The 1,153,433-nt window shown below is 39.9% G+C and overlaps 5 protein-coding genes and 4 long non-coding RNA genes across 23 annotated transcripts; 7 read left to right on the top strand and 2 right to left on the bottom strand.

The window, feature by feature from the left end:
- Window positions 1-43,968: 43,968 nt before the first annotated feature.
- RGCC (regulator of cell cycle) lies at window positions 43,969-57,447 on the top strand. The gene is made up of 5 exons (XM_019447431.2): window positions 43,969-44,255; window positions 44,779-44,964; window positions 53,847-53,954; window positions 55,700-55,762; window positions 57,052-57,447. Exons 1-5 carry the CDS (start codon window positions 44,207-44,209, stop codon window positions 57,057-57,059), a joined length of 414 nt encoding a protein of 137 aa, XP_019302976.1. The 5' UTR covers window positions 43,969-44,206; the 3' UTR covers window positions 57,060-57,447.
- An 11,378-nt stretch (window positions 57,448-68,825) lies between these two features.
- LOC128775941 (uncharacterized) lies at window positions 68,826-73,336 on the top strand. 2 transcript variants are annotated; one of them, XR_008420919.1, is made up of 3 exons: window positions 68,826-69,083; window positions 69,465-69,536; window positions 70,862-73,336. It is a non-coding gene; the product is annotated as an uncharacterized LOC128775941 (long non-coding RNA). The 2 variants fall into 2 exon arrangements; XR_008420923.1 differs by having other exon boundaries at window positions 68,827-69,014.
- Window positions 73,337-109,891: 36,555 nt separating this feature from the next.
- VWA8 (von Willebrand factor A domain containing 8) lies at window positions 109,892-473,450 on the bottom strand. Its single transcript, XM_053899178.1, has 45 exons — window positions 473,196-473,450; window positions 453,901-453,978; window positions 426,683-426,813; window positions 423,320-423,430; window positions 403,639-403,806; window positions 399,090-399,254; window positions 398,693-398,742; window positions 397,622-397,730; window positions 395,312-395,416; window positions 383,288-383,419; window positions 381,276-381,410; window positions 381,106-381,183; window positions 350,210-350,370; window positions 347,874-347,987; window positions 339,245-339,413; window positions 337,092-337,169; window positions 329,089-329,204; window positions 320,188-320,294; window positions 317,026-317,132; window positions 306,802-306,873; window positions 286,822-286,898; window positions 262,835-262,910; window positions 260,298-260,433; window positions 256,945-257,064; window positions 253,807-254,012; window positions 252,373-252,524; window positions 237,472-237,580; window positions 235,611-235,749; window positions 233,492-233,691; window positions 226,411-226,521; window positions 225,429-225,493; window positions 224,873-224,998; window positions 223,617-223,726; window positions 222,629-222,783; window positions 217,798-217,993; window positions 208,137-208,218; window positions 203,981-204,185; window positions 157,149-157,257; window positions 154,063-154,219; window positions 146,777-146,885; window positions 130,740-130,865; window positions 128,883-129,041; window positions 114,984-115,082; window positions 113,533-113,771; window positions 109,892-111,350 (listed from the first exon to the last, which is right to left on the bottom strand). The coding sequence occupies exons 1-45, from the start codon at window positions 473,356-473,358 to the stop codon at window positions 111,242-111,244; spliced, it is 5,721 nt and encodes a 1,906-aa protein (XP_053755153.1). The 5' UTR covers window positions 473,359-473,450; the 3' UTR covers window positions 109,892-111,241.
- Window positions 473,451-474,066: 616 nt separating this feature from the next.
- LOC109265878 (uncharacterized) lies at window positions 474,067-547,249 on the top strand. 3 transcript variants are annotated; one of them, XR_008420949.1, is made up of 5 exons: window positions 474,067-474,937; window positions 489,292-489,380; window positions 539,746-539,877; window positions 544,622-545,300; window positions 546,855-547,249. It is a non-coding gene; the product is annotated as an uncharacterized LOC109265878 (long non-coding RNA). The 3 variants fall into 3 exon arrangements; XR_008420954.1 differs by lacking the exon at window positions 489,292-489,380; XR_002079390.2 differs by lacking the exon at window positions 489,292-489,380 and having other exon boundaries at window positions 474,067-474,932.
- A 2,995-nt stretch (window positions 547,250-550,244) lies between these two features.
- On the top strand, window positions 550,245-732,909 carry DGKH (diacylglycerol kinase eta). 6 transcript variants are annotated; one of them, XM_053899179.1, is made up of 31 exons: window positions 550,245-550,530; window positions 557,347-557,571; window positions 627,573-627,683; window positions 629,781-629,861; window positions 652,937-653,041; window positions 653,349-653,481; window positions 660,313-660,419; window positions 661,075-661,200; window positions 665,066-665,168; window positions 666,711-666,870; window positions 668,556-668,664; window positions 668,816-668,955; window positions 670,607-670,691; window positions 676,772-676,857; window positions 684,677-684,776; window positions 686,292-686,565; window positions 687,349-687,471; window positions 691,193-691,324; window positions 697,634-697,751; window positions 698,866-698,976; window positions 699,116-699,212; window positions 701,432-701,539; window positions 703,643-703,756; window positions 704,002-704,136; window positions 705,013-705,176; window positions 708,540-708,645; window positions 709,722-709,814; window positions 712,516-712,635; window positions 712,995-713,103; window positions 714,543-714,673; window positions 720,012-732,909. In XM_053899179.1, the coding sequence occupies exons 1-31, from the start codon at window positions 550,471-550,473 to the stop codon at window positions 720,099-720,101; spliced, it is 3,756 nt and encodes a 1,251-aa protein (XP_053755154.1). In that variant the 5' UTR covers window positions 550,245-550,470; the 3' UTR covers window positions 720,102-732,909. The 6 variants fall into 6 exon arrangements, with proteins under 6 accessions (XP_053755154.1, XP_053755155.1, XP_053755157.1 ...); XM_019447434.2 differs by lacking the exon at window positions 550,245-550,530 and adding an exon at window positions 555,831-556,664; XM_053899180.1 differs by lacking the exon at window positions 709,722-709,814.
- Window positions 732,910-742,125: 9,216 nt separating this feature from the next.
- On the bottom strand, window positions 742,126-754,825 carry LOC128776082 (uncharacterized). 2 transcript variants are annotated; one of them, XR_008421017.1, is made up of 3 exons: window positions 754,665-754,825; window positions 751,174-751,330; window positions 742,126-742,650 (listed from the first exon to the last, which is right to left on the bottom strand). It is a non-coding gene; the product is annotated as an uncharacterized LOC128776082 (long non-coding RNA). The 2 variants fall into 2 exon arrangements; XR_008421016.1 differs by lacking the exon at window positions 742,126-742,650 and adding an exon at window positions 750,272-750,866.
- Window positions 754,482-804,662, top strand: AKAP11 (A-kinase anchoring protein 11). 6 transcript variants are annotated; one of them, XM_019447444.2, is made up of 14 exons: window positions 755,114-755,219; window positions 756,451-756,563; window positions 762,428-762,529; window positions 767,986-768,095; window positions 773,537-773,653; window positions 776,519-776,566; window positions 778,650-778,784; window positions 780,389-780,653; window positions 781,240-785,752; window positions 789,600-789,755; window positions 794,527-794,610; window positions 795,391-795,437; window positions 798,395-798,555; window positions 800,688-804,662. In XM_019447444.2, the coding sequence occupies exons 4-14, from the start codon at window positions 768,036-768,038 to the stop codon at window positions 800,826-800,828; spliced, it is 5,727 nt and encodes a 1,908-aa protein (XP_019302989.2). In that variant the 5' UTR covers window positions 755,114-755,219; window positions 756,451-756,563; window positions 762,428-762,529; window positions 767,986-768,035; the 3' UTR covers window positions 800,829-804,662. The 6 variants fall into 6 exon arrangements, with proteins under 6 accessions (XP_019302992.2, XP_019302989.2, XP_019302991.2 ...); XM_019447446.2 differs by lacking the exon at window positions 762,428-762,529; XM_019447448.2 differs by lacking the exon at window positions 756,451-756,563 and having other exon boundaries at window positions 755,142-755,219.
- Window positions 804,663-903,736: 99,074 nt separating this feature from the next.
- Window positions 903,737-927,107, top strand: LOC109265833 (uncharacterized). The gene is made up of 3 exons (XR_002079363.2): window positions 903,737-903,809; window positions 925,493-925,612; window positions 926,890-927,107. It is a non-coding gene; the product is annotated as an uncharacterized LOC109265833 (long non-coding RNA).
- An 81,980-nt stretch (window positions 927,108-1,009,087) lies between these two features.
- TNFSF11 (TNF superfamily member 11) lies at window positions 1,009,088-1,041,651 on the top strand. The gene is made up of 5 exons (XM_019447451.2): window positions 1,009,088-1,009,487; window positions 1,016,636-1,016,803; window positions 1,035,939-1,035,984; window positions 1,036,065-1,036,163; window positions 1,040,118-1,041,651. The coding sequence occupies exons 1-5, from the start codon at window positions 1,009,257-1,009,259 to the stop codon at window positions 1,040,537-1,040,539; spliced, it is 966 nt and encodes a 321-aa protein (XP_019302996.2). The 5' UTR covers window positions 1,009,088-1,009,256; the 3' UTR covers window positions 1,040,540-1,041,651.
- The last annotated feature ends 111,782 nt before the right edge of the window (window positions 1,041,652-1,153,433 follow it).

The following is a 1,153,433-nucleotide window of genomic DNA, read 5'->3' on the forward strand; positions in this document are numbered from 1 at the left end:
TGTCTAGTCTCAAGAGAAAAGTGAGAAGTCCTTTGTCTTGGGTGAACCTGCCAAGTTTATCAGAACAGATAGGAACAGACACAGAGTCAAGGCATAATGTGGTACTTTAAGAATTTGGCTTCAAGTTTCTTGTGATTTCTTTCTTGAGGAACTGAATGAGTTTCATGGGCAAAGCCTAGAAGATAAAGAACCATAACTCAGTTTGTATTTATTGAACACCTATTATGTGTCACACTATTCTAGGTATGACATACACAGTAGTGAACAAAATTAAATCCTATTTTCATGGAGTTTTTTTTTTCTAGTGGGAGGAGAGAGAAACATATAGGATATGATATTAGGTAGTGATAACTACCATGAAGAATAATCAAGCACAGTATGAGAGTAGTGTTGATTATAGTGAAATTTTAGAATAGAAGAGAAAAAGAACAGTCTCAAAGTTTACAGAGAAAAAAAGCAGATTATTCTTGAAAGAGAAGCAGATTTATGAAAGGCATCATTGAATATTGAAGAAAACATTCCCTCTGGATTTTTTGAAGAAAAATACCTTTGAATTTAAAATTTTATATCCAGCCAAATTAGTATTGGAATGCGACAGCATAAATATCCTCAAGTATACAGACTTCAGAAGATTTCCCCTTACAAATGTTATCACAAAAAATGCTTTTGGAGCAATATTAAAAGATACAAAATCTGGAAGATGCTACAAGAGATATGGAAGAAAAGTAATCAAGTATTTTTGTAAACTGTACTGTTATCTTTAGAGAAACTTTACAACTGTTAAAATTCTAGGCATTACTATCATGATTGGAGTTGGAGGTATTGACTAAGACATACAAGAGAGTTAAAATGCCTTTTTTTTTTTAATGTTGATTTTTGAGAAAGAGCATGAGCAGGGAGAGGGGCAGAGAGAGGGGGAGACACAGAATCCGAAACAAGCTCCAGGCTCTGAGGTGTCAGCACAGAGCCTGACAAGGGGCCTGAACCCATGAACCACGAGATCATGACCTGAGCCAAAGTCAGATGCTTAACTGATTGAGTCACCCAGGTGCCCCTGTAATGCCTCTTGTTAAAAGGAAGTTACAGAGATTGAAAAGATTAAGAAATTGAGTAAACAAACATGAATTTGGTTATAAAAACTGTAAGAATACAAATAAAATGTAAAACAAAAATGAGAAGTAACTCAGTTTGTCTAGTGGGAAGCAGAAAGAGTGAACAGAGAAAGATTACAGTAAATGGAAAATAAAGTGGCAGAAATTTGGATGTAGCACTGATTACAAGTAAATATAAATGGGTTAAATAACCAAATAGAAGATTCTGGTTGTATTAATCGTTTACAAGAGACACCTAAAAACAGAAAAATTTAAATAAAAGGATGGAAATAGATATAGCAGGCTAAAATGAACCAGAATAAGGTGGAATAGTAGTTCAAATAAGAGATTTTAATGCAAAATATAATGACAGAGACATTATTACACAGTTGGTCCCTGAATAACATGGGTTTGAACTGCATGGATCTGCTTATACATTGACTTGTTTTTATAAATACAGTATAGTACTGTAGAAGTATTTTATTTATGATTTTCTTAACATTTTCTTTTCTCTAGCTTACTTTATTGTAGGAATACAATGTATAACATAACATACAAAATATGTGTTAATCAATTTTTTGTCATTGGTAAGGCTTCTGGTCAACAGTAGGCTTAGCAGTTTTTGGATAGTCAGAAGTTATATATGTATTCTCAGGATTTTCAGCTGCGTAGGGGGTCAATACCATTAACCCCTGCGTTGTTCAACTGTATATTGGTTTAAAAAATATGAATTTTTTTAAAAATGAATTTTTAATGCTGAAAATTAAACTGTAAAAAATTAATGGTAAAATGTTTAACTGTATGGTGATGATGTTAATTAAACATTGCGATTATATATATATATATATATATATATATATATATATATATCTTGAATCATGTACACCTGAGACTAATATGTCAATTTTATCTGGAAAAAAATACTAAGTATATATCTATTAATTAATGTTAATAATTATGTTTAATGCTAATTAAACATTGCAATCATTTATATATATATATATATACATATATATATATGAATGTATATATCTATCTTGAATCATGTACACCTGAGACTAATATGTCAATTTTATCTGGAAAAAAATACTAAGTATATATCTATTATTGAACTTATATGCACTTAACATACCCTTAAATTATATCAAGCAAAAGCAGTGAACTGGAGAAATAGAAATATCAACAATTATAGTTAGAGGTTTTAATACACATTTCTCCCCCTCAAAAACTGAAGCAGAGAGAAAGAGAAGCAGAGAGCAGTTACTGAACATAAATTGTACAATTCCCTTGAGCTATTATGTATGTAGAACTCTACACCAAATAGAGTGATTGAGAATGGCATACTGTTTTTAAGTGGGAAGGACTAAGAAGGCATTTCTAATGAGATGACATTTGAATGGCTTTGCAGATCAGATATTTGGGCAAAGAGCATTCCAGAAGGACTAGAAAGGCTCCTTCCAGGTCTTGAGGTGAGAATTGTTAATAAAGGACTGATTGTCAGTGTGTCTCTAAGTTCTTTAATATGTCATAGAATGAAAACATTTGGACAGTATAGATTTAAGTAACTATGAAGCTTAGTATAAGAATTATAACAGATTTCATGGGGCACCTGGGTGGCTCAGTTGGTTAAGCCTACGACTTCAGCTCAGGTCATGATCTCACAGTTCTTGAGTAGGAGCCCCGTGTCGAGCTCTATGCTGACAGCTCAGAGCCTGGAGCCTGCTTCAGGCTGTGTCTATGCTGTATCTCCCTCTCTCTCTGCCCCTCCCTGCTCACTCTCACTCTCTCTCTCTCTCTCTCTCTCTCTCTCAAAAGTGCATAAACATTAAAAAAAAAAAAAAAAAAAGAATAACAGATTTCAGTGCCTACTGACCCCTGTCCTCTAAGAAGATTGTTAGGTCTGGTAAGTTTTTAACTGTGAAATAGCTTCAACTTCTATAGTCTCAGTAATAGATTTGGTTCTCTGCTATTTATTAAAGAAAATTGTTTTAGGGCACCTGGATGGCTCAGTCGGTTAAGTGGCTGAGTTGGGCTCAGGTTATGATCTCACGATTTGTGAGTTCGAGCCCCATGTTGGGCTCTGCTGACAGCTTGTAGCCTGGAGCCGGCTTCGGATTCTGTGTCTCCCTCTCTCTGTCCCTACCACGCTCACAATCTGTCTCTCTCTCTCAAAAAATAAATAAACATTAAAAAAAGGAAAAGAAAATTGTTTGAATCACTAACCATATGCCTATTTAGCCCTACCTACCTCATTCCCCCGAATGTGTAGCTGTTAGTCCTAGCACACAAATTTCTGTTAGTATTATAGCTGTACTTTGGGATTTTGCACTTTTGGATAACTACTGCAATAAAGTGAACATTTTTAAAAAACTGATTCTATTTAATTTTGACCCAGAGAAAGAAGTGCTTAATGAAGAAGATAGACAGGAAGTTGCATTCAGAAAATGTGATCAAATGATCCGAAAGCATTCATAATCACCAGTTAAAACCAACAACCTGATCAGAACAAGACATAAAAACAAATAAAAAGAACACATTCTTCTGAAAGTGCAGAGCTCCTTCTTTCCCTATCTTTCCCACACTAACTCCTATTCATGATTTTGATCCCTAAATCCCTAAAAGTGTTTTGTGCCCCCTCCAAATGCATCCACAATACTGTGCACCTCCCATCATTACACTATTTATCAGCTCAGTGGTTTTTATGTACCTCCTCCAGAGACACTGTGAGCATCTTGTTCACAATTATGCAATTGGCATATATGCCAGCCACCTAGTAGGCATTCAGCACCTATTTGTTAATTTACTCAATAAGGGTAGGAATGATTTCACGGTTATTTCTGAAAAGGATGATTGCTAATAATACATTTTTTTTATTTTAAAATTTCACTTAAATCCAATTTAGTTAACATATAGTGTAGTAATGATTTCAGGAAAAGAGTTTAGTGATTTATCACTTACATATAACACCCAGTGCTCATCCCAACAATGCTCTCCTTGTTACCTATCACCTATTTAGCTCTTCCCCCCGCCGCCCCAAGAACCCTCCAGCAACCCTCAGTTTGTTCTCTGTACTTAAGAGTCTCTTGTGGTTTGCCTCCCTCTCTTTTTTTTTTCCCTCTCTCTTTTTACCTTAATTTTCCTTCCCTTCCCTATGTTCATCTGTTTTGTTTCTTAAATTCCACATATGAGTGATATCACATGATATTTATCTTTCTCTGACTGACTCATTTCACTTAGCATAATACACTCTAGTTCCATCCACGTTGTTGCAAATAGCAAGATTTCATTCTTTTTGATCGCCAAGCAATATTCCATTATATATATATATAAACATACATACACATTATATATATATAAACATTATATATATATAAACATTATATATATATATATAAACATTATATATATATAAACATTGTATATATATATATATATATATATATAAACATTATATATATATAAACATACATACACATACACCACATCTTCTTTATCCATTCATTAGTCAATGAAATTTTGGGCTCCTTCCATAATTTGGCTATTGTCAATAGTGCTGCTATAAACATTGGGGTGCATGTGCCCCTTTAAATCAACATTTTTTGTATCCTTTGGATAAATACCTGTTAGTGCAATTGTTGGGTCATAGGGTAGTTCTATTTTTGATTTTTTGAGGAACTTCCCTACTGTTTTCCAGAGTGGCTGCACCAGTTTGCATTCCCACCAGCAGTGCAAAACTGTTTCCCTTTCTCTGCATCCTTACCAGCATCTCGTTTCCTGAGTTGTTAATTTTAGCCATTCTGACAGGTGTGAGGTAGCATCTCATAGTGGTTTTGGTTTGTATTTTCTTGACAATGAGTGATGTTGAGCATCTTTTCATGTGTCCGTTAGCCATACAGATGTCTTCTTTGGAAAAGTGTCTTCATGCCTTATGCCCATTTCTTCACTGGATTATTTGTGTTTTTGGGGTGTTGAGTTTGATAAGTTCTTTATAGAGTTTGGATACTAACCCTTTATCTGATATGTCATTTGCAAATAACTTTTCCTGGCCTTTTAGTCTTGTTGATTGTTTGCTTTGCTGTTCAGAAGCTTTTTATCTTGATGAGGTCCTTGCTTTTGTTTCCCTTTTCTCGAGAGACATGTCTAGTAAGAAGTTGCCATGGCCAAGGTCAAAGAGGTTGTTGCCTGTTTTATCCTCTAGGATTTTGGTGGTTTCCTATCTTACGTTTAGGTCTTTCATCCATTTTGAGTTTATTTTTGGATATGGTATAAGGAAGTGGTCCAAGTTCATTCTTCTGCATGTTGCTGTCCAGTTTTCCCAACATCATTTGCTGACAAGACTGTCTTTTTTTCCATTGGATATTCTTTCCTGCTTTGTCAAAGATCAGTTGGCCATACTTTGTGGGTCCATTTCTGGGTTCTCTATTCTGTTCCGTTGATCTGAGTGTCTGTTTTTGTGCCAGTACCATACTGTCTTGATGATGACAGCTTTGTAATACAGCTTGAAGTCCGGGATTGTGATGCCTCCTGCTTTGGTTTTCTTCTTCAAGATTGATTTGGCTATTTGGGTTCTTTTCTGGCTCCATACAAGTTTTAGAATTGTTTGTTCTGGCTCTGTGAAGAATGCTGCTGTTATTTTGATAGGAATTGCATTGAATATGTAGATTGCTTTGGGTAGTATTGGCATTTTAACAATATTTGTTCTTCCAGTCCATGAGCATGGAATATTTTTCCATTTCTATGTGTCTTCTTCAATTTCTTTCATAAGCTTTCCATAGTTTTCAGCATACAGATCTTTTACCTCTTTGGTTAAGTTTATTCCTAGCTATTTTATGGTTTTCAGTGCAATTGTAAATGGGATCCATTCCTTGATTTCTCTTTCTGCTGCTTCATTATTGGTGTATAGACATGCCACAGATTTGTGTACATTGATTTTTGTATCCTGCAACTTTGCTGAGTATCAGTTCCAGCAGTTTTTTGATGGAGTCTTTTGGGTTTTCCACATAGAGTATCATGTCATCTGTGAAGAGTGGAAGTTTGACTTCTTCTTTGCTGATTTGAATGCCTTTTATTTATTTTTGTTGTCTGATTGCTGAGGCTAAGACTTCAAACACTATGTTGAACAACAGTGGTGAAAGTGGACATCCCTGTCATGTTCCTGACGTTAGGGGAAAGCTCTCACTTTTTCCTCATTGAGGATGATGTTAGCTGTGGGTCTTTCATATGTGGCCTTTATGATCTTGAGGTTATGTTCCTTCTATCTCTACTTTCTTGAGGGTTTTTATCAAGAAAGATGCTGTATTTTGTCAAATGCTTTTTCTGCATCAGTTGAGAGGACCATATGGTTCTTATCCTTTCTTTTATTAATGTTATGTATCACATTGATTGATTTATGAATATTGAACCAGCCCCACAGCCCAGGAATAAATCCCACTTGATCTTGGTGAATAATTCTTTTAATGTGTCGTTGGATTCAGTTTGCTAGTATCTCATTGAGAAGTTTTGCATCCATGTTCATCAGGGAAATTGGTCTGTAGTTCTCCTTTCTAGTGTTGTTTTTGGTTGTGGGATCAAGGTAAGGTTGGCAAGTGGACATTTTTTATCTTTAAGTAGCTAAAGTGTCTTGTTGGCACCTGAATTGGATTGTATGTTGCCTTTGGCTTTTGGGAAACTCTGAACCTACAGCCAGATGGTCAGTACACCCCACAGGTGATTTAGGACTAGCTGGAGTTCTAATTATCAAAGGCCAGGAATACCTTTAAAATAAATCCTATCTGGGCTATCACTGAATTCTGAAAGCCTGAAAGCCTATCCCCCTATCCTCACCCTGCTTCTAATCCACCAGGGATCTTCTAGGACTAATACTTTTGGCAGATCTGTGGCCAGTCTTTTAGTGACCACTTAAGGCATAAATCCCTCTGGCTTGCTCTCTCCCATACTCTCAACCGCATCTTTTTTCTCTTCCTTAGCCAAGCCTCCCTCTATGTCTCTTCCTTGTATTCTTTGCAACTTATCTTCTGGAAGTATTCCACTCATGGTCAACACAGTTCTACACATCTTGTCTCTGCTCTTAACACTTTCCCTTTATCTTTTAACCTCAACTGATAACTGTAATTGAGATCTCCATTATGCAGCCCTTTCAAATGGAGGGCTGTTTATTTTCTCACCATGTGCTTGGAGAGACAGTTCACATTATCTTCACTCACTGCAACTTCTTCCAGCCCATTACTCTTCCACTATTGTACAAAACCCTATGTTTCTTTGAGATGAATGCCACTGGACTGTATTATCCTAGACCCCTCCTTATTGCTGTCATTTGTCCTCTCTCTGACTCACAGACTTTCTCTTCTCTCCAATCATGCTGAAATTCTGGATGGTTTTAGGATATATTTGGTGCACTCATTCAATACCTGCCTCTCAGTTCCTTGATCCCCCTTGCTTCAGTGATTTTCATCTTCATCCTCATCAAATTAACCAATCCCCAGGCCATATCCACTTCTTGTCATTGGTAGAAACTTTCACTTCTGAAAGAACTTACAAAAGCCATGCTGACTCTGATCTCCTGTTTCTTTTAAAGTGTTCACTTGGTTATTCCTCCATAGCTGTTGCACCTCACCTAACCCTCCCATGACTTTCTCCCAAATAACTTTTACCACCAGTCTTTAATACTTCCCATTTCTATCTTTGCTTTTATAGTTCCATCAGTTGAAAACGCTTGTCAACAACTTCCTCATTCCATTGTTCTTCTATTCCATAGGCCAAGAAAAAAATCCCATCCTTGGTTGAATTCAGCTTGTTCTTCAGCCACACCAAGACTGCGAACAAGGATCATCCAGTATCATAGACTGATTAGTGAGCTCCAATCTCACAGAGTTCATTCTTGGTTTCCCAGTAGGCTGTCTCTTACTTAGCTATTTAAAAAATTCTCCACTTAGTTCTCAGTATGCCTTTTCTGTTAGCCCCCTTCCCCTGCCCAAAGATGTCCATGTCCTAAACCTCAAAACCTGTCTATATGGCAAAAAGTCTCTGTAGGTGTGATTAACGATCTTGGGATGGTGGAGTACCTGGGTGGCTCAGTCAGTTAGGCGTTTGACTCTTGGTTTTGGCTCAGGTTATGATCTCACGGTTTGTGAGTTTGAGCCCAGAGTTGGGCTCTATGCTGCCAGTGCAGAGCCTGCTTGGGATTCTCTCTCTCTGCCCCTCCCCTGCTAGCTCGCTTGCTCTCTTTCTCTCTCTCTCGGAATAGATAAATAAACTTAAAAAAAATTAAAGATCTTGATATGGGAAAATAATTCTGGACTACTAGAGTAGGCTCTAAATGAAATCACATGGTCCTTTATCTTTCTATCATCTATCTACTTATTTTAAGGAACTGGTCCATTTCATCTAATTTATCAGATTTGTGGGCACAAAATTATTCATAATGTTCCTTTATTATTCTTTTAATGTCCATGAGACCAGTAGTAATGGCCCCTATTTTATTTCTGATGTTCGTATTATTGTGTCTTCTCTCTTTCTTGGTTAGCCTGGTTAGAGTTTATCAGTTTATTGATTTTTTTCAAAGAACCAGCTTTTGGTTTCATTGATTCCCTGCTTTCAATGATACTGACTTCTCAAATTTTCATTATGTCTTGTTTTTGGTTTTTTGCTTACTTTGAATTTTTTTCTTTTTGCTCTTTTTCTAGTTTTATCAGAAGCTTAGATTATTTGCTTTAGATTTTTTTCTAATATATTCATTTAGTACTATAAATTTCACTCAAAGTACTGCTTTGCTGCATCCCACAAACTTTGATAAGTTGTATTTTCATTTAGCTCAAAATACTTTCATATTTTGCTTGAGACTTCCTCTTTGACTCATGTGTTATTTAGAAGTGTTTTGCTAGTCTCCAAATATTTGGAGATTGTTCAACTATCTTTCTATTATTGACTTCTAATTTAATAGTCTGGGAGTGTGTTTTGTGTGAATTTCATTCTTTTACACTTATTAAAGTTGTTTTATGACCCAGAATGTGATCTATGTTGGTGAATATTCCATGTATTCTGCTGTTGCTGGATGAAGTAATCTATACATGTCAGATCCAGCTGACTGATGATGCTGTTCAATTCAACTAGAATCTGATTTTCTGGCTGCTGGATCTGTCAATTACTGATGGAGTGGTGTTGAAGTCTCCAGCTGTAATAGTGGATTTGTCTATTTCTCCTTGTACTTCTTTTTTTTCTTTTTTAATGTTTACTTATTTTTTAGAGAGAGAGTCAGAGTGTGAGTAGGAGAGGGGCAGAGAGAGAGGGAGACAGAGAATTGGAAGTAGGCTTCAGGCTCTGAGCTGTCAGCACAGAGCCTGACGGGGGCTCAACTCACAAACTGCGAAATCATGACCTGAGCCAAAGTCGGACACTTAACTGACTGAGCCACCCAGGCACCTGCTCCTTGTACTTCTATCAGTTCTTGTTTCATGTATTTTGATGCTTTGTTGTTAGGTACACACACACTTAAAGATTTTTATGTCTTCTTCGAGAATTTACCCCCTTTATCATTATGTGATATTTCCTTTATCCCTTATAATTTTTCCTGATGTGAGGTCTGTTTTGTCTGAAATTAATGTAGCTATTCCAGATTTTTTTTAAGTTAGTGTTAGCATGGTATATCTTTCTCCATCCCTTAGCTTTTAATCTATCTGTGTATTTACATTTAAAGTAGATTTCTAATACACGGCAAATAGTAAGGTCTTGTTTTTATAAACCCATTCTGATAGTTTGTGTTTTTTAATTGGTATGTTTAGATCATTCACATTTTAAGTGATTGTTGATAAAGTAGGATTAATATCTACCACATCTGTAACATTTCACTTCCCTTTTTCTTTAAGAATTTTCTAAAATTGTTAACAGACAACAAACCAACAGATCCAGGAAGCTCAGAGAACACTAAGAGGGATAAATACCAAAAAACCACACTTAACCAAACAATATTCAAACTGTAGAAAATAAAAGACAAAGAGAAAATCTCACAAGAAGTCAGAGAAAACAAACAAACCCTACCTTATCTGTAAAACAAGGACAAAAATTTCATCAGACGTCCCTTTAGAAAACATGCAAGCAGAGGAGAATGGAGTGAAATATTTAAAGTGTTGAAAGAAAAAACCCACCAGCCAAGAATTCCGTATGCAGCAAAATTATCCTTCAAAAGTGGATATTCAAAAGAAATAAAGACTTTTTCAGACAAACAAAAATTGAGGGAACTTGTCATCAGTAGACCTTTCTTGTATGAAATGTTAAAATTCTTCAGAGAAGGAAAATGATATCTTAGAAACTCAGATTACATAAAGAGAGGAAGAGAATTAGAGATGGAATAAATGAAGGTAAAACACAGTATTTTATTTTTCTTATCCTGAATTATTTCTTATTATTTCTTAATTCTTATCTTTAATTGATCTAACCGATAACAATTTTTCATAATAATAAGAGCAATAACATATTGGATGACTATAGTATATGGATAAGTGGTATGAATGACAACAATGTCGCATGAGACAAGAGGGAGTAATTAGGAATACTTTCTTATAAAATACCCATGAAGTGGTACAGTGTTACTTGAAAGTTAGATTAGTTATCCCAAAGAACACAAAAACACGAATTCAAAGGGATACATGCACCCTGTGTTTATAGCAGCATTATGTACAATAGCCAAGATATGGTAGCAGCCCAGGTGTCCAGTGATTGATGAATGGATGAAGAAGAAGTGGTATGCATATAAAATGGAATATTATTCAGCCATAAAAAGAATGAAATCTTGCCATTTGCAACAACACAGATGAAGCCAGAGAGTATAATGCTAAGCAAAATAAGTCAGTCAGAGAAAGACAAGTATCATGATTTCACTCATGTGGAATATAAGAAACAAAACAAGCAAAGGGGAAAAAGAGAAGTCAAGAAACAGACTCTTAACTATATAGAACTGGTGGTTACCAGAGGGAAGAGGGTTGGGAGAAGAGTTAAATAGATGAAGGGGATTAAGGAGTGCACTTGTCATAATGAACACAGAGTGACATATGGAATTGCTGAATCGCTGTATTGTACACTTGAAACTAATGTAACTATATGTTAACTAACTGTAATTAAAATAAAAAGCTTAGGGACCACCTGGGTGGCTCAGTTGGTTAAGTATCTGACTCTTAGTCTCAGATTGTGATCTCACGGTTCATGAGTTCAAGCCCCCATCAGGTTCCATGCTGTCAGTGTAGAGCCTGCTTGGGATTCTTTCTCTCCCTCTCTCTGCTCCTCCCCGACTCATGCTCTCTCTTTCTCAAAATAAATAATTGAAAAAAATAAAAAATAAAATAAAATAAAAACTTTAGAGGTGCCTCAGTCAGTTGTGTCCAACTCTTGATTTTGACTCAGGTCATGATCTCATGCTTTGTGAGACTGAGGCCCGTGTCAGGCTCTGTGCTAACCGTGAGGAGCCTGCTTGGGATTCTCTCTCTCCCTCTCTTTCTGTCTGCCCCCTCCCCTGCTCGCACATGTACACACACTCTCTCTTTCTCTCAAGATAAATAAATAAACGTAAAAATAATGTATACACACCAAAACTAAAAATAAAAACTTTTAAAAACAGAAAGCTAAATTACTTGTAAATATATATTGCAAACACTAGGGCAACCACTAAAAAAATGGTAAAAGAAGTATAATTAATGTGCTAAGAAAGGAGAGAAAATGAAACCATATAAAATGCTCAATTATAACCAAAGAAGGCAGGGGCACCTGGGTATCTCACTCAGAAAAGTTTCAGACACCTGATTTTGGCTTAAGTCACGATCTCACAGGTTCATGGGATGGAGGCCTGCATCAGGGGCCTGTGCTGATAGTGAGAAGCCTGCTTGGGATCCTCTCTGTTTCTCTCTCTCTGCCCCTCCCATGCTCTGCCTCTCCTCCCCCCAAATAAATAAAACCAAATAAATAAATAAATAAATAAATAAATAAATAAATAAATGAATAAATAAATAAAATAAAACCAGAGAAGGCAAGGAAGACCAAAAAAAAAATAAAATAAAAAAAAAAAATACCCCCCTGACAAGCCCCAAACAAAAAATAAAACAGGAGCAATGAGTTCAAAACAGTTTCTACCTATTCTCTCTCTCTTTCTCTCTCTCATCTATTGTCTGTCTAATCTGCAATGTCCAATTCGGTAATTCTAGACACATGTGGCACTTGGACTACAGTTAGTGTGTCTGAGGAACTGGACCTTAAATTCTATTTGATTTAAATTTAAATGGCCACAGGTGGCTAGTGGCTACCATACTAGTGACATCCGTCTAACAGTTCTTCCCAAAGGGGCATCTTTTGGCAATTTATCCATCCAGAGGGATGCCTTTTCCAAATCTCTTTTTAAGACAGCTATGTGTGTTAGCAGTTGTGGACTTCTTTGGGTTCTCTATTTACTTAGCTTGATTTTAAGCTCCTTAAGGTCACCTACCTGGTCTGTCCGGAGTATGAAACCCAGAGCTGAGCACAAAGTAAGTACCCATAATGTTGTTGATAGATGCTTACAGTCACTAAGTGCTGTCGCTGATCTGACCCTCACAATTGCCCTGTGGGAGAGGCATTATCACCCTCATTTTACAGGACACTAAAACCAGTAGGGATACTAGCTTTTCCCAGGGCCACACAGCTTTTCAGTAGCAGAGCAGGATTCAAACCTACTTCTTCCAATTTTGCATCATGCTGCTTCCTGTTGGTGGTGATGCTCAGTAATCATGTATCTTACGGATTGGTCTGGCTCTCTTTGTGTTTAAAGTGTTGTCGGCTCAGCAAGAGAGCAGTTCCTTGAGGGCCATGCCAAGGCTAAGCCCACTCCGTGTTCTCTGACATACTTATTAACCAGTTTGCGCACTTACGTGTGGTTTCAAGGCTACAACTATTGAAGTATGTGGTTAGTTCACCGTTTCCCCACTGGAGGGCAAACTTGTCCAGTTTTATGTACTTTTCTGCTTTCTTAAGAATGACAAGAAGCACTGTACAAGGGCCTGAGGTGTTTTCTGTGCTTTAATTGCTGCAGGGAAATGAGATGGTTCCCGTGTGTTAGAAGTTGTGTAATATATACATTTCTGATTCAATAAGTTGCCTTCTGTAGAGAACACACAGTCCAGATGCAGCATTTGTTAAGTGGAAAGCCTACACTGCCCTGTGGCTTGTCAGCGTGGAGTTTTGTGAGGCAGAGGGCCCTGGGTGGAGAGTGGGAGAATGGGTGCCGCTCTCGGGCAGGTCACACCCTCCTTTCTCTGCAGTTAGGAGGGTTGTCAAGGCACCAGTGCCCCATGGCTCAGGACTCTCAGGCTAGAAGGCCCTCAGAATCCAGGATTATATCAGGCCCATTTCAGTTTACCCCACAGTTACCTCCACTGGCACAGAGGAAGTCCCCAGGAGCACTGGGGAAGTTATGCTCAGCAGGCTTCTCCTAATTAAAGGGTAGAAGCAGCCATAGTTCTGGGCACCATTTAGTGAACTTGGCTCTCTTCCTGGGCTCAAAAGTCTAGACAATGGGAGTTTTGAATGTGGGACAAAAGTGAACTTTTAATGGCACCAGTCCAACTTATTCCACATCTGAGAACGACATGGCAGCTTATATAGGCAAATCTAGCTGCCTATTGTCATGCACATGGAGATTCCAGGTTGTCTCCAGGCACCTATGGGTCTGCCTTTAAGCTTCGCCACAAGGCCTCCATCTGCAGACCCTGAGGAATGTGTCATGGCACAACTACACACGTTCTCCCATAGTCCCCAGGGCATCTGAACCCAACACAGCCTCTTTCAAGCATGATGTCCATCAGTCACTATCACCACGGTGACTTGTATTCAGTGGGTTCTGAGATGCCCTCAGCTCGTCTTCCATCTGTCTTTGTGGTGGGGGGAGAGGTTAGTCAGCAGCATGCAGCACTCCATCAGGCGCTCAACTCAGGGAGGGGCACCTGGAGTCAGAGAATACTTCGAGAGCACTGCAACACTGTCAGCTATTTAATTCTATACTTCATAAAAGGAATCGTTTTACTAGCAGATATAATAACTGTCTTATCTGTATTATGTGAAATGGTAACCCCTGACAACAACAAACAAAACAAGATGGAGAACTGAGGGTTGACGGTGGCTTTTGTGAATATTCATTGGTTACATATTCTTTTTTACTTCTTCTCACTTATGAGCACATGCATGTTAGCAGGCATCAAAGCTTTAGGAAAATTTGTGGCAGAAAAACTTGAAGTGGAAAAAACACCATGAGTTGTTTAATTTTCTCACCAATGGTATGAGGCTGACATTATTCCATTTCAGCGGCAAAACAATGACACTGTGTCCAGATCTCCCAGGAGCGCTAACCTTTCAAGGCTCGGCTATGGTTGCAACCCCTCCCTAAGTGCTTCCCGGATTCCTCTGGCGAAGTTAATGCACCCCAAATATACATCGAGCCACCTTACAGCACTTATCACGCTGCATTTATCGTGCTTTACCTGGTGGGGCCTTATTTGGATGCATGTCTCATCACCACTACTGGACCGTAAGCTCTTCGAGTACAGGGATGAGCCTCACTGTCTGGGTTCAAGTCTCTACTCTGCCACTGAGCAGTGGTACGATTTCTGTCAAGTTAGTTAGACTCTCTGTGACTTAGTTTTCTCATCTGCACAGTGGGGCAATAGGACCTTCTATATGGGGCTGCAGTGAGGATTAAATGAGTTCACAAGCAAAGCGCTCAGAACAGTGCCTGAGCACAGTTCAGTGCCGTAGCAGTATTTGCTGTTATTATCGCTGTCTTCCTATTTCCTGCAGCACTTTGGGAGGGCTTCCTACCGGGACTTGGGCTTCTGATGGATTTTACAGAGTAAGATGGCTTTCCACTGTGCCTTGAGGAATTTATTTTTAGACAACAGGAACTTTTGGCCAGCACCTCTCCTGGGACCTCTGAGGCCTCTAGGGTGCTATTACCTTGAAGGAAGCTGAGTGCTGCATTCAGGAACTCCCCACCAGGCAGCCCATGGCCCTCATCTGGGGAGCTTTAGAAACCCATCCAGGGCCCCTCACAGAGATTCTTTTTTCTTTTTTAAAAAGTGTTTATTTATTTTTGAGAGAGAGAGAGTGAGCAGAAGAGGAGAAAGAGAATCCCAAGCAGGCTCTGTGCTGTCAGCATAGAGCCTGACGCAGGGCTCAAGCTCACGAACTCTGAGATCATGACCTGAGCAGAAGTCAGATGCTTAACCAACCAAGCCATGCAGGAACCCCAGAGATTCTTTCTTAGTTATCACAGTATAATAATGGTCTAAATATATCCACAGGTCAACTCATGCAAACAGATTTACAAAGAATGGCAATTCTAACAATACCCGATATCGGACTGTACAGTGACCTCATCTAAAAGACCACATTCAGAGATTCAGATTGATTGGCCTGGGCCGGAAGCTGGGGAATATTTCTTTTAAGAACCTGTGCAGCCTGGGCAGAGAATCGCCATGTGTGCCTCTGGGACAATGGTTTTCTACCCTCAGCCGCTCATCACTTGAAAGCTTATAAAACACACTCGGGACATCGAGATCAACAGTAAACCATTCTGCACACCTAGAAAACTGATCTGAAGATTAACACAACAATGTGCATAACCTGAACCACAGAACTCAGCAGGTACATGGTACTGAATGGTGAGCTGGGGGAGAAGGAAACCACAGAGGGCAGGGAACTGCTTTTGCTTGTGGAGAGAGGACAGAGACGGGGGCGGGGTGGGGGGGGGGAGAGTACAGGAAAAGCACGCCCCCCCCCCAAAGCATCTGGAGAGAAAGTGGAAAAGTGGAAACAGCCGCAGGGACCGAACAGAACAGGCAGAAAGGAGAAAGACGAGTGTTTAAATTCCATTAAGACTCTATGAACAGGGGGAGCACAGAGTCTGAAACTCCACAGCTCCTTACCTGATGGAGCTCTGGTGGGAAGGGCAACTCCCCAGGAGCAGAGAGCGAGGTCCTCGGGGTTCTCAGGTCATGGGCAGAGGCGGTTCCCCTGCTGGGAGGGCATCTGGTAGAGGCTGTGCAGCAACCTCACAGGCAAAATGTCCCAGCAGACTCCAGGGAAAAACCACATTCGCTGGTGCTGGAACAAGGACGTTAAGGCACCAGATATGTGTTGCAATTTACCAGAATCCCTGAACCGCTGCTATATGATTGTGTGAACTTTTCCTGGGATGGGCTGGACCCAGTCGCAGTGTCTGGGCTTCAGCAGCAGCATGGTCCTGCGAATGTTCCTGGGGGTGGCCGGCACCCAGCCATTGCTCAGAGAGACCCTCCTGCAGAGAGTCTGAGCCGGTCAAAGCCGCAGTCCCTCAGAAGTGAGGAGTCGGGAAACAGCCGCATCTGAGATAAAACTCAGGAGAGAGGTGCTGCCCGGCAGCTTGACGGCTTGGTCACGGACAGTGTAAAAACGGGGAGTGGACGGAAGCTGGAGACAAAGGACAGGTGCGGATGGCTGATCCCGGAGAACAGAGTTCTGGTACCAGAGACTGGAGATCTGGGGGACGCCATTTTCACTCCTCCCGCGCTTGCGCATACACACCGACAAGCGAAACAACATCCACCCCAGTAAGTAAAGCAGCGCCATCTAATGGAGAACGGAGCTGTTACACTAAGACCTGCCCAGCTGGGCCAACCTCGCTCTTCAGGAACACCCCAAGTCTCTCTGCCTGCTTAATTTACGGGCTACAAAGTGCTTCATAGTTTGACTTCAAGGGAAAACTGAGGTAATTGCAATAGCATTTCAGTCTGTTCGCTGGTCCATCTATTTAATTTTTTTCTTTTCTTTTCTTGAATACAGAAAGAAAAAATTTATTTTTATTCTCAATTTTTATTAGAAATCTTTTTCTTTAATTTTTCCACTATATTGTTTACTTTTTTGTAAATGTTTCAAATTCTATTTTACTTCCATCATTTCATTTTATTCTATTTCATTGTATTCATTTTTTTCAAATTTTCAAATGTTTTCCTTTTTTTCTTTTTCTCTTTTAAAAATTTTTTTCTTTTCTTATATTTCCCTTTTTTTCTCTAATCTATCAAGCTCCTTTCAACAACCAGACCAAAATACACCTAGTATCTAGGATCATTTATTTTTTTGTGTGTGTTGTTTTTAATTTTTTAACTTTAATTTTTTTGCCTTATTAATTCCTTTTCTTCCTTCAAAATGATGAAACAAAGGAATTCACTCCCCAAAAAAGAGCTAGAAGAAACGACAGCCAGGGACTTAATCAACACAGATAGAAGCAAGATGTCTGACCAGAATTTAGAATCACGATAATAAGAACACTAGCTGGGATTGAAAATAGATTAGAATCCCATTCTGCAGAGATAAAAGAAGTAAAAGCTAGTCAGGATGAAATAAAAAATACTATACCTGGGCTGCAATCTTGTATGGATGTCATGGTGGCAATGATGAATGAGGCAGAGCAGTCAGTGATATAGAGGACAAACTTATGGAGAATAATGATGCAGAAAAAAAGGGAGACTAAGGCAAAAGAGCACAGTTTAAGAATTAGAGAAATCAGTGACTCATTAAAAAGTAACAGCATGAGAATCATAGGGGTCCCAGAAGATGAAGAGAGAAAAAGGGGTAGAAAGGTTATGTGAGCAAATCATAGGGGAAAACTTTCCTAACCTGGGGAAAGACATAGACATCAAAATCCAGGAAGCACAGAGGACTCTCATTAGATTCAACATAAACTGACCATCAACAAGGCATATCATAGTCAGGTTCACAAAATACTCAGGCAAGGAAAGAATCATGAAAGCACCAAAGGAAAAAAAAGTACTTAACGTACAAGGGAAGACAGATCAGGTTCAGAGCAGACCTATCCACAGAAATTTGGCAGGCCAGAAAGCAGTGGCAGGATATATTCAATTGTGCTGAATAAGAAAAAATATGCAGCCAAGACTTCTTTATCCAGCAAGGCTGTCATTTAAAATAGAAGGAGAGATAAAAAGTTTCCCAGACAAAAATTAAAGGAGTTTGTGGCCACTAAACCAACCCTGCAAGAAATTTTAAGGGGGACTCTCTGAGGGGAGAAAAGAAGGAAAAAAAAAAAAAGACCAAAAAGGAATAAAGACTAGAAAAGACCAGAGAACACCACCAGAAATTTCAACTCTACAGGCAACAAAATGGCAACTAATTCATATCTTTCAGTACTCACTCTAAACGTCAATGGACTAAAGATTCCAATCAAAAGAAATAGGGTAACAGAATGGATAAGAAAACAAGATCCATCTATATGATGTTTACAAGAGACCCACTTCAGACCTAAAGACACCTTCAGATTGAAAGTAAGGGGATGTAGAACCATCTATCATGCTAATGGTCGACAAAAGAAATTCAGAGTAGTCATACTTATATGAGACAATCTAGACTTTAAAATAAAGACTGTACCAAGAGATGAAGAAGGGCATTATATCATAATTAAGGGGTTTATCCACCAAGAAGACCTAACAATTGTAAACATTTATGCTCCAAATGTGAAAGCACCCAAATATATAAATCAGTTAATCACAAACATAAAGAAACTCATTGATAATAATACCATAATAGTAGGGGACTTCAGCACCCCACTTACAACAATGGACAGATCATCTAAAGAGAAAATCAACAAGGAAACAATGGCTTTGAATGGACTTAACCGATATACTCAAACATTTCATCCTAAAGCAGCAGAATACACATTCTTCTCCAGTGCACATGGAACATTCTCCAGAATAGATCACATAATGGGACACAAATCAGCCCTCAACAAGTACAAAAGACTGAAATCATATCGTGCATATTTTCAGACCACAACACTATGAAACTCGAAATCAACCACAAGAAAAAAAAAACTGAAAAGAAAACAAAACTTGGAGCTAAAGACCATCCTACTAAAGAATGAATGGGCTACCAAGCAGTTAAAGAGGAAATCAAAAAGTACATGGAAGCCAATGAAAATGATAACACCACAGCCCAAAACCTCTGGGACGCAGCAAAGGCGGTCATAAGAGGGAAGTATATAGCAATCCAGGCCTTCCTAAAGAAGGAACAAAGGTCTCACATACACAACCTAACCTTACACTTTAAAAAGCTGGAGAAAGAACAGCAAATAAAACCCAAAACCAGCAGAAGACAGGAAATAATAAAGATTAGATCAGAAATCAATGCTATCAAAACCAAAAACCAAAACCAAAACCCAAAACAAACAAACAAAACAACAACAGTAGAACAGATCAATGAAACCAGAAGCTGGTTCTTTGAAAGAATTAACCAAATTGATAAACCACTAGCCACTTTGATCAGAAAGTAAAAGGAAAGGACCCAAATAAGTAAAATCAAGATGAAAGAGGAGAGATCACAACCAACACGGCAAAAATACAAACAATAATAAGAGAATATTATAAGCAATTATAGCCAGTAAAATGGGCAATCTGGAAGAAATGGACAAATTTCTAGAAACATATACACTACCAAAACTGAAACAGGAAGAAATAGAATATTTGAACAGAGCTATAACCAGTAAAGAAATTGAATTAGTAATAAAAAATCTCCCAAAAAACAAGAGTCAGGGCCGGATGGCTTTCCAGGGGAATTCTACCAAACATTTAAGGAAGAGTTAACACCTATTCTCTTGAAGCTGTTCCAAAAAATAGAAATGGAAGGAAAACTTCCAAACTCTTTCTATGAAGCCAGCATTACGTTGATTCCAAAACCAGACAAAGACCCCACTAAAAAGGAGAACTATAGACCTATTTCCCTGATGAACATAGATGCAAAAATCCTCAACAAGATATTAGCCAACCGGATCCAACAATACATTAAAAAAATTATTCACCACGACCAAGTGGGATTTATACCTGGGGTGCAGGTCTGGTTCAATATCTGCAAAACAATCAATGTGATTCATCACATCAATAAAAGAAAGGACAAGAACCATATGGTCCTCTCAATAGGTTCAGAGAAAGCACTTGACAAAATATAGCATCCTTTCTTGATAAAAACCCTCAAGAAAGTTGGGATAGAAGGAGCATACCTCAAGATCATAAAAGCCATATATGAAGGACCACTGCTAATATCACCCTCAATGGGGAAACGCTGACAGCTTTCCCCCTAAGGTCAGGAAGAAGACAGGGATGTCCACTCTCACCACTGTTATTCAACATAGTATTGGAAGTCTTAGTCTCAGCAATCAGACAACACAAAGAGATAAAGGCATCCAAATTGGCCAGGAGGAGGTCACACTTTCACTCTTTGCAGATAACATTATACTCTATATGGAAAACCCAAAAGATACCACCAAAAACCTGCTACAACTGATCCATGAATTCAGCAAAGTCGCAGGATGTAAAATCAATGCACAGAAATTGGTTGCATTCTTATACACCAATAATGAAGCAGCAGAAAGAGAAATCAAGGAATAGATCCCCTTTACAACTGCACTGAAAACCATAAAATAGCTAGGAATAAATCTAACCAAAGAGGTGAAAAATCTATATGCTGAAAATTACGGAAAGCTTATGAAAGAAATTGAAGAAGACACACACAAAAAAATGGAAAATATTCCATGCTCCTAGATAGGAAGAACAAATATTGCTAAAATGTCAATACTACCCAAAGCAATCTACATATTCAATGCAATCCCTATCAAAATAACAGCAGCATTCTTCACAGAGCTAGAACAAACAATTTTAAAATTTGTATGGAACCAGGAAAGACTCCCCAATAGCCAAAGCAATCTTGAAGAAGAAAACCAAAGCAGGAGGCATCACAATCCTGGACTTCAAGCTGTATTACAAAGTTGTGATCATCAAGACAGTATGGTACTGGCACAAAAACAGACACTCAGATCAATGGAACGGAATAGAGAACCCAGAAATGGACCCACAAAGTATGGCCAACTAATCTTTGACAAAGCAGGAAAGAATATCCAATGGAAAAAAGACAGTCTTGTCAGCAAATGGTGTTGGGAAAACTGGACAGCAACATGCGGAAAAGTGAACCCGGACCACTTTCTTACACCATACACAAAAATAAACTCAAAGTGGATGAAAGACCTAAATGTAAGACAGGAAGCCATCAATATCCTCAAGGAAAAAGCAGGCAAAAACCTCTTTGACCTTGGCCACAGCAACTTCTTACTCAACACATCTCCGGAGGCAAGGGAAACAAAAGCAAAAATGAACTATTGGGACCTCATCAAAATAACTTCTGCACAGTGAAGGAAACAATCAGCAAAACTAAAAGGCAACTGACAGAATGGGAGAAGATATTTGCAAACAACATATCAGATAAAGGGTTAGTATCCAAAATCTGTAAAGAACTTATCAAACTCAACACCCAAAAAACAAATAATCCAGTGAAGAAATGGGCAAAAGACATGAATAGACACTTCTCCAAAGAAGACATCCAGATGGCCAACCGACACATGAAAAAATGCTCGACATCACTCATCATCAGGGAAATACAAATCAAAACCACAATGAGATACCACCTCACCCCAGTCAGAATGGTTAATGTTGGGGCGCCTGGGTGGCGCAGTCGGTTGAGCGTCCGACTTCAGCCAGGTCATGATCTCGCGGTCCGTGAGTTCGAGCCCCGCGTCAGGCTCTGGGCTGATGGCTCAGAGCCTGGAGCCTGTTTCCGATTCTGTGTCTCCCTCTCTCTCTGCCCCTCCCCCGTTCATGCTCTGTCTCTCTCTGTCCCAAAAATAAATAAATGTTGAAAAAAAAAATTAAAAAAAAAAAAAAAAAAAGAATGGTTAATGTTAACAACTCAGGCAACAACAGATGTTGGCAAGGATGCAGAGAAAGAGGATCTCTTTTGCACTGCTGGTGGGAATGCAAACTGGTGCAGCCACTCTGGAAAACAGTAGGGAGGTTCCTCAAAAAATTAAAAATAGAACTACCCTATGACCCAGCAATTGCACTACTAGGTATTTATCCAAGGGATACAGATATGCTGTTTCGAAGGGGCACATGCACCCCAGTGTTTATAGCAGCACTATCAACAATAGCCAAAGTATGGAAAGAGCCCAAATATCCATTAATGGATAAATGGATAAACAAGATGTGGTGTGTGTATATATATATATGTGTGTGTATATATATATATATATGTGTATATATGTGTGTGTATATATATACACACACACACACACACACACACACACACACACACATATATATATATATATACACATACATACATACAATGGAGAATTACTCTGCAATCAAAAAGAATGAAATCTTGCCATTTGCAACTACGTGGATGGAACTAGAGGGTATTACGCTAAGCAAAATTAGTCAGTCAGAGAAAGACAAATATCAGATGACTTCACTCATACGAGGACTTTAAGACACAGAACAGATGAACATAAGGGAAGGGAAGCAAAAATAATATAAAAACATGGAGGGGGATGAAACATAAGAAACTCTTAAATATGGAGAACAAACAGAGGGTTACTGGAGGGTTTGTGGGAGGGAGGATGGGATAAATGGGTAAGGAGCATTAAGGAATCTACTCCTGAAATCAGTGTTGCACTATATGCTAACTATCTTGGATGTAAATTAAAAAAAAAATTGAAAATAAAATGTATATTAAATGTTAAAAAAAAAAAAAAAAAAAAAAGAACTCCAGACTCTCCCTCCAGATATTTCAATTCCATTGATTTGGGTAGAGCCTGGACCCTGGCATTTTTTAAAAGCTCCCTTTAAAAAAAAACAAAAGCCCACCTATTTTTGATGTTGAGATCCTCTGCTCTCCACAAGGCAGGGTGGGATGGGAGATGATAAGCCTGCAGAGCGGGAGGTGGCCGGGCTGGAGGGAAGTAGCAAGAGGATCATGGGAAACCATTCATGCCTTTATGTGAGAGCAACATCTTCCTAGTACATGAATAAATCTCTTCCCAGCACATGATCTGAGACCAGTGCATGGAGGAAAGAACACAGCTTTTGGTGTAAGACAGGCGTGGCAATCCACCCAAAGTTGGGTGACTTTGGGCAGGTCATCTACCCGCTGTGCCTCCTTGGTGCTAAGGTGAGAGCCTGATCTGATCGTAACCTGCCTAGAAGCACTCTGTGAATGAGAGCTGTTATCTTTAGTAAATGTTTGAGTCTCCTCTTTTTCATGTCTCTGCAAGATAGCTTTTGAGCCCTTAGAGGCAATTGCTTCTTCAAAGCCCTTTGCACATGAGGTGAGGGTTGCAATCCTTTGATCCCCACAAGTGCTGGGGATCAGGACTGTCCCTGATACAGCAACCATGTTTCCTGAATCAAAGAGCCAGACTAAACCTTATAAAGCATATTAAAAATTGTGAATGTTTAGAGGAAAAGATTATAAAGGGATGAAATTTCAATGACTTTAGGTAATATTTCATATTTTTTAATGCAAGTATGTATAGATTTCTGGTTTTTATATAGTATGTTACTATGTAAAATTGGAGCCAGTCTGGAAAATTCAAGTCACGGGTTCTAACCTTGCATGTTTAACCTTGCTGTTATATTTCTCACAGCACCTGGGTGCTCAGAAAATGAAAACAAGAAAGAAACCAAATTCAGAGATCTATGGAGACAGGTAAAGATCTCAAGGCTCTCAGTTTCTGGCTTGTTGTTCTCTCTTATCCACAGTCACTGTTGTTGGAGATATAAATGGTCTATTGCTAATAATTCTTTTTTCACTTCCAATTTCCTACTGGTCTTTAGAGTTACCACCGATGCTGCCTAAAAGCGTATTATGAAATCCTCAAGACTAGCTTGTGAGAGTCCAAATTAACAATGGAGTTCATTATAAGAGCTGCTCTGCAGGTTATATGCTGGCCTGAGGGCAGGGTGCTTTTCTTCTCACCAACAGTGTGTGTGTGTGTGAGAGAGAGAGAGAGAGAGACAGAGAGACAGAGACAGAGACAGAGAGAGTAACAGTGTTGGGGTGTGTTTCTGCCATCTAAAGATGGCCGGAACTTGGCTTACTCTCTTTCAGTAGAGGGACGCCCTCCCACCAGCTATTTTTACTCTTGTGTAAAATGATCTTGTGACACAAATACCCATGAATTCCACTCCTGGGAACTTATCATGAATAACTAATCAGAAAAAAAGAGAGCTGTTTAAACTTATTTTTATAAAATTGAGAAAAGAGAAGCAGTCTAAATATTGATCAATACAGAATTGGTAGGATAGCGATGGTGTGTACAGTGGGACAGTATGTAGCCATTCAAGATGATATGGACAATTATTCGGATGAGAAAAGAGTTCCACTGCTATTGTTGAATGAAATAAGTCGTAATAGCATATATAACACTCCATTTATATCTTTGTACACCTCTAAGTATGCACATGTACACATCTATGTGTGTTAGCACTGGATAATGTTTACTTTGTATTTTTCCATATTGTTTTATTTATAGTGAACGTGGATTATTATTATAAATAGGTATTTTATAAAAACTGCATTCATCAACATAGTTACTATAACATTATAATAGAAAATATTTAGAGAACACTGTATTAGTCAGGGTTCCCCAGAGAAACAGAACCAATAGGATAGACAGATCGATAAAAGAGGAGATTTATTACAGGAACTGGTTCACCTGGTTATGGACGCTGAGGAGTCCCACAGCTTGCTGTCTGCGCACTGAGTCTAACGCCAGTGTCTAAAGCCAGTGTCTAAAGCCAGTGGGGTCATTCCACTTGAGGCTGAAGGCCTGAGAACCCGAGGGCCACTGGTACAAATCCTGGCCAAAGGGCCGGTACCGAGGGCTGCTGGTACAAATTCAAAGGCCCCGGTGCCAGGAGCTCTGCTGTCTGAGGGCAGGAGACGACGGGTGCCCCAGTTCAAGAAGAGTTGGGGCATGCCCATGTACACTGATGAGGGCAGATCTCTTCAGACTACTGAATCAAATGTTAATCTCTTACCCAGAAATAGTGTTTTCCCTGCCATCTGGGTATCCCAGTCAAGGTGACACATAAAACTAACCCTCAAGCACCACACACCCAGGCACTATGCTAAATGTTTCTTATACTTGATCTCTATAATAGCCAGAAGAACTACAAAACCAAAATTCAAACCTGAAGACAACCTGAAATATTTGACAGCAGGAAAATTGTTTAAAAAGTGGAATTGTATGGGGGTACCTGGGTGGCTCAGCTGGTTAAGCGTCTGACTCTTGTTTTCAGCTCAGGTCATGATCTCCTGGTTCTTGAGTTTGAGTCCCAGTGTCGAGCTCTCTGCTGACAGTGCAGAGCCTGCTTGGGATTCTCTCCCTCCCCTGTTCCCCATGGAAAGCGCACTCTCTCTCTCTCTGTCTCTCTCTCTCAAAATAAATAAATAAACTTAAAAAAAAAGTAGAATCATATGTCCTCATTAAGATTCCAATTATGAAGGCTGTATGGAATCACTGGAATACACTTAGCATATTGTTCAAAAGGCAAAGGTACAGGGGCACCTGGGTGGCTCAGTTGGTTGAGCATCCGACTTTCGCTCAGATCATGATCTCATGGTTTGTGAGTTTGAGTCCCACGTCAGGCTCTGTGCTGACAGCTCAGAGCCTGGAGCCTGCTTCAGGTTCTGTGTCTTCCTCTCTCTCTGCCCCTCCCCGACTCATGCTCTGTCTTTCTCTTTCTCTCTCTCTCAAAAATAAGTAAACATTTTAAAAACAAACAAAAAAAGGCAAAGGTTCTGATTGCTGCTCTGTTCATGTCTGTCTGGGGGTGGAGGTCTGGAAGGTGTCAGCAGAAAGCAGTGGTATTATTATGGGTGACTTTTTTTTTCCTTTTAAAAGCTGGTGGTGTTGGGGCATCTGGCTAGCTCAGTCGGTAGAACATGCAACTCTTGATCTTGGGGTCATGAGTTCGAGCCCCACATTGGGCGTGGAGTCTACTTTATTTTTTTTTTTTTTAACGTTTATTTATTTTTGAGACAGAGAGAGACAGAGCATGAACGGGGGAGGGTCAGAGAGAGGGAGACACAGAATCTGAAACAGGCTCCAGGCTCCGAGCTGTCAGCACAGAGCCCGACGTGGGGCTTGAACTCACTGACCGTGAGATCATGACCTGAGCCAAAGTCGGCCACTCAACCGACTGAGCCACCCAGGCGCCCCAACTTTAAAAAAGGTTAAAATAAAAAAAAAAAAACCTGGTAATGTTGTTATATCATCTTACAATTTGGAACATCAACTTATTCTTGCAAACTTATAAAAATCCAAACAATTCAGCCTGACTTCCACATTCTGCCCCAATCTTCCACATTCAACCTCACCCCTTCACATTCCACTTTGTAGTTCTCTGCTCCAAGATGTTACAGGTAAAATGATCTCTCAACTCATCGCTGCAAACAGAGAATGTACCAGAGCAATCAATTTATTAATTTTCTTTGGCTAAGAGGAAAGGATGAAGTTTTAAGGATCTCCTGTTGAACAAAATAATTTAGACTTGAAATAATTTAAAGCAGTAACAGATGACTCTTAAATACAGTTTAAATACAATTTAGTATATCCGGCTTCATGAGTCAGGCAATTTAAAAATTACTATGGAAATTTTCAAATGTACATAAGTGTAGAGAGAATAGGATAACTACCCTCATGTACTGATTGCCCAGCTTCAACTGAGAGAAATGAATTGAAAAATGGGGTCTATGTCCATCTGACTTGGCCCCAGTGGCTGCCAATCTCATTTTACCTGTTCTCTTATCTTCTAGAACATATAAAGGAAATTCCAGATTCAGATATCCTGTCCTTTCACCTGGGTTTTCTCTCCCTTCTAAACACCATAGCATTGCCACCCCACATGTAATGTTTTGGGATTAAAGCTTACATGACACAGAAGAAAGTGGTAAACTTTATTTTTTTTAGTTTTTGAGAGTAGTAAACTTTAAAAGGCCACCTGCTTCCAAGGGAACTTGGCACAGGGGATCCCATAAGGATAACTTCCTGGATACAAAATGCACAACAGCACAGGTACAAGTAGATACTTTCCAGGCAAGGCCCTGTGGAAAGACAAACTGGTAGAGGGTTTTCTTCTGAATATCTTCAGCCCTCAGATCTTTCTAGTCAGTTTTTTTTAAGACTTTTTTTAAGTTTATTTACTTATTTTGAGAAAGAAACAGAGCACACAAGCAGGGCAGGGGCAGAGACAGAGAGGGAGAGAGAGAGAGAATCCCAGGCAGTCTCCATGCTGTCAGCGTGAGATCATGATCTAAGCCGAAACCAAGAGTTGGATGCTTAACCGACTGAGCCACCCAGGCGCCCCTGTCTAGACGGTTTTAAACAGCTCTGATTAGCATTTTGTCTATTCCATATTCCTCCATCAACAGCTGCTCTTGTCTGTCAGTGTCTATCTTAATTAACAAATGCCAACGAGGAGACCATGTAGGCTCAAGACTACCATCAGGATACCACCTGCCACCCCGAATCAGAAATACAGGACCCAAAGGGGGACAAAGGAATTACTTTATTTTTTAGAAAGAAAACACCAAGGTTATAAGGTGTTTATATGTCTGCTTCCGTTCTGCTTTCTCCCTCCTCATGCCAACCCTCAATCTCTCTGAGAAACTTAGTGCTCCAGCCTCCCCACCCATCCCTTTCCTGGAATGTTTGCTCCCTCTTCTCCTTCTGGAAAGTGCACCAGCCGCTAGTTCTTTACCCTTTCCCCGAACTCACACCAGAAGCCACATCTTGGGACCTCTCTTGAGAAGATACTTAATGTGATGTGCAGTATATCTCCCTACCCACGCAGAAAGGTTCTCGCTTGGGATTCCTATATCCTCTCATGCATCTATACCCACAGTTCCTGGCACAGTCTCGGAAGGGCTCAGCAGCTCTTCATGGCATGAATCAGCGTGCGGCTTTTCAGGGACTGATTATTCTTGGTTGGGATTTTCCAGCTTTGCCTGCCCTTGCCACCTTTCTGCAGCCCATGGATGGTGTTTGCATCTCATGTCTGCTTTTTAGTATCTGTTGCCAGAGGCTGGGAAGAGGAAGAGAATGGGACAGACCACAGCTGCTGCTACTGCCTTTAGGAAAGTTGAACTTTGGCAGTGTGTTTGGATTCTCTGTGCTTTCAGCTTTGTTTTGCCCCTGTCATTCGTTAAACCAAATTTCCCAAGTCTCAAAATGACCTCGGGAATGGTTGTCAGAGGTTGTGTCTTCAGGAACAGACAGGACTCAGATTCAGCTGGGAAAATTCACCAAGGCCAGTCTGTCAAAGCAGAAGTGGCAGAAGCCATAGAGACCCAAGGCAGGTCTGTGGGAACAATCTCCAAACTGTGTGCAGTGGAGTCAGTGAGGTGGGGGCTGGCTCCTCTTCTAGGGATTTCTGATGTTGCTAGACCTCCAGCCACATTTTGGGACAAACTGCTTGGGTACTGGATTCTCTGTTTTTCTGGAAGTGGCAAGAATGCCAGGAGGGCTCTCACTTTTCTGTATGCCTACCCTGTGTTGGACTGCCTTCCACGTACCGTAGTATTGAATCCTCATACCGCCCCTTAGGAAGAGGTTGTCTACAGTTTAGGAACAAGGTGCAGCAGGCTGAGTAACTTGCTGAGGTTCAGGAATTAGTGAGAAGCCTGGGATCAAATCCATGGCCTCTCCCCACCCCAGGTTCTTTCCATTACCGTTGATGCTAGCAATGCAGAGAAGTGCTTCCCACTGGGTGGGATCCAAGAGGGGCCAAGGGAATTCCCTATTCGCCTATTCATTCATAGGGAGACCCTAATTCACCTCAAACTACTCAACGAGACAACTGTTTCCTTTTTAATTCCTTCCTTTAATCCTACTTACAGGGAACAACTCTGTTTGGTGTTAGTGTATCTCTACTACTTTGCCAACATTTGCTGATCCCCTTTTTCACAAGAAAGGAGGCCTTCAGTAGTCATCTGTATCCCTAAAATTTTATAGTGTTTTCAAACATTTTTATTATTTTTTCTCAGTATTTTCGTAGTTTTGTTTTCTCAGTATTTATACTTATGTTCTCTTCTTTTTATGACAAATTATGATTGTTTTTCATTTACAGTATTGCTATAACATTTTAAATAACTTGTTTACATAAAAAGATGAGTTGATTTAAGGAAAAATTAAGTAAATAAAGTTATAAGTTCAGGTTCTGGGTTGACCAGAAAACCACATGCAAAAGAATGAAGTTGGATCCCTTTCTTACACCACATGCAAAAATTAACTCAAAATTAGGCACAAATATATGAGCTAAAACTATAAAACTCTTGGAAGAAAATATCAAAGCAGATTTTTGAGACCTTGGGTTAGGCAGTGATTTCTCAGATATGAAGCCAAGAGAATAAGCAACAAAGGGAAAAATGAATAAATGGAATTTTATCAAAAGTAAAAACTTCTGTGCTACAAATGATACTATCAAGAAAATGAAAAAAAAAAAAAAAACAACCCCACAGCATGGGCGAAAATATTTACAAATTATCTATCACATATATGACCTGTATTCTGAATCTATAAAGAACCCTTACAACTTAATAATAAAAAGAGAAATAACTTAGTTAACAAATGGGCAAAGAATCTGAATAGTTGTTTCTGCAAAGGAGATATGCAAAAGGCCAATCGATAAGTATATGAAAAGAGACTTATATCATCAATCATCAGGGAAATGAAAATGAGATACCACTTCATACCTATTAGGATGGTTATAATAAAAAAAAAGACAGATAATATTAAAAAAAGACAGATAACAACAAGTACTAGCCAACTTATGGAGCAATTGGAACCCTCATCCATTGCTGGTTGGAATGTAAAATGGTGCAACTATTTTGGGAAACAGTTTGGCAGTTCCTCAAAATGTTAAGCATGGAGTTGCCATTTAACCCAGAAATTTCACTGCCAGATAAATGAAAACATATGTCCACACAAAAATTTGTACATGACCAGAAAGTGGAAACGAACACAAATTTCCATCACCTGGTGCATAGATAAATAAAACGTGATTGTGATGGTTAATTTGATGTGTCAACATGGCTGGGACATAGGGCCCAGATATTTGGTCAAACATTATTATGGATGTTTCTGTGAAGCTATTTTTTGGACGAGATTAACATTTAAATTGGTGGGTTCTGAGTAAAGCAGGTTACTGCCCGCCCCCCCCCCCCCCCACCGCGAATGTAGATGGGCCTCATCCAATCAGTTGAAGGCCTAAATAAGACAAAAGACTGACCTCCCCTGAGCAAGAAGGAATACTGCCAGCAGATTGTATTTTGGACTCAAACTGCAAACTACCTCTTCTCTGGGTCTCCAGCCTACCAGCCTACTCCATCAGATTTTGGACTCACTAAACCTCCACAAACATGAGCCAATCTATATATATATATATGTATATATATATGTATATATATATATACACACACACACACATATATATACACACACACACACACACACATCCTGTTGGTTCTGACTAATACAGTGGTATATACCTTTAATGAAATATTATTTGGCCATAAAAAATAATGAAGTACTAATTCATGCTACAACATGGATGAATCTTGAGAACATGATGTAAGTGAAAAAAAAAACAGTCACAAATGTTATGATTTCATTTATCTGAAAAGTCAGAACAGGCAAATCCATAGAGACATAAAGTAGATTAATGGTTCTTTAGGGCTGAAGGTGGGCGGGTGCTGGGAATGGGGAGCTGCCGCTGGTGGATGTGAACTCTCTTCTCAAGGGGACGAAAATGTTCTAAAGTTAGATTATGGTTATGGTTGTACAACTTTGTTCATATGCTAAAAATACTGACCTGTACACTTTAAATAGGGGAATTATATGTCAATACAGATTTTTGTTTTTACTCTAGGTAGGAGGCAGATACAACAGAGTTCATGAAGAAAGTACAAATACGTCTGAAATTCTGGGAAACGCTGAATTGGAGCCTGATGTTCCTCAGAGAGTCTTGTGAACCTCTCTGGAGACACACTGTCTGTACATGTTTCCTTTTTGCTCCCTGTTGTGTTATTCATAGTCACAGCAAATCAATCCAGTTTTGTCCTAGACTGGTAGCTGTATTACTCAACCTGATTAAAAAATATAAGAGCAAAATATAGGTCGGCTTATAAAGTGAGAGGTAGAGACGCTGACAGATGCTAAGGAAAGAGTCTAAAATACACGTTGGACCACTGCCTAGAAGGAGGATGGAAATTTATTATATGAGGGAGGTTTAAATGATACTTCATGTTCTGAGTGTTTCCATTCATGAACAAAGAGCTGACCTGCTTTCAACCTTACGTGGAGACAGAGGTGGTGGGGGCCGGCTGCACATCCAGCGCCTTCAATTATCTCTGAAAATCAGCGTGCCTCAGAGATTCTTCGGAGAGCTGGTGCCAATATATTCCTGAGTGGCCACAGTCCATTCCCTCAAAAAAAAATTTTTTTTTAGAGAATGGGTTAAACATACAAATCAATTCTCTAGGAGTCTATGTATTAAAAAAAAAACAAAACACTTTCATATTAAATAAAAGCCTTCATCAGGTAGTCAAGCTTTTTTTAGGTACCAATCCCTTCTCTGAAAACTATTGATCATGTACTACCCACCCCCACGCAGACCCTGTTGAGTGGACAGCAAGGGTTGTGACCCCACCTCACTGGCCACAGGGGATTCCACCAGGGGCAGATGTCTGACCCACCCTGGGCCATCAGATTCTCCTTCCTGGAAATTTGGGAATTGGATATAGAGGTTAGTTCATATGCATCCTAAAAGAATTTTAGAGTGACTTATGCAAGTTTTCATTATATATGTTTATGGAATCGCAAAGGAGGTTATTTCCTGGGCTTTCCAAATTCTTACATTTTAAAATAAAATAATCATATCACTCTTACCTAAATATCTAAATTCATCCATAAAAAAAGAACAAGTACTTTATCAACAACAGGACATTATACATCATTCTTTTCTTTTCTTTAAACCGATGTTTACATTCCAAATTCTCCATTTTGTGTTAGTCATAGTATCTTAATTCTCCAGAAGAAAAATACTTACATAAGTTGAAATAAGAAATTTAAAAATTTGCAGTGACCATAAAGCTCTAAGTGTGTTAAAAACAAGTAAATATGCTATTTTCAGTGATAAATAGTTCATATTGATGAATATCACATATTCCTATTTATCCCCATTTAAAAAATCCTATCTATAACTATGTATCTGTAATCACTATATATAATGATTGACTTTGTTCAAATAACATGCAAAGGAAACTGGAAGTAATTTGCATATCAATGTAACTCAACTCTTTGACATTCTTCTCAGCTTTATGCCCCAAATGCCTTAGTGATCTTCCAGCAAATATTATTTTAATGATCTATCAGTGGACAATTCTAGTAGCTCCTTCGTCCAATTTTGATATAAGCAATAAAATGGAAACTTCTGACTTGCCTAGTGGCAGATACTGTCAGTGCCCCACCCACTTCTCTGAGACACCAAGCATTTCAGGATACAAAAATGGTGTCTTATTACAAATATGTATGACTGTCTCCAAGAGCTTTCCCTTTGCCTTAGTGTGAGGGAGACAAGTGTCAGGGAGTTAATGCCCCTGAGGACAGCCTTCAGTCAATGACAAGAGATCCTGAGCTTCCTTGCTTTTGCAGGTGGGATAGTCCTGAATGTGTTCTATATCATCTTCCCAAGGTTCCCTATGGAAGTGAGTGCATTTTTCTCAGTGGTAACTTGCTCATTAGGGCATTCTCTATTGGCTTCCTTCTCTTCCCTGTCACTTCTCACTGTCTTGCTAATGCTTCCTGGGATCACTTCCCTCATATTGCATTTGCCCTCAACTCTTGACCTTGGCAATGCTTCTGGGATAACCCAGCTGCAGTGAGTTGAACTGTAGCCCCCACAAAATATGTCCACGTTCCAAACTCCAGAACCTGTGAATATGACCTAATTGGAAAAAGAGTCTTTGCAAAAGTCATTAAGTTAAAAACCTCACGACTAGATGCTTCTGGATTACCAGAGAAGAGTCCCTAAATCCAAAGACAGATGTCCTTATAAGAGAAAGAAAAGAAGGCGCAGAGACAGAGAAGGCCATGGGAAGACAGAGGCAGAGATAGGAATGACAAAGCCACGAGCCAGTGAATGCCTGGAGCCACCAAGAGCTGGAAGAGGCAAGGAAGGATTTTTCCCCTAGAGCCTTTGGAGGGAACACGTCCTGCTGACACCTTGATTTTGGACGCCTGGCCTCTAGAACTGTGGGCAAATAAACTTCTGGTGTTGTAAGCCTCCAAATTGGCAGTAATGTTTGTTATGGCAGCCACAGGAAACTAAGTTCTGGGGAAGGATGGTGGTGAGGGTTGCACAACAGTGGGAATGTACTTAATGTCACTGGACTGTGCACTTGAAAGTGGTTAAGTTGGTAAATTTTATATTTACCACTACCACCACAACAAAGTAGAAATAAAGAAAAAGTAATGGAAGCTAGAGATTAATAACAGAATTAGATTTAGTCAGTCCTCAAGGGATCCCATGGATTGGGGGGGCGATGTGTGCAAGAGGACTCTGTCATGTGATGTGGGGTGGGGGCTGAGCTCCAGAGGGGTTGGATATCTTGTCTTATCTTACATTCCCCATCTGTATCCTTCAGTGGGGTTAAAAGAACAAACCAGAAGGCATCCTCCCATATAAAAACAAACTAACCAAACAAATATGGCATGATTTTATCTGGAATAGAGCAAGCTTCTGCATCCTCTAGACTTGGAAAGCTCCAGCAAAGCTCTTTCTTCCCTGGCTCTATGTCTACAGATGTGATGACTGCTATCACTGAAACCGGGCTGAATTTGCTAGGCAGAACCTTTCCACCAGTGAGAGTTCTTGAATTTTTGTGTTTTGGGATTCCTTTGAGCATTTTTGATACTTGAAGCAATACTTTGATGATAGGTATTAACTTTTTCACCTAGAAAATCCACACATCCATATCCTCTCGTGGATCCTTCCAGGAGTTTGTGGATTTAGGATTACATGCACCTGCTCTAGAGGCTAGGCAATTTCATCTCGGCGTTATGCGTGCTATGTGAGCAGTGGCCAACATCGGTACCAGTCAGGCCTTACTCATAGTTGCTTCTAGAAGTTCACTCATAGAGGAGACACATACAGTGTTAGCTGGGACTTTCCCAGGTTTAAGTGATAAAAAACGAATCTAACAAACAAGTTAAAAGTCAATATATTTGGTTCTTTTAACTGGAAATGTCAGGGATTGTGGGTTTCAGGCACCTCCAGATTTAGGCTTCAAGTGTATCATCAGGATTGAGTCTTTTTCCATCCCACAACTCTGCTCTCCAATGGGTTCTTAGATTTTCCTATGGAGGCCAAGTTCTAGGTGTCTGTGATAAATACTACTAGTGCTAGTATTTGAGGAGGAGAGATGAATTCTTTCTCTCCCAGGGTCAGATCCACCCTGTGTGGCCAGCCTGCATCTGGTGCCTCCCCTGTGTGTGGGAGAGGTGGGGCCATGTAACTGACAGCCTCAGAAGGTGGAGGAAGGAGTTTTTGAAAATAAAAGATCCTGGACAGAACAAAAGTAACAGATGTCTGCTGCAGACATGTATGCAAATAATTGTAAGTCCGCATGATGGATGGGTATGATAAAGGAAACACAGCAAGGTCCACTGGGGACATGGAAGGGGTTATCAACTTTACTGGATGCGGTAACGCCAAATAAAGCTTCATAAAAGATACCATGCATGAGGCATTAAAAATATATTAATTATATTCAATGTTACTCATCTACAGCTCCGTGGCTATTGTCTTTCTTGTTCATTTTTTTGTTCTTAGATCCAAGCATGATCCCTGCATATTTTGGCAACTCAAATATTTGTTGAACTGGGGTTTTAGAACAACAGTAAGATAGCCTCCTGTTTAGATGAAGATTTAAAGAAGTTGAAGCACAAAAAGATCATTCTGGTATTTTCCATTCTACTTTTCGGTTGCCTTTAGTTAACTTTTATCCAGAGAATCAGTTTTGAAATAACATCAGAACTCAGTTTTATTTTTAATGTTATTTTTTTGTCACAAACATCTGACAGCCTTGATTTTATAAGTTCTCAGGCTTCTTGCCCCATGACCAAGCATTATATGAGCACACTGTGCAAATCGTAAAATCATGGAAAAGTTTAAGCCAATCTTCTGACTTATAAAAGCTAGTTAACTCAGTCTTTACCTTATTCTTGTGATAGAATGGCAGTCCGTAAAGAATCTGGAGTGTTCTCTTTCTATCTGGCACCTCCCTAGAGAACTGATTTATAGATCTTTCTTGTCCTTCTGGTCCAAACAGACCTGAAAGCACATGGAATTTAGGTAGACTGCATATTTATTAAAGCTAATCTGGAGCCAGTGAAAAAATTACTAGGGGAGGAATTTTGACTTATTACTACCTGTTGTTTATACCAAATAGGTTTTTAAAAAATGTTTATTTATTTTTGAGAGAGAGAGAGAGTGGGGGAGGGAGAGAGAGAGAGAGAGAGAGGGAAGGAGGGAGAGAGAGAGAGGGAGGGAGAGAGAGAGGGGGAGGGAGAGAGAGAGAGAGAGGGGGAGGGAGAGAGAGAGAGAGGGAAGGAGGGAGAGAGAGAGAGAGAGGCAGGGAGAGAGCGCGTGCATATGCACACATGAGTGGGGTAGTAGCAGAGAGAGGGGGACAGAGGATCTGAAGTGGTCTCTGCACTGACAGCAGTGAGCCCAACGTGGGGCTCAAACTCCCGGACTGTGAGATTATGACCTGAGCTGAAGTCAGAAGCTCACCCTAATGAGTTTCTGGTGTCTCTATACCAAATAGCTTTTGATCTTTGTTTTCGAGCACTGTCACTTCACACCTGTAAGCCAGCTCATTTTACAAAGGGTCTGGGGGGATTTTCTCCCCAAACTGTATTTTCTTATTTAAAGTTTATTTATTTATTTATTTATTTATTTATTTAGAATTATTATTTTTTTAAGTTTTATGTATTTATTTTGAGACAGAGAGAGAGAGAGCATGAGCAGGGGAGGGGCAGAGAGGGAGTGAGAGAATTCCAGGCAGGCTCCATGCTGTCAGTGTGGAGCCGAAAAAGGCAGGGCTCAGACTCACAAACAGTAAGATCGTGACCTGAGCTGAAATCAAGAGTCGGACGCTTAACCAACTGAGCCACCCAGGTGCCCCTAAGTTTATTTATTTAGGCATGCGTCCAAATAGGAGAGAGTGAGAGGAGGGGCAGAGAGTGAAGGAGAGAGAGAGAATCCCAAACAGGCACTGTCAGCACAGAGCCTGAAGTGGGGCTTGATCTCACAAACCATGAGGTCATGACTTGAGCTGAAATCAAGAGTCAGATGCTCAACAGACAGAGCCACTCAGGCGCATCTGCCCCAATTGTATTTTCTTTTTTTTTTTTAAATTTTTTTTTTTCAACGTTTTTAATTTATTTTTGGGACAGAGAGAGACAGAGCATGAACGGGGGAGGGGCAGAGAGAGAGGGAGACACAGAATCGGAAACAGGCTCCAGGCTCCAAGCCGTCAGCCCAGAGCCTGACGCGGGGCTCGAACTCACCAATTGTATTTTCAATGGACTCAGGCACTACGTTGAACTCACCACCCTCAGTTTACCTCCCACTGCTCTCTGGTCTATGCATGGCCCTTTTTAATTTTATCTACTTGGGTGTTTATTTGTTGATAATATAATGAACACCCACGAACTCATTATCCAATTAGAGAAGGAATACACCGACCATAACTTCCATCTTCCATACGGCGCTGTCCTGGCCCATTTACCCCCTACCCTGGACTCCTTCCACATGATGTAACCACAATTCCAAATTTTGTATTTTGTTCATTCTTGATATAAATTATTTTTTATCACACATTACATGCATGCAAACCATATAATGATTAGTTTTAATTGTTTATGACTTTTATAGAAAAGACATTATGCCATGTATAATCTTCGGGGACACTGTTCCCATTTCGTTTTCTATTACTAAGAGTCATCCATTTGTTGTGGCCGCTGTGATTCACTAATCTTCACCGCTATGTCGTATTTTATCACGTGAACACACCAGCATTTACCTATCTGGTCTCCTGAACACTGGAGTTTAGGCTTTCACATTTCTTGCTGTAATAGAGAGCTGCAGTGGAGATTCACATATGTGGTTCTCTCTCCTGGTGCGCACCTGCTGGAGTTGTCCACGGTTTATACCTAGGAATGGAATGTGGGATGATGGCAGGGTATATGAAATCCAACTTTGCAAAACAATGCCAGATTGTTTTCCAAAGCAGTTGTAGTAATTTCTACTCTCACCAGCAACATGTAAGACATCCTATTGATCTGCCCTCTTCAGAACTTGGTATTGCCAGATGTCTTAATTTTTGTCAATCGAATGGACGTAAAGTAATATCTCGTTATGGTCTTGATTTGCATCTCCTAGATTATTTACAAGGGACTCAATAAATGGAACAGAAAAAAATGATTATCCATGTGAAAAGTAAGTCAGATCCTAATCTCACATCAGACATGCAAATCAACTCCAGATGGATTAGAGATTCAAATGTCAAAAGCAAAAACCTGAAAATTGTTAGGAGAAAATATGGGTAAATATATTTAGATCTTGGGGGTAGGGGAGGATTTCTTAAACACTGGACACCAAAAAAAAACCTCACTATAAAAAAGAAGTGTGATGAATTTGACTAGAATGAAATCAAAAGCCTGTATTCATCAAAAGACATGGTAAAGAAGGTAAAAAGCTACAAATTGAGAGAAGACATGTCACATATAACGAAGAATCTATCAAAAATAGCTTAAGAATTGCTACAAAATCAAAAAGGAAAGGACAACAACCCAGTAGAAAAATAGGCAAAAGACATTTTCATAGAAGAGGAAACACATAGAGCCAATACTCATGTGGCAAACTCAATTTCCTCAATTTTGAAAAGCATCTTTTGAGCGAAAACAGGAGAGTTTAAAAGCTACTAAATGTCCATCAACTGATGAATGGATAAAGAAATTGTGGTTTATATACACAATGGAATACTACGTGGCAATGAGAAAGAACGAAATATGGCCTTTTGTAGCAACGTGGATGGAACTGGAGAGTGTGATGCTAAGTGAAATGAGCCATACAGAGAAAGACAGATACCATATGTTTTCACTCTTATGTGGATCCTGAGAAAGTTAACAGAAACCCATGGAGGAGGGGAAGGAAAAAAAAAAGAAAGAGGTTAGAGTGGGAGAGAGCCAAAGCATAAGAGACTCTTAAAAACTGAGAACAAACTGAGGGTTGATGGGGGGTGGGAGGGAGGGGAGGGTGGGTGATGGGTATTGAGGAGGGCACCTTTTGGGATGAGCAGTGGGTGTTGTATGGAAGCCAATTTGACAATAAATTTCATATATTGAAAAAAAAATAAAAGAAAAAAAAAATAAAAGCTACTATAGTCTTCTTCCAGGCTAAGCAAAAGCCAAACATCTAGAAAAACACAATGCAACCTTAAACGTTCCTCTAATACTCAGGGAAAAGTAAAACTCAAGGAAAGTAAAATATTTACTAATGTATTTTAAGTTTACTCTCTGATTTTGCTTATTCCTGTTGCCTTACACACTGTTGGCATTCAACAATGGTTAATTAATTGATTGATTTCCTGTGCCTGGTTCTCTGTAAGCCTAACTTTGATTTCTTTCAGACTTGGAACAGATGGGGCACATAGTTTTAAGACATTAAGAAACATTATAAAACGTGACCTTCCTTCTCTGAACTCTGTGCCCTGTTCGCTATAAGAATAAAGCATCCACGCGAAGGAAGAACTCAGATTTAATCTAAAAGGCATGGTATAGCTATGCAGAGCCCAGACCCTGTGGTTGAAAACAAAGTGCTTAGTCGGCATTGCGGCATTGCGAGGGAGAATCAGAGCACAAAAGCGGATGGGAATGCCCCCAGGGCCCACCCCCACATAGGGACCTTGAAATCAAACAAATGTGCTCTTATAAAACAGGCACTATATTGTAAGGTGACCTCAGAGAGCACTAGTTTAATAAAGGTGACATTTTAGAGAGGAGGTAATTCGTTTGCATCAGATTGTTAACATGCGAGCTCACTGTATTTTATTGACAATTTTTTTGCTTAGGAAAACAGCTCAGGATATTAATACTTCTGAAGACTGGTCAGGAGGGGAGTATCTAAAGGAAACGGATGTGCTAACATTACCTTGTATTTTCTGCAGAAGCTATAACTTAATTAGTATAATCTTTGTGTTGGTTGGTTGGAAATTACATACTAAGAGACTTAGAATTTTGTTTTTTCTTTGACCCAGCAACTTATGAATTTATTCCATGAGTAAATTCATGACTTTATTTAAGGAAGCAATCATGAATGAACCTAAATATATAGCTACTAAAATATTCATCAAAGTATCATCTGTAAAAATGAAAAAGTGAAAATAATCTGAATGTGGAAAATGGGGAACTGATTAAATTGTAGTCTATGCACATACCCATTAAAATGATGAGAAACAATATTTGAAGACATGGGGACTGATCTTATGGTCACAGGTTATAAATAGCATATAAGGCATGATTCTATTTAAAGCATATGCACCAATGTATGCCTAAAGAAAACAGACTGGAGAGATATACACCAAACAGAAGAGAAAAGGCAGCACAAATAAATAGAGGGCCACAGGACAGCCACAGAGCACAGACAGATTGGCAGAGATAGAAAGATTATGAGTAAAAACACAAACACAAAAACAAACCAACAAAAACAGTAGGACAATATTCGTTTGAAGGAATTTAAAAAATGTAAGCTGGAATCAACTCTCAAAAAAAAGAAAATCAGAGAAGATTCTTTCTTATTGCTGCTGTAACTGATTACCACAAACTTAGCTGTTGAAGACCATAGAAATGTTTTATCTTACAGGTTTGTGCGTTAGGAATCCGGTAAGTATTCTCAGTGGGCCACAGTCAGGGTATTGGTGGAGCTGTGCTCCTTTGTGGAGTCTCTAGGGGAGAGTCTCCTTCCTTGCCATTTTCAGCCTCCAGAGACCATCCATACTCCTGGCTTGTTGTCCCTTCCTCCATCTTCAAAGTCAGTATCTCTGATCATTCTTCCTTAGTCACATCTCCCACTGACTATAGCCAGGAAGGGTTCTCTGCTTTTAAGGATTTGTGTGAGTTATCTCTTCACCTCAAGACCCTTAACCTTCATCATATCATGTTCATTTTGGCACATTACTATGGGGATTTGGACGGGACATCCAGTTGTGATTGCTTTACAAAAAGCTGCCTCAAGTCTTTTTCTAGAAGGAGACCTGTGTGACCAAATGGCCTTCTGGAACCAGAAAAGTGTGTTAATCCTAGTGTAAGGCTGTATGGTTAATTTAGGTTCAGGGCTGGTGAAATACATATCCCCCACCCCTCCTCAGGAAGGGACAAGATCACAGTTGAACAGTGAGGTCACTTATCATCTTTGTCAATATGGCCATGTGGCTGGGACCGTGGGAGCCCCTGGAATAGAAAATGGAACAAGCCAGAAGGCTCAGTGGACTAGAGGTTTAACCTTTGTCTTTTGTCTGGTTCTACAGAAGGAAAAAACACAGAGGTGGACTCATGTAAGCAATAAGAGATAGGTAAGAGCATGTTAACTGAAGCATTGTTTGTGACAGAGAAAGATTGGAAACAATGCAAATTGTCCATCAACTGGAGACTGGATATACAAACTGTTCTGCAGTCATTCAATGGAATTCTATTTGGCAGATTCAGTGGAGAAACTAGATCTGTGTGTATCAACATATGTGAAAACAATGTTGAGTGAAAACAAACATGTTGCAGCATTAAAGTAGTTCTGTAAATTTTAAAACACATAAAGCAATACTATGCATTTTTTTTTCTGTAAACATATAAGTAAATTTAGTTTCACTATAAAAACATGGACTGGGAGGGTGCTTACTGAGCTCATGGTAGTGGTTGTCTCTGGAGAGGGAAGGGGATAGGGCTTCGAAGGACAACCAAGGGGATATCGACCTTACCTATATTGTTATATTTCTCTTATTAAATGTACTTGAAGCATATGAAAAAGTGGTCAATTTAATTACTTATTAGTAAAGTGTAAATTAAAGCCACAGGAAGAAGAGGAAGAAGGAAGAGGAGGAGAAAGAGGAGGTGGAGGAGGAGAAGGAGGAAGAGGGGGAGGAGGGCGGAGGAGGGGGAAGGAGGAAGAGGAGGAAAAGGGGGAGGGGGAGGAGGTAGAGAGGAAGAACCACAGTCAGGTACCACAACACAGTCACTAGAATGTCTGAAATTAACAAGTCTAACAATATCATATGTGGACACAAATATGAAGCAACTGGAATTCTTACACATTGCGGGGAGTGTAGATTCATTCGATCACTGTTGGTTTGAAAACTGTTTCCCAGTATCTTTGAAAGCTAAATATATGCCTATCCTGTGATTCTGAAATTCCACTCCGAGGTATAAGCTCAAGAGAAGTGAGGAGGGGCCCCAAAAGAAATCTGCAAGGCTGTTCATAGCACCTTTGTTTATGTTAGTGGATGACTAGAGATAATCAAACCAATTAAGTTATTCCACTTCTAGATATATATCCTAGAGACTCTTCATCATGTACACAAGGAGGCCCAAGAATACTTATTGTACAGCCACTTACAGGAGCAACAACAGCAAAATAACAATGCAAGTTGCCCACCAGCAGGACAACGGCTTATTACTGCAACAATATGGATGGATCTCAAGGACGTTATGTTAAGTGAAAGAAGCCAGATATAAAAGAACACATACGGTGTGATTTTAAGGAGTTTCACAGTTAGCGAAACTCATTTCTGGTGACAGAATTCAGAATAGGAGTTACCATAGGGGTTTACTAACGGAGTGCTATTGACTAGAAAATGGCATAGGGACCCTTCTGGGGTGCTGACAAAATACTGTATCTTGATCCGGTTGGTAATCACACACGTGTATACATAGGGCAACTTTATCAACTATACACTCAAGATTTGTGCACTTGACTGTATGTCAGTTTTGACACACACATACAAAAAAATCCAAGGCAAAAATAACAATATGTTAGTTAACATGTGTTAATTCTCAGTGGTGGGTATAGAGTGCTATTACTTAATTCTCTATGTTTTCTTTACGTTAAAATTTACAATCAGGAAAGAGAGAGAGCAATAGTTCTCCATAGCCAAAGTGACACCCATCCTAGAGGGGCCCTCTGCCCAGCCATCTCCCCAACAAGGGGGTGAGTTCCCTTATAAGGGGGTACAGATGACAACAACCAACCAGCCTGTGTTAGTGGAGACAAGGTTATCTTCATGGTCACTCTCTCAGGAAATTGGTGTGGCTGCTAAAAAGTGGGGTGTTTTGTAGGGTCTTTTGAAGGTCAGTGTGGCTGATTCTTGAGCTGACAGGGACCCTGAGCCATCACGCATGAGCTGGACTAGAGCGCCAGCCTCCCTGCACCCCAGCCCCCCCAAAGAAGGCAGAATGGTATTTGGAGGGCAGCTCCGTGGCCTCAGCTTCCAGATTGGTTGCTGCTCCATTTAGCCCAGGGCATCACCCATATTGGGTGCATGGCAAGTCAAGAGGAAGGAAAAGAGAGGTACAAAGAATTTAAGGAGGTGGGAAAAATAAGAAAAAGAGGTAAAATGAAAGATGCATATGCCTTGCCCTGCAGCTTCAAGGACCTGGGTGGGTTATCTGCTTCCTTCTTTGGAGCCTCTTTCTCCTATGGGCTCAGCTCTTCACCTTACACTGTGGAGGAAGGGAGGGTGTGGTAAAGCCCAAAGTGGCTCCGAAACCAGACAGACCTGCCTTTCTGTCACTGAGTGGCAACCTGCTTGACCTCTGGTGCCTCCCTTTCCTCACCGGTGAAACAAGCATTAATTCCACCTCTCAGGGTCGATGTAGGGGCTGGAAATGGGGAATGCCAGGACCTGACCTAGGAGGCTCTTCATAACAGGGGAGAGGGGTAAGAAGAGGCCTCTCTTCCCTCTGAGGTCAGTTTTGTGGGTCAGAGACGCTGGCAGGGATGTCCAATAGAACTTTCTGAGATGATGGGTGTTGAGCACTTGATAGGTGTCTGGTGAGCCCTGGGGACTGAGTTTTTCATTGTATTCTATTTCATCTGTTATATATTTACATAGTCACCTGTGACTGCTGGCTGCCGCAAGGGGCAGTGCAAGGAGAGTTATTCAAGAGAGCACGACTGCTCCCCCGCCAGGCGGCTGGGCAGGGTGGCCCATAGGTCTGGACACTGAAAGGCGCTGGGTATGCGCCGCATTTACGCAGTCATTTCTTCCCCTGAAAAAACTCTTCCTGAATAAAGTCGGGGCTGGCGTGAAAGCCCAGGACTGAGGTCAAACTCCGAGCTCCGGGATGGGAGCAATTAAGGTTTGTAACCGCGTGGACTCCACAACTTCGGTCCCTCCTCGTCCCCTACTCTCTCCAGTCTGCCTACAATCAGTAAGTCCCCTGGTGAAATGCGGTGGGGACACGGGAGCCTCCCTCTGCGTCTCCGCCACCCGTCTGGGCCTCCTAGGGCTACTGTATTCTTCGCATCAAACGCTAGAGGCTCGGCACTTCCCATTTCACAGCTGAGGAAACTAAGGCTCCAGGTTAAGGGCGCGCGGCAGGAAGCGGGGGAGCTCCAGCCCAGCCGTAAACTCTTTGGGGCTCCGGTGGCGACAGAGACACTTCGGCGACTGGGGTTGTCAGGGCGCGCGGGCGAAGCGGCGAGTAAATATTTGGGGCTGTAACCCGGGTTCCGGCAACTCACCGTCACTGCGGTTCCCCGGCGGGCGCGTGGCGAGGGCGGCGCCTGGGGGACAGGGGCGTCCCCGCGTGGCGGCTGGGACAGACCTCGCGGCCCCGCCCCGGCCCGCCTCCGCCAGCGGCTATAAGACGGCAGAGCGGGAGGGTGGCGGCGGTGGGAGAAAGAGCGGGCGTGCGCACCGTACTGCAGGCGGCGCGGCGGGAGCGCGGCCGGGCGAGGGCGGCCGGCAGAGCGGGTGCGTGGAGCGCGAGACCCGGCCCGGAGCAGCCCCGGCGTGGGCGCGAGCGCGAGCGCGAGCGCGAGCGGCTGCACCGTTTCCGAGCCCAGCACCTCTTAGGACCCTCCGCCGCGCGCGCGGGGCCGAGCCTGCCCATGAAGCCGCCCGCAGCGCAGAGCAGCCCCGCGGCGGCCGCGGCCGCAGGTGAGTGCGGGACCCTGAAAGCCCTGGCCCCGCGGGCGCGGTGGGGGGCGAAAGGCGGGGGATCCGGGGGCGTCCCTTTACCCGCGGGTCCCCATCCTCCCCTGCGGGCTTCAGCTGCCTTCCTCGCGCCTGGCTGGGGCCACTTAACGGGCGCAGCCTGACCCCGTCTTGCCACCGCTTACCCGTTCGCACGCGCCCCCGAGGGACGAGCGTGGGCACAAGTACCCTACAGCGCGTGGGAAAGAGTTCGGCCGCGTGGATTAGCTGGGTGACCTTTGGTCTGCAGCTTCACTCAGCGGAGGCTCAGTTTCCCCATCTCTAAAACGGGCACGATTCATACCACCGCTTCAGGGGCTGGTTGGGAGTATGAAAAGATAAACAACGGGCAGTGACAGCGTGGCTGTCACTCGGCAGGCGCGCGCTGAATGTTAGTTACCTTGGGGAATGGTGGCGGCCCCCTCCAGGCCCGGGGACGGGCTAGCCGTCCCGCCCCGGCACCTGAGTCCGTCATCCCTGTCCCCAGCCCCGGCCTTGGACTCGGCGGCCGCCGGGGACCTGACGGATGCGCTGTGCGAGTTTGACGCGGTGCTGGCCGACTTCGCGTCGCCCTTCCACGAGCGCCACTTCCACTACGAGGAGCACCTGGAGCGCATGAAGCGGCGGAGCAGCGCCAGCGTGAGCGACAGCAGCGGCTTCAGCGACTCCGACAGTAAGTGTGGCCCCACCGGGGAAGGCGCGGGAGCGCCGGGAACTCCCAACCAGGGGTCCTAGGGGCTCGAGTCTCAGTCTGCTTCTCTGGAAGCCGAGGGGTGGGGAGCCCAGCCAAGCGAGCCCTAAGGCTCCGCGCAGTCCCTAGGACGCCCGCAGACAGGCAAAACCCCCGGGTTGTCACGCGAAGGCTGTTGGAGGCACGCGGGTCTACCTGCTGCCTGCAGGTGTCCTGAGGCCGGAGGGTTTAAGCAGCTGCCCGGACTCAGCCAGACCGGGCTCCCGGGACGCAAGCCAGGCCTTCCCACCGTTACCTCCCCTCCCTTCCCTTTGCCCTTTTCTCTCTCTGCATGTTTTTCAGAGTATGTGTAGAAAGTGCCACAGGAATGGGGGTGGAGGGAGACATGGGAGGGCACAATACCGAAAAATTTGTGAAACCAGAAGTTTCATAAGCGGCTGTTCTTGGGATTTTTGAAATAACTTCTTGCGTTTTCTTCTGGCTCCGAGCTCCCAGACCGGCTGGTGCCCTGCATGCGGTTTTTGAAAGACTCCTTGGCACGGCGGGGCTCGAGTATTTTCGGAAGTGTCCTTCTTCAGGAAGGTCCACCACCGGGACCACTGGCTTCCACAGCTCCCCCCACCCCCACTCAGGCTGGAGAAGGAGCCAGAGGGCAGATGGGCACAGAGGTGCTTCCTGGCGGCTTTTCTCAGAAGGGAGACTACTGCAGGGTTTCTTTGTCTTAAACAACCTTGCAAGTAGCGGGACAATTTGTTTTTTGTTTTTTTTTGTTTTTGTTTTTTAATTCGAGAACAAGTCGTCTTGTTCGAACAGATATGGGTATCTGTTTAGGTATCAGATAGAAAATTTGGTAACTTTTCAAATTGTTGGTTTTCAAATTCTGGAAGACTTACTATTTTTCAAAGTGAATTTAAATTTTTCTGACTTATTCTTGGGACTTCATTCTCTAGATGGGTTACCAGCACGAATGTCACTCCCTTTGCTGCCCTTGACTCTGGAAGTGAAAGCAATGACCCAAGGACCTTTCCTTGTGATTCTCTTCTTTTGAAATCTGAAGCTCTTCCTTGTTCCAGAGCAAAGATATAGTCCCAGACCCCATGTGAGCTGTCCTCCTGAGAATGAATAAAAGTGCTTGACACCCTGTTCAGGGATTGAGTCAGAAACCTGAGGTCCATCATGACTTTCCTTGGCAGTCCTGCCCAAGGGTTAGATTTAATTGAAGCTTTTGAAGTGAACAGGGATGGAATAGTGTGCTGCTAATATTCTGTTTTGCATTTTTGGACTTGATTGCTAATGACCAGACTGCTTGTTTTCAATTTCAAAGAGAAATCTCAAAACTTCTGAAATTTGTCTCAAAGCTGTGGCCAAACTTAAATATGTCTTCTTTTGCTGGGTCATGGAGCAAGTTATTCATCAAGTGCAAATTCTCTCTCCCACAAGAAAGAAAGCTGGGACAGACTGTCCAGTACTGCACTATTGCAAAGAACAAGTCCTTTCTGACACAGGGCCTCATTTGGCTAGGATGTGGTCTGAACTTGCCCATCCTGGGTGATTGCAGCTCCCTCTGGGTAGGGTTTCAGATCTGGGACCTGTTTTCAGGGGCCTCAAAGAGAGGGTACTCAGAAACCCATCCTTAATGGTTTTGGGGGAGAAATTTGGAATAATCTATAGTTTCTCTTGGGGTGTATGTGCGTGCATGCATTTTGCTTTCTGCCCTTGTTGCTAACTGCTCAGCTAACCCTTAGTTTGGTGGCTAGAGAGTAATGGGGAGGGTATAAAGAAGGCTCAGATGATATTTGTCTTTTTTCATAAATGTGTAGCTTATCCCCCATAAGACTGGTTAGAAATAGTCTTGGCAGAATTGGTGTATATCTGAACAGTAATTTCTTAAGGAAGCATACTGTGTGTATCTTAACTGCCACCAAGTACTGAGCACAGACATTTATTATGCATATTTGTCTGTTCAATGCTTTTCTGAGGAAGAGAATGTTTGAGAGAAGTAGATCCTACTGAGATTTAGGCCGCCAAAAGGGAGACATACCAGGATAATGATAATAAGAGCAGCTCAGTTTTACCAAGCCCTTACTATGATTATTGTTATTATTTATTAGCTCTTATCAGTAGTGATTTCTTTGTTGGGCTTTAACTGTGTTATCTCATATGACCTCTACCACAGTCCTATAAGATAGGCACTGTTATCTCCATGTTTCTGATAAGACAGCAGAACCGCGTGAGCTGTCTCTAAGACCTTGCTCTGTCACCATGGATGGTTGGCTGGAATGGGAACCAGGTCCTCAGGAATAGACCTGAAGTCCCGTTGGACCCAAATCATTCACCTGTTTATCAACAGTAGTTGTGTCTCTTCAAGGCAGTCGTCATCAGCCTGGGTCTGGAAGGTCTTGGTTTCTACACCTGTAAAATGGAAAGGATGCTATTTAGTAGTACTGTTAGAAACATCCATAAGCTCATGATGAGGAAGAAAAAAATCACTGTTTCATGCTCTCAAGAAGACATTAAAATGCATACACCAGGCTCTATCACATAAGTCAGATGTATTTGAGCCAGTGTCTTGCATGCAAATGTTACATATGAGCTACAAACCAGCAGCACCTTGATTCTCACTCTGCCTGCTACTTACTGCTCTATCACTCAGAAGATCCACCTTCCAAGACAGCTCAAAGTAGCAGTTCTGTTTTTTGAAGAACCCTTCCTTTTCTCATTAGAAAAAAAAAAAATTAGGGTTGCTTTCATACAAAGGAGAAACATAGATATTCCTTCCACCCAAAGAAGCGAATTATTTAGATAGGAGAGAAGAATGGACATTTAAAAAGAAATACTCCTTCCTGGGCACCTGGGTGGCTCGGTTGGTTAAACGTCTGACTCTTGATCGTGGCTCAGGTCATAATCTCATGGTTGTGAGATCACGCCTTCTGTCAGATCCAACTGGGCATAGAGGCTGCTTGGGATTCTCTCTCTCTCCCTCTCTCTCTCTCAGCTCCCCACCTCCTGCCCTGTACACACACTCTCTCTCTTTCTCAAAAAAAAAAAAAAAAAGAAAAAGAAAAAAAGAAACACTCCTTCCTGTTCCTACTGATGGGGTGGGAGGGGGAGGTCCTCCAAAGATGTGAAGAAGACCAAAATGAAAATTGCAAGATAACTCCACATTAAGGATGGCATTCAAATAGGGGTTGATCAAAACAGGCTGGTTCCTTTCCCCTAGACTTCGGTCCAGCAGGTGAGATCTCAGACACTTTAGTGGGAGCAGTTTTAACATCAGCAGTGGAAGGGCAGTGTTGTTCAAACTTCACCCTTAGAGGGATTTTAGGGATTGTAAACTTCTTTGGTTTTAACTTTTAAAAAAATATATTGTTTTCAGTATTTTCAAAATTGTAAAGGCACACCATGATTTCTCAAATATGTTTAATGAAATTTTAACTCATAATTACTGGTTTTCTAAAAATTTTTAATGTTTATTCATTTTTGAGAGGAAGAGACAGACAGAGCACAAGTGGGGAAAGGGCAGAGAGAGAGGGAGACAAAGAATCCGAAGCAGGCTCCAGGCTCCAAGCTGTCAGCACAGAACCTGATGCAGGCTTGAACTCGTGAACCTTGAGATCATGACCTGGGCTGAAGTCAGACTAATGCCCAACTGACTGAGCCACCCAGGCGCCCCTTTAATTACCAAGTTTTAGCCAATGTGTTAATTTATGTTTCCACTGAATGATTTTATATGAAGTTTACAGTATGACCTTGAACTTTAAATGGTGGTATGAACTATCTCTGCTGTATTGGGATTTCACTTACCTTTTTTCCTTTGAAGAGAGGAAGTGTTTTGCTACTTAACAGGAAGGGTCTGAAGGCTGCTGGGACTGCAAGAGATATTGTGATGTTGTGGAGCCGTTTTAGGGAATGAGGAACTGGCTTCTTTCAGCAGGTGCAAGACCAGAACATTTGTATATCTTTTCCTAGTCTGCTCCAGCTTGGCCCTGGGAGAAGGTACCTTGTGGACAGTGGGTGTTAGCATGACAGGTAGCATATTGGCTGATTTGGCATAGGAGATCCAGAGACTGGAATCTGAACTTGTTCAAGCCTTGAGAGAACGAGAAGTTAGGAGCTCTCGGGCTGCCCTGGCACTGTTAGGAATTCCAGATGGGTGACAGGTCTCACTCGGGCGGAGACCTCGAGAGGTGTCCAAAGGGACCCAGCGGTCAGGGAAGCTGGGACAATATTGGTGAAAGGGAAAAGGGCTCTTTCTTACTCTATCCTACTTTTAGTGAGGCTTTCAGGATTTAGATTTTGTGGAGGAGATTCACCCCTCCCCACCACCATTCACTGTGGCAAAAGGGAAAGAGGTCCAAGGCTTTCTTTTTCTCAGTTAATTACTATAGTTTGCTTGTCTTCAACGTGTGGGATTGTTCTATATTTACAGGAGCTCTGGGCAAGGTTTACTGTCTGTGGTTTTACTTCCCTCTGGAGTAGCACATGTTGGTGCTAACCCTAAATTACCTTTCTCCCCACCCCCAAACTAAAAGAGCACAACTACCTTTTAAACAAGCTTCTGTTTTTACAGCTGAGTTTCTCAAACTCTGTTGGTGCTCTTAAAGTTAGATCTTTGTATATTGAATATGCTTACATTTCTTCTGATGGTGTCTTAGGGAACTTGGTACCTAAGTTTGAGGTTCCTGGATTCCGCACGCCAAGTTGACCGGCCAAGGACATTTTTAATGGGCCTTTGAGATGCCTGTGAGATGGGGCTTTAGAGCTGATTGAAGTAGATTTTGTGGAGCCCTGAAATGTAGTCTTATCACCTGCTAAGGTTCCCCAAATCATCACTGATTGTGTCCTTGAACCCCTGTTAATGGCACCACCTGATATTGGGGTGGGGCCATAATACATTAATATGCTATCAGCCAGCAACACATCGCTATCATTTTATCAGACTAACAGGCTGTTGTTTTGCAAGGGATAGAGTTCCAGAGGTGTGAAAAGAACAGGAAGTTAGGCTTTACTTACCTTTTAATCTACCCTAATGCCTACCGTGAAGTCTTGTTCATTGAGGGTGCTTAATAAAAGTCCATGGAGTGAAATTTTATGGGATAAAGGAAAGTGATGTCTACAGCTTGGGGGCACTTCTGTGTTGGTGGTTTGTTTTAGGGAGGTTTATTCGAGGGTGCCTCAGAAGATAAGCCTCTCTTGAGAATTTTGCTGCTATCTAAAGAAGAGGAGGAAGCCCAGGCTCAGAATCTTGCTTGTTAACCATTCGCTGTGGGGCCCTTTGCTCTCCTGGACAGGTTATCCTCCATTTAACTAGGAACTTTAGAATAAAATCATGAAAACCAGGGGCGCCTGGGTGGCTCAGTCGGTTAAGTGTCTGACTTCATTCAGTTCAGGTCATGATCTCTCAGTCCATGAGATCCAGCCCCGCCTTGGGCTCTGTGCTGACAGCTCAGAGCCTGGAGCCTGCCTCAGATTCTGTGTCTCCCCCTCTCTCCACCCCTCCCCCCTGCTCACATCTTTCTCTCTCTCAAAAATAAACATTAAAATAATTAATTAAAAAAATCATGAAAATCATACATATCATACACGGAGTGGCTAGCTTATTATTTCCCTTTTGCTAAGGAAGAGACTAAGTCTCAGAGGTGAAGTGATTTGCACAGGGCCACGCGGTTGTCATATGGCCCCTTATCCCATACGGCCTTACTGTGGCAGCTTCTGCTGGGCCTTGTGGTAGCTTTGGGCTTCCTGAAGTAACTTTTTTTCATCTTTTTCATGAATGACGTATGTAGAATATTACCACAGGGTGGGACTGAACTGTGGGCAGGTTTGGCTTCAGGATGCTGAGGGTTCGCTTCCTGTTGATGGTTGAATATTTTGGAGCCTGGAGTTAGGTCTGGCTCAGGTTGTGCACAGAAACTCATGGAAAGAGAGAGGAATCAAGGTGTGGCAATGAGCTTCTGTGTGAACCTGTGTGTGTGGTTGGTTAGGAGGTGTGGGGGAGAGGGGAAGTGGGGAAGTGAGTGTATGCTAAGTTGACATGCTTGTGTGTGTGTGTGTGTGTGTGTGTGTGTGTGTGTGTGTTTGCGTGTATCTATCTATCTCTATATATCTATATAGGGGTATACCTATATATATATATGTATATATAGATAGATATTGTAGCCAGAATTTTTTTTCTCTCTCTCCCTCATTGGGGGAGTAGCATTCCCCCATTCATTAGCAGTAAGAGGAACTTCTGATTATGTTAAGTTTGATTTGCAACTGAATTTATTAGGCAAGTAACAGCCAGCTTGTCTATATATTTTCTGAGTTTGAAGAAAATACTTGGATCAAAAAGGCATATTAGCACCAGGCTGTAAAGGCTAAGAGGTACACAGTGACAACATCCCAGTACCATGACTCATTCTCTACAGAGTCTCCAAACCACCTGAGTTTTTCCTGAATCCTCACTGGATTCTTTTTTTCCTACCATTTTGCAATGGCCTTTTTCCTGTCTAGATCATTCCTTCCCCGAAAGTTCAATGACATTTGGTCTACTTGCCTGTGAGGTAAACAAACTGTGTGTGAGTGTGTCCCTCCCCCCCAAAGGATGGCTGTATGTGGATGTAAAATTGCTGAAAGTTGGAGCAGAATAGGGATGAAGTCCAAAGTCAGGGCAAGGGCCAGTGGTGCAGGGCTGGGTGGAGTGAGGTATGCTGGTGAAACTGGCTCTCAAGGGCCAAGTGTTTCTGAGAGATAGAGACCAGAGGTGTGGCCATGGAAGCCTGGGCCAGCGAGTCTCTGGGTTCGGCGGTCTGGGCCAGGGATGGGAGCGATGCTGTCAGGTGTCCTCAGAGCCAAAGATAATGTGCCAAACGCCTCATGTTCTTTCCTTCTGGCTCCGGGGTTTGGGCATGAAGCCGGCCTCCACAGGGCTCTCTGTGGTTTTCCTGCCCCTGGGTCTTACCTCATCTTTTCCCCTACAAGTTTCTCAGGTTCTATTTGTGGCGATTCTCCTACCTATTGCGTGGTGACAAACAGTGACGCCCTGCCGTAGGTCTGCCATGGACATGGCCGCTTTCCTGTATGTAAGGGAAAGGCTTTTCCTTGAGAAAATCCAGACTGCTCTAGGGGTGGGCTCAGCTGGAAAAGCAAGCAGAAGGGCTTCCCCATTTGAGTTCCTGTGCAAGTGTCCTGAGACATGTTAATGGGCTGCCACAAAAAAGGTGTCCCATAGTTAAACTGGAGAAACAAGACTTCTCAGGGACATTGAAGCGGGAAGACCCAGTAGGAGTCTCCAAAGGTGCTCAGTGTTTCTCAAACTTAGTTGATCACATACATGGTTCTTCTTTCCCAAGGACCAGTGTTCTGAGGAACATTTTTTTGGGGGAAATATTATGTGTGGGGTTTGGTATTTTGGATCTCATTAGGTGTTCATCACCAAAGCCCTGAAAAGTGACTGTGGTCCTTTTAGGTGACTTAGCCTGGACCTCTGAGGGGAGAAAAGATCGTGAGAGTTGGGCATGTCTGGAAAAGTGAACAAGATGAATGCGTAGGTCAGGAAGATAAGATGGCACTGGGGCCACCTGGTCAGAGGAGGGTGGGAAGAAAGGGAGCCAGGTGTAGGGTCTGAGAACTTGCAGTAGTCTTTTAGGGATGAAGCTCAATTATTGTGTGATGAGAAACCTCTGCTTTGGAAAACGCTTTTTATCTTTTATAACTTATTCATGTTCACTTTGAGTTATGGGGACCAAAGAAAGAAGTTTTTGCCTCCTCCTGAGTTGGAGGTCGTTGGATTCAAGTGAGTGAATCCCAAAGAGGAATAGAGCCCTGGCCAGGCCCTCTTGATTCAGCCGCCCTCCGTCACCTGCAGAGACTTTCCAGAGGTCATATCTGCTACAAGTGTGCCTGGCTTTGTGTTTTGTTTTAGCCAGGAAGACTGTTACTTTGTGACCTCACAGGCCACATCCTGCTTCCGCTGGCTGCTCTGCCTTTGAGCCCTTTGAGGGGGTGGAGCTCAGCCACCAGCTCCCTTTTGGTGTCATGGCCACATGGCTGAACTGGCTGTGGGCTGGTTTCCTCATTTTTGGCAGGATTTAGAGAAGTAGAGTCTCAGAACTTCAGAGCTGGAAGGAACTTTAAGGATTATGTAGCCTTCCCATTTTATTGATGGCTAAGCCGAGGCTCAGAGATGCAGTCTTGCCCAAGGGCGCCCGAGTATCTAAGTAGCTGAGCTGGTTCCCTTGACTCCCAGCACAACTCTGCTTCTGGGACCTTGCCTTGCTCTTGCTCTTGCTCTGGTCTTTGGGGTACGGCAATAGAAGAAGCCACAGGATCACTCCAAGTGTCTATAATTGACAACGTCTAGAAGAAATATTTGTCTCTGACCCTCTAGCTTATTTATCCTCAGAATGTAGGTTCTCAGGAAAACCAGGCCAAAGACAGTCTTGAGCAGTCAGGGAGGATTCTGAAGTAATGGGACCCAACCTTATGTTTGTATTTCGGGGAGTTCAGAGGGCAGAAGGGACATTTTTCAGGAGAGACGATTCTTTAGGTCTAAAATCCTGAACCAGCCCCCCACCCCACAATAGCCAAGCATCGGCTCAGCTGTCAGTTAGACTCCTGGGCAGTGGGATCCTGTGTGTTGCAAAGGAGGCTGGTCTGGTCGTGATCATCCTGTCACACTCTCCTTTTTTTTAGGGAAGCAAGGCCTTCAGTGTGCCTGACTGGACACACACACACACACACACAGGCACACACCCCTATCTCAAATCATTTTGGGGCATGACTATAAAATCTGGAAATCAACCTGTTTTCTTTACGACTTTGCTCCTTTGGGAGATGAGCTGAAAACCATCTCGAACGAGTTACATTTTCTTTCCTGAAAGGTGCAGATTCGCTCTATAGGAACAGCTTCAGCTTCAGTGATGAAAAACTGAATTCTCCAACAGATGCTGCTCCAGCTCTTCTCTCCCCCACCGTCCCTCCTCGGAAAGGTAGGCTCTTGAGTGGTGGTATGAGGGTTTTGGTTTCCTTCTTCTCTCACCCTTCCTGGTCTCTTGTCTCTTCCGCCTGACCCCCGACCCTTCCCAAATGTGCAAAATAAATAGATAAAACTAACATCTTCGTATGGTGTGAGGTGGAACTGTCCTTTCTCAGGATTCTGATCGGTGTAAAAATGAAATCAGGTAATTGAGGGGCAAGGAACCAGATCCGCAGGGAGAAAGAACACTTGTCTTTACGCTCTGCTTTCTCTCACGTGGTGTAATCAAGACCATGCCAAATGACAGTGCTCTCTCAGACTGGTTGGTTCGAGAATTGAAAACTCAGCAGTTAGGGTTTGCAGAAAGTGAGATCCTTTTTATTGCATTAACTATGTAACCAATGCTTTCAGATTACCAATTTAGCAATTCAAGGGGGTCATCATCATGAGGCAGGCCATGATCTCACATGATTTAAAATAGCAGCTCCAGCCTGTCTCTACTGTGATATTAATAGACCTAAAAAGTTTTTAAAGATGCATGAGCAGTTTCTTATTTTTTGGAACTTGTAAAGTGTCTCCAGCTAGAGAGCTGAATGTTCTGTTATATTGGACAAGTGCCCTCTTGAAAACAAAAGGAGTTTTTCTCCTCAAGAAACATTATACTTGCTGAAAATAGTTGCAGAATGCAATAAAAATGGAACATGGTTAAAAAGAAATATGAAGATTCTATTACTTTTCTCACTCTTGGCATTAAAGGCAGAATTTCCCTCTTTTTCAAAAGACTGATTTTTAAATTCTCCTCTCAACATAGCCGTGTTGAGCAGTCACTAGGGACTCTGCTGTTGTCCAGCTCTCTGCAAAACGGAGCTATTGAATTCAGAGAGACAGGGCAGTCTAGGAAGTGGCTGAAAACGTGCCGAGATTTGCTACCTGATCTTTAAGAGGTAGGAATTACAGAAGGAGGAAAAAGCCCTAGTGGCAAATTGACTTTAAAAGCTGAGAACAACGAGCCATTTGTAGCCAGCCATCAAGGGTTAATTAATACAAATATCCAGGCATGTGTTTCGGACAAGGCATGAATGACGAACCCTACAGGTACGAGTATATGTCTCAGGATATAGAGGGAACAAAATCAAGACAAGGACTGGCTGCCTTGTCCTGATAGCTGGATGGGATGAGGCTGTCCCAGACCCGGAGGCCTCAGTTTGCCTTTCTGTACCATTTTGACAAAGAACAGTGGCTCCTCCTTCGTTTCATACCGAGGGCTGTGGTATTGCCCTGGGGTGGTGGCACAAACAAGAATGTGTCAAAGGCGAGGCTTAGTGGGAATATTGAATCTGGGTGTCCACTCTGCACTGTGCCACACTTACCGGACATTTTTGACTGATAACTCAAAACCTACAGAGTCAAAAAAATCAAAACTTTTCATCTTCCTTTCCAGCCTCTCCTCTCCCCTGCCCCTCAGACTTTTAAGGTAGTGAAGGGAGATTCTTCTTCTAGGTTGTTGGGGTGAGGGTGGCACAGGGGATGATGAACTGAAAAAACACAAGAAGGGGACGTCTAGGTTAATCTTCAGAATCAGTGTCTGAGTTGACTGTAAATAAACATTGGAGCAGACACTTGGGGTTGGTACGGGACAGTCTGAAATAACGTCTCTGAAGATCCAGAGATACAAAATGGGGTCGCATAATCCTGGGAACAGAGGGCTTCTTGAGCTGTCATTGATATGGAAACTGAAGGTCGACTCTTGTTTTTCAGCTAAACTAGGAGACACGAAAGAGCTAGAAGACTTTATTGCTGATCTTGACAGAACATTAGCGAGTGAGTACGCGCCTCGTATTAAAAAAATCAAACAGAAAACCAACCAACACCGCTGATAAAGTGCCATAATAGTTACCAGCTTGCCTGGGGGCAGGAAGTTACATCACTGGGCTTCTTTAGGTTCAGAAACAGGACCCTAGTGGCTCAGAAAGAAATTCTGAGGACAAGTTTGCATTAATGTAGACCGCGTGCCTTTCCAAACAGTGAGAACAGGTTACCAGCAAACAATGACATTTTGTTTGAAAAATGCAGAGTAGTTATTAGAGCAAGATTGGAGCTTTACCATCACGATGTCCTGGCAGGCTTTTTGGAGGAGAAATGAGCCGACTGACTACAAAACCAATGTTTTAACAAGCCAGATGGTTCCATCCCATGGGCCAAGGAAGTGTTCCCAGGTTAGATCCAAGGATTTGGGGAGGTCTGACTTCTAAAGGGTAGAATCCCAAAAGAAAGAATTGGCCTGGGGAGACCCCATAGCCAAAGGCTCACACCAATTAGTGAAAAACCTGGATTAAGTACACACTACTTTGTGTCCCATTTGGCAGTTACACTAATGGTACCCCTTTATGTGACTGGAAATGTTGGGAACTGAAGATATCAGACCATAACTACAATGGGGGTGGGGGGTGTCCAGAAGACGGGGCCCTGAGAACCAATCTACCCACTCTGTTTCAAGAGGAAAGGATTACAGGAGCCAGAAGAATCAGCTAGGACTTCTGGGATAAAAGTTTCAGCAGCTCTACTCTTGGGGGAGAGGCGGGGGTCTCATTCAGTCACAGAGCAGAAGAATTTTGTCCTAGGGTCTTAATTTTTTTAATGAAAGAGTTGATTTTCCATAAGGAATGTTTTATGGTATCCTCTGCTAAATAGCCAGGTGTAACCTGAAAAATTAGATCCAAAGCTGATTATGTAAAAATGACCCTGTTCCTCATACTGTTTCAGACAGACGTAAATCTCAAGTGGAAAGTCCTTGTGTATTTTCTACCTTCTCTTGCCCGTTCTCTTACCTGCTATACCATCCCACATCAGAAGACCCACGCCTGTTTTGACAGAGATTATTGTAATTACAGCACAATTTGTACGAGTCCCGTGGAACAAGCCTGCCTACTTCATGGAAATTGCAGCTGGCCTCCCGGTTGTACCAGTTAATCAGACATACATTACGTGGGAAACCTGCCATTAAGTGTGATGCTTTGATGCCTGTCTGCGACGGTGTTAAGCTCTGGTTAAGCCTAGGAATTGGAAACTCTTATGAGTGCATGATAACCTTATTTATCTCCTTTTAACAGGTATGTGAAACAAGGAGAAGTTCTGGGTCCTTTCATCCTAAGGGAGAAGCTTCAGAAAGCTCCGAGGACCCTGGTAAAATCAGCTTACGGAATTTGCTGCCAGAGCAGACAGAGATGAGAACTCACCTACCAGCAGGCCATTCTCAGACTCGTTCTGAAACCAGCCTTTGATCATCTCTGGGCAATTTAGAGAGTGAAACTGACTTTGTTGACCAGCTTGCAGCATATTAGAACAGATGACCCATGCTAATATTGTATTTTCTCTCAAAACATAGCTTTCCTGTAATTTAAAGTGCATTTATGGAAATATTTGTAATTAATTATATATAGTTGGAAACAGTAATATGCTTTTCCCAGTATAATATATTTTTGTATGCAAATAAAATTTGAACTGGAGTCTGTATGTTGTAAACTTTTTTTTTTTTTTAAATATCTTTCAATGTATTCTCATTCAAATAATGTTCTAGTGGGAATAACACCCCTCTTGATGCCTAATGAGGGCATTGAATGCTCCAGATCACTCTAGACAATAGGGTGGGGAAGTGTGACTTTGAACCTCATTCAGTACTCCAGAGGGAAATGCTGGTATGCGATTCATGGGAAATTTTATTTTATTTGGTTTTATTTATTTTTTTAGGCTTGTTTATTTTGAGAAAGAGAGAGTGGGAGAGGGGCAGAAAAAGAGGAAGAGAGAAAGAATTCTGATGCGGGGCTCGATCTCACAACTGTATGATGGGGACCAGAGCTGAAGTCAAGAGTCTGATGCTTAACCCGCTGAGCTACACAGGCTCTCCTCATGAGAATCTTAATTTGAGGGCCATGGGTTGTTTTATTGACTGAGGATTGTGGTTTCGATGGAAGTTGGGTTTCTCTTCTACCTTTCTTCTCCTCAATCTTACCACCTTTTTAGGTGCCGTGGGCTCTTTCCTTCAATTAAGGGAAACACTATTTGCACTCAAAATTCAGGACTGAAATAGGAGTGAACGTTGGGGCAGCTGGAGGACTTGAAAGTTATGGTGCTCTTACCAGATCTGTGTGTTAGGCAAGAGCTGATGGCACTGGCTTGATACTTAGGTTCAGGTGGCTTCTGTGGAGCTGGAGGGTCCAGACGCAAGGTCTTCCACAGGGTGGGCTTTGCATGTGGAAGGCAATGACCACCCCTACTTCCCACCACCAGCCTTTTGGGGAGGATGGAGAGAGCACAAAACAGGGAAGTTCATAATTTTCTTATCTATGTTTTTCTATCTTTAAGACCTCTAAAACAACCAAGCATTACTTTGATAATCAGAATCACGGTAGTTACAAACTCAATCCTTTTGTTTCTATAGGCCACAAATCTAAAACATAACTCCTTGGAATTTTATTTATATCTTTGAGAGGTAACTATTATATTTGATCTGCTTTTTAGGGCATCAGAAAACTCCATGGCCTTTTCTTTAACCTTTGTCTTTTCCTCAGGTTCTGGGAAAACTTTGGGGTTGAGCCCCAAATATTTTCTTTATTTCTTTATTGAGATATAATTCACATGCCTTAACATTCATCCCTGTAAGCGTACAATTCAGTGACGTTTAGTATATTCACAGAGTTGTGCAGCCATCGCCAGTACCTAATTATCTGTCTCTCTGGATTCGTCTATTCTGGATGTTTGGAATTAGTGGAATCATACAGTATGTGACCCTTTGGGTCTGGCTTCTCTCCCTTAGCATGCTATTTTGCAGGTTCATCCATGTTGAGCATGAATCAGTGCTTCATTCCTTTTAATGAGTGAATAATCACTGTATGGATATGCCATATTTTGTTTATCCATTTATTAGTCGAGGAACATTTGGGTTGTTTCTACTTTTTTGGCTAATGAATAATGCCATTATGAATATTCATGTACAAATTTTTATGTAGACATATTTCAAAATTTCTCCTGGGAATATAACTTGAAGGGGAATTGCCAGGTCATCTGATAATCCTATATTCAACTTCTTCAGGAATTGCCAAACTTTTCCCTTTTACATTCCCATCAGTAACATACGTGGGTTCTCATTCCTCCACATCCTCACCAACACTTGTTATTGTCTGTATTTTTGAATAAAGGCATCCTATTGGTTGTAAAGTTGTATTTTATTGTGGTTTTAATTTGCATTTCCCTGATGACTAATGATGTCAAACATCTACTTATGTACTTATTGGCTATTTGTATATCTTCTTTGGAGAAATGTTGATTAAAATCTTTTGCCCATTTTTACAAAGTTTATTTATTTATTTATTTTGAGAGAGTGCAAGCAGGGGAGGGGCAGAGAGAGAGAGAGAGAAACAGAGAGAGACAGAGACAGAGAATTTGAAGCAGGCTCCAGGCTCTGAGCTGTTAGCACAGACCCCGACACAGGGCTTGAACTCATGAACTGTGAGATCATGACCTGAGCTGAAGTTGGATGCTTAACTGACTGAGCCACCCAAGCTCCCCTCATTTGTCCACTTTTAAATTAGGTTGTCTGTATTATTATTGAGTTGTAGGAGTTTTCTATTTTCTATGTATTCTGTATACAGGTCCCTTATCAGATATATGATTTGCAAATATTTTTTCCTATTTTGTAAATCATGTTTTCACCTTTTTTGTGTGTCCTTTGAAGCTCCAAAGTTCTAAATTTGATGACATGTAATTTATTTTTTCTTTTGTCACTTGTGCTTGTGGTGTCATATCTAAGAAATTATTGCCTAATTCAAGGTCACAAAGAGTTACTCATGGTTTTTTTTAGGAGTTGCATAATTTTTTACAACTCTTACATTATACAAGTCTTACATTTAAGTCTTTGAAGACTTTGAGCTAATTTTTGTATATGATGTGAGCTGAGGTCCAACTTCATTCTTTTACGTATAAATATCCGGTTGTCATTGCACTATTTGTTGAAAAGACACTTTTTTCCTCGTTGAATTGTATTGGCTCCCTTGTTGAAAATCAGTATGGGTTGATTGATGGACTCCCAGTTCTCTTCCAGTGATCTACATGTTTACCCTTATTTTAGTACCACACAGACCACATTACTGTAGCTTTGTAGTAGATTTTGGAAATCAGAACGTGTGTGTCCTCCAACTTTGTTCTTCTGCAAGATTACACTGGCTGTTCTGGATTTGTTGCATTTTTATGTGAATTTCAGGATCAGCTTGTCAGTTTCTATAAAAAAGGCAGCTAGGATTTTCCTAGAGATTGCACTGAATTTCTAGATCAGTTTGGGTTGCCATTTTAGCAACATTATGTCTTCCTTCTAATTCATGAATGTGAAATAGCTTTCAGTTTATTTAGGTCTTCTTAATCTCTTTCAACTGCTTTGTAGTTTTCACTGTATCAATTTTGCACCTTTTTGGGTCAAATTTATTCCTAAGTATTTTATTCATTCTGATGACAACGTAAGAAAACATTTGAGAATTGTTTTATTCCATAATTTTTTTAGATTGTTTTTGTTATTGTACAGAATACACTTGATTTTGCATACTGATTTTGTATCCTGCAGCCTTGCTGTAACTGTTTATTAGTTTGAGTAGTTTTTTGTGTGCGGATTTTGTATACAAAATCATGCCATTTGCAAATAGAAATGGTTTCACTTCTTTTTCAGTCTGAATGCATCTTCCATTCTTTCTGTTGCCTCACTGCCCTGGCTAGAACTCCCAGCACAATGTTGAAAATATGTGGTGAGAAGGCACACCTAGTCTTGTTATTGATCTTGGAGGAAAAGCTGATGGTCTTTTGCCATTAAGTATGATGGTAGTTGCGGGAATATTTTCTTTTTTAATCAAACAAGCCCTTGGCTTGTTGTCTAAACATAACTTCTCCATTATGTGGAACTGTTTCTTATTCACGTTTGGATAAATCTTTTTCATCAGGATACCAGTGGCTGTTCATTGTCACTGTCATTTTTATTACTAGCCTCTTCCAGAATTGTGGACCTATCTGCATTTGTCAGCTCTTTCTTTATGGTCTCTTGGAACCGGGACTCCCAAAGTTAGAAGTGCAGGGTATCTGGTTTTTTGGGCTGTTGTGAGGTTAGGGTCAGTGGTTTGGGGAAAAGAAGTGAATCCTTGGGGCACCTATGTGGCTCAGGTGGTTAAATATCCAACTTTGGCTCAGGTCATGATCTCACAGTTCGTGGATTCGAGCCCTGTGTTTGGTCTCTATGCTGACTGCTCAGAGTCTGGAGCCTGCTTCAGATTCTGTGTCTCCCTCTCTCTCTGCCCCTCCCCTGCTCACACTCTGTCTCTCTCAAAAATAAATAAACATTTAAAAAAATGCTTTAAAAAAAAAAAGAAGCGAATTCCTTTAGGGAATTGTTGGGGTGAGGGTAGTTTATATTTTATAAACCTCTGTTAGATGAATAACTGGAGACAAGCAAGCTGTGGGTCATGTCGCAGCTTGGGGCTCTGGGTATGTTGAAAAGAGTGTTTTCAATACTTCCCAAGATGCATTTTAAGGAACACATTCCTAACCTGTTTTGAAAAATAGGTATTAAGATCATACGTACTTGAAAAACGCTGCATGATATGTACCCTACTTTGAGATTAATTATGCACATTAGTACATAAAATACTTAGGTAGGGTTGAGTCTAAGCTGTTGGAATCAGCAAAGCCAATTATAGTGGCTTAAACAATATGGAAGTTTCTCACTAACAGGTGAGCAGTGCAGGGTGAGTGCCTTGCTGGTTCAATGGACATGACTTATTGGGAAATTATGACGGAGCCTGGCTACACAGAACATTGGCCCCAAGTGTTAGAAGGCACATCACCACAGAAGGTGGTGATGGGTGGCCTACTGGCAATCAGTCAAGACTGGGGACCCTGAGTTTCTCTACAGAAATATCCTTCTGGGTATGGGATGGGACAAAGGAAGAGAGAGTATGGGCTTTCAAACTAGACCAGGTTAAATCTCACCATACCATGCAGCATCTGGGCAATCTTGGGCATGTTTATCTCCTTTCAGAGGTTGTTTCCTCATTTATAAAATGGGAGTGTAGGTCTGTGTCTCCCAGGGTCCTTGTGAAGATCAAATATAGAAGATGTAAAGCGTCTAGTATTCTTCCTCCCCCCACCCCCTCATATCACAAGGACATTGGGCTCCTGTACCCAAGGCAAAATTAAGCTCCATCTTACCCTGCAGGGGTCCCAGAGGCCAGTTGCAACCACCCAGTTCCTCATCTGATAGAAGAAAGCCAGCAGATCTAGTCTGATAGGGCCAGAGGGAGCGAGGCAGGGAGAGAGCACAGGAAAAAGGGCAGGGAGAGAAGCTTCAAGCCGCAGCCTTGCCACTGACTGGATTCTGGCCCCTCTCTGGGCCTCAGCTTCCTCCAGGTTCAGCCCCTACGGTTGAGTGGGCTCTGACCCTACCTCAGACTTGCAGCTCTTCTCTGAAAAGCAGATGGGCTATTTTTCTTGGTTTTTCAGTATGTGTTTCTTCCACACCCTTCTCCAAATGTTTTCCTGTGCTAATTTATTTGGCTAAGAAGGTTTGTGGTGACAGACACCAAACAGGAAATGGCTGTCATAGCTGCTGTCTGCAATTCTGGTTTTTTTTTTTTTTTTTTTTTTTTTTTTTTTTTTTTTTTTGGCTTTCTCCTGCATAGCTCACCTCTGCATTGCTTGGTGTTGATTTAGGTGCAGGGCTAAGTGGAAGGGGAAAGGGAAAGGGAAACACATTTTTAGAAAGGAGCATTTTCCTTCAAGTTCAAAGTTTACTAAAGGTTAGGGATTATGCACAATGGCAGTATTAGGTGGTTTCTTTCTACCACAGGGCCTTTGCACATGCAGTTCCCACTACCTAGGGTGCTCACTCTTCTCTGCCTTTCTTGTTAATTCTACTTCTTTAGAATTAGCTCAAGCATCATGTCCTCAGAAAGCCTTCCTGCCCATACCCCCTTCCCCAGTCTAGGCTGGTTCCTCACTGCTATTCTTATAGAGCCCTCTTTAAGTGCACTCATCCTGGTTTGTAATGAAATGGTCATTAGTGTGATTTTGGGGGTTGATTTCTACTCACCCTCCTGCAAGTGGACCATAAACTCCATGAAGGCAGGGACCATCTCTGGTTTGGCTTGCCATAGTATCCCCAGTGCTTGACATGGCTCCTGGCACATAGTAAGTGCTCAGTCTATACCTGTTGAGGGCATGGGTGAAATTTCTCACCTCTTGCACAGCCCAGGCAGATCAGGAGTGAGACAGTGTCCGTGGGTGCTCATTTGTCTTGTCTGTGCTGTCCTCTCACTTCCCTTGTAGGTTTTTTTCTGCTTTCCCTTCCCCAGGGCCTTGCTCCCACCCTTCCAAAGCATCTGAAGAATTGATCCAGGACCAAGATTGCAGCTGGAGGGCCCATAACAGGCCTTTCCCAGCTTTCCTATCATTTATAGGGGGAGAAGGGACCTCTGAAGACAGAGAGAGCTTTGAGGCCCAAAGAAACAAATCTTTAGTGGTGGAACTTCAGACACCCTCACTGATAGTAGGGAGAAGAGGCAGACGTCCTAGTCTCTCCAGGGAGATGTCTGATGTTAAGCCGACCCTGATCCTGACACAGTGTTAATACTTTTTCCTAGAACTCAAAAATTCCCAAGTCAGTAAAATCTTCTGAGCCCCATGGTGACAGAATATTGTTAACATACTGTGTGTATCTGAACATGTGAACGAATGCATATATGTGTACATGTGCACGTGTGTGTATGCGTGGGTGTGCATGTATGTGCATGTGTGTGCATGTGTATGTTATGGATTAGTTGGAAGGAAAGAGATGAAAATGTGGGTTCTGGTTTGGAAGGCCCAGGGGAAAAAGCAGAGCCGTTCCAGATCCCTGGAGGATCTGGTGTTGAGCTGCTCACTGGACAGTTCTGCTTCCTAGGCCTGGACTGGCCTGCTCACCTATGGGCTTGTCCTTGCTTATCAACATTTCAAAACAGGATCACCTTTGTATTTGAGGTTTCATGCAACATATGGGGAAGGGCCCATTCCTACGTGCTCCCAGGAGGCATTTGACCTGTTGTCCTAGGCCCAGGGCCAAAGCCTGTTCTGGAATCAGAAGAGTCAAGGCTTGGTTGTAGATTCTAAGCCAAAGGAAGCCCATGCTCAGCCAAGAACAGGTCTGGGAGGGGGAGGACCAGAGTGTGACCCCTCACTTGTCAAGGGTATCTGGCAGGCAGGGTCTGGTGCTGCCGGAAGGAGGCCCTGAGAGCCACGGGAGGGGAAGGGAGCAGCAGTGTTGTGACAGGAGGGATTCTGAGTGAGAAGCTGCCCTGCTCAGGAAAGTGGGAGTGTGGAGTGAGTTCCTGGGATAACTCAGGGAGCCGCAGAGGAATGTGGGAAACATTCTTACCCATGAGTTACCCAGTGAGGGTGGCGGTAGGTGAGCAGACTCAAAGGAAAGGAATCTTGAAAGAACACGGAGTTCAGGATCATTCTGGAAGGCGGGTCAGCAGCACACCTTTCAGATGGAACAAGGGCTGCCATCTGATCCCTTGTCCCACCTTTGCCCCTGACTGGCTCTATTTCCTTGGGCTGATACACAAAAAGCCTCATCTAAAATGAGGCTGCCTCATTTTAGGCATCAGAAACTGGACGCTGGGGCCAAAGGTTTAAGTGACCCTTAGACAAAAGTCTCAGACGACAAGTTTCAGGAAGGGGAAATCAGAGACGTAAATGTACCACGGGGAAAATGAGCTCCCCAAACCATTATAATTAACCATCATAATCTCAAGTGATCCAGGACTGATAGAGAGATTAGCTGTGCCCGGAAGGACATTTGTTTGCAATTGCTTGTGCACAGATAAGAGAAGTTGCATAAGGCCGGCGGCAGGCTAGGGAGCCAGGGAGCACACAGACAAGGAAACCGCCTGGGAAGGGAGGTCACTCTGATTTGAGGAGGCCTGTTGTGCTAAGATTAGAGCCTGCCCTCAGAGGGGCCGTGGCACTGGTTCGGGGCCACAGCTTCACGGGTCCCAGGGCACGTGGGAAAATGAGATCTCGATCCTTCTCTGATTTTTAAATCTTGATTGAGACGGTGAAGAGATGGCTTCTCCTTGGCAGGTTGCTGCAGGGTGTTTTTCAGGCTGCACCGTTTGTAATTTGCGATTCTTTGTGCGAATTCTGCCTTTTCAATCCTGCCACACCCTGGGGTTTAGGATTCTGTTCGTGTTGTCTTCAGCCCTGTTCTGGAAGGTAAAACTGTTCCCTCCTTGGAAATAAAGAGACAGATGTACTACCATGATCTGAAAGGTTGGATTAGCATTTTCTCCTGATAATTAAGACTTTGCGCTACACAATCACTACTTTATTTCTCTTAAGATGAGAAGCACCTGGCTTGCGTTTCTTGGCCCGAGCTCAGACACTGGTTTTCTGAGTCTCTTAGTGGCTGCACGGTCCAGGAGAGACACAGGGAACGTGGAGATGGTCTGAGGGGAGGTATGAGGTGTCAGGAAAGAAAACTCTCCTTTCAAAGGGCTGGGCTTACATTGTCCTGCTGTCCCGAACGACTGAATGGGAATTTAAGGCCACTTAAGGGAGGCTGCCTGCTTTCCATATCACCAAGGATGGACTAGGGATCTTGGGCTAAGCTGGACACACCAATCGGTGGTGAGTTTGTGGGAGGGCTGGGGTTTGCTTTCTCCTGAGGCTTTTTTGTTTTTAAAGGCTAGATAATCATTTGCCTGAAAGGGTGTAGGGAAGAGTCTTTCTGAAGGAAGGGGGGTGTCTTTGATCTAACAAGGTTTTTCCGGTCCTGTGGCTGTTCCTTCCAGGTTTCCCTCCGGTCCTCACTGTGGGCCTCTTGAGCTGTTCCACTTTCGAGTACTCAATCCCACCTTGACAGCTGAACAGTGCATGAACTGGTGCCTCTGTGCACAGAGGCTGTGAGGCAGGTTAACAATGAGAACCTGATGTGGGCCCTGCCTAGAATCACCATTTCAGCTATGTCTCATTTGGCCATGGGATTGAGGGGACTGTCACGCGAAGGGCGCTGTTTCCAGCGTAGCACCATAGCCTCAGAGGTCACACTGGGGTTTCCAGAGGCAAGGACATCCTGTTCTGGGATTTAAATAGATAAGTTTGGCATTTAAGGAGTGTGAAGTAATCCTCAAAGAAGGCCACTTAAGGAGGGATGTTTCCGTGAACGCAATGCTGGAGTGAGCCCACTCTAGAGCTTTTAAAGACAAGCTCCGTGGGGCGCCTGGGTGGCTCAGTTGGTGAAGCGTCCGACTTTGGCTCAGGTCATGATCTTATGGTTTGTGAGTTTGAGCCCTGCGTCAGACTCTCTGCTGTCAGTGCAGAGCCTACTTCGGATCCTCTGTCTCCCTCTCTCTGCCCCTACCCTGTTCGTGCACATTCTCAAAAATGAATAAACATTTAAAAAAAATAAAGAGAAGCTGTGTAAGAGCTCTTTGTGGCAGGAATTCAGTGCCAATGTTAACAGTACCACATGTGGGGCCTGTGCCATAGGTGGCCTCTCCTCATTCTCAGGGCAGCCCGATGAGCAGGCTTTATCATTGCCAGTCTACAGACGAAGAAACTGAGGCTCCCAGTCATGGCGGCGGAGAGCGGCAGAGCAGGACCTCGTCTGAGGAAACTGAGGCTCCCGGTCATGGCGGCGGAGAGCGGCAGAGCAGGACCACGTCTGGGCCCTTTGGGGTTAAATGCCTGCTCTTTTTTGTCATCCCAGCCAGCCCCCAAGGAAAGTTCTGGGTCAGTTCGTCTCCTGCCACTCAAGGCTCAGAGGTTGGCTTCTTTGGGACTTTGATTAGGCAGAAATTTCAGAGACTTTGCTCTTTATCACTCATCTTCCAGCCAATGGCTGACACTCTCAGAACCAAGGTCAGTGTTGCCATGGTTAACATCTGACTTCCAGGGAAGGAAGGGGCTGATGAGTGGAGCTCCGGGGCCCTGCTTCCCAGGCTAGGCCCTGAGCAAATGTGGAAAAGCAGAAACACAGAAAGTACCTGAAGAGTGCATCGAACCAGCTTCTTCAGGAGCCAAGCAATAGAGACAGCTAATCTGGCAGCCCCCCAGCCTCATTCTCAGGGTAGCCAAATTTACTGGGATGAGATTCATGCCAACTGGAAGCCATGACTGCCGCCTTAGCTTCACATCTGTCTCCCTAGCATAGCACCCGTGTCTCACTCTGCTTTGGCCACAACCAGGTTTGTACAACCTGTCTCCTCCATTACCCCATTAGCTGCTGGGAGGTGTGAGTAGTGTCCCCCCACCAGGTTCCCCTGGGAGCTGGTTTCGGCCTGGCACCTGGTAAATTGAGGCTTGGCCTAAACTGAGAAAGGAGTTCATGTTAGAAGCAGCTAAGAGATGCTTCCCAGGCCTTCTTGGCGCAAATGGTAGTTAGAAGATGAAACTAATAGCTCCTTATTTTTAAACTAGCATGGAATAGGGAGAATATGGCTGAACTACGACTTAGGGGAACTGCCTTGAGTAGTGACTCTGCTACTTCCTAGTTGGACGACTTCGGGCAAGTTATTTAATCCATTTGAGTTTGAGTTTCTGGCATAAAATATGTGTCCTAATTAATCTGAGGCTTATTAAGAGAATTGCATGAGATCACACAGATGAAAATACTTGTAAATGGGAGCCACAAGGTGGACAATTTTTGTGCTATTGAAAAAAATACAATGAATAAGTCCGGTTATTGTAGCAGAGTTTTGTCGTGTTCTATTTCATCTCTCCTTCTCTTTCTCTTCTGTGGTCACCACCCAAATACCGGCTCTTATGGAACTCATGTCAGAGTGGGGGAAATAGGCAAACGGAAATAGGGCGCTGTATTAACACACATACATAGGTAGCTGGCGATTTGCCCAAAGCCTATGCTTCTCTTTGTACGGTGTAGAATTGTTACCGTCTCAACAGGAGCGAGGATTACATTTTCCTGCCTTCCTTGTATCCAAGAGTGGCCATATGATTACTTCCTGCCCATGGACTGTAGGTAGAAGTGATGTATGTTGCTTCTGAGTGGAGCTTTTAAGGAGTGGGTGGGTGTTCTCCATTATTCTCTCTTTCCCTCTGTAGTTTGAGAGGGAGGGACTTTGAGGCTGTAAAGGATGGCAGGTTCACGAGATGGAAGGAACCTGGGTTCTGGAATCACCATGTGGAAGGAAGCCATTCGCTGACCAGGAACATCACCCTGGGCTGATACAGGAGTGAGAAATCAACTTCTGTTGTCTTAGTCTGCTGAAATGGCCTCATTTTCCTTACATGAAACATTAGTATTTTCCAGTTGACCCCCTTACTCCTAGTCACACAAGTAATCTTCCTCTGGATCCACCTGCGTTAAACAGAGTAGCGCAGGGGTTATAAATACCCATAAAGTTGTTTATCACAGCAAGAACTAAAAAAGTGCCTGTTTTCTTTCTTTCTGCCTTTTAAGCACCCACAATATCTGCCACAGTGTAAACACCCCACACATCGTCTTTATTGAATTGAATCAAGGGTGCTAGGAAATACATTAAATTGACTAAAAGAAGGTACACTTTATTTTAAACGTGGAGCTGTGAGGGCAACTAGTATCTTAACCAGTTGCACGAAACAGTTTGTTGGTCCATCAGTGATGCAGAAGGAAAGAGCTGGTTTGTGCCATGTGGTGACATCTAACAGATACCACCAGGTGTTTCTGACTTGTTGCTGGGTGACCGTTGTTTCACATTTAAGGTCACTGGCCACAGACACCTGCATTTTTGCATGTTATTGCTGAGACCGCAAAAGCCTGCTGAGGGGTTAAGCAATTTGCCTAAGGTCACATGATAGGTGAGAGGAGGGAGACGGGTTTCCATTCGGGTCTGTCTGACCCCACAGTCCAGCACTGGCCACCACCACGTTTCACAGCAGAACAAGGAACTCTTGACTTGTGTGAGTGACACGAGTGTGACATTGGGATAGAAATCATTACTGTGGTGCACTTCTGGGCCCCAGGTTGTGTGGTTGGACTGACGCTGGGCCTTTGTTGAAGGTTCAGGTTCAGGTCAGTTGGGAAGTGGGCTTGAAAAGAAGAAGGAGAAGGAAAGGCAGAAAGAGAAAGAGTGGGGTGAGTGTGGTGGGGGGGGGGGGGGAGGAGGTGGGGGAGGTGGAGGGAGACAATTTCTGGCTGTATTAAGCATATTCTAATGCCCATGAAGGCATGTTCTTTTTGGGTGTTTCAGATGAATGGTGGTCTCCCTATGATGACAGAATTCCCAAACCTCATCTCCCACTGAAGGAACCTGATAGTATGTAGCTCAGGCTTCAGCCTCCAGCCTCCAGGAAAGATTAGAGAAATGACCCTTTAGACCTGTTTCCTCGTCACTTGATGGGGCTTTGGAATGCTAGGCAGACTGGATGGCATTGAGACTGGCTTGGAGGGCTTAGAGGGGCTTCAGACGCTGGTATACCCAGGATAGTAAAACCAAGATTTCTTTTTTTTCCCTAGGCTGATGTCCATTAACCTGCTGACCGATCTAGCCTGGGTCTCTGGCTCAACTCATTCCTCTGGAAGAGATGGGTATAAGAAATGCCGCTCAAGGACTGAATACAGGGGCTTTGGGGGTAGAGTTTCAACAGGGGTGTTGAGAAAGTAACTAGGAATAGGAGCTATCCACAATTAGATTTTGATTAAGGAATTAAGTCGTTGTAAATTAATTTCTACCTTCCATGTTTGCATTTTTAAATTTTTCTTTCTTTACTGCTAATGGTAGGCTGATTTATTGGCTCAGGTTCTTCACTCCTCCCAGATATTCACATGCTTTTTCCCTGTGATTCTGCAGTTCCTCCCACTAGAGATAACTTATTTGTTGTCATGTGACTTGTTTTGGCCAATGGGCTGTTAACAGACATCCAAGCAGGCACTTGACATCTACTTGCATGGTTGGGCTTAATTTTTCATACATTTCCCCCCCGCCATCATGAGAATATGCCAAGTTAGCCCACTGGTCTAAGGAGGATAAGAGATGCATGGAGCAGATCTGGTCCCAGTTTGCAGCTTAGAGCTGCCCAGATGAGCTCAGCCTGTATCAGATTGGCTCCAGCCAACACACAAATACACAAGTGAAATGCATGCTTTTTATTGTGTGCTGTTGACATTCTATGGTTGTTTGTTATGTTACCAACATATGTTATCAACAGCTGATTGATACATTACTAGAAGTTTCTTTTAATGCACTCTAATGCTTTCTTTGGTGAATTTATAAGTAAAATAATTTGACAAACCTTGGGCAGGATACCTCCTGGATTTAGATGTTCCCAAGTTCAGAAAGCCTTCTCTACATTCTGGCGAGGGCTGGGGCAAGTCTGGAAAGGAAGGAGTTGGGAGACGCTGATCACTCTAGAATAAGAATCTGTTATTACACCTTGAATAAATAGTTCGTTGTACATGAAATACTCCTTTTATCTTTAGGTTAAAACTTTAGGGTGTTTAACTCTGATGAGGTAAACAGACTGAGAGGGAGTTTTTGGATGTGCCTGGAATTTGCACAGTCTGGAATACCAGACTGTGGAGACTCTACATGAATCTCAGGATTGGGAAAAACTCTGTTGCCTTCAAATCCATCCTCCTGCTTTCAGAAAGGACCGTATATATATTTTTAAGTTTATTTATTTATTTTGAGAGAGAAGCACAAATGGGGGAGGGGCAGAGAGAGGGGGAGAGAGAGAGAATCCCAAGCAGGCTCCATCGGTACTGTCAGTGGGGAGCCTGATGCTGGACTCAAACTCATGAACCATGAGATCATGATCTGAGCCGAAGTCAGCTGCTTAACCAGCTGAGCCGTCCAGGTGCCCCAGGAAGGATCATATTTTTAAACATAGTATTTTCTTTTTCTGATTTGGCAGAAATACATCCCATTTTGGAAAATACAAGAAGCAATAACGAAAAAAATGAAAATAATCTATAATCCTACTAGCCAAAGATAACTACAATCAACATTTGGGGATTTTCCCTGTGACTTTTCAAAATGTATTTTATCCTACTTATTGTTAGCACATGACATTATATCTTGAGGATTTTTTCATGTTGTGACTTTGTAAACATCTGTTTCACGGAAGAAGGGCAAAATGAATATTTTGAAGACTTAGGAAATAATTTCTGAAGTTAATTGCACCAATTTACAGTCTTACCTGATATATGTGAGAGTTTCTTTCCTTTTTTTTAACTTTAAGTTAAATGAAGTTACATTAAATTTTTACTTTCATTTTTTGAGAGTTTCTATTTCACTTTTCCCAATATACTTTGCGGATGTGTTAAACATCTTTGCTGTTAAAACAAAATTTTTTAAAAAAGGTATTTTATCACAATTCTTTGAAGTCTGTGTCGATTCCATGCCTCCTCTGGGGTTGCTCAGTTGGCTGGAAAAACAACCATGCTGGTTGGTTTCACTCAACTCCATAACTAGTGATCTCAAGTGAGCTTTTGTTTTTGCCTGGCAATCTGCCTCCATTTTCCACTCTCCTAAACTATTTCACACCTTCTCCTCTTTCCTCCAACCTTCGTCTCCCTCCTCACTCTCTGCTGATGACCTCAGTCCATATTTCATTGAGAACATGAATAGAGCTCCCACATGCTACCCTGGCCATCCTGCTTGTATTGATGCCCATTTACTCTACTCTATCATGATGCCCATGATCTGAGATCAGTCCCTTTTGATGCTCTCTAGATTTAATCCTTTCTTGCCCACCTAAGCACTTCACTCTGGCAAGTCTCTTTTTCTCCTACATTATTATTCCAGTTATCAAACAAACACGCTCTAATGTCTCCTATCTTAAAAACAAAACAAACCTCCAAACCTCCATTGACTTCACATCTCCCTCCCACATCTAGCTACTGCCTCTCTTTTGTCCTTTACAGCAAAGTCTTCAAAAGATTTGTGCCACTGTCTCTGCTTCCTCTCCTCCCCATTCTCTTTTGGCCACACTTAATCAGGTTTCACTCTGCCCAAAGGGCCATTGTCAAGGTCCCCAGTGATCCCATGTTGCCAGTGGTCAACGCATCTTCTCCACCCCTGTAGCATTTGACACAGTCGGTCATTCCTGAAGACTTGCTTCATACTGGCTTCTGAGATACTGCTGATTCTCCTGCCTACTGGGCGCTTTTCTCAGAGTCTTTGCAGTTTCTCTGTATCTCCATATCTTAAGGTTGGAGGCTCCAAGGTTTAGCCCTTGGACCTCCTCTCCTCTTTATTTACTTTCATTGCCTTTTGACCAGTTCAGTCTCATGACTTTATATGACATCTACATCCTGATGACTCCAAAATTGATATCTCCAGCATGATCTTCTCCCTGAGCCCCTGACTCATGCATCCAACTGCCTGCGTGACTTTGCCAATTGATAATCTAACATCTCAAAATTATCACATCCAAACAATCTCCTGATTCCGTCCTTATCATCAATACGCAGTCTTCCTCAGGCAAACACTCTCCTTCCATGAATTTGCTGAGGCCCAAAACTTTGGAGTCAGCTTTGATTCTTCTCTTTCTTTCATACTTCTGATCCAGTCTGCCAGGGATTCTGTTGACTCTACTTCCAAAGGATGCCACATCCCCCTCTCACTCCCTTCAGCACTTCCAGCCTGGTCTGAGCCACTACTGGTTCTCACCTGGATGACTGCAAAGCCTCCCGGTTAATCTCCATCATTCGGCTTTCCCATTCCCCCTTTTCCCCACATCTATCCTCCACACAGTGGCTGACTCATCCTTTTAAAGCTAAATTCAGATCATGTCACTCCTCCTGGCAAAAACCTCCCATGGCTTGCCATCCACCCCACACAGAGTAAAGCCAAGGTCCTGGCCTACAGGCCCCGTGCCCACCAGTCCTTGCTGTTCTCTACCTTCATCTCCTCCTTCCGCCCCCTTGCTCGCTGTGCTCCAGCCAAATGGGCCTCCTTGCTGTTCTTCAGGCATGCTCAGCTTAGGGCCTTTATGCTCACTGTTTATGCAGTCAGGGTGTTCTTCCCCAGCTAGCTCATTGCTTTAGCCTCCTTTCCTTTTTGCTTCTTTTCCTGGGTGTCCCGGAAGGGGCCACCGTGAAAAGGCCTTTACAGAGAGGAGTAACAGATCAACCAGAGGATAGATGCAGGTGTTCTTGTCAAGGGGACTACAAGAGAGTGCCCCCACTGACTGGGGGTATCTGCTACGAACCCACTCCTGCCCCACGAGAGGAAGATTCAGTTTCCAACACCTTCTCGTCTCAGAGAGAGCCATGTCAGTTTATGACAGTACCTGACAAGGAGGTTTCTTTCCCCCCTAATGCCTCACTTCTCCCCTCCTCCCCACCCCCCACCCACTATCCCAGGAGGGGTCAGAAATAATGGGGAACAAGATGGTGAAGGAGGGGTAAGAGAGGAGTAAACATAAAATGTTATTAAGGTCTTTATCATGTCTTAATATTTTCAAAGAGAATGAACACTTTTACTTTATACTTGGTTCATTGACACTTATTTAATATTTAATTAAAATCGTCCATTCAGATTAAAAATATCTATCAAATAAAGATGAAGTGAGATGACATGTTTTGCCGCAGACCTGAGCTGAATGGTGCCGCCCAACCCACTGCAGACTATTTTCACCTCCTGAACGTCTCTCAGGGCAGCACTGGCTATGGGAAAAAGTCTGGGGGTAGAGCCTGGGAGCCACAGGTAGGACAATGGAGACAAATATCTTCCTGTTTTTCCCTAATGCTCTTCACTTTTTCATGTTTCACAGAAATCTGTTTTCCAACAGTACGTCAGCAGCTGAATTTAAAAAAAAAAATTTTTTTTTTTTTGGTGTTTATTTTTGAGAGAGAGAGACAGAGTGCGAGCAGGGGAGGGGAAGAGAGAGGGGGAGACACAGAATCTGAAGCAGCTCCAGGCTCCAAGCTGTCAGCACAGAGCCCGACGCAGGGCTCGAACTCACGAAACGCGAGATCATGACCTGAGCTGAAGTCAGAAGCTTAACCGACTGAGCCACCCAGGCTCCCCAGCAGCTTAGTTTTTTAACCAGAAGCAAGAAACACATCATCTGAGCACTGGAGCTGAAATAAATTTTTCTTTAGCAGCTCAACAAATAGTAAGAAAAGGCTCGCTCTATGCCAGGCCCCATGCTGGAGATAGCAATTAGGATAAGATTACCACTGCCCCTCTCAGGGGATCAGACAGGGCATCAGGTGATATTGTGTGAACGGGGGCCTGGACAGGAGGCGCAGGAAAGGAATTCCAGCTTGTGCTATCAGGGAAGGCTTCCTGGAGGAAGTGGATATACCCAAAGATTTGCAGACAGACACTGTGAGTGGATACAGCCAGGAGAAGGAGAGAAGAAAGAGTGTTCCAGCTGCAGGGGATCAGAAGATATCCCCCTCACTTGTCATATGCAGCTTTAGTATACAGATTATTCTCAGCTGAAGGCACTTCAATAGCGAATGCAGTAAGGGCTCCCTGACTTTCCCCTTTCTACCTAAAAGCGGGCGATAAAATTTCCCCTGAGAGAAATGCCCTCCCTGTACCAGGATGAGAACCTTCTTATCACTGGAGAGTGTAGAGAGTTAATGCTGGAAAGGCTCTGTACAAACCAGCCCACTAAAATAACTTATCTTTTATTGGTTTCCCCCATGTATTTCCCAGTCACTGCCGCACAATTTACTGTCCCCAGCCCGAGGCACCTTGTCTTACCACATTCCCACAATTGGTCAGGCTTTGGGGCCCAATGCCTTCTTTAGGTCTTTATTTTCCTTTTGAGGACTTGCATGTACATGTAAAAATATCAGATAAAATGTGTGCGCTTTTCTCCTACTGATCTTACGTCAGTTTAATTCCTAGCTCCACCTTAAGAGAGCCGAAGGAAATTATTCATTCTCTTTTTTTTTTAGTGTTTATTTATTTTTGAGAGAGAGAGAGTGTGTGTGAGCGAGGAAGGGGCAGAGAGGGGGGGTGGCAGAGAATCCAAAGTGAGCTCTGTGCTGACAGCAGTAAGGTCGATAAGGGGCTCAAACCCATGAACTGTGAGTTCAGGACCTGAGCAGAAATCTGACATTCAACTGACAGAGTCACCCAGGCACCCCAAATTATTCCTTCTCTATACAGCTGAGGATGCATCATGAGGGTGGCACTGAGGGCCTGAGAGGCCAATCATCCCTGAGCCTGAGGAGAGTTGATAAACGTTGCAACCTGTCCTCAGCTATCTTGTGGGGAAATGGGGCATCCGGTGCCTGCACCTGGGCCATTCCCTTTGAGCCCATGCGTGGTGACTGTGGTCGTTACGGAGAGGTCCCCAAGGAGCAGGAGTTCTGGAGGACATGGGACTGGGCCTTCCAGCCGAGTCTACTCACCATGAGCTTTTTACTCTTCTGCCAATGTGGGACCATCCAGGGACTACTTTGTCAAGGGAAATGGCAGGTGTGCTTAAATACTTAGATGCAGTTCGGTCGATCGGCTGTTTTAGTCCTCAGGAACGGGATGGAGACCGTTCTGTGGAGAGGTGATGGAGAACGTTCTGTGGAGAGGTGATGATAGGGTGTTGGAGCCAGAAGCTCATTCTGGAGCATGGCGCATGGCCCCAGAGGGCACTCCTGGTGGGTGTGTGGCTGGAGGCTCTCAGAGGCTGGGGAAGTCTAAGGACGTCAGGGACCTCTATCAAACGGGGCTGACAATGAGTGGGGGGGAGCAGACCAGCAGCGTGGGAGTGATGATGGGGTTTGGAGACAGACAGTTTGGCCTGGGGCTAGCCTTGACTAAATAATTATAACTAATGCTATGAAGCGTTTATATGCTAGAATCCTTCCAAAGTGTTTCACATACATTAACTCAATACACTCCCATGGTTACTTAGGGAAACTGAGGCATGGGAGGGTTAAGTAACTTCCCTAGTACGCAGCTTGTTAGCAGCAGAGCCAGGGTTTGAACTCAAGCTATCTGACAGTACCTGCCTCTCAGTGACACTGGAAGATAATGACGATGACATTAACATGCACGTGGTATGTGGTTTATTCTGGAATTGTTCTGGGTTCTGGAGAGTCAGCACTGAACAGGAGCAACACAGTCCCCGCTCTGTGGGGCTGATAATCTAGTGGAGAGATAGACAAGAGAACCACACAACAAATAGATCAAAAAATAACTTTAGAGAGTGACACATGCTATAGAAAGTTAAGGCAGGAGGCTGTGACAGAGGAGGACAAGAGAGGAGTTCAGGGAACACTCACTGAACGGATGACTGCATGAATGAGCAGTTGGGGGCTCGGAGGCCAACAGGTACCTCATAAATTAAGACAACCCTAAGCACCTGACGCTCACAGTCTGCAGCCTGAGGTGTGTTTTTAAAAAAATCGTTTCCCCATTTGTCCAGTGATGTCAGACTTTTAGTCTGGTTATTTCATTATGCATTTATTCTATCATTAAATGTATTACTGCTTATACTCGAAAAGAGATCCCTTGGGAACAAAGAATCATAACTTTTGAATAATAATATTCGCTCTGCTAAGCATCCTAAAGCTACTGGTCTTTCTCGAGAAAAGTTTATCATCAGTTTATCATTGATGTTATCATTCTGGGATGGGTTGTGAGTGGAAAGGGAAAGTATCCCAATTTTTTAAAAAGGTTTATTTATTGGGGCACCTGGGTGGCTCAGTCGGTTGGGCGTCCGACTTCAGCTCAGGTCATGATCTCGTGGTTCACGGGTGCAAGCCCTACCTCAGGCTCTGTGCTGACAGCTCAGAGCCTGGAGCCTGCTTTGTGGATTCTATCTCCCTCTCTCTGCCCCTTCCCAGCTCATACTCCGTCTCTCGCTCTCTCAACAATAAATAAACCATTAAAAAATTTTTTTTAATGGTTTATTTATTTATTTTTGAGACAGAAAGTGGGAGAAGGACAGAGGAAGAGAGGGAATCCCAAGCAGGCTCCGCGCTGTCAGCACAGAGCCCAACACGGGCTCGAACTCACAACCGTTGAGATCATGACCTGAACTGAAATTGAGTCAGATGCTTAACTGGCTGAGCCACCCAGGTGCCCCTCAATTTTAATGCAACTCAAAGTAAATACCAGAGAAAGGTCAGTGCCTTTGCATGGGACCTCCCTCTGCAAAATAAACATATGGAGCATAGAAGCATTTCAAGAGTTCTATGGGGACAGTGTCACTGGCTCGCAGGTAGTGGAGTGTCACACAAGGCCCATACCCACCAGCCCTCTGAGCTTTAAAATCTGCAGGAGAGGGTCCCGTCATATCTCCTAGTTAACATCTGGGTCGCTTAAAGGAGAGTGGCAGGTAAGGAAGGTCGGTGCCCTGTGGTCTGGGACACCAGGCCCCACACTGGGTTCTCACCATCCCTTCACTGTCCCTCGGGGTCCAGCACAGGCACCCGGCAGTGAAGATCCTTGCTTTCTGTGCCTCCCCGCTCCCTTCTGTCCCCAATCCTGTCTCTGGTCATCACCTGGTTGAGGGAAGGGCAGGTTAACTGTAGCAGCGGTGGGGAGAGGGGCCAGTTGGTGGAGCTCAGACTCTTGGGTCAGCAAATCTGGCCTCAGGTGTGGGAACAGGAAGGACAAGGCAGGGAGCAGCTGGCAGTGGGCAAAAACCATGAAGTTCCAGTGAGTCCTGCTGGTGTGGAGATAGCAGGATGGTGGTGGTGAGTCAGGTGACAGGGGTGAGTCAGGTGACAGGTACGAGGGCTTTCTCTGGGAGCAGGTTTCAGAGGAGAGCACAGGTAGGGAAGGCACAGCCTCATCAGCTGACCGCGGTGAGCGTGGGAGAATTATGTCATTTCTCCCGGCCTCAGTTTCGTCATCCGCAAAAGGATGGCTATGTTCTTCTGCACCTGACTGGGCTTCCCGTTGAGGTGAGGTGGTTACAGCGATGGCGGGCCTGGGCTCCGGACAGGCTGCTCCTGCAGCAGGGCGCAGGTTGGGTTCTCCAGCCGAGGCACCAGTGAGGCCTGGGCCTGGAAGGTCAGAACTGGGCCTCAGGGTCAGGAAGGTGTCTTGTTAAATAAATTTGGAGGGAAACACTGCATGATATGGCTCCTTCTTGCAAAGTTCTAAAACCTCGATCCTATTAATGGCTGTTAGAGTCCTGCAGTTCAGAAGCCTTTTTAGCTTCACTGGTTCTCGTATTCACTTCCCCCCTTTCCCAGAGTACTTACTAACAACCCCAGGAACTATCCATGCCAGAGCCTTTTTGGTTTAAAAATTCTCCACCTTCCTGCTTCCTCTGGAGAGCGTCGGTCTTAGGGTTGGGTCTGGGACAGAGGCTATGGCAGCAGCCCAGCCGTGGGAAACACTGTAAGAGCATGGGGTGGGCCTGACACTATTTTCTTTCCCTTAAAAAAAAAAAAGACCTCTTAATTCTGAATAACTGCAGATTTATAGGAAAGTTGCAAAGATAGGATAGACAGTTCCCATATGCCCTTCACCCAGCTTCCCGTAATGTTAATGTCTCACACATATGCCACAGTACCTTTGTCAAAGCTAAGAGATGAACATCGCAAGGGTACACTTGACTGTCTATAGACTTCATTCCCATCGCACCAGTTCTTCTACTCCGTCTTCTGTCTGTTCCAGGACCCAATCTGTAACACCACATGACATCATGACATTTAGGTCATTTTCCTTCTTCGTTCTTTATCTCTCCCACCCCACATTTCAGTGTGTGTGTGTGTGTGTGTGTGTGTCCCCGTCCCTCCTGGTTCTCCCATCTCGTGGATGGGACAGGGAGACTAAAGTAGGTGAAGGGGACAGTGAAGTGAGTGCAGGAGTCCTCTGTACTGGGGACAAGTTCCCATGATGCCTTTTGTGAAGTGAGCAGTGACTGCAGGAAGAGAAGTCCACAATGTGGCCAGATGGAGAGGGACCTGGGGAACCTGCTCACCCATGATGAGCAGGCAGAGGAAGCTGAAGCTGGGCAGGCTGAAAGAGCAGCTGTCTGCCTCTGGGGAGTAACAAGACAGAGAAACCCATGAAGCTTGAGGAGCCACTTCTTGAGGACAGTAGCCCCAACTATTCCCATCTCAGTCGTGGCTGCAGGTGGAGTGTGCCTGTGAGACAGCAGAACACTGGCCCTGTTACCTGAGAGCCAGATGGTTCACTCAGGCTCCACGCTGTAATTCAAGGCAACTGACCAGGTGAGGGAGAGCTCAGGCACCAAGGTGGTATGGTGGGGTTGTCACTCAGAGTGTGTGCTCCAAGGTGACTGAAACAAGCTAACCACGCCATTCCATGCACAGATGAAGGATGAAAGCCAGGTGAACATAGAACAGGCTGTGTAAGCTCCAGAGCTGTGTGGAATAACAGGGAGAGACACTTCTGGCGTTCTGTGAAGCCCGCCCCATACAGAAGTGGAACAGACACTTCTGGATGCCTGCCCAACATGGATTTACACCCTTCCTCCTTGCCAACTCAACTCCGATTTACTTCAGGTCTCTGCTCCCTGGCTAAAAGTCTAAAAGGCAGGGGCACCTGGATGGCTCAGTTGGTTAAGCAACCAACTCTTGACTTAGGTTCAGGTCACAGTCTCATGGTTTGTGACTTCAAGCCCTGCGTCGGGCTCTGTCCCAAGCAGTGTGGCACCTGCTTGGGATTCTCTCTCTCCCTCTCCCTGCCTCTCCCCTGCTCATGCTCTCTCTCTCTCAAAATAAATAAATAAAACTTTAGAAAGTCTAAAAGGCAAATGCTTCAGGGAGGCTGGTTTCTGGGAGCCATATTATGTTCCCATACTGTTTGCCAGGGATTGGTTTAAGCATGGGCATGTGGTACAATTCTGGCCAACAATGTAGGTGTGAGGAGTAGTCCTCTAGAGATGGGTGTGGGTGTTCTGGAAAAGTTTTCCTCACTCTCAAAGAGACTCAAAGGTGAAATGGCTTTCTTTTCTGAATCTTGGCAATGGAGTGCCTTGGATGCAATATCTGGAACTTTGGCAGCCATCTTGTGACTGAGAACAGTGAGCCTATAAGAATGGACTGATGGGTGGGGTGCCTGGCTGGCTCAGTCAGCATAGCATGCAACTCTTGGTCTCAGGGTCTTGAGTTCCAGCCCCATGTTGCATATAGAGCTAACTTAAAAAAAAAAAAAAAGAACAGACTGATAGGAAGAATCAACATCCTCTGTAACATCACTGAGTGGCCAAACCAACCCAGCTTGGTTGCAGCCACCTGCCTTTGGACCTTCCCTTGTGTGTAAGCCAGGTGAATTGGGTTTTTCTATTACTCTCTGGCACTGAATCACCCAAAGCCAGAAGATCTATGACCTGCTGGGGCCACTCCTAGCTCTCCCTCCTTGTCCTATGAATCCCCACCCCAGGTCTCTGTATTCGTTTCCTATTGGTGCTACAATAACTTCCCCAAAATATAGTGACTTAAAACAAAACGGATGTATTTTCTTACCTTTCTGGAGGTCAGACTTTTTTTTTAAGGTTTATTTATTTATTAGAGAGAGAGAGAGAGAGAGAGAGAGAATCCCAAGCAGGCTCTGCACTGTCAGTGCAGAGCCCAATGCGGGACTCGAAACCCACAAACCACAAGATCATGACTTGAGCTGAAATCAAGAATTGGACACTTAACTGACAGAAGCTCCTGGGACCCCTGGGGGTCAGAAGTTTAAAATCAAGGTGTTGCCATGTCGTATTCCTTCTGCAGGCTTCTGGAAAACACTGTTCTTTGCTCTTTTCAGCATTCCTTTACTCGTGACACCTTCCTCCCATCACTCAAGATCTCTGTTTCCCTTATCACATCTCCTGCTGCTCACTCTGACCTCCTGCCTCCCTCTTGTAAGGACCTTTGTGATTGAGTTGGGCCCACAGATAATCCAGGATAGTCTCCCCATCTCAAGATCCTTAATTTAATCCCATCTACTGAACTCCTTTGCCATGCAAGGTGACATCCTCTCAGGTTCTGCCAATTGGGGCATAGACATCTTTGGGAAGATGTTTTTCAGCCTAACACTCTCTCTCATCAAAGGTGATCCACACATCCCCTCGCAGCTCCACAGATGATGGTCGTTCCTGTGGTGCCCCCTCCAGGGCATGACTTGCACAGACCGCCAGTCCAACCCTGTTCACCTGGTATTTCCCAACGCCAACTAGGGAGACTCTGCTTGAGTCTAGTATCTGCTCCTGGTGGGAGAGGAGAGCCTGAGTCAGAAAGACACAGGAATTGTGGATACAGAGTGAACTTCAGTTACTTCAAAGTGGAGAGAAATAGAGGCCTAGTGTGTTGTCAAGCTAAAAAAGATGTTGTCAGAGGCCTACCAGATGGCTTAAATGAGGTTCAGATTTTCCTTAGAAACTCACTGCTTTTGAGGACCCTCTTTGACGTCAGAGCCCCAGAAAGTCTGAGATCAGGGTGCCTGGGCATCTCTCAGGGAATATGAGCATCAGAGTTGGACTCTAACACCAATAGGCCACTGATCTGTTTCTCATCCATTCCGGACACTTGGCTAGGTTTGTGGTGGGAAAATTCAGAAGAACTGCACAGTCAGCTTTGGGGAGATTTCCAGCCATTTTCCTCCTTTTTGCCATATGCTGGGCTTCTGGCCGGGCCAAGGAGTACCATGCATGAATCCCGAATGTATTCTCCACATTGCAGCCTGGAACATGTCTTCTGCTTTCAGCCTTTGCAGCACGTCTGGAGCAAAGGTCACCTTGACTATAAAATGACGGGTTGGGAACAGTCTCAAAGATTTACAGCTTCCAAATGCCATGGCTTGTGGTTGGGAAAGGGACATGGAAGAGAGATTTTTGGAGCCAGAAACAATGAGGCCAGAGCATTTGAGGGCTTCTTACCCTTAGCCCAACCTTGCAAAAGGATGTGGAGGAAGATGGGCAAAGTTAGCCTCGGGTGACCATCTCTCACAGCCTGACACAGGTGGCATTTTTCTGGTGTCTTGGGTGATTCCATGTCTCCAACCCCTACCCTCTGTCTAGCCTCCTTTAAGGCAGCTCCATGGGTGGGAAGATGCACAAGCTTTGGTATAGACCAGTCCCACTAAGAGAAGCAGACCAACAACCCAGGAGATAATGAACAAATTTTGTTTGGAGAATAAGCCACTTCTTGAGGGCAAAGCAACAACATCCTTTCGTTGGTCTATATTCTAGTTCTCATACCTTTGCCTTGGTGAATCTCCATAGAACTATGCACTTCCCCCCAAATGCTGTATTTACTAGATGAAAGAGGAAGAATAGAAGGGAGCATATGGGAACCTTTACCTACCAAAAGGTAAGCCTGGTGGATGATGCCATCAATAGCTGATGTGGATGGATCACCAGGGCTGGCGCCTGTAGCCCTCAGTTGGCATGGTTCTCTCACACTGAAAGTCCTTCTTGCCTTCTCAAGTCTCATTTTTCCCAGCTGGATTATGAAATCTCTGCCTTTTCCACCCAAAGCAAGTTGTGGTACATCAGTGGGTTAAGGTATGTGGCAAAAGAGCCCTTTGGAAGAGAATGTTGACTGGGCAATCTTGTACTCAGGGGAGCAGGACCAGCACAGCGTGTCTTGCTGTCTAGTGCTGACTGTCTCCAAGCCCCACAGTCAGTGTGAATCTCCCTCAGAGACCAGACATGTAACTGGGCTGGGGAGGCTTCTGGGAAGGCGTCAGGCTTCTAGACCAGTCATAAGTGAAGGAAAAGTCCCACAATGTGGACACTCAGTGGACTGAGGAGGTGGCTCTCATGCATGGTTTGGCTCTTGTCAGTGTCATGGTTGGAAATTCACCCTGGTTCATTCAGTTGTTTTGGGTTCTGTGCCAAGGGTGGCTGGGGAGATCCCTGAGGATTCCCTAGATGTACAGGGTCTGATTCATCCTGCCCCAGCCCAGGGTGATGACAGACATGGTCTGATTTCAGGCAGGGAACAACAAACCAGTGTTAATAAGAGAGAAACCTACTAGACGCTTCTGGAAGCATTTCAACTTTGTGCTCTTCCCTTATCTCCTTTCCCATACTCAATGGCAAAATAGCTAGAAAACCACAGGCTCCAAGGAGTCTCTGGAGAGGGGGTAGTGGTGGTGGTTAGAGCTTGTTTTCTAGAAAGCCAAGATAAAATGGGGAGCAGGCACACACATCCACATTGGGACATTTTGCTTCAGTGATGGCAGAAAGGTGGCTACTGTCTTGAGATCTGAAAAGGGGAGATAGGGTATCAGGTATTAGGGTGGAGGGAGATCCTCAAGAGTGCAACCACTGGGAGGCCATTCTGTCTACACTGTCCACTGGCTAAGGACACTGGATACTTGATACACCCCTGAGAGGCAGACTTTGGGGAAGATGCCATAGAGGAATTCCCCCTCTAGGCAAGAAAATGCAAGAGCCTCCTTCAGTCAGGGTTCATAGTTGCAAGCAAAAGCAACTAACCCTGGCTGATTAAGTGGGGAGAGAATTCATGAGTAAGACATTGAGGAGCTCACAGCATCTCCGGGAGCACCTGGTTTGGAAGCTGCACACCAGGGGTAGCACCACAACTCCTGCCGTAAGACCTGCATATGAAGAGACATTTGCTCTGCTGAAGGGCCCACAGCCAACACCTCAACACTGGGCACTGGGTGCTGGCTGGACACAGAGCCCCTGCGGCCTCTAGAAACTGGAGGCCCTGCTCCTATGACCGTCATCACCCGTTGCCAGAATACATTCTGAGCTCTTCCAGCTGCTCCTCGTAGGTGACAGAGCCCAGACCACTTACCTTGCCTATCTATCAGGGAGCTGGAGAAGCCAGTGTCTGGCCTTTTTGGTTTTTATAATGACGTGTGGGCTCTGCCTCACAAGGTGGGTGGGGGGCACAGGCACAGAAAAAGGTGCAGGTCCTTAGGGACCAAACACAGATGACGGTTGTTCCCTCTAAGTCATGAAGGGATAGGAAATGACTGCAGGGGCTTCTGATGCTGTCATACTTCTTCGCCTGGGAACCACTATAATCTGGCTTCTTTCACTCTGAGCTCACTGACACTGTTCTTGTTAAGGTCTCCTCTGATCTCCATCTTGCTAAAATCTGTGGTCATATCTCTGCCTCCATCTTGGGCAACCTCTTAGCAACATGTGCCACAGTTAGTCACTCCTTGAAACACTGTTTTCTCTTGGTTTCCATGACACCTCACCCCACTGGTTTCCCTCCACCCACCTCCTCCTCTGACGTCTTGGCTGGTTCTGTTTTCTCTGCCTGATCTCTGAGCATCGGTGTTCCCCAGACACGGTCCTGGCCCTTCTTTCCATCTTTGATATCTCCTCCATTAGCTCAGCTGTTCTTAGGACTTTAAACACCATCTACGTCCTGATGGCTCCTGCATTTGTGTCTCTAGTCCAGTTCTCTCCTTGGAACGCCAGACTTGTATACTCAATTGCAATAAATCTTTTTAGTTGGAGATAATTTCAAACTTTCAGAAGGGTTGCAAAAATAAAAATAGCACACAAAACACCTGTATTCCCTTTACCCAGATTCAGTTTTCAAACTCAGTAAATGTAACATTGCTGTAGTACCTTGATCTCATCTACCTACCATTCCTATTTCAGTTTTGTCATTTAGCCCAAAAATATTTCCTATGGCATTTTTTTTCACCTTCAGTAAAGGATCTGGTCTAGGGGCGGACTTGGCACTGGATTGTCATGCCCCTTTGGCCTCCTTTTATCTGGAACATTTCCACAGCCTTTGTCTTTTACGACATTGACGTTTTTGAAGAAAACAGTCCACTTCCTATTTTTTTTTTTTTTAAATAGAACATTCCTCACTTTGGGTTTGCCTGATGTCTTCTCAGGATTAGCGTCAGGTTATTTATACTCTGCTGGAATACTGCCTCGGTTAGGCTGTGTTTTTCTCAGAGTATCACATCTGGGAGCACACGGTACCCCTTGCTGATGATGTTAATTTTGACCATCTTGTCAAGGTGCTGTCTGATTGCTCCACTGTGCAATTACTGTTTTGTTTTGTTTTCTTTCCCTTGTAACTAACACATGGTCTATGGGGAGACATTTTCAAACCATGCAAATATCCTGTTCTCCATCAAAATTTGCCTCTAGATTTAATATCCACTGATGATTCTTGCCTGATTCATCCTGTGCTGGGATGATTGGAAAATGATGCTTTTAGTTTATATTTATAATTTTGAAAAAATTTTTCTTTAAGTTTATTTATTTATTTTGAGACAGAGACAGCATGAGTGGGGGAGGGCTAGAAAGAGAGGGAGAGAGAGAGAATCCCAAGCAGGCTCCGCACTGCCAGTGCAGAGCCCAACGCAGGGCTTGAACCCCTGAAACTGTGAGATCACGACCTGAGCCGAAACCAAGAGTTGGACGCTTAACCAACTGAGCCACCCAGGTGTCCCTGTATTTATAATTTTTTTTAAAGTTTATTTATTTTGAGAAAGAGAGAGAGAGAGAGAGAGAGAGAGAGCACAAGCAGGGAAGGGGCAGAGAGAGAGGGAGAGAGAGGATCGCAAACAGACTCCATGCTGCAAGTGCAGGGCCTGACACGGGGCTCAGACCCACAAACTGAGATCATGACCTGAGCTGAAATAAAGAGTTGGATGCTTAACCGACTGAGCCGTCCAGGAGCCCCAAGAAAATGATCCTTTTCTAATTCCAGGCACCACCTACATGTTGCCCCGTCAACCCCTGACATTCTGCTATGAGTGAGAGTCGTCTTTCTCCCCTATCCATCCCTCCCTTCCTTCCCTCCCTCTTTCCTTATCAACTTATTACTGGTATGAACACATGAGTTTTTCAATGGTTTGTAATTCATTGATGCACTCACTTAGCTGTGACACAGTTCAAACTCAACATGTCCACAATGGAACTCTCAGTTTCCCACTACAAACGAATGAACCCCCCCCAAAAAAAAACTTCATCTTAGTCTTCCTGTCCTAGGAAATGTCACCATCAGCCCCCCAGCTACTCAAGCCAGAAACTGAGATGTCATCCTCAATTCTCGCCTTTCTCTCAGCCTCTACACCTAATTCATATGCAAGTTCTGTTGGGTCGACCTTCAAAATACATCTTGAGCCACCACCGCCCCCCGCCACCACCCCCCTCCCCCCCCCCCCGTCTCTGTTTCTACCCCATGGCTCGCATCCCTGCCACTCTCATCTCTCCCCTGAACTGCTACAATATCTCTCCCTACTCCACCACTGCCCTGATGCCCCCTCCCGTTCCTTTGCACACACTAGCCAGTGTGATGTTTAAAAAAAATTATAATCAGATCATGTGTCTCCCCTGCTTCAAACCCTGTGACGGCTTCTCGTTGCATCTAGAATAAACTGCGCCCTTTGGCACAGCCTCCGGATCTCTGCAGCCTCTTTGGCCACATCTCCACTGCTCTCCTCCGGGCCTGCTGGTGCTGTAGGGGGCCCACACACACTTAACACCCCAGGTACACGGCTGACTTGCCCTTGCCTACCTCACCACATGACTTTCCCAGAGCGGTGGCTCAACAGGAGCCCAGGTTCTGGGGGTGATTTTCCACTGGATTTTCTCCCTATTGAGCAAGGGGTCGTCCTCCCAGCGCTTGGATTCAAAAGTGGTTGTGGAGATGACTCACGTGGGGCTTCATGTGCGAGAAAGCCATGGTTTGTGGTTTGGTTTGATTTGCCAGGCAAAGCAGGAGATTATGAGAAATGGGAGAGAGTTTTCACCAAAGTCAGTGACGGACAGAGGGCCGAGGGCCCTCTCTGAACCTGATCTTATCTCAGAGCGGGGACTGCACAAGCAGCCACGGGTTCAGGCGGCTCCCCTTGGCTCTTCCCAGGTGCGGCAAGGGCCTGGGGACCAGTGACCATGGTGGCACCCTCATACCTTCTCTGGTCCCTGCAGACTTGGGGTTTTCATAGCTATCGACCTTGGTTGACATGCTGGACTTTGACTTTTGGTTCTGTCCCTGGATGGTTGCTTTCTGGAGATGCTGGGTCACTCTCTCTTAATCTCACTTGTTTAGCAGACAAAACCAAAGGGAGACTTTCTCCTCTGGGTTCAAATGGGACTTCTGTTCAACTCTCACTCTGCCCTGTGCTACCCATCGCCGCTCATCTCCCAGTCTCCAGCCTCCCTGCCTGTGTAATGCCCCCAGGCACTTCGGCCTTCCCCTCAGCTCCATGAGCCACACTGCCCGAGCTCTGTCCCCCTGTCCTCTCAGGCCAAGACCTGGGCACTGGCCGTGCGCATGCTGGCAGTCCTACCTAGTCACTTCTTGAAGCACCTTGTTAGGACCGGTCCTTCCCAGTAAGCTTAAACTCCTCAGAGGACTGGGCTTTGGTCCTGCAGAACAGGCCAGGGCTATGCAAACAACCTGACTCCCAGAGGGGCTCCCGGGTTGCCCTACAGGCTTCTGCATCTGGTGCATTCTGCTTTGAAGCTTTGGAGTATTATTCACAGCTGACAGGCCCGGCTTCTGAAAGCTGAGGGCTGTCTTTGGGGGAAGAGCCTTTGGGCATTTCTGAGGCTGTCACCTCACCTCTGCCACTTACCAACTGTGTGGCCTAGCCCTTTCTGTACAGTTGGGATGGTTTGAGTCCTCTGGCACTGGAGCCGGGAGCATAAGTGAGGCCAACACACCATGAGTTCTTAATAATTGGGAGTTATTACTGCTGTTGCTACTGCCTACTCATTCCGTTTGTAATGATTTGTTTACTTTCTGTCTTCCCCAGGAGCTTCTTGCTCTGTTTCTGTCCCGTCCTCCTCTCTGATTCCAGAGCCTGATTGTCAATACATATAGTTTGATGAAAGAAAGAAAGAAAGAAAGAAAGAAAGAAAGAAGAGGGAGGGAGGGAGAGAAGGAAAGAAGGAAGGAAAAGAAAGAAAGAGAGAAAGGAGGGAGGGAAGAAAGGAAGGAAGGAAGAGAAAGAAAAGAAAGAAAGAAAGAAAAGAAAGAAAGAAAGAAAGAAAGAAAGGAGGGAGGGAGAGAAGGAAGGAAGGAAGGAAAAGAAAGAAAGAGAAAGGAAGGAGGGAAGAAAGGAAGAAAGGAAGAAAGGAAGAAAGGAAGGAAGGAAGGAAGAGAAAGAAAGAAAGAAAGAAAGAAAGAAAGAAAGAAAGAAAGAAAAGAAAGAAAGAAAGAGGGAAAGGAGGGAGGGAGGGAGAGAAGGAAGGAAGGAAGGAAAAGAAAGAAAGAGAAAGGAGGAAGGGAAGAAAGGAAGAAAGGAAGGAAGAGAAAGAAAGAAAGAAAGAAAAAAGGAAAGAAAGAAAGAAAGAAAGAAAGAAAGAAAGAAAGAAAAGAAAGGAAGAAAGAGGGAAAGGAGGGAGGGAGGGAGAGAAGGAAGGAAGGAAGGAAAAGAAAGAAAGAGAAAGGAGGAAGGGAAGAAAGGAAGAAAGGAAGGAAGAGAAAGAAAGAAAGAAAGAAAAAAGGAAAGAAAGAAAGAAAGAAAGAGAAAACTTGTCATGATAATTAAATAAGATGCTGTGAAAACTTCAGGCACAGAGGGACACTTCATCTGGGGAAGGAAATGGATGGGCTGTTAGCAGCTCGTCTGGGACAGGTGGGGTGGGCAGAGGCCCAGGTCTGAGCATCTGGTGCAGTGGGAGAGCCTGGCTACTGCGGGAAGGTCTCCAGGTGCTTCTCAAACCAGTGGCAGCACCTCAGCAGGGGCCTCCTCACTTCTGACCTCTGTGTGAAGTTTCAGCCACCACTGTGGTACGGATCTCCTCAGAGGAGGAGAACTGGCTGAACCGTCTTCCTGGAGCCTCAGACCCTCTCAGGGGCCTGGGTCTGAGCAGTGGGTGATGGCTGAGCAACCAGTCCCCAGAGAAAATGCCATCTCTTTCCCGTCAGCGTGAACCCTCACATTTACATCGTTGCCAAGCTGGAAATCACAGTAAACTCCCCTCAGTAGCCCCGACAGCCCCTGAAGAGAGAGGAGAAAAAAGCTCAGCCCAGTCCAGGAAACAAAGTTCCTTCTGTTGCAAGACATGGGCTTCTGTTCAAGTCCCGGGGGTCCCTGTGGCTGCAGTGGACTGAGCTGGGCCCGGCAAGTGGGGTTTACCACGTGGTCAGGGGCGGCCCCCCAAGGCCTGGCCTTGTTTCCCACCATGGGAGAGGGGCAGCCCCCAGCCTGGCCAGGGCATCCATCGAGGGGCTGATCCTGCCAGCCTGGTGGGATCCCAGGGGCCTGAATGCCTCCCCTGTCCCAGGGGGTCAGTGCTTCCCACCCCCTGCCCTGGGAGCCCTGGTCAAGGGCACATCACATCCCTTGCCAAACTGAAGCCCAGTGTGTGCCCAGAGTCTGCCTCCTTCAGAACAGTCTTCCTTTTCACTGCCCTGCTCAGGAAATCGAAAAGGTTAAAATTTCCATCTTCTGTCTTAATTCCTGCTGTGACTCAGTCTCTGACAGGAGTCTTTTTTTCCCACCTTCCGGGGCGGAGTCTGAGCTGGGGATTCAAAGCAGAGAGGCTGACAACATGGAGCAGTTTGGATGTGCCGCTGGACAAGGCCATTTTGCCACCTCCACCCCAATGTGGCCACGGGGACAGGCAGCCCTGGGCCCAGGGCCCGAGAGACCCTTGGTCTCATGCAGGTTGGAGAAGCAGGTGAGCCTGGAAGCATCCCTGTCCCGGTCTCTCTGCCTCCCTGCAAGGTACCACGGACATTCGCCCTCCCTTGCTCTATTTCTTCATCAGCCCGGCCTGCCCTCCCTCATTACCTCATGGCTCTGCTCTCTGCTTTCTCAGGTGACAGCTCATTTACAGAGAAACCCTTGCAGTGTGGGTGGGGACTTGTGGAGATGCCATACCTTAACCCTGGAAGGCTCTGGGACCTCCAGGGCATTGACGAGGCCGACCCCCAGGAGTCTGAGTACCTCTGGTCCTGGGCTTTCTCACTCACTCTGACTTCTTGGGAAATAAGGACTTTTTCCCCAGCAGGGGCTTCAGGTCAGCTTTCCCTTACTTTAATTTTTCAAACTAAGAGGCTTCTCACAGGACGTCTGTGGCATCCAGGCTTTTATTTTGGATAGGGGCCCAGGGTTCTGAAGTAACTGCCTGCAGCTGGGTGCGGACCCTGAGATGGGGGAGCAGTGCTTCATGGTCATGAGGACCTCAAGATTTGGGAAAACGTGTGCTCTGAGTTGACTTGCAGAGTGTCTGGGGCCCCATGGTGAGTGTTTCTGCGGTGACTCAGGCCAGCCTATCTTTGGTCTGAAGATATTTTAACCTGGGGGACTTCTCTGGCACTAACGTCTGTGGGTTCAAATAAGGCAACTTTCAGATAGTAGAGTCAGAGAGAAATCATAATCAACTGGAACCATCAGTGGAAGTGAGACGAATTCTAAATTTGTGAGGAAATAATAAGTGAGGAAAGTCTAAATTTTCAGCCGGAAGTAAATTGTTCCACAGCTATTGTGGTTTTTGCTGCAATGTGGACATCCTGAAGGGTGTTTTGCCTCATTTAGGAATGCAAAAAAAAAAAAAAAAAAAAAAAAAAAAAAAAAAAAGAAAGAAAAGAAAAAGAAAAAGAAAAAGAAATAAAATATGAAGGTGATTGGAACTCCTACTCAAGGCTTACAAAACTGAGATGTAGGTTCTCAGAGTCCACAGGAAAAATGTCATGATATGTAGACTTATTTGTAGCCCCAACCCCAGAGACAGTCTCTTGTTGTTTTTTAATTGTAAAAATAAATAGGGGCCTGGGTAGTGCAGTTGGTTAAGCATCCGACTCTGGATCTCAGCTCAGGTCAGGATCTCGCAGTTTGTGAGTTCGAGCCCCGCATTGGGCTCTCTACGTGGATGGTGTGGAGCCTGCTTGGGATTCTCTCTCTCTCTCCTCCTCTCTGCCCCTCCCCAGCTGTGCTCTCTCTCCCCCTCTCTTTCTCAAAAATAAATAAATAAACATTAAAAAAAAATAAAAAAAATAGCAGAAAAAAACGAACAAAAAAAATTTACACAGAACCCAGTCACTTAACATGCCACAGTTATTTGCTTTGATGGCTTGGTTTTAACTTACTTGAGGTGCTTCTGACTTAAATATAATTTAGATATTTGAAATCTAAATAACAATTATTATTGACCAAGAAACTGGCAAGTTTGATCAAAATCCTTAAGACAGATAAGAGGCTTCTAAAGAAAATTTCCTGTTATCCACTCATTTCTAATTTATCTAATACAGTGAGTCAACATCTCTTTCAGAAGGGATTTAACACGAATTACAGGAATAAAGATACAAATGAACAAGCTGACTACTCACTATTGTGTAGATGGGTGGCTCTCAACTCGAAGGCAGATTTGCTTCCCAGGGAACATTTGCAATGTGTGCAGACATTCTTGGTTGTCACAAGGAGAGAGGCTGGTACTGGCTCCCAGGGAGTAGAGGCTAGGGATGTTGCTCAACATCCTTCGATGCTCAGACTGCTCTTCCCTAAGTCCCCACAATAAAGAATTAAAATTCAATAGTGCCGAGGGTGAGGAACTGTGGGACAGAAACTGTGAGAGAGATAAAGAAGCCTGAGGCACAGTTACTATTTTTTAGGAATTCACCAACTAAAGCATTTTTAAAATGCATAACAGAAATAGACTTTAATCTTCCACGTCTTTCCTTGTTCTGGTCCCTGTTTCAGACGCATGGAAAAGACAGGAGTCCCGCCATGCTCCTGAGCCAGGCATTCTGGGTAAGGCCCGAGCGGCAGAGCCTGGGACTGAGGCGACGGGCGTGACTTACTATGGTTGGCAGCCACTGGAATCTGCACTCTTCTCAGGGTGACAGTGAACGACTAGACCCATTTTCCCTTCAGGTGGTCCACAGCTCTGAGCCCACCCGAGAACGCCAGGGCCGTGAGACGCAGCCCTGATGGAGGAAGATGACAAGAGTGGGTGTGACCGCAGAGCGGCACTGTGGCTGCCTCCAAGTCCAGTCAGCTCTGGGGAGCCTCTTTCCTGTTTGTCTGTGGTTCTCACTGTCCTCAGGCTCCTAGGTCCCCCGCATTCCATCTGGCACCCAGAACTGCAGCTAATACCCTGGGGCCAGCCTGGTGCTCTGTCATCTCTCTGCCACATTCCACAGGTGGGCCTTACCTACGGGGACGCATTCCTGGGTCAGGCCTGGCACACGTTAGACTTCTCGAAGCCTGTGTACTATGGTATTGTGGTGAGAAAGGATAGTCCTTGCTTCTAGAGAGGCTTCTCCAAGTATTTAGCGATGAAGCAATATGATGTCTGTGATTTGTATCAGAATCATCTGGAAGGTGGGCATAGGGGAGAGGGGGTGAGGTGACAGAAAACAAGGTTTGCCTGTGCCCAGGGTGGGGGCTCAGTCGATTAAGCTTCTGACTCTTGATTTCAGGCCAGGTCATGATCTCAGTTTATGAGTTTGAGTCTCATGTCAGGCTCTGTGCTGACAGCAGAGAGGCTGCTTGGGATGCTCTCTCTCCCTCTTTCTGCCCCTCCCTCACTCTCTCTCTCTCTCTCTCTCTCAAAATAAAGAAATAAAAAACTTAAAAAAGAAAAAAGATTTGCTGTGAGCCCTGGGTGATGTCCATGGGGGTGTACTGTACTTTTGTGTCTGTTTGGAATTTTCCATAAAATCTCTATAAGCCACATTTGACCCTCACAGCAGGGCAAGGCACAGGGTAAGTGCCAAGTCTGTGAAGGGACCTTCCAGTTTTCTTTCAGAGAGTGTTATTTGATTTCATTCCTGACTGCAGGCTTGGGTTTGGAATGAGACTTTTTATTTTTTTAAACTTTATGTATTTTCAGAGACAGAGCGTGAGTTGGGGAGGGGCAGAGAGAGAGGGAGAGAGAATCCTAAGTAGCCTTCACGCTGTCAGGATGGAGCCGACAAGGGGCTTGAACTCACAAACCATGACATCCTGACCTGAGCCGAGATCAAGAGTCAGACGCTCAATGGACGGATGCACCCAGGAGCCCTGAGAGTTTTTAATATCATCCTGTGTATGTGGAAGATTAGAGCTCCTGTCAGGTAGATGGGTCTGGGCGGAAGGGCTGGCAGAGTCGGAGAAGAGGGAGGATAGAGGGAGGGTCTGTCAGGATGTGCTGGTGAGGATGGGATAGACCACCCCTTAGGACTGCCCACCCTGAAGCAGGAGGGTCTGGTTAAACGGGGGAGGGTGAGTCGGCCTTCAGGGTTTCAATGTGGGCCCTGGGCAGAGACAGTGAGCAGATGGTGAATAGGGGATCGGATCAGAGGAGGACTCTTGTGTTTTAAACCTGCCGACAGTAACACAGAAACAGGCAGCTGAGATCTCACAATCTGATGCCCTTCCCATCCTGGGGTCCTCTGCACCTACACTTTGTGTGCAAGGGGTGGGGGAGTTTGACTGTGGGGCCTGTCTCATAGACGGGGGAGCAGGAAGGTACTCAAGAGCAGCACTCTCGTCCGTTATCTATCGATGTGCAACAAACCACCTCCAAACTTAATGGCTTAAAACAGTGAGCATTTTGTTGCTTCTCAGGCTCAGCGGGGCAGTTCTTGGGCTCACTCGTGGTTGTAGTCAGGTGGCACCTGGGGCTGCAGTCACCTGGAGGCTCCTGGGGCCCGAGAACAGTTGGCCTCTCCATGTCATCTCAAGACATCTGCTTCCCATATGGCCTCTGTGTGACGTCTCCATGTGGACTTTTTGGCAGAGGAGCTCAGCTTTTCAACATGGAGGTTCAGGTCTCCCAAAAATGTCACAGGTGTCACAGCAGAAGCGCTCTCAGGCTTGGATTGGTCCAGCATCACTCCTACCACCTTCTGATACTCAAGCAGTCATGAGCCAACTCAGGCTTGAGGGAAGGGAAATAAACTTCACCTCCCGATGAGAGAATGATGAAGAATTGCGGCCACCTTTAATCCCCTACAGGAACCCTATTTTGGAGTCTGCTTGGAAGAAGGCGTGAGCTGCAGTCATATTAAGCGATGCCACCTTGTGGGTGGGGGAGATCCCAGCATTGCTATCCCTTGTTCCTTCCCCATTTTGTCGTGGGGATGACTGTAACATCTTTAGATGCTTCTCTAGACCTCATGTCATCATTCATGAAGTGGTGTCACGATGAACTTTCTCTGGGACCAGTGCTGGGGCTACCACCTCACTGTTCTTGAAAGTCATTCACCCAACATGACTCTGGAGCCAGAACTTTCCCCACATGCTGGGGGCCTCTTCTATGACAGCATGGCCACAACCTGGCCTACCTTGGTCTGTTTGGGCTGCTATAACAAAAATACCATAGACTGGGTGGCTTAGACAAAAATCACCTATTTCCCTTAGTTCTGGAGGCTGGCAAGTCCAAGATCAAGGTGCCAGCAGATCTGTGTATGGCAAGGTCCTACTTCCTGGTTCACTGATGGCCATCTTCTCACTGTGTCCTCAAATGGAAGCAGTGGAAGAACTCTCTGGGATCTCTTTATAAGGGCATTAATCACCCAATCGCCTCCCGAAGGGCCTATCCCCAAATGCCAAGTCCTGGAGATAAGATTTCAACATACGAATTTTGGGGGGAAAAAGACATTGTCTATAACCTGGTTCTTTTACTCTCCTCCTTCTGGACCCACAGAAAAGAGGCCTTTAGGGCATGGGAATGAGAGCCTGACTCAGCTTTAACTGAGTCTGCCAAATCATGGGTCCAGTGGGCAGCCAAGGGGAGCCTAGGGGAGACAACATAACAGAATACCTTCACATGTCAGCATCTGCTTAATCTTCCTGCAAGCCTGTGAGGACGCTGTAGCTATCAGGTTAAACATGGACCTTAAGGGCACGTAAGCAGTCGTAGTGGAGTCAAGGGTCAAGTCCAGGTTGGCCTGACCACTGCACTCACCCTCTCCCCGCAGTCCTGAGTCACAATCCCCCTGGCTGCCCTTTGGGTGGGCAAGGAGGAGGATGTAGAGAGAACCGGCCCTGCTCTCATGCCTGGACTCCTCGGGGATGCCCTTTCCTTAGTTACAAAGAGCCTTGGCTTTGGTTTGCTACCCAGGACAGATGTTCTCAATTTTCAAGCAGCGAACGTGTCTCGTTTCACCTTACCTTAATCAAGTTATTTGGGTTCTATCCACAAAGTGTCTAGGGATTTGGATAAATGGGAAAGGGTCTGTGCAATGAATGGCTCCTCTGTCTGCTGGCTCTGGAGTGGCCGACCCAGGGGCTTCACCAGGGGGGCAGAGGGGAGCAGGTCGCTCTGGCTCCTGGGTCTGTAATTGAGATTTGACCTGTTTCCAAGTCCGTATGTCTTGGAGAAATCCCTCATTCTTTCACTCTCCTCAGGTTCCTGGCCACCACCCCATCTGTCCCAGTGCCCAGGTGGGAAATGAACACTTCAACATGCTGGGCTCAGCCCCGGGCTCTCTCCCTTCTCTGCCGCATTCCACACACAGGTGGGCTCTGCTGGGAGACATTCCTGGGCAGAGCTTGGCTGGATAGCATTAAAAAAAGTCTCTGAAATACACTTATATTCAAAACAGGACTGGAGGTGGAGGTGTGGAGTGAGGTCGGGTTGATTTGCAATGCTTTCTTGGAGAGATTGATTTGGTTTCAGTTGTGAGCAGAAGAACGCTCTGCAGCCCTTGTGGGGTTCCCCTTACTCTGCAAGGATGGTGTGTGTTGGGGGTTCTCATGCCCCCCTCCCCCACTTAGCCCCTTGCTAAGCACAACTGGAATCAGCAAACACCAGGAGGCATAAAAAAAGCACTTGTTGATTCAAGGTAGTAGCTCCCAACCTTGGCTGAATGTTAGGGATCTCCTGGGAAACTGAAAAGCACGGATGCCAGGCTCCCACCCACAGGTACTCTGACAAATTGGTCTGGAGTACCATCTGACGAGAACTCTCCCACGTGACGCCAACGTACAGACAAGGTGGCAAACTCCCACTCTGATGTCCTTTCCTTCTCCTCTGCCAGCCCTGCTGGGACCTGTCCATGCCTCAGCTTGGGGGCTGCTCGTATGGCTGTCCGTGGCGTTGCCTCTTGTCAGCTGCTGGGAGCTGGTCACACTCTGCTAGTTCCCAGTGTAGTCACACAGTGTGACCTGCAGAAAGAGGATCTTAGTTGGAGACAGCCAAAGTGCCTCCCATCCACAACCATGGAGAGTCAAAGGCTACAACTTGTAGTGTCTGTAGATGGTTCAGGAAACTGCAGCAGAAGGGGTCACATTCCACATCTAATCCATCAGCAAATCCTGTTGGCTCCATCTTCAGAACATATTCAGATTCTGACCACGTCTCACCACCTCCACTGCTCACCCAGGTCCCTGTACCATCTTACCACCACGTCTTAACTGTTGCAACGAGCTCCTTAACTGGTCTAATTTCATCCTGGGCCTTCCATGGTCTCTCAATATGGCAGCCCAAGTGCTCCTTTCAAAATGAAATTCAGAGTACGTCACTACTGTGTCAGAACCCTCCATTGGCTTCCAGATTTACATCCTGTAAAATCCGAAGTCCTTACCATGATCTATAAGGCCCAATATAGTATGGGATGTGATATCTCTCTGGCCTTATCGTTTGACACTCTCCCCTTGTTCACTCCACTTCAGACATATCGGTCTCCTTGCTGTTTTTCAAGCTTGTGAAACCCGCTTCCACCTCAGGGCCTTTGTACATGCTATTCTCTCTGGCTGGAATGCTCTTATCTTTGATATTGGTGCAGCCCAGGACCAGGACCTTACTTCCTTCAGGTTTCTGTTCAATTGTTGTCTTATCAGACTCAGGTTCCCCTGAGTACCTTATTTAAAATAGCGCACCCCCCCCCCAACCCAACCTTAACTCTCTTTTATTTTTATTGTGAGAGCTTATTACTACCTGCATATTTTCTGTTTATTTTTGGTCTTGCCACTAGAATGTGTGTTTCATAGAATAAGTTCATTGTTGTATCCCAGCCTAGGATAGGGCCTGAAACATAGCAAGTGCTCAACAAATATTTGAGGCGAAGCAGTGGCAAAGAAGATTCTTGGGAAATCCTCTCTGAAGATCCTGTGACTAGGCTTTGAAGGACTGAGAGGTGGTCACATGGGGGATGGAGTGGGAGGGGGTTTCCAGCAAAGGGGACAGCAGACACGGTCAGTCAGGAGCTATGGCAGACTACAGTGAGGGGCATGGGTGGACCATCTGGAGAGGAGGCTGGAGGAGCACTGTGTCCTTGAGGGGCGTGGCACCTTGCTAACTCAGTAACCTGCAGGGCTTCCATGAGGCTGGGACGATGGAAGTCCTGCGCAGCCCGGAAGAGGTTCTGCACAGAGAGGAGGTTTATTGCGATTACTTAGTTGCTGTTCCTGGTTGATACCACAGGCCACATAACCTCCGAGTTTAGTCTTCTTAGAACCATTCATAAACCACGGAAGTCTTCCTAGCTAGGGCTGGCCTGAAGTGAAGGTGGATGGAGCTGGGGTGGGTTTGAGAGGAGCAAGGTTTTCCTGCCTCCCCTAGGCTCCTGTGGCCTGAGCTGGCTGTGGCTGACTCAGGCTCGGGAACCTCCCTGAGATCCGTGAGCAGAACTCAGTAAGACCCCGAGTTACCTGGAGAAGTGGTGTGTTAGTAATTAGCACATTGCCAGCTAGCTCACATCAGACACTGAGGGAGTACAGCTTGGGAAAGGGAATGAAAGAGATGTTTGGTTTGTGAGGAATTGAATGGAAGACTAGGTGGGGCTATGTGGAGAGCTATTTGGGTATAAATGGAGTCACCAGAGGATTGGGTTGTGTGTTCCCGAACAAGGTTAGGCAGCCCCAGCACATTCACTGCCATCTATTTCTCCGGTGATAATAACTTTCCTAATTAACTGCTAGCACCAGGTGGTGTTAGGTGCTTTACACCCAAAACTACGGAAAGATAGTAATACAGTTGAGGAAATGGAGGTATGAGAAACTTCCTTGAGAGGGGGGTAATGTGAGTGAAAATGGTGGGGTCAAGACCTCTGGAAATCCTCCCCTCCATAAAAGCCCTGACAGCACGGGCAAAAAAAAAAAAAAAAAAAAAAAAAGTCAGAATTAATTGTTTCAAAATTCTGCAAATTAACTAAAGACTTGCAACAATCAGAGAATATATTTAAGAAAAGTGGCCGAATCTTACTAAGAACCATGAGCTTCGTGGTGCTTTAACTTGCCCTGTTACAGCTAGTAAACAAGCTCAGCAAGACGGGAAGATGAAAGTTCACCATCCAAAACTCAGTTGTATTTCTGTCCTTGAGCAGCAAACAATCTGAAAATAAAATTGAGAAAATAATTCCGTATACAATAGCATCAAAAAGAAGAAAATGCTTAGGGATAAATAAATATACACACATACACACTTAGGAATAAAAATTAAAGACGTGCAAGCCTTAGACAACTGAAAACTATAAAATATTGTTGAATGCAATGAAAGAGGTCCTCAAGAAATAAAAACTCACCTTGTGTTCATGGATTGGACAACTTAATATTGTTAGACGGCAATACTCCCCATTATGATCCGTAGATTCAAAGCGATCCCAACTAAAATCCCAGCTTTTTAGTAGGGATTTTAATGACAAGCTGATTCTAAAATTGATATGGAAATGTAAAGAACAGCAAAAATAATCTTGAAAAAGAACAAAGTTGTAGGATTCATAGTTTTCAAAACTTACCACAAAACTCTACCAATCTAGACTTCACGGCAGTAGCATAAGGATAGTCATATAGATCATTAGAATAGAATTAATGGTCCACAAATAAACCCAAACATTTACCGTCATTTACTTTTAGACAAGGATGCCATGATAGCTCAATTGGGAAAGAGCTGTCTTTTCAACAAGTAGTGCTGGGAAAACTGGATATGCACATGCAAAAGAAAAGTTGTACCCTATTTCACACAAAAATTAACTCAGAATGGATCAAAGGTGAGAGGTTAAACTATGAAACTCTTAGAAGAAAATGTAAGCATGAATTTTCATGACTTGGGATTAGGCAATGTTTTCATTCTTTTTTTTTTTAAGGTTTTTTATTTTTATTTTTAAGTAATCTCTACCCCCAGCATGGGGCTTGAACTTACAACCCAAGCTCGAGGGAAGTATGCTCTACCAACTGAGCCAGCCAGGTGCCCTGGCAATTTTTTCTTAGATATAACACCCAAAGCATAAGCAACCAAAGAAAAGATAGATAAATTGGACTTCATTAAAATTAAAAACTTTTGTACTTTCAAGGACCCTTATTGAGAAAATGAAGGCAACTCATAGAATGGGGGAAATAATTTCAAATCATATATCTGATAATGGTCTAATATCCAGAATATATAAAGAGTTCCTACAACTCAACAACAAAAAGACAAATATCCAATTAAAGAAATGGGCAAAGGATTTGAACAGATATTTCTCTAAAGAAGATATACAAATGGTTATAAGCTAAGAAAAAGATGCTCAATATCATTAGTTATTAGGAAAATGAGAATCAAACCCACATGAGATACCATTTCACATCCACTAGGATGGCTATAATCAAAAAGATAGAAAATAACAAGTGTTAGAAAGGATGTAGAGAAGTTGGAACCCTCATATTGCTGGTGAGAATTCAACGGTGCAGCCATTTTGGAAAATAGCTGCCCAATTCCTCGAAAAGTTAAGCATAGAGTTACTATATGACCTAGCAATTCTACTCCTAGAGAACTGAAAACATGTCCACATAAAAGCTTGTACATGAATGCTCATAGCAGCATTATTCATATTAGCCAAAAAGTGGAAACAGCCAAAATATCCATCAAGTTATAAATGGAAAAACAAAATGTAGTACGTTGAGACAATTGAATAATATTTGGCATAAAAAAGAGTGAAGTAGTGATCCATGATACAACAAGGATGACTCCTGAAATCATTATGGTAAAAGAAAGAAGCAAAAAAAGGTCCCATGAGTATGAATCTATTTGCATGAAATAATTCAGCATAGGCAAATTCATTGAGAAGTAGATTACAGTTGCCAGGGGATGGGGGAGGGGCAGTGGGGAGTGACTACTAATGAATATGAGATTTCCTTCTGGGGTGATGAAAATATTCTGGAATTAGGTGGTGATATTTGCACAACTTTCTGAATATACTCCAAACCACTGACTGAATTGTATGCTTTAAAAGGGTGAATTTTATGGTATGTGAATTGTATCTCAATAAAAAAAGTGTCTTAGAAAACTTCCGTAGGACAGAAAACTAGTTAGTATGGTAGTCATGATTTGAATCCAATGCCCAAGAGCTTAAGGACATTTGTTGCCAAGTCCTCTGTGCCTTGGTAAGCAGCATGTGGTCCCTTGGAACCGACTCGGTCACTCACAGAAACATGGTTTCTGTTGGGTGATGTGGTGTCTTCTGGGCACAGCTACCTAGATGTCTCCTCGTCACCAGGGGCTGACCTGGACACAAATTCATGTTCAATACCACACAGCATACTTGCCTCTCCCACTTCCAATATTTTGTTATAAGGTCAAGCTTGGGTGTCTGATTTATTCTTCTCTTGGGATGACATCTTTCCCTGTGGTTCCTCATCTCTCATGTAAATGGATTAGGGGTGGGCCTATGCTGCCACTCTAGCAGATGTGACAGAATTCCTGCTTAAACTAAAGCTTAATCTCTATCTCTGCTACAATATTGTTATTGTGGGTGCTAATCTCCTTTCCTTTAGGTATTTTGTTGTTATTATTTTTGAGAGAGAGAGAGAGAGAGAGAGCGAGCACAAGTGGGGGAGAGGGTTAGAGGGAGAGAGAGAAAGAATATCAAACAGGCTCCATGCTCAGCTTGGAGCCCAATGTGGGGCTTGATCTCACAACCATGAGATGACTCAACCGAAATCAAGAGTTGGGTGCCCAACTGACTTAGCCACCTAGGCACCCCTATTTTAGGTATTTTAAATAGGGTAAATTTTCTTCTCTTCAATCTATCCACCTACCCACCCACCACCCCATCCCTCCCTCCCTCCCTCCCTCCCTCCCTCCCTCCATCCTTCCATCCATCCATCCATCCATCCATCCATCCATCCATTCAATTTGACCAATCCATGTTGTGCTAGGCTTTTTCCAAAGCAACTTGCTGAAGCACAGATTTGTCTAGGTTTAGGAACATGTGCCAACTGAGTTTTTCTAAGTCTTCTAGTGATTTGTGAGTTTAGGGGGTTGTCTTTCTGGGTTGTGTGTAGGCTTGAAATGCTTGGCGGCCATGATGATCAGCCAGGGGTCCCAGGCAGCCTCACAAAGGCAGAAATAATTCTGATCCTTCCTGCTGATTTTTTTCTTCTTTCTTTTCTTTCTTTTCTTTCTTTCTTTCTTTCTTTCTTTCTTTCTTTCTTTCTTTCTTTCTTTCTTTCTTTCTTTCTTTCTTTTCTTCTTTCCTCCTTCCTCTTCCTTTCTTTCCTTCCTCTTCCTTCCTTCCTTTTTTTTCTTCCTTTCTTTCTTCCTTTCTTTCTTCTCTCTTCTTTCTTTTCTTCCTTCTTCTTCCTTCCTTCCTTCCTTCCTTCCTCTTCCTTCCTTTCCTTCCTCTTCCTTCCTTTCTTCCTTCCTTCTTCCTTTCTTTCTTTCTTTCTTTCTTTCTTTCTTTCTTTCTTTCTTTCTCTTTCTCTCTCTCTCTCTCTCTCTCTCTCTTTCACAGAGTTCACAGAGCAAGCCATTTTCAATAAAAGGGTTTGCAAATGTAAAATTTCCTCCCCGAGGGCTCCTTCTGCATGGCACAGACCTTTCATCACTAACCCAACTTGTAATCTTGGGTAAAAGAAGGTTCTCCACTCATTTTCAAAGAGAAAAAAAAATGTAAAGCAAAACAAAACAGACATATCATGAAGTCCTCCATGTAATGAGGTTGCTCTGTTGAGCTGTCATTACTCTGGGCTCCAGGAGGGCCTGGCCTTCCACCTCACCCTGGCCAGTCAGGGCTGGAGTTAGCCAACTGGACAGCCCAGAAGGCCACCCTGGAGGCTCTGAAAACAGGCTGTTTTTCAGGGCTGGGCCTCACTTAGAAACTCCTGGCTGGTCAGTAGCAGCCAAGGATGGGAGAAGAGTCCTGTCAGAACTCCCATCTCAGCTACCCCTTGGAACATTCCAAATTCAGGCTTTTGCTCAGACCACTCTTACCCCTGCCTTCCCCCAAAACTCCCGCACCTCTCGGCTCATAGAATCTCGCTCATCCTCAAGAGCCAGTAGGAGTCCTGCCTCTGGGAACCCAGAGCCTCTGCATCCTACAACTACTCATGCAATAGCAGTTTATGGAGCAGTTTTTCAGGGCCAGGCTAAAGACAGATAAGACTGGATCCTTGCCCTTCCCACAATAAGGAATGTAGATGTGGAAACAATTATGGGACAGCATACTAAGCACTCATACCTATTCCTACTGACTTTTAGGGTGCCATATGCGCTTCTCTCGCCCTCAGGCAGCAAGTTGGCCTTTTCTTTTCCCTTTTAGGGTAGACTGGTGGTCTTTGCTTTTTAAATAAAATGAGAGGGGAAATGGTACCTGTCTCATGAAGTTGTTGTGAGGGTTTAATGAGTTTGTTTATGCAAAATGCTTAGGAGGTGACTGGCACATGGAAAATGCTAAATAATAGTGATCTATTATTATTTCGTGTAATAATAATAATAATAATTTTTATTATTCTCCCTGCATGTGACAGAACATGGCACCTTAGGCATAGCCTTCTAAGACTCCTCAGTCACTGCTTCCAGAAGGGTCCGACTGAAAGGGAGCCATTCTTTCTTTTTTTTTTTTACATTTTTTTTAATGTTTATTTTTGACTGAGAGAGAGAGACAGAGCATGAGCGCGGGAGAGGCAGAGAGAGGGGGGGACACAGAATCTGAAGCGGGCTCCAGGCTCTGAGCTGTCAGCACAGAGCCTGATGCGGGGCCCGAACTCATGAACTGTGAGATCATGACCTGAGCCAAAGTCGGGCGCTCAACCGACTGAGCCACCCACGCGTCCCGGGAGCAATTCTTTCAAGGGCTATCTGAATACTTAGCTGAGTTGGGGGTTCTTCCCTGGATTGAGGAAGGGGTACAGGCCAGGAAGACATCCAGATGGACTCACTATAGTCTTTATTTACTCTTAAGGAGAGAGAGAGAGAACGTGAGCATGGGGGGTGAGAGAGAGAGAGAGACTGAGAGAGAGAGAGAGAGAGAGAGAGAGAGAGAGAGAGAAAGAATCTTAAGCAAGCTTCACGCTTAGCACAGAGCCCAATGCAGGGCTCAATCCCACAACCTTGAGATCATGACCTGAGCCAAAGCCAAGTATAGGACACTCAATTGACTGAGCCACCCTGGCGGCCCATAGTCTTTATTTTTAATACAGTTCTAGCACTAACAGCCTCCTGGACAGACGCCTGTGGCTGCAGTGTGAATGGCTTGGGGCCACTCCTAAGAAGGGCCATTTTGTCTCCCCCGGAGACAGGCGATGGCAGAGCCAGGAGACAAACTCTTGATTGCAACCACATCTGCAAATAGAGAGCATGGGCTCTGTGCTGTCCTGGAGGGACAGAAAGCCCTGGAGCTGAATGGCCTCCCATCACTTGCCCCCAGACCCCAGACCACTCTGCTTTTATTTTCCTGTATTTGGTCCCCACTTCGTTCACCCTGATGGAGAGGATGCTCTGGGCTCTCCATCCATTCTGAGGTGTTTGACCAGACCAAAGAGTGTCCTGGCCCCCAAAGTTGGTCAGAGTCCCTCACCTCCCAAGGGGCCACGTCCCTCTTGGGAAAATACCACTTGAACTGGATAGCACTTTCTGTTTATAAAGTGCCCTCATTATTTTATCTCGATCTTCACAAAAACCCCGAGATATATGATTATTATCCTCATCTCAGAGGTGAGAAAACAGTGCTCAGAGAGGCCAGAAAATGCTTCTGAAGTCATGGGGACTCTGCCTGCCCCATGCAGAGGGGGAATTTGGAGTTTCTTGGCCTGGCAGGAATGGATCTGACCACAGAAACTGGGGTGAGTCTTCTCATCGTCTCTGCCTTCTGTGCTCATCCTGTTGTTCATCTGACTTATGTCATATTTTCAGGGTGCCAGCCACGTGGCCTTTCAGTCAGACCTTGCTGGGATAGTCTCATTGAATGATGCCCAAATGACAGGACAAATGAGACTGTCATGAGGAGGAGCTGAAGCGGTTTTAAGAGAGACACTGATGTCATGGTTTCTAGAAGCCCTTTGGGAATGGCAGTAATGAAGTGGGGGGGGGGCGCGGTCACTGGCGGGCTCAGGAAATGCAAAGCTGTTTCTCTTTAAATGTGTGGTGATGGATGGTAACCAGACTTACTGTGGTGACCATTTCACAATCTATACATCTATTGAATCATTACGTTGTACACCTGAAAGTAATATAATGTTATATGTCAATTATACCTTTATTTAAAAAACTGGTTCTCTTTCGAAGAGGAAAAAAGTGAGCCGTCTCAAAGAAAAACAAAGGAGCTTTTATCTTTAAGAAGCCATGCTCATTTTTCAAAGGTACCTGATTTTTTAGCGCTAATAATACGTAAGTGTTTTTAAAGTTTATTTTTTTTTTTGAGAGAGACAGAGAGACAGAGAGAGATTCAGAGCATGAGTGGGAGAGGGGCAGAGAGAAAGGGAGAATCCCAAGCAGGCTCCGCACTGTCAGCTCAGAGTCCGACGTGGGGCTCACGAACCATGAGATCTGACTTGAGCCCAAACCAAGAGTCAGGGGCTTAATCCACTGAGCCACCCAGGCATCCCAATATACAAATGTTTTTAGAAACTTAGACAATAGCTTCTTCCAAAAGTCTGAATTACAGACGCTTCAGAAAACTCCCCAGTGTAAGTATGCTCAATACTCTCCTTGTACGGGAGGAACATTCTGGGTTTGAGAGGCTCACGCTGATGTCATTCCAGTCCTTACCAGGAAGGCACTCAGGAATTTCTCAGCTCCCTCCTCAGGACCGTCCCCAGGGCTTGTGGAGCAGCCTTGTGGGGTGTGGACCAGGCCTGCTCCTGCAGGGGAGGGAGGTGGCTTCCAATAACGGTTGTGGCCTCTCAGGGGTTTAATTCTTTTTTGAAAAGCCTACAGCACAGGGTAAAAGTCCGCTTGGCAAATTGGAAAAAAAAAAAATCTGATTTGTTTACTTCACCAGAAACAAGGCCCGGGTGCTGTGAGGCAAGTGCCCAGTGGTGAAAGGCCTTGCTGGGGAATTGCCTCCCTGACATGTGCATGGCTCCTGACTCCCGTAACCCAGATGCCAGGAGGGTGGATCTTCCACAAGACGGAGGGCGAAATGCAAGTGGAAGTCTGGGTGTCTCTAAAAAAGCGGGGCTTCAGAGGACCAAGCCAGCGTCCATCCACACCTGACAAAGCCTTCACTGAGCGCTCTCTCAAGGGGACGGAGAGGCCACATATGCAGCCCCAAGCAAGAATGTCACCCCCAATGTGTGCATGTCACATGCCTGCACGCCATGTCCCGGGCCCAGGCCCCTGCTTGGGTGATGCTCCAAGCTGCAAGCGCCCCCACCCCCTCCCACTTCCTCACCAGTCACAGGCCCTGTCTGGAACCTTCATCTCAGCTGGGGCCTGGACGAAAGCATGTGAATGAAGGAATTCAAACCAAGATGAGCATGATGGATAGCCTCTCAGGGCTATTTGTATTTTAAAAGAGAAGCCCCTCTCTCTGGGAAACGCCACTCTAAAGACAGACTTCAGATGTCAGGGGGCCAGGAGCCAGGCCAGCTGCATGGGGCTGTATTCCAGCCAAGTGACTGACTGCCTGCTCTCAGGCGGTCTTGTGGAACCGCCACAAACTCCCACCTCTGCAGACTGCGTGCCCATTCCCGTCTCCACTGAAAGAGATTCTTTCGTCCGGGCACTACGTATCGAATAGCAGATCTTTGTACTTGAGGCTGCAAGGTATGGACATGCACATTCTATCTGCTTTGAAAATAGTTGTTCAAAAACATAGAAGCCCCAGAGGACACTTTTCAGATAAAAATCCCTTTGTCAACTGCAAAATAAACAGGTATATTTTCCAGACCGTGTGTCAGTTAACTAAGGAAGCCCTGACCCTCCCAGGTATCCCTTGTCATCTGCCCTCTATTTTATGCGGAGAATACCCTGCCATCTGAGCATCCTGGTTGCCGTGGAAACCCTCAGTGTCCTCACCAGCCCTGGGTTCTGTGGGAGCTGCCCCCAGGAGCCAAGGCGAAGGCTGGTCAGCAGGCTGCTTCCCCACTGTTGCCATTTGATTTCCACTGGGCCCACGTGTGCTCCTTTCTGGGCCAGTGTTTTCAGGGGCGATACGGGCCAGAAAATATTTTGTAAAAGGAAATGGACCAACTAGCTTTGCTAAGACTCACTCTATTCCTGGAGCCCTGATGATAGAAGACTTCTTAATTAGCGTTGGAAAGAAGAAGTAAATAGTGTCATTACATTGCATCAGTATTTGTTAATATAAACACATTGCACGTAAAAGGCTGCCTTTAATGTCCTGAGTAAATATACTTATTTTTCATTTAAATTTGTAAGGCTTCATGTATGGTATCATGGGACCAATTACACAAAGTACTCTTGACAGGCTCATTCTTTTCTTGCCCCACTGTGGCGTGCATAAAGAGACAGACCCTTTGGGATGTTCAGACAGACATTTTTCACAGGTCAAACTCTCGCTGCCATTACTAATGCTTCAGGGCTGCGGGGAACTTTAATACATCCTGATATTCTGAAACTCCTATGGGATCACACCCACCATCTCTGGGGTCCGAGTTTATTGACAAATACTGATTTTTTTTTTTTTTCAGGGTAAAAGCTGGCTGCTCCAAAGCACTTTCACAAAGCCGGTAAGAAGGGGGGAGCCTCAAGGTGACTCTGGTGCCTGCCAGGAGGAGGACCTCGGGTGGTGGCTGAGGTTCCTTAGAGAGGACGTGTCCCTTGATGAGATTTCTTAGAGACGAACATGACGTTCCCACCACGATCCGGATCCAAACCCCTTTAAAAGAGTGTTCTACTTTGCTCCCCGTGGCCAAATACCACAAGCACTAGTCAATTTAAAAATTATGTAACCCTGGCATTCCAGAGCTGACGTGCCTGGCTGCAGGAACAGACGCAGTGTTCGAAGGTGAAAGCCCCAGACGGTGCTCAGTGTCAAAAAAGAGTGTCAAATCATTTTCAGCTTGAGAGGTTTGCTCGGCAAGCATTTTTTCCCCTCTGGAGGAGATTTTTGTTTACAGGATTTAACAATTAAAAAAACTCACACACACAATTGCGCATTGTTCAGCTCGGGGCACAAAGGTCAGCTCTCGGCACCCAGTAGTTTTCCAATTCCTGATCCTTTTTGATCCACTGGGCAGATCAGCAGATACGGAGTTTTATTTTAAGGTAGCAACATGCAAAGTAAGAGACAAAGGGTAGAAATCTTGTGAATTACTATCCAACAGAAATACCCGTCCAGATGATGGGGGAAAGCTTGCTTGTCCAATTCTAATGATGTCTTTGTAGCTTTTAGAATGCATATTCAGTTGTAACACTGTATTTTTGGGTGCTAAAATCCTCTGTATAATTGGAGCTGTTTGTGGGGTTCAGGCGACAAAAATACATGAAAATGATGTTGTTCTCGTAAGACACGTGAGGGACAGAGTCAATTGCTGTATGAGATATAGAAAGAGGGACTATAGTGTTAGAGATAATTTTGTTCAACTTTTGAAATTTAAATTTGAAGTTAATTTTAAATAGGTGAAGCAATTCAGACCCAGAAGTGACAAGCCCAAGTTCATACAGGTAGCTAAGCAGCATCTAGAACTTCCTTTCTACTAATTGTACTTACTTAGAGTCTGTAAATTCTCCCAGCACAAGATGGAACACTGGAATTCCTTTCTATTACCTGCAGGACTCTTGCCACAGCCAGTCTTAGAAAGAAAGGTAAAGGAAAGGCAATGGTAAGAACTTTATGATATGACTCTAACCAGAAAGTGGGAGCAAATTAGATGCTTCATTGAACAAGCCAGATATGTTACTGGTTGGAATAACTTTTTAAAAGCGGACATTTTATTGCTTAGGATGAAAAAGTTATATACAATTTACTAAATACAAGTGGACATTTGGCTGTTCTTTGATGCAGTTCCAGAAAAAAGTTTTCCAGGCAGGAGATGTTGGCTGACAACTTGTGGAATCTGAGGTGCCTGGGTGGCTCAGTCGGTTAAGCATCTGACTCTTGGTTTCGGCTCAGGTCATGATCTCACAGTTTGTGAGTTCGAGCCCCATGTCAGGCTCTGTGCTGATAGCAAGAAGCCTGCTTGGGATTCTCGGTCTCCCTCTATCTCTGCCCGTCCCCCCTTATGATCTCTCTCTCTCTCTCTCTCTTTCTGTCTCTCAAAAATAAACATTAAAAAAAAGAAAAGAACTGTGGAATCCCTCTAACTGCCATTGTTGCGCCACAATGGAGACACAACCAACAGGCCGCCACCCTCTTGCTCCTCTAGTCCTACACTTCTCTGTTTTGTTTGAGGAGGAATTTAATTCTGGCTGATCTGACAGGCACAGGAAGGAGCCAGGCAGAGAAAGGGTTGAAGGCTCTGGAGCTGCCCTTTTAAGAACACTGACAGTGGTGTCCACGGAAAACTACTTCTAAATGGCTTTCAAGGCCCTCGAGTTTGTTTAGAGAAAATCCCGCTGGCACTGATGGATTTCTCCTCCTCTGACAGTTCACAGGAAAGGGCGTAAAGAATTAGATGATTCATTCCACACATGTGACAGCCTCATGTAGTCCCGCTCTGATCCACTTCTTGCGGCTGTGTTCGAGGTGCCCCGTGTGTGATGAGGTCATCTCGCTGGGGCACACAAAAGATTCCAGGGGGAATACACCATATACTGCGGCCATTCATGGCGTTCATTCCTCCTGGCTGCTCAGGGGTAACAATGAACCTTCTCAGCATTACAGGGCTCACTACGGAGACAAGCTGGTTTAGATGCCTTTCAGTGGAGCTCCCTCCCTGGGGCAAACAATGCATTTATTATAATGTCTTGGCCCCAAGAAGGGCCTGGGAACAGCACGGAGTGGCCTACAATTAAGTACATTTCATAATAAAGGCACAAACTTCTTAGGTATTCTAAGAAGTGAAAATAAACCCTTCTCATCTCCTCTCTTGGCCACCCCCCCTCCCCCCACCCCATCATCTCTCCCTTTTACAAAAAGGCAAAGTCAGGGGTTACACGTTTGTTTGTTTGTTTGTTTTAAATAACAACTGCAAGGATGTCTGGCCAGTGAGGAGAGGTGAATTAAATTACAGGAGAACATTCTTCCCATGTGAAGGAAAACTGGCCTCTGCTCACTCAGGTAGTCAGGGCACAGGCAGGATTTGTTACATGGCCATTGTGTTAATGATTCTCGGATTCTGGTCCAAAGCCTTTGGGGGCTGTGACTGTCCTCAGAGGGGCACTCCTAGGGGTTAAGCTGCCACTTGAACGGGCACTTCCTCAGTTTGCTGCTGAGCCCAGGAAGGGCTGGTTAGAGATGTCCCTCCAGCAGTGTCTTGTGTCCTTGCTCCCCACATCCTCCTCTGAGTGCCCGGATGTGTGCAGGTGGCTTCTGAGTCCCAGGGAGAGGAAGACAGCTCTGTGAACTGTGGTCAGGTTGCAAGAAGAGAAAGGAGTCAAGGCAACGAGAGCTCGAGTACATCACGAGGGAGGCCAGCACAGCCCAGCTCCGCCCCTGCCTGCCTGTGACTGAGGCCCGTTTTCTTGAACTTCCTTACACCTCAGTTTCCTTATTTATCAAGGAGGATGTGAAAAGTATGAATAGTCAGTAGTCCGGTATTGGGAAGTGACTTACTTTCCTCATCTGTAACATGAGATAAAAAAAAGAAAAAAAAAATGCTTCTATTTTACATGCATCTTTGTGAGGACTGAATGGAATGATACATGAAATCGTTTAGCATACATACCTGGTATGTGGTAATAATCAGTAAGTGCTACCGGCTGCTGTTGTTGTTATTATTACTGTTATTAATGCAATTACATTTTTAAAGGTACTCGTTGGATTGAAACTGCATGGCTGGATGATTCAGTACACAGAGCAAGTATCTGGCCGGAAAAATAAGAGAAGCTATGCAAACTCATTGGGCCGGATTGCACTGGAAATCTAATTACTTTTATTTCTTTGACAACTGATGGGGAATCGAGGGTGGTGGAACAAATGGGTGATACCTTTTCTTCTCTACGATTGATTAAAAAGAAACGGATCTGTATAATTCCATTACATATGGGTAAACAGGGTAACCTCATTAACAAGACTAGTTTTTCCAACTCATGACAAGAAAGCACGCACACACTGGTGCCCCCTGCAATTTTGACTTTGCATCTCTAGCTTCTTAGGTGCTTGCACAGACCCTGACTTTGGCTGTGGCATTTGATTTTAAACAAAGGGACAATGAGCCTGTTGGTAAATGAAGGTCAGCCCAAGAGTAGGTGGGAATGAGGTACACTTTGAAAGAAAAGAGGAGTCTTGACAAAAAAAAGCATATATATATATATATATATATATATATATATATATATATATACACACACACACACACACACACACACACACAGCTAAAGAGATCTCCAGTTACCATTCAATTCAAACATACCGCCTTGTTTTTACTTTGCTTTAAGTAAAAACATAAGTGTTTGTTGTTTTGAACATTACATTTTGGACACCAAAATACGTGAGACTTGTGAGAAGCACTGGAAGAACAAGAGGAAACAGGAAGTTCAAGGCAAGACATCCTTTATCCTTCCACGCTGGCAGCATGGAAAATGGGAGGTTTGCTCTTTATTATTTAAAGAGTCTTTAAAAAGTCAGGTGGGAAAGATAGCAATGCAGGGATCTTTTGATTCCTTTTGGCTTTTGCCAAGAGAATGGAATTATTGAAAAAAACCTGTTTATAAAATATGTCTGTTAGAAAGCTTTCCAGTGAGTTACGTACTATAAAATCATTGTCTTCTGGGCAACCAAGAGTGGAGAAGAAAATACACTTAATTACTGGATAGGAGCAGGTTGGGTGGGTTTGCACAGACTTGTAACTCAACGTCAGAATACGGCAACTAAAGCTTAGTTTGATGGGGTCGCTTCTGTTACCTCAGGTGACCAGATGTTAAGGCAAAAGCAAGGAATTCTCTTTCCTTCAGGTTTCTAGATATAAACCAAGTACCACAGTTCTCAAACCACTTTCCTTTAACCCTGACCTTTTATAAAATGCAGGTCAACTCACTTCCCTGTGAACCCATCAACAGTTGTCGGTTTCCATGCACAAACCTCCCTCTGGCTGCTTTCCTGAATTCGGATTGCTGAGCAAGCGCAGGAGGACTCAGGAATGCCAGAATTATCCAGTCATTGCACAGGTTCCCTTTATAGATGTCTTCTTTTCTTCAGAGTACTCTTTATCCCTATCTTATTTCAAATCCCGGGGGCACCAGGGTGACGAAGGGCACGGCTTAAACAGTGGACAACATGGTGGAGGTGAAGATCTGTTGTAAAATCTGAGGGATGTCCTTGGTATCCATGGCAACGAAAGACCGGCCAGCTGGTAAAGTTCTCTGAAGCCTGCCAGGATGGAAGGGGAGAGAAAATTACCATTGCAAATCGAGGCTCCCCTTCCACCTCCTGCCCCCACAAACCACAGTGTCCCGATGGTTTCTTAGGAAAAGAAGTTTTTACTTTCTAATACCTTGCCCCTGCCGGCAATTGAACTGGCTGTCACTGGGCAGTGAAAGGCTTGGAAAAGCAACAAAACAGAGCGAGGCACACTGAAAGCAGTGAACCCAGAGAAAGGTCTTTTCGGTGAGAAAATCAGTTAATTGGAAAAGAAGAAATTTCCTTCCTTTTATTACTGTCACTTTCTAGTATTCCCTTGGTAGAACAGAACGCTAGGGACGCATTTGAGATTGGCTCACCTAGGTCCAGCAAATCCATACGCTGTACTAAGTGTTTTTCCTGCCTTAGAAAACAGGCCCCGAAAAATGCTGCCTGGCCAAACCCCGGGTGGTTCTTTCTTTCTTTCCCTGCTCTCTCGCTCTTTTTTGCCTCACATTATACAGCATGAAGTACACTCTGACTTATGCAATTGCAGCTTTGATGACACCAAGGTTATACAGGCTAATGATAATTTTTTTAAATGGCAATTTATCATCTGGAACAAAGGGCCATTTTTTGAAAGCAATGAAAGGACAAGACACAGTTCTATCCAAAAGAACGCCTTCTTTCACTGTGCCAACAAAGTTTGGTTTTGGAATGACATTTAATAAAAGTCAACCGTCCTGTGTAGTATCATACATTTGGCATGCCTGGTAGACCAGCTAATTCTGCAACGTATCTTTTGCCAGTGGATGTTGGACCATTTCCCTAGGAAACCACAAGGGTATTATTGTACTTTCTTAAGTATTCAAACAGGATCTGTTCACTAGAAAGACAAAATAGCTATTTCAGCTCAACCAGTATTTGTTGAACTTGCCGTCTGCTAAATACTGGGCTGGTCCTGAAGGAAATCTGGGTAGAAAAGGCACGGTTTGCATTCGAGGACATGGAAGTTCTAGAAGAGGCTAATGTATAAAACTGGGAAGAATGCAAAGTCAGTTGTAATAAAGTGACTGTAATTACATGATATTCAGGCTGTTCTTAACCTCACTTGGTGATCCTGCAGCAAGGCGAAGGGAATAGGAAAAGATGCCAGCTCTTTGGACACTAAAGCATTTTGTAGTGTATACAGGACTCTATACTTCAGAGTATGACAGGTAAGAGACAGGAATAATAAAAAGGTATGCATTCTAGGCAGGAAATTTATTTTTGGGGGTGGGAAAAATATACTTCCATTTGTGTTTTCTGCCTCATACAAATATTTCAAGCAAAGAAAAATCAGAAGTTCTTTCTGTTTATAATTCAAAAGAATAAACATTAGTATATTTGAGAAATGAAAGTGCTTCCAGATCTCTCCTTTTAGCTCATCCACAATGGTATTTGTTATCTGACCACACCTTCTCTACTAAATATTTAGCATGTTCAGTGTAGAATTTTACCACATATACTCTCTTACATTGTCTCCAAGTGCTTTACCTGCTTGTCCCCCCAGTAAAAAGAGATATACACACATACAAAGGGAGATATTTAAGAAGTGATATTTATCTACAATCTATGTATCTATATCCATGTATGTCTGTCCATGTATATTTATGTATATGTCTCGCTATATGTATGTGTATGTGTGTGTGTATGTCCATGTATATTTATGTATATGTCTCGCTATATGTATGTGTATGTGTATGTGTATGTGTATGTGTATGTGTGTATTTTATATATTATTTATATACAGGTTTTACAGACACAAACATATATATACGCAATCTCTTATGCTGGGAAAATAGATGTTTGCTAACTTTGAATATGATTTGAACATGAACTGATTAGAACTGAGCTTGAGACCTTGATGTTAAGTGAAAATATATAAAATACTGTCTAATTTATTTGTGGACAAATCAATTTGTTATTATCCTATTGTTGGTCTAAACACACAATGGAAAACCGTTAATTTCAAATGATTACTGCTCATCCAAACATAAGCCGGAGCATTATATCCTTCCAACTGGACTATCAGCTCCATGACAGCAGCAACCCTACGGGCCATTCCTCCTTTTTCTCTTCCACTGCCCCGCCTGATGCCAATCCCGTGAAATGACATGCGCCAGGTAGGTCCCTATACCTGTCCTTTGCTGTATCCCGAGGAAACCCTTACCTGGTTGCTTGATCACCTAAAGATCCAATGAAAATGGCAAAAGCATTTACTTGAGGGTTGCTTGTCAGGATTTGGGCAAACTTGGCAGGATGTATTCCATATCGTGACAGGTTTGCGTCACTTAAGACGATGACAAAGTACTCGTCAGCTTCTTCTTTGACAATTTCCTTGATGGCATGTTCTGTCCCCTCTAACGTGTGGTCCCCACTCATGCAGAATTGAGCATGGGCATGCATTGTCTGGAGGTAAGAGATGTCGCACAAAAGCCACAGGTGAGAAACTTTTTAAGCCAACATAATGGTTTTTCTTTTTCTTTTTTTTTTTTAATTTTTTTTTTTTCTCAACGTTTTTTATTTATTTTTGGGACAGAGAGAGACAGAGCATGAACGGGGGAGGGGCAGAGAGAGAGAGGGAGACACAGAATCGGAAACAGGCTCCAGGCTCCGAGCCATCAGCCCAGAGCCTGACGCGGGGCTCGAACTCACGGACCGTGAGATCGTGACCTGGCTGAAGTCGGACGCTTAACCGACTGCGCCACCCAGGCGCCCCTCATAATGGTTTTTCTATTGACCATGAGAATGCACAAATACCAATTATTCCATGTGAATAAGAAATCTCTGAGCAAGTTCTATTTCATTTGCACCTCAGAGTGACAACAGTACATGTGATATTTGTATGCGGTTAAGACTTTTGTTAGAAACATGAAATGTTCCCAAACTCTCCCAGTTGGCACTTACTCCTCAAACTCAAGCTGCCATTTAAAGTGAGAAAATGTAAGAAAACATAAAACTTGATATCACACACACACGCTGTGGTAGGCAGAATTCCAAGGTGGCCCCCAAGATTCCTGCCCCTGGTAAACACAGCCTGCATAGTCCTTTCCCCTTAAATGTGGGCAAGACCTGTGAATGGATGTGACACAAGAGAAAAATGAGAAATGGGTTGAATTTCTAATAAACAAAGTTGTAACACTAAACACTGTACTTACAACAATAGCAATGGAGGACATTTACTTTAACCTCATAAGGTGTGTGTGTTTCTATTGTAGATCTGAGTATGTGAAACTGAAGTTATCATTAGAAAATACTACGAAGTACATAAAACTGGGAGAGTACGCTGAAAGGGGTCATTCTTTTCCTTTTACTGAAATACTTAGGGACTGAGAAGAACTGTATAGGATTTAGGAGGGGGACTCAGGCTGTGGAATCCTGACATAATCTTGAGTACACTAAAAATATGTAGGGAACAGAGTTTAAAATTTGTAGTGTGGAGAAGAGGATTTTAGGCACCAGGAGCGTTTTCTCAGTTTAAGGCTTGAATGCTTGTAAAACAGAAAGTCTTTTTCTTTCCTGTATCTGTTGCTGCTTCAGTGAATCTTTCCAGTCATCAGAAGATACTTTACCTAATCTGGTGGAAGTTTTCACAATATAGAGGTGATTTAATGTATTTACCTTCAGAATTTCTAGTCTTTGCTTATTGTCCTTGGGGATTTTGTTAATTGGAACCAGACCAATGTTGTAGCCATCTCCAGAGTGTCCAGCGATGTCATACTATAGATAAGAGAATCAGAGTTAGAAGCCTCTGCCCACTAGAGAATTGTCATCAGACCTTTTGGCCTCCAAATCTTTGGTCTGCCACCATACACAATTGCTCAACAGATGGCCATGGAGAAGTCCAGAGAGATGGATGTGTGCTTATCAACAAAGGCAGACAAATTCCAGGCTCCTTCATTTCTGGCTCATCCTCATGTGATTTCTGCCCTAGCAGGAGGGAGAAAGTATGATGGGGGCTTCATGGGCTACCAAGACTTCCATTCTTAACCATCAGGGGAGAGTTCAAAAAAAATCACACACATACACACGCACTGTGGTAGGCAGAGTACCAAGGTGGCCCCCAAGATTCCTGCCCGTTGGCATACATGGCCTGCATAATCCTCTCCCCTTAAGTGTGAGCAGGGCCTGTGAATAGGGTAGGATGTTTACTTGTGATTATGTTATGTGGCAAAGGGGATGTTGCAGATGTAAGGCCGCTAATCAGGTGACTCTGAGTTAATCAAAAGGGAGATTACCTGGGTGGGCCCAATTTAATCACATGAGCCCTAAAAAGCAGAGTTTTTCTGGATGGTAGTAGAAGGGGAAGACAGAGAGACTTGAAGTCTGGGGGGATGTGACATGTGGGAATTATCTGTGGCTGAGATGGAGGTGACTATGGGGTGAGGCCTTGAGAGTGGCATCTAGGAGGGACCCTGGCTGACAGCCAACATCAAAACAGGCACCTCAGTCCTATGACCACAAGGGACTGAATTCTGCCCAAATCCAAATGGGCTTGGAAGCAGAGCCTCTAGGTAAGAGTCCAGTCTGGCTCAGATCGCAATTTCAGCCTTATGAGACCCTAACCAGAGAACCCAGCTGAGCCTTCCTAGACCCCTAAACTATAGAACTAAGACCTAGTAAATGGGTATTGCTTTGAAAGGCTATGTATGCAGTAATTGGTTACACAGCAGTACAAAACTAATACATAAACTTTTTTTTTTTGAACACACAAAGTGAAATGTATTCACCATCGAAATTACAGTAAAGCACAAAAAAGAAAGTAAAAGTTAGTCATAATCCCATATTCAAAGCTAACATCTCTCAAAGTTTTGTAGAAGTTCTGAGGCTTTTATTTCCTCTCACGACATGTGAAAAAGGTTGCACATTCACACACACACACATCTACATCAACATAACTTCTAACTGCAGTGGATAACATTGTTTTATAATCTGCTTTTCTACTTTATTTATTTTTTTAATTTTATTTTTAATTTTTTAAAATTTACATCCAAATTAGTTAGCATATAGTGCAACAATGATTTCAGGAGTAGATTCCTTAGTGCCCCTTACCCATTTAGCCCATCCCCTCTCCCACAACCTTTCTAGTAACTCTAAGTTTGTTCTCCATATTTATGAGTCTCTTCTGTTTTGTCCCCCTCCTTGTTTTCACATTAGTTTTGTTTCCCTTCCCTTATGTTCCTCTGTTTTGTCTCTTAAAGTCCTCATATGGGTGAAGTCATATGATTTTTGTCTTTCTCTGACTAATTTCACTTAGCATAATACCCTCCAGTTCCATCCACCTAGTTGCAAATGGCAAGATTTCATTTTTTTTTGATTGCCGAGTAATACTCCATTGTATATATATACCACATCTTCTTTATCCATTCATCTATCGATGGACATTTGGGCTCTTTCCATACTTTGGCTATTGTTGATAGTGCTGCTATAAACATGGGGGTGCATGTGTCCCTTTGAAACAGCACACCTGTATCCCTTGGATAAATGCCTAGTAGTGCAATTGCTGGGTCGTAGGGTAGTTCTATTTTTAGTTTTTTGAGGAACCTCCATACTTTTTTCCAGAGTGGCTGCACCAGTGTGCATTCCCATACTTTATTTTTTTAATTAAAAAACATTTTTTAATGTTTATTTATTTTGAGAGAGAGAGAGAGAGAGAGAGAGAGATTGATTGAAGGAGAGGGGAAGGGGCAGAGAGAGAGAAGGAAACACAGAATCCAAAGCAGGCTCCAGGCTTGGAGCAATCAGCACAGAGCCCTACATGGGGCTCGAACTCATGGACCATGAGATCATGACCTGAGCTGAAGTTAGATGCTTAACCAACTGAGCCACCCAGGTGCCCCTCTGCTTTTCTACTTTAGTGTATGACATGTATTTTTAAAATTTAGGAACTACCTTTCTATTTCTCTATCTCACAATGCACATGAGAAAACTAGAGCTGAGTGTGGGGTGCAGCATTTGAATGGAATCTGGAAAGAAGTTTGGGACCTGAAGCAACCCCATAACTGGAGCAAGGTGGTTCTAACTATTGGGGTTTGCTCCCCAATTCCCTTCTCCCCTTCCACGTCCCTCTAAGAATTTTTGTGATTCTGATGTGAAAGTTAGAATAGATGTTAGGGTATCTGGGCAATTGGGGCATCTGGAAAGAAAATTCTGAGTGTGGGCCTGGGGCAAAAGATTTTCAGGAATATCTGGAATACTACTGAGGGACAAAATGCTTTAGAATCACTGCTTTCTATTCACCAACTGCCCATCAATCAACAGCTATCTTTTGAGCACCAACCATGTGCAAAACATGACTCTAGGTATTGTAGGGGAATGCACTTATTTCTTTTCATGTCTATTTCTTTTTAACTGTTGAGCTCTTTGAGGCCATATCTTATTCATCTTCAAATTTTAGTATCTGTGAGTGTGCCTGGTGTGTTTATGGCAAAAATGCAATCATGTTGGGGCAATAAGAAGCTTTCCTTTCCCATGTGGGCTACATTCTTTTGCAAATAAGCTGCTTGGAAGCTGGAATGCATTTTCCCACCTCCCACCCCCCATAGCCACCATGTGATAAATGGTGGTTAGCCCAAGCTGGCTGACCAAAAAGCCCATACGGTAACCAAAACCATTGTATTTAAAAATGAAAAGAAGTGGAAGAATTTCTGTTGAAATAATTTTTATGCGATGATAGGGAGCCAGGAGAGAAGCTGGGTTATTTGCAGAAGATCAGTTCCATTTTGGATGTGCTGAAATTATGCATCCAGGGAGGTATCAGAGTAGAAATGTATTTCATGGAGTCAGAGATGTGGTTGTCCCTGCCCAGGAGGGACACATGACTGCCAAGGGCAAATGCAGAGACAGAGAAGAGCAGAGGAACCCTTCACCTGAACTTTGAGGAGTATCCTCTTTGGTGGGTGGAAGAAGGACACAGAGCTGAGTGGGGAAGACAGGGGAGACAGCACTTGCCAAAGTAGGATAAGCGGATGGCCCTGGGGAATCTGTGTGGAGGGTCTCCGGAAGTGGTTGTGCAAGTGTGCTGAATCACACTAACGTCAGCCATCCCAGAGAATGGGGACTAGTGACCTCTGGGCCTCAGAATCAACAGACACCTTTGTGGGGACAAGGTTAGTGAAAAGTCTGTGGGATAAAAAGTAAAATGGAACAGCATCTAGAGGGGTGTTGGCGGGGAGGTGTCTGGGCATGTTACAGGTGGCAGAGAGGAGGCAGTCAGGAAGGAGATCATGGTCAGAGTCAGAGTGTCTAGTCTGGAGAAGGAAGGAGGACACTCCTTTTTCTGAGACTGAAAACGAGCAGAAAGAATGGGAATGGACAGAGATAAGTGTGTAATTGGAAGGGACAAGTGTACAAATGAAGGCCGATGTAAGATGCCTAAATATTTAAAACCTGTAAATCAGGATATAAATTGTTAAATAAAATATATTCTGTCCTCCTTTGATAAGTAAATACAGATTATAATGACCTGGAGAGCCAGGAGTCCTTGAAGTTCTGTGCAAGAACAGAATGGTGTGGGCAGCACCGGCCCCTGGCTTGCTATAGTCGGCTCTGTCCCATTTCCATGAGGCGCTTCACATATGTATGGGCACCCAGCCATCATATTCCTTCCTACAGTTGCCCGTTGGCCATACCTCAGACCTGGGTGTTTACACCATTGGCCAGTCTGCCCTATGAAGATGGGCATAAGAAAGGGGACCACATAGGAAGCAGGCTTGCGGGGTCATCAGAGGTTTCTTGGGGAGCCCAGAAACTGGGAACATGATCCAGAAACTGGCTTTAACCGAGTATACCCCCTTGGCCCCATAGGCTCTTTACCTCATGGGAGGGATATGGTTAGGGGAGGACCAGAGTGAGATCTTGGGTGTGGTTTTCAGATTTTTTAATTTATGCAAAAGATGATACAAAAGAATTGTAAGGGAAATTTACCAATACAATAAAAAGGCTTGATAATAAATGCTTTTTAAGAGGATGTAATAAATTCCATATGTGAAAAAAAAATCTCCTTGGATAGTTTGTTATCCATCTTATGAAAAGGTAACAGAATTTGAACCCTAAAAGCTGTACAGCTCTTGCCAATGGCAACTAGTAAAGTATTGGCTTCAGTAGATGTCTAAGGTCACCCACGTGTTCAGTGCTGGGCCGGGTATGGAGAAAGCCTGTCGGATTCCTCCATGAAGCATGCTCGAGGCCCTATCATGTCTCATCTGACAATGGTCACGGCCGGAACTATTTTAAGCCAAGAATAAAGTTCTCCTGAGAAGGTGCCAGGCAGACTGCTTTCGTTACGGGGCTGGTGAAGTAATCTGTTAAACAGGATCTTACACAGGAGGGGATAAGATCAGTTCCTTGAAACAGAAGTAGGTTTCTCCTTTTTGGCTGAGGCAAGAGGGCTATAAATGTATTAAGCTTTTTCCTTCCCTTTAACTGGAGATGCAAAATCTTACTAATCAGATGACCATGGATGAGACTATATGAATACATCTTTGACCATATGGTCTGCTCACAGGGTTGACGTAACTGGTTACTGTGAGGAAAAAAGTTGATTATTACACAAATAGCAGTCAAATGAGCTCTTTCTCAAAAACAGATACTGGCTGATTAAAGGCTTCGGGAACATTTTAGTTACTATCCATCTATCATTCCCTGGACTGATTTACCTACCTACCTACCAACCACTTTATTTGTCCAGGAGAACAAAGCATACTATACTTTTTCATACAAGTGAGAGAAAGGTAAGTTGCCAATCTGCCTTTCTTCTCCCTCCCTTCTTCCCTTTCTTCCTTCTTCTGTTTTCTCCTTTTCCTCCTTCCTTTCTTTATTTGTAGTAAGGAAATTTCTATTTGCAGAACGATCTGCCTTTGTCTGTGCCTGGTTAGCATTGCAAAGGCTGAGAAGACACACCTAAGGGACAGGATGAGGCTTATAAAATGGTTTGCAGGCTCTGGTTTTCATTTTCCAGACAGGCTTGGGGATTATTCTGTGCCCAAAGTAAATAAAATGCTTGAGAGGAATCCAAAGCACATCCAAGTGTGGAACATTCCCTGGTGTTACTGTAGATCAGTGTAAGCTTCCATTAAAAACAATATTTCTATGTCATAATTATCTAGTATCTGCTATCCAAGGATCCCAACACGTTTTACAGGCAGAGATTTGCTAATCCTCAAAACGGGCTGGGCTAAAGGAGAAAAGCTACATAAACTCCTTCTTTTCCATTCTCTGATACTTAATCCTACTGTTCACCCAGTCTGGTTCGTTTCTGCTGTGACCACCGTCAAATCAGACTTGACAGGGTCTCAAGCATGCATCTGTGGAGGAATCACAAAGTCACTAAACAAGAGCCTCACTGTCATTACCAAACCACCTAACATTCAGATCATAACTTTTTTGAGCAGCTCAAAATTTTATGGTCACGAAAATGACCGCTTCTCACGGCCTCCCATAAGTCCTTGTGGGGTCTTGCACTGCAGCATAAACATAAATAATAAACCACAGTTGTAAGAAAAACTTTGACTATAGAAGATCAATTTTAATACTTCTTTGCTTTGGAAACTTGTTTAAATGCCCCCTTGCTGTATTTTCTTTTGAAAATCGCATTCACTTAGAGAAAGGTCTTACAAATGAAAACGAATGCTGAGTTTCAGTCTAAGACACAAAGATGTATTAGGAAATAAGAAGGCTGATTTGTGATAGGTTGCAAAGAAATGTCTGCTTAGAACAAAGAGCTATTGGTTTTTTTTTTTTTTTTAACAAGTGAGACTTATGTTTAGATTTCTGTGGGGAAGGATAATCATCTGCTAGTTAGGAAAGGCTATGCTTTATTGTGCATCCACATTATAACTAGGTATGAGACAATCGTCTGAGGCTATTTCTGAAGACTGATGATGTGTGAAATTTTAATCTCCTTCTACAAATCTAAGTACACCATTCTAAGGTGGCACCACTGACAGTGGGCAGCAAAGGATTAGAAGATGAATATGTGATCAAAAGAGTCAAGGGAAGTGCCAACAGAACCCCTAAGGTGTTAGTGAGCCGATAAGCTATAGTAGTAGCTAGCTAACCTTTCTTTGTATCTTAGAGGCCAATGTAAAAAGAATACTGTTCTGGGGCACCTAGGTGGCTCAGTTGGTGAAGTAGCCAACTCTTGATCTCGGCTCAGGTCATGATCCCATGGCTTGGTTCAAGAGTTCGAGCCCTGAGCTGTGCTCTGTGATGACCACATGGAGCCTGCTTAGGATTCTTTCTCTCCCCCTCTCTCTTGCTCTCTCTCAAAATACATAAACTTAACAAAAAAATAATGTTCTGAAGGTCAAGGATTCTAGGCTTAGCTCTGATATTAACAACCTCTTTGACCTAGCACAAGTCACTTAACTTTTGTAAATCTTGTTTCTATCTTGTAAATAATGCTGGTTTAAATGACCTCTAACATTATATGCTTAGAAGTCACCTAACCTCTCTGGCAAATAGGAATAATCTCTGTTTTATCTAACCTCACAGGGTCACTGAAAGTATAGGACAATACATTTAATGAGTATAATGTCAATGTTTGTACAGTTCTTCATGTCTCAACTCATCTTGATTCTCTTCACAGGATTTGTGGTGGGAATTATTTACCTCTTTTTACAAATGAAGAAATTAATGCTTGGAGAGGTCAACAGCCTTTCCTAAGCTCAGAGATGTAGTGTTGGCAGAGGTGGAAGCCAGACCCAGGTGCCCTGATTCTGTAGAGAAATAATCATTCCCTATCCCCCTCCCCAGTCTCTTTGGCCAGTACTTCCATAGCAACAACTGGGTCAATTCTGAATTCTTGTTTCACTGTGAATGGATTCAGAGAACTCTGTACCCCTTTCTTGGGTCTTATCTCCATGTACCAAGAAGAGTTTATTCAAAGCCTAAGCCTGATAAGATAAATGGTTTCCATTTCTAAATGTGTGAAACATTCCTGAGGCATGGGGAAAAGGTTAATTACAGACACAGAGCTAAGTTTTTGATAGAAGGAATCTTCCCAGCAGGTGCTAGTTTTGTGAATCATATCTTTTCACATCCTTCTGAGAATTAACCCAGCCTTTCTGACCAAGATATCTTTGAGAAAAGTTATGCCTACTATACCTCACTTGGACGAAGAAGTGCTAAGGGAAGGAAAATATAGAGTCTTTTATGTAAATGGTACATTTGCTCCTGAATTACAGCATTGTAAAAATACTGACTGGGCAGAAGTAAAATGGTTGCAAAAAAACGGGGATAAAACATCAACTTCTTAAGAAAGGGCCCGGAAGTAGGAGTCAGAAGTCCTGTTTTGTTTTGTTTTTTTTCTACCGTGTAGCTGTGTGCCCTTGAGCAAAGCATGTTACCTCTCTGGATCCTGATTTTTCTCATCTGTAAAACAAAGAAGTTGGTGAAAATAATTGCCAAGACCATTCCTGCTCCTAAGGTTCTATGAAAAGTCAATGGTTCACTCTAGAAACAGACTGGAAAAGTCTGCTTCCCTTCTCATAGGAAAATCTGTGCCTTGCTTTCTCTTGTCAAAGGAATGAATCACCTAAATCTACCTGAGGATTGATGAAGTCTTTTCTAAAATGAAAGCTCTCAGAGTCTACAAGAAATAACAATCCAGTACTGGCTCTAGTGGAAGTCTTTCTCCAATGGAAACACTGCACAAAAGCCCAGATTATGAAACATCACACAAAATTAATATAAATGGAATTGTTTTGGTTTAATTGGAGATGGAAGGGGAAAGGGTAAAAAGTCCTGTCTGCTCGTCATCAAACCCCCAACACCCTTCAAGCATTCCTTGTTACACTGTTAGGAAACCATGGCCTTAAAATAGGAGTTATTCTCCACCAAAAAAAAAAAAAAAAAAAAATTTGAACACTACTTTTCAAAGTCCCATTTCTCAAAAACTAAATAAATCTGTCTCTTTTCTGGACTCGCCACTTGAGTGCTCAGTGGAGAGACAGTCACCTAACTCTTGATGTTATGGAGTGCTTTGAAGAAAAAAAATAAAGGCATGAAGAGCTTTTGAAAAGGAGGTCTACTTTAGGGTTTTAGTAAAACATTCCCATGGGCTTGCAGAAATCACAAGGAACAAACAAGAAATCATGAGATGAAGGAAAAAATGTTCCTTGACTGAAATAAAATGGTTCGCACAACAGTTACCATTCCACTTTTCACTCCCGTGTTTCAGTGCTCTGTGAACATTAAAAATTTTGCTGCTTAAGACTAGAGGAGTTTATGATGATTATTAGCAAATAATGTCACTTTCATCTTAAGAGACCAGACTATATATGCTGCTTCTGCGAATAACTGAATTCTATTGGTAGACCAATTATGAGAAACTTTAAAAACTCCAGATGGCTTTGAAATGTGTCCTGCCACTGAACTACCTTTTCTTCTCAGTAATTCTTACTCAAGGGTCCCTGTGGTTTGGCATGGCTCATGCTAGGATGGAACAGAAAGTGGAGGCTGACTCCAAATGAGCCTCCTGGACCTGGACTGTAATGACCCAGAGCCTGGGAGCTGAGCCCAAGCCAAACAAGATACAACACAGATGCCAAAAGAGAGGTTTCGGGGAAGAGTCCAGATCACTGGGCCAGGTCGGTGGCTTCTGAAGGTTTCAAAGCAAATATAGACTAGACACCTTTACGAAGGAGGGATCCAACTGCAAGAAGACCATGCTAGAAGCCATCTGGAACTGCGGAGCAGGAAGTCTCAGAGCACATTGCCGAATTCCTAAAGATACCACACGCGATGCCATCCTGGGCTACGGAATATAAATTTTTCACTAGGAACTCCTAAAACTGTCATTTGTTCATGCATCATTTTATGTTTGCTGAGAAAATTACATACTTTCATTAGTTATTCCTAGTCCTTATGCGTCTCTCACAAATGGGAAAATGAAAGCACAGATAGAGTGAGTTGGACATGACCAGATGGTGTACAGATACAGAACACAGTGAATGGAACGCTGCCATTTGATGTACACGCGTCAAATATCTCTGAGAAGACACCACAAAAAAATCCACACCGGAGGGGTAAGTGGGAGCTGAGAGGGGTCAGAGGCTTACACAGAGGGCTTCACTTTCGCTCCTTTTTGAACCTTCTACACATTTACCCCAACGTATTTAATTAAACGCTCTCACAGAATGTCAGGTGGCTCCACCCCACTTTTTTCATACACTCTACAAAAGGAGGCTGGAGAGACCCCAGCAGAGACTGGGTGGCCAGTGGCCACTCTAAACTCAGACATGTTGGCAGGGGTGGTGAGAACATTATACAAAGTTTCCAGTGCACCCAGTGCAGGGGAGAAGCTGTCGGGAGTTCTGGAAACATGGGGAATATTGGGATAAGGTAAGTGGCACCATGAGGAAATAGCCAGATGAATCCAGAATAAAGGACGTTCTGCAGAACAACTGTTCTGAGCTCTCAAGAGCAAGCATCAGGACAAGCAAAGATGGTAGTGGCAGTGGATGTGACGTGGCCGCTCTGGGTGAAAAGAGGCTAACGAGACATTACAACCAAAAATGAAGTGTGGATTTTGGATCCTGGATTGTGGCGGGGGGGGGGGGGGGACCAATTAGAAAAGACACTTCCTGTGGTAAGCACTGAGTAATACATGGAGCTGTTGAATCATTATATTGTACACCTGGAACCAATATAACCCTGTATGTTAATTACTTCATTTAAAAAAAGACACCTTTGAGATAGTTGGGAAAAGTGAATTTGGACTAGACACTAGAAGATATTATGAAATTACTGACAATATTTTTAGATGTGATAATGGTATTGAGGTTGTGCTAGAGAATGTCCTGTTAGGAGAAGCATAATAAAATATTTAGTAGTAAAGCATTATGATTTATTTTTAAATGATTTAGAAGAAGGAAGACAGTATATATTTAGAGAGAAACATAAAGCAAACAAGGGAAAATATTAACATTTGGCGAATCTAAGTAAAGGCATATGGGTGTTCATTTTACTTCTCTTTCAACTTTTCTGTAGGTTTCAATTTTTTCAGAATAAAAATGTTGGGATAAAAAGGGGAAATTTTAAAAACAAATCAAAATACCAAAAGGGAATAACAAACAGGAGAGGAGTCCTGTCTCCAACAGCCTTCTGACTTTGGGAAAAAGTCCTTAATGTTCCTGGGTCTCAGTTTCCTGTCTGAGGACTGGGGAGACTGAGTATTGACTTGTGAATTCTGAAGTCCATGGACATGGTAATGAATTTGCAGGAGCAGGACTCCTATGTTCTCCCCGTCTCCTATCCCTCCCCAGCCCTCGAGATACTCGCCCAAATGCCATTTTTCCTCACAGAGCTTGTTTTGTGAAATCTTGATGTCTTTTCTTGGAAAGATTTTAATGGAGTGGAGACTTTCTATGCTCTTAAAAAAGTTCTAAAGGAACTATAGTGAAGGTAGGGAGTATGTTTAGAAGTACAAGAAAATGCACAAAATCCATTTCATAAAAGTGCTATTAAGAATCTAATAGCATAGGGGTGCCTGGGTGGCTCAGTTGGTAGAGTGTCCGACTTAGGCTCAGGTCATGATCTTATATTCATGGGTTCAAGCCCTGCATCGGGCTCTGTGCTGACAGCTCAGAGCCTGGAGCCTGCTTCAGATTCTGTGTCTCCTTCTCTCTCTGCCCCTCCCCTGCTTGTGCTCTGTCTCTTAAAAAATAAAATAAAATATTAAAAAAAATTAAGAATCTAATAGCATAAAAAAACCAATAAAGATACTTCAAACCTTGAATAAAGCTTATCTTATCTTGGTGTCTTGCTATAATTTCTTGCTCTAAATATTGACGGGATTTGTTAGTCATATATTACCATGGTTATCTTCTCAATATATCTGTGGTTTTACTAATAAAGACTGGGGAAATTATTTACACTATTGTGGGAATTCGAGACTATAAGCAAAATATGTGCTGAAGTGGGGTGTCTGGAGATGAGCATGCTTTCTATGTGCCTCTGTTACTGCACATCTCTCATTGAATGTTCTATCCGAATTGGTACTTTTTATGTGTCTCCCTCACTAGGCTATAAGCTCAAGGATGGCAGGGAGCTCTGTACCTAGCAGAGTACTATCCTCTTAGCAAGTGCTCAATTTATGTTTGTAATTTTATTAAAATCCACTTATATGGCCACAATTGGGTTGTAACTGCCAATTAGAAACAAAACAAAACAACAGCTTGTGAAAGGCTGATTTTCCTTGATATTGTTTCTTTTTGGTGTGACATGTCCAGTCTCATTAATGTTGTCCCAAATGCCAGCCTTGTAACAGTGAGAACTGGAGAAATACCAATCTCTCTGTGCACTCCGCTGTGTGAGATGAAATGAAATAGTCAACACGCTTCCTGATAGTCACATCATCCACCTGCAGGCTGTTGGAATGGTTCTCAGATTTCCATTAGCTTTGCCACCTTCTACCTTCTGTCTAATTCTTTACACAGTCCTGGGGAGCTGAGTCAACCAATTTCTTGGTTAGCTCCTAAAAATGTTCCTAAAAACTTAGAAGAAGTAGTCTCACCTATCGGAGCGGTTCTGTTCTCAAAGGCATAAAAATCCTCTAACTGGAAATTTTATTCTAGATAATGTGAGTATGTATACCAATTTTAATAGTGATATGTTGGTTACCATCTATAATGGATCACAATTTCCACAGAACTCAAAAGAAGCTAAGGAACGCTGACCTTCAAGACTCACAAAAGAGGCAGATGGGCTGATCCAAATATTAGTAGAACCCAAGGGTTTCAAAACATTCAATGAGACTTATGCTGATGTGATGGATAGATGTTTAACCATCTGCTGGTCATCCATGGTCCAAGTGATTTAGGAATTATACTCAAACTCCTACTAGACAAGATCTAAAATATTTTAAAATAAATATTTCCCAGAGACCCCTAAAACATAAAAAAACAAAAATTAAAACGAAGACACACTTACATCTGAAGGGAGGGAGGGTCAGGGGAAGGAAAAGGCTGAATACTAGTGCACAAGCCACAGGACATAAAGCTGCCAGAGTGGTCTTTGATTTTTGGCTTTGACCTTTCTGGCAACAGAAACCAAGAGGGAATCTTGAACAGTTCCATGGTTTTCACTAATCACAACCCTGTTCTTCATTCTGGGAGGGAAACAAAGCTGCTCCCTACCGTGAAAGTCTACATCCTATTTGTATTTGTATCCTGAACTTGTACAGAGCCTGGCAACCCACAGCACTCCCTGACCAAAGCTGCCTTTTCCTACCACTTAATTCTAAAAGGAATCTCTCACACAGAGCTTCATGCAAGGGACCCTGGGAGAGTTGGAGCTCAAAAACGGGCTTGAAGTAAATGCAATGATGGGTTACATTGATCTATTGCTTGCTGTGCATTCCGGCACAGATCTTTAAAGTAAAAAGATAATAGAGACCGTAATACACAGATAGTAATCCTCTACGTGGGATGTCAAGCTAAATAATGATCTACGATTGCCTATTTCTGAAGGACATGTTGGATCCTGCATATGATCTAGAATACCTATGGATAGACTGAGCACCCTCTATACATGTCTGCACATATACCATTTCTGCCCCCTGCACTTTTGATAATAATTACCCAGCATGTGACTGTGTTATTTGCTCTAGTAAAGGGCCAGAAGTGCAGGTGCTCCTGTGGCCGATTAAGAGTGGACCGATGGGCAACTTGGGCAGTCACATGGCTCTAGGGGATCCCCTTTCCACACTCAGGCCTCTGAAGGAGGGTGCAGCAAAATGGACACAGTTGGAACGGGCAACTGCATTTCTCCCAGGGTTGCTGTCTTCATTCCCAGTGGAGGGTCATCTATTACTGTTTAATCTTCGCGCACATGGAAAGGGAAAGCAAGGCTGAGAATAGTGCTCTTTGAGGGTGTCCTCAACCCTTGGGAAGGCTGTCTGCTCGGTGATGGGGACGAATGGGCTGTGGAGGAAACTGGGATGAGGATGGCGGTTCTAGAAATTTGTGGAAGAGATCTGTGGTATTTCTAAAAAAATTTTTTTTAACGCTTATTTATTTTTGAGACAGAGAGACAGAGCATGAACAGGGGAGGGGCAGAGAGAGAGGGAGACAAAGAATCTGAAACAGGCTCCGGGCTCTGAGCTGTCAGCACAGAGCCCGACGCGGGGCTCGAACTCATAGACTGAGAGATCATGACCTGAGCCGAAGTCAGATGCTTAACCGACCGAGCCACCCAGGCGCCCCGATCTGTGGTATTTCTAAATGCCTGCTTATTGCCCCTAACATTATGGCTAACATCACACACTGGCAAAGTGCAGTGCTTTCTTCTGATAATGGGTTCTTTGAATTCTGGTATTATCGTTTTCTGATGGTTGGGGCAGAGGAAACAAAAGGCTCTCTTCCTCCGTGCTGATAAGTGACCTGATGAGGAGATGAAGATTTTTATTCACTCCGGTGGAGCCTGCATCCCCCTTTCCACCACCGTGCCCTAACCCGGAGTGACCCGTGGGCATAAGTGGTCAGTGGCGCCCCTCATCATCCTCAGTTCATGCCATACCTTGAACTTCTCTTCATAGTTCTCGAAGGCTTCCATGACCATACACACGGCCTCCATTGAACGCTCCAGCCGGCCATCCACCCCGTTAAAGCGGTACATGCTGCCAGACACATCCACCACCAGGCGCAGGCGCTTGGGTTTCTGTTGGGGGCTGCCCAGCTGAGGGAGGAACAACAGAAAAGCCTCGTGAGCCAGGAAACCACCCCTGGTTGGAGTTCTGAGGGTCCCACACCGGCCCCGGCGTGCCGGCCATGAGGCAGGCAGATCAGCTGGAGGCTGGGTGTGGCTCGAGGCTGTCCTGGCAGGTGGAAAGGACTATATTTCAGTAGATGGAATTTCACATTTGTGCTGGGGCCATATGGGAGAGATTTTCCTTTAGAATATGGGCCTTCCAAGGCCTAACCTAGTCTAGTAAAACTGCCTTGCTGAGGCTGTTATTCTTAAAAATAATAATCTGGAAAGATACAAACCCCAACATGTCATTTTCATGTCATGCCTCGGAGTCAGTTACACTAGCAAGATTGAGTTGTTTTGGAAGGCCACGTTGATTCTGCTAGTGCCTTTTATGTAGTGTCCTGCAAATCATTTTCCACATAGCCTGTGAGAAATGTTAGATTCCTAAAACAAGGTTCTGTGAGAGGGCGTCTGGCAAAGAACAGAGGGAATAGATTTCATCAGTGTCTTTTGTCATTACAAGCTTTCGGTTTCTGCTTCCTTCCAGTCGCTGCATTTCTACTTCTCTTTCCTTTTCTTGGCAGTTAAAGCATGCAAGTGGCATCTAACTGCTATTTAGCAACAACTGTCAATTAAAACATAAAACTCCTTTAAGTTTCAGTTTGATTGTGGACTCATGCCTGCCAATTTGCAGAATTAAACACAAAAGTACGTTTGTCAGTTTTACTTATAGGAAAAAAGGAAGAAGAAAAGTTCCAGATTATTCTGTTATTATATGCTTGCTGTCAGGTATGAAGGCTAATGAGCAGAATCAGTAATTTCAAAAAGATTGTGTGGGTATTGGAGTGCAGTGATTTCAGACAGAATTCAGTATATTTCTTAAAAACTTGTGTCTGCCTAAATTAAGAACAGAGCCACATATGATTCCATGACCACTCACAATTCAGATATATCTAAACACATTTGTTGACCGCAATGAGTCAGTATAGAAAGTAGTTGTTGACTCATGCCAATGACACAGAAGTGAGTACTGCCCAAATTACCAAAAGATCCTCTCTGAATAAACATTTAAATGGAGTAAGTGACTGCTTTTCCCCACCAGTCACTGCACCCCCAGCTCTCAGTGGCTACTCAGCAATTTTGGTTATTCAGGAATACAGGAAGCCACGGGGCCCTCCAAGAGACTCAGTATTTCAACTGCTGCCATTTTTTTTTTTTTTTTTTGCCATGGGACTGCAAACACTTTAATATTATGGCTGTCTAAAGCTTTACATGCTACAATTGGAATTATTTAAGAGAGAATTTCTTATTTTCTAAAATTTTCTTCAGTTTTGGGATGGGCACAGATCTTTGAAGTAACAGGATAGCAGAAAACCACCAAGAGTGTTCCAGGGCTTTTACTCGCACAGTCCTCCAGGATTCATGGACACTGAGTGTCTTCAGTTTCCCCTCCCCCCAGAGGCACCCTGCTCTGTGCCCTGGGAGCTGATCTGCAGGGACAAGCATCAGCCTCTTGCTCAGCTGCAAGCTTCTGGTGGATTCTGCTGGTGGGAGGCCCTGGCAGGAGACCAGATTGCCATATTCAGGGTTTATGGTGTTTTGATAAAGATGGCAACTCTGGAAAGCATTTGTCTGTAAAGAAGACTGAACTTTACCTGAGGCTACTAGTTCACCATTACTTACTTGTGGTTCCAGCTCACCCCGGCGTTTGTAGATGGCTTTTTCTCCAGTGAGCCCATCGATGATCTTGGCATCATCTAGTTCCCCCATAGCTTGGTGTCTTAGCCACTGTCTTTCTTTACCTTTAGCCTACAACGACATGCACACACACAACTCCTTATTTTAATTACTTCTGCAGGGTACGTGACACATTTTCTGCATGATAAACAGGAAACACACACAGGATCTTTTTAAATAAGTGATGGTTCTGCATGAACACAGTTTCACAAATGGACTGGTCTCCGCTCTGCTGACAAAGAATGCCCTCTGTGTAGATTTTGTCAATTTTAATTGTTTTAACACATGGAATGATAAAATGAACTCAATGCACATACGAATGGGAAAACAGTATGCAAATGGGCCCCTGGAGAGCTGTGCAAAATCCAGAAATGTAGTAGTGGCGATGCATTTCTTAAGCATTTTCTGTCACGGTACACCTAGCAGATTTCTTAGGTAACAAAATAATCAGCTTGAACTTGTTAACAATGACTGCAAGCGCAGAGAAAATGTGATCTTCAGAACTCTTCCTTTTAGAAGAGAAGTTGATACTTGAGCTCTCTGTGACTTAGCGTGCAAGTAGAAACAGCTGAAAACAATAGTTCATGAACATGTTGTGTCCCCCATGTCTCCCTGATCAGAAATCTTCTGAATTACTTTCCCAAAGGTATTTCCACGTAATACTTTCCCACAATAACTTATAACTATGCCAGGGGGACCGAGAAGGTAGTTAAACAATAAAGAATGACAATATCCCAATCAAGACATAGATAGGTTTATTACAGCCAAGGACTTTATTTACATTAAGAAGTGGGAAGAATACCAAAAAAAAAAAAAAAAAAAAAAAAAAATCGAACTACCCTATGACCCAGCAATTGCACTACTAGGTATTTATCTAAGGGATATAGGTGTGCTGTTTAGAAGGGGCACATGCACCCCAATGTTTATAGCAATGCTATCGACAATAGTCAAAGTATGGAAGGAGCCCAAATGTCCATCGACAGATGAATGGATAAAGAAGATGTGGTGTGTGTGTGTGTGTGTGTGTGTGTGTGTGTGTATACACACACATATACACAATGGAGTATTACTCAGCAATCAAAAAGAATGAAATCTTGTCATTTGCAACTATGTGGATGGAACTAGAGGGTAATATGCTAAGTGAAATTAGTGAGAGAAAGACAAATATCATATGACTTCACTCATGAGGACTTTAAGATACAAAATAGATGAACATAAGGGAAGGGAAGAAAAAAATAATACAAAAGCAGGGAGGGGGACAAAACAGAAGAGACTCATAAATATGGAGAACAAACTGAGGGTTACTGGAGGGGCTGTGGGAGGGGGAATGGGCTAAATGGGTAAGGGGCATTAAGGAATCTACTCCTAAAATCCTTTTTGCACTATATGCTAACTAACTTGGGTGTAAATTAAAAAAAATAAGTAAATGAAAAAAAAAAGAAGTGGGAAGAATATCTGAAATATTTTTATGTGTGCAAATGCGAGTAGTAGTTAAGATCATGTGCTCTGGAGTCAGATAGCCTGGTTCCGATCCTCCCTTCCCCATGCTCAGATACCTGACCTCAAGCAAGTTACTTAGCCTGTCTGCATGTCAGTGTCCTCAGCTCTAAAATAAAGATAACACTAGTTCCTACTTTGAGTGATTGTGAAGAGTAAATGAGATACTACATGGAACTGGTTGAGAAAGAGCCTGGCAATCTATGTCAGCTGGTATCATCATCATCATCGCCATTATCATCAAGTGAGACACGTTAGGGACAACTAAGTGCACGTTAACTTAAGCATACTTCCATCACGGTTTCATTGGGAGTGCCTGTATGACAGTACTGTCATTGAAAATACAAAGCCACGGGGCGCCTGGGTGGCTCAGTCGGTTGGGCGTCCAACTTCGGCTCAGGTCATGATCTCGCGGTCCGTGAGTTCGAGCCCCGCGTCGGGCTCTGTGCTGACAGCTCAGAGCCTGGAGCCTGTTTCAGATTCTGTGTCTCCCTCTCTCTCTGACCCTCCCCCGTTTATGCTCTGTCTCTCTCTGTCTCAAAAATAAATAAACGTTAAAAAAAAAAAAAAAAGAAAGAAAATACAAAGCCAAGCTTTAGGCAGGCTTCTTTAGGCATAGACCAACCACTACACAAAGAAGCTCCACAGTTTTACTCTAGGCAGGGCTATATAATATTAATTTCTTGTTCCTGATAGCCTTGCTGCAAACAAGGGCAAAATTCCCTCATTTGAATACAAATATATTAATGTGAATGTGAAACAAAGAGAGAGAAAGTCCTAAGCAGCATAAAGTCACCACCATTTGGTGGGCAGTTAATTCCAGGAATTATCTTACGTGTGCCCCTCGGGACTATGTTTTTTTTCTAATGTGTGTTCTTGGTAAGAACCCCATGATCTTATAGGAAAATGGGATTCCTTGGAGTATAGTTCAACGTGCTCATGCAACTCTGTGAGATACACAGCTATAGGTGGTAGGAGGAAGGGGTGAACGGAGTCTTCTAGAATCCTTTCCCACTGGGCTATGAATCAGACAGACAAGTTTGACCACACAGTGCTATCCTTCTCAGGATATTTTCCTTCTCAGGCTATTATTCTTCTCAGCTTCTATTTCCCCTTCCCCATCGTTCCTGATGTCTGGAGTAGGATCATTCCTCAGGTTTCCAGGATACTTCATGCTGGGAAATGCGTTTGGGGGTGAGCACTGAGCTACCTTTCAATTCTGAGATTCTATGATTCTTGGAGATACGAAACTGCAGAGCACTGGCTTCTAATGCCTTTCATAGATGAGGACAGACTTTCACAGACCAGTCTAGACTGGGAAAATAAGCACTGCAAAAAATACTAGAGAATGTGGGAGCAATACTTAGCTGTCATCAAAGTGACATGGAGGTTGTATTCTAGAGCTGGGTTAAGAGGAATATGGGATTACAACAGAAACAAGATTATGTGGCATGTAATGTAACAGCTGTGCCACTGTTATCATTAGTCTTGATTTTCAAACTTTCATCAATACATTGACAAGGCAATGACATTGAAGAAGTTCAAGGGAACCTGTTACATTTCCAGTGATATGTAACTCAATTAAGTACAATATAGAACTCTCAACTTAACCAAATAGCATATCAAATATACCAAATATCACAGTTTTTGATAAGGCTAAAAGTTACATGTCAAACCTAAAGGAATCAAAGAGGTTCAGATAATGAGCATAGGTTATTAAAAAAGTAAAAAAAAAACCACCATTGTGTCACTTCTTAGCTCATCGTTGTTTTACTTTCTTCATTCTTATCACTGTTTACAAATGTATTATTATCTCTTTATCTCTATTAGCTCTCTGCTCCATTAGAAAGTAAGGTGTATGGGATAAGAGCCCTTATGTAACTGCAGCATCTAGAGCAGTGCTTGCTTGATACATAGTTGGTGTTCAATAAAAATTTACTGACAGAAAGTTACCACTAAGAAATGTTAAGTGATAAGCATATGATAGAAAAGCATGTCTATACAGTATTATCTTAATTGTGTATGCATGTACATTATATACATGCAAAGAAAAATATGCAGGAGAAAACAAAACATTAACAGCCATGGTTATTTTGGGGTTGTGAGGTTATGGATGATAACTGTTTTCTTTAATTTCTTTTATTTTTTTTAATGTTTATTTTTGAGAGAGAGAAAGAGAGAGAGAGAGAGAGAGGAGCAGGGAGGGGCAGAGAGAGAGGGAGACACAGAATCTGAAGCAGGCTCCAGGCTCCGAGCTGTCAGCACAGAGTGTGATGTGGGGCTGGAACTCACGGACTGTGAGATCATGACCTGAGCTGAAGTCGGACGCTTTAACCTACTGAGCCACCCAGGTGCCCCTTTTAATTTCTGTATTTTCTAATTTTCATATAATGAACTCATGAGTTTTATAATCTGAAATAAGCAAAAATGAGTTCTTTTTTTGTCAAAAGTTTTAAAACAATTCCTTTATATTTTAATGAAATATTATCTTTGAGACCAGTTTGCAAGTTATGGAAAGCAAGGCTTCTCAAACTTCAATGTGCATACAAATAACTTACAGATCTTGACCAAATGCAATTACAAATTTTTTAAAAATGTTTTATTTAATTTTAGAGAGAGAGACAGAGTGTGAGCAGGAGCGGGGCAGAGAGAGGGGGAGACACAGAATTTGAAGCAGGCTCCAGGCTCTGAGCTGTCCACGCAGAGCCTGACATGGGGCTTGAACTCATGGACTGTGGGATCATGACCTGAGCTGAAGTCGGATGCTTAACCGACTGAGCCACCCAGGAGGCCCACAAAATGCAATTTTTGATTCAGTAGGTTTTGTTAAATAACTGGTCCAACATCACTGCAGAATTTTTTTGCTAATAATTAGTAAAAATGATAAAAAGGGGTCCTTTTTAGGAGACCTATTAATGCCCTTGGTAGGGAGGCTACAGAATTGTAAAATGCTTACTTTTCTCTTAGAATATTATGTTTGTCTGCTGTGTCTGGATTCAGCATCATGTAAGAACCTAGGGATTTTAGGTCTTAATTTTCTTATGCCGATGTTGCTTCTTTTCCTATATATGATTATCATCCTGTAATGTGCTCTCTAGCTTGAAGGCTATTTCCATTATGTGTGCCAATGGAAGGAAAAAAAAAAACTTAGTAAAATTTGGGGTGAGAGTGAGGGAAGGAATATGCTTTTTCCAATTAATATGCTATCTCTTTCTTCTTTTTTGGGGTCAGCTTTTATTTTTTTTAAGTTTATTTTGAGAGAGAGAGAGAAAGAGAGAGAGAGAGAAGGGCCAGAGAGAGGGAGACAGAAAGAGAATCCCAAGCAGGCTCTGCACTGTCAGCAGGGAGCCCAACGAAGGGTTCGGACTCACAAATCATGAGATCATGACCTGAGCTGAAATCAAGAGTCAGTCGCTTAACCAACTGAGCTACCCAGGTGCCCTGGGGTCAGCTTTTAAAATTTAATTATAACACACTTTTAGTAAAGTATATGATTCTTAAATGTAGAGCTCAATGAACTTTAAAAGTGAACATGGGAACCTGGGTGGCTCAGTTGGTTAAGTGTCTGACTCTTGATTTTGGTTCAGGCCATGATCTCATGGTTTGTGAGTTCGAGCCCCGCATCGGGCTCTGTGCTGATGGCACAGAGCCTGCTTGGGATTCTGTCTCTCCCTCTCTCTCTCTCTGCCCCCACCCTGCTTGTACACGCCTTCTCATTCTTTTTCTCTCTCACTCTCAAAATACATAAAATATACATTAAAAAATAAAAGTGAACACCCCATGTAACCACCTGTATGTCCACAGCCCCCCAGGGCTCCTTCTGGAATTTATTTTCCTCCTGCCAAAGGTGACCTCCTATTCTGACTTCTGTCAGCATGGATTGGGTTTGTCTGGCTTTGGACTTCATAAAAATGGAATCACACAGTAGGTGTTCTTTTCTGTCTGGCTTCTCTGGCTCAACATAACTCCTGTGAGGTTCCCTATGTAGCTGTGGAGCAGCCCTTTATTCTCTCTCACTGCTCTAATGATATTCAATCCTGTGATTTAGTCGTAATTTATCCATTCTACAATGGCACTGTTTCCAGTTTGGGGCTATTACGAATCATGGCGCCAGGAGTGTTCCTGAACATGTCTTTGGAGCAGATGTGTGTGTATTTCTGTTGGGTAGGAATCCTGGATACATTCAGCTGTCGTAGATACTGCTAAACAGTTTTCTAAGGTGTTTTTTCCAATTTACATCCCCATGAGCAGTGTATAAGCAAGTCTCATTTGCTTATACCCTCACTAACACTTGACACTGGTGGCTTTTTAAAAAAGATTTTTAGCCATTCTGGTGGGTATATAGCATATTCCCTTCCTTTTTATTTTTATCTGTGGAAAAATGAATGTTGGTTCTGCGTGTCATTGGTATTTTTAAGGAACATGAACCAGTAGTTTCTGATTTTGAGAAGTGAAAATATGTGCTAGCCTTTTGATCCAGAACCACTGGGCACAAAGACATTTTTATAATAGTAGCACTATTCATTAGTTTTCAAGCCTAGAACTTGCAGATAAATACGGGCAGATAATTTATTATCTGTCATCTAGCCAGCCCACCAATATTTGGAAATTCAAAACAGGAAGAGGCCTGTCAGAATGGATACTCTTGGAAGCAAGGGGCAAGTGGGGGAGCACTTGAAAAACTTACTGTGGGATGGAACAGAAATATTTATTATTATAGACTGTGTATTGTATCTCAGTGAGATACAACTTAACAAGTAAGTTCCTATTGTATTTAAATATATGCTTTCATTTATAACAAAGGGCCAAACATGATCTTTATTGTATATTCCTATTGCAAATATTCTTATAAATATGTCCATCTGTTTTGTATTATGCAATACATCCAAACTAATGAGAACTTATTATACATAAAGCTATGTTTCCCTAGTAAAAATATACGTTACAGGCTTTCTAGAAAAAAAAAACATAGTTTTATTATGTTCATGTAAGGGACGTTTAAGACTAATTGAAATGCTCAGAGGATGACGTATTCTGGTTAATTCATTTTCTGGGAAAAAAACTGGTTAACCAGAAAGCACACACACACTCATCTGTAGCAGTGAGGACATTAGGAGGAATACACTTGACAAAAACCAGTTATCTTGTGGTTTGTGACACTCGATCTTGTGATTTTGGCACTGAAAGTATTCTGATTAATCTTAAGTCTTCACTTATCTGGGTTACGGTTACTCAAGGCTTCCTTTACCTATAAACTCTACAGGTAAGTCAGTTTTCTCTTATTCCTTCAAAATTTAATGAAGAGATTAGAAAGATTTAAGTAGCAGTTTTTGTAGAAAGCACATACATTCTATAGAATAAAGCATAGAGATATTCACCAATAAACATTGTGTCAATGAATAAATGTAATGGGTGTTTGAGGATACGTGCCTGGGAACAATGATTCTTTTATTAAACATTATTAGCTCCCATTATTTTTAACATTTAGTCATGTTCCACCAAGATATACTTTTTATGTTATTAATCTGCACAATTAAAAAAAATAACATGCTGGATTGAGGTAAACTTTTATATAGTATTTATAAAATGACAAATTATAAATCAATGGAAACAATAAAAAATAAAAACAATAAAAAATTTTCTCTGTGGTTCTTAGTATTTTGACATAGCAAAAAATATTTTCCTAAATACCCGTTAGGTTGCTGGCTGCTCTAAATGGTGGAAACAGTGTTGCCCAGACAAGAGAAGATGCAGACCTTCTTTTTTAAGGAGTCCCCCGGTTCTTGAAGGGACATCTCATGGCAAGGTTAACTAGTGATTCATGTACTTAACAAAGACGACCTTCGTTAGAAGAGTCTGTTCTCTTGGATGCCGATGTGGAACTAAACTATGACTTTGAGTCATCACTTACCGTCATTTTATAATTTGTTTTTATGAATAAAGAAACTGGGACCTACACACGTCAGTGTGCATGTACAGAGGCATCTTTGCTTCCTCTTTCTTTCATAGCTCATGCCTAGTGGGCCGGCCAACCCCCGTGGCTTCCCGTGTACCCACCGTCTCTTCCCGTGGCCGGGCCTATTTCCAGTGCAAACATCTTTCTCTCTTCCCTGGACTGCTGCCGTAGCCTCTTCCCTGGCCTCCCTGCCTCCTTGCCTCTCTCCTGGCCTCCATGGTCCTCTCTCAACACAGGAATCAGAAGAATCTTTAGAATAACACATTGTAATTTGCAGGCAACACATAAAAAAAAAAATTCCGGCATGATTAAATTTTTTAAAAGCCCAACTGAACTTCTCTTTCTCTAGTTATTTTCAGGAATGAAGTAGTATTTGTCTCTGTTGCACGTAGTACAAATGATCACACTTTTCACTTACTTCTGTCCCTCATCTGTAACAACTTCTTGATTGTTGTTTCATTTTTGAGGTACCATGAGAATTTAGGCCCCACTTATTACTATTATCATTAAATTCACTTTTTAATATTGTGCATCTTTTTCAAAGCACTATTCTTGATATTTGAGTTTTCTTTGAAACACATTTTCCACAATTATTTAGAACTGATTCTGTGTTTAACTGACTTCTGAGGTTCATTGCTAGTTCTTCTACACCATGAATTTCCCATTCTTAAAGAATTCAGATTCTCTTCTTAATTGGCTGGAATATTTATACATATGTGCTTACATACGTATGTGTGTGCACATGTGTGTATATATATTTACCTCAAAATCATTTTCAAAAAGAGTACTTAAGTACTTAAGTCTCTCGATATTTGAAAATGTCTTTTTATCTCTTTGTACTTTGGCTGAGTATAGCATTCTCAGGTCACAACTTTCCCTTGTCCCCCAGATCTTGCAAACATTCTGACAACTAATGTAAGATTAATTTGTCTCTAATAATAGCTTGGTTTTTGTCTGCTGGCATTCTTTTAGGATATTTTCTTTGTTTCTGAGATGTTAACGTTCCATGAAGCTGTAAAAAGGCACTTACCTCTTTTCATTATTTTTGCCTGGTACTCAGTGAAGTTGTTTTCCTCCATAGATTTAGGCCGGTCTTTAGCTCAGTGCAGTTTATGTTGTTGTTGTTGTTGTTACTTTGATTATTGCTTATGTGTTCCTTTTGGTCCTCTTTGGGAATATCATTGGCTCATACAGCGTGTATTTACTGCACAACTTCTACGTGCCAAGGTTCTACGTTTGGGGATGGATCATGGTTCTGTGTGTTAGCTCTCTGCTCTGTTTTTATTGATCAGCTTTCTTTTGTGTTTTATCTCTTTATTTCCTCTACAGTCTGGAATAACAATTCCAAGTTTCCACTCATGTTAGTACTTAGACTTAGGACTGGATTGAGTCTGTTCCTTCTACTTTTAATGTAGATTTCACTTTTGGCATTGCATTTTTAGTTTTTAAAATAATCTTTCCTTATTGCATTCAACTCCCTTATTATTTCTGCTTGCTTCTTAGCCAGACCCTTTTAAATCTACGTCTCATTTCACATACTTCAAGTTTCTTTGAATTGTGAGAACACAAAGCAGATGTTTTCTAAAAATCCAGTGTTTTCTGAAGAAAATATTCTAGCCCAGTGGCACCTTCTGCCTTTACATCTTGGATGCTTGTTACTCTATCTCACTGCAGAATCATTTCATAGATCCCACGTCATTTCATTTTTGGGTGTTCCTATTCTTGAATGATGAGATGGCCCCATAAAACTGTTTAGGAACAGACTGGATAGACTCTCCTTTCTTGTATTCACTTACCATTTTGTTATTATTAGAGTTCTCCTTGAAGATTTTGAACTGGTGTCCGTAGTGGAACTAAATCTATTTACTACTTAGCTCAGGAACTCAGTAGGGAAGGAGTTGGAACTGTGGACAGTCACAGCATGAGAACTTCATCTCCACATCATTTCTTACTGTTTGGCAAAGCCATCGCAATGGGGCCACTTGGCATTTGTTTCATCTTGTCTTCAGGCCAAGTATAAGCTAAGGCTGGGCTGGCCCCTTTCCCGGTGTTATTCCCCTTCCAGCTTTCTGTTTGTCGTAGCCACTGCATAAAATGTAGATCTCCCCAGCCCCACTGCTCCCAGTGTTGCTACTTTCAACTGCTTCTGCTTGGCAGTGACAAAATGGAGGTCAAGTCATCTGCTTCCCACCAGCTTTAGGGCTCTCGCGTCTACTCTCCACCTCGCCAAGTAAGGGATGTCAGTTTGATTCTGCTGGGTTTCATGCACTTCCTTCCTAGTAATGCCATTCCTTAGGGAGGTTTTTGAGTTGTTGCTAGTGCTACCATTCACAGGGGCTCATCACCATCCGTTTAGCAAATATTCTTCAAAGCTTCTTGCACGTCACTAGCACTCTTCCCTAATTTCTGCTGTCATATGGTTTTTCACTGTTTACAGCTTTTTGTTATTTTAACATTCTCATGGTCATCCAGTGAAGACCGAGTTAGATGCCTGTGCTCAAGTAGCCTAGAAGTCAGGACTGTATTTGATGGCTGCACTTCGTCCATGTTGTCCCCTAGTGGCTATGGATGCCTTGTGCTGAGTGATGAGCCGTTCAGGTGCTAAGAAGAGTAACTGGCATCTTACTGTTCTCCCCAACATGCAGATGTTCCTTGACATGCTGTTTCTACCTTTCCTCTCTCTGCTCTGTAGTCTCAACCTTAGTCAACACACCTTCTCTCTTGGCGTGGGCTGTTGCTCTACACAGATGATGATAAGAACGCAGATGTAGATATGCATGTGGATATGCAACACTATCTGGTCTTCACCTTGCTCCTGAACTCCAGATTCACATCTTCAACTCTTCAAATCTCACGCTTGACATTTTTACGTAGGAGTCCCAGTAGTGAGAGAAACATGATAACGTCCAAAGCAAACATCTGCTTTCTCCACAAGCCTCTCCTCTTCCTGGCTTCCTTATTTCTGGCCTCTAGGGCTTGAAAACCTCACTGTTCCCCTTACCTCACATTCGATCAGTCACTGTCTTCTTACCTACCTTCTTGTCCAGCCTCCAAACTGTCCCACCCTTTCTATTTTTCACTTTGATTGCCCTGGTTCGGGTTCTTATCACTTGTCACCTGGATAACTGAAGTAATTTTAATAATTTGGTTTCCAGGTTCCCCCACCTCTCTCTTTTCTTTCTCTGACACTTTCTTTTTCCATGGCTTTGAAGCCTCCTAAAGAAGATGTAACTAACTATACCACTCCCTTTCTCAGTCATGTTCACACTCTTCACTGCTTATAGAATTCAGTTAGCATGGTGCTCTAGGCCCTTGGGGGTTCACCTTCTCCTTCATTTTCTCTTCCACTACCCCCAGCCTCATCCCCAAACTCTGAGCTCTAGTCTCTAGGCAGTTTGTCACGCTCCAAATAGCCTTATATTCAAGGCTTCTTCCTCTGCTCATAGATTCCTTCTGTCCAGCCCGGAGCTATGCAAACTGCCTTTGGTGAGTAAACACTTGTTACTGGTCCATGATGAAATCAGTAACAGAAATGAACAGTAAGCATTTAAAAACGTATACGGCAATTTGAAAAAGTGCTTTCATGCTTGCTGAATCTCATATTAAGTAATATGGGTTTGTATCTTGTATGCTAATTTTTACATCTTCTTTTTTCAGTAGTTCATTTCTGTTTTATTTTATAAAAGCCTCAGCCCATGATTGATGAAAAATACTTGGCCTCTCTCCACAGAAGGTTTGAGAAGCTCTGGTCAAGGCTGTCCTTCCATGCCAATCCTTAGAAGAGTTACCAATTAAAACCATACTCATCCTTCATGGTCCAGCTCAAACGGCACTTCCTCTGAGTTTTCCCTAACTGTGCAGCCTAGAAATTGCACACACATTTGTCTACATAACACAGCACTTTATTTAAAACACTGCTGTGGCATTCACCATATTGTGTCTTCTATTATAACTACACATGTATCTTCTTTCCTAGGTCAGTCATTGAAGGCAAGAACCCTTAGGCAAAAGAGATATCCAATAAATGTCTACTGGATGAAATACAGTTATTATCAACTAAATAAAAGGAATGGGGAAATGCTTTCCATTCTTTAGATATGAGCGAAGTGGGTGCTCAGAATAGAGTCTAAATTCCTTGCCTGGCATCTACCTGCCTCTTAGCCCCAAGTCTCTGTATGCGTTTTAGGCTGAATGGAATCCTGCTCATACTGGAGACCAGCCCTCAGCATACCCCTGAGACTGCACAGTGTCATGCTTTTGTCTATGCCATATTCTCTGCTGGGGCACTTTTTCACTTTCCTTTAACTGGTTAATACTTGTGTATCCTTCAAGAGCCAGCTCATGTGTCCTTTCCTGAAAAATCCATCCTGGAATCTCCTTCCTCTGGGCTTCCACTGCATTCTATGCATCTGTCTACCAAGACACCATATTCAACTGAAACCATGTGTTCAGGTACCTGTCTTTCCCACTCCTCAAAACTACAGCCCTCTTGAGTACAAGGACAGTATCCTATGAATCTTTTTGCCCTCAGTGCCAAACACAGTGCATGCCAAATGTTAATGTTCATTTTGAACTACTAAAGGAAAAAAAAGGAACATAATTGTTGGTTCACGTAGATATCATGCTAGCGAAAGCAGTCAGGGAAAGGCTAATTTCGTTCAGCCTGAGAATGAAATTAGCCTGATTGTAGATCAGCAAAACACTGGAGAGAAGATATGATTAAAATCAGTGGCTTCTTGTGGAATGGGTATTTTCTTTTGTTAGGGAATGCTGGAATCAAGAGATTCAGATTCTGAACCAAGTATAATTGAATTTATTATAAACTCTATTCTAATAAGAAGATTCTTGCTATTGATTCATAAAAGGTCCAATAAAACCAGGACTCTATGATATTCCATGATCCAGTCAAGAGGCAGAGAGGTCACTGGTGATGGCTATCTCAACTGAGAAGAAGGACACATGTTGCAAAGACACACTCACTGAAGCAGACATTAGCAGGAGTGGCAACAACATTCCTTTTCCTCAAATCTCAGCACAGCCACCCGGAATCAATGCGTGGGCTTGAAAATGTACTTTGAAAAGTCATTTCAAATGATGATTTGCTAGTTCCTGGCCAGACTTTCTGCTGTTCACCAAGGAAACACCCATAGTTACTGGGATTACACAGCAACCTCAACACAGCTGGGAGCTATTAGTCAATCAGAGCCACACAGGACTGTCAGAAGATGGCGAAAAGGGGACCAAACAAAGCCATCTTGTTTTGGTAACAATCTGAAGATTCATATTCTGCAGGAGGCCCTGTCTGTCCTTGGCCGGTAGCTGCGTTTTCAGCTAGCACATCTCTCTAAACTGAGGACTAGAAGGCTCACCTGAGAATAACACTCCTGTGGGTTTCAAAAATACCTACATGCAATAAGGGAAGCACTTGACAATGCTACGTCGGCATCAGGATAATGATGCAAAGTGCGTCGTGAGCATAGGTGAGCATGATACTTCTCACAGAATTGTAGAGTTGGCAGCAGATAACAGAGGCCTCACAGGTAATAGGGACCCAAGCTCTGGGCCCAGATACCTGGTTTACTAGCCACATGACCCAGGACAAATTACATCATCTTTCTAGTCTTCCGTTTCCTCAAAATATCTACAGGATATTGCAGGAACAAAATATCTACATTTCAGAAGAAATGTACAACATAGTCCTTACTGCTTATCATAAGGATTAAATAGCATAATGAATGTAAAGCATTTGACTGGCTTGCAGTCCACGCTGATGAATATTAGCAAATACAACGGAAGTAATGATGAAACAAATTCTTCTGTAGAGAACGCTATGTGCCAGGCATTGTTTTAAATGGTTTACATGTCTCATCTGAATTAATCTGCATAACTGCCCTATTATCTATCATTCCATTTTATAGAACCCAGGCTGTCTGGCTCCAGGGCTGGCACTATTAGTCACTAAGTGATGACAATGATGATGATGATGGTGGTGGTGGTGGTGGTGGTGGTGATGGTGATGGAAGAGATCTTGATAATGATGTTGATAATGTAAGACAACTAGTAGAGTCTCTGGCACATTGTAATTGCTCAGTAAATGTTTGCTGTTATTAAAATGCTTGTATTATTTGTGAAGATTTGTAGGGATGGTAGTTCTACAACCATTTTAGGTCCTCATCCAAGGATTACATCACTTTTATTCCCTTTCTTATATCTTAAAACTCTTTCTTGCTATTATTTAAGCCTATTTTCTCTTTTTCAGATTTCCAAGGAAGAAGAGAAGAAAAACATCCCTGAAATAATTACTCTATTTGAGGATATCTAGAAAGTTATGGATCCCCTTATGGTTTTTTTAATAGGTGCCAATTTCTTGTTTCCCATCCATTTCATCTTATTTGTTGCTTTTCTTTGAGCCCTTCACAGTTTTCTTTCACCTCTCTCTTGAGGGTGGAAAGCAAAACTGGGCAGTTTCTGATGCTGGTCTCATTGCTGTGGACTTTAGCAGAAGGGTCATTCCTTAACGATAACCCTAATTCTAACCCAGGTATAAGTGGATTCCTACTTGAAGAAGTCACAGTAGTGGGTCTGCCTTTTCGTCCTTTGGCTGATCTGGTGAACATAATATCATTTATCTCAAAGAGCTGATGTGAGGATTGAATGTGGCGATGTCTGTAAAAGTAACTATAGCCTGGTGCCCAATGAATACCAGTCAAGACATGAACTAATACCAGATGAGGATTCTCGTTCCTTCAATTAAAAATATATTCGCGGGGTGCTTGGGTGGCTCAGTCGGTTAAGTGTTTGACTTCAGCTCAGGTCATGATCGTACAGTTTGTGGGTTCAAGCCCCACATCAGGCTCTGTGTTGACAGCTCAGAGCCTGGAGCCTATTTCAGATTCTGTGTCTCCCTCCATCTCTGCCCCTCCCCTACTCGCACTCTGTCTGTCTCTCTCAAAAATAAACATTAAAAAAAATTTTTTTTAAATAAATAAAATAAAATAAAATGTATTCTTGTATTTCTCTCCAGTACTATGAGTAATCTAATGGCCTATTTGTACACAGGGTAAAACCCAGTGTTGTCTGCATGTTCTCATGGAAGCCAGGGCCAGATCATGATCTGGTCTTTGTGATTTTGATAGCCTTCTCCTTTGCCACTGTCCCCTACCACGTACATGTGCTTCAGAGTCAAACTGAACAACCTGCACTTGTACATCACGTGTCCTATGTCTGGAATGCCCTGATTCCTCAACCATCTGGAAAATCCTTAGCCTCTTTCAAGTGTGAACTCAAGCATTACATTCTCCACGAAGCCCTTCTTCATTCATTCCATAGAATCATGCACATATTTCCCTACGAATGTAAGAAATCATTTGCCTATTTGTCTTCTTTGAAATCCTTCTTTGAGGGCAGGGGCTGCATTTTATTTCTCTTTTTTAAAAGATTTTTTGTTTGCATTTATTTATTTTTGAGAAACAGAGTGAGACAAAGCATGAGCAGGGGAGGGGCAGAGAGAGAGGGAGACACAGAATCTGAAGCAGGCTCCAGGCTCTGAGCAAGTGGTCAGCACAGAGCCTGATGCAGGGCTCGAACCCACAAACTGTGAGATCATGACCTGAGCCGAAGTCGGACGCTCAACCGACTGAGTCACCCAGGAGCCCCTGCACTTTATTTTTCTATCCCTAATGTCTGGTGTGCATCAAGAACTTAAGAAATGAATGACTGACTAAACCACTCATTCTTCAGTTTTAATATAAACACTATCTCTTGTTGCCCTCATCTCGTGTGAACCACTCATTTCGGCTCTTATTCACCTTTTGCCTTGCCATGGAGATCAGAGCCCACCTAGAAGTTGCCTTCGATGCCCAGGGTGATGAGCACTGGTAAAGTGAGTGCCTTTACTGGAAAAAATCCAACCATTCAATGTTACTTTGTTCACACAATTTGCATATGGATTTATTTTTTTAAAGCAAATTCTCCAAATAACAAGTCTTTGCTTAGGAAATATTGAAGCATCTTAATTAGTATTTTAAGGGGCAAGAGCAAATATTAACTTATTCTGAGGAAACCACAGTCTAAAACTGAAAAAACAGGCAGGCAATGCAGGGGCAGGGGGAGCATCGGAGGAGATGCCAGGAGACATAGAGAGTGCACAGTCTGGATGATCAGAAATATTCCTCTGTCTATAGTCAACAACAGTGAAATGATTTGTAGGAAAAGAATTCTATCTGTGGATTTCTAGTAGAGGTGGGACGCTCATAGATCTTATATATAGGGGAATCAGGGAGTCTGGGGTCTTCTAGGATTGCTGGTCAAATTATTGCTTCTTGGACAGGATAGGAGAGGTCAAATATTTTCCTTGGAGAACTGACCTAAGAAGGCCAGGGAGTGATCTGCAGTTTTACACAAACATTTTGGCACTGATTACTTTTTTTCTGACTGGTTGATTAGGGTTTAGGTAACTTTTCTCCAGTAGTTTTGGGATGGGCCCAGCTTTGGGCCCAGATTATTTTCTTAGCCCATTATTGGAGATTACCTGTAAATTATCCAGGATGATTCGGAGGGAGCGCACCTGCCGTCGAACAGCACCTGAGAACCTTTCATAGGTTGTGGCATCATATTCACTCATTTGGATCTCCTTTAGCCTGTAATCAGAGGGCGTGAAAAAGACAGTAGCTGAAATCATGTGTATGTGGTCCCTTGCGTCCATTCGTCTTCTGCTAGAACTATAGCAAGGTCCTTGGTATCTGATGTTGCCTTGAAGGAGAAAACTCAAGAAGCAACGTTTCCAGTTAGGAGAGTCTAAGGAAGAAAATGTCTAGTGGTAGGCTGGTAAAAAGTTAACAAGTAGGTTTCTAGAACAAACCAAATCAAACCAAACCAACAAAAAACTCTGATTTATAGTATTTGCTGATTTCTGTGGTGTAGATACTCCCACCATGATCAACTCCAAAATACTAACAGTAAGATCACCAAGCACTGACTTGGAAAAGAATGTGCGCAACTGGCTCTCATAAGCCAGTGAGTCAGCTCTATAGCAAACCACTGCCATATCCCAAAGACGTGTCACGATGTTGGCAGCTGGTCAGTTCATGTGGCAGGTTCCTAGAAGAGCTCCGTGGGTTGCTTTTAGAGACCAAGGACATATATTTGGTTGACCAAGATAACAGTTCAGGCCCAAAGAATGTAACTTAATGTGTTGCTATGTAGAATACAAGAGTTTTCTGCAATTGCTGTGTACTTTTAATAGGATAATTATGTTTTCATATTATTGTGGCTTTGAGGTTCTAACCTGCCAGCACGGTGCTCCTTTTTATTGTTCTTTATCATCAGCTTCCACTGTAGCCCCAGCAGGACATTCACAAATCCTTGAACACACTGTACACCCAGAGCTTGGGCTTCTCCCCCACTGGGAACTTCCTTTCTCTGCCTCTTTGTCTCTATTCCCACTTACTCTTCAAGACTCAACTCAATAAGGACTGCCTCTAGGAAGCCTGCACTGATCCCAGGTCTGTCTTCTGTAGCCTCAGAGCATTTTGGGCTTCCCTCTATCAGAGCATTTACTACTCATGCTATACGTGTCTGCCACCTGTCTCCCCAACTAGGCTCCCTTAGGAGAAGGATTGAGTCTTTCTCATTTTTATATGTGCAGTGCCTACCATGGTACCTAGCACATAATAGGTGCTCAAAATGAAATCAAATGAATGACTGAAATAAAAATAAGACTCAGGATTATTTAAAATGCAGCATCTCAAACTAATCATAAGGAGAAGGTTCCTTCACGGAATGAGGCTCTCTTGGACTTTACAGTGTTGCATTCATAATACGCTAATTTGATCACGTTTCTAGAAATTTCTATAAATGAAAGGGTTCTGATACTAGGACAGGCACTAATGAATGCATGTCTACAAAGCCTAGCAATGGCACAGTCTTCTAAACTGCTCTGCATGTGTGCATGGGCGTGTATACGTGTGTGTAGTGCTGGCAGGTGTGGATCCTGTGTGCACAGCTGAAACTCTTATCTAAAATCTAGATTTGTTATCTCAGGCTGGAACAGAAACCCCAGATGCAAGATGAGAATGAACGGTGTCTCTTCCTCCATGTCAGGCCAAGCACCGGGAAGAATCCAGCCATCATGGGGCAGAGTGTTGGAGGCTTACTAGAATCACATAACGTTAGGGCTACACTGCCAAGGGCAGATCTGCAGTTCCTGCCCAACCACCTGGAGGGGTCAGCTAACACTAACTCAGGTTTCAAGATCCCGCTTGAAGGCCACATCCAATGAGGTCTTGCTTGATCCCTCTGGTAAAACGGATCATTCCTATTCATAAATCTTCTACAGCTATCTACTATGAAACCTCTGCACATTACTGCTTTTACTACATAGGTCTATTTCCCTCTATCATAGTGTCTCTCAAACTTTATTTTCCACAGGAGGAAATATGCTTTACGTTGAGATCCAGTGCACACAAGTATGTATGCACGTGTGTGTATAACTAAACCAAAAATACAATGAAAAACACATTTATTACATGTGATTTACTACATGGATATTTTCTCTTCTATTCCTCTGAGAGAAGAAATAGTCTTATTTTTTCTTTGAATCTCCAGTACCTAGCGCAATGCCTGGCACATGGTAGCACTCAATAAATGCCATCAGACAGCAATTTGAAAGCACTGACTATCAAAAGGTAAATAATAACTGAGTGGTGTTCCCCAAGGTGACATGCCAAGGGGCCTTCTAAATTTAATTTACTTTCTGTTCTGAAGAACAGCTAGGAATACGAGTATAGCACTTGACCTCCTAACAATACCTCTTTATGTTTGCTTTTTGGCAATCTCTTAAACCTCTCTATAAATTTTCATTAGATTAAGTTACGTCTCAAGTCTCAAGGCTGACAGAAGCTGGGCACCATGAATACTGTGGGACATGCAACTTCCCCTCTTTCATACATAGGAAGCTAATACGCTCTGTCCCATAGAAGGGAGATTAATACTTTTCAAAGAAGGGAGGTTAGTACAAAAAAATGTAGATAGCTTGCCCTTAGCAGGGAGAAACCCACACACACACACGCACACACACACGGAAAGGAGTCAGGCAGTTGGTAAGTCACCTTGGGCGGACTGGTCTTTGTAGTGAGATCAGAATCCGCTCCAGTGATAGGGCTACTTCTGGCACGGTCACATTGCACCCCAAAACACATCACATGTTGTTTTAATTATGAAGAAGTCTGGAAATCATATTCCAGGTTGTTTCAGCTTTCAGAAAGATCGCCTACAAGGTGCTCAAAGCTGATAAATTCTGAAAGATGAAGACCGAAGCAGGGAAGGGGAAAGAAAATAGGAAATCTTAGCCTCTGGACCAGATAAGCTTCCTGGTGTTAATACTCTCAAGCCCACAAAACTATCTGGAAATATGTCTTTTTGCTGCTTTAACTGATCAAAACTGCAGGGCACAGCTGCTTCACATCCTAGTAATCTATGTGGACTAACTGCATTTTGTTGGCACGTTATATTTTTAAAGGGTATATTTATTGTTACGTAACAGTCTGGGAATTTTAGTTCTCATTTTACTTTTCTTATAGGTCAGCCTTAAATACTATAATTTTGGATCAGTTATGAGGAAAACAAACATAAGTTGAGATCTATGGTGTGAGGCTGATGAGTTTTACAAATGGTAGTAGGTACATTCCACAGCCGGCACCCACCTTAAATACTCTTTTAGGCACGTGAAATACCTCACCATCGATTTCATTCAGGTTTTGTTGCTTTAATGTTTCTGTTCTGCCTTCTGCATGTCTTATGCTTGTCTTCCTGAATGAATCTTTTTTTTTTTTTTAAAGAAAAAAGTTCTTAAATTCCAGTTAATTTACAGCATAATATTAGTTTCAGTGTACAATATCAATCAATTCTTGATGCATAGGAACAGGTATTGAACTGGAATCCAGATACAAATGAATGCTAACTAGAGGCTATGTTGATGATGTCAAGAACCTATCAGGAGTATTAGGCTCTTCAAGGTAATATGGGGGACCTCTAGGCTGATGGATGGGTCTGGCTTTCAGTCTGGTTTTAGCCAGTTTCTTCTTTTTTTTTAAGTTTTAATTTTAATTCCAATTACTTAACATACAGTGTTATATTAGCTATAGCTGTACAATATAGTGATTCCACACTTCCACACATCACCCTGTGCTCATCACAAGTGCACTCCTTAATCCCCACCACCTATTTAACCCATTGCCCCACTCCATCTAGTTTTAGCCAGTTTCTGAATTAAGTATCAGCCCGTCTTTGAATAAAGCATTATTTGTGCATATTATTTATTCCACAAGTGTACGAGTGTTTGCCATGCACTAGGTTTGGGGTATAGGTACTGGGGATATATTACAGAACACAATACTCTGCCTTCAAGGAACTTAAAGCCAGTGGAGGAGAAATCAACTTTTCATATAAATAATAATATAAAGGGAAAGAGGAATAAGAACTATGGAGAAAAGGTCCAGGGTATATAAAAGCATAAATGGAGGGACCTGACCTCATTCCACATATGCCTAGCATTGCAAAATAGCTTTAAAACAGACTATTTGATGATAGTAAAGAATTATTACGTTTTCTTTCTTTTCTTTTTTTTTTTTGAGAGAGTGCATGCATGTGAGCAGAGGAGGGGCAGAGGGGGAGAGAGAGAGAGAGAGAGAGAGAGAGAGAGAGAGAGAGAGAGAGAGAGAGAGAGAGAGAGAGACTCTTAAGCAGACTCTATGCCCCGCAAGGAGCCCAACGTGGCGGCTTGATCTCATGACCCTGGGATTATGACCTTAGCTGAAATCAAGAGTCAATTGCTCAACTAACTGAGCCACACAGGCGCCCCAAGAATTATTACTTTTTAAAGACACGATAATTGTATTGTGTGTTTTTATTTTTATTTTTTAAAAATCCTTATCTTTCAGAGATACACTCTGAAATATTTACAATGAAAGGATAGGACATCTTGGATTAGCTTCAAAACAAACCAAGGGTGGGGACTAGGAGTGGAGCCAGATTTTTCTTCTTGAAGTTGGGAGAACAGGTACTTAGGGTTCTTAAAGTTTTCTCTCCACTTTTGTTTATGTTTGAGAAGTTTCATACTAAAAAGCGAAAGAAAATCTTTAGCGGGACTAACCTGGATACTCACCAAATAGGAGTATTTACTCCATGAAAGCAGAAAGCACCCTCTTTCCTGTGTTTGCTATGCCCTGTCTTTCTCAGGATCTTCATGTGTTTTTATTTCTTCCTCTCCTTTCTCGTACTCTTGTCCACCTCTCGTCTTTCAACCACCTTAAGGATTTCTCTTTTACATGGACTAGATTCTTCTCTGCAGTAATGAGTAGACGTGTATGGTTTTCTCACTCTCTTCCCCATTTCATCTCTTTCCTCTCTTGTAGCTACTACATTTAGTTGCCTTATTATCACAGATGCTTCTTTCCCCTTCCTGTCAGCAGTGGTTAACAGAACCAGGTTCCTTCTCCCTATTACAGAGATTAGAGAAGGGGTTGTATACTTGTGCCCAAGCACTACTGAAAGGTCTTTCTGCCTCCTCCCATGAACTATGTGTGTGTCAAAGTAATCTATTTGTCCACTTAGGCAAAACTTGAGACGGGATAATTACTTATGAGGCTCTGAGGATAGCAACAATAGGAACTTATTAGTCGATGCATACCTAATGTGGTTTTGGTTCCTAATGTGGTTTTGGTTCTTTTCCTAATGGATGTTTTATTGTTTGTATGAAATGTAGAGCAGTATTTGAATCCCAGCAAGATTTTCCATGTAGCATTCCTACCACTTTTTTTTTTTTAAGAAGTTTAAACTGCTCTCATTTCCTTTTTTTTTTTTTTTTTTTTTAAAGTTCATTCATTTTGAGAGAGACAGGGAGAGTATAAGTCGGGGAGGGGCAGAGAGGAAGAATCCCAAGCAGGCTCCTCTCTGCTACCAGCACAGAGCCTGATTTGGGGCTTAATCCCATGAACCGTAGGATCGTGACCAGAACTGAGATCAACATCTAACATAGTTATCTGTCCCCCATAACTTTTTTGAGAGGAAGAGAGAAGAAAGTCCCCCATCCCAGAAGAGCAAAGTCAGGCCCGGTGAGGATAAATAACCTGCTCCAGGCCTCCAGAGATGGCAGCAGAACAGCTGCGAGGAATACTTTGCCTTGTTTGACCTCCTGGGTATATGAGGGTCCTACTGCTGGCAGGGTTTCCTGAGGGTGCGGCCGGAGGGGCCTGCGTTTCTGTCCCTATTGTTCTGTCCTGTTTACTTGCAGGATGTGTAAGCACAGCATGTAACGTAGTACCAGATGTTCTACGTGGGAGGAATTTCATTACTCACATACACTTGAGGGTGCTTTCTTCCGACTGTACCCAGCCCTTTCAGTGAGCACAACAATGTAAACCAGCCTCCCGAACCACTACCAATTCCCTCAAACATGAAGGAGACATTGCGGGTCCTTTGGTATTTTTTGCTTTTAGACATGTGGATGCCTAGTGAAAGCATCATGTGGATTCTTATTTTTTAGATGGTTCCAATCAAAGTGGCCCAGAATGGTTCTGGATCGTGTAAAAGCCACAGGCTCGTTGGCCTGGATTTCAAGGCCTCTGCCCTTTGAGAGGGACTCCACATTCAACCTCATTCCCCTCCACCCCAGCTGGTACCCCGTTATGCTGGGTAGATAAGCTGGCTCTCTCTGCCATAGACACTATGTTCATTCTACTCTGGTGTTATCCCTTCCTGGAAGAGCCAAATCCTGGCTGAGCTCAGGCCCCACCTCACCGACCTCACCCTTCTCCGTACTGGCAGGGGGCACAGCTCTGTACTACGTGACTGCAGCCTTAACTTCCGGAGTGTATGTGGGCATGAGTGTGCAAGTTTGAGTGTGTGTGTGTGTGTGTGTTTACTAGTCCTATCCCCACATCTACAAGATTCCCGAGGGCAGGAAGGCACTATCGACTATCACGTAGAGTTTTCTAAATTCCCTATGGGGCCTAGGAACAGAACAGATGTGGATAGAGTGATTTGAACTTTAATTTTTCTTCAGAGCAGTATCTTTTTTAAAAATTTTTTAATATTTATTTATTATTTTATTTTATTTTTTTAATTTTTTAAAATGTTTATTTATTTTTGAGACAGAGAGAGACAGAGCATGAATGGGGGAGGGTCAGAGAGAGAGGGAGACACAGAATCTGAAACAGGCTCCAGGCTCTGAGCGGTCAGCACAGAGCTCAACGCAGGGCTCGAACTCAGGGACCACGAGATCATGACCCGAGCCGAAGTCGGACGCTTAACTGACTGAGCCACCCAGGCGCCCCATAACGTTTATTTATTATTGAGAGACAGAGAGAAACAGAGCATAAACATGGGAGGGACAGAGAGAGGAGGAAACACTGAATCTGAAGCAGGCTCCAGGCTCTGAGCTATCAGCAGAGAGCCTGACACGGGGCTCAAATGCATTAACTAAGAGATCATGACCTGAGCTGAAGTTGGACGCTTAACCCACTGAGCCACCCAGGCGCCCCTCTTCAGAGCAGTATCTTTGGTTTGACTTTCCAATGTGCTCAATTCCTTTTCCTACACAATTGTACGTAATGAATACATTTAACATATTCACATCAAGCAAAAAGAACAAGGGAGTATGTTCATTTGGCCTCTGCCGGGAGGCAGGCGTGGGGGTGTCCGTTTGTGGTCGCCGCTGCTGCATGAGGTGGAAAATCATGGGACGCGGGATCTACTCGGGGACCGCCGCCACACCACACCCCAGCAGCCGCCCTGCTCTCACTGCAGCGGCCCACTCACCGCTGCTGAAAGGCCTTCTGGCCCATCTCTCTGGCGGCTCTCTTCACCTCCTCGGGAACCGCGTCTTTCTCGGCCTCAGACACCTGGTACACCGCATGGCCCGCGTCCAGCCGGTAAGGACCTCCTTTGCCGCCCAGGCCTGCGGTGTCTCTTCCCCCTGGAAGGAAACCATGAAAGTCCAGGTGACAAGACTGATGGACCACAAGACAAAAGTCAGATCGTACCTTTAAAGCAGTCCTGTGAAGCATATGAATGGCACCCACTTAGTGATTAAATGTTCAAATGAGTTGTCTCCTGGAAACAAAGAGTTTCCCCCTGTTTAGGGTGCCTTTTGTCTTCTCTGTCCAGCCAAAGTTTACCCATATTTCAAGACATCTCGTCCGATGACCACCTCACAGGGATCACTCCTGGCCACTATTTGTTACCCTTTAATATTTATTTTTTCTTTTCTCACCAACTGTTAATGATGGGTGGGATTATATCTTACATAATTTTAAATCTTTGCACCTACAAGAGTGGCTTGGGCACCATAGATAACTTGGTATGTATTTGTCAACTAAATGAGCACCGCTCCTTGTCCCTTGCACGTTACCTTACTTTTCCTTAAAATAAGAGAAAGACAGCCAGGATATAGATCCAGTCAGCTTTAGACACTGTCAGCGGCAGGACAGCTTTCCAATATAAACCCAAGTCTGCATGCTTGTAAGTGTGTGTTATGTAATATTACAGAAACTGTTTGTGTTGTAAATATAAATTAAATGCCTAGAGGACCAGGTAGATAATACTATAAAAACTGGTGACGCCTTTGGCTAGCTAGAGCAAACTTGCCTTGTCTAAATACATTCAAATTCAAGTTATTTAAAATATCGTGTTGGTCCTCAAAATACATGTATTGGCTAGATTCGGCCTCTGGGCTACCTCTGTTTTATAATGATGAAAATACTAGTAATCAGTTTCTTTTGTTCACTCACACATAACTTGGGCACTCAGAAGAGAATTCAATATTGGGAGGGGCAGTGCAGTATCGCATCGTGTCGTATCGTATACCCGTATTATATAATACAACACTGTACAGTTAAGCGGACAGGCTGAATTTGAATCCTGGCTCCAATGCACTAGTCATGTGTCCTTGAAGGAAGTCCCTTAACTTCTCTGTGTCTCAGTCTCTTCATCTGTAAAATGGAGATACTAATACTACTTAACTTCTTGGGATTTTCATGAAGCTAAAATGCTTAGAACAGTATCTGGTGGAAAATATAGAAGTGGTTGCTCTTACTATTATTAATTAGACAACCTCTCATCACATAGAATGAGGTCATTTCTAAGTTTCACAAAGTGGAAATTTTGAAAGCTTTTAGGCTTTTGTTAAATTATGTTACATTGACCTTTTCCCCCTCGGAGCCTTAACTGGTATAATAAACTAAAAGTAAGAACTCAGCATGTACTGCTTCCCTGACCAAAGTCCAGGTAGGTCATTTCCTTTTGGAAGCACCATGACAACAGCCTATTAATTACAGTATGTTTACCCTTTGATTTGAGAATATCTGACTTCATTTTTATTTGGAAACTGATGGTGGAAAATTTCTTCTTAGATGGTGTGATTGCTGGTTCTCACTCAGCGACAGCCTGTAGGCAGAGGGGACCAGTAACTGGACAATGACGATGAGCTACAGAGGTAGAAAAGCTATCTCTGTGACCTGACTCCCTTCCTACAGGTTCTCCTTAGGCATGGGTGGATCATGATTAGAGCTTAACACCTCCTAGGTGCTGAGATGACAACCATTCAGAGGCTGGTGTGAGTAGTCAGCATGAGTCACAGGGGCCCTCAGGGAAGTCCCATGGGGGTGGAGAGGGCAACAGGGGGGAGCTCTTCATGACCTCTACTTCTGAGAGCCTTTAACTTGTATGACTTAAATGAAAACACTGGTCAGAGGTTCTAGACTTCAAGGCATCATCTTGAAGCTAATCTCAGGCAACTTAAATCAGCTCCTAAGGTATGGGGAGAACAAGAAAGGCAGGGGCTCAGATGATGAAAGAGGGATCAGGTGATTTGGGTCAGGACTCTGTTCAATGTGATTAACAAGCAAGACCCTCAGCTCCAGAGTAGTCCACTGCTGGGAAATGTACGTCGGGCCAGCTCATTTCACAACGCATTCCACATGGATTAAATCGTGCTGCGTTGACACTGATTTCGAGATCAAAGGACATTTCTAAAAATACCCTTTCTTTAAAGCTGATGCTTGATGAATAAACAGAACAGGCAAGAAGTCTGCGGGCCTATTTGATAGCACATTGTTTCAGCACAGAAACCCATTTCCTCCCGAGGCTGTCAAGGCCAAGAGGCACACACCATCCTTCGGGAAGGAGAAGCATGGAGCTCGTGCCAACACGAGACAGAGATAAGATCAGACGGTGCACACACAGTCTGGCCCTATTCCTGAGGCCCAGCAGATGTGTGTGTCCAGCTGCCGCAGAGGAAAGAGGAAGGCAGCAGTCATGGGAACAATGCTCTCATCAGGCAGCCAAGAGGAAGGAACGGACCACGGCCATCAGTTCAAACTGCAGCCGACTCTCTTATCTCAAAATCCTGCATCCTCAACACACTCACTTCTGAGATGTGGAAGGCGAGGACCACTTCTTTTCCAAGTCAGCTGGTCAAGAAAGAATTTACTATAGATTGCTGGCATGATCCCAAGGGCATGGAATTTAGAAGGGGTTAACATTTTTAATGAATACATTCTTCAGACCAGGGCTTGTGCGCAGCACTTTACAATCGTGATTTCATTCAATCCTCACCACAACCTGGTAAGGCAGGTAGTATTTTCCAATTTACTGATGAAGCCACCCTGGGAGGGTCAGAATGGTCTCCCGTCACAAGGTGGCAGCATCTGTGGGGCTCCAAAGGCTAGAGCTTTGTCACGTGTTGATGTCACACTGGGACTCAGGGCAAAAGCACAGTCCCGCTGACCAACGGGGGAGGCAGAGAAAGGAAGAGGTCCCTGCGCCTTCTCAGGGGTGGTGTGCATTCTACCTGGGCTTGTGAGGTTTTGGGAAGCTCGACCCAGGAGGATGCGGGTGCTACCAACCTGTTCCACCAGCCCAAGTGTTCCCGCCCACGTGGGGCATGTTGTCTGGGTCCTCCTTCCCGTGTTTGGGGGAACTCACGTCTTCACCACTATCTCTGTTGATTGTTATCTACAAACGGAGAATTGAGACATTATCACTATCTCATGAGCAACCCCAGAGACTGCAGGACAGAAAGAAGAATAACCTCAGGCAACAGGACACAATAGATGCTGTTTAGAGTTTGGCAAACAACTTCATCAGATTTCACATCCATTCAGTTGGCAAGGAGACATTTGATTTAAAAAAAAAATTCTTTGAAAAAGCAAAAAAAGAAAAGAAACTGGGCTGAGTTATAGCTTCAGAATTCTCTTGGGGCAGCACGTGCCTCGAGCAACCACACCAGGAACAACAAACACCTTCGAGAAGCAGGGAAAGTGGATCTCACCAGAGACTGACACTCTCTGGACGGTTTAAAAGGATCACTGCCCAGCTGTTCCAGCTGAGTCTCAGCAGATACACATTTACCTATTTAATTTTCAAAGACATTCGATCCTTTTGAGAAATACTTTGTATAACACATGTGGAAAACAAAAATAGCAAATGTGTCTGTGTGTGCTGCAGTGGTATATTAAAGTTATACACACAGAAACTAAAAACTGCTTACTTATTTTCTGGACCCTCTCTAATTTATTATGGTACTTTGTAGCTTTCCTAATTCACCTTTATTTTAATACAGGATTTACTATTCCTGCAATGGCAAACAGAATAAGCTGCACTTTAGCCCTCTTCCATGATAGCCTGTGACTCACTGGTCCCTAATTTCACTCAGCACAGATTCAGCAAAAGGGCTGATAATCACCCAAGAATTCCAGTCGTACTAAGTTCATTCAGTGGATACCGTTCCACAATAAAAAGAACTCAAAGCAGTCACACTTCATGAATCCTATGAGTCTGCTGTTAAATGTAATGGTTTTCAGGGCAGACCAAATCAAATATGCATTTGTTTGTTCAAAAAGTCTTCTGGAAGATGTTCTGGCAGGACATCGTACGAAGTAGAAAGCCATGAAGAATTGGTCACTGCTCTCTAATTGCTGAGGGTAGAGCAGGGTGGGGCTTGCACCTGGACCAGAAGCATGATGCCAGATCAGTCTTTAGAGCTGATCCATTCCTTGTCAGTGCCTGGACTTTCATTCTAGATGTTGGATTAATGAAGGTAGGTGGGTAATATAGAGTCTTTGCAAGTAAAATGGCTATTAAGAATGAATTCAACATAACTTCCCTTGTCTATGTCCAGACTAGTTAATTTCAAATGTTAGACCATCGTAAAGAGATTTCTGCCAATAGCTTTGGCAGCATTAACAGGGTTTTGGCCACAATTTTAGCATACTTTAAGAAAATTCAGCAGCCGGGACAAGACAATTGATATGAATTCCACACACACAATCATGCTCTAAAAATGGGGGAAAGTAAATATTTTCTCCTTTTTAAAATTAAACTATGCAGAAAAGCTAGAAACATTCAGAGAACAAATAAACATTTAAAAAACTTTCCCAGAACTTGTCACCACCTTCTAACTTATCCAGAGGTAATATAAGAGATAAACAGTAGATTAAAATACTTACGAACTGTAAGAATTCTAGACCAGCGCTAATCAATAAAATTTTCTATGTTGATAGAAATGTTTACCGCTGTAGTGTGTAATATGGTAGCTAGTAGCCCAATGTGGCCACTGAGTACTTGAGGACCTGACGTTTACATTTTATTTAGTTAACTAAAAATTAAATTTAAATAGCCACATGTGGCTAGCGGCTTTTTCACTGGACAGCACAGCACAAGGACAAGCTTGCCTCAGCCCAGCAGATACTGTTTGGAGCACTTTGGAGCATTCTGTAGACGTTCTCCATGAGAAATGAGAAAAACAAGGAACATTTAAAAACTGGGATAGTGTTTTATTCTGTTTTGAATTTAAGAAATCTATATAAAAGCTGTAACTAGCTGAGCCTGGGTGGCTCAGTTGGTTAAGTGTCTGACTTCAGCTCAGGTCATGATCTCACAGTCTGTGAGTTCGAGCCCCACATCAGGCTCTGTGCTGACAGCTCAGAGCCTGGAGCCTGCTTCAGATTCTGTGTTTCCTTCTCTCTCTGCCCCTCCCCCCGCTTGCACTCTGTCTCTCTCTCAAAATAAAATAAAGACATTAAAAAATATTTTTAAACCTATAACTATAGTCTAACAGGTTTTTTTTTAAAAACAAATACAATGGAACTTACATATTATTATTACTATAATAATAATAATATAAACTTTTTAAAAGATGCTTTGATTACAATATTATCACTGCTCAAAACAAATTGTGGACTGGTTCTGGAAGGATCTACAGAGTCCATGACAGATTCTTCTTTAATATCTTTAATGGTGGAAAATATGTATTAAAACTAGGTTTGATTTTTAATAAACAGTAAAAGGAGACTTGGAGTTGATTTCTGGTATAAACTATTTTCTAACTTGCTATGTACCTGTTGGCAAGTCAATTGACTTCTCTGGCCCTCAACTTTCTCATCAGAACTAAGGGAGTTGAACTCAATGATTTCTGCCATTTTGCCTAGTGTTGAGATGCTCTGATTTCAGTGATTCCAAACCTTGTAAATAAGGTGATCAATCTGTGGCTTTAGTCAAAACAAGGTACACTTACACAATGATGAGACTAGTTTGCTTATAAGAGTTGTGAGTCTTCTTTAGGCCAATTCTAAAAGATGAAGTTCCAAAAATGGTCTCAGCAATGACAGCATTATTGGAAAAATTGTTCTGAATATCATTCTTCACTTTAGGTGTGTGTGTGTGTGTGTGTGTGTGCGCGCGCGCATGTGTATTCAGGTATGTTGTTTAAAAATAAAAAAAATTCAGGGGCGCCTGGGTGATTCAGTCAGTTAAGCGTCCGACTTCAGCTCAGGTCACGATGTCACAGTTTGTGAGTTCGAGCCCTGCATCGGGCTCTGTGCTGACAGCTCAGAGCCTGGAGCCTGCTTCGAATTCTGTGTCTCTTTCTCTCCCTGCCCCTCCCCCACTTGTGCTCTGTTTATCAAAAATAAATGAATGTAAAAAAAAATTCAATAAAAAATTTCAGAAGAGAAAAAGAAAGCAAATTCCTATGTGTCTAGTAACTTTAACAAAAATTAGTTATCTTCATTAGATATTTCCTACAATCCAGATATTCTAGTGTAAGAGAATAGTCTTTAATTTTTTTTATTATTTTCTTTTATTTGAGAGAGAGTGCAAGTGGGGAAGGAAGTAGAGGGAGAGAGAGAGAAACTTAAGCAGGTTCCATGCTCAGCATGGAGCCTGATGTGGGGTTCGATCCCACAACCTGGGATCATGACCTGAGCCAAAAGCAAGAGTCTGATGCTCAACCAACTGAGCCTTGAGAACAGTCTTTTAAGAACAAATACTAAAAATGATGGCACAAGATAAAAGGAAAAGCCCTGCAAATTGTCCCTCTGTGACCTCCGAAATCATGCTCTTGGAGTTGCAAAGACACTCAATCAAAATGGGCCATCATGGAGGCAGAAAATTGGCTATGAAATTCCCGGGGAGAAAGGAACTGGTATGTTCTTTGCCGCCTGTGTCTTCCCAGGCCATCTGCTGGGAAAGGGAGATGGCCTTGCGTACATTGCTAAGAAGACAGCCATACACCAATCCCAAGTGGGAGTCTAGAGATGCTTCAAAATCGACAAATTCTTAACAATAATTATCAGCCCAAACGTGATTTATTCCAGAGAAATACATACCACAAAATTCCAGGACACTTGCTTAAAAAAAAAAAGGCATTTTGGGAAGTTTATCTAATTTTGTGTCACTTTATGAATGCTATTAGACTCACAGGAATATATTTCTCTAGCATATCTGCCAAGGGGTTTTCAAAGGCATTTTAGGGCATCTCTTACATGAATTGACAATGATTCATAATAAGTACAAGGCAGGAAGTCTAGGTCAGTCCAACCCAGGACAGAAACTGAAACAGATACTTGGGAAGGCCTATCATTTGAGGACGCTTGTCTCCTGGGGACAGACATGTGTCATGGAGCCACTGGTCATTCTGAAAGTTGATAAGCTACTGAATACTTTGAAGTTTGTGTTGAGGATTTGGAATACATTTCCTATGAGGGATGGTTTCACCTAGAAAGAGCTCAAGTAAATCATTCCAATTACTGAAATAGACATTACTATATTCATTAAATGGATCAAAATTTCCCCCAAACCACAAATATCATGGCCCCTTACAGCTTTTGATGCAAACTGATGCATGTGCCAAGACCTCTGATGTGTTTCTCACGGCTGACACAATCTACTTCCGTTTAGGGAAGTGTGCTGTAATGCTAAAAGCTGTAATCCTACGAGTCCTCTTACATATGAATTAGATTGGAAAAAAACCATGAATCTTGTAACATATAACTCATAAAAATGTTCCAGAGTAAAGCAACCCAAAGTCAGAGCAGGAAAGGGACATGACTCACTAAAACCTTGTAATTCTGGGCAAGGCTCATATATTTTAGGCTCCTCCTCAAGTTCAGGATTTTTAAAAACCATCAGTAAAATGATATAAATAGTCAGATTATAATGCTGGAAGAAGAGTTAGCCCTTGGAGGTATGACTGGCCACCATAGCTGATTCTCATTTTCCAGCGGGAGACTAGGTGGGGCACAGCAGATATTTTTAGCTGCCTGCCCAACACCCATCCACTCCCTCTTTCTTCTTTTTAAACGGGAGTCAGATGAATCATTGTTGACTGGGATTAAACATAGCATTCCCTTTTGCCAGTGCCTGGTTTAGGGAAAGGCATGAGACCTGAGATGGAAGAGAAAGTCTATCAGGAGGTTTCTGGGAAAGATCTTCCTCCCAGGTAAAAGGAGAGCTCTCTCGCTGCCCCGGATGCACTGCCCTTCTCTGCCCTGGAACACGCACACACTTGCTGCCTTGGGAAACAGAGTCAGGATGTGATGCCCAGAGCTGCAGCCTACATCTGATAAACCATGTGGAAATAAGTCGAAAGTGGCAGACGGAGGGATGGAGGAGCTAATGTCCCCAAATGGCACTGTTGAGCTGCTGAACCAGCCCGGAGTCATGTAACTCTGGTCTTCCACATAAGCAAATCATAAATGTCCTTATGGTTTAAGCTACTGTCAGTTGGGTTTTCTGCTACTTGGAGTCAATTGCACGCACATTAATAAATTCATATGTTGAAGGATGAATGACGGGCAGCAGGGCGGAAGCTATTGTCCTGACCTTTTGGAGGATGTCCTATTTCTAACAAGAAGACATTATTTGCATTCTTGCAAAGAATCAAAATTGTCAAAATTGTCATAATAATATCAGCACAGAAATCCTACTTAATATAGTTGCCTACAATTTTCTTGATTGATTCACAGGCAACTGAATGAATGGATTTATTCATTCTCTTATGCCAACATTTCTGGGTATGTTTATGGTACATCTGCTATTTACTGGGACACAGAGGTACATGAAACAGGATCTTTGCTTCTAGAAGGATACTTATAAAGGGCAACAAAGTCACAGCACAGGGTGATACAGGCCATAATAAGGCACTGAGCATACTAGCCTAAAACGTATTACTGTCTGAGGTTATTCTTACAGATTAGAAATTGCCCTGATAGACACAACGATAGACACATTACTATGTCTTGAGGAATGATGATGGTCTTTCATATGAAGATAACTGGCTTAAAAAAAAAGGTGACCCTCACCTAATTTTCATAAATAACATGTAGCTTCTATAATGAAATGCATGACAAAGATCCCTTTGTCCATAGGTACCTTCTATGGGTTTCAATTTCAATCTCTGGCAAGCCATCAACTTTGAAGAAGTTATCTTCAGTTCTTCCCTGGCTGGTGGCAACATTTGCTTTCAAATACTCAGTGACCCCTTGCCTTCTTTAATCCCTGTTCATTCTCACAAAGCAGGGAAGGGCCTGATTTTTTCTCATTGATGTTAAGAAATTACACTATAGCTGATATACATCCATACTGAATAACCCCAAAGGGTATTCACATTTTAAGTGCCTTTGTCCCTAATTGAGAAATTAGGTCTTTCTTTTGTTTGAAAGTCTAGGAAGAAGCAAATAGGCAGAGGTGGCAGGTGAACATATGGGGCAAGGGTGGGGTTATACTAAGTCTGTTCCCTGGCCCTGAAGACAAATGCCTCTTAGGGTGATTGTAATACTACATGTAAGACACAGACTAGGTGGTCTATGGTCTTATCTTGTAGACACTCTTGCTCTGATGGGGTGGGTGGAGTCTTCTGCCATAGAAAGGGTTCCCGTCCTTTCTCATGGGCTTTTTCAAGCCAACGAGCAGCTCCTTTCTCCTGACTGTGGGCTGGACCACTTGGCCCACCTCCCCAGACTCAACCAAACTCTGTCTTACCCTCCTCCTTTCTGCTTGACCACTCCTAGAGACTTGGGTGTATTTTGTTTTCCGGCATGAGTGTTGTGCTTGGTAAGTATTTTTAAACATTTGAAATGATAATCTAAAACATCTCTCTTCCTCTATCTGATATGATGTTCTGGAACACATACCTATATATATCCTATGTTATTTCTTTATCTGAGTTTACAGTTTCTGATAAAGAACTTTCTCACTGAAATGCCCCTCTTCACTAAGTCTATTATTATGCAACAAAAATACCCAGTCTGATTAAAATAAATGACACTGTAAAGATTTCACAGCTTCAGCTAAAAGGGGGGGGGGGCACGTATCAGTTTACTGTTTTATTTTACATTTTATTACCCGACAGCAGTAGTTGGCACAGTGGCTTATACGTACATCCTTAAACATAATAGATGCTTAATAAATATGTTAAATGCACATGTGTGAGGCTGCTCGCAACAGAAATGAGTTTAATCTTCGGTGTACAAACCTCTCCACAATAAGCTGTCAGCTGGGTGTCTGCTGGGACTCTTCCTGGCTCCTTCCTGCCAGCCTCTAATTGGCAAATAGCACAGCAGGGTTCAGCCGTGGGCAACAGAGAGCCGTCTCCTCATAGAGGCAGGAAACACATGGCCCTGTGGGCTCGGGGTTGTTCTTAACTCCTGATCCTGCACCTCCCTCCGCTTGACTCTGATCCCTGCAAGGCCTCAGCTCAGTTTCTGGCTGGACCTGTCACTGGGCCTGGGATGACTCCCTGTCGTGGGTAGTGGCCTCCTTGCTCTCTGACCCAGATAGAGCTCTTTGAATGGCCTTCCAAAATAAAATTACAAGGTTGCAGAATCCATCCAAAGCAACCTCTCACTTTACTTAGAGTATTTATTCATCTCTTTCTTCTCTTTAAATTCAAATAGAAACAAAAGATGAGGAAAACTTTAAAAAAAATGTTTATTTATTTATTTTGGGGCACTTGGGTGGCTCAGTCAATTAAGCATCTGACTTTAGCTCAGGTCATGATCTTGGAGTTCCTGAGTTCAAGCCCCACGTCAGGCTCCATGCTTTCCTGCTCATGTTCTCTCTCTCTCTCTCTCTCTCTCTCTCTCTTTCTCTCAATAAATAACGAAATTAAACTGTGTAGTTTAAGTTTATTTGGTTATTTTGAGAGAGAGAGAGAGAATGAGGGAGGAAGGGAGGGGCAGAGAGAGAGAGAGGGAGAGAGAAAGAATCCCAGGTAGGCTCCAGCTGTCAGCACAGAGCCTGACACGGGGCTCGATCCCATGAACCACGAGATCATGATCAAGAGTTGGACGCTTAACTGACTGAGCCACCACGGTGCCCTGAGATGAAGGAGGCTTTTGGAAAATGTGAGAATATGGAACGCACATGAGGGAATTGGGAGGATGTTTCATGGGAAAAGAGGCTGTAGTTACAAACAAATCTTTAAGGGAAACCAAATGTTGTTATCATTGTGCGTAGGTGAGTGTCAAAAACACATGTTGAGAAACCACAAATAATTGGCATGGCGGCAGTTGCCTGGCACGGAAACGCACCCCCTCCTGCTGCCACCTGCCAGCACATCCAGTGATCTGAGCGTCCTCACGGAATCAAGTGCTAATTCAATTCAGAGACAGCAGAGGCAGGGCAAACCGTCAGGTCTTTACATGTTCCACCCTTTCTATTTTTGCCTCTTTTGTTTTCAGGAGGCTTCGACAGGTTAACATTCAACACTAGCCCGGTTGTCTGATGTCCATAGTCAAGGCAAAGGTTAGTGATGCAAGGTCACCTCAACTACAGCAAATCGTGCGCAGCTGCTTTGGTTTTGTTAAATATGAGAGGTGGTCCTGGCAAGAGACAGCTACTGCCGTGGACTTTTATCATTACTGCCGCGAAGTGATCTCTCGTGCCATTTCCTGGCCAGGTGATTTCAGTCTTAGACCGAACTTTTGTGTTCTAAGACACACCATCTATTTAGCAATTTTTAAAGCTATTGTGCTTTCCATGTCAACAGGATTCTCTGAGGTGCTGTGTAGCTAAGGAACCGGAAGGATGGATAGAAAAGCCATTCCTACCACTGAGTGGTTAGAAGCAAAAGGGGCTTTTAATATGACCTACATTCTAAAAGTTCTTGGAAGCAATGATCACAGCCTCATGCAAATGCACTTGACATAGGAATTCTCTGAAAAGAGGAGCGCTAAGTGAATCAGTGCTGGCAGGTCCTTATAGCATACTTCCTGTGGAGTATCAAACACTGGCAACCGGTTTTCCATTTTCTTTGTTTCCGCTGAAGTCGCATTCTGCCGATTATTTCTTCCAGTTATCCTGCAGACAGGCTCCACATCTCAGGCTCTCATAATGTTTCTATGGTATTGCCTACTGCCGTTTACCCTGGGCTTCCTTGACCTTTTCCTCAGGCACATGCGGTTCCTGTGGAACCTGCGCTGTGACATCTGGCAACGCATCGTCCTTTGCTTCCAACAGGACCAACATTCTCACACACTTTGACAGCCACTCTGGGCCAGAAGCAGTCATCAGAACGCAAAATCAACGGCACCAAGAGAGGCCAGAGAGAAATAAGCTGCACGCGCTGCACACACACAAAACTCAGGATGTGGTGTTATGTTGCTCATTCGCTGGGCGCTTATGGTTTGGGGCTCTAAGGCTCACTGAGCAAGGGAACATTCCAGGCTGCTGCACTAGCTCAAATGGGCTGAGAGTGTAGAACACTATGTGGAACCTGGGCAAAATACACATGTTAAGTGATTGTGATGTGCATTTTTGTGATAGTACGTTTTTAAAAGAAAAGATTTCTTTAAGTGATAAATAGCATTACAGTGAATCGGCACTTGGGGCATATTGGAATGTGTGGCCAGACAGGTAAACTGGTGTGGATTCTATGCTGTGGCCATACAGAGGGCAGGACTAGGTAATAACCTGTGTGTATCGTCTTCTGCAGCTGGCACAGCCACTGTGGCCATTTCAAAGCTGCAGGGCAGCTCCAGTGGTGTATATGCCACAAGAGTATATAATTCTGATAATATATAATCCTGATGATTGCTCTCCTGGAACTTAAGGAGGCAGGTTGCAAAGCAGGAACTTTGGGGCAGGAGAAAAGAATACGATTGGCTTTTGCTTTATGAAACATTCTTTTAACTTGACTTGTGCTGGCGACGTGAGCAATAGACTAAGAACGCTAAGCACCGACAGGTAAGGCTTATGAAATTTCAGGCATAGTTATAGGACACAAATTATGTTATGTTTCATCGATACTGAGCTACATGGTAATTAGATACAAACAAATGATTCCTATAAGGGCTATAATTAATTAGGGGCTGATATCATCAAACACGAGTTTGCCATTTTCTTTGTGTTAGTTTTCCAGTTTTTTCAACAGTGTGAATCTGTCAGTTTCCCATTTATACCCCAAACTCCTATGCCCCAAAAGACAAAAGCCCTGAATGCTTTCCCAACAAGTTCCCTGTGCTCCTGTCTCCCGTGGTTCCCCCTCTCTCCCTGCACCTTGCTCTGTGCCCCAGATCTAAAGATTCCTCCAGCGGGCCTGGAGGCCGACGGCAGAAGGCAGCACGGACTCCGGAGCCTGAAGCTGTGTATGTTCCAGGGGTGCCGCAACAGGGTCCCAGGAAATGAAGGGAATCACAGGGAAGGGAGAGGAGGGAACACTGTAAAGACTAAGTTAACCTGGGGCCTTGGGGCTGAACTGGGGTGAGCGGGGTGGCAGCCAGTCCTTCCTCTGTGCCTTCCCGGTGCCGGTACTGTCTTCTATTCATGAAATTAATTGTTCATGACACTTAGGAATGTTTTCATGTCGGTCTCCATCCTCTGACATCATTGTCTTCCGGGTCCTCACACAGTGTGGTGTTCTAGTTGTGCAGCCATGCGAGGTAGCCTAACACAACCCTGGTTTTAAGAAATGTATTTTAGGGGCGCCTGGGTGGCTCAGTCGGTTAAGCGGCCGACTTCAGCTCAGGTCACGATCTCGCGGTCCGTGAGTTCGAGCCCCACGTTGGGCTCTGTGCTGACCGCTCAAAGCCTGGAGCCTGCTTCCGATTCTGTGTCTCCCTCTCTCTCTGCCCCTCGCCCACTCATGCTCTGTCTCTCTCTGTCTCAAAAATAAATAAAACGTTAAAAAAAATTAAAAAAATGTATTTTATATCCCATTTTTTACTTGCTTTGAATGATTTTTTTGCTGATGTTTATTTATCTTGAGAGAGAGAGACAGAGAGAGAGAGAGAGAGAGCAAGCGCAGGAGCAGGGGAGAGGCAGAGAGAGAGGGAGAGAGAGAATTCCAAGCATTTATCTTATCTACATTTATCTCTAGTTCTAGTTTATAAGAAATAGAAGCTGTCACCAGGGATCAATTTGACAAAAGCCAGTTAAGTGTAAAGAATACTTTGATACAGTCACATAAACGCTAGGCTCTTCTTCACATCGGTTCACTAAGATTTTAAAATAAAAAAAAAAAGTTTTTTGAGAGGCAGCTTGATGTCATGGAAAAACCATTTTACTGGGAAATAGAAGGCTGGCTTTTGATCCTGGTTCTGGTACTAACTGGTGGAATGGTTTTGGCTAAAGTTATTTATTTTCTCTTAGCTTTCTGTACCCAGAAAAGGGGGGGGGGGGTGACTAGCAGACATGTAATTCAAGTACACTACATAGTTCTTCTGTCTGATAACATTTTACATAGTTAGTAGAACATGGAACCTGAATGATGGTCTAACCCAAATTCCAGCACAAGTTTGCTGGGGGAGGCATGTATCACACAGCAGGGACAGGGAGATGTGGACTGTGCATCACGGAGTGGGATGGGAAAGCGTGAGAGTGTCAAACTTGAACTCCCGTGGCTGAAGTGAAGAGATAATACTTAAAATGGAAAAATCAAGAAGAAACATGTTATTGAGGGATAATGAGGGCAAAAAAATAAGTCAGCAAAAAGAGTTTAAAGTGTTTGTCTCTGAACCATTTTTCACAAGTTTTTTAAATTTGATTTTAAAATCTATGTACATATATATAGCTTAGATGAACCTTCAGTTCCCTCCTTTTCCTCCTTTCCTGTCAGACTGTCTACCTGCCTGGAGTAGTTTTCAGCAAGCAAGGACTATGAGCCAGACCCTCTGCTAGAGGCTAAGGATACAAAGACCCGTGACCCAGTTTTGTACCCTGGGGAGATTTCAGCCTCTGTGCTCATCAATCATCGCAGAGAGTGGGTGGAGCCCCATGCCGGTGGGGGTTTGGGGGTAAGCACAGTGTGTTAGAACATACTGGAAGGGCTCCTAAGACTGAGGGTCAGGAGAACTATTAGGGGAAGTTTCCTGGAAGAGGTAATGCCCAAGGAGAATCTTGAAGGAAGTGTAAGGAGGCTGGAGATTTCAGGCAGTAGGGGCGCTGGATTGAAAAACAAGGGGGGTTACATGATAGCAGCCTTGGAGAGCCCTTTGTTCATGCTAATACAGCTCTTGCTGAGCAGCCAGGACCATCCACCTGTGTAATACATATTCATGAGGATTATGATGATGAAACACCTCCTCCTAAAGTCCACCCATTCTGCCAAGTCTAAGTTGAATAAACGAATCTGAGCACACACAGGTTTATGTGAAAATCCTACTGACCAAAGAAGTTAGGGCTCATCATCACTCCTACCTACACTTATTCTCCTTTATTGAAGAACATCAGGCAGGAATGTATATATAGTTGTGGAATCAGTTCACCTGTATTCAGTATGTACATTTAAATAAACAAACAGGGGCGCCTGGGTGGCTCAGTTGGTTCAGCATCCTACTTCGGCTCAGGTCATGATTGCACGGTCTGTGAGTTCGAGCCCAGTGTCAGGCTCTGTCCTGACAGCTCGGAGCCTGGAGCCTGCTTTGGATTCTCTGTCTCCCTCTCACCCCTCTCTGCTCTTCCTCCGCTTGCGCTCTGTCTCTCTCAAAGATAAATAAACATTAAAAAAATAATTAAAAAAATAAACAAATAGCCTAACTGAGTCTCTGAGCATGGATAAACACTTAGAATTTTTACTATGTGAAACTCCTCCTCCCTGCCTCTCTTCCCCGTAATCACACCGTGCTACAGTAGTACACAGTGCACTTGTTGTTGCTGTGGGTTTGCCTCTCTCTATTTAGAGAAAATCCAATCTAAAAGTATAGCTATTTAACTGCACCCATGTTAGGAATGTGGGGAAGCAGTACGGTGCATCACAGTAGCCTGAGAAACTAGGTGACCTGAGTCCTGGTTCTAGGTCTCTGGTCTCTACCTATGAGCTGTGCAACAGTGGGCAAGATTCAAACTTTTAGAACCACAGTGTTCTCCTCTCTTAAATAGGAAGAAGTACACATGCCTTCCCGGAGTTCTTGTGAAGTTCAAACAAGGTGTGAAGCAGTTATGTGACTCCAGGAGACGTACTCACTGTCTTTGGACTTCAGTTTCTGCATCAACGGAATGAAGGGGGTTGATTCAGACCTGATCCCTCATGTCGTTTATGTCTATGTCTATGTGGGTGTCTATGCAAAGACGCTTTCCCAAAATGTAAAGTCCCATTCAAATATGTGAGGCAGTTGAGACGTATTGTTATTGTTCCCAAATAAAACAGACGAGAAGGGAGAATTCGTTCTCTTTTTTAATATGTACTTTTAGGAATTCCTGCCATTTCGCTGGCTTCTTCATTTGTTAGGGTTCTTTACGAGCACCAACCGCCTGAAATCATGGAAGGAAGTGAAGTTGCCTTGAATGAGAATGTGGAGTGAAAAGGGCAGTGGCCCAGGAAACGAAACAGCAGACAAGACTGAGAGGAAGCAGAGAGGCAGGAAGGAAGCGAGGGGGAGACTGTGACTATCATGAAGCCAAGGGAAGACTGAGCTTCAACTCTGAGTATGCGGAGTTCAGAGCAAGTGAGGGCTACATAGGGTGATGACCGAGCAAGGCCCATGGAATTTAGCAACATTGAAGGTCCTTGTGACTTTAGCGAGAGCAATTCTGTAGATGGGGAGGAGGGGCCAGAATTCATGTGAGAAGGAGAGAGGAATGAGTGGAGGTCTGGAAGTAGAGTCAGTGCATGGAAATGATTCTTTTAAGAGGGTTTGCTGTGAAATGGATTAGAGTTCTGCAGATTAGAGTTCGAGTACTAGCAAGTAAGATCTGTGGGGTCCAGAGAATATTAGAGCAGGTTTCAATGCTGATGAGAAGGATCCGGAGGGAGAGAGAAGGAGGATACCTGAGAAAAAGGAGTCACAGGATGGAGCCATGTACCCGAGAAGGTGGGAGGTGAGGCAGGTACATCTGCAGATGGGCTTGCTCATTTGAGCTTGGGAAGTAGGAAGAGCTGCATTCTGGTGGCTTCTGTTATACTTGGGAAGCATGAGGCTAGAATATTGCCTGAGAACCTGGGAGAGAGTAGCTTCAAGTTTGAAGAAAGTAGAGACTGTATGAAAGTCATTATGGAGATTAGGCTGAAAAGACTTTTTTTTCATCTCAAAAGAATTTTAAGATTTCCAAATATGATCCTTTAAATGGGAGTTTTGTGGAGTATAACCATCTGTTTGGAGATTGAGTATTAGACAGATATGTTGGTTGTGGAAAAAAGATAAGGAGGCTAGATTAGTGAAATCTAAAGCTATCATTTGGACAAACTGCAAATATCTGGCCATGAGGAGAGCGATCCTGCAAATGCTTCCTTCTAGAAGTTGTTCCTTCCTGAATTTCCCAAACAAAAAATGCTTTTCTTCCTCTGGGCTCTTGTAGCACTCCTTCACTATACTGTCCTTCCTCTGTGCCGTAACGATCTGACAACACATGTGTGTCCCTTCCACATGCCAACCTCTAGGTACTTTAAAAGCAAAAGCCCGCGTGCCAAAGCTTAACTGTACAGTGCATCTTTCAGTACATGTTTGCAAACTTTGAAATGGTTATATAATCAAGAGGAAATGGTATCTGATGTATACAAACTGGCCTTCTACATGTTGGAGAAGACTCTCATGGCATTAAGTCAGGTATCTTTGTAAGAACAAAGGATTTCTAGAAACAGCAACATAACAAATGGGTGGGCCACACTTGGAAGCAATGTGCTCTTTACGTGGGCCACATCTCTGCTCCATTTTACAATTTCAAGAGCCTGATGCAGCCTCGCAAAGAAAATTCAAGGAAATGAAACAACTCCCTCCCCCTGCTCCTATTCTTCTAAGATACAAAAGACAGATAATTATCTAAATTGTTTCTCAATATGAACAAAATGGAAAAGTGACCTTTGAGTCTGTGACAGAGTCTATTCACGTCAGTGTTTTTAGCAGAAGCAAAGCCATGTCCAGGCTTCGAGAATGCTCACAGGAGCCAACTTTTGTTCTCCCTCATGTTACATAGACCATAAATAAATAGGCATAGTTTAGCAGGCGGCCAGACCCGAATGGCTCATACTCACCCCCGGGGAGTGATAAAATTCTCCTGCTGGTAGACTTACATAAACGAAGATGCAGTGATTTTTTTAAGGATATTCCCTTTACTCAATAAACCTGAATGCCTTAAACTTGAAAGATAGCTTGACTACAAGGGAAAATAAATCAATGTGGCAAGAAAAAGTAATCATTCAAAGTGCTGGTAGATTAACTGAAACATATAAGAGATCAAATTCAGTGATTTAAAAATCATATGCTTGCTAGTTAAAAATCTCCCTTTCTAGTTTTCTGCCTATTTTAAAACACACCAGAGGAGCTTTCTCTAGTGATTTGGCCATTTCATGCTACAACTGGAGCTTCTGTCTTGTTTATACTCAAAATAGAAGGTAGAGTGAATTTCAGAATCCGAGGCTTCTTATAGATTTGTCTATTGGTTGGTGGCAATTATTGCCAGAGAATAAATTAATCCAGTTGATCATTCTGATGATGATGAAAATCTTAGATTTGGGGGGAAAGGGGTATTTCTAATTTATTGGAGCAAAGTATCCAAACAGTTAATTGCTTTATTCTTATGTTTTAAAAGAAAAAAAAATACGCTGATGATACCAGAATTAAAATTAAAAACTTAATAAAAAACAAGAAAAAAAACCCCCACAAAAACAAAGAGGACAAAATAAACAAGAACAGGTTGGAGGAAGCAGGAGGGAAACGGTCTGAGAAGTCCTCCTATCCAGTCTCTATCTCTGATAACCACTGAGTTTATCAACAGCTTGTGGATACTGAACAGCACACGTTCCGTTCTAAAGAACCCTCATTCTTTCCCCCAAGTTATACATGCATACTTAAAAAAAATCTCAAGCACCAGCTTGAATGAAGACAAAGGATAAGGAGGAATAGCAAGGGGAGGGGGAGGTTTGTTGTTGTTTGTGGACAAGATACAGATAAAAGGTTGGGGGGGGGGTGCATTTTCTGGGGGAAAGTATATACCAGAGTGTAAAAGTAAAGTAATAAATACAGTTCTTTTAGAAAAAAGGTAATATTAAATATTCATAAAGCAAAACCAGTGCCAACTACAATATTAATTTTATGATGAACAATTAGTTTTCAAAGCATTTAGAGATGACTGGTTTTTAAGAGAATTACAATGCCAAAGTCAGGTAGATTATTTCGCTTTGGAATCTCTTTAGAAATTTAATTTTTGGGGGACCTGCTTAGGGTCACACATAGAAGGTCAAGTTTGTCTGGAATTCTGAACCTCCTTATCTGTATTGGCTCAGCTTTTTTGAAAAGAGTTATTATAACATCTATATACTAGTGAGGGGCCAGTACTGCTGTGGTGCTATTAGTTTTAAGATGGCTGTTATGTTCTCTTACTATTTAATTTTTTTTAACGTTTATTTATTTTTGAGAAACAGAGAGAGAGAGAGCCAGAGTGTGAGCCGGGGAGGGGCAGAGAGAGGAGACACAGAATCTGAAGCAGTCTCCAGGCTCTGGGCTGTCAGCACAGAGCCCGATGTGGGGCTCGAACTCACAAACCGCAAGATCATGACCTGAGCCAAAGTTGGATGCTTAACCCACTGAGCCTCCCAGGTGCTCCATGTTCTCTTACTATTAAAAGAAAGCAATTTCCATCAATCTTGGGAGATTCTGAACATGGGATTGATATCTCCCCTGGCAACTTCAGGATCTTAGGTGGTGAGCTAGACAAGCTAATTTGTATTCACACTGTGTAGTGTTCTAGAATGCATTATAGATTTATAATGCAAAGAAGACTTTTATTTAAAAAAGCAGCAAGTGGGAGGGGTGGGCAAAATCTTTTCTTGGTATGCAAATGTCTTATATGATCTTATGTTCTGGATTCATATTTCCAAAATACCAGAGGAATCCTACAAAACTGCATTCTAAATAAAATAGAACAAATGGAAATAAAATGACTAATAACCAGTTTATCATATGTCCTGCTGTGTGGGGACAGTCCCAGTTAATGCCTGCTGTCCCAGGGTAATTATTAATAGCACCAATTTAGTCTCATAAGTGGAATTATACAATCATCCTGTAATAACTGAGGATTGTACATATAACCTAGCCCCTTGGAGGAGTTTATGACTCCATTTGGGTATTGACTTAAACTCTGTTTCTGGACAGCAACTGCCAAGGGTCATACTGGATTATACATGTCTTGCCATTTGATAGAACAATGTGTATGTGATTGTCTATCTTTGTCTATACATATCTGTTTATTCCAGGCTCATATTAATAGCAGGTTTTTTTTGAATGCAGAAGTTTTTGAATTTTGAAATAAAAAAATTTAAAGTTTTAAATTTGTCTTCAAAATTTACAGACAAATTTTCTGGTATGTTTCTTACAGTGCCTCTTTATGAAAAGGTAATAGAAAATTCCAGCTTTTTAAGATAATGCTATAGGCTCTAGACTAAGGTGGTCTGACAGATTTTGGCCACTCAGCCCCAGATGCCACTCAGCCTCAGACCAGTCCTGCCACAGGTCCCTTCTCTTTTTCCACTTGAAGTCTTAACCAACCTTCTGACTTTTTCCTGGGGAACAAGCCCCGACTTGAATCCCTCGTCTTGTAACCAGGCTCCAGTTCCATTTCCTACTGTATGAACCTCTGCTTTGGTTCCTTGACTTCTCCTTTCTCTGGAGTTTTAGGGATCTCTCTGCGTGATCTTGAACCTTTCCTACTTGGACTCCCAGCCATTGTTAGGCACCACACTCTTGACTCTACTTTGCTTGTGCTGACTGTAAGGTTAGACATTCAGAACTTGTCACCTTTGAAGAGCTGGAATCTGGTGCATCGCCTGGAGCATAGTAGATTCTCCACAAACAGTTGTTAAGTGAATGAAGGATGGATGAATGCTGCAGCTTCTTCTTGTTGACTGAGCCTGTGTTTCCTTACAAGGGCCACTTCCACCCTGGCTCTCTCCATCGTTAACTGGGCTCTGGGGTGCTTGGGTGGCTCAGTTGGTTAAGTGTCCAACTTCAGCTCAGGTCCCTATCTCACAGTTCGTGGGTTTGAGCCCCGCATTGGGCTCTGTGCTGGTAGCTCAGAGCCTGGAGCCTGCTTCAGATTCTGTGTCTCCCTCTCTCTGCCCCTTCCTGGCTTACACACTCTATCTCTTTCTCTCAAAAATAAATAGACATTAAACAGGGCTCAGGGAGCTAATGTTGTTTGTATCTATTCCTCTTGCATGAGACAAGACAGACACAGAGTTTAGAGGATGCCGGGGCCCGGGTGGTTGGCTGGTCCCTCACTGGGCTGCTGCTGTGTCAGCTGAGGCAGTGTGAGCAGGGCTGAGGTTCACACCATGGTCGTGTTGCCAGCTCCAGGCATGGGAGGACAGCCTAGAGAAGGAGGCTCTGTTTTTCCCCTAACTGGTTTGTCCAGAGATGGCCCTTTGGCAATCCATCCTCCCTGTGGGAAAACCTCTGTCCACTTGTATACAGTGGACCAGGTGTGCTGGAAGAGGCTCTCTTAGGGCTCTCACTTCCACGAAGAAATGTTTGACCCGAGTTTTGGCAAGGGCAGCTCTTAAGGAACAAGCACGTGTGAAGGAGTGAGTCTATTATCTCCTTTTTTTGCTTCTTATTATAGGTAAAACCTGACTGCTTTGTTGGAAAGTTCATAAAGATAGACGCCATCCAAGTTTAAAGAACTTCAGTGTGATAGCTAACTCAGATGTTTTTATTGTGCCAATTGTATAAAAGCATCTTTTTCCCAGGAAAGTAAGGTGAACACTCTTTGCCTTGGGAGAACCCTTGAAGGGCTCTTTGGTAGGCTCTCTTCATTTCAGCCTCTAATCTACACGTGAAACCTAGGCATGTTCCACGTGAAGAAAAATAGAGTGTAGGGAGGTGGTTTGCCTGCCCATATGCACTTCGCTAGGATGGTCAAATAGAGACCAGTCTTTTTTTTTTTTTTTTTAAATGTTTACTTATTTATTTATTTTGAGAGAGAGAGAGACAGAGAGGAGGGGCAGAGAGAGAGAGAGAGAAGAGAATCCCAAGCAGGCTCCATGCTGTCAATGCAGAGCCCAATGCGGAGCTTGATCCCATGAACCATGAGATAATGACCTGAGCTGAAACCAAGAGTCAGATGCTTAACTGACTGAGCCACCCAGGCCCCTAGAGACCAATCTTAATAGAGCTCTCTATTACTACTACTCAAAAATGTCTTCTGAGGTAGTGGTTAAGAGCACAGACAATGGAACCAGATTGCTTGGATTCAAACGTTGGCTCTTAACACTTGCTAGCTAGGTAAGGCACCTCATCTGTAAAATGAGGATAAGCAAGGTACCTACCTCATAGGGTCACTATGGGGGTTAAAAAGAATTAGTATACATAATCACTTAGAACAGAGCCTGGCCATAGTAAGTGTTATATAGGTTAGCTATTATTACCCCTGCTTTATTTTCTGAGAGTGAAAAAGGTATTGCTCAGTATAAAACATTTATTTTTCAGTAGAGATGTGCCAGATATATATCATGTTAATATCAGCACTGTGGAAAAAGTAACTCAGGGTTTTAATCAAAGATATTTTCTGAAATTTAAGTTGAATGAGAATTCAACACTGTCCGATTCTTATACTAACACTCACGATCTGCTGTTCATTCATGATCTCACACAGGAAGTTCAATGCTGCTCAAGTATTACAAATACCAAATTGATGTTTCCTAGTGCAGTGCTCTGCCCAGAATGCAGAGGCCTCTTTTATGGCTCTGGCAGCTAGAATGAAAACTCGATTCCTTCAGAGCTCCCCAAAACATGTTTGCTCTCAGCCGCAAAAGATATGACATGAAGGGGACTCACATTTCCAGCCATGAAGCTGCTCCAAGCAAGACCTGAGAGAAATGGATACCTTAGAAAATGAGAATAAAATGGGCTGGAGTGTCAAGGAAAAGGCAGTTCTTTGCCTACAAATTTCCAGTTAGGATTTTCACTTCAGTGTACCTTACTTGTTCACTTGTTAGATTAAACATTTCTCTTTTAAAATCAGATGATATTATAGATAAAATAAAGTAAGATAAGATGATATTATGTGTGAATTTTGCATTGACTTCCTATTTTCCTGAGTGCATCCGGAGGACAGAAAGGCATTTCCAACAACGCAAAGGTGAAAATGTGTACTATTTTTCCTCTTGCTAAAACTTCTTATAGAAGTTTCCCTTATTAATATGCGTGGAGTTGAACAACAGAAACTACCTGATCTGGTTGCTGAAGAGACTTCACGCATTCCCTTGCTTCTTCACTCAGTGAATACTGGTGGTGAGGGCCTCCTGTGCCTGTCCATGCATTAGGAAGATAATGTGGATGATACATCCATGATCCCTGCCCTCATGCTGTTCACAATCTAGGTATTTCACACATATTATTCCTAATACTCACAATTCTCCATATTAGGCATTGTTACCTCGACTTTGTGGGCCAGCAGTCTAAAGCCTAGAGAAGTTAAACAACTTAGTGTCACCAAGCTCTCAGGCGGTGGAGCTAGGATTCAGATCCCAGTCCGTCTCATTCCCAAAGCCAGGTTTACTAGATTCTTTTTATTATATCACACTAGCTTTAAATAACAAATGGGTTCTTGAAAGTCATAGAATTCAGTGTTTTATAAAGCATCTCACAGTTTAAGAAAGCAAGGAATATTTCTCAAAAGCAACTGCTTTTTCCCTTATCATATACATCAGATTTATAGAAAACAATGAGTATCAGGAAATAGGACACCAGATCAAAGGGCTAGTATGGTTTTCAGAAGGCTAGCAAAATATAGTATGTACATACTGTCTGAGCCAGTTTTACAGCAGGCAATCTTGAACATAACTTGCAAACTCAACGCCTGCTCTGGTGGCACAAATCTGATAGTGTCACTTGCTGGCCACAGGACATTACATAATGAGCTTCTGTTTCTTCATCTGTAAAATGGGGATATCATTACCTACCACATGGAGAGCTACAAAGAGTAAGTGGAGGAAAGTACGTGAAGTGCTTAACAGTGGTGGGCATGCTTCAGCCTCTTCCCTCCCGCCCCCCACCACAACATCTCAGCTTCTCTAACAATGCTAGTAAAGCATACCCCTGTTTAGCATTTACAGACCAAAAACACCTCCAGTGGAAATGTGCCAGAGTATGAAGATCACTGCCTTTGATGCCCTGCTTGTGGTAAAATAGAAGACATAAATAAGGATTAGAAGCTGTTAGGATACTGCTTCTAGATGACTCAGGTTTAGGGTGACTGAAGAAGGATTTGAATGGCTAATCCCTAAAGCACAAGTAATCTCCCACTTATGCAAATGAGGTAAGGTCTGATAAACACATAGAGTATACCTTTGGACCAATAAGATTTGAAAAACAAACAAACAAACACATGTTCATTTAAAAGACTGTAATTTGAAACTGTCATCCTGAAAGTGGATGTAGTTTTTTCATTCCTTCATTTAACAAACGTCGAGTGGGTGTCCAGTAAGCTCAGGGCACTGTGTTAGCATTGGGCATATGGTGATGAGTAAAACAGCAATGTTTTGTCTCTTTCAAAGCCAGTTCACATACATGCGGGATCAGTCACAGTATTTGTGGTTGGATAAATAACATAGAGAATTCGGATTGGAGTGGTCTTAGCCTGAATCGATCATAAAACTAGTTCTGGATCCCACCAACGAGGAGAAAACATGGACCTATGAATATCTTACAGCATCAACACAATTAGCAGAGGGGCTCTTTCCCGACACAATAGAAAAGTGCTTTTGGACTATGTAGCCCCAAGTAAAGCGTCTCCTATTTCCTGAGCCTGATCACTGTTAATTATGACAATAAAAAAAGATTCCCTTTTTTTAGCCTTGGAAAACATCCCATCCAAATAACTTTTCTGAAGCTTGAGATTACATTATTTATCTCTTTCGGGTTTTAAAAATATTTCTGATTTTTTTCTGCCAACAACCAAGCCCTCTTTCCTCACAGAGAACAACCTTGATTTCTGAAGCAGCTCTTCCCTTGACATTACTTGGGAGGTGGGCATTATTTCCCCCCCGAAAAGCAAACAAGGGAATAAAAACAAGGTGACTCAAAGGATGAGGAAGTATGTTTTTCTAGAGAACAAAAGATCCTTTCACAGTATGTCAAAGACTCAACTGTGAACTTTCCTGAATGTAAATACTGTTCAAATGGCAAAAGGAATTTCATCTATGTCTATAAAAGGTCCTGCACAATAGTTCTTGCTGGAAGCTACATTTGGCAGGCAAGTAAAATAATCTTTTCTTCAGACACTTTGCATACAGACCTACAAAAACTTTTTTATCGTCTCAGGAGTGATACAATTACAATTACCTTCATAACAGCAATAATAACATGTAGATCAGAGTACTGCTAAAGGCAAGTAATGTTATAAATTACAAATAACATCATCTATGCTTAGAGTCTTTAGGAATAAGGAAATGTTTTGGGAGAAAGTTTAAAATAATAGGCTGATATTTTCCATTTAGCATAAGAGTTTAAAACTTACAGGGTATTAGATTTTTAAAGCAGATTTTGTTATGATCATAGAAGAGGACTTATTAATATTTTAAACTGACAGAAATCATGAGATATCAGTTAAAGTAAATATTCAACTTTCCCTTTTATTAAACTTTTATTCTTTGCCAACCTCTGGGTTCTAATAAATAAATTTAAAATTGACCCTGATAATGACGTTTACAATATTTAACAGAACTATATGCTATAATCAAATTATAGAATTATTATGGGAAGGTCAGAGATCTTTCCTTCCTTATCTGCAGATTTTATTTTTTTAAATTATTTAAATCAAATGGTTATTACTATTATCAGTCCAAATCCTATTGTAGCCAGCTGCTGGGGTTCTCTCTCCCACCGTTACAGGAGGGTTGGACAAGTTCTAGTAAATGATCTATAAGGAGTAAAACTCAGGGTCAGAGGATGTGGAGAATCTATTTAGGGCTTTCTATTTTCAAATGACGAGTATAAAATTTCAATAAGATGTTCTCCGGGACCCTCTGGTTTGGGGTGAGAGAGTGGGGGCAGTGGCAAGGTTACTGTGCCTCAGAGATCAGCCTCTGTGTGACATTCCCTCTGTACCCTCACTCCCATGGGTCTGTGCCATGGCAGTTCTTAACCAGGATCATGGAAGGAATGTGTCATTTAGTCAAATCCTTGAGACAGGGGCTTGGTGCTTCCTCAGAGTCCCTGGGAGAGTAGGGGACACTGAGGAGATCCTGAGTGACTTACTCCTTGTGGACGAAAGAGAGTATGATATCGAGAAAGGGTGATGACATCTCCTGGAAACCACCCCTGGCCTGAGTGGGTCCAGTGCTCTTCCTGGGGGAGGAGCATGTGATTTCAGGTTCCTGGAATGGACTGAGTTAGGCAGAGGAGTCATAGAGTTCATGTCCTAAAAACAGTAAGAAAGAACAATCCCTCAGATTCCCTCTTCCTCAGTTCCCTTTTCTTAAGGAAAGGAAGCTTCCTAAAAATACAGAATTGCCTTTTCAGCTTCTGCCATGAAGTAAATGTATACTTTCAGGAAATTCACTTAATCTTTCTGGGGCTCAGTTTACTCGAGTGCCTCATGATCCCTGAGGTTCCTGGAGTCAGTAACAATACTAAACATTTACTAAGCATTAATATTTGCCATATGATGAAACAGACTCTATGTATGGATTATCTCCTTTACCTTTATAGCTCCTCTTTCAAGTATTGTCATTCTCATTTAATGTGAGGAAACTGAGGCTTGGAGAAATAGAGTAAGTTACTCACAGTCATAGCTTGTATGGAGTGGAGCCAGTATTCAAAGTCTGTTCAATTCCAGAGTTGGTCCTTTTAGGCGTTATGCCAGATTGCCCCATTCCATGATTTTCACAATAATGAACAGGTGTGAGTCATTTGTTACAGAAAAGGAACTATTACTTCTCTACAAGAATAATAAACTAGACATAAGCTACAGGTTTGCTCCTTGTAAGAGCAAAACTTCCTTCAGGTTTTGTCTGCCATATCTCCCTGGGAAGAATTGCCAATCTGACTTGGCAAAGACCAGGGCATCCACTGGGCTACATTTTGAGTGTGCAGAGTCACTGTGCATTAAACATGTAATAGGCTCCCTGGTAGTTCCTACTTTGGTGAAGTGAGCTGACCGGTAAAGGACTTATCTCCATCATGGGGATCCAACCAATCTTTTTCTTTCTGCTCTACCTCTCCGTGCTTGCATCTGAGAGGGGAGATCAGGTTGGTGCTTCTCCCCTTAAAGTTTAGGGGAGGAAGCAATAACCCACTTCAGCCTGCAGCCTCAAGTTTTGCTTTCTTTGTTTTTAACTATTCCTGCATTGAGGATAGCTGAGTGCTGGTCCATTTACTAACAAATTAAATCATATACATTGGTACTTGGTGTCCCATTTGGCTAGTTTTCTTGTATTTATAGATCTCTTGGTTGGGAATCCTGAAGACAGAAAGTGTAAGCAATATGTAAGGCATTCCTAAATCTTTGCCTAATATCTAATACCTTCAAGATCTCAGGTTGCCTATAACAAGTATGGAGATTGAATTAGTGGCTTAAAAACTGTTCACAAAGGAAAGTCCAGGCCCCGATTCGTTACCATTAAATTCTAACAAGTATTTAAAGAATTAGTAACAATTCTTCACAGACTCCTTGAAGAGGAAGGAACGTTCTTCAACCGATTTTATGAGGCTGGTATTATTCTGGTACCAAAACCAAAAAAGACATCACAAGAACATTACAGACCAATACCTTTTATGAATATAGATGTAAAACTCCTCAACAAAATAATAGCAAACCTGAGTCCAGTAATGTATTATAAAAGGATTACACACTATGACCAAGGTGGCTTTATCCCAGGAACGCAAGGTTGGTTTCACATGAAATCTGATTAATGTAATACACCACATTAGTAGAATGAAGGAAAAAAAAAAAACAACCATTATCATCTTAGTAGATGCATAAAAAGCATTTGACAAAATTCAACACTACTTCATAAGAACACTCAACACACTAGGAATGGAAGGGACCTTACTCAACCTGATAAAGGGTAGCTACAAAAACCCCACAGCTAACATCATACTTCATGGTGAAAGACAAGTGTTTTCATTCTTGATGAGGTACGAGATAAGGATGTCCATGACATACGTATTTAATGTTTTACTGGAGAATCTAGCCAGAGCAATTAGGTAAGAAATGGAAATAAACATCCAGATTGGAAAGGAAGAAATAAAGCATCTGTGTTTGCAGATAGCATGATCTTGTATTTCTAGAAAATTCTAAGAAATCCACTGAAATATATTAGAATTAATGAACAAGTTCAGTAAAGTTGCAGGATACAAGATCGATAATAAGTCAATTATACATTTATACACAAACAATGAACAGTCTGCAAATAAAATTAAGAAAACAATTCCAGTTGCAATAGCATCAAAAAATACTGTAAAACTTAAACTCTGAAAACTATAAAACATTCTTGCAAAAATTAAAGAAAAACTAAATAAATAGAAGTATCTTCATTTTGATGGGTCAGGAGGCTTAATGTTTAGATTGTGCTATGATCTGAATGTTTCTGTTCTTCCAAATTCTTATGTTGAAATGCTAATGCCTGATGTGATGGCATTAGGAGACCAGGTCACTACAAGGTGCTTAGGTCATGAGAATGGAGTCTTTATAAATGGGATTAGTGCCTTTATAGAAGAGGCCCAGAAAACTTGCTAACCCCGTTCCACCAGATGAGGACATAATGAGAAAATGCTGGCTATGAACCATGAAGAGGTTCTTCACCAGGATGGCGCCTTGATCTTGGACTTGCCAGACTCCAGAATGGTGAGCAATAAGTTCAATTCAATCCCTGCTCAAATCCCAGCTGGTGTTTTTCTTTTTTTTCTCACAGAAATGACAAGCTGATCCTAAAATTCATATAGAAATGTAAAGGATCTGGAACAGCAAAAATAATCTTGAAAAAGAAGAAAGTTGGAGGACTCATACTTTTCAATTTTATAACTTAGTAAAAAGCTATAGTAATCAAAACTATGTGGTTGGTAGTATAAGGATAGCCATATAGATCATTGGAATGAAATTGGTAGTCCAGAAATAAACCTATACATTTACAGTCAATTAATTTTGACAAGGATACCAAGACAACTTAATTAAGAAAGAACTGTCTTTTCAACAAGTAGTACTGGGGAAACTGCATATCTACATGTAAACGAGAAATTGTAACCCTACTTCATACCATATAGAAAAATTAACTACAATGGATCAAAGACCTAAATATAAGAACTAAAACTATATAAGATTCTTAGAAGACAACAAAAGTTATATCTTCAGGACCTTGGATTAGGCAATAGTTTCTTAGAGATGATACCCAAAGCACAAGCAACCAAAGAAAAAAGTCAATAAATTGGACTTCATCAAAATTAAAAAACTTTTAAGCTTCAAAAGATACTAGCAAGAAAGTGAAAAGACAACCTAAAAAACGGGGGAAATAATTGCAAATCATATATATGATAACGGTCTAGCATCCAGATGTATAAAGAATTCTTATAATTGAGTAACAGACAACCCAATTAAAAAATTGAGAAAGGATTTGAATACTTATTTCTCCAAAGAAGATATGCAAATGGCCAGCAAGCACATGAGAAGATACTCAACATCTTTAACTATTAGGGAAATGCAAATCAAAACCACAATGAGGTCCATTTCAGATCTACTAGTATGACCATAATAAAGACATACAACTGTCGACAAAGGTGTGGATAAATTGGAGCCCTCATACATTGCTGGTGGGAATATAAAATGGTGGAGCTACTTTGGAAAATAGTCTGGCAGTTCCCCAAAAAGTTAAACATAAAGTTGCCATACGGCCTGGCCATTCCACTCCTATAGATATGTATGCAAGAGAACTGGAAACATCTATCTATACAAAAATTTGTACACAAATGTTTATAGCAGTATTGTTTACAGTAGCTAAAAAGTGGAAACAACCCACATGTCCAGGAATGGAATAAATAAAATATGGTACATATATGAAATGGAAGCTATTCAGCAATAAAGGAAATTAAGTACAGATCCATGTTACAACATGGATGAACCCTGAAAATATGCTAAGTGAAAGAAGCCAGTGAAAATGGACCACATACCGTATGATTCCTTTTTTTTTTTTTTTTTAATTTTAGAGAGCAAGAGCTAGCATGAGTTGGGAAAGGGGCAAGGGGCAAGGGGAGAGGGAAAGAGAGAATCAAGCAGGCACCACGCTTAGCATGGAGTCCAATGCAGTGCTTGATCCCACAATCCTGGGATCATGATTTGAGCTAAAATCAAGAGTCAGACTCTCAACAGAGATAGACAGTAGATTAATGGTCGCCAGGGCTGAGGGGAAGACGGAATGGCTAACAACTACTTCCTGGGTACAGAATTTCTTTTTGGTGATGAAAATGTTCTGGAATTAGTGCTGATGGTGGCATAATTCCAAGTATATACTAAAAACCACTGAATTGTGTACTTTAAGGGGTGAATTATATCTCAATAAAGTTGTCATTAAAGAGAAACACCTCAGCTTAAACCGCCAATACCAATCATTGCTGGACATTAAGTGGTTTAATTTTTAAAATTATTGATAATTTGTTAAGTATAATACATACCAGGATCTAGAAAAAATAAATATGAGGAAAACACAATCCCTGGCTTCAAATACTTCAAAAGCTTACAAAGAAGAGTAATGCAGTCTCACAAGCAATTCAAGGTAGGTCATGATAAGTATCACATGAAAGGACCTAGTGGGTGGGGTGGGTCAGGGGAGGTAGCATTTGGGATGGACCTGTGAGACTGGATGGCTGTGACCCACAGAAAGAGGAAAGAAAGAACGGCAGAAGGGACCATGCTGCAGATGGAAAGTCTGCATGAGCCTAAGCACAGAAGGAGCAAGGATGGGCTCGATTGGGAAATAGCCACTAGTTTAGCATGTGGTGGAAACTGGGTGCTTCTAGGCTGGAGCATGCTGTGGAGGCCCTGAACCCCGGCAAGAGCGGGTTCTACCTCAGGTTGACAGTGATGCGATTTCTGAAGGTTTCTGACCTAGAGTGACATGTTCAGAGCTACTATTTATGAGCATTTAATTCAGCAGTTTATGGAGAATGGATTCGAGTAGGAGGACTCTGGACCTCAAGCACATTTCCATTTTTAGGCAAGGATTAGATATTGTGATGTAACTCTTTAGTTACTCGAGAATACTATGATAGAATGCTAGCGAGGCACATTTGTTGTATTAGATGAACAACCTATGAGTTAGAGTCAGGCAGAAAATCATATTAGCTGTATTTCCTGTGGGCTACTTTTACTTTATGTTTTTTTGTGAATAATTTTAAGTATAGCAGGTTTTTTGTTCTTAGTATTTTGAGTATTGTTAAGGATTTTTTTTTATTGTTAGTATTTAATTACCAGGTTATTGTTTTTCCGTCAATATTAAAATTACCAAAGGTGGGGTGTGTGGGTGGCTCAGTTGGTTGAGTGTCTGACTTTGGCTCGGGTAACGATCTTGTGGTTTGAGAGTTTGAGCCCCGCATTGGGCTTACTGCTGTCAGCACACAGCCGGCTTCAGATCCTCTGTTCCCGCCTCTCTCTGCCCCTCCCCTGCTCATGCTCTCTCTCTCAAAAATGAATAAAAACATTAAAAAATTTTTTAATTTGAAAATTTAAATAAAATAATAAAATAAAATTATTTTTATTAAATTATTACATATGTTATATATTTATTGTATAATAAAATATATTCTGTTACAAAAATTATTAATTTAATTAATAAAATTAGCATTTTATTTCTACCAAGATGCACTTCCAACTTTATAATTTTTCTTAGTGTTAAAACAATTTATTTCCAGTAAAAAGACATATTGAAGCATAGAATTTAGAGGTCAAGGAGATATACTAGAATGCTTTATGTATACACTCAGCCTCACATCTCACAAGGAAGACATTCTACTACCAGTGGTTCTTGCAAGAGCGAGAGGTAAATTAAAATGATCACTGAGACAAATATCATGCCTCCACAAAACTGGCTGGGGCAGGAAAGAACCTAAATCCTTGGACTGTTCATCTCAATCCATTTAATTTAGGATCAAATGTATCACCCTCTCCCTCCAATAAAAGGGTTACTACATATACTCAACAGGATTCCTAAAAATTTCAAATTTAATTCAATAGCTCTTTATGAAGTTTAAAATTAGTTCCCCATGCTCTATACTCATTCCTTTACTTATCATACAGATTAATTATCATAAATAATACATCTCACATTCATAGACTACTTTACAGTTTGCAGACAGAGCGCCTGAACATATGTTATCTCATTTGGTTTTTACAACAATTCTGTGAGGTAGCTGCTCTGAGTAGTTGCATTTCACAGATGCAAAAATGGAGCTCCAGAGAAGTTGAATGACTTGCCTAAGGGACTGGACACAACTGGGAATTAAACTCAGTTTTGGCCACCTGGTTCACAGGTGTTCATGATGCAGCCACAAAGTAACAAGTGTAGGAAAAAAGGAAGGGTGGGAGATTTATTACCATTTGGTTCTCTGCCAACTTAGGCAATATTCGGCTTGTGAACAGTGAGCTCATTTACAGAAACAAAAGATGTAGCCTTCTAAGAAACACCAAAGGAGTTTGCAGCTTTTATGACCCCTCGCAGGGATCTTATAAAAGCTTTAATGCCCCAATTAATCATACATTCATTTATTGGTTCACTGATTCATCACAAATTTATTGAGCTCTGGTCCCATGTCAGGCTACCAGGCAGATGCCTCAATGGGACACAAATTCTGCTGTGGGGCAGCTTGCCCTTCTGACACACAGCAGTTAGAGATCACATGCGGCCAGGGCACAGCGATACCAAGGAAGGAGGGATGAATTCAGCTGGGGGTGGATAGGCTGGAGCCATGTGTGCTTACCCTTGAAGGGTGAGACACAGAAGTGGGTGATGGGCATCCCAGCCAGAGGGGACAATGTGAGGGAAGACACAGGACATGAAAATGCATGTGGAAGAGCTATGTGGAGAGCCTTCTAGTTTCATCCTTCTCATTCTTGTCATGAGTAGAGAATTTTGCTTTGTCACTCATAAAATGCATTAAACAAAACCACCCTGGGACCAGTTAGATTCCTCCCCTTACAATTAAGAGCTACATGGGGCGCCTGGGTGGCTCAGTCGGTTAAGCGTCCGACTTCGCTCAGGTCATGATCTCACGGTCTGTGAGTTCGAGCCCCGTGTCAGGCTCTGTGCTGACAGCTCAGAGCCTGGAGCCTGCTTCAGATTCTGTGTCTCCCTCTCTCTCTGACCCTCCCCCGTTCATGTTCTGTCTCTCTCTGTCTCAAAAATAAATAAACATTAAAAAAAAAAAAACAATTAAGAGCTACATTACTCCTCATTATAACTTAAACAGCATACAAACTAAAAAAAAAAAGTACATTTGATATACTATGGCTTTTCTTAGAGGATACGCACACAACTTAGGAAGAAGAAACATAATTTTTATCTCTTTATGCCTGGATAATATTTTGAGATATTTATGTTTACTTTTCTCCCTTTGTTTCCCCCTTTTCCTTTCCTCTGATTTAGCTAGATTCCTTTTTTTTTTTTTTTTTTTTTTTTTTTTAAATTTCAGGGTAGGTATACAACATGGCAGTAGATTGCCCATCTTTTTGGCTTTTTATTCTAAACCTGGGGGTTTAGAATTCTCCTAATTTCATTAGGAGAACTTAAAAACTCTATAGAGCAAGTAAGGGAATTTACCAACATAGGTAAGTTATTTGAAAAAAGCTTGTAAGCGAATGGGGTTTCATTTCTTGATACATCCCCAACCTGGTGAGAAGAAAGAGAGATCTGTGGGTCCTGGAGTGTTCTGTCATCACTCTATCCACAAAAAAATGCTGAGTTGTTGCCAAATTTTCAAATTAATGAGATTTCATTTAAAAGTCTGGATTTTGGTCTTCTCTTGAAACTGTCCAAGTTGAGCCTGCATTCTCACATGGCCACAGCGAAGTAGAGACTGCCCTCTTAGTTCGAAGGGGCATGACTTCCTGTTTACCTCAGACCCTCCAGATCTGTGTTCCCTATCCAGCACCTGTAAGCATTTGGTCTCCAGGACAGACAAAGAATGACTTTCTCCTCTAAGGGTACAATCTCCACTGAAACTAGTCTTTTGGACCTAGGGAAGCCATGTGGTGAAGAGGAATAAAAACATGGGCTTCTGAGTTGGAGAGAGCTAGGCTGAAATCTCAGCTTTGTTCGTTGTTTAGGAGAGTGATCTGGGGCAAAGTACTTAATCTAACCTCAGGATAGAACAATATAATGGTGGTTATGTATTGATAGCACCTAGCATATCCTAAGCAGTCAATTAAAAGAAAATCACTAGTATGGAGAAGTTCTTCAATGTATACCTTAATTTAAAAATTTTAAAAGTTTATTTATTTATTTTTGAAAGAGAGAGAGAGATTGAGAGAGAGAGAGAGAGAGAGACAGAGAGGGAGAGAGAGCGTGCGCGCGAGCAGGGGAGGGACAGGGAGAGAGGTACAGAAAGAGAATCCTAACCAGGTTCTGCGCTGTCAGCACAGAGCCCGATCCAGGGCTTGAACTCATGAACCATGAGATCATGACCTGAGCCGAAACCAAGAGTCAGATGCTTAACCAACTGAGCCACCCAGATGCCCTGATGTATGTCTTACTTTTAGATCCTATCTTCATTGTTGCCTTTTGTGGAAAGGCTGAAGGATCAGTTTACAATCTAACTCATTTTATAGAACAAGAAATTAAGGTCCAGAGACAGCGTGACCGTTTAAAGTCACACATTAGTGGTGAAACCAGGAAGAGGATCGGGATCTCTTAATTCCTGACCTGAGAAAATTCTGTGAGCATAACTTCACTAGAAGTTCTGAATTCTTCTCATAAATGCCGTTCATGTAATAGCCAAAGGTCTTCGAATGGAGAGAGCATTGACTCATGTCTTCTGGCTACCTCAACTACTTTTTAAATTATAACTTCCAAATATAGTGAAAGGACAACAGTTATTAGTTATGGAAGTTCTATTAGTTGTTGAAATTATCTGAAATATTCCTGTTCTAAGGTCACAGACACCCTCGTGTGGTCAGTAGAAATAATAATTCCAGCCAAATGAACAAGAAAAATCTGAAGCTACTTAAAGTTAATGATAAAGTGTAGCAAGATGGGTAGATAGGCATCAAATAACAATAGTAAGGAGTCCCTATAATAATATTATTTTACGCCCTGGCCAATGGCCAGAGGAAGAATTATTTCTCTCTCTCTGACCAAATGAGACTGAAAGATTATAATGGATGATTTCTTAGGCCTTATTCAGAACCTAACTCTGTAATAACATGAAGAAAAATATTCAACATATATGGTGGCTATATGATCTCACATCTTTGTTGATTTTTCTCCAATATACATGATTATGAGTGACAGAACATTCTGAGACTCTCTGAATATAACTGTTATGCATGGGTCATTCAACCTGAAGGCTCTGCTAAAACGTTTCCTGTCAGATGTAAGCACAATTCAACTAGTGGGAACAGAAGTATGAGGGAATATTGGAGGGAAGCTGATGAGCTGTGAATGTTCAGGGTGCTCTGGACATCCATTCAAGAGAGCAGGTTAATTTGGAGAGTTGGTTAAATGGAAGTAGGTTAGAATGCTTCTTTTTTATTAACAGGGTGATCTAAGTCAACAGATAATACCCAGAGAAACCGCCTAATGAAACAGTATTTATACCAGCACAGAAAATCAGAGACAAAAGAAATTGGATCTACTTTTTATGCCACAAATTAAAGAAGTACTAAAAAAATGACTGAAGCATGTCAAAGGGACAAAGGAACTGGCTTGAAGGAGTCCCCACTGGCTAAACGAACAATCTGAACATCAAAATAAATAAGAGTGGCAATAGACTATCACCCATCAAATAAGGTAGAAATCCATGAGGCAATACTAATAAAAAAAACAGAGGGATAAGAAGGGAGGGTCCTTCCTTAGTTTAGAATGCCAACTGTTAATGTAGAAGAAATGATGCAATTGGAAAAAAAAAATCACTGTTTGACAACCACAGTAATAATAATTGATTCAAATAAGAATCATTGATGGATGGTAAAATTAATGAAAGAAAGCTTGATGAGAAATAAGATATTTACATAGTCTCAAAATGTAAACCCACAAAAGACATATAGTAATTATCAAAGGAAGAAATATTAACTTCACAGTGGAGAAACACAGTGGAGATAACACCTTAACCAGATATTTGAAGTTAACATCACCAGTAATGGGACAAACCAATACTCTGTGCCACCTAATAGGACACATTGAGAGAAATATAGCATCATTTTTGTGATATTCCTGCCATAGATGCATAAACTGGATCTACAATGCAGAAACATTAGTTAAACCCAAGTTGAGGGATATTTTTATACAGTAACTAGCCTAAGCTCTTCAAAAATGTCAAGGTCATGAAAGCCAAGGAAAGATGAGAAACTTTTGGATTGACAGAGAACATGATCCTGGATTGCTTCTTTGTGCTAAAAGGATGCTCTTGGGACATGTGAAATTTGAATAAACTCTGTGGATTAGACATTAATGATGTATCATCGTTAACTTCCTGATTTTGAGGTCTGTATTGTGGTTATGTAGGAGAGTGCTTTTGTTTTGAGGAAATACTCCCTGAAGCATTCAGAGGTAATGGGGTATCATGTCTCTGACTTACTTTCAAGTGGTTCATGGAAAAAAATATATGGAGAGAAAGATAAACAGTTTTAAAATATGTAATTAGATTTGGTGAGGAAAAATAAAAAATTAAATTATTTGTCTATACTTGAAGACAGAACTTATAAATAGGCATGGATTTAAGGCTCTGAAGGGAATGCTTTTCTTTCCTATTGTTTGTTTATTTATTTTAATGTTTATTTATTTTTGACAGAGAGAGAGAGAGAGAGAGAGAGACAGAGCATGAGTGGGGGAGGGGCAGAGAGAGAGGGAGACACAGAATCGGAAGCAGGCTCCAGGCTCAGAGCTGTCAGCACAGAGCCCTAAGCGGGGCTTGAACTCACAGACCACGAGATCATGACCTGAGCTGAAGTCGGACGCTTAACCAACTGAGCCACCCAGGCACCCCTCCTATTGTTTTTTTAAAAAGTATTTATTTATTTACTTATTTATTTATGAGAGAGCATGCACAAGAGTATGAGTGGGGGAGGGGCAGAGAGAGAGAGCGAATCCCAGGCAGTCTATGTGGTTCTTAAACTCATAAAACATGAGATCATGACCTGAGCTGAAACCAAGAGTTGGATGCTTAACTGACTGAGCTACCCAGAGGCCCCACTTTTCTATTGTTTTTATCAGCAGTTGTCCTAAACAAATAATATGCTTCTTTCAAATTCACCAAAGTTTAGAAGAAACAGTGAAAAACTCAGAGTGGAAGAATCAAGGCCTATTTCGTAAAAGATATTCTATTGCAACTTTAGAAAGGTTTTATATATATACACATGCATATATATAAAGACATATTATAGGTCTCATATTTACAAACATAAAAATAAATAAATATAAATGTTCTTTCTGTTCTACCTATCTACCTACCTACCTACCTACCTATCTACCTACGTACCTACCTACCTAAATATTTCTCAAACTGAGTGAGGAGAATTATATTCAGAAGTCTGAAGTCTGTTTAATCTTGGGAGCAGTCAGAAGCTTATCCCTATAATCAACTGATTTTTAAACTTCTAAGTAATTTGGAATATAGGATAGGAAAAATATTATATTTTAGTATTAAGAGAGTCATAGTAACAAAAATAACTTCTATTTATTGCTGTTAAATAGTCCTTATATATTTGTTGGGAGTTCTACGGGTTAACTCCAACCAGATTCAGAACACGTGAAATTTGTTTCTGATATTATGTCAGGGTTTCCCCTTTCTGAGCAATGACTTATATATGTAAATATGATGGCAGAGTGGTTGAGGTAATGATGACTCATAGTCAAATGCAGCACTTTCCCCTTTGGCTAGCACAAAACCTATTAAGTTTTAGACTTTCCTATTAGGGCTCTATAGATGTCATTCCTCTTTATGGAAAGGATTATTCAACCCATACCAGCAATGTGAAATGTAGGGCCTTTAATAGTGTTGTGTTTGCTTCTTAAAACAGAAATATCTAAAGGAAAAAAAAATAATGAAAATGATCCAATATTAGTAAGTTCTTTTCATTAGGGGAAAAACCCACCGTAATGCCATCAGAGCACTGTCAAGACAGACCTGACAATTTTATTCAGAACTCTTGCAACTGGAAAGTCTCATAAGACAATTGTAACTAGAATATTTATGTCCGCCTTACATGTGTTTAGAAAGTTAAGTATGTGTTTCTGAAGTATTCACTCTAGGACTTAAGTGGAAGATGAAATTAATGAATGCTATAGGTCATCACTGGTCTAATTACCTTCATATTGCATCTGGTAAAAGTCATGTTTTATGAATGTTGTGCTGAGTGCAAAACAAAATGAATCTGATGATAGTTCTGGTCTCCAGGAAGCCCAAACCTAGAAAGGTTATCAGCTGTCACTTGCAAGAGGGTGGCTTTAGCTGTCAAAACTACCAAAAACAACAACACCCCCCCCTCCCCCAAAACACATGGTCAAGTTTTTTGCTTATTCAGTATTTCTTTAGGGGTATTTCCCCTATTCCTAATTCATAATTTTGTAGTTTGGATGGGATTGATACAGCCCTCGCTCATCCCAAACTCTAGGAGTGAAGACATGCATGACCAAAATCTGACCAATTAAGAGTATTCTGTCCTTTTGGTCACAGTGATTGGTTCAGGATGGGCACGTAACCTCATGGGCCTATTGTAATACCCCTAAAGGCTGTGTTGAAATTACTCGGAGAGACGTGCCCCTTTTACTGAGATTGCCAGCTGTGAGAACCATGTATTACCTAGCGCCATCAGGGCTATTGCTGCCACTAAATGGAGAAAGGCTTTGTAACAATGAAGCCAGAAAAAAGCAGAGCCAAGAGGAGAGAGACTAGGTCACATGACGTACGTTGAGCCCTTGGTTTGAGCTGAGCCTAAGGCCTAGGTTCTCTCTTCAAAGGTATAGGGATACATTCTTCTTTTAACAGTCAACCCTAGCATTCCAGATTTATTCTCTGAAGTCATAAATGTCATGCAACATGCTTGTATCCTGAGTCAGGTTTAGAATTAGCATAAAGGTCTTGTCCTAAGAGATCTACTACACAGCGTGCACGGTGAACTGAAGCAAAGAAAACCAGGAATATAAAGACTGGCAACTTGTTGAAGTATTAAAAAGACTCTGAATACATTTGGGGACTACTCAGTTAAATAAATTAAAGAGATTTCTTTACTGGGACTTCTCAAAGCCAGATATTCACTAATTGTAATTTCATCTCTAAGAGGCTAGTAAGTTATAGTGTCTTCCAACAGCTTGAACATGGATTCCTTATTAAAGAGGGTTCTGAGAATATGCTTTCAAAAACAACTGTACGTTTTTCTAAAAACAAAGCTCAGTTGTTCTGCTCATTTTCTCTCTATTCTCCTTAGCATCTAACTGTTTTCATGGTTTCAGCTAAAACTCCATGCTAAAGATCATTGTAACTCTCACTAGCTTTGATCTTGGGCCCAATAATCTATTTCCAATTACTAACCGCACACTGTTAATGAAGTATCTCACCGTTACCTGAGACTCAGCATATACAAAATGCCTGAATCCTATCTCCTCTCCAACTTTCCTGGTTCCTACAATGATCTGCCATTTTGCCAGATATCCAAACTAGAAATGTCCATAATGTCTGCCTCCATGACCCATATTCAGCTTTTCCCCACCAAACCATACCCGCCCTCACAGTTGCCCTAGTTCACTCGGGGTTCTTTCCCAGACTGCACATCACTACCAAGTCCCTCTTTCTAATCTAGCCGCCACTATTATATTTTTCCTACTCAAGGACCTTCCGCAAATCCTAGGAGTAGGGAACCTAAAAGCCTCATTGGATCTTCACACATCCTAATTTCTCCTATTTGGGTGACTCCTTCTTACACCACTCCCCAGAAGATACCCTTTGCTTTTAGTTGTTTGTCTTAGAATATGCTACAGATATGCCTAAACAGGCCAAAATCCTTTCAACTGCTTTTAAAAGTGTCCTGTGCCAGCAAGACTGTGCTGAAACTAAATCGCACCCTGTCTTCTAAGATCCCCCAGCGGGTATGTGTCTGGTGGTCCCAGACCCAGCTCTTAATACCCACCCCTGCTCTGGTATCCCCTCCACTGTCTCCTTGGGATAGTTGGTATTCAACCTGGATTTGCCCCCTGGGCTTTGTGCGAGCATCACACTGGCTGTGATATTTGCTTACTGTTCCTCTGGTATCTGCACCAGGTCACTCTTGGATTTGTTGTGATCCATGCCTATGGCACAAATCATCCTCTTATTAAGGAAACACACAGTGCTCATTTATATCTATGCCTGTGGTATGATTTTCAGAATGTCTAGAATTCTCTGACCTCTCTTTTTGAACTATCTAAAGACAAAAATAAAAGTTCAACCCAAGCCCCATTTCCTTCACTTACAACTTTCATCATACATATATACTTCCCTTCTGAACTACTATAGCACAGGGTCAAAACTCCCCAATTTACCATTGAAATACACATTGTTTTGTACTACATGCTGCTGTTTCATGACGATCATCCTCAACTCCCCAATCACATAGAATAAACTCTCTGAGGGTAGAAACCATGCTTTATGTTTTAGTATTCCACCACCTCCCCACAGGTCCTTCATTGGTGGGTACAGAGCAAGTGCTCCACAAGAACATTCTGGATGGTGGTTCTCAAATGGGAATAGATATTTGAGTTCCCAAGGGACTCAAATATCTATTGTTTGTCCAGAATTGCTGTAATTCAATAGATGACCACCTGCCTATCCCACAAAGAAATTCTACAGCTTGGATCACCACCATCTCCCTAGGAAATTATGGTTTGCTATTTTCCTGAAGCCAGGTCTAGAGCATATACACTGCTGTGATATGAAAATCAACTAGAAATACCGGATGCAGGTGGGGGAACCAACAGAGCTTTTAAGGAACTGAGATTCAACTAATACAGCCATTAGATTATAGATATAATGACATGACAGGAAAACTTCTTCCTCACTAAAAAAAGTATTTATGATGACAAATATGTAATTATATTTGTATCTGTAGCTGTCAAATGTTGGTTGAAATTTGTTGCTGGGAGGTGACTCACTAGTACCTATTGAGAATATACTTAAAGGTTTTCACTATATTTATATACAGACAATTACTGATAAATCAATTAATCGAAAAGATGCAGTGATCGTTTTTTGTGGGTATACAAACATGGTTGAAATAAGATTGATACTTGACTGGTTAAATAAAATCATGAGAACACAGCAGTTTGGAAAAGAAAAGCAACTTCTAAATGAATAAAATGCCTGCTTCCTCTAGGACAGACCAACTAGTCTAGTTCCTCTGGCTTTTGGGTCCCAGCCGGTTGTCTGCTCTGCCCTATAGCTTGAAGGTTTCACACTCCTGTTCCAGATACAGTGTGCTTTTCTCCATGGGATCCAATGCTTTTAGCAGTTTTCTGATGGAAGCAGAGAGTATCGACAGCTCTGTTGTTTGGCTATATAGGTCAAGGGGGAAATACATGGGCTGTGCTCTGCCTGGAAAGTGAGCAGAAGTCCATGGGAGAAGATCCATTTTCCTACCCCTATCTTCCTATCAGCAAGTCCTACAGAGGTTCAAATGAAACTAGTTCTAGAAAATCATTTTATTTATTGCATTTTTTTTTAATGTTTATTTTTGAGGGAGACAGAGCATGAGTGGGGAAGGGGCAGAGAGAGAAGGGGGGGAGACACAGAATCTGAAGCAGGCTCCAGGCTCTGAGCTGTCAGCACAGAGCCTGATGCGGGTCTCAAATTTACCAATGGTGAGATAATGACCTGAGCCGAAGTGGGATGCTTAACTGACTGGGCCACCCAGGTGCCCCTAGAAAATCATTTTAACCCCCAATCAGGCCTTGTGTCTTTTAACTTTTAAATTAAAAAAAAAATATTTTTAATGTTTGTTTATTTTTGAGAAAGAAAGAGACAGAGTGTGAGTGGGGGAGGGGTAAAGAGAGAGGGAGACACAGAAGCTAAAGCAGGCTCCAGGCTCTGGGCTCAGAGCCCAATGAGGGGTTTGAACTCAACAGACTGAGAGATAGTGACCTGAGCTGAAGTAGGACACTTAATCAACTGAGCCACCCAGGTGCCCCTTAACTTTTAAAACTTAAAATGTGTTATAGAGATGTGAGACAACACATTGAACGAATGCAGTTCTGAAAGTTGACTTGGTTAAGCGAAGCACTAGCCAGTGAATGTCCAATGCCTCCTATTGAATTTATTTTTGCTACCACTTTTTATTTCTCCATATACCATGTCTGATTGGTTTGTTGTTTATTTAACTGCAGTACAGTTAATATCCAGTGTTATGTTAGTTTCAGGTATACAATATAGTGATTCAACACTTCTATACATTACTCGGTGCTAAATTTCCAAGACACCTTTCTTGTTCTTTGAAGGTTCCTATGTTAAAAAAGCATCACATTTTTGTTTTATGATCATCATATTTTCTCTTGCCTGTCTGAGAATGTCAATTGTCACTTTGTGACATGTTTTTCTTCTTTCTGCATCATCTCTATTTTCTCTGTTCATTTGTTTTCATTTCCATTTTTTTTCTGTATAAGAGGCTATCCATTAATATTTAAGAAGAAGGCATTAAAAAGTGGACTGAAGTTTTTGCATAAAGGCTGGTCTCAACAATAAGTGGGTCTTCTTGTAAGATTACTAGGGAGAAACTTCCAAATATTAGATCAGAAAGGTTTTCTTTTGGATATGTCAGTTTCTAGAAAGGATTTTTCTACTCTTCTGTTCAAAGGGTATAAATGTGGAAGTCAGCTTCATGGAATCTATGTAAGAAAAGTAAACTTTCACTTTATCTTCTCACTGTCTACGTGGTCTCATTCTTGTCCTCAATTGTACAAATCTCCATTACAGCTCCTGTCTTTGGTAAGCCTAGAGAAGAGCCAGTGGCCCAGGTGCAAAATAGAGGAGAAAATCTGGCTATCTAAATGGTCTCTATACAGAATTTCAATTCATCTCCCAATTTTTGGTGCCACCCTGCACTCCAACCTTCAGAGGTACATGGTGCCTTCAAGCCCTGATGCTTTGTGGGCTTCTGCAGAGTACGGCAGCTTGCATCTTATTGGCTTCCCCCTCTGGAAGAATAGGTTTCAGCTCTCTCCAGCTGATAACTCCGTTATCACCCACCCATTTATTTTCTATCCTCCAAAGCGCTGCTGCGTCTGTAGTTCTCTTTGCCCTGGTGGGTTGGGACTGTTTTTTGATCCTTTATTGCTCTTTTACTGGGATTTTGGCAAGAGACAAAACTAGTCACATGCGTTTGATTTATCAAGAGCTCCTTCCCCCTTCCTGAAAAACTGGGGTTAGGCTGTTTTCTGATCCTTTGATCATGCTCCTATCAGTTTATCTGCCATATTGCACTACAACTTATTTCATTATAGCTCTACTTGACTGTAAGTTCCCTGGGTCTGCACCTGTATCTTATTTATTTCTTTATCCTAGCAATTCTGGGTACTAAGCAAATGTTAATTAAATAAATGAAAGAATGGGTGGGATTATTCAGAGAGGTTAGAGAATGGTACCTGTGGCCTGACCTTGTGAGGAAATAGAAAATAAAAAGAGAGACATTTTTGGAATGTTATAAGGAGAGACCAAAGAGTACTGCATATGGAAAAATTAAGAGAGACAACTCCAAATTTGACTTGCTCTTTTCACTGTTCTCAGAACTCAGGACTAAAGATGATGTATATATTTGCTGTGTGTTTTCTGGTCCTGTTCTAATTTGTCTTTTGAATAAGGCTAAACACTATAATCCTCTGCTGACAATTGTCCTATCATTCATTTCCTGCTTTTCCTCAAGTTGACAGGTTTAGGCACAGACCAAAATTCCTTTTATGGGCCTGACAAAACTTTTCCTAAATAGGATTATAAACAAACCTCACACCTTATAACACAAAGATAGATGATGCATTATGTAACTCATTGGGTCATGATTTAATATTAGGTGACTGGGTAACACTGCTTCCTTTTAATTTGGCTTTGCATTTCCATATAAGCATTAAAGAATTCTATGGCCCAAATTCTAAATTCTAAGTTTCTAGTTGTTATTTGTTTACTTACTCTGTGCCAGGTACTGATGCATTTCAGTCTTACGACAACTTTGTAAGGTACAATGGTATTATCTTTATATTTTAACTGGAAAGCATAGCCAATAGGCTATGCCTGCTTATGAATAAAATTACAATTTTATTTATAAATATAACAGGAGGATTTTATTTCTGTAGCCAATGTGATGTGTTGATTACATGTAACTATATACATAATAGGCTCAGAATCATAAAAATTCTAGAGCCATTAATTGTCAACATATTCATTGAATTTGACATCTCAATTTATAACTGATATATTACAGAATTAATTTGTTTTCCTTATACTTTAAATATTCCTAAGATTACTTCTTTACTGGCTGATATATTGTTAAATAACACGCACTGAAGATATAGTACCATATAAAAGAATGATCTTAAGGCCTGTCATGAGAGAAAGGAGTTGAAATGCTTCTGTCAGTGATGATTTGAAAAGCAATTTCCTAAGGTTAGGTCTTTTCTATAATGAGAAAGCTAGGTGCTATTTCTGTTTTTAATATTAGTTTAAGACTCTATAGTACCTCCAATTATTATAATTTGTAGGATTATTATTTTTGTTGGATATGCACAAAAGGCTAATGAAAACTCATGGCCTCCCTGAAAGTCATAAGCTTGTTGATCTGCTTGTCTGAGGGAGGTGGTTGCTCATTTAATTTTAGTTATATTTAGCAATCACTGACAAAGTTGTGATCTAACGGAAGCACGGCTTCTGGAGGACTGTAAAAATCTGGTAATTTCCTTCTGAAATGATGTTTATAAGAAAGGAGGCTTGTACTTGTGAACTCATGAGTGTCATCCTACTTGACTGCAGACTTCTTTCTAATTCTTTGCTCAAACTGTATTCGTGGTTCAAAAAGAGCATCGCCAGTCTGTAACTGGGACAACTATGGGCTTCAGTACTTCCCAGAGATAAGATGGCACCATCTTGTCTGTGTTCCTAGTACTTCTTTCCTTTCTCTGATGGCTGCTAAATACTCAGAAATTGAGCAAGTTGATTATTAACCTTTGGAAGCGTGAAATCGGCCACGGAGGGAGTAGTTACACCAGGGAAATTGGCAAACATTATAAACTGCCCCACCTTTACCTCACCAGAGGGCTGGTCTATCAGCACACCACCGGGTAGTACACTCCCAGTGTACCTTATTCAAGTCTGAAAACCTTATTTAAGATCTAGATTCAAAATGGATTTCCATGGCTGGGAATTTCTCTAGCAGGAATAAACATGGGAAAATCATTAGAGGCATTGCTCAAATGCTACCGCATAGGCAAATGGCTAGACCATTTTGCCGAATGTTTTTATGAAAATTAAAAAAAAAAAAGCATTGCCTTTTTGGGCCAAGGAATATCCCCAAAGATACATGTACATATAACAATCCTATGAAATATACATTGTTATATGTACGATAATGATAATGACCCACTGAATCAGACTGCTAAGTATTTTCAGTTACTGGCCAAAGTGAAGAACGTGGTGCAAGAGTAAACTATAAGCTACCCTTAAAAAGAAGAAAGAATTCGTCTGTATTCCAGGGTGGCTCAGTCGGATGAGTGTCCAACTTCAGTTCAAGTCATGATCTCGCAGTTCATGGGTTCGAGCCCCGCATCAGGCTCTGTGCTGACAGCTCAGAGCCTGGATCCTGCTTCAGATTCTGTCTCCCTCTCTCTCTATCCCTCCTTCACTTGTTCTCTCTCTCTCTCTCAAAAATAAAAAAAAATTAAAAAAATTTCTTTAAAAAAAGAACAAAAAATTGTAAACCCTCTCAGCGTATGTGGAGAAAACATAGTCTGCATAGTGAAAACCTAAAGGTACTAATACAGCTCCAATGAAATGATCTAGTGGTTTCCAAAACCGGAAGAAGGACTTACCATCTTACTGATATCTTAAAAAAATCCTTACTGTTGGGCTTGTAGTTAAAGAAAAGGCCAGTCTTGTTTACCAAAGTACAACAACTACCTTTACTCATATTCCTAGAATATCTTCTTTAAAAGGGGGAAAGTCTTAGTGGTGCTTAATATAAATTAGTTATCTTTTCTAAGTATGTTTTCTGATGCCTCTACTGTGTATCTATTGTGTACCAGGCACTATCTTCACTGTAAGAATGAGTAAGTTGTAGTCCCACACTGTGTTTCAAAGATCCTATCCATTTTAAAAGTATACAGATAAGGAAGTACTATTCAAGGGCCTCAAAGAGATTCTACCAGTAACATACAGAGGATTTACTTTCGAATTAGTTTATTGTAATCAGACAATAACGCTTGAAAGCTATAACCTTTTAGCTTTTGTGTTCCCACAAGAATAGTCACCAGGAGCTTTTTAAAGAAGATGGTTTGATTTCTGAAGAAACCTGTGGTGTAGCTTTAACAGCCTTCTTGGGATGAATCCAAGTGTAACTAAATAAAAATATGAAAAATATGCTTTAGAGAGAACACTATGAAGCATGGTCAGAAAAATTTTGGCTTATAATTAACACATGCTTCTGAAAATATGAAGTCTAAAAGTAATAAATATGAATTCTTAATCATGGGCTTTTAGAACCACAGCTACAGTGACACTTTGAATTTGTTATAGTTGTTTGCTGTAAGAAAAACACACTTCCTATCATAGCATGTAAAATTAATGAACACATTTTATATGAAGAGCTCAATAAACACTCTCTTGCAAACTACTCATGAAGGAGAACTATCAATGAATTCATTAAGCAAAAACTAAAATTCAAAGCAACAATGGCTTCAGAATTGATAACTCTAGAAGGCTGAAGTGAAGCAAGACATAAAGGAAAGTGGTAAAGCATGTAACTGACATAGTTAATCTAAATATAAACAGTTCTTTTGCTATCATTCAAAAGACTCAAGGAAAAAAGTGGGTCAGTAAGTGGTGGGGTATTTGCCCAGCCTTCACTGTCGACCTAATGGAGCATCTCGTGACCAACAGGAACCAAACAATACAGGTGTGTGTAAACCTCCTTAAACTAGTGAATGCAAAGCAGGTCTTTTAATTTCTACGATGTAAAGTAAGTCCATTTTGCCACTAGATGGAGATCGGGTTACTCTGCCAGGAACAGGGAGAGGGCTGGAACTTAGCCAGCGAGAAGTATGGTACTAAGAACATATTCTCTTTTCTCAATATTTCTAGAAAGGCATTTTTCAAGCTCCTGAACCAGGAGGAGACATATGCTGAATAAAAGGCCCATAAATGAGGAAGAGCTTGAGGGATCGCACCGTACGGGAAACTGTAAAAGACATATTTTGCTTCTTATTACTACTGCTCCACAGTGATTCCCATTTAGGTCTGGTTGTGTACACTACTTGTAAATAATAACAAGAACTGGTCTGCATATGAGCAGTTAAATATACTCTCATTGTTAAAAAAATTTTTTTTTAAAGTTTATCTACTTTTGAGAGACAGAGCATGAGCGGGGGAGGGGCAGAGAAAGAGAGGGAGACACAGAATCCGAAGCAGGCTCCAGACTCCAAGCTGTCAGCCTGACGCGAGGCTCGAACACTCGAACCGTGAGATAATGACCTGAGCCCAAGTGGGACACTCAAATCGACCGAGCCACCCAGGCGTCCCTGTGCTGTCTCGTTATTGACCAAGCAGGGAGAAGAGGACAGATCCGACCAAAAAATAAAACGACGTCAGACCATCTGGGCAATTAATCCTGTCTCTTTAGACATAAAGACGTATGCTTACAATTTGTTTCTCAGTTTGAGTATGTAGATAAATATATATTTCAATATCGACCAAAATGGATCAAAGAACATCAGAGATGTTAGGAGAAGGTTGGATAACAGCTATTCTAATTTTCCAAATGAAACTAACATTCACTTCTGAATTGTGTAACTTTCTTTCTGAATAAGTCTTATTTCTGTTATAGCTGAACTTTGAACAGGAGACATAAAGTTATGCATTTTCTGGAAAATGTTAGGTCTGGGAAGGATCAGATGTTGCTCTGCATACTGCAGCCAAACCTTTTGATTATTTTTGAGATGTTAGATAATATATTTCTGTTCATTTCTAACTTAATAACTATATATATTCATCCAATAAATATTTATTCAGTTACACAAAAACGAATGAATAACTTGTGACAGTTTAAAAGAACAGTTCCATTTTTTGTCAAATAGCTTCAAAGGCTAGTGCAATTAGGATATATGAGTATGAGCATACACAAATATATTAATTGCCTGTTGTGTATCAGTCACTATGCTGGGAATAGAAAGATGAACAACAGAGTCGGGGAAGTCGCTGGGAAAAAAGAGTGTATGGCTAAACTACAAATAGGGGTTAATTTTTGTAGCAGTCAAGACTAGTTATGAAAATCATGTGTAAAATTCTTTTTTAAAGTTCTGTTGTAGAAGACACTTAATTTAGGCCACACTCTTGGCACACATAGGAAAAATATGACCTTTCATCTCTATGACACATGAGGAATTGAAATAAAATACAAGAAATTTAAATACAATAGTATTTACCAATCTCTGTAATGAAAAGAGGAGCTTAAGTCAAAGGGAGAAGAAACTAATGTTCAGGATAATAAGAGAATCAGAACCATAGTTAATTAATTTTCTAATTATTGTTATGGATAGTGACCAACATTCAGTCTGTTGCTATGATAGATTCATTGCACTTAATGGCATGTTTATGTTAGAGCAATACATTTGTTTTAGCTTAATTAAATTAATATATTCATACCCTTTCAAAAGAAGTTGAAGTTGCTTGCCTACATTGGTGTCGAATTTTCAGAATGTTCCTATAAGGTTTTAAGAATCTAAGAGAAATATGTATTATTCATTCACAATTATTCTCCTTTAAGGGAAATCAGAAAAATAACCACACAAAATAGTAATTATTAATCAAGTATCAATGGAGTAGTTTGTAGAAATTTATCTTGTTAATTGGCTCTCTGCAGAGCAACACAGCTGGCAGGAACCCGCCTTTCTTTACCATCTTGCTGGATAAGAATGAACCATAAACAGAGAAGTTTTCTTCTGAAGATTAAAATCAATCAATTACAAATAAATCCTTTTATTATATGCTTTAGTATTTATGGGTACACAGCTTTCCTCATTGGTTCCAGACCAACTAGATTAGGTGGTGACTGAGTCATTTCTGGAGTTTCCTCTCACTTTGGTGACCTATTTCCATATCTCTTTCCAGGGCAGGGCTGGGTCTATCTACTGCTAAGTTTGCATTATCTGGAGATAAGGAAGTTGGTAAAAACACATCTTTGCTGGATGCATAATATACGTATCTTCTCTAGTCTAAAGGTTTTGACCTTATGGTAATGTGCTGCGTTTTATATCAGTATTTCTGCCTCCTTGGTAGCATAGCATGCAGAGATGCCCAAGATGATGGTAGTAAAAGAACAAATGCAAAGGTGATGCTAGAAGCTGATTAATGCTTGGGGTCAAACAGAAGCAATTGTCTTGTATTCTCATGCTGTGATGTGAGGAACTTGTATATTTAAGCACTGACCGCAAAAAGGGCACCTTTTAACTTTCCCACTATCTAGAAAAAGACACGTCTTTTTCTATTATGAGAAATTAGGTATTTAAGTAACTATATTTAAGTTTTGAGGCCAGAGGTTTACTTCCATTTGGAACTAACCTTATACGTAAATATGCACCTTTAAGAGGGAAAGTGGGTTAGAGTGGTACCTGCATATGTCTGTCACTGTCTTGTCCAATCATGTTTCTCCATTCAATGAGTGATCGCTGCAGACGTTCAAGTCCAGTTTCCCAAAGCCTGATGTGACCTCCCATATCGACAGTAATAACAGCACCTTTGCCCCACTCAGCTAGCAGTGCATCTGTGTCCGAAATAGTAGACAGCCATGTGGTATATGGTGAGAGAGATTCTGATCTGAAAAGGAAATTACAGTAGTCAATCAGTTGGTAATAACGAAGCTAGTTTACCTAATTGTGGTTCATTAAACTTGCTATAAAGAATTCTAATAGTAAACATATTAAAAGATACCAAGAGATCCATCTGTAAGAAAAAAAATGCACAGATATCTATTGGTTACTTACATTTTTCTGTATTTGTGGACCCCCGATTGTATTGGCGTTCACTGTCAGAAAGAAAAGAACTCTAAACCAACTCATATCTCATGCACCTGCAATGTTAGACTCACTCCTCAGGGGTCTAAGTTTCAGTCTAAGTGCTAAAGCTGATATCTTTTCTATGGGCTTTACCTGCATTTATATTTAATATTTTGCATTTTCTAATTTAGGAAGTTACAAGAATTTATAACAAGGAATTTATATATTTGTCATATTATATATATTTCATACATATACATGTTTTCTTTGCTATATATTCATTTCTAGGAATGCAGTTTTGCTTCTATGAGTCAACTGCACACTTCCTTTTTCTAGGCATAGCCTTCACTATACAAAAGAAACAGATTAGAAATTCGAATTACCAGCGTTGGCTCTCTAAATACATCTGATATTTTCTATGTAAAATAAATGGTCTAAAGGCGGAGTCTCATCAGATAATAAAAACATAATAAACTATCAATGTAGATTTGGGAAACCACAAAACCACTATGTGTTGGGTCAAATCTTATAACCTCCTAAAGAATAAACCGAGACTACCTGACCTTTTTTTTTTTTTTTTTTTTCCAGTCTGCCTTAGTAGATACTAAACACAGGTGACACAGCCAGCTACTCTGGGACACAGAAGCTTTAAAATATGTTTATATGAAGAAGATGGTAACTACTGCTTCAGTGTTTCAGAGCTACTTTACAATAATAGAAGGACTCAAAGAAGGCAACATTTGACATAATACAGGATTTATCTCACGGTGCTCTGCCAGAAATATTTGCCTTAGGAAAAAAATTAATAGGTACACATGGTGAAGTAAAGGGCTATTCAAGAATAATGAAATTTTTCTACGTGAAACAATAATGTTTGTAATTCTTCCAAGAGCACTCAAGATGTATGACTGTTGAGTACTGTATCTACTGGCTAAATGTTTAACTCTTCATAGTATGAAACTTGATTAATGTCAAAATATGTCAAAAAAAGGGTGAAAAAATCACATTTACTGCAATTTGCTCTAGAATCTCTTCTTCACCTTGTTTTTTTTTTTTTTTTTTAAGATTTATTTATTTTGAGAGAGAGAGAGCATGAGCAGGAGAGGGGCAGAGAGAGGGAGAGAGAGAATCCCAAGCAGGCTCTGTGCTGTTTGTGGAGACTGACGCAGGGCTCAAACTCACGAACTGTGAGATCATGACCTGAGCCGAAATCCAGAGTCGGATGCCCAACTGACGGAGCCACCCAGGCGCCCCTTCTTCACCTTGTTTTAAATGCATATTCTCTTTTATACATAATAGCAAGGTCTTTAAGGAACACATAGAATCATAGTAGAGGGAAGCCCAGATTTACATACACCCACACATGAGAGGTAGGCAGTATCATTTTACAGATGGAAATAATACAAAAATTTGAGGAAAAATACTCAAATTTTACTGGGGGCAAAAGTGATGTACTCATTTTGGTTCTATAGTTACATGCAGTGTCACTGTATTTTCTGTTATCTGAAGTTAGCCATCAGATGGAAAATTCCAGCTATCTAGCAGAATGCTAAATTTAAGCAACTAGCAGGAAAACTGAAATCCAGATGGGTTGTTCTCTTGGACTGCATATATGCCAAAAATGGCAATAGCTAATCTCAAGAGAAATTCAGGATATACTGATAATGAACAGACTCTAAATCACGTGGCACTTGAAATATGGCAAGTCCAAACTGAGATGTTCCCAAAGTGTAAAATAAATACTGATTTCAAAGACTTAGAAGAAAAAAGGAATGTAAAATATCTCATTAAAACTTTTATATTGAATATGTGTCAAAATGATGACATTTTAAATACATTGGGTTAATAAAATGTTTAGTTAAAGTTAATTCCACCGATTTCTTTTTCCTCTTTGAATATGGCTAGGAAGGAACATAAAATGACATTGCATTATATTTCCGGTGGACAGTACAGCTCTAAATGAATGCATTACAGTGACCAGTTGGCACTGGCTATATACACAGCTGCTCTTCCAGATGTTGTTCCTATGGCAGGTAGAACATGGTCCACATAGAAAGTTAAAACGGAAAAACAACAAAATAAAGCCTAGGGCCAATGAGGGAGAAATTAAGAGAAATATTGGAAAAGATTATTAATGCTTTAGAAATGTAAAAAGCAAAAAGTTGTTCTTTGCTTCTGTTGCTTGAACTAATAGTATATTTTAATAAGCATATAATTCATATGGAGTAAGGAATTTCCCCAAATGACCAAAAGCCATTTTCCATGAAATTGACAAGGTGAGATGCTCTAAGAAGCCATACTTCTATATGTTGGAACAAGTAAACCTATTTTTTTGAGTAATGCTTTTATTCTTCATATTTATTGACCTTGAGTAAGGGTCCTAAGAAACAAAGCTGTGCTTCTGAGTTACTGTGTACTGTCATGCTGAGCTATTTACTTCTAGGGGTTAGAGGAATGGGTGCAAAGGTGGCCTGCGGGTGCCGTGGATGCCTGACAGCCTTGGTGTGGCTGGCCTTTCTCTCCTGTTGGATGGCTCTCCGGGGTCCTCTGCTTGGCATCTCAGCTGAGGCTTTCACCCCTGTGTTGTGAGGTCTCAGTTGCCTGTCAGGAAGTATATGTTAGTAGGGGATGTGATGTCAATCTAGGCCAAAGCAGAGTAAAAAATTAGAAGAAGGAGTAGTTGGCCCCGGGGGGGCAATGTAAGGAAGAATCTAGGCCAGGTGGACCAGAGCAGGGGCTCAGTTAGGCTGAGAGAGGGAGATCAGGCATGGATGCATCCAGAAAGGGATGGGCTACTGGAGAGGACACCTGTGCTCCTTAAGGGTAGACACCAAACACGTTGTTTTCCTTCTGTATCGTCCATCCAACTGGTTTGAATACTTTGCTTCCATCATTGGACAATAATAAGAGCAGTGAATGATCATGAGTTTCATTCTAAATCTCTGGAAGCCTTTAGCTACTACATAGCCTTCACAACCGCAGATGCACAGTAGCACATTTAAAAACAATATTAAACAAATGCCGTTTAAATTCCTTTGACATTTTGAACACATTTGCCTCCAAAAACTAATATGTAAAGTTAATAGATACGGTGGATGGAGCTAGAGAGTATTATGCTAAGCAAAATAAGACAGTCAGAGAAAGACAAATACCATATGATTTCACTCACATGTGCAATTTAAGAAACAAAACAAGCAAGCAAAGGGAAAAAAATAAGACAGAGAGAGCGATGAACCAAGAAACAGACTCTTAACTGTAGAGAAGAAATTGATGGTTACCAGAGGTGGGGGGTAGGTGGGTGGATGGGTTAAATAGGTGATGGGGATTAAGGAGTGCATTTGTGATGAGCACCGGGTGATATGTGGAATTGTTGAATCAGTATATTCTATACCCGAAACTAATATTACACTGTAGGTTAACTAACTGGAATTAAATAAAAACTTAAAAACATTTAAGAACCCCAAAGATTTCTGCAATACTGAAAATGCTATTTCAGTTACAGAAAAACTTATCATTAGGACAGATCAAAAAAGAGAAATGAAGCCTTGAAGTTTGTTAGACTTATACCTATATGACATTTTTCCCAAATGAAAATAAAAATAGCAGTAAACCATGCAGAACAGCAGCAAGACATAAGCCAAGTGCAACTGGGGGGAAAAAAGAGCTTGCTATTTAAGGAAGCAAAAGCACACATTTATTCAGAGCACTTGGGAAGACTTGGCTCACTTTCTATCTGACATACAAACGGAGGACAAAGGTGAAAGTGAATTACCTGGGAATAGGGATGTATCGGAGTTTCTTTGATTGAAGGTCAGTGATTTCCATATAACCAGCTGTTTGTGGAGGGGTAACATCTGCAAACAAGTCACAGCATTGAGCAGAGTATTAAATTACAGCAGGATAGCAAAATAAGACCAAAAGAAAGCATGAATGTTGCTAAAAGTGGAATGAAGTTACCAGTACACTCAGGCAAAACTCTGAGACCCACCTGACAAGGTCCTGGGCCAAGTCTAGTCTCTAGGTTATGTTTTTGTCAAGGAAACACAAAGATTGTCAAATACATGCATATTAGGCTATGATTCTTTACTGTCAGAAAATTACCCAAGTTCTTTTCATTGTCTTTGCTAGCTTCCCAAGATGAAAAGTTTCAGCACTTAGAGTTTATATGAAATTATTTCATCACGTGAATTCTGTTTTTCCTTCCTGGGAAGTCACAATGACAGTATAACGTAGTGGAATCAGTACCCACTTTGTAATCAGACTGGCCTGGTATAAAATCTTGGCTCTGATATGTCCTAATTGCGTTTTTGGCTGGTCAAGTTAATGATCTCACTGCTTTTGTCATTTGTGAAATGGGGGTAACAACAGCATCTGAGCATCATAAACATTATTTGGGGGGTCAGATGAATTGGGTAATTGCAAAGCACTTAATTAGCAGTTGCTCAACACACGGTGCCTGTAGTGATGAGGGCCATGCAAGACGGGAGAGGGTGAGGTGAGCATGGGCCAGTGGGGTGAGGGCTCTGGATCACGGAAGCTATGAAACGGTGGGGGAAGAAGAGGGGAATGACATAGAGGGGCCAGAGCTCCCATCTCCAGTTCTGGAGGTGTTTCCAGGAGGATTCCAGGGGCCTGCTGATTTCTTTTCCAAAGCCTTGAGTTACACCACCCATCATCCCTAGCTGCCACTGCTGTGTCAGAAACTCTGCTTAGCCCTTTTTTTTTTTTTTTAAATGTGCATTGATACTTGAGAGAGAGAGAGAGAGAGAGAGAGAGAGAAAGAGAGACAGTGTGTGGGAGTGGGGAAGGGGCAGAGAGAGAGGGAGACACAAAATCTGAAGCCGGCTCCAGGCTCCAGGCTCTGAGCTGTCAGCACAGAGTCCGAAGCAGGGCTCAAACTCACCAACTGTGAGATTATGACCTGAGCCAAAGTCGGCGCTTCACCTAATGAGCCACCCAGGTGCCCCAGACTCTGCTTAGTCTTTACAGGTAGTATTTTTAATACTGACAACAAAGACTTATGATTCCTGCTCGAGAGATGAGGAAGCTGAGGCTTACAGAATTATGGTAATAATGTGACTTGCTTGTGGCGACATAGCTGGAGGGTGATGTAGGCGGCTTTCAAACCAGGCCGTTCCAGCTTTGAAGTCTCTGCTCTGTCCACCACTCTACACAGCTCCTACCTAGGCTGACCCTAGGGCAACATTTAAAATTGTTTTACAAAATATTGGCTATCAGTGTCTCTTAAAAAAATCTCCCTTACACAGAACCCATACTTTAAAAAAAATTTTTTTTTTTAATTTTTTTTTTTTTTAACGTGTATTTATTTTTGAGACAGAGAGAGACAGAGCATGAACGGGGGAGGGTCAGAGAGAGGGAGACAAAGAATCCGAAACAGGCTCCAGGCTCTGAGTTGTCAGCACAGAGCCCAATGCGGGGCTTGAACTCACAGACCGCGAGATCATGACCTGAGCCGAAGTCGGCCGCTTAACCGTCTGAGCCACCCAGGCGCCCCCAAAAAAATTTTTTTTTTAATGTTTATTTTTGAGAGAGAGAAAGGGACAGAGCACGAGTTGAGGAGGGGCGGAGAGAGAGAGAGAGAGAGGGAGACACAGGATCTGAAGTAGGCTCCAGGCTCTGAGCTGTCAGTACAGAGCCTGACGCAGGGCTCAAACTCATGAATCAGGAGATCACGACCTGAGCTGAAGTTGGATGCTTAACTGACTGAGCCACCCAGGCGCCTCTACAGAACCCTTACTCTAAAAGATTTTTTCGGTTGTCTATATCTTATTACAATTCCAGATTAGAATGAGATATCCAGGATGTTCACACTGGATTTATCCAATGTAGTTTACAAAAAAATTAAAAACTTGGCATTTTTATTTCATGTTTTTAGCTGAAGATTTCTGAGTTAGACCATCTGAAAAATTCAAAACTCAAAATATCTCTTATTTATTCAACAAACATGGTTAAGCTCACTTTGCACCAGATACTATACAAAGCACTGAGGATAGAGAAGAAGGAGGTTGATTCCTCCCTTATTCAAGGAGCCCACAGCACAATGAGGAAAGTTCCTTTTAACCAAACCAGACAGAATCCAACCCACCGAGGGCCTTTCAGGACTTGGAAAAGACTCCAGGGTGAGACTCATGGGCCTGGGGCCAGGTATGAGTTGCAGAGCAAGGCAAGAAGGAGTGCCAGGGGTCAGAGGTTTAGGAGGAAATGGAGGTAATGTCCAGGGATAACAGAGGGTAAGACAAGAGAGTTACTATGGTAATCTGACCACCCAGCTCAATTGGCTGTCCCCTGATGGCCATTTACAGAAAACAAGCATGCTTATCATCTGTCACACAGGCCTGCACTGGAAATGCTGCCTAGGATAGAAGGTCAGTCTCGGATAAAGTTTTGCACCATCTATCATTTTTGACAGTTCCTGCGGCTAAGACCCAGCTGAAGTAGGTTGAATTATTTATGGACCCAGGTTCTTTGCCAAAAATGACCAGTTACTGAAGAGGTTGGGATGCCTAGAGCTGTCTAGTTAACAGACTTATATTTTTGGCTTGTCACTCATGGGAACTTTTTTCATACATAGCAGAATGAAGCTGAGCTATGGCCATCAATGCTTTTAGATGGCCTGTGAAAACAAAGTAAGTCAACTTATTTTAAAATATTTTTTTTCCCTACATCGTTTTTTTCTTTCACTGTGCAAATTAATTCCATGGCATAAAGAGGGTGAGAAAATGCAATAATGACTGTGTCTATTTCAAGAAGGAGAAAGCAAGAATTTTACTCCTGGTGCTAAAAAATATTTTCATGTATTAGAAAAGGCAATTCATGGTTATAAAGCACATCAAAGCAATATTAAGGGTAATGGTAGCGGTGGTAATGGTAAGTGCTTGAAAAATGATCAGAGTTGATGTTTACTGATTTGAAAACGAATCAGCTTAGAATACATGATTGAATTAAGGAAGTGAAAATCGTGGCCAGACTTCCCTACAAACTTAGCCAAATCCTTGTCAATCCGTTTTAAATGTTTCAACGCTGTAGAGAGGACGGAGGCTCAGTAAATTTCCATTACATTTATAATCCAGGTGGATTTCCAAGATAGGTGTAAGCTACGCGCGAGGATGAGTTCACTAATGATTAAAGGGAAGTCACGGCTGCAGTGCTTCCTGCATGGTTCCCGCAAACAGTGGGGACAGCTTATGTGCACAGTGCCAAGGTTAGGAGGAGGTATAAAAGCTGTCAGACAAAACAACCACGAACACATTCAGAGGGAAGATGAAATTATATTAAAAAATTCACTCCTTCTAGCAATGTAATTTGATGGACATTTGTTAACTGCCAGGTTTAACGCACTTCTGTGTTTACAGATTAAGAGTCATGTGTGCCCTGCAATCGTGCCAATGCCAAAGCTTTGAATTTACTCAAAGTTCAAAACACAGGGCATCAATTTCAATCCAGAGTCATTATTTTGTGCTTAAAGAGCCGAGAACTGTGATAAAAAAACAAAAAAAAACCAAAAACAGCTAACATTTCCCTAGATGAAAAATGATTGGAAGAAAGCAGTAAATCTCTCCTCGTTTGCATTAAACAAAAGCTATACCATCTTTGTAAAAGCCACCAAGAGAGTAGCCTTTACGGTTTCTATTGATTTCTTTAATAAAAGGCTGATATGCATTAGTTCCTGGCTAATCAGATAGATGGTTGGATTCTATTTACTTAAAAAAAATTATCTATTTTTTTATACCAGCATCAGCTCAAAGATTGCTTCTTAACCAGCAAAAGTATTTTTGACGCTATAATCTTTTCACTACTACTTTGGAAGTTATATACTCAATTCCTAACTTACCAACACATCAACTTAGTATCATTGCCTTCTTCCTGAACAATGTAAGCCACTAGAACACTTTAACATCAGTTACTCCTCTCCTAACTTGTGGATGATAATTATCTCATAGTTTTGATATATGCTTCTTAAAATTTCACAAAATTTCATTACTTTTTATCCCTTATGATAATGCTTGTTAGTCACATATTTATTCTTTTTTCATATGTTCTCATCTGAATGGGTTGATCCCTAGATCTGTGCACAACTATCATCCTGGTATCTCCTTTTGTCATTCTCCTAGTTTTTGTTTTTGTTTTAACAGCCCACATTTATAAAATTCCTCCTGTGTGTTAGACACTATGCTAAGCACTTTATATATGTTTGGAATATTTAAGGAATTCTACTTAAACAAGTGAGGGGAAATAAAACTCCTGGCATCTAAGAGAAAAATGGTAAAAGATATAAACAAGCAATTCTCAGAAGAGTAAATTGCAACATGTAAAAAGATTCTTCAAGTTACTAGAAATTAGGGAAAGATAAACTGAAACCACAATAACGGGGTCAGATGCCTACAAGAGTGGATACGGTTGGCACCAAGAAACATAAAATACCTAGGAATAAATCTAACCAAAGATGTAAAAGATCTGTATGCTGAAAACTATAGAAAGCTTATGAAGGTAATTGAAGAAGATTTAAAGAAATGGAAAGACATTCTCTGCTCATGGATTGGAAGAATAAATATTGTCAAAATGTCAATACTACCCAAAGCTATCTACACATTCAATGCAATCCCAATCAAAATTGCACCAGCATTCTTCTCGAAACTAGAACAAGCAATCCTAAAATTCATATGGAACCACAAAAGGCCCCGAATAGCCAAAGTAATTTTGAAGAAGAAGACCAAAGCAGGAGGCATCACAATCCCAGACTTTAGCCTCTACTACAAAGCTGTCATCATCAAGACAGCATGGTATTGGCATAAAAACAGACACATAGACCAATGGAATAGAATAGAAACCCCAGAACTAGACCCACAAACGTATGGCCAACTCATCTTTGACAAAGCAGGAAAGAACATCCAATGGAAAAAAGACAGTCTCTTTAACAAATGGTGCTGGGAGAACTGGACAGCAACATGCAGAAGGTTGAAACTAGACCACTTTCTCACACCATTCACAAAAATAAACTCAAAATGGGTAAAGGACCTGAATGTGAGACAGGAAACCATCAAAACCTTAGAGGAGAAAGCAGGAAAAGACCTCTCTGACCTCAGCCGTAGCAATCTCTTACTTGACACATCCCCAAAGGCAAGGGAATTAAAAGCAAAAGTGAATTACTGGGATCTTATGAAGATAAAAAGCTTCTGCACAGCAAAGGAAACAACCAACAAAACTAAAAGGCAACCAACGGAATGGGAAAAGATATTTGCAAATGACATATCGGACAAAGGGCTAGTATCCAAAATCTATAAAGAGCTCACCAAACTCCACACCCGAAAAACAAATAACCCAGTGAAGAAATGGGCAGAAAACATGAATAGACACTTCTCTAAAGAAGACATCCGGATGGCCAACAGGCACAAGAAAAGATGTTCAACGTCGCTCCTTATCAGGGAAATACAAATCAAAACCACACTCAGATATCACCTCACGCCAGTCAGAGTGGCCAAAATGAACAAATCAGGAGACTATAGATGCTGGAGAGGATGTGGAGAAACGGGAACCCTCTTGCACTGTTGGTGGGAATGCAAATTGGTGCAGCCACTCTGGAAAACAGTGTGGAGGTTCCTCAGAAAATTAAAAATAGACCTACGCTATGACCCAGCAGTAGCACTGCTAGGAATTTACCCAAGGGATACAGGAGTACTGATGCATAGGGGCACTTGTACCCCAATGTTTATAGCAGCACTCTCAACAATAGCCAAATTATGGAAAGAGCCTAAATGTCCATCAACTGATGAATGGATAAAGAAATTGTGGTTTATGTATACAATGGAATACTACGTGGCAATGAGAAAGAATGAGATATGGCCTTTTGTAGCAACGTGGATGGAACTGGAGAGTGTGATGCTAAGTGAAATAAGCCATACAGAGAAAGACAGATACCATGTGGTTTCACTCTTATGTGGATCCTGAGAAACTTAACAGAAACCCATGGGGGAGGGGAAGGAAAAAAAAAATAAAGAGGTTAGAGTGGGAGAGAGCCAAAGCATAAGAGACTCTTAAAAACTGAGAACAAACTGAGGGTTGATGGGGGGGTGGGAGGGAGGGGAGGGTGGGTGATGGGTATTGAGGAGGGCACCTTTTGGGATGAGCACTGGATGTTGTATGGAAACCAATTTGACAATAAATTTCATATATTAAAAAAAAAAGAGTGGATAAGGTTGGGGCATCAAGAACCCTTTTATGTTGCTGGAACAATGCTGGGAAACAATTTGATAATTCTACTTTTAGATAGATAGATAGATAGATAGATAGATAGATAGATAGACAGATTCTCAGCATATATACAAGGAGAGGGATATAAGAATATTCATTGCCCACTATCTGTAACAGCAAAAATTGGAAAGAACCTAACTGTGCATCAACAAAGACCAGATGAATAAACTGTAATATGTGCAGCAGTGAAAGTAAATGAAAGTGCTATTGACATGGATGGTGACAGAGATTATCTCCTTTGACCAAACTCTAGTCAGGCTCTTCTGGATCCTCTTCCCAAACAGACCCCGACTTTTGGGCTTCTGTGTCCATCTCTGTCTTGTCCACTTTCAGCGAGAGTCCTGCTAATAAGTAAGTTTAGCAAGAATCCTCTCCCCCGCCTCAATATGTGATCAGGTTCCTCATCCTCTACTCCCCCCAGGTAAGGTCTGATCACCCTGGCCTGACTTCAGCAAGAATCCTGTTAGGTCGATTTAGCCCATAGGTTTCCTTATCCCTGATTTCCTCTTAGTAATTTTCTATCCACTGATCCCTACCAACAGTTAGAGGATCTATACTACCTGATTTTGACACTCATTATAAACTACAAAGCTGGGAAATAACCAAGAATGTGCTGTTAGTGAAGGGATAGATACAGAGATCAATGGAACACAATACAAAATACAGAAACAGACCCAGACATATGTGGTCAGTTGATTTTCAGCAGAGGTCTGAATGCTGCAATTCAATGGAGAAGGACAGGTTTTCCAGCAAATGATGCTGGAACAGTGAGTATCTCCATACAAAACTATGAGTCTCAATCCACACCTTGTGCCATTTAAAAAAATATTATCTCAAAATGGAGCATCTAAAACTATAAAATTTCTAGAAGGGAAGATTTTCCCTTCATCAAGAAGGCAGAAAATGTTTGAAAAGAATATATCTGATAGTGGACTTGTATCCAGAATATATAAGGAACACACAAAACTCCTAAAACAAATAAACAAACAAACAAACAAAAACACCAAATAACCTGAGGGCAAACAGTCAGACCTTTCACTAAAGAAGGTACACGTGACAAGATGCTCAACATCATTAGGCACTAGGGAAAATACAAATTAAAATCATCATGAGCTATTGCTACACACCTGCCGGAAAGACTGACGACACCAAGAACCGGTGAGGAGGCACAACTAGAACTCTCATTCATTGCTGGTAGGAATGCGAAATGATTGCCACTTTGGAACGCAGGTTGGCAGTTTTATCATATAATGTAAAAATGCCATTCCTACATATTTACCCAAGTGAAGCAAAGACTGATGTTCACTTAGAGATCTGTGCATAAATGTTCAGAGTAGGCTTATTCATTATTGTCAAAAAGTGGAAATGATCCAACTATCTACCAACAAAGCATGAACAAAGCATGCACATATACACAACAGATTACTACTTGGCAATAAAATGAACTACCGGTACACAAAACAATATAAACGATTCTCAAATACATGATATTGGGTAAAAGAAGCCAGACTTGAAAGACCATATACTATATGATTCCATTTATATGACATTCTGGAAAAGGCAAATCCATAAGGACAGAAACAGATCAGTCAGGGGTTAGGGAGTAGATAGACAGGTTGACCACAAAGAAGCACTGGAGGGGGAGGGGGTTCTGGAAAGATGGAACTGTCCTCTGTTCAGTTAAGGTGATGGTTACACAACCGTATGTGTTTGTCAAACTCACAGAACTATATACAAAAAAGGGTGAATGTTACTCTGTATAATCTGAAACTTAATAAGAACAAATGCATACTTTAAAAATATCACTCTGTCTGATGTGTGGAGAATGGGTAGGATGCGGAAAGAGTTGGAAGAGGAAACTCTCAAGAGGCTGTTGCAATATTCTGGTGCAAGATGGCAGTGATTTGGATGTTGGTAATAGAACTCTAGTCAAGTGGGTAGATACAAAATACAGTAGTCAGGCTGTATCAAAAGGACATGATGATTTGTAATTGGATTAGATAGAGAGGAAGATGAAGAAGAAGTATCAAGGCTGACTCCCAGGTTTCTGGGTAGTTGGAGATAACACTAAATTCTGGTATAGAATTTCTTGTATTTCCTGGGATGCCTTCATGGCTCTGTACCTTTCACATAGGATTCCCTGTTCCTGAAACAATTCCTTCATTTGATTCAATCCCATTTATCCTTTCAAGGGTCAGCTCATCATCACCAGTCTGGACTGTAAGCCTCCCCTTTCATAGATCACCTTGTGAGTATTCCTACCATGGCACTGTACCGAGACTGTCACTTTCTTCACCTGCCTCTTCTACCGTAAAAAACATTTTGAGGAAATGGTGATTTATTTGGAAGAAGTGAATTCTAAATATTATCATATAACCAGGACTTCCAAACCCAGTAATAGATTATAATACATGTAGCATTATAGTTCTTAAGTTCACGGTGATATAATGAATGTAAACACAGGACAACATATTACTACCACTACGATGCAAATAATAATCTGTGGCTCAAAGATCAAACATTTTCATAATTATCCATTATGATGAAAGCCTGTGTGGTCCAGCAAAAGTAGCTCTAGACTTGGGACAGGAAGACCTTAGTGCAGATCTGGGCTCTACCAGCCACCGGTGGTGTGGCCCTTGGCACGCCATCTTGCCTTCCTTTGTCAGCTTCCCTGCATATAAGCTAGAGAGTACACTGATGACAGAATGGGGATTTGAAGATTAAATAAATGTATATGAGGAAAAGTGGCACAGGACCTGGCATATATCTTGCGGTAATAAATATAAGACGACTTTGAGAGAACTACTAAGTGAATCAGTCTGCATGAGTCCCTGGTCTTTCATCATAAGTCGGGCCCCATTTTCTATGCCTAGTAGTCTAAGAATTTTTAAAAGTCCCTTTGAAAACATCTTCTAAGTTAAGTTATTGTTCAGATTATAAAGCAAAGGAAAAAGAGTTCTAACAGCAGTGGCTTCAATCAGAGACTGCGAGAAACTGACTGAAAGCTTTATGAGCCCACACCTCGGACTTTTTAAGCTGCTAGATCCTGGTAGACTTATCCACATTTATAAATACAGAATGACAATGATAAGTTAAATATCCCTACCAAAAGAAAACTAGGTTTACTACTTTGGCAAATTAGGAATTGGTAAGTTTCTTACCTTTTGGGTAGATATCTTTTAGAGGGACTTCTCCTGGGGGCAAAATCCTGACTATCTGATTAGTATCTAAAAGAGTCACACAATTGCTCTGCTTTGGACTTTCACTTGTTTTCTTTCCTCCATAGAATGTTGTGTCAGTGACATTTGGTTTATGAAGAGATGATGGCCTTTTCCAAGAATAGACTTCACTGGGTGACTGAAAGAAAAAAAAAAAGATTAAAGTACCGAAACATAGTTGACGCTTGAACAACACAGGTTTGAACTGTGAAGGTCCACTTACATGTGGATTTTTATTACAGTAAGTGTATTTTCTCTTCCTTATGATTCTCTTTCTTTAATTGCAATAAGTGTATTTTCTCTTCCTTATGATTTTGTTAATGACATTTTCTTTTTTCTAACTCACTTTATTGCACATATGTAATGTATATAACATACAAAATATGTGTTGATCATTTATGTTATCAGTAAGGCTTCCAGTCAACTGTAGGCTATTAGTAGTTATGTTTTGGGGAGTCAGATGTTATATTTGTGGAGTTGTGATTGTGTGAAGGGGGTCAGCACCCTAAATCCCCTCTTGTTGTTCAAGGGGCTATGGTACTATAAACTATACTCACCATACCTGCTACAATGCAGCCCTTTAAGCAGATACCGGTGGTAAACTTGTATTTCACAAGTATAAGAAAACCAAATTATTTCTTGACCTTCTGGTGTAGAAAATAGCTGCTTCACCAATAATTATAATTTTTAGGCAAATGTGAAATATAAAACACACACACACACACACACACACACACACACATATATATATATATATATATATATATATATATTTTACCTTGAAATAAATGAAACAAATATCTGGTTCACTCATTCTCTAGCATAAGGAACAGGACATTACCAGCATTCTGAGGGCCCTGAATGCTGTATCCCATTCATATCTCCTGTCTGCCCTAGATGTTTATAACTCTTCTGGAATTTTGTGTTATTTTTTCCCTCTTGCTTGACTTCAAATTTTTACCAAATATGTATTTGTCCTTTCCTACTCCAAGATCATAGACATTCTCCTATGTATTCTCTAAACATTTTAAAGTTTGTCTTTCACATTTAAATCCTTAACCCATTAGGGATTTATTTTTGTGAATGGCATGAGGCAGGGATTCATACTCATCCTTTTTTCACATGGATAGCTAATTGTCCAAATACCACCAGATACTAAATGGCACTGATTAACATTGCTATCATAAAATACAGTTCTATATATGCATGCATCTGTTGCTGGGTACTTCATTCTGCTCTCTTATTTATTTTTCTTCCCCCACGCCAATACCACACTTAGTTACTGAAGCTTTATAATAAACCTTGACATTTAGTAGGTTCTTCAGCAACGTCTTGATTATTACTTGTCCTTGCTTTTCCATAAAAATGTATGAAAGTTGCATTTGCTCTGTATCCTTGTCAGCACTTGTTACTGTCAGTATTTTTTTTATTTTAGCCATTCCAAAGGCGTGTATAGTATCTCATCATGATCTAAAAATTTTTTTTATTTTTAATATTTTTATTATAATTTATTGTCAATAAAAAATTCATATTTATTTTTGAAGGCGAGAGAGACAGAGTGTGAGTGGGGGAGAGGCAGAGAGAGGGGAAGACACAGAATCTGAAGCAGGCTCCAGGCTCTGAGCTGTCAGCACAGAGCTCAATGCAGGGCTTGAACTCATGAACCGTGAGATCATGACCTGAGTCAAAGTCGGATGCTTAACTGACTGCGTCAGTTAAGGTGTCCCTCACATCATGACTTTAATTTGCATTTCCTAAATGACTAATGATGGTGAACATCTTTTCATGTACTTAATCTCTGTATCCTCTTAGGTAAAGTCTCTGTTTAAGTCTTTTGCCCTTTTTTTTTTTCACATTTACCTCCAAAGTTATTTCTATATCTATCTAAATATATTGAAAACTGTAAGTTCACACAAATAAATCCAATTCCAATTCAACAACTATGAGATTCATTTTAGTTTTTTTCCTTTCTTTATCTGTAACCCCCTTCTAATGAGAAACTAGATTTCATTATCTTTAATATATTTACTTTCTTGCTCACTTCTACTGTATGTGAGTCATATCCCATCCCATTACTAACCTTCCCTCCTGGGCAAATGCCCTCCTTACTCTCCTTGGTCCTGACAGTCCACACTGGGCTACGCTCATGAAAGGATGCCCTCCTTGCCTTACTTGGGCACCTACACCATGTTACTTCTACATCTTCATGGGCACCGTCTGCATCCTGCCTGGAGTGAATTCCCATCACGAGTGACGACACCCTCCCCCATCACGGATGTCCTCACCTGCTCAGTCTCTAACCTCTGATACCTCACACTGGGCCACTATTTGCCTGTTTTCTATATTGGAATATTTGTTTTCTTGCTCTAGAGGTGTTTTGTTTTGAGAGAGAGAGAAAGAGAGAGAGAGAGAGAGAGAGAGAGAGAACGAGCGGAAAAGGGTCAGAGAGAGAGGGAGACATAGAATCTGAAGCAGTCTGCAGCCTCTGAGTGTCAGCACAGAGCCCAATGCGGGGCTTGAACTCATGAACTGAACTGATCATGACCTGAACTGAAGTCAGACACTTAACCGACTGAGCCACCAGGTGCTCCAACTTGCTCTTGAGTTTTAAGAAATCTTTATATGTTCTAGATACAAGTCTTTTGTTGGAAATGTGATTTGCCAATAGTTTTTCCCAGCCTTATCTTTTCATTCTCTTAACAGTGTCTTTCACAGAGCTAAAACTTTAAATTTTGATGAAATTCAATTGATCAAAAATTTTGTTATGGATTATGTCTAAGATTCTCAGTACAATGTTTAATAGAAGTGGCGATAATGGGTATCCTGGTGTTATTCTTGATGTGAAAAGGAATGCTTTTAGTGTTTCACTATTGAGGATGATGTTTGCTATAGGTTTTTGTGGCTATGTGGCATTAAGTTAGGAAAGTGATAATAAGCTTATAATAATTTAGGTACCTCTGATAATGCTATAAAAAGTTAATGAGAGGTGACATACCCCCTTATTGATAGCTTTATGAAGGATTAAAAGAAATTCACATAAAAGCAGGAAGGCACTGTGATACAAGAGAAAGGATACAGATTTGAGGGTCAGTCACACTTGACCTCAAATCCCAGCTCCCTCACTCATAATTTGTGTGGCCCAGGAGATATATCTTCTCTGTTTGTTTCTTCATCTATAAAACCTTGTAAAATTATTTTAAAAATTAATTATCATGCATGAAAGGTTTTAGAATAGTGCAATGCCTGACTTTTGTGTTAGGTCCTAAAAGGTATGATTGTTACCATAAAATGTTGAAAGGCTCCTTAACTGACCCTAGTCTTTCATTTAACAAATATTCACTGAACACCTCCTGTATGTTGTGTGCCATATTAAGTAGGGGGAGATAGAGCTTTTTTTTAATGTTTATTTATTTATTTCGAGAGATGGAGAGAGAGGACCTGAGTGGGGGGAGGGGCAGAGAGAGAGAGAGGAGAGGGAGAAGTGGGGATAGAGCTTTTAATTTAACAAGGTTACTAGTCCTACAGGCTATAAAGGATTCCTATAAGGTTAATACAAATGGTGTCTTATACTCAGTGTAAAATACTTTTACTTTCTAAATCTTTATAGTGACATTACATTTCTATACTAGTTTCTTCAATTGGAAGATCAGTATTTTAAATGATTCCACCTTCAGAAAAATAGCTCTAGTATTTTCTCTATTGATGACAGCACTCATTAAGAAAGCATACTAAACACAACTCTCATTCAGTCAAGGCTGCAGTAGATATTATATTCCAACAACATGTTTCATTTTCAGTTACATAATACCATAGCGAATGCTTTCTCCTTGATAATTAGGAAGACATATGGCAAAATCCTAAGCCAGATATTATCCACTGGGTTTTGGATTTCAAATGCCTTGTACCCTGAAGTACTCAACATTCATTAATTACATTAAAAAGTTGAGCTTATGTGAGATTGGTGTACCATCGTGCAGAGCCCATGTTTTTATCTTTAAATGATTCTATTTAAAAACAAAAGCTACAAAGGAAATTATGAAAATTAAATGTTTAATCAAAACACATGGAGCTACCTCTAAGGTTATTAGATGGCAAGATGGACTTAAATCACCTTTATATTTCATTTTCCCACATTTCCATCAGAGGAAGATGGGACCTAGCTTCACCTGAAGTCAATTACAAATAGTCCCTTCTTTACAGATAACAGTACGTAATGGTAGGAGGGACCATCTAAGGCAGATTTAAGTTGAGACTATCGCCCTAATCTGGATGCTGCAAAGACACAATAAGTCAGAGCAAAACTCAGCGGAAGGTGAATAGATGTTCGTGAGTGTTGAAAAAATTTAATTGACAGTAATGAGACCCCAACAAATTTAACTTTAAAAAATTCTGGAAGACATGTTATTTTGTTAAGTTTCCAATGTTCCTCTTGACAGATTACACGAGCACACAACAAGACAATATGATATAAAATTACCATCAGTAGGTTAAGCAGTTAACTGTATCACATGAACTCCCATGTACAGAGAATACGGGCTTTCCCTTACGAACCAATATAATTACATTACCCTATAAATGGTAATTTTAAAAAAGCAATGAAACTCTTTATGTAGAATGCATTTTTTAATGACTGATTTGGAATATAGTCTTGATCTAAAATGTTTACCAGAATATCATTACATTTTTAATCACTCCTCAACTAGTCTTATAGATTAGAGGCTAAACCAAGTAGAAAAAAAACATCTATTGAATAATTGAAAATATTGGTGCTTACCATGAGATCTGGGAAACCAACAACAACCGTAGCATAACTAGTCTCATCTGAGAGAATTCGGTTAGGAGAGGCAATCTTTTGTCCCACTGCTGAACTTAGATTTTCAGATGATAGTTGATCACTTGAAATTTTATGAGGTATGCTGAAATCTGTTTCTGCAGTGGCAGAGAAACATTAGATACCATATGCCCCTACAATGCTCCAGGAATTAATTTTTGCAAGATTTCATTCTTGCCAACTCAAATAGAAAAGCACAAGTTAAAAAAGAGAAAACAGTTTAATTATATTCATGGCCTTTTGTTTGAGAAAACTCCGTTTTTACAGTCAAGGCATCTTCTCTAAGTGAATGCAAGTATTTACTGAATTCAAAATTTTATTAGCGCTTAAGAGACTCTTAAAAACTGAGAACAAACTGACGGTTGATGGGGGGTGGGAGGGAGGGGAGGGTAGGTGATGGTATTGAAGAGGGCATCTTTTGGGGTGAGCACTGGGTGTTGTATGGAAACCAATTTGACAATAAATTTCATATATTAAAAAATAAATAAATAAAAAAAATAAATAAACATTAAAAAAATTTATTAGCGATGCATATTATCACTAATAGCACCCTGCAGAAATGATGTGAAACTGCCCCAACCAGTGCTGGTAATGGTATGTTTTAGATTTTTTTCCATAAGTACTATTCACCCCCCAAAACTGTGATGAATTAAGTAGACATCTGATGGTCTGTGTAAAAAAAGAAAAGATGCTACCCTAAAAGACTATTAGACTTGGCACCTGAATGTATATAAAAATTCTGATTTCTCAGAAAAATCAATGACAGAACTTAAAAAAAGAGTAGATTCTCATTTACTATTTCTAAAGTAGTTACTAAGCTTTCCCTTTTAGTATGAACTTAACATATGTTGATGTTACTGCTCTAAAAGGATTCTAGGGGACTGTAAGCACGTACCCATACGGTCATAAACACAAAGAACATGGGATTTACCTTGTATGACTCCAAATCCTGTGCTAGGCAGCTCCTCTTTCAATGCGTACAACTGGCAAACCCCGCTGTCCTCAGATTCGATGTGTGCAGGCTTAGTTAAAAGATATTTCCTGCAAACAAACAAAACATCTAAGTGAAAAAAGTTCTTCTTTTTTAATTATTGTGAGTCCAGGCTATGAAAAATCAGAATTCTACCCCTTTCCCCCAAGGCTTCTTTTTTATATTCAGAGTAAAATTTGTAGTTTCTGAGTTACCTCATGAATTAACAAATAACTTCTCAACACTGTGTATAAGGAGCAGCGCATAATAACAATGCACTAATAAATATGAACCAAAATCTAACACTTCCTGTAAGAGGAAGGGCTGCAAAAATAATAATAATAATAATAATAATAAGAATAATAATAATAAAATAAATAAATAAATAAAGCAATTCTAATGAGAAACTACCCCCACCCCTGTATCATGGGACCCGCTATTGATATGACTGTTTCATCAGTCAGTCAGTCAAGTGGGAGCCTGGTCTCTGATTTCTGACCAGCTGAGGGACAGAAGCCCTAACCATTGTAACCACTGTAATCCCTTGATCTACTTATTTTTAAGATTTCTAAAATAGGGATGTATAAATAGGCAGAAATCTTTTGCAGCAGGCTACTTCTGCTTGTGACCCGAGGGGAAGAGTCTGTATTTAGCCAGTAGAGGTAATGTGTGAGGGAGGGGGACTTAAAATTTACTGTGCACCCTATTTATGTCAAGTGCATATAATGGCCCTTTCATCAAGAAGTGTATATAGTCCAATGGCAGGCAACACAAACACGAACATAACTAAGAGCAATCAAGATAGAATGAAGAAGAAACTTCTAAGGGGTGAATTCTGTGAAGTTCCAAAAAGGCAACAGCTCTAGGGCAGAGACTATGATCCTCTGAAGAGAGGATAAAATAAAAATCTATTTTGAAGCATCTCTGGTTTGGTAAGAATACAGTGGATTCTCAATGTACTAATAGGAAAAATCCAAAGAAATATGGATCAGACATAAAAGTCATTATGTTTCTACTGTTCATTTCAATGTCATTCTCTGAAACACTTTCATGATTACTCCGTGAAGTGATATTTAATTGGTTTTCATTTTTTCCCTCCCCTTTTTCTTTCACCTATAGAGATGCCAAATTCAGAAACTGTGAAAAGACAGACTGGAAGACAGAACAGTAAGGATGCTGGGTAAATGCTCTATGAGACGCTACGTAAATCCACCCACTGGTGTGTTCTACTCTCCACCAGAAGCCACTTGTCCTCCGCTACAAGGAAGACTGTCTTGAGGTCGATGGGAAGTGAGATGGTGTGTGTTCGCCCTTCGAGAACATCCAGCACAGTCAGGCTGTTCCTGAAAGAGGAGAAGAAAACTATCTGAAAGGAAATGATGAGGGTAACAATTGAGTAACGATGGCACAGTCATTTCATGATACTTCATGCAACCCTAAAGAGAATGTTTTCAAGACTAAATAATAATAAAGAGAAATGTTAATTGAGAAAACAGATCTATAAAACTCTAAACTCTGTCGGGGTATGCATAAGAAGAAATAATGGATGCTGATAACCACCAAGCTGGCAGTGGTGGTACTTTAAAATTAAGAGCACTGTCTTTTCTTAGGTCTGGATTTAAATGTTCTCGCAATGTGGGATGAGTTGCTTTTACAATAGCATATTTGTAATGCGGTTATATTGGTTTTATAATAAGCAAGTATAATTAAATGAGGAAACAGAATGGGCAAACTAAGGATCCCAGTTTAAATCTTCTATAGCAAAGCACTCACCCATTTTCTTTGTAGAATACTAGCCAGTTTTTGTGCGAAAATTCTTTACACATTTTATAAGTTTCCTAAAGACAAAACCAAACAAAATATTCACATTAAATGTGTGAGATGCAGTCATGTCTCTTTAGTCGCTTTCCCTTAAATAAAGTTCTCCAACATGTAAAACATGTAATCCTGTGAGAAGCCGCCTCTTTATTTACTCCACGGCTCTTACGGTGATGTGGATTTAAATATAATTCAAAATTTATTGTGAACTATGTGCTAAAACATCTTTTAGGATAAAAGTTTAAAAAATAATGCCAAATACTGGTTAGAGATAAATATGCTATCTGGCGAGTAACTGTGGAATTTATACGATAATATAGACATAAAGGAAATACTGCTTTTTGTAGATTTGGATGTATTTACGGCATTTAAAACATCTCTCTCTTTTTTTTTTCCATGGTCTTTTAAGACTTATGTATTGCAGGGCAGAAGGTAAGTAGTATTTTATATCCATTACCTTTCTCTGAATGGCAGAATAAATTCTCTTGGGTTGGCCTGAAACTTATTTACTAGTTTAATTTAGTTAATAAGTTCAAATGTTTATTCATCTAGTAGGTGCACTCGAGTGTCATACTTGTCAGTTTATCATATAAATCCAAAACATAAACATATTAACTCAAAAACAGTTCAGTGACTGCATGATTAGGAATTTGTCATGAATATCACCCTCAAGAAGCCCACGAAGCTCTGTCATTATTATAGCTCAGTCCTGACAAGTCTTCATGTGAGTATGACGTATACAAAAAAAAGCTATTGGTGTTAGTTATATGTGTATCAGTGTCTTTTCATATTGCGTTAAAATCTACAAGCGCACAACAAGAGAATTCTCTTGTGCTGTAAATAAAAGGCCCTGAGAAGAATGGGCATGCATGCATCTTTAAGGTAGAAAACTACAGAAGTCCTTGGCAACTTGCTGGACAAGTTGGGTATTCCTTACAGCTTCCTCCTTGTTCCACCAGGAAGATTTCTTAGGTGTAACCTCTTCGGAAGGGAGGATGAGACGTCGAAGGGCTCGGCTAGTGGTGTCTAACAAGAGGATGACATTACTCTGGAAATAAAGAGAACAGTAAAAAGCTCAAGATGTTCTTTTTGTTTTTTGTTTTTTGTTTTTTTAAGCAGCAGCTTCTTGACAACCTGGGAATAAAACATATAGTGGTAAACCGAAAGGAAGATGACAATACTGAAATACTTAAGAGACAACATAAAGATACTAAATGGTTTTCCTTAATACACAATTTAAAGTAGTAGATGGTTTTATGAAAATATTTCAATTTTGTAATGCAGAGGGAGTCTCTTTGAAGATTTTATCTTAAAACCATCCCCTTCTATACAAAGGCTATTTTAACCATGGTTCTGTTTTATTATATACTTGAAATTAAGAGGATTGATATTTTTTAAAGTCCATTTACTATCAAAACTTACATGTCAAGAGTGTTTTGTTGAAAATTGTCTTACATTGTGCATAACTAAATCTCACTCATGCTTTTCACAAATCCAGACTTACTTCAGAAAATGTGTACATGATAAATAGATGGGTTAGCAAGAAAATATCAGGATCTCAAGAACTTAATTCATAATGAGTGTGTCTTCATTTCAAAACTCACAGTTGGTGCTGTAATAATGTACAAACAAGAGATTTCTCTCCAGCGGTATTAATCACAGTTTTGCAAATGAAGTAATAATCTCCCAGTAATTAGCAGTGTTTTTTCAAGAAAAAAAATTTAAGTAAATCTCAAGCATTACAATCAATGAACAGAAATACATGAATAAGAACTTAAAATTGAGAAAGCCAGAAAAGATTAAATATTTTAAAGAGATGCTATTAGCTTGGCTTTTTTTTTAAGTTAAAATTTAAACATGTTTGAAGATTAGACAAAAAGGTTTGCAGGGCACCTGGGTTGCTCAGTTGGTTGAGCGTCTGACTCTTGGTCATGATCCCAGGGTCTTGGGATTGAGCCCCATGTTGGACTCATGCTGAACCACTGACCATGGAGCCTGCTTGGGATTCATTCTTTCTCCCTCCCTCCCTCTCTTTCTTTCTCTCTCTCCCCCTCTGCTCTCTCCCCCACTCACACACACTCTTTTTCTAAAATAAAACAAAAATAAAAAAACTCCGAGAGCCCCAAAAAGGTTCGCAAAAAGGCACGTACAAGCTGTTTGTCAGGCCTCATTGTTATGCAATGGTCTTTTTCTAGAAAGTTTTTGTTTTGTTTTGTTTCAAATTTGGGGCTTATCCAGCTATCCTAACCCTTAGGAACTTTTCATTTCAAAAACTTTCTTTGGGGAAAATGAAGTCATAAAGCACCCAAAGAATTACTGTATAGTTTGTGAAATATAGGAGACAAAATAAAAAATGTTTGTTGCCTTGTATCTTAGTATTTACTGAGTAGCTTATATTTAAAGCACAAAGGAGAACACAATAATGAATTAACCATGACCCTTGCCCTCTCTTATGTGGTACAGTTAGAAATAAAAAGAAAGGCAAAAAGATTGATGATGGGCATTGAGGAGGGCACTTGGGATGAGCACTGGGTGTTGTATATAAGCGATGAATTATGAGAATCTACCCCCAAAACCAAGAGCACACTGTATACACTGTATGTTAGCCAACTTGACAATAAATTATATTAAAGTTAAAAAAAAGAAATAAAAAGAAAGGCAGAAAGATTGATGATTCATCCACTAACCTGGGATCTCATAGTGCGGTTTCAAGTGTATTTTACCAGCTAATTGTACTGAAGTGCTCAAAAATTAAAGTAGTATTTGTACCGTGCAGTTTCCTTCACTGAATCCTGGCTGTTAAAAAATTCTATTAAACATGTTGACAGAGTTTAAACTTCTCCACAAACATCACTCTTAGAATGCATCATTGGTATGACAGGCAATTTTCCATTCAGGACGTGTGTTACAGATATTCTTTTTAAAATCATTTCATACGAGAGGTATTATTTCTGGCCTTTGAAAGTTTGAAAAGGATGGCAGTACCTTAAAGTACCTTAAAGTTACTTAAGAAAATGTATTAATTAACAAATTAAAAAGTGACAGTCTTATTCCATTCTAGATTAAATCTTTTTTTTGAGAAAGTATTTTTTTAAAGGAGAAACTCTTTCTTGTGTGATAAATATGAACAACATTAACATGAATTCTTAGCGCTTTAGCAGTTTGGGATAATATTAACTTTTCTAAGCAAAAGAAGGTTCTAAAAATAATGTTTGATTCCAAAATATAATTAAGCAGAAGAATAAGCAGATGATTAAACAGATACGATTAAGCAGAAAAATAAGTATGGTTTTGCATTTTTCTTCCTTTTTAGGGTCTAATACTTATATACTCATAACTTGGCATAAGCAAATTGAAAACCTGTGCCTTTCTGAACGACAGAAAGCATATATGTATTTGCAGCCATCGTTGGACTTAGAATTAGTTTTAGAAACAATTGGCAACATGAAGGAGTTCTGTTGGTCCATCCTTTTGGATGTTAATGGTTTCCTTCTGTAAATGACTAATGATATATTCTGAGTTTAAAAATAGAATTTTGCGTCACACACGAGTACATGTAACTGTGGCTTTGGTGCTCCTTTAAGGGGGGCAGGGAGAAGAAGTGAGCAATTTTATTATGTTTGTATCTGACTGGGAGAAAAGTAACCTCTGGATGACCTCAATGTCCTAAAGTCTGAAATTCTAAACTTCGTACAGATGTAATAAGTAATCTCATGGCAGGAGAGGGGGAAGGGTGGAGGGTCTTTATTTTTAGGCATGGCCAAGTTTCCCTTTCCTCACTTAAGATTTTATTTTAGCGAGGAAGCTTTGAACAACTTCTTTAACCAGGGAAATGCATCCATAGCAAGCTTTAGACAAGGGATAGTGGAATTAATGGCAGTGATTCTCTGCAATATTTTAGCTCTGCTCTCAGTGAGGGCAGGATGGGGAAGGAGGAACTGATGGCAGTGCACACATTTGTTATTTGATTAGAATTATTTATCATTTGTCCAATTTTACAGACGCATGCTGTTCATTTGAAATTAAAGAGGTCTTACCTCCTAACAGGGTTTTAATATGATGGCTACGATACCCTCTTTGGGAAAAGAAGAGGCAGTTCAGAGGGTACAGTGGGAGTATTCCTATAAGCTAGGCATGCCTTCTCAGGGTGCTGAGGTAGCTTTCTAGAAAACTGTTCAGGCTGTGGTCAAAGGGACAAGTCAGAATGTCAGGAGACAAAGTGCTGGCCATGGAAGTTGACAGTCTGGCCACGACAGTTGTAAAATGCTGAACAGAGTATTACACTGAACAGAGTATTAATCGGCAATGTTGCCAAATAATCGGATCTTCTGAGAAAATAAAATACTTGCTAAGAATCTAAAAATCTAGTACTTTCCAAGAATTGGTATATGTAAAATTGGAAGTTAATTTGACAGCTGAAAATTTGGCAGGATTGTTTGCATAAATACTCCAAATTTAAATTCTTACTCAATTGACTTGCTGAATTAAAAATCATCAAGATAGCATGTGTTTTTTTTATGACAGATTCTTCTCATTGTAGAATTCAATTCAATGCCACTGATATTTTATTAGAAACCTATAACACAAGGGGTGCTTGGGTGGCTCAGTCGGTTAAGCATCCCTCTTTTGGTTTTGGCTCAGGTCATGATCTCAGTTTGTGAGTGCAAACCCCACGTTGGGCTCTGCACTGACAGTGCAGGGACTGCTTGGAATTCTCTTTCTGCCCCTCCCCTGCTCATGCTCATGGTCTCTCTCTCTCTCTCTCTCTCTCTCTCTCTGTCTCTCTCAAAATAAATAAACTAAAAAAAAAAAAAATAACCTATAAAGCAAAACCCTTATTCCATGTGATGGATACAAACTTTTATAAGCAATATGTGGATATTTATAAACTCTGCTTGCAGGAGAAAGTGAAAATGAAAAAAAAAAGTGAAAACCTGAAAAAATTTAACTCAGAATTCATGATAATTATTTACGCAAGGCCTAAAGTTAAAGTTGACTTATTTACTCAGTGAAACACTGACATGTTATTTATGCAACATTTCCTCTTGATTAGACACAGTCTAAAAGTATTGTTTCTTGGTAACACTTTGTTCTCCTAGTGACTTTAAGTATTCGTAAATAGCAACACTGCATTTCTTTAATATTTTCCTATTATGAATACTTTTTAAGTTTTCACACTATTCTTTTCCCCAAGTAGCTATAGTGAGTGAGATAGTGGATGGAGTTTAATTCTGGGGGGGCCAATCCAATCTGGTTTGAATCTCAGTTCATTATGTAGCTACCGGGCAGGTTATGAAACTCTCTGAGCCTCCATTCTCTCAAATGTAAATCTGGCTGACGGGTATCTCAGTGGGCTACTGGAAGAATAGCATGGGATGATGTATGTAATCTTTCATTTGGCACACTGCCAACATTTAATAACTGCTCCTTCTGTTTGCGAGGCTCATCACTTAGCCTTCTGGGATACCACACTCCCTGCCCTGTCCACCTACTTCACTGGCCACTCATCGTCAATCCCCTTGGTTGATTCTCCCGTATCTCCCTGATTTCTTAATATTTCATTGCCCCAGGGCTTGGACTTCTCTGCCCACACTCACTCCCTTGGTGACCTCTTTCAGCCTCATGGTTTTCAATAACATGTACATGCCAAGACTCCCAAATGTTCTGATCTCTCCCCTGAACTCCAGGCTCATCTACTGGGATGTCTAACAGGCATCTCACATTTAATCAAAGGTCTACTACCTCCCAAATCAATTCCTCATCTCAGTTGATGGCGACTCTGTTCTTTCAGTTGCTCATGCCCTAGACTTTGAAGTTGCCCTTAATTAGCTCCATCCTCTCTCACCCATGCATCTGATCTGTTAGGAAATCCTGTTGGTTCTACCTTCAAAATATATCCAGAACCCATCGTTACTTACAACCTCCATACCCTAAACTACAATTACCTCTTGCTGGATCACTGCAAAAATTTCTTTACTAGTCTCCTTCATTCTGCCTTACCACCTACAGACTATTTGCTGCAGAGGAGCCAGAGAAATCTTTTAAATATATAAGTCAGGTCACGCTACTCCTCTGCTTGAGATGCTCTAACACCTTCCTCTTCCACCCACAGTCAGGGCCCAGGACATTACAGTGGTCTACGAGGCTCTGCACAGTCTGCTTCCTCACTCCCTGCACCACGTCCCTGCTCCAACTAGCTGAGTAACCTGTGATCTCACCTCCTTATGCTCTCCCCCTTGCTCAATCTTCCCCACCACACTTCTTTAAAGATGGAACAAAAGCATGCTCCAGCCTCTGGGCCTCTGCCTGGAACGCCCTTATTTTAGATATCTGTTCTCCCCCTCACGTCCCTCAAGCCTTTGCTTAAATATCCCTTCCTCAGTTAGGCGATCCCTGCCCATCTACCCTACTTTGAATGGAAATCTTCCTGCCAGCCTTGCTTCTCCTCTTCTAGCTTGAGATATAATTTACTTCTTTTGCTCATTGTCTGTCTTCCTGTACCACAATGTAAGCTTTTCAGGACAAAAATTATTGTTGTTTTCTTTGCTGCAGCATCCTCAGTAATAGGCACATGATATAATTTGTTGAATGAATAATATGCTTGAATGAATAGTACGGTATTTGGTAGATACTAGGTGGATAATAAGCATGCAGAAGCATTACACTCCTTTCTATTGGTATGGTACAGATTAACTTAGACCTTAGACAGAATTAACTTAGACAGAATTCTCACTAATTGAGACACAGCCTGCTTTTTGATCTATACCTTCTATTTGGAATTATTATTATTTTTTTTAAATCAGTGTTTTTTATTATTTATTTTTGAGAGACAGAGAGAGACAGAGCACGAGCAGGGAGGGGCAGAGAGGGAGGGAGACACAGAATCCGAACAGGCTCCAGGCTCTGGGCTGTCAGCACAGATCTCCACCCAAGGCTTGATCCCACGAAGCGTGAGATGATGGCCTGAGCCAAAGTCAGACACTTAACCGACTGAGCTACCCAGGTGCCCTTGGAATTATTTTAAGCTTGACTCTAAACACCTGTACTTTTAATTAGTGCTATCTTACACTAGTAGTGATGGTTAAAACTTGAGCTTCATTACATACCAAAGGAGTTCAGTGTCATCTTGCAGTGAACGGAAGGTTTATGTCCTCCCAAAATTCATATGTTGAAATCCTAAACCCTGGCATTTAGGATTACTAGGAGGTAGGGGTCTATGGGAGGTGATTAGGTCATTAGGGTGGAGTCCTCCTGAATGGGATCAGCGGTCTCATAAATGAGACACCAATGCAATCCCTCGCTCTTTCTGCCCCGTGAGGTTACAATGAACAGACAGCTATCTAGCAAGTGGGTTCTCACCAGACACCAGATCCAGATTTGCTTATTCTTGATCTTGGACGTCCCAGCCTCCAGAACTGTGAGAAATAAATTTCTGTTGTTTATAAGCTCCCTAGTCTATGCTACTTGTGTTATAGTAGCCCAAACAAGATCAAGACAAGTCCATTCACTATATGTTTGTGGCTGTGTCTACATTAAGAATGTCATTCAGGTTTCAAATAAAACGCATCTCCTAAGGGGAGCACCCCTTCATACTGTTACTTCCACCTTCCACTTCCTCCTCCCCCACCCCTATCACTCCCCAGGACATTGTCTCGTTTCTATACAGCACTTATCACCGCCTGAAATCAGCATATTTATTTGTTGGCTTACTTTATGGTCTGTCTCCCCAAAGAGAATGCAAGTTTCACAACAAAGAATTATCCGGCCTCAAATGTCATTAGTGCTGAGGTTGAGAAACCCTAATTTACATGCTTCCAGAATTATAGGTCATGTTGAAGTCTCCGCAGAGAAGATATTAGCCTGCCTTTGTGGTACTGACAAAACACAGCTCTGATCCCTCCTTGATGTTTATGAAAGCACGTATTTTCACTTGTAGGTTGCGAATCACCTTTGCCTTTTTCTTCACACAGCTTACTCTTGGCGTAATTGTACCATGTGAGTAGCCCGGGATGCCTTACCTGCTGCTCGTGGAGAACCACTTGACCCTTGAGGGGATTTCCCAGTGGTGCCACTGTCACAAATGGGTGCCAAATTCTACTGGCCATTCTTGGGAAGATGTCAGAGAGGTCCACCATGTAGCCACTTTTCCCCGTCATGTTCAGAAAGTATAAGGTGATGGGATTGCATGCAACTACATAGAGGGTATTTTCCTCATTTTCTGTAATGACAAAAAGGTGTTAACTGTGTGATCTGCAGTAGATTTTCTGAATGGTCAAGAGGTCCAGTGAAATCTGAATCATGAGACTGAGCACACAGCTGGAACTCAGTGGACAAACTGTAGATGGATTGATTAGGATATACATACGTTATGTATATATATCAATTAACTTTGATTCTAACCTCCCAACATGCTCTTTTCTCCCAAAAATACAGAAGAGGTATAAAAACAAAGAAACAAAAAACAATTAAAACTCTAGTTTGCATAAGTGGACAATACTGAAACAGAGAGTTCAATTACAGAAAGGGCAGCATTATTTTTATGGGCCAATTCTGACTGACGGCAGCTGCCTGGAATGTTGTTCTGAGAACCATGAGGCCAGGACAAGGTTTAACCAGAAAAGCGCTCCTGGTTAGCAATGCCTCTCACTGGCATGGGGCAGAGGATCACAGCATACTTATTTCCAATTCTGAAAGATGGGACAAGGGCCAAAGTTCAAGCTTTATGCATAAAATCCGTATTTATTCTCTACTGGTGAATGTAAAATATCTTCATAAGAGCACCTGTCTGTTACCAAAAACCCCTGTGTATATGTACATACATACATACATACATATATACACACACACACACACACACACACACACACAGACGTATATACACACACATATATATGTGTATATACACGTATATATATATGTGTGTGTATATACACATACATATATGTGCATATGTGTGTGTGTGTGTATATATATATATATATATAATTTTTTGCCCTCATTTTACTTATTTTGTTTTTTTTGTTTTTTGTTTTTTTTTTAAATTTTTTTTTTTTCAACGTTTTTTATTTATTTTTGGGACAGAGAGAGACAGAGCATGAACGGGGGAGGGTCAGAGAGAGAGGGAGACACAGAATCGGAAACAGGCTCCAGGCTCCGAGCCATCAGCCCAGAGCCTGACGCGGGGCTCGAACTCACGGACCGCGAGATCGTGACCTGGCTGAAGTCGGACGCTTAACCGACTGCGCCACCCAGGCGCCCCTCATTTTACTTATTTTGATGGGGGTGGGGTGGAGGAGCAGAGAGAGAGGATCCCAAGCCGGCTGTCAGTGCAGAGCCCGATGTGGGACTCGAACTGGTGAATCCTGAGATCATGACCTGAGCTGAAACCGAGAGTCAGACCCTTAACAGACTGAGCCACCCAGGTGCCCCAAAACCTTGTATATTTTTAAAGCATATATTTTTATTCCACAAAGCTGATTTTGGGAATAAATAATATTCATAGAACTTAGATAACAAAAACTTGCTTCTGAATTTTCCCCTCAACAATCCCCATCCTAGGCAAGTTAGAAACTCTCTCCCTTTCTTCTGTCATCACCTCTGTTTAATAGGACCTTAGGAACTGCCCTCGATTGAAAACTTCTGCCAAAAACTACCCAGGGCACACTGTATGAGTCAGTAGGAAATGGCAGCAGTCCAGAAATGTAGATGCCAAAAATTCACGTCCTTCATTTGCCATTCTTTAAAATAAATGTAATGACTGCAAAGCACTCCAGCCGTGCTTTGGTGGTTCACGCCATCATCAAACTGGAATCCCAGCCCCCAAATCCAATGTTTCTCTTTTTCTTGTTCCCTTCTATTTTTAGCACATGCCTGGGTGTGTTTAACTTTGTGCTACAGTTGTAATGAGAAACAGACATATGCATACAAACTTAGCAGTGCTTATGTGGATTCCACAATAGTATTTTGTTAGGTTGTTATAGGAAATTAGGTCTAAATTGCATATAATTACTATCCAATCCAATATGACACAGTTACTGAGTCTATCATAGACTTTTTGATGTCTAGAGATTCTTTCAATCCCTCTTTTAGAAAAAAGTAAGTACAGGAAGGAAAAATCAAAAGAATAAATTGACATACCACATGACGTAGCAATGTCACAGATTAAGTTAATTTCATCCAATGGTAATTTGCAGGAGGCACATTCTTCAGTAAAGGTTTGGGATCTTTCTTCATATCTTTCTATTGGATATTCCTGTATGTTTATAAGTGCTGGACCCTATAATAAAGTAGTTGTCTGAGTTAAGGAATTTGGATAGTTACTAAAATGTAGAAAAACTGAAGTTTTTCTAAAATATGAAATTTAAATTCAAATACCCAACATCTTGATATACCTCTTCTTATTTTGTTGACTATCATGGTACCTATAACAATAATAATGCCATATACTTGCATTTATAAATGCTTTCAATTGTCCTATCTTAATTTCTCACTTTCTTTTCTTTTTACTCACAAGGTACACCAGCTGAAAAACCCCATAGGATTTCTGATTACTTTATTCCTTCCTAAACAATGGTCAAGGTTTGAACTCCAAGTGTTGGGACCCAGAGCTGGCCAAACTAGGAAAATAATCTGTAAATGCATGAATCAGGGCCTTATATAGTTCCATTGTAAAGAATGATTATTATACCATTATATAGAATATAATGGCTAAACTTCAGTCTTTGAAATAAAAAAAAGCTTGTTGATAACTACCGTTGTTTACAAAAGGTAGAATATTATACACATAGTGAAAATTATTCAATATAAACATAAGCAGAGAATCTAATTTAATAATATTATTGATATTAGGGCTGGTACTTAAAGAAAACAACTATATAGAAGAATTATATAGATGTAACTACACTTTCAATATTCCCATGCCATACAGTCCTTTTTTTAAAGTTTATTTACTTATTGAGAAAGAAAGAAAGAGAGCACATGCACAAGTAGGGGATGGGTACAGAGAGACGGAGAGAGAAAATCCCTAGCAGGCTCCACGCTGTCAGCATGAACTGTGAGATCATGACCTCGGGTGAAATCCAGAATTGGATGCTTAACTGACTGAGCCACCCAGGTGCCCCCAGTCCTTAATTAATCAAAAATGTCTGGGTTAGATGGTGACTGTTGTGGCATCCCTGCCATCCTCCATCCTGCCCCTTTCTATCTAGTCTGTATCTCTGGAGCTGGAAATCTAGAAACAACATTCCTCAAACTCCCTTGCAGTAAGGGTTCTGGATGTGATTTCGGTTCTGCCAATTAAATGCACTTAAATGGCCCACAGGTCAAGTGTGACCCATTGCTTGCTTTTGTAAATAAAACTTTACTACAACACAGCCACATTCATCTGTTAGCCTATTACCTATGGTTGCTTTTATGCTATCACAGTAAAGTCGAGTAGCTGCAACAGAATCTGTATGGCCTAAAACATTAACCATCTGGCTCTTTACAGACAAAGTTTGCTGATCCTGCTTCGCCGTGTCGCTGCCAGCAGCAGGGATGGTAGTAGAAGCAGACACACTGAACTTGAGACTAAAAGTCCAGTGGTGGCCCCTTGACTTCTGTTTCTTCTGTCCTTTCCAATGATATTACAAGCATCCAATTCCCCACAGTAAATCCCTTTCTGCTTGAATACCTAAAGGAGTTTCTGTTGTAATTAACAACTGATACTCCTTTCCTTTGCCTTTTTACATGAAAACAAGGATCATGGAGTAACTCTTTTAGGAGGACACACAACATACCTGACTCTAATTCACGTTGGCTCTTAGGAATTCTACTAGTCACTGACAATGACCTACACTGAGTTCCTCAGAGGCCAGGCTGGCTTGAGAGTTGGAGTGGAAGTTAAATCTAAAATAACCTCAGAACAAGTTATTTTGGAGAGTGTATGGAGTTTTCCCCAGGGAACATATAGAAAAAGTTGTAACATTCAGTATTTGAATGAAGAAATGATGGTGTCAACCTTTACGTCTATGTGATGAGTTACTGCTGGACACAACAGTTTTTGCTTTCCATTTCTTGACTGACCAAACGTCCAGAAGCCCATGAACGTCTGCTCTGGCAGAGGCAACCTGTCAAGGATGATTTGAAAAGTAAACATTTCTTGTTTCCGAGTCATAGGAAAAACCCAACCCATCTATTATACAAGTAAATTTGAAGAATGTTTTACTTACAAGTGAATTATATTTTATTTTATTAAAAGAAAGTCTATGATACAACACTTGGAATATACTTTAAGAAGAAGATTTCATTTTTGCTCTTTGCAATGACATGGATGAAGCTAGAGAGCATAATGCCGATCAAAATTCAGTCAGTCAGAGAAAGACAGATACCATATGATTTCACTCATATGTGGAATTTAAGAAACAAAACAAATCAGCAAAGGGAAAAAGCAGAGAGAGGGGGAGAAATCAAGAAACAGATTCTTAATTATAGAGAACTGATGGTTACCAGAGGGGAGGTGGATGGGGGTATGGGCTAAATAGGTGATGGGGATTAAGGAGTGTACTTGTCACGTTGAGCACTGAGTGATGTATGGAATTGTAGAATCACTATATTGTACACCTGAAACTAATACAACACTGTATGTTAACTAACTAGAATTAAAATAAAAAGTTAAAAAAAAAGACTTCACATTTCTGAAACTCAGAAGCTAAGGTCCTATTTGGTTTTTATCTTGATGACAAACATAATTAAGGTTTACATATTTTTCCTTGAATGGGTAAAATACTTAGCAATTTAACATCTTAGTTCCTAGCAGAGTATAGGAAGGGTTTAAAGAAAAAAATGAAGCAATCCAACCATATTTTTAGTCTATTCTTTTTTTTTTAAGTTTATTTATTTGAGAAAGAAAGATAGCGTGCAAGCAGGGGAGGGGCAGAGAGAGATGAAGAGAGAGAGAGAATCCCAAGCAGGTTCCACACGATCAGAGCACAGCCTGATGAGGGACTCGGACTCATGAACCATGGGATCATAACCTGAGCTGAATCAAGAGTCAGACATTTAACCAACTGAGCCACCCAGGCACTTCTATTCTTTTAAATTTGGCATCAAATAATAAACAGTAAAGAAACTACCAATCACATATTTGTAAGTTGTACAAGGCAAGTCTCAGAGAGTATTTTAGCTCTTTAAACTTTTTTTTCTACTTTGAAGTATAATATACATACAGAAACGTTCATATAAAATGTGTCACTTAGCCCTGAACACACCTGTGTATCCAGGTCATTACCTCCACCAAGGGAGTTATTGTCCTGACTTTAATGGAATTATTCTGTGTTTAGATTCCTTTTTATTTAAAGTGATTTTTAAATAAAGTGATTTGTTAAAATATGGCAATGCTAAACTATAAAACCACAGACAAATTTTTGAGAAGAAAGCCTTTGCATTTTAATCACACTATATTTTCTTCAAATCTTTAAAAAAAGAACCATTAATTTGTCATTTAATTTATTATAAATTTCTTATTCTGTGGTAAGGAATAAAGCAAAAAATGATTCACAGTTAAGAAGTTATTTAAAAATAATGCGTGTATGGCTATAAGTTAAAATGCATGCTCAGAATGAGTTTGATAATCATTAAAAGGGTATAGATTTATATTTAGAAATTATTTTATTTTCAGTAAAATACACAATATTTCCATATGCATACTAAGACCATGTAAGGTTCAGATACTGTTTACATAAAATAACAGAACCAAACATTCTGGTGGAATATGTTTTGTCTCTTTGAAATGCTAATGTTTAACATATACACAAAATAAATTAAAAAGAAATTTACAGTGAAATTCTTCTAATTCATATGACATAAATCTCTCAAAAGGACATATGTGCTTATTTATCTATCACCTCAAATAACATTTTAAGTGTCTGGACAATTATCCTGATTGGTCACCCACTTCCCTGTCTTAACTGGAAATGAGGTGGGAGGGGCACTGAGTTATGGGATTTACGGTTATTGTGTTCTCTATTTTATTAAAAATTTTTTTTATGTTTATTTTTTGAGAGAGAGAGAGAGAGTAAGCTGGGGAGGGGCAGAAGAAAAGAGAGAGAGAGAAATCCCAGGCAGGCCCCATGTGGGGCTTGAACTCACAAACCGTGAGATCATGACCTGAGCCAAAACCGAGAGTCAAATGCTTAACCGACTGATCCACCCTGTGGCTCTCGTGTTCTCTCTTTTAAATGTAATAAAAACACATTTCTGTGTCAAAGGGGCAGATCCTGAAAACATCTTGCAGACTAGAATCTCTCTCTTCTTGTTTAGGGAACAAACAGTATTCTTCACTCGCTTTCGGCAGTTCACTAAAGGAGAGTTAGATTTTCAAATAGAGAAGGAGAAAACAGAGGAACGACACACCTAATTTCCCTCTGGCCTAGAAGACTTAGTGTAACAAAATGCAGGAGACCCGGGTTCTAGTTCTAGTTCTTTTATTAATCAGCTCTACAAACCCGGGAAGGGAACAGTCAGCTAACTGCTCTGAGTGTTAATTTCTTCCTCTGTGAAATGACGGGTGTCATCTGCAAGGTCCTCACAGCCTGAGGAATCTTGGATGATCACTGGAGTGAGTAGAGGCAAGCCTCAGTGTTAGATTCAATAGTCTTGCATCACCTTGGTGCTCTGAAGTTAAAAGTAATCAGAGTGAAAATACCTATACCTACAAATAGAATCAGTGCCCTCATAGACAGGTATGTGCTTTATTAAAGCTTATAAAAAGAGACTCTAAATACATCCCCAAATTAGCTCTTTGAAGACAACAGAAAAAGTTACACATCTTGAAATCTAATTAGAAGTGGACAATTGCTTTACAAAATGATCCTTGGTTGACAGGTTGCTATCTACCCTAAACAATGGATCTAAAATATCCCTTAATAATCTCACAAAAAATACAGACGCTTAAAAAAACACTTCATCCCTTTGAGAAAATGTAACTTTATTCAGCTTCCAGTTTTTATGGACAGTTTCTGGGATACTCATGAAATCTGGTTTGAACTTACAAACTCAATCTACATTAATACAGAAATTACAGGCTGCCTGTTTCCATCTAAATATAGCACTAACTGGTTGGCAGGGTATGGGAAGGACCTTCAGGTACCCCATATAGAAACGATTCTGGAACCACACAACAAAATTGCAAATGCAATAGTAGCTATAAAAGAAAGACACATGTGGGGTGTTCTGGAGTTGTACAACAAACTGACTCCATCCATCCTGCTCCTTGGTAATACGAAGTGTTGTTCTAAGTCTTTTCCTGTGGGCCCCAGACTGGCCAGCTGAGGTAAACCAAAGCCCCTCATTTATTTTTCATGACTAAGTACTCTCAGTAAGCTGTGCAAAAATCTATTACTAACTCTTTCCCCTTCAATAAGTTAATAGCCAGGAGACAGGGGAAGCATTGTATTTGGGTGAATGAGCAAGCTTTGGAATTAGAAACATAATCAACATTAATTTGGACCTAACTCTAAACGAAAGGCCCTATATTTCATTACTGAAATCTGTCATCTAACTCTAACCACACTGATGTGACAGAAATGACAATGATACTTTCCATGATTTTAAGATCCTGACACTTGTATTATTTAACTCCATTAAAGTCTTAGCTGGACTGATGTCTGGATTTGATTTGAAGGGGGAGGAGGATGAATTTAAGGCCTATAAACAGCATTACTTTTTATCTTCAATGTCATTCATGAATTTATGTTTTTTAAAACAATGAAGTATTTCAATTCATATGTTGTGATGTTTCTTAATCCCTTGTGGAAGTATTAATAAAGGCCTGGAAGTAAAAGTTTTAACTAAAAGAAAGGTGGACACCAAAATTATGACTCAGATCAAATTATAGCACTTGAACAAGTTACAAAAAGAAAAAAATTTTCTTTCTAAGCATGCATACAATTCATAACATGATGCATATGGACACCAAAGCCGAGTAATACAGTTTGAATGACACGCGAGCGATTTGTCTAAGATTGTTTCCATAAAGAGGTGAGCTGGGGTTTTGAAGAGTATGTTCTGGCAAATTTCTGCCTTCTCTGAACATTTGCCAATACTATTTCTGGAGTCGGAAAGAAACACACGAAAAAGATTTGGATCTTTCTAGGGGCATTATGCAATTAAAAGTTGTTGACGTACCTATTGTCAACAATTCCTAAAATATCTCCTTACCACAACAACTACTAATTTTCACGGGAATAGTGGAACCTCTCAGGGTAGTTCCGCCAACTCCCCAAACTTCATCAATTACTACCATCTCGGAAAAGAAAAAGAACAGCTCCGATTTTAGCAGTCCTCATTCACTCCTAATGTTTTAAATCTAACCTCTGGTAAAAATTAGGTTCGACTGTCCAACTGAGTTTGCTAGAGCCTTTCACAGAATAACCCTGACAAGCATTTCCACGTTTGGCTCCTATGCCTTCTTCTTACTCTCCAGCCAACTTAGGCCTTAGCCACCTTGAACTGCTACTTGCTCTTCTTGAACATGCTACCCATTTTCATGCTTCCATGAGGCCATTACCTCTGCCCAGAACTCCTCGCTGTTACTGCCTCTTTGATGAAATCCTTCTCATTCTTAAGGCCCAATTCAAACATTACTTCCCCTTGCATCTCTTGCCCAGATTTCTTTCTGGGCAGAACGAATCTCTTGCTCTTCTGTGTTTCCATGGAAATTTGCACATTTGGAACTGTTAGAAACTCTTAGGGTACAGTTTTATAGAAATTTGCAATTTTCAGGTTTAAGGCCTGATAGAAAATAAAGTTTTAGGGGGCAAGGTCAGAAGTGAGTCTCTTGCAAATATTTATATTTATTAAAATAAACAGTTTCAGCATACTTAAAAAGAGAAAATAGAAAAAAAACCCTCAAAACGCTTTAAGTTGGTGATAATGGGTATTACTATTCCCAGTTACCCTCCCTTGTTTGCTAGAAGCTTCTGAATCTCCCTTCCCTATAATCTCACATGTTACTGGTAAATTAACTTTGTTTCATTGTAAGTGATGTGCACACAACAAATATGTGTATGCTTTTCCTTTCTTTGGGTGGCTCTGCATTAGACATGATGGTTTCCACTTTATAACTTAGACGTATACGCCTCAGCCACCCAGGTCCCACTGACGCCACTGAAATGACTCATTTGGATGCATGAGATGGAAAAAGATTTGGGGAACCCTACTATTCTTGGCTGACAATTCTCAAATATGCTCCCCAAGATCCAGAATGACACTGTGCTGTCTTAGAGCTGGTGCCTAGCGTCACTCTGTGCTAAAGCAGATATTGTCAGCTTGCTCCACACATCTCTGGCTTTCCTTCTCCTCACAGAAGTTGCCTGAGTACGGTTCTGGGGCCTGGCTTTCCTTTCTCTCCTCTTTCACGAAATTTTACTGCAAAAACCTCGCTTTTTTCTGCCATCTGCTTTACCAACCACATCTGAGTATTTTCTAACCTTAAGTTCTTTCCTTTTCTAATTATCCACATCAAGAATGATGACTGGGGTTGAATCTTTCCCAATTGGAAACTTAACCCCTCCTACCCTCCCCCCGCACCATACACAAGAAACCTCTGTTATTTCTGACAAAAAGACCGCAAGACTGTTAATTCATTGAGGGTAAGGCTTACATCTTACTTGAATCCTTGACTCTCTGGCACTCGGAACCCATCGGTTCTGCCACTGAAATCTCTCTTGCTCGTGGGCCTCCTTTCCTTCCCACTGCCACCAGCAGGGCCTCCCTGACTGTCACTTAAGATTACTGCAGCTGCTTCCCGACAGGTCTTCCTGCTGCCAGCTTCACCGCCTTTCAAACCAAGAGACTGCCTTTCAAACCAAGAGACTATGAATTTGACCATGCTACTGTCAGGCTTAAAATTCTTCTGGGATTCCCTCTGACTCTTCTCTCCCTTTTTAGCCTCATCATGGGGCATGCCCTCACTTAACCCTTTGTTTTAGTTACCTAACTACTTGCAGTTTCCAAAATGCACCACAGCCTCTTAAAAGTGTCTCTGCTTGCAATGTTTTCTTCTCCTTTAATCCCTTAAGCATTCAGCCCTGTTATCCTCCCTGACTCTCCCCCTAAGGGCAGAAGGCAGCAAGCCTACCTCTTTGATTCTCTCTAGTGTGGCTCTAACACAAGTCACTCTTTACTTGGGTGCTTCTCCAATTCAACTGTGACCTCCTTGAAGGTGGAGGTAAAGCCTTCCTTCATTCACCTTTCTAATTCTGACTCCCTACCTAGTGTTTACCACATAAATGCTCAATAGTGTTTGCTAAGTGAATGCTTGGCTGCATTAGAACGGTCAACATCTTCACTTACCTACTTATCTCTCATCTCATTGGCAAGATGCAAACCACCATAGCATTCATTCTTCCCCCATTGCATCCTGACTACATTACCCTCAACAGATGATGCAATCTACTTTGGCAGGTATATTGGGAAGAGTTGGTTATAGATAGGGACTGGGGATGTCTATGCAGCCAAGTGACAGCTACCACTTACAGATGCTTAAGGGAATCCAAGGATAGTTCTGTGAGACTGTTTAAGGTAAGTATGATAGAAGATTCATAGCTCTTGACAATTTCTATATACAGATTGGTTATATTTAAAATTTTTCTGTACCTTCATAAAGGAATTAAAAACAAATGAAATGGCTGTGAAGCTACTTTAATAATATACCAAGAGAATATAGGGCAAAGGGCTATGAAACTATAAAATCTAATACCATCTTTTGCTTATGATAGTTCTGGAATGTCATTATGTAAATCTTATTATTTTTGAAAACTAAGCTCTTTTATGAAATGGAAGTCCATCATCATGCAGAGTGGAATTGCACACCTTAGAACTCCATGATGAGTACTATGTACTCATTTGTAAAAACCAAGACATGAAAAGAAAATGATAGCATATTATAGCTTGGAAAATGGAACGTGAGCCACAAAACTTTAAGAGAGTCTTAATGCGATAAACAGTAAACTAATAATCATTCCTAGTTTCAAAGACAAACCTAATGAAGTTACTCCAAAGAGAGGCCCCGGCTGGAACGTTCTCTTCGATGCCTCTGGTACCCCATGGTTGGTCGTGGTCAGAGCAGAAGCCACTGCTATTGATGTCCCAATTACACCGAACAAGTTTTTAAAGCAGGAAACCAATTCTAGGCAAATACTCTTTCAAGGACATTCACTATAGATGAAGCTGTTCTGTCTGCAAATGCACACAACTGTTTTTATTTCTGCTGCTTTAAAAGTGTTTTCCTCACTTGATACGTTTATGTTGATGTCTACCAATGTATAAATTTACTTATACTGTGTGGAAATGCAATAGAAATGCCTGGTTGGGCGCCTGGGTGGCTCAGTTGGTTAAGCGTCTGACTCTTGATTTCGACTTAGGTCATGATCTCACAGTTTGTGAGTTTGAGCCCCATGTCGAGCTCTGCGCTGTGGTGGAGCCTTCTTGGGATTCCCTCTCTCACTTCCCTTTCCCGGCTCGTGCGCTTGCTCTCTCTCTCTCTCTCCCTCTCAAAATAAATAAACTGAAAAAAAAAAAGCCTAGTTAACTGGATTTCTCCTTTGCCATTGGTAAGGGAGCCAATGTTCTGCCCTTAGAGTAGGCATTGCAGTGTGGTGGTAAGCTTTGCTGTGCCAGAGGCAAAGGTCCCCAAATATAGCAATTTCAGAAAAGACCTTTACTTTATCGTTCTTATTTTATTTAAATAAGAAAAAAAAATGCAAAATTCCAGTGCTCAGATAGTGGGTGGACATTTAAAAAATAAAATATAGAAAATAAAAACATGTTAGAATATTAAAAGGGTACAGAAAGTAGAGCCTCTTTTCTCTACTCCAGGGCCTCTCTCAAAGGCAACTACTATCAATAGCTACAATGGTATCTTTAAATTGTTTAAACTGTGAACCTATTTAAGAAGTTTAATAAAAATATTGGCTAATATGGAACTAAACTTTATTAATTCAAAGTTACTTTATTTTGCCTGAAAAATAAAATTAAAAAAATTTAAGCATTTGAAAGCAGAGAGAGAATACAGGTGTCAATAGGACATCAGAAGAGTAATTCAAGACTCCAATAGGGCTTCTTCATCAGCTCTGAGAGTTTTTTTTTAAATAATTTTTTAAAGTTTATTTATTTATTCTGAGACAGACAGGGAGAACATGAGCAGGGGAGGAGCAGAGTGAGACAGAGACAGAGAGACAGAGACAGAGAGAGAGAGAGAGAGAGAGAGAGAGAGAGAGAGAGAATCCCAAGCAGGCTCTGCAGGGTCAGCATAGAGCCCGACGTGGGGCTCAAACTCACAAAACTGTGCGATGGTAACCTGAGACTGAGCCCAAATCAAGAGTGGGATGCTTAACTGACTGAGCCACCCAGGTGCCCCAGCTATGGGACAATCTTTACGTGTAGTCACACATAACACTTTTAGAGGGGCAGTCTGTCTGGCAACAGCATTTTTATATATCTGAACAGGATAATGATGTTTAAGCACATATATAAAGAGAGTTGTTGATATCAATTCTCTATGAGAATATCTTACATGCTTTATGAATGTGTTCATTAAGCCTAGAATAAATGAATAAGTAGGCCTAAAATCTCAAGAAACAATAAGAATGGAGAAAGAGTGGGATTGGGGGAGGAGTGTCATACATTCTCAAATCTAATTTATTATAGATATATAGTTGACCCTTGAACAATATGGGTTTGAAATGTATGGGTCCAACTTACATGCAGTTTTTTTTCAAAGAATACAGTAAGTACAGTGCTGTAAATGTATTTTTTCTTCCTTATGATTTTCTTAAGAACATTTTTTCTCTAGCTTACTTTATTTTAAGAACACAGTAATAATACATATAGCATACAAAATATGTGTTAATCAACTGTTTATGTTACTGATAAGTCTTCTGGTCAACAGTAGGCTGTTAATAGTCAAGTTTTAGAGGGAGTAAAAGTTATATGTGGATTTTTGACTGCATGCTTGGTGTTGGTGCCACGAATCCCCATATTGTTCAATGTCTCTTTTATTAAGGAAAAACAAACAAACAAACAAACAACTTAGGGGCTTCTAGGTGGCTCGGTCGGTTGAGTGTCTGACTTCAGCTCATGATCTCATTCATGGCTTATGAGTTTGAGCTCTGCATCAGGCTCTCGGCTGTCAGCACAGAGCCTACTTCAGATCCTCTGGCCCTCTCTGCACCTCCCCCACTCATGCTCTCTCTCTCTCAAAAATAAATAAACATTAAAAAAAAAGAAAAAAACTGAAAAGAATATTTTCTGTGTGTGTGCAATAACATATAGAATCATAGGAAAAGATCTAGAAGGATTTAACAATGGTTATTTCTGGATGGTGAAATTGTAAGTGTTCTGCCTTTTTGCTAATTTACTTTAAAAATGAATGGGACATTATTTTTCATTTTGTAAATGCATCATAAAGAAATCCTACATATAAAACCTTTTTAATCTCCTCAAGTTTTTTATTCCACTTGGCTAATACAAATAAATGATTGGTAGATTATAATTTGCCAGTGACAAATAGGCAGTAAATGCTTTGGAAAAAAAGATGCTACCTTAAGAAAAAATTAAGCAGCATTAAAAAAGAAATGAACAGGGCGCCTGGGTGGCTCAGTCAGTTGAGCGTCTGACTTCAGCTCATGTCATGATCTCACGGTTTGTGGGTTCGAGCCCCATGTCGGGCTCTGTGCTGACAGCTCAGAGCCTGGAGCCTGCTTCGGATTCTGTGTCTCCCTCTCTCTCTGACCCTTCCCAACTCACGTTCTATTTCTCTCTCAAAAATAAATAAACATTAAAAAAATTTTTTTTAAAGGAAATCAACAGAGTTGAGGACAAAGAATTTAGAGTAAGGAGGATGATCATTTCAATATTTTGTAGATGTGTGTCTCCTAGGGAAGACAGGGAGAGAAAAACACGTAACAATAACTTCAGAGGGTAGAGATAATTTCTCTAATGTTTTATTTATTTAAAAATGACCACAACCTTTGAGAAGATTTCACAAATTAGTTTTGTGTTCCAAATCAGGAAAGGATAATGGCTAGTATGTTTTTTATATATGGCAGCCAAATAAAGTTTTCAAATTTATTTTTATTTTTCTAAATGAATTACCTAGTGTTTTATTTCATGATCCTTCACTATGTCAAAAAACAAAACAAAACAACAAAGAACCAAGAGAAAACTTAACTGGGAAATGAAGAGGTCTCTAAAATGATCTCTGTATGCCAAAAGTCTATGTTAATCCACTTTTTGACTCATTTTTCTTTGTGAAATATCATTGGGGGCCAGCCCCCTCCCCCCTACCTGAATCTTTCATAACTCTGTGAAGAATTTGTGCATTATACATGTAGGACATCATAGTCAATAATGATTCCAAGGTGCTTACCTCAAATCTTAAGGCCCTTTTAAACCAATTTCAGTAATTTTCAGTATCCAAAGAGTAACTGATTTAAAATTACCTATAATTTGCATATCAATGTGCTTATTTTAGTCTTTATATTACAGCTCTAATCTTGGTTAGCTTTTTTTTTTAACGTTATTTATCTTTGAGAGAGAGAGACAGAGAGACACAGAGACAGAGCAGGAGCACGGGAGGGGCAGAGAGAGAGGGAGACAGAATCCGAAGCAGGCTCCAGACTCTAAGCTGTCAGCACAGAGCCCGACGTTGGGCTCGAACCCACAAACTGTGAAATAATGACCTGAGCTGATGTCAGACACTTAACCCATTGAGCCACCCAGGTGCCCCAACCCCAACCCCAACCCCACTGCCAATTAGCTTTCTAATCTTAGGCAAGTGACATAACCTTTCTGTGTCTTAAATTCCTCATCTACAAAATGTAATACTAATATTATACGTATACATAAAACATTACCTATTATGGGTTTGTTATGAAGATTATCTAAATTCATGTAAAATGAGTGTTTGGGAATGTGCTGGGCATGTAGTTTTCTATAAGTTGCTTGTATTACCATCATCATTATTGTTATTAATTAAGATGTTCACAGGTAGAGTATACTCTCCTGTGAATTTATGAAATGACAATTCTCTCATCTTAAGAAATGTCAAATTGAAAGTGGCATACATATTTAAGATAAAATATTATACAAGTCACTTAAAATTATGTTACAAAAAATAAGATTTTTTTTCTTCCTTTAAAACAAATGTTTTCCTGCATGTTAGAGCTCATAAATTGCTCTGAAACACACTTTTAAATTAAGAAGAACTAATGCACTAGCTGTATGTTTACTCTCAGATAAAAGAAACTTCAGAAATAAAAGCTCATTTTAGGGAAAAACAAGAAAACTTTACTTTGAAATTTATTACCTATCTCTACTACAGTAGATAATCGATATGCCTTTGGTTGGATGTTTGGACCTAATTATGTGTGTTTGCACTCATTTCCGCCCCCCCCCCCCCCCCACGACATTTGAAACTCAATAGCTCAGATTATTTTTAAAGAGCTCAGATTTTAACCCAAATCTTCCTATCTCTGCCTAAATTTCTCCCAGTGTGCCTCCTTATTCGGCTGTGTTTGCCATCTCTTTGGCCTATCCTATCTCGTATATTAGAAACTGAAAAGGGAACAGTAAAAAAGAATCTCAGGAAGTACCAGTGGGAAGAGGCCAATGTCGTGTGGGAGTCTAGGTGGCCAATTCTGATCTCAGCACTAAGAATTGGGAGTGTGTTGTAGATCAGGAAGAAGAGCTGCATTATGGCACGCCCGAGCTAGGTAAAATAAGCACTCAAGCCTAATAGGTAAGACTCAGCCTAATAGTGGGTTTAGCAAAGGTTTAGTAAAGAAGGTAAGTCATATTCACCTCATAATATGACACTGGGCCTTTTAAGAATGTCCAGAGACCTATGAGATAGGTACTATCACTGTACTCTTTAGGAGAACAAAAGGGGAAGTGACAGCATCTCTTCTGGGAACTCACTAAAGATCACTAATTGGACACCACCAAACAGCCAAAGTATATCCTGATTTCAGCTGAGGAAGAAGGTGCTGTAGAAGACTGTAACAACAGCGGTCATCTCTGCCCAGGTGAAAACTTCCTTCTACAATTTTTGCCATACCTCTCTTTTTAGTTATATACAGTGGGTGGCCAGTTATTCTTCCATCCCCAACTTGAATGTGAATGTGAACACCCTATTCGGACTCAGTGGAATTTTGGTCCTAACCAATAAACACTATGATTGGATTAGAGAACAAGAAAATTAAGAGGCTGTAGCAAGAATTTTTCATTTGGGGCAAAAGGATATTAACAATAAGTAAAACATTTTGTCTTTCTTTCTTCAGAACAGAAACCCATTGTGGAGCTTCTTCACTGACATAGTATATATGCAGAGGTGGGCAGGAGCTGGTTTAGCAAAAAGTCTAGTGAAGTACGAGCTTTAGTAAAAGGTCTAGGGAATTAGTACGAGGTTTAGCAAAAGGTCTACAAAAGTCAAAGCAAATCATAAGACTGCATGGGGACAACTTTAAATCTTCAGAGGGCTATGTGATTACTATTAACAGTGTGTTACTCTAGAGAGAAAAAGAAAACATTAGCATCACTCCTTTCTTATTCGTTTTTGTTTTTCCAACGAGAGAAAAATAAGATTACGTAAAAATGCAAAGGATGTTAGAATAGGAAGGAATCTTATTAATAAAGTTAACCTTATTAACTTTATGAAAAGGACCTTATATTCTAGCCTCACTAGGACAGTCTTATTTTATACCTCTTTTTACAGAGCTATTATTAACAGCACCCCCTTCCATTGTTAAACATGTACTCATTAGATAAGTTATATGGTTATGCTGTCTATAATAAAATGCCCTCATTTTACCAACAGGCCAAAAATCTGTTTCTCCGTCACTGACCAACCACACAGGTTGAATATATAACTGCTGAGCTCCCAGGCCATTGCTTCGTCACTTTACCATTCTCCTCTATCAACGTACAGGACTGACTGTTCAGTAGAAACAGACATATGGAAGCTGTGGATTTCAGTTAGAGGGCAACAAAATGACATAGCTACTTTAGAGCTGCCCGAGTCACTGCAATTTACCAACGTGGAAACAATGCCCTGAATGTCAAACTGTGGTCTACTGCTAACTCCACCACAAGGGAAAATCCACTCATCCTCCACATCTCTGAGTCTACTGTTAGCTACATGCAGTGGGTGGACAGCTAGATGTTTCCATCCCCATGTCAGGCATGAGCATGACCATCTCGTTTCTAGGCTCAATATACTGTTTCCACTCACAAGTACTAGAGTTGGAATTAACTTGCCATGAAGAATTTTTTCAGTTTAGAAGTGAGAACTGTAATGCATAAGTTAAGTCATTTTATCTGTCTTCCTTAGAAACTTAAAATGCTCTCTATTTCCTTTTGATTGATCTTACCAACTGATGTCTCTTTTAATTTTTATTTCAAGTCGTACAAGTGTACAAAAGATGTTATTTTAAAATCATAAGCCTCGTTTCCATGAAGCCAGAACTCTATAGAAATTTGCTAGTGGTAAAAAAACAACAACAAACCCATCTTATTTCCAATTGAAAAAAAAAGATCCAGTTTATAAAAAGGGAAGTAAAAAACATGAGTGCTTACAGAGGTTTCCATATTAAAGATAATTTCCTGAACTCTAACATAGAAGGTATGCTTTTAAATTAGCAAACGAGCTTCAAAATGCCTACAAACACTGCTAATCAATCAGTAAAACAATAGTTTAGAGAAAATTGTTTGTATTAGCAACTTAGTGATTAGTGACACCAAATCACTCCTTTCAAAAAGAAAAATTTACTCACTCATTAATAATATAAACCAATTCACCGATAATTTCAAACATAACTGCATCTTGTGCTTTTACCACAAAAGGGAAATATTTGTTTCTCTTTAAGAATCCTTGAAGAAACTGTTAAAGCTTTAACCACTTATTTTTATTGGTACTTATCCTGACAAGTTTTTATAATAACTTCAAAGAAGAAATAAATAAGGATGATATTTAAACTTAGGATGTAAATGTATATATGTGTGTGTGTATAGATGGACTAATCATCAATTTATATTTAACAATTTTTTCTAAGGAGGGTAGAGAGTACCTCCTGTATGAGATTAAATTTAAATAATAATTTAAAAGTAATTATTGTCCCTTAAGAATTATGGTAATTAACTATTTTTTATAGACAAAGGTGGCATTAAATGCATTATCAATTAAGTGATACGTATCTAAAACTGTTGAATTTTCACTGACTTAATTACTAGTAAACTACATCAACAATCATTCTGGTAAACAACATATTTGCAAGAATTCTCTACTAAGGTTAAGTATGTAGTCTACAATTACAAAATAAAAGGCAACTGGCCTACATGAAACAAACCCACTTGTTTTCACTATCTCTTTCATCCATTGAGCTGAAATAAGTAACCAACATTCTCTTCAGTTAATATGATTATAAATTTAGAAAACTATCATAACAGAAAAATATATGGTGACACAAATAAGAACATCTTAACTAAATACATATTAGCCCTTTAAGTAGTTTCCATGTTTGTGCAATGATTTTGCACTAGACTAGGAAATAATGAGAGTCATAGTAATTCAACAAAAGGACAGAGACTGTTAAAGAAACAAATATTTCCCTTTATTTGATTACATTACATCTACTCATGGGATATTCAAAGTAATTGAAATTCTCAATTTACAGGCCTACAAATAATGCTATTTAACTGAAATCCAGTCAGCAAATAGCAACACGCATTTGAAAAGTTTACTCATGGAATTTCCACACCAGGTCAGTTTAGCAGCATGTAACAGTAGATTCAGAATTGTCACCATTTAAGAATCAGAACAGTAACCCTCAAGAGTATTTTATCAATAATTAGTTTGCCTTACTCCTTTGCCAGATGCACATTGGTCGGTTTTGCTCCAATAGGTATCCCATATTTGTGCAAAGTGTTAATCAAAATCTCCCTCATTTCGTTGTTGTAGGAATCAAAGTCAAACACATTCCGAACCACACTGGAGAGACCTTCCGTGGGAAATTTCTGTATTAAAAAAAAATTTCCTTATTACACATGTGATAAAATATACAGTATTATAAAAATTTATAAAACTGATAGAACAATAATGATCAAATAAACTTTAACAGATGTTTACTAGCCTGGTCAGATAATTAGATAGGAGGTAATATATACATTTTCTTTTTAATGTTTGCTGTGATCTTGGTATTTTCCTTTTCAAATAAATATTAGAATTTGAAGGGGAACAGTTCTTTCCCTCAAATGTTAAATCAGTGCTCAGATCCTGTTTGGTGACTTCCATTGCTTTCTGAAACCTCCGGCCTTTAAAATGAGTAGCAGATTGACCAAATTAAAAAAAAAAAAATGCTATTTACATAGATAGAGCAAAGTGTTGAATATCTGTACAGAAGTATTTAGAGAAGTCACAGGTCTATGAATAAATGAAAGAATAGATAAAGGAGCAAGAAAAGAAGGGAAGAAGAATATAAAAAGTACAGTGAATAAAGAAACCAAATGGCAGAGGGAAAGAAATATTACTAACAGCTACATTTACACTGGTTGTGCACTCTGGGTCCCTTGTTGGCTGTGTCTTGATTTTCTTTAGGCACTGGGGTCTGAGCTGGACTTTTCATGGTTTTAATACGCAGAATAAAGCTTTATATTTCCCTTTCTAGATTTTCCTTAGCGAGTTGAGGATGGGTCAGAGGTCAAGAGTCATTAGGTTGTGACTTTTAGCTTAAAGACCATTATTTGTTATAAAAGTAGACCTGACCTGGGTTTTTTGTTTTCTTTACGAAGGTGGACCATATATTGTACACAGCTACAAAGAATTACATTCTCCTGCCCATTTATTCTATCTTATAAAACTTTCTTACAGTATTTACAGGCATATAATAAATACTGTTCTTACTGTGTTTTCTATATTCACATCTTTTGTTTTCAAAATGAAAATATTTTTCACTCAGATACCTCATGCTTGTTGTATCAAGTCAAATAGTGGTAAAGTTTGCCTGCTTGTCTCATTCTGTCTTCCCTCACCCCCCAAAAAACCTCCACCAAATTTCCTAGCTCCTTGGTAATGGCCATGGCACAGACCTTCACTTACATCAGTTCAAAGGCTTAAACATAAAATGTTCATCAGTCTTCCAGATTTAAAATTTAGATTACAAATACTTCTTATTATATCACCTAAATCGGTATTATATTTTAGAAATTAAAAGACTTGGTATAAATTAAGCAGTCTAAAAAAAAAAAAAAGAAGACTGATGGTTTCTTTTAAATCTTTATGCACAGGCACGTGCCATACCTGTAAATGCTTCACTATGTTGACGACTTCTCTGGTAGAATAAGGATAATTAATAGTCCCCTGGTCAGCTAAACTCCTCAGTTCTCCAAAGGCAGCCACGAGCTTCTGAAGGATGGTCTCAGGCACATCTGGTCCATATTGCCTGAGCATTTCAAGCTCTGAATGGGGTTTGGGATTATCAACTGCATGGCAGCTAAAGATATCACCTGTAAGAAAAAAAAAGATTCACATTCAGTATGCAAGTAATCCATTATAATGCCATAGGAGATACAGAATGGTCGTTTAAAGAGACCTTGGTTGTTCATCAAAGCACTTCTATTTTTAAATATATAAAACTGCACAGAAAGCCCGTCCAATGATAGAACGGTACAGAGAAGAAATGACTAGAACAAAAGAAAAGGAAACTGACAGATGTGTGATTTATTTTTCATAGATTTCTGTTAAAAATTATATAATATTTAAATACAATTTCACTGGGAGATGCTCAAATATAAAAGCCAAAAATAGAGAGGCCTGTGTCTCTGCCAATCCCATTCCTTTCCCCCACAGGCACCCAATATTGACAGTTCAGTATTTGTTCTTCTATAACTGCATTAGTCTTTTTAAAAATACATGGGACGCCTGGGTGGCGCAGTCGGTTAAGCATCAGACTCTTGATCTCACCTCAGGTCATGACCTCACAGTTCATGAGTTCCAGTCCCACATCCTGCTCTGCACTAATGGTGTGGAGACTGCTTGGGATTTTGTCTCCCATTCTCTCTGCCCCTCCCCCTCTTGTGCACACGCATGTGTGCATGTCTTCTCCTTCTCTCTCTCTCTCTCTCAAATATAAATAAATTAATTAAAAAATACATACATACAAACACAATTTTGGTGATTTATTCATTTTCTATTAATTGGAAAATACTCTTCATACAGTTCTGGAACTGTATGAAAATACTCTTCATACAGTTCTGGAATTTTTAATTTTAACACATGTTGAACATTTTCAGAAATGACATACATCTATCTCATATGCATGTTTCTTTATGTATACCAAGATGGGGGAATTAGTATCACTGCTCTATACACAATTTATATCTTGCGCAGATTGCTAGAACTTACACAAAATATTTCAACCATAATTTAGGCAACTGAAATTATACTAGTACCATATAATCTATGCTCAAGAGAGATGGGTTTCTCATATTAAAAGTTCATGTAATTCTACTGATGCACAAACCAAGAGATTGGGGGCCGAAGGAAGTTAAAGTAAATAGCTTTGCATTATTTAATATGATCATTTTATGTTTTTTAAGTTTGTTTATTTATTTATTTTGAGAGAGAGAGAGAGCGTGTGCACACATACATGTAAGTCAGCGAGGTGCAGAGAGAGAGAGGGAGAGGGAGAATTCCAAGCAGGCTCCATGCTGTCAGTGCAGAGCTGACACAGGGCTTGATCCCATGAATCATGACATCATGACTTAAGCTGAAATTAAGCCACCCAGGTGCTTAACTGATTAAGCCACCCAGGTTCCCCAATATGTTCATTTTAGAAAGAACTTTCTAGTTCTCAAAAATCATTCAAATCATAATTTATCATTATTACATATTTATAAAAGTAACTGAATAAAACACAAGCCATGATAACTTCAAGCTTGTAGCTCATAGACTAAACCTGTTCAAACACAAACACAAAGTATATTTTTTTGCTGAAGATCAAATGTAACATGAATGTAAAATGATAATTAACCACTCATTCATTCATTCATTCATCAAGTAATTATTATTATTTTTTCATCAAGTAATTATTAAGTATCTTCCATGAGCCAAGTACTACTCTAGCTATTTTATATACATCAGTGATCAAAAGCACAGAAGTTCCTGTCCTCATGAAGTTTATGTTCTGGCAATGAACAGAAAGTATAAATATTAGAAACCATTTGTTTCAGAGAAGAAAAAAGTCATACTATAGGATATCAGAAATGGTAATGATGGTGGAGGTGAGTCAGGTAGTCCTTGTGGAGAAGGTAACATCTGAGCAAATGCAGCTATTGGTGGGGAAAGAGCACTTCAGGCAGAGGGTACAGCTAAAGTGAAGACCCCAAGGCAAGCATACTTCATATGTTCAAGGAAGACACAGGAGAACAGAATGGCTGAAAAAGAATGAGTGACGGGAAGAGCATCATAGAATAGAACCGACACGAAGTCATGGAGATAAGAGGATGTGGGAGACATATTGAATGCTCTTCTGTATAAATTCTACACAGGTACAAACATATTCATATATACATATCCCTCTTGCCTTTTGGTTTTTTAACTAATTCAAATGGTAGACTACTCTTCTGACTTATTATTTCACTTAATATATTTTAAAGATTTTTTTTTTTTGATCAGCATAGGTAAACTTACCCCATTCTTTTTTAAACTGCTGCATAGCACCCTAGTGTGTGGACAGCACAGAGTTTCTTTATCCAGTCCCATTTGGATGGACATTTGGGTTGTTTCCATTGTTTTGCTACCATAAACAATGCCATATTGCCTATCTTTGTATTTCAATCATTGCATGGGTGAATTCTCTTGAAAAAATTCACTGATACAGAATTGCTAGATCAAAAATCCTACTGAGCCTGCTCCATGTTGAGTATGAAAATTACTGGTATCTAGAATCACCTACTTGCCATAGAGAAGTGAATTCCTTCTTAAAGGCTCTTGTTGATGAAGTCTGTCTCAGGGCCTCTCTGATCCGTGTTAATCAGTCTTCTCAGAGCTGGTCTCAAACTCTTTCGTACTTACGGGGATGTGACAAAAACCAAACACTGAAAATCATTTCTGATTTTGTGTTTTATTCTAAGAGACCCCAAGCAACAAACATAGTATAACTGTTTGAGCAGTTACAGGCTCTGGAATCAGACAGACTTAGATATGAAGCCCAATTCTCATATTCATTGTGTAAGTGACTCCAGAAAAGGTGACTCTCTCTGAATATCTGATTGTTCTCCTTCTCTCAAAAGGAGATAACACATACTCTCACAAGGTGTTTGCGATAATGACACAGCACATGGTGGCATTCAGCGACAGCCACCTCATACTGTTACTAAGACAATATTATTATTGTTATTGCTATTGTTTTTGTTATTGTTATCATTATTATTTTACCTAAAGTGCCGAAGAAATCATTGCCTAAGAAAGGAAATCCAGGTCTGTTGGCCAGAACAATCATTCTAAAATCAGGATGAATCACAATAACGTTTTCTCTTCCATTGACATTAGCAGAATCTGAAAAACATAATTTCTCCTTAGTCTTTATTGATATTTAATAATTCTTAAGAATTTCGTTACAGCATTTAAAATAATATAAGTAGTCAATTAAAAAAAACCCTAAAAATCTGGTTGTGTCAATTTGGTTATAGGGAAAAAAAAAACTTCCTTGAGAAAGTTTGCTTAAGAACAGAACACTGATTACGCATATACTGAATTTTACAGGAACTTATATTTTTATGTAAATTCAATGTAAATCTAAAAAGCAAACTTGCCCAAATATTATCTTACAGTATTTAAACTTGGCTTGAGATACATTATTCCTTAAAAAAAAAAAAAGAGGTAAGAATCTATAACGAAGGATAATCCAAAGGATACCCAAAAGATAATCCAAACATCCTTCTATTTTCATCAAATCAGTAGCTGCATCATTTTGCTAACAGCCTGCCATCATGCAGCTAGGAAGTGATTCCTGGTTTAGACTATGTGCCCTGAAACTTAACACAGAATAAAGGTCTTGAACACCTAGTCAGCTCATTCGTGCAATGTTGATTTATTTCTAATTAAAGGATTCTACCTTAGTTCTTAAAATACATAGTTTCTTTTTTTTAAATTTTTTTTTTAACGTTTATTTATTTTTGAGACAGAGAGAGACAGAGCATGAATGGGGGAGGGTCAGAGAGAGAGGGAGACACAGAATCTGAAACAGGCTCCAGGCTCTCAGCAGTCAGCACAGAGCCCGACGCGGGGCTTGAACTCACAGACCGTGAGATCATGACCTGAGCCGAAGTCGGACGCTTAACCCACTGAGCCACCCAGGCACCCCTAAAATACATAGTTTCAAGTTGACTGAAGCTTTCTTTGTCTTAAGGAAACTGAATATGATATTCTCCTGGCTGATGTACATTTCAGATAGAACTGCTAGTCTGGACAATAATTTCAGATGGTAAAAACTTTATTGTGATTATTTTAAGAAGAAACACTTGTCATCTGGGTTTATTTAAATTCCAGCTTTTAAAATGAATAGTTATGTAGCACCTGCAGTTTTATTTGAGATCAGCCTGTACGAACCTACACTTCTACTTTTTAATATAATCTTTCAAATATGCCATATATTCGTGTACTAAATACAATCAACAATCTTAATGTTTGATCTCCATTAATTTAGCAGTGGTAAATAAACCAGTATGTGTCACAGGCAAAATTTAATTAGTTAGTTAATTAAAATGAAAATGACAATAAAAAATAAAAACTTAAAAAGGAAAGAAAATGGAAAACATAGCCTGAGAAGTGATGCTTTATGAAACCATGTAGGGAAGAGCTTCAGGGGCTCTTGTGTTTAAAATGTTGTCTACAATTAAATTTGAGTTTAAAAATTAGGACGACTCTTTTTCTTCTAGACTATTCTCCAAAAATGTATTGGATAATGTAAAGGGTTACCAAGAGATAATTACTCTTTAACTACAATTTTGTTTCAGCAATTCTTTCTTGTTATCCATTTACTGTTTTCAAAATGCATCTATGAAAGTCAGGCAGAATTTTTTTTTTTTTAATGTTTGTTTATTTCTGATACCGAGAGAGACAGAGCATGAGTTGGGGAGGGGCAGAGAGAGAGGGAGACACAGAATCTGAAGTAGGCTCCAGGCTCCCAGCTGTCAGCACAGACCCCGACGCGGGGCTCAAACTCACAAACCGTGAGATCATGACCTGAGCTGAAGTCGGTCGCTCAACAGACTGAACCACCCAGGCACCCCAAAAGTCAGGCAGAATTCTAATCCTGAAAGTCTGAATGATCTAGGAGTTCGTATTCAAGCTGTCTAACTCAAATGCTCATTTCTCCCACAAATTCACTGTGAAGTTGAAATATTAGAATATCTTTATTAGTGCTGAGTTTCCTAGGCTCAGAAATAGCCATCTTGAAATACTAACATCTAAGAAAAACCCCTCTGGTGATGCACCTGCACATTTTTAATGGGGTTTTCTTTACATCCTCACTTTGCATACTGATGGTTTTAGTTATTAGTCTCAATTTGTTTGATTACCCTGCTATCAGCTATATATATTTTCAGTGACTAGTTATAGATGTTCAAGTCTTCTCATCACACAAAAAAATTAAATTAGAAACTAGAAAAGGGACACCTGGGTGGCTCAGTCGGTTAAGCGTCTGACTCCGGCTTAGGTCATGATCTCACAGTGTGAGTTCAAGCCCTGCATCGGGCTCTGTGCTGACAGCTCAGAGCCTGGAGCCTGCTTCAGATTCTGTGTCTCCCTCTCTCTCTCTGCCCCTCCCCCACTTGTGCTCGGTCTCTCTCTCTAAAATAAATAAGATGTAAAAAAAAAATTAAAAAATTTAGAAACTAGAAAATATTCTGACATTACATTAGACAGTTTTTCTTTGTAGGTTAAACAGACTGATCAGATTCATCGATCTACATTTTTGCTAACAAGAAAAAATTCAATCAATCAATCAATCAATCAATAAAAGGAAGAAGGTAGTCCAAAACAGAGGATAACTTCTTCCCGTGGTAGGAGTGTGTGTGTGTGTGTGTGTGTGTGTGTGTGTGTACACATATTCACATGTATGTATGACAAATATATATATATAATAAAATGCGTGGCAATTTTTCTAATTATAATGAGTAATAGGAACATTAATTTTAACATTATAAGCAATAGAACATGCTAGAGCTTTTTAAAAAATTCAGATAATGATGAAGGAAATTAAATTACATACAAATCATGGACAAATGAGTATAATAAAGATGATATGTTAGGGGTGCCTGGGTGGCTCAGTCACGTAAGTGCCCGACTTCAGCTCAGGTCATGATCTCATGGTTCGTGGATTTGAGCCCCATGTCAGGCTCTGTGCTGACAGCTCAGAGCCTGGATCCTGCTTCAGATTGTGTCTCCCTCTCTCTCTGCCCCTCCCCTGCTCACGCTGTATCTCTCAAAAATGAATAAATGTTAAAAAACATTAAAAAAATTATATCTTAGTATTCTCAGAGTAGAAAAATATAAAGCTGATTTGACCTAAAACTACTATGAAAATTTTCACAGATGCTCTCTGACTATAAAAATGTGAGACAAAGATTGATTCAGATGTATTGAGTTTTATAAATGACTGTCAATGCAGACAACTTTAGTTATATGGAACTTATGTTTGTTACTTGTAGAAAAATGGCCAGCTAAGTGTGTGATTTGATACCAAAGATGTGAAATTTGCATATATTGAAAGCTTTTTTTATACTCACTTGCAACAATGCGTCTTCCATCTGCTAGAATCATTTCTCCATTTTCTACTAGAGTTTTTAAAATACAGGTGACATTTGTTGGGGCTTTGTCTGCCTCATCTACCACCAGAACATGACCCAACTTTACTGCTTTAACCTTTGAAGACAGAACATTTATCATAAACAAAAAAATAAAAGCAAATGTCTTTAAAATTTTTTCACTCATTGCTTTGGCTTTATACTAGTAGCTAGTTTTACTTAAGTTATGGATACACTATCACAAAAAAAAAATGTGTAGCAGAGCTGGAAACAAAATTTATAGATCACCTCTAAAAGCTTCACATAGTTACCAAATTGTTAACTCTGCAGTAATCAATTTATTCCCCTTTGGCAACATAATTATTCCTATGTTGGTAATGTCCACATTTTACACCCCAGAGTAGGGGAGATTTAAAACAAGCGAAACAAATACAGAAACTAGAGTTCCATGGAGGTTAAGAAGACTGAGACATCACAATCAAGAGTGGATATCCGAACACTGCATTTGTTATGGCTCTAAAGGAGTGGGGGATTTCAATAGATCAGAATGGATGGTCAAGAGGTGGGTATTCAATATAAAGGGAATCACTGGTCAAACTCAAGAAATCCTGAGGCACATTGAGGGAAGAGGGAATATGAGTAGTCTATCTTGGCTGAAGCAGAGGTTAAATGTAAGAAAGAAAAAAGAAAACAGGGTCTGAAAGAGTAGATCAGGTCTCTGTTAATTTGTCACCAGAGTGACAAATATGTACTTTATCTCATTAAGTAATCAATTCGTAAAGATTTATGAGTTTAGACATGATAGGAATGGAGGCTGGAACTACACTTTAGGATGTTTAATCCTGCAGCGATATGCAGAGTAGACTAAAAGGGGATTACCATAATAATCTGGTAAAAAAGTAGTTTGAGGGACCTGGTTTTAAGGGAAGAGGCATGGAAAAGTGGAAATAAAAAGTATTAAATTGATCTGAAGAGTTTTCTTCTTTTAAGTTTTTAAAATTTATTTTGAGAGAGAGAGTGCACATGGGGGCACAAGTGGCAGAGGGGGAGAGAGAGAGAGGGAGAGAGAGAATCCCAAGCAGGCTCACAGAGTCTGATGTGGGGCTCGATCTAAAGAATTGTGAGATCATGACCTGCGGTGAGATCAAGAGTTGGATGCTTAACCCATTGAGCCAACCAGGCACTTTGATCTGAAGTTTTTTGGACATATAATCTATAGTCTTGGCAACTGATTACATGGGAAGTAAGGAAAGGAAAAATAAGAAAGAATCCTAGGTCTTAGGTGTCTGAATAAGTGGTGATGTTATGAAGAGAAAGGTAAAAATAAAAGCTAGGAAAAACTCTTAAAAACATTTTAAGAGGGGGGCACCTGGGTGGTTCAGTTGGTTACACATCTAGCTCCTGATTTCAGTTCAGGTCATGATCTCATGGGTCATGAGTCTGAGCCCCGCACTGGGCTCCAGGCTGACAGTGCAGAGCCTGCTTGGGATTCTCAATCTCTCTCAATCTCTCTCTCTCTCTCTCTCTCTCTCTCTCTCTCTCTCTCCCTCCCTCCCTCCCTCCCTGCCCCTCCCCTGCTTTCTCCCTCTCTCTCTCAAAATAAATAAGTAAACTTAAAAAAAAAAAACATTTTAAGAGAGTAGATGGGGGAAATACTCAATGAATTTAAATACAAACCCAAAGCTTATTTTTTTAATGAGCCATGTAATAAATTTTCCTCTTTACATAGTTTTGACAAATAATTTTACAGATTGAGAAACAGATGATTGCCTCTACCACAAATGAATATTTGAATGAATATTCATATTCTAAAAAAACTGATAAGGGTTCTTCCATTTAATTTTAGGGCAAAAATGAACTGAATTAAAAAAGAGGGAGAAAACATATAGCTTTCAAACACTAATCCAACTCCAGCCTTCACATCTCTGTTCAGGGAAAGTCAGACCCAACCTGGGAGAATTCAGGAGTGAGATTCTAAAGACTTCAATCACTTCAAAAAGCTCTGGACCAGAGAGGTTCTTATGTTGGCATATTTGTGCCATTACCACAAAGGAGTTATCTACACAGACGGACAGGCCTGGCAGGCCAGGATTATTTTGGGTCTTATGTAAGAAGTTGAGGGATGGGTCTTTCCAGCTACCCAAAACACTGGGCTATATTTTATTCATTAAAATCATTAAAAAAAATTCTAGAAACATTATCTAATTTTAAACACTACACATTTGAAAACAGCAAAGTTTTTTTTCCTTAATTCTGGAATGATAAAGAAACCATTAGAGGATTTCTATCATTCCCTAAATCACCTGGAAGAGAAAAGAACAGAATAAGGAAACATTTTATTTTCCAATAATTTGTATTTAAATATCTACTCCCCAAATGACATATGAATGAGTGTTTTCCAGTTAAGACTGAAATTCATTGAAATCTATGGGATATTTACAAATCCCTCTCAAAGGCTGAAATACAACTATCATTCAGAAAAATAGAGTTGAGAATATTCATATAGTTGGATTACTAACCAAAGGTGAGTCTTCGTATACAATCAGTCCATCTTTAACAGAAGGCTGAAGAGTAAGGGTTTGTACTGTGGTGTCCCTGAAGTTAAAACGAAACATTTTATAGTTAGTAAGAAAATAAACAGACATGAATAAAAATATAGCACAGGAGGACTTCTTTTTAAATTTTTATTCACCACCCACTTTTCTCAAAATGAATAATAACAAATGAAATTCCATTTAGCAACAGTATTTTGTGGATGTAAATATGAATTATAGGGTTTGGAAATCAATCCAGGTTTACAGATTATCCAGGTTCTTTACTTCTCCTTTCCTTTCTAGTAATTTCCTTTGTGACCATTTCACTCCTCAAAATCACCTCCTGAGGGTGAGGAGGAGAAATTAAAAACATATATATTTGCATTAGAGAAATAATATTTATATTATTTGAGAGGAATTTTGATGGTGACTTTGGTGATGACTGGCATCCTGACATGACCAATTAAGGCAAGTGTATGAATTCCACATTCTGGCCTAATCTGCCCTCAGCATGTGCAAAAAGCCAGACTGTCTTACCTCCCTCCAGCAACCATAGGCTTTTGAACATTTCTGCTAGGATTAAGACAATCCATTCCATTTTCTTAAATCTATTTGCTAGAGTGTGCCAGACCTTCCTTTAGATCAGAATATTCAAATTATTAATAGTGAGCTCTCTTGATGTTATATACGTTCTCACATGATGAGATAGGAAATTCATATCATCTATGAATTACTTTTACCAAAAATGTGTTTATAAGCTGCAGGTGATAGGCAGGTCCAGACACATTTAAGGGGATCAATTCTATATCTTCATCTTCTACATATATGCTCTCTTTAAAATAAAAAATTCTATGGCCATCTTGATCATATCATGTAGAGAATTAAATTACTTTTAAAATGTGAGTAGCACTTTTCTTTATAAGAATTGAAGGTTGCCTTTTCAAATTTATCACTTACCAAGTAATATGTGGAGTTATACCTGTGTTCTTTTGAGTACCTACTATGTGTGAGGCCATACTTGGAATGTGAACTTCAGACCTTAGTGTTATAATATGCTTCTGAAACTTCTCCCCAAATGCTAACATTTATCACCATCTATTAAAATTATAAAATGTGTATTTATTTAAAAAACTGATAAATACTATATGACAATGACAAACCAAGCAAACTTAAGATATCTTTCAAGTAAGTTTTTGCTTTAGCAAAACAAATTTAATCAAAATAAGTGAATTGCTTTGACAGGCAGCAGTGGGGTAGTAGAAAGAAGACATTGGAGTCAGACCAATCAGGATTCAAATTCTAGTTCTTATCACTTATTAGCCACCTGATCTTGGGTAAGTAATACAATCCACCCAGGAGGATTGATGACAGAACACTTGGAAAGTACCTAGCACAGCATATGGCAGATATAAAGAGTGTAACTACACATCAGCCTTACCAGTTTGTTATCATTATTTCTGCTGTTAGGACTGAAAGTTCTTGCCTGTCTAACTTCTACCTGATCTTCAGGTCTTGAGTGTAGACGGTGTTTCTTGGAAATCCCCACCATGACCCTTTCTAAAAAGACCAGGTTAGGTGACCCTATTGCATGTTCCCTTTGAGCCTTGGATCTCCTCTATTTCAACCCTTAACACACTATATTCTAATTACTTATCTTAATATCTTTCTACATAGACTGTAAGATTTAAGAAGGTAGACCATATCTATCTGTCCCTCATCCAGTTCCCTGCATCTAATGGATATCTGGCACATAGAATGCATTTAATACATATTCTCTGAATAAATGAATGCATGAATAAAATGACAAAAATGCTAAAAGTTAAAAGTCAACACTGTGGCTTATAACACAACATATAGTATGTGGATTTCCAAATTTATTGGACCAGGGACCCCCCTTTTTTTTTTTAAACAGAGAATCTGGAACTATAGAATCCACTTCAGTAAATGTTGGGTTAGATTAAGGCTGACTCTACTAGATATAAGAAATCTTTTTTATTAATTTATAAGTGTTTATTAGAAAGTACAGTCATATTGAGAAGTACACTTGCAGTTGACTAGTCAAGGGAGTATGGAAGACCTTGTTTACATCCATCATGGACTCCAACTGAGTTGAATTTAGACTTATTGTAGTGAGTAACTCCTCCATCAGTGTCCTCACCTACCAGGGCTTGAACAGGTACGTTGGCAATACAATTATTGACATTTATAATTTCTAGACTTCCTAACTTATCTGCACCTAGCTTGAAAGGCTTTTCCCTCTAATTTGACTAAACGGCAAGTGGCTTCTTGAGCTAATTCCCTGGAGTCTGGTCTATTGCTCTTCCTGACCTCTATTCCAAGCTCCCACCCCAATGATTCTGGCTCTCATGGGTCTGATACCTGCCTTATTATCTACTGCTTCCTATAGCCCAAGCACTAACACTTTACAAAGAATCAGATACTACTTTTAATGTTGGCTAAAATTCAAATTCAGATGTGTTTGAAATAAAGCCTTGAGGATGTTAAGAAAAGTGAAAACAAAACATACGGTGACAATTTATTGGTGCTTATCCACTTTTAGTATGAACACAATGTTTCTTATGCAGTGTAATGATATCTAGTCATATGTCCATTTTCTCTATTCCTGGGTCTTACAAGTTTCCTATAGGACATACTTCATGCTATCTTCTGCTAAAAAATTAATTTTTAGAGTTTTAAGCAAACAAGAACACAGTTTAACTAATTTCCCTTAAATTCGTTGTTAATATTCTAGCAATGCAGAAGGGGGGTTGGGTGAGGAAGAGAAAGAGTGTGTTCACACAGATTTTTATAGCTATATAATGAATTTCTCACTTCATTTGTCACATATTTAATGGGCAACAACATGACACCTTCAAGCACCAAAATGGAAAAAGGAACTCTTGTATCATTGTCAGTGGGAAGGAAATTCAAGCTGAATTCCAATTTTAAAAAGGCAAATGAAATTGTTCTATAACACTTGAATTCTGATAAGATACAACTTGCCAAATTAGATTTATCAAAAGACTTTTGTGCTAGAATTAAAAACCAAAGGTTTGAGGGAACATGCACAAATCAGATGATTTCTAAAAAGGATTACAAATGAGAATAAACACAAATGGAAATCATGGCTTTCAGTGGAGTAGTCTGTGAGAAAGAGGAATTTATAGAAAAAAGGTGGTTTTGTTCTGTTCTTTTTATTGATCTTTCATCATATACATCAAAGGAAAAGCAGAAGTTAGTATAATGTGTAAAATGATACGCTATTAAAAAATGGATTGGCTTATATGTCAGTTAAGTTTCACTGGTGATGTAAGGGTGGCAAATAACCTACTATCCTTGCATAGTACTTAATACAATAAGAGAAAGCTGGTTTTTCAAGGTATCTTACAATATCATAAATTTCAACTTAGTGAAGTGATAAGCATTATTGTCACAAGCAGCATATGAATTGACTCTTAAAGCCAATATAATGATTATTTTTCTGAAAAGTTGATTAAAATCATTGCTCTGTGTTTAGGAGCATCTTGGATCAAAAGATATTAGTTCTCCACACAAATAGGCAATAACCCTAAGAGAGTATTTTATTTGCTACAATTTCAATTCTATTACAATTTGTTCCTCTCAAGAACATCTCTGAAATATAAGCTTATAAAAGTTTAAATAGAACTAGTAATTTCAACAATAGAGAAGAGAAGGGAATTTAAAACACATCTAAATCACATTTTCTTAGCCTACAGTTTAATTTAAAAAATGGTTTTCAGTACATAACTATTATCTGTAATGCTTGAATTAATTAGAATGTTTAGCTAATCGCTGACATAAATGTTCTCACTTCTCACTATCTTGCAAACTAAAGTTTTCTATCAATTAAAGCCTGTGTAGATAAAGGAGCTACTCAAAGGAATATGGTGCTAAACTCTATTCTTTTTTTAACTCTGTGATTAAAAAATTTTTTTTTAATGTTTATTTATTTTTGAGAGAGAGACAGAGCATGAGCAGGGTAGGGGTGCAGAGAGAGAGGGAGACACAGAATCTGACGTAGGCTCCAGGCTGTGAGCTGTCAGCACAGTGCCCAATGCGGGGCTCAAACCCACTATCTGTGAGATCATGACCTGAGCCTAAGTCAGATGCTTAACTGACTGAGTCACCTTAGAGTCCCCTTAATCCTGTAATTTTAAAGTTTTTTTTAAATAGAGTTATTAATGTCTTGATAGTAATTTAAAATCATTCTACATGCAATAAAAATAATTAAGTTGTATAAAGACTAGGTTTTTGTCAAAATAAGGAAAGAAAATTGGCCTCTGGAGAGCAAGCACAATCTGTTCTTGAAATGTTGCTTGTAAAGGTACATTAAGCTAATATCTGCTAATTTACTGAAGAGCAAATGATCTCAAAATAGTGATGTTTATTTTAAAAATGATATTTTAGTAAGCTGTGTTTAAATTGGCTTATGGTTAGCTTTCTTTTAGAAACGCAATAGTAGTTAAACATAAGAGTGAAAGAAGAAAGACGACATATAAGAGTTTCAAATAGCTAACAAAAATTATCTCTAACTTTATGGTTCATTAAATAAAATTGGCTGTAGGAATAGACTAGTCATTAATAGAAGTCAAACGTGGGAAAGGAAAGCTGGACCATGGCACATAGGAGACACTTAACAAATATTTGACAAATATTTCTAAATGAGGGAAGGTCCTGAAAATAGAAGTAAATAGTAATTTCTGCCAATAAGAGATAAGCATAACATTACCCATTGAGAAGTAACGCTGCTGAATGATATTGCCAAGTGGAAAAGAGTTCATGGCATCATCAAGAATATCATTTCCAAAGGCTTATTTTAACTATCAATGAAATGAAGGTAAGGGGCACTGATAATTTTCAAAAATAAAACAGAGTGCTACTTAGACATAGCTGAGGCAAACAAACGTTAAGTTGTAAACAATGTGTACAAGCGGTCTGGGCTCTCTCTTGAATAGCAACACACCCTTTCTTACTCTTGCTTGTAAAAGGCAAATGTATTTCTGCCATGTTGGAAGAGAAACTTCTCAAGGACGTCAAACAGAAAGGGCCACTAATATAAGCAGTGTTACCATACAATACAAAAAAAGGAAGACACAAATTAACTGTGATTATTGCAGTGTTTGTTAAAAACCACCACTGGCCTGACTCTGAGTCCAGATTTGGACGTTGGTCAATCACTTCACCTCTTGAAGCTCAAGATTACTCGTGTCTAAAGAGGGAATTAAAAGAGAATAAATGAGGGAGCAGAGTAGAGTAAAAAGCAAGGAAGATAAAGTGGAGACAGAAAGAATATTATTGTTATATGTGCTTTGAATGCTTTGAGGGAAAAGTCTTTTTAATAAGATAAGCAAAATATTATTTCTGCCAAAGTGACTGAAAAGACTCCAGCTCTTAAAATAGCTGTTTTGGAGGACAAATAGTTTATTTAGCAGTCAATCACTCATCACTAATGTGTCCAGATGCAAAAAATCCTAACAAACCATAAAAGAAAGGAAGACATTAGGGGGATAATATTTATGGAAGGAAGTCTACTGTGATGCAACACTGTTCTCTTCAGGGGTAGCTTCTTACTGGGAACAACAGGTAGAAAATAGCCACAGCAAAGTAGTCATCTGATGGAAGCTAAACATTTCAAAATATGCTTAGTTTTCAAAATCTACTTCCCTCCCCACATCTCCTAGCACTGTATTAACACTTATTTAAAAAGAAACTCCTCTAATATTCAAAGCCATGCTGATAATCAAATCTCTTAACAAAATCTGAAAGATGTGAGTTGTCTAATCTTTAAAAATAAATCTACTAAAATGATATACTTAAAAACTGGATCTTTTGTCTTTCCTCTGAAAGCTAGGTTTCTGGCTTGGTAAATCTTAGGAACTCAAGATGACCTAATTTCTTTGTGGGAACTTCATTTCCTCTTTTCCAGACCCCAAAAGAAAAACAGTATGCAGGTCCTTTATTACCCTTTGCTCCTAACATTAAACAATGCATTTTCTAATCAGTTCTAAAAAAGGAATAGAAGAACAAAAATGCAGATTAAATGCAAAACTAATGAGTGGGCAAAGATGTACACACAGATGAAACCAGAGCGCGAGGCTGGGGAACACTGTGTCCACTGAGTAAAGCTTTATCAGAAAATACAGTAATGAGTAGTTTATAGTTTTTAAAAGTCTCATTAATTGGGTCACAACAGAAAACCATGAGAGAGTCAAAAATTAATGTGAATATCTTTTCATATCAGGATATTATCTACTCTTTTATTCAATAAATTTGTATTCAGCATTTATTCATGGGCATTGCTTTGGATGCTGAAGTATCTGTGAACAAAATAGGTAGACATTCCTTCCCCTGATGAGCTTAAACTCATAATATACTTAAGCGAACCTAACTCATCATACTAATAATGTACCATCTTTGGTACAGTATGAACTAGATCTTGCATGAGATTAAATATCGAAAGATATTTTACCAGAGGCAATTCAAAGAGAGAGAGAGAGAGAGAGAGAGAGAGAGAGCACGCGCTGGAGGGGCAGAGGGAGAGAAGGAGAATCTTAAGCAGGCTCCACACTCAGTGTGAAACCCGACGACGTGGGGCTGGGTCTCAGGACCCTGAGATCATGACCTGAGCTGAAATCAAGAATCAGACACCTCACCAACTGACCCACCCAGGCACCCCTGAAATACCTATTTTTGATCACTAAGACAAATGAGAAATAGCCTGCTGCTAAGGAAATCCATCAGAGGACTTAAGTCCACCAACTCTCCGTGAGACCGGCTTAGCACGTCTCTCATGGTTAACAACCCTAAATACATTTTCCGTGTAACACTTATTGCCTAAAACTCACTATGTAAGTTGCATTTTACATATATCATAATATTATTTGGTATATTATAATCATGAATTATTTTTATCCTCATTTCTGACTGTTCATCAACTTGAAAAAACTCACAATGCTCAGTGTTAAATTTATCACACTTCAACTACTCAAGTCAAATAGAAAATAGTATGTAAATAAGCATATTTGGAGAACTCTTCAAGGAGAGCCATGTTTAAATTTTCTGTAATGTACCTATTTTATTAAGTTTTTATGATAGATTTTCTTAAAGGAAGACACTACTGAATCATAAGAAAAATGAGATATATAACATTCAGAAGCAAAAGTTAAAGAGTTCATTCGTTTCAGTCACAGTCATTTTCCAGCATTATTTGAATGGCAGAGAAGGAACAAACACCTCCAAGGACTTAGAGGTCAGGGGACTGGAGCAGAGCTCTAAGCTCTTCTTCTTCTTCTTCTTCTTCTTTTTTTTTTTTTTTTTTGCGATCTTATGTTTTATCCTAAAATTTGCTAGGGATTTTGAAAGCTATTCCATAACATACCTAGGTATTTCAATACCAAAATGTTTCAGTCACCAGTAGGAAGACAGCAACAAGGAGCTGAGCCAACACCCGCAGGAAACAGGGTTGAGCTGAAGACAGTGGACACTGCAGAGAAAGTTCTGCCCCTGGCCACTTTGGCTCTTCTGGTATCTATCATATTTCTTGAATCCAAATTCAAATAAATGAACGATAACTTGTTTCTCACTTCTATCCTTCCACTTGAACTAACTGCTCGAAAGGACTTTATACTTAAGAAACTTTTTAGTTGTTCCTATGACTGTCCTTCACTGTGAGGACAAGGCATACCATCTATACACAAGGGGGTATCACCTATATATCTAGTGCCTGTCACCACACCTCATACCTTCTAGGCATGCAATCAATGTTCACTCAAAGAATGAATGAGGCAAGAGTGTGTTAAACAAATATTACATATTTCCAATGTATAAGGCAGACTTTTAGGTATGACGATTATAAAAGATCAGAGATTCTGTTCTCAGGAAGCACACATGACAGAAAGATAGATGTAAAACAAATATAATCCATGTCAGAGGGTGATAAGGGCAATAATAGAAATTAAATCAAAAGTTCAGTGAGAACACAGAGGAGAAGGCAATTAATTCTGAGTAAAGAGAACAGAGTGTTGATGATTCAATATGATTTTAATTGATAGGTATGGGTAGAAAATGCTTCCAGACAGAGAAACAGACAAACATGTAGAAGGTCAAGATACAAGAGAAATTTGAGGGAACAAGAGTATGTCTAGAATATAGTTGCACAGAAGGCAGTCGAGCTGGCCAGGTGAGGTGAGCCAGAGTGCACAGTTTTCTTAAATATCATGCTCAAGAGGCTGATTTTCATTTCATGGAAATGAAGAACCAATCACCTGTTCATTTCCGAGAGAGGACTCTCTAAGCAGATGTCTCAAAGATGGGTGGGAAGGAAGAGATATTACATTTATTCATTTGTTTAACAAATGTTTATCAAACACCCACCATGTTCCAGACGTTGTGCTGGAAGGAGGCAGTTCAAAGACCCATCCTTGCCCTCAGGGAGAGCTCACTGATCAGCCAGGGAGACAGAAGTGGGAACACGTAATTGTGATAAAGAATGACATGTACAATAGCGGAGACTGTTCTAGGTCAGTAGCTCTAAATATACTATCAAAGTTTTTTCTGAGAAGATACACTGTAAAATATATGAAAACAGTAACAAAAACTGAGCCAACTATGGAAAACAATATCTAAAAAATGCTCTTGGACTTTATTTGTTGATAATACAAACAACTTTCATTCTTATTAAAAATTAAAGGACGTTTTTGGGGGCGCCTGGGTGGCTCAGTCAGTTGAGCGTCTGACTTTGGCTTAGGTCATGATCTCACAGTTCGTGAGTTCGAACCCCACGTCGAGCTCTGTGCTGACAGCTCAGAGCCTGAAGCCTGCTTCGGATTCTGTGTCTCCCTCTCTCTCTGCCCCTTCCCCACTCATACTCTGTCTCTGTCTCTCAAAAATGAATAAACGTTAACAAATAAAATAAAATAAAATAAAATAAAATAAAATAAAATACATGTTTGGGAGAACAACGTGGTTGATATACTTTATTATTATTTGTGTGATTAAAAGGTCTAGTCCTAAGTTCAGTTTATTTCAATGCCTGCTTTAATGGTTATTATAGCTGAAAAAGAGCTCACAAAGACATACAGATCCAAATAGAAATGCAGCATTCACTGCACCCCTATAGCACGACATACACTTTTCACTCATTTATCAAACATACAAAGGATTTTAATACTATTAGCCTTGGGAATTTCCATCCTTCCTGAAGTCTATCAGTGGTTTGGCAAACAAATCAGTGCCACATTTTATATTTTGAACCAATGGGTTCAAACATCATTGAAAATCTTCATTTATAAGGCTTTTAATCATTTGAGGAAATTGTATTTCAAACTGTTTTAGCGCATAGAAGAGACCTTTTAGGACCGTATGATCTATTTCTACATTTCAGCACTCTGACACCGAACGTGGGTTTTCCAGACCCGACAATCTCTAAGTTTCTGCATACACCAGCTGGCTGTCTACAAGGTAATTCAATTCTGACACTAACTACACGGTGGAGCTAGCACAGATCCCAGTGGGTAAGGGCTCTGTTTCACAAGACTGTCCCCACTTCACTCACCAATTCCAAGTCTCAGGCCTCCCCTACTTTTGACAGACCAGCTCTGAGTCAGGGGTTTCCACGATCCCCTCCTCGGGATCCATAATCTGCTAGAACAGCTCACAGAACGCAGGAAGGCACTTTATGTACTACTCCTGATTTATTACAAAGGCTACAACTTAGGAACAGCCAAAAGGAAGAGATACAGAAGGCAAGTAATGGGGCGTGAGGGGCTGTGCATTGAGAGGACCAATGTCCTCTCTGGTCACAGCACCCTCCCAGTACTTCAGCGTATTTGCTAACCCAGAAGCCCTGCAAACCCCACTGTTTGGGATTTTTACAGAGGTTCCATTAAGTGGACACAATTGATTAAATCATGGGCCATTGGCGATTAACTTAATCTTCAGTACCCCTCCTTTCCTCTCCCCAGAGCTAGGGAGCAGGGCTGAAAGTTCCAACCCTCCAATCACATGGTTTCCTGAGGAAATGGGGGGGGGGCAGTCTGAAGCTATCCAGGGCCCCAAGAGTTACCTTATTTGCATAAAAAAAGAGTCTTCTCACTCCAGAGATTACAAGGGTTTTAGAACTGGGAAAGAAGATCAGTGTCATAACAGAAAGATAACCCTTATTTCTCAGGAAATTACAGGGGTTTTAGAAGCTCTTGTGGCAGAAATGAGAATGAAGATGAAATATATTTTTCTTATTACATCACAATATTACAGGGTGATATGTATTATTTTCAGCAACAAAAAAGCCTAGCAACTGAAACACTTATAAACATCTGATTTTAAAATGCTCTCTCCAGAGATTTTTTAAAGTAATTATTTTCTACTTTACTGTTAGAGCATGACCTTTACCTTGAAGGACCAAATTAAATGTTTTTTTTTTTTTTTTTTTCATTTTTAAAATATTTGTTTATGGGGCATCTCTCTGACAGTCGTTTAACACACATCAACAAGCTGACCTCTTGACTTTGTAAGAGACGAATGTGTAGGTTTGGCAGATCCTTGAAATACTTTACGATAAAATTTTAAGTGAGACTGTAGTATAAAAGATTTTCATTGTTAGTTCCTATCTCATAACAAGATATTGAAATAATTCTGGCTTTAGTTTACTTTTTTTTAAATTTAAGTTTATTTTTGAGAGAGAAACAGAGAGAGCGAGTGGGGAAGGGACACAGAGCGAGGGAGAAAGAGAATCTCAAGCAGGCTCTGCACAGTCAGCACCGAGTCTGACATGGGGCTTGAACTCACAAACCTCAAGATCATGATCTGAGCTGAAACCAAGAGTGGATGCTTAACTGACTGAGCCACCAGAGTGCCCCATGGCTTTATTTTAAAAGTCTTGGTTTTAAATATGGTATCAAGCTGGTGTCATCCTGTAGGACTTCGTGTAAGTCCACTTTCAACTTCTCTGCAGCAATGTTTTGTTTTGAATCATTATGAAGAGAATATTATTCATGTGTGGTGTCCTCTGTAACCTTACTCCAGAGTCTTTTCTCTTTTCAATCAAATCAGATGCACCATCTGATGGTTTTACTTACATAATTTTCTGTCGGTTTCATTTCATTTATGCTTATATTGTTAATACTATTTTCAAACTGGAGTTCTTTTTCAAGAATCTTTAAAACCACTGTCCATTATGCGAGGGCTAGCTTAGTTAAAAGTAGGTTAAGTAAGACTTTCCCAGGCAGAGTTGATGAGAAAGGCACTCCAGGCTATAAGAGCTGCACGTGATACTCAGGAATCATAAGCAGTTCATTTGGCTTAAGCATAAGTATGTGGGAGAAAAAGGCTGGAAGTAAGACCAGTGAAGCAGATGAGGCTCAAACTAAGGAGTACAGACTGGATGCTGTTGGCAATGGGAGTCATTAGAGGGTTCTGAGCAGGACAATAAGTTATCAACTTCATTGGCTGGAACAATGGGAAACATAAGAAAGATAGACTGGAGGCTGAGTTCTTAGCCAGGAGACTACCACAATAATCTAAGCAAGAGAAGAGGAATGGAATTATGGCCCAGAGAAGGAGGGAAGGAGATACTATATCTATTAGAAGGATGGAATTGAAAGGACTTGTTTACAACTCTGGAGTGCAGGAAAATAAACGAATGTAATAGTCCGGGCATGGCCTGTGGCTGTGGGAAAGGAAAAGAGGAAGATATTTAGGAGACCTTAAAAAATGAAGACATGATTTCATAATGAATGACTGTCAAGGTGAAGAGTAGGGAAAGACAAAAGGTACCGGGCTTACAGGCCAGGTGACTGGATACAGGGCTCTGTAAGCACGGAGAGGAAACATCTATTCTTTCCTTCACCAATTCCATAATTGACACCTGCCATGAACCAGGTCTAGAAAGGGGGCTGGAGAACATTGAAAAAGAAGAGTTGGTAAGAAGAGATGGATATTTTGGATTTGAAATGCCCCAGAGATACTTACGTGGATATTTGTAAAAGAAAAATGCAGATCTAAAGCTAAGAATAGAAGAAGGGGCAGAAGATGTGGCTCTCACCTATATATGGATAGAAGATGATACAGACTTATAGATAGGAGGTTTAATTTTAACTGGCTCCTTACCACATACCAGGCACTGTCCTAGTTACATGTGACATATATCATTTAATCCTTATAATAACTCTCTGATAAACTTTGGGCTCAAAGAAGTTACCCAAACTCATGCTTTCCTTCAAAAATGTGAGGCTTCCATTTTATTTTAGCCCAGTTGTATAACAAATGGTTTCTGATTTTTGACACAAGGCATTCCTAAAAACTGTATCTGAGAACATACTCATAGCCTGGACTGTAGCATTATTGTCATTTAACCAGTTATGAGCAGAAACCGGTAAAAAGTGCTACTAGTTCCAGTGATGCAGCAGCAGAACTGAAGTCCTCGGTGGAAAATGATATTCAATTATATGCAGCTGCCCCTGAAGGTTGGTTAAAAATAAAACAAAACCCTCACATTCAGAATGCGTGTGTGTATATAATACAGAAGACACCTTTGTTGGTACGGAGTGCAAAGCTTGTAGTCCTGTCCCTTGCTTTATTCAGTTTCACTTGGCTATAGGCTCAGCCCTGCTCAGTTCCTGACTTCCTATTCTAATCAGGGGATAAGACACATGACTCACTGGTATTGTCCATAGAGGTTATAAATCTCATATTTGGGGATTTATAACAAGTTGCATATACTTCTGCCTCTGTTCTCTCCATTTTCTGATTATCACACCAATACTCCCCTTGGTATCTGTATCCCTGGTACCCTATTTCCTCTCATCCTATCACCCTGGGTCAGACCCTAGCTAGGCCTGGGACCTCAGGCTGTTGGCTGGAGTGTTATTCCAACCTATCACTAGCCCATGTTCTCACAGCTCACGGTCATCTGCAATCTTTTATGGATTCATCTTACACTGGGTCAATTCATCCACTGAATCTCTAGAACAGACAAAGCTACTGAAATGCTGGAATGTCTTATTGCAAATTCCACCACAATTATGAAGATGGTCATTGCTGCCAAGCTTACCCATTCACTCCTTATCACATCAGCCTTTAAAACATTTTCACATAATTTCCTTCACAGCATTGATACTTCCCTGTTTATTGTGTTATTTACTGCATGTTTCCTCATTACCACTAGAAAGCTTCATGACAGAAATGACCTCAGCTGTCTTGTTCAATGCTGTATTTCTCAAGGCCTAGAACAGTGCTATGGACTGTGCTGTCCCTCAGAAAAGGTTCCTTACAGTATATGCCATTGGCACCCTGCACAGATCTCCTTTACCACCAAATACACCTGGCCCCCGGCTACTGCAGCATGACTTCTGACAACTCATAGCTGCACCCTTCTCCAAAGAACTGCCCTCCACCACTGGGGAGCTACTCTGCCCAGAAATGCCTGGGAGTTAGAGGGTCCCCCTTAACCTCCCCTAGGGGACAGCCTGTAACCAATGACTTACTGATATGGGGGCAAAAAAGGCTGGCCCATCTTGCTTCCAAATGGGATAGCTGAGCAGTACCATTCATGCTCCAGAGCTCTCTGGCTGAGGCCAGATGGTCTAAAACCTCTCTTTTCCACAGCTGTATCCTACCTAACTCCTTGGCCTCCCTGCAAGTTTTACCTCAAAGCTCTCCCTCTAAAATTACTTACACAAACATTTCCATCTCTGGCTCTGGTTCTAGAATACCTAGCCTAGATATTTGTTGATGGCCTGAAGACATGAATGATGTAAAAATGCAAACAACAATTCTTAGATTTTTCTAGCGATGTTCTTCGTTCTTCCTGTATGAAATATTATAGTTACATCTCAGTTAATAGAAATTACTTAATGGAGCTGTGAAGTGAGCAATCCCAGTGAGACACACAAATCGGCTTACTTAATCTAAACATGTCATGCCAGCCCCGTCTGCTCATGTTGTCACTGTTGGCATCATCTGGAGTGTCTGGCCACAGCAATACCTGCCTTCCTTATGAGGAGCCGCGCTTTATGAAGCATTTTAGATTTTAATAAGTAAAAAGACTGGTGAGAAGTATAAGGCACCAGCTCAAGATACTTCTTCACTCTCCCTGCTTCTCAGGGTGCTGTGAGAAACCAGCCACTGATGCTAGCTGGAGAGGCCCAAAGAGAGAAGAGCAGATTAAGTGGTTAGGATGTGATGGTAAGCATGTTCAGAGAATCTGATATTGAAACAACTGTAAGTTTGAGTTGATTTTTATTACAGCTAAGGACTGAAACTTTTTTTGATCTCTCTCCCATCAGAGTATCACTAATTCTATAATGGAAGTCAGTGTGAGATAATAATTCTCATAACAAAAATGTCTTTTACAAGTTAAAAGAAAAACACCCACAAAGGGTTGGAAGGTTATAGACTAAACTGACATTAGTGATTGACTTGAAGAAGGGGAGATAGGATTGGGGTGGTGGCTGAAGGGGACTTTAGCTCTAATCACAGTGTTTTATTTCTGTAAAAGGAAGAGTAGAATCAAATTTGAGAAAAATATTAACAGTTGTTAAATCTCAGGGGTAAGTTTGGGTAGGTGTTACATAGTTCTATTTACATTTTTTGGATTTTTAAAGTTTTTCTCAATCTAAAAAAAGTACATAACACTTGAAAGGAATGTAGCTCTTCTCTAATGGCAAGGGATGGAACAGAACTAAGAAAAAATGCACAAGGCACTGGTGGTTCTCAAGCTTATTTAGCTTGGGACTTAGGAAGTAGAAATGAAAGCTCCTCCTTCTTTCCAGTCTTCTCTTCCAAAATAGCCTAGAGCATGCTGGTCGCTGATTCTCCTAGTTTCAGGGGTGTCTGTGCAGCTTGGACTCAGCCACCTCTCTAACCCTCAATCTGCGGCGGGAGCACGAGAGGTCAGAAGCAGTGTCGGCCCAGGAGGGACATCACGTAAAAGGCCACGAGAATTAATTTGGTTAATGTTTTTATGAATTACCTGGGTGATGGTTGATGATACACCCCAGGGGAGGTGTGATGAGGAGGCAAAGTCAGTTTAATAATCTGGAAAAGTGGTCAAGAAAACAGAAAAAGAAATTTCATTAAGAGATTACTATTGAAAAAATGGAAAAATATGGAAAACTGGCCGAAGGAAAGAACTTGGGGTCAAGTTGAGCAAGGATTAGAAATAGGATGGTAGAAGTAAAAAAATCAAGCTAGTATATACATGGATTAGAAAGTAAGAAAGTAAGACTAGAAAGTAAGACTTATATGACAGTTTTCCACATGGCTGGTACTTTAGTAAGGAATTTACTAAAACACTATCATCCCTAAAATACTATTTGATTAGCACAACAAAGTCAAGAAGCAACATGGTGCAGTGATTAGAACACATGGCTGACCCCAGACTGTAAGAAGCCCGCTCTGTAACCTCAGCCAAGTTATTTAACTTCTCTGTGCCTCGGTGTCCTCACTGGCAAAACAGAGATGGGAATAGTACTGATCTTGTAGAGTTGCAGTGGGCAGAAATGAGTTACAATCTGAAAAGAGTTTACAGCAATGCTCAGTACAGAGTAGCTGCTATGTACATATTTGTTAAATAAAGAAACCAAAATAATATGGAAATATAAGTGGATTTGAAGATCATCCGGAAAAGAGTAAAAAATTATTACAAGCCTAAAGATCTACATGGAAAGGTTGGAGGGACTGACATAAATCCTTTAGTGAAAAAGAGGCAGCAGAAGGCATTCTTAGTGGGAGAACTACTGTCCAACTGCTGATAAAATAGCAGCTTCTAAAATAGATTTTCAAATTCATAATGGGTAGGGTGAGACAGGAGTATCTCAGAAGGTTTTGCGTAGCAGCTGACACGTGACGTGCCTCCAATTCTCTAATGCTCTTATCAGTGCTAAGGATGGCTTGATGGCTCAAAAATAATTTTTTCTATGAGACTTAGAAAAGCTTTCAGTTCTTCTATTTTCTGTCGATACATCTATTTTCCCTCTGGGACTTTGTGAATTTCTAAATTTATGCTGTCATATTCAGTTTTCTTCAGCCTGAGGATAAGTCTTACATGTTCAATTATGCTGTGCCCGTATCTTCCTCTTGGCAACAACTCTTGCATCTATGCACATACAACCCATGCCATACCACGCTGCCTCTCTCACCTCCTGGCTTTTAGATAGCATGTTTTTAATAACCATGATGTCCCATGCTCTGCTCTACACTTAGAAAACTCCTACTTCTCCCTTCACACTCAGTTTGAGTGCCACCTTCTCCAGACACCTTCCCATATCACACACGGGTACACAGACTGTTGGGCACCTCTCTTCAAGGTTCCCACAGAACCTGCAAGTGCCTTTTTCATAGCTTATATTCAATACTATATGGCAAATGTTGTAGTCTTACCCACTGACAAGCAAGCAAGCTCCTTTAGGTCAAGATCAGTATCATCATCTATAGGGCATCAGTGCTAAGACAGCCACTGACAAGCAGTAAGAATCTAATAAATACATATTAGATAAATGAATTAATATCTAATGAATAAACCAGACTCCTGCTCTCAAAAAATTCCCTATTTAGATGGGGAGGCTTGACTGGGGAAAGTGGAGTGGATGGAAATGAGATATAGAAATTAACTATAATGCAAATCAGAGTGAGATAAAAAAAAAGTGGGGCATGTAGCAAGAAACTAATATTTATTAGCTTGCCTACATATTTAAGTGCCTAAAATATGTCAGACATGTGAACGCTCCTTTCCATACATTCTCTCCTTTAATTTTCACAACCATCCATAATAATCTTATTGAATATTATCCGTAATAATAATATTGAAATATTATTATTTAAATTTGGTAAGTAAGGAAAATAGGACTCAAGAAGTTCAAGGCCACCAAAAAGTTAGTGGTAAAGATAGGACTTGATCTCTGAAACTCACGTTCTTTCTTTCACAATGGTACACATTTAGTCCATACTATGAAGTTTCAAAGGAAGGGATGGTTACACCCAGAATGACAAATCAGAAAAGATTCCATGTAGAAGTAAAACTGGGCCCAATCTGAAGGATTAGGAGAGAAACACAGTGCATTTTACTTATTTTATTAAAATTTTTAAAAATATTTATTTATTTTTGGGAGAGAGAGAGAGAGAGAGAAAAAGACAGAGAGACAGAGTGTGAGCAAGGGAGGGGCAGAGAGAGGGAGACACAGAATCCAAAGCAGGCTCCAGGCTCTCAGCTGTCAGCACAGAGCCTGATGTGGGGCTCGAACTCATGAACTGTGAGATCATGACCTGAGCCAAAGTCAGACATTTAACTGACTGAGCCACCCAGGCGCCCCATGAGAAAGAGTGCATTTTAGATGACAAAATAAAGACAGGCATGGCTACAAGTTCAAAACTTGTGAGTAGGACATAGAATGGTCCAGTCTGAAATAAGGTGAGCATAGATGAGGAAGATCCTACTAAAGAGAAAGTTTGAACTATACAGAGAACCTGGGAACTCTATATTTACAATGGGCGTCACTATTAAAAAAAATAACCAAGAGCATATAGGTCATGCTAATGATGATCTGTGCCATCATCTTCATATATGAAAGTTAGCAAATGAAAAAAAAACCTGGTAAAATAAGTATTTCAAAGCCTTAAGATAATTCTTAATATAGAAGTGTACTTTTATCCACAGAGGAAATACAGCTGCAAAAGGTGACATATCAAGTGTCCTCTTGAACCTCAAAGTAACATGACATTGTGGAAAAACAAGTAAACAGATGTACTTCACAAATATGAGCCATGTAGTCTCTTCTATTTGCAATACGCACCGTAAAAGTAATTATATCCATTAATCTTTTAAATTACCTAAATCATACTCAGGACAACATCCTGATTTTAACTAAAGACATGAATTAAATTGCCCAGCTTCCTCATTTTATGGGATCTGATCATTAAAACATAAGATGGTAATAGTTAAAAAATACACGGGTTGTAGGTTTTATTCATGTATGTTTGGTGATGCTTTTGCTTATCAAGATTATGTTTGAGTGGCCCATAACTAATTTTGTTGGAATGGCATCTATAAACTAAATTGAATGTGACTTATTATTTAGATGGTAATAGCACAAATCCATTAAAAGGAATCTAAAATAAACAAAGTAAAGATGTTATGTAGGTCACCCGTAGATCAGAGAAGTCCAGGATATTTTTTTGATTGCTATTTTTAGGTCTTTTAAAACATATGTTTCTCTTAAAGCAATTTTATGACTTTAAATTTTATGTCAAATATAGCCCCAAAGCTGTGTATAATGAAAAAACTCCCCACATTGAACTTTGTGAGAAGGTCAAATTTAATTAATAAAAATCCATTAATATTACATATGTTAAATAGAAATGGAGAGTTTTTACTTCCAACTTTATATAACAAATTCAGTATCAAATATTGCAAAATAGAGATACCTGAGTCCCTGTTACAGTGAGTAGATATTTTATTTATAATAAATCATCAGTCAGTAATGTAGCAATGGGTACTATCAACAAAAATTATACAAATATTAGGCTTTGAAATTGTTATTACATTTTTAATTTAGAAAGTTTTTTCATAGATAACACATCTATACATTTATGTGGCCAATGTCAAATTTACCACAGAACACAAATAAGCAGAACACAATTCTTTACTATTTATGGATCATTTGTTACCTTAAGACAAAAAGTAGGTATAAAATGTATTGTAGGCAGAAAATGCATGTGGTATCTTTCTCTCATCTTCCGAACTTTTTAAAAAATGACTTATTTATTTTTGAGAGAGAGAGAGAGGGACAGTGAGAAGGTCAGGGGCAGAGAGAGAGGAAGACACAGAATTTGAAGCAGTCTCCAGGCTCTGAGCTGTCAGCACAGAGCCCAACATGGGGCTTGAACTCATGAACTGTGAGATCATGACCTGAGCCGAAGCCAGACCCTAACTGACTGAGCCACCCAGGCACCGCTAATCTTCCCAGCTTTCTAAAGTACCTTGAATACCATCTTCTTCTTGCTTATTCAAAGATTTTGGGATATAGAGCCAAAAGATGCTACAAATTACCTTGTCTACCTTTCTTAATCAGAGATGAAGGAACTGAGAGCCAAAGGGAGACCCAAAGATAGATACCCTCAAACATACATAAATAAAAGGTAAAAAAATCAATTACTTCAACATTCATATAAAAGAGTTTAAAACAGAAAAGCAGATTAAATCCAAAGGAAATAAAAGGAAGGGTATAATCAAGATAAAATCAGAAAATACTGACTAGAAAAGAAACACACAAAAGAGAGGTTCAGTAATACCAGAAGTTGGTTGCTTGAACAGACCAATAATATTGATAACCTCCTGGAAAAACTGATCACGAATAAAAGAAAGAGAAGACAAGTAACCAATACCAGGTATAAAAATGAAGACATCATTACTGAGCCTAAGGACATTAAAATATCATAAGATGATATTGTAACAACTTTATACCAATAATTAGAAGACAATGAATAATTCCTAGAAAAATAAGATCAAAACCTCTTAGAACTATTGAAGATAATGAATAATAAACAAAGGCCTGTTTACAATCAGTGTGATGATGACATACACCCAGGAATAATTACTAAGTACCTGTTTTATTTCTTTGTCTTCTTTTTTACTGATTGTGCTAAGTAACCTCCATAATTCACAATCAAAATTAATTGATATAATTCAGCCTAACACAGCCTATTTCTTTTAAAGTATTTTGGTGTCCAATATATAGAAATGGAAAAACTGTCCCATCATACAAAGGGACTCTCACATAAAGTGACTTCCTTATTTCTGGGGCATAAATTTGTGAGCCAATTTCAATCTTTGATGTCATCTTTTTTTTTTTTTTTAATTTTATTTTAATGTTTATTTATTTCTGAGACAGAGACAGAGCACGAGTAGGGGAGGGACAGAGAGAGAGGGGGACACAGAATCCGAAGCAGGCTCCAGGCTCTGAGCAGTCAGCACAGAGCCTGACGCGGGGCTCGAACTCACAGACTGCGAGATCATGACCTGAGCTGAAGCCGGACGCTCAACCGACTGAGCCACCCAGGCGCCCCGATGTCATCTTTAAAATAAGTTGGCTTTCTGCTTATTTTAAAATCTAAAATTTAAATTCATATGTTTTTGCTCAAATTGACATTGTATGCTTAAGTGGCATGGGAATATACACTAATTAAAACTTCCAAGTAATTACATATTTTTAAGGGCATCACTAAACAGTAGAAACTAAACACAATGCAACCAAAATAAAATAGCACAAATTCTAAGAATGAACAACTGCAATGCTCACTCTATCATCCTTAAAAATATAAAATATGGGTCTTGCCATGTGCTTTAAGGCTCAAAAACTAGAACTGTGATGTTATAAACAAAAGTTATTCAGGTGAGAACTAGCAAACTAGTCAAACTTTGATTCTTTCATTATTTTCTTCAAACTTTGTCCATGTAGGAAGAAAAACTTGTTTTAAAGCTTAAGGATGAGGGGAAAAGGTAGTTCTTCAGATTCAGGGGAACATAAAATATTGAAATAACTATAAACAAGGACAGTATTATAGCTCTTTAAAGATAGAAATCATGTTTCTTATTCCTTTCTAAATCCCCTAAAACACATAGTTCTATAATCTTGACATAGTAAATTCCTAAAAAAGGTGAGTTGAAATTCCTAGGTTTATATAAGTTATTATTCAAATAAAGAAGAACCATGAGAAGATGAAGGAATAGGCTAGAAAATTTCCAAAACTATGCAGGTGACCTATGCAAGTTAAGGGATTGAGATGGCCTTGCTATGCCCTATTAAAATCAGCAAATTAAAATTTGCACATATTTTGTTAAATTTATTCCTATGTATTTTATGTTTTTATCCTATTATAAATAATAGTTAAAAATTACTTTTCTTTGTCCATTGCTATTATATAAAAATAAAACTGATGCTCCACATTGACCTAGTATCCTGTGATCTTTCTCAACTCACTTATTCTGATGGCTTTTTTTTTTTTGTAGATTTCCTAGAATTTTCTATATATACAATCATGTCATCTTTAAATAAAGACAATTTACTTCTTTCATTTAAATATGTATTTTAGCTTTAGTTTTTTCTTGTCTTATTGCACTGACTAGGGCCTGCAGCATAATGTCGAATAGTGAATATCTCTGCTTTTTCCCCCATTATAGAAAGAGAGCATTTAGCTTTTCACCATTAAATATAAGTTAGCTGCAGGTTTTTCATAAATGTCTCTTCTTAAGTTGAGGAAGTTTCCTGCTATTTGTAATGTGTTACAACATTTTATCATGAATGGGTATTAAATCTTACCAAATACTTTTTTTTTTTTTTTGCAATGATTGAGATGATCACATAGCTTTTCCCTTATGCTATAGATTGAATGAGTCACATTGTTTGATTTTCAAATGTTAAGTCAACCTTACAATCCTGGGATAAAACTCACTTGATTACGATGTATTATCCTTTTTATATATTCTGGAAGTTGATTTTTTAATACTGTTTATAGATTTTTGTATCTATGTTCATGGAAAATGCTGCGCTGTAATTTATTTATATTATGCAGGTCTGCTGTTGAAAAAATACCCTCAGCTCTTGTTTATCTGAAAATATCTATTTTTAAAGATTTTTTTTTTCCAAACACACTATTTGACACTCACTTCTCACTTTTTTTTCTTCTTTTGGCACTTTGAAAATAATCATTTCACTGAATTGTGGTTTGTATTTACTACATATGAAAAATCAGCAGTCATTTTTATCATTTTCCTTCTGTAATGTTTTTTCCCCTGTAATATGTCTTTTTTCCTCTCTGGCAGTTTTAAAGATTTTTATCTTCCAATTTTCAACAATTTAAATATAGTGTACTTTGTTGAGGTCTCCTGTTTATCCTACTTGAAAGTCACTGAGTTTCCTGGATTGGTGATTTTATGCTTTCCATCAAATTTGGGAATTTTTCCACCATTATATCTTCAAATATTGTTCTGACTCATTCTTTCTCCTTTCTTTTGAGACTCCGATTGCTCATATGTGAGACTGCTTTTTTTAGAGTTGCCATGTCTATATTGAGAATTCCTAAGTATTCCCTCATTATACTCATTTTTTCTCCTTTAAATGCCTGAATATATTTATGGCAATTGTTTTATAGTCCTTGTCTGCTAATTCCACCGTCTGTCATTTTGGGTTTTATTTCTACTGACCAATTTTCCTGCTTCTTTGTATGTCTAGTAATTTTCTATTGAATGCTTGACATTATGGATGCTATATATTGTTGAATGGATTTTACAGTCTTCCTTCATTTCATGTGAAGTTTGTTTGGCTAGGCAGTTAATGTACTTGTGAATTAGACGGATCTTTTAAAGACATTTCCCCCCTAACATCCATCCCTTTAATTTTTAAAGTCATTGTGCATGAGAAAAGCGTCCAAAAATACTGCTAAATAGCAAGCATCCTTGTTTTCTCAAGGCTTTTTTTTTCATTTTTATTTATTTATTTTATTTTTTAATATGAAATTTATTGTCAAATTGGTTTCCATACAACACCCAGTTAAACTTATTAAGGATGAGCATAAAGCAGCTTTTATTTTACAGACAGACTGGTTGTACTTCTAAAGCACACACTCTATAGAATATCTTCCAAATGCCAGGAGTGTTTAATGGAGGCTCCTAATCATGTGGGACCTCTGGTACTTGTTTAGCTCACAGATCCCAGGTAGTTGTAAGTTTCCCAGTATTTGTGAGTCTTGTGCAGTTTTATAATTCTTTACTATGGTAGGACTAATCTGGTACCACTTACTCCATCTCCATAATAGCCAGAGGTATAAATCCCAAGAGGGAGATTTTGTTTTTTGTTTTTTACTATCTCTCAGCTTTACTTTGGTTCTCTTCTCTTTCTTTCATGACTCATTAATTCTGCTTTCTTTTTTCTTACATTTTTCTCCCAAGAACATATTATTTAATAGAAGGACTCAAATGAGAAACTAATTCTTGCAACTCAATCCAATGTTTTTTCCACTACACAATATATACATATTTTTAAATGTTTATTTTGAGAGAGTGAGAGTGTGAGTGGGGAAGGGGCAAAGAGAGAAGGAGAAAGAGAATTCCAAGCAGGCTCCACACTGTCAGTGCAGAGCCCAATGTGGGACTTGATCTCATGAATTGTGAGATCATGACCTGAGCATGAATCAAGAGTCAGATGCTTAAGTGAGTAACTGAGTAACACCCACTACACAATATGTTTTATCTCCTGGGATTAAAATAACAATTAAATCTAGTTTTAACCTGCTTATTACTTGGTATATTCCTTGATTTCTCTATTTCTCTCTCTCTCTCTCTCTCTCTCTCCATCTCTTTGTCTCTGTCTCTATTTTGGTGGATCTGCTACTTACTTTTATTTTAGAAAGATTTAGAGCAGGTTGGCTGATACAGGTAAAAACAATTCATGTCAAGAAAATCTATTTGATTAAAAGCTATCCCTGAACCAGCATTCTGACCACACAAAACTAAATAATCCACAAAGTGTTTATAAGGAAGGCAAGGAGACCAATAACTTATTCTATATTTTTGGTTTCTTACCTCATTCCTGAGATCATATAGTATATTGTTTCTCCTTGTGAGCTATTTTAGCTTCCTGTTAGTGAATGGGCTTAGCCTCTAATATTTTTATTCCAATTTAAGGGCCTTTATGTTGATGAAATCTGCTCCTAGAATGTAATGTTCATCACTCTCTGTCCACAAAATATCTATTTATTCATGTTTATAAAGCATTAGTCACTTTAAAAATAAATTTTGCCATGTTTTATTGCCTTTTAAGGAGGAGAAAGATAAGGACAGGAGGAACAGAAATAAAACTGGCTTATAAAATGGGCTTTTAAAAAAGTATTTTTAAATTGTACTGGGAGAAAAATAAATAATTAAACTACATCTCAAGAGGTTGTGGGTCTTACACTTTTACCTGTGCAGCTGAATGTATTCTCGAGGTCTGTTGAGCAGGTGAAGGAATCTGTCAACAATCTTGTTCTTTCCTACACCCTGTAATTACACAAGCAGCGTTAAACAAAAAGAGACTTTTGTGGAGGTAAAACAAACCAGAAGAATCTTTTGCCAACATGTACTTTCTCAAAGTTGTACTGTTTCAGCTTATTGTTAATGAAAACATACATATATACATATATACATACATATATATATATATATATATGTTTACATACAGCAAACAAATACAGCACAACTTCTGACAGAAAGATTTTTTAAAAAGTTACTTCTAAGTACACTAGGTTAATTTACATAAAATACACTAAACACATTCTTTTTATTTACAAGGAACTTCATAATAACTTTTAGCCTTCTACAGCTTGTTTTTTCTGTTCTACAGTTTTACACTTAAATATAGATGCTATAGTACAATATTAATTATTTCAAATTTGAAGAATGGCATCAAAGGCAATAAACTAAGTATAAAAACAACGATTTTGCCAGTGGTTCTTCAGAAGTATGGTTTTTGAAGACAGATGAATACAACACCGTACTTCGGTGTTAATCACTCATTTATTTTTCTCCTTTTATCCCCCTTTCAGTCCTTTAAAACCTTGGAAACCTAAATTATAACCAAGGTTTATTAATAAGTCTCAACTCGGGGCACCTAGATGGCTCAGTCAGTTGAGCGTCCAATTATTGATTTCAGTTCACATCATGATCTCAGGGTCATGAGATGGATCCTCACGTGGCGCTCTGTGCTGAGCATGGAACCTGCTTAAGATTCTCTCTCTCCCTCCCTTCTTCTCAGCTCTTATGCACTCTTTCTCTCTTAAAAAAAAAAAAAAGTTTCAACTATATCTGCTCTTGTTAGGAACGTCCTCATGTCCTTACCACTTATTGATGCTGAGAGTTGTTGCCATCCTTTTGTAGAAGACAGACTGTTAAAAATGGAAACCACTCCCCTGCTAGTTCCCCATTTTAAAGTTTTCTCTTAGAGGTGGAATACTCTATTAACGGAATGTGACTCTTTTAACAAGTAACTTGTGTGGGAAGAGTAGAAGTCGTCAAAAAGCTAAATTCCATAGTCATATGTAGTCATAGCGATAAATAACACTTACTGATATCTTATACCCTCCCTGCCAAGCTCTATGCTAGGTATTTACCTGTGTTCTTTCATTTAATTACCATAACAGCTCTATGAGGTAAGTATTTTGATTATTCCAACTTCACAAATCAAGACACCAAGTCTCAGAAAAGCCAAGCAACATGTTCGTGGTCACACAGCCAGGATTCAAATCCAGGTCTGTCTGATTCTGATGCTCATGCTTTTAGTCCCAACATTATGGATTATATTTCTCTCACTTTGGAATTGATTTAGGGAAATGGGGCCTTGAATTTTCTCCTCCCCTACTGCTAGGAGTCCATCCTAAGGAAATCATTAGGCAGATCAGGAAAATGCATGGCGCTAAGCAGTAAGAGCAGGACCCAAATAGAAGGAAGCAGGCATTGGTATTTCTGCTACACGCTCAAATATCTTGTAAAGAAAGGCATTCTACAAGTACAGAGGATAGAAATTCAAATCAATCAAATGAGTATTTATTGAGCATTCTCATAGTCCAAGAACTGTGACAGTTCCTCTAAGATAAACAAATTCGCAAAGAAAATATGAGAAGTTGTCCCTCACAGTTCTCAAAAGGAGGCAAGATACATACACAGGGAGCACAGAAGACAAGTCGCCAGTGTAGATAAATAACTGCTAACTTATATGACATAGATTCTAATAACCTTAGAATCTTTCTCTTCTCTTTGGCCCACTAAATATGTCTTAAGATGACAGATGCAAGAGAGACTAAGAGGGCTGGAATGATTACCAATTAATAAATACGACAGAGATATGAAGCACACACAGAAACACACAGTAGCAAGCAATTAAGATCCATTGTATACCCTCAATTCAGGGAAACAGAATGAAATCAATATTTAAAGAAGGACAATATGACGATAATATGCAAACTATACTGAAAGAGGAGAGACTGGAATCCAGGAGATTGATTGTTTATCCACTCAACATATAAACAAACATTTACTGAGTGTTGGCACATGTCAGGAGAGAGACCAGTGAACGAGACAGATAAGGTTTCCACTCTTCTGGAACTCCCATTTCAGAAGTGTGGAGACAGAAGGATTGGAAGGTAGATTAGAAAAGTAGGTAGAAAGCCAGCAACATATAGCTAGACAACTAACAAAGAAAATTATCAAGCAGTGATGTTCTCTACACACAGTTAAGATAGGGTGAGGTAATACTAACTGGGTGGTTATTGACATTGATTTAGAAGTGAAGACCTTTCCTCAGGTAACTTTAAGCTGAGATCTAGATGACGAGGAGCCAGTGCTATCAAGATTCCAGAAGGGGCATTCCAGGAGAAGAGTTGCTACAGCTGATCCCCTAAAGTACATATAAGCTTAGGATATCTGAGGAGCAGCCCATGTGTTCAAGTGTTGTAGGCAAGAGAAGAATATACAAGATAAAGAAATAAAAGTAAGTAGGGTCTAACCAACCAAGTTTACAAGTCAAGGTGAAGAAGTGGGATTTTATTCTATTCGATAGGGAGCCATTTATATATATATATATATATATATATATATATATATATATATATATATACACACATATATATGTGTGTATATATATATATATATATATATTTATATTTATTTATTTATTTTTGAGAGAGAGAGAGAGAGAGAGAGAGAGAGAGAGAGAATAAGCAGGGAAGGGGCAGAGAGACAGGGAGACACAGAATCCGAAGCAGGCTCCAGGCTCTCAGTTGTCAGCACAGGGCCTGATGTGGGGCTTGAACTCATGAACTGTGAGATCATGACCTGAGCCAAAGTTGGACGTCCAACCAACTGAACCACCTAGGAGCCCCCATTACAAGATTTTTTAGCAGGGAAGTGACATGAACTAATACATAGGTATGGAGAGTGAATTATAAGGGAGGGGGTAAGGATGGAAACTGGGAACCAGTTGGAATGCTACTTCCAGAATCCAGGCAAGAGACAGTGATGGCTTAGATTAGGGAGGTACAAGTGGAGAAAGACAGATTCAACTTGTTTTGCAAGTAAAGCTGACAAAACTGGCTCACAAACTGGATAAGGGAGGGTAAAGGAAAAGAAAGATCAAAGGTTACTTCTAGATAATTCCTTGAGCAAATGGATAGGAAAGACTAGGGGAGGAAGACCTTTTTCAGGAGGAAAAATCAAGAGCTAACCCTATCTTTCTCCAAAGCATTTATTATCATTTAACATTCCGTCAATTTATTTGCTTGTGTGTTACCTTTACCCCGGACTGGAAATGTTAGCTCAAGAAGCTTGTCTTGTACACTACTGTATTGCTAGTGTCTAGAACGGTGCTCACACTAAATAGGTGCTCAGCTAATTTGTCTAATGAATTAATGATATCTACATCTCCCCAGGTGTTTATGGCAGTGACCCCAGTCATCCTCAGTACTTCTGACTCCCTCTCAATTCATTACTATTCCTCTCATATCTATCTCCAAAATAGATCTTAAGTCTGTCAAATTTCTCTGGAATCATCTTAAACCAAAGGAATATCTTATCTTGTCTAGAACAGTGGTTCTCAAGCTTTGATGAGCAAATGAATCACCTCTCAGATCTTAACAAGACGCAGAATGATTTGGTAGGTCTGGGCTGGAGTCTGAGATTCTGCATCTCTAAGATGCTTCCAAGTGGCACCAACACTGCTCATCCACAGACTTTGTGCAGCAAGAATATGTACCTGCAATAGTCTCACAACTGAGCTCCCTACATTCATTCATTCATTCACTCTATTCATTTGTTCATTCTATTCATTCATTCATGCTATTTTGAATGTATTTTCCACACTGCCAGCTGGAGTAATGTTCTTAACAGATAAATTAGATTATGTCATTCTGCTCAACCCCACTCAGTAGCTTCTCACCGCATTTAGAGTAAGTGTGAAAATTCTTCCTGTGGCCTGTAAGGTCCTACATGCTCTAGCCTCCACTCATTCCTCCAGGCCTCCAGTGTCCACTCTTCTCCACCCAAACACTGTTCTAGTCACACTCAGCTTCCTTCAGTCCTTAAAAGATTCCAAGCTCTTCCTACCTCAGGGGCCTTGCACATGCACATCCTTCTCCTTGGGGAGCTTTTCTATCATTCACCATCTTAGTCATTCACACTCATTACCTTAATTCCCTTCTTCACAAAGGCTTCTCCTACCTCCCAGTGTAAGTTAGGCTCTTCCTCACCTCCCACACTACCCTTTATTTTTCCTTCTTAAGCATAAGTAGGATTTATATGGGTGACAACTTGTTTATAAAGTCTCTCTCATCCACTGTTCTGTGAACTGAAAATGTCCTGAGGGCAGGGTCCAGGACTATTTATTGCTGGTTTGCCCAGAGCCCAGCACAGAGCCTGACACAATAATGCATTCAATAAACATTTGTCCAATGAATGAATACAAAGAATTTGGAAAGTACTGGAAAAGGGTATAAAATCCCAGTAAGATATGAACTGTGATCATGTTAATAAAGATAGTGAATATTGGAAACTGTGATGAGTTCCAGACTAGTAAAAACTGGCCAAGTTTTCCAATGATCCAATTTACACATTTCACCTACAAAAGATTCAACGTTATTAGAGCTGACTGTTAAACTGACAAATTCACTGATGTAAGAACAATGGATCATTTCATCTTCTAGGAATCTTTTTGATATCTAACTGGATTTCTCCCCAGATAGTTCCAAGTCTAACACAGGAACAAAGAGAAGGAAAATATTTTCACATTTGCACATATACTACAAAGCTCTGTAAGCTTTAAATGGCATGTTCTAACAAACATAAAATTTTAAATAGATACATTCAGAAGAGTAAAATGTGTTTGTTAACATATCAAGTCTGCTAACTTCAAAGAATCTACAGAAAGCAAGTATCATAAACGCACTGTAATGTCAGAAATACAAAGGATCTCCTGATAGAAACAGATCATGGAAAGCTACTGCCAGGAGTTCCTGCTCCCTGCCCACCTCCAAAGTTACCTAATCAGCCATGCTTTTCAAACTGCTCTGGAGCAACACACTGTTTTAGGGGCTTACAAGTCCCAGAGATGTGGGACGTGACATGAAATCCCCAGCTGCCACCGGGGATCTCTTTTTCTTTATGTTAGAGTCTTTAGAACTTCAGAACTTCTAGCTCAGCTATCTTCTTGCTCCATATACTCTCCCTGGGCAATCTCACCCACTCCCATAACTGGAGTCATCACATAGGGCTCAAACCTCTTTCCGAAGCTCCAGCTGAGATCCCTTATCCCTGTCAACTGAACTTCTGCACCAGATGTTCATAGTGGACTCATTATGCTGCCACCGAAACCCACTCCTTTTTCTTTTTAATCCCAGTATAAGAGAGTATCACCATGTACCCTGCTACTCAATGAACGAACCCTGGAACGTTTTTGACTAGTCTACTTTTTCCTATGACCCCATTCAATGTCACTACAACCTGTGTAGTCTCTACCTGCAAAATGTTTTTATTCTTTCTTCTCACTCCTTTCTCTCCTTTTCTTCCTTATTTCCTATCTTCCCTCCCTCCCTTGTCCAATAAGTCAACTATTTTAACACATAACGTTACAGGTAATGTACTAGCTGAGCAAGATATGATGGTAAATAAAATAGCCATGGCCCATGGTCACACTCACAGCTTACCATCCAGTAAGAAACAAAGACAATTAAGCAAATATAACGAGTACACCTATAATAAGTGTTATGCTATGGGATATCCGAGATGCCTGAAGATTTTAGCAAAGGGCTCAGGCAGGCCCACCACACATAATATTGTTTAGTGGGGATGTCAAGGAGTTAAGGAGGTAATGGGGAGGAGGAGGAGGCGGAAGAGTGTTCCAGATGGAGAGAAGAGTATGTGTAAAGACTTGAGGGCAATCGTGAGCTGGAGCGCTGGACAGGTCTGAGAGAGGGCAAAGGCTAGAGCAGGAATGAGGAAGGGAATGGTAAGAAATCAAACAAGAATGGCAGGCAGGGTCTAGCTCTGGCAAAGCCTTGGAAGCCAGTTAAAAGAGTTTGGGCTGTTTCCCAAAAGTAGAAGTAGAGTAGAGGAGTAATAGGATCAGATTTTGATTTTTGGAAAACCACTCTGTAGAATGATCTGGCAGACAGAAAGAATGAAAGCCTAAGAAAGCAGCCTAGAAATGCCTTAAAAAAATCCAGGCAGGAGATGATGGTGGTTTAAACTAAGGAGCAGAAGAAATGGATGGATTTAAGAGGTATTTAGGGAAAAGAACTAATGGGATCTGGTGATGGTCTGGATGTGGAGATGAGGAGACAGAGGAGTCAGTTTCTATCTGGGGCCACAGGGTGGAAGGTGGTGCCATTTACTGACAAATGAAACAGGGGAGGAGAAGTGGATTTGCTGGGAGGAGGAGGGAAGCCTAGTTTTTAAAAAAGGCAGTTTAATTTTGGATTTGTTTACTTTGAAGTGCCTGCTTCCCATATCTGCTCCTTCCTCTCCAATTCACTGTCACTACTCAAGGGCAGCCCATCGTTGTGCCAGGAGTCTTTTGGTCTCCCTCCTCTGGACTCACAATAGGCCAGCCCACAATTTGTTTAGTTATTTTTCTAAAATAGAGATCTCATCAGGTCATTTCTGACTTCATTTTGAAAGCTCTGATGGTTCCTTCGAGGAAATGCTAAAAGCATAACCTCAAAAGGAATTTCTATAAATATGCGGAGCAGAAAGGACCAGTTACAGCGATTTGTGCTTTCCAATCAGTTTTTGCCTAGAACACAAAATCCTCAGGATTACTTTAATTGAATAAATACATAAATAGTCTCTTATTTTTCCATCATAAAAGTTACACACACTCATTTTTCTCACTGGGAAATGTAAAAAACAAAACGTTATACAACGTGCAGCTGCTAAAACAAACCTGCTACCATTTTCATCTTGTGCCTCTGAGAATTTATGTTCAGTTGTCATTATTCTGTAAATAAAATGTGTATTCTCTAATAGAAATTAGCATGAAGTTAACAGTTTTTACATCATATTTAACTCATATTAGGGATAATATTTAGTGAGTTGAAAATTTAAAAAGGGAGAAGGAAGCTGTGGAATGAGAAGTCTGAGAAAATACAAAATGTCTCATGAGAATGCACTTTCTTGTATCATTACTGTTCCGTCTCACTGTGTTCTTTGTGGCAATATCCTGGAGAGAAGGACCTTCGCAGATGTAAGAGTCAGATGGTCCTTCAACTACAGGGTTAAGAGAAGCAGGGAACATGTTACGTCCCACAGACACGAATCAAACCAAGGATAGGAAGTGAACATGCTTCCAGTTTCTGTGAGAGAAAACATCAGGGACCATGACTTAAAGGACTTGAAAGATTCTGGAATTCTTATACATTCCTCAGGTTTCTTATTTTAATTATCCTGTTTCCTCAGAGAGATTAGCGGTAAAATCCTTTAAAGGAAAAGGCTGTAGAATTTCGGAAACTCCATCTGTATCCATCAAGCGGGGAGGGGGAGATAGGAGTGGAGCAGGAGAAAAGACCTAAAGCAGAATGGAGAGCAGGTAAGAGAAAATGAATCCAGGGATGAGACCTGGGCCAGTCCAGATGTTGAAGGATATGTCATAGCAGGTAAACTTGAAAGCTGCTGGCAGCCCTCTGCAACCCTCACTCAAATGTGTTCTTAATCAACCAACAGTCTCCTGAACCTTCGCGCTCCCACAGCTTTGCTTACGTTGTTCATTCTGAGAATAGCCCATCCTTCCCCCATCTATCCAAATTCTTCCACTCACTCTTTAGTGTTCTGATCAAATGTCTCGCTTCTCGGAAGCTTTGCCTGACTCTCCCATTCTTTTCTCTCCCTGAGCATCAGAACAATTTCCTCCTTTGGGCTCCCAAGCCATTGTCTTACAGCACTCACTACACTGTACTTTAGCAACAGGTCTGGTGCCTGGGAGGGAAAACTCCCTCCCTGAGGTCAGGATCGGTCCCCCAGTTCGCACACCTCACTCACCTCACGTATAACCTGCAGGGAATAACTACTAAAATTTGAGGAAAGAAGAAAGTAAGAAAGGAAAGGGAAGTGATGCGACTTGCTCTTGCAAAAGGAGGTAGAAAGCTGTTCCAGGAAGCTTCTGCTCCCTTTGTGCAAACAAAGAGGAGGAAACTAACATTTATGGAGCCCTCTGCTGTATGCATACACACCCTTTCAGTGCTTAATCACTTGAATCCTCACGCTAGCCCATGTGAGCGGGAGATAATGTACCTGCTTGGAGAGAAGCAAACTTAAATTTCAAGTGGTTAAGAACCCAGCACACAATGGGATTTGAAGGCATATCCATTCTGATTCAACAGATTGGGCTGTTTTCTGTTTCACCATATTGCAAAACAAAATGTCAGGAGGTAGCCTCACTGAACTGATTTACATGGGAGTTTATACCCTGATGTCATACATCAGTCAAGATCAGTCATTCCACAGTTATGATATACTAAAACATGTGTCCAGCAACTCCCTGTATAGAATCCAAGGTTCAGGAGGGAGAACAGTGAGAAAGTCAAGTTCGATCTTTCCTTCTGCAGTAATTTTTAAAATCGACTCCAAGTGAGTGTTTACCACTGCCAGTGCTCTGCTTTCTCTCATGTGTTTCCCTCAACTTAGGGCATTCCTTCCAGTTCTCCCTAATTCTTTAATAACATTCATACAGTTAGGCCAGTTTGTATAATATTTACAGATAATTTCTGCACAGTGTCCTAATTTCCTTTTTAAAAAAGCTACTATATGGGGCGCCTGGGTGGCTCAGTCAGTTAAGCGTCCGACTTCAGCTCAGGTCACGATCTCACAGTCTGTGAGTTAGAGCCCCGCCTTGGGCTCTGGGCTGATGGCTCAGAGCCTGGAGCCTGTTTCTGATTCTGTGTCTCCCTCTCTCTCTGGCCCTCCCCCATTCATGCTGTCTCTGTCTCAAAAATAAATAAACGTTAAAAAAAAAAAAGAATAAAAAAAAAGCTACTATATGAATGCCATTAACAAATACCAACTGCAATAAAAAAAATAACAAAGAGACTAATATTACAGTAAATTGAGAGAAATAAATTGTGGCTGCTTTTTTTAAGCCTTAAAAGTTCTATCAAATGTTGAACCTTCTAATTCTTTGCTTCTGCCTGAAAATATACTTAATATACTAGCAGTTAAGAAACCTGGATTATGATCTCTGCTTTATCTCTCTCCAGATGGAGGTTTCTACCACCATCTGAGCCTAGATTTGTTCATTTGAATAAAGAGGGCCTAGACATGCTGATCCCTAAACACTTTTATTCTAATATTCTGTAATCGCATAGTAAAATGTGAGATTACTGCTATATAAATCACCGGAAATTTATTTTCCAAATTCTCTCAGTGAACCTGCACTACTTAGGTAATCAGAAAAAAATTATTAAAACTGAATAGTAAACAATCCTAAACATGTGCACAAGTGGCTTATTCGTAACAGAGCCAATAAACATACCCAGAAGCCAGACGGAAAGACATACATTTCAACTGCACTATGAGTTTGCATGGCTTGAAAACACACTTACTTATAAAGCTTTCTGTCAAAGTCATAATCTCTTTCTCAAACAGGAATGATGAAATCCACATCCCTGCAACTCCTCTTTGAAATACTGTGCTGCTATAAATGGCAAAGGTATACTCTTAGGTAGTTTGGTCATTAGGTATGACCAAAGCAACCATGACAAATCTTGTGGAGGGAAAAGAAAAATCAATATGTGTGCAAGAACAACATGCAAATTCAAAATAAGTGCAAAAGAACATTCACTAAGAAACACTGAATGGTCAAGAATTTCCAGATCGTAATACAAACAACTTCATTAGGAAGCAAGGGGTTGGAGAAGGGACACAACATAATACAATCTAAAATAAAGATGACTGTCCTTATCTTTGATAAACCCAAGTATTTCATACCCTTGGGACTCCCAGGCTGCTAGAGCTCCTAGAATCATAGCACATTTAGTTATCAAATTCCCTGCTGCCACTACCAGCTGGGGACTACAGACAAGATTTCTGGACAAACTGTTCAGTCCCGTTACAGATATCAGACAATTCTGCTGGCATAGCAACGTGCTATATTTCTAATGTTGCACAGTAGCAATCTGCTAGGGCTCAGTTCAAATTATTAATTAGCAAAATTCACACATTCTTTAATTTTGGCAATAAAATATTCACAGCATCTCAATATTAAATAATTCAACAAACATGACTTTACCAGGAGAAAAACTAAGTCCATGATCACAAGAAGCCTATGATTAATGGGTGGAGTAAGATACAAAGGATTATATACGGTTATGTAGTAACAACGTGCATAGAGTTCTGCTTAGTTGGCACTAAAGATACGCTTACTGATTTTCATAATGTATAAATATCTCAAAGTCAAAGGCTATGAAAATCAAGAAAAGAAAGCAGTTATTTCTAACCTGGAAAAAAATGGATATGGTTTGAGGTCACTGTTGTACAAATTAATGAGGGACTTAAACTGGCTTAACAAAATTTATTCTAGACAGTATTTCCTCAGACGTTCATCAACACTGGTGTAGTTCTGAATAAAATGTTTACATTCGTGAAAATTTGTTACCCTGCTCAGGGTAAAGAGGACAGGAGAGTATTGCATTCCTTTTTCAAAGAGACTTGGGAGGGACGTCAACTAAATATAATTTCCAGCCTTTGTTTAAATGCTGATTGGAATAAACCAAGTGTAAAATGACTGTCTGGAGATAGCTGTGGAAAAATGAAAAAAGGGTATCAGAATATATTCAGGGATTATTATTAATTTGTTAGGTGTACAGAATTGTGGTTATATTAGAAATAAATACTGGGATGGCTATGAGAAAAACGCATTATGTAAAAGAATAATGTTGGGGCGCCTGGGTGGCTCAGTCGGTTGGGCGTCCGACTTCGGCTCAGGTCCCGATCTCGCGGTCCGTGAGTTCGAGCCCCGCGTCGGGCTCTGGGCTGATGGCTCAGAGCCTGGAGTCTGCTTCTGATTCTGTGTTCTCTCTCTCTGCCCCTCCCCCGTTCATGCTATGTCTCTCTCTGTCTCAAAAATAAATAAAACGTTAAAAAAAAATAAAATAAAAAAAATAAAAGAATAATGCTTGAAAAGACAACATAAAAAAGCGTTGGGGGAATAGATAAAACAAGTTAGATAAAATGCTATTAATTGTTAAAGCTAAGTAACCAGTAAAAGGGTTCATTACATACTCCGCTTTTTATAGAAAATTACAAAACGCCCTGTACTCTGTATGTAAAGCATACTCCTTAGCCTGTGGCACTCAACCAAAGTTAGCAATTACATATTATTATTCTTGTTGCTGTTACCATTATTATTCCTAGGGTAAGCATTCCTGTGGTATGGTGAAAAATAAGTGTGAACTTTGAGGTCGGAGCCCTAATTCTGCCACTAACTAGCTATGTGATCTTGAGCAAATATTTTAACTTTTTTGAGTTTTAGAAGGCTTATTTGTAAAATGTGGAACCTAAAAACATTTACCTCAAAAGGCTGGTGTAGAACTAAATGAAATGGTTTTAAAAAAAAGGATATTGGAAATTGTAAAATGTACAAATATTACCATACTCGTAAGAAACTTGTAGATGAAATCTACAGTTGTAGATAAAATCAAATACATATCACAACTTAAAAAAAGTATCAAAATAGTGAAAAATACTATAAAATTTCAGAAAAAAAAGATTATTATTATTTTTTAAAGATTTTATTTTTAAGTAATCAGTATACCTAACGTGGGGCTTGATCACACAACCCCAACACTAGAGTTGCATGCTCTACTTACTGAGCCAGGCAGGCACCCCAAGATGATTTCTACTTGGGAAAGACTAGGAAAGGTTTTGCTGAAGAAGAAATATCTGGGCTTTGAAAACTGGCAGGATTTTCATCGGCAAAGATGAGAGAAGTACTATGTGAAGCCAACAATATGAAAAATGGCTGGGGGAGCAAAAGGGCCTGGTTTACTCAGGGAGGCTAAGAAACTCAAATCTGGAAGACTTAAAATTATACAAGGAGTTTGGAGCCAGGTTACAGATCGTTTTAAGTGTCTCCCTCGGAGACTTTATCTGATAAGCAAGGAAGAGCCACTTACAACTTTTACCAGGAAAATAAAATTAAGAGATACTTTCTAAGATTTATCTCACTGATGATCGATCAGAAATTGTCAAGGAAGTGAAAAGAATATCTAAAGAATCAGTACTGTAAAAACATGAAGCACATGAAAGTCAGGGATAGAGAAGACATCCTATGTGAAAAATCAGCCAGAGCTGACTTTTGATTTTATAAGGAAGACATAACACAATAGAATTTTGATAAGGGCAAAAGTATGGGCTGTGGAATACAAGGAGAGCCTAAGTATAAAATTTTCACCAGACCACTATTATTGGTAAAATGATACAAAAAGCTAGTTTAAAATGAAGAAAGAAAGAAAGAAAGAAAAGAAAAGAAAGGAGGGAGGGAGGGAGGGAGGGAGGGAGGAAGGGAGGGAGGGAAGAAAGAAAGAAAGAAAGAAAGAAAGAAAAGAGAAGAGAAAAGAAAGGGAGGGAGGGAGGAAAGAAAGAAAGAGAAAGAAAGAGAAAGAAAGAAAGAAAGAAAGAAAGAAGAGAAAAAAGAAAGATCTGGCAAATTACTGGATTATATTCATTTAGAAGTGACTACAAATTATTATGTTTCATTAAACATAAATCAAAATGTGATGATTTGCTTTGCAATTTTATCTCACATTATATATAGATGATTACATTTTCATCTCTTAAAATACTGCATATTAGAAAAACACTCTTAGGTAGGGATAGCTGAGCACTTTGGAACACCATATTGCTGAAATATTTCTTCCTTCTAATATCTGATAAAATGCAACTGTCTCTCAAAACTCAAGGGTTCTTACACAAAAATGTAAGTTTATTCTTAGGGAGTTTTTAAAAAACAATAAAAACTACGCACCTATAGGTTGATTCTATAACACCAAACACCCACAATCAATATTTTGCCTATCAAATAGAATATAGCTCTATAAATCAAGAGAAAAGAAAATCTGGGAAGAAAAGAAGCTTATTCTCCAGTAGAGTTGGGACAGAAGAAGCATCACTGACTCAAAAATAAATAGGCATTTCTTTTTTTCCCTCTCAGTCAAGCTTAAATAAATAGAAAGTCATGCTAGGATAAAAAAAAAAAAAAAAGAAAAAGCCTTCACGAAAACTCCTAATTGCACGAAAGGCACATGTAATGTTATAATTAAAGTAAGTAGAAAATAATGCATGTGGCGGCATACTAAAGTGGTTCTACACTCTGCAGCATTATGTACTAAGGGACCATCAGATTAGTGTCATTTCAGGCACCTGTCCCTTTTGGCTAACAGGCAGCCATTCTGCTTCTCTTATTGGAAAGTTGCTGCACTGAGCCATAAAATCCTACATAGAAAATCGAAAGGGTAACAAAAATCAATTCACTTCACCAAAATAAGATGTGGGTTACTTAATTTTGCTACGATAAGTGACATTTATGGAACTGTTTTCAGCTTTCCAACAGTTATAAAATCTTGTCTAATATCAGATTTCTTAGAAAATATAGTATTATATGGAAAGAAAAGGTGGATTTGGGCTTATAAAGACAATAAACCGTGAGATATCTCAAAATCAACATTTACTCCTTAACTTCCTCACTGTAAAAGCTGCTACTGGTGACAGAGAAATCTTTCAAGGCATCTCCAAATTTACAACTTCAACTATTTAAAAGTTTTTTTCATGGACTTCAGCCAGATTCTAGTTTGCAAACAGAAGGCTGGGTAGACTGAATGTATCCATAGATTGTATTAAGAGCATTCATCACACTTTATTGCCAGCCCACTGCTGGTTTCTCTGCCAATACTTAATCCTCAAAGCTTCACTTTTGATTTTTTTTTTTTTTTTTTTTTTGGAGTAGTCATCATGTAATGTCTTAGAAGGAGAAAGAAAGGGGTGCCTGGGTGGCTCAGTCGGTTAAGTGTCTTGACTTCGGCTGAGCTCATGATCTTCTGGTTTGTGAGTTTGAGCCCCGTGTTGGGTTCTGTGCCTCAGAGCCTGGAGCCTGCTTGGGATTCATTCTCTCTCTCTCTCAAAAATAAAAATAAACATTTAAAAAAAAGAAAGAAAGGAGCCTGATCAATTGCTACAAATAGTTTACTTAGTTTCAGAATAAATCATGTGATTAAAATAGGCATTTTCCCACTTGTCACTTTGCATTTAGGAAAAAAACACTAATAAAAACAATGATACCACTACTGTCAGTAGTCCTCAACCTACCAGCTATGCCTTCACTCTCCTTTTTCCTTTATTTATTATTTTGTTTTACAAGATAGAAATAAAGGTGAAGATGAGAAGGTGCATAAAATATTCAGAGGTGCTGAAATACCACTGATAAATGAAGCTAGGCATTTTCGAAGCCATTGATGAAGGGCCTGTTAGTATGACTGCAAAAGTACGTTCATGAAAAAGAAACCTCCTAGATGCTCAGAATTCTGAGGAAAGCACAGGGAAAGAGAACACACAACTCCATCCTTGGCAAAACACATCTCTGGGTCGTACTTGCTCTGCATTTATTTGCCAACAAATCGTGTAGGTGACTTTACACTCCCTTGTACATACTAAATGGAAGCAGTCAACAGTCTAACTGTAATGAACTTGGAGGGCATTATGTTAAGTGAAATAAGCCAGAGAGAGAAAGAGAGACAAATATTGCGTGATATCATTTATATGAGGAATCTACAAAAGAAAAAGATAAAGAAAAAGCCAGACTCAGAGTAGAAAAGTGGCTGGGGGTGGGGTAATAGGGAGAGGTTGGGAAAAGGGTACAAAATTTCACCTATAAGATGACCAGGCTCTGAAGATCTAATGTATAACATGGTGGCTATAGTTGATAACGCTGTATTACATAATAGAATTTGCTAAGAGAGTAGAATCTAAATGTTCGTATGACAAAAGAAAACATGTGAGGCAGTGGAATGTTTAATCAACTAGGTGGGAGGAATCTTGTCAAAATGTATATGTATATGAAATCATCACATTGTACCCTTTAAATATATTATGATTTTGTCAATTGTATCTCAATAAGGCTGGGAGAGAAAAAGAGTCAAATTGTAGAATCTCGCTCAGATCTTTTTTTAAAAATTTTTTTTTTTTAACGGTTTATTTATTTTTGAGACAGAGAGAGACAGAGCATAAATGGGGGAGGGGCAGAGAGAGAGGGAGACACAGAATCGGAAGCAGGCTCCAGACTCTGAGCCATCAGCCCAGAGCCCAACGCGGGGCTCGAACTCACGGACCGCGAGATCGTGACCTGAGCCGAAGTCAGACGCTTAACCGACTGAGCCACCCAGGCGCCCCAGATCTTAACACCAATGGTTGAAAACAAGTGTGAGAGGAACTGAAATTAGCTAAAGTATTTAAAAAGTTCTGTTTAAATTTTAACTAGCCACTTTGGTTCAATCTCTACTCCTTGACCTGGTAAATGTAAGCAGGCACAATGTTATATGTCACTTAATTAGCTAAATATTAATCACCATTTAATTATTATTTGAAATTTAAAAATGATTACTATTCCATTATTCTGTTCTAGTGATAATGCTTCCAGTCTCTGATCCCATCAGTATATATAAACATATCCAGTTGAATGGGCCACTTAACTATTTACTCTCTTAAGTAGGCACTCCCTAGATTCTACCTAATTTGTTTCCTTCATTGATAGTTACAAATTTACAAAATAAGGAATTCAGTCCATCTGTCTTAGACTCTCCTGAAAATAATCCGAGTTAACCTGAATTTTAAATTCATACTACTTCTAAATCATTTTGACTACTCATTGGGAATTTATTCTTAGTCTTCTACAATCCAGCAATTTACTCAGCAAATATTTGTTGACTATCTTTGTATGCAAGGCAAAAATAATTAAGGCTTTTCTCAAGGGACTCTCTCTCGGTTTAGTAGAGAGATGGCAGGTAGAGGCATAAGTCTAAGAGAAGCCAAAAGAAATCAATAACTGACCTGCTGTAACAGTTCAAGGAATAGGGCCAAAGCTTCAGGCTTGTGTTCAGGAAGACTTTATTAAAGAAACATATTATAGAATATTATAGCCAGAAGGACCTTAGAAAATACCCATTCCAGGGGCGTCTGCGTGGCTCAGTTGGTTAAGCGTCTGACTCTTGATTTTGACTCAGGTCATGATCTCATGGTTCATGGGATTGAGTCCCTCATTGGGCTCTGCGCTGACAGCATGGAGCCAGCTTGGGATTCACTCTCTCCCTCTCTCTCTGCCCCTTCCTCTCTCACTCTCTCTCACTGTCTCTTTCAAAATAAATGAATAAATTTAAAAAAAAAAAAAAGAAAGAAAATACCCATTTCAATCCTATCATTTAACAGATAAGGGAAAAAAGAGAGAGAGAAGAAAAAAGACAAAGCCCATTAAGGAGTAATAGCAATCTACCTAATATCACCTGGAGAATTGTAAAGTCTGGACAAGAAGGTAGGTCTTTGGATTCCCAGCTTTCGCTCTTCTATGATAGCACATTGCCACTCTGGGGTTGGAAGGATTTCAAAAGGCAAAGATGGGGGAAATAAGAGAGCAGGCTGATAAGATCAAAGGTTGGAATATGACACTGATACAAAGGTATGTTTGGAAAGCAGTTATATTTATCTGAGGACAAGAGTTTGAGGGGGAGGAATGAGACAGTAGGCTGCAAGCAGGGTAGGAATAGATAATGGACAAATGACAGGAGGATATCAAACAACAGACTAAGAGAGTTAGTTTTGTTCATTAGATAATTTAATGGACACAGAAGCAGAACTGACTTGGGAAATCTGAAAGTTCCTTCAACATTGGTAATATTATTATTATTAATATAATTTATTGTCAAATTGGCTAACATACAGTGTGTAAAGTGTGCTCTTGGTTTTGGGGGTAGATTCTGGCGGTTCATCACCTACATATAACACCCAGTGCTCATCCCAACAAGTGCCCTCCTCAATGCCCATCACCCATTCCCCCCTCCCCCGCTTCCCCATCCACCCTCAGTTTGTTCTCTGTATTTAAGAGTCTTATTATATGAGACTGATGGTCTTAAAGGTATATAATGAATGAACAGAAAAACCCTTCTGATATGAACAAGGCCAGTTAAACATACCAAATTTAACACTGAATACAATCTCCCTTGGTCAATTTTTCTTTCTCCCAAGTGGGTGCAGAACAAGGACGAAAGAAGGCAAGACCCGCTGATGACAGGCACGGTTTGTGACAGCAGTGATGGAGAGACATTCGTGATGCCAGGCACATGCCTACAGAGCGGTAGCTGCTCTTGCCTCCACCCCACTGGCTGGCCCTGTGTCCTACTGTCCTGTTCTCTTCTTTGGGACTGGAAATCAACTAGAGATAGCCTACCGGATTTCCCACCAACATGACATTAGAGTCATTTCAAAGCACACTGCCTCTTTTCCACTTACCACAAAGTAAAAGCAAACCTCTGTTCCACCTCACCCTCGTCCTGCATAGCTCTCCTCAGCCCCCCTCCCCTCCCAGAGATTAGAGTGTGATTCCTGTCTTTCTGGTTACTGGCTAGCTTCTAACTTTAACCTTTCAACCTAGACAACTCTTCTGAAACCCTGACTCTCTTAGCTGCTCAACTGTCAACTCTGCCTTTAGCAAGACACTTCTACTCCATCCCACCCACTAAACCCTTAGGGCATCAGTATAACCTAGGATATTTCCGTGCTGCTTGAATTCACAGCTTGACCTCTAGGGACCTTCCTTTTGAAAAGCTGCTTCTCGGCAAAATTATTCCCCAAGTCCCAGTTCTGTAGATTGTTGGTCTGGCCTGCTGCTGCTGAGATGCCAGGAGAGTCTCTGTCTAAGGTCATCCAGGTGATGGCAGAAGTCCCAAAAAGGACACACTGAGTGCACCAAGGTTTAACCACTTATAAAATGTTTGTGAAATACTCTGGGCTAGATAGTCAGAAATTTTCAGAGAGTCACCATTTTTCAGAGACAGATGAAAAACTTGAAATCAAGGACTGAATACTGGATAATTGCTCTCCATCCTTACTCAGGGAGGAAAATGATTTTTCAATACATAAAGGTAGGCAGGACTTTTTAAACAGTGGGAAAAAAAAACCTGAATAATTTATCACACTTCTTGTAATTCTTATTTAGAAAAAAATGAAACAAGAAAATATTAAAGTCATTTTTAACAGCACAGTGATACAGAGATTTAATTTTAACTGAGCACCTACTATGAGGCAGGCACTGCATGAGGTACTTTCCACGCATTACCTCCTGTGGTTCTTACTTGAGTGCATACTCTTTTCACTTCCAGGTTAGATATCAGGGCACTGGGCCTTGGTAAGATAAGCAATTTTCCCACAGTCACAGCCATCTGTGACAGGGTTGCTATTGCAGCTTGAACCAGTTAACTTCTAAACCTATGTACTCGATCAGTAAGCCATTCGATTGGCCCACGTTTAGTAAAAAAAAAAAAAAAAAAAAAAATCAACACTTTGGGGCACCTGGGTGTCTTAGTCGGTTAACTGTCAACTCTTAATTTCACCTCAGGTCATGATCTCACGGTTCGTGGGATCCAGCCCCACATCTGCCTCTGTACTGCTTGGGATTCTCTCTCTGCCCTGCCCTCACTTACGTGTATTCTCTCTCTCTCTCTCTCTCTCTCTCTCTCTCAAAATAAATAAATAAAAACTTAAAAAACCCAACACTTTAAAATTATAAGTTTGAGGGACTAAATATATGAAGAACATGTGTTGTCTTTATAAGTTTAAAAAAAAAAAGGAAAAATAAAGGCTAAACTCCTTCTGAAAGTTTATCATTAATTTAAGACCCATTTAAAAAAACCAAAGGTGCTGTTCACTGTGAATCTGACAATTCAACTGGGGAACATTATCAGAACCTTCTAAACAGAAAATATCCATCCCGTCCCTCCATAAACACATGGTGAGTATCTACAATGTAGCAGACACTGTTCTAGTAACCAAGGATACAGAGAGAAGCAAGAAAACCATGGTCCCTGCCCTTGAAGATCATATAGACAAGTTGGAAAGACAGTCATTCTACACATAGACACAGTAACATGACTAGTGTGAGGACAGAAACATAGAAGGGTGTAGAAGGAGGATAAATTGAATTCAGCTAGGGACAAGGGGAGACCTCTCAGGAGTTAGGGGAAAGGGGTGGAGGAAGAGGACTGGGAGTGCTCCTTGTAGACAGAAGGGCAGGCAGCAAGGACCAGGGCAGAGATAAGAAACTGAAGCAAGTTCAGAGTGGCTCAAGCTAACACCGAGTGAGAGAAAGGAAGGAGCCAAGGCTTAGGACTAGAAAGGTGGGCAGAGGCCAGATCCTGCAGGACACTGTAAGCCATACTGAAGACTATACCTAAGAGCAATGGAAAGCCAATTTAAGCGAAAAAGGGAGACCTGATCAGATTTTAATTTGACAAGTATCAACCTGGCTGCAGAGTGAGGAGTAGATCGGAGTGAGAGTAAGGTTGACGTGGAGCTATGTTAGCAAAGTACTGCTGTAGACCAGGTGACAGGCGACGGCGAGCTGGGCTAGGGTGACAGATACAGGAAAGAAGAGTAGATACTTAGGAGGTAGAAGGGACAGAACTTGATGGGTGACTGAATGGGGATTTAAGCCCGGACATAATTCTAAAACTTAGAAGGTAGAAGGCCCTCTTTGCCTAATTAAATCAGTCATTTTGGTAGGAAAAAGAAGAATCACTTCTAAAAACATATTCCAACAAGAAGAGACTTACTGCTTTTAAACTGTTACTATCATTTATTCATTAGTACCTGAGTTCCAGCCATAACTCACCTGATTGCCAACCAATAATAGGTGTTCTCCAAGAAGAAAGTCTTTCAGCATGTCTTCCATCACTATCATGTGCTAGAGAGAAAAGAACTAGAGGTTAATTGTGTTTTGCATAATCAAGGTGAAATAATAAAGTTAACAATAAATACCTCTTTGTGCTAAGTAAAACATCTAGGGTGACAATTCAAGATGGCAGTGTAGGAAGATCCCGAACTCACTTCCCCCCGTGGACACACAGATTGTACAGCATCAGATGAAATAATTTCCTTTTAGAAAAATCTAAAGGCTAGCTGCCTGATGATTACACACTGGGCAAATGAGAAGAAAACCATCAAAGCAGGGAGGAGAGGCTGGGACACAGTCTCACCATAAACCTCACCCCCAGTGCAGCATCCTGTAACTGGGAGGGATCTCAAAATGTGGAGCTTCACCCTGAGGAACGAAGGGTCCGAACCCCACACTGAGCATCCCAACTTTTAAGACATATACTTGAGAGATGAGCCCCCCAAAACATCTAACTTTGAAAGCCAACAGGGCTTACATCCTGAGACCCACAAGACTCTAGTGATCTGAGAAACTGCTCTTAGAGGATTGTGCGCTCAGACTCCCCTGCCCCGGGGCCCAGCTCAGAGGCAGCTGACTGTGCCCAGACTTAAAGTGAAGGAGGCTCACCTGCTTATATTAAAGAACTGGCCTGAGGTACAGGCATCTAACTTAATACACACATGTAGAAGCCTGCTGGAATACTCTCTGGGGATGGAGACTGGCACAGGCCATCTTCATGCTCTCCCTCTCCCATATTCCAGAACACCAGTATCTCCTGGAAGAGAGCTTTTACATGGGTCTGGTGCCTCAATTTTTGTGACTACGACCTGGGAGTCACCTCTTGATCACCTGGCTCTGGAGGCGGGGGAGTTTGCATTCCTGGTCCCATACAACTGATAATTGGCATCACCCAGAAAGAAGCTTATACCCCTATGTGGCCCCTGATTTTTGTGACTTCTGCCAGAAGATACCTCTACATCACATGGCTCTGGTGGCCAGTGGGGCTTATACAGTGAGTCCCACAGGACTGTAACCAAAGGACAGAGAGGTCTTAAAAAGCTACCACCCCTAGGGCATAGCAATAGGCAACAAATTCAGGAGCTCGGTTATTCTAGGAAGGAGGACTATTAGCTAATCATCATGACTGAGGCCTGAGGGGGCAGTATTCTAATAAAACATGCATCCTAGGGTTGGCTGTAATCCTGTCTAGAGACCTTGGAGGGCAGGCGCTATCTTTGTACTCACACTTTATCATGCTCCAAAGCACCAGTGTCTCCTGGAAGGGAGCTTTACACACATCTGGTGCCCTAGTTTTTGTGTCTGGTGCCCTGGTTAATGCAGCTGTCACCCAGGGACACTCCTTAATATTTGGCTCTGGTATCTTGGGGGGGCTTGCATTTCTGGGTCCCATGAGACTGTGGCTATCATAAAGATGGTGCTTGGGAGGCTACCAGCCCAGGACACTGCAAGACAGCGGACTGAGGCATACTCTTCAATCTTCTGTGAAGGAGGCCTCTTTGCTTGTCCTGGAGCTTCAGCCTGAGGAACAAGCTTCAGTTTGGCACACATTTAGAAGCCCATGGAGCACTATCAAGAAATGTAGGCTATGGATGCCATCTTGGCTTTCTCTTTCTTGGCCTTGCTCCAATTCCCTAGTATCACTTAGAAAAGGGCTTGGACACTTGTTTGTAGCCCCAATCTCTATGGCTGTCATCCAGTGGACACCTCTAGATCACCTGGTTCTCATGGTCAGAGAGGCTATGGTTATGGTACACAGGACTGTATATATTTGCATACTTTTAAAAGCTAATGCTTGAGGGTGTGGCTTCCAGTCAGCCTGAGTCCAAGTGCTGAGATCCTCCCCTATGGGACAAGAGGTCTTGGCACATCTTCAGGTACTGGGAATTATTAAAAATATAATGGGCAGCTTGAACAAGCATATAGATTTAAGAGACAATCAAGAGCTGAGGCAGCGTTGAATGATAAGGTTCATCTCCTACATGAGGCCACTCTTTTAAGACTGGGAGAGGTAGTTATTTCATATATTGTATAAAACCAATAGAGTTAAGCAAGATGAAAAACAGAACAAAGGATATGTTCCAATGAAAGGACAAGATACAACCTCGGGAAAAAATCTTAATAAAATGGAGATAAATAATTTACCCAATAAAATTTCAAAGTAATGGTCATAAGGAAAACCACCCCCCAAAACTGAAAAGGATGGATGAACACAGTGAGGACTTCAACAAAGAGATGAGAAATATAAAAAGTATCAAATAGAAGTCACAATGTTGAAGAATATAGTAACTGAGCTAATTAAGTTCAACAGCAGAACAGATGAAGTAGAAGAAAGGATCAGTCAACTCAAAGACAAGGCAGTGGAACAAACCCCATTAAAGCATCAAAAAGAAAAAAGAATTTTTTTAAAAGTGAAGATAGTTTAAGAGACTTAAGGGACAACATCAAACAAACTAACATTTGAACTATAGGGCCCCAGGAAAGAGAAGTTAAAGAGGCAGAAATCTTACTTTAAAAAATAATAACTGAAAACTTCTCTAACATGGGGAAGGAAACCAACATCCAGACCCAAGAATCCCAGCAAGTTCCGAAGAAGAGGAGTTGAGAGACCCACACCATGACACATTATAATTAAAATGTCATTTTTTAAAGTTTATTTATTTATCTTGAGAGAGAGAGAGAGAAGAAGGACCAGAGAAAGAGGGAGAAAGCATATATAAAGGTCTTGGAATTTTATTCCCATTCTGTCAGCACAAAGCCTGATGCGGGGCTTGAACTCATGAGCTGTGAGATCATGACCTGAGCCAAAATTGAGAGTTGGACACTTACACAACCAAGCCACTCAGGTGCTCCCAAAATGTCAAAAGTTAAAGACAACGAGAGTATATTAAAATCAACAGTAGAAAAACAACTTGTTACATAGAAGGGAACACCCATAAAGCAATGAGCAGGTGTTTCAGCAGTGATATTGCATGCCAGAGGGAATGGCACAAGGTAGTCAAAGGACTGAAAAAAAACCTTGCCAACCAAGAATACTTTACCTAGCAAGTTATCATTCAGAAGTGAAAAACAGAGTATTCCAGACAAGCAAATGCTAAATGAGTCATCACCACTAACTGAGCCTTACAAGAAATATTAAAAGGACTTTAAGCTGAATAGAAAAGGTGTTAATTAGTAACGAGGACACACATGAAAATAAATTTCACCAGAAAGGTAAATATATAGTAAAGATAGAGGATTAATCACTTACAAAGATAGTATGAAGGTTAATAGGCAAGGTAGTAAAAACATCTTTGATTATAATAATTAATTGACATATAAGATAAAAAATGTGACAGCAGAAACAAAACATGAGGGGGAAGAACAAGAATGTTGAGCTTTATAATGGGATTAAACTAAGTTGTTATCAACTTAAAATAGACTGTTGTAGATATATGTAAGCCTCATGGTAACTAGAAAGAAATAACAAAAAATAGAAGAGAATATAAGAATAATAATATATATAATATAATAATAATATAATAATATATTAATAATATATTAATATATTAATAATAATATAATAATAATAATATAATAATAAGAATAATCTGCAAATGAGCTAATGTAGATACGAAGACGATCATCTCAACAGATGCAGAAGAAGCTTAAGTCAAAGAAAGACAAATCCTGTATGATCTCTTACATATGGAATCTAAAAAATATGTGTATATTTATAATATGTAAATAAAATACATTTAACATATATATACTAAAAAAAATCAAGCTCATAGGTACAGAAAATACACTGGCTGTTGCTAGAGGCAGGGGGTAGGGGTGGGAGAAATGGGTAAATTTTTATGTTTTAGTTTAAACAAACTGAATACAAAAGAAAGTAAAACATCTATTGTAACCGACAATACTCAATTTGATTTAAAAAAAATTAATGTTGGTTGTAAATTATATAACCAATTAGGTCACTGACACTGAAAGCTTGCAACAGTCCACCTAAGCAAGACTAAGCCACTGACCATTATTTCAGAGTCTGCATAATTTAACCCTAACATATTTTAGCTATTGCTCTATTAGGGTTGGCTTATAATTTAATATAATATTTAAATTAACACTTGCTAATAATGTAAATATACAAAGGCTCTCTAAAATAATTGGAGATTTCCACGGAACATGTTACACTAACTTGCTCTTAACGATTACCTTCAGAGGAAGCGTAACTTTAGAATTAGAAATACATGACTTAGTTTCCATGTTTTTTATTTGAATTAGGCCACAATATAATACAAGAACAAGATTAAGGTTGCTCACAATAGCCACAGAGGAAATTACATTGCTCTTTTGTATCTTGCAAAATAGGACAACCATAAGTAGGTCACGAAGGCTCAGGGGCGGGGGTTGGGGGGAAGAAATATATCCTAGAACAATTAATATCCTTATTTCTTTCTCGTGGTTTTCTGTATCAAAACAATAACAGCTTCATAAGTACTGAGTTACTGAAGTTCCTCATTTGTAAAAAAGGCAAATTAACTGCATTTAATACACACTGCAGATATTTTTCTAGCTTATGCTTGCTTTTCTTTTTTTAACTTCTTACGGATTTTTTTTGACATCTTGAATATTTTCCTTTTACTTGTCAAATTAAGCCATACTTTCTTTCAGAGTTTCTTTCTTAGAAAAACTGAGAAAGTTTTTTCTTTCCTTCAAAAACAGATGAGTATTTCCTAAAGTTTACCTTTGTAGTTTTTATTTTTTAAAAAGCTTTCAGATACGCTGTTGCACTAGAGTTTTAACAAAGCTTGAAGTAGGGTGGGCACATCAATTTATTGTCCACCCTGGCACTTTTAAGACTAAAAAGAGATATCGTTAATAATAATGGGCAACAAATGTAAACAGGGACTATTTTAGGGATTATCTTAAGCAGGCCAATGTGTGTGGTTACCCTAGGGAGGCCTAGAATACCCCTCTAATCTGGGTTCTACTGGTAATGTGGTCTGGAGACCTCTTCCTTCTAAGATGAAAACTCAGTGCCAATTTCCAGACATTAAAGTTTTCCAGTAACAAAAGGGCTAATCCACATGAGGAACAGACAGAAAAGTTAGAAGGAGCACCTGTATCACCAGATAAAGAAAAGCCATGTAAATACTGAAAAATTCAAACTATAGTTGTATTCTTCTATAGTGTACTCATGTTCTCCTACTTAATGCCCTCATTCCATCCAACTAGAGTATTCAAATCAACAAACATTAGCTAAGGCTAAGGTCACACTGCCTATGTAATTCTTCTCTTAACCTCTTGGCCCACTCATGTACCACAGACAGTTTCTTAAAAGTTGCCCCTTCCACTTGTTCACCTCTCCTGAATCCCTCCTACCTCTCTAACAATTTCTCTCCACAGTCTTTCAGGTTGGATCTTTTTGTTGTAGCAATTCCTTGGATACTGATTTCTTCCATATTCCTTCATTTGATCACTCTCAGTACCTTTTTACATGGTCTCCTGGGGTCAAGGTTTAGGGCAGAGTAGCTCATGCCTACTTGTACACGGGCACCCACCGAAGGGGGAGGGAGGGCTGTGTGCAGAGTTGGGTACCCACATGTCAGTGCTTGAAGAGCTACGTGTGACTACTCTCCCTAAATACTCTCACCTATTCCACTGCTTCGGCTACCAACTCTATGATGATCTTCAACAGCAAGACTCCTCCTCAGCTCCAGCCTCATATTCTGAGCAATTATCAAACCATGTACTTGGTTATTTCCCAGTCTCTTCAAACTCACCGCGTCCAAAACTTGTCTCATTACTTTCTCCTCAACTTTGTTTTTTCTCCTGTATCTCTTATCACTGTTAATAGCATCATTTCCTACCATCCGACCAAACCTCTACCATCATCTTGCACGCTTCACTCCTTCCTTATCAAGAGCCAGTTAAACACCAAGTCTAAGCTATTAAGTCACCCAAAAGTCAATTGTATTTATCCCTCTCTTTCTATCCCCAGTTTTCATTTAGGTTTTTACGTCTCTGGCCTAGATTTTTATCACCAATTTGGCTTCTCTAACTTCAGTCTCTCCTTGAGGCAATGTGCTCTTTATAGTACTGACAATCACTTCTTTGTTCAAAATCATGTCACTTTTTTTTTCTTTTTTCTTTTTTAATGAAATTTATTGTCAAATTGGTTTCCATACAACATGCAGTGCTCATCCCAACAGGTGCCCTCCTCAATGCCCATCACCCACTTTCTCCTCCCTCCCACCCCTCTTCTCCCATCAACCCTCAGTTTATTCTCAGTTTTTAAGTCTCTTATGATTTGGCTCCCTCCCTAACTTTATTGTTGTTGTTGTCATACAGAGAAAGACAGATACCATATGTTTTCGCTCTTATGTGGATCCTGAAAAACTTAACAGAAGACCATGGGGGAGGGGAAGGAAAAAAAAAGTCACTTCTTTTTTTAAAATTCCTTAAATGACTCCTAATACCTTTGAAACAAAGGTTCATCCTTCCCTCCTCCCTCCCTCCCTTTTTTTTCTTTGCTAAAGGCTATTTATTTATGTGTTGAGATATAATCGACATTATGTTAAATTAGTTTCAGGTGGTACAACATAGTGATTCAACATTTGTACACATCGTGAAATGATCACCACCATCTGTCACATTGCAAAGTTAATATAATATTATTGATTATATTCCCCCATGCCGTACATTACATCCTCATGACTTATTTATTTTATAACTGGAAGTCTGTACTTAACTCCTTTCACCAATGTAGCCACTCCCCTCAACCGCCCTCCCCTTCTCAACTTCTTGATTTAGTCTTGGCCTCCTCTCCTGTCACTCTCCTCCCACACTATATTCAGCCAAAAATTTAGAATAATTTACTCTCTTCTCTTCTGTTTACTTTTCCACCAGGCTTATGTGCTCCCTGAGGGAGAATCTTGGCTTTCATCTCACACATAGTTCCATTGACTCTACCTACTGCCTAAAGAGCCCTGCTATTTGTCCTCTCCACTCTATCCCCACTGTCACCCTCTTCGTTCAGATCCTTCATAAGGACCTGACTATTGTACCTGGACTATTGCAACAGCCCCCTAACAAGTCTCTCTCTGTCTTGGTTCCAACACATGGACAACATTAAAGAGTGAATGCAAAGTTAGCTAGTGGAAATGTGCCTAACATCTTCCAATGGCTTCCTCACTTCTTACGAATAGCATCCAGATTCCTTAACTAGAAGGCCAAAATGATTTGACCCTTTTCTAACTCATCAGCTGCATCGCCTGTCACTCTTCTGTTTGCAACCTCAGCTCTGTGCCAGTGATAATTAATTATATGTAGTTTCCTAACTACACATAGCTAAGTCACATATGCTAAGTCACATATGCAAATGTTAGTCTCTCTGCCTGAGAGAGTCTCTCAACTTTGCCGGGTTCACATCATTTTCCATGATGTATTTTCATTTCTATGAAAATATATGACTCTCGTCACAGCAGCAACTCTTCCAATTTTCAAGTGTCTTTGGAAAGAATTTAAAAGTTTACAATGCCTTAGTAAAAGATGTTTCAGGGCACTTGGGTGGCTCAATCTGGGACTATCATCTCATCGATGCTACCATAGTAACCTGTGTGCACTTTTCGTCACACTATCCAGTAATCATGTGTCCTTTCTTTTCTTTCTCTGCTGATGGACCTAGGCAATGTGGGCCCTGGAGCTACCTATGTGTAGCTGTGTATGTGTGGGTATTTTAATATCTTTATCCAAATACCTTAAACAAGGCTTGACACATGGTAGATATTTTAAACATTTTTTCAGATCTAAAGTTCCTTAGGTTTAAGAGGCTATTATTTTCCTTTCCTCCCATTTCTCCTTACTACTGGAAGTGTAACATTTCTTAATGACCCATTTAATAAAATAATACTCCTGATTATGAACATTCAAAATCTTACTCTTTCTTTATTAATCCACTCAACACATATTTTACTCAGCATTCCCAATGTGCTGGGCACATGATATTTGGTGAAGATTCAAACTAAAGAAAACATAGACTTTACTTCAGTGGTATAGAGACCATATTTAAAAAATCAATTTCAGGGGCATCTGGGTGGCTCAGTGGGTTCAATGTCCAACTCTTGGTTTCAGCTCAGGTTATGATCTCGTGGTTTTGTGAGTTTGAGCCCTGCATCGGGCACCATGATGGCAGTGTGGAGCCTGCTTGCGATTCTCTCTCTTCCCCTCTCCCTCTCTGCCCCTTCCCCAGTTGCACTGTCTCTGCCTCTCTCAAAATAAATAAATAAACTTAAAAAAAATCAATTTCAATACAATGTGGCAAAGGGACCTCAGGGCATAGAATAGAATGGTATAGAAGCCCCTAAATATTTAAGAGACAGTGGAGATTACTGCTTCAAAATGGAAGTACAGCATAAAAGGAAGTAACATATGCAATAAAAGCAAATTTGATCAAAAGCCATGGTTCCTTGAATTGATACAGCTAAAATTTTTTGTTAATGGTTAATTCACAATGCTTTATGAAGAAAAGGTACATTTGGAGACAGGCTGCAGAAAATCCCTCAGGGCCACTGTGTAAAGTTCATAGCAGCCCTGTGGTCCTCAAAGTCTGTGTCACAAATACCATGGCAACAGACAGTGTTCAAGGGCACAATGGCCCTCCCTGTTACTGAATTTTCTACATTCTTAAACGCTGGGAAGTCTTTTCAACCTTTGCTACCACGGACTTTTTCAAATTGTCACTTATAAGATTTCCTGATTCGTTTGTCTTTATTCCTCTTGACTACATGAACAGAGTACATTACTATCAATGCTTGGGAATAGTATATTTTCTTTACAACCATGTTTCTGTCTTTCTTGATAGGCAAGATTCCTTTCCTTCTGTATCCTAAAAGTAACTTTCTTGTCTGCATATTTGTCTACTGATTGCGTAAGAGTATTAATGCTTCAGAAGAAAAATCAGACCTATGTTATTAGTTAGTGGGCCATAGAACGAATACAAAATAAATTCAGGTTATGCTTTTGTCTTTGTCATAGATAGTAATTACAGTTTTGACAGATTTCAAAATATTTAATCAAGATTTTTATTGAGGAAGAAAAATTTTCCCAGATACCTTCTGCATTGTTAATATCATCTAGGGATATAAATTACGGTACTAACTGAACAACAAATATGGGAAATGGCAGCAAAAAAACTTTTAATTTTTCTAACTCCTTAATATAGTAAAAACAGCAAGTAGAAGTTCTTCTAACATAATGTAAGGTTATTATCTACATGCAGATTAGGGACAAATTATTAGAGAAAAATTTAAATATATAACCACTTGACATAAAATCTGGAAAAGGAAAATCTCCTTTTATAGTATGGGTAATTTTCTCTGGAAAACATTCTTATTAAGGTGAATGTCTACAGTAAAGCTTTCTGGGTATACACTTATTTTGGGGGCTTAGTGGAAGGTCTGTAATTATTGATTAGTTTACAAGTGAGAAATTATCTTTCTCCCTTAAAAAAAAAAAAAAAGGAAAAGGATAGGAAAATATTAGGACTTTTCAGGGAAAAGAAAAGGAATATGAGAAAAAGAATACATAGGACACATCCTCTTTGAACTGTTGAGATAATTTAACTGACAGGAAAGCAAAGGAGAGGATGAGTATCAGTTCCTTTTGTTCTTAATTTCATGATACATTCATTTTATTTACCTGGAGTGTAGTGCATGTGCACATAGAAAACATATGATTCTCGTCACAGCAGCAACTCTTCCAATTTTCAAGTGTCTTTGGAATGAACTGAAAAGTTTACAATGCCTTAGTAAAAGATGTTCCGGGGGAATTGGGTAGCTCAGTCAGTTGGGCATCAACTTCAGCTCAGGTCATCTCATGGCTTGTGGGTTCGAGCCCTGCGTTGGGCTCTGTGCTAACAGCTCGGAGTCTGGAGCCTGCTTTGGATTTTGTGTCTCCCTCTCTCTCTCTGTCCCTACCCCACTAATGCTCTATCTGTCTCTCTCTCTCTCTCTTAAAAATAAATAAACATTAAAATTAAAAAAAAAAAGTTTCAACATCTCATTTTGCATCATGTGAATTGAACTTGGCAAATTATAAAACTAATTAAATATCAGCTTCACCATGGAGTTGATTACCACAATGTAAGAGGTGTTATCCATAAACGCAAAGCAGTGATCTTACCTGAATGTTGTCATAGAACAGAACATCAGGCACTTTCATTCTCTCCCGGGCATTATAGATCGGTGCAGTAACAGCTCCAATCCTCAGAGATCCAGAAGCTACTTCACCTAAACATTTCCCACAGGATAGAGGATTACTCGTAGCACTGTCTTCAGAGAAACCAAGTCCAATGTGACATAATGCAATACAGCATCTTTAACATCTTGTGGGTTCATTAAGGACTTCTAAATTAACATCTAAATGAAGTAAGCTTGAAGGTGGTAATAAAACACCAAAGCTCTACATAAAATGTTTAAAATGTTGCAAAATATAATAAAACTTATTTAAAATAAAGTATGTAGCAAACAGCATATAGACACAATTACAGAAGAACTGCTCCCCCCACCAGAACTCAGTCAAGCCGCCTTCATAAGCTTCTTTTATCAGAGACTATCACATAAACAAGGCTGAATACACGTTCAAAAGCTCTGAAGTACTTTGAATATTTGGGAACCTACCCTTTGAAAAAACTCCAAATGAGAATTGCCTAGAGTTTTAGTAAAAAATATTGATTAACCAACCTCCCCACCCAAGACCTCTCAAATTACTATTTTCCGGGATGGTCCAGGAGATCTGTATTTTCAAGTAAGAACCCCATGTGTCACACTGTTATTCCGTGATAATTACTATTTTATTGTCTTCTATTTGCTTTATATAGTTGGTCTGGAATAGAATATGAGCTCCTTAAAAATAATAATAAATTTGAAGTCCCGGAACACATCTCATATGTATTTCTATAGTAAAGAGATATACATGTTCACTGCCTGACATATTCCAAGATTACCAATCATAACATTAATAGTGGTAGTTGTTAAAGTAACTTCGATGATCACAACAGAAGCCATAATTTATTGAGGACCTTCTACAGTCCAGATCTCAAACTAGAAGCTTCAATGCTTTCTCATATAATTTCATGTAATTCTCTTAACAATGAGACAAGAATTATGAGGAAGCTAAGGACATATATTAAGTAATTTGCTTAAAGCCACCCAGCTAACATGGGTAGAGCTAAAAATAGAACTAAGTATAATGTTCTTTCTGCTGAGTGGGGTACGTTTACTCCTTTGACTCCAAATAATATTCCATCCTGTGGAAATACTGGAGCAAGCAGACAGATAATTACAATGCCTAAACAACTGACCTGTCTTCTTCCTGACCCCGCCCCATTTCAAATAAGAAAACTGCTCTTTTGTGCTAAAGCATTTTGAAAGACCAGGGAGGGGGGTGGGGGGAAAGCAACATTTGTGTTTTGCAGTGCTGTGAACTATTTTGAGCTAAAAATAATGAAACTGTCACCCTGTTTAATCAAGTGCTGAGTGCCACACGTTTGCCAAAGCAAAGTAGACCTCTCTCTCCAATAGATCCTTGACATTTCCCTTTTATTTACAAGTTCTATAGAGAAGAACGATGAGATGTCACGCTGAGAATCTATTGTTTATTTACTACCATCAGGTCTCTGAAACAGACCCAATATAAAACCGTACAGAGAAAGACCAGAATTGTGGCAGTGACTTAACTATATACTTTTATGTTGAGATGACAAATATAATTTCAGAATCAAGTAGCATCTGAAACTATCTATGGTTTAGTTTATGGAACACATCTGTTCAGTTTGGTTTTGGGCTTTAGAACAATGTAATTCACCCAACTCACGTTGGTTGTTAAAATTTGAAGCTTGAAAAGGGAAATGCACTCAGAGAATGGTCATACTTATACTTCCTAGGAGAAAGGTGGCTAGCTGTGTCTGCTAAGAAATCTCATAGGATGGCATTATTTTGGTCCATTTGTCAAGGTCCTCAGTCTCGTAGACTCAAAACCTGATTTTGTCATGTCAACTGACACAAACCTAACTCCCAGGAGAATATTATTAAACACACATATTCTGATCTATACATAAATTCTGATATATAAAATAAGAATTGAAAATACTACAACACAATGAAAACTGCAACTTTCCTATGGACCACAGGGTACACTGGTTGCCATAGCAGCATATTATTCAGAGGGGGAGACCTACACGGAAAGCCAAATCCTCATCAGAAGGTTATTTGGTGAACCTTGTCCTTCGAACAAGGAGAGTACATTAAATGAATTCTCCTCAAGAGAGATGACATCAAAGATAAATGGAACCATATGAGTCAAAAGTCTTTTAGGTTCTTTATCCCCTACGCAAGGCACAGATGGGAACTGCTGACACTGACCTGGTACCAAGACTGAACAAGAATCTACAGTCAGAACGACACGGGCTTTCTTTGGATATGTTAAAAGGTTTAGTCAAGTAACATATGAGTCTCCAGGCCCCAGAGTTATTCCATCTCCTTGAGGTGGCTGGGCCTATCTGTGCCCAGATCCATTGGTATGTGGAGTTTATAATTTTACTCTAAAAAAGTCATCTCATTTCTTCAACACCAAATTCCTGTCTCGGTGTAGCCCCAACTATTAAAAACATCTATTACAAAGAGAGTCACAATAAGCCCTCATTAGACAGTGGTCACACGAATTTTTCATACAACAGGTAATTACCTTTAAAAATAGAGAACCTTTTGTTGTGTTTTAATTGAAGAACAGGGAACATTTATAGGAAGGGGTAAACCTCCCTAAAATTATACTTAAATGGTTATCCAGAAGAAGAGAATCACAAAAGACAGTAAGGGTGGAAATGGAAAGATAAGAAGGCATGAAATGGTACTCTGAATATTTTAGTCTACATCAAACTAGAACAGTTTCCCAAACATATCCTGCAGGGCACCAGTGGTCCTCAAAATGTAAATGTTGTGCAAAGGAAACAGAATTCTAGATTCTACAGTGAAATACGTTTGGAAAAAAAGGTAAAACAAAATCACGTAAGTTTATTTATGGCAGGGATTCTCAGGGCCTTGAACAGGTTTGTCTCAATTGTGACTGAAGGACGGGTATCTGGTATGCATTGAAACAAAGGAAATATTCTAAGATCTAACTTGTATGTGGGTTTCAATTTTTTTTTTAAAGGAAAGATTCATTTCTTCAACCCAATGCATAAAACAAAGTAGATGGAAAACAAAACCATTTTTCTATTGAAATTAAAACAATAATACAAATATCTGATAATTACTATTTCACTTAAGAAACAAATTTAATACTTACACTTATAATCCTCCAATTCTGGTTCCTGATTATTATCAGCACTTATTTCTATTGCAGCATCTGCCAGGTTTTTTTCTAATGCCGACCTTGCAAGGCTTGGTAAGAACCTGGTGGATGGGGGGAGGGGGTGGGGAAGGATATAATGTAAAGTCAAAGGTTTCTGTGATTCCTAAATATCTTTTGGCACGTACCCACGCAAACTCTTTCTCTCCTCCCTCTCTATCTCAATATAACCATTTATGGAGTGTCAGTCTTGCTCTGTGAAACCCATGAAAAATTTTGGAATATAAATTTCAAGCACCTGTGAAGATGAAGTATGTTTGTTGAACTCCTTTAATAAGTAAAATTTATGTGTAATTAGCAGTATTCATTTATATACAATATTTTATAGGACAAGACTTAAAATAATTTACTTCTTAAAATGGATTCAGTGTGCCTCATAAATCTTGTTTAACTGTTTAACTGGATTATCAAATTTTCTTAAATAGATAAAATAACGCTTTAACCTGCTCCAACCTGGCAATCAGAAATTCAAATTAGTGGAAGCGGATTAATGATGTTTACTTTCTAACACAAATTACTCAATTTAGGGTTATCCAGCTTGGTCTTTCCTTCCATTTAAAAAAAATACACCTGCTTGTCTAAACTATATGAATGTTGTCAAAATAATAATCTGGTGAGTGACAGAGGCATTCTTCATCTACAGGTAGATTGTACGAACATCATGAGCTTGGATGATGAAAATGGAGTTTCCCAGCCACACAAAGTTATATCTGAAACTTATGATCCCAAGTGAGCCCACAGAAATCATTTTTAACCCATTACCTGTGTTATACTACTATAAACTAACCACTGTGTGCCACGATATTCCAAATAAACATACTAAGAACATAACACTTCTAATTTAGGCTTTCCATAGCTCTAAATCCTTGGTGGTGGTTCCCACAGCCTTGAGTGTGCGCTCGAATAAAAGAGATGTTGGTGTGAGTGAGAAGGCAAATGAATGAGCGTGTGAAGAACTGATAGATTTCCTGACCCTGTGATATAATCCACATATCTGACACTATCTCCCACCTACTGCATCATTTTGGTTCCAGGCTATGACAGGGGGATTTCTATAACTCTAGGTCAGTAGCTCATTGGTTCAGCATCAAGTAGGACTTACTGTTGCTCACCTCTGACCTTTCATCACAGTTCTTAGACTGTGTCCAAAACCAAGGCCTCACCTTCTCTCTCAGACCCAATAACTGGGCTTTTATCTTGTTTCCTGAGCCCTTATCTTGGCACCATGCCCCCCTTTCCTCTCTCCTCTACACCACAAACTGGAGTCTGGCCTGGTAACATTAGGCCCTGCAGCTCCATCTCCATTACTTCCTGTCAGACCATCGTGATTGACAATAACCACTTGCAAGCTGAGACTCCATCACCATCCCCCCAAACCCCTTTCATCTATACAGTCTGCTGTCGACACATTTTCCTTTGCCCCTGTACTGAAACATTTCTAGATTGCCCTCCAAAGCCTGTAGAGAACTGCAAAAGGTATGCATGTCTCCCTTCCAATAGCAGTGGCAGGCATTGCTTGCCAATGTGATACTCTTTTCTACTGAACATGTTTCCGAACTGTTTTCAACCTCACACCCAGATACAACTACCAAATAATCAGAGGTAGTATGGAAGTTGAAAATATCCCACTTCTAGAACCTACATTTTAAAAGACACTGGCTCAGGGCACCTGGATGGCTCAGTCGTTAAGTGTCAGACTCTTGGTTTCGGCTTTCATGAACTCACAGTTTGAGTTCAAGCCCTGTACCAGGCTCTGTGCTGACAGCACGGACCTGCTTGGGATTCTCTCTCCCCCTCTTTCCCTGCCCCTCCCCCTTTTGTGCGGTCTCTGCCTCTCTCAAAATAAATAAATAAATAAATGTAAAAAAAAAAAAGATACTGGCTCATCCCACAAATGAAGAAAATAAAGTGTGTCAGGTTGTATTAGGTCAACCTTAATTTTTTCTAGGTTTTGATTTTTTTCTAGTTAACAGCTTCTTTTCCCATTGCTCACTGATATTTTCTACCTGCTTTTTCCTCTCCTTCTGTGGGCTTTCACAGAATAAGTGAGTGAATGAATGAAACATCACTCTTTCTGTCCTACTTCCCTATAACAAAAACAAACACATACTCTGCTGTAAAGTTTTCAAGGGTATTTATCACTATTAGGAGCACCATAATGCCTTTTTAAAATCATTATTGTCATTATCTTCATTTACTATCAGTAAAAATAGAATTGGAAATTATCTTCATTTACTATCAGTAAAAATAGAATTGGAAAGTCTCCAGTCTCTACGGTCTTGGTTGAACAAAAAACTAAAGAAATATTCAACCACATTCTAGGAAACAAAAACAGAGGTAGTTTCCCTAGGCTAACTGAAAGTGAGATACAATCTTTGGATTAAGGAGTAAGATAGGGTTTCTCAGGATGGTAGTATGAGAAGCTAGAGTAAGGACAGGGATGTTCCCAAATTACCAGTGCAGGAAAGAGAGGTATTACTATTAGTAGTAAGAGAGGGAGAAAAAGACTGTGGGAGTCAGGGGCTATCAGGTAGACTGTGATTTCTATTTAGAGTGTGTAATTAATTAATTGATACCTGTGATTTTAATCTTAAGTTTATAAACAGCACTTGAATATTTAAAGTAACTTATGGCTCATTCTATTTATAAAGTTAGTTCATTATCTTTGTGAGTTATTTACTTTTCTGGAAAGGTTTTGTTTGTTAATTAAGCTATCTGAAGTACTTAAAAGGAAATAGCATACATAAAGTTTATCGACAAATTTCAAATATTTGAAGACAGTTAATTTAGCCAAGATATTTGGAAGATAAATGGAATCAAACATTTTTCAAAGGCCTATAAAAATAATTCATATCTGCTAGGCTTATAAGAGTAAGTTGAATAATAGAAACACGTAAAGAATATCTAGATTTTTGAAATTATACCCTTAAAACACTGAACAGCAATTGTAAAGCCAGAAATAAATCGCTAGTCTCTCCAGAAAGAAAAATAATTTTTCAGAACAAAAAATACACATCAACGATAATCCTTATAATCATTTAACACTGTGTATGATTAGTTCTATCAGGCTTAATGATTTTTTAAAAACTAATTGGTTAATAATGCAAAAAGAGTGGAAATTTTATATAGATGTCATTCATTTTATGTTACAGGGAATTCTTGAAAAATATTGTCTGTAAACTGAGTTTTTGGTGACTGGGAAAATTTCCTCATTACCTCCATGTCAGAGACTGTTAATCTTCATTTCTAATTCTTATAGCTCTGCCTAAAGTTTCTATGCTAAAGGATCATTACCCCAAGATTTTCTATAAGCAGATAATGTAATGGAATACAAAATACTTGCATGGAGTAGAACCCTTGTTATAGGAACTTCTAATTAACTCTTCCACAATAAAAGAACTTTTAAAATGTAAAATACCTAATAACTTCCTAATCTTCTAAAGTTTCTTTCCTTTGGCTTCTTAGGTTTTCAACTATCCAGAAAATTAAATATACATCTAGCTCCAAGACTTGGTGTATATATTATAGGATATGAGGATAAGGCACTTAGCGAACCATTCCCTCAGATGAAGAAATGTTCCAGTCTGAACTCAACCGCCATACACAAGTAAATAAAAAAAAAAAATTTAAGTTTATTTATTTTGAGAGACAGAGAGAGAATGCAAGCATGGGAGGGGCAGAGAGAGAGGGAGAGAAAGAAAATTCCAAGCAGGCTCCATGTTTGTGAGGAGCCCAACATGGGGCTCAATCTCACAACCTAAGCCAAAATCAACAGTCAGACACTTAACTGACTGGGCCACCCAGGCACCCCCAAATAAATGAAAAGCATTTTAAAAATTCAATTAACAGGATTTTTTTTAATGTTTATTTATTTTTGAGAGAGAGAGAGAGACAGATCGTGAGTGAATAAGGAGCTGAGAGAGATGGAGACACAGAGTCTGAAGCAGGCTCCAGGCTCTGAGCTGTCAGCACAGAGCCTGACGCGGGGCTCGAACTCACAAGCTGTGAGATCATGACCTGAGCTGAAGTTGGACACTCAACCAACTGAGCCACCCAGGCACCCCAAAATTAACAAGATTTTTAAAAGCCAAGTTAATACTTAATAAATATAATGTTTAACAAATTTAAACTAGAGAATTTCTTTGGATTGTGTCTGCTAAATAATAGATTTCATTAATATAAATTATGTCAACTTTTTAAAGAAAAATGTTTATTTATTTTATTTTTGAGAGACAGAGACATAGCCTGAGTGGGGGAGGGGCAGAGAGAGCAGGAGACACAGAATCTGAAGCAGGCTCCAGGCTCTGAGCTGTCAGCACAGAGCCCGACATGGGGCTCGAACTCATGAACTATGAGATCGTGACCTGAGCTAACGTCAGATGCTTAACTGACTGAGCCACCCAGGTGCCCCAAATTATGTCAACTTTCAAAAATTTTTTTGGGGGGGTGCCTGGGTGGCTCAGTCAGTTGAGCATCCGACTTCAGCTCAGGTTATGATCTCACGGTCTGAGTTCAAGCCCCGTATCTAGCTCTATGCTGACAGCTCAGAGCCTGGAGCCTGCTTCAGATTCTGTGTCTCCCTCTTTCTCTGCCCCTCCCCTGCTCATGCTCTATCTCTCTCTCTGTCTCAAAAATAAATAAAAATATTTAAAAAAATAAAATAAAAATTTTTTGCGAAACTCAATTTCTTTTCAGTGCTTCAATATGGAATGAGGTCACTAAAAAAAGGAAAAAACTTTATGTGCCCATAATTTTTTTTTTCCTTCCTGCAATTGTGCTATCTTGAATAGGTGGTTAGTAAAAAAGGTTTTTGAGTTTGTAGCCTTGCTAAAGTCAACAGATAATGAATAAACAAGATAGCTGTTTTACTTTTTTGCAAAGTGCCATAGGGTGGTGACAAAGAGAGTTTTATTGTGGTCAGGTGATAACACTGGAAAAATTAGTTGACTATTTAATTCAGTAAAATATTTATGAGTGTTAAAAGTAAGTAATTTTAAGTTTTTGAATTTTTTTAACTATGAAATATTGCAAGCATATAGAAAGTTACAGAGGATATTAAATAGTCTATTAATCTCTTTTCATCTCTGGAGGTAATTCTCACGCTGAAAGTGTTATGTATCTCTCCTGTCCACATTTTTATTTTGCTATATTAGTATGAATAAAACTATATTGCATTTTTGTCACATTTAGCATTTTTATACATGGCAACATATCCCAAATTTCTTCTTGCAAACTGCCCATTTTCTGCCTGATATTACAGACAGACCTACTTCATTTTAACTAATGTGTACTATCTCATTATGTGAATATGTCAATTTATATATTCATTCCCTACCGATGGATAGATGGGTTGTTTCCAATTTTTCACTGTTACAAACAATGATGCAGTGAACATTCTTACATATGCCTCCTATACATTCATTTAAGTCTTTCTCTGAGGTGATATCAAGAAAAAGAATTGCCAAATCATAGAGTATTAATATACTTAAGTATAAAGATAATGTGAGGCAACTCTAAAGTGAGGAGACTTCCATCCCAACAGCTTTAATAGAATTCCATTTTCTTCTATTGACAAAAAATGTTAATTTTTACAGGTAAAAATTATAAAAGTATGAAATGATAGCTGATTATTATTTTAAAATCTCATTTCCCCAATTAATAATAAAGTTGAACATCTTTTCAAATATTTATTGGTCATCTGAATTAACTTCTGTGCATGTCTATTCATCCTTTGCCCATTTATGGTTGATTCTTTCATCTCATTAATTTGGATACTTTATAGTCCCTGAATACCAATCCTTTTGTGATTATAAATTTTATCAAACATCTCTTAGTTTGTGGCTCATAACTTGTAGACTGGCTTATAGGGTTTATATCATATATACATATTTTACTTTTTTGTAAGGGATAAAATGGGTATTTTTAATTTTTAACCATTTATTGATAAGTATGTCCATTCCCACACTGATTTATAATGCTACTTCTAACATATACTAACTTTCCACAAATATATGGGTCTGCTTCTGGGCTCCATAGTCTATTCTAATAGTCCATTTGTCTTTCCTTGTACCAATCCCATCCTGTAATAATGAATATAGCTTCATAATGGATCTTGATATATCTGATAAAGTACAACTCCTTAATCTTCCCCAAAACTTCCTTTGTTATTATTTCCATGATAATTTTGAGATCAGCTTGTCAAATTCTGTATAACCTTGGTGGAATTTGACCAAATAATAACTATATATAAGTTTGGAGTATAATAGCTTTATAATTCTGAATCTTCCTTTTCATGAATATGGTATAGCTTCCCTTTTATTTAAGTCTTTATGGCTTTCAATAAAGATTTATGCTTTCCTCCATAAAAGTATTACATATCATTAGATTTGTTCTTAGGTGCTCAAAGATTTCTACTATTATTTTGAATAGGATTATTTAAAAAAAAAAAACTTCCTCAGTTGATTGTTAGTAGAATATAGAAAAGTCACTGATATGGATTTATAAGTCATCTCACTAATCTCTATTTGTTCTAATGATTTATATATAGTTTCTCTTGATTTTGAAAGAGAGAGAGAGAGATTGAGAGGGGGAAGTACAGAGAGAGAGAGAGAGAGAGAGAATCCCAAGCAGGCTCCAAACTGCCAGTGTGGAGCCTGACATGGGTCTTGAACCCATGAACTATGAGATCATGACCTGAGCTGAAACTAAGAGTCGAATGCTTAACAAACTGAGCCACCCAGGTGCTCCTTTTGAATTTTTTATGTAGCCAATTAGATAATTTTGGGCAAATGCTCTGACTGAAAGGACAGATAGGTGACATTCTTGTTCTGTTCCTAATTCTAAAGAAAATATGTGTATTTTATCATAAATATGTTTGCTCTAAATTTGGGGTATATACCTTTTATCAGATTGAAGAATTTTCCTTTTCTTCATGGTTTACTAAGAATATTCCTGGTTTACTAAGAATGGTGTTTTTGCTTTGGTTTGTTTTTAGGTTTGGTTGTTAGGTTTCATCAAATCCTTTTTACTCATTTATTAAAATAATATTTTTTCTAATTTGTTAATATAATGAACTAAAAAACAGTATATTAAACTTCCTTCACATTCTTGAGATAATTCAAAATTGCTCATGATTTTATATATATATGTATACACATACATATATATATGTATATATGTAATTAGTTAGAATTAGTTTGTTAGCATTTCTTTTAAAAGTTTTGCACCTATTCCATGATTGTGATTTGTAATTTTCCTTTCATACATTATTCTTGTCTGGTTCAGTTACCAAAATCATACTAGATTAAAAGTGAATTGCTGTTTGTCTGTTCTTTGGAATGGTCTGTAAAATGCTTTGGATTACCAGTTTTTCAAAAAGTTATAGACACTGGAAAGGAGCTTTATTTTAGCTGGATACAGCATAGAGAGAACAAATTTAAGTTGCAATGCAGTAAGCTTACTTAAACTATAAGAAAAATTGTCCACCAAACTGAAGATTGATAGAAGGCAATTATAAATTCTCGTAAGATGAAAATAGATTCTTTTAATTCCTTTTATATATCAAGGAATGAATGGACAATAGTCAGAACCACCATAAAAATAATTGCCAGATTATATGAAAAGAGCCTAAAAGAAAACTCTGGGCTTATTGGGTATTGTTATTAATCCTTTTTTTTATTGTTATTTTAAAAAAGGGGTGCCTGGGGGCGCCTGGGTGGCTCAGCCGGTTAAGCATCCGACTTCGGCTCAGGTCATGATCTCGCGGTTCGTAAGTTCAAGCCCCACGCCGGGCTCTGTGCTGACAGCTTAGAGCCTGGAGCCTGTTTCAGATTCTGTGTCTCCCTCTCTCTCTCTGACCCTCCCCCATTCATGCTCTGTCTCTCTCTGTCTCAAAAATAAATAAACGTTAAAAAAAAAAATTTTAAAATAGGGGTGCCTGGTTGGCTCATTTGGTTCGAGTGCCCAACTTCAGCTCAGGTCATGATCTTACAGATCGTGGTTTTGAGCCCTGTGTAGGGCTCTGTGCTGACAGCTCAAAGCCTGGAGCCTGCTTTGGATTCTGTGTCTCCCTCTCTCTCTGCCCCTCCCCCACTCACATTCTGTCCCTCTCTATTTCTTCAAAATAAATAAAATGTTAAAAATTTTTAAAAAATTTTAAATGTTTATTATTTATTTTGGGGTGGGGGGCAGAGAGAAAGAGGGACAGAATCCAAAGCAGCTCCAGGCTCTGAGCTGTCAGCACAGAGCCCAATGCAGGGCTCGAACCCACAAACTGTGAGATCATAACCTGAGCCCTGAGCCAAAGTCGAATGTTTGAGCCACCCAGGTGCCTGTTAAAAATTTTTTTTTTTAAATGATTTCATGTAAGTGTGATTTTGTAAGAAAATTCTTTAAGCCAGTATTTTATAATAATTTCCAAACAGGTATAAAAGTATTATTAGCATAGACTGAAAAGACATTAGTTTTGTTAAATTTAGGCAACAGAACAGTATATCAAGCATGGAAGGTTCCCAAGCTAATTTGGGAGATGCTCAGTGTAGTGCTTAAGAACACTAGCTCAGAAGACACACAGCATTTGAATCCCAAATCCACCTTTACTTCTTCACTACTCTGACTAGAGCAAGTGACTTAGTTTTCTTATCTGTAAACTATCTCTTAAAATTGCTGTTATGTGTACGATAAAATATGTTCTAAAAACTGAACACAAGGTTGAAATAGCTACATATTCAGACAATACATTCTCCAGACCTGTGAGAACTGACTACCAATTAAACTTACGTTATCGTTTTAGCAAAGACCCAGGAGCTTGAATTCAGTGAGAAAGGGGAATATGGTTACCTGGAAAGGCAGGCTTTAGTAACTGCACTGTGAAGATTTTCATGAGGGTACTGTGACAGCCGACGAGAAATCCGCAACAGCTGTCTGGTAGATAGTGATGCTGCCAATGACTGGGCCTATCAAAAGACAAGGACAGCCTGATGACAGTCTTGTTTCTGCCTGCTGAAAGTCCCTTTAGATGAGTATCAGGGCACAGCTCATTATTCCTGATGGACAAGGCCAGACTTAAAATAAATATGTACTGTTAATGAATTACAAATAAAAATAAACAAAAGCCGATTTACACTTTAAAAATCCTTAAAGAGGGGCGCCTGGGTGGCTCAGTCAGTTAAGCGTCCGACTTTGGCTCAGGTCATGATCTCGCGGTCCATGGGTTCGAGCCCCGCGTCGGGCTCTGTGCTGACAGCTCAGAGCCTGGAGCCTGTTTCAGATTGTGTCTCCCTCTTTCTCTGACCCTCCCCTGTTCATGCTCTCTCTCTGTCTCAAAAATAAATAAATGTTAAAAAAAAATTTTTAAAAATTGTTAAAGATAGGTTTTTAAAAAAAATCTATAAAAAGTGTTTATAAGTTAAATTCGATAGAAGTGTTTTCATTGAGCTAAGTGCTGTATACACACGTTTTGGGGGTTGGGGGGGAAGAGGTTGGAGGAAGGAAAGATGTTACATAATACAGTTCACACCTGACTTACAAATAGCTTTTCTGTGCCATGAATTATTTGTTCTTTCCCCCACCCCCCCCCCCAACCCCGCCCCCCCCCCCCCCGCCTACACAAAGCTGCACTGTTAAGATATCCTGAAAATGCTTAGAGCTTTAAGTAAATCGATGGTTTCTAAAAGGGAGAAAAGGAAATGTGGACAGTTCAGGTTGCTGATCACAGAGGTGTCAACCAGTGTTATCACCTGGGCAGCAGCTTGCAGTTTGAAATCCTTTCCCTACACTGTCAGAATAATTTCACTTTTAAAATTAATAGAGCTGCTAGTATAGAAATCAAGACATGTGAGTACCAATAATATTTGTTGTTGATTTTGAAATTATCTTAGTGGGCAGCATAATATAAAGTTCATAAGCTTCGGAATCAGACAAATCAGGCTCCCTCCCATGTATTAGCTTGGTGGATTAGTTAACACCTTAAAGTCTCGGTTTCCTTATCTTTAAGTTGGCGATAATAATGCCTTTACCTTTAAGATTGTTAAGAGGGGTTTAATATCCAAAATCCATAAAGAGCTTATCAAGCTCAACACCCCAAAAAACAAATGATTCAATTAAAAAATGGGCAGAAGACATGAATAGACATTTTTCCAAAGAAGACATCCAGATGGCTAACAGACACATGAAAAGATGCTCAACATCACTCATCATCAGGAAAATACAAATCAAAGCTACAATGAGATACCACCTCATACTGGTCAGAGTGGCTAAAATTAACAACATAGGAAAACAACTCTTGGGGAGGATGTGGAGAAAGGGGAACCTTCTTACACTGTTGGTGGGAATGCAAACTGGTATCGCCACTCTGAAAAACAGTATGGAGGTTCCTCAAAAAGTTAAAAATAGAACTACTCTATGATCCAGCAAGTGAACTACCAGATATCTATGCAAAGGATAAAAAAATACTGATTTGAAGGGATACATGAACCCCAATGTCTGTAGCAGCATTATGAACATTAGCCAAAGTATGGAGAGAATGCAAATGTCCACTGACTGATGAATAGATAAAGAACAGGTGGTGTTTATATTCAATGGAATATTACTCAGCCATAAAAAAGAATGAAATCTTGCCATTTGCAATGATGTGGATGGAGCTAGAAAGTATAATGCTAAGCAAAATACATCAGTCAGAGGAAGACAAATACCATAGGATTTCACTCGTTTGTGGAATTTAAGAAACAAAACAGATGAACATGGGGGGAAAAAGACAGGCATATCATAAAGTAGATTTTAACTATAGAGAACAAACTGAGGGTTGCTGGGAGATGGGAGGAGGATGGGTTAAAAATGAGTAATAGGTAAGTATTACAGAGGGCACTGGTTTTGATGGGCACTGGATGTTATATGTAAGTGATGAATCACTAAATTCTACACCTGAAACTAATATTACACTGTATGTTAACTAACTGGAATTAAAATAAAAACTTGAAAGAACAAAAAAGAAAGAAAAAGGAAAAAAGAGAAAATTGTTCTCTTAGCAGAGGTCAGTCACATGGATGCTCAACAAATGTCACCAATTATTATTAAAAGTCAGCCTCTTCAAAATGAAGAAAATCTAACAGGAAGGTGATGTGACCTACACTTTAGTATGAATTTAATGTATCAGATTATTATTGGATTTAGATCAGCAGCATTAGGAAACAGCAGTTTTCACTGAAAATCAGAAGAGAGAAGAACTTTTAAAGAACAGGCCAGGGTGAAATGAGGGCACATGTGAGCCCCTAAGGGAACACAGAAGAGGACCCCAAGAAGTGAACAGAGGGTTCAGGATGGATGGTGGTAGGATGCCACAATGCCAGAGACACAGTCTATTTGCTTGTTTCAACATTTCACTTGAGGTGATTTCTGCATGTTCCAAGGAAGAACAAAAGGAAGTGATTTCTCTCCCTTGGGTATTTCACGGCTCCATGAGATGCTGTTATGCTAATACTAGAGTTATATTTCAGCTACAACATAGGTTAAATAGTCCTCTGGGGACTAGGTTGGGGGCAAGATCACCATTTACAATGTACCCTTTTTTCTATTAAAAAACACATTCGATGTCTCAAAGAACTCATTTGTAAGCAAACATTTGGTTCATCCTTGTTTTCAACAAATTTGCATTCTAGACATGGAGGCAATATTTAAATATAAGAAAGTAGAAATTGCAATTCAAAATAGCATATAATTTAATGCCAAAGCAAGTGAAGCACTTGACAACTGCTATAGGGGCTTAAAATTAAATTGTTCAAGTGGGCAGGAGAAAGGCTATGAACAAAGGCATGAAAGCAAAAGAAACAGAAATCGTGCAGACTGTGAGGAAACCAGCCCAGCTCTATCACAGGGTCTTGCTGGAGAACTTGCTCCTAAGTAACAAAGACCTGACTCCTGGAGGAGTTTGGCTTTACCCCGAAAGGCAATAGGACTTCTTTTGTGCACAAAGTGGTAATATGATTTTAGAAAGATTAATCTGGCAGGAGCATGCAAAATAAGTGAAGGACGGGGGGAACTGAGATAGGAAACAGAAAGCTCCTTCAATGATCTGTCTATAAAATGATGAGGTACTACAGTAAGGTCACTGGCAAAAAGGAGTAGAGAAAAGGAATCAACAACTATTTCAGAGAACTTGGCACCTGATGGATATGAGAAAGAAGGAAGAAGGGAGGATAAGGTTATTTCAGCCAGTATGATTTAAAGTATCAGAAGCCTTATATGATTCAGCAATTCCCATTCTTAACACCTGGGTCCACAAAAATCCCTATTTTCATCATGGAAAATGTATGACTAATGACTCCAACCCGAGCATTCTCATGACAAGAGTCCCAATAAACAGTACAGTAACTTCCTAGTATACAATATTCTAATCTCATCCAAGAATGACATTGAATTCAGGCTTCACATTTCATTCCAGTGATCGGTAAGGACTTTCTCATGAATTTGAAAAACACGAGCTTTCTCAGTTGATAATACCGAAATGCTTTATGACAACATCCAGTGTCAAAAAAATCAGAACAAAGCTTTATGTTGAGTCATTTAAGTGTTGAATAAAGGGTTTGGTTATTTCTTCTCTCACATTATCAATTAGAAATTGAGAATGCACTTTAATTACAAAATTCCTAACATGTTTAACGTTTATAACATTACATTTCTCTTAAAAACTGAGAACTGAGGGTTGATGGGGGTGGGAGGGAGGGGAGGGTGGGTGATGGGTATTGAGGAGGGCACCTTTTGGGATGAGCACTGGGTGTTGTATGGAAACCTATTTGACAATAAACTTCATACATTGAAAAAAAAACATTACATTTCTAAGTGCAGTTTCATCTTGCAAAAAAGAATGTGAGGATATGAGCACATTCTCTTAGTTACCATGGTTATGGAGTTTAAGAGCACACTTCAAGGGTTTTTTGTATTAGCATGATTAGTACCAGTAATTCAGCTTAAAAATATGAAGGTTCTGATCAGAAATTTTTTCAAATAAATTCTCTCTTTTTCCTCTTAAAGAATTATTTCTTTTATGAAAATGTAACATTCTCTGGGAGAGAAAACTCTAGGGACAATGTGTTAATAAATTAGTAATTAGTTGATTAGTCATTTTATTCATTCATTCATCAAACATTTATTAAGTGTCTCTTATGTGCCAGGCACCAGGCTGGGAAACGGGAATAAAAGAATGAACACTGGGGCACCTGGGTGGCTCAGTCGGTAAAGTGTCCAACTTCAGCTCAGGTCATGATCTCACAGTTTGTGGGTTCGAGCCCCGCGTCGGGCTCTGTGCTGACAGCTCAGAGCCTGGAGCCTGCTTCAGATTCTGTGTCTCCCTCTCTCTCTGCCTGTCCCCCCACCCCCACTCTCACTTTGCTCTATCTCTCAAAAATAAATAAATGTAATAAAAAAATTTTTAACTAAAAGAATGAACAAGGAGTTCAAACAGTCGTTGGGGAGATAAAAACAAACAGAGATAGAGCCACCACAGGTCCGTAAGAGAATCCTACATCAAGTGTCACGAAAACAGACTGCAGACTGAGGTTACTTCTGCCTGAGGGGCTGAGAGAGACCTGACGTAACAAGGACCTGTGGGAGAGCAGACAGGGAGAAAGCACATTTCGGGCATCACCTGATGTGGAGGCATCTGGTTATGTGCTGGGCTCAGGAACCAGTAAGAAGAGGAGTGCGGGAGGCCTGAGGGTGCTTCAAGAGAGGCTCTAGAGAGCGAGGCTGAGGAGGGCAGCACACAGCCAAATGGAACTTGGCAGGCATGCATGTTTTAGCGGTTGTCCTTCAGTCTATACGCGGAGAATTCAGCCCTTAACAGTTCAGGAAAGGCCACTCCAGAGATGACAAGGAAGAGTCACTCATTCATTTATTTAATAGATATTTGTTGAGCATCTACTACACAGTAGGCAAGTTCCAGATGCTGGGGATACAGCGGGGACCACAACAAAAATCCCTGTCATCCTGGAACATAAATTTGAGTCAGGGAAAACAGACAATTTAAAAAAGTGAGTGAAACATATATTATGTCAAAGGGTTAAGCCTCAGGAGGAACTTGAAAGCCCAAAGAGAGCTGGGAATGAAAAGGGCGGAAAGTGTGATTCTAAATAGAGTGCTTCAGGTTGGCCTCTCTGAAGAGGTGACATCTGAGCAAATCCAAAAGGGGGAGGGGGCAAAGCTACAGTTATCTGGGGAAGAACAATCTAGCCAGAGGAAATGCTGAGTGGCAAGGGCCCTGAGGCAGACACTAGTGGGTTTAAGGAACAAGAAAGAGAATGGTATAGCTGAAAAGAACAAATAAGGAAGCAGAGTTGCAGATGAGGTCCCAGGAGTTATTAATAGGGGGCCTGTGACAGCTAGAAAATGCTCCCACCCCCTATACCCCAAGATACCCACATCCTAATCCCTGGAACCTGTGAATTTTACTTTATATGGCAACGCTGACTTTGTAGACCACATTAAAGACTTTGAGATGAAGAGATTATCCTGGATTATTTGGGTGGTCCCTAAATGCAATCACCCATATCCTCATAAAAGGGAGGCTGAGAAAAATCTGACACAGACACACAAAAGAGAAGGTGATGTGAAGACGGAGGCAGAGGTTAAGATAACGAGGCCACAAGTCAAGGAATGCTGGTCACCAGCAGAACTGGAAAAGGCAAGGGACAGATTCTCCCCTTGAGCCCCTGAGGGAGTGTTGCTAATACCTTGATTTCAACTCAGTAATACGCATTCCAAACTTTTGGCATCCGGAACACTGAGAAAATAAATTTCCAGTGTTACAAACCATTTATGGTAATTTGTTAAACAGGCACAGGAAAGTAACACAGGGTCATATTAGGAATGAATTGTTGGTGATGAGGGCAGTCAAAAGGAAATAACGATATTCCAGGAGAAAGATTATGAAACCAAATACCAGGACAATTCTGATAATAGGTAAGAGAATGGATGAGACATCATGATGCTAAATTGATGAGATTTTCTTTCAGGGAGAGTAGAGATAGTGGGAAAGCAAGGAGACAGATTATTAACAAAGTCGGGGGATTAAAAAAGGAAGTAGGAATAGATTTAAAGGGGAAAGACAGTTCAGTTGTATAAAATAGGTTGAATTTACAGCAATCCCAGAGTATCCCGTTGAGCAGTGAAAGAAATGAACATTTATTAAGCAGCTACCAAGAAAAGGATTCTTCACATACATTTTCATGTTTAATCATCACAACATCCTTATGAAGTAGATGGCACTTCCCATTTTACAGATGATTCATAGAGTTAGTGACAGTCCTTGATCCTTCCAACATACACAGTGATTTCCAATGTTTTAAGCACCAAGTCCCTTATTTTTATTCCCCATGTGCCCTGTGTATTTTTTAAGTAGGCTTCATGTCCAGTGTGGGGCTTGAACTCATGACCCTGAGATCAAGACCTGAGCTGAGATCAAGAGTGGGATGCTTAACCAGCTGAGCCACCCAGGTGCCCCCTGTACCCTGTGTTTTAAAAGGTTTTGCTTACCAAGCTGCATTTATTAAAGAATTGGTTCTCTATTTTTTGCTATTCAAATGCATGTATAGTCACCAATCGTGTTTCTGATTGGCATAATATAACCAGGCTTAGGTATTAAAATTCCAGCCCAAAGCCAATAACATTTTCATTAGTCCTTTTATTCCTCTATGGGAAAATATACAACTTGCTTTGGTCTATTTAAAATATTAACTATTGCTTGAAGACTTCAGATTAAAAACGAATCACCTTTTCATTTCACCCCTGATAGCGCATGAATTATACCGAGTGTATTGGACTTTTGACAGGGGGGAGTTTTTGTAACAGTGCAAAAATGTTTTCAGCTGTGAATGCTGAAATAAACGTTGGGCAAGAAATTTTAAAAAGGGTGGGGGAACATAGTATGCCACCCCAAAGTATGCCATTTTGACATGTTTATTATTTTGAATTAAAGTCACTTAAGAAACAGTCAGTGTGAGAAGGACACTCTGACCCTCCTCTGTCCCCCAAAAGCAGGAAATAAATCTCCCACCTGAAAGGCACCCTGTCTGTCCCAGGAGGGTAGAGCGCATCCTTAATGCCAGAAATAGGGAACAAAGGGCTAAGATGGCAATATAAACAAACTTTGTTACTTTGTCACTAATTTACCTTCCCAAGCTCCAACTTTTTGTCTTGTCAATTCTTCACAAATTTATTGTTTGTCCAAAAGGTATAAAAGCTGCCTGCTTTGGTCATTTCTTTAAGTCTAATATTTTTATAGGGCTCCCGTACATATGACATCAAATTGGGTTTTCTCCTGTTAATCTGTCTCATGTCCATTTAATCATTAGGCTGACCAAAGAACCTGGAAGGAAGGAAGGAAGGAAGGAAGGAAGGAAGGAAGGAAGGAAGGAAGGAAGGAAGGAAAGGGAAAGTTTTCTGCCCCTATACCATCCCAAGACGGAAATACAGTTAGAAACAGAGAATCAATGAGAAAAGAAAAGCTAGAAGCTGAAGAGAAATATGTTGGCGTTAACATAAGAGGTCATACTTGAAGCCAAAGGACTAGGTGAGACCACTCAGCACAGGAGACCAGGGTAGCAGAAGTGAAACCCCTAAGAACATCAAGCACTCCTCTAGAGCTACTGGTTTTTGTATGATACCAGCCACGAGTGGCTGGAGTAAATGTTCAAACCACCAAGAGAGTGAAATATATGCACAGGGCAAAGCACAGCATAAGAGATAAAAATACCAGCTCGAAAAATAGATTTTTAAGCATTAAACTCTGAGAACATAAAGCAGCAGCATGTCAACAACGAAAAATCCTATGGGAAAAAGCCCAGACTTACCGTGGGATCCTGTGTCTCTCTGAGTTTGTGTGCAAGTGATAACAATCTGTCCAAAGCTTCCTGAGGTATATTTGGGACCTATTTTATGAGAGAATTGAGAAAAGAAAGAAAGAATAAGTTGGGATATCTGATCAATCAACCAGAAATTATGGCTAGTTAGCAAACGATATTAGAATTACATTTTTAGAAAGTCTCTGATGATAGGTAACATGTTTAACTCCTAGATAAATTTGCTTATTCATTTTCTCAGGAAACACTTACACCTCTACTTTCTCTTTAAGGATCAGGTAACTGAGGCGAAGCCGCCCTTCATTTACACTTCCATCACGAGGATAAAAGATGAAAGGAGTTGCTCAATTAAAAACTGGCATAAAGTGTGCCCATAAAAAAACTTTTCATAATGATCTCCCTGTTTGTTAGCTTCAGCATGATTTTTTTAATTCTAATTTCAGCATTTTTTCGTACTGAAACCAAACTCCCTCATTTAATCATCATCTTGTATCTACAAAGTGACATAAGGTATCCTTGTACAAAGACTGGATGTTCAAGCTGTTCATTTTTTCAAGGGCTTTTAAACCACACACCTAAGGGGTATAATCAGTTTATCAGTGAACTGTGAAGAACAATGGCCCAAATAACACACACTTGTTGCCTGAACTGTAACAATTTAGCATCTGACTCTTGATTTCAGCTCAGGTCATATACTGTGAGATCACCACATCAGTCTCCACACTAACACTGCAGATTCTCTCATTTTCTCTCTCTCTCTCGCAAAATAAATAAACATTTGAAATAAATAAAAATATCACAGAGATGTTAGAACAATGACTGGTATGATGCAACCATTTCAGAAGTAAACTGCTCAGGATTCCTTTGATGATTTTTAAGTGACTGGAACTTGAAAATTCTAAGTTCTTTTCAGTATATACTTTATTTCATTTATTCTTTTAATCAGTCCTGTGATATATCCCCAACTTTGGTTGAGTAATTTACCCAAGATCTGGGAGCTAATAAATAGCGGATTTGGCATTTAAAAGCAAGCTGTTTGGGGGCACCTGGGTTAAGTCGCTCAGTAGGTTAAGCATCCGACTTCGGCTTAGGTCATGATCTCACAGTTTGTGAGTTTGAGCCCCACATCAGGCTCTGTGCTGACAGCTCAGAGCCTGGAGCCCGCTTCAGATTCTGGATTACATGTCTCCCTCTTCTCTGCCCCTCCCCCATTTGCACTCTGTCTCTCTCTGTCAAAAATAAATAAACATTAAAAAAGAAAAAAAAACTTTAAAAGCAAGCTATTTGACTTGAAAGCCTATGCCCTTATTCACCATCATGCTCACAAGACCTAAAATTAATCAGCTCATTCTGGTCTTTCAGAGGGGATGGGTGCATTCATATAAAAAGTTAATTATTCGTGATCTAGAACAACACTGCCCAGGAGGACTTTCTATGATGATGGAAATGTTCTTTACCTATGCTGTCTGACATGGTAACCAGAAGCCCCATATAGTTATTGACCACTTGAAACATGACTGAGAAACTGAACTTTTAAAATATCTGTAATGTGGCTAGAGCTACACTGAACAGTGAAGTTCTGGAGTTCCACAAGGGTTAAGCACAATACTTGGTAAGACAGACATTGAAATAATGCATTATGTATACTGCAAGCCACCAGGTAACTGGTCAGGTAAGTACAGGATATATTACAGTATCGAGGGGAACAGCATTACTTTATATATTCTAAAATCTAAGGAACTAAGATATATTTGGCCTCCCTGTATAGGAACTTAAAATGATCATCTTTGGCTGATTAGAAGAGGAAAAGGAATCCAAATCTGCCTCCATATGAGGAAAGTGAAGAGCTAGCTTACATCCATGGTTCTCAAAGTGTGTTCCCCAGATCAGCAGCATCGGCATCACCTAAGAAATGCCAAGTTCTCGTGTACCACCCCAGACCTAGACACTCAACAATCTGTATTTTATCAGACCCTCCATATGTTTCTGAAAAAATGCTGAAGTATGAGGACCGTTATATCAGGAAATGTGGGAGTAAATGGGAAGAAAAAGCCAGGAATGTCCAACTCTGCTCCAGCAGGTGTCAGAGTGCCTTAAAAAAGGAACAGTTGAAGGCCACAGGCTAAAGCTAGCCTCACTCTTACCATTTCCTTAATCACTTGAACTTCTTCACTTTTGGCAAGTGGTTTCATATAATGGAAAAAGAACATGGTTAAGAATTCTGGTCCCAGCCATTGCTGTGTGGTGCTTCCAAAGACAGGGGGTTCTGCCAAGGCGATGATTCTGAAGGAGGGGTGGACAGGAAAAATGGATCTAAGGGGGGGAAAAATAAAACAAACAAACATAATCATTCATATTAGAAATTAGGTCATGGGAGCTAAAGCCTAGGCAGTGATAACCCCATCATGTTGCTGTTAATATAGTCAAAGCTATTATCCAAAGAACAAGCTTTGAAAAAAATCAGGACATCCTAAGAACCTATTATTAACACAAAAAAAGAATCACCTACTGTTAAAATATGTTGGATTATTTCCACTGATGGTCTCCATGCCTTGCACAAACCACCGTTTGGGATATACTGTTACATATCCAGCAAAATTTCTCCAAAGTCCCTCAGAACAAAATCCCCTCCAATTCACATTCATTACACAGCTTCCTTTTCTTTATTCAAAATCCCCTCAAAATCTCCTGTCTTGCAAGGAGCCCACTCTATGTAAATCGTAGAAAGACCAAGAAGTATGATCCAGGATGAGAAGGCTTTTTACAACACAGAAAATTTAAGCAGCACAGGGGCTGGATTAAATTTAAAATTTGCAATTGACAATAAGAATAGTCTTCAAAAAGTAGAGAAAATTCAACTTTTAGATCATTCACTCTTTTGTCATTTTTTAGGAAATATTGTGATTTTTTTAAAGTGATCTTTTATAAATCTCTGCTAGGGAATCTGACGATGTAAATATTCTAGGGGACACAGAGGAAGAAGATAAGACTTGCCTTGGTTTATGAAATGACTTAATATATTTTGGAGAAGGGACTAGACACCCCTTATCATGATCTAATCATGGGGTGATACTGTCAGTTCTTATGAACTGTACTCTAAACCCCAGTGGAAATACAACTTTAGAGGGTAGTATCATCCTTGTTATGTGAAAGAAGATATGAAACTCAAACACCTGCCAAGATCTTCACAAAAACAAAAATATAGGTACATAACTGGCATTTCTCCAGAAATGGAATACTCATTGCCATTAACTGTTATAATAGAAACCAATAGTTAAGTGCTTAGGCGGCTAGAATATCAGGAGGTAGGAAATGTGTGGAGAGAATCAGATAAGTACTCTGAAGATTTCAGATAAGACCATGTCCTCCCAATAAAACAGGTAGGTCCATGGACTCTCTGACCATGTGATCTGTACATTTAGAGGCCACTCCCTGATTTGTAAACCAGGGAAAAGCAGTTTTTGGAAATGGTCATATGAGAAAGGTCTAGAGGAATTCATGAAAGCTACCAGATATCATTTCATTTCTCCAGGTGGGAAAAAAAAATCCTTATTTACAGATATTCAAGCAGGGCATGGGAATGATCTGTCCAAAGGAGTTGTTCTGGGAAAACAGGAAAGAACAGCAGCATGAGCAGTGCCCGGAAGGCCTGAGGATAACATGATCACTGAGGACCGCCAGCAATTAGACAGTCACACAAGAGAACCTGGACACAGAGAATCCTGTCATCTAAAAGCTAAAAGGGAAGGTTATTCCATTTTCCACTCCTGCCAAGTGGTTTGCTACAATCCAGAAAACTCCTGCTTCGTGGCCCAACAACAGATGTTGGATTCATCCCTGCTCCTCCTCTTTCCTAGCTGGGACAAAAGAAGGTGGGAGAGACAGAGCTGCTTTTTTGTGCTTTCACTGCACAAAATTAAATCTGCAGATGCAGTTTCTTACTCAAGATAATGAGGGATACTAAATCAGGGAATAAACAAAGCCAAAATCCAACAAGTAAGCCAAAAGAGGAAGTCTAATTTATATCCTTCAACCAAAAGATCAGGAAGCAGGGACCACAGCTGAGCTGTGGATTTAGTACCAGAAGAGCAATTAACATGAGAACAAGCAACATGAGAGCAAGCTAGGGGGGTTGACTTTAAATAGGTGATGATCATTGCTTGGAACATACATTGTCTGTGGCTTGCTTTTTGGTATTGACTCTAGCTGGGTACACCCAAGTGAGCTGGCCCAATTTAAAGAGCGGCAGTTTCCGAGACTGTTGATGTATCAGACAGAGAAGTGTATACTGACTATGAAAACAGCCAGCAAACTACTGAATAACAGGATAAGGACCATTTTGTTGCTAGGTCACCCCAAAGGCTTCCTTACATATAAATAGGTCATATGGAAAGTCATTTCCTGATGGTGATAGGATCTCCACCTCTGAAAGCCGCTGAGTAGAGTACTCCTAAGGATCTGCCATGTACTTTCAGGTGCTTTAAGACACTGGTGTGTAATACAAAGGCTGAATACGTGGTAAATAGTTGAGAATTAGGAAACAAGCACTATCAAAAGTTAAAACTAAGATTAATGTTCATTTTACTACAATCTAACAACAACAAATAACAAATGAAACTAAAGATATGGCTTGACTGAGATAAATAACTATTTCATAAGAATTAAAGATGAGAAAAGCAAAGTGCTCTTTTAAAAAGATTTCAGAAATAGAAGTATTGGGGTCAACATGTTTGGGCACGTAAGTTTTAGAGAGAAAAGCACTTTCCACTGCTTCTTAGCGATAAGAAGGAATGAAGTATTGATATACATAACAACATGAAAGATCTCAAAATAAGTATGCTGAATAAAAGAAGTTAGATCAAAAAGAGTATATACTGTGTGATCCCATTTATATAAAGTTCTAGAAAATACAAGAGAAATCAAGTAACTTGAAGCAGAGTCTGAGGGTAGCAGAGGAGGGTGACAAGGGTCAAGAGAGAGAGGGATTACCAAGAGATCTGAGGATACTCTGGGGTGGTGGTCACAGATGTATTCATTATCCTGACTGTGATGATAGTTTCATAAGTATATATAAATATAAAAATTATCAAACTGTACACTATAAATATTCACAGTTTATTATATGTCATTATACGTCAAAAAAAGCTATTCATTTAATAAAAGAAGAAAGACTTCAGTAAAGTCTAATCTTTGGAAGGAAATTATACAGTACATTTTTGTCAAATGTGTATATTGAGAATGACATAGAAGGTTTTTATAAAGACATTAATCATAAACCAGAAGAGGATCTTGTAATTGGCTTTCTGTACTATAAGACTAGTGCTGAACCTACAGGCTATGTAGTTCTATCTACAGCCCATATTTCACCTTTTTTTCCCCGATGCAATGTAGCAAACTGCATGGGCACATTTCTTGCTCATCTTTATGGCACACGAGGTCTAGGGTGGTACTTGGATGACAGCAGATGCTAAATAACTAAATAAATATATTACTGTTGTTAAGAACCATCACAGCAAGAAACTTTTTGAAGACCTCTGATGTCAAGGACAATGGAGGTAATTGATAAGGACTGAGAATAATGATTTTCTACCCCAAAGCAGAGCAGCTCATCTAAATGAATTAATTTGTTAGAGAAGGTGCATCCTCTGTATCAAAAAGACAAAACCACAACATACAATAATAATTAGATTCTTTATAGACACAGAGTTTAGAACTTTTCCTTGACCATAAAAAAAAAAACAAAACGGTAATTTTTCAAAATCAGAATCTGCTGAGAATCAAACACAAAGACGTGGGCAGAAAATCCTGGGTCTATCTTGAATTTTAAAATTTACGTGGCCTACATTGCTACTAAAAAGATGCTGAGGTTTCTGGGGAGGTGGAGAGAATGCTGAGATCCTACCTATCTTCTAACACAGGAGTAAAAATAAAAGGGTCTAGAGAAGCTAATCTATCAAGGATTACGCCCAACGTCCAGTTATGGTTCAATACCGATCTAGAAAAACTGGAGACTGTAAACCATTTTCGATGTTCACTCATAATTAATACTAATAAAATATTCAATAAAAATGCAAAACACCAGACTATATATAATTATAACTGAGACTAGGCCACTAATCTTTACTGCTTCCCTGAGATAACCATAAACCCTTTCTTGGCAAAACAAACTATTAGTAATGCACAGAAACTCTCAGCCCCCTCATCTAGGCTCTGACCGATGGCAGGAAGGGACATATTTAGCAGCTTATAGTATTTGTACTCTCCCTTTCCCCAAAGAAGTTTTTCTCATCAAAGGAAGCAATTCTATTTTGGTCCTTGTTTCCTGTGAGAAATGCAGGCATGGTGTCTGATGTGCATGGCCATCATGCTATTTCTAACCACCACGTCCACTGTATTCTTGGTGTCTTGCAGCAAGGGAAGGAAAGTTGCTAACATTTCTTACACCATATTTAAGAGCACATTAGCTATGTAGTTACTTGCGGACAATGCCTGCAGAGCATTCAGATCAAGACATATGATCTTCATGAAGAATTAGAATTAGAATACAACAGAGGTCAGCAAAGGAGTCAAGTACAATTCTTTAGAAACTGGGTTTCACACTATGAAGTTGACAGGCACAGTAACCCACTGCTAGTAGCTATTAATTACTAGGCACTGTGGTATCAGAAACATTTGCTAGTTCAGAAGGTTGTCTAAAACTGGATTAATGGAATTACCTTTACCTTGAGTTTCCTAGAATTTATACTAGGTTAAGATTTACTCACTTGCCCAAAAACATTTGCTAAGTGGTCTACTATGTGCCAGGTGCTGTGATGTTAGAGACAAAGAGATGAAGTACAGAGCAACAATGTCCTGGCAACATTCAAGTCCTGGGTTGCAGTTATTTCCTGAGGTCCAACTGCATCCTTGCCTCTCCTTTGAACACATGATTTGCAAAAATTTAAGGTTTTTTTGTTACCTGTAACTAAAGAAGTCTTGCTAAACACAAATATGAAAATTGGTCCTATCTGAAAAGAGACAGGTATCCAAATTTATCAAACTGGGTCCAGAGGCAAAGATGCTCTTAAATCTGCCTTCCCTTCATTCTACATTGACTTTTCCTCTATCTCAAAATCCCCCAAGGAAACAAAGCATTCATAGCTCAGTTTGTTTAAAGGCTATCAGATATAATAATGATTTCACTGAACTTCAAGTCTGTGCTTAGGTAGAGAAATAAAGGGATAGATGATTCAGACGCTGAGTTTCTCACATAGAGTTCAAATACTAATGCCAAGAGTAACATGTTAGATATGCACAGCATATAGGATCAACTCACTAGATAATGGGTCATAATGACTTATAGGAACAACTCATGAAATAAATCAATTTCCTCACTGAGTACAAATTTCCCACTTTATACTATGCTGTATTCTTTTTGGTCAAACTGTCTTCTTCCTACCTAATAAACACAGGCTTGAAAGAAATACTGTCAATGGCATTAACATACTATAACCTACCCTATTATAACCTATTATGACCCTAAAAGAGAACATATTTATTCTCAGTAAGACAAAAATGGGCCACAAAATTAAATCAAGTTTAGCCAGGAAAAGATAAAGAAATTTACTAACAATCCACATCCATCAGAGTGAAGAAGATTCTGTAACATGACTCTTTAACAATGAAATAGAGAAAAACTGTTTATGTTCATAAGAAAATAAATAGCATGTTTCTCAGGCCAAAAAAAAAAAAAAACACAAAAAAACAAAACAAAACAAAAAAGGAGGAATACTGATAAGGAAAGGAATTAGGATTTCAACTCGTAGAAATATTTCAGACAGAGAAGTATCAACTCCTAGACATTCTGCCCCTGAAAAGTCAATGAAGTCCTGACAAACTGGCTGAACATAAGAGAGAAAATTAAAAGTTCAGCCCAAGAGGTTCAACACCTAACAGATCAAAGTTGCAGAAGGAGAAACTGGAGGAAATGGGCAAGTGGGAGTGGACAGAGATCTAGCATGACATTTGTGCTGTAAGCATGAAGGACAGCAGGTCCGGATTAGGGCTAGTCAGGATGCACTACGAAAGAAAAGATGGAAACCTGATAAAAGCCTGATGTGCCTGCACACGCCGAGAGGAGATTTAGACAAGAGGGGAAATACCTGGAATGAAAAAGTGATAAATACATGGAAAACGGGGTCACTTCCTCCTCTGTGTTCCCATAGCATTATTGTAGAGATCTCTGTTCTAACATTTAAAAGCTGCATTGTAATGGGCACCTGGGGGCTCAGTTGGTTAAGCATCTGACTCTTGGTTTTAGCTCAGGGCATGATCTCACAGTTTGTGAGTTCGCGCCCCACATTAGGCACCATGCTGACAGCGCAGAGCCTCCCTGGGATTCTCTCTCTCCCTCTCTCTCTGCCCCTCCCCTGCTTGCTCTGTCTCTCTCTGTCAAAAATAAACTTAAAAAAAAAAAGCTGCATTGTAATTATTTACCTACATATCTGCCTCTCTTCATATGTATACAATCGCTAACTCTAGGAAAAACAAAATGTATGCAAGACAGGAAAAACAACTGTATTTTACTAAATGACTCGACTGTATACAGTGCTTATACTGTGATAATAATGCAGACATTGAGTGAAGTTCTAAATACTGCAAGATAAAGAAGTATCAATGAAAGCACATTATGATATTGCAATAGTGATGTATGGGGACAGATAGTATCTACCTACGCTTGTGGTGAACACAGCATAATATGGAAACTTGTGGAATCACTATGTTGGATACCTGAAACTAATGTAACATTGTGTGTCAACTGTACTACAAAAAAAAAAAAAAAGTATATTATTTAGTGATATGGAGGTAAGTACCTTGAAGAAACAGCTCAGAGTAGAAGTAGTAGTCTCTGGGGTGTGGGAAATGGGAAAGTGTCTGAGGATCGATGAGAGGGGACTGGTATTTTTCGCCAGATGCCTTGAAAAACTATCTGGCTCAAGTTTCATGCATGGTTAACAATGACACAAAATTCAAACAAAAATAAAAAGTAAATGACAGAAACCAAGCAACACTCTTATGACTTGTTTCCACCTACTCGGAGAAACCTCTTGAGATAGAACTGAGCCTGGTTTGTATTCATGGGAGTGATGAAAATCAATAGTGATGAAGATAGGACACTTTGAGAAGGAAGTCCTAGTGACCAGTCTGAGCCACAACCTCAACACGATGTACAGGCCACTCTGTTCCTGAAATGGTTTTCATTTGTAAAACCGCTTGTGACCATCAGGGAGAACTTGGGTCCTTCTCAGGAAACAGGGCTGTCATTTCCTGGACATTTGACTACAAATACAAATGTTCCTGAAGTCCTAAGGGAGCCTGACAAGCAGGCTTGCTACTGCCCCACTGTTTTGATCCAGCTCCCTGAAAATACAAAATACAAAAGGTATGAAATGAGAGGAATGCTTAAAACTTACCTCCCTAGACACTCAACTAAACTATTCACTGGGCTAGAGGAGTTCAAGGATGTCTATCCTAGAAGCATAAATAGCTGTGTATAATCAAGTGCATTTTTTAATAACTTACACAGAAGCAGTAAGGAATTTAATATTTCCTCTCTATAAAAACTTCCAAGAAAATTTTTGAACAAAATTCTCCTTAAAACATAAACACAATAAGAAACACACTTAATTATCATTTGTAAAATTTTAACGTTTTCAGTATGTCAGCAAGCCCTTTGTGGGGAGGGGAAGCTTTAATTAAATAAGATTCAATTAAGTCACTACATATTTGCCAAGGTAGCAATCTCTAATTATGTCAAAATATCCATGGAAATGGAATGAGACAGAAAACTTATATTTGCCAAACCTCCTCTGAAGGAAAGTAGTGTGTAGTTGGAGGAAATGTTTTGAAATTTTTCAAACACACAGAAAATTTGAAAGAATAGAATATGAACACCCATACATCCTTTACCTAGGTTTCACCACTTATTAAGATTTTACCACTTTGTGTTCTTATTCCCACTTGTTCTTTCTCTGTGTGTGTGTGTTGTGTGCATGTACACACACGTACATGTCTTTTTCCCCCTGGAACGTCAGGAAGTAAGTCACCGACATTTTTTTACATTATCCCTTCAATATCTCAGTGTGCATCTCCTAAGAACAGGAATATTCTCCTTCAAAGCCAGAATACCATTATGATATCTAAGAAAATTAATACTAATTCAATATGATATAGTATATATTTCAAATTTAACTTTCCCAATTGTCCCGAAGTATCTTTTATAGCTGTTTCCATTTTATTTCCTGATTCAGGATCCGAGCAAGCCTCACACAGAGCATTTGGTTGTGACATTTCTAGGAGGGAATATATAAATAAGCCACAAAGGGTACACCTGTATCAGGTGGCTTACCTCAGTAATAACCCATCACTTCCTGAGAGGGAGGACCCAGTAAATTACGAGAGTTTTTTGTGTTGTTTTTGTTTTGTTTTTGTCTTGCTGAAGGGAAACAAAGTACGGGACAAAAACTGAGTCACCAGGACAATGAATAGGGGTTACCTTCTGAGCACTAAGCAGCTTATGAAGTGTTCAAACACTTAGGTGAAAGTTCGGCTGAGAGGGCAGAACATACCTTGGGTCGTAAACCCAAGTTTTAAGAAATGCCAGATTATGAGCATGCCCAGGACAGCAAACTATTAAATTCTTCGAAGTTAGCCTGGCTTGGCCCTCGGTTTAGAAGGATAATAAAAAGAAGGCACACTTGACCACAAGGACGAGGGCAGTGCACCCAACATTACCTCTTCCGCAGCTGCTTGTCAGACAGTTGTAGCTCCTCCTTTAAGCGCATATACCTGTCTTCTCTCAGCAGCCTGGAGCCATCGTACAGGCTTAGCTCCCGGTCGTGGATCAACCTAATGGGAGAGGCGAAAGTCAGGGAACAAATTCATCTGTTTTGAATGCTGAAGTTACAGGAGGTAGAATCAGCTAACATTTTAATCACGTCTATTCTTATGGGCAATGGAGTCTAACAATTTTGTTAGCAGCGCCTTTTGAAACTTCAAGTTGGCTAGTACTGCTGTACTTGGCAAAACTATTGGTTTCTGTGCTGGAGAGCGGTCGTCATGGTTACGAGATGTGGACAGTGGGGAGGAGAAGGACGAGGAGAAGCTGGAAAGGGGAAGGAGGAAGGAGATGCAAGGAAACAGCCGAATGAGCGACTCAGGACCATCAGGAGGTGCATATTAATGACCAAGGCAAGTGGTACATGCTCTGAGTCTAATGTAAGTCTTTAAGGGATAGTATTTCCAAAAAATTTCTATCTTTGGAACTATAGGATTTTAAAATATCAAAGATCTTTATAATGAAATAACTGGTGCTGCTTTATCTACAAACTACGATGGTGACCTGACCATCCATAGCACCAAGAGCACTCCCTTCCAGATGTTGCAGAGGGTGAAAAGCACCAACCACTGAAGTCTCCTGAAGCCTGCATTACACTTGGCCCACAAGGACCTCCACTCGGTGAACACCAAGGAGAGGGGAGACTGCATAACGCAGGGGTCAGGAGCATGGACAGCAGACTCAAGTCAGATCTGTGTTCAAATCCAGCTCGGCACCTTATAAGCTGCCTGGGGAGGGGGAGAACTGCTACTCCATCTCTCTAAATTTTTCTCTTTTATAAAATTAGGGCGATAATACCAACCTCCTAGTATCGCTGTGAAAAGTAAACACCTAATGTAAGGCAGACGCTATGACAGTTGTTGTCAATCTTGGCAGCACATTAGAATCCCCTAGGAAGGGTTTGAAAATGCCCATTTCCGGGCCTCACCCTGGATCAATTATATATGAATTTGAGGAGGCAGAGCTCAGGCCTCAGTAGTTTTAAAGCCCCATTCCTGGAAGGTGCTTACGGCTGAGAACCTGAGAAGCACTGGCCTGGCACAATGCCCAGTACAGAGTAAGCACTCATAGCCACTCCTCTTAAGCGCTTGGCCTAAGGGCAAGGGATAACCAATAAAAGGAGAGGGCTATTATTTTGTTTGTGTCTGTATTTATCCGTTCAGAAGAAAAAAAAAAATACTGTAAATCTATGGAATATTTATGGCAAATCACTGAAAGGTTGTGATTATTATTTTCAAATGCTCTCAAACCTAATTAGGACTAACAATGTTTTTGGAAAGTTTTGTAAAATTTATTTATTTTGAGAGAGAGTGAGAGTGCAAGTGGGGAGAGAGTGGGGAGAGAGAATCTGTGGTGTCAGCGCAGAGCCTGATGTGGGGCTTGAATTCGTGATCCAGGAGATGATGACCTGAGCCGAAATCAAGAGTCGGACACTCAACCAACTGAGCCACCCAGGCACCCTTATTTTTGGAATTTTTAATTATACTCAGGATGTGACAAAAAATTTTGAATATTTAGTTGGGGAAATGGCTTATGCCATAGTTAAAAAAAATCTACAAATGACAGAATCAAGACAGAATAAACAAAAAGTTGGTATCATTCATCTTCTTAAATAACGGGATAGACATATTTCCCATGAAAGTTACACATGAAGTTTTCTCTTAACATTACACTCTAAAGAAGTTAATTAGAAATGTTTTCCCCACCTAAAGGGAAATAAGGAAACAATAGTTACATAAATGTTCAAGTTTATAACCACAAAGTGAGTTTTCTAGTCTATATAAAATATCATCAAACACCTATTACACATTTTATATAAGGAACTACCCTTTCTCTCTCAAAAAAAATTCCAACATGACCAACGAATAATTTAGATCTATGATTCATAAGGAGTTTCTAAACAGTGAAGCAGTGACTGACAAATCGTAGAAACTTCAGCTGTGTAACTTATTGCATGTATCAACCAGCATATACGAAGTCTTTCAAAATTACTACCTGACAGCTTTTTTTTTTCCACTCTTATACAGAGACTGCTGCTCTGACAGTGGTTTTTCCCAAAATGTTCATTATTTGAAGTTTCGCTACTGTTTACAACGAAGAAACATCTTCTGTTCTGGGTGGTTACAGAATTAAGTTTCTCAGTCTCTACATAACCCAGTTTAAAAAGACTGATAGAGTCCCCACCCACTGTTTCCATGGTGTGTTTTTCTGTGTGTGTGTGACTCACACAAACCTTTGCAATACAGCGAGTGTGCCGGCGTTGACGCGGTGAATGCCATCCAAGAGGACAAGCTTTCCTTCCAGAGCGGCATTCACAAGGGGTGAGGACCGCCAAGCAGTGTCTCCATTGGGAAGAGTGTATCTCTGCTGTAGCAGATCACGTGCTGTCATATCCTGGAACCAAGTGCCACCACCCACCAAAGAAAATGCAGAATTAGTTTTGAAACTAAGGTTGGTGGCTTACTTAGCTTTAGAGTTAGGTACCTCTCTGAACATAACATTCCACACTCTAACTGGGAAGTCGTCTTCTCCAATTCAGTAAAGAGTGAGATATCCAAAAGCTTCTCCTGGTTATTTGAGGTTGGTCCTGTTACTCATCCACATAACATAGTAAGAGTGAGGGCTCTTCCCCCTCTCCTTCTTATTAAGCATTTTCCCCCTCCCTTGAAATGTTCATTTGGCTCATTTAGATGGCATTCATTTCCACTTGACTGTAATGAAATTCAATTCAATCAGCTTTATTTTTGCAGGGATCAAAATGTGTGGATTCCTTTTTAAGAAGTAGAGGCCATACAAACTCAATGGGAGGCGATGCTTATCAATAATGTGCATTGTCTTATAGTTAAAGTCTCCTGAAAAACCATGCTAGGAACCCATCACAATGACTCAGTGTATTTAAAGAGGTCTGAAAATGGAGGAAGCCAAGGAGGACAGTCGTTAGATGAGGTACAGGAATTGACAAACAATAGCATGGCACTCACAAGCAAGTCTTCAAAGCACACACGCAACGCGCTTGTGTTAAAGCAGTGTAACAGATTTAAGCAAACTATAATAGCAGTGGCATATAAATGTCTGCTTACTTTAAAAAATTCGAGGTGCCATGTAACATGAATAATTTTTTCTTACATGTATTAATGGTGAAGATAATAGTTTGCTTTCTGTTATCACCTTCAGATAACTTTTGTGCAACTTATAGCAAACAAAATTTCAACTTTTACAATCGATTTTATCCTGAAACTTAAAGTCTTTTGTAAATTCTTTGATATCCGACTCCAGTTTCAAGAAGACAGAAAACTAATACATTTGCTTATATTCACAATGGCAACAGATCTACACCGAAGCCAAGATGAAAATGTAAGTATTCATCATTTCAGTTTTCTCACTATCAAAAAAGTACTGACTTAGGAAGTGTGAATAGGCCTATACTGAATCATAAAAGCACCTGAGAACAGTAACATTCAAACTCACCAAGTCCCCATAGGCCTAAAGGTCTGGCTTTGACACCTTATCAAAATTTGGCTTAGCTCATTAATTTCATTTAATTCTTCAACTATGAATTTTAAGTTCTATGCAAATTATATGAGCATGGCATTCTATGCGGCCAGTGATAGTTGCAATAGTCAATACTAAATTGATCACCATCGTCAGCATTTACTGAGACGGTTCAGAGTGAGAATGAGATCACTCCTACCCATGGGTATGCCATGTAAGAACAAGAAATGGATAAAAATAGGACAAATCAAAATAAATCATTGTGGGTCATTTTCATAATCAAATTCTGAAAAACAACCAAATACACAAATAAATCTTTCTAAAATTAATATAAAATAGGTAAATTCAAAAAAATTCTTGGCAATAATTATTTCAGAAAAATATTCACTATAGAGTTACATCATGTATTGTTCTAGAGAATAAAACAAACAGAAAACATGTCTTAGCACAGTACTTCTAAGTCAAAGATATATATCAGAAATAGCTGAGGGAAATTTTGGAAAATACATAAGCATAAGCATAAGCCCCTCTCACCCTGAAGATCTGGATTCAGCAGATCCAAGGTGGGGCTCACCACCTTGTAACATTACCTTATAATGTTTAATTAAACATTAATTACATGGTAACTTAAATGCCCCCTCAAGTGGGAAACTGCTTTAAAATAGAAACATTGACTCAATGTGAAAGTCTGTCTCATCCTATTTATTTATACCCCTTTCTTATTCTAGTAGGAATTATGAGATTATACAAGGACGTACAAAATGTGTAGCAAAAGAGTATAAATTAAGAGGTGAAAAAAAATGAAAGAAAAAAAAGGAAGGAGTAGGCCTTGTTTCCTTCAGGTGTTCCTATTGGTATTCAGAGGGGATGAAGAGAGCATCCCATTGATACTATATTTTTAAAGGAATGGATGGGTGTTAATTTTGAAAATGCCAGCTTCATATTGCAAATAGATGGTATCCTGACCCATCTGAGCTCTTGAGTCTTTTTGCGTGGGCCCAGGAAAAGGAGGTGAGGAATGGGACGGTGCCATGGGATGTTCAGACTCCTAAGTGGCTGAGGCTGGCAACTGGTAACTTTTTTTTTTTTTTTTAATTTCAGTAGAGAAAATTCCTTACTGTCATACCAAGATACCCTCAATCACCATTCTGTGAACGCTACAAAAAAGCACTGCTTCATTTGATGAGGATTCCAAAATACTTTCACATCTTGTTAATTCATTCAATGCCTACCAAAACTTGCCTCATTCAAATGAGTAAATATTTACCAGTAAGACAGCCATCGCTGACTGAAGTAAAACAAGATTATTTGCTGCTACATAAGGAGCAGTCATAGATCAACAGAGCTCAGTGCTGCTAATGCCAGCCAGCCACAACTACAGACCAGAAATACTCTCCCTTTCTTCAATCCTTACAGGAGTAAAAAAATGGAAAACACTTGGCATTTCTTGGAAGACTAGCTCACTTCAGTTTTACCACCTAAACTCTCTTACACTACTATGCAAAAAAAGAGTCATTCTTCACTTCTAGTATGACTTCGCATTAAAATAAAAATCCTCCTGAGAAAGAGAAGAAAACATTCCTTTTAATACAAGCTTCTACTTTTCATAATTAAAAGCCTGTACTGGGAGAAAAGAGGGAGATTCCAGCTTTTCCTTAAAGAGATAATTGTCCCCACTTTCCATAATATGAGTTAAAATCAGAAATTATTTTTGATTGTGCAAGAGTGCAAGAACACCAAAATAAAGCTGAACTTTCATCCAACTCAAACTAATCAAACCTAATTATATTGATAGGCTTTTTTTCAGCATAGTCTGAATTGCTCAGTGATATGAATTAATTTCAACAACAGGCTAATCTCTAAAATAGAGTAACAGCATTTTCAAGTGTTCCTGTCAATAGAATATTTGGATTTTAGTACCGTGAAATTGTTATAGTATCTGTATTTATTTTAACATATACTGGGTCATGAAATTGTTGAAAATATATCATTTCTTTATTCTTCCTGCCTACTCACACATCCCCAAAGCAAGTGGAAGGCCAAAATTAAAAAAAGAAAATGTGCTTGCTCCATATGATTATTTTGAAGGTACACTAATAAAAACCAAAAAAAGATGCATATCCCAGTTTTTGCATATATTTTTCTTATCCTTGAAACTTTTGAACTTAAGAGAATAAAAATAGTACTAATGATATCATAGAGCCCGGACCATTTCCTCTTTCTGCATTTCCTTAAAAATTTTAAAACAACAGGACATGAAATCCAGTTCCTTTAGAGCTACCATTGTCTAACCTTCAACACTTCACCTTCTCATTCAGATTCCTGGAAAACATCCGTATATCTCTTAAGATTCTGGGTCACTTGAAATTTTGCTTTTTTTTATTAATAATTTTGCTCTTTTCATTTTTCAGTAGGGAAAAACCCTACTGAAAAAAAAAGTTTTATTACAATGAGAAGCATAACTGCATGAAATGTATCATAAAACATAGATCTGAACCCTAAGGCAATTATATGCCTTAAGGTTTTTAGCACCTTTGAATGATATATGCTAATTTTCTGACATTTCCTTGAGAGACCTGGATGTAAGTCATTAGTTAGATGGAATAAGTTCCAAAAGCATCTGTGTGTCAAGGAGCTAGAATAAGACTAGAATTACTTGTCCAAGGCATAATATCATTCAGAAAGATATATAAAAATATTATAGTAAATTTTCAGCATATAAAGGAATTTGAGCTTTCTTCCTTTTTCTCTTTCTCCCTTCTTTCCTTCTTTCCTCTTTTCTTTCTTTCTTTCTTTCTTTCTTTCTTTCTTTCTTTCTTTCTTTCTTTCTTTCAGAAAGGGAGACATAGTGTGAGCAGGGAAGGGGCAGAGAGAGAGGGAGACACAGAATCTGAAGCAGGCTCCAGGCTCTGAGCTGTCAGCACAGAGCCCAATGCAGGGCTTGAACTCAAAAACCGTGAGATCATGACCTGAGCCAAAGTCAGATGCTTAACGAGCTAAGCCACCCAGGAGCCCAAAGTTACCTGTCTTGAAATGCAAATATTGATAATCAAGTAAAATTTTACAGTAAAAAGCATATGTAATTTTTCTGATGGAAAATTTAAATTATTGCAAATGTAGTATTCAAAGCATATATAGAATATGGCTTTAATTAGATTAAAAATACACGTTTCCACCACATATATGAACCCAGAATTTCAGAAAGGTTTAAAAGTTGGCTTGCAAAAATATGTATGATGTATGTTATAAAATCTGAAATAAGTGGATACAGAAAACTAAACAAGGGAAGATGAAATGAAGAAAGGTAAAGATAATACACAAAGCATGCATTGTAAGAAGAATCTAAAATGCGGATCTAATCTTTTTAATATCTAACACACACACAAAACAAGTGACATAAAAAAAAGTTATGTAAGTCCTAATAACCATAGCACTGACACCAAAAAGAAGCGGTACTATAATTCTTGGTGATGAGACAGAGGAAAATTTCTTCCATGGGTCAGGTCATCATATAAAGAACAACATGTTAAGAACTTAAAAATAGAAATAACAATAATTATAGCCACCAGTACTTATGGAGAGCTTACTAGGTGCCAAGAACTGTACATAAATTAACTTGTGTAATCTTATAACCCTCAGAGATAAGAACAATTATTGCCTTTATCGTACAGATGAAGTAACTAAGGTATGAAGAGGTTAGCTCACCCGATCAAGGACACACAGCTAATAAGCAGAGGAGCTAGGTTGTCCTCAAAAATATTACAATAAATATCAGTGAAAGAAGTTCCACAGAGAAGGGGCTAGTTTGGATTGATCAGTACATGGATATATTGCAGAGATAATATAAGAACGTAGCAATTGTACACCTCTCAGGCTACCTACCCTCCACAAACGCTGCTTCTCAATCAAGTTCTTTGAGAAGAGTCAGAAATTGGTGACTGTGATGTTTCCACACCCCAAGATGTCCCTAAACACAGCTAGTCTACACTGTTGTTTAAAAATATCTTTGAATACATGTATAAAAGATTATAATAAAGATGTTTTAGTTAACAGTAATTACATAATTCTTCACTTTCTTATTTCTGAATCAAAAATATAAACTGTGAGGGGCACCTGGGTGGCTCAATCGATTAAGCGTCCGCCTTCGGCTCAGGACATGATCTCGCAGTTCGTGGGTCCGAACCCCGCATCAGGCTCTGTGCTGACAGCTCAGAGCCTGGAACCTGCTTGGGATTCTGTGTCTCCTCTCTCTGTTCCTCCCCTGCTCACGCTCTGTCTCTCTCTCTCTCAAAATTAAATAAAGATATATTTATTTATTTATTTATATTTATATATATTCATATATATTTATAAACTATGGGCATTTAATTTTTTTTGATTGGGGTAAGTAGTATTAATTATTTTTCTCCCCAAAAGAAACTAGCTGAAATTCTGTGGGCTTTCCAGCTCTATCTGAAATAAGTTTTGCTCAAGTAAGTAAAAATACCCTGCCAAAAAATACCTGTCAGTAGAGTATAAATACCAAGAAAATCTGGGACTTAACTGCACAAAAGAATACACCAAGACTAGCTGATGTAAGCCATCAATTTTGCAATAAGGGATTAATTATGTCCATACCTATTAGTGGCAGCATAGTGCATAAATACTGTATAAACACAGAATGTTAATAATTTTTAGGTCCTAGAATAGAAATGAAGCCATTATTTACAGTCTAAGCATGCTCACTGAACAGAATGCAAGGCATGTTGCCAACATTCTTTAGTGTCATTTATGTTTGATCTCAAAGAAGCCTCTCGTTTTACATATTGTAAAATTATTTATAAACCCTTCCATGCTTCTCCCCCAAGTTCTTCTCTTAAAGAACTATTTTTAACCCATCACACGTATAATAAATACCTCCTTTATGTACACAATGATGGCCTTACAAGCCTACCATGATTGTTTTAAGTTACTCTGCTAGCATTGGGAAAAAGTCGATTTGAATAATTTATAGCTCTATTCACTGTAACCAGTGGGATCTATACAAGATGATCTCCTCTGGTCAAAGACTTATTCTATGAACACAGAACAAAATTCTTCTCACTAAAGCTAACCAGATGTCAAACCCACTGTCTCACTAACAACTGACCCAACAAAAGAACATCTTAATAAAGTTGCAAAATAAAACATAAGTCAAGGTCACTGTAGGTATAAAAGATATCATATGTCTTCAGTCAAGATACCCAATCAAATACCCTTCTATCCTTCTTGTACTACAGAGGCTAGAAAACTGGAAACATTACTTCTTAGATGCTTTGCAACTAAAGTTCTAACTATGCAACTAAAGCATTCTTGCATAGGCACAACTAGGAACTGCAGTGAACAATGAGATTAGGTGACAGCCAGCTAGAGGGGACTAGGGTAGCTACAGCGGCAGTTCTCCTGGCTCCGTCATCTCCATCTGGGTAAAATCTAAACACTGCTCCCTGTCTCTCCCAGAAATTTTGTATGCTACCTGATACCCAGTGAGAAATCCCTCTCCATTTTAGACAGCTAGGATGGATGCCATGGTCTGCAGCAAAAACCACAAGCTAAAGACAACAATATTTTAAGAATGAGCAACTTATTAAAGCTCGTGCAGAAATGCTCATGGACAACTAAGTATATAACAGAGAATGAGAAGACTTTCAAAAAAGAAAGGTAAAAGGCAGAGATGTTCCCGAGTAGAACCCCAACACACACAAACTGAAGAACCACATTTTATCCAAATGGTAGGGCAAACTTTCCTGCATTTTATCACAGGGGTATGACTCCGTTAGAAGAACAGGTGAGAAAGGTGCAATCAATTCTAGCTTAAATATTTGCAATAATACTTGCCTTTTACTAAATTAGTTTTTAAAAGCAAGTCACAAGATCATAAAATCTTGTTGTTTTAAGTACTAACAAGCAGTTCCGTATTCAGTAAAGACAGCTGGAACAGGTTTGGCCTCATTCAACACTCAAATCCCTTCCGATCAGCCAACATGGAAACAGCAGGTACAGAATGAGGAAGGCTGGGTTTCAATTCCAAATTTGCCACTTCCTTGCGATAAATGGATGACATGAGTAAAATATCTTTGGAATTAAATGAGATGTCTGGCATTTGGTGGGTATTTAATACATAACAGCTGAATTAGAACCAAGTGGAGAAAAAACAATACAAATACATTAAAATTTAACCTAAGTTAACAGTTCAGGATACTAATAGGAGTCATAAAACAATGCTATATGACAGAAGATATTCTTATTTTAGGATTTAAAGAAAACATAACAGGAAAACGAGTAGGAATTAGTAAAGAAAAGTTGACAGAGGTCAAATTTGAGCTGGTCTCTTAAAAGTGATGTGAATTACCCCAAATTTATTTATCTTTTCCGTCATATATTGACTGCTGACTACATGCAAGGCACAGTTCCAGGTACTGAGGATACAACAGTGGAACAATAAACAGTCCTTACATTCCAGGGGGAAAAGAACAAAAATAGACAAAGGAAAAGGGACAGAGGACGAGAAGGAAGGAAGGGAGGGAGGAGACACAACTAAAAAAAAAAGATCACATAGTGGGTCAGGGCTATACAGAAAATATCATGTAATGTGATAGCAAATGACTTGTTGGGTCAAGGATGCTTTCTCAAAGTATATTTAAGTTGCCAGTTTGAATGACAAGAGTCCGTGTGAAATCAGGGGTTAGAGGCCTGGGCAACAACCTGTGCAAACGCCCTAAAGCAGAAGCTAGACAGATATAAGGGACTGAAAGTAGCAAGAGGGTGAAACATAATCAGCAGGGGGTCCAGCAGGGAGCCAGGAGGCTGGAGAGGCAGAAATGGGCGGTGGTTCTCAACCTTGACTGTCTGTTAGAATTACCAGCTAGCTTCTGTAAAAATACTGAAGTCTGGGTTCCATTCAGACCAAATACATCAGACTGTCTGATGATAGGGCCTAGACACTGGAAGACTTTCTCTCTCTCTTTTTTTTTAAATTGTTTTTAATGTTTATTTTTGAGAGACAGAGAGAGAGAGAAAGAGAGACAGAGTGCAAGCAGGGGAGGGGCAGATAGAGAGGGGCAGAGAGAGAGGGAAACATAGAATCTGAAGCCGGCTCCAGGCTCTGAGCTGTCAGCACAGAGCCTGACGTGGGGCTCGAACCCACGAACTGTGAGATCATGACCTAAGCCAAAGTTGGATACTTTACTGACTGAGCCACCCAGGCGCCCCTGGAAGGATTTCAAAGTTCCTTGGGTGATTCTAGTAGGCAGCCAAAGTTGAAAAGCAGTGATGGAGGGCTCATAAGTGAGGGTAAGGCATTCTTGTTTTATTCTAAGTATGACAGGAAGCTATTGACAGATTCTAAGCAGGGAAATGACATGATCTGATTTACTTCTCCTATTCCTTACAGAATAGATTATGGGATGCAATATATTCTAATTAAATACCTACACATGTTTAATATCTACAAAAAAGAGTATAATTTAAATGTTTTCACCAAAAGAGATAAATTTTAAGATAAATAAATTGAAAGCTGTAAAATATTAATGAAAGAAAGTGAAGAAGGCAAATAAATGGAAAGATCTTCTATGCTCATGGATTGAAAGAATTAGTATTATTAAAATGTTCCAAAGCCTAAAGCAATCTAAAGGTTCAATGTAATCCCTACCAAAATTCCAATGGCATTTTTCACAGAAATAAAACAAACAAACAATCCTAAAATGTGTATGGAACCAACCACAAAAGGCACTGATTAACCAAAAAGTCTTGAGAAAGAACAAAGTTGGAGATATCACACTTACTCATTTCAAGCTAAAGTAATAAAAACCGTATGATACTGGCATAAAAAGACACATAGATCAATGGAACAGAATAGGGAGCTCAGAAATAAACCCACACATACATGGTAAACAAATTTATAACAAAGGGGTCAAAAAAAAAACAAAAAAAACAAAAGGAGTCAAGAACATACATTCGGGAAAGGATATTCTCTTCAATAAATGGTATGAGGGAAACTGTAGAGCCATACGCAAAATGAAACTGAACCTCTATCTTAGACCATACATAAAAAATCAACTCAAAATGGACTGAAGACTTGAATGTTAAGACCTGAAACCACAAAATTCCTAGAAGAAAATATAGATAGTAAGCTCCTTGACATCAGTCTTGGATTTTTTTTAATGTTTATTTATTTATTTTGAAAGAGTGTGAGCAAGCATGAGCGGGGAGGGGCAGAGAGTGAGAAGGAGAGAGAGAATCCCAAGCAGGCTCTGTGCCGACAGCCAACATGAGGCTCAATCCTACTCAGACACTTAACTGAATGAACCACCCAGATGCCCCAGTATTGGATTTTTTGAATGTGACTTCAAAAGCAAAGGCAACAAACCCCCAAATAAACAAGTGGGACTGCATCAAACTAAAAAGAAAAAGCTTCTGCACATCAAAGAAAACCAACAAAATGAAAATGCAACTTACTGAATTAAGAAAATATTTGTAAGTCATATATCTGATAAGAGGTTAATATCCAAAACATATGAACAACTCATACAACTCAATGGGGAAAAAAACACGATTTGATTTTAAAATGGGGAGAGGACCTGAACAGACATTTTTCTAAATGGCCAACAGGTACAAGAAGAGGTGCTCAGCATCACTAATCATCTGGAAATGCAAATAAAACCACAATGAGATCACCTCATACCTGCTATTATCAAAAAGACAAGAGATAACAAATGCTGGTAAAGATGTGGAGAAAAGGCAACACTTGTGCACTGTTGGTGGGAATGTAAATTGAATGTACAGCCACTATGGAAAGAGTATGGAGGTTCCTCAAAACATTCAAAATGTAACCACCGTGTGATCCAGCAATCCCACTCCTAGTGCAGGAGATACCTGCACTCCTGTGTTCACTGTGACATTATTCACAAGAGCCAAGATAAACAACTTAAGTGTCCATCCTCAGATGAATGGGTAAAGAAAATATGTTTTTACACATATAATGGACTATTATTCAGCCATGAGAAAGCAGGAAGTCCTGCCATTTGTGACAACATGGACGGACCCCGAGGGCATTATGTTAAGTAAAATAAATCAGACATAGACAAATACATACTCTATGGTATCACTTACATGTAGAATCTTTTAAAAAAAGTCAAACTCTTAGAAAAAGAGGGTAGAAAAGTGGTTTGGTTGTCAGGGGCTGAGAGGAAATATGGAGAGGCTGGTAAAAGGGTACAAACTTTCAAGTATAAAATAAATAAGATCTGAGGATACAATGTAAAATGTGATGACTATAGCATTATATAATTGATACTTGTGAAAAGAGTAGAACTTCAATGTTTTTATCCAAAGAGAGAGACAGAGACAGAGAGAGAAATACCTACAAATATTCAACCAACATAACTGATGTGTTCTTAAAAATCCAATGAAGTAAAATTCCACATGGCAAATACGTTTTCCACCAAATTCTCAACAATGGGTCTACAGATAGTGGGCTGGAGCTACTGGAGATGTTCATCACTATAGTAGATCCTGGCAAAAGCAAATGATGCTAGACTGCTACCTGGCTGTGGGGGTTAGGGTGGATGAGGAGCAGGCTAAGAAGTGTGCTATGGCTGCATTACTTGACAACTCTTTTGATCAGCTTAATGTGTACCCTGTGGCACTTTCCCAGCAAAACCAGAGCTGCTCTCTCTAAACTGATCCCCATGGGAGAGACACTGTGCAGCAGGGAAACAAGCACTTCTTCACGAGGTGGGAGAGAGGGAAGAGTTGATGGATTCAGGGAGGGTCATTAGGGATCAATGTGGAGTCTCCTGCCTGAAGCAGCACAGAAGGAGGCTTGCCAAGAGGGAAGAGACAGACTGATGGAAATAGCGGTCAACCTCACGTGGCTCACCTTCTCACCTGGGCGAGGGCGTTAATGGACATCACTCCTCTCCTGTGTAGAGCGTGTCTGCCTGCAGCGACCTAATTCTGAAAGAGTTTAAGGGAACCACAGGAAGCATCACAGGATCTGGGAACTGCCAAAGGCCCCCTTCAGATTGTTAATCTCTTAACAGGAGTCCACAGAACATAAAATCAGGAATGTGGCAACTTTTACCATCTTAAATCCCCAGCTACTTCAATTCTAAGGCCCCAATGGCACTAAATGAGCTCTGGTAAAGAATACCTTTCCCTTTGCTGTCTGTTTTCACTATCTCTCTAGTTTTGTCGAGTGGCTTTTATTTCAAATACCTCAGAAAGCCCTGTTTCTACGATGAGACTGGCTTGTAAATCAGCAATAAAGTTCTACATATTCAGAAAGTGGTTTGGATCCTAAGTACATGTATTTTTTGAACAGAGGAAAAACAGACAAACAAAGCATTTAGGAATCAAAAAAGGCAACTAGACAAAAAAGATTAGAAGGATGTATTTCCTTTTTATTTCCAGGTATAAAATGTTTACAAAATACACTGGCACATACAAAAATTGTGAATTTCAAAACCAAATCAAAGTTATATCCTTCTTTCTTTTCTTTTTTTGACATATTCCTCATAAAAAGAATATAGATATATAACATCATCATTAAATTCACTAACTTCTAGCAAACTCCTCATTCTTACCGTAATCTTTGATGACTATAAATGCCTCAGGACCCTTAAAAGATTGCCCTAAGGATTGCCCTAACTTCTTTAAGTGGAAAATAAATGGCCATGATTAGATATAAGAAAATTAGGAACAAAAATATATAAAAAATAACAGCATATACATGAGACATGGAGGAGGGAATAAAAAAGTTTTTGTTTTTTCTTTTAGAATGTGTTTGAACTTAAATGACCATCAACTTAACATCGACTGCTATAGAGTGTTGTAAGTTAACTTTCATGGACACCACAAACCCAAAACTTATCATAGATACACAAAAAATAAAGAAAAAGAAAGCCAAATACCACTACAGAAACTCATTGATCACAAAGAGTGCAAGAGGAGAAAGGAACAGAGAAGAACTACAAAAATGACCAGAAAACAATGAACACAGTGGCAATAACTACATACCTATCAATAATTACTTTAAATATAAATGGCCGAGGGGTGTCTGGGTGGCTCAGTAGGTTAAGTGTCTGACTTTGGCTCAGGTCATGATCTCACGGTTCGTGAGTTCGAGCCCAGCGTCGGACTCTGTGCTGACAGCTCAAAGCCTAGAGCCTGCTTCCAATTCTGTGTCTCCCTCTCTGCCTCTCTCCCACTCATGCTGTGTGTGTGTGTCTCCCAAAGATTAACATTAAAAAAAAATTTTTAACATAAATGGCCGAAATGCTCTAATAAAAAAAAAGACCCATCTATATACTGCCTACAGGAGACTCATCTCAGACCTGAAGATACATACAAAATGAAAGCTAAGGGATGGAAAACATTTAACATGCAAATGGACATGAAAAAAAAAAGGCCAGGGTAGCAATAGGTATAGTATAGTATCAGGTATCCCAGACAAAATAGTTTTTAAAACAGACTGTAACAAGAGATAAAAAAAGGGTATTACAAAATGATATAGGGATCACTCCAACAAGAGGATATAACAATTGTAAATACCTGTGCACCCAACACTGGAGCACCTAAACACATCAAGCAAATATTACTGAATACAAAGGAAGAAATTAATGGTAATACTATAATAGTAGGGGACTCTAACACCCTGCTTACATCAATAGATGGATCATCCAGGCAGAAAATCAGTGAGGAAACTATGTTTGAATGACACATTAGACCAAATGAATTTAACAGAGACAACAGAACATTCCATCCAAAAACAACAGATGACATATTCTTTTCAACACATGTTGACATTTTCCAGAACAGATCACATGTTAGGCCACAAAACAAGTCTTAATAAATGTAAGAAGACTGAAATCTCTTCTGACCACAATGGTATAAAACCAGAAATCAATCACAAGAAAAAAACTGGAAAAAACACAAACACATGGAGGATAAATGATACTAAAACAACCAACAGGCCAATGAAGAAATTTTAAAAAATACATGGAGACAAATAAAGATCGGAAAACACAATGGTCCAAAATTGTTGGGATACTGCCAAAACAGTTCTAAAAAATATACAGCAATACAGACTTACCTCAAGAAACAAGAAAAAACTCAATCTAATTTTACACCTAAATGAACTAGAAACAGAAGAACAAATAAACCTATAGTGAGTGGAAGGAAAGAAATAATCAGAGCAGAAATAAATGGCATAGGGACCAAAAATAATTAAATAAAAATTGAAAAAAAAATCAAATCAATGAAACCAAGAGATGGTTCTTTGAAAAGATAAAACTGATAAACCCTCAGCCAGACTCATTCAGAAAAAGAGAAAGGACCCAAATAAATAAAATCAGAAACCAAAGAGGAGATATAACAACTGACACAACAGAAATACAAAAGTTTATAGGAAAATACTATGAAAAATTATATGCCAACAAATTGGACAACATGGAAGAAATGGATTAATTCCTAGAGACATATAGTCTTCCAAAACTGAATGAGGAAGAAACAGAAAATCTGAACAGACCAATTACTAGTAACAAAATAGAATTGGCAATCAAAGAACTACCAAAAAATAAAAGCCAGGACCATAAGGATTGACAGAAGTGAATTCTACCAAACATTTAAAGAAGAGTTAGTACCCATTCTTCCATTCTTCTCCAACTATTCAAAAAAAAAAAAAAAAAAAGGAAGAGGAAGGAAAGTTTCTAAATACATTCTATGACATCAAATTACCCTGATACCAAAACCAGACAAAGATACCACAAAAAAGAAAACTACAGGCCAATATCCAACAAAACATTAAATGGATCACTCACCATGATCAAGTAGAATTTATCCCAGGGATGTAAGAATGGTTTAATATTTGCAAATCAATTCACATGATACATATTGACAAAATAAGGGATAAAAATAATGACCATCTCATTAGATGCAGAAAAAGCATTTGACAAAGTACAACATCCATTCATGATAAAGACTCTTAAAAAAGTAGGTTTAGAGGGAACATACCTCAACATAATAAAGACCATATATGAAAAACCCACAGCTAACATACTCAATGGTGAAAAACTGAGAACTTTTCCTCTAACATCCGGAACAAGATAAGGAAGTCCACTCTTGCTACTTTTATTTAACATAGTTCTGGAAGTTGAAGCCATCATACTCAGACAAGTAAAATAAATAAGAGGCATCCATATTAGTAAAGAAGAAATTAAACTGTCACTATTTGCAGATGAAATGATACTATACATAGAAAATCCTAAGGACTCCACCAAAAGACTATTAGAAGTGATCAGTGAATTCAGTAAAGTTGTAGGATACAAAATTAATACCCAGAAATTGGTAGTGTTTCTATACACTAATAACAATTTATCAATGTTTTTTTTTTTTACACTAATAACAATTTAGCAGAAAGAGAAATTAAGGGAAAAAACCTATTTACAATTGCACTAAAAAGAATAAAATACCTAGGAATAAACCTAACCAGGAAGTGAAAGGCCTGTTCCCTGAAAACTGGTGAAAGAAACTGAAGATAACACAAATGGAAAAAGACATTCCATGCTGTTCACAGATTGAAAGAATTAATATTGCTAAAATGATCATGCTACCCACAGCAATCTACGGGTTTAATGCAAACCCTACCAAAATACCAACAGCATTTTTCACAGAACTAGAACAAATAATAATAAAAGTTGTATTTTGGAACCACAAGACTCCAAATAGCAAAAGCTATTTTTTTTCAATATATGAAGTTTATTGTCAAATTGGTTTCCATACAACACCCAGTGCTCATCCCAAAAGGTGCCCTCCTCAATACCCATCACCCACCCTCCCCTCCCTCCCACCCTCCATCAACCCTCAGTTTGTTCTCAGTTTTTAAGAGTCTCTTATGCTTTGGCTCTCTTCCACTCTAACCTCCTTTTTTTTTTTTTCCTTCCCCTCCCCCATGGGTTTCTGTTACGTTTCTCAGGATCCACATAAGAGTGAAACCATATGGTATCTGTCTTTCTCTGTATGGCTTATTTCACTTAGCATCACACTCTCCAGTTCCATCCATGTTGCTACAAAGGGCCATATTTCATTCTTTCTCATTGCCACATAGTACTCCATTGTGTATATAAACCACAATTTCTTTATCCATTCATCAGTTGATGGACATTTAGGCTCTTTCCATAATTTGGCTATCGTTGAGAGTGCTGCTATAAACATTGGGGTACAAGTGCCCCTATGCATCAGTACTCCTGTATCCCTTGGGTAAATTCCTAGCAGTGCTATTGCTGGGTCATAGGGTAGGTCAGCAAAAGCTATTTTAAGAAAGAAGAGCAAAGTTAGAAATATCACAATTCCAGGTTTTAGGACATACTACAAAGCTGTAGTAATCAAAACCGTGTGGTACTGGCACAAAAACAACACACAGATCCGTGTAACAGAATAAGAGCTCAGAAATAAACCACATCTATAGGTTCAATTAATCTATGACAAAGGAGGCAAGAATACACAGTAGGGAAAAGTCTCTTCAATAAATGTGGACAATTACATGCAAAGAATGAAACTGGACCATTTTCTTATACTGTACACAAAAATAAACTCAAAATGGATTAAAGACCTAAATGTGAGACCTGAAATCATTAAAATTCTAGAAGAGAAACAAGCAATAATTTCTCTAACACCGGCCCTAGCAACATTTTTCCTAGATATGTCTCCTAAGGCAAGAAAAACAAAAGCAAAAATAAACTATTGGGATTAGATCAAAATAAAAAGCTTTTTTTTTTTTTAAATTAAGTCTTTTAATGTTTATTTTTGAGAGAGAGAGAGACAGAGAGAAAGAGAGAGACAGAGAGAAACAGAGAGTGAATGGGGAAGGGGCAGAGAGGGAGGGAGACCCATAATCTGAAGCAGGCTCCAGGCTCTGAGCTGTCAGCACAGAGCCTGACACGAGGTCTGAACCCATGAACCGTGAGATCATGACCTGAGCCACAGTCCAATGCTTAACAGACTGAGCCACCCAGACACCCCAAGATAAAAAGCTTTTGCATAGCAAAGGAGACAGTCAAAAAAATGCAATGAATGGTTAAAGATATTTGCAAACGATGTATCTGATAAAGGGTTAATAACCAAAACACATAAAGAACTGATATAATTCCACACCAAAAAACCCTCAAATAATCTGAGTAAAAAATGGGCAGAGGACCCAAACAGATATTTTTTCAAGAAGACATACAGATGGCAGACACATGAAAAGATACTCAACATCACTCATCAGGGAAATACAAATCAAAACCACAAGGAGATGTCACCTTATAACTGTCAGAAGGGCTAAAATAAAAAAGACGAGAAATAACGAGCATCGGTGAGGATATGGAGAAGAAGAAACCCTCATGCACTATTGGCAGAAATGTGGGAAATTGGTACAGCCACTGTAGGAAACAGTAGAGAGGTGCCTCAAAAAATTAAAAATAGAAATACCATACAATCCAATAATTCCACTACTGGGTATTTACCCACAGAAAATGAAAACACCAATTCAAAAAGATATATGTGGGGCACCTGAGTGGCACAGTCAATTGAGCATCCAACTCTTGGTTTTGACTCAGGGCATGATCTCATTGCTTGTGAGTTTGAGTCCTGTGCTGGGCTCTGTGCTGGCAGCACGGAGCCTCTTGAGATCCTCTCTCTCCCTCTCTCTCTGCCCCTCCCCTGCTTGCACTCTCTCTCTCTAAATAACCTTATTTTAAAAAGATCTATGCATCCCTCCATTTACTGTGGTATTTACAATTGCCAATAATTTACAGTTGCCAAGAAATCGAAGCAAACTGTATCCATCAGTAAAGAGATGTATGGATAAAGAAGATGTGGTGTGCATGCACACACACATACACGCTCACAATAGACTATTACACAGCCATAAAGAAGGGTGAGATTTTTGCCACCTGCTATTACATGAATGGAGCTAGGTGGTATTATGCTAAGTGAAATAAGTCAGACTGATAAAGATAAATACCTTATAATCTCATTCATATGTCAAATCAAACCCGCAAAATGCAGAATTAGACCTATGTATACAGAGAACAAACTGATGCTTGTCAGGCGGGTAGGGAGGATAGGCAAAATGCATGAATGAGAGCAGGAAATACAGGCTTCCAGTTATGGAAAGTATAAGTGACAAGAATAAAAGGCAAAGCACAGGGAATATAGCCAATGATATTGTACTAGCGTTGTACGGTGATAGAGGTTGCTACATGTTGTGTTGAACACCGCATAACACATAGAGAAGTTGAGTTACTATGTTGTACACCTGAAACTAATATAACATTGTGTGTCAATTATACTCAAATAAAAAAAAAAGAAAAAGAAAAAAAAAAGATTACCTCAAGACCCTAGTCAAAATTACTGTAAAGTACATTTAAAACCAAAGTACTGGCTAACACAGAGGGTCAAGTATAACAATGTGTTCTTACCAATAGTACCGGATTTTATTACACAGTGTCCTTAAATTTGGAGCCATTCCACAGAGAATCCCCAAATTTGAGATTCCTTCCCTCTTCAAGTTTACGGATCTCATGTTTTTGGATCACCAATGATGGTAAATGAAATACCTTTCAGACTAAAGTTCCTTATTTGGTAGGATTCCTTGGTCACTTGTTTTCTTCCTTGGGCTAATGGATTTGATTTTATTGTAATGTTTATTTTTATGCACATGCCCAAAGGCCTCCTTAGTGCGTTTTTAGAAATCTAATAAATACCTCATGATAACTAAATTTGTTAAGATAACACAAAAGATTTTGTCCATTATTTAAGAAGTACATGGTTTCAATTAAAAAAAGGAGTCCAGTGCAGAGTTTTAAAAAATTATAAAAGATCTGAATATCAAATTTGGATACTTAAAAAAAATATATATAAAATCTATTGTCTTTTAAGTGGAAAATTTGTGTAACAAAAGCAGTTCTTCAAGATGAACCTTTATAATTGCCCAGTTAAACATTAAGGCACACTTTGCCTTTTTGCAGTATACAAGTTTAAAAGATTATGAGTTAAGCCAGCAAATATCCAGCCTTTTCAACACATTAACTTTGTGCTGCATCCTGTCATCTACACAGTCCAAGTAGTTCTAGTTGCGAGCTTAAGGTAAAACACTGTAAGCGTCACTGCCCTCAACTTTTGACTCTGTCTCTGTCAAAATGAGAGCCTAAGGTACATTTTATAAGGTTTCAGTTATAAAAATAACACACTCTTGAGATGGACTTCTGTCAGTTGAAGACAACCATTAATTTTTTGAAATTCCTCCATTCCATTATGTTGTTTTTAAAAAGCTGGCAAGTGGAAAAACAGACCAATACTGAAAACCAAACTGATGTGACAAGAATGCTAGCATGCTAAAGCAAATGAGGCTAATGTGAAAGAAAGCATTCCAAATAAAAACAGATGGTTGTGCAGGGCCTCAGCCCAGTTCCCTGTTATCTCAGAGTGAGCCTCATTGTCTGCTGCTTATTGTTTTTAAAGATGTACAATCTAGCAGGCAAAAAAAAAAAAATGGCTTGAAAATTAATAAGCTAGAAACCATTGTACAAGCTTTGGCTAATTTGAGGTATAAACTCTGGCACTTAACCTTTCTCATCCTTAATTTTGAAAGTCAGGAAATTCCACTTCACTGGCATATTTTAGAGTAACTAGTCAGTTAACTTTTGGTAAATAACTTTGACCACTTCAAAGAGGCTGCAAAAAGAGATTATTAAATTATCACAAAACTTTATCTTGGAAAAACATTGGAAATACATAGAAACTTATAACTCTAGAACCAAAATGAGTTTGTCTCAGAATAGAGTCTCCTGCTTTATCCTATAAGAACTTATTCTCAGAAATCAGAAGTCGATCTAAATAATCCCCCTTTTTCTATATTACAGAATGCTATAAATAGAGAAGCTCTGAAATGTTTTTATGAGAATGAGAACAATGTCTGAAGAATCACACCTATCCCTGACATGCATAAAAATAAAAGTCATTCTACTTAAAATATTTTTAGATTTCCCAAGCCTCAAAGATGGTGCATATTTAACTGAGTATCTTCTTCATGCCAAACACTGTGCTGTGGTCTAGCCCACCGGTTCTCAGTTCTGCTGGGCTCAATACCCCTATTTTATAAACAATACTTTGTAACATTTGCTTTATAAGCCTGAAAAAATCATAGGTAATACAATGTACTTATACACCTAATTTCAAATAAAAACATTGGATAATGCCTAAACTTCAGTATGGAGAAAGTAACTTGTTATAAAGTAGTACATAACTTCAAACAGATATATGGGCACAACTACACCAAAACACATAATGATGAAGTCAGATGTCTATAGCTACAGATATAGAACCACTATGGATATGAAAACAGTATAGGCTGATGCAGGTGTGCTATATTTGTAACTCAAATACCATGAATGGCAATGCTTTCAGTGACATGATCTTCTAAAATGGTCAGTGTGGTAGGCAGAATAATGCCCCCAAACAAAGATGTCCAGGAGCCTGTGAATACATTACTTTGCATGACAAAAGGAACTTTGCAGATTTGACTACATTAAGGACCTTGAGAAGGGGAGATTATCTTGGATTACCCATGTGGGCCCAATTTTATAACATGAGTTATAAAGCTGCAGGACCTTTCCCAGCTGTGGTCAGAGAGAGGGCAGCATGATCACTCAGTGCTCCCTTGCTGGTTCTGAAACATAAGGGCTCTGGGCAAGGACTGGAGAGAGTTCAATCTAGAAGCTGAAAAAGGAAAGGCACAGGCGAATTCCTCCATAACCTGGGTATAAGGAAAGACTTTCTAACCATGACTCAAAATCTAGACATAATAAGACAAGATATTAATAAATTTAACTACAAAACAATCTTTTTTAAAATTTTTTGGGGCACAAAATAATTTATTCATACACACAACCAAAGGACAACTGACAAACTGAGAGAAAATACGTGCGGCATATATCAGAGACAAAAGCAAAATGGCTAATACATCATAAACTCAAAAACTGATGGGAAAAAAGGCCAAAAACTCAACAGGAAAGCAGGCAAAAAAAGTGAGTAGATAATTCAGTAAGAAAAGACATGATATAATGATATAATGACCCTTCAAAATAGAAAAAATTTTCAATTCTCTCACAATATAAGAAATGCAAATTAAAACTACTCTTTAGATACCATTTCTAAGTATCAAATTGGAAAACATTAAAAAGCTTGGTAGCCCTGTCTGTTGACATTGTTGATGGGAATGCAAAATAATATAATCTTTATAGAAGAAAATTTGGCAATTTCTATCAAAACTACATATGCATTTACCTAGTAACCTCACAGTCCCACTTCTAGGAATTAATCCTGAAGATATACTTCTAACAATATAAAAACACGTATGCACAAGGTTATTCATTGCAACTTCGTGTGTAATTATAAAATGTTGGGGATAAAACTAATATTTAGGAGACTGGTTAGATAAACTCTGGTATGTCCATATGAGGGCATTAATAATAGGCAAATACAAATGAAGTATGAGGACGATCACTATGAAAAGGAAAGAGCAACTTCCCTCAGTTTACAATTTGTTACAAAATTCATAGAGGACACAGAATTTGCAAGCTTCACTTTTTCATCCCAACATCTACTATGTGCCCATTAAGGGAACAGAGAGTTAAACAGCACATTGTCCCTGCCTCCAAGGAGTTTACAAAGGATGGGAGAGACAAACAGCTAAATTCCATCAATTCCAAAATACATTTTACATCTCTGAAATCAGGATGCACCTTCAGTGGACAGAATCTTACAACTGCTGGCCAGCTAATTATTCTCTGACCATGTCTGAACCTGGCTTTGTATATCTCTCTGTAGCAAAAAGGGATAACTATAAACCATTTATGGTTTAGTCAACAAATTAAAGACCACTTGGGAAAAGGAATCGCAGCTATTGCCTTAAAACATTTCTGTCAACACCTTCTGTTAAAATCAAGAAAGTACCAGTATTGAAACCTAAATGGCTATCAGTAGCTTGGAAGAATATCCTGGAAATGTCTGTTGTTGACAAAGCACACAGGATGCAGACAATAGTATGTGAAGTGACATGAACATCTACAGCTGAACCAAAAAAAGTCATACTCTGAAGGTAAAGAAGTTTTAGAAATGCTTCAACCATTCATCCCAGTTGTATTTTCTTTTTTCTGCATGCACAAGAGATAGATAATCTAAATTAAATCTGAAAGAGTTCTTTCATTAAGAATAAAATAAAACTGCTAACTGATAGTCTTATGTCATAACTTAATTTGCTGCACTACTTTCTTATTGGAACACAAAATAATGGCATGTCTTATAATTGATGGCACATTGGACTTAATGAAATACAGTCATTATCACAGGACAGAGCCATAAGTGCTATCCAAAAGGACATTTAAGGGCCATTGAAACAAAGGAGTACATATAAATCAAACTGGGGACTTAACAGAAAACACAGAGATGGTAGCAGTGGAGCTAAGGCTTTTTTTTTCTTTTGTTTTTTTTTTTTTAATGTTTTTGAGAGAGAGAGAGAAAACGAGCAAGCAGGGGAGGGGCAAAGAAAGAGGGAGACACAGAATCCAAAGCAGGCTCTAAGCTCTGAGCTGTCAGCACCGTGCCTGGCCTGGCGCAGGGCTCAAATTCACAAACCATGAGGTCATGACCTGAGTCAAAGTTGGACCCTTAACCGACTAAGCCACCCAGGCACCCTAGGAGCTAAGTTTTGAAGAGCAAGCCAACTGGTCCTCAGGAGAAGGAGGTTCATAGAGCATGAATGGTGCAAGAAAGCATGGCTGCCTAACACATCAAGTCATGCTGAGGAGACCACAAATCATTCTTTATGACTGGAGTTCAAAGGTGAATGTTAGCTGTATGGGTTGAAGCCTCGAACCTGGCTAAGAGAGGCCTGGGGGGGACACCAAACAAAAAAAAAGCACTGTGCTAAGCAACAGAATTTGAATATTATCTTACAAACTACACAAAGCGATTCAAAGGCTAAAAGCAGGGGGAAAATAGAAAAAACAAAATTCAGAGCTGGAAGGATGGATTGGGAAAAACCCAGGCTGGAAACAGGTGGAAAGCCTAGGAGGCTTGATAAGTGAGGTGAAAAGGGCTGAACTCCAGAAGTAAAGCTACTGTAGCAGGAACATAGAGAAGTAGTCACATAAACACCAATAAAAATATGTTAAGGTTCTCAGCAATTAAAAAGAACAAACTACTGATACATACAACAGTGTGGATGAATCTCAAATGCATTATGTAAGTGAAAGAAACCAGACTCAAAAGGCTATTTAAATCCATTTATACACCATTCAGGAAAAGGCAAAATAGGGATAGAAAACAGATCAGTGGTTGCCAGGTGGCAGGGAGGGGGTGACTACAAAGAGGCACAAGGGAATTTTCTGAGCTGATGGAAATGTCCTATTACCTCAGTTGGGGTAGTCGTTATACAACCGAATGTATCTGTCAAAATGGACTGAATTTTACTACACGTGAATTATACCTCAATAAAAGAAAGAAAGAAAGAAAGAAAGAAAGAAAGAAAGAAAGAAAGAAAGAAAGAAAGAAAGAAAGAAAAAACAGTTGGTTGAGTGTCAGACTCCTGATTTAGGCTCAGCTCATGATCTCAGGGTTCATGGTATCGAGCTCCACATTGGGCTCACTGATGTTAAGGGCCTGCTTGGGATTCTCTTTTTCCTTCTCTCTCTGTCCCTCCCCAGCTTGCACACATTTGTGCAAGCGCTCTCGCTCGCTCTCTCTCTCTCTCTCTCTCAAAATAAACACAAAAAAAATGTGATAAGGTGGATCACAGCCACACTCATTCATTCACATATTGCCAACGTCTGCTATTCCACTACAATAGTAGAATCATATTGTTTCAACAAGGTCCACATGGTCCACAAAGACCAAAATATTTATGATCCAGCCCTTTAAAAAAAGTTCATCAACCCTGTTATAGAGTATTGTCAGCCATTTGTATGGTTCTCATTCAAAACAAAACAAAACAAAACTTAATTGTCCATAAAACGAAAAGGAAGACAATAACAGAATGTGCATAAATACTCTATTCAAACTAACTGGAGGAAAGAAATTAGTTGTTTTCTTTCTTTCTTTTTTTAAATTTATTTATTTTTAAGTTTATTCATTTTTGAAAGAGACAGAGCATCAGCATGAGCAGGGGAGGGGCAGAGAGAGAGAAGGAGACACAGAATCCAAAGCAGGCTCTAGGCTCTGTGCTGACAGCTCAGATGCGGGGCTCGAACTCATGAACCGTGAGATTACGACCTGAGCCCAAGTTGGACGCTTAACCAACTGAGCCGCCCAGGCGCCCAAGAAATGAGTTGTTTTCTAAATAGATCCTGAATTAAATCTCCCAAAAGGAAAGAGTATATATTCAGTTCTAAATAATAGCCACAGATTTCTTTTTATAAATGTTCACAAAATCCTCATGTTATAATCCCCGCATCTTCCAATTCAACCTATTGTTTAAATTATGTATTTGTTGGGTATTTTTTCCTATTTTTTTTTAATTTTTTTTTTTTAACATTTATTTATTTTTGAGACAGAGAGAGACAGAGCATGAACGGGGGAGGGGCAGAGAGAGAGGGAGACACAGAATCGGAAGCAGGCCCCAGGCTCTGAGCCATCAGCCCAGAGCCCGACGCGGGGCTCGAACTCACGGACCGCGAGATCGTGACCTGAGCTGAAGTCGGAGGCTTAACCGACTGAACCACCCAGGTGCCCCTCCTATTTTTTTCTTTTCAAGTTTATTTATTTTTGAGAGAGAGACAACGAGAGTGAGTAGGGGAGGGGCAGAGAGAGAGGGAGACAGAATCCCAGGACAGAAGCTGCCCTGTCAGGACACAGCCCGATGCAGGGCTCGATTTCATAAACTGTGAGATCATGATCTGAGCTGAAGTCAAGAGTTGGACACTTAACTGACTGAGCCACCCAGGAGCCCCAATATTTTTTCTTGTTGAAGTGACATGACACTGGCTTTTATTTAAGTAATTAGCTACACTCTATAAAACTGCTTCTTTATATAACTTCTACATGAAACAACTAGCTTTCCCATGTATTTGAAGTGTGAAGCGTGCATCCAAATAATTAGAGATGATATCACTTCTCATTTTAAGCTGCAAAATATGGATAACAAAGCTTGTGGCATTTTTACATAAAAATCAAGCACAGGCACTATGTGAAAAATTTAAAAATGTGGTAAGGAAAAAAATTATGCCAGATGCCTACAAATGATTTTGATATATATGAGTTGCACTCATTTCATTATTAATATTTAAAATGAAGAAATGTAATAGTGTTAGTATGCATAGGCAATAATCACAATGATGATTTTAAAATTAGTTGAGTATAAACTTGAATAACCTTTTCCAATAATGGTGATACATTACAGAGAGTTATCTATACTCTCTTGGTTCTAATAAAGTATATTTGTGAAGCAACTTGGAATGAGGTTGTAGTTTGTGGCTTTACAATTTAATTTGCAAAATTCCCTATGTGTGCAATTGTCACATGCTTAGTAGCACCCTGATGAAATCTACTGAGGTAACTATTCCATACAATTATACAATGTATAATATTTATAATCTTATAATTATAAATAACATTATGCACTATAACTTATCTATGAAATTATGACAAAGAACATTATGGTTACTGGTCCTCCTAGCATGACTCTGATATTATAGGCAAGAAATATGAAATCATATTTAATAAAAATGTCCCTTCAAATTAGAAGGGACGTTTTATTCTACTAACTTTTAAAATTTTATAATTGCATTGGGGCGCCTGGGTGGCTCAGTCGGTTAAGCGTCTGACTTCGGCTCAGGTCATGATCTTATGGTTTGTGGGTTCGGGCCTGGTGTTGGGCTCTGTGCTGACAGCTCGGATCCTGGAGCCTGCTTCGGATACTGTGTCTTGCTGTCTCTCTGCCCCTCCCCTGCTCATCCTCTGTCTCTGTCTCAAAAATAAATAAAACACTAAAAAAAATTAAAATTTTATAATTGCACTAAATTTTAAACTTTGATGAACTACAATAAATTTTAAAGCACATTCTACACAAAGGAGGTAGGAGACAAGACAACCTCATTATCAAGGAGAAACTGAAAAACACATGAGACAGGAGCCTTGGTGAGCCTGGGACTTGAAAAGGATTGCTCAAGTCAACAATTTTGATGATGATGACATACATTGTTGTTTGAAAATAACTTTTATAATGTAAGAAATTTAAAGGAGCTGAGGTAAGTAAATTCTTAGAGTGTAGCAAACTACTTAAATTCTTAGCTTTATGAAGGTTAGTCTATGTGGGGAAAGAAAAAAATATAAAGAAGACAGGAAGGATCACAGATTGCAGCAAAATAAGAAATCAAGAAAACAAGATGAGTTACACAGAATCATGCAGAAAGTCAGCCTCCAAGGTTGAACATTAACCATTTAAATAAATACAGCTATCTTACAATCTTGATGAGAGAAAAGTACAAAGTCAAGGCAAAGACAAGAAGCAAGTAAATAAATCCAAGACACACAGCAATGAAAACAAAGGAGAGAGAATGAAAGAAATAAAGATACTTCTGTATCTGGATGAACAGGAAGAAGTAGAAATTGTAGATTAAAGATAGAGAAGAGAATTTGGTTTGAGTTTAGCTCTAGGAAGAAAAACTTAACTGAAAAATCAAAATGATTCTAAGATCTGTTTTAGATAGTGATTATTTTCATTACAGGTCCCATGAACTTATTTGTGCTTAAATTTCTTATTGGAGCTGACTTGGCTTTTATACAAATAGTACTTTAACAAAAGAAAGATATCTCAGATCTGATGCTGTTTATGATGATGTGGAAAGAAATCTGGAAACATGCCCTTATCTGGTTGTGAAGGAAAAGAATAATAACTTGGATTTCTTTGACACTATGAAATCACTGGCTTCAACACTAAAAAAAGAATAACCAGTTAAAAGAATCTGACCTAACACTTGAGCCAAGTGATTTAAGATTTTTATAACCTATTATAAAACTTACTTTATGTACTGCCACAAATCTGTGTTAAGGCTCTGTTTTTCTTTTTCTTCATATGAAATCCAGTTCTAAAAATAGTCAAGTCTAAAAATAAAGCAAAACCCACAGATTAAGTGTAGCTTTATACATGTACAAATAACAGGGAAATCTCCACATCTTCTAGGAAAACAGATGTTGGGTTACTTATTCCCACTAAATTCTCTATGTTGGGTCAAACTTCCAGAATTTTTTCCATATTTTTCATTAATATGGACTGTATTATTATAAAACCCAAACCTGTCTTGAATTCTATTAAATTAGTTCCTCTGTCCCAGAGAGCTCAATGAGCTCTACTAATAAATATGAAAGTATGAACAAAGAGTCTTATATTTGATCTCAGGGGCTTGGTTTCTATCATGAAAACCAACTGATTAACAGTTTAAAAAATCTGCAAATGTCAATACAGTATCTATTGATTCTTTGATCCAGTTCATGCAGACAGACAGAAACAAACTCACCTACATTTTTACACTTCTCTATCCCTTTCTGAAGTCTATGCTTTCAAAAATCACTTTTCTTCTAGATATTCCTATAAAGACTAATGAGCAGAAAAGCAAAATTGGAAAAGGAGTTTCAGAATATGTGGTTTATTTGCTTATCTCTGTGCCAGTTTTCCCAATCCTCAATGGTAGCATCTTCCTACCTTTGTTTATCCATAAATCAACAAATTTAACAACAGAGTAAAAAAACCACATTAAAATAGTATTTTTGTTAATTTGCTGTCATTCTCCAATAATATATAAGAAGTCTGTTCTCAGCCTCTTAAACTAATGCTTTCAAATGTACAGATAACATTCTCAATGGCAGGATACTTTGGGTACTTTTCCAGTGGAGCTGAGATCTGATGATGGATACATACATACTCTCTTGTTTGGTTCTTCTTTTAATGAAGGGCAGAATGAGGTGACCATAATTTTCACACAGCTCAAACATATAATTTTAGGATGATTTACCACTACCAAATCACCATAAAGTGACTACAAAAACCTGAAACCGTATTGTGTGGAAAAATTGATGAGGCATAAATTAGTTCCAGCTTTCATTAGAATGAGTGTTTTTATTTTAACATGAAGAAAATAATCATGTGTATAATTCTAGAAATAATACTATTAACAAATTAAGTTAGAGTCACAAAGAAAAGAAATATTGTCCTCAAAAGTTCTTCTCCATATGATTCGAAGTAGTGGCACTTGGGAAATACACTGTGCTTGTATTTATCCTTAATCTATAGATGGAATATAAGATATTTATAGTACAATTTAACTTATTTTACAAATATATCGATGATTTGGGTGTTCCCCCCCCTCCCAATTACTTGGTAGAAAAGTATTTTCATTGGAAATTAAAAAGTTGATAATTAACAGGTTGGTGAGATGATAAAATATCATCCTCAGATCACTTCTAACGAGCTAACGGAAGGATATAGACAGATGAAGTAGCATACTGAGTTAACCATCTGCCTTCTGATCTCTGACAAAGACACCAAGAGGACTGATTCATAAGAGGGGAGGGTGTTCTTCATGGCATCTGCCATAAATTAAGTTTAAGATATACTCTCTCTCAATTTCCTTAACTGTCTTTAAAAAGCCAGTAGACCTAGAATCAAATCATAAAAACTCATTTCAAAATATATTTTCAGTGAGCTCCAAGACTTGCCACCTTCTATAGAGTGTAGAAATTCATTCTTTTCCCTACACGTGTATATCTAAAGACCAAGGATATCACTACTAGTTTAATCTCTTCACCTGAATTTTTCTTAGTGATTTCATAAATCATATGCTTCTTCACAGATTTTATGTAAACTCTGGCCAATTTAACCAATAGACACAAAGTACCTTAAAGCAGCATTGAAAGGAATCTTCTCAACAGAATCATTTAAAGTATGAGCTGTTAACATTTTCTATAATCCAAAGTCATAATAAGTAACTAGTTTAAACATCATTTTTCAAAAATAAAAACATTTTAACATAAGTATATTTAGTGTCAGTAATAATAACAAAGTTAACTAAAAAATAAACTAAAAAGGCAAACTACAATCTAAAATGTAAGTAAATAATATCACATCCACTCCCCAAACTGTTCAAAAATAAAAATGGAAACTCTGCCGTAAGTAAAAAGATACTATAATCAAAGACTAACATATAGAATCGATAAATTACGCAGTATGAAAATGTCTTAGGAGTGATCATTACAAACAAATACACGAGAGAAAAATTTACTGTGTAAAAACACCAGCTGTAAGTTTGATTTTTAATCATACCATATACAACATGGACATTCACAAAAACAATCTATTCAAAAATACTTAGGAATAAATTTAACCAAGAAGATAAAAGACTTGTACACTGAAAACTATAAAAGAAATTATTGCTGAAAGAAATTATTGAAGACAAATATATGAGAAGACATTCATGTTCACAGATTGAAAGACTTAAATATTAAGATGACAATATTACCCAAAGTGATCTATATATTCTGTGAAATTCCTATAAAAATCTCAATAGCATTTTTTTTTCATAAATAGAAAAACCTATCCTAAGATTCATATAGAAACCCAAGGGATGCTGAATATCCAAAACAACCCTGGAAAAGAAAACAAAGTTGGAGGTCTCACACTTCCTTATTTCAAAACTTACTATAAAGCTATAGAAATCCAAACAGTGTGAGAATGACATAAGGACAGACAGAGCAATGAAATAGAAGAGAGAGCTCAGAATAAACCCTCACATATATAGTGAACTGGTTTTTGACAAGGACGCTAAGACCATCCTATGAAGAAAAGACTGTCTTTTCAACAAATGGTGCTGGGAAAACTGGCTATCCACATGTAAATGATTTAAAGTTGGACCCTTACTTTTCTCTGTATACAAAGATTAATTCAAAACAGATCAAAGACCTAAATGTGAGATCTAAAACTATTAACACTCTTAGGATAAAACAGAGAAAGTTCATGATATTGGACCTAGCAATGATTTACTGTATATAACACCAAAAGCATAGGCAACAATAACAAAAAGATAAATTAGACTTCATCAAAATTTAAAACTTTTGTGCATCAACAGATAGTATAAAGAGAGTGAAAAGACAACCTACAGAAAGGGGAAAAAAACATGTGTAAATCATAACAGAAAATGGGTTAATATCCAGAATATATGAAGAACTCCTACAACTAAACAACAAAAAGACAACCCAATTGAAACACAAGCAAGGAACTTGAATAGGCTTTTCTCCAAATAAGACATACAAATGGTCAATAAGTACATGAGAAGATGCTCAATTTCATTAGTCATTAGGGAAATGCAGATCAAAACTACAATGAGTTACGACTTCACACACTGCTGGTGGGAATGTAAATTGGTGTCACTGCTACAGAAAGCAGTATAGCAGTTCCTCAAAAAAGTTAAAATAGAAATATAATATGGTTCAGTAACATCACTTCTAGGTATATATATAATAAGAGTTGAAAGTAGGGACTCAAACAGATACTTATATACCAATGTTTATAGTCACATTATTCACAAAAATCAAAAGCTAGAAACAACTGTGTGTTCACCAATATTTGGATAAACAAAAGCCGGTATATCCATACAACAGAATATTATTGAGCCATAAAAAGAAATGGAATTCTGATAGATGCTATAACATGAATGAACCTTGAAAACATCATGCCAGGTAAAATAGAGACAAAATGACAAAAAAGTGCTTGGTTCTACTTAAATGATGTACCTAGAATAGGCAAATTCATAGGGACAGAAAGTACCATAGAGGTTACCAGAGTCTGGGGTGGGGGATGGGAAGTTATCATTTAATGAATATAGAGTTTCTATCTGGAATACAAAATGTTCTAAAAATAAGTCAGACAAAGAAAGACAAATACCATATGAACTCATTTATATGTGGAATCTAAAAAACAAAACAAACAAAAAGCCAAGACAGACCTATAAATACAGAGAGCAAACTGGTGGTTGCCAGAGGGGAGGAGGGAGGGCGATGGACAAAATGGGTCAAAGGGAACAAGAGATGCAGGAAGGAAACAAAAAAGTTCTGGAAATAGATAGTAGTGATGGCTACACAACATTGTGAATATACTTAAAGCCAGTGAGTTGTACACTTAGAAACAGTTAAAATGGCAAATTTCATGTTGTGTGTATTTTTCCACAATAAGAAAATACTCTATTCAGTGAATACCTACTTATCTCCCATTGCTGCTAAAACCCATTTTATTTCGATTTCCAAATTACTACTAAATGCAGTCTGTGTATGTGCGCACATGCAGGTAAATTGAATCTCTCTTGAAAAACAGACACAGGTGCTGATATGGTGTGCACATTCAACAGTCTAAAATGCACTTTCAAAAGTTGCAAGTAATTACAATTGTACTCCAATTTGATTTTTATTTCAGTTATTTATGTAGACCAAAATTAACAGGTCATACATAACTCAAGGAAGAATATCCATAACTTCTACTGATGGTCTAAATATATATGTTTATAGTCCAAGTACTAAAAATGAACATCATACCTGATAGAGCATGATGGGTTCTATGTTGTATCCTAAGTTATCTGCAAAGTTCTTAGCAATGACCGTTTTTCCACAACCCTACAAATGGAAACACAATCATTCAAGGGAGAAGTCAAAACAACCAAAAGTTGGGAAACAGAAATCCGCAGTGAGACTGCTGCTATTCTTACTTTTCCTCCAATTAAACATATGTCCTTAACCATGTGTGACTGCATCATCTCAGCCAGTAGTTGTTTATGGCTTAAAGTCTGTACAAAACGCTCTGATGCACAAGGTTGACTTATTGGCCTGGTCCCAGCTGGCACCTATAATTAAAGAGAAGTAAATATAATATGCATATGTGTTTCTCAAAACATTAGTAAATGAAAGAACATAACTGCCATTTAGAAGCCCCTAATAATCCCTTGCTCAATTCAATTCTGTACTGTTTTTGATATTTCAATAGAGCAGCAACTATTTTCTTATTCACAGATCTGATTATCATTATCATCAACCCTCCAAATCAATCATCCCTCTAAAATTAAAGCCCTGTGCTGTCAGACATTTTCATAATAATCATGTCATTTGGGGGTTATTTATAACTTATAATAACAATGTCACTACTTGAGAATGAAGTTTTTTGTCCAAGTTCCAGTGCTCAGTACAGAATTTCAAGTCAGTCTACTGGGACTCTCCAAAGTCACCAATGATGTCCTGATTTCTAAAATCCATGTCTACAAATCCTTTTCCACTCTTAGTTTACAACTCGGAAGTATCTGGTCTTAAAATCTCTCCTCTCATCCTTCACACCTGCTTCTTTTATTTTCTATCTCCTCCTCATTTGTCTCCTGGGGACTCCACTAGGAGATTTCCATGTTCTGCAGAGGACTCGGGGCCCATCATAACAGGAACCCTACAGAATTATAAGTTTGGAAGTGACAAGATTAGATTTGCATTTAAGAAAGATCATCATAGTGGTAACATAGAAGGCTGACCGGAAGGACTGGAGGCAATGAAGTCAGAAAGCCATCACCAAAAAAGAAGCAAACAATGAAAGCTTGCTCCCATTTCATGCCTTTGGACATGTCTGAAGTGTGCTGAAGTGTCCTATCACCTTTCCACTCCTGAGCTACTGGAAAACTCCTATGTCATACTTGAAGACAGCTCATTCTATATCCCCACAGCCATTCCAATGCAGTCCTTACTTATCTGCCTCTATTTAGACCATCAGCTTAATGAGGTCATTCATCTGAAGTAGACAGAAGAGTGTAGTGGAAAGTGATCCTGTCTAGAAGTCTTATCTGTGACATTTCTTAGCTAGCAACCATGAATGAACTGATTATCCTCTTTACATCTGTTTTCCAATCTATAAAATGCAGATCATAAAACTTGCCTCCAGGATTATTGGAGGATTTAATGGCATAATGTATTTATGGTATTATATATTTGTCAAGAGACAAATATAGTGACTAATACACAGTAGACACTAATAATTTTTAATACAGAGCCTGGCTCAGAGTAGACATTAATCAATGTTCAGCTTGATAAATGAATAAATGCAGCAACATTAATTAATAAGTATTAATAATATCACATTAGAGCACATAAAAAGTCTATATAATTAAAGTGCGCTGTGGCACATAAGAAGGCAAGCCTTCTTCTTCCCCACATTCACTTACAATTCATTTAAGTCTGTGTTTTTCAAGCTGTGTTTCCTTGTGATAGTTTCCCATCCCCTCTAGGGGTTCTCAGGGCTCTCAAAGGGTTGGAAGAAAGGGAGGCAGAGCAAGCATATAGAGCCCTGTGACCAAATATCCTTCCCTTTTCTAAAACCTCTCCAACCAGAACAGCTCCTCTTTTAACTGTTGCATGTAGTTACGAAAGATTTTATTTGAAAAGAGTGTTCCACAGCCGCTAAAATATGTTTGAAAACACTATTTCTTATCAAGGACTCAGAATACAAAATACTTTATTCGGGACTTCATTTGATTTTCCCAGAGATCAACTTTAGTTTTTTATGAGAAACTACGCTTATGTTTCTCCTGAACTTTTCCAGTTTACAAACATACATGACTGTGGATACATGGATAAATACAGATACAGATATACAGATGTGACACTAGAGAGCCAAAGAAGATTTAAAAGGGGATCATAAATGGGCAGAACAAAGCACATCTCAGAAAGTATAAACTTTATCCATTACCTGAATGGTCACTTCTTTTTCTGCAATCCGGACAGTCACAGAAGCTTGGGGGGAATGGCTTTCAGTCAGCCTCTCCACTCTCACAACCTCTTTAGGAAGCACAGGGCTTCCTGAATCTTGGAGTTCAAAGCGCTGCAAAATTACAAGAAAATCATGTAATTTACTTTTTATTTTAGTATTAATTTTTTTTAATGTTTATTTATTTTTGAGACAGAGAGAGACAGAGCACGAACAGAGGGGTAGAGAGAGAGAGAGACACAGAATCCGAAGCAGGTTCCAGGCCCTTAGCTGTCAGCACAGAGCCCAATGCAGGGCGTGAACCCACGAGCATGAGATCATGACCTGAGCCCTAAGTTGGACGCTCAACCGACTGAGCCACCCAGGTGCCCCTTTACTTTTTATTTTAGTATTAATGTTGGATATCTGGAAGATTCATCTTAATTAGAACTGAAACTCTATATTAAAAAGTAGAGGTAAAAAATTAATGAGAATTTTTCCTATTTTTATAAAAGTCATTCTACTTAAGCCAATTACTAAAGGTGATATGCAAATCGCTCCTAAGATTTACTCAATGACAAGTAATGAAGTCACTTAATTCCTGAACTGCTAGAAGTTCACAGCCTCCATTTCTTGCTGATCAAAAGTTCCAGTTTCCAGGAAAGGATGATGAGACTCTCGACAGCATGTTAAAGTTAAATAAAACTTACTTTGGTTGATTTCTTAAATCAACTGATGTTGATGTTGCCTGAAATTCATGAAACCAAACTTCCTGGACACCATTCTGCTGTTGGCTTGTGTGATTAGCCTAACTGATTACAATATATGACAACAATCACAGATATTTCCACAGTATCTGGCACAGTGCCTTCTATGGTGTAGGTTCTCAGTACTTGTCAAACTGAGTATAAAGACTAAGACCATTGATTCTTTCTCCATAGAGAACAATTATCAATGTTCTAACACTTGTTTACACACCTCATACCAGCTGGTTATATAAAAATGCACACAAAGAACACAAACAAGTATATGGAAAATGAGAATACTAATAGAAAATTAATTAAATCCTATGCCCTAGATTAGCAGCATGTTCAATATGAAAAGCTTAATTCATTTTCAGTATAAACAGGCAGAAACTAACCCCTCAAAATCCTACCACAGTTTTAGAACATTATCACTATTGTGAAAGAGTTGAACCTCAATGCAAGGGCAGATCGCTGCTTATTCAACAGAATGCCACAACTCCAGAAAATAGATTTGGGGGAAGAAAATCATTTTCAAACTCAATGTTCTAAGCATAGGAACCCAATTCAAGTCTTTTTGGTGTCCTAAGTACTTAAGACACTCACTTACTCCATTCCTCAAACCTAAGAAAAACTGTCTCTTTGTGCTATCATTTAAAAATATGTTTTATGTTTTATGCATTTTATACATGCAAAGTCCCATAGTATTACATAATTTGGTAGGAGCTGCTTCTATGTTGTAGACAAATAACAATTATTGACACTTTAATTTCATGCAAAAAAAAATGCTACACTGTATTTTAAGGGAAGTTCAACAGGAAAGGAGTAAGCCTTAGAATTAAATTAAGTTCTTTAGAATTTAGAATCTAGAGTCGTTAAATTCTAAGAAAACAAATGTATTAGCTTAAAGGTATGCTTTTAACTCCAGCTATAATAACGTCAGTCTAACCTGATACAGGATTGACTGCAGAGCAATTATATTCCAGAAATGAATACTAATGCCTCAAACCTCTTGCTATAACTGGTTATGTCATTTTAAATAATTCAAGCTAAAATATATCAATAGAATCAACCTAGTAGGCTAGAAGACCCTATGAACACCCTAAATAAAAGAACTCAAGTTGCAAGATGAATTACCATCTGCTGGCATGGGAAGTTTAAAGAACTGTTAACCAAAAAGGTAAATAAGAAACAAAATACATATATAATTCTCATAGACCATATGTTAGCAAGAAGTAGAAAATCAAAGTTTATTTGCCTCACCATTTTACATTAATGAGTAGTTCCTGTTGATTCTTGAATTTCAATTAAACAATACTAATGGTTTTTTTTTAATATACTTTCTTTGGGATTGCATTATTTGAACTGTGAAATATAATGTAATAAAAGAAAATGTTAATTACGTGTTGGCCTGCAAGGCCTCCATATTCACCCTCACTATTCTCAGTCCTGTCCCTCTAAGCTATTCATTTTCCTCATACCTTTTTCTAGGCTCTGAAGAACTAAGAAAGAAAGTCTCCGTACCATACTTCCTAACTACCAAAAAAGTAGGCAGCCCCCAGTCTCTGCTGGGCTCTCTTTCCAGTGCCAATCAGCAACCAATGCCAACAAACATCACTCTCCTTAGGGGTCCTCTGAACCAATGCATTCCTATCTCAGCTGGTCATCTAGCTGCCTCCTCCACCCACAACAGAGCCTTCATGCACGTACTCCTCCATTCTTTGCTTGAAAATAAACCCCATTAGGATAATATCATAATGTATCTATTTGGCTCACTCCAAATCTCCAGAATCTAGAATCATACATGGGGCACAGTCGGCAGTCAACAGAGGTTTGTTAAATGAACACACAAAATTCTTTCCCCCTAGTCCTCAAAATCCTCTATATTTTCATCAATCCTCACTTCTTTTCCCAGTGTCTCAGTAGAAAGGACTTCTGCTTTAATTATGAGTGAGTGGAAAGCCACTGGAAGTCTGCTTTCTCCATCTCGGTTAATGATAATTCCATCACCTCAGCTGCAGGGTGGAAAAATATGGTCTTCCATCATTCCAAACCAAGGCAGAATGGCGCTCTGGAAATGTCCTTTCCTGCCTCTCTCAGGCCGTATCCATAAATATTCTCCATGTATTCCACAGATTTCATCCCCTCTTCCTATGAAGATGTTTGTCTTCCCATTTCAAGAAACAAATAAAGTCATTTCTTGATTCTACATAATCCTTGAGTGAACACTATCTTTTCGCTTCTCACCATCACACTTATTTTACAAGTAGTATATAATCACTGTTTCTGCTTTCTCATCTCTGATTTACCAGTCAGCTGACTGATTTTTGGCTTACATTCCCCCCACTCCACTAACATTTTGTTCCCGTTAAGTTCACCAATAATACCCTACTCACCAAATTAACTAAATAAATAAATTCGTTTTCCTCCTATTTTACTGTTCCCTTCTTCTCAGTCTTTTCTGCAGGTTCTTCTTCAATTACCTGACCAGTGCCCATCAGGGTACTTCAGGAGTGGATCTTTTATATGTTTGCTTGGTGTTCACTTTTTAAGTAATCTCATCCAGTTTCAGACTACAAACCATTTCCATGCTCTGACTACTCTTTCTCTAATTTGAAGGTTCTCTGTGTGCTGTCCAATCCTTAAATGTTGGTTCTTGCAGGGTTTAGTCTTCAGACAATACTTCTCACCATATACACTCCTCTTCAGTTCTTTCATTTACGTGATCAATTCAACTAACACCCATATATTTATTACTAGCTCCCAAGTGTTTATCTCTAATATCAAAATAGCTCCAGATCCACATCCATGTTTTCAAGTGTACTAGACAGACCCAACTGGTCCTACCTAAGAAGAACAGAGAGCCAAGACATGCTACTAGGAGACCAAATGTACTTGTCACTATCCTGTAACAAAAGCGTACTATTCTCAAAGTAGAGCAGATTCAGAGTGAGAGTATTTTCTTTAAGACATCCTTAACTAAAAGCTAGAAGTGGTATATGACCACAGAAACATGTTTTTAGAGTACCAAGATCATACGACAAGTACCATCTTAGGAATGAAAGACATTTTAACCGTTTTTATTGCTTGTTTTGGGAAACAAAGGTGTTCTGAATTTTAGCTTACTGCATTTTTCAGTGAGTAATAACTTTTCCTTAAAATAGTCTAATTAAGGGATTAGACTAAAATTCAAACAGATATCTAATTCATACGCAGATATCTATGAATTTCTATGACAATGTAGGTCAGAAGTTATTGCTTTTAATTAAAAATTTTTGTTTATGTTTACTTATGTATTTGGGAGAGAAGAGAGAGAGGGAGAGAGAGAAAGTACAGGAGCACAGGAGGGGCAGAGAGAGAGAGAAGGAGAGAGAGAAAGAATACCAAGTAGGGTCCGCGCTGTCAGTGCAGAGCTTGAGGCGAGACTCAAACTCACAGTGAGATCATGACCTGAGCCAAAATCAAGAGTCAGATGCTTAACTCACTGAGCCACCCAGGGACCTGAGAGGTTGATTTATTTCTCAAGGAAAAGTTATTATACATATATATGTATCTTCCTGGTTTGCAATTACAATAGATATTGCTATTCCCTCATTCAATATTTTTTCCCATTCAACAATATTGCCTTCAATTTCACCTCTCTTAATTCAAAATCATTTGAGGATACATAAAATTTTGTCCATCTGTGAACATTAGCTTGAGAAAATAGAGACACTTAGAATAACAAATGAACCACATGGACTGTCCTAGAACAGATTACAAAAAAATTATACCAATCACTAGACTGTCACCATTTTTAAAGAGAACAATTTAACACTCTAATCTGGTTGTATGTATCACAATGATCTTACAAAAAGAAAGTTTTTCTTTAGGTTCAGATGAATGAATTTAAGGTCCCCACCCACCCTTATTTATCTACTGAGGAGTTAGAAAAAGAAGTTAACTATTCCTTAACTAGCTCTTCACACAGGTAAGAAAAGATAACCACTTTTTCTAATCTTATCTAAGTAATACCATTCCTTTTTCAATTTTTTAGACTCTGAAATTTAAATTATTTCCTGTCTGTAATACAGTCCTTCAATCATTTTTCTATGTTCCCCTGTATCATAAAGGGCAAAATAAAGGCCAAACAAAACACTGCAATACTAGCTACTTTCTTTAAAAAACTCAATTCCTTAAAGGTATTCTATAACTTTAACTCATTTGTACTAGTTGTTTCGTTTTGCTTTTTTAATTCCAGTACAGTTAACATACAATGTTATATTAGTTTCAGGTGTACAATACAATGATTCAACAATTCTACACATTATTCAGTGTGCCCTTAATCCCCTTCACCTATTTCACCCATCTCCCTCTGGTAATCATCAGTTTGTGCCATATAGTTAAGAGTATGTTTTTTGGTTAGTCTTTTTTTTTTCCTTTGTTCATTTGTTTTGTTTCTTAAATTCCACATATGAGTGAAATCATATGGTATATGTCTTTCTCTGACTTATTTCCCTTAGCATTACACTCCCTAACTTCATCCACGTTGCTGCAAATGGCAAGATTTCATTCTTATTTATGGCTGAATAATATTCCATTGTGTATATATAACTACACCAGTTTGCATTCCCACCAACACTGCACAAGTGTTCCTTTTTCTCTACATCCTCATTAACACTTGTTGTTTCTTGTATTTGATTTTAGCCATGTTCATAGGTCTGAGGTGATATCTCATTGTGGTTTTGATTTGCATATCTCTGATGATGAATGATGCTGCATTTCTTTTCATACTTCCGTCGACCATGTGTGTATGTCTTCTTTGCAGAAATACCTATTCACGTCTTCTGCTCATTTTTTAATTCATTATTTGTGTTTTTGGTTTTGAGTTGTGTAAGTTCTTTATATATCTTGGATACTCTTTATTGAATATGCATTTTGTAAACATCTTCTACCATTAAGTAACTTGTCTTTTAGTTTTCTTCTTGATTATTTCCTTTGCTGTGCAGAAACGTTTTATTTTGATGTGTTCCCAATAGTTTATTTTTGCTTTTGTTTCCCTTGCCTCAGGAAATATATCAGAAAAATGTTGTCATGGCTGATGTCAGAGAAATTACTGCCTATGATCTCTAAGATTTTTATGGTTCAGATCTCACATTTAGGTCCTTAATCTACTCTGAGTTTATTTTGGTATATGATATAAGAAAGTGATCCAGTTTCATACTTTTGCATGTACAAGCTGTCCAGTTTTCCCAACACCATTTGTTGAAGAGACTGTCTTTTCCCCATTGCATATTCTTGCCTCCTTTGTCAAATATGAGTTGATCATATAATTGTGGGTTTATTTCTGGGCTATTTTATTCTATTGATCTATGTGTTTATTTCTGTGCCAGTAGCATACTGTTTTGATTACTATGGCCTTGTAGTATATCTTGAAATCTGGGATTGTGATCCCAGTTTTGTTCTTTTTCAAGACTGCTTTGGCTATTTGTGGTTCCATACAAATTTTAGGATTGTTTGTTCTAGTTCTGTGAAAAATACTGTTTATATTTTGATAGAAATTGCATTAAATCTATAGATTGCTTGAGTAGTATGACATTTCAACAATATTTGGTCTCCTAATCCATGAACATGGAATGTTTTCCATTTGGTTGTGTCATCTTCAATTTCTTTCATCAATGTTTTATAGTTTTCGGAGTACAGGTCTTTTGCCTCCTTGGTTAAGTTTATTCCTAGGTATTTTATGATTTGGGGTGCAATTATAAATGGGATTGTTTTCTTAATTTCTATTTCTGCTCTTAAGTCTTAAAGACATGCAAAGGATTTCTGTATATTGATTTTGTATCCTGTGAGTTTACTGAATTCATTTATTAGTTCTAGTAGTTTTTTGGTGGGGTCGTTAGGGTGTTCTTTATATGTCATTTGCAAATAGTGAAAGTCTTACTTCTTCCTTACCAATTCTTGTCTGATTGCTGTGGTTAGGATTTCCAGTACTATGTTGAATAAAAGTGGCAAGAGTGGACATCGTTGTTGTATTCCTGATCTTAGAAGAAAAGCTCTCAGTTTTTCACCACTTAATATGATTGTTAGCTGTGGGTTTTTCAGATATGGCCTTTAATACGTTCAGGTATGTTCCCTCTAAGCCTATTTTGTTGAGGGTTTTTCTCATGAATGGAAGTTGCACTTTGTCAAATGCTTTTCCTGTATCTATTGAAATGATCATATGTTTTTTATCCTTTCTCTTGTTGATGTGAGGTATCATGTTGACTGATTTGTAAATATTGAACCATCTTGCATCCCAGGAATAAATCCCACTTGATCGTGGTGAATAATTTTTTTTAATGTATTATTGGGGGCTCTCTGTGCTTCCTGGATCTGAATTTCTATTTCCTTCCACAGATTCAAGAAGTTTTCAGCTATTATTTCTTCAAATAAATTTTGACCCTTTGCTTTCTTTCCTTCTTTCTTTCTTTCATCCTTTCTTTCATTTTCATTTTTCTTTTCTTTCTCTTTCTTTCTTTCTTTCTTTCTTTCTTTCTTTCTTTCTTTCTTTCTTCCTTTTCTTACCTTTCTTCCTTTTCTTCTTTCTTTCTTTCTTTCTTTCTTTCTTTCCTTCTTTCTTATGTTGCAAATGTTATTATGCTTGATGGTGTTGCTGATTTCCCTAAGTCTATTTTCATTTCTATTATGCTTTTCTCTTTCTCCTGTTCAGTGTTATTGTCTTCCAGTACTCTGTCCTCCAGGTCACTGATCATTCTTCTTCTCTAATCTACTATTTATTCTACCTACTGTATTTTTAATTTCAGTTATTGAGTTCTTCATCTGATTGTTTTTTGTTTGTTTTCTATCTCTTTGGTAAGGGTCTCACTGATGTCGTCCACTCTTTTCTCAAGTCCAGTGACCATCTTTATGAACATTACTTTAAATTCTCTATCAGGCATATTACTTATTTTCATTTTATTTACCTTTCTTGCTGTGATTTTGTCCTGTTTGTTCATTTGGGACATATTCCTCTGTCTACTCATTTTGTCTAACTCTTTGTGTCTGTTTTCATGTGTCAGGAAACTCAGCTACATCTCCTACTCTTGAAAGTAGTGGCCTTATGAAGAAGATCTATAGTGCTCTGCAGTGCAATGTCCCCTATTTACCAAGACCTGGCACTTCAGGTGTCTCCTATGTGTGTTGTGTGCACCCTACTGTTTTGGCTGAGCCACTTTTGCCTTCAATCCAGTCATTTGCAATGTGTCTTTTTGCCTTGTGGGCAGGGTTGGATCCCTGTGTTGTTAGTGAGCCAGCCTGAGGCTGCCTTGGGCTTGATTTGAGTCAGACCAGGGATTTGCCAGAGATGCAGTGGCACCAAACTGCAAAGTGCTTTCCCTGTGTTGTCCCTTGAGAAGCTTTTGTCGGTGGGCAGAGTCTGCAATCAACCAGATGTCTGCCTCCAGACCATGACTGGGACTACAGTTGGACTAGTGTGTGCGATTATCTTCTCCTCTCTCTAGGGCAAGAGTCACTTTGGAGTGGTGCTCACAGTTGGGACTGCATGCACACTGCCATCCTGTGGCACCACTTTGGGTGTGCTCTGGCCAAGGATGCACTGCAGGGGTTGTGTCCGCAGAATGCAGGACCTGGGTGCACTCTTAGCAAGTTAGGCAGGGCATGTTGGTGCTGTGCTGGTTCTTAAAGATGGCCATGTATCTAGGCTGGGAGGGTGGGGGAAGAAAATGGTATTTGCCAGCTCTTTTGTTCTTGAGGAAGTCTCCCAAAGATCCCTACCCCTCCAGCATGTGCTCTGAAATTGGCAAACAAATCCTCCCATATACCCCAGCATTTTCCAAACTGCTGTTTCTATGCTGTATCTCTGTGGGGCTATTTGTCATGCTGTTTCTACAATGGTGGGGACTTAGATTCCTATCACCCTCCCAGAGCTGAGCCCACAGATTTTCAAAGTTCCACGTGGTAAGCCCTGCTAATTATAAGAACTTGCAAAATTCAGCCCCTCTAGTTTTCAAAGCCAAATGTTATGGAGATTCATCTTCCCTTTGCTGGTCTCCCATGCCTGGGATGCCTGGTGTGAGGGTCTGCTCTTTTCCCTTCTTTTGTGCCCAAGACATCCCTCTGTTCCACAAACAGTCCCGCCATTTAGCTCCTGACCACATCTTCACCCTTCCTATTCACTTCAATGTGCTCTCTTCTCTTCATTTAACTGTGGATAGTGTGTTATCCCAGTCTTTGGGTTGTTTTCTGGGTTACTTACACGAATGTGGGTGTTATCTAGTTGTATCTGTGGGACAAAGTGGGCTTAGGATCTTCCTACTCCACTATCATCACTGGAAGTCTAATTTGTGTGACTAGTTTTTTAAATAAGAGCTCAGAAGCACATCGAAGTGGCTTCTTTATAAAAATAAAGGCCTTGGTTCATAACTGACTTTTCTAGGCACTGAATATCTTCTCAGCTCTGTCATGAAAAAGTTTACTTTGCTTCATTTTATCAGCCCTTCCCATGACATCTTCTTCATCCCTATCTACCTACCATTGTTCTCCAGGCATTGGGCATTGGGCATTGGGCATTGTGCTGAGGGGCAATGAGGGAGCACATCTGGAATCACAGCCTTTTTCATCAACACTAGGTGCTCTATTCAATGACCAATGCCAACTTAGTTCAGATGTTGATTAAATCAAAGACGAATTCTAGTTCTTTTTGTCAATGTCTAGAATAAACTTAAAGTGAACTATATGGTTATATTTTCTCCTTGCTTCTTTATGCTTTTCATTTAGATTCTATCCCCAATGATACTTCTCAGCATCTATGGGGAAGAACTTTTCATTAGTTTTATTTTTTTATTGTTACTATTATTGTTATCATTATTGACATCACCAATAAGTGAAAATAATGTTTCTTTGGCTAGCTGGTATGTGGGAAACACCTGCTGAAGTACCTAGCATCTACTTCCGAGTTCTTCTCACTATTAGTAGCTGCATAAAGAATACCTCTTTCTGTACTCCCCTTGTAGATATTGGAATAAGGGAGAAACAAATACCACTCCATTTGTGTAAGGTTGTAAACTCCTGGCCTCCAGGAAACGAAGGGCCTATACACAGAGCCAACAGCTTAGTGTTCACATTCTACCTACTCCTTAGAAATCTGCTCTTTGAGCCAAACTGCAAAAGAAAAACAAAAACTGTCTGTTGTAAAAAGCAATTTGGGTAAGTCAATAAATTCCTGCCAGGAGTTAAACCCATTTAAATATATAGTCATAAGATATATATTGTGATTGGCCCTTTAGAAAACACTACCATTAACTATACAATGAGGAAATTATGGCATCTGTATTTTGAAAGAAAATCAACTCTATATATTATGAACCACTCTGACAAAAATAAGAACTTCATTAATTTAAATGACAGGTCTACAAGCAATTTCCATAGTTTTATATAAAGTCCTTACTTTTCAAGTTAATAATTTAAGTTACAGGCAGATAAATTTTAAGTGTTATATTCGTTTAATTTTTTTTTATTTTGAAATGAGTTATAATGAATATTCACTTTGTAAAATTTTTTATCTTGAAATAATTTCAAACTTACAGGAAAGTTACAGGACAGTTGTAGAAAGAACTTCTATTTTGCCTTCACTCAGATTTTTCAAAGATTACGATTTTAGCATATTTATTACCTCCCTCTTGCCGCCAGCATCCCTAACACACCCATTATAATTGGTCTTTTTCTGAACCATTTAAGGGCAAGCCACAGATATGATGCTCCATCATCCCTGAATATTCTAGTTCATATTTGCTAAAACAAGAATTGTGGCCAACATATTCACCACATAAGCTTCCAAATCAGGAAATCATTTTAATAGAACACTGTCATTCAATCCACAGACCATATCAACTTTAACCAAATGTGCTAACAATGTCATGTTTTCCTATCTGGTCCAGGATCCAACACAGGATCACATGTCATATCTCTTTAGTCTCTTTCAATCTAAAGCAGTCTTTCAGTTTTTCTTTTTCTTTTATGAACGGGACAATTCTAAAGAATACAGTCCTCTCATTATGTAAGAGGGCCCTCAACCTAGGTCTATACAATACTTTCTCATGGCCAAATTCATGCAATGAATTCTTATCCAGAATATCCTGAAATGAGGCTGAGCCCTTCTCAGCTCAACAGTCAAGAGACACATAATGTCAATTTGTCCTACCTGGTCAAGTTGGTATTTACTATAACAATGCCATTTTTTTGTTTTGTAGTCAAGTGAGTATTTTGGTAGGAGATATTCTTAGATTACATCAATATCCTATTCTTCATAGACCCTCCACCCACCAGTTTTAAAACCTTTGATGACTCCTACCTAAATCAACTTCCACACTGGTGGCTGCCAAATGGTGACTTTTCTGCATTTATTCATAGGTGTTCTATATTAAGAAGAGATTTTTCTTCTCCCCCTTTATTTACTCATTTGTATCAATATGAACTCAGGGATTCCTATTTTGTTCAATGGTTTATAATCAATTGCTATCTTTGTTTATTTTCATGCTAAAATTGTCCCACATTTTGGCCAATGGGGGCCACCTCAAGCTGGCTCCTCTGTCACTTTGGTATGTCAACATCATTTGTTAAACATTTCCTTACTTTTGGGCACAATAAGATGATCCAGGTTCATCATGTACTTTCCCTGTGCTGAGCCTTGAACCAGCACTACTTTCTAGGAATCCTGATTCCTTTTAGGAAGTGTGGTATTTAGAAACCAATGTCTTGGCACTTGGTATGATCATTGCCACTGGAATGTCATAGTTTTCAGGCCCTCTTAAGGGGACAGAGCTAGAAAATATGTGTCTGTATATTCATACATACACAGTATCTATATCTATTACTCTGCTTATATATATTAAAATATTAAAAAAAAAAAAAACATGAGTTCATACTGATTCCTCCAATTCCAATCTAACACCTCAGGGGTCTTTCTTTTCTTCTCCCTTTCTATGCTTATAAATTCCTTTCCCAATGGTAAGAAACATAGCTCTTATAATCCTCAATTTATTCACTCATTTCCTCAATTGATTTACTCATTTTTTCAATATAACCAGTCTCCCAACCACAGCAGCCACCTCTGTACTTGCTTCCCTGTCACTGGCATGCCAGTGGCTCCAGGACTAGAAGAAAAAGGGAAGGAAAAGTAAGGGAAGGCATGGGAAAGACAGAAAGAGAAAAAGAAGGAAAGAGGAGGAAAAGAGAAATGGAAAAAGGGAAGAGAAGGGACAAGAAGAGAAATGGAAAAAGAAAGAAAAGTGAAGCAGATACTTACTTTTAAAACACCTTCCACAGCCATTTTCCCTTCATGTCCTAGTAAGATAGTGTATGGATAAAGCCACTGGATTGCATGTTTGATTGACATCATAGGAAAGGAATCCTATTTAGGAGCAAAAATACACAGGCATGAAGAACATCCAAAATAATCACAAAAAATTTATCTGAAATGCATATTTGACATATATGACATATCCAAAATGTATATATGATTATAAAAAATAACCAAGAGGTTTCTCATATTTTCCACAAGTCCACAAAAAATATTCATTACTCCCTCTTCTTTTCCTGTTCCACACCCTTTCACTGGGTAAGCCTACCCACCCCCATCTTTCAGCTACCATCTATCTGTTAATGGCTCCCATGTCTCAGTATCTGGTCCTGAGCTGTAGACTCGAATTCTCAATTGCCCAAATGTGACCCTTTAGATATCCCATTGACCTCCATTCAACATGCCTGAAACTACATGTCTGAACATGTTTCCCTACCCTATTCATCCCAAAGTATGCTCTTCACTTGTATTCCTTGTTTTTTAATGTTTATTTAGTTTTGAAAGAGAGAGAGTGTATGGGTGGGGAGGGGAAGAGAGAAAGAGAGACAGAATCTGAAGCAGGCTCCAGGCTCTGAGCTGTCAGCACAGAGCCTGACACGGGGCTTGAACCCACAAGCAGTGAGATCATGACCTGAGCTGAAGTCGGATGCATAACCGACTGAGCCACCCAGGCGCCCCTATTCCTAATCTGAGTTAATCGCATCCACATTTACTTAGTTTCATAGTTATAACTACAAAGTTAGAAAGTGTTTATTATTCTCAAAAGTTTTCTCCAAGTTAAACTGCTTTCCCAACAGGGACAATTAGAGAAATTTCAGCATAGGTTGTCCTGTAGATGATATTATAGCATTTCTGTCAACATACTGAAGGGTGTGATAATGGTTCTGGTTATGCAGAAGAAGGTCTTACGACTTTTTCCAAGTTGCATACTAAAGTATATAAAAATACTGATCACAATTTACTTTCAAATGGTTCGGAAAAGAGAGAGAGAGAGAGAGCAAACAAATGTGGCAATATGTTAAAAATTGGTGATTCTACTTGAAGGGGTTATAGATGTTCATTTTACTGTTTTTGAACTTTTATTTTTAGATTTGAGAACTATCAAAGTAAAATGTTCCAAGCAAAAACAAAAAGAACAAAAAGCAGATGTGATAAAAAGGAAGAGAAAAGCTGTTCTAAACACAGAGGACAGTGCGAACAATACCTGTGAAACCTAACTCACTGAGTCTCAGGAAACCTAAATGAATAGGAACAAAAGTTTAAAAATAAGTCTCTTGTCTCGGCAGTATCCGTACTACCTGGGATTACGCTCTCCTTAGCACAGTCTCTCACTGACTGTTACAACAGTTTCCTATTTGGTCCGTATGCAACCAGGCTCTCCCCGTCCCTCCTCCCTGCCCACAGAGGTATCTTCCTCCAACATAGAACTAATTACTCCATGCTTCACCTACTTAGTAATATCTAACAGGCCACTTCCTCCACACCATGAAATCCAGACAACTTCACTCACCATGCAAAACACTTCACGATAAAGTTCTCACCTCTCTCTTCACCCTACACGCTTGCACTAACGATACAATTTATCATTCTTCAAACATACCAAGCCCGTTTGTGATTCAACACCTCTGTGCATGCTGTTCCCTCTGCCTGGAGGGCATTTCCACCAATCCTGACACGACCGTCACAACCTTTGTTAAACTGTAGTGGACAATGTTTACACTCTACCAAACACCTCGGATCTGTTTTTATCTTTTCTGAGCCTCCCACCTTTCCCTTTCAACAGCTAGCTGCTGCAGGGCTTTTAAAGAAGACTACTTTTGAACTCCCAAAGCCAGCTTTGCTCACAGCCAAGAAAGCAGCTAGTGCCTGGAAATTTGTGTCCCTTGTGATGACCCACTGACCAATGACTGCTGGTGCCTGAGTGCGAAAGCCCCAGCTCCCTGCCTCAGGCTGCAGGCCGCCTCTGCAGGCTCCTCAGGCCTCTCCAGGCTGAGTCATCCTTCTCTCTGTGGAGTTTTTACCTGAACTGCATGTCTACCTACCTCCCTCCTAGGCTATGAGCTCAGTAAGGGCTCACAACACATTGCTGGTCTCCGTACAGTATACTGCACGGCATGGGTCGGCGAATCTCAGGTCTTGTAATATTTTTAGAGGAATATGACAAGGCAAACTGAAATGATGAATCCCCAAGGATTAACTTTTAAGTTCTCTTTGCCACATTTGGGTATACAAGTCATTAATTTATTTTATACATACCAGGATTTGAACTGCAGCTGGTAAACTATCTAAAGGAAAATCTGGAAGTCCGAGAGTAGAAGATTCTTGGGAACAGAGAGTGGTGGCAAAGGACAAGAGCTGAGAGATTCTAGGGGAAAAAATTAAGTAATGTTAAATGCTATTCTAATAGTTTTAATGCATAAAATGCATTCACTTGTTAAACATAAAATAGCTGAGGCATCTTAATTGATATAAAATGACATTTACTATTAAATTCTTTTTTAAAAAAAATTTTTAATGCTTACTTATTTTTGAAGGAGAGAGAGACAGAGCATGAGTGGGGGAAGAGCAGAGAGAGGGAGACACAAAATCCAAAGAAGGCTCCAGGCTCTGAGTTGTCGACACAGAGCCTAACATGAGGCTCGAACCCACAAACTGTGAGATCATGACCTGAGCCAGTCAGACGCTTAATTGACTGAGCCACCCAGGCACCCTGACGTTTACTATTAAATTCTTAAGAAACAACAGCTTCATATTATAATATTCTGTTTAAAACTCAGAGGCTGACTAGATACACAGACATATTTCTTAAATCTATCACAACATGTGAGGTTTTTCACAACCTGGCCCAAATTTATCCTGCCAGCCTCACCTCCCTCCCTTCTCAATCCAAACCTGAACCCCAGCCACCAGGAGTTTTTTATAGCCGCAAGAACAAGGCATACACTCTCATATCCCATGCTTTAAAAATAATTTCTTAGGATTCGTTAATTCCATTCTTTATATGGCAAAAGCCTACTCATTCTTTAGGATGCTTCTCAAATGCCAATGCCTTTTTGAAATTATGGCCCTTACTATATAATGCTAAACTAATGTATTCTCATATCTTTAAACTCTACTAGATCTTGAGTTTCTTGTCTCCAAAGATCATGTCTTATTAACTTTATCATCAGCACTTACCACAGTTACTAAAAAATTCTTCAAAGCATAGTTGTTGAATGGATGAATTAATCAATGTGCAAAACAAATAAACAAATTCAATGTTAAGTGTCCAGATATTTATATAAAAGTGTGTGCGTGTGTGTGTGTGTATGTAGCAGAAATACTTACTTCTCAGCAGAAACATTGGCTCCAACTGAATATAACAGTTTAAGTTGGTCCTAAAATAACACAGAAACATACCAAATCAATAAGGAATGTAACAAATCAAAAGCAAATTTTATAGACACACTTCATACTTTTAATTAAGCAGACACTATGTAAGTAATAGCAAAAAAAAAACATTGTTTGATACGCATCATTTTCTAAAAATTAGCCTTTTTAAGCCCATCAGATAAGTAATGCCCCAATAATTTTTCTTCTGAATTTCCAGAGATTTTCTTTACCCCATATCCTTTTCTCTCCATTAACTACTGAGAGGGACATACAAACCTAGTAACATTTTTATAGTAACCAAATACAAATAGACAAACTGTTTAAAAAATAAATTATTCTTGTTTGTACTTACCTTAAAGGGTAGATAATAAATATCTCTGGCCTGAAATCGAGAACGGAGCGGGGGGTCTAAGGGATTCCCAGAGTACTTAGGCACTGGCAAACCCAAGGCAATGACTCGGAAGTTTTCACTAACTCGAACAAGCTTCCAAGCATCCAACTCTGTTTTGGTATGATCCTAAAAGAAAGAGATCAAAACTCACAGCACCAGTGATGCAGATTACAACTGCAAGAGCTGCCCGGCTGCGGAATTTAGGCCCTGACTGCTGAGTAAAGTGTATCTGAGAACAACCTCAAGACCAAACCACCAAGGAAGGAAGCAAAGTCAAATCAGGAGAAGGGTGCCAGGGAAGGCTCATGACATGAAAACTGGTGTTGAACAGACAAGTAGCTAACACATCAAGGAACAAAGAAAAATGTGGGTCAGACCTCCAAGCTGTAGTCATTAACACAGAGAAACTGAGTGAGGAGAGTCAGAAAATATACTGGTTCAGACTAGAGAATGTAAAAAGGTAGTCCTAGACAGACTTACTGCTTACTGGCAGAGAAGAGACTGCCCCGTGGACCTCAAATAGACAACTACATGTATGGGTACATTTCTGCCAAGGCATATTAATAATAACAACCAACATGTGCTGAAAACTCACTACACGGTAAGTACTTTCAAAGAATTTTACTCATTTAACTTTTATCAGAATGCAAATAAACACTTAATTCCTTTTTATGGATGAGCAAACTGATGTTCAAAGGAATTCTATAACTCCCCATTGTCCAGCAACTAGCATATTTTGGAGTTGAGAATGGAAATAGCACAGGGTTTGGAGTGATAAATCCTGGCTCTAGCGCTCAGCATAAACTCTAGTGAAGTGACCAAGAGCATTTTATTATACCCTCTGACCCTCAGCTTTGTCATCCATAAAGTGGGAATAATATCACCAGCATTACTATGGCCATTATAAAAACTCAACTTGACAGTGTATGTGAAAGCAACTGGTCCACAGTAGGCACCGGTTAGATGTCATGCCTTCCCTCTCTGCCTGACCCTATCAATGGCTCTTCACTGTCCTCAGCTGTTGGAACTTATAAAGTTTATAAGAACGTGTACATGTTCATTCTGAGAGACAAGTCCTCAGTTTCCAGTATATCTTCGGGGGGTCGGGGGATGCAGCCCATATGACAGTGTAGAAACTCTTAATGGACACTCAAGGCCCTTCCTGGCTGGATTCATGTCCGAATCTCCTAGTCTCATCAACCACTGCATAGCCACCCCCTAGCCTGCCTTCCCCAACCCTGTGCTCCAGTTCATGTCACAATGGTGGCTCTCCAGACACACCATGCTACTTCACCAACACTGCCCCACTTGCTTGGAACGCCTTTCCACTTCGCACAGCAGAAATACAAGCGTCATTTAAAGCTCAGCACAAAGAACATCGTCACTAAAATGGGCCTCTTTCTAACCCCTCCCTCCATCAGAACCATTTTTGTACCCCTCCGCTCTATCCTATGCAAGCTTCTACCATTATGCATGTGTGCACTGACTTCTGTTCATTACCACCTCATGCTGGATCCAGGCTCATGAGAGGACTTATTACCTCTTAAACATAATAGGACAAATGTTTTTTGATTGCATGAAGTAATTTAAAACATAACCAAACGTATGACCCCACATTTAATTAACAGGACTAACAGTGATACTATGTCACATGTGCTAGAAAACAAGAGTCTGGATCTAGACCATCTGAAAAGCCAAGAGTGTAATCTTCAGAGAGCTAAATATTTTTATTTTCCACTTACCCAAAAATAATAATCTGGATATAAATGAAATTTATACAGACTGATTATATCCGTTTTTCCATAATAACAAAATTCTACTACAAACACCTCTATGAAACCATTAACATTTTGAGACATTCAAATTTAGTACATTGAATCTAGCTAGAAATAAGTGGGACTTAAATGGTGTTGAAATCCTTTTATCATAGAAATTGTCTTAAGGTGGTGATGTTCTGTGAAGGGATCTTGCCTATATTCTATGACATTCCTATGAGACAGATTCTATAAATATAGAAATGACAACTATGAATTAAAACTATGTATTTATACTGATATTTACATTGGGAAAAACAATGTAATACATCCTTCTCAATAATAACAAGCACTCCTTGTATACTAAAACCCTCTTGACCCCGTATCTCAAATTCTTACATAAAGTAAAATGTTCAATAACTCTGCAAAAATTCTCACACAAAGAATATATCAAACTTTTATTGTGAAGTAACTTCTATACTTAAAAAAAATCCATTTCTGAATATGAAAGCATTTACTAAATTCTAAATCATTTACTAAAAATAACATGTGCACATAACGGGGCACATGTAAGTGTCTGACTCTTGATTTCGGCTCAGGTCATGATGTCATGGTTTGTGAACTTGAGCCCCCATCGGGCTCTGAACTCACAGTGCAGAGCCTGCTTGAGATTCTCTATCTCTCTGCCCCTCCCCTGCTTTCTCCTGTGCTCTCTCCCTCTCTCAAAAATAAATATTTTTTTAAAAATGGGAAGTAACTAAAAAAATGGCAAATAACTATACAGGGGCAAATAATAGTTCTTTTATAATTAGAAAGTATCTAAAGAGAAAATGTCTTGCATACACCAATATGTACCTACTCTAAAAGTAATAAATATAAATTAATATATTTATTTGAAGTCATTTTATTTGTAAAATATTAATTAAAATTTAAAATAAATTTAAATAAAGAATCATCTTTTAGTAAATTAACTACAGCAATATGAATGAATGAATAAATTTAACTTTTCTTACCAATTAAATCCTCAATTATCCCCTTCTAATTATATTAGCATGATGCCATCTTCAGATAGAGGTACAAAACAAGACAACTATACCGCACAATGAAAACAGCATCTAGAAACTCCCATGAACAGTAAAGAAACAGTGCTAAAAGGATAGCAAGACAGATTTCTGAGAAAACAGACTTGCACAGTGGAAATCAGAAAGAGATATTTCCGGTCCTGCCAGCCTTGGAGCAGCAGGTCAATCAGACCCTCTGGTGTCAACACATATCATTTAGTGCCTAGTGTGTCCTGGGCTTGTATTAGCTGTATCTACAAGAAACATAAGACACAGATTCTGCTCTTCAGCAATCTGTAGCCAACTTGGGGCAATAAAATTAGCATACATATGTATTTCACACATGACAGCACAGGTGTCAGAGAGACTCTAAGTCATGGAATACAGAGGCAGAGCTCTCGGTTAGAGCAAGGGCTCTATGAGCCCTTTTTTGTCCTTTTGTGACGTCACGTGAAGCCCTTCTCCAAAGCCTCTAAAGGGCCCCACACTCTCTTATTGTTGCCCTTTTTGTATCAACTGGCATCACAGCATTTAAAGTATTGCACTTATCCATCCATTCATTCAACAAATAGTTATCGAGCATCCACCAAGTGCCAGGCATTGTTCTAAGAGCTTGAAATAGCATCAGTGACAAAAAGCCCTGTCCTAGTGAAAGTTGCAATCTAGTGGAGGGAGGCAGTGAATGAACTAAAACATTGCAAGTCAGTAAATCATGCAGGATGTCAAAAGACTAAGGCAATGAATAGAGCAGGGTCAGGGAGCATGGGGGCAGAGAGGACAATGCAATGTCAAATAGGAGGTGAGAGCAGACTTCATCAATAACGTAACATTTGAGCAAAGGCTTGAAGGAGTATAGAAGTGAGCCAGGCAGATATCTGGAGAAAAACCATTCTGGAAGAGCAAAGTGACTGGCAAAGCACTAGGAGAATGCCTACCCAGCAGGTTTAAGTTTTAGTAAAGAGAATACTATCAGCTGGAGTGGAATAAAAAAGGATAGCAGGTGATAAGCCCAAAGAGGCAGTAAGAGCCCAGATCAGACAAGACCCTATTCTCCATTGTAAAACTTTTTTCATAGCGAGGAGAGGGTTTAGAACAGAGAAGTCTGACCTCATCCGTCCCATGTTTTAAAGTGATCACTGACTGCTGTGGGGCAGCCAGAATGAAATTGGGGCTTTTTAAGAGGCTCTTACAATTATCCAGGCATCAGATATGGATAGCTTGGATCATCTAGGTATCTTTTAAATATCATATTCAATTCTGGCAATATCTCCTGGAGTTTGAGCTTCTGGAGGGCAAGAACTACACTTTATTCAGCTCTGTCTTCCCAGCACTGTCTAGAAGCCATTAGACTTTCAGTACATAGTTGTTGAAGGACAGAAAAGGAAGGTAGGAAAGGAGGGAAAAAGAGAAGACAGAATTTAAAGGAGAGGGAAAAAAGAAAAAATAGTTATTACATGGGCAAAAAAAAAAAAAAAAAAAAAAAAAACTAAAAATCTGAGAGGTCGTCTAATATGATCTGCAAACCGAAGAACCTTGTGAAACTGCAAACTCATGACCGTTAACTGCAGCAATTCACCACAGACATGAGCCACCTGAACACTGTCCTCACTCTGATACAATCATGTCTTTCGCAACAAACAGCACCATCCATAGCTCAATAGCCAAGATAAGGGAGCCAGAGTTTTCTTTTCTTACTTGGAGAAGTTTGTCGTAACGCTCTGCAGACATTAGGAAGCGTCCGTCTTCAAGCTGCATCTCCCTATTTTCCAGCAAGTTGTTCAAAACAGGCAGAACATTCCTCTCCGCCTTTTCCAAGCCTTCCAAAACGAGAGTTCTGCCTTCTGTGGCTGCACGAACCGCACACTATTTCCAAGAAACAAAAGCAACATGAGCATATTGAAGATTCCAGAGCATGGCCTAATTTTACTTGTAATGCAAATTACACTTGTGGTCGTTGTTATAGGGACCAGGAAATCAGGAAAGCTGGGTTCCAGACCTTGATTTTGCTTTATCTGCCCATGTGATCTTAGGCAAGTGATTCTCTAGTTTCACTAGTTATAAAATGGAGAGATGAGAAGAAATGATCTCTGAGGTTTCTTTCAGCTGCAACACTTTAGACATATGCCTGGTGAAATAGACAACTAGGAGCTGTCTTTGAATCAGTCACATAATTAAACAAGAAAATGAATTCCTTAACTAGGACAAAGAAATGAAGATTACAATCTGGGGTATCTATCCCATAAGCTTCTGGTGAGGATCAAATCAGGTAGGTGAGCACTCGCAGGGATTGTGAGCTTTTAAACAGAGTCACCAACAAAATGAATTCAGCTTTAGTGTAATGTTCAATGCTGACAACATTACAAACTTACCAAACCAGAAAGAGTCAGGTTTTACGTCAGACTGGTTATAACCATAGTCCTGTAAGTCTTCCATGTAAAGTTAAAAAAATTAGTAATAGAGAAAAATAGGAAATAAAGTGGGTCCCAAATGGTAAGAGACAGGAAAACTATAATACAAAAACGTACTAAAGATGTGAAAAAAGTATCTTTCTTTAATTGATAAATCCTGAACAAAATAGAAAAAAACTACTTTTGGGTCAAAACCCTTGAAAATCTGATTTAAGAAAAAGAGGACGAAAACCTCAATGACATTTCTCCTGCTCATTCAACAACAGGCAGAGGATTAATGTGCTAAATGTATGTTCTCACTCTCTCCTTCAAAGTCTCCTTCCTCGGCATCCATGCCACTGCATTCTCTTACAAAACTGTTTCTCTTTTTCTGCCTGTCCATTGCATGTAGGTAATCCAAGAATCACATCTTTAACCCACAACTCTTCTTACTCTATGAGGTCTGGCCTGAGTAATCTCACTCAGTAACAAAGTTCCAATCACCTTCATGCAGATGATTCTTTAATCTTGAGCTCCTCCAAGCTCGACCACAGTCCCCCCATCACATGGATGTCCCCAACCACAAGCTCACCTCAGCCTTCCCTGTGCAACACTGAGCACATCATCTTTTCCCCCAAATCTGCTCTTCCTCTCATACTTTCTATTTAAGGTGGGAAGACCATTCACCCATGCCAGGATCGTTGATTTCTATCTTACCTCCTGTATTCAATTTATCACCATGTCCTTGATGATTTATCTTCTTTAATATTTCTTGAACTCATCCCTTCTATCACCTCTCTACTTCAGGCCCCCCCTTACCTCTCAGATCTCCTCCCTACTAAGTCCAAGCTCCCTAAGAAATTTCCTAAGAAATTTCTCAAACAGCAAAGCATTGACTTTCCAAGTGTGGAAAAGAAAACAGACATTGTTTAATCAAGCATTGTTGCAACAAAATGTTGAATTTTACAATGTATTGTAGAATTTAGTTTATGTAAGATATTTATGTATTATTTAAAAATATAAACTTTTAGGGGCACCTGGCTGGCTCCGTTGGTTAAGCACCGACTTCAGCTCAGGTCATGATCTCATGGTTTGTGAGTTCAAGCCCTGCATTGGGCCCTGTGCTGACAGCTTGGAGCCTGGAGCCTGCTTCGGATTCTGTGTCTCCCTCTCTCTCTGCCTCTCCCCTGCTTTTGCTCTGTCTCTCTCTGTCTCTCAAAAATAAATAAACATTAAAAAAATTTGTTTAAATATAAACTTTTGTGAAAACTACATTAGACTAAACATGATAATCCCATTAAATAACATAAATTCATGCATAATCCTTCAGAATTATAATTATCACATATATTTTAATTCTTTTCTACCAAACTAGCCATCTTGTGGTAATACCTTTATTTAAAAAAAAATGCATGCATATAAGTGATATAGTATTTCCTAAAAAACAAAAATATAAGAATCTCATTTTTGCCAGCTGCATAAAAGACAAAACCATAGAAATGTTTTTGGAATTAAAAATAAAAACATAAACTACTTCTTATAAAAATTCATGTTTCAGCTAAGGTCTCAATTAAGCTTTCTTTCATGAGAATCTATTTACTCCAAGAAAGCATAACTTGCAATAAAAGAGAAACAATTACAATTAAGCTATCACAACCTGTGGCAATATTCTTTTAAAAAGTTTTATCAACCTTTGTTACAAGACAGGCTAAATTCTGTATCTGACTTTTAAAAACTTCATAAAGATGAAAATACATGTTCTCTGACATAAAACTAGAAATACAGATATCAAAATTTAATGGTTTCCCAATTGTGGGCCAGGGAAGACAAAGTCTAGACAACATAAGACAACAACAAATACTGCTTTTATTCACCTCAGGTATATTTTGGTTTCTTATGTACAGAATCTTTTCAGAGAGATGTGGAATAAGCTACAGTGAAAGACCAGAAACAGAAGCCAAATACATAAGGAATTCCTTTCATCTGCTCTAATGGATACAGGTGCTGTGACCATAAAGTTGAGAAAGTAGTGATAGATGAAAAAAGAAAATACTATCTAAAGACCTCTTGGAAACCTGACAAATGCTGTACCTCTTCTCCGAGTAAAATGCATGAACGAAATATTTATGTATATGGATACAAAATATGTATACCACGGAAACCGCAAGTTAAGAACCTCTACTATTAAAAACTGATAGAAAATCCCCATAACAGTAACTACTGGAAACAAGAATCATCAATGGATGGTAAAATTAGTGGGTAAAAGTATGACGAGAAATGGAATATTTGTAGAGACTCAAAGAGACAAAGGGAAAAATAATGCAACAGTGGAGGAAGCTGGTAGTTACCACCTTAACCAAGTGATCAAAATTAACATTACCACTAAAGAGATGTATCAATTTCACGTACTAAAGTTTTAATATAATGCCCTGAGAGGGATACAACATCACTTCTACAGTATCCTTACTAAAAATGCATGATCTCAATCAACTCATGAGGAAACATAAGACAAGCCCAAGTTGAGCAACATTCTACAAAATGACTAGCCATGAAAAGAAGGGAGAGGCCGGCTGCTGCCAGCTGGGGACAGTGTGGATGATGGTAGCCTTTTTTTTTTTTTTTTTATGAAGCAAGAAATTGAACACGTTCAAATGGTGATGAGGAAGAGCTGGTAGAGAAAGACAGAAAAGAGAGTGCATAATTACTGAAATAAAATTGAAGAAGTTGGTACTTGATGTTGGAGATAGTTTGATCCAACTACTGAAAGGGAAAGTGGTAGGGTCTCTACAGAGTAGTAACTGGCATGTATGTATCAAGTTCTTCCATTTATGTTATTTAATTTAATCTTCATGACAGTCCTCTTAAGTACACAATATCAGGGTGCCTGGGTGGCTCAGTCGGATAAGCGTTGGACTTCAGCTCAGGTCAAGATCTGAGGGTTTGTGAGTTTGAGCCCCCCACTGGATTCTGTGTTGACAGTTCAGAGGCTGGACCCTGCCTCTGATTCTGCGTTTGGGTTCTGTGTCTCCCTCTCTGTCTGCCCCTGCTCCCCTACTCTGTCTCTCTCTCTCAAAAATAAACATTAAAAAAAATTAAAGTACACAATATCTTACCTAGTTGTTCAAGTGAAGACAGGTTATATAGTTTGAAAATGGTAATGCTAAAATTTTAACCTATCCTTAAGTGATGGAGAAATGGAGTCGATGAAGAAGAGGTCAATGAATAATGCAAACGCAGATGATTATAACTTCGGAGTTTAGTTTTACTAGGCCTTGGAATTTGTTGTGTGCCTATTTAGAAAAACAAAATCTGCACAATACATTTATACACACACAAGCGATTCCATTCAACTCAAAGTTTATGTGACTCTGCAGCATGTCCTAAAGACTTCTAGAGGTAACTACAATCACATTTCCCCAAATTCATATTATTTTTCAAATCAATTGTGATATTGTGATATAATAAGAAATATATATTTGGTCTTCATCCCCAGTTCCTGCTGCAGGCTCCTAAAACCCTTGGAATTTACTGAGTGATAGGGGTGAGAGGAGTCTTTTTTATTCAAAATAAACCTCTTTCAAACACATCTAAGTTTATGCAAATAAGACATATCCTGAATGTCCCCTAAATAGCTTTAGGGTTGGGGCTGGTTGCCCGAAAAACCTACCATATAGTTTGAGCTGGAACTTTAGGCCCCAGCCCCAGAGAGGCAAGATTTAATTAATCACTGATGGCCACTGATTTATTTAATGAGTCATGTCTATGTATTGGAACCCCCTTAAAAGCACTACACAGTAAGATTTGGAGAGCTTCCAGGTTGGTGAACACATCCACATGTCGGGGGGGGGGGGGGGGGTGGCACACTGCAAATGCCACAGGGACAGAAGCTCTTACGCTTAGGACCCTTCCTATCTTCACCTAATGCTCTTCTTCATCTGGCTATTCATTTCTATCCTTTACTATGTCCTTTATAACAAACCAGTAAATAGAAGTGTTTCCCTCAGTCCTATGAGCCATTCTAGCAAATTATTAAACTGGAGGAGGGGGTTGTGAGAATCACTTACATACAGCCCAACAGTCAGAAGTATGGATGACTCAAACTTGTGACTGGCATCTTGAAATGGGGCCAGTCTTGGACTGACCCCTAACTTGTGGGGTCTGTGTTAACTCCAGGTAGTTAGTGTCCGAATGGAATTAAATTATGGGATACCCAGCTGGTGTCTGCAGGGAATTGGAGAACTGCTTGGTGCAGAAAACCCATGACTACTACTACAAATCCTAGTGGCAGTACGTTGTCAAATCAAAGAAATCTCTGGAACCGAGTAGCAGTGAACTAGTCTTTTGCCTAAATTTACCTAGAGAAAGAGGTGGTTCAACATAACCCATTATTGTACTATGATCCCTATGTGATGCAACCAGTAACTGACACTTCTTGATAAATTGTTTTGAAAATATAACAAACTCTAGTTTAAGCTTCTTTTTTTTTTTGTTTGTTTCACTAACAAAATTGTTTTTTTTATTTTACTTACAAAAAATTACCTAAGTTCTTTCTTTCCCCAACTAAATATTAATGTAAGAAAAACGAATCAGGCAAGGATCCAGTTTCTGACAGTGCCTTCTAAATGTCTCTAACTTCCCCTTAATAATTCATTAGAAACACTGCCAGGAAGGTCTGTAAAAGAATAAAGGGGAGACTTTAATTTAAAAAATAGATGAAAAAAATGAATACATAGGCAAATGAACAGAATAGAATAAAATGGTATGATGTAGTATATGTAGAAATTTAATGTGTGAACAAGAAACACTAGGAAAGGAGAATAAGGGGTGAGAGATTCTTTCATGTGAATCCTGTGTACCACGTGCATTTTTTTTTTTTTTGCCTGATCACATGGACTACCTTTTCCATATTTAAAACCTAGTTAACGAAAATTCTTAAAGATTTTAATATATGAGAAAAATGGCATTTCAAAATAGTGGAAATTAGGAATTTGGAAAAGGAATTCAAATGAATTAAAAAAATTAATGGTAAATGTAAAACCACATAATTACTACGTGAAAACATATGACTTTTTAAGTAATCTTAAAGCACAGAAATTCTTTCTGCTAATTCAAAAGCAGATGCCAATAAGAAAAAGACAAAATTATTACATTAAAATTTTTACATATAGTAAACAAAAAAATTAAAACACAGACTGAAAACTTAGAAGAAATGTTTGCAACATATATAACAAAGGCCAAATAAATGTTTAATATAAAAAGATTTTTTCAGATTATTAAGAAATGAATAGTACCGCTATAAAATACCAATGAACATCATAATAAAATATTTTCAATTTCATCGGTTAACAAGGAGCTACAGGGTAAAACAAGATGTTTTTAGAACTTCAACCTGGCAAAGATTTAAGAATGATAATACCCAGTGTTGGTAAGGTTAGGAGGAAACTGGCATTCTCATTTGTGGTTGGTCTATGTACAAAATGACAACCTTATAGAGAATAATTTGGCACAATATTTTAAAAAATGTAAATGGCTATGTTCATTAATCCAACAATTCTATTTCAAGGACTTTATCTTAAGAGAATAGTCAGGAAAATATACAGTGATACATGAAAACAATTTTATAATTGCAAAAAATCCCCAAATGCCACTCTAGAGGATTGGCAAAAAAAACCTTAATAAATCAATAGGATGGACTACTACACAGCTATCAAAAATAATGAGTTAGCCCTATCTTTACTAACCTACAGAAAGGTCCACAATGTGTCATATACTGAAAAGGCTATAATCCCCTGTCTAGGACTAAGGAATAAAAGAAAGAGAATAAGAGAACTATGCAATTTCTTACCTAATTACTAAACCCCAAGTAAATATGCTTCTTCTTTTAAGAACCTTATTTTAAAAGTCCTTAATTCATAAGGCCATGGGATGATTTGGGGAAGACAATCACAATGTTCTAGAGATGGAACATTTGTTCCTTCCATTAGCTCTATTACAAATCTCTGATAAAACGTGAGGAGAGGCCACTACAAATTCGCATTGCTCAACTTCAGCTAAATCCTCACTACTATTTAGAAAGAATTTCCTTCACATCCTATAAAAGTTATTGCCAAGCCAAGCTGCCAGTCTTTTTCAACTCTTTCACATGATTTTGTCCAGTACTTTCCCATGATGATTAAAGTCATCTGAATTGAGATTCCATGACTTTTCTTCCCTCCATCACACAGCCCCTCTGTGTCCTCATCTTTCTACTCTACTCTGATTTCTGTTCTTGACAATCACTCCTCCCCCTCACCCCCCACCCTGGCTCTAAGACTACCTCTACCTACCTTGAGCTTAGTGGCAGCCCCTCCCACCTCCTCCAAAATCTTCCACCAACTATATGACCTCTTAATTGCATTTTCAAATTCTTTCTCTTCTACAAACATGTCTGTACTTGAATAAACCTACAGTCTCCTGATACCTCTTAAGATCCTCTCTTCATCTTCAAGCCCCTTGAAAAACAGTCCACATACACACTGCCTCTAATAAGCCTCCATTACCCTTATTTTACTCAAACTGTTCACTTGCAAGCATTGAAAATCAAACAGCCAAAAATCAGGTATTTTCTTGATCTTCATGTCCTTTTTCCAACCCTCTTCCCTTGATCTTATCTTATGCTTCATCTTCTGCCTTAAACATTTATTAAGTAGGTTTTCCCCTCTGCCTTTCCCCAGCCCTTCCTCTGACTCCTGCTGTCTTAAAAAAAAAAAAAAAGAAGAAAGAAAGAAAGAAAGAAAGAGAAAAGGAAAGAAAAGAAAAGAAAAGAAAAGAAAAGAAAAGAAAAGAAAAGAAGCAAGCATTTCCCAAGGCTCTACCCTTAACCTTTTCCCCTCCTCTTTTCTCATTTGTTACTTCATTGGCAAAGACCTAGCCTACTCCCACAAATCCTCATTCACTCATCTAGTACCCATTATATGGCAGGTGCTATGTTATGTGCTACATCAACTAAACAGCAACAACAACAGGTAACAGTTGTTTCATTTTCTTTATTTCCTTATTCTTGAGAAATATACTGTGAGATCCTAACCTTCCTCCTGAGCTCTACACTCCCATTTCCAAATATTGTTTTTAACATCTCCATAAGGTGTTCAACTCAACATGCTGAATCAAATCATGACTTCTTTCCTAAATCAGGCCTTTTTCCTGATGTCTTTTTCAATTAAAATTTCATTGATTCTTCTGCCATACAGAATTCATTACTTCTCATGTCTCAAACAATGTAAGTATAACCTCTAAATATCTCATGCATCCATCACCCTTCCCATCCACAATCCACCATCCCAACAGGAGCCTTCATTCACTTCCTGTTCGCTTTACTAAAAGAGTCAATTGGAACAGGCACCATATCTCAATATCTCTAATTCTCAGTTGTCCTAAAGATGATGGTATTTTACCTGCTGGAAGTGAGAAACTGAATCATGCAATCTGTAAATTCTATTTCAACACTAAGAACTATGATTGCACAACTTACCTCAACATTATTAAGAATATTATTTTTAAAAATCCTCCTAAGCTTTTTTCTTATTAACTCAACGTTAAATTATTAATTATTTTACACACAATTTAAGTGGCAATGAGAATGGCTACTATAGGACTATAGGAGATAGGACTATAAGAAGAGGAATATAAATGTGTAAGAGTGGTATTTTAAAAAAAAAAAAAAAAGAAAAGAAAAAACTTATCATGCAAAGGATCACCCAAGATTTTTAACTTTCTTCTCAACTTGCCCTGTATTTACGTGGTTATAGACCCAGTATATATATGCAAATTAAAATTTTTTAATGTAGGCAAGAACACTGGCTAAAAGGAGAAAACCTTATGAAGATGCTTTTTAGTAACAAAATCTGAATCACTGAATTTATAGAAATTATGCTAGTTATTAATTCAGTATCATCTTGCTTCCTGTAGCCTTCCTTAAAATAGTCTATAGAATGATGAAAATACTTTAATAAGTACTGTCAAACTTTATTAATACAATCTCATCACATCGGTGAAGAATGTTAAAAACAGCTACATAGGAAATCCATTAAGTAATAGTACATATTGTACCCTGCTGTCAGTCTCAAACTTAATTGGAGATGCATGAGAAAAAAAAAGATTTTACAAATTTTGTGCCCAAGAAAGATCCAAACATCTTACCCTCCTTACACTGGTGCCCTCTTTGCCCTCTGTTTGCTCAGCACATATGTGAGGAACCACAATGCTGAAGTTTTCCTAGTTCTCCCATATGCCTGTTTCATCTCCCTAGCAAGATTCTCAGGTCCTCAGGGGGTGAGAACCCTGCCTTTTATGTCAGGCTGGAGCAAAAGTGGCTCACAGAGGGCTTTTAGTGTTTATGGAATAAAAATGTAATGGCTCAGTTAAAAGATGCTGTTATGTAAGTTTAGGAAGAATTTTTATATGAAGGATAATAGTTATCCGTGCCCACACTTGTTACAAGAAGAGAACAGAACAAGTTTAACTATCAGCAGGAGAGATTTAGGCTACATATTTCAAAATTTTTCTATACAGATTTTTAAATAAAATAATTGTGGTATACTTTTTCTCTTGAAATCTAAAAAAAAAAAAAAGGGAGCAATGCATACATATTTTATGTAGAGTGAATACTTGTGATAGTTACTCAAAGTAGAAAATACATCAACCATAGAATCCTTTCCTGCCCTTCCAGCTACAGAACCTCCAGAGACCTAATTTCCTCAAAGAGAAACCAGAAAAATGCAGCAAGAATCCTTCTGGACAAACCATCTTATATCACAGCTTTAAACAACCCAACACATAGGCATGAAGGGTTTCAAGATAAAAGATGCTGTATGACCTAAAAATCAAAAACTGTCTAAGCCCCTGTTCTAGATTTGCTTCTGATTTGATACAAGACCTCAGGCAAACAATTAGTCTGGAGGTCTGTGTCCTCATTTACTAAATGAGAATATCCTCAAGGGGTACGGCACAATGTCACTATTTATGAAAGAAAGCAGTACTGGAAAAAGAAATTTAAAGCGATCGAATCTATAAATAGAAATTATTATTAATATAGACATAATTCAATGAAAATAGACTCCAAAGGGTTCCAAATGACTCAGAATGGCTACAGTGTAACAGCACTGATGAAGCCAAAGAAAAACGAAAACACTTACATTTTAGGTTCTTTATTTTAAAGTATCAGAATAGGATCAAATTGGTTTTTCACTGCTCTACCACTTACAGGCTGTGGGTAATTTAGGTTAGTCCCTTACCTCTCTGAGCCTCCACTTCTTTCTAAAGTTACACTATTTGTGGTGCTTATTTCACAGATTATGGGGAAGACTGACCATAACCTCTGGCTCACAGTAAAGCTTTACAAAATGATTAGCTGTTATTACTAGCAATACTATAATCCTTGTAGTCATTGTGGCCATTAGCAGTATCATCATCATTGTTCTTTCAGGGAAACAGTATATGGTACAAAAGAACCTAAACTTTGGAATTGGACAGATCCTGGTTCAAATCCCACCTCTGCTATTTATCAGTTGTGTGACCATGGCCCTCCAAGACTCGGTTGCTTTACTTAGAAACGGGGAAGTCACCTCCCTCCTAAGGATGTTTTGAGGATTAGATGCAGCCACATGAAGCACAGAGGTCTCAGTAAAAGTTGTTTTTATGCCTTGATTTTTATATTTTATTTTAAATTCCATTATAGTTAACCTACAGCATTATATTATGTGCCTTGATCTTTTTAATGACTTACACAAATCTGCCAAGCAGTTAACATCGTATAAGTACATAAAAATTGGCCTGAGCAAGATGGCAACACGGTAAGAAGCAGAGGCCTGAGTTCTAACACAGAGGCCAGAACATAGGGAGACCTTTTCCAACAATCCAAGTGACAATGAGAACATATTATAACCATATGGTTACAAAGGGCCTGGGGCAAGTAACAGAGTTCGGCCACTCTCAATAGCCTTGTTTCTGTAGGTGATGCCTTCCAAATTCCAGATAGCTTATTTGAAATAAATATTTATTTGGAATACTAAAACATATTTTATTCGGAATACTTCATTTATCAATGAACTTCTGAAATACAACTTTATAATTTTAACAGTGATTACGTGGGGAAAGTGGCTTCAGCATCCACAAATAGGATTAAGTTGACAAGTAAATGTTTTTCCCCATTTGCTAACATAAGTAAAATGCATTTTCACAAAATAGAAATCTTATTTTCTGATCAATAGCACTGTTACTCAATTTATTAGGAATTGCTTTCAATGACCTACAATGTTTAGGCAGTGCGTTATAAAAAGGTTAACCCTAATTTTTTCTATTAAATAAGGGAGACTCTAGAATAAGCCAAAACAGAAGAGACTACATTAAAATATTATATGATTGTTGGGGCGCCTCGGTGGCTCAATCGGTTAAACATCCGACTTCAGCTCAGGTCATGATCTTGTGGTTCCGTGAATTTGAGCCCCACATCAGGCTCTCTGCTGTCAGCATGGAGCCTGATCCAGATCCTCTGTCTCCCTCTCTCGGCCCCTCCCTTGCTCACATGAGCACGCACTCCTTGCCCTCTCTCTCTCTCAAAAAAAATAAATAAAAAAAAAATAAATTTTTAATATTATATAATTATTTAAAATGCATTCTTATGCTTAACGTTAAACACATATATCACACATTATGGAACTGCAGTTTCGTGTCAAACAAATTAACAAGATTCTAATGTGAAAAGGGTTCCTGGCTTAGAAAAAGCTACAGAAAATCATTTGAACTTCCCATCCTGCCTTTCCACTCCCCAGATTATCTTGAGTGTCTCCTCCCAGCCAGACATTAAAGTTTAAATGTAATTTATTTGTAGCTTAATTTGTATTGGCTCACACTTCGGTAATGCAAGCAATCTTCTATTGACTTAAAGTCTTCCACTCCAGCTCTTTGGAGTCACATGGCAATACACAGAATTAATAAAGAGAATGTCAACAACTAAGGTAAGAAAACAAATACAGTAATCGAATTTTAAAGAGTTAGAATATCAATGATTTAGGGGTTTGTTTCAGGCTATTTCATCTTCTGAGGCAAAGGAAAGTTAATATGGTAACAAAATATTTTTTAGTCTCCTTATTTCTGCATGGGTGTCAAAATACCAGTCATATAAATTTTGTTATTTGTTCTCTAACCAATTCTTTTTTTTTTTTTTTTAATATATGAAATTTACTGTCAAATTGGTTTCCATACAACACCCAGTGCTCATCCCAAAAGGTGCCCTCCTCAATACCCATCACCCACCCTGCCCTCCCTCCCACCCCCCATCAACCCTCAGTTTGTTCTCAGTTTTTAACAGTCTCTTATGCTTTGGCTCTCTCCCACTCTAACCTCTTTTTTTTTTTTTTTTTTTTTTCTCCTTCCCCTCCCCCATGGGTTTCTGTTATGTTTCTCAGGATCCACATAAGAGTGAAACCATATGGTATCTGTCTTTCTCTGTATGGCTTATTTCACTTAGCATCACACTCTCCATTTCCATCCATGTTGCTACAAAAGGCCATATTTCATTTTTTCTCATTGCCACGTAGTATTCCATTGTGTATATAAACCACAGTTTCTTTATCCATTCATCAGTTGATGGACATTTAGGCTCTTTCCATAATTTGGCTATTGTTGAGAGTGCCGCTATAAACATTGGGGTACAAGTGCCCCTATGCATCAGTACTCCTGCATCCCTTGGGTAAATTCCTAGCAGTGCTATTGCTGGGTCATAGGGTAGGTCTATTTTTAATTTTCTGAGGAACCTCCACACTGCTTTCCAGAGCGGCTGCACCAATTTGCATTCCCACCAACAGTGCAAGAGGGTTCCTGTTTCTCCACATCCTCTCCAGCATCTATAATCTCCTGATTTCTTCACTTTGGCCACTCTGACTGGCGTGAGGTGGTATCTGAGTGTGGTTTTGATTTGTATTTCCCTGATAAGGAGCGACGTTGAACATCTTTTCATGTGCCTGTTGGCCATCCGGATGTCTTCTTTAGAGAAGTGTCTATTCATGTTTTCTGCCCATTTCTTCACTGGGTTATTTGTTTTTCGGGTGTGGAGTTTGATGAGCTCTTTATAGATTTTGGATACTAGCCCTTTGTCCGATGTGTCATTTGCAAATATCTTTTCCCATTCCGTTGGTTGCCTTTTAGTTTTGTTGGTTGTTTCCTTTGCTGTGCAGAAGCTTTTTATCTTCATAAGGTCCCAGTAATTCACTTTTGCTTTTAATTCCCTTGCCTTTGGGGATGTGCCGAGTAAGAGATTGCTACGGCTGAGGTCAGAGAGGTCTTTTCCTGCTTTCTCCTCTAAGGTTTTGATGGTTTCCTGTCTCACATTCAGGTCCTTTATCCATTTTGAGTTTATTTTTGTGAATGGTGTGAGAAAGTGGTCTACTTTCAACCTTCTGCATGTTGCTGTCCAGTTCTCCCAGCACCATTTGTTAAAGAGACTTGTCTTTTTTCCAGTGGATGTTCTTTCCTGCTTTGTCAAAGATGAGTTGGCCATACGTTTGTGGGTCTAGTTCTGGGGTTTCTATTCTATTCCATTGGTCTATGTGTCTGTTTTTATGCCAATACCATGCTGTCTTGATGATTACAGTGTTGTAGTAGAGGCTAAAGTCTGGGATTGTGATGCCTCCTGCTTTGGTCTTCTTCTTCAAAATTACTTTGGCTATTCGGGGCCTTTTGTGGTTCCATATGAATTTTAGGATTGCTTGTTCTAGTTTCGAGAAGAATGCTGGTGCAATTTTGATTGGGATTGCATTGAATGTGTAGATAGCTTTGGGTAGTATTGACATTTTGACAATATTTATTCTTCCAATCCATGAGCAGGGAATGTCTTTCCATTTCTTTATATCTTCTTCAATTTCCTTCATAAGCTTTCTATAGTTTTCAGCATACAGATCTTTTACATCTTTGGTTAGATTTATTCCTAGGTATTTTATGCTTCTTGGTGCAATTGTGAATGGGATCAGTTTCTTTATTTGTCTTTCTGTTGCTTCATTGTTAGTGTATAAGAATGCAACTGATTTCTGTACATTGATTTTGTATCCTGCAACTTTGCTGAATTCATGTATCAGTTCTAGCAGACTTTTGGTGGAGTCTATCGGATTTTCCATGTATAATATCATGTCATCTGCAAAAAGCGAAAGCTTGACTTCATCTTTGCCAATTTTGATGCCTTTGATTTCCTTTTGTTGTCTGATTGCTGATGCTAGAACTTCTAGCACTATATTAAACAACAGCTAACCAATTCTTTTTAAGAAGCTTAATCTATAATCTGCTTAGCAAGGCAATTATATAAAAAATATTTAAATTATCTTTACATCAACAATTGGATACGTTTTGGCAAATATCTACATAGACAAGCATAGTGTAAATTTCAACATTTTCTCGACAGACTGTAAGTTATTTCATCAGTCCCTTTCTCCTTTCCCAAATCCACTCAATTCACTGATGTTTTACAGAAGCAATAGCCAAAAAAACATATAAAAAAGATTCAGCCTACTTAGTAATTTTTAATGCAAATTAAAACCTATCAATTTGGCAAAGTACATATAAAGAAAGACCCAACACTGACAAGAAACCATGAACATACTTCCTGGAAAGCAACTGGGCAATATATATTATTCTTGAATTATTCTTGAAAATGTCTAGACCTTTTGATTAGTAATTACACTTCTAGCATTCAAGCTAAAAAATAATCAGTGATTACAAGATAGAAGTACAATGATATTTACCAAAGTGTTATTTAGAAGAGTGAAAACTTAGAAAGAACCTAAATTACCAACAATGGGAATGTGGATAAAATGAGAATGTTCAATAAATAATAGCACACCTATTTGATGAAATACTGTATGGACACCAAAAATTATACTTTTGAGGAATATCTAATGTCATAAGAAGATGCTCCTTATAAAATATCAGGTTTTTAAAAAAGCGACTATAAAATTTTATATACATGGTATACATTTTTTGTAAAAATTATTGTACTTGATAAATAGATATGCATATAGGCATTACAGAAAATAATATAGAAAATATTTACACTGGGACGCCTGGGTGTCTCAGTTGGTTAAGCAGCTGACTTCAGCTCAGGTCATGATCTCATGGTTCATGAGTTCAAGCCCTGCTTCGGGCTCTGTGCTGACAGCTCAGAGCCTGGAACCTTCTTCAGATTCTGTGTCTCCCTCACTCTCTGCCCCTCCTTCGCTCACTGTTCTCTATCTCTCAAAAATTGAATAAACGTTAAAAAAATTTAAAAAAAGAAAAAATGTTTACACTGTCAGTCTTGAAGGGGAAGATAAAAAGTAATTTTATTTTTTATTATTACTATTTTATTTTAGAGAGAGAGAGAGAGCACGCAAGCTGTGGAGAGGGGGAAGAAAGAGGGAAAAGGGGAGAGAGAGAGGGAAAAGAGAGAGAGGGAAAGAGAGGGGGACAGGGGGAGGGAGGGGGAGAGGGGGAAAGAGGAGGAGAGGGGGAGGGAGAAGGAGAGGGAGAGGGGGAGGGGGAGAAAGAGAGAGAGAGAGAGAGACAGACAGACAGACAGAATTTTAAGCAGGCTCCACAGTCAGCACAGAGCCCAACAGGAGGCTCGATCCTATGACCCTACAATCATGACCTGAGCCCAAATCAAGTCAGACACTCAACTGACTGAGCCACCCAGGCGTCCCTAAAAAGTAATTTTTATATTCCTCCTAATGCCCTTTAGCATTTACCTTATCATACCATCCTTCTTTACTATGTTTTTGTTTCCCCCACTGAATCATAAGCTCCATAATGACAGGAATTTGTTTCTTTTGCTCACTGTCCCTAAATAGTGCCTGACACATAGGAGTCATTTTGATATTTATTAATACTATACATATATATAAACACACACATATAGCTACAAAAAGCATTTTTAATATTTATTTAATATTTATTTATTTATTTATTTTGAGAGAGAGAGAGAGAGCAGGGGAGGAGCAGAAAGAGAGAAGGAAGAGAATTCCAAGCAGGCTCCACACTGTCAGAGCAGAGTCCCACGTGGGGCTCTAAGACACAAACCGTGAGATCACGACCTGAGCTGAAATCAACAGTCGGAGGCTTAACCGACTGAGGTGCCCACGTGCCCCACATTTTTTATATCATCGGAAAAAAATAATACAAATTCCCTACTATAGAATTATTAACCTAATTCCAACCTTCAAGAGTAGCAGTTCAGTTTAACCTCTTACTTTATCATTAATCATCTTTAATCCTGCAGGAAAATAAGTGATTAGGTTGATGGTCATGACCCTCAATTGGAATCGGAGGTTTTGGCAAGGTTTCTGGCTGAAATGTCAATTAGTAATTACTTGAACATCAGTCATATGTGCATACATTGACCACACTGAAAAATCCAAACCTCTCCCAGCACCCACCTGATGGCCACAGGTATTTTTCCCAACTATGTTGGCCCACCTCAGTTAGAGCCATCACCTACTGATGAATGAAGATACTGCCTTTCCCTTGATCTCAGACATCAATTTAAGAATATTTATTATTCTTACTGTTCTATGACTATGGTTAACAATATTAAATAAAAGAAATTTCTAAATAAAGACCTTTCAGTCTAACAAATATATGACTAGCTGGTAATCAATTGGCAACTTCATCTAGAATTCAGATGGGAATTATTCATTCTGAGGACTCCAAACAGACGTCAAAAAGACAAATATTTTTCCACTGGTGAGCATCCTGGTCTTATCCAGAACCTACTTACTTAAAAAAAATTTACTTAAAAATTTAATTTTTAATTTACTTGAAAATTTAACAACATTGATTATCCAAAGGAGAAATCTGTCATTAAATATAAGTGTCAATTATATTCCAGACAGTTTTTAGATGTCAGAGTTAAGCATGAAAGTTACATTCTAGTGGGGAATATGACAATAAACATGGAAACAAAGAAATAATTAGGTAAATTCAAATAGTGATGGATACTCAGAAGATCACATTGTGTAATATGATAGGGCTATATATATGGCAGGGGGGTGGGCATCATCAGTGATTAGTTAAATGTTCTGAGAATTTATAATCTGAATGATGAGGAAGCAGGAATATACAAATCTGGGAGATCATACTAGGCGGAGGGAACATTAAGTACAAAGGTTCTGAAGCTGGAAAGCATTCAATCTATTTTTAAGAGAACAAGACCATGTAAGCAGGAGCCTAGAAAGCAAGGGAAAGAGGGAAAGGAGCTGAGGTAGACAAGATTAAGTCCTGTAGAATACTGTAGGCATATTAAAGGGATTGGATTTTATTCTGGGTGTGATAAGACTGCACAGGTGTAAGCAAGGAACTGTTAAGATCTGATTATGAACAAAGAATAAAGATTATTAAGAGACAAAAGAAAAAATATGAAAACCAGATACAGTCTCAAGTCTGAAGTAACAGGAAAAGGACCGATGTTCCTATACCATGATCACAGGCTCTGAAGGTGTCAATGCATTACATCCTGAACAACTGATTTTCGTCATAACAAGAAGGATTTGCCAAGAAAACAAAGAAAAAATACTACCATACATTTATAATAGCACTTCAAATATTTTATAAACTGTAAAATAAATGTCACCTAAAAATATGCTTTTTAGAACAGCAGGGAAGAGTATATTACACAGTGTTACATAAATAATTTACTTTATGCCTCAAGAAATACAAAGTCTTAAAGTGCCTTTAAAATAATAAGCATATAAAAGTCCACTTTCTCTTCCTCACTATTTGCATTGCAATAATCAATCCAGATATAAAATTCATTCAAAAAGTATGTTTTAAAATCTATACCAAACAAAGCCAATTCTTTCGGTGTCATTAAATCTATCCCAATCTCCTCTGCACTATTTAGGCTGTAGTCTTGTTTTCTAAGCTCTCTCCCCAGTTCCTTACTCCCAGCCTCACGGGTTCAGAAAAGAAGCAGGCATTGTAAAGGTACATCTTTTCCCAGGAGTAATTAGAAACTATGTATAAAGTGAACCTTGGCATTATGTGAACAAAACAGAGTTCTTTAAAATGTACTTGTGTGTTTCATCTACAAAAGATTACTTTTTAATTGGAAACATGAACTTCTCAGATTTTCTCACTACAGGATGCTAAATGTGATCACCATCATTTCATGTGGTGACGGCCAAATGTCTCCATTTTAAGCACATTTTTTCTTTTCTAATTAATATGTAATCTATGAGACAATATGAATATTCTGGTGTCCAAAAATTCTTTCACTCTGTGTTTTGTTTTGTTTTGTTTTATAATTACACGTGGTCCTTGAATAATGCGTCTGAACCGGATGATTTATATGCAGATTTTTGTCAACATAGTACAGTACTATAAACGTGTTTTCTTTATGATGTTCTTAATAACATTTTATTTTTTCTTACATTATTGTAATAATACAGTATATAATACTTATAATATACAAAATACATTAATTGACTTAGTTATTGGTAAGTCTTCTGGTCAACAATAAGTTATCAGTAAATAGTTAAGTTTGGGGGAGCTAAAAGTTATATGCAGATTTTTGACTATGCAGAGGTCATCACCCCTAACTGCTTCATTGCTCAAAGGTCAAACGTATACTCTTTTAATTATAAAGTAATAGTGTGCTCATGAGGAAGCTTCAAATTTAAAGAACTACGAAAATTCCTTCCTCGCCCCACCTGAGATGCTGTCACATTTCCACAGAAGTCAGCTCTTTTAATTGATTCTTGTGCATCCTTCGGGAAATTTCCAACACATACACATTTATATATTTCTTTTTCTTTTTACCATAAATACAATCATATTATCTATGTTGTCTTGCAACTTTATTTTTTATGCTTTATCCTGGACTTCTTTCCTATTACTACATATAGTAATCTATATAGATTCACATAGATTCATCTCATTCTTTTTAATGGCTATAAAGAATTCTACTTGCCATTATTTATTTAACTTAGTTTAACTAGTTTCCTAAATACACATTATTACAGTTTTCACTTACAGTTTTATGATACCGAACAATGCTATCGTAAATACCATTGCATATAACTTTGTATATTTTATGTGCATAACATTTGGAAGAAGATAAAATTGCCAGAAACGTAACTTCTGGGTCCAGATATATTTAATTTCTTTCCTTTTAATAGGTATTACCAAATTTTCTTTCAAAATTGCATCAACAGCAATGCTGTTCCTCCTTCCTTCTTCCTCATCAATAATGGACATTAGCAAATTCTTTAATCTTTGCCAATATGAGAATTGAAAGAAAAATAGCAGCTCATTAATATTTCAATTTTTATTTTTGTAAACAAGAAGCATCTTGTCATGAATACATTGGACATTTGAAATCTTTCCTCTATGAGTTGCTTATATAAGGTCTCTGTCCTTTTTTCTATTAGGTATTCCTAATGGATAACAATATTTAATATTTTAAGCTATGTGTTTGAAGAAATGTATAATAAACTTCATTATAATATTCATAAAATATTATTATAGTTGGTAATCTGTACCTAAGAAACCCTCCCTCAAGCAAAGCTATAGTTCCTGAAAGTATATAGTTTCATTATGTTTAGTATACCTTTAACTCCTTGACTTTTAAAATGAGAATACTGTTATAAATGTGCTAGAGAATTTCCTATATTAAAATCTCAATTCTTTGTTAAAAATTCAAATTTCTATGTGCAAGTAGTAGGAAACAATTAAAAATTAAGAAATCAGCATCCTGTTCTTTAGGTAACATCTTAGAACCACTAATTTCATCTGCAGTTTTTTATTTAGTGCTAAACCCAGAAGGCATTTCTAAGAACAAGGAAACGAAAAATCTAAATTAAATCTGCCTAGAGAAAGCACTGTACATCTTTCTTTCACTATTATGTGAGCTAATCTCTTTCTACTTTAAAAATCAATTTTGCCTAGCCCTGGAGTAAACACTCATGTGCTGGAGTGTGATAAGAACTTGCCTGATCAATGTAAAAAGCCGTGCCTGCGCGGATCTCTCGTCGCTGTTTGAGATCAGTTTCAGTGGTGTCCCTTGATAGGGCAATGTATTCAACTTCCCGTTTGGTCAGCTCCTGTAGAGCAGAGAGTGAAATTGTTCCAGAATTAAAACAAATTCTCAACATATTCTTGGGAGCCAGTTATCTGACAATGCCACTGCCCTAGAGATGAGCATTTTAAGTGAAATCATGAGTCTTAGCTTTGAGAAAAATGCAAAACATTGAGCATTAATCAAAACATGTATGTACCTCTCCTCAGAGCTCTACTGCACCAATAGTTGACTACTTGATAATTATGTACTTCCTTAGCAATTATTATTATAATCAGATATTATAAATCTTAATGTCTTCTATAGAATTCTTTTCAAATATCACGAGTAATAACTTGCCAACTTGGTGTTTTTTTGTTTTTTTGTTTTTTTACAAATGATAGCCATTTTAGTAAGTAATGTTCACCTTCTTTTTAAAGGGTGATCTATATTAATTAAGTCCATTAACCAATGTTTACCAACTGTCTGTGATACATTAGATCACACTTTACCGAGTGTGAAAATAAGGTAAATACCAGTAGTCAGGTCAACAGAAGAGAGAAGGAAGACATACATAGATAGCTATGCAGGGGGAGAAAGATGAAGAAGGATGAAAGCAGGAGGAGAGGGAAAAAAAGAATTCTTTCATAGAAAACAAACATTTTTGATTTGAAGGAGAAATCATCCAGAATCCATTTCTTTTAGAATAATGTATCCATCCCTAACGTCATTTTTCCCTGCATGTGACAACCATATACAAACAGGTTTTAACATTAGCCTTGGTTTTATAACATTGAATTAAAAACAATGATGTTCTCCAGTTGAGTAAGGCATACAATATGTTCTTATTAAACAGGGAGAACAAATTAATTTACTGAAGTATAAGGGAAAAAATTGAATGAGCACGCCATTAACGGTAAAAGAGGGTATTTCACGCAACAGAATTTTTTTTCTCTGCCATATAATGTTGATAAAAATATATCATAGTTGTCATTTTGGTTTTATAAAATATGCCTGTTCCCATGCGCTATAAATTTAAGTATGTATGGAAAGTAGAAAACATTTTAAATAGAGAAAACACACGCCATAGTGGTAAAGATGTGTTGATACCAAACAATATTTTTCTAAATAAGAATGAATTGCCTCTGAAAGCACAATTTTGGACTAAAGACACAATTTCTCTTTTTAGCAGATGCCTCCTTCTTGTTTCTTAACATATCATTGGTACCTTCATGTCTATTTCATTGATTGGCTGAATGTGATCACTGAAAAACCCTGTCAAAATTGGTTGACAAAGCGACGCCTCTTATTGTTAAACTGTACCTAGTAACACCCTGAACTGCCACACTGAAGATATAATCCTGGTTCCTCAGGCAAGACAAACGCCAACGTCTCCTCAGATGCTGCTTCCCAGAAATGGTATGAGCAAGTTCAAACAGTACCAGGAGCAGCAGATCGAGGAGGCAGCAGGGGTGTGTTGAGTTTGTTGAGCTATCTATACAACTCCTTCTATATAAATTAAATATAAAGTAAACACAACTATCAAATTATGCCCCCAAATCTCTGCCTGTAAAGACTTCATCTACTCTGGATATTACTTAGCATGGGATCTTATATCTAACAGCAACAGTACCCAGGGCAGAGTTTGCAAGGCAGCTTAGGCTACTGTTTTCTTATGTGTATTTCCACATCCTTAAGCTGCCTTAGCTCTGATTCACAATTTAAAGTTTGTTGCTGTTTTCTTTTTTTAAAGATACAGGTTATATTGCATCTTTGAACCCACAAGACACCTATAATGTCCTAGCCCTTCTCATTCCACATTCCTAATAAGCTTCAGAATCTTGCCCAGAAACAAAATCAGAGTGAGATATTATGGTCTTTGAAATGAACCAGGCGGAATGGATTCTCGGTAGCTGACTTTGCATTCTTAGGCAAGCCGCTTTTGCCTTATTTATCAATAAAATGAGGATAATACTACGATGACCCCTTATACCTCACAAGCTCATTCCAGAAGCAAATAAAAGATATGGAAGGTATGGGCTAGAAAGAGTTAAGTTCTGATTTGTCCATTGTATTTTGATCATCCTCACCCTACATGATTTTGGAAGTACCAAAATAAATTCACCACTGAAATAAAAGAGGACATGAAGCATATTTCAAATAGCACAGAAATCAATTCTTCAATATCAAGTAACACAAGGAAGCTTAAAGTAAAGTTCTTCCCCTTCATCCTAAAAAATATCTTCAGACAGAACAACTTCACCTGATGGCAATCTTCCTCCCATCAATACAGCAATGCCTATTAATGCAGGCAAACTGGGGGAAAAGGTCTTATACAATTTTTTCTTATTTGGATTGAGATTTTAATATTTCAACTCACTTCACAACTGTATTCAGAAAACTACAAACATGTAAGAGGATAACAGGTCAGAAAGAAGACTTGAAGTCTAGCTCTATCATTTACTAGCTGGAAAAAAGCTTGAGTGAGTTATTTCATAAACTTGTTTTCTCATCTATGTGAAGGAAAAAACTGTGTAACATATAAGAGATATTTGACAAACTGTAGGCTCTCCTTAAAGACCATATAACAACAAAAAGTCAAGAGAATTATTTGGCTTTTTTAAAATGTGGGCCTTAAATACAGAGAACAATCTGAGGGCTGTTGGGGGGATGGGGGAGAAGGGAACATGGGTGATGGACATTGAGGAGGGCACTTGTTGGGATGAGCATTGGGTGTTGTAGGTAAGCGATGCACCATGGGAATCTACCCCAAAACCCAAGAGCACACTTTACACACGGTATGTTAGCCAATTTGACGATAAATTGTATTTTAAAAAAATAAATAAAAATTTAAAAAATTTAAAAAAGAAAAAAGGATATTTCTTGAGTAATATAAATATAAAATATATAATATGAAATTAATATAACATAAAATCATATAATAATGTAATACAACATATAATATTATATAATGTAATATAAAACTAAGTTTTGTTTTGTAACCTCATAGTTGCTGATTCTATCTGCTACTCATTGCCTGAATTTGTATTTCTTTTTTACCAGAAGTTGAGAACTTTCTAGTGACAACAAAATTTTGCTAAAGCTATGAACAATATACATCTGCTTCCCAAATAACTTATTCCACACTCCTTATTAAAGAAAGCATCCTTCAACATTAAAATTTTTTTCAAGTAATGAACAATCTTGATATTTTTGTAAATTCTTAATCTTAATTTATGTTAGAACACAATCAATCAAAGTTAAGACCCTTAGGAATCCATAAGAATTGATTGCTTACCAGGTACTGCATAGCAATAGAGCGTCGAAGAGGCCCAGGAGGTCCTATGAGAAAGACATCTTGCCCCAAAAGATCCTTCTGCATCATCCATCTTAGATGCTGAATTACAGATTGAGCCAGAGAGTCTGAAACTTCAAGCACGAAAAAACAAGATGAAGTGAAATACAAATCAGACTACTACTTACAAACCTCTAAGCAATCAAGGCGTATAGTGTATTATATTTTAAAAAGTGTGTCTATCTCTCTATATACATGAACAACACACATATTCATCAATACATTGACCTGGTGAATTCTCACACTGCTTTACTGCTTTAAAACCATTGTTACCAATGTTAAAACAGGACAAAGCTTATGATATCACAAAGAATCACATAATATCACACTTGTTATTTATTTACTTTATTTACTCATTTTGAGAAAGAGGGAGTAAGAGAGCATGAGCAGGCGAGTGTCAAACAGAAAGGGAGAGAGAGAGAATCCCAAGCAGGCTCTGCACTGCCAGCATGGAGCCTGATGCAGGACTCAAACCCATGAACTGGGAGATCACTACCTGACTCAAAACCAAGGGTCAGAGGTTTAATTTAATAAGCCACCCAGGTGCCTTTGATATCACATTTAAAAGCTTACAAGAACATTCGAATGGTCACGTTTAAGTGTCACTAAAGAAATACAAGTGATATTCAAGGGTGATATAAGGAATTAGAATCATTATCACAATTCTATAGCCCAATGCTTTTGTTCTAAAAGGGACATGACTAAATCATCCCAGACAATTAATGATTATCACAGTCTTGAAAATTTTAAGAAAACTATATTATAACTTAAGTTAGCAATGGGTTGTGAGATCTCTCAAACTTCACAGTTAGAAGGTTTGAAGACTTACGTGTGCAACTGTTGGGAATAGAAGACTACTTCATTCAATGCCCTTCTAAGTCTACTATTAAATCTGTCAATCTGCTCATCTGCCTAAGCATTTTATAAATGTTTGAATTAACACAATTAATTTGTGTTTGCTCATTTGTAAATCACTCAGTGACCCCGAAAGTGCATTCCTAGGTACATAAGAAAAACTCTCGCCCTTGTACATTGGTAGACATATAGAATAATCATGGAGTGTTATTCAAAACAAACTGAATACAACAAAGAAAAATATAGCTTATTAATTCTTTAAAAAATAAAAATACAACTGGAGACTGGAAGTGGATAAAATACACATGAAGGAATATTACATAACAACAAAAACAGAATGCACTACCACTACTTCTAACAATATTAATTCCTTAAAGGTATAGTATTGAGCGAAAAAATTAAGTCACAGAATAAATCCCATATGATGCTATTTTTGATAACGCTCAGTAAACTAGCAAACTGAATTCATTAGAAATACATACACATGTAATAAAACAGTGCTTGAAAAGCAAAAAATCAAGAGAATGATAAACTGAGAATAATGGACACTTGGGCATGGAATCAGAGATTCTCACAGATAGCTTCAATGATTTTGGTAATATTCTAGTTCCTATACTGGACATGGCTTATAGTGTTTGCTTTATTATTGTGTTGCATTTTACAGATAAACACACACACACACACACACACACACACACGTATCCTAAAAGTCCTTTACATGTACTGAATATATTCCATACTTTTTACACTTTGTTTAATCACCCAGTGAGGCCATGAAAGAATTCAAACTAAGAACACCTGCCAAGGCTAAAGCTATGCTTCCCCGACCACCTTCAACAGCACATTACAAGGGTAGTATCCCCCTAACCCATCCCCCAAAGCTAACATTTAATCATTGGAAAAAATAAAGATAAATTTCTGATTTTCTTTATCAGGGTGAGACGGTCAAGAACAAGGTTTGGGGCAGCCTGCTTGGTTTATCATGTCACTGGGATCACACCAAAGCATCTTGTAATCTCCCCAAATCAAGTGCCTCTATGTCTAAAAATAAGGAGACTCAACACCTGATCAGAGGTGCTTGGTTTCTCTCCTGTCCTCTATGAATCCTCTACAACATGCATAGGGAGCATATCACCCCCAAGGGGGCAAAATCTGAAGTTAAAGAGGGGTTGAAAAGAATTCTTAGATATGACAAGGGTCTGTTGTCCACTAAAGGGATGCTGTGCATAAAAGATATACGGTATATCTGTGGTACTGATGTTTCATGAGATTGGGGAAAGACAATGGGGAGGGGGGAGGTAAATGTCTTTAGTAGAGCAATAATGAAAAACATATTGAGAAACATTGCTCTGAGACCTAGACCTCTGAGAATCTATCAAGGAGTTTCATGATGCAATGGAAGCAATTCACCCGAGATCGGAGATTCAACCTCATTTATAACTATCAAATGTCCACTTAACTATTTCCTTTCCTACTTCAGGCTTAAATCCACCTTTGTGATATATAGTCTACTCTTTCTTATTTCAAGATGAGTCAGTCTGCTTGCTGTTTAAGGATGACACAAGATAAAAGTTAAGTTCTAACTTCTCTATCATAAATTACACAATGTTCCCTATCCTGCAGATCTATTATCTCTTCTTACACTGGTATCAAATACATAATTAAAAACATAAACATTTCTGGGATTTCTTTCTTTATATTTTTACAAATCTTCACTTACTTTGGCCACAGGCCTTCTCTACACTTCAATGTCACTCCTTTGTATTCAGCTTTGGCAATGTGCCTGACCTTCCATTACCTGGACTTGACTACTTAAAATATGACATTTCCAAAGTTCTAGAAGGTAAAGCCAAGTTGGTCTCTTCAACTTCCTTCCACTGTCTATTATCTATAACTGTTGTAACTATTCATAATTACAGAGTCTCCATTTAGTTCTATATAGCTCCATTCCATTTTGAATGCCTTGACCTTGGAACTGTATACATTTTCAAGGCTTTTTTAAAGTTGAAGGCACCAGTTCCTAATCAAATGTGAGGTCTGCCTCTCCTAAGTTGTCAGTGTCGATAAAGTGCTGAGGTTTCGGAATAATATATATATTTTAGCAAAGTCAAGAAGCATCAATTATGCCTGTATTTACAGAGCAGTTTGTATACCACGTACTTTCTTAAGTAGGAGAGAAAGGCATAGTTATTTAAAGCGGGAATTCTAGGAACTGAGTATAATTGCGAGGATGCTCATAGGTGTTCTTCCACTTGACGTGATCCTAATGTGTTGAGGACCGCTGGCCTAAGGCACATCTGACAATTCTCAGCAATCCCTTCCTTTCCTCTTGCCACTCAGCAGTGGTTCTCAACTAGTGGCAATACCGCCATCACGCTATGCCCGCCAGAGACATTTGGAAATGTCCGGGGTACTTCTGGTTGTTGCAAAGCCTTGGGGGACGAGGGATGGCTGGGTGCACTACTGACATTTAGTGATTCTACATATGATGTCCAAGACAGTCCCATCTGCCCAGTATGTTAATGGCACCCTTGTTGAGAAATACTGTGCCTGGGTTGACATGTGTGGGGTTTTTTTTTTTCAGGGTTTCTGTTGCTTGCATGCCACAAATGCATTATTTCTATTTAGTCACAAGTAAGCCCAGAGGAAGAGTTCCCCTTAGTTTCCCCTATTTTCTGAAAGATGACATTGTTAGGGAGGCAACTCAAGAGTGATTTAAGTTCTACCTGTAGACTGAGATGTTAGATGTCAGAATATCTAAGGCTCTCATCATCACATTCCAATTCTACATAATTTTCTTAATATGTATAAGCAGCTTCTGAATCGTGTGGCTGGTCTTGCAGTCAATGCCATATCTTCAAGAACAGTTTTTCCTTTCCCTTATTTTTCTTTACCCAATAAACAGTAATAATAATGGTTATAATTTAGTGCATTCATTTCATGTGCCAGACAAAATATAAATGACTTTTCATACAGGATCTCATGACAACCCTGGGATTTAGCAGACTATACTGTGTACAGACACGGAATCAAGCCAGACTGCTCAAATCCCAACTCTGCTGTTTACCAGCTATGTAAACTTAATCAGCTATTTAAACTCTCTGTGTTCAGGTTCTCCATCTGTATAACAGATATAATAAATGTACCTACTTATAAGGTTATTATGAGGATTAAGTTAGGCACTTAGAACAGTGACTGGTAATAGTTAAGTGTCGTATAAGCACTTCATTAAATATTCATTCCCTATGTTTTTCAAATAAGAAAATCAAAGTTCTTGAGGTGCAGTCTTGAGTTGGTATGTGCATAAACCAAGACTTAGATCTCAGTGTTTGAGTTCAAAGTTTGCACTATAGCCGTTATGTCCTATTGCCCCTCCAAAATCTTTTTAACAGGCTCTACCTTCAGATCCAAGAATTTCCCTACAAGTGTGTGCCTCATGGGGGCTCCATTGAACTTAATGGAGTTGCTTTTCTGGCCATCAATTTTATTTCTTGGTTTTTGAGGATGTCAACGATACCATGTTTTTCTCCTTTTATTGAAATTTCTAATTCATTTTATTTTATATTATGTTATGAGAGGGCTGTTTCTCTAAAAAGCCTCCCATTTCCACTTGCTCATATTTTAGGATAGTATATTTTGTCAAAGAAAATATTTAATTTGTCAAAAAATTACATTAAACTACTGAGAGAACGCATTATGTAGTGCCGTGTGGTGTCTGTGGTGTATTTTACATTAATGCTTGAAACTAGCTGTATTTTTAGGATGGCCTCAAGAAAACATGAGTCATACTTAAAAGCATTCTAGAAATAGAAACAAGATGTAAGACTGTACATTACGAACATCTGCAAAACAAACTGCCAAACTGCCACGCATAACCTAATATAAACACAGCTCTGTGCGCAAGAGAAATCCCTGACTTCATTGTTTTCAGGCACAAGATGCTACCTTCCAGGAGTCCACATAATGATAAACTGATGTCCAAATAATACCGGAGAGCTTGATCCTATAGTCTAACATTTCCTTCTCTATGTAAAAATCAAACATCTGGTTCATGTTGGGCTACATTCCTTATTCAATCCCTAGCCGATACTTGTTTTAAAAAAAATGTGTACTATTTTTGCCCGGGCGTATTCAAGGACTTTAAAATAAGTCTATCAAAGTAATCCAAATTATAATTTTCTCCCTCCACAGACTTCAATTTGTCATATATATAAAGATTAAAATTAACATTTCAGAAAATTATGCTAAGTTCTCATCCCATTATAATAAATCCTTTAAAACTAATGGTGTTTCCTAAGCATCCGAAGAGGAAACATAATATAATGGAGGAAAACAAAACAAAACAAAACAAAAAAGCCTTTGAAGCCAAACAGATCTAGTTGTGATTTCTCATCCTGTCCTTTATCAGTGTCCTTGGACAAGAATTCTGAATCTTCCGGGCTTTTCTTATTTTCAAAATAAAGGTAATAATACTTAACAAGAACGGCTAGTATGAGGATTACAGGTAAAGCACCATGTCAAACCCCTCAGCCAGTGAGAACCGCGAATGGAAGGATATTGAAGACTTATCCTCGCCTGCAAAGTCCTCTACCTGGTGTGTGTCCTAGATAGCAGGCTGTATGTACAGTGTGGACTCGGTGGTAATGAATGGGCTTCCGAGTTTATACTCAAACTACCTTCTGGGCCTACATACAGCCCACCCCGAAGAGATAAAGGAGAATGAACCCGATATTTACCATATCCCTGACTAGTAGAGCTTATGTCAGGTACCTTCTCATGGCATTTCATCTTATTCACCATAGTCGTCCTACAAAATAGCTCAGAAAGAATCTCAACACAGGCCTGCCACACTCCCCTGCATTCACTCCTGCTACCTCATCACAATGAGAGATTTCAAAAGAATCGCAACGAATCTCACTGCAAGTACGTGCTCATTTACTAAACTGTCACCTATCATACATCATTCTGTACTTGGATATAATGGACAAGGGAGAAAACATGAGAGGAGGGGACACAATACAGTTATGTTTAGAACTTAAGTCCTCGTTATTTACCACACGGGCTAACTGAACTAAGAAATTACATCATTCACACAGCTACATTTATTAAGGATCTACTATATATGCTTAGCACCAAGAACAGCAAAATGAATACAAAAGGTCCTCTGAATGTGTCAAAGGAAACCACTGCATACATAGAGAGCCTCAGTTTACATAAAGCCACTCATCTATAATGTAGACTGAGGAGTCTGATCCAATACAGCTGTAATCAAAATTAAATGAGAAGTACAATATTGGCCAGCACAGTACTCAGCATAGAGAAGTTATTCAGTTTTTCTTAAAACTAGAAAAACACATCAATATACATTAAATATATTAAAGCATATCCATACACAATGATTGTCAAGTTGTTTACTTTTTGTGTTGAGATGTTAGAATATATATGCATGTGTTTCTTGTACTTGCATAGAAAAATACAGGAAAGATACCCCTAAAACTAATAACATGGCAAGAAATGTAGATGAAAATAGGAGTGAAACTGAGATTCCTCAATGTGCAGTTTTTTATATTATTTTGACTTCTGAACCATATAAATGTATTATTTCCACACACAAAAAGCTAAGTTACTTTTTTAAAGTCAAGTTTTAGAAAATACTTGACACAAGAAAATTTATATCATATATAGTTTTTGTGGAAGTGGTCACAAAATAGCAACAAAGAATATTTTCTTAAATGATGTATGCAAATAGTCATTTTTTAAATGTTTTATTTTTGAGAGCGGGGGGAAGGGGCAGAGAGAGAGGGGAATAGATGATTTGAAACAGGCTCTGTGATGATAGCAGAAAGCCGATGATGGGCTCAAACCCACAACCTGTGAGATCATGACCTGAGCTAAAGCCTGATGCTTAACTGTCTGAGCCACCCAGGTACCCCACAAAATACTGTCATTTTTATTTTTATTTTGAAGTTTATTATATTTTTGAGAGACAGAGTGAGAGAGAGCAGAGGAAGGGCAGAGAGAAAGAGACAGAGAATCGATCCCAAGTAGGCTTCATGCTCTCAGCACAGAGCCCAACACAGGGCTTGAACTCATGAACTGTGAGATCATGACCTGAGCCAAAACCAAGTCATTGGCTTAACCAATTGAGCCCAAGGCACTCCAAAATATAGTCATTTTAAAAAATACTGGGTACATTTATAAGATTCGACTCATAAAATTATGTTCTCTGACCAAAATTAAATTAAATTGGAAATTAATAATAAAAAGATCTTTGGGAAAATCTCCAAATATTTAGAAACTAAACAGCACACTTGTAAATAGCGCATGGGTCAAAGAAGAAATCCAAAGGGAAATTGCCAAGAATTTTGAGCTGAACAAAGGTGAAACCACAATGTATCAAAATTTATGGCATACCACTAAAGCAGTACTTAGGGGAAATTTTATAGTACTAAATACCTGTATTGAGAAAAAGGAAGGATTGGGGAGCCTGGGTGGCTCAGTCAGTTAAGCGTCTGACTTTCATGATCTCATGGTCCATGGGTTTGAGCCAGGCTCTGTGCTGACAGCTATGAGCCTGGATCCTGCTTCAGAGTCTGTGTTTCTCTCTCTCTCTCTGCCCCTCCCTTACGTTCTGTCTCTCTCTATCAAAAAAAAAACATTAAAAAAAATAGAAAAAGGAGGACTTCAAGTTAAGGGCCTCAGCTTCTGCCTTAAGATACTAGAAAAAGAAGAGCAAGTGAAACCCCAAGAAATGAAATTCTACTGATCAGAACTTAAATCAATGAAATAGAAAACAAAATAATTTTTAAACTTTTTTTAAGGTTTTATTATCCATATTTGAAATAGAGGGAGACAGAGCATGAGCAAGGGAGGGGCAGAGAGAGAGAGAGAGAGAGAGAGAGACAGAATCTGAAGCAAGCTCCAGGTTCTGAGTTGTCCGCACAGAGCCTGATGCAGGGCTCGAACCATGGACCGTGGGATCATGACCTGAGCCAAAGTTGGACGCTTAACTGACTGAGCCACCCAGGTGCCCCAAAACAAAATAATTTTTAAAAAATCAGTGAAACCGAAAGAAAGTTCTTTGACAAAAATCAATAAAATTGACCAATCAGGAAAGACTAATCAGGAAAAAGAGAAGATACAAATTTCCAAAATCAGGAATATGAGATTGGGGTTGACATGAAGTACAGATACTGCAGATATTAAAAGGAGAATTAGTGAATATTGTGAAAAAGTTTATGCCAATACATTCCAAGACTTAGATGAAATGGACAAATTCCTTGAAAGACAAATTCCTTTAAAAAGTCAGCTTTTTTTTAGCTAACATAAGAAAAGGTAACCCCAATAACCATATCTAACGAAGAAACTGAATTAGTGAATAACCTTCCCACAAAGAAAACCCCAAGTCAAGACAGCTTCAAGGTGAAGCCTACCAAACATTTAAGGAAAAATGCCAATTTTATACAAACTCAGTCAGAAAACGGAAAGAAGTAAATACTTCCCAATTCATTCTATAAGATCATCATTGCCCAAATACCAAAATTTGACAAAGATATCACAAGGAAGGTATTATGGACTGGATGTTCGTGCTCCTCCAGAATTCCCATGTTTAAGTCCTAACTCCCAATATGATCAGTAGTATTAGGCGGGGCCTTTGGGAGGTGATTGGAAGCCCTCATAATGGGATTAATACCCTTATAAGAAAAGACACAGAAGCTTTCTCTGTCTCTCCACGCTTTGGGCCATGTGTGGATACAAGAGGTCAGCAGTTCACAACCAAGGAGAGGGCCTTGCCAGAACCCTACCATACTGGTGCCCTGATTCCAGACTTCCAGCCTCCATAACTATGGGAAATAAATTTCAGGTTTTTTTATAAGCCACCCAAACTATGATGCTTTGTTAGAGCAGCTGGATCTAAGATGAAAAGAAAGCTGCAGATCAATATCCTTCAGAAATACAGATGCAAAAATTCCAAACAAAATTTTCTTAAACTAAAACCAATAATATGTAAAACCAACAACACAATACAACCAAGTGGGATTTACTTCAGTAGTGCAAAGTTAGCTTAACACTTAAAAATCGATCAAATATAATTCATCATATTAACAAACTAAAAAAGAAAAACCACATTATCGTGTCCAAGAACACAGAAAAAACATTTGACAAAATAGAATATAGCTTTCTGATTAAAATCATCTCTAAGCAAAGCACAAATGGGAGAAAACTTCCTCATCTTGATACACAACGAACGTGAAACACCTATGCCTATCATACGTCAGAGTAAAAGGCTCAATGCTTTCTCCCAAGATCAGAAATAAGACAATAATATTCCTTCCTCTGACCACTTCTATTCAACATTTACTGGAGGTACCAACAAATACAGTAAGGCCAAAACAAAAACAAAAAACAAAAAACCACACCTTCCAGATTAGAAAGAAGTAGCATTTCCTTTATTTATATATAACAGAATTGTTTATACGGAAACTGTGATGAAATCTACCAAAACAAGTTCTAGAACAAGTGAGTTTAGCAAGGTGCCAAGATACAAGATCAATATACAAAATCAATTGTACTTCTATGTTGAAATTAAAAAACAATACCACTTACGATAACATTAAAAAATAAATACTTGAATGATGACTCTGACAAAATATATGCTAGACCTGTACACTGAAAACAACAAAACACTGCTGAAAGAAATTAAAGAAGATCTAAATAATGGAGAGATACACCTTTATGGATTGGAAAGCTCAATATTATTAAGATATCAAGTGTCTCCAAAATGATAATAGATTCAATGCAATCCCAATCCCAACAGTTCTTTTTTGTGGAAACTGACAAGCTGATTCTAAAATCATATAGATGCAGAGGACCTAGAATAGCCAACATCTTTGTAAAAAAGCAAAGATGGAAGACGAACATTACCTGATCTGAAGACTTATTGTAACACCATATTAATCAAGATAGTGAGACTTTGGTGTCAAGACACACTAAGAGATCAATGGAACAGTTTAGAAACGGATTCACAATATATATGGACAACTGATTTTGAACAAAGGTACAAAGGCAATTCAGTGGGACAATGATAGTCTTTTAAGCAACCGGTGCTGAAACAATTAGGTATCTATATGCAAAAAATGAACTTTGATCCATACTTATATAAAATGACCTTTGACCCATACCATATATAATAAATTAACTTAAAATAGATAATAGACCAAAATGTAAATTATGTATACAACTGTGAAGACATTTAGGAAAAAAAAAAAAAAAGAAGAAAATCTTTATGATCTTTGGTTAGACAAAGATTTCTTAGGTATGATACCAAAACCCCAATACATAAAGGTAAAAACTGATAAATTGGACTTCACTAAAATTTAAAACACCTGCTCTTCAAAAGATTCAATTAAAAAAAAATCAAAAGACAAGTCACTGAAAGAAAATACTTGTACATCTTATATCTGATAAATTTCTTTTACCCAGAATGTATGAAGAAATCTCAAATCTCAAAAGAACACAAACATCCCAATAAAAAAGTGGGCAAAAGATTTAAACAGACACTTCACCAAAGATATACAGATGGCAAGTAAGCACATAAATAAGTGTTCAACATCTCTAGTCACTAGGAAATGCAAATTAAAATCACTATGAGATACCATTACACACCTATCAGAATGGCTGAAATTAAAAAGACTGACCATACCAAGAGCTAGCAAGAATGTGGAAGAACTGGAAATCTCACACATCGCTGGCAGAAATAGAAAATGACACAACTACTTTGGAAAACAGAATGGTAGTTTCTTGAAAAGTTAAACATCTTCTGTGTGATACAGCCATTCTACTCCTAGGTATTTACACAAGAAAAAAAGAAAGTACTATGGCCATATAAAGACTTATACATGAATGCTCAGTGCAGCTTTGTTTCAAGAGCTTCAAAATAATAACACTGATGTCCATCAACAGATGAATGAATGAACAAACTGCAATTATTTCCATACAATGAAATACTAAGCAGCAATAAAAAGTTATAAACTATTGACACACGCAACATGAATCTCAAAATAATGATGCGAAGTGATAGAAATTAGACAAAAATTGAGTATATATTACAGAATTCTATTTATATAAAATTCTAGGAAATCTGAATATATCTACAAAGCAGATGAGCCATTCCCAGAAAAAGGAGGAACCAGGGGATATTCTAAAGAGGCACAGGTACACTTTGGGGGGGTGATGAATTTACTTGATCAATATTTTGACTACGGTGATGTCTCATGGTTACATACTTATGTCAAAACTTGTGAAACTGTACATTTAACTATGTGAAATTTATTGTATGTAAATTATACTTACTAATATTATTTTTAAAAGACTAGAATAACACATTGAAATGTCAACAATGTTCTTATAAATGATTTCAGTTTTATCCTTTCGTTTCTCAGTATCCCAGGTTCTCTGTATTGATGATGTTTTATTTTTGTAATAGGAACAAAAAATTATATTTCTTTTGAAAAACCACATTGCAAAGTAATAACAGCCAAACGGGAAGCAGAGAATAACTGTGATACACAGGATAAGTTGTAATATGATACATAACATATATTAGAATATTTTGACTAATCAATACATCACAATTTAACCCCAAAATTCAATTTGCAACTCAGCTTCTTATAAAGTTCTTATCGATAAGACACTGTTACACTGTGATAATTCACTGAAGACATCTTTGTTGGTCTTAGTGTAGCTAGTCATATTCATCACAAGACTTACAACAACCAAAAACATAAAATGAAACCAAAGGAATAACCTTTAGTTATAAACACATCTCAGAAGATCCAAGAATTTCTAGGTCCTGTCAAATGAGTCCAAGTTATTTAAGAATACAGCATGAACTTTTTATTTTTATGAGTCAGGTTACAGAAAAAGCAGTTATAATAGATGTATTCCTTAATCAGGTTTCACTTTAAACATGAGGGTTTTATTAACTATTTTTAAAATTACAATCCAATATATGCTTACTATAACAAAGAAAAAAAAATCCAAAAATGTAAAAAGAAAAATTATCTCTCTTGATCCCTATCATTCCTGGCCTTACTCCTAACCCAATGCCCCCCCCCCCCCATAAAACTCAAAATTAAGAACCTGGAGTATAGCCTTCCACACTTTTCTCTGTATACAGAAAGACATGCAATACACCTGCAAAAGGTGTTTAAGTTGTTTAAAAAAAAAAATAGTATCATACTTTACATACTACTCTGCAATCTACAATTTTTGCTTAATAATATGGTATAGACATCTCAAGGTCCACAGATATAAATATATTCTTTTTTAACAGCTGCAGAAGATTCCATAATATGGGTAAGCAATAATTTATTCAACCATTCTCTACTGATATACTCATTGCCTCTAGTTTTGGTCACTATCAATAACACCAAAATGCTGGAATATATATTATGTACAAATATCCTTTATATACTGACTTTTTTCTTTAATGAATACAACCTGAAAAAGAAACTGCTACATCCAAAGGTATATAATATTTTTAATTGTAATAGCTACCACAGTATTACTTTCCAAAGAAGCCATATGAACTCAGACTTCTACCAACAACGAACGACAACACTGTTTCCCTGCAACCTTGTAGTTACTTGACATTATAATACTTCTGAATTTTGGCCCAGGTGATGCATAGAATTGATATTGCATAATTTACATCTCTCTAACTATTAAGCAGGGTTAGAACATATGTTCATATACTTATTGGTCCTTTGGATTTCCTCTCCTGTGACATGCTTATTTAAATCCTTTGCCTATTTTCCACTGGATGATATGGTGTTTCTCATCAATTTGTAAGATATATTTGTCTACTGAGGGTATTAATCCTCTATCACATGTGTTAGATATCCACTAAAATGTGAGTTTTAAGCTAGGGGTTTACTACTTGAATTCATTTTTTCATTCAAATAATGTCATAAGTGACGGTTAAAGTATTACCACATACACCTGAAGAAGACTATTTATATATTACACAGTTCAAAAATTGTACATCTGCAATGAAAGTTGCAGAAAGCAACAACAGTCATTAAACAGAAAATAAAAAGCAACAAAATGCATCAAGAAATGTTATCTTCAGTGTGGTGCCCAAGACAAAGAAGATTAAAGAAAATTTAGGCACTGAATAAAGATTGCTGTAGACAAGCTGGAGAAGACTTCAGGTCATATTACAGAGCCTGAAAAGTTGATGGGACACTCCCCTTTGAAGGCTCTATTTTATATAAAGAAATCTCAAATTAAATCCTTTTCTCCAAGTAAATTTTCATGTAATGAGTGGCAATTACTGTGCTATTGAAAATAGGGTAAATCTTAAGGACTGGAGGCTCTGCTCTCTAAGTTCTGTATAATAAGTTTCTGTTCTGTAAGGGAACCTTAGTTAACACCTTCCTGGAGGCCTTATGTGTAAGCTTTGTCAGTCATTCATTAAAACTGACGAGTGCCACAATGATTGTTCCACATTATCTACAGACAAAAAAATGGCATAGATTCTCCATGCTATTCTGTCATTTACATGCTGATGAATTTCTCAAACCTCTTAAAATTATTTACAAATGTCCCCCCTCCCCCATAAAACCTTTCACACTGTTGACTTTATGCCAAAAACCATCATTTTAAGAGTACAATGTTGTAATTCTTGCAGAAAACCTTTGTGGGTGCTAATTGCTTGGATAAAAGTTCAGTGTGTCCAGTAAACCTTAAATGACCTCACATATAATTGGTCCGCTGACTGCAGCAAGAAGATTATGTAAGGAAGCAGAAATACAACTCTGAAGTCGACTTTGAAGGCATCTATTGAAAACCCGCCGCCCTGGAGCGTCACCTCTTAAGGCAAACACTAAAAGAAATACCAGCTTGACTCAATATAGTTTAACTTCAAGAACAAAAACATGAAGGAACCCCTTTTCAACAGCTGACAATTTCATCTAAGCCTTGAGATTCACTTTTCAGACAAAAAAAGCAAAAATCTTCAATTATCCACTTCAGCACTTGCAGGGAAGAGACTAGAGACTAAGATGATAAGTGGGAGTTATAATGGTCAAGGCAGGAGGTGACAAGACCTAGATAATAAAACTGAAGAACAGTACAACTCCTTTGTCTGCTTTGTGCCAGGCACTGGACTGGGCTAGATGCTGCAGCTAGAAAGACACCCTGCTGTGCCCAACACTGTGAAGACAGAAATAGTTCAATGAGAAGCAGACAACAGACTACAAAATATATTTGTCAGCTCAATCAGATGGCCAAGGAATTAAGAAATTTTGCTTTCGTAAGTAATGCTGTTTTCACGTAGTTTTAAACCGAATTTTAGGGGCGCCTGGGTGGCTCAGTTGGTTGAGGGTCTGACTTCGGCTCAGGTCATGATCTCCGGGTTCCTGAGTTCGACCCCCACATTGGGCTCACTGCTATCAGCACAGAGCCTGCTCGGATCTTACGTCCCCCTCCTTCTCTACCCCTTCCCCACTCACACTCTCTCAAAAATGAATAAACATTTTAAATAAATACATAAATTGAATTTTAGATTTCCACTTAAGAATATTCTCAGTCTATTGCATCTCTGCCAGCTAACAGGATTTCTACTACTTCTATCAAATAGATGTTATATATGAATATCAGGGTTCGTGGTCCAACATTGTGATTTTTATTTCTTCACTACTAAAAGACAACAGTTGATTTTCAGTGCTCTGAATAACTCTGAAAAAGAAATAAAATATGACTGCCATGTCTCAGTGATTTCAATTTTTTCAATATTTTTCACACTCTTAAATTCCAAAAGAATTATCTAACATACCATTCTTCTTTTCATTACAGGACTTCCTCTAAAGAAAAGTAGCCAGAGATACTGTGGCAAACTATAAAAGGAAAACCAAACGGAAGTCAGGGAATCTGGGCTTTGCTACTAATTAATTAGTCTTCTGACCTCTTTCTCATGGTCCTATTTTCCTGGTTATGAAATGAGTTTTAGAGAGGATAATAATAGCTAAAGTTCCTTTCCTTAACAAAATATTGAATACCCAAACACGAAGAGCTGAATTGAAGCATAAATATGGATAGGAAAGTAAGAGGGTATCAAACTTCAACAAAATACTGTTTTGAAAATATTTTAAAATATTATTTATTTATTTACTTATTGATTTTTATTTAAATCCAAGTTAGTTAACATATAGTATAATATTGACTTCAGGAATAAAACTTAGTGATTCATCACTTACAGATAACACCCAGTGCTCATCACAAGTACCCTCCTTAATGCCCATCACCCATTTAGCCCACCCCCCCCACCTCCCCTCCAACAATCCTCAGTTTGTTCTCTGTATTTAAGAGGAACTTATGGTTTCCTCCCTTTCTGTTTTCACTTATTTTTCCTTCCCTTCCCCTATGTTCATCTGTTTTGTCAAAATATTTTAAAATATTTTTTTAAGTTTATTTATTTATTTTGAGAAAGAGAGAGAGAGTGTGTGTGTGTGTGAGAGAGAGAGAGAGAGAGAGCAGGGGAGGGGCAGAGACAGAGGGAAAGAGAGAGGATCCCAAGCAGGTTCTGCACTATCAGCGTGGAGCCTGATACAGGGCGTAAACTCACAAGCCGCAAGTTCATGACCTGAACCAAAATCAAGAGTAAGATGCTTCACTAACTGAGTCACCCAGGTGCCCCAAAATATTTTAAAAAGTAACTCCAAAAGAGGGGCACCTGGGTGGCTCAGTCGGTTAAGCGACCAACTTTGGCTTGGGTCAGGATCTCACACTTTGTGGATTCGAGCCCCGTGTCGGGCTCTGTGCTGACAGCTCAGAGCCTGGAGCCTGCTTCCAATTCTGTGTCTCCCTCTCTCTGCACCTGCCCTGCTTGTGCTCTGTCTCTCTCTGACTCTCAAAAAATAAATGTTAAAAAAATATATAAATAAAAATAAAAATAAAAAGTAACTCCAAAAGAGGTAAAAAAAACCTATCAACGTTCTCTCATAGCCAAAAACCCATAATCTCTAATCAGTCATGTAACAGCAAGAGTGAAGTCAAAGAATTATAAGTTTCCCATCTTGGAAATAGTCTGAGAGAGGGAGAAATATTTTAAAGAATATGATATTTGAACCTAATATAGTAAGTAGATGCACAAAAACATGTTTCATTAATAAATAAATATATCTAACCTAATAAATATGTAGCAACATGTAATGCTTATGTGGGTATGTAAGATTTGGGTTGACTTATTAGCTCAGCCATTTTTCCTACTTCAAGTTAAACAAACTCCAAATAGTCTTTTCCTTACATCTGGGTACCAATGCTCATACAAAAGACTAGTAGAGACAACGTTAGTATTTCCTAGTGGGTAAAACGTGCTACCGTCATTTTGATATACAAACAATAATATATCTAAGGATACTTGTATTATGAATATGGTGGGAACAATGATGAATGGATAGCAAGCACAGAAAATGAAAGTTGGAGCCTATACACCATCCAACAGTTTTCAATATAAATTCTCTTCTGATAAATTTCAAAGGGAAAGCTACTAATAACTAAACACAAAAGAAATGAAAAATTTTGACTACATAAGAGATGTATGAAAACAGCAATAAAAATCATAAGTATATAAAGCCATAAAATGTTGAGGGTTTTTCTTTGTTTGCTTTTCTGGGGTTTTTGGTGGCAATTTATAGTTTTGCTATATTTAAAAACAGATATCATTTATACCTGGAACTTGATTTGAGCCAGCCACTGCTGTATTGCCCCCTAGTCATTTGCAAAATATGAAAATACATTCATTCAAAGCATGTAAGTCTTAAAATTGATATTATTACTGAGATCCCTTGAATCCTTAAAGCTAGTATAGTCTTATTATACATTCTCTTACTTAATAAGATCCCCCAAATAACTTAGCATTTGGGCTTCAATAAAATATTTTAGTAGACCCCCAATAGGAGGGAGACTATGGCATCTTAGTTTAAGTTAAAAGAAGAGAAGGACAGTGCTATCCCCTGCTGAGAGCTGTCAGGCAATGACGATGCTTCCTGTCTAGGTGAGACTTGAAAGGCCAACATTCTTTCCACACTGTAAACACATGAAGTGTTTGCCTTTAAAAGAATATTGAAGCTTTTTTGAAGAGCCTACCACCACCACGTGTGATTCTGGAAACAACCTAAGTAGGAGCAAATTCAAAATCAAATCTAGAGAAGATGCATTCCAGATTCATTTTTTTTAAGGGTAAGACTATAAATGACAATGAAAATATTTTTAGCATATCTCTTAAGCAGAATCATAGCAGCCTTTACTAATAACCATACACAACTGTGTTACAGACATGGGATAATGGGGAAATGAGAAAGAACAGAATCAGGAGACTGAGGAAATGGTTGTGTCAGGGACTCATATAGTTATTGAGCACCATGTGCCAGGCACGATGCCATGCATGTCACATAAGCTATTTCATTCAATCCTTACAGTATACCCATAAGGTTGAAATGATCGTTCCCATAATGTCAAGGAAATCTGGAGCAGTTAAATGACTACAGAAATTCACACATCTAAAAAAAAAAAAAAAACAACATAAAGAAAGAAAAGAAAAAGAAGGGAAGAAATTCTTATCTAGGAAACAGTACACACAAAATTTTAAACCTAATCCTCCCCCTCTCAAATAGATGTTTCCATATAGAACCCAAACTATGTATCAGTCTTCCTATCATCTATCAAGAGTGGATATTATTCCTCACTTTAAAAGTTAATTGTAAAAGTTAGCTACATTCATAATAAGATAAGATCCAGGAATCAGGGGGAAAAAAATGAGTGTTTTCTTCAATTATCACATACCAGTATCATGTAAGGTGTTTTAAATCTATTTTGTTAATTTTTCTCTGGGTAAACATAACAACTTGTTCAAGATTTAAGTCCCTAGTCCTACCCCCAGAAAACCTATCAAGTATAATAATATGATTAGGTATAATCATTAAATAATAAATATTAAAAATAAATGTTCCTGACTCCCACTTCTAGTTAGGATGAAGAGAATTGCAACAGAATTTTACTTTCAACCTAACAACCAGAACAAGGCAGTAGATCTGTAAAACTCACAGTTTCTTTTTTTTTTTTAATAATTTTTTATGTGTATTTATTTTTGAGAGAGACTGCATGCAAGAGAGGCATAGAGAGAGGGGGGGACAGAGGACCCGAGGAAGATGCTGTGCTGACAGCAGAGAGCATGACTCAGGGCTTGAACTCATGAACAACGAGATCACAACCTGAGCCAAAGTTGGATGCTTAACCGACAGAGCCACCCTGGGGGCCCACCAAATCACAGTTTCTTAAAACCCATCATACAGCTAAGAATACAAAGAAACCTGAATGAACCAAATTCTAGAAAGTAATGAGTACTTTCAAGAAGAGAAGAGACCCAGAGCTAATTTTCCCCCTAGTAGACTGGCAGGAGAAGGAAGAATCTGCCATAGGTGTATCAGGATAAGCAAGCTGAACTTTAAAACTGAATTTTAAAACTTACAATGGCCTCACACGAGCTGACACGATGAACTAGTCTACTGAGAAGCCTTAGCCACAAAGAGAGTCTACACCTACCCACCAACTCTTTCCCATTGGCCCTCACTGAGTACACAGGAGTGCACACTAAAAACCAGGCGCAGGGCAAGAACTGAGAGGATTCTTCCTGAAGCATGCTGGACCTTTTCTTAGTGCAAGGCAACAACCCATTGAAGGCTGGGAGTGGGACAGAAGCAACAGAAATCCCTCCAAGGCACTTCATGGCCTTATACGGTATTAGGGAGCAGTCACACTCAAGGCATTAGGGCAGAAGAGCTGAGATAAATCCTGCTGGGGCACTCCTGGCCTTCACTGACATGTCCTCTGGAGGCTGGAGGCAGGGCAACAGGATAAAGGAGATCTGGGTTGGAGAAAGCAGAATACAGGACTAAATGACTAAACTCCCCAGCAATCCAAAGATGCAGCTATAAAGCTAAGAGAGATTAGCCATGGCTGGTAGAGCTAGAGATTCAGCTATAAACCATAAAGAAAGCTCTGGAATCTCACCAGAATTCACATCCTGAACATTGCTATAAAGAAAGTCCTGATGTCTTTCTCAAAACCTTTAAAGGTAGAGATAAATGGAATGCAACTAAGCTAAAACAAAGGCCAGTCCCAAGTCAAGCACATATTAGACCAACTCACCTCACACTCCCTCCTCCCATGCTCCCACCCCCACCTCCACCACACCTCCAACTCCCTACATGGGGCTTAGCAGATGCAGAGACATGCCCTTTTCTGGGGTAAATATCATTTACTTCAATCTCTACTGTTCCTTTATACACAATATCTGGCATACAATAAAATATTATGAGACAGAGAAGAAAATGTGATCCGTGGTCAAAAATCAATAAAAACAGTTCTAAAAATAGTCTAGGTGCCAGAATTATTAGACCCTAAAAAATATGTTAAAATACTTGTGGAAAAGGAGGAAAACATGAATATATTCCAGCATAAGAGATGGAAAATATAAAGAAAAGCTAAATGGACATAGAAATGAAAAATGTATTAACAGAAATGAATGAATCATCAAAAGGGACTAACACAAGATCATACAAAGCTGAAAAGAAAATCAATTAACTTAATTATGGCCAAGAATTTTCCAAAATTGATTAAAGTTATTAACCCAGAGATTCAAGGAGCTCAGAAAAACACAAAGAAGTTAAATTCAAAGAACACCACAGCTAAGTACATCAAAGCCAAATTTTTGGTTAAAAAAATTTAAACGCAGATAGAGAAAAAGGACAAATTGCAAATAGGAGCCCAACAAAAATGACAGCTGGTGTTTTGTTGGAAACAACAGAAACCAGAAGATATAAAAAACAAAACAAAACAAAAACCTGGCATTCTGTATCCAGAAAAAAAAAAAAAATCCTTTGAAAATGAAAGTAAAATAAACACATTTTAAGATAGACTATAGAGATACAGGGCACCTGGCTGGCTCAGTCAGTAGAGCAGAGTAGACTCTTGATCTCAGGTCATGAGTTTTTGAGCTCCATATTGGGTATGGAGCTTACATTAAAAAAAAAAACATAAAAATAAAAAAAAAAGATAGACAACAGAGGAGAGAATTCATATCACAAATCTACTAAAAGAAGTGGTAAAGAAACTCTTCTGGCTGAAGGGAAATGCCTTCAGAGAGATGTCTGAATCTGCAAAACGAAATGAAAAGAAGCATAAAGCATCAAAATATGAATAAATATTAAAAACTTTAAAAACCATCTCCATTTTACATATATATATTCAATTTCTTTAAAATTCCATTGATTGCCTAAAGTAAAAAAATAATAATATCATAGTGTTTTAGCATATTTAATTTTAATGAAATTAAAATATATGAAAACGAGACTACCAAAGGTGTGAGAAGTAAATGAAAGCACAGTGTTGAAAAGTGATCACATTGTTCCTAAAATAGATGTATTATTTGAAAGTAGACTATGGTAAGTTGTAGATGCATATTATAATCTCTAGAGCATCTCTGTTCAATAGAGTACCCACTAGTCACATGTTGCTATTTAAATTTGAGTTTAAATTAACTAAAATGAAATAAAATCTAAAATTATTTTCCTTGATTGCACTGATCACATTTTGAATGGCTAACCACATGTGGCTAGTGCCTGTTATATTGGACAGCACAAATATAAAGCATATCCATCACTACCGAAAATTCTATTGGACAGAGCTACTCTAGAAAAAGAGGCATAACGAGATAGCCTATGAAAGAGACAACATGGATATATTGTCCCTGAAAAGAAGACAAGAAAAGATGTATCACAAACAGGACAAAGAGCAAAAAAACATCAAGATGGTAGACTTAAACACATCTAAATCAATAATTATATTAAATGTAAATGGGCTGAACATTCCAATTCAAAGAAAGAGCTTGTCAGAATGGATGAACAAGCTGTTCAGAAGACACACTTGAAATATAAAGGCACAACTAGCTGAAAGTAAAAGAATGAAAAAGAACATACCATACAAACAGCACAAGAAAGATGGTATAGTTCACATTATTATCAGACAAAATAAACTTTAAGAAAAACAGTGTTACCAGAAAAAGACAGCATTGCATAATAAAAAGGACCATTCACAAAGAAGACATAACAATTATAAATGTGTACATACCTATTATAGAGGTTCAAAATATACAAAATAAAAATGAGTAGGATAAAGGGGAAAACAGACAAATCTACAATCATAACAGACAGTTTAACACCACTTTATTGACTGAAGAGGTAGATAAAATCAATAAAAACATAAAGGACTTGAACAATATTGTCAACATTGACCAAATCTGTATTTATAGACTACAACAGCCAATATCAGCAGAACATTAATTCTTTTCAAAGTTTACATGAAATGCTCACTCAAAGAGGCCATATGCTGATCATAAGTCTCAATAATTTCAATTTCAAAGAACTGAGAATATTCTCTGATCATAATAGTATTAAATTAGAAATCAATAACTGTAAGGTAAAGAAAAACAAACCAAATACTGAAAATGAAGCAAACACACTTCTAAATAACTCTAACCAAAGAAAAAATTTGTGATTTTTTAGTAATATCTTGAGAGAAATAATAATGAAACCATAACATATCAACTTTTATGAGGTAGAGCAAAAGCACTATTTCAATGGAAAATTATAGCTTTGGAGATCTAATTTAGGGGAAAAAAGGGGGGGGAAATCTGAACCTCTATGTTAAATAGTTGGACAAAGAATAGGAACCAAAGTAAATAAAAGTAAGGAAGTATTAAAGAGTGGAAATCAGTGAAATAACAAATGGACAAACAACAGAGAAAAATCAACAAAAAGCTATTTTTTTTGAAAGTTAATATCACTGATAAACTCCTTAGGGTGATTAAAGAGAAAGAAAAAAAAAAACCCTCATTCCAATATTAGGAATAAAAAAGGGAATAGCAATGCAGATTCTACAGATATTTAAAGAATAATAAAGGCTACATTATGAAAAAATTGCCAATAAATTTTAAAACTGAGATGAAATGGACCTATCCCTTTCAAATAAAACAGAGCTCTAAAGTTCTTAGGAAAAAAAAACAACAGACTTATCTTCACAACCTTGAAGTAGACAAAGATTTCTAAGACATAATAAGCACTAGCCACAATAAAAGATAAACTGTATGTAACCAAAACTTCTGCCAACTAAATGATACCACTGAGAAAACGATTAGGCAAGGCAGAGACTGAAAACAAGTATTCATAATAGGTAAGCATGACAGAGGACTTGTGTCTAGAGTATATAAAGAACTGTTACAAATCAACAATAAGAAGGTGAACTCAGTTTCTTTCAATAGGCAAAATATTTTAAGATAGTTCATGAAAGATATGCAAATAACCATTAATTATAGGAAAATATCTTGAACACCATTACTCATCAGCGACATGCAAATTACAACCACAGTGAGAGGACATGCACTCCTGGAATAGCAGAGTAAGGACCTCTGAAAATCCACTCCTCCAAAAAACCAATGGCAACACTGCAAAAAACTGTCAAAATCAATTTTTTTTCAGAACTCTAGAAATTAACAAGACTTCTAACAATCTGGCGATCATTTATCCAAGAAAAATAGGTGACCCTTAGTATGAACAGTAAGTTCTGTGGTATTTTAACTTGCCCTTTCCCCATCTCTCTCCCCAGCTCTCTGGAAACCTTGAAAAACAACTGTCTACAATGCTGGTGAAAACGAGCAGCCTGGCAACCACTGGAGGGGACAGAACAGGGTTGCAGCTTCCTAGGAGTCCCACCCCCAGAAAACTATCCCTACTTGACTTATCTAACAGCTTGCCGAAAAGCTCCATTTTTTAGAATTTGACTTCATGTGACCCACTCGGAGCTCCCAGTGTGCAAATAACAACAAAAAATCAACAACTGTTTAACATCACAGTTGGAGGCACCAAAACTAGTTGGAGCTAACAAGAGGATGACCAAACAAACAAACAAAAAACTTAAAAGGAAAAACTGGGAGTAAGATGTCCAAGGCATACAGTGTACAACTAGGAATCTAGAAGGCCATGCACATGTCTGGGAAAGTTCTGAGAAGGGCCTAATCGCTCACCTTCAGCTGACACTGAAGATTTGCACAAGCAGGAAGACACAAGCAAACTTGTAAGCTGCCTGTGAAGCCCTGAAATCATGTCCAGCATACACACAAGAGACCCTAGTCAAAGGCTAAGAGAACTGATTTCTTTGAGGCATTTAAGAAATCTCTCTTCCATCACTGGCTGGCCATTAAGCTAACTGAGTAAAAACTTCAGTGGCTACATATGGCAAAGAATATAGACTTCAGAAAAATAGTCTACAAAAGTCATTAAACAAACAGGAGCAAAACCAAAGCCTAGGGAAGGGGGCATCTGATTTCCAGAGTCGTCCAATTATACTAGTTAACAGCTCTACTTTTCAAAAGAAATATGATAAGAAACACAAAGAAACAGGAAAGTATAGTATATACAGAGGAAAAAAGCAGTCAAAAAAAAAAAAAAATCTTTGAGGAAGCCAGACACTGAATTTAGTAGACAAACACTTTAAATTAGCTATGACAAACATGTTCAAAGAACAAAAAGAAATCATGTCTAAAAATTTAAAGTATGACGATATCTCACTAAAAAATATCAATAAATACAAATTATAAAAAATTCAAAGAGAAATTCTGAAGTTAAAAACTATAATAAGTGAAATGAAAAATAATCACCAAAGAGGCTCAACAACAGATGTAAGCAGGCGGAATAATCAGCAAACTTGAGTAAGTCAATTGAGATTATCCAGCCCAAGAAACAGAAAGAAAAAAGGATAAAGAAAAATTAACAGACCCTCAGAAAGCTAGAGTACACCTTCGAGTATATTAACACACACATCATGTGAGTCCCAGAAAGACAGAGAGGAGGGAAGAAATAATAATGAAGAATGATTACAAAGAACTCCCCCAAATTAATGGAAAACATTACTATGCATATCCAAGAAGCTCAACAAACTCCAAACAGGGCAAACTCAAAGAGACCACACTTAAACACATCATAGTCAAACCATCAAAAGACAAAGATAAATGGACTGTATGAGAGCACAGAGAAGTGGCTCATCCTCAGAAGGGATTCTTGGTAAAATCAATAACTGATTTCTCATCAGAAACTATGGAGGCCTGGGGCACCTGGATGGTTCAGTCAGTTCAGCATCCAACTTCAGCTCAGGTCATGATCTCACAGTTGGTGAGTTCGAGCCTTGCGTCGGGCTCTGTGCTGACAGCTCAGAGCCTGGAGCCTGCTTCAGATTCTGTGTCCCCCTCTCTCTCCGCCCCACCCCTGGTTGCGCTCTGTCTCTGTCTTTGAAAAATGAATAAACATAAAAAAAAATTTTTTTTAAGTAAATAAAAAAAGAAACTATGGAGGCCAGAGGCAGTAGGATGACATATTGAACGTGCTGGGGAGAAAAAAAACCTGTCAATCAAGAATTCATCAAACAACAAAGGTAAAATTAATAAATTTCCAGATAACCAAAACTGAGAGAATTTATCACTAGCAGCTCTACCCTACAAGCAATACTAAAGTGAGTCCCTCCTTCAAGCTAAAATGAAACTACACTAGATGGTAACTCAAATGCACACAAAGAAACAAAGAATACTAGTAAATATGTAAATATAAAGACAGTATGAACATATTTTTATTCGTAATTCCTTTTTTCTCTTGACTTAAGAGACAAATTCATATAGTGATAATTATAAAATTGTGATGATAGATTTTAATGTACAAATATATATTTTGGGGGTGCCTGGGTGGCTCAGTCGGTTAAGCGTCCATCTTCAGCTCAGGTCATGATCTCGCAGTTTGTGAGTTCGAGCCCCATATGGGGCTCTGTAGTGAAAGCTCAGAGCCTGGAGCCTGCTTCAGATTCTGCGTCTCCCTCTCTCTCTGCCCCTCCCCCATTCTCTCTCTCTCTCTCTTTCTCTTTCTCTCTCTCTCAAAAATAAACATTAAAAAAAATTTTAAAGACCTATTTTGTATGATAACAGCAAAAAGGAAGTAGAAGGGAAAAGAGCTACATTAGAAAAAGTTTTTGCACACAACTGAAATTAAGTTATTAATAGGAACAAGTTTGTTTTAAGCTAAATTGGTAATTGTGATCCCTGGAGTGACCACTGAGAAAATAACTCAAAAAAAAGAAAAAATGCAGTAAAATAAAAGTGAGGCAAAGAGGAGAGGACAGTCTGCAGAGCCATTCAGGAGGCAGAGTCATTGGAAACTTATGTCAGATGAAAGTGAGACATTCTCCCTCAAGGAGCACATAGTCTAGTTGAAGAATCTGAAAAGTGAACCAAAAAAAAAAAATAGCCGTTTTGTCCAATGACTGGAACATAAATAAGGAAGGGGAGTCATAAGAGATGAGGCTGAGACTAGATCATGAAAGGTAAGGAATGATCTTTGTTCCTAAAGTATTAGGATTCATTTAAGGAATTGTGAGAAAAGAAGTGGCATGATTTTGAGCAAAAAATTGCCTGTGAGGCATTAGGGAGACGCACATCAAAACAACAAGATACCACTTCCCGTAATAAAAACAGGTAATAATAAATGCTGGTGAAGATGTGGAGAAACTGGAACCCCCGGACACTGCAGGTGTGAACGTAAAATGGGGCAGCCTCTGCGGAGGGCAGTTTGATAATTCCTCAAAATGTTAAACAGAGGGCTACCATCTGACCTAGCAATTCCACTCCTAAATATATACCCAAGAAAACTGAAAACCCGTGTCTGTCAAAAAACTTATATGAATGTCCATAACAATATTATTCATAGCAACCTAAAAATAGAGAAAAACCAAATGTCTGTCAACCAATGACTGGATAAACAAAATGTGGTATAGCCACACAATGGAATATTATTTACCCATAAAAGGAATCAGGTACTGATACAGGCCACAACGTGGATGAACCTTGAAAACATTGTAAGTGAAGAAAGCCAGACACAGGCCACATATTGTATGATCTCATTTATATGAAATGTTCAGAGTAGGCAAATCTATAGATACAGAAAATATAGTAGCGGTTGCTGAAGGATGGGGGGGTGTGGGGTGTATGAAGTTGTTGGAGAAGGAAACAAGGAGTTAATGGTACGAGGTTTCTCTTTGGTGTGATGAAAATGTTCAAAAGTTAAAGAGTGGCATGGTTGCACAACTCTGTGAATACATTAAAAACCACTGAGTTGTACATTTTAAGACGATAAGTTTTTAAAAAATGTAAATTTTATGGTATATTAATTGTATCTCAGTAAAGCTGTTACAAAACAAAAACCATGACTAGTTATTATTTCACACCTAGTATAACGAGTAAAATCAAAAAGATTAGAAATACTAATGTCGGCAAGGATACAGAACATCACCGTCGGTCAAAGGCTAAAACAGCACAAGTACCTTGGAGAACAGTTTGCTGTATCTCATGAAGCGAAACAGCCATCCACCCAATGACACATCAACCCAACTCCTCATTATTTATTCAAGAGAAGTGAAAAGTCATGACTACAGGACTTGTACAGGAATGTTCATAGAACCTTATTTGCAACAATCTAAAAATGGAAACCCCCAAATGCCTATCAACAGAACAGATAAATTATGCTGTTATTTATACAATAGGACACTACTCAACAATTAAAAAGTGATCAGTACAGGACCATGGATGGATTTAAAACCATTACCTTGATGGAAAGAAGCCAAATGCACACACAGGAAAACTATACTATATGATTCTATTTACATAAAGCTCAAGAGCAGGCAAAACTAATCCATCATGGTAGGAAAAAAGACCATTGGCTTCCAGGGCAAATCAGAGGGGAAGGGGCACAAAAGAATATTCAGAGGTAATGCAAGTAATCTTGGTGGTTATACAAGTTTATAAAACTGCCAAAACTAACCAAAATGAATACTTAAGGTCTCTGCATTTTATTATATGTAAATTTGATCCCAATTGAAAAAAAAGAAAGAAAAGTATGTGAAAAAAAAATGTTTTACTGAAATATTCAGGGGTGAAGTGATAGGATGTCTGTCTGGGATAAGTTTTAAATACTCCAGAACAAAGACTAGAAGAGTCAGTTAAAAGAAGACTGGCATACACTGATAAACGTTAAAATTGAATGATAAGTACATCACGTTTACACTCTTCTCTCCAGTTTTGGATATCTTTGAAAATTCCCATAATGAAAAGTTAAAAGGCATGCACTCATAAATAAATGAGTATTTCTTACTGTAATTCTGTGGCACAAGTTCTGGGCTCTTAGGAGTTTTCAACTTGTAGGATACATCTCCAATATTAACTGTATCACCTAAAAAGAGAAAAAGGAAACACACCTTTACAAGAGACAATAAAACAACACACTATGCCTTTCCCAACAATGACTGCCCTGAGGACTTTATAGAAATGCACATGCCTGCCTATGTTAGGCCCCATCGACACACCTATGTCAGCCACTATGCTCTAAAACTTGTATCCAAAGTATAAGTTATATAATGGAGAAGTGAAGCACTGGGGAAATTCAGATTTTAAATGCTACATTAGCAAAAAAAGGTGAGGTACTACAGAATTTATCAATTTATTATTTTCTCACTAATAGCAACACTAATAAAGTCAACAATACAGAAGAATGCATTTTAAGATCATCCAAAGCATCCAAAAGGTGGCATCTTTAGTACAAATTACAAACTTATTACATCTTTATAGGTTCCTATTTTTTCTATAAACATGTTCCCCAGCAACATAATCCAAAAATTCAATATTTCTAGGAAAGCCCCAGCCTATATGCCAAGAATTTCTACATGAAACCAGCACAAAACAGGCAAAAGTTCTCAGTAGATTCTACATGGTTCTAATTTTAAGTAGCATTAATTTGTGGCTGTGGCTGATCTTCTAAAGTGCAGGACTAAACCAAACAATCTCTGCTTTGCTCTCTCCAACAGCAAAATAGACATACTGATCCCATCTGCACCTGGTACTTCCTTTGTAAAGGGCTCAATGATACTTAGGAAAAGTAGCTGCGCAAAACACAAATTCAACATTGCCAGTTGTGAGCTAGTTAGGTGTCCCAGAGACTAAGGCCTTAAATCATCGTAATAACAAAAACTGCCAACATTTGTTGAATGATTACTATCTGCTAAATACTTTATACATTCCCAGAATAACCATATGAGACAGAGGCTTTACAAATGAGGAAATCGGCAACTCTGTAAAAAAAACTAAAAAAGATTTTATAGATGAAGAAATGTATTATAGCTACGTGAAAAGTTGAGAGAAAAGTAGAAACATCATGTAAAACTCAGGTGTACCTTCTCGTACAGAATATGTGTATATTTAGAGTGTAAATCAAAGGAATTTTCCCGTGAATTAGTCTAGACATCAGCTAATACTTACTGAATACTGGCTATTTGGCAAATATTGTTATAGACACATTATTTATGTTACTTCATTTAATCTTGGCTCTAAGCAACCTGTGATTCCTGGAGTTATTTCATATAACTGCTACAGCAGAAACCCCACCTCAAATTAGCATAGTAAAAAGGCATTGCAACCACAATGAGGTACCACCTGACACTTGTCAGAATGGCTAAAATTAACAATTTAGGAAACAACAACAAAATTTAGGAAACAACGTCAACAATGTTGACGAGGATGCAGAAAAAGGGGAACACTTCTCCACTGTTGATGGCAATGCAAACTGGGGAAGACACTCTGAAAAACAGTATGGAGGTTCCTCAAAAAATTAAAAATGGAACTACCCTACGACCGAGCAATTGTACTACTAAGTATTTATCCAAGGGATACAGGTATGCTGTTTCGAAGGAGCACATGCACCCCAATGTTTATAGCAGCACTATCAACAATTGCCAAAGTACGGAAAGAGCCCAAATGTCCATTGATGGATGAATGGATAAAGAAGATATGGTACATATATGGAGTATTACTCGGCAATCAAAAAGAATGAAATCTTGCCATTTGCAATTACATGGATGGAACTAGAGGGTATTATGCTAAGTGAAATTAGTCAGTCAGAGAAAGACAAACACCATATGATTTCACTCATATGTGGAAAGAAACAAAACAGAGGAACATAAGGGAAGGAAAAATAATATAAAAACAGAGGGAGGCAAACCATAAAAGACTCTTAAATGCAGAGAACAAACTGAGGGCTGCTGGAGAGGAAGTGGGTGGGGGTGATGGGCATTAAGGAGGGCACTTGTTGGGATGAGCACTGGGTTATGAATCACTGGGTTCTACTCCTGAAACCAATACTACACGGTATGTTAACTAACTTGAATTTAAATAATTTTTTTTAAAGGCACTGGAGTTTGTTACAGCAGTTATAGGAAATAGCTCACAGGAGCCATGGGTTACTGAAGAGACCACGACTCAGTTACTAGTCTACAGCATGGTAGAGAAGGCAAAGGAGAAACAGAAGTCACACAAAGTCACATCTTAGGAAAAGCTGACTGAGACACTGTCCCTTGTACCACTAGATCCACACCTGGGACATCATGACCAGAGGACAACTTTTTCCCCCATTTCATTTTGGTAATTTTTAAACCTGTAGGAAAGCTGGAAAAACACTATCTTAAATTACAGAAATCATGATTCTTCATCTGTAATCTAGTCTTCAGATACATCTTCTAACAATAAGGACACCGCCACAGGTAAACTGTTCATACAGCCTCTGCGTAATTCCCTCATGACTCAAGAGTCCTGGGCAGGGCAGTTAACTAGCGGAGCCAAGGTTACTACCCACAGCCTGGCTGCAGGAGGCAGGCAGGAGGAAGAGCTGACCACTGTGATTTCTGGGGTAGAGTCAGAGCGCTGCCTCCTTTCAAGACTTACACCATAGGGGATTCTACACTTTCTCCCTCTCCCCCCATCTCCTAGCCCCATCACCTCCTCTCTTTCCTTCCTACCTCACCATGACCCCAAGTCTTCCTTGCTTGCTCTGCCTCTTCTCCTCAACTTCCTAACACTGTGTGCAGAGGCCCAGTTCTAGCCTCTTTTCTATTCCACCTACCACCTCTCCTTGACAAGCTCACCCAGTCTTACATCTTTCAATGCAACTAATATATTGCTGGCTCTCAAATTTGTATCGCTAACCCAGACCACCGAACTCCAAACATGGATACCAACAGACACTGAGATGCCTAACATATGTTAAACCTAACATATTCAAAATTGAGCTTCTGATCTTTACACCAAAATATGCTCTACTCACAGTATTCCCCAGTTCTGCAAATGGCAACTTACTCCTTCCAGGGGCTCAAACCAGAAATCTTGCAGCCATTCTTAACTTTTCTCTCACCTAACACATCTCCTGCCTCAACCCTTGCACCCTGTTTATTCTCAACAGAGCAGCCACAGTGATCATAATAAAATAGGAGTCAAGTAATGCAAGTCCTTGCTCAATCCTCATCTTTGCAATGGTCCAAAAGGCTATTTTGATCTCACTCCCCCATTTCCTCTTACCTCATCTCCTACAAGTGTCCTCCTGACTTATTCTACTCCAGCCACACTGGCCTCCTCCCTATTCCATCAACATATCAGACTCATACTCATTTCAGGCTTTTGCACTGGATTTTCCTACTGACTGAAATGTTCTGCCCACACATATTCATTTAGCAATCAGGGCCCAACCATTTGTGAAGATGGGGCAAGGATAGTGCAGTATCCTGGGACTAGCAATAATAGGAAGCCATGGCCACCACTAGGCCTGTAAGGACCTAGTGCAAGTAGAAGGGGACAGTGCCTGCAGAGAAAGTATATTTAGAAAGCTTCCTAAGTGAACTGTGACCCTTTGTGGAGGAATACAGCAAACCTATGGTGGTGACCTGGCAAGGAGGAGGCTGGGGAATAAACAGGAAACAAAACTTGACAGCACTAAAAGTAGAACTAGATAAATCCATAATCATACTTGGATATTTTAATATATCTCAGCACTTCATGAAGAGCAAGAAAAAAATAGAAGGATATAGAAATAAGAATATTTCTTCCTCAGCCTTCGGCTAAAACCAACTGGAAAACAGGATAGAGAAGATCTGAAAACACGATTAACCATTCAACATAAATGACTTTTACAGAACTCTGCACCCAACAAGGGCAGAATACATATTTTTTGCAAATACACATGAGACATTCACCAAACTAGATCTTAGGCTGGACCGCAAAGCAAATCTTAATAAATGTCAAAGGGATGAAATCATACAAAATATGTTTTCTGATCAGAATGTAATTACCTAGAAATCAATAACTAAAAGATAACTGGAAAATCTCTCAACATTCAGAAATCAAACCAAAGGCTTCTAAAAAAACCCAAAGAAGCAATCACAATGAAAATTGGACTTGTGAAGAAATAAGGATAGAGATCTAGTCATGCCTGCTGTAGGCAAAGAAGAAAATGACATTCATAGGCGGTAGGTATTTGACCTTCCTGCCTCAAAGCTGATGTTCTTGGCCACCTTCTGTTACCATGCTATACTTTTCCTGAGTCATCTAATCCCTGCTAATGGCCCAACTCTGACCTCTGTACACTAAAGTCTTAAACGTCCCCTTTGGCTCAGATCTCTCTCCTGAGATCCGTATCTATCAGCAGGCTACTGGACATGCTTAGATATTCTAGAGATAATTCAACTTTAACATGAGAAAATCAGAACTTTTTACTTTCTGTGTGTGTTGTCCAATTATGTCCGACCAGCTCTACCTCTTCTATTCCTATCTCAGTGATTGATGCTTTATTCCCTGGCCTGAAAGTTCTTCCACAACTCTCTCACACCCTTTCCCTTCAGACCCCTACTCCTCAAATCTCTTCATCTCCCCGTTGAACTTTCCCTAACTTTTCCTTTTGCATGATCTCCACCTCCATCAAGAATTGATCCTCTCATTCCTGTCTTTCTGCTAGCACAGTATCTGGCTCATGCTTCTGTAATAGCATTTCTCACACTGTATTACAAGTATTGATTATTGTTCCTCTGCAATAATTCTCTTTAGGTTAGGATACACACTTCCTAAGGGTCCAGAGCACGGCAGTCTTAAGGAGATCAGTTTCTAGATCCGTTCTTCCCGAATGCTGACCTGACAGAACTGGCCCTGCAGGTCCTTCGTTCCCAGAGGCTCTTTCAGAAGCCCTCCCCCTTACATTTCTACAGTGGATGGTGCACTGCTCCAGTGGACTAAACAAATGAGGCATTTTCAATTATGGTCTAGGAGAAGCTTCCTTTAAAGATTATTCAAGTCAACATAAACTGCCTCAGAATAGTTTCTCCATGTCTTCCATATTCCTACTAAAAGTGAAGAGTAGCTTTAGAAATGCCTGAAGTATTTTTGGCCTGTGTCAGATACAGTATATTGCAGAGTAGGGAAGCGGGAGTTAATACTGTCAAATAATCCAAGATGGGAGAGCTCAGAGTGCAAACCTTGCTTTTTATGTACTTAAAGGCAAGCTGCTTTTTAGCTCTCCTCAATTCTTACCTTGAGAACACATACTATTCCTACACACACACAAGAAGGCACTTCTGAACACCTGAAGCAGCACACATAATTGACGCTGCTCAGTTTTAATGTCACTGAAGTAACTGTCAGTACTACCAAGATTTTCACAATATGGTGGATAAAAACCACAGAAAAAACTTTTAAATGTCTGTTTCAGATCAGATATGTGTCTTTCAAAAGCCTGCTAAAAATTTCTTCTCGAATGTCATCATGAACCATTCATTCCAATTACAGTCATTCCTCATCTTATAAAATGGCTATTTTCTAACTCTTACGGTGAAAAGGACATACTACCTTCTGAACCAGTTAGTTCTCATTTCACTAAATACAGTGTCAAAGCTGGATCATGAGGTTTAAACAAACTGATGCATTTATTTCTGATTTTTATACATGGTTTTAATTGTTCTCTAAGACGCATCAACAAAGTTTATTACACATTTAATAAAACAATATCATGTCTTCTATCAGAGACCTCACTACATAAATAACTTCCTTTAACTATTACATTACTTATAAATTATACTAAAAAATAAAACTGCAAAGCACACATTATGAAACCGATGACTTAAATATGTGACCACTAGATTTTACTGCATTTAGTAATCTAGCCTATAAAATGTGGCCTGCAATTTCTCATTCAGTGGTTTTTATAACATTCCTTATTATACATACTAACACATTCATTCAAATTGAAAGGAAAAATGTTTTTTTTCTGTCAGAAAGCCTAATTAAGCTGATTGAATTGATAATACAGGCTACCTTTTTTAATTATGAAAACTAAAATTTGATTAAAAAGTACTTAGGCACGCGCTCTCTCTCAAAAATAATTAAACACTAACAAAAAAAATTTTTTTAAGAATTTATGTTTCAACTGGCTGCTATTTGTAAACTCACTTTACACTTCTCTCTCAAAACAACTTAGAGATCCATAAGTGGCTCAGCACTGAGGTAAAATGATCAAAATGCCCGAAGAGCATGAGATAAAAATGACCTGAGGGAAGATGGCGGCGTAGAAGGCCTCTGAGCTCACCGTGTCCAGCTGATCACTTAGATTCCACCCACACCTGCCTAAATAACCCAGAAAACAGCCAGAAGACTAGCAGAACAGATTCTCCGGAGCCAAGCGCAGACGAGAGGCCCACGGAAGAGGGTAGGAAGGGCGGAGAGGCGGTGCGCGCTCCACGGACTGGCGGGAGGGAGCCAGGGCAGAGAGGAAGCCCGCCGGCCAAGCAGAGGCCCCGAGTCTGGCTGGCAAAAGCAGAGGGGCCAGACGGAGTGTGTTTGGACAGCAAGCGGGACTTATCATCTGGAAGGTTATAAGCTAACAGCTCTGCCCAGAGAGCGGGAGAGCTGGGGGACAACGGGAGGGAGAGTTGTTGAGCCCCGGAAGACAGGGCGCAGCTCCGCGGGGAACAAAGGCGCTCACCAGCGCCATCTCCCTCGCCCATCCCCCAGCCAAAATCCCAAAGGAAACCAGTTCCTGCCATGGAACTTGCTTGCCACGGAACTTGCTTGCACCGCGCAAACACCCAACGCTGTGCTTCTGCGGATCCATCCCTCCGGCAGGTCTGACTCCCTCCTGGTGCCGCAGGGCCCCTCCCAGAGTGGCTCTCCGAAGGAAAAGCGAGCTGAGCCTGCCCCTCCCACCCCTGTGCACCTTGCCGATCCACCCCAGCTAATACACCAGATCCCCAGCCTGATCCCACAAGCCTGGCAGTGTGCAAGTAGCCCAGATGGGCCACACCACCCCACAGTGAATCCCGCCCCAAGGAGAGGGGAAGAGAAGGCACACACCAGTCTGACTGTGGCCCCAGCAGTGGGCTGGGGGCAGACATCAGGTCTCACTGCGGCCCCGCCCACCAATGCAAGTTATTCAAGACAGCACAGGGGAAGTGCCCTGCAGTTCCACACCACTCCAGGGACTATCCAAAATGACTAAACGGACGAATTCCCCTCAAAAAAACCTCCAGGAAATAACAACAGCTAACAAACTGATCAAAAACGATTTAAAAAATATAACAGAAAGTGAATTTAGAATAATAGTCATAAAATTAATCGCTGGGCTTGAAAACAGTATAAAGGACAGCAGAGAATCTCTTGCTACAGAAATCAAGGCACTCAGGAACAGCCAGGAAGAGCTAAAAAATGCTATTAACGAGCTGCAAAATAAAATGGAGATGACCACAGCTCGGATTATAGAGGCAGAAGAGAGAATAGGTGAACTAGAAAATAAAATTATGGAAAAAGAAGAAGCTGAGAAAAAGATTAAAAAATCCAGGACTATAAGGGGAAAATTAGAGAACTAAGTGATGTACTAAAGAGAAATAATCTACGCATAATTGGTATTCCAGAGGAGGAAGAGAGAGGGAAAGGTGCTGAAGGTGTACTTGAAGAAATCATAACTGAGAACTTCCCTGATCTGGGGAAGGAAAAAGGCACTGATATCCAAGAGGCACAGAGAACTTCCTTCAGGCGTAACTTGAATCGATCTTCTGCACAACATATCATAGTGAAACTGGCAAAATACAAGGATAAAGAGAAAATTCTGAAAGCAGCTAGGGATAAACATGCTCTAACATACAAAGGGACACCGATAAGACTAGTGACGGATCTCTCTACTGAAACTTGACAGGCCAGAAAGAAATGGCAGGAAATCTTCAATGTGATAAACAGAAAAAATATGCAGCCGAGAATCCTCTATCCAGCAAATCTGTCATTTAGAATAGAAGGAGAGATAAAGGTCTTCCCAAACAAACAAAAACTGAAGGAATTCATCACCACTAAACCAGCCCTACAAGAGATCCTAAGGGGGATCCTGTGAGGCAAAGTACCAGAGACATCGCTACAAGCATGAAACCTATGGACATCACAATGACTCTAAACCCATATCTTTCTATAATAACACTGAATGTAGATGGACTAAATGCACCAACCAAAAGACATAGGGTATCAGAATGGATAAAAAAACAAGACCCATCTATTTGCTGTCTACAAGAGACTCATTTTAGACCTGAGGACACTTTCAGATTGAAAGTGAGGGGATGGAGAACTCTTTATCATGCTACTGGAAGTCAAAAGAAAGCTGGAGTAGCCATACTTAGACAAACTAGACTTTAAATTAAAGGCTGTAACAAGAGATGAAGAAGGGAATTATATAATCATTACAGGGTCTATCCATCAAGAAGAACTAACAATTATAAATGTCTATGCGCCGAATACGGGAGCCCCCAAATATATAAAACAATTACAAACATAAGCAAACTTATTGACAAGAATGTGGTAATTGCAGGGGACTTTAATACCCCACTTACAACAATGGATAGATCATCTAGACACATGATCAATAAAGAAACAAAGGCCCTGAATGATACATTGGATCAGATGGACTTGACAGATATATTTAGAACTCTGCATCCCAAAGCAACAGAACATACTTTCTTCTCGAGTGCACAGGGAACATTCTCCAAGGTAGATCACATACTGGGTCACAAAACAGCCCTTCATAAGTTCACAAGAATTGAGATCATACCATGCATACTTTCGGACCACAATGCTATGAAGCTTGAAATCAACCACAGGAAAAAGTCTGGAAAACCTCCAAAAGCATGGAGGTCAAAGAACACCCTACTAAAGAATGAATGGGTCAACCAGGCAATTAGAGAAGAAATTTAAAAATATATGGAAACAAACGAAAATGAAAATACAACAATCCAAATGCTTTGGGATGCAGCGAAGGCAGTCCTGAGAGGAAAATACATTGCAATCCAGGCCTATCTCAAGAAACAAGAAAAATCCCAAATACAAAATCTAACAGCACACCTAAAGGAAATACAAGCAGAGCAGCAAAGACACCCCAAACCCAGCAGAAGAAGAGAAATAATAAAGATCAGAGCAGAAATAAACAATATTGAATCTAAAAAAACTGTACAGCAGATCAATGAAACCAAGAGTTGGTTTTTTGAAAAAATAAACAAAATTGATAAACCTCTAGCGAGGCTTCTCAAAAAGAAAAGGGAGATGACCCAAATAGATAAAATCATGAATGAAAATGGAATTATTACAACCAATCCCTCAGAGATACAAGCAATTATCAGGGAATACTATGAAAAATTATATGCCAACAAACTGGACAACCTGGAAAAAATGGACAAATTCCTAAACACCCCCACACTTCCAAAACTCAAACTGGAGGAAATAGAAAGCTTGAACAGACCCATAACCAGCAAAGAAATTGAATCAGCTATCAAAAATCTCCCAACAAGTAAGAGTCCAGGACCAGATGGCTTCCCTGGGGAATTCTACCGGACATTTAAAAAAAAAATTTTTTTAAACGTTTATTTATTTTTGAGACAGAGAGAGACAGAGCATGAACGGGGGAGGGTCAGAGAGAGAGAGGGAGACACAGAATCAGAAACAGGCTCCAGGCTCCGAGCTGTCAGCACAGAGCCTGACGCGGGGCTTGAACTCACGAACCACAAGATCATGACCTGAGCCGAAGTCGGACGCTTAACCGACCAAGCCACCCAAGCGCCCCTCTACCAGACATTTAAAGCAGAGATAATACCTATCCTTCTCAAGCTATTCCAAAAAATAGAAAGGGAAGGAAAACTTCCAGACTCATTCTATGAAGCCAGTATTACTTTGATTCCTAAACCAGACAGAGACCCAGAAACCCAATAAAAAAAAAAAAAAAACTACAGGCCAATATCCCTGATGAATATGGATGCAAAAATTCTCAATAAGATACTAGCAAATTGAATTCAACAGCTTATAAAAAGAATTATTCACCATGATCAAGTGGGATTCATTCCTGGGATGCAGGGCTGGTTCAACATTCGCAAATCAATCAACGTGATACATCACATTAATAAAAGAAAAGATAAGAACCATATGATCCTGTCAATCGATGCAGAAAAGGCATTTGACAAAATTCAGCATCCTTTCTTAATAAAAACCCTCAAGAAAGTCGGGATAGAAGGAACATAAACATCATAAAAGCCATTTATGAAAAGCCCACAGCTAACATCATCCTCAATGGGGAAAAACTGAGCGCTTTCCCCCTGAGATCAGGAACATGACAGGATGTCCGCTCTCACCGCTGTTGTTTAACATAGTGTTGGAAGTTCTAGCATCAGCAATCAGACAAGAAAAGGAAATCAAAGGCATCAAAATTGGCAAAAATGAAGTCAAGCTTTCACTTTTTGCAGATGACATGATATTATACATGGAAAATCCGATAGACTCCACCAAAAGTCTGCTAGAACTGATACATGAATTCAGCAAAGTTGCAGGATACAAAATCAACGTACAGAAAGCAGTTGCATTCTTATACACTAATAATGAAGCAACAGAAAGACAAATAAAGAAACTGATCCCATTCACAATTGCACCAAGAAGCATAAAATATGTACGAATAAATCTAACCAAAGATGTACAAGATCTGTATGCTGAAAACTATAGAAAGCTTATGAAGGAAATTGAAGAAGATATAAAGAAATGGAAAACATTCCATGCTCATGGGTTGGAAGAATAAATATTGTTTAAATGTCAATACTACCCAAAGCTATCTACACATTCAATGCAATCCCAATCAAAATTGCACCAGCATTCTTCTCAAAGCTAGAACAAGCAATCCTAAAATTCATATGGAACCACAAAAGGCCCCGAATAGCCAAAGTAATTTTGAAGACCAAAGCAGGAGGCATCACAATCCCAGACTTTAGCCTCTACTACAAAGCTGTCATCATCAAGACAGCATGGTATTGGCACAAAAACAGACACATAGACCAATGGAAAAGAATAGAAACCCCAGAACTAGACCCACAAAAGTATGGCCAACTCATCTTTGACAAAGCAGGAAAGAATATCCAATGGAAAAAAGACAGTCTCTTTAACAAATGGTGCTGGGAGAACTGGACAGCAACATGCAGAAGAATGAAATGAGACCACTTTCTTACACCATTCACAAAAATAAACTCAAAATGGATAAAGGACCTGAATGTGAGACAGGAAACCATCAAAACCCTAGAGGAGAAAGCAGGAAAAGACCTCTCTGACCTCAGCCGCAGCAATTTCTTACTTGACACATCCCCAAAGGCAAGGGAATTAAAAGCAAAAATGAACTATTGGGACCTCATGAAGATAAAAAGCTTCTGCACTGAAAATGAAACAATCAACAAAACTAAAAGGCAACCAACGGAATGGGAAAAGATATTTGCAAATCATATATTGGACAAAGAGCTAGTATCCAAAATCTATAAAGAGCTCACCAAACTCCACACCCGAAAAACAAATAACCCAGTGAAGAAATGGGCAGAAAACATGAATAGACACTTCTCTAAAGAAGACATCCGGATGGCCAACAGGCACATGAAAAGATGCTCAACGTCGCTCCTCATCAGGGAAATACAAATCAAAACCACACTCAGATATCACCTCACACAGTCAGAGTGGCCAAAATGAACAAATCAGGAGACTATAGATGCTGGAGAGGATGTGGAGAAACGGGAACCCTCTTGCACTGTTGGTGGGAATGCAAACTGGTGCAGCCGCTCTGGAAAACAGTGTGGAGGTTCCTCAAAAAATTAAAAATAGACCTACCCTATGACCCAGCAGTAGCACTGCTAGGAATTTACCCAAGGGATGCAGGAGTGCTGATGCATAGGGGTACTTGTACCCCAATGTTTATAGCAGCACTCTCAACAATAGCCAAATTATGCAAAGAGCCTAAATGTCCATCAACTGATGAATGGATAAAGAAATTGTGGTTTATATACACAATGGAGTACTACGTGGCAGTGAGAAAGAATGAAATATGGCCTTTTGTAGCATGTGGATGGAACTGCAGAGTGTGATGCTAAGTGAAATAAGCCATACAGAGAAAGACAGATACCATATGTTTTCACTCTTTCGTGGATCTTGAGAAACTTAACAGAAACCCATGGGGGAGGGGAAGGAAAAAAAAAAAAAAGGTTAGAGTGGGAGAGAGCCAAAGCATAAGAGACTGTTAAAAACTGAGAACAAACTGGGGGTTGATGGGGGGTGGGAGGGAGGGGAGGGTGGGTGATGGGTATTGAGGAGGGCACCTTTTGGGATGAGCACTGGATGTTGTATGGAAACCAATTTGACAATAAATTTCATATATTAAAAAAAAAGTATTTAAACATGATAAAAGCATTTTCTCAAATACTATACTGGCAAAGGTATGCTGAATGAAGGGTTCATTTTATCACCTCTTTTCTGAGTACATTAAACAAGCAGCCTCTACATGAGGAAAAAACCATAACCTTTTGATAAATTTTGGTAAAGCCTTTTTGGTGAATCTTCCAGAAACTGAGGCAGAGTGATGGTACTGGCTGGTTAGGTCAGTGACTCTACCTGCCAGTCAAGTGGTTTCCAATTATTGGCTATGAATAAAACTGAAAAGGCTATAATCAAGTTGTCAGTTGATAGACCACTAAAAATAACATTTTTGATAATTAATCAACATATTACTTTTGGCTCATATATAAAAAGTCTGTAAAGAACTGAGTGATATTTCTATATCAAAATTATATACATTGCAGCAAAATTAGTACTCAATTAGGAGCTATTAATTACATTAATATTTAACTGGGGAAAAGCACCACTCATGTTGTTAACAGGTATATTTCCGCAAAATTTTACATTTTTTTAAGAAATTTGAAACATATTGATGTTCTTTTGAACAATTATGCTTTAATAATTGTAGTGATAGGTATGTTTTAACACTTAAACATTTTTGTGCAGAGAAATCTAAAGACAAAACATTTTAAGAGTAAAAATATTAAGATAAAATTATGATGAGTAGTGGTAATTGAAATATAAATTCAAGGAGATAAAAAAAAGTAACATGAGCTTCCTGATAAACATGAGCTTTTTAATCTATTTTTCAAAACAGAGATAGTGGCTAACATATTACTAGGATATTCTAATTTCACTTAAAAGATACACTTTCAAGACTGTTAAAAATTTTTATTTTAAAGGTCAATATTTACAACACACTGGAAACACTGTACTCTGCAATTATTTATTCTTTTCAGGAAAATTTCTAGATATCAACTTCAAAATATACAAAGGGATACATATGTTCAAAATCCTTTTAGGAGGTAAGTGTGAAAATTTTTGAAGACCACTGTTCAGTCTGTAAAAGTGCAGCCTTTTGTGGGCAGGGCCTATGTTTTAATCACCTTTGTACTCATAGAGCCAAAAATAATATCTTAAACCAACTGGGTATTCAAGAAATGTTTGGTAAATGAATATGTGAATGAATACAGCTTTTAATTAAATACTGTTTTCTTAATTAAGTGTTGTTTTAAGCCCTAGTTCACTGATTTTCTGCACTGAGAACAGCCTATCTTTCAAAAAGCTCAGAAATCAAGTCATTTGTAAAGACTTGATTTAAATGAAGTAGTGTAAGTATGTTCTAAAGGGAAGTGAAAATACTTATATAACACAATAGGTAATACAACTTAGAAGAAACTAAGGTATACCTTTCTTCAAATACACTATTTTGGTTCAATACAATCATTTTTTTAGACACTGTAGTTAATGATATAAGATACTCATAATGGAAACTACTAGAATAACTAGAATGGGTTAACAAGTACAGATTGTTATAGAATATACTGCTTAACACTTAATTACATTTATTACAAATAATGCAAAAAAGCAACCACATGTAACTCAGATTACTTAAATCCCTGTATACAGCAAAGAAACTCTCACACAAATACTACCACCAATAAACTGATATATATTTTATTCAGGCATGGAAAGTATCGATTTGAAAATTAAAAGCCCTGAAAAGAATCCGAAAGATAAAACCTTCCAAATGAAATTAACTTTAAGGTTCATTTAAAGTAATAAGGTTTGATTTTATCACTTGCAATCATCCTACTTTAAAGGAATTTCCCAAAGGTTTATAGGAAAATAATCTCTATATTCAAATAATAATTAATAGTGTATTTTATTTTTTTAATATTTATTTATTTTGAGAGAGAAAGTGTGTGAGCAGAGGAGGGACAGAGACAGAGAGACACAGAATCGGAAGCAGGCTCCAGTCTCAGAGCTTGACATGAGACCTGAACTCAAACCGCGAGATCATGACCTGAGCCAAAGTCAGACGCTAAGCCACCCAGGCGCCCCAATAGTGTATTCTAAATAACACTTATTCTTGTAAAACCCCTTTGGATATTACACACTTGAGTTTTAGTAGACAGCTGTTTTGTTTTACCTACTCAATATTCTTTCCCTTTTGACAACAGAATCCCTCTGTCCAGTGGAGAACCCACCCCATCTTGTTTGGGTAGAGTTTATACCATTAATCCCAACCTTTACCCCTGCACCAAAACCTCCAGAAGTGAATATCCTGCACAAACTTGTCAGAATATTCCACTCTCTGGCCACAGTGATTGTTTTAGAGATGGACACATGATCCAGGCTTGGCCAGTAAGAGTTCTCGCAAGAATTTTTGTCAGAGCTCAAGGAAAAGATGTTCTCTCTTTCTCTTTTTTTAAATTTTTTCTTAATGTTCATTTTTGAGAGAGAGGTGGACAGACAGAGTGTGAGCCAGGGAGAGGCAGAGAGAGAGGGAGACAGAATCCGAAGCAGGCTCCAGGCTCTGAGCTGTCAGCACAGAGCCCAGTGTGGGGCTTGAACCCACAAACAGTGAGATCATGACCTGAGCCAAAGTTGCTTAACCAACTGAGCCATCCAGGCATCCCCCTCTTTTTCTAACAGTGTGAAGTGTAAGGACCATCAAAATCTGGGGCTGTCAGTAAGGCTATCATTGCTACCACTTGAAGAAATCCCAACAGCTGTTGAAACCAATACAGCAAAAATCAAATCCAACAAATGGAGAGTAGAAAGGAGGCCGGGGGGGGGGGGGGGGGGGGGGGCGGCACGGGGAAGGGCAGAGAGGGTCCAAACCCTAAAGATCTTTGAACATCCTACATCTAGCCTGAAACCATTAGATCTCCCACCTATGTGAACCCATCACCATGTTTTTCTATGCACGTTTTCCCCTGGGGGAAGGGAATCACTCTTGGTTAAAAACCACTGGTTTAGTGTCACCACTTTTTTTAATACAAAACTTAGACCCAAGAGAAAACCAAATATATCAGCAATTTCCAGATTAGTCTGCATGTTCCTAACACAGGTCTTCCCAATGATTTATTAAGTTACAATTGTTTTGGGATTTTACTGCTAAATGCTTTAATATAGAAGGGCCACAATGTCCTCAGGGTCAAAATAGCCTACTGCAAGTTTAAAGTAGTTAATAATTTTCCCAAAGTTCAATACCTAGTAAATACAGAGCTAAGACCTGAACCATCATAGTGTAGTTTTTCCCTTTACACTCTATTCTTCATGAAGCAGGAGTTCTCTACTTCCCCTCCCCAAAGTCATTACTTCTATTGTAGCTCTGGAATAAAATCACAAAAAAATGCATTATGGGTGGATGTCTATTGCACTTTTTATATATTTAAAAACAGACAACCTGTGGCACCCGGCTGGCTCAGGTCAGTAGAGCATCCAACTCCTAATCTCAGGGTAATGAGTTTGAGCCCCACGTTGGGTGTAGAGATTTCTTTTAAAAAAATAGAAATAAAAGTAGGCAACCTGAATGTCCAACAATGAAAAACTGGTAAAACAAATTATATGAATAAATATATGACTTTAGTATCTACTTAAAATGAACATGTGTAGCAATATTTACCACTTTGTTAATATGTTACAATAATGGTTAAGTGAGAATTATAAAAAATACATGATCCTATTTTTAAAAAAGAAATGTGCAGTTGTACAAATAAATATTATATGTATTTCACAAAATCTGATAATAGTAACACCATAAAGTTGACAATGATGACTTTGAATGGGAGATTATATCTCAGGGGATTTGTCTGCACTTTACTTTTCAACAATGAACACAATTTCTTATACAAAAAGTATTTTTAAAGATTCCTTGATCAAATTTATTAATATACAAAAGTCATAAAAGATAAAACAGAGTCCCTTTAATAACAATGGTGTTAAGTGACAGCACTAAACATGTCATGGTGGATTACACAGAGTTATGCTTCCAGGTTTATCATTTGAGCCTGCTCCATGGTATATCTAAACAGTTTACTGTCAGAGTCCCACTGAGCCAATTTACTTGCCTCCATCTGTGAAACCCTGCAATAATCTTTACTGAAAATTCTTTGCAGTAGCTAACCTCCTTGTAAGCCTCTTTGTTCCTAAAACTAAGAGACAACACTACCAATTGAAGCATAAAGAGATACAAAGAATTTACAAATTATCGATACTTAAAACTATCCAATAGCAAAGGACAAAAGGCAGTGGGTTTTGGGATTTGTTTTTTGTTTTTTTTTTTTTTTTTTTAACATAAATGACCCTCTCTTCTTTACCAGGCTTTATAAAGCTCCTATCTTGAAAGCCAACAAGGCGGGGCGCCTGGGTGGCGCAGTCGGTTAAGCGTCCGACTTCAGCCAGGTCAGGATCTCACGATCTCGCGGTCTGTGAGTTCGAGCCCTGCGCCAGGCTCTGGGCTGATGGCCCGGAGCCCTGCGCCAGGCTCTGGGCTGATGGCCCGAAGCCTGGAGCCTGTTTCCGATTCTGTGTCTCCCTCTCTCTCTGCCCCTCCCCCGTTCATGCTCTGTCTCTCTCTGTCCCAAAAATAAATAAAAAACGTTGGAAAAAAAAATTAAAAAAAAAAAAGAAAGCCAACAAGGCAATTCCAGCCTCTCCTGGAAGGAGATAGTTAAAACTCTGATAGTTTTAAACCTACAGTACCTGGTTTCCTTCTCTGTATGAATTTTAGTATTATAAGTCACTGAGTGCTTGTATCGTGTCAACACGATACAAAGTGTTGACAGGTACCAAAGGAATATAAAGATAAATAAGACATACATACAGTCCAGGAAAGATAAGAACAGTATAGAACATGAATCTACTGCTTATGTACCCCAGTGCTCTTTTTCCAATCTACAAGGAAGCAAGGTCAATTACATGCAGAGATGAGTTACTGGTCACGTGTATATGCAGCTGGGAGCATCTTTCCAATCTAAATTGTAATTCATTACATCACAGTGCTATTTGTGGCTTTTATTTTGTCTATGTATGACCTCTGGTTCAAAATGAGACACTCCAACCTTTATGACCAACATTATGTCCCGGGGTAGCCAAGAGCTTGCCTCCGATTTACCTGGCTCTCAGCTGTTCTTAATAGAGTCCAGATCTCTCATAAGTTTCCAAATGAATTTACTCAGTCTTCACACCTGCAACATTGGGCATCTTTGCAACAGCAAGGCAAGTAAGTTTAGCACAATTTACTCCTTGTGGTCTGATTCTGCCAGTCAATGACTAAGTCTAAAGTTAATATGTTGTCTATAATGTGTTCATGAGTCTCACATTTTAAGCAAAGCCTGTACTTTGATTTGTTGGACATAATGTTGAGGACAGTTTTAATGTTTTTATAATCACCACGTATTATTCATGTACAAAGACCAATTTTTTTAAAGGTCATACGACTTAACTTTTTCCCGTATGCCTAGCCAGCTAGCTGATAGTTTTAAACCTAAAGTAACTGGTTTCATTTCATCTAAAGCCAAGGAAACAGAACAATTCTCCCATAGCTAAAAATATATATACTAAGAATAATAAGCTAACTTTTATTGAATGTTAACATGTGCCAGGAATTATATGAACTAATTAAATCCTCATAATAATCCTATCAAATATACTCTTTTTATCCTCATTTGAGTTAAGAAAACTGGGACACAAAATTAAGCAACCCACCCTCAGATCTCCATATTCAGATGGTGCAGAAATGGACTCCAACCCATACTGTTTAACTCCAAAGCCCAAGTTACAGATTATGCTGCACTTCCACCCTTGTCCTCCCTGCTTTCTAGGACAAAGAAGCAACAAACAAACAAAAAACTCTTAATATCACAATAGTCACAATAACTGGTAAAGGAGCAAAATTTGAAATCACAACTCCACACAAAACGAAAAAAAAAAAATTTTTTGTTCAGTAAATGAATGAATGGATGGAATATACGGGACCTAAACCTGGCAAGGAAAATTATTGGGGCCAGTCTTTGCAAGAACAATGAAACCTACAACTTCCAAGTAAAAACCTCTGGTATTCTAAGCAGCAATGACACTGACAAAATCTTGCCTAGAATCACTTTGCCGTTTAAGAACAGCCAACAACATACATCCCTTCCCCTTAACCAGCACAAATGCTCTAACTCCAGCATGTAACAAAAAAAGATTCTGAAAACCAGCTCTAGTATAACCAAAAGGGGAAAAAAAAAAAAAAAAAAGCCTGAGTTAAGAAATCAGACACGTGATTCTAAAGCAGTCACTAGCTGTGTAATCTGCAAGCCAGTTTTCCCTTCTGGGTCTAAATTATCTCATTGGTACAGTCAGGAGTTTTAAAATTAGGTTGTGATTTTCAGCTCTAATAAGATGTGAACACTTTGGGAAAGGAAAACTCCTGGAAAATTCAGAAAGGCTTGCGTATACATTTAAAACACTGTTAACGATAGGATCCTTGGCGAGAACGTACACTTCTAAGCCGCCACTAGCCCTGGTTGGAACATGGCACAGACTGGCTTCTAGGCCCTTGACACTCTGAGAGCAAGGTCAATCCCAGGTTTCAACAATTTCTGAGGGCTCCTGCATTAAACCCCAGCGTGTACTGCAGTCCAAATCAGCATCCCAGGGATAAAAGCAGCGGGGGGCGGGGGGAGGCGAATGCACTATTCCAGGTCATCATAAGCCTTAGCCCAGATCCCTCGGACTACAGAATGAGGCCCAGAGAGTGCAAGCGCCTTGCCTCGCGATACACAGCATTAGCCGCGAGATGTAAACTAGAATGTCTATGTCTTGGCTTCCCGCGCGGCGCTCCTTCCCAAGCGAAGCAGGAGGGAGTGGGGTGCAGAGGACCGCAGGGGCCCCGCACAGACCGCAGGTGCGGCGGGGACGTCCCGGGGTTACCTGTGTCGGCCCCCGCCCCGGCATGCAGCAGTCTGACCTCCGACCCGCACCCGTCTCCGCCGGGCCTGCCCCGCACCACCTGCCGCAGGAGCAGCCGCATGCGCCGCGCGGCCGGGCCGCCGTGGCCGCCGGGCGCCCCGAGGAGCAGGAGCCGGGACTGCATGGGGCCGGACGTGTTGCCGGGGCAGGGGAGCGGGTCCCGCGCGAGCCGCGTCCGGGACGGGCAGCGTGAGGCGGCGCGGCGAGCGGGACAGGAAGCGGCTCCGCGCTGCGTCCGCCGGAAACTCCTTCCCCCGGCGCGGCCGGCTCAGCAGTCTCGGGCCGGCCGGACCCCAAGCGGACTGAGGGAGCCCGAGAAGCGCGAGCCCGGGAAGCCCGCACCCGCCGCCGAGGGACGACCCGGAGCAGGTGCGGCTGAGCGCTGAGTCCTGCAGGCCGCCCGGGTGCCTCTGCGGCGGAGCTGGGGGGACTTGGCTCTGGTGCGGGCCTCGCCCGCACCTGCGTCGGTTCACCTGGCTTCACCAGGCCGGCTTCCAGTCGTTCCCCTGTAGTCCTGTAAACTCGGAGTTCAGGAAATGCCCCCGGGTACTAGGACTGTTTAATGGTGTGGCTCTTCAGATGCTTTTACCAAGTCTTCCCTTCCTTTCTTGGTTAATGGCCCAGTCTTACTATATTGCCCTTTTCCTGTAGGCTGCTTCAAATCCTTTTCAGAAATTGAGTCCGTACCCTGGAGATTGTGGGAACTTTCACCTATTTCGATGCATTGTAACCATACCTATGTTTCCATACAGCATTTGAAAGCCTTGTCCTTTATCTTTTTTTTTCCCCCTGTATTCTTGTTGTCTTGTATTTTAAAGGCAAAACTCACATCTTGGTGATTTATACAAATTGTCAAAATGTCAGAAAGGACCCAAATCAAGTACTTGTTCAGTCATTCTGCGGTGGAAGTGTTATATAAACATAATTTATGTCGTTAGTAAGAGAAAAAAGTAGGACACTGGTTAAAGCTGACTCCCTGTCACACATGCCAAAGGCAGAAGAGGTCCTACCACAAAGCAGACTAAGCCTAATATCTCCAAATGTCTCCACAGCATCTCCAAAATGTCAGGAGTGAATTGGCCAACGCAAAATGTTTAAATCAGGTTACTCCAAACCAACAGCAAACCAAAAGAATGCAGAAGGCTTCACTTGCAGTTAAAGGCCTTGGTAATTCTGGAGTTGTCCCTATCTGTAAATCTATATTGAGCACCTGCCGTGTCATAACCCTGTGACAGGTGCTGAGAGGTGATGGGTGGCTGTAAAAGAAAAGCAGTGCTGGATAAGGCTTTGTGCATCTTGTCGAGGCCTTGGACCTAAACGGTGAAGGCTGAAACAGGCTTCTAACCTAGTTAAGGGGCTGAAAATCAAGGTAAATGTTTGCATAGTACATTGCAACATGGTTTCATATGCATGTTCTCGTATAATCTTCACTACAGCCCTATGAGACTGCTAGGAGAAAAAGACAGAAATGTAAGATGTAGGAGTTTATGAAATGTTTTTCCCACTGTGAGTTCATACTGTGTGCCAGGTATTATGCTAAATACTTCAAAGCATTACTTCATTTCACACAGGCCTTTATTATCTATCCTGTTTCATAGGTGAAGAAACTGAGGCTGGAGAAATTAAGTTCCTTGATTAGGACATCTCTACTTAATCTTACTGGAATCCAGTGCACACTTGAAACAGTAGAAAAACAATGTAAGGTAATTTAGCAAAGTGCTAAAAGCTCTTGGAGTCGAGGCAATGGGGAAATCAATACAGGTTTACAGACAACATTTTTCAAGCAACTGTGGTATAAATGGTACCCTTCTGGGTACTATGTAGTCATGGGCTCACATCAAGTGCAGAAGACAAATACACAAATGAGTTATAATACAATGTGTAGGATACTACATGTTTAGGATGTTTAGACTCAAGGTACTCTGGGCTAGAGTGCTTCACCAGGGAGAGGTCAGTGAGGTTTCACAGAGAATTTAATGATTAAAATGGGTCTTGAAGGATAGTTGAGATCTTTTCAAGTGGAGAAAAGGGCAAGTCACATCTGGCAGTGGGAAAAGCATGGACAAAGGTACAGAAAGCTGAATATACATGGCAAGACTGAGAATCAGTGATTTGCTGTGTCTGGAGGTCAAGTACATAAAAGTTTGTAGAGATGAGCCTGGAAAGAGAAATTGGGGCCATGTTGTATGTGAGGTGAAAGAGTTTACATATTAACCTCCAGGAAATGGGAAAATGAAGATATTTTAGAGTGACAGATCTGCAATATGAGGGGAAATTTGAGCCAGAGAAAAAATGACACCTGAGCTTTATGTTGAATTCCACTTTAGATTTGGATAAACAAAGAAGTGGGTATAGAGCAGAAGCAGGGGCTTGGAGTCCTGACAAGCATTGTCAATTTATAGGGACAAAGAGACCAGCCAGGTGAAAAAGGCATAATCTTAGGAGAGCACGAGGGGGGGAGGAAAAGATTATACAATGAAAAACCTTGAATGGCTTGATGAGGTTGGAAAGTTGGACTTCATCATATAGGTAGATTGGGTCCCCTGGTTGTTTTGATCATGGTTTAGATACGAAATGAATTATGAATTGAGTAAGTAAGAAAGGAAGCATCAAATTCTAGCTATGTGGCAGTAAAAATAGTCTCTGCTTGAAACAGTGAACCCCAGCTGGTGGCAATGAGTCTGAATGGGGAAAAGTAGACCTCAGCAATGTTTGAAAGATAAACCAAAGGTCCTTGATTTAAAAAGACGTCTATCACAACCTCTGTGTAATTTCTCTCAAATTCTCACTAAAATAACTGGTCACATACTTAAAAAAAAAAAAAAAAAAAAGCCAAGCTACCAAAAACTGGGATTGTTAACCTTTTTCCAGAGTCCAGAAGAAATATTTTTCCTACCATATTAATGTAACTCATTGGAAAATTCATTTAATAATCTATAATATATATATTATAATCTATAATATATAATCTAATAATGCTAATAATATTAATAATTAATAATAATAATCTAATAATGCTATGTCTTATTTTTAAAAGGTAGGTGCTTCATCCCTCCTTACTGTTCACCCTCCTGGGCAATCACAGGTCTGCACCTGTGCTTCCCAAAATTCAGTGTGCATCCTGATCATCTGGAGAACTTGTTAAACTATAGATTCTCAGGCTTCACTCCCCACCCTGAGATTCTGACTTAGTAGGTCTGAAAAGGCCCAAGAATGTGCATTCTTGGCAATACCTATAAGAGATAACATGCATGCCACACATGATTAGTCATAAAACTAGATAACAGTTCTCTCCATTGTTTTGTTTTGCTCTATGTCTGTCCCACCTGTTCATCCTCTTCAGCACTTTTTCTAAAACAATTTGTGAGTGCTCTCCCCTTATCCACAGTAAAATAAAATAAAATAAAATAAAATAAAATAAAATAAAATAAAATAAAATAAAATAAAATAAAATAAAATAAAATAAAATCTGAACAGGGAATTGGAGAAGAGAGGAAAGAACAGGTGATGGCCCCTTTACATCATGAAATGATTTTAGACAAGGACATGGCAAGAATAGCAGCCCTGAGAAGACTTTAAACTGGAGAGTTCTTGAACTCCCATTTGTTCAGAGAATGGGAAGGAACCCAACAGAACCACAAGATCCATACCTTGCTAGATCTTAAGATCTGTGAAGGGGATTCCACCAGCACACAAGTGGACAAACGAGGGCCAAAGACAATTTGACCAGTCTGTCTGCTGGCAAACACCAGGTCAGGCTAGGTAGAACATTCTGTATCCAAAATTAAGTAAAAAAAGAGGATAATGGAATCCATTTTAAACATAGTATACTATGGAACAAAGAAAATAAAGTAGCATGTCAATTTAGGAGGTACATAAATCACTCAAAATTTATTACCCTGCTGAGGGGGGAAATGCCACTTGCCACGGTTAAGGATACAAGAATATGTATTCTTGAATACATAGAATTCAAGTATACATAGAAGCCTTTATGAAATAAAAGTGAGCAAGAACATGAGAAGTTGAGAGAGAGAGAGATGAAAAGGGTAAGAAAGGGTAAGAAAGATACACTAGAAGAACCCCCACCCCCTGCAAACACTTAATGCTGGAAAAAATAGTTTAAAACAGCACTTAAAGTGAACTTGGAAGCTTATGAGAAAGTAGGGAAAATTCTGTAAATCAACGAGTAAATCTGGAAGAGTCTGGGAGGGTGAGGAATCACCAAAGGTGCTGGATGCCCTGAAAACCTCTACTGTCCCAGGTGCCTATAGCTTTAGGTGACACACAGGACAGGGAGTGGACTAAAGACCCCAGCATAAACCAGGACGGGAAAAGGTCTACACAAATGGTAAACTAGGGGGGAAATTGCTGAGGTAGACAAAAAGGCATCACATCTATCTGCTTGATTCTAGATAGATTTTTTTCCTTAAGACTTTGTGGCTTCTGCCTGAAATTTAGATGGGTTTGATGCCTGAATATACAGGATTTGATTGCTGTGAAGAAAAATATAAGCCATAATTTTAATTTAGATGGACTCAGTCATTATATAGGATATTTGCACAGCACAATTAATAAGCTCTATTTGACTAATGTACAAAAAAATGGCAAGCATAAGTTGAAGGGTGCACATTATCTGCCAGAATAAATAGAACATTAGAAATGAGTTATGTTAAAGGCTATAAAGCATGTTTCAACAAAAATCAAAGAACAGAGAACACAATTTCAGATCTTAATGCAATTAAGTGAGAAATCAATTTTATGACTTTTTTCAGATATAGATATGTTTCTGTGTACTCATGGGTCAAAAAAGAAAATAAAATTAGAAAACACTTGGAACTGAACAATAATGAAAATGCCTCCTATTAAATCCTGTGATGTGCAGCTAAAGTTTTCCTGTACTTAGAGGCTAAAAATTTAATGGACTAACCTTTCAACTTAAAAAGTATGAAAAAGAATAACATATTAAATCCAAAGGAAGTTGAAAGAAGGAATACTAAAGACAAACAAAAATTAATGACATGGAAAGCAAAGATAAAAGAATAAGCAAAAACAAAATTTAGTTATGTGTAAAGACTAATTTTTGTAGCAGAAATAAAGTGAACTCAAGAGAAATGTTGGAAAATAAAGTTGAATAAGTCTCCCAGAAAAAGGAACAGAAATATTAAGAAAAGAAAAAGAAAAGGTTTAAAAATTAAAGGATCATTCCAGGAGTTCTAATATATGAGTTTCAGAGTTCAAGGGTTTCTGAAATAAAGAACAGAATGAACAGGGAAGGAAATCATCAAAATTCAAGAAAATTTCCCACAAATGAAGGAAGCAAGTGTTCAAATTAAAAGGGCTTAGCCAAAGGAAGCTGTTTGTGAAATTTCAGTAAACTGACAAGAAAGAAAAAAATTTGCCAGCTTTCAGGAAGAAAAATCAGGCTTTATATCAAGAATTAAGAATCAAAATAACATTGAACTTCCAAAGTCATACCCAAAAGGAAAAGAGGGAGACAATATAACTCCAGGTGCCTGTTTATTAAAGCATAACTAGGATGGCAATAAGGTAACTTTTTATTTTACTTTTGCGCCGAGTTAAAATACTTAAATTTTTTGAATGTTGAATGCATACATGGTGTATTTTTTATTTATGGGTACATTAGAGCAAAAAGTATACTCTCTATACATTACATCTGTCCCCAGGGAGATATTTGCCTGCTATAGCAACAGAGGAAGCCAGAAGACAATGAAGCAATGCCTTCAAAATTCTGAAAGAAAATTATTTTCAAGAATTATATACCCAGCCAAACTGTCAATTAAGAGTGAAGGTAGAAGAGAGACATTTCAGACAGGTAAAAATCTCAAAAACAATGTATTTCAATGCACCTTTTCTCAGGAAGAGAGAGAGGAAGCCAAGAAAGAGAAAGACATGTGACCTTGGGAGATAAAGATGTAGCACAGGAAAAAGGAAAAGGAGATTCCTAATTGACAGTGAAGAGAGATCCAAAGGAGATGGCTATGTGGCAGGCCAAAAGGCCATAGTCTCCACAGGATCTGGTTAGAGCGTTCAAAGAGACTTCAAGAAAATCAAAGTCATTTAGTATTATCAAGAAAATAGAAAACAACCCTAGCTAATGAGTTAATAATGAAGCCATGAAAAACTAAATGAACAAATTATAAATTTCAAGGAAAACGAAATGTGCAGGAAAGGTAAAGGATGATATAGTATGTGGCTTAACTGTGACTGATATTTAGTAATGATAATAATATAAACATTGAATATTAAGCTAGCTGAAATTATAACTGCACTAATAAGATAGGAGGATAGTGACTGGTGAGGGCCGAGCTAAATTCCCATCTATTAAAGTAAAAAATCAATAGATAATGCCTAAAACTGAAAACTCAAGAAAACACCTAAAATTGAAAACTCACAAAGTAGCAATATGAGCATGTTGTAAGAGATATTAAGAGTTAAGATGACACCAAAAACCATAAAATACCTGGGAATAAATCTAACCAAAGAGGTGAAAAATCTATATGCTGAAAACTGTAGAAAGCTTATGAAAGAAATTGAAGAAGACACAAAAAAATGGAAAAAGATTCCATGCTCCTGGATAGGAAGAACAAATTTTATAAATATATATACATATATACACACATATATATATATGTATATATATATATATACACATACACACACACACACACACACACACACACACACACACACACACAATGGAGTATTACTCAGCAATCAAAAAGAATGAAATCTTGCCATTTGCAACTACGTGGATGGAACTGGAGGGTATTATGCTAAGCAAAATTAGAGAAAGACAAATATATGACTTCATTCATATGAGGACTTTAAGAGACAAAACAGATGAACATAAGGAAAGGGAAACAAAAATAATATAAAAACAGTGAGGGGGACAAGACATAAGAGACTCTTCAATATGGAGAACAAACAGAGGGTTACTGGAGGGGTTGTGGGAGGGGGGTTGGGCTAAATAGGTAAGGGGCACTAAGGAATCTACTGAAATCATTGTTGCACTATATGCTAACTAATTTGGATGTAAGTAAAAAATTTTAAAAAAGAGTTAAGATGAACACCATGTGGGAAATGGATTGATGGGGAGGGTGCTTCAGGACTGGATGTTTTCTCATAGCAATCACAAAAACTAGATTTGGGGAAGATAAAGGGATTGTGCCAATATTTACTCTCATCAGTTTGTATGAGGGTCTCTGCTTTCCTGATCCCTTTCCTACACAGGATATCACAATTAAAAGAAGGAAAGAAAGAAGGAAAGAGGGAGGGAGGAAAGGAAAAGAAAGAAGATCATTATCTATTTGGTACCCCCAAACTGAAACTGTTATTTTAATGTTTATGCCTTTGGTCATCAGTGAGGATGAGCACTTATACATACGTTTAAAAGTCATTTGCACTTTTGTTACTAACTGGTCTAATTCTTCATGTACTTTTTGAAATATTGTTTTGATTTTAAGAGCTCTCCATATTAAGAATATTGACACTTTTTTAGTAGGTTGTCGATACAGTTACATAGCTCTTTCCCTCCACTACATTATCTAGCTCAATCCTCAAATCTTTGTCAACAAATACATTGAACTAAGGAATGAATGTGAAGTAGTAAAACTAGAGGCTTTGGAACCAGGCAAATCTGGTTATACTTCATTTCTAGTTGTGTGATACTGGAAAAATTACTGTCTGAGCCTCAATATCTTTATCTATAAAATATAAATAATACTTAATAGAGTATTGTGACAATTCACTAATAAATGCAAAGTGTCTAGCAGATCACCGGTAGGTTTTCAGGAAATGTTTACAATTTGAGTAGCCAAGCTTTGGACATGAGGCAACTTGACAATTTAAAGAATTTTAAGTAGATATTAAATGTAAATTAAGGGGAGGGGAGATCTAGAAGTCTTGATTACTATGATAAGTAGCTTTTGTTTTATATATATATATATATATATATATATATATATTTTTTTTTTTTTTTTTTTTTTTTTTTTTTTTTTTTTCAAAGCATATGAAAGGGTACAACAGTCTTCTGGCCCTTTTCCTCCAAAGGAACAATTTCTTGGTTTCTTTCTCTGCTAGATAGTCTGTTATATTTGCCTGCCAGAACTCCCCTTCCACTTTTTCTAATGAGAGTAATCCCTTTTCCTTTGGGCACCTGCATCTTCCAGACCTGGTAAGGCTGTGAAGCACCTTATCCTACCTCACCAGGCAGAGGGTTGGGCATATGACTCATGCTCATAGAGCTTGACCCAGCACCAGTCAGAGAATTTCATCAGGGGTGGCAATGGGTACAGAGACTCTTCCTTACTCAGATTACAGGTGCTTATATCCCCCTTGTAATTCAAGAACTTCTGAGGCCATCTTTGCTGTGATTCAGAGAGCCTGCCTGAGACAAGAGAAAAGCAAAGCAAATGATTAAAACAAAGAACAAGGTGTCCTGGCAATATACTTTGAACTCTGAATCAGCCAAATCTGAACCACCCCTTTAGACGTCTATGAGCCAATAAATGTTTATTTAATGTAACTTTAACTTAGCTTTTGTTACTTGTGATTTCAAGAGTTCTGACTGATGCCAGCTCTCCCACCACCCCTTTCCAGCCCAGAAGCCTTGCAGGAGTGGCTTGGCTAAGAGATGTGGCTGTCCTTGGTATCAACCACTTTACAGTACCTCTCTCTATATGGGAAAATATGGTGCGCTGTAGATTATAAATGTAAGTCACATCAAGCTCCTAATTTATTAACAAAGGAAAAAGATCTTGGTGGAAGCAAGATGGCCATACATGTGTATTTCCTTTGGCCCCCAAAATCCCTAATGGGGGCACATCCTTCCAGCACAACCGCTCATTCGAGGTAGGGTGTTGCCAAGTGTGGAAAGCTCAATTCCTGTAGCACCATAATTCTCATTACGTTCAAGGCCTATTCAGGAAAAATGTTATCAATCTATATATTTCAAGCTAAAGGAAATACTTATGTCAAGCTTTTTTGATCCTTGACTTCATTCCTGCATTAGCAAAGGCCAGCAGGGAGAGCAGAGTGAGCCCAAGTGTCCCTGCTCCACACTGTCCAGCATTCTACAAACCCAATTTCCCAGAACTACCCTTTGATTCTGATTTAATAGCTGTTACATCAATTGTTCTAATATCGTGTTTGGTCTGAGAACCACAATCATAAATTCATTTCACCATATATGAGCTTATCAAGAAATTAAATTAGAGACCAATTTTCACTATTTTAAACGATTATATAGGGGCACCTGTGTGGCTCAGTCGGTTAAGTATCCAATTGTTGGTTTTGGCTCAAGTCATGATCTCATGGCTTCATAGGTTCGAGCCCTGCATGAGGCTCTGCACTGACAATGCAGAGCCTGCTTGGGATTCTCTCTCTGCCCCTCCCTCATTTGCACTGTCTTTGGCTCTCTCAAAATAAATTTTAAAACTTAAAAAAAATAATAAAAATAAAAGGATAGGGCCACTTGGGTGGCTCAGTCAGTTAAGCCTCCAACTTCGACTCAGGTCATGATCTCACAGCTCATGAGTTCGAGCCTCCATCGGATTCTGTGCTGACAGCTTAGAGCCTGGATCCTGCTTCAGATTCTGTGTCTCCCTCTCTTTGCCCCTCCTCTGCTCATGCCCTGTCTCCCTCTCAAAAATAAACATTAAAAAATGTTTTTTAGAAATAAAAGTATTATCTGTAAGATTCCTTTAAAATTGTCAATCCATGGTGTATATAATCAATTGATAAAAATCAACATGTGTCCATATTTTCAAGAACTATTCTCTTTATTTTAGATATTTTTTCTTTTGTACACAATTTATTTTTAAATTTCTTCCAAAGAACCTAGTTACCACAGAGTATTATTAGCCTCATATCTTATAGCTGAAAACATCATATCTCTTATTTTATTTTTCCTAACCTTATGGAAGTCCCCCTCGTTCAGCACCATTCAAGGTACGCAACTACATATACAAGTACCACTTTCTTCAGTAGTTCAGTGATTACTGAGCTTTTACTATCACTATTCCCTCCTCCCAGAATTCTCTTCCCCCATACTTCTACAGGCTTTTCTTTCTGTCTCAGGTCCCAGCTTAAAGAGCTGTTTCTCAGAGAAGCTTCCCTATTCCCTGTCAAGGGAGACCTCCTTCCTTATTTTATATCCCATTGCCCTTAACACAACCTGTAAGTGCTGTATGCCCTTCATTGTCTCTGTCCTTCACTGGGCCCTAAGCTGCAGGAGGCTGTCTGGCTGAGCATTTTCTCCCAAGTGGCTAGCACATGACCTGGCAGATTAAGTGCTCATTAAATATTTTTTTGAATAAATGAAAATGTTCTTTTTTCTACATTCTTAACAAATCTCAAGAAATTAGCAAAGGCTGATAATAACTGCCATCACACCCACCAATACCAGATTTCATAACACAAACCATGGATAATGAGGTTGGTAAATAATACAAAGACAGTCACACTGCTACATTTGGTTGTCATCACGGCTAACTTTGGTATGTTTAATAGTTAAAACTATTAGTTGGTTTTTTTTAACATTTTAAAAGTTTTTAAAAATTGTGGCAAAATGCACATAACATAAAACTTACCATCTTAATTATGTTTTAATATACAGTTCAGTAGCATTAAGTACATTCACATTGTTCCGCGACCATCACCACCATCCATCCCCAGAAGTCTTTTCATCTTGCAAAACTGATAGTCTGTACCCATTAGACAATGACTCCCCATTCTCCCTGTTCCCAGCCTCTGCCAACCACCGTCCTACCTTCTGTCTCTATGAATGTGACTACTCTAGGTACCTCATATGTATTAAGGCTCTCCAGAGAAACAGATCTAACAGAATATGTAGACATACACATAGGTATAGATATAGGTTTAGATTTAGATACAAAGAGATTTATTATAAGGAATTGGCTCATACCATTATGGAGGCCAAGAAGTCCCAAGATCTGCAGTTAGCAAGCTGTAGATCCAGGAGAGCTGATGATGCAGTTCCAGCCTAAAAGCTGGCAGGCTCACAACCCAAGAAGCGCTGATGTTTCTCTTTGAGTTCAAAGGCAGGAGAAGACTGATGTCCCAGCTCAAAGAATCAGGCATTCAGAGGTTAGGGTCAACATTTTAATTCTATTTAGGCCTCCAACTGACTGGACATTCATATCAGGGAGGACAAGTCACTTTACTCACTCTGCTGATTCAAATGTTAAACTCACCCTCCAATTGCATCTGAGTTATGCTAATAAGGAGACTCACGGTGGGCCCCTCAATAACCTGATGGTGGCTGGCCATGCTGGAAAGACCAATGGTATGATTGGAGGGTTGTGTCTTTGAGCCACATGATAGCAGTCCAACTTCCTGACCTCTGGGGCGGCAGGGAGGCTAGAGATTGAGTTTAATAATGGAGTCAACGCTCCTATAAAAACTGATCACCAAGTCACATGGCCAAAACTCTGGACAGGGAGCTTCCTGGTTGGTGAATACATTGATGAGCTGCGAGGTTGATACATCCTGGTACCATAGGGAGAGGGCATGAAATCCATTTGCTCGGGATCCTCCCAGACCTCACTCTACGTCTCTTTATTTGGCTGTTCCTGATTTGTATCCTTTAGAATAAAACCCTAATCTTAAATGTAGCACTTTCCTGAGATCTATGAACCATTCTAGCAAATTATCATACCTCAGAGGGGTCATGCAAATCCTCCAGATTTGTAGGTAGTTGATGTGAGGTGAGGATGGTCGTGCTGTGGACTGTATCCTTCAGCTTGTGGGGTCTGGGCTAACTCCCGGTGGTTGGTGTCAGAATTCGATTGTAGTACACCAGTTGATGTCAGAAGAGAGCCCCTTCGGGGGCTACAAAGGAAGAGGAGGAGAGGGAGGCTCCACACTAGTTGTAAATCCTGTCTTTCTTATTCGCTTCCTGAGTGACCTTTATTGAGTGCTTATTTAGTTTCACTCACTGTTATTTCTGTTTTACAAATGGGAAAACCGAGGCTTAGAGGGGATAAATAACTTACCCATATATAAACATGAAATGGCTAGGGGCTTGACTGTCATGAAGAAAACGTTAAATTCAAGAACCACTGTGGAAGAGAAATTACCAGGTGGCTAATTATCTGTGAAAATCAAAAGAGAAAGAAGAGCCAAAGCTAACTTAAGGTTGTCGCCCAAATGAAACCAGTGTTTGGGAACATGGGCAGCCACAAAAGAAGAAGGATGTCACTTTGAGGAAAGGTGATTACTTTGCATAAAAGAGAAACAAAAACATTTAAAGTTCAAATGCGAGCGAAAAGGGGGAGTAAGGAAAAAGGCTCTTTACTCTTCATTAAAGCCTTTGCTTCCCCATCGATAAAGTGGAGAGCTAGTGACCCGAGGACTCCAGGTTAGTTATCCAGCATCATCTTGGCACGCTTCAGGTTCTCAACAGATAATAATCCCCTTTCCTTCTCCCTAGTGTGCACAGTTAGAGCACAAAGGAAAAATGATCGGGGACCCAAAACAACAACTCAACTACATGAGCCTATTCAGTGTTTACCCTGTTTTTTAAGACCCTTTTACCACCCCCATGAGATACTGTAATTATAGCAGAAATGCTACAGTGTGCTTCATGTACCCTAGCTAAAAGTTCAGGATTTTCAGAGAAGGGTCACACTAAATCACAACCCATAATCACTGCATGAGAAAATTCGGCATATATTAGGATATTGCAAATAACCTTTGGTTTTGTATTTAATATTTCTACAGTTACATAAACATTCAAATGAAATTATAAAAATATTTCTGTTTAAAGCATAGTTAGGTCCTAGGCTCAGATAATTCTGTGTAGGTTTCTGACATGAATGAGCCAAACACTGGATAATTGTGTGGGACAAGTTTTATAGTCGGATAGCATCTGTGCACGACAGATCATCTAGCATCCCTAGTCTCTGACAACGGGGCCAGGAATTGTTCCTTGTCATTGTGGAAACTCCAAAAACCACCTCCACAAATTTCCAAGCTGCACCTTGTAAGGTACTACTACTCCAGATAGGAGCTATTGCTCTGTACTTCCCAGACAGAGAAGACATCTAGGGCAAAGAACAAAGGTCTTTTTATTTACCTGGTACAATTATCATCTACTCTCCTTGTTGCTTATCAGTGGTTCTAGCTAAATTGTGGTCATCACTGCCCTGCGTAGCTATTGTCCAAATGCAGGCACTTAAAGTGCCGCAGGCCCAGCTCCTTCAGAGGCCCCTCTCTGCCACATGTTGTCCCAAGGAGACCATGCAGCCCTTGCCAGCTGAGCTCCTGCCGCGTGGCACATTCCACAGCCTTTGCAGCTGGGGTTGCCCTCTGGGGTGGAACAGCCATATGGCTCTCATTCAGCTGCATGCAACAATGTCCCTGACTCACAGGAAACTCCAGCACCCTCACTGAGTAAAGTCATGAGGAAATGACTGTGTCACTGCCAGCTCCAGTCACTGTCCTTCCTTTGGACCCTTCCCTCTTCTCTTGGCTGTGGAGGCGGGAGGGGTAGTACGTAGAAGAACACTGTCTTCTCTCCCCTTGAGCCGTGGACAGTGCCAAAGCTCCCATTTCCTCTCACCTCTCCTGCCCTCCTCTTACACGCTAGGGAGTTGGGCCAGTGCCTGCTGGTGGTGCAAAGGTACCTTCTGCCCGCTCTGGACAAAGTGTCCTGCTCCAGATGTTGGTAGGAGTCTTTTATTTTATTTTATTTATTTTATTTTATTTTTTATTTTTTAACATTTATTTATTTTTGAGACAGAGCATGAACAGGGGAGGGGCAGAGAGAGAGGCAGACACAGAATCTGAAACAGGATCCAGGCTCTGAGCTGTCAGCACAGAGCTCGACGCAGGGCTCGAACTCACGAACCGTGAGATCATGACCTGAGCCGAAGTCGGACCCTTAACCGACCAAGCCACCCAGGAGCCCCGGTAGGAGTCTTTAGAATGTGGAGTCATTTGGCCTCTTTGTCCTTAGCTCTGGGCCCTACGTGCCAATTCCAGGGAGAAAGGAAAAATCCTTCTTAACCTCCCAGTTATTATATACAGTTGCTGCCTCTGGGGAGGAGGACTGAGTGTCTGGGGTGGAAGGCAGGCAAACATTTCACTATATACATTTGTACTGTTTGAACTTTGTACCATATGCATCTATTACTTTATTCATTTAAAAGCTTTTTAAAAATTTTTTAATGTTTATTTATTTTTGAGAGAGCAAGAGAGAGAGACAGAGCATGAAAAGGGGAGGAGCAGAGAGAGAGGGAGACACGGAATCTGAAGCAGGCTCCGAGCTGTCAGCACAGTTTACTTACTGCGTTAAGTAAACAAAGCAAGCTGCAGAGTAATGGGCATAATCGTAATAATAACAATAGGCATAATAGTAAAAGGAAAAGCACGTACCCATGCTCATGTTGGTACATGTTTTGTAAGAGCAGGGACAGGTGTGGAGAGTCACATACCAATCTGTTAACATAAATGCCTCAGAGGCATAGATGAAGGGATAATAGAAAAACTTTTGCTATTTCCCTTGATATTACTTTAAATTACAAAAACAACACATGCTTGTTGTAACAAATGCAGGTTCAAACAAGAGTGTTGTTTTTGTAATTTGAAAAAGGAAGGGAGCGAAGTGAGAGAAAGTGGAAGACAAGAAGGAATCTCTCACACCACCATCCCCACAATCCCAAACCCAAGGAGCAAGTCAATGAAATAAGCTAGTGCTTCCGTCTACGGGTCTGCCAGCCACGGGAGGCAGAAGTATTCACTCCCTTCCCTCTTCTCAGACACTGGCGACAGGTTTCAGGAATAGCTACTTAACCTACAGGCATTGATCTCACTCTCTCAGGACCAGTTCAGTCTTCCAGGAACAGGGATCTTGTCTTAAGCCCTCCAAGGCTCGTAGGACCCCATATGGACAGAAGAAATATATCATTGTGTTTGTAAGTAAAAGAAATAAAACTGAAGTTCAAATACCCATCAATGGTTAAGACATTTTGCCTTCCCCAACATTGATGAATTCCTTTTGAGAGCAAAATCTGATAGAGGAAAAAAGCATAAAGATGCTGGATGCCCCCAAGACAGGTGAGATTGGATGAGGCACCTGTGCTTAAAGGAGTTTGGGGGTGCAAATTCACCTCGCTGCCCTGCTCACAGTGACCTGGCCTGGGCTCTCCAGCAGCAGATGAGCCCGCTTTAACAATGAGTGCTGTACCCCTTAGGAAACAACGAATAACACAAATCTTATTGCCTAATTTAAGGTGGAAAAGAATGATTATGCATATCAGACCGGCGAAGATCTTTTTTTAAGCCTTGATGATAAACATGACAATGGGGTAAGAGGCTCATCTTACACATTACAGGAAGGTGCATAAAGTGGCACAGTTATTCTGGGTTGCAATATGACAGCATGGATTAGGAACCTAGAAACATTTTATGCTCCTCTAGGGCTCTGGCTTGAGGAAATATACAGGGATGTTATCAGAGATTTGGCCTAAGAATGTTTTGTGCGGTATTATTTATAATTTTAAAATATTGAAAGCTAATTGCTCAATAGGAATATCTATGATATGATCATAGAATCTTCGCAATATAATGTTTAAAATGCTGGAAAGCAAAACCATATGTCCAACATGATTCCAATTTTTAAAAATATATAATGAGGATATAAAATCTAGAATACACCTGAATGGTCAATTCATGAATAATTGTAAATTTTTTATCCTTTTTATGTTTTAAAATGTTTCTACAAGAAATATATATTCATTGTATTATTTGAGAAGCTAATAAAATGGAGGGAAAGAATCAGGTCTATTCCCACGTAGAAAGAATTCTCCTTGACACATTTGAATCCATGAATTTAGGACAACCCTATTATCTCACCAATTGAACAGTCTGTTTCTGAATTCATAGATTTCCCTAAGGTCCTGAAAGATCCACCTATTTAGCTACTAAGGGGCCATTACTCCCAGGAAAAAAGAGAGCTCCAAAAATTTTTTTTCCTTTCTCATTTTCCTCTATTTCTGTCTGTTTCTCTCTACAGACAAGAATTTGACAAGTTTATGCCTCTTATGCATTTTAAAGAACTGGCACCTTGAATGGGGTTCTGAATGGACTTTGTGCAGATGGGATGTAAATATCATCCTGCACTGAATGGGGCCCTCATCCTGTCCAGCCAATCTGGAAATGTCTAGTAAGCTGTTTATTGTCTGAGTCCAGAGCTCAGAAGAAGGTGTGGGCTGAGATGCAAATATGAGTATGTTAGCATATGCAAGGCAGTTGAAACCCTGGGAACAGCCTCTATCTGAACCAATGACTCTCAACACAGATTTTGTCCCCCAAGAAACACTTGATGATGTCTGGAGGCATTTTTGATTTTCAGGACCAGGGATAGGGTAGTCCTGGCATCTAGTGGGTCCCAGGCTAGGGATGCTGCTAAACATCACGCAGTGAACAGGACAAGATCTTACAAAAAAAGAATGATCTGGCGTAAAATGCCAATAGTGTCTAAATGGAATAATCTTAATCTAAAGGACTCACAGGTATTTTAGACTCAAAACTGAACTCATCCCATCTCTCTCAAAACTTGCTTCTCCTATGTCCCTATCTTAGTCAATAGTAACCCGTTTTAACCTTCAAACCAAATTAGAAGCCTTAGGTACCCCTTAAACCTTTTTATACCTTTACCTCTTACATCCAAATGATAAGCAAATCCTGTTGAATTTACCTCTCTCCTAGCCATCTGTTCTTCCCTCTCCTCAGTCCCTCTGTCATTGCTCTGGTTCAGACCTCAATGCTGCCTTTTCTGTTTGCTGCAGGAACCTCCTAGAGTTTTCTCTCCCCAATCTTGTCACTCTCTCATCTCTTCTCCACACCTTTATATATACATATACATATACATATACATATACATATACATATACACACACATATGTACATATGTATATGTATATTCATTATTCAAACCCCAGCCCAATTTCCAATTTCTTGGGGAAGTTTTCCATAATTTTTTGGACAAAGTCAGTTTCCTGATGATATTCTTTTATACTACCATGTATCTCTCTTTTATAGCATTCAACAACACTGCAATTTTACACTTATTTGTGATTCTTTGATTAATACCTGTCTTCCCACTAAAGTGTGAGCCCTGTGGGGGTAACAACTATGTCTTTTGTGGTTGTTCTATTTTATTATATTCCCAACATCTATTACAGTGACTGGCACATAGTATGAATTCAGTAAATATTTGTTGAATGAATGAATGCCTGAATAAAGTAAATGAGCTAATACTCTGAAATCTCTTAGCATAGTGCCTACTTTGTAGCAAGCCATCAGCGAATCTTAGCTATTAGTGATAATTAAAATTTCCAAATACATTTACCCTAAAATTGCTTTTTAATACCATGGAACTAGTATTGCTTGGATGCTTTGGAAAATGCTGGCAGAGACATCTTTTGAAGATTTTGGCTGTAAAAAAAAAGTAAGGGGTGGAAAGTTGCTAGACAAGGATTCAGAATCAATGAAGAGTTTTGGTTTCTGAATGGAAAAGGCTTGGAGTATCAGGACAGAGCAGCTCAGAAATATTTTGCCAAATTATTTCCTTTCCACAGAAATTATTTTTTCCCAGTAAACAAGTTATACATTATACTATCTTCAAGGCACATCACAGTCTCTTAAGGCTCCATCGACTTAAGGAATATTATAATAGTTTCTGTCGAAATCCCCTCCCTGCTATAGCAAGATGGGTGGGTAGTTGACGTTGAGCTGCAGGGGTGGTTATGAGTTGTTGCTACACAACGGAGGGCAGGGTAGAATATGCTTGGTGCTCAAGTAATCCATGTGAAGCATCTCTTGGTTCTCAGTTGCCCCATTTTTAAAAAAAATTTTTGGGGCGCCTGGGTGGCTCAGTCGGTTAAGCAGCCGACTTTGGCTCAGGTCATGATTTCGCGGTCCGTGAGTTCGAGCCCTGCATCGGGCTCTGTGCTGACAGCTCAGAGCCTGGAGCCTGTTTCAGATTCTGTGTCTCCCTCTCTCTGACCCTCCCCCGTTCATGCTCTGTCTCTCTCTGTCTCAAAAATAAATAAACGTTAAAAAAATGTTTTTAATGCTTTGTTTTTGAGAGAGAGACAGAGTATGAGTTGGGGAGGGGCAGAAAGAAAGGGAAACACAGAAATCAAAGCATCAGTTGCCCCACTTTAATAACAAATTCACAGATACAGAAGCTGCAGGATCATGGTAACAGGAGCTCAGACCCCTCAAGAATGAGAGTCTGGGTCATTGTAGTAGGCAAGCCACCTAGACTGGCATAGCTCCTGGCTGAGGTTAAGGGGAATGGGCAAAGGAAGAGGTGGGTATCAAGTATTAGTACCGTCTCCAGATCAACTGTGGCAGTAGAGGCTTTTGTTCTTCCCAATGACCTTTTTTTGTTAAGTTCCACAGGAAACAAGACCTACCAGAATCCCGGGTAGGCTGTTTACAGACCAAGGGAACTTGCCATTAAAATGCATATGGGTATGAGGGGCATAAAAAGTGGGCTGTAGTGGATACTGTAGTGTTCTGCTTAGAAACCTCTTTGGGGTGGGGCGCCTGGCTTGGCTCAGCATCAGACTTCAGCTCAGGTCATGATGTCACGTTTCCTGGGTTCAAGCCCCACATCAGGCTCTGTGCTCACAGCTCAGAGCCTGGAGCCTGCTTCAGATTCTCTGTCTCCCTCTCTCTCTGTTCCTCCCCTACTTGCACTCTGTCTCTCTCTCTCAAAAATAAATAAACATTAAAAAAAAAAAAACCTCTTTGGGGCTGGGGCACCTGGGTGGCTCAGTTGATTAAGTGTCAGTCTCTAGATTTCAGCTCAGGTCATGATCTCACAGTTGGTGAGGTTGAGCCCTGCATAGGGCTCCACACTGACAGTGAGGAGCCTGCTTGGGATTCTCTCCCTCCCTTTCTCTCTGCCTCTCTCTCTCTCTCTCTGTCTCTCAGATGCTAGGATTATCACCTGCTGATGTTTCCATATCTTGACTATGGTGGCAGTTCCATACCACCTAGAACTATATGCCTAAATAGGTAAGTTTTACTATATGTAAATTATTTCTCAATAAACTACCTAAATAAATGAATAAATAACCTCCAAAAGGTTCTTAGACACCCTAAATTGTGAGAACCACGGCTCTGAAGCAGTGGTCTCTGAAGTGGTAACACGTGTCCCCCTGGGTTTTGGAAGACAAAACCACTAGGGTATAGGAAAAAAATAATGGAAATCCTATCTATATATTTTTTTAATTTCCAGATGAGAAGGAAATTATGCTTTCCTAACATTTGGAAGTTCAGTTTAAAGGCTTTCCCGATATTTATATGGAGAATAACATTGTTGCCTCCACTCCATCTGTGTCACGTGGGTACACAAAATGTTCCAGGGAAGACTGTAACATCTTGCATAATGAGGAGGTTCACCGTTGTGATCTCATTCATTCACCTGCTTTCAGCATACTGACACAAACCACTGTTTACGTGGATTTATGGATTATAATATACACCTCTAAACAAACCAACCCTCAAAAAATGGACAAATCATTTTTAAAAAAATCACTGCATCCATTTTGAATTTATTTTTGTGTATGGTGTAAGAAAGCGGTCCAGTTTCATTCTTCTGCATGTCGCTGTCCAGTTTTCCCAACACCATTTGTTGAACAGACTGTCTTTTTTCCATTGGATATTTCTTCCTGCTTTGTCAAAGATTAGTTGACCATATAGTTGTGGGTCCATTTCCAGTTTTTCCATTATCTATGTGTCTGTTTTTGTGCCAATACCATACTGTCTTGATCATTTAGATGAAAGACCCAAATGTGAGACAGGAAACCATCAAAATCCTAGAGGTTAACACAGGGAGCAACCTCTTTGACATCTGCCATAGCAACTTCTTACCAGATGTGTCTCTGAAGGCAAGGGAAACAAAAGCAAAAATGAACTATTGGGACTTCATCAAGATAAAAAAAAAAAACACCAAAAAAAAAACTTCTGCACAGTGAAGGAAACAGCCAACAAAACTAAAAGGTAACCTTTGGAATGGGAAAAGGTATTTGCAAATGACATATCTGATAAAAGGTTAATATCCAAAATCTATAAAGAACTCATCAAACTCAACACCCAGAAAACAAATAACCCACTTAATAAATGGGCAGAAGACATGAATAAGACATTTTTTTCAAAGAAGACATCCAGAAGCCTAACAGACACATGAGAAGATGCTCAACATCACTCATCATCAGGGAAATACAAATCGAAGCTACAACGAGATATCACCTCACACAGGTCAGAGTGGCTAAAATTAACAATACAGGAAACAACAGGTGTTGGAGAGGATGTGGAGAAAGGGAAACCCTCTTACACTGTTGATGGGAATGCAAAGGGGTGCCACCACTCTAAAATACAGTATTGAATTTCCTCAAAATGTTAAAAATAGAACTACCCTATGATCCAGCAATTGCATTACTAGGTATTCACTCAAAGGACACAAAAACACTGATTCAAAGGGACACATGCACCCTAATGTCTTATAACAGCATTATCATCATAACCAAATTATGGAAAGAGCCCAAACACTGACTGACAAATGGATAAAGAAGTTGTGATGCACACACACACACACACACACACACACACACACACACTGAAATATTACTCAGTCATAAAGAAACAATAAGATCTCTCCATTTGCAACCATGTGGATGGAGCCTGCAGAATAAGTCAGTCAGAGAAAGACAAATACCATGATTTCACTCATATGTGGAATTAAATGAAACATGTACATAGGGGAAGGGAAGGAAAAACAGAATAACATAAAAACAGAGAGGGAGGTAAACCATAAGAGATTCCTAACTATAGAGAACCGAGGTTTGCTAAAGGGGAGGTAGGTAGGGGATGGGCTAAATGGGCATTAAGGAGGGCACTTGTTCTTATGAACATTGGGTGCTGTATGTAAGTGATGAATCATAAAATTCTACCACTGAAACTAATATTACACTATGTGCTAACGAACTGGAATTTAAGTAAAATTTAAAAAAATCACTGCAGAGAAGCTGCTGATTAAAAATGGTGCTAATATTGTGAGCCAAGAGATTATGAAATGGCAGAACTGACCTTTTAGTAAGTGCTCTTTCATCAGCCACATTGGGAGGGGTAAGCAATCACATACTAAACAGATCTGAAATGAAGTCAACTAAAGAGAGAGAAATTAATTCCTTTTCACAAGAAACTTGTGTTATGTAGAGAGCATTTTGAAAACAGAAGTTTGGCAATGTCTCCACCATTAAGTGACTCTCTTGTCTAATCCATGTAAACATGACACCTGCTAAAACTTTCGTATCTGCACACCAAAAATATTTGGGAAAACTTGGTAATATAAGTTTCTAACCCATTTAAACATCTACCCAATGAAGAGTTTCAGTAGGCTTTCAACCCATTTGTTACAAATTTTAAAATACACTTTCCAATTTGAGAGAGCAACCAATTGATATCAGGGAAGATGTAAATCGACCACCTGGATTTCAGCAAATACTTCTGCATAATTAATGTATAGGATAGACAATGAGTGTCATTATTTAGGAAGTGCTGCTTCTTCCTTTTGATTCTGTGTATCTTTGTGAGATCCTGGACCATTAAAACAGAGTAAAGCCACAAATCAAATTAGCAATAGACATTTAGATCAACGTATCACAAAATGTCAAACCCAAATGTTTGCACAATAATGCAGCATATTCCATCACATGCCTTTCGCTGGAAAAAGCTATTAACAAGAGTTTAACAACGTCATTCTTTAGCATTCACTGTGGGTCTCTTCTGCCTTTGCTCTCCACCTACCACTTTGTTCCTTTTGTTTCACACCGTTGGTTGCCATCTCGAAAGGGATGAACTCTGAATTTAATTCCCTTTCTCTGAGTCTTGTAATTCCAACTCCTGAAAGGCAACCTCAGCCTGGTTTGGGACAGGTCCTTCAAACACGTTATGCCTGAGACCGAACTCAGTATTCTGCCTCATCGCTACCCTGTTCCTCTCTTGGTCTGTCTCACCAGGGTTAGTGGTACCACCTTATGCGGACATTTGAAACCTCTGTGTCTTCTCTTTTTACCCCTCGCATTCAATCAACCACCGAAATTTAACCCTTCTACCTATCTGGTTCTGCTTTTGTCTTTATCTATCTTCCCGCTTGTATATTGATTTCTCGGTGCCTATCTGTCTCTCATCTTTCCCTCTTGTTTATGTCTAATTCTGTTCCCTTCCTCCTCCTCCCTTCTCCTCTGCCTGCCCTGTCACCCAAAGAAAGTACAAAAGCATTTTTTTGTTTGCTCTGTTTATTAAATATTTATTGTACTAAAGCATGAAATGGAACACTTTCTCTTTTTAAAACCTGTATTAAGCTACATATTTGTGTATCCCTTGACTGATTTCTGTTGTTGCTGCTGTGCATCGGCAGGTGTAGATAGAAAAACAGCAATGAGAAAGGAATTTCTGCTCCAGAATTAGCAAGTTAGTGTTTCCCTTGTAGCCTGACATAGTTAACACACAGCCACTCTCAACTCTAAGGAAGAAAAATTCTTGGCAAATGTTTTTGTTACCAGGAATCTGGGGCTACTTATGTTGTTCTGGTCAAAAATACTATTTTTATTTTTTTCATAAAAATTTTTTAACGTTTTTATTCATTTTTGGGAGAGAGAGAAAGAGACAGGGTGTGAGCGGGGGAGAGGCAGAGAGAGAGGGAGACCCAGAAGCCGAAGCAGGTTCCAGGCTCTGAGCTGTCAGCACAGAGCCTAATGCGGGGCTCAAACCCACGAACTCTGAGATCATGACCTGAGCCAAAGTTGGACGCTTAACCGACTAAGCCACCCAGGCACCCCAAAAGTACTATTTTTAAAGACAAGATTTGCCTGGGAGGAAGAAGCTTCATAGATTGAAGGAGGGCATTCTAATACAAAAAGGGATCTTAATTAATACTCCTTATTAATAATGCTCATTCAGCACCATTCAGCAAGGTTTGGTTCAGAATGTACATTATTCATATACACAATATTGTGTACATTATTCACAATATATATGACTTACAAAAGTATCCTAGGAAGATTTTTTTTTCACAAAAATTACTGCATTTCAAAGAATTTTTAAAACAAGATAGATATTTAGCATTCATTTTCAATGGGACATCTAGGTCTAAAGCATCTGAGCTGTGATACTGATTATCAACATTTGCTTTTGTTGATGCTATGATATATTAAAATGAGAATACAGGAATTTCCTGACTTAGTTGTGCTCAATTTAGTCCAAGTTGCTCGCCTGTGCTCTAGCCTCCTGCTGTAAAAGTGGCTCTCTCTTACATCAGCTGCTGAGAATTTCCCTCCTTCACTTGGATCCTTTCCCTCATGCTAAAGCAGGCCCTCTGCAGTCCAGAGTGACACATGACTGTCACGTGTGCTGCTGTTCCTTAAACTCATCACTCCTGGTCACCTCTCGTCTCATCCAGGGCCTCACTCCTCTTGTCACTGTGCCCAAAACTGGTAGTAGAATGGATTTGATTCTGTAACACTGCACTACAGACAACAGCCTTAGTGTCCATCCTCAAAGTGCTCACCATCTCATAGGAGAAACAGAAGGAAGCAACTAACAATGCTAAGTTAAAGGTGTTACACTAAGGAAGGCTCAAGGAGGCCTGCCCAATCCAGCCTGAGGGGTCAAGAAGGACTCAGTCAGATGAAATGGGTGCAGGTGTGGCAAGGACATGAGGCCCAAAAGGAGGCAGGAGCCAGCTATGAGGGATTTAGATTTGATCCCCCAAAGTGTTGGGGTCCTTAAGGAGGAGAGCAACGTGATGAAATGTGTTGTACCTATAAGATGGAGAATGGATGGGACACCTGACAGTAGAGACAGGGAGAATCATGTGGGTTGCAGGGGAGAAATGGTGAGAGCCTGATCCAGGCAGTGGCCATGGGTACAAGAAAGAGATAGACCAGAGAAGAATTTAAAGGTGGAAATGAGGCAACATAAGGCATGATGGGACATGTGGCTCAGGGAGGAAGAAGAATAGAGAAGACTTTTGAGAGAGGGGGGAGACAGAAGATGGAGGAGAATGAAGAGGAAAAATGGAGGTGAGAGGTAGAATAGGGAGAAAGAGCAGAGGCGTGGAGAGAAAAGGAGGGAGGGACTTCTCATCACTGCCCTCACGCCACTGCTGGAAGCACGGGTTTGTGTTTGCTAGGGGATGGACTCTATGGTGGACGTAAGAAATGGTGAAAGCCAAGACAAATTGAGATTGGCATGGGGGAGGGGGTAATTCCTCTTAGCCTTCCTCCTCAAGTCCACCTTCCAAAGCCTTGTCTCTTCCTCTCTTCTGAGTTTCTGTTCCAATGTTTTGAGTCTTCTTTACACTGTAAGTTGCCAGGTTGAATTGAACGGTGAAGGAGGTGAATGATCTGTCTTTTTAAAAATGTTTTGATATGCATCATACCCCTAAGAATATTTTATAATTGAAAAAGAGGTAAGTCCTTACAGTTCCAGGTACTTTTCCTGCTGTGTCATCTTGTTTCAATGGGAAATATGTTCTGAGTTTCAAACACATGTCTTAAAATTAACTTTTGAAAAAAATCTGTATTTGAGCTTGAGACTAACCATATTAAGTATATGCTCTGAAGAGGAAAATAAAAAAATGCTTTAAATGCTCTCTTCTTAAACTTTGGCATGTTCTTGCTGATTACTCACTATTTGAAAGTGCATGATAGCTATATTTAGAAGGAAAGTGAGAAATTCAGTCAAGAATGTTTTCATACATCCATAAATATTTGGCACTATATGGATAATTTCTTGCATTTACATAGAAAATGAGTCTCAAAGCACTTTAGACATATATTGTTTTTTTAAATAAGGTGCCCCTGGATACAACTGGATTCCAAGATTATGGCACCTTGAAGAAAAGAGACTGGCAAGGATCTTTATTGAGGTTGGCACAGTGCCATTTGGATTAGCTGCTGAAATGCCACATGTGGTACTTTTCAAGATGGAATAGCCCATATTTGGGGAATATACTACTACTAGATATCTGTGCGATTGTCTTATTAGGGCCATAGACCAGCCACACTCTTGTGGATGGCAGTATGTCTCTATGAGTGGAATAGACTTTTCCATTGTCAGTCATGTGGGGGTGGAGGGTGGAGTCTGTAGGGCATGAGGCAGGACCTGAAGATATAGGAATCAGGTCTCAGACTTTTTCTCCTTTCTGGGTGAGGGGTCAGTTTGGTCACTTGGGAGGCCAAGTGATGCAGTGGCCTTTCTGATGATGTGGAGTGAATACCTAGAGGTGTTGAGTTGTGTGCAGACACAGGAATGTACGCTGCTCAGAGACCCCTTCAAGAAAGACTCATTGCCCAGCTGTGAGGAGTATGGTCAGCTGATAGCCTCCAGCTGTTAGCTCCTTCAGGTCACCCTCAACAAAGACAGTCTTTGCTCTGGAGCTCCCATTGGACAAGAGAGACTTTGTCAGATCTCTATCCCAGTCTAATGGCTCTTCTACCCAATCCCAATCTTCCTGTGGGTCTTATTCCCCAGTAAAGTCTTTGCACTGCCAATTCCAAGCCCACATCTGCTTTCCAAAGGATCTGACACACACCACCACAAGGAAGCCAACTAGGAGACAGTTGGGAGTGGTCACTCTAAGCAGCCCTGGAATGGCTCTGGGCCTGTGCAGAAATCATTCTCTGTGTCATACTTTCTAAGTTCCCTTAAATGTCAGAAAATCTCACTAAAAGGCACATGCCAGTATCCACCATGTTGTGAGGAAGGGGAAACAGTCCACCCCTTGGGACAGCAGAGAGGGAACATCTCAGGAGAGCTTTGATCCTTGTAGCAGCAGGATGGCAGCTTAACAAAGAGGTTGGAATGGAGGACCCAAGGGCTCAGATCCAAAGCTCACCTATGCAGCCCTGTGGGGGCCCCTCACAGACAGCTAGGGTCACTCTGAAGGTCTCTGTTCCCAGTAATAAGTCCAGGGGTGACTTATGCCATCAGTCCTGGGTTGCAGTCCACTAGATTTGCACCATGAGAACCCAAAAGGTAGATAGATTTTATTATCTCCATTTTGCAGATGAAAAAATTGAGATACCATTCTGGAAGTTAATTAGGTATTCTTTTCACTATCCCATAATAGCCACCCCCCTCCATCTTTTCAAAACAGCGTAACTCTCGGGTCACCATTTCCTGTTAAATAATTGAGTCTAATGTCAAAGGGCATCTCAGTGGTCTGAAATAATTTAATGCTTTAGGTGGGGCAGTCAGTCCTCTAAAGAGCAGCACCATGGCACTCTTTCACTATTGGATGCCTTTAGTGTTACCAGGAAGTGAATTTGTTTGTTTAAACAAGACCGCAGTAAGTTAAGTTTTATAGGGGATGCAAGAGTCTGTGATAGTAAAGTTAAAAAAAAAAAAAAGTACGCATTTCCCCCATGGTTTTATTTCTGACTCTCATCCATCTTATGAAAGGACTTTCTGTTGAAAGACTTAAATGAGCAGGTATTTTTAAATATGTTTATTATTTAAAAGAAATTTAAGGTTAAAATCCTTTTTCCCAGTAATTCTAAGTTTTTTGAACCCAGTTGTTTGATTCCCTTTGATCCACGTAACTCCTCCTACTCTCGGGCCTCCCCTCAGAATCCGTTATTTCCTGCAACAAATATTTCCTTACAGGTAAGGAATGCCTTGTCCTTTTCCCTTTCTGGTGAACTTGTTAGAAGTAATGCTGCACTTGTCTCGCTTTTTTCGTTGCTTCTCCATTACTCGGTTAGCTTTTCTTTGCTTGACTGTCCCAATTTGTGTCGCTGTTGCTGCATTTTAACATTTGTGGTGAATCTCCTTTGTTTAAACCCTGGAAGGGTCTGTGCTCTACTAGCTCACACTCTGTTTTCTGTTTTGTTTTGTTTTGTTTTTTAAGTTGTAACTTGTTTTCTTTCATTAGCTCCTCTGGGAATTTTATTTTTTCTGCCGTCACATCTTTCTTACACAAAAGTGAAAATGTTTAAAATATTACAAATTTCTGATTTTGTTTCGGCTACCTAAGCCTTCCCATAAGAGTAAAATAGTCAGGGGTGCCTGGGTGGCTCAGTCAGTTAGTCATCCGACTTCTGCTCAGGTCATGATCTTGCAGTTCCTGGGTGTAAGCCCCGCATCGGACGCTGTGCTGACAGCTCAGAGCCTGGAGCCTGCTTCGGATTCTGTGTCTCCCTTGCTCTCTGCCCCTCCCTTGCTCGTGCTCTCTGTCTCTCAAAAATAATAAATAAACATTAAAGAAAAGCAGAGTAAAATATTCAGGATTCTTCATTATGTCTTCATCTGGTATAAATTCTCAGCTGCCCTGGGCAAACAACTGAGTGGTTATGGCTAAGCCTGCTTTATAGGAGTAAAAATAATTATCCTTGGATTTCTTTTTCATGCTTAATTTTCTCCTGGACTTTTTATCTTTTTCAAGGAAAATGAACAATGATGTTATTGAATTTTATAGTGCTGCAAGCTCTTTATACCACTCTGTGTCTAAAGGAATTTTTCTTTTATTCTCTGTATCATGAGCCAGGAAATATTTTAACCAGTGTTTTCTGGAACTTTATTCCCTGGTTGTTATGCTCTGTGAACAGTTTAGCAATTTCCTTCTACCTGTCATGACCACAGAAGGAAAATGGAGTAGTATTGTTCTATAAAGATAATTTGACCTGACCTCTGCAACTAAGAGGCAAAAATAATAATAATAATAATAATAATAAGTTAAATGGGGAAGATTCGTGTTTATTTTTGTCTTTTATGTTTATTATTTGTATTTAACATGTGACAGGCACTATTATACTCTGAAATAATTAATTGTATAACACTGTTTTTACTGAGATACTGAAACCTTCAAACTTTAAAAAAATTTTTTTATCTTTATTTATTTTTGAGAGAGAGACAGAGTGCAAGCAGGGGAGGGACACAGAGAGGGAGACACAGAATCTGAAGCAGGATCCAGGCTCTGAGCTGTCAGCACAGAGCCCGACGTGGGGCTCGAACTCACAAGCTGTGAGATCATGACCTGAGCCAAAGTCGGATGCCCAACTGACTGAGCCACCCAGACACCCCTGAAACTTTCAAACTTTTAAGGTTTTGAGCAGTGTTTCTAGAATGGCTTCTACTGGATGACTTTTTGGGGGGAGAATGGATATTTTTAGTATAATTTTAACATGACTATTCAAAATTCTCACACAGCTTGATTAAGTGAAAAAATTCTTTTTGTTGACCAGTATGATCTCTTATGATTTGAAAATGTGTACTTTAAAAGAATCATAGAATTTAGACAAGAAGAAAACCACAAGATTATCTAGTTTAACTTCCCAGAGAATGTTCAGTTCTCTCTAATACGTCGTTGAGGTGTGACCGTTTTAACTTGGATGTGTCCGCTGTAGAGAGCTCCTCTGAAACCCCGTTTTTGTTGAACAAGTCTAACATCTAAAATCTTTGAACCCGAATCTGCTCTAGTACTTCCATCTTCGGTACCAGTTTTTCCTTCGGGAGTAACTCATATCATGTCTGTTCTCTGGTTTTTATGGCAACCCTTTTTATATTTACTTATTTATTTTGTTTGTTTTTAAATTTACATCCCAATTAGTTAGCATATAGTGCAACAGTGATTTCAGGAGTAGATTCCTTAGTGCCCCTCACCCATTTAGCCCATCCCCCCTCCCACAACCCCTCCAGTAACCCTCAGTTTGTTCTCCATATTTAGGAGTCTCTTATGTTTTGTCCCCCTCCCTGTTTTTATATTATTTTCATTTCTCTTCCCTTATGTTCATCTGTTTTGTCTCTTAAAGTTCTCATATGAGTGAAGTCATATGATTTCTGTCTTTCTCTGACTGCCTAATTTCACTTAGCATAATACCCTCCAGTTCCATCCACATAGTTGCAAATAGCAAGATTTCATTCTTTTTGATTGCTGAGTAATACTCCATTGTGTGTGTGTGTGTGTGTGTGTGTGTGTGTGTATATATATATATATATATATATATATATATATATATATATACACATACCACATCTTCTTTATCCAATGGACATTTGCAGCCCTTTATATATTTAACCATTGAGGTACATATCTCCTTACTTCCTTCCATGGTCAGCACTGACTCCTCCTTCAGCCATTCTTTATGGTTTACAATATCTGTCCACTTTATTTAATTCATGAATGATGCTCTTAAATGTGATGTGCAAAGTTATACTCATTCTTTTTTGTTTCTGTTTTTTATTATTTAAATTTTTGTTGAGGTATAAGTGGCATATACATTATATTGGTTTCAGGTGTACAACATAATGATTCCATATATGTATATATTGCAAATTGATCACTGCAATATGTGTAGTTAACACCCATCACCACAAAAAATTATAATTTTTCTTGTGATGAGAACTTTTCAGATCTATTCTCTTAGCTACTTTTAAATATACAATACAGTATTATTAACCATAATCACCACACCGTACATTATATCCTCATGACGGATTTAATTTTATAAATGGAAGTTTGTACCTTTTGACCACCTTTACCCATTTGCCCCCCACACCCTGTGTACCTTTCCACTCCCCACCCCTCCACCCCAGCTGCCACAATCTGTTCTCTGTGTCTTTGAGTCTGGTTTTGTTTTGTTTTTAGATTCCACATGTAAGTGGGGTAATATGGTATTTGTCTTTCTCTGTCCGGCTTACTTCACTTGGCATAATGCCTTCAAAGTTAACCCACATTGTCGCAAATGGTAAGATTTCCTTCTTTTTTATGGCTGAATAATATTCTATTATACGTGTAATGCTACATCTTCTTTATCCATTCATCTAGATGTACACTTAAGTTGTTTCCAAGTCTTGGCTATTTTAATAATGCTGCAGTGAACATTGGGGTGCATGTATTTTTTCAACTTAGTGTTTTCATTTCCTTTGGATAAGTACTCAGAGTTCCCTTTTCTCTACATCCTTGCCAACATTTGTCATCTCTTGTCTTTTTGATAATAGCCATTCTAATAGGTATGAAGTGATATCTCATTGTGGTTTTGATTTACATTTTCCTAATGATGAGTGATATTGAGCATCTTTTTGTGTGCTGATTGCTCATTGCTATGTCTTCTTTGGACAAATGTCTATTCAATTTTCTGCCCATTTTAAAATCAGATGACTTTTTTTCCTATTAAGTTGTATGAGTTCTTTATATATTTTGGTTATTAATCCCTTATCATGTATATGATTTGCAAATATTTTCTTCTACTGAGTAGGTTGCTATTAATTTTGTTGATGGCTATACTCAATTTTAACTTTTAACTTGCTATTATGCTCACTTATTGCTTCAAAAGATACCTTCCAGTAAGTGAAAACACAGCTCACAAAAAAGGGAGAATATATTTGCAAAGCATATAACTGATAAGAGACTTGTATCCAGAATATCTAAAGAACTCTTACAACCTAAAGATAAAAACTACAAACATAATCCAATTTAAAAATAGGCAAAAGACTTGAATATACATTTCTCAAAAAAAAAAAAGATATTAAAAGTCTAATAAAACCATGAAACCGTACTCAACATTATTAGTCATTAGGGCAATGCAAATCAAACCACTCAGAGATATCACCTCGCACTCCTGGGATAGCTATAATAAAAAAGACAAATCTTGGCAAGGATATGGAGACATTAAGACTTTCTTACAGGGGCACCTAGGTGGCTCAGTCAGTTAAGCATCTGACTTCAGCTAGGTCATGATCTCCCAGCTTGTGAGTTCAAGCCCTGCATCGGGCTCTGTGCTGTGACAGTTCAGAGCCTGGAGCCTGCCTCTGAATCTGTGTCTCCCTCTCTCTCCGCCGCTCTCCCTCTCATGCTCTCTCTCTCTCACAAATAAAAAATAAATAAATAAATAAATAAATAAACAAACATTAAAAAAAAAGACTTTCTTACATTGCAGGGATGTAAAAACCCTTGGATAAGAGTGTGGCCATTTCCTCAGGGAAACAGGGCCACCCCCATTGACTGAGCAGCTCCCAGGACAATATTGGGAGCAATATAGCTCTTCTCATTCTTTCGATTTGGCAAGTCCAAGTGCGTCTTCCAAAAACAGGGATCATGTGTGAGTTCTAGAGACAGAAATCAGTTACAGGAAAAAGGAAAGCTATCATTTAGTGGACTGGAGACAAATCGAAAGCCTAGATTTCACTTTATTTCTGGGAGGAAAAGTAAAATAATAGAAAAACTACTAAATTCATTTCCATTTCCAAGCTTAAGTTCTCATCAGCTCCAGTTGCCTTCCTGCAGCAGCAAAGGTTTTCACCACCTACAGGGATTTTCAGGGAAACTAAAATCAAGGTGAGTGGAACCTACCCACTGGGCAGAGCTGCTGTCTTAGCAGAGTTGGGGAACCGTCAAGTGTGTGAGCATCCTATGTACGTCAACAGATAGAATCCGAGGCAGGAGACACACACACTCAGGAGGAAGGAGAAATGAAACCGTCTCAATGCCCCCTCCCCATTCAGTTTCTGAGTATATATTATCGAGGTTCCCAACTTAGATGAGCCTGAATCCTGCCTGTTGCCTATTGCTGTGCTATGATATATAAGATATACAATACAGGGAATTATTCCAGCCCAAGCGCACTCTTCTAGAGTTTCATCCCTACATCTTCGCCTGCTTTTCTATCCTGTTGAACTAGCTGGAGAATATACATACTTGACATGCAGTGTATCCTCTTCCTAAGCCAGTGGCCAGCGCTAAGCAGCCAACCTTAGCCTTACTAAGAGAGTAGTAAATCCTACTCTCTTTGACCTTACCTTGTTTCCTCTTAAAATTCCAGAATCAAAGATACTGCTAAGATGGCATGTACAGCTCGTGCCTTATTCTGCAAGAGAGAAAGCATGAAGAAAGGAGAGAGCAAGATGACGTTTGTGATCCTGTCTCTCCGCCAGCTGGGTGCTGTAGCCTTCCACCCTGAGGAGCCTCTCTCTGAGGAGGCTGTAATGAAGGGGTAAAGCTGTGGGGGCTAACACCTTTGCACATTCTATAACATAAATTGCCTTAGTTTCACCAGGCTACAGGTATAGATAAGGCTATGTTAATAGCATTTACCAAATTTCTTTCGGTAAATGGATTTTTGCCCCATCCAGTTTACCTATGAGTCCTGCAAAGCTTCCTTTAGATATTTCTGGGAGCCCCCAGACAATATCTTATATGCCTTTGCAAACAAATTCCCTCTCACACGTGGCATCTGCCACCTTACTGGGGCATTAGCACCTCCTGAAACAGCTGAGGACACAGAGCTTTTGAGATGTTAAAACACTGCAGTGTTGTGTTCCAAAGCAGGAGAGTGCTGTGCCCCTTACGTGTTATACCCTTACAGGGGCTGGAAAGCTAAGCTTGTCCCATGAGGTTATCGCCATTCCTTTTCTTTTACAGACTCCCTCCTCCTAATAACCCAGTGTAAACTCTAATGAGTTCTGGGTCAGGAAACACATTTCATTATCAGTATTGGATATTTGAGATTGATATTTGAGGATCAAGGCTATTTCCATAAAGTCCCCTCCTCCAACAACCAAAGCTCTCTTACTGGAGTCAAGCTCTTACAATGTCTAGCATCTGCTTTGTGCAGGATGAGTTTCCCCCAAGAGGCTTTTCAGAGCACAGGAAACTGTGCTTCTGGAAGACTCATCCCACTGTTTTGTCAAATATGTTCAGACACATCTGATTTTCAGTTTCTCAGCTATACAGATACATTATTTCCACAGTAGCCCTTTCTCAGCCAAGACAGAGCATTGGTTTGGTTAAGGAGGTGTTCCCAGTGCAGATAACACGAAGCCTGACTAATGAATGGTAGCTTAAACAAATAGGATTTCATTTGTGTCTCATTACAAAACATTCAAACATAGCAGGCTGGGGCCAGTGCAGTGGCTCAAGGAGACTGTCAAGGACCCATATGCGCTCTTGTTCTCTCTCTCTCCGCCCCCCTGTCCCCCACCTTGCCCTGCCATCCTTACCTCATCAGCTTTTATTCTTAAGTATCTCATGATCACTGTATGGCTATTGCCTGGCCCAGCCACAGGTCAGTATTGTGTGCAGAGGAAGAAGGAGAAAAGGTATACCGGCAGATTTATACTTAAATCCCTTCCACCAGCACTGCCTGCAGTGAGTCACTGGTGTGGGGTGGGGAGGGTGCTCTCCATTTGGTCCAAGCTGTCCAAGCTGAAACGGATTCTCCCATGAGGTATCACAAGGACATCTACGGTGTAGAATCTAACTTAGATATTCTCCGGGCAGCACTGACTGTTGTCCATTCTCTTTGTGTCCCACCCTCAACGTGGGCCACACACCTTCATGTCTCACCTGTCTTTGTGTGAATAAGAACATGAAGCTAACTAATTAAATGGACAATTTAGGACTTTAAGACTTTTTAAGAAGTTTTTCAGTGGCTTCTAAAAAGCAACTAAAATGGTTTAGAACATGACTTCAACTAAGTCTGTACCATGCCAGACTGTTCTCTAGGTTAAGAATTTTTTCCATATTCCAAAATTTCTCAAAGTGTGCATTATAGAACACCAGTCCTATCAGATAAAACACGGGTACAAACACATGTTAGAGATGCTGCCTGTTATACTGGACCCTTAGAGCTCTACAGTGCACATGGACATTTTAAATGTTCCCAAAGAGTGCCTGGCTGGCTCAGTCGTGGGGTGTGTGACTCTTGATCTCAGAGTTACGTGTTTGAGGTCCACACTGGGTGTGGAGATGAATTAAAGATAAAATCTTTAAAAAAAACTAATGAAATAAATATTCCTAAAAGGCACACTATAAATAAGCTTGTTTAACTCTGTTTAACCCACTGCTTCCCAATTTTTTTGGATAAAAGAATTTTTTGAGGCAGAACATTTTATGCTATGAAAAGTTATCCATCACTTTTTGGCCATGAACATGTTAAGGAACTAAGGTTCTATGGAATACACTTTGGAAAATGCCAACATTCTCTTTTCTTGTGTTAAATTCTAGCTGTGTTGTCCAACTAAGCTTATCAGTTTGAATTTTCAAGTGTGAAATATAAATAATAAAATACATGTAAGGCCATGCTTTCAGTTTAACACCCTTCCAAGTGGTTGTTTTTGCCTTACCCCTTTATTAATTTATTAATTTGAACATTTATTAATTCAAGCCCTTCCCTTTAACAAAAAATCCATATTGTAATTTCTTATTCATATAGATTAATTAAGAAAAAATGTTTTAGTTATATAGCAAAGCTTTTAAAATAAAAAACAGTTTGATTTCTTTTTTTTAATCTTTATTTTTAAGAAAGACAGAGAGACAGACCATGAGCCAGGGAGGGGCAGAGAGGGAGGGAAACACAGAATCCGAAGCAGGCTCCAGGCTCTGAGCTGTCAGCACAGAGCCTGACATGGGGCTCAAACTCACAAACCACGAGATCATGACCTGAGCCGAAGTCGGACGCTTAAACGACTGAGCCACCCGGGCACCCCAAACAGTTTGATTTCTTAAAAAAAGGAATAATAACTGCACATATTTAAGGAATGAAAACAATATAATAAAAAAAGTAAACTTAGAAACATCTAGAGATACTACAGAGAAGAATTTTTTTTTTTAAATATGCCACAACTGGGCAGGAAATAACCAGCCTATGATGCTGTAAGCTACCGATGCGAACTCAAAAGAAATCAGTAGCTTCGGCATATAGCCAAGGGGGAGAAAGAAAAAAAACAACCATTGCATCTTAACTTCTGACAAGTTTCCACAGAGGCAAACGACTTTGAGAAATCAAATAATTGAACAGAACCCAAGTTCAGATTATATGCTTCATTAAAATTTTTGGTCAGTGAGCAGAACATTCTCAAGTACCTTAAGCCTGTACTAATTTTATATCATGTACACATATTCACATGCAGAGTCATGGTGATGAAACACCCAACAAGGACAATAGCCAAATACGGCTATCCTCATGATGACATTGGAGAAGCAGTGGAGGCCTTGGCCCCAAAACCCACAATGCGGATATGTGACTGCCAACAGATCAGGCGCAAGAAGAGGGTGGCTTCTGTGAATGCAATTAACCACAGTATCATACTTAACTCGTAGAAGGCAGTCTCTCTGACTTAAGGGTGGAGAATTTAAGTAGCCTCTACAGCAGAGTTAGGCATGAGCCAAAATGATTAATCAGAAAATACATGACTCTAAACCCCTGCCACAGAAACAAACAAGTATTGATGTCATCATTTATATACATGATTTTATGTGAACTTTTTACTGACTTTTAGTAGCTATTGTACATCTAGTTTCCCTAGGAAAGACTAAAATTTTATTTATTCTTACTATCAGATCTATTCATGAGTTGCAACAAAACACTGGTGTTCTTTTCTTAGTCTTATAAAATAAGAAAGGCTCTTGTAGAAAACATGTAGCCCAATAAGGTGAGGTTCTTTGCTGAAAAATCTTTGTGAGTGTTGGAAAGATGAGCTTGGGAAGCAGGGGAAGGGGAATTTCAGTATGTCTCATGACACATTTGATGGCTTCTGAAAGAATGGAACTTCAAACACTATGCTGATGTCAAATTTAATAATTGCTTGAGGGTAGACGTTTTAAAATCTAATATTACATATGAAAATTTAAGGAAGAAGGATTTTTTTTTTAAAAAGAGAGATTGGGGCTCCTGGGTGGCTCAGTTGGTTAAACGTCTGACTTTAGCTCAGGTCCTCATGATCCTGTGGTCATGAGTTCGAGCCCTACATTGAGCTCTGTGCTGACAGCTCAGATCCTGGAGGCTTGGAGCCTGCTTTGGATTCTGTGTCTCCCTCTCCTCTCTCTGCCCCTCCCCCACTTGCACTCTTTCTTTCTCTCTCTCGAAAATAAATAAACATTAAAAAAATAAATAAAAAATAAAAAGGAGATTAACCCATGGTGTAGAAATGGATTATAAAATAAGAGTTCTCCTGATAAAGTAATGATTAGCACTGTATGCACAACAGCATTTGTTTCAAGATAGGACTTGAGTATGTATGACATTTAACCCTCTGTCTATAACTAGAACAAGGCAAATTCAGCACCTAGACACAAATATGGAAGTAGGTGGAATTTGGAACTCTAAAATTTATTTACTTGTACATTTATTTCAGAGGAGGAAGTGGTCCTATTCTATGCACCCTATTCTCACTCTGTGAAGACTTGCCTGTTGAAAACAAGTCCTGGTGTTTGTGTTTCCTTTCTATATCACAGTCTAATCAAGTGCCTGTTTAATAATCTATACCACACAAATAAAATGAAATAAATTTATTAAATGTTGCTATATTCAAGGAGCCACGCTCCAAAACATGGCTATCCTATGACTGAAGCTCTGGGTTCTTATAATCATTAAATTGAGCGAGAAATTATTTTCTCTCAAAGTGTTTTAGTTCTATGAGGATGTAGTAGGAATCCTCGGGGAAAGAAGCTTGCTAAGGAACTCTTGTAACTTTTCCTTGGTACGGTCTCCCTTAAAACATTTTTTTGAATTCCAGTAAAATATACATAACATGAAATTTACCATCTTAAACATGTTTAAGTGCACAGTTCAGTGGCAGTAAGTACATTCACATTGTATACAACCCTCACCACCGTCCATCCCCAGAAGTTTTTTCATCTAGCAAAATGGAAGCTCTGTACCCAATACAGCTGAAATTCTATTTTCCCTTCCCCCCAGCCCCTGTCAATCACCATTCTACTTTCTGTCTCTATGAATTTGACTGCCCTAGGTACTTCATGTAAATGGAATCATACATTATCCTTTTGTGTTAAGCTTATTTCACTTAGCATAATGTCCTCAAGGTTCATGCATGTTGTACGATGTGTCTACAGTCTCCCATTTTGGTGGCTGAGCAGAAAAGAAAGCAGCTCCAAACACTTAATTTTTTATATCTATATAATATTTCATATCAATTTTCTTCTAAGGGACTTTAGAAAGTTTGCCTAGGGTGTGAAACCCAATAAAACAGAGTAGTGTTAGCGGTGGTGGTGGGCTAAGTATAGAGAGAGGCATGAAGAGGCAGTTTCAACTCTAGGTTAAAGTTATCTGCTCTGCTCTCAGAGATTCTGGAGTCCACCTATTTGGGTAAGGTCTCACAATCAATATTTTTTAAGAGCCTTTTTAAACAAATGCAAAGAATGCAGAGAATACAAATTCTTCTTTGCACTGCACTGTGCTATTTCTACCTGTGACTTCCACCCACTGCTACCTGCTACAGAGATAAAGCCAATCCATCCTCTTTGACAGCCTTTTAACATTTGACTTTGTCTCCTCTTCTTGAGGCAAAACACCTCAGTTTTGCTGAAGTAACAGACTTTATTTTATGTGGTCTTCTTCTCTAGTAGGTGGTCAATATCCATTCAAAATGAGGCATCTGAAACTGCTGCTTGTTCAGCATCGTTTCGTAAGATTCTAACTGTGCTGGGCAGAATTCTAAGACAGCAGAGGGAATCAAGCTTATTAAACACTTAATAGTAAGATAGGAAGATTGTCCAGGTTAGCTTAAACTAATCACGTGAGCCCTTTAAAAGCAGAGAGATTTCTCCTTCCCATTGCAGAAGGAGAAGTCAGAGAGATTCAAAGTGAGAGGGATCCACTACAAGACAGGATCTCCATTGCTAGAATGGAGGGGGCCACATGGTGAGGACCTGAGAGTGGCCTCTAGGAACTGAGAGTGGTCCTCAGCCAAGAGGCAGCAAGAAAACGGAGACCTCAGACCTACAAGCGCCAAGAACTTGAGAGAGCTTGGTGACTGATCTTTCCCTAGTCGAGCCTCCAGGTGAAGTTTCAGCAGCCAAAACCTTGATTTTAGCCTCAGGAAACCCTAAGGAGAGGACCCAGCTAAAATGTGCCAGACTCCTGAATAACAGAAACTAAGATAATAAGCAGGTGTTGTCTTAAGCCTCTGAGTTTGGAGCAGTTCGTAAGGCAGCAATAGATAACAAGCACACTGCCCCTTTATGTTCCAACAATACTTCTCTACTTGCATTTCCTGAACATAGCTTGCTGTCGGGCTTGCATACTTTTGTTCATGAAGTTTGCTCACCTAGGATATCCTTTCTTACCTGTTCAGATGGACAAACTCTACTCTTCATGTTCAAGATCTATCTCAGGCATTACTGCCAGAAAATGTCACTATCCTCCCGAGGCAGACTTACTGTGTATTAGTCCTTTTGACTGTAGGAATTTGTGCCCTGATAAATTCCACTGGAAGAATTTTCAATTAACAATCCTAAGATTATATGGGGACAAAAATAAGATTATAAAGATTGAAATTGTGAGAATACATGTATAAAAGTACTCGTCGATGTTTTATATTCCTTGAAATAACACACGAAGTTTATCAGATAAAGACAGTTAACAATTATATTCTACACAATATTGGCAGCGATTAATGATTGGCAGTCTGCTTTCTGTATTTACCACGCTTTGCTAAGTAGAAAATTTTAAGGATTTCCTTCCTCTGCAATTTTAGTGAGATGCTTGTAAAATTCTCCTGGTTTTGTTCCAGGGGTTGTGCCTGTGGGCACGCACGTGTGTGTGTGTGTGTGTGTGTGTGTGTGTGTGTGTGTGTGTGGATTCCCCTATATAGTCCAGGATTCTTATAACTTTTAACTCTGAGGTTTTGACTCTTCTCCTGCCTCCTATTCTCCTATTCTGCAGAGAGTGCCACTTGGATGGCACGGAGAACAGTAGGAACAGAGTAGGTGTTCCTCAAACCACTCCCCGGTACCAAGAGGTTATATAACCTTGCTGATCACTTCATACCAAACCACAGATCCTCTTATGCTCTCTCCTTCCAACCCGCTGAGCTCTGCCTTTCCTTTGACTGTAGCACTAAAACCAGGACATGAACACCATCAGTTTCATTTCTCTGGCCCCCAGAATTACAAGAATTCTATTTTTGCACTCCTCTCTACTTCCTTTTTGTATCCTAATCCTAAATTCATTTTTCTAATTACAGTATATCCTTTGTACTCACGAGCGCCGTATCCTCTAATCTTTGATAATCCTCAGATTCACAAGTGCATCGTTGCATGTAACAAACCCCTATCATGAGACAGGCCTGCAGACAACAAAAAGATAATATATAATTTTGTGTTTTCAAAAGTTCACTTGCAGATACAAATAATCCAGCTCAGTAGATAAAGGGGTATCCAAAAACTAAAGCAAAAAAATGGTAGTCAATGTAAACAGCATCAATGGGATACAACAGGTATCCCAATAGGCAGACAAAGCATGGAAAAAAAATTGGGGTATGGAAAATATTTCAAGATTCAAGTAGACATCCGAGAAATCTGTTAGGAGGTGGAAAGATAGCGAGATGTCTAGAGGTTCAGATGCAGGATTTTAGTCTCTGGTGGGGAAATGACAAAAGCAGAGCAAGGTCTTTGTTCTTTAGAGATTGGAGTACTGGTAAAAGAAAGGCAAGACTCCCAAGTGGAAAAGCAAATCTGTGACCCAATTACCAGAAGTAGGCCACAGGCAGGGAGCAAACCCAAAATTCCATGTCATTGTACAAATCTACTTGCATAAGTATGCAAATATATTCATGCAAGGCTGTTAGTTACAGCCATTAGTAATGGTGAAAAACTTAGAAACAACTAAATGCTCACAGTGGGGGTCCTAGTTATAGAGATGATGGTGTATCTAACCAAGGGAATACTTTGTAGCTCTTAAAATCAATGAGGCACCTAGCCGAGATGAGCTGATATGGAAAGATTTCCAAAGTGTATGATTAATTAAAACATTGAAATAGAGGACAATAGGAATAGTTTGATATCACCAGTACAAATAAAAGGATATATCGTGGGGGCACCTGAGTGGCTCAGTCAAGAGTGCCACTTGAAACACCCCACTCTTGATTTTGGTTCAGGTCATGTCTCAGGATTGTGAGACTGAGCCCTGCATCAGGCTCCATGCTGGCCTTGGAGCCTGCTTAAGATTCTCTCTCTCCTTCTCCCTCTACCCCTCTCCTGCTTACCCGTGACTTCTCCCTCTCTCTGTCTCTCTCAAAAAAAATATCTTAACCATACATGCACACACACACAAATACACACACTCATACCTGTATATATACATGTATGTGTATATATTACATACACACAATACACATACATGTAATATATATCACATGTATGTATACATATATACATTACATGTATATACATGTACATTACATGTATACATGTGTACATGTATATATGTACATTACATATACATTACATATATATATATATATATATATATATATATATATATATATATACTAGTCAGTGTCCTTTTTGGGGTAGGGGGAAGAATATTTGAGGTATTCAAACAGAGGAGATTTAATATAGGGACTATTAAAAATTGTTGCACAGCCAAACAGGGAAGGTGAATTTACCCAATGGTGGACAACTTTAGGAACACTTAATGGAACAAAAGAAAAAGCAATTTAACCAAGAGTCCATAGTTGCTGTGGTACCGGGCCTGCTAGAGGATCTGTCAAGGATAAATCCTAAAAACTCCATACTCCAACCGTAATATCCCTTTCATGTGCTTGTTTTGGACTCCCATTAGGCTGAGGGGTGGTCTTAAAATGGCAATGTACTGGTATTCTTATTGTACATTTAATGGAATTAGTAGATTGTGTCAGGGAAAGGATCTTAATGTCAATCCTTTGATTGGTCGGTTCGTTGGTTTTTAGATACACTCTTCTTGTTTGGTAAATGTTGCATGATGACAAAAAAGACCTAACTTTTGCTTGACTGGTTGGGGCAGTGGGGGTGAAGAGAATGGGGGAAGAGCCTGACATATTATTAAATATAAGATAATTTACAATGATAATCTATGAATGGTTTTATTTTAACCTATCAGAAGAGTCTGTTTACAACTGCATGAGGACTGTGTTGGGTTTTTTAGATTTCCAAATAGAGATGTATAGCATATCTTTAAGAGACAAGTATGTTACTTTTTTATACTAGTCAGTTGAGTCTATTTCATCATGAAGATAGAAGGTCTTTGTATCTGATAATTCTTGGGCACAACTTGAGTTCTCTCAGCCCCACCTATCTCTTATTCCAACCCCTACTGTGGCAGACAGTTCTGGGCACGCTCCATTTTCCTACAAACACAACCAGACAGGCACAGGCTTCCCCTTCTAGGGGTTGCTGTTGATGCTGAGGCAGAGACACAGTGGGAACCCACAGCATGCAACAAACTGGAAGGGCAGAGACAAACTTTTGATGGACTGGAGCCTATCAATAAATGATTTTCCTGCTTTTTGCCCTGGTTGTGTAGCCCTGAGTTTCACAAGGCAAATCACCAGTAAGGGAGTGAGTGAGCAGACAGGAATCCATCTTTGTGTTGGCTCTCCCCACTTCCCTGCTTTGCTCCCCTGTCCTTCACTCCTACTCTCTAAATCACACTCCTCTGTAAAGTACTTGAACTTAAGTGTTTGCTTGAAGCTTTGCTTTATGGGGAGCTCAGACGAAGACAGCCTCCAGTATACAATACTGTGGTTCTGATGATGATCCAATTCAGTGACTGCTGGGGGGGAAAATGCATGGAAGATAATATTACAGCCAAGTGAGCAAAGCCAAAACCTGAGTTTGAGCACTTTGTTATGATTTTCGTGAAATACAGCAAAATGGAAAAATCCATAGGTAGTAGGAACTACTGAAACCAGAGAGTCAAATACTATCAGGGCTCTCCCCGCATCTCATCTGCTTTGTTTCTGCCTCTGTCTCTCTCAGTTTCATCTGCTTCTCTGGTTCACCTGGAAAGAGAGTGCCCAGGTGGGAGGTGGGGAGACTCTCAGCCCTTTTCCTGTTTCCATGGGGTGGCGTTGCTGTAACTAACACTCCTTCCATTTCTCTGCAGCCTGACTCCTCAAGTGCCCCCCCCCCCAAATGTGTGATTTATGTGATTTGTGAGTTTGGGGAAAGGGATTGGATAAATGTGGCTCAGCTATGTCCTTCCTCCTTTCCTTTTGAGATCAGTCAGCCCGCAGGGAGCACACATTTTCCACTCCTCCAAGCAATAAGTTTTAAAGGATTAGACACATGGAGGGAGCCAGCTCGCATGCAGCTGTGCCTGTGGCTGGGTGGGTAATTCTCTTTAATTTAGGGGTGGAGCATGAGCAGGACTGTGTGTTACACACTCTGCTTTGATCTCCAGGCTGGTTTTGATCAGTCATAAATATGATATCTTGATCTCTGATTATCTGAGTCCTGCATCTATTTCCCAATTGGTTCTGAGCTTAGGTGGATATGTTTTATATATCGATTCTCCTGAAACCCCACAGCCACCAACATCCCTCAGGCTTTTATATGTCACAGTCTTTATGCTCAAAGAGAGATGGTTTCAGAAGGTTAAGTCAATTGTAACATGGCATCTCCATCCCACTGGAGCTGTGCCGCCACTGTGGGCACAAGCCCTGTAGAGTCCAACAAGCGTCACCGAATTTCTGGGCAAGACTGGCTATCAGGGACAGTGCTTACAAGTGTGCATGGAATTCATACATGACACGACTGCTCCATCATCTAAAACATGCATCACCCAGTGTGTGAGGGAAACAGGTTACCCTATCAGAATCACCGCACTGAACCTGATGCCAAATCCTGAATAGCTTCACCCATCAGCCTAAGTGGATGACCTATGACTACTAAAGCATTTATGTTATGTGGGCTAAAAATCATAACATGGCTGACCCAATTGCAGCTGGAAAGATGGCAAGAGAGATGAGATACTTCTCAAAAGCTGAAGGGCTTTGAGGTCCCAGATTTAGACATGTTTGCTCCTACCTCAACCAGTTATCCCAAAGTTTTGTCTCTGTCCTGTCTCCCCACCATATTTTCATGTTGCTCTTCTTTGCCTCAGGGCATCTTAATAAAAAGAACAGAGGCTGATGTGAATTACAAAAGCTCTCTCCACTTCCACACAACAAACATCTGCTTCTACCCATCTCTTACCTTCTTTCCTTCTGTCTCAATGGGAAAGGTGCCCTTTCTCCACGTCATGCCATCTATGGGGTGTGACAATATAATGTTGGGCTTGGGAATCAGATGGCCTAGATGTCAATCTTGGCTCTACCATTTCCTTGGCTTATGACATCATCTTTCTGTGCGCCCCCGCCCCCCGCCCCAGCTCATCTGTCAAACCCAGCCAAAAATAGTGGTAACAACTGAGAGGGTGGATTTGAAGATTAAATGAAAGAATGGACACAGAGAACCTACCCCTGGGCCTGGTACAAAATAGGAATAGCAGTTTTCTCACCGTGCTGTGACCACCACCAACTTCCTGGTCACTAACCCAAAGGCTACTTTTCACCTTTATCTTCCTTGACCTTCCTGGGATGTCTGACATTGTTGACCTCTCTCTCTTTAACTGTCTCTTTTCTGTTGACTTCCATTTTACCACTTTCTCATGGTTTTCATGTTATACCTCTAATCATAGGCTCTCAATACCCATCAAAAATTTTCTTCCTCTGCCTGCCATTTCAACATCAAGGCTCTGCCTATGACCCTCTTCTCTCATTATTTCACATACTATCCCTTCACAATCTCACTTACATCTACATTCTTGGGTAATCCCTGAGGGTAGGTTTACATAAATTGCATTTCTAGCCCTAATTGCTCCCCTGAGCTCAGAGATAGTTAATGTATGGCCAGATGTACCCAGAGCTTAAATAGACTCAAGAGTGCTTTCATAAATGCAATAAAGGCAAGTATCTAATGGATTCATATTTTTAAAGATCCAGATATCCACCTGTATGTTCTACAGGCACCTTAGACATCTCCTGTGCAAAGCAAATTTATCGTATTCCTCACCCTACAAGTGGGTTCTATATCCCTCCGTCTGTATCACCTGCTCTGTCACCCTAACCAGAAACTTCTTCCTCCCTTTTACTCCTATTAAAACACTATTTGTCCTTAACAAGTCTTATCAGTTCCTAAAGCTCATTGGATTTATCTCTTCCTTTTGTCTCACATTATCCCAGCCAACCAAAACACCTGCACTTCAACAAGTGTGCTATCTCCCTCTTTTGTTCAAGCTCCTCTGTAGATTGGGATGCCCTTTTCTCTTTTGCGCACTCCTACTCTTTCTTTGAGATTTAGCTGAGACCTTGTTTCCACGAAACCTCCTATACCTCCCCCAAGATCAAATTAGGAGCCCCTTGATGCTCTCTGTGGCAGGTACGCGGGTGCACTGTGCCGCATCCACTCAGCCTCCCTGGGGACAGCTGAACGTGCTGTGCCCACTCCTCAATTCAAATCATCCCTGAAGTGTCTCTGCACTTAACTGCTTTGCAGCTTTCTCTGAATCGACAGGAAGTTAACTGCTCAGCCTGGTTGCAGGAGCAACGTGGAAGTGTGGCAGAAGCTAATACCTGCAGAGCCAGCTCCCAATTAACAGGGGACAGGAATCAGTAGATCCTCCAAGCGCTGATCTCAGGTCCTTTCTATTCTGAGGGTCTCCAGTGGGATTGGACCCCAGGTCATCATTGCTCACCGCTGTCCCGTATTAGCTTTTCTCCTTCTTGCTCACTTTCCACACTTCCTCAACCCTGCTTCCTGGCATGACACCAAATAAACTACCTGTCCCAAATATTTTTCGTAGGCTCTGATTTAGTAGGGTGGGGGTACCCAAACTAAGACACGCTCTAAGAGTATCCAGTCTATCCCTCTGCCATCACATTCATTATATTACCATTGCTGCTTTACCTTAATCATCTTTGCATCGTTAATGCCCAGTGCCCTTATATAGAGCCTGGATTAAAATAGACATTATGTAAAATATGTAAAAGCAGATGGAGTCGGGGCGGGGCGGGGGGAGGCAGAGGAGAGAGGGGAGAGAGAGAGAGAGAGAGAGAAAGAGGAAAAAGAAATATGGAAGAAAGGGAGGAAGACAGACCCTTTGGCCAACATCGCTCTTCTTGGTGCTGATTAGTCCTACTGCTACACATTTCATTTTATGAAAGTACAAAATTTGAATAGCACATTGCCAATATAGAATATTGTTGAAAAATCACCCACAAAGTAAGACCCAGACACAGGGTGGGCTTTTTGTTTGTTTTGTTTTGTTTTTCATTCATGTTAAGGTGATTATGAGGCTAAGCCCCTCCTGGGAACTGTGATACACTGTCTCAGACTTGCTGTGAACAAAACAGAGCAATGGTTCTTTGGGGGATGCAATTCGAATAAAGTACCTGTGACACAGCGGTAAAGATGGAATCAACAGAGGCGACACCACTGAACGCTTTTCAACCTCCTCAGGATGTTTGTAAGCAAGATGGAGTATGGGAGACCAGAGCCAAAGTAGGCTGGGTTTAGAGGGTATTAAAAAAAAAAAAAAAAAAAAAAAAAAAAAAGCCCGATGAATCTTTTACTGGAATTTCACAGATGATTTCTTCACAACCACTTAAAGCTTGCTTTAAAGAGAGCAAGCTTCATTAGTGAATAATGTGATAACCTAGCGTATAATTATTTATGAAGTTTTCACACTGGCACTTAAACACTTCCGAGATACTGGATGTGTGGCCTGGATGCACCGAGAGCTTTATTAGACTCAGGGTGCATCTACAAATGTAATAAAGGCAGATGTTTAATGGGTTCACATTTAAAAAAAAAACAACAACAACAAAAAACTCACTGCCAAGGCACTTGCAAATGCTCACTTGTTTCATACTACCCAAATACCAAATCTCAGGAGAAATAATGGTAATAGAGCATAAAAAAGTGGGCTAGAAGTTCTTGGTCTCTGAAGGGGAGTAGTGCCAGGAAATAAAATGGTAATTTAGGAGAAGTAAGAACTAGTCACAGCACATGCTTCTATTTCTTGTTTGATCTTTTTTTCCTTTTAATTTTTAATAATTTGTGACTTCCTTTTCCTTTCTTCTATTTTCATGTTTTTCATTCTGCCCTTCTTTCTCTAGTTCTTTCGTTTATATTCAGAAAGTCGAGAGAGCCAGGGCTCCTTGGCACAAGCCTTTTCCTTTTAAAGAGATCTGTGAGGTTAACAGATATATTCCTTTCCTGGCCTATTTCACTGAAGCAGACTATCTGCAGAGAAGGATTTTCACACAAAATGAATGTTTTAAAAACTTAAAATACATCTATATTTGGATCTGTGATCTATAAACAGCAGGAAACCTGCAAGGTTCTAAAACCTGCTATTTTCCCTCTTATTATTTCTATTTTACAAAGCTTTGTGTGTCCCATCTTCAGAAGTGGTCTCAATTCTTCCAGTTCAAGAAGATTTACCTTAACATCGTGTGAAGCCTTTGGATTTCTCTGACTTTACCCACAGATGTCACCCCAGAAATGATGCATACCACTCAGCTCAATTTGCATCATTACACAAAAGGGACTCTCCTTGGAAACCTTTTATGTGCTTCTAAAACATAATAGCATTTCAAAGAAATGTGTTCTTTTTAAGATAATAACTGCAGTTAACTCCCCCACTAGATCTTGCTGAAGTATTTGACAATTAACCCAGCTTACCACTGGCTTGAAATGATTTGACAGTGATTTAACTCTTTGGGGAAATGCTTCTCTTTAACTTACTACTAAGCTTTTTTTTTTTTTTTTTTTTTTTTTTTTTTTTTTTTTTTTTTTTTGCTTTGCTTTGCTTTTCAATGTGTTTTAGCACATTTAAATTTCATCTCTATTCTTCTACATGTATCCCTTGGAGTACAAATCCATTTTTAGTTATGTGTCTTTGTGGTTCTTGAAAACATACAGAATCATTGTGTTCTGGGCTAAATTGTGTGACACCCCCCTCCCTGGCAACTCATATGTCAAAGCTGTAACTTCCAATACTTCAGAATGTGACTGTATTTAGAGAAGGGTCTTCAAAGGGGTGATTAAGGTTGCATGAGGTCGTACGAGTGGGCCCTAATCCAATCTGACTGGTGCCCTTATAAGAAGAGGAAATTTGGACACACACCAAGACATGAGGGATGTGCACATGCAGAGGAAAGACCATGCAAGGGTACAGCAGGAAGGCAGCCATCTGCCAGCAAAGCCAAGAGGCCTCAGAGGAAACCAAACCTGCCAATACTTGATCAGGGACTCCAGACTCCAGAACTGTGAGAAAATGCATTTCTATTGTCTAAGCCACCCAGTCTGTGGTATTCTGTTATGGCGGCCAGAGCAGGCGAACACACATGGATTCCGAGTGATCTTTGCAGCTTTGGCCTGAAGCTCTTCGGTGTCAGGGAACATAACACTCACTCCTTACTACCTATTCTATTTAGGGCAGCCCTTGAGGAAAGTGTTTCCTCCTGTTCTGAGTAACTATGATTTCTTGCTATAATTCTACTGCTGAAGCAACGTCAGGATGCACAAAGGGCCATCCCCAAATCTCCACAGAAGCCCAGTGCTTTCCAAATGCCGTTATAATACATTGATTAAAAATGGCGTTAAGTTTTTGAATTGTCAGCCAGTGCCTCTGAACTCCTCTAACTATCCACACAGACTTAGTTGGTGAACTCAGACTCCTCAGTCTTTGCCTCATCCCTTAAGGCTGTCTGGTCCCTTCCTAATTGCCTCATTCTCTGCTGCCTTGACTACCATCTTTCTGGTCTCCCTGTCTATAGCTTTCAGTCATAACTGAGAGAGGTTATTTTATGAACATTACAGGGGTAAAAGATTCTGTGGGCTAATCACCCACCTTGACCATTTTTATTTGATGAGATTAAATCATGGTGAATAATGAAGCCTGCCTTAAAAAGAGAAATAAGACACCTGGAGGCAGTTTAGGAGCACCAAAGGGGAAAGACAAATGCTTTGTCCTACCCAGAATGTGTGTGTGTCACTATCCCCTGCCAACGATGGTCCACTCGGATCATAGCAGCCCAGTGATGATTTTAAATTGTATTTGCACAGCCATCTCTCTCCTTGGCTTCCTGTCTCAGTCAGGGTAAAACCTGAGTCCTTGAAATGTCACGCTCACGCCTGGCTCCCTGTAAGCTTTCTGACCAGTGTGGCTTCCTGCTCTCCTCAAATGCCTCAGGCTCCCACATTGTGGCTTTTGTTATTCCCTCAACTTGGAATTAATTTCTCCCGTGTATCTCTCTGAAATTTGCTGAGATGATACTTTTCATTTTTTCACCTTCCCCAGTTCCACCAGTAAGAAGAAGAATATTGATGATAATAACAATAGTAATAAAAACATTATCTTTCCTGCCATTGTTTAAAGTTCTACAAATGGTACCTCCACTCAGTGTGATTTAAACTGTGTAAAAGCAGTAGTTAAGGACACATGTTCTTTACTGTCTCACATGTACGACCCTGGGGAATTCACATGATGAAAAATGTTTCGAGGATACAGTTTGGGGGTCACTTACTTGCAAAACTGGTTCTAATTAGATATTTTTTTTAAGTTACATTTGATGAAAATACTCTGTATGATACTATAATGAATAGATACATGTTATTATGCAGTTGTCTAAACCCATAGGAGGTACAACAGCAAGAGTAAATCCCAGGCAAACTAAGGACTTTGGCGATCATGATGTGTCAGTGTAGATTCCTAAGTTGTAACCAATGTGCCACCCGTGGGGGATGTTGATAATGGGGGGGCTGTGCATGTGGGGGGCAGTGGGTAGATGGGAAACCTCTCTAACCTCCCTTCAAATGTTCTATGAACCTAAAACTAACTCCAAAAATATTCTTCAAAAAGAGTTAGATTTGCAAGCTTTTGCATGGATCAATGTAAGGGAATGAATGAATTGGAACATCTGGACTGCTCAAGTATCCTTTTCTTTTCTTCCTGGATTTAGGTCAAAAATGTAATTCTTAGTTCACCATCTTCTCACAGATTGGTCCTCGGGGAACATCTGAAATAGTCCTAATGGAGGCTGCACCTACTACATGTCTTGGGGTCCTCAAAGATTCATCTGAACCTGGCATAGTTACCTCTAAGGAACATTTGTTCTGTCTCATGTGTGCTTCTGTGGGCATTGGAAGGGAGCATGTATCACACTCTGCTGCAAGTTTGTCTTCAACTGCCTGCTTGACCTCACACACTCTGAGTGCTTTCTAGATGGGGTCGTTAAGATTTATTATAAAATTAGTACATGCTCAAAAACTCAAATAGTACAGAAGTGAAAAATCCCTTATATCTCTATCCCTTCACATCTACCCCCCCAAAGGTGTCCCCTGTTAAATTTTGGAATGCCTTTCTGAATTTCTCTATTTATAGACAAGCATATGTCTATACACAGCAGGCATGATTTCAGGATACCACATTTAGGGGTGCAAAAATATAACTTAAAAAAATAACATCTTAAACAACAACAAACAAACAAATAACATCGTAAGCTTTGAGTATCAGTTCCATCAAGTGGCAGAAAATATTCGTCAATGCAAGGGAAATGCAGGCATTTGAAGGTTTTCTCAATCAAGTAAGGAGCTTCCTCTCTGCTTGCCTGCCTTGGATTGTTGTTCTAGATCACAGGGGGACGGAACAGAAGTTTTGCAGAGGAGATGGCCAGCCATCAGCCAGCTCTGAACACGCAGGCATTTACCATGTTACCCACCACGGTGCCCGGCTGCTGCCGCCTATGAGTCCTCCATCTTGGCATCTGGTACACGCCAGGTAGCTGAAGCGGCAGCTGCTGATGGGGCTGTCTCTTGACAGCCAGAGGTCTCAACTGGCTGTTGATTTTTTGCAGGAAACCAGAGGCTGCTCCCTGGTCCCAGCCAGTGAGTGAAGCTGTCCCAGGCCCATCTGCCTGGCAGACCTTATACCTGCCTCTCCCCTGTTCTGTGTCCTGACACCAAAGAGAATTCTATAGGAGGCCTAGACAGGAGACTGGGCACCGCTCTTCCTTCTCGTTGCCCCCCACGCTGCGGGGCTCACGCCAAGGTGGGCAGTGTGCTGACTGACCCTCATCACTGTATGTTCCGGCCAGCTCTCCTCTCTGCTTCTCCTTTCTCTCTTGGAGTATTTTATCCAGTTTAAAGCAGGAAAATTGGCTCTTAAATCAACATTCATTTTTTCAAAACTATTGTTTAACCTATTGTCTCTGCCAAGAGTTCCAGAAGGTCTATTTTGAAACTAAAAAGCGAAGAATTGATTCTTTTGTTCTCTGTTCCATGTGGCCTCGCTCCCCTGAGGCCTGGGCTGCCCCAGTGCTGCCTGTGGTGGGTGGAGGGGCACGGCCTGGTGGTGATGACAGGGGGCGGGGTGCATCGTAAATATTTTGAAGGATTATCCCACCACACCTATAGATAGCCCTATTTTGCCCACAAGTACAATCCCTCCATTCTCACTGTTCTATAATTTGCTTTTTCCACTCAATGAAATACCAGGTATCTGTTTCCAAATCAGTACATGTATGTTTACCTCATACCTTTTCACATTTGCATCTATGTCATTGCCTCAATATATGCTATTGTTTATTAACTAGTCCACTGTTGATGGATATTTAAGTAATTCCAAGTTTTAGCTTTTCAAACGAAGCAACAATGAGCATACTTATAAATACATATCTGGTTATTTATATGAGATACCCATAGTATACTTTACTAGAAATAAAATTGCTCTATCACAGAACATATCAATTTTACAGTTTGGTTCTTGTTGCCACACTGTCTCTAAAAATGTGTGCCAATTTACATTCCCACCAAAAGCATTTAAGAATGTTAATTCCCTACAACATTTACCAGCACTAGGCATTTGTTGAACTAGAGATTGTTCTTGGTTTCTTTGGGGATTCTTTTTTTGTGTAAATTGCTCATTAATTTCCTGAAACTATTTTCTTCTATTAAACATTCTTTTTTCTTATTGATTTGTACAAGGTCTTTATATGTGAAGGAAATTATGCCTTTGAATAGTTTTCTTTTTTTGCTTTGTTTTTAACTCTGTTTATGTCTTTTTTTTCTATAAAAAGTTTATGTTTTGTTAGAGTAAAATCTATGAAATCTATCAAATCTGTACATTTCTACCTTTCATGACACCAAGGAACAGCATATTCCATTCTCATAATAAATGAATATTAATTTATATACCACTATATTCCTCTTTTGTTTCTCCATTTTAGACTTTATTGGCATTTATTCAGGTGTAAGGCATAAGGTGTAGGTGGGGCTATAATGTTATCTTTTTCCAAATGTTTTGGTCCCACTTATTGAATATCATATATCTTGTATATTTCAGGAAGAAGTACTAAATTTGGTTATATATTAGAGTTTTTCTAATGTTTATGCATCTTTGAGAGAGAAAGAGACAGAGTGTGAGCCGAGAGAGAGGGAAGCACGGAATTCGAGCCAGGCTCCAGGCTCTGAGCTGCCAGCATACAGCCCGATGCGAGACTCTAATCCACGAACTGGGAGATCATGAGCTGAGTCAAAGTTGGACGCTCAACTGACTGAGTCCCCCAAGTACCCCTATATAATCTAGTCTTAATAATTTTTGGAGTATCTAAAGTAATCAAGGTCAGTGTCTTCTCTTCCTCCTTTTTCCCAATATTTCAGATTATAATTTCTTCCAGAAGGTAGACAGAAGTAGTATTTGCTTTTATGTGTGTCTGGAGAGAAGAGAGGAGACCAAACCTAATGATAGCACTTGCCTCTCCTTCCTCCCAAAGGACAGGAGCTCTTGTGAACGGATACAGATGGATGCTCCCCAGAAAGGTCCTGCTTGTCAAAGGTTCACAATTTCTGTTAGCAGTGTAAGGCTTATTGCTAAAGCCACAGGTGTTAGTAGTAACGTAGCAGGCTGTTCTGCTGGAAGGTTGCATGACTTCTACAGTGTCGCAATTCTGAGCAAGTTATAGCCAAAATGCTTGCCCTGAAAATGCGGAAAATACACCCCTTGGAGTTCCGAGCCTAAAGCACCTTCCCTCCTCCTTGGCTTTCACTTTCTGAGCAGAGTAAACAGGTGGTGATGTCTTCTCACCTTTCTCAAGAGTGGGAGTGAGCCTTCGGCTTCTCTCCAAATTCCTTCACAGTGACCGTGAAACCCACAAACTTATCATGAACATAAATGTTACAGGGAATGTGTGAGGATAACAAATGCTAAGGACAAAAGCAAAGCAGAATAGGGTGTGTGGGAGACCCCGCATGCTTGGGGATGGAGGGACAGGTTGCAATTCTAAATAGGGCCGTCAGAGTAGGCTTCCTCGAAAAGTGACATTTGAGCAAAGGTGTGTAAGAGGCAACGTTGTGAGTCATAAGGGCTTTTGAGTAAAGAACATTCCAAACAGAGGGAACAGCCCTTGTGAAGGTCCTCAGGTGGGACATGACTGGGCTTTAAGGTATAGCAACGAAGAGCAACATGAATGAGGAGAAAGTAGAAGGAGAAAAGGCCAGAGAGGTAAGGAGTAGGGGTAGGCACAGATCATGTGACGCCTTGAAGGCCTACTTTCTTTTTTTTATTTAATGTGTATTTATTTATTTTGAGAGAGAGAGAGAGAGAGAGAGATTTAGAGCATGAGTGGGAGAGGGGCAGAGAGAGAGGGAGAGAGAGAATCCCAAGCAGGCTCCATGCTGTCAGTGTGGAACCCCACATGGGGCTCAAACTCGTGAACCCTGAGATCATGACCTGAGCAGAAATCAAGAGTCAGTCACTTAACCGACTGAGCCACCCAGGTGCCCCTTGAAAGCCTACTTTCAAATTATGGAGCCATCACGCCTAATTTTTTTAATTATTTTTTTTCATAGTCCAAAAGACTATTAAAAACCCATCCTTCTCGCACTAAAATGGTTCATTTAAGTAACTCATGGAGAGTCAATCAAATTGGGAATTAATGTTATCCAATACAAAATAGGATGGGTATTTACAGTGAAATAATCCAATGTTAAACTATTAAATAAATATACTATTGAGTAAACTAAACATATCCAGATGAAGAAGTTTGTTATATCATCACCTCACTAAATTAAACCTACTTAAATGAAACTACTTTTCAAAACCAAAAATAGTATTAAGGGTGGAGGAGGAAAAAAGGTGGGCAAGATAGAAATATGCATGTATATGGCTTTTTCTTAACTTCTTTCTCACAGAACAAACAAGTAAATTAAAACAGAAACAATATAATGACAGGGAAAAAGTGCCTGATTGAATTGGTGTCACTTCCCTGGCAATATTTATTTGCTTATTATTTGAAGAGTCCCCATTGTCTCAAATGAGAGATCAGAACCAGGGATCAGGCTGGTATAAATGCTGCTGGCTCTTTTGTTTTCAATCACTTGGTAGATACAAATGCATGACTTCCCTCATGCCCAGGTTTCCTGTTTAGCAAAGTAAAATAAATGAACAAACAAACAAACAAACAAACTGCTCCCTTGCTCACTTGCTCACTCACTCCCTCTGGGGCCAAGTGCTTAAGCATTGATAGCCTAAATTTTTTTGGTGAAAGATTTGTAAAAAGGTTGTTTATATTAAATTATGAATCTTTCTGATGATCAATGCTGACTTAATTTGCTCAGCAAATAGTTCTCAAATAATAAGGTAGGTGGAAGAAGAAGACCATGTGAAGAGTCTGAGAGAGTGGTTGAACAGGTAAGGGAACAGAGAAGTATCAGAGAACCAAAGCAAGGGGAAATTTCAGGAGGTAGCAAATGTCCATCAGCTATTGCAAAGAGATTAAGTATGTTAATGCTATCAACTTCTGATAGATTGGCATTTAAGAGTTCATTGGTGACTTAATTAAGATTGGGTCCATTGTGTGTGGTGTTTATAAACACTCTAACATGTGTTTCATCATTGTACTAAGCCCTGTCTGTTGAAATACCTAGAGTGGTTTCTGTGTTCCTGATTTGGCTCTCATTAATACACAAGGTACAACAGCTAGGTCATGACTGAAGTTTGAATTCACTGGGTAGGTGGAGATAGGTGGTGCTTACTATCCCTGCCCGCCTCTACGTGCATCACTGACTTTTACGGAAGCCAAGAGACTCCTGCGGAGACATGAAATCTCGCTTCTACCTGCCTTGTAGACACAGATGTCAACACATGGAGAACTGATGTGTGGGTGGGTTATGAGGGTAGGGGTTGTGATGAGAGGTGATAAATTACTAGAAGAATATGGACCCTGTGGCAGAGAGTCCACCATAAAAACGGAGTCAGGTGCCATGAGGAAGAGACTCTGAGAGTCAAAAGAGAGTAATGGCCACAACATGAGTGAGTCTCAACCAAGTCGGATAATTTGGGCCCTGAGGGGGAAAAAAAGCTGTGTGTAAACCAAAAGAGGGAGCTTAACAAACTCTGGAACACTTCTACACCCAAATAATCTACTGTAGGATCCCTTTAACACACCTCACTTAGGTGGAAGAGAGCTGCCACTCACTCAAACACACCAGTTTCTTATAACATGTGAGCTTTGAGGAGATGTGCACCTCAGGAGGGCAAGGGCAATGTCATCTGCAGAACCTGACAATAAGCAAAGGTGACAACACCTTGGACTGACTACACCTCCCAAGAAGTACCTTCTGGGGACCATCCCAAAACTTTGGGAGACCTGAGAAGAATCAATGTAACTTAGGTTACAAAGAGAAGACAATGTAATTGACTCTATCTCAGACTTCTGGAAATGAAAGATTTTTTGAGAGTTGAAACAATAGGATAATTATCTGTTTTATATCATGGCAGTTTTATATTTGGAATTTTCACCTAGGTTTAAAAATGAGTGTACAAATTGCTGATGATAGTCTCTACTCACTTTTCATATCAGTTATTGTAGATCCTTCCTTATTTCACATTTTTAAAAAATGCTTATTCATTTTGAGAGAGAGCGAGAGGGAGAAGGTAAGTGGGGAAGGGAAAGAGAGAGAGAACCCCAAGCAGGTTCCACACTGTCAGCACAGAGCGCCATGTGGGACTTGAACCCACTTGAACCATGTGATCATGACCTGAGCCAAAATTAGGAGTTGGATGCCTATTTGACTGAGCCACCCAGGCTTCCCCTTATTTTAGATTTTTAAATTTGATTTCTCTCTCTTTTGGCCTAGTTTTGCTAGTTGTTGAATAATTTTGGTAACACACACAAAAAAAAACACTCTTGCTTCAGTCTATCAATAAAATTGCTTTCTAATTTCTCAATATGATGTCTTTATTTTTTTATAAAACCAATATTTTCCCCCATCTCTGCTTTGTTTTTCTGTTTTTCCAAATACTTTTGGTATAGAAAAATAAGGAAATTAACATTTATTGAGCTCTCTGCTACGTACCAAGTTTTAGTATACATCAAGATTATGTTTCCCTTAGTGTTATTTTCATACTTTAAATTTGGTTCAGAAATAGTTTTCACACTCTTCTCCTTTTGTGTCCTGGATTTCATAACAATAATACTTTACTTAAGGTACTTAATTACTATTGCTATGATAGTCATCTAAATCACTTAAGTTTATTGTTCCTCCAGATAACCCCAATGTTCTGTAGTTTATTTTGTAGATGCAGTTTGTGTTAAAATATGCCTTCAGGCTCTACGTTTGCCAAATATTTTGTCTGCCTTAAACCAAAACAAACAACTAAAAGCCCTAAGAAATCAACTAATATATATATTTTAAAGTGCATTATAATGGATTTGTAGTGAGAATCTAGTGTTTTTAAGAGATTCGTGGCAGTTTTCTTAGGACTTGCTTATATTCTATTACATAAATTCAAACATCTTTTACTCTGAATCTTTGAATGATAGCTTTCTCTCCTCTTTATCTATTTCCATTAAATGTCACATGTCTCTATAGCTCAAGAATTTGACAAGTAGATACCCAGGAATAATTCTCCAGATATTCAAGATACTCAGAGACTCAGATATTCTTGCTCTTTCAAAACTGAGGACGAGTTAGTTTCGGTGATTTCTTTCCGTATGATCTCTGTGATAATTTTCTCCTCTTTTTCTCTGGCAACACTATTCACAGACTGAATTGGCGAGATGTTTCTTTAGGTCAATAGGTTTCTTTTGAACTGCTTTAAATGTTAAAATCATCTCTCTTAGAATTTGATTTTCTATAAGTGCTGAACTTTTAAAGATACCTACTGCTGTCTTAGTGGGCTTAGGATGGAGGTGGCCCCTATGTTGTTCATTTTTTCCTTACAGGTTAATTCAGTAGAGTTCCCAATGGCCAAGTGACAGTCTCACCTTCCATTTCAATAGAAGAAATGTAGTTGTAGGTTTTGAAGAGAGTGTTACTTCCTTGAGAACCATGACCTTAAACCAGCAGAACCTAAAGTTGCAGGGATGGGAGGCAAACATTTGTGGGTCCTTACACATGATAGTGAAAGGATAGATCCCCATCCGCAAACCTTGATTCCTGGGCTGGGCATTCTGGCTCTGGGAGACACACTGCTGTATATTGATCACTTTGATCATGGATTCAAAGCATGTACTCCATCCTATAGGGCCACACTCCAACCTTGTACCATATCAGCATTCCCTAGGGGCATCTAGATGATGCAGACTTGGGAAGATCAGTGAATTCCATGGACATGAACCCATTGTATCACTCCTTTTGCTGTAAAATTATTTTCTTGGTCAGAGGCAATTGCAAAATTGATTATTTTCATTCAACTCCCCAATGAACCCAAGTTCATTTTGTAATATGCCATAAACTATGATTCTAATTGCTCATTTATAGTTTACCAGAGAAAATTGCCTCATTTATACTCAATCTCTGTTTCCTCTTCATCATTGTGTCAAAACAAAACAAAACAAAAAGATAAAGGAGATGACAAAGAAATGTGAAATGCTCTGATTAATTTTATTATTATAAGAGTATTGGTCTTTGTTCCAATTAGTAGTGTGAAATCTACTTGTTTGCCTAAAATATATTAAATAAATTAGCTAAGTAATCCTCAAAGTATTCAAAAGTAAAAACCTTAAGCAAAAAATTCTAGGGACATCTGGGTAGCTGTGTTGGTTAAGGGTCCAACTCTTGGTTTTGGATCAGGTCCTGATCTCATGGTTCATGAGTTTGAGCCCTGCATCAGGCTCTGCACTGACAGCATAGAGCCTGTTTGGGATTCTCTCTCTCTCTCTCTCTCTCTCTCTCTCTCTGCCTTTCCCCTGCTTATTCTCTCTCTCTCAAAATAAATAAATAAGTAAATAAATAAATAAATAAACTTTAAAAAACTTTAAAAAAAAAAGGAAGGTTCATCTTAAAAAAAATTCTTAAAAGGAGCTTCAACTTTTTGGTATATTATGAAATGGATACTTAATGAATATAAAATTTTAGTACATGATTTATTGGGTAAATTAATATTAGTTATATTGATTGATTATATGTGATATAATAAGTTTATAGATTTTATATATATAGAAATAGATTTGGTTTTATTAATTGTATTGATGTGGATAGATATTTAGAATTTTTCTTGAATTAATAAAACCCTGCTAATAGTTTACTGTGCAACCTTCCAAGCTTTTTTGTATGCATGTCTATATGTACACACAGAGGTTTTTTTGTTGTTTGTTTTAATTGTGGCACCATACTGTATATATTGTCCCATTAGTTGCCTTTAAATATACTAGGTACATCTTTGCATGTTAATGTCTATGAATGGATGTAGTCAAATGGTTTTAGGAACTGATTTTATATATCAACTGAGGGAGAATTAACATTATATAACATTTATATAAATAACTTATAATAACATAAATATTTAAATATATAATATTTTTAAGTCTTACCATGAAGGAATTAGATATATCCATATCTTCTTAACTGCCCCTTATAGTCTTCTTCATATAAATCTTAATTGTTTCTATTTACCCTAGGTATTTTATGTCTTTTGTTACCATTATGAATAGGATTTTTAAAAACGTTTATTTATTTATTTATTTATTTATTTATTTATTGAGAGAGAGAGAGAGGCAGAGAGAAAGAGACACAGAGAATACCAAGCAGGCTCCATGCTGTCAGCGCAGAGCCCAACACAGGTCTCAACCCCACGAATTGTGAGATCATGACCTGAGATGAAATCAAAAGTCAGACACTTAGCCGACTGAGCCACCCGCATGCCCCATGAATAGATTTTTTTAAAAAAACAACTGATTATTGCTATTGATTTCTGTAAAAGAGTGTCTGTAGCAGTAATAGTGAACATTTTCTGTCTTGCTCTCTTGGCTTTAATGGATAAATATTAAGTGTGATTTTTGCTGTTGTTTCTGATTGATGCCGTTTTACAAGTTGGGCAGTTTCCCTCCTTTCCTAGCTTATGCAGAGTGTTGCTGGGAATGGGTGTTGAAGTTTATCAAACGGTTATTGAGCACATCAATTTTGGGATGATTTTTTGAACATTTCTCTCAAGAAATTTGATTGTGAAAATCTAACATCCGATTCAATCATTATCTTTTGGATCTTTATACTAATGTGCAATTGACAGTTGTAAAATTGTTATATTTATTGAAGAAGCCCTTTAACATCATTCTGATAAATCTTAAGGTTAGAGCTAGTTATGTATTAGTAACACCTGATTTGTATATTGTGCTTACTGTTTGAATTAATTCTACCAAATTGATGTATGGAAGTCAACCAAGCCTTACAGAAGTCAAGCATAGAATGGAAAGCATAGTAATATGGAATTAAGAGAGATTGTTTTTATGTTTCTTCCAACAAATGGTAAAGCCATTTATAAATTCATGCACAAACTAAGAACAGCCTTATGATCTTTACAGAGCATCTGCCAAAGTAAATTATAAATACCTCAGTTAAACTTTGAAATTATATTGGAAAATAGCATAGTTATGCAGTATGGCTGACAAATGACAAAGATGAAAAATCACTAAACATGTCTAAATACTTCTAAACTATATATGAATAAAAGACAAGCTCCTAACTCAACACCCAGGGAGAATGAAGTGAAAGGTGCATGTGTAGAGAATAGTTAGGGGGACTGAACAAGGTAGTCTTCAAATGCTGGTCCCCTACGAATGCCAGTTCATCCCCTTATCTTCTGGCCTACAGAATCTCTCTGGGATGGATTTCTGACTGTTCAGGGCCATGAGAGGCTTGAGCTGGACAGCCCTAAGCAGAGAGTCTTCTGCAGAATATTTCTTGCAGCCCTGACCAGCCAGACACATGGCTTGATGCTCTGAGGACAGTACAGACACAGCAGTGAAAAGTGTGGGGACTGTTGCTCCATAGCCTTTCTCACTCCACCCGGAATATTTTTGGATCATGTGAGACTATGACATCCATTTGACTGAAATCCTTTGGTAAACCTATTAAAAACCACACTACTAAAACCAGGTGGACATTGAGTTCTTCTTCCTTATTGCAGTGTCTATAAAGTGCCAAAGTCAACAAACTTGTATCAAAAAACTACTACAAAAAGTGTATATTTTAAATTATAGTATGATTTTTCTACATTTGACAACATTTTTATCTTCTCAAAATAAAGTTGTCTCTTTCTAAATATCTTGTTATTAAGTGATAGTGATAGTAGATAGTGTCTTTCTGCACAATTGGTTATTTATTCAAAGTAATGATCAGTACTAAAATGAAGACAGATGCGGTACCATGTGAGTTTGTAAAGAGGGACCAACCTGAGTTCAGGGGTCAGGGAAGGCAGTCTCAAGGAAATGGCACATCCACTGGCCTCATTTAGGTGGGATCTATGAAATCAAATTCCATTTACCACCTAAATGATGGTTATTAGAATTAAGTATGTCAACATAGTACCCCACAAGCAGTATTTTTGCTCATTTCCCATCCCAGGTGGCAAATGGTGGACCCAATCCTCCAGAAGCTGGAGGCAAACATGAAAATATAAGTTAGCTCTGCAAAGAGAAAAGAGAATTAGGTTTTAGATGTTCTCTAGACTTGAAATATGTTCTTTCCTTCTCTTTCTCGGTGTTCTTCTCTCCTAACCCCCTTAGTTCTAACTTCTCCTTATGATCTATCTGCTTCTTTCTTCTTTTTTTCTTGTTCTGTCTAAGACAAGGATCTTAGAGAAAAAGACACTAATGGAAAAATAAATGTCCAAATCATCAAGGGTAATGGATTCAGAATATTGTAACGGTAAACTACGATAGCAGTTGAACAGATTATACAGACAGTTGGTAGTGACAACTTGTCTTCATTGTAGAGATCTTTTCTTTGGGAGCTCAGCTGCAGAACTCAGGCTGGGTATTATTCATAGGACAGCAGTAAGGGAAAAATAGAGGAAGTGAGATGCCTGTGCTATTTGCCTTTATTGAAACTGTCTAAAAGAAGCTAATGTTGTTCTCTGGTGCCATGTTTATTAACTCTCCCTGGACTGATACGGGATCACATCTCACTTCACTACATCCTCCAACTTACATATTTCTGAATAATAACTGCCATTTGGCCTTTATGTCCCCAGAGAACAAAAGTCATAAACAGACATGAATCTATGTTGCCAACTGAATGGAAGGCAAAATTGGTTTGTTCTTAAAATACCTTCATTTGGCAGGGCACTTGGGTGGCTCAGTCTGTTAGGCATCCAACTTCGGCTCAGGTCATGATCTCGCAGTTCGTGGTTTGAAGCCCTGCATTGGGCTCTGTGCTGACAGCTCAGAGTTGGAGCCTGCTTCAGATTCTGTGTCTCCCTCTCTCTCTGTTCCTCCCCCACTCATACTCTGTCTCTGTCTCTGTCTCTCTCTCTCTCAAAAATAAATAAAAGCTTAAAAAAAATTTGTAAAAAAGAATACTTTCATTTGGCAAACTAAAATAATAAACACCTCTCTTGAATGATATTCTTGATTGAAAACAAAAATATTCACTCCAGCTAATCTAAGTACAAAGGGATTTATTAAGTTATATAGACAGCTTGTCCTGAAGCCTAAACAGGTGAACTCTAGCTCGAACTCCCAGAACCACTTTGCAGAACTGGCCTCCCAAATGAACTGCTGCTTCTCTCAGGATCAAGAATCCAGTCAGGCACCACCACCATCACAAGCTGCTGACACGGACCACACTGCCTAGTTGGAACCAACCCTCTGAACGAGCCTGGATCAAAGTCTCCTGGGGATATGTCTTATCAGTCTAAAGTCTGAAGCCTAGAGAACAGAGACGCTGGGAAATGGAGCTTTATGGACTTTGGGAGGGAAAGTATACAATTATCACACTGTGGAAAGGTTATTCAAAAGATTTGGGGCAGCTATGAATGAGTGCTCTTCACTTTAACATCCTCCTATTGATCTCTCAACTAAAAATTTCTCTCATTTATGAAATTCCAGAGTCTGGGAACTCTGGTGAGCAAATAATAATCTAAAAAGGGAGCATGGGTGAAGCTTAATTATTGAAGACCTCAGATACCACATGATAGAACTTGAACTTGATTTGGTGAGCAATAGTGTGCCATTGAAGGAGAAAAGTAATTTCACTGGAATATATATGTATGTCCACAGACAAAATTGAAATTCTGTCTTCTAGTCAGATTTTTCCCTTTATCTAATTTTGTCTGTCTTGCCCGCATGTTACCTACTGCTGGCCATATGCAGTAGTAGTAAAATTCCATGTGATCGCTATAGGTCACCCTCAGACAAACAGTCTTGGTGTGTGAGAATTTTGACCTTGTAATTGTTAATTCCATATGCTTCTGGATTGGTTGCTCTGGGTCATGCTCCTTGTTATAAATATTCCTTACCATTTTCCTATCTTCGCCAACATCTTAGAGCCAATCCAGGATCAAGGAAGGAGCCAGGGTAGTATTCAACTATGGGAATACCTGGGGCTTATCACTGGTCTCTTTGAACCTGCTCCTGTAAGTTCTCAAGGTGGGTCTAGTTACAGACTTCTGCTCTCTATAATTAAGAGGAGAGCTAGTCAGAGAAGTAAGCAACAAGGCCAGTCTTGGTTGTCCATATGATTTGACATCAGGATTCACGGAGGTCCTCATGGGTGTTAGGTCAACCTAGATTGTGGGCATGGATTTCAGGGTCCCAGTGTGATAAAGGCCATCAGTGATCAGATACAAATGAATAGGCAGACTTGCCACGTAGCAAAAAGTAATTTCTTCTTAGGGAGAAGCAAGACTAATTAGACCATGGAAAAAACTAGCCATCAATAATATTACTAAAAAAGACCCTGTATTTGAAAGTCTTGCCTATGAGGAGCCAGGCTGGTACAGAAACTGCAGGATGTCTTTGGCAGAGTGGCACTGGGTGTTACAAATGCACAGAGAGCTGTTTCCCAGGAAACGATCTTAGCCTTAGACCTCACCACAGGAGACAAGGATCCAGAGAGGTGATGGCTCGAGATCTTAGTGGTCAGGCTGTCCCGTGTGAAAGGGGGAAGAATGCATATCTGGGTCCAACCGCTTTTCAAGATGAGACCTGGAAGAGAAGCAGTGGCACTTAACTGCTCTGCGGTCAGGGCTGGTGACTGGACTGCGCATGGTTTCTAGAGGGGGAAGGATGATCTCAGAGAGGAAACTGGAATCCCTGCTGAAGAGACGTCTCAGGTCCCTCGAAAGATGAAAGGTGGCCTCTGAGTTCTGTGGCTTGAGAGTTATGGCAAGATCATATGGGGACCCTGAGAAGCTGAGTCCCTCCATTTTATGGATCCTGGGTGGATAACTCATGGACAAAGACATAGATGAGCAGCAGCCTCTTGAAGATATAGGTAGGGTTCTTCAGCTGTTGTACCGATCTCCTCCACTCTGACTTACCATTGATGTGACTTAGCAAAAATCAAAGGAATGTTGGCTCTTGATCACCTTTCCTCCCTCTCTGCACTGGCAGTGGAGTGTGGTGGGAGTGAATGCCCATACGCACATACACTCTGCATGTTGTATCAAAGCACACAGTGTTTAGAGCACCCCACTATGTCAAAAAAGCCATAAAGTTCTAGCCCAGGCTGGCGTGTTCTTTCTTTAACAGTGTTCAGCTCTTACTACTTTGCCTTAGGGTTCTCTCTCCCTCAGGGATGTTAGGGTTGACAGGCAAGAGGGTCCTTTCCTGACCTGAGAAGGCCACAGGTGAGCAACCTAAGCCAAGCAATGTCATACAGTATTGAAGAGCATGGGCTTTGGAGCTAGGTTGCTTGGGTGAAATCCCAGCTCTGCTCCTTGCTAGGTGTGTGACCTCTCAGTGCTGTATTTTCCTCATCTGGAAAGTACAGAAGTAGCAGTACCTTGCTCTAGGGTTGCTTGGGGTTGAGATGAGGGCATATGTGTAAAACTTTTATAACAGCCTCTGGCTCATAGCAGCTGCTATACAAGTGTTAGCTGGTAAGCCTTGGGGTAAAGTCTTTATTCGACAATAATTTATTGAGCATCTACTACGTGTCAGGCACTTAAATACTGGGAAGAAAGCAATGAACAGGACCAGGTGTGTGTTTGTCCAATGCTTACATTCTGGAAGGGAGACAGTTAGTAAACAAATGAACAAATAAAGTAATCGGCAGTGATAAGTGCTATGAAGACTATAAAACAGGGTGAATGATTGAGAGAGACTGAGAAGGTACTTACACACCCTTATGTTCATTGAAGCATTATTTACAATAGCCAAGATATGGAAACAACCTAAGTGTCCATCACTAAATGAATGGATAAAGAGGATGTGAGATATATGTGATGGAATATTACTAGGCCCTAGTAATAGGCTTTAGGAAAGAGTAAAATCTTACCATTTGCAGCAATATGGATAGACCTAGAGAGTATTATGCTAAGTGAAATAAGTCAGAGAAAGACAAATACCATATGATTTTACTTATAGATGGAGTATAAAGACAAATGAACAAACAAAACCAAAGCAGACTCATAGATCCAGGAAACTGTCAGTTACCAGATATGAGAGACATTTGGGGGTGGGTAGGTGAAATAGGCAAAGGGGATTGAGAGGTATAAACTTCCAGTTGTCAAACAAATGAGTCATGGAAATGTAATGTACAGCAGAGGGTATATAGTCAATAATATTGTAATAACTTCGTGTGATGACAGATGGTAACTAGCCTTATTGTGGGGACTATTTCATAACGTATAAAAATATCAAATCTCTATGATATAAACCTGAAACTAAAAGAATATTGTATGTTAACTATACTTCAATTAAAAAAATGCCAAGACAGGACATGACATGTTTGGGGAACGAGAAGGGCGGTATAACTGGGGTACAGAGAATGAAGTGAAAGTGGTATGACATCAGATCAGAAAAGTAGGCAGGTGACAGTAAAAGGACGCTGAGAATTTTGGAATTTCAAATATCTTCGGAGTAGTGTTCATAACCATTAGTAAATGCTAAGCAGATAACTGACATGACTTGATTTATGCTGTAAAAAAACCCAAAAACATTCTGTCTGTTGTATTGAATGTGGATTGTACAGGAGGGGTAATAGTGGAAGCAGGGAGGCCCGCTGAGAGACCAGCACGATAATCAGTAAGAGATTGTGGTGGTTCACACGAAAGGAAAGTAGGGACAGCTAGAAATGGATAGATCAATTTTGGAGGAAAAGTTGACAGAACTTGCTGATGGACTGGATATTGGAGTCAGGGGGAAAAGAGGACTCATTTTAGGCCTTTTTATTTGAGCTACTGTGTGAATATTGGTATTTTTTACTGGTATGAGAGAGAAGCAGTTTATAGGTGAAAGCTATTTTGGATATATTAAACCTAATGCACATATTAGATACCTAAATGGAGATGTCAAGTACGTAGGTGGGTGTATAAGAACAGAGCTTGGGGAAGAGTCAGCTTGGAAATATAAATACAGATGTCCTCTGCATATAATTTAAAAGTCAAGGCATGAGACCCAACAAAAGCACCTGGGAAGAAGGTATAGATAGAGAAGAGAAAGAGGCCTAAAACTGAGCCTTGGGACTCATCTCATTCAGAGTTTGAGCTAAAAAGGAGGAGCCAGCCAAGGAGATTGAGAAAGAATGCCCAGTGAGGTGGGAAGAAAAGGAAACGAGGGTAGTTTCATGGTTCTCTGTAAACATAGAAGTCAAGAGAAGGAAGTATTTTAAAAAGTAGGGTGTAATCAACTGTGTTGAAAGGTCAAGTATTGTTGAAAAGCTAAGTGAGGTGAGGACCGAAAAGTGTCCATTGGATTTGGTAACATGGAGGATGACGGTGAGCTTGACAAGACCAGCTTCTGTCGTGGGGGAAAGACAGACAGCTGGATTAGAAATGGGTTAAGGAGAGGTGAGGAAACAGGGACTATTTTCTTTGGACTGTTCTTTCCTCACCATTAGAGTAGCAAGGGAAGAAGGCCTTTGACTCTAGACCTGCCTTAGCCCACCGAAACTTAGCAAAGGACCTCATCACAGTTTGGGACAAAGCTTCATAGTAATTCAGAGGCACACTGCTCCTTTTCACCCTTTTTTTTTTTTTTAATCTCTGAAGAAGCTTCGGGGAGGGCTGGCCATGGTGGGGCAGGATAATTGGTCTGTTTTTCTCTCTGTTCACTGAGAAACCTAACCTATGCCTATCCTCAATACTGACATCAAAACATTAGAATATTAATATCATAAATCACCACTTCATTTTTTTGGAGTATAAGCGTTTAATGCTAATGACCCTTGACCTTCAATCCCGGCTTTTGGAAAGCTTTTAATCTTGTTAATGATATGCTTAAACAAATTAAACAACATGACTAATTCTGCGGCCTAGTCACTGACTGATTCCAACAGGAAATTTCTCTTCAGGAAAGTTCACTCTGAAGGTACATTCATCTGATGTCTAGTCATAGACAGGGTATTTTTTTAGATTGTGAGGCAAGAATATCATATTCTAATAATAGGCCAGTCGAACCTGCAATTGTTTGTTCATTTTGATTTCTTTATTCAAAGCAGTGTGCTTTAAAAAATGAAATTATAAGAATCTTGTGTTTGAAATAAGTTTCCAACCTCATCCTTCACCCGCTCTCCAAAGGGTAAAGCCTGTTCCAGCATGTATTTCTTACTCTGCCCTGGAGGAGACGGTTAATTTCTAGATCTTCAAAGATGCCAGACTGGTTAGTCAGATGATTTCTAAGCCTGTTCAAAATGGCTCCCTCCCCCTTCAATCATCATTCCTGTGATTCTCCACTCCTTCAGCCTTTATTCAAAAAAGAAATTAGAGAAGAGAAGTAGATATTTTAAAATGGTACCTGTGCCCTCTAGTTTTGAAGACATAATATCAGGGTGTTCGAGATGGAAGATAGTAAATTGTGATAATCCAACCTCCGTTGCCTTCTAGGAGTTAAAAGGATTAATTAGTCAATCAACTGATGTGCTCACTGCTTGCTATTATTACTGTGTTAAAGATGTGAACCCATAAAGTCTTTGCCGCTGTATTAAGCCCTTCATGATCCATCATATGCTCACTTCTTCAGTGTCATCTCACATTCACTGCCTCATGCTATAGTTAACAATAATATTACCATTCTTTTCAGAACTTGAAAGAACCAGCAGAGCTCTCTTTTACCTCTAGACTTTTATAAAGAGTTCCTTTTCCCCCACAGGACGGCTTCCTGCCTCACAGCCCCTCCCTATCCAACGTGGTCTAGCTAATTCATAAGAGTTAAGTCTCACTTTCCATGTCACTTCCTCCAGGAAGCCTCCCTTGATGACTCAGGATGGCTTTGCGCATCGCTTCTATGTGCTCCAGTACTCCCTGCATCGTGGCGCTTACCACACTATTTTATAAAAGTACAGATGTCTCCCTGGTACCAGGCCTCAGATGTAGTAAGTTCTCAACACATATTTGTTGAATGAATGAATGAGTGAATGAATGCGTGCATGCATGGAATAACCATGATTTAAAAAACATTTTTCTTTAACGCATTCAAACACATTGCACTGGTAAATAAGACACGAAATGAACTGTAACTTTAACTTCAGTCTAACAGTTTGTAAAGTTCTAAAAGTTCCACACCTTGTGACCAGAGACACTTACCTAATGAGAACTGTTTAACATGATTCTGAACAAGCCAATGTTAATGATTTGCACAAAGTAAGTGTTCAATGAACTCTTATTGGTAAAGAAATTAAAACGTAAGGTATTGATACACTTCCTTGATGACACAAAAAGCAGAGGTGTCATTAAATGATTTTCACATCAGATTTAGGGGCCCAAGATATCCTCCCTGACTTGCTGCAGGGCACATGGCCCCCATCCCCATGAAGATTAAATGCAAACAGCCCCAGTCCTCAAGCTCCAGTTTCCACCCTTTCCCTACACCTTTGGCCACCATCCTTGTGATTCCCAGACTGCTGCCAGCCTCACAGGAGCGGGGCCAGGTAAGGGGGAGAGGCGGGACTGGGCAGACAGAATGGCAGGTACTTTGCTCTGGGCTTGGGTGCAACTGGGACCCACTTGTGGCAGAGACGTAAGGCAACGCCAGCTGGGTCAGGAAAGGCTCCCGAGCTCCCATCCCATTATCTGCTTGTGATTCTGCAGGTCCCTTTCTGGACTAAAAAGGCTAGAGTTGGAAAGGTGGAGGAGAGGAAGGGGCACCCAAGGTAGACTGGCCAGGCCCCTGGCAGGGTGGAAAGGTGGTGGAGCTGGAGACAGAGTCAAAGCAGTGTCTAGGAAAGTGGGCCTGATGTGCAAGAGTCTGGGAAAAGGACCAAGAATGGACCCAGCCAGTCTAAGACCTTTGTACTGCGGGCAGGTGCTGTACCCTGGGGTGACAGGAAAGAAATACACACTTTAGACCTGGATTCCAGTCAGCTCATAACAGTCAACATTTATGGCGTGTTTTTCTTCCTTGACTCCTTTATTCTTGGCCCTGAAGAAGCAGGGTTTCAGAAGCCTTATTCCTCAACCTGTGCATCAGACCTTTTCCCAGGAATTAGTCTCTCTCTCTCTGGCATTCCATCATTTCCCCTGGACTAATTCCTGCCCACTCTATAAACAGTTGTTTATTTCCCCATGCTGTAAAATGGCGCTAACTTCCCCCAGCAAAATTCTTGAGGTGTATGTAGTCCATGGTCCTTGTTGGTCCTTCCTCTGTATCTCTGTTTCTTGATCCTTCTTCCACCTCTTTCATGGGACCTTTACATGGTGAGAATTCCACATGCCAGCTCTATAGCTCTGACAAGTTCTGTGACCTCAGGCAAATTGCTCAATCCCTGAACGTTACTCTCCTCATCTGTAAAATGGGGCTGATGACAATTACCTCATGTTGTTGTTGTGATGATCAAAGCCAAGTGTCACGTACCTAAAAGGCACTTTTAAAAACCTGTTATGTGCAAACTTTTGAAAAATCTATGGTTTTCTCATTCCGGTAGCTGCTGATGTCGAAGACTGTATGACATCCCCCATGAAGGAATGAAAGACAATGTTCCCCATCTAATCTAGGTGACGTAGATTTAGCAAAGTAGTTTTCCCCTTATTTCTTTTCCTTTTCAGCTGGAACTTTCACGTGTGTAAAAAGCACCTATACTATACCAGACATTTTTAGTACAGGATTTCCCTTGTCCCTTAAACAGTACTGAGAAATTGGTATTATTATGCTCCTTTCACAATGGAGGAAACAATTTGCCCAAGGTCTCCGGTTAGTAAGTAGAAGAGCAGGAGTTTGAGCACAGTTCTCTTTAACAGCAGATGGCACGTGCTTTCCACTAAATATTAGTGCTCCTCAAATGACAAGGTGCCAAACCTCACTCTCCTTGCCTTCATCTCTTCCTTGTATAGTTTTCCAAAAGAAAGTACAGTAAAACCTTGGTCTGGGAGCATAATTCATTTCAGAAACATGCTTGTAATCCAAAGCACTTGTATATATCAAAGTGAATTTCCCCATAAGAAACAATGGAAACTTACATGATTCATTCCACAACCCAAAAATATTCATATAAAAATGATTTTAATGCTATAATACAAAATAATAAAGAAAATACAAAATATAAAGAAAATAAACAAATTAACCTGCACTTACACTTGAAAACCTTTGTGGCTGGTGTGAGGGAGACGAGAGAGAGGAGGGTTATTGTGTAGGACAACTTTCACTATCACTAACAGAATCACTGCTATCTATTAGCTCAATGGAATCTTTTTCTGCATGGGGGCCTTTGTATATGCTCACACGGATGCTGACTAGAGTACAGAATTAGTAAACTCTGGTCATACAGTGTATTTAATGTAACTGGTAATAAGGCAGCAGAGGAAAGGGTCTGTATCTGCTGGATGCCTGATCAAGAAAGAAGCAAATCATTCCTAAGCTTACTCTTGTTTGGAAAAGCAAAGGACTGTCCACTGGTGCTTTGAAGTGACAAAAAAAAAAAAAAAAAATACACTAGTACCAGTTTTGGGCACCTTCCAACACTCTGAAAAATCACTGATTTCTGCCAAACACCACGGCCTGAGAGCAAGCATCCAAGCATGGGAGACAATCACCCACAATCCCGCAGGGAGAGAGAGAGAGAGAGAGTGAGAGAGAGAGAGAAGGAACCATTGGCTCACTTGTAATCATGTGAGGTTCCGCGTCACGTACTACTTGAATTGCAAGACATAGGCTCGTTTATTGAGTTAAAATTTATTAGAAATGTTTGTTTATCTTGCGGAACACTCACAGAACAAGTTACTTGCAGTCCAAGGTTTTACTATATTCTTAATCTGCTCTGAGAAAACCACTGTAAAAATATTAGTCCCTTAATCTGGGGTAGCTTTCTTGAGGTTCTCTGCTTGTATCCCCAGTGTTGAAGGCCACCGCTGACCACTGGCTCCCATTGCCCTCCCTAGCCTGTTGGCCCCCGATCGCACATCCCTGAGGGCCACTGAATTGGGTGCTGGGCCGCCTGGTCAGCGTTCCCTTCATGTCTGTTGCCCCAGTTCCCAGCATTTTGCTTTGATTGATTTCTGATACTTGGTTCTTGACAGCCTCCTTCTGGGATCTAGAACTCTGACCTTGAATGTAAAGGGGCTGGGCACCTGCCACCACCCAGGTGAAGTCCACTGAATGTATTCTCAGGGATCACAAAAGCCCCATCCTCAGCTCTGCTCACTTGGTGGGAACCCCACAATTCACCAGTTTGAGTCACAATGAAATTTGTCACATTTTATTTTAACTTTTAGACCCAACTCTTCACCCTCATCTGGCCTAGAAGACATAGCCCTAGGCCCCTGTTATTTGCACTTTTCCTCTGCTTTATTCCCTAGTCTCAGTATACCTCTTTTTGTGCATTTAAGGATTTATATTTCCCTAAATATACTGATTTTTATTAACTTAAATATGATCAATTATTAACAATTTTCTTCTCTAAAAAGCAATAAATACTTATTGTGGGCAAAATAAGAAAGTCAAAGAATATGCATAATCCTACCAGACATCAAAAAGAAAGAATAAATATCTGACATTATGGAATCCAACTGCCTGAGAATAATCACTAAACACCTTGAGGTATATCCTGCCAAACTTCTTAATACATATTCACATAATATTTACATTTTATTTATACATTGTATTTTAAAACCTACATTTTCTTTTTTTTTATTTTACATTTATTTACTTTTGATAGAGAGAGACAGAGCACAAGTTGGGGAAGGGCAGAGAGAGAGAGAAGGAGACACAGATTCCGAAGCAGGCTCCAGGCTCCGAGCTGTCAGCACAGACCCCGACGCGGGGCTCGGGCTCACAAACTGCGAGATCATGACCTGAGCCGAAGTCGGACGCTTAACCGACTGAGCCACCCAGGTGCCCCTAAAACCTACCTTTTCACTTGTATTTTTAGTATCCTTAGATTCACAGTCAACAAATGCTTAATTATTTTTAAATGTTTTTCTCTTGATATTGTGTGGGATGAGGGCAGAAGAATGAGATAAAATCATTTGTATAATTTGTACACTTAAATTGTGGTCTGTAATAAACAGAAAACACCCCCCAGCACCCTGCTACATGAAGAACCATGAAGGGTGCTTTTATTAAGGCAGCAGGTATAACAGCCAATGTGACCCACAGAGAGTTGGGTTTATTATGGCTCTTCTTTTTGTGCGCCCCACACTACTTTGATAAAGTGGAATGAGGGCTGCGGTTTCTATTTCTTGTCTTAGGTAGGTACAGTATTACTAAGATGTAATCTGTTTATAGACTTGCTTCAAGTACAATCCTTATTTTTTTTAAGTTTATTTATTTTGAGAGAGAGAGAGAGAGAACAAGCAGGGGAGGGGCAGAAAGAAAGGGGGACAGACAGAGGATTCGAAGTGAGCTCTGTGATGATAGCAGAGAGCTCTGTGTGGGGCTTGACCTCATGACCCATGAGATCATGACCAGAGCTGAAGGTGGACGCTTAACCGACTGAGCCATCCAGGGAACCCTCAAGCACAATCCTTAAGCAGAGAATCTTTATCAGATTACTTCTTTGGGAAGTTTTGTTAGATTCCAATATGCTCCATAAAAGATCTGCTCTGTGTTTCTTCAATGTGAAGAGCACTCTATGCCTGCATTTTAGTTGGCTGTATTCCTCATGAATGATAACTCATGTCCTCCAGGTGCTGGGTCAGAGACGAGGAATATCCCTCTATGAATATAATCTAACTTGAGAATGAACCTCTGGTTGCCGAGAAACACGACCCTGAAACTTACTGAGATCTACCATTATGGGAGATTGTATGTTCCAAAGAGGACTGCACAAGTATGTATGTCTCATCCCAAACGTTTCTCTTCGAGTGTTTCTGATACTCCTCCCACTGACAAGTTTGAGACCTGTACGTTCCATACCCTTGAAACTGGGCAGGGTTTTGCGACAACTCCAATTCATTTGGTGAAAGTGATGCTATGTGATTTCTGAGGTGAGGTCATAATAGAATATAGCATCCGTCTGGCTTGCTCCCTCTTGCCACACACCTTGGGAACCCTGATCCTATATAGAAGAAGTCAAACCAGATATCTTGAAGCCACCATACCGAGAAGAGTAGTGGAGAAGCCTATTAGAAAGAGTGAGAGAGACCTTAGGAGCCCCAGGCTGTGCCAGCCCTCATCTGCCTGAGTCTTCTAGCATCCACTGCTATTCACAGTGAGCCAGGACAACCTACAGGTCCCTGGCAGAGTCAAATGTAACACCTCATGGGGTGTGCATAACCATCACGGAAAACAAGTCCCATTGAAGAGGAACTCACAGCGAAACATTATAAAGCACACAAGGAAACAGGCCACCACATTTGTGACTCAGTAAGTGCAACAAATGGGAGAATTGATACTCTATTAACTATAGATATTAGAACAATGTTTAAATTATGTTGTTAATTTTAATTCCAGGATAGTTAATGTACATTGTTTTATTAGTTCCAGGTGTACAATATAGTGATTCAATAATTCTATGCCTTACTCATCATGATAAGTGTGCTATATTAGAACAGTTTGAAAGACTTTTAAGTAAATGTGTTTAGAATGTTCAAAGGGATAAAGGAAAAGGATAGACTAATACGAAAGTAAGATATTATGAAAAAAAAGAACAGGTAGATTTGAAAAGAAAAGAAACAAAAATTCTAGAAACGTAAACAAATTAAATTCAATGTCCATTTTAAAGACTATATAATACAACTGCAAGGGGAATCTGAGCAAGAGAATCAGAGAGATCTGAGAAAATCACCCAAGGTCAGCACAGAGAAAAAGAGGGGAATATGAAAGAAAAATGAAGACCTGAGAAAAAGAGAAACTCAAACTCCTATTTAATACGAGTTCCAGAAAGATAAAATAGAGACAAAAAAATGCATGGGGTGGGAGTTGGGGTGCGGGGGAGGAATACTTGAAGCAAATAAGGGCTGAAAATTGTCCAAAACTGAAGAAGGACTTGAGTCTTCAGGTTGAAGATGCATATCAAGTCCCAAATAAGATATCTAAAAAACAAATCCACCTAGACACAAATCACTAATGTAAACATCAACTGGGGGAAAAAAAGAAAATATTGTTACTATGGTGAAAAAAGAATCTATAATAAAGGAATAACAATGAGACTGACCAGACTTCTAATCACCCACAGTAGATGCCAGAAAGTCATGAAATAGAAACATCGAGGTGCTGAAGTCAATAATTGTCAACTTAGATTTCCTTAGCTGATGAAATTCTGATTCAAGAATGTGAGAGAAAATAAAATGAGAGTGATTATATGAAACAGAGAATTTTACTAGCAGATATGATGAAAAAAATACTAAAGAACATGCTTCACCAAGACATAAATTGAGCCCAGGAGGAGAGAATGGGATAAAAAGAGCAAATAGTAAGGAAACACACTAATGAAATATGTTGGGAAAATTAATTAAATAATTATAAATGTAGTAATGGTGATGACTAATTTAGTAAAGAATTGAAAAATAAATAGGAAATTAAACAATGCTAGATAGCAATACATAGTTTATAGGAGGGGAATTGGGAGTTAAAGTATTTTATTTATTTTTGTTGCTTAAGATTATCTTTAAAGGAAGGAGTTAAAGATACTGATGGAATCTTGGGTGTTAGGTATAAATGTTAATATTTTAAAGGTAATCACTGAGGATTGAAATAAAAGGTATAAATTCCAAAACACTAGGAGTGTTTAGAAAAAGAGAGTAAATGAAAGAAAATTCAATTAATCCAGTAGAAAGCAAGAAAGGAGAAAAAAAGAAAGCAAAGAAAAAGAAAATTAAATAAATATGAAACAAGAAGGTGGTAATAAATCCAAAGAGGGTATTCATGATGTAAAGAGAGTGCTAGTTTTTACTAAAATCTGTTTTCTGTCTTCCATAGTAATAGAGTTGTGGTTGGAACATGGCTGCCCAGATAATGGCTCCATTTTCCTGCTCCTTTGCTACCAGGTGTGACTAAGTAGCTAAGTTCTGGCCAATGGGATATGAGCAAATGAGAAGTGTGTCACTTCTGGATCCAGGCCTTAAGAAGCTTCTACCAAGTAGATAAAGGCAATGCTCTGAGGAATGGAATAGAGATATGGAACAGAGGAGCCACCCTGACAACCTGGACCACTTATCCTAAGACTGTTTCAGGAGAGAGAAATAAACATTATGTTTCAGAGGAGTCAGAGAGGAAGATCTCTTTCTTACAATAACCCTTTACCCTAATTAATATACATGATAAATGAAAACTGATTAAAATAAAAGGCAGACTCTCAGAATGAGTTAATAATACCGAAATTCAACTGTTTTTTACAAGACATACTTAAAACATAGTGACTAAGAATGGTTGGAAATAAAGAGATGAGAAGATATATACCAGGCGACCACTAACAAAAAGAAAGCTATGGTATCATGCAAAATAAATTTAAGGTGAAAAACAATGGGCAGATAAGCATGTAATGAATTTGCCTAGGCAACTGGATTATAGTCCTGCTTTGCGATTTATACAGTGAAACCTTGGGCAAATTGCTTTATTCTTGTCTAGTTTCAATTTCCATCTCCATAACAGTTGATGATATTTTATTTGCTGAAATGTGAGAATTAAATGAGATAATGATGGGAAACTGATTTTCTTTTTTTTTTTAATTTTGTTTATTTATTTATTTATTTAGAGCAGGGGAGGGGCAGAGAGAGAGGGAGAGAGAGATCACAGGCAGGCTCTGCCCTGTCAGCACAGAGCCCAACTTGGGTCGGGATCTCACAAGAACCATGAAATCATGACCTGAGCTGAAATCAAGTGTTGGATGCTCAACCGAGGGAGCCACCCAGTTGCCCAGGAAACTGATTTTCTATAGCCTTAAAAGATGAAACTCAAATTCTATCACATAATTCATTCAACATTTACTGAGCAACTTTGATGCACCAGAAACTGTACTGAGAACTAGGAAGATGGAGATAAGTCAGTCATAATACTTGTCATCAGGGATATTATATGTTAAAAAATGAGTTTAATAAAATCTTCCAAGGCGTTGCAATGGGGTAGGGGATGTGCATTGCATCTAGAGTGAGTGGCTAGTTCTAACCTGCAGCAGTGTCAAAAGATTTCATAACGAAGCGGCCCTTAGGTTGCATCCTGAAAGATGAGCAGGTGTTTGGACAGGCTGAGTAAGAGGAAGGGCATCCCATGAGAGAGCACAGCATAAAATTAAGAGGCCTTACAGGGAACTGCATGCAAGGACCTCAGAGTTGTTTGATAAGACTGGAGAAATAGGTACTGGCTAAGATACTAGGACTTCATCTTACAGGTAATGGGGAGTCATTTGAAGGGCTTATCCAGGGAATGACCCACTCAGTTTTGTATTTTAGAAGGCTTACTTTGGCCACAATGTGAGAGATGGCAGGGGTGAAGGTCCTACCAGCTTTGAGGCAGTGAGACTAATAAGGGAAGAAATGCAATGTTTCAGGGGCTTGAAACACAGGATCTGAAACCAGACAAGAACAGTGACATTGGAGGGAAGGTGATATACAGGAACCTCTGGTGTGTGGAGGGGGCAAATGGGAGAGAGAAGAAGGAAGCTGGGACAATTTTCAGATTTCTCCTTTAGATAACTGGGTGGATCGTGAAGGTATTTATTGAGAGCATAAGACTACAGAGAAAAGCCAGATGGCAGGAAAATTAACTTCTGTTTTAGTCAAGCTGAGTTTAAGGCCCATGGGATGTCTGGATAGAAATTTCTGGTAAGAAATTGGCTTTACAGAACTGGAGATCTGGGATAGGGGTGGGCGTTTATGAGTTATCAGCACATGGTTGGTAGTTGAAGTCATGGGTGCTGTGTGGAAAGACCAAGCAGTGTTAGAAACGGACCAAGGGCAGATTATTTAGCCACTCCAACATGTAAGAGGTGGCAAGAAGGCTGAGCATGAAACAGAGAACTTAGAGACGGAAGTGTCATAGGGGCCAATGGAAGGGATAGTTTCAAGTCTGGTCCCCAATGACAAACACTACAGATAGGTTAATTAAGAAGAGAATTGAAAATAAAAACAACAACAGTATACTTGTTTAGGGCCTTTTTAAAGCCATAAATGACCTTTGTCAGGGTCACCTCGTGAAAGTTGGTCTGCAGGGAAGAATGAGTGGTAGATTAAGAAATGGATGTGAAAATAATGAGAACAGGTGTTTATCTCCAAAAGAGCTTGGCTGTTGAGAAGGTGGGGACTGGATCAAGTAAGTGTTGTTGTTGTTGTGTGTTTTTTTTTAATTTTTGCAGTTTGTTTTTAAAATGCGTGAATGTGTTTGACATGACTAAGAGCCCTGGGAAGATGCTGATAGAAGGAGCCTGAAGTCCAAGCTAGGGAATAACCTGTGAAAAGCCATTCTTGGCTTGGAACTAGATGGAAACCGATTTCTACGCCACAAAGATGATCAGAAACGCCATTTGTAACGTTGTTTTCAAAGGCTGGAGGAGGCGACTTGCCATTTATTGAGCACTCACTGTGAGCCAGTCCCTCTCCCAAATTTGAATGTATTGCTGGAATTGGAAGGCAGATCGACTCCGTAGCCTGTTCTTTCCACGAAACCGTTAATCATTAAACATGAGTAAAAGAAGCACTCCTTCAAGCTTCAACCCTCCTGCAGATGCTAACCCATCTGCAATCTCTTTAACATCACAGAGAATAAACCATCCCTGCACAGCTGGTTCAGGAGCGGCTCTGGAGTGCAGTTCCCTTGCTCTGTGGAAGTCGGTAACTGTCCAGTGTGGCTTCATTCCAGCCTCGGCGCCCGGAGGAGGGGGAGGTGCCCGCAGCACCGGCAGCCGGCGTTCGGAGGGAGGCGGGCTCGGGCTGCAAGCACCGGGAGAGGGAGAGAGGGAGAGGGGCGCTGGGAGGCGTCTCCCGGGACTCTCAGCCACGGCCGCTCCCGTGGCCGGCGCGTCGGCCCGCCCAGCCCGGGCTTTCCCCGCCGCTCCCGGCGCGCCCGGCCGCGGCTCGGCGCCCGGCCCCGGGGACGGCCGCTCCTGCCCGCCGGGCCGCCCGGTGCCCGTGACCACCCGGCGGCCGCTTTCGGTTCCGCGCCTTATAAGGCCTGACAGGGGGGTCACGTGCGTCCCGGGCCGCCCGCTGGGAGGAGGGGGCGGCGGGGGGGGGAGGGGCGGGAAGCGGGGAGGAAAAGGGGAGGGAGCCGGGGGCGGAGGAAGGAGCGAGGGGCGGATTCTGTGGCCGTGGGAGGCGGTGGCAGCGGCGGCGGGGAGCGGACCGCTTGGAGCTGGACCGAGGTGGAGGAGAAGGAGGAGGAGGAGGCGGTGGAGGAGGAGGAAGGGACCGGCGCGGGGGCGGGAGAGCGCAGCGCGGCGGAAGCCGGAGACGGCGGGAGCGCCGGTGGCTGGCCCCGGGCAGGAGCCGGGGCGGCGGCAGCGGCCGAGAGGACCGCGGCGAGGGAAGCGCATCCAGCGGCCCCGGCGGCGGCGGGGGCCCGGGTCCCCGCGCCCGGGCGGCCGGCGGGCGCGGGCGGCGCGATGGAGCCGCAGCACGTGCGCCCCGCGCCCGGCGCCCGCAGCCCGGCCTGGGAGGAACCGGTGGGTACAGCGCCCGCGCCCACCCCCTCCCGCTTCTCCTCTGCTCCCCCCCGCCCGGGCTGGGTTCCGTTCAGGAAATGGCCCGGGATGAGGTCCCCAGCTGCTTCCCAGCCGGGGCAGCGCTTCCTCCGCCGCCCGGGCTCCTACTCGCGCGCCGCCCGGAGCGCCTTTGTCCGGCCAGCGGAGGCTCTCCCCGTGGGGCCGGCCGCTGGCAAACCGCTGACGACGGCCCTCGGAGGACCGTTTCCGTTGCTCCATCGAATTCTCAACTTCTGACTTGATTTTAGAGCCGGGGGGAGGGGGGTTGGAGGAAGGAGACGAGGAACCCAGACGGTGGGGTCAGCGTGCGGGCCGGGAGGGACCGCTCTTCCCTCCTGAGACCGCGCCCCGGCCGTCACCTGGGCGCGCAGGTTCCTAAGGACCGCCGGCGGCGGAGGCTGTTCCCGGCCGGGAGCCTGGAGCCACGCCTCCCGCTAGCCGCTACAGCCCCGGCTTTTCCAGGGTTCAAGGGTTTTGGCAGGGATGGAGTGAGAAGCTAACCTTGATCTCACTTCACTTGCAGCCCGGAGGTTGGGTAATTTTAGGGACCGAGAGGAGCGTGTGCGTGTGTTTTGTGTGTTTGAGGATAAGGAGGAGGAGACCGGGGGGCTTTGGATTTGTTCCCTCAAACTCCTCCAACTTCCTTCTTTCTTCTAATTCAGACAGTCAGAACCATCTCACATCCCTCCAGGGATTCTACCCCGGAATCCCCGTCTCACTCAGAGCTCTGTAATCCTGTGTGGGCTGCCTTTTCCCTGGCATCGAATTTTGGCTCTCCACGCCCTGCCTCGATGTTTGCTACTCCGTGTTGGGTGAAATTCTTGAGCCTATCTGGAAAGCCTCGTCTGAAATTTCTGGCCTCACCCGTGTTCTGTTCAACGTGTTCGGATGCTCTTTTCCCAGGGACTCTGCGTGTCTGCTCAGGCTGGCCCCCTGCCTGTTAAGAGCTTCTAGGTCAGGTGCCAGGCTTGGTTTTCCTTTTTCTTTTCTGAGTATGTTACACCCTCAGCTCCTTTGCCCAAATACATTTCTCTGCCTCTTGTTTCCCGACCTTTCAGAAGTGTCCTTGGACTCTGATCCATCTGTATCTGCAGCTGTCTTTGCTTTTGGAAATTTGAACATGTCCTTAGGTTGGCCCATCTGCTCGTATTTCTTCTGTGGTTATCACTGGGGATTAAATTATTCCTGAAACTAAAACTACAGTTCAGTTTTGAAGTTTAAATCAAAGACCATTGAGAACTAAACTTACTGACCTGATTTTGTTACTTTTTTACTTTTAAACTTTCCTATATGAAGTATCTTTTGAACCTGGATGCTGTAAGCCAACACCAATCACATGGAAAAGTACCCTTTTATGTTCATTTTGCTCTAGGGTACTGATGGCAGAACTACTTTGTGCCTAGAAAAGTAGAGAAAAACTTCTAATGTTGTTTTACTTAAGTGGCAAAAATGAAAACGCTCATGTATTAGCCTTTAAAACTAGAGCCCTAATAGGAATGTATGAATGAACCATGACACTTTATCCAGACTGCAGAACTGTCCTTAAAAAATCAGGTTTTTTTTTCTTTAAACACTGAAGCCCCTTTTATTTACTCAGCAGATATTTTATCCAGCGCCTACTATGTCCCGGGACCGTTGGATATAGCAGTTAACACAGACATTAATCCTTATATTCTCACAAAGCATGCATTCTTAACAGAACATCTTGTTTCATATGTTAGTAGTTGATATTCAGATAGTCCAAGAAAAAAAAAATCTTCAGAGGTCTTACATGTGTGGCACAAAATGATACTTAAGTGATTTTATTTGAAAACCTGTGGGCATACATGTATGACCACAAAGTCTAAGAGGAATTCTCATTTAAGTTCTTTAAAAAAAAAAATGTTACCCAAATTTCTGAAAAGTGATGTATAGGAGAAAAAGGGGTGATAAGTTAGGGAAAAAAGAATACTTAAATTTTAATTATTTCAGACCTTTGGATCTAAGGGAGGAAATATCAGCTGAATCTAAATATATACTGAAAGACACAAAATTCCTCAAAATCAGGGATTCTTCAGTGTCTCTTGGGTCAGTGATTCCCCTTAAGAACCTCACCAAAGCTGTGGAGTCTCTCCCCACGATGTACCTATGCAACATGCCATATAAAACCAATAATAATATTTCAAGCAAACCAGAGTTCCTGAAGCCCAATCTGTGGATCCTCAAAGACCTTGGACTAAGGAACGTCTGCTTTGACTAGGAGTCCATTTGGCAGTTATTGAAGATCTGCTGTTTGATTGCAAATATAGGCAACTTTAATACTTTACCATAAAAGTATACTCATTTATATTTATAATAGGAACATTTAATATTGAATAGGAAATATTCACATTACACAGACCCTGAATTCTTCCTTATTGTGCATAATAGCATACCTATAAGGATTTACTCTCCTCATTCTTTTTTTGATGAAACCTAAAACATGATGATATGATTCCATGATTCTACATGGATCTACTCAAAAGAGTAGACATAATCTCAGGTACTGATGCTGAATAATAGTAAGGAGAACAGAACTTCTGGCCTGCAATGTACCCATGTCTGGAGTTGAGAGTCAGTTACTGGACTTCATGACATTTTTCATATTTGGAGATAAAATGAAATTATTTAGTTAAGTGAGGGCATTTAAATAAACAGCCTTATCATTCCTCCAGCCAGGGCATTGGGCCTGAAAGAAGATAAATGTTAACATTCAGGTTTCTGTGTATTTTCTTTAATGCTAGCTTTAGAATGCAATCATATCAGTGGAAATAGAGGCATTACCTAAATTTCTAATCAGTACGAAAATATTTCGGTGGTGGGAATAGATGGGTGGGAAGACACTTAGCCAAATATCATAGATGATATCCTGGGGTGGGGGTGAGGGGATGGGTAGTTTGAATTCTAGCCAAAACTTAAAAATTGTGGGAGTATTTACAAAGTAGTCCTTAGACAGTGATACTAGGATCGTAGGGTACATTTTACTTACTAAAATTTGTTTTTATTTTTATGTGGTTTTTGTCTACTTGGCTCTGATGAAACTGTTCAAAACTAATGGAGAATTAGAAAAGTAAGAGTTCCAAAGGAAAAAGGGCAAAAATGTAAACGAGAGGCTATAAGCGTATTTATGCGTTAGGTCTAGATGACAGTGGGTTTTGCCCTAGGCACGGGGATGACCATTGGTACATGAAGTTATATCATGATTAATAGGAAATCTTTTTCATTCAGGTAACAACCAAGGACATTTTAATGGAGTAAAGTTTTGAATGTTAAGTTCCAAATATGTAACAGTATATTATGGAAAGTTTGAATGGAAGCAGGCCTGTACTTATTCAGCCAGCAGTGTTCTTTTTGCATGGTTTCCATTGATTAGGAATGTGCATCCTAGGACGTGACTGTTTGAAAGTGCCAACTTGGGTTCTTCAGTATATAAAGGTAGAGTTCTATGTATTTGTGATATAATGTTTAACATAAAAGCACAGAATATATGGGATTTAAAAGTTGCAAGTGGATATTAAACTCTTGTTTATAAGTAATGCTTAATAAGAAGAATATAATTAAAAATATCTATCAGTAAGAATATGTTAATATTCATAAAGTTGTTATCAGAATGAGAATTGGCTGTGATTTATACATCTTGAGTGTAATAATTTTTATTTCTTTAAATGGGGCAGGAAGCCCTATAAAGTAGAAACCCAATTTAGTGGTAGCTTCTATTTCCCTTTCATCCTGAATGCAGTGTCTACATGGCTTATGTCCAAGTTTTTAATAGTGTGTTTGTGATATGTTATGTTCCAAACAAAGATTTCAAAGTAACAATAATAAAAGAAATATGTAAGACACATCTAAGAAATTATCTGAAAACACCAAGTAAGGAAAAAAATCAAGGGAATCTTGTCAATCAAAGAAATAATGCAATATACTACATATTTGAAATTTGTTTCAGTTGTCATTTTGAGCTACATTAAAATGGTTGAAAATATGGAGCTCTTGACATTGCTGTTATATTTTTAAGGGCAGTGAAGTGCATTGCAGGTATATGATATAAGGATTGGATATTCATTCTGGGAAGTTCTAATTTATGGATAAGACCTGAGAAAAATCTAATGGTTTGGGTACCTTACATGAGGGATTACTTGAAACAATCTCAGAAGAAAAGAGGGTTTTCATGAGTTGCCTTTTGTGGGAAATGAAGTGACATTCCTTCGTTTACCTACATGGTATTTTCACTCTGAGTGTCCTATAAACTGTAGAGCAGGGATAATTTATTTAGCATGAGTAGGCTAAGACTGGCTATGCTTTCAAAGTCACCACCAAGTTTTAGAACTTGTTACAGGAGTGTTTGAAGAGCAGGGATAACTGATGGTAAATTTTTATGGAGTAATAAATACCTTTACTTTGAGGTATTAATTGCCCAGCTCTTGCACATGAAACTCTTAAGCTATCTGTAAGCAACCAGTGTTTGAATGAGAAATGTATTGAATTCTCTAATTCAGACCACAGAATGGGCATAGGTGTGAAAACAGTGTCAGTTTAATAGCCTGGATTCAGGAAAATGTTAACTATACAAAACTTGAAAGCCTAAAGTATGAATGAAAACATAATTGACTAACTTTTGTATAACAAAAGTTGGTGCAGTAAAGTGAGTAGAACATTAGAATAGCTAATCACATGGTTTTGACTTTGGCCCCAGCTCATGATTTTGGGCCTCACTTAACACTAAAGGAAGAGTCTGAACTAGGTTTATTCTTTCAAAAGGCCGTTTACTAGGTGTTCTTGGCTACACTTTCAAACCTTTGGACTCCTCACTGACCAAACAATTAGGTTGAGCTAAAGACCATTATTTTGATCACTTTTTCTCTTAAAGCATTCCCTTCATGACAAAATATTCTTTGTAGATATAGAATTACATATCTACAAAACCATAAGGGCTCCAAGTTTATTTTGCCTAGCTCCTTCCCTTCGTAAAGAAGACAACTGAAGCTAGAGAAGTAGCTTCCATCAGTTAGTATTTCAAGGCATCAATCTCCTATCTTGGAAGATTCAAACCATCACATTTTACCTTTTAACGAACAGTGTGGATATATAGTATTGGGATTGAATATTGTAATTTATAACCTCTTAGAACTGTTTTGACATAGCGATCAAATTACTGGAAGATTTCAACTAAAAAAACCCAAAAAACAAAACCCCAACAGACATATTAGTCTATTAGTTAGTTTTGACATAGCAAATTAGTTTTGACATAGCAATCAAATTACTGGAAGATTTCAACTAAAAAAACCCAGAAAACAAAACAAAACCCCAACAGAATGCTAGTTTGGAGGACTCTTAAAGGTCATGTCAATTGAAAGCGTAGAAGGCCATGTCAACCGAAAAAATAGGAATGGGTACTGAAGGACTTGAACACGCTTAAGAGATTAAATGCTTTACTGAAGTGTGAAGAGACTCCACAGTCTGGCGGGGACTTTTGCCCTACTTAAAAATACAGCTAAGTTTAGAGTTCTCTGTGGATGACAAGAAGAATCTGTCATTTTAGTATCTTCTCCCCCAAGTCCTCCCACACCTACAAGGGTTCTTTGACGCTGAGCATGCACAACGCGCCGCAAGGCTGCTATTCCCGAGTGCCCGCGTAACCAGCTCACTTGGGACGAGTTGTGAGCTGTGGCTGCAGCCTGCTGATCCCGTTTCCTCCTGCTCTGGTCCGGGTTAGGGAGTGGCTCTCCCAGGACCTCCAATGTTTTCGTGCTCGGGCACTGGCGTTCACATGGCTTCAGTGCATTGTTTCCTTCCAGGCAGTCTCGCTTAGCGCTTCAGTTTAGACATTTATTTTGCATTCTGTGGTCTTGGGCTGCGTGTGCTCTCCTGTTTCTGCGCTCTCTCCACGCCCTTCCCAGTTTCCTGTTAGCCAAAGGGATCGCTCTTTCTGAACGAAAAGTTCTCAGAGCGGAGTGGAACCTCCCGGAAAATGCTCTTCTCTTCCGTGTGCGCCGGATGGAGGTGGGGGTGGGCCAGAAACTAAACACGGCGGTCGGGAGAGCTGAAAGGACCCGAACCCCAAGGCAGAGGCGGGAGAGGTATGGTTCATCAGAGATGCGCTGGGGGGTCGTGAGACTGACAAGGGGCAGCGCCCATCCATCTAGGGGGCCGAAGGGACTTTTATTCAGTGGGAACCGTGTGGTAAGGCCCAAGACTCGACAGAGATTCTAGGTCTAGGGGGTGGCAGGGTGTACCCAAGGGAGTCGGGAGGAAGCTGTAGGTTCCCCTTCTACTCCTAGGGCCGTTCTTGTCCCAGCGGCCCGGGAACCGAGGAAGGGAGGGAGCATCGCCACTGCCCGGCCTGTGGAGGGTGGCTGCGGAGATTTCTTGCCCCCCGACCCCCGCCCTCCCGTCCATCCTGGGGAGCCCAGACCCCACAAGAGGTGGTAGGTTGCCCCTATCCCTCTGTCACTCCCATCCTCTCTACCCGCGCCAAGTCGTACTCTGGGTCAGGAACCCTGTAACGTCTCGAGGCTGGGTGAGCAGGGGTCCCAGGCGGGCCGGGGTCCGCGTCCCCCGTGCGCCACTGCGGTCGCCGCTTTGGCCAGAGCCCGGCAGAGGGGCCTGGAGGGCGGCCGCCGGGAGGGCGTCTGATCCCGCGCGACCCTTTCCCCGCGGGGGCGGCTGGGGGAGCGGAAGATGGCGGCTGCAGCCGGGCGCGGGGCTCTGGGCCCGGCTCGGACCGAGCGCACCCACTGACCGCTGCCGCCGCCCCCGCAGGGCGGTGCTGTGTCCCCGCAGGAATCGGAGAGGATGGCCGGGGCCGGCGGCCAGCACCACCCTCCGGGCGCCGCGGGAGGAGCGGCCGCCGGGGCCGGCGCCGCGGTCGCCCCCGCCGGTGCCTCGGCGGGGCCCGGAGACGATTCTTCCGACAGCGAAGCGGAGCAAGAGGGACCCCAGAAACTGATCCGCAAAGTGTCCACCTCGGGGCAGATCCGGACCAAGGTGAGGTCTAAGGGGAGCGCGGACGGCGGGAAGCTGCGGGGCGGGGAAAAGGAGCGAGGGCGCCCGGAGCGCGCGGAGCGCGCCGGCGATCCCGGGAACGTGGGCCACAAGGTGAGGGCGGGGCCTGGCCCGGGGGCGGGGCCCGCGGGAGCTGGACAGCCGCGCGGCAGGAAGGGAGTCCCGGGCTCCGCGCGAGAGGCCGCGAGGATGGGCTCCCGGGGAGCTCGGCGGCCGACGTGGAGGAGAGGGAACCAGCGGCTCGGCGGGAGCGTGGGAAAATGCTGAAGCGCTCTTGAGAGTTCCCACTCAGGGAACTTAAAAGGACTGTTTTATTTTTTTGTCCTTCCTGCGTGCAATGGTTGGGTGGAGTATGTGCATTGCGTAGGGAGCCCAGTGCAGGCCGACCAGCCTGAGTTGCAAGAAGCCCCCCACCTTTCCTTCCCGCGGGCCCAGGCCCACTCCGAAAGGTTGTTTGAGGAGGTGACAGCGGACACCCCCCCTTGCCTCCCGCTGCCCTTTGGAAGGCAGAAGCCGAGGCTCCCTGCCTGTGTAAATGATGTTCGAGGTTAAGCACACCCTGCGCGACACAACAGCGAGCCAGGCTTTTGAGTCCTGGGTTCCTGCTAAGTGCAGAGTTCAGATCTTACCAGCGATGGTTAACTTAATGAAAATTAACCTCTTTGTATTATGTGGACTTACTATGTTGTGTTAACTCTTGTTTATGTAGCAGGTGCTTTTGACTCTTGACAAATCAACAAAGTTGATTTGTTTTAATTACATCTTAAGCATATACATAGCAAATGCTTATCACTGAAGGATTATTTATATTTTTAAGTTTTCATTGTACTTTAAAAGGCTTACTTTAACGATCAATTATCCCTGGTTGGATTTTAATGAGGTATTTGAAAAGAATCAAATTGAAAAGAATCAAATCACGGGAGTTGTGTGCTCTCTTTAAAAATAAATTTGCTGGGTGCCTGGTGGCTCAGTTGGTTAAGCTTCTGACTGGGGCTCAGGTCCTGATCTTGCGGTTCCTGAGTTCTAGCCCCGCATGGGGCTCTGTTCTGACAATTGAAAGCCTGAAGCCTGCTTCGGATTCTGTGCCTCTCTCTCTCTGCCCCTCCCCTGCTCACTCTCTGTGTCTCTCTCTCAAAAATAAATAAAACATTAAAAAAATAAATTTGCAAAAGTTAATTCACTATATAGTTATTTTTATGAGAATTTGTTTCCTAAGGTCAGTGGACCCCTGTATGAGAATAGAACTTTTATTGTAGGTCTGTGGAATTGTGCTTTTATTACCCTGCCTCCTTATTTTCTAAAATAAGTATGTGTAAGCACACACAAGTGTTAGCAAGATTCACTTAGCAAAGAGTCAAAGATTGCTTCGGTCATTTTTTTTTTTAATGTTCATTTATTTTCGAGAGACAGAGAGAGAAAGCATGAGTGCGGGAGGAGCAGAGAGAGGGAGAGAGGGAGACACAGAATCCCAAGCAGTCTCCAGGCTCTGAGCTGTCAGCACAGAGCCCCATGGGGGACTAGAACTCCCAACCAGGAGATCATGACCTAAGCTCAAGTCAGATGCTTAACCGACTGAGCCACCCAGGTGCCCCACTTTGGTCATTTTTTTAAATCGGCACATCTTGTAATTCATTTTAATAGTGATATTCTTTATAGAATTTATGATAACCTAAGGATATGGGGTTTCATGTATTTTTAGAAGATTAAGCCTAAAGAAGATAGGGACTTTCTAGCAGTGCCTTTAACATTTGAAATCTTACTTTAAAAAAAAAAGTTCATAAAACCGTGTTACTAATGGCAACTCAGCAGGTTTAAAAAATGGTGTATTTTATAGATTCATATGAAGTGGTTAAAATTCCATGCAAACTTATATTAAAATTAGCTGGTGAATTTATACTGTTTGAAAGAAAATATATGACTCTAATTTGTGTTGAGTAAAGTTAATTAAAAATTTGGGGGGGAGTAAAACTAAAATTTGTAGGTGTCGTGAATTCATGGTAATAGCTAAGATTATACTCTTCAAATGTTATATTCTCTGTGATTGGGGGTAAAGCATGTGTTTGAGACTAAGAATAATTTCAAAAAGCATACTTATTACTGGGTTTCCACTTAACTTTCTAATAAAAATATTTCACACATATTTTGTTCTCATGATTATACATAGTGATCACTAAATGAAATATTTCTTAAATTTCCCAAGAAACATTTCTTAAATTTCAGAAATTCTATATTTTATACTAACTCATACAAATGCATGTAAGTTCATCAGCCTTTTTGTATCTGAACACCTGAGATCCAGGCCTAAAACTCTTGAGACCAGTGAGTCTCAACTTCTCTCCCTGCCCCCACGGGCAATCCAGACTGTTCCTATGTGCTACAGATTTCATTAGTTGTATCTCTTTATCACACAGTACTGATTCTCAAGGAAGAGAGCTAGTGCAGTGAGGGGATTCATAGAATGAGAACTGCTAAATTGAATAGTGGTGCCCAGTCTTCAATTATGACCCAGCTAAGAGTTAAGGGAAAAATCTTTTAGAAAAAGACTATACTTGCTTGATTACCTCCACAGATATGCAAGATGGGACAGTCTGGAGGAAAAGGAGGCCAGGACTAGCCCAAGGCCCGGTGGTTTTTAAGACAGAAAGCCGTTCTTGCTCATACATACGATTGATGCATCAAGGGACCATTAGATCTGACAGGTTATGGTTATTAGTGGCATCTTTGATCCTGGAGGAATAGCAGCCCAGGATGGTGTGTGTGGTCCATGTACACATCCCTATGCACATATACACATATATTCATGTGTATGCATATACATGCTGTCTCTTTATAAAACATTTGTATGTAGATATACAGAAGGCCTACAGCAGAGTGAGTTGTACCTAGAAATAAAAAAAAAATATTTCTTAAATGAATAACTTAAATGAATAATGTATACATTATACACTTGCATATAATGCTTCATATATATGGATATTATTGTGAAAACAAAGTACTTATTTTAGTTTCTTTTAAGAGCCTTAATGAGCATAAAGCTGTTTGGTTAGTTTAGGTTTGGGGTCAAAAAGGCCACTAAAGTAATTACTTTATTTAAAGTGTTCTTTGTTGTAAATGCTGGTTAATGTTTTAAATAATTTGAATAATCTCAAATTAATTGTGGCACTTGGAAAGTCTCCAGGTTTTTCTTTAATTTAATTAAACAAGTAATAATACATATAATAAGATATTTAACAATGTGAGAGGATATTCAGTGATGGGAGGGTATCCAGGGACAAGTAATCTCCCTCTTCCTCCAGACCTTGTAGTCTCCCATCTCAGAGGCAATTGTTGACATTTTTCTTGGTGGGCTTCCAGAAAATGTCTATGAATATACATATGTTTCTTTCAAAAAGTACAAACGGGAACATTCCGTACACATGCTGTGTCTTGTTTGGAGCTATAACATGATCATTTCCCTAATGGCGTGTATACATCTACCTCATTCTTCCTAGTGTTGGGAAAGTATTCCATGATATTAGGTTGAACTAAGAGAATTTGCTATGTCAGTAGGTCAAAAATGGTCGAGAGTAGAATGGTGGGTTGCCAGGGGCTGGGAGGTAGGGGAGATGGGGAAATGTTAGAGACAGGCTACAAACTTTCATTAATAGGATGAGTAAGTTCTTATGTTCAGCATAGCGACTACAGTTAATAATACTGTCATGTATCCTTGAAATTTGCTGAGAATAGATCTTAAGCATTCTTAACACACAAACACACACATTAACTATGTGAGGTGCTGGATATGTTGATTGACCTAAGTGTAGTAATTATTCCACAATGTGTAGGTCAAATTATCACATTGTATACTTTAAGTATATATAATTTTGTTTGTCAATTATATCTCAGTAAAGCTGGAAAATACAGGTTGAAAGTGAGAAATTTCATGTGGTTCAACCTAACATGATATATCATCATTTAATTACCCACTTCTCTATGGAAAGAAATACGGGTTATTTTAGGACAACACTAATCTCGGGGTTTATTTGCAGTGGATATAATGACTTTTAAAGTAAAGAATAAAACTAGCATGCTTTTAAAATTAGTGTGGTTTAATAATAAAATTCTCATGCACATCTTAGTACCTACCCCACATCTTTGTTCCTCTTTTCATTTTTCATTTTATTCCTGTTTCTTTGTCCTTGCTGTGTACTATTTCTCTCTCTCTCTCTCTCTCTCTCTCTCTCTCTCTCTCTCTCTTTCTGTTTTTTACTTTTTATCTATCTCTGTTTCAGCTAAGTAGAATTTCAGGTAGTTTAATCTGGCTGCCCAGGTGGTAAACTCTAGAAAATTTTGTGGCTGCTTCGATTTCCCCAAAGGAAAAAAAAAAATCCTTACTGTACAAAAGTGAAAGTGGTGCTGATGTGGGAAAACCAGGAGCTATAATTCATCCTATCTCTTCCTATCTCGTTACTCTTGGCCGTTATTCCTAATCCTTAGTTCTGTCTTAAGGAGGTGGTTGATTTTACATTCAGGTTTACTGTTGCAGAGGATTTCACGTGTATTTATTGAGAAAGAGACATTCTGAAACAACACTAATATGAACTCAGACCAACTTGGTTTTGAACACGAATGTGGAAGAAACTTCATTTGCTTTTTGTTGGCCAATGAATACTGTGGCCCATGAATACAGGGAATCGCTGGAGGAACCTTGGTCAGATTTGTAGGCTAAGATTGTTGAACCATCATAAGCCACGTGGTATCAACAAATGAACCATCTCAATGACTTTTTCTTTTTCTTTTTTTTTCTCCAAGAGATCCAAGTAATGTTAACTTTATGGATAGCATACATATAGAAATTTCCAATACATTCATCTTACTTAATTTTTTAAAAAATGGTTTATTGTCAGGTTGGCTAGCATACAGTGTTGGCTTTGGGAGTAGATTCCCATGATTCATTGCTTACATACAACACCCAGTGTTCATCCCAAGAAGTGCCCTCCTCAATGCCCATCACCCTCTCCCCGGTCCCCCGTATCAACCCTCAGTTTGTTGTCTGTATTTAAGAGTCTCTTATGGTTTGCCTCCCTCCCTCTCTGTTTGTAACTATTTTACCCCCCTTCCCTTCCCCCATGGTCTTCTGTTAAGTTTCTCAAGTTCCACATATGAGTGAAAACATATGATATCTGTCTTTCTCTGACTGACTTATCTCACTTAGCACAATACCCTCCAGTCCTAGACACGTTGCTGCAAACGGCAGGATTTCATTCTTTCTCATTGCCAAATAGTATTCCATTGTATATATAAACCACATCTTTATCCATTCGTCAGTTGATGGACATTTAGGTTCTTTCCACAATTTGGCTATTGTTGAAAGTACTGCTGTAAACATTGGGGTACATGTGCCCCTATGTATCAGCACTCTTGTCTATCAGCACTCTTTATCCTTCGGATAAATTCCTAGTAGTGCTATTGCTGGGTCATAGGGTAGTACTATTTTTAATTTTTTGAGGAACCTCCACACTGGTTTCCAGAGTGGACGCACCAGTTTGCATTCCCACCAACAGTGCAAGAGGGTTCCCATTTCTTCACATCCTCACCAGCATCTGTTGTTTCCTGACTTGTTAATTTTAGCCACTCTGACAGGTGTGGGGTGGTATCTCAGTGTGGTTTTGATTTGTATTTCCCTGATGATGTGTGATGTTGAGCATCTTTTCATGTGTCTTTGGCCATCTGGATGTCTTCTTTGGAAAAGTATCTATTCATGTCTTCTGCCCATTTCTTCAGTGGATTATTTGTTTTTCAGGTGTTAAGTTCTTTATAGATTTTGGATACTAACCCTTTCTCCGATATGTCATTTGCAAATATCTTTTCCCATTCTGTCGTTTGCCTTTTAGTTTTGCTGATTGTTTCCTTTGCAGTGCAGAAGCTCTTTATCTTGATGGGGTCCCAGCAGTTCATTTTTGCTTTTAATTCCCTTGCCTTTGGAGATGGGTCGAGTAAGAAATTGCTGCAGCTGAGGTCAAAGAGGTTGTTGCCTGTTTTCTCCTCTAGGATTTTGATGGTTTCCTGTCTCACATTTATGTCTTTCATCCATTTTGAGTTTATTTTTATGTATGGTGGAAGAAAGTGGTCCAGTTTCATTCTTCTGCATGTTGCCGTCCAGTTCTCCCAGCACCATTTGCTAAAGAGACTGTCTTTATTCCATTGGTATTCTTTTTGCTTTGTCAAAGATTAGTTGGCCGTACATTTGTGGGTCCAGTTCTGGGTTCTCTATTCTATTCCATTGGTCTATGTGTCTGTTTTTGTGCCAATACCGTAGTCAATGACTTTTTCTGACAATGAGTCATCTCAGCCAAGCTCTTGAAGCTTCATGTGTCAAAAATATCTCCTAATTAGGTAGATTTATTGTGCTCTCATTTCTCCAATATTTCTATGTCTTCTTACAGTTAATATGGAATATTTATGGGTATTTAAATTTAGGTAAAACCTACCTAACCACTGGAAACATATTCAGAACTTTGCAACATTATACCTGCATTCAGACATGTCTTTAAGCACGTTAAGAAAATAGTCACTACAATCATCAGTTAGTACCTTGGTTTTACTTTAACATGAAGAATATATAAATAAATTCTTGTACCTTGATGGTAAGGCCATACATGGAAGTATTAATTTGTATTTTTCACGGCTTTATGAGATACAATTTGTGCAACTAAAACATTATCTTTCACCATAACTGTAGTTAGAATAGTCTAGGGAAGACTTACTTAGCATTTTTCAAATTGTAGGTGGTGGCCCATTAGTGGGCCATGATGGCTCATATCTAACATTTGAAACAGAGACAGAATAGATAAGAAAATATTACTTAAAACTTTTACCCACAGTTCTGAGTGGAATCATTGGGCTCGGTAATGATCCAAATATGATGAGAAATAGAAACATGGCTAGAAGATTGTTAAGAAATGAGAATAAAGTAATATTGACAGGTTTATAGCTCAGAAACTCAATATGATATGAGAAGCAAGTAAGAACTTTAACATTTTGCTGGATAATGAGCAGGAATATGTCTTGAATAATAAGAATAATTAGCATTCATCTAGGGCAAAAATTGGCAAACTTTTTCTGGAGAGGTCCAGATAGTAAAGTTTTAAGCTTTGTGGGCCATAAAGTCTGTGTTGAAATTATTCAACTCTACTGTTTTAGTGTAAAAGCAGCCATAGACAATACTTAAATGAATAAGTGTGGTGATGTCCAGTAAAACTTTAAGGACACTGAAATTTGAATTTCTTATAATTTTCAGGTATTAAGAAATACGCTTCATCCTCTTCTTCTTTATTAAAAAAAAAGCCATTTAGGGGCACCTGAGTGGCTCAGTAGGTTGAGCGTCTGACTTTGGCTCAGGTCGTGATCTCACGGTTCATGAGTTTGAGCCCCACATTGGGGTCTCTGCTGACAGCTCAGAGCCTGGAGCCTGCTTTGGATTCTGTGTCTCCCTCTCTCTCTGCCCCTCCCCCTGCTTGCACTCTGTCTTTCTCTCTCTCTCAAAAATAAATAAGCATTTAATAAAAAAAGCCATTTAAACTTGTAAAAACCTTCTTAGCTTATAGGCTGTACAAAATCAGGTGGCCGGAAGGAAATGACCCATAGATTTGGCTTGTGGGCCAACGTTTTCTGACCCCTATTCTAGGTGATGGAAAATGGTATAGTTAGGTTTGCAAAGCACTGCAAAGTTAAGGTGCTGCTAGATGCGATCAGCACTTAAGGGACCAAATAAAGCTAGATTTCAATCCATTTAAAAATCTCATCTTTGTAGAACATTTTATTTTTAGCTTGGTTTGCGTCTTTGCTTCCATTTTAATGTGAACTAAATATAGACTGGAAACTCTGAGTCTTGGTACAGTAATATATGGTATAACAGCTTTCTTTCCATTTTGATTACAAGTTAAACATGGTATTCCATTATTAAAGATAAGAGGCATAATAAATAATTTACTAAACCTTTACATATAACTTAAGATACCTTATTTGAAAGTGTCTAAATTTAGAAAGCTTTCACTTAGTTTAAGGTTGCATGTTTGCTGTTGTGGTAGGGATGGCAAAAGGTTATATGAAACGACTATTGTCAGCCACCCGGGGCTCCTCTCTGTTTCCAGGGTGCAGTGTTTCACTCATATTGGATTTGTTAGACTTTACTTACTCAGGAAATGTGCTTATAAGCAAAGGTTTTAATTAAAGAGCATTTGTTTTCTATCCAAGAATAGACCTTTGAGAAAGGCCATAACATGTTAGCACATAATTTTCCCTTGGCAAATTTGTGTGGTTTTTCTGGGTATCAAGTATATTTCTCTATGAATATTCAGTTACTTGAAACACATTTGTGTTTTTTACTTTAACTGGCTTAAAATGGTCAATAACGATTATTGATAATAGCCTTAATTTAGGATTCAGTGCATGTTGTTTCTGCTTTAGGTAGTTGTTTATTTTTTCCCAGTGAACATACATGGTAATAATCCTCCCCCCGCTTTGCTTTTTGTTATGAGGATATTTGGAAGACTATTAGGCTCTTGTTTTATACCAAAGAAATATGATCAACTTTATCATGTGCAGAGCTGGGATTTCTAACCTTCTCACTGTGCCATTTGAGTATCAGGACTTTTTCAAACCACCAGGATGTAATTTACTATACTGAATCTTTTTGTACAGGCTTGGGGCATTTGTGTCAGAAATTTTAAGATACCTTTCTACTTAACATTTGATTTTTTACAGAGCAGCTTTATTAGCTGAATAAACATGAGTTTACTTAACAGTTGTGTGAAATTATCTAAAATTTTACAAATGATTCAACTGAGGCTCAGTTTAGTATGTGCTGAGTAAAAGGGCAGGCTGGAACTCAGAAGCGAGACTTCCAACTACTGCACCATGTTCCCTGGCACAGTGGACACAATGTTCCAAATGCCTGTTTTCAGGAGCTTCGTGAGCATCTTGGGTTTGGGTTTGGGTTTTGGAGCCTTACCTCCACAGGGTCCAGGCACGGATGTACGCAGGCGGTCTCAACTTCTCTTCTCCCCTCCCTCTTCCCCCTCCCAGCCCTACTTCCCCTCTCCCTGCCCCTTCCTCCAACTCCCTGCCCTGCCCTTTATCAATTTGTTTAGTCTGTAAGCATATCTCTCACCAAGGTGCTAGATTTTTTAATGTCTCTCTGCATTTGAATCCCATGGTTTCAGTGACATGTTTGGAGCCTATGTTTGAAAAGTAAATTTCTGAAGAAAATATTTCCGCTGAAATCTGAAACTTATACGGATTTTAATTACTGTTAGCAAAATCATGATCAGCATTTAAGGGACCAAATAAAGCTAGATTTCAAACAAACATGTTTGAAAACATCTTTGGAAGGGCTAATTTAGAAGAAATGCTTTTAGGTATCTAAATTTCCAAACAGGTTCTCAAAGACAGCTCTTAGTTTCACTTCCATAAGGTAAGATGCTATTTTAAAAGGTCATGATACAGCACTAAAAAGAATTATATAAGGTAATTTTCCACATGGCCTATTAAAACATAGGTGAGGAAAAAATATGAGTAAAATTTATTTTTAACTAGCTAAGGAATGCAAATGACATTTGGGGGGCCATTTTCTCTATCTGCCTGTTTTACTTAGATAAGAAAGGCTGCCAGGGCATATAGCTGAGCGGGGACACTGTTTTGAGTAGGATTGTTTGTACAAACTCATACAGTACTTTAAAATTATAACATCAAAATAATGTTATATATAATTAATATGCAATAAATGTGTTTTATATATGTTTACATATGTTAATATATGTTCTGTATGTTATATGAACATAATGTGTACAATTAAAATAGTGTATGAGTATGTTTTATATGTGTTATATATATATGAATATATCTCTGTAGTTTGCAAAGCAGAATGATAAAATGAGCACCTGTGAATCCAGTTTAAGAACCAGAACACTTCCAACACCATACATCTACCTGTATGTTCCTTCTCTTTTTTAGTCCTTTGTTGCCCCCCAGTTCATTCAAAAAGATATTTATGTTGTTCCAAGCACCCTCATAGGTGCCAGGGATTGAGCAATAAACAAAATAGACAAAAACCTGTGCCTTCATGGAGCTCACAATTTAATGCCAGGAAAGGTTATGATCTCATAAATATGTAAAATGAGTAGCATAGTAGAAGGTGAGAAGTACTATAGTGGAAAAGTATGGGTGGGGGAGGAGGAGAGGGGAAGAGCTTCCTGAAAAGGTAACATCTGAGCAAAGATCTTGAGGGAGTGAACCATGTAGACCTCTGAGGGAGAAGCAGTGTAGGCAGAAGGAACAGCAGCTGTGAAGGCCAAGAGACAGAAGCTGCGAGGAGGAAGAGGTCAGTGGGACTGAAGTTGGGGGTGGTTGAAGTTAGAGGGAAGCAGGTAGAAAGTTAGAAGTAAGTTAACAATGTCAAAAGTCAGGTGGTACTATAGAGAAGAGTTCTTAGCCTGGGGTTCATGCATTCCATAGCATGGATGGACTTCAGAGGGCCCCCCAAATTTTATATCTGGCCATACACCTCTTGGAAGACTAACACCATTGATCTGTAAGGAGGATTGCAGGACAGGCAACAAATATAGATGAAAAAATACACACACACGCTATAACCCATCACTGTCGTGGTCATTTGGAGAGGTGCTAAAATTGGGGGTGGGTCAACGAAATGAATCTTATTAAGAAGCATAGAATAGCAAGGTTCCTTTCAGGAGTTCGCAGAGTTGGGTTTGCATCTTGGCTCTTTCAGGTACTATTAGATGACCTTAGTCATGCCACTTAATGTGACAGAGAACGCTGTGCTCATCAGTATTTGTGTTTCTCTTGTTCTTCCTGGGCCATCATTGGACTTCATTTCCCCTTGGTGGAAATGGTGGGGTTATGTAACTGAGTTCAGGCCAGTGGAATATGGGTGTGAGTGATGTTTGTTATTTGGCCTCCAAAGCCTTTTATGGGACTCTCTCTGTTTTGTCCCTTCTCTCACCTGCCAGCTAGATGTAGATAATTTAATGGGAAGAGCTTGGATCCCTGAATGACTTCATGGACCAAAGCATCTGTGTTCCTGCTCCCAAACCTCACTGGTCACATTGGATTGTGACACAAGAGGGAAATAGACCTTTACTGTGTTAAGTGTCTGAGATTTGGGCATGGTTTGCTACACTAGTTAGCATACTCTTACCACTATACTTCATCTCTGTGAACTCCAGCTTTCTGGCATGCAAAATGGATATAGTGATTTCTGCTCATAGGGTGGTAGGTGAGCAATGAAGGCTAAAGAAATACACAGTATGCTGTTGTATCCCTGATTTTTATAATTATTTTAAAAAATGGGTATAAAATTCTGATAACTCAGTTATTCATGATACATGTATCTTCTGCATAACTTAATCAGTAGGGTATATAGATTACTGTTCTTTGCTGACTATTCGAAAGACTTGATAAAACGACTATAATTTTATAGGCCATTATTTTGTCATTAAAAATCAAATGTCTTTGCTACCATGAAGGGGTAGCTACCTTTGGGCAGGTGAAAACTCATGTTGCAAGAGTAACGAAGATAGGCTTACTCTACTTGATGATTTTAGCTAGGGTCACCCTTGTTTCTAGAGTAATGTATGTTACAAGACTCTTATGAAAAAATACTTTCATGAGTGACCACTTAGAGGTGGTAGTGGAAATAATTGGCCAGGTAGGCTTTTAGGTGATTTTGTGGCCAAATCTACTTTATCCTGAAATGATCTTCCCTACACCTTCCCTGTCTCCTCAACTCCTATTTACTCCTCAGTCCATATAATCTGGCTTTTGCCCCAACCACTTCATGAAAACTTTTGCAAAGGTTACTAACAACCTAATTGCTAAAATCTTGTGGTCTCTTTTTAGTTGTCACTCTGCCGTATCCATACCAATTTTGACAGTGTTGACCATTTTTCTCGCATCTTCCTCTTTTGTTTTCAACGTTTAAATTTCTCTTATCTTTCTTATTACCTTTTTACAGCCTGTCAGTCTCTAGCCCCAACTCATTTCACTAATGCTAAATGTTTTTGTTTCCTAGGATTCTTATTCTAAGTCTGTTTGCCTCTGTCTTAGTTAATGCGATCGATTAGATTAGACTTCAGCTACCAGCTGTACCCGTCTTTCTCCAGCCTCTGAGACCTGGACTTCTATTTCCTTTGCCTACCAGTGCCTAATATAGTGGGTCCCCATTGCCTTCTCAGCCTCGATATTCTCAAACTGAACAGGTATGTACATAGTCTCCCCACCTACTGAGTACTTTTGGCTTCACTACTTTTCTCTCTTACAGGATTTGCCTTGTAGCTAACTTGGACTTTTTATCTTGCTACTCATTTTCATTAACTCATTTGCTGTCAGCACGTATGCATTCTGGCTGGGCAGAGTGCTAGGCGTGCGGATGGAGCAGCCACCAAATGTGGTCAATTCTGGGTTTTTTTTCCCATACATTATTCATATAATCTTTATAACAAAAACTGTCAAGTCGGTGGGTACAACTAGCATACTCATTTTAGAAGCGAGGAAACCAAGAATTTGATAAGTAGCTTGCCCAAGGTCACATCGCTGTCCAGTGACCTTTGTGGTGCCTGGTTTAGCTATTGTGATATACTGTCTGCTGCGTGTGTCTGTTGTGAATCCATCCCTTCCCTTGTATTTCCATTGCCACTTACCCTAACTTCATTTGACCTGCAAAACTCATCATTTGGATGTTTGCAATGGATTTCCTCTCTGGTGCGCTGCCAGAGTTATCTTTGTAAGAGGGAACACTTTACATGAACCCTTAGACATTGCCCGTTACTAGTAGAATACGTTCTAAATTTCTTTGCAGGGCTTAGTAGGTCTTTCTCAATTTGGTGGTAAACTACTTTTCTGTTCATTTAACCAGTATTTATTGAGTACCACTGTGGGTGCTGGAATAATAAAATAATATAAAAAAACCCTGCTTACTAGATCACTATTGAGGGAGAAGTTAATACATATATATACAAACATGTGTCAGATGTTCATAAGCACAATAGAGGAAAATAAGACAGGGTAAATAAAGGCAGAGAAAGTGAGGGGCGGTGTATGTGTATATGTGTGTGTGGAACGTATTTTGGTTGACTAGGTACAGGAGGGACTCTCTCTTTGATGAAGTGATTTTGAACAGAGATCTGAATGAAGTGATATCTGGTGTCAGAGCCTACCAGGCGGAGTCAGTGCCATGTTCTTACAGTTGTGTTTCCTGTCACTGTCATCCTGTGACCGATCATGCCATATTCTCCTCTGTTCCCAAAGAAAGGCAGGTACTGTTGTACCTCCAAGTGTTTTCCCATGATATTCCATCTACCTGAAATGCTCCTTTCTTCCCACTTCTCTGCCTGATTTATTTTTATGTACTATTATTTCCCAACATTTCTGAAAATATTTCAAGTGGTTTACATTCAACATTGTGTATCAAGCTTGGGTAAAATATAGATAGGACTAAGAGACCATGGATGTTAGTAGGTTAATCTATAAAGTAGGGTCTGTGTTCGTTCTTTCTTTCTTTCTTTCTTTCTTTCTTTCTTTATCTATCTAGTCTATCTATTATTAAAGCTGAGTTGTAAATTTGACCCCAAACTTCCTGGCAGCCAAAGCAACAAGATTATTTACAAATTTTATTGTCAGAATTTTTTTTCCCTAGGTCCCAAGGAAATGTATCTGTCAGTCTTCCATGTGGGGGTCACTGAGGGATATAGATGCACCCCTCACCAATATGTGGGGCAGGATGGGGTCTTGTGAAAGGCTGACCTTTCCTGGGAGCTGGATTATTTATCCAGAGTTTGCAGTAGATGTAGGAGTAGGCACTTTTGGAAGTTCTTTTCTGATTTTTTTGTAGCTTCCTTTGTGGAGTAAGAATCTAGATCCTCAGCTCAGAATAAGAGCCGGCGGGGGTGGGGGGGTGGGGGGGTGGGTAGAGAGGATCTTGGAGATCTGGGGAGAGAGGAGAAGGTCCGAAATACTTGAATAGGAGAGTGGAAAAGGGAATGGAGTAGAGAAATGCAGTGTGAATATCAGGTGGCATTTCAGGCACACCTGAGGCAAGTGACCATGAGTTTAAGGTAAGCACCATCAGCCTGGCCATGGGACGATGTTCAGCAGCATAGCTGTAGGCACAGAGTAAGTAGAGAACTAAGGTTAACCAGGGCTGTGGTTTGGTTAAGTAAGTATGGCAGAACAAGAGGGGACAGGGAGATTGAGGGTGGATATAAGGGAGAGATTCCAATGACAAGTTCTGGAATTCATGCTGGGTAAAGAATGAGCACTTGAGACATCTTAAGAAGTAACTATGGGACCAAGCAGCTAAGGAAAGTTAGAAGAGAAAATCATTGCAAAGAATTTCATTTTAGTCACTCAAATTAAAAAAGAAGAAAGAAAAAGAAAAGAAAGTCTACTAAAAAATGCTATGCAGTTTTAATTATTTTAAATATGCTTTATGGATGCCTTAATAATAGGTTTTGCTGGGGAAATCTCTGGATCATGTATGCATAGTTGGGGTCCCTTCAATAGTAAAATACAAAGAATCTTTTACTTAGAACATGAAAACAGTTCCTTGAAGAAATAAATGGATTGGGGTTGGAATTTTTAAAAAACATACAAATGAAACCTTAACATGCATTAAGTAACTCGTGAGCCCTAGTTCCAGTATTTATTGGTTAAGCTAAGTGTTCGTTTCCTTGTCTGTAAATTCTCATTAAGGGTCTGGTGAGGATTGAAGAGATAAAGTCTTTTGTTCAGTGCCTTTGAACTCAGAAGGACAAGTCAGTGAGGTGCTGGTGAAACCTTTGATCATAGTGAAAAATCCCCATTCGTATCCAGCCTTTGGCAGGCCAGAATCAAAGCTGTGTAATTATAAACCTTTCTGTGAGTTGATAAGGGGCCAGAGCCATTATCATAGATCTAGCGAAGGTTCCACAGTAGGAAGGGAACAATGTTGAAGGAGATTCAGCCTTCTCCTGTTGAATCTTCTCATCGTCCATTCATCCATGCATAGCACAACAATCCTAAATTATTACCATTCAAGCATTCGTGATCCTTCCCCTTCTGTTCTTAAAGAGGAGCGTTCTGTATTGGATGGGCACCTTCATTCTCTTTTGTTAAGGAACACGAGAGTGGATATTATGAGGGGACAGGAAAATACTCATTCTATGACATTATTACCTTCAGGGCCCAGTGTGTGTGGTGTAGTTGAGAAGCTGGAATGAACAGGGGAAATCACATGTGCTGACTTTCCTGTCAAGGGAAACTGTGAACATACAGGAGACATTCCCTGGGAAATATTTATATGAAGGAGGAGGACTGGGGTTCTATATGAACAAGTAAGAGAAACAGCCAGCGAAGTGTGGGTTATTGTCCTCACTGTGACCTCTTGTATACCTACAGGCTGATAAGGCCTGGGAACTTGATGTACACTTTCATTAGCCATCTACACAATATGAGCACGTGATATATAACCTGTTTAAATTATAAAGCAGTTGCACACCCCTGTTCATAGCAGCATTATTCACAAGAGCCAAAAAGAAAAAAGTGACTCACATGTCCCATTGACGAGTGGCTGAAAAAAACAAATCATGGTGTATATATCTGCAAGAGGAGTTTATTCAGCCGGAACAAGGAAAAAAATTCTGACACATGCTGCAACATGGATGAACTTTGAGGCTGTAACGCCGAGTGAAATAAAGCAGCCACAAAAGGACTTATGACTCCACTTACATGAAGTACCTGGAGTAGCCAAATTAACAATGACAAAGTAGGATGTTGGTTGCCAGAGGCTGGGGGAAGTTGGGGAATGGGGAGTTAGTGTTTAATGGGGACAGAGTTTCAGTTTTGCCAGGTGAAAAGTGTTCTGTGAATGGATGGTGTTGATGGTTGCACAGTCATGTGAATGTAGTTAATGCCAATGAACTGTATACTTAAACATGATTAAGATGATAAGTTTTATGTTAAGTGCATTTTACCGTAATTAAAACCAATTATAAGTATGCTTCATAGGAATGGCCTGCTATAAACTCAAATAATATTATAAGATTTTTTTTAGTGAGATGAAAATGAAAAGTAAGCTTAAGCAATATGCAGAACATCACAAAAACTGAAAACATCAAGAAAACAGTGAAACTTTGCTGAAGTCAAAAAGAATTTGGACAAATGCTATTTATTAAGTTTTACTCAGTTTGTCTGTAAATTTTACACAATTACAAATACGTTTGCTATCTGAATTTTGACTGACTTACTAAAATGATCTGCAAGGTCATAAAATAATACCGAGTTACATACTGAAAAGGAAGAATAACAAAAGGGCCTTAGCCAATCAGATGTAATGGAACTTAGCACAAAGCTACAAAAACAACGAATGTGGCTCTGATATGGGAGTAAATTGAAAGATAAATGGAACGGAATAAAAAGTTCAGAAACTTGTCCATAAATATATAAGAATATATCTCACAATACAATAATATTTCAAATCAGTGGGGAAAAATGGTTTACTTAGTAATTCCTCTTAAGGCAACTGGCTCACCATTTAGTTAAAAAAAATTGGAAGCCCAATCCCTACCTCACACCATGAACTACATACTTTCTGGATAGGTTGAAGATCACATTTGTAATAAATGAATCATAAAAGTACTAGAATAAATATAGATAAGTAATTGTACAGTTTCAGGGTTGGAAAGAATTTTCTTTCTTTCTTTCTTTCTTTCTTTCTTTCTTTCTTTCTTTCTTTCTTTCTTTCTTTTTTTGGCAAGAATTTTAAAATGTGACACTAAGGAAGAAAATAGGAAGTAAAAGCTTGTTGAATCCTGACATATTGAAACTCACCATAAACCAAGTGGCAAGGCAAATAATTTCTCAAACCTATTCAATATTTAGCCAGAAAGATTATTTCTCATTCAGTGTTTATGATAAAAATGTCCAAAAATAAAGAGTTGGTTAAATTAATTATGCTATATCCATATCAAAAAAATTCCATCAGGTACACAGTAACTGGCAGGCTGTAGATGTTCAATAAGTGCTATGAGAGTAGATAGAGGAACAAATTACTATTTGTTACCATGCTGACATGGAAGGTACTCACAATATATGAAAAGGAGATTGTAACACCATGTGTAGACTTGGAGCTCCACGAAAGGAGATACCAAAGATATAGTGGTTTCCCACTGTGTTATGGAATTATGGGTATTTGCTATTTACTTCTATTTTCTTTTTTTAAGGTTTTAATTCCAGTTAGTTAACATACAGTGTTATATTAGTTTCAAGTGTACAATATAGTAATTCATCACTTCCACACATCATCCTGTGCTCGTCTCGACAAGTGCACTCCTTAATCCCCATCACCTGTTCAACTCATCAGTTTGTTCTTTGTAATTAAGTCTGTTTCTTAATTTGTCTCTCTCTTAATTTTTCCCTCTGCTTGTTTGTTTTATTTCTTAAATCCTATGGATGAGCAAAATCATACGGTATTTGTCTTTTTTCTGATGTATTTTGCTTAGCATTATACTTTCTAGCTCCATCACATCATTGCAAACGAAAAGATTTCATTCTTTTTTATTGCTGAATAATATTCTATTATATATATGTATGTATATGTATATGTGTGTATGTATATATATATATATATATATATATATATACACACCACATCTTCTTTATCCATTCATCAATTGATGGACACGAGCTGCTTCCATATCTTGGCAATTGTAAATTATGCTGCTATAAACATAGGGGTGCATATATCCCTTTGAATTAGTGTTCTTGTATTATTTGGGTAAATGCCGTGTGGTGGGATTGCTGGATCATAAGGTAATTCTATTTTTAATTTTTGAGACACCTCCATGCTGTTTTCCATAATGGCAGCACCAGTTTGCATCCGCGCCAACACTGTAGGAGAGTTTCCCTTTCTCCACATCCTTGTCAACAGCTGTTGTTTCTTGTGTTGTTGATTTTAGCCATTCTGACAGATGTGAGGTGATATGTCATTGTAGTTTGGATTTGCATTTCCTTGATGATAAGTCATGATGAGCATCTTTTCATGTGTTTTTTGGCCATCCGTATGTCTTCTTGGCAGGAATGTCTGTTCATGTCTTCTGCCTCGTTTTTAATTGGATCATTTTGGGTTTTTTTGGTGTTGAGTTGTATAAGTTCTTTATATATTTTGGATACTAACCCTTCATCGGGTATATCACTTGCAAATCGGGTAAATCACTTCTGCCATTCTGTCAGTTGTCTTTTAGTTTTGTTGATTGTTTCCTTTCTTTTTATTTTGATGCAGTCCCAATAGTTTATTTATGCGCTTTTGTTTCCCTTGCCTCAGGAGACATACCTAGAAAGAAGTTGCTGCGGCCAGTGTCAAAGAAGTTACTGCCTGTGTTCTCTTCTAAGATTTTTATGGTTTCTGGTCTCACATTTAGGTCTTTAATGCAGCTTGAATTTACTTTTCTGTATGATGTAAGAAAGTGGTTCAGTTTCATTCTTACGCATGTTGCTGTCCATTTTTCCCAAAAGCATTTGTTGAGGAGACTGTCTTTTTCTCACTGGATATTCTTTACTGTTTTGTTGAAGATTAATTGACCATATAGTTGTGGGTTCATATCTGGGTTTTCTGTTCTGTTCTATTGATGTAGGTGTCTATTTTTTTTTTGCCAGTACCAGTGTTTTGATCACTATAGCTTTGTAGTATAACTTGAAGTCCAGAATTGTGATGCCTCCAGCTTTACTTTTCTCATTCAAGATTGCTTTGGCTATTCAGGGTCTTTTGTGATTCCGTATAAATTTTAGGATTGTTTGTTCTAGTTCTATGAAAAATGCTGTTGATATTTTGGTAGGGATGACTTTACACCTGTAGATTGCTTTGGTAGTATAGACATTTAACAATATTTGTTATTCCAATCCATGAGCATGGAATGTCTTTCCATTTCTTTGTGTCATTTTCAATTTCTTTCATCAGTGTTTTACAGTTTTCAGACTACAAGTCTTTTACCTCTTCGGTTATGTTTATTCCTAGGTATGTGAATATTTTTGGTGCAATTATAAATGGGATTGTTCTCTTATTTTCTCTTTCTGCTGCTTAATTATTGATGTATAGAAATGCAACAGATTTCCGTACATTGATTTTGTATTGTGTGACTTCACCAAATTCATTGATCAGTTCTAGCAGTATTTTGGTGGAGTTTTTCAGGTTTTCTATATAGAGTATCATGTCATCTGCAAATAGTTCAAGTTTTACTTCTTTCTTACCAATTTAGATTCTTTTATTTCTTTTTGTTGTCTGATTGCTATGACTAGAACTAACAGTATCATGCTAAATAAAAGTGGCAAGAATGGACATCCTTGTCTTGTTCCTGACCTTACAGGAAAAGCTCTTAGTTTTTCCCCATTAAGGATGCTAGCTGTGCGTCTTTCATACATGACCTTTATTATGTTGAGGTATAGTTCCCTCTAAACCTACTTTGCTGAGGGTTTTTATTTATTTCTATTTTCAATTCTGTTTTACAGTTTACCTGTTTGCTTTTGTAATAAGAAAAACCTTTAGGTTTCAAATTTGGATGTACCTCATTACAGAAAAATGCAAAGAGAAATCTTGAATTCTTATACACCAAAGGAATTCAAATACCACTCAGTTTGTATTAATAAAACATCTGATAATTAGGTGGCATAATACTTCGTATTTATAGAGATGGATTAAATATTTCTGTAGGAATAATCAAAGATAGATGGTATTATCACCTAGCAGCATGCATTAATTTCTCTGTCTATATAAAGGGATAATTGAATAATAATTCAGTAATTTATCATTTTTGTAAAAGCAAAAACAAAAAAATTCCTACTGGTGTGCTCCATATTTATTGGTATGATTATTATAAAGATATTATTAAGATATTAGAAGCTGAAAGTCTGCATAACCTAATTTTTATAATAAGCAAAAGGTCAAATATTGATAATAAAATCAGTAGTTCCTAAAACAAGATGTTAAAATTTGCCAGATTTGTAAATAGAATAATATGGCTTATAAGCTGAACTTGCCTTCAGAATGACTTAGGTTTTTAATTTGTTTCTTTAATAAATTAAATATTAACTTTTTAATTTTTTAATGTTTATTTATTTTTGAAAGAGAGAGAGAGACAGAATGCAAGTGGGGAAGGGGCAGAGAGAGGGAGACACAGAATCTGAAGCAGGCTCCAGGCTCTGAGCTGTCAGCAGACAGTCTGACGTGGGGCTCGAACTTGTGAACCGTGAGATCATGACCTGAGCTGAAGTCAGACACTTAACTGACTGAGCCATCCAGGTGCCCCTAAATTAAATATTAACTTTTAAAAATCTGATAATAAAAAGCCTTGACTATTGGTAGCGTTTCTAAAACTTATTTGAACAAAAAATTTTTTAGTAAATTATAATGTTTTGACAGAATACAGAATAGGAACTTTTTTGATAAAGTGTACCTCTTTTGTGGAAAATTCTGTTCTTTCAGCCCCTGAAACAATATAAGCACATCTACTAGAAATTTTTTGGATGCATTGAAATTCATTTTGACATTATTGGACAAAATATATGGCCCAAGCCAGTGATGACACACATCCAATGACAAATAGTGAAATGCTGCTTTTGCATCATTGTGAGGTTAGAAGTCATACCTTCAGATGTCCAGCAATTTTTACTACAACTTGCCGATGTTATCTTGTAACACAGCACAACATTTAGTACAGTTTTTCACATAGCAAACAACACTACATGCATATGCTTAACATTGTATATATAGTGGATCCTCATTATTCATGGATTCTGTATTTGCTAATTTGCCTACTCACTAAGATGTATTTGTTACTCCAAATACTTGCAATGCTTATGTGGTCATTTGTGGACATGTGTAGAGTAGGGGGAAATTTGAGTTGCTGCATGGGCATGTCACCAGTCGGGGTCGATCCAGGTGCCAGTCTGCCTTCCCATACAGTAAACAAGTGACCTTTTTGTGATCTACTTAGTGAGACATTTTCCACATTTTTGTGCTTTCTGTTGGTGATCTTGCTGTTCAAAACTGGCCCCAAGCTTAGTGCTGAAATGCTGTTTAGAGTTCCTGAAATCAGGAAGGCTGCATGTGCCTTATGGAAAAAATAGGTGTGTTAGGTAAGTTTCCTTGAAGTGTGAGTTAAAATGCTGTTGGCTATGAGTGCAATGTTAATGGATCAACAATAAATACTAAACAGGGCAGAAAACAGGGCTAGGTATTGATCAGTTGATGGAAAGGCTCACAGGAACTTAGCCCTGCATTTCCCCTAGGAGCTATGGTTCAGTATTCACTAACTCAGTGTTCACAGAGACTTTTTCGTTTGAGTTTTGAGATGTCTTTTCGTTGTTCTATTAAATTTTGTTTTATTTAAAAAAAATTATTGAGCTATAGGGACATAAAGTATGGTAATCTTAGATGTACAGCATAATGGTTCAATATTTCTATATATTGCAAAATGATCACCACAATAAGTCTACTTAACATCCATCACCATACATAGTTGCAAATATTTTATTCTTGTGTCGAGGACTTTTAATATTTACCCTCATAGTGGATTTCAAATATGCAACATAGTATTGTTAACTACAGTCACCAAGCTGTACATTATATCCCCATGACTTATTTATTTTATAACTGGCATTTTGTGCCTTTTGAGCCCTTTTACTCATTTTATTCTCAACCCCCAGCCTCTGGCACCCATCTGTTTGTTCTCTGTATCTGTGAGCTTGGGTTTTTGTTGTATTTTTAGGTTGCACATATAAATGAGATCACATGGTATGTGTGTTTCTCTGACATTTCATTTAGCATTATGCCCTCAAGTTCCATCCATGTTGTCGCAAATGGCAACATTTCTTTCTCTATGGCTGAATAATATTGCATTGTATGTACATACATCACATCTTTATCTGTTCATCCATTGATGGACACTTAGGTTGTTTCTATGTCTTTGCTGTTGTAAGTAATGCTGCAATGAATATGGGGGTGAGGGGTGTATGTATCTTTTTGACTTAATGTTTTCATTCTCTCCAGATGAACACCAAGAAGGGCACATGCTGGGTCACATGATAGTTCTTTTTTTTTTTTTTTTTTTTTTTTTTTGAGGAACTTCCATAGTATTTTACACCATGTTACATTCCCATCACAGTTTCGCCAAAAATGTTATTTATTTCCTGTCTTTTTGATAATAGCTTTTCTCACAGCTATGAGATAATATCTCATTGTGGTTTTAATTTGCATTTTCCTGATGGCTTGTGATGTTGAGTGCCTTTTCATGTACCTGTTTGCCTATCTGTATTTCTTATTTGGAAAAATGTCAATTTAGGCCTTCTATACATTTTTAATTTTTTTTAATGATTATTTACATATTTTTGAGAGAGAAGAGAGCACATGCACGCCAGTGGGGTAGGGGCACAGAGAGAGGGAGACAGAAGAATCTGAAGCAGGCTCCACACTGTCAGCATAGAGCCCAACGCAAGTCTCGAACTCACAAACTGTGAGATCATGACCTGAGTCAAAATCAAGAGTCAGCCACTTAACTGACTGAGCCCCCCAGGTGCCGCTTCTTTCCATTTTTAAATCAGATTGTTTGTTTGTTGGTTTTGCTATTGAGTCGTATGAGTTCTTTATATATTTTGTATATTAACCCATTATCAGATATATGATTTGCAAATATTTTTCCCTTTTCATTTTTCACTTTTCTGCCTTTTCATTTTGTTGATGACTTCCTTTGCTGTGCAGAAACTTTTTAGTTTGGTGTAGTCCCACTTGGTCATTTTTACTTCTGTTGCCCTTGTTTTTGGTTTTAGACCCCCCAAAATCACCAAGACCGATGACAATGAGCTTACTGCCAGGGAGTTTTCTTCTGGGAGTTTTAAGGTTTCAGGTCTTACATTCAAGTCTTTAATCCATTTTGAGTTAATTTTTATGTATGGTCCAGTTTCATTTTTTTCACATATGGCTGTCCAGTTTTTCCCACACCGTTTATTGAAGAGGCTGCCCTTTCCTCAGCATATATTCATGGCTCCTTTTTGGTAAATTAGTTGACAGTATATGTATGGGTTTTACTTCTAAGCTCATTTCTGTTCCACTGACCTGTGTCTGTTTTTATGCCAGTACCATACTGTTTTGCTTGCTATAGCCTTGTAATATAGCTTGGAACAGGGAGTGTGTTACCTCCAGGTTTGTTCTTCTTTTTCAAGATTTCTTTGGCTTATTGGTATCATTTGCTGTTCCCACAGCAGCTTTACAGAGCATAACTACTGCAAATAACAGTAATCAACTATATATTAAACCATTTCAAAGGAAAAGTATCATTCATTTCTAAGTTTTTCTTTTCAAAGAAGACTAAAACGGTCTATGAAATCCAATTTAGGAAATGATTCTACGAGAAAACATCTATTAAAAAGTTTAACTTCATTGAATTTCTTATTTTTATTCCTCGGGAGAAAAGAGTTATCAGAAACTTTTAAATACTTTTTATTATTCCTGAAAGCGGAGCCAGTGTTTGAGTTGAAACCAGTCACCTCGGAACCCATCAAATCAGAATAGTATACCAAAAAATCCGTTGTGACGGAAGAAAAACTAGTTTATGTTTTAATTTTCAATACACTTAAAAAAAGAACTTCGATGGTAGAACACAGAATTACTCATTTCATTATAATGATCCATTTTTCCTACACCAAACATATTTGACTTTGAGATAATCTGTTCATGTGATAGAAAAATGGCTTTTTATCACATAAAGATCATAAAAGTTTGAAATGACAAGAAGACACCATTGTGTGTGTGAACACCAACAGCTTACATTAGGTCTTAATCTTTGGGTTAATTATTAATTATTGCTACAATTGATCCAACAATTAATAATACATTTCTTGCTTCTGTGTTGGTTTAACTTAAAAGGAACAACTCTGAGACTAGAGATATTCTTAGAGACAGAAGGATGTGGTTTACTTTTGTTTTTATCAGTTACATTTATTTCCTTTTCCCTGTCATAATGACTCTTCTGGGATCCCCATTCACTGAGTTTATGTAATAGATTCCCAAAGTGGTCTTGAAAAATAGGGGCTGTACTCTGCTTCTGTGAGTTCATACTGATTAATGTCTGGATTGTAAGAAAACCTTTTGTTATGAGGTCTCATTCCATATTAATCTATATTTAAAGAATTAGTAAGCAGGTATGCTGAAATGCTGATGTAACACAATTGTGCTTACCTTTGAGGCAGTAGCATGTTGTGGTTAAGAACATGGACTTTGTTTTTGAGAAAGGCCTGGTTTTAAATCTCAGTTGTCTGACTTACTGTCTAAGTGACTTTGGGAAAGTTACTTAATCTCTCTAAAGCAGACTCACCTGTAAAATTGGGAAAATAGTAGTGCCTACCTCATAGAGTTGGGTGAGGATTTAAATTAGATAATATGAGTATTCAGAACAGTGGCTGGAACATAACTGGTACTCAATAGAGGTCATTTATTATATTACTATTAAAGGAAAAAAATAACGTACCATAGCAAGTTTGATGTTTAAATTAAAATCAGCATCTAAAAACAACATTTACTCTGTGATGGTCAAGAAAAAAAAGTTTAGCTTGCAAAGAAACAGATCTGCCCATTGTCATCAGACGATGGCATCTCATTAGTTCTATTTGAAAATAGTTTCTAAATTTACTGGATTGTGAAATGTCATTACAAAACGGTAGATAGAGCAGTGTCTATTGGAGTTTTGTTTATTTCAGCAACTTATAGAACATAGTGTTTTTAACCAGTGAATTTTTAAACACGGGAAAAGCTATCTTTAATCAGATTCCCTCCCTCCCCTCAGATGTCACTCCAGTGAGACCTGCCCTCCCCTGCAGCTCCCTGCCACCAGGCTGGCATGCTTCAATTTCTTCCCTTCTTTACTTTTCCCCTCATCACTGATCACCATCTAATGCCTACATAGTAATTTATTTCTCTATTGTCCATCTTCTAAACAGTGCAATAAAAACTCCGCAGGGGCAGGGATATTTGGTTTTTTCCCTGCTGTATCTCTGGTACCTAGAACAATGCCTGTTACAAAGTTGTTGCCTAAAAAGTCTTTGTTGAATGAATAAGGGAGTAGTCCTAGTCTTGAGAAACTCTTTTATATATTTTAGTCGTGGTGGTAATATTCAGCCTTCTCTTTGATACCTGTGTGGTGGGAGTAACTCAAATTTAGAGCAGTGTCCTGCCGGGTAGACACTCAGTATTTTATATAGCTGGGTATGCAGCATATTAATACCTTTTTTTCATTGCCATTTATTAAGGGTTCATTCTGTGCTAGAGATATAAAATTAGTAGAATGCAGTCCCTTCTTGTAGGAGATGGGTGGGCAGACAGCCTTGTATACAAATCTATATGGTAATGGATGCATGCAGTAGCAGAAACAGACATGGCACTCGTGGGCAGATGTGAAAGACTTCTGGGAGGTCCTATTGAACTGAGTCTTGAAGCATAAGTAACAGAAGTCAGGCGGCAGAGAAGAACTGTGTCCTAGCAAGCTTGAACCGCAGGTTGGCTTTTCCTCTTACTACTCTGCTATATCAATACTTTGTTACCCTCGTTTTCAAACACATTTTTGCGTGTGTCCACTGAATTCACACAGCTCGTTTCAGGAGTTCTCCCAGAAATTACCATGACGTTTTTGTTAGGCTGTCTACAACAGGGAAAACTAATCAGAAAATTTACAAAGTTCATGCTCGTGTTATGATCTTATACATGTTTTTGAAGTAAAGAATTTTCATTATAGTCATTATGGTCTTAAGGTACATAGTAGAAAACAGTCACAGTTGAAGGGTGCTAGTTTATCTGCGTTTTTGTGGTTTGGACGTAGAAAATTATTACTGAGTTATGTGTGGTTTTTTTAAAGCGTAATGTAGACATATTAAGTAATCTTTCAGAGTATGATTTTTGCCATGATTAAACCCTGTTACTCGTACAGTTTCATGCTTTCAGTAAAATCACCACGTTTACCAATACTCTATCCTGAGGATGGTAAAAGTTCAGATATCCCACTCAAAAATCAGTTGTGAAGGACACTACATGTTATTTTTCCTTTCTCCTTTGAATAAATTAAACAAAGGAAATATTTGTAAACTATGTGTCATGACATATTAAAATAACTATTAAGATGACACTTGAAACAATCCACAGTATGGAAAGGAAAAAAAAAAAGGCGTCTTTGCCCTACTTTGGCATATGGGCTGTAACATATTTGTGTAACTCCTAACTCAGACGTTTCAAAACAGGTTGCTTTGCTGTCCAGTATCCATCCATCCACTCTTCCCCTAACATCTTGAATATACATCATACTACAATGTATGTACTAGAATTACAAAGATTAATAAAACACATCTACATTTTAACTACTCACCATCTGGCGTAGCTTTCTAATGTTGAATAATACCTCAAAACTTCTAATAAATGCATGATTTGATTTAACAGAGCAAGTTTTGGAAAAATAAAACTGAATATTTGAATGTAGAGGTCCTGCTTGCAAGGAATTTACCTGGTGCCTTGTTTCACATCGAGCAATAGATCAGCAATGCTTGGTGATGGATATTGCTTGAGTTTTTGAGTTTTGTTTTTAAATTTTTTTAATGTTTATTTATTTTTGCGAGAGAGAGAGAGAGAGAGAGAGAGAACATGAGGAGGGGAGGGCCAGAGAGAGAGGAAAACACAGAATCTGAAGCAGGCTCCAGGCTCTGAGCTGTCAGCAGAGAGCCCGACATGGGGCTCAAAGTCACTAACCCTGAGATCATGACCTCAGCTGGAATCAGAGCCGCCCAGGTGCCCTGAGATATTGCTTGAGTTTTCAAGGCATCCAGACCCTACTGCCTCTTACACTTACTAGTTATATGATAGTCAGTGAGTTAGGTAACACCTCAAGACTCACTTTTCTAATTTTAAAATCGAGATAAGTAGATCACTTTGCTGAGGTTTAAATGAGATGAGGTGTAAAAGTGAGCTTCAACTTGCTGTCTGTCTCTTTTGAAGTTTTTCCCGCGGTAGGTCATTTTTCTGCAATGTGTTAAGTTGACGTTAAATGTACCAGTGGTGTTTGAAAGTGTAATAATCCCTCCAGTTTGGCGATACATTTAGAATATTCATCTTCGGGCTGGCAGACTAGCGGTGGTTATGCTGCTGCATCGTTTCTCACTGTTCTACAGGGAAAGAATTTTATAACTAAAATATTTACTTGATCATGAAAGTGCATCTCTCGGGGCTAAGGACATCAGTGAACATGAGATCTAAGTGAAAAGTGCAAGAAGTACTTGGCTCAACTTCCACTCTCATTCTTTTGCACGATTGTTAATCTGTAAATAAAATCCCGTCATTCTCTTCCCTTAATTCTTTTGCACGATTGTTAATCTGTAAATAAAATCCCGTCATTCTCTTCCCTTAATTTGCAAATCTTTCAGAAGTCCCTTTGAAATTTAGCCCCTAACACATTTGTCAACTAGTCCCCATTGCTTCTGCCTGTTTAGCCGACTTAAAGGTCTTTTATTAACGTCTATGGGCTGCTGGAGCCGCAAACTGAAATTTAGGGAGGGGAAGGTGGGGACTCCTTTACGTCTCATACGGTGCTGGCTGTTCATTTAATTATAGTGGTTACCACACGAAGACTTGCTGCTACCTGCCTCTGCGGCTTCTTTCTAGTCTTTTCTATTTTCACACTGCTATCTACCTTTTACTCAACTGTCGCCTCGGATCCACTAGCATGAGCTATTTCCATCCTTGATTTCCGTGCTCCTAATTGAAACTCTCTCTCTTTTTGAAGGCTCAAAATGTCTTGAACAATTTTAAACAACATATAACACAGTCAGCTTTGAATCTCATACGATAAGAGCTTTTTCCTTTTAATGTGATCCGACGTTCAACGTGATTACACTTTTCATTTTGGATCATTGCACGTAATCCTCTTATAACCTTTCTCTGGAAATTGCAGATGGTGTTTGTAAATATTGTACAAATGGTTTTATAGATAAACTTCTCAAAATTCAGTCTATTGTTTAAAAAAAAAAAAAAAAAGACAAGTCTCTAGTCTCCAAGACACTAACTTAAAATGAATTACTTCACTAGTAAAATTGTTATTCATGGCGTTAAGTAGCCTCCATGCTGCTATGTTGGAGAGGAAATAGCTCAGTTCTTTATTGGCCTGTAGAATAAAAGAATTATGTTACAGACTGAATGTGTCTTCCCAAAATTCATATGTTAAGTTCTGATTCCCAGCGTAATAGTATTTGGAGATTGTGCCTTTGGGAGGTGCTTACGTAGGAAAAGGGATCCCTCATGAATGGGATTAGTGCCTTTCTAAAAGGGACCCCAGAGAGCTCCCTCGCCCCATCTGCCATGGGGACACAGTGAAAAATAGCCATTTATGAACCAGGAAGCTGGCCCTCACCTGACACAGAGTTTGCCAGTGCTTTGATTGTGAACTTCAGTCTCCGGACCTGTAAGAAATAAATTTCTACTGTCATTTTGTTATAGTAGCATGAAAGAGCTAAGACAATTACTACATATCAAAAAGAATTCAATATGTATATTTGGATGTATAATCTGTGCTAACGTAGTAATTTGTTTTCTATTCCCTGTCATGGAAACTTTCTGCACTGGCCTTTTGGCCAATGACCAACTGGAGAAAAAAGAGAAAAATCAACCTCCAATATAAAGCTGGAAGGGGAAAGATATAATGTTTATATCAGAAAAGTGTTTTGTAAGGAAACATTGTAACTTTTTTTACTGCTCATTTTCTAGAAATCTTACTCATATTCATGTTCAGCAACCATGCTTTCACTGAAGATGACTGTTTCCATTTCCTGGGCCTGTAAAATTTTAACATATAATGTTGAGAATTTGACTATTTTTTCATAAATGACTCCAAGAATATGTAAGGAACAGAATATTGGGCTAAAGAACGTGACAGTACAATTATCCAAGGGAAACAGCTAAGGCTGCTATTTAAAATAAGTTGATATAGCTCCAGTTTCTATAGTATTGAGAAAAAAGTTATTGGTTATCAGCTTGTTTTCTGTATGTACGTCTGTATGTGTAGGTTTTTCTTATGGTAGTGTGTAACTTAAAACTTTTACGTTTCTGTTTTAGAAAGAGAGAGAGTGTACATGTACATGTGAGTGGGGGGAGGGGAGAAGGAGAGAGAGAGAATCTTAAGCAGGCTCCATGCTGAGCGTGGAACCTGATGCACAGCTCAATCCCATGATCCTGGGATCGTGACCTGAGCCAAATTCAAGAGTCGGACGCTCAACCAGCTGAGCCACCCAGGCACCCCAAGACTTTTATTCTGTTAAAAGTCCCCCAGTTTTTTTCTTCCTTAACTTTTATACAATATAGAATTATGCACTACTTTCTCTTTCTCCACAGTGTTTATTCACTCTCTTCTGGCAGTTTAGTTCAGACGTTCTTCTTGGTGCTTTTAAACTGCTTATATTTGTAATAATCCTTCCACTTGACCATTTAATAAATTATGTAACATAGCCCTTGAGAAACCAGATACTATATAGAGACAAGATGCTTCATTGTTCTGCCCATGTTATGAATTTAACACTTCTAAAAATAACAGACTTTTTTTCTGATGTAGTTTAGTATTAATAAATTCATGTAGTTTACTAATAAGTTAATGTAGTTTAAGTATTAATAAAACATCTCCATTTTATTAATACTTAAACAGATTATGTCATAGACTTTAGTGTAGAAATACGTCATTAGGGAAAGTCTATGACTAGGGGCCTTTAAAAGCTTGCACAGAACTTTACTATTGATTAATCCTGGTGACACTTGGCTTAATGTTGCAATACTCAAAGAAAACCTCATTTACTCAAGAAAGAAAAAGGTATTTTAATATTCATATAAGGAATGACAAATACAAGCTTCTGAAGGTTGTTTATTTGGAATAGGATTGAAATTGGAAAGCAACTTTTTGTTGTCATTGGCCTTATCCTTGAACTTTTATCTGATTAATGGGAATGTTATGGAGGTTTAGGTCCTCCTATTTAGAAACAACTTAGTCTGATGAATAGACAGTTTTCCAAAGAAGACATCCATATGGCTAACAGACACATGAAAAAATGCTCAACATCACTCATCATCAGGGAAATACAAATCAAAACCACAATGAGATACCACCTCACTCCTGTCAGAATGGCTAACAGTAACAACTCAGGCAACAACAGATGTTGGCGGGGATGCGGAGAAGGAGGATCTCTTTTGTACTGCTGGTGGGAATGCAAGCTGGTGCACCCATTCTGGAAAACAGTGTGGAGGATCCTCAAAAAGTTAAAAATAGAACAACCCTACAACCCAGCTGCACTAGTAGGTATTTATCTAAGGGATACAGGTGTGCTGTTTCGAAGGGGCACATACACCTCAATGTATACAGCAGCACTATCAACAATAGCCAAAGTATGGAAAGAGCCCAAATGTCTGTCGACTAATGAATGGATAAAGAAGATATACACATATACACATATTCATATACATACAATGGAATATTACTTGGTGATCAAAAAGAATGAAATCTTGTCATTTGCAACAACGTGGATAGAATTAGGGTGTATTATGCTAAGTGAAATCAGTCAGAGAAAGACAAATATCATATGATTTCACTCGTGAAATTTAAGATACAAAACAGATGAAGATAAGGGAAGGGAAGCAAAAATAATATAAAACAGAGAGGGAGACAAACTGTAAGAGATTTTTATTTACAGAGAACAAACTGAGGGTTGCTGGCGGGGTGTTGGGTGGGGGGAAGGGCTAAAGGGGTGATGGGACATTATGGAGGACACTTGTTGGGATGAGCACAGGGTGTTATATGTAAGTGATGAATCACTAGATGCTACTCCTGAAATTATTATTACACTGTATGTTAACTAACCTGGATTTAAATTAAAAAATAATTAAATAAAGGGGTGCCTGGTGGCTCAGTCAGTTAAGCGTCTGACTTTGGCTCATGATCTTGCTGTTCTTGGGTTTGAGCCCTGTGCTGGGCTCTGTGCTGACAGCTCAGAGCCTGGAGCCTTCTTAAGATTCTGTGCCTCCCTCTCTCTCTGCCCCTGCCCTGCTCGCATTCTCTCTCTCTCTCTCAAAAATAAATAAATATTTAAAAATTTTTAAAAATAAATCTTTAAATAAATAAATAAGCAAATAAGTAAGTAAGTAAGTGAGTGAAACCTCTTGGTCTAGTTTGACTTTAGGTTCAAGGCATTCATCTGCTGTTGTGGCTAAAGGAAATAGAAAGGCCTGATGACCATCCAGATTTATATGTTATTTACTTCTGTTTCCACCAGATAGAATTAGGATAAAAATACCTAGCTATAGTGTGGGCTGCAAGGGTAGTTTGGGATTATCGCGTCAGCTTGCTAAATGGTTTTCCTGATTCCAGCCTTGCTTCCCTATAATCCTATTTCTACTCTGCAGCTAAAACGAGCTATTTATTTCTTTAAAGCAGGCATATTTCTGGAAAAAGGAATTTAAAAAGCAAAAGGCGATAGTCTTTCATATGCTATCATCCAGAATTAAAAAGCATGAATGTCTTGTCCTGTTTGCTTCCATATTTTTTATTTGCTTGAACAAAAATCACTGTTATTGCTTTTGCAAAAATAAGTATGATACAACACGCAATCGTAAAGAATCAAAATGAATGTAGTAAAGTGCTGTGTCAGCAAGGTTTCAATTAGGTAAACAAAACATTCTAGGTATTTTAAGTAGAAAGGGACTTAATTCAGGGAATTGGGTCCTTACAGAATCCCTGAGTTTGGGGGAATACAAATCAGAGGCCACCACTGGTGCCATCCAGAGATCAGGAAGCTGATGCTGTTTCTGGAAACACCTGTCTTGCTATCACAGCTGTCTCATACCTACAAATATTTTCAAGAATAGCTCATGTTTTTGTTTGTTTTTTTTGTTTGTTTTTTTGTTTTTTTTGTTTTTTTAGTTTAGTTTTTTTAGATTTGAGAATGCCTGTGGTCTTTATACATGGATAATTTGGCTGTATATAATATTGTTGAGTTTTCCTTCCCTCCAAATTCCTTCCCTCCAATTTCCTTCCCTCCAAATTTTGTTTCATTGTCTTCTGACTTTTTTATTGTGGAAAAATCTGGGAACAGCCTGATTTTCCCACAATGCTTTTTCTCTCTGGATGCCTGAATAGTTCGTTCTTTATCCTTGAAGTTAAATAATGGCTTACTTTTCTCTATCCCCAAATAGAAAATTTTCTATTTAACACTGTGATTTATATTTCTTTATCTTCACCTATTGGTGCCTTTTCTTTATGTTTTTTGATGTAGTGCATTACATATAATAGCTAATGTTTCTCAGATCAAATGTAAGAATATTAGGGAAGTCATGTAACTTTTCAGTTCCAGATTTGCTCTGTACCTTATGAGATGCTGAGTTTCCCATCATATAGGTGGCTGAGCACTTGTTAAATGAAATGTTTCTGTCCTCTGGAATAGAAAGTTGGAATGGGTGACCCTTAAGTTCCTTCCCAGCTTGGATTTTCCTTAATTAGTACTTTGTGACTTCTAGTATCAGCCCATAACTAGGCAATATCCTGGGGAAATACTTTGATAATTATGTTTGATGTAATAAAAAACAAATGAACTATTTCCAGTTCTTAAAAATATTTTTAAAAACTAATTTATGGGTCAACTCATCTGTCAGAAATTTCCCTTAAAAGTTTTAGGTTCTGGGAAAGCTACTAAACTTGACTATTGTTAGGCGAACTTGATAACCACTGCACTATGGAAATCACAGTAAACCTTACTATTGTTAATGTCAGATCGGCAATATTAAGTTGTAACAGAATCGTTTATCACTCTTTTTCCCTCCCTCTACATTGGTTTTTGAAGTCTGGAAGCTCCTGATTTCTGAGCATTTTCTATTAAGTATACCCATTTTTACTTAAATTTTCCTCAGAAAATTTTATTCCCAAGCTATTTATCTGAATTTTACACATTATAGTTTGCTGTAAGACTTTATTTTGAAAAAAAAAAAAAAAGGCTCTCTTGAATTTAACAGCTTAGAACCATGAATCTAGTTCATATCCCTTTACAATGAGGAAACTAACAATCAGAGAAGTAGCTAAGGATGAGGCAGAGCCTCTGAGCCAGAGTCTTACTCCTAGTTTTTATGCTTCTTAGGCCACACCATGCTGGAAAACACAGTTCAGATCATTATTCATTAAAAAAAAAAATTGTCATTTTAGGGATGCCTAGGTGGCTCATCGGTTAAGCGTCTGACTTCAGCTCTTGTCATGGTCTCACAGGTTCATGAGTTCAAGCCCCACATCAGACTGTGGGCTGACAGCTTAGAGCATGCTTTGGATCCTTTGTCTCCCTCTCTCTGCCCCTACCCTGCTCATGTGCTCTCTCTCTCTCTCAAAAATAAAATAAGAAACATTAAAAATTTTATCATTTTATATAAATATCTTTAAATGCTAGAGATAATTTTTTTTGACTAATGACTATGATATATGCCAAGTGGCTTCTCTAATTTAATTATTCTTTCTGTATTTTTTAGTTGCCATCCTAAGGAAATGCTTTCTCTTCTTTGCATTGATTTTAAAATTTATTTTTGTGTATGTCCATGTGGACTCACGACTTCCTATTTTGCTCAGTGGGTTATACACCATTACTGTTCTTTATTTTGATGCCTGAATTCTTAGAGCATCCAGTAGCGGCCCCCTCAGCTTAGTTTCTCTGTTCTTCTGGTAGGTCCCCATCATTCTTAAGTACTTCTTAAGTAGTAGTCTACTTAAGTCTACTCTGACATGAGGAGATATCCCAGGTTCATCTTGTTCTTTCCCTAGCCTTGAAATAAGCCCCTTCTCCAAGAAGCTTGGAGAATAGAGTTTAGAAATCAAGATCTGAGTATCAGGGAGGTTTGCTGCTGTTGTAGCGGTACTCTTGCCAGCATCCCTCAATGGCCAGAGTTACGGGCACATTTACGTCGTATTTATTTGTGTATCTGTTCGTATTGAAAACCATAGTTTCACACTGGTATTCTTCATTTCAATCCAACACCACACGTTTTAAGTTTTCTCCCTTCTCGAAGAATAAGAAACCTGGCTCGCGTTTTCCTAAATACATTTGCTTAACAGATCGATGGCCTTTGTTAGTGACTGGACTCCCCAATTTCACAGTCCCACCTCACCTAGTGTTGTCGCTGCGGCCCGGCAGGGGGCGCCCTGTGGGAGGGGCCTGGGAGTGGGCATTGCCCAGTTAGGGGGGGTGGGTAACCCACTGACCTGCAGTGGCCAGAGGTAGGGATAGGGCCCAACCCTCTCCCCTGCAGTCTGCTCTGGGCTCTCTCCAGCTTCCCCGAGGAACACATTGAGAATCCATGACTGGCACATTAACCCACTCTCTTCTTTTTTCAGACCCTATTTCCTTTCCTCACTTAATCTTTAACTCTTGCTACTGGGGCTTGGTTGTTTTCTAGGGTGCCTGAGCTAGGACGGACCGCTTTCTCAGTCTTTAAAAGCTAAGGAAAATACTGAAAACAAAACAAGAGGAAAAAAAAAAGAGAGACAGAGACAGAAAGAGTGAAGGAAATCGAACAAACCAGAAACTCTTCGTATTTTCTTAAGAATTATACACAGTAAGAAAGAAAACCAGAGTTAGTGTTAACAGCAGTTTTAAAGAGCATGAAGGACACAGACAGGAGGCAGCCTGGGCATTCCAGATCGAGGCAGTGACCACAGCAGAGGACCAAATACACGAGCAGATGCAGGGCTCGAACTCATCAGCCATAATAGAAACTGATACCCAAACTTTCACAATGATCTTTACAAAGTGAAAGAGCTCTTTGTCACCCATATTTATGTAAACATATTAAATATTTAATATAATATAAAAAACATACACTTATACATACATGTACTTTACATGTTTATGAACGTTTGCACCTAACGTGATTTAAGGAAAAAATTTTTTTGAATTATTTATTCATAGGTATATCTTAGAAGTTCTTTGCTGTTCATTTTATTGCTGTCCAAACAGAAATAGTACAATCTGTTCTTTTTTTCTTTGCTACCGCGTTGTAGGAAATGATCCCATCTGCTATTCAGTGTTGTATATAAGAGTGCTTGTATGTTTTTAGTTTAGGTGTAAATATTTAAAGCTACCAAGATTTTTTCAGGAAGTTATTCACAATAGCCTCATTCATCTTAAAGAGTTTTACTATTTAAAAAAACTGACACTAAGGTTAACTTTATATAAACATAATAAGGTGTAGTTACCTTGAAAAATGTATGTTACTGTAAGCTTTAGCATAATAGGGCGTCGCCTATATTCTTTTCACTCTGAACAAATATTAAAATAACCTTTATGGTTATATTTGACCCAACCAATGTATTCTTAGAATATAATTTTACAGTTAAAAATATCCTGTGTAGGCTGTAGAAGGATAGCTAAAGATTTGATTTTTTTTTTCAGACTAGTAGTTTAAACATGCTAGATTTTTATTTCCTGTAATATACCTATAATAATTTGGGTTAGCAATGTTCTGACAAAATGACAAAGATTTTATATTTGTCTAGGTTCTGAGTAGAACAGAGAAGTATAGCAACTTTGGAAAATAAATGTTAGTGGTCAAAGTTATCCTGTGTTATTAACCGGTGACAGTTTTCATAATGCTTGCTCTTTATTAATATAAAATAACCTTTAATCCCATAAATGGATATTGTGTATGCACCCTGGACTTCTGTTTACTATTTTTGCTCATGGTACTTTATGCTTCTATTTTTATCCCTACTTTTAAATATCCAGTAGTCATCCATTTTGAGCTAGTGATTCATTTTATGAATTTCACATATGCTACAACATAAGAAAAAAATGCAAATTTAGGTTATATTAATGTAGGATGAAATGATAAAAGTGTCAGCAGAAATAGGTTGCAATGGCAACTGAGTCATAGCTAGGGGATACTGACCAACATTATATTTATAGGGCATCTGGAAGCTTTGGGGTTATAACAACTATTTGTAAATCAGTATAACATGTCATATTTGTAAAATATATGTGAACAAAATAGTCTCAAGTATTCCCTTCTTCCATCCTCCTCCCCCACAGAATAATGGCCATCCTGCCTCCATAAACTTCCCAAGATGGCCATGCTCCACGGAATATACTTTGGGATATATTGATGTGGGGAAAGTACAGTGATTGTGAATTGGAGTTTATGGCAGTAGTTAGTTTGACAGTCCTGACTGTTGTCAAAATAGAAGCAATGAGGCTGCATGGGGCGACGGGGTGGCTCAGTCCATAGACCATCTGACTTCGGCTCAAGCCATGATCTCACAGTTCATGAGTTCGAGCCCTGCATCAGGCTCTGTGCTGACAGCTCAGAGCCTGGAGCCTGCTTTGGATTCTATGTCTCCCTCTCTCTCTGCCCCTGCCCTGCTCACGTTCTGTTTCTCTCTTTCCCCCTCAAAAATAAATAAACATTAGAAGCAGTGAGGCTGCTATGATACAGCAAGCATCTTGAAATGTTAAAAAAAAATCATCAAAGATGGAAGTTTTGCAGCAGAGCAGTCTTTTATATGGATGGAATGGATGTTTGGGGGGAAAAATGTAAAGTCAAAGCAACATTTTCAAAGAAAACAAAACAGTGCCGCCAGGATTTAAGACTGTGAAACACAGTTCTATGCTTTTTTTTTTTTTTTGAAGCTAGTGTAGGCAGATGAAATAATGGCTTTTAAGAAATTATTTCAACTCTTGAAAAATCCAGGTATCTCTAAAGTCCCTAGTCTGAGTTATCCCTTTCCTCTATGAATTTCTGTAACTCTTAAGAAATACCTTTCCAAAGACATTTACTATATACTGGTATGTATGTGTGATATCTATTTTTTTTATCTCACCTATTAGACTTTCAGTTTCTTATAAGAGCAATAAGAACAAAGATATTTCATGCATCTTTGTATCAATCTTTGTTCCTAAAGCATTGCTTAGATATAATCAGATATTCAGTAAGTGTTTATTAATGAGTGAATACAGTGAACCAGAAGATTCTTGTTTTACTCTTCAATATTTTTATGCACTGATGAAAAAGTTGCTCTAATATACATATTTTCCCAACTCTAACTTTCTTCCTTAAGCAAACATGAGTTACAGTATGTTCACTTAAAATTGATTTGATACAAACAGTTGCTTAAAGAGATGAAAAATTAAATCAATAACAAGAAAACAGTTTACTTTTGGCCATGATGGAGTAAAAGAGACTGCCCTCCTTAAAAAGCCATACTAAACAATGGTCTTCAGACAACAGACAGTACATGACAGTGATCCCTTAGAGAAAGGGGGAAGGGGTGTGTGGAAACCAAGATGTGAGCCCCATGAGTGCCTCAACTTACTGCCTAGAGAAGAGTTTCCAGGCCACAGTGCTGGAGGGGAAACCCAAAGAATGTTCTGTGTTCTTGCTGAGTTGAAGAAACAGAGTTCAGAGTTTGAGGAGGGGTTAGAGTTTGTGGGGAAAATTCCTGAAGGGGGTGGGAGCTGCACAGAGAGAAAGCTGAAGAGATCTGTTGAGTCCTCTTGAGTCCTCTTGAGTCTTTGACTGAGAATTAGTCAGTGCATGTACAGGAGAAAGAAACACCAGAAAGGAGTAGGCAAAACGATACTCAGAGCTCATACAGAGCTGAGAATAGATTATTTTCTCACTGGAGAGAGTGGAAAGAAATTATAATACACAGGATATCAGGTAGAATCCTCAGAAGGATATTGCCTCAATAATGGGAACTAATTAGCCCTAGGCTTTAGGCTGCTCTGGAAATGCCATTATAAAGCTTACAAGTCAGTCTCAAATTAATTTAATTGTATTCCACTACAAAGCCCAATGATAGTTAAAGGAATACAACGAATTCCAGATCCCAGTGACAAAATTCATAATCTCCAATATCTAATAAAAAGGTTACCTGGTCTACAAAAGCAGGAAAATTGGACCTTTAAACAGCAGAAAAAAGTAATAGAAACTGAACCTCAAATGAAAGAGATGATAGAGTTGGCCGATAGTCATTGAAATAATTATTGTAAGTATGCTGCATTTGTGTAAGGAGGCAGAGAAAACCATAAACATGATGAGAAGAGGAATGGACAATACAAAAAAGGACTTAAACACAACTTCTAGTGATGAGAAATACAATATCTGAAATGAAAAAAAAAAAAACAAAAAACAAACCCTGAGTGGGATTAACAACAGATTAGATACTATAGAAGAAAAGATTCATGAATTTGAAGACGTAAACTTAAATACCTAATATAAATCAAGAGTAAAGAGTTGATGCTTTGCTCATTTTTTTTCAATGAGCTGTGGGACAATATCACACTTAAAACATAATGTATAACTGGAATCCCAATAGGAGAAGAGAAAGAGAGAAGAGAAGCAGAGAACATATTTGAAGAAACAATGGCCACAGTTTTTCCAAATTTAATGAAAGCTAAATGTACAGATCCAGGAAACTCAATAAACCCCAAGGAGAAAAATTATGAGGAAAATGACACCAAGACACATCAAAATTAACTTGTAAAACCAGTGGCACAGAGAAAATCCTAAAAGCAGCCAGAGAAAAAAGAAAAATTGTATGTGGAGCAAAGATAAGAATTGTAGCAGACCTCAACAGAAACTGTGCTAGCCAGAAGACAATAGAATGACATCTTTAAATTGCTGAAAGGAAAAACATGTTAACCTAGAATTGTCTGCCCAGCAAAAGTCTTTCAAAAATGAGGGTAAAATAAAGTCTTTTGGACAAACACTGAGAAAATTCATCATCAAGAGACCCACACTGAAAGAAATGTTAAAGGAAACTCTCCAGGCAAAAGCAAAATAGTACCAGATGAAAATTCAGACGTGCAGAAAGGAATGAAGAACATCAGAAATAGTATATGGGTAAATACAGAAGACTTTTGTTTTCATGCTCTTTTTAAAAACTTAGAGGATAATGGGCCCTTTAAAAGCAAAACTAATAGTGTGTTGTGGAGCTTGTAACATATGTGGAAATAAAATGTAAGATAGAAGTAGCACAAAGGAGAGGGGGTTGGAAGGAACTGGATGTCTCCATTGTGAGATTCTCATGAAAAGAAAGTAATATCTAAGTGTACACTGTGATAAATTAAATATGTTTGTGATAAACAATAGAGAAACCACTTTAAAAAATACAAAGCCCTAAAAACAGACACATAACTAATAAGTCAATAAATGGAGATTAAATTGGATCCTAGACAATATTCATTTTTAATATCAAAGAAGACAAGAAAAAAGGGGAAGAGTAACAAAGAACAGGTGAGACCAATTAAAACAAATAGCAAGATGGTAGATTTAAACCTCATTATATCGGTAATGACATTAAATGTATATGTTCTAAATACTCTCTTTTGAATGAATTGCTAGACTGGGTAAATAGACACAGCCCAATTATTTACTGTTTCTAAGAAACCTGCTTTAAATATAAAGATACAAATGTGTTAAATGTAAAAGAATGGGAAAAGGCATACCATGCAAATGTTAATCAAAAGTAGGCTACAGTTGTTATATTAATGTCAGACAAAATAGACTTCAGAACAGGAACTATTATAAGGAGTAAGAAGGTACATTACATATAATAAAGTGGTCAGTTCATTAAGAAGACTTAAAATTCCTAAATGTGTACGCAGCCAATAACAGCTTTAAAATATATGAAACAAAAAGTGATCTGAATGGAGAAATGCCCAAATTTACAATTCTATTTAGAAATTTTAGCACCCCTTTCCCAATAACTGCTAGAACAAGTAAAAAATCATTAAGGATATTAAGACTTGACTACCACTATTAATCAATCTGATCTGACTGAATCTTGCAGAGAGCACTCAATCCAACAGCAGAATATGCATTTCTTTTTCATGAAAAAGTCGCATTCAAAGGTCCATAATGTATCCTGGCAGCTAAGGCCATTTCTGGCAGATAGCTGGAGCTCAATGTGTATTTAGTAAATGAATGAATATTAGGTATTTAGTAAGATAATCAACTATTCCTGAACCCAATACATTGAACAGGTATCTTTGTGTACTTTAGGAAAAAAAAATGTTTTAAATCATATGACTAAGTTAAAGGAAATGAAAAATAATGTTATCTCTGTAAATATAGAAGAATTACTTTTTTAAAAAACAATTCAGGGGCACCTGGGTGGTTCAGTCAGTTGAGCATCCAACTTTGGCCCAGGTCAGGTTCTCACAGTTCATGGGTTCGAATTCCCCTTCTGGCTCTGTGCTGACAGCTCAGAGCTTGGAGCCTGCTTCAGATTTTGTGTCTCCCTCTCTCCCTCTCTCTGCCCCTCCCCCACTTGTACTCTGTCTCTCTCTCTCTCTCTCAAAAATAAATAAACATTAAAAAAAAATTTAAAAATAAATGAAAACAATTCAGAGCAATCTTTAAAGATTTTATAAACAAAGATATTTTATTTGCAAGCATGGTATGGAAAAAAATGAACATGTTCAGAAAGAAGTTCCATGTACATTGCTGAACATTAGCATGTATGGCATTAAGCCAAACGCTTAGAGTTAAGTCCTTAATATCCATTTCATCGAGTTTCATAGGAAAAATATGAGCAGCATAAATTTAGTAAATTGAGGCCACCCAACTCAACTGTCTCTCTTACACTTAGAAAAAACCCTGCAAGATGGTTACATTCTTGTATAATTTTGTGTAACTTCCCGCATTTCCACGTGTTGCTCATGATGTTACAAAATGCTGTAAAGTGGCAGCTATACCTTTTTCTGACGAGTGTCAGCTTTCTCTGCTTCTTTCACTAGACAGTGTGGCGTAGTGGGAAGACAGTGGGCCTGTTTTGAATTCTGTCGCTTGTTATTTGCGCACGTCCCTTAAACTTTCAGTGCTTTCTTTTGCTCAGTAAAATGGGCCAGCGATGCCTAGTTCATATAGCGTGGCTGGTAAGCTAAGGTATAGGAAGGAAAGCACCTAAAAGACATAGTAAGACATCCGTATATTTCTTCAGTCATAATTACAAATTAATGTTTTATGACGAGAAAGCATTGGAGTTGAAATGTTACCTCCTCCAGCTATCAATTGTTTGATCTTGAGCAGGTGACTTCACTCCTCTGAACTGAATAAATAATACCTGCCTCATAAAGAATTAGAACTACCTCATACGTTTTAAGAATTAAAGGTGACATGTAGAAAGCATTCAGTAAACTTCAATTATAAAATGATTTTAAACGTAGTTTAAAATGGACACAAAGTCCACTCAAAATGGAATAAAGACTTGATTGTAAGATGTGAAACCATAAAACTCCTAGAAGAAAGTGTAGGGGGTAAGCTCCTTGATGTCAGTCTTGGCTGTAATTTTTTTATTTGACACTGCAAGCAAAAGCAACAAAAGCAAAAATAAATAAGTAGGGCTGCACTTAAAAGCATCTGTAACAGCAAAGGACACCATCATTACAAGGAAAGCAATTTACCAAATGAGAGAAAATATTTACAAATCATATATGTGGGAAGGGGTTAATATCCAAAATATATATAGAACTCATACAACTCAATAGAAAAAAAGCCCAAACAATGTGATTTAAAAATGGGCAAAGGAACTGAATAGACATTTAACCAAAAAATACATACAAATGGCCAATAGGTACATAAATAGGTGCTCAGTATCACTCATCATCAGGAAAATGCAAATGAAAACCACAATGAGATATCACCTCACACCTGTTAGGGTGACTAATATAAAAAAGACAAGAGATAACAAGTGTTGATGAGGATGTGGAAAAATTGGAATCCTTGTGCCATGATGGTAAGAATGTAACATGGTGCAACCATTATGGGAAACAGTATAGTAGTTGCTCAGGAAATTAAAAATAGAACTACCATGTGATCCAGTAATTTTACTTCTGGGGAGTGAACCATACATAAAAATGGACCACCATACATAAAACTGGACCACCATACAAAAACTGGACCACCATACATAAAAATAAATTCAAAATGGATGAAAGACCTAAATATGAGACAGGAAACAATCAAAATGCCACAGAAGAACACAAGCAGCAACCTCTTTGACCTTGACCGTAGCATCTTCTTCCTAGACACGATGCTGAAGGAAAGGGAAACGAAAGCAAACGTGAACTGTTGGGACTTCATCAAGAGAAAAAGCTTCTGCACAGTGAAGGAAACAATCAACAAAACTAAAAGGTAGCCTACGGAGTGAGAGAAGATATTTACAAAAAACACGTCTGTTAAAGGGTTGGTATCCAAAATCTATAAAGAGCTTATCAAATTCAACACCTAAAAAACAAATAACCCAGTTAAGAAATGGGCAGAAGACATGAATAGATACTTTTCCAAAAAAGACATCCAGATGGCTAACAGACGCATGAAAAGATACTCAGCATCACTCAGCATCAGGGAAATACAAATCAAAACCACAATGAGATACCACCTCACACCTGTCAGAATGGCTAAAATTAACAACACAAGAAACAACAGGTGTTGGTGAGGATGTGGAGAAAGGGGAAACTTCTTGCACTGTTGGTGGGAATGCAAACTGGTGAAGCCATTCTGTAGAACAGTATGGAGGTTCCTCAAAAAACTAAAAATGGAACTACACTATGACCCAGTAATTGCATTATTAGATATTTACCCAAAGGATCAAAAATACACATTTGAAAGGGTATATGCACCTTAATGAACATTATAGCATCATTGCCAACAATAGCCAAATTACAGAAAGAGCCCAAATGTCTATCGACTGATGAATGGGTAAAGATGCAGTATATACACAATGGAAAATTACTCAGCCATCAAAAAGAGTGAAGCCTTGCCATTTGCAATGATTTGGATGGAGCTAGAATGTATTATGCTAACTGAAATAAGTCAATCAGAGAAAGACAAATACCATATGGTTTTACTCATATGTGGAATTTAAGAAACAAAACAGATGAATGGGAAGGGGGGGAAGAGAAGAGAGAGAAACAAAACACAAGAGACTCTTAATGACAGAAAACAAACTGAGGGTTGATGGAGGGAGGTGGGTGAGAGATGGGCTGGATGGGTGATGGGTATTAAGAACGGCACTTGTGATCAGCACTGGGTGTTGTATGTAAGTGATGAATCACTGATTCTACTCCTGAAACCAGTGATGTTAGCTAATAATGTTAGCTAACTAAATACTGTTAGCTAACTAAAATTTGAATTAAAAAAATTAAAAAAAATAATTTCACTTTTGGATATATATCCAAAATAATTAAAAACAGGGTCTCGAGAATATTCCTAGCAGTATTATCCACAATAGCCAAAAGATAGAAGCATTCCAAATGTCGATCAACAGATGAATGGATGAACAAAATGTGGTATATATATATGTGTGTGTGTGTGTGTGTGTATACACATATATGTATATATGTATACATACGTGTGTGTATATTCATATATATACACATATATGTATATACACACACATATACACACGCACAATGGAATATTATTCAACCATGATAAGGAAATTCTGACACATGATAACAACATGGATAAAACTTGAGGACAGTATGTTAAGTGAAATAAGCCAATCAGAAAAAGACAAATGCTTTATGATTTCACTTACATGAGCTACCTCGAGTAGGGACAGAAAATAAAGTAGTTGCCAGGGGCTGGGGGTAGAAGAGAATGGGGAGTTGTTTAAAGGATGTAGAGTTTCCGTTTTGCAAGCTTGAGAAAGGTTCTGGAGATTGGCTGAACAACAGTGAGTGTAACATTACCACACTGTACACTTAGAAGTGGTTAAGATGTATGGTTGTGGTATGTGTATCTTACCACAATGTTTTAGAAAAGCTCGCAGAAATTATATAGCGGTGATTGTTAAAACAGTGCTCAGAAACAACTGTTCTGATTTGGTTATACTTGTAGATTTTAAGCAGCTTTAAAAATCAAACTTTTTGGACTTCAAGCTGTATTACAAAGCTGTAATCATCAAGACAGTATGGTACTGGCACGAGAACAGACACTTAGATCAATGGAACAGAATAGAGAACCCAGAAATGGACCCACAAACATATGGCCAACTCATCTTTGACAAAGCGGGAAAGAATATTCAATGGAATAAAGACAGTCTCTTCAGCAAGTGGTGCTGGGAAAACTGGACAGCGACATGCAGAAGAATGAACCTGGACCACTTTCTTACACGATTCACAAAAATAAACTCAAAATGGATGAAAGACCTAAATGTAAGACAGGAAGCCGTCAAAACCCTCGAGGAGAAAGCAGGCAAAATCCTCTTTGACCTTGGCTGCAGCAACTTCTTACTCAACACGTCTCCGGAGGCAAGGGAAACAAAAGCAAAAATGAACTACTGGGACCTCATCAAAATAAAAAACTTCTGCACAGTGAAGGAAACAATCAGCAAAACTAAAAGGCAACCGACGGAATGGGAGAAGATATTTACAAATGACATATCAGATAAAGGGTTAGTATCCAAAATCTATAAAGAACTTATCAAACTCAACATCCAAAAAACAAATAATCCAGTGAAGAAATGGGCAAAAGACATGAATAGACACTTCTCCAAAGAAGACATAAAGATGGCCAACCAACACATGAAAATAATGCTGAATATCACTTATCATCAGGGAAATACAAATCAAAACCACAATGAGATACCACCTCACCCCTGTCAGAATGGCTGACATTAACAACTCAGGCAACAACAGATGTTGGTGAGCATATGGAGAAAGAGGAATCCTCTCGCACTGATGGTGGGAATGCAAACTGATGCGGCCACTTTGGAAAACAGTATGGAGGTTCCTCAAAAAATTAAAAATAGAACTATGCTACAACCCAGCAATTGCACTACTAGGTATTTATCCAAGGGATACAGATATGCTGTTTCGAAGGGGCACATGCACCTCCATGATTATAGCAGCACTATCAACAATAGCTGAAGTATGGAAAGAGCCCAAATGTCCATCGATAGATGAGTGGATAAAGATGTGGTATATATATATACAATGGAGTATTACTCGGTAATCAAAAAGAATGAAATCTTGCCATTTGCAACTACGTGGATGGAACTGGAGGGTATTATGCTAAGCAAAATTAGTCAGTCAGAGAAAGATAAATATCGTATGACTTCACTCATATGAGGACTTTAAGATATAAAACAGATGAACATAAGGGAAGGGAAGCAAAAATGATAAAAAACAGGGAGGGGGACAAAACATAAGAGACTCTTTAATATGGAAAACAAACAGAGGGTTACTGGAGGGGTTGTGGGAGGGGGGATGGGCTAAATGGGTAAGGGACATTAAGGAATCTACTCCTGAAATCATCGTTGCACTCTATGCTAACTAACTTGGATGTAAATTAAAAAAATAAATTAAAAACTAAAAAAAGCCAAACTTTGACTCAAAACTACTCAAAAGATGAATACCATATTCATCTTTAAATATGCATTGTTCCAATCATAGATTAAAGTTGGGTTTGGAGACATAGAATTTAGTATGGGTCTGTGCAAAGCACCACAAAGGTCACAGGGATTTGTTCTGGTATCTCTCTAGTGATGGTTTGTTTCAATTTTCATGTTTTGTAAAGGGTTTATATTTTTCCTTCCTATTTCTCATGGGCCTGGATCTGTGTCATGAACTGAGTGCTCTCAGTTGGGTAGCCTTAAGGGATCCGTGTATAACAGTGCACTGTGTCAGAATTTTGTTGAACAGGGAGACTTAAATTTTCATCCAAACTGCTGCCAAATTTCAAGTTCAGAACTCATTTTTGTTTATGCAAAGCCCATATGTTGTGTTACACAGTGTCAGAGAGACATGCTGATCGACAGATTCCTACATCTGTATCTCATGTATCACAGCTACCCCTCATTGGTTTCCTTATAGGTTTTTAGTCATTGTGGTTTTTCGTTTTATTTATTTATTTGTTTATTTATTTATTTTATGTTTATTCTTTTTTTTTTTTTTGAGAGAGAGAGAGAGACAAAAAGCATGAGTGGGGGAGGGGCAGAGAGAGAAAGAGAGGGAGAGGGAGACATAGAATCTGAAGCAGGCTCCAGGCTCTAAGCTGTGCACAGAGCCTGATATGGGGCTCGAACTTGCCAACTGCAAGATCATGACCCGAGCCGAAGTCGGGCGCGTAATTGACCCAGGCGCCCCTAGTCATTGAGTTTTAAAAGAAAACCCTAGAGAGGCAGCAGAAAGCCAATAAGTAGTGTGAAGTGTGCCAGTTGGTTCCCTGACTTACTCTCTACCTATACTTGAAATATAGGTAGAAAACGCAGTAAAGTGGGGAGAGGAAGGGAAGGCTGGGGTGTGAAAGGTCACTGAAGACAGCAGGTGGGGGCGTGGAAGGACTCACCGCGCTCCTGAGATACTTCACCTGCTCCGCAGTGTTTTTCTCTGTTGTGACTGTGGAAAATACCAGTACTTTCTTTCACACAGCAGTTGTTCAATAAATGCTGACTACTTTTACTTAGTGTGTAATACCTGTCGGAAGAACAGAGTCACTGCTGGCATTAGGAATTGTGTTTTCAGCAATGTGGAGCAAGTCTTTTAACTTGCATTATTAGAACACTGATGATTAGTCATTTTTTATTACTTCCAATCTTCTTCTATATTCTCTCACTTCAGAGAAAAGGTTATAGATGCTTATTCTATTTTTCCTTAGGGTGAATTTAAAATTTTACTGTATCTCTGTCCACCTATGAATGTATATATATTTGTATTTGTACATAGCACTTCTATAAAACAGTATTTGATTTGGTACCCATGAATAACCGTTGACCTGATATTGTCATAATTAACACAGTTTAGTTAAGGTTAAACCTAAAGTTTAAGGTTAAACCTAAAGTTAAACCTGACTTGTTTCACGAATTGACAAATAACTACATATTGTTGGTATTCTGGTTTTTATTTTTTTTATTTTTTTATTATTATTTTTATTTTTATTTTTTCTTTGGTATTCTGGTTTTTAAAATTTTTTTTTCAACGTTTTTTATTTATTTTTGGGACAGAGAGAGACAGAGCATGAACGGGGGAGGGTCAGAGAGAGAGGGAGACACAGAATCAGAAACAGGCTCCAGGCTCTGAGTCATCAGCCCAGAGCCTGACGCGGGGCTCGAACTCACTGACTGCGAGATCGTGACCTGGCTGAAGTCGGACGCTTAACCGACTGTGCCACCCAGGCGCCCCATGGTATTCTGGTTTTTAAACATTATGTTTGATTTCCCCAAATTTCGTCTAATTTAGAGAGCAGTGTACTTGCAAACGTCCATTTATTTAGAAATCATGTCATTTCCCTGTTGTTATTTTCTTAATAGAGTTTAAATTTTTTTGAGAGGGAAGATGCACATGTGCACATGAGCAGAGAGAGGGGCAGAGGAGGCAGAGAGAGAGAGAGAGAGAGAGAGAGAGAATCGCAAGCAGGTTCCACGCCCAGCAAAGAGCCTGATGCTGAGGCTTGATCTCATGACCCTGGGATCATGACCTGAGCTGAAATCAAGAGTCAGACGCTAAACCAAGTGAGCCACCCAGACACCCCGAGTTGAAAATGTTTTATTTTATGAATAATTTTGTTTTGACTTGTGTAAATCCAGTAGTTTTAGGTCATAAAGTAATTCTTGAGAGACTTCAAATTCAGCTTAAATCTTATTTATGTGGTAAACTTTTTACAATCATTCCAGAATAGCCTAGTTAGTCCATTCCATCAATGAATTTCAGTGGTTTTTATTCAGTAGGTAATGCATTGAGCATTCTGCTGTGCTTGGTGGGATTTGCACAATGAATAAAATTGCTGCCCTACTGGGAGAGAATCTCCTGTTACCTGACTGAGGACTGGTTCAAAGGGAAGATGTCATCTGGATGGGGTGTAAAGAACCACATGGGAAAGGAGAATGTGCAAAGATTATTCAGGGACTCGTGATGAGTCTGATCACACAGGAGGAGAGAGTCCTGGGCAGGGGGGTTTCCATGTCAAGATGATTCTGTTTTTCTATCACATAGGTTGGTGGCTTGGCTGGGTTTCGGATTCTAGCTTGGAAGCCATTTTTTCCTTCAGAACATTGATGACATTGTTCTCCTATCTTCTAGTTTCCAGAAATGAGAAATCCTGTACAATTTGGATTTCAGATGCTTTTTATGCCTATTAGCCCCCTTATTTTTGGAAGCTTCTGGAAAGTTCACTTTTCCTCAGGAATCTGAAACTTCACAGCGATATTCAGTTTATTTTCATCCATTGTATGGGCTTTTTGTATGGCCTTTCAGTTCTGAGAAGTTGGCTTAAATTTTCTCTTTTGTTTCTCTGTTTTATTTATTTATTTATTTAGGAATTATTATCATGTGAATGTTGGACCTTCTCCACCCATCATCTCATTTTCCTCTTCCCTCCACCTCCCCATTTCCCATCTTTTCGTATTTTTGCTCTGCTTTCTGGGAGATTTTCCAACTTCAGTTTCCAACTCTTCTGTTGCATTTTCTATTTCTATATAGACACATATACACATAATTAAATGGCAAATTTTATATTAGACTTAAGTGCTACGGAAGGTCACAGTAGAGAGAAATCCACGTGGACTGAAACCCATCAAAGGGATGCTTCATCTCTGTTTGGCTATCCTTTTGTAACAAATGCTTGTTTAAAACTCCTCATCCACACTGATTCATATAGCCACAGATTTGTGGGTAACCACAAAGGTGCCCAGTTCACCAACTCTTTCCTGGCTGATTCCAACCCACAGCTTCCCCATTAAGTGCTTGTCCTGCCTCTGCTTGAACATCACAGAGCTTGGGCAGCCCACTGAGGTCTCCTTATGGTAATGGCAGTACCGATTTTTCCATTCTCCTTTCTCTCTTTCCTCTCTATTTCCCATTACCAGGTCTTGTGGATGCCCCCTTTGCAATATGTCTCCAGTTCATCTATTCAGTTCTAGCGTCTCAGCATGTTTACTTAAGCTCCTAATATGTGCCAGGGAGTGTGCAAAGAGTGGGGCCGTATAAAGACCTGCAAGGAGCTTGTGTCCCCTCATGGACACAGTAGACATGGACTTGAAAATTTCAGGAGAAAAGCAGACGTATTCGGAAAGTGTTTTGCACAGGATCCTACTGGCAGCAGGGGATTGATGCTGAATCCACCAGGGAGAAAGGCCCCACACCACACAGGGTATTTGGACATGGGTTAGCGTGGCTGGAGTAGAAGGTGGTGGGGCTGAGGCCATGTTCACTGCAGGCGGAGCAGCACTGTAAACAAGGGTGAAGGCTCAAAAGGTACTCTACTCATTCATTCAACAAATATTAATTGAGCATCGACTATGTGCCAGGCAATTGTTTTGCAACTGGGTGCAGCAGTGAGCAAAACATACAGAAACCAGATATAAACGTAAATTATATAATCATATAACATAGTGAAAGAATGATAAATAAGTAGATTGTGTAGTCTATTTGAAGGTGATAACTGTGATGGAAAACAGCAAAGCAGGATGATGGAGACGGGGATCTTGAGCCCTGACCTGCCGTCGACTACTTTTCACACTGTACTCCAGAGAGCCCGGGTGCTTCCAGAAGTGCTTCAGGGGGTCAATAAGCATTTGTTCTGAATTGTATTGCTTAAGGTGTTTTGAAACATTTCGAAAACAGCAATGAGAAACCGTATGGACAAAAAATAATACATTAAGTACATAATTTTACACGCTAGATTCCACCGACACATAAATTTGTGCCACTGTGAAAGCTCATGTTTGGAAAAAGACTTTGATTTCCACGAGTTCTGTTCATATGAGTTATCTCCATAATATATGATTTTACCCGATTAAACCTAAAGATGAATTTAATAAAACATCTCACCTACGTATTTCATATATTGAGAATCCACTGCTAATATTATTTGAAAACCAAGGAATTGTAGGAATTCAATTTGCCTTACTCTTGGATTATCGTAGTCGCCTTCAGCACCTTCAGACTTTGTCTTTCTAACCTCTCTTGTGTACCATTGCCAGAATTAATTTTCAGTGAAGTTTTTCATTTTTTCATTAAACGCTTGAAACTAAACCCTGCTGTGGGGAAGAGTAAACCTGGATAGTGGCTGTAGCTCTGCCACAAAATGCCGTGTGACCTTAGGCGAATGTTTGTTTTCTCCTCTGTAAGTATCTTCTCTGCTCTAAACATTACCTCCATGAGTTTTCCCCCAGCTGCCAGTGGTCTTTATGATCCATCTCTAGCTTACCCACCTAGTCCCCATCCTGCCCTTATCCTCTCTGCTCTAGTGTGCTCTTCAAGTGCCCCTTGATGCTTTTAGGATGGTAGTAATTAAATATCTTTCTTTCAGTTCATGATTGGCTGGGGTTGTATATTGGTTCAACCAATATAGGATTGGTTGAGTTCAGGATTGGTTCAGTTATTATGTATACTTAATGGGGACCCTTGTTATACTTTACCAGTCAGGATGCCACCAGCTGCAGATAACACAAAACCCAAAACCATATTGGCTGATGCATCTGGAGGAGGGCAGGCTCTGACTCCCTTCTCTTCGTGATAGTCCAGATTTTGCCCTCCTCTCCATGTTAGCTGTATCCTTAATAAATGCCTGAATCAATTCCAGGTCTCAACGGAATTTCATCTCAGGTATACCAAAAGCAGCTCCCCCAGCCCCTCCCAAGAGACCCCCACTCACATCTCATTGGCCAGAAATGGGTCACATCCTGCCTCTGAACTAATTACCTATGGTAAGGGAAAAGGATTCCTCCTAGCAACTTATTAAACTAATCAATAGGTGCTTGCTGAAACTAGGAATAGGGTTAGTATCGCCTAAACATACGACTTGCCGAGAAAGAGTGGATGTCTAAACCAATTCAGGGTTCTGTTAGGAAGGAGGGAAAGGGAAATGGATGTTGGGTAGGGTCTTGTAGCTATTCCTAGAATTATATATAATGACTAATTACGTATTAGGTAGGCTAACTAGTCTGCTGTGACAAAACCCCAAAATGTTCTCTCCCAATTAATAGTGCAATTGGGACTCTTGGTCCAGAGCCGGTGGGGTGGCTCTAACATAGTTTGAATATTAGAGTTGCCAAGTTGTGATAGCAAAGAAACCTCCCCAAATGAGAGATGTAGAAAAGAAAGAAGTTTCACTCTGACATCACAGTCTGTGGCAAGCTTCTGAGGTGAGAGGATATGTCTGCTGCACTGGGCCATTCAGAGCTCCTGGTTCTGTCCATGTTGTTTCTTTGCTGTCTCCCCAGGGGATTGTCCTTTCCTATGGGGGCAAAGCTGTGTCACCATTTCCAGATTCTTGCCAGAGAATGGCAGAAGAGAGTGTATAGGAGGTGGGCCCCTGTATAAAGGCCTAGACCAAAGTGACCTCTTACTTCCACTCACATTCCATTGGCAAGATCTTAACCACAGGGAATATGCAGTTGCAAAAAGCCTCATGTCTTAGTCCATTTGGGCTTCTATAACAAAATATAGTAGGCTGGATGGCTTAAAAACACATTTATTTCTCACAGCTCTGGAGTCTGGGAAGTCCAAGATCAGCGCACTGGCAGATTCACTGTCTGGCGAGGGCCGGTTTCCTCGTTCGCAGATGGCCATCTTCTCCCTGTGTCCTCACATGGCAGAAGGGGAGAGCAAGCTCTCTGGAGCCTCTTTCATGAGGGCATTAATCCCATTCATGAGGGCTCTGCCTTCATGACCTATTTGCCTCCCAAAGTCTCCACCTTCAAATGCCATTATATTGGGGATTAGGCTTCGACATAGGAATTTGGGGTGGGGGACACAAATATTCATTCTGTCACACCTGGGAGAAATGTAGTGTTACCAGGCAGCTTCCGGAGTTGCTCATGGCATCACCAGCAGAAAGTGAGTTCAGACCTAGGTGAAGTGTCTGTAAGGGAATGCCAAGTTTCACCCATCATTTCTACTCACACCGCATTACCCTGAACTTAGTCACGTGGCCGCGTGCAAGGGAGGCCAGGAAATGGAGTGATGCTGGAAGGCCAGGTATCAGGACAAGGGAAGAATGGATCATGGTAGGCTGTGTTCTCTCACACAAAGGTTTCTCTGGGTTCTGCATAGCATCTTTCTATCCGGAGACTGTTTATTTACTAAACAAAGTTCTGTTTAATGCCTAAGGCCACTAGTCACCCATCGTCGCATTTCTGAGTTTGGTTACTTTCCATTCTTCCACTATAGGAAAAACCAATATAAGCAGTAAAACAGTATGAGTGGAGTCATTCTGAATAGAAAATTTTCCAAAGGTGCTTTTTAAAAAGTTATGCATGATCTTGGCCTTCTAAAACAATTTGTATAGCTGTGTGTGAGTGCATGCATCTGTGTGTAGTTTTAAGCTGAATAACTAGGGTTGTACATTTGATGTATAAAATCGAAAGGAAAACAACAGGCATTTCTTTGGAAGTGAGTGGTAAATTTTCTTCTCAAAGCCCGTTTATACCTTGGTTCTGTTACCCTCAGGTGGCTGCTTGCTTTTTCATGTAGGAAACTATTCACAGGATGTTGTCCTAAACTTTTGTATTTACCCTTTTATATGCTATTTTCAGATTTTATTTTTGGTCCTACTTATGAACTAGTTTTGTAAGGTTTATAAGTTGATGAATAGATTATACATAGCTTTTATATGTAGACAGACTAAAATGAAATTAGATTCATGAATTATGAATTAGATTTTTTTCTAGAATCCTAAGCATGATCTTCAATATATTATCAGCTCCACGAAGGCAGGCATTTTTAGCTGGGTTTTGTTGTTGTTGTTTTGTTTTGTTTTTGCTGTTCTGTCTTTAGTGCCTAGACTAACTCCTGGCATGTAGTAGACAATACATATGTGTTAATGAATGAAAGAGATATAAAACACAGTATATTCCATTGAATCTGATTTTTAGCTCCGCACTTAAGGAATTCATATTTCTTAGGCAACTGAGTGAAGTAGTCTTTATTTGCCTCACCTTCCAAGTGGAAAGTGAGGCAGCAAACAACAGAGTCTCCCTGCTCTGTATAACTTCAGCAGACAAATCCTATGTGTATTCAAAGAATCATATATAATAAAAGTAACACATTTGTAACATGGCCTAACGTAAGCATCCAAGATGTCGGAATATGTGAACTGGAGAGAGGGAAAGGAAATGTTTCACTCCATCCCAACAACAACAAAAATGTTCACTTTTTTTAATGCAGTTTTCTCAAGTGGATTGCAGTTTTCTCAAGTAGGATGAAGAAGAAATAAAATAATTTGGGTCCTAGAAGGACTTTTGAGGGTTAGGGAGATAGGGTTAAACCATCTTCTGAAGACCGAGTGGGGAACTTGACCTATTTTATGATTTATTTTCTTCTCATACTGTAATATATTTTTCAGAATTCATGTGCCGCTGACAATATTGAAAATGAGAGAGATAAGCTTCTTAGAGTAAACATAATCTTAGCACACTGCTCTCCTCTGTGAATCCATTACCTTTTACAAATAAGGCTCTGTGAGGACTGAGCACATGGTATTGCGAATGAGTGAGCTCTACTTGGGTGACACGTTTTGGAAGGAGAGTGTTTAAGCCCAGCATTTAAGGATGAGTCAATGAGAGGAAAGATCCTGGGGCAAAGCATTCTGGGCCTGTGGAAAGACACTTAAATAAAGGCCCCTAGATAGGAGGATGTGTGTTCCCTTCAGGCAGTGGCAGGTAGACCAGTCTGCTGGGAGCATAAGCTCCAGGGCAGTGAGGAGGGAAACTGCACCTTGATGGGAGGCTACAAAAGCAGTAAAGATGTAAACAGGCAAGGGGCTTACGTACAGAGTTTTTGATTTGTTTTGTGGTTTATGAGCAACCAACAAAGATTTGGGGCCAGGAAGTGTTAGGATGAGGGCTGTATCTTAAGGAATCAATTCCTGAGGGGAGGAGAGTGGATAATTAATTAGAAGGAGGGAGTAGTTTATGTCCATATGATTTTCTTTTGTGAACAGTTGGAAACTTGGCTTGGATTGCGGTGTTCAGTGGAGGCCCGCCCCAGTTAGCCAACATCCCTTGTTCCTCTATTCAGAGGAGGCAGAGCTGTGAGGACGGGGCCCCAGACAGGCCAGCAGGAGGGGTCAGCTTCTTGGTTTTGGTTTGGAGACCTCGAGTGTGGTGTTTCTCTGAGCTTGTGCTTCTTGATGATAAGGGAATACCTGGTGTGCACCTGCTGGCGGAACCCAGACAGAAAGGTCCAGGGTCCCTGTTTGGGCTCACGGACCTGGAGGACAGGAGGTATTTTGTTCATATGGTGTTTTGTCCCTTTTGTTACTGCCAACCTTTGGCAACGACTTGTCTGAGTAATCTGTCTTGCCTCTATTAGGAGTTATTAAGGGTAGAGTTCTCTTCCGCCCTTGGGTCAAACTCAAACCAGAGCAGCAGTAACTTCCAAATGAAGGGTTAGCACTGGTGGCAGTCGGCTGGTCTGCCTCGTGTCTCAAGCAATTCCTTCTCCAGTGCCGGTCCTGGCTGTGTCACGGGAGGTAATTGTTAATGTCTAAGTGAGAAATAACAACGTTACTGGAATTGGGTGGTAAGAGCAGAAAGGAAGGCCAGATTTCAAAACCATTTTGATGGCAGACTAAAGGATTTAGGAGCAAGGGAGAGTAGATGGTAGTTTGGAAGTTTGGAGATTGGGTGCCTCAGGAAACAATGTTGCTGCTGACAGATGGGGGCACAGGAAGAGGAGCAGAGTTGCCGTGGGAAGGGGTGCTGTGTTCAGTTTGAATTCCGGATGGGTGACTTTTACCCAATGTTGTATAGTCATTACCTAGAAGTTTCAAAATTAGAATCTAGGTTTCCGGAACCAGAGCGATGTTTTTTCCATTATACGAAGACATACGTTACATGAGATAAAATGTACTGGTTGAGTTTCAGGTGGTGAGAGTGTCTCCACGCGGGGATGTCACCAGGCAGTTGTAAATGGAGCTGGAGTGAAAAATGGAGAATAAGTGTAGAAGTTTGTTTTGGGAGCTATGTGTATATTTACAGGACATAATTGGAGCTATGCGAAGGGTAAGTCCACCCAAAGGTATTTGGCCTGTAGGGTATTATTGGAAATAGCCATAGGGCCATTTTCTTGAAGAAAAAGTGATAGCTATCCAGTAAGACTGAATATGCAGCAAGCATATTAAAAAAAAATTTTTTTTCTTTGAAGAGAGAGCACACACACATGCAGGAAGGACAGAGGAAGAGAGAGAGAGAGTATCTTAAGCAGGCTCCATGCTCAGCACAGAGCCTGATGTGGGGTTTGATCTCACAACCGTGAGATCATGACCTGAGCTGAAATCAAGAGTCAGACACTTAGCTTACTGAGCCACCCAGGCGCCCCTCAAAACAAAAATTTTTTTTAAGAAATTGTGTAGTAATAGAGAGGAAGGCATCGATTGTGACCTAGGATGTAATGAACAGGTGAAAAAACTTTTTAGTTTTTAAGATCAGACAGGCTAAGGGAACAATGGGTGGAGAGGGAACAATTGGATATGTAAACAAAGGATAGTTGAGTTTAGATCAAGAAACTGATTATGAACGAGCATGCCTGGGATGATGGACACGGTGCTGGCTACAAGCCATACAAAGATGAAGTAAATTTGATTCTGGCTTTGGGAAGTCTACTGCTACTAGACGACAGGAACAAGAATAACACGAGAACAACTAATGTCTACTGAGCGCTACGTATCAGGAAACGTATTTTACATGCATTGAATCTTGTAGTCCAAAATGACACCCCTGTGAGTTAGTTACCATCGTCATTATCTGCACTGTGAAGGAGAGGAAACTCAGGTTCAGAAAGGTTAAGTAATTTGCCCAATGTCTTTAACAACTAGTGCACCCCAGGCCGTAGTGCTGCACCTCTACGCATCATGTAAACAGATTATTATGCTAAAATGTAAAGAGAGACAGAAGAACAATTACTGAAGTAGCACAGAGGAGGGAGGGGTTAAATTTTTCTGGTAAGGGATAGAGTAGGGCAGGGAAGATCTCAGAGGGGAATGGATCCCGATGAGGGAACTTGCTTTGATCATGACAACGGGTTCCTTCACTGGGATCCAACCCATGCTGATAATGAGGTCTGTGTGTATGTGTTACTGTTCCACTTAGTATTTTACACAGACTTCATCTCTGACCTTTTCTCTGCCCCATCCTAATCACACAGGACACTCACATTCGATTTCATTCATTTCTGTAAGCAATTAAGATGTTTTTTAAAAAAATCTGATATGGGGCGCCTGGGTGGCTCGGTCGGTTAAGTGTCCGACTTCGGCTCAGGTCATGATCTCGCGGTCTGGGAGTTCGAGCCCCGCATCGGGCTCTGGGCTGATGGCTCAGAGCCTGGAGCCTGTTTCAGATTCTGTGTCTCCCTCTCTCTGACCCTCCCCCATTCATGCTCTGTCTCTCTGTGTCTCAAAAATAAATAAACGTTAAAAAAAAATTTTTTTTTTTAAATAAAAATAAAAATAAAAAATCTGATAGAAGTGGGCTATCCCCTTAGGTACATCAGTCCTGCTCATTGAAACCATCGTTAAAATAGTTTATGATTTGAATACAAGTATATTGTCTGTCTGTCTGCCTACCTACCTATTTATCTGTGAATTCAGAGAACTGGCAGTAATCTGAGAATTTCCTATGTATTGGAGACCCATATATTATCTCTGGAGAAGAACCAGAGAATTTGAGAGGCAGATTAAGGGAAATAAAATAGAAACTCCAGAAACTAAGCAGATATTTTGCATAGAATGGTTAATAGCCCATTCAGAAATAAGTATATAGGGTAAATATATGACTCCTGGTTATATGCAGTTGTCTTCCAGACCTTGAGCTTCACCCCATTTCCCATCCCGTGGTTGGCCTTACCATTGACCCCCAGTTTCTGCCTGGGGCATGCAGTTCTCTTTTGTACATTAGTTACTACTTAAAAAAAATTATCATAACATTTAGTGGTTTATTTTAGGCCACATCAAAATGTCTGTACATCAAAATAGTTGTGTCATTGTGGCCTTGTAGGAAAGTGGTTACATCAGAACGTCATGTGTGGGCAAAGGGATTATTCTTGGAAGTGAGTAGGGGCATTTGATAAGGGAAGAAATAAATTCAGAGTTGGAAAAATAGATTTGTTTTTTGCCCCTTTACAATGCAGTTATTATGTGCCACTCACAGGTGTAGTCAAGGATTCATGTAACTCTGACAAGAGGCCTATCCAATGTTCGTCTCTGAAAGAAAACCTGAGCGTTAGGCGTAACACCACTGCCACCCAGTGGTAATCTGTTGTAGTTCAGTGTATTTTATGAAAAAAATGTCTGATGATATGCCTTGCGCATTTTATATATTTTCCTTTAAATAAAAGTGTAGTAGCACTTTATAAGATCATATATTTTTACTTCTTTAATGTTATTTAGGAAAATACATTTAGAAACTCCTGAATAAGGAACACATTGGAAGTAGAGATAGAACTTAATTTTAGCAATTAATAAACAAAACATCACAAAATAACCAGTCTCAGGAAGGTAATTTATATCTATAGCTCTTCTCAAGAAAATTACAAACCAATATAAGGGACAAAATACTTTGGTTAAAACTAGATGGTTTAGGAGTGCCTTGGTGGCTCAGTCGGTGAAACATCTGACTTCGGCTCAGGTCATGATCTCTCAGGTTCATGAGTTTGAGCCCCACATTGAGCTCTCTGCTGTCAGCATGGAGCCCACTTCAGATCCCCTGTCTCCCTCTCTTTCTGCCCTTCCCCATCTGTTTTCTCTCTCTCTTTCTCAAAAATAAACTTAAAAAAAAAAAAAAAAGAACTAGATGGTTTGTTGGTAAAGAGGGTAATTAGAATATGCTGGGTAATCTCCATGATTTTGCTTTAGAATGCATTAATTTACATTTAAATATAAATATCCGAAATATTAGAGTTAATAGGATTTCAAATAAAATAATGAAGATATTTTGAATGTATTGAAAATTCTCAGAATACCTCAGTAGGCACGAGGAAATGATAGGCTCGTCATTCTGTTTTCCGGTGCATGTTTCCTCTCGATTTCTTGAAGAGCAGACCTGATCACTTCTCCGGGTCTGGGCCTGCTGCAGCACGACTGGCTTTTGTTTGCCACGTTGGACTTTTTCCTTTTTAGACAGGAGTAGTGGTGGAATGCCTTTTCCATCATTGGATTGAACGCAGCAGGATGAAAAAAACTGCAGACCGAGAGACCCATTTTAGAGTTTTATGCCTCACTTGACTTGACAACACTGGAGGGTTATGCTCCGGGTATGTGGGTATGTGATGGATGACCACACTACATTTACCCAGACAACCTGAGTCAGAATGTGTGTGTGTGCGCATGTGTGTGTTACATGTATAATTAATTCTGGTAAAATTGAAACCGATAGAGTGTATATTTTTCTGAGAATACAAATAAATAAAACTATTTCACAAACTTCTAGAAAAGTAAATATCAAGATTTTGTTGTATGAATGTTAAATGTCATTATATTTAAATGCATGTAATCATTTTGCCTCCCAGCTCGTGCACTGGATTTTATGGAGCTGTAGAACTCCTCTGAGGTACCCCAGAATGAGAAGGCTGATCTGGTCACTTTACTTCCTCAAAGTGCCCCGTCACGTGTCCTCAGATTATTCTGACACGCAAAACTGCTTGAGGACAACTGCTCCCAGGGGCAGCTTATAAAAAGGGAACTGTGTTGTGTTACACACTATTACATTATCATTAAACACTAGTTCTAGAAATGCACCCTGTGTCCACTGTGCTGTGAGCTGGGATACCCCTCTCTTACTGCATCATCCTCTTGCCGAAACATCCTCTTTGTAACCACTGCAGCCCCCCTGCCAGCATTTGCTTCCTTGGCCGGGTCCGGCCAATGTTGGCACGTGCCTTGGGCGGTGGTGCAGGCTGGAGGCATTTTAGGGGACGGGGGAGGCTAAGCAGGTGGGCAATTCCTGTGTCCCCTCCCCCCCAACCCCCTGTTACCCAGCACGTGGTAGTGTCTAGTGCAGATCCCAGCTCTTCACTCTTTATCTTCTGCAAGTCAAATCTGTTTTCTCTCTGAATGATGGTTGAGTAGAACCTGGTCCCCTGTGGGCAGTTGGCTCTCAAGAGGAGGAAGGGGAGAGTTGGAGCGGGTTAATAATGTTCCATTATTAAACCCAAATTACTCCCCTAATCTCCGCTGGAGCAGAGCCAGTGGGGATGCAGAGAGGGCAGGAGTGGCTTATTGATGGGACTCTACACACAGAGAAGGACATGTTTGAAGTGTAGAGTTTCTACAAATTGTTACTTAAAGATTGTGTATGTGAGTGTTTATTAACCCTGACTGATGATTAAAGTCACCAAGAGAGCATTTAATATATGTGAGTTTCTATGCCCTATCCAAGATCAATTGAATCAAAACCTCCCAGATGAATAGAGGTTCTTAATGTCCATAATGTTCTCCATGTGATTCAGATGACCAGCCAGATTTTAGAACAACTGGTGTATTTAATAGAGCTTAATGTAATATATATGTATATTCCTTTTAATAAAAAGGCTCAAATTTATTTTGAAGTTTACTTATTTATTTTGAGAGAGAGAGAACATACATGCCAGTGAAGGAGGGACAGAGAGAGAAGGAAAGAGAGAATCCCAAGCAGGCTCCACACTATCAGCACAGAGCGTGAAGCAGGGCTCGAACCCATGAACCATGAGATCATGACCTGAGCCAAAATCAGACACTCAACCAACCAGGCCTTCCAGGCACCCCTCAAATTTGTTTTTAAGGAAGTAGGAAATTTATGGTAGAATAAAATTCCAACGGGGAAAGAAAGATACAAGGCACAAAACCCAAAAGGGTCCAGAATCAAGAGGAACTGAGGGAAATTTTGGAGGCTGATAGAAGAGCCAGCCTTGAAGCAGTTTAACCCATGACTGATCAAAGACGTTGACAGACTGAATCAGAATGAGATCCAGTGGCCGACCTTCCAAAACTGTGAGAAGAGGGGCAGTAATCCTTCAGTACAGCATCTGGCATGTTCGTGGAGACCAGTATTTCTTGTTTTATAATCACACAAAGACTATTTAGAAGGGCTAATAAAAGAAAAAACAATGTTGTGATAGGAAACACAATCCATTAAGTTGAGACCTATGATGAAGGTAGACTTGTAGTTTCAGAGATGTTGGGTCAAATGAGTGATGTGTGTTTGACCACCTTTCAAGCCAAATGATGTAAGTTCAACTCTTGGGTAAAATATGGGAGGCTAGAGAATCTATTCCAAGTAATAGTTGATTTATACATTTCTTAGGCATATCTGCCTTGTATGCCACCCAAACACAAGGTTAGCGCTGACAAGATAGATGGCCTTCCTTAAGAATGATGAAATGGTAGTGGATAAAAACAGAATGACTTTCGATTTGGAAAAGAAAGAATAGTCAACAACTAAATGCTTGTATTTGCTGCAGGGACATTGGCAAAGGAGAAAGATGGCCACAAAAGCAGCCCGTCTGGATCCAGCTCTCAGAATGCTGGCAAGGTTCCTGCCCAGACTCTCCCTTAAGAGCCCTTAAGAAAACATACAGTTCAAGTTTCCTTCATTCATTCATGTGTCCCCATGAACAACTGTTAGGAGCTATTCTCTGTGCAAGGAAGTGTGATAAGTGCTGGGGCTACCGTGATGAATATAGTGGGGCTGGCTCTGTTACTCCACTCACAGGCCAGTTGGGAACATAGATACAGCAGTTCGGTTGACTCAGCTAATTGAATTTTGAGTGCCAGTGGCATCCAGGTGGCATTATCCAGTAATTGTTGCCATCTTTTCTATTCTTACTGGACTATTCTTAGACCAATAGTCCAAGAAGTAAGACACTGATTGTTTTTTAACACAGTGATATTATATAGTAGCTGTAAATGCCGCTCCATTATTAAGTACCAGTACATTATTGCATCATGTTCTTATGTTTAATGTTTAGAAAGCTTTGCGCATTTTGGGACTGGATACTTTATGTGACTAAACATGGTCTTTGTGGAAGTGGTTCAAAATCCACAACTTGTCAGATATGTCACCAAAATGATACTATACTTGCTCCTGAAAAATGGCTCAGATAAAGACAGAAGTACAGATAGACCTGGAACCCTTCAGTGATTCTCGGTAGAGGCGTTTCAGAAATTTGTGGATGTATTTTTTTTCTTCACCCTAGTGCTTTTGGCATAGTAAGCGTTACTAGCCAGCAATCCTACAACACACTAGCCAGGTTAAAACTTCCAAGAATTGTATTCAGATATCCTACAGGGTATTATTATGGGCAGACACTGTTTATAATCACCAAGCTTAAAACTTAATGTCATGCAACACAAAATCTTGAAATATTGCTACAAGGTATTAATTTTCCAGGTGTATAACTACTATGTGTAAAAAGGGAAGCTTCTAGCTCAGTTTGTGACCAGAACTTTACCAGGAGCTAATTACAACTTCAGAAAATTATGTCCCTGGTTGCCATACTATTCACTCCCGTATCAGCTGGCATTTGCTGTTGGTGCATTAATGGGGATTTTACGTACAAGTGCAATCCTCTCTTCTCTTTGTTATGTCTGCCACTGTAGTCTTTTGCACACGGATGCCCACATTGCTTTATGTTACTCTTTAAAAATGTCTCATTTATCCCTTAGGATACGATATTAATTTTTTTTACTCTCTTTGGAATTCTTCATCTCGTTAAGGTTTTTACAAAATACAAGGCTCGGACACAATTGTCTACATCCACCACGCATTAGAATAAAATAAGCGGTTAGTGCACCCACGTGCACACACGCACGTGTGCACACACGTTCTTTGTGTGATAATTTTTCTCTATGTAAGCATCAGGCCCTTGTTCAGGAGTGTTATCTCTTTATTTAACTTGTGTCAGTCCCAGTTAAAACACCTTTTCCCCCAAGTGTGACCTACTAAAATAGTACCTTACTGACAACGCTTTATATGATTTTGATATAGCATTTGGGTGTTTATGAAAGGTATTTCTCCGTACAGGGCAGGTGACCTTTATCTTCACCTCACAGATGGGGAATTTCAGTTCATAGGTGTTGTTACTTACTTGTGGTCACAAAGCTAATAAATGGAGTCAGAAGTGGAATCCAACCCGGGGCTCTCTTAGGGAGTCATGTCTATCTTTTTTGTACTTTCTGCCAGCATATTGACTTGCTGGACAGAAAAATTGAAATCTGTTTCTCCATTGAGTTCCCCAAGTTCTTACCGAGGAAAAAATATTTTAATCCTTTTAATTTCTTACTTTGTGTTTCCTGATTACTCAATAAATTGATTCACATGTATTAATTATTAATGTCAAGGACAGGACTATATGGAGGATGGAAAAATAAATAAGATGCAGGAGAGAGACACAATTTTTTAAAAAATTCCCGAACATGATTAATGCTATAGATTGACGTGTGAGCATAGTGCTCTGGGCACATCTAGGGTATGATGGTGGCCTGAGCCTTAAAAGATGACAGTATGTAGTGGGGGTTGCAAGAAGAAGCAGAGGACAGGACGATGAGTGGAAGGAAGAACTTGTGAAAGAGGCTGGACATAAGGAAGCATGGGGGATTTGGGAATTAGCGAGTGCTTCTCGTTTACCCTGCTGTCAGGTGAATTTAAGAGGATTCCTGAAGAGGAAGCTGTCCAAGGAGGTGGGTCCCTGGCGGAAGGAAGAGGCTGTGTGCCCAGCTCACAGGGCTGGGTTTATACTGTGGGCAATAGGAAACCACTGGACACATTAAACCAACTTTGCTGGCACCAAATCTGTTCTTCCTGGATAATTCTGCCCACAGTGGGAAGAATGGACTAGCGGTGGGAAAAATCAAGAGTGTGGAGGACATTTAGGGAACTGTTGAATTGTAGAGACATAGAGGAGCTTGAAACAAGGCAATGGCAGAAGTGGAAAAAGACGGACTGAAGAAATGAAACCTTCCTCTAATAAATAATGCTTCTGATGGGGACTCATGTTAGCCAAGATAATATCTTGCCATACCGTTTTTAATTTAAAAAAATTTTTTTTAATTTTTAATTTTTTAATTTTTTTGACAGAGAGAGTGTGCAGGGGAGGGGCAGAGAGAGAATCCTAAGCAGGCTCCTCGCTGTAAGCACAGAGCCCGACACGGGATTCACTCTCACCAACCGTGAGATCAGGACCTGAGCTGAAACCAAGAGTTGGACACTTAACCGACTGAGCCACCCAGGCACCCTGTCATACCACATTGTTAAAGAACTGTGTGTTCTTCCATATCCATTGTCTCACGTGTCATCATAGCACATAGTGATATACAGGTACCGGTATTATTTCCAACTTAGGGATTAAAGTCTGTAAAGCTAAAGAGACTCACCATTAAAGAAAGTCAAACAGACTCACGATGTTATAGGTTCTGTCTGCCTATAACACCTACCCATAACACTTATAGGTGTCCACCCAGGAAGGCATAGACAGCTTTCCTGGAGCTTATGTAACAAAATGGATAAGGAAATGTTGGCGCCAGAGAAAAGTTCTCTTCTCGGGGGGGATGGAGCTGACAGAAGTCACAAGAGACGAGGGAGGTGCCTGGCTGGCTCAGTCAGTAGAACACACAACTCTTGATCTCTGGCTTCTAAGTTCAGGCCCCACCTTGGGGGTAGAGATTACTTAAAAATAAAATCTTTAGAGAGAAAAAAGATGGGAGAGAAGTGCTGTGAAAACTCTCTCAAACCACATCTTAGTCTGTTCAGGCTGCCGTAACAACAAATGCCACACACTGGGGAGCTTAATCAACAAATTCATTTCTCACAGTTCTGCAGGCTGGGACATTTAGGACCAGGGCACCGGCAGATTTAGTGTCTGGTGAGGGCTTGCTTCCTGGTCCATAGATGACCGTCGTCTCGCTGCACCCTCACAGTGGCAGAAGGAACTCTCTGGGGTCTGTTGTATAAGGGCACAAATCCCAAAGGCCCTACCTCCTAATACCATCAAATCGGGGGTTAGGATTTCATTTGGGGGGGGGGGGCATACAGACATTCGGTCCATAACAACAAATTTTATTATTACCATTTCTTAGAAGAGAAGTTAAGGGGTCATGTAGGGACACCATGAGGAGAAGCAGAGATTCTTCTGGAATTTTTGAAGACATCTGTAAGCGATGAGTCATCGCTGACATTTCCATTTCACTATATCAAGCTTTTCACCACACCTATTTGATGGCCAAAAAAGTCAGCATACGAAAATGTGCACTTATCAGATAAATCAGGCAGTAACTGATTTTTCGAAAATTCTTAGCTTTACAAAAAGACTCATTGAGTGACTGACTCAGTTGTGTTCTCCTCGGGACGTGAAAGTGGTGTTCCGTTCAAGCAGCTTCAACTTGTGACACACAAGTGTTGCTGAAACTTTAGGGGAACTCTTAGAGCACCGTGTCTGTGAATGACTTAAAAGAGAAATTACTTTTGTTTGATATAAACCGGGAGCACGAAATGAACAATTCCACAGTTTTGAGACATGAGGCTGCAGGCCATTTTAGAAAGCCAGCTAAACAAGAGACTTTTCAACTTAAAGTTTATCTCATTGAAATAATTTTTTCAAAGCCAAGTTTATTTAACCTTTTTAAAAGTTTTACTTATTTACTTTGAGATGGAGAGACAGAGAGGGGTGGGGAGGGGAAGAGAGAGGGAGAGAGAGAATCCCAAGCAGGCTCAACGCTATCAGCCCAGAGCCCGACTGGGGCTCAGTCCCATGAACTGTGGGATCATAACCTGAGTCGAAATCAAGAGTCAGCCACTTAACCAACTGAGCCACCCAGGCACCTCTGACTTTTTGTTTTTAACATCTGCAAGTTGGGTTATTGGTATATAGTCAAGTCTACATGGCTTCACTGATTTTTCATACGTGTTAGATATTACTAAACCAGTATCTGCCAGAGTATACGACTAAATGTCAATTAAATGTAAACATTTCTAAGCCCGTTTTTGAGGGAGGAGAGAGTTTATCCCTTACCCTAGAGATTATGAACAAAATAAAATTAAGATGTAATACTTAATTTTAATAGGCTCTTAATTATAACTCTCCAGTCATAACTTTCTTGTATCTGTTACTAACCTCAAGTATTTACTCTAGTTGAGCATTAACATTGAACATAATAAATATTGTGATCTTAAAGAAAGAGTCCCTGTTTGTTCTCTTAGTGTATGCAGTATTTTGAGATTTCTGGAGCCACGCATGTTTTTCTCTGAACCACACTTTGATAATATGATTATATTTTCTAGGACTGTTGCAAATTAATCATTTTTTTGTTATGCTTCTCCTTTTATCAGAAGTGTTTGTTTAACTAGCCGCATATAAACAGATGTTTATTTTGAGGATTGACTTTCATGTGAATAACTGCCTTCTAGTTAAATATTTTAAATCCCATCTCTTAAAAGTAAGTAAGCTAGCCTCAGAATGTTCTCTCTTTTTTCGTTTTTAAGAATTTAAGATGAACTGTGTAACATAAAGAAGCTTGTAAATGCGTGAAGATAAACATTATGTCTTACACATGTCTGTAACCCCTCCCCCCCCAACAGCCTCACACACTGCAGATTAACCCATGCTTATGCAAGATTTAAAGAACAAAAGGTGATGTAGAAAAAGCTACATCTTTGCTTTGAAAGTGATGATGTAAGGATCATCTCTGAATTTAGCAGTATCCTTAAAATCAGGGTAGATAGACATTTTCCTATCCCTCTTCCCATCTCTCCCCAGCCCTCACCCAGGGAGTGCATCTGGGACCACATACACCTTCGTGCACTGTGTCTGCTGTTATATACTTGCAAAGAATCAGGTTCAGATCTGCCAAATGCTGGAAAACGTGAAATCATTTCCGGCCACTAACTCGGTTTTCCAATTCTTTTGTTCTTCTAAAATACAAAGTTCTCTTCCATACTTTTTTACATTCAGCTAAAAGTTGTTCAGTGCAACGTTTATGGAGCCCCTAAGGTGTTGGCTAATGCGTTAGATGGTGTGGGATGCAGTCTTTGCTCTTGGGAGGTTCACACCATGGTTGGCCACAACCTGTAAATTGGCGCCATTCTGTGTCATAGATGCTGCTATACAAATAGGGTAAGGGCGCCTTAGAGGGCAAAAGTGGGAGTAGTTATTTCTTTCCTCCTAAGGGTCAGAGAAGCCGTCACGGGGCACTGGCATGGATCAGAGTTTTCCATGAAGAGGAGCTTTCAAGACAGGCAAATTGAGGACAGGACATTTAGGGCAGAGGGAGGAGCATGAGCAGGGGCGGTGATGAGGTTGGGGAGCTCATGCAGGGTGTTCTTTGATACATACAGAAGTTTGGGCTTTCTGTTGCAGGCAAAAGAGAGTCAAGCTTTGGTATATTCAGGTTTTCATTTTTAGAAAATCACTCTGATAACCAGGTGGAGAATGAAGTAGGGTATTTATGCTTTCCTTAGACAATGCTTCTAGAATATAAATAGAGCAAACATGGAGTTTTCTTCCTCGTTGCTTTAAAGGAAACTTTAAAAGAAATCCCGATACATTCGCTTACAGAACAAATGATTTGTTCTTTGGGTAAGTTATCTTTTTACAGCATTTCAGTGCTTTGTGTTCAGATTTAAGAATTCCGACTCTCTCCCTGGGCAACACCAGATGCTATGGCAGTACAGTAAAGCAGCTCACTGCCTCACTCTTCCTGCCCCTTTCTCTCTCAGCCTTTCCCATCGAGTTGCCCAAGCCAAATGCTTAGACATTTCGTTGGCTCTTCTCCTCTCTCTTGACTTTTAGGCCAATCAGTAAGTCCAGTGGATTCTGCCTCCAAAATAAAATTGCTGTCCTTGCCTTCGTCTCAGTGATGCTACCACCTGCGCTCGATCTCCAGCCCCTCTCCCTGGGACATTTCCTCATTCTCGCTCTCCTGCTTCAACCATTTCACTAGCTTTTTGCACTTAGAATAAAAAGCGAACTCCCCGTTGTGGCCGCATCTCCTGGCTCTTATCTCCCTGAACCTCATCTCTTGACGTTCTCCTTCTGCTCCAGCTGTTCTTTGCCCTTACGGTGGCCTGGAAACACTTCTCTTCTTCCAAGAAGCTCTTAGGATTTGGTGCCTGGCAAATACTCCCTGAACTTAATAGCATAATGATATCATAATAATAACACTTTCTGCCATTTATTGAATGTTTGCTGTAACCCAGACAGTGTGCTAAGTGCTCTGCAGCCATTACTGTATAATTAAATTAGATGCAACAAGCTTGTGAAGTAGGTATTATTATTGCTGTATTTCAAGAGAGGAAATTAGGGCACAGAGAGCTGAAGCAACTTGCCCACGTTCCTATTTTTGGTGTCTGATGGAGCCTGGCTTGCAGTCTGTCTGTCTGACTCCAAATCGAGCTCTTTGGTACGAAGTTTCGAAAATATTTTGTTATCATCAAAATTTACAATTCCTAAAATTTTTGATAAGCATAGAGAAAGTCAGGTGAAATGGCATCCAACTATTTCATTAAGCTGTTTAGTATCTTTAACAGTGATTTCACTTATCACGTGAGTTTGTATGGAAATTTACGTGCATAATAAGGTGAGACATTTTGCAAAACAAAGATTATTATGAAAGTAGCAGCTATTTTTAATTTTAGAGTTTCAACATGTAAACATCTTATTTGTGGGGCACCTGGGTGGCTCAGTCGGTTGAGCGTCCGGCTTCGACTCAGGTCATGATCTCACGGTTCGTGAGTTCGAGCCCTGCGTCGAGCTCTGTGCTGACAGCTCAGAGCCTGGAGCCTGTTTCAGATTCTGTGTCCCCCTCTCTCTGCCCCACCCCTGCTTGTGCTCTGTCTCTCTCTGTCTTTCAAAAATGAATAAATATAAAAAAATTTTTTTTTTAATTTACAATTCCTGGAAGACAATCTTAGAGCAAGCTATAGAGAACATCTCATACTGAAAGTGAAAGTAAACGTTCATATACCTTAACTACCTTATTGGTAGCAACAGATTTTTCTCAATATTTTATGTCTGGTTAATAATAAAAGATGATATGGCACAGAAATGGGGAATAAACTCTGGAGTCAGACAGACATGTGTTTAAACTCAGTACCCGCTGTTCATTCATATAGATCCTAATATCGTGTGTGCTGAATGATATTTTTGGCACTTGAGGTATATCAGTGGGCAGTCCAGTGAGATGGGTTTTTAAACTTTGGTTCTATGAGCTGTTTTTGACTTGGAGACTCACTATAGCATTTTATGAATTCAGTATAAATGTGATCCTTCCTGGACCCCACCCCAGTGGAATCTATTTGAGTCAGTCCTGTGACGTGTCTCCTAAGAACATTCTCAGAGCAAGACTATAAGTTCAGTTTGCTGTAAGTGTAATTTCCTTCTTCCTTCCTTTCTTCTTTCCTTCTGATTAAAATGAAACATTAAATTTAATTTTATTAGGTATAATAAACTCAGGTAACTTCTACTCTAATAGAGGTAGCACAATAAACGTAGTACGTGCGAAAATTACATTATATGTTAGAAGAGGAAAGTCCTTTGTGTGAGGGAGTAAATAAGATGAGGGAAAATCAGGGGAGCTCGTTGTGGTATTAAATAAGAGGTCAGTGAGGTGGGTCTCACCGAGAAGGTCAAAGACTTGAAGGAGGTGAAGGAGTTGCTCAGATGGGTATCTGAGGGAAGGGTGGCCCAGGAGGAGAGAGTAGGTGGTGTCCAGACCTAAGAGGAGCATTGATGGCAGCTTAAAAACACAGCACCATTGTGGACAGAGGGGAAAAAGGGATGGAGAGATACTAGATGAGGCCAGAGGGTTCTCAGGGTCTTGTTGGTGATACTGAAATGAACTTCATACACGAGGCACGTGGCCACAGGGGCTGGCCCAGAATCACAGAGCCCCTGCCCACCTCCTCCAGCCACAACTCTTGCTGCTCTATCGCTGCAAACCCTACCCTGCGTTTATAACCGAAAGTCCTTTGAAGATTTCCCAAATATGCATGCTGTTTTAAACCCTTCTACTTTTGCACACACCTCAGGTACACGTTTCCATCCTTTGTCATTCTGATAAACTCCTTCAAAACCCACCCTGAGCCCTCTGGACTTTCTCTGGACCACCATGCATAGTGATTTGACTGTGTGTTTGTTACAGCCACACACAGCTAATGATAACATGTGATGAGCGCTTACTGTATGCCATGCAATAAGTCTTCTATATGTTTTTAATGCATTCCTCACAACAACCCTCTAAGGTATGCCCTGGTATCATCCCCATTTTATAGATGAATAATAAAGGCATGAAGAAGTTCAGTAACTTGCCTAAGATCATTCAGCCACTAAGTGGTGGCCTTAGGAGGTACACATAAGGTTTCTGGCTCTAGACCCCATGCTCTTAATCATTACATTATATTGCCCCTCTATGTTTTCCACCGTTATTATATACGAGGCAATGTACACATCACACTTGACTGTAAATATTAGTTTGGTGTATGTGTCTCCTATATTATTTGTGACTATTTGGAGGGCAGGGAACCATGTCAAGTTCATCTTAGCTCTTTGGGGCTTTGCACATGCTCTGCCTTAGTTGAGTCGAAAGAAGAAAACATTCTCTCATGTAATTTGTAAGACCTGGGAAATAATATTCAAAATGTCAATGATAGGGTGTCATTAACTCTGAATTTTCCTTTTTTTTTTTTTTTAATGTTTATTTTTAAGAGGGTGAGAGAGAGAGACAGCATGCAAGCAGGGGAGGGCCAGAGAGAGAGGGAGACACAGAATGAGGAACAGGCTCCAGGCTCAGAGCTGTCAGCACAGAGCCCGATGAGGGGCCCGAACCCACGAATTGTGAAATCGTGACCTGAGCCGAAGTCGGACACTCAACGGACTCAGCCACTCAGGCGCCCCTGAATTTTACTTGGTTTTGAATTTGATTTTCATCATGTTGTTATGCTTCTGTTTCTCCCCAGACCAGTATTAAAGAGGGACAGCTATTGAAGCAAACCAGTTCTTTCCAGAGGTGGAAAAAGCGTTACTTCAAACTTCGAGGCCGTACACTTTATTATGCAAAGGACTCAAAGGTAATTTGGGAGAATATTACTTGCAAGCGCTTGAAGTTGTGAATGGGTTAAAAATTTTGGTTCTGTAAACTTTTTGTCTTAGTGCTCACGATAGTCTTAACTGTTCTGTGCATTTAGTATTATGAATGTGACCCACCTTGGATCAAATCCCAAGGGAGTCTATTTAAGTCAATTTCGTGGCATGTCCACAAAGGACAATCTTATGGGAAGGTTCTAAAGTAGTTTTCTTTCTTCCTTTCCTCTTCCCTTACAATTAAAGTAAAACTTTAAATGTAAAGTTTATTAAATGTAATAAAGTCAAAAATTTTGGGTTTCCCTCTTTTCTTGCTACCTTTTTACCTTATCAATCTTTCCCTGACCATGAGAGAGAGAATTGCTATAGTTGCTAAGAATCCATACTCCAGTTTCAGACAAGATTCGTATCCCAATTCCAGCACATTGCAGTGGAGTGGCTGTGGGCAGCATGTGTTGTTCTGAGGAGGCTTAAATGAGATAATACAAACAATCATTCCATTGTGCTAGCAGTTAAGAATAAAAACCACAGTGAAATAAAATCAAGGCTTTAAATGATTGTTACATAACAGTTGAATAAAATAAGAGTGATGTGGTTGGGTAAGAAAAAAATGAGTAAAGATGAGCTTCCATTTAAAACTGACATTTTAATATTCCTTGAGAAGTTAACATTAAGATGTCTTGCTGCTGTCTCACTTGGATAATTGATAATTTCCATATTAAAAACTGTATGTTTCTGATATAATTAGTAGAGTTATATACTAGGAGACAAAATCAAATATGCAAACAAACCTAATTCTTGGTCTGTGCAGCTGTAGAAGTAATAACCAAACCAAGTAATTCTATTTTAAAAGTCGTTATGTTCTAGGTTGTCCCTGATCTGGCTCCATGCTGACTTTTCGCATTCATCTCTAGGGAAGCATTGGCCATTTGACAGCCTTTGGCCTCGCCCCATGTGTACCATCAGCAGATGACTTTCCCTCTGTCTCCACTTGATGAAACTCCCTGCTTTCTTTAAGATCCCCTCAAATATTCTTACTCCATCATTCATGAGAGCAAGAGTTCAAGTGTCTTCTGCTGGAGAAATTATCTGAATTTCATAGTATTCTGTCGGATTTCTTCTTTTCCACTTTTAATAGTCTCTCTTGCATTAAAATGGGTTGTGTCTGTTTCTTCTCCTGTGCTAGATTTTAAGTTCCTTCTGGTCAGGGAACAAGTCTAACAGGTTGGTTGGAGTGAAGTGGACTCACAAACGCCCTGGAGATCTTGGGGGTGGTGGCGGAAGCTATGAGAGGACGGTCCCTTGCCTGCAGCCCCAGACGTGTGCTGTCATCCCTGCCCTGCTGCAGGGACGCGGAATGAGTGCGAACAAAGGCCAAATGACCCAAAGTGGGACGGATACGTTCATTTACTAGAATCTCCTAATCTCCAAATAGAACACTAATATTAAAGATTCCGTTGCTCTGGAGTTTTTCTCACGGGAACTTTTTTTGATTGAAACCATTTTGAAGAGTACAAAAGAAACTTCCATTTTATATTTGCAGAGCACATTCACCTTCTCATCTGAACCCATGTATGGATGAGGAAAATAGGGTTCAGAAAGTTCAGGAACTCACCATGATCCGACCCAGGACTAGTTCTCATTTCTCACTTAGCAAATGTGGGAAGGAGGATGTTTGCCTGCTGGCAAAGTTGTTACAGGCTGTTTGTTGCCTGTCAGGAGGTGTTGCTTTGTGTGTATGTGTGTGTGACACAGTTAGGAGGTTCCCCATAAATTATGCTTCTAGAGGGCACGCAGCATTTTGCATTGAAACACTGTGCCAGGGTTCTTTAAAGACCTTCCCAGTTTGTGATTTAAGAGTTAATTGTGCTTCATGGTTTTACTCATTCTTCTTAAGAAGAAATGGCAAAGTGTCACGAATGACTTTCCTTTCCTTTTCTATTCCTAATTCCTGACATCGCTTCATAGTCATGGCCCGATAACAACAACAACAACAACAACAACAACAACAACAACAACAAAATTATTGACGAGCATTGAGTTAGGTTTTCATTTAATGTGTTTGTGTTCTTTTTCATTAACAGTCTCTGATATTTGATGAAGTCGACCTCTCAGATGCCAGTGTAGCTGAAGCAAGCACCAAAAATGCTAACAACAGTTTCACGGTATGGTTCTATTCTGCTGACTCCCTTCTCAGAAGTCATAGAATGACCTTTCCTAAACGTGTACAGAAAGTCCTCTTAGTTACCAACTGTGTGTCAACTGTTGTGCGTTGGAATTCATGCCAACACAATACACTTGATGAGCACGTTGTGTACCCAATACTGTTCATGATTGGTTGGGGCAATAAACCAATGTATTAAATGTATTTTTTTTAAGTATTTACAGTGTTTTCCATTTTAGACCTTTTAGTTTTTGTGCTTTAACATTTTTACCTCTTTTAAGTTTACTTATTTGAATTTTTTAATTTTTAATTTTATTTTAGAGAGAGCACGAGTTGGGGAGAGGGGCAGAGGGAGAGAGAGAGGGAGAATCTTAATTTTTTTTTAACATTTATTTATTTTTTGAGATAGAGAGAGAGCATGAACAGGGGAGGGTCAGAAAGAGGGAGACACAGAATCTGAAACAGGTTCTAGGCTCTGAGCTGTCAGCACAGAGCCTGATGCAGGGCATGAACCCACGGACCGCGAGATCATGACCTGAGCCGAAGTCAGACGCTTAACCGACTGAGCCACCCAGGCGCCCCGAGAGAGGGAGAATCTTAAGCAGGCTCCACGCTTAGCAAAAAGCCTCATGTGGGGCTCAATCCCACGAACGTGGGATCGTGACCTGAGTTGAGATCAAGAGTCAGACACTCAACCAACTGAGCCACCCAGGTGCTCCTCACTTCCTTTAAATGTAATACTTTAATTCTGTTGTTTATGAATATTCAAAAAGGTTGTTTATCTTCAATCTTAAAAAGAATGTTTTTTCCTTCTGTTCTACTTTTGCTCTGTTGCTGCAGTTCAGGTGGTTGCTATAGTTCAGGCCTTCACTTATTCTCACTTAAGTAATTCATTTGATAGCTACTTAAGAGGTAGCCTCGGTTTCAGCGAATTCCTTCCCGATTACAAATCACGTTGCTGGAAGGAACTCACTGGCTCGCTGTTGCCCGTCAAGTGGCGTTTGCGGCTCCATCCTAAAGTCGTATAAAATCACGCCTCGGCGTTCTCGTGTTCCTGAGACTCTGTCCTTGTGCAGCTCCCTCGTCCAGCCTTTCTGTCTGCGCTTGTGCTTTTCCCATTCCCTCTGGCTTGAATGATTCCTCCTCCTTCTGTAGCTGTTGGAATTCTGCCACTTCTGCAAAGCGTATCCACGTATCTCATTCTTCCTGTACTTCTTTCATTCAAAAAATATGATTTGAATACCCACTGTGTGCTAGTCACAATACAGTCCAGTGAAGTCCATCTGGGGTACTTTTTATAACTTCATATTCCTAGGCCCTCTAAGATGCACTGCTCTTGCTATGTTGTTGCCCCCTGCACACTCCCAGCCCCTGCTCAAGAAGCTACCACTACTGACAGAGGCGAGCTGTGTCCCTCTCCCAGGCATGCCAGGGCAGGGAAGGCAGACAGATGAACAAACACAGAGCAGTGCCGCGGTAGAGGTAAGCACTGGCAGGGGCGGGGGTGGGGGAGGAAGCAAATGCATTCAGATTTAGCCATATTGATTTATGGGCACGTGGGATAATTCATGGTGTAAATATTCCTGCCCCTCCCCCTTCCCCAGGGAGAGTTTAGTTTGAGGAGAGGAAAGCCAAGAATAGAATCCTGGGAAAATGTTAAAATTTCAAGTTGGACCAATAAAGACAGAGCACTCGGAAGTATACAAGGAGTTTTAGAAGGTGATGATGTTAGGAAAAGCCTGTGGAAGATAGTTTTAGGACAGAAGTTTCAAACATCAAATACTGCAGAGAGGTCAAGTCAAAGGAGAGATGAAAGCGTTTATGGAATTTGTTACCTTGGAGGTGACTGGGTCACACTGATGGGAATGACTTCAGGGACCGGGTGGAATGCATTAGGCTGCACTCCGGAACAAAGCGGGAAGGCAGGGAGGCCGGGGTGGATTGCTGGTTTGAAAAGCTTGGCTGCTAGAAGGAGAACCAGTATAGCTAGAAGAATGTTCAGGCTTGAAGAGAATTTTGGTTTTGTTGTTGTTGCTTTGCTTTGTCTTTAAAATGGGCTTTGAATGTGTATGAAGAGAGAAAAGAAGTGTTAGACTCAAAGTTGGAGTGTCCAGGAAGTAGGGGGAGAATGGACGGAGCATGACTGCTGAATAAGCTGAAGGGTGTGGGAGCCAGAGCTCATGTAAAGATCAGCATTGATTAGGAGACAGAAAGTTTATGGAGTGAGGTGTGTGCAGGAAGTTCATTCATCTCAAACCCAAATACTACTGTTTTCTTAATGAAATTGAAGACAGGGTCATCTGCCGTGAGTAAGAGTTTAGGTGGCTTTGGAGTCGCTTCTGTAGAAAATGAGAGTTGGCACTGAACAGGGACCTGTAGTAGATCATGAGGTGGTAAATAATGTCTAGCAAAGATCGAGGTCAAGTTTAATAATGCACCTTATTTCTATGCCTGTCGTATTTTCTTTAGGATGGGGAGAGGAAACAACTAAATTGATCCAGGGTAGATGGTTTGTAGGATGTATCAGACAGAAAGATAAAGGGATTATTGGATGTTTGAGGGATGAGTAACTCATCCATCTTCCCCTCTGTGTTCTCGGTTCTTGAGAATAAAACGTAGGGAGTGAGGGACGGCTTTATTCATGGCTGAACAAGACCCAACAACCATTAAGTACAGAGCTTCTGATAAATTGTTGCTTCTTTTTCCTTCCTCCCAAGTGAAGGTGGGGTAGGGTGATGAACCACTTGCCTTCCCTAGTAGTCCTCTCCCCTCTGTGGACACTGGACACTCATGGGGGAGTGGACAGTAAGAGTTTCCCCCCAAAAGGGATCTAGAATTTAGTTTGAAAGAGGGTTCCAAAATTTAAGATTTGAAAGATAGAACAATTTCAGGTAAAGATGAGGTCCAAGGTGTTGGTGTATATAAAGGTAAAAGGAAGTGAAAAGCTTGGATTTAAGAGAAGTTATTCAGATCCTATGCATAGCTCTTTCTTGGCCTACAAGTACATTCAATCTCTCCTGTTGTGTCTTTTTTATTATAGAACTCACTATATTCTGCCTTTTTATTTAATTAGGTACTTATGTTTATTATCAGCTCCCTGAAGACAGAAACACTGTCATGTTGTTTTACCTCATAGTACCTTACCCATAAGTATTTGTTGATTTAATTAATAAGATGAAAGTTTATTTTACACATGAGAAGACTTTTGGTTGAAATGTTTTCAACAAATTTATCCACTCAACCAAACGTTATTCCTGAAATTTGTTGGTGCAGAAATGGGGAGACTAAAATGTTAGGCAGATTGCTTAGAGTCTTATAGCAAATCAGTTTGGTAGAACTTTCTATGGCATAAAATAGAATAAGAGATAGATTTTCAACCAATAATTGGCAATCCTCTCTATCTTTAAATATTTAAATATCCTACCTTTCTGGATTGCATTGACTGCTATTAATGCTGTTATTTTAGCTAGTTCATGTCAAAGGTTAATGGTGTAGTTTGGTGGTATTATGGCTAGAGAATACAGGAATGGCCAAATTCAGCTTCACTACAGCCATGCCTTGAAGTCCCTAAGGATGATATATTGACAAGGGACAATAGTAAATGGAAAATCTATAATTAGCAAATGGAAAACAGAAATGCAGTGCTTTGCCTGAAAACCCAATGCCAAGCTCTCTAGTAGAACGGGTCCTAGAAGAGCACTGTTTTAGAGACCACGGCAGAAACTGACTTAACATGGGAGGTTACTCAGCATCATTTCTGCCTCATTCTGTGGGTTACAAGTGAGTCACTAAGGCTGACTGAGCTTCAAGGGAGGGAACATAAACACCATGAGCGTTGCGTCAAAGGACTTGTGGACATGGTTCAGACCTGCCTACTTGATGGTTACTTTTCCTTCCTTGCACAGTCCTGTGCTCCCAACCTTGGAATGAATAATTTTCTTGGTGGTGTTTTTTTTTTTTTTTTTTGGTTGTCTTAGTCACCTCAGGTACATGTTAGTTTTCAATTGCTTTGTAACAAATTACCACAAACTTTGTGGTTTAAAACAACGCCCATTTGTTAGCTGACTGTTTCTGTTGGGCACACAACATCGCCAAATTCCTTTCCTCCGGATCTCACAGCGTTGAAATAAACAGATTTTTAAATATATACAGATATGTGTATGTACACATCCATACATGCATATTTAGCCCTTAAATTGGGCTAATTTTAACCAAGGTTGGAGTTTCGGGTTTTACATGTGTCTTCTGCAATAGACGGCAGTGACAATAACAACAAAAAACTGAAAGCATTTTCCGTGACATTAGGTGTCAGTGATATGATCAGGGAATGGAAAAGGACAACGCTGACAGCCTTCTTGGCAATTTATAATCCTTCAGGATTCATTAACGTTCATCACGAATTTATGTGTAGTTTAAGTTCTACCATAGCATGTCTACAATGGTGGCGTCTACGAGACGTTCTTAATTTTGTCGTTCATTTTCTAATTGTCTCCTTTCCTTTCTTTTTTCTTGTTTTATTGATTTCTGCATGGTGTTCTGGTGTTTTATTTCCACTTTCACGTTTTTATTTTAACACACCACTGTGCTGTAGGCAAAGGTGTTCTTCTCTTAGACCGGAGAGAATTGACTTCCCCTTGGTCACACCAGTGCCTCCTGGGGAAGGGTCCCAGCCGTCCTGATGCGTAAGCCAGGGCGCTTCCCTCTCACACAGCGTTCTTTCCATCTGGTTAGTCTTTGCCCCTGTTCTCTCTCTCTTCTCACCTCCGCTGCTCTGTTTGTCTCTTTCTCACTTACCATGATGCGTATATCCCAGCTTTTTGTGACTTACTCGGTTGCAGACTTTAGACCATGAAGTCCAACAGTGTGGGTTTGTGTGCTGCTTGGCCCTGTCTAGTTACGTGACTTTGGACAAATGAGTTCACCTGTAACTGAGGACAGCGACGGAGCCCGCCTCATGGGGTTATGAGGATTAAGTGAAATGTGATAACACATCGCAATCCCCAGCCCAGTGACGAGCACATATAGTTTACCAAGTGCTAGTGGCTGTCATAACCCTGAGGTCATTATCCCCGCTGTGCGCCTCACAAGTGGAAGCGTGTTGCCAATTCCCAACAAGTTTGGGAATTTTGAAGGAGTATGTGGATGAACTTTATCTTGAGAAAACGTCCCACCCTGCCTATGTTTCAGAGGTGCAGTGAAGATTTATCTCCACTGTTACCTCATATTAATAGGTTATTCGGGAAAGCAACTGTGCTATAATGAATGAAATTTCAATCATACCTTGTTATGTAGATGTATATGATAAAGAACAGCTTTTTAATGATTTGAAAGCCATCACAATCACATTTATACATCAGGCTTTTCAAAATGTGTTGTCCAGGGGCGCCTGGATGGCTCAGTCGGTTAAGCATCCAACTTCGACTCAGGTCATGATCTCACGTTTTGTGGGTTCGAGCCCCGCGTCGGGCTCTGTGCTGACAGCTCAGAGCCTGGAGCCTGTTTCAGATTCTGTGTCTCCCTCTTTCTCTGACCCTCCCCTGTTCATGCTCTCTCTCTGTCTCAAAAATAAATAAATGGTAAAAAAAAATTAAAAAAAAAAATGTGTTGTCCAAATGACTGCTTTCATTACATTTTAATGTCGTTTAGGCTACATCTTAAATGAGTCATCATTTTTAAGGAAATTATTGTATGACATTGTTAACACTTTTTATGGAAGTTTGTAAAGAAAGCTTTTTTAATTTTTTTTTTTTTTAACTAGAAAGAAATACAGAGGCAATTTATTTGGTTTATCTAACTACCCTGAACATTTTCAGTGAGCTATCTGTGGGTGCGTTTGGAATCTCGCGGTTACTGCACACCCATGCTGGCTTTTCTCGGTTGTGTAAAACACAGAAACCATGTGGTAGCATTTATTTTTAGAACTAAATGAGCACTGGAACAAAGAGTCATTTTAGTTCAGGGGTCACTTGCCACTGCAGACATGACTGAAAGTTGATTATCATTAGATTTGATTCCTCCAATGAAATTTCAAAAAGTAGGCATGAAAACCAATACAGAGAATATAATGTTTATGGCACATAAAATGCTGAAAATTATACATTCATAGTATAACTGAAATGAGCAGCTGTTTAATGGGAGGGGAAAATGTTCTTAAGAATTTGTTTACTTTTTTTATTAAAAAAAGTTTTTTTAATGCTTATTTTTTTAATTATTTATTAATTTTTTTATTTTAAATATGAAATTTATTGTCAAATTGGTTTCCATACAACACCCAGTGCTCATCCCAACAGGTGCCCTCCTCAATGCCCATCACCCACACTCTCCTCCCTCCCACCCCCCATCAACCCTCAGTTTGTTCTCAGTTTTTAAGAGTCTCTTATGCTTTGGCTCTCTCCCACTCTAACCTCTTTTTTTTTTTCCTTCCCCTCTCCCATGGTCTTCTGTTAAGTTTCTCAGGATCCACATTCTATCCACATAGAATGAAAACATATAGTATCTGTCTTTCTCTGTATGACTTATTTCACTTAGCATAACACTTTCCAGTTCCATCCACATTGCTACAAAGGGCCACATTTCATTCTTTCTTGTTGCCATGTAGTATTCCATCAACTGATGAAATGGATAATCCTTATTTATTTTTGAGAGAGAGGGAGAGAGAGAGATCATGAGCAGGGGAGGGGCAGAGAGAGAGGGAGACAAGGAATCCGAAGCAGGTTCCAGGCTCCGAGCTGTCAGAACAGAGCGTGACACGGGGCTCGAACTCATAAACCATAAGATCATGACCTGAGCCAAAGACGGATGCCCAACCGACCCAGCCACCCAGGTGCCCCAGAACTTGTTTCTTTAATGTGTACTTTTTGTTGATTCTGTTTTCCCCTTAGCTTCCTCTCTATTATAATTCAGTTCATCTTCTCTCTTAAGAGAGATATCAGATCCTTTGAACCTAAGGAAGTGTCAGTTTACTTTTATCCACTAATACCTCAATCTTCAATTACAAAGGAAGGAATGAAAAGTTATTTTTATGTCATCTGTGAATGCATGTCACAAAACAGGTGTTTAGATTATCATCTAAATAAATAATCACTTAGATAAATAAGTTACCTACTCTGATGATAATATTTACTGTAACTACGATGTGCCGTCTCGAAATGCTGATAATTCATTCAGTTAATTATATCAGTCCTGGTAGGTAGTATTATGCTCTCCATTTTATAGATGACAAATCTGAAATGGAGAAGCAACACCTAATACATGTAAATAGTGACAATCTGAACCCGTCCACATCATCTGGCTTCAGTCTGTGCTCTGACCACTCTGCCATTGTGACTCTTTATTGTGGAGTTATTTTTTTATTGTTTTAAATATTTATTTATTATTTTGAGAGAGAGAGAGAGAGAGAGAGAGAGAGAGAGAGAGAGAGAGGGAGAGAGAATCCCAAGCAGGCTCTGCGTCACCAGCTCAGACGGCAGATCTCACAAATCTTGAGATCATGACCTGACCTGAAATCAAGAGTTGGATGTTTAACTGAGTCACCCAGGTGCCCCATTTATTGTGGAGTTTTAAATGAGTTTGGTCAGATAATATTCCTCTGGTTTTTTTTTTATGTTTTCGGTTGCCTCTTCTCCTCCAAGTCAATCACAGAATTTTCTATAGCATTGCCTGATATACTGCTAAACACTTGCTGGTCATACTGCCGATTTTGAATACTCTATTTTATTTTGGGCACTATATTTTGAATAGAAATGTTGATCAAGAGCTCACAGAGGAAGGCAACCCATATTATACAAAGGTCTGGGAATCATGAGATTGACTGACTTTAGAGGCCACTTTCTATCTGAAAGATTTGGGGAAATGGCATCTTTTTAATATGTGATGGATTCTCATGTCTAAGAGGCAGTTGACAGGTTTTATGTTACTGCAGTGTGCAGGAAAAAGATTCACAGTTGAATTCACAGAGGGACAATTTTAGCTCTACTTAAAAGAGAACTTTCTAACATGAGTCATCTGATAGAACAGGCCTCTTGTGAGGTAATGCCTCTGTCCATTATTAGAAATCTGTAGCCCTCTCATTCCCTATGAACTGGAAGGGGCCTTCAAGAACAGAGTTCTCAGAGTGGACTCAGGTTCAGAGGGCTGAAATGAATTTCTCAAGGTTGGATGGCTGATAGCTATATACAGCTAATGTAGAATTTGGGGCTCCCGGCTCTTGGGGTTTGTTGGGAGTAGGCAAGGAGTGGATTTAGAGATTCCCAGGCACTTTGCACACAGTCTCATTCTACCAAACAGCAAGAGCTAAGTGACCATCCTTCAAGAATGCTATTGGAGAGACCTTTGCATGGTGTGTGTATGTGGCAAGGAGTGAGGGGAGATGGTGGGGACTCAAATTTCTTGCATACCCAAAGACTGTCTTCTTTACCATGGATCCCCAGGGTTAACACAAGGCCTGGAACAGAGGGGAAAGACAATAAGTATTTGTTGAAAGAAGGAAGGAATGTGCTGTTGAATGAATGAATGATATTTGTAAACCCTAGTTTTCCTTTCAGAGAAATGTGTCATTTCAAGTTTTAGCTTAAAGCACACAGTTTCCTCATTTCTCCTCAATGATGACAGATTATAATATACCCATAAATATTTGTATCCTCGTTGAACTCTTTGCATCATGACCAGATGATGTTTATGCTAACAGTAAGTCTTAAAAACACGATTCTTGCCTGTGACTGATGATTGCAGTGGTCTCAAAATTATCTGATGCCTGATAATGGCAAACCACATATTTTTTATGTCTCTGTGGCTAACCTATTTTATAGCGCTCTAAAATGATACCACATTAATGCAATCTGAGTGGTTGTTTGCCTCTTAAAATTGACTTATATGCAGTATAGATGGCTTTATACTATGAAAGCTGATAATTTAAAAGTGGAGTTTGAAATTTGCATTCTTTTTTCTCTCACTTGGACATCAGGCTTTTAGAAATGAAATGCATTATCATTGTTTCTGTAAGTACATCATGTTTATCTTTTCACGTAATGATATAACATCTTTTCCAAGAGTATAGCCTGGAGAAATACTTCTTTAAAGTTATTATGAGCTTCCTCAGACCAAAGTTCTAGGAAACAAGAAACCATTGGTCCTTTTGTAGCTAAACTAAAAACTTGGAGTGCTCTATTTGTTAGGCTCATAATGTAAGAAAAGCTATCAGGGCAAATCTGCTAATCCTTCTCCCCTTGAGAACCCTTGTAGGAATTTAGAGTTGCTGTTTTGTACAAGTAGATTGTTGTTCACGTGAATATGTTTCAGGTTGTACATGCCTTTTCAGGATGGATAAAAGCATGCCTACCACCAAGGACTCACAGGTCTGTCCTCAAAAGTGCTACTGAAAAACCTCCAAAAGACTTTAACCTGAGGTTTAATACAATATGACCAAGATACACACTTCACGGGATAGATTGTAAAGAAGGTTTTTTAAGTCCTTGGGTTCATCAGTGCCTTCCCTGCCCACACTATCCAGAATTAGCAGAGGTCATGAAAGGTACTGTTTATGTATTTCAAGGCATATGGACAAGGCTACTTACCCACTGCAATAGCACAAGATTGGAAATACCCCAAATGTTTAAGTTAGAGACTGGTTGAAATGAATTATGAAATATTTCACAGAGTACAGTGTTACGCAACCGTGAAGAAGAAGGAGTCTGCTCTGCGTATAATAATGCACACCGAACTCCAAGTTGTGATCAGTGTGAAAAGCCAGATGTAGAACAGTGAGCATGTGTAAAATGCTACTCTGTGTTTGTTACTCTGTGCTTGTTTGTGTGTATGTGCAGGCAGCTATACATTTAAACCTTGAAAGATGGTATATTTGTTGTAAATACAGAGCATTTCTCTGGAGAGATACGTAGAAGCTGACAGATATGTGCCTTCAGGAAGGAGACTTGGTAGCTGGGGGCAGGCTTGGGAGGGAGATGTACTTTTCGTCCTAAATGTATTTTGAACTTTTTTGTTTGTGTCACAAATCCTTATTCCTTATTCAAAAAAAGTTCTAAATGCTACATGAGAGCCCTTTCTGGCAACTTCTTATCAGATGCATTTGACAAGAGTTATGGATTTAGCAGGAAGCCCATGTTGGACACTGCTCTACTGTTCAAGCAAACCATCATAAAGGCCATCTGTAATGGGAGGGAAGGAAGAGGTGCATGAGAGATCTTGTGGGAAAGACTGGAGAGCCATGGCCAACAGGAAAGGAATGAGGAGAGGAGGAGACTAACATAGAGTTGTTGAATTTGGGAGGACTGCTATATAAATGATGCCTTTAATTACAGGTAGAAAACAAGAATACAAGTAGGCTTGTGGGGAGTGAAAAGAAGGCACTGTGAATTAGACACTGAGAATTTGAAATGATGGTAAGGTATCTTGGCGATGTCTAGTAGGCAATTGAAAGATGCTTTAAAAACTATTAAAATGGCTTAAAGTACTCCTTCGGTATCATTTTCATGGCTCTTTGTAAGTTTCTAGCATATCCGGTGTCTTCTCTGTTCCTTAAGTATGATTGTGGTGTAATGGAAAATTTAGGTTTTGGAAATGTTTTAGTTTTGTGGTGACTGGTACAAACAAGATAATTATTTTGTTTTGAACTTTCCCATTACATATGTGTTCTGTACAAAGCAATTTACGGTTACAAACAAATAGAGCTTGTGCCAAGGGAATGAGGCTAATGCTTTGTTCCAATCTCTGGTACATTCTGAAAATATTAAATGTGTGGTAAAACTTTTAATGTGTCCATTAACTAGTACTCATGGCTAATTTACAGCAGAAGTGTGTGTGATCGCTTACATAAATAATTTCTAAAATCACTGTGATCCTTGTTATTATAATTACTGCTAAGAAAAAACCCTCTCAGTTTCCAATGTACAGTGTGATACTTTCCGATACTATATATGATTATATATCTTGTCAATATTTTGTTTTGTAAAGGTGCCTGGTTTGCAGAGACCTATCTAGGTTAGCAAATTTTCTCCTTCTCCTTCTCCTTCTCCTTCTCCTTCTCCTTCTCCTTCTCCTTCTCCTTCTCTTTCTCCTTCAACTTCTTCTTATTATTATCATCATTATCATTATCATTATTATTAATTTACCAGCACCTTTTCTTGCTCATCTTTAAAGAATCTCCAAGTATGTATAGGATTGAGATATAACTGTACAGTTGCCCTGATCATTTTTAAGAGAAGAAAAAGTGAGCATCATGTGAAGCCTTTTCTGCCTGTTCGTCCAGGGTAATGTCAGTAAACTCTTTGATATTCCTTCCTTGCTAGTAGATGGCTAGGGAGGCAGACAGAATTCATTTTCAAATCCTACATGGACCTTCCATATGAAAGATGGAATGAGATAATATATGTGATCATATTGACAGCAAAGCACTCTGAAAGTGTAAGATCTGCAAAAGTAATCATTCTGCTTATTTATCAAGATTATAGCCCCCTACACCCTTCTTATTTTTCAAGAACTTAACTATTAATTCTTCTGAGGAAAGGTTGTTTGCATCCATGGATAGTAATTAGAATTATGAATATAATAGGAAAATAGATTATAGTCTCATTGATTTCCCAGTTCACTATTACAATAGCAAAAGCTGGAATTGTGTATCATAGTTATTTTGTGAGTGTGGCAGGCTGAAGAATGGATCCCAAAGATGTTTACATCCTAATTAATGTCTGTAACCTGTGAATGTCACTTTATATTAGGTGCAGAGGACCTTGTAGTTTTGATCATGTTAAGGATCTTGCGATGAGATCATTCTGGATTATCAATGGGTCCTGTGTAATCACAGGGGCCCTTGTAAAAAGGGAGGCAGGAGGAATTAGTCAGAGAATATGTGAAGTTGGCTGGGTGCAAGGAGGGGGCCATGAGCCAATGAATGAGGGTAGCCTCTAGAAGAGGAAAAAACAAGGTTCTTCCCTACAGCCTCCAGAAGGAATGCAGCCCTTTGGACACCTTGACTTTAAACTTCTTACCACCACAACTGAAGAGAATAATTTGTTCAGCAGCAACAGGAAACTAATGCAATAGGGATTGATCAAACATTAATAACTACAGTTTTTTTGAATTCTAAGAAACTGTTAATACCGACTTGAATCCAAACTTTCTTTATCAAAGTCTTCAGAGAAGCAGTGGTTTATTATTATACATGTAATTTACCTATATAAATGATAGAATAGGATACCCCAGTAAGCATCACGGAAAGTCTCTCTTGATAGACTCCCTGAGGCCTTTGCCATGGCCTTTCTCCAGAGAGAGCAGGGCAGGGCAGGGCAGCGAAGCCTGCACACGGACTGTCTTTATCTTCTGCGGTTTCACTATGTCCTTCTATCTTTGGTTCTCCAGTGAACCAGAGGCTTCTGGGAAGTTCCAGGTAGGTCCTTTACTCTGAAACAGAATCTTAAAGACTAGATAGTCCCCAAAAGATTTTACATAGATGGCTTTCTTTAACACTTTCTGTATAGATTGTAACACGATATGAATTAGACCATGTTGAATTCATTTGCTTATTTGAAACCTGGATCCTGCCAGCTTACATGTCTCTATTTTATTGTTAATATTTTATTAAACGCTTTCAGTAACATTTTGATTTTAGAGTATTTTGGATTTTTACATTGAAATAAAGGAAAAATTTACTTTTTAGAATGTGAGATACATTGGAAATCCTGGGTATGTAATGAGATGGTTGGTACTTGATAGCATTGAAATCTGTGCTTCCTTTTTTCATGGAAACATATCAGAATTTATGTTTTATTTATATTTAATACTTTAAGGCAGTAAAAAAAAACAACATTAGGTTATAGAGGAAAATCAGATTAACATGGACAATGACTTTGTTATGAAGCCATTATTCTTAGTCAAGAAGCAGGTTTTGTGCCGACCTAATCTTAAGCAGAGTCATCAAAGCTCAATAATTATGGAAGTCGATGGGGCGCCTGGGTGGCTCAGTCAATTGAATGTCCAACTTTGGCTCAGGTCACAAGCTCACAGTTTGTGGGTTTGAGCCCCACGTTGGGCTCTGTGTGCTTCAGATTCTGTGTCTCCCTCTCTCTCTGCCCACCCCCCCCCCCCCCTTGCTGGTGCTCTGTCTCTCTCTGTCTCTCAAAAATAAACATTTAAAAATTAAAAAAAAAAAGAATTATGGAAGTTGGGGTACCTGGATGGCTGTCTGTTAAGCATCCAGCTCTTGATTTCAGCTCAGGTCATGGTCTCACAGTTAGTGAGATTGAGCCCCGGTTCAGGCTCCTCACTAACAGTACAGAAGCTGCTTGGGATTCTCTATCTCCCTCTCTCTCTCTGCCCCTCCCCTGCTCATGCTCTCTCTCTCTCTCAAAATAAATAAACAAACCTAAAAAAAAAAAAAAAGAATATGGAAGTAAGATTTGCAACGCTGTCTTCAGCTCAGTCCATCCCACCCCATCTCACTCAGTGGTTGGAAGACTTACCTCTTTAGCTTCTATGGACATTTCAGGTCATTTGATTAAGGAGACCACATTATTCATCTAATTTGAGTTTGATACAGGAGAAGGCCATAAAAGGTCAGAAACTTGAGTCCTGGCAGGTATGGTCTGCAAGTTGAGTACAGAGCAAGGATTGAATAGAGCCTATATCCCTAAGACTCCCAGGTCCCTCACCTCCTTAGTTCCTTGAAGAGTTTTGCTTGGGGTTCCCCGATGTTTGGGTACAGTTGTTTTCACTGTGAAAACTTTCAAATATATACAAACTCAGGGTAACTGTGAACCCCACATTCCCATTGCCCAGCTCCTGCTGCCGTCTGCGTGTTGCCACATTGCTTCATCTCGTCTCTCTCTTTCCCTATTTTCTCTGGAATGTTTTAAAGCAAACCTTTCACACCATTCTACTTGACCCCTCATTCTTCAGTAGGCGGTGCTAGATTTTAACTCCGCTTCTTTTCCATCGTTTTTCTCAAGCAAAGCCTGGATATGCAGAAGCTGCAGAAGAGAGAGATTGCCCGTCGTTTCTGAATTTAGTATTTCGCAGTGAAGGAATGATCTTTTCTTTTGATTTTGATTTTACTTTACTTGTTATAACACTGCTATTACTGTTTTGTTAACTCCTCATATAAGGAGTGTATTAGCTAATGGTAGACAACCCCTTTAGTATCTACATTTGTTTTTTTCTCTTCAATGTATTGTAACAAAACTAATTCCATACTTAATTTACAGAGCTGATTAAAGAATCAATGAGATACTGTCTTTTTGCCATAAGTTTGTAGTCAAGTATTCCTGTAGATAAGAAGACAGACATCTTCTTGGCAAAGACGTTCTGCTCTTGTCCAGAGGTCTTTTTCCTTTCTATAATTAGTACATTTCTCAGAATAATAGTTTTACATGTTTATTTTTGAGAGAGAGAGAGAGAGAGAGAGAGAGAGAGAGACAGAGCATGAGCGGGTGAGGGGCAGAGAGAGAGGGAGACACAGAACCCGAAGCAGGCTCCAGGCTCTGAGCTGTCAACACAGAGCACAACGCAGGGCTCGAACTCACGAACCGTGAGATCATGACCTGAGCCGAAGCCAGATGCCCAACCGACTGCGCCACCCAGGCGCCCCTATGCTACAGAATTCTCAATTATTTATACCAAAGTTTAGGTAATTACTTGATTTATAGCTTCATTTTTGAAGTTAATGTTATATATACAAATGATATATAACTTCTCCTTAGAAAAGTAAGCAGCATTGGGGCAGACTTCCCTGTGTTCATGACTAATGCCTCCCTCTTTATTTTGAGAACCTATGCAGATGTTTGGTACTTCCTAGTCTACATTACAGGAATGCCCACAAAGATCAGTACGTTGTTATTCAGCTAGAATGACTCATCCATTGGAGGGATGATCAGTCAGCCAAAACCAGAAGGGTAGAATGACTTTCAAAGATCCTCTTTAACTTTCAGTAAAGGGTGTGTACGTGTGTTTTGTGTATAAATCTAAATATAGTTCTAAATAGACATCTGAAAAAATTTGTAGAGCATTCTGAAAGGGAATAGGAAGACCTTAGTTCAGCATCCAAGCCATATGATTTAGGATCCTGTTCACAATAGTGTGCTATCGGCATGGCAGGATTTCCCTATAAATTCCAGCAATGGGTTAATAATTGGCTCTTGAGTGTATGTGAATTACCTGTCAACCTCAGTCTTATCGTTAGCCCACTACATCTTTGTATGTTATTTTACATCATTTGACATATTGTTAAATGTGTGCTCTGCGATTTTATGGAACTACTCTCTTCACGAGCACGTAATGCAGATTCCACGGTGTTTACAGCTATATCATGAGTGTTTACTATATTGCAGCAGTATAATAATGTCTCTTCCTAATATACAATTCTGTTATTTTACAGACTTAAATTATACTATCTGTTGAAAACGTCCATAGCTCTTCCTTTGCCAGATGCGCATTTGTTGTGACTGTACTTTTCTTAGTCTCCCACTAAAATTCAAGCATCGTTGGGAGAAAATACACATTGAATCTTTATCATCTGGTAGTGCCTCAGAAAAATTTACTTTTAGGTCAGAAGTTGTCATCTTAGAAAATAGATGGGACTCGGGGCAACTGGATGATGAAACAGTGAAGTATTGATCCCAGAAGAAAAAGGAGTCAGTCTATCTATGCAGGACTTGCGAACTCAAATGCCTCCAGGGGCCACTTGGTAATTTAAGTGTATGAAGTGGCCAGCTGAAGAAAATAGGTCTAAGCTGCTTGTACTGTGATGAGCAAAGTACCTGTCTAAAATGGATGTTAACTTGTTGTTGTTTTATAACTCACCACTTCTGGGTTCAAACAGATTGACCAAACAAAAACATCAGAGGTCATCATTTGGTGACCTCTGTTATATCCCTTGGGGTGCTGTAGGTGGTAGACTATTTCAGATTGATACCATACAAAGGAATACTGTTAGGTACAGATGAGAACACTGGAAACTGGGGAGCAGAAGGGTCCTGAAAAGGGAGATACGGAGCCGTAAAGATTAACAGCACTTTCTCTGCATTACTTAGACCAGATCCTGACTTGATTAATGGACGGGTTGGATGCTTCCATTGCCCTTCATGGCTGATAAGCAAAGATGTGCATCAGAATCACCTGTATAGCTTTGCCAAACTACTGATTACGTCTGAAATTATCCATGCCTCCCTCCAAAATGAGATTTCGATTTACCAAGTCTGGTTTGGAGCATGACTAGCTAAGTTTTGTATATTTTGGAAAAACTCTTAGCTCCATGCAGGTGCACCCATGTGGTTGAGGACCTGTGCTCTTGGAGGTAGAGTGCCCCGGGCCACTTTGAAATAAGGGAGTAAATGTCTCTACCCTCATGATACTCACTTAGGATGAGAGACTACATTGCATTCTGGCGCATTTCAATTGTTCAAGTGAATTATTTCCTTTCATACAAGAGGAATGAAAAAATCAACATACACCACTTAAGAGTTGGATAATATATTTGAGGGAGGATGGAAGAGGCAGGTATGTTAAGACCCAGCATTTGGCAACTTCAAGTATAGCAAACCTAGTTTTAAAAAGACATAATTCTACCTGATTTGGCTTTAACAAAAGTCAGATTATATCCCCTAAGTTATAAAAATTCAGGCAATAGAAAATTGTTACGAGTAAACTTAGACTTCCTGTTAGTTCTGCTATCCAAGAAAGACTTCTCACTGCATATGAATTTTTATTTCAATCAGACAGTTCAGGATTAATCACTAAGGATAAAAAAAATAAGTACTGCATTTCATATAAATGGAATCACACAATATGTGGTCTTTTGTAACTGGCTCCTTTCATTTGGCATAATGTTTTTAAGGTTCATCCACGTTGCAATGCTGTCCATCTCTTTTCTTACTCCATGTTTTAAAGTTTCCCTTTTTTATTTTTGCCATGACATCTCTAGAAAGTGATACTGATTTTGAATTTCAAGTCGGGAGAGCAGGGTAACGTTATAGACGAATTTGGGTCAAGAAACTGATTTGATTTAAACAGATTAATTATGTAGTCATTATCAAACATAGCTTCAATTTTGCTTGATGTCAGACCTAGTTTTATTTTTTAATTAAAAAAACTAATTTTGGGGGCGCCTGGGTGGCTCAGTCGGTTGAGCGGCCGGCTTCAGCTCAGGTCATGATCTCACGGCTAGTGAGTTCGAGCCCCGCGTCGGGCTCTGTGCTGACAGCTTAGAGCCTGGAGCCTGTTTCAGATTCTGTGTCTCCCTCTCTCTGACCCTCCCCCGTTCATGCTCTGTCTCTCTCTGTCTCAAAAATAAATAAACGTTAAAAAAAATTTTTTTAATGTTTTTTTTAAAAAAAGTAATTTTTAATTAAAAAATTAATTTAAAAATATTTGATTTTTTTTTATTTGGGTGTAGTTGACACACGATGTTACATTAGTTTCAGGTGTATGACATAGTGATTTGGCAACTGTAAACATTATGCTCACCACCAGGGTAGCTAGCTACCCTCTGTCACCATGCAGTGCTATTACAATGTCATTGACAATATTCCTTATGCTGTGCCTTTTATTTCCATGATGTATTCATTCTATAACTAGAGACAAAGTAGATTTGTTGTTGCGAAGGGCTGGGGGTGGGGCCAGATTCGGAGGAAAATGGGGAGTTACTGTTATTAAGAGGGTTCCTTTTTGACGTGAAAACATTCTAAAATAGATTATGGTGATGGTTGTACAATGCTGTAAATAAGTAAGAACTATTGAACTGTACCGTTTAAGCAGATGGATTGAATAGTATTGTGAATTATATCTCAATAAAGCCGGTATTAAAAAATAAAAAGGAAAAGGAAATGTGTATAGTTTATTTTTAAGTATTTTGATAGAGCAGAGATGATCAGTTTGGTGTAAAGAAATAAGGATTTCCTAGTGGAAAAAGTTTGTTGGACATTTAAAATTACCACAGAAGTTTGGGGCACCTGGGTGGCTCAGTCAGTTAAGCATCTGACTTTGGCTCGGGTCATGATCTCAAGGTTCGTGAGTTCAAGCCCCGCGTCAGGCTCTGTGCTGACAGCTCAGCCTGGAGCCTGCTTTGGATTCTCTCTCTCTCTCTCTCTCTCTCTCTCTCTCTCTCTCTCTCTCTCTCTGCTCTTCCCCTGCTAATGCTCTGTCTCTCATTCTCTCAAAAATAAATAAACATAAAAAAAATTTTTTTTAAACTGACAAGTAAGCTTAAAAAAAAAATTACCACAAAAGTTTGTAAAGTGCCCTTCATCGCAGAATCAAAAATCTAAGTTAGAAGAAGAAACTCTCTATTTGAATGTCTTAAGCATGACACCTACTAGAGAGGGCATGCTGAACTCTCTCAGTACTGCACAGGGATCTGATGCCCTCCACTCTGCCAAGCCTTTTGCCATCTTATGTTCCTGCTGTGAGGAAGCTGAGACCCAACGCAGTTAACGGGAGGGGCTGGGGGGTGGGGGAAGACAATATTTTTCCTAATCTGTTTGTTGATATTTTCCTAGTATCTTCTAAAGAAAACTCATTATCATTATTCTGGTTTTGGTGGTTTGCTAGTCAGTGACTATTTTGTTAGCGAACTGCTTCCAGTTTGTGTTGTCTTGGACTGTGGACCACACTTAAAAAAGAAATATATACATTACAGAAGAAGTCTGTAAATAGATACATAATTGCTGTCAGCGCCAAGAACTGTGATGCTAGTATTTACTGAGCTTTGGTTTCCTAACAGACGCTGTGCTGAATGCTTTACTTGGATGGTCTCACTAATCCCACACCACACTCTGTAGAGCTGGGAGTTAATGCTTTATCCTCACTTAGCAGGTGCAAGACGATGGCTCATAGAGAGGAGGAAACATTGTTCACAGCCGCACAAGTAAGAAAGGACGCTGTTGGTCTTCATTCTAAGTGGGCCTGACTCCAGAATTTGGGCGCTGAATCACTCTGCTGTTACCTTAATGGCTTCCAGTAGGGAATTTGCAGACTAGCAATTCCCTGTAATTCACTTGGCTACAGAAACTTCTGTCATTTCTTAAGTTCTAACAGTGTTGTGGGGAACAAGTAAAATATCTTTAGGACACTGGTTTTCAAACATACTTGCACTTTGCAATTATCTGGAAGTTAAAAAAAAAAAAAAAAAAAAGCTGGCGGCTGGGTCCCAGCCTCAGATGTTCTGAGTTAAATGGTATGGAGTGTGGCGTGGACATTGGCATTTTTTTAAAAATCTCCCAGGTGATTCTAACGTGCAGCCAACTTTAAGAACTGCCTCGGGGGCGCCTGGGTGGCTCAGTCCAACTTTGGTTCAGGTCGTGATCTCAGTTCGTGGGTTCGAGCCCTGCGTAAGGCTCTGTGCTGACAGCTTAGAGCCTGGAGCCTGCTTCGGATTCTGTGTCTCCCTCGCTCTCTGCCCCTCCCCCGCTCACGCTCTGTCTCTCTGTCTCTCAAAAATAAATAAGCATTAAAAAAATTTTTTTAAATAAAAAAAAAAGAACTCCTGCTTCAGAACAATGCAAAGTTTTAAATTCTGAATTCCCATCCTTCCGTTAGTAAAAAAATTAGTGTTTTTGTTACAAAAGTACTACATATTTGCTTTAGAAGCCATATACAAACAAAAAAATACAATTATGTTTCTCTGTAATCCCCTCACTGAAAGATGACCAATACAGTATTTGTGGGGGTTTTTTCCCTGTGCATGTTTATGTGTTTAAAGTCTTAACTATAATGTTACTCTTCTATAGAACTTTATGTATTTAATGTCTCCTTTCTTATGTATTTATATGCTTTAGCAGACTGAGAAATTTTTGATTCTTATCCATAGGTAATAGTGTTGTTGGATTAATAGTAAATAGGCCAATAACTCTCCAAATGGAGCAATATCTCTATTAATGGAGAGTTTGTATATTATTTGAGGTAGCATTTAGGAAACTGATTTAGATGGCTCTCCTATGTGTTCATCTTATACAGCACTTTTTCAGACAAGCATACCTTGGTTTACCTCCTTATCTCCTTTCTGGACTGTTAAGGCAAAGCCCATATGGTTTGTACCCCTGGGTTCTGGGCTCTGGGCTCTGGGCTCTAGTCTTCTAGACTTCCTGGCCTACGTCCTCCCCCTCAGGCTCAGAGAACCCTCCCTGGGAATAGCCCCCTCCCACACCTCTGTCTTTCCACCTTCCCACACTACTCACCTGTCATAATAAAAACGCTGAGTTCAATATACTTTCAGAGTGAGAAGCAAATAATTTTCAGAGTTTGCTGCTTCTCAAATATTTTCCTAATAAAGATTTGGATGAGAAACCACTGTAGTGTAAGGGAGTTTAGTTAGGATACAACCAGAGCCTGTCAGCTAACAATTATGATTATCCTATTCTTTCCTACAAAGGTGGAACATGAGGAAGAATTCAAATAAAAGGTGGGGAGAGAACTCAGAGCTTTGGTGGGCTGGTGAGGGATTACCCCAGAGGAGAAAGGGTCAATCTGGGAGACTTTATGGGTTTGGTTGGTAAACCAGCCTTCTCTTCAGTTAGGCCCAGACTACTCCAGGCTTTTGGAGGAAGCATTTTTAATACGGTAGCCACAAAACCAAACATCTCTGCATCATGACTTGCAAAAGATTTTCTTTTTCATACGTATTTCTTATAACTATAGTCAGTGGCTTTGTTAATCACCCTTGATCACAAGGCCTATAAATCAAAATTGCTTATAGTTATTTCTGGCTCTTAAAAACTTAACATTTCTTTTAAGAATGTGTTACGATCTTTTTTCTAAGTGTTTATTTATTTTTGAGAGAGAGCAAGCATGTACACATGAGCAGGGGAGGGGCAGAGAAAGAGGGAGACAGAGGATCCAAAGCAGGCTCTGTGCTGACAGCAGACAGCCTGATGCAGGGCTCGAACTCACCAAGTGTGAGATCACCTCCTGAGCCAAAGTCAGACGCTTAACTGACGGAGCCACCCAGGTGCCCCAAGAATGTGTTATGATGTTTACTTGCTTATTATTGACCACTTTTAAACAAATTTATGTTAAAAGGAGGAAGCTGCAAAATTATACATTTACTTCATTGGCATATCAGTGTGATATACATTGCTGAAATTTTTTTAGGATTGAGCCATTTATGTAGTTCCAAAAGCTATAAGAAAAATTAGAAGCTGTTTCCCTATTCTTTTTCTCCCCTTTTTGTTGAATTCACGATGACTTATGATGAATATAAAGGCATTAAAGATAGTTAAAACCACCAAATATACTGCTTTCCTTCGAATTCAACAACAACAAAACAAAATCAAAGAATAAAATAACAAGCCTGGTTTATTTATCTGAATAATATTTGTCTCACTACAAGATCATAATGAAAGAGAGGGAATCCTTAGAGTTCATCATATAGTATAGTAACTAACTAACTAACTAACTAACTAACTAAATAAATAAATAAAAATCCTAGAGGTAAATACTTATTCAGGTAAATGTCAGATTTATTCAGTCAGTCAGTGGGAGATTTCTGGAGTACCATGCCAGTCATCAGAGCCAGGAGAGTATTATGATATAATGGTATCTCTTCTGCTGCATTGGATGAGCTGTCCTAGAAAAACATTTTGAAGCAATAAAGCATCCATTTAGCTCCTGAGTAATGAGGGAGTCAGTGCTCTTTCATTAACTATTTATTCAGGAAAAGAAGTGACCAACTGCTGAAAAGCTTTATCCAAAGAGGGTAGTGGAAAACAGAAGAAAATGCAGAAGTGAGGTTCTGTTCAGTTTCATATGCAATTAACAAATACCCAAAGCTGAACGGTTGATGCTTCTCCTCCATGTGACTTCTGGCTGACTGTATTTAAGTGTGAGTGCCTGTCAGATGTATGAAAGGGCCCCTTGGTTTAAGGAAGGATTGTGCAGTCTACACTAAAGACCAAAGAAAGGAAGCAATGAGCGGTGAGTAGCTAAGATTGGACTGGTCTCTACAGTTTTAAATAATGGACTTATTTCCTATGATGAACAGTACTGATTTGAGGCTCGCTGGTTTACTCCTGTTGGGAATTGTTCCTTTTATTTTTAGATGATTATTCCTTTTTCATGACTTCAGAAATCTGTGCTATAATGAAGTATGTAGATTATCACTCGATCAAATGGCTTCTAACTTAAGAAAAGTTCTTATTTGCTATATAAATATATAACTTATTATTTGGAAATAGTTTCTAGGTGTGTGTGTAAATTTTGCTCTTCTTCCACAAGTATATAAGTAGTCCCTTCTTTGCAGTGAATGCTTAGGACTTAGCAACTTCAAGATTACAAACAGAATATTGTATTCACACATAAATAGGGCTAATTTCAAGCCATTTCAGAATCTCACTTTGGAGCACTTTTGATGCTATAACAGCACAAAGCCTTCATTTCATTTGCTGTAAGACTCTTGGTCTGTGTTCTTTAGTGACATGAAAAAAGATAAGAGTCACAATTATTTTCTTCCCTTAAAGCCAACCGAAGGGTTTTTATGTTAATTCTTCCCTCCCTGGCTCTCGCTAAAAAGTAGTATAGGGGAATTCTATACAACGAAGAAACAATCCTTCATATAAATCATATTAAAATAGACAGTGGAAATGGTATGTAAATCCCACATTATTTAATAACAGAATATTGTTGATATTGTCAAAAACCAATTATGAATCATTCGATGTTGCATTCCTCTGGTTTTCAATTTTTTTTAATTTCCATACCGAAAACTATGTACTAATTTGAAGCTTACCATGAATTATTTCGAAGCATACTTAAAATCACTTTTCAAGATACCTTCCATGAAGTAAGAATACATTGTTGATTTGGATTCACAGCCTTTGGTAATGGACTAAAAAAGTCTAAGTAAATAGCAGTGAGCTTAAAGACAAGAAATTCCTCCTCAGAACTAAGTTTTCTTTCCTAGACCCCATTGTATCATACTCAGAGAAAGAAAATTATTTACGTTACAGAGACTCTCACTTGCTTCATCAAGGAAATGAGGACTCTGAGTTTAGAAATACAATTTCCTCGCGCGATTGCTAAGTTTTGCAGTAATCTGTCCTTTCGGTGATTAACAATCATTAGATTGAATTCCCCTTTCAGATAATCACTCCCTTCAGAAGACTAATGCTGTGCGCTGAGAACAGGAAGGAAATGGAGGATTGGATGAGCTCACTGAAGTCTGTCCAGACCAGAGAGCCTTACGAGGTAAAGTGGCTTCTCTTCTGGCGCCTCATGTTCATAGAAAACCAATGTTATCTGAAGAACTAAAGCTATATTCCACAAAGCAAAGTATGTGTAGATTCATTAAGTAACTTGCTTAAATCTGATATTGACATTTCTTCCTTGTTTTTCTTTTTTTTTCTTTTTTTTTTTTTCTTTTTTTTTTTTACTTAAAGGAGAATGTTCTTGTAAAAATTACGGATTTGAAACTTTAATCATAACTCATGCATTCCAAATGTTAACTCGCTGTCGTCTCCTTCTCTTGTTTGCCAAACCTGTGTCTCGTTTCTAGGTGGCCCAGTTTAACGTGGAACATTTCTCAGGGATGCATAACTGGTACGCTTGCTCCCATGCCCGACCCACTTTCTGTAACGTGTGCAGAGAGAGTCTTTCTGGAGTCACCTCCCACGGCCTGTCCTGCGAAGGTACTGTAGCGCCCAGCCTGCGTTCTCCCTCTGCACTGACCACTGTGGCAAGATGCTGCCACATCTTGTGGGTACTTCTGTGCCGCGAACAGAGAAACATCACCCCAGGAAAACGTTTCCCTCGGGTGGGAGCTGCATCTGGGAGCACCTCAGTGGGAACACAGTGTTTAAGTTTCACTGCAGCTTAAAGTGGAGCTCGGAGCACACAGGACTGATGGGGAAATATTTTACCGAGAGAAAGATGATACGAATCATTAGGAAGGAAGTAGAAACCAAAATGTAGCATTTCGCTCCCGAGGAACTAGCAGGTGCTCCACAAAACATCTCTAGACTTTGTCTGTCATGCTGGTTTTCTAGAATTCTTTTTCTGTTCTGAATTGATTGCGGAGAACAAAACTTTCAGTGAGGACAGCACATACGCTGACAGAATTTCTGGTGTTTGTTATTTCTACTGTTATTTCTATTTCATTATTTTTTTAACTTTTTTAAATGTTTTTTTATTATTTTTGAGAGAGAGAGAGAGAGACAGACAGACAGACAGAATGCGAGGGGGAGGGGCAGAGAGGGAGAAACAGAATCCAAAACAGGTTCCAGGCTTTGAGCTGTCAGCACAGAGCCCGATGAGGGGCTCGAACCCACAAACCTTGAGATCATGACCTGAGCCAAAGTCGGATGCTTAACCGACTGAGCCACCCAGGTGCCCCTCTGTTTCGTTATTTTAAATGTTTTCTTTTATTTCATTTTATGTTTCATTTACATGGAGGCCATCCTTTTCTAAAAATAAAGCCAATGCTGTAGTTTCCGTATTAGGATTTGTGCATTTTTTAATTAAAAAGCAGTGACCAATAGAAGCAAATATACTAATAATTACCAAAAGAAAACTCATAACTTCTTTAGATTTATTTAATTCCGTACCTCAGTGAGCACACTTTACTTTCTGAACCATATCTAATATTAATACTGGCTTTTTTTTCTCTAATACAGAAACGTCTTAATTTTGAATAGCTTTTTACTCTTGAATAATAAAATAGTAATAGAGTCACAGTTTTCGTTCATTTTAAGGTATAAAATCTGAGATACGTCATAGTTTCAGCTATTTAATATGAGACAGCACAGAGGTTGAGACTAGAGTTCCTCAGTTTTACCCTCAGGGTTCTGGTTCCGCTCCCAGCATTACAAATGGTGACCAGGAGAAATAGTTCCACTGTTTTTGACTTCCATTTCCTCATATGTAAAACGGAGATAATAGTCATTTATATTATGTATAGATACTATGAAAATTAAGTGAGAGAATATAAACAGGAAAGCTACTTTTCTAGTCAAGTAACTTGGGGAAGTTAGTAGCTGTGCTGTGTAAGAAATCCATCCAGTAAATAATTGAAGATTGCAGCATGGCCTGATTGATGCATGAAAATGCATGAAAACAAACACTTGGAAGAGCCATTACACGTGTTTTGTTTTTTGTTTTTTGTTTTTTAGATGTAAACAATGATTGCAAATCAGGTGTAATTACTCTTTATGACTTTAGTAATCTGAAAGGGTTCCTAGCTCTGAGTCTACTCTTACCCGGTCTGTAATACTCAGAGGTGTTCTTTCGAAGGTCCCCTTAGTGTTGCCTCCTAACCTCTTATTCCAAAAAAAAAAAAAAAAGCTAAAAAAAGATATCAGATCTGAGCTACTCTGTGGTACCCTTCCGATTTGAGAATTAGGCATTATTAAATATATTTGTTTGTGAATTGAGTTTAAGCTGGGATGACTAAGTCGTTTCTAAACATTTTAAAGGAAAAATGAAAATTACATTAGCTGATGAGAATAAGAAACTTAAAAGTCTTTAAATAAGTTTGTTATGTTATTCTGTTAATAATGAAGTCTTCCTGACTTCTTTATGGTTCTTTATTGTATTTTTAAATAATAGTTTTAGAAGAATGTCTGTTAGTACTCATTTTCTCTGCTAATAAAAATTTTATTTTATTTTTTTTAATGTTTATTTACTTTTGAAAGAGAGAGAGAGAGAGAGAGAGAGAGCGAGCTTGAGCAGGAGAAGGACAGAGAGAGAGAGGGAGACAAAGAATCCGAAGCAGGCTCCAGGCTCTGAGCTGTCAACACAGAGCCCAGTGTGGAGCTTGAACTCATGAACTGTGAGATCATGGTCTGAGCTGAAGTCGGACACTTAACCAACAGAGCCACCCAGGAGCACCCCTCTGCTGATAAAAATTTTAAATCTGTGGCATCCTACCTTGGTATTGTTAGAAATACACCAGAAGGCTTTAAAAATCCCAAGGGTTTTATGAATGTGTAAAGAAGTTACCTTTTTATTTTATGAGAATGTGGTTATTTAGCATAATTTTCTTGTAATCCAAGTTATACTTAAACTTTAGAAACGACCTCCAAATCTGAATAAACTGCTCGCTTGATAAAACCAAAGGCATAGGATACAAGAAGCTTTAAAAGACATAACAAAGATGCAAACACACATAAAAAATTTCATTCACCTGTGACCATGAATAACTTTGTATTGGAATGGAAATCAGTTTCCAGTGTGTGAAACCATCACTACATTTACTTAATGTGTTTCACAGTAAAACAAGCTGTAATGATTTGTCTTCTGGGTTTGTGTTGAATAACTACTAAAATTGTTATTTTAAAGCCTTGCATACATGAAATAAATGAATGAAAAATAGAAGATAGAATACTTTTCGTAAATAATTCCCTAAATCAATTGAGAATGTTAATTATAATTTCAAAGCATAATTGTTCTTCACAATTATTTAAACAGTAATTGAACAAAAAAAAGTTAAATGGTGATTTTTTTTCTCTTTTAATCAATATCATCAAATATGTTAACATGAGACTCTATGACATAGCCAGTGTTGAACACTTAGAAAGATTCAGTGTGGTAGACTGGAAATTGCAGATAAAAAATCATAATTTGGTTACTTGTCAGTATATATTTTTAAGCTCTGTGGTTTTGAGATAATGGCTTTATAGGTCAGGGAAAAGTGATTTATTTCACAATAACTTATTTGGAGAAATCTAATTGTCGCCTAACAAAATTAAAGTGTTTATTAATAATTTCCATTCCTCAGTGACCACAATCACAGTCTGGTTTATTTTTTTATTATTATATGCTATATTAAGCAACTTTGCAATTTTCAAGACTCTTTGCATGAAGCACTTTATTATTACAAGTGTAATTTTTGTTTTTACTGAGCTGTTTGATTTTTCATGGCGAAATTTTTAAAAAGCTGTGAAATTATTCCCTGTTGCTCTCTTTTACTTCCTTCTCTGTAAAAAACAATTATTGACTATTAATACCAAATACCTACTTGTACTTAAAAAGCAAGCCTGGGGATTATGTTGCGAATAAAACTAAAACTAGGACCACATTTTTAAGAAACACCATAACAGATGAAAAGACCTAGGGATGCTAATTAACCTCAATTTTAAAATAGAACATGAGAGCGAAAGGGAGCAGGTCATGCAAAAACTGTTTTTCAAACTAAGCTTATACCTCCTATACTTCCTATAGTATAAGCTTATACTTCCTGTTTCTTTACACTACTGTTTATTGGCAATGAGATTCCATTAAAAAATTAGTTATTCTATATAAATCTGTGCTTGAGTCACAGAATCATTTAGAACAAAAGCTGTATGATTTCCAGGAAAGCATTTGTCAAGGTGCACAAAAGAGCAGATAAATGAAACTAATGTAGACTAATATTTCTCAAAAAAAAAAAAAAAAAAAACAGTTCAGCTTAAGTGACCTTTTACCTATTGGCTATCCATGACATCTGAAGCATTTTGAACATTATTTTACCTGACCCTCTCATTTGCATGCCACATTAAATTAGGACTGTCTTAAACCAGTGGCATATAACCCATCATTTTAAATTTGTTAGCAGTTTACAGTTAGACATTAAAAAATCATGTGAAAAGGAGTCACCTTACATGTAGCATTTAGCAGCAGTTATCTTTGTTATTTCCACTAAAGTGATCTCAAACTTTTAATTATATTCTTTAGAATAAAACTTAGTACAATAAAAAAATATATTTTGAGAAGTCAGAAACAGGTGTAACGTCAGTATCCACTAATGCTTGGATAATTGGTGTCCTTAAAAGGATAAATCAGTTTAGTAGTACTCAAGTACTGATTTTCATAAGTAAGGGTTAATTTCTCAAATAATCTGTGGTTTACTTGTTTTTCATATATGAGCTGCTTCTTTCCTGGTTGTTTCCTCTTATTTCTCTCTCGTTTTTTTTTTTTTTTTATTTGATATTTGTATACATTGTAAAATGATTACCCAAATGGAACATGTCACCATCCGTAGTTACGGAATTTTTTCCTTATGATGAGAACTTTTAAGATTTACTCTCATAGCAACTTTCAAATATTCAATTCATTATATTAACTATACTCACCATTCTGTACATTACATTCCCGTGACTTAGTTATTTTAGTTGGTACTTTTGACTCCCTTCACCCATTTGGCCCAATTCCACGCCCCCACCTCTGGTAACCACCAATGTGTTTTCTGTTTCTATGAGCTTGGTTTTTTTTTGTGGGTTTGTTGTTGTTGTTTTTACAGTCTACCTAAAAGTCAGATCATAAGGTATCTGTCTTTCTCTCTTTGACTTCTTTCAACTTAGCATAATATCCTCTAGGTCCATCCGTGTTGTCTCAATAGGCAAGATTGCATTTTTTTATATGGCTGAATAATAGTCCATTGTGTAAATACATATACAGATACCACAATTTCTGTATGCATTTATCTATTGATGGACACTTAAGTTGTTTCTGTACCTTGCCTGTTACGAATAATGCTGTAATGAACACGAAGGTGCAGATGTCTTTTCAAGTTGGTGATTTCATTTTCTTCAGATAAATACCCAGAAATGGGATTGCTGGATTGTATTATAGTTCTATTTTTAATTTCTCGAGGAAACTCCATACTGTTTACTATAGTGGCTGCACCAATTTGCATTGCCACCAACAGTCCACAAGAGTTCCCTTTTGTTCAAATTCTTGCCGACACTAGTAATTTCTTACCTTTTTTATAATAGCCATCCTAACAGGTGTGAGGTGATATCTCATTGTGGTTTTGTATTTGCATTTCCCCAATGACTAGTGATATTGAGTATCTTTTCATTTCTCTGTTGGCCGTCAGTATGTCTTATTTACAAAAATGTCTGTTCAGATCCACTTCCCATTTTTTAAGTGGACTGCTTGGTTTTTGCAGTCCACTTGTGTGAGTTCTTTGTATATTAATGTATATAAATGTTAATCCCTTATTGGATATATGATTTGTAAATATTTTCTCCCATTCAGTATGTTGCCTTTCCATATTATTGATGGCTTCCTTGGCTGTGTAGAAACTTTTTAGTTTGATATAGTCCTGCTTATGTATTTTTGCTTTGTTGTCTGTGCTTTTGGTGTTAGACCCAAAAAATCATCGCCAAGACTGATGTCAAAGAGCTAAAGTCCAGGAATTTTCTTCTACAAGTTTTATGGTTTCCAGTATTACATTCAAGTCTTTAATACATTTTAGTTAACTTTTATGTACAGTTCAGTCCAGTTTTCATGAAAGTGGTCCAGTTTCATTCTTTTGCATATGGCTGTCCAGTTTCCCCAGCAACATTTATTAAAGACATCATTCTTTCTTCATTGTGTATTCATGGTCTCTTTGTCATGAATTAATTGGCCATATATGTGTGGATTTATTTCTGGGTTCTCTATTCTGTTCCATTGACCTATGTGTCCTACTCTGATTACTATAGCTTTGTAACATAGTTTCAAATCAGGGATCATGATGCCTTCCACTTTGTTCCTTCTGAAGATTGCTTTGGCTATTTGGAGTCTTTTGTGGTTCCATAAAAATTTTAGAATTATTTGTTTTAGTTCTTTGAAAAATGCCGTTGGAATTTTGACAGGGATTGCATTGAATCTGTATATTGCTTTCAGTCCTATGGACATTTTTACATTACTAATTCTTCCAGTCCATTAGCATAGAATATTTTCCCCAGTTTATATGTGTCTTCAGTTTCTTTCATCAATGTCTTGTAGGCTTCAGTGTCTCTTATGTCTCTTTTATAGGCTCCTTTTTGATATTATTGCTGAGCCAATTAGTGATGCATGTAGCGTATTTCTTCATCACTACTTTAGTCTACATTATGATGTAGTAATCCCAACAATAATACTTTTAAAAGACAGTGCCATCTTTGTGACCCTTATCAACCTATTTCCCATGATGACTGGATATTTTCTCGACATACTTGCAATTTAAAACTCCTCTGAATTATCCTGTTCTTTATCTTACTGATATTTTCAAATCTTTCATTTTAAATATATTATATGGACAGAAAAATACAAATATCAGAGGAGTACAGCACATAGGATTTTTCACAAATGAAACACATTTATGTAATCAACATCCAGATTAAGAAATAGGATGTTACCAGCACCTCTGTATTACTAAATTTTGTTTAGTTCTGTGTTTGTGTGCGTATGTGACTGTTGTCTCCTTTCTCCTAAAGAACTAATTCTTTTGTATTCATTTCCTTTACGTTTTATTTATGAACAAGTAGAACCTCTCTAAGTAGCAATCTATAGATTGATAAAAAGCTTTATACATACATAGCCATATGTATCATAAATACATGAATACCTTCTGGAAAGGTATTTTCAGAATACCTTTATTATTGTTGAAGAGTAATTTAAGATTTTAAATTATTGTTTTTCTTTACCCCCTCCTTTTTAATTTCATGCTATGATTTCCTTTAATCATTATTCCAGAAGTATATATTCATTTAGAAATGGTTGACTTTTTTTTTTAGTGTGTAAATTCAAGGCTCACAAAAGATGTGCAGTGAGGGCAACAAATAATTGCAAATGGACGACTCTGGCCTCCATTGGGAAGGACATCATAGAGGACGAAGACGGAGTAAGCCCAGTTCTGTCTCTGGTCTCTTCCCAGTACCTCCTCTCTTTATTGTCTGCCCTGTGAAAAATGACAGAGTTGGTGGGAATATTTACTAGCAGGATGAAATGGAAGGTTTTGGTTAATTATGAGTTTCTATTTCCAGTTAGATCCTTCATAGTTGCCTTCAGCTCTTAAATTTTGAGGGAAATGTGAATAGAGCTTACAAGTGGCTGCTGTGCTGGGCTGGTGTTGTAGACCCCGACCTGACAAGTAAGATACTCTTTAAGGCTTAGCTCAGGTGTTTATTCAGATGTTCACTCCTCAGATGTTGGGGCCTCCTTTCAACAGTGACCCCCACCTTCAAAACCTTGTCTCCATTGCACCTTGCATTCAAATCTCTGATAGCACTTTGTAATCACTTTATGATAATGCCTTTACATTCATTGCTCCTCAGCTAGACTACAAATCCTGAAGGTCAGGGCTTTAGTCTTAATTATTTTTGTATCGCTACAGTGCTCTGGGCACAATAGATGTCAATAAATGTGGGCGAAATGAATGGATGCCATGAGTGGTACATACATTGATTCCACTGAGTAAGAAATATTTTAGATCTTCCCTAGGGTGAGAATGACGTCCTCCAGTCTTTAATTGACTGCTCTTTACTCCTGCTGCGCAGGTAGCTATGCCTCACCAATGGCTAGAGGGTAACTTGCCCGTGAGTGCCAAATGTGCTGTCTGTGACAAAACATGCGGGAGTGTTCTGCGTCTACAAGATTGGAAATGCCTTTGGTGTAAGACAATGGTGAGAGCCCTTTTTAATTCGTTCTTTTCATAGTTTTTTTAACCTATGTGATTTAGGGGAAAGGAATGTATGGTATAATAAAGGCTGGTAGCATACCTGCCCATTGTAATGTTCATTTTTTTCAAAGTATTCCTTCCAGTCTGGTTACTTTTTAAATATCCTTCTTGCAATACTGTTGTTTTATATTTCCCTTGTCAAGACCTCTTTCCCACAGTTTTGTTGGGATATATGTATGTTATATAGATAAGTATTATTATGTAATATTTATATATTATATATTGTATATATTATTTATGTATTTACATAGTATATATATATATTTATATATTACAAAGTTTTCTTGCATGTGTAAGGAAGCAGTGAGAAGTACACACAGCATAACATGGAATCAACAGCAAGGAATGGTCCTGTCCATGCCATACTATGTGAGTGCTGGGCTCTAGACTTCACGAGGGCAGTCAGAGCAGGAACTTACAGGGTGAACGCAGGCCACTCAGAGGGTGGCGTGGAGGGTGAGGAGGCAACCGCTGTGGGTGCTCATGTTAGCACTGGGCGATGCTGTCCAACTATGACAGTGATTGCCTTGCTTTGGGCTGATTTTTTTGGTTTTGTTTTGAGTCTTGGAAGTCACTCCCCAGCCCCCCCAAAATATGGAAAACTCATTTCTTTTAATAAGTATGATGTAGATCATCAAATGAAAAAGATGTGAGTATGATGCGTTGATTTCACAATGAGTGAGATTCATCCCATAGGCCATAAAGAAGATAAGTCCTGTATAGCTTTTTCGTCAAACCTGATAGGTAATCTGTTTCCTTCTCATTTTATTTTTTAAAAAACTTTTTAATGTTTATTTATTTTTAAGAGAGAGAGAGAGAGAGAGAGAGAGAGAGAGAGCATGAGCAGGGGAGGGGCAGGGAGAAAGGGAGACACAGAATCCAAAGCAGGCTCCCATGGACCACAAGATCATGACCTGTACCAAAGTCAGATGCTTAACCAACTGAAACACCTAGGGACCCCTGTTTCCTTTTTATTTATAAATCAAAGTGATTCCCTCTATCCTTATGCTTTTGTTATTCTTCATCAATTGCCCCTTTTATTAGCCACAGGTGTTACTTCTAATTTCTCTTATCCCATGTAATATATAAACCATATTAGACGTGTCTCTTTGCAGTTTTGGTGCAACCATATCCCCTAAAACACTCTTGTGGAATTCCTTATTTTATTTATCTTTTTTAAATTCTTTTTTTAAGTAATCTCTACACCCAGTGTGGGACTTGAACTCACAACCCCGAGATCATGAGTCACATGCTTTCCCAACTGAACCAGCCAGGCACATTCCTTATTTTAAAACAGTACTCCTGGCCCCTGGGTGGCTCAGTCAGTTAAGCATCCGACTTCAGCTCCGGTCGTGATCTTGCGGTTTGTGGGTTCAAGCCCCACATCAGGCTCTGTGCCGACAGCTCAGAGCCTGGAGCCTGCTTCAGATTCTGGGTCTCCCTCCTCTGATCACTCTCTGTCTCTCAAAAATGAATAAATGTTAAAGAAATTTTTTTTTTAATAATATAAAGAGTGCTCTCCAAAGGCCTGTAAGATAATGTTATAAACAAATAAGTAAAGTGCTCTCATAAATAAGATTTTAAAACTTTATCCCACCTAAGACTTCTTTTTTAGGGTGCAACCACTGATGTATGCTTCTACTGCTATTTTCATTAGTCTGTAGATCTATTTCTCTATTTCTAGAACTTCAGCTCTTTCTTTCTAACTTGTTGAAAAGAAAGCAGATTTTGTGTGTGACGAATTATTTTAGAAAGGTTTTATGAAAGTTGTCTTTACCTACAATATATAGGACTCTACTTGTATTGGTCCAGTCATTTTTAAACTTTGTTAATTTTAACAGTAGGAGTTGATTAGATATTTTACTTTCTCACCCTACTCACCCCTACCTTTAAAATTTTTCACAAACAGGATAGAAGGATTTTTACAGGATGTAGAAGCGGGTATTCTAGAATGTCTTCTCCCTTTTTTTTCTGGCAAACCTAGATATCACCTTATCTTGAAATCATTCCTGACCTGTACTGCGTCCACTAGACACGCGGGTTTCTGGACCACCATCACCTTGTTACATCCTTCTCGGTCTTGTACTTCCTATACACTATCTTCCTGTATACGTCTTTGCATATTATTTTGCCTTTAAAATAATGTTTCCCACAGAGTGTCTAATTTGTAAAACAGTCATCTACTTTAAAACAAAACAAAGTAAGACCATAGTCTTTACTATGGTATTCACACAACTGTGGTCTTACACAATTCTACTGAGTCAACTGCTAATTTTTTCGGTTGTCATCCAGTCTTTGGACATAGTTTTACCTTTTCTGTAAAAAGAGGGAAGAGGGGAGCCTGAGGGGCCCAGGTGGTTGAATGACTGACTCTTGGTTTCAGCTCAGGTCATGACCCCAGGGTTGTGGGATCAAGCCCCTGCATGGAGCTCCACGTTGACATGGAGCCTGCTTAAGATTCTCTCTTTCTCTCCCTCTGCCCCATTTCCCCACTAACACTCCCTCTTTCTCTTTAAAATTAAAAAAAAAAAAAAGTGAAGATACAATTTTGTCCTCTGCTTTTTTCATTTAACTTTGCTGTAAATATTTTTCTGTTTTGCTCTATGTGTCATGACCTTAGCCTAAATTGAGTCGGTTGCTTAACCGACTGAGCCGCCCAGGTTCCCCATTGAAATCTTTTTAAAACTATCTCTGCATGCTTGTTTTTTCTGAAATCCATTTGGGGATGTTAATTATTATAAATAATAATAAGGAACTGTCCAAAATTAGGTCATCAGTAGAATAAGAATCAGTATTTAATTTTAGTTATTTTCTCAAAAGTTTTGATAAATATGTGTTTAATTAACATGCCAATTTTCTAAAAAGACTAATGAAATAAAGCTGTATTAAGTAAATGCTTTATGAAGTGTCTGCTTTTACTGCTTAAAACATTTTAAGTCTCTCTGAGTAAGTACCTAAAGTATTGTAAATTCCCTGGGTTCTACTTAATAAGTTAGCCCTGCTCTTGTTCGAAATAGTATATTGACTACCCTTGAAACTTTGTTTTTACAGAATTCACATGTTTACTCGGTGTCTATGATATTTATCACTTTCCAAGATAAGTGTATAATGATAGGACCTTTTCCTTTTCTCTACGGAGCCCATAGGCACAGATGTACTTATACCTATAAGAACATGAAAATGTTATTTTTAAAAAAAGATGTGAATAGAAAGTTATAGGACCACTGCAGAAAGAGGAGACACATTAAAAATTTCACAGATTTTCATGAAATTCCGTAAGAATGTTATAAGGTAGAGCCCATCATCTTTTTTATGGACGATGATATTGACAAGTACTAGTTAGCTTGCCTCCTTCCTCTCTCTCTCCCTTCCTCTGTACTCTGTTCCCTTCTCTTCCTCTCTCCTTGCCTTCACCAGGCATTTCCTTTTTTAAATTTTTATTTATTTTTGTGTTTTAAGTAATATCTCCACCCAGTGGGGGGCTCAAACTTACAACTCCAAGATCATGAGTCACGTGCTCTGCTGACTGAACCAGCCAGGCATCCCTCACCAGGCATTTCTCGATATACACTACTTGCCCGAGGCCACCATGAAAGTAGGCTGCACAGAGTACATCAGATTCCCATCTCTAAAATAATTAGCTCATTCCTTAGAGTTATAAACATTATACCATGAAAGTAATTTATGAGTTACTGAATATCTTGTGATATAGTTGATCTTCAGTTATTAGTCCCATAGATGTAATCTATACCAAAAGAAAACATCAGTGTGTTTTTATGGTTCTTGAAGGCTTATTTGTTTGTTATTAGGTACACACTGCCTGCAAAGATTTATACCATCCTGTGTGTCCCCTTGGCCAGTGTAAAGTGTCTGTCATACCTCCAATTGCACTGAACAGCACCGATTCTGATGGTATGTATCATTGTGTAAATATGTATATTCTTGGTATTAAATGTTGATGTGCATTCACTTTCCTAGAATAAATTGAACTGTAATTGGTTATTTTGGTCAGTTTTTATATAATAATTCATTCAAATTGCTGAATCGTACCTTTAATTTTTTTATTTATTTTTTTAATAAATTTTTTTTATACGTTTACTTATTTTTGAGAGAGAAAGATAGACAGAGTGCAAGCGGGGAAAGGGCAGAGAGAGAGGGAGACACAGAATCCGAAGCAGGCTCCAGGCTCTGAGCTGTCAGCAGAGAGCCCGTCGCCGGGCTCGAACCCACAAACCTTGAGATCATGACCTGAGCCAAAGTTGGACGCTCAACCGACTGAGCCACCCAAGTGCCCCTAAGTTTATTTATTTTGAGAGAGAGAGAGAGAAAGAGAGAACAAGTGAGCTTGTGTAAGTAGGGGAGAGGCGGAGAGAGAGAATCCCAAGCAGGCTACACACTGTCAGCACAGAGCCCGTCAGGGAGCTTGAAACATGAGATCATGATCTGAGCTGAAATCAAGAGTTGGAGGCCCAATCAACTGAGCCACCCAGGTGCCCCAGTACATTTAACTTTTATAATAACATTTTAAAATTAAAATTTAACATAGTTATTATTACACTGGTGAAATTCCTACATATAAGACTTTTTACATTTCACATTTTACATTTCAGTAAATAAAATAAAATTACTCTGTAACAAAACGCAATCCAAAAAGGTTAACTTTTTGTGTTTTTTTTCCCTCCATAATTTTGAAATTACCCATCAGCATAGCACTTATTGAAATCTGTTTTTCTATAATTTCCTTGAGGAATTTATATTCCTGTAAATTCCATCACTTTTTCCGGAATCTTACAACTTGGTTGTTAAGTGCTGAAGAACCTGTCTTCCTTCTAAGCAAACCATATTACAAAAGGCTTTTACCGTATACCGTTAGTAATGTTTTGCATTGAAAAAGTGCCTGTGGCTTTCAAACTTTTTATATAAATTATGCCAATAGGTATTATAGATACAAGAATATTGGCTGCAGAATATGTAATTTTTTAAAATCTGTGCTGTTAACAGCCCTCCCCCAAGCCCTGCTATAATAAAGTTCTATTACTCATGATAACTTTCAAAATATTTTCTAAAGCCTCATGAAGGAGAAATTAAAATATCTTATAATGCTGAATATGAATATGAATTCTTTGACAAATGTGAATTTACAGACTGTGATCGGTTTCTGATAATTGGGTGTTAAGGTAGGTGGTATATCTCAAATATCTATGATTAACACTTTTCCCATCTGTGCTAGGATTTTTCATTATAGAGCATATTATAAGACATAAGTTCTGTAGTCTTATTGTGTAAATAATAAACCTGTCTCCATTTTGGGGGCTAAATTATAATTTATTGTTCAAGTAATAAACAAGGTTCTTTATGAATTTATGTTCTTTTCTCTGAAGTTTCATTAATGGTTTAATAGAGACAGCTGTACATATTGTACTGTGTTGTTGTTTTTTGTTTTTTTTTTTACAGGTTTCTGTAGAGCGACATTTTCATTCTGTGTTAGTCCTCTATTGGTTTTTGTCAATTCTAAGAGTGGAGATAATCAGGGAGTAAAGTTCCTTCGTCGATTTAAACAGTTGCTAAATCCGGCTCAGGTGTTTGATTTAATGAACGGAGGTCCTCATTTAGGGTAATTGATTATTGATTTATCTCATTAGAATGAAATGTAGCACCAAGCATGAAATGTTTGATTTTTCAGTTCATGAAGATTGTCAATTCATCTAGACATCTCTATGTTGATCTTCCCACTCCTCCCTTTTTAAAGCTCTAATTATACGTTTTAACTTCCCCTTTTTGATATTTATACAACTTCCTTATGTGCTGAAAATCCCAAAATTTGTTTAGAAAATGTTTCAGAATATATCATACATCAAATAGTACTAACAGTTTACTTAGCTTTGAGAAGGAACCTGTGTAAATATAGAAATACGTGATAATTTTAGAAAATGATCTGCGTGGAAGGCTAGCATTGATTTTTACATAATACAAATAATCAATTATTTAACCAAAGCACAGATACTATTGCAGGTCCCAGGGATTGGAGACTCATTCATACAAATGACAAAAAATACTGTTGTTGATTGTTCTTTTCAGCTTTCTGGAATATCCTATGACTTACAATCTGAAAAAAAATTAAATGTATTTTCAGTGAGGGAAAATATACCTTCCGGCACTTTAAATACATTTTTAGTGTATGCATATGATTTTGTTGAAGAGGTGATACAGTGTCATTAGAACCAAGGGCCTGCAACCTCTCCATGATTTATTTCTGTCAACTCAACTTTTCTCTTAAAGCATGAACACAGAAGTGGGAATGGGGATTTTAGGTACCCCCAGAAGGCCCTTACCCTTTCCTGTCCTTTCTATCTCTTGCCTCAGTCTTTGTGCTTCTTTCCACTTTAGCTCTTCAGAGTCTTTCTCCTTGTTCCCACTGCCTTCTTGCCAAGTCTCAGGCCCTTCTGAGCCCATGGATGTTCATCTTTTTCATCTGTCTCCAACCCCTTCCCTGGGTTCTGGTATTTCCTTACCTGGCTTCTCCCCTCACTTGTGTCTTTTCCATTGCTGGTTAGCTGTGTCTTCCTTTCTAGCACATCTGTTTAATAATCCTTCACAGTTCCAATATCTTACATTCTTAACATTTCCTTTTCTCACCTATATAATTCCAAGGAAGGCCCTTTGTGAAACCTCTTGAGATTGTCTCTATATTTTTTAGATTTCCCACAATACTTGAGGTGTACAAAGGTACATTCAGAAGGTGCAATGTGTCAAAAGTTGAGATGAAGGAAAAGGAATATAAAAGTAAAAAAGACTGACCCAAGTCTAGGGGATGAGGCGGAGGAAAAGCGAGTGGGTGTCCGAAAAGTGATACATTGACAAGGTTTGGTGGGTCTCTTTAGAAACTGCCTTGAGCATCAATAGTATCAGTGCCCTAGATTCACCATCCCTGGTTGGTAGTATACTATTCTTAAGGAAATAACATATCCTTATAATGGAAAGAAAAAAAAGTCACTACTTTTACCATGTTGTATCCCTTACCTTTCATTCTCTTTCCCGGGTCTGCTTCTTTGTTTTCTCATTTCCAACTCCCTTTTCCACCTAATTTTATCTCCCATTTCTACTTATAATCCCCTTTCCTCCTTACGATTAAGAAGTTTTCTTGAGTTAAGAATTGCACTTTAATTTTTATAGTATAATTAATATGTAAGAGTTCTTATAGTTATCTGAACATGAATACCAACAAATACAGAATAACAAAGAATTGGGGGAAGTGATTTTCATTTATTTGTATTAAAATAAAATCCTTTTTACTTTCAGTTTAAGATTATTCCAGAAGTTTGACAACTTTCGAATTCTTGTTTGTGGAGGAGATGGAAGTGTAGGTTGGGTTTTGTCAGAAATTGATAAGCTCAACTTGAATAAACAGGCAAGTACTCAGTCTTTCCTGACTCATTAACTACATTAACATGTACTCATTAGCATGCACGTATGCTAATCTGCTGACCAGGGAGGTGCAGAAATGCCATAGCTCCTGTTTCTCAGCTTGTCTGAGGTCTCCCTGTTGTATTCTCTTTCAGTGTCAGCTGGGAGTATTGCCCTTGGGTACAGGAAATGACCTTGCCCGTGTTCTGGGCTGGGGAGGTTCATATGATGACGACACCCAACTTCCTCAGATACTAGAGAAGCTGGAACGAGCCAGTACCAAAATGCTAGACAGGTAAAAGAGAATTTTCTTCCAAAACCAGACTGAATATGGCCTACTAAATCATTTTTGGCAGTTTAAATTTTACGAATTGTAAGCCCCATGAGGACAGAGACTTCCTGGTCCTACCTACTCTTTTCACGCCTGAGGTCTAGGACAGAGCCCAGCGTAGAGTAGACACTCAATAAATATATTTTTTGAGTGAATGAATGAATTGTAACAATAACTGAGAAAACTAGTCTAATGAACCCACTATTTTATTTTATTTTATTTTATATACAGAAGATATCTTTTTATCTTTATTTTTTTAATATGAAATTTATTGTCAAATTGGTTTCCATACAACACCCAGTGCTCATCCCAACAGGTGCCCTCCTCAATGCCCATCACCCACTTTCTCCTCCCTCCCTCCCCCCATCAATTCTCAGTTTATTCTCTATTTTAAAAACAGAAGGCTATGCTGATACAGCAATTACTTGTCCTTGTTCTTCAGGTCAGAAAGCTTCAATGGTTCATTTTGTGTGGGGGCTTTTGATGACTATAATAGGTCATATAACAGGCCCCATCATCTTGTGGCTTCATTAAAGCTACGGAAGACACATAAAGTTTAGATTTGTTAGAATATCACTTCTTAATTATTGCATACTAAGAATGAATTGAACCAACAAAGAACTGAATACTAAAAAAGATAATCCTTTCCCAGGGACCGAGAAATATTAGAAAGACCTCTTCATATCAAGGTGTTTATGATGTCCTGACCACATCTCAACCTCTTTTCTCTAAACGCCCCACGTATAAAAAAGAAATCACCGTATGTGTACCCTGAATATTCTAGAGGAGGTGTTTAGGATTGGAGTTTAGGAGCAACAGGACTCAGTATGCAGTAACCAACCCCCCCCCACCACCACCACCATAAGTAGAAGACAAATGTCAAAATATCATTATGGACTTAAGCTAGCATGAATCAAAACAACTTTGATAGGATTAGCCATCTGTGGAACTGTTCCCGAAAATAACAAAATCTCATCAGGGAGTCACCAATCTAAAATGTAATTACTCTAAAATGAGCTATAACCTAATTAATTGTAACCTTGCCTGTCCTAAGGTAATGTTGTAATGGTCGATTCTTTTGCTGACAGAATATTTCAAAAGAGAGCTGGGTGGTACAGCATTTGTCTAAAGTTATGGTTATCCCAAACTATTCAGGAGAGGGATACCCCGGTCATTTAGGTGCCTAAAGGGGCTTCTGTCTCCAGTCTTTAAAAGACCCTAGAGGTGATTTCCCAGTTCTGTGCTTACCAAACTATGCAGGGTATTTGAAATGGCTTTTTGCTGCAAATTTAAACACTGTTCTCGTTGCACCCCAAGAATAGAAAAGTCAGAATTCATTGCATTAGTGAAGAAGGGGAAGTTTTACTATGTATGTGCATTTCTTACTTCATGGAGTTTGGAAGTCACTAACCAGAGAACTGGTAAGATATGGAAATCATAAAGCATGAATTCAGCATTTTATGAGATTGCCAAAAATTCCATCTCTTTTTTCCAGTATCTGGTTGTCTTAGACACAATAAACCATAGTTTGTGCAGACTTGTGCATATGTATGAGAACAGAGTCTGTTTATTAAATTTTAAAGGAATTTTAGACCAAAGACTTTTCTCCCTTCAGGTGGAGTATAATGACCTATGAACTCAAGTTGCCTCCAAAAGCTTCTCTACTTCCAGAACCTCCAGAAGCATCCGAAGAATTTTATGTAAGACTTTAACCTTTTGCCTATTTATCATTTGGAAATAGGGGTGAATATCTTGACCAAGTAAGAAAACTTTATAAGATACGGTAGCATGCTTGCTTAGTTTTATTTTTTATTATTTTGGGTATGGGTTCATTGACCGCTTCTAGTCTTCTCTCTCAGAAGGAAGAATTCATACGATGCAGGTTAGAGTCGTTCTATGACCACCCACACTGGAAACGTGAAGTTAGCCACATCACTCACTGTCATGGGCCCCTGTTACTTTATCTATAGAACAAGGTTGCAATGTTGGAAAGAGTTAATGCAGTAACAAATGTGTGCAAAGCACCAGGCATGCAAGTTCCCCTTCCTCACCCCTGATGGTTCCCCCTGATATTCCACCTGCCTGCTTCATTTTACCAACAGGGCTCCAGGGCAGGCCAGCTGATGACAGGTTCCTGTTAGCTTTTACTCAACTTCTGCTTTGGCCATGATCACCTGTCTATTAGGTGTTAGCTCAGCTCCCTTAAGCAGTTTGCAAACACACTAATACTTGTGGCCAGAGTATTATATAATTTCTTCCTACTTTGCGTGCTCTGTGGAGTGTTCACCATTATAGGTTTCCAGTTTAAGCCTGCTGATCATGATAAAAACAAAGGAAAAAAGACAGCGCACTTTTTTCCATCCCTGGTACAGATCATTAACTACAGTTTTTAGATGTTCTTAAAGATTCAGCATTTTGATTAAACCTCAAAGCACTGGAGAATTAAAACAGACCCTACTTTTCAAAGGATTACTCTGTGACTAACAAGACCGTTTGGTCTATAATAACTTATTTTTCCCTCTAGGAAAATTCATCTGTTTATAGTTGAAATCTTTGTTTTGTCATTAAGAAAATTATGGTCTTGTCAAAACTGAGGAAAGGAATGATAACTAGAAACATGGGGCTATGCCTTAAACCAGCTAATTATATAATGCCCTTTTCTCACATAAAGGTAGCAAAAACTGCCTCTAAAAATATGGAAAATACAAAAATGTATGAAAAAATAATCTTACTTCTAGTCCTAACACCCAAGGATAATTGCTATTAAGGATTAATATATTTACTATTTTCTTTCTAGCAGCATTTTTATTTATAGTATTATTTTATCCAACTACAAATATAATACATGTTTTTATAGGAACCAGTCTTTTTTCTTAATAGTATTTTTGTAAACGCTATTAATTTTCTCCCCAAAGAGACAAAAGGGGGAATTCTTTTGCTCTACTTACTTAAGAGATGTCTACTTCCTAGCATGAAAAATAAAGGTAAACCATTTTACTTTTATTGCATATGTATAGTCGTTAAATACGAGATATGGTTGTAACTACATGGAAGAAATCTCTTTTTTAGTATAAAAGGTTTTGAATGAAACAGTTTATTTTGGTTTCCTATTAAAATATTTCATAACAAAGGAATAGCATGCCTTCAGAATACACGTTAAGTGAGTGTTCTACATCACTCTGACTCATCACCATGTGACTTTTTTACCTTTAAGACTGTAAGAACAGCAAGCTGAACCTTCCTTCTTAGGCCCAACCTAATTTCCCAGCTTATATATTTTTTATCCGTTTTAAATTCCTTTATGCGTGACTGTGAAATTACTACTTTTTCAGTTTTCCTTAAAAGGACACAAATGTGGTTGAACTTCCTGATTATCTTATTAACTTAGCATTCCGCTGGCACCGTAGAATTGCAGAGTTTAAAGAACTGTGACAGTTTTGTTGATGAACTCCTTATGGCCATAATTAAGTAATTCTGTTTCCTGTTATACTTTTTAAACATTGAAAAAGTAGTGATTCCACGATTTCCTCCAGTAACAATGATTCTATTGATACTCACTGGTAGAAAACACATTGTTGATATTTAGTGTGAAATCCCCATGCTGTCATGTCCTTTTCTCCCGTACCCCTTTATGAATGGATATGTATCCTTCCAGCGATATCATGCTTAGTTCACTCCTGTCCTCACCTCAGGTATCACTTGCTCCAAGCAGCCACCCCTCATCCCCCAAGTCCCACTACTGTCTCCTTCTTGGGAGTTCCATAGCCCCCTTCCATTATCACCTGCCATTATCTTGGTGCAATTGTACTGTCACGGTGCGGCAACGTGTTATCCATTCACCGTTATATTGTCATCTCGTGTCATGACTGACACAAAGCGGGCAATTAATAAAAAATTCTTATTGTTAATTTTTTGTCTAAATACCACACACTTTTGGAACTAGGAGCATCTTGGCATCAAAGCCTTCTGACCTTGTCTGTTTCTCGGAAGCCAGATTCCTATTGCTTTCCAATTGGTTTCAAAGCTTTTTGATGTAAGAGTCATATTTTTAGTCTCTTTTGTATCATACCTAAATCACACCAGTCTAGTGAGTCAATAGATGCTCACTTATTGATGGTAAGGTCATAAAAAAGAGGATGTGAACTGCTGTACCTCCATCCTGACAACAGGAACGAATGGCTTCAAATCCCTGGAAACGAAATTCTTCCTATTAGTTTATTTTTTTAATTTGCTCTTAGAGAAAGCTCCTCTCCCCTCAATTCTTTGTTTCCTAGATGCTTGGTAACAGCATGCTAAGATGTTATAACGTTATTTTTTCATTCACTTAACAATATTAAATGCCTGTTGGCATCCGGGAGTAGACATAGAAGATTTGCCCTCCAGCTCCAGTCAGCTTAGAGTGCCGATTCCCAAGCTGTGTGCAGGGGGCCTCCAGGCACTCACTCTGGTGAATTCAGAGGGCTACCATAAGATGTGTTCAAATTTCAAAGAGAATTTAATTGTAATACTCAACATCTTATTGGACAGCACACAGCTTGAAGTACTGGACAGTTGAAACATCATTGCACTACACTTCTTTTGATGACATCACATTTTTGCGAAGCTTGGGTTCTCAGTAGTCACTGTGACAAAAAGCAAACACCACACAAAAGTCAGTGTTGAATAGGAAATGAGAGAGTTCTTGTCCAACCTGATTCCAAGGCTTGAGACGTACACAGTGCCTACAGGCTCACAGCTCGTTATTTAAGAGTTAAATATGATACTATTTTTTCTTTTAATTTATGTGTATTATTTTTTCAAGTGGCTATTAAGTTGTTAGGACATAAATACTAAGTTGTGTGTACTTAACTACTGCTAGCCGTTCCTTTAGGCCTAGGGGTATGTGACAAAATCATTCAGACATTAAGGATGCCACAAAGCGAGAAAGCTGGAGAATATATTTTGAGGGACAGACAATAAATGATCAGCTATGTTTAGGTTATTTTCAGGGTATAATGGCTGCACAGAAGAGAGGGCTCTCAGTCTGGTAAGTTCAGTGAAGTCTTTGCAGAAGAGATTGTACCTAAACTGGGTTTTCAGCACAAAGAGAAGTAGGAATTAGCCAGTTGAAAAAGAGCATCATGTAGAGCTTGATAGTAAGGAGCTTCATACATTTGGGACACTACAAGTAATTCTGTTGAGTTAGAGCTCATGGTGCAAAGGAAGAGCATCAAAAGACATGACAGTGGAGAGAAAGAGGGTTCAGATCATGGAGAATCCTGGGAATTGTGGAAGGTGTTGCGTGTTAGCTGAAGAATTTTGACTCTGTCTGGAAAGTAGGAAGATCCCCTCTAACATGTTAGGTAGAGATGTGTCATGCTCAGATTTGTGTTTCAGATTAATGATGCACTTGAGAAATGACAAAATTTATATTTGACAGTTAACCAAAGATCAGGACTTGCTTGGAGTGGGGGGGTGGGGGGTGGGGCGGGAATAATAGTGGGATAAGCTGCAGACCTGGCCCCCTAGTTTGTCTTTTCTTCATTAGCCCAGGATCGTGGGAAAATCACACAACTTCACTGAGCCTTAGGTTCCTTGGCTTTAAAACAGGACAATTAATGGGATAAATATGTATCGAATATTTCATCACAGTGTCTGTACACAATAAAAATGTTAACTATTATTCTTACCTTACCTTCCTGACTCTAAGTGACTACATAATAGCTTAATAAGGGACATCAATAATTTTATCTTTGGACATAGAGGTTATTTCATTTTCCTCTGGAAGAGGTTGTATTCTTTGCCTTTGCTTATTTTTAACAGGCAAAAACTTGGATTTTTACATGTAATTTCAAAGGGAATTACTGACAGTATAAAATACTTTCCCCTACCTTCTTAGGCTCTATGACAATCTATCCTGTAGGGAAAAGAAATGAAACTAATCATTTTGAAAAATACTTCCTTTCTTTGCTTTTTTAAAAGATGTATTTTCATTTTTCTGATCTTGAGTATAAAGATACAACTTTTAATGTTTACACTGGAAGATGAATAAAGTGGATTTGCAAGTGAACACAACATTGCGTGAGGCTTTGAGGCTCCTCCCCTCCCATCCTTTCCTTAATGTAAGAATTCCTTTCTATATGTGGTCTGCCTCTGAAGAAAGTAAGATAGAAATGTAAAAGAGTGACATACTGATTAGCCACTCATGGAACTGGGCAGAAATCGGGAATGAGATCTCTTTGGAAAGACGCTAGTCAGGAAGGCTTTAAGGAGGGGGGTTGGTAACTGAATCTGCATTTAAGTCTGAATGACGTGGTGCCAATGGGTAAGAAGCAACAAAAGGATATCAGAGAAGGGCGGAAGAACACAGGAGGCCAGCTGGAACAGAGCAGGTGGTTTACACTGGAAATTTTTGAGCTGTAGGACGTTGTAGATATTGGAGGCAAACATTTGATGGAAGGCTCTGAATAGAGGCTGTTTAAATACTGTGCACATGTTTGCATATTAGGAAGATCTGTTCTTTCAACAGAATCTTACATTTTGAGTCAAACAGAAAAGGGGAGACAGGACTCCCTGAGCATTTTGATTACTTCCTAATTTGAGAGATTTATTTACATGGCTGTATGACAGGGTACTCAACATTCTAAAAAACTTTTTATTGAATTGTGCACCCAGAAAAGTGCACCAATCATAAATGTACGGTTGGTAAGTTTCCACAAGCTGGATACACCCATGTAATCAACATGCAGATCACAAGGCAGTATTATCAGCGTGCTGTGAGCCCCCACAGGCCCTCTTCCATTCACCACCCTCCCCTCCCACCCCAGGAACCACTCTCCCGGTTTCTAACAGCATAGATTATTTTTGTCCATTCTGCACTTTATAAAATGAATCATTTTGTAAGCAGTTCTTTTCTGAATCCTTTTATTCAACATTATGTCTGTGAGATTCATCCGTGTTATGGCATAGCTGTAAACCACGCATTCTCATTGCCCCCATCTAGTCCATTGCGAGGATATACTACAATGTGTTATCCATTCTGCATTTGAGTGAATGCTGCTATGAACGTTTTCTATCACATGTCTTTTGGTGAACGCACATCACATTTCTCTGGGTGTGTGTGTGTGTGTGTGTGTGTGTGTGTGTGTGTGTGTGTGTATGGAAATCGGATTGTTGGATCCTATGCTATATGCATATGTTTGGCTTTGAAAGACACCCAGCAGTTTTCTCGTGTTTATACCAATGCCTGCTCTCCCACCAGCAGTGAATGAGACTTCTGTAGCTCTACAACCTTGCCAATATTTGGCATTTTCCAGGCATTGTTGCTGCTATTTCATTTTAACTCTTCTGGCAAATACAGTGGAACTTCACTGTGGTTTTATTTTGTGTTTGCCTGACAGCTGATGAGGCTGATTTCCTTTCATCTGTTTGTGGACCTTTTTTTTTTTTATCCTCCTCTTTAAATTTCCAGTCTTTAGCCCATTTTTCATTGGGTTGTCTGGCTTTTTTTTTGTGCCTACCTGGAGGAGTTCTTTATGTGTTCAGCCATTCGACATTTTTTTCTAATTTAATGGATTTTAGGGTTTTTTCTAAGACTATAGATTAAGGAATTTCAGAAACTAAAAGCCTTTTATAGAAGGGAAGTATTTATCTATTTTGTATGATGACTTTTCATATAATTCATTATAGTCACGGCACTGTGTCACATGTGTCTTAAATGATCCCATTTTGGAAGTGGTAATAAACTGAGTTGTATAAATGCCAGCAACAATAATACAGTGTAGGCTTTTTACTTTTTCAGATGACAATTTATGAGGACTCAGTTGCAGCTCATCTTACAAAAATCCTCAATTCTGAGGAACATGCCGTGGTCATATCATCTGCCAAGTGAGTAATGGAGTTCAAGTCATGAAAGAGTTATATGGTGAAAATGAAAGGACAGCTTGTTCCTACCATTTATGTCACTTTTTTTGTGATTCCCCCGCCCCCCCCAAAAAATATTGGTGAAGTAGCTTATAAAGTTAGAGTAGCTTATAAAGTTAGATATACTAAACTTGCATTGGTTTTTTTAAAAATCACTTTAGCATCTTATTTGCAGTGAAGTATATATTTAGAGGGGGTTTTTAATGCTTAATTTGAAATATTTTTATCAGAAAGGTGTGATATGAATTAGAGTTTAATTAATCTAAGTTCCTATTTAAAGAAGCATTTATGATTATAACATGGAAAACACATTTCACCATAATTTATTATTTCCATAAACACTACTCTTTAGGAACTGTTTACATCAGGCAAGGGAAAATATTGAAGAGATTTTTCAAAGTGACATTTATCAGCATGTTAGAATTCCATAATTATATTTTAATTCAAAGTTATCAGATTTTAGTTAAGTTGATTCTGTACATGGAGCCAAAGCTACTTGATTTTATTATCTTAAATGTTGCCTGCCCGGAATTTAGAATTTAGTTTTGAAATATCCTATACTGATATCCTGAGAGCTGGAAAGTCAACTAGAGTAAGGGGTGAAACCCGCTGAAATTTTCAACTGATAAGCAAAGGTCAAAGCATGCTTTAAGATTCTGGCTTAGCGGGGCGCCTGGGTGGCTCAGTTGGTTAAGCGTCCAACTTCAGCTCAGGTCACGATCTCACGTTCCATGAGTTCGAGCCCCGCGTTGGGCTCTGGGCTGATGGCTCAGAGCCTGGAGCCTGCTTCTGGTTCTGTGTCTCCCTCTCTCTCTGCCCCTCCCCCGTTCATGCTCTGTCTCTCTCTGTCTCAAAATAAATAAACATTAAAAAAAAATTAAAAAAAAAAAAAAAGATTCTGGCTTAGCAAGGAAATATTACTGTTATACAGAAAGAGGAGACAAAGAAGAAGTAAAGAAAGGGAGTGAGGGACTGGGGAAGTAGTGGGAGGAAAAATACACAAACCTTAGTATATTATATATTTAATTTGCAAAGACTCAAGGGAAGACCAGATAAATCATTACAAACAAATTTACTTGTGACAGAGTGCAAATACAGTAACGACTGCTTTTGCTGCCATAACCCCCAGGAATAGGAAACCGGGCTGAGCAATAGGAAGGGTATTGCTTAAGGAATAATAGGAAGGAACAGCTTAAGGCAGGGGAGCAGACTGGTTACCCAGAGAGGTGGGCAGCAGATGCTCTGATGCACAGTGCTGCTGGTGGGTTTTTGCTGCTGTTGTTTGGTTGGGCGTTTTCTTTTTTTAAATTTTTTTAATGTTTATTATTTTTGAGAGAGAGAGAGAGACAGAGGCACAAGTGGGGAATGGGCAGAGAGAGAGAGGGAAACACAGAATCGGAAGTAGGCTCCAGGCTCTGAGCTGTCAGCACAGAGCCCGACGTGGGGCTTGAACCCATTAACCGCGAGATCATGACCTGAGTCGAAGTTGGACGCTCCACCGACCGAGCCACCCAGGCACCCCTGGTTGGGTGTTTTCTGACAAGTTGCATGGCTTATGGTGAAATGTAAAAATCTCCAGTTCCTCCCAAGCCTCAGCACTCCCTAGGCCTTCCTCATACTGGGCCAAATTTATAAATATACCCAAGTCATTCCTTAGGTACTTCTTAAGTTACTTCTACAAGGAAGACATTTGCGCTTGCCACCCTTGCTCTATGAATCAAATGCTTTTTTTATAGGACATTTTAGAAGCTATTGCTAGAAAAAATGGAAAGCTGATTGGAAACTTTTTAAAATTATAACAAGTTATAAAAAGAATTGTTCTTTAGTGCAGTTAATATTTTAAATATTTCAAATTTGGATGTTAGCAAATCTCTTGATATTGGCCTTCATGTGTTTGATGTGTTTGATTACTGCCTTCTATACATTTGATATGTTTCTTAACTGAGATATAATTGGCTTATAACCTTGTCTTCTTTTAAACAAAATATTATGTAGAATTCTAATATTTAAATAATTAAAAATCTATTTTGTTGTCATTAATAAATTGGACAAGATTAAATTATTAGCCATTTGTGAGAAAAATTAAGCAATGAGATTATAAGTAACAGTTATAATTTTTTATTTGATGCAATTTCTAATTATTTCTGTATTTTATTTTGATTATTGAAGACAATTTCCTTACTAACATGTAACCAAAATAAAATACAGAAATATCTGAAAACTGCATCGAATATAGTCTAAGATTTTCCCAAAAAAACTGTGAATTCTGAAGTGAAAGCTAACATATTACTTGTCTCTCATATTTCTAATGATTCTTTGAGCATGTAAAAAATATATATATATCCTATATTTCTAAGTGAAATTTGAATCAAGTATTTGCAAAATCCTTGAAGTCTTTCTGGAAAACAGTTTGAAAAACACAGTATTGAAAAACACAGTTTGAAAGTCACAGTATTGGGCCAAGTAGAAGTAAATCTGAGGTCCTAGCTGAGATTCAACCATTTAGTAGCTTTGTGGCCCAGGTCTGTTTTATCAAGTGTAGGAATGTCCTTCCTCTCTCATGGAACTGCTAGGAGATTTAAGTTGAGTAATAAAATAAATATAGAGCTTATAAACTCCAGAGTGCTATATTAAATTATGGTATCATCATCTCATGTTTTAATCAATTACATTCAAATTTTTCTTTGACCTTGGCCTGGCTCTTTGTCTAGGCTCCACTATTATTAACTTTAGCTCTGGATTTCTCTCTGACCTTCGTTTGCCTCTAAGCAGATTCTATTCCAACCCTGGTCCCCTCTTGTCACTCCTGTGTGCTCCCATATTGCCCAGCTGTCTTGCTGCCTTTATAACCCCAGATTAAAATTTTAGGGGATTTGCCATAAAAAGATTTAAGACTGAAAAGAAAGGACAAAATGTAGTAAATTTGTACCATTAATATAGTATATTTTCAATTTAATTTTTGTTATGAACATTTTCAAACATACATAAAAGTAGAGAGACTAGTATAATGGTTTCCCACCATACCCATCACACAGCTTCAGTGTCTGTCAAAATTTTGTCATCCACTTCCACTTTTCCATGCTACAGTATCTCTAAGCAAATCCCAGAAATCCTTTTATTCTAGTTTCAGTATATATACCTAATAATCTTATTAAAAAGTCTAATAAAATTAGTAATAATTCTCTAAGACCATCTCGATCCATATTCCATTTGCCCTAATTATCTCAAAGTTTTTTTTTAAACAGTTGTTTTATTCAAGTCAAGAACCAAACAAGGTTCAATTATTGCATTTGGGTTATATGTCCCTTTAAGACTTGTAAAGTATAAAATAGTTCTCCCTGCTTAAAAAAAATTTTTTTTTTCGGGGCACCTGGGTGGCTCAGTCAGTTAAGCATCACTCTTGATTTTGGCTCAGGTCATGATCTCATGGTCATGGAATCGAGCCCTGCGTCGGCCTCCATGCTGAGTATGGAGCCTGCTTAAGATTCTTTCTCTTTCTCTGCCCCTCTCCCCCAGTCATGTTCACTCACTCTCACTTTCTCTCTCTAAAATAAAATTAAATTTAAATTAAATTAAATAAAAGTTAAATAAAGTAAATAAAAATAAAATAAGGTAAAATAAATTGTTATCAAGGCATGACATATACACGGTAAAGTAGCCAAATCATAAAGGTATAACTTAAGTGATGAGAAAAAATACACACACACATTCACATACACATTCTTGTAACCACCACCTAGATAACATAAATAATTCCCTTCCTTTGATAATGCTAGTTACTTGTTAAATGATATAATATTCAGGAAGAATGTTTTAATCTCCTTGTGCAGGTTTAAACTTGTTTTATAAAATAGTAATTCCCAGCAGACTAAGCTGTTTTAACTATTTTTTAAATGCTGAAAATACTATGGAAATGCTATATTACATTAGCATAGCTAATATGTAGGTTAACTAACGTAGTTACTATGAACTAACCAACATAATGTCAACATTTCTTTGATTTTGAAAATTTTGTAAACATGAGTTACCTTCTGAGAATCGGAAGCATTAGCTAGCAATTATAGATGTCATTTATTAATAAAAATACAAAGCAAAGTTATTAAGTAAATGCAAGTTGTTCTGAGGATAAAACTTCTTAGAATATGGGATCACTGGCCAGAAAAAAATAGTAAGATTGGAACTATTGCCATAGCACCATAGAATTTTATTTTATTTATATTTTTTAATGTTTATTTATTTTTGAGAGAGACACAGAGTGTGAGTGGGGGAGGGGCAGAGAGAGAGGGAGACACAGAATCAGAAGCAGGTTCCAGGCTCTGAGCTGTCAGCACAGAGCCTGATATGGGGCTCAAACTCAAGAACGGTGAGATCAGACCTGAGCTGAAGTCGGACACTTAAACGACTAAGCCATCCAGATGCCCCTAGAACCATAGAATTTTAGATTTGGAATCTATCTTAGAGATACTTTGGGCTAGCTCCTCTCCCCCATTAAATAGATGAGATAAGATATGTGGTTATTACAATCTTTCCTCAGAACACAAAGTAGGTTGGGGCGCCTGGATGGTGCAGTCGGTTAAGCGTCCGACTTCAGCCAGGTCACGATCTCGCGGTCCGTGAGTTCGAGCCCCGCGTCAGGCTCTGGGCTGATGGCTCGGAGCCTGGAGCCTGTTTCCGATTCTGTGTCTCCCTCTCTCTCTGCCCCTCCCCCGTTCATGCTCTGTCTCTCTCTGTCCCAAAAATAAATAAAAAACGTTGAAAAAAAATTTTTTAAAAAAGAACACAAAGTAGGTAATGTTTTTTTTTATATATTATGCATTGATATTTGAAAATCATCTTTAATTTCTGATTGGAACTTTTTTATATCAGATGGAAAATGAATTTTTCAGATGATACCTGCCTGCCAATATGCACATCTGTTTGGGCACCATTGCCATATTTTTCTGCATGTAGTGTTTGCATGTTTTATTGTCATTTGCCACTATTAAAAAAATAAGTGAAAAACTAATAAATGAAGATACTGCTACTAGTGATGAAAAGTATAGATGCCATGAATACAATCTGATTGAGATCATAGTGGAAATCATCAAGCATGCTAAATGTGGACTATTGTTGGCTCCAACTGAATATTTGGTGCAAAATCAACTACATATTTGTGTTCAACTTTGAAGGAAGAGAACAAAACTAAAGAAATAAAATGCTTGGAAATAGCTTGTCAAAGTTATGACTAACATTAATTTAAAATATAATTAGGGATTAAAAATATTTATAACTCTATGAGAAAATCCATGTTCCACTTTCATTTATTTGATTTTTGAACCTGTTTTCTGGAAGTCTGTGCATTAAAGTAGAAACTATATCAGTTGGAGAATGTCTTTTATGTTATTATAGTAAATACATTTATTTATTTTTTTATTCATTTTGAGAGAGAGAGATAGAGAGCAAGTGGGGAGGGACATTGAGAGAGGGGGAGAGAAAGAGAGAGAGAGAGAGAGAGAGAGAGAGAAAGAGAGAGAGGATCCCAAGTAGGCTCTGTGCCTTCAGTGCAGAGTCCAATGCAGAGCTTGGACCCACAAACAGGGTGATCATGACCTGAGCTGAAATCAAGAGTTGGATGCTTAACTGACTGAGCCACACAGGTACCCCTACAGTAAATACGTCTTTAAATTGCTTTTGTCCAGTTTGCAAGTTCCCAGGTAGTATATGACTTTGAAATCATACTAGTGTACGTTTTATTTCAATTTTAAGAATTCTACAGTCACTATTTAGGTGTAGTAAAAAGTTAGTTCATTTCTCCCGAGTGTACGTATTTTATATCTTCTGGAATATGAAACTTACTGGATCCTAAGATAGACCATTTCTTCTAATTTTCCCCACAACTTCCATGGCAAGTATTCTCTAACACAGAATCGTACTCTCCCCTCCAGCCTCCACCTGCCTCAACAACATGGTACCTTTGTTGCCCCTTGCATTCCTAGGCCGATGGGCCAACAAGCTCTGTCCCTAAGAATTAGGAAAATGCCAGCAAAAGTAGTTATGATAATGTTATGGCATATGCAATTTCACAAATTCGGACAGAAAATTATATCGGGGCAGTGTTGTAACAATAGCAAAGAAAAGGTCTATTTTGGAGTTCTGTAAAGAGGGGAAACTGTCCGTGTCTCCTCTTCTTAGAGGTGGGACATCTTAGAGAAACTTTCAGTAAACTTCATAGAAAAACTTTCACGATAGCCTCACTTTAATATTTCAACAAGTTCTGTAAAAATGCTATGCATGAACAAAGAGGACAAACCTTGAGGTGGAGCACATGAATGCATCTCTAATAAATAGTAAGCTAGAGTCTCTGGAGAATTGTGATTTTAAAAAGCCAACAGAGGGGCGCCTGGGTGGCTCAGTCGGTTAAGTGTCCGACTTCAGCTCAGGTCATGATCTCACGGTTCATGGGTTCAAGCCCCGCGTTGGGCTCGGTGCTGCCAGCTCAGAGCCTGGACCCTGCTTTGGATTCCGTGTCTCCCTCTTGCGGTGCTCCTCCCCCACTCACACTCTGCCTCTCTCTCTCAAAAATAAATAAACATTAAGAAAATAAACAATAAATAAAATTTAAAAATTTTTGAAAAAGCCAACAGAAAGGTTGAAGGTTAGGAAATACTACTTTTTGTCCGAGTGAAATCTAGAGATGGTTGCCAAAAAACAACAAAGAAAATAAAAATTGTTAAATTGTTAGGAATAATTCATTTATTTCTTAGATAATAAATGTGAACGTTTGGAGTGTGTGTGTATACACTCTATCTATTGAATGGCTTGATTTCATAACACTTAAATATCTGGAAACTTAATCATTATATCACTCACATACCAGAGAAAATTGTGAGTATAATAGAAAAAAATAATTGCTGGAACCTGCTTATTTTTTCCTTCAAATTCCTAAACTGTATCCATAATAAAGAGAAATATAATTGTTTTAAAATAATTCTGATTTTGTTTTCAGACTCACTAAGCCCATGCTACACAAAGCTGGTCACATACCATTCTGTTGGATTGTTTCAACTCCAGCCCCAAAGACTTTTGAAAGACAGATTTTTGTCAGTGTTGGGGTTTCAGATTATTTTTTCTCCTAATCTATTTCTATTGCAAAGAAACCAAATTTATGTAAAAGGAACAAGTAAAGCATATATTGTTGACACTAACAAAATCTAAATTAAATTAGTCTTGCCTATGACTATACTGGTCACCTTAAGGGAATAGATTTCCAGAGAATATAACTCAATTCAAGCGGCAGGTTGGTTACACAATCTCTTTCCTCTTTAGGAACAATATACTTTCAAGATACCCAGATAATGAACATTAGAGTGACAGTGACAACTTTAAGTGACAAATTTATCCTTGTTTTTTCAACATTGCAAGTTCTGTTATGAAAATATATAAGATGCCGGAGATAATGCTTTAAATTTCTAGATGGAATCTACAAATGCTCCTCTCAAGAATTTAATTTAAATATTTGAGAAGGACTTATTATAACCTTAAAAGGACTGTTAGTTAAATTATATAGAGCAAAGTTTATTCATGTACATTTCCATTTATCACTTAGAATGTCTTGAACTTCTATAGTACGTGTTACACAGCAGATAGAGTATGGGCTTTTTATACAAATGGTCCCTATATTTTGACCTAATTGTGCTTGTTTTAGGTATAGTTTACCTAATTGTGCTTGTTTTTAAAATGTTTGTCAATCAAACCAAATCAGCCTAATGGGTTTACTGAATTTCACCATTTCTTTTCCTCAAAGGATCCTATGTGAAACTGTAAAGGACTTTGTTGCCAAAGTAGAGAAGGCATACGAAAAAACGTTGGAAAATGCTGTTGCAGCTGATGCTGTGGCCAATAAAGTAAGCAGGTCACCTTTAGAGCATGAAAGTTTTGACTAACAATGCTGGCATTGAACGGTGTTTTACAGCTAGATTGATTAAGTGGCTTTCTTACCAAAACATCTTAAATCAAGAGAAAAAGTCCTTTTGAATCAGATGTAAGGGATTAAAACATTCTATTTTATGGTTATCTGGTAGGAAAACTGCATTACTGAAGACCATCTGACAACACGAATTTTATAACTCAACTCCCTTTTCCCACTGATTGACATCTTGAAGGAGAAATGCACAGTAGTTGGGTCACAGGTGGGAGATGCAGAGCCACTGGTGTTCCAGTGCAGAGAGAGGAATGGCTTTCCATTTCCAGGCAAACTGGGCGTCAGGCTCTGTCCGTCCATCTTAGCGCCATTCCTTAAGTTCCCCAGACAGTATGGCCCTTGGTCCCTTTCAGGGTTCTGTTTCTTGCTTTGCCTTTTTCTTTATAGATTTTTTCCCCCTTTATGAGCTTTCTGAGGCTAACATAAGAAACTTAAAAGCTACTCTCTTTACTCTCATATGTTCATGACAGGGAGTTCTTACGAAAGGTTCTTGGGCTTGAAAAGGAATGGTCTCCTCCAGATTCATGCTGTCGATGGTGGTTTAACTGAGTGAAAGGAAAAGAATATAGAAGTAAACATACATTTGACATTTTCAGCCTCTTTTCTTCTTGTTTTTCTACTCTGTGGAGAGCTTCAGAAAGGCCTCTGTAGCCACACTTTTTTCTGTTAACTATTTCCACTGTAACCTTGTGTTAGCATGACATCAAAGGCCAATAAATGGAGGCGGAACGAACTGGAACTTGTGTGGAATAAAAGGTAAATTAGGCAGTCACATCAACAGCTTCCGTCCTAAATATTTCTTTACCCATAGTCATTCAAGAGAAGCAGACAGAAACAAGGTCCGAGAGCTGGTTTTTCTTTCTCCATCTTCTTTTACTTCTTTATCATTGTGCATTTTCCTTTTTTGCTCTTTTTTTGAGCCATTAATCCCTTAGGTGCCCTTCACTCCTTTTAAAACCAAAGCTTTGAAGGAGAGCTTACCAAGGCTCAGCCAGACCTGCAATTTGTGATGCTCAAAACAGTACCATACATTGATTACTTTAAAAAAGTTTATGCAATATTCTGTATAATGCATACATTTTCTGTGTAACGTGTAAATTTTCTGTGTAATGTGTCACTTTAATGTGTTTGTTCTTTTAAGGAAAAACAACTATATAAAGATAATAGAGACTTTCTTTTAAGGGAAAATAGTTATATAAAGATGGTAGAATTGGAATATTCTGGACGTGCATGTAAAAATTCACATAATTGTACTTCTTTTAAAAATGATAGATTACTTAGTCCATAAACTATCTAAAGTATAATTTATAATAGATGGCCTGTTAATGGTAAATATTAATATAGGCATCTTTCCTCTAAAATCAGAAGCCATTCACTTAAATTATCATTTTCCATTCCCACCAAATGGAGATTCATTAGTGTATTTTTGTTTTCTTAGTGTTCAGTCCTAAATGAAAAGCTTGAACAACTGCTTCAAGCTTTGCACACAGATTCCCAGGCTGCCCCCGTTCTCCCAGGCATCAGCTCTCTCATTGTAGAAGAAGATACCGTGGAATCTTCCAGTGAAGAATCTTTGTGTGAAAACAAAGAACAACTCACCGATGACCCTGCAAAACCTTCCTCCCAGAAAGCTGTGAGACCAAACGAAATAATGTTGCGGGCAAACAGTTTAAAGAAAGCAGTGAGGCAAGTCATTGAAGAAGCCGGCAAAGGTACACATGAACGAAATTAGCTTTTGAAGAAGTTAGCAGCATTCTTATATTGCAAGCACAATGGAATTTTCACACTGGTCAGGCTATACACACATAGAAAATTTTCAGGCAAGACAGAAGATAGGGCCATTAGAATGAAATTTATCCCCTCTCTTGTTTTAGTAGTAAGGATGAGCATATTTATTGTTAAATGTGTTAAAGATGTTAAATAAAGTAACATCTCAGAGATAAAGTACACTGGAAATATTGAAAATTAAGTAATAATCATAAAATTTTAAATATCTTCTATGTCATTAGAATCTGTTGAGTTCTCAAAGAAAATCAAACCTGTAAACTACTTTGAAAATACTTTCTTAAATTTGTTTCCTGAATGTTTATATTGTTTTTTAAAGAGTTTGTAAAAGCTCCACCTATATTTTAATTTTTTGTATTAATATAATGTATATACCTCTCTTAGAATTTGAATAGTGGACTAAAGTTAACTTTAATTAAAAATTAATATTGAAATCCCTTTTATAGGTTATAACTTGTAGTTGGACTTGTATTTCATTCTCAAATTTTTTATTTTTTTCTTCTGGTAAAAATATAACTTTTACAATTTTAAATATTTAGTTGTATAATCTCTAGTACTTAGAGACATCACCCCAAACTTATCAACTAGCGTTAATTTGTGAATATGTAATTTCTTTTGGTTTATGTTTCATTTTCCTTTTTAAGCATACATTAATATTTATGGATTTTACTTTTACTTGTCCAAACATATTTCTCTCCTACTACTTAAAGTTCTGGATGACCAGAGTGTTCACCCTTGTGAACCAGTTAGCCAGTCATTCGAAAATGATAGCACAGAAACAGATGAATCTAAAGAAGAATCTAAAGATGATGGTGCAAAAGAGCCTTCAACTGGTAAGAAAACTAATTATTTTGGAATTCAATAAAATGTAATTCTGCTTTTACTTTTCCAAAGGCTTATCGGTTTGTAATAAACTTTGTATTTTAATTTTAACAAGGCTTTTCAAAAGTTAAAGCTTAGATATTCGTGAATAGTAAAATAATAAAGGTAACATTTAGAGTATTGTCAAGTAGTCACATCCCTTTTTTATCAGATAATCTGGAGATCATCATAATAAACTAAGGATTCTGGGACCAACCATAGCTAAGTATCTTCATTTTCCTGAAGAAAAAAGGAAGAAACACCTAAATCAACAGATTTTAACCTGTTTTTAGCCTACAGATGCACTTGAGAATTCTGTGAAAGCAGTAGGTCCCACAGGCACGAAATTTGGCATTTCAGTAGTTTAGCGGTCCCTTGAATTCCACTGATCAGCTTGGATGGTTTGCTAATTTCCTATTGCTAAATTAATCTCTAAAATCACTGGACATCTAGTTACAACCCTATCTCTACTAAAATTATTTTTTCCAGGAAATTAATATGTAGTTGCCTTTTGAAGTTCAAAGATGAATTTATATTTTTAATATTTCAGATTGTATAAAGGAATAGCTGTTAATTTAGTAGAATAAAACAAAGTAGAAATTAAAGTATTAACGAAGCTGAGAAGTAATATGAAAGTAATCGCATAATACTAATGAAAAGTCAACACTATTAAATCAGAACTGCGTTCATTAAGCTTTTGCTTTATTTTCATTACACATACACTTGGGCAGATTGCTTCATTTCTCTGTGGTTTCCTCGTTTGTGAAATGCGGATAATGACATGCCTACCTGTTGTGAAGGTTGAGGAAGTTAAGATATGTGGAGTGCCTAGAATAGAGTCAGGTACATAGTGCTCTGAAAGAGTGTTTGCAGTCATTATCACTATTACCAGTGCTATTCCTGCCACTGCCGTTGCTACTAATTACATTAACTTCCAAAGAATTCTCCTTAATTATATGTGAAACTCTTTGCAACTTTGAAATTAGACCTCACATGTCTGGCATGCAACCAGTGCATACATATTCTACACCTTAGCCCTTGTAGACTTTACGTGTACCTATTTCAGCACACGACCCAACTCTATAACCTTAGACTGTAGGGACCTTAACGGTCCCTGTCGCAGCATATAATCCAATACAGGCATACTTTATAACCCTCTTGACAGATGGCCACTCACTTTCTTTTGTTTTTTTCTTAATATTGTATTTTTTTTTAAGTAATCTCTACACCCAGCGTGGGGCTTGAACTCATGACCTCAAGATCAAGAGTCCCAAGCTCTCCCATCTGAACCAGCCAGATGCCCCACCACTCACTTTCAATACATCCCATTCTTAACATCAGCTCTCAAGTGTTAGAAAGCTTTTCTCTATATTCACCTTTATGTTTTCTTCTTAAATATCTACCCATGATCACACTAACTAATGGAGTTTTATGTGTGATAATGTTAATAGTAACAACTGCTGGCATTTGTGTGGTGCTTTATGGATAGCTTAAAAACAATTTCCTATACATTACCTCACAGTATTGAAGATAACTCTACCATGTGGCAGACCTTTGAAAACAGCTTTCATGGCATCATATCCTCTTCTACCCCTTATATCTTCTTTTCCATATTATCTCCTAATTCTTTTACCAATTTTCAACTTGATTTCAAACTTTTTTGTTTTTCTGGTTGCACTCAATTGGTCAATATGATGCCCCATTTTGAATGCAGCCCTCCAGATAATGGCACACTGCTAGCCATACACTACACATTCTGGGCAATTTTGATTTTCGAAGGCTTCCCTAAGAGTTCTTGTTATGGAGTGTTCTATAGTAATGCCATATAAGCCTGTTTTCCTCCTGTTTTGTGTAAGTGATTTTTTTAAAATCTAATTATAGTAGTTTATGCTCATCCCTGTGAACTTTTATCTTTTCAATTTGGATCTGCCATTACATCCTGTCAAAATCTTTGGAAGCTTCATTGTATCGTCTCAAATTTACTTCATCTAGAATTTAATAAGCTGACTTGTATGTTTTCATCCCTTAACGAAGTTGACTTAAGCAGGACTGCAAATGGCATTCTTACAATATGCTGCATGGCAATTTTCCCTAAGATAAGGAAGGCTCTCTTGGGACGATTGGTTTTTCAGCACTCACTGTAAAACAGTAGCTGGTTTTCCAATAAGCTACCACCCCATCTTACTATAGTCTCATGAACTGAGCACTTGCATTGTAGTCTGCAAAGAAAACTGAAACATATGGGTATGCAACTATAGATATTGATATTGAAATAGACATAAATTTATACAAGTCTTTAATGTTGCAATATTTGATTTTATTTTCTAGCTAGGAATCCAACTTAGTGGGAGTCAGTAGCAATTGAAGCATTTCAATTGAAGCAATTGAAAAATTTCTGTATTAAATAATCATTATTTTTTTAAGAACATTCATTATATTATTAAATTATGCAATAATTCATATGCCTGAAATGTATAATACAGTATGTTACTATGATCAATGAGATGTTATGTTTAAGAAAAACCATGAAACAGTAACTTAGTTACCTGCAATATTACATCAATCTTAGTCACTAAGATGCTGTCTGCTTTTGATCAGAGATGAATATCAAAAGATTGTTTTTATTAGAAATTAGCCCCAGGTCTCACATCTGTCCAAAAAAAAGAAAACAGTGAGCTGTTCTGCTAGTTTTCTTTAGTACAACTGGACTGCTTTTGAAGAGACAGAAGAGAGTGTAAGATTAATATGGTTAGTTTGTAATTAGTCTAAGGGAGAGTAAAGATAATTAAATTTTCAAGTATTTTTAAATTGAGTTTGAGGATTACTGGTTTTTTTAAAACACCTGCCAATAGCTCCTAATTGAGTTAAAGATCCTATTTGCTCTCCATTAAAAATTACCCCAGTTTAGACAGAATTAAATCTCCTTTTTTGTTGTTTTCTTTGAGAAAAATTCTGGTTTGGTATAACTTTTTAAATGTATTGAGCATTTACAAGAATATGATAGAACCGTTCTGGGTGAATCATTGTTATAAATTTATAATTAATTGAGAAGTGCAGGAAACATATGTTGGTTTCGTTTGAAAAAAAATACCATCTTCCTTTCATGTATAGAAGACGATGTTAACTCATGTTTCACACATTAGCTGTAGGAACTACGTTAATTAATTCTGATCATTCACTCAACATTTATGACAAAAAGAATGCATTGGTAGTATACATTATAACACATATGTTCCATTTGCAAAAATCATCAGGCTTCAAAATTTCTTTTTATCTTTGTTTATATACATATAATTTATTGTCAAGTTAGCTAACATACAGTGTGTATACAGTGTGCTCCTGGTCTTGGGGGTAGATTCCCACGATTCATCACCTACATAAAACACCATATGGGTTGGTCACATTCATATTATGAGTATTACTGGGCTTTAATTATGGTAGGCGTCTATGTTCTACTGATCTCCATCTGTTTGAAATGAGTGATCAAGACCCATGGCAGAATCCCTCCGTTCAGTAAATCTCAAGAAAGTGAAAACAATGGGAAAAGAATAGGTAAATGCAATGTAGTATTTTCAGTTCTGCTAATTGATTTCATCATGCATTAAACTATCTTATGTCCTGAATTTATAAGGACTTGCTTACTTTAATAGCTTTATCATTATCTTTTTTATAATTGGGACTTTGTGCCAACAGTTAAAACTGCACCTGCACCTCGGTCTCCAGATGGCCGGGCAAGTCGTTCCCAAACTGACTCTGGCCCTGGTCCAGCTGTGGCAACCAGCAAAGAAAACCTGCCTGTGCTCAACACCAGAATAATCTGCCCAGGTAGGATAGATTCTGAAACATGGTATTTTTTTAAGTATTTCTGTGAAAATGTATTAAGTATTCACTTCCATGAATTGAAATGTGGTCTGAAAGATAAATGTCCCTTTGAGAGAATGTTCTTGGCACTCTTATCAACCAGACTCTAGATCCTTAGACTTGTGTGTGTGTGTGTGTGTGTGTGTGTGTGTGTGTGTGTTAAGAATTACCTTGGAAGTATTAAAATATATGTTTTGGGGCCCTGTCCTGAGAAATTTTATCTAGAATAGAGCTCAAGAATCTGCATTTATTAAGCACCTTGGGTAAATCTAATCCTATGTTCTACTACCTCTTAAGTATCTCCACAGCTTTCCTTTTAGTTGTAAGCCACAGGTCTCTCTGTAGTCATTTTTAGACTACTAATATTGCTTCGTTTTGGAACATCTGAGGCATCTATGCCAGCTCTGATGAGATGAATTTACCTCGGGATTCAGTCAGTGCTAGTGAAAACCAAAGAACTTGTACAGCAGGGAAGGAGGAAAATAGAGATGTCTCAGATGTCTCCTTAAGTTCCAGTTGTTTGACCTAGTGAGAACTGTCAAGATTTATTCCAGGGTAGATTGGATCCCAAATTACACCCTTAAAGTCAGTCTCTCCTACATGCTCTTTTAAAAGGTGAATTGCAATTCAAAAATAATAATAGTTGGAGACTTTAGTATCCCACTCTCAGTAGTGAATAGAACAACTAGAGAGAGATCAACAAGGAAATAGAAGAACCGAAAAACACATAAAACAAGTAGACCTAACAAATGTCTGCAATGCACTCCACATAACAGCCACAGAATGCACATTGTCTAGTGCATACAGAACATTCTCCAGGATAGACCATATATGAAGCCATAAAACAACTTTCAATAAATTTAGAAAGATTGAAATATTATACAAAGGATGATCTTTGGCCACAATGGAATGAAATTAGACATCCATAACAGATGGAAATTTTGGGAATGTGGCAATATGTGGGTTAAAGAAAAAAAAATCATAAGAAAAATTTTGAAATCCTTTGATATGAATGAAAACAAAAATACACCATACCAAAACTTACTTGATGTAGTTAAAGAAGTGTTTGGAGGGAAATTTATAGCTGTAAAGGCCTATATTAAAGAGGTAGAAAGATCTCAAAACCTAACTCTCCACCTTAATAAACTGGAAAAAGAAAAGCAAACATACTGAAAGCAATCACTAGGAAGGAAGTAAGAAATATTGGAGTGTAAATAAATGACAAAGAGAATACAAAACAATACAGAAAATCAATGAAACCAGAAGTTGGTTCTGTGAACAGTTTAACAAAATTGACAAGTCTTTATCTAGAGTGACCAAGGAAATAAAAGAAGATTCAAATTACTGAAATCAGGAATAAAAGAGGAAAGATATCACTAACAACCTTACAGAAATAGAAAGGATTATAAATAAGGGAAAGCTATCAACGTTACATGGCAATAAATTAGATAACTTCAATGAAATGGACAAACTCCTAGAAGCATGCAAACTACTAAAACTGCGTCGTAGACTCTGGGTCTGGAGTTCTTTCTTGTCTAGCAAGAAAGTGGGATGCAGAATTAAAAATGCGAAAGAGAAGCTGATGTCCAGGAGAAGACAAGAGCCCCGAGTAAGGGTCCTTGTTCTGTTTTTATTAGGATCAGAAGGCTTACAAACGTGGTGGTGATGGGTGTGCACAAAGAGACAGTGAAATCGTGAACATTAACTCATGGGCGTGAGGGAAAGGGGGTTTTGAAGATATGCGGGGGGTTAGGGATTTGGTTTAATACAAAACAAAATCCTGGTGCTGGGCAGAAGGTTGTTTATAGCAGACATGAGGCACCACCTCTGTTTACCTAAACTGGTCTAGGGGACAAGAAAGACAGAGCATGCTACCTCAGGGTCAACAAGGCACCTTTCTTTTGCTAATTATCTCCCCTCTGGGCACCTTTGCCCTGCTTCAGTCTCCAGCCTTATTTACCTGTTTACCTAATTTGGTCCTTCCTTCCTGCGAAAGCAGCTTTCTGCTATTGTAAGTACTAAATTGGGGGTTGTTTCCACCCTGAATACCTAATCTTGTTTACCTCATATACATTTGTCCTATACTGGGGCCTTTGTCCCACCTTATCTATACTGAGGCCTGTGCCCAGGCCTTACCTATACTGGGGCTTTTGCCCCGCCCTATCTATACTGGGGCCTTTGCTCCACCTTATCTAATCTTACTTACCTAATCTTGTTTACCCAAACTTGGGTGTGAACATCCCATGACTTTCTAATTCTTTATGCCTCGTTAACCCATTGGCAGAGGCTCAGAAAATTCCTAAGCTTATTCCCACAAAACCAATTCAAGAATAGAAAATCTAACTAGACCTATAACAAAACTTCTTACAAAGAAAAGGCCAGGTCCAAATCACTTCACTAATGAACTCTGCCAAGTGTTTAAAGAATTAATATCAGCAGTTCACAAACTCTTGCAAAAACTAAACGAGGAAGGAACATTTTCCACCTCATTCTTTGAGGCCAGTGTTACCCTGGTACCAAACCAAAGATGTTCAAGTCACTAACCATCAGGGAAATGCAGATTAAGAACCATAATGAGCTGTCACCTCACACTACTCAGGATGGCTATTATCAAAAAACAAACAAACAAAAAAAAATCAAAAGACAACAAGTGTTGGGGAGGATGTGAGGTGCCTGGATGGCTCAGTTAAGTGTCCAGCTCTTGATCTCAGCTCAGGTAATGATCTCACAGCTTGTGGGATCAAGCCCCGTATTGGGCTCTGTGCTGACAGCTCAGAGCCTGGAGCCTGCTCCGGATTCTGTGTCTCCCTTTCTCTCTGCTCCTCCCCTGCTTGCTCTCTCTCTCTCTCTCTCTCAAAAATAAACATTAAGAATTTTTTTTAAAAAAACTAAAATTAAGACTACCATATGATCCAGCAATCCCACTCTGGGAATTTATCAAAAGAATTGAAATCAGAATTTTGAGGAGATATTAGCACTCCCATGTTTATTGTAGCACTATTCACTACATCCAAGACGTGAAAGCAACCTAAATGTCCACTGAGTGATGAATGGATAAAGAACACATGGTATATACATACAATGGAATATTGTTCAGTTTAAAAAAAAAAAAATCTGTAATCTGTCATAATGTGAATGGACCTGGAGGAAATTATGCTAAGTGAAATAATTCAGTCACAACATTACAAGTACTGCATTATTCACTTCCATGAAGTATCTAAAACAGTCAAAACCATAAAATCAAAGAGTGGAATGGTGGTTGCCAACAACTAGAAGTAAGAGGAAATGGGGAGTTGCCAGTCAAGCTGCATAAAATTTCAGTTAAGCAAGGTGAGTAAGTTCTCAAGATCTGGTGTCCAAAATTGTACCTAGAGTTAACAATACTGCCTTGTACACTTAAAAATTTGTTAAGAGGGTAGGTCTCATAGTCAGTGTTCTTACCACAATAATATAAAGTAAAAAGTTAAGGACGCCTGTGTGGCTCGGTCGGTTAAGCGTCCAGCTGTTGATTTCAGCTCAGGTCACGATCTCACAGTTGTGAGATTGAGCCCTGCATCAGGCTCCATGCTGAGCTTAAGATTCTCTTTCCCTCTGCCCCTCCCCGTTTACACATGTGCTCACTCTCTCAAAAAAAATAAATAAAAATTAGAAAAAAAGTTAAAAACAAAACAAAAAAAGAGCTATCCCTGAGTCCTGGGCTCACCTGACTGAGTCATTCTCCTTTTCTAATGGTTGGTTGGTAAGCCCTCATCTTTGGTCTACCTCTTTAATGATCTTCAAATAAATTCATTTTACCTTTTGCTCAGCTTTTCAGTTTTCCCTCAAAGTAAGGAGGGGTAGTTGGTCTGATGAACTGACAATATGCCATCATCAAAATGATACATTGATTTTTAGTTTTTGCAGATTCTGGGTTGTTGTGGCTTTCCATGAAACTTTCTCCTCTCATAAATCAAAAAGGATAAATGAAAAGGAAGAAAGAAAGAAGACAATCCATAGGATAAAGGAAAATATTTGTAAATAGTATATGTGATAAGGGACTAGTATTCAAAATATATAAAGAGCTCTTAAAATTCAACAGTAAAGACAAATACTTCAATTTAAAAATGGGCAAAGGATCTCTTGCAAAAAGATATTCAAGTGGCCAATAAACACATGGAAAGATGCTCATCTTCATTAGTCATCAGGGTAATGCAAATCAAAACCACATTGAGATACCACTTCACTTTACTGGGATGGCTATGATCAAAAAAGACAGATAATAACAAATATTGGCAAGGATGTGGAAAAATTGGAACTTTTATACTTTGTTGGTTAGCATATGAAATGGTGCAGCCATTTTGCAAAAACAGTTGAGCAGTTCCTCAAAGAATTAAACAGAGTTAACATATAACCCAAAAACCCACTACTAGGTATACACCCATGAGAAGTGAAAATACACGTCTACACAAAAACTTGTACGTTACTGTTTATAGCAACATTACTCATAATAGCCAAATAGAAGAAACAACCCAAATAATCATCAATTGATGAATGGAAAAACAAAATGTACAATATCCATACAGTGGACTATTAGTCATCCATTAAAAAGAACAAAGAACGGGGGTGCTGGCTGGCTCAGTCAGGGGAGTATGCAACTCTTCATCTCAGGGTTGTGAGTTTGAGCCCCGTGCTGGGTGTAGAGATTACTTAAAAATAAAATCTTTAAAAAAAAGAACGAAGCACTGATACATGCTGCAACATGAATACCTCTGAAAACATTATGCCTAGTGAAAGAAGCTTGACATAAAAAGCCACATACTATATGATTACATTTATATAAAATGCCCAGAGTAGTCAAGTCCCGAGAGAACATAGGTGAGTGGTTTCCAGGGTCTGAGGATGTGGGGAGTGGGGGGGCAAGGAAAATGACTACTAACAGGTATGGGGTGTTTTTTGTAGAGTAATAAAAAATGTTCTAAATTTGATGGTAGTGATCATTGCACAACTTTGTGTATATACTACAAACAGCCAAATTATGCACTTACTTAAAAGGTGAATTTCGTGGTATGTGAATTATATCTCAGTGAAATATTAAAGTAGATAAATCCATAACATGTTTGATTCTGGAAAAAGACCTCCACGTCTAGAGGTTATATTTCTATTCAAACCTGAAACCATGAGATGACCTTTCTGGCTAAAGCTGTAAATATGCCTGACCTTAAAACATTTTAGAAAATATTATCCTTTTCTGTGGCTGGAGCCTGATTCTTCACCTGTCTAAAGTGTGCTTCTTTTCTTACCAAAATAGTGGCTTTGTCCATTTATTTACTTATGTGGACATAAAAGAAACTGGCATAACTAAGTCTGCCGTGGCATATTCAAAACTATGAAAATAAATGACAGAATAAAATTCATTTTGATTATTTAATAACCAGCTAAACTTTGTAGCTGAAATAATGAATAATTATCTTCTAAGAAGAACACACTGTTGAGGAAAGGAATATTGGCTTAAAAAAAGGACTTTTTTCCTAATTTCCTAGTGGTTCTCAATTCCAGGACATACTTTTCTTCACTATTCTTTCCTTTTTGTTTGTTTATTCCCTTAGGCCCTTGTTATTTTTCTTCTTTGCAGAGTTTAATGCTTCTAGCCTCAGTTTTGGGTTGGGTAGGTCATAAAATTGATTAGCTTTGAATATCGTAACTACTTAGTAGAAAGCTAACTACTTGTTGAAATAAATTTGAGGTTTTACATATTTAGAGGTAAGATAAATGCTTCACTTTTTTACGTTCAATACTGCTCTTAAATACCTGTGCTTAATATTTTCATACTTACCGTTGATACCAACACTGGGATTTCACTTAGTATATCTGTTAATACTTTTAATTGAATATTTTTATCTATGCTTTGAGCGTATGGAAGTAGTAACACCGTGACATTCTTGCTAATTCAGCCTTTATTGCAAATTCCTTACAGATTTACTGCCTTATTTGCTATAACATAGGAGGTAATATTTACTTGTTGAAGTATAGAATCACTAGAATGGTAAATGAGAAACTGTCACAAAGAGACTCTTATCTGAGTCTTCATCAGCTGCATTTTTTATGACAACATATGGATCCTGGTTGTAATCACCAATGTTATAGTTTTTGGTTTTGAATAATGAGAAGATTAGACACCGAAAATCATGCTTTGGGGGCAAGGTATCTGAGATTAAGCCTGAAAACAATGCACTGGCTCTTTCTTTATCCTTTTTCTTAACATGTGATCCTGTATGTATTTATTTTTCTGTCCAGGTTTAAGAGCAGGATTAGCTGCCTCAATTGCTGGGAGTTCTATTATCAACAAAATGTTACTGGCAAATATTGATCCTTTTGGTGCAACGCCATTTATTGACCCAGATCCAGATTCCGTGTAAGGAAATACTTTTGTAAATATCTCGTTTTGACTTTTCTTGTTTCTACTTTATACGAACGGTAAAATTGTCAATGCGTTACAAGAAATATGCTTTCCCATATTAAAAGGGTCATCAGGGGTGCCTGGGTGGCTCAGTCAGTTAAGTGTCCGACTTCGGCTCAGGTTATGATCTCGTGGTTCACAAGTTCGAGCCCCGTGTCAGGCTCTGTGCTGACAGCTCGGAGCCTGGAGCCTGTTTCAGATCCTGTGTCTCCCTCTCTCTCTCTCTGAGCCTCTCCCCATTCATGCTCTTTCTCTCTCTCTGTCTCAAAAAATAAATAAACGTTAAAAAAAAAAAAGGGGGTCATCAGAAAATTACAAAAGTTGATAATGATGAGTACATTGATGCATTTGAAACACAGTTGTTTTCAGGATCTGTTCTCGAGGTAGCTCCTGTCTAGCCCATTTCCCTATGGCAAAATGAGGCATACCTGTATTCACTTTTCTCTGGAATATTGTATTATTTATTTCAGGAAGCATCTGGCCCACATTGATCTCTTCCCTTCTTAAAAGTACAGGTGTTTTTTTGTTTGTTTTTTGTTTTGGGGTTTTTTTTGGCAGTTCAGTATGAACTTTTACTTCTGCATATAATTTTTCTCTTGTTACATCTCATTTCTCTAATGACACTCCTCAAAGATGTCACCATATTTTTTTAATTGAAATTCATGTTAGTTAACATATAGTTTGTCCATTGATAAGAGTACAGCCGATGAGACTTTCTAATGATCAAGAAAGGAGGATTGGCACCTGACTGCAAGACCCTCCCACTTATGTATGTAGTAAAGGGTTCACGTAGGAAGTAAAAGAACCAAGGTTTTATTACAAGTTTTAGAAAAGCGTTACTATGATTCTGTCTCTGCTTGGCCCCCTATCCCTTTTACCACATGTACCAAAAATTACACATATGTACTGGGGTTGTACACATGGCATATGAACAGGAAATAATTCCTGCTAAGTTTTACCCTCTTCTGTAAGGAATGGAAACAAATGGTTTTAAGTGCTGCTTTGTGTGCAAGTTGTAATTGTTATGAATCTGAAATTGACTCTTATGTACTTTTCCATATTATCACAGAGATGGATATTCAGAAAAATGTGTCATGAACAATTACTTTGGGATTGGATTAGACGCAAAAATTTCATTAGAATTTAATAATAAGAGAGAAGAACACCCTGAAAAATGCAGGTAATTTTGGGTAATAGTTATAATGTTATTACAGGAAGGCAATTTCACTTTAATTTCATTTATTACCTCTTTTGCTTGCTCTGCCTTTAAAGATGAATAAATAACAGCTATTGAAATGTCTGCCAATATTTATTTTCAGGAGCCGAACTAAAAATTTGATGTGGTATGGAGTCCTCGGAACCCGGGAGTTATTACAAAGGTCGTATAAGAATTTAGAACAGAGAGTTCAACTTGAGGTAAGTTCATCTTGAAGTAAAGATATTTCATGTTATCTTACTTAGAAAAATAATTTCATTTGGGCAACTCAATTGGCTTCAATTCCTCTTTGAGTGTTTAAACACTCAGTGGAAGTGATTACCAACTTTATACTAAAGGAGGGCTAGACCCTGGATATGACCAATACACTTATCATTATCATTGGCTCCTGAAATTTGGATGCTACTGTGGAGTCTTGGTGCCCCGTGAGAAGGTGCAGCCATGAGAGTGCATTTATAGGAGAGCGTTTGTAACAGATTCTCACAGATTTTCTCATTTAAGTTTATAAATCTTGACCCAATTCTATGATGGCCTGATGTTTCAGAAATCCCTGAAAAAAACATTTGTAGTAAATAGACTCTTTTAATTCAAATGTATATTCGTTCCAATTATTTCTAACAATAGTTAGTAAACTAAAAAGAGATCTTGAGCATTTAAATTTTTCAGTAGTTTTTACTAATTTACATGGGAAACTAAGGACAGCAAAAGTTATTTAATCTCCTCCAATAAGAGGAGAAAGATGGTTGGAGACATGGTTCTGAAAAGTCTACTAACTTCTGTGACTTTTATTTTCTTTCACCCTTGGTCCAGGATTCATAGTTTATGCCAATATGCATGTCTTTCTTTCTTGTGTCTTTTTATAGCCAGATATTTTAAATTAAGGTATAGCCTACGTACAGAGAAGTATGTAGATTAAACAGAGTGTTATTATTTTAGGTGTTATCTTAATACTGGAATGAGCACTGGCTCATTCATTATCAACTAAATGTTTTAGTAAAGATAAACCCGTTATGCCTTCCACCCTAGAACATAACCACATGATCAGCTAGTTTGATTTATCACCGCTTATAAAATTAAGATGGATGTGGGGTGCCTGGGTGGCTCAGTCGGTTAAGGGTCTGACTTCAACTCAGGTCATGATCTCGTGATTCCTGAGTTCAAGCCTGCCTGGCGTCGGGCTCTGTGCTGACAGCTCAGAGCCTGGAGCCTGCTTTGGATTCTGTGTCTCCCTCTCTCTGCCCCTCCCCTGCTCATGCTCTGTCTCCCTCTCTCAAAAATAAATACACATTAAAAAATATATTTAAAAATTAAGATGGGTGTTACTGGCATTTTTTCCATTTCCTTTAAGTTAGTGATATGATTTGAACAGCTGTTCTAAAGCACACAGAGCTACCTGTTCAATTTATTGGATTCAGAAAAAGTTCATTATTCTACTAAATACGCAATGTGTGTTCATTTTAAGAAATACACATTGAGCACCTGCTGTGTACCATGATTGGCCCTTTGGATAGAGTATAGACCTTTGAATGTGTTTTTATGAAAAAGAAAAGAAGGTGTAAAAAATACCTATAGGAGTACCATCAAGCATAAAATGTTCTCAGTTATTTAAAATGGTTGAATATGGATTGGAATTGGATTTTCATTTGTTCTAAGGAGTGGAGATGATTTTGATTGGGTATTAAAAGGCAATATTATAAAGTTACGTTAATTATCTTTTATTGCAGGAATTATTTAATGACAATATAGCCCCTATTTTAAGAATGACATCTGCAAGCTCTTCTTTTTTAAGGTGAAGGATTGAGAATTGACTTACATGTCATGTATAATTACTCACCAGCCATATGATATTTGTTTCCTGTTTCAGTGGTAATTTAGTTTTCATTTTTGTTATTAATTAGAAGACACAGTAAGTATAAGATACTTCCGGACGTGCACAGTTTTTCTCTCCCTGGCTTTGGTTTTGGCTACTGGAGAAACTCACCCGGAGTTTTGGCCAGCCACTGTTAGTGACAGAGTGCCAGCACAGTGGCAGGAGTTCTGAGAGGGGCTAGATGGGGTGGCTAGGACCCAGACGCCCTCACTCAGCTTGCTTTCAAAAGGATGCTTACAATAAGCACAAAGATGACCATAATACAAGTGAAAATGTAAGTGACTTGAAAAAAAAGAAAAGTACAGCCTGATCTGGGCAGAAAAGTTAATATTTTTAAGGTTCATTTTCTGTAACAACTATAGTAATTTACACCTTAAATTTTTTTTAGTTAAAAAAATAAGATAAAGGTAATGTGTAGGAATATGTTTCTAGGAGAGCAAACATTACCAACACACTTCCCGCCATCACCCTTTGTCTTTGGCATTCTAGTGGCTCCCCAACTAGTGGTTTTGCTCTTTTTCTCTAACTTCTAAGCTTTTTACCTTACAGTGTGATGGGCAGTATATCCCTCTCCCCAGTCTGCAAGGAATAGCAGTGTTGAACATTCCCAGCTATGCCGGAGGCACCAACTTTTGGGGTGGAACTAAAGAAGATGATGTAAGTATTTCCTTGCGCCTTCTAGATCTAGAGGCTGCCCGTATTCCTTGGTTCATGGCCCCTTCCAACGTCTCCAAAGCCAACAAAGGCAGGTTGAGTCTCACAGTGCATCATTCTGATCTCCCCTCCTGCCCTTCTCTTCCACTTTGAATGACTTTTGTGATTACATTGGACCCACTGCATCATCCAGGGTAATCTCCCCTTCTCAAGGTTCCCCCTGTAATCACATCTGTAAAGTCTCTTTGGCCATGTAAAGTAACATTCACTACTTCTGCAGATTTGAACATGGACATTTTTGGGGTAGAAAGGGAGACGTTATTCTGCCTGCCAAAATACCTTTCTGTATTTTTAACTCTACATCTATGTGGCTATTATTTTTATTTTTAGAAATGTTAACAGGGCTCATTTGGCCGTTAACATTTAGGTCTATGTTTGTCGTCCTTTTAGGCTTTCCTGTCAAAAGAGAAAAAAACACAACTTAACAATGTAATGCATATAATAATGTAAATAATGTAACAACTATAAAATTTACATTAGCTGTGAACTTTTTGTCAGCCTGTAACTACTCTTCCACTCTTAAATATCTTAAAGGGAAGAAATCAAGGAGATAAAGGTAAATAAAGCTAATGACTCCTCCTAGGTAATCAGACAGTGTTCTGAGAGCTTCACATTCATTACTGACAATCACGATTTTTATCTAAATTTTACCAGTGAAGAAACTGACACAAAGTTCACACAGGAAGTAGCACAGACAGGATTTAAAACCACGCAGTCTCAATCTACTCCTGAAATAATTGTTGCACTATATGTTAACTAACTTGGATGTAAATTAAAAAAATAAAATTAAAATTAATAAATTAATTAAAAAAATAAAACCACGCAGTCTGCTAACAAAAATGATAAGAAATCAGGGTACCTGGGTGGCTCAGTCAGTTAGGCCTCTGACTTCAACTCAGGTCATGATCTCACGGTTTGTGAGCTCGAGCCCCATGTCAGGCTCTGTGCTGACAGCTCAGAGCCTGGAGCCTGCTTGGGATTTTGTGTCTCCCTCTCTCTCTATCCCCTGCTCATGCTCTGTCTCTCAAAAATAAATAAACATTGAAAAAAAATTTTTTTAATGACAAGAAATCATCAATGTTTGCAAATTCATGCCCTGATATTTTCAGTTTTAATTTAGATACTGCTTTATGCTGAATAATTTTTTTTTCCGAGGCATAATTGTTTATCATATAGTCAAAGAGAGAATAAAGGGGACAAAGTAAGACAGCCAGAATTTAAATTGTTTGATTAAATTGATTTTGTGGGAATGCATTTAACATCAAAACAAAGTAAGCCTGCATCATTTTTATCCTCTGAGGTGTCTGTTACCATCTTCTCAAATGCCCTAAAAAGTTGTCATATTAATATATAAAGCACATTATACATATTGCTTGTAAACATTGAAGGATTTCCCTTAGAACATGCCAGGTAAACTGGGTATTTTAGGTTTCCTGAAATTACATGCATCATTTTATCAAGACATCTGAGTTATGTGTGAACAGATATTTGATGCATTTTATGCCAAGATGGATTATTTAAAATTTTTTAATGTTTATTTTATTTTTGAGAGAGAGAGAGAAACCGAGCATGAGCAGGGGAGGGGCAGAGCAAGAGGGAGACCCAGAATCCGAAGCAGGCTCCAAGCTCTGAGCTGTCAGCACAGAGCCCTACACGGAGCTCGAAGTCACAAATGGGGAGATCATGACCTGAGCCAAAGTCAGATGCTCAACCAACTGAGCCACCCAGGTCCCCCCAAGATGGATTATTTAGAATAGAATAGTTCGCTGGTTTAAAGAGTGCTTTATGAAGGGCATGAACATTTTATCCATGTGAGTTTTAAATCTTTTGTATTAAGTTTGTTTACATTAAATCATCTACAGTGGGTTTTTTTTTTGGGGGGGGGGTGGTCCTTGGACTATCATTTCCTATTAAAATTGACTTACTTTCCTGCTTACTATTTCTGTAGGTTTTACTATGTATATTGCAGACTTTACATTGCTGATGTGCCACTTCATCGAAACCTTAACCTCATCAGGGGAAATGTAATATAGGTTTTCTTTTCAGATATTTGCTGCACCATCATTTGATGACAAGATCCTGGAAGTCGTTGCAATATTTGATAGCATGCAAATGGCAGTTTCCAGGGTCATTAAACTGCAGCATCATCGAATAGCCCAGGTTGGTTTTCTCTGATCAGACCTGACCTCACTACTCAGGCCACTGGGGAAGCTATTCCAAATGACTCTTACGCTGTCTGTTCATCTATAAAATATGAACTTTCTTGTCGTGTCAGTTGTTACTGTGCCGTGGTAAGTGGAAAAATAGACATTCCATTCCACGGAATGGACAAAAAGTCAAGCTTGAATGCCGATTGTCGGTTTCTCAGGATGATTTGTTCTCTAAAATGACTTGTTTTATTTCAGTGCCGTACGGTAAAAATCACTATATTTGGTGATGAGGGAGTCCCAGTGCAGGTAGATGGCGAAGCATGGGTTCAGCCTCCAGGGATTATCAAAATTGTGCACAAAAACAGAGCTCAGATGCTAACAAGGGACAGGGTATGTAAAAAAAATATTCTTCTAGATTTTTATCAAGAGTTTTAAAAAATATTCAATTGTTATGAAAAATAGAAACCACGGAAAAATATTTAAATTGTCTCTTAAATCTGACAAGGCATTGTAGTTTTAAATATCAACATTTAATTTTTTAAAAAAGTTAACAGACTATATTTTTATTGTTTCTTTTAGGTTTACAGAGAAATTGATCAGAAAATACTGAGAATTCTAAATCTGTTCCCATATACCTCCTTACCTCACGGACATATTGTCCCTTATTATTAACATGTTGTATTAATGTGGTACATTTATTACAGTTGATGAGCCAATATTGATAATTATTAACTAAAGTTCATAGTTTACTCTTCATGCTGTACGTTTTATAGTTTTTGATAAATCTGTAATCACTTGTATCTACCATTATAGTATCCTACAGGATAGTTTCACTATCCTAAAAATTCCCTGTCATCCACCACTCCCTCCCTTACCTCAACCCTTGGCAACCATCTACCTTTTTACTGCCTCCACAGTTTTGCCTTTTCCAGAATACATGTTTTAATTAAGGTTACACCCATAACAGATAAGACTGCCAACACCCATCTTATCCGTTATGCATGTAAAGATTGAAGCATAAATTGAAGCTGTCTTTTTAAAAACTTTCAGTGATACACTCATTGTCATTGATCACATTACATATTTGTTCTGATAACACTGGAAAACTTTAAGATACCTTTTTTGTATCTTATGATTTCTTTAATGAGGCTTTAGATTAGGAAAACAGCAATAGTTTCAAAGTCATTCCTGTAACATCTAAATACACACTTATTTGGGTCTCAGAGCTTCAAACTAACAATTCCTTGCAATACTGATTATAAATAGGCTTTTGAAAGCACTCTAAAATCTTGGGAAGATAAACAGAAGTGTGATTCCGGTAAACCAGTTCTTCGAACCCATTTGTACATCCAGCATGCCGTTGACTTGGCAACAGAGGAGGTATCCCAGATGCAGCTATGCTCCCAGGCGGCAGAGGAGCTCATCACTAGGTATGGTGGGCCTGCCGGCTGTGGGCGGGGAGAACTCTAGCCTTGGCAAATGTGCTTTTTTACTTTTGATACATAATTTCAGTTGTTCAGGGGTATCTAAGAGAGATGCATTTACTCCCCTTCCTCATTCGCTGCCTCATTCATGCCTCCTTAAGGACTGCGCTCCTTCATTAGACCCCCGCCAGCACGTACAGGTGCACACCCTGTGTTCTCTGTCGAACAGACCTTGGACTTCCTGAACCCCAGTGGGGAGCTTGCCTAATGTTACCTAACACACAATGCTCTTTCTGTTATTGTTTATTTCCCCAGTTTTACACAATCTTTACACTATACTACTTACTGATATGTTACCTTGTAATTATTAAATGGTTATGGAATGTAGAAAGAAATACAGACATTAATCCTGCTTGCAAGGAGGTTTGGAGGTGTGGGGGTGGGAAGAGTCTGAGAATCGGTTTCCAAAAGACATATCCGGAGATTGGGAGACAGCACAGAAATTAATTTTAGTAGACAAAAAGGGAAAAGATTAAACAAACAAGCAAAAACCCAAGTTCCATGAATGTAGAACAGATATAAATCACTATGAGCAGGAGTAAACTTCAATGGAGGAAGGGGGGTGGTGGGCAACCATGGACAAGTTTCTTACCACCTCTTCACCTAAATCTTCTCTACCAAATGGGGATAATAAGAGCTAACTTTGCACGTCTTTGTGAAGGTTTAATGAGACCCACCATGTCTTGTCGCATCATGTCTGGCCGATTTAGTGTTCGGGTAGTGGTAGCTATTATATTCTTCCCACACTTCATCTGGTCACTGATAAAAATCTTGAAAAAGAAAAGAAGGAAAGCAAAGCTCTTTAAATACTTGTTAGAAACCTAGAATGTACTAGAAGTTGGAGATATAAGAGAAAAGATATGCCTTCCTCCCTATAGCTGGAGACCAACATTCAGAATTAGAATAAAGTATAACTGAAAGATACTAAGTAGCTTAGAAGCAAGGTAAAGGAAAATGAATAGGCAGCTATATGCACAGAACTGCATTATTGTACCTCCCAGCTTCTTATTCACAGAGAGATTAGTTTTAGGGTACTACAAACAACTTCTGTGGACTCCACGTTACAATGGGGTTGTTTTTCTTTCTTTTCCAGGTTGGTGAGGGATAAGTGACAAATAAAATCACTTATATACACAAGATATACATGTCATAATTTGATATATGTATACATTGTAAAATAACTACCATAATCAAGCTAATTAACATATGATGGAAAACAATATGGTGGTTTTTCAAAAAATCAAAAATAGAGCTACAGCATTTTCTTGAAACCAAAATATACTTCCTATATTATCTCCCTTGAAACCAAATATACTTCCTATATTAACTTCCTGTCAACTAACCAAATAACCTTATCAAAAAAAGGGAAGTGAAGGTTGGCCAGACTTGCTTTTGGTCAACCTAGTTTGGTTCCCCATATACTCCCTAGTCTGTTTGTTTAATTTTGTAAAAGATGAAAATCAGGCTCACTCATCTATTTTCAAAACTTATTCATTTAATATTCAGCAAATAATTTTGAGTCTTTGCTACATGCCAACCTCCATATTAAGCCCTAGGGATGACAAAATGGCTGTGTTTGGTCCCTCTTCTTAATTTGCTGGCAGGGTAGTAGGGAAAAGTGTGGCCAAAGGACTTACAAGACTCACAGTGGGGCGCTGTGGATGAACAAAGGAGGCCACAAAAGTAAGGGAGGGCTGCCTAGAAGAAGTGATCTCCCAGCCAAGTCTTGGGTGGAGAGTAAGAGAAGGAGCATTCTAAACACGGGAACAAGCCTGGGCAGAGGCCCAGAGGAGTGTGAGTGCATAGTATTTTTAGGAAATCTCAGGAAACCAGGGTGGCATGGTATACGTGAGAGAGTGGGATATGTGGATGGAGAGGTGAAGAAGAGCCAAGTCTTCATCAGAATGTTTCTGGAAGCAATGTGGAGCATTGTCTGCAAGACAGCAAAGCAGGGGCAGGGTGAACACTCTTGGAATGGTCCTGATAGGAAACAGCTGATTGAGGTAATAGAGATGGAAAGAAGAGAGACTTAAGATAGATTAGGATCTAAAATTGCTAAATGGCCTGAATTATGAGACAGGGCGACTCTAAGGTTTCTACCAAATGGCTGGATGGATTATGGAGCCTTTCAAGGAACCATAGGATTCAGGAGGAAAAGGAGATTTGAGAGGGAAAATGACAGGGTCTATGTTGGACTTACAGAATTTAAACTACATTGGAAATTTCTAGATTTAGTAGGCAGTCGAAGTATTCATCTGAAATCGATTTACCTCTTTTCCTTTGTTTGAAAGTTAGAATAACTTTTACCCACCTCTGTCCTTCTGATAAATGTCCCATTCTTCATCATTTCTCAAGATTATTGGTAGCAATACTGAGATGACATTTGCAAATTCCTTTGTGCCTTGGATATCAATTGTATCATCTTTAAGATTTAAACTCTTTTCCTTTCCTTTTGGTTCAACCATACAGGACTAGTCTCTTCTCTTGTGTGTAGCTCGTTCTCCTTGAAGATGCCAGAAACAAAGGATTTGAATAGTTTGGCTGTCTTGCTTATCTGCAAACTTTCCATCATTTTCTAGCAATTGGTGGAACTTTTCCTGCTTTCTCTTCTTTGGCCTGAGTGCCCTCCAGGATCCTGTCTGTTCAGGACATTCTTGAAGGTTGAGATTCTAGAGGACTGTGGCACAACAGGCTTTGGAACTGATGGACATAGATTCAAATCCTAGCTCTATTACTTAATTAGCTTTGTATGCGTACTGAATCTCTCCAAGCCTCAAGGTCTCCGTCTATAAAGTAGAGAAAATTCATCACAGCTACCTTTTAAGTTGTGAATATTAAATTAGATAATGTCTGTAAAGAACTTTAGCAGTAGATGACAAATACAGCAATGTTCTTCCCTTAATCCATTCTATTTCTTTCTAGTCGAAGCTTCAATGAATAAAAGATTAAGTTTCTGCTCCCGACATTTGGGACCTGTCTCACTTTACAATGATACTTCAAAATGAAGTGTTCTTACATTTTGTTCTTCCAAATAGCACTTCAGTATGCTTATCTGTGATGCTCAGCCTAATTCTTCCTATTAAGATTTTTGGTTTAGTATTCTTTGTTGCAATGGGGTTTGAAGTTTTTAAATTTACCCTTTGTTATGCATAATTGAGCACTCATTAAAAAAATTTCCATAATGACTTTTTATTATTATTATTATTATTATTATTATTATTACTTGCCTTAGTGTACCACTTCTGCACTTGAGAAAAATCAGCAGTGCTCAAAGTTTTTTTGGTTCGTCTGCTTTACTTTTGCTTACAGGATCTGTGACGCAGCCACCATCCATTGTCTTTTGGAACAAGAACTGGCCCACGCTGTGAATGCGTGTTCCCACGCACTGAATAAAGCCAACCCGCGGTTCCCAGAGGTGAGGAGCTCATGGTAAATTCTTATTCTACGGATTGTTTGGTATTACACATGTATTTCGATGCTATAAAATGTGCCACGCCCTTTGAAAAACATTATACACCTATAATAGTGTCTGCCAGAAGCTTATGGTAAATTTGTGCCCATATTTTTCCTGATTTTTCTTTTCCTGCCATTTTTCCATTCCTGCTCTTAAATTCTCTTCTTCCCACCCACCCCCCCCCCCCCCCCCCCCCGCCCCACACACACACACACACTTCACTCTCAGTCATCTGTCACCTTGCCATCTTCCTTCCACTCTTTCTGTTCGGGCTGCTACCATTCCTCCTTGTCTTCTCTTTTACCTTCTCCCCTACACCTTGATGTGGGCACAGGTAGATACTATGTATTTTATTAGCGATGTTTATTCATTGTTGAAGTTGTACACAGAAGCTATTCTCACTTCATTTTGTTCTACTAAACTGGTAATGTTTAATGTAGAGACTACAATTTTTTAACTTCTGTAAACTTTTTAATGTACACATTAATAGTGAATAAAAGGGATACAATATAACTCTCTTGAAATGTGATACACAGTACAAGACTGTAGGGTACAGAAAACGGATATAGCATCATTATATTCCTTTTAATTATTGGATGGAAGTCACCTAAATTAATAGATAAGTGCTAAAAAAGCAATCTGGTTGGAACTTCTGAGAGTCAAAGTCAGTGGATAGAACTGACTATGATCTGATAATGCCCCTTTAAGACATCGTTTCCTTTGACTTAACTTTTTTGTGGGAATATGTGTATGTTGTTGGCAACAGGCACACGTTTGTATGTAGGAGATATGGTCCTGAGTGTATCAGTACAGTCAGAGCATTTGTTTGGTTCTGTTCTAAAGGTCAGAAGAAGTAATCATACTAACAAACATGAGTGTGAAGTTATTCAATGACAATACAAATTTGGTAGGTTTTTAAAAACATTTGTGATGTGAATTTCTTGGAAGAATAAAATTTAAGGTATTTGCTGATGATTGAATCCCAATTTAATACAGAACTACTTGTCTTTGATGTGTTGTTGTGTTTTTTTTTCTAGAGTCTTACGAGAGACACTGCCACTGAAATAGCCATCAATGTGAAGGCACTGTATAATGAAACAGAATCTTTACTAGTTGGCAGGGTTCCTTTGGTAAGGAGGAAACGACTGATAACACAAGAATGATGATCAATGTATGGGCCTCCCTTTCAGTCAGGAGCATGCACTCATCAGATTCTAAGGCAGGATCAGCCTTCTGGCCTCCATCCTTACAGCTTTCTCTGTACCTAGCTTTTGCCTTCAGGAAAGGACATGGCTAAACCAGGGAGTAATGATTCAGGCTAACAGGAGAAGTTTCCCCTCGCATATGCCATCATGTTTTTATGCAGTTCTACTGTCCCCAGTCAGCTTTGATAGATTTGAAACATGATATTTTGAAATGTGATTGGTATGATTTTTAGATTTGCTTAAAGGGCAACCCTTTCTAGACTGGATGTTTCAAGAACTAAATTCAAGAACTAGCCATATCCCTAGATTAACTCAGAGTGGTCCTGGAAATCAAGTTTAGGGCAGGTGTGAATCTAACCACAGTCCATGGACCTCAAGCATAAGTGCTACAGTGCAACTGTTCCACGGACATCCTGTTTGGTTTGCCCAGAGTCTGACCGGTCAGCCTTTCTTCTCTCCCCTTTTTCAAATGTTCTAGAATATTGGGTCTTCTCGTCACCTAGTGTTCACTTGTGGGTTTTCACACGTGCTGTCCTAACTGTGTAGAAAGCCTAAATGTGTTAGCTGTTTTTAACTTCCTTGTAACAATTCTGATTAACTGATCGGTGGTGATCTTAAAACATTTCTCTTGACTAATATTATCTCTTGCTTTGGAAAATATACACCTAAATAAAAGTGGTAGTAAAAGTCATAGTATCTGGCCTAGTGGGAAAATGGGAGGTGTGTCACAGGCTAGCTAGCTAACTAAGTGACTGTGGTTGGAATTTCTGTTTGCTTGGGGTCCAGAAGAGCGTCCTTGGAGCATCTTCTACTCTGAGAAGAGTGAATATATAAAGGTTGAATGGTGTCCACTGCTCTTACCCACCTCCAGAGAAAGCTGAAATATAAGTTCCTTGGGTCACAGGTGGCTGCTGATGCTTTGGCTGTGAAGAAAAACTTTTAGGAGGAAACATTGGGTATCTTTTATGATAAAACCAATGGAACATTTTGCCAATTCTTGGAACTTCTGTCATTAACCGGAGTCTTTTTGCTGCTTTTCTAAAATGTGTCCAGTGAAATCCAATGAGCTGTGACTTTGGTCCCAAGTTTAGGTGAAGGACATGTATTTTTTGCCTTATTTGAAACATGATTAAGATCACTTATGATTGACGAGAACTAGAAGCATAAGTTATTCTGTATTTTAGCTCTCTACTCTGAAAGTACCCTCTGAGTGTTAGTTGGTTAATATTTATTAATTATATTATGTTAATATAGAAGGACCACCCACGCAGACTTTTAATCATTTCAGTCTGCTTCTGTCATTGTCAAATGTGGGTGTTTGGTTTAAAATGTATACCAGTGAGTTTTTTCCATAACCTTTGATAACATTGATGTGAAAATACAGTCACTTATATTCGAGATCTACTAAGGTTCGCACTTCATTTTGCTTCTTGAATAAATGTGTAATACCATTTTATCAATTTTATAAGGCATATATTCTTAGACTCAAAGGAAAATGGTGAATTTTACATGACAAGCTGGAGAATCTCCAAATTTTTATTAACTACTAGAAATGATAGATACCTTGAATAACTGGGGGGGGGGGGGGGGGGGGGGGGGGGGGAGAATGACCATAATAAATAACAGTAACATTTTCTCTGAACTTTAAGTGTAAAATTCTGCAAGGCTATATGTAGATACTCTACAATTTTAAAGTGGTTTATGGAAGTATTGATTAGCTGGAATAGACCTTAGAAATAATCTTTATACTATTTTAGGAAGAAACTAAGACTCTTAAAATCAGCCAGGCTTCCTTTGGTTGCATAGTAACAAGTAACTAGAATGTAGTCACCTCCCTTCCCGACCTACACATAACAGTGTTTATTTCACCTTTACCATTGAATTTCTACATGCTTTTTAATAACTGTTTCAAATAAGTGGGTAATAGGTGACTGGTTAAATTCTCTATAAAGTTTCCAAAACCCCTTCCCCCCTTCCAGATTTCAAACCATTTAGCTTTTGCCCTTATTTTGACAACAGCTTTTTGTCATAAATTTTTCTGAGATTCATGGGTACCCCCCCCCCCCCCCACTTAAACTTATTCTTCTATTTCTCCAGGAGATTTCTGTACCAGCCAGTTCTTATTATGTGACATGTTTTTGACCAGGTTTTAAAATAGCATTATTTGGTTACGTAGTGACCTATGGAAATCAGAAGGATTTCTGCCGCAAATAAGTAGAATAGTGAGATTAGTTACCAGAATGCAGCAGAATGGATGGATGGATGCATGGTTTGGAAGGGAGGGAGAGGAAAGAATTTACATAGGAAACAAACAAACAAAAAAAAACCAACAACACTACCCAAAGTGATATACTTTTTTTTTTCTGTGACATTATTAAAGTCACACTGACTACTTATATTGTCTTTGGGAAGTACGGATAAATCAATTCAGATTTTTTTTTTAAATGAGCTCAATATAAAATAATGTGTTCTCTTTTCTATATTCCTTTATATTACCAACAACAATAACCTAGCCTAGTAAGAGTTGAGGATATCTGCTATAAAAAAAAAATATGTTTATTCTGTTTGAGATTGGTCACTGAGACTTGTTTTATTTTGTTTTGTTTTTTAACCTGCTGGTAAATAGCACTTAGAATCCCCACATGAAGAGCGGGTATCTAATGCCTTACATTCTGTGGAGGTGGAGTTGCAGAAGTTAACAGAGATTCCTTGGCTTTATTATATCTTACATCCAAACGAAGATGAGGTATGTAAAATCTGGCCTGTTTCTTTGTAAGTGTAGACTTTCTGACAATAGAATTTGAAATCATCTTTTGAAAAAGGGACATTCCAGGGAAAACGAATTCTGGACGCTACTTTCAAATGTGCTGTTCTTGAACAAGCAAGAAAAGGCTTTTCTATGAACAGAGGTATCTTCGGGGAATCAGTACATCTTCGGTAGTACATAACATTGTACACTTTTATTTTAAGAAGTGTTTTGCATTTATTCCTGCATTGTCATTTCAGCAGTGTTTTGCATTTATTCCTGCATTGTCTGTAATATCAGAGTGAGTTGTTCTTCTCTTAACGTCCTGAGAAAATTCTCTTCTTGCTCGACCCGAACAGGAACCCCCCATGGATTGCACCAAGAGAAACAGCAGAAGCACAGTATTTCGTATAGTGCCAAAATTTAAAAAGGAAAAGGTTCAGAAACAGAAGACAGGTTCACAGCCTGGTAGGTGATCCACACTGGAAGGGAAAGTATTACATTATGGAAAAAATAACTTATTAAAGCAGTGTCACCAAGGTGATGAAAATGTTCTGGAACTATTAGTGGTGACCATTGCACATTACAAATGTACTAAATGCTGCTGAATTGTGTACCATAAACTGGCTAAAATGGAGAGTTTTGTGTTCATTTTACCATAATAAAGTAAATCATATTATACCCAAGCAAAGTCCAAAAACCAGTAAGAGCCTGTAGTTATGATGCACACAAGAAAACGAGGTTTGCTTGTACTCTCTTCAGTGGACATCAGTGCATCTGTTTAGATGGTCCTTTGTCTTGCTTAACAATTCAAGGCATCAGTGGATAACTTGTTTCTCGTCAGAGTTCAAAATCGAGATTTTCATAAATGAAATATAGAAACTTGCTAAATATATCTTTTAACTTGCTAAATATATCTTCTACCTAAAGTTACCTGTTCTTTTTCTCCTGTTTCGAAGACTTACTACACCATTTCATTCCTTCAGTAATGACAATCTACTGTGACATTTGCATTCTCAAGCGAAGATTAAACTCTGCCTTTGATGTTGTTTGTCTGGTTCCCTTTCCACCTTCCCCTAGAAATTAACGTTAATGCTGCACTGGTGCTAAAACACCTTCAAGTTCTGTGTATGGGACAGTAGGTGCCTTTCATAATCAAGTCATTTTATAATTCTTCCGAGTTAGCTAACTCCTTTTAAAAAGTGATACATGACCTTATTTTTGACAATCGTAGAGCAGCTATTGAAGGGCATTTTAAAACCAAATAGGGCAAATAAATAAACTTTAATTCAGCTAAGCAACGTTGAATAAAATGTATACAACCATGATTGTCTACATTGGAAAATAACAATCCAACGAATCTTAGAAGCATTGACGGCTTTTAGAGGACATTAAAATGATCTAACAACATGTTTGGTGCTGTAATTATCAATAATTATAATTATAAATAGTAATAGAATCAATAAAGGCGATACTTGAAGACAGCAAGACCCAAAACAGAAGTTTGTGTAAAATTCAGTACCCTGTTTCAGATTTCATATTTTAATTAGCACTTGTAGCTACTTAAATTAAATTAGTGCCATATATGGTCTTAAAGAAATCATCAGAGCTTATTTTGATCTTGTACTATTTATCCTAATCATGAGAAATACATTTTTTATTCCTATTGTGTAGTTTGGGTGCCCAGCAGTGAATGTTTTTGCCTAGTCAGACCTTTGTGTTGATTGATGGTCTGTAACCTGCATGGGGAACAACGAAATTGGAGTTTTGTTGAAACAACACCTTTAACCTTTCCCTTTGCTAGCACTGCCCGCTGTACTCTGTTTTGCATCTTCTTTGGCCAACCTTTGCTTTGTAATGCATTGAGCATGTAGAAATTAAGGGGGTTTTGCTCTTAACTTTGGTAGTTCAAAAATGGGGCACAGAGGAAGTTGCTGCTTGGCTGGATCTGCTCAGTTTGGGAGAGTACAAAGAAATCTTCATCCGTCATGACATCAGAGGGGCTGAACTTTTGCATCTGGAAAGGCGAGATCTTAAGGTATTTCCTTTGTGCTACTCTTCTGCTTTTGAAAATTTCCTGGCAAAACAGAATCCTTTATCCTGCACCTCTTTTGTTATGTGCTTCTAGCTTGGCTTATGTTATGCAAATGTGCAGTAATCTAATATGCATTGTCCTGTGGTTGGAGTTCCTCTGCTTTTTAAACAAGAATGTCAGCAATATTTTCCTATCAAAAATCATTCTCTGATTATTGTAGCTAAAGCTTAGCATGAAGTTAGTAATTTTCCTCTGCATCCATTCATATGGCTGTTCCTGTGCTAATATTTCCAAGTGGCTCATGTTTCCATCAGCTCACTTTATTGAGTCGGCATGAAAGGTGGTAATTGTTGCTGAAGACGACTTAAAAATCTAACCAAAGGTTAACAACTAAAAATCAATTCAAAATACCAGTAACGAAGTCTTCCTAATATATGGAACTAAATAAGGGACTCACAGCAGTGGCTACTTAGAGTCCTATGATTTTGTTGTGTTTCTGATTGCCCTTTCAGAAGTCACGTGAACAACTAGACCAATAAATTCAAATGCCCTTCCCATGATTTACTGTTAAAATTGTATTATGCTCAAAAATAAATGTATTATTTTCTTTAGTAAATGAAGTAAAAATTATGCTTTACTCTTGCTGGAATGCAGCTTAGAGCCCCTTTGTCATTTATGACCAGAAAGAATATCATTAATTAGCGGTAAGCAGTGGTTCTCTTGGATTTTTCGGGTGGAGACTGCCAGTGGCCAAAGTAGAGTATTCTCTCTTAAGGTTGGGAGTAGAATTTTGTCATCTTATATTTTCTTACCAAACGCTGCCATTTTAAAATTCCAAGATTGAGTAATAAGAAAATGACAAAGCCTTTGATATATTTTGGAGTGATCCTTTTCCAGTAGGCCAGATTCTGATTCTCATGGAATTATGGTACAGTAAATTCCTAACAAATTTGTGAACTGTTGTGCCTTTATCTATAAATACGTTAGCAGAGATCTTTGAACAACGTATGGGTAATCTGTAGGATTTTATAAAGCAGAGTCATACAGTTTTAGCACATTAAAAGTGGACACCATGTATATGTAAATGTTTTTAACCAGAATAATAATAAAGAAGTAGATTAATTAATTATCACAGTTGAGAGTCCCAAATCTGGAAAAAAGCAAAATATACAGTGCTAAAGTTCATAGAGTAAAGGTTGGCTTCAAAACGTGGAATGAGTGCACAAAAAAATAAATGTAAATTTATTTTTACATCATTGTATCTAAGGATAGCTTCTCATATCCTTGGCAGGCAGCAATATTTATTGACTAGCTACTGATTGATATACTATGCCAGTCTCTCTTTACATTTCATTTGCCATGAGTAAGTGTATATTAAAGGAAAAGACTGTGTGTGTATGTATATATAAATATATCTCTGTATGTTATATATATGTATATGCACCTATAAGCATACAAATAGACACACACATACACAGTGAGCAAAGCAAATATTTGCAGAATGAAGAAACAAAGCTCATACGTATGCAAAGTCAAAGTTAGAGTGATAGGACTTGGCTAGAAAAAAGTAAGAGTCAAGAGGAAATGGTTAAGAATTATTTTAGTAAATTTTCTCTTTAGCTTTTCATGGGACTTTTTGTTCTACTTTGTTTTTATTATTTTTTAAATTTTTTTTAATGTTTATTCATTTTTGAGAGACAGAGCATGAGTGGGGAGGGGCAGAAAGCGAGGGAGACACAGAATCTGAAACAGGCTCCAGGCTCTGAGCTGTCAGCACAGAGCCCAACGCGGGGCTCGAAGTCACGGACCGTGCGGTCATGACCTGAGCTGAAGTCAGACACTTAACTGACTTGGCTACCCAAGCACCCCTACTTTGTTTTTATTTTTAATACAAACTACATTCTTTCCCTTATAACTTGTCTTTTGGAAATCTGTATTGACACTGTCCTCTTTAACTCTTTCGGTTCTAAAACACGGTCTGAGGGAATGAGAAAAGGAAAATAATTTTACGGAAAGAATCAGCTGTCGGACAAAGCCTTCGTGAAGGTAGAAGATGAGCTCCCCTTGCTCTCTGGGTGTAGCTGTAAGAGGGAGCAGACTTTTTGGCATAAAGTCTACCAATGTTGGTAAAGGATTACCTACTCCCTGGGTAATCTTACCCATTTCCATTGCTTCAGGTACGGTCCATGAACATGGCAGTGGCTCACAGGGTTGGATTTCCAGTCCTGACCTCATTTGAGAGCTCTAGGATTATATCACCACCTCTACTTGAAACTTGCCTATCACACAGGGGTGTCAGTCTTCACGTGTCAAAAACCAAACCTCTATTCTGCTGTCCCACTCCAGCCCTGCCCCTCCTCGCTACCCCTCCTCACCTGGCTAACTCCTGCTCAGATCTTGGCTCAAGTGTTACTTTCTTATTACCAAGACGACTAGAGATAGCAATGTGACCCTGTAAAGGTGGGAAAGGAAAAATATTTCTAAGGTGCTTTAGCAGACAAATAAACTGATTACGTTATTTCACCTCCAGGAAGACAGGCAAAAGTGAGGGACACCAAAGAAAATGATAAAGATGCAGTGGTTTTGTTTGTGTGGTTGGTTTTTGTTTTTTTCCATTTGGAAAGTTGCATATGTGTGGCTACAAAGGTAACTGAATGTCTACAAAGTATGTTTTTGCCAAATCAGGCCTATTCATCCAAAGAAAGAAAAGACCACTAATAAAGAATATGAAAAAATAAGAAAGGTATAACAGATATCATGGCATAACTTTATCACAGCCTAACTCCTAGAAGACATGAGAGTATTGAACTCAAAATAAAGAAAATACAGCTAGGAGTTAGTGTAACTCTATGGAAAACATTCATCTCATTACACCAAATTGGTAATTCTGAGTAGAGTCTGCCTCTCCCAGAGAAGTTTTTATTCTCAAGAATACAATGTGCATATGGCCTGAAATAAAATATTTAATATTAAGTGTATTTATTAATCAGATAATTACGTTAACAAAGCAGAAAGAATATTTAAATATCCCACTCAAATAAAAGAATCGAAATGCAACTGTAAATGCATTTATATCTCAAATTTAGGTAGCAGGAGCAGCTATCTTTCTTTAGGTTTTGGTCTTGCTTTTGAGTTTGCTATTTTATTTATTTTTTTTTTAATTTTTTTTTTAACGTTTATTTATTTTTGAGACAGAGAGAGACAGAGCATGAACAGGGGAGGGGCAGAGAGAGAGGGAGACACAGAATCAGAAGCAGGCTCCAGGCTCTGAGCCATCAGCCCAGAGCCCGACGCGGGGCTCGAACTCACGGACCGTGAGATCGTGACCTGAGCTGAAGTCAGACGCTTAACCGACTGAGCCACCCAGGTGCCCCTTGAGTTTGCTATTTTAGCACACACTTCCTTAAGACTGGTTATGAATGACCCAGTGTTGGGGCACCTGGGTGGCTCGGTCGGCTAGGTGTCCGACTTCGGCTCAGGTCATGATCTCATAGTTCGTGAGTTCGAGCCCTCCACTGGGCTCTGTGCTGACAGTGCAGAGCCTGGAGCCTGCTTCAGATTCTGGGTCTCCCTCTCTCTCTCTCTGCCCCTCCTCACCCCTGCTCACACTCTGACTTTCTCTCTCACTCAAAAATAGACACTAAAAAAAATAAAAAAGAATGACCTGGTGTCATATGAGAAAATATTTTTCAGGGTCAGTTACATATTGTAGAAGCATGACCTAGAAATGATCTCAGGCTGGAAAAGAGTACTTGCTGTAGAAAAAGTATTTTCTAGAAAGATTCAAAATTGTCAGAAAAAAAAAGTGTCAGTAGCATTACTGCTATAGAATTCAAAGAGCCCAGAAAGTGTGTGGAAGAGAGAGCACATGTGTGCACTCACTTCAAATACTCTGATCTATTTCATTTAAAGCTTAAAAATAAATAATGCTCTTAGCCTACAAAATAGAATGGATATTTGGAATCTTTATCTTCTCAGACACATGATTTTGTGGTACCTCATAATCCTGTTTTCGATGCTACTTTGGAAGCCATCTTTTTGCTAATTTTCAAATATACCAAACCCTCTGTTTTATACAGAATTTGTTTGACTTCACCTGTTAGCAAATTGATCATACCCATTACACTTAAATTAACTATGGCGGTGGGTGATGGCGGCTGATTGGCTCAGTCGGTTTAGCGTCCGACTCTTGATTTCGGCTCAGGTCATCATGATCTCAAGTTTCATGAGTTTGAGCCCCACATCAGGCTCTGTGCTGACAGTGAGGGACCTGCTTGGGATTCTCTCTCCCTCTCTCTGTGCCCCTCCCCTGCTTGCTCTCTGTCTCTCTCTCTCTCTCTCTCTCTCTCTGTCTCTCTCAAAATAAATAAACATTTTTTTAATAAAAAAAAATAAAAGCTAATTAAACAAAAAAGAAATTACAGGGTTTGGAGGCCTTCATGCTTTCTTTTAGTTTTTCAGGTAGTGAGCATCATGGCTGTCTTGTGTGCATCTCCTTCCTTCCTACAACAAGTATTTCTTTGCCAGGTGCCTGCTGTGTGCTGCACACTCTGGAACCATCCTCCACTTCTGAAAGCTAAATATTGAATTCTTGGCTCTTTATAGAAAGACAGTTCTGTAAGAAACAAGGAGAGTTCTGAGGCAAAGGAGCCACGAGTGTTTTGAGGAAAAGCATCAACCCACAGAGAGCTATGTTTATGTAATTTTTTTATACTTCTGCATTACAAAGTAAAAAGGATATTTAAATAGACCACTCAAATCAAAGACTCTAAATGTAACTGTAAATGCATTTAAATTCCACATGTAGGTGGTGGCCACTAATATCTTTCTTTAGGATTAGGCTTTACTTTTAAGTTTACTACTTTAGGAAGGATGTGCACGGTTGCCTTAGGACTAATTGTGGATGCCCTGATGTCACATGCCACTTTTCTCAGAGATCCCAAAAGGACCTGTGTTTTAAAAAGAAGAAGAATAGGAGAAACCAATTTTGACTCTTGAAGAACTGTATTGTGTATAATTTATGATAGTGTTAACGTTTAAGAGTTTGTGTAGGATGTGATTTTTTTTTACTGGTTGGCAATTTTTGCTTTATAAATTGACTTTTATAGTTTTTGCTTCCTAAATCATTGATTATAAACTAAACTTAATGAACTGGATACTAATTATACTATTTGCTGGTGAAATATTTAAACCTCGGTCTTCTCTGGTCAATAAACTTCTTTCTTTTCCTTCTCTTTCTTTTTTCTTTTTCTCTTTCCACCTTTTTTCCTCTTTCTTTCTTTCTTTCTTTTGTTCTTTCTTTCTTTCTTTCTTTCTTTCTTTCTTTCTTTCTTTCTTTCAGGACCTGGGGATAACGAAAGTGGGCCATATGAAGCGAATTCTCCAGGGAATTAAAGAGCTTGGAAGGAGCACTCCCCAGTCTGAGGTGTAATCACATTGGTGCTATTCCTTGGAAGGGAAGTAATTGCTACTTAATACAAAGCTCTTGGAAGCAGTTGTCTGTTTCTGTAGTCTTCTGCCTAGAAAAGTAAGCACCACTGAGCACCTCTGTGGCTTGATATTTTGCTGTGGGTGAAAATTTTGATTTGAGGTATTAGAAAATATTTTCGTGCCAAAAAAATACATTCCACAAAGCCATTTCCTAATTGTGCAAACTTGACATGTTAAAATATGCTCATATAAGTAAGAAGGTAGGAGGAATCTGAGACAATTGCATTGTCTAAAAGATGGAAATGTTTACTTTCCTTAAACCTGGTCAGATGGAATGTTCTTACTCTGTGACTGCATAACAATATGTGGCTAAAACTCTTAGGTTTCACTATTGGAGGCATTGGCTTCTTCCTTAAAATAGTTGGTTAGGAGATTAAGATGTAAATTAAGCTGTGTTTTGAATGTTAGATGGGTATCGCCTCACTTTGCTAGCATTCAGTGGTCATAGAATATGGTTAAAACCCCTGAAATATTATGAATGAATGCAAATCTTAATGCACGACATTCCTGCCTGAATTGTCTTTCTTTTTCTTGCATGTCACATGCAATATCTTAAAACTTGGCTTCCATGTCAGTTTTAATGTAATTTAATTTATTACTGCCTAAGTACCTTTTTGTTGGTTAAAGGCACTTTTCTGTTCTTTGATGTGGGATTTTGGATAAATATTCTGTATCTGAGAATTTGTGAACACGTGTCTGTGCCATAATCAACAAATGATACACATTTGATGCAAGCCAGTTTTATGTCACTCTATTATCAACACTGGGTATGCACAGTAGGAAAATTTTCTGGATATTTTCATAAAAGTATGTGTTCTATTGCCGAACAAAACTTGTTATAGCTTCCCAAACCAAAATTCCCACATTTTGTTCTTATTTTTGGTTTTAATTTAGTGTTTATTCAATACTCTGTTTGTATTTGTAATATAGTGGGCTGTTGACATCCAGTTTTCTGAAGGTCTCAGCTGGGATTTGTATACTGATCGTATGCCGATTGGTCACCCAGACTTATCCACTAGCTAGAGTGACTACTGACACAACTTCCCAACAAGAGATTTACATTTTTTCTTAAGGGCTTTTATCTCATCTCATTCTTATACCATTATTACTATTATCTCACCTAATTCTTATATCAGGCAGGTATTATTTGCTTGTTTCTAAACCACTCTACTTCAGTGTAGCTCATTAGGAGTCAACATTACAATTATCAAATCTTTGAAAGCCAAAGGCATACGTGTTAAAAAGTCACCGAAATATCCTCAGACCATCTTTCTTTAGGCGTTACGTACCAAAAATTAATTGTAATATTTCAAAATCTCCTATATAAGAGAAGTAAACAGGGTATTGACCCAGTGGTAACAATTTTCATGAAGTAGCCTTCTAAGCAGGTGCTCTGTAGATACAAATACACACACATACACATAGACACATATATGTGTCTATACACATACACCGTGTTTGTATATTCATGCTTAACACACATAATCTTGAAATGTACTCTCACTGATATTTTCTAGACAATTATTTGCCAAATGCTTAATGAGAAATATTAACGGGAAAGCACTTAAAATGAACTATTGTCAGACATAATTTAATTGTATCAAAGAAGTTTAAACATTTGACACTTTATTCTTATTTATACATTGCATATTTACTAGTAAAATCACAAAATTAAGACATCTTAAAAATAAATGAGCCTGATGGGTTCCTGACCAAATATGTCTGACTATATATCCTACCTGTCTAAGTTGTGAATAAATAGAAAATTTTCAAAGGAAATTATATCAAGTAGCATGAAAGAGTAAAAAGCCACTCACTTAGTAAGTGTATTGTTACCCTCAGCTATGAAATCAAAGGGCTTCTCTTCCAGTCCCTTGATAATCCGCACCCCCTGTCCCCTGCAAGTTGTCCCGCTCTCTTCCAGGCACTTCCCTGTGAAATTAAAATAGAGATGGCACAGTCTCGGAATTCTGCTGAGGTCACAGATACCTGTCCAGCTCTACCAAAAAGGGAAATGTATAGGTGCAGAGAGGCATGGGACTCATGAATGAATTTTGGGTTGATTTTCACTCACCCAAAATACCCCTTTGCCAATAGAAGAGACTTAAGCTATTACATGTTCAGAATTTGAGAGTAAGATGTAAATGATTAATATTTTTTTGGCTGATGTTGATCTTTTTACTCTTAGGTAATAACTCTTTATGTTGTAAAACCTCAGTTAATAGACTCTTAACTAGAGTTTTCCTGCAGATGGCTTTTGGATGAGGAAAATCCTTTAAAATGACAATTTCAGTATCTTTTTTTTTTTTTTTTTTTTTTTGTCGTTAAATTAGAGCAATCTTTCCTGTATGCTTTGTCTATGCATGGCTGTGTAGGACCCACATGACTCTGCCCACACCTGTTTGCCAGGATAGTATCCTCAGAGCCTCCTTAGGCCCCTGTCAGCCTCACAGAGGAGCCAGCTTCTTACAGTAGATGGAGCTATAAATAGAAAGTAGAAAGAGCTTCTCTCTGGGATCTCTGAGGTGATCCCAGCTCAGGGGAGTGCAGTTGTGGCCTCTGTACCCTGGTCCATTCAGAAGCTGAGGTGAGAAGCTTAAGCCTACTCTTGACTGTCAGCTGTAACTGTACTGTTCCTCCCTGCTATGCTCTCCCACACCTGGATAATTTGGGAGAGGTGAAGGGGAACCACAGCCAGCATCCATTTCCTTCAAGTCTTATTTCCGTGAGGAAGAACTTGCCTTTTTTTTTTTTTTTTTTTTTAAAGATTTTATTTTTAAGTAATCTCCCTACGCAGCATGGGCCTTGACTCACAACCCCGAGACTGAGTCACATGCTACAGTGACTGAGCCAGCCAGGCATTCCAAAACTTGCTTTTCAAGAAGGAAAGGGACAGGGTCAGGCCTAAGTAAAATTTCAAAGGACTCAATTCTTCCCTTCAGTGTTATTCCACCTCCCTTTCTGAGTTTCCTTGCCAGCTTTTGGCCTCCCATTTCCCACATGCCCAATGCACTGATGGTTGCTCAGATTCTCACTACTCTTTGTTACCCTTTCTTCATCAACTTCCATACTACAGAATGACTGCTTTCACCTCTCCCCGCTTGAGTGCCTGTTGCGGATCCTCTGAACAAAGTGCTAGGAAGAAAACAATTTAAAGAAAACTAATTTTACAGTTCACATTTTAACAAAGGAAACTTGCTAATCTAAATGAACCGACGGGTTAGATGATTTCGGGACCGTGATATAGATTGCTCTGGCTGAGAAGAGATGACCTGTGAATGCCGAGACCCTTGCTGTCCAGTATTATAGGCACTAGCCACATGTGGCTGTTTAAATTTACATTAATTTAATTAGAAAGTTAATTTCTCCATTGCACCAGCCACGTTTCAAGTGTGCAGTAACTACAATAGACAGGGCAGGTGTTAAACATTTCCATCATTGCAAAAATCGTACTGGCCAACACTGGTCTAGATCATTGCTACTCAAACGTGGTCCCTGGGCCAGCAGCATCCATGCCACCTGGGAGCTTATAGAAATGCAGAATTTCAGGTCCCCTCCAGACCTACTGAATTTCAATCTTCTTTGCAAACAAGATTTGGTGGTGGTTAGCACTGGCCTAGCCACATTTTATCGCTCCCAGATATTAGGGATCCGAATGCTTCAAAAAGCCCTCGAATAGCTCACTCCCCAACACACTACTTCCTAGAAATCCCAGAAAGGAGCTTTAGCTCATTCATCACCTTTGCTAAGTTTTCTTCTGAATGCTTATTCCTAATTCTGGTTCTAGATAAACCCTGCCTACCCAGGAGTTGTATTTGGGTAGCTAAGATAGAAAGGGGATGGGCTGGCAGGCGTAACTGGCCTCTCTCCAGCTCCCTACCTCATGTTGAAGTCACTAACAATCTACATTTGCTCAGTTTCTTGCTAATGTCACATTCTCATTTGTTCACAACTTAAGTCACAGGGAACATTTCAGAAGAATATGTAAGGAGATAAGTAAAGACCAGGTCAGTCTCCTACAGCTCGTACATTTCACTTTCTCTTATCAGCAGATTATCCTGTTGAGGTAGTTCATGCTTGAGGATACAAACAGCACACACACATTAAATGAACCAGTAAGCATGAAAAAAAAAAAGAGCCAAAATGATTCCAAGTAAAGTGAATGTGTCATTAAAGCTCTCGGGAAGGCGTGTTTTGCTGGACTTTTTTTTTAAGGCTAATTTATCTTGATTTTCAGACAGTTAATAATTCCTTAAAATAGTACCTGAGATATATTTTGATCCTCAAAATACAAATTATTTTATTCTGTAATAAGATCTTTCCCAATGATATATTGTCAATAATCCTTCACTTAATAATTTTTACATATTGATATCGTTTACCAAAACATTACTGGCTACAGATTCTTTAGCTAATTTTAATGAATAAAGAGGGCACCACTTGAGTCTTGATAGAAGTTATTTTTAACAGGCATCAAGAAAGAAAATATTCATGCAAAGCTATGACTTAGAAAATTACAGCAGAAACTTATATATACATCATTTCTAAAGTACATTATCTGTTATTTCTGACTGAACTGACAACACAGTGGACTCTCATGTTCTACAGATGTGAATCCTACAAGGATATAGTTTTTCACTAAAGTTCCTTAAATGTTACATCTCTCAACCTTGACATTTAGGATCTCTCCTGCCCTCTTCCTGCCAAATGAACTCATCCTGCATTTTTCAGATGCAAGTTGGGTAAAACCATGGGTTCAGAGTTTGATAATAATACAAGTGGCAGTTTTAAAACACCAAGCTTTTAAAGTCAGTTGGAAAGAGTGAAAAGTGAAGATTCCTCAAATACTAACTATTGGTCAATGGAATAACCTCTCTGGGCAGTTCCCACAGCACTCGGTAGCCTCACCTCTCCCCCTCTGGCTTCCCCTTGCCCAGGGCCATGGGTCCTGGGACCCGTCTCTGCTATAGCATCTCCCAGGTGACTTTTGTGTAGCAATCTCCGTGTCAGATGGGTAACACAATGCCTTTGCAATCGGATGCCTTCTTAAAGAAACACGCAAAACTTTAAAAAGGCAAAGATTATTGGTTTTTATAATACCCAAAGGATTCTTTACCTTTATTATTGTTCCTCTTTGTTATTGTCTCCAGATTTTGTTTTGAGATATTTCTGTTAGAAGAAAAAACTGTAAATGTTTATCATTACAGAGAACAGAGAGGTAAAAGACAGCTGGACTGTACCTATTTGTATACTTCTTTCTGTTATTTTCGGGAAAATAACTTTAACAGTAACTGAGACTTCGTTCAACTCGGTAACAATGTTTAAGATAAAGACCCATATTACTACTGTAGATGGACAGATTGATTCCCCTTATGTAACTAAGATATTCTATTTACATATATTTATATCTTCTCTCTTAATTTCTTATGCACACCCAAGTTTAAGTTAGAAAAATAGAAACCAAGACACTACTTAAAAGCTATAAAAACTCCACCTAAAATATTTCATTTTAGCTACAAGTTATTCATTGTATAGGAATTTATAAATAGCCTGGGTATTTCATAGGAATTGCATTTCAAGAGTAAATTAACCGTACCTAAAAGAACATAGGGATACTTTTAAAATGCATTAAGATAAGTTTCATATTCCATTGATGATGCTATTGAAGTAGGATAATGCAGTTAGATAAACAAGCTAAAAAGAAAAAGAATATATTTTGTGGTCCTTACTGTTTGCACTATTGTTTACCACAGGTTAGCCATATCTATTTGTATATTCTAAGTATTAAGCTGATATGTAGCTAAAGATTTCTTACAGTTCTGGTAACTGGTAACTAGTGCTGTGAAAGGTTTTGGTGTTGTAACATTCCCAGTTTTGTGAGTTATATATTGTATATTGAAGATGATTAATAAATTGGAGTAATATATTTATCTAGAGCTGGGAAGATATGATAATTATTTTCAAATCTTCACGTAAGTTGTATCAAATTTGTTTCTTCCTCTTAAGTGAGATAAAAGTCTCACTTTTGTGTTAAAATGTCTATTTATACAACAGGTTTCTCCTTTTACTGGTTTTATTAATTTTCATATTAAAATTTTTCTTATCTTTTGATACCAAAATAATTATCAAGCTGGTTATTCAAACTGCCAAGATGTATTTTAGTTTGCAGGAATTTTGGCAGACAAAATATTTAATAACAAACCAGCTTTGTATATTTTGTGGCTTTGGAGGTGAGAATTCTACCTTTGAATCTCTGTGTGAGGCAGTGCTCATATCAACAAACTGAATAATAAGACAGTATTACTTGTGATCATCAGTAGAAGGTTTTCTCAAGTTGTATAAATCAGTGCATTTATTTATTATGTTGTGAAATTTAATCTTTATACAAAATGCATATTCTAGCTCTTTTCTTTGTTACTGCTGTGGCTTAGGGTATAATAGCTCTGTTAATGATTTACTTACATACTTGAAGTACTCATTTCTGTCAAACAGATGCCCAGTTTTTTTTCCTTCTTAAAAAAAATGGTATTTTTTTGTTTTTACCATCATAGGTAACTGAATAGTAATAGGGACTTTGTTAAAAAATAATTTGCATACTTAAAATACATATAGAAAAAAGGAATAAAGCCAAAATAAAATCACCAATATTAAGAATTTAATGTAACCAAGGGATTCACTGTGCTAGATTTTGCCAATATATATTTTATCTTCAAGTCAGAACTTCTGTGATAAACTTTCCATTTTTCTTTTAAAAGAGAGAGAGCTCTGTGATTGTATGCCAATATAACACTAAACTGAACATTGAAATTCTCAAACCCCCAAAATACCGCGAACTTCAAGGGGCCAGCTTTAGATTCCAGGGTGAATATTTTTAAACACGTGTTTGCATTTGACTCTTGTCTACTTTACAAATAGTAACCGTGATGATTAATGCTTTATTTGTTTCTGTCAATTAAGTCAGTGAGGCTTGAATTGAGTTTTGAGTTATTTTTGTTTTAAAAAAGTATTCTCTGTTCAACTCTTTAAAAAGCTAGAAATTGAAAACATAAGGCCATAACCTACCAACCAGAATAAAATCACATGTTCTGACTTAAGGTGAGGCAATGTTGCATACCAAAGAAAACAATTTAACTAGCCCTAAATTCAACCATTTTATTGTTTTACAGTGTGAGCAATAGGTGAATTGTGAACTATTTAAGAACAATAGCAGGAGATTAAGAATTTACTATAATTTTAAAGATACGGAGTTTTGTATTAATTTTACTGTTGTATAAGCAATGATTAAAGGCAGAAAAAAACATATGAGAAACATTATATGGAAATATGGAAACATTATAACGAAAATGGAGCTTGAGCTGGATATTTGCCAAAGATTTGGAAATGAATAGTTTGAACATAGATATCTTTCACCTTGTATGGTAGAAACACAGAACATGTGTTCCATGTCTAGTAGGCACAATACCACAAAACCCAAAATAGTTACACCCATGATGTCTGAGACTGTATCTGTATGTTACCAAAATAGCCAATGAATTCAGGGAGCTCATCCCACTGTTGCAATTTAGAAGTCATTTAGGCAGGTAGTTTGGATGACCTCATCATTTGTGTTTATTACAAAGCAAATGTCTGTGCTTTGTCAACTTTGTGATTGACAGAAGGAGAATGAGTCAGAAGGACTTAGCTAGTTCCCATAGAATATTTGTAAATGTGGATCAGACCATACCACACAAGTTGAAGAGATTTTCATGAACTTGCTAAGCCTTGAGATTTGTTAGCAGTGATAGATTTTCCTTTTACTTGAAACAACAAAAGATTATTAGAATTTACAATATTATAAATAGCTGAATTATATGATTCTGCAGATGGATATATGGTTTAGATTTAGGTGGTTCTGTAACTGACTCTGGCACTGGCTCACTATGCCTTTTCTACAAACTATGTATGTTTTGGTGTTGCAGTTTTCCCAATGAGACATAGCACTCAAAATGATCAATTATAAGTACTTGGTAATTCTTCTTTTACCGAAGAAATTATGTAAGTGTGAATCATACTTAAATTTACCAATTGTTTTTTCTTTAAGTGTATTTGTTTTGAGAGCACAGAGACAGTGAGTGGGGGAGGGGCAGACATCTGAAACAGGCTCCACTCTGACAGCAAGCAGAGAGCCTGATGAGGGGCTTCAACTCCCAAGCTGCGAGATCAGGACCCGACTCAACCGACTGAGCCCTTCAGGCGCCCCTTAAATTTACCAGTTCTTTCCCACTGTCATTTGATATACAAAGAAAGACTTCCAAAACTATAGCATGAAGATTACAAGTCCAGATTAATATCCCTGATGTTGCGTTTGAAATGAAAGTGAAGTTACATTAATCCTCTCTGTAGCAGAGTAGGGGATGGGTATTTTCACCTGTTTACTTACTACAGGTTCATATTATTCATTTAAAGGCAGGCTAAACTCTCATTTCTAAAATCTTCAGAAATTCAGATTCATTTTGTTTTTTCTACATTCACCACAAACAACCATTGTATAGTAGCAGATTGGTTGATTTTTTTTTTTTAATTAAGACCTTCATGTCTTTTCTTAGATTAACACCCAAAAGAGAAAAATGTCACTTTAAATCAGTGGTTACAAAAATGAAATACGGGACTTACTTGTTTCATGCTGTGACATCGCTTGCTCTCTGTACTAAATGAATTCTGAATGGTTTTCTTGCTGTTTGATCTGAAGCATGGATCGTTAGCTACATTTCCTGGCTGTGGAATGGTACTCCCTCATGAAAAGTACCTGCAAAACTTCCTGTAAAGAAACTAAACTGGAGATTATTTTAATTATTGCCATAATGGAAATCTGAGTACAATTTAGGGGAAAAAATTCGAATAACCATGTTAAAATCATTAAATATCGATGAAGGTAAGTGAATATTGCCTTCTATTTTTACCTAACATTTGAATTCAGTCATTAACTGATAACTTAAAAATTTTGTCCTGAATATAGCATAATACGATAACTTGAAGGTCCTGTTACATCCCCTTCCCCTAAAAATGTTGAAATTATAAGAGGCTGTAAACTGGATGATATAGAGAAAAGACCAAAGCAGAACTCGTTTGCATGGGATTTGGATCTGTCTTAATGACACAGCCTAGTTTTCATGAAGACGGGTCTCTAAATAATTCCAGAATGATTTGGTAGAGTGACGGGAAGAAATTATTTTTCTGGGTATTTGTGTCTCACAATGACCTGATATACAGACGGCCCTAGTATAATTAACATTAATTATAACTTCTGTTGGAACCTACCCTGTTTACAAATCTGTTGTGCAGAGATTTTTTAATATACATAATGATGAATGAATTGCGAACTTGGACAGTTCTTTTGTTTCCTCTCCTTCTTTGACTTGAAAAGCTTTCAAAAAGCCTTTGAGAGATGACATAATTTTCATAGCAACATGATGTGACTGCCTGCTTCTGCCAAGAAACTCCTGAACTAAAATATGGAACAAAACAAGTGCTTAACCCCAATCTTCGTTTTGGATTGTGTGAGCAAAAGCATTTCATATATCAAAGTTTTCTCAGTATTTATGCAGTTGCACATTTCATTTTTTGTCCGTCTCAAAAGTTGCATTGGCATTTTATGTTCCATTTCTAATTATATGCAGTAAAGTGATAATTCCATTGCCTTAGTTCAGCCCTCTGCCAATACAGACCTTCGTGATTTTTCTCTCCTACGGCTTTTGCCGTAGTTTTTCAGCAACTGGTTTTCCTACATACATTGTTTCCTACCTCTAGTTCATCTTCCACATGGTTGAACGGAGTGGGAGTGGTCTTTCTGAAATGCATTTTCTTTGTCATTCCTTTGCTACAATTTCTTAGGTAGGTTTTTTTTTTTTTTTTTTTTTTTTTTGAGCATAGCAACCTAACCCCTTACTGTATAGATAAGGGTCTCTATGGCTTTGCCTCTTCCCATCTTCAGCTGCCATTTCCTCTAGAGGCCTTTTGTAATTCATTGCCTTAGCATAATCACTTGCTAGAGATCAACTCATTCAAAACTCGGTTCAGATTTAACTTTCCGTGGAGCTCTACCTGACTTCCCAACCAAAGTTAAGTATTTCATTCATGTTGCATAGCATCTTGAAACTTTCTCTGTTAAAATAACATCACATTTCAGTAATTTCATGTGTGTGTGCGTGTGTGTGTGTGTGTGTGTATGCCTGCCTTTCCTCCCCCTACCAAATTTCTCCATTTTTGTAGTCTCAGTGTGAAGCTACCATATAATAAGACTTAAGTAAATGTTTTTGAAAGAATGAAGGTCCTATGGAACCCAAACTTCTCTATAATTTTATACTTTCACAAATGCAAGCTTAGACTTCCCTGAGCCACACGAGGGATGTGTGTATTCATGAGCAGGTGAGCATGTGTGCACTCTGGGCACACGTGCCAACAGGAGATAAACATCAAGGAAGAGAGATTGTTTCGAAAAGGATAATCATTTGTTAGTTTTTCGTCAGAAGTGTTTACCAAATCTGACCAAACCTGAATTCTTGTTTCTAAAAACGAGGCTTACAAAATTTTCAAATCGCTGTCAAATTCTTGTTTGTAATTCATGCATATGCCCTAAAGACCACCTTGCTGTTTCGCAGACACATTTAGTGTCTACAGTCTATATAAACACATGCATTGATCACCTAGACAAAATAAGGAAGGATATTTGGGAAAGAATCAGAACTAATAATGAAGGTGAAAGTTTCTCAAAAGTAATAGCCAACCAGAGATCTAGGCTGAATTGGTGTGATTTCAGGTCATTTATAGCTAAGGATTATTTCATTTTTTATGATGCAAATGTAAGATGGCTTGTTTGTGCCTGTTGTCCCCCCTTCTAGAACATAAAGACTAAAATCTATTACCTAAACATTTGTTTTGTTTTCTGATTCTATAAAAGACTTCAGCCATGTCCCCAAATCGTGATAGAGGTCAACACAAAAATTCTTTACAGTTAATAATTCCTAAGGTTAAATAGTAATCAAAAATGCATGTAATTAAATTAAATGCCCTCTTCCTTTTCTCATGTAAGAGACATTTTTCCACCTGCTCTGTACGGGGCACTTGATTAGATGCTGGTTATACAATAAAATAATCTGTCTTCAGAATGATTTTCTACAAACTGAGAAATTGGGGGGACACTGTTTAAACCAAATGTTCCTCAGGTTATTTTAGCATAATCTCATTCCACCCAAAAAAACAAACTTTGCGTCATGAAGAATTAATCCCATTTTTATGTCCAGTTTTTGCACTTTGAGGTCAGCCATAAATAATTTTTCACCATCACTCGTCAAGTATATGTTTCATCAATCCCGTAGAACCCCATCTCTATAGGTGCTATGTGTGGTCCAAGTGGCTAATAGATTTCTAGAACATGAATTCAATTTCAAGTCCATTTTAGAAAGGCATCTATCCCTATTAATGCCATACACCAAAATATATGAGGTATGGCTGTAAACTCCCAGCAGAAGGAAAAGAATTATAAAGTAATGCTTTCTAGTATAGTTCAAAGACTCCGTTTGAAGTTAATGGGTTGATATTTCCACCTCAATTATTTTTAATTTTTAATGGGGAGTAGAGAGTAATAATATTTAACAGGTAGCATACTTATCTGAGCATATAGTAAATATACTACAAGTATTTGTATGCCACAATGCACTGATATTGACGAAAGAAAGCAAAAATATTTGAGTTATAAAAAATTAACTTCTCTTCATATTTATTGATGGTTAGGCAATAGGGTTCCTCTATGAGAAGGAAAAAAAAATATTGTCAGTAAGTATGGAAAAAACCTTAAGTGTGTGTATTTTTACCTTTTGATAGGCATATTTTGAAGTCATTCTTTCCCATCAATATAAATAAAGTATCAACCATTTCTTTGTTCTCCAGGAAAAGAAATTTTTAGTTTGATACAATTTTACTCTTTGTTCAATACTGTAAAAGGTCCACAAAAGGAGGAGACTTGGCTGGACACTTAATTTACCTTCCCATAAAGATAATCATAATTATTTGCCTCCTGTTTATTATCATGTTGAAAACCTGACAGTGTAGCTCCTTTTGTCCCTCACATTGCAAAAGATAGTTTTACTCTAGCCTTTGCCGTATTATTTATAGTTAAGAATTTACTACATTTTGGTAGTCTGTTTCAAAACTTTTACTTGTATCTGAAAGATGCAGATCATGTCTATTTATTATTACACAATGGGCTCTGTTTGCTGCAGAAAAGAGTGAAACTTTTAACTGCTTAGCACATTTGCCAGTGAAATATACCTGACAGAGCAGAGGTTATAACTTTGGCTCTAATTACTTTTAATAATGGTAAGGAAATGTGTTTTGTTTGTTTACATGCTGTTTACAATGGCATAATTTTTTAAATATATACAATTGAGATATTTATTGCATACTATTTTAAAGATGTTTTATGTGTTTTCACCTTTGGAATATATTGTTACAGTTACTTATACAGATAATTTGGGTGGCTTTGTTAATGTAGCTAGTAATTTTTATGACTACTAAGTGACCAGTTTTCCGTGCCTTTTATTGTGGGATGCATGATTATGTATTTATTGTACGGAAGTCACTGATGTGTGTATTTTTGTACTTTGCTGGGAGTAATGGTTGATCTCGATGTACATGATGATGAGAGATGCCTTTCCCAAAGGGCACTGCCTTGAGATCGTCCTTCTCAAAATAAAAAGAATGCATTTGGAGAATGTGTGAAGCCTACTTTCTTTCTGGGAGAAAGTCTTATTTTTTTAATTAAACTTTTTATTGTGAGATCATTGTAGATTCACATACAGTTGTACAAAATAGTACAGAGAGAGATCATGTGTACCTTTCACCCATTTCCCCCTTATGATAACATCCGGCACAACTATAGTACAATATCACAACCAGGTTGTTGACACTGACAGAGTCCAGATGCTGGACAGTTCTTTCACCCCAAGGCCATACAAGGATCCCCTAAGCTGCCCTTTATAGCCACACCTACTTCCCTCCTGCCTCCATCCTCTCTATCTCCACTTCTATAATTTTGTCATTTCATTTTATATTAATGGAATCATACAGTATACAACTTATTCCCACCCACCCCCACCCCCCAGCCCAATTCCGTGGAGATTTCATCCAAACCGTTGCATGTAACAATAGTTCAGTTCTTTTATTTTTTGGTAAGATCCATCTGGTGGGGGAATTCTTTTTTTGTTTTTTTAACGTTACTTATTTTTGAGACAGAGGAAGAGCACGAGCAGGGGAAGGGCAGAGAGGGAGAGAGGGAGAGAGGGAGACCCAGAATCCGAAGCAGGCTCCAGGCTCTGAGCTGTCAGCACAGAGCCCAACGTGGGGCTTGAACCCACAAATCATGAGATCACGACCTGGGCTAAAGTTGGACACTTAACCAGCTGAGCCACCCACATGCCCCAGGAGGGGGAATTCTTAATGGTAAAATATAGTTTAGTTTATCCTTATAGCAATGAGTCCTTGAAGTTCACCAACAAGCACTTGTTACCTAATGCATGGCAGGTGTTGTCTCCAGTGGTAATGAGCTGTGAGTAATGCTTTGAGATTACCGTCGAGTGATGAAGACAGTTTATTGTAACAGAGTGGCATGCGATGAAAAAAATACGCCACCACATATGTGGGGAGCACAGAGGAAGAGAATGCGTAGAGGGTGTTTCAAGGTTGGAGATTGGGAGTAGATACAAGAGGATAGGAGGTTGGATGTAAGAATTGTCTTCAAATCTTTGAAGGACTATCAAAGAGGATTGGTTTTGCATTCGTTCTAAATGTGAGAAGCAAGTGAAATTGACAAGAAAAACTGCCATGTCTAAAGATGCACTGGGCTGTGTCACAGAATGTGTTCCCTTTTGAGAAAAGTGTTCAGACATAGGCTGCAAGAATGTGAACTCCTCGTGAGAAGAAAATGTTTTCACTAGTACGACCCAGTGTATGGAAAAGTACTTGGCACATGGTCATGCACTTTGACCACTTATTTGTTGACTAAGTCAGAAGTGATTCAAGCATCTGATCAGAAGACCAGAACACCTTGGGGTCTGTTTATCAATCCTGCAATTGATTATACATAAATGAAAAATATCCAGGGCCCTAACCAAATTAGGAAACAAAGGAACCTGAGTTTAAACTCTGAAAAAGCTTGTCATTCAGCATCCCATTAAAAGCAACCGAAACTTTTATGCATCTCCATGGTGACCCTGAGGCACAGCTTGATTCCAAAGGGCTTTCTGAATCATATTAAATTACTTACACTTTACATTGCAAATTATCTCTTATTATATACGAATTCTTTTTTAATAAGCAGTGTGTTTACGTAATTACGATTCTTGATTAATCAGAAAGCCCATTTCCTAATCTTGGCAGCCAACAGTGTATAGTCTGTCTTTGTCCTTTTGGGTTGCTCTAACGAAATGCTATAGACTGAGTGGATTTTAAACAACAGAAATTTATTTCTTACTGTTCTGGAGGCCGGGAAATCCCAAGATCGAGGCGCGAGGAAGTTCAGTGTCTGGCGAAAGCCCACTTTCTGGCCATAGAAGACCATCTTCTCTCTGTGTCCTCATGGGGCAGAAAGGTCCAGAGAGCTCTCTGGCGTCTCATTTGTAAGAGCACTAATTCCATTAATGAGGGATGTTCTCTCGTGACCTCATCACCTCCAAAAGTCCCCACCTCCTAATAGCATTGGGGGTTAGGATTCCAACAAATATGCAGACCATAGCATAGTGCTAGCGAATTAGAATTTTCACCGGGAAGTCTAAATACAGATTTTTCTGTATTATTATTATTTTTAGAAACAAGAATCGTCCCAGCAGTCCAAGAATTTGAACCCCATCTTTCCTTCCCTAGCTCTGGCCCCAATGTTTGTCTCCCTTAGTCCCTGTACCGCCACTAGTACATTCACAAAACATGACAATCAGTGCTATGGTTGGTAACATTCGGGAGCTAGTCTTACGACTGGGATGTGGGTACAACTGTAAGAATGAGAGGCTGCAGATAAAAGCTAGTAGCATCATAGCACCATATAGCACCTCTCAGTTTGAAGCCCTCTATGTACATTTACTCCTTATGACAACCCTGTAAATTTAGTATTCGCCCCATTAGAGCGCCCTCACACCCTGCACACAACTTTAGTTGGTTCTGCTTCTAGCAATGACATTTTGAACAAACACGGACATTGAGCACTACCATTCCTTAAAGGAGTGACACTGCCTTACCAAGTAGGAAGCAGCCCCCAAGAAGCACAGAGTGAGTCAGGTAAAGCATATTGTCTGCGTAGCTCCTGTCCCACTCCCTCCTCTCTCCCGCCCACATCCATGTTGCCAAAGCACGCTGGCAGCTCAAAGTCCACAGATGAAAGCTACCTCAGATTATAGTTTGGTTTTTTCAAACTTTTTTGGCGGCTACCCACAATTAGAAATACATATTCCCCATTATGCACAAATGTATGTGTATATACAGATATCTGTATATATATATATATATATATATATATATATATATATACATATATATATATACATATGTGTATATGTGTGTATATATATACATATATATGTATATATATACACAGCGTATATATATATACATATATATGTATATATATACACACATATACACATATACAAACATGCATGTTTATAATAAATTTAACAACACAGCACGTATTTACATGCATTAAATAGTATTGGTATTTTCTGTTTTATTTTTTTTTAATACTGATTGCCACCTATCGAAGTGATTTTGTAACCCAGTAGTGAAAGGGTAAGCAAACTTTCTCTGTAAAGGGTCAGCCTGTAAATATTTTTGGTTTTGTGAGCCATGCAGTCTCTGGCAGGTCCACTCAACTCCGCCACTGTAGCAGGAAGGCAGCCATAGATGATATATAAATGATGAGCAGGACTATATTCCAATAAAGTTCTTTACAGAGACAGACCACATCCCAACCCCTGCACTGACAGGTCAGCGCCCACAGGTCCCAAGTTTTCAAATGCAACACTAGTTCATCAATTTCCAGTGCTCAGTTGACTGCTTGAGAATCATCCAGAAAGCATGTGTAAGAGTGTCCAGGACCTACTCCAGCCCTACAGAACTGCAATCTCTGGGTGAGGGGTCAGACCACCCTCTAATCACCCTCCCTGGGGGATTCTTATCTGCAGCCAGTTTAGGAACCACTGATCTGATCCAACCTCTCCATTCACCCACAGCCACCATCTAACAAAAATAAAGTGAAGCTTGAAGGCTAAGATCTGGGCTCCAAGCAGTTGTCCATGAATTTCAAAAACCCAAGTCATACAAACTGGGAACTCACCAAGTGCAGTTGAGTTGGAAATTAATAAGAAATCTGAAACAGGATATAAAATGTATCTCTTATAATTTGTTCAATATATATCCCTGCAGAAATTCAGCAACACTGATAACCAATTAAGGGACAGAAGCCAATGGCCATTAAACTGATAATAAGAATATTAAATATCTTAAGACTACTATAAAAGTTCATTCAGCCCAAAGGCATAAATGGCTAAAAGCTCATTATTACATGATGACAATTTTTCAACTAACAAGAAACCCTAATATGGAACACTGTAATTAGCCTAATTATAATTTGATGAACTATGCCATTTCAACTGGAAATCAAATTATTAAAGCACATCAGCTGATTTGAAAGTGATTATAGCATGCTGGCAATATGTTTTTTAGTTTTTTTGGCCTGAAGTAATTTTTAAATTTAAAAGTAAAAATCAGTTTCTATTTTCATCAAGAAAATAAGTTATCTTGACATAGACTTTCTATATGGACTTCAATATATTGAAATAATAGAAGTAAAAACAATAGCAAAAATAAGCCTAAGCAAAAATTTAAAGTTAAACACTAAGATTAGTGGATTAATTCATTGTAAATTCTGTAAACTTAAATATTAACCTATATTCATCTTAAAATTTTTAAAAAATGTTTTTATTTATTTTTGAGACAGAGACAGAGCATGAGCAGGGGAGGGGCAGAGAGAGAGGGAGACACAGAATCCGAAGCCGGCTCCAGGCTCCGAGGTCCGAACTGTCAGCACAGAGCCCGACACAGGGCTTGAACTCACGGACCATGAGATCATGACCTGAGCCAAAGTCGGATGCTCAACCGACTGAGCCACCCAGGCGCCCCTAACCTATATTCATTTTTATACCTACTCATATTTGTTCTATAGTCTCTGTTAACTTTACAGAGTATTTTAGATACTAACGAAAGTCATTTCTTTCCCCTGTGTATTGTGTATAAATTAAAGGAAAACTTCCAAGCCCTCCTCTGAATTGCTAGGGTTTTTTTTGTCCTCATCTGTTCCATTCTTCCCTGCCTCCACATACACACACGTGCGTGTGCGCGCGCGCACACACACACACACACGCACACACACACACAACTACCCTAAAATACATCCCTACTCTCCTCTCTATCTCTACTACCAACACCACTTCTTCTCTACCTGTCAAACTCCTGCTTATCCATCAATTCTCAGCTCAAGGAATCTCCCAGTGGAACCTTCTAAAATTTGCCAAGGCACACTTAGACATTCTAGTCTCTGTTCTTATTACCCTGTGTTCCCATTGCATATCTTGACTACAGCGATTATATTGCATCATAATTATTAATGCAGCTTTGTTCCCACCAAATTAGCTTTCTCTTAATAACAAGAGAATATATATTATTCATCACATTCCCATTGCATTACACAAAGCTTGTCTTCTGGCTGGTCTTCAAAACATGTCTGTTGAATGAATAAAGAGAATATCTTACTTGTAATATTTTGTTTAGAACTCTTTTTTTAAAGTTTATTTATTTATTGATTGAGAGAGAAGGAGAGAGATAGAGAGTCTGTGTGCACCCAAGCAGGGGAGGGGCAGAGAGAGGGAGAGGGAGAAAACCCTAAAGAGGCTCCCCTCTGTCAGCGTGAAGCACCCCCAAACGTGGGGCTTGATGGAGGGCTCAGGCAAACCCTGAGATGATGACCTAAGCAGAAATCAAGAGTTGGATGCTTAACCAACTGAGCCACCCAGACACCCAATATTTTGTTTAAAACTCTTACCTCTATGTTCTTAAGTGATATTTCACTGCCCTTGTCCAGTTTGGGATTCAAGTTTACAGTAACTCAAATGAGTTGAGAGAGTATTTCTTCTTTCTTATTCTGTAAAATAACTTGTGTAAGAATAGAGTTGTCTGCTCTTTGAATGTATGAAGGAATTATCTATAAAGCTGTCTCCTCATAGCTTTATTACTTCCTCCTATTTGGGGGCGGGGGTTGTTCTGTTTTAGTTTTCTAACTTCTTTCGTTGGATGATTAGTATATCATCTTTATTTTTAATAAAAGCATGTAAAATTATCAGTTTTCCTCTAAGTACTACTTTAGCTACATCCCACAAAGAATTTTTCTTTTTTTTTCTTCTTTTCTTTTCTTTTTTTCTTTTTTTAGGCACTTTTCATGGGTGCAAGATGGTCATCTGTTTGTCTAGAAATCCAAGGGACAAGCTCAATCACATAAGGGAAGTCAGTGGACTGAAACCCAGGACAGGTCTCTAAATCAGAGAGATGGAGTTCGGTGGAAAAATCCTATGGGTGTTCAGACCGGAGAGCAAACCCCCCAGACACCAGACTTGTAATTGCACACTAATTCCACATGATAAGCCCTCCAATGGGCAGAGGCCCATGCCCTGCTCAGGACTGAATGGGAAAGACTGGGCCCTTGCAAGACCTGGGCAAGGTCTCATGCAACCCCAACTTTTAACATGTGGTTTCATTATTATCCAATTTCAAGCATTTAATCCTTTGCTTTATGATTTTTTTTTTTTACTTTATTCACAAGAATCAATAATGTTTTAAAGGTAGCTTTCCCCCCTGGAGATGGTCTAGTCCTGGCCCATGGGACAGGTTAATTTCTGATTCACCCTTACCTTGATTCACCCTCACACTCTCCCCCAGTAAGTCAAAATACCTTTTGGTATTTTAGCTGAATGGAGGAAGGAGGTTTTCCTGTTAGATTCCCCACCTAGGGTGGGTTCTAGTTTGACTATCTCCCTCCTGAGATCCTGTGAGCTCAATTTAGCCCTTTTAGCAAATGCCCTCAAATGAAATCTGTTTCAGTGATAAGCTTAACGTTCTAGGCTCTTGTCTTCATTTAGATTTTATCCAGCACTTTTAGTCAGTTGTGAAGGAAAGACCAAATCTCACTACCCAATATGGTAGCCACTAGTTATGTGTGGCTATTGAACACTTGAAATGGGGCTAGTATGAATTTAGATATACACATCAGATTTTGCAACTTGATACGAAAAAAGAATGTAAAATGTCTCAATAATAATTCTTACATTGGTTAAGTGTTGAAATGATAACATTGTGGATATATTGTGTTAAGAAAATATATTATGGAATTAATTTTGCATGTTCCTCCTAACTCTTAATATTGTTAACTACAAAATTTTAAATTATGTACATGGCTCACATTAGATTTATTTTAGACTGTCCTCATTTTAATAATCTGGTCTGTAATATTATTGAGGAAATGTATTTATTTTTAACCACAGCATTAGATTCATCTTTTGTATATTGAATTTTTAATATATACTCAGAATACTTCTTAGTTTGTTTATGTATTACGAGCATGAATGCAGATTTTCCTTTTTTTAAATGGATAATAATTGTTAAAAACTAACTTTGGGGGAGACTTTGATTTCTATTTTTTTTTTTTTTTTAGAATTTTATTCTAAAAAAGAGCATATAATAAACACTTGATTTGTTATTAATGTCATCTCTCAGAAGTGACAACGTTTTTGGCTTGTAGAATGTCATGTTATTTTATTTGCTTGTTTGTTTGATTGTTTGTTTATTTAAGGTTTTATGTAAGTAATCTGTATACCCAACTTGGGGCTCAAACTCACAATCCTGAAATCAAGAGGAACACGCTTTACTTACTCAGCCAGCCAGATACTCCAAATGTCATGTTATTTTAGAGGATGAAAAATGTATGTAGAAAAATCTGGGTGGTGTCAGTCATGTTCCCTAGACATTAAGAAAGAAAATTGATGCTTAGGGGCACGTGGCTGGCTTAGTCAGTAGAACCTGTAACTCTTGATTTCAGGGTTGTGAGTTTGAGTCCCATGTTGGGGTAGAGATTACTTAAAAATAAAATCTTAAAAAAAAAAAAAGGTTGATGCTTAATAGTTAAGGGGGAAAAAAAACTGTCCAGTAAGTGGTGCTGGAATAATTAGATGTTCATAAAGAAAAGAAAAAATTAAATCCCTTCCTCACCCCATAGTCAAAATTAATTCTAATAAATAAAAGACATAAATATGAAAAGCAAAACTTCAAATGTCAAAATGAAAACACAAGACAATATTTTTATGTCAGTGGGCTAAGGAAGAGTTATTTTATGTGAGGCACTAAAAGCATAGCCCATTTAAAAAAAAAAAGATTCATAAATTTGACTAAATAAACATGTAAGTGTTCTGTTAAATAGTAAATAACATATAAAAGTCAAAAGACCACAGACTGAAAAAAATGTTTTTAAGCATATAAACCACCATGGATTAGAGGGCACCTGGTGGCTCAGTCGGTTGAGTGTCTGACTTCGGCTCAGGTCATGATCTCACGGTTCGTGAGTTCGGGCCCGGAATCCGGCTCTGTGCTGACAGCTCCGAGCCTGGAGCCTGCTTCGGATTCTGTGTCTCCCTCTCTCTCTGCCCCTCCTCTACATGTGCTCTGTCTCTGCCTCTCAAAAATAAAGAAAACTAATTAAAAAAATTAAAAAAAATAATAAACCACCATGGATTAGTATACATGATACTAATGTATACATGATACATGATACATGACACACACATGTATATGTAATATATATACATATCTTGTACAAATCACTTATTTTTTAAAGTCAGGCTTATTGAACTACAATTCGCAAGCAGGGAAATTCATTCCTTTTAGTACAGATCAATACATTTTGACAACTGCATAGAGCTGTGTAATCAGCACTGCAGTTAAGGTCTCATATAATTAATGTAGCTTTAAAAAGTTTGAAATTATCCATCTCATTGTTTATAACAGTAGCTTTTCCTTTTAGTTGCTGAGAAGGATTTCATTATATGGATATTCCAGTTTATTTGTCCTCTTGCCCATCAAAGACATTGTGGTGTTTTCATTTGGGAGTGATTATGAATGCAACCTTTATAAAAAGTTGCATACAGGTGTTTATATGAACATGTAGTTTTCTTTCAGTTAAACAACAGAGGATTTCTGGGTCATATGGAAGATATGTACTTATGTATTTATAAGAAACTGCCAAATACTTTTCAAAGTTCTGTGGCATTTTTGTTACCATCATTGATGTATGAGTATTTGTTCCTGTTGCTCCCATCCTTGCCATACTTGTTATTATCAGTTTTTAAGGCAATTCTAATAGGTAAGTTCTGGTAGGTCAGGTTATCTCACTGTGGTTTTACTTTACATTTCTTTAATGACTAATGATATTTGTCATTATCAGCATCTTTTCATGTGCTTCTTGGCCATCTGTATAAATTCATACAAATCAATTTTTGAAAACCAAACAAGCCACTAGAAAAATGGGCAAATTATATGAACAGGCTATTTCCATCAAAGGAATTCAGAATAATCAATGTTAATAAATATCTAAAAATATGTTCAATGGTACCGTAGCCAGAGAAATACAGGGAAATAAAATATTATTTTAGGTCCCTCAGATTGGCAAAACTGTTTTTAATAAGGATTAAAAGAAATGGAAATTTGTGCACACTGCAGGTGGGAATATAAATCAGTACAACCTCTTGGAGACCTATTTGGTAATACCTAGTAAGTTGAAGACGTGTCTGTTCTATGATCCAACAGTTCCACTCATATATACATATGGGCCCAAAGAGATATGTATAAGGATGTTTACTGCAAGATTGTAGTAACATAAAATAGAGACATTTAATAGTAGTAGAGTGGATAAATAAAGTCATTTATTAATACAATTGAATGAAATGAATCAATGCATTGATCAGTATGTTGGATTTCTTAATGCTGAATAAAAGAATAGACAACTGATGGGGTACCTGGGTGGCTCAGTTGGTTGAATGGCCAACTTTGGCTCACGTCATGGCCTCACCGTTCCACAGTTCAAGCCCCGTGTTGGGCTCTGTGCTGACAGATCAGAGCCTGGAGCCTGTTTCGGATTCTGTGTCTCCCTCTCTCTCTGGCCCTCCCCCATTCATACTGTGTCTCTCAACAAATAAATAAACAAACAAACATTAAGAATAGGCAAGTTGCTAAATATATACACCACATAACATTTATGTAAAAATTTATACCCTCAAATAGTATATATTATTTACAGGTTCATACCTATGTAGTAAAAGTATAAAGACATGAATGGTTATGATATGCATCAGTTTCAGGATGGTGGTTTCCTATGGAGAGAAAGGAAACAGAAAAGATAGTGAGAATAAAGCTTTATCTGTACCTGGAACATTTTGCTTCTTCAAAACTATGTTATATTATTTTCAGTTTGTTTTAAGTGTTTCATAATTTAAAACTCTACTCCACCAACTCCCACCTGTGCTCCATCTTCTCTCTGCAGAACAACCTGGAACCCAGCTCTAGGATTTATCCTTACTTCAAAATTTCTTTAGGATGCACAAAATACCCTTGGTGTTGGCTCTGATCTTGTGCCCCAAATCTAATAACTTTGTTTCCTTATTCATATAATGTAGTTCTTCATTGAACCTTGTTTCTTTGTAACTATGGTGTCGACTGGGGATTGGAGGCTTCCCTTGTTTGGGCCATTTTTCTTTGCCAGCTGATGTCCTACTCCTGCACCCATATGGATAGAGGCCATTTTATCTGTTGATACCCTTTCTTAGTGCTTGCCAGATGTCAGCCTGGGTTGTTGAGTATCTCTTGAGCCTAGATTCCTTGATGTCTTATCAGCTTTTTGGATCTCCTCTTATACCTGGTATTGGATCTTTTGACACCTGTTGCATTCATGAACTATTCTTTGGATGTGAAGCTCAGAGCTCCCACTGGATTTCCATTCAGCTCCATTGCCTAAAGCCTGTCCCAATCTAGTGGAGGAGGGTAATAGATAGCCCAGCTAAGAGTGATGAAAATTTACAGCTCTCAGCATTTGCTAAGCTTTCAGACTTCCTTCCTAACCTGTGTCAGACTGATCAAATTAAAGACTCTTGAGATCCAGACCCTCAAAATAGAAATCCACTTATTAGAACACAGCTGTCTCTCTTTCACTCACTCCTCAGCCTAGAGATAAAGTACTTCTTGGAAATATAACCATTTGTCTTAGAGATGACTGGGGCATTGTTTTTTTAAGTGTGTGCCCAGGAAGGCACGCTCCCAAGCTACTTGCCTTGTGAAATACAACATCTGTAAGCAATTCCTTTAGGTCTCCTGAATAGCTCTGCCTTTGAACGGCTTGGCCCTTCTGCTGTCTGAAGATTTCTTTCTGGCTCTTACCTAGGTGGGCTCTTTGCTTCTCCCCAAGATCCCTCTGTTTATTGTCCTCTTAGAGACTGTTACGGCTCATGTCTGATTTAGCTTCTTTAGCAACTGAGCCGTACCCAACCTGAAGCCCCATTATCTTCAAATCTATGGACCCTGATTCCAGACCTCCACTGCTATTTTGTGCCCATTCTTCAGGCAAACATATGAAAAGAGAGAGTGAAAAGATGTAGCAGAGCAGCAGAAACGTGTTTGTTGTATAATTGATGCTATTGCCAAAATCGGAGACCTACTCTTTTTCTGTGACAGCAATAAACAAGACATCGTCCCTGCCTACCTTCAAGTGGCATAGCTGTCAAACTGGTCGTAAAGAAGCAAAAAATGATAGGTGAAACAGGAGCCGGGCAGAGTCAGAGTCTAGAGAGATTTATCTTATGAAGGCTTCCTGCCAAATATTTTTTCAAGAATTCTCAGGGGGAGTCAGATCCTTAGGGATAGGAGGTGATGCCACATCCTTTAAATGGACTGAAGTTTTCTAGGGACCAGATGGCAATAGAAATCCCAGCATTATGGACCTCTGCATCATCTCTGCAGGGTAGTAGCCATGGTCTCCAAATGGCAAGCAGAGGTGAGGTGGCAGTCCCCGTCTGCTTGCATTACATTTTTTGGAGTGGTGGTGGTGTTGTTGCTGTCGTTTCCAGTGCATCCATGAATTTAGTATGCCATGAACTGCGTATTCCTGAATAGCCTTTGTTAACACGAAGGGTAGGAGTTGAATTTGGCAAAATAAAGGAGAGGCTGATGCATTTGAGAGCTGTAGATTCTGAGAGCATTTAGAGGCTGTAGTTGTAGGTCACCCACACGACAGCTATAGTGCTGAGAAGATGATAAGGGTGCCATGCAGCTGGTTGAAAGTTTGTAGGAAGAGAAGTTATGAAGATGTTATGGAGACTAGTAACATCCCGCTAGGGGTGTCCTGGGGTCCCCTGCTGACATATGGTCTCAAGGTCATTTGGGCTTCCTCGAGAGATCCTGTCAAGAATGCTCTTTTGTGGCTTAGAATTCCTCAACCTATTCTATGACCACAAACACTGACAAAGAGAATAAAGCCCAGGAAGTTCCTTAGTTAGAAAATGTAGCTCATGTACATTTGGTGTTCTGAGATAAGGGCAGATGACATTTAAAGAAACAAGTTAGATGGTGGGAAGGAGAAACAATCAGTTGGTTAGCTTGGTAGTGGGAAGAAGAGTGGAGCTGAAGAGACAGCTTTAGGTTTGGCTGGTTATTTCTGCCCAGCTGGCAGTCTGGGTGGTATCTTGGGCCAGGTCCTTTAGACCCGGGAGGTAAAGAAGAGATTCTGTGCAAGGCAGGATATAAATAAGATGTCCTGATAATTTATTTTCTATGCTGAGATATTTTTGAGAAAGAAAAGAGGCGCTAACAATAGGCAAAAACTTTGAGTGTGCCAGGATTGTATGTGATCGCACTGGGTAAAAACAGGGTATACAGTCACCCTGAATATAAAAGCAGGGGGATCCCCAGACCAGAGCAATGTTGTTGATGCTTTGTGGAGGTAAAAGATGACCAATATGAATATATCCCAGTGGCTCCTGGCATGGGTGGAAGTGAGCCAGCCACTTGTTATTGGAACAGCCATGGAGCTGGTTTTATATTACTGAAAGGCAGGGAGCTTAGTGAGGAAATCCATTATGAAGGTGGCCCAGGGAAACTGAATGCTTGGCAGTGGGCACAGAAAGTCTTTGGCTTGCCTCTCCCAGCAGGTGTTTGTTCTTGCATATGTGTTGTATATCGTTGCATTCTGTTACTTTCACTGTTTGACCCGCGGTTATCAAAAGTCATGAGTTAAGGTAAATAGAACCTTAAGTTGGCTGAAGCGAACAAACGAGCAGAGGGCAGAATTCAAGTTAATTTTCTATGACATGCACGTGATTTGCAAGAGACTTCTTTCTGAGGCCAAGTAGAGGATTTACTTGGTCTCTTCACATATTATTTGACATTTCAGGATGAGAGACAAGAGGTCCAATACAAGCTAGAACAGAAGATGAAACATTGTGGTGTCACAGAACCCTGCGCCCAATGGAGGTGGTGAATCAGATTGTTGAAAACAAGGAGGGGAAGCATTTGCCAGGTACTAGCAGAAGGGACTGGTATATGGATTCTGTACAGTATCTAAGAAGCAAGTGTTATTTCTGCAGAAAGAGCTATTTGCAAAATGGCATTGTCTGGTCATATTTTAATGTGGGGTTGCTATAGCAGAAAACAGCGTTGACCTTATAAGTAGATAGAGCTAAAAATGCAAGCACTTCAGTGGATGCTGGTGTGGAGAGGTAATAATGATTAAGAATCAGATAGGATTTGGGTGCCTGTCTGGCTCAGTTGGAAGAGCATGAGACTCTTGATCTCAAGGTCACAAGTTTGAGCCTGACATTGGGTGTAGAGATTACTAAAAAGTAAAATCAAAAAATAAATAAATAAATAAATAAATAAATAAATAAATAAAACTTGGATAGGGTAATGTACATTTCAGCAGCTTTCAATTATAGCACTTTAATTCCTCCTAGAACCTTGTTGAGAATTCTTAGAATTGCATAAAGAGTTCAGTGAACAAGAAGTGCTCCTGATAACTTTAAAAGTTATTTTGAAAATGCAGGCAAATATTAAAGTTTGAATGGCACAGGGTTTGAAACCAAAATCCAATCAGCACCATGTAAAATGCTGACTTCTGTTTCCCATAAAACACTGGCATTTCCTGAGCGCCTGGGTGGCTCAGTCGGTTGAGCGTCTCACTTCAGCTCAGGTCATGATCTCTCGTTTTGTGAGTTTGAGCCCCATGTCCAGCTTTGTGCTGATAGCTCAGAGCCTGGAGCCTCCTTCAGATTCTGTGTCTCCCTCTCTCTCTCTGCCCCTCCACCCTCCCCACCCATGCACACTGTCTCTCCCTGTCTCTCAAAAATGAAAAAACGTTAAAAAAAAAATAGTAATAATGGCATTTCCTCAAGCCATCCACAAAATTTATCAGACTTCATTTTATTGCACACCTATTTTCATCAGGAGTTTATTCGGCAATTTCAAAATAGCTACTGAACAGCTGAAAGAGAGAGAGAAAATTATAGGCCATTAAACTGTTAAATTGGAGCTCTGCAGGAATCCTGTTATGCCCATTATACCCTGCCTATAGGCATGATGTTTCAAGATAACAAGATCTTGGTAAGAATCTTATTACAGCAACTGATAAGGATGGCAACCTGTATAATCAAATGTGAGATAAGGACACATCTTCAAAAGGAAGAATTTTAAAATCAATTTAGACATAAGAGCAGAATACGAAAAAGAAAGAGATTGGGACTTTATAAATTTGGGCGTAAAAAGGGTATGTTAAAAATAAATTGCATAGATGCTAAGAAATTTGATACCCACTGTTTATAAAGATAACACTTTCCATTCTAATGCAGTACTGATTATTTTCCCCTTTATACTTGAACCCAAATCCACACCCTTCCCTCTGGAAGAACCAAAGTCTAAGACATTTTTGTCTTAGTGGTTTGTCTAGCCCAAACCAGAGATACTGGGCTACTTTGGAGTTCTTGAGGACTGGCTCTGAGGAATCCCACTCTGTCCTGCAGAAGGCTGATGTCACAAGTTCCATTGCAGGGAAGGGGAGCCAATTTGTTCAAGGTTGATCCCAGGAAACCCAAAACAAATAGGAATCAACATTAGTATGGGGCTAGACTAGACATCTCTAGCATGGTTCAATGACTTAAAACCCCAAGTAGAATAAAGCCTAGGAAGAATTTAAGGTATCTTAAAAGTCCTGCTACTTTAGGGCCTAGATTTTTATCACAACGTTTAATGCTTCCTGGACCATAAATAGGCATGCAATCAATAGTCATGCTTTGCATGCATGAGTATTACCTACTTTTAAAGATCTAATCACATAAAGACATTTCGGCTGAATTTCGTGTGAGTTAACTAATAAATAAGGATGTTCTTATCTGCATGTTAATATTTCCTTTGAAAAGCAAAGCAGCCAAGCAACAAGGAATGATAGACCCAGGAACAACTTGTTCTAGGATCTGCTTTATCTTGTCATAAATTTATGACACTATTCAAAGGACTTTCCTGGCCCTTTAGATACCTAATCCAGGAGAAGTTATCAAATATCTTTTTTTAAGTAGTAAGCATGTATACTGTTGGCTCACATGAAGAGGAAGTGTATTTCATCTTTGCAAAAGACATTTCTGAAAAGTTATGTATAATGTTTTTTTGCAGATTAAAGCATTTTTCCATTTACTTATACTAAGTGCATTTGAAATGTTTGATTACATCTGTGCTTCTTTGAATTGGAGACGTCAAACATAAGCTTTTTAAAAAAGTTATTTATTTAAGTAATCTTTACACCCAATGTGTGGCTCAAACTCATGACCCCAAGATCAAGTCACATACTCCTCCGACTGAACCAGCCAGGCACCCCTATAATGAAAGCTTTTTATAAAACTTTGTGCTTCTATTTTATAATTAACTCTGTATCAACCATTTAAAATCAGTCGGGCAATGATATCTTTAAGACTTTCTTATGAAGTAATTACATTTATGAATGATTATTTGTTTTTGAATTTCAGACAAGAACGTATTACATTTTCCTAAAAGATAGTACAGAAGTAGTATTTTATTTATTGGAAGTTGAGTCAGTAATTTAGTTATGACAATGATGATTTAAATCAGAAGACTCAAGGGTGCCTGGGTGGCTCAGCTGGTTAAGCGTCTGACTCTTGGTTTCAGCTCAGGTAATGATCTCATGGTTCTTGAGTTCCAAGCTCGTGCTGGGCTCTGTACTGACAGTGTGGATCCTGCTGAGTATTCTCTGCCTCTCCTTCACTCATGTGCTCGCTCTCTCTCTCTCTCTCTCTCTCTCTCCAAAAATAAATAAATAATCTTAAAAAAGAAAGGAAGACTCATTTTACTCTAGTACAATATATAATAGGAGTCAACTTTATTTTGCTCATTCAGAAGTCTAATTTGGAGTGGCACTTCTAAATTATCATCTGTACTATTTGCTAATAATTATAGTCATGATTTTAGAAGTCGTTGGGCATTTAATGAAGACCTACAATATATGAAGCCATTACTAGGTATTATGTTATAATGGTTCAGATGTGTTTCTGTTCTTCAAGAGATTCACTACAAAAGAATTAGGTAAGTATGTAAGTTAAAAGGCATATCAGATTGTGGTATAATATACATACTTTTAAAACAAAGGCTTGATGAGATACTTTAGCTTTTTTTTTTTTAAAGCTTATTTGAGAGAGAGAGAACATGTGTGCACAGGGATGGGTCGGAGGGGTGGGTGGGAAGGGGAGGGGGGAGGGGAAGAGAGAGAGGGAGAGAGAATCCCAAGCAGGATCTCTGCTGTCAGTGCAGAGCCCAACCCACCCCAGGGCTTGATCTCACAAACCCTGAGACCATGACCTGAGCCAAAATCAAGAATTGGAGGCTTAACCAACTGAGGCAGCCAGGCACCCCAAGGTACTTTATCTTTCAAATTTGAAAAGCATTTTTATATGTTTAAATGGCTGATGAAATTATAATGTCCACAGTTTTCCACTTCCAGTATGTTTTATGTTGGTTTATTAACTACTATTAAATAATGTATGTAAATCACCCACCAAAAGAGGTGGTCTGCTCCATTATCTTTTCCTGTATTTTCCGGTGTTCTACATAATGAGTGTATATTAATTTATTACCACAAAAAAACAAAATCCAAAAACTGAGCAATGTGAAAAAAAAAGGACTTGACTTCTCTCTCTTACAAGAACTGCCAGCTGGGGCCATCACTCAGGCAGGAAACAGGAATTCGGCAAGTGGGCCAAAGGGAGACCTAAGCTTTCAAACAGGAAGCGACATGGAATCTGCTTCTGGCTGTCAGAGATTGCTAGTGTAAAGCTCAGGGGGAAAGCCGATGCCTGCCTTTGTAGTCTAAAGGTCATTAGGGGCATTAAGCTGAGAGGCTAGTTTTGTATAGGTGGAACCAGACTAAACCAGCTAATTTTAGTCTAAATGGTGGGATTTAGTGCCCCTATGTGATCTAGAACAATTCACTGGAACTTGCTGGGCCAAATTTCTTTCCTGTGCATATAATCCAAATGTCTTGGCTCCATTAGACTATGCAAACAGATGAAAGTAACATTTCTGTTAAATAGCAAAATTACATTGGAGGAGACACTGCCAACTTGATTACTAGAAATTAGCTCACTAAAATGTCCCCTGGGGACACGTGAGACGTTTCTTGTTCCTTGGTACAATCTTAGGTGCACTTAGACAAAGCCTGTGTTCTCTGGTCACACACTGCCTTGGCTCCTTAGTACTGGTCTTCCCCTCTCCACATCACCTTGTATAGGGAGCATGGGAAAGGGACACTTGTGGCCCCTCCTACACCATCCCAGGCATAGAACAAGCTTTCCATTAATTCCTCTTTATAACAGGACAGATTTGGTTTATACCATTTATCAAGACTTTACTGAAGATTCCTAGTATTAAAAAATGATTAAAGGAAACAACTTAGGTGATACAAATAAACTTTATTTCACACTTCCTTAAGTGGACAGTTTCCTTTGGAGAACTGCAAAATGGGGCAGAAGTCGGGAAGCTTTTATAGACTAAAGAAAAAAGAACAGGGAAAAGGAAAAGTGGGAAATATCTGATTGGTTGGGGCCACATTGTCAACTTTGTTTACTTGTTTTTAATTTTTTAATGTTTATTTATTTCCAAGGCAGAGAGACAGAGCATGAGTGGGGGAGGGGCAGAGAGAGAGGGAGACATAGAATCCGAAGCAGACTCCAGGCTCTGAGCTGTCAGCACAGAGCCCGATGCGGGGCTTGAACTCACAAAACCATGAGATCATGACCTGAGCCGAAGTCGGATGCTCAACCTACTGAGCCACCCAGGCACCCCAGCTTTGCTTGGAGTGAGAAGAAACAAATAAGCATAGAGCCTAGAGTTGGCTTGGTTTGGGGGGACTGGCTGACTGGATATACTGTGTTTTTGGTCTAGTGGAGCATTTACACAGACACAAAAGTTATTTAAGCTTTGGTTTGCTGAGGTGGCATCCTGGGCGGGAGCAGCTCCACCTTGGGCCTAGAAACTTATTTCAACACTAGCAAGGGAAGGAAAAATAGAACACAGAATAAGCTGTGAAGATACCTCCCTTCCCCCCTCCCCTTCTTTTTCCTTCCTTCCTTCCTTCCTTCCTTCCTTCCTTCCTTCCTTTCAATGAATAGATAATGAGTAATGAATAACACTTACTATGTGCCAGGCATGTGTAAGTAAAAATAGATGTGGTCCTGCTCATGGATTCTACGGTCTAGCAGAGGAGAAAGACCAAATAATCACTCAAATCAAAATCATTCTAAGTTGCTAAATGCACTGGAGAAAAAGTAGAGTCCAGATGGGGAGGAGCTTACCTAGTCTGGGGAATTAGTACAAGAGTTCTTGAGTTCTTGAGAGTAGAGCTGAATGCTGAGGGATTCTCAGGCATGCAGAGGCTAAGGGGTGGACAGAGAACACTCAGTGCTGAAGGAAGATCTCGTGGGAAGGCTCCAAAGCAGAGAGGATCTGGCCCTATTTTGAGGAAGTGGAAAAAAAACCAGACTTTCTGAGAGAGAGAGAACAACAGAAGAGAGAAAGAAAGATCATTGGTGGAACCATAAGAAGCCACTGAAGCCTTTTAAGCAGGGGGATGACACTGTCAGATCTGAGCTGCCAGAGTAGAAATGCCAGCCCTGTGGGGGAAGAGAGCACACAGTTCAAACAGCAGGCAAGAAAGACAAAGCCAGGAGCGAAGTAACCCTGGCTAGGGTTAGAAATGCTAGGAAAAGTGCTAGGAAAGTGCTAGGAAAAGAAATATAGACTTTGTAAACTGGGTACATTTTATCTTTTAAAGTATTAAGAAAGAATAACGAATGTCCACACAAAACTTAGACACAAATGCTCAAAGCAGCACTATTCCCAAGAGTCCCAAAGTGGACATAACCCACATGTCTATTAAATGATAAACGGAATACAATGGAATCATCATTTGGCAATAAAAAGAAATGAAGTACTTTCTTCATTTAGTCATCACAGGCTACAGCATGGATGACCCTTGAAAACATTTAGCTAAGTGAATGAAGCTGACGCCAATGACCACATATTGTACAATTCCATTTATACGAAGTGTCCAGAACAGGCAAAGGTAGGGACATAAAGGAGATCAGTGGTTGCTTCGGGCTGGGGAGGAGGTGGGGATTGACTGCTAATGACTGTGGATTTCTTTTAGCGGGGACAAAATCGTTCTAAAATTAGATTTTGGTGATGACTGCACAGCTCTGGGAATATACCGAAATAATATTGAATTGTACTCGTCAAGTGGATGAATTGTATGGCATGTGGATTATATCTCAATAAAGCTGCTAAAGCAAAATAATTTTAAAAAGAATCCAGGAACTAGGGACATCTGTAGAAATGGATCTCAATCCTAAATTTCTTCTCCCTTCATGTTCGTTGTACTCTGACTAATTGTAGCTAGCAAAAGATACCACAAAGACTGTCCTGCTAAGGGTGAGTTGGGAGGATTTATGGCTCTATTAATACATGTAAGAATGACAGAGTTGAGCCCGTTGTTCATCTAAATTAGCAGTACCACGCAGCTGGTTCGGTTAATCATCATGACTGCAAACAGCACTCAAGAGTGCTCCATTTTTTCAACATTTTCAAAGAATGGTCTTAATTTGTTAAAAGAAGAACTTTTCTCTTTTTAGCATTTTTCCTTTTAAAAAAGAACCCTGTAATGTTCCTTGAAATCTTATTTTCATTAAAATTAAAGTGTTAGCCTAACTTTAAAATGTTGCCTCAGATCTCTTAAATATTTTCCATTCCTTCAGTCTTGATTAGGTACATGTGAACCATTATTTATTAAATAGTACATAGGTTCAAAATAGCTACAGGGAATATGAGGTTGAGCAGGTGGCAATGCTTCCGTTTTCACACTCTGAGAAGGCCAAGATTTCTTAGGGAAGCATTCCTGGTATCTGTATTAATCAGTTTCATAGCTCCTCAGCTGGTGTGTGTGTGTGTGTGTGTGTGTGTGTGTGTGTGGTGTATGTGCACACAAATCCAATTTCATTTGTCTTGTGCTACGGACCCTCTTAGATTTTATACAAATTTATCACATTTCCCTTTCCAGCTTCCGTGTTACTGGTGCGTGCATGCCAAAGTGTAATTCAGGCTTAACCACTTTGTGTGTAGGCTAGTTAAATTGCCTTGTTTTATGTATGAGGAAGTTGAGACTCAAGAATGATAAGGAACCTTGATTTGGTTGCTTTAGCAGTTAATGAGAGGTCTTCCAGTTCAAACTTGTTCCTGATTTCTGTTTTTTAGTGAAATACCTTCATTTTCTAGCCTTCAACTTCTGTTTAAATTTGATACCCAGGAATAAATATCTACATTGAACATCACTTTATGTTTGTTTTTCTTAGATCTGACTTTAGGAATAGACAAAAGAGGTGGTTATCTGTGTGGTATAAATGGATGAGAAAAAAAATCAAATGTGACTTTCTTTTCGGGACATTCATGTGCCCAAGTAACAAAAAATTTCCATTTATTTCTTTTACTGTCATTAAATAGCAGTCAATGAAGATGTAGCCAGATGTTTTTAACAGAAGGCATTAAACGGCACCAATGCTCTGACCAAATGGATAATGTCAAGGTCATTGGGAATGAAGTCTTTCAGGATTGTGTCTGTCCTGGACTACAAGTCTCAATCTCCTTGCTTCCTCTGAAACCTAAAAGGTTCTGAAATCAGTTCAGATTCTAAAAGGTTCAGAACCTACAATCAGTTCTCTGCAGGGAAGAGCTTTAAAGACAAAAGTACAGCATAGGTATCTCTTCCCTCTTTAGAATTCTCCACCGCTTTCCATTGCATTTAAATTCCCAACAATTACTTTCCTAGCTTACAAAATCTTACAGGATCTGGCACATATTTATTTACTTCTCCGACCTTATTTCTTCTTACTTTCTCATCTTTTTCCCTCAAATCCAATTTAAGGCCTTTGAATTAGCTGTCTCCTTTGCCTAGAAGGCTCTTCCCTCTGATGTTTGCCTGCCTCTTAGGCAAATCACTGCTTACCATCTCCTCCAAAGGTCGGCCCCTCAAGCAGCCACCCAATCACAATCACCATCACATCATTTACTGTATTTTCTTTGCATTGAGCTTAAGGCAAACAAATAGTTTTTCTTTCTGCCTCCCCCCATAAGCTTCCTAGAACCTAGACTCATTTGTCTTCATCACTGCTCAGAAGACAGATGGAGTAGTGTCTAACATTTGTACTATATCAACAAAAACTTATTGAAGGAAGAAATAAAGTATGTATGCACCCTTTGTTCCCTGTCCCCCTCTCCCAAACAGTCCAAAACTCATAATGAGGATATACTTCAAAATGCCTTTCTCATCTATCAGGTATTTCCACCTTTTAATAGATGTCCATGAGGAGACTGTGCAACTTGACTGGACCAGCCCTTCCGATTGCAAATGTAAATAATCACACATTAGATTTTCATCTAGAGCTTGGTTTCTCCGTGACCAATGCTTTACTTCCTGATTCCGATGCCGCGTAAATTGGTAAGGGTGAGCACTAGGGCCCGGAGATCCCTTGATGCCAATTGTTGAGGTTCGGATAGGGCCGTGGGCCTGAAGCGCTGTGAGTGGTCCTCCCTAGAGATGCTGGAGAGAAGGGGCGGAGCCACCCCCAAAGGATGAGCCTTACTTGGGCCGTCAGATCTGGTGGGGCTGCCGCTTTGGGAAGAACCACGGCAATCAGAACAAAGCGAGGCTAGCCTGTGGCGAAGAAGCAGCCCAGCTGACCCCAGGGGTAAGACCAAGGGTTCGAAAGCGAGGAGTAAGGGCCTGAAACCAAACCTGCAGAGCCAGCCACAGCTTGGGTATTTTGCCAGAGGAAAGGGTTAAACCGTTTCCATGGTAACGGATCAGGAAGCGCGCAAGACGTTCGCCGCAGGTTCGTAGGTCAGCCTGGAGTTTAAAGCTCCCACGGCTGAGCGGATCCTGGCCAATAGAGCGGCCGCTTGGACGTCACGAGACGCGCGGGGCCGATCCGCTAGCAGCCCCCGAGCACGTGGGAAGGTTTTTCCTGTTCGTTCTTTCATTTTTTAAAAGCCCACCCACTTTTGCGCGGGCTTGGTCACAGAGTTCTTCTCGCGAGAGGCGCCGCACCCTCTCGCGAGAGTGAGTGGGAGGTGTGGGGATTAGGTGGTGTTGCGGTCTGGAACTGCGGCGGCGGAAGCCGGGGGTGGGCAGGGCGGGGGCGGGCCCGCGGGGCGGGGAGGCGGGGAGGCGGGGAGGGGGGTAGGGCCGGGGGCTGGTGCGGGAGGGGGCGCCCGCCTGCTCGGCGGCTCGCGCGACTGGTCGTTGCGGGCTGGTGACATGCCTGTGAGCTGCGGAGGCTGCGGCCCCCAGGTGAGGCGGGTGCGGATCCGCCCGCAGCAAAAGCCGCGCGTTGGCCGGGGTGGCGGCGTGGTGCGGGGCCGCGGTGGATGGGGCGGCCCGGCTCGGGCGCCCCAGCCTCTCTGTCTGCAGTCCCTGCTCTGATTGCGGGGCTGCCCAGAGCTGCGCCTTCGCTCGGCGGTGGGAGGAGAGCGGGAGGAGCGGGACGGAGGGAGGAATCCCATGGCACCGGGCCTCGGGGGGAGGGGACATCCTCGGGCTCGAGACGGGTCTTCTGGGTCCGGAGCGTGGGGGCCGAGTTGCATGCAGCCCCTTTGAATGACAGGCTCAGTTTCCATCCCCAGAATGGTCTTCCGAGCCGGGTCTTTTCGGTGCGTAGCGGTGCGTGTGCTTAGTTTGTGTTCGTAGTGCGCGCACAGGAGCGTATACCGGAGGAGGAGGACGTTGCACTTTGTCCCCGAGCAGCATCCTTCACTGTCAGAACCTCCGAGCGTTGGAACCAGGCGCAACCCAAGTCTTGTGACAGAAACGGAAGGCGTCAAGCAGCTCCTCGGAGTGTTGATGTTTGGATTTGCTGTCAAAATTTCTCCGAGGCTGTTTGTTGATGGTTTAAATGCTGGCCATCCATATTGCGAATGGATTTGGTGTACTTTTATAATTCCAGGCACCTACCTCGCTTTACACAAAAATAGGTAGATGTGACCGAAGTATTAAAAAACGTTGGTAAAATGGCAGTGGCAGTAGAATCTAAACCACTACCGTGGTACAGCTTTGTAACAGTTCTGCTTTCCCTCTCCTCTAAAACCTTATTAAACTGGAAGTGGTTTAGGCTTAAGATGTTCAGGATGAGAAATACAGCTGACACATACCTGATGGTATTAGTGCAAACCAGAGTTAAAAATTTTGGTTCTCTTTTCAGCATCATAATTATTCAGTCCCTTGCATAACATATAAACTTTTCTTAGCTTCTTTCCACCTTGTTAGGGATGTTCCATTGATTCATAGTGATTTTTAAATGTCAGGGAAATGTATAGAAAATACAGAGTATTCAAAATATAAGGTACTCAGTAATGCAGAGGTGATTTTAGTGTCTTGTTTATGATTTTAGAGTAAATGACAGCACAGTTCCCAGCACGATTAGTGTCAGTTAAAATAGTGCAATTTAACGCATCTTTTTAAACACCTAGTCCCCTTTTCAAGTAGTAACATGGTTTTTCTTACTTTCTTATGTTCTTTTTGGCAGAAATACCCAGGGTTGACCGGGAATTTCACTGTTGGTTGTGGCTGTAACAGCTCGGTTTATGAGAGATCAAAGAATGTAAGGCAGTCAGAAAAACGGATTCCCAGGCTGAACTGGTAACTAGTGATTAGTGTATATACCTAAGTAACTGCACTATTGCTGAGGGCCTACAGGTATACTCCTGGGCTAGTGATATTTCTCGGTTGTTGAGGATAGGGGACCTCCTGAAGACCCTGAACCACAGTGAGAGCTTTAGCTTCTAAATTCCTAGGATAAATCTAGAATCTGAAGAATCTCCTTTACCTTTAGAGATTGGAAGAAGGATAGTACACTTATTTTTTTTTTTTTTTTAATTCCAGGAACATACTGTCTGGAAAAAGAAATCAGATCAAATCAGATGATATATTTTGGTCATTTTTAGGGAAATTTCCACTTGTAAATCGGCAGTGGAGTTCTGTTCCATGCTTGGAGAAAATGTGAAAAACTTAATGGGCAAAAGAGACTGGTCTAGATTTTATTTTATTGTTTCATTTTTTAAAAACATTTATTTATTATTGAGAGACAGAGAGAGACAGAGCATGAGCAAGGGAGGGGCCGAGAGACTGGGGGACACAGGATGGGAAGCAGGCTCCAGGCTCCTAGCTGTCAGCACATAGCCAGTCGCGGGCTCAAACTCACAAACTGAGAGATCATGACCTGAGCCGAAGTCGGACGCTTAACCGATGGAGCCACCCAGGCGCCCCGAGACTGGTCTAGATTTTAAAAGACCTCCCATTCCTCTTGGCAAACTGGTTTTCAAGGACAGAAAAATAATTTTTTTTTCCTAGTCTTTATAACCTTTTGGTAAGGGTTTCAAGCTTTTAGGATGTAGATATTTGTTTTGTCTTGCCTTTGAAAAATAATTGAAGTAGTTTTGGGTAGGGTAATTATTTAGGCAAGCCAAATTTGTCCTTTTTCTGTCAAGTGGCCTGCATTTTAGTAATAGAGTCAGTCATTTGGAGGGAATGAAAGCGGAACGAGTCCAGGAAGTGATCTACACTTAGCTCGGGCTTGACTTAAGGCTGTACCAACTGGTAAATTTGGGAAAGGAAAAGAAAAATACTGTATCAGTTCAGAAGCAGACCAAACAGATTCAAATGCCTTCATGCTGCCACTCATCTTTGCATATGAAAGTTCATTTTATTGTTAAATACTTACTAGAGGAAAGATGTTTGAAATGAATAGATTAGAAACTGAACAGGTTAAAAGGAGAAAGGTTAACACTTTTGGCTTAATCTGAGAATGTTTCATGGGAAAAAGTAAGGTAAATAAATGGTGTGGTGGTCTGGAACAGATTGGATGGAACTAGAATGAAAGTGAGGCAAGATAGAAAGAGTTTGGGTTTTGGTGTCAGGCAAATCTGTTACTTAATATAGCTGAGTCTCTATTTCCTCATCCCTGATGGTGAGAGTCAAAATACCTCAAGGTTATTTTGAAGCTTATAGTAGCTGCTTAGTCAATGGTTTTCCTTTGACCTTTTTAATGGCTTGAGGGTTATTTGGCTGCAAGGGTCACAAACCCATTTGAATGAACTTAGTTAAAAAAGGCGTTTGTCAGGGGCGCCTGGGCAACTCAGTTGGTTAAGCTTCCAACTCTTCCTTTTGCCTCAGGTCCCGATCTCCTGGTTCCTGAGTTCCAGCCCTGTGTGGGGCTGTGCTCTGGCAGTGCGGATCCTGCTTGGGATTCTCTCTCTCCCTCTCTCTCTGCTCCTCCCCTACTGGCACGGTCTCTGTCTCTCTCAAAATAAATAAATAAACAAAAAAGTATTTGTCAACACATTTGGTGGGTTGCTTCTGAAGCCCATTGCATGAAGTCCAACTTAGGGTCCTGGGAACTAGAAAATCTTCAGACAGTTACTCTTCCAGTTTTTCTCTGGGAACACGTGGTCTTCTGTGTCTGCTCCTCTGTTCTTTGGCACTCTGGACGCTATTATGTCTTTTGAAGCGATTCCTTTTCGATTGGCTCTCTTTAAGGCTCTTGGTTTCTGCTTCCCCCTGACTTTGGCTTGCATGAAACTTTGGTTTGCTGTGGTGCCAACACCAGACTCACTTTGCTTTTGTAGCATGAGTCTCAACGAGTATCTGCGTCTCTTAATTCTAAATTTCTAGACGGATAATCCTGTGGGTCGAGTATGGACTCGTAGTCCAGTTGGCTGAGGACCGGCGAAGAGGAGAATGGGTAAATGGATGAGGAGGAGACTTAGGTGCGTCTCACAGTTTGTACTTTCTTAGACTGAGTACCACAAGTTCTCGAATAAAGAGGGGATGGACAGAGAGGAATGACGGGAACCTCTGGTGTCCATTAACATCCTGCAGTTGGCATTTTCCCCTCTAGTACTGCATTGAACTCGCTCCCAGTAACGGTCTCTTTCAGGATGGATTCTTCTAGGTTTCTGAATGAAGGCAAATTATGTAAATGCTTCGTGCCTCAGTCTCTCTGTATGTAAGATGGGTATATTAACAGCAACTTCTGTTGTGAGAAATGTGAGTTCTGTTCAACAGCAATTAAGCAGTACCTCACTGGCACAGTGTAAGGATGTAGTATGATTACTACTAAGTGCATTCTGTGTGGCAGGTGCCACGATATGGACTCCTGCAGCATTCAGAGATGAAAGGAGTATCATTTCTACCATCAGGAGTTTAGTATAAGTTTAATGCTGACCACTCTAGACATAAAACTGTCTCTTGACTCGACACTAAATTCTTCTAAATCTCTACCTTGCCTCCTTTTCAAACTGCCACTTGTTTGTGGTTCTTTGTTTACCTGCCCGGCAACCTTTTATCATGGTTGCCCCCTAAGATTCTTTCTTGATCTTCTCTGTTCTTTCCCAGTCTCTAGGATCAGCTTTCAAGCTCTGTATATATAGATGACTCCTGTAGTAACATCACTAGTTCTGACCTCCCCAACTAAATGTATATATTTTAGGTGACTTTGGATATTACATTGACATAAACACTGTCTTCTGGTTACCCTGTAATTGGCAAAGGCTCCACTTTTCTTCCACATCCCCAAGCTTGAAACCTTAAAATTATCTTTCACATTCTTTTTTTTTTTAATGCTTAATATATCCTATCGGTTAATAGGTTCTGCACAGGCTTTTAGAATGCCTCGTTACAGGCCAAGCACTGGGCCATTTGCAAAGCAGATCCATTCACTCATTTCTGCTACTGGTGGGTTAGGGTGGAGCTTTATCACTATTTGCAAGAGCTACTTAAATGTCTTTTCACCAGTACAATTCTTTGAGTCATGGCAGAATAGATGTCACTGATAAAGAGAAATGTTTTCCTAGGTTAAAATTCTGAACATATTTTTTGTTAAAATAATCGTGTAGGTGGGGGTTATGTAGAAGATTAAGAATATTGCTTCAACTTCTAAGCTGTGTATTCACACTGAAAGCACAGCCTGAAGATTTTAGGTTTTTTTTTTTTTTTTTTAGCTGTATTTATTGTTGGTGTGCAGGAAATTAGAGAAGCAAATATCTTAATAGATAATCATTTAGGTCAAACACAAATTAGGTCTTTTTATATGATTGATTATTGTTTTGAAAGGAAAAACAAAATAGTAACTGATAGCCGTGGTATTTTTAGATATTATAAGCTAAACAGCAAGTCTGTTCCTAAGAAAGAAGCAAACGTTTGAATTCCCACTATATCAATTCCTGCTATATCAGGTACTGTTTTTACATATATTATGTAATTGCACTCTTAGAGAATCTTGTGAAGATTAGCCTTAGCTTCCTGATTTTTGCAGAAAGGAGAGATATTTCACCCTAATGCCGCTGTTGGCCTGTCAGGTGTTATTGTTTTGTTTTTAATGGTTGCTCTGGGGTTTACAAGATAACTTTAACTTATCAGTATCACTTTTTGTATACTGAAGGAACAGCATTTTTCTAACTCCAGCCCGCCACACTCTGTTTTATTTTGTAACGCATTTTACTTGTGTATGTTGTAAACCCCATTCATACATTGTTATCACTTTTAGTTTAAATAGTTTTTTTTTAAGGGATTAAACAAAAAGAAAATAGCTCTGAAAAAGCTTTTATATTACCCTCATATTTACCCTTTCAGGCATTCTAAACTTGTTGTTTAGATTCAGACTTCTATCTGGTATTGTTTTTTGTTTTTTGACCATAGAATTTCTTTTAACCTTTATTCTACTGATGGTTGGCAGGTGGTGAGTTCTCACAGCTTTTTTTTTTTTTTTTTTTAGCTCAAATAAACTTATTTTGCCTTAATTTTTAAAAGATACTTTCTGTGGGTATAGATATCTCAGTTGACACATTTTTTTAGATGTTGCTCGGTTTTATTTATGGCTCTGCATAGTTTCTGACAAGAAGTCTGCTGTCTTTCTTTGTTCCTCTTTATGTAATATATACTTTTCTCTCTGGTTGCTTTTAAGAATTCTCTATCCCTAGTTTTCATAAACTGGGTTATGATGTACCTTGGTGTGGTTTTCTTTATGTTCATTTTTCTTAGGATTCGTTGATCTCTCTTGTATCTGTCAGTTTATGGTTTTCATCAACTTTTGGAAATTCTGAGCCATTTTATCTTCATAGATTACTCCTGTCCCCCACCTTTTTGGGGATTCCAGTTACTCACCTTTCACAGTGAGTCACTGATGCTGCCTTGTTTGTTTGTAGGCTTCTCTCTGTGCTTCAGTTTTGATTGCTTCTTTTGCTATGTCTTGAAGTTCACTTTCTGTTGCAGTGTTTAATCTGCTGTTGATTGCACCCAGTATGGTTTTATTTTAGATTTATTTTTAACTCTAGAGGTTTGGTTTGGGTCTCTTATATTTTCTGTTCTCTCCTTATGATCATGTTTTCCTCTTCCCTTTTGAGTATATGGAACGTGCTCGTAGTATAATTTTGACATCTTTTCTGTTCATTCCATTTGTCCTTCCATTTGTCATTTCTGGGTCTGCACTACTTTCCTTCTTTCCTCCTGCTTATGGGTCATATTTTTCTCCTCCACGGGTAATTTTTGACTGTGTGCTGGCCGTTCAGGTTTATGCTATTGCTTGCTCGATTTTGTTGTGTGTGTGTGGTTTTTTTTTCAGTTTTGTTGTATTTTTTAAGTGTTGGGTTTAGTTGGGGTTCATGGTTAGGTTGTTTGGAATCTGTCAGATTGTTTTGAGGCTTGCTTTTGAGTTTTGTTAGTGCGCCTGCAGAAAAGCCTCACTGTAGTGCTCCCTTAGTCCCCCAGCTAAGGTAAATTCCGTCTGAGGAGCCCATCCATTGCCTGATACATTACACAGCTTTTTTTCCACTCCGGTTGGTGGGGGTGCAGATTATTCCAAACCCTGTCTGGCTCCAGGTATTGTTTGGCCTGCTGCTGTTTGGTGGTTATTTCCCCAACCTCTGACACTTGGCATAGGTCAGTATTTGACCAGGGTCCCTAGAAGAACCCATCTGCAACTCTCTGATGCTCTCAGTCTTTGTGAGCTCTCTCTCCAGTGCTGTACCCTGAGCGTTCTAGCCACCTTGGCCTTCCCAGACTCTCATCTCTGCCTCTGCAACTTGCTGAGACCATCAGAACACTTGGCTTTCTCCTGTCTGTGCTGTGACCTGAAAGTAGCCAGCGGCCAGTGTTTCCCTTCTTTTGGCAGTCAAAAGCTTGGGTTACCTGTTGCCTAATGTTTGAAAACTACTGTTTCACATATTTTTTGCCCCACTTTGTTGTATTTATATTTAACAGAATATTAATTTTAACACTTGGCCGTTTGGAATTTGGCCAGCACGTGTTTTTGGAGCATTTACTGTGTTATCAAATATTGTAAAATTAGAAATTACTGGAAGCTGACAATGATTCATTAAATGTAGAAGTACCCATTGAAACATTTGGAGGTATACTTGCCTCTTCAAAGACTTTTTATTTATTCAGCAGATGTTTGATTTGCCTTCTGTGTTAGAATATAAATACAATAAAACATTTTTGTCCTCCAGAAATTCACAAAAGGAAGGAAGCAGGAAAAAAAAAATGGACTGGGACAACCCACCTTGGGAGAGCACAGAGGTGGTGGCTACTGTTTGGGCAAGGAAGGATTGGTAAGATGAGCCAAGTCTTCCTCAAGGAGGGAGGTCCTTCAACTGATGCATGAAGAGTAAATGACAGTTTAGCTGATGGAAGAAAGGGTAGGTTTGAGGGAAGCTTAGGAGGGTGACAGGTCAGGATTTGGTGACTGACTAGATGTGGTAGTCTATAGGGATTGAGGGAAAAGCCAGTTTCCAGCTTAGCCTGCTGGCTCAGTTGGTTTACTGGCTCTATGGAGAGAAATTGTTTAGAGAGAAAGTTTTATTCAGTTTTTGGACGTACCAATTTTGGAGTAACTGGGATATTTAGTTAGAAGTATTGAATAGAAAATTGGACCCAAGGAACTGAAACACAGGTACAGGAGTTGAACTGGAGATAGACATTAGGGACTTATTTGCACAGTTAAAATCAGAGGTAGAGATTGAATATCCTTGGAAAACTAGGTAGACTGAATACCACAAAGGACAAGGATGAAGGTTAGAAATATTAGCGTTTGAGTAACAAGTTGTGAAAAAATTTAGAGAAGGAGACTAATGTAGTACCTAGAGAGAGAGAAGTGTTCTCATTTAGAAATCACAGAGGGTACTTGTTAAAGGTATAGATTTCAGGATTCCATGTAGACCTCCTGAATCTGGATCTTCCGGGGTGGAACGGGTTAGAAATAAGCTGATCCACACCTGTGCTGAAGTTTGAGAACCAGTGCCATAGGAAGAGAGTCAAGATAGGACGAGAGTGTTGATAGAAGACAAGGAAGGGGTTTCAGAGACTCCTTGGCTTGGTTAACTCATGCTATAAAAAGGTCAGGAAATAGATGATGCCAACTTGAAAATTTCTTAGGCCAGAGGAGAGGAGGAAAGACGTGGGAAGTACTTATTTTCTGATTATAAAACAACTTCTGTACATCCAGAAGAATAAAACCAGCATAATTGCGTCTACTTAGGTAAAAAAACAATGTTTGTACCCATCTAGTACATGTTCTCTTTTATGTCGCATATACAAATAACACACGTGCAGTTATACAGATTTTACCCAAAAATGGGATACTGTGAACATGTGGAAACTTATTTTACTTAACAGTGTATCATCTTCCCATATTATAGGTATGTGACATTTCATAACATTAAAAAAAAGTCCCAGTTGTCATGAATGACCACTATCATGAGTTTAGTCTATATCCATTATGGTATTTCCGAGGCCTATACAAATATACACACAGAGTTGGCTCATGTAATTTTTTTTTTAATGACAAGTGAAGAGCGTACTGTTTACACTGTTCTGCAATTTGCTTTTCCCCTTAATATTTTGTGGTAATGCTGTCACATCAGTGTGTATTCATCTAATTCTAACAGCTGGTAAAAATCAGTCATACGAATGCAGTATAATTTATTTGAATTGATGGGCTTCTAGATTATTTTTAGTTTTTTTTTTTTTGTTTTAGTGACTATTCTTTCACATATATATTTATGAATTTTGTGCAAGTGTATATGTAGGATAAATTTTAAGAAGGGGAATCACAGGATCCTAAGATAAGTGTAATTTATTCAAAGTGCCCCATATGTGTGTTTTCTATATTCTTCGTAATTGTTTTCCAATGCTTTCATCTGTTTGTATTCTGTGATATTTCTTAAGATTCCCTCGGTGTTCCGATGTCTTTAGCAATATCCATTCTGCCTTTTGGTTGCTTCTGAGGGGATTTTGATTATTTCATGGTATTGTCTTTATATCCTGTGTCCTCAGTGAGCTGTAGCAGCTTACTTTTCAGTTGTCTGCCCTGTCTGTCTGTACTTTCTTCTCTCTGATCTGCTTTCAAAAAATGATCTGGATCACTCTAATTTCTTTGTAGAGAAACACACTTTGTTTTATTCCCTGCTTAGGACTCTTGTTTATTTACCTGTGATAGGGCACAAATCAAAAAAGCATTCAGTGAAAAGTTTATCATCATAACACAAAGGTGTTTAGGGGAAAACACTGTAGTTTTGCTCCTCTTGTGAAATCTGGCTAAAACTGCATTCCCTCGAAATATATAAGGTGGTGAAGAAACCGTGCTCTGTTGCTTTTCCCCCCATCTGTCTTCACATCATTTCCAAAGATACATTTTTTTTTCTTTGCTTTACCAGAGGTATGAGTCACACTGTCTCGCGTTGGATTCACTTGGATAGGCTGTTGCAAAGATTATTCTCTGATAGATTTTTCCCTTTGTGAGATAATATTTTACTCATGTGTTACGTTAAACACAAAGAGATGGAGTAGGGTTCAGAAAATGAGTGAAGATACAGAACTAAATATAGTTTCTTTTTTATTAATATAAATTCTGAGGTAGTGGTCTGAAAATAGATTATATGGGTTTTGGGTGACATGATTATATTTGTCTGGGCTTTTTTTTTTTTTTTTTTGTCTTTAGTGTATTTTTACTTTTTTATTTTATGTTTTTAATGTTCCTTCATAGGTCTGTTAAATACTGGATTCTATTTGCTTTAGTACTGCACTGTGAAAAGAGTGTTCTGCCCCAGTCTGCTATTCAGGAGTATTGTAGGTAGAGCACTGGGGTAATTAGAGGTGTCAAATCCGGGATGTTGTCTCAGAGCACCCTGGCCTCCCCCAACCTCCTTGTCAGGGGCCTGGCATGTCACAGCACCTTCCGGTAAGCGGCTCATCTAGATAACCAGTCACCTTCTTTCCTGAGTGTGTAATCTTTGCTCATTATTGACTTTGGTTAGCAGCTGCAAAGGTGATTGCTTTTTCCCATCTCTTTCCCCAACTCCGCCCTTTCAGGAGTCAGAGAAGGGGAAGATGCCTTATGCGCTGTTCCTCTGTCTTTCAGTGTTGTAGTTATTTAGGAAGAGATGTGGTTTTTTTTACACTTTTGTTGTTTTTAATGTTTATTTTTGAGAGAGAGAGTGGCAGAGAGGGAGACAGAAAATCCAGAGCAGGCTCTGAGCTGTCAGCAGAGTCTGACGTGGGGCTTGAACCCGTGAACTGGGGGATCATGACCTGAGCCGAAGTCAGACGCTTAACCAACTGAGCCATCCAGGCACCCCCTTCAGTGTTATTTTTAACATGATTGCATCAACAGGGAATGCATCTCAGTTACTCAGTCACTCTCCTGTCTGGCATCTAGAGTGCTTCTTATTTCTTTCCAGTATAAAGTGTGTTTGAATACCTTTTCAGACCTTAACACTGGTGTTTGAACACCTTTTCAAACATTTATACTGGTTAAGACCTGGGGTGCTAGAGTTTGAAGGTTTGGATTTGAATCTCAGCTCTCCTGCTTACTGTGTGGGCCTGCATGAGTTGCTTAACTCGTCCTTGCCTCAGTTTTTCTCATTGTAAAACTGGAGTAGTACTACTGTACCAGTTCTAAGGATTAAATGAGATCTTCATGTAAATCTCTTAGTAAAGCACTTGGAGCCTTAGAAGCTCTCGCTAGGACCCTAGATGCTCTAGGATCATTGTTTTCTTTGATGAGTTCCCAAAAGTAGAATTGTTGTATCATAGCACAGGAATATTTTCAGAGTTTAGATTTGCATTACACTTTTGCCCACCAGAAAGATGCTAGTTGACTCAGGTGCCGTGTTTGAGAATTTTCCTTTTCTGGAACCCTTGTGTTGGCCTTTGTATTTTATATGGTACTTAAGGCAAGTCCCTTTGCCTCTGAGGGTTTCTGGCAGTTGAAGAGAACTCTATGGGTAAAGAGGAGTAAAAAGGATTATTGTCTTGCCTTGGCCACATAAACTTTTATGTTTATACCTCGTTTTGAGAATTTGGCCCCCTTGATCATTTTGGCCTGTAAGTAAATATTTTAATTTTTCTTTTAACTATTATTTATAGTTTCCAAAATGCCTCCTGTAAATTATTTTCCATTTCATTCTTACAATAAACTTCTCCAGTAAGTAAGTTGATATGTGCATTGAGGAAACAGATCCAAAGATACTTCAATTTACCTGGAGGAAACCAAGCTAATGAGAGGAAGAACAAGGACACAAATGGTACTCTTGTGAGTCCTGGTATGTTGCTCTTTATCTTGTACTGTTGAGACCTCCCTTGCCTTTCTCACAGTCCTACTTCAATTCTAGTCATTAGTCACATTTTATTATTAAAGAGACCACTAGGATTTATCCTAGTTCAGAATAGAATAGCATCATAATTCTTTATTAGAAATTAGAACCTAGAGGCACCTGGGTGGCTAAGTTGGTTAAGCGTGGGATTTTGGCTCAGATCATGATCTCATGGTTTGTGGGTTCGAGTCCCGGATTGGGAGATTCTCTTTCTCCCTCTCTCTCTACCCCTCCCCCACTTGCACACCCTCTCTCTCTAAATAAATAAAAAAAATTAGAATCTATGCGCATGCATACACACTTTGGTTTTATCTCTACGGTGAAAGAGTATAAAATTAGAACTCCACTGAAATTTAGGGGTTTTTTTTTGCAGTTCTGATGGAAACTAGTTGATGTTTGATTTTGCGTATAAATCTTTTCATAGTGTAAACTTATATTAATCGGATGCCTTGAAAACCTCAACTAGGTTAATTCTTGGTAAGGCCAGTTTGGTTGAAACTAACCATTTCTTAAATCTTTATTGATTCAAATTTTTTAGTTATTTAATGATTTAGAATTCACTTCCTATTCTCATTCTTTACTATAATAAAATGTTTTTCTTCCAATGCTCTGAACCCAAGGGCCATTTTGCTTTATTCTCCCCTGTATCCATAGCATCGAGTCCAAGTAGATTTTAAATGAACAAGGTACTGTGTGGTCAGATGTGAATTTTGAATGGTTAATTCAAAACTCTCAAAGGTACTGCCTTCAAACATTGATAAAAAGTTTAAGTCCTTTAGTTTCAGAGTTTCTTCCAAGAGGGGGGTGTGTGTGTGTGTGTGTGTGTGTGTGTGTGTGTGTGTGTATGTGTGTGTATGTGTATACACGTGTTGTAAGTACTCTTAATCATTTAACTTGGATTTTTTTTTAACTCTAGTCATTGGTATGCTGTTAAGATGGCTAAATAAGGAATTTGTTATTGTTTATTGATTTTATTTTATCTACACAGATTTCATATTCTCATTTGTATATTATCAAATATTTCTACCCAAGAAATAAGAAGGTGTAAAAAACATTCACACATTCACGGTTGCTGTAGGATTAGAGTGACTTTTGGGAGGCAAGAAAGCTCGGATTTTTTTGTAATCTTCACTATTTTAGATTTTAAAAGGTTTTCTAAACACTTCTTATTAAGACTTTCAAGTATTTTCTTATTTGTAAAAACACAAAAATAAAAAAAACAAAAAAAACCCTCACAAAGGCAGTGAGATTGAATAAATAAGGGTAAACTACTTTATAATAATTGTTTATGTCTCAGAATTTTTGTTTTATGTTTTAATTTTTTTAAATGACTGAATTTAAAGACCTTATTTTAGGACAAAATGCTTGCCTGAATCGCTGAAATCAGTAGTTTTTTTTTAATGTGTTTTCTTTAGGTGTTTTATGGACTAATTCTTCATTGATTACACAGAAAAGCAATATAGTTATGGCAGCCGTCCAGACTTCGAGAAACAGTCACGTGAAGACTAGAGCATCTGTCAGAAAAGTAAGTTCACTGTGTTAGATTTCTTTTAGTGATAGTTTTAATAAAAATGTTGATCACTTTTTAAGATCTCGTTAAGCAGCTGTATGATATTCTTATTTTTAAACGAATCTCAATATTGTAATTAGTAATATTAAAATCTTGCAGAATTGGCCTATATGAAAATAGTGTTATGAGGTAATGGAGACAGTCAACTTTATTTCCCAGAGATTGCAATGCCTCCCCATTTCTTCTCAACAGATAGTTTTCTGTTTTTTATTTTCTCAAGATCTTCCATCTTTTAGCAATGTAAACATCAGCTATAAGTTTTCTTACGTACCTTTACCTTTGCCCCAAAATATTACCATTTACTCATTCATTCAGCAAATGTAAATTTGAGTGTTTATTATATTCCAGGCGCTGTGCTAGGTATTGGATAATCAGTAGTGAGCAAAATAAATATGATTCCTGATCCTTTGTTTGTAGTTGGTGGAAGAACCCTCTTTTTTCCTCTTAAGACAGTTTGGTTACTCTTCCATTTCTTGACCTTTTTTTCCCCTAACATTTTATTATGAAAAATTTCAAGCATAAAGAAGAGTTAAGTTCATAGCACACCTACACATAAACTTTCATACGAATCAACCATATTCAACAGTTGTTAATAAAGTAAACATTGAACAATGTCAGAGTTAGGAGCATCAACCCCTGTGCAGTCAGAAATCATGTACAAATTTTGGTTCCCCAGAAACTTAACCACTAACAGCCTACTCTTGATGTGAAGCCTTAACAATAACTTAAACAGTTGATTGACCCATATTTTGTATATGTATTATATTCTGTGTTCTTAAAGTAAATTCTAGAGAAAAGGAAATATTAAGAAAATCATAAGGAGGAGAAAATACATATATGGTATCGTACCATGTTCATTGAAAAAAATCCACATGTAAGTGTACCCATGCAATTCAAACCATGTTGTTCAAGGGTCAGTTGTATTTTGTTTTGTTTACTCTGTGTGTGTGTGTGTGTGTGTGTGTGTGTGTGTGTGTGTTTGTGTGTGTGTACACGCACGTGTCTACTTTGTGGCAGAACCAACTTGAAAGTTATGGTCTTAATGTCTCTTCACTCCTGAATGCTTGAGTGTGCTTCTCCCAGGGATCACAGTATCCTCCCACATAACAATAATACAGTTATTGTATAAAAGTAGTGCAAGGATCACATTCAAGAAAATTCAGTATAATTCCCTACTATCCAATATCCAGATGTACTCAGATTTCCTTTATTATCCTTGAAATCTCTTTTGCAGTCCTCCCCACCCCCATTTTGGATTCAGTCTAGGCTTCTAGGCCTTAAGTTGCACTCGATAATTATGACTTATTTATGTTACTTTTGGTCTGAGAGTTTCCCCTCTTTTTTTTTTTTTTTGATTTATTAAAATTCAAGACTGACTTCTTGAACAGACTGGACCAGTTTCTTGTACAATGTCCCACATTTTGGATCTGTCTGGTTGTTTTCTCACAGTGGTATTTAACTTATTCCTCTTTCTTCTCCATTTCATAGGTTCTAGAAGTTAGGTGTAAATGCTTGATTAGATTCAGGTTAAACATTTTTGGCAAGAATAATTTATAGAATGATGTGAGGACAGAATTTCAGGTTTTCGTGTGATCAGTGATACAAAAATTGATCAGTTGATGAAGGTAATCACTCTGCCAGAACTGTCCCTTTTAAAAGTATATTTTATATTTTCTAGTTATCAAATAATCTATGAGGGTGATACATGGCTGTGTGCAAGTATCTTGTTTTTTCCAGCAACCTTTTGTCTATTTGGCATCCTTGATGACCCTTTCCAGAATCTTATTTCCTGGAAGCTGCAAAATGATGATTTTCCTAATGTTATCATTCCTTTTACATTTATTAGCTAGAACTCTTTTATTTTTTTTAACTTTTTGAAATGTTTATTATTTATTTTTGAGAGAGAGAGAGAGAGAGAGAGAGAGACAGAGCATGAGGCGGGGAGGGGCAGAGAAAGAGGGAGACACAGAATCCGAAGCAGGCTCCAGGCTCAGCTGTCAGCACAGAAGCCGATGCGGGGCTCCAACTCACAAACTGTGAGATCATGATCTGAGCCAGTCAGATGCTTAACTAACTCACTGTGCCATCCAGGCTCCCCAGTTAGCGAGAATTCTTAAAGAAAACCTTTCTCTCATTAAGGTTAAATGAACTACAGTATCTCCTAAAAAGACATGGTAAATGCCCTTGAATTACCAATTTTCAGATTAGTGATTTGGTGTAATATGCAAGTGAGTTTATTCTCATTCATTCATTCATTTGTATTGCTCGACGCATGGATTTAAAAATTCTGTATTTTCAAATCTTTTATTTATAGTCATTTATGCATTTACTTATTAGTTTAAGTTGCTCAGAGGGTCTCTAACTTGGTCCCTGGGAGTCCCTCTAAGCTGGTGCCTGTGTCGTTTTGTCTCAGGCTTTTAATTCTTTGATTGCTTCCCTACTTTCTAGTATAACAGATTGACCCAGCTTCACCATCTACTTACCCTTCCTCAGACCTGAAATTGGCTATTTTCCCAAAAAACCCTGAATAGTATTTAGGAACCAAGTACCCTGGGTACTAGGAGTACTCATTGTCCTTTCAGTGCCATGAATTTATATCAGTAGTTCAGGTTCAGATTTCAGATTTTTTCCCTTTTTTGGGTTGTTTGTACATTATTCTGAAAACCTCCACTCATTAATGAAAACAGAATCATTTAAAACTTAGAATTTTTTTTAAGTTTATTTTTACTTATTTTGAGAGAGAGAAAGAGAGAGCAGGAGAGAGGCAGAGAGAGCGAGAGAGAGAGAGAATCTACACTGCCAGTGTAGAGCCTGATGTGGGCCTCGATCTCACAAACCACAAGATCATGACCTGAGCCAAAATCAAGAGTTGGATGCTTAACCGACTGAACCACCCGGGCGCCACATAGAATATTTTTAAGCCCATAGAAAAGCTGAGGAAAAAAAACTCAGTACAGTGAACACTATACATACTCTTCACTTAGGTTCACCCTCTGTTAACATTTTGCCAACCCATTCTGTTTGTGTGTGTATATAAATACATGTGCACACACAAACGTACTCCCCTTTTGAAACCATGTGAGAGTATGCTGCAGGCATCTCTTAGGAACATCAGCATCATGAGAGCCCCTCAGAAAATTATTAATTCAGTAGCATCATCTAACATGCAGTTCATATACAAATTTCCCTAATTGTCTCAGATATCCTTGATATTTTTACTTTGTTCTTCATCTAGGTAGGATCCAGTCAAGATTCACACTTACTTGGGTATTGTGTCTCTTTGGTCTTCCCCCAGTATCACCAGATATCACCAATATAAAGACATGTATCCTTTGTAATTAGTACAGTTAAGTAATCTGTAGGATGATGCTGAGAGAGAATATCCTGTTCTCCTCCAGTAGCTTTTAACCCAGTGATTAGGATACGTTGATAATCTTTCCCTAAATCACTAATTACTTTGGGAGTTACAAATGGCATTTTTAAATTTTGTTATTCTTTCCTTATTTGTCATCCAGCATTCTTATATATACACATATTTTCCCCCAACCCCCATCCTTTTATCTGTCTCTTTTAATGGATTCATAGATTTTTTTTTTAATCCAGTTGTTATGATCCATTAACTATTTTTATTTTTTAGATGCCCAAGTTTGGCCAGTAGGAATTCCTTCAAGTTGGCTTCTGTTTTCTTTTTTTAATTCCAGTGTATGTATGTATGTACATACACTGGAATTAAAAAGGAATTAAAAAGTAACATACGGTGTTGTATTAGTTTCGGGTACACAATATAGTGATTCAACAATTCTTTACATCACTCAGTGCTTCTCACAACAAGTGTGCTCTTAATCCCCTTCACCTATTGCTTCTGTGTTCTTTTGAAATGACCCAGTTAGTCCCTGAGGTCTTCATTGCTTTCTGTCACAATTAAGATGTTCCATCCACACATCATGTTTTCTCTGCCTCCAGCTTGGAACCAGCCATTTTCCTAAGGAGCTGTAGTTCTTTTATTAGCAAATGGTATTTAGAAACCAAAATCTGGGTGCTGGGTATGCTCATTACTACTGAGGGTCATTGCTTCTGTGATCTTTTTTTCTTTTTTAATGAATTTATTTATTTAGAGAGAGGGACGGCACGAGTCTGGGAGGGGCAGTGAGAGAGGAAAGAGGGAATCCCAAGCAGGCTCCTCATTGCCAGCTTAGAGCCCAGTGTGGGGCTGGAACCCACGAATCTGCGAGACCATGACCTGAGCCAAAACCAAGAACCAGACCCTTAAACAACTGAGCCACCCAGGCACCCTGCTTCTGTGATCTTTTAATGGAAAAATGTAGTACATGTGTTTAAAGAATCATGAGTTCATACTGATAATTCGTATTCAAATTTAACATCACGTTATTTTCTTGACTGCTTTGGTTTCATATTACGTGTATCTCTTAAACCAAAGATTTCCACTAATTTCTAATTTATTAAAATTAGCAAACATTTACTGAGTTCATATAGTACGTAAGGTACTGAAATCTGAGGAAGCATTGAATAAAATGTAGTCTCTGACCTTAATAATTTAGTTTAATGGTAGGAAAGACAAATACATGTAGAGACGTAATGGTGATGTGTTATGATATGGACTTCATGATCTCAGTGTGCAGACAATACAATAGAAACTTTGATAATGACTAAGGGGTGGGAAAATCTTCATAGGTCTTGGACTGGGTAGGATTTCTACAGGGGAAGATTAGAGAGTAAGGACATTTCTGATAGAAGAGCAGATCAACAAATCAGTGGAAGGAGAATATGGTAGAAGGAAATTAACATTCTCTTTATGTCTGACTGTCATACTCATTATTTTCTTTATATAATTTTTTCTTCCATCTGTTCCTTTGCACTTGTGACCTTTCTTCTGCCAAATCTGGAAAGCCTTATCATCTAGTTGTGTTAAGACCCTGAAAAGCGTTAGTTCAGGTTACTCTCTTTCTTTTCCATCTCCAACTTTGTTATGAGAGTAATCACTTTGGTTAGCATGCCTTATTACAGTTTCCACATCATCTCACTCCTTATATAAATTGTTGCTTCTGTTCTGCCAATGACTAGGAAATCAGGCATGTAGTCTGTTGGGTTTTAGTGTAGGGTAAGAGTAAGTGTACCCATTGTGAGGGCCTCATGAGCTTCTAATAGGTCGAATGCCTGGGCTGTGGTGTGTGTGTGTTTTGATCACTTGGAACTCTACTTAAATAAGCCTTTTGTTCTTTCTTCCTCTCAGCTCTATTGAATTCTGTAGATATTCTGTAGCTATCAAATGCATATTAATTGGAGAGTTAGTGACGGTACACTTAAAAGTAGAATATCTCCAGGATCTTTTACCTTGTCTTAGAATTAACTAAATTAAGAGTATCTTTTATTTTCAGAGTTTCAGTGAAGATGTGTTCCAGTCGGTCAAGTCTTTATTACAGAGTGAGAAGGAACTATGCAGTGTATCAGCGGAGGACTGTTTAAAGCAGGAGGAACATGCCAATTTGACTGAGGTTTGACATAATACTTTCTATATCTTTTCCTAATAAAACACAGTGTATTTTCATGCTATTTTGTAATACTTTCTATATCTTTTCGTAATAAAACACATGGTACTTTTGTGTATTTTCATCCTTTGTAAAGCTGCATCGTCTATTTTTAAATTGTTTAAAATCTCTCTATATTAATTCAGTATGAGAAATACCTGTTTTAAATATCCACCAACATAATTGTCTTAGTGTATTATAACGAGCACATTTAATTCAGTGCATAGACATTGTTGATCACTCATTGGATATACAGCACTATATTAGATGATTCCTGCTGTACTCTGAAACATGAAATATATACTATTTTCATATATTCATTTTTTTGGCTATTGTTAGTTTTCTTGGTTATTTAAATTCAGCACTTTGATACAAAATGAAAAAGTAGTGATAAATTTATTTTGAAATTAATATATATACTAAAGGTATACTAACTACTTGCTCACCTATTTCTGTGCTACATCAGTGTTTCCAGTCTTTGTTTGGGTTTATTACTGTGAAAAGAAGTGAATTTTTTCTTGCAATACAGCTGTAGTTAATCAACACATTCATGTTACCAATGTTACCAAATGAGAGAAGTAAGATATTAGGTTATTCAAGCTCAAAGATGATAAGTATGTTAGTTAAAAAAAATTTTTTTTTGAAACCAAGGATCTAATAAAAAATAGGGATTTTCATATATATATATATATATATATATATATATATATATATATATATATAAATTATTGTCAAATGGATTTTCTTATTTTGGGGAATGCTTTTCTTCCATACTCCTTGAGAAACTATACTTGAGATAGTTCCACAGGATGATGAGCATACCTTTTAGGCCTAGTGTTCTCTGACCCAAGCCTTTTCTATTTGTGTCTGCTAATTTCTGTGGCTCTTGCCTGTTATCTTCTTTGTTATCCCTCCTGCTTTACTTTAGTAAAGCCCAGCCACCCTTAATCTCTTCACTTGTTGCCAGGTGTGACAGGTCTCCTGTGTCCTTCTGCCCTCAGTTTTCCAGCCTGTTTTCTCTAGCTGCTGACGTAGTGCCTTTCCGAGCCCACATTCCTTGGCAAAGCCTTCTTTGGTCGATGGGAAATATAAAACTACTGGCATCTTCAAAACCCCATGTCAACTTATTTTCTCTTTTGTATACAGTAAAAGGAAACTTGAAAGAATAGCAGGAATTTCTGTCTCACTTGAGGGTGTACGTAGCTCAAAGTATTTTTTCGAAGAAAGGAAGCTTGTTTTTAAGTGTCTCTTTGTTACTGAGTGCCTGTGCTGTGCCAGGCACTTTCCTCCACATTGTCTTGTTAACCCTCCCAACCGTGGAAGAGGAGTTGTATTGCTTTAAGTTTTATAGATGAGGAGATTGGCTCTTGGAGCCAAACAATGTACCTAGAAACCTGGAATTAACTGAACACTTTTGGGAAGTAATAACCATATCAGAATAAGGATCCCGGGGTAATAGAATATTGTGACTTGGTTGTAACTCATCAGAAAGGGATAAAAAGTACATTGAGTGTTGCTTTCTGTTTTAACTATGTTGCTTTTCCATAATTCTTGAGAATTGATTATCCATATTGCTGTCATTTAAGTATTTCATATTTTTAGTCATAGTACTTGTTTAGTAGATTTTTGTCTTCAAATGGAAAATTTTCCTTCCTATGATGTGGCAGACCTAAAGATAATATAAATTTTAAAAATAATACTTTTTGGGGGTTACAAAAGTAGTATGTAATGCTTATAGAAAATTAAGAAATACTGAAATCATGAAAAAGAATGCCTGTAATTAATCTTACGAATTAGGGGAAAAGAAAAACATGGTGAAAAAAAGTAGCAAAAAATAAGAACACTTATAATTCTACCATCTAGAGGTAATCACTGCTTACTTGGTGTGTCGCCTTCCAGTATTGTTTTTCATGTGTATGTTTTTAAAAATAAGGTTGAAATTGTGTATATACCTGTGTCATCTTTTCTGTAACTTGTCCTTTTTACGTAATGTGACATTTTCTCATGCCATTAGATATTCTTTAGGAATTTAATTTATGTAAACTTTTGCAGAGAAATCTCTATTATATGGGTGTTGAAGGAAATAAGTGGTAATATCACAGGGAGTCAGTAAGGAGTCTTGGGGGCCTACCCAGGGAAGGCCTCTCTGAGGGGGTGACATTTAAGTTGGCTCTTGAAGAATGAGGAGGAGCGAGGCATGTAAACATCCGAGGAGCAGTGATCCAGGTTGAGGGGGCATTACTGCAAAGCTCTTAGGCATTACTGCAAAGCTCTTAGACCCAGAAAAGGGACCCATGTGTATGACTGTAAGCAAGGAAAGGTTGAAAGCACCAGCTAACCCAGAACCTTGAAGCCTCAGTTAGGACTTTGCAGTGGGAGGTGTGGAAGGGTTTTGACAAGGAGGTGACATCATTCCTGAGACCGGGTGGGACAGGACTGTAGTCATGCAGGGAGGTGGTGGCAGGGGCATGGAGAGAAGTGGACGTATAGGAGATGGGTGTGTGGAATAGAACTGATTAAATTTGAGAATGGAGTGGACATGGGGAAGGTTGAAGAGCTGCCTTACGGAGCCACTTCTTTGGTAAAAATCCTTTGTGCTGATCTTTGAAAATTGGAATCATTTTGTCCATGACAGCATTTAAAAAATGTTTTTAATTGAGGTATAATCAACGTGTAGCATAATCAGTTTCAGGTATATTACAGAATGATTCAACATTTGTATATAGCAGTCAGCATTTTAACATTTTATGTGCTTTTTTCTATTTCTCAGCTCTGTCAATAATTGAGATAAGACTTAAAAACTCAATGGAGATTTATTCCTTTTTTATTCAGGTCACATTTCTAGGTTTTAATGAAGAAACAGATGCCGCTCACATACAGGTATGGTTGATTTATTGAACTGGAAAAGACCATGAGAGATTATTTGGAACAAAATTTGAGACCATGAAATTTGCCTTATTTGCCTAAAATGTACATTCAACTCTTCTGTTATCATTCCTATTTGAAGCTAAAAGATGACATTTTGAGATCTGCTTTTGAGTGTGCTTTGGGCATTTTCACTTCTAGCATTTGCAGAGTATTCTTGTTACAGAGAGCAGTTTTAGGTTAGGAGACCACAAGTGTGATATATCTGAGAAGGCTGCAAGCCACAGGCTAACTTTCCTTCCATTCTGTGCATAACGTAGAAAGTAAGACTTCTTTTTTATTTTGGGTGGCCTCAAAATCTGACTTCCTCAGATTATTATATTTTTAATTGAGATAGTGTTAAATTTAGAAGGCGAAATTTGTAAAAACTAGTGATTAGCTAATGCAAAAATTTTAGCCTGATTTTGGCAGGTATTTAGAGAGAGACTGGTAGTTGAGATTATGATCAGCAAAGGAAAGTTTCACAGTTACATAAAGAGGGTTGAAGCTCTTGCAGATGTGGTAGGCAAACTTTTTTTTTATACCTTATGCTGCTTCTTAATATTTGTGGTTGCCACGTGTTTCCTTTTGTGGTAGTAAAGTGTCTCCTAATAGAAGAGGTAATACTGTTCACTTCTTTATGAATAATGCATATCAGGTGATAATGAAAATTCTGCCGTGTGTTTTGATTGTGCCTTTGCCTGAAGGAAATAGTTTATTTTTATTTAATTGTTGAAAGTGTATTTGTTTTGAGAGTGTGTGTATATGTGTGCACACGTGTGGAGGAGGGGCAGAGAGAGAATCCCTAACAGGCTTCACACTGTCAGCCCTGATGGAGGGCTTGAACACGCCAACTGTGAGATCGTGACCTGAGCCGAGACCAAGAGTCGGACGCTTAACTGACTGAGCCACCCAGGCGCCCCTGAAGGAAATAGCTTAGACAGAAGGCACAAGAGAAGACATATTCCTGAGAACATAAGGCTGAAAAGAGAAGTGTTCTGAAGTATTTTTTTTTAATGTTTATTTATTTTTGAGACAGAGAGAGACAGAACATGAGCAGGGGAGGGGTAGAGAGAGAGAGGGAGACACAGAATCCGAAGCAGGCTTCAGGATCTGAGGTATCAGCACAGAGCCGCACTTGGGGCTCGAACTCACGAACTGTGAGATCATGACCTGAGCTGAAGTCAGATGCTTAACCGACTGAGTCACCCAGGCACCCCCTAAAGTATTTGTCTCGTACTGTAGTTCCTCTTTAAGAGTTACTGATAAAGCCATGTTTATAAAGGAAAGTACTCTTTGAGGGGTCAAAGACATTAATAATTCTTTCACTGGGTTAAATATTTACATAAAAAAGACAGATAAGTAAAATAACAAAATCTATTTTCTTTATATCTTCATAAATTTTTCAGTTAAAATCTAATACAATATGTTGGAGAGGAGAGGCTGAAAAATAGATTTGTATTTTGCAAATGTAAAACTTAAGCTCCAAGAAGTACATTCTATTGGGAAGAATCTCTATATGTATGAAAATTCCATGGTTAACCTGAAGATTGCAGGTTGATATTTGCAGCTAAAAACTCTTAAAAGCCTAATTGTCATGGATTCAGGAGGTACCATGTAAAAATGCTTTGTAGCTTGATATCAGTACTTGAAAAGACTGCAGAAACAGCAGGTATTACAATATTTTAGTACATTTTATTTTTAAGTTAAATTGTGTATGATAAACTATATTAACTATTTTGAACTGGAAATTACATTAACCAGTGGACCTTATGATTTTCAGACAAAGCCCACATTATAGGAGTCTTAACAAAAGTGTTATGGGGCAGCTGGGTGGTTCAGTCGGTTAAGCGTCTGACTTTGGCTCTGGTCATGATCTCATGGTTCATGAGTTTGAGACCTGAGTCAGGCTTTGCACTGACAGTACAAATCCTGCTTGGGATTCTCTCTCTCTCCCCCACTCTCTGCCCCTTCTGCATACATGCTCTCTCTCTCTCTCAAATAAACTTAAAAAAAAATTTTTTTTTAAAGTGTTATTTATTGTATCGTTTTAAATTAGGATTTAGCTGCAGTTTCTTTGGAACTTCCAGATCTTCTGAATTCACTGCACTTCTGCAGTCTAAATGAAAATGAAATTATTTGTATGAAGGATATAAATAAATCATCAGATGGAAACAATGGTTCTCCAAATCAGGTAACTTTTATATATAATTTCTAATGAGTTTTTCAGGGCAAATTTTACAATGACATTTGATGGAGAGTATTAAACTTTTAAATGCTTCAAGTTTCTTTTTTTTTAAATGCTGTCTCAAGGAAATACTATTTATAAGAAACATAACTCATGAAGCTTTGAAATTACTGAAGGATTGAATAACTTTGGCCATAGCTTTCAATTAGATTTTTCATGTGTGAAGTTCCCTAAATGATAATGCCCAATACATATTAATTTGTTTTAGAAAATACATTTCTGGGTTTCTTGAATTTCTTCTGCCTTTGTATAAACTGTAGGCACTTTCCCCTTTTATGACCATTTCCAAATTTATATAAATATTGTGTGTGTGTTTTTTTTTTTAACATTTATTTATTTTTGAGACAGAGAGAGACAGAGCATGAGCGGGGGAGGGGCAGAGAGAGAGGGAGACACAGAATCGGAAGCAGGCTCCAGGCTCCGAGCTGTCAGCACAGAGCCCGACGCAGGGCTCGAACTCACACACTGAGAGATCATGACCTGAGCCGAAGCCGGACGCTCAACCGACTGAGCCACCCAGGCACCCCATAAATATTGTGTTTTAGAGAACATACTTTAACTTGTTTTCTGGTTAAAAAAATTCAGTGTAAAGTGGACATTGGAAGACATGTTCTTTATTTGTAAATAAAAATGTCACCATTTCAGACAGCTAGTTAGTTTTATAACCTTCAGCTTTCCGTTCTTATACTAAGTATTATTTTGTTAATAATACATCAAAGATAAATGCTTTGCATTTTTTACCTCCTAAAAATTGAGTTAGTGGGTTTAAAATTTGAGTTACTTATTATTCCAAGTATTAAAAAACTACAGTGTTCACATGGAGGTCTATAGATAACAATAGAACTGCTTGCCTCATTTCCTTAATTATATTCTTCATTTATATTTACTTTGTTTTATTTGCTAGGATTGCAAGAGGTGATTAGCTATTTAGTTTCCACCTTTTCCAGTAAGTCATTTGTCAATATTTGCGTTTTTTAAGGTAATACATATGGAAAAAATCTGATGGCTTAGATTCCTGATCAAAGCTGTAAACATCATGGTAAATTGTAAAAGTAGGGGAATTTAGGTCAAAGGAGGGGAAGATTCTTTTACAATAGGAGAGAAGGTGGTATCATGCTGGAAGCCACTGTAAAATGGGATACAAAAATAGAACAGAACCTGGTTCTTGCCCTCATGCAGTTTACAGTGTAGTTGGTGAGCTAGGTTAATGAGCAAGGGAACTCCTAGGGCTTATAGTAATATAGGAAAGCATAATTGCCAAGGGTATGGGTGGTGAGTTCTGTAACATTTAAGGAGCTAGAGGAGGTGGAATTTGAATGCCGGATGGGAGAAAGATTGGGAGGAAAAGAGATTGGGAAGTGAGAAATGTAGAGAAAGAATGAAGAAAAGAATTAGACAATACAAAATCAGGGAGCCTTCCAGGATCCATGCATTTCTTTTTTTCCCGAGATTGTGTTATTTCTAGACTTCACTTTCCAGATACTGTGCTTTGTTTGTATAATACATGTTGAAATTAAAATTATTTTTTATCATCTTTCATTTTCCCCAAGAGTCACCATTCTGGAATGCTCTGTGTCATGAGAGTGTCACCTACATTACCAAGGCTCAGAATTGATTTTATCTTTAGCCTGCTAAGTAAATACGCTACTGGTATAAGATATACCCTGGACACATACTTGCATCAGAAGCGCCAACTTGAGACTGCTCAGGAAGATGATGACGACACCAACCAGTCCGTGTCTTCCATAGAGGATGACTTTGTCACTGCTTTTGAGCACTTAGAGGAAGAAGAGCCTTTAAAGCCATTTACTGATGGTTTGTTCTTTACTAGACTTTCTCTTGAAATAGGAAATTAACGTCTGATGTTCGGTTTTAAAAGTTTTAAAGCTGCCTGTTCCACTGAAATTTATTTTGAAATTTGATACCGTTTCAGCATTTTACCTGTTTGTTTTTTTGATTGTGCAAGGAATTTTTCTTATGATTTTTAAGTTCATTGCTACCTGGTTTTTAGTTTTGCTCTTTCTGTTCTTATTTTGGTAGTACTGTTCAAGCAGTGTTTGCTTCATTACATTAAGTGTTTGGACCATGCCTGGGTTCAAATTTGAGAAGGGTTAGCTGGCAGAGGGACGATATTAGTGTTTCTAACACACAGCGACAAGAAACTAAGCATTTTGTAGACCCAGATATTCCCATGTGTGAGGTAAAATGAAATTATGTTAGTGAAAGGTGTATTTGCTCTCAAATTCATTTGGGAGGAATCTGGTAAACCACAGAGTGTAGAAATCATTTATGTTACAAATAAATATTTCATGCTTAAAGTCTACTTACTCCCATTGATGTGAATTAATTTTTAAAAGATTCTGTTCAAGAATAATTTGATCACTTTATTCTTTTCCTATAGGAATAAGCATTGCTGCACTAAAGAGCCAGTGTGATGCTGCTTCACAGACTTCTTCTGGTCACCATCTAGAAACCCATGATTTAAGAATTCTGGTTAGCTCTGGGAGGCAGAAGTCATTGGCTAAACCTTCAACTTCCTTAATAAATATGCTGGGACATAAAGAACTACCTTCTGTGAAAACTTCAGTCACAACATTAATTTCTGAGCCTTGGATCCAAAAGAGTTTCTATAGATCATCTAATGCTTCAGATAAAGGTAGTGATACACAGAAAATGTTTTTTTCTTCTTCTCCTGCCTATTCCTCTGAATCTGAATGCTCAAGTCCAAGTCCTGTTATTTTCTTGGATGAAGAAGGATATCAAAAAAGTTTAAAAGCAAAACTTGAGTTACCTAAAATTCCTGTGATGAAAGATGATATAGAGGATTCAGACTCAGAAGTAAGTGAATTTTTTGATAGTTTTGATCAGTTTGATGAGTTAGAACAAACTTTAGAGACTTCTTGTCCATTTCTAAAAGATCCTGTTGTAGGGAAGCCGTCGCAAAAGAAAGGACACAAACATGAAAAATCTTGTTCTGTAACTACTACTATGAATCCTCAAAAATTCAAGTTTGAGCGTCCAGCTCTCCCAGCTAACGTTAGAAAGCCAACTCCTCGTAAACCAGAATCCCCTTACAGTAACCTGTGTGATGCCCCAGATTCACCTCGCCCAGTGAAGGCGTCAGGGGAGGACAGTGGTTTGTTTAGCCCTATTCGATCCTCTGCCTTTAGCCCTCTTGGAGGTTGTACTCCTGCTGAATGTTTTTGCCAAACAGATATTGGTGGAGATAGGATTCATGAAGATCATGATTCTGTTTATTACACTTATGAGGATTATGCAAATAGCATCTCATGTAAGGTTCTGGGCTCTGTTCTTCATACCCAACATACTAATGCCACATCAGACATTAATAGCATTAAGAAGGGAGAAAATAAAACCATAGCTCTTCACAGTGGAAGCCTTGATCAAAAAAGTAAATCTAAAAATAAATCCTTGATGATTAAAGATACTATTCAGAAATTTGCCTCAGACCTTGTGGAAAAAAGTTTTGGCAGTGCATTTAAAGACTTACAGAAAGGAGTCTCTTCGTGTACCAATGCGTTGTGTCACCTGGCTATCAAATTGACATCCTCTGTTTTTCAGATGGCATTTAACGAGCTGAGAAGGCAGTGTGCGTTTTCACTGAGAGAACGTGCTGTTAGTGGTCTGGCTAATTTTTTGGTGAGTGAAGCTTTATCAAATGCTTTCAGGGATTTACAGTATGTAAAAAAGCAGATATTCACAAACACAGTCGCTCGGTTTGCTGCGGATCTTGCGGAAGAGCTTGTTTTTGAAGGCATCATGGAGGTGTGTCAGTTTTCCTGTCCCCCAACACCCGCATCTCCACAGTGTTGGCCGTTTGACTATGAAGACAAAGCAGTGAAGTCCTACGCAAAAGACCTGTCTGAGTCTGTATTACAGGAAGCATTCATCGAGCTTTCACAAGCCGGTGTGACCTTCTCAACCAAGGCAGCAGTTAGTGTTTCCACAGATACCATAAAGGATGCCAGTGCAGGAAATTTAGTGCCGCCGACACAGACCTCCACGTTTTCCCCTGCTTTTAACAACCAGACCCTTATGGAGGCAAAACCCATGCAGGAACATAAAAAGGAATACACAGTACAGCAGGCCTTGTTTTGTACTTCTGGAATTGTTACTTCGATACCAGTACCCTTGGCAGGAAGTGCCCTTCTCCCATATCATATCTCATCTAATATATATCAGTCAAAATCTCGTCGGTCATCGGATGATAGTAATTTGAATGGCGATTCTATCCAGACATGTGTTACCACAAAAAACAAAGACGAGGAAGTAGCGTGTCTCAGAAATATTTGTTTACCCTCAGACCACAATCCAGGTAACCAGAATGACTTTAAACCAACTAATGATGCTGCTGAAGTGCAGAGCTCTTCAAAATTAACAAGTGATCCTGTGATTATTAACAACTTTTCTGCAGCAATGGTGCATACGATTGTAAATGAAACTTTAGAGTCAATGACATCATTCAAATGTACAAAAACAGTTGATGAACAAACAGATGGTGTAACTAAAACAGTAAAGGGAGAAACCCTTCCTTTCTGTTCTGATCAAGCAACAGTGCAACAGAGCGAAGTTAGCAATAAGGATATGTTTGCTGATCGATTATCTAAATCTATTATTAAACATTCCATCGATAAAAGCAAATCAGCGAACTCAAATGTAGATAAAAATGCTGAACGCAAGGAAAACTTGCTTGTTCCTGGAGAAGAGTCACAGTTGACCTTGGAAAAGTTCCCCAAATTTCTCGATGGTCAAGATCACTTAACCCCCTGTTCACTTTCAGTAGGAAAGGACTGTGTTCCAGAATGTAAAGGTTCTATAGTTCATGGATTTTCTTTAGAGACACCACAACCTTGTCCGACAATTGTGGGTCAGAAACCTGATTTGAAGGAAGTTGCTAAAGACAAATCCATGAAAAAGGATAATTTGAATAATGCAGCACTTGAGCCCTTGTGTTTTGGTCAAGACCACCCTTGTCCTCATTCACATACTTTCTCCTCTACAGTGCTTACGTGTGTAGATGGTTTGCACGTGGAAGATAAACAGAAGATTAGAGACGGCAATGTGATACCCGATACTCCTCCATCCACTCCTCTAGTACCATCCCAGGCTAGTTCTGAATGGGATATCAAGAAGTTAACCAAAAAGCTCAAGGGGGAATTGGCAAAAGAATTCGCACCTGCTACACCACCCTCTACGCCTCACAACTCATCTGTTGGTAGTTTGTCTGAAAGTGAACAAAATACTATAGAAAAAGAAGAGTTCATGTTGAAACTCATGCGATCTCTTTCAGAAGAAGTGGAAAGCAGTGAAGACGAAGAGCATCCGGAAGTGGATGTGAAGTCAGAGCACTCAGGGAAGAAAGTTCAGTTTGCGGAATCGTTAGCTACGCACATCATTTCTCTGGCCACAGAAATGGCAGCTTCCCATTTAGATAATAAAGTAACTCAGGAACCCAAGGTTAAAAGCCCTTGCTTAACTGTGAAGAGTCAAAGAAGTGTGTCACCTACTGCTTTAAGTCACTCAGAGGAAAAGTTACAAATATTATGCAATTTTGCAGGTGACCTGGCAGCAGAAGTCATTACGGAGGCTGAGAAAATAGCAAAAGTTAGAAGCTGTGTGCTTTTCAGGCAAAGGAGGAATAGTTGTTACGTGGACGGTGGCCGAGACGATAGATCAGAAGAGAAGTTGGAGATGGAGGCTCTAGCAGACCCCAAAGAAGTAGATCCGTCCAGTCTTTCATTACCACCAAGTTCTTGTGTGTCTGGTCTGACGTACAAGTATCCCAGCTGCGAAAGCGTGACAGACGAATATGCAGGTCACATTATCCAAGTGCTCAAACAGGAAGGTGGTAATAGTGAGTTAATAATGGATCAGTATGCCAATAGACTTGCCTATCGATCTGTTAAGTCAGGATTACGAGAAGCAGCGAAGGCAGCCCAAATGAAGTGCGGCTCAAAAATGTTCTCCGTGCAGAGCTCACAGGTGACAACCAAGAACGACCTCTTAATATTCTTAAATAAAGGACACCACCAAGAAGTAGATCACGAACGGCAAAGTAAAAGAAGTGGAGTTTACCTTTGCAAAAATAAAACTTGTGAATGGACGCTGGATACATACAAAAATGACTGCTCTGAACTGTATAGTTTTTCAGCCTCTCTTGCTCACAGCGTAACAAGAGATGTTAAAAAAGAGCTGACAGTGTCTACAGTTGGCTTGCCAAAATCCTTAACAGATTCTTGCCTTTATGAAAAGTCTGGACGTGATGAAGAAACCAGGTCACCCGCTGAGCCAGAATTTCCTCAGGCTCTTCAGCCTTCCCCGCAAAATCACAGATTTTACCACAGTACAGGCAGCTTAAATGGGTTTGGTTATGGAGAGAGTGTGGTTCAAGCTATAGAACAGTATGCGAAAAAAGTAGCGGATGATACCTTAGAGCTCAGTTTAGGATCTGCAGTTTTCCATGCGTCTGAGTCCACAAAAGCAGCTGATAGGGTCACTTATGCAGAAAAGTTGTCACCTCTTATAAGTCAACCCTGCAGATATTGTGACCGTAAAGAACTACATGATTGCACTGGAAATTCATCTCAACATGTTTCCAGGCAGGATTCACTTGCTACTAGTCAGCCAGCTTCTAAGTCAAAACTTAGCAACATCTATCAGGAATCTAGAATTTTTCATCTTGATGTCCCACAAATTCATGTTGGTCTTGATAAGAAGACAGTGCTTGCGGAGAAGATAGTTGCTGAAGCTATTGAAAAAGCAGAGAGAGAACTGAACAATACCAGTCTGGCGGCTGACAGCGGGATTGGACAGGATGGCGTTAGCTTTGCCGAAAGCCTTACCACAGAAATAATGACGTCGGCGATGACCAATGTTGGACGTGCTGTTAGCAGGTGAGTCTTAGATTTCTTTTGGGTCTTAGGATAGAATGAAACGTTAAACTTGATCATATGGGTCTTAGGTCCTGTTCCCAAAGGTACAATTATTTTTAACTCCTAAGTTAACAAAAAATTTTCCATACTACATTTGTGTATTGTTTCATATCCTGTACATTAGTCCTCGTCTGTGTTGTCTCATTTTTTCCCCAGCAGCCCTCTGAGGGGAGGTGTTAACCATCTCCCAAGCTGGAAAAAGAAGCTTAGGGAGGATGGTCACCTTGCCTCGTTCACAGAGCTACGAAGTAGGTAAAGCTGGATTGAAAGAACAGCTGGAGGGTTTTATACAGCAAATGTATAAAAGCAAATGATAACCAACTACTCTGAGATTAAATTTTTTTATAGTGTTTTATTTTTTTCTCTTCACAAAGGTAAGTTTTCTTATAAAGAACATAATTTAACCAATTGCTGTGAGGAAGAAAGCTTTAAAAACAAAGATTTTCACTGCTGCTATCACTGCTTCTTTTTTTTTTTTTTTAAGATTCTTTTTTTTAATGTTTATTGTATTTACTTTTGTGGGGGGGGGAGACAGAGAGTAAGCAGGGGAGGGGAGAGAGAGACAGACAGACAGACAGAGTATCTGAAGTAGGCTCCAGGCTCCGAGCTGTCAGCACAGAGCCCAACACGGGTCTCCAACTCACAAACCGAGAGATCATGACCTGAGCTGAAGTCGACGCTTAACCCACTGAGCCACCCAGGCGCCCCTCCCTTCTCTTGATAGGCCCCTATCTAAGGGGACATTTCTAAGAGCCTCACAGGGTCTTGTGCTGTGTCTTGTGCTCAGAGACTCTGACACTTGAGTTCAGATTTGCGCTTTTAACCTTTTTTGCCTCCCTGGGAAGCATCAGGATCATCACTGTTATTAGCTGGTAGGATTTTGCTAGTCCCACTGAAAAGAGAAAGTTCCTAGAGTCGGGGTGGGATTTAATGAAGTCACAGGATTTTCTCAGATTTTTTAGTGGCTTTTGTCAAAGCCGTGGCAATGTCTGTCTCTCTTCTTAGCCATCTTAAAATAGGGAGATGGTTTGTTGAGGACCTTGGACTGCAGTTGTTCCATAGCGTCCTCTTGAGCTGTTTCTGGGCAGTCCCTACCAGGCAGCCTCCTTTCTCCTAGAGCAGGAGTTGGCACACTATAACCCACGGGCCAGATCTGGCCACTGCTTTTTGTTTTATTTGTAATCATCTGTGAGCTAAGACTGGTGTTTACATTTCCTCGGTGGTTGATAAATCAAAAGAATACTATTTTGTGACGTGAAAATTATATGAAATTCAAATTTTATGTTCCTCACATAAAGTTATGTTGGGACACAGCTGTGCTCATTCATTTATGTATTGTCTGTGGCTGATTCTATGCTTTAGTTGCAGAATTGAGTAGTTGGAATAGAGATCTGTGGCCAACGGTGCCTAAGTGTTTGCTCTTTGGCCCTTTATGGTAAATATTTGCAAACTTTTGTCCTAGACCTGCATTTTCTTTGTTCATGATTACCTATCAGTTCTTAATATGATGATAGACATATAAGAAGTGGTTAATAAATATATGGATAAATAAGTTGTAGTAAACTAGGCTTTTCTACCCCTGTAGCAATCTTCCTCAAATAAAATTAGCCTCAGACTATTTTAAATGTTTCTCCCTGTGCGCCTCCCCAGGCCTGTGGGAGAAAAAGAGACTCACCTCTAGATTGGGGTCTCTAAGACATCCCTCGAGGGCCTGGCAAATGCTATTATTGATAGCTCAGTATTTTCACTTTCCCTTCCTACTCCCTTGGGTGAGTAAGTCAGCCCTTGGACTTGTTCATATAAGCTGGTGCTGTCTATTCCAACGTTTTGTCAAGGCCAGTGGAATATTGCTTTGTATTTCTTTTCCCTTTTCTCTTCTTTTCTTAATAACTGGGCTAGGGTTCTATAAGTGCTGATCGTTAAAAGTTGACTCTAGTGTGTATAGTGTGCTGTTTCCCAGTTTCTGTTTCTGATGTTAAAATGGTTTGCCTTTGAAGCTTTAAGGGGGATTCATTCAGATGGATTATTTTTAAAGGTATCGTTTGGATTCTTTCACTAGTGTCCCCTTTCTTGCAAATGTTTGATTCGTGAAAATAACCATAAATATTTCACAGAGCTATAATGTACAGAAGGGTGGTATGTGAGTATTAAATGGGGAATTATATGGTAGTGCATTTTTAGAAGAGCAAACATCTAAACTGTATTCTGAGCTGTTATTTATGAGGCAGAATAACTCAGCAGTCATTAAAACTCTCCTCTGGACCTCATCTAGTGGGTCATTTCAGCCAAAAAACCATTAGATTGTGGCACATTCCAGAGAAGTGTTTAAAAAAAAGAACAAAGGAGTGCTCCATTATGGCTCAAAACTGTAATGTGCCCGTCCACTATAATTCTGGTTGCTGTATCTTAAATATAAAATGAGGATAGCCCCCAAGGGGGTGGGCAGTTCAGGATCTATCCCAGGCACTGGGAATACAGAAATAAGTAAGACGGTCAAAAATACGTGTTCTCTGGAGCTTATGTTCCAATGGAATAAGACAAAGAAGTAAAATACGAAATATGTCACAGAGTGATAAGGGCTTTGGAGGAAAACTAAAAGAGAGGTGGGTAGAGGTGGGGTGGGGTAGGGTGACGATGGATGGTGGTGGTCAGTGGCAGCAGGTGGGGATGGTGGGCAGTAGCTAGGGAAGCAACACTGAGTAACATTTGAGCCAAGAGCCCAGGGTGAAGAGAGAAGAAGTCATGTGGGAATTGGTACCAGACAAAGGGGTAGGATTGTGCATGTTGGGGAAATAGCACAGAGGCTGCATGGCTGACGTTGGTGAGCTGGGGAGAGTAAGAGGTGAAACAAGATGGAGGGAATCACGAGAGGGAATCATACCAGCAAGTATAAGGATCTGGACTCTGATCGGTGAGAGGCCACCAGAAGGTTTTGATCAAAAGACTAACATTTTTCCTCATCGTCTTTAAAAATACAATTTTTAAACTGTTAAGTTGAGAACAAAATATAGAGTGGGCAGTTAGAGTAATTGAATAGTGAATGGTCTTTCTTGTGAAGATGGAATAAAAATGTAAATGTCTCTTCTTCATTGAAAAAAATAATGAGAAGGGTTATGATCCATGCTCAAAATTTTAAAGAGATCTGGCTGGTTTGACTGTAGGCTTGATTGACAGTAGTTGAATTCCTCAAACTGCTTTTTTGTTCTTAAAGCCAGAAAGAGCTTCCTGTCAGTACAAATAAAAGTACAGCCTTAAGGGGCGCCTGGGTGGCTCAGTCGGTTAAGCGGCCGACTTCAGCTCAGGTCACGATCTCGTGTTCCGTGAGTTCGAGCCCCACGTCCGGCTCTGTGCTGACAGCTCAGAGCCTGGAGCCTGTTTCAGATTCTGTGTCTCCCTCTCTCTCTGCCCCTCCCCTGTTCATGCTCTGTCTCTCTCTCTGTCTCAAAAATAAATAAACGTTAAAAAAAAAAAAAATTAAAAAAAAAAAAAAAAGTACAGCCTTAAAAGTAGGTGGTAAACTTAAGGTCCCAGTTAAAATATGAACTGCTTTAAAGAGAAGTTAGATAAATGTAGCACTTGGGTGGATCCATAACAGATAGAGCTCAGTTCACTTTGAAATTAGTATGCTCTCCTACAAAGTCTCTTCCTTAGCAGACACAAAGTGTTGGATGGGCCACTGGTGTGGCTCTGAATATTGTGTCTTGTTTTTGTCCTCTTTATCGTCAAATTGATAGCCTTAGAATTCAGAATCTGATGCTTTCGGATTGGTTTTCTTTTTCCCCTCCCTCTCTCCCTTCCTTCCTTCTAGTCCAAAAGAAATAGAAGACTTTCAGTCAACTGAGTCTCTGGGCAGCCAGCAGCTGAACCTCAGTATTGGTGATGACAGCACTGGCAGCTGGTCCAATTTAAGTTTTGAAGATGAACACCAGGATGAGAGCAGCAGTTTTCATCACCTAAGTGAAAGGTAACTGAAGTTGTACGTGTGATCCTCAGACCTCAGAAGTAGCTTCACACCGGGGGTTTAAGAATTATGAATTTGAAAATTCTGCCATTGTTTTCAAAACATACTTTATTATCCATAATACGGTTCTAATGGTTTTGCACATGTATTAGATACAGTAACAAGCCAAGCTAATTTTCTTTGGGTGTGCCAGTAGTTGATATGAAAAATATTGCATACATTTGGGTTTATACCCTGAGGATTTTCCCAGACTTTTGTGAAGTTTTGATGGAAAAAATGTATTTCTTACTTTAAAAAGGGTACTTCTTTTTTCTTTCTAGTCTGGGGTAAAGGACAGTTATCTGTAAAAGGTATCAAAATGGCCCTGGAATTTTCTTGTTATTAGTTAAAGTAATATCTTTCTGGAGAAGGAGTTCTCACTTAGCCTGCTATTGAGGAACAAAATGACCTAGAGCATTTATATGTGACTGACTGGAAATAATACATAAACTCATCATAAAAATACGGTTTTGTACAGCAGAAGGCACTTAACCTCATATATAACTTTTCTTAGTTAATTTTGTTCATAATAACATTCCTTTGAATATTTTATTAATTGCAGTACATTTTTTTCTTCTATTCTTAACTCTATAAAGGCATTCCTGACTAAACTATAAAATGCCATAAATTCTGACCCACATTAATTGATAATTGGAAATAATAAATGCCCTCCACAGCTGAGTGTAGGGAGAGGAAAGGGTTCTTAGTTTCAGGCTGTGGAAGGGACCCTGTGAGGCTTCAGTTGAACAGAACCCTTGGAAGTGACTGAGCAGTAGGGGGAGGAGGCGAGAAGACCATGGAAGGAGGGGAGGAAGGAAAAGAAATGGCTTTTCACCTGTTAGAACACATCATCTCAGAGCATTTTGTTTGATGCTTGGATTAACCAGTATTAATATTTTTATAGAACATCTGTTCTGTCATAGTTTCTTAAAATGCTGCGTAAACCACCAATACATCTTAAAATCGAGTTCCCAAAAGGCAGTCTTTAAAAGTGGTAGTGGGACGTAGGGGTAATATCACAAACATCATGTGGCCTTTTCCATGACTCTAACCTGGTATAGGAAGTTAACACTAAAATTCTTCTCTCATCTTGGAGAAATACAGGTTTCTAGAATTTCCGTGAGGGTTGATGTTGTCGCTTTGGAAATCCTGGGGTTAAAATGAGAGAACCAGGGTTAGTGGCCCGTGGCATTAAGGGGCCTGTCGCCAGTAGAAGAACTCTGCAGGATGTTGTCCGATTTGATGGCTCTGTCCTTGGTTCTGTCCTCGGTTCTGTCCTCTTTTGCATTTTATCAGTGCTGGAGAGTAAGTAGTCCTTCCCCACTTCCTTATCTGTGGTTTTGCTTTTCCGTGGTTTCAGTTACCCGCAGTCAGTCAAGGTCTAGAAGAAGATGGCCCTCCTTCTGACATGTTGTCAGAAGGTCATTGTAGCCTAACATTATGTTACTATGTTACTGTGCCTGCATCATTGGCTGCACTTCATCTCAACACGTAGGCAATTTATCTTTTCACCTCATCACAAGAATAGTGAGTACATACAATAAGATGTCTTGAGAGACAGAGACCACATTCACATAACTTTTATTACCATATATTGTTATAATTATTCTAGTTTATTGTTAGATTTTGTTGTCAGTCTCTTACTGTGCCTAATTTATAAATTAAGCTTCATCGTAGGTAGATATGTAAAGAAAAAAACCATAGTATATATGGGGTTCAGTACTGTCTGTGGTTTCAGGCACCCACTGGGGGTCTTGGAATGCATCCTCCACAGATAAGAAGGGACTACTGTGCTCATTATGTGTGAATGGCTTAAAACGAACATTTAAAAAAATCTCTTTAACAGAACCAAGTTTCAAAAAGACCAAATCAGGCTGAGACTAAAATGATTATGTTTAACATGGGTACATACATTTGGCTCAGAAAATTAACTGTTTGAATTTGGGATGGGAAAAACTTAGCTTGATAGCATTTTGTCAGAAACACACCTGTAGTTTTAATTGAGCACAGTTTTTTGTTGTTTTTTTTTTTTAACGTTTATTTTTGAGACAGAGAGAGACAGAGCATGAACGGGGGAGGGTCAGAGAGAGGGAAACACAGAATCTGAAGCAGGCTCCAGGCTCTGAGCTGTCAGCACAGAGCCCGACGCGGGGCTCGAACTCACGGACCGCGAGATCATGACCTGAGCCGAAGTCGGCCGCCCAACCGACTGAGCCACCCAGGCGCCCCTGAGCACAGTTTTAATAAGAACTCTTATGCTGTGTGGTTATTAAGGTTCAAGCACAAAGAAAAACTAGGGCCTGTCCAGGGTTGGTAGAGTGCATGTTGAATATACAGGTTCCAGGGCCTCACCTCCCAGAGATTAAGATTCATTAGGTCATCGGAGGTCCCAAGAATCTGCATGCTTGGTAACCACCTCAGATGATTTTAATGCAGGTGCTTCAGAGACCACGCTTAAAATACATGACTTCACATGTTTTGTCTTTGATGACATGTGCTGTTTTCTGGTACAGAGATCAGATAGGAGATAAAAGACTCCAGTTTGGACACTCTACGTGCTTTCACTCTAAATAGGAAGTTTAGTAGAGGGCAACAGTTAAAAAAAACCAATAATTTCAAAGTACACAAGTGTTTATGAGGAATGTATAGTTATTTGATCAGGAAGAGACCTGGTACATGCATCTCTTCAAGTACTTCAAGCAGTCTGTGAATCTTAGTAGTTATATAGTGGATTAGGTAAGAGGTGGGGCCGGGCTTGCAGAAGTTTTGAGATCATCTTTATGAGATATGTCAAAGTCGATAGTCATCTTCATATGGCTGAAAACCACAATAAAGAATTTTAGCCCTAGACTCCCACTGGTTGGAGGTATGCCTGTTCTAGACATTGGAAACATGAGAAGATGTAAAAGGAAAATACACAAATAGGAAGAGATAGGAAATAGGAAAAGGTATAAAAGAAAATGGTAGAAACAGGACAGTGTTCAAGAATGAAATATGAAGACTGTTAAGTGAAGAAATTAAGTTGTTTTGTGTTGGATTAATGTCAGATGATCATTGCTCAGGACAGTCCTGGTTTGCTTCTGCTGTTCTGGTATAGTTATTAATGGTGACTTCTTTCATTTCCAAAAGTGTCCTGGTTAGATGAAAAATTCTATGGTCCTAACTTTAAATCTGATCCATTTTGAGGGGCAGCAGAGGTGAGGGAATGAGGTTAAATAGAGGGAGTTTGAATTTTTGGTCTTTACATTCTTCAGCTGTTATTTCTTTTCATGTTCACTTAAAATCTAGGTGATGGGTTTTTATTATTAATTAAAAGGAGGGGTCATTGTTGTCAGGGAATGAGGAAGAATTTTAATTTTGTAGTATTTTTCTTTGTTTAGAAAAATCGTTCTATTGGTAGATGTAAATGAAGTGTTTGAGATCATCAATTTTTTCTTTCTCTTTGGCTCACAGCCGTCTGTCCCTTCGGTATCTCCATGTTTTTCCATTCTCGATTTGTTTGACAGCAGGCTACATAGGCATAACTCTGGTTGTTTTAATGGTTTTATGATAGAGCTATATTTTTTTGAACATAGGTTGAAAAGGCACTGCTCAGTTTTAGCTTTTATTTTCGAAGACATTATAGTGTGTGACAGTGTGATAGTGCCAGAGTAAAGATGGATATGCAAATTGTTGAAATTGCTTGGAAACTCTTTATAACGTTTAAATAATTGTCCCTTTGTTGGTAACCTTGTCAACATCTACTGATGCACAGAGGATGATTTTGTGTTAATTCACTTTTTAGAACCAAAATTTTGGTTTGCATAAATATTAATTTTTATAATTGCCTAGCATAATGTGGGGAAATATAAGCTGCTTATCACTGCGAACTAATGTGCTTACTAATTATTTTAGTGATTTAGAATTTTAAATTGCATGTTTAGGTTTTAATCTGAAATTTTTAACTTAATTTTGTTTCTGAACACAGTCGCTTTTTGTGTTTTATTGCTTTGCCGCAGTTTGAGAATCTAGTTGCTTTCTTCTTCTAGTTAGGTGGTTCAAGAAGTTCTCTGTGTGGCACTGGTGACTGGCCCACCAGACAGGTGCATTGCTTAACTGAGCCTTGGTTATTCAATATTCTGAAGAAAGTGTATAATATTTGCCACCTACTGAATTATACATAATGTATGAAATGAAGGTCATTGACATAATAAGAGTATTTTAAAATCAGAAAACATCTTTTCTCCAAGTAGGTACAAAAGGTCTGTTCGGGGCTATGTTTTTGTGCCTGTCATTTCATCCCCACCTACCCAGCCCATCAGTGTTTGCGCTAAAGAGCTGAGAGAATGTTAACCTACGGTCTTTTTAAAATTTTACCCAAACTGAAGGGTATTGGCTTTTTACAAATTATATCCCAAGATTTGTCGTAGACCTTAATTAAATCGTGAAGCTTCTTACTTTGTGCATCCATTTGCTGTCCTAAAAGTCTTTCTGTTATGTTCATGTGTAAAATAAATACAGGTTTAGAATAATTTTCCTGATCTGTTGAGGGCAAGTAAGAAAACTTTCAATGTCCGAAGCTGTCAAGTACCTTTTCCAGTAGCAGTGATGGTCTCTCCCTCCAAGGATGCCCCACTCCTCCGGGGCAGCTTCCGAACCTCCCAGTTACCACTGACAGAAGCTGTTCCAAGGAAAACCAAGGTCTTCTTTACTATTCATTTTCTGGTTCAGCTCTGTTCTTTTCTTCTTCTGGCAGTAATGGTAACAGCAGTAGCTGGAGCAGTCTTGGTTTAGAAGGAGATTTGTATGAGGACAATTTATCCTTTCCAACAACAGACAGGTTGGTCCAGTCCAGAAACTTAAAAACTGATGAGTCTTTCACACTAATGCATGATGTCATATTCTTAAAAGAATGTGGGTTACAGTGCCAGTATGTTTCAGTCTGCTTTTCTCCTATATTTGGACGTGATTCTGCTTGACAATTTACATCTAATGAAAAAATTCAATTATGCTAAGACATGACTGACATCTAATTGCAAAATGTGTTGCGTCTATGCATGCGTTGCTCTGCTTGCTCTTTTTCATTCTACCGATTATTATTTCATTAAAAAGAGCTTGCTTCCTACAGGATTTCTGGGGTTTGGGTTTATTGGTTTATTTTGTTTTTGTATGTAATTTTATTTCATATATAAGAAAAGTGTAGGAAAAAGGTGTTTTTTTACCCTGTTAAAAAATATGTACATGGGATCAACAGAAGCATTAATAATTATTCATGGCATTCTGTGATAATTCAAATGCTGTGTTATCTAAAACCAAATTAGTAGAATATTTCAGCGTTATTTTAAAATAAGTTTTATCATGAAATTAGTTGGTGTTCTGTATCACGGTAAGGTAAAACCTCTTAGTTATCGATGACCTATCTAGGCATCATTTACAATTCAGATTTTAACATGAAATGGTGTGAGAAGCAAAGCTTCCTTTTTTATTGGCATTTCTTCCCTTTTTAAGTGTCACATATCATCGTAACATTCATTCTTTACCACGTTTTAAGAATTAGTTTTAATACTATTATTAACTAAAGCCATTTTTTTAACTGCTTCTGCTTTTTTTATTTGAAAAGTGATGGGCCAGATGATAAAGATGAAGATCATGAGGATGATGTAGAAGGTAATTGACGATTTGTTTTTCAAAGTGTTTGCGTGTTTTTTGTATAAGGTTCTAGAAGAGTCTTTAACCTGTCCATTTTTGTCAGTCTCCAGTTTTATTATAAATCGGGGTATTTACATTACAAATCAGGATATTCTTGTACTAATGTATCCAATGTCAGGTCCTTTGTTAAACAATTTGTACTATTTGATTGCTAAACTAATGAAGTGCCTGCCCATTGGTGTAAAGGCTGACATGCTTTAAAAGAATTATTTAATTATTGGAGAGGGAAATTTATGATAATCTCTCTGTATAATTATCTTTTTAAAAACATAAAACCCTTACATTATAAGATATAATTTATTATAATTATGGCATATGCCCTAGTTTTTTCCTCCCAAACTAGTAGCTTCTAGAATTAGTGTTTTAATGTTGATCTTTCATAAATCAATAAATAAAAATTAAAAGATATTTTAAAATAAATTCTTCCCTCTCTCAATTCTATTCCTAAACTCATATACATATGAGTTACATACATATGTATGTTACATATACATACATAAACATATACATATTTGAAGAAAATACTCAATTCTTTCTTTGATGAATATAGTTCTAAGTATGTAAATACTGGACACCATTGGTCACAGAGTTGTGGACCATCATTTATAATGCTTAATTCAAATATATTAGAATATCTGAGCGAACATAGAAACTTTCCGTGCCGAAGCTGAATTTTCATTGTGATTAGATGGCTATTGATTTATTTTCCAAAAATCTTTATTTTTTTTAATTATGAAAATACCAACAATCTCTAGTGACACCTAAAAATATTCATACTGTTTGAGATACTGTTTTTGAACTAGTGATTTTTTTCATCCTTTCTTTGCAAGTAGACAAACTGAGAAAATTTCCCAAATGAATTTCTTGAAATGTACTTTCATAATACCTGAGTTTCCAATCAGTTTTGTCACCAATTATGCCTTCCTTATTTAGGGAGGTCAGGTACCGGTTTTTGAGATACAATCCTCCGAACTGAGGTGATTATTTTTTAGTGCCAATGCTTCTGCTCAATAGACATTCTTCATATCGGGCTTCTAGAAGTAAGTTTTTGTCATCAGATATGAAGTAGGAGTAGGACAATACTTTTAGAGTCACAGATAGGCTGGGTAATAATTTGCTTTATTTTTGTTGACTTAAAGAGTGTTGACTTTGTCTAGAAAAATTGTATCCTTTTTTCCAAGTCATGCCTGTGAGCAAAGTTATTCCAAAGGCAGTACATGGTGTAAATGCGTGTGGTGAGTATTTTCTCTAATGAACTAGTCATTACTTAACTGACTTTACTGAGGAATGAATAAGAGAAAAGAAGATACAGGTGAATATAAATAATGAAATTCATTTTCAAAGTTTACTTTTGGCACTAGCAAGCTCTTTAGGGTTTCTTTTGTGAATAGATAGAAATCAGAATTACATGTGGATATATGCCATGCCATCACTCACCTTTGAGATCCCAGTCTTCTCATCATGTAGAAAATTGTGGCCAACTTTCAATTTTGTTAAATTAGGAATTGGTAAATTAGGAGATGGATTGAAACGAATTTATAGAAAGATTCAAAATTATGGAAATCCTACTTTTCATTGTTGTTTATAGTTGCAGTAGGTCAGCTCCTTCCCTTTTTGCTGGAGTTTAGTAACCTCTCCAAAGAGCCAGGAGCTCTGAGCTGAGAAAGCCAGTAATACAGAGAAGTCTTGAGGTGACTTAGCTTCCGACCCCATGACCTCTGCAGGATTCACTGAATGGCCCTGGGGCCACGCCTGGTATCATAGTGCACTAGACCCGTTTTTGATTGAGAGTCAGTGGGGGGAGAGGAGGAAAAAGGCAGTACGTTTATCTTAAAGCGTGACACGGATCCGTTTTTTTAAGTGAAAAAATTAGGAACCAACACATGCTAGTCTAGAATGCCCTCCAGTGCCCTCAAGAAGAATCAGGGCCATCCACCACCAAATTTCCATTGCTGGTACAAACTGGCGTGATGTCTGCCAGCGTGCCCACTGTACATCTCTTGTGTGGGAGGGCCCTTGTCTCAGCTCGGCTTTTTGCTCAGCCATCGTTAAGCTGGAGTGGGTAAACACTTGATATGGGCCCACAGGTCATTAGTTTTATCATCAACAGCGATTCGTCCTTCCTTATGTTGAAAACGTACTTCTCATTAAAAAAGGAAACTTGAGAGCAGTTTTTTATTTATCAAGGAGTGCCAGAAAATTCCCCAGTCTGGCGCTTGGGATATTAAGTGGCTGCATATGACATTTTTTCCCCCATTCTGCCTAAAGAATGAAGTGATTACACAGAGCATGGAGCCAGACTGCCTGTGTTCACATCCTGGTTCAGCCACCTCCCCACTCTCATACTCTGGATCTCTCTTTGCCTCACATCTCTCACGTAGTTCCCACCTCATAGGGTGGGTGTGAGGATTCCCGGAGTTTGTATAGCAGAAGAGCTTAGAACGTTGCTTATGATGTAATACGTGTGATACAAGGGCTTGCTGCTTCCTTCTCTCAGTTCAAGCAGCTTTCTTAAAGTCATTTAATAGGTTTATTTATTTGAGATTGTATTTTTGTGTTTCACTTCTATTTTGGTGGTAATTATAGCTTTATAGTTTGGTTTCTCTTTCTTTACCTGTGTATTGTATTTTGACACAAATTATGGCACTTATAAAGGATCTGAATTCAGTGCCTCAAAGTAGAGTTTTACATCTGTGCTCTCAGTAGACGATCAGTGTTACTCCTTTGTTGTAGAATTGTTTTGCCCTTTCAAATAAATGTTTTAGTTGATGTCAACATAGGAGTAAGAAAGGACGGATTTTTTTCCAGCATTGGCTGGAATCTTAAGAAATGGGAAGTACCTATCCTGGGAAACCAGAGGTGTTGAGAATCAAATTGATGAGTTTTACTTTATATTGCTTACATGTCAATATTAGGTTTGGAGCAAGACCGAAAGATTCTGCTCATTACAAATATCGACATGGAGCCGTGCACAGTAGACCCCCAGCTAAGGATTATCCTTCAGTGGCTCGTCGCTTCGGAGGCTGAAGTGGCAGAACTTTGTCTTCATGACTCTGCGAAGAAGGAGTTTATACAAGTAAGGACCTGCCGTATAGAGTGTTTGTGAGGATACGTTTCGCCGTACGTGCTACTCTGTGTCACGTGGTTGGTCTAGTAAGATGCCCCTTGATAGCAGAGGGCGTAAACGTTTAGGTGGTAGAGTCTCATAGTTGGGTCCAGATGTCCGCTGTGCCATAACCACAGGCAAGCTCCCCAGTCTCCGTGTCCTTAACTGCACTGTGAAAATGACTGTGGAGTTTACCTCACAGAGCTTTTGTGAGGATGTAAAAAGATGCTTAATCTAGTGTCTGGCACATCCTAAGTACTCCAAGTTAGGTGCCGTTAATAAACATGTGTTCGTATGCAAAAACTGAGTTATTCTTTGTTTTAAATTGATTCATAATTGTGCCTTGTAATTAGTATGTCTCCTACTCTGTTAATCTAGCCTCTCTAGTGGGAGACACTAGCATACTCAAAAGCCAGTAAAGGTTTAAACATTTCATAAGGGATCATGAACCACTTTGAGGACTTAATAGGGCTCTAATAATAGAACAGTCAGATTCGATGCATTAATAGGATGTCTTTATTGAGAACTTACTTAACTGTTTGCCAGGCACCTTGTTAGTCAAGAGTTTTGGTTTATAGTGTTAAGGTTTTTGTCCCAGAATTTTCCTTACCAGAATTTTGGTTTAATCTTCCTATAGGTATAGAATAGTCCAATGAGTAACCAGTATATATTGATCTGTAATAACAAAAAAGGAACAATCCAGTTACTCTTGATTCCTGGTTTAGGATTTACAAAGATATTGTTGAAAGAAATATGTGAAAAAGGCATTGGTAAAAATAATTTTTTTTGGCATTTTGTAATTTGTTTTTACTTGGACTTTTTGGAGTTTTCTAGTTTAGGTTTCTGTTTGTGAGCAGAAGGAGAAAATAAGACGGAAAGAGATGCTCAAGGAATGAATTGTCAGGGAGAAGGAATGGGTAGGAAAAGTGTCAGAACTGACTGTAGAGAGGCAAACATTTTCAAGTCATTTAGTCATGGATAAACTGAGGACTAAGGAAGGCCTTCAGTAGAACTGAGCGTGAGCATGTTAGTGCTTGGGGCAAGGGACCTCTTCCCAAGTAACCTAGCATATGTTTTATGGTTACATTTATATGAAATGGCCAAAATGGGCAAATCTATAGAGACTGGAGTAGATTAGTGATTGCCTAGAGTTGAGTGGTTTGTGACAAATGGGCGTGTTTACTAATAAGTAGAGCTTTCCTTTTGGTGTAGTGAAACATGTTTTAACATCGATTGTGGTAAGAGTTGCATTCAACGGGGGGAGTATACTAAAAACCATTGACTAGTAAACTTTAAGTGGATGAAGTGTATGCTCTGTGAATTATATCTCTGAAAGGATACTTTTTAAAAAGGTTAAGCATATTTATATTACAAAATTAGTTTTTACAGGACTAAAGAGAAAAAAAAAATGAGTGAAGACATGTTCTGATTCTGGTGACAATAGAGTTTATTTAAACCTGTATTTACTTTTTAAAAAAAATTGAGGTGTAGTTGAAATATAACATTATATTAGTTTCAGGTATACAGCATAATGATTTGATATTTGTATATATTGTGAAATGATCACCACAATATTTATTTACTTTGGTGGTTTTTTGTCGAAACACTAACATTTCTTAACTTAGAAAGCCATGTTTCCATTGAGGCCAGAGTGTGTATTCCAGAAAAAAGCCACACTGCATGTTGTGAAAGGAAAAATCCACATCGTTCTATTAAGATTGACATTATCTTTATTATTTTATGTTCCTGATTGAGGGTGTGGCAGATGTATTTAGTTAGGTCAAGAATTTGGTGTAGAAATGGAGACTAGACTCCCACAGACTATCTGGTGGGTGAGGTTTGTGGAGTTCTGTCTCCCAACGATCCCAAAGTGTCATTCTGTGAAGGAGATGTGTTTGTCAAAGGCAGGAAGCAAGAGGGTTTAATTTGTGTAAAGGGGTGGTGATTTAGTGGAGAAGACTTCATTATAAAACTGGGGAATAATATTTTAACCACAGGCAGCAGGATTCTTACAGTGATCTGATATTAAAAATAAAAATGAAAACTTGATTGTTAGAAAATTGTCTTTGGTTAATGTTGGACATGCTTTTCTTTCTTCCTAGCTTTCAAAACGACTACAAGGAAAGGGATGGAAGGTGGGGGACCTCCTGCAGGCTGTGCTGCGGTACTATGACATGCGGGAGAAGACGCCGGGGGAGGAGAGGTGCAAGTCACTGTTTGACTGGCTCTTGGAAAACGCATAGAACAAACGCACAGCCGGTCCATTTTATTGTTTGGGGAGAGGAAGTAACAGATAAGGATGCATAGGGTAAACTGTTACCACTTACCGTGAACTGGGAGGGAAGTAGATAGAGCTTTTTAAAAGCGCATTCCGTCATCCCACGTTGTATATATATAGTTCATACTTTTGTAATCTCTGTCAAATATGATCTTCATTTATTCTTCTAGACACGTGCATAGTGTGTTAAGATCCTAAGAACACTGATTTGACGGAAGGTCTGACCATGAGGTTTTCAGGGACACTGACTGACAGCATTCTTTTTGCATCCAAGTTAGTGCTGCTATGAACCGCACCCAGGCGGCCAAGGACGTTGCAGACAAATGCTATCCTGTTAAGAACTAATCTGACAAAATAGCTTTGAGGCTAATGGTTTTTCTTTCCCCAATAGAATTTTTTTCTTATTTTTAAAAGTCATTTTTATTTTCATAGCTCAGCTATTGGTAGGTTTTTGGATCCCCCCAAACTATTTAATTTCTTAGAAACGTTAGTATTTTAGGTTTCTCTAAATACCGTAAATGATAGTTTCCCCAGCCTTTCATTAAATGACATTATTTGCTAATGTTGCCAATCCATCTGGCATGAAAGTGTGTGTGTGTGTGTGTGTGTGTGTGTGTGTGTGTGTGTGTGTAGAGGAATACTTTTGACTTGCCTAGTGGGTTTGTGCCCTTTTTTATTTTACTGTTTTCTTGGTTAGAAACCCACTGTTGACATTTAAAAGGTGCTTTAAAATAAAATGTCTATAAAGATTGTGCAGTAAGAATTTTTATTTCTTGTTTTTTTTTAACTATTTTGCATCCCTAATTTATCCTATAAATTAAAATAAAGGTGCAAAACATGTTAAAATTTTAAAAATTAATGTTAATATGGAAATGCATTTAGAGAAGCCCAATAATTTTCACTGTTGGATTTTTGAAAAACAAACAACTCTCTTCTTAGCAAGGATGAGCTTTTTCTAGAAAAAGAAGGGATGCCCAGGCTCCCTCTCCCCGATAAAATAGTATCTGCACTGTTTTGTAAAGTTGACTGACATGATTTTTCTGGGCTCTGTGTTTTTTTACTACCTTGTCTTTAGAAACTGCAAGTTGACTCGAATAGTGCTTGTGTGTTGGTTTTGTACGTGAGGGTATGCGCGTGTGAGTTTTTGGTTCTTCCATTAGTGGATTTTATAATCTAGAGTAAATCACCTTTTGTTGGGGGCTTTGGTTTTGCTCCATTACATTTTCTTTTTTCCTGCCATTGCATTTTCTTTTTCCCTGAGCACTGACTGTTCTGGAAGCTGCACAAAGTGTAGAAGACATAGCACCCACCAAGGGGCAAGGAATAAGGGCACTTACATTAATTTGAATTAATAATTATGGTAGAGAAATGTATTTTGTAATGAGAGAGTAAAATTTGCTTTGTAAGAAAAATACCAAAAGCCACTTAAATATTTTGAGATTACATTGTAAGCTTTGGTTTTTCTCAACTTAAGATACAGAAATGGAGTGAGCCTTAAAAATAAATTTGCCTAAAGTTTCTTCAAGTATTTTTTAAGGTGGAGAAATGCAGGAAATGTATATAACCAGAATTGTTTCTGTCTTTTGCTTCTCAGAACTTGAGATTTAGCAGCACTGGACTGGGTTTATACATGCTGGCACCTGGGTTGTTGATGATAACACAGATTTATGGTTTATTAAGCTTGGATTGAATTTTTACAAGTATATAACTATCAAGTTGTGTTTAGTAACTTGGATATATGTACGGGTGTGATTAACAGCCAGATTGTGTTCGGACTTTCTTTTCAGCTAAAGTGAAAATATATTAGTTTCGTTAAAACTTTCTGTGCTTGAAAGTGTTTATGTTTATTTCTATTATGGTAGAAATCATTTTGAAGATTTTCCTCCTGTCTTTGGTTTCTCTGCATTTACCTGGAGCTTTGCTGGATTCAGAGTTCCCTGATTTAGCCACGACATAAGGACAGACCAGTCTTTAGGTGTTAGTTAGCATGCATGGTAAGAATCCTAGTGGAACTCTACCCCTGTATCAGTTTCACACAGGGGCATAGAGAAAAATATTAAGTATTGGCAGATGTGAAAAGAAGCGTGAGTTAAAGCTCCTTGTAGGGAGAGAAGTATCTTTTAATCAAGTGCAGTCTAAACTCACATTCTTTAAAGGCACTTTGTGATTATTCCAAAGACATGTTCCGTCTGTTTGGTTGCCCAGTCTTCAGAACAGCTCTGTTTGTTGAGGACTACCCGTCTTATTTTATTACAGATCTACTTGACCTATTTGTATTATATAACATTGTGATCTTGCCATTCTGTGCATTTTGGCTCTTACGAAATTACCATGTCTTACTCAGAACTGTTAAGTTGTGATGTGCGTTGAGTTGAATTCTGTTTATCAATTTCAGAACCCTTGAAGGATCTGTGGGAAGAAAGTGGACGAGGCCTTCTGATAGGTTTTTTTTTTTTTTTTAGAACATTATTTTAGACCGAAATGTAACAATTCTTTGATAGTCTTTTCCCAAGCCACGTTTAAACTACATTTATATTTTGGATGTTATTAATGTTGATTTTGAAAATACTTCCTGATTTATACAAAATGAATGATTCATTTGTAAATCACAGAAGAAAATTAAAATATCTTTTGGGATGGTTGATAGAATTTAATGAAGTAATAAAACCTCTGAGAGTATTCACTTGGTGAATATATGTGATAACATCTTTATACTTTGAAAAATGTTCCACTTACCCTTTCAGATATTTGACGTGAATTAATTCAATTCATAATACTTCCATTTTGCTTAAATAAGGGTTTTATGTTGCTGGCAGGAGAATTTAATTACTTATTAAATGTACCATGTATAAAGTGAAAGATCATTTACTCACATGGCTTTGACATCAGTGCACATTTCCCAGTCGCAGACCTTAACCCTGACTCATCATCAGAGTCCAGAGTCAGATGTCTTCTTAGTTAATTATTTAGCTAGTAGTATTCTTTCACAAATAACTATCACTTTCCCATCAGTATATTGCTTTAAATTTTATATTTCTCAAAAGAAACTTTCCACAGTTTAAAAAAAAATATTAATGCATCCACACTCAGGGTGTAGGGAAAATGCTTTCCATTGAAAACCCTGCCCACCTGTCACCAGCACAAGACAGTTAGAGCATCAGTGGGAATTACGTGATTATACTAAAGCGAAAAGTGAAATGCATTTTTGTTTCCGTTTTTAGCAAAAGACCCTGCACACATTTACTCACTTACTGGATTCCTGCTCTGAAGACGCAGATGCAGTGTTGGTCACTCTTGTCACTTTATTTATTTATTATTGTTTTTTCCATCCCTGTACATTCCTTTCACATGGGTAGGATTGTAGTTCTAGAAGTTCATTGTTTTGTTTTTGCTGTAATGTTTGAATACTATTTAATATCAGGTTTTAATATTGCTGGATTTGCTAACTTTGGTTACTTGTGCAGTGTTTGAAGTAATTCACATTCTTGTTTAATATATATATAGTAAAAGCAGCTTTGAGTAATCGTAGCTGTTTATTTGTGCAGAATTACTACATTAAGATCTTGTATAACGGTGACTTTTTTTTGGCTTTTCAGTCATTTAATATGTTCATTTATCAAAATATGAACTTCAGGATGCACTATAATTTTGTTTTTGCAGTGGCTCAAAATAAACATTTCAGAAATTACTTTTGTAATAATTTGCAATTAATTGTTCTTTTTATCTTTTATGAATTATTTGTCTGTGATCTTTCCTCTCCCAACTAAGAATTCTCCAATAAACTTAAGAGATGCCTGGCCTTCGTTTCCATTCTGTAATATCTTGTTAACTTCTCTGTTCTGAACTAAACAAAGGCATACAAGTGGAACTTCCATGATAGAAGACTCATTGCACGATCCTTATGCTTCTAACATGGTTTCCAAGAACAAGAGAGGCTAGGTATTTTTAGTCGGACACTAGATTCTAGCTACATGTTCAGGTGCCTCTGATGCTGACATAAGTGACTTCAAAGGCTGTTGGCCCAGTCTGTTCTGTATTTAAGTGCCCCGTAGAGTATTATGCTTGCGTGGTAGGGAATTCTTCTGACCTGGATCCAGCACTCCTTCTGTAGGATATAGAGAGCATATTTGTCATGCCATGTAGCATCAGGCGCTTAAAAGTTAGATGCTAACTGTTTGTTGCTAATGGAATTTGACTTAGGTATGTAAAGACCAGAAATTAGGGAATGATTTTCTAGCTTTGTATGAATGTTGCAAAATGCTAGGAGGTGACGATAGCAGATAATGACTTGGGCATGAGTGGATCCCGGTCACCAAGAAAACAATTCAGAAAATGCTGAGAAAAAGTAAGCAAGATTCCTTAGCCTGTAATTCTAAAAAGGAGAAAGGGCTCAGTTTTGCACATTGGGCTCATTTGCAGTCTGTCTTGGCTGGGACAGGGAGGAGGGTGAGGGATGGGACCCGAAGAGTGAGTGCAGATTTTTCAAATTGTGAAAGGTGGAAAGAGGTCACATATCCAAGGAGGAATGCTATTGTGCAAAAAGGGTAAGAGTGAAAATCTAAGAGCTTTTTGCAGCATTGTGTTTACAACAGGAGCAAAGAATGTGTGAAGCTTTCTCCTTAGGAGTGGTGGTTACATTCTTTTTTCCTTCCTTGGTAGGCTTGTAATCACCTCCTTTTACTTTTGTGCTCTAGGGCAAGGAGGGTAATATTTTAGATTTGAAAGAGATAAAAATAAACGTTTTTTCAAGAGAGAATCAGAGCTCCAAATTTGACTTTTTGGTACCCCCCCCCCCCCCCCCCGCCGTTTAAACAGACACCTAAATAGACTTGTTAGCTTAGAGCGAGGGTTTAAACGATCCTGTGTACGATATCTGCCCATTGAAATGGTTTGGCCCAATGTGAGAGCTAATTATTAACACTTAAAAATAAGGAGATGTCACATTTGAATATGTTTTGTATTTCAGCTTCTCTTGAAATTTAGCTCTGGAAAGCTCTGAAGCTCTGGAAACACCCATTGGACTTTGTGGTGACAGTTTGTCAGGAGCCGAATGATGGCCACTTTAGTCTGGGCTTAGCAGGGTTTTTTGCCTCCAGCATGACCTGCTGCACTGGGCGCGTTTCTGTTGCCCATTGGGACCCTATCGGTGTTTGTGATGCAACCTCTGACTTAAAGCAGGGGAGATAACATGCTTAGCAACACTGGACAATATTCTAGCAACTCTTCCATTCTCCAGGATTGCTCAAAGAGGAGAGAAAGGTTCTAGAAATTATAAACTTGGGTTTACTGCTCCTGAGCAAAAGACAAATCCTAGTTGTTTAAAAGCACAGTTTTGCTTTGTTTTTTTATGTAGACAAGAAAGAAGGGGAGAGATCACAAGTTTACCGAAAGCAGATTGTATCAGATGTCCATTTCTTTTTTCAATAGAATTATTCAACTGGCTATTAGAATACCAGAAACCTAGTATCTGTATTTTAACAAGGCATTTTATATGGACAAAGGAATGAACAATTGTGGCTTCTTGACATTTTGCAAATGTGTTGCCAAAGACTTGTTAAATAGGTAGGTCAGTGTTTGTCTAGAGGGTCAGCACATGGTGTACCATGGGCCATTGGATGTAGAGCTGTTTTATACCGCCTTGGGTGAAGATTGTGTTGGAATATACCAACCAGGGGTGTCTAAGAGCATTGTGAAGCATTACACAGTAACAATTCCATTTCCAAGGATGGTATTCAAACAATTGCAATAAACTAGGACAAGGAACTTCTGAATCTGTTTTTTCCCCCCGTTGGTCGTCCTTGTGACTGAACTATGACTTGACATTTTCCTCCAAATGTGGGGAGGTTCTGTTTTCATACTTCTACAAATTGAATATTTTGGGCTCAAATGGTTTCCTCCAAATAATTTTTTTATGACTTTCTTGATATTAACTTAGTTTTCTCCCTGTTACATAAATCCTATGAACACAGGAATTGATGCTTAGAGATCCCATAAGGGCTGACAATGATGTAGACTTCTGAAGAGTCAGAACAAGGCTTTAAAAAAAAAGGAAGAAGCTGCCAGAATTCCTTAGGTATGAAATCAACCTCATCTCTATTTCCGTTTATAACAATATGGGTAGTTGTGGGGCATGTGGATTCTGGGGAGACTAAAATGTTACAATAGCTTTTCCAACCTATATGTCTTCGAATCACCTCAGAAGCATTGTGGCAAATGTTGGGCAAACTTAAGTTGCCTAGGTTTGGGCAAGCCAGCTGACCTCTTCACTGCCTTGAACCCTAAGAAGCCGTGGCTTCCAGAAGTGGTCCCTGGTTAAATGGCAGAGTCTGCAATGGATACAGAGCTGGTAGAGCTGGGGAGATAGAGTCAGTATGTTGAATGAGTCTGATCCAGTAATGCCCCAGTAGACCCAAATGGCTAAGTGCTCTAGTAAGGCAGGAGGTGAATATTAGTTTTTAAATTTTTTAAATCTTGATTTATTTTTGAGAGAGAGAGAGAGACTGTGAGTGGGGGAGGAACAGAGAGAGGGAGACACAGAATCCAAAGCAGGCTTCAGGCTCTGAGCTGTCAGCACAGATCCCGATGCGGGACTCGAACTCACAAACCGTGAGATCATGACCTGAGCTGAAGTTGGACGCTTAACCGACTGAGCCACCCAGGCGCCCCAATTAGTTCTGTGTAATTAAGTACAGGGTAGTGGGAGGTGAGAGACCTTCAAGGCTTATATCAGAGTCCTAAAAGTCTGCAGGGAGAGAAAGTATGCCATTGCCAGTGCCCTTTTGGGAGTGGAATATGTTTGGGGGGGAAAAATGCTCTAATATTAGTCCCTGCCTCTATGAAGTTTATTGTTTAGTGAAGAAGAGTCATTAAATGAGTAATTATAAAAATATTTACTGTTGTAAGGGTGATGGGAACCTAAAACAGAGGAGCCTAATTGGGCTTCCCTAAAAATGTGATGCTGAGGCATAAGCTAGGGTTGAGCCCAGTGGGAACCAACCAGGCAAAGGGAGTCAGGGTGGTTCAGGGAGGTAGAGAGGTTTTTCAGTAGAGCAAACACACCTTGAGAAGGCTTCCTCGATATCAAATAAGCTTGCGGCTTATTTGAAGAACCAAAGACCAGTTTGGCTAGAAGCTGAGGAGTTGTGACACATCTTGAAAAATATGTAAGCATCTTAGATAGCTCTCACTCAGATGCTTAAAGAAAGTGTTTATAGTTGTCTATACTGCAGTAATGCGGGTTTTTTCTACTGTAGCAGTTGGTTTTAAACTTGTGGCATGGTGAGTGATAGTCTTACTTGACCCTGTGCTTTATAGACCATGCCTAGAGTTTTAGGTTTAGTCCCAGATACCATTTTACGAAGGACATAGATAAACTGAACCATCCACATTCGTGACTGTCTAATGCTGAAGGAGCTAAAAATAAAAACGATTTAATTGAGTTTTCACCGAAAGACAAAAGGCCGCTTGGCCTGGAGAAGGCGAGGCAGGGGAGGGAGGGATGACCTCAAAACCATCCTTAAACATACAAAGGTCTGTCAGTGGAGACAGATGGACACTTGTGGCCCTAGAGGACCAGGTAAGGATCAGTGAGGTAGAAATTAGCAGCAGATTTCAGCTTGCTCTCCCCAAATTGAACGTGTATAAAAAGGGACCAGACCCTTTCCATGAACAAGAATGTGCTTGTCCTTGGACACATCTGTCGTGCTGGCTGATCACTTCTGCAAGTTTCGTAAGAAATCTCAACACCTCCTAACTTTGGATTAGGTGACCTGCTTTCCCATATATCCCTAATTTCTCCCATGGCAGTTTAGTAAAGTTGAAGAACGTAGGCTTTAGGGTCAAAAGAGCTTGATTTAAAATCACAACTCTGCCACTTCTAACCTATCTGTATCGTCTAGAGAGCGAAGGCCTGGGATGGTGGTATTTTCCTCTGGGGGGACTTTCCTGTGCGTCTGCCGGGTGCCTGGGCGCACAACTAGTTTTGGAGCTCCTTAATTTAAATTCAAGCCTCAAAGTTTTCTGAATAAGTCAGGTGGCTGGAAATTGTGCTGCACGTTGGGGCGGGGCCCGCGTATGAAGGGTGCAGCCCCTCAGGGCTCCAGCCAAAAGGGGGTGGTTTTTGAGAATCCCTTTGTTAGAACGGGTGGAGAGAAATGACTTTTGCTTTTCTAACGCTGATGAGGCGGCCAAAACACTAGTCTGTATCACGGTTTTTTCTTCAGGTTTGGCAAATATTCCTATGACAAAAAAGTGGTATTAAGTGCTGAGTTTACCTGGGGTTCTTCACTTTTGTTAGATTTTGATCCATTGATTCCTCGATAATCTATATATAAGCTGTTTGATGCGTTCAAGAGGATGTTTTGATATTTCATCCAATTTCTCCTCCCAGGCAACTACTCATAATAATTTACACGTAATACTTAAAAAAAAAAAATTTGTCTTGCTGTCCTCCATGTGCTTTATCCTTGACACCCCTTTTATTTCTGTATTGTTATTTATCTTTTTTTCAAAGGGCCATACATGCAAATGATGATGCAATTCTAAAAGGCATAAGGACATATGGTAACAAGTCCTTACTGCTGCTCTCCGGCCACCAAGCAGCCCTCCTAGAGACCGCCACATTACCAGTTTATGCTATACAGCAATTGTGCGAAAATAAGATGTTTCCAAGCTTGGATTAGCTGTTGTAAGTTACTGTTAGACGTCGGTCTGAAAGGGTCAAAAGCCAGGAAATGGTTACCGTAAAAGCCGGGTTAGTGATTACTCCTGGGGCAGACAGACGTATGATATACAGGAGGCTAATGTGGTGTCAATAATCCTCTGTTTCTTGCCTCTAATAGTGGTTAAATTGTTGGTATAGATCTATGCAATTCTGTGTATACGTTGCATTTAATGCGTATGTGTGTGCACACACATGCACCACACCGTTTATAGAAACAACTGCAAAGCGATCATCTCAAAAACAACTAGAGAGAACAGGTGGATTACCTGTAAAGCAGCAGTTTGACTCACAGCAGTTTGCTGTTGTGACAGAAGTCCAGAGATAAAAGAATGATATCTTCCAGTGCTGGTTAAAGTCAGACCTAGAATGGCATGTGCTTATAAACTATTCCTCAGGAGTGAACATAAAATCAAGGTAATTTCTAATAGACCAAAAGAATTTACAGTTTACTTACCTGTGCTGAGAAAAACTGCTGAATGTACAGCTTTCTTTTTTTAAAAAAATTTTTAATGTTTATTTATTTATTTTTGAGAGAGACAGAGAGAGAGAGAGGGACAGAGTGTGAGTGGGGGAGCGGCAGAGAGAGGGAGACACAGAATCCGAAGCAGGCTCCAGGCTCTGAGCTGTCAGGATAGAGCCTGACGCGGGGCTTGAACCCACAGACCATGAGATTGTGACCTGAGCTGACGCTTTACTGACTGAGCCACCTGGGTGCCCCATGAATATACTACTTTCATAAGAAGGGTATTGAATGCTATGGAAACAGTGAAGAAGCAGTGTTTCAAATAACAATTAACATAGAAAATGAAAGCGAGAAGGAGCAACCACCCCAATGCAATACTGTTCTTATAATTTCTACTTACTGTCTATGGCAGGCCCTTTGTGTTATTGAATTCAGATACCAACCTTGTCATTAGTGTTCCTGTTTTCACGTGAGAAAACTTGGGTTGAAAGAAGTGAAGTGTCTTACCCAGTGGGCATAGAGGTAATGCCCGGGTCTGCCAGGCTCCTGTTCTCATTACATTACACTGTGTCACCATATTAAAAAACCAAAAGCCAAAAGGTGACAGAATCACCTGTCACAATACATAGAGACAACAGCTATTTATTTACACTGGCACGTTTTTCTCCCACACGTTTATGTTATACAACTGGGATTTCTTTTATTTCCTAACTGTTTGCCCAAACGTCTTTTTAAAATTTCCACATTCACCTTTGGGCTTTTCAAGTTCGGTGGCTGATGAATCTTGCCACTCTTGGCTGGAGATACCTTGACCCGAACTCTTCGGTTTGACTGATGTGTATATAATGTTGTATTTTCTTTGCATTCCTGTTATGTGGTGCCGCTTTGAGCCTTAGTTACAAAGTTGACCGTCTTTACAAGGTAAGCATTTCAAGTTGAGTTCGTCTTGCCCCAGCAGGCAGGCATCTCCTCCTGGGTACACTCTCCCATACGTTGTTCTAGTCATTCGGGTTGAACACCTTTGAGAAGTCCGTTATCTTTGACCTTTCCCTCTCTGCTCTGATGCCTGTCTCCAACAGAAGTAGGAGAGCGTGATATTGGACAGGAAGAAGAGATGGCAGGTGTTAGGGGAAAAAATAGTCCTCTCCTGGGGGATTGGGGAAAGAAAGTGAAATGTTAAAAGTGTCGACGCTGTGGCCTAGCAAAGTTGGCACAGAAATTGAACGATCACACCGAGCTTTTGGGCCTGGCCAAAGTGAAGACCCCAAAGGACCATTCCCACAGTATGAAAGTGAAGTTGGGAGGGGGAAAAAACCCACGACTCTCCCACCCTGCGGATTGGAAGAAAACTTCTCTGTTCAAACCTTTGGCAGTGAATCAAGGGGAAAAATTTTTTTCTGAGACTTGATAAACTGATTTTCATGTGAGTTTTTGTAGTCTAAATTCATCCTGCCTGGGTGGTCTCAAAGCCCCAAGCTGAGAATTTAGTTTAACATTTTTCTGTTAATGCTTCTATGCACTTATCAGAGGCAAACAGGAATCCTCTTGAAAGTCCCCCTCCGTCCTAGGTTTCAATTATTTCCAATTTAAATTCCCCCAAACAATAAGAAGCTTAGATAAAAGAAACAAATTACAAGACCATGAGCAGGAAGCAGCAGAAATGACAGAGTGGAAATCAGTTCAAAGATGCTCTATGTTAGCGTTATCAAACAGAATAAAAAGTAGTTGTGTTAGAGGGCACCTGGATGGCTCAGTTGGTTAAGTGTCTGACTTCGGCTCAGTTCATGACCTCATGCTTCGTGAGTTCGAGCCCCAGGTCAGGCTCTGTGCTGACAGCTCAGAGCCTGGAGCCTGCTTCAGATTCTGTCTCCCTCTCTCTCTGCCCCCTCCCCTGCTCATGCTCGGTTTTTCTCTCTCAAAAATAAATAAGTGTTGAAAAAAATAAAAAAAAAAAAGTAGTTGTGTTAGATATTTTTAAGACATAAATGGAAGCTTAAATATGAATAGGGGACCTGTCCACACCCACTAGGATAGTATAACAAAAAAAAAGATGGACAATAACAAGGATGTGAAGAAATTGGGACCCTCATACTCTATTGGTGGGAATTAAAAATGCAGCCATTTTTAAAACAGTTTGACAGTTCCTCAAAAAAGTGAGACAGAGTTACCATGTGATCCAACAATTCCACTTCTAAGGATATATATACCCAAGAGAAATGAAAACATGTCTGCACAAAAACTTATACATGAATGTTCGTGGCATTACTCATAATAACCCCAAAGTGGAAATGACCCAAATGTCAATCAACTGATAGATATACAAGATGTGGTTTATCCATATAATAGAAGATTGTTTAGCCATTAAAAGGAATAAAGTAGGGACATAAGCTACAACACAGATGAACCTTAAAAACTGTGCTGTGTAAGACAGCAGACACTAGAGGCCACATATTATATGATTCCATTTATACATAATACCCAGAATAAGCAGATCCATAGTGACAGAAAGTAGATTAGTAGACTGGAGACTGAAGAAAAAGGAAAGTGACTGCTTTATGCATATGAGTTTCCTTTCGGGTGATAAACATGTTAATGATTGTACAAGTCTCTGAAGATACTAAAATCCATTGAATTGCACATTTAAAAAGGATGAATTTGGGGCTATGGAAATTATACTTCAGTAAGTCTTATAAAAATATCAACAGAACGAAAATACACTTTAAAAACAAACTTCTAAAAAGGAAAACTAAAATAATTGAAATGAGAACACTCAGTGGGTAAGTTTAACAGCAGATTAGACATACCTGAGAGAGAATTAGTGACTTGGAAAAAATTCTCCAGAATACAGTGTAGAAAAACAAAGATGGGACGTATGAGAGAGAGGTTAAGTGACATTGAGGGAAAGGAGAGCTGACACATGTCCAATAGTTACAGAAGGAGAAGAGGGAGAAGACAGTGTAGAATTAGTATTTGAAAAGAAATTCGCTGGAAATTTTCCAGAAATGATAGAAGAACCATCCACAGTTTTCAAGAAACCCAACAACCCTCAAGCAAAAACAATACACATTAAATTTTCTAGGAAAAGTTGTACATATATTTATCTACTTTTCTAGATTATTGAATAAGCAAGCTAAAATTTCCAGTGCAATCAGTAAGAGAATATAAATAAATTGCATATGTTCAAACTAGTAGAGAAAAAAATAGAAGTTAAGAAAAGGTAGCCTGGGTGGCTCGCCTCAGTCGGTTAAGCGTCCAACTTGATTGCAGCTCTAGTCATGATCTCTCGGTCGGTGAGATGGAGCCCCGTGTTGGGCTCTATGCTGGGCGGAGAGCCTGCTTAAGATTTAGTTAAGCATCTGACTTTGTCTCAGGTCATGATCTCACGGTTTGAGAGTTTGAGCCCCTCATCGGGCTCTCTGCTGTTAGCACAGAGCTCGCTTTGGATCATCTGTCCACCTCTCTCTCTGCCCCTCAGCTCTCATGCACACTTGCTCTCTCAAAAATAAACATTGTTTTGAAAAAAGATTTGCTCTCCCTCTGCTCGCATGTGCTCTCTCTCTCTCTCTCAAAAAGAAAAAAAAAAAAAAATAGAAAAAGAAACACAACTGGACCAAAAACTAGGAAGCACCAAATAAGACAGTAGATCTAAATCCTGCTTCCCTCATCCCTTATGGGTGTTCCCAAGAGCATCCCCCAATAAATTTCCTATATGGGAATATTTGAATCTGTTTCCAGGGCAAGCTGATCTGTGAAATTGGTACAACTGCTCTGGGAAAGGATTGAGTAGTACCTACTTAAATTGGACTTCTGTGTGTCATATGTCACAACAATTTTACTGTTAGAAATAAACTCTAGACATAATCTGCCATATATACACCAGGAGGTATGTACAATGCTCATCAATAGTAGACTGGATGAATAAATCATGTTATATGCAACCAATGGAATTTTATACAACAGCAGAAAAGGGCCATAGCCACATGCATCAACATGGATGCATTGCAAAAACATAATAGCGAAAGGAGCAAGTCACAGAAGAATACAAGGAAGAGTCTATTTAGCTAAAGTTCAAAAATAGGCAAAATAATTCACTGTATTATTATATATACACAAATGCATATATGTATATATATACATATCCCTTCATAGTCATATATATGTATATATATACACACACATATATATACATATACATAACTATAAAAATATAAGGAATAAGTAATACAAAATTCAAGACAAGGAATTGCTTGTGGAGAGGAGAGAAAGGAAGAGGACACAGGAGAGACTTCCAAAGTACCAGTAATATTCTACTTATGAATGGTGAGTCCCTGGATGTTCAACTCATTTTCTTCAAATTAGACACATCCATTATATAATATTTAAAAAAAAATGTTTTTAACGTTTATTCATTTTTGGGAGACAGAGAGCATGAGCGGGGAAGGGGCAGAGAGAGAGGGAGACACAGAATCCGAAGCAGGCTCCAGGCCCTGAGCTGTCAGCACAGAGCCCGACGCAGGGCTCGAACTCACGAACTGTGAGATCATGACCTGAGCCGAAGTTGGACACTCAACCGACTGAGCCACCCAGGCGCCCCCTTATATAATATTTTTAATGTGAAGTATACTTCACAATGGAAAAATGCATTTAAAATAAATTACTTGGGGTGCCTGGGTAACTCAGTTGGTTAAGCATCAGACTCTTGATTTCAGCTCCGGTCCTGTATTCATGGTTTATGAGATCAAGCCCTGCTTTGGGCTCTGTGCTGAAAGCACAGACCCTGCTTGAGATTCTCTCCCTCTCTCTCTGCCCCTCCCCTGCTCTCTCTCTCTCTCTCAAAATAAACATTTAAAATAAAATAAATTACTCAACAAAATTTATTCAAAGAAGTCTGCAGAATGTATTAATTAGGTGGTTTCTAAAAATTTTGCAAAAAAAAGAAAAACTTTGAAGAAAAATGTTCGAGCACAACTGAAAATTAAGGAGAAAACCAGTCCGAACACTTTTTTGTGTTTCCTGAATTTCCCCCTGGAAAAGGTAAACATTACCTGGGTTTTCTGTTTGTCAACCTCTTAAAGTTGGGGCGGGTGGGGGTGAGGGAGGAGACTGCTGTCCTTGGAGGTCATCAAAGGGAAGCTATTACCATCGCCTGTCTTATCTCTATGTCTTTCTTGAATCTCCTAGTCTGTATTCCTACATGTGGATTCCCTCCCCACCTCCTGATAATGAAGCTTCATTATTTACCCTTATAGGGGATGTTGCAATAAGGAGTGTCTGTCGCCCTACAAAGGGACTGGATCAGAAGAAGATGCTGGAGGCAGGTGGGCAGAGGAGGGAAGGAGATAGAGGAGGACACTTCACACCAGAGCCTCCAGGACTCCATTTAGCCAGGGGATGTTGAAAAGGGCAAAGCTGTAGCACAGCCAGTGTGGTCCTCAGCCAAGAGTGGGGAAATGCTGGCTTCCTGGGACGCTGCCCTGTGATTCAGGCTGAAGAAATAGGAACTGAGATGCTTGAGCCCCGTGTGGGCTAAGGTGGGTACCCGTGCACCCCCCAAGCCAGCTGGCCTGACCATAGAGCTGCAGGGCCAGACGCACTGCCCTTCCGCAGATGCTACTACAGCCTTTCCCACGGGGTTCACAACAGAGCAGTGCTCAAAACAACCCAGGGGCATATAGCATTTTATTACAATGAGGGAGCCTGGGAAGGGACCAGAAGCCCAGACTCCTGCTCCAGGTACACGGAGGATCCACTCTGCTCTCTTAAAGCTGCAGTGTTACTTTGAGCCTCAAGGTGGTACAGCAGCACAGTCTACGGCTTGCGGAAAAAACCCAAGTAAACTTTGCAAAAAGCTTCCTTAGGCACGATTAGCCTGACTGCTTGAACAATTTCTCAGTCTCTGGCGGGCATGCCCTGTTTCAGCTAGGCTGGCTCCTAATATCTAGTCTGACTTGCAAGGTCTCTTCTTACTGGTCCATCCACTTCCATCCCCAGCCAGAACCTGGACAATTTTCTCAATGCTTTGGTCACTTCTGCTCAGATTCACCCCTCAGTTTCAGGTCAGAACTGCTGCCCTGTGGTCGTGGGACCTGTCTTCGTGGGCACCACCTAGACAGTGCCAGGCACACAGGAGAGGTACGCCCAGGGGGAACCTCGGGTCACAGCCTGCTCGGGTGCTCAGGTGAGCATGTGCAGATGGCCACCACCTGCATTCTTCCTGTGTTCAAGCCTCCCCTTTCCTTGGGAGGGAAATGGGTAAAATAAAACTGACCCATTCCCACCCGTCTCCGTCACTCCTCAGTAGGTTTTTTGGATTTTTCTATTAGCATTTCATCCTGTCCTCACCACTCATAATTAGCTTTTATCCTAAGTGTCCTCTAAATTTTACTCCGAATTCAGTCTGTGTTCAAAATGTCCCCCTATCAATACAATCTTCCGTGAAATAGCAACTACCTTCCATCACTTATTATCCTCTTACATTATATTATTGCATCATTGCTTTATTTTCCTTCTTAGCCCCTTTCCCATCTGAGATAAGCATGTATTTATTACCTCTTTACCCCCTAGAATGTAAGCTTCCTTAGAGCTGGGACTTTGCCAGTTTTGTCCTGTATTGTGTCCTCAGCCCTAGAACACGGGATCTGGCAGATAGTGGACACTCGGCAAGTGTTTGTTGAATGAATGGATGGATGGGTGGATGGATGTGATAAGGATTTACCCCTCCCCGGCAGGCCAGGGTTTGAAGCAGTGAACTGAGAGTTTGCAGTCTAGAGTTGACCCACTAGTCACTTATAGGACTTTGAGCAAGCTACTTGATCTCCCAGTGTGTGGCCTGTTTCCTAATCTGAAAATGAGTGGGCTGGACTTAATGATCTGAAGTTCTTTCCTGCCCTGACAGTTTTGGTTTCATGATTAAGCTTATAAAAGGGCCAACACCATAAACCAGGTGATAAACAACATGCATTTGTAGCAGGAAACTGTTGCAAATATTAACCTAGCTTCAAAGGATGCATTTATTACATGCGAATAAACACATAATTGCATCATAAAGTCTTTAAAAGATCATTTTCCTAAGAAAATCTTGTATGTATTAGTCTGTGCTTATATTCCCATTTTGGTCTCTGGCTCTATGTATTGATGATTCTGAATTTTTTTGACAAAGTTTTGTTTTCTTAAATTATTGTTCTTCTTTTGGGATCTTCCTGTTATTTCTTCCCATTAGTAATTTCCAGTTGTCTAGAGTTGAGAATATTCTATATCAGACACAGCTTCAGGTTCCCAATATTGGAAAATCAGTAACTTTATTTTGGGAACAATGCCACACTCTTAGTGTGCTTCAAACACGGTAAGTAAGTTTCAAAATAATAATAATAATACCCCTTATTTTTTAAAAAGAACTACCATGTTATGCCATAATTTTCTTCTTGGTACTTGGTTGTCATTGTTTTGTGGGATTGGTACATGTCTGGTATCTATAAAACCTTAAAATATTTTTTTGAATGAGTGGTCAATGGCACGTGAGAGAAAAAACTCATGTCCTGAGACATAGGTAGAAATTCATGAAAGTGGCCCTTTCTTATCCAAGAGAGGTAATCCAAATGAGCTTGAGGGCAAAAGGCATTGCCTTTCAAGTCCCCCAACTTTAAATGTCTATTCTTGTCTCTTTATAATAAAAAGCACACAAGAAAACGTGATGCCTGTGGTAGGCAGAATAATGACCCTTCAAATATGTCCAAGTCCCTATCCTTAGACCCTGAATGTTTTCCCTTACATGGCAAAAGGGACTTTGTAGACATAATAGAGTTAAGGACCTTGAGATGGGGAGATTACTTTGGATTATCCAGGTGGGCCCAATCTAATCTTCTTAAAGTGGGAGAATCTTTCACAGCTGTAGTCAGAGGAAGACATGATCAGAGAGAGTCAAAGAGAGGCCACATAGCTGGCTTTGAAGGTGGAGGAAGGGGCCAAGAGCCCATGAAAGCAGGCAGCCTGTAGCAGCTGGAAAAGGCAAGGAAATGGATTCTCCCTTGGGGTCTTCAAAAGGGATGTATGTGGTCCTGAGGACACTGATTTTAGCCTCGTGAGAACGTCAGACTTCCGGTCTACAGAACTGTAAGATGATAAAATTTGTGTTGTGTTACGCCACTAAATGTGTAGTAATTTGTTACAGCAACAATAGGAAACTGATACATTACTTTCTTGTTTGAATGAAAACTTTGAGTTCCCCAGAGTAAAAGAGACGCCAGACCAGGAGTCTAGAGCTGAGCCACCAGCCACATGTGGCCACCGAGCACTTGAAATGCGACCAGTTCAAGTTGAGATGTGCTCTAAGTATAGAGTGCACACAGATTTCGATGATGTGGTATGAACAAAAATCTCATTAGTAATTTATTCATTCGATTACATGTCGAAATGGTACTATTTTGGATACATTGATTTTTTTTTTTTTAAATTTTTTTTTTTTAATGTTTATTTATTTTTGAGACAGAGAGAGACGGAGCATGAATGGGGGAGGGGCAGAGAGAGAGGGAGACACAGAATCGGAAGCAGGCTCCAGGCTCTGAGCCATCAGCTCAGAGCCCGACACGGGGCTCGAACTCACGAACCGTGAGATCGTGACCTGAGCCGAAGTCGGACGCTCAACCGACTGAGCCACCCAGGCGGCCCGGATACATTGATTTAAATGAAATATATAATTAAAGTGTATTCACCTGTTCTTTTTTTAACTTTTAAAAAAATGTTACTGTTCGAAAATTTAAATTACCCTGCATGTATTTGTGGCCCACACTATACCTCTATGGGTCAGCATTACTATAGAGCATCACTGAAGGATAGAAAGCGGTCACTTCAGTGATGTAAAGTTCTCCAACCAAGTGGCAAGCTGTGATGAGAATAATTAGAGAGAGGCTTCCAGGAGGAAAGGCCAGGTTTTCTCGTGTCTTCCTATACCGGACTGAAAGAGAAGGTGTCCTAAAGGTCTTTATATCCTCAGCACCCAGCAGAGAGACTGGCACATGCTCAGTATGTGTTTGTAGAGCATGCATTTGATGTTCCTGACCCTAGAGGGTGCTTTGACAAGGCACAACAAGATGGCAAATTTGTCTCGAACAATTGTCCTGCAGGAACTAGAAACTGTGGTCTGAAAGGTAACAAGATGCAACGACTGGCCTTTTCCCTTTTGACCAGTATCTGTTGCCCTACCTTACCTCTCTTGCACAGGGCCAGTTAGCATTTCCAGAGCAGAAAAGACATCAAAAAGGTTTAGAAACCAAAAGGCAGCCTCAGAGTCAAAAACCCAAATACCAAGAAGAATTCCAGCATTTCTGTCTGGCCTATTTCTTATCTCGGTGGCGATTTCTCAGTAATGCAGAGGGTACATGGGTTGAGCTTAGAATCGGGAGACAAATTCTTCATCTGAACTTGTGGTTCTCCTCTGATTTGCTGCATGATTGACTTAGCTTCCCTCTAGTTTCTTTCACCATGCTTGTGTAAGGAGGTACATGTTTATATCTATCACTACAGGGCACTGTGAGGATGAATTAGTGGCTCTGATTAGAAGTACTTTTTAAAATAGCAGAAATAATTTGCCTCTGAAACAAATTATCCTGGCACAGGATTTGGGATCCTGATCAGTTGCTTTGCTGCAGCAATGGCTTTGACATTTGTGGGATCTGTTGTGGTTCAATGGTTATTATAGGTCCAACATACTGTAGTTGTCCACCATGGTTATATGTAGCTAAATGTTGCTGGTTATTTTTCCCGGTATGATGTCATTTGCTTAACTGAAATGAACTTTGTGCCATTAGAAATGGGGAAATACAATTGATTGCAATGCCATTTGAGTCTGTTTTGAGGTATTGTGGACGGAAATATCCTGGTTACTTGGTTGGGATGATTCATGTAGCAGAGCAGCCCGGGGAATAAACTTTACCTTGTCCTTGTCTTTATTTTTGTTTTCTATATGGAAACTAATAATTTGAGGTTGGCAACGTGGATTTGGGCTAAATTTCTTCAATGAATTTTTTTTCCATGGTTCTCTACTTCAGACCAAAAATCTCCAATCCTAGGCTGTTTTCCAAAGGCAAATCTACACACGGGCCCTCCGAAAGACTGCTAGCCTGTCGGATACCACAGTCAGCCCTTCTCTGAGGTTGGCAAGGTTCAGAACGCATTACATTTTAGTCAGAAACAGAGTGTCACCGTTTATTCCCAGGAGCCAGAAAGTGAATTAGTCATGACGGTGTTGTCAGTGGAGACTGTTGCCTGGTACGTAGGCCGAGCTCATTAGTCTGACCCCCATGCTGGGGCATGGTGTGTGTGACCAGGGAGAAAGTGCTGATGGTCTGGTAATTGAAGACAGCGTGTGTTCATATCCATAGCCCCGCTCACAGAGCTGTCTTCGGCAGACAGCATGGCTGGTTGGTTAAACACACACACACACACACACACACACACACACAAGCACATGCACATGCACACGCATGCAAAGTTAAGTTTTTCCTGATGCTTCAAGAAAGTCTGTAAGTGAAAACAAACGATATCGCCTGGGAGCAACCGACCGTCCTCTCACTATGAAGATGCATAGTCACAGGACATGAATAACATGGCCGCCAAAAAGCCTATATTAATGAAGAGATCAAGGCATTAACTACCCACGGAGAAAATAATAGAGACACAATCCAACTATTTCATAATAACCTATAACAACCTTAAGCCATCTATGTTTATCCTCTTCAAATAAACCATTTTAATAGCCCCAAGCCTCTTGTTTAAAACTGGAGACCACTCATTCATTAAAATTATGTTTCTTTTAGTTGACTAAACATAGACAAAATATCTTAGAGTTTTGGAAAATAGCAGTAGCTCATGAACGACTGAGCATAGTTGGCTCTAGCTTTGAAGATGCACATGTTGAATTCCCTCCCCTGCTCCCCTCCTGCTGAATGAATAGCTTTTGTCCATGTAACACTATGTTCAGTTTGAGAGGTGCCTGGAAGCAATGTCTTTTATTCCCCCTTTTATTTCCTTTATTTTGCTAGCTCGCAGAGGCCATGGCATGGTCTGTTTTCATCATCACCATTTAAAGCTTATCTTTGTGGAGGTGATTGTACGGAGGGTTGTCAAAACCCGAGGAAACGTGGCCTTTGGTGAAGGGCCACGGAATAATATGACAGCATTTTCAGAGTGGCCTAGTACAGGCGATACTACCCATGCCAGGCAGATGTGAAGCAGTTAATTTTGTCCTGGAAGCCAGTGGCACTCCAGTATAGAGGGGGTAGACATTTCAGGAGCCATTTGTCTTTCTGCTTAAACAGATGTACCTGGATTGTAGCCTTTTAACAGACTGCTCAGGCACCTGCAACGATGTCACCTGCTTAGCTTGCTCTAGCAGGTTAGTGAGTCTCCCACTGGACCTGCTGAGTCACAACCTCTGGGGATGGGGTAGGCAGGAATCCCAATTGCTTTACATAAACTTTTAATTTGAGAGTAGTTTTAGATTTATAGAAAAGCTGCAAAGACAGTACAGAGAGGTCCCGTCCCCGCCACACCCAATTTTCTTGATTCATATCTTATATGACTATGGTACATTTGTTACAGTTAATGAACCAATACTGACACATTATTAACGAAAGTCCACACATTATTCACATCATGACCTTTTTCTATCACAGGGTCCTATCCAGGATACCACCTTTCATTTAATTGTCATGTAAATATCTCCTTAGACTTCTCTTTGCCGTGGTAGTTTCTCAGAGGATCCTTGCATTCGATGACCTTTAAGAGGTTTGAGGAGTCCGGGAGAGGGTTTTTTTTTAAGAATGTTTCTCAATTAGGATTTGTTTGACGTTTTTCTCATGGTCAGACTGGGCTTATGGCTTTCTGGAAGGAAGACCACAGAGGTAAAGTGCCCTTCTTGTCACATCACATCAGGGGGATGTACTATCACCATGACTCATTGTTGATGGTAACCTTGATTCCCTGTCTGAGGTGGTTTTGACAGGTTTCTCCACTGTAAATTTACTCTTTTTTTCCCACCGTTGCACACTGTACTCTTTGCAAGCATATCATTGTGGGCAGTCCACACAAAAGGAGTGGGGAGGTATTGTCCACCTTGAGGGGGAGAGTAGCTGTAAAACAATTTGGAATTCTTCTGCATGGGAAATTTGTCTACTCTTTCCATTTATTTATCTATTCAATCATTTGTTTATATCAGTGTAACCTCATGGATTTTGGGTTGTAAGCTAATACTACTTTTAATCAAATCGCTCCCGCTTTGTCCACGGGGAGTTCTTTCAGTCGACTCCCATATCCCTTTGATATATCCCCATTGTTGCGGGGTTCTTTCAGCACTCTGGGGCCTTCTTCCACTGAAAGATGCTCCAAGAATCCACATTTTCAACAGTCTCCAGCACATGCTAAAATTCAATATTTACTGTTCTCAGCCATCAAAACCAGAAATTTCCAACTGGCCTGCTTATTGGTGGATAGGGGACAAAGTCATTAAAAAAAAAAACACCTCATAGAATAACTTGTGTCTTCAAAATCTCCTCAGTTTATTCTGTAACATCTATAGCCAGGGCATGCACAAAAAGGCAGTTATTCAAACCCAGTCAAGAGACCAAGACTCATCTGAGGAGAGTCATCAATGAAGCATTTTCCTGGGAGCTGCAGGGCTCCTGGGCCACAGGTATGATGTTGGGTGCCCTGAGCTCGTCCCGTCCCTGTCAGAGGATCTGGAGCCATCTCAGCTGCTTGCTGGGACTTTCTGGTGACTTCCATGAGAGAGACGGTCAGAAAAGACCTTGGACAACAAACACAGGGGGCTGGCTGTGGAGTAGGGTAGAGGTGTTCTTCAGAGAGGGGCTGTGTGAGGGAAAAACTGGGCTGTGGGTAAGCCCGTGCTATGGAAATGAGAAAGAATTGACTTTGTGTTCACATAGGGTATTGAGTGCGTGTCTGTGTGTATGCAGGTGGTGTGTGTGTGTGTGTGTCCATGAAGACTTGCACACACATGGGGAAACATTTCTTCCAACTACCTTGGCCACTGCCATCCACCCTTTATAACTGGATTAGATTCAAAGCCTGTCACTGTGGGAAGGGCATGCTGTATAGACACATCAAATTCTTAACATTCTACAGTGAAGACAAAACACAACAACACACAGAACCGTCCTGCCATGAAGGTAACTGGCTCCTGCTTTTCTTGGCTCTTCCTTGGTTTCTAGATTTGCCTTGGCTCCTCTGCTGTGGCTGAACATCTGTTCACCTTTGCAAAATGCTTCTAGTAGTGTTTCTAATCTGTGGTAACAACAAATTACATGTCTTCCTTGACATTATGGCGTTTTTAAACTGCTGAGTGATGTCAGGAATCGCTTGCTTATTATTATGTACACCCCCCATATTATCCATTTGGATTATTCTTCCTCCTCTTTACCCAAATGTCCCTCCCCCTATCCCCCCCCCCCCCCCCCCCCAGTACACATCCTCCCTCAGTTCTGCTGAGGAGTTGTAAGGACTGCCTCCAGGTAATCTCCCTCTGGCAGGCTACCCTGTCAGCAGGAGCTGTCCTCCAGGTATGATTCTTGGCACGCTCAATGCCATTCTGGAAGCACTTGTGGTTTTTAGCGCTTAAGCCACTATTGATTATCTTTATTGGGGATCGGGGATGTTGTATATTGTCTCTCAGGGCTTTTCCCCATCTGTTGCTGGGCTTGAGTTTATGGCGGAGATTCATTTGAAATGGGATTGCTGTCTGGTTTTTTTTGTTTTTTTGTTTTTTTCCATTTGAGGCAAGAGTGCAGATGGGCTCTACTTTTAATTCTCTTGCTGCCACCTGGGAGGAATTTGTAATTTCGCTCCTGAAGTCAAGAGGAAAAAAGAACCTGCATCTGAAATAATCGAATGCAAGGGTGTGCCAACATACTTCGACGACTCCAACAACCCCTAACTCCAGCAACTTCGACAATCTGTGTAACTATCTGTGTCTTGGGATGGGTGGGTGGGTAGCTTTCCTTTGAGCTTCCACTCCAGGTCTGGAATCCCGATAGCAAAGGTGACGTTGACCACGGCAGTAAGGCGACTTGCATCTGTTGAATGGTGTCTAGTTGAGAAAAGTCCTCCCACTCAACTCAATGACATTTTCATAATGACATTCCGAGGTAGACGCACCGCCTCGTTGTACAGCTGAGGAAACTGCTGATAAGGGTTTCCTTGTTTTTCTCCTTCAAACTCATAAAACTCCTAAACGTGTGTGACGATGATTGCACGTTGATAGACAGCAGAATCCGCGCAAATAAACCAACAATCGCATTACGACCGGAATGCGACTCTCACAGGGGCGCAAACACAAATAAAGATTAAAAAAAAAAAAGATCTTTGTGCGTCTTTGTGGATTTGCAAAGCGCTAGGTGGAGCTACGGGTCTTGTCTTTAGGATGGCGACCCAGGGTTTCTGCCCTGGAGCTGCCTCCCCACCTCTTTCCTGGGCCCTCTCTTCTGGCCCCAGGCTGCACTGTGCTGCCCTCCCTTCCCTCCCGCCAGTTCCTCTCCAGGCCTGTCCCCCACTGAGAAGGTACTTTCCTGTGTGTTCCCTGCGGATGCTCAGCTGGGCTTCCGGCCACCCAGCGCTGACCTTGCGGTCACCTCCTTCATTCCCTTCCTCTGGGAGGTCACAGTGCGATTCCACGCTACCCCCCTCATCCATTTCTTCCTCCTAAATTGTTAGCATCTAGAACGCTACCAAATATGAAAGCAGTTTCTAGTCTTCAGTGAAGCCTGGCGTTTTAAACCTTGAAATGCTGAGACCTGGCTACTGGGTCCCAACCTGCAATGATTGCCACAACTCACGGGTTGGCTTGGTTCCTCATCAAAAGGGGGGCCCTTCTCCCTCACGGCCAAATGGGAGCACACCCACAGGCAGAGGGTGGTGCAGGCATGTCTCTGGGGGCTCCTCTTGGGTTTCCTTTGGACAAGGGAAGCCGACCTTGCACGGGCTCTCAGAAGTTCCCTTTCCTCTTGGCCCTTTGTCCATTATCCCCTTCTACCTCTCACCTCAGCATTCTGCTTCCTCCTGCAAAGAGGGCAGTCTCTCTTCTTGTTTGGGTGTGGATAGCCTCCATTGACTCTAGAGCCTTAACCTTCTCCCAAGCCAAGTACGCACAAGATTTAAAATAACAAAACTGGCGCCTGGGTGGCTCAGTCGGTTAAGCGTCCAACTTTTGATTTTGGCTCAGGTCATGATCCCGGGGTCGTGGGATCGAGCTCTGTGTTGGCTCCATGCTGAGCAGGGAGCCTGCTTGGGATTCTCTCTCTCTCTCTCTCTCTCTCTCTCTCTGTCTCTCCCTCTGCCCTTCCCCAGCCCCTCCCCCTGGCTTGCACACATACACACACACACACACACACACACACACACGTGTGCCCTCCCCCCCCCCCCCCGCCCCCACTCTCTCCCAAACAGCAATAAGCCCTCTTGGTAATTTGGAAGTTGATGTGTATGCTGCTACTACCTTTGCAGCCTAACGCACACCACACACAAACGGGGAGTGAGGTTGGGAGAGTGAGTGTGAATGGAGGCTCCTCTGACTCCATTAGCAATTCTTCAGTAGTCTTGAGGATTCCCAGCTGTATGTAGTTTGGGGACCAGCATGACACAGGTTTCCCTAAAGCAGGATGCATGTGCCCTGTTTCTTTCAAAGCATGCACTTCCTTTGGCAGGAAGTTCATGCTTCTCATGAGAAGGGCACCTTCATCTCCTTGGAGAGAGCAAGGATAACGAACATCCCAGAGCCCAGTGGTGACCCAGCATACACCCGGTGTTTCCATCTGCCTGGTTTTTCTTGATGACTCATGCCATTCCCCGTGTTCCATTTCTTGCAAACCTTCACTGAATAATTAGTCAAATATTGTGCCAGACAGTGTGAGGGTGGCAGTGTAAATAATGGAAAGATTTAGTTCTTGCTCTCCAGAGACCCATGCTGCAAGGGGCAGGTGGATACATTTTTTTCATAATTTACATTTCTTTTGCATTATTTATGTCTGCTTGTATTTCTATTGAGTGGAGTGTTAGGAAAGCGCCAAAGGAAGGAGAGGTGGGCTTTCAAGGTGATGATCAGGAGAGTCTTACGGCAGGTGGATTTGATTGTGACCTTGAAGATAGGTAGGCCTGTGGCTGGCAGAAATGTACAGTTGTAAGAATGGCTCGGGGACGGCAGAGCACAGGAGTAGGGCATATCCTCAGGGTCCCTCAGATGACCAGGCAGCACTTGGAGCTAAATGTGGGAAGAGGAAAGAGAAGGGACGTACGAGTGACACTGTTTGGGGCTTCCACGTTAGAAGAGTGTTTTCTATTATTCTGTGGTAACGGCATAAAATGCACTTTATTCGTACATTAAAGATATTGGGCATAATTCTCTGCAGGGGGAAGGCAGCTTTTCTCACCAGTTTTCTGTCACTTCCAGTTCTGAGCTTTTTAGAAGATGTAGGAAACAATACGCACAGGTATCCTTAAACCTGTGTGGAATTTTTTTCCCCCGAAAATGAATAATTTATTTGTGTAAATCTGTTTTGACTTTGTAAATGACTTTATGCCTTTTATTTTTGTCTTGTGCTCATAGCCTGTATGTTTAGGGGCTTAAGAATGCAGGCCTGTGGGCTACCCTGCCTGGGTTTGAACCAAGCATTGGTCCCAGACATTGGACGATGGGCAAAGTACTTGACTCTCCTGCTGCTTAGTTTCTTTTTCTGTAGAATGGAGATAATAATAGTAGGTATTTTTCAGGGTTATCGTGAGGAATAAATGAAATTATACATGTAAAAGCCTTTATTGCCTGGCACAGAGTACATAATAAGTTTTTGCTATTGTTATTGTGTTTTAAAAACTAAATGAATTATTCATATTGGTGTTGAAAGAACTGAAAAGAACAATACATACACACAGCAAAGCAACAAATAGAGAGCGAACAGTAAATGAAACTCTCCCATCCCCAGTCATCCAGCGCCTCCCCAGCCTGAGGCCTTCACTGCGACATTTCTTGTGTGTCCTTCCAGAATCAGGTGGAGTTTCTAGATTTGTATATTATATGTTATATATTATATATTATAAAATATAAATTTATATATTATATATAAAATAAAAAATATATGATATATAAATAAAGTATATAATATATAATAATAAAGTATTATAACATAACATAAAATAAAAATATATAATATATAAATTATATATATAAATATATATGTATATATTTATATATAAATCTAAATAAATGTGCCTTCTTTCCTCTGAATCTGAAATATGTATATGTGCATGTGTCCTTATACATACATACTTCTATGAATCATTTTGCACCTTACAGTTCTACTTTATAACATATCTTAGCAATCATTTCATATCTGCAACATGGACTATATGACTATTTTAAATGACAACATAGTATTTCGTCTTTTATATATAAATCCAGTGGAATATTATATCTCCTTCGCGTTTCAAACAATGTACCCATGATTATTGTAATACATTTCATCTTGGTGGATAGTATCAAATTCTAATTTTGGAAGTAAATTCTTCCCTTCTTTCCATAAACTCTTCAGTGCAATCTGTATTTGCCACTCGTGCTTTGTGAGGTGGAGTTACTTTGGGGATGTGATATGAAGTATTGCATCCATCCTCAAGGTGGTATAGAAAAACCAGAGATTGCCCATGTGTGAGGTACAAGGAGAATTGTTGTTAGTGAAAAAAATCTCTCTTTTGAAAAATTTTTAAATATATAGATAACAAAAAATTTGTTATACTAAGCGCAAAAAACCAGATTACACCTTTTATCAGTCATTATGGCATCGGGTGCTTTCTGAATATACTTTAAAACAGATCCATGAGTTTTAAAAAAGAAGACAAGAAAGGAACATCTGTGTATGAGCAGGTGAATATTTTAAAATTTTCCATTAACTTGAAATTATGTTCATGGCTTTTTAAGTTTTATGGAATAAGCCTGTGTTATTTTCATAATTGAAAATGGGAAATAATAGGACAAACTGTTAAATGTATCAAATTAAAAGGGGGGAACGACCGCGGGAGGAAGGCATACCAACAATTGTGAGAAGGGGGGCCAAGCAGTGAAGAGGGCCACATAAGAATTAAGAAAGTGTCGCAGTTGGGTCCACAGTGGAAACCCTAGGGACTCCACAACCCTGTGAACACATTTTACTACTGCAAATGTTAACACAAGGGCTTAGGAAAGACATAATAGACTGGCTCATGTAATCTAGTGGCGAAGTGTTTAGCACATATTAAAATAATCTTCATCAAGGGGAAATCAGCTGTTATTTGGAAAACGCACGTATACAGTCAAACTCATCACTTAGCAATGCTGGATAAATGAAACCTTACTGTATTTAGTCTTCTTAACCATATACTCTTACTTTAAAAAATGCTGTCTTCAGACAGATCTGTTTGCTTATCACTACATTAACTATCTTGGATTAGACTGTTCCCTCCTCGTTCAAGTTGTTTAAGAAAGCATCACTATAAAATATTGACAGTGGCCATAGCGAGACTCAGAAAAACGACCCACAGGTCTGATTCGTTTCCAAAGAATTCAAGGGACTTTCCAAATTAATTTATTTGAGCTCCACATGGAATTCGCAGTTCCAAAAGGGGCTGATAGAAGCTTATGTTTTTTACCATCTATAAAGACAGGGTTTACAAAGTGAAAGACTTCGGTTAAATTTTCAGGAAACAAACTTCTAAAGTATCATCAAGTTTTGGTACAGGTGTCTGTTCACAAACAAACAGTGTGTGGTATCTGACATTACTGATCTATCTACTCTTTTTATTTAACTTCCAAAGGCTTTACTTGACAACAATCTGTTCATCAACTTGAAATGATTGATTTTATTTTGTTTTTCCACGTCCGATTTTCTAATTTTCTGTCATTCCTTAAATGGGTCTGGATTATTGAGGTTAATATTTTAGTACTTCATTGTCTGAATTTACTGTATCAAATATCCTAGAAATTATGGGGCTTCAGTCTTGCTTTTTTAATGTGGAAACTTTGCAATAGTTCCTCCTCCAATCGATACAGAGTAAGTAGCCATTTTCACCCTATTCCCAGCATGCCCTTGTCCCAGTGTTACTGAGGGTTCTATGAAGACTCTCTGTTCTGCTGTTTCTTCCATTTTTTCTAATGCCAGCTATATAACCTACTGGAAGGGAGAAACCACTGTTTGTCTCTTAACTACCTTCCAGTGAATGCCCAACAATGCCTCCAGGGTCTGGTCTTCATGATTTGAGGGGCTCTTTCAGATTATGGCAGTCCATTCCTGCCCGAACCCCCTGGCCAGCCCATCTGAGTGCTCAGGAGAGCCCTTTGTGCTAGCTGACTCCATTCCTGACTTTCAGCCGTGGTTGAAGAACTTTGGACTGGACATTGGGACTCCTGGATATTTTTCCCACTCTTGTCCTTGGGATGTTACCTCACCTCTCTGGTCTTCAAATTTGCCATCTCTGGTGTAAGAAGGTGATAATTTAAAAGGTCTGTTCTGGCTCTGAAATGCTATGATTCTAATGAAAGGAAAAGAAAATCATAGCTTAAGTCGGGATATTTTTAAAGCCTTTTTCTTACTTACCAAGGCTTTTCAGGTTTCTCTTTTCCTTCCCCCATGTTCCAGAGTTCACTTTTCCTTCCACTGTGTTCCCACGGTGCTTTGTCCTTAAGGCTCCCCATTGGAGAGTTTGTCATGTGATATTATAGTTATCTATTTATAGTACCTGTCTCCTTCCTGGGACCGTGACTCCCTAGAGGGCAGGAACTATATCTCCCTCATCTTTATATCTCTAGCCCCACACTCAGAATCTGTCATGTCAGGTGCCCAGGAATGACTGTTGACCCATCCATCTATAAGGGTAAACAGCAACAACTCTGAGATCCTGAGAGCATTTTCCTTCCAAGAGCACTAGACTGGCATTTGGTTTGGCAACTGGCCAGAGCTGGGTCCTTGGATACCTTGCTAGCCTATTATTTGCCAAAATCATTGGGTTGTGCTTGGGATCAAACGATATTATTCACAAGAGAACACCTTGAGGAATAAAGTACTATGTATAGTCATCATTTCTTGGGTCCCTGCTAAACTCATCATTACCAGATGCATTTTACTGGTGAGGAGATTAAGACTCAGAGAGGACTTGTTCCAAACACTACACTTGGCAAGTGGATGGTCTGGGATTTAAAGTCACGCTCTTTCCCCTACACCTCCTATGATGCAGTGCAGATTATTAAGGTGATGGATGTATCAATATTTAGTGAATACATGCTACGTGCAAGTTGCTGTGGTGTGTGTGTGTGTGTGTGTGTGTGTGTGTGTGTGATTGGTGGTGATGAGGAGGTTGTAAATGTACCGTACTTAGATGCTGCATTTACATCCTATGGGTGGCTTTTAGTCCTTATCCTATTGAATTGTTCCCCACCATTTGACCCTGCTGAGCACTTCCTTCTTGAAACACTCTTCCCAGGCTTTTGTAAGGCGACCCTCTCTTTGTGGCTACTCCTTTTCAGCCTCTTTTGAAAAATTTCCCCTTTGTATCCAGCCAGTAAGTGTTGGTATTTCTTCAGGCTAGATCCTCCACCCCCTCTCTTTTCATTCCTTCTTCCTTCCAGTGCATCACCATCTAAGACAAGGGCTTCAGTGGCTACTTCTATACTGATGAGTTCTAAATTCAGGTCTTCAGCTCCCCAGGGCACCATGAATTTAGGTTCCAAGCTAAGCGCATGCTGACCACTCTTCTCCCAATATCCCCTCCTGGTTTTCTTCTAGTTGTCCTGAATGCCCATTATTTATGTAAGCCAGAAGTCCAGGAATTATCTTTTATACTGCCCTCTCTGGCACTCTTCCTCTAGATTCATTACCAAGTCTTACCAGCGTTCTCACTAATTTGTTCTCCTGTCTCCCTCTTTCCATTTCTACTGCCCTGTCGCCATGCAAGCCGTCACCACCTCTCACTGAGACTGCCGTGTTGGCTTCCTAACTTGGTCTTCCTCCATCTTCCCTGGCCCTCTTCCTCCAGGCTCCTTCCACACTACTGAAGGAGTGATCTCTTATGAAATGCAAACATAGGGCCTCCTGGGTGGCTCAGTCAGTAGAGACACCAACTTCAGCTCAGGTCATGATCTCACAGTTCATGGGTTCCTCGGGCTCTGCACTGACAGTGTAGAGTGTGCTTTGGATTCTCTGTCTCCCTCTCTCTCTGCCCCTCCCCTGCTCAACCTCTCTTTCTCTTTCAAAGATTAATATATATTAAAAAAAAAAAAAAAAAAAGGAAATGTATTCCTCTTTCCCACCCTAAATGGGTTTGCAATGCACTAGGAAAAAGAACCAAATCTTCCTCAGGGCACAGGCTCTGGAAGGTCCGTTTCTTGCTTGCTCTTCTGGCCTCACCTCAGCCACCCTTCCCCTCTCTCTACCCTTCCATCTCACTGGCCTTGCAGCCGTAAGGACCTGCCTTCTTCTTCAAAATGCTTATTCTACCTCTAACACCTTGGTGGTAAACTGAATAATGGTCCCAAAGATGTCCAGGTCCGAATCCCTCAAACCTGTGATTGTTACCTTATATGGTACGAGGGATTTTGCTGATAAGGTTAAAGATCTTGAAATGGGGAGATTATCCCCGATTATCTGGATGAGCCCTAACTGTAATCAGTAGAGGGAGGCAGAGAGGGATTTGACACAAAAAGCAGAAGGCAATGTGATGATGGCTGCAGAGACAGGTTTGAACATGCTATGATCTGGCTTTGAAGGTGGAGGAAGGTGCCATGGGCAAGGACTGCAGCACTAGAAGCCGGGAAAGACAAAGGAACACACTCTCTTCTAGAGCCTCTGGAGGGAGTGTGGCCCTGACCGTATCTTTGTTTCTGCCCAGTGGAGACCATTTTGGACTTCTGGCTTCCAGAACTCTAAGATAAGAAGATTCTATTATTTTCAGTCACTAAGTTTACGGTAATTTGCAGAGCAGCAATAGTAAGCTAATACCGTACTTGCTTATTTAAGCAAACGTTTTGCACTCCTCAGTGTAAAAGAGAGGTCGGGCCACAGGTTTACAGCTGCATCGTCCATGGCAGCCAGAGCTGCAGGAGGCTGCCAGCACTCGAAGGTTGCACTTGGGTGTGGGTAACTGAGGTGGGACTGTGAAAAGTTTGGGTCACTTCCCAAAGAGCAGTGCAAATCCTTTGGGGGTGGGGAGGGGGATGCATTCGAATTTGATGGGGTTCCTAACTGCAGTTAATCATCCCTTGCCCCAACTACAGTCATGGGTACAGGACTCAGGTCTGGCAATCATGGTATTCTACCCCCAGGCCAAGGTAATGGGCTGTTGGTGTAGTACTTGAGTCAAAGCAATCAGGGGCCTCTCTGGGGATTTTATATGAACATGGAAATGATAATCTCTGTCTTTTCCCCAGAGTTGCTGAGTGGGGATGATGCAAGATTGAAGCTATCTATGACCCCGAGTGCCCCTTCTCTCTGCGCCTGGGGGGAAGTGCAATTGACAGCAGGAGAGTGAGGCTGACATACAGAGACCTGCAGAGCTGAGATTACTGGGGGTGGGTACAGAGAGAGAATGACCTCATCACATTCCTGGAGTCCCCACTGTGTCTCTCAGGCCAGTTTTATTCCTGAGATCGGAGGGCTAAAAAATCATAAAGACCTGGGGTTGTAGGAGTCTATCTTTGCCACCATGTGGAATGAGCTTGCCAAGAATGAAGCCGGGAGGGAGGAAGGCAGAGCCGAAAGTTTGGGAAAAAGAGCTGGCATCCTGAAGGCAGCTTGTGAACTTCAGGGATCCAGGGCGCCTGATGCTAGCATGACCTCCTAGATGTCCCAATCATGGGAGCAAGTAAGTTCCCCTTTTCTCCCTAAAGATTTTGAGTTAGGGTTATTTCACTTGACTGACAGGGTTTGATTCATACAACTAACAGAACTACCGTGCATTATTGGAAATGCAGATTTTAAAAATATATTTGCACAGTATGGAGAAAAAGAAATTATTCAGAGGTTTTTGAAAGAAGATTTGGCAATAGAAGCAATAGCTTATTTTTCAACAGATTTGTAAAGGGCTGTAGTAAACCAACTGCCTCCCTGCTAAGTTCCAATCCATGCCCTAGCCCTGGCCCCAGCCCTACCCCAGGCCCCCAGCCCCCAGCCCTACCCCAGGCTCCCAGCCCCAGCCCTACCCCAGGCCCCCAGCCCCCACCCCTACCCCAGGCCCCCAGCCCCCAGCCCTACCCCAGGCCCCCAACCTCCAGCCCTACCCCAGGCTCCCAGCCCCCAGCTCTACCCCAGGCCCCTGGCCCCCAGCCCCAGTCCCCAGCCCGGTCCCTTGTCCCTAGCCTCAGCCCCAGCCTCAGGCCCCAGCCCCAGCCCTCAACCATTTAGTAGGAAAAGTTGATACCAAAGAAGTCAGAGAGTCCATAATCCTTTATGTTAAGTACATTAAGAGATGCAAGGGAATTGAAGTTTGGAGTGGTTTTTTTGTCCTCACAGAGGGTACAAATTAGTTTTTATTTGAATTCTTTTTTTCCTAATTTACTGTAAGCCAATGGCCAAAAAATCATTGAATTTGCTTTCTTACGATTTGCAAAATATGCTCTACTAAAACATCAATGTCCTTAGAGATTCTCACATTATCTGGTCTTGATATTTCCTTAGATGCTACAAATGTGTCCAGATCAAATGCTGAAGAATTACAGACTCCTTAGAAGCTGCAGGATTATCCGATGAGATACAACCCACTTTTTGTTTTCAAACTTAGGAAATAGATAATTGAAAGAGTAGGATGATTTAATTCCACATCTGGGGTAAAAACATGGCAGTGCCTTCTGTGTTACTCATGGAGCAAATATAACCCATTCAAGCAAGCCACGGAAATTATGAATAAACGACCATAACAACTTCGTGATGGTGGTTTTCTGAATGCCACCAGTCAGTCCACAATGGGAGATCTGCCAGAGTCCCCTTCTCCGTAGCTGTGTTTCTGAACTGGGCTTGAATCACAGCCAACGTGTTGTCATTCCCTGACCGGAGTGCCAGCGTTGTTTAGGGTAATCCACGTGGCCCCCGGCCCCTGGCCCCCAGCCCCCCTACAGAGCAAGGGTAACCTTGCTGTGATGTCCCCCACGGCAAATACTGCCCATATATCTGGGCAGATGCTTGCTCACCCTCGATCAGTGCACAAAGTAAGCAGTCTATAGAGCAGCCCGCGTAGTCTCCCAGGGCCCTCCCAGTGAGGGGGTTGCACACTCCCTCGGCATCAGCCGTTGGGTGCTGTTTATTTCTGTCAAGTTAAGGAATGATTATTAGCCAGAAGGGAACTATGACGTCAGTTTGGTCTTTGTGGATTTCCTGATTCAGTGTTTATGAAGGAGACACACTTTTCATGGTCTCAGATATCTAGTGAGGTATCTGGTCCAATTTCTATCATACAATAGTCATTTTCTATTTTCCCATGCTTGGGCAATTTTTATGTGTTTTCCTCTGTGAAGCCGTGGAAATAATACCATGCAGGAAGATGGAGAGAGGTGGTGCTTTTTCAGTCTTTCTTTCCGTTGGAGCAGCAGGATCGGGTGGGGGGAAAAATAAAGGCCCCAGCCAAAGTCAGCTTGGAGAATCTTTATTATCTTCTGATTCTGTCTTGTAACAACAAAGCTGTAGCCTAGGCGTCCTCTGTGATCTGGCTACACTGAGCCCAGAAGCAGTGGGTTTCTGGGTCTGAGCACTGGGCAGCTCCAGGAAGGGCCTGCATAGGAGGTCTGGTGTCCTGCTGGCCCCTTTTCTCATCAGTGAGGGAAGATCAGGGGGCTGAGCCCCGCCTACGTTCAGGTGCCATAAGGCATTTGGGAGGCGCTCAGGCCTTTGAAGGCAGGTGCTGTAAAAACATGAGATAAAAGTTTCTGGAGATGAATGATGGTCAGGAGGCCTTTTGAGGGCTGACAGCATCAGTACAACTGATTTTCCTATGTGCCTTGCCAAGCCCTTGGGCATTCGGTTTGTTGTAACGTAAGGGCTTGGGTTCCCGGGGTGGTGTGGAAAGGTACTGTGATCACCTGTAACGTCTCTGGGAGAGAAGAAGGGAGAGAGAGAGGGAAGGTCAGAGGGGGTGGCCAAGGAGGGCTTTGATGCTGATCTCTTCTTCAGAGCTCAGAAGGCAGAGAGAGGCTCTAAAAGGGCCCAGAGCACCTGCCTGCTCACCGTTTGCAGGATGCATCTGCCCCTTCAGACCTCCGTGTGGTTGCGGTTCTCCCACCCGGGCCGCCCTTATCTCCTTTCTCATCCAGGAACCGCTGGAGCTTTCGCTGGTACTGGGCGCCTGGTGGTTAGCCAGACCTCCCTGACCCTGGTGACAGCTGTGTCCCAGCACACCGTGTTACTCTCCACCATTTGCTGTGCGGCTGTCTCTCTCGCCGGCCTGAACTCCCATGGGGACACGAGCTGAGCTGCATATCCATTTTTACCCCACCTCCCCACTTCTGACAACCAGGTGCACACAACCTGCCCAGTCAGGGAGACTGACGACTCAAGAAGAGTGCCCCCTGCCTCACGTCACCTCCAGGGGAGCACCGATACTCGAGAATCTGAAGGTCCTTCTAGCCTGGCCACCCCACCAAGCATGTTGCAATATGATACTCTGGAAGCTTGAAGCAGCTTCATTTCACAGGCAGCCCACATCCTATTTTTCGACATATCTGTCTTCCCTACTACGTCTGTACTGTGACTTTCTAGGGAGACACGCAGCCTCATTTACATGTGTAAATTCCGTGCTTCCCAACACCCCTCCCCCACTTAGCGTAACACTCTGTACTTAGTAGGTGTTTCAAGAATGTTTGTGTGATCTAAGTTTCCTCAGCTTGAATGAGCCTGAGTGGTTGTGGTAGGTGGATGAAAGGCTCCCCAGTATGTCCATATCCTAATCCCTGGACCTTGTAAATATGACCTTTATATAGCTAGAGGACTTCGCAGATGTGATGGCGTTAAGAATCTTGAGGTGAGGAGATCATCCCGGATTATCTGGGGGGCCTGATGGAATCACAACCCTCCCTTTAAGAGGGACACAGGAGGAGTCAGTCAAGAGAAGGTGATGTAGCCCCAGAAGCAGAGGTAGGATGTACTTTGAAGATAGAAGGGGTTGGGGCGCCTGTGTGGCTCAATCGGTTAAGCGTCCAACTTTGGCTCAGGTCATGATCTCACCGTTTGTGGGTTCAAGCCCCACATCGGGCTCTGGGCTGACAGCCTGGAGCCTGCTTCGGATTCTGTGTCTCCCTCTCCCTCTGCCCCTCCCCTGATCACACTCTTTCTCTCTCTCAAAAACAAACATTAAAAGAAAAAAAAAAAGATTTGAAGGTAGAAGGGGCCATTAGAAGCTGAAAAAGTCAAGGAAATGGATTCTGCCCCAGAGTCCCCAGAAGGAACCAGTCCTCCTGACACCTTGACACGTTAGCCTAGTGAAACCGATTGAGAATTTCTGACCTCCAGAACTATAAGAGAATGAATTTCTGTGCTTGTAAGCCATGAAGTTTGTGGTAATTTGTTACAGCAGCAGTAGGAGACTATACAGTGGCGTGCCTTGCCCCCCGTGTGACCTCAGGGCAACGCAAGAGCCCTGCTGGACTCAGGCGTCAGGAAACAGGTGCAGACGACTTGCTGACTTGCAGCCTCCTCTCTCCTTCTAGGTTGTGAAGTGAGAAGACTGTGTCTTTTCTGCTTGGTGCATCCTTAAGCATTTAAGTGTATAGCTCTGGCTGGAGTAGGGACTTGGTGAAGAAGCACCAAATGGGAGCAACCAACAAAGCTTCTGTGGGGTCTGGGGCTCCCCAGTAGGGCCGCATCCCCCTTCCCCTCATCCACAGTGACACACACTAGGGCTCCTGGCTCTTCCCCAAAACACATGCCCTGACAAAGGACCTCATGCCCCCAGGGGAAATGAGCTCTGAGTCCCCGTAACTGCCTTCAAGACAAGTCGGACAGCATGAAGTTGGCACTGGCACACAATTACATACACCTAGAGAGATAAGGGACACTAGGAAACAAGTGTTGCAAAGCAAGGCCAAGAAGTAAAAAAGAACAAAATGGAAGCAGGTGTGAAAAATTTAGTAGTTGAGCTCAGTAACATGGTGAAGGGGTGAATACTTGGAAGAATCTGGCTGAGACTAAGCTTGTGAGTTAGAATATCAGATGAGGAACTCTCTTAGAAGGAAAGGGTCAAGAGACAGAACATTACAATAAAAGCCAAGGACCCAGAAGATATGAGAATAAGTGCCATTATTCATCTGGTAGGAATCCCAGAAAGAGAAAAATATTAAAAAGGAGAAGAAGAAGGAGGAGGAGGAGGAGGAGAAGGAGAAGAAGGAGAAGAAGGAGAAGAAGGAGAAGAAGGAGAAGAAGAAGAAGAAGAAGAAGAAGAAGAAGAAGAAGAAGAAGAAGAAGAAAAATGTTTGGAGAAACCAAGGAACCAGCATTCAATTTCCTAGAATTACAGGTGGAAGAATAGGTTAAACAACCCATATCAAAACATAGAAAGCTCCATACATAGACTTATTGTAAGAGGGACACAGGAGAAGTTCCACAAAGAAAACAGACCATTTATTAAGCCACAAAGAAAGCCTCTAGAAATACCAAAGAATGAGTAGCATGTAGACTATGTTCTACAGCTATGAAACAATATCAGCTCATTTCTTTTTATTTTTTCACATTAAAGCAATCGTCATATTTCACTTATTTTTGTATTTATCTATTTATTTATATTATTTCAAGTTTTTATTTAAATTCCAGTTAGTTAACATATAGTGGAATATTGGTTTCAGGAGTAGAATTTAGTGATTCATCACTTACATACAACACCCAGTGCTCATCATGGGCCCATTTCACTGTTGAATGTAATAAATGCACAATCCTTAGCTAAAATGTTAGCTAACTGAATCCGACAATCGCTTTATAAACGCATTATGATTGAATGGGGTAGATCCATAAACACGAGAATGGCATTAGATGGATCATAGTATCACAGATTGATCTTAAAGGCATCATAAAGCTGAGTAAAACAATAGAGAGATATACACAAATGAAATTTTACATAAAATAGAAACATACACACAAATACCCGTATACATTTTGTAGGAAGGTATACAAACAAAAAGATGCACAAATCAGGGTAGTTTGGCCAGGGGAGAGGAATGAGAGTGGGGATTGGAGATAAAGAGATACCTAAAAATTAAAGGAACAGTCTGAACGCAGGTGGAAAAGTAGAACTCGGTTATTCCCTTCATCCTCTTCTAAGGTCAATTTCCAAAATGGCCACAGTATTCCGCAACTCTTTTTAGTAAGAGTTGAAGTCTATTTTCCCATCCTTTGTATTTCATTTTGTGACTTTCTTGGATCAAGTTTCTTTGGGGAAGTTCTGATCCTAGGTCTCAAGAAATCATGTAGCTTCTGCTGTTACTGCTGGGAACTCTGAATCTACTGAGTAAGCATGCCTGGGCAGGCTGTTGGAGGATAACAGCCATATGGAGAGATGCCCCAGTTGTCCCAACTAGCCTAGCAAGGCCATCATAAACTAGCCAGCCTCAGTCAACTCACCAGCTGTCAGTAGAAGCAGAAACAAACCCGGTCAAGATCATCTGATCCCATATCAGATCAGAAAAATGATGCAGCTCAGTCCAGCCCTAATTGTGACCTGAAGAACCACAAACTAAATACATGATTGGTTTGGGGGCGGCTGGGTGGCTCAGTCGGTTAAGCGTCTGACTCCTGATTTCAGCTCAGGTCATGATCTCATGGTTCGTCAGACCGAGCCCTCAGTCCGGCTCTGCACTGACAGTGCGGAGCCTCCTTGAGATTTCCTCTCTGCCTTTCCCCCACTATCTCTCTCTCTCTCTCTCTCAAGATAAATAAATAAACATTTAAAAATTATCTTAAAAACAAACAATAAATAAAATAGTTTAAGTCATTAAGTTTTGGAGCTGTTTGTTATGCAGCAAATGCTAACTTCCTATTCTTTTTTTTAAGTTTATTTATTCATTTTGAGAGAGACAGAGACAGTGCAAGTCGGGGAGGGGAAGAGAGAGAGAATTCCAGGTAGGCTCACTCTGTCAGCAGAGAGCCCTATGTGGGGCTCAAACCCACAAAGCCGCAAGATCATGACCTAAGCTGAAACCGAGAGTTGGATACTTAACTGACTGAGCCACCTAGGCATCCCACTAACTTCCTATTCTTAGCTGTTATCTCTGGTGTAAGAATTATAACTTCTCACTTTCTCTAGATCCATCTATCCATACCGTTTGTCATTTACTGGGTGCTCGTTCAATGCATTAGAAGCTGGAGATACAGACAGAAAAAATAAGGTCCCAGCCCCCAAAGGATTTATTTATTTTTTTTAAGTTTATTTATTTATTTGAGAGAGACAGATACAATGTGAGGGGGGGAGGGGCAGAGAGAGAGAGAGAGAGAGAGAATCCTAATTAGACTCCGCGCTGCCATCATAGAACCCTATGAGGGGCTTGAACTCATGAAGTGCGAGATCATGACCTGAGCCAAAACCGAGAGTCGGACACTTAACCACTTAACCGACTGAGCCACCCAGGCCCCCCCACCCCAAAGGAATTAGATAAGGTGACAGAGAAATGATAATATGGTAACAGAGCACCCGGCAGGCAAACAATCCAGACAAAAGCAATACCTTAGCCAAATTTTGAAGTAAGAGTGGGAGTTAGCCATGGTAAAAAGTGATATATGTGTGTATGTGTGTATAAAGGAAATGCAGTGGTGTGGTTTGGTGAGGAACTGCACGTAGTTAAGGAGGAAATGGAAAATGTCAATAATGACCTTCAGGGGCCCCAAATCATCCCCACCAGGTCTCCTTGTTGTCATTCCCAAGAGGTTCATTGACCCTCAGGCAAATGAACCCATTTGGGTCCTGCCCCACCAATTGTCAGATGGGGCTGCACACATCTAAATTCATAGAAGCTACAGCCTTGGTCATCTTAGTATAACCTTGAGAACAGTTGTTAAATTAAGCAACATACATAAATTGCTAGCATAGACTTGAAGATTGCTAAACTTCTGTGAATCCATGAAGGTATATTTCCTTATAATTATTGTAAACATTTCAAATGTGTGTCCCTTCTTAATCTGTTAGATAAGCCTGTGTGAGAGGCTGCAAGGGCCACGGAACCCCATGGGGGTCTGAAGCCAAACACTCTAATCCCAGTTCTGCCACTAACTCTACTAATGAATTTGTAACACTCGGTTATTCTCTCCACTCACTCTGTGTCGGGCTGAAAAATGGTCCCACAAAAACATGCACATCCTAATCCCTGGAATCTGTGAATGTTACCGTATACGGCAAAACAATGATGATTGCAGAAGTGACTAATTAAGGATTTTGAGATGAAGAAATTATCCTGGATTATCCAAATGGGCCCTGAATACAATCACATGTGTTATTATGAAAGGAAGTCAGAGGGAGATTTCACACAGAAGAGGAAGAGGCAGTGTGACCTTAAGGGCAGAGATCAGAGCAGTGGGGCCACAAGCCAAGGAATGCTGGAGGCCACCAGAAGGCAGAAGAGATACTCATGCCTCTGGAGGGAGCACCGTTCTGATACCTTGATTTCGGCCCAGTGAAGCTGATTTTGGACTTCTGGCTTCCTGAAGTGTGAGACCGTAAATTTGTCCGAAGCTCCCCAGTCTCTGGTCATTCGTTACGGTAGTGATAGGAAACTAATACACTCACCACGCCCTTGGAGTAAGATTTAAACTTTTTCATTGTTTATATACAGTCAATTTAGTTGGGTGGCTTTGAGTCAGTTGCATAACCATTTGGCTCCTGTTTCCTCGGCTAAAAAATGAGAGTGTTTGGCCACGTCCTCCCTAAGTTCCCCCAAATCTATGTCTCCAACCCACTTTTTGATCTCTTTCTTAATTGGCAAATATGTATCCTCATAGCAGTAGAAAAACAGTTTGGATTATTTGGCCCATTGGCTTATTTTACAACCAGTATACCAGTCCTGGACGGTGGTGGGAAAAAATAGGTACATATGTAATTTAAACCCTATAGACATTTTAGGTGTTTTTATGGAATTGATCTCTTTTAAATATGTAGTGATCCTTCTGTGTTTGTTTCTATTAGTGTCGTCTCTTGTGGCCACACTGTTTTGGCTAATCCAGCACCATTCCTAACCCTTCTCCCTTGGGTGCCTCCATTAACAGGTGGTAAAAGCTAAATATTTGCTTTCCTTGCCACCCCTCCCTTGTTTGCTGTCCTTGCTGGGGGGGTGGGGGGGTGGGCAGTGTACTCGCATTCTGGCCAAAGGGACGTAAATGGAAGTCAGGGGCCCGGCAAAATTTTGCTTTCCTGATACAAGTACAAACATTGTGCTGATGCGAACTGAGCAACCCGTTTCTTAAAAATTAAAGGGAAAGGAAAAGAGTTTGATTTGAGTCTGAGTTAGGACAACTGTCCAGGATACCCACTCTTCACAAAGAAGGGAGCGCTCTGGGAAAGGAACATTTGATGCAGGGTTATACATGCTTTTTACATAAAGAGTTACAAATCATCATGAGGAAGGACATTCCAGAAAGTTACAGACTTTATCTTATGGTTTTAGTATGTGCAAGGCTGTATGACTTTTTTCTTATGGGAATCAGGGAGGTTTTCTTGTTTTTCTTATCTTTTTGTTTGGAATGTTCTTTTTTTTTTTTTTTTTTTTTTTTTGGTTATTTTATTTTTTAACGAAGCAGAAATACAATGTCCAGCGCTTGGGGCAGAAATAGAGCCCATGCTTTGAGGTTTTGCTGACTCATTCTGACCTCGGTAAAAAGTAGAGCTTCCCTGGGAGCCCAGGAGCAGGGCCCACAAACATTAAAAGTTGAGAATTTCCTGTAGCGATTGCTAGAACAATTCTTTCCCCTTCTTTCTGCTTTGAATATGGACGTGGTGCCTGAAGCTGCTGCAGGGATGTATTAATTTGTTGTTCATTTATTCAACAAGTATTTATGGAGCACCTCCCAATAGTTACGACCAAAATAGTCCCTGCTTTCATGGAATTTTCATTATGAAATAGGGGAAGGGAAGACAGAAATTTAAAAATTAATTATATATCTATATCTATAACATCTATATCTATATCTCTATATAATATATCTAATGCTGCTAAGTTCTGGGAAGAAAATAAACCAGGATTTTTCATTATGAAATAGGGGAAGGGAAGACAGAAATTTAAAAATTAATTATATATCTATATCTATATCTATAACATCTATATCTATATCTCTATATAATATATCTAATGCTGCTAAGTTCTGGGAAGAAAATAAACCAGGATAAGGGGGTAGGGAGCAATGAAAGGAGATCGTGTGTGTATGCACGCGTCATTTTGATGAGAAGACTTTTCAAATGCCAAGACTGGCAGAAGGAAAGAAGTTGGCTATGTTCATACCCCGGGAAGAGGGTTCCGGACAGAGGGAGCAGTAAGTACAAAGACCCCAGGCAGGAGTGGGGCCGGCGCGGTCTGGGAATACCAAGGAGATGATCATGATGGGAGCAGAGGGATGGAGAAGTGAGGGGGGCGGCGCGAGGTCCGTGTGCCCCCACACTGCAGCCCGTGCTTCCTCATACACCTGCACCTGTGCTCTAGTGAGGAGCGAGGTGTCAGGTGTTCCTGCAGATACTGTGCTAAGTGTGCCAGGTGTGGGACTACATCCTAGTTGCTCAATGAACATAAGCAAATGGAGGATTTGAGAAGCAGAGCCCATGGTCCCGCTACCACGAACAAGTCGGCCCAGTGTGTCTTCAGATAAGGCCAAGGGAGGCCTTGGGCTGCCGGCGTTAAGACAAAAGCCACGGTGTAGCTGGCCAAAGATGCTCCGCCTTCTAACGGATTGAGATTATTTTACAATGTCGAGTGTTTTAGGAAAGAGAGAGAACCTAAAATGCATCATCTGCCATCCACAGCAGTCAGCCTCATGAGCCTGTTGTTCCCAAATCAAAAATTAAATAAAACGAACGAAGCTACCTTGTCTCAGGAAGAAGGAGGCCCCTCAAACCTCCCTCACCACGTTTTCCTGGAATAGTTGAGTTTGGGGGCAGAAGAGTGGTTTGGGGGGCTGTTAAGAGGAAGAGTGTTCCGTGCAGGCAGAAGGAAGAGCCAGTACAAAGGCCCTGGGGTAGGAGCATGTGTGATGAACTCGAATGAACAGCAAGGAGACCAGTGTGGCTGGAGTGGTGAATAGTAATGATAGTGGAGGGGAGAGTAATAAGAGGAGGACAAGAGGGGGAGAGGAAGTCAGATGGGGATAGGGAACCCTATCCTGGAGGGCCTGAAGTGTCACCATAAGGACTTGGCTTCTCTGAGCAAGAGATGGGCCAAGGGAGGGTTTTAGCAGAGGAGTGCGGGGATCTGGCTTGTGTTCTAACAGGATCACTCTGGCTGTTAGGTTGAGAATAGACGACAGGGGGGCAAACATTTCTACCCACTTTACCCTGAACGTTTCAGGTGGTAATTTGTCAGATCATCTTTGATCCCAGTGCCATGGGCTTTTATCACTCTGCCCAAGCCTCTCCCTTTTGTTTTTCCCAGAGGAGGCTTCCCTCTCTGTGCTTCTCCAGGTAAAAAGCTGCTGCTCACTTCTTTCAGGACTTTGAGGACTCTACCACTTGTAGAAGGCAAAATGAGGCCCTTGAGGGGGAGGATTTCCATTCATTCACTCATTCATTCATTCACTCACCATTTATTCTTCACACACTTTTGGGGCTTCCGCTTTGTGACGGTATTAGGTGTTGGGGAATCAGTTCAAAGATAGAGAAGCATGAAAGAGTAGGGTTGGTTTGGAGGAAGGAGAAACGAACAGGTTCTCTAAGGGGAGTAGAAGAAGTTGAGACTGGGAAATGAGGTTGGACCTGCTAGATTAATGGTTATGAACTAGATTCCATAATCCACGGGTGGTCATTGAGCATTAGGCTTTTCGCTTTGAGCTAAGGGTTGTTGTTAGCCCTGATGCCTCTATACATGGAGGAGACGTGTCCAGATCCTCTCTAACAGGTGGGTGGATAGTGAGGTTTGCTGGGAGTAGACCCCAGGTTCCTCAGGTGTCTCTGTGTCTGCTGGAAGGGTCACCCACACCCCATCATGTCAGATAATGTGTACTAAAAACTTGTTGCCCTGTACTCTCCCGTGAGTCAGACTTCTGTGCTGGCTGCCTGCTGCACAGTCCCACCTGGGCACTGCACAGGTGCTCGCCAGTCAGCATGCACCACACTGAGCTCTCCAGGGGCTCCCCCAGGTGCTGGGCATTTCCCTTCCTCTTCTTCTCCTTCTCCTCCTTCTCCTTCTCCTCCTCCTCCTCCTCCTCCTCCTCCCTCCCCATCCCCCTTCTGGTTAACAGCACCTCCAGCCATCCACTCACCACAGCGAGAGGCTGCAGAGTCCTCTTAGACTCATTCCTTCCCCCTCACCTCCAGCCCATCACTAAGTCACATTGATTCCAACTCGACTCTGGAACTGCCCTTCCCTTACCCTCCCCGGTACCGCTGCCTCGGGTCAGCCCGCATCACCTTTCTCTCTGGCTTCTGATGGACTCCGATTGTCCACCTCCAACCTTCCTCCCATGCAGAGGTCAAAGACATTTTTTCTAAGCTGCAAATCTGATCCCTATCTTTTCTTGCTTAAGAGATCCTTAGTCCACGGGCTAAAGTCAAGCTCTTGCCACGGTGCCCCAAGCCTGCTGTGACCTGCCTCCGATTTAGCTCTCTGCTGGCCCCCGGCATCACATTCAGCTAGACCAGAGCGTCCTCACATGCGCGCCTCTGTGCCTTTGCACACACAACCCTCTTGCTCCTCCTCTCCTTGTCCTCTGGGCAAATTCCTCCTCACTCAAGGATTCAGCTCACGAGTCATTCCCCTGGACCCTCTTCCCCGAACTCCTTAGTGAACCACTCTGGTGCCCCCACCATGCTTCCGATTCTATGTCTACTGGATTCTCTGTGTGATGCTGCTTTTCAACTGGACCCCTGCTTCAAAGTCACCTGTGCAACTTCTAACATAGAATGATGCCTGGGCCAATGGCTAAAGATTTTGATTCAGAGGTTGGGGTGGAATTTTACAAATCCCACAGGCACGGAGAAGAAGCCTACGGATATGGAATTTATTTGCTTCCCTGTTGGTTTCTCCCCACAGGTGGTGTCAGGGGGTTCCTACATCTGAATTCTGGCTCTGCCACCTGGTGGCTGAGTCATCTTAAGTAATTTTCTTCACCTTATCTGTGAAACAGGGATAGTAATAACACTTAGTTGACAAGTTGTGGTGATTAAAGAAGTAATACATATAAAGTCCTTAGACTGATGCCCGGTAAGTACTCAATACGTGTGACCAATTATTTGCTGGTGACAACAGTGTCCAGAATAGGGACTGAGTTGTTTATTCTTCGAATTCCAAGGCATTGTGCCTTTGCCTGGCTTGTGGGTTGGCATTTAGTAGATGTTTGAGAAATTGAACTGAAAATTAGAATCTACGTGGGAGCAAAATTGGAAGACAGGATGGGAGTAATTTTAGGTCCCTAACTTCCTGCTTTATCAGAAAGACAAGTAACAAGTAGTTGGAGTAATAAATCAGTAGCCCGCCCAGCTACTGTCTGAAGATGAACCCCAGCAGATGAGCATGAAGTGAAGACAGCTCAGGTTACTGAAAACGCAGAAACATGGAGGAAAGGCAGGCAGCTTCTAGAAGAGTTTTGGAAAAGTTTTTTTCTTTCCCCAAGTATTTTGGCTGATAAATTAAACACTGAATAAATATAATGCATAACCATGTCAAGTGCTGGCTCCAAACAATTATAGGAATTTACCGTCTTGGCGCCTTAGAGCTGGAAAGGGTATTAGACATCTTAACTCTTCAGATCACTGTTTCTTTATCTATAAATGAAGCAATATTGCAGTGGCTTCTGTAAACCCAAGTGACCACTTGTGCCAAAATCAAGGCCCCATGTCCGTGCTGGGTCATTGTCATTGTCATTAATAGTGATAATTATAAAATGAAATACATTAGCTTCTCATTTCTGTCAATATTGCCCTTCCTGTTGTTATAATGGATGGCAATCTTCTCCTCCCAGCTACCTCAGATTGGTTAGTATTGATCAGAATGAAAATCTATTGTATTAGAAGGTGGCATGTTAGTAGAATGTGTTAAGTCAATGGTTTAGAAAGACATGTCTAGACATGAGTCTACAAAAGCAGATGAGATAGCAAATATAAGACCATTGAAGGTTGATATTCTTTTAATCATAAGAAGGAGAAAGGCCAAGTAAACATCTTCTTCTTCTTCATCTTTTTAAAGCTTGATAAGTAGGCTGGAAGTCTTGATAAAAATTGAAACTTTTCCAAAGAAGACACCCAGATGGCCAACAGACACATGAAAAGATGTTCAACATTACTCATCATTAGGGAAATACAAATCAAAACCACGTTGGGATACTACCCACCCCAGTCACAGTGGCTAAAATTAATAACTCAGGAAACAACAGATGCTGGCGAGGATGTGGAGAAATGGGAACCCTCTTGCACTGTTGGTGGGAATGCAAACTGGTGCAGCTGCTCTGGAAAACAGTGTGGAGGTTCCTCAAAAAATTAAAAATAGAACTACCCTATGACCCAGCAATAGCACCACTAGGAATTTATCCAAAGAATATGGAAGTGCTGATTCATAGGGGCACATGTACCCCAGTGTTTATAGCAGGGCTTTCAACAATAGCCAAATTATGGAAAGAGCCCAATTTCCATCAACTGATGAATGGATAAAGAAGATGTGCTTCATATATACAATGGAATACTACTTGGTGATGAGAAAGAATAAAATCCTGCCATTTGCAACAAAGTGGATGAAACTGGAGGGTATTATGCTAAGAGAAATAAGTCAGTCAGAGAAAGACAGATATCGTATGTTTTCACTCATGTGTAGAACTTGAGAAACTTAACAGAAGACCATGGGGGAAGGGAAGGGGAAGAAATAGTTCCAGGGAGGGAGGCAAACCATAAGAGACTCTTAAATACAGAGAACAATCTAAGGGTTGATGGGGGGGGGGGGCGGGGAGAAGGGAAAATGGATGGTGGGCATTGAGGAGGGCCCTTGTTGGGATGAGCACTGGGTGTTGTATGTAAGTGATGAATCATGGGAATCTACTCCCAAAGCCAAGAGCACATAGTATACACTGTATGTTAGAAAACTTGACAATGAATTATATTTTGAAAAAATTGGACTGAAAAAATGCTATTTCTAGGTGCCTTCCATTGTGGTAATTTAGTTCCCCTATAATATTCTGATATGTATCTTAATTAACTGTGTTCAGGGGTACCTGGGTGGCTCAGTCAGTTAAGCTCAGATCATGATCTCGCAGTTTGTGAGTTCAAGCCCCGTGTTGGGTTATGAGCCTGGAGCCTGCTTGAGATTCTGTCTTCCTCTCTCTCTGTGCCTGCACTGCTTGCACTCTCTCTCTCTCTCTCTCAAAAATAAAGTTAAAAAAAATTTTTTTTAATTAACTGTGTTCAATTTTATTCTCTTCAAGATTAGAAAGCACATTGCCCTGTGTATAGATACCAGCAATAAATAATATATTTAACTGAATTCAGCTGTACCTGTGTTATAATCCAGCCTTATCAAATATCAAAGAATTAGATCATTTTCTCTGGATGCCTTTTTCACCCAGATTCATCTGTTCAAATCAGGTGACTCATACAAAAGAAATTACATAATTAGACTAGAGGGGGGCAAACATTTTGATTTGTCCTGGTCTTTGAAAACTTCTAGGCCATCCCAATTCTAATTGTGGGACCTCAGGACATGTTTCTTCACCTCTCTGGTCCTATGTGTCTTCTGTAAAACAAGGATAACAGTATCAATCTCACAAGAGGTTGTATATGTGTCTCTGACCATCTGAAAACACCAGTAAAACAGCTGGCATGTGGTAAACACTCCGATTATTTTGTTGCTACTGCATTTTTACCTTTCCCGTTCCTTTTCTTTCAGCTCTTTAAGAATAGCAAATTATCCTTGCCTCAGACATTTAGATTGTCTAGGAAGTTCTGGCCTAATTTCCAGGGAAGCAGCTGATACTGGTTAAATACTTCCCCCTCAAGTCAAATCTCATCTCTCTTCACGCAAATGTTCCCAGACACAGAAAAGAACCCTCAGTGACGGATGCTTCCATATTCCCAATGAGATATGACCATTATACAAGTGGAACAATGTCCCATTATTGAAGCACTGTGACTACAGGTACCAGCTCCTAAAGTAATATAGGATCCAGACCCAGGACAAAGCTCCAGAAAAGGCAGCCGGGTCTATATCAACAAACTTATTGCTGCAGGATTTTCCACCCAGGGAACTGTCCCCCAAGGCAGCTGTCCGGAAGCTGCTGTTGCATAAACCACAGCGAGGCCTCTCTACAAAGGGGCTGCTGAACTGCATGATATGATTTCCTGGATACATTTCTCAAATTTCATAATCTGAAATTTGGAAAGAAATGTCTGGGTACAGGGAGGGGAACATTGCAATGAGACACTGAACTGAGGTGATCCCTAACGATATTTGGTGAGTATGTGTTTGAAAAATGTTTTCCAATCAACATGTGTTATGAGTATTATCAGATGTTTAAAAGGAGTTCATCATCAGGGCACTTGGGTGACTCAGTCAGTCAAGTGTCCAACTCTTCTCAGGTCATGATCTCATGGTCTTGAGATTGAGTCCTGCATTGGGCTCCATGCCGACTGTGGGCCCTGCTTAAGATTCTCTTTCTCTCTCTCTCTCTCTCTCTGAAAAAAAAAAAAAAAAAAAAAAAAAAAGGAGGAGCTCATCAGAGGAAGAACTTGGAGGAAAATACTGTATCTCTAGATGGAAATGAGTTTGAGTATGAGTCTCCAAGTGACTAAGAAGGCAGCCATCCTGGAGAGGGATTATCCTGGAGGTGAAAGAAATGCCGTGTTTGGAAAAATCTTACATTTTAGATTATGCATGCTTAAGTAAAAATTTCATTAATCAAAAAAGAGGGGGTAGGAACCTGATATCTAAATTTTTAGAGATAACGGCTCTGAACAAAGTGATAAACATCTTTCTAGGCACTTTCCTATGCATTTATATAATTTAGGTATACATATATAACTTCACATAAATGGGGTTGTGTAATTTGCATTTTTTACTCAATGATATGTCTTAGGTTTCTATTGTCAAAAGATCAAGGTCTTTATCATTATTGTTAATGGATACATAATATTTCATCATTCAGTAATTTAATCCTGAGAGTCTCCTTTTTCTTTAAAGTTTATTTTTTTTAGTAATCTCTACACCCAAGGTAGGGCTGGAGCCCATGTCCCCAAGATCCAGAGTCACACGCTCTTCTGAACTGAGCCAGCCAGGCACCCCAAAGAGTCTCCTTTTGATTGGTGGTATAAACAATGCGGTAACAAACATCTTTGGGTAAATACTCATTCACCTGGGAGATAGTTACTTTAGGTAAATACCTAAGAAGTTTGGTTATTGGGCCATTTTACATTTTGAAATAATATTATCTAAATTCATACTTTGCTACATATTTATGAATTTATAGTTCCACAGTGATACGTGAGTACCTTTTCCCCACACCCTCACTGGGAATACAAATTCCTTATTGTCTTCCACATGTAATGTAAATATTTTTCTCTAGGTCAATTCTTTCCAATTCTTTTTCATGGTGTATTTTTTAAATGGAAGCCTCAAACTTTAGATATTTAAATTTATCAGTCTTTTTATTTTTTTCTCTCTCTCTCTCGAAATGTTTGCTTTTCTATAGAAATATCATACCAAATAATTTTATGGTACTTTATATAATTTTATTTTTCAAATCTTTAAGTCTTTGAGACATCTGGAACCTCTTTTGATATAAAGGAAGAGGCAGGGGCTTGCTGTATTTCTTTTCCCACTCTGAATACTGATTTAGTTTTCCAATATCTCTCTTTTTAAAATGTTTATTTATTAATTTGAGAGAGTGAAAGCGTGAGTGGGGGGAGGGGCAGAGGAAGAGGGAGAGAGAGAGAATCCCAAGCAGGCTCCATGCTATCAGTACAGAGCCTGACCTGGAGATAGATCTCACAAACCAAAAGATCATGACCTGAGCTGAAATCAAGAGTTGGACGCCTAACCAACTAAGCCACCCAGGTGCCCCTCCAGTATCTTTCTTAAATAGATCATATTTCTCAATTAATTCTAAAAGTTATCTTTATTTTCTACACATATTTGGACTTATTATTAGATTGTTTATTGTTTGTATTCTATTTCTCAGTTTATCCTTTCCTGGGCTAGTGACTCACATAAATTTACTAACATAGTGTTTTAAAATATCTGTGGGGACAAACTCTGTATTTATTAATCCCACCTCCGATTTTTCTTATTTTTCAGATTAGGTATTTTCTCATGTCTGTCTGCCAGCAGGCTTTTAGAAGCATTCTTAATGGACTATAATTTTGATTTGGATTGCACTAAATTTATAGATTAATCTAGAATTGATATCTCCATAATACTGATTCTTTTTATCCATCGGTACCTCATGTATTCACCTTCTCTTTTATATCTCTCAGTAATGTTTTGCATTTCAGAATTTTTCACATACAAATTCAATGTATCACTGATGAAGTGTATTTCTGGCCATTTGGCAAACTGATGTTTTGTTCTTTGTCATGGTAGCTAATTAGGACCTGTGTTTCTGAGAATTCTTTCCCCTGTTGACCCAGGTTAGGATTGGCCACGGGAGAAATTTGCATGAGGTTTGGGAGTCAGAGATGAATCAGCAGCTATTGTGTTCTGAAGGTCATCTTTGGTCTGAGGTGGTGAGAGACTGATGCAGAGGTGCTGGCGGGTTCCGCTTCGTCCTTGCTTCTCTGGACACCACACGTTCTCTCTCGTTGCTGACCACTAACAGTAACTCCATGTGCACCACCAGATTCTTTGCCGCAGCTCACACAGGTGGCAGCTATGAGGAGCCATCGATTTTCCATGCACATATACACCAGTCTCAGCCATGCAGCTGCTGGATGAGCCTAACTTCCTGCCAGCCTAGACTCCGTTACCTACCGCAGGGCTGGCTAGTGAGTTTTCTCTAATCCTTTCAGGGACTTTACTTTCCTAGCTCACCTCACAACTCTCCAAGGTCTAACTGGAACAATAAGTTCCTTATTTCTTAAGACTCACAGTGCTTCTTCTTCCCTGACCAGTACACAATGGGCTGGGAAAAGGACTTGGGGACAGGCTAACATGAATCTGTGTGAAAAGCTTCAGATGCGGGCCAGTGGGATGTCCATAGATGGGTGGGTAAGAACAGGATATGCCCTGGAGTTTGAGCACCAGGAGAGGGACCCCCATCTTCCACTGCCTTCCTTGTCTGTAGAGGAGTTGGGAAGGGCAGGATCCTTAGTCAAGTTAGCAGGACCTGATTTTGGGCAAGTGAAGTCACAGCCTTGCTGGTGTAAGAAAATATTAACTGGATTGTTCAATATTAAATATAAATGTTGACCAAAGGCAACTTTCTAGTTCCTAATTTGGAACACATCTTTTATTGTGCTCTAGATTACACACACACACACACACACACACACACACACGGTGGGGAGAGAAAAATATAAGCATTATGACAAGGAAGTACCCATCTATTTCTACTTTACTATTTTGATCAGTAGGAACAGTTATCAAAAGTCTTTTTTGGAATCCATAGAGATGATATAATAAATGTTTCCCTCATGACCACTTTACATGGTAACTTTTTGGTATAGACAGAAGATTTGTGTTACTCCAAAATTCATATGTTGAAATCCTAATGCCCAGTGTGATGGTATTTGGAGATGGGGCCTTCCGAAAGTGTCGAGGTCATGAGGGGGAGCCCCTCACAAATGGGATTAGTGCCTTTATGAAAGAGACCCCAGAGAGACCCACCTAACCTCTTCCTTGCCTCTTCTGTCAAGTGAGGACACAGCAGAAAGAAAGCCATAAGCCAGGAAGTGGACCCTTATGACCACTGAAAATACTGGTACCTGATCTTGGAGTTCCCAGACTCCAAGATCGTGAGAACTGATTTTTCTGCTGGTTATAAACCACCCATTCTATGATATTTTGTTATAGCACCCCAAAAGGACTAAGACAATTTTGTAAATAGATTTCCTCAGTTATTTCTGTTTATAGTCATGGTTGGATTTTGGGATCAGGGCCATGCTGATCTAGAGTGTAGAGAAATGGAAAAAAAAAGTCTAGAGAAATGGAAACCTTCCAGACTTTTTGTTTGTTTGAAATGAATACATACCAAAGGAATTGTCTTATCTATTCCTTGAAGGTTCGCTGTAACTTATCTATGAAATTAATCAGGTCTTATCTACTTTCTGGGGATAAATCTTTAACTGTGTTTTCAATTTAAAAAACTGTTTTGTTTTTTTTTTTGGTGGAGGTAAATTCTGTTAATTTCAATTTCTCTATAAAACAGTCATAACAATTATAAGTTTTTACACAGTGTTTCTTTACAAAAATTTTGATTTATACCTATGATTTATAAACTCTTAACATTTTTTTTCTAGTATTCTATAGTTGTGCTTTCTCACAGGTTAGTTTTCTGGCATCTGTTACTGATAAATCTTATTCATTCTAATACTTTTATTTTCTTTCTAAATTATTCACTTCTGATTTAATATTTCCTCATTCTTTACCAAAACTACTTTTGGTTTATTATGCTTTTTTAAGCTTCCTAAGTTGAATGCTTTATCCATTTAATTGAAATTTTTCTTATGTATTAGTAATAATGTCTAAGGCTATGGATTGTCTACTGAAAATGACATTGGCTGTATCTTTTGAGTTTTCTATGGAGTATTTATATTGTCGTTAATTCTTTTTTGTAAGTTAATTAATCTTAGATTTAATACAATTAAGATTATAATGAAAATTCCATGCTAGTTTTCAGAACAAAAAATTTCTAACAGAACTATTTCAGTCTTCTATAGCAGGATCAAAGTCCTTTTTTTCCCCCAAAAATACTTTTTAAAATTAATATTTGGAGGTTTCGGCAGTTATCCAAGGGCATCTCTTCATCTTTAATTCATTCATTCATTCATTTATAGTTTTTATTTTAATTCCAGTTAGTTAACATACAGTGTTATATTAGTTTCAGGTGCATAATATAGTGATTCAACAATTTTGTATGTTAATTAGTGCTCCTCACAAGTGTACTCTTTAGTCCCCATCACCTATTTGACCCATCGCCCCACCTACCTCCCCTCTGGTACCTATTTGACCCATCCCCCCACCCACCTCCCCTCTGGTGACCATCATTTTGTTCTCTACAGTTGAATCTGTTTCTTGTTTTGCTTCTCTCTTTTTTTTTCCCCTTTGCTTGTTTGTTTTGTTTCTTTATGGTCCTTAATCCTTAAATAATGTGTAATTCAAGTTTTAGTTTCCCTTTGACCAAAGAACTATTTATAGATCAAGTTTTCATTTTCAAGAAGATATTTTTCAAACCTTATTTTATTGTCAGTTTATGTCACTGTGTTGTGGTTAGAAAATTACCAAGTGTCTCATTGGGCTGTGAAAAGAAGGTATATTATTGGCTTTGATGTATGTTGTCAGGGGTTGAAGAGGGTGGGACGAATAGGTGAAGAAGAGGAGATTTTCAGGTGGTGAAACTGTTCTGTTTGATACTATAGTGGTGGATACATGACATCATGCATCTATCAAAACCCATAGAACTATCTGGGAAAACCTTCATTCATGTAAACTGTGAGCTTTAGGTTATGACAGTTCATCAATATTGGATTGTTAACTGTAACAATTGTACCACACCAATGCAAGATGTTTGTAATCGGGGAAGCTTGTGTGTGTGTTGGGGGGAGGCAGTATAAGAATTCTCTACGTTCTCTGCTCAAGTTTCCTATGGATCTAAAATGTTCTAAAAAATACAAAGTCTATTAATTTGACCCACTCATTTATGACCAAATGTTGCTTTTCTAGAGATGTAACAAGGTGCAGGAAGATACAGAAGGGGCTGAACTGGCAGCAGGCAGGTTGAACTCCCCCATCCTGTTATGAACTGAGCCCCTTTCATAACCTTTCCTATAAGTCTCTTAGCCTATGTCGTTCCTGTCAAATTCTTAGAATGCTCAAGCTCTTTTGTTCCTATGCAGTAAAATATTTGTCAATAGAATATACTATCTTCTTTAATATAAAATGTCCCCAAATACTTGTATTGGGTATATTTTGCAATATAAAGAAAAGAGTAACGGCTAAAAAACCAAGTCGGAATCTCTTTCTGGCATTGCTATAAATCTCTGGCCCATTTTCTAACACTCTTGCTTTTAAATTAGTCTATGGCAAGCACACTGGGCATACTTGATAAAAGGTTTTGAAAAGAAGTTTTGAATTGCTGGGGCTCTGGACCTTTTGATCTTATTAAGTGGGGTTGGTGACATTTAACCCTCTTCCTCCCTTTTGATTGCTTCTGCAGAGCTTGCTGAAATCAGGCAGCCTAACTCATCTTGCTAGCTATCCTTCAGAGGTAATTTGGAGAAAGAAGGTCAGAAAATGCTTTTACCTTTAAGGACCAAAGAGAATTGGTTATGGGATTTTTTTTTTTTTTTTTCATCTAACAGTAGCTGCTGTGGCAGTTACAAAAGAAACCTCTGTGATTTTATTTGATTTTTCTGATTTTTGATTATTTGTTAAGTTTTTACTTTAATTCCAGTTAGTTAACATACAGTGTTCCATTAGTTTCATGTGTACCATATAGTGATTCAACCCTTTCATACAACATCTGGTGCTGAAACCCCTGTGATTTTAATGGCACAGAAGCACGGCTCTGTAATCAGAAGATACTAACTACATCACTTTCTATACTTGGGCTAACAGTCACTGGTGCAACTGATGAAGTCAGGGGACATTAAAACCCTAAATCCTCAAGCTGTGTTGGGTTTAATAGATTCTGCTTCCCTCAGCGGTTTTCAAGGTGGGGTCCTGATACCTTTCCAGTTGGACTGCAAGGTAAAATCCATTTCCATAATGTTTTAAGGACATACTTTGCCCATTTCGCTAGGTTGATATTTGCACTGGTGGCGGATGAAGTTGCTCAAACCTGAGGACCAGTCAAGGCAGTGGGACCAAACTGTACCAAAGTCATCTCATTCTTCCCTCCCAGGTAGTGATTATCCTCATAGCTTGCCCTGACCCACCTGTCACAGCTTGCTCGCAATTATTAAAACACATTTTATAAACAGAAGTTTACTCTTTAGATGAATAAATGCAGGCTCTTGAGGAACCTGAGCACTTTTGCAATTGAGTTCCAAGCAACTAGCTGCTTTTTCCACGGAACACCATATTTATTTGAAAGAATGACCGACATGCAAACATTTTTCTCGAAAAAAGAGGAACTTGAGCCTGACTCTTCAAAGGAAACAGCCGACAGTACTTAGGGTCAATGATAAAAATTTGAGCTTTTCAATGAAAACCAGTTCAACAGTTAATGATTTCAACAGCATTTAAATACTTAAAGACTTTTCCAGTGAGATCAGTAGTGATATGGACAAATGTTAAGATTTTTTTTTATATTGTATAATTGCGCTGTCAGCATTTCAAAGATCTGTTGATAATTTTCAAAAGGCCAATTCATAGTGTTACAAAATTTGAATTTTGTAAGAAAGATTGATGGATTTTCATATACTGGTTTTAGATTTCACATTGAAGCTAAGAAACTCTCACTTGTTAACGTTCGGTGTAGTATCGAAGAATAGCCACAGTGATCTAAAATAGCAATTAAAATAGTCGTTTTGCAGTTACATAGCTATGTGAGGCGGAATTCTCTTCACACACTTCAATCAAAAGCACACATTAAAACAGATTGGATACACAGACGGATTTAAGAATCCAACTCTCCTCTGTGAAGCCAGACATAAAAGAGGTGTGCAAAAATGTGAAACAGTGTCACTTTTTCACTGATTTTCTTTGTTTGAAAAATACAGTTATTTTTCTTAAGACCATATTATTTATATGAATATGCAATGGGTTGTTTTTAATATTTTTAAATGAATTAATACATATTAAATATTTTTTTACTTTTGAATTCTAATTTGGTAATTATTGATCCATCTAAATAAAGCTGGTTGAAGTCTTCAATAATTTTTAAGAGTGTAAAGGGATCCTGAGATGAAAATTTGAAAAAGTCACAGAAAACAAGACCACCTATACTCTTAATTTAGGGGTTAATTACCTTGGATTGTTAGTAACTTCTTCTTCATAGAATTGTGTTGTTTTTCTATATTTCTCACAGCGCCCAAGGTAGTGCCAGGCTTAGTACGTGCTCAGTAAATATGAACAGAATCAATGTGAACTTCTTCACCAACTTCAAAGGCACACTTATGTGGCTGTGGCCTGTGTGACAACAATGGACCCTGGAGATACAGCCGGGCGCAGCTCACGGTATCAGTAGATGTATTCTTGAAAAGCTGTGAGTGACTGCAAATGTAAAACATCTAAATATTTGCCTTTGTTCGTATTTTAGCACTTCGGTTTGCGTATCAATGCAGTGATGACTAACATGTTCACTTTGGTTTCTGTTTCTTTTTTATCAAAGTTAGTGATCGAACATCCAACCTGAAGAAGCAGCTTAGTAGTCACTGCTGGAAAAAAAACTACAAAATCCTTCCCTTCAAGGAAGTGACAAATTAAGGAGATTATTTGTCTTTAGAAAGACTTGTGGGAATTGACTGGGGCTGGGGTAGGGTGTGTTCTTACAAGACTGAGACCCTACCCTTCAAAATCTCCTTCTGTGGGAGAAAGATGACATTGTAACAGCCATTTTAACTATTAAAAACTTCTGTGGGTTGGGGCACCTGGGTGGATCCGAGGTTGGGAGTCTGACTTCAGCTCAGGTTATGACCTCACAGTTCATGGGTCTGAGGCCCGCGTCAGGCTCTGTGCTGACAGCTCAGAGCCTGGAGCCTCCTTCAGATTCTGGGTCTCCCTCTCTCTCTGCCCCTCCCCTGCTCACACTCTGTCTCTCAGAAAAGAATAAATGTTAAAAGAAAAATTTACAAAAACCAACTGTGGGTTAAAAAATTTTTTTTTTTTAGAATAAAGACAAGGAGTGTTAGGATTCAGGTAAATACAACTAATGCTAAAAGTAATAATAAGTAATACAACTTGACACGTTTATTTTAAATTTAGTCATATCCAAAATAATTAACAGTAAGTGTAATTTGTGACTATTTTATGTCTTCAATTAGCCACGTATCATCATTTTCTAAAAACTATTAAAATATTGTTTACAGGGATACCTGGGTGGTCAGTCAGTTAAGCATCCAACTCTTGATCTCGGCTCTGGTCATGATCTCCTGGTTCATGATTTTGAGCCCTGCATCAGGCTCTGCACCGGCAGCCTGTTTGGGATTCTCCCTCTCCCTCTTTTTCTGCCCCTCTCAAAACACATCAATAAACTTTCAAAAAATAAGTAAAAAACGAAATATGGTCTACAGACAGAAGCTTACATTTTGGATGACTGAATGTAGGCTCTTGCAATGAAAACAATTGGTCCGCAAGAAGGACTTTATTTCTATTTAGTGGAAGACCGTCATAACGGAAAAACCTGCCATTTCGCTTTTTTTGTAGGTACCATCATCTCAGTGTTTTAATCAGCCAACCAAATCTCTGTGTTAAATTTACTAGTCATAAATCCGGTTGTTTAAAATCCAAAACAGCAGAGAGAGACTCTCGAGGGAGCTGCCTGGTCCATGCAGTTTTCCCCTCACGCACCGATCACATCTCTTTCCTGACCATGACGAAGCGCCAGCGATGGGAGAGGCACTGTGCTGTGTACAGAAGGAATTCCAAAATGACAGGAATCCCTCTTCATAACGCTTGACTGGAATCTGCTTCCTTTAAACGTTTTTTCGCTTTCAGGTAGTTGAGGATGTAGGGGATACCATTCTGATGACAATTATGTGTCTCTGCTTCAGACAAATTCGGGGGATGAGAATTAAAGCACAGCTGCTGATAGGGCCACCCCCCACTCCAACCACGTGCGACGCATTGCAGACGTAAGTGCTCCGTGGGTCAGAGATCTTTTCCGAAGGCCACATGACTGCTAGACTTACTAGGATGCTCAGAACCTACGCTCTGAGGCAACTTGAGGGGCTGCATACAGCAGGCTGAAGCCTGTGGTTTGTGACACGTCTGGTTTCTGTCTGATCACAGAGGTCTCACCTCGTGAGGGACCACGCAAGGATGCCATGGGTATGAATTCGGCTTCACTGTGCTTAGAACATGGCCTGGGGGCGCCTGGGTGGCTCAGTTGGTTAAGCGTCTTGACTCTTGGTTTTGCCTCAGGTCACGATCTCGAGCTTTCAAGAGTTGGAGCCCCGTGTCAGGCCCTGCGCTGGCAGCACGCAGCCTGCTTGGGGTTCTCTCCCCCCACCCCACTTGCACTGTCTATGTTTCTCAAAATAAATAAGTAAACTTACAAAAAAAAAAAAAAAAAGAACATGGTCTGGCACAGATGCACTCAAGGAATGTTACTACTTTCACCATCACAACTACAGGAGGAACTAAGTGAGAATAATGCCCATTATATTTACCTGGCAATATTATTGCATAGTGGCAACAAATAGTAAAGCTAAATAAATTATAGCTACTATAGTTACTGATGTGATTGTTTCTGTTCTTACTACTTTTGAGGCTGAAAGGAAACCCCCTTCTGGTAAGCCATCCACTCAGTACAGCACATGATGCCAATGGACTTGAGCAGTTCCCGTCCCTAGGCATTGACATTTTCTGAACAGATAAAACATCAGCTACCAACTACTGCTTTGATAATTTGGAATTGACATCATCGTATATTTATTCCATAGGCACACGAAAAAAAAAATCTCTTCATTAACACACCGATAGCATCTTTTATTTTCCTTTACTCAAGGTTTTCTCCGTCAACAGCTAGTCATGTTTTCAACAAAAATGACTACCCAAAGGCATATTGACATTCTGCAGAACTTCATCCTTCTTGCATTTGTATAATTGTCATGGGAAATTAAGATCAGATCAGAGTCATAGCCGATAGCATAGGAAACCTATGATTCAGAAAATAGGACAGGATACTTTTCGTGTTGTCACCAGATAACTCTGAACTATATACAGACACTTGCCAAGTATGGCAGAAATGCTTTGGACCTGAAAGGTCTCTTGCTACACAGATGTCTTCATTTTACGATTGCCAGAGTCATTGGAAGTGAATTTCAGATTGTGCTAACGGAAGATAACAAAGACACCGTGTGGTAACAGTCTCTCGTGTTTGACAGAAAACGTCATGCTTTTGATGGATTCAGATCTTTGGAAAAAATGGAAGTAAGCGATAGGCAAAGAAATAGCAACAAGCAAGGAGGCCAGAGGTGGATATTGCTGCACAAACTCTTTGCTCTGTTGATGATCTGCAAATTGTGTTTCACTACTACATTCTAATTTGTTAAAAGATATTGGAAAATAACCCAATCCTTACATTTCATTAAGATTTGATGCCAAGGCACAGTCCCCTAATTACATCTATTTCCACCTCATCCTGTCAGTAATAGATTCTCCCAAGTTCCCACTGGACACACAGACCCCTTTGCCTAGGCTCCACTGAAGCTAGGTACGTGATTACATTCTAGTCAATGGGATGTTCTTTGGAAAGCAGCCATGGGCTATGCTCCCTTTTACCCTTCCTGCGGGGTGGGCTGGAGAAGAGGTGCTGCAGATGAGAGCAACATCTTGGGGGACGGTGGAGCCAAAGGTAGGAGGGTACACTTAAAAAGTGAATTAGGGGGTGCCTGAGTAGCTCAGGCAGTTAAGCTTCAGGCTTAAAATTCTGGTCATGATCTCGCAGTTCATGAGTTCGAGCCCCGCCTGGGGCTCTGTGCTGACAGCTCAGAGCCTGGAGCCTGTTTCAGATTCTGTGTCTCCCTCTCTCTCTGCCCCTCCCCAGCTCCTCCCCTCTCTCTCAAAAATAAATAAACATTAAAATTTTTTTTTTAATTAAAAAGAAAGAAAGAAAGATGACTTCTTGGAGTGCCTGGGTGACTCAGTCCATGGAGCAGGTGACTCATTCGGTGGAGCGTGGAATTCTTGATTTCAGCTCATGTTATGATCCCATGGTCATCAGATCGAGCCCTGCGTCAGACTCTGTGCTGAGTATGGAGCCTGCTTGGGATTCTCTCTCTCTCTCCATCTGCCCCTTTGCCCTGATCATGTGCACTCTCTCCTGCTCTCTCTAAAATGAAAAGATAAATAAATAAATAACTTCTCTAGCGCTCTTTTCCAACGTGGTGGGCAAACCTTCACTTCCTGTCATGGGTCCTTGTAGCATATCTTGTGTCCTCAGCATTCACAACAGTCTTTGTTTCTTTTCATTTTTTTCCCTGTTGTTTGTGAAATGCAATTAAAATGACTGTGCTATGGCTTTTATAACCTGGCACAAAAATAGTAAAGCTATGGTAAGCACTAAGTAAAATGGCCCTTCTTGACTTGTTTCTCTAGTGAAGTTGGACAACAGGGAAATAACTCCATGGGAAGAATGACTTTTGCATTGGGAATTCAATGTGCCATGGAAAATGGCATAGGGGACAATGCAAACTGTAAATAAGGGTGGTTTGTACTGACCATATGGTTGACGGCAGCCAGCCCTACCCTTTTCTAAAGAGACGCACTCTCTTGCATTTATCAAACCCCCAAACTGCATCCCACAGATGGAACCCTGTGCATCCTGCTCCTCCTGAAGGGGAATAGAGAAGCCGTGGGACCCCCGTGAAAGTCCCCCCGACACAGTCTGTGGCCTGTGGCTATTCACTCAAACTCCAGATGCATGGGTGCCCTTTATTCAAATCGGAAGGAGATTTGCATCTGTCACTCAGGGTTGAGCCGAGCAAAAGGCAGCAGGTGTGACAGGCCACAGTAAGAATACAACACAGACTTCCTTTGAAGTCAACTGCAGGTTCATTTTTGTTTCACCGATACCCTTGGTGAAACATCTGGGATGTAACATCCCTTTACATCTGGGATGGTAAATAGCTCCATGAGTCATGCAGAAAGCCGAAACGGAAAGTGTTGCTGTGTCTGCTGTTAGGATTTGCATCAAAAAGTGCTTCTAGAGAGAGTATCCAGCCTGGATCCTTTCTCCTCTCCAGGGAGCTTTTTATTGTCTTATGTTATAGTTATTTAGATAAGTGTATTGCTGAGAATTCTAGTAGCAGAGGGACTGCAGGGACGTTGCGTCTTAAATACTGTCCATGGTTCACCTAGCAATATCAGACAAAATGACGATAATTCTGGAAATAATTTAAATTCCTTGGTTTTGGCACAAGAGGCCCTTCATAGTCTCCAGGCTGCCTTATTTCCAGTCTCTGCCTTCTGCCGCCATCTCAGATGGTAAAGGCACTGGAGCCATCAGACTAGATTTTTGGCCACAGAGCATGACCCATCAATTCCTTCAGATTCTTAGTAAATAAGACTGGCCCCATGAGCTTCCCCACCATCATTTTATTCCTATGCCCATGAGAGTCTCTGATGGGGTCCGGAGGACAATTCTGAGACCCTGAGTTGGTTCTCCAAGAAAGAGGTTGTTTAGGAAGGAAGAGACTGTGCTGTCTGCTCAGTTCCAGCTGCAGCCCCAGTGTGCCAGGCCAGCCTCAGAGGGGAGACCACATTTCTGGGGCCCCAGCCCTTTCAGCCACTGCCTCCTTTCCTAAGCTCGTTAACAAGCATGCTGATTAGTGGCAATTTCCCTGGTGGTTTTTGTGATGTGGGGATTTGTCCACTAAGAAATGGCCTGGAACCGCAAATTCATTTAAAATAGTCGATCCTACTGCAGATAGAAATAACTCCCTGTCTATGTTGATCCTAGCGAGTGACCAGTGACCAGGAGGTGAAATCTTGGGAATGGAGGGCTGGGCTTCTGACTCAGCAGAAACCACCGTCGGACATTTTTAGCCTCTTCTTTGGTCCTGTCCTACTGCAGAGGCTCTTATTCCTCCAGGCCGAATTTGATAAACTATCTCTACCAGCTCATATTCTGAGGTGCACCAGCTGCCCCCCACCAATAAACTTGGCCCCATTTCTTGTTATCCTTCTGATGCTTGGGAGTCATAGCACATTTCTCTAGGGAATTCCCAGATGTGTACAGTACTTGAACAAAATATCCAAGATGAAGAGAAAGATAGTTTCATAACATATCAGTAGTTCTCCACCAGGAGTGTCTTGAATCCTAGTGGACATTTGACAGTGTGTGGAGACATTTTTGGTTGTCACAGCATGCTACTGGGATCTAGTGGGTACAGACCAGGGATGCTACTAAAGGTCCACAGTGCACAGGACAGCCCTCCACAGCTAAGAATTATCTAGTCCCAGATGTCACTAAGGCTGAGTTTGAAAAGACCTGGAATAGATGAAGACAAAGAAATATTTTCATATATTTTGTGGTGTAGGAAATGGCTCCTAATATTTTGCTGAGCATCTATTATGTATATAAATGGTGCTATGTTTTATACGAGATTCTAAGAATGAAAGTCATATTCACTGACATCAAGTTTCCAATTTACTTGGAAATAGTACATATACAATGAAAAGTTGTGTTATTTATTATAGTAATAGTTCATTTGCAAGGGAGATCATATTTACATTAGTTTTCTAGGGCTGCTGTAACAAAATGCCGAAGACTGGATGGCATAAACAACAAGAATTTATATTCTTATAGTTCTGGAGGCTAGAAATTCAGGGTCAAGTTGTCAGTAGAGCTGATTTCTTCTGAGGTCACTCTCTTTGGCTTACAGATGCCTCTCCCCTGTGTTTTCAAATGACCTTCCCTCTGTGTCTTTGTCCAAATCTCCTCTTTGTATAAGGGCACAAGTCAGATTGGATTAGGGCCCACCCTAATGACCTCATTTTCATGTAATTAATACCTCTTTAAAGATCCTGTCTGCCCATGTAGTCACATTCTGATGTACTTCAACACATGAATTTGGGAGGGGACGTAATTCAGCTCCTTACAGTACCCTCTTATTATAACTTGATAAACGGAGATAGAAATATAAGAAGCATAGAAATGCATTCCAAGGGAATATATAAGGGCTGTTAGACTAAAAAGCGATATATATTTAAATGCTAACTAAAATAAAGGAAAACGAGCCCGACACACACATCAAATTGTGTTTCAAGTCTCAAAGTAAGAAGTGTTGTTGATCTGAACAGGGGTGATATTTTAGGAAATTCGCCAGGATGAGGGCCAGATTACTTCCTGCCTCAACCGATTGCTTAAATACAAATTTACTGAGGCCCTATCACATATTTGGGTTGTGCTCGTCTGCTGGCTAAAGAAAGAAATGATTCCTTCCTTTTGGAAGCCCACAGGCACATGTGTGCATGTTTGTGGGTGTGACTGCAAGGGGGAGGGTTGGTGGAACGTGAAGTAGGAGACACCTCACGGGAAAAGATAAAGGCCAGTACCTCAATATTTGTGTGGACCAGGTGCTGAGGACGCCCATGGGCAGGGTGACTGACTCTGACCAGGGTTGTGGCAGGGAAGATATTTGGCTCAGACATATGCTAGACTGGTAGCTCACAGCTGGTATCCATTAGGATGGCTAAACTAGTTGCTAAGTTTGATTTTGCGTATCACCCCTGGGGAAGTGGGGAAGGCGGAAGGAGAGGTAAGATTGTGAACCGGATCTTGTGGGTCAGTAGAGTTTGCCTGGCTGGGAACAGGTTGGGGAGGAAGAGCAGAACATTATGAATACAGGCATTCCTTTGAGATAATGGGGGTTTGGTTCCAGAACACTGTAAAAATGAGTAAAATGAAGTTTTTTGTCTCCCCAGTGCAGGTAAAAGTAATGTTTACACTCTCCCATGGTCTATTAAGTGTGCAATAGCGTGATGTCTAAAAACCAAAGTACATACCTTGATTAAGAAATACTTTTTTGCTAAAAAATGCTAATCCTCTGATGGGCTTTCAGTCAGTTGTAATCTCTGCTGGCAGAGGATCTTGTCTGCTGTTGATGGCTGCTGACTGATCAGTGTGATATCTGCTGAAGGCTGGGCTGGTTGTGGCAGTTTCTTAAAATAAGACGACAATGAAGCTTGACACATCGATTGGATCTTCCTTTCACTCGCACACTTAGAAGCCATCATAGGGTTATTCGTTGGCCCAATTTCAATATTGTTGTGTCTCAGGGAATAGGGAGGCCCAAGGAGAGGAGGAGAGATGGGGGAAACCTTGTCAGTGGAGTAGTCAGAACACACACAACATTTACAGGTTAAGTTTGCCGTCTTATGTGGGTGTGATTGTGGAACACCAAAGTGATCACAGCAGTAACGTCAAAGATCACGGGTCACAGAGCACCCTAACAAATATGATGATGACGAAAATGTTTGTAATTTTGCTACAATTACCAAAACATGACACAGAAAAAAGAAGTGAACAAGTGTTTTGGAAAAATGGCATCAATGGACTGTCTTGGTACCAAGGTTGCCACAAAACTTCAACTTATGAAAAGTGCAGTGTTTGCAAAGTGCGATAAAGCAAAGCACGATAAAATGCTCCCTATGGAGGGAATTGCATAGAGTCATGGAAAGCATCAGACCATGGGCACCACGAGGCAAGGACCGCATCTGTCTTACTAACTCAGTGCTACTATCTGACACATAGTAGATTTTCAATAAATGCTGATGGAATAGATAAATGAATGAAAGGGCACTGCACATTTGGGGAATGGTGAAAAGTGGTGGGAGGTGAGTTGGTAGAAAAAGTTTGGGCTATGTGCCCAGGGCTTCCCAGGAAGTCAAGGGACACAGGGCTTCCCAATGCTGGCACTCCAGGAGGGTCTCCAGGGAGACAAGAGATATCAGGGGATACGATGGGAAGGAGAAGCCTTGTGTTGCCCTCCACAGAAGTCACTCAAGAAGGGTAGTTGTAGGGGTTAGATAGTTCTGGATCTCATCCCATCAGACACACAATCTATGATTGTATGGTTTGGTCATTGTAACTTAGTCCCCAGGTCTCAGTCTTCTTATCAATAAAATTGGAATAACAATCATCTCACTGATTGAGAATTAAGTGAGTTAATGCATACAAAGCATCACAGGAATGGCACATAGTAAGTTCTCAACAAAATACAAATTATTTTTAGTTCAGGATGTCCACCAATGGGATAGATCACTTTCAGGGCATTCTTCCAAATAATTCATTATCTCTACTGATGTCTGAAATTTCTTAAAGGAGGAGAAAGCTACCGTTCTACAGATAGAGTTAAATGACTTCAAGTACAAATAGCAATGGCTTCAAACATGAACATCTGGCTGAGGTCCCCAGAAAGTGTGACTAAATGTCAGTCAGGGTTTAAGCAGACAACCAGCAAGTGTGAGTGAGTGGCGACAGAGCTTGCTGGTCTGGTAGGAGGGAGAAAATGGAGGAAGTTTCCCGGAAGTTCAGGAAGGGGGAAGTCAGAGGCTGAGAAGGAGGGAAAGGATTCAGGAAAGAAGCTGGGACCAGAGGCAAACTGCTGACTGAAGTCACTGAAGTTCACTTAGTCTTTGGCTCCTACAGGACACAGAATGCCGCCACATGTGGAACGCTGCTGCCCCAGGGCTCAGCTCCAACTGAGCCGGTGAGCCGTAGAGGTCTGGTTCCCAACGATCCAGTGAGCATCCTGAGGAAGGACAAAGCCCAGGGTCTGGAAAGTTTCAGGGAAACTTTCCTGAAGAGGTATATGGGAGCAGGGCCTAGAGGATGAGGGGTGTTTGGGTGGGAAAAGGGTGTTGGAAGGGTTCTTAAGGTTTGGGTCCTATTTGATAGTCTTGACTCAAGTGATCCAGAGGCATGACTGGTCCGGATGCTGCATTCTTCCTCCTGATGAGGTTTCTCATGGAAATATATGCTCAGGGAAAAGTGACAAATGGGCAATTAAAACAAAATAAAGGCGCCTGGGTGGCTCGGTTGGCTAAGCATCTGACTTTGGTTCAGGTCACGGTCTCATGGTTCGTGGGTCTGAACCCCACATCAGGCTCCCTGCAGACAGTGTGGAGCCTGCTTGGGATGATCTCTCCCTCTCTCTCTGTCCCTCCCCCACTCTCTCTCTCAAAATAAATAAACTTCAAATAAAACAAAAATCTTCAAATCACTGACCGCTAACTATGTGTCAGGCACTCTTCTAAGTAATTTACCCACATGCCATTTAATCCTCTTTGAACAGCTCTGTGAGGTAGTACGTAGTAGGTTATGTTGTAGCCTTCACTCTGCAAACAAGAAACTGATGTGGTGTGAGAGGTTAAGCAAAGTTTGCCAGAACTCATAGCAAGTCAAGTGATGGAACTTCTTCCTAACTGACTCTCATCCAATCCTTAACTGACCAGAATTCAACTATTAGGTAAAAGAAAAAAAAGAAAGGGAGGCTGGGAGAGGGGTGGGGAGAGAAACAGAGAGACTGAGAGAAGGAGCTTCACCTGTTCTGCTGAACGCGGTGGGTCCTGGGAACCAAGCCTAAAATACTCAAGACCTGCTGGAAAATTCAAAGAAAGGATGTGTATTTAAAAAACAACTGAACAGGGGCGCCTGGGTGGCTCAGTCTGCAAAGCGTCCGACTACGGCTCAGGTCACGACCTCACGGTTCGTGGGTTCGAGCCCCGTGGCGGGCTCTGTGCTGACAGCTCAGAGCCTGGAGCCTCCTTTGGATTCTGTGTGTGTGTCTCTCTCTCTTGGCCCCTCCCCTGCTCGCGCTCTGTCTCCCTCTCTCAAAATTAAATAAACATTAAAAAAAAATTTAAATAACTGAACACACACACAACTGAAGTATAATATGCACACAGAAAAGTGCACCAATCACAAGCATCCAGTCTGATGAACTATGACAGATTGAACAACCTGAGTAACCACCGCCCCAGGTGAACACCCTGAGAACCCCAGAAGCTCCCCTTGTGCCCCCATCTCCCCTACGCCACTCCACTTTCCCCTTCTCCTTCTTGTAAATGGTTTTTAATGATTTTCCAGCCTTCAACCAAGAAGGGAAGCACTTTGCTCAGGAGAATTGGCTGAGGGTGATGACAGAAGACTTGGCACCCTCAATGAATAAATTGAAGAATTAATTGAAGGTCATAGAGAAGCTGGGACCAACCAAGAATTGGGAGAATGGCCACAAGATCGTATACACAGAGCTTTTTATTCTAGGCATTATTCTAGGGACAGTCTAAGAAAGTTTCAAGGGTAATTTTGACAATTCGTAATTTTCGTTGTATTGCTGACCTAGGCTTTACCATCAGTCTATGTCATCCAAAATCAGCCTGTTTCATTACCTGCGGGGTTCTCTGGTCCTGGCAGCACTGACCTGTCCTGGCTCACAGCCTGAATGAAATTGTTCCTTCACAGGAGAGAGGACAGAGAGATGGTTGGGTCAGCCCAGAGCAGGGCAGTCCTAGTTCAGTTTACCTTGCTGCCTCAGGGGTGAGAGATGAGCAAAAACCTCAAGACTGCAAGTTTGGGACTCGGGCTGCCCCCCGGGTGACAGCTCCAGATTCTGCTGACTTCAGCCAATGGGAAGCCACACCATCAGAGACTCGGTATAGGACCATAGACCACGCCTCTAGAACTGGCATTAATGATGTAACCCAATCAGATCAGCAGCCTCCACTCTTGGGGCAGAGTTAAAGGGGTTTGTGTCCCCAGCTAAAGAGATGGTTAGAAGTCACGGGGAAAGGGGGCACCTGGGTGGTTTAGTTGGTTAAGCCTCAGACCTCGGCTGAGGTCATGATCTCAGGGTTGGTGAGTTCCAGCCCTGCAGCCCGGAGCCTGGAGCCTGCTTTGGATTCTGTGTCTCCCTCTCTCTCTGCCCCTGCCCTGCACACACCCTGTCTCTCTCAAAAATAAAAATAAACATCTATATATCTATATATATATAAATTTATATTTAATAAAGATAAATATATTTATATATTATATGTATATAATATATGCATACTATATTTTATATGTGTATTTAATAAATATAAATATATAAAAATATATATATTACAAAAAGAAGTCAAAGGGGAAGCACCACGTGCTATCCCTTCTGGGCAGGTGGGTGGGTGGGGTGGTTTGGCTGGGCTGAGCTGGGGAGCAGTGGTGTGCCAGGCAGCAAGGGACATGGGATTGTGTCCATATTGAGAAATAGTGGGAGCTAGCAATAGGGAAACGGTTGCAGCCGGTAGTTGAAGCCCTTGAATATTGGGAAGAGAATGTTAACGGTATTTTGTAGGCTATCTGGAAGCCATTGTTGGATTTTGAGCTGGGTGGTGGGGGCTGAGGAGGATCGCGGGGAGAGAATGTTTCGGCAAGAGGACGGGAGACCGCTGAAGGACCGGGGTGGTGCAAGACTGTTCTAGAGTGTGGCAGCGGGCAGTTGGCGGTGGAAAGGTGGGTGGGGATGGATGTGAGAGATGATGAAGGAAACTGGATGGGACTGAGAGAAATACAGTCCCAGAGTCAGGCTCCGGACAAGGGAAGGATTGGAAACGGCCAACAGGGAAAACTCTGGGGAAACTTTTTTTTTTTTCCTTTTGGGCCTCAATGAGTAAACAATTAATCATACCCTTCTGTTCACAACCCACTGTCATCGTTGGTGCTGGTAACGCCCCCATGCATTTTATTTGTTCATTTACTTATTTGCTCAGCACCTCCCCCCCCCAGATTTATTAAGACATAATTGACATTAACATTGTGTAGCTTTAAGACATATAAGTGATGATTTGGTACATGTGTGTATTGTGGAGTGGTTACCACAATAAGGTTAGTTAACACAGCCATCTCCCCACATGGTTGTTTTTTGCTTGTGTGTGTGTGTGTTTTGCTTGTGTTGTGTGTATCTGTGTGTGTGGTAGGAAGATTTAAGATTGACTCTCTTAGCCACTTCCAAGGATACAACATAGTATTATTAACTACAGCCGTGTGCTGTACATTAGATCCCCAGAACTGTTTCATTTTATCACTGGAAATTTGTACTCTTTGACCAACTTTCTCCTCCTTCCCCCCATACCCCCAGCCCCTGGTAACCACCAACCTAATTCCTGTTTTTATGAGTTTGGCTTTTTTAGATTCCACCTACAAGTGAGAAGGTAAGTATGTTGTCTTTAACTGGTCTGACTTATTTCACTTAGCATAATGCCTCAAGGTTCATCCATGTTGTCACAAACGATAAGATTTCCTTCTTTTTTACGGCTGAATAATATTCCATTGTATATACTATCACATCTTTATCCATTCATCTGTCAGTGGACACTTAGGTGGTTTCCATATCTTGGCTTTTGTCAATAACGACGCCATGACCATGGGGGTGCAGGTATGTCTTTGAAATCTTGATTTCATTTCCTTCTGTTATTTACCCAAGGCCGGGATTGCTTTACTCATTTCTTTTTATCCCCATTCTCCAATCTTGTTTCCTTCTCCATATGAAACCACTCTAATGTTATATCCTTTTGCTTGCAAGTGTTCTTACGAAATGTTTGTTTTCTTGTCTGTGTGTAATTTAAAAAAATGTGTTATAGGGAATTTGAGGTGAAATAGTATAATACACTTTCTGTGTCCATCATTCAGCTTCAACCACCATCAGCCCATGGCCAATCTTACCCTATCCACACCCCCTCCACAGCCCTCCTCCCAGGCATTGGATCATTTCATCCATAGATATTTTAGTGTATATCTCTACAAGGTAATATAAGCACAATATCCTTATCAATAGCTTAAAAAGAATAATATTTCCTTAATCTCATCAAATAACCAGTGCTCAAATTTTTAATTCTCTCATAAATGTTATTTCTTTCCACTTTGTGTATATGAATCAGGATTCAAAGAAGTGAATACATAAGTATACATATATAAGTGACATTTTTAAAATTTGCTTTTAATCAACAGGCTTCCACTAAATCTGTTTTTTTCCCCCTTGCAACTTATTTGTTGATGAACCTGGGTTTTTGTCCATAGAATTTACCATGGTGTGATTTTGCTGATTGCATTTCTGTGATGTAGTTTAACAAGTACGTCTGTTTTCTGTAGTTCCTTTGAGTCGGTAGTTGAATCGAAGGACTTGATCGAATGTTTTTATGACAAGACTATTTCATGGTTTGTCTTGAGTCCTTCCATCAGGATGCACATAATATTTGGTTGTCTCTTTTGTGTGTGTGATATTAGAGGCCATTGATGACCAAAGCCTGGGATTCTGTTAGCTTATTAGTATATTAGTGGTCTATTGGTGTGTAACAATACTGACACAAACGTAGTGGCTTGCAACCAAACACATTCGTTCTCTCACAGTTAGAAATCCAGGCATGAGTTAGCTGTGGCCTGAGATTCAGGGTCTCTTAGAAGTCTAAAAACAAGGTGTTGGCCAGGGCTTAAATCATTTGAGGCTTGACTGGGAAAGGATCCATTTCCAAGTTTATGTGGTTATTGGTGGGATCAGATCATTGGGGTTGTCTGACAGAGGGTCTGAGTTCCTTGCTGACTGGTGGTTCGAGGCCACCTTTTCTTAGTTCCTTGCCACCCGGGTCTCTCCATATAGCAGCTATTGTCATCAAAGACAGCAAGAGAGTCAGTAGAGTCAGCTAGCAAGTGGAAGTACAGTTTTATGTAACGTCACATGGAGGAGATGTCCTATCACCATTACCGCATTCCATTGGCTAGAAGAAAGTCACGGGTCGCCCCCTGGCCCATAATCCAGGGGAGGGGATTACACAAGGGCCTGAGTCCCAGGGTTAAATGGGGTCTGTCTTAGAGTCTGCCACAATTAGATGTTGCAAAATGGCGATGTTCTAATTCTCGCATTCCTTCCTTGTTTATTAGCTGGAACACTTCTAGAACAAGAAACTTCCCCTGACACATTATTTGGTTATCCATGGTATAATTCATAGAGGAAAGTCAGGCTAAATGCTTGCTTCTTTCCTTTCGTTTGCCAGTTTTGAAAACCAATGAGTTGATTCCCTTGAATTATCCAATGGTGACCCAATTATGTGGGCATGTATTATTAATTATGTAAATGGTACTGTGCTAAATATTGCATTCTGTTTATGCCTTTTTCAGTACTGTTTTTCAGATCTATTCATACCACTATATGCACCTCTAGCTCTTATCTTCCACATGTTGACTAGTATCATCTAATTTATCCGTCTGTTCACCCAGTGGACACTAAGACTGCTTCCAAATTTCTGCCATGGTGCCTATTCTCATACAGCTTAATACCCTTGTACCTGCAGTGGAACTGCTGTAGGGTAGAGTATAACTAGCTGGTCAGTTTGCTTAAATAGTGCCAATTGCTTTCCAGAATGGCTGCACAAACTTACTCTCTCGAGGAAATTATTTATTAACATATGTAGCTCAGCTTCATGAGGAAGGAAACACCTCAGTATCCTCATGAATTTTATGCCCTTCACTAATCCAGAGTTCTTAAGAAAGTTCTCAAAGCCATTTCTTATCAGAAGTATCCAAGTTATTCTGCATCTCCAAAGCCATAGGTATGCTAGGCGTTGGGAGGTAAAAGACAGAACCTTATACTAGCATTTTCCAACCTAAACTATTGTAATCTGGTACACTATCCAAATTCTAATCCAGGCCTCAAAAATGAGGGAGCTGTGGGAGGGAGGAAGAAGGAGGGGACAAGGGGAGAACTGGGGAAGCGGCAGGGGAAATCACTTATTTAGGAAGGGACAAGAGGGAACCTTGCCTTATCATTCACCCACTCAGCATCTCATTTTATACACATGGAAACAGACCTAGAGGTGAAGCCATTTCTCCAAGGGACACTTTGTGAGTATAAGATGATACGCCAGATAAGGTCTGGGAGGGTGGTGGGTGGGGGTCTGATCAAGGGAAGAGAGGGATGGGCAGGCGGCTAAGGTCTGAAGCAGCTTGGGTGAAGTCGTTACTTAGGAGCCAGCAAAGGAGACACAAATGTGAGGTGGGGAACTCCAGCCTGTCGTGGTCTCACGGAGACTGTGAACCTTTGTAAACACTTTACAAGCAGCTGATGGAGTCCTCACCATAACTCTTATGAAGTAGTGATTTTCATCCCTCCTTTATGGATGTAAGAATAGAAGCTCGGAGTTTTTAAGCAATTTCTTCAATGTCTTGCAGTTACAAAGTGCCAGACTTGGGGTGCCTGGGTGGCTCAGTCAGTTAAGCTTCCGACTTCAGCTCGGGTCATGATCTCACGGTTCTTGAGTTCGAGACCCACATCGGGCTCTGTGCTGACAGCTCGGAGCCTGGAGCCTGCTTCGGATTCTGTGTCTCCCTCTCTCTCTGCCCCTCCCCTTCTCGCACTCTGTCTCTCTCTCTCTCTTTCAAAAATAAATAAACGTTAAAAAATTTTTTAAAAAAAGCAAGTGCCATACTAAAATTCATAATCAACCTAATTTATTGATGCAAAATCTTTGCTCTTATGCACATACATGCACACACACACACAAAGAGAGCGTTTCACGGCGGGTGTGGTTAATGGGGCCTCATGCTGAAGAAAGTTCATGTAGAGAGAGGAGAGGAAGCAGTTTCAGAAATTGTGGTCTTAGGTGGAAAAAGTCCTTCTCGGTTTCCTTAGGCTGCTGCTGTGGGGCAGTGGGAGGTCACGTCTACTGATTCGGGGAGCTTCGAAGATGAGTTGAAATACTGAAATCATTTTGGACCACAGGCAAGTGGAAATACATGGTTGGATCTTAAAGCCTTAAATTATATGCCGTTTCAAACCGAATTTTTCTGGCTTGATCACAAAGTTAAGGAAACCATAAGTGACCAGTATAAAAGTGGCTTTTGCTCGAGTCCATAAAAATAAAATAGACAATAAAACAGAGAATATTCAAATGGTATTGATGACAGAGCGGCCAGGAGGGAGGGCGTAGAAACGCCATTCAAGCGTCGCCCCCCAAGAGCCCGTGTCAGCAGAACATCGGAGGGTGGGAAGTTCGTCCAACTTGAAAGCCCACTGAAAAATTAACACGTTGGGTATCGAGGAGAAATAAGTGATCAATGAGCTTTTCTACCTGCACTCTCTTCTTTGGAAAAGGGCATTTCAATTTGGCCGTCTTAAACAGCAGACAAGTTTTTTTTCCTCAAACAGCATTTTAATGAGTGGAAGAGAAATAAATCCACTGCTTCCAAAAAATACAGAGATTGTAGTTCAAGTGGCAGCGTGCCAGGCAAGTTGCATTTTGGGTTTTAAAAAACCCAGCATTTCATGACCATTGCAAGACCGAGGCAGGGTTTGCAGGAGCTCTTTATTGAAGCCAGGTGTGAGCTGTCTCCTCTTCCTGGCTGGGACGCTGCCTAGGCCCTGAGGATAATTTCCTGTGGTGGCTGAGCATTTCTGGCCCAAGTCCCTGGTGTACCAGAGTCTTTTCCGCTGCTCCTGCAAGCTTTTTCTTTTTGTCCTTTTCTCCCCCTCCTTCTTTCTTCCTTCCTCTTTCCCTCCTACTATAGACCTTGTATTTGTTTTCTGCTGAAGGTCACATGTTGAGGCCCTAATCCCCACGTGGTGGTTTTGGAGGTGGGGTCTTGAGGAGGTAATCAGATTTGGATGAGGCCATGGGGGCAGAACCCCCATGATGACATTGGTTTCCACATAAAGGGATGAGGGGACCGGAACTCTCGTTTGGCCATGTGAGGATACTGTGAGAAGGTAGCTGTCTATAAGCCAAGAAATGGATCTTCACTAGAATTCAATCATGCCAGTTCCCTGATCTTGGACTTTCAATCTCTAGGACTGTGACGGATAAATATTTGTTGGTTAAGCCACCCAGTCTATGGTATTTTGTTACAGCAGCCTGAGTAGATTAGATAGTTCCCTTCCCAAGCCAACTTCCTTGAGCAGTTCCACTCACTACACAATACCAAAGATGTTTAAAAAATTATTGCTGATTCCAACATTTGGCTCATGGCACTGGACCAATAGGATGCCACCTGTGTGTCATGTGACTGCCGTAGAACTGTTTTGGCCCAGAAATGAGCATTCCCGTTTAGCTTTAGCTCAGAAGAGACAGTATTTGTAAATTTTTTGCTGGATAATTTCTTCTGCAGAATATGATGATACTGTCAGCCTCACCACAGGCTTGGAAGAAGTAAATTAAATATGTGAACACTCCTAGCTCAGTTGGCACGTAGAAGCTGTTTGGTAAATACTGGTTGTTCTGAATATAAAAAGCAGGATGGCTGATTCATTCCACCTTCCAAAAGAAAGAAGGATTCATCCCTTCCTTGAAAGAGAAAAAGTGAGAAAGTCCTGAAAAGGGAAGAGAGAAGTCAGACAATGGAACTCAATGATCTGTCCTCTAAGCCAGCTGCTTTGAAGGCGATAAAAGGTTGGTATTGGGAAACTAGTGGAATTTGAAGAAGCCTCAAGAGAAGCCAAGGTATTTCTGGCTAGTGGATGGTGGCATTTTATTATGGGCATTAAACCGGTTAACACCCAAGGTCACCTAGAGAGACCCTGTGGATGGACCTGGAGGGATCAGTGCTTGCATTCAATATGACACTTCAGTCAAGACCCACTAGGTTAATGAAGGCAAAGCTCTCCAGTGACCTTATTGTCAAATCCAACACTTGCTTTTCGGTTCCTGCTTTGACCTCCGGAAAGTATCTGATATTGGTGACACCCTCCTGCAAAGTCTGTTTTTCAATGGCTGTGTAACAAAATTGATCTTATCTGTCTTAGGATCCTTTGTTGGGTTCTCTTTCTTTGTGTGTCCGTGAAGAATTGGTGTTGCCAAGGACTTGATGCTTACCTTTCTCCCATCTTTTTAGGCAATTTGGTACTTTCACTTTTAACTACCGCCTACATGTAGATGATGCCCAGCATAAAACCGCGGATCTTCCTCAGGAAGTCCTTCGAATTCAGCTTGTTCTAATTTAAAAAAAAAAAATTATTTTAGAGAGAGAGAGTGTGTGAGTGGGGGGGCAGAGGGAAAGTGAGAGAATCTCAAGCAGGCCCCACGCTCAGCACAAAGCCTGGTGTGGGGACCAATCCCACAACCCTGGGATTGTGCTCTGAACCGAAATCATGAGTCAGACGCTCAGGGTGCCTGGGTGGCTCAGTCGATGAAGCGTCTGACTTCAGCTCAGGTCATGGTCTCATGGCTCATGGGTTTGAGCCCCGCATCGAGCTCTGTGCTGACAGCTCAGAGCCTGGAGCTTGCTTCAGATTCTGTCTTTGTCTCTGTCTCTTTCTCTGTCCCTCCCCCTGCTCACACACTGTCTCTTTCTGTCTCAAATATAAGTAAACATTAAAAAAAAAAGAGCCAGACGCTCAACTGACTGACCCATGCAGGTGGCCCTAATTCAGCTTGTTCTAATCAGCTGGCATGCTCAGCCGATTAGATTGTATGCCCGTCGCCCTCTTGCATGTATTTGTACCCCATCTACCCCCAGTCCCATCCCAAGGCTTCCTCAGGTGAGGCCCCTGCCTCCTCTTGTCTGGAAGAGCCTCTACCTGATGCCCTGACATCTGGTTTTGTTCCCTCCACTCCTTTTGCCAAGAAAGTGAAACTTTCTAAAACACGTGAGCTTAAAAAAAAACTCAACCTGTTAGTTTGTCTTTTAATAAATGAATTTAATATGTTGACACTTCTTGTGATATTGTTATGACATTTGGATGTATTGCTAACATCTTAAAAATATGTATATTTTTATTTTTCCCCAACTCCCCTTTCTCTCCATTGCTTTGGAAACTATATATCTAATTTTTTTTTGGTAATTCATCTACACATTTTTTGTGTACATGTATATTCTAACAACATCTAAAATTATCTAGCAGCTCTGTTCTCTGAAACAGGACACATATCACTGAATGTTTCAAATATCACTGAGTAGAGTTGAAAACCTCAGAACTGGAGCTCACAGCAGCATCTTGCCCAGAAATGCCTCTTCCAGTTTATCTTCGTGTTCCCATGCTTGTCGCTCAGGCGCTCTACGAATGTTGATGGTTTGCCGCTACTGAGACGTGGGCCTCTTGGAGATACAGAAGTGAGAGGGTGAGAAAACCCAAGGCAGGGAAAGTTCTGCATGTTGAGCTTGGCTTCATATACTCCACTGGGCGTCTGAGGTCTTTCTTTTCCAAATAGAAAGCCTACCTTAGAAATCCCTACTTCCTGGTGGACCATCGGGGGGTGTTAAAGTGTCCTCAATACTAGAGAGAGTCCTGATCCTCTTACTATAGAAAAGCGTCCTCATCCACTTAAGAGACTTCAGTGTCAGTGTTGAAAGAGAGAATGATGTCCTGTAAGCTGATTTGTTCTTCAGCAGGTGATTTGATAGCTTCAAATATGGGTTCATGGCTCAGTGGGTCAGTGTTTACCTTCAGCTGGCAACTCAATGGGGGATCGCGGGTGGGATAGCAACCTGCGTGGATCTCAGATAATCCATAGAGAAGATAATCTGCTTTAGGCTAATCAAGTACCTTCTGTGGAGAAAAATAAGTCAGTGATATGCTCTCAGCAGGAAACTTTGTCAGTGGGTTGTGAGAACTCAAGGGTGTGATTACAATCTAACTTCAGTGTTACTTTGTTCTGTGTATTTTTCTCATTTATCTTGTGAGTCATAGAAATATTTTGATGAATGCAGCAAAACTGATGGCTCTTTGTATTTAACTTCACCAAGCTGGAAGAGCCTTATCCAACTACAGAAAAAAAAAAGAAAAGATTGCCATATTGTTATGGCTCTATATATCTAGCACAGGGCCTCAGCTCTTTCTTTGCCTTTATTGGAAACGTGTGAAATTTAGAAGACTGAGACCCAGGTGCACTGGGCATTCCAGTTTGCTGCAAGTTTCTGCAGTTTGGGCTCCTGGCTGGCTCAAGTTGGTACAGGAGACATTGCATGTTTTTGCTTGTTCACCATCCATTTCTATCCTTCTAGGAACTGAACACTTCTCTCTGACGGAGAATGTATTCCACAACCTGAGCCAGGTCTACCCTGCAATAGAAGAAGCCACATGGTCCAGGAATAGTTTGGGAATGGGTCCATGACCCAAACAGGACGTTTCTGCTGCAATTATTGGAAAATACTTTCATTCCACCGGGGTTGTGCGCTGGGAACCATCTTCCAACCTTTTGGAGAACACCTGTCCAGCAGGTGGAGACAGAGGCAGGGCTCTGAAGACATTTACATTTTTATTTTAAATTGATTTCTAATACAAGTCGTATATATTTAAGATATATAACACACAACATGATGGCTTGATGTATATAGTGAAATGATTACTATAGTCAAGCTAACATATCTCCTTACACAGTTACCTTTCTTTTTTTTTATGTGTGTGGGGAGAGTATCTGACATCTACTTTCTTAGCAAATTTCCAATATTTGAGACAGTATTGTTGACCTGTAATCATCGTGTTGTATATTCGATCTCTAGAATTATTCATCCTATATAAATGCAACTTCATACCCTTTGACCAAAATCTCTCCTAATGCCCCCCACCTCCCCACTCTTCCACGACCCCCTCCCCAACTGTTCTGCTCCCTGCTTCCGTGTATTTGACATTTTCAGATTCTACATATAAATAAGATCATGTGGTACTTTTCTTTTTGTGGCTGGCTTATTTCACTTATATAATGTGTATAGATTCATCCATGTGGTTGCGAATAGTAGGATCTTTTTTTTCCAGGCTAAATAATATTCCATTGTATGTATGTATGTATCACACAATTTCTTTATCCATTCATCTGTCAATGGACACTCAGGCTGTTTTTATATCTTGGCTATTATGAATAATGCTATAATGAGCATAATGGTACAGATGTATTTTAGAGGTACCGATTTTATTTCTTTTGGGTAAATACCTAGGATAGGGGTTGCTGGATTATACTATATTATATATAGCTCTATTTTTAATCTTTTAATTTTTAATATTTCATGCTATTTTCCTTAGTGGCTATACCAATTTACCCCCCTACCAACACCTTGTCCAACCACATCCTCACCCACGGCTGTTATGGTTTAGCTTTTTGATAACAGTTTCTGACGACACTGCCTGAGATCTTATATTCAGCCTTGCTGAAGTCAAATGCACCCAAGTATGTAAGTCCGTGGATTTCTTTCTTGGCTTTAGCAGATTTAAGTTGAATTTCTGCCACTTGAAATTGAAAGTGTCCTCACCCTTATGCTTAGAAGTCGGGAGTGCAAGCCATTTATCAAGATTTTTGACAGGAAGCTCTATGCACATATCCACCCATTCCGGGCCCAAGGTACTTATGATGGCTGCCTGGCACTTGGGGACACCCAGGTTAGCAGCTCAGGAAGCTTATTGGGCAAGCATTGATTTTGCTGGATAAGTCAACTATTTGATCAAGCTGGAGGAGCCAAAGTCAAAACTGGGGAGAGGGAGAAGAGGGATAGGGCCGTGAAATAGGGCACCTACTTATCCTTGGAACCACACAGGAACCGGAGGTATTGCAGGAAGGTCCAGCAACTGAGGACGCCCCTCCCTGGACCCTTGGGCTGCTTTCCGTTCCCTCAGCCAAAGTTGCAGAAATACCAATTTATCAGGGAGTCGAAGTAATTTTCCCTAGTACACACAGCCTCCCAACTTCTAGGCAACTTCTCCAGTCATCAGACCACACTTCCTCCCTGCCTTGGGGAAAAGGTAAGCAGCAGTTAGAAAGTGTAAGTGGGCACAAGATTCTACAAACAGCAAGAGAAAAGGCCCCATAGATGAAGGACACAATGTGTGCGGTCTGTGCAACTGAAAGCTTCTGTAGGACAGGTAAGCTTTCTAGAAATTCAAGGTAAGGAGGACAGAACAGGGAACCCCTGAGCTTGCCACCTCCGGGCCAAAGCTGCGGCGCTTCTGACTCAGGCCCACACAGTTGTAGTGAGGCTGTGCGGGGTGGGAGGAGGGACAGGGGAAGAAGGCGCAGAGATGAGTGTATAAGGCAGAGCAGATGTGAAGAGGAGGACTGATGCAAGATTAGAATCTTGTTCTTTCTGTGCGTCATGTTATGAAGGGACCCCTAAATCCTAATATGGATTGGAACAGAAACACTGAAACTGTCACTGGGGGCAGAGCATGGGGGTGGCTTAGGAAGATGGAACAGGAGAGGAAGTGGTTTCATAGGAGGACGAAAAAGAGGTGAGTGAAGACTGTTTCCTAGCCAGAAGCTGCCCTGAAGGTGTGCAAGGAAGGCAAGGAATGCTAGACTTTTAGGGAGACCCCCAGACCTTAGGTCCTGACCCACATAGGGCACAGAGGGCAGGGATCAGAAGAAACCTGAGGAGAAGTGTGGGGTTTCTTACCATAGCGAGGTCTCCTGCGCTGACCAGCCCTAGCCACAATTGACATTTGGACAGGAAAGAGCACACAGAGAACACGGGAGACTGGCCTACCCCCTCTGCCTAGACACGGTTGGCCGGGAGGCTGGTACCTTCCATCCATGTCCCTATAATCTACACTCCATTCCCTCAACCACCCCTGGCCTTTAATCCATGGTGCCAGGACCAAAGAATGAAGAGATAGATATGGCTTCTGCCTTCACCTTTCTGCTTTGTCCATGGCCTTCGAGCCCCCTCCATCAGATTCCCCTTTTCAAGGGCCGACGACTGAGGTGTGCGCACAGCTTGTGTTGTTCCTAACCAGGAAAAAAACTCCGAGCTGTCTGCGGTGCGTCGGCATCCTCCCCCTGTCTCCTGTTCCCAACCTCTGCCCTGCCAGATGCGGTTCCTCAGGCTGACCGTGGGCAGGAGGCCTTGGCTGGCCTCCACACCGTCAAGGTCTTCCCTCAACTCCCCGAACAGGGAGACTTTGTGGAGGCCAAAAACCAATCATTCACCCCATTAATTCGGTGTGTAAAAAGAGTGAGAGATATCACACTAGGAAAGACCTTTGTAACACGTTTGAGGTCCTCACAGTGGTGTCAGAGATGGGACTAAGTGGGCAACACACGTACATTATTTCTGTTCCATTCATTCCGGTTTAACAGCAGACACGTTGTGTGAAACCCAGCTCAGAATCAGCCCAAGGTCTTGCCAAAGTAGCCCGGGAGAACTCTCTCCATCACTGAACCTGACAGCGTGTCATGAAGAGAATTAAAAATACATGAAGAAAAGCTGGTCAACTCAGTTGCTACATAGAGACCTTGAGCCTGCGTCTGTCCTGTGGCTCTTCCAAGGTTCTCCGACACATATTGATGTTACACGGGTGCTTCCATGGGGCGCCTGGGTGGCTCAGTCAGTTGAGCGTCCAACTTTGGCTCAGGTCATGATCTCACAACGCGTGAGCTCGAGCCCGGCGTCGGGCTCTGTGCTGACAGCTCGGAGCCAGGAGCCTGCTTTGGATTCTGTGTCTCCCTCTCTCTCTGCCCTCTTCCTGCCTCTCAAAAATAAATAAACATGAAAAAAAAAGATAACACTAAAAAATAAATAAATAAACAGGAGCTTCCAACGCTGGGCCCTTTGGGCACAGGCATGATATGACTTCCTCATGGGTTCCATGTGGAAATGTGAAGGGTGTGAAGGCAGGTGACTGAAACCGGACACAGACCCCGGGATGAGGGCTTTACCTGAGGTAGGAGTATGTTGGTAGCTGCTTTATTTTGGATGAGGACAAAGCCTGTCAGCTTCCACTCTGCACGGAAAACCTCTCTGAGAGCTCTCATGTCTCGTCAACAGCCCTTCCCGCATGGTGCCCTCTCCTGCCTGGCCCCGCCATGGAGAGACTTCCTTTTGGGTACCTGGGGTAGACGTGGCCACAACCGCAGGAGTCCTGCCCTGAATCTTCCTTGTGGTGAGGAGCCGGGGCTGGCTGACACGACGGAGCCAGTGCTCCAGGATTATGCTGGTTGACCAAGCTGGTCAGTTGAAAAAATTCCTTAAAATACCCCATGGGTATGTTTTTATTTTGTATTGTTTTTAAAAGGATAATTATCCCGAGACCCTGATGCCAGAAAAGAGAGCTCTACGACTTTTAGAAAACTGGCCATGAAGCACGTTTAAAAAACAAAAAAAAAATTAGTTAAAAGACTAGAAATTATGGTTACAAAAATATCTCTGCTAATAGTTTACTGTCTGGCCTGAGTGAGTTTGACTTTAAGGTGTGGTGGCCCTGGAAATTTATCGTGAGTCACTATATAATCACTGGCTGCACTATCAGGCATCAGCCCACACACAATTTTCCAGCCCTGAACTTTGAATGTTTCATACAAAATGAAAATAATACAGTCTTATGTTTTATTCTAGGGATGAGGTGGTTGGTACCACTTTAGACTTTGCTGAAGACTTTTTGAATTTGGTGTTTCCTACTAAATTAAAATGTTTTAAGGAAGTATCTTGTGTTTGGTTGGCAAACACAAATCTCCTTTAAGGGAAAAACCCTGCACATACAGGCTATTGTCCGTAGGTTCATTGCCTCCTCTGTGGGTTATTTGCTTGACCTGGACTCTCATCTCTCCAAATGGCCAACTCAGCCCTTGGAGTCATAATTACACATTTGAAGGAAGACTAAACCAGCAAACACAGATGGTTATCTCTCTGCGTGCTTTATTTTCTCTTGTCTTTTTCTTGCCTCTGTTCCCTTTCTGGGATTGGAAAAGCATAGATATACTTTCTCCTGTACTGAATCAAAGACAGCCTCATGGAGGAGACAGTAAGTAGATACCTTTCTTCCTTTATACGTGGGGCTTGGTCTTGAGTTTTAGTAGTTAATTCCAGTGCAGTAGGGCTCTTGGAAGACCAACTTGTATTGTGTCAACTCACGGGAGCCTAATGTTTTCCCAAAAGCCTTTCTTCATCTGGGACCTCTTCTAGACTTACCGAAGTCTTCCTCAGCCTTTGTGGGGCTGCTAAAATCCTTCTTTCGTTTAAGTTTCCTGCTTGTGCTAGCCTCTCCTTCAAGATTCCCGTGGCAAACACAGCACACATCCATTTTGGGTGCTTGTTCTCTGTTTTTTAATTCATCTTTGCCTTTGTATCGTCTCCTCAACTAGTCTGTAAGTTCCTTGAGGGAGAAAAAAAGTACTTTGTTCATTTTTGTCATCCTCATTGCTTAACACACAGAAGACACCCCAGCAATGCTTTCTGATTGATTTGTGAAGGTAGTTTGTATATTCGTTAACTCTCACGTAGGGCAAACTGTGTACTAGATGCCATATTAGACACTTTCACCTGCGCTGTCTTATTGAAACTTCCCAAAGACCCAAGAAGACAAATATCATTCGAATTTTTTATGTGGTGGCACTAAGACACAAATAGTTTCCCTGGGGTCCCCCCAAAGCCAGGAAATGGCATGCCATCTGTACAGTGAGAAGTAGGATCGTCAAGGCTAGGAGGCAGGGATGCTTCCTTGTCCTGGGATGGAAACCTGCTTAGGAAGTCGATGTAAGGAGCCCCGGAACATGTTGGGTGTGCCTCGGGGAATAACTATGCTAGCTGTTGGCCCGCTCTCACCCGCTGGCCTGGACCCATGGCCCCAGCTGGGGCTGGAGACGTGCCACTCAAGTGTCTCCCTAAAGCTCTCCCCTTGTTCTTCTGATTATATCTTTGTTATGCGAACTGACATCACGGGATCCTGCTACTGTGGGCAGGGAGACGCCTCTGCAAGCTCTGTCTTTTCTTTTCCCTGGATTGTGCTTTTTTTTCTATCTGATGGACTTGTGTCCTTTGCACCGTCACGGGGCAAACTTTCTTCCAGACGGTGCTTGCTCCAGGCAGAAAGGATACAGGACGGCGTCTGGCCCAGAGGCTAAGGAGACAGCTCTGCAGGAACTGAGCAGGGGTCTAAAGTCCCTTGCGCCCAGGATGGGTGAGGGGTCCCGCTGCAGTCTGCATGTGTGAGCTTAGGAGCAGGCCACGCTGCACATGGGCTGGGGTGTGTCACCCGAGCAGCAGACTGAACGGACTTGCCTGGATGAGAGTCTGCGTGACCGTAAGGAGGAGAACTCCTGGAGCCTAGTGAAAGAGCATTACGACAAAAGAGAAGACTTGGCTAAGGTCCTCCAGTGGTTTTACATCATTTTCCTTTGTTAGTCAATAAACCAGTCCTGGCCGGGGGGGGGGGGGGGGGGGGGGGCTGTGAAAAATTTCACCCATACACGGCAGTTTCTCAGTGTCAAATGTCTGTCACAAATTTTGCCTGTGGTCACCTCCGAAGCCTACAATTTAAAAAAAAAAAAAAAAACGCAGCAATTATCTCAACCAAAGTGCTATTGAGTGCACTTTCCAGTGGTTGGTCTTCAGGCTCCTTTCCCAACAATGTTTTCCTCGTGCAAAAAGCCCAAAGGAGCGTGTGCGTGGCTCCCGAAGCCGAGAAGTCAACTCCGCGGAAAATTTGCATGCTGTAATTGACTTGCCGGGAATACTCAAGACATAATTCTTCAGGCTTGCAATGATGATCACGATTCCCTGCAACCTTCCAGGCTGGCAGTCGAAATGGCAGCCAGACTCCTCCATTCTCCTGTGATCTCATTCTTAGATTGAATCTCTGCAACCCAGCTCAGATCCCCTGGTTTTTAGGAGGTTGTAACTGGTGAGCCCTTACCTTTCCTCTCCCTTAAGCTGCTACAATATGTTAGGGTTTTACAAGTCAATTGCCAACTATTGTGTTATACTGAACAGTTTAGTACAGAGACATCTTGTGACCCTGGCTACAGAGTAAGTTTTTGGAGGGAAAGCCTGTGGTAGATGCAGAGTTAGTTTTGAATGAATGGCCAAAGAGATCAATTCTTTGGAATTTTTTGAGTGTACACCTGTGATTTGTGCACATGGAAATGTGACTGGGCTTGAGGAAGTCCTAGGGCTGAAGTGAAGGAAGGACCCCTTGTAGAATCCTCATGGATCATTTTCAAGACAATTACTTGGCCAATCATCCCTGGTTGATATGTTGAATTTAACACGGGAATCATAAATCTGCAGAGGTTCCTTGTCTGCCCTAACGCTCAAAGAGACAATATGAAATATGAGTATGAATATTTTGTGTGCGTGTGGCGGGAGGAGTGGGAAATTGGATCCAATCACTGTTTTGCAGTGAAGCAGCACACGGCTCACTTGAAGGAAGCTTCCATCATTCCATTATTCCACCACGCCAAACACCCTTTTCTCTGATTATGTATTCTGAATCATAAAATGCTTCCACAGTGGAACCTTTAGACATCCAGGATCCAAGTACGATCAGACATTAAACCTTGAGGGGTAGATATGGAGAAGTGTTGGGGGGAATGCTTCTTGATATTACATAGGTTCAAGGCAGGTGAAAACTTTCTTCTGGAGGTTTTGGATGGCTGTTTCCATGGTCCTGAATTCCCAGGGCCACAGAGAGGCAAAATTGTCAAATGAAATTTACCTCTGGAAGTTTCTCACCTCCCTTCCCCTCTACTGGATGCTATTTCCCAAGGTAATGGTGCATTTCCAAAAGCCAGTGGGGTTGCAATGGTGTGCAAGCCCATTGCACAGATGGCCTCCTTCCCCAGCCTCCTATCAAAATCTATGTCCAAGTTGACACTACTTTAAACACTGGAGGAGACCCCAAGTTCAACTGGAGCTACTGGTGAGGCCTAGTGCCCACAATAGGATGAGCTCTCCTGGGCAGCAAGTACAGAAGTGAGTGCAGTTTAAAGAGGTGGTGATCCCAGGATGTTCTGCATTCGTCAGATCACGTGTGTCTGTTCTTAGGATCCTTTAAGGGGGACATTGGTAAATGAGGCACATTCAGATAAGGGTGAAAAAATATGAAGACAGTATCGTGGGAGAAATGATGGAAGATTTGGGCATTTGCAACCTGACTAAAGAGGCCAGAATCATCCTAGAATCTGACCTAGTTTAAACACCTCTCTGGTGTTTGAATTTATCTTCTACCTATCTCTGCCAGATTATCAACTAACCTTGGCCTGAATATCTCTGAATATCTCTTATGACACAGAACTCACTACCTAGAGCTCCAGAACATGACAGCCTCCTTTAAATATTTTAAACAGAATGGTATAAAACCTCTGGAAGGCAGAACATCTGCTAGTGTGAAGAAATGAAAGGAAAGCATTCTTTTGGTTCAGTATGGCCAGATAATCCTTGAGGGAAATGTGAAGATTTAGGAATTGGCTTTGGTGCTAGGTGTAAGTTCCCCACCAACGTCAAGATCTGCTACATTTATTTATCCTTAATCAAGTTTCTCTGGTGACAAGGAATATAAAACCCCATGAGACCAACTTAGTAAAAAGGAGATATAGGGTAAGAATACAATGGTCCATCTCATGAGCCAGAAACAAAGTATAGGCTGATCACGGAAGCTGAACCTGAAAATTCCAGAACTAAGATTATTAGGGCACATGGTCTTTTCCTCTACTTGTCTTTATTCCTCTACTCTTTCTCAGATTAGCTCCACACTACCCTACTTATAACCTCTTCCCCATAGAGTTTGGCTGGCCATGTCACCATCTCTCACCACCTCCAACCCTGGCTCTACCTGAGTTTATCTTTCAACTCCCATCTGAAGAATTAGCTTCTCCGTGCCTCTTAGTCTTATAAGTATAGAGGAAAAGATTCAGCCTGGCTCAACCCAGCCTGTGGGTTGGTCCTGCTCCAATCAGCTACAGCTTAGGGGCACAAGATCACATGAGTAGATGGAAGATGGATTCTCTAAGAAGTATGTGAGCAATGGCAAACATTAGGATACCTTCTAGAGGCATATAGCCTGAAGCCAAAGAGGGCAATAATATCTAGCTGGGAGATATTAGCCCTTCTCAAGACCAGGGCCCTTTAAATCTTACCTCATAGGTTCCTATCTGCTGCCCTTAGTTTTTGGGGTATTTAAAAAAGTTTTTTAGGTTTATTTATTTTGAGAGTAGACAGAGGGAGAAAGAGAATCCCAAGCAGGCTCCACACTATCAGCACAGAGTGTGATGGGGAACTCCATCTTGTGAGATAATGACCTGAACCAAAATCAGGAGTCAGATGCTCAACCAACTGAGCCACCCAGGCACCCCCTTAGCTCTGCTCTAGAATCATTTACTTTGTTGTTGTCACACAGAATCCTCCCTTTTTCTCAATAATTTTGTTGATCTCTGCTTTGCTTTGCTTGAACAAATTTATAATTCTTTTGTCCGCAAAGTTTGGCTGTTGTCTTTCTTCTCTCTATATTTGTTTGTCCTAGGAACTTTGAGTAGTGCTTTAAAAAACTGCCCCCAATAGACTCTGTCTTCTGCAATATATATACATGTATTTTTTAACCAGAAAATTCAGAATTAGTTTCTGGTGTCAGATCCTATCTTTGAGGATGCATCTTCCTTTCAACTCAGAGTGCAGAGCATGATGACAAATGAGAAACAATCATTTCACACATCCTAGTAAAATAAATCTTCTCTGTCAGAACAGCGGGTGATTAGATCTTCATTTTGATATATACTGCAGCGTCTTCAGAAATGAGCCAGTAAGGCCTGATTTGAAAGAGAATGCAAATTTCCAGCCAAGGAATATGCTGCAGAGACTATATGCCCGTGTAAAGCAGTGTAGAAGCGAACCCACTTGGGCAGGTGGTCTCACGTTGGTGAATTCTGTTCGCCTAGACCCAAATCTACACCTGTGCTGTCCATTATGTGTGTGTGTGGGGGGGGGAGCACTTGGTACCTTATTTATTCATCTCTACCACTTGTTCTATTATTATTAGCTATGAAGTTTGTTGAAGCATTAATATGCCTGAGCCATTTCCCAGGTGGCACCATGACTTGATTCTTATAAATTATTAATCGTGAGGAAGAAAAGCTTGATTCAAAAATTAATTTGAGTGAACTTCACCAGTTTACAGAGTAACTTGCGTAAACGGAACATCAAGTTATCTGACGTGAATGAGAATGAACATAAATTGCCTCTCTGGAAAGCTTTTCCCTCTGTCTCTCTCAGTGCAGTGCTCCTTTCTGGGAGGAGAGGCAGAACATCACTGGGGCTAAGAGCCTGGCACCTGGGGGTGCCTGGGTGGCTCAGTCGGTTAAGTATCTGACATCTGCTCAGGTCATGATCTCATGGTTCATGGATTTGAGCCCTGCGTTGGACTCTGTGCTGACAGCTCAGAGCCTGGAGCCTGCTTCAGATTCTGTGTCTCCGTCTCTCTCTGCCCGACCCCTGCTCGTGCTCTGTCTCTTTCTGTCTCTCAAAAATAAAGAAACATTAAAAAATTTTTTTCTTTAAAAGCTTGGCACCTGGACCCATGTGGCCTCTGGTTTGAAACCATCCTGCATTTACCAGCAGCGTGACTTTGGGCAAAATACTCAACCAATCGCTTTGGGCCTTGGCTACCTAATCTGTAAAATGGACATGATACTTGCAGGATTTTAATGGACCATAATTGTTTTATTTTATTTTTTTTTCTTTTTATAGACAAAAAAAACAAGGCTCAGAGAGTTATGTGTCTCTCCCAAGTTCACAGAGCTGGCAGGTGGATGGGCCAGGATCTAAACTTTAGCCTGTTAGCCTTCAATTCATGTCCTTCTCCACTATCAGGCTCCCCAAACTTGCCTATAATGAGAATCATCAGGGGGTGCTTGTTAAAAATACAGATTCCTGGGCCTTTGTCATGGAGACCAGGAATCTACAATATTAACAAGTGTCTCATGTGGTAAGACCCAGAAATGGTGTACCAAAGCACCCCCAGCTCCCAAGGACCTTCTGAGCTTTTGCAGCTGGATGAATGGATTTGTGCATGGGGCTGTTTTGTTCTCCTCTTCTCCCTCAGTCTCCCCTTTTTACCCCTTTCCACAACCTTCCCTGTCTCCTGCACTGTGCCTTTCAGAGTGCTGGCTACTTAAATCCTCCTCTCTCTGAGATTTTCCAGGCTCTCAGTGCGCCTGATCCCTTTGTTCAAGGTTTCTTCCCGATGACCCAGACTTCACCTTTGAACCCCTTTATATCTCCCTCCAGCTGACCCTCTGTTCTTCACTCATTACTTTTTAACCCCACTTTTCCTTTCCTTTAGGTTCCTCAGGACCATTGGGATGAAGCCAAAGGCATACCTGTATGCCACATTGTAATGAAAGCTGAATTGTAGTATGAATTGTTTTCATAGTATGTCATAATAAAGTCCAATATTATATTAAATGTATAAGGATTTATTGCAGGTGAAATAATGACTGCTATGTATCTGACTGAAAGTGATTGTACTTTAATCTAGAGAGCCAAAATGAGTGTAATGAGCCCTGCCAATAGCTGGCCATGCCCGTAAATTTGTAGAGGGTCACCTCATTGACATTCTGCTTCAGGGCCTGCATTGTCTTCTTTGGGCAATGGCTGGATTTGGAATTCTGGGTCATAGTGTAACTTCAGACCCCAGTCAATTTCCTACAAGGCCAAAGGATGGTTCAAGAAGCAATATTTCACTGAAAAAAACCTTGATTTCCATAATTGTGTAGGTCAAAGTCAAAGGCACTCATATCTGATGTGACGACAAATTGATTCAAGGACTTTGGCCCACATGCTACCACTTGAGGAGCCAAGCCTGAATTAGATGCAAAAATGAGCAGTTGTGTGCACTCTTGCGGTCTGAGTAAATGGCACTTAGAAGCACCAAATTGATCACATACTCAGGAGAGGAGAAATAATTGGGCAAATGAAATTTGTAACTGTTTATTTACACAGCAATGTGGATTTTCAGTTGAGAAGTACATGATTATTCCAGGTCCAGTGGAGGCTTTCTTGGAGGCTGCGAATTATACATGTTGGTAAATAATCACGTCGGCCTTTTATGCCATGATTATTAAATATTTCTTGCATTTATCATGATTCTCAAGGTGCATACGAACAAACCCTGTAAAACAAACTGCTCTTCTCAGGTGTGTGTGATTTTTTTGGTATCTTGGAATGTGTTCATTCAACACCTTTTTTAATGGGCTCTGGACATTTTGAGGAAAAGGTCAACTCAGAATAATATTGTTAGAATGTTTGATGAGGCATAATTTAAATACGAAGATCCTTCCGTCCGTCTGAGCCCCAATTTCTCACCTATAAAAGGAATATCACTTATCTTACCGGGTTGTTGAAATAATGATGCATCCCAGTGTATGTAAGGGTGCAGGGCCAGATGCAAAGCCTGGTAGCAATCTGGAGGAAAAGAACAGCAGGTAGCATCCCACTGACTGGATCTGTACTGGGAGGCAACGTGTGTCTGTCAGGACTTGGCAAGTTGTGATATGATCGCATTGTGGAGTGACATTACGACACGTAGAGAACAGAGGACATCCTAGTCTGTCACCGGGTGGTGACTGATGCGCTTGAGGGTTAGTTAGAAGGTCGAAGCTTAAGAGCTCTCTTGGGGTTTCAATTACTCAGCAAGATGGCTCATAGACTGGTACTTCCCAAATCGTTTTGCAAGGAATTTCAGTCCTCTGAAAACAGAGCTCCATGGATCAACAAGTTTGGGAAATGCTGCATGCGTTGTCTTCCCCTTAGGGTTAATGCTGTGAATGTGCACGGCGTAAGCTATGCTGTCTTATGCACACATAGTAGCCCCATGGGGCTACTCAATTAGAAACTAATTTTTAATAAAATAAAAAACTTAGTTCCTCAGTCATACTAGCTACATTTCAAGTGCTTCATAGCCACGTGTGGCCAGTGGCTGCCATATTGGGAAGTGCATATGTAGAACATTTTCCTCACTGCAGAAAGTTCTATTAAACAGGTGCAGGAAGGGCTCTGAGGCATCCTGTGGTAAGAGAACTTAATTTTGTTCATATAGCAAACCTTTTAATGTCCAGTAGGGCTTCCATTCTGCCAGATGCTAGTTAGAAAATACAGTTTGGCCTCCTTGGAGACATAGACCTCACATCTGGTTATGGTGTTCCAGGACCTCTGGTGCCCTTACGATTCTTCAAATTCTGTTCCTGCTTCTACATGCTTACTTGTGTTCTTGTCCTTGTTGAAAGATTAATTATTTTGATACTCTAAGGCATACCTCACCATGCTTCATGTCTGCAAAACTCATCAACAGCCAGTGTTCCCTGTTACAGACCCAGAACTTCAGAGGTGGAAGGGACCTTAGCGATTCTGTAAGTCAAGCTCCTTGTTTCGCTTATGAGGAAACTGAAGTCCAGACAGGTTACAAGGCTTTTCCAAGGCCACTCAGTTAATAGTACAATACCTACTTCTCATTAAGGCTGTTGGTTCATCTTTTCTTCACATACTGAAGGGGAAGAAAGCAATTATTAATGGACTAGGATTAGATCAATGGTAACATGGGCTTTATCTCTAGTTTGAGATCTTGCCTATCTTTGTGAAGGTGGGCTTTGAGTAAATGTATTCTGTATTTTGTAGCTCAACATGTTTTTACGAGTTCTGACGGGATAGGGCCTTCAGTGAATAAGTCAGCCATTACTCAATTTCTTGCCTCTCCTTTATTAAAAAAGCCTTTGATGATTCTCAGCAACTGGCCAATAATAACTGCATGAGTTTCACCTGCCTTTGCACCCCCTTGGAACCCTTGAATTGATTAGGATTCTAGCTAGACCATCTCTGCCTTTAATTTTGGTGGCCGTGGTATAAAAAAGTGAGTGACAATTGTGACCTGCATAGTGGAAGAAAAACTGCCCTATTGTTTACAGCGAGGCTGACCTTTGCTATGAAGGAGTCAGTTGAGAAGAGCAGATCAGATATGCATTTCTGGGGCCACCACTGTGGATAGGTCGGTAGCACAGTGTGGGGGGCATGTAGGCTGTAAAAGGAAGACAGGTCATACATCAGGGCAATGTCCCTGGAGGAACTGCCCTATTAGGGCTGTGATCTGGAACCAATATACTTCTGGCACCTTTGCTAGGATGTCAGTGGGAAAGCCCCATTAGTCATCTCTGCCAGATGGGGGCTTCTGGAAATCTCTGAGCTGCTGTACATGTCTTTATTGATGAAAACACTGAAGCCACAGGGGTTGTGACCACAAGTGTCTCATCCTACAGACCCTCTGGCTCCGCAAGGATCGCAAAGAGGGAAGTGAGTTGTGGAGCTGGATCTTTGAAACCTTTGAGTTTTAAAATGTGGAAAATGTCATGTTTGCCATTTCTCTTGGAATAAATTTCCAGAGAATTTTGAACTTTAATGGCTGAGGCCATTTAGGCTACCCCAGAGTCTCTGAAGGGGATATCTCCCCAGGTAATTGTGGAGTGCTCTGATGTTTGAGAATCACTCACTGCTCTTGAGAAATCACTCATTTTCTCCGGATGTCATCAGCTGTGTGAACAACAATATCACTTCATTATCATTAAAGAAGATGATGTCAGTATCTTTCTTTTGACTTCACTGAATTCAAATTTTCCTCATCTACGTATAGAAACTGATATAAGCTTCCTGTTTAATGACCCCATATCACAGCAGAGAAGTTTGTTGTTTTTTTTTTCCCACCTGCTTGTAGCATCTTTTCCTGCCTTGTTATAAGTAACGAGAATCAGAGAAAGTTCTGGCTCAAGATATGACCCAGAGATTCAAGTCATATGAATCTTTTCTTTTATGGGGAAGCTCAGGCAATGTACAGATGTTAACGCAAGTCCTGGAATGCCTGACTGACTCTAGACTTGCTCTGTTCTCTAGAGCTCTCTTCTCCTGCTCTGTAGAGTGATGTGGCCATGTTAGTAGAGTTAGTTTTTATGGGTGGATTTGAGCCTGTCTGAAGTTGCTTGAATCCAGGGGTTTACTAGCAGTGGGCATAACCGTCCTCTGAGAGGAAAAGCTCAGTGTAGAAGAAACAGCCCCTGGACAAGAGTCCAGAGTCCAGAGTCCTGCCTCTGACTCACTCATCAACCAGCTGTTGGCCTTGGCCTTGTCTGTTCAAGTTTCTGGGCCTCCTGATAGTGGTGCAACTTAAACTAGATTTGCTAAATCCAGTGGCCCTTTGATCTAAAATGATCAACTGTTAACATTTGGTATTGCCGACCGCTTCCTCCTTCTTAAAATGTTCACCTTTTTTGGCTTTTGAGACGCCATTTCCATGTTCAACCAAAATTACTGGGCTAAGCATTGCCCTGGGGACTCAAGAGATTAACAAGACAGCTTTTGTCTTTGATGAGCTCACAAGATACGTAAACATAATCTAACAATTTCTTCTCTCTCTGAATTCTCCTTTCTAATTCTAGTCACTTCTTCAATTTTGTTTTTGTTCTATCACCAACTTTCTTCAAATATTTTGTATACAACAGTCCCCCCCCCTTATCCGTGGTTTTGCTTTCCGGTGGTTTCAGCTCTCTGTGGTAAACTATAGTTTGGAAGCAGATGATCCTTTTCCTGATGTATCACTAGCTCAGTAGTCACTTAAGGCTACATCCCAGCGCCTACATCATTCACCTCACCTCGTCTGGTCATTTTATCATCTCACATCATCACAAGAAAGGTGAGTTATGGTACAACAGGATATTTAGAGACAGAGAGAGAGAGAGAGAGAGAGACCACATTCACATAACCCTTCTTACAGTATACTGTTACAATTGTCCCATTTTGTTATTAGTTATTGTTGTGCCTAAGCTGTAAATTAAACTTTATTGTAAGTAAGTATGTATAGGAAAGAACATAGCATATATGTATGTATAGAGTTCAGTATTCTCTGTGGTTTCAGGCATCCACTGGGGGTCTTGGAATGTATCCCCTGTGGATAAAGGGAGACTACTGTACTTTCCTTGGAAAATAGTACTCATTCCCGTGCTTTCAATTACATGTTTTGGTTAAAAATTATGCATCTTTAATCATGACTCCTTCCCCCCCAATCTCTCCATCTTGACTTATAGATTTGCATTCACATGTGCATCCCAGTCATCTCTAGCTGGATATTCCTCAAGATCCCCAAATTCAAAAAGTTTGAAACTAAATGTCTTTTGCTCTCATTCACTTCTTCCCTTCTTTTCTTAAAACCCACTCTTTCTATTGAATTTCTTGCATTGGTCAAGGGCACGCCATCCATTTAGTTACTCAGATTAGAAACTTCAGAGTCAGGGCGCCTAGGTGACTCAGTCGCTTAGGCATCCGACTTCAACTCAGGTCATGATCTCGTGGTTCATGAGTTTGAGCCCCATATTGGGCTGGCTGCTGTCAGCATGGAGTCCGCTTTGGATCCTCTGTCTCACTCTCTCTACCTCTCCCCGTGTGTGCACACACACACATACACACTCTCTCTCCCAAAAATAAATAAACAAAATAAAATAAAGAAACTTCAGAGTCATCTGCCTCTCCTCTCCTCCAACATCTACATAACTGATCGCGCTCCTTCAGAATCCATCTCTCAACTGTTCTCTGTCTCTGTCTACTCCTTCCTATTATTCCTGCTACTGCCCTTACTGAAGCCTGGATTAGCTCTCCTTGGGAATTCATCTATTTTAGCATGCATACCACTTTCTCAATTAACATTTCTCAAATCAGGATGCATCTCCGAGTTTCTGTGGCCAGGCAGCAATCATGAGGTCAAAAGCACAGCCTGTGCACATGCATCCAAACTTGCAGAATGGGCTCTAGTCACTTGGAAACCCCAGAAGCAATAAGGGGGAACATTCTTAAAAGATGCTGCATCATTAACACTCCACATAGCTTTTGAGTGGAGCAGTGTTTCAGAAAAGTCAGACTCTGAATGGGAAAAAGTACTAGGAATACCTTAACCAAATTATTGAGCTTGTATTTTCCTTTTTATATACGGACAGGGGTGATAAGTGATAAAAATCTGTCAGTATCAGTATAAAAGAGCCCTTTCCAGAAGTATAAAATAAAAATTCCAAGTGACAAGGGACACTGTGTTATCATTTAATTGGTAGAATTTTTCGTTCTAGAGGAAAGCAAAATAATACTATGACTAATATTGATTGTATCTTAGACTCGCAAAAGTCTTAGAAAAAGATTGAGTGCAAAACTCCCTACTGAAGCAATACTTTCAGGTGCCTGGATGGCTAGGTTGGTTAAGTGTCTGACTCTGGATTTCGGCTCAGGTCGTGATCTCATGGTTCGAGCCCTACATAGGGCTCTGTGCTGACAGTGTGCAGAGCCTGCTTAGGATTCTGCCTCTCTCCCTCCCTCTCTGTCCATCCGCCACCTTCTCTCAAAAATAAAATAAATAAAACTTTTCCAAAAAAGTAAAAAAAAAAAAAAAAAAGACCCAATACTTTGGAAATCAATACAATGGAAAAATTCCATTTTTCACATTGCCAGCAGCATGCCCAGACCCGCTCCTATCATTCAAGTACGATAGAAACTTCCATATGGCAGAGCTTCTCAAACTCAGTATGTATCAGAGTCACCTGGAGGGCTTATGGAAACATAGATTACTGTGCTCCAGCCTCTAAGTTTCTGATTCAATAGGTCTGGCTGAGAATTTGCATTTCTAATAAGCTCCCAAGTGATATTGATACCTGCTGGGTTTCAGGGGTCACGCTTGGAGAACCATTGCCCTGTGGCATGAATTCCAAACTCCTTAGGTGGCATTCAAGGGTCTTTCCCAAGGGCTCCCATGATGCCTCTGCAGCATTCTTTGCTTGTGTGCCCTCACACATCTGTTCCTCTCCCCATCATGCCTAGAACTCTCCATTCCCAAGCATGGCAGTCACTTCCTGATTTTGTGATTTTTTTTTCTTTACACACTGTCAGGTAACTGAAAACTTTCTGGCTTTTAAAAGCAATACAGTCCAATGAGCAAATTCTTCAGCAGAAAGTATTTCTTTTACTTATCGTCTTCCAAAGAGGTAAAATTCAGATTGTTTATCTATTAAGATCAACTTCTAAGACAGTCAATGCTCAGGCTCTTCCAGTAATTAGAAAAATATTCCTTTGGGACTGACAAGTCACCAAGTTTGACGGGGTTTTCCAATTTTCTAGGTTATCAACTTGGCAATCATCCTTATACAAAATACAGAATTTATTTTGAGTCAGTGGAGCCATTGTCATGATAATTTTAAATATTTATAAGACGTTGTAAATATATATGATGCTGAAAAGCAATTTAAATTGTACCAAACCAATGAATGTTCCCCATTTCAGTGTATTTATAGATCGGGCTCGTAAATAATATGACAAGATAAAAACTCTGGGAAGTGAGAGCATAAGCAGAGGCAGAATACAGGAAGATGATTGTAAGATGTGCTGTGAGGCAGGAAAACTATGGATCACAGTCTGTATTCTATGATGGCTTTTCTAGACTTGTGACCACTGATGAGTGGATCTAAATTTGAAGTTAACTAAGGATTTAGGCTGTATTTTGAAGGGGCAGTTGCTATTTTATTGAACTATTTAAGTCATGGACTATTTCCTGAGTAGGAACTTGACCAGTTTTACGTGTTGTCCATATATATGTTTACACACACACACACACACACACACACACACACACTGATTCCTAATACAGATTAGCTCAGAAATGCAGAATTAGTGGAGCTGTGACATAGTGTTCGCTGGTCTGTCCGAGTCTCATGAATAAACCTTTCATTTTTTCATTTACTTATTTAATGAACATTGGAGTGTAGAATGTATGGAAACCTTATCGTGACCCTTAAAATGCAACAAATAATGAGTTTTCACAATTAGGAGCAAGTGAATGAAAGCCTTTATGGAACCTAGAATAAAATTGTAACAACTGAGGGCGCCTGGGTGGCTCAATCGGTTAAGCATCCGACTCTTGGTTTCAGCTCAGGTCATGATCTCACAGTTGGTGAGTTTGAGCCCTGCATTGGACTCCGTGCTGACAATGCAGAGCCTGCTTGGGATTCTCTTTCTCCCTCCCTTTCTTCCCGTCCCCCCCCCCCCCCACCTCCTCAAAATAAATAAACTTAAAAAAATTGTAACAACTGGGAATACAATTATAACAGCCTACCTTTTCAGCATTTCCAGAACCCTTTTCAGGCACATGCCAGCGTTTCCATGCATTTTATCAGTTGGCAACTCCCTGAAGTTAGGTACAATTATTATTCCTGAAGAAATGGAAGCTTAGGCATTATAGGTTAAGAATCTCATCCAATATCACACAGCTAATCAAGTGTACAGCCAGGACGAAAGTCAGCTTAACCTTATGTTATGTGTGTAGTTTCTCATCTGCAATGCTCTGGTCTAATTGTGGGGGCGATTTAATAAGCAATTACAATGCCGTGTGATAAACGGTCTGGGAGGGGAAATGCAGCAGGGGTTAGGAACACATTGGAGGAACCAGAAAACACTTTCTGTAAGAAATAAAGTCTAACAGGGGCGCCTGGGTGGCTCAGCCGGTTAAGCGTCTGACTTCAGCTCAGGTCATGATCTCGCGGTCTGTGAGTTCGAGCCCTGCGTCGGGCTCTGGGCTGATGGCTCAGAGCCTGGAGCCTGCTTCGGATTCTGTCTCCCTCTCTCTCTGCCCCTCCCCCGTTCATGCTCTGTCTCTCTCTGTCTCAAAAATAAATAAACGTTTAAAAAAAAAAAAAGAAATAAAGTCTAACATTAGCCAGGACTGCGGGAAGAGGTCTGCGAAGGCCTGGAGGTTTGAGTGAGGTTGCCGGCGGGAGGAGCTGGGGGGAGGTCAGCAAGGCTGGAACGTGAATGTCCTTCTGACTACTCTCAGCAAAACCCACTGCAACTTTAGTTGCCAACTAGACGTTGATGGCTCCCAGTAGATATCCTTTGGAGTTTACTCATAGCTTGGTTTGGGTTTCAATGTAAATATTTCAGCCCCCCCCCAAAAAAAAGTTGCAATCATCTTGTGTACTGGGTGTATGTCTCATCATTTGTGTGCTATTCGATGTCGCCAGTACTGTTCTCTGTTTCTGGCAGGTGCTGATGCAATCTGTAGCAGCAAGCGTTCTGTCAAATGGTGTGAAAGGTTTAGTACTCTTTCATGTGGCCACTTAGTGATTCTGTGTGTCCCTCCAAACAGAAATGAAGGAGGAATGCTTGCTGGTTGCTGTTGGTCCCCGGAGCAGCTCAGCAGATTTACGTGCATGCTCCAAGACAAGGCGGATCTCTGTAAAGACCTGGCTGCCTGAACGCATGGCCATGGAAGCAAAGCTTGTGTAGAGCTAGAGCGTGCTCCTGCAGAAACGGAGAGCGAAGGAAGTAGCTAGAAGGAACAGAGGCTCTGCCATCTCTTCCTCTGTCAGGGCCACGGTCGATCTGTCTCAGAACACAGAGGCCAGGTAGCATTCGGGGCCAGTTCCCATGGGTCCAGCCTGGCAGATAGTTTCTCAGGACCATATTCCTGACATGTCCCCATTCTTCCCACTGAGGACAGCACAACTGTGCTTTACATACCCTCCCTATAGACTCATGGCTACTTTTTGTGCTTCTAGACCAATCTCCTGTATCGCCATCTCTTCTCCTATGCTTCTCTGATTTTTATATGAGTGAAACCCATCAAATGTTCTTGAATCACACACACATGCACACACAACTTATGCCCTACATACAGATGACCTTTTTTAGTCTCTTAGCTCTTAATGAAATGAAAGCAATAATAGTGTACTAACATTTACATTAAGGTCTTTTCCCATTCTATTTTGGTGGTAGTTTAAATGAGGGTTTGGTTCTTTTTCTTCAAATATGTAACCATCAGACAAAACATATTTTCTTCAACTATAGAACCATTTGAATGACTTTAGGCGTTCTGAATACTTTTTCAAAATGCACACACACACACACACACACATGCAGACACACACAGGATTGGAAATCTAATAGCAATGAAAGATGCAGTTTTGACTTAGAAACTCTCTAACGAATCAATACTTTCTCTATGAATACATTAAAAGGAAATTTAGAATTAGTTCTGGCACCTGCTTGATCCGTTTGCTAAGAAACCCCAAAAACACAAACTGCAAGTTATTTGGTCTATGGGAACGATATCCATTAGGTAGTTAATGGTGATGGATGACTCCCCATGTCAGCTCTATAGATCTTTCATGATAGCGTTCATGCGGTTGCCCTGTAGTTCACTGCGGTGGTTGAGTTTAATGAAAATATCAGTGGCTTTTTGGTCATTATCACTGTAAGCTATAAGAGCGTCAGATTTTCGTGACACTTTTTCTGTGGTTGAAAACCATATAAAGTGAGGTCACCCATGAAAGATCGCTAAGATGAGTGCAATAGCAAGTATCTGCATGGACAAGAAGGTGGTCTTTATTTCTTGGGTCTGGAATATACATGCTATGTAGTTGTATTTTTAATTATTTAACCAAGCAAGCATCTTATATAAAAGATATTAACAGAGTATTGCAACAGAATGGTGGTGATATGGGGAATTAACTGACAATTTTGACGGATGAATGAAAATTTTTGTTTGTTTTTGGTTCCCAATTGAACAGATGTCTGAAGACTTTCGGAAAGCCTTTCCTTCTGCTTGTCATTGGATTCCAAGGGCTATAATCAACACCCATGGAGGTTTCTGAGCAGTTTATGAGAGCCTGGTGACCCTTCTGGAGCAGATCGTGGCAAACTGGAAACTTATCCATTCACTGGGTAAGTGATCTGCAGTAATCACTACAGAAGAAGCCCTCTCTTGTATCAGAATGTCTATAGCTTGCTTTGATTTTATTTTTGGGATTGGAAGCAGTTCTCCAGTTCTGTGATCCGTAGAAATGAAGAAAGCAGTCCTCACCGTGGACTTCAGCTGAGTTCTTCCACTGAAGATGAACTTTTGGAGCTCCATCCAGAGGGCGGGAGGTACCCTGCCTGCTGCCACACTCCAGGCCCGATGAGAGCAGCCTGAAAAACCATTGCGTGAATGTTGTAGTTAATTCTACTAAGCCTTTAAGAGCTCATGGCTTGGATGGATCTGTGTGGCTCCAACTCCGGGACTGTTTTCCGTTGACTCAGATTGTTTCTCTATGGAGCCACTCCACTCCACACCCCAGGCCGAAGCCTTGCTCTTGGCCACAGGACCCTGTCTGTAAAGCAAGGTGATCAAGTGTTATGATTGAGAATATGGTTTCCACTATTTAAGTGCAGATTTCAACTCTGCAACTTACTAAGTGGGCAAACAACTTAAGTTCTCTATGCTGCAGTTTTGCATCAGTAAAACACGGGACATTATAATCATGCTATCTGTTTCATAAGACTGCCAGAAGATTAAGCGACCTAATACAGGTGAAGCACTTAGAACGCTGCCTGCTCTGCAGTAGGTTCTTAATAAATATGAGCTGTTATCATGATTGGATCATGCACTTTATGCCTGTCATAGCATTTGCTGACGCAGCACAAGTGAAAAGGAAGGGGAGTAAGAAGAATTATTTTTCACACACAGGTGCTACACTGTGGGGTGACGTATGCTTCTTGCTCTGTTGGGTTGTTAAGGTCCCTGCAGAACGAGCTGGATGGGGCCCATCCTGACACAGCTCTGAGCTGAGATGAGACCCTCTCTAGTGGCTGAGCCACAGAATCTACTCCTGGGTATATAGCACTAGTCAGGTGAACTCAGACTTCTGGCTGTTCCTGTAGATTCCATGTGCAGTAACAGCTTGAGAGCAGAACTCAACTAGGCTTTTCAGAGCTTTGCCATAGATTCGTCATTGCAAAAAAAGTCATCAATTAAAAAAAAAAAGCCACTTTTATATTTATTTGGGTATAGTATCTTTAAAAAAAATTCCCTTTGTATGCTCTCCTTGGATGATAGCCATGTAGAAAGAAGCATGGTTGATCCCTTTTTAAACCCATATTTATGAAAACCGTTTCAGTAACCCTGGTTTGTTTTGATTCCCTCTTCTGGTAGCCAAAACATTATTGCAGTTCCAAGGTGCATGCCATGCATGCGTTCTGTTTCCACTGACGTTCAGCTCTTGAGTACCCACCACCAAAATGCTGCTAGCGATGTTTCCCTTGTTTCGGGGTGGTATACTGCTCTTTGTCCCGGCTGTAGCCAGGATAAAGAGTGATAAAAGCTAGGCTCTGCATTCACAATCGAACATAAAGGGATCACCCTGCTCTAGGTCGTTCACTGGTCCTTAGGTGCTTCTCTGCTCTGGCTTCATCGGAAGCCTTTTGGGAATCATATTTTATCTTTCTTTGCATCTCCATAGTGCTGAGCACCTACAAAATAATGGATGAAAGTCTCTGGTTGTGCTGTGATAAATACTGTGATGAATGAAAGCATGAATAAAAACCGTAATCTTTTTGTATCCTTTCCTTTTTGAGTGGCCACCAGACAGCTCCTCTCTGGTTGGCCAGTCTCTTTCTTCTCCAAGCACATGCTCAGCTCCAGGGCTCATAACAGTAGTAACCTGATTTTTGGATTTCATGGAGAGTAAAACTTAAAACAAAAACAAGTGAAAAGGGGCATCTGGGTGGCTCAGTCGGTTAAGCGTCCGACTTCAGCTCGGGTCACGATCTAGTGGTCCGTGAGTTCGAGCCCCGCGTCGGGCTCTGGGCTGATGGCTCGGAGCCTGGAGCCTGCTTCCGATTCTGTGTCTCCCTCTCTCTCTGCCCCTCCCCCGTTCATGCTCTGTCTCTCTCTGTCTCAAAAATAAACATTAAAAAAAAAAGTGAAAAAAAAAAACACTCGAGACTAACGTAGGTCTCCAACTTATTATTCTGACAAGGAAGTCCAATAAAAATAACCAGCAATGTGGTAGGTGAATAATGCCCCCCGCCCCATATGTCCATGTCCTAATTCCTAGAACCTGTGAATATGTTACCCTTCCATGATAAAAGGGACTCAGCAGATGTGATAGTTAAGAATCTTGTTTTTGGTGGGAGCTGCAGCATTTTTTTTTTTTTTTTTTTTTTTTTTTTTTTTGTACTCTAGATAAACCGGGGGAAAAAATGCTGCAGCCCCAGCGAAAATCTTGACTGTAGCCTGGTAAAAGACCCTGACCCCTGACCCCAAACTATACAGCCAAATTCCTGACTCACAGAAACTGTGTGAGATGATAAAATCTTATTTTTGTTTTAAACCATTAAATTTCAGGGTGATTTGTTATGCAATATATAACTTATGTATTGAAGATGATGCAAATTGAAAATTTACCGTGAGATACTTAATCTAACTCACTTGTGAAAAACAACAAGCCAAATACTTACTGTTAATTGGGGGAAAATTTTGGTGAGCAGAAGTGAAGAAAAATAATTCAAAAAAGTAAACATCAAACAGGAAACTGACTACAAGTAGGCCATACATTTTGGCAGAAACTGGTTAGCTGTTCAACAAACCCATTTATTCCCCTGGATATACCGCTAGGCTATAATTGCCAGCCTTCCTTGCAGTTAGATATGGTAATAATATTGGGTGGGGGGGGGGGGAGGAGAAAGAAACATAAGATGGAAAGATTATTCTGGCTCATCTGGGTGGGCCTAATGTAATCATAACAATCTTTATGAGAGGGGGACGGACAGGAGGCTAAAAGTCAGAAAGAGACTAGGAGATGCCAATAGGAGGCTTGAACTCCATGAGCCAAGGAGTGCAGACAACCTTTATAAGCTTGAAAAGGCAATGGAACAGATTCTCCCCAGAGCCTCCAGAGGGAAGATAATTATGCCCACCCATTTGGGACCTTCAGAGCTGCAGAATAATAAATTTGTGGGCTTTTTAAGCCATTTGTTGGCAGTAACTTGTTACAGCAGCAATAGAAAATGAATACAAGAATTTGTGTTCCATTTCTTCCTAAAAGTAAGAAATTCTTCATGGTAAAAATGGAGGGTGAATTGGATCCTCTCAAAAAAGCACATTGGCAACTTTGCACAATATACAAACAAGTGCACGGTATATGTGGTCCACAAGGGCATGTTTCTGTTGTTTCTTCCTGCTCTGAAGACAACAGAGGGAAAAACCAGAATGGCTATGTGAAGCCTGGAGCCCTTGCCCCTTTGCTACTCAATGAATATCAAGCAAAGTGAAGAGCCTGCCTCCCCTCTACACGATGAGAATCACTGGAGCAAAACCCCAAGCTTCTCCCACAGGAGAGGGTAGAGCTCTCCCTCTTCTCCATATTTTGCACTGGCTTCCAGAAACCTGCTCAATCCACTAATTGGAGAATCTGAGTTGCTTTGTTAAAGTGGAATTGACCTAGATAAGTCTTATAAGTTTCATTTAAGTCTAAGTGAAGTCTCTTGAGCATATGTAGGTTTTATTCCAATACCTTTTAGAGTCCAGGGATAAGAAGTAAAGGTCTAGACTAGCTTAGTAAAAGCCCAAGACTTTCAAAGTCTTTTCAAATGCTGTCTTTAAAGATCTACATTTCTCCCTTGCATCAATCCTTTTAAAGGGGGCTTAATAACAGGGTCTTATTTCTTTGCTATATTCATCATGAAATATCTCCATTCCTAACCACGTTCTCCAATTGTAAAGCAGTAGGGGTGTGATCAACATAATGAACTCAATTTCCTCTAGCAGCTCTTTGCACTGCCAGAAGGAAGAAGGAGGCTATTTTCTTGCAGCAGAAATTAGACCCTTTTCATCTCAGTGCTGCACAAGATAGCTCTCCACTGATTTCCTCACAACGGTGGTATGAATAGCTCAAGAGCCTTAACATGAGGTACAAAGTTATGGCGATAGCACTGTGGTTATGAGCTCAACCTTTGGAGTCAGACAGACCTGGGTTCAAATCCTGACTCTGGCTCTTCTTAGCTGTATGTTATGGGATGAGTTGCTTGACCCTTCTAAGCTTTAGTTTCCTTATTTGGGGTTACGTTAAAAGTACCTGGGCCACTATGAAAATTAAATGGTTAATGAATGAAATGCACTTAGCATAGAGCTTTATCACAATACTTAATATTCAATTAATGTTGGAATATATTCTAGGTATTAGTTACACAAATTTTAGAGGTTTTTTTTGGGGGGGGGGATGATTAATATTCTCTGTGTGCTAAAGTTCTAAAACTTCTTCCTCCCTTCCTGCCTTGATGTCTGAACTTTCATTCCATTAGGAGGCAGTTGTAGTGCAAAGGAGTTCACTTCTAATGGATGTTCTCTGATAACTTGAGTCTCTCTGGAATTGAACATTGGCTAGAAAGGGTAATGAGGGCTTAGTTGATTGTTCAACCCTTGCCTTAGAATCATGCACTATTTCTGTGGAAATCCCCTTTATGCCTATGAAACCTCCATATATCAAAGTTATTTCCATCTGCATTCTTTCCTGTTTTTCCTCTTATTCTTCTGACCGCTTACAGGGCAAGAAACTTCATTATCACTTTTTCTCAACTTGACTCAGGAGGCTTTTGTCTTTGCCAGGCTTGGTGCCTGGACCATCTACAGGCTTTTGAAAGTGAAAGACACATCTATAGTGGAGCCATTGGTTCCTCCCCCGCTACTCCACCCCGGCTCATGCCTGTCTAGGATTTGGCTCTTAGCACTCCACTAGGCTCACGGTTTTTGTCTTATTTTTTAAACAGGCAACTTTCTGTCATGGAGCCACATACACCTTTATCACCACCTGTCAATAGATATTTCATGTCCATTAGTTCTTTAGGTCAGCCTTGCACCATTTAATAAGGCATCTAAAAGTATCTTTTGCAGTAGAAGCTTGTGTGGAAGAAATCATTTTGGGGATTCCAACATACACTGAATTAAATCTATCATTCCCTCTCACCCTTGTACTTTTGTGTTTCTAGGACCAATGACTGAACCAGTAAATTGACATGTGGGCAGCACCCTTGATTCCCTTCTTTCACTATACTTACCCAATCTCCAAATTCTGTTGACTTGTCCTCCACAATTCTTGACTTTATCTTCTCTCTTTACCTACAGGCATTGTCCTAGTCTAGGCCACCTCATCTGTTGCCTGATCACTTTGATACTTCTGGACTGGCCTCTGCCTCCAGTTCTTCCCCTGTACATTGCGGACAAGGTCATCTTTTGGAAGTACACATCAGGTAGTCAATGACCCCTTGTTACCCTCAGGATGTACTCCATGCTTTTCCATGGGACCTACACTGGAATCCAGAGGTGGCTCCATCATTATTGCTTTGTTATCTTGACTAAGTTGCTGTACCTTTGAGGGCCTCAGTGATCACATCTGTAAAATAGGGATAATGATGGTACCACATGAGATTGTTGGGAAGATTAAGTGTGAGGATACATGGAGAGCACTTTGGATGGAGTCTGGCATATAACAAGGTCTCAGAACTATTAACTATTGTGGCTGCTGCGTAATGAATTCTGATACCAACAGCCAGCTGTAGACCCAGTGGGGGGGGTCTGGGAGAGGCTTGAGTCATCTGGAAGTCCCACTGTCTTCTCTTCAAGATTGGCAATAAAAATGGAACTGAAGATTATTAACGAACTTTATCATTTTTGATCCCCAAATTAGAGAAAATGCTACAGAATTGAAGCCAGTGCCTGGTGTGTGTGTGAGAAGGAAAGGAAGAGGTAAAGATGAGATTTGATGTATCATTTCAGCTTGAGATATGAGGGAGTAGAGGTTTATTCCATAACTAAAACCAAGAGTAAACGATGAATTGAATGGGTTCTAGAGCAATCCAAACCACTCTAGCTCTCTCTAAGCTCAGCATGACAGAGGGGCACCAAGCCTATAAAATTAACAGTGTTTATGGGCTACGTAGATGCTAATATTTTACACATTTATAGGTATTATCTTATTGCATCAAACTTCATTATTTGGACTCTGCACCTGTAAGTAAAGATGCTATGACTTTTTTCAAAAGTCAGTATATAAATATAAGGAAAATAGTTATGTTTCAAAGGATAGCTTTATAAACTTCTTTTTAATGCTTTCCATCCCAAACTGTTTGAGGCCTAAATAAACTGCTTTGGATTCCTAAGGGGTGTCCATTGTTCTAATGACCTTGAGATTTCTAGAAAACAAAACCAAAGTAAGAATAGAGTCTATCAAGCCAGACTTACTCCACCGGGTTTTGTATATAAATTAATTAGATAAGACAGTTCCTACATCCCTCCCTTATCTTTTTGTATGGATAGGACCATTCCTTGAAAACTATGGGCCCCATATAGGCCCACAAAGGCATATGTAGCAAAGGTTAGCTCTGTACCCTTCGATGATATCAACATTGATTACTGATCACTCAGTTTCAGGTAGGATGGAGGAATACCTATTTCATTTCAAGAGTTCTTGGATTTACCTTCCAGGAGGCTCTTGTCTTTGGTATTGTTCTAAATAAGTGGTTCTCAGTCAAGAGAGATTTTGCCCCCCTGGGGTATTTTGGCATGCCTGGAGACATTTTTAGTTTCCACATTTGGAGGGGTGGATGGTACTGATATTAGTGGGTGAAGGCCCAAAATGTAAGGGGCTTAAACCTCTTACACTGCACAGGGCACCTCTCACTACAGAGAATTATCTAGTGAAATGTCAACGGGCTTAGGGTTGAGAAACCCTAGAGTAGATGCTCTTGGTCTGACAGGGATAGCCTGGGCAAACATCCTCCTGATGTTCATTCCGAATATCCACCTAGAATGTTTCTAGACAGGATTCAAAGCATGGAGGCCTCCAATGGGTTCCAGGAGCTATGGACACAAACTGCTCAGCCCCTCCCCTCAAGCCTCCCTCACTCCTTCACTGAAGCTCCAAATGAACTCATCAGGTCCCTTTCCACAATTTGAAATAAAATTTAAATTGTAACTACACTTGGAAAGGAAAACAAATTGACCTCGGGTTTCAAAGAATAAGTGAGGTAGTTACAATTTTCTTGACAAGCAATTTTGATGAGGTACAGAGAACACAAAGCCTCTGGTAGGGTTACCAGATTTAGCAAATAAAAATACAAAATAATTTTAAGTGTAAGTGTGTCCTAAATATTGTCTGAGGCATACTGGTACTGAAAAGTTATTTGCTATTTGTCTGACCCTCAAATTTAAGTGGGTATCCTGTATTTTATTTGTCAACGTTTCCTCTGGGTGATTGAAGAGCGCAAGATAGTTCTTGAAGGAGAGAAAAGAGGCAGAAGGGTTTGGGATCTCTAAGATATATTATATCCAAAATGAACTTATTTGGTCTCTCTCTTCCTGAGTATTAAGTAAAATGAGGATAATAACAATAGTACCTATATTATAGGAAGGTTTTGGGGGTTAGTTAATCAATATATGTAAAGTACTCACAACAATACCTGGCATCTAAAAACTCAGTCCATGTTAATTAATATTATTATTATTATTGTCATTATTAATTATTATCATTAGGACGATTAGTATTATTCCAAGGCAACTGGGTGCATCTTGGTCTTTTTTTTTCTCTCTCTCTCTCTCCTTTGGACTTTAACTTCACTCCCATGATTTGGAAGGGTAGAAAAAGCGAAACTGTGTACCCTTTTTCCAAGGGAGTTATGCACGTGACTGTTATTCGGTAGCAGTATTGGGCAGCAGATAGTTTTCCAAACTGGGGTGCCCATCTTGCCTCAAATACCTGCATTGCCAAGAGAAGCATCTGCTTTTCAGAATAGCCCATGCCTGATTTCTGCCAGGAGCCACCGTTACAATGCACTTGCATTCCTTCATGACAGGTCCCGAAGACGGATTGCAGTTGCTATGGAGAAAGAACCTACATCAGTACAAGATAATTTGTTGTGCTAATTCTACGGGGGAGAAGAATGAGTAGTGCTCTGGGAAGGGCAATTTTCCTGTGTGTATCGTTTTTTTCTCATATATATGCATGAAATACACACACACAGACCCAAATACAGCAAATAGCTTCTTCTATATAGGCTTTTAAAAAAATCCATGTTACATAGATGTCTGAAGCATTCTATTCTTTTCAAAAACCTCTGATAACTTCTTCTTGCCTATAGAATGATAGAATCGTATGGCATTAAGCACCATTTGAAGAGAGAGCCAGGGCAAGAGGAACCTAAAGGAAACTGAGAAGGAAGGGGAAGAGGAGGAGGAGGGTTTTCAGAGGAGTTAGTTTTATTGGATCTAAAAACAAAATTTACCCCACAGTGAAACATACTTTAATATCTATGCTGTTGTTTTCTTTTTTCTTTTTCACTCATCACAGAATGAGTAATGCATCGCAAGCACTTACTTTGGGGAAACAGAGACCATAGTGTAGATCTCACGAAATCACTTTTTAAAATCTCTGTATTATGCTCTTGGAATATGTAGAGCCAGCCTTGCATAAAATATCACAGTTTTGTCTATTACCTTCAATTCTGCAATAGCCCAAAGGTATGGATTAGATATATCACCACTTACTGTTGTGGAAATACATCTGTTACCATATTACCTCATGGTAGTATCTAAAAAATTCTCTCCTCTGTAGGAATCTCTGACAAGCTGTTATTCATTTCCTTGAAGTTAAAAGAATCTGTGGGAGGAAGAGGAGGAAGGAACATTGTCACTGAGAAGGAAGAAAAGAGGAGGAGGGAGGAGGAGGAGGAGGAAGAGGAGGAGAAGGAGGAGGGAGCTTTACCAATGAAATTGAGGGAGAAGACAGTTTCACAATAAAAGGTGTGGTAAAGAGTGCAGAATTCTGGGAGTTAGACTTTTAATGGGAGGGACTTGAAGAGTGAATAGAAGAAGTCATCTTGATGAAGATGATTATGTAAAGTGTTATTTTGACACACATTTCGATGCTCCAAGCACAGAATAATGGTGGTGAAAACATAAAAGAAGAAAATCCAGAAGACACAGCCGTGCTCGGAATCTCTTACTGAAACAAAACCAAAACAAAGACTTCAATAGGTACGGTGAATTGCAGACTGAACACAGTTAAGGAGAGCACTGGAACATAGGAAGATAATGAAAATCAAGAAGGGTGGATGGCTTCCAGAAGGAAGAAAATGGATTCTTTCTATCAGGCTCCATAAAGGGAAGCAGCCCAGCCAACATTTTTATGTTAGCCCACTGAGTCCTGTGTCAGACTTATAACCTAAAGAAATGTAACATAATGAATTTGTGTTGTTTTAAGTCACTAAATTTGTGGCAATTTATTACAGCCACAAAAGAAAACTAATGCATGCATATAACTGATAGAAGATTGACACTCATAACATACGAACTCCCTCAAATTAATAAGAAAATATTTTAAAAACTCAGTACAAAATTAGAAAAGGATATAAACAGGACATTAACAAAAAATAATACATATGGTCAATAGACATACAAAAAATGCTCAACTTTACCATTAATACTGAAATAAAAATTAAAACAATAGAGCAGTGTCATATCATACCATTAACAAAATATCTGAAAAGAACAAATATGTGGAGAATTGGAGAAACTATGACTCTATTACAGTGTTCATTAAGATAACAAACTGATACAACCCCCTTTCAGAGCAATTTGGTAACCTCTAATAAAGCTGAAAATATACATGGCTATGATTCAGCTAGTTTCCTTTTGGATATATTCCCCCAGAGGAACTTACACATGGACTCACGAAGAATGTTCAAGGATGTACAAGAATGTTCATTGGAAACAACTTAAGTATTCATTAACAGGAATGTGTCTACCTGAATTATGGTATTCTGCTCAAAATTACAGTGGCTTTTCATATAAGAGATAAAGTCAAAGTTCTTAGCATGATTTATGAAGCTGTATGTAATCCAGCCTTCATTATAACCTGGTAATTTTTCCTTTGATTTTCTTCATTCCAGCCACACTGGCCTCCTTGCTGATCCTTAAACATAGATGTATTTCTGCCTCAGGGCCTTTGCACTGGATGTTCCCTCTGCCTGATGCACTTTTCTTCCACATTCTTACCTTCTTCGGTATTTATCCAATGTCACCATTCAACGAAGCCTGACCCGACTACCCTATCTAAAATTGCAAACTCCCCCACCACTGACACTATGAACCCCCTTACCTGTTTCCAGTTTTCTTTTCTATAGTATTTATCACATTCTAATGTTTTATAATTTATTTTATTGCTTACTGTTTATTATCTGTTTCCTTCAAGAACAATAAAGTCCAGACGAGCAGGGTTTTGGTTTTGCTCTGCTAATGTAGTCTAAGATCCTAGACTTGTGCATGGCACATACCAGGGATGCCATAAATATATTTTAAATAAGAATAAATGGAGACAGAGAAGCTTAAGAATTTATGACAAGTTAAAATTTTATGAAAAGTTAAAAATTTATGAAAAGTTAAAAAAATCTATAAAAATATTATAAAGTGTATATGAATACATATCTGCAATAATAGTGTAGTAACTTTCATCAGATTGATAAACATCAAAATCAGGATAGGTATTATCTTGGAGGAGAAGGGAAAATTAAATTATGGAGGTAAACACAGAAACTTCAACCAATATCTCTATTTCTTTTTTTAATGTTTATTTTTGAGAGCGAGAGCGAGAGAGGGAGAGTGTGTGTGTGAGCAGATGGTGGAGGGGCAGAGAGACAGGGAGACAGAGGATCTAAAGCAGGCTCTGACAGCAGAGAGCCCCGACGTAGGGCCTTGAACTCACAAACTCATGACCTGAGCCAAAATCAAGAGTCAAATGCTTAACCGACTCAGCCCCCCAGGCGAGCCAGCCATATCTATATTTCTTAAAAAATAAGATTTGAAGCAAATGTAAATGTTAAGATTATTAATTTGTATAATATGTGTGTAGGGTGCTATGACTCTGTATCATCACCTGTATGTAATAATTCTGTCACAGCGAAAAGTGACAACATGGCACCATAGGAAAGGTCAAAGTAGGGACACCTAGCGCTGACGCACTTGTAAAGAAACTTCACGTGAAAACGAGGCGAGAAAGTGAGAGATAAAGAGGCTTGAGGGAGGGTCCTTTTTAAGATGAGAGAGTTGAATGTGTCTGCATACTAAAGAAGAGGAAGAAATACAGACGGAGGGAGGGAGAGGGAAAAAGGAAGAGGGGAGAGAGGAGAGCTTGTAGGTAGAAGAAGGGTGATGAAGATCAACTAGCTTCTGAGAAGGATGGGAGTTATAGCTTGCTTCTCAGGCCATAAAAGTAATGTGAAGCCACACTGTGAGACTCACTCACTCACTCACTATTTATTATGGCCCCACCATTGGGAGAATTCCAGCTTCCTTGTACAGGATTCCCAGCAGAAGGGGTATCCTCCAGGGAGAACTAAAACCCATTCAAAGTCCAGGGGATGGAGAATGTGACGTGGTTTTGGAAGAGTCTGAGGTGTTTACAGCACTATGAAGGCTCCAAAGGGCTAGGCAAAAACAAACAAACAAATAAAATAAAATAAAATAAAATAAAATAAAATAAAATAAATGGTGGAAGGGAAGGTAGCAAGGAGAACACAGAACCTTGGAGAGACATTGTTCTGTGTCCCACGAAGACAGAAACAGAATCCAATCCTGCCTAGTTGTTGGAAGAGAGGATTTGCCCACTGATGCAGTGAACTGGGTTGGTAGGAACAGAGGCGAGAGAGGGAGGCGTGATCCTGTCTCCTTGGTCCCCAGCTGAGCTCTACAGCTTTCAAGCCTCCTCCCAAATGTAGTTTTAGCCCTGGGACCCTGGACGAGTCTCTTCCATCAAATCACAACCAATGTCTGTGTATTTGGGGGCAAGAGTGATAAACTTACTGACACTCTCCAGCTGTAGTGAAAAACCTGACTTGTAAGTATATTTTTTATTGTGGTAGAAAACACATGTCAAAAATGTTACCATCTTAACCATTTTTTAAGTTTACTTATTTATTTTTGAGATTGAGAGAGAGAGGGAGAGAGAGGGAAAGGGGCAGAGAGAGAGGGAGACAGAGAATCCCAAGCAGGCTCCTTACTGCCAGTGCAGAGCCCAATGTGGGACACAAAATCATGAACCATGTGATCATGACCTGAGCCAAAATCAAGAGCTGGTGGCTTAACGGACTAAGCCTCCCATACACCCCCCATCTTAACAATTTTGAAGTGTACACTTAGTAGTGTTCAAGATATTTACATTGTTGTGAAACAGATATCTAAGAATTGTTTAATCTAGCAAACAGAAACTCTATCCTCACTGAACAATTCCCCATCATTCTACTCTGTATATCTATGAGTTTGACTACTTTACATACCTCATATAAATGGAATCATACATTATTCATCTTTTTGTGATTGGCTTATTTCACCTAGAATAATTCCTCATTTCTTGTAGCATGTGATAGGATTTCCTCCCTTTTTAAAGCTGCATAGTATTTCATTGTGTGTGTATATCACATTTTGTTCATTCATTTATCCATTGATGGTCATTTTGGTTGCTTTCACCTCTTGGCTATCATGAATAGTGCTTCTGTGAAGGTAGGTATGCAAATATCTCATTGACATGCTGCTTTCAATTCATTGATACATACTCATAAGTGGAATTGCTGGATCAGATGGTATTTCTATTTTTAATTTTTTGAGGAAACTTCATGCTGTTTTCCATGATGGCTGCTCTATTTTATAATTCCATCCACAGTGTACAAGGGTTTCGAGTTTCCCACATTCTTAACAACACTTACTATTATTTTTATTTTTATTTATTTTATTTATTTATTTTTTAGATAGTAACTATCCTAAAGGGTATGAGGCGATCTCGCATTGTTTTGATTTTCCTTTCTCTGATGATTAGGGGGAAGTTGAGCCTCTTTTCATATGTTTGTTGGCTATTTGTTTATCTTATTTGGAGAAATGCTTATTCAAGTCCTTTGCCAATTTTTAAATTGGATTATTTGTACTTTGTTCGTTGAGTTGTATGAGTCTGGATATTAACTTATCGGATATATGATTTGCAAATATTTTCTCCCTTCTATAGGTTGGTTTTTCAATCTGTTGATGATGTCCTTTGATGAACAAAAAAAATTTTTTTTTGTTTGCTTTTAGTTTTTATTTGAATTCCAGTTAGTTAACATATACTGTAGTATTAGTTTCAGGTGTAGAATATAGTGAACCAACACTTCCATACATCACCCTCTGCTTATCACAACAAATGCACTCCTTAATCCCCATCACCTATTTCACCCTTCCACCAACCTCCCCTCTGGTAACCATGAGTTTGTTCTGTATTGTTAAGAGTCTGCTTTTTGGTTTGCTTCTCTCTCTTTTCACCCCTTCTTTGCTCGTTTGTTTTGTTTCTTAAATTCCACATATGAGTGAAATCTTATGGAATTTGTCTTTCTCTGACTTATTTCACTTAGCATTATACTTTCTAGTTCCATCCATGTTGCTGCAAATGGCAAGTTGTGTTCGTTTTTATGGCTGGGTAAGATTCCATTGTGCACACACACACACACACACACACAATAGTCCCATTTGTCTGTTTTTACTTTTGTTGCCTATATTTTTTATGTCAGATTCAAGAAATCATTGCCAAATCCAATGTTATGAAGATTTCCCCCTACATTTTCTACTAGGGGTTCTATAGTTTGAATTGTACGTTTAGATCTTAATCCATTTTGAGTTAATTTTTATATACGGCAGAAGGTAGAGTCAAAACTCATTCTTTGCTTGTAGATATCTAGTTTCCCCAACACCATTTGTTCAAGATATTGTTCTTTCTCCCTTTGAATGATCCTGGCAATTGTCAAAGATCGTTTGACTATATATATGAATTTATTTCTGGGCTCTCTTTGTTTTTTTTAATTTATTTATTTGCTTTTTTTAAATTTTTTTTTAACGTTTATTTATTTTTGAGACAGAGAGAGACAGAGCATGAACGGGGGAGGGTCAGAGAGAAGGAGACACAGAATCTGAAACAGGCTCCAGGCTCTGAGCTGTCAGTACAGAGCCCGATGCGGGGCTTGAACTCACGGATCGTGAGATCATGACCTGAGCCGAAGTCGGCCGCTTAACCGACTGAGCCACCCAGGCACCCCTATTTATTTGCTTTTTTAAAATTCCAGTATAATTTATGTACATCGTTGTATTAGTCACAGGTGTGCAATATAGTGACTCAACAATTCTATATATTACTCAGTGCTCATCATGATATGTGTACTCTTAATTACCTTCAATTATTTTACTCATTCCCTCACCATCTTCCTTTTGGTAACCATCAGTTTGTTCTCTATATTTAAGAATCTGTTTTTTTTTTTATTTATCTCCTTTTTCTTTGAACATTTGTTTTGTTTCTTAAATTCCACATAAGGGTGAAATCATATGGTATTTGTCCTTCTCTGACTGACTTATTTCACTTATTTCATTATACCCTCTAGATCCATCCATGTTGTTGCAAATGGCAAAATTTCATTCTTTTTTTATGGATGAGTAATATTCTGTGATACCACACATACCACATCTTATATATACACCACAGTAATATTCTGTGGTATGTATGCATGTACATGTGTGTGTGTGTGTGTGTGTGTGTGTAATATCTTCTTTATCCATTCATCTATCAACAGACACTTGGGTTGCTTCCATATTTTGACTATCGTAAATAATGCTGAAATAAACACAGGGGTGCATATTTCTTTTTGAATCAGTGTTTTTATATTCTTGGTAAATACCCAGTGATGGAATTACTGGATAACCTGGTATTTCTATTTTTAATTTTTTGAGGAAACTCCATACTGTTTTCCAGAGTGGCTGCACCAGTTTGCATTCCCACCAACAATGTATAAGCGTTCTTTTTTCTCTACATCCTTGCCAACACTTGTTGTTTCTTATGTTTTTGATTTTAATCTGGGCTCTCTATTCTATCCCATTAGTCCATTTGTTTTTCTTTACACCAGCACCATACTACTGTCTTGATTATTATAGCCTTCTAATAATTTTTAAGATCAAGAAGTATAAGTCCTCCAGCTTTGTTCACCTTTCTCAGAATTGTGGCTATTCAAGATTGCTTGAGATTCCATATGAATTTTAGGATGAAATTTTCTATTTCTACAAAATATGCCATGGGATTTCGATAGGAATGCACTGAATCTGTAGGTCACTTTGAGTAGCATTGACATCTTAACAATATTAAATATTCCAGTTCATGAATGTGGGGTGTTTTCCCATTTATTTGTATTTTCCTTAATTTTTTTTCAGCAATGTTTTGTGGTTTTCAGTATATAAATCTTTCAACTCCTTGGTTAGGTTTATTCCTAATATTTTTTTCTTTTTGATATTAATGTAAATAGAATTATCACAATTTCCTTTTCTGATTGTTCATCATTAGTGTATAAAAGTGCAATTGACTTTTGTGTGTTCATTTTGTATCCTGCAACTTTGCTGAATTTGTTCTAATAGATTTTGTGTGGAATCTTTAGGGTTTTCTATATATGAATCATGTCATCTGTAAACAGAGATAATTTTACCTCTTTTTTTCCAATATGTTTATTTTGTTTTTTTTTTTTTTTTCTTATCTAATTGCTCTGGGTAGGACTTCCAGTATGATGTTAAACAGAAATGGTGAGAATAAGCACGTTTGTTTCATTCTTGATCTTAAAGGAAAAACTTTCAATCTTTCACCATTGGGTATGATGTTATTTGTAAGTTTTTCATATATAGACTTTATTATTATGTTGAGGTAGTTTCCTTCTTTCCTAGTTTCTTGAGTGTTTTTTAAATCATAGATCTTGTCAAATACTTTTTCCGCATCAGTTGAGATGGCCATTGGTTTTTATCCTTCATTCTGTTAATGTGACACTTTGTATTGATTTATTTTCATATGCCAAACAATACTTGCATTCAAAGAATAAATCCCAATTGGTTATAGAGTATAATCCTTATAATGTGCTGTTGAATTCTGTTTACTTGTATAGTTGACCCTTGAACAACATGGGTTTGAACTGCAAGGATCCACTTATAGGTGGATTGTTTTCAATAAATACAGTACACTACTGTAAATGTATTTTCTCTTCCTTATTATTTTTTAATAACATTTTATTTTCTCTTGCCTACCTTATAAAAATACAGATAAAATACATATAACATACAAAATATGTGTTAATTGGTTATATTATCTGTAGAGTTTCCAGTCAACAGTAACTATTAGTAGTTTAGTTTGGGGGGAATCAAAAGTCATACATGGATTTTGCACTATGTGGGGGCATCAGTGCCCCTACTTCCCACATTTTTCGATGGTCAACTGTATTTTGTTGAGAATTGTTACATAAATACTCATCAGGGATATCAATTTGTAGTATCTTTGCCTGGCTTTGGTATCAAGATAATGCTGGCTTCATAGAATGAGCTTGGAAATATTCTTTCCTTTTCAATTTTTTGGAAGAGTTTGAGGAGATTTGTTAATTCTATTTTTTTTTAATTTGAGGAGATTTGTTGTTAATTCTATTTTTTAAAGTTTATTTATTTATTTATTTTTTTGAGAGAGACAGAGACAGCATGAGTGAGGGAGAGGCAGAAAGAGAGAGAGAGAGAGAGGGAGAGAGAATCCCAAGCAGGTTCTGTGCTGACAGCACAGAGCCCGATGAGGGGCTCAAATTCATGAAACCATGAGATCATGACCTGAGCCAAAACCAAAAGTTGGACACTTAACCAACTGAGCCACCCAGACTCCCCTATTGTTAATTCTTCTTTAAGTGTTTGGTAGAATGCTCTAGTGCAGCCATTTGGTCCTGGGAATTTCTTTGTTAGGTTTTAGATTACTGATTCAATTTTCTTAACTAGTTATCAGTGTGTTCAGGTTTTCTTTCTTTAAGATCCTTTCTTTCTTCATGATTCAGTCTTGGCAGGTTGTGTGCTCTAGAAATTTATACATTTCTTCTAGGTTATCTAATTTGTTGGCATCCAGTTGTTCATATTCATAATTCTTTTCATTTCTGTGGGATCAGTTTTAATGTCCTCCATTTAATTTGTGATGTCAGTGATTTGAGGCTTCTCTCTCTCTCTCTTTTTTTTAGTTAATCTAGCTAAGGGCTTGTCAATTTTGTTGTTTCCAAAAAACCAAGTCTTAGGTTTTGTTTTATTTCTGTTTTTATATTGTTTTATTGGATTTTTAAAAATTTTCTACTTCATTATCTCTGCTTTAATCTTTATTATTTTCTTTCTTCTGTTACCCTTAGGTTTGTTGTGTTCCTCTTGTTCTAATTTGTTGAGGTGAAAAGTTAGTTTATTACTTTAAGATCTTAGATCTTACTTTATTTTTAATGTATGTGTTTATTGCTATGAAACCCCTGTTGGCACTGCTTTTGCTGCATCCTACAACTTTCATTTTTATTTGTCTAAAGATATTTTCTAATTTCCTTTGTGACTTACTCTTTGACCCACTGTTTAAAAGGGTGTTGTTTAATTCTACATGTTTGTGGATTTTCCAATTTTCCTTCTGCTACTTTCATTTTATTGTGATCTGAAGAAGCATTTTGTATAATTTCAGTCTTTAAAAACATTATTGAAAGTAATTCTGTGGCCGGAATTATTTTAAAACAAGGACCACTAAATTGCTTTTCGGTATTGCAAGTGAAAATTCAACTTATAGCTGAGTGGTAATTCATAGAAACAGTCACTTTTAATTCATCTCTAAATGGCGAATCTGGGAAGTATTACATAACCGTGAATCACAAACACAAATCCCAAGTGAAGTCATCTATTTTACAACTTTTTACTCAATGAAAATCACGTATGAGACCTATACTCATAACCTCATAAGGTCGTATATTGGTCAAATTGGCCTTCGTGGTCATTTAATGTGGCCCCTTATGTTGCAGATGAAGAAACAGGAAGTCCTGCCTATTCCAAAGGAGTGAGTCCCAAATGAGCATGAATTGACCATAGGTGATAGTTTGTGTTACAACACACTGCTGATGGCTTTGAGGTTATCCGCTGATATCCTCGTCCGTTTAGTTGGCACAGCAAACTAAATCTTTCTGAAGGTATTGTTGGATGTTTACAACATTTACGTAATGGAGAATTCACAACTAAAAAACACATTGAATTTTTTTTCAGGTTTACAGAAAAATAGATCATAAAATACAGAGTTTCCAGATATGCCCTCATCCCCCCAGAACCTCCCCTACTATCAAGAATCCCCGACAAGAGTGGTCTATTTGTTACAGTTAACGAACCTATACTGACACATCATCAGCACCAAAAGCCCATGGCTTACATTAGGATTCACTCTTGGTGTTATTCATTCTAGGCTTTTGGATTTTTTTTACTTGTGGTAAAAACATACAACCTTTACCATCTTAACCCTTTTTAAGTGTACTGTTGCTCGTGTTAAGTATATTCACATTGTTGTAAAAGAGGACTCTAGAATATTTTCATCTTGCAGAATAGAAACTCTATGCCCATTAAATGGCAATTCTCTTTTGTCCTCTCCCTGCAGCCCCTCATAACCACTGTTCTACTTTCTGTTCCTATGAATTTGCCTACTTTAGGTAACTCACATAAGTGGAATCATCCAGTATTTGTCTTTTTGTGATGTGCTTATTTCATTTGACATAATTTCCTCGAAGTTCATCCATGTCCTAGCATGTATCAGGACTTTCTTCCTTTTTAAGGCTGAGTAATATCCCACTATACGTGGATCCCACATTTTGTTTATCCAATCATCCTCCGTCAATATTTGAGTTGCTTCTACCTCTTGGCTCTTGTGAATAGTGCCGCTATGAACGTGGGTATGCGAATATCTCTTTGAGACACTGCTTTCAATTCTTTTGGGTATGCACCCAGAAGTTGGATGCCGGATCACACGATTGTTCTATTTTTAATTTTTTTTTTATAAGTACTTCCAACTGTTTTCCATAGTGGTTGCACCATTTTATAATGCCACCATTTTGTAAGTGTACAAGGTTTCTGAATTCTCCCTATCGTCACCAACATTTGTTGTTTTCTGTTATTATTGTTATTAATTATTATCACGATTTTATAGTAGCCATCCTAATGGATGTAAGCTGTAGAACTCAAAACCTTTGATTTTTCTCTACCACAAGCTTCTTTCTTGTGGTTGAACTTCTATGAATTTTGGCTGTCAATTATGTGAGGGTTGACTGTGAACTTCCTCCTTAGTATCAGGACAAAAATGCTGCAGAGAAAATATTGGGAAAAACTGACATGCCCCTAAGCAAGACAAAGAGGTTTGCAAGGTATTGCGTGTCAGTGAATTATTCCTCAAAAGCCACAGCGAAACTGGGCATGTATGAAAATGAGTATCCAATGCAAAATATAAAATTTAAGGAAAACTCTTGGTGTTTCAGCTCAGGTCATTATTAGTACGTGGAATAAACTATGTTGTAGAGAACACTTTCATAGTGAAAGTTTCTAAGCCACATGTACTTCAAACAATACACATAAATAAAATAAAGAGAATAGGTCTTTGATCCACAGATTTGTAACTACATTATATGCAATTTAGCACGGAGGGACTTGCAAATGGTACAAAATAAAAACAAGGAAAATGACTTTAGATAGGAAAATGATGGTAACTAAGATTTATTGAGCCCTTACTGGATCTCAGTCACATAGTGTTCGTAGGTATTTAGTTATCACAAAATCCCCCTGAAATAGGTTCACTATGTTCCTATTTTACAAATGAGTCTCAGAGAAGTGAAGGATTAGGCAGGTCTGAAGAGGTGATCACACACAGTCCAGTCCCTGAGCCCTGACTGGTAACCACTGTGTGATCCTGCCTCCCTGTGAGGAGATACTGAACAAGTGTGTTCCTCCATCAGGGGCAGAGACTAAAAGGTAACTCGAAAATAATTGTCTTCATGTACGTAAAGGGTTAGGATTTTCTTTTCTTAAAAGGAAGAGACAGATGATTTTGAGGTGGGAGGAAGACACATAGAGATTCATGTTAAAAGTCTTTCTGAAGAAGAGCTTTGCACGTGAGTAGTCCGAGACTTGGGATTTCCTTTAATATTTTTGCCACTACGTCCCACCACAGAGATTCCAGGTATTTTCTTAATTCCCCGTACTGAAACTGGGCCCTGCACACTGATTTATAATTTTTTTTTAACGTTTATTTATTATTGAGAGAGAGAGAGAGAGAGAGAGACGGAGCATGAGCATGGGAAGAGCAGAGAGAGGAGGAGATACAGAATCCCGAGCAGGCTCCAGGCTCTGAGCTGTTAGCACAGAGACCGACGCGGGGCTCGAACTCACAAACCACGAGTTCATGACCCGAGCCGAAGTCAGATGCTTAACTGACTGAGCCACCCAGGCACCCCTGCAAACTGATATATAAACAGACACACACATCTTAGAGGTAATACTGTGTGTAATGGGGAAAGTCTGGAATGCTTTCCAGTCTCCTTCCTTCCTGAGCAGAACTTAGTGGTTTAAAATTATTACTGATTTTGCAGGACAGTGGAGTGTTAAGCATCATGGTCCTGAAGCCAGACTGCCTGGGTGGAGTTCAGATCTTCTGCTGCTTGACGGTACAACCTTGGGCAAGCTCTGTACCCACATACGCCTCAGAGTCCTTATCTATAAAATGGGGGTAATTAATAACAGTGTGCATCATAGGGTAGTTGGAGGACTAAATGAGTCAATGTAAGTAAAACCCGTAGCACAGTGCCCGGAATATAGTTCGTGCTGTTTCAATTTACCTGATGACTCAGAAGGCAGAAGTGAGAGCTATGGAGAAGTATTTCCGAGCATTGAAACCTAATGGAGTTTGGCTAGTGAGGAACAGAGGCAGATGGAGAGGGAGAGAGAATCTTCAGCAGGTTTCACGCTCAGTGTGGAGCCCGACACAGGGCTCAATCCCGTGACTTTGGGATCATGACCTGAGCTGAAATCACGAGTCAGATGCTCAACCGACTGAGCCACTCAGGCGCCCCGAGATGTGGGACTTTTGAACTGATGAGTTCAGGTGGGATTTTGATGCTATACTAGATTGAAACCATATCCAAACCCAAAGTTCATCTGCCTGATGCACAGAAAGTCAGTCACTGAGACATCGAGCATGCAGCAAGGAAAGGGATTATTCGGGAGGCGGCCAAAGGAGGAGACAGGAGGGCTAGCCTCAAATTGCCTCTCTGAACGAGGAGAGTAAGGGAGATGTGAAGGCAGATGGAAAAAAAGTCTGAGTAAAAAGTTGTGGCCGCACTTGTTCGTCCTGTTAACCCTTCGGTTACTGGTTTCAAAACTTTTGGAGAGACTGGGTTGGAATGAATGTATTTGGCATGTGGGTGAACCCTGGGGGGGTCCACAGGGTAGACGGAGGTGGGCAGAATTTTGGTAGTCCATGATCTCTGCCCCTGGTCTTAGTTCTGTGGTTGTTGCACAGCAGAAGGGATTTTGCATATGTAATTAAGGTTCCTAATCAGCTGACCTTAAAGTAGGGCAATTATCCTGAATTGTACAGGTGAAACTAATGTAATCCCATGAATCCTTGAGATCAGAAGAGGAAGGCAGAGGGATTTGAAGTATGAGAATAACTCAACTCACCGTTATGGGCTTGAAGACAGAGGGGGCCACATGAGGACCATGAGAAGGAAATCAATTCTGCCAACAACTGAAATGATCCTGGAAGCAGGTTTTCTCCTAGAGCCTCCAGGTAGAAGCCCAGGCCAACGGACACCCTGACTTTGACCTCGTGAGACCCTGAGCAGAGTCTTAGCTGAGCCTGCTGAACTTCTGACCTACAAAACTGTCAGGGGACAAATTAGTGTTGTTTTAAGCTACTAGATTTGTGTTAATGTATTATGGCAGTAATAGAAAACCAAGACACCAGATATTAATCATTTCTGTTAAAAGCAGTAGACATTTTCTTCAGACGAAGTATTTGGATCACTGCAGAGCTCCTCCAGTCAAATGTAAGGCATGACTTCATGGCACATTCCTCTGAGGTAGCCCCCAAAAGCACTTGCACGGATTCAGATGTAAATGACCCAGCAGTGAACCTTGCTGTCCAACATGACATTTACTACAACGCAGTTGTGTGCTGTTTTATGTCTCCAGCACTCCCACTAGACTCAGGGCAGAAATCAGTTCTTCTTCAAAACACAGTGTTGGTGGAAGGTAGTCACTTGATGAGTATTTTTTTTTTTTTTTGAATGAAGTCTCAACGTGTTTGACAACTAATGTCCCTGGAGAACAATATTGAATACGGGTAGAAGCAGAGCAGAAAGCCAGAGGCATATCAGGGGACAAGATAGGGGGAAGAAACGATTTGCAAGGAGAAAGGAATGTAGAGTTTAATACTTGGATAATTGCTGTTGGTTTAGAAAATTTTCCTTGATAGATTTTTCCTACCCGCACGGCTAGCAGTAGAAGTTTCGGGAAGTAGCCCGACCATTGCATAAGTGGCTTGTGAAATAGCACTTAGTAGCTTACATTCCCAACAAGTTGAATAAATATGTTTGTGTGTAGTTAACCCCCCAAGGACGCCTCTCCTGGCTCCCCCACGCTGGACTCAGAATTGGTGTTTAGTAATTGCGTGGCGACGGGCTCCTCTGGGAATATGGAATGCCCCACTGCTGATGCTCTCTAGGAGGAGGGGAGCTGGAAAACAGACTGGGTGCAGCCTAGAAGAGCGGGCTCCCAGGACTGGGTGCACCCCTGAAGGAGCAGAGTCCCAGGACTTTGGTGCCAATGCTAAGAGCCTTGAGAGGGCTTGTGAAACTCTGGCAGGAGAGCACCCGCAGCTGGTTACACCCCAATGGCAAGCCAGAGTCTGGGGATTTGCAGATGTCTTCCAGCAGAGCAAGCCTCGAGGTGTATAAAGCAACTGGGAAAAACCATTAAAAAAAAAAACCCAAAAAACAAGTACTAATTTTTTATGAAAACTGACTCTGTCTTGAAAACCAATTAAATACATGCCAGCCCATTCTCTATTCCCAGCGCTGTAGTTGCTATTTTGGTCACAGTAATTGAGAGTAAAAATAATCTCTGCCATGCCTGAAAAACAGCCACCAGCTACTCTATTTTAAATGATGTAGAAAAACACGAGGTGAATGTGAAAACTGACAAACAGCCTTCTAGGGATGGAGACTGGCTACATCCAGTTTCACCGGTGGCTCCGTGCAGTTTGCAATTTGTTAGTAAATTAGATCAACCCCATGTTTTCAGCTGCCCCTAGTATGAGGGCAGAGAACAGTACCCTATTACTAGGAATGCAGTTTATGATTTTGGTTCAGGTTGTAAATGTGGGTCAGCCATTTTGCTGTTCTGGGTCGGAGTTTCTTGCCCTAAAAAAAGCTGAAAAGCCAAAGGGGAGATGACATGTAGAGGAACTTGAGAGTGGTTGCTTTTTAAACTAGCTTCTGGACTTTTCTTCTACGGTCACGTGATGATTTTGTCTCGTTTCCATGAACTCTGTATTTTATTGCTGAACTTGGCAAGAAATATGTCCTTGTACAGCGACAGAGCCGGATTTTTGTGGAGCTTGAACCTTAAACAGTGGTGGAAGTCCTCTTTAAGAAAAGGAATACACAAATATCTACTTTGGCAAATTTTACAAAAAGATACACACTGTCCCCGACAGAGGCCAAGAGGGGCCCTGTGCAGGAGAGTGGCCCTGAATTGTAAGCCTCATTACTTCTTCATAAGTCTGCTTCTGCATTTAGAGAAGATGAGATTCATGTTGCTTCTCTGGGAAGAAAGGAAAGTGGCAGGAACCACAGGAAGTATTAGTCAAAAAGGACCTTAAAATTAATCCTGATGTTTTACAGATAAATAGGTGAGGAAACAAGTCTCAGAGAGGATAAGTAACACCCAATGTTACACATATAATTAGCATCTGAATCCGCGTCTGTTAACTTCATGTTTCAGGCTGGTGTTTTCTGTACGATTTCTCAGGATACTTTGTAAAAGCAGAGATAACGGTAGGAGTAAATATGATGCGGTCTATTTTACCATACAGAGGTATACAGAAAGCCACCGAGAGGCATGTCAACCCAGTACGGTCTTTGGGAGAGGGAGAATGGGATTTTTACATCATTCCAACACTCCCTCTATTTTGTTTTCAAAGGCTTATAAGGTGTGACTGCATCCCCCCCCCCCCCCTTTTTTTTTTGTAGAGAGCGAGAGAGTGTGAGCAGGGTAGATGGGCAGAGAGGAATAGAAAGGCAGGGGAGAGAGAGAGAGAGTCTCAAGCAGGATCCGTGCCCAGGGCGGAGCCCCACGTGGGGCTGGATCCCATGACCCTGGGATCATGACCTGAGCTGAAATCTAGAGTCAGATGCTCAACTGACTGAGCCACCTAGATGCCCCGCATGTTTGTTTGTTTGTTTTTCTTAATTCAAGTACAAAAGGACATTCATTAGCCAATAAATATGGCACTCTTGTCCCCTTCAAAGTAGGTTCTTATTCCACATAGTTGCTACCGTAGCCATTTTTAGAAACACTCTTTTGGGCTAACATTTTGTCAGTTTGAGTCAGGGTGTTTTTCTGTCTTTCTTCCTCCTTCCCTTTTCCCCCTACCCCCTCCCCCTACCCCCTCCCTTCTTCCCATTCTTCCTTCCATCTGTGTTTTTAAACTAAACAACAAGAACAAAAATCTAGTTTGTCCATCAGGTTTGGTGCTGAATGATTTTTGGATATATCTCCAAATCAAGGCCATGGTTAAAGAGTTAAGATTTGGTATCATGAAAATATTTAAAATAATTTGATACAGAATTTGAAGAAGACTATATTTTGACCTAAATCCTATGGGAGGAGGTTAAACAATTAGCCATAATTTAAAGCCAAGGTAGGGAGAACTGATATCTTCTTACACTAAAAGGTGCCAGGCAAGGGAGAAGGAGGGAAATGTTCCATGTGCCGGGCTTTGTGTGAGACAGTTTCATGTACATTGTTGCATTTACTTCTCTGACCTTACACGCTGGGACAACACGCCCATATTACAATCAGGGAAAGAGGCCCACAGAAGTTAAACTCTGAATGTTAGAGCTAAGATTCGCACGAGGGCTGCTGGCCCCAGAATCGCTACTCTTTCCCCGGGTTCTGCTCTTTTCTGCATGTAGCCATTCCCACCAATGTCTGTACTGAATTGGTGGAGGGTCTGTCCTTGTGCCCCCAGCCTAGGTTACAGTTGGGGGTTCAGGGAGATGAGGTCATGAAATCAAGGCCAGGGAAGTGCAATCGAGGCCACCCAGCTGCCCCCACGGATCGCTGTGAGCCAGCTTCCACTCAGGAACAGCTCTGGAGAAAGAGGTGAGGTCCTTGCTGGTGTTTTTCCCCCCACCACAGAAGAGTTGGAAGCCTGTTTGTTTCTCTTATCTGTTTCTTCCTCTCTTCCCAACACCCTCTCAAGTTTGGTTCTTTCCTCAATTGTGCACTTCCCTCCCACCCCCACCAATCTCCTCCTCCAGAATAATATGTGTGAAAACCCATATGCACTGATTTTCCCTTCATTTCAAACATTGGCTCTACCCCCATTTCTGTCCTCTGTACTCCTATCATCCTTGACTTCATCAGAATAAGCAACATAAGCAATTACCTGCAGCAAATATATTCAGAGCCTTCTCTCAACTGCCAAGTCCTTCCTCACCCTGCACTGAAGTGTTGTCATAATAAAATTGAGAGAGAGAGAGAGAGATTTGGACATTGGCATATTAATATTCCCGGAGATTAGACCCCAGATATTTAGGTCAATTTTTATGTTAAGGACTGGTCATTGTGCTTTCTGTACATATTTTGTAGATTTGCACTCATATTACTTATCTTGGATTTGCCATGTACCTAGACAAAGGTTTTTGGAAGAACAGGATCTCTTCAACTACTGCCCAGGGTCAGCAAGTCGGGAGCTCATGGGCTTTATATTTGGGTAGAATTGGGTTTGAAGAAGCAAGGCCCATCACTGACTGGCTCTGAGACATAGAGCAAACCCCTTAACCTCTCTGAGTCTCCGTTTCCTTCTCTGAAAGGTGGAACCATAATAGCTACCTTCCAGGACTGTGTTAAGAGCACAGGTTCTAGAGTCAGATCCAAGTTTGACTCTTGCTCTGCCATTTACTAACTCTGTGGTCCTGGGCAAGTGGACTTCTCCAAACTTACTTCCTGGGTGCTAAAATGGGAGACGACAATACTGGCATAATATTTTAGGATAGTATAGGATTAATTATAGGATTATTAGGAGGATTCAAGCAAGTAACACATGTGAAACTCTTAGTCCGGGATATGGCACAAAGCAAGCACTTAATGAATGGTAGCTATTCTTAGGATTAATGAAATGGTACCTGTGAAGTTCCTAGCACAATGGCTCGCCCCCATTTGAGTTTCAATAAATGTTCATTCCCTTTCTTTCCTCCCAGGCAAAGGCAGTAAAGTAAATTGGATACTTAATGATTATCTCCCCCTCCAGCCTAATGTGCATAAGATTAACACTCCCCTGTCCCGCCTCCCCCCCCCCCCCCCCCCGCCCACTTTGCATCTGGTGACACTTCTTACAAGGACATGTGTGCTTTGTAAGGAGCCCTACCCTTAAGAAGAATAAAGAACTGCTTACGCCCTGTCATTCCAGGGGTGCTGAAAGCTTTATTTGCTTCAAATACCTGTCCACCAGCAGCCTTCGTAGAGATGGAAAATGATCTCCTCACTGGCTTGCCTTTGGGTTACAACATTAGCGTCAGCAGGTTTTGGTTAAGGTGCAGTTATCTTTATTGAATATGTCCCTTTTCATTCACACATGAACATGGGTCAGTCAGGTAAACACCTTGCCGGACTAGAATACGGGAATAGTACATTTTAAGAAGGGAGAACAGTAAAATCTTATGCTGTCCAAAAGGACGATGATGAGCTTACTCAGCTGGGAGGTGACCAGGTGGGTCCAGGATATACTTTCACTCTGTTTTCTCCATTTTCCCAGGGACCTCTTCTGTGTGAAGGAGCAGAGCGGGAGCAGACCCAGCCAGCCTCTCCGTGGGGCCTCTGAGAACTCTGTGGGCAGTGGATTCCAGCAATGTGGACACCGCTCACTGAGCCTCAGGTGGGCGCAGGTGGTATGGCTCTGTCATGTCATCTAATCAGAAGCAAAGTGACGGGTGCAAAGCTCAGGTGGAGCTCCGTGTGAAGTGGGTCCCAGAAAGAATAAAGAGCATGACAGGAACAGAAGGGGGAAGCTAAGGAGGGTCAGAGATTGAAATAACTAACGACCCACAGAGGTTAGCATCCATATGGGGGAGTTGAAAAACAAAGAAAGCAATGTAACTCATAAGTGGAAGGAGAATTGGAATGTCTGTGGACAGACTGATCGCAAATAAACAAGGAATGGAAATAGGAATAGATTGTCTTTTAACTTGAACACAAGGTTTGAGGAACGGCAAACTATGCAGATAGAACCCTTATATTTATACGGTGCTATCTAAATACTGTAGTGGCAAAACCAGACCAGTGTTAATAAGTGAGGCCCATGTATTAGAGTACTTCTTCCTGAAGGCTTTTTACCCACCAGAACTTAATTACTGTTATTTCAGTATTTCTAAAGTTGTTGTGTAAACAGGGATATTGCAAATGATTTATAATTCCCAGGTCACAAATAGGGTAATGAGGGCACAGCTAGATTATGACTTGTGTAATAGATGTACACATTCTTGGTACCCCTGTAGGTCTGAAATCCAGTTTACTGTTCAGATGTGCAAATATAACATGCAGATCATTACCATTAACATTCCACAGAAGGGACCTGGTGAGGCAGCAAAAAGGTTGTTTTTTCAACCATAATTAGAGTGGCTGGGAAGGGATACTGTGATATATGAAAAATACATAAAGAGTAACTGACATCTATAAAATGGAGAAGTCGGAGGTCTTTTAGGAATTACACGGAACAGAAATTGATCCTTTCCTGCCAAAAGCTAGGAGAGCCTTTAAAACTCTTTCTCCTACTGCAGTGAGATATTTTAGAGCTGCCATTCTGTGGATTCACAGGACAGTTGTGTTTACAGCATTTGTACAGATGATAATAACCAGTGACACTTATGGAGTAATTACTGTGTGCCATGCTGAGTGTCCTATGTAGCCTATCTCATCATATGATTGGAATCTATAAAGTAGCAAATAAAAATAGACGTGGTTAGAGCCAAGGAAGCATCAGATAAAAATAGACATGGTTAGAACCAAGGAAATGAAGATGTTGTACTATATATATATATATATATATATATATATATATATCTCAACCTTCGAGTAATTGCAGAAAGGCTAGAAATTCTCTGAAATTTTAGGTAAATTCTGATACCATCTAATGATGTGTGATGTGGTTTGTAGGTACGGATGGAGCGCAACAAGGATCAGCAGATGACCCCAAAAATAGGGCAACGAAAAAAACCGGAACCAGAGCAGAGAACTAGCTCTTGGCCACATGGCTTATTAGAGAGATATTGCTAGTTAAGAGGAGAGTTGCATCATAATTGACTGAATGTTCTGGATGTGGGTTGTTAATGTGATTTCCTACTTAAGCTCCTCTGATAATAAACTGTACTGAATTCACGATATGATTCTATGTTCTTTTATGGTTTTTGTGAAGTCTCACCTTGAAAGAACTTTGGAGTATTCCTAGCTAAGGCATGCAGCTGTTAAGGGCCCAGATTTTGGCTCTGTATGTTGTAGGTCATGTTCATTGAGTTGGAGGAATGTTTGCAATGTACTGTGAGTGACATGGCAGTATATAAAACAACCATGTGTGATACGATTCCGTTTGTAAAACAAACAAAAAGACAAAACAGAACCTTAAACAGTGGTGCTTATTAGCATTAAAAAGTGGGAAATAACTGAAAGCCTAACTGTGAAGCAGTAGTTAAATAAATTCAGACATGTGCATGCATAGCCACTAAAATGTGATGTAGAAAAAATATTTCTTGATGCTTACAGCATTCATAATTTGTTGTTAAAAAATAAAACATAGTCCAAAAGAGTGTGATCCCTTTTTTGTTTATAAAAGGAAATTTATGCATAGACAAAACATTTATAAATACAGATACTAATACGTTAACATCTTTGCTCTGGGTGGTGTGGTTATAGTTGAGTTTTTTTTAAATATTTATTTTGGGGAGAGCGCAAGTGAGGGAGGGGCAGAGAGAGGGGGACAGAGGATCTGAAGCAGACTCTGTGCTGACAGTAGAGAGCCCAATGTGGGGCTTGAACTCACAAACCGAGAGATCATGACCTGAGCCAAAGTCAGACACTCAACCTGCTGAGCCATCCGGGTGCTCCAGTTTTTTGTTTTTTGTTTTTTTTTTTAACATTTATTTATTTCTGAGAGACAGAAAGAGGCAGAGCATGAGTGTTATGGGGCAGAGAGAAAGGGAGACAGAATGTGAAACAGGCTCCAACCTCTGAGCTGTCAGCACAGAGCCCAATGTGGGGCTTGAACTCACGAACTGCAGGATCATGACCTGAGCCCAAGTCAGACACTTAACCGTCTGAGACACCCAGGTGCCCCAGGTGCTCCAGTTTTTTAAATAAAATTTAGACAGATTTTATTTTTTTGAACAGTTTTAGATTTGTAGACAATTGAGATAACTTCTCAGTGTTATTTAGTTTACCTTTGGACTCATATCTTGCTTCTTATCTGAAAAATAAAGACAATTAGTTAAAAATTCAGTCACACTTACTATGTAGTTTTCATGTAGCTTATACAGCTTATCTCCACCAGTGATCTAATCAAAATCAGAAAGCACCAGAATATTGAACATATCGAAAATGGTCTCTGTGATCAGGATGTAGCTCCAACTTTGTGTCTTAAAAAAATCTTGCTTCGCGTTAAGCAAGCCTGCTAACCAGCAGGGACCTTTCTCTCCCTCCAGTCGTTTCCCAACTATCAGGAAATTCTCCTGGTCAGTTACCATGGCAGCAGCACCAACTTAGCTTTCCTGATTTGTAAGTGTCCTTTGTCTTTCCTACCAAATCCTCATCTCTCAGCCAACGTGAGACGAATTAGGCAGAGTGGCATGGTATTCTTTGCCCCAGAAGAAATGGTAAGGCAATGGAAGGGGCTTTACCAAGTGAACTCTTCACCAAGATGTCAGACAGGGTAGGGGTTGAATGTTTGGACACCTGACGGCCACTTAAAACTGGGTCTCAACCCCAACTCGGCCATATACTTACTGTCAGGCTGTGGTGAGCTTGTCATAACCCCTGTGACTCAGTCCCATCATCTGAGGAACAGGAAGAATAACAGAATGAGAACCTGCTACAGTATATAATACAATACTCTACAAAATAATAGGGCCTGGTATGAGGTTGAAAGATCTGGTCTGTAAAGCACTAAATGCGAAGGCTGTCACAGAGAAAGCAGGCTCTAGCAGGTGGCTATTTTCATAGGCAGTTGTGATCACATCTGAAAGTCTCTTAGAGGCTTAAAATTGGATACTTTGTATGAAGCTTGTGTATGAGAGGCGTCTCAACGTGGGAAAAATTAAGTATCAAGCTGACTGGTCTTTGGAGAATAATTGATATGGAGCGGGAAAGACAATAAAGAACTAATTTGGGTAAACTACTTGCTGCCTTGCTTCTTAGGAAGTTATGACTAGAAGTGGTAATAAAAGAATTAGACTATAAATGGTCCCCAGAAGTGTTGTTATGGACTTTGACCTCTGCTATTATCTCTATTAAAATGACTCACTGAACACTCTTGGGTGCTGCATGGTGCATGTCTGTTAGTTATTATTCTATGGTACTAAAATTAAATTTAAAATAGATATTATCGGGGTGCCTGGCTGGCTCAGTGCAGGTTGTGACTCTTGATCACGGGGTCATGAGTTCGAACCCCCCATGAAGAAGAGATTATTCAAAAAATAAATATAAAATAGATATTATCAAAACCATTTTCACTTTGTGAATCTATATAAGAAAATGATTTTGGGGGCACCTGGGTGGCTTGGTCGGTTAAGCGTCCGACTCCTGATTTCGGCTCTGGTCATGATCTCGCGGTTCATGGGTTTGAGTCTCACACTGGGCTGAGCTGACACTGCAGAGCCTCCTTGCGATTCTGTCTTTTTCCGTCTCTCTGCCCCTCCCCTGCTCATGCTCTTTCTTTTTCTCTCTCTGTCTCAAAATAAATGAATAAATAAATAAGTAAATAAATAAACGTAAAAAAAATGATTTTCAAAACAACGCTATCACATGTGACTTTTCTGAACACAGGTCACTGAAAATAGAATCTGCATTGAAACAATAGTAGCATTTCTCCTAGTGTATTCGGAAAGGACAGCAAATGGTTTCAGGAGGGTGCTGGCCTGCCATTCCAAATGTTCTCTGTGGTTGCATGATTGAAGAGTGTGTTAGAATGCGAATGTTCAGTCACGTGAACTAAACATTTCTTCCATCTGGTTGATGAGGTGGTAACGAGAGGGGAAGTTGGCCTTCCAATCATGAAGCTATCGCCTCTGATTCGCTTCTTTTAAGTAGGAATGGGAGAATAATGATACTTTACGATAAATGCTGCCTACGGTTCAGCAGCAGCAAGAAAGGTAAGCCGAGGCACTTGCACACTGTGACCGTGGTGACTTTCGGGACCATTGAAGTAGCTGCCGAAATTGCTGAGTAACTGTCTGCAAGTCAAAGTACTACCACAGGGAAGAGACTATTTACAAAGAGTGTTTCTCATACAGCTGGGTAGAATTGAGGGTCATTCACTTATGTTCAGCATTTCCAAAGGTTAACAACGTGAATCATGCAGCTGAAGCTGGCATCACAGGGCTGCAGGATGTCACCACATCAAACACCCAGCTGGCGTCAGGGAAGGAGGCCTGATGTCACTGGATGTTTGGCCTATATGTTTTCTTAACCCAACAGCTAGCTTCCTGGGAAACTCAGTCAATCGGAGTGGAATGTCTCTGTAGGCTCTGTAGGCTACATGTAGATTTTTCAGGATCATTCTTCCTAGTTATGCTATACTGAGAACCATACAGCCAAATCCCCATTAGGAAAATAGCTGCTGAATTATACAAATGAAAGAACGGGGAGGAAGAGTTGCTGAGCGGCATGATCTAGAGATCCTGCTGAGCTGGGGAGCAATTAGAATAAAAGTTACATTAGCCAAGTCAAGTCCCATTTTGGGTTTCCATCACAATTACACAGCACCCGGTTCCAATTGTTACATTTGCAGCAACCAGCTTTACATACAGCCCGCCTCAGGCTTATGCTCCAGATTTGGCATCTGGTCCGAGTGCTATTTGCATATAGTACTCTTTTACTGGGGAGCTTTAGAAGTTTTAATTACGCAGTAAATAAAACCTTGCTATTGCACTGTGAGGGCTAACACCTTTAATCTTTGAGAATTTATAGCCTGACTCAAGGTGAGGAATTAAAAATACAAAAACAACTAAAGACACATGTTATGTAGATCAGTGTTTTCACGGAGTTCTCCAAGGCAAGTGCTGGACTTTCTTGGTAGCCAGTGTGGTCGTGGGGTCTGCCCTACCCACTCCAGACTTCACCAAATTAGAGTTTCTATACCTTCTCCATCTCTGGATCTCTTAGACGTGATGGATAAAGAATCTTCTGCCAAACCTGTAAGCTTTCTGGAAGGTGGCACAGGCTTTTATTCAGCATTATAGCCCTAACGCCGACCATGGTGCCTGCTCTGGACTGAAAGTTTGTGTCCTCTCAAAACTCACACGTTGAAACCTAATTCCCAATGTGACGGTATCTGGAGGTGGAGACTTTGAGAGGTGCTTAGGTCATGAGGGTGGAACCTTTAAGAATAGAATTAGTGCCCTTATAAAAGGGTCCCCAGACAGCTCCTTTGTCCTTTCTGCCATGTGAGGATTACAGCCAGAAGAGACACAGCCAGAAGACGGCCGGTCTATGAACCAGGAAGTGGGTTCTTTACCAGACCGAATCTGCTGGCGCCTTGATCTTGGACTTCCCAGCCTTCAGAACAATGAGGAGTGAATTTCTGTGGTTTATAAGGCACCCGATCTATGGTATTCTGTTACGGCAGTCCAAATGGACTAAGACAATACCCCCACGAACAGTGGGCATTGAGATATCTTGATTGAACCAGTGAATGCATTTAGATTTGCCAACGTGAAGTAAGCCACCCAGGAAAACTCGGTACATATTTATTCATCGGCTGATTAGCAAGTAGGTTATTTTGGAAAGAAATTGATCATATTGTTTTTACCCTCCAAATGATCACATTATATCCACAGATCATAACGAAGGCATGGGCATTACATGAATTAGGAATAAATCCTGATTTGAAAAACCAAAACAATGCACTGAAGAGCAAAGTGACTTGTGGGTGGTCCCCTGGTGAGGAATGGGATTCTGACCCGTGGGCTCCTTCCAATAAAGTGAGCTAATCTGCCTTAGCTGGCATGGGTTGTGACCAACTCTTGCACCTCTCAATGGCTCTGTTATATGGGCGAGGGGGGCGGGGAGCAACCAACTGAGCAGAAAGACAGAAGTATCTCCGTGGGTCAGGGGCCAGAGGAGATGACCTTTATGGACTCTTGCATCCCTGAAACGTTCTAAATCCATAGACACCAACAAAATTAAACAAAATAGCCACACTTAGAATCCATATTTTCTGTGAAAAAAAAATTCGTCAAGTTGTTTCTTGTTAAAAAGACAAAATTTAAAAACTAAAAACTGCGATGGACTTTTTCTTTCCTTTGTCACCCATTGCTTGGCTGTCGCTGGCTTGGCTCAATCAAACCCGGTGTTCTGCATCTTAGTCTGAGTCAGAAGGGGCTTGGTTTCTGACCCCCACCCTTGTCCGCTCGCTGATGCTGATGGGGAGGCTTCTGCATGTGTTTCCACGTTGGCTGACCTTTGAGCTTGGGTTCTGGAGCTTGCAGTGTCCCTCACGGGGTCGAGACACATCCTGGAAATGGCCTGGCAGCTGGCTCCCCCCGCGTTCTCCGCGGGTGAACTCAGGCGACCAGCAACTCGGTGACTCCAACAGATGTTTTTGTCTCTAACCCTCGGGCACCTTGCCCTGCTGTCTCACATACAGAGGGTGATGCCTGGCACCCTGCCCGATGCCACCAGAAATGAGCACAGCCCCAGGGAGCACTGCCAAGTTGTGTCCGCGAGCTGCTTTCTGGGGGCTAGTGGCCACCGGATAAATGCACTGGTCTGCTTCCTCAGAAGGCTGTCAAGGGCACAAACTCACTGAAGTATCTTACCACTTTATGCAACTGTCAGTTCCCTGCGTTCTGTGTTTTAAGCCATTTTGTTTACACGTTGCATTTGCCTCGTTGTGCAATTGTGGTGACCAGAGGGGTTCACTGGACAGAAGCCATAGGTTTCATGGCTGGGTCTGGAGCAAAATATTGTATTTTTTGCCAGTGTATTCTGGTTCAACCCTTGAGACTGAAGTCACCTAAACAATAAATAAGAAATAAACCTCTGCCAGTCAGCCCAGCTGACATACACTCACTTTTGGTAAAGCACTGAGCTCGTAGTCAGAAAGTGTGGCTACAGGTCCTGGGTCACCATTTATAAGCTGCGTCCTTCGCACATTTTCAATGTATTTTTCATTCTTTCTCATTCCTATTTTAACAGATTCAACTTGCGTTGAAGTATTTCTCTAACTGAAAAGACCGTATGAGTGAATGGGTATTGCCGCTTTACCAAGTTAATCTCACTGAGCCTTGATTTCCTCACTTACATAATAGAGTTCATTCATTCTTTCAGCAAACATTCATTGTGTATTTTCCCTCTGTTGGGCACCGGCCTGGGTCCTGGGGGTGCGGTGGGGAAGAAGACTGAGTCCTGCCCCAGCGGAGCTCTTGCCTTGGTCCATTGGCCACAGCCACTGTTCAGAGAAAAATCGCAAAGCAAAGAACACAGTGCCCTTAAGGAGATAACAACCCAGAGCCTTCAGAATAAGGGGCCAAAGAAACTCACTCTGCTGGGACGGTCAGGTCAAGCTCCATCCACGAGTGAAGTTCTGAGCTGAGTCTAGAAAGGTTAGCTGGGATTGTGTTGGGCCATGATGGGGCGGAGCTTGGAGTGGGAGCATGGGGGATATATTGGGAACAAAGGGGAAAGCATATTTTGGGCACAAAAGGGCAATGAAAGAGCATCTGGCAATAGGGAGACACTGCTCCTGGAGGAAGGTAGGGCACAAAAGAACCAAATGCATCTGCAGTGAGGCATTGTGCCTGCAGGAGCAAGAGGATGAGCATCACCAAGATCTCAAGATGATGTAATGATTAAGAGTAAAGAAATGTAATCTCAGGCTGCATTCATACACAGGGGCCCCAACAAGAAAGGTAATTGTTTGCTGGTACTTTTCATTAAAACAATCAAACAAAACCCTTTTCTTCGAAGAGGAAATGTCTTCACGTGGTTCAAATACCACCAAGTGTAAAAGTACATTTATGGGAAATTTCTCCTTCCTGTCCCAATCCTACATCAGCCTGGTTCCCATTTCCCTCAAAAAGTTAGCACTGGGGCTAGCTCTTGTTTTCTTCAGCTAAGGGCTTTATTACTTACCAACATCTCTTTCCTTTAAAAACAGATGACAGCACTCTGTATAACATCCCAGGCCTTTGTGCCCTGCTTTTTAAAATTTTGTACAGTATTTCAGTAATCATTTACCATATATATTCCTCATTTACAGCTATATCCTGTTCCATGATGTGTTCTTTTTATTAATATTATTTTTAATGTTTATTTACTTTTGAGAGAGAGAGAGAAAGAGCGCGTGCGCAAGCAAGGGAGGGAGGGCAGAGAGAGGGAGACATAGAATCTGAAGCAGGCTCCAGGCACTGAGCTGTCAGCCCAGAGCCTGATACGGCTCGAACCCATGAACCGTGAGGTCATGACCTGAGCCGAAGTCGGATACTTAGCTGACTGAGCCACCCAGATGCCCCTCCCATGATGTGTTCTATTTAATAACCCCTTTGGCTCATGAATAGTTAGGTTGGTTCCTTTTTTCCCTTTGACAAATGGGCATCAGGAAATCATCTCAACACACACATACATATTTTTTTTTTTACGTGCATAAGTATCTTTGTAGGATAAATTCCTAGAAATGGAATTGGTAAATTAAAGTGATGTGAATTTTTGAAATTCTGTAGTTTCTGCTAAGTCTTTCTCCCTATGGGTTGGACAATTTACACTCCCACCAGCAATGCCTACCAGTAACCGTCCCTCTCCATTCTCACCACACAGATGTTCTGAGACATGTAATTCTGTAAGAGAAAACTGGTATCTCTGTGTGGTTTCCATGTCTACTCCTTCCGTGGAGGGAGGATATGCATATTTCTGGGTTTATAAATCTTTCAGATTTCTTTTTCCATACATTCCCATGCACATACTCTCTAGTTGAGTACATTACTCAGTGAAAGCTAAGCCCTTTCCAGGGTCTACACGATCCTATGGTCTGGTACCCAGACAGTAAGAATTTAACATGGACTAGAAAAGAGAAGGGAAAATCTAAGAAAGGAGATGATAAAAATGGGAAAACGGTAGGGGTGCCTGGGTGGCTCAGTCGGTTAAGCGTCCGACTTCAACTCAGGTCACGATCTCGCGGTCTGTGTCCCTCTCTCTCTGCCCCTCCCCCGTTCATGCTCTGTCTCTGTCTCAAAAATAAATAAACGTTAAAAAAAATTTAAAAATGGGAAAATGGTGCCAAAGCCTTCTAGATGCTAAGGTCAGGCACTAACTTTTCCATTGGAGGCTTCTACATATTGGGAATATCTCCTTAGGAAAGTATTTTGATTTCATAACGGAAATTAGGAAGAAACATTTGCATTATGAAAACTTGTGTTATCTTCCACTTTGATAGAAATCAACGTTTTCCCCCACAAAGTAATACAAATTGTGTTATAGATTTAAGAGCAAGTGATTTTTTTTTATAGTGGCAAAGTCAGGATTACATTAGCAAAGTGAAATGGAACATTGAAACAATTTTCTGGACTTCTCTGGCTACCGGCTAACTACCCCATCTGCTATATGCATATGATAGAGTTAAAGTAATTTTCTAAAGTTTCAAATAACTGGCAGTCAACTGTTTTCTGGTATTCATTGTTCTTTTCTTCTGCTCAACTAGAATTTTTCCTGGGCATAAAGAATTTCGCCCCAGCTAAATAAAGTTGCTGTTTCTTGGCCTGCTTTGCAGCTGGATGATTTTGTTCTAGCAACGAGATGTGAGCAGAAGTGATATATGGTATGTCCAAGTCCAGACCTAAAAAGGTTGCACGTGAACATCCATTGTATTTCCTCCCTTTATGCTGGTTGGGATGTAGATGTGGTGTCAGGAGTTAGAAGAGTCACCTTGGACTCAGAGATGGAAAGCATGTTGGAGTCTTGAACTTCCATGTAAAAACCTCTTTTGTAAACTCAGACTGGGTGTCTCAGTCTTTTGGTCACAGCGTCTTGGCCTGCATCCCCCAAAGCACAATGTATCTTTGCTTCATAACAAACTTAGTGTCTTAAAACAGCAATCCTATATTAGCTCATGGTACTGCGGTTGGTCAATTTGGGCAAAGCTCTAGCTGAGAATTCCTTTTATTAGTTTTGCCTGGGTTCACTTACATGACTGCAGGTAGCTGGTAAATGTTCTAGGGGATCACTGGCTCTGGATGGCCTTACTCATGTGACTGGCAGTTAGCTGGGGCAATGGAAGCAAGTGAGCCATGTGTCCCTAGCAGTTACCAAGAAGTCTAGGCTTCGTTGCATCGTGGCTGAAATTCCAAATGCAGCAAGAGATAGCAAGCCCCAGTGAGCGTTCACTTTTCACACCTCTGCATGTGTCATAGCTGGTCATGTCACATTGGCTAAAGCAAATCACACGGCCAAGCCCCGAGTAAATGTGGGAGGGGACTAACCAAGGCTGTATGTTTTCAGAAGGGTTCGCCAACACACCTTTGATATTTGGGTCTGGATAATTCTTTGGGGTGGGAGCTATTCTGTGCACGATAGGCTATTTGGCAGCACCCCTGGCTCCTACTTAGCAGTTGGCAATAACAGCCCTCTCCACACCCCCTAGGTCATGACAACCGAACCTGTCTCTAGACATTGCCAATCTGGGTTGCAAAATTGCCTTCAGTGCAGAAGCACTTGTTTACAGGGAGATCTGAATCTGGTATAAATCAGTGGGGGTTATTAATGCAACAGTCCAGGACATACAACCACTGATGTAGTACCTTTTCCTTGCTACATTGTTAACTTTACATTCTGAAGCGGTGCTGATTATCTATACGGAAGCGTGTGTGTATTTGAAAGGCTGTGCTTTGGTTCAGGGATTCAGCCCTTCTTTTCAGAGCTTCGTGTTGTTTGCGATTCTTGACTTTTAGACGTGGACTTTGCTAGTGTAGAATTGACGTTGTTTATTAGAAACTATTATGTGTTTTAATAGATTGGATTATTGTACCCAAATTCTTGTTTCCTCTCTGAAATACATATTCCCCATTGCCATGTGACAGCTATGCCTCACAGATGGCAGATACATATCCTTGCTTCAGACTTTGGGCTTGACCATGTGACTTGTTTTGGCCAATAGAAGATGGATATAAGTGACAGAGTGCCAATCCTGAGCAGGGGTTTTTAAAAAAGCATGTTTCTGCTGGTTCCTCTTGTGCTGCTGCTTCTTGCCATGAGAACAGCTTGTCTTAGATAGGAACAAATCCTTCTGCTTTGCTCCTTTCAGGGACAAACTTGTGGTGCAGACTTGAACTTCACCACAAATCTGGAACAGAGCTACCAGAGTTCACCCACAGACACTAAGTGAGAAATGAAGATTTATTGTTGCAAGACTTTAATATTTTTGGAATTGATTATAGCATTATCACAGCAGAAGCTGACTAAAACAGTTTCCATCTTTAGAATTCTTATTGAATTTTTATTCAAAAAGTACATAATCGTTGTAGAAAAATTAGAAAATTAAGAAAAGAAAAATCACCTATAATCCCACTGTCCAGAGAAAAGCTATTGTCAACATTTATATATATATATATATATATATATATATATATATATATGGCACAGTTGTATGTATATATATGTATGTATATATATATATGTATGTATATATATATATATATATTTCCAGATTTTTTCTGTGTACATTAATTTATTCTTTCATTGAACAAATAGATTTTGAGCTGCCTACCAAAAGCTAGATGCTACTAGATACAGTAGTGTCTGAGATGGACATGTCCCTGTCCTCCAGGACATTATATTCAGGTGGGAAAATAACCTCAACAATTAGGAAGCAATCCAACATTCATTTATAGTTCTGATAGGTGCTGTGAAAGGGAAATACAGCATGCTAGGAGAGTGTTTAACAAGAGGGCATGATGTAGTCTGAGGTCAGGAGAAGTTCCTAAGGAAATAATATGCATATGTTATAATGTATTTCATACATTGTAATATAAAAGGTTTCATACATTATAATAATCCATAATTTCATAATTATAAGCATATTTTTCTTACTATAAATATAAATATTAATTAGTATGTTCTCTTCAACAGACATTAAAAAAATGAACACCTGGGGCGCCTGGGTGGCTCAGTTGGTTGAGCGACTGACTTCGGCTCAGGTCATGATCTCGCGGTCTGTGGGTTGGAGCCCCGCGTCGGGCTCTGTGCTGACAGCTCAGAGCCTGGAGCCTGTTTCAGATTCTGTGTCTCCCTCTCTCTCTGACCCTCCCCTGTTCATGCTCTGTCTCTCTCTATCTCAAAAATAAATAAACGTTAAAAAAAAAAATTAAAAAAAAATGAACACCTTTTCACATTAACAAATATTTTAACAGTATCATTTTAATAGCTGCATCATATTCCACTTGATTGATACATGTTTATCAAGTTCTATTCAACCAATCCCCTGGTTTTGGACATCTCGGCTGCTTTTCATTTTTAGTCACTCTAAGCAGTTTTGTCAGGAACATTCTGGCAAGGACTCTAGTATGTTCATTGAAGAGAAATAATTGTGGTGAAAATTAGTAAAATGCTGTGAAGCAAAATTCTGTAACATATCCTGACCTCACATATCCCCTATGGAAGCATAATGGAAATATTTATTTTTGAAATAAAATTTCTCATGACTCAGTTAGTCATTCCTGAAGATCCTCAGGGAAAATTTAGACTATCTTTCTTGGATGAAAATTTATTGGTGGCAGATAGGGGCAAATGTCAAGAGAATATGTGTATACAAAGTCAAAAAAGCCAGAATACCACCTCTGCTTTTCCAAATCAAGATGTGATCTGTTGCCATAATACTTATTGCTGGTTTTAGCTTTTTTTTTTTTTTTTTTTTTTTTTTTGTCAGTGTGGTTATTGTTACTTCATCTGTGGCCTGTTTCCAAAAGCAATGAGTGAGCCTCCACAAGATAATCACTAGAGTATCTGATTCTTTCATGAGTAATAGGCCAGGGGAGTGCACTAACAAACGGTTTCACTTGAATGTATCGCAGGAGATCGAAATTGTCTGAATGAAAACCAAGTATGATAAAATACTAGAACTCACACGTTTTGTTTGATACAGGAAAACGAAGTTTGACATTCTTATTTTGCTTAGGGTTGTATATTTGGGAAGGATACGAGATGTGATTTTTAGCAGGTTTCATGGTGTAAAGGGACACTACGGTGTTTTGAGTTCATGATATGGACAAATCCATTCACCTTGTGGTTGACTAGGAGGTAAACTTGCACATGTGTCCATGCTATATTCATCTCTATGAGCAAATAAGGAAAAACATTGGTAAAAAGGTCTCACGAATTTCAGTTTACTTGGGTAACATAAATAAGACACAGGCACATCTGTAATTTGGGGAGTTGTAACTTCAATGGCTTCAGCTAACTAAATGACCATCAAAAATGGGATCCCTGGGGAGTCATTCCCTCTTCCCTTTGGTTAAACCTGGATTGACTTACATTTTAAAGCCTTCCCCGCCCCCCCCCCCCCCCCCCCCAGGAGAGTAATGGAATCTACAACTCTCTACTTTAAGTCAATGACCTGGAATCAGTCAGTAGTATCTGTAAGTGAAGAAATGTAAGCTAGTCCTTCAGAGGAAATGTCTCTCATTTTCCAAGACATTAGATTCTTGCTCTCAGGTAGGCACATTTCTTATCTCTCTTTTTCCTTTGGAAAGGATTAGATCAGAAGATAAGGGAAAAAGTTCAGGGACCTCAGAAATACTCAGTTTAAACAGTGAATACGGTTGCAATACTTTATTCTGTGTTTTGTACTAGTTTAAAGTAAGCTTCTAAAATAGTGGTTTGGTGATGTCCCATTCTCCAGCAATGCCCAGGGCTCAAAAACGTGACTGAACACTCTGTCCTCTAAAAGGGAGGCTTTGCTGCTCAGCTTTACTGTCCTCTTGGAAAACCGTCACTGCAATTCAGTTTACTATTTCAACAAATGTGTATTGGGTACCCCGCCTCCCCGCCCACGCCGTCCTCACCGTTGCCAAGTGTCTCCTGGGTCTGTGACTTTTTGGAGCTTAAAGTCTGGTGGAGGAGACACATAATACACAGGTAAACAAAATGGAGAGTTGAGGTAAGCCTACATAAGCAGTAAAGGCAGAGTATAAAGATAGAGACCGGGATGTAGGAGGGGAGGAGAGCTAATTCAGACAGGGAGGGAGGACTCTCAATTAAAAGCAAAGAAGGGAAGGGGTCAGCATGAGTGTTTGTTAAGTGCTGTATGTTCAGTGCCTATAACAGGGCCCGACGACACAGAGTAGGGCTTCAGCAAATAGTGCAGGATGAATGGATGAATGGATGTGTCAGTGAAACGCACTTGGGGCAGAGAGACGAGCCTGGGGAGCAAAAGGTGTCCAGTGTGGCTGGAGCACTGTGGACAAGATGGAACATGCTGAGAGGTGAGGGCTGTGGGCCCTCTTGGTAAGGCGTTTGGATTTGCACATCAGGGGAAGTCATTTGAAGGTTTTAAGATGGGAGTAATCTGAATATTGCCTTAAAAGTTTGTCTAGTATTACTCCCAAAAGCCAAAATAATCTTGAAAAAAAAAAACCAAAAAAACAAAACTGGAGGCCTCACACTTCTTGATTCAAAGCTTATTACAAAGCTGCAGTAAACAAACAGTGTGGTACTGGCATAAAGACAAACGTGGAGACCAGTGCAATAGCTAGAAAGTCCAGAAATAAACCCTCACGTATATGGTCAAAATGTTTCCGATAAGCGTGCCTAGATGTTTCAAAGGAGAAAAGGACAGTCTTTTCAACAAATGGTGTTGGAAAAGCTGGATCCATATACAAAAGAATGAAGTTGGACCTTTCCCTTACACCATATACAAAAATGAACTAAAAACAAATCAAAAACCTAAATGTAAAATGCTTAGAAGAAAACAGAAAAAGCCTCATTTCTTGGCAAGATTTCTTGGGTTGACACCAAAAGTACGGGCAACAAAAGTAAAAGTCGATGAATTAGACTACACCCAAATTTAAAACTTCTGTGTATCGAAGGACACGATCAACAGAGTTAAAAGGCAACCCGCAAAATGGGAGAAGACATTTGAAAATCATATATCTGGGTAAGTGGTTGATATCCAGAATATATAAAGAAACTTACAATTCAACAACAACAGCTAAAAACCCAAACGACCCGATTAAAACCAAGAGCAAAGGACTTGAGTAGACATGTTCCCAAAGAAGATATACAAATGGCCAATAAGCATATGAAAAGATGTTCAACATCACTCATCATCAGGGAAATGCAAATCAAGACAGCGATGGAAATATAACTTCATTAGGATGGTGAATATCAAAGAAACCCAGAAAATAACAAATGTTGGCAAGGATGTGGAGAAGTTGGAAACCTTGTGCACTATTGATGGGAATGTAAAATGTTACAGCTACTCTGGAAAACAGTATGGCAGTTCCTCAAATATTAAAAATAGAGCTACTGTATGATCTGGTAATTCCCCTTCTGGGTGGAGATCTAAAAGAATTGAATGAAGGAACTCAAAAGATGTTTGTACACCCCTGTTTATGGCAGCGTTATTTATAATAGCCAAAGTGCAGAAACAACCCAAATGTCCACTGGTGGATGAATAGATAAATAAAATGTGGTATGCACATGCAAAATGTTATTCAGCCTTAAAAAAGGAAGGAAGTTCTGTCATATGCCCTACAATGGATGAAACCTGAGGATAGTGAAATAAGCCAATCACAAAAAGGCAAAATGGTGGTTGCCAGGGGCGAGGGGAGGGGATACAGGGGCTCATTATTGAACAGGTACAGAGTTTTAGTTTTGCAAGATGAAAAAGTTCTGGAGGTTACACAAAAATGTGAATATACTTACACTACTGAACACCAAAATGTTCGAGATGGCAAATTTTACGTTATACGAATTTTGTCATAAGGTTTTTAAAAAATGCCTAGTATTGGGGCGCCTGGGTGGCTCAGTCGGTTGAGTGTCCAACTTCGGCTCAGGTCATGATCTCACAGTTTGTGGGTTCGAGCCCCGCATCAGGCTCTGTGCTGACCACTTGCTCAGAGCCTGGAGTCTGCTTCAGATTCTGTGTCTCCTACTCTCTCTGCCCCTCCCCCGTTCACGCTTTGTCTCACTCTGTTTCTCAAAAATAAATAAATGTAAAAAAAAAAAAATGCCTAGTGTTAATGCCCTTAACCAGAATGCATGTAAAAGATAGCCTTCCTCCCCTTTGGGCCACACCCATGAGGCCTCTCTCCCCGAGCCCGAGACTTGCCTGGTGACCCTGTGTTCACATTAGGCCTTCTTTGCTTCCTCGCACTATGCTTCTCTTCCTCCTGGGCAGAAAATTCCCCAGCAGGAACTGCTCTCCCTCCTTGAGGCAGCCTGGCCAGTCTTCCCTTCACGAATGTTTGCCTGTTCTTCAGATGTGAAAGGCAGTGACAGTCAAGTATCCAGAGATCGATAGTCTCAGAGATCAAGAGCTAAAAACGATGGTAAGGGAACACCTAGTTCCACAGCCGGTGAGAACATCGCCCTGGGGGCCCACTGGTGGCTGAATGACAGTGTCACTGCGACAGCCTGGGCTCGGGCATGTTCTGATCTGGCACCCACGAAAAGCACTACATGCTGACTGGCAGAGGCATCTACTAAAACAATTCCGACTTGGTTTCTTTCCAGTGATCTACACAGTTTGACATCATGGGTTTTAATCAGAAATGTGAACGTGTGCACACAGAGGAGTTACAACATTTTTTTGCATCCAGTTGCGCTGGCTTGGGGTGCACAATGCCTAAACTGACGGAGTGTTCAACTGTCAATTACTGAGATGGCCCCATAATTTCTCCGTATCCATCCTCACGCTTTGTGCTCCTTATCACTGTGCTTTGGCATAACTTTCCTATTCCAAACAGTTTGCAAACGGGGAGCTGTGGGGAGAGAAAGAGACGGAGGAAAGAGAAAAGAGGGGGAGAAAGAAGGAAGGGGGAAAGGTAGAGAAATGGAAAATCTGTGGTCTGAGCTTCCAAGTCAGTGGTTCTCAGACTTGAGCGATCATGAGGATCACACGACATCTTGTCGCCACACCGAAGCTCGGGTGGGGCCCGAGAATTTGCATTTGTCACCTGTCCCCGGGAGATGCTGCTGCTGCTGGTCCAGGACCCCTGCTCCAGAGCAGGGAGCCTCTGCTACCTGTATGTCCTTTGCAAGTACGTTGATTCCTCTGTTAGTCATTTCCTTCATCACTAAAATGCGACTGATGATGAAAATGATGCCTACTTCAGAGGTTGTTGAGAGATAAAATGCGTTACTATGTGTCAAGCTCTTAGGTCTGGCCCATCACATCATGGTTGTTAATGATTGTTAAATACATAGGACAAGACACAGGAGACTTTACATCCTCTCGCACAGTTCCACGGTAGGGAAAACGTGGAAGATACTATCTCAAGTTATAGAAAAATATCCTCTGTCTGTGGGACCAAGTAATGTTATGTTATTTATGTATTTATTTATCTTAAGTTTATTTATTTATTTTGAGAGAGAGAGAGAGAGGGAATGAGCAAGCATGAGCACGGAAGGGGCAGAGAGAGAAGGAGAGAGAGAATCCCAAGCAGGCTCTGTGCTGTCAGCACGGAGCCCAACTCAGGGCTTGATATTATGAACCATGAGACCATGACCTGAGCCGAAATCACGAGTTGGCCACTTAACCTGCTGAGCTCCCTAGGTGCCCCAGGACCAAACAATTTTAAATTACTCCCATGGAGGGGGCATGTCATGAAAAGGGAATCTTTATGCTCTGCTGCTGTGACTGAGTCAGTTTGGCTGAGTCCTTAAATAAAAGGACTGTCAATTCTGTAGCCAAGTAATAGGAAGTAAGTGATACATGATTTAGAAGAGAAAAATGACTAAAAGGACATAAAGTAATGAAGAGAGAGGAGTATTCTCAAAAGAGGATAAGACAGTAATAGTCAGAACACCTTAGAAAACCCCCTTCTCCAAAGAAGAGTTAGATACAGTGAATTCAGAAGAAAAGGCTTTTGTAGACCATTTATACCTAACAGGCTTCATATTAGCATGCGATTGGAAATTATTTTCTAAATGCTTTCAACTGACAAAAGAAAAAATAAAATGGTTTCCTTTTGCTAAGTGGAAGGAGATGCCCCAAGCAGCCTTATCCAGAGGACTTCCCTGGTCACGAGGTTCTATCTCTTGGGGCATGTGGGTCCACCCAGCCACATAATCCAAACATGCTAAAACACACACACAAAAACATAATCCAAGCTGCTCTCCCCAACCCCAGAGCCTCCATGAAACCACCATGAGCCATACACAAGGATCACATCACATCACCCCAAATCACACATTTCAAATTGTGGAGGCAGGCCTGGCAAATAGCCTCCCTCCTGCCTGTTGAGAAGTCTCTCACTCCTGCTTTGCAAGAAATGGCCTCACTGGTCAATCTATCACCTCTTTTGGTGGTTCCTTCTCTTGGTTACTTTTTAAAGTTGAAGTGCCCCACCCTTGACTCTCTTCTCTGTCAGCACCCTAACCTTGGAGATCTCATCCCGCCATAAAGCCTTTGCCATTGTATCTCCAGTGTGTAGACACCCCCCTCCCCGCCACGCCGAACTCCAGGCTCATCATGCACAAGTGTCTACACATCTCACAGACAACTCGAACCTAACATGTCCAAAATTGAACTTCTGATCTTCCCCCAAAACCTACTCCTTCCAAATCTCAGTTGATAACCACCTCAACCTTCCAGCTTTCCAGGACAAAAACCTTGGAGCCATCCCCAAGTCTTTTCCTCCATACCCAACCGTTAATCCATCAGGAAATCGTGATTCAAAAATTCCAGAATTTGACCACGTCTTGCCCCCTCTGCTGCTACCACTCTGGTCTAAACGGCCTCTGTATTTTACCTGGATTATTACAAAAGCTTCTTCGTCTTTTAAAAACATTAATTAGATCATGTCACTCCACTGCTCGAAATTCTGCATGGCTCCACATTTTACTCAATAAAAACTGAAGTTCTTATGGTCTTCCATGGTCTGGTCAACCCCTTGTTACAGCTCTGATGTCACTTCCTGGTGCTCTCTCCCTCCCTACTGTCCTCCAGACATACTGACCTCCTTGAACAGGCTACACCTCATGGTCTTTACACTGGCAGGTCAGCCTACCTGGCACACTCTTGACTCAGATTGCAACGTGGCCTACTCTCTCCCTTCTTTGTTCAAAAATCATCCTTATGGGGCACCTGGGAAACTCAGTTGGTTAAGCATCCGACTTCGGCTCAGGTCATGATCTCGTGGCTCGTGGGTCTGAGCCCGGGGTGGGGCTCTGTGCTGACAGCTCAGAGCCTGGAGCCTCCTTCAGATCCTGTCTCTCTCTCTCTCTCTCTCTCTCTCTCTCTCTCTCTCTTTCTCTCTCTCTGCCCCTCCCCGACTTGCACTCTGTCTCTCTCTGTCTCCCAAAAATGAATAAATGTTAAAATTTTTTTTAAAAAATCATCTTTTTAGTGAGACCTGCTCTGGAAACTGTATTAAAACTGTAGTCCTATATTTACATCCCTAATCCCTTACCTTGTATTATTTGTTGTTTCTCTTAGCACTTTTAATCTTCCACTATACTAAATAAGTTACTTATTTATTATCTGCCTCCTTTGCTAGAATGTAAGCACCATTAGGTCATGGAAATTTCACATGTTTTATTCATATAATAGGTACTCACTAAATATTTGTTGAAGCAATGAATTCCTGATTGGCTTGGCTGTGACTTCAGTGCAGCAATCCTGCTGGGCCAGGGAGCCCCAATAATTTCTCTAGGTCATCAGAAAGGTATATCATATTTAAAAGACTGAAAAAGTGACCCCTTCTGGTAAGGGGTCCCTTTCCAGGCTCCTGCCTTGTCCCTGCTGGCTTCTCCCTCCTGGCCCCAAGTGCCCATCTGTCCTGTCAAGTACGAGCCATACTGATGCTAGTGTTAATCAAGCTTCACCTCATATCAGTCTGCCTGGTCTCTGGCACCTTCCATCATCCAATCCAGCACAAATATATATAATCATCAGTAACACCAATTGGCTTTGTATGTTGTGGCCGGGGTCTGCTTCTGTGCTAGGCATATTTGTCAGTCTGACGTCCTTAATTTTATATTTTGTGGAGTTGTACATCCCCATTACTACCTTGGAACCAAAAGTAAGGGCTTGTGATACCAAAACATATAGCCTAGCTCCTTAGAGGGGTTGTCATTTCATGGCCCCTCTATCTTCAGAACCGTTAGATACACATCCCTCAAAGCCACAAGATTTGGTTGAGAAAACCATTGATTCATTCAGGATGAAGAGTCAGGATAAGCCCCCTAGATTACTGGGAAAACCATCACTCCCTGTTATTTCAGAAGTGTTGGTCATCATCCCATTTTTCTCTCTTTTTCAATTAACTCTTATTCTTTGGTTAAAAAAAAAGCTACAGGGGGAATAAAAGGCAATTGTCAAATGTATCAGGCTGAACAGTGAATATGTGCTAATTCTGAAGGCACATGCCATTAAGTTTTTTTCTTTTACTGTATGTGTAATGATTTTAAAGGTACGCTTTTTTGCTCGTTTTGTTTTGTTTTTACAAAAGAATAACAATAAATCAGGTTTAAATAGTAAAATGACTATTGGCCTTGAGGTCTTCCGAGTTCCCTGGGAGGGAAAAGCTAACAAGTAATTATAGGAGCAACATTATTTTTGAGAACCTGCACTGTGCCAGCCACTTTAACATATATATTAGCCATACACACACACACACACACACACACACACACACACACAAAGTACCTGGATCACACAGTGCATCTACATTTTCTAGAACAGCACCTGGTATGTAGCAGAGGCTCAGTGCATGTTAATTTTTCATATCCTTCCTTCTTTAGGTGAATTCTGATGGCACACGAAGACATAAAAGAAACACTCACTGAATGTAACCTTAGACAAAAGAGTGTAGTATAATCATAATGATAGCATATGTTTATACAGTATTTATCATTTGTCAGGTGTTGTTCTATGTTATTTATATGTGTTAATTCATTTAATCATTTCACCAACCTTGTGGAATCCATTCTGTCATCACTCCATTTAACAGACTGGCCAAGGTTTCATATTTACAGCTAGTAAGTGAGAAAAATGCGACTTGAACTTGGGCAGTGCAACTCCAGAGTCCCAGCGCTTAACTGCTATGCTGTTCTGCCTGCTAGACCATGGACCTGTTGTAGTGTAGGTACTGAGCATGTGTGCACATGTGCACTCCACATGTTAAGTCTGCTGTGAATGGCACTGATGTGATTTTGTGGCCCCACATGATGCTGCATTGATTCCACAGAGATTTTCCTCTATCCTATTACGATGACTTAATCAGAGACATGCTATCAGCCACTTAGCAGAGATGTCTGCAACACAACCAGGGCCAGTGGGCTAAAGCTAAGGAGATTGATTTATGGCCCCACCACCCTTCAGCTCCAAGCATATTGCTTGAAATATGCACACACACACACACACACACAAAGGCAAATCGACACCACAATCTGTTAAATTGCAGATTGTACTGATGGTACAGTTACAATAAATACTATGCCCTTGGAAATCCTCAAATCATTACACGGTGTTAGACATATGAGGATTCTCTTAAAAGCTGGCAATAGGCAGTAATCCATTTTCACAGTAGAAATCTGCTTCGGCAATCATTGCCTCCTTTTAGGAGTGACACTGTTTAATTCTGCCTCCTAGGTGTGGCCAGAGCACCCATGATCTCCACCTTCTTTGTAGATATACCAGTAAAGCTGTTTGTAGTGTAGCCCATTGTGGTGAAATAGTAAAAGGTTTCTAGAAGAATCTTAGAACCACAGAATTTCTTTAAATAGTGGTATCTTATGTTGTTTACTTTTAAAATAATTTCTAGCACAAGAGAGGACTGTGTCCTAGAAGAACTGCCCCAGAAAGCTTTACGAACAGGAATAATGGTTTGTACCACTACTTTCTGGAAAGCAAATGGGATTTTCATGTGAACCCAGCAAAGGGTCAGACCACACTGACATATATTTTTTGGTTTCCAATCTTACCTCCACTGCCATTATGGACTGCATTACACAACCCTCTGACCCAAGGGCCAGCTTTGTGAGCTTTTTATCAGCTCACAGAATGGTCTCTGCACAGCATGGCTCCTGCCAGGGCTTAGGGACCAGCGAGCGGCAGACCTCAGGCTGTGGGCAACAACACCCAGACCCCGAGTTCTACTCTGAAATAGAATCATGATACCACTATGGGCCAATCAAATTATTTGTCTGAGTTCAGTCCTGAATGCTCCAGGACCGTGACTCCCAGATGATTGGTCTATGATATTGCCTGGGAGCCTGAATAATATGAGAATGTTAATTAACTGGAAATATTTATTTCATCACGTTTCTTTAGTACTTTTTGCCAGTGCAGGAGGAAGTTGGGGGAAGATTAGCCTTTTCTTTTTCTAGTTTAGCAGAACATAAGCTAAGAAGAAAATTTCTTAGTAACTGATGCTCACACCCACTGGTTAAATTGTTTAACCAGGAGCCATTTATGCATCGTCTCCTTCTCCCACAACCTATATCCAATCCATCGTTAAGTCTTAACCTCTCTGTCCCCTGAACACTTCTTGAATTTGACCATTTTCATCATATCCACTGCCAAGACCCTCAGCCAAACCATGATCGCCCCTCATCTGGACCAATGCAACAACCCCCTAACTGGTTTCCTGCTTTCCTCTTGCCTCTCTATACTCCACATAGCAGGCAGAGGGGTCTTTCTAAAGTCATATTGCATTTCTTTCCAGCTTCAAGCTGTCCAGTATCTTCCCACTGCAACTAGATTTAAAATCCAGATCTTTTACCATGGCCTGCAAAATTCGGCCTAGTGCCCACTGCTGGTTTCTCTCCCTCCACTCTCCACCTCGTTCACAATGCTTCCAATGCAGCCTTGTTCTCATTTCAAGTCTTTTGCATTGATGTTCACTCTGCCTGAGATGCTCTCTTAGATCTTCCAGCATTGCCTCTTCCTTGTCATTCAGCTCTAACTCAGATGGCATCTTCTCAAGAAGGAGGAGAACTGCTTTTCAAGACAACTTGCACATTCATTGCCCAGCTGTTAACTCTGTGAGGTCAGAGAGTGTGCCAGTGCTGTTTATTACTTCATCTGCAGTGCATAGCCCTGTGTCTTGCACATAGGAGATGCCGAGTAAATAGATGAATGAATTCATGCGTCCCAGCTCATTTGGGTATTGATTGCTCTCGAAGTTCTTAAGCATGCTAGGCAACAGATATTTTTACACTATCTTGTACTGCATCCGCATGGTGATAATAAAAGGCACACTGATTTTTAGCCAGTTTTATTTTTTTTTAACGTTTATTTATTTCTGAGACAGAGAGAGAAACAGAGCATGAGCAGGGAAGGGGCAGAGAGAGAGGGAGACACAGAATCCGAAACAGGCTCCAGGCTCTGAGCTGTCTGCACAGAGCCTGACGTGGGCTCTTAATTCTGTTAAGAAACCCTGGTTGGAGCAAAGTTTTTATCATACTTCTCTAGGTGTTTTCACCAAGTTCTTAAATAGGGCTGGTAATTAATATTACAATCCAGTGAATATGACTTGAGGTTACTTTTGCATAATAATACTAAAGTTATCTAGAGGGAAATATACATAATTTTTTACCCATTGTGTGGATTCAGTTATCTTTCATTTATATCCAGCTTCCATTGTTGGAATCTATCCATCCTACTTTCCTAAATTTCACTCCATCATACTGACTTTTTATTTACCCTAGAGACCTAGGATTTCTATCATCCTGCTCTCATCTTATCTAGTACTCCTCAAAATCTGCTGCACAGCTGTCATCCTCAGTCTTTCTTTTGCTGCCCAACCTGGAGTGGATCCACTGTTTCCTAAATCTTCTAACTACATATTTCTTGATTTACTCCATTATTTTGCTGAAGCATATTCTCAAGAAGTTCTTATATATCTGAAAATGTCTTTGTCTACATGTATACTAGAATGATAGCTCAACTGGACATGAAATTCTGGGTTGCAAATAATTTTCCCTTAGAACTTTTGAGGCAATGCCATAGACTACAGATTTTCATCATAGGATGCTTATCAACTGAGTATTCTCTTTATGGTTCCACCAATGGATAGATATGGAAGATGAGGTACTTGTTCACAGTCTAGTTAATAATTGGGCTTGAACTTCCAGGTATATCTGGTTGTCTTCCTGTATAAAAGCACCTCATGAAAGTGAAACTAGGAGTCTTGAAACTTTGCTATTAAAACTCAACAGGAAAGTTCAAGTAAAACTGCCTTATCTGTTGCATGGGGACAAAAAATACATGGTTTGTTATGAAAAGAACTTCATTTTGTAAAAAGCACAGCTGATGACTTGGTCTTGGAGGCATCTTCAGAGAGGTGTCTTTTGGGAGACTGGCTAATGTAGATTTAGCTCAGCTAAGGTGATTTGGTTGGTTCAGCTCTGTCCCAAATGTTCAGCTTCCTCATCCTGGTGACAGTGGGCTAGGCTGGCATGGTCTTCTCAAGGTGAAGACAGAATTATGTGAGGCTAGTGACAAAACATAAGTCCTCTTGAGGCCTTGGCTCAGAATAAGCACAATACGACTTTGGCCTTATTCTATTGGCAAAGGCAAGTCATATGTCCAAACCCAAGAATGTTTTGCCAAGAATCATAGAAGCACACCCCACCCACACTGGGTGTGCATTGTACAGTTACATGGAAAATACTGTGGATAGAGGGAGAGGTGAAATATTAGAGCTAGTAACACTCTCTATTCCAGTAAATAAACATATCTCTAAAAAATATTAATTTTTACAATGCACCTTTATTGAAGGAAGATGGTTTCTCCTGTCAGCAAGGTTGTGGTCTTGTTCTTTCAAACAAAAGATATCTTCAGAAATGGGCTAAGGAGCGTTATTTGCTTTTCTCATCTGCCTGGAGTTTTGCGTGGCTACTCTCTTTGTTGTCTAGGAAGGGCACTGCTTCCCTTTAAATGCTTTGGATTCACTGTACCACTGAGAAAGGGCAGGGTATCTTGCAGGGACATGTGTAGGGTTAGGTTGAGGTGATTAAACAAATCTTTTTGCTACTGGGAGAGAAAAACACACTGTTTTTAGATTTTAACTTTCTTGTGGGCAAACATGTCTTACCCTTCTTTGATTTTCTGCACATGACGGAAACTGGGCACAGTGTGCTGCAACACGAATCTAGGTATCAGAGGCCTACATTCTCAACCCGACAAGCGACCACCACTTGTGAGCTTGAGCAAGTCACTTTAGCTTTTTGGGCCTCAATTTCCTGTTCTGTAAATGAGAACTAATGGTAAGGTGACCTACTTATCTCCAGAGGTGAAGCGAGTAACAAACAACAAAGCAAATGGGAACAGATTTTGGAAAATTGCAGAGGACTGACCACGTATAACTGTGGCAGTTATCTGAAGTCTGGGCTTGTTAATCAAGTTAAGACATGAGCTTAAGGAGAATGAGGCTATGGGTTAGGTTTTACACTCAGGAAAAAAAAACTGTTCTAATATCCCTCAGTGTTGCTTCTCTCCCTTCTTTTATGATCTAGACTTAGGATATGCAGAGCAACTTGGATGTTTCTGGAAAAAGCTTCTGGGAAACTCTGACCTTGAGCATTGTGCTTTAACAAAATTTTTGAGGTCATGGACTACATTAAATATCCAAAGAAAGCCGTGTCTCCTCTTCCTAGGAGGGCAGGAGAATGCACTGATGTATATAAACACACAATTCTGAATCTAACTTCAGGATTTGGATGGGGTAATGTTCCTCCTAGAATTCTACATTTAGAGGAATAATTTACCTGTGCATAGTCTCAGTGCTCAGCCTGGCACTATGGGGGCACCGTCTGTTTCCTCATGTCTGTTGCCCACTCTATTAGGAGCTCACCAGAAAAAAACTGAGAGCCCCCTCATCTGGCTTCTTTCTCTAATTTTCAACTTTTGTCCACAAAAATTTAGCTCCACGACATTGGTGTATATCGTTACGGTATGTTTTTTGAAGGCCGTATTGCCAAACATTTTTTCCATTGGTCATTTACTTCTCTCCCCCCTTCTCTCCCTCTATCTCCCTTCTCCTCATCCTCCTCTTTTCCCTCCCCTCCTTCTTCCCCTCCCTCCTTCTTCCCCTTCTCCTTCTCCCTCTCCTCCTCCTTCTCCTCCCTCTCCTCCTCCTTCTCCTCCCTCTCCTCCTTCCCCTTCCCTTCTTCCCCTTCCCCTTGTTTCCCTCCTCCTCCTCTTTCTTCTTCTTCTTCTTCTTCTTCTTCTTCTTCTTCTTCTTCTTCTTCCTTTTCTTCTTCTTCCTTTCCTTCTCCCTCCTTTCCCTCCTCCTCTTCCTTAACAACTCTTTGTAGGGGCGCCTGGGTGGCTTGGTCGGTTAAGCGTCCGACTTCGGCTCAGGTCATGATCTCACGGTCCGTGAGTTCGAGCCCCATGTCGGGCTCTGTGCTGACAGCTCAGAGCCTGGAACCTGTTTCGGATTCTGTGTCTCTCTCTCTCTCTGCCCCTCCCCTGTTCATGCTCTGTCTCTCTCTGTCTCAAAAATAAATAAACGTTAACAAAAAAAAAATTTTTTTAAATAAAAAAATAAAAAAAAACTCTTTGTATTATTTTATAAAAGTGCATCACATAATTACCATAAACTCTGAAATCTTTTACTTTTGTAGGGAAAGAATCCAAGGTATTCATTATATTCCTGCAGTTATAGTACAGATATAGTACTATATTGTACTATATAGGGATATACATACATATATATATATGTATATATATATATAGGGATATATATATGTATATGTATAGGGATATAGTACAGATATAGCACAGTTGCAGTGAATAGTACCACCATATGTAAATAGACAACCACTCCACTCCAGCATTTCGTTCTGTTGCTGATCTGCTAGTTTGGTTCTCCAGTATAGGTTACCTGTGATAGGTGGACATGAACTCAGTTATTATCCATAGAATCCCACTTTTAAGGAAATTTAGAGTGATAACCACCGAAGCATGAAGTTCATTGGAAAAAATGAACAAGGCATAGAAGGACTAAGTGTGGGAAATGACTCCAAAAATTCACAGACCATGACAATTGTAAAAAACATGATATCAGCAAATGTGGTGATTTCTCTGCAGCACTCAAATTCCTGTTCTATATGTCAACTGAAAAGAATTTGTCAGAAGGATATCACACAGTCATCCACACATACCCTTAACATTTTGAAATGTTTTTAAATGGCAGTTGAAAAAAAATTAAGTCATCATATATTCTTATTGTTGCCTTGCTCGGTATTTTCTGATGACTGGACAAGGGATCACTTTTTTCTGTTACCTGTTTAACATCCATATCATTTTAATACTTATTGTACATTACATTGCTCATACTTAATTTATGAGCAATTAAACAGAGGTGCTGCCCTTTTAAAGTCATCTTTCTAGGTGTTTAAAAGTTGCCAAGTGAAAGAATAACAAAAGGAAAACTCTCCTGAGCAATGGATTTTAACGATTTTTCTGTGGTTATGGATTCCATCCAAGATTTAAAGCATTGGTCCCTCTGGGGAAGGAGGTGGCAGGGTTGCGGTGGTGGTGGGGGAATGCACCTATGCATATGGACAGATAATTTCAGGATTTAGGTGGGAGGAATGCTCCTCTTAGATCTTGTGCTTTAAGGAATTGATTTATTTCCCATGCACTGGTGAGAAGATGGCAGTTTCCCTAGCTCATGCTTGCAATCATTTTCTCCTCTTTCAGGCAATAGCCTACTGGTAATAGACATTACATAAACAAACCAGGTGAAGTCTAATAGAAAATAGCCACTGTACTTTAAAGAAAATAAGGATGAGCAACCACACCTTTCCATGTGATTTTATTGGGCTTTTATGGAAATCTTTTGGGTGTGTGAATTCAGTGTTTGCAACTGTTAGATTCTCTTATCCTTTGAACGTTGTTATATGTAGAGTAGCTGTAGGAGGGAAAGGCCATTGGATAGGGAGTTAATCATCCAGGCAAATTATATTTCACTGCATATTTTACCATAGCATTTCAGAAGTGTTTAATGTAAGTGCTTACCTATTTGAGATGGCTGATAAATGTGAAGTGAGCAGGGAAACTGCGTGGACCATGATTTCCATAGTATCTGTAAGACCGTTAGAAAACTCCTAACTGCCATTAACTATCATCACTCAGAAGTGGTCTGAAAGGGGTGTGGCTTGGAAGAAGTATTATTTACTTTGGAAGAAATATTGTTTTCTTTGATCCACTACTACTGAGAAATGTCATATTAGGTAAATGTCTCATCTAATTGTTCTAGTTAGATATTTCCCTGTAGAAACTAGGCACTCATCCCTTAACAGACATAATAGACGGTCTATAGTTTGCTCTTCCACTTGTGAAGATTAAATCAGAGAGCCCTGCTATACTGCACAGAAATAATTGACAAATAAAAGAAATATTAGTCAAATGTAAATAATCTAGACTTTCAGTTCTTTTTCTTTTTTTTTTTTTTTTTGCCTGCCTTTAGGGAAATGCACTTTAAATAAGTGCCTTCACTAAAGGGTGAGCTGGAACCTAGGAAAAACAATAAATCTCGTTAATTAGCTCTACTGTTGGTTAAGAGAACAGGATGGCAATACTTTGAAAGGAGATATTCCTCCATCACAGTTGTGGTCATCATCACCTCCATTGCCACCATCACCATCACCATCACCACCACCACCACCTCCATCACCACCACCATCATCACCTCCATTGCCACCACCACCACTATCATCACCATCACCATCACCATCACCACACCACCAACTCCATCACCACCACCATCATCACCTCCCTTGCTATCATCATCACCACCACCACCATCACCACCACCATCATCACCTCCATTGCCACCACCACCATTATCATTACCATCACCATCACCACCATCATCACCACCATTACCACCATTACCACCATCACCATCACCATCACCACCACCACCACCTCCATCACCACCACCATAATCACCTCCATTGCCACCACCACCATTATCATTACCATCACCATCACCACCATCATCACCACCATTACCACCATCACCATCACTATCACCACCACCACCACCTCCATCACCATCATCATCACCAGTACTTCCACTATCATCATCACTGTTAACGTTATCAACCCCTATCACATGTGCCAGAAACTATGCTGGGTGCTTTTTCTGCACTATTTTAATAAATCTCATCTTTCATACGAGGTAGGGCCTTTGCACATGCTATTTCCTTTAATACCCTTCCCTGCTTCTTTCTGGTTAACACCGACCTGCCCTTCAGACAACACATTCCCCAAGGGAACCTTCTCTGATTCTGTGTCTTTCTGTGCCCCTTTACTTATCTCCATTACTCAACTGCAAACTTTGTGAGGGTAGGAATTTTACCCCTTTTTTCTCACTAGACAGTGTGTAGCCCATAACTAGGGGGCCAGGATTCCATTCCAGTACTTTTCTAGCACTAGGAATTTAACCACAGTTATTCTACCCTCCCTCCTTCCTCCTCTGCCTTCTTGGTCCTCTTCTTCATCACAACAGCAGAGTGTAGTAGTAAAAGTAATAGCTCCACATTTAGACTATCTGAGTTTAGATTCGGATAGTACACACCAAGCACTGAGGGCTAACTCTTTATTATTGCTATGATTATCATCTTGCCCACTTCCAGTCTGTGGGTGGAGTTATGTCATGTCAGATGTGCTGTTGTGGCATTTGGATTAGCCAGGACCCCCGCCAATGGAGCTGATAATTTAAGACTGACAGTACTGATCCAGAGATCAGAGAGGAAAAAATAATATGGAAAGCTGGATGAAATTTCTTAAACTAATAGTTTACTATGGCTATAGGAAAAGAAAAAGACGAAAAACCAATTGTGTAGAGAATGGTGGTGGAGGGAAGATTCTCGTTAGAGGAAGCTTCAATCAGTGAGGAAAATTGGGGAGCTGTTTGAATGGTTTTAAGTTGAGGCATAACGAAATGTTGAATACGCTGCCCTCAGAACTGAGAAGGGTTGAAGGTAGTGTATGGGAGAAATACAGAGTATAGAGATACAGAGTACAGAAATACAGAAATACAGAGTTCTGCAAGTAGATATTGGGTATTAGTAAAGATATCAAGTGTGATGGGAATTCCCTGCAAAGGGATTGATCCAAATGATATTATAGGATAACCATTGGCTAAAATGATGATGAATTAAGATAAAGTGTGTTTGTGGGGCGCCTGGGTGGCTCAGTCGGTTAAGCGTCGGACTTCAACTCAGGTCACGATCTCGCGGTCCGTGAGTTCGAGCCCCGCGTTGGTCTCTGGGCTGATGGCTCAGAGCCTGGAGCCTGCTTCAGATTCTGTGTCTCCCTCTCCCTCTGCCCCTCCCCTGTTCATGCTCTGTCTCTCTCTGTCTCAAAAGTAAATAAACATTAAAAAAATTTTTTTAAAAAGATAAAGCGTGTTTGTTTCATGTTTGTTTCTTTTTCTTCTCTCTCTCTTTTTTTTTTTTTTGATTAGTATTTTCAAGGGTAAGTTGTACCGATACATTGAGTATACTACCACCCTCGCATTAAAAATGAACAAGGAAGGCAATAAGCAGGATCAAAAACTGTCTTAAATTCAGGAAAATCATCATAACATGACAAACTCTGGACTTACAAGGTCAACATGTGAGGAATAAATGAGAAAATTTTATATATCTGTGTACATGTTGCAAAATAGAGAAAAATCAACATATCCTAGAAATTGGTGCTATAATTGCAGGTTTAATTTTACCAGTGGTTGTATTTCTCATAGTTTCCTGTGTTGGAGTTGATGGCATGGGAATGAATGACCACAGAATTAGTAATTATCCTATAATTTAAAAAGCGTGGTCAAATTTGTTTCTGTTAGCATTAAGTTTTCCACTTGCATAAAAACTTACTACACAAAAGATTTAGGGAAAATGGATCAATCTTATGTTCCCTAGTGTTGGAAGCTGGTGAAGATAATGATATCATTAACCTCACTATCTTTATGAAAAAAAGGAAAGAAAAAGGAAACTGATGGCTAATTTATATCTCTAAGTAGCTATATTCATTAAACCCTGCTCTCTTGAGATTTGGAGAAAATAAAATAAAACATGTTTTTGAATTTTAATTTTGTACAATAAAACTGATTAAGATTATTCTGGCCATTCTGTTTATTAATAGCACAGAGTGGTTTAAAATAAAAAGCCAAAGTGCTCCATATATTATTCTACTTACAGTAAACCCACGCTCCCATGTAGTTGTGTAACTTTCCCTTGATTCTAATTCCTCAGGGCAGGAAAATTGCCGTTATTTCTTTATACTTACGACTTTGCCAAGTACAGAGAAGGTACCCAATGAGCATTTTTTGATGAAGATGCATACACATATGTGTGTTGAAATTAAAGTTTTGGAGCACTGATTTAGTGGTTAACTACCTGGGAAGGAAGGTAGGTAAAGAAACCCGGATTTGCTATCACGGATAATAGTCACTCTGCCATTTTCTCACTCAGATGTGCCCTGGTTTCCCTAAAGCAAATGAGAGGGGATGTGTGCAGTGTTGGAGAAGCAGGAAAATGAGGTGCTTTTCTAGAATTTTTACCACCTCGTCTCTCTAGTCCTGAGGTCCCTTCTCTGGAACTTGTTGGTTCATGTTGCCTTTCTGTGATGGCAGGTGGGTGTTCGTAGCCTCTCCCTTTCAGAGAAACCTGGAGGTGGACAGTCAGGGCCTGGACAAAACAGCTGGGTGCTGGCTTGTGTATCTTCTTCCAGCCTGCCGGCCCAGGAAGACGAGGAAGGACAAAGGCTCTGAGAGGGGTAAATTATCCCCCATCCAAAGATGTTCGAAAAGCCAAGCTTTGAAGGACAAAGAGTCTGACTGGAAGTTCACTGACTTCAACTACAAGGAAGGCAGAGGCACTTCATTCTTTAATTTATAACAGGAAGGCCGTGCCCGTGAAAGGACTGACTTAACCACTGTGAACACAATTAGTCCTTCAGTTATTGGGGTAATTGTCTTTTTTTTTAAGTTCATTCATTTATTTTGAGAGAGAGAGAGTGTGTGTGTGAAAGGGGGAGAGGGGCAGAGGCAGAGAGAGACAATCCTAAGCAGTCTCTACAGTGTCAGCACAGAGCCCAACGTGGGGCCTGAACTCACGAACTATGAGATCATGGCCTCAGCCAAAATCAAGGGTTGAGCACTTAACCAACTGAGCCACCCAGGTGCCTCAGGGTAATTGTCTTTTTTGAACTTGAAAGTAATAAAGAATTGTTTTCTCCTAATTTCAAATGTAATGTATAGTAACTGCAAACATTTTATACCCTACAGAGAAATATAAAGAAGATAAAAATCACTTGGAATCAACCAGAAATTATAACACATTTAATCTTTTGGAATATTCCCTTCTTTTTTACATAAATAAATGAATAATTACTTAAAAGTAAGTGGGATCATAATGTACATATTGTTTAAAAACCTTATTTTTCCCTCTTAATATATTTTGATCACTATCCCCTCTCCTTCAGTGATTTTTAATGACTGCACAGCTTAGTTATGTTTGTCTAAACTCTATTCTGACCCTTTAGTTTATTTACAGTTTTAGAAATAAAAATAACGCAATGGATAGACTCCCTTATCAGTAAATCCTATGTACCTTTCTGAATATTTCCTTATGGTACCTTTCCTATTGTAATCATTATTTTAAAAATTTGTAATCAGATGAAACACTTTTGAAAAATCTTTAATAAACTAAGAAGCTTAACGAAAAAAATAAAATGCTCATGTTGATATAAGTATTAAAAAGAATCATTAAAAGATTATTTTTTAAATGCTATTTACCACACACATGCCTATACAGGCACACAGTAGAAAAGGCTCAATAAATTTAAGAACATCGCAGGCCTATCTTCAAAGCATTAGTGACAGAGCCTCCCACCCTTGACCTTCCCATGCAGTCACCAGTGGATTCTGACTAGACAAGTCTGAGAAAGAATAGCTCATTTAAAAAGCATCACCTGGGGTTAGGTTGCCCTGGAGAGTGGTGGATTTGTGATATAGTGAGAATAATGAGGTGAAGTCCAATTTGATAAAATTTCCCATTCCTTTACTTCACTTTTTTTTTGGCCTTGGGGCAAGAAAGGAGAAGGACAATTTCCAGAACTGATTTACTGAGATTTTTCCACAGGCTGGCATTGTACTCATTTCCTGTCAGCCTGGCACCATTATAGCCCTTCATTTATTTTTTTATTTTAGACAGAAAGAGGGCGCTCTAGGGGGGGAGAGGGAGAGCGGGGAAGAGGAAGAGGTAGAGAAAGAGAGAGTGAGAGAGAGAGAGAGAGAGGATCCCAGGCAGACTCCATGCTCAGTAAGAAGCCCCATGCAGGGCTCTATCCCATGACCCTGGGACCATGACCTGACTGAGCTAAAAGCAAGAGTTGGGCATTCAGCCAACTGAGCCACCCAAGTGCTCCTGCAGCCCTTCATTTTTAATTTCTTGCCCAGGATGGAAACAGGGATCTCAAAGCGTGTTCTTTGCATTGTCTCTAAAAGGTTTTGCAGTTTCAAAGAGTTTAGCAGATCACCAGATTTTAAATTCTACCCAATGTCATTATTCACATGCATCACTGAACAGCCTTTAAAACTGTAAGGAAGAAGCAGATTTTATTTCACTAGCCGGTAAACCTTCCACAAGCTTTGAGCAGACTCCATGGGGAGAGCCTGTCTCATGTGACTGCTGATGTGGCCACACTGGGGCAGCAGCATGGGGACCTCGAATAGTATCAAGGGGAAGAGATGGAATGAACATAACCCCCAAACTGAAAAGTGGGGAACCTCACTCTGGAAGAATCTCAGTGCTGGGCTAGAATAGTGAGCCCTTTGGCATATCCATGCTCCACTGGTCCACATCTCAGGCCAATACAGGGTAAACACCAAGACAGTGGTGATGTTGGTAAAATGCTATATCTTGGCTCTTCAGTCATTCTCTACCTTTATCCTGTTTTGGTAGCTTTATTTTACTCACATGCTCACTTGTTTTGTTTTGTTTTATTTTGTTTTGTTTTGTTTTGTTTTGTTTTGTTTTGTTTTGTTGTTTTTATCTCTGCACTATCAAGACTTTTCTCTCCAGAAAGAATCTGATAGGTGTATTACCCCCACACCTTAGCAGAAGGCAAGGGTTGGTAAGCTGGTAGGGGAGGCGAGGTACCTGGCTTGCACCTGAAATTCTACCAGTCGTACAAAGCTTCCTTTCTTCTTGTAAGGAAAGTAATGATGGCTTTTTTTTTTTAATTCTACCACCCATGCATAATGATGGTTTGTTGGTGAAAATGGGATGGGGATAGAGTAGGTGAATATTCATTTCAAGTTATAAATCACAATGCTTAAAAAGTGAGTTTCTTGCTACACATCAGCATTTTGTGTGTATGTCCATTTGAAGCCAAGAATAGAGGTGATATAATAATAAGGACTCGAAATGATCAGCAGATATAATTATTCTTTTTTTTTTCTCTCTCTCTTCTTCTGGGTGTCCTTGAACTTTGATTCTTTGGACAGTCTTGCTTATTCGTTTGGCATAAAGGCCCACCCTGGGACTTGTTTGCTGCTGCCTGGTTCTGTGATTTTCAATGCACTTCCTACTTAAGTTTTTCAAAGTCACTACTAGGGTCGTTTTATAATGCTAATAGCATGCACCCTCTATCAGCTAAAAAGCAATGTCCTTGAAGCGTACATTAATTCATAGGTAACAGAAATGTATATTAAATTTTTTCTAATCAATTTCACCAGAGTTGCCATGAACTGCAGCTCAATAAGCAAGGAGATTAGTAAACCTTAAGTGATGGGGAGAACTCATTTATTAAACATCTTCAACCCTGCCATTCCAGGTTGATTGCAAGGATACTGGGAAGAAAAACTCAGGAGGAGGAAGGAAGAAGCCAGAAATTCAGTATGCAGCGCTGGCCTGAGCCAGGCATGGGAAGCCAGTGGGCACCCGTGTGATCTGTGCAGGGCTGTTCTGTGCCCAGGTAAGGAGGCTCCCTGAGGTGTTCTTTCTGAAGACAGAGGATGGCCAGATTAGAGCCTAGCTGTAAGAATTCCAATGGGGTTGACCTTTTTGATGGGGTTTAGTATCATGTCCCAAGAAAGCTGGACTTTCACTAACTCATCCTCATATTCAGATTTTATTTTATGGATGGCATCTACCTCTCTACCTCAGATTTTATTTTATGGATGGATCACCCCTGGTCAGGCGTACCCTATCGGTTTGGATAGCAAGTCAGTCTGAAGTTTGCCTTTATTGATCATTCTACAGTGAAGTTAATTATTTCTGAGATATTCAAGTCAGGATTTATTGTGGGTGCAATTGGGATCAGCTCAGCACTGTTGAAAAGTGGGAGCATTTCTTTTTCTTTAGGCTGAGGGGTGATTTTCAAATTCTTGTTGGAGGTAGAATCTTTCGGTCAAACAATTTTATGCAGAATCTCAGTATCAAAAAAAAATAGATAAAAGTGTATATTCTCTGGGACCCCTGGATTCCAACCATGGAACTTTACCCCAAGACACAGCATAAAGCCTTTCAGGGTGAGATACACTAACCAAAGTGGAAAATTCCTCTCCAAATTTGTACGTGAGCAGAACCTGCTTGCTCTAAGTGGTAGCACATGGAAAGAACCTGGCAACATTGAAGGATGTCATAGGGAGCAACTCTATGAAAGTCATTTTTGTGTTTACTCTGAGGATGTTGTTAAGGATGTGGTTGATGACATCCCACAGTGTTTCCTTTGTGAAGATCTGCTGAAGAAATTTTTCTCTTCCCTCAGGACTACGATTAACCACATTTCTCCCGAGCAACTGGGTAGCTTACACATTATAGGTACTATAAATGGTGGCCCATCTGTGTGCATACCTATAGAGTAGGGTTCACAAACATTACTGCACACTAAAAGCATCTGGGGAGCTTTTTAAATGCGAATTCCCAGGCTCACCAGCCCAATTGCGTCAGAATCTCAAGCTGGGCGCCAGCATTTTTAAAGTTCTCTGAGTGATTCTAATGTGCAACCGAGGTTGAGAACCACCGCTGGGAGTCCTTAGCTTTTCATTAGCCTTGACAGTCTTTCTTTGAAACGAGTGGATGTGCACATATACATATATACACACATTAGTTAATGATGATTAGATAAATGTGTTGGGAATCGTTAGTTTCTTTTAGAGTAGAATCCAGTTATTCTTACCACTTCCCCCTATGGTACACATGCTGGTCTGGATTCTCCAAGAAGCAGACACTAAGATAGGGTTAGGTGTGTACGAAATTTATCTGGGAAGACGCCTGGGAGGAAAAACGGAGAGGGAGCTGGGAGGACTAGGAGACCATCGATGCTGGCCGTTGTCCTGACCTTGGGGAGAGAGGGAGAGGAGGAATGGATGGGGAAAGAGTCACGGCTGGGGGTTCAGTTCTGGGAACATTTGGCAAAGCCAATAAGGAGCCCTTGAACTCAAGTCGCCAGTCAGAGGAGTTCAAGGCTCCCAGGGACTGGCCAGACTTAGCATACTGTGACGCTCAGCCATTGCTCGGGAGCACCCGAAGGGAGGGTAGCCTCGCACTAATGGGGCGGTGGATTCCTCAGCACAGCACCTGGGCCCATATGTCAACTATGCTTCCTGCGGTTGGGAGGAACATTTTTATGGTGGCCACAGTATACCAGTGAATTCTTTTTGCACTGTGATTCTTCCCATTATTTGTGTTAAGAAATAGCAAAGGATTACAAGGGATGAGAATGCATCACGGGAGGATGAAAGAAAGCATCAGAGCCAAGAAAGTGACCACTGGGGATGGAGGAAGGTGGCTGGAGGAGGCAGAGTGGGCAATGCATAGAGCATTAGTCCTGGTCCAGCAGCGGAGCAAACAGAAGGATTTCACATCCTTCTGCGGGGTGGGGGGTGGGGGGCAGAAATGACAACTGAGAGAGGGTGCTGTTTCTGGAATGAGCAATTTGGACAAGGAGTTAAAAGGACTGTGCTGGTTGGACCTCAGCAGAAGTCATCTGATTACGGAATGGATGTCACTTGCACGTAAGGAGTGGAAGCATATTTCAGTGTGGGAAGGCTGCCTCGCACCCATTTGTTCTGCAAAGCACATTCTGACGTTTAATATTAAGAAACACCATTTCTTTAACTTAGTGGTTTGCTTTCCCGGTTTTATATCATAATCACTTGGGAAGTTTAAATAGACTAATGACTGAGACCCTATCAGAACAATTAAATCAGGATTTGTTTAAGGGCAAGTACAAGTATCTGGATATCGGTATTTTTGAAAGCGCCTCAGGTGATGGTTTAGCTCAGATATAGCTGCTTTGGCAAATGGATCCAAAAACTACGAGAGCGGCGCATGCAAAGGGCCCATGAATAAAACGTACATTTATTCACATAAATATCTGAGAATGACTTGAGAATGTGGGCATTGTATAAGGTGCTTCAAAGTGCAAAGATTTAACATTAAAATAATCCATGAAAATTGTATTTTTAGCCTGACTCTCCCTGTTTGCATCAAAGACCGTAATAAAAACATTATCTGCTCTATCACACCAAAATTATGGAAAGAACCACTTCCCCCTCCTTTTTTACATTCTTCTTCTGAATGCAGGGCAAAAATGGGTTTCCATTTCTTAAAAGGCTAAAGCGGATATGAGATAAGGCTGTATAGGTCTGCTGCATGGGAGAGAGTTCCTTTCTGAGAGTTCATTTTGACAATTACCCATTAAATATTTACCCCGGACCTGGTGCTATGCAGAGCACAGGAGAAGATGTGCCACAAGACGGAATGAGGATTCGCAGACCCAGCCATGCCTGAGAACGGAAGGGCCTGGAGTTGCAGCTCTAACAAAGGCCGAGACTTTCCCAGTGGAAATGCGAGAACCATCGAGATAGAAATGAACCACCTGGAAGGTAGTCCAACATTCACTAAAGGACCAGAAGTAGTAATGTAGTAATTTCATTTTCAGAGCAAATCAGCGATCATTGATTAAGAACATCCTATGCGCCAACCCTGTGCAGGATACTTCACCTGATTTCATACGGAAAACCCTGGGAATTTGTCTCATCTGCTTTTTAGGAGTTGCCTGGGATTGGCATGGAGAGAATTAAGTCATTTTCCGTGAAAAAGTCCCCATGGTAGGTTGAATAATGCCCCCCCCCACCTCCAAATTGTCCTAATTCCCAAACCTGTGAATATGATGCATTACATAGCAAGTGGGACTTTGCAGGGGGGATTAAGTTAAAGACTTTGAGATGGGGATTATGCAGGTAGGTCCACTATAATCACATGTGTCCTTGGAAGAGGAAAAACTTTCCTAGCTACAGTCAGACAGAGAGATAGCAATATGACCTGCATTGTTGGCTTTGAAGATGAAGGAGGAGCCAGAAAGGGCAGGCAGTCCCCAGAAGTGAAAAAAGGCAAGTAAAAGGATTCTTCACTAGAGTTGCCAGAAATGAGAGTGGTCCTGCTGGCACCTATTTGGTCCAGCAGTGCCCACATCGGGTTCTGACGTATGAAACTATAAATAATAAATTTGCGTTGTTAAAAGCCGTCGCATCTCTGATCATTTGTTACAGCAGCAACGGGAAACTAAAGCAGTCCTTGAAGGATCCCAGATCCATTTGTAGAGAGATGAGGATGCTTAATTTTATTGTTTTTTTTTTAACTTTTCATTTTGAGATCATTTTAGACTTACAAAGAGTTGCAAATAGAACAGTGTCCATATCCCCTTTACTCAGCTTTCCATAATGTTAACATCATATTTAATAATAGTAAAATGATCAGTATCAAGCAATTAATGTTGGTACAATACTATTAACTAAACTACAGGTTTTATACAGATTTTACCAGTTTTTCCACCAAAGTCCCTTTTTTCTGTTCTGGGATCTCACTTTGCATTTAGTTGTCACGTGTCCTTGGTATCCTCCACTGGGACAGTTTCTCAGACTTTCCTCGTCTTTCATGCCTGTAGAATTTCTTTAATGTGGGTTTGTCCAATGTTTTTTCATGATTAAGTCGAGGCTATGTATTATTGCAAAGAAAACCATGGAGGAGATGTGCCTTTCTCAGGTCATCATATTAAGGATACATGGTGTTGGTTTATCTTATTATTGGTGATGTTAACCTTGATCACTTGGCTACGGGTGTTTCTACTATAAAGTTCCATCTTTCCTTTAAAAAAATATATTTTTGTATATGTATACATATACACAAATATCCTGTTTCCCTTTAAACATCTGCCCACTAATTTTATTATCAACCGATGATTCTTCCCTGCAGCAATGACCACTGGAGCATGATCGTGGGGACTTTGTAGTTCCCTTATTTCTTCTACATTTACTAGTGGGCATTCTGTAATGAAGTGTTGTTTCTTCTCTGCCATTTATTTATTTATTTATTTATTTATAACAGTATGGACTCAAGGATATTTATTTTATGCTTTGGGTTATGATCCAATCCTATTGTTATTTATTTTGTTGCTTAAATTGTTTCAGAGTTGGCCACTGGGAGCTCTATCAGGTAGAACCCTGTGCCTTTTCAATATGCCTTCATCATGTTTTCTGTTCTTTTCTTTTCTTTTCTTTTCCTTTTCTTTCCTTTCTTTTCCTTTTTCTTTTCTTTTCTTTTCTTTTCTTTTCTTTTCTTTTCTTTTCCTTTCCTTTCCTTTCCTTTCCTTTCTTTTCCTTTTCTTTTTCTTTTTTCTTTTTCTTTTTCTCTTAGCATTGCTCATCCTGACTTTTTTTTGGTCCCAGGAATCAACCACTTCTTCAAAGAGTGTCCTGGTTTCTTTTAGTGGAAAATAATATTTAGAAACCAAGATCTGGGCACTGGGTATGCTTATTGTTACTGGGGTGTCATTGCTTCTAGGCAGACAAAGCTAGAGATAAACTAACTGTATATAAACTAACCCATGCATATACACATATTTATATATATTCTGTATCATTCTGTGTGTGTGTGTGTATTTTAAATCATTTCATACTGATTTCTCCAACTCCAGTCCTGCACCATAGGGTTTATTTTAACTTCCTCCCTTTTCTTATTTAGAACTTATTTCTCCATCAGTAAGAAACGTGGTACTCAATATATTTACTTACTTTATTTTTTTGAGATGAGTATACCTTACTTGAAAATCTCCCCCCTCCGTTGACCATATCACTGACCAGTCCAAGCTGTCAGTTGCTAGTTGGGTTCTAGACAGAATGTTGAGGTGTTCCCTAGGTTTTGTTGTGGCTGGTGCTTCCACGGTAACTGGGCAAAGCCCAGTGGTAGATCAGTGCCGTGGAGGAGCTGCTATCCTCTGCAAAGCTTGGATTTGGGCGAATTCTTGGGAAGCCAGTAGAGGAGATCCTGTCCGAAGACCTGAATCCACAACTCACCTTCGATGACATCCAGTGGGAGACAGTGACATGTTCACTCGTCATTGCCTTATTTATGAGTCTTTTATTTCTACTCAGACGTGTTCAGTCTGTTAGAAGCTGGCTTTCCGTAAGACGTGAAAAGCAGCTTTCGGAAACATGGGCTGCCTGGATTAGGGAGAAATGCCAACTAGCTGACAAGCTGAAGGCTACTAGAAAGGAGTATACAGGGATTAAATCATTTTCAGAGAATGCCAGGCTAGAGAAAGAGTTCTTAAATATAACTAGCCTTATGGACACCTACAGAAAGGTAAAGAGGATGGGCTTGATGCTGATGGAGGGATTCACTCCCCTGGGTCGGGAACTGCAAGAAGGGAGATCCAAATGTTCAAAACGAGAAGGGGGAGATGGTAGAGACGTTTAAAATGCCTGCGGCCTCAAAAGACGTCATGAGACTTACCACATCACAAGGAGATTTTCCAAACCTGCCAGGAGGCCAAGAGCCAAGTGCTGATGGTCCCTTCCCCAGGAGAGGGCCTAGGTTTTAAAGTGCTGTGCCCTCCTCTCCAACAGGCCTCCAGAGCCACCAGGCTGTGTTCGCCTACCTTGACCTCCATCACAAGGTCACTGAGGCCTGCGGATCCAGGAGAGCCCCCCCTCTCTGAGGTAGTTCCTTCACCTCCACATGCTGGATGCAGTGGTGAGCTCCTTTATGGTTCATTTCTCCAAATATAAAGAGTATTGGACTTCCTGGATGAAACCAAGAAATAAGGATTTTCTCTTCAGGTCAAGTTTGGATGACCTCTCATTAACAGTAAAAAAACAAAAACAACAACAACAAAACACTTAAACTAATCTTACTCAAATTAAATCTCCATCAACCTACATTTCCTAATATAACCTTGTGTTCATATCATTTCCATATTAATCTTATAAGTGAACTTTTTCTATTTTATTCTCTATGTAAATATTGTAATTTGCAAACATATGCAACGTTAGTTGTCAACAGCAATATATTTTTTTCTAGCATTTTCTTGTATATGTTTACTTACTAGTTCAACCCTGTTATGTATATAAAACGGTATCAGAATTGTGAACCCATATCCCCGTGAGGAACAAATTTATCAACTCCAGCGTTTGTGTGCAGTTCTTTTTGTATTTAGCCTTACAGTATCCAGTCAAAACACTGTTTTCCAAAGATGCTAGGTCAGCTGCTTTCTTCCCCACTGCTTAATTTTCTAACCATTTTTGCAACTTTCCTATTATTTCAACATATAAGATGACATACAATTCACTCATTTTCATGTGCTCAACTTAAAAACATCCTTTTTGAGCAGACCAGTGTTTTTGCATCTGAGACTAAGCTTGGAAATCTTGGGCTCTAATACTTTGGCTTTCAACGTTTTTAGTCCTGGGTAAGCTGTTAATTCTGTAAAGTTCAGTAAATCACCGCGCAGCACTCACCAGTCTTGGATGGCGCAGACAGCTCTAGGCACAAGCGTCGACTTCCAGCCTTAAATGGTGACTGCAGTATGTCCATTTCACTCTTCTAGCTAGAATCCAAGCTTCTTGAAGGCCCTAATTCAGTGTTTACGTCCTTGTCGCACTCTACCTTGGCCACAACACATTTTCAAAAAGTTTTCTCATTTTTATCCATGATAAATAGAAGTGCAAGATTATTGACACTGACTGTAATGGGTTTTGTGCTACCAGAAAAAGAGGTCATTTCTTCTCCCCCCACTGGAGTCCTTTTTCCTGCATGCCCTCCTGTCCCCTGTCTTGCCTGGCTAACAATTATAGTAGGTCTAGACTCATCTAAAGCATTCTTGGACTTCCCCCTTCCCTCCATTGTCATCAGGGAGACTAGACTCTCTCCTCTCATACATGGTGTGCAGACCCCCTGGATAAAGTGATGACACTGTGACGTAATTACTGACTTTCTTGTTCATCTCCCTTGCAAGGTAGTCCTTTTTTTTGCGTGCTGGCTTTGGATCTTCTCCACCTTAGTGTCTCCAAGCATGTGACTTGCAGGGAATAGATGCTCAACAGGGGTTCACTGAATATATGGATAACATTAGCAGCTAGAGGAGCGATGTTACAGGTGCATTAATATGTATTGTCATCTGGTCTTGGGAGCAGGACAGTCTGACCCTTGGGGAAGGGTAGGCACTTACAAACAAAATTAGAATGTGAAGGCATCGAGCTTTCTGGGAACCAAAAAATAACTGGGAAGAGAAATAATATTTATCAAGCACCTATCTCATGTCACTTTACCAGATACTTCACATGTATTATATCTCATTCAGGTGACCTCTTGTCATTGTACAGAAGAGAAGCGTCTAGTGCTGGAAGGTGGGTGGTTAAGAACTTGTCTGGTCCTCACAGCTCTTAATTTCAATATATCTCCCATCTTCCTTTAAAATCAATACTCTTCCTATTCTATCATGTTGTTTGGAGGGAGAGAAAGGCATTAAATTAATTTGAAAAATTATTAGAAAGGTAAATGAAAGAACTTTATTCTGTAAAAATAATTTGAAATGAACGAGAATCCTTAAAGTGAGGCCAAGCTGCATTTCATTAGCACAAGAGAGGCAAAATCTCCTGTTATTGCCAGGGGTACACTTGACAAGTCCTCTAAACGATAGTTGAGCTCCTTGAACAATTTTGTTCATTTTTAATACAGGCCTGAAGGATAAAACTTGAAAGAATCAAACTTGGCAGGCACTTAGACATTCAATATACCTATCGGAAGCTATAGTTGTTATTTTTTGTCTAGGATACATGGCCTGGCACTCTTCCCCCTCCCCCCCTCCCAGATTCAAGCAGTCAAAAGATCATGGTGTTATTGATTTTGGTACAAGAAACTAGCTGAGCAAAGACTTCGCTTTATCCCTACGGTCTCACTCATTGGACTGGAGCATCTCGGTATCAGAATGTGGTACAACTTTTATTGAGTCTGAACTTGGCTCTGGGAGACTTGACAGAGAATGATGAGGACTTATTTTTAATATCCAACGTCTTTCAAATAGATTCTTTACAGAACATAGCTTTTGTTCTGCACATTATGATTAGAAGAGGGAAATTGGTTACACTTCAAAATTTTCTCCAAACATAGTGTTGCAACCGGTTTTGCTCTCCAGCCAACTTTGTGGGCTTGGCAAGCAAGTTATCAGCAAGAGCATCTTCAAATGAAGCACCAGCTTTCGCTTCCCCATGGGTGATCACTCTTCCACTTCAGAAGATATTCATTGCCCCCCAAGTTAGACATGCAAGAGGTCAGGCTAATACTTTTCCAAGTACAGTGTCCCACTCGACAATATATAATTGTACTGTTTCATCAAGCTGATTAAAATGTTTTATTACATCCTGTGACAAACAACCTTCTTACTCAGAACAAAGAATAATTGTGAATGAGGAAGTGGAAAATAACTTAAAGCATTTACTGGATGAGGAATATAAACAACTAAAAAACATGAGCCAGAAAAATGTTAGCATTTATCTGTCAGCCTCTTTTTTTTTTTTTTTCCTGCATCCAAGCTATTTAAGAATCATGTCTGAAGGGATAAATTCAATTTTTCTTTAAAGAATGAAAAAAAAAAAACCCTTCAGCTTCATTTCTCCTTTACTCATGATTGTATAGAAGCATTTTGGATGATTGAAAGACAGACTTAAAACCTACAAAATAATCTAAAGTTAGAAGAAGATTATGGGGCTACCTTTTGGTATAAGATATACTCATGAAAAATAAAAATCCACCCTTTGAGCTGAGAAGTAATTTTAATAGCTTGTTGAAACTAAAGCCTTACAGCTGTGCTTGGTAAGCTTTTTTTCTATTCTTTTTTTTTTTTCTCATGCAAATAAAACCAAGAAAAACATACAGCCATGCAAACCCCACCTCAGGCAAGTCTGAGAATATATTATTTCTCAGAACTCAGTTGGATTTATGGTCTATCTAATGTGGACTCTGCTCTTAGAAGATAAATATAGGAAATAATTTCAAAAGGATAACACATTTGCTTAAAACAAACACAGTTTTCTGGCTTTTCCTTTCTCTTACCGTGCCTGTAGCTTTAGATTTTATTATCTTCATTCCTAATTTTTTTTTTCTGTACTCGAGCCCTAGGCTCTAAATGGGTTCTGGGTACACATTATGCACTCAGTAAATTTTATGGAGCGAACTCATGAGTTTTAGGGAAAATAAAAACCTCCTTGTTGCATACAGTCAAAGACTGTTTATTGTTACTCAGATTTTCTCCCAGCATAAGCCACGCCTCCACGATAAGGCATAGCTCTGTTCGAGTCCCCAGTGCATCACTGTATCACTTTGACACCAGGGTAGCAACAATGGAGCATCCACGTGGGGGACACACTTGAGCCAAATCAGGTCCAAGCACAATACACTCAGAGTTGCCCTCAGTCTCCCCGATAGAGGAGATAGGCGATCGCAGGGAAGTTAACTACAAAAAAGAACTGTAGGGAGCACTTTTTTTCCAAGCCTTCTTCCCATAATTCAAAAGACACCACTCACATGCACCAGTCGCCCCCTCCCCCCCGCCCCACCACACACACACAATATATGTGAATGTCGGCTGTTTCCACACATGCTATAGGGGCTACCTGTTGTTTTTGCTTGATCAATATTCCTTACCCTTCTTCTGATAATAGAACCCTATCTTTCAGGAACCTCCCCTCTCTCATTCTCAGAACATGCTGTTTTTGTGTGGCTAACCACACTCCCTATACAGAGAACTAATCATCATCACCATCATAGCAATAATCAAGGTATCTGATTTATGGGGTGTATACATGCACCAGACCTGTTCTAAGCACATAACATCTATGAACTCTCTTTGTTTTTACAATGCTCGCATAAGCTCCAACTCTTATCTCCATTTTGCAGTCAAAGAAAATGACTCACAGCACACAACCAACATGTAGAGGAAGTGAGATTTCAATCCAAGTCACCTAGGAGCTCCACGCTCATCATCATATGTTAAAATGCCCTGAGCCAGGCCCCAGGCCATTCACGGTGTTTCTCACACTTAGCTACGGCAATTGCTTGACGTGCAGGCATGTGACCCAAGCTTGGGCGATGAGAGCCTTCCCTGGGACTTAGACTAGATATCGGGAAAGATGATATGCTCTTTTTTGCTGGAGTGCTAAGCTGATATGATGTGGGTCTGCAGCTTGTGACCATCTTTCCCCTTCTGGGGAAGAGTGTGCCTGACAATGATTTCTCCATAGATGAAAGCAGAACTTGGAGAGAAAAAGATTCCTGAGGATATCATTTCAGCATCTGGTTTTCTATATACCAAAAGCTAGACATTGCTTGTTTTGTTTAACTCAATATAAATTAATTTTCTTTTTCCAGCTAGAATTTTAGTTGAAACACACTAGAATCTTACCTGATATACACATATGTCCTCTCTGTCTTCTTTATAGTAAAGAATATTTTCTAAAATTCCTTACAGTTCTAGCAGTCTGTCAATCAACTATTGCTGGAAAGAGTTCTATGGTTAAATGCAATTCTGTTTCTCTATAGCTATCACTTGACTATGTTCTTTCTTCCCTGCATGCATCCCTAAATAATCCCTTCATTTATACAGCTTTATTCCTCTTGGTCTGAATCACAGAAATCTCAGCTTCTGCCTACTTTTAGTATGACCGGTAATAGGTAGAGTCAGGAGGGCTCAAATTGGAAGCACTGTATAGCAGGCTTCAGGTTTGACTTTGCTAATGGTCTCAGCAGACTTCCGTGGAATTGAGGTTTGATAAGCAGAAATTGACTGAGGCAGAACCACAGGCAGGACGAACAGATCAGACAGGCTGTGAGTTGCTTATACATAAGAGTCAAGACCAGGTAAGAGTGAGGTAGGCTGAGGCCGAGGCTGGATCAAGAACACAGAAACAAGAAGGAAGATTCATGACAGTAGCATAGAAGGATCCCGAACTCATCTTATCCCATGAGCACAACACATCTATAGCTACGTATGCAATAATCCCTCTGAAAGGATCTGAAAGCTAGCTGAACAATGCCTTTAAAACAAAGGATAAAAAGGCAACATCAAGACAGGTAGGAGAGGTGGAGACATGGTCTCACAAAGACCCAACCCCAGTCGGGTGGGATCTCATAATATGGAACTTGTTCCTGAACAGCAAAGAATTTGTGCACCACTTAAGGCACCCAACATTTGGGACCTGCACTGGAGAGATGAGCCCCAAGATGTCTGGCCTTGAAAACCAACAGGGTTTACTTCCAAGAGAACCATAGGGCTCTAGGGAACAGAAAAATATGCTCTTAAGGTTCTCACACATTCACCCTGAGACTCAGTGCAAAATCAACAGTTTGAAATGGGCCAAGACCATATGCAAAGGAAACTTATTTGTTAATCTTAAAGCATCTTCCGGGGACTTTGGGGACTTTCTCCAGGGATGGGGCATTCATAGGTGTCATTTTGTGGTCTTCTGCTTTGTTGGGGCTGATGCTGGTGGGTGCCATTTTTGCATCCCACCTCTAGCCTACTAGCTCTGGGGACCTTCCCACTCCTGAGTGCAGCAGTCATGGCCGATCCAGCCACAGGCCAACCAAGTGCCCTGCCAACCATGTGTCACAACTGTGGCCTGCCCTGCCACAGTGGGCAAGCATGCACAGCCCACACAGGGGATGTCCCTTGAGCATCTGGCCCCAGTGGCCAGAAGGGGATTGTGTTTCTGGTCCTGATGGGTCTGAAAGAATTAAGGAGACAGTTCTTGGCAGGCTATGACCCTCAGGGCATTGTACAAACAGCAGACTGAAACACATCCCCAGTCTTCATGTGAAAAGGGCCTATTTTCTTGTCAGGAGCTTCAGCCTGAGGACCAGGCTTCAGTTTGCCACACATCTAGAGGCTACAAGATGTGCTCTCAGGGACCATGGGCAGAGAAACACAGTATCAGCACCCTCCCTTGGCCTCACCAGAGCTCTCCAATACCTCCCACGAAACAGCTTATACACACATCTAAAACCATAATTTTTGCAGCAGTCACTCAGCGGACACTTCTAGATCTCCTTGTCTGAAGTCGACAGGGTTTATGATTCAGATATTCAAGACTGTATATATGTACATACTTTGAAAGCTTTTGCCTGAGGATCTGGCTTATAATTAGCCTGAAACTAGGTATTGACTGAGAGTTCTCCCTTTGGAGCCCTAACAGGTTTCTGGCACACCCTCAAAACCTGGGACCTATCAAGGACAAAACAGGCTACTTAGACAATCACAAAATTCTGAGAAGCAACCAAAAGCGAGGGCGAGGTTGAATAAAATTCATCTCCTACACAAAGTCACTCCTTCAAGACTGGGAGAGAGAGCTGTTTGGGCTAGCACATAAAAACAAACACAGAGACGGGCGCCTGGGTGGTTCAATCAGTTAAGCGTCCTACCTTGGTTCAGGTCATGATCTCACAGTTTGTGAGTTCGAGCCCTGTGTCCGGCTCTATGCTGACAGCTCGGAGTCTGGAGCCTGCTTCAGATTCTGTGTCTCCTCTTCTCTCTGACACCACCCACCTTCCCCCACCCCCACCTTGCTCATGCTCTGTCTCTGTCTCTCTCTTTCTCGATAATAAATAAACATAAAAAAAAATAAAAACAAACAAACACAGAGAGTCAAGGGAATGAGGAGACAGAAGAATGTATTCCAAATGAAAGAAGAAAATAAAACCTCAGAAAAAGAGCTTAATGAAATGGAGGTAAGTAATCTACCTGATGAAGAATTCAAATTAATGGTCATAAAGATGCTCACTGAACTTGGGAGAAGAACGGATGAACATGTGAGAACTTTAACAAAGAGCTAGAAAACATAAGAAAGTACTAAACAGAAGTCACAGAGCTGAATAATACAATAACTTAACTGAAAAAAAAAAAACTAGATAGTTTAAACAACAGACTAAATGAAATAGAAGAATGGATCAGTGGCTTAGAAGACAGGGCAGTGGAACTCCCCCAACCAGGGTGGCAAACAAAAAAGAAAATAATTTTTTTTAAAAACTGAAGCTAGCTTAAGGGACTGTGAGACGACATTAAACAGAATAGTATTTGCACCATAGGCTTCCCAAAAGGAGAAGAGAGATGGAAAAAGGTAGAACACTTATTTTTAAAAATAATGGCTGAAATTCTCCTTAACCTGGGTAAGGAAACAGACATGCAGCTCCAGAAAATTCAGAGAGTTCCAAATAAGATGAACCCAAAGAGATATACACCAAGATACATTATAATTAAAATATACAAAGTTAAAGATAGAGAATGTTAAAAACAGCAAGACAAAAACAACTTTTGCATACAAGGAAACCCCCATAAGATTATCAGCTGATTTTTTTCAGCAGAAATTGTACAGGTGGGAGTGTGTTGAAAGGAAAAAACTAAGTAAGTATACTCTTGGCAAGGTTACTATTCAGAATTGAAGGAAAGATAAAGAGTTTTCCAGACAAGCAAAAACTAAAGGAGTTTATTATCACCATTAAACCAGCCTTATAAGAAATATTAAAGGGACTTCTTTAAGTCGTAAAGAAAAGATGCTAACTAGAAACAAGAAAACCAGTTAAAGTAATAATCTCACTGGTAAATGCAAATACGTAGTTAGAAGTAGTGGATTAGCCACTTATAAAGCTGACATGAAGGGGAACCTGGGTGGCTCAGCCAATTAAATGTCCGATTTCGGCTCCGGTCATGATCTCATGGTTTGTGGGTTCGAGTCCCGTGTCAGGCTCTGTGCTAACAACTCAGAGCCTGGAGCCTGCTTCGGATTCTGTGTCTCCTTCTCTCTCTGTCCCTCTCCTACTCACGCTCTTTCTCTCTTTCTCAAAAATAAGTAAACATAAAAAAAAAAATCTTTAAAAGAGAATAAAGCTAATGTGAACATTGAAAGCCAAAAGCAGTAAAACTAACTATAATAATTAGTTAAAGGATACACAAAATAAAAAGATATAAAATAGGGCATCAAAAAAGAACATGGGTGGGGGTTAAAATGTAGAAGTTTTAGAATCCACCAAAACTTAAGATACTATCAATTTAAAATAGACTGTTTTAGACATATAGGATGTTATATGCAAACCACATGGTAACCACAAAGCAAAAATCTATAGCAATCACACAAAAGACAATGAGAAAGGAATTTAAATATAACACTAAAGAAAATCACCAAGCCACAAAAAAAGAGAGCAAGAGAAGAAAGAAACAGAGAAAGACAAAAACAGCCAGGAAACAAACAACAAAATGACAATAAGCACATACCTACCAATAATAACTTTAAATATAAATGAACTGAATTGTCAAAGCAAAAGACACAAAGTAGCTGAATGTATTTAAAAAACAAGGCCTGAATCAGGAAGAAATAGAAAATCTGAAAAGGCTAATTACTAGTAAGAAGATTGACTCAGTAATCAAAAACCTCCCAACAAGCCAATGTCCAGGACCAGAAAACTTCACTGATGAATTTTTTTTTCTACTTTGCTGGTGAATTCTATCAAACATTCAAAGATCTAACACCTATCTTTCTCAAACTCTTCCAAAAAAATCAGAGAGGAAGGAATGCTTCCACATTCATTTTACAAGACTGGCTTTACCTGATACCAAAACCAGATAAGACCATACACAAAATGAAAATTACAAGACAATATCCTTAATATACATAGATACAAAAATCCCCAACAAAATATTAGCAAACTGAATTCAACAGGACATTAAAAAGATCATATACCACACAATCAAGTGGGATTTATTCCAGAGATGCACGGATGGTTCAACACCTGCAAATCAATCAATGCGATATAGCACATTAACAAAATGAAGGATCAAAATCATACGATCATCTCGAGAAACACAGGAAAAGCATTCGTCAAAATTCAACACTCATTTATGATGAAAATTCTGAACAAACTGGCTATGGAGGGAAGATATCATGTCATACCTGTTAGAATGGCTTTAATCAAAAAGAGGAAATAACAAATGTTGGAGAGGATATGGGAAAAAGACAACCCTTGTACACTGTTACTGGGAATGGAAATTGGTTCAGCCATTATGGAAAACAATATAGAGATTCCTCCAAAAATTGAAAATAGAACTACCATATGACCCAGCTATTCTACTTCTAGGTATTTATGTAAAGAATACAAAAACTGTAAAATATACATGCACTTGTACAAAATATACATGCACTTCTATGTTCATTGCAGTATTATTTACAATAACTAAGATCTGGAAACAAAGTAAGTGTCCAGCGATGAACAAATGGATAAAGAAGATGTATATATACATAGTACACAGTGGAATACCACTTAACCATAAAAGAGAAAAGACTCTTGCCACAACATGGATGGAACTTGAGGGTATTATGGGGAGTGAAAGAAGTCAGACAGAAAAAAAGGCAAATGCCATAGGATTTCATTTATATGTGTAATCCAAAAAGCAAAACCAACAAATAAGACAAAAGCAAACTTAAAGGTACAGGGAACAGATCAGTGGTTACCAGGGGGGGAAAGGGGTTGGGAAGCGGGAGAAATGAGTGGAGTGGCTCAGGTGCATGGTGATTGGCAAGAAGGGGACTTAGAGTGGTAACCACTTTGTATTCGATACACAAATATTGGATTATAATGTTGTACGTGTAAAACTTATATAATGTTATATACCAATTTTACCTCACTTAAAGAAAAAATACACGGAAACAAATATGGCAGAAACCAAAGCCTGGTTCTAAGGCAGCCCTAGGAATCCGGGGTTGACTTTTGCTGTTGTTCCCACCTGGCATCCGGTCTCCCTTCCCGTGATTACAGTACTTTTGTTCCGTCAAGGGACTCCTCCCTCACTCTTTGTGCATGTGGTTCCAGAAAGCTGATGCTGATTCCTTCCTAGGATCTAGGGTGGAGCTGGCTGGGTAAGCTAAATCAATCAGTGTGTTCTATCTCCCAGTCACTGGGTTTGGTTCAGGGATGGCGTATGACTTAAATTAGGTCTATGAGGGCCAAGATAAGGAATTTCAGAATGACTATTTCAGCAGTTGGAAGGTGGGCTTGGTATTTCTAGTTGGACCTAAAACCTAAAAAGTTTATAAGGACTGAATCTACTGCCACCGTCTTATTAGCATGGGCACCCTGTGCCCAAATTCACCATGAAGGAAGACACAGTTGTAAATGAAGGGAAGGGAAACAACTAGATCCTAATGACATTGATTTGGCCCTGAATCCAGCAGAATCTGAAGTCATCAAGCCTACTCTCAGATTTTCTCATTATGTGGGTCAGTAAATCCCTTTTTCATTTAATCTAGATTGGTTTGGGTCTTCTATCTTTTGCAACCAGATGGGCCACTTGCTTATAAAGGGTTTCACATGGTCTGTCTCATTACCAAATTTTCTATCCATGCACAGCTTTTGAATGAGGATCTCTCAGGCTCCATAAAAATGTCGTAGTTGTACATTTTTTTTCTCAAGTAAGTACGTAAAGGTCATGCCTTCTGGATGAGAGGACAGGGAGAAGGCACAGATGAACACAGGACTAGGTTGATGGCATGAATCTGAGAATGATTCTGGAAGTCCTTAAATGCAGACACCCTCGATTAATCACAGCACTTTTTAGATTAAGATTGTCCAAGAGATGCTTCCAAATGGACAGTTTTGATATGGGTGTACCCCATAGTCCTAAAGAATGGCTCAGCATCCAGAGTTAAGATCATGGGATATCAAGCAATGGTGTGATTCCTCGACGAAGGATCCCACGGTCTATGAGAAAGGAGGGGAGGGGTTGGTTGAGGTCTTGAAAGAGTTGCCAACCAACCAACGGGAACATTGATTTCCAGTGGTCACTGGAAGCATCTGAGACTCCTGTGTCCTAAGCATCCTTCTGTCTTTTGCAAGTACCGCCATGTGGTTAGATTTTTATTGCCTAGGATGTGTATGTGGTTTATGAGGTACCCCTCATAAAGTCCTCTGGACTTTCCGGATTATCTCATAACCTCGGCTTTAGTGTTTTCTGACCTGGGTTTTCCTGCCCTTTCTGGTTCAGAGCACATGAACGATGTGGCCTACTGGCAGCCCTGACCAGTTGGCTGGCTCATATGAATGTTCATTCTGTATGGAGGAAAGACACGCCTTGTCCACAGCTCCATGAACACTCCAGCCTGAGCTAGGAAAGGAGCTGAACATTGCTTATGTCCTATTGCACTTAACTCAGGCACTTGCAAAGAGGAACCAAGGCTGGGACCTTACAGTCCCAGCGTGATGGTTCTGGAAGCTCCGGCCATGGGGTTTCAGGTGATGGATCTGATTTGTGTCCAGGTCTTCCATTTTGTATCCTGGGCAATGTGGAGGCTGCCATCCCACTGTGAAGGAGGCGTCTTAGCTGTGGGGTCTGCAGGCTGAGTCACAGTGGACAGGAGCAGAGACAAAGCCGTATGTTGGCAGCTACAGAAGGCAGGAGTTGGAGTGGACATAATTACTGACGAAAGTAGAATGATGGCTTGGTGTCAGATGGAGGCCCCTGACAGGGCATGGCCTGGACTCTATACACAAAAATCAAGGCCAGGGAGCAGATAGCACAAACCAGGCTTGGTCAACAAGGGAAATCAGGGCTGGAGAAGCAATAGAAACAGAAGCATAAACCAGAAGCAGAACAAGGGACCAGCCACTGTCTTTTTGCTTTGCCAGGATTCCATGAGCTTCTTTCTTTCTTTCTTTCTTTCTTTCTTTCTTTCTTTCTTTCTTTCTTTCTTTCTTCTTTTTCTTTCTTTCTTTCTTTCTTTCTTTCTTTCTTTCTTTCTTTCTCTTTCCTTCTTTCTCCTTCCTTCCTTCCTTCCTTCCTTCCTTCCTTCCTCCTTCCTTTCTTTTTGGAAGAGAGAGAGAGAGAGAGAGAGAGAGAGAGAGAATCTTAAGCAGGCTCCACACCCAGCACAAAGACCAATATGGGTTTCAAACTCATGACTGCGAGATCAAGACCTTATTCAAAATCAAGAATCAGGTGTTTGACCGACTAGGCCACTCAGGCACCCCCAACATGGGTTTTTATTTTGCCTAATCCCCCATCTAGAATTGTTCTACACCTTACAGGTCTCAGGCCCTACCTTTCTGAATTTTTTTTCTTAAGAACCTTGTGTTCAGTATTCTCTAGATGGGCTCCCAGAGGGCTAGCTAATATGGGAAGTTTGGCTCCTCTGAATGCTGAAGAAAAGAGCTGGGGCCAGTTCTTCCAAAGCCTGAAATTTCCAGTAGATTATTCCCATCTACTCCCACTTAATGTTGCACTGTGAATTCTTGAAATCTTAGTGTTTGTTTGTGCCTATATGTTCCTTTCAGAGAAATCACTTTTAGAGTTTTGTTTTTTTTGGTGGGGGGCTAATAGGACTTCCTAAAAAATATGAAATTTCTCCAAGTCCATAGCTACTTGGTAATTTTGAATAATGAAAGAATGTATACAGTGCTACAAATTTGGTGGGATTTATACCCTTACTTACAAATAGGGTTTAGGGTAATTCGAAATAGAAAAATTATAAACTATGTAAAAGGATAAAACCAAATGAGTTACATTATCTGATGCATCTGAATAAACCAGCTCCTTGGGAGATACAATCTTTTTCCTGGTACTAAAAGGAACATATTGTATATGTGTATGTCCTAACAGAGGGAACACAGAACCACTTCCTGGACAATATCTTCAACAGCAGTTTCAGAGACAATTGAATAGTGTTCATGAGCACAAGCTCTGATGTCAGACTGCATAGGTTCAAATCCCAGCTCTACTGATTTCTACTTGTGTGACCCTGGGCGAGCTTCATCTCTCTAGGTCTTAGTTTTCTTACTTGTAAAATGGGAACAATAATAGAAGCATTTTCATTTCGTTGTGGGGAAGATTAAGTGAATTACTATATAAGAAATTAGAATCATGTCTGGAACATGATGAGTCTTAATCAGTAAATCTTACTAAGATCCAGCAAAGCACTAGTTCAAGAGTGGTCCAAGGGCCTGTGCAGATGAGTTTAGAAGCTATCGGCTAATTCTGTTTTATATTGCATCCATACTCCTGCTCACCCTCCAACTTTTGGGAGGGAACTTACTTTCACATCCCTGGCTTCCCTTTCGCAAAACTGAATCCCCAGCATCCTGTGCCCTCTCTGTGCCCTTTTTGGTCTTGGATTCCCCTCCCCTGCAATGTTTGACTTAATGCTTCCAAATGGCAGCTAGTCTTGTCCTATTGTTCTTTTCTTCCTTCCCCTCTGTTATGCCTTGTCAAAACTAGCCTTTCCCAAACACTGACCTCCCAGGAAACTGACAAATACAGTGAACTAATTCAAGCCAAGGTGCCTTCGTGAACTTTGATTTGTTATATGCGTCAATTTGGCTAGACTATGGTGCCCACTTGTTTTGTGAAACACCAGCCTAGATGTTTCTTTGAAAGTATTTTAAAAATATGATTAACATTTAAATCAGTAGACTTTGAGTAAGTCAGATTACTCTCTGTCATGTGCGTGGTTCTCACCCACTCAGTCAAAGGCTTTAAGGAGAAAAGATTATGGTCCTCTCAAGGAAGAAGGAATTTGGCCTCCAGATTACTTTTGGACTCAAGACTACAATATTGACTCCTGTCAGAATTTCCAGGCTGTTGGTCTGCCCTGCACATTTCAGACCTGCCGTCTCCCATAATTACGTGAGCCAATTCCTTAAAATAAATCTCGCTTTTTCTAAATATATACATCCTATTGGTTCTGTTTCTCTGAAGAACCCCGACTGATGCGGAATTAACATACATAATGGCTAAATATTTTAGCTTCCTCACTATGTGAAATGTTCCTCCATTAACATTTATATTTCAGCAAGGGCTCAACTTTAAACAGAAGTCAATGTGAGCATTTTTAAATATCATCAGAGAGAGAGAGAGAGAGAGAGAGTTGCGGGAAGACAGGTATATCCTAGTGACTTTGAAGTCACTTCAAGAAGCAGCTGCCTATTCATGAGATGGGTCCTGGGCTTATCCATATTTGGATTTATTTCCTCCTCCTCTAAAGCTATACATGGGGCATGTGGAAATGCCTTTAGCTATCGCTGCATACCACACACATTTCTTTTAGTCTGGGTTAACATTTGGAAATCATATATAAATAGAAATAGTCTTCATATTGCTATGTGCACCTGCTGTGAATGTCAAATGCTGGTGTAATTCACCTATTCATCATAATCATCGAACAGTAAGGTAAACATGAATCATTGTTTCCTTAAGAGTCTGAAAGGCAACAAAATAAAATATTTCTCTGGAACTTCCTGGAGGAAAGGCAATCTTCTACCTATTACATTAGGGCAGAAAAATCAATCAGTCCAAAATCAAAGTCTTTTTCTTTTTTAGCTTTTCATGTGGAAGACTGTCATCAATAAATCTTCCAGAGTCATCATGGTTCTTATGAAAGTAATATCACATCCTTTCAGAAATGGTAGAACAATGATAATGTAGGGTCAAGGTGGACTTTGGAAAAGAAATGAACTCCACCTGGGATATTATAAAATACCAAATCATTTTGGTTTCTACAAGGCAGACTATTATTATGAGAATGGTGTTCCCTCTGCATGAAAATGTAGAAAATTTGTATTCACTGATAGAACATAGTTACCACATTTCTTTTTTATTGTTAGTGTTTTGACAATCACTTATCCTCATTCATTCTTGCTTGCTCGCCTGCTCTTTTCTTCCATTTTTGATCTGTCTCATGAGATCATGGGTATTGTATGTTGCAAGAAGCAGAGGTGGTGATTCTATACCTTGAAACAGAAACAGGTGAGCTGGATAATCCTCTCTACGAGACTGAGGAAGGAGTCTACAGCAGAGGAAGAATGGGCAGAGAAATTTTTAAGAAAGTTTTTCCACCTGGGACCATGACTCACTTTTGGGGAGAAGGCTTAACCAACCCTCTATGAGAGCTGGTTGAGAGTTAAGTTCTCTGGGAGCCCAGGGAAGGGAAGGGAAGTGCTGGCTGATGGAGAGGTGGAGGGAAAGAAGAAGGGAAAAGGGACAAAGAACCAGGGATTTGAGGTTTGTCTTTTAGCCTCATTCCAAGGATTTACCAAGTACCATGTGTCCAGCAGGACAAGATGAACTATTTTATTAAAAGTAATATATGGGGAGCCAAATTATGGAAAGAGCCTTAATGTCCATCAACTGATGAATGGATAAAGAAATTGTGGTTTATATACACAATGGAGTACTACATGGCAATGAGAAAGAACGAAATATGGCCCTTTGTAGCAACGTGGATGGAACTGGAGAGTGTGTTGCTAAGTGAAATAAGCCATACAGAGAAAGACAGATACCATATGGTTTCACTCTTATGTGGATACTGAGAAACGTAACAGAAACCCATGGGGGAGGGGAAGGGAAAAAAAAAAAGAGGTTAGAGTGGGAGAGAGCTAAAGCATAAGAGACTCTTCAAAACTGAGAACAAGCTGAGGGTTGATGGGGGGTGGGAGGGAGGAGAGGGTGGGTGATGGGTATTGAGGAGGGCACCTTTTGGGATGAGCATTGGGTGTTGTATGGAAACCAATTTGACAATAAATTTCATATATTGAAAAAAAAAAATAAAATCCGAAAAAAAAAAAGGAATATGTGGGGATAATTATGCAAAATACTAATTAGTATGTGTCTCCACATCTCTGCATTTCACAAATCCCTTGGCTTATATCCTGAAGCCCCCCCTGTTCCTCAAGCCTGAAGTTATGGTCATTTGTTAGCCACTGGCTGCGGACCCAGAAACAAAGGCCACAAACACTGGACAGGGACTAAGTGGGAGACAAGGATATGGAAGCAGAGGGTAGGCAAGACTTCCCAGCTCTCATAAACGTTGGGACAGATGCATACATCCAGGAAGGGAGGACAGGAGGGAGGATGGTCCATAATACCCCCACCTGTAACCAGGACCTTCCTTTGCCCAAGCTGAGAGCTCAGTAGATGCTAAGTAGCCATTGACTGGTCCTTCTGGCTGCTTTCCTGTGGACCATGCCAACCTCATGACTTAGTTTCCTCATCGGGGGGACATGAGGATAAGGATCTGTTTACCTTTAGTGGGGCTGACAAGGAGCAAAGTGGATCTAGACGAGAGTTTCTAAACTTTGGCATTATTGGTATTTTGGATTCCGTAATCCTTGCTGTAGGACAAGTCTGTGCATTGTAGGATGTTTAGTGACATCCTTGGGCTCTATGTGCCAGATGCCGGTGGCACCCCACCCACTCCCCTGGTTGCAACAACTCAAAATATTTCCAGATGTTACCCAGTGTTCCCTGTGGAACGCAACTGCTGGTCTAGACTGAACCTGTTTGAAAGCTCCCACTGAGCCAGGACCTCTCTCTATTCCCCCACACCTTCTCCTCCCCACGCCCACTCTCCAAATCTGTCCTCTTTTCTCCATCTCCAATACCTGAGTCTAAGTTATAATCTTCTCCAGCCTGAAAATTTGCTGTGGCTTCTAGCCTGTTTTCCTGTATCCCCGTGTATCCTCCAAAAATCACTCCTCCACCCTGAAGCCACGTGGACTTTTTAAAAACGTCTGTCCTGTGCTTAAAACCCCTTAGGCCATCCCATTTCTTTCGGATGGAGACAAAATCCTTTGCCGCCTGACCTGGCCTTGTGTGCCTGAGCTCCTCTACAGATTCCTCAATGCCATTCACTCCTCTGTCCCCTGGGCTCTGACAATCCTGTTCTCCTTTCATTCACGGGTGGGCCATCATCCAGCCACATGGCCTTTGCACATGCCGTTCTTCTGCCTGAGATACTCTCCCCCCACATATTCTCCTGGCGGAAGCACTGTGTCCCTCCATCAGCGTAAGCATCACTTCCTTGGCGAAGACTCCTCTGGCTGCTTGGAAGGACTCAGGCTCCCGCTGCGAAATGCCGTCGTTACTGTATGGAAGGTGACTTTGTAGCACTTACCACTTGTGGCTTTACACTAGCGGGCTATAAATGTCGATCTCCTTTCCCCCCTCCCTCCCTCTCTTCCTTCCTTCTCCCTTCGCTTTTTAGGGACATACCTCCACATGAGTTGGCTGAGCCTGGTCTGTAGCCCTCCCAACCCCCACCCCAAGATCTCTGAATACTACATCTTTTCTTTCAGCTACTTATCTTCCAACCCATCTCCCTTTCTAGCAACCTACCATTAACCCTCCCACCCTTTCTGTGGGTTAAGAGGTCTCTTAAAGGAATACCAAGTTGCTGGAAAGATACCACCCAAAGCTCCCTTGGGTGGGAGCCCTCCAAGATGATGAAAATGCCCCAATATTTTGTTCAAAGCAAAGGAGTCCTGAGCTCTCCAGTTACATCTCAGCCACAGGGCTGCCCAGGGCTCTAGACTGTGTAGCTGGTGAGAAAAAAAACAAAAAAATTAAAAAAAAATCAAACAGTAGCAGAAAAGAAAACCTAGCTCATTGCATGATTTTTTCAGGGAAACTTGACTTCAGCAGGGCTTTTGGCAGTAGGCAAGAGAAAGTATAGTTAATGATAAGGGCTGATAGCGGTATTGCTGATGGGTCGTGAACTTGTCTGGCTCCTCTGTTTTTGGTTTGTGGTTCTATCCCAAGTCTGTAATGACATATAAAATAATAGACCGCTTATCCTGGTCCTTCCTTCTCATTGCAAATCACATTTCTTAAGACAATCCATGGAATTCACAGGATGTGAACATGTTGGTAAAAGTGTGTACCACTCAGTCGATGGCTCCTGAAGACTTCACACCTCACATTGAACTTCAACCTCTTTCTCCACATGGCTCCACATTAAACTTGCGTTTCCGTTTTGTCTTTCTTCTATCTCAGTCCCTAGGTTGTTGAAATTCCCTATGTATACGTCCAGGAGAGAGCTTCGGAAAATGTCCTATACCAAAGAATAGTGAAGTCATGAACTCTTCCAGTCTTGATCAGACTGTGCTGGGGATATAGATAATAATCATAACGCAAAGATAACAATGGGAAATTGCTACAGATATCTACTGGTCATAGGACACTTTTCACATCCATAACTGCATCCCGATGACATTTGTGGGATGCTAAGAGAAAACTCTGCACAGAGACTCGAGAGATGTTCTTCTCCACTGGAAATTCCATTTTACTAGGATTTCTGTTGTCAACCCCAAGGGCCACATTCTTGTTTGCTTTACAAACTCAAGGAGAAACGTTCACAGGAAAAATTCATCTAGAAGAGCTAGGAGAGCTAGATGGCTGGGGAATTGGGCTGCTGTCTGGTAACAGGCTTAAACTCCACGATTGCAGACTGTGTCTGTTTCCTTCGGTATCATTTCCCTAGAGCCTAGCATAGTGCTTGGCATTTGATGTTCCCAGTACATATCTGTTGATCTGTGTGTATGGCAAGTGACACAATATGGAAATGGGTGGGAAGCCTCTTACACAGATGGGAAATAGGAAGGAGAAAATGTGAAAAATGAGGAAAAGTGGCAACAAATAAATTTACATTATTTTCTTTTAAAATATTTCTTCTTCCAGGCACCTGGGTGGCTCAGTCGGTCAAGCATCAGACTTCGGCTCAGGTCATGATCTCAAGGTTCGTGAGTTCGAGCTCCGCATTGGGCTCTGTGCTGACAGCTCAGAGCCTGGAGCCTGCTTCCGATTCTGTGTCTCCCCTCTTTCTCTGCCCCTCCCACTTGTGTGCATGTTCTCTCTCTCTCAAAAATAAATACGTAAACATTAAAAGATAATAAAATAAAATATTTCCTTTTCAATGATATTGTCCTTAGGCTAGCATTAAGGTGCCTTGTTAATTACTGTTATTACCTTTTTTTCATAGCTGGAGAAGGACACAAAGCATGGATTCTCTTGGGTCATATGCTGAATCTATTCATCCTTCCTCTGTTTTAAAATATGCTTGTGTCCTTTTTGATCTTAAATAAATTTGTGTCTGTCTCACACCATTACAGATTTAAGAAGAGGCAAGGGTCACTTGCTTACAGGAAACAACAATATGTACAGGACTGGTCATTTCTGGATTTCTGTGAACAAGTTAAAATTTTTCTGTTGACCCTCCGTGATGCTGGAGGCCTTAGTTCTCTTGGGGGAATGTTCCTGGAGCCTGGGGATGAAAATGTATCCACCTTTGTTTTCCTTCTCCATCAGCATACGGTAGACATCGTCACAGGAGTATCTTATAAAGTTTCTCTTAAGAAAAGAGATGTTTGTTAAGCACTAAGTAGATGTCCAGCCCTTTAGGATGCAAGGAACTACAAATGCATGGTTCCCTTTGTGGAGCTGAAATCTGGGTATGAAGCTAGCCATCTAGTTGGGGGCAGTATTCTGCAGAATAAAAAGGCTGGAGCGGACTCTGGCTTCCCTGCTCGGGCTTCTTACACCTGGGGCTTCCCGCTTATATCGCTTCGACTTCCTTCTTTTCTCCAATTCCCAGGCTATGCCTCAGTGCTACAGATACAAACTCATGCACACGCAACACACACACAAGCAATTCAATGGCTCCTCTTTTACAATCTCACGTTCATTATCTGCGTGGTATGATAGAGCCGTTCCGCTGGTTTTGAGTCTAAATCACCCACTGCTGATTGACAGTGTGATCTCGTTTAGCTCACTAACCTCTCTGCGTCTTTCTTTCTTTCTTTCTTTCTTTTTTTTTTACATTTGCATCTCGAGTATGTTCTCATGCCATAAGGTCAAGCAGGAGAAATACAGGAAGATATAAGGAGGATGAAACAAGTCCCGTTTCCAGTCCCACAGAAAACGCAAGTTAGTTTCCAACCACTACCACATTTCTCTGAATTTGTGTCCCCATGGATTGTTAGCCCAGCGCTATTTATGTACCACTAACAAATAAAAAAAGTGAACTCTGACACGATGCTTCCTTATCACTTCAATTTTTTTTTAATTTTTTTTAACGTTTATTTATTTTTGAGAAAGAGAGAGACAGAGCATGAACGGGGGAGGAGCAGAGAGAGAGGGAAACACAGAATCGGAAGCAGGCTCCAGGCTCTGAGCCATCAGCCCAGAGCCCGACCCGGGGCTCGAACCCACGCACCGCGAGATCCTGACCTGAGCTGAAGTCGGACGCTTAACCGACTGAGCCACCCAGGCGCCCCTATCACTTCAATTTTAAGGTACATGTCCATTTTTGAGAGGTTCAAATGTGAAAAAGAAAAATCAGCAGAGCATGTACATGCATCCTACCCATCCGTGGAATCAGCGGTGTGCCGTGCCCAAGCTACAGTGCAGAAATGATAAAGGAGCCGTTGCCAATTATATGGACTATTATTTTGGATGCATTCTGTTTTACTCCAATAATGTTCCTGGGGATCCTGAAAGAACCCAGAGCACAGAACTTGGAAGAGCTGTTTTCATGGGTAGTGGATAGACACGATCCAATGCTCCGCATTTGACTGACGTTACAGTTTTATTCAGCTTCCGTGAGCGCATTTATTTATTTTAAATCCAACATTCTTTCTATGAGAATTTCTTTTAAAATAATAGCCACTCTTCGTGCCTCCCACAAATAACCAGCCTTGCGCGCTTGCTGCTGAGTCGGCGCTGGCAGAAAAACACAGTCTGTTTCCCAGGGCGGCCCTGGCTCTCCCTTCCAGCCGCGCGGACAAGGCTAAGGCAGCATGCACCGCAGCCTTGCAACTCCCATTGGCCTTGGCTGCAGAAGCTCCTCAGTCAGACCAGTGTCCGTGTGCGCTTCAAAGTGGAGCAAGGTTTATATTTTCCGGGCGAGAATATAAAAGCATTGCCTGCTTCCTTTTTTTCATTTCAGAATGGGAAGTTCTGCTCAGTGAAGAATGTATACATTCCAAACTGTGAAAGCTGACTTAAGAGTGGCCGTGGCCACCTTCCTCCTGAACCACCATGGAATTTTGATGGTTTGTTTACACATCAGTCAGTCCAACCTCACCTTGGGAGCAAGGTATGAGCCACCTGGACTGAAGGGCAGGGACAGAGAACATTCTACATCCCTTTGTGGATTTGTGTAAGAGTAGCTGTAATTGACCGAGCACTTATTAGGTGCCCTGCACTGTTAAAAGCAACTCATAAGCTCGAGGCATTTATTTATTCTTGAGAGAGAGAGAGAGAGAGAGAGAGAGAGACAGAGTGCAGGCTGGGGAGGGGCAGAGAAAGAGGGAGACACAGAATCCAAAGCAGGCTCCAGGCTCTGAGCTGTCAGCACAGAGCCCGACACGGGGCTTGAACCCATGAACCTGATCGTGACCTGAGCCGAAGTCAGACGCTTAATCGACTGAGCCACCCAGGCGCCCCTAACCACCTATTTCTCATTTCTCATAACACATACAATGGGTAACTGTAGTGACATCTCACAAATGAGGAAACTGAGTGTTGTGTGTTTGCGCCCCACCCCCAAATTCGTATGTTAAAGTCCTACCCTCGGTAGCTCACAATGTGACTATATTTGGAAATAGGGCCTTTAACGAGGTAATCAAGTTAAAGACCAACAGGTGGGGCCCAAGCCAACAAACTGATGTCCTGAGAAGAAGGGGAAATACGGCCTCAGGGACAGGCATAGAGAGAGAACACCATGTGAACATGAGGACAGCCATCTCTAAGCTCAGGAGAGAGACCTGGAGCAAATTCCTCCCTCAGGAAAAAAACCAACCCCTCCGACACCTGGATCCCAGACCTCCAGAACTGTGCGACAAAACGTTTCTGTGTTTAGGTTACCCAGTCTGTGGTACTTTGTCTCAGTAGTCCCAGCAAACGAATTCACTGATGTTATGCAGTTCGTCAAGGGTCATCCAGAGAAAGAGGTCTGTGGCTCGTGCATGAGCTTCCGTGTCTGAGTCTGGAGTGTGGACTCCGTTTAACACCATGCTCTACAGTCCCTACTGAGTAGTAATAGAATCTCTTCCTGGGCTTCATGCCCCAAGAAATCGGATGAGCCTATCACATGGGGTTAGTGGTTCCTATGTACTTGTAATAATACCCACAGTAACTGCTCGTCTGCCATGTCATGCTCTTGGTGAAATATTGACTACGTGATTATTCCCCAGGGAGAAGCTAGGGCCAAATCGACCCCGTCCATCTGTCCTGCAGTCTGTAGGCTCACGCTGGAGCCGAAAACTGACTTCAAGGACGCTTTTGCCCAAGTCATCCTCTGGGCCTGATGATTACGGTCACTGTGCCTGGAAATGGGGTATACTCCTGAAGACATTTCAACTCTCCTTTATGTCCTAATTGTGTCATTCAACTGCTCAGAAATTTGGACGCCCATCCACTGTCTTTACATGCAGAATAAAGTCGCTAATCCATTACCTCGCAGGACGTGACCCTGGCCTATGCTTTCAGTCCCCACTAGAGAACCCAGGCCTTTTCTCCCCACACGCAGGCACGTGTGCTCACACAGACGCGTCCCGGGTTCACACTCGTGGTGGCTCACCACCTCCTTCCAGGCTCCGCGGTCCATTCTCTCACACCTGGGCTTTTCCTCTAGGTGATTCCTTGACCTGAAACTGCCTTCGTTTCCCTGATTCATCTGCCGGCATCCTCCTCGTTTGCAAAGTCCAGTTCCAAGCTTACATTCCCCAAAGGCAGGCCTCCCATCCCTTCAAGTAGAATTATTTCCCCTCTACGTCGAAGTCCCAGGGCCTATTTCCCAGTCTGCCTTCAAATGAAGATAATTATGACTCTGTTATCCCCACGAGCTCTTGGGAGACGAGGCTTTTGTCTTTTCATTTTGTATGTACCCTCTGCAACATCTAGACTGATCTTCATACCGTGGGTACTCACTAAGGTTTTGCTAGATTCTAATGCAGTCACCTTAATGAAGGCTCCCAAACAGGTTCCAAAAAATTTCACCTATCTTCAGGAATAAGAAGCAAAGAACAGGGGCCTTGTCCTGGCTTTCATTTTAAACAGAGCCAGCTCACAAAGGCAGAGAAACTCTTTCTTATGTTTTTCCTGGAAGACAAAGCGTGGGCCTATGATCACCAAGTGTGTTTTGTGGTCTCAATTTCAATGTCTACTAACTTATAAGGTTTTATTTTGTTTCTAGACTGAACTACTTTGAACTCCAGGAGTTGATAATACAGCATACCCTGGCGACAATCCCTTCACCTATGTCAAGTCCTGAAATGACAGCTCAGATAACAGGGTGGCCCCAAACAGAAACAACATGCAATGTCAGAAGGCCGCACACAAGAAATACGCTCCCCAGCTCATGGGTCTCACTGAGAGTGACTGTCCAGTTTAAAAGCAGTCCTGATCCTCATAGCTTGGTCTTGATAACAACAACATCATTAGCAGCATGATCAAAAACTTATGTTCCCTTTTCCCTGGGATAAATTCATTTTGAACTTGATGGAAATTATTCAGCTATAAATGGAAAACTTGGGTGTAATTGGTAAGTGTGTGGGACCCGGAACCATTTGGATGGGGACTAACCCTTACTTCTTATTAGATCTTAGGGACTTTGGATGTGACTTAACTTCCTGGGCCTCGATTTCATTGTCTGTAAAACGGGGACAAAGGACTATTTTGAAGGACTGTTAAGATAAATTAACGGCGTCAATAAACAGAAAGTCTAGTAACCAGAACATAGTCAGTGTTGGATTTAATGTTAACTGTTACTATTTCAAAGGTCTCTTTCACCAAAGAAAGGAAACAGCAGAGAGTATTATTGGCTTCTGTTATGGATTCCATCTCAAACTCCTTTTCTTCTGCTGTTTTTTCTTTTCAGAATATGTTGGAAATTACCAGTAAACATACAAGCGGTGCATGTATATTTAGTTTCACATACAACCTCATTGTTGCTTCCTGGCGTCTTTCCAAGATATCTTACAAGTTATCAATCTCGCCAGGACAGAGTGTGTTTTCTGACCACTTCCCCTTTGCAATTAAGGACTGTGACCACCCGCTTACGCACAGACTGAGACCAGCAGCCTTAACCCCAAAGGAGGTCAGAAACTCCCAGCTCTTCCCGCCGAGGGGGCTAGCTGAGAACCCGATACCGTGTGTTTTAAGGCTGTGGCTAAGACTGTGACCATAGGAACTGGGAACACCCACCAACACCCTGCTTCCCCCCCGCCCCACTTCCTTCGCTTCAATGCCATTAGCATGGTTGCAGTGCATTTGTGAATGTTTTGAGTGGAGTTAGGTTTCTGATGTTTATTGTTGAATTGCTAAAGATTTGGAGTGAAGACAAACAAGCAGACAAACAGATAAGCAAAGAAATAGACAGAAAACACCCCTGGACAGACTAGCACTATGAGCAGACATGCTCAGGATAACTGGGGTTCCTCAAGGTCTGGGCTCTCACCAGAGCCCCAGGATTTGTCAGTTGCTCTGCAGATGAAACCTGCCCTAGACACACAGCAAAGAGGCTTTATTTGCATAGGAAACCTGCCAGTCTGGCCTTGCAGATAGTAGGTCAGGGTGGTAATGAGTTTTCCTGTTTACCTCTACCTTCATGGAAGCATTGAATGCAGGGCTGAAAGGGGCTGGGGAGGGCCATCTCCTCTCCTCTTCCCAGATTGGGTGTCTCAGTTAAATCTAGGGCTTTGCCTAGATTTAGGGCTTTGCCTAGAGGCTTTGCCTCTCTTATTACTCTCTGTAGCAAGCAAGGCATAGAGACCTAAGATAAACTTACAAGGACTTCTGAGTGTGTGGGAGGGCTTGGGAGTGAGGCTGGTTGGGCTGGCAATAGAAACATCAGGTTGCCTTGTGTTATCCACAGGCTTCCCCATCTGGCTTCATTATGGTGCGTCCTACACATACTTATCCACACCAACTAAACTCCACGTGGTTAGAAGCCGTGTCTATGCTGTTTGCCATTGTATGCCCAACATCTACCGCAGTGCCTGGCACATATCAGACTCTCAGTGGGTACTTGTGGAATAATAAATAAATGTCTATTAATAGATGTAAATACATATGAGTTGGTATGGTCTGGTTTTAAAATATTCAGTCCCACTGTCTTCATACGTATATTTGTGTACAATCATGCCAGTATTTTGTTCAGTCTACTTTTCTTCCTTCCTTCCTTCCTCCCTCCCTTCCTTCCTTCCTTTCCTCCCTCCCTCCTTCCTTTCTTCCTTCCCTTTCTTTTCTTATTGAAATAGGGACAGCAGCCTTCCAAGGTCTCAAATACATTTGAGAAGAGCCTCTGAAGTCTGTGTGTGTTTCCTTGGAGAATAGACTCCAAAGGCTCTTCCATTGTATTTGAAGAGACTTGTAGTATGCAAGCCTCTCCATCAAGACAGATTATACATTCCTTGAGTGTCTAGGATTTTATGACTCTTTTGAGAGAAGCTCAAAGAAACTGAAGTTACTGAATTTGGTTAGGAGGAAGTTGAATGGCACACTTTAAGATTATGAAAGGTTATGCTCTTTGAAGATGGTGTTGGCTGAAGGATTATAAATTATAGCTTAATACATGAATCAAGAGCCTTAAAAATCTACCTTTTCATCTGGTAATTCTTCTAGGAATATAGCTGAATGATATAACATGGAAATCAGCAAAAGTTCCATAGCCAGTAAAGTTCATCATATTATTGTATATGAGAGCCAAAAGTTGGAAACAATTTTAATGTCTAGCAATGGGTACTGGCTAAGTAAATTATGGGGTACATCCATTAAAGTGGAAAGTAGGACACTTTGTTGTGGCTTTTTTGAGACCATGCTATTCTATGTCCTTAAAGAACAAACCACTAAATTCATAAGTTAAAGAAAAAATTGATATATTTAACACAGGCTTCATCTCTGGAACCCTATTTCTTTCTACCTTTGAACTTCACCCCAGGAACTTTAGCAACTGGGTGGGTTTTAAGGATAGGACAAAGCTATCTGATGCACAAATAATTTGTAATTTAAAATCAAAGCTTAATGATTTATTTTCAGTGTTACCAAATAACTGTATGTTAAAATAAACATGATAACTAAAAAAATAGAGTCAAACCTTTACTTGTAAGGTTGATATTTATAAAGAGTGTTTATTGATGAGGAGGAATATTAGAACAATATCAAGTAGAAAAAAAGGACAAAAATGTGCATGTACAGTGTAATATAAATAATATAAACATGTTTACATAAATATATACAGGGATTCATATGCTATTGTTTACAGTGATTTTCATCATATCGTAATATTTTAATATATAAAATTTAATCTTTATTTAATATTAATTTTAATATTTTATGTTTTAATACATTTTATATAGACACACATTGATTTTATATTAAATTAAAATATAATTAAAAATATTGAAAATTAATTAAACTTACAGTGGATGGATTGGGTTAATTATAAAAAATAACTTTTTATGGCAAATAGACTTTATTTTTAGAACAGTTTTAAATTTACAGAAAAATTGAGGCGTGCTTAGGTGGCTCAGCTAGTTAAGCATCCGACTCTTGATTTCAGCTCAGGTCATGATCTCACTGTTCATGAGTTTGAACCCCATATCAGGCTCTGTGTTGACAGTGGGGAGCCTGCTTGGAATTCTCTTTTGTCCTCTCTTCTGTCTACCCCTCCCCCACTCCTGCTCACTTTCTCTCTCTCTCTCTCAAAATAAATAATTAATTCATTAAATTTACAGAAAAATTGAGAAGATAGTAGGGAGTTCCCATAAGCCTCTTGCTCAATTTCCCCTATTATTAACATCTTATATTTGTCTGATACATCTGTTATAATTAATGAATCAACATCAGTACAATATTATTCATCAGAGTCCACAGTTTATTCAGCTTTCCTTAGTTTTAACCTAATGTCCTTTTTACGTGTGGAGATCCCATCCAGGATACCACATTATGTTTAGTGTCATATCTCTGTAGGATTCTCTTTGCTGTGACTGTTCCTCAGACTTTCCTTGCTTTTGATGACCTTGACAGTTTTGAAGAGAACTGGTCAGGTTTTTTGTTTTTTGTTTTTTTAATTAAAGTATAATTGGTGTATGACATTATGTTAGTTTCAAGTATACAGCATAATGATTCGATATTTCTATATGTTTTTATGTTGTGAAATGATCACTATGGTAAGCCTAGTGAACGTTTGTAATCATACACAATAAGAAGAACTTATTGATGGAAAATGTTTTCAAATACTTGAAATGAGATCCTCAGGTAAAATGTGTGGCTGCTTCTTCCCTGACAGTCGTGGGGAAGGGCACTCCCTTTTCTCCTTGAAGGGTTAGTGAATCCAAGGATTGGGCAATCTGGACCATAGAATACCTCTTGTCTTCTAAATATGTGTTGTGTTAGGGAGACAGAGCAAGAACAGTTTAGTGCTGCTGCGAGAAATGGCCATGGTTCTTCTGGCAAGTGTTTTACCAAGGAGTAAATACCTGGAATGGAATACCTGTCCCAAGGGCTCAGTGGTCTTAGTAAATCCCCTGTTTTTGCACCCCTTTCCCATTCAAGTCCCCTTTCGTACAACAGATGATGGAACTGCTGAGGGCTGGAGTTGATCTACTTCTCCCACGGCCTCCTACACATTGTGCAGTGCTGGGTGTTTAAGTCACCTAGCATTTAGCTAGGTGCTGGGGGGGGGGGGGGTTCAATGACAGACATAGATAACGAAGCCAGAAAGAGCCTAAACTGAGTGCTTTCTTAACTTGCACTTGGCTCTGACCCCTAGTTTCAATCTGTGAGATTCAACTCTCAACTATATCTCTGGATAAAGATCCAGACTAGGACAGGCCTCAGGAAAGGGCAGGACTGGTCTACAGTGGCCCTTAGGGCTCTCCAAATATGGCAGACTCTTAAATACTGTGGTAATAATATGGCAATACCGAAGAGCAGAAGGAATCCAATACTTGTGATTGGAAGGCAAACACAGACATCTCATCTTCTGAGTAAACATGAAAGCAATGCCATGCATTTCGTTAATAATCTGGGCTATTTGGGGGCAGTATGTGAAGAGGGTGTTCATAGAGAATATATTTTATTATTCCCACTGATCCTGACAAAACACTCTTTGGATCAGAAGCACCTGATAAGAGCGACCCTCCATGGCAGCTTGGTTTTCCTAAGGCCAACTTTGTAAGAATTGGCCTGAATTCTGGGAACACCTCGGAGCTTCCCTGTCCTCCTTAGGGGCAGGCTAGGTCCTGGAAATGTTTTCTGGGCTCTAAAGAATAGTTCATTCTGGAAAATGAGAAGCAAGGAGCAAAACGAGAGAGAGAGAGAGAGAGAGAGAGAGAGAATGAATTGCTACAACTTAACTGCTACATTTTGTATAACAGTATCTAGGGGAGGAAAAATGGCTCCAACCAGGGGCAGAGAAGTGCCATTACGTTTCTTTCCACTCTATGTTCAAGATGGTAAAAGAAGACACCAGGCAAAGACATCATACTCTTTCTAAGAAGTCTGGCCCTACAGAGAAGGAGCTGGAAGAAACCTATATTAGTTTGCTAAGGCTGCGATAGCAAAGTACCATAGACTGGGTGGCTTAAAAGACAGACATTTGTTTTCTCACATCTGGAGGCTGGAAGTCCAAGATCAGGATATTGGGAGGGTTGGTTCCTTCTGGAGGCCCTGGGGGAAGACTTCTTTCCAGGCTTCTTTCCTTCTCTTGTAGGTGGTAGTCTTCCCCTTGTGTCTTCACACTGTCTTCTCTTTGTATGTGTTTGGGTCCACATTTCCTCTTGTAAGAACCCTAGTAATATCAGATTAGGGTCCATGTGAATGACCTTGTTCTAACTTAATTACCTCTGTAAAGACCCTAACTCCAAATACAGTCAGATTCTGAGATTCTGGGGGTTGAGACTCCAAAAAATATGAATTTTTGGGGGTACACAATTCAACTATAACAAAGTCTATTTATTTCTGACTGTGGCAGACTCTGGCACAGGCGTATTCTCCAATCTTTATATCTGCAGATCTGGGGTCCTCACTCTTTACGCCAGTGAGAGAGGGTGGAAACATCGATGAGCAAACATTGCATGCAAGTCTCTGCTCCTACAGAAGGCACTGAAGGAGCCATCTCCTCAATCCCAACCTAGATCGGACCTTGTTCTCTTTCTAAATGGAGCAGTTGCCGAAAAAGCAAACTTTTATGGCGAATCCAAAATAGTTTGAAACTATGAAGCTGGGCAGTTTGGCTGTGTGGTGGAACCCATTAATTATAGTATGTCCTGATCATGTTTATTTGTCTAAACTCTTCTTGGTATTGCAGAGCGGCCCCCCTTGGACATTAAACAACAACAAAAAAGTGAGAGCCCATACAGCCCTAGTCATCTCCCCTGTGGCTCAGGTCTTGTCTCCCTGGGAGGGGCCCTGCACGACGTGAGCTCACCTGGGTCCCATAAAGAGAGATGTCCCTGAGCATAGTTGTGGGTCTCCGGGACCAGAAGCCATCTCACTTATCATCAACCAAATGCTCTGCAGATTAAACTGATGGGTTGGGAATGAGGGGGATGGGTGATGAGGCAAGAGCCACACTCACAAGTCCTCTCCTAAATGTCTTTTGTCCCTGCCCCCAGACTGTGGTAAAATAGAGCAGGGACCAGCTGGCCAGCCTTGTTTGTTTAAGCTGTTGACTAATCTCTGAGTTCATGTGCTGAGCTGGTTCATGAAGTTCTTGAACTTTTATTATCCTCGGACTTCTGGCACAGTGAAGATGAAATAAAAAACTGCCACTATTTTTAAAAGAAGCCTGTGAGATTGAGTGAAGTGAATGACTTCGAATTAAGAGATTCAAGGAATTCAAAAAAATTTGCATACGATTTGTTGACAGCTACTCTGGGCCAGGCACTGAGCTAGGCTCTGGGATCGGAGTGAAACTGAAATTTCTTCTCAGCTCTATCAAGAGCTCTACTCACTTAGGCTACCTCTGAAGTCTGCAACACTAGGCAACATTGATCCTGTTTCTGTGAAACAATGTTTTAAATGGAAAACACTAATAAGCAGATATAAATTGGGAATAAAGAAAAGTGCATATAGATGGCTGCCTTCCAGTATGGGAGCCACGAGCCTCAGTCACTGATGGACTGAGGAAATTCAGTTCTCTAGCTGCTTTACCCATACTTTAAGTGTTCCATAGCTGTACGTGCCTAATGGCTACTATATTGCACAACATGAGTATAGGACGTTCCCATCATGGCAGAATGTTCTATCGGACAGTGCCGATGTAGATAATGAACAAACACACATGGTTTCATATGGAATATTTTTCATTCGAAAGCATTTTGCAAACTGCTGCCTGTGACATCTGGAAAGGCCAGTTAAGGTTGCTGATTTATATCTCAGGACTGGAAACAACCTTAAAAATTACCTAGATTAACTACCCATCTGATAATTAATCTACTCTACAACATCTCCACTAAGCCTCTATCTGTGTTGGGCTTAAAAATTCCAACAACGAATATTTGCCTTTCCAGGCAGTGGATTTTATCAGTGAATTCCCCCTGGTCCAACATGGTTGGTATAATTTAGTACAAGGCTCTTTGAAAATATTAAGGGATTCCATATTCTTACAAATGTCTTTGCAGAGGAGTCACACAATTTCCCCTGCAATTTGTATAGAAGGAGTAAATGTCCCATGTAAATGCAGATGTCAAAAATAAAATGAGGCTATGGTGTCACCTGCCCGCTTGTCCCACAGTATGATAATAAGAACAATTTAAAAATTAAGTTTGGAGGTAGTAACACAGCCAAATTATTGACTTCTTTGCCAACAGCGAAACATTTCTCAGTGATTTTCTTTCCCCCAAATATTTGAACTATCGAAAAATGAACAAATTTTCCAGATGAAGAATTATCTTTACCTTTTCTAACACCGACACCTTGAGAATTATAATCGATCATGATAGACGTACTTTTGCAGGGTATCTCTGCTTGAGTAAGCAGGACATACTGATGCGCTCCAGCTTTTCCTAAAGGTGTCGGCATTGCCAGCAATATGGTGTTTGCAACACCGGGTCATTGCACCACTCAGGTGCACTGGCCGTGCAATGTCGCAGCCATGCTGCTGTGTGACCCTGAAGCCACTCTACTGTGTGTTCCTTCCTTGTTTGGTCATTCCTCCAACTGTGCTCCCTGAGTACCTCCGGCTGCAGTTGGATACTCTTTACCGGAGGGGAGATACAATGGTTTCAATTCTTCTGTCTCCTTTCCTGCACACTGGATTTGTTTAAAGATGAGAATCTGACACGGCTATTCATCTAAGCTTTCTCGTTACCGCCGCTAAGTAAAGTGCATAGATGTTGCCAGGAATCTGAATGGCTAATAAGAACTAGAAGAACGTAACATGCATATATTAAGCACCGTTCTAAGAATTTGTATGCAAGGACTCTAATTGTATTCATTACAACCCGTAACGTAGATGCTGCTTTCTTTATTCTTTAATGGACCTAACTAAAGCACAAGACACATAAGCCACCCAGCCAGTGAGTGGAAAAGCTTGGATTTAATCAGAGGATATATGGCCCCAAAGTCCCTGTTTTAAACTAACTGTTTTTAGGACAGATTTCTAAAGTTTTCACTTTATAATACAGCATGGGTGCATGCATGTTAAATAATAACTGATTTCTATCCTGTTTTGCATGGGGACCTTAGACAAAACCCATGTACTGTTTTATGAGCGTAACAAAGAACATAAGATCTATAGTCAGAATGGGTGTGACATTTGTTCAGGCATTCAATCCACACTAGTTTGAACAAAGACCCATTTGAGTATCCGTAGTTTTTAGTCTTTTTGTTCTACCTTTCCAAGGCTAATAGTGCCTGTTTGCACATGAGTATTCCATACACGTTTGTTGTGGTGGTGGTGATGATGATATCTGCCCTACCGGTCATTTCTGAAATGTATTTGCTCAGAAACATCTCATCATACACATTTTTGCATCTGTGTTGCTGTTTCAAAGTTTTAAGATTCCAGAGGACCCACTTTATTCAACGACACTGATTCAGTGCCTAATGTGTCCTGGACCTTTTGCTGGGTGATGAGGGTACAATAATGAAAAAAATAATGTTCTCAAGTCTCTCATGGTCTCCTGGGAAGACACTCATTTATAAACAGATGAAATCACTGTAATGAAGAAAGGGACAGCTTAAAGGGGAGTGAGGGATAAGAGTAGAGATACTTTTAGAAAAATCTAAGGATTCGGGGGGAAAGCCAGGAGGAGATATCACCTGGGTCGAGACTCGAAAGTTGAGTAAGAGTCAACAAAGTAAACAGAAAAGGCAGAGAAAACTTCGCAGGTGCACTCGGGCCTACGGTATGACCTGGAGCGTGTCCAACCTGCTCCTTCTCCATTTTAGCGAAGGTCACCCCCTCAGCTGCAGAAAATGAAAACCTGTGGGGCATCATGGACTCCTTCCCCTTCCTCACCCTCCACAGCCAGTCAGCCACCCCACCCAAAGCACTCCACTTCCTAAATGCTTCTGGGACCATCACTTCTCTCCACCACTTCTGCCCCTACTGTGGTCGTTTCTTGCCTTTTTCTGGCCACAGTCCAGTGGCCTCCAGGACAGCTCTGTCCATCTCCTTCCAAACTCATGCTCCACACTGAAAGGGAAACGTCTAAATTGCAAATCAGAACGTGCCATTTCTCTGAGGGGGAAACAACTTTCAAGGACTCTCTCTTGCTCTTAGAATAAAATTCAAATTTTTATCGTGACTGGCAAGCTTGGTGATTTAATCTCTGCCTATTGTTCTAGTCTTATCTTTATCCATTCTTTCCTCACGCTCTGACCAAGCTCTTCTGAACTTCTTGCATTTCCTTGAATGCATCCTGTTTTGCTTCTGGGCCTTTATATGTGTTTCTTCCCACTAGTTTTGGAAAACTATTACTCAATACCACAAGTCTCATCTTAAATATGGTGTCCTCCAAAAAAGGCCTTCCTTAACTCCCTAGTCTAGGTTAACAGCTTTTCTTCTGTGCTCTCAGAGCACATTTTACTAATTACACTATATGGTAAGTGGCTGTTTCCTTGAGTAACAGCATGCGAAAATGGGACCAAATACTAGGTGGCAAGGATTCCCATAGTTCACAGAAGATACTTGCAGAGAAGGAATCTGGAAACCAGATTAAAGATATAAGTGACGGAGGATGAAGTAATCGAGGGATGGCTCGTTGGGAGAATTTATGAGAAAGACTTTGAGAGGGACCAGTTGGAGAGCTTGATATTTGTTCTGAAGTTTGAGATGGCAGAGACGAGGATTTCTCGAATGTCTAAGAAGGACCAAAAGTAAATGCTTGTGGCTGGAGCTGCCTGTCTGGTGGCAGAGCTCAGAAGAAGCTGTTCTGGGAGCAAAATGTGTTTTCGTTGACAACAAGGCAGAAGTGTGTACTGGGGACAAGACGTGGGCAGCCAAGGAGGAGACAGCCTGAGGATAATATTCAAAGAGATTTCATCCAAGAGAGCTCCCAGCCAGAGGCAGACTGTGGCCAGAAGAAAGAAAAAAGGATATACTAATAGCTGCAGAAACTGAGGGGGTAGTTATCTAAAGGAGAGGAAACTTCAGTCAGATGTTTTTGGTGGGAAGTTTTTCAAGGAAATTTGAAAGTGCCCCATGAAATAACCAGCTTTGAATAATCATTCACCAAACCCAAAGAACACCGGCCCAGGTTTCCTATCCTTTGCCACTCCCAACTCTACCCCACCCACACAGCACGCCCTTTAGGCCATGGTCAAGTTTCTAGACTGATAGTCCTAATCTGTGGGAGGGAAGATTTAACTTTAAATGGAATCAATTTTTTTTTTTTTTTTTATTGAACTAATTCCTTCATTTAATTAGCAAACGAGTGTGTTCTCAGGACAAAAGTGCCCAGGGAACTTTTTATTATGTAAGTGTTAACAAAGAAATTATGACACTTATCTGAGACTTCCAGGGAAAAGGAAAATAAAAATATGGATTACTGAGTGGTTTTAAGGTTTTTTCTTTGTCTTTCAGTTTCAGCAGTTTGGTTGTGGTGTGCCTAAATGTGGATTTCTTTGTATATATCCTGTTTGGGATGTTCTGACTTTTTCTTTTTTTTTTTTTTTTTTTTTGGGACAGAGAGAGACAGAGCATGAACGGGGGAGGGGCAGAGAGAGAGGGAGACACAGAATCGGAAACAGGCTCCAGGCTCCGAGCCATCAGCCCAGAGCCTGACGCGGGGCTCGAACCCACGGACTGTGAGATCGTGACCTGGCTGAAGTCGGACGCTTAACCGACTGCGCCACCCAGGCGCCCCGGGATGTTCTGACTTTTTCAATCCATAAGTTGATGTCTTTATTCAGTTAGGAAAATTCTCAACATAATCTCCTCATATGTTGTTTTTCCCCTATTCTTTTTTTTCCTGGAACTCCAATTACACATATGTTAGACCATTTGATAATGTTCCACATATTTCTGATGGTATATTGTTTTGTTTTCTAATTATTTTTCCTTTATGTGCCTCAGTTTGGAAATTTTCTGTTGAACAGACTTTGAATTCATTGAGCCATTTTTTTTTCTTTTTTGTATCTAGTCTGCTATTAAGCTCATCCAACAATTTCCTTATTTCATATACCTTATTTTTATTTTCTAGAATATTCATTTTATTATTTTTAAACTATCCATTTCTCTGCCTGAAATTCTTTTTATTTATTTTCTTTACCCTCTCCTCTATGTTCTTTACTGTACTTATTATAGTTATTTAAAAATTCTTGCCTATTTTCAGTATTTTGATCATCTGTTCATCTGCTTCTGTTGAGTGTTTATCCCCCTCTTGATTATGAACCACACATTCCAGCTTTCTATTATGTCAAGTAATTTTTTTAATTGTATAACTGACATTATGTATAAAACAACTAATGTAGATATTACTACTATGCAGCTAAGGTGAAGAGGACTTCAATCAAAAATTGAGGTGGGATGGGGCGCCTGGGTGGCTCAGTTGGTTAAGCGACCGACTTCGGCCCAGGTCAGGATCTTGCAGTTTGTGAGTTTGAGCCCCGCGTCGGGCTCTGTGCTGACAGCTCAGAGCCTGGATTCTACTTCAGATTTTATGTTTCCCCCTCTCTCTACCCCTCCCCTGCTCATGCTCTGTGTCTCTCTGTCTCTCAATAATAAATACACGTTAAAAATTTTTTTAAAAAATTCAGCTGGGTTGAGGCCTTAGTTTCAGTGCAACTCTTGTTTCAAATATCTTGAAGGCTAAATATTTGCTCTGTGCTTATTGTAAATCTCTCTCTCCAGCAGTATTTTCAAAAATTCTTAACTGCCACTGTGAACCTAACAACTTCCCAATACTAAAAACTATCCTTAAAAGATCAGTGGTGATGATAGTTGAATGTAGGTTTGGAGTATTATATAATGAAATATGGAAACATTGGGGAGATCCGTGGCATTCAGTGAGTGGATATTTTCCAAATGACCATGCCTGATATTACAAAGTCATCCCTGGGGAAGAGATGCCTTCGAACAAAAAGGTATGACCGATGGATGCTATTGTAATGGAGGAAGAAAACCACCGAAGGGTTTCAATGTCACAGTGCAAATAATGTCTAAAAAAGAGACTACTTATTGAGTTTTGGTGTAGTAGAAAAGGAGAAATCCACAATTATCAGGAAATTCAGTGAAAATACTCCTCCCTTGGGGCACCTGGGTGGCTCAGTCGGTTGGGTGTCCGACTTCTGCTCAGGTCATGATCTCTCGGTTCGTGAGTTCGAGCCCCGCGTCAGGCTCTGTGCTGAGCTGACAGCTCAGATCCTGGGGCCTGTTTCCGATTCTGTGTGTCTCTCTCTCTCTGCCCTTTCCCTACTCGCACCCTGTCTCTCTCTCTTTCAAAAATAAATAAACATTAAAAAAAATAAAAAAAAATACTCCTCCCTTTTCTAACCATATGTTTTCATGAGGCTATATTTTCTTTATACACTTCAAGAAAAACAATGTATCACATCAGAGTGAGTACAGAAGCAGGTAGAATACAGTTGTCTTCCATTAAAGAGATTTGTAAACAAAAACAATGCAATCCTATTCACCAATATTTTTATTTTTAAAATGATAGTTACTTTTCATAAAATATGTTACAGACTGTCACCACAGAGTAAAAAAAAAAGTCTCTGTTTGGATATCTAATATGGTAAATATTAATAGTTATCACTCACATTAAAAAATTCACCCTTTGGGGAAGTTTCTGATTTTTAAGAGTAAAAAGGTCCTGAGATAAAACTTTGAGAACTGCTGCTATATAATTACATAAAATGTGAAAGTGACTCAAGTTCAAGTTGTGTTAAATTTTATAAGTTTGATATTAAAATTTTACAACATTAGCATTAAAAATACATATGTTTATTCCTCATTATTATGCAGGCATATTATGACTTTAAGTTTGTTGTATGTTTTCCTAATCTAATTAGGCTACCAATGTATTTAGAGAGATTTAGAGAGCGACATTATTTGGGCACTTTCCTCTTTAACACTCAGACTTCTCCCCAGTTCAGCCTTCTGTTATGAGAATACCAGAATCGGTTTGCATATTCTTTTCTTCATTTTAATTAATTTTATTATTTACTATTATTTTTAAGTTTCAGTATAGTTAAAATGCAGTGTATATCCGTTTCAGGTGTACAATATAGTAATTCAACAATTCTATACAATACCCGGAGCTCTTCACAAGTGCCCTCCTTGATCCCTGTCACCTATTTCACACATCCTCCCCCCTTCCCTCCCCGATCTCCCCTCTGGCAACCACCAATTAGTTCTCTGTAGTTAAGAGTCTGATTTTTGTCTCTTTTTCATTCCGTTCATTTGTTTTGTTTCTTAAATTCCATACATGAATGAAATCATATGGTATTTGTCTTGCGTATTCTTTTCTTTATTTATTCATTCATTTAAAAAACATTTTTTTAAGCACTGTATGAAGGCATACAAAGAATACAAAGATAATAACTTCCCTCAGGAGCTAAGGATCCAGTAGGTTAGACAGAGAAATAAATGAAAGATCATAAAAGAAGTTTAGAGCTATGATAAACATATGCACACGGTGTAACAAAGAATTATGAAGTGGTGCCTGACCTATGGAAGGTATCATGAAAAGCTTCATAAAGACAAAGGGCCTGAGCTGAATGTTTGAGATAAGCCAGTAGTCAGATGAGAAGTTCAGAGAAGGTCAATCTTGGAAGAAAAGACTGAATGACCCAAGGTATAGATGTAAGAAATGGGAGGGTACAAGTAATTCTGTGTTGCTGGGGCATAAATTGTGAGGCTGGAAGGCGAAAAGAGGCCATAAAGAAAAAGTAGGAACCAGAAGACGCTATAAACATGATAGTTAACTGATCAGCCAGTTTAAGGGGGCTCCACGAAGCCCTCGCAAGGACTGAAAACCACAAGTCTGTGGGAATGCTTTGTATGGCCAGCACGGTGCTTTAAAATGGATAGGGATGCTTTTCTCCAATTTGCCAGTCACCCACGTTCTCCATGGTCTTGTCTCTTGTCTCTCCTTTTCTTGTTCCATCAGTCTCTGGATGTTTCCCTGCCTACTGATGATTTAACTGACACTGAGGCCATTGGTGCTGTATTAGCCATTTGTATCCTACAGGTGTCTCTCATCTAGCTTTTACCAGATCTTGTCCTTAAACCCTTGATACGTAAAGCACTCCACTCCACCCCATCGCCACCCCCCCAAAAATTAGAAAATTTGAACATCAGTGAATATCAAATCCCTTTTCTAGAGATTTACAATATACTTTTGTACATTACTGCCACTGATAAGATCTGTATCAAATAAAAACCAACTAATTTTGTGTTCAAACTAACACAACATCTAGAGTTTTTTTTTTTTAGAGTGCCATTTTTAGAGTGCAGTTAGGGAATGCCTAAGAGTCTCTGAGATTGTCTCAGAGGTTCTGTGAAGTCAGAAGTATTTCCTAGTAACAGTACAGCATTATTGTCCTTTTGCATTTTCGTTCTGCCCAGAGGGTACAGTGGAGTTTTCTAGAGGCTGTCTGGTGTTCAGTATTAAGACAAATTAAATACTGAAATGGATACGAGGATATATGAAGCCAAATAGCAATGTCATTTGAAAAAATGTAAAACAGTGTCACTTTTCTCCCTACTTAAAAAAATATAATTTTTTTTAAGTTTATCTCTTTATTTTGAAAGATTGAGAGCAGGGGAGGGGTAGAGAGAGAGGGACAGAGAGAATCCCGAACAGACTCTAGTTGTCAGCGTGGAGCCTGACTTGGGGCTCCATCCCATGAACCGTGAGACCATGACCTGAGCCGAAATCAAGAGTCAGACACTCAACCAACTGAGCCACTCAGGTGCCCCTAAATGGTTATTTTTTAAAAATAAAACTCTAGTGTGTTAACATGCCAATAGGTTAAAAAAATCTCAGTTTAGTTTTCTAATATGCCAAATATTCGCAAATATAATTCAAATGAACAAAAGCCCTTTGGTGTCCTCATTAACTTTAAAGATAGAAAGGACAACACAGTATCAATTCCTTGTCTTTGATATTTGCACTTTAATTTTCTTTTGGGGGGTTATTTCTTCCCTCTTCTCAGCCCATAGGTCATGTTGGGGTAACTTGATCCCCTGGCCTCAAGGGAAAGACACCGGATTCAGGTGTGTGTCCAATCACGCCTGGATCTAAACCTAACGTTACATTTTTCAACTACACGCACCAATAAATTGCCCCTTGACTCCAAAAGATTTTCATCGTAATACACCGGGGTACCAGGAAATGCAGTTTGAGAAATGCTGATCTAATCATCATGCTCTTTGCAGCTGAGTACTGACCTACACTTGCATCTTCAGTTGTGTTTTTGTCTTGCCATCTCTTAATACCTTGGTTTACTCGGGCTTTGACTTAATTATTTTGCAATTTGGGTAACAGATTAACTGGTTAATCGATACATTAGAGTAATAATAAATATATTTATGAATTCACAGTAAGACAGACATGATCAATTGGGAAGATGTATTAAACAAATAATTTTGGTAACATAATCATCCTCTGTCTCAGATAGCCCCCTGGCCACTCTCTCCCTGGGTAGCTATTATTCAGGGATTAGTTTTAATCATTATCTTTGCCTAGGAAGTCTGCTCGGACTCTCCAGAATAGGTTAGCCGCCCCTCCCCGCCCCATTTACAAAAATCTTCTCATTATTCTTGCACTTCGCCTTCAGAGCGCTCATCGGGGTTTTAGTTAATTATTTGATGATTTGTTTCTTTCCCACCACACTGTAAGCTCCATATTTATCTTGATCACTCTGTCACTGGGATCCAGCTTAGTGTGTGGTATATGGCGGGCTTCCACTAACGTATCTGTGGAGTGAATGAATGAGTGCACGAGTGTCATGACAGGAGAGGTTAAGGGTGCTGTGGGGGCATAAAACAAAGGGAGCCGACCCCGCTTAGGGGAAGGAACAGAGGACTAGTAGAGAGATGACACTGGAGTGGAAAAGGAAGGATGAGTAGGAGAGGCATCCAGCTATGGGGAGAAAAGAGAGACGTACACTACAGCTAAGTGTAGTATTTGAAACTGATGTAGAGGGGCGCCTGGGTGGCTCAGTCGGTTAAGCGTCCAACTTCAGCTCAGGTCACGATCTCACGTACCGTGAGTTCAAGCCCCGAGTCGGGCTCTGGGCTGATGGCTCGGAGCCTGGAGCCTGCTTCCGATTCTGTGTCTCCCTCTCTCTCTGCCCCTCCCCCGTTCATGCTCTGTCACTCTCTGTCTCAAAAATAATTAAACATTAAAAAAAACATTAAAAAAAAAAAAAGAAACTGATGTAGAAAAGGAGTCTTGAGCCAGACGGTGAAGGACCATGTAAGGTTTTTTTTAATCTCAAGAGTTTAGACTTTATACCAACGACACTTAGAAGCCATTAGAGGATTGGAAGTAGGGAAATGACAGATCTTTTTGCTTTAAAAGGAAATCCTGATCAGTGGGTGCAGAAGTGTTCAGGGGCCAGCAAGTCTGGAGGTAGTGGGACCTGTTAGGTGACATGATCAATCAGGTAAGCCAGGGTGGCTTGGACCTGGGACACATTTACTGCACACCTACTATATGCTAGGCCACGTTCTAAGAAATGGGGATATAGAGGTAAATAATACAGACAAAGTTCTTGAACATACGGGGTTTAAATTTTTTTATTTTTTATTTTTTTTAACGTTTATTTATTTTTGAGACAGAGAGAGACAGAACATGAACGGGGGAGGGTCAAAGAGAGGGAGACACAGAATCTGAAACAGGCTCCAGGCTCTGAGCTGTCAACACAGAGCCCGATGCGGGGCTTGAACTCACAGACTGCGAGATCATGACCTGAGCCGAAGTCGGCCACTTAACTGACTGAGCCACCCAGGCGCCCCTAAATTTTTTTTTTTAAATGTTTATTTTTGAGAGAGAGAGAGGCAGAATGTGAGCAGGGGAGGGGCAGAGAGAGAGGGAGACACAGAATCCAAAGCAGGCTCCAGGCTCCGAGCTGTCAGCACAGAATCCTCGTGGGGCTCGAACTCAGAATGACAAGATCAGGACTTGGGCCAAAGTCGGATACTTAACCGACTGACCCACTTAGGCACCTCAAAATGTGCTGAGTTCTAAGTGTTCACCTGAGATCACAAGCTTCAATAACTTAGAGATGTGTCATTTGTGATAAATCTTGCCTATAGGAGTGCCCGTTGCAGAACGGTAAAGAGGACACAAAACTAAAAAGTACTAATAAGATGTAGAACGTCCACAAATGCGGAATTTTTGTAGGTGTCTAAATTGTCCAGCACCTCCTTCTCTTACCTTCTGCTGAAGACGCCTCAGAATCTGTGAGTCTAGTCCATATTTTCATTTTCTCACCAAAGCGCCCAATTCTAAATAGGGGCTTTTACAAAAACCCTGGGAAGTTTTCTTTAGCAATGAAACTAACATTTAACGACACCTTCAACCTTGTGTAACATTCATCTTTCCCGAGGCACAGGTGGATTAGCTCTCCCAGGGTTCCTTACATCTTCGTGTCTGCCTCTCTTACCTTCAGGATCCTGAAGGGAAATAACCACCCCGAGGTAGGAATGGCATGTGCCGAACCCTGTGGAAATGTAATACATGGTCCTGTATACGAGGCGCACTGGATCCTACCCTTCTCTCCCTACCGGTTCCCTTTTGTAGGCCAGGCTCGGTGCCTGTAGGCTCTCTGCTCCCACATTCAAAACGTGCCTTACTCAAAACCACTTTTTGAGGGTGCAGAAGCAGGGATCTGGGACGGGAGCTCTGGTTTTCTAAGGCTGCCAAAACAATTCGGAACCTATATTTGGAAGCATGATAGAGGCTGTACCCTCAGGATCCTCAAGGATATTCCTTAGTGAATTTCTTTTGGGGTGAGCGGAGGGGGAAGGGACTTCAGAGATCACCAAGTCCAACCTTCTACATCCTCTAGCAGAAACTGAAGCTCAGGGATGCTAACTGCCAGAGCAATGTGTGTGATGTCACCTTATCCTCTATCTTTAACTGAGGCACTATCTGCATCTGGCCCGGCCCTGAGGGGCAGCTGAGGATGGGCGAGGGGCGTCCGGCACCGCCGGAGCAACCCACAGCCTTATGCTCTCAGTGTGTGATGGGGAGGAGGCCACTCAGTGCGAGTAAGAAAGCGAGGGAGGGAGAAAGGAAGGAAGGGGAGCCAGAGGTGGGAGTGGAAGAGGCAGCCTCGCCCGGGGCTGATTGGCTCCCGGGGCCAGCCCTCGCCAGCGGTTTATAAGAGTTGGGGTAGCCGGGCGCCCAGCCCGCTCGCCCGCGCGCCCCCCGAGCAGCGCCCGGCTCTGAGCGCCGCACGTCGAGGCCCGCCTGGCCCCGCGCCGGCTCCGCGCGGTCTTTAGGCTCGGTCGCGGGCCGAGGAGCCAGGGAGGGAGCCAGCGAGGGAGGCGAGCGCCGCAGCCAGCGGGCCGAGCGCCATGCGCCGCGCCAGCCGAGACTACACCAAGTACCTGCGCGGCTCGGAGGAGATGGGCGGCGGCGGCCCCGGCGCCCCGCACGAGGGCCCCCTGCACGCCCCGCCGCCGCCCGCGCCGCCCGCGCCGCACCCGCCCGCCGCCGCCTCGCGCTCCATGTTCGTGGCCTTCCTGGGACTGGGGCTGGGCCAGGTGGTCTGCAGCGTCGCCCTGTTCCTCTACTTCAGAGCGCAGGTGAGTGCCCGCCTCCCCGGGGGCCCGCCCACCTCGCCCGTTCCGCGCAGGTGGGAAACTGAGGCTGCCGTCGGCTCGGCTCCCCGGACCTTGCAAGTTCTGGCGGGGAAAGGGACTCTAAAGAGGGTGCGCCCCGCTCGGGGCCAGCCTGGCGCGGGGCCGGGCGCGCCGGCCTCGGGTCTCCGCGCCCGCCTGGGCCCCGCAGGAAGCAGAGCGTGGGCTCGCTCGTCCCGACCTGGTGCGTTTGAATTTCCCCCGCGACGCAGCATTGGCTGCTAACCTCTAATGGATGATTGCACACTCCCCACCCACCCCAACCCCAAATCCTTGCATTTCTCACTAGGAGCTAAGGATTGACTTACGTCCACTTGGGGCGGGGGCGCGGGGGGTGGGGTGGGATGAGCGCAACCCTGTCCCTTCCCGCCCACCACCTGGAGGGGTTGGTTCCCGGCGCTGGCTGCTTTGCAGGTGTGCTACGGGCAGCTCGGCTGGAAGGGAGCGCAGAGCGGAAGGTCGCGGTGCTTGCATCGCAGGCAGCCGCTGGAGCACCCGGGGGGATGCCCAAGGCGCCAGATGGGCGGAGAAGCCTGGTGGCAGGACCCGGGCTCCGCTCGCGCCTGGGGGCACGAAGAGGGGAGCACCACGTGCCTTCCCGTTAAGGTGGGCGGCAGAAGGAAGCCAGGGGTGCGTGATGGTGGTGAGGTTCTCACCCCTGATACAGCCTCGCTACAATCCAGCAGACAACTAAACTTCTAAAAGATGAGAAAGACGGCTGGGAACTGCAGTGAAAGATAGTAGAAAGGAAGGGGTAAATCTGTAATATTATGCTTTCTGGTGGTTTATGCTCTTGTGTTTTCTTGGAAATTGCAGTGCAGTTGGTTGGATTCATTCAAATGTTCTTGTCTGGTGCTGTGAACTCTTTCTCAGAGGAAGTGGAGGGCTGACTGTGCATTTTTTTTTTTTTTTTTTTTATGGGAAAAGAGAGTTGGGTTTGGACTTCATTGGTTTTCAGATTCAAAGGTGATTACCAAACCAAATGGGACGCATCAAAATATGGCATTGCTTGGAGTGTATGGGTTTTGACATGTGCCAGAGTCTTGAACTCCATTATTTGTAATCCTGGGATTTTTGTTTAATATTCATTATCCACTGTTTTGTGTTTTATAGAGCTAGTTTTATTTACCTACTAAAACAAAGGTGGAGATACGATGAGCCATACTTCAGGACACTTGTATTTGTATATTAATACAAGTAATCTTTACCTATTAAGATATTTTTTCTTAAAAAAAAAAAAAAAGCCCACAACTTTTGCTATAAAGATTACACCCACCTATAGGGAAGTGATGGAAAATGCTTTTTCTTTCATCAGAGTATGCTACAGGGGAGAATGACCCATTTTCCCATCTGGTTTTCTCCCGCCACCCCCACATGTAAAGTCTGTATATATTGAGTACCTACACTGCAGATGAGACTATTAAATGCTGTGGAGTGTGTGTTAAGAATCCTTAATTCAGCACGCAATCTCCACCTACTGTGTGCATCACGTGGTGCCAGGCATTAGAGAGACCTATTAACAAAAGACTTAAAATTCTTAGTCAAACACGAGAGCACGATTCAGAAAAAGGATGGGACTGCACAAGTTGTCTATTACTTTTTATCTTCTCTATCACCTTAGGGACATGGCATTTTCGTAGCAGTAATGGTGAAGTGAGTGTTAAGCATTGAGAGAGTAGTAGGCAATGAATGAGCTCAGGCACCAGCAACAGCTCAGATTGGTGGGAGCCATGGATGGGCGTGGCCATGTACAAAAGAGGGACCTGCTTCTGTAAGAATGGCAATGGTCTGGTAGGCCAAAGGGTCTGTCTGATGATCGCTCATTTTAACTTAGCAGTCTTGATATTACATGGGTGATAGTGAAATTCTCAACCCCATTTTTCCCAAAACAAAACAAAACAAAACAACAACAACAACAAAACCATGCAAATTAGTAAGCCCAGCTAGAAAATTTTCATTTTGGAGATTTAATGTCATCAGATTTCATAAGTACAGTTTTCCTAAATGTCATAAAGATTGGGGTTTTTTAAAGACTTATGCAAAATATATTAACCATTACTCTGGACCCCATTTTGTACTGCATTTTAAAAAATGTTTATTTATTTTTGAGAGAGAGAGAGAGAACACGAGTGGGGAAGGGTCAAGGAGAGAGGGGACAGAGGATCTGAAGCAGTCTCTGTGCTGACAGCAGTGAGCCTGATGCAGGGATTGAACTCAGGAACTGTGAGATCATGACCTGAACCAAAGTCTCACTCTCAACTGACTGAGCCACCCAGTCACCCCCGTCCTGCATTTTTAAAGGGGCATCTTCTTTAGGAAAGAAGTTACTGAGTTATAGTATCTACCTCTGATACCTAAAGGAGTCCTGGTTATTTAGAGATACATTCTGAAATAGTTACAAGTGAAGTGCTAAGATGTCCGGAATGTGCTTCAAAATAATAAGTGGGGAGGGATGCCTGGGTGGCTCAGTCAGTTAAGTGGCCGACTTCGGCTCAGGTCATGATCTCGCGGTCCATGGATTCGAGCCCCGCGTCGGGCTCAGTGCTGACAGCTCAGAGCCTGGAGCCTGTTTCAGATTCTGTGTCTCCCTCTCTCTGACCCTCCCCCATTCATGCTCTGTCTCTCTCTGTCTCAAAAATAAATAAATGTAAAAAAAAAAAATTTACAAAATAATAAGTGGGGAGCTTTAGGGGTAGAGAAGTGGTTTCCTACAGATGAAAAAAGATTGGCCATGGGTTGATAATTGTTGAAGCTGGGTGATGGGTTTGTGGAGTCCATTCTACAATTCTTCCTACTTTTATGTGTGCCTGAGGCCTTCTTTCAAAGTTCTAGCTAAGAGAATAGACTCCGTTTGACCCGTCACTGATTTAACATGTTTACTCATATCAGCTCCTTTAGGTTAGAACTTGGTACCAAATAAGAGATTTTTTTTATCTCCACTAAAGTTGGGGGTGTCAACGCCTTGGGGTTTCTGAATCCCTCTGAATTAGAATGAAATCATTTTGTTTGCAGTTTAGAGTAAAAAATGAGAAGGAGCCAGTTTTATTGTTTTTGTTTAAAGTGGGGACAGGGTAGCTATGCAATTCCTCAGGAAAAAAAAAAGTAGAATTTAGTTTTAAATGCATTTATTTTTATTTTTATTTTTTATGTATTTATTTTATTTTGAGAGAGAAAGTGAAAGAGAGAGTTCGCGCACACGCATGTGTGTGTGTGGGGGGAGTCGCGGGGAGGAGCAGAGGGAGAGAGAGAGAGAATCTTAAGCAGGTTCCATGCCGGCACTGAGCCTGATGAGGGGCTCAGTCTTACAACCACGAGATCATGACCTGAACTGAAATCAAGAGTAGGACGCTCAACCGACTGAGCCACCCAGGTGCCCCTAAATGCATTTGAGAAGAATGCCCAGAATAGTGTAAAAATTACGGTGAGTTTAAAAAGTTTTTTCCATTCTCAACTCATGATTGAATAGTTAAAAATGAATCAGCCTCCTGGATGTTTGCAGATTGCCTGTGCCCAGATTGAAAAGAAAAAAAAAAAAAAAGCACTAGATCTAGAGTAGATTGGCTTTTCCTCTACCAACGTTGCCAAAGAAAAAAATAGCATGTGGTTTGTGCTATATATTTACCACATAGTATTCATACTTTGGTTTGCGAAGAAGAAGAAGAAGGAGAAGAAGGAGAAGAAGAAGGAGGAGAAAAAGGAGAAGAAGAAAACCTTGCAAAAAGTTGCTTGTAAAATTTATGTGCATTTTGTTTCTCTTCTTTTAATCCACATAACCATATTCAAAGTTTGGAGGTTAGCTACAAGATAAGCTTTTCAGAAAACACAATCTCTGTTGCCCTTTTAACTCCTTCCCCCAAACCCCAGTGTGCACACCAACCTCCCTGGCTGTTTGTTACCCAAACAAGGGAGCAATCCCTACCGCAACTCTGATGTGGAGGTGTGCAGGCGCCTGTTTGAAAAAACAGATAACAAAGTAGCACAAATGTCAAGCATCCTGCCTCATTTAACCCTACAAATGATTACATTTCTAGGAAGTTTTTTTTTTTTTAAAGAGTCTCACTTCGTATGAACTACATTATCTGGTAAATGCATTTATAAGTCTCTTAAATCAGATATTCAAGATTTATATAATGTGTTCAGACATTTCTAGGTATAATGAATTCATTTGTAACCCAGTTCACTGTGATTTTTGTTTGTTTGTTTTTTTTTTGATGAGCTTCTGTGTTCCTTTGTTGAGTGTAGTTAAGTTCAAGAAGGTAAAGACTGCCTGTTCTGCTCACTACATTATCGGCAGCATCTAGCCCAGTGCCTGGCATGTGTCTTTTGCTGAAGAAGCTTTTCAAATGATTCAGGATGCTAGAAATTTGCAAACATGTAAGTCAGCTAAGGAGTAGCTAAACTAGGCTAAAAAGTAGCACTTTTTATGTAGTCGCGCAAATTCTCTATCCAGACCATGGTGTCTGGAGAGAGGGTGTGGGGTAAGAGAGTGGTTGCTAGAGCCACTGGATGAGCCCTGGGGTGCCCAGCTCTGGGCACCAATCCCGCCCCTTGCTAGCAGTCTTTCCAGCACAGAGACTCCAGACCAGAGACCCTGGTCTGGTGTGTGTGGTCAGCCCACCCCCACGCCTCAACTCCTCTCTTTTCTCCTGGTCTCCATTTCTGGGAAGGGAGGGCTACAAGACCCTGGAACAAGACATTCCTAACATAGGCTCTAAACTGAAGTAAACAAAATAAATGACCCTATCAAAATGAACGATGCCATGCTTTCGTCACTTCTTTTGGGAAAACAATTGATCGCTTTGGTCTATGTTTTAGCTCCTGTGTTACCTTCTGAACCGTGGTTCTCAGCTGAACATTCGAAGCCCTTGCAGAGAGAGCCAGTTGGCTCTTACCCTGAGGGATGTGGGTTCCATTGGCTGAGGGTGGCACCTGGGTGTGGAGACTTGCTCAGAGAGAGGGAACAAAATCTTTGTGTTACATTTCTTTGCATCGAATCATTAACCATTATTACTGTCACAATATTTTTGTACTAGCTGGCATGACTTGTAAAAAAAAAAAAAAAAAAAATTCGTGTCCGAGAAATTTTGGGACATTTTAATAGCAGAACATCTGTATTTGCACTTTGGTATTTGAAAGCATTTCTGGTCAAACGTTCTCGTACGTCGAGAGGGCCTGGGGTCTAGTTAGGACGCAGATCCCCAGGCAGCGTGCCAGGGACCTGAGATTCTGCATTTCTAACGAGCTCCAGGGGAGCCCGTGAAGCTACAGGTGTTTGGACTGGACTTGAAGTGGAGGCAGCATCCGTCACTGCGGCTTCTGTGTGATGGCACTTAGTTGGTCAGCAGGTCTGGAGCTCAACCAGTTTTAGGCTCCCCAGGCGTTTCCCCACTAACACCGCCCTGTTCCTGTAGCTCAGCGATTTTCTGGTGGCGAGCCAACTAGGTCTTGGCATCATTCTTCTTTCTTGAGGTCTCAACCGAGTGACCCTTCACATCAGCTGCCCAGGCTTCTCTGATTTTGTGGGAAACTGATCGGCATGAGTGAGCTTTTTAAAAAAGTGCGATTGAAAAGCTTTCCTTATATAAAAACTCACATATTCTGATCTGTACTTATTATTTTAATTGTTTTTAATGTTTACTTTGGAGACAAAGTGTGAGCAGGGGAGGGGCAGAGAGAGAGGGAGAGACACAGAATCCGAAGCAGGCTCCAGGCTCCGAGCTGTCAGCACAGAGCCCCACGCGGGGCTCAAACTCACCAACTGCGAGATTGTGACCTGAGCCGAAGTCGGACGCCTAACCGGCTGAGCCACCCCGGCGCCTCTAAAGAAAATATGAAAAATAAATATGGATTGCAAATAGTTTTGCTTCGTGAATGACACCTCTCCCAGGATCATAGATAATCCTTATTATATATGCAAGACTGAAATAATAAAATTTGTATTGGTGGGTGCACATTTGTTGAAGGCTTATTATTTCATTTGAGAATCTCAGATATGGAGAGAGTACTTTCTAGTTTATGTCTGATGGTTGGTTAGTAAACCTGCACATCTTTCTGATTACTTTAAAAGAGGCAAATCAGGCAATGAGAGACCTGGTATTAATTGATGGAGCTCATATTATAAACTTCTATAATTCTTCCTTTTTTCATCCAGTCTATACCTATTAATAAGCAAATGCTCATGAGGTACCTTGAATTTTTGAAAGAAGAGGACAATAAATTAAGCAAGTGTTATTTAAATAATTGATGGCTAATTCTCTCTACCCTTTACCTGGCAGCTGAAACCGCTACAAAGGCTCGTCAGAGCCCCAGGAGGAGACAATTTCAAGAGAAGAGTAATACTTGAAGAACTGTTTAGACAGAAAACCAGCTAACAATTCAAGGGGGATGGATATTTTGGGAGGGACAGTCCCTTACATTGTAGAAATTTTAGCATGTCCCCTCCCCAGCATCTGTCCCTACAGCCCGTTCAGCCCCAAGCAGCCCTCCTTATCCCATGGGACACACCCCCTGACAAACGTACTACTCCAGGTGAAGAAATGTTGATGAGAGTTTCAACAAAAAGGGAAATTCGCTTCTGGCTTTAGGTTTTGGGCAATGGATTTCTCCCTCTTTCCTTGGCTGATTAAAAAATATACATTGATTACGGAAAAAGGCCAAACATGGTGGCTAAACATGGTGGCTAAACATGGTGTTAATTTCGTAAGCTTCATGCTTTGAATATCCTAGTGGGTTTCATCATCCCATCTAGCAATGCTGTGTATGACTTACAGACAAAAACTTCTCTACCTGCACTGACCATGTGTGATTTTCCTTGATGCTCCTTCCTTCTATGAGGACTTTCATTGCCAGACAATTTTAATAATTTCCCCATGGATCACACGTGTGTACTTGTGTTGTGAATCATAGCTACTCATAAAAATGAATTAGAAGTCAATGTTTCACCAACACCGAGGGTGATTGTATTATTAATTGTTGGGGACATAAAGACTCTTGCAAGAGTGAATTTTGTGTCCTGAAGTCAGCCACACTTTATGAAATAGCAGAATGATCGAAGATAATTTCTCTGTATCCTGTCTTTTTTCTTCTCCCCTCAGATGGATCCTAATAGAATATCGGAAGATGACACTCACTGCATTAATAGAATTTTCAAACTCCACGAAAACGCAGATTTGCAAGACACAACTCTGGAGAGTCAAGACACAAAATTAATACCTGATTCGTGTAAGAGCATTAAACAGGCCTTCCGGGCAGCTGTACAAAAGGTGAGCCCATATGAGGATCTGAGTCAAGGGCCTGCACTGACCCTGCTATTGCTGAAAATTAATACTGGCTAAGTGCTGTTGACTTTGTTCTTTTTCATTTTAATCATTTGTAAAAGAGCTAAAGAGAATTGTTTTGAAGAGACGAGTAGAGTTCTTTTGAAGCTGTTAGTGGCTTGTTATAGTGACCAGAGACTTTCATGCACAGACTCGTCCCTTTCCTATCCTTTCTTTCCTTTCCTTTTCTTTTCTAAGAGGAGGCATTTAAAGTCATACACTGAAGGACAGCAAAGATAGCTTGTGGTGGTCCATGGGTCAGTTTGCTAGTGTGAATTCCCCGCCCTGGAAACCTTTCCCTCAGCGTATAGGACTTGCTGCTGTTGCCTTTACATTTGGTTTTGTATTGGCAGACTCTCCTGGTCCACATCTGTTGATCCAGGACTCTGTTAAAAATGCTTGTAACTGGTCCAATGTTGTCACCTGGGGTGAGGAGGTAAAGCGAGCAGAGCAGGAGCTGATGTGGCGCCCAAGGTGGAAACTGCGTCCATTTTCTCTTTTTCTGGGAGAGCTGGGTGAGAAGGGAGGAGATGGGGTTGGGGAAGACCAGTGACTTCTCTTACATCGACAGCTCTAAGTGACAAACACTGTTATAACTGTCATAACTGTGCGTTCTACTTTTCTGGATAGAGTCACTTGAGAATTTTGCAGCCTTGGAATTATTTTACGGACTGACTCCACCAAACTGGGGAGAACCCAGTGACTCCAGTGAATTCTAGCATGCACATCCGTGTGGATTCTTACATGTACCCATATATCCCAGTCTCTAGTTTGCAGCTCCCTGGTCTATTTCTGATCATCTTCGAGTAAATCCTGAAGGTCTCAAACTCCTTAAATCTAAATTGAATTTTAATTTTGTTTATTTTTTAAAAACTCCAATAGAGTAATAGCATTTTTTTAATGTTTATTTATTTATTTTGAGAGAGAGAGAGAGAGAGAGAGAGAGAAAGTGTGTGCACACGTGTGTGCAAGCTGGGGAGGGGCAAAGAGAGAGGGAGAGAGAGAATTCCAAGCAGGCTCCATGCTGTCAGTGCAGAGCCTGAGAGCCTGACGCAGGTCTCGATCCCACGACCCTGGGATCATGACCTGAGATGAAATCAAGAGTCGGGTGCTCAAATGACTGAGCCACCCACATGCCCCTAGTAATAGCATTTTTAGAAAAGAGTGTATCGGAGGTAGAAGTAGGGAGATGAAGCTGTTTTGTGTGACCCATAAAGCTGATATTTGCTGTATTTTGTCAAATCTAAGATACCACCAGTTTCCAACTCGCATCATTATTTCATGCATCAGAAAGAAAAGAAAGAGAAAGAAAGGAAGAAAAAAAATTAAACATGATCTTTATAGATTCTGTTTGCATCTTACTTTCAGACTTAGTCTGTTCATATTTTTGTTTCATTTTATGTTTTATTTTCATCGGCTTGCTTTTTATCTTATCTCCCCAATGTTGAGCAAACTATCTATAAACAATGATTTACATGTACGAGGGGGTAATCTATTAGTTAAAAACCAAACCCCTAATTAAGGTAATTCTGCTTAGGTAAGTGCTTGTCTCCTTATTTTGTGTGTGAACTGACTTATATTGTAACTCCTTACAATGAAGAGATAAGCTTTTAATTTCACAGGTGTCTTCGTTCTTAAAAATTATCCTTAGGTTGTTTTGTTTTGTTTTGTTTTCCTGGAAGAATGAGATCAGCCATGATAATTTTGAAAATAAAAAATATTAGGAAGAGCAGATAAGGGCACCTGGGTGGCTCAGTCAGTTAAGCGTCCGACTTTGGCTCGGGTCATGATCTCATGGTTTGTGAGTTCGAGCCCTGCATCGGGCTCTGTGCTGACAGCTCAGAGCCTGGAACCTGTTTCAGATTCTGTGTCTCCCTTTCTCTCTGCCCCTCTCCCTCTTGCACTCTGTCTCTTTATGTCTCTCAAAAATAAAGAAACATTTAAAAAACAATTAAAAAAAAAAAGAAGAACAGATAGCATTAACATTTATTTAGGAGAATGCAAGTGTGGTTCATCTTAACCAGTCAAAAGAGAAAAACATTAGCATCTCGTAGATACTAAGAAGTGGTTGACAAAATTTCGCATTTATTTCTGATGCTTAAAATCCATTAGAAAACAGAACCAGATGGATTCTTGATGTTTTTCTAAATACCTCAAACTAAAAGGTAGCTAATGATGAAAAACAGGAACATTTTCTTAAAGTCAGGGACACAACAAAGATGCCTAGTGTCCCCGCATTATTTAACATTGTTCAGAATACTAGCTAATGTAATTATACAAGAGAATGAAGTCAGAAAGCATATGTGAATATACACACACAGATATGGAAAAGGCAAAATTTGCATATGCTGATTGTATACTTGGGAAAATTCAAAAGGACCAAAAGGCTGCAAACAAAATAAATCAGTTTGTAAAAATTAATAAGTAATAATCACTAGCTGTCCCTATTTCAAACAAGAATTAGAAAACACAAAACAGGAGAATTAGAAAATATAAAAGTACCCAGCTGGCTAAGTCAGTGGAGTGTGTGATTCGTGATCTTGGGGTTGCAGGTTCAAGCCCCACATTGGGTGTGGAGATTGCTCAAAAATAAAATCTTAAAAAAAAATAAAAAGGAAAGACAAAGAAAACACGAATGAAAGATTCCGTTTGTAATTTTTAAAGAGCCCTAAAAATAAACTTAGCAAGGCATGGACAAAGCTTATGGAGATTAAAGTAGAAAACTCTACGTGGGTATTTACAAGGTAAAGACGTAACTATGCAAAGTCCTGACCTGAGAAAGAGACCAAACACCTTAAAGTAGACCTTACTGGAGGTGTGAATGTGTGTATTCAATTTAGTATAATATAACATTGTTTTAAATAAGTGGGCATTGTTTGAATTATTCAAAACTAGTACTGGGAGGATTTGTTTACTATTTTTGAAAAGTGATAGCCTTACTTCATGTCCAAGGTGAAAACAAATCCCAGCTGGAGAGAGTACTGGGTGGCCAATGGCTACTCTCCGGCAGTCCCACGCCTTCCGCAGCTCCGTGGACTTTTCTGCCCCCAGCTGCCCCCTCAGAACTTACCTGTTCACTGTCCCATTTCCTTTGAGCTTTCCAAGTGACTGCCTAGATAGTAGGACAAGCCAGTCTGTACTTAAAATGAGCAACAATGGCAGAATTTTCACTATTTTAGGAGCCTGTTGGAGACATGGTGCCTCGTTCCAAATAAGTAAAACTCATCTTAGCGCTTCAGTAGCTGGCAAGCCAAAGGAGAAAGATTTGTGGGCAGACAAGAATGATCAACTCTTCTTATGAAAGGCACACAGTTTGCATTGTATTTACAGATTAGTATGACTCAGAGGATGAGTAGAAGTTTATTGTTAATAGCACATTTTTTGTTGCTGTGCTATAAGGTTTTACCCATTATTCATGGGTAATAACACTACACACAGACAATCCTTTTTAAAGAGTAAGGAGCCGTCATAACATACCAATGTGTGTTTGGAGGTGGAAAATGCCATTTCTTCCCCCAGACAAGAGACTGTTTAGGAAGGAGATGAGTGTTCTCCATACCGTATGATTAGAATCAAGCCATGTTTGGGGTGCCTGGGTGGCTCCGTCGGTTGAGCGTCCGACTTCGGCTCAGGTCGTGATCTCACAGTCTGTGGGTTCGAGCCCCGCGTCGGGCTCTGTGCTGACAGGTCGGAGCCGGGAGCCTGCTTCGGATTCTGTGTCTCCCTCTCTCTCTGCCCCTCCCCCGCTCACGCTCTGTCTCAAAAATAAATTAAAAAAAAAATTTTTTTTAATTAAAAACAAAAAAGAATCAAGCCACGTTTATTAAGTGCACATACCGTGCTAGGCACTTTGCCATAACTTCTCCTGTACCCCAAGACTTATCCTTCTCTTACTTTCGCCAAATAGTGATTTGCCGGCTGTGTTATCCTTTGATGAAGATTATTGGTTAATATGACATTCTCCACATCCTGCCAAAATAATCAGACTTCTCATTTCTCTTGCCAATGCTGAAAATAGAATGGAGGCATCAGGCGTCCATAAGTAGGTCTGTATCTCAGTTTCAGTTCTAACATAGATATTGAGTGAACCCGTAAAAGAAAATTACATGTGAGGCTGCAATCATTATTGAAAGATCAACCCATCCAGTGGTAACAAATGCTAGACATAAGCACAATATTACATTATATGTGTGCAAAAGCGGTGTTTACCTAGCCTGTCTTTGGTCAGACAAGTAATGCTGTTTTTCTCCCTTTTTTTTTGTTTGTGGCTGGGCTTTCTTGGCTTTTTTTCCCCTTTAGCACAGAACTCTGAAAGCCTCTTAGCGATCCAGCTCTACCAACCACAATTTACAAAGTCTATCATAACAGTCTATGACAATAAAGAAAACACTAGTACAAATATGGTGTCCAATTTATAAAGCAATTCTTGTTTCCAGCTTTGGCAGCCTTTCTGGCCTCTGCCAGCCTGAGGAGTGGAGTGGTGAGCTCGGGCCTGAGCGGGGGCCCTTGCTCCTTAGGTCTCCCGGCCGGTCCCCGTGGAAAACCACGTGTGTATGCACTAAATGTACATTCTGAGCACTCAGGGCTGTGACTTGACTTTTGATTTTAGTGTTTCCAGTTGTCGATTTCCCACTGAGTACCTGTTTGTGAAAAACCATCCCGAAACTTACTTTGAAAAGTATTTGAAAGAATGATATGGAGGAGAGAGATTAATGTGGGGTGTTCAGTGCATTCAAGATAACCCCTCTCCCCCCCCCCCCACCCCCCGATGTGGGAAGGCAGCATGAAGATTTACACATATATGACTTTATTTTTTTATTTATTTATTTTAAGGTTTCTTTTTAAATATTTATTTATTTATTTTGAGAGAGAGAGAGAGTGTGCGCATGAGTGGGGGAGAGGTTCAGAGAGAGAGGGAGAGAGAATCTTAAGTAGACTCCTTGCTCAGCGTGGAGCGCAGTGTGGGGCTTGATCCGAGACGAGCTCATGAGCGGAGAGCAAAATCAAGAGTTGGACGCTTAACTGACTGAGCCACCCGGGCGCCCCCTACATGTATATGGATTTTTTAATACTAGCTTTTAAAACATTTCTGTGACTATTCTATAATGTACCTAATATACAGGACTATTTTATGTAATACTTACATTAATAAATATCCGTGTTTGGGAGCATTAAGACATTTCCCCCCAAAAAGCCATATAATCCGAAGTGTTTAGAGGTCGTGGAACGAAGGTACAGGCTCCATCAGGACAAGAAGTGCAGCTCTTTTGCTCACCTTTGACTACGTCACACATAATGTAGTCTCAAGAATGAAGGGAAAGAACAAATAAATGATAAATGACTTCTGGAACTCTGAGCTAAGATTTTTAAATAAACATGGGTCATCGACCAACTCATAAAGCCACAGTGTTAGTAGCCTGGTTCTCATTTATCTGATGTCTTAACCAATGTTATAATGGATAATTATTAATATTATAGCCAGAGGCTATAAGGCTCCAACACAGATACAGTAATACAGATAATTTTTTGTTGAAAATTATCTCCGTCTAGGCTTCTTCCTTTAGACATGCTTTCCTCAGGTTTCTGCCTTTCCATAGCTTATAAACTACCTAGAGGCAGGCCTGTAATGTGAACTGAAAACACAGCTCTGGCTTCTTATTTAAGTATCATTTTATAAAACTCTCTAATTTCATTGCAGAAAAGCCAAAGATGATAATGACTACCAATAAACTATCTTGTTGGCATATTCTTTTTTTTAATGTTTATTTATTTTTGAGAGAGAGAGAGAGAGAGAGAGAGACAGAGTATGAGCAGAGGAAGGGCAGAGAGAAGGAGACACAGAATCAGAAGCACGCTCCAGGCTCTGAGCTGTCAGCACAGAGCCCAACATGGGGCTCGAACTCACAAGCTCTGAGATCATGACCTGAACTGGAGTGGGACGCTCAACTGACTGAGCCACTTTGAGCTTCCAAAAGCTTAGTGGAAAATGGGGAGTAAAACCAGAACCACCATTATTGAACAATTAATTCTTACCTGGAATTCTTACTTTATTCCCTGAGTATCAGTGCATATTTGGTCTCATCTCCTGTAAGATTCACAGTGTAAATAAAACCGTCTCCTCATATTAAGAACAGTGTACCCTTGGAGTGCCTGAGTGGTTCAGTTGGTTGAGCGTGCGACTCTTGGTTTTAGCTCAGGTCATGATCTCATGGTTTGTGAGACTGAGCCCTGGCTCGGGCTCTGTGCTGAACAGTGAGAAGCCTGCTTGTGATTCTCTCTCTCCCTCTCTCTCTGGCCCTCCCCTGCTCATGCTCTCTCTCTCTCTCTCTCAAAATAAATAAATCAACCTAAAAAAAAAAGAATGGTGTACCCACGGATTTTCAGTGCTTTGATCCCTAAGGAAATATTCATTGTTACGTAGCACAGTCTACATTGTTGTAACAAAGAGAACCCTCACTCAATAACTCAATAAGACAGAAGTTTGTGCAATAATCTGGGTGAGCAGTCCAGGGCTGGCAGGGAGGCTCCCCCATCCTCAGCTGGTACCTTCCATACCTGCCATCTCTTGGTCCAGGTTGGCTTTTCCATTAGTTGATATTTCCAGGGAGAGAGAGAAGGCAAATGTGGTCCCTGGGAGCTTATATGCCGTCACTTCTAGCAGGATCCTGTTGGCTGGAACTTACTCATACGACCACATCTTGCTGCAAGGGAGGCTGCACCGTATCGTCTCTAGCTGAGTTGCCATTTGCACCCAGGCTTGAGGAAGGGGGTTTCCCATAACTGGGAAGAGGAGAGGCTTCATTCCAAGGGACAGTGACCAGTCTCCGATACTCACTAAACCCTGTTTAGGCAGGAGTGGGCTCACTCTATGAGCAGAGTTGACTTTGTTACATAAATCTATGAAAAATTTGAATGACTAAGATTTCATTTTCTAAAAGTTAAAGTACTTTAGGATTATCTGGATTCCAGGAGAGAGAGAAATTTAAAAGTAGATTTAACAGCATGCATCTTATGGAGGAACTTTCAAAGGTTTGTTTAGGCATATACAGCTATGCCAAAGATCTGTGATCTTTGAATGAACCTTGACTGTCATCTGCACAGTTTTTAGTGGATTTTACGGATTCAAGAACATTAAAGCCAAAAAAGTTTATCAGGTTAAATGGTTGTTTTCTCCAAATAGAGAAGTGATCCTTTAGAATTCCTATGTCAATTATCATAAGAAGACTATTTGCACTTTTAAAATTAAAGTACATAAGAAATCAATTAAAATTTGAGTAGATCTTAAATATTTATGAAGTTGTAATCATGACAGTTGTTATATAGCCATTATATCTGAATTGGTTTTTTCGTGAAATACACACATAACAAACGCAAGGGGAAAAATTAAACCCCATTCATTATCGCTTTGCCTTTGTATATGAGTATGTATGTATCCCAAGAAAATTTCTTGTAAACCCACAAGGAAACTTGGGGTTTGGGGGCACTGGTGTTCCCAAATCAAGATGTTAGTCATGTAGTGGTTTTCCAATGGGATTTCATCTACACCATAACAGTTTTGGGAACTGCAATTCCATCGACCCCAATCATATCTAGCATTTATGAAAGCTGTTGTTATGGGAAAGCTGAAGTAAGACCCACAGAATTTTCCTACAAAACCAAGGCCATCTACTGCCTTGTAGCCAGCAATAGGCTATTGGCTAATGGTGTGCTCAATCTCAGGGAGACCCAGGGCAAAAGGTAGAAGAGTTTGCAAGAGGAAATGACAGTGAGTGGCACCAGCAGAGGTGGGCCTATCTTTGTGCTAGAAGTACCCTAGGATGGAAGAAAAGATATGTGGAGTTGGTAAGGAGAGACATGCCTGGAAGACAGCATCTCATTTTGTGGCTTGGGATCTTGACCTACAGTTTTAGAAATGAATAAAACTGAGGGTCCTTGGCTGGAAGGGGAAGTGGCAAAGGATAGATTGGGTTGCTCCCCCAAAGTGGCTCATCCTGGGGGAAATATAACCTGTGGAACTGGAGAGAATGATGTTCCCTAGAACAGTCTCCCAAACCTGCCTGATCTTAAGAATCACTTGGGGACCTTGTTTAAAAAAATAAATGAGAAGCGTTGGTAGTTCAGGAGTAGACTTTGTGATTTCAGAAATCCCCCCTGGAAAGGGCTGGCCTGTCTTTAAAAGAAGGCTTCGGGGTGGGAACGGACATAGCACCTGGGACCAGGATAGCATCCTAAGAAGAGGTGAGAACTTCTTGGAGAAGTGAGAGCCACTGGGGTACAGGGAAGCCTTTGGTGAATTTAAGTGACTATATTTGAGAAGTAGGAGCAAGTCTGTGTGGTGGAAAAGGTGGGTTTTGAAAGTTGCAGAGAGCAGTCTGTAGCCAAAATGATGACACAGGTTTGCTTGAACTTTTTGAGATTTCGGGTCCGAGAAAGTTTTGTTTGCACTTAGCTTCCTCATCACTAGGGTGCTTCCGTCGCCCCTAATCTTTACCTTTTTAAATAATAATTTTTTTTTTAATTTTTTTTTTAACGTTTATTTATTTTTGAGACAGAGAGAGACAGAGCATGAATGGGGGAGGGGCAGAGAGAGAGGGAGACACAGAATGGGAAGCAGGCTCCAGGCTCTGAGCCATCAGCCCAGAGCCCGACGCGGGGCTCGAACTCATGGACCGTGAGATCGTGACCTGAGCTGAAGTCGGACGCTTAACTGACTGCGCCACCCAGGCGCCCCTAATCTTTACCTTTTGAGAACCTTGGGTGGTGATGGTGGTGGTGCTGATAGGAGTAAAAATGATAATAACTCTAAAACATGAGGCTCATATTCATCAGAAAGTTGTGGTGGGCTCTGGAACTCTTCCTCTCAGTGTCTGTACCTGCTTCTTATCTCATCGAACCCTTTCATGGTGAAGGACCAGACCATCATCTCCATCACCCCAACCACAAGCCAGAAGATGGTCTTACACTCTCCATTACCAACTCTTCGTCTCGCCCCTGTCCTGTGGGTTCTGCCTCCTTACAAAACCTTCAGTGACTTCTCTCCACCCAGTCACTGTTATTGTCACCTTAACCCAGGTGTCGCTGTCATTGTTTCTTGCCTGGGTCACTGCAAGTGGCCACCCCATCCTGTAGTCCTACAGGACCCCTGAAACCAACAGGATAAAGTCTGAGCTGCTGGACACATAACACAAACTCTTTTATGTTCTGGAAACCTCATTCTCACCCCTGCCTCTCCAGCCTCATTATCTTGTATACCGTCCCATCACTCTGTGCTCAGCCTGTGCTCAGAGGCCCCGCCACAGTAAAATGCTAGAAACTCCCTAACCTAGCTGTGCCCTTCCCCACTCTACTTCCCTGCTGTGATCCAAGGCAAGTGAGGGCACAGATGGTATCTGTCCCAGAAACACAGCATCCTCAGCACCGCACAGGATGCCTGGCCCCTAGCGGCCATCAATAAACTTTGTGGACCGGATGGATGGATGAATGAAAGATGGGTGTTTGCGCCTAGTCTTTTACATGCTATTCCAGGCCTTTCTTGTGTAGTTAGTTCTCTGATTGTCTTTCACATTTCAGCACAGTCCTTACTTGCTAAAGCAGGCCCCTACTGATGCCCGCCTGCCCACCTTTGGGTGAGGAGCTTCTCCTGTGCTCGTCCAGAGCCTCGTTATTCACCCCTGTCATTCAGTACATCCATTGCAGGAGCATGGCGTGAACTTTCCAAGGATGGGGCTGTGTGATGTTTAGTTTCCCTCCCCAGTGACAGGCACACAGTAGGTGCCCAGTGGAAGGAAGAACCAGTTTAATGAACAAGTGAGTGAGCTCTGCTCATCCCTGCTCTTAGTGTCATCACATGGCTAGTTGTTTGATATTGCCAGAAGCTGGCCACATTACGCATGCTCAGGAAGATTCGCAAAGGGCCGGGGGTCACTCCTGAGCCTGATGCTTATCCTGCATCTTGCAGAGAGGAGTTTCGACCTTTGGGGCGTGAACACGTTAAAGGACCTTGAGGCTGGAGGACCTTGACTGGCCACCCCGCCCCTTCCTCCCTGGCCTTATTTGTCCGCAGTGGCTGGCCCGGACCTCTGTGCCCCTCGGAGTCGCATTCCTAGCCGTCCGATACTTTGGGGAGGGTCTGTGTGGGTTCGCCTTCTTCCGAGGACACGAGGCTCAGTGAATGTCAAAGCTCTGCCAGTGTTAAGGTGGCATTATTGTTTCAAGTGGCAGAGGAAAGCGGAGACATGGTAAATAGCAGGGTTGGCCCAAGATGCTACACAGCAGTTACTCTGTCAGGCCCTTCGATTAAACTTTGTAAACGAGTACCATAGTGCAAGACATTTTGAAATTGGGCTCTTTATGAAGACTAATATTGCTGTCATAAGGCAACTTTATGAAAACCCTAGGGGACCTTTAACTGTAGCAGAAGCTTCCTCATTTAAACCATGAAGGTTAAACAATAAAAACTAATTTTCTATTCCCAGCATAGCCAGTGCGCTGCCAGGAAAGCATCACTCTCTTTTAGGAAAACAAGGGCACGCTCTTCGCCAGCCCTTTGGTGGGGAGAGAGCATTATCTGTTTGCAAAGATGTGTCTTTTCCAATCAGCAGATTTCTTTCGGGAGAAACAAGCCCCCGCTGACTGTCCTCGGGTGGGAGGAGGAGACCAGCCCACATCTTGGTAAAGTTCTTCGCTGAGAATTTCCAGAGGTGGTCACGGGGACGGCGGTGGCTGATTTAGTTAGGAGGCAAACAAATGAGGCGGTTAAGAGGTGGGGTGCCGGGGCTGTGGGCTGTGGATAGAATCCGTGTTGAGTAAACTTTGGCCCTGGGTGAATTTTATAAATCAGTAGTTTATATTAAGAAATAAGTAATTTGGGGGATCAAAATGTAGAATTACAAATACATCAGAGACGGCCCTTCCTTTCAGGATTGGTGACCCCAACGCCCCGTGTACCTGCCCCCCTCACCGGTCCTCCTCCCCCGGTCCCCAGTGGGGATGGTCAAGAGCTGCCCTGCCCCCTCCCCTGTGCTCCTCTCCCATTGTCCTGGGACCTGAAGGGTGAGGAGCATGGGCTGTGCCGTACCCTTCATAACGTGTATTGAGGCAACACTCAAGGGATCCTGCTCTTAAAGCTCTTTGCTTTGAGGCTGTCTTTGGACTGTTGTTACCACTGACAGCTCAAAGGAACTAAGGGCCCCCCCCCCCCCCCGGCCCCGCTCCATCCAGGTGCGTATAACGTGTTCCCCCATATCCTGTGGATTAGAAGGTCGGTGTGAGCTTTGGGGGGGGGGGGGAAGCAAGAGGCTGAGACACCCGTACTAATTCTGTCTCTTTAGCTGGTGCACAACAGCTGGGTATTCTTTCTGTACCTTGCAAACCAAGAATACATGGACGATAAAACCCTTACGGATAAAGAGCTATTGATAAGACGGTGAGCCGTGTCTCTCTGGGAGAGCCCTTGGAGACAAGGTCTGTATGGAAGGGAGGGCAGGATGCTCGAGGTGGAGACCGATTGGAAGTAGTTCTGCATGGCTGGCACCGGTGGTGTCCCGAGTGGCCTGAGAGGTGGGGTCTGGGGGCCCCGGGGAGGAGTAGCAAGAGAGCACAGAGCGGTCAACAGGACATCGTACGGGACCTTGTAAGCCCAGGTGAGGCCTGTGGGCTTGCCCCCGACGTCCGTGCGCAGCACCCGGGGGGGATGTTCAGAGAGGGAACATACTCCTCCGTGTGCTTTAGGATTGCTCCAGCAGCAGAGATCAGTTGGAGGAAAGCAAGAGCCTGGCAGAGAGGTAGGAGGCTGTTCTCGTAATCCTGATGAGAAAGGAGGAAAGCTTGAAGGAAGGCAGTTGTACTTGGTGGCACCAAGGGGATGGATCTCTGAGCGCTTCACGAGGCGAGGCGGAAGCCTGCAGGACTTCTCTGCAGGAACAGGAAACCTATTCATTTTCAGAAACAACCCATGTGTGGTATTCATGTGCTAACTCGGCTGATGAATACACCATTCTTGTAACTTGGTTGGAGAAGAATTACATGAAGGGTATCATTAAGATGTTAAAATGAACGCATTACATATGTTAACAAGTGTATGAACCCTGTATTATATCTGGCAAACGGGGTGTTAAATCCTTGTTCAACCAGCCAGATGTCCCTGCAGCTGCTGCTGGTACTGCAGAGGGAGGCAGCCACCTGAGACCCCAGCTACGAGCTGGTGCCAGTGGTTTCCGAGGCATCTGGCCGTACAAATTGCTTCTTCTGTGCTCTGACTGACAGGCACCACGCGGATCACACAATTCACAGCACAATGCACAGGTGGGATTTTTCAGTCCGAGAAGCCCAGCCTCCAGCAACTTGACCTTTTCTGGGAATCTTTAAAGCTAGGAATGTCCTCCGGTGGGAGCTGAAATCTACTTGTATCATTTTGTAAGATAATAAAACACTGCAATCAAGCAAATAAGACCAACTTGATAACATTCACTGTCGGATTGGAATGTTCTCAAAGTCTTGTTTGGGGCAGTCGTCCAACTGAGTTTTCAAAGGCGGGCTGAACATTTGCTGTAAATGTTTAAATTACCTGGAGCAAAATCCCCCTAACTACCCAAAGGAGTTGAAAATACTCATAGGTATTTGTATTTATTCTTATGGAGTGTAATCTCTCCTAAGTGGCTTTGATTGTCAAGATTGAGCCAGTTCTGGGATGTCTCCCACCTCCCCAGGTTTGGTGAAAGACCCTAAAATATGTTAGAAGATGTCTGAAAGAGCCTGTTGCATCAGATTGAAGACACGGTCTGTACTCTTCAAATTTACCCTGCCACACTCTGGGTTGGGTGCTTCTTGGCTCTTGAGCTCGGGAGAAGCTGAAAAGAAGCAATCCTAGAGACCACAGTTACACAATCACATCGATCCTTTGTGCGCTTTCTTTCCTGGAGGAGAAATTGTGAAATCACAACATTTCTCTATGAGCGAAATAAAAGTCGAAATTAAAAAAAATTTTTTTTTTTTTGTATCGGTTGTTTTCCTGTCTGTTCAGACGTACTCCGACAGCAAAGATGAAACTGAGTTTTGCAGTCTAAATAGGAAAATACCACAATGAGAAGATTAAAACATGTTGTGAAATCTCCTCATCTCTATTGTTTTTAGACTTTGGAGCGGGGGCGACAGCAATTTCAAATCTGCAGAGCCTGGCTGCGGCATCCCAGGCTTGTCAATGCGGGACGGCGTCCGCTAGGTGGCAGTATGTCAGAGGCTTTCTTTCGTCCCTGACTTGGCTGCAATTTCTTTGGCTGCCTACCAGCAGTTCTGCTTTCCTTCTTGTCCTGTTTTGAAGGGTTAAATGAAGCTATCATAATTTAGGTCCAAATTACGCTTATCTAAAAATGCATAATTTTGCTGAAAAGCCTACTTGTTACAGCGTGACCTTAAAATAAATGCATTCATTCGTGTGAGTTTTCTTGGTAGCTTATAGGTAATGATCCTAGTTGTCATGGATGGTTGATAGAAACCACGGGGCCATTCTTTCCGTCCCTGGCACGTAATAGATGCTAAACACGCTGTCTTCTGAGAAGGCAGATCGCTGGTCTTCCTGGGGGAGCAGACGGTGGCTTCTCTCTTGTAGCTCTTAGCAAAGACCTGAGACCTTAGGAGGACCCTCTGCCTGACTTCCTCACCTTGGAAACTTCCTGCTTCCTGCTGGGAGGTACCTCAACTACCTGTACTTCTTTATGATCCACTATGCACTGGATGTTTATCCAGAGAGTGCGTTTTGTTTTGTTTTGTTTTTAACTTACAACTGGCTTTAAAGTAGGATAAATCACACACAACATTCTAAAAAAGATCTCTTTCATCTGAATAATTTGTTCAGAGGAAAGGAGATGGGATATCCTTTGTACTGTTTTCCCCGGATTAAATGATCAGAACTTTTTGAATTCAAAGAAACCAGAAGTGATGTCTGAGTGATAAGGTTTGGGAATAAAGAACTGCATGTTTTAACTCTAATTAGTGCGACAGCAGTAGAGGACTAAAGTGGGTGAAAATAAATGTAAATGCACTGCTTAGACAACAAATGGAATTGTCAGTTGGGCTGGAGTACCAGTGCTCCTTTAGAAGGTTTCCTGTAATCTTAAAAATTAAAAATATTAGGGGGCATTCAAGAAAGGTCCGTGGTCGGTATATACATAGCAAAATATCTGATCCTTGAGAAAACTGACGAAGCCGAGTGGCTCCTGCTGTGTGGAGTGGGCTTGACAGTGTTCCATCCGGAGACACGGTGCCCCTCATGCCCAAGGTCTGCAGGCTGTAGTTTGGGCGGTTGACCAGCCAAGCCCTGAACATGGCTCAGCCCGGTCTGAGACAGTGATTTTCTGAAGACCCTGGGAATTCCAAGACCATATTTCCTGATGTCAAGACTCCTTTTTTGGGACGCCTGTGTGGCTCAGTCAGTTATAAGCCTCTGACTCTTGATTTCAGCTCAGGTCATGATCTGGTTCGTGAGTTCGAACCCCATGTCAGGCTCAGCACTGTGTGGGATTCTCTCTCTCCATCTCTCTTTCTCTCTCTCTCTCTCTCTCTCTCTCTCAACAATAAATAAATAAAAACTTAAAAACAAAGGCAGCTTTCTGTCAGGTTTTCCAGGTTGCTGTCAGGTACTAGGCACCAGATCCCGGGGAAGGGAAACCTCCTTTTAGAATTTCTACTTCAGGGAGGAAAACACCCTCTAAGGATTTCTTGACAGGTGTAGTCAGTCCCTCTACACACTTAGGTTCTCCAGTTGGGACTTCATAAATTAGACTGATGAAAGAAAGATTAATAAGAGAAGAGCGTACACATTTATTGAACATAGACTTCGTAAAGAAATGAAGACCTGAAGAAATGGTTAACCTGATTTTTTAAAATTTTTTTAATGTATATTTATTTTTGAGAGAGAGACAGAGAGAGAGAGACAGAGCATGAGCGGGGGAGGGGCAGAGAGAGAGGGAGACACAGAATCAGAAGCACGCTCCAGGTTCTGAGCTGTCAGCATAGAGCCTGACACGGGGCTCGAACTCATGACCTGAGTCAAGATCATGACCTGAGCCGAAGTCGGATGCTCAACCGACTGAGCTACCCAGGCGCCCCTAACCTGATTGGTTTTTATACCAGGTTTGGTGAAGTGGGAAAATGTGATAGGGCAAAGGGTCTGAGCTAAGTAAACTGAGGAGGCCCATTCCCTCAGATTCTTCTTGGCATCCTTACATCTTGAAGATAAGGATGCTCCTTTCTGCCAGTTATGAGGACAGCACTCTCTCATGACAGTCTTATGACCTGCTTCAGAGAAGAAGGACAAGGTCAGGGAGTCCTTACTGCACCTGCCATTTCTCAAATTCCTTCAGCTAAAAATATTCAATATGCCAAGACATTATATTTTGGGGTAGCAGGTTTTGAACCTCATCACGAGCCCATGAAACTTTTCTGCCAGCTTTCAGGTGTGTATTTGAGGACTCCATCTTGTAAAGGGAGGTGGGCATAGAGCTCTAAAAGAGAAGTCAGAAGGCAGAGGTTCTAGTCCCAGCCTTAATTAGGGCAGTCCTTATTCTCTTTCAGCCATTTCCCAGTCTGAAAAATCAGGTTAGTGATAATTACCCAGCCTCTGATTCTAATAAGAATCAAATACGACAATACAAGGGAAACTACTTTGTTGGCTACAAATGTAAGGGGTAATTTAATTTTCAGTATGAATATGCAGAATGTATGTAAGTTGTGAGAATATAATTAATCTGTGACCAGAGAAGATGTCACCAAACAACCATTCACGGGAGCACTTAATTAGTAATAATGTTTGTCAGTACCTGCCCTATGTTAGAATCACCTGGAGGGGCCCCTGGGTGGCTCAGTTGGTTTAGTGTTGGACTTCAGCTCAGGTCATGATCTTGCAGTTGGTGAGTTCGAGCCCCCGTTAGCTCAGAGCCTGCTTTGGATCTTCTGCCCCCCTCTGTTTGCCCCTCCCCTGCTTGCACTCGCTCAAAAATAAATAAACATGAAAAAAATCACTTAGATTCTTTTTAAAAATACCAAGTCAGTATCAGACTAGTTACGTTAGACTGGCTGGAGTTGGGGCCTGGGTACCCTAAAGGAGTAGTCTGAGAAGAATGTTCTTCATGGTTGACATCCATGCACATAAATAACACTCATGTTAGAGTCCAAAAAATTGGGAGTGAGGTAAGGATACATAAATATATATATATATATATGTATATATATATATATATATACATATATATATATATATAAAATACACATGAATATATATATAAAGCTATAAAGATATATGCTTGTATAAAGATATACTGTGTGTACAAATGTATAAGCTTTAGCTTTTACACACATCATGTACTCCCTTTTCACATGGAAACTTCCCTTGTAGGGTTTCTGAGAGGAACTGCAAGTCTTGAATACCTAAAAACAAATATAACATGAAAGCAGCATTGCCTAATGGGTCTCTAGCTAGAGTTTTAATTCATCCTGGGTCATGACACATTAGGGTTTGTTTTTTTTTTTAATTTTTTGTTTTGGCTTTTTTGGTATTTGGCTTTTTTTTTTTTTTTTTAGCAGTCATTGAAAGTGCTTCTGACTGGTGCTGGTTATTGAATTTTCTTGTAATGAAAAGTTTCTGTCACGGTTCTGACCTAGAAGTCACTGATTGAATGGGCAGGAGTTTTTTCCCAGGTGGGAGAGAACAACCTTTCCCTGCCCATTTCATCACTGGCTTTAGTCTGCTGCTTCTTTGCCTGGTTCTGAAGCTTCAAACGTATTTCAGATTTGCCCATCTCTGAAATCTTTTGGGATGTCAGAGGGAATGTTGTTCTCAAATTGAGGCCTTAGGCCTGGAGCACCAGTGCACCTGTTAGAAATGCAAATTCTCAGGCCCCACCCAAGACCTTACTGGGTCAGACACTGGGTCTCCCTCTGGGAGACTGTGATGCACGCTCAAGCCCAAGAACTACTGAGCTGGCATATAGGTTCTCTCCATGCTTTTCTCCATAAGATGTGTGTTTTTCTCCATAGAAAAGCACGAACCAGACATTTGTGGACACACTTAATTTTGCTTCCTTTCTCCCTCCTCCCTCTCCCCTCTGAGGATGAGGCAGGTCAGGGCTAGAGGGAAAATGAAGGTAGCTTTAAATTTCTGTTACTCTGTCATCAAGGTTCCTATTCCAATCTTTTAAGAGATAGTAATCAGGTAAAGACACATTGCATATACATATGTATAAAGATATTCACAATCTATAAAGACATATTATACTATAAATGTATAAATATATGGGATGAGCACTGGGTGTGGTATGGAAACCAATTTGACAATAAATGTAATATTTAAGAATAAAATAAAATATAAAAAATATATATATACAATGTACAAGTATATATATCTCCATTACAAATGTATGAATATGTAAAATGTATAAAGATACATTGTGTATGTATATGTATATATATATATATGCATAAAAATATACACAATGTATAAAGGTACATTTTGTATATATAAATCTCTGTTGTAAATACAGGGGAGACTAAATACAGGAAATTCCAGAAATCAGAGTACCATTGGGAATCAAAAGGTCACAAGAAGAGACTTGGGTGATTGGAGGTCAGCAGGGGAGAAAAATAAATCTTGGATGGAGTGGGAAGAAGAAGGTCTGGTAAGGGCCATTTCACAGCTCAAAAGGGGCTGCCACAATTTGCTTAGTACTTCCTGCAAACCATGCTCCCAGAGCTTTGTAGTGCATGTTCTGGGTCAAGGCAAGGGGAGAATGTAGCCCTGGATGAGCAACCATGGTTCCTTGTAAAAGTCAGACTGACTTCTTTAGGTAACAGAAAACAGTTGTGCTATTTTCTCCAAGGGTCTTTAAAAGTATAGATTCTTATCTCTCTTGGGAGTCCTGAAGGCAGAGAGACAATTCAGTGTTATCTTATCTCTAGAACCCTTCCAGCTGTTAACAGTTGAAGTTACGTTTGCCTCCGTCTGTCTATCTATCTATCATCTATCTATCTAGCACCTATCTCAAAGCCCTTCTCTCCAGACACTCAAAGAACTTAAGCTATATGGCTAATGTTTTAAACATCATGGGATGGGGCAGGGGGCTGAGGAGAAGGTTACCATGGATGGTCATCCCAGTAACAGAGGAATTAGGCATCTCTCCAGAGTGTTTCTAGTATCTAGGTATTTGAATTACCAGAGACACTCTGCTAAGTGCCTACATGCATTATGTCATTTAATCTTAACACCCACCTTATGATAGAGGAGGTGCTATGAATGTCCTTAGTATAAGTAGGTGGCTGATAAGGGATTTGAAGTTAAACCTGATTTTTTACCTACTCCACCTTACTATTTAACAGTAGCTGAGGTCTTGATTCAGGTGGGCGTGTAGTTGGATGCTTCATTCTCAGGGCTCAAATTGAGTTACGCCATTACCTACACTCGTTACATACTTGTGCTCTTTCTTTTTCTGGTTTGTTTCTGAACCTCTTTGTGGCAGTATTGAAACTTAACTATTGATCCTCCAAAAGCTCTTAGACTTCCATATAGTACTTTAAATACACTGTGATATTTTTAAATAAAAAATTAATCATTGGGAGCTGGGCATTATTCTCTTTGCTGTGGGCCAAGCTTCAGTGTCATAACAGGAATTCACTAATGAAATAGATATAAAAAGAGCCTCCCTAAAGATTTAAGAGGGTTATATATTCTGTGGTAATTGTTTTTTTCCTGGGTGACTTCATCTTCATTTGTGTACCTGCTACAAATTCTTAATTATGTTTAATTATTCCAGGTTTTATAATTTACATTGTCTTTTATTTCCTCTTATCGTCCAAAGTATTTTATTAGATGGCATGTGTGTGGTCTATTTTTTAAGCATATAGACATAATTCTTAGGGATGAAATTCTCTTGATAGCTACCTAGAACACCAAAGAATTTCACTGCCTATATATGTCTGGCATAGTTTGAAGGAAAGAAAATTAATTTATTGTATTTCCAACAGTCCTAAATTCTTACTGATTGATTGAAAGAGTGAATATACAAGTAAGATTTTTTTTTTCTTTTTATTTCAGGAATTACAACATCTAGTTAGATCACAACACATCAGAGCAGAGAAAGGTAAGCACGGATCTGCATGAATATTTGAAATCATATAGGGCCAGAACTCTTTGGGCTAACGTGGTTTCTCTCATCTCCAGCTATGATGGAAGGTTCATGGCTAGAACTGGCCAGGAGGGGCAAGCCTGATACCCAGCCTTTTGCTCATCTCACTATTAATGCCACTGACATCCCATCAGGTAAGTTCCATTAGCATCCAGCCTGAAAAAGATTTCAAAAGTCCTTTATCAGCCCATTTGAATACTCAAAAGTATTATTGTCCTGTTACTAAAATTTTGAGAGCCCTTAACTTCTAGATCAGAAGAAAGATCATTTGGCGTTCAGTTGATAATCTCTATTGTGGAAATAGTTATTCTCAACTCTGCCAGAATGGATGTCCTCGCTTCAATTTCAGATCATCAGAATGGGTGCTTATTTTTAATGACTGCCAGTTGAGGTTGCACAACTGGGAAGGACAGTCTCTTGTTACGTTCATCTATATTTCCCCAAACCAAAGTTGATACATCCCCATTGCCAACCCATGAAGTTCATGGATGTATCTCTTGCAGAGTTCCAAGTAGGGGCTTGACAGAGTAATATTTAAGAGGCAGTAGCCCTCTAGAAAAGGAAACATATTCCTCCTTCTCCAAGGGCTTATCGCTTTCTCTGGGCAAGAATTTAGCTCAATGCGCTGGAAAGCTGATTATCTTTTAGAAATGAAGAAACTCAGAGCTCTGTGCCTCTATCTACTTTAATGCCCCTGCTGTTCCATCATGTTCCACTGGCCACTCTACTTGGGATAGATGAACATCAAAAAGGTTACAAAGAAGATTATGATAGGGCGTCAAGTTGACATTACCATCATCATCATCATGACCTTTGTTCAATGTACCCTATGTACCAGGCATCTCACTGAATTCATTATCTCCAATCCTTGCTACAAGCACGCAAGGTGAGTGATTGTCATTCATTTCGCAGACAAGGAAACTGAGGTCCGTGTGGTACATCTGCCCAGGTCACGGTGGTGACAAGGCTGGAAGTTGAACTCCACTCTAGTTCGTTCCCAAGTCCACGGTTTTTACACTACAGTCTATCATATTAGGACCCTGTGGCCAGTGGGCTTTGTCAGAGAGAAGTAAATTCAGAGCTCTTATGTTCTTATTTTCCTGTAAGAAACAGATGAATGTAGTTTTAATAGCAGGGGCTCTGAAGTCTGACAGCCGGGGTGTGAGGCCCACTGTACCTCATTGGCTGTATGACCTCATGCAAATTATTGGAATAATTTGTGTATCAGCTTCTTCAGGGGATGGTGATCACATCCACCTCGTGGGGTGGCTGTGGAGACTGAATGAGGCAATGTCGGAGCATGCTCTTACAGAAGCTGGCATACAGTAAGCACTCCATGAAAGCAAGTTGTTATTATTATTTGAGTTTTATTAAATAATTATCCATATTCCACTTTGTTCTAAAAATCATTTAAGGCTCGTCTTTCTTGGAGTTAAAAAAAATATCCAAGTTTTGGTAATGATTTTGCAGCCACTATCATAGCATGGGCCGCAGAGAGATGTTTCCCGACTGTAGACATAGAAGCTGAGAAGCCAACTCTCTGGTTTGTAGCACATTTTCCTAAACTATCCGTCCTGTCCCAGGTACCTGCTTCATAAACAAATGTTCTCTCTGTGCATGTGTGCGTGCCTCACACTGACGCTACACGAATTTTCTGAGTGAAAACTATTTTGCATATTAGCAAATGCAATCAAATTAATACTGACGTCTCAGCTGTGTGTGCTATGAATGTACTCTGCATTTATCTTTCCGGTTCATTTTAAACGGCATATGATAAATATTGCATTGCTCTGTGTGCCAAAGTCTGTTTGGCAACAGCAAGCGTGTTTTCGTTCTCTTCAGGCACCTAGCATCAAATCATTGCCAAAAAACAAGGCAAAACTCCTAGTTATTTTCCGACGGTTATTGAGTTTGTGACTGAGTGAAATGCAGTAGTGTATGCTTCTGTTTAAGAACACAGCATTTGCTCCTCTGGCTGAGCCAACAGCTCCTTGAGTCCATTTATCTCCTGGTTTGGGCCAGTACTGGTCTTCAGAGAAAGGGGGCTTTAACTTGGCATGCTCATTTTTGGCCTCTGTTTTCTGTTTATTTAAACATAAGAAAAAACCCAGAATCTGCCTTATATTGATTGCTAGCTTATGGGTTTTTTCAAAGCTGCTTGAATAAAATGCACTGGGAAGTATTTTGGGAGGCCAGACGACATGGCTTTCTTAAGGGGGCTGCTCAGGCTAAATATTTGGAGAAGCCTCTTGTCCCGCACGTACTGGCACTGACCACGGGGGATGAGGGGCTGGGGTGAAAGGTCGTCAGCATGCCTCATCAGTCATGGAAACCCAGGCTTGTCATGCGAGGTCCCTCAACCTGATCACAGGATATTTTTCTCTTCCTGTCTCCTGCCCTTCTCTGTTCTTGAGTCCTCCTTCGCATTCATGCTGACGGCTTTCCTCCCTTTCTTCTCTGCATGCTGTGTGCATTCCATTCTTTGCACCAACAGTTTTCCTTGCTGACAGCAGTCTCCTTTTCTCAGCCCATCCACATCTGATTGGATTCTCCCTGTCCCCTGGTTCCTTCGTCCCCTCAGTGGGCCGAGTGCTTCTGATCACTGTTAATTTCTGCAGCTTTCACTTGGCAGTTAGATGCTTTAACTGAACTTCAACCAAGTGCCACGCGATATGCATCAATGAAACTACTCTATTTTCTATTTTATTTTACTTGCTTGTTTCTCATTTTCTCCACTAGTAGTGCTAAATGCCTTGAGGTCATAGTGCTTGATAAAGTTCTTTATTATGGGCAGAGTGAATCTCCATAGAAGACCCCACACAGATATTTATTGAATGACTCATCAACTAATGGATTGGTGAATGGATGAGGGGATGAATAAAAAGAGAGGTGGTTAGTAGGGAATATGGACATTCCTTCCAATGGACTGGCTAACAGGGGGAGTGATATGTGGTCAAGGCTCCTGTCTTTTCTCCTCTCTCTGTTTCATATTCCTTTCTTGTCTTTCCAGGCTATATGTCTGAGCCCTTGGTCTAATACTAGCTAATTCTCCCACTGAGAGAGTAGACTTAGCCTTTCTGCTTCTCTCTGTTAAGAGTCATCATAGGAGATAAACTATTAGACAAGTCATTAATTGAGAAAAAGACTGAACACAGAGTAGAGTAAGAAGAGGGAAACATGGGATAATTTCAGATGGGAAACTTCTTGAATTTTGTTTACTTTGTCGATGGTTTAGGTGGCTGTTTACCAGCCTGGAGGAATTATTTTACTACTGTTTGTGAGTCTTACAGTCTTGTCTTGATTCACTGGGGACCATGGGATGATACTGACATTTGAAATGATAGTTACATTTGGGGTGATATTTACACTCTGGATGCTATAATCTGATATGACCTGAGGCGGGACCTCCAATGAAAAAGAAAAAAGTGCTACCGTGGGTCCTAGAGGCCACAGTGCCTCTAATGGCTTCTCAGGCTCACTCTAGCACCCTCCTGTGGATAAGGTATGGAGTTCAGGAAATATACTATTCTTGGACAGGGATTGGAACCATTGGAATCAAGCAGAGTCTGGCAATTCTCTTCCTATACTTGTCTCTTGCTTTTCTGTATCAACTGCCTTTGGCTTATTCTCTGTCTTCAACCTTAAATGATCTTTCTGATTCTGTTGGCTGACTCGTGTACCTATTTTAAGTTCTCAGACTCAGTTGCAATTCAGAAGTCATTCTTGATTCTTCTGGGAGGAACCAAACTCTCTTTCTTTTGAATTCCCATGGCAATTATCTGCACCTTGGCTCTCAGGGCATATGCCTTGCTTCTTATCTGAATACACCACACCTATCGGTCATGTCCTGTAGTCCCCTTCCGGGAAGGAAAACTGGGTTTTTGTCTTTGTACTCTCTCAGGTGTCTAGCAGAGAGCGCTAAGCACATCTTAATGTTTCTCTGCCCTTTTAGAAAATAAATTCTGAGGAGGTATTCTCCGATTGGAACCATGACTATTATGCTGTTTTTCTCCAACCTCATAGAATCGTGAGGATGTCCTTCTCCTCAGAGGGACAGATTTTAAATCGTGTGCCTTTCCTCCCCTCAGGTTCCCACAAAGTGAGCCTGTCCTCCTGGTACCATGACCGAGGTTGGGCCAAGATCTCCAACATGACTTTCAGCAATGGAAAACTAATAGTTAACCAAGATGGCTTTTATTTCCTGTATGCCAACATTTGCTTTCGACATCATGAAACTTCAGGAGACCTCGCCACAGAGTATCTTCAGCTGATGGTGTATGTCACTAAAACCAGCATCAAAATCCCGAGCTCTCATACCCTGATGAAAGGAGGTAGCACCAAATACTGGTCAGGGAATTCTGAATTCCATTTTTATTCCATAAATGTTGGAGGATTTTTTAAGCTACGGTCTGGTGAGGAAATAAGCATCGAGGTATCCAACCCTTCACTACTGGATCCAGATCAAGATGCAACATACTTTGGGGCTTTTAAAGTTCTAGATATAGATTGAGCCCCATTTTTTGGAGGGTTATTATGTATTTCCTAGGAGGTACGGAAAATTTTTTTTAAACAAGCCAAGAAGGATGTATATAGATGTGAGACTACTAAGGGGTATGACCCATAATGGTACAAGAAGACTCTTTCCATGCTTTTGACTATAGAGAGCACATGTATTTACAGCCAATGGGAGATGTTGGCTTAGATTGTTACAGTCCGAGGGCTTTCTGACATAAAGGTTTTTAAATTTTGTAACGAATTCCTAGAATTAGGCCATAGGAGCAATTATGGTTGCCTTCATGCGGACTACGGGAGGGGTTAATTCTCTGCATCTGGCCTGTGGTTATGCGCCACGGTGCCACTCAAGTGGAGAGGGTGTCCTCTCATTGCAAATGGATGATCACCAGAAGGGTTAAGTTCTTTTGAATTGTTACATCATGCTGGAACCTGCAGATAAATACTTTTTCTAATGAGGAGAGAAAATATATGTATTTTTATATGATATCTAAAGTTATATTTCAGATGTAATGTTTTCTGTGCAAAGTATTGTAAATTATATTTGTGCCATAGTATTTGATTCAAAATATTTAAAAAATGTCTTGCTGTTGACATATTTAATGTTTTAAATGTACAGACATATTTAACTGGTGCACTTTGTAAATCCCCTGGGGAAAACTTGCAGCTAAGGGGGAAAAATGTGGTTTTTTTTGCTACTACCAACTGTATCATATTTCTTTATTCTTTTTAACTTAGTAGATTTTTCAGGCTTGTCAAGTCTGTGCAAAAAAATTAAAATGGATACCTTGAATAATAAGCAGGATGTTGGCCACCAGGTGCCTTTCAAATTTAGAAGCTAATTGACTTTAGAAAGCTGACATTGCCAAAAAGTATACATAATGGGCTACTGGAATCTGTCAGGAGTATTTATATAATTATTGAACAGGTGTTTTTTCTACAAGTGCTGCAAATTGTAAATTTTGTGGGGTTTTTTTAATGGAAAAGTTATCAGTGGCTTATCAGCAAAAAATCCCTTTTTAATATAGGAGATGATATTTTATATTGTACAGTAAAAACATTGCCTTTGAATGTTCATTTTTTTGGTACAAAAATAAATTTATAAGAGGACCTGCCTTGTGATACTGTGCCTCTCTTTTCCGTCTGTCTTGCTCTGTGATTCCATTCTCTCCAATATGGTATTGTGGCTTCCATCTTTCCAAAGGTTACCAGGAGAAATGCAGATTTAATTAAAAATTAAGAATGGACTTAATTGAATTAGTGAACCTCAGAATTTGAAAAATAATTTATAAGGGATTTGTATGCAAGAACGTAGCCAGATCAAAAATAGAGGCTTCATCGCTCAAAAAAGAACAGTTTGTGTCATGCTATGTCATGAGAAGAAAATGATATTGTGCACAAGTTCCTAATGCCCTGCAGGACAACCATTTGACCTGGAGGGGCCCCTGAACATTTTATAGCTTCCCATGGTGAGGAAACATTAGCGATGGACTAGATCCTCGACCTCATGGAAATTTATGTGGGGAGCTGTCCCAACTCTGCTGGTTACTCACTTGAAAGAGATGTAAGAAAACAAGCAACTTAGGAAGGCACAGGAAACCATAATATAAGGCACTTGACATTTGCGGATACATGTTTCTTGATGGTTGTGAAGAATGGAAAGAGGAAAGAAATAGCAGATGCTAAAGAAGAAATTGTACATTGAAAACAGCAAAGCTATGATTGTACCACTCAATCATTGTCCAAAATACACCTATTGTTTTAAACCTATCAGGAAATCTGAAGTAGATTGGCACAAAATATGATTTCAGTGATGCATATCCCAATCGCTAAGCCTTGCTCTAAGGAAAAATGATGTGCAATCGGAATTTCTCCACTCTCCACGGACACAAAATGTTGTTATATAAAGAACCTAATTAGCTGCCCTGGCTCTTATGATGTGATTCTGTCATTTGCACAGGTGAATAACATTCATTTGTTCCACATTATTTACGGAGCACTAACTATGTGCTAGGCACTGTATCAGGCACTGAGGATTCTACAGCATTCTTCCCGCCCTTGAGAAGTTTCCCTTCTAGCGGGGAGGAGCCTCATAAGAGTGTGGGAGGTGAGCTCCAGGGCATGGACCTGTAGAGCACGCTGTGGTATCAGAGAAATGGCCATTGAACCCAATCCTGGGAATCACAGAAGTTACAGAAATCAAATTGGGCTGGATAGTACGTGGGCTGAAAGGTTCCGAAAGTGAATATAGAGTAGGATATCCATTACTATTTTTCATTTAGAGGCAACTGACGTGCAATCTCTCAAAGATGAGCTAAAACCCAAAGTCTAGGGTTGGAAAGAACCCAGGATCTTGTGCGACAATACATGGTGGCACCAGCCAGACTGGGGAACATGGCAGATGGTCTGCAATGCTAAGGGAGATCCTTTATAGAAAACCTCGAAAATTCAGCCTGACTGTAACGTTGAACTTGCATATGGTAACAACCTGTAGGGATTGTTAGAGCTCTGCTGGAATGAACCTATGACTTAATGAAATGTTGGTGTAAACTGGCCTGTGCCTTGAAGGAGTAAGCTGTAACAAGGGGCTGTGCCAAGGGTGTGGAGGGATAGAAAAGGCTTTTCCTCTTTTCTAGTGATGCCCGAGGCTTTCCGGGATCTGAAATGCAGGACTCAATACCCAACTTCCCCTCACACACTATTTTACTGCTGTGTTGTCTTCTCACTCACCCCTTTCCCCATTTCCATCCTTCTTACGTGTTTTCATCTTTTTCTTTTCGCCTCGAATCCCCGGCCCTTGCCTCAGAGGAACGTTCCGTTTCTCTAGTGGCCCTCGAGGAATAAGGAGGCTGCCGCATCTGACTGAGATGGAAGCAGAGCCTGTCAACACTCAGCAGCGACGAAGTGAATGCGCTGAGGACTGACAAAATCATGTCAGGAAACCAACACACACACCGGACGCTCTGGCAAGTGGGATTGTGTGCTCGTTGCAAATATCCCACGTCAATCATCTTTCTAACACATGCCAAATCTGAAGGAAGGAACGCATGCGAATTTTAAAGGCGTCTGTCTTTGTGAGTCGGCTTCTCCAAACCCACCAGACTCACGCACACTTGCGTCTTTCCAAAACACTACGTGTGAGGCAGCTCCTGTTCCGTGAAGCTGCTTTCCTCACTCCCCTCCCGCTTCCTTTTGGCTCCTGCATTTCCATTAGGCCCGCCTAGAAAAGTATCCAGGGAAGACGGCCCCTTCCCAGTGACTTAGGGGGAAACCTGAGCACCTCAAGCCTCATCCTGTCTCTCTGGGTCTACTTGTTGATTTGGGGTTACACTGGTACACTTTGGGGGACACAGCTCTGACTCAACCTGCCGTTCCACATTTAGTCTGTAGGGTCATTCGGGGCAGGCCAAGCATGTGTCAGCCTCACTTTTGGCTTCGCTAATCGATGCTCTGGCTTCTCTGCTATGAAACTGAAATACGTTTCCCAGAAGCTGCATTTATAAATGCTAATTAGTTATTGATTCACATTATGATGATTTAGGCTTGTGTCACTTCTTACAATAAAAAATTTGTACACAGCGAGTGCCAGACTTTAGCTATGAAACAGAAATCTATCCTTCTGATTAGTAACACTTTGATGATACTTCTACTCTCGTAATTTAAAAATTCTATTTCCTAATCATTTACCCGCCTCCCCTCCCCTCTCCTTTGCTGAAGGATTTTCTTTACAGGAGCCGGTCAGCGTCTTGACCAGTACTCCAGCTATGAGTAGTGACAGCCTCTGTGATCTTATCAGATGAGGACCAGTTATAATGTTATTCATATCGCAACTGGCTTTCAGTGTTTATAGAGAAATCCTGTAGACTCTTCTGTTTTGAAAACTGAAAGAGGTGTCCTTTCCTTTGGGCAAAGGAATGAGCTAGTAGTTACTTACTCCGTTAGTAGCATCCAGAACTAAGAACCTGAGGATCAGGGCCGGCTTCAGAGACAGTAATTTCCCCTGAAAAAAATTGATAGTTTAAACTCTCTTATGAGGGCCTTAAAATCATGGTATGTCACTCTCTTGGGCAAAGCCTACTTTTTTTCCTTTTTCTGTGGATTCTGCAGAAGCTTCGTTTTCTCAAAGGCCTGAACTTAATAATCTTATGTTGGTGGAATGGAAGTTCCTCATGAAATGTACACATCTTTTGGAAGAAAGATTGCAAATTGGGTGTCGGCCGGACCCAGGATTGGAATCTACCCTCTGCTGCCTGATAACCTTGGGCAGGTGGCCACCATTTGGATTTCAGTTTTTTACCTTGTGAAGTAGGAGTCGACCTACCTGTGTGGACAAGTTGTGAGGATTGGCACATGCGAGGGACTCAACAAATAGGGGTCACCAGTATTGTCTTCCCACTCCATTTGCTACACACTTAGTCCCCAGAGTCAAGCACGTTGAAAAAAAATTTTTAACGTTAATTTATTTTTGAGAGAGAGAGAGACTGAGACAGAGCATGAGTTGGGGAGGGGCAGAGAGAGAGAGGGAGACACAGAATCTGAAGCAAGTTCCAGGTTCTGAGCTGTCAGCACAGAGCCCCACGTGGGGCCTGAAGCCACGAACCGGGAGATCGTGACCTTAGTTGAAGTCAGACACTTAACCAACTGAGCCACCGTGGCACCCCCCCAAGCACATATGTTATCTTTTTTGTCTAGCTGCCATGCATGGCCACATGGAGCAAAGCCCTGCACAATGCATTATAAGCGACACTAGGATAGATACGAAATTAATTTTCTAGGGCGGCAATAGGTAACAACTGCACAACCCGAGTGGCTTAAAACAACAGAAATTTGTTCTCTCACAGTTCTGGAGGCTGGATATCTGCAGTCAAGGTGTTGGTAAGGCCATGCTCACTCGGAAGGTTTTAGGGAAGAATCCTTCCTTAGGATTCTGATGGGTTCAGCAGTCCCGTTCCTTGACTTGTAGATGCATTGCTTCCATCTCCGCTTCTATTGTCACATGGATCTTCTTCTTGTGTGTCTCACAACCATCCTTTCTTCATTAGGACACCAGTCATTGGATTTAGTTCCTACCCTAACACGGCATGACCTCATCTCACCTTGATTACTTTGCAAATACCGTATTTCCAGATAAGGTCACATTCACAGATTCTGGGTGGATGTGAATTTTTAGGTGCAACTATTCAACCCAATACAGCTATACGCAGACTTCAGGAAGGAAATAAACATCTAAAAACCAAACCATAACTAAACTAGAATTAATTAATGCCACAATAGAAGCATGAGCAATGGTGCTGTTGAGTAAACCTAACACAGTGAGGGTTTGTTTCACTGAAATAATGAATGAAATCATATTTGAATCCAATTAAGAATGCTGTGTTTGTGTTGGCTGTTTACTTTCATGAGACTATGCTGGGATCAGGACAGGCTGTTATGCGCCCTCTTATACCTTCCCTCCCTGTGAAGTCTCTCCCTCTCTGCTCCCCACCCCACCCCAGAGCATTGTGGCTTTGCTGATGGCCACCACCAGGATTTGCCTCTTCTTTCTAACGGCAAATGTGATTTTGCTCAAGGATGAGGAGTTAAAAGGAACCAATTTGAAAGAATTCATCTCCGTAATAGACAGGGAACCAGATGGAGAAAATGTTACTTACCCAAAGTTCCAGAGCTCAGAGGAAGGCAGCCAAGCTTGATGGAGCTTTGCCCGTGGAGGTGTTCAAGGCTGGCATTTAGCAAGAGCTCTGCCTGCACACCAGGGGGTGGGTGATGGCAGGAAGGGCAGGGGTTGAGAGATCAGTACCATACCTGTGATGCTGAAATCTTGGGTAAAGTAACCAGCATCTTCATAAGTTTGTTTTTATTGTAGGGTGCCTGGGTGGTTCAGTTGGTTAATCATCTGACTCTTGATCACAGCTCAGGTCTTGATGTCAGGGTTCTGAGTTCAAGCCCTGTGTTGGGCTCCATGGTGAGTGTGGAGCCCACAAAATTAAAGTTTTTATTGCATTTCTGGTGGGAGTTGTGGACATCTGTCATTGGATTTAGGGCCCCCCTGGATAATAGAAAAAGATTTCCTCTCAGGGTCCCTAGGTGGCTCAGCTGGTTGAGCATCTGACTTTGGCTCAGATCATGATCTCGCGGTTCATGGGTTCGAGCCCCGCCTCTGGCTCTGTCCTGACAGCTCAGAGCCTGGATCCTGCTTCAGATTCTGTGTCTCCCTCTCTTTCTGCCCCTCCCCTGCTCGCTCTCTCTCTCTCTCTCTCTCTCAAAAATGAATAAACATTAAAAAAAATTTTTTTTAAAGAGGAAGATTTCCTCTCAAGATCCTTAATTGTACCTGCAATGAGCCATTTCCTAAATAAAGTATTATCCACAGGTACTAGGTTTAGAATGTAGACATATCTTTTTGAGGCCACCATTCAACCTACTAAGCTTTCCAAATCACAATTATTAATGGGGCCAGTCACCCTGATATCCTTCTCCTTGTGGTTATGGCTTTCACGGAGGGACAAGGAAACCATCAGAAGAGGCTGGGGCCGGGAAAACAACTCGTAAGTAAAATACTGAATGATACAAAAATCCCCAGATCTGCAAAATTCTGAAAATGTGAATGCATGAGACAGATCCCAGAGGGGATAGACGCATATGAGAATGTTATTGTGTTAGGGAAATGGGATTATAGATGTTTTCTTCTTTCCAAAATCTCCCTGACTATTGTTACGCTGCCATTGAATTCAATAACAAAGAGCATTAAAACTAATGTTTTCAACAAAGAAACGATATGGCAGCTTTTGGTGCTAAATCAATCTAGGGCCCCGCAATGTGAGGCCTGCTTGTTTTTTACCGTTTACTTATTTTTGAGACAGAGAGAGACAGAGCATGAACGGGGGAGGGTCAGAGAGAGAGGGAGACACAGCATGTGAAACAGGCTCCAGGCTCTGAGCAGTCAGCACAGAGCCCGACGCGGGGCTTGAACTCACGGACCACGAGATCGTGACCTGAGCCGAAGCCGGACGCTCAACCAACTGAGCCACCCAGGCGCCCCGGCCTGCTTGTTTTTTAAATAGGATGCCCTGGAGGCCTGGGGAGACTGCATCAGCTGGAAAGGCTGGCGTTTTAGAACAGGAAGAAGTGACTTCTCCCCCGGGTGTCGCCTTTCACCCTTCCCAGCCTTGAACTCAAGACAGTCAGAATTAGGGGCTACAACCTTACAGAAAGCAGATTTCACATCCAACACTCCCTCCTTCCCTCCTAATACTTGGCTTCTTCACCACTCTCCCTGATTCTAGAAGGACAAGATGAGGAAGCAGGACAGTTTCAAAGGAGAATGTTTTCCTGAATGCCTTAAACCCAAGAGGTTCCAAGTTAATTTTTTAAGGATAACTTGACAACTTGTTCACTTTGTTTTCTGCCCTCAACGGGGGAGTAAACTTGACAGACAGAGACAAGTTAATTGAAATGTTCCCTTGGCGTGCAAACTGCTTGGGTAAAGACGGTGTCCTTTATGGCTGTTTAATAAGGTTTTTGTTTGTTTTTGTTTTTCATCTGAATTGTCAAAAGGAACTCAAAGCTGAACAGTTTTGTCTCTGATATAAGGGTTGGTGATAAAGCTTTTCCTTTAGAATAGAAACTTCATTGTTTCAAAACCTAGTAAATTCCTTTTTGTCGTTGTTGTTAATGCTTATTTCTTTATTTTTGAGAGAGAGAGGGATGGACAGAGAGAGGGTGACAGAGAATCCCCAGTGGGCTCCATGCGGATAATGCAGGGCTTGAACTCATGAATTATGAGGTCATGACCTGAACAGAAATCCAGAGTCAGATCGAGCCATCCAGGTGCCCCCAAAGCTAGGAATTCTTATTTAATCCTCAGATATTGGCCCATAGAAGTTCAACTATGCAGGTTACAATGGCAAAAGCATCTCCTCGACTAAAAAGTGGGGTAGGCTTCTGGCTAAAGGGAGGAACACAAACCTTTTTTTAAAGCCATATATGACATAATCTTGTTTTTATAGGGAACCTACAGAGATCTGTGGCGTCACTGATGTGCCTGGAAGGAATGAGTCATTGCATACTCTGGGTCTAGAATGTAGGCCCCAAACCACAAGGCATAGGCCAATTTACCCCACTTTAAATGAATATTTAAAAATATGTGTTCATAATTTGTTTAGGAGAGGAGATTGATCTATGTGAATGGGCAGAGGAGACTGCTTGTGGCAGCATTAAGCCTCCTTTGGACTGCCCTGAACAGTAATGATCTGGTCCAAACTTGCATATCACACTCAGTAAAATGATTCTTCAAGTTCATCAGAATCCCTCCCCCCCGCAAATAGTTGATCACCTCCCTTTTTCTTGGAAGAACATGCTCCTTGGGAGCCTGACCCCTATGGATGGCCCCAGGGGCCAAAATGAGTTCCTTCCTGGCATATAGAAAAGTAAATATATTACCTCCATCTCTGTTTTCTTATATTTCAACTGTCCCAGGCACCTGCTCCTCCAGCCCAACCAGTTTGGCTCTGCAAAACACAGCAATGTATGTAGTCTTTAGTCTTTCCATGAAAAATAATGATGGACTGTATTACATCATCAAATTGTCAAAGATTATCAATAGTCTGTTAATGCGTTTTCATGCATTTTTCTTTGCCTGAAGCAATGATTAAGAAATATCCAGATTTGTTTCTTCTCTTCTAGGAAATCTCTCTAGGGCTGTTCTCACACATAATCTCTTTAGCCCTCATTACAATTCTAGGTAGTGACTGTTATTATCCCATTTTATAGATTCATAAATAGTAAGTGACATCTGGAGCGTGTGTGTGTGTGTGTGTGTGTGTGTGTGTGTGTGTGTTTGGGATTAGAATGTAAGACTACTAGAATTTCTTCTGCCCTCCTGATGCTGCAGACAATGTGACAGACCATAGCCCACTATTTGCTGTGTGGCTCTTAATTTTTTGCTCCTTGAATTTTTGCCCTCATTTCTTGCTAGGGCTACACAGAATTGGGTGTGGGATGGAAGGGGAATGGAGCTAAAGAAACCACTTTTGCATCATGAGCTTTTTCAGGTGTGGTGCCTTCTTACATAGAATCCCAAGAAGGGAAGGATGACAGAGTGGAAAGATGAACAAATTTGATGTTGGGAGAATAGAGATCTAGGCTTGCCTTTTCAACAATTGTTTCATATCTTAACCTTTCTGTAGCTTCACTTCTTTATTCACAAAATTAAGATGATCACAGCGACATCACCTGTTTTGTGCTCTTGAGAACTCAAGTAAAAGAAATGTGCAAACATGGCAGAAAGAATAAATTGTAATATGGATTGGGTAGGGTCAATGTTTTTGAAGTCACTCACGGCAGTCACAGTTTGACCTGATGGGCATCTAGTATCTTCCCTGAAGCTGCTTGCCTCCTCCAGTTCATTCACACCCTCTCTGGTGCCATCTCCCAAACCAGCAAGCATTTATGGGAAAGATTTTAGTGGTCCATGAGCTCAATGCATGTCCTGCTTTCAATGGTGATGCAAGCCTTCAAATTAATTCTACTAGGATTTGACATTTTATTTATTTATTTTGACGCTTATTCATTTTTGAGAGACAGAGAGAGACAAAGCATGAGTGGGGAAGGGGCAGACAGAGGAAGACACAGAATCTGAGGCAGGCTCCAGGCTCTGAGCTGTCAGCACAGAGCCCAACACGGGGCTCAAACTGACGAACTGGGAGATCATGACCTGAGCCGCAGTTGGACCCTCAACTGACTGAGCCACCCAGATGCCCCTAGGATTTGACATTTTGAAGTTTTTTTTTTCTCCTGTTGAACTCTGGTTTCACATTCTAGAGACTGAGTTTATCTCTTCCAACCTTTCCCTTTACTAAAGTGGAAGAGAAAGGGGAAAGGCAAAAAAAGTACACTTTAATCACAGTGGCAATGGATCACTTTCTCTTTCCTGCAGGCAAGTAGCAATGAATTAGAATCTCAGGGCCAAACCCACCTTGCTCTCCCTCTCCACTGGGCACTTCTGGCTTTCCTCCCTTTGCCTGGTGATGCCAATCAGCCTGTGCTGAGCCCTACTGCTGAAAGTGAAGGGATTCCAAGAAGATAGTGGCTTAGATAATTCTTCATTTTTTGTAAGCAACTCTTTAAAGACCACTCCCATCCCTTAACCGAAAATCCTCACAGCCTCCAAGGTCTAGCATTTGGTAAGGAGTCAATAAAATATTAAACAACACTTAAAACAATTTTTAGAAAAATGAAAAGATTTAAAGAGGATCTTCCAGAGAATGTGTTGTTCATTTAGTTTTGAGAGAGGGAGAGAGAAAGAGAGAGAGAGAGAAAGAGAGGGAGAGAGAGAGAGAGAACAAGCAGGGGAGGGGCAGAGAGAGACGGGGGACAGAAGATGTGAAACAGGCTCCATGCTGACAGCAGAGACGCTAATGTGTGGCTCGAACTTGCAAACTGTGAGATCATCACCTGAGCCGAAGCCGGCCGCTGCTTAACCAACTGAGCCACCCGGACACCCTGAGATATGTGTATTATAGTAGAAAGAAAATTCCCCAGTGAAAAGAATGGTTCACTAAGGAGAAACATTTCAGATGGCAAGGACTGGTTAGAGAAGAGATATTTCGTGTGTGTGCGCCCATGTGTATTTGGTAGGTATAACTTTGCACGTTTTATCTGTAAATAACAGACAACCTAAACTCAAGTGGCTTGAACAATCAGGAAGTTAGGAAATCTGTTTCCTTGTATAACAAGAAATCCAGTGGCGAATCAGGCTACAGGTGTAGTACATCAGAGCTCCAAATCTACTTCTATTGTTCTCTTTGATTGGTTCTCCATCGTGTCTTGACTTCACCCTCTTGGTGTTAGCAGTCCCAGACATCAAATTCCAGTACAATGTTCAGAGGAAGAAATAAAAGCATAACTGGCCCAGGCTTGGCCAGTGCCCTTGCACGGGGGAGGGGGGTGCTCCCCGTGGCACACAGAGTAAGTTTGACAAATCTCACTAACCGGCTTCTAGACAGAATTCAGATGAGAGCAGAGGGAGCTGTATGTTTAGCTTATGGAAGACCATATTGTTACGGATTTTTACGCCACTTTCGTGTGCAGAACTCAAACCGGAAGATTTCTCTGCAGCAAACTCCACTGGGCACTATCCGCTCACAGCTGTGTGACCTTCACCTGAACCTTTGCTACTGTGTTTACTTGGCTTACAAGTACCACATTGGGGCTGGATTTCTAACATTGCACACATGTTATCTGAAATCCTCCTTAAAGTTGCTGCTCTAGTCAATACACCGAGGATCCACTATAGAAACGTTCTGTTGCTTTAACGTCAGCCCTACTCAGGGCTTGTTCTTGCAAACTTGTTTGCCCACTGAAAACATTAGATCGGTAGCCCTTTTGCGTTCCCAGATGACTTAACAGCTGCTTTGGATCAGCTGCACGACTGGCCCGAATGACTGCAAACATTGGTCATCAAGATGGCTAAGAGACAAGTTTCAACAGCGCAACAGTCAATTTCAGGGCAGCAAGTTGATGTGGCAAAGCCCTAGTCTGCTCTTCCTACCTATTCCCAGCTGTGCTGCTTCTAATCCTCATCCGCGGTGCTGGGCAGGACAATTTTGTAAAACACAGTTACAGTCCCGTCATTCACTTGTCCCCAAGCCTTACATCCTTTCTCCGCACAAACAGATGAAGTGCAAAACAGCTGCTGGCATCAACCTCTTTTTGCAAGTTTTTCTCCTGAAATCTCTACACGATGACCTGTGGCCTCTCCACACGATGCCCCAGTCACCCCAAAGAACCAGCTGTTGCCTCGTTGAGCATCTGTGTGCTTCCTCACCTCTGTGAGTGTGTATGAGGCTCTGGGTGGACCTACCCCTCTTCCCTGTCTCATATCTGCTTCTCATTCCTTTTTTTTTTTTTAACGTTTATTCATTTTTGAGAGACAGAGAGAGACAGAGCGTGAGGTGGGGGGGGGGGGGAGGGGCAGAGAGAGAGGGAGACACAGAATCGGAAGCAGGCTCCAGGCTCTGAGCTGTCAGCACAGAGCCCAAAGCCGGGCTTGAACCCGTGAACCATGAGATCATGACCTGAGCCGAAGTTGGATGCTCAACCAACTGAGCCGCCCAGGCGCCCCTCTGCTCCTCATTCTTGAGGCTACAGCTCAAACATCACCCTTAACCAGAGGCTTTCTTTATTCTCATGGCTGTCAATCAGGTAGTCCCTTCTCTGGGCCCCTGTGGCACTTTGGTCCAGGGCTCAACAGTTGAATTGTAGTTATTTATGTACCTGTTTGTTCCCCCCACTACTATAATGACTGGCTCTTTTTCATTTTTGTGGGTATGGGTAGCACAGTGACCAGGAACTAGGAGCTGTCCGAAGACTATTTAGCAGGGGAAGGAAACAAGGAAAGAAAGAAGGAAAGGGAGGAGGGGAGGGAGGCAGAAAAAGGAGGAAGGAAAGAAGAGAGGGAGGGAGGGAGGAATCTGGTCAACATATTCTCCTAGATCCTAGGACTCTTTATCTCCCTTTCAAGTCTTATCTCTGGCCAGGGGCAAACATGATGACTAAAGGTAAGGAGAGGACCCAAAAGGTAGCCTCTGGAGGGTGTCTTGCTGTCCCAGTCTTCAATAGCCAGCCTAAAGACAAGCAACCGCCCTCTCTTCTCTGTGGAACAGAGTAAACGTTTTACTGAGAATCTCTTCTGTGCCAGATATGTGCCAAATGACCCTGGTATTTTTAAAAAGATGAATTAGACACAGTCCTTGGTAGTCGACACGTTAGTTATCTCAATCCTCTCCGGATAGCTCAGAGACCATACTCTCTTCTCATATCAAAAAACTCCCCTTCTTCGTTAGTCTGGTTGTTTCCGAACTCTGGATGTCAAGGTCTGGAGAAGGCCCCAGTTTTCACATCACACTGAACCTGAATGTGGAAGTCAGATGATCAGTCCCTTATTATTGTTCTTTGGTTTTTTTCTCCCCAAATCTGTTTCTTTTTTTAAAATTAGGTCTATTTATTTATTTTGAGGTGGGGAGGGGCAGAGAGAGAGGGAGAGAGAGAGGATCCCAAGCAGGCTCTGTGCTGTCAGAGCCCAGACCTGAGCCCAGATCTTAATCTTAACCGAGTGAGCCGCTCCAAGATACTAATACTTGAAATGAATGACTTCTCTGCAGGGCTGTAGGGTTGGAGGAATAGAGAACGAGTGAACAGACAGCCCCCCTCACTGCTGGGACAGACAAGAGAGGTGGCAGCCACCAGTCAGAGGACAGCATTCAGACGAGACCCCCTCTGACCACTGAAGATACTACATTAGGAATAACGTGGTAAGGAAGACAAGAGGGTGGCTGAGCCCCGGGGAACCTCCCACACAGGGGCCAAAGACAAAATGACAATGGGGCAAGTCAACCTCCTCTTCCCCCTCCCTGTGCTTGCTCCGTGTGGAGGCCAAGGGTCAAAAGGGGGCTTCTCTTCCCTCCAAATCCACCCCCCTCCACGACCTGGTCACCAGGATGGGGGCTGCAGCAGTCACCCCTGCAGAGGGAGAAGAAGAGGCTGGAAGAAGGGAACGAGAGGAGAGGAGAGGAGAGGAGAGGCAGTGGCAGGTGGAACCTTAGGTAAGCTGACCACTCCAAGCCCCCAGCGCGTGCTCCAAGGTCCCATCAGCCTTCAGCTGTAAAACAAATTAATTAAAACACAATTACTTCCAAGTGGGCCGCGGTCAAAGCCTTAATCCCCAAGCTCTGGCGGTTTGGTGATTAGGGGCCCGGTGAGACCGCGCTGCTCTCTGGCGCCCCGCGCCGGGCAGTGGCGGAGCCTCATGCAAGGCAGCAAGGCGAGGCCCGCTAGGCTGATGGGATGGGCTGGGTTCAGCAACCCCCCCCCCCCCCCCCCCCCCCCCCCGTTCTAAAGGCGACATTCGAGCTGGAGTTTCTAGTCCCAGTGTCAAAGAACGTCCATTAGGTTCCCTGCCTCTGATCTTCTGGTTCAGCCTCCTCCACCCTCCCTTTGTAGGGAGACCTGGACAGTCTATCTTTGCCTTGCTTTTTAGCTGACCACCCCCCGTTGGGAGGAAGGGTTTGCCACTGATGTTCTAGGGCTAAAGTCATTAGGCTAAGTGAAAATAAACAGTAATAAATCCTGCCTCAGGCGCTGGGATCACATGCTGGCATTAGGGAGCCATTTACATCTATCTATATTTTTTACCGAGAGTTACAGTGGCAGAGGAACATTATTCACATGCCTTTGTTTGACACACTTTTATTAGACACAGGATCACTGAAAAGCATTAGCCTCTAGTCCGCTTTAACCCCTCTGTTGCCATCCAGCTGGTGCTAACTTCACCTTCAGGGAGTGCCTCGTTTAGACTGTTTTTTTGTTTTGTTTTTGTTTTTTTGTTAATTTTAGTTCTGATTCACTGTTAAAATTGGCTCCTCAAAATAAATTTCCATAGAAGAGGGTTGCATTTTTCCAGTTATAAGAAGAAACTTATATCTGACTTCAAAGGTGCAACAAGTGATACATAATATAATTTAGATTCACAGATATATTGCATTTTGCATGAAATTGCATGGTTACCTTTAATAGAACTGTAAACTTTTAAATTTTATAAATATTGTTTAAGTAATTTGTTATGATTGTATATTTTGTCTAAAATTACAATATTAGCTACGATGTATTATTTAAATTCTTAACAGAATTGAGGGCGTTCATTTTACTTTTTTTCCAGCTTTATTGAGATATTATTGACATAGAACATATGTAAGCTTAAGGTATACAAATGTGATGATTTCATACATATATATATTGATTTGATTACTAAGATCTTTTAAAATTAATAGAGTTACTTGGATGATTCAAATATGTTTTAAAAATTACACAGTCAAAACGCATCAAGTTCCTTAAAAAGTCCATATCCTGGGGCACCTGGGTGGCTCAGTCGGTTGAGCATCCAGCTCTTGATTGCTGCTTAGGTCATGATCTTGCAGTTTGTGGGATCGAGCCCCATATCGGGCTCTGTGCTGACAGAGCGGATCCTGCTTGGGATTTTCTCTCTCTCTCTGCCCCTCCCCTGCTCACGTGTGTGTGTGTGCATGCACATATGCTCTCTCTCACAATAAATAAATAAATAAACATTAAGAAAAAGTTGCTAAAAAAAATCCATATCCTTTGACAGAGAAATTGTATCCCAGAGAAATCACAATGGAAGGTAAAAAAGATGGTCACCAAAAAGTTGTTATTTACAATTGCAAAACACAGAAAGTAACTTAGTTATCCAACAGAAGAATGATTACATAAATGATGGTATTTTTTTTATTTAAAATTTTTTTTTGACATTTATTCACTTTTGAGAGTGAGAGAGACAGGGCATGAGTGGGGGAAGGGCAGAGACAGTGGGAGATACAGAATCAAAAAAAGGGTCCAGGCTCTGAGCTGTCAGCACAGAGCCTGACACGGGGCTCGAACTCACAGACCACGAGATCATGACCTGAGCTGAAGTCGGACGCTTAACTGGCTAAGCCAACCAGGCGCCCCTATATAAATGACTGTATTAGAAAACAATATAGTGGCAAGTGAGGTATAGGCTTTAACAGTCAACTAGATCTGAAATGTAGCTCTTTGCTTGCTAATTCTGTGACCTGGGGCAATTAGGTTTTTCATCTAATGTATTATTTAACTATTGCTACATAAAAAACTGCCCCTAAACTCAGTGGCTTAAAACATCACTCATTAATTTTCATACCTCCCATGTGTGTTGGCTGGAGTTGGCCCCATGGAGGCAGGGCTGGCCTGGGTTCCTCTACACCTCCTTGCATCTGGCCCTGGTCCTCTGGTCACTCACCCTTCTTGCTTATCCTACTGGCATAGACATGCATGTACTTCACATGGTGATAGAAAAGGCACAGGAGGGAAACGTGAAAACTCGTAAGACGAGGTTGCATTGGAATTCTTTTGGCTAAAGCAAGTCACATTGACCAAACCTGAAGTCAAGGCATTTAAAAAAAAAAAAAAATCACACAGTTAAGGTTAAGACTCCACAGCACGGATTCTCAACCCTTACACTACTGACCTTTTGGAGCCGATAGTTCTTTCATGTGAGGGGCTATCCTATGAATCATTAGATGTTTTAGCAGCCTCCCCAGCCGCTACAACCTAGATGTCAGAAGCACCTCCACAATTGTGATCACCAAAAAATGTCTCCAGACGTCGCCAAATGTCCCCTAGGGGCAAAATTGGCCCCTGGTTGAGAACTGCTACTCTGTAGGGAGGGATGAAGAGAGGGGAACAGTAATTGAGACTGCGACGGGGAGGGGTATAACCTTGTTGATGATGGCAAGATTAAATTGTTTTTATATTGTTTTTCAAGCGATTAGATTTAATTGCTGCTGTTTTAGTAAGTACTTAATACATACTAGCTTCTGTTATTTTATAACCATATACTGTAGTCACTGAAAGATTTCTGAAGGATGTCTAATATCATGGGAAAATGTATAAATATGTATTTCAGTGAGAAAGGATTTGAAAGGATATATGTATCAAGAAAACAAGTTTGTAAATAATCTGAATGTGAATGTGAGTATGAATCCTTAGGAAGAAGAATAGACAATAAACCATTAAAAGGTGATTTTCTATTGGGGTGTAATTAGGAGTGATTTCTCATTTTCTTCATATTTTTGTCCCCCCCCCCCCAATTTCTCATGGTGAGACTGCATTTATTTTTTAGATCAGAAAACAAGCGTCACACACAATCACATACAACATAAAATTTATTTAAGATTCTCCAACCTGACTCTTCTCTCCTCCCCACACTTTTCCTTCGAATAACAAGAGCCCTTTAAAAATCACCCTGTTTGCTTTGGTCTTTCAGAGAAAGTACTGTTATAGGCAGTCAGCAATGTAGTTCGTGATTTCATTTCTTGCAGTGAAAATCTCTTCTAGGGGCGCCTGGGTGGCTCAGTCGGTTAAGCGTCTGACTTTGGCTCAAGTCATGATCTCATGGTCCGTGAGTTCAAGCCCCGCACCAGGCTCTGTGCTGACAGCTCAGAGCCTGGAGCCTGTGTCTCCTTCTCTCTCTGCCCCTCCCCTGCTCAATTCTCTCTCTCTCTCTCTCTCTCTCTCTCTCTCTCTCTTTCTCTCTCCCCAAAATAGGTGAGCATTAAAACAAATTTTTAAAAAATCCCTTCTAGAGGCAAGAATGTATTAATTTGGGGAAGATTTTTAAAATATAAAAATATTTAAGTATTGGAGATTAGGTGGGGAGGCAGATTTACATACTCCAGCTGGAATTACAAACTCCCACAATCTTTCCAGAAGGCAGTTAGTCAGTCCTTTAAAGTGTTCACACATAACATTTCCATTTCTAAGTATATCTCTTTTAAGTAAATCATCCAGAGATGTATATAAAAACTGCTTAATAAAGATGTTCTCAATCTGTTTTGCAATGCTACATTTTGGGGTCGCTTGTAACAGTAGCGTGGTCTGAATCATAACAAAAGGTAAGTTGGCATCAGAAATAGTATCCTGCAGGAGTAACAAAAACCTAAACTCTATCACTGCGACAAGTGTGTGGTCTTTTAACAATTGTGTTAAAATTTATTGTGCTTAAGATCGATTCTTTAACAATCCTGGATCGGCAGCGAGGAAACAGATATTGCCAGCTGAGAAGCTGGTGACCTTTATGAAATCACAGCAGAACATTTGGTAAAACTGGTCCCTGTTGATGACTTTGAAGGCAGATTTACATGCTTCCCAGGCTTGGAGCTCTGGGGGAAACAGTGAGACAAAATGAGGATGTTGATTTCCGTTGGCTGTCCCTTGCTGCTTTCAGTAGGCAATGAGGAAGGCAGAGATGACGTTGGGCAAGAATATGTCAGTTTGCCACTGGAGATGAAAGGAAATCCAGGTTGGACAAGGATGTCTCCCGCGCCTGGGACCACAGTCTGACCTGACTGGCAGTCCAGTACTTTCGACCTCACGAGCTGGAAACTGGGACTGCTTCAGTACCACAAACAGAAAGAGAGAATAACTGTGTCTACGACCTTTCTCCGGGGCCTGCTAACGGAACCATAGGAGGCAACCCACAGGCAAATACAGAATCAGGCACATTGTCTTCTCATCTGAGCCTGTTAATTCAGACGGCCTCCAAGTTGCAACTGAGTTGGAGAGAAATAGTCCAGGCAGCTCATCAATAGATGAGCAAACAAATGAGTGTTCACAAACTTAAGATTTATGCAGAAAAGACCTCTGGTTATCCTTGCATGTTTATGGAAATGACTGGTAGCCAAGTAGTCCAGAAAACTGCTAAGAATTTTGAAAGTACTATGTGATCAAAGAAACCACAGACCTGGCCTGCAAAAGCTTGTAATTTTCTGATCCCTAAAGCAACCCCCGGGAAAGTCGTGCATCCCCAAGGAAAGCGTGCTCTTCTACACTCACTGTAGCCGTGGCCACAGAACTTAGTGGGCAAGCAGTCTCTGAGAGGTCAGTGGACAAAAGACTTTCTCCCAGACGGGAGAACTGGTGTCTACAGACCAAGGAATTTTCTTCGTTGGCTCTGGCAGACTTGTCACAGATCCATCCCAGTGAGATGTCATCTTTCTCTAGGACCACAGCAGTCCCGTCTCCCATTCACCTTTTTTTCCAAAATAGGAGTTTTTACTGCGGCTCTCCTGTTTGACTCCACTGTTGGACAGTAAGTATGCGGAAGGCACCAGAAATCATACCTGTTCGTTTGTAGGTCTTCAGATCCGGGAAACTTCAACCCTGATGGAGACGATTTGATGTCACCTGGAAATCTTAAACTGTGAATTGGATTTAGTAACTGGGTGGCTCCTTTAGACAGTCCTTGAGGGCAGGAGTGGGTATGTTCTACGTATGTTTAGGAAGGCACAGATGAGTAACCGGGGGACTCGAGACAGAGGCTGGCACTGTCCTCAGTGTTCAGTCCTCCTTGCACTTAGTAAAAGCTCTCCCATGCTATGGTTTTGCAAGATATATGGCTGGCCAATGGGTGACCCACTTTTCCCAGCCTCCCTTATAACTAAGTGTAGCCACGTGGTTGAATTTTGGCAAATGACACGTGGGCAGAAAAGAAGTAAGCCACTATTGGGGCCCATGCTTAAAAGAGGAAGCTGTTTGCTTTCCATCTGATCTGCTTCTCCTTCCCTTTGGCTGGAATGTGATGGGTGGCTACCAGGCCTGCTTCACCCACCTGGATTAGAGCGATGCCCTGGGAGATGTGGCACAAGAGAGCAAGACTGGGTCCTGGGCAGGCTCAGTGGCAGAGTTACCTGGGGACCCCAGGAACCCCTGTCCACCTCTGCATTTATCTATGAGACAGCAGAAAGCTTATATCTTGATGGAGCCATCATGTTTTGGGGTCTTTGTACGGGAGTTTCAATCTACCCTAAAAACTCAGTTGTGCAGGTAAAAAAACAGAACACAACAAACCAGTGAGCGCATTATAATCTCCAATTATTTGTTTCTTAATTTTTATTTTCTTTATGTATTTTTAAGGTTTTTAAAAAATGTTTTATTTATTTTTGAGAGACAGAGAGAGACAGAGTACTAGTGGGGGAGGGGCAGAGAGAGAGGGAGACACAGAATCTGAAGCAGGCTCCAGGCTCTGAGCTGTCAGCACAGAGCCTGATGTGGGGCTTGAATTTGTGAACCACAACATCATGACCTGGGCTGAAGTCGGAAGTTTAACTGATTGAGACACCCAGGTACCCCTAAGTTTTTATTTATTTATTTTGAGAGAAAAAGAGAGACAGAGAGAGAGAGAGAGAAAGAGCGCACTCACAAGTTGGGGAGGGGCAGGGAGAAGGAGAGACAAACCCAAGCAGGACCCCACCATCAGTGCAGAGCCTTGAGTTAGGGCTCAAACTCACGAACTGAGAGTTCATGACCTGAGCTGGGATCAACAGTCAGATGCTTAACTGACTGTGCCACCCAGGTGCCCCTCAAAAAACAATTTTTGTAAAGGCATGTGTGCGTAGAAAAAAACCCTGAAAAGCTAAGTACTGCAACATCTATTTCTGAAGAGTGATATTACGAATAGCTGTATTTTCTTCCTTGTGTTTTTCCATATTTTCCAGTTTTCTACTTTGTGTATACATTATTTTTATGATTAAGGCACCAACATGTGCTATTTTCTTTTAGAGATAAGTGAGCATGGATCCCTCATTTCTCTTCCTCACATTTAACTACTAATATTTTGTTCAATAGCCACAGTTTTTTCAAAGCTAGGAGCGTTAGACCAAATAAATGCTCCGAAGAAGCTCTGAGTGCTTTTTCTTATCTTTTAATGCCATAAGACCTGTTCAACACTTGGTTGACATCTATCAAAAATACTTCAAATTTCACGGAAAACTAGAAGAATAATTACCAGTGATTCCCATAGCTTCTGAAAAGGCCCTTGTACAGCTGCTAAAAAGCACCCCAAGACCAACTGAGTGGGCAGCTAGCCACAGGGAGGAAAAATGGCCCATTGAAAAACTTGATTGCATCTTCTTCCTTCCTAGAAGCCGCTTTGGCAAACATGCTTTTTACACTTTACATGCGTTGTTTTGATCGGTTTTAAATACGCTTACAACAACCTGCTCAAAATCTTCTTTCTCTCTTCCTATACCCAGCCATCCAACAGATAAGTCGAGTCCAGGTGACATATCTCTTACTCCCTCCCCTGCACTGTGTCCTTTCTGCCCTGGTTCCAGCGTAGGCCACTTGTATCCCTCACTGATGACCGTAATAGCACCTGGCCTCCCTGCCTGGCCTCCTTCCTCCTCTTAAATGCACTCTCCTCTTTACTGCAGTCAGAGTCATCCTTTTAAAAGACAGATCTGATTCCATCACTGCTCTACCTAATGGTTTCTGGTGCTTTTCAGGTCAAGTCTAATGACAGACCCTTCATGATCCAAAAAGTGCCTCTATCTGCAATCTCTTCCCCAGACATGATTCCCCGCCCTCTTCATCCGGCAAACACACTGTATCTGGTCCTCAATGAGTCAGCTACACAGAATTTCTTTTTCACTAACAGACCTTAATTTTTAGAGCGATTTCAGGCTTACAGAAAAACTGAGCAGAATGTACCGAGAGTTCCCAGATACTCCTAACTACTATCCCCAACACAGTTTCTCTTGTTATTAACATGCGCATCAGTGTAGTTCACTTTTATCATTGGTGAACCAATTTTCATACATTATTAATTAAAGTCCACAGTTTATATTAGGGTTCACTCTGTGTTGTATATTCTATGAGTTTTGGCAAATGTACAAAGACATGTATCCACCATTAAATTATTATACAGGATAGATGCACTGACCTGAATCCCCCCATTTAATCCTTCCCTTCCCTTCAGTTCCTGGCAACCAATGATCTTTTCTATCCCCATATTTTTGCCTTTTTCAGAATGTCACATAGTTAGATCGTATGCTATGTGGTTTCCTTTGCTTAGTATTATGAATTTAAGGTTCCTCCAGGCCTTTTTATGGCTTGTTAGCTCATTTCTTTTTATTGCCACATAATATACCATGTATAGATGTACCACAGTGTGTTTATCCAGTCTCCTTTTTAGTTTTGGTGATTATGAATAGAACTACTGTAAACATTCATGTGTAGGGTTTTTGTAGTCATATTTTCACCTACTGAGTATCTTTTATTTTCTCAAATGTCCTTTTGTTGGGTCCCTTATCTCTGGTCCTCCAAATATGCTGTTCCAATATCCTAGAACACGCTTCCATCTTTTGTGATCTGGGTAACTCCTATATACTCATCAGGCTGCAATCTAGAGATCATTCCCCCCTGAGAAGTCTGCCCTAACCCCTCCACCTTCCCACCTTCCAGTAGGTTAGATATGTCTCCTATGTGCTTCTGCAATATTCTACCTACCCCTAGCCTAGCATGGATTGTCCTTAAAAGAAAATCTCTGTTTATTTCTCTCTATCCTGTAATTGACTCTGGGCTCAGTGACGTCAGTGACCAGGTATGCCTTGCTCATCACTGGATCTCAGCCATATAGCATAGCCCTGAGACATAGCAGGGGATCAGTAAATATTTATTAAATAAATAGCCACTTGTCTTGCGCTGCCTAATCTCATAGAAGTATTATATATATGTAATAGACAGTAATACATTATGGTAATATACGTAGTAATATATTATGTATCTATATTATAGTATTACAGTATAGTATATTATATTATTCATATATAAGCATTACATATATATTATACATAGGAGTAACATATTATAAAATGCATGTAATACATAATATATATAAAATATCATATTTTATAAAATAAGAGAATTTTATGTTGTTTGGTAACTGTTCTGAAGTCATCGTGGTCTTTATTTCTTTCATATTATGTATTCTAGCCTTGGTATGCATAAGGGATTAAGGACTGTTGCTGACTAACCAAGAGTTGTACTTTCTAATTTCTTTAGACAAAAATAATCCTGATTGTTTGCTTCTTCTCCCCAGAATATTTCACCCAGTGAAATTTTTATTGTCTTTGATCACCACCCTAAGTCCAGAGATGTTGTCCCCGACGAATAGCTTCACCGTGTGGTTACCATAATAGAATTGCTATCATTTATTGAGAGCATTGGAGTCAGCTGTTGTGCTGGGTACCTTCAAAGGAATTCAATACGTGTTACCAGTAATCCACTGGGTTCATAAAGATCCCCGAAGACCCAGGGAAACAGCATGGTCTCTGTTTCTAAATGTAGGAAAGAAAAAATCCTAAAGTTTTAAAAATTCAATTTATTTAAACAAAAACAGTTCACCCAGTTTTCAGGGATTTGCTTAGACTCACCTAGTTGGGAAGAGATCATAACAGAGAATGATGCAACGCATGTGAGTTTCGGCCGGTGTAACCCATCACACTTCATTCATTCTCTCACCTGCTCAGTAATTGATCCTTTTGGAGAACCACTCTACTGACAGCCATCACAACCGACTCTTAATTCCTATGATGATACTACCAGGTAGATTTTATGCCTTCTATTTTTTTTTTCAGATAAAAAAATGGCAACTTAGAGGCATTAAATAACACTAATATCACAAAACCATCCAGGTCCCAAGAATTTCAAGGTTCTATAAATTAAAGGGCCATATTGTCTTTACATCTTCACCATCCCATTGTGCTGTGCTGCCTTAAGAGACATTATTCAATCTTCAATAACACCATAGAACTCACAGGGATCATCACTGAACTGTAAATCACGGCTAGGATGAAGGCTGAAAGGAGGATGCCAGAGAAATGAAGGCATCTTACTCTCTTCAGGAACTGACAAAATGGTTCTATAGACAGAAGTCACATGTAAAGAACACACTAGAATATATGCCAGCATGGTGTATGAACAACATACCACATGGCCACACATACTCATAGCATAAGCCCATATATATACGGAGGGAGGGCCCAGTCTATGTCATACATAACTATGTCTCGCCTCTCCTCTAAGCAAAGTCAGATACTGAACTTGGGTTTTTTGTATTTGTCTGGCAAGACCACTGCCTCGACGAGGGCCACTTTAAAGTGAAAGCGGTTGGGCACTCCACTGAGTTGTTTGCACTACGGAACAAGGAGAGGGGCTCACCTGGGTGACGTCCGGGGGACCTCAGACCAGCGGCTTTTATTTCGTCTGTGTCAGCACACCGCTACATTCTTAGGTAGGCTGTCAAATGTCATCAGTGCTTTGTTATACTACGATGCTGTGTTATAACTAAAAATATATCCTGTAACAGTGACGACCATCAGCGGGAACACCGTGCTGTATCTGTTGTGTGGCTATGTGTTGTGCAGGGCATAATGTACTCCAGAGATACAAGGGACAGCAGAACAAGGCAACATCGAAGCAAGTCCAGGGCTCTTTGGAGTACGTGTGAATTTGTTCTCTTGGTCAGGGCGACAGCCGTTCTGTCCAAACAGGGACTGATCCAAGGCTGAAGCTTTGCCAGGTGAACAGTATAGGAACTGTGGGGACTCTTAACTGGAATCCGTGAAACACTGAAATAATCTAGTATTGATGATATCTAAATGCCTTCTGACTTAATTAGTACAGTTTTTAATCCTAACATCCCTTTAAGTGACCTCCCAAAATTCTGTTCTTGGAGAAAAGGTGTCACAGCCGCAAAAGGAGTTGAAAGTTACTGTTTCAGCCCGATAAAGCAGGCAGAGCTTCTTTATGCTGGTTTGGAGTACGGATTTTGAAGTCAAACAGTTCAAATCTGCCTCTCTTGCAACTACTTCCCACCCTGAGCAGTGCTGTCATTGTCACCCTCTGTGTTGCTTGGAAGCCTAAGTGATGCAATGCATACAAAGCATTTTGCACCACCCTGGCAAACGGTAGATGTTAGTTCTCAAGCAGTCTCGATTCCTGAACATTTAGACAGAGGAATGAAATGGGACGAGGTTAGGCCAAAGCTCGAGCGCCAGTGGGAACTTCTCCTCAGGCCTTGAAAACTCTGGTCTGGTTTGTGATCACCTCTCCCCAGCTAAATGAGTTCGAGCAAATCACTGAAAACGTCAGGATTTTTCTTTTCTACGTTCAGAGACAAGGACCACGCTGTTTCCCTGGTGCTCCAAGAATCTTTATGAGCCGAGTGGACTACTGGTACCACACGTTGAATTCTCCTGAAGGTATCTTACGAGAATGAAAATGTCTGCAGGATTTCTCTCTAATGGCAGGAACGAAAGCGAGGAACTCTGTATGCTGCCCTCCACACGCCAGCCCCAAGTGCTTGTGTCTTTGACTAGAGAAAACCGCAGGGTGTAAATGTTCTGCGTGAGCCACTTGCATGCACATCTAGAAATCACAGCAAAAGAATAAACTTCTCACATGTGGTCCTTAGTCTTTCATCAATAATTTTAGCTTTGGCCCTGTCAGACTCAATGGCCTGGCTGTAAGTATAGTTTTGCAGGCAAGCTAGTTCTGGTTCAAGTGGCAATAAATCACTGATAAGCACAAGGGAACTCAGTTTTCTTCCCGGAGCCTGGTCTCAAATCATGTCTTAGCACACGCCCCCAAACTGGCGTATTTTAGCTGACTGCCAAAAAAAGGGAATATACCAGAAAGTCAATTGGCCTCTGACCTCCTCAGTGATGAAATCTCGGCTTCTAATGACTTTCATTTGAAGCTTGAAGAAGAAAATAAATGTGAACAGAAAATACAATAACATAAAGATTGGCCATGCAAGAGAATTCCTTCTCGGCTATCTTCAATAGTTCATTTATCTCTCACTGCGTGCCCACCATTCAGAGAAAGAAAACTATAGATTGCAACTTCTTCAGGTTCAGTGCTTCCGGCTTCTTACCTCTTGTTTACAGGGGCAGAAGAGAATTTAAGTGGCTGAGCAACCGCCTCTGGTAGACAAATGTTTATATAGACTATCTGAAAGTTATTCACATTATGAGCTATCACTGGTAGATTTCAGACCTCAGAAAGGCTTTTCCCTGCTCTTGGCCAGCCTCCTCCCTTCCCCCCTCCCTGATTTATGGTGATGAGCTTAAAAAGAGAGAGAGAGAGCTTCTAATATAACTCAATTATATTAGAAAAAAAGTCCTCAAGACAAATTTGCTCAAGTCATAAGGCAATTCAACCAGTAGATAAGATTTGCATGGCAGTTCTCTCTCCTTTCCCTGATCAATTGTCATTGTAATTGTGCAGAGCCTGAGCAAATCCAAGCTGGGGAGAGGGTGAGGCTAGCCACCTTCTATGAGCTTGCCCAGGGTAGGAGGAGCTGAAGATCATACGTACTTTGGGTGACAGTCTCTTATGTCCCCCAAATTATTACCATCTTCTGCTTGTAGAACAGGGGCTGCTTGTCTGACAATCCTCTTGCTCATTCCTGCTCATCCCAGTCCCCTGCCAAACACATCATGTCCCTGTCCTTAAACACAAGCCCCCACCTGTCCCGTGAATTCTCACTGGCCTGGCGGTTGACTGTGCTGGAAAGAACTCATAAGGTGGCATAAAACTCGGATTTGGGTCTGACTTCTGTCACTCACTACCTGGATGACTGAAAAGAATCCAGTTGTTTGCAATTTATTTCTTCATCTGCAGAATGGGAGATAATCCGTGTTCTGCCCAGCTCATGAGGTTGTGAGAAATAAGTGAAGCAATGTTGTGTGTGTGTGTGTGTGTGTGTGTGTGTGTGTGTGTGCGCTTTGCGGATGCCAAGAACTATCAAATGGAAAGGATAATGGGGATGCTGAGTTACTGAGAATATATGCTCTATCAGTTTTTAGGGCACTCAGACTATAGATGTGGAACACTTCTGTGCCTCTGCTTATTCATTTCTGCAGTAGAGAATGACTGGTTTTTCATCAGATTGTGTTCCTTTTCTCCTGGGCACACAGCAAGACTACATTTTCCATCCTCCCTTGCTCTCAGATGTAGCTATCTAAGTAAATTCTGGCCAGTGGAATACAGACGGAAGTGATATATACTACTTCTGGGCTTGACCCTTAAATATTTCTTAGCACAACGCTCTATTCTCAGTTCCTGGTGCTCTTGGAGTCTTAGTAAATTTTTTATGCTATTCCTTGGTCAAAGAAATATGTAACAGTTCCAGTTATAAAATGGCTAGGCCCAAACAACTTAATAAATATTTATGTCTTAATAACTTCATGATGTTGAAAAAAATAGTACACATGAATTCCAAGCCACATACTATTTTATTTAATTCTTAAATAACCACAATTACTTACTAATGGGCACGGCATATCTTCTTAAACCTGGGAATCAGATTGGACGTAGCCACTCTCGTTTCCTGTTGCAATTGATTCTCATGAGGTACTTGATATTTATCATAGCAATGGCTGAAAACCCAGATTCAAAAAGGAATAGCCTTATCAGTGACATCAGCATCATGGTGTCCTAAGCCATTTCCCCTTTTTATCCTCCCTTTTTAACAACAACAAAGACATCCCTCTACAAACAAAAGTGCCTTTGTGGGTGTTAGCACCATAAGCCCAGGAATGTGGGAGGAGTCACATGCACCTGTGCATTCAATAACAAGCAGACAGACCTTAGTATAGATAGGCTGCAGAATCAGGGCAGTAGGCAAAACTACCCAGATCCCTCTTGCTGCAGTCAGGACAAAATGAGAAGAGTACTGACCTGGGCAAGAGAGAGAATTGGCAGAAATCCAGCCATCCAAAGGTACTGCAAAACAATATGAGTTTCATCACAGCAAAAGTGTTGATAAAAGAAAGTTTACCAGACCCTCTCACCCCCTCACTCCCTCACCCCAAGGCAACCCTGCCCAGGGTTGATTTATTGGGTGGCGGTGATCTCTCCTACAAGGGAAAAGGATAGTTGTAAGTGCCTGGTGACCCCAGTTGTGCTGGTCATGGCTAGAGAAACCCACTTCTCTCCAGCAACACCCAGAATACTGACTGAAGCAGGAACTCAGCTGGTGGGTGGGGGGTGCTGACTGGAAATGAGGCAGATAAGACATGGTTCCCACTGACTATGCTGGGCAGAAAGCCCACCTATGAGCCTCTGGTAGTACCATGCCAGTGGATCTCCCAGTGGGGTCACTGGGGCCTGTGGGTACTCCAACACCTCAAATGCTAAACCTACGCCTTCCCCTACTCTGTGGCTAACTCCTTGTGCCTGCTCCCATATGTGGCAGTGAGAGTTTTGGTAGACAAAGAGCATGCTCAGAAAACAGGCAAGGGAGAAACCACAACTTTGAGCTATAGTGCCACCTTCTGGAAAGCAAAGAGGATTCCAGTAACCAGCCTGGTGACTTCTGAAAACCAGAGAGGCATAAAAGTTTAAGAATCCTGCCACAACAGGAGGCAAGAGGAGTGGGGCAGGTGTACCCATACAAATATAAAACCCCAGATAATAACAGCATGGAATAGAATGTCCTGTCAGAAGGTAACTAGCAAAGATTCAAGGAGCCATGTTCTACAATTCTTTTGCATTTGAAGTAGAAAAACTGTAAGATACATGAAAAATCAATGAAATATGCCATCACAAAAAGAAAATAACAGTTCTCCAAAGCTGAGCTTGAAGCCACAGAGTTTTATGATCTAGCTTATAAAGAATTCAAAATATCTATTTTTGAAGAAACTCAATGAGCTACAAGAAAATTCAGAATGATAATTCAATGAAATCTTGAAACAGTACATCACCAAATGGGATTTTTTTTCTGAAGATATAGAAATCATAAAAAAAGAACCAAACAGAGATTCTGGAGCTGAAGAACTCAATTAGTGAAATAAAAATATGCAATACAGAGTATCTTTAAGAGTAGAGTAAATGGAAGAGAGAATTAGTGAGTTAGAAGATAAGAATTTTGAAATAACCCAAATAGAGGAGAACAAAGAAAAAAGAATGAGAAAGAGCAAAGAAAACCTACATGATCTACAAGATTCCATCAAAAGAACAAATATTTCATGGGGCGCCTGGGTGGCTCAGTCAGCTGAACGTCTGACTTTGGCTGAGGCCATGATCTCACGGTTTGTGGGTTCGAGCCCCACATCAGGCCCTGTGCTGATATCTCAGAGCCTGGAGCCTGTTTCAGATTCTGTGTCTCCCTCTCTCTGCCCCTCCCCCACTCATGCTCTGTCTCTGTCTCAAAAATAAATATAAAAATTAAAAAAAAACACAAATATTTGAATAATCGGTCTTATGAAAGGAGAACAAAGAGAGAAGGGAGCAGGCCATTTATTTAAAGAAATAATATCTGAGAACTTCCCAAACCTGGGAAAAGAACTGTATATCTGACTTTACAAAGCTAATAGATTGCCCTATTATCTTAACACAAAACGACTTTCTCCAAGACATTACAATGAAACTGTCAAAAATAAAAAAATAAAGAGTTTCAAAAGCATCCAACATCACACTTTCTGATTTCAAGCAATGCTACAAACTTATAGTAATTAAAATAGTATGGTACAGCATAAAAATAGACACATAGACCAATGGAACAGAATCAAGAGCCCAGAAATAAATCCCTGCACATCCGATCATCTAATATTTGACAAGGGACCCAAGAACAGTCAATGAGGAAAGGACAATCTCTTCAATAAATTGTGTTGAGGAAACAGGTCAGCCACATGAAGGAAAATGAAATTGGACCCCTATGTTATACCACTCATGAAAATTAACTAGTGATGGGTTAAAGACTTAGCATAAGACTTGATATTGTAATACTCCTAGAAGAAATCATAGGGAAGAAACTCCTTGACACTGGACCAGGCAGTGACTTTTTGCATATGATGCCAAAAGCTCAAGCAACCAAGCAAAAATCAACAAATAGAACTACATCAAACTAAAAAGCTTCTGCATAGCAAAAGAAAAAAATTTCAAAATGAAAACACAACCTCCATAATGGAGAAAATACTTGCAAATATTTTGAAAAGATATCAGATCAGAGGTTAATATCCAAACCTGTAAAGAACCCATACAACTCAATAACAACAAACAAACAAACAATCCAATTAAAAAATGAGCAGAGGAACTAAATAGACATTTTTCCAAAGATGACATTCAAATGGCCAGCAGGTACATGCAAACATGCTGAACTTCACTAATCAGGGAGATGAAAAGCAGGACCACAATGAGATGTCATCTCACACTTGTTAGAATGGCTATCATCAAGAAGAAAAGAGATCAGTGTTGGTGAGGATGTGGGGAAAAGAGAACTCTTGTTGGGTTGATGGGAATGTAAATTGGTTCAGCAACTATAGAAAACAATATGGAAGTTCCGTAAAAAATTAAAAAAAAACAGAACTACTATATGGTTCAGCAATTCCAATTCTGGATATACAGCCAAAGGAAATGAAAACAGAAGTTCAAAGATAAATATGCACTCCCTTGTTTATTGCAGCATTATTCACAATAGCCAAATTGTGGAAAGAACCTAAGTGACTGCCAATAGATGAATGGATAAAGAAGTTGTGAGATATATATAGAGACATATAGATACAGATATCTATACAGAGATATATATAGATATAGATATAGGTATATATAGGTATAGATATAGATATCTGTATATAGGTATATATAGATATACACACATAATGGAATATTAATCAGCCACAAGTAAGAATGAAATCCTGCCATTTGCAATAGTACGGATGGACTTTGGGGGCATTATGCTAAGTGAGATAAGTCAGACAGAGAAAAACACATATTGTATGGTATCACTTGTTTGTGGAATCTAAAAAAAACTGAACTTGCAAAAGAAAATTAGAATGGTGGTTATCAGGGACTGGAGTGGAGGGATTGGGGAGATGTTGTTTAAGGGCACAAACTGGGGATCCAGTAGATAAAGAAGTCCTGGAGAGTTAATCCATAGCATAGTGATTATAGGCAATGATACCCTGTTATAAACTTCAAAGTTGCTAAGAGATTAGATCTTAACTGTTCCCACCACAAAAAATAATTATGTGGTGTGATAGAAGTGTCAGCTAACACTACAGTTGTAATCAGATTGCAATATGCAAATGTATCAAATAAATATGTTGTACATCTTAACCTCACACAATGTTATATGTCAATCATATTCAGGAAAATAACGTAGCATTGTAGAAATGAGGGTAGCCTGATATAATGATCAAATTGCAACCACCTTGAGCGAGTGGTTTTTGCAGTGTCCAGAAGATGCTGATTTTTGCTGGGTTTCCTCCAACATTTTCAAAGAGCTTGTGACACCCCTGTGAATTCACTGCAGCACACCAGTTGTGTTTGTGCACAGTCTGGAAACCATGGCTCTCTTACTTTCCTCCACCTGCCAGTCGAACGGGGTGAGCTTTGAAGACGTAGCGGATGGTGACAACAAGGTGGAGGCTGGATCCCAAAGTCTCCCTCCACTGAAGGAGAGACACCCAGGAGAAATGCTTCACAAGGAATTCCTATTTTTAGCTTAGAGAAAGAATGAGATTTAATTTCTTCTTCTCCCATGCCACTGATTTGTTTTTAATTTTTTTGTTTGTAACGGTAGTGGGTAAATACCGCCTCATACAACCTCCAAATTCATGAAATATCACTAGGGCTACTGTTAGAAATCCAAACTTTGCTTTGCATCGAATGGCTCTCTCCCATGGGGAATGAACATCATACTACTCGGTCTCTAGCCTTTGTGACTTGGTTTATCTATAATGCCCTGAGGAAACACAGACAATATTCTGAGGAAGGGGGTCTTTTTCAAGAGATAGGTGTTCTCTGAGTCAAAGCAATATTTATAAAGTGAGCAAGAGTATTCCTCAGTGATCACATAATCAACCACAATGCAAATGTTCTTGGGGGCTTTGGGGATGTTTGTTTTCGAAGAGAATAAAGTATTGTTAGAAAATAAACAGGAGAGAGTTGTTCTGGCCTTTGCCCATTCTCATGGACACGCACTCCAAGTGGCAAGATGTAAAATGCAGCTTCACGAGAGCTGCACTGAAGCAGATTTATAGCCCAAGATCCTTTCCCTGAAGGAATAACACACTCACTTGTAGAGCATCAGTGTGTGAGGCCAGTGCACAGGGCTCTGTGCTGGGACCTGAGGGACCATTTCCTCTTTCCACATTTTCACTTTAGCCTTATTTCCTGACCTACTTAGAGAAGACAGTAGTTCAAAGATCAGGTAAACATTTCTGGGAAATTTTCTGTTTGATCATAATCTTATTTGTAACATCTCTGAAATTCCACCCGCCCCCCCCCCCCATCTTCACCAGTTTTCCTGTGAAACACAGAGCTGAAAGGGAGGGGCTCTCCTCCTCATGAATAATTAAATGTCACCATGCTTCTGGAACCCTCTTAGCACACGCATGTCTGCATCAACTTGATGGTTTAGGCGAAGTGCTGGGGATCTTTGATTCCGCGTAGTTAGCCCAGATTTTTTCTTTTCACCAGTTGGCCAACTTTCTTTACACTCAGACTTCTTACTGGCTAAACAAAGGTACCATGCTGTTGGTTGTGGATAGAAAAATTGGGAATGGAGCTTCCTTGGCCCCATGACTTTCAGAAAATATTCCAGAGAACGTGTGGTTCTCTGAAAGCGTTTTCACGCAGAGCAGTCTGAGAAGCCTGTCCGCCACCGATTGTCGCATCACCAAAAATCTGTCTCCAGTGTGAGCCTCCCAATAAAATTGTGAGATGTGTATAATGTACATTGCAGTGATATGGTATTTGACATAGCCACCCCAGACCAGTACCACAAGCCTCTGCGTCAGCAGCGCTTGCGACGTGTCCTGGCTCATGTCTGTCTGTGGTTGTATCCAACAAGGCTGGGGAGCTGCTTTCTGGAACAGAAGAGGTAGGGCAGGAAGCTCCCTAGTCTTCTGCACACTCTCTGTCATGTACCTAAGTATGCGGTCTTCACAGCAGGCACTGAGGTTTTTTATTTTCTGAATTTTATTTTTCTTGCCATAGAATTGAATTACAAGATGGCAGGTAAGAAAGCAGGTGGCTGATGCTGAGGCTGGAAATATGATTGAGGAGAGAGTAGGATCCAGGATGTTCAGTGTGGAGATCACAAGGCTACCAGACGTATGTAGAGGGAAGTTGGGTCATTTTGGTTCTGTTCCTGGACAGTTAGGTGATCATAGTTATTTCACACCATTTTCCAGTTCCCCACTTGCAACAGATAAAGTGGATGAACTTATATTCCTTTTCTATATGACACATCATATGCTCAGCAGAATTTTGGTTCCCACAACTTTCACTGTCTGGTGAAATATGAATATGAAATATTCTTCATCCTTGAATATGCTATTCATATTGAATATATGGATTCACATATATGAATATGTGGCCAAGGGACTTTGAAGTTGTAATTAAGCTATGAATCAGCTGACCTTAACATGGGAAATTACCCTGAATTAGTTAGATCCAATGTAGTCACATGAGCTCGGGGAAGCAGAACTTTCTCCCACCTCAGTGCCAGAGACATGTGAGAGATTCAATGCATGACAAGGATTTGAGGCACAGTCACTGGCTCAGAGACAGAAGGATCCATATCCTTGGAAAGTGTGAGAAGGAATTGAACTCAACCAACAATCAGTGAGCTTGGAAAAGGACGCTGAATCCCAGATGTGAACTGCAGTCCAGCCAACACCTTGATTTCAACCTTATGAGACCCTGAGCAGAGAATCCAGCCATGATGAGCAGCACTTCTGACCTATAGATGCTGAGGTAATCAATTTGTGTAGTTAAAATCACTAAGTTTGTGGTAATTTGTTACAGCAGCAAGAGGAAACTAATACATATCATGAAATTATTTTGGGTCAAAGATTACAACAAAATGTTAAAAGGGAGTGTTGCCTCTCAGGTCGATGAGGAAAAGTCCATGAATGTGGGGGTGGGTGGAGGTGGAAACAAATACATACTATTCTGCTTTTCCATTTCTTGACTAAGGTCCAATAGACATTCATTATAGTGTACCCTATATAAAATGCTTTCCATATTTTCTTTCATGTAATGCTTATAATCACCTTGTAAATAACAATCTGCCTTCTAGTTAATAAATGGAGATTCTGAGAGTCCAGATAATTCGTCCAAGTTCCCACCACTAGAATTTGTGAGATTTGAGTCTAGATATTCCGACTATAGGCTCAGAACTGTTTCCTTTACTACATGGGGCCAACTCCTCAATCTGTGGGGGAGACCTAAATATTAGTTGACAGTCATGAAGATTAATAGAAGGTCACAAAAAAGGAACTATGTGATTTTTATTTTAATGAAGTATGACAAGTGCACCAGATCAAAGATCCTGAGATTCTTCAGCTTGTATGAATATCTGGCTCTTTGTCAACAGCCAGAAGCTGAGGAAAAACCAGAATTCTTACTTCTCAGTTGCTGGCTTCCAACTGTTATTGCCATGGAAACATATCAGATGTACAAAAACAAGTTAAGTGCCTTAATATCATCACTACCCAATGGTTGGAACTTCCCGTGTTTCCAACTAGCTAACATCTATTTCCAGGGGGAAGAGAGAAGAGAGCTGCCGTGACAGACTTAAAAGGATATGAACTTACTTCATCTCAGTGGGTCAATTGCTGGCCAAGAATGGGAATTGTTGCTTGCTAATTGCCATTTAATTTTAGGCAAAAACTAAAAAGAAAAGATGTCTGTGAACTATGCTTCAGAGGATAATTAACAGGAATCTCTTACCTCTTTGTTATTATTGGTCATTTTATTGACTGCCATTATTTACGTATTGCTATAAATATCAAAGACCAATTTGTGTGTCCCAGACAATAGACACAATAAGAGTTTTAAAAAATGGAATGATTGGGTGGCTCAGTCCGTTAAGTGTCTGACTTTGGCTCAGGTCGTGGTCTCAAGGTTTGTGAGTTTGAGCCCCACATCGGGCTCTGTGCTGACAGCTTGGAGCCTGGAGACTGTTTCGGATTCTGCATTCCCCTCAGTCTCTCTCTGCCCCTCCCTGTCTTGCCCCTCCTGGTTTATTTATTCTCAAAAATAAACATTAAAAAAAATGGAATGATTGCCATTGGCCAAAGAGATAAAAGAAGGCTTCCAGGAGTAGGGAAATAGGAGGTTTCTCTATCAGTTGTCTTACAAATGCCATCAAAGACACACATAAACCAGGTCCCATACCCTCCGTGGCTGCTCCTTTTCTATAGAGGGTTAGATCACTCCAGAGACACAATAGGAAGGCTAATCAGACAATATGTCTAGAAGGCTTTAGATGCTACCAATTGAGTTTCTCTTAAGAAGCCTTGTAAACAAATACTGTGTCATTATAAGACCATTACAACATCTTGGGTGGGCTTTGGCTTTCTGCCCAGAGTTTGGGGGTTGAGGCAATCAGCACTGTGATTACACCACTTTGTGGTCCATTGGCTCATCAAGCTGTTGAAGCCTTCATTATATCCATCAGTCAGCAGCAACTCTGGGGCACCCACTGTGTGCAGAGCACTGAGCACTATGGGGAACATTAGAGCAAAAGAAGGCACTGCTCCTGCTCCTGAAGAGTTTTATATTTATTGGGGCAGTCAGGAGCACACACATGAAAACATGTAAGAAAATAAATGACAGAAACCACCATTCCATCACACCAAAACAAAAACTCCAAACCACCATTTTGCTGACATAGTTAGCTGTGTTAGGTCAGTCTGAGTGATTGGATGACTGGAGTTAGATGGAATTAGAAATGGAGTCAGGTGGAAATGTGGAGATTTTGAATAAAAAGAAGGAGAAGGAGGAGGAAGAAGAAGGGAAGCAGCGGCATTCACAAAAGGAGCAGAGGTTAGCCTGTCAGGGGAGCCTCAAGGGTAAGAACAAGAGACAGACTGGATGAGGTCAACAAGGGTTGCTTAGATTAGAGCCATGAGCCCAGCTCTGGGGCTGAGGATGATTTGGTATCATGAGGAAGGTAAGTTATGGAGCCCAGTATCCTGAAACTCAAAACTGAGTTTTCATTTGCTTTGAGAAAATAAAAAATGCCAGTATTTCTAAGGTTTCTGAGAAGAAGCCAGACTTCATAAAACAGAGTCAAGAATAGAAGCTGAACATAGAAAAGACACCATCTTCTGGATTCCTCAGTAGAAAGAACTTGAGTCCTAGCTCTTCTGTAAAGCCATCCATGGCTCATCTATTCCCTGAACGTTTACAGTACTCAGAGTTTATACCACGTAATTTAGCACTTGACTATTAGTTGTTTAGCCTGTTCAAATTATATGAAATCAATGTTGGAGCCATGGCTGACACAAATGTCATGCAGCTCAATGATTACTACTGTCAAGGTGTTTTCTAGAGGAAAGAAGGAGCTATGAAATGTTTTTGTGGGGTTTTTGTTTTGTTTTGTTTTCTTGTTTTGGGTTTTTTAAATTTTTGTTTTTAGATGAGGGAAAAACTTCAGGCTGAGCACCATGATTGCCTTGTTGCTTTGGGTGAGAAAATAAACATCTCAGGACCAAGGCTACCCATTAACTTGCATATTGAAGCAAAATAGCAATACTGGTATTTTGTTATTTCTTTTGCTCAACAGTAGCATTTAAAAAATTAGACATGGTCACCACTGTTTTCTGCTCCAATGCCATGTTACCTGAGAAGAGCTAGGATCCAGAACCAAGATATCTTTGCCCTCTGTACTTGAGTCTTACCTGTGATGATGATTCAGAGAGAAAATAAATTATCCTAAAGAAGGGGGTATACACTATGTGCCTAGATCAGACCCTGAGGAGAGAGGATATAATGGAGAAGAGCAGAGTGGATTTGGCCAGACAGAAGGGAAATGGTAACATTCCAGAAGGTCTACCAAAGAGTCTGAGACTCACTCACCTCCCCTCCTTCAGCAGGTGTATTTGGACCCCCAAACAGTTCTAGTTGAAGTATAAACAACCAATAAATATATGGGAAAATGCTCAATCTCACCAAGGACCCAATAAATGGAATTTAAAACAGCACTGAGTTATGGGGCACTGGGTGGCTCAGTTGGTTGAGTGTCTGACTCTTGATTTTGGCTCATGTCATGATCTCATGGTTCATAGATTGAGCCCCATGACAGTATCGAGTTATTTTTGAAAGGTTTTAAATGGGAAGGATATAGTGAAAATGCTTTCTAAACAATGACAGCCTTGTTTTATTTGAAATTTAACTCAGCGTTGAGTTCTCTAGGTACAGTTTGTAAGTCAGATTTCAGATTTTTAACATGTTACAAACATTACAGATATATATTTCCATATTGAAAAACAGCACAATAGACATGAACACTAAAATCTGACCACAATGACTACATCAGCAGACTCAACTAAAGTCTGGCACACCTAGAATGGGAAATCCTCATTAATACTCCTACTCTCTATGATAAAAACATCTGACATTCAAAAGAACTCCAAAAGCAAGCAAATAAACAAAACAAAAAGCAAGCAAACAAACAAACAAGCATCCAACACTCACGCTGTGCCAAGCACTACACTAAATTTTGACAGGTATCATCTCGTTCAATTTTCATAGCAAGTCCACAAAGTAGGTTCTTTTATGTTTCCTCTTTTCCCAGAAGAGGAAACTAGAATTTAGAAAAATTAAGGTTGAACCATCTGAAATTGCAAATCGTTGACCATGTTTGACCTACAGATGTGGCAGCTTCATATGGTTGAACCTAATACTGTGCCTGAGATCACGAAGTGGGGAAATGGTGGGGGAGAAATTACAAAGGAATCTCACTCCAAAACTACAGGGTCTTCACAAAAACAGACACTTAGATCAGTGGAACAGAATAGAGAACCTAGAAATGGACCCACAAACGTATGGCCAACTAATCGTTTACAAAACAGGAAAGAATATCCAATGAAATAAAGACAGACTCTTCAGCAAATGGTGTTGGGAGAACTAGACAGGGACATGTGGAAAAATGAACCTGGACCACTTTCTTACACCATACACAAAAATAAACTCAAAATGGATGAAAGACCTAAATGTAAGATAGGAAGCCATCAAAATCCTCGAGGAGAAACCAGGAAAAACCTCTTTGACTTTGGCTTCAGCAACTTCTTACTCAACATATCTCCAGAGGCCAGGGAAACAAAAGCAAAACTGAACTATTGGGACCTCATCAAGATAAAAGGCCTCTGCATGGCGAAGGAAACAATCAGCAAAACTAAAAGGCAACCAACTGAATGGGAGAAGGTATTTGCAAATGACATATCAGATAAAAGGTTAGTATCCAAAATCTATAAAGAGCTTATCAAACTCAACACCAAAAAAAATAAATAATCCCATGAAGAAATGAGCAAAAGACATGAATAGACACTTTTCTAGTTTCTACAACTAGAGGGTATTATGCTCAGTGAAATTAGTCATTCAGAGAAAGACAAATGTCATAAGACTTCACTCATAGGAGGACTTTAAGATACAAAACAGATGAACACAAGGGAAGAGAAGCAAAACTAATATAAAAACAGGGAGGGGGACAAAACAGAAGAGAGTCTTAAATATAGAGAACAAACTGAGGGTTGCTGGAGGGGTTGTGGGTCGAAGGATGGGCTCAATGGGTAAGGGACATTAAGGAAGACACTTGTTGGGATGCGCACTGAATGTTATACACAGGGGATAAACCACTGGATTCTACTCCTGAAATCACTATTGCACTAGATGTCAACTAACTTGGATGTAAACAAATAAATAAATGAATAAGTGAATAAATAAATAAATAATAAAGCACAGCACGCAAGCAAGCTCCAGGGTCTTAACCATGAGGCACACTGCCTATATTTAGCTAAAGGATGAGAGTGGGTGTTCCTGATGTCAAGATTTTATTTTTTATTTTTTATTTTTTTATTTTTTATTTTTTTTATTTATTTTTTTTTTATTTTTTAATATATGAAATTTACTGTCAAATTGGTTTCCATACAACACCCAGTGCTCATCCCAAAAGGTGCCCTCCTCAATACCCATCACCCACCCTGCCCTCCCTCCCACCCTGCCCTCCCTCCCACCCCCCATCAACCCTCAGTTTGTTCTCAGTTTTTAACAGTCTCTAATGCTTTGGCTCTCTCCCACTCTAACCTCTTTTTTTTTTTTTTTTTCCTTCCCCTCCCCCATGGGTTTCTGTTATGTTTCTCAGGATCCACATAAGAGTGAAACCATATGGTATCTGTCTTTCTCTGTATGGCTTATTTCACTTAGCATCACACTCTCCAGTTCCATCCATGTTGCTACAAAAGGCCATATTTCATTTTTTCTCATTGCCACGTAGTATTCCATTGTGTATATAAACCACAATTTCTTTATCCATTCATCAGTTGATGGATGATGTCAAGATTTTAATTAAATTGATAAGCCACTGAAGGCACATCACATCAGGACAGTTCAGAAAAATATATTTACATAAAGTCTACGGAGGCAAAGTGATTGACCATTGACTAACAACAGGGCTGGATTAAGTACACTTCTGACCATTTTGCTTCACATTTGCCACCAAATTGCTGCAGGTGACTTCCTCTCTGAATCTGATATTCCTCTTTAAATCACTATAATAATCCTGGTCGTCTCGAAGGATGCTTTGGAAGGATATGTAAGCTGAATGGACCAGGAGACAGGAGCTACTCAACATTTCCAACACGGAAAAGTCCAAGCAGTGGGGTTGCTTCCAAAAAGGTTGGCCTTACTGTGTGAGGGAGAGCATGGGGCCAGACTCCTATCAATATTCTGCAGGGTAGATGAGCACCATTTTCCATTTCCAGACTGTTTGCTCCTTCAGAGCTGGAGACCGACAATGATTCAAGAGTTCTGACTCATTTTGATGAGCTGGCTTGTCGTTAACATAAATCAGATGAAGTTGAAAGCTCACCTCAACATCCTGAGGCAACATTGGCTGTTGTCACTGGAAAAACTCCCGAGGCACTTGCTTTCATAACTGTTGTTACTAAGAAGAGGTTCAAAGAAACGTTTGGGCAAAAGGATCTCTGTACTTCCCACGGTGCATGCAGCCAGGCTGCAGATGAAAATGATAACAATTTATTTTGAAATTTGCTCTTTAATTCTGATGGATTTTCTAAGCAAATGATTCTGAATCTAACAGCTGCTGGGCGAGCAGTACGCACCAGGATAAATCAATCCTTCTGCTACCTCCAGAGTGGTGAATAATACGTCTCAGTTAGTGCAGTAAAGATTCCTGCGTTCCAGATACAGAGCACCAGGCACAACTTGCATGTGACTGCAAATATTCAAATGAAGTATAGGGATCTGGCAGAGACTGAGTAATAAATCATGCGGCCGGCAAGGGCCTTCCCATTTGCGTGGATTTCTGTGGAGTTGAAAGAAAAAAAGAAACAAACGAGGGGCCAGTGTGATACAAAAGCCAACCCAGGATATCTGTTACTGTTTGTGACCTGGCCTGGTCTTGCAAAAATTTAAATACAGGTTAATGTGGTCACTGACTAGAGAACAGCTTGATGAAAAGCAGGTCACACAATGGAAATGCTCGTTAAACTAAAGGGAAAGTCTACATGACACGGTGAAGCGTTTGTTTGTTTACTTACCTTCCTTTGAAATCCCTCCAGATGTAATACTTAGGATTTTTAAAAACTATATATAGCTATTCCTAGAAGGCCCGCTGCCTATGAAAAGAAGTGTTCCGTTTTAGAAAATCATATGCTTTTACCCCTTCTCTGCCAGCTCTCCTGTTATTTATCAGAGGATGAGTTGAAGGATCTGTGTTTCCCATCTAACGGTTTTGATGCAAAAGGAAAAAGTATAGGAATCTGGAAGGTAAATGACAAATCATTTTATGGATTTCAAGCCTTTGGACATCTTCGCAAGATTGATCCAGATGACTGTAAACTTGCGAAATACAGGGCAATACAGTTAGATGTGAAAACATGAATCGTCGTTCTATTGGAAGCCTATTATTCCAAGATCTGGGTGTTTAAAGCGGTCTATGTGACTTTGGTGGCTCTGCCTTTCTGGCTCCTTCTTCACACTGACTGGGTAATGGTCAAATGCATCCTCTTGGGGATGTAATACAGTTTTGTTGTGGCAGCAAGGGGAAGACTTGAAAAGGCTCCCGGCCTCTAACAAGAAGTCGTGAATCCCCATCTTACATTCCACGCCACTTCAATCAGATTGCTTCAGGCAGCCATCCAGGTCCAAAAGTTAGACCTAGCACATGGCGCCCCTTCCCCATCCATCATAAATATAGAATCAAAACAAATCCATCGCATCTATTAACAAAACAATATAAAGCACATCCTGAGGCAATGGTAAGTTAGTGTCACCTTTGTGCATTTAACTCTGTGAGCTAGTGCTCAGGACCTGTCGCTTGCTGAAGAATATGCAAGCTTCCCGGTGCACGTGCACAGTCGGTATTGGAAAGTTGTAGACACCATGTGTTAACCTAGATTTGGTCTGCATTGGCAGGCTGCTGGCTCACCCAGAAATTCTAGCTGTAGTTCTTTCCGCTGAATGTTTTAGTTTCTAAGTTGTACTACCATGGCCTTGCGGAAATCATTCACTGCGTCTTAGTTCCCGCATTTATAAAAGAAAAAGCTTGGATTTCCAAGATTTAAACGGTATGCTAAGGATTTTATAGCAAACCTTTACACAGACTGAAACTTGTTTAGCCAACTGTGATTACTGTCAGGAAATATTCACTTCACGATGACTCTGTCACCTGCCGGGCCCAAGTCTAGTCCATAGGAAATGCTCACAAATACTTTGCCCCTAAAAGTTCTGGTAATATAGGTGACTGGCAATGCAGTCGCTCTCCATCACTGCCACCAGCAACTTCCTCTCAAGTGGGTTAGGCACTGGTGCTCATGGTTGATACCAAGTTGAAGGGGTTCTAAGTGTGCTGAAATCCCACATGTGGAAGTGCCTGCCTCACATTTTTGTATTTCTGAACCACGAAGAGACCTATTTTAACATTCTGGCAAATAGGTAAATCATTTCAGTCTATATTGAAATCACTTCTCCAACCACTGGAAGACATGCATATCTACACTCGAAATATCTCCTTAGTAAAAAGCCATCTACCACAAAATCTGAAGATTTATATTATAATCATTTTTTGGGGGGGAAGACTTTTGAAGGACATCACCCATTCAGCTAAGAATCACACTTCTATTCCAACTGAAAATAACACCCAACAATTCAGAAGCCGTTCAGAGCATGTACAGCCAAGCATTTCAGAAAGGTCTCTTAGGTACCCAATTCCTGTTTTTTTGTTTTCTTTTTTTTTTTTTAATTTAAGAGAGAGCAAGAGCAAGCTGGGGAGAGGCAGAGGGAGAGGGAGAAAGAAAATCTTAAGCAGGCTCCACATGGAGCCCAATGAGGGGCTCCATCTCACTATCCTGGGATCATGACCTAAGCCAAAATCAAGAGTTGGAGGTTTAACCAACTGAGCCACCCAGGGGCCCCTGTACCTAATTCTATATTTGTGTAAGAATGTATACTCTGTGCGTTGCTTAGTATTTATCAATTGGTCTCACTGTCGTTTCTCATGTTCTCCTAGAGTGTAACATTCAGCCATCTAGAGGGATACAAGAAAAAGGTACAAAATAAATGTGAATTATAAAGCTGATGATTACAGAGATGTTAACTGAGGACTAGACCTCCTTTTTCCATATTTAAATTAAATAATCTTCACAAGAATAGGACAGTGTAATTCCTTCCCCCACAGGGGTGCAATGAAGTAATCTGATGTGACAGATGGCCACACCATAATCCACCCTAATTAGCATTCATTAGCATACCAGGTTGTAGCTTGCTCAGGCGCTGAACATGAGGTATGGCACAGAAACGGTGTCTCAACTAACCTCCTCCAGAAAAAAAGCATCTCTTCACCTTGGTGGGGGAACTTGGTAGGAAAAAGGTACCTTGATGATGGATGCCAAATCCTGCTCCATGGGCAGAAAGGTTTCAGGCTCAGGCTGAGCCAACCTGCAGAGAGGCAGGACTCCTTAAGAGAAACTGAGTGACAAGGGACACTGATGACTGTGAACTTCAGGAGACCTGAAGGCCCCCAGAGACGGGAGAGGATTTAGAAGGGACTGGGGGAAAGTATTGTTTTCAGCTTTGTCCTCGAAGAAAAGCCATTCCCTGCTATTGAGGGGAGAAATCTTGGTTGTGTATCATTTTAGAGTGTCTACGTTGTTTTTGCTGTTAGTGTGAAAAGCCTTGGAGCCGGGCTGAAAAGAAACCAGTAGAAAGAAAAGAAGGGAAACGGTGCATACCACCTGTTTTCCTGGGAGGATAGAAAGCGTCAAAAGGAAATACATGTAAGATGCTTTGGGCATAATAAATATATGTGGTTTTTTTTTTAAGCACTGCCTTTCAGGGTGCTGTTGAAAAAACACTTTCCTCTCCCACGGCTGTGCGATCGTCAATTTAAGGGAAATTGCTTCCACCAGCTGATGACGCCCAAATCCATATCTCTAATTTCAGATCCCTCTTTAGAGCTTGGCACCCATATATCTAGGAGTTTATAGGGCACTCACTCATATAGGCATGCTGTAGCATTTCTTAGGGGGTGCCTTGTGGCAGGAACTATATGGGGAGAAATCCAGTTTATTGTTTAGCTTGGAAGGCAGAAAACTAAAAAGAAGCTCTGATACAGTCCGGGGTCAGAGAACAGACTATTGGGGAGCATTTAGCAAGAGCCTCCCCTGCCTGAGGTCATGGTGGCCACTGGGGAAATGACACTGAAGCCAAGATCTGAGGTATGAGGGGGGATCACCCCAGGAAAGCTCAGAGAGGGGAGGCCACAATGGTGGGAAACGGGTAGGGGCCACAGCCTCTGCCAGTTCCTGGAAGGGATAGACGTTATGCAGGCATTTGAAAGAACCATGGTGTTAGCTAACATCATCCTCAATGGGGAAAAACTGAGAGCTTTTTCCCTGAGATCAGGAACACGACAGGGATGCCCACTCTTCCCGCTGTTGTTTAACATAGTGTTGGAAGTTCTAGCATCAGCAATCAGACAACAAAAGGAAATCAAAGGCATCAAAATTGGCAAAGATGAAGTTAAGCTTTTACTTTTTGCAGATGACATGATATTATACATGGAAAATCCGATAGACTCCACCAAAAGTCTGCTAGAACTGATACATGAATTTAGCAAAGTTGCAGGATACAAAATCAATGTACAGAAATCAGCTGCATACTGATATGCATGCAGTATACACTAATAATGAAGCAACAGAAAGACAAATAAAGAAACTGATCCCATTCACAATTGCACCAAGAAGCATAAAATACCTAGGAATAAATCTAACCAAAGATGTAAAAGATCTGTATGCTGAAAACTATAGAAAGCTTATGAAGGAAATTGAAGAAGATATAAAGAAATGGAAAAACATTCCGTGCTCACGGATTGGAAGAATAAATATTGTCAAAATGTCAATACTACCCAAAGCTATCTACACATTCAATGCAATCCCAGTCAAAATTGCACCAGCATTCTTCTCGAAACTAGAACAAGCAATCCTAAAATTCATATGGAACCACAAAAGGCCCCGAATAGCCAAAGTAATTTTGAAGAAGAAGACCAAAGCAGGAGGCATCACAATCCCAGACTTTAGCCTCTACTACAAAGCTGTCATCATCAAGACAGCATGGTATTAGCACAAAAACAGACACATAGACCAATGGAATAGAATAGAAACCCCAGAACTAGACCCACAAACGTATGGCCAACTAATCTTTGACAAAGCAGGAAAGAACATCCAATGGAAAAAAGACAGTCTCTTTAACAAACTATAGACTATAGATGCTGGAGAGGATGTGGAGAAACGGGAACCCTCTTGCACTGTTGGTGGGAATGCAAATTGGTGCAGCCACTCTGGAAAATGGTGTGGAGGTTCCTCAGCAAATTAAAAATAGACCTACCCTATGATCCAGCAACAGCACTGCTAAGAATTTACCCAAGGGATACAGGAGTACTGATGCATAGGGGCACTTGTACCCCAATGTTTATAGCAGCACTCTCAACAACAGCCAAATTATGGAAAGAGACTAAATGTCCATCAACTGATGAATGGATAAAGAAATTGTGGTTTATGTGCACAATGGAGTACTACATGGCAATGAGAAAGAACAAACTATTGCCCTTTGTAGCAACGTGGATGGAACTGGAGAGTGTGATGCTAAGTGAAATAAGCCATACAGAGAAAGACAGATACCATATGGTTTCACTCTTATGTGGATCCTGAGAAACTTAACAGAAACCCATGGGGGAGGGGAAGGAAAAAAAAAAAAAAGAGGTTAGAGTGGAAGAGAGCCAAAGCATAAGAGACTCTTAAAAACTGAGAACAAGCTGAGGGTTGATGGGGGGTGGGAGGGAGGGGAGGGTGGGTGATGGGTACTGAGCAGGGCACCTTTTGGGATGAGCACTGGGTGTTGTATGGAAACCAATTTGACAATAAACTTCATATATTGAAAAATAAAATAAAATATTCGATGTGAAAAAGAAAATGAAAGAACCGTGGTGTTTGGCATCCATGCCTCAGGCCCCTCAAATCCAAACCTGCCCTTCCTCTGATACTCTCCTCTTGTGAATGACACTACCACCTTCCCAGTCACTCAGGGCAGCCACCTGCACATCTTCTCGATTTCCTATCTTTCCATTCCTCCCTCAAATCCAGTTAGCTACCCATCTTTCTTCTAAGAGTCTTGCAAATGGGCTTCCTCTTCTCCAAACCCAACATCTCTCCCGTGGATTGCCATGACCATCTCTGCACTTCTCTGCACTTCAGGGTAGAGGGGGGCCTCTACCTAGGCCCCCTCCAACCCATGGCTTGCATCATTGTTAGAGTGCTCTCCTCAGAGCACAGAGTCTCTGTTCCCATCAGTGTTCACTCGTGGCCCTCAGGATTAGCAACTGCTCCATCACAGGCCTGATACAGACGGGTGGGACTTGCCCTCTGCGCAACCTTCCAGAACCATGATTTCTGGCCACTCACCTTACATATATCCTAAGATCTCACTATATGGAGCCACCCTCGTGCGATGGCTAATTTTATGTGTCGGCTTGACTGGATCGCAGGGTGGCCAGATTTTTGGCTAAACATGATTTCTGTGTGTGTCTGTGAGGGTGTTTCTGGATGAAATTCGAATTTAAATCTGTGGACGCAGTAAAATGACTTGCCCCCTTTGACGCGGGTGGGCCTTATCCAGTTCACTGAGGACCCTGATCGAAGAAAAATTCAGAGGAAAGGAGAATTCAGTTCTTCCTGCCTGATCGCCTGAACTGAGACATTGGTCTTCTCCTGCTCGTGGTGTTCCCAGGCCTTCAGACTAGGGCTGAAGTATACCACTGCCTTCCTGAGTCTCCAGCTTGAAGAAAGCAGATCATGGGATTTCTCAGCTTCCATAAGTGCGTTTATCCTATTGGTTCTCTCTCTCCCTGTTACCCTGACGAACACACGTCTGTTCTCAGATCTTGCTCACTTCTCAAGGTTTGTGTTTTGTGATTATTCTCTCCCAAGGTGTCTCCATATTTCCTGTCTGGCTAGTTCTATTCGTTGTATAATGCTCAGTGAAAACATCACCATCTCTGAAAAGCCTTCTTCGAAATTTCGATACCTAGTCTCGATGGGGAGTCCTGTACTGCACAAGTCACAGTACATTTTTTACTGAGTCTCTCGGACTTCATCATTAGGCCTGAAGTGCTTTGGGGGCAGGTACCAATGATTTCCTCTCATATCCCTTTGAGCCTAGTGCAGTGTTCCCAAGCATTCTGTAGCTCTATCCTGGTTTCCTAATCATCACAAGACATGGTAATATGTTTCTGTGTATTATCTGCTCCAGCATGAGGCGGGTTTATGACACCAGGGAATTTGTCTGTTTTGTTCAGTCTCCAGCTCTGACAATGGTACCTGGCAGAGAACAGGTACTCAAATAATTGTGTCTTTTTTGTATGAACAAATTTGACATTCATGCCCTTATCCTGGCTTTGGCTCATTATTTTCTTCACTATGGCCACCACTAATTGTTTCAGTTTTCTTTGACACGAGATCTTCTAGTAAGTGGTCACTATGTGACTTTGGGCAAGTTACTAAGGCACTCTGTTTCAGTCTCCCTGTCTATAGAATGATGATCATAACAGAACCTACCTCATTAAGTCTTCACGAGAGTGAAGTGAATTTATACATGTACAACATTTAAACAGTGCCTGGCACAAGGTAAATGCCCAGTAAATGTTAGCTATCATCATCATCGCCATCATCATCATCGTGAAAATTACCTCCATTTTCATTTTATAGTATCTAATACTTTAAAATCACACCTTTGAAACATTTTGCCTACTATAAAGCCTTTAAGTAACAACTGTCTCAATAATTTCAGGGGTCATAGGCCCGTTTCATATAGAGTTCCTAGCACAATGCTAGGTGGCTGTTAAATGCTTGACTAGAATGATAATTTGGAATTCCTCTTCCAAAATATTTGCATCTCTGTGTATAGGTCATCTTTTCAGATTGCCCACTACTGAACTGATCTGTGCTATTCAATGGAGAATGAGTTTTGGTGAAACAGGCTTTTCTTGTGTGTTCCTCCCACTTTGGTCATGAATAACAGCTATGAACAGGGTAACAATAGCGTTTCTATTTTTATACATGACATTCACCCGCCTGCTTTTTAAAACCTGACACCTGAGCCAGATACAGCTCATCCTAGATTTAGAAAGGAAATTAAACTGGGAAAAAAATGTCCTCAGGTGCCCCAAGGAGCAAATAAACACATGGCTGCCGTGGCATTTCCATGGAGATCTTAAAAAGCCAATCTGAGTGTGCTATTGGAGGTAAGTTGGACAGGTGCAAGTTACACTATTTTTAGGTATGCCGGCTTGCCTTCCTATGGTGCCAATAAAAGTTCTCATGCCCTGGAAATTTACTAATGATAAAAATAAGATCTTTCCGACATCTGTGATGGATGCTGGTGGGTCCTGAGTACTTGCCTGACAATATATAGAGGACTATATACGTGCGTCAAGTTTAAGCATTGTCCAAAAGGTGGCACTGTTTATTTGTGTTTTTATCATGCTTAATTGCAAACTTTTTATTATGCAGGCACATTAATGAACTAAATTAAGACAGAGCAGAGATTTTATCCTCCACACAAATCAAACTGTCATTTTATTACAGGCCCTTTCAAACTCTCCATCATGTTTCTCAGCAAATGAATATGCCCAAGCTGTTAAATGTAATAACCGCAATGTCAGCAAACCTCTTTACTTATTAAGTGCTTCTGTTTTTTTTCTATCTTAAAGGGGATTCTGGAATCGATTTTTGAAATCATTACAGATGCACTACAGAAGCTGGGTAATTGAGACATATTTAACTTTTCAATCTTGAAAAGCTACATTTTCAAATGTAAGCACTTCTTGATGATCTTTTAAGTGTGACTACAGAGGGAACACACGACTGATAGTTGGAAGTCACTGGCTATTAAAAACCATTGTTCTTTGAAATTAGTTGTGAAGCAAAAGGTGAAAGCTCTAAAATAACTTTATTAGCACAAATAGGGAATCAGGGCTGATAACAGTGGCTCAATCCCAAGATGCACTAGGGGATACTTCTGTACAAGAGTGGGACAGGGTGACAGATGGCTATTTAGGAGTGCTTCTGACATTATGGTACATGTATATATTTTTGTCAGCCCAGCATGTGTTTAGGACATCACCTTTCCCATTCTTCTTTGTTTTTTGTTGTTTTTTTTTTAGAGACAAGCTGGGGAGAGGGAGGGAGGGAGAGAGAGAGGGAGAGAGAGAAAAATCTTAAGCAGGCTCGACATTCAGCACTGGACCCCATGCCAGGATCAATCCCACGACCCTGGGATCATGACCTGAACCATAATCAAGAGTCGGGTGCTCAACCAACTGATCCACTCAGGTACCCCTCCCCCCCCCCCCCCCAACGCACACTTTTCCATTCTTAAATCATTTCTATTCACAGTTTATTGGCTGAAGCAAGTCAAATGGCATCCCTAAATTCAATAGGGCAGGGAAGCACAGGGCTGCATGTCCCTGAGGGGAGGAAAACCAAAGATTTAGATAATGAGCACTATTACCCAAATTTGCAGAATGGTCTGCATAAAGTCTGGAAACAGAAGACAGTGAGTGGCTTCATCAAGTTGGGGGTGGGGGATTGTTAAATATAGAGATGAATAAAAACACGGATCATCATGAAGAACTGAGATTGAATGTGCATTAATGCATGCATTGGGGTGCAAAATCCCTTCAAGCTAAGGCTAGATCAGAGCGATATAGAATATAGCTTTATGGAAAAAAATTAGAGAACTAACATCCTTTCTGATACAATAGACAGTAAACGGTGTTAAGATATTTTTATTATGATAGGTAGTATGTGAAATACACCAATTATTTCCAGCAATGTAAGAGACTAGGTAGGGGGTAGGCTGCTAAGGCTTTTGTAGCAATTAAGAATTTCCAAAGCACCAATAAAGATTTCTCTTATGCATATTTAATAACAGCTGAAATTTTATGGCAGAAAGTGCCAGAAAACTTAATTGTGTCTACGTGTCTGTTTTTCTTTATGTCTGACTTCCTTCTGCATCCTTCCCTCTCTGTAGTAACGTGTGCTATTCTTTCAGTGGCTTCAGTACAATAACTTGTGCTGAAGTTACCTGTTTCACATTTTATGCTTCCTGAAGAACTGAGTGTAAGCAGATAAGGTCAGGACTCACTGACATGGGGAAGGTGCTTAGGTGCAGAAGCGGCACTGAAAAAACAAATCCAGGAGGCTAACTGGGGGATGTTTGTTTTCTATTAGTGTCTGGGCACATACAATGTGCTTGAACATTTGGTTTCCCTTGATGCTGTGCATGGAATGAGAACTGTTCGGTGCCTTTTATAACACACTTTAGCGATCATTAAAAAGTGAATTTGGGGGGCGCCTGGGTGGCTCAGTCGGTTAAACGGCCGACTTCGGCTCAGGTCATGATCTCGCGGTCCATGAGTTCGAGCCCCGCATCAGGCTCTGTGTTGACAGCTCAGAGCCTGGAGCCTGTTTCAGATTCTGTGTCTCCCTCTCTCTGACCCTCCCCTGTTCATGCTCTGTCTCTCTCTGTCTCAAAAATAAATGTTAAAAAAAAAAAATTAAAAAAAAAAAAAAAAGTGAATTTGGTCATGTGGTTCAGTCACCTGCCTCCAGCTACATAATGAATGTGAATGCATAGTAAATATTAATATATTTGAATACAGTAAAGAGGTTAAATCATAGGCTTCAGAGTCAGACAGAGCTCAGTCATTTACTTGCTGTGGTGCCTTACCCAAGTTACGTCACCTCTCTGAGCTTTAGTGTCCTCATCCAAAGAAAGGGTATCAACTTCATAGGGTTGTTTCGATAATTAAATAATGTAATTTATGTGAAGAACCTGGCGTGATGCCTGAACGTAAGGCTGTAATAAACATTAGCTATTAAAGTATGAATTTTTTTCAAAAAAATTACATCTCCTTAAACCACATGAGGGGTAGGCAGACAAGGTACTTACTGGGCCACACCTGAGAAAACTGAGAGTTTAAGGGATGTACTTCCAGGTTCCCTGGGGAGGTGGTACAAAGCTCGGGTCTGCTGATGTCTAGCTCAGTGAAATTTCCCTCCCGTTGTTGTGTGGCTGATTAAGAAACACTCCTGTGTACCAGCTATCTTTATGAATGTGATGTTTCATTTTATGTGCATAGAGAGCCAAGCTGTGGTGCCCAGTTATTTAACCAAACTCTAATCCAGGCGTTGCTGTGAAGGTATTTTGTAGGTGTGGTTAGAACCTACAATCTGTTGACTTCCAGTAAAGGAAATCACCCTCAATAATATGGGTTGGCCTCATTTAATCAGTGGAAGGTCTTAAGAGCAAAAACTGAGGTTTCTGAAAGAAATTCTGCCTCAAATCTTGACCTTGCCAGTCCCCACAGTAACAGGAGCCAATTCCATAACGATAAATCCTCTCTCTCGGCTGTGAATTTTAATCCCAAGTTATTTCTAGCTAGCGTAGTCAGGATTCTCTAGAGAAACAGAACCAACAGGATATAAACATATTGCCAATGTGTGTGTCTGTGGGTTATACATATTATATATGCGATATAATATGATCTCCTGTACACGTGTGTATATACATATACAAACGTAAAACCCCCTGTTGGTTCTCTTTCTCTGAAGAATACTCACTGAGTCACTGCACAGAGGAAAGGCTCCTAGAATGGCCTTCCTGGGGGCAGGGCTAACCCTGGTCATAGGCACACCGTGTTATTCCAAGCTCCAATATGTGTGGTGGCTACAGGAGATGAAGCCAGTCTACAGAATAGTTTCCTCCCCGAGTCAGCTGCATTGTCTCAGACCACTTGTGAGCTAGGGTTTTCTGTTGATTCTGCAGAAGCATGGCACATGGCTCTAGATGCAAATGATAATGCTTAAACGAGAACACAGACACACAAACGTGTGCATCCATTGAGAGCTCAACATGTGGAAGCAGATTCCTGACTTTGGACACAGACGTTCCAGTGCTGAGATGATCTTCCCCACACCTGACATATGGAATTTTTCTGAATCCCAGCCGCTCCCCCCCCCCCCCCCCCCGTTGTATGATAAAGTCTCAGGAAATGAAAAGTATGGTTAACATCACCTAAATGAAATATTAGAAAAGCCAGTCAGAAAATCATCTTATCATTTTCTTCCAAAGCAAGAGGCATCGGGCTGGTCTCTTCCCTGCCACCTTGGGTGAGTTTTCTACGTTTGCCTCTATCAGTACCTGCTGACATCCAATCGGAGAGGAAGCGGCGTCTTTCCTACGGTCTCAGGACAGCCCTCCGCTTCCTTTTGGGTTTCACTCCCTCCCGCCCACTCAGAAGACTCATTCTGACAATTATCCCCTCCTTCCTTGACAAGCGTCATCACTAATGATGATGAAGATAATAATGGCCTCCGTGTGTAAACAATTGAACTGAATCAAGTTGCAAGGCTGCACAGCCATTGTTAGCCTTTTTCATTGTATAGAGAAGCTGCAGGCATGCCTACAGCTACCCTAGCTAGAAAAGACCCAGTGCAAAATCAAGTCCATTTGCATCCAGAGGCCACTCCATTAGCTCCTTCCCCTTCTGCTCAACTTGCTCAACTGTAGGCCAACAGTAATCCTAGCATGGAGCACGGAGTCTTGGTTTCTTTGGCCTGTTTTAGTTACAAAGCTCAGCCTCACATGAATCTGATTGCCGAAGCGTTACAGTGAGGCTGGGCACATCCTCACGAGTCCCTGAGCCCTGCCCCATCACATCTGCAGCCCAGGGTTCGTTCTCACCTTTGGCTGCCACGAGCCGCCAGTAAGGTCATGGGCAGAGATGTCCGCTACCCCCCCCTGCCCGCGCCCCCCCGCCCCCCGGCCTTGGACAACTTCCTCCTCTTTAAAATTTGATGACTACTACTCTGACATTTCCTATAGAGCAGAAGACTCATGTTGGAGGTGGGACTGATTGGAACCTGGGCCTTGCTGTGCTTGGTAATTATTCTGTTGTGGGATGTTTGCCACCGAGATACCAGCCTCCATTCTTCTCCACTGTTGCTCTGCACCGTGGACCCCTCTTGTTCCTGCCATCATCACTGCCCTATCCTATGCCTGGGAAGCCCATGCACCTAAACAAAACCCAAATTTAGAGGGAAGAGCATGAACATGAGTCAGACAGCCTTGCCATAGTAATCCTACTTCAACCGTTTGCTCTGTGTGTGACATGTGACAATTGCCCATCCCACTCGTGCTCCATATTTCCGTTGGAAATGCAACTCATCTCTGCCTCAGTGGGTTGGAGTAAGAGATATGAGAGATTATGTATGTAAAGAAAGTTACGTCCCTCAGTGCACAGCACAGGGTACACCCTCATTACATGCACTGATTTCACCCTGTTGGATCCAGATGTTTGTACTAATTTTATGTAATTGCCACCTTGTTGCATATCATCTTACAGTTTCCATGTGGCCCATGCACACTTCTTAAAATCAGGAGAATGATGCTCACGTTTCCGTGCAGAGCATGTAACAATTGCTCAATAAATACTGAAGTTGATTTATTGAGCTCCTATTGTATATGTTGCATAAAATTAAGTACTGGACCACAGATGTACCTACTTTTTAAGGACTTACAGTTTGATAAAGATTTTTTTAGAAGAGTTTATAATTCCACTTTCCCCCCCCTTCTTGACCAGTTCTAAGTTTACCCATTGCTAGCACTGAATTGTGGCTGGAAATTTAAGCACATGGCATGTTTTCACATTTCTTCTGATGAACGGACAGGTCTAATACATTGCAGAACTGTGATCTGAGATGAAGCCAGGAGGACGTGCTTTTTAAATTTTTTTTTTTAACGTTTATTTATTTTTGAGACAGAGAGAGACAGAGCATGAACAGGGGAGGGGCAGAGAGAGAGGGAGACACAGAATCGGAAGCAGGCTCCAGGCTCTGAGCTGTCAGCACAGAGCCCGACACGGGGCTCGAACTCACGGACCGCGAGATCATGACCTGAGCCGAAGTCGGACGCTTAACCGACCACGTCACCCAGGCGCCCCAGGACGTGCTTTTTAAAAGGTAAAACTACCATATGATCCCTCAATTCCACTTCAGGGTAGCTTCCCCAAAGAATTGAAAGCAAGAAATTGAATAAGTATTTCCACCCATGTTCATAGCAGCATTATTCACCACAAAAGCTGGGAACAATTCAAATGTTGGGTTTTCATAAACAAGAGGTGGCACACACCTACAATGGAATATTATTCAGCCTTAAAAAGGAATAAAATTCTGATACAGGCTACCGGTATGGATGAACTTTGAAAACATTATGCTAAGCGAAATAATTCAGATACCAAAGGACAGATACTGTAAGAGGCCATTTTTGTGAGGCATCTAGAATAAGCAGATTCGTAGAGGCAGGAAGGAGAATAACGGTTACCAGAGGCTGACAGGGAGGGCAGAATGAAGAATCATGCCATCATGGATACAGAGTTGCCATTTGGGGTGATGAAAAACTCCCGGAGATGGATGATGGTAATGGTTACACAACAATGTGAATATACCTAATGCTACTGAAGTACATGCTTACAAACGGCTATGCATATTTCATTACACACACCAAAATTCTTATCTAGGACAGTTCAAAACTGCTCGGTCAGAGCAGGGCCTGGGAGGGAACTACCGCATGGAAACTTCCACTCGGTCAGCACTCCCCAGTGCTGCCTGGCAGTTTTAATTATCACTAGCACCTGACTGTTCCTCACAGCCTCATTTGGGGGGGCATGTCAGTTGGCCCCTGTTATCCCGATTGCCCTGCAGACGCTGCCTTCCTGGGCTGTAATTGTCTTTTCAGATTACCAGGGTCCAAGGACGGCAATCATTTGCTTGAACCTGATTGTGTCCTCAGCGTGACCCTAGCTGCTGGGCATAATAGAGCATGAATGGAATTCAGCCGACTTGAAATTTGGTCTCCCCAATTGGCTTTCTCCCCACCCATTCCACTACAGATCCCTCTCTTCACTTCTCTGGCATCACTGTGGCTTCTATTCCTTCGTCCACACAGGCCAACCCTCGGGGTAGAGATGACGTCTTGTACTCATCTGAATTTCCCGTTGATGACATCCATATCAAAAGAAGCCCGTCTATCCTGTAGATCAAAATTATTTTTCCCCTCCTTAGCTGCCAGAACCATTCTTATCTCTGAGAATCAAATCTGTTCCATGAGCTCATATATCATCATTACCTACAATACAAATTCTGAAATCAAAGCAGACCTGGCAATTTTATTGATGCACGGAGCGGAACAGAGCCCAGGTCACCCTGAATCAGTTGCGCTGGCTTTTCCTTGCTGACAACAACAAACATGTCACTGACAAAACTGCCAGAGAAAAGATGACTCGGTAAGTTCAGTGCAGAGGGTAACTTGTCAGTGACAAGGGTGGGATATTTTTATCCTTATAACTCAATGCTAATGAAATCGGTGGGTATAACACCTGACTGAAAACGCATCCCCCAGGGAGCAGGGAGAAGCAACTGGAGGTGGTTTGTTTTCAAAGTCATCTTTCTCAATCTAGCCATAATTTAATCAGATGATCTTAACAAGAGCCAAGGACTTGGGGACCCGAAGCAATAACCAATAAGCCAGCTTTGTCACTCCTAAGCATGGCCCCTGGATCAGCTCCATACACAATCCGTCACACCTGGGTCTCAGGGTTCTCATCTGTGCAGTGGAAAAAGTACTGCATGGTTCCTTGCTATTCTGAAAGTCCAATGCTGTTTGTTAAGTGATGAAAGATCCAAGAATAGAAAGAATATAAATATGGGTGCACCTCACTCCATTTTACAGTTGGTAGCAAGGTTTGAGGTGAAGAAAGAAAACTGCCCAACCACGAGAGCTTACTGTCTGCCCCTTTAAGAGAATACAGGGAGGGGCACAGGGAGGAAGGGAAATCAGAAAGGGGGAAGATGTGAGTTGATGGGAGGAAGTTGAAGGGAAGGAGCAAGAGTAAAGACAGGGTGTCAAGTGTCTCCAGGCCTACCCTCAGGTCTGATGATTTATTGAAAAGACACACAGGACCCAGAAAAGCTGCTATACTCATGGTTATGGTTATTTCAGCAAAAGGACACAGGCTGAAGTCAGCAAAGGAAAAAGGTGCATAGGGTCATGGGCTCTGGAGGCGACCAGGCAACAGAACCTCCAGCTGTCCTCACCCTGTGGAGTCACATAGACAGCACTCAATTCTCCCAGCAATGATGCATGACAACACGTATGGATTATTGCCAGCCAGACTTAGCGTCCAGAGTTTTTACTGGGGATCAGCCCGTCACATAGGCAGGAGCACCCACATGACTGGCCTTGACTCCTCAGTCTCCAATCCCCTCAGAAGTCGAAATGCTGCGGGACTCCAGGAATACAGAAAGAGGCATTTGTCATAAATCACACGGTTGGAAGAAACTGTCTATCATGGCCCAAGACCCCAGGTATACAAAGACACGGCTATCAGGCAGGATATTCCAAGGGCTTGGCGTGGATCTTCTTGGAACCAGTCAAGGACTAGCCGTTTCTTTAGAACGTGCAACATTTGGGCACTCCCAATCTGGGGAGTTAGCCTTTACTACACGGACATAGAAGAGTCCAAATTCCTTCTATCTGCCCACGGGGCTAAATGTGCTCAACCCTGTATGCTACGTACTCCTCATAAATGAAAGTTACTGCAGACACACAATCCATCCATTACTGTTCCTCTGTTTCCAAGAGTCTTCCAGTAGTCTTTATTCTCAGGTATGATTCACCAAATTTCTTTCAGAACTCTAGGCTAGGAGAGTGGTTACCTTCTCATGTGCTTCTTCTAAAAGCCAACAGACACAATTATAACTCAGCATCCCTCCCTTTTCCTGGGCTGCCAGGATGTTCAGTGTTTAGGTCTGTGCTCATCGCAGCAACTTCTCTCAGCATGTTCTGACATAATTGCTGTCTTCTCTTCTTGTATTCAGTGTGGCAGAGTAGAAAGAGTGCACTTTGGAGCCCAAAGGTGTGGTTTCAGACTTGACTACTCAACATGCTGGCTGTGCGGCCTTAGACAGTCACTTAACCCCTTTACACATGTGCCCTCATTGGTAAAATGATTTTTCGAGGTTGTTGTTAAGGATTAAAGGTAAGGGTAGAGTGTATCTGGTGCTTGGTAGGTGCTAAATAAAAAGTAGCTATTCTTATTACCTTATCTTTTTTTCTCCCCGGTGTTATACTGATTTATTTATTCTTCTTTGCCTGACATTTTGTTTGTTTATTGATGTGAACCTCCTAAAATCTGTTAATAGTGGACGGGATACAAACATAAGCAACTTGTGAGAGTCTGGGTTGGTCATTTCATATGATCAATGTGAGAATTGGCCTCCCAGGTCTCGGACTGCAAAGATTATAATCAGCCAATGGCCTTAGTTGCTGTGTTTTAAAATCCTTTGCTTTGTGTATACTGAACCCACCTTCCCATGGGCTGCTCCCCGTGAGTGCCACGGGAGTACTAAAGCAGGTCCATTCCCAGGAAATGTAGTGTCCCTCTGACAAACAACTTTGACCCAATGGCCTTCCCAAACTTTCCTTAGAACTGCACTGAGAAAATGCTTCCACTGGAATCCCCTTCTTCTCCCCTCTCCTTCACTCAAGTCAGACCCGCCTTATGCTCTGATGGCTCACCTAGCCTCTCCTGGATCTCAGCTCGTTTTCTGTCACACATGTTTTTGTAATAAGTTTCTTGCATATTTAATCTCTTCTGGGCACCTGCCTCTCAGAGGCTCCAGACTTGTCCATAGACTGTTGGCCTAAAATGTGGTGACTGACAGAGTGAATTCTCTTCCTGCCTTATGAGTGGACTCTACCCATTATGGACCCAATGCGGTACTAATACTTTCCTTATACTGTGATCCCAGGACCTGTTCTATAGCAAATCTATACGGCCAGTACCTGGAAACACTTTTTTTTCATTCTTCTTGGTCTACTTAGTTGCATTCTAAAAGGCCGGGATGGTCTACACAGCTTCCATCTTGGTCATGAGATTCGCCCAGACAAAAAGAACATCACAAATAGATGCCTAGTCCTCAGGGGGTGGATGGGACTCTTTAAAAAAGTTTCGATCTGCATGTTTATAGGCAGCATTTCCTTTCCTGAAACCAAACACCTCCCACCAAGGAGCATTCCTCCTTGACTGGCTAAATTGCATCCTAACGCAGATTCTCAGCTGTTTACCTTGCCTACCTGAGTCATTAAGGCCCCAAGAGCAAATAGCTTGACATCTATTAGCTGAATCAGTGTGAGAACATTGTGGAGCATGCCGCGCCCCCAAGTCTGTTCAGGGAACTGAAACTAATTGAAACTATTTTAAGAGCCCACGAACTTGGGACAGTTTTGATGCTATCTAGTCTCAGCCAGGACACCAGTTCTTTTGAATATGTCCGTATTACTAGAACATTCCTTGCGATGTGCTTGCACTCAACTGGCACCATTTACCTGTTTCCAGACGCAAGCCTCAATCACCATCTCAGCTCTGGCCTGGAAGAAGAGCTTCCATCAGCACTGAAGCCCAGAGGACCCAGCTGAAGGGAGAGGGGACAGAGTAAATGTGTGAAGGATGCTCTGGGCAGTCACAGGCAAGCAGTCTGCAACAGGTGTGCAGCAAACTGAGATCTCAGCCTACAGATGGTGCCTTTGGATAGGGCATCTGGGACCCGCACATTGGTAAGAAGTCCAAGCACAGAGGGGTTGACCCAGGGAGTCCTTCAGGGGGTCCCTGAGGAGGAAGGATCTTGGGCAGGGAAGCACAGCAGAGACACAGGCAAGGGCAACAAAAGCAAGAAGCTGGTTACTGGCAGGAGACTGGTGGGGAAAACACGGCAGGAGCCCAGGCTCTGGAAACGGTGTCCAAGGTTAGAGTAGGAGGAGCATCAAGGCAAACAGCGTGCTCCCAGGAAACACTCCTCATGATCCTCAGACCAGGGAGAGGATTAGTGGCTGAACTTTTACAGAGTCTAGGGGGAGGCTGAATTTCCTTACAGGCTTTTGGAGCAGGACTGGAAAAACAAGGAAGGGAAGAAAGGGGTAAAGTTAAGAAAGCCTAAGAGATCAAGATATAAGGAAAACAGTAGCACCAAAGGCACAAAAGATCACGATGTGGAATAAAGGAACCCCGTTTCCTCTGTGGTCCACTAACACTTTGTTGTCAAAGGCATCAGGGAGGTTACGGGCTTCCTTTCTCTCCATTCTCCAGCCCTCTGAGTTTGGTTAGGCATGGCTCCCCACACAAGGAACACAGAGGCTGCATGATCTCATGCCGGGGCCAGCACCCTCTGCAGCTAACTCAGCCTCGATAACGTGGTCCTTCTCTTACCTGGATCGTGCTAGACCCTCTTGTGTCCCACGGCCAAGACAGGCCCCTCGCTGCCCGACCAACTGCCAAAACACACTAGAGCTTCCACAGGTGCCTCAGCCAACTTTGTTCAAAGGAGCAGTGATCTTGGGAGATTTGCAAATGCAGGCAGCGCTGTCCTTGGTGCCACTGATATACAAATTGGCCCCTTTTCCCTTCAGGGTGTGTCCAAGATCATGGGTACATTTCTTTCTCCTTAATAAGGAAATCAGAGGCATTTTCCCTTTGCCATCTGTAGCTCCTGAAACCAGGAAGCACTACCAAGCCATGGGCTCTCCCACCCTCCAGTCCCACCACCGATCCACTCTGCCTTACCCAGGTGTTCAGCCTCTGCTCCTACGACGACACCCCGTTGTTACAGTTTTGCTAACTTTCCTCCTTTCTGGGAACTTCCATTTTAGCTGCTCATTTGCTTAATTACCTCCACTGCTGACACTCACAAAAAGACTGAAGATGTAACAGATGGTGCCTTGGGATGGATGGATGTTATGGATTCAGAACTGTCAACACACCTATCTCGATCCCATTTTAACTTTCATATCATGTCCCCCTGTGGACTGTTGGCGATGAGCTGCCGGAGCCCGGATTCACGTGGAGCTTAGTAATTCGTTTTTCTCCTGTGCCTCCTCCCCCATCCCCTCTCACTGTATTCAGCTTCCCAGTGCTTTTGTAATGATCTCTGTAACATCTTTAAAAACTATTCCACCTCATTTAAAATGTGGCATAAATGATGGGGTTTTGACAAATTAAGTAATAACAAGAAAACATTTTCAATATTCTGCATTTTTCCATTAAGCGCCAAAAAAATAGTGATTATAAGAGCCCCATTCTCTCTCCACAGTTAACGATGTGTTAGCCTGGGTTTCATTAAAAACCTCATTATTCAAAGATTTATAACTCAGCCCAAGAAATCTTCCCTGAAGTTGGAAATAGATCCAATCTTAGTTTAGAAACTTTTTGAAGCATTTGAATGAGGATTGAGTAGCCAATGAAGATACTGGTTAATAAATAAATGTCTCAGGATGTCGAAATGATGGCACAAAATCAACAGAATGAAACTTAACACACGTTATTGTTGAGTGGTATATGAAGGCTGAAAGGTAATAAAATAGACAGAATGGGTACTTGGGGGTTAGAAGACCTGCCTTTGGTCCTGGATCTGTTTCCAAATAGCTGGCTCTTAAAATATCAACTGATTATAAAGTACACATTTAATTCGCCACTAACAGGAACTATGACTCTTTGGAGAAGCGGCTGTTTCCAGTGCTGGCACAGTGTGGGAGAGCCCGGAACATCTGACTCTGCCAGAAAATTAGGACGTGCTCAAAAAAAGTGATGGGAACGTGGCAAAAGGACACAAACGCCACCTGGAAGTGCTCTCACTGCCCAAATTTGGGACAATGTGGACACCAATATATTTAAATGTGGTCATAAATGATGAGAGACAGAACCAGAGAGAGAAGAGTGGGAGAAAAAGCAAATGATAAAGCAAATTGGGTAAAATGTTAAACACTGTGAATCTGGGTAAATGATATGTGGGTGTTCTTTGTACTATTCTTCTTATAGATCAGAAATGATTTCCAAAGAAAAAGCTTTTAATTAATTAATTAATTTTTTATGTGCAGACTTAGAACTACCTGGCTTTAGAGTTCAGGCAGGAAAGAACCAAAACCTAGGTGATAAAATGTGCAATATGCGCTAAGAGTGTAATCAGAGTTAAAATACCCTATTCCAATGTTAGAACACATCTGGAGTGCTGGGTTAGCACCTGCTGAGTTTCTCCAATTAAACGAGATTCTGAAAAACTTTAGGTATATTTGCAGAAAGGTGACCAGAATGGTAAATGGTTTGGGGAAATTGAAGGAACTAGCTGGGCACAGAGGAGATGAAAATTATTATGAGATATTTGAAGAACTGGAATGCTCCAGAGAATAAATGTGTTCACTTTAGCTCTAGGGGACAGGACCGTAGGTAGATCTCACTCCACATGAAGAATAATCCTTTTTTTTATTAGATTTTTCTAGGAATGAAATGGCTGCCCCACCAAGTAGTGAATTCTCCTTACTGTTTCACACAAGCTTCTACCGTGATTAATCGGGAACGTGTCCAAAGAATTATCACCGTGGGGGGTGGTCTAGATTGGTGGTTTCCTATCCATTAGCTAGAGAACTTTGGAAATCCTCGGAATTATTTCGAGAGGCATTCAAATCCATATGTATCCCAAATATCTTTAGGTCCAATCAATAATGTCTCGGGGCACCTGGGTGGCTCAGTTGCTTAGGCATCTGACTTCAGCTCAGGTAATGATCTCACAGTTTGTGGGTTCAAGCCCCATGTCAGGCTCTGTGCTAACAGCTCAGAGCCTGGACCCTGCTTCAGATTCTGTGTCTCCTTCTCTCTTTGTCTCTCCCCTGCTCATGCTTTCTCTCTCTCTCTCAAAAATAAAATAAATATTAAAAAATTTAATAAAAATTAATATCTTTCACTTATATTCATTATTGTTTTCCAAATGTATAGATGCTATTTGATTAGTAATTTTATTTTAAAACCTTCCAGAATACATACTGCCCTCATGATGTTACCGTTTGTTTCAGTATCCATCTTAAAAGAATAACCATAATTGTGGGAAATCTGTGGTTTTTTCTTTCCTTTGTTCTCCTATAAAAGAAGGCTTAAAGAAAAAGAGGCAAACCATGTTCTTCCACAGGAAGAACTAATATTGTAAAGATGTTAGTTAATCCCTCAAGTAAGTTATAAATATAATACCATTTTAATTAAAAACTCCGCTTTTTTTTTTTTTTTTTTTTTTTTTTTTTTTTTTTTTTTTTTTTGCGGTGGGCAGTTGCAGGGCGATTTGACAAGTTGTTTCTAAAATTTGTTTGCCAGGGTTAATGGTCAAGAATGCTCTGGCCTTCCTCCAAAAAAAGTTTAACAGAAGGATTCACATCCTACTGAATAGAAAGCTCAAAACCACAATAATGGAGCTGAAGGAGACTTCGGATGGATGGAAGAGAAGAAAGAATCTCACACCAGACTCAGGTATATGAGAATTCAGCATGTGATCCAGATATAACAGCTCCGTGTTGTAGAGAAAATAAAAGGCACTAAAGGCACAGTAAAAACACGAGGATTCAATTCAGATACATACTTACAAAGTTGTTGAAAGGGCTTAGGAGCCATTTCAGGACGAGGCTTCTGGAACGACCCAGAATACTGCGGCCTCCTGCCAGGGGCCCTACCATCTCAGCCCTTCTCAGGAAGGGAAGGGATTATAAGGCCACCGCTGGAACTAGAGTTTAAGAATGCACTACCAAAAGCTGTGATCGGGGGAGCCAGAAGCTACCATCTCCACTGCCTCAATTTCTAGCCAAAGAATGAACATTGGACTATCCTGCAGAAATGTTCCATGTTTCTAAGACCTTCAAAAACCTGCATGAATGTGTCTACCTGGCAGCACCTAAGTTTTACGGAGAATTCTAGTTGCAAAAATCAGTGCTTGGTTAGGAAAGAAGGCTGGGTTAGGAAAGAAGGCTGCTGGTGGGTACCAGGGGACGTAAAACAAGTCTTATCGGGAAAAATTTATCGCAGGGGAAAACAATAGTTACCTAGTTATTTGAAAACATGGCCAGGGACACTCATGTGTAAAAATTAATAATAATAATAAACCATTGATCTAGATCAGAGGTTAGTAAACCTGTAAAGGACCAGATAGTACATTTTTTTTTTTAAGCCATAGGTCTCTGTCACCACAACTCAATTCTTCCACTGTAGCAGTAAGCAAACATAGAGAATACATAAATGAAAGTGTGTAGCTGTGTTTCAATAAAACTTTATTTATAAGAACAGGTGGTGGGCCAGATTTGGCCCATGAACTGTAATCTGCCAGCTTTTGATACAAAAGGTAATCACTGAAGTACCTTTGTGTATTAAGATGTGTTGATGCGATTATTGATAAGAACTTACCTATTGTAATTGTTTTTCTTGTAATGTAATCTCTTAGTTTGGAAACATCATTTGTAGCAATTTCATTTGGAAATGGAATAATTTGCTCTGTGTGTCGTCTTTTTCAAAAAAGAAAACAAATTCTTAAAATGCCAAGTTATTCAACTTTAAAGTGTCCTTGAGCTGAACAGTTCCTTAATCCAGACATTTTCACAGGGATATGCACCAGATCGATGGACACTTTCGATGCCTTTGCCTCGAAAGAGGGAGGAGAGTAATCTGAAATTGGTATGTGTGAGCCAAATTACGACCTTTTATAAGAAAGTCACATCCTACCAAGATTGCCAAAGAGCTTGGAAACAGGGCTCCTTGGAGGGAAGCTCTACTGTTTCTCACCATGTCTACACCAATATTTTCATCTTCCTCCAAAATCGCAAGCACACTTCCTCACACATGCACACACACCTGCACACTTACACTGCCACTTTTTGATGACGTCAGTTTACCATCAAGTGCCCTCTCTTTGCGACAGTCAACTTCATACAACCAGTTCATAAGAGCTCATAATTGTACTTCTATTCCTTATGTTCAAGACCCCTGGTTCAGAATTAGAGTTTATTTGGGCCAAGAAGTAGTTGATGCTTCCCCTGATGTCGGCTGATCTTAGCTCACCATCAACCTCACTGATCAGAAAAGTTACAACAAACTTAAAATTCTATAATTAGATATTTTTTTGAACTGGGATAGATTATTGAGATTATCAGAGGCAACCCTTCCTTTTTTTGTAGAATAAGAAACTGAGATCTGAAAAGATGGACTCACACAGTTTGTTAGTAGAGCTCAAATCTGAAGCACCTGCTCTTTTGGGGACTAAATCTTCCAATAAAGAGAGTTTCATTATACCACAAACTACTTCAGAAAATTTTTTTTTAATGTTTATTTATTTTTGAGACAATGCAAGAGACAGAGTGCAAGCAGCGGAAGGGCAGACAGAGGGAGACACAGAATCTGAAGCGGGCTCCAGGCTCTGAGCTGTCAGCCCAGAGCCGGACGCGGGGCTCAAACTCACAAACTGTGAGATCATGACCTGAGCTGAAGTCAGACGCTTAACCGACTGAGCCACTCAGGCGTCCCGACTTCAGAAATGTTTTTATTTTTTTTTTTTATTTATTTTTTTTTTTATTTTTTTATTTTTTTATTTTTAATTTTTTTTAACATTTTTATTTATTTTTGAGACAGAGAGAGACAGAGCATGAATGGGGGAGGGTCAGAGAGAGGGAGACACAGAATCCGAAACAGGCTCCAGGCTCTGAGCTGTCAGCACAGAGTCGGACGTGGGGCTCGAACTCACGGACCGCGAGATCATGACCTGAGCTGAAGTCGGCCGCTTAACCGACTGAGCCACCCAGGCGCCCCCAGAAATGTTTTCAAAATATGAAGGACTGACAGAACAGCTCAGCCACATTTGTTTGGAACACTTAACTTTATACAAGTTTTCAATATAAGCTATGCACTCTTCTCCTGTAAATGCCGTATCAGTCTTTTAATTCCCTTAAGTTAAGGTAGATTTCTTTCCCAAATTTTTTGTAATACCTTCATTGTTTTAGGGCCTTAGTCATATGAAAATGACCAAAGAGTCTATAATAAATAGAGACTCAAAAAATCATACTGTAACGTGAAGCCAAAGTAGAAATATGTGAGGAGTAATTTCTCCAGATTTTATGTGTTACACAGACAAAATACAATTTCGTTTATCCAGGAAAACCATACTAATCTCTTACTTAACCTCTGATTATGCATCTTGGGTGTATGTACACCTTGAGTCATATGCGTCTAAAGAAGAAGGACTGAAATAACTCATGTTCTGAATATTAGGAAGGTTGATCTTCAACCCCACTGTCGTCTTCTTCTAAGTGAGTTTTGCTCCTCTTCAGTCTGAACATTTGAAAAAGGATCTTGTCAGCAAATCTGGGTACTAGTTATCTTGGTGAATAATGGGAACATCTTGTCTCAGTAGAGGAGATTAATTCCACCTCTGTGGAGTGGACTCTGATATCTGGAGGAAATTTAATATGAGAGGCCAAAGTTTCAGTAATGCACTTGAAGATTTGTATTGCCCGAATGTGTGATAGAAGATACAAACATCATCTTTTATCACAGTACAGAAAAAGGTCTAGCTCCTCAGTTATATTAAGAAATTACGAGTCTTTCTAAAAGTAAGACAAGTTACACTTGAGTGGTTTGATGTGTCTAGCAAGTGTGATGACAATATGGAAACATTAGAAAACATTTAAAATGAAGATTAATGAGAAATGAACGCTAAATATACATCCTCAGGAAAAGCTAGGGAGTAAAAGTCTTACATCCCTAGAGAGACATGGGATTCGGGCTTAATTTTCATCCTACCATTAAGGAGAATGACGTAAAAGGCCTTTTGTAGGATCACGTTTTAACTGAGTGTTTTGAAAGCAGGTATATTATTACGCGACTTCTCAAAGTCCATCTGAATCTAAGAGTTCATTAATAAGTGCAGGAGTGTCTACAAGATCAACTAATTCTTCACTTACATTTATCAAACTGATGTCAAGTTGTAAGAATGGAATATAGAAGTAGAACAGTAGACAGACTCAAATGAGTAGTTGTAAGAAGAATTTAAGAAATTCATTAAAGAGAGCAGACTACACAGTTATTTTTTTAATATCTCTCCCCAACTCCTCAAACCATAATTTCTCTAAATACAAGAAAATAGTTTAGCAAATTAGAAATATTGCCCAACTTATGCACGCTGCAGTGCAGACAGGAACTTCACGTTACCTGTATGACATAGTGGCTGAAAAGCGTAGGATAAATACCACCTCTATAGGAGGTCAAGATATTTTCCTCCAGTCAAGAATTCTTCAAGTATTCTTCCCATACCTTTTATGAGAAAATTACTTGAGGATATAGTCCAGCCAAACAAAAAAGGGAACCAAGGGAGGAGGGGCAATGTGGGTTCATACAAACAGTGGAACCAACCGGAAATGAATTGAAAAGAAATTCCAGTAAGAAATCTGTGCAGCAGTCACAGAAATAAATGAGTCCAAGTTAAACAAGACAGAAGGTTCCACGTGGACTGTCTTTGTGAAGAAAACAGAATCTATTACATTCCTTACATCATTTTTTAAATAATCAGATAAAACCATATGTCTCTTTTGTTCATAAGGAAAAAGAGACAACTAAAACTTCCAATTTTTTTTTTAAAAGGCTGCATAAGGAAGTCATGATTTATATATAAAAACACTAAATTTATTACCAGGAGTAGGGGGCTGAAGTAACAGATAGTAAAATGTAGAATCTGGAATGCCTGGGTGGCTCAGTTGGTTAAGCCCCTGATTTTTTATTCCAGCTCAGGTCATGATCTCACAGTTCATGAGATTAAGCCCTGAGTTGGGGTCTGTGCTGTCAGCATGAACTCTCTCTCTCTCTCTGCCCTCTCCCCCCATCCCTCTCTCTCTCTCTCAAAAAATAAACAATTTTTACTTTATAAAAGTTTATTTATTTTGAGAGAGAGAAAGAGAAAGAGAGAGAGAGAGAGAGAGAACATGAGCAGGGGAGGGGCAGAGAGAGAAAGAGAGAGATCCCAAGCAGTATTCAAAGAGGATCGATGTGGGTCTTGAACTCACAAACCGTGAGATCATGACCCAAGCCGAAACCAAGAGTCAGACTTAACTGACTTGGGCTCAGGTCATGATCTCACAGTTGTGAGATCTAGCCCCGCGTCAGACTCCATGCTCCGCGTCGAGCCTACTTAATAGTCTCTCTCTCCCTCTCCATCTGCCCCTCACCCCTAAAAAACAAGATATTAAAAAATGGATTTAGGTTTCTCATTACAAAAGCCAATACTTAACATTCTACTCCACATAAAATACAAAAAGCAGAGGCAGGAGAGCAATAAACTTAGCAGAAGGTACGATTGGTTAGACCAGGTCCCTAAGTCTCTCCTAAGAAACTCTTGTAAGAATTCTCTGCTTAACAAAGGGGGCAAATCAGGCATCACTGATGAGATTTAGGGTTGGGGGGGGGGGTCTCTTCCCTTTTAAGTGTTTTGTTTTACTTTGTCTCGAGGAAGGATCACAAACAAAAGGCAAAAGAGAGAAGACAGGAATTCTTAACAGTAATGTGCAGACCAGAGTGTTACCATTGACTATTCGTTTATGAAATTGCCTAGAAACAGATACACTGGAAGCCTACTTAGTTACTATGGGAACCATACGGCCAAATAAAATTCAAACATAATCACATCAGCCGACGACTGTTCAGCTTTTAAGGAAATACTAAGATTCTTAAACTTACCTGAGGGGAAGTGAGCTGCTACATCTTTGTAATTTCTAGAACTCTCTAATGACCATCTGAACTGTAACTTTAGGGTATGATTAACAAACACTATTTTCCAAGAGGAAATATTCAGGAACATGAAGAACAACAGTCAGAGAAAATTCTTCCAGAGAGAAGAATTAGCAAGCCTGCAGGATATGGACCAGTGATTTTGTGTGTGTGCTTCACCATCCTCTGTTTCTTCAAATAGGATGTTTAAAGACTGAAGTTACCCTGTCCTTTCCCACCATTATATATGTTGGGTATATTTAGGGTGAATAATTATCTTTTGGACAAAAGTTCCCAGACCACAAGAGACCACATTTAATTATGATAGAGATTATAGTACAACCCCAAAGATACAGAACTTAGTAGAACTGAGTATAGTAACTGATGAGACTTGGAGTTTTCTCTTTTGAGGAGTAGCTAAGTGTGTTCTGTGTAGGATTGGGAATTTCTGAAAGTCCCTGTATGGAACAAAACATATGTATTTATGTTGGGTAGCAAAGATAAACCCTGTTTGTTGCCTCCTCAATAATTTCTCCTCTCTTATTTCTTCCGGCAATACCACAATCATAATCAGGTATTACTATGCATTACAGGCACTTCGCCCTCAACTCGGGGCATGAAGGTTGATTAGTTTAATTCAAATCATGAGAAATCTATTCTCTTTACCAGTGATTAATGTAGGTATTGTGTTGTGGCATGTGTTGCAAGAGAATGCGATCCTGACCAAGGAAATATACGAGAAAATCTTCTTGGGAGGGTTCCTAGTAAAAAAATTCTGCGCTCTTTAAGATGGATACAGATAATAGCTTGGTTGTTCTTGACTCTGTATGTTGTTTTATAAGGATATAATACCTGAAGCTCCTAGAGTAATAATGCAATGCTAAGGGGAAAGCTATGAAAATTGCAATCACACCCAAAGCCTAAACATTCTTTAAATTCAAAATCAACTAACAGAGTCTCCTGATCATGTGAGGCAATAAACTCTTCACTGTTTTAGAGACTTTTAGCTAGATATTCTGTTACTTATCGCCAAAGGCAATCCTTGGTGGGTCAGTGGATCAAGAAATAGATGCTTTAGTGCATTATTTCAAGAGTGTATCAAGAGTTCTTATGTGTTTCTGCTTGTTCTCCTTTATGCCTCTGCCATCACCATAAGAACATGGCCCGGCTAGCCTGCTAGAGGATTAGAGACACGTGGAGCAGAGATACCACCTGAGACCGGATGAGATCAGTCAACACAAGCTTCTCCCACCCCTGACAAGTGAGCAGGCACAGCCAAGAGCAGCACAACTGCCTAATCAGTCACTCCAGCAGAAGCAATAAGCACTGACATTTATGCCATTAGAAGATCTCAACTGTTTCTTACGCAGCGTTATTGTGCCAAGAGATAACAACACAGGCTGTTCCCATGCATTCGGATTGTCTTCAATTCAGGCATGTGATAGGACTGCTTTCCCTTGATCTACTGAAGTTAAGCATGGCCGTATGACTTGCTTTAACAAGTGAAATGTAAGTAGAAACAATATGCATCTCTTCTGGGTGAAGGGGTTCAATTACCTGTGTAAGACGAGGCAGTTCATCTTTCCTCTGAGTGGTGATGGAGTAAGCACATGTTAAAATGGAATTGCCATTAGCCTGGGCCCCTTAGTGACCGCAACAAGCAGGTATTACCCTGCTGCCCTGTATAGATACATGGCATGAACTAGAAGTACATTTTTGTTGTGTTAAGGCACTGAGCTTTGAGGGTTGTTTAGCATCACAGCATAACATGGCCTATGCTGACTGATGCAGGTTGTCCTAGTAGGCTCATTGAATAGGTGACATTTGAACTTGGGCTTGAAGGTGAGTCACCTGTGTCCTATCTACAAGAAACTGTTCCAGGTGGAGAGAACAACTAGTTCAAAGGCCCCAAGTCAGAAGTGTTCCTGACACGTCCGAGGAGACCCATGTGTAAAAGGGGGGTGAAGGGCACACGAATAGGAGGTGAGGTTGGGGATGCGAAGGGGGGTTGCAGGTCACATGGAACCCTCCAGTTCATTCTTCAGAATGAACTGGCCTTTAATCTGAGTGACGTATGCAGAACTTGCAGAAGTTTGAGCAAATAATGGCATCTGTCTGACTTGAATTTCAACAGTGTAGACAATGGACCACCAGGATAAAAGCAGGATAGCAGTTCAAACCTGGAATCTAGCAAAGAGATGGTAATGGTGGCTTGGACCAGGTAGTAGTTACGGAATTGATAAGAAGAGGTTGGGCTGTACACATATTTTGAAGGCAGAGTCTACATGATATCCTTGAGGGGTCGAATGTGGGATGTGAGGGAAAAAGAGAAGCAGAGAATGACCCCAAGGTCATTGGCCTGATGCAAAGGAAATGTGGAAGAGGATAATGGAGGTCTGAAAAGCCGGGCGGGACAGTTTGCATCTTATGATGTAACCAAAGAAAAACCATTTTGGGGTTTGTGAATAGCAAGACGTGGGGATGATGAAGTGAAGAGAGGGATATAGGAGATCTATAGCACACAGAGAGGGTGGTGATAGATCAGAGGGGGCATGGGCACAAGAAGGGGTGCCAAGCAGGTCCCAGGAACATTATCCAGGAATGACTCCAACTGAGTGTGACAAAGGAGAGGGCAAGAGGGCAAGTCAGGAAGCAATGGGGCACATTGTTTAGAATGAAAGTCAACTTGGCAGTGAAGGAAAGCACTGTTGCAGCCCTCCATAAGGTCCAGATGCCTCTGGACCACCCCCCCACCCCCCCACCCCACCCCCCCACCCCCGCTTTAATCAGACAATGCAAAGATCTGCAGGAGTGAGTGAGAAAACTGGGCAACGCAGACCACGGTAGGGCTTCCCTCCTCTGTTAGGCTCCATGCTGCTTTGGTTTAGATAACGTTTCAATGGCAAGCCGAGAAACAGAGGGTACACAGATCCACTGTTTTAGACTAGAGCAAGCTTGAAATAAATTGACTATAAACAGCAATAAAGAAATAAATGTAGCTAATCCGCTGATAAAGAAGTAACGCTCTGACCTTATCAGAACAGTGATAATAATATCCCTTATCTTTGTAAGGTACTATATGGTAGAAATAAAACCGCATGAAGATTTCAAGACACCAAGGTATATTTTTATAGTTCAAAGCACATTTTAGTCTAGGTATACCTTCTAAACTAAGCCTTTCATGAAAAGAATAACAACAATGATAACCAAACAACATTGTAAAGAATATAAAAAGGAAGCTAATCCTTCTTTTGAGGGACACGAAAATTCCTAACCCACTCCTGGCCTTCCGCCCTGCTGGCTAAAAAGGGAGAACATTTTGAATTAACAAGTAATTTGTCTTTTCTATATCGTAAGTGTGAGAACTGGTAAGCTCACTCATGATATAAAACCTGAACTTCTCAGATGGTCTCAGGGCCCTTAGGGTCTGGCCTCTGTCACCTCTCAGGAGTCGCCTCACTCTACTTCCTCCTCACTCACAGGACATCAGACACACAGCAGCCCTTCTCCTGATTTCTCAGGCACGTCAAGCTCTTGTGCCCATTAGAACCTCTGCACCTGCTGTTTCCTCTCCCTGTGCCGCTCCTCCCAAATTTTTCACGCGGCCAGCTCCTTTTTGTGATGGTCAGGTCCCAGGCTAGAAACCACATTCACACCAGATGGTCCACGTGAGGGGACTTCAGAGGTGGTAGCTGGGTCAGGGAGCTAAAGGGAAGGCTCCCAGGGACTGGCAACCGCAGGAAGTCATTATCACACCTAGGGCTGAAGGAGTAAGAGGGGGAAGTGGTATTACCTGAGCCCCTGTAAGCTAGACCCATGAGGAAGGAATCTTCTGGTGGGAGTTGTAGTTTTGAAGACATCAGAGCATGGACAGAGAGCCAGGGAACACCTGGACATCTCTATCCTCCTGCCCCTCAATCCTCAGCCAATGTCTCACTTTGGCAGAACTGAACAGGAAGCCCGAGGGCAAGGGAGCACAGGTGATGCCACCCACTGGGCACAAGTAGGGTGAGAAAGGCAGAGAATGGTTGAGAGGGTATGTGGGTGTGGGTGGGAGAACTGGAGATTAATCGGTACACTGTTCTCATCACTCTCTTTAATTATCACCTCCTCATAAAGGCCTTCCTTGACCATCTTTTCTATGGTCTTGACTAGATCCCTTCTAGTACTTTCTTTTTTTTTTTACATGTTTATTTATTTATTGAGAGAGAGAGAGCACGAGTGGGCAAGCAGGAGTGGGGGAGGGGCAGAGAGAGGAGAGAGAGAGAATCCCAAGCAGGCTCCTTGCTGTCAGCCCTGCCCCCCATCCGCCCATTGTGGGGCTCAAACTCACAAACCGTGAGATCATGACCTGAGCAGAAATCAAGAGTCGGATAGCTAACCGACTGAGCCACCCAAGCACCCCTAGATCCCTTCTGGTACTTTCAATTCCTTTCTTTTTCATCTGTAACTATAGCTGTATCTGATTATTTGTTCGAATGCTCTTTTCTCACAATGGATGGTACACCATCATCAGGACAGGCACCTGCTGCTTTGGTCTAGAAAACTGGTGCCTGGTATAGGTGCTTGGTACCGAGCAGACACTGACATATTTGTGCAAAGAAGAAAGGAAGGGCGATGGCAGGGGGGCGGGGGGGGGGGGGGGGGCGCTGTGGAGAAAGGAAAAGGAAAGATCTCTTTAAAAAGATAAAAGTGACGGAACTCCTGGATGGAGTGTGTGACTCTTGACCTCAGGGTCATGAGTTCAAGCCCCACATTGGGTGTGGAGCCTACTTTAAAATATTTTTTTAAAAATAAAAAAGATAAAAATGAAGAAAAAAATAATAAAATAAAATATAAAAGTGTGTGTACATATGTGTGTGCACCTTCACACCTGTGGACATGTGTGTATATTCAAAATCTTCACTTATAATATTAAAAACAAAACATAAAAGATTTCTAAAACTTAAAAACAGAAAAACACAATGACTGAGTTGGGAAGAGAGGACAAAATAAAATTTATTGGTTGTTTACTTAGTACCAGACTCTGTCCAAACTGTTCCACTTAATCTCTGTGAAAGTCCTGCAAGACAGGGAGTGTTATTCCCAATTTTATGTAAGCAAACTGGGTTTCAGAGATTTTAAGTGACCTATTAATATTGTCCAAGTCACAAATGGTGTTTAAACCCAGTCAGAGGCGTCTGGGTGGTTGAGCATCCAACTTTGGCTCAGGTCACGATCTCACCGTTTGTGGGTTCCAGCCCCACATCGGGCTCTGTGCTGTCAGCGTGGAGCCTGCTTCAGATCCTCTGTCTCCCTCTCTCTCTGCCCCACCCCCACGCTATCTCAAAAAAACTAAACATTTTTTTTTAAACTAAAAAAAAAAAAAACCCAGTTCACATGGATTGAAAGTTTAAATCCTTCCCTTAACTCTTGGATACTCTGGGAATTCTGTGGAAAACATTCAGGACACCGTGTTGTGTATCTTTTTCCTTCTCCGAAGAGTAAGCAGCATGACTTTCAGGATTTGATCTTAAAATAATACTTTGTGTGTGTGTGTGTGTGTGTGTGTGTGTGTGTGTGTGTGTGTGTATCTATCTATCTAAAAGTGGCTTTTGTGAAAGGTAATTTAGCAAGATGCTTTGTTTATGGGATTAAAAACCCAATCATGCTGTAAAGATGTTCATCCTTGAGAACAAAAGTAGACGAGTAATAGATTGGATGTTAATTGAGGCAGATGCCTGTGAGAATAATTTGAAGTAATCTGCGAGCAGTGAAAGGTGGTGAACACTCTTTCCCCTCCTAATATGCTCTACTTTAAGTTGCAAGAGGAGCAAGAACCCTATAATGGAAACTCTGCTCTGTTCAAAAAGTGAGTCTTTCAAACACATCAGCCGTTCAAAGTTAACCCTTACATGCCATAAAGTAAACCATGTGGACAATAACTACCTCACTTTATTGTCATTAACTTTTTACAGCATGCGTCAACTGTCCACAGCATTCACAGGTTTAGGAACCAGAAGTAAGTATACATCTGATATGAAAGAGGATGAAAAAATGCTCATGGTGTGTGTGTGTGTGTATATATATGCGTGTACATATATATATATATATATACACGCATATATATATATGTATTCCATTTCATATATGGAATGACTGAAGTAATAATTTGGATAGTATACTGATATGAATTCAGAAAAGGAGAATATGTTGGAACACTGCCTATTATCTTTTTCATTCCATTCTAAATTATCCTTCATTCTATGACATTAATTATTAATAACATTTTCATTCTATTTCCCCTCTTTTCAAACATTAGGATAGTCTAATTTTGACATCAGAGGCCTTTCTCAATTTTTATCTTGTGTTTTAAGTGTAAAACAACTTTTTCATTTTCCCTTTTTAACAAGTTAAATGTCGGGCTATTACTGCCTTGCCCTGAAAACTCATGAAGTGGAAACACCAAAATGTGGGAAGGGTTATACTGATTTATTAACCAATGATGGATGATGAGCTAATTTGAGTTTCAAAAAATTCTGCCTTTACTAACTTAAAACAACTGGTTTTTTTATACTATCTGAAATCAGAATTCTAAACTCATAAGTTGTTTATTTCTAAATAACTTAATATTTAAAATAAGACTGTCTGAATAGCTAGTCTTGTGTCATATCAAGCAATTAATTTCAGCTCTATCTTTTGTTATCATTGCATTTGGTTCTAGTTCTCTAGACAGAAACATAAAAAATCTTAACAGATTCTGCTTCCAGTAAAGCTGTAACAGATTGTAGTTTCCAATGGTATTTGCACCAATATACATATACTCTTTTCCTCCCTCTGAGAGCTGGGACTGTATCTCCTTTCCTTAAATTTGGGTGGAGCCTTGTGACGGTCCTGACCATAAATCAACATGACAGAAGTGCTATTTGGTTTCTGAGTCTAGGGCATAATAGAGATAGAGCTGTGCCTCACTCTCTCAGACGTGTGCCTTCAAAACCTCACCACTTGGTTTTGCGAGGAAGTCCAAAGCAACCCCTGTGGAGAGACCACATGAAGAAGGCCACGTGGAGAAACTGAGGCCCCCAGCCAACAGCCAGCATCAGTTACCAGACACACAAGTGAACAAGCCTACAGTTGACTCCACTAGCCTTTGAGCTGCCCTCGTCCCACACAGAGTGGAGAAGTGAGCTGTCCCCATTGAGCTCTGGCCAGGGGGGTAGATACAGGAGGAAAATGAAAGTCAGGATTGTTTTAGCCTAAGTTTTGCTGTAGTTTGTTGCAGAAATAGTAACTGTCACAATAGTATTACCCACAAATTAAACGGACAAAGGCCAATTCACTTTTCTTCTAAATACAAAGAAAACCAAGTATTTAACATTTGGTGCTTTCCTACCTCTGTTTAGAATATCAAGCAATAAGGAATTACTCTCTGGGATCAGCATCGTAAAATGGTCCAGCTCAGGATTGTTGATAAAGAGACAGTGTGTAAGAAAGAGTAAGATTTTTTTTTCTTTTAAAAAAAATTTTTTTAACGTTTATTTATTATTGAGAGACAGAGAGACATTGAGCATGAGCAGGTGAGGGGCCGAGAGATGGAGAGACACAGAATCTGAAGCAGGCTCCAGGCTCTGAGCTGTCAGCACAGAGCCCGACGCGGGGCTCGAACCCACAAACTGCGAGATCATGACCTGAGCCGAAGTCGGACGCTTAACCGACTGAGCCACTCAGGCGCCCCAAGATTTTTTTTTCTTTTCAAACAACTTCAAACATTTGGTCTAAAACATTGTAATTTTCCTGCCAATTGCTTTTTTTTAATAAAGATTTTATTATTTTTAGAGCAGTTTTAAGTTAATAGCAAAATTGAGAGGAAGTGGCAGGGAATACTCACATGCCCTCTGTTCTGACACATTCATAGCCTCCCCCATGATGGAGGAGTACGTTTGTTACAAATAATGAACATATATTGACACATCATAATCACGGGAAATCAATAGTTTACCTTAGGGTTCACACTTGGTGTTGTACAATCTAGGGGTCTAGACAAATGTGTAAAGCATGTCCCATCATTACAATATCGTACACTGTTCTAAAAATCTTCTGTGCTCCGCCTAGTCATCTCTCTCCTACCCCCATCCCTTAGCAAACACTGATCTGTTTATTGTCTCCATAGTTACACCTTTTCCAGAATGTCATATAACTGGAATTGCACAATATGTAGTCTTTTCAGATTCGCTTCTTTCACTCAGTAATATGCATTTCCATTTCTTCCTTGTCTTTTCAAAACTCGATAGCTCGTTGCATTTAACACTGAATAACTTTCCATTGTCTGGACGTGCCACAGTTTATTTATCCATTCACCTACTGAAGGACAACCTGCTTGCTTTCAAGTTTTTTCAGTTATGAATAAAGCTGCCTTAAAGATCTGTATACTGGTTTTTGGTCTATAGTTTCCAACTCCTTTGGTAAACAGCAAGGAGTGTGATGCTGAATCACATGGGAAGACCGTGCTTAACTTTGTAAGAAACCACAAGACTGTATTCCAAAGTGGCTGGTGTATTCACATCAGCAATGAATGAGAGTCTCTGTTGCTTCACATGCTCACCAGTATTTGGTGTTGTCAGTGGTCAGATTTTGGCCATTCTAATGGGTGTAGGGTGGTATTTCATTTCATTTGTTTTAATTTCCCTTTCCCTAACGACATATAGTGTGGAACATCTTTTCATGTTTGTTTCCTTCTGTATATCTTCTTTGGTGAAGTGTCTGTTAAGAACTTTGGCCCATTTTTTAGATGGGTTGCTTATTTTTTGTTATTAAGTTTTAAGAGTTCTTTATATTTTGGATAACAGTCCTTTATCAGATGTATCTTTTGCAGATATTTTCTCCCAGTCTGTGGCTTACTTCCTCATTGTCTTGACAGTGTCTTTCCCAAAATAGAAGCTTTCATTTTAACGAAGTCTAGCTTATCTGTTTTCTCTTGCATAGAAGGTAACTTCGGTGTCCTATCTAAAAGGCCATCACCATACCCAAGATCATTTAGGTTTTCTCCTATGGTATTTCTAGGACTTTTATAGTTTTGCTTTTTACATGTAGGTGTATGATCCATTTGGAGCTAATTTTTGTGAAGGGTGTAAAGTCTGTGTCTACATTCATTTTTTTGCACATGGATGTCCAGTTGTTCCAGCACTATTTGTTAAAAAGACTATCTTTATCTTTATTCTTTTGTGTTGCCTTTGGCCGTTTGCCAAAGATCAGTTGGCTATATTTATGTAGGTCTATTTCTGGACTATCTATTCTGTCCCATTGATCTATTTGTCTATTATTTTGCCAAGACCACAATCTTAACTATTACAGCTTTATAGTAACTCCTGAAGTTGGGTAGTATGTGTCCTCTAACTTTAGTCTCCTTCAGTATTGTGTGGGTTATTGTGATCTTTTGCCTCTCCATATAAACTTTGGAACAAATCTATTGATATCCACAAAAAATAACTTGCTGGGACTTTGATTTTCATTGCACTGAACCCAAAGGTCAAGCTGGGAGGAACTCACACCTTTACATTATGAAGTCTTCACCTTGCTACCTTGCTTAATTATTCCTTCCGAAAACAAAAACAAAACCAAAGAATGAGTCAGATTTGTATTCCCCATCTAGAAACCATATAGATTTTCACTAAACAAGTGCTTAGTTATCCTCCTCTTTGCTATCAGTCTACTCATTTGCTAACAGAGAAATAAAACCAATACTTTTGCACTTTATAAATTCTAGGGTCTCATCTATACACTTTTCCACAGGTATGAGTCTCTCGTTGGGAAGCCACAATTGTGGCACATTAAGGTCATCATTCAAGACTTGCATGAATTCACTATTAACTTTGTTCAAAGTTTTCTTAAAGTGGTTCCCCCTGAGTCAGCGTGGAGAGTGGGGAGGTTTGGGGTGAATGGATCTGGGTGCAGATGCTGATTCTGCCACTTGGACATATGATATTGTAGACATTCCATATTGGTAACAGGTTTTTTGCCCCTATACTAACTACATAGATTAGGTCTAGAACATGCTGTGTAACAATGATTTTGAATTGGAAATATCAACTTTTCTGATTCAAATGTTAATCTGGAAGTAAATACTATGCTAAAGTCATTCCTAGCAATTAATTATCTTAATTATCTTATTAGTGGCTTTTTTTTTCTATTCCCAGGCTGGATTTACGCTTAGACTTGCACAAATAAATAATAGTAATATCATCTGTAGTGAGGTTAGAGTTAAACCCTGAAAGAAGAAAAACCTTCCCACCTGCGATCTATAATGCCTGGATATGGGATCCATCTTGTCTAAATATTTGCCTACAATAACATCTGGAGGGAATGGAACATCATGAAAACTATGTAAAATATAATCATTAAAAAGAGAATTTACCCTATTAAATGTATGTTTAATGTATTCTAGCGTATAGTTAATTTAAGAATAATTATTTAATGGAAGAGAACCTTACAGTGTTCCAACACTAATTTTCAGTTTTCTATTCCTACAAGTTGGAACCCATATGTTTTTAAAAGATTTTTCTCTTCTCTGGTTTTGTTGGATTTTTCTTCTTCTTGAGTCAATCATGCCCTAGTAATACTTGTCGGTTAGTGTGTTGAAAGTTTTTCAAGGCTGACATAGTCACATAAGATTTTTTTTTTCAATAGAATTCTTAAATAAGAATTTTTTCCAATATTGCATGTAAGAGGGAAGTGACATCACCAAGATTAAGACATAGGTTGTTCCTCACTTTGTTTCCCTGCACAAAAAGAAAAACTAACAAATATTCAAAAAACAAGACATGACTCAGAGGATTCTAGAACATGGTGGTGAGGCGGAAGCACCCCCTGCACCAGAGACCAAGACAGACTGCATTAGAAGGGTAAGAAAAGCAGCCACATGTTGACCATATTGCCCCTCCCCCAGCCAGTGCAGCACCATGCAGAGGTCTCCCCTGAGTCTCTAGTTTCTCCAGGAGGAAAAGAGAACCCAATGGAGACAACCAGCACCGCCCCCCCCCAGCATCGTGCATCACTTTGGGGAAGCCCACATTCTGATCTTGCGCCCCCGGAATTGCAGGGGAATCTGAGGGGCTCAGCCACTGGGAGTCTGTGACGGAAAAGGGGGAAGGGGCTGCAATAACCGGCACATGGATCTTGGGAGACTGAAACCAGACCTACAGTGCCCGAGCAGTAATCCCGACCAGCAGATCTGCCCATCTGCAGAATCAGGTTGGGGTACACTCCAACCAGGGAACTCAGCAGGGTATACAGATCTGCCTGATTTGGATCCTCAAATGAGGAATTTTGGTGTCCCTAGAGCCCAGTTTGCCCTTGCCTAGGCAAGGAGCCGAGTCACAGCCCCACCCGCTGCGGAGAGTGTCTCCTGGCCCCATCTGACCAGAAAGAGGTGGTGACAATTCCTAGAAGCAGTGTGGTCCGGCCGTATTCAAGCAGAGAGGAGGGCGGGAAAAACTGATTGCCCCAGATGAAAGCCGTATCAAGCATGGAGCGCATCCATGCTACACACAGGCAGGGTGATTCACTCCCAGCCATGGCTGAGGGTAGCACCTGGCCCCTCTCAGCCTGAGAGCCTGTTTGGGAAATCAAGAGCAGCCTGGAGCATCCCTTCCCTCTTCTGCCCAGGCAAAGAAGCTGAGGTACAGCTCCACTCACTGTGGAGGGTGTCTTCCGGCCCCAGCTGACCGGAAAAGCTGGCATCCACGTGTAGAAGCTGTGCGGCCTCCCGGCACTTGAGCGGAGAGGTGGGCAGGCAGAGCCAATGTGTGCAGAACAAAGCCAGAAGCCGTGTTTGGTCAGGGAGCGTGGGGTGCACATCAGCCTGAGTTATGACAACAAACAGTTTTGCCAGATCGAGAGCTGCTACTTGCACTGTGCCTGGGTGGGGAATCTACTTCATAGCCCCACTCGTTGCTGAATACACCCTTCAGCCTGTTGGGCCAGGGGGCCTGACCAGAGCACAGAGGAAGGTACGTAGCCCATTCAACAGCTCCATGGAGAGAGTGGCACTTGAACGGGGAGCGCATACCATGGTTTTCCTTATCTGCAGAGAAAAACCAGTGGCCTCATCTGACCATGGAATTCAGTGTACATCTTGGCCCAGTTTGGGTCCCCTAAACAATGAGTTGTACAGGCCCTGGGTCCCTTCCTGCTGCCCTTCCAGGGCAAGAAAGCTAATTCATAGCCCCACTATTAATGAATATAGCGCCCAGTCCTTGACCAGAGATCCAGGCAACTGCGGAGCCCATCCCACAGCCTCACGTGGGTAGGTACCCAAGCCAGCAGGCCCATCCAATTGTCCTTAGCCAGTGGCACACATACCCCATCCCCATTCCTAGAGCTTGAACAGTTGCTTCACCTCAAAACAGATCATAATAGCAGGCCCCACCTGCCCAAGGACATTACCAGCAGACACATCCAGAAACCCAAATTGGTAAATAACTGTTGCTGCCAGAACAAATCTGTAAAGTCTGGAAGAAGAGCCCCATTACCTCAAATGCACAGATGCCAACATAAGGAGTCAAGAATCAAAAAAATCAGGTCAATATGACACCACCCAAAGAAACTAATAAAACTCCAATAGCTGACCCTTAAGAAATGGAGATCTATGAACTATCAGACAAAGAATTCAGAATAACTCTCTTAAGGAAGTTTAGTGAACAAAAAGAAAACACAGAAAACTAAACCAAATTAGGAAAACAATGCATGAACAAAATGAGAAATTCAATAAGGAAATAGCAAACATAAAACAAACTAAAACCAACCAGAAATCCTAGAATTGAAAAATACAGCAAACAAACTGAAGAGTTCGAGACCAACAAAATCAGAATTGAGAGCCTACAAATAAACCTAAATATGGCCAACGAATATTTGACCAGGGAGCCAGGGACACTCAGTAGTCAAAACAGTCTTTTCAATAAATGGTGTTAGATATTCATGTGTAAAAGAATGAAACTGGACCCGTATCTTTTGTGAATGAATCATTCATAAAAATTAACTAAAAAGGGATTAGACTTAAATGTAAGACCTGAAACCATGAGATTCCTGGAAGAAAACGTAGGTGTACAACTCTTTGGCATGGGCCTTGGTAGTGATTTTTTTTTTTTTTTTTGATACGACATCAAAAACACAAGCAAAAAAAATAAAAGTAAACAAATGGGACAGCATCAAACTAAAAATCTTCCACACAGCAAAAGATATTATCAACAAAGCAAAAAGACAACTATAGAATGGGGACAAATATTTGCAACCCATATATCTGATAAGGAGTTCATATCCAAAATATATAAAGAATTCATAGCACTCAATAGCCAAACAAACAAACACACACAAATAATACAATTAAAAATGGGCAAAGGACGTGAACAGACATTTCTCTAAAGAAGATAAACAAAAGGCCAACAGGTTCATGAAGGGATGCTCAATATCAGCAGTCGTTACAGAAATGAAAATCAAAACCAGAATGAGACATCACCTTATGCCTATTAGAATGGCCACTGTTAAAAAGATAAGAGATAACAAAAGCTAGTGTGTATGCAGGGAAAAGGGAACCAGTGTGCACTGTTGGTGGGATTGTAAATTGGTGCAGCCACTATGGAAAACAGTTTGGAGGTTTCCCACAAAATTAAACATAGAACTACCATATGACCCAGCAATTCCACTTCTGGGAATACATCCAAAGGTAACAAAAACACTAACTAGGAAAGATATCTGCACCCTTTGTTCATTGCAGCATTATTTACAATAGCCAAGACATAGAAACAACCTAAGTGTCCATTGATGGGCAAATAAATAAGTTGTGGTGTGTGTGTGTATATATATATATATATATATATATATATATATATATATGCGCCACATAATCATATATATATATGAATACATACACACACACATACACACATTCATCCATTTAAAAAACAAGGAAATCCTACCATTTGTGACAACATGGATGGACCTTGAAGGCATTGTACTAAATGAAATAAGTCAGACAGAGAAAGACAGATGCTGTATGATCTCACTTGTATGTGGGTTCTAAACAACAACAACAAACCAAACTCATAGAAAAAGAGATCAGTCTTGTAGTTATCAGAGGCACAGTGTGGGAGGGGGGAGGAAATTGGAAGAATGTGGTTAAAATGTACAAACTTCCAGTATAAAATAAGTAAGTACTAGGGACATAATATGCAACATGATGGCTACAGCTAACATGGCTGTGATATATAAGAAAGTTGTCAAGAGGGTAAATCCTATGAGTTCTCATCACAGGGAGAAAATCTTTACCTTTTCTCTTTTTTTTTTCTTTTCTTTTAATTGTATCCATATGAGAAGATGGATGTTAGCTGAACCTATTGTGGTAATCACTTCATAATATATGTAAATCAAACTGTCAGGCTGTGTACTTTAAACTTCTTCTGTGATATATGTCAATTAGTTCTCAATAAAACTGGGGGAAATTACAGGGGGGTTGCTTCTTTCAATATGCTCAACAAAGGGCCTCCACTAGTCACATAGCAATCAGCCAGGAATGTTCCAGCCCTGTTGTCCACTCTGAGTGGCTCTGTGGGTCATTCTTCTGTTTGCTTCATGTCCTAAGTTGTGATCAAGTGATAAAGGCTTCTTATCTCTTTCCAGCATGAAAAAACATTTCTTTGATTGAGTTTCCAAGCTGAAATTGATTCCCCTTTGAGCAGAAATATGAATGTCATTTATGCCTTCTGGTTAATTTTATTAAGGGTCTACCTAGGTAGCTCAGCTCATTTATGTCCACTGTAACATGATGTGCATTTTAAGGTTTGGTGTGTCCTAGAAAAACATCCCTTGAGATGATTACTGAAAAATAATTCCCAGTGAGGTAGGTTGAGCAGAACTGCACAGTTTACCTCTCTCTTAGAAATTCTTACAACACATTAAATTTATGGGCTCTGGAAAGCCTGCAGTAAAGACATTTGGCTTATCCTAAAATTTTCCCAATTTAATTTGAGCTGGCAATTTTATTAATTAATTAACTTATTTATTTATTTTGCAGAATATCTATTAGCCTTCGGGAACTTACCTATGGGGCACACTGGGAATGCTAGTGTAAGGTTTAAGATAAAAAGTGCTCTGATAAAGACTCTCATCTAAACATCATTCCTGAAATACATTCAGCGACAAGAATCTAATTCTATCAGGAAAGGGGCTAATTCTTCAGGTAGTTAAGTAAAAAAAAAAAACAAACAAACAGATAGCTTTCACGTTAGTGGCATCCAATAACTATTCTGCAGGCTAAAAGAATTGCTGATGTGGCATCGTATTTGTAGAAACATGAAATTGGTTTGCTTAAAAAGGAAAATGCAATCTGTGTGTTATGTGTGCGTGTGCATGTGCGTGTGGGTGTCCATGTGCTTATTTCTAGGTGCATGGGCTTGAGTTGGTGCCAATTAAGATTCTGAAAAGATGGGGACAGTTGAACTCAATGCATGGTCTGTTGGCATAGTTGGGTCCAGCCTCCTTGACTTGTGCTCCCAGAGCCTCCAACATCGCAGAAATCATCGGATTTTGTGGCCGGAGAAATAAGAGGTCTAATGGTTTGAGCATAAGCCCAGAAACACAGACACTCTTGGTACTAATCCAGTACTCACAGTGCATACGAAACTTCAAGAATAGAACCCCTCTCAGTAATTTGGATGCCAATCAGAGAAAACAAGCCATTGGGTTCTTTCCATTTCATTTTCCTCTGATACCTGAGAACTATGGTGTCACGTTGAATCCTGCATCCCTTACATAGGCGGCCCCAGTTGTTGGATGCAATCTTACCAGACACTCATGGCAGAATTTCTCTTTGTGAAAAGTGACCACCAAAGGGACATGTGCTTTTAAAGGTTTTTCCATGTCAGTCAGCAAAGTGCCCGACTTCCTGTTGCAACTTATTAATAGGACAACATCTTGTTACATTGGAAATTTCCTCCACAGAGCCTTCCTGGAGCTTCTGCTGATACAACTTCAACAATCCAATTGTCTTTTATGACTTTAAGAGATCTTTTTATCACAGCTTCATTGCTTTCATAGCCAAAAGCTGTTTAGAATGGAGCTATTTTACCCAAATCCAAGTCTGATGAATATGCTTACATACCTATTATATAGGAATTTTAGCAGGGAGAATCATGTTTTCATTACTTCTAGACTTATTTGAATGATTCATAGAAATCGAAGCCTGAAGATTTCTGTGGTACTTATTTTTCTTCTCTAGGTGATATGTATGTTTATAGATCTGGAGGATTCGGTTTAGAATCCAACTGAACCCCACAAAACATCAGGTTAAATCCTGAGTTAGTTTGATGCTTGTGTCCAGTTATCTAAGGTGGAGAAATGGAGCGTAATGTTAAGTAGCCTAGGGTATCCTTGCCTCGAAGCAATTGAGCAAAAAAGAAGATGACAGGTATGTTTCAAAGAAGAGAGATAGTGTTTTGATTGGGATGCTCACAAAGCCTGTATCTATTAGCCTTTGGGGACTAATAGCCATGAACTTTAGCCATGCTAAAATGGATCTGAGGCTCCCAGAAAAACAATTAGCCACTGAGCCTGGCTGCTGGTCACCATCTTCCATTCCACTCACTGCTGTTCTTCTTAACAAATTCCTCCCTTCTTTTCCATTCAAGAGTAACCTCTGGGTTCATATAATGAGGTTTAGGATGTGCTGCACATTTGGTGCTGTGTGGAAAGAGAGTTTTATCGAGAAAATTGACTTGTCTAAAGTCCACAGTTACTTAGAAGAGCTAAAATGAAATCAATTCTCAGTTTAGTGTTTTTTCCAACTCTATCGTCCTTCCCATCCTGATGAAACTCAGAACAATGAGGGATACAGGTGGGGTGAGGAAAGACGCGCAGGATTACGGCAAAGCTTAGAGAACATGTTGAGGATGGAGAATCCAGGCACTATGTACGCCCGTTACCTCACACACACAAACATGTTAGGATGATTGTAAGACATTAAATTGCTTATGTTAACTGGACATCCAAATTAAATATAATGATCCATATTTCCTCATCTACAAAGCTGTAGTTGAAATAGCTTTGAAAATGGAAAAACTGTGCTGGTTTGCAGAAAACTCTTTTGATAACATCTGACTTGAACTCATATTAAAAAGGCTCAAATAGTCATAATTCTCCCCATCGTATAATATTCATACTTTTGCTGTGCCAATATTAACAGGTTTGGCTTTGGGGTGCTGGCTCACCAACCCCTAAGGGTACTCCATAAGCACCCTATTGCCTTTCTAAAATTTGAAAAATTCTAATTTGAAATGTATCTGGTCCCAAGGGTTTTGAATAAAGGATTATTGGCTGAGCTTTTATAAATTAATTGTTTTCACAAAAAAATGCATGCTTATTATAACTAGCCAAGCCATATAGAAAAATAGTGGGAAGAAGATTAAAAATGGTTCCAAATTCTACCACCCAGAAATCATCACTATCTACATCTGGTGAACATTATCTGTATTATTTCTGTATGCAATTACACATACAGCAGGATAATTAGGTACAATTTTCTAAAATAAGACTGTACTATAAGAAAATATTTCTTCATCATAAGAGCTACTAATTTCTAAAATATTTCTCTAAGTGTAGAAAAAAGGTAATGGAAACAAGATGGTATTAAAGCCATGATGGAAGTATGTATTTAGTTACATTTCATTTTTAGGCCTTATCAATTGACTTCCTACTATAAATATCAGAAAATTAATCCTCTTATACTTAACTTTCTTTCTCTCCATCTCCTGATTTTCACATTTACATTCTGTTCTCTTTTCATAATTCCCTCAGTTCTATAAAATTTGACAAATGAATTCTATATTGATGGCAAGGCATTTTATTTTAGCCTCTTCATTTTGGATTTTTTCTTTTTAATTTTGATTTACTCACAGTTGAATAAATATTGTCATTTTTTTCCCCCAGTGAGGTTTATGGTATATGGTTTCTCTCATATTTGAGCATGTCTGCCTGATACTTTTATACTTGACTCAAATGACAACTTGGTTGGGTATAAAATTCTTGGGTCTCACTTCAATGATTCATAACAAAGCATTGCACACACCTTTTGGCATTAAATATAATTATGGATACGTTTGAAGGTAATGTGATTTAAAAAATTTTTAAATTTGAGTTTCCATAGGGATTTCCATGTGATCCTTTCTTTATCCTTGAAATTCACTAACTTTTCAAAGGTTCAAGACTTTCTTCATATTAAGAATGCCTTGGGGCTCCTGGGTGGCTCAGTCAGTTGAGCATCTAACTCTTGACTTCCACTCAATTCATGATCTCACAGTTTGTGGTTTCGAGCCCCACATCAGGCTCTGTGCTGACAGTGAAGAGCCTGCTTGAGATTCTCTCTCTCCCTCTCTCTCTCTCTGCCTCTCCCCCACTCACTTTCTCTCTCAAAATAAGTAAACTTAAAAAAAAAGACCATTATAATAAGAAAATGTCTCGCAGTAATATATGGACTCTATGTATCATTTGTTCTGTTACTATTTTTGGAGACCTCAATTGAACAATGTTTGAACATCTTTGTTTTCAATATCTATAACCTTATTTCCAATCACTTTCCTTAGTTTTTATATTATTTTGTGTGATTTCTTCTGTTTTACAAAACATGTTTTTAGTCACATTTATTCTACTAGCTGTTTCTTAAATGGTTTTCAGGCCTGCAGCAGTTTTTATTTTTCTCATCTATTTCTGAGTTCTGCCAACTTACTTGTCACCTTTTATTGTTTTATCATCCCTTCCTTGAGTTCTTAAACCTCTCCTTGAGCTGACTTTTAGGAAAAAAGCATAGTGTCTTAAGATCCTTTTAAACAAACAATTTGTTCCAAATTAATGCATTCTTTACCTTGACATACCCCAGGCTATTCCCAGGATGGCCAGCTCTCCGTGCCACACAATTGCTCAACTTCAGACTTTATCGGACTAGTCTAGCAGTTACACTTGTGCCCCACCACTTGGGGATACCAGACACGTTATCTGGATGATCACTTTGAAGGACGGCTTTTCTGACTTGAGATGAGAGAAGGAGGCCCCTCTCCTCCCCCAAGGCAGAGCGCAGGGAAGGACTGAAAAGTGCAGATTTAGGACAGAATATACCATAGACATTCATCGCCTTTTCCAGAGGCATGCTTCCTCTAATTTCAGACCACATGTCCGTCTGAGGTGATTGTGCAGTGAATAAAGGCAAATTCAATTTTCAGCCACATCCTTTGCAAACTCTGTACTGGTCATTTGGTACCTCGCTTTGGGAATATCAGGGGACTTGGCAGTTTTGAGATCTCTTAAAACTGAGTTGCCAGTTTCCCATTTTGATACTATGTTACACTTACTTTTAGAAAAATCTCTCTTGGGACTGGGGTCTGAAAAAGTTTGTGTCAACTCTTAGCCCCCTTTCTAATTTTGGTGCAAATTTCATTTTATTTGGCCAATATTCACCATGGCTTATGGTTTACATTATAATAAATTTTCATTTCAAAGAAATGGTAGTTTGAGTTTTCTTTCTTTCCTTCCTTCCTTCCTTTTGCTGTTTGTTTTTGATGGATTTTTTAAAAAAAATTTTTTTTTAACATTTATTTATTTTTGAGACAGAGAGAGACAGAGCATGAACAGGGGAGGGTCAGAGAGAGAGAGACACAGAATCTGAAACAGGCTCCAGGCTCTGAGCTGTCAGCACAGAGCCCGACGCAGGGCTCGAACTCACGGACCGTGAGATCATGACCTGAGCCGAAGTCGGGCGCTTAACTGACCGAGCCACCCAGGCGTCCCTGTTTTTGATGGATTTTAAGGCAAAGAAGAGTATAAAATACTTCATCATTTTTAACCAGATGCCTGTAAGTATATTTCATGGTGGTCTTATTACACATATCCCCTGAGGTGTCTCAATGGAAGAAAACTCTGGGTTGCATTGAAATATGCTCAATGATGCTGCTTTGTAAATGCAACTCTTCTTGTTTTAGGCCATAATACTGTGGGTAGCTTACTTAATACTTGTCCTCGGGACCCAATGTGTCCCATATTCCATATGGTTTCTATTGGCAGCAGAAAGGGAAAAAGGGATCCATACACTAAATAAAAGCAGAACGATTTGGTGTATAACTTTGTACTCAAGTTATTTCATAATAATTAGTTAAGTACCTATTTAAATAATCCATTAAAGTCTATTCTTTGTTAAATCTGTAATTCTTATTTCTATCTGGGGTCCATGCAACAGCGTAACTTACCTTCTACTGAGTCTCTGTGAGGATTTCGTAAACAGTTTAAAATTGTATGGCCGGATTAGGTTCTAGGGATATTTTAATAAAATCTGCCCACACCCCAACTCCAAATATTGTCCCTTTCAGTTGCTCCAACCTAAAATTTTGGTGTGTTCTTTACTTTTCTCTCTTTGACGACACTCGGTGATCTATTAGCGCTTTCTATTAGCTTTATCTTCACGAACATATTTGTTTCCTAGGGCTGCCGTAACAAAGTGCCACCAATTGGGGTGGTGTAAAACAGAGATCTATTCTGTCATAATTCTGGAGGCTCAAGGTCTGAAATCAAGGTGCTGACAGGACCATGCTTTCTGAGGGCTCTAAGGAAGAATCCTTTCTTGCCTCCTCCTAGCTTCTGGTGGTTACCAGAAATCCATGGTATTCCTTAGCTTGTCAATGCATCACTCCGATCTCTGCTTTCCTTTTCACACAGCATTCTCTAAGTGTCTCCTGTCCTCACGTGGCCTTCTTACCTAGGGAGCAGTCCTTGGCTTTTGAACACACCCTAAACTACTAGCCTTATTTTAACTTAACTAATTACATCTGCAAAGACTCTATTTCTGAGTAAGTTCTCATTCTGAGGCTTCAGATAGACAGGGATTTTTAGGGGACACTATTGAAGCCAGTATAATGAGATATCCAGGATTTAAACCCTTCTCATCATCACCACTGCCACTATCGTGGAAGAGCCTCCTAAACCAATCTGCAGGCTACTCTCCATGTTTATTCTCAATGCAGCCGTCAGTACAATACGATTAAAGAATACTTCAGCTCATGCTATTTCTTTGCTCAAAACCCTCCAGTGGTTTTCCACCTCTCTTAGAGTAAAAGCCACAGTTTTAAGGGGTGCCTGGGTGGCTCAGTTGGTTGAGAGTCCGACTTCGGCTCAGGTCATGATCTCAGTGGCTCACGGGTTTGAGCCCCATGTCAGCTGTGCTGATAGGCTCAGAGACAGGAGCCTGCTTCGGATTCTGTGTCTCCCTCTCTCTCTCTGTGCCCCTCCCCCACTCATGTTCTGTCTCTGTCTCTGTCTCTCTCAAAAATAAATATTAAAAAAAATTTTAAGCCACAGTTTTTAATATGCCTTGTATGTATGAGGCTATACATGATTCGGCTCCAGCTACCCCTCTAACTTCATCCCTTACTATTTTCCTCTTCATTCAGTCCATCTCAGCTTACCCAGTTTCTTATTACTCCTTGAAAATGCCAGCTGAAGTCCTACTTCTGGGCATTTGCATTTTCTGTTTGCTCTACCTCAAATGCTCTTCCCCAGATATCCCCGAGTCATATTCCCTTACTTCCTTCAGGTCTTTAATTGAAGGGATGTCTTGTCAATGTGACTATCTGAGCCACAATCCAAAACTATAACTCTTGGCCCTGACACTTCAATCATTCTTGTCTGCTTTATTTTTCTTCATATACTAGTTACTGTCTAATGTATGTATGTGTGTGTATATATGCATATATATATATAAACATATACACACACATATGTGTGTGTATAAACATACACACACACATACGTGTGTGTATAAACATACACACACATATATGTGTATATGTATATGTTTATGTGTGTATAAGTTTATATATATATACAGCTTAGTTATACTAATTATATATATTATTATATATCTAATTATATATAGGTATATAATTAATATATAAGTTATATATATAACTTATTTATGTCTTTATATCTTTAAGTATATATAGTACTTATTTATCTTAGTTATCACCTATCCACATTACTGGAATGTAAACTTTAGGGAAGGAATTACTGTCTATTCGTTCACTGTTTCTTGTTAGTGTCTAAGAGTGCCTGGTATATAGCAAGTGCTGATGGATGTGTCCAAAATGAATGAAAAGCTATGTCACATATATAAATGTCATCAAGCATATGCAGAGCAAACAGAAGAGTGTTGAAAACCACGCTTACATCACATTTTATGAAGGGAGGAATCGATACTGATTTATTTTAAAGACCCCGTTGACATTACCAATCAGCTGCCATGCTTGACCATGGTTTATCCCCTCACCCTCTCTCAGGATAAAGCTTACCTATCAGTCTCTGGGAGGGACATGGAGGTGGATCAATAGTCATTGATAATAACAGTGTCTTTTTACCCATAATAGTAATTTTTCTTTAAAATAAAATAAAATAATAGTAATCTTTTATTTAAAAAGAAAGAAAGTGAATTTTATAGAGGAATTCTCTCTTTCCCCCACAATAGCCAATTACATTTTAAGAAGGGATTCTCATCCTCAGGGCAGCTTGGAGCTGTCCTCCCAAAATAAGTACTGTCACTTGCAGAATACAGTTCATCATTTTCAGGTATTGAGACAACCTATGATAGAAGTAGACACAGTTCAACATTCCTTGATGAGTAGGGGGAAAGAAGTTGCTAGTGGTTACATGTCATTTCCTTCTGAATATCTCAAGGGCAGGGCGAAGGAGGAGAAAACAAGATCAATTAGATAAGCAAGGGATGAATTAGACATTTAATCAAGTACCTAAGCCATGAAGCACACAGTTCTTCTAAGAGACACCATTATCCTTAATGGAGTTCTTTAGAGCATCTTCAATTTTTCTAATGAAGACAGAAAGCCCATCTTTAGTAAAGTGCTTCTCTTTGCTTGTTTGACCACAGATTATCTATTCCATTCAATCCCCTCAGGAGCTGATACTCTCCCCCTTTTTTCTTCATCGAATTATATCAAGAAGGAATCTGTCCAAATTATTTAATCACATTATTCTTGCTCTGGCCAATATAAGTACTTAAATATCTACACTTAATACTTCCCTTTCTAATGATATTCACTTATCTAAAATTACTCCTTAATTGATAAGATATATGAGCAAAAATACCATTAGGCAAAATGTTAACTGAACTCAAACCATTTAGACTGTTTTCATGCCGACCTCTGAATTTATTTAATCTCCAGTGAGCACTAAAAAGATACGATTTAATCTTTACTCCGACTAGCCTGAAACAGCAAAGGGAAAAAAAGTTGAATAAGACGTGGCAAACAAGGAAAGGAAAACATTTTTGCTTTTTAATGTCCTCACTGAACAAACTCCTATGAGTTTTATTTGGTTCCCGTATTTCTCAGTTTTGATGAAGAGAAACATCCCAGTGCATTTGGAAACAGTGGTGCTGTGCATTTCATACAAGTTGGCTAATATGGTGCTGAAGATACTGATGAATGAGAATAATCATGTACTTAAAACCCAGTTTTATGAGGTATAATTTGTATACGGTAAACATTACTCTTTGTTGTGTACTAGTTTATGAATTTTGACATACGTGAATGTCATGTTACCACCAGCACAGTAAAGATATAGAACATTTCCATCACTCTCCAAAATTACCTCTTGTCTCTTTGGAGTCAACCCCTGCCCTATCCCCAGGCCCTGGCAACCACTGACCTATTTCTTCTCCCTACAGTTTCTCCCTTCCAGAATGCCATAAAACTGGAATCCTACACTAGGTAGCCATTTCAGTCGGGTGTCTTTCACATACCATAATCCAGTTCAAAATTCACCCATGTGGTTGCATGTATCACCAGTTCATCCCTTTTAGTGTTGAGGACGATTTTATTCTACGTAGGTACCAAAATTAGGTTGCTCTGGCCATCATATGTAGGTTCATTTACTATTTGTGGCCATGTGGTTTGTCTGCAGTTTGGGGAGATGATGAATGAAGCCGACACAAACAAATGCGTATAGGTTTTTCTGCATACATATGTTTTCTTTTCTTTTCTTTTTTTGTAACCTAGGACTGGAATTGCTGGGTTGTATGGTAAGCACACGGGTAACTTTATAAGAAACTGCCTGTCTTCCAAAATGACTGTAGCCGTTTGCATTCCCATCAGCAGTGTACAAGAGATCTGGGTGCTCTACATCGACACTAGCACTTGGTTTTGTAATTTAAGCATATTGTAGCCATTTAAGAAGTGTGCGGTGATATCACATGATGGTTTTGTTTGCATTTTCCTGTTGAATGACTAATGATTAAACTAAATAATGCTAAGCATCGTTTCATGTGACTCTGTGCAATTTGTGATGTGATTGTTTGCACCTTTGGTCCATTTCTTATTGGGTCGCTATTTTATTATTGTATGGTTAGAGTTCTTTCTGTATTCCAAATACTAGTTATGTATTCCCAGTACTTTTTTTTTTTTTTTAACAAAGGCAGATGGACTTTCCCCCCCAAATCTGGTTCAAGATGTCAAGACTAATGATGCCACCCATGCACCAGAAGGGTAGGAAGAGATTTATTATTCATATAACGAGGCTTCCTAGGGACAGGTTTCCAAGTAGGCCCAAAAATTGCTCAACAGACCTTGGAACAGAGATTGGCTTGGGGTTTACAGTGTTAGAGAGTGGGCTTGTACGGTGTAATACTCCACCAGTGCCAAGGGACGCAGAGCTTGGGCTCCTTTATCAGCTTACGTGGAGTGAGGAGAAGGCAGGGGAGGTGGTGGGGATTTGAAAGCTATCAGCACTCAGACACCAAAACTGCAGTCAGACTCTTATTACACAACGCCTTTATCAGACACGAGAGTCACATTTTTTAATATCAAAGGAAACAACTGGATAACATTTAATACAGAAGATGTATCAAGTACACAGATTGTGCCTGGCTCTTTAACGTACTTAAAATCCTAAAAAAAAGAAATCATCTGGGATTATATTTTTTGGGTCTTTTACAAGGGAAATGTCCATTCCAAATGGACCAGATTCATGTCCTATGAAAACAAAAAAGCTGTGAATACGAGCAATAAAGCACAGATAATTATGAGAATTGTGAAATCTCTTCTCCTTATGTGAGAACAGAACTCAATCCAACTAACCACTCACTGGAATCATAACACCACCCAGTCTTTTGTTAATATGCCCCGGATGGGTGGCTCTGTCCCAGATTCTGCATTTAATGGAAGATGTGAGGTCTGTCACATTAGTTGAATAGCGTGGCCGTCAAGCAGTGGGTCACATGGGAAGAATTCCTGCAGAATAATTATAATTCAACCGCAAAAGTATTACGCAAATTTCCTTCATGTGTCAAAATGAATTGAACACCTACTGTGTGCCAGGCATTTGCTAGAATCTGCAGATTAAGAGTTAAGTAAAATACAGTTGTGGCTGTCAAGCAACTCAGTATTTATTGAAAATGAAACACTTGAATCAAATCATTGTTGAAATGGCTTGAGATCGATTTTGAGAGGAATATAAATAAAAGGGTAGACTGTCCAATCATCCTTAAAACTTCACTCCAAACTGAACACTTTTTATTGGAACATGCAATGGAATATTTTTGGACGACTTTGTCAGAAATATGCAAGCTGACACGGCATTTGGGAATCTTATTTTTAATAGGCATCACTAACCAGTATAATGAAGCATGTTCTATGAACTGATGAAATTCAATCTTTGAAACAGATAAAATGTAGTTTTATATCTCACTACATGCTATATTAAAAAAGCAATATTTTTGTCAAACGTTTTCTTCTATTTGTGCCTAAATCCCTTTTAGTGTGAAGGTAGCCATGTTATGATCAACATCACAGGGAGAACATAGGAGAGAAAAAGAAGAAAGGAAAGAAGTGGCTTTATTACTTATTAGTTTCTACTTAGGGCTATAACAAGGTCTGCAGTTCTCTGAACAAATTAATCATAAAGGACACTAAGCATGCTAATAATATGGCATCCTTCAAACTGATTTTCTCTTTCTTCCTTCCTTTCTTCCTCCCTCCCTCTCCCCCTCCTTCCCTCCCTCCCTCTTCCTTCCTTCCTTCCTTCCTTCCTTTCTCTCTCTCTCTCTCTCTCTCTTTCTTTCTTCCTTCCTTCCTTCCTTCCTTCCTTCCTTCCTTCCTTCCTTCCTTCCTTCCTTCCTTTCTTTCTATAGTTGAAGACTTCAACATACCTCTATTGGAAACAGATCCAGGAGGGAGAAAATCAGAAAGGACAAAGTTGAACTCAATAACACCATCAATCAATTGGATATAATTGACAAGCTCAAATAAAAGATTCACTAAGACAGACCACATTCGGGCCACAGAACATAGTTTAACAAATTTAAAGAATTAAAATCATATAAGATGTGCTCCCAGAAAACAATGGAATTAAATTAGAAATCTAACAGAGATAACTGGAAGATCTCGAAATATGTGGAGATTAAACAACGTATTGCTAATTAACACACAGATCAAAGAAGAGTTTTCAAGATAAATTAATATTTTTAACTAAATGAAAATGAAAACACAATATATGAAAATTTGTGGGATGAAGTAAAAGTTCTTCTTACAGGGAAATTTATAGTATTGAATATATATATATTAGAAGAGAAGAAAGATTTAAAATCATCATTGAAGCTTCCACCTTAGGAAACTAGAAAAAGAAGAACAAATTAGATTCAAAGTAAGCAGACATAAAGAAACAATAAATATTAGAGCAGATATTCAATGAGATTGAAAACAAGAAATTAACAGAGAAAATCAATGAAGCCAAAAACTGGTTGTTAGAAAAGATCAATAAAATTAATAAGCCTCTCAACAGGCTAAGAAAAAATAAAGAAAATTACAAACTACTAATATCAGAAATGAAAGAGGGGACATCATTAGAGATTCTATGGATATTAAAAGGAAAATAAAGGAATACTATACATGGCTCCATGCCCACAAATTAGAGAATTTAGATCAAATGGACCAAATCCTCTAAAGACAATCTGCCAAAACTCACACAAAGAGAAACAATCTGAATACGCTTATATCTATGAAAGAAATTGAACCAATAATCAATAACCTTCCAAAACAGAAAGCATCAGGACCAGATGGGTTGGCTGGTGAATTCTGCCAAATATTTAAGGAAGAAATTATATCGAGTCTGTACAATCTCTTTCAGAGAATACAAGCAGAAGGAGTGCTTCTTAATTCATTCTATCAGGTCAGCATTACCCTAATACCAAAACCAAAGACATTATAAGAAAAGATCATTATAAACCAATATCTCTCAGGAACACAGATAGAAAAATCATCAACAATATATTAGCAAATTGAATACAACAAGGTAACAGAGAATTATATATCATGACCAAGTAGGTTCTACCTCACATATGCAAGCTGGTTTAACATTCAAAAATCAATTAACCTAATCCATCACATCAACAAGCTAAAATGAAAAATCACATAAATTTTATCAATATATACAGAACAGGCATTTGACAAAATCCAACACCCATTCATGATACAAAGTTTTAGTAAACTAGGAATAGAGGATAACTTCCTCAACTTGATAAAGAATGTCTACAAAAATCCTACAGCTAACATCATACTTAATGGTGAGAAACTTAAAGTTTTATGAATAAAACCAGGTACAAGGTAAGAATGTTTCCTCTCACCACTCCTCTCCAACATCAGTTCTAGTAGTGTGGTCAGAGGAGAAAGGAAACAAAAGGTATGATGATTGAGAAAGAAGAAATAAAACTGAAACTGTCTTTGTTCACAGATAGCATGATTATTTATGTAGAAAACCCTAAAGAAGTGACCAAAACAAACTACTGGAGCTAATAAGCAATTATAGGAAGTTTTCAGGATGCAGGGTTAATATACAAAAGTCAATCGCTTTGCTATATATCAGCAACGAATAAGTGGAATGTGTAATAAAAAACACAGTATCATTTATATTAGCACCCCCTAAAATAAAATACCTAAGTCTAAATCTAACAAAATATGTACAAGATCTATATGAGGAAAAATACAACTCTGATGAATGTAACCAAAGCAGAACCAAATAAATGGGGAGATATTCCATGTTCATGAATAGGAAGACTCAATATTGCCAAGATGTCAGTTTTTCCCAGCTTGACCTAAAGATTCAATGAAATCCAAAACAAATCCCAGCTAGTGATTTTGTGGATATTGAAAAATTTATTCAAATGTTTATATGAAGAGGCAAAAGACCACAACAACCAACACAATATGGAAGAAGAACAAAGTTGTAAGATTGACACTACCTGACTTCAAGACTTACTATAATCAGTAATCAAGATACGGGGCTATGAGCCAAAGATTAGACAAATAAATCAGTGGAACAGAATAGACAGTCCAAAAATAGACCTGATAAATATAATCACCTGATCTTTGACAAAGGAGCAAAGGCAACACAATAGTCTTTTCAACAAATGGTGCCAAAACAACTAGACATCCACATGCAAAAAACCAAAAAAACAAAAAACAAAACTAGACATAGACCTTACATCCTTCAAAAAAATGAACTCAAAATCTATCACAGAGCTAAATGTATAATGCAAAATGGTAAAAATTCTAGAAGATAAATTAGGAGAAAATCTAAATGATCTTGGGTATGGTGGTGACTTTTTAAATACAACATCAAAGACACAGTACATGCAACAAGGAAGTGATAGGCCAAACATCATTAAAATTAAAAACTTCTAATCTCTGCAAAAGATAATATCAAGAGAACAAAGAAACAAGCTATACCCTGGGAGAAAATATTTGTAAAAGATACGTCTGGTAAAGGGCTATTATCTAAAATATACAAAGAACCATTTTAAAACTCAACAATAGGAAACAAACAATAAGAAACAATAAGACACAGCCCATTAAAAATGGGCTGAAGATCTTATCAGACATCTCACCAAAGAAGATATACAGATGGTAAACAAGCATATGGAAAGTCTAATGACCATAATGATGAATACACGGCATTATACCTGCGTCTAAACCCATAGAATTTACAACACCAAGAATGAACAGTAAGGTAAACAATGGACTTGGGGTGATCATGATGTGTCAGTGTAGGTTTGTCAATTTTGACAAACGTACCATTCTGGTGGAGGATGTGGATAGAGGTGGAGACTATGCATGTGTGGGGATTGGGGGTATATGGGAAATGTCTGTACCTTCTCCTTAATTTTGTTGTAAACCCGAAACAAAGTCTTAATTTTTTAGAAAGTCTGAAAAAAGTTGTATGAGGTATGCACGGTTTTTTCCCATTTTACAGATAAAGAAACTGAAACATAGAATAAACCTATTTGTGGCGTGTCACATGTTTAATAAGCAGAATGGTCGCATCAACCCAGCTCTGACTCCATAGCCCATGTCTTAATCTTGACATGATTTTTACAAGGGGTAAGTCAAAAGGGCATTCCAGGCAGGCAGAGGGTAAATCATGAAAAGAAGGTCAAGCTTATTGGAAGGACATAACATATTAATATACTTAAGTAATGGTGAATTCTCTGCTGTGCTTAAAACACAAGTTGTGTGGTAGAGTGAGAGCGGGATGATTTCTTGGGAGATCAAAATGCATCGTAAAGAGTCTGTAGTCCAAATTATGATACAGGTAAAAAGAATGATCAGTGGAGAGGAAACTGGAGATAAAATTGGCCTGATTTAGTTGATAACGGGTAAGATGTGGGAGGAGTGCCTTGCTTAAGCAATGAGTGCGACTATTGTCATCCAAGTTAAGGAACAAAGGAGGAATAAGTTTGGGAGCAGAAAGAGTCGATGTGTTCAGTTTAAATTTTTTTTTTTTTAACGTTTATTTTATTTTTGAGACAGAGAGAGACAGAGCATGAACGGGGAAGGGGCAGAGAGAGAGGGAGACACAGAATCAGAAGCAGGCTCCAGGCTCTGAGCCATCAGCCCAGAGCCCGACGCGGGGCTCGAACTCACGGACCATGAGATCGTGACCTGAGCTGAAGTCGGACGCTTAACCGACTGAGCCACCCAGGTGCCCCTTGATGTGTTCAGTTTAAGTATATCAAGTTTTAGGTGCCTGCAGAACTCATCAAGTAGAGACGTCTGGTTGGAAATACAGTCTGAGGTCCAGAAACCAGGTTAAATCAGGAAGTACAAATTTTAAATTTACCAGCAGATCCATAAAATAACCTGGCTCACCGTTACATGGGAAATGATGCCATTACCCAAGAGGAAATGTACAAGTGGAGAAAAGGGCCAGTGGAAACTGATTAAATGAGAGAGATAAAGAGAAACCATTGAAAGAGACGATGAAGTAGTCATCATACAGGAAGAAGAAAAATGCAAAGACCATAAAACTGGAAGTCAAGTGAGGAGAAATTTCCAGAAGGAGAAAGCAGTCTCCCCACCATATCTGTGAGAGTATCAGGTTCATGGAACCTTAAGTAAAGCAGGTATTTGCGGTGACCCTGCAGTCTAGGCATCTGTCTGTAAGCCAAGAACGCCTGCACAGCCCCTGTAAATATCCTGACATCCTTATTCTACCTATATTATTACTCTTCATCAGCAAGGTGCCAAGCAAAGTAATAATTCAGAATTATGAAATAATAATTATTAGCATATTGGCCCTACACTCATTAACAGATACCTTCACTAATTTAAAACAATCTGGTAAAGAGAAGCCTGAATTATGCAACATTTAAAAACTCAATTCTGGGAATTAGTAGAGTGACAAACATCGGTGATTAATGAAGGACTGTCAAGTAAGCCTCAGCAACGCTGCTCTTGTGTACAAGAAAACAGGCAATCTCTTTGCTTTTATAAATAGACACTACTAAAAGACGTAAAGAATTGTTACTATAGGTTAACTAGCGTCTCTGTAATCTTGTTTACAATTTTTCTGTAGCTAAGGGAATCCTTTTCCAAGAATATTTCAAAGGCTTTAGCCTCATTTGAAAAACCATAATTTTTTGGTGAGGTTTTATGTCTTGTGAAATTTTCTAGTTCATTGTGTCTATGTCACTTTTTTTCCTCCTCCTTCCCTTGTTTTCCCCTCTCACCTCCTCCCCAATTTCTTCTTGCTACCCTCTCAGATTTTGACAGACCATCTCTTCAGTCCTGATGGTAACACTTCCCATTAAATAACTACACACTCAAGCGTTGCCTCTCACATGTCTGGGTGATTGGCAGATACTTGTTTAGAGAATTGGAAACAGCTGAAAGTGACATTCTAGGATTCAAAAACAACTTGGCTGGGAAATAAATCTTTGGCCGCGGAAAAATGACTCTCTCTTTGCCAGGCAATAGCCTTATAATTTATCATTTATTGGAAAAGAAGAATGCATTTTGAGCACCGCATCAGACTAAAACTGATTACAGATATTAAGCAATGTGTCTGTGAGCCATTACTCATTGTGTATGTGCAAGCTGAGTGCTTCTGGAAGGCGGGTGCTGATGAGTCACTGAGCATGCTATATTGCATTGTCGTTACTGTTAGTATCATAAACAATGGGATATGATGGGGTTAGAGCAGATTAAAGAGAATGAAGTGTTTTGTGCAGTCTCTTCTAGAAAGAAGAAACAAGGCATTATTTCACTGTGACGTAAACTATTGATTTGGTTTTTTTGTTTGTTTATAGTTCCTAATGGTTATGATCGTTCCAGAGAAGTATTCATGGCTTATTCATTTCATAAGCCACCATAAGTGATAGCTTAAGCTCTTCAAACTTTGTGCTGTTGTTTCTGAAATAAAAAGAAGGCCTTTTTTTTCCTCAGTGTTAGAAAAAGAGAAGAGATTCAAGAGAGCTGAACCAAGTATTATGTTCCCAGGACCCCAAAGACCTTAGATACTGGATAAAAATTATAATAAGAACCAAAAAGGACAGAGCCAACTCTCAGCAGTGAACTCACAGAGCACATACCCATATCCCCATTTGACATTTGTCACTTTTTTATTTATGTTGTATTTACTTCAGATGATGTTTTAGTTACCGTACAGGATTCTAAATATCCCAAAACAGAGATTGGTTCTTATAAATTATTCCTATCTCCTTAGTACCTAGCTCAGCAGTTTGTTCTTTGCTGAATAAAAGTATTAATACATTGATAGATGAAATGACCTGAGCCACTATATTTATTACAGTTTATCTCCATTTCCTCACTTCTATAAAAACACAAAATCTAGATTAAGCAATGATGTCTAGCAGTAAACTAGAATGGTTTTTAGAATGAGTTATGTGTAATCATTTACATTTGTTTCCGCCAGTCTTTAATTTTTATTTAAAGAAACACCAGTACTTAATAATATGTTTATGTCACTTGGAAAGTTTTGCTTTTGATAAAAAATGTATACCTTCTGGAGAAAACATTTAATGTCATGCCTTTCAGGTTGCTGCAACTTGTTGTCAGAATATGAGACAGTAATTGGAACTACACAATTTCCTCTGGGCAGCTAATTAAATGTGGATATTTCCTAAAGAGAATATGAGTGTGAGTCTAAATCCTGAAAATGAAAATAGATAGAGGATCAGAAAAGTCATACTAGCACATTCTGGCAAACAAACACTTCTGCAAACAGCTGGGCTAGCCCTCTAAGAAGATTGCAGGATACACGGACACCATCTTGAACATCCTCCAGCCTCTTCTTTCCAGATACTCTCCCACAGACAATGCTTATATCATAAAAAAGAATGCAGAAAATAAGCGAGCTAAGTGCTCATATCTAGAAGTTATATTCAAAAAAAGAATAAAACCAAAGAAAATAGATTAAAATTGATTTTAAAAATAAGAGCAGAAATTGACAAAGAAAAAACAAAGAGGAAAGACCAACAAAGTGAAACATTTCTCTGGAAAGATTAAAACAACAGACACTTTCTGGTAAGACTGATCAAGAAAAAATCAATATAGCACAAATAAAAATTGTAACTCTTAAGAATGGAAAGGGGGCAGGGAGTCTGGGTGGCTCAGTTGGTTAAGTGTTAGACTCTTGATGTCATCTCAGGTCTTGATCTCAGGGTTACGAGTTCAAGTCCCATGTTTGGCTGGACTTGGAGCCTACTAATGGAAGTGGGGGGGGTACATACTGTACTGACATAAGTCAAAGGAATGACTCTTTAGTGCTGGAATTTCAAGAGTTAGTGACAGAGTATATGGACCATATGGAAGGATTTCTTTCTGGCTGAACGTTCTTGCCCCATATCCTACTTCTTAGCAAATGAATGATTGCCCATTCATAAGCCAAATGTCATTCCGCTAAAACGACTAAAGAGGAGTATGTAGGACTAACTCTCCCAATAAAAAATTTTATAAAATACAAGCTGGATCTTAATAAAGAACTAGGAAACAGGAAACAACCATTAAAAAGGCTTTACTCCTAAACTCTTTAAAAATACTAGCTATTGCTCAAGACCCTTCTCAAAAGTCACCTGCTTCATCCTGTTTTCTTTGGTTCTCTTCTAGTAGATATGATCTTTTCCTCCTGTGAACACCCACAGCATTTTGTGTCTGTTACATGAGTCACGAACATTTTTACCGTAATGCTTAATGTTTCTTGATAGAAACATTACCCATCTAAGTAATTCTAGCAGTAGTGAACACATTCAGTAATTGATAGTGGTCGAAGCTTCACTTCAATGAATTCAATGGAACTGGATCACTGGAATCACTTAGCACTAGTTCTTTTACAGACATTCCAGGCTCTGGAAAGTGATAAAAATCTTAGAGCAAGAAAAGTCCCTAGAGCATACTTGACTCCACCAACTGAATAATGCAGAGGGTCACATCAACACTGTTTCTCATATCAGGCCCTTGTTTGGGCACTTCCAGTTAGGGGTACATGCTACTTCATACAGCCTATATAAAGGTAGGTCAGTATATCCCATCTGTAGGATGTCTCTACTTGTGTGGAGACTTCATTATTTGTACTCCGGTCATAATTCTGTTTGCTGAAATCATACTACCATGAGTAATAAATCCAAAACTTTCAGCATAGACTTCCAAAGTCATTCATTCCATAATTCAAGGAACATTTGTTAAATGGTTACCTTGTCCAGGGACAGTGCTAGATACTGGAAATGCAAAGTTAATATTGTAGGTCCGTGAGTGTAAAGTCCAGGGGTATGGATAGATGAGTAACTTACATTGTAAATACGATATGACATGATAAGCAGTTAGGATTTGTTCCAGAAGCCCATGGCAGGACACCTAAGCCAGGCTTGGGTGTGGAAGGTTTTAGAGAGGAAGTGAGCTTTGAGTGGAATTCTGAAGGGAAGGTAGCAGACAGTCAAACAAAGAAGTTGGAGGGGGATAGTTGGAGGAGAAAATGCAACACGTACTGAGGCCTTGGAGAGCTTACTTTTGAAGCAGCCATCATGGTCCCATAAGTACTCTGCTTGCAAGCTCTCCTGCTTTTTCAACTGAGTGGTTTAAAAAAACAGAAAAGCATTTTTTTCATAGTTCTAGGCTAGAAATCTGAAATTGAGGCAGCAGCAGGGCCACGCTCTCCCCAGAGGCTCTTAGAGGTGCCTCTTTCCTTGCCTCTCCCAACTTCCAGGGACTGTCTGCATTTCCTGGCTTGTGGCTGCGTCCCTCCAATGGCCACCTCCACCTTCCCATGGCTTTCTCCTCTTCTCTGTGTCTCTTCTCTGTGTGCCTTTTATAAGGACACTTGTTATTGGATTTAGAACACACTTGGATAATCTAAGATGATCTGCTTACTCTTTCCAAATGAAGTCACCTTTACAGGTTCAGGAGATTGGAACATGGACACATCTCTTCCGGGGACCATCATTCAACCCACTACACTTGTAAACTATAGGTCTGATTTCCAAGTAGCATTCATTGTCTAGAAGGCTGACAGTGCAGAAGCACGCAATAATGCTGAACCTCTTTAATGATTTAATAATGCTCATGACTTAAACAGCATTTGTCTAACTTTCATCTTCCTAGTAGGAAAATAAATTTTTAAAGAGTGTTACTTTTTGTTACAAACTTAACAATACAAGTAGGTTCAGAGTTCCTGAGGAAAGTGATAATAAGGTTTGGGGGACATAGGTTATATTTATATTTTAAAACAATTTCTTAGAGTTCTGATATTCAAGATAATTACTTCTAATAGCAGTGACACAGAGCTGCCTTTTGATACCAGATTTCCTTTTGAAAAGTCAGTATATTGTGTTCTTTCAGATATCATTCTATTTTGATGAAATAATACAATTCTGAATGCTGTCAACAGGAATGAAGCATTTTCTCCATTTTTTAAAATAAGGAAATCAGTGCCTTGGACATGATGTTTTACTTCCCATGAGGGAACAATATCTCTTGCTAGGTAGAAATGTTTTGTTTTGTTTTGTTTTGTTTTGTTTTGTTTTCAGCAAAGAAACTACACTAAAAATTTTTAGAAACCAGGTCAGAATTTTGTTTCACTTTCAATGCTAAAAGGCTGTGTAGGAAAAAAAAAAATAGTGTCATGGGTAATCTATTGATCAATGAATATGATAGTCTGAGTGTGGATTCTACGTAATGTGACCTCTAGCTTTTATTTTTTTATTTTTTTCAATATATTAAGTTTATTGTCAAATTGGTTGCCATACAACACCCAGTGCTCATCCCAAAAGGTGCCCTCCTCAATACCCATCACCCACCCTCCGCTCCCTCCCACCCCCCATCAACCCTCAGTTTGTTCTCAGTTTCTAGCTTTTAAAAAGATATACACATTTCATTGTTTAGAAGTAAAAGATGAGTTTGGGGGAAATTTTTAAAATGATCAAAAGCTGCACAATTTAGTGTAACAGATGAGATCTGATTAGAGTGATTAATAAATGTCCTATAACATATATGTAGAGTTTTAGCCAACCAATTTTTATTAATAGATTTTTATTGAAATTGTCTGATAACCTTAGTATATGTGAGTGTAGGGATGGCCTTAGTGGTACATTTTCAAGAGTTATGGCCCTACTCTGTGGCTATATCCTGTCTTCTTAAAGGAGTACTGCAGATTGTTGGCAATCAGATTAATGCTGGTTGAATCAAACACTTGAACACTGATATTATCCTGCATCACATGAGAAAAGTAATAAAAACTCTATTTGCCTTTTTTTTCCATTTCCTTACTGCAGGGAATCAATAGCCCCCAGGCTCTTTCCTCCTTCAGTGTCTAGTTCATATGTAGGTGAAGAGTCAGATTCAAAAATATCACATCAAACTGGCTTGGCTTCCTGTCTGCTTCAAAATCTTGAAGTCATAGATTCGGAACTGTGAATTCCTGTAGCTGCAGATCTCATTGGCCTCTTCTCACTGTCCATACGCAGGACCCACTCCATCCTCTCTTCTGCATGTTTCCTTTCTTGTAGGTCATCATGTTTTTGCGTGTCCCTGTCATTGTGGTCACAGCAGACCAGACCAGAGATAGGTGGCTGTCATCTGTGAGCTGGCAGGGGCGCTCGGGGTGCCTAGCGCAAGACCTCTGGCCAATAAGGGCCCACCATATGCACAAGTGAGTAGGGAAAGGGTCAACAGTAGGCAGGGAGAGATAAGGGACCTTCAGGGAGGCAGGCTACAGCTGCAAGTGGGGGGCTGCGGAAGCAGCAATGGCAGCGCAGTTTGGGGAAGAAGTGGAGAAGATACACATGTTCCGGACCTATCCAGTCTAGATGCCATGCATGAAGTCTCACAAACTTTCTGATAAGGCCCCAATAAAAAGTCAGGGACAAAAATCTTCAGCGGCTCCCCAGTTGGGACCCCTATCACTCTTGAGAGCTTTATACTTTCCCTTAATAAACTCTATCGTTTTGCTCACTCTGTTGTCTGCCAACTTCATTCTTGGACTCCGTGAGACAAGGACCAGCGTCTCCCTCACCCTCCTGCAGCCCCAGGACTAGCGGCCTTGGGCAGGTTCTCTTTGTGAGGGTTTGAGTGAGGGCTTATAGCCAGTAGAATACAGAGTGATCCAGACGTAGAGAGGTAGAGCATGAAGGCAGCGAGCAGAAGCCATGAATGAGCAGCGACCTAAGTACAGAGCATGCAAAGCAGAGAAAAGGAGAGCAAAAGAAGTTGATACCAAAGTAGCAAAAAGAAGCAGTTGAAGGGAAAAGTAGATGCAGGAACTGAAACATAAACTTGGTTGAGAAATAAAATTTCTATTCTGGCCCTCAAGCTACTGTCAAACTATCAGAGCTGGGGTCATATGCTACATGTGACAAGTGTGTCCCAATCCTCTGTGACCCTTAGCTGTATGCTTTTGAGACAGCATCCAGGTTTTTATACTTCCCTATGTATCTCATTAACTAATGTACCCTGAGCCTGTTTCTGTTCTCTGCCTCAGAAAGAGCCACACAGGATATCCTCAAGATGGGAACTCCGCCCCCCCCAAAAAAAAAAATTTAGAATAGGCAAAATGAAGTTTGAATTCATAATTTTGGCACCAAAATGTAATCATTGAACAATAAGTTCCGGATGGCAGGCAATGTGCTTTGATGCTTCTTCACATGTGGGCAAAGGACATACTCTGGAGAAGGCAGTTCTGAGAGCCAGAAAGCCTCTGTTGATCCTGGGTTTGAGCCCCAAGTGACTACTCTCGAGGCTGGACTGCTCAGAAGGTACTGAGGTTGCTTGCCCAGGGACGTTTCAGGGAAACAGGATTTCCCCACGAGAAGTAAAAGCAACAGGAGGCTGCCCCAGCAACCTCACGCTGAGTCCTGATGGAGACCTTTCCATCTTGTGTTGTAAAATTTCATCACTTTGCCCCTGCTGAGTAGTCAAGAGCAATTTATGCATGATTGTCAGTCTGATGGCTCATGATCAGCATTTCTTATTATCTCAGATGTGATGGAGAAGAGGAAATAGTGGTGTTGGTTTCCCAATATGCCAAGCTTTCCTCTCTTCTGTGTCTGGTATCTGATATTTCTATCACGGGAATAATACAGGTTCACATTGTATACTCTACTTTGTATCTGTGTCATCTTTGAATAAGGCTCATTTCTTCACAAATGAGCCAAAACAAACAAAACAAACTTGACCAAAACAAACAAACAAAAACAAACAAAAACAACACAAAAAACCTTGTTTTACCGCCCTTCATAATAGACGAGTTCCCCTTAACAGGTGAAGTGTATCTATTTGCATCATTAACTAAATTTGTAACAAAATTCTTTCTTTTGGGGCAATAAATGGCTTATCTATCCCTAGTGGGGCAGAATATCTTCTTCATTAGGAATGATTCCATTTTTTGCATGCCTCATTTAGGCTTGGGGTACAACTAAGCTGTTTTCAGAGCTAGGAGGCAGGCTCAAGTTCTTTGTTCCTTGTAATAATTACTATGGAGATTATACATAGTAATAATGTATGTAATAATTATACATAGTATACATAGTAATTATATGTATACATAGATTATACATAGTAATAATGTAGGTGGAGAGTGCAGATAAAATGTAAGTGTTCGGAATAAAACATGCAAAATGCCCAAGAAACCAAATGACAGGTATTGTTAGCTCCTTCAGAACTCTACATTCACGCAAGTATTTCTCACTATGAAATTTCTAAATTGAATTTGGGGGTGACAATGCAGCTTTGTTCATTCCATCCACGCCTTGAAAATGTTGACAGAGATGCACTGAATTTGACAAAAATGAAATAATAGCAATTTAGCCTAACACTCGAAGACAAAGACAAGGTGAAAAATAAGATTCATTTTTTTTTTGGTCCCGCTTCCTTTCTGTTTTTCTCTCATTAATGTGAAAAATTCATATGCTTTACACTTTGAAAGAAATAATTACAGTAATCAGAATCTGACTTTTTATGAACTATAAATTTTGAGAAGCCATTTATTCCTACTGGCACCAATGTAATTTTAACTAATAAGTATCTTTAATCTACCAATTAGATAGCATATATCTAATGACACAGAGCAACACTATCTTGTGTTTGGTCAATGTTAAATGTGTGGGAGTCTGATCATGTAGATTCTACCCCTGATCTGAATGAGCTATGCATACAAAGCCCTAGGAAAAGATGAATTATATAAGTATACTCTTTGAAATTAAAAAAAAAAAAAGCAGACCTAAAACTGGGATGTTTTATTTGGGGGGATACTTTGTTCTTTCTGAGCATAACAGTTTGGGGGAGTGGTGGCTCTGTTTAGGATACAGAAGAATATTAGCTTGCCCAACCAAAAAGATATTCCAAAGAGTGAGGACACAGAGTGGGGAGTGGGGTCCCCATCATCCTCTAGTTCTGTGGGGTTGAGAGGTTGTCAACCTTTTGGACATAAAAGTAGGTTGACTATTTTCCATAGTATTCCATATCAGTTATTTGAACTAACATACACTTTCAGTCCCATTTTAAATGTCCTATCCTTCCATTAAAACTTTTTTTATCTTGATGAGAACTGAGCAATATATAGAATTGTTGAATTATTATATTGTACACCTGAAACTAATATAACACTGTGTATTAATTATACTTCAATTAAAAAATGTAACAGCTAAAAAAAGCTTAGAGCATGCATACATGATTGAAAAGCAATATTACACTGATAAATGTTTTTTCTGTGTCTTTTAACTCTGATTATTCCTGAATAAAAAAGGACACCTCTCTGGGGTGGTTCAGGGTGTGAATGAGGGAGGAAAAAGGAGATTCTTTACACCAAAGAAGAAAGGAGTTTCCTGAGGCAAACTCCACAGAGCTTAAGGCACCTGATCAAGGTGGTTTAAGATCTTCTTTCAACTGCCAGGAAGGCAGTCTCAGACTTATTTCCCGCAAAATGAACATCTTAGGTGATCTCTAAAATCCCTTCTAGCTCTAAATTTCTGAAATCTTGGCCTTAGCCTCATTTAGCCCTTTTGTGTGGGTTTGAATGATCTACCTGATTTCTCTCCAGATACCTTTTCTCTCCCTCTGACATAGGAGTAAGATCAGTGCACGTTAACTGTCAGAAAAAAAGGCCACATTTTTCAAATGGCAAAGGAGATTGCTGGGCGTCTTGCACCCTGGGTGTGCTGGGCATTGTCTACCTGACCTTCAGGGATTGCTGGTTTCTGTAGAAATTCTGCCTCTGGCCAGTTTCCACTGAGTATTTTGTAACTCTGTAGTGGGAGAATGAAGTTGTAGGAAATTGAGTGCAGTGTACGTGATTCTTATCCATAGCAATATAAATACATTTTATCTGGTAAGTGGACAAAGGATTGTTGACCTATGGAGAAGGCTACCCCAAACATTATCTCCTTACAGGATATTAACCTGCTCTGCATCTGTGAGCAAATTCATTTCCTCATTCCCCATTGCCCAATCTTCAAATTCTCTAGAAACATCTTATTGATTCTCCTTTAAATAAAGAGATAAATAAAATCATCGACTCATGTTAAATTTCTGTAAGAGTTACGATTTTATCATTTTGAAAATTATACTTGAACATCAATTTAGCTCATGAAAGGAGGCTGTGTGTGTGTGTGTGTGCGTGTGTGCGCACGCGCAGCTGCGAATGAGAGAGAGAGGAAATTCAAAAACTTCCTTGCTCATTTGTTAATATTTATAACCATAAGTAATCAGCTGCCCCCACTGGGTTTTAGCTGCATCCACAGTAAATCAGTATATTGTGTCTAATTTAGAAAGTTCATCATGGCCTAGATGAATTGCTTTGCAGCTTTACAGGGTTCAGGAGAGATCACACAAGCTGGCATTTCGTGTAATTATAGAATAATGATTACCATTTGTAAAAAATTTCTGAGCATAAAGAAGCTAGAACAAAACCTGTCTTCAAACTAGCAGGAGGTTGTAACGTGGCTAATTGGTTCAATTGTCATTTCCTCCCACTCAAGGTGTTCAGTCCTTGACTCTTTTCCTCATCTGGGCGAGGGGTTGGCTTAGCCAGAGTGCTCTCTGTGCGGGAAGAATGGGTGAGAGCTACTGATATGAAATCATTTGTGTTATCTGAGCTTGAGAAATCTGAAAGTGGAAATTTCGCTGCTCATCGGAAAGTGCTGTAGTAAACAATGTAATTCCAATTCAACACTAGTCTTTCACCAACTGCAAGCGGCTTTAACTCTGTTTTCGCTGCAGGCTTTCAGATAAATGGGTATGAGCTAATTACCGCTTATATTTTGGAATCAAAGACATTGCTGCTTCAGCTAATCTAACAGCAATCTGGAGAGAGAGTTTATACTCTACCCCAACTGAAGACAGGCCTAGCTGAATCCTTCTTAATTCAATCCTGTCTACATTTCTCCTTAAAATGTATTAATTTTCTGTGTCTCCTGTACAATCGTTACTGATATCTTCCTGAATTACCTGGGAATAGGCTTGAATTATAAATTAACCTCCCAAACCACTATGCACTTTCTACTGATGGGTTTTTGATTCACATATTAGATACTGAAAAGTCAACTCCTACTGAAATGAAAAGTTCATAAAATGATTTTCCATTGTGGAAAGGGTGATAAAGAGAGTCTATTTTTCTTTGCTGTGATTACAATAGGATACATAAGTTGTATATTGCAAAATCCTAAGTAAATGGAATTTGTGGAATCAATTTTTTTATTAAGTAGAGATTTTCTTTTATATCTTGTTTTGAAATCTTAGAACATGATATTTATTGTATTTATCCATTTTCTACCTGAATAAAATAGAAAGCAGATCTTATTCTTCTTTGATTACTGAGACCTTGCAGTATTTTTGGTTATTTATTATCCTAAACATCAGTGATCACTGTTCAGTGATCACTGGGGCGGCAGAAGGACAGGAATCTGAGCAGAATCCAGGGCCATCATAAAAAGTGAAGGTTTTGTAGAGTTGTACGGTGCACAACTTGTACAACTGTATCGTTCAGTCCTGGAAATTGCTGAGCCTACCAGTGAGGACTGAACTTCAAGCAGAATCAAATTGTGATCCTACTTGGGATGGTCAGATCTCAGAGAGTCCTGGATTGACCACTTCGGTGGAATCTGCGTCCCTCACCCAACCCTGTGCAGGACGGTTTTAGCTCCTAAACTGATGAGAAGGGGATGTCGGCATCCCTAGGGCAAAATGCATTCCTACCCTGATACATTGAATACTAATTTGTTATTGATACAGTTGAAGAGCAATTTGCCTGGACAGCATTGCTACTTTCCTCTCTCACAACTGTCAAGAACGGCCAGAAAGGCATAAAGACACCCCCCATCTCACTCCCAACCCGGGGAGGTCCAGCATACAGTCTAGCAGGGCCTGACCAAATCATCGGCCCCTTGAGGTGGTGTCGCTGGTTACATGGCCTGATACGGGAAATGTAGGGGCTAGGGAAGCGGCATCTCCAACCATGAGCTCGTGGTGGGTCCCCTGCTCTGTGCAGCAGTCTTCCTGCAGCTAAATTCTCATTTGTATCCAGTTAAGGAAAAGAATTTGTATTCTTTGCCTGTGTCTGTTGGCAACTTGCTGTCAGTCACTATCCCCCTGAGACAACCACCCACCAGCACATCCCTGGAATTCAAATCAACATCAACAATATCATCTACATCTCTGATAGGAGGTTTTGTTTTATTTGTTTCTTTGTTCTAAAAATAGAGAGTAGAAAATGAGGGAGGAGGCCTGGGAGGAAAGATGTCTTGTTATTTGACTGTTACAATTAGATTCCTGTTAATTTCACCTCTTTTTTTCTTTTCTTTTTTCTTTTCTTCCCCTCTCCCTTTCTCTCTTCTTCCCTGCCTCCTTTCCTTCCCTCCTCCCTCCCAACCTTCCTTCCTCCCCATTCCTTCCCTCCTTCTTTCTTTCCTTCCTTCCTCCCTTCCTTCCTTTCCTTCCTTCTCTCTGCAAGATTGACTTAAGCTGTTGTAGACCTTAAGTATGGGCCTGTCTTCAGTAATATATGCTATTAATTTGCTTCTTCAAGTAGTAAATTATACAACTGGAATGCTGTCTCATCAATTTCTTTTGTACAATGCCCAGCACATGGCTGGATATGTAAAAGAATGTTGGATATGTGTTTTGATTATGAGATGATTTAGAACAAGTCATTTAAGTTTTAAGTTTTGCTGTCTATGAAACAAATCATAAGTAATTGTGACTAAAATGTTTTAAGGATCTTCCCCATGTTATAGGGTTATTGGTAGTGTTAATTTATGCAGACTACTTGCACACAGGGCCTGGCAGATGCAGGTGACCAAAAGAGAACAGTTGTGGGTGTTAGTATTATTACTAATGTGAATTGGAAATGCAGATTAAGCTTTAAAAGATTATAGCTAGGTGTGATGTCTGGTACTGATCTGAGGATGAGGAGACCCTCAGAGGGGATGGTTTGCATGTCTCCTCCAGACCCGGACATGCCCTGGGGGAGAAAATGGCAGTTTATAGTTATAATAATAATTAAAATTAATGGTTTTAACTTGCTAGATATTTAATCAGTCCTTTATCTGCAGCTCACTAAATCTTAACAATAATACTGCAAAGTAGTTATTTTCCCCATTTTAAAAGACTTTTTATGAACAGTTTTAGATTTACAACAGAATTGAGAGGAACAGAGGTTTCCCATATACTGCCTGCCCCACACATGTCTTCCCCAGTTTTCCCCATTTCTTAGTGAGCAAGTGAAGGCTCAGTGGGTTGCCCACGTTCCATAGCTAATAGGAGATGGAAATGGTCAGTGGGGATCTAGGCCTGTCTACTTGAGAGCCCTAGATTTTTCCTTTTCAACTCATTGAATGAAAAGAGGTCCATCCAAGAGTTCTTTACTCAGCACCTCAAAATAAAATATAAAATGACCATAAATGCTCCCTTCTGACTTACACATTGGTACTCTCCAACACTGACTCCTACTCTCCACTCTTGAACAATATTGTTTGAGCATACCAGTGGAAGGCTGGAATGTCAGCCATGCCTAACGCAGAGAAGGAGAGGCATCCTTCCATGCAAAGAGCAGAAAAGCTACAGTTGTAAGATGGCCCACCAGGTAAGACAATTCCCAGCCCTCTGTCCAGAAACAGCTTTCCTTCAGGAACAGGATTTCTCCCATCATTCCCTTTGGTTCAATTCTACTAGACCGAAACCTCCTATTTCAGTGCTCTTAAAACTGTATTTTCTTTGGTCAACTAATCTTCAACAAAGCAGGAAAGAACATCCAATGGAAAAAAAAGAAAGTCTCTTCAACAAATGGTGTTGAAAAAAACTGGACAGAAGCATGCAGAAGAATGAAACTGGACGACTTTCTGACACCAAACACAAAAATAAATTCAAAATGGATGAAAGATCTAAATGCGAGACAGGAAACTATCAAAATCCCGGAGGAGAACACAGGCAGCAACCTCTTTGACATAGGTCATAGCAACTTCTCACTAGAACATGTCTTCAGAGGCAAGCGAAACAAAAGCAAAAATGAACTATTAGGACCTCATGAAGATAAAAAGCTTGTGCACAGCCAAGGAAACAATCAACAAACCTAAAGGCAACCTTCAGAATGGAAAAGATATTTGCAAATAACATATCTGATAAAGGGTTAGTATCCAACATCTATGAAGAACTTATCAAACTCAACACCCAAAAAATAAATAATCCAGTTAAGAAATGGGCAGAAGACATTGAATAGACACTTTTCCAAAGAAGACATCCAGATGGCTAATAGACACATGAAAGATGCTCAACATCACTCATCATCAGGGAATACAAATCAAAACCACAATGAGATACCACCTCACACCTGTCAGAATGGCTAAAATTAACAACATAAGAAACAACAGACATTGGCAAGGATGCAGAGAAAGGGGAACCCTCTTATACTGTTGGTGCAAATGCAAACTGGTGCAGCCACTCTGGAAAACACTATGGAGGTTCCACAAAAAGTTAAAAATAGAGCTACCCTATGATCCAGGGATTGCACTACTAGGTATTTACTCAAAGGATACAAAAATACTGATTTGAAGGGATACAAGCATTCCAATGTTTATAGCAGCATTATCAACAATAGCCAAATTATGGAAAGAGCCCAAATGTCCACTGACTGATGAATGGATAAAGATGTGGTGTATATATGTACAATGGACTATTACTCAGCCATCAAAAAGAATGAAATCTTGGGGCGCCTAGATGGCTCAGTCAGTTAAGTGTCTGACTTCAGCACAGGTCATGATCTCGCGGTTTGTTGAGTTCGAGCTCTATGTCGGGCTCTGTGCTGACAGCTCAGAGCCTGGAGCCTGCTTCTGATTCTGTCTCCCTATCTCTCTGCTCCTCCCCTGTTCATGCTCTTGTCTCTCTCAAAAATAAATAAACAAAATTTTTTAAAAAGAATGAAATCTTGCCATTTGCAACAACATGGATGGAGCTAGATTATATTATGCTAAGCAAAATAAGTCAGAGAAAGACTACTTTATGATTTCACTTTATGATTTCAGTTTAAGAAACAAAACACTGAGGGTTGACGGGGGGGTGGGAGGGAGGGGAGGGTGGGGGATGGGTATTGAGGAGGGGACCTTTTGGGATGAGCACTGGGTGTTGTATGGAAACCAATTTGACAATAAATTTCATATATTGAAAAAAAAATGAAAGCAAAAAAAAAAAGAAACAAAACAGATAAACATAGGGGAAAGGAAAAAAAGAGAGAGACTCTTAACTATAGAGAATAAACTGAGGGTCGCTAGAGAGGAGGTGGGAGGGGGTGGGCTAAATAGGTGATGGGGATTAAGAAATGCACTTGTTAGGAGCACCAGGTGTTGTATGTAAGTGATGAATCACTAAATTCTACTCCTGAAACTAATATTACGCTATATATTAACTAAAATTTAAAAAGGAACTTGAAACATAAATAAATAATAAAATATAAATTAAAAAAAAAAAAACCTTGTATGGTCTTTTATTACTTGCTCATTAAAATTAAAAAAAATAAAAGAAGTGGTCGTAGATCCACATACATAAATTGAATTATTTACAGATAGAAAAACAGTGTTTCTTGTATGCTGAACTTGTCTTCCTAAGTAGATGATAAGGTCATTAAGAGCAGGGACTATGTCTTACTCACCTTTATGACTCATCCCCTTCCCCCCAACACACACACACACACACACACACACACACACACACACACACACACACACACTCTAACATAGTGCTTAGTACATGGTGGGTGGGTACTCAGAGTATTCTATTAGATAATTAGATCACTAGTGTATTTTACCAGGAAAACTACATACATAAGAAGAAGGATGTTTTTTTGTTTTGTTTTGTTTCATTTTGGTCTCTAAGTCCTCAAGCTGTTTTGTTACCTTCCTCTAGGGAATATATATGTTTCAGTCAGG

The sequence above is a fragment of the Panthera pardus genome, unplaced genomic scaffold (genome assembly GCF_024362965.1).
Source record: "Panthera pardus isolate Hobbes unplaced genomic scaffold, ASM2436296v1 HiC_scaffold_1, whole genome shotgun sequence".
Lineage (NCBI taxonomy): Eukaryota > Metazoa > Chordata > Mammalia > Carnivora > Felidae > Panthera > Panthera pardus.

Excerpts from the sequence above, each read along its gene's own strand:
- RGCC (XM_019447431.2), top strand. The coding sequence starts at position 44,207 with ATGAAGCCGCCCGCAGCGCAGAGCAGCCCCGCGGCGGCCGCGGCCGCA. Across the intron at positions 44,256-44,778 it reads CGCGGCGGCCGCGGCCGCAG|CCCCGGCCTTGGACTCGGCG; the intron begins GTGAGTGCGGGA and ends CCCTGTCCCCAG. Across the intron at positions 53,955-55,699 it reads CACCGTCCCTCCTCGGAAAG|CTAAACTAGGAGACACGAAA; the intron begins GTAGGCTCTTGA and ends CTTGTTTTTCAG.
- AKAP11 (XM_019447447.2), top strand. The coding sequence starts at position 768,036 with ATGGCAGCCGTCCAGACTTCGAGAAACAGTCACGTGAAGACTAGAGCA. Across the intron at positions 785,753-789,599 it reads GTTGGACGTGCTGTTAGCAG|TCCAAAAGAAATAGAAGACT; the intron begins GTGAGTCTTAGA and ends CCTTCCTTCTAG. Across the intron at positions 798,556-800,687 it reads CGAAGAAGGAGTTTATACAA|CTTTCAAAACGACTACAAGG; the intron begins GTAAGGACCTGC and ends CTTTCTTCCTAG.
- DGKH (XM_053899179.1), top strand. The coding sequence starts at position 550,471 with ATGGAGCCGCAGCACGTGCGCCCCGCGCCCGGCGCCCGCAGCCCGGCC. Across the intron at positions 697,752-698,865 it reads GACCCAGATCCAGATTCCGT|AGATGGATATTCAGAAAAAT; the intron begins GTAAGGAAATAC and ends ATATTATCACAG. Across the intron at positions 712,636-712,994 it reads TACATCCAAACGAAGATGAG|GAACCCCCCATGGATTGCAC; the intron begins GTATGTAAAATC and ends CGACCCGAACAG.
- VWA8 (XM_053899178.1), bottom strand. The coding sequence starts at position 473,358 with ATGCAGTCCCGGCTCCTGCTCCTCGGGGCGCCCGGCGGCCACGGCGGC. Across the intron at positions 381,184-381,275 it reads TATGTTTAATTGGAGGAAAA|GGTTGTGGAAAAACGGTCAT; the intron begins GTAAGAATAGCA and ends TTCCATTTGTAG. Across the intron at positions 320,295-329,088 it reads ACTAAAGCCTGCCTTTCCAG|GTTCTTACCAAGCCTTGCAA; the intron begins GTAACCATATTC and ends CCCATCCACCAG.
- TNFSF11 (XM_019447451.2), top strand. The coding sequence starts at position 1,009,257 with ATGCGCCGCGCCAGCCGAGACTACACCAAGTACCTGCGCGGCTCGGAG. Across the intron at positions 1,009,488-1,016,635 it reads TCCTCTACTTCAGAGCGCAG|ATGGATCCTAATAGAATATC; the intron begins GTGAGTGCCCGC and ends TTCTCCCCTCAG. Across the intron at positions 1,036,164-1,040,117 it reads TGCCACTGACATCCCATCAG|GTTCCCACAAAGTGAGCCTG; the intron begins GTAAGTTCCATT and ends TCCTCCCCTCAG.